Below are 1,140,299 nucleotides of genomic sequence, written 5' to 3'. Positions count from 1 at the left end.
TTCAAATCAAACCCCCAAAAATCCTGTTCGAGGTCAGAAGACGTCGATAGAATTCATTTCATGTGTCTCTCCTCCAATTCAGCTCAATGATGGCATAAACATACCTCCTGAAAGACACTGCAAAGCAACACTGAAGTATCCCTTAATATACTAACCCCTTTCCTATGGGCGTGCTCCTACTAGGGGAAATCCACAGCCCTTGAATCCTTGCTCCCCACTAAGTAATGCATCATTTTTCTTCTGACCGCTTTTATGATTTTTCTTGAGATTTGATATTCAGCAGTTTAATTACATGTGTGGGCATGGTTTTCTTTCTTTTTTTTTTTAAATGTTTATTTTTGAGACGGAGACAGAGTGCGAGTGGGGGAGGGGCAGAGAGAGAGGGAGACACACAATCCGAAACAGGTTCCAGGCTCTGAGCTGTCAGCAGAGCCCAATGTGGGGCTCGATCCCACAAACTGCGAGATCATGACCTGAGCCGAAGTCGGACGCTCAACCGACTGAGCTACCCAGGCGCCCCAAGGCATGGTTTTCTTGAATACATCTTTTTCTTTTTTATTGTGTTAAAATACACAACAAAATTTACCACTTTTAATTTACCTTTACTTTTTAATTTACCTTTACTTTTAATTTTTAATTTACCATTTTTAAGCATACAATTCAGTGGTATTAGGTACCTACACATTGTGCAGCTGCTGCCACTGTCCACCTGCCAAAAGCTTACAAATCTGAAACTCTATACCTATTAAATAATACCCCCCCCCCCCAACACACACACAGGCCACCTTCTCACGAGCCCCTAGCAACCACCATTTTACTTACGATTTTGACTACAACTAGCTCCTATAAGTGGAATTATACGCTATTAGTCTTTTTGTGACTGATGCATTTCTGATGTATTTCACTTCAGATAATGTCCTCAAGGTTCATTCATGCTGTAGCAGGTGTCAGAATTTCCTTTCTCTTAAAGACTGAATAATATTCCATTGTACGTATATGCCACATTTTGTTTATCCATTCATCCACAAAAGGATTGCTTCTCTGAACACAATTGTACAAATATTTCTCCAAGACTCTGCTTTCGGTTTTTTTGGGGGGGTGTATGCCTAGAAGTGGAATTGCTGCGACATATGGGAATTTTATGGTTAATTTCTTGAGAAGCCTCCATACAGTTCTCTACAATGACTACCATTTTACATTCCCACCAACAGTGCACAAAGGTTCCAATTTCTCCCCCTCCTTGCCAACACTTGGGTTTTTTTGTTTTGTTTTGTTTTTGTTTTTTGATAGAGCCATCCTAATGAGTGTGAGGTGGTATCACCTTTCACTTTTGACTTGCATTTCCCTAATGATTCATCATGTTGAGGATCTTTTCATGCACTTCTTGGCCACTCAGATATTTTCTTTGGATAAATGCTTATCCAAGTCCTTTGCCCATTTTTTAATTAGGTTGTTTGCTTTTTTGTTGTTGATCGAGTATATCCCCTTTGGTATTTGCTGAGATTCTTGAATTTGTAAATTTATGCCTTTCACAAATTTGGGCAGTTCTTAGCCTTGTTTCAGAAGTTTTTTCTACATCAACTTCTTTACTTCTGGGACTCTAATAACATAAGTGTTAGATCTTTTAATATTGTCCCACAGATTGCTGAGGCTCTTTTAATTGTTTTCACAATATTATTTCTCTCTGGATTATTTCATTCCTGTTGCTCTATATTCAAGCTCACTGATTCCTCTGTCGTCTGCATTCTGCTAATGAGCCTGCCAGTGAGTTATTTCAGATATTGTATTTTACAGTTATAAAATTTCCACTTGGTTCCTCTTTAAGTTTTTTGTTTTAATTTTTTTAAGTTTATTTATTTTGAGAGAGAGAAAGCACGAGTTGGGGAGGAGCAGAGACAGGGGAGAGAGAATCCCAAGCTGGCTCCGCACAGTCAGCACAGATCCTGATGTGGGGCTCGAACTCAAGAACCATGAGATCATGACCTGAAATGAAATCAAGAGTTGGGACACTTAACCAACTGAACCACCCAGGCGACCCTTGTTTGTTTGTTTTCTAGTAATCTCTGCACCTAATGGTGGGCTCAAACTCATGATCCTGAGATCAAGAGTTGCATGCTCTACCGATTGACCCAGCCAGGCATCCCTCTTTTGTTTTATTTTAGTTTTTATGTCTCTTCTGAGAACTATGTTTTTGTTCATTTAGAAAGGGTTCACCTTTACCATCATGGAAGATAGTTACAACTGTCTAAAACGTTGTTGTCTGATACTTGTAACATTAAATGTCTTTTTCCTTAAGAATTAATCAGATTTTCCTAGATCTTTGTAAATTGAGTAATTCTGGATTGTATCCTGGATGTTTCCTCTAGCCAAGGAGATGATTTTTCAGAAGCTCATGGTGCTACCACTGTGACAGCTCTATGACTTTGCCATGGGGCAGAGCTGTGGGAGAAAACAAAAACAGGAAAATGGGGGGTGGGGTGGGGGAAGGGATGCTGTCCATAATCTTTGGCTTGAGGAGTGCCTTTTTTTGACCCTCTGGTAAAAAAGAGGGGCTTTCTCTTGGATCATTTGCCACCCACACTAGTGCAATTCTGTGTTTTGAGACACCTTCAGCTCTGATGTGGAAACAAATTGACAGTTCAAATTTTGTCTTTCTTCCCCAGTCTACCTGCTATCGTCCACTTTTCAGAGTCCAGTTGCTTTCTCCCCAACTTTTATTTTTATTTTTATTTATTTATTTTTTTTAAAAAATTTTTTTTCAACGTTTTTTATTTATTTTTGGGACAGAGAGAGACAGAGCATGAACGGGGGAGGGACAGAGAGAGAGGGAGACACAGAATCGGAAACAGGCTCCAGGCTCCGAGCCATCAGCCCAGAGCCTGACGCGGGGCTCGAACTCACAGACCGCGAGATCGTGACCTGGCTGAAGTCGGACGCTTAACCGACTGCGCCACCCAGGCGCCCCTATTTTTATTTTTTTAACGTTTTTATTTTTGAGACAGAGAGAGACAGAGCATGAATGGGGGAGGGGCAGAGAGAGAGGGAGACACAGAATTGGAAGCAGGCTCCAGGCTCTGAGCCATCAGCCCAGAGCCCGACGCGGGGCTCAAACTCACGGACTGTGAGACCGTGACCTGAGCTGAAGCCGGACGCTTAACCGATTGAGCCACCCAGGTGCCCCATCTCCCCAACTTTTTAAAAACGTTCATTTTAGAGAGAGGGCATGTGAGTGGGGCACAGGGAGGGGGAGAGAGAGAATATCTTAAGCAGGGCTCAATCTCATGACCCTGGGATGAAATCAAGAGTTGGGTGCTCAACCAACTAAACCATCCCGGTGCCCCTCCAGTTGCTTTTGGTATTCTAGCCATAGTTTTTAGTTGTCATCATTGGGAAAGATTAGCTGTAATGCCCTTATTCCATCTTGCCAGCACCAGACTCCATGGTATTTTAAAGAAATTTTAAAAGATGGTCTTTTCTATGGGGCACCTGGGTAGCTCAGTCAGTTAAGCCACCGAATCTTTTTTTTTTTTTTTAATGTTTATTTATTTATTTTGAGAGAGAGAGAGCACGAGACAGGGAGGGGCAGAGAGGGATAGAGAGAGAATCTCAAGCAGGCTCTGTGTTGTCAGTGCAGAGCCCCATGTGGGACTCGAACTCACATACTATGAGATCATGACTTGAGCCGAAATCAAGAGTTGGACACTTAACCCACTGAGCCACCCAGGTGCTCCCACTGACTCTTGATTTTAGCTCAGGTCATAATCTCTCATTTCATTGACAGCACAGAGACTGCTTGGGATTCTCTCTCTCCCTCTCTCTCTGCCCCTCCCCCATTCACACTCTCTTTCTCTCCTCTCTCAAAATAAATAAAGTTAAAAAAAAAAAAGATGGTCTTTTCTAGACGTCCAGATAGCCAAGACACATGAAAAGATGCTCAACATCACTCATCAGGGAAATGCAAATAAATGAGATATCACCTCACACCTGTCAGAATGGATTAAAAAAAAAAAAAAGTGTTGACAAGAAGGTGGAGAAAAAGAACCTTCGTGCACTGTTGGTGGGAATGCAAACTGATGCAGCCACTGTAGAAAACAGTATGGAGGTTCCTCAAAAATTTTAAAATAGGGGCACCTGGGTGGCTCAGTTGTTTAAGCGTCTGACCTGGGTGTAGGTCATGATCTGACAGTTCGTGGGTTCTAGCTCCGCATCAGGCTCTGCTGACAGCTCAGAGCCTGGAGACTGCTTCGGATTCTATCTCTCTCTCTCTCTCTCTCTGCCCCTCCCCTGTTCTTGCACTATCTCTCTCTCATAAATAAACATTAAAAAAATTACAAGAAAATTTAAAAATAGAATACCTTATGATCCAGCAATCACACTACTGGGTATTTACCCAAAGGATACAAAAACACTAATTCTAAAGGATATATGCACCCCTATGTTTATTGCAGCATTATTTACAATAGCCAAATTATGGAAGCAACCCAAGTATCCATGGACAGATGAATGGACAAAGATACACACACACACACACACACACACACACACACACAGGAATATTATTCAGCCATAAAAAACATGAAATCTTACCATTTGCAACAACATGGATGGATCTAGAGAGTATAATGCCAAGTGAAATGCCAGAGGAAGACAAATACCATATGATTTCATTCATATGTGGAATTTAAGAAACAAACAGGGGCACCTGGGCAGCTCAGTCAGCTAAGCGTCCGACTTTGGCTCAGGTCATGATCTTGCAGTTTGTGAGTTCGAGCCCCGCATCGGGCTCTGTGCTGACAGCTCAGAGTTTGGAACCTGCTTTGGATTCTGTGTGTCGTTCTCTCTCTGTCCCTCCCCTGCTCACCCTCTGTCTCTCTCTGTCTCAAAAATGAATAGAACATTAAAAAAAAATTTTAAGAAACAAACAAAGGGGGAAAAAAGAGAGAGAGACAAATCAAGAAACAGACTCTTAACTATAGAGAACAAACTAATGGTTACCAGAGGGGGAGTGGATGGGGGAATGGATGAAATAGGTGATAGGGATTAAAGAGTACACTTATCGTGATGAGCACTGAGCAATGTACGGAATTGTTGAATCATTATATTGTACACCTGAAACTAATACAACACTGTATGTTAACTATACTGGAATTAAAATAAAAAGCTTAAAGAAAAAAAAAAGATGGTCTTTTCTATTTACCCAACGCTCACTATTTCTGGGGCCTTCAATTCTACCTGCTGATGTGGGCTTCCATATGGGATCTTCCTTCAACATTTCTTTTAGTGTGAATCTGTTAGCAATTTTGTTTTCTGAATTCTTATTTTTTTTTGAAAATGGCTTTATTTCAACTTTATCTTAAAAAAATCAAGGTTATAATTTATGTATAGTGAAATGAAGAAATTTTAAATGTGCAGCTAAATAAGTCTTGCCAAATGCATACATCCCATAAATCTGTACCTTATCAAGATATAGGGAATTTCTATCACTCCAGAGAATTCCTTCATGCCTCTTTCTAATCTGCCCTAATTCCCAAAGGCAACCCTGGTTCTGATTTCTATCCCTATGTATTAGTTTTGCCTGTTATCAAACTTCGTATATGGAATTATACAAATGTTCTGTTTTGTGTTTGTCTTTTTTTCCCCTCAACATAATGTCTGGAGATTTATCGATGTTATTACATGTATTGTTAGTTCTTTACTTTTTATGATTTAATAGTATTTTATGAGTATACTCATAAAAAATATTTATCCATTCTCCTATTTATAGACATTTGACTTGTCTCCAGTATTTGGCTCTTATGAATGTAATGCTACAAGCATTCCTGTACAAGTCTTTTTGTGAACATACATTTTCATTTCCCTCAAGTAAATATGAAGGAGTGGAATTGCTGAGTCACAGAACAGGTGTACGTGTATGCTTAATTTTATCAGGGACAGCCAAACTAATTTCCAAACTGGTCATTCCATTCTGCCAACATTTGGTCTCAGTTTTTAAAAATTCTTTCATTTGAGCCATTATAATGGATAAGTAGTGGTATCTCATTGTAGCGTAAGTTTGGACTTTCCCTAATAAGCAACGATGTTGAGAAACTTTTCATGTGTTTGGTGGTTGTTTGTATATCTTCTTTTATGGAGTATTAAGTCTTTTGCCCATTTTTACTGGGTTGCTTATCTTTATTATTAAGTTGCAGAAGTTTTTCTATCCTGGACTAAAGACCTTTGTCACATTCTCCTTCTGTCTCTATGTATATATAATATATACAGTGAATATTCTTTTCTTTAGCCTGTGACTAAAAAAAGTTGAGGTATAATTGATATACAACATTATATTAGTTTTAGGTGTACAGCATAATGATCTGATATTTGTATATATTGTAAAATGCTTACCACAGTAAATCTAGTTAACATCTGTCACCACACAGTTACAGAAGTTTTTTAACTTGTTAAGAGAATTTTTAAGATTTACTCTCAGGGGCACCTGGGTGGCTCAGTCAGTTAAGTGTCTGACTCTTGATTTTGGCTTAGGTCATGATCTCACAGTCATGAGATCAACCCCCCCCACCCCCTTCAGGCTCCACGCTGACAGCATGGAGCCTGCTTGGGATTCTCTCCCTCCCTCTATCTCTGCCCCTCCCTCACTTGCACTCATGCACTCTTTCTCTTTCTCTCAAAACAAATAAATAACATCTAAAAACAAAAACAAAAAAGAGGGCCGCCTGGGTGTCTCAGTCGGTAAGCATCCGACTCTTGATTTTGGCTCAGGTTATGTTCTCACAGTTTGTGAGTTCGAGCCCCACATCAGGCTCAACATTGGCAGTGTGAAGCCTGCTTGGGATTCTCTCTCACCCTCTCTCTGTCCCTCCCCATCAAATAAATAAAATAAAATAAATAATAATAAAACAAAGAGATTTACTCTCTTGGCACCTCTCAAATATGCCATACAGTGTGTTGACTGTGGTCTCCATACTGAAAAATATGGTACATGTCATGTATTTGTATGTCACCCTTGCACAGGAGCCATGATAATCTTCTTTGCATAGTTCCAATTTTAGTGTATGGGTTGCCCAAGTGAGCACCCAGCTGACCTTTAAAAATGCTGTCTTTTGATAAACAAATGGTTTTAATTTGGATGAAGTCCATTCTATCAATATTTTGTACTTAGTGTTTTCTCTGTCTTGTCTAAGAAATCTTTGTCAACTCCAAGGTCACAAAATAATTCTCATGGTTTTTCTTCTAGAAGCTTTATAGTTTTAGCTTTAATTTTTGTTTAGATCTATGACACATCATGTGTGGGTGTGTTTTGTCTATGATATTAGATAGGGGTCAAGATTTTTTCTTTTTTCCTCATTGAAAATGCATTTCCTTTCTGTACTGAATTATCTTGATACATTAAAGAAAATCAATACACTGTGTAAATGTGAGTCTATTTCTGGCTTCTTCATTCTGTTTCATTGATCTGTTTGTCTCTTCTTACACTAAAACCACATTGTCTTGATTACTGTAACTTTATAGTCTTCCAAGACAGTAAGTCTTGAAATCAGATAATGTAAGTCTATTTTGTCTAAGTGGGTACCCCTGTTCTCTCTTGGTTCCTTTTGCATGGAATATCTTTTTCTATCCCTTCACTTTTAGGCTCATGTGTGTCCTTGAAACTTAAGTGAGTCTTTGTTAACTAGCATTACCTGGGTCTTTTCTGTTTGTTTTGTCCATTTAGCCACTCTGTGTCTTTTGATTGGAGAATTTAATCCATTTACATTTAAAGTACTTAGTGATAGGTAAAGATTTACTAATGCCATCTTATTGTTTTCTGGCTCTTTTGTAGTTCTTTTATTCCTTTCTTCTCTTGCTGTCTTTCTTTGATGTTTTTCCATAGTGGTATGCTTAAAAATTTTTTTTTTAAGATTTTATTTTTTGTTAGGCAATCTCTACACCCAACATGGGGCTCGAACTTACAGCCCCAAGATCAAGAGTCACATGTTCTACTGACTGAGTCAGCCAGGTGCCCCTATAGTGGTATGCTTTGATTTCCTTTTTTTTCTTTTGTGTATCTACTGTATGTTTGTACCTTGTGGCTACCATGAGTCTGACATAAAACATCTTATAGTCTAAGTTGATAACAACTTCAATTGTATATACAACCTACCCTTTTACTCCTTCCCCAACTCTGTTTTTGATGTCATAATTTACATCTTTTTATATTGTGTATATATTGACAAATTGTTGTAGCTATAGTTATTTTTAATACTTTTGCCCTTTAACCTTTGTACTAAAGTTAAGTGATTAGCACACCACCAGATTACAATATTACAGTATTCTAAATCTGACTGTTTACTTACCTTTACCAGTGTGCTTTATATTTTCATATGTTTTTGTTATTAATTAGCATCCTTTCATATCAGCTTGAAGAACTCCTTGCAGCATTGCTTGTAAAGCAGGTCTTGTGGTGAGAGAGATGAACTGTCAGCTTTTGTGTGGGAAAGTATTTATCTTGTCTTCATTTCTAAAGGACAGCTTTATTCCTGATTAGCAGGGTTTTGTTTTTTTTTTCTTTTAGCACTTTAAATATATCATATCTTTGAATATATCACTTTCTCATGGCCTGTTCTGCTGAGAAATCCACTGATACCTTTAAGGAGTTTCCCTTATATGTGAGAAAATTTTGCTCTTGTTGCTTTTAAATTTTGTGGGGGTGGGGCACCTGGGTGGCTCAGTTGGTTAAGCATCTGACTTCAGCTCAGGTAATGATCTCATGGCTTGTGGGTTCAAGCCCCGTGTCGGGCTCTGTGCTGACAGCTTGGAGCCTGCAGCCTGCTTTGGATTCTGTGTCTCCCTCTCTCTCTAGTCCTCCCCTGCTCATGCTCTATCTCTCTCTCCTTCAAAAATAAATATACCTGCTCCATACTTCTTATTCCTTCTCGAGAGGATTCTTAAGATTGTATGTCTTCTCTCAATCCTGTAAAGCCAGGCTGAATTCTGATAGCCTCCTGTTTGCTTTCCCTGGAGCAGTGCTGAATGTTCAAATTGTGTTCTTTCTCAGTCCCACAGAGTCAACTGGCTTTGTATGCATGCTCACTGGCCATCTGCAAAGGCTTCTACTCATCATCCTCAGAGGCCTACACAGGGAGCCAGCCATGGGTAAGGGAGTATGGGGTGAGTGGCACAGAGTGCTAGAGATGTCCATATGCCAGCTGGGGAATCTGCAGGTGAGGCATCCTCAGTGGCTTGTGGGCAGGCTTCCTGAAGGAGTCTGGTTAGAAGGACCCACATCCCTTTGATACATTTTGAGCCCTACCTGATATTCTCTCAGTTCCTCCCCACTGCTCAGTCATGTGGCTTACCTCAGTGTTCTGGAAGATATGAGAAATGCACTTTCAGTGACACCTGGGGCTGTGACTCTGAGGGGCTACCAGGGACTCACATTAACCAGGTGGGTTTTCGCAGGACAAGAACAGGCAAAGGTGGGGAGGTCTTGTGGCAAGTGCCTTTTGTATGGTTCAGAGCTAAGAACACAGCTAAGAACTTCTATAGTGGCCACTCCTCACCATAAAATGTAGCCTTGAGTCCCTCAGGGAAGAAGACAGGAGGGCACCTGAGCTCATTGCAGTCTGCAATGGGGGCCCCAGGTGGTCCTGGAAGCTTCATGGAGTTTCCTGGGCCTTGAATGGATGGTTCAACAATTCAACTCTTCCAAGGTAATCATTGGTAGCAATTTGGTACATATACCTTTCTCCCCCTTTATATGCATTTACTATATATGTATAATTATGTATCTTGATGACTTTACTTACATGAATGGGATCATAATGATCTCCAACTTTTTCACTTACAAATATATCTTAGATACACTTTCTCATCAGTACATATAAATCAAATTCATTATTAAAAAAATTCTTTTTCTCTCTCTCTCTCTCTTTCCTTCCTTCCTTCCTTCTTTCCTTCCTTCCTTCCTTCCTTCCTTCCTTCCTTCCTTTAAATAAGCTCTACATCCAACATAGGGCTTGAACTCATGACCCTGAGATCAAGAGTCACATGCTCTACTGACTGAACCAGTCAGGCACCCCTAAATTCATTTTTTTACAGTTATAATTTATTAGTATTCTCTGAGTATAAATGGACTGTTAACAATTAAATCAATCCTCACTTTTACCAATTAGGGATATGATCAATGACTGGTTATTTTTGTACACCTGTACATCAGTGGGCCAATATTCTAGTGTCTTACTTTTGTATTCAGGGCTTTGGCCATTTCCAGCAGAAAAGAATGGACAGCACTTTTGTCTTTTCCTTGGATGCAGCTCAACTATTGGGAGCATCCTTGTGCCTGAGTCACAGCTGCCCTTATGACATCATAGGTCTCCCCCTCCACTCAATCTACCCATCCATGGCTAGAGGAAGACAGACCTGAGGGGATTTGAACCATCTACACCCAATCCAATGGTGAGTAAGTGAGAGACAGACAAACCAGGCTTTTTAGGGATGTCTCCATAAATCTCTTAGGATAAGGGGATCCCCCTGGCATATGAATACTCTGGGAAGCCCTGGAAGCTAGAGATACTGAATGCAGAGGGAGGGAACACAGCTTCACTCTTGACTTTTCCTTAACTGCTGATTGCAGGAGAAGGACCAGCCTCAAAATATTAATGAACCCACTGAAGATGAGTTTCAGCAGAAAGAGGAACCGACCAGTTTATCCTCAGTACCACTGACCTCAGAGAATAATGTAGAGGTGGGAGGAGACTTGACTTGGATGTCTCTGGTCCTTGTGTCCTAGTGCCTATAGCTAGTGTTTTTTGCATGGTCTAGAACTAAGAAAGGAATAAACTCATTCTTGTTTGTCCTCTTTCCCCATTTCTTTTTCAGGCTGAAGATGTAAATACAGTTGAGACACAGATAGTGGATGGTGCTGATAAGAAAGCTAGACAAGTATGAGCCCCTATCCCCCAAGACCACACAGGGCTGGGGCTGGGAATGTAGGGGCTGTGTTTGTGGAATGGAATAGCCAACATATGGAAAGCTGAGCTTAAGCAATATTTGTCTCTGTGTGTGTGTGTGTGTGAGAGAGAGAAAGAGAGAGAGAGAGAGAGAGAGAGAGAGAGAGAGCGCATGTGCATATATGTTTGCTTGTTAATTAAGAGTTAAAATGTGAAAGTCAAGAAGAGTAAGGATGGGGAAAAGATAAGAAATAAACTTTATGGGGTGGGGGATACTTAATACCATAACATGACAGAGGAAGAGAGCAGGTTGTGGTTTGGAGCTGGAGTCAAGGATGAAAGGACAGGATTAGCAAAGGATGCCACTTCTCTAGCAGGTGAGTGGAGTCTGAAGGGAAGGATCATAGGTCTTGATCAGGTGGAACATGTAACTTTTTGACCCATAGGTCATGTGTTCTTGCCCTAGGCTGGCCAACTTAATCCATATAAAATAGACAGGGCAGACGTACTCGCATTTTACAGATGGGGACTTTGAGATTCAGAGGTCAACATGTTGTGTCCATGTCCATTAACCAGAGAGTGGCAGAGACAGGACACCTACCTGGTCTTCTTGTTCCAGCCAGTGCCTTGTCCAGTGCTCCTGAGCTTCAGAAGAAGGGCTGATTGTAGATAGGGAATCTGGGCCCCTTTCTGGCATGCCCCCAAACTCAAATGGGTAGGGAACATTCTCAAAACGCCCCCTCCTTTTTTTTTCTTGCAAGATCCCAAGAAATCAAAATAAGCCCTCTACCAGTAATCAAGAAGTCATAAAGATCCAGGCCTGGTGGCGAGGCACCCTGGTGCGCCGGACACTACTGCACGCGGTAATCAGAACGCTGATCATCCAGCGCTGGTGGAAGCACATCCTGACAAAGCTAATGGAGAGGAGGCGGCGGACAGCACTGGAGACCTTTACACGGAAGGAGTGGGCGGCAGTCAAGCTGCAGTCCTGGGTCCGCATGTGGCGCATCCGGAGGCGCTATTGCCGTTTGCTCAATGCTGTCCGCATTATCCAGGCCTACTGGAGGTGCCACTCCTGTGCTTCCCAGGGTTTCATCAAGGGCCAGTACAGAGTCACTGCCAACCAGCTGCATCTGGAGCTAGAGATCTTGCTGGGCTCAGGGCCTTGCATTGTGACAGAGTGTATTCCCCTCCCAATAAAACAGTGAAGTGGTCTTCCTCCAGGCTCTTTCTTTGACAGGTTCCAGGAGGTCAGGGCACATGATAGCAGATACTTCACATCTGGCACTGAGGAATGGGCCGGGTTGTCCAAAGGCCTGAGTGTGTTAAGGGGAAGGATCCTGAGCCTTTGTCCAGACTGAGGAGAGACTGATTAGCAAGGTCTGCCATAAGTAGAAAAGTTGGTGAAACCTATCTGTCATGTTGGCCAACTCTGGGAGCATCCTTCATGTAAATGGTGCCCCTCCCCAAGGTTGCATATAATGGAGGCCTGGTGGGGGCGGGGGTTAGTGATGGCAATGGCAACACATTTGTCGGGAATTCACCCACTTAGGTCTAGTTGCTTAGGGCTTGTTCTCTCACCTGCATGAATGAGAGGAGCCCACCCACCCCAAGCTCTGTGATCATGGTTCCCATTGGCTCATAAACTGGCCCCCATTACAAAGGGCAAGGAGAGATGGAAAGGAGGAGGCAGGCTATTTCAGATTGGTAGGTGGCAGGTTTAATAAGTAAATGAACTTATGTATGAGGCTTGTCTTGTGTGGCTGCAAGGTGAGTAGATCTCACCTGCCTGCCAGAATCTTAAAAGTTTATATATAAGCCTTAACAGGGTTCAGACATATATACTGTCCAGATGTTCTCAATGCCACATTGCTCTCTCAAGGCTATGTCCTTGAAAAAGGCTCCCACTGTGGCATGGTGGGTGGCATGCACATTCCAAGGATAAGGGAGGGGATGAGGGGCCTTCAGTTGCCTGGGTCCAGCTTGCAAGTCAATGTGCAATCATATCCTCTCAATGACCTTCTTCAAAACTCCCTGCCCAACTGGGGGCTGTATCCTCATAACCAGCCTCCAAGTCAGAATGAGTCAAACTGTAAATTGTTAAGAGTGCATAGCCCCAGTCTGCATTCCTACTTCAAACTCATCCTCCAGTCCCAAATGGAGGCTAGGATTCATTCCCCTTCAGACCTGTGGGAGGTTCCACCAGAGTGGAGATGGGAAAGAACGCACTCCACTGCTAGCCTAACCCTCTAGTGAGTGTCAGGTCATAGCATCTCACAGATAAAGAGTTAAGAAGGATCAGCCATGTCTCCCTCACCCTATCCCCAGGCTAAGTCTTAGCAGAGGCTGGTCCAGCTGGAGCTGGGGCCTCTGACAGTCACTTCCTATGAAAATCTGCCCCCCTGGGGTGGGATTGGGGCCTAGGTCGTGATAAAGGGGCCATTAAGAGGCCAAGGTTAAGCTGTCCCTTTGCCCATCTGGGCACTGCTATCCCATGGTTTCCTATAGACACAGGGTCCTAGGGTCTTGGGTTATTCTCCATCAATACTGCAAGTTCAAAAGCCCTATATCTGGTCCTGCTCCATCTACTCTGCCCTGACAAACTAGTCCTTCAGCTCACAGGGTTCTGAGATACTGCCTGGAGGCCTCAGGTTCCAGCTCTCTGTATTGCATTGGGGCATGAGCTCTGTATGTCCAGCTCTGTGCCTCTGTGTCCCACCCCTGTGTCTCACACAGGTTCTGGTCTCTCACTCTGAAGGACTTCTGTATTTTTCCTTGACTACATTTCCCTCTTGTGTTCAGTGTCTCAGAGTAAAGAGCAAGGATTTTGGAGTCAAACCCTAGGTCAGATCCCTTACTCCACCACTCACTGCTGTGTGGCTGTGGACACATTTTACCTCTCTGAGCTCATTTCCTGAGCTGATTCTCATCTTTTAGCACAAAGGTCAAGTGCCAAAAAAATTTAGCATCAGCAACAAAACAAGGAAAGGGGTCACACCCACCTTAAAAACTGGCAGCCAGGGAAAAACTGCAAATTTGGGGATGCAGTAGAGTACCCCAGAGAGCACAGCAAGGTGTTCTCATTATCATTGGGATGCAATGGTACCAGGCCCTCTCAGTGCACAGAGATAGGGAATATATGTTTGTGCATACACACAAGCACACATTATCTATCTATCTATCTATCATCTATATCATCTATCATCTATCTATATTGAAATGTATGAGTTCACACTGGTATCTCCAATTACAATCTAAAATCAGAGTTCATTCTAATTTTCTATTTTCTATATTTCAACCTCCTGTTTCCAAGATTAAGACACCTGGTCCCCATTATACTTAATACATTTTCTTATCTGGTCTCCTCTGTATGTAATTAATCTTCCATGGCTGCTGCTGGCTATGCAGACATTGTCCTCACCCTGCTTGAGCTCTGACACCCTGCTGGGCCATTACCCTCTTCATGTATCTCAGGCTCCAGTTTCCCGCATTGGTTGCTGTCCTCTGTGAATGCCCCTCTCACCTAACTTGGGGCTGACATGAAATTTCAGGATGCCCTCTGCACAGATACCCTCCTTGCTGTACTCAAGTTCTGATTTCCTATACCATTAAGGATGCCCTCTTCATCTTGTCCATGCTATGATACCTACTACTGCCATGGCCTTGAACTCCCATGTCCAGACCCCCCCTTTACTCTGCCTGGGTTCCAAACTGGCAACTCTCTTATGCCAACACCTTCCTCACCCTCTTGGGATACACGCCCTGTTCTGTGTCACAGTTTCTCTTGCCCTTGTATACCTATGTTGCATTGCCCAGCCTAATGGCTTTCAGACTAAATTGTTCAGGAAGGGAAGGGAATAAAATGAGGGAAAGGATGAGAGGAAACTAAAATTTCCATTTAAAAACAGAGAAAAACCATCTGCAGAAAAAAGTTCCCAGTCATTAAAATCTGCTTCAACATTTTTATCTCAAACCTCAACGAAACATGACCATAAAGAAAACCAGAAAAATGTCCATGAGAAAATGGCTCAACATGTTTGAACACAGGTTCAGGTCTTCTTCTCTTGGTGTAAATTCATAGGAATAACAGAAAAAGAATATATTTATTTTAAAAATCTCTAATAGAGGCGCCTGGGTGGCTCAGTAGGTTGAGCATCCAACTTCAGCTCGGGTCATGATCTCATGGTTTGTGGGTTCAAGCCCTGCATTGGGCTTGCTGCTGTCAGCGCAGAGCCCACTTCAGATCCTCTGTCCCCCTCTGTCTCTGCCTCTCCCCCATTTGTTCTCTCTCTTTCAAAAATAAAATAACCATTTAAAAAATTAAAATTAAAAAATTAAAAATCTCTAATAGTACCTACACATTTAGGAAGGGAACTAAAATGGACAGAAATTATGTGGCCTCCTTAAAGGACAGAAGGCAGATGTGAAAACACTGAAAGAACATATATCAAAGCTCTAAAAAAAGGTCTCCTATCAAGGAAGAGAGTGGCCATGCAGTCCCTCCAAGCTTGGAAGCAGCTGATTCAGGAGGCAGCAGGGGCTGGTGGCTACTGTGGGGACTAGCTGGGATATAACCATAGAAGGGGCAGCCAGCTCTAGCTGAGCCATGTGGTTGGCAAGAGAAGGACTATCTCCAGGGAGGAGCTATGATTGGTAGGGCCCGATACCATGTGACTCCCTTGCACAGCAAGACTCCTGCCCAGGAGACCACCCACCATGAGATCCCACCCCATGCTTCCCTTGCAACCCATGGACATAGCAATCATCAAGAGGCAAAGAGGAAATCACAAGACAAAGATGAGTACCCAAACAAGAATCACCAAGCTTTGGAGGAAACCAACCGCAGAAAAAAAGCATCCCTAGGCTCAATAATGAGAAACACAATGGCCAAGGGAAAGACTAAGAAGGCAACTTAAAGAGGTGGAATTAATATTCTCAGTGGATGGGAGGAGACATTTTAGCCATAAAAGAACAAATCATTATTTAAAAGAGCTATCTATGGATCTTAGAAAGGAACAGTGTTAAAATTCAAACTTGATAGATGGGATGAATAGCAGAATGGACATCACCAAAGTTAATGGGTAGAAAGTTTGACAAGAGAACTCTTGAAATACAGCAGAAAAGGGAAAGATTCAGAGAAATGAAAAGGTTAAAGAAAAGCAAATTTAAAAATGGAGCACCGATCCAGAAGTTCTACTCATGGTTGAATTAGTGTTCTTGAGAAAGGAAGCACAGAGATGAAGAGCAGGAACCTTCAAGGCATTAACGAGTTTCTCAGAACTCATCAAGGAGATTCAATTGCCCTAAAAAAGGTGGCATCCATCTGTTTTCCAAACAGGTTGCAGCACAGTCTCATAGCTGATGAAGATAAAATACGTAAACATTTGAAGAGGAAAAAAAAATCCAGAAACTACCCACTCAGGAATAAGTTTCAGACTGACCTCAGCCTTCTCAGCAGCAACACTTGGTGTGAGGAGATTAAGTGGAGTGACACCTTTAATGTTCTAAAAGAAAAGAAATGTAAGCATTGAATGATATACCACCTACAACATCATTCAAGTCTAAGGGCAAAAAATGAAAGACATTTTTATTAATTCAAAGTTTACATTGAAAGTCTCTCAAAGTATTTCTGGGAAGTGAATTCCACAATAAAGGAAAATGAATCCAGGAGAATGACATAAGAAGCAGTAATGAGTACAGATGCCATTAAAATTTGTTGTTACAAGAAAGATTTTTCTATTAAAAATATGTGTACTATCTCAGATGATACTAACATGAGAGGATGCTGGAGGCAGTGAATGAAGTAAAGAAAATTGGGCAGAAGTCCTTGACAGATTTGGGGTAGAAGTGACAGATACTGATTGGGTCAAAATTTTCCATGACATAAAATTTAAAGTGTAAGTGTTAAAATGAACCTAAGTATAAATAAGTACTAGAAGAAAAGGAATAAATTGTACAACTTTTATAGAAATTGGAAATTATGTTCAGAGAAAACAAATCTAAAATATGAGGAGATAAACAAACTAGGGGTTTGTTTTTACATTACATAAATCTGAGCATGGACAATCCAAGCCTGGTGTAGCAGTTCATGTAACTAAGCTACTAGTTTCTCATCTGCTCCTCCTCATTATCTTAGAGATGTTAGCCTTATTCTCATGTCCTCAAAGTGATTACCAGAGTGCTGGCTATCAAGCCTACTTTTTAGGGAAGAAGAGGGTTCAGGCAGAATGACAAAAAGGATTCATTTGCATTCTTAAGGAGTTTTCCCAAAAGACTTACCCAGCAACATCTCATTGGCCAGTGAGTATCACATGGCCACTCCAGTCGAAGGAGATCCTGAGAAACGTCATTTTACTTAAATGAGCATGTTGCCAACTCCAAAGAATTCAGTTCTTTTGGTAAGAAAGAAGGGTGTGGATATGGGTAAGCAACTCACAATCTCCGTCACAATTGCTAACATAGTAGAAGGGAAGAAACTCACCAACCTCCAAACTCACTGACAACGCAATCTGACAAAAAACAGGGAAAGAAAAACAGATCATAAGAAAAAATGATAGATTTAAAGCACAAAATAAGATGGTAGTAAGTCCATATATATTAGGAATCAATAAATGTGAATTAGTAATATCCATCTATTAAAAAAATGTTCTCCTTCTGAGTTAAACAGATCTTGCTTTTGGTAGACATGGAGATGAATTATACAGACTCCCCTTCAAGGAAGAACCTGCTGCCTTGGCTCCTGGGAGTGCTGATAGCAACTGTCAGCTCCTTCAGGGACTGCTTCAGCTGCAAAGAGCCTGCCTTGCCCAAAGTCAAGCCCTTCAGATACCACCCTCAATGACTGATCTAAGTGAATGTGTAAAGACCTGGCCATTTGGACTTAATGTGGGTCAATCTTGCTAGGCCATTTCAGCAACAGAACTTCCTGTGGTGCTTGCTAAGGCTGCCAGCTGAATTGCTGCATCTTCTCCCTCTACCCAATCCTGTTTCCTTCCCTTTCTTCCCATAGGTGTCGATCCCAAGGGTACTCCCTAATACATAGCCTGAATGCTAAATTCCATCTCCTTTCCTGGAGAACCCAAAGTACAACAGTTGATGCCAGAGGTTGCCTGAGAAAGAAGATAATAAGATGGGGTTTTGAAGTGGGATCACTGACTTCATCAGTGCCTGGTTGGCAACGAGGACCCCAAATACTAGTGGTATGTGCAGCACAGATAGCCCCTGACACAGGGTGGTGGTTTAAATGGTAACCTTCTCAAGCGTGAATGGGATCATATATATATCCACTAGCTGGTGTGACATAGCAAGCATTTGGAAAGAAGGGGGGAATTAAACTATAAAGAATTGGATGGCTATTTTAGGCTCTATGAAGCTCTAGAAAAAGATAACAGATGGCTGAGAACAAGTAACAGGTAATTAAGAAGTAAGTGTAAAAGCCAGAGTGCCTTCTTGATGGCATATGAAGAAACTCTTGTCTACAATGGTAGGGCTTAAAAAGTTGAGGGCCAGGCCCAGGGCTTAATCATCAAAGTGGCCAACATCCTAAGAAGGTTAAATTCTCCATCAAGGTAGGATGTTCTGCCAAAATCAGGGCAGGAAAAAGATGGAACTCTGACACATGGGATAGGATAATTTGGGTTGATGGCCCCCAAATCCTTAATTCCCAAGTTCCCCTGAACCCTTTGAATATGAAGAAATGTGATACTCCACCTTAACTTCACTGATAGTAATGGTGACAGACAATGGGAAACTGAAGATGCAAACTACATGGGCAGGTAGCTTAGACTCTTGAGTACCCACCACTGTTGTGCCATCAGCCCTCTTAGCTCATACTCATGTGGGCTTATAGGGAACCCCTTGGGACCAGCTGACATAAGAGGAAAATGCCTGACTTGCAGATTGTTAAGCTTAGTATGTGTATGCCATCCCCAAAGAGCAGGTGAGCCACAGCCTCATTCAAAGGTAGCCTTGAAAGACAGTGAGTGGTGAGGGGAAAGTCCTCTCAGTTGTCAGAGTTTCAGGCTGAACACCTACTTTATGCAGAAAGAGAAGTGGTCTGAGATAGAATATATATGGGCTTTTCAGCAGTGGTGAATGGCTTATTGGTCAGTTTCCTGGCAACACAAAGACTTGAACAATGGGGACAAGGAAGTCTGGTCTAGAGGCAGATAGATGGACATACGGGAGTATACACAGAGTAAAAAATCTTTGTATTGTATGTTAACACCTGCCACCAGGGTACATCTACCACGGAATAGGCACTAAACAGTGAAGTAGACAAAAACACTGGACTGGTTGATGTCAGCCAACTTCTGTCACTCGTTCTATTGCTGGAACAATGGGTCCTGGATGGTCATGGAGGCAAAGATAGAGGCAATATAGGGACCCAACAGCATAGGCTCCAAGTTAGCAAGGCTTATGTAGCTATTGATACTGCTATGTTCAAGTCATGGAGTTGTGGTGTGTTTGGTAAATCAGAACATTCACCTTCTGTTTCTGAGAAAAACTCACAGAACTAATAATAGTTAAGTCAACAATGGCAGGAAAGCTTATCATTGATGTTCCTGCTTTAGTAACACAGTAGATTAAAATGTTTTCCCCAAAATACCTATTGATGAATAATACAATGAGTAACCATAGGCTGTAAGCACTTTACATTTTCATAAACTTTGTAAATTTGTCCAACTAAGCCTAAGTTTTCTGCTTTTTTCCACACGTATTTTCACTGTATCAGTTTTATCACATCCTAGTAGATTCCACTTCAGGTGGCATTGAATTTGTCTCTTCTCGGCTTCTTCAACCAGTATTCTCAACTGTAGTTGTTTTCATGCAGACTATTCATAAAGCTGAATTCTTTAGTCCTCTTAAAGTTGGCATTCACCTCTTCCATGAACAACAGCTGAGCTGTATGGTAACATCTGCTAACTCCTCAACAGCTAAGGAAAAACCACTTGAAATCATTTTCCTTGTTTTAATTTGACTGTTGGTTTTGTCCCCAGTGTCTTCAACTCTCAGAGCAACTATTCCCATGAAAGGCTAATAGTGTTAAGTTTATTTTCTGTCATCACATTTTTTTTTCCAGCTGCTGCAATTAAACATAATTTAATTAGCTCACCAGTAATAAACACGTTTTCTTGCTTGGCTAACAAATGCGCAGTCTGCAAACTTACTTTGTGCCTCATTTTCATTTTTTATTTTTGTAAAGAAGTTCTGCTGTGGTGAGATATCCCATTTAAAATTGCTAAATTTTAAGATCTTTGCTTTCTTGTGAGTTAGGAATAATACGGACTGCTTAGTCTGGTAATGTAGGTATATAATGCTGTATCCCTTTAGCACAGATACAATGTTGCATAATGAACACAATGCTTTGCTATTGCCAAATAATGTGACATTTAAAGTCTACTTTTCTCCTCTGTTCTTGTTTGACATAATACATTATGTATTGGTGATAAAATATAAATCACAGCAAGCAGTATATGTGGCACTCGAAATACTATTCAGTTATAACTGCACCACTGCCATTTGTTGTGTGTTGAGCAGCAGTGGGAGGTGATGGGAGGGTCATATACTGTCCCTGTCACAAATACTCAAATCTGTCATTGCGGTGCAAATGTGGCAATAGACAGCCTATAAACAAATAAACCTGGCTGTGTTCCAATACAATTTTATTTATGGATGCTTAAATTTGAATTTCATGCAATTCTCATGTGTCACGAGGTTTTTGTGTGTGTGTGTGTGTTTTTTGTTTTTGTTTTTGTTTTTTTTTTTTAGTTTTTTCAACCACTGAAAAATATAAAAACCATTCTTTGCAGGATGTACAAAAACAGGCAGTGGGGTGGATTTAACCTATGTGCTGTAGTTGCTAACCCAAGCCCTAAATCAAGGCCCATTACATGGTGCTTGGTTCCTAATAGGTAGAATGTATGTGTCCCAGAATCAATGTGTGGCAGTGGTGGTGCATCCATGAGCACCCTTCCAGTTATACATGTGGGAATTTGGGCTTTGTGTCCCTGCAGGCTCCATACGACTGGGGATTCTAGTTTCTAGGGAGGAGGGTAGTCATCAAGGGTCACAATAAGGGTCCCACTAAACTTAAAGCTATGGCTGGGACCTGGTCACTTTGGACTCCTTTGCCAAGAGACAAGCAGGTATTGAAAGGAGTCACCGTACTGGCAGGGATAATTAACCCTGGTCATCAGAAGGTGAGGGGGCTGCTGCCACACTATGGGGGCAGGTAAGACTATGAATGCTGCTTGGGTGATTCACTGGCAGATCTGTTGGTGCTTTGCTGCCCAGTGTAATGGTAGATGAATACAATTATGACCGGAGAAGTATGGTAACTAGAGAATCAGATACCTCACGGTTGAAGGTCTAGACTCACGGATAAAGGTCTGGATAACTGCTCCCCCTGAAATTGCCTAGACCAGCAGAAGTGCTAGTCAAAGGGTGGAAGGGGGAAGGGAGAAGGGGGTAAGGAGTGTGAGTCTTCTCTACATGCCACCCCCCTGCATAGCCCCCACACTGCCCCCACCCCATGCCCACTCTACATATTGCAAATGCACTCCTCAATGACCCCTGGGGCTGTGACCCTGAGAGGGGACCAGGTCTTCACAATGACCATGTGGGTCTTCAGAGGCAAGGAGCAGGCAAAAGTGGGGCACTTCTTGTGTAGTGGTTGCCCCTCACCCATCTTCTGGCTGTGACTTTGAGGCTCTCAGGGGAAAAGGAAGACAGGAGAGTGTTTGAGCCCACTTGAGCCTGAGATGAAGGCCATGGCTAGTCCTGGGGGCTTCATGAATGCTCTCCCAGAGGCCTGATAACTAGATGACCTACAGTTAGGCCAGACATAGGAGGTTTAGCAACGAGGGAGTTTATTCTGTTCCACTAATTCTGCTATCTTCTTCAGAGATGATCACTGCTAATTTTTATCTACCTTCTTAATCCCCACCCCTTTAAAAATAATGCTTTTGTGACAACATGTGTATAAATATATACTTATATTGAGTTCATCTTGATTTGATGATTGTTGATCTTGCTAAATCTTGAACACTGTTCTGTATCAGTACATAGAACACTCATTCTAATTGTTATCTGGGGTGTCGTTGTTGAGATAAACTGAAATCCATATAATAAATATTATCCAGGCTTTAATGAGTATCATTATACACTTTTGTGTCAGTGGGTCAGTATTTGGGGTGTCCTTCTTTGTAGCTAGAACTCTGGCCACTCTGGTAGGAAAGAAAGGACAGTTCTTCTAGGTTTTTCTTAGAAAGGGGCTTAATTGCTGGAAGCCATCCTGGTGCCTGAGTCATAGGTGCCTTTATGACATCATATCTCTCACCCCACCTCCACTTTTCCTGCCAGTGTGTGGCTGGAGGAGTATGGACCTGAGAGTGGTGGGACCACCTTGCCCCTAACCATGGGTAATTTAGTAAAGTGCAGATCTGAGGGGGATTTGACTATCCACCTCAAGTCATGGGCATTTAATGTTTTGTAAGAAAGAGTTAGATCCACCTGAGCTTTCTGGGAGGACAGTAAAGTTCTCAGGATGAGACCCCCCCCCCCAACCCCAATCCTTCCATGTCTGAGGTCCCAGGAAAGGCCAGGAATCTGTGTGGTTGACTTGTCACCTAGTGATGGGAAGATCACCCTTACTTTCTCCAATGTTTTTCTCGGTAGTCTCTGATTACAGGAGAGCAAAATTTCCAAGTTATAGTCAAAGATGATGAAGTCATATTGATAGAACAGAGGTTGAAGGAGCAAAGGGGAGAAGAGGAAGCGGCTGTCCCCCAAACTCCCACCCACATCACTGCCATCACCCACTCCACTCCTCCATGTGTAGATGGTTACAGGCTTTACTATGTTGGGGAAAGTCTTGACTTGTGACATCTCTGACCCTTGGGGTTCAGTGGAGTATTCCAAAACTCTGTGACCATGAACTTTGTTATCCAAAGAGAGATGCTTCAGTGAGTGAAGGGACACTTATTAATGCGGCTCCAGGACAATAGGCATAAACCCAGGGTGTGCTAGGCAAACAGAGGAATGGTCCTCATACACAGAGCTGGAATGAATACAGATTGACTCCTCCTTGGCTATCCTTTTCCCCCATTTTCTCCTTAGGCTGAGATGTGGGTCTGGCCAAGGTGTATAGATTGTGCCAAGGAGGTGGGCAAAGAGTATGAACTTAGACCATGCATGGTTGGGAGCTACAAGGTGGGGACTGTGTTTGGCGTAGAGGTACAGGAAGATTGGGTCTAGAAGTGTGTGTGCACGTGTATCTTTATACTAATGTATGTGTTAACTGATGCTTAAGCTCAAGTATAGACGGTGGAAGAATCTTTTAATACTTTGGTGAGGCAGAAGGGAGACAGCACGTTGTGGATGTAACCTGAAGTCAGAGGTGAGAGGGCAGGGCGTACAAAGATGCCACTTTTCCAGCAAACGGGAGGGGTCTGAGGAAAGAGACATGAACCGTACGTAGGTGGTTGGGTCCAGGTGAAACTTACATCTCTTTCACTTCTGATTATGGTGCTCTTGCTTTAAACTGGCCAACCAGGTCCATGCAAAACTGGATGACACTGCAAGTTCAGGAGGAGGCCATGAGACTCAGAGGGCAAGATGATGTGTCCATGTCCAGTAATCAGAGAGTGGTAGAGGCAGGACACCTGCTTAATCTCCTGAGTCCATCCATTGCCCACAAAAGCTCTGTTGAATGTCAGAGAAAGGGGCAATTGTTGATAGAGGATCAGGGCTCCTTCCTGGCACACCTGGGAGTTGAAATGTATGAGTTTCCTAAGTGTCCCATTTTCTTTTGCAAGGCCCTGGAATAAAGACCACCACAAAACAGGAAGCGGCCATGTTCATCCAGGCCTGGTGGCGGGGCACCCTGGTACGCCGGACACTGTTGCACGCATCCCTCAGAGCGTGGATAATTCAGCGCTGGTGGAAGCAGATGCTGGTGAAGCTGATGGAGAAGAAGAAGCGATTATCCCTACAGTCCTATGCTCAGCAAGAATGGGCAGTGGTCAAGCTGCAGTCCTGGGTCCGCATGTGGCGCTTACGCCTTCGTTACTGCCGTTTGCTCCACGCTGTCCGCATCATCCAGATCTATTGGCGCTGGCATATTTGTCAAACACGTGGCTTTATTCAGGGCCGTTACAACCTCAAAGAAAGCCAACTAAATCTTCAACTTGAAATCTCTTTAGGCTTACAGGCTTGTAAAGTGCAACAGTGCATACCCCTTCCAGTAAATGAATGATCAGGTCTGCTATATCTGTGTCCTCTGCTCTTTTTGCCAGATTTCAAAGAGGTCATTGAGGTCATTAGATAGCATCTCATAAATCAGTCCCGAGGAAGTGCCAGTTCTCCTAGCATGGAGAAAGATTCTGAGAGCCCAATGCTGGATGAACAGGACCTATGAACAGATTGATTAGCAATGTCTGCCATGGGTAGGAGATTTGGGGGCTTTAGGGCCTCCAAGTTGGCCAACACAGGAGAGACTCTTTCACAGTGTGAAAGACTCTTTCACAGTGGCACCCTCTGTAGTTGTGTAACATGGAGGACTGTGCCATCTTTTGCTTCCCCCCATCCAAATGTTTAAAAAATGTTATTTAAAAAACTGTGGTTGGGGCGCCTGGGTGGCTCAGTCGCTTGAGTGTCCGACTTCAGCTCAGGTCATGATCTCACGGTCTGTGAGTTCAGGCCCCGCATCGGGCTCTGTGCTGACAGCTTGGAGCCTGGAGTCTGCCTCAGATTCTGTGTCTCCCTCTCTCTCTGCCCCTCCCCTGCTCATGCTCTGTCTCAAAAATAAATAAAAATATTTAAAAAAAAAAAAAAAACTGTGGTAAAATATACATAACATAGAATTGACCATTTTAATAATGTTTAAATAAACAGCTCAATGGCATTAAGTATTTCACATTGTTGTGCAATTATCACCAGCAGCCATGTCCAGAACTTTATTCATCTTGCAAAATTAAAACTCTGTACTATTAAACAATTATTCTCCATTCTCCCTTGCCCTTAGCCCCAGGCAACCACCATTCTATTCTGTCTTAATCAATTTGGTCACTGTAAAAATCTCATTTGAATGGAATCAGACATTAGTGGTAGCAGTAGTAGTAGAAGTGACTGACTTTTTCATTTAGCATGTCTTCAAGGTTCATCCATGTTGTACCATGTGTCAGAATTTCCTTCTTTTCTAAGGATGAATAATATTTATTGTATGTATACACCACATTTTGTCTATCTATTCATCCATGAATGGATACTTTGGTTGCTTCCACCTTTTGATTATTGTGAATAATACTGCTGTGAACATGGGTGTACAAAGATCTCTTTGAGATTCTGCTTTTGATTCTTTTGTGTATATACTCAAAAGTGGGATGGCTGGATCATTATTAAATAGTAATTCTATTATAAAATTCATTATAAAAATAGTAATTCTATTTTTAATTTTGAGGAACTGCTGTGCTGTTTTCGGTAGCATCTGTACCATTTTACATTCCCATCAACAGTGCACAAGGGTTCCAATTTCTCCACATCCTTGCCAATGCTTGCTAATCTGACTCTCTTTCTCTCTCTCTCTTTTTGATAGTAGCTATCTTCTGGAGGTGAAGTGGTATCTCATTGTAGTTTTTATTTTCATTTCCCTAACGATTAGTGATGTTCAGTATCTTTTCATATGCTTACTAGTCATTTGTATATCTTCTTTGAAGAAATATTTATTAAATCCTTTGTCCATTTTTGAATCAGGTTTTTTGTTGTTGTTGAGTTGTAGGTGTTCTTTCTATATTCTGGATATTAATACCTGATCAGATATATAATTTTCAAAGATTTGATCCTATTTTTTAAAAAACTAGCTGTATTGATAGCTCAGAGACTGGAGCCTGCTTCAGATTCTGTCTCCCTTTCTTTCCGCCCCTCCCCTTTCAGTGCAGCTAAAGCTAGCAGCAAGCAGGGGAGGGGTGGAGGGAGAGAGACACAAAACCTGAAGCAGGCTCCAGGCTCAGCACAGAGCCTGAACCGGGGCTCGAACTCGCGAACGGAGAGATCATGACCTGACTTGAGCTGAAGTCAGAGGCTTAACTGACTGAGGCATCCAGGTGGCTGAGAACCCAGTAGGGGTTCTTTTTTGACAGTTTTTTCCTTCTGCCTCAATGTTTCCAGTGAGATCTACTGATGACGTTATAGGCAATCACTTATATATAATGGGTTGCTTCTCCATTGATGCTTTCAAGATTCTCTCTTTGTCTTTGTCTTTTGGAAGTTTGACTATAGTGTTCCTTTGCATAGATCTCTTTGAATTTATCCTGCCTTGAGTTCACTGAGCTTTTAAGGTGTTTATATTCATGTATTTCATCAAATTTGCCAAGTTTTAAGCCATTCTTCAATAATCTCTGCACTTTTTTTTCTCTTCCTTCTAGGACTTCCACAATGCATATGCTGGAGAGGTTGGTGGTCTTCCACAGGTCTTTAAGCTATATTAGCTTTTATTCAATCTTTCTTTCTGTTCCTCAGACTCAATAATTTCAATTGTCCTATCTTCAAGTTTGCAGATTCTTTTGACTGCTCAGATATGCTTTTGAATCCCTCTAATGAATTTTCATTTCAGTTCTTGTAATTTTCAATCCAAGAATTACTTTTTAAAAGGATTTTCTATCTCTTGGGGCACCTGGGTGGCTCAGCTGGTTAAGCATCTGACTCTTGATCTCAGCTCAGTTCTTGATCTCAGGGTCATGAGTTCAAGCCCTACATTGGGCTTCATGGAGCCTACTTAAAAAATGTTTTTTATCTCTTAATATTTCCATTTTGTTCTTACATCATCTTGACTTTGTCCATGTCTTCTTTTAGCTCTCTGAGCACCTTTTAGACAGCAGTTTTAAAGTCGATTTCTAGTAAGTCTGCCATCTTGTTTATCTCAGGGAGTTTCTGTTGATTTAATGTTTTTCCTTTGAATAGGACATAGTTTCTCATTTCTTAGTATACCTTGGAATTTTTTGTTGTTGAAAACTGGAAATTTGAATCTTATAATGTGGTGATTCTACAGGTCAGATTTTCACACTTTCCCTCATTTTGCTAGTTTTGTTGTCGTTGTTGTTGTTGGTTTGTTGTAAGGTGTCTCTGTGTTTGGAGTTAATCTAAGGTGTAAATTTAAGACCTTCTCTTAAATTTTGAGCCCACAACTTTTCCTGGGCAAACATAATGACTTTTTATATTACCCTGTATATGTGTTCTAGTCCTTAAATGTCTGGTACTCAATAAGGGAAAAAGAGAAAAGTGAAGAGTAAAAATTTTAAAAAAAGGTTCCATATCTTTAAATCCTCTGGAAATTGTTTTAGCTGGAAGAAAAGGGTATTGAAACAATTGGTGGGGATTGGGAATTGCAACAATGGCTGCCTGCCTCTGTACCTCTGTGATCACAAGCAGCAATAAGCAATCAGAGCACAGATCCTTGATATTTAGAGGACAGAATCTTTATTACTCACCTTGGTTTTTGGAAACAGAATAAAAATTTTTATGGAACTCATACATGGTTGCCCACCACAGTGCTGGGGATTAGGGATAGGGTCAGGGATGGGTAGCCAGTACTGTACAAAGGGCTGAAATTGACCAAAATTAATGACAGTTTACCATCTAGGTTTCTGGAAGTTATAAGCCTTCAAATAGAGTCCAGAGCTCCAAAACAGCTACATCAGACAGTCTTCCAGTGCAGTTGTTGTCTAGATGAGGGAGATGGATTCTTTGTCCATCCTTTCTGCCATGTTTTCTCTAGCTTTGACTTCATATAAAGGCTTTCATGTAAACATAAATTTCCATCCCCCCCATCCCCCGGGAATAATACCCAAGAGTACAATTTCAGAATTGTATGAGAATTGCATATTTAGTTATTTAGGAAAATTCAAAATTGTTTTCCAGAGTTGCTGTGCCATTTAACATTCCTACCAACAATTTTTGAGAGATGCAGTTTCTCCATATTTTCACCAGCATTTGGTTTTGTCAGTATTTTTTGTTTTAGCCATTCTGATAGATAGTGACATTCCACTGTTTTTTTTTTTAAAGTTTTATTTATTTAAGTAATCTCTACACCCAAAGTGGGGCTTGAACTCATAACCCCAAGATTAAGAGTTGCATACTCCACTGACTGAGCCAGGCTCCCCTTCACTGTGGCTTTAATTTCCATTTACCAAATGGTTAATTAAGTTGAATGCTTAATTAATACTTTCAAGTGTTTATTTGCCATCTATGTACTCTCCAGTGAAATGTTTGTTAATGTCTTTTGCTTATTTTCCATCTGGATTGTTTCTTTTTTACTGTTTTGTTTTGGGAGTTTGTTTTTGTTTTTGTTTTTAAAGTAAGTTTCATGCCCAGCACAGAGCCCAACATAGAGCCCAATGCGGGACTTGAACTCATGATCCTGAGATCAGATCTGAGCTGAGATCAACAGTTTGACACTTAACTGACTGAACCACCCAGGTGCCCCTCTTTGGGAATATAAAAGATATATATTTTAGCAGAGAATATCAGCAAGATGATGAAAAAGGAGGCTCCCTGCTCATATTCCCCCTCAGCAGCAATAATTTGGCAGCCACCCATGGACAAAAGTACTCTGTGAGAGATCTTGGATCCAGGTAAGAGATTGTGAAACCCCAGGGGAGTCAAGACCTAAGAAGGCCATTTTGACAATGTAGGCTAATGCCCAGGTGGCTGACTCACTACCCATGGTCTTGTCTACAAACATGGAAATACCTCTATGTCCCCTGTTTGGCCTTGAGCTTACAACCAACACCATATATCAAGGAACTTGGGAGGAGTCATGTGTGTCTATGTCTCAGGCAATTGTCACAGACCTTGGTCCCAGCTTTGGACCATGAAATGGCTTGTAAACCAGTTCTAGCCCCTCTCAACCTCATCCTGGGAGCCCCTGGAGGCAAGCCTGTCAAACTTGGTCTGATGCAGATCCTGAAATGGCCCTGTGACTCACCTCAAGGTCCTCCCAACTGCAGTCTAAAGCAATCCTGACAGCCCAGGGGTCCAGGGGAAAACATGCTCCTCTGCACTCCTGGACATCCTGAAATTGCACTGTAATTTGGCTCCAGTTATTCCCAGCTTCAGTCCACAAAGTCCCAGAAGCCTGGGGATCCACTGGGAGAAATGCCCATCAGTGTCTCTGGAAGCAGGACAGCCAACTTTGGTATGACAGCAGATTCATGAAACAGCTCTGTGACTTGGCTCTAGCCCATCCCAGTCACAATCCATAAGCAGCCCTGCCCACTTAGTGACCAACTAGAAAAACACATCCACCTGTGCCTCCAGAGCCAGGCCTGCAGACCTCAGTCCTGGCTATGAACACTGAAGTAGCCTTGGGACTCAGTTCTAGCCCCTCTAAGCCATGATCTGGGCCCAGTTATGCCTTCCTAGGGCCTACCCAGTGTCCTGGCAGGATCTTTCTTAGGGACCTGGTGGGAGCCACATTCATCCATATACCTAGTAATAGACACCATGAAGAATCAGGCAAACATGACACCAACAAAGGAAAACTAATAATGTTCCAGTAAGTGAGTCCAAAGAAATGGAGATCTGTGAATTGCCCGACAATTCAAAGTAATCACCTTAAAGAAACTGAATGAAATGCAAGAGAACACAAATAATTAAGCAAAAAGAAGAAAAAAATGAAGAAAATAAGAAATATAAAAAATAGAAAACATAAAAAAGAAACAAATTCTACAGCTATAAAATACAATGAAAGACTGAAAACCTATAGAAAACTTAAATAAGACTTGATCACTCAGAAGAAAGAATCAAGGAACTCAAATACAGGTCATCTGATGTTAGCCAGTTAGAGGAACAAAAAGAAAAAAGGAATGAAAAAGAATGAAGAATGCCTACATGAATAATGGAATTCCACTAACTGAACAAATATACACATTATAGAAGTCCCAGAAGAAGAAGAGAGGGGAAAGGGCAGGAAGGTATTTAAGGAAATAATAGCTGAAAACTTCCTATATTTTGGGAGAGATATGGACATCCAGGTACCTGAAGCTCAAGGGACCCCAAGCAAGATCAACCCAAAGAAGACTACTCTGAGATACATTATAATCAAATTGTTAAAGTCAAAGACAAATAGAAAAATTTAAAAACAGCAAAATAAAAGCAACTTGTCACATAGAAGGGGAACCCTCCCCCCCAAAAAAACCATACACACACACAAAGGCTATCAGTGGAAATCTCAGCAGAAACCTTGAAGGTCAGGAAGAAGTAGGATGATATAGCTGTAGTGCTGAAAGAAAAAACTTCCAACCAAGAATACTACACCCAGCATTGTTGTCCTTCAGATTGAAGGAGGGATAAAGACCAGACAAAGAAAAGCAGAAGGACTTCATCATCACTAGACCTACCTTACAAGAAATGCTAAAGGGAGTCTTCAAGTTGAAACGAAAGAATGCTAAGAAATAACATGAAAACATATGAAAGTATAAAACCTGTTGGTAAAGTTAAAATATACAGTCAAATTCAGAGCACTCTAATACTGTAATTGTGGTGCACAAATAACTTTTTTTTTTAAGAGAGAGAGTGTGAGCAGGGGAGAGAGAGAGAGAACCTTAAGCAAGCTCCACTCTCAGTGTGGAGCCTAATATGGAGTTCAATCCCACAACCTTGGGATCATGACCTGAGATGAAATCAAGAGTTGGACACTCAACTGACTGAGCCACCCAAGCGCCCTGGTGCATAAATCACTTTTAAGTCTAGTGTAAAAGTTAAAAGATGGTTGCCAGAAGGGGGTGAGGGTAGAGGAATGGGCAAAATGGATAGAGGGGAGTGGGAGGTATGGGCTTCCAGTTATGGAATCATTAAATCGTGGGAACAAAAGATACAAAACATGGACTATAGTCAGTGGTGCTGTAATAGTGTTGTATGGTGACAGATGGTAGCTACATTTGTTGTGAGAACAGAATAATGTAAGTGTTGTTGAATCACTATGCTGTACACCTGAAAATAATGTAACATTGTGGGTCAACTACATTAATTTTTTTTTTTAAAAACAAGGAACTGTGAAAAAAAGACAATAGTAATAAAAATATAGGTACAATAATTTGTTAATAGATGCACAATATAAAAAGATATAAAGTGTGATATAAAGTATGGAAAGAAAAGTTAAAGTATAGAGTTTTTGTATGCAATTGAAGGTAAGTTGTCAATATCTTAAGATACATTGCTATAACTGTAAGATGTTTTATGTAAGCCTCATGGTAACCGCACACACACACACACAAATCTTCTAGTAGAGGGGCATCTGGGTGGCTCAGTTGGTTAAATGTTCTACTCTTGATTTTGGCTCAGGTCAGTTAAGTGTCCAACTCTTTTTTTTAAATTACTTTTTAAAAGTTTATTTATTTTGAGAGAGACAGAGTGGGATCAGGGGAAAGGGAGAGAGAGAGAGAGAGAGAGAGAGAGAGAGAGAGAGAGAGAGAGAGAGAGAATCCCAAGAAGGCTCTGAAGGGTCAGTGCAGAGCCTGACATGGGCTTGAACTCACAAAACTGTGAAATCATGACCTGAGCCGAAATCAAGATTCAGACGCTAACCAACTGAGCCACCCACTTTTAATTTCGGCTCAAGTCATGATCTCAAGGTTCGTGGGTTCAAGTCCAGCTTTGGGCTCTGTGCTGACAGCTCAGAGCCTGGAGCCTACTTCGGATTCTGTGTCTCCCTCTCCCTCTGCCCTCCCCCACTCACATTCTGTCTCTCTCTCAAAGATAAACATTTAAAAAATTTAAAATACATAAATGAATTCAATTCTCCATTCAAAAGGCACATAGAAAAGATTTTTAAAAAGCAAGATAAACAACATGCTGCCTACAGGAGACTCACTTAAGCTTTAAGAACACACATAGGCTGAAAGTGAAGAGATGTAAAAACATATTCCATGCAAATCATAACCCAAAGAAAGCGAGCAGGGCTGGCTATCCTTTTATCAGAGGAAATAGACTTAAAAAAAAATTTTTTTTTAACGTTTATTTATTTTTGAGACAGAGAGAGACAGAGCATGAATGGGGGAGGGTCAGAGAGAGGGAGACACAGAATCCGAAACAGGATCCAGGCTCTGAGCTGTCAGCACAGAGCCCGACGCGGGGCTCGAACTCACGGACCACGAGATCATGACCTGAGCCGAAGTCAGCCGCTTAACCGACTTTTATTCAAAATCAATCACAAGATTAAAAAGGTCACTATATAGTGATAAAGAAGTCAGGTGCCCCAGAGGAAATAGACTTTTATTCAAAATCAATCACAAGATTAAAAAGGTCACTATATAGTGATAAAGAAGTCAATTCATCAAGAGGATATAACAATTATAAATAGATATGTACCAGAGCACCTAAATATTTAGAGCAAAATTTTTTTACACAATTCTTTAATGTTTGTTTATTTTTGAGAAAGAAAGGCAGAGCGTGAGTTGGGGAGGAGCAGAGAGAGGGAAACACAGAATCTGAAGCAGGTTCCAGCCTGAGCTGTCAGCACAGAGCCCAACGAGGGATTCAAACCCACGAACCACAAGATCATGACCTGAACCAAAGTCAGACGCTTAACCAACTGAGCTACCCAGGTGCCCCTAGAGCAAATCTTAACAGAAGTGAGGGGAAAAACAGACAGCAATACAATAATAGTAGTGGACTTCAAACCTCACTTTCAACAATGGATAGATTATCTAGACAGAAAAACAATGAGGAAATAATAGGATTGAATAATACTATAGACTAAATGGACTAAACAGACATATCCACAGCATTCCACCCAATGGCACCAGAATACCATTCTTCTCAAGCACACATGGGACATTCCTCAGGAGAGATCATATATTGGGTCTCAAAAAAAGTCTTGGAAAATTTCAGAAGATTGACATGGTACCAAGTATCTCCTCTGACCACAACGGTATGAAATTAGAAATCAATAATAAGAGGAAATTGAAAAATGCACAATTTGGAATTGGAAATTAAACAATACACTTCTGAACAATCAATGAGTCAAAAAAGAAATAAAAATGGAAGTGAAAGTACCTTGAGACAAATAAAGATGAAAATAACAACATACCAAAATTTATGGGATACAGCAAAAGCTGTTCTAAGAGGGAGGTGTAAAATGAGAATGCCTACATTAAAAAAAAAGATTTCAAATAAACAACCCAACTTTATATCTTAAGGAACTAGAAAAAGAAGAACAAACTAAGCCCAAAGTGAGTAAAAATAATAAACATTAGAGCAGAAATAGTAAAATAGAAAAATTCAATTAACCTAAGGGCTGTTTTTTAAAAAGATAAACAATTTTGACACACCTTTAGCTAGACTAACCAAGAAAAAAAAAGAGAGAGGATTCAAATAAATAAAATTATAATTGAAAGAGTATATATTACACCTGATACCACAGAAATACAGAGGATCATATTATTATGAACAGCTATACACAAACTAATTGAATAACCTAGAAGACATGGATAAGTTCCTAGAAATATACAACCTACCAAGACTGAATCATGATGAAGTAGAAAATGTGAACAGATCAATAGCAAGTGGATTCAAGCAGCAATAAAAAAAAAAAATCTCCCAGTAAAGTCAAGTTCACATACTTGATGGGTGAATTCTACCAACCATTTAAAGCCAATTCTTCTCAAATGTTTCCAATCACTGCCAAGAAAATGCCAAGCAGTTTTTCTCCTATGTTTCCTCCTAGAAGTTTACAGTTTCAGGTCTATGTTTAGGTCTTTAATCCATTTTCAGTTTATTTTGTACATGGTGCAAGACTAAAGGTTCAATTTCATTCTTTTGCATGTGGACATCCAGTTTTCCCATCATTTATTGAAGAGACTAGTCTTTACCCATTGTGTATTCCTGGCTCCCTTGTCAAATATTGACATACACGTGTGGGTTTATTACTGGGTGCTCTATTCTGTCTCATTGGTCTGTGTGTCTGTTTTTATGGCAGTACCATATTGTTCTTATTGCTATAGCTTTGTAACATTAGTTGAAACCAGGAAGTGTGATGCCTCTCAGTTTTGTTCTTTTTTTTTCTAAAGATTACATTGACTATTCAGGATCATTTGTGGCTCGATACAAATTTTTGAGTTCTTTTTTCTATTTCTGTGAAAAATGCCATAGGAATTATGATAGGGATTGAACTGAATCCATAGATCACTTTGGGTAGTATGGACATCTTAACAATATTAACTCCTCTTAACCATGAACATGGAAAATGTTTCCATTTATTTGTATCTTCTTCAGTCTCTTTCATCAGGAAGGTAGATCAGGCCTGCTTCCATCAGCAGATAAGAAATGTGGTGGGTTCTGCTGCTACTGCTTCGGAGGATAGCTTGGGCCACTGCTGCTGGCTGATGTGGGGTATGGAGAGGGTAGATAAACCTGGGTTCCATTATTGCTGCTGCTGTGGGCAGATCATGCCTGCTGCTACCAGTGGATTTGGAGCATGAGACGGATTGATCCATCTGGGTACTAGTGTCACTACTGCAGTTTAGCCTGTCATTGCCACTAGGTATGGGTCTCCCTGCACAGTTTCTGTGAGGCTACCCTTCCTTTGGCTATAGAGAGCAGGCTGTTCTTGTTTTTGTTTTATTTCCTCTATACCCCTTAGTGGTTCTGGATTGCAGACATTTCTGGTGTCCAGTCTGAGACATATGATAGATAAAAAGAAAACCAAGAGAATTCATCATGGTGTACATTTTTAAATCTTGAGGTTCCTAGCCGATCCACCTTCTTTCCACATTTCAGAGTTCTTTTAGGATTGTCTACTGAATTATTTTCACAGTATTTAGTTTGTATTTAGAGGGAAGGAAAAGGGAGAATGTGGTGGTAGGAAGATGGGGGTCCAGTCTGCTCCCATTTCTTCAGTTGAGTGTGTGGTGACATATACCATCATCCAGTTCAAGGGGAGAAGATGTAGAACTGGACATTTGGAGAGGAGGTGATATGGATTTTCAACTCAGAAAATGGAAATGCAAGCATAGCAGAGAAATTTTTTGGGCAATTTGTCCAGTAGACATCTGCAGTCATGAATATTAACTGAGATAGATCATGCCTCAGGGTTGTTTGTTTTGTTCCAGCCATGCTCGCTGTTCTGCAGGCACAGAGCAGGTAGATGGTTGAGTTCACCCCACACATGCTTGCAGAGAGAGGGCTAAGAGAAGTCAAGTTGTGCAGAGCAGAGATTACAATAATAACCGCAGAATCTGAACTGGGTAAAGAAAGATGCAAGGACATGTCAGGGGTGATGGCTGTAAAAAATAAAAAGGTAGGGTCAATAGATTGGAAGACTTTATCATATCTGAAGAGTCTATTGGGGGTATTTGAAAGATGAACTGGAAAGAAAGAATAATCAGAAAATGCAACACTAGAAAAAGCCATTTGGGTAATAGAACAATTATTTGTACTGGTGAGGTCTACAGTCACACCATCCAATAGAATAGCCACTATCCACATGTGCCCATTTAAACCTAAATTAATTTAAATAAAATAAAATCAAAGATTCAATTCTTTAGCTGCATCAGGCACATTTCAAGTACTTTGCAACCATACATAGCTTGTGGCTACTACGTTGGATAGCACAGATCCAGTTCATTTCTATCATCACAGAAAGTTCCATTGAATTACACTGCTTTAGTATGACTATGGGAGTGAGTGGCTGAGGAGGGGAGCAAAAATGGTTTATTAGAGCAAGGAGATTGATAGGACAATCTGACCGATGATAAAATCACTGAGAGTGGAGATAAGAGTAGGGATGGGATAATATCAGAGAGAGCCCTGTTTGCTACAGCCCTTAAGGAGAGGAGTTTGGGTAAGGATGCTGTGGAGACAGAGTTGGAGTACCATGAACTCATATTCTCTGTTAGTCCCCCTCAGCTGCTCATCAACATGCCTAGCTGCACCTATCACTAAGGCCAGCCTCCTGTCTTCACCTGAGGCTGCGTTGCACTGCTTCCAGTAGTCAGACAAATGTTGGCATTTTCTCTAGGTGCTTGTCAAAGATACCTTGTCTGAGGTAACCCAGACCCCAGTTAACCCCTGATCCCAGGCTGACAGAGAAGAGTCTCAGAGTCTCTTCTCATGTGCAGAGGTACTCAGGGTCTTCAGTGAGATGCAGCCCACCTATCTTTCAGATCCCCACGGGGGAAGAAAGGAAGGGTACTGGGAATGGGAACTGAGACTTCTGGCTCTGTCATATATCAGGATGGACAAGGACCTCAGTTTCTGTTTCAACAACTGAGTAAACAGCATATGGTCATTGTCAGTCCAAAATAGGGTCCATGGGCACAAGGGGAAAACCTTGCTGAAGTTCTTTCCCAGGAAGAAAAGGAGGCAGCATGGCCTAAGACCCAACATTTCCATTAGCTGGAGGAGAACATGAGACATACCAGACCAGGTTAAACTTTTACTGGGGACAGGAGACACAGTGCCCCTTCTTGCCAACCTTTAGGGGTTGATGATCTCAATGTGGAACTGTAGGTGAGTGGCTGTGACTACACAGTGGCCCCGGAGGAGAGCACAGGTATGGCAGTTGTGGCATTGCCAGTGGCACTGAATGACATAGATGGCATTGAGCACCTGATGGTATCGCCAGTGGATACGCCACATACGGACCAAGGACTGGATCTTGACCACGGCCCTCACTGTATTTGCATAGGTGACCAGGGCTTGCCTTCGCTTCTTCTGCAGCAGGCTATCCAAGGTCAGCCTCCACCAGCGCTGAATGATACAGGCCCTGAGGGCTGCGTGCAGCAATGTCCGGCGTACCAGGGTGCCACGCCACCAGGCCTGGATCTCTGTAGCTGCTTTTGTTTGTTTTTTAAAAGTTTTCTAAGTGGAGATAAGAGAGACCACTCAGGGAACTTCCTGCCATCAACTTCCAAGATCTTCCTGGAAGGGGCCTGGATTCTCTTAACAGTTACCATTTTTTGGAGAGTTAAGGGGAGTTGGCAGGACACTGCCTAAGAGCCAAAAGACCTGGATTGTGAGCCCTTCTTTGCCACTGTGGGCACATCACTCTGCCCTCAGAGTCACAGCACCCTACTATCTCACAGGTGTATAGATCAAGGGGAAAACCATTAGCAGCTAGAAGGGTGCATTAGGGATGTGAGGGACTTTGTTAGTCATGGTCCACATCTTCAATGGTTATTGGGTTTTGGAGGTTTGGCCTCATAATGCCTTTGTCTGGTATTCTCTGCTAATTCTAGTCCCAAACCATCATTGGCTGATTTCCCTCTGCCACAATGTATTTCAGTACTCTGATCGGTTTTCAGCACCCTCAACCCACTTTCTACTCCAGCCTTCCCATATTTTGAACATTGTACTCTCTAATTCAGAGTCCTCACATTATCACCTCCCAGCCCCATTCATTTCTTGATGGATTTCATTCTCCCCATTCACTCTTCATGTCACAGTCAGACTGATACCCAGAGAGCCCATGCTGAGAAGGGAGTGGAGGAAAAATGGGCCAATATTGAGCTGACTCTTGATTATTTTAGACTCAGGATCCATAAGGAGCACAATTCCACACGCTTATGACATAAATATAAATGTTCTGGGTATCTCTTAACTACATGGAAATTTTACTCACCTTGAGTTTCTGCTTCTCCGTCTTCTTCCATTCGGTTCTTTCTTCAACATCTTCAATTACAAGTACAATTAAATTGCCGTGAGTCTGTCATCAGAATTGAATCGGAAATGAATGGATGAGTTAAGACTGCTGTTTCTCTCTATGGCTCTGTACAAAGATACCCCCTGCTTCAGCATCCCTTCTTTTCCCAAGACCTGTGAAGTCCTAGGTGATTCCCACCCACTCCTAGTTTGCCTAGTAAATCTGGCCATGTCTCTTACACAAAATCTGAGCCCCATGGCTTATCTCTAGATGGTTCATTAGCCTTGATTTCTCTACTTCCCAAAGTCTAGCATGAATAAAATGAGGGGGACAGTTATGAGTTCCCAACTGCATTATGACATCAGGATTAAGATATCTGCCACAGAGTTGAGTCTTCCTCAGAAACAAGCTCCATGGGAACTTGTACTACCTTACCTGTCTACTTCCCTCCTGTCAGAGATGTACCAGAGCTCAGAGTGGAAAGATAGGGTGTGTGAGGGCCATTTGATACCCGGGGTCCTCCAGTGAGGCCCGCCCACATCCTTCCTCATTTTCAGTCACACAGGGGAGCAGGAAGGACCATGGCAGTGTATCTCTGTGGAGCTCTCTAGTGTCTTCTGAGACTTAGCATTTCCTGTCTCCCCTTGACTCAGGTTTCAGTACCTCAATACACCATAGGAAACTAGAAAGAGAAAGAACAGATGAATCTAAAAGCAGTAAAATAAGGGTAAAAATTTAAATTAAATAGAAAACAAAAATAGGTGGTGGAAAGTAAACTGAAAATGTGGTATTTTTGAAAGGACCAATATTAAAGATAAATACTCCATGAACCTGAGTGAGGGAGAAAGAGAACAAAAATGGAATGAGAAAGGCAAAATAATCACAAAGAGAATTAAATAAATGTAAGAGAATGTCATCATAACAAATTTGAAAACTAAGAGGAAATGCTTTCCTAACAAAATGTAAATTACGAAAATTAATTGGAGAAAATATGTGAAACTTGATAAATTCAGAAGGTTACTGAAGATCCACCATAAATAAGGCATCAAGACCAGGTAGATTCATACACAAACTTTAAACAAAACTTACAAATTCAGATATTTCCAATGTGACAAACTATTCAAGGCAGAAGACAGAAGACAGAAGTTTCCATCAAGCATTTCATAGTGTCAATCCCCTAAAAAAATCCTGCTAGGATTTTTTTTTTTAGGGGGAAGAAAAGCTATCTTCTGATACTCCTTCTAAGACGATGGACTATCCCTTCCTTTGACAAGAATTCTTTTACGTCTTTCAAAAAATAATTCTTCTATATATTTCTGTAAAGTTTTAAAAAATTTTTCTGTAAAGGTCTTTTTAAGATTTTAAGTGATGTCTATACTCACTGTGGGACTTGAGAACTCACAACCCTGAGATCAAGAATCTCATGTTCCACCAATTGAGCCAGCCAGGAGCCCCTGTAAAGGTCTCTCTCTCTCTCTTTTGATATAATTTACATTCTACAAAGTTCACTATTTAAAACTGTACAACCCAGTAGTTTTTAAGCATATTCACAAAGTTGTGCAACTATCACCACTATCTGATTCTAGAACATTTTCATAACCCCCAAATAAGCCCCATACCCATTAGCAGTTAATCTCCATTCTTCCCTACCCCAACCTCTGGTAACCACTGAACTTCTTTATGTCTTTATAGATTTGCCTATTCTGGATATTTCATACGGTTTGAATCACACAATAAATGGCTTTTTGTGTCTGGCTTCTTTTGCTTAGTACAATGTTTTCAGGGTCCATTCATGTTTGTAGCATGTCAGTATGTCCTTATTTTCTATGGCTAAATAATATTCCATTGCATGTATATACTACATTTTTAATCCACTCATCAGTTAATTAGCACTTGAGTTGTTTCTACTTTTTTAGTATTATGAATAATATACCTATAAATATTGATGTGCAAGTTTTTGTATGAGCATATACAATGCTCATACATTTTCAATTCTCTTGGATATATACCTAGAAGTGGAATTGCTAGGTCATATGGTAAGGTTTTTGTTTTTTTGTTTTTTTCCTGAAAACAAAACAGATGCACCGGGGTAGCTTAGTCAGTTGAGCATTAGGCTCTTGACTTTGGCTCAGGTTCTCTTGGTTCATGGGATCAAGCCCCACATCAGGCTCTGCTCTGACAGTGTGGAGCCTGCTTGGGATTCTCTCTTTCCTTCTTTCTCTGCCTCTCTCCCATTCTCTCTCTCAAAACAAAGAAACTTAAAAAAAAAACAAAACTGCCTTTTACAACCACCAATCTGTTCTCTGTATCTATGAGTTTGTTTTGTTGTTTCCAGTTTTTGGTTTTTTTTAGATTTCATATAAGAGAAATCATATGGTATTTGTCTTTCTCTGTCTGGCTTATTTCACTTAGTAAAATGCCCTTGAGTTTCATCCATGGTATCATAAATAGCAAAATTTCATTATTTTTTATGGGTATTCCATAAAATGGTTAACATTCCATTGTATGTACAAACCACAATTTCTTTATCCATTCATCCATCGATGGACACTTAGGTTGTTTCCATATCTTGGCTATTGCTGCAATGAACATGGGGGTGCAGGTTACATTTTCAAATTAGTTTTTTTGTTTTGTTCACATAAATACCCAGAAGTGGAATTGCTAGATCGTATGGTAGTTCTATTTTTACTGTTTTCCATAGTTTCAGCACCAATTTACCTGTCGCAACAGTGCACAAGGGTTCCCTTTTCTCCACATCCTGATCAACTTGTTTTTTTTTTTTAATTTTTTAATGTTTATTCATTTTTTTGAGAGAGAGAGAGAGACAGAGCATGAGCGGGGGAGGGTCAGAGAGTGAGAGGAAGACACAGAATCTGAAGCAGGCTCCAGGCTTTGAGCTGTCAGCACAGAGCTTAACGTGGGGTTGGAACCGACGAACTGCAAGATCATGGACCTGAGCAGAAGTTGGCCACTTAAACGACTGAGTCACTCAGGTGTGCTGTCATCAACTTGTTATTTCTTATCTTTTTTAAAAAAATCATAGCCATTCTAACAGGTGTGAGGTTATATCTCATTGTGGTTTTGATTTGCATTTCCCTGATGACTAGTGATGTTGAACATATTTTCACGTACCTGTTGGCTAACTGTGTGTTTTCTTTGAAAAAATGTCTTAGATCTACCCATTTTTATTTTAATTAATTAATTGATTATTATTTTTTTGAGAGAGAGGGCGCAAGTGAGCAAGGGGGAGAGAGACAGAGAGAGAGAGAGAGAGAGAGAGAGAATCCCAGAAGGGACAAAGAGAGACAGGGAGAGAGAGAGAAAGAGAAGCAGGCTCACCCGAAGTGGGGCTTGTGTTTACCCACTGAGGTTTGAGCTCATCCCAAGCAGGGCTTGTGCTCATCTGAAGTGGAGCACAAGCTCACCTGATGTGGGATTCAAACTCATGAACCGTGAGATCATGACCTGAGCCAAAGTTAGATGCTTAATGACTGAGTCATCCATGCACCCAGACTGGCCCATTTTTAAATTGGATTGTTTTGCTATTGAGTTATATGTGTTCTTTGTATATTTTGGATATTATCCCCTTATCAGATATATGACTTGCAACTATTTTCTTCTATTCAGTAGGTTGCCTTTTCATTTTGTTGATGCTTTCCTTTGCTGTGCAGAAGCCTTTTATTTTATGTAATCTCACTTGTTCATTTTTGCTTGTGTTGCTTTTGCTTTTGGTGTCAGATTTTAAAAAATCATCACTAAGACCAATGTCAAGGAGATTACCACCAATGTTTTCTTCTAGGAGTTTTATAGTTTCAGGTTTTACATTCAAGTCTTTAATACACTTTGAGTTAATTTTTGTGCATAATATGTAGATAATAGGCCAGTTTCATTCTTTTGCATGTGGTTGTCTAATTTTCCCAACATTATTTATTGAAGAGACTGTCCTTTCCACATTGTTTATGCTTGACTCCTTTGTTGTAAATTAATTGACCATTACTATATGAGTTTATTTCTGAGACCTCTATTATGGTACATTGACCTTTGTGTCTTTTTTTTAATGTCCATACCATACTGTTTTAATTACTATAGATTTGTAATATAGTTTGAAATCAGGGAGTGTGATGCCTCCAGCTTTGTTCTTCTTTCTCATGGCTGCTTTGGCTTGTCAGGGTCTTTTGTACAGGTTCTATTCACATTTTATGGTAGTTGTTTTCTATTTCTGTGGAAAAAAAACCCACTGGACTTTTGATAGGGATTGCATTGAAATTTGTATATGGATTTGGGTAGTATGGCTATTTTAACAATGTTAATTCTTCCAATCCATGAGCATAAAATATATTTCCATTTATTTGTGTCTTCTTCAGTTTCTTCCATTAATGTTGTGTGGCTTTCAATTTACAGGTCTTTCACCTCCTTGTTTAAATGTATTCCTGGGTATTTTATTCTTTTTGATGCAATTATAAATGGAATTGTTTTCTTAATTTCTCTGACAGTTCATTATAAGTGTAAAGAAAAGTGACAGCTTTTTGTGTATTGATTTTGTATTCTGCAACTTTACTATATTTATTAGTTCTAACAGTGTTTTGATGGAGTCTTTAGGGTTTTCTAATATGGTATCATGCTATCTTCAAATAGTGGTAGTTTTACTTCTTCATTTCCAATTTGGATGCCTTTTATTTCTTTTTCTTGCCTAATTGCTCTAGCTAGGACTTCCAATACTATGTAGAATAAAAGTGGCAAGATTGGTCATCATTCTCTTGTTCCTGATCTTAGAGGAAAAGCTTTTAGCTTTTTACTACTAAGTATGATGTTAGCTGTGTGCTTGGCATATATGGCCTTTATTATGTTGAGGTACATTTCCTCTATACCCTTCTCTGTTGAGAGTTTTTAACATAAATGAATGTTGAGTTTTGTCACATTTTTTTCAACGTCGGCTGAGATGATCATGATTTTTACTTTTCCTTTTGTTAATGTGGTGTATCACATTGGTTGATTTGTGGATTTTGAACCATCCTTGTATCCCTGGAATAAATACCACTTGATCATGGTGTATGATACTTTCAATGTATTATTGAATTCAGTTTGCTAATATTTTGCTGAGGACTTTTGCATTTGCGTTTATCAGGGATCCTGGCCTGTAATTTTCTTTTCTTATGGCATCCTTGTCTGGCTTTGGTATCAGGGTAATCCTGGCTTTGTAAAATGAGTTTGGAAGAGTTCCTTCCTCTTTTATTTTTTGGAATAATTTGAGAAGAATTGGTATTTTTAAAAACGTTTTTAAATGTTTATTTATTTTTTGAGAGAGAGAGCTAGCCAGGGAGGGGCAGAAAGAGAGTGAGAGAGAAATCCCAAACAGGCTTTGTGCTGTCAGTGCAGAGCCCAATGCAGGGCTCAAATCCATAAACCATGAGCTCATGACCTGAGCTGAAACCAAGAGTCAGACACTTAACCGACCGAGCCACCCAGGTGCCCCAAGAAGGATTGACATTAATCCTTTTTTGAATGTTCGGTAGAATTCACCAGTGAAATTCACTGAATTTTGGTGAAACCAAAAATCAAAGGTTTTTGATTATGAATTAAATCTCTGCTAATAATCAGTCTGTACAGATTTTCTATTTCATCAGAGTTCAGTCTTGGTAGATTATATGTTTCCAGGAATTTATCCATTTCTTCTAGGTAGTCCAATTTGTTGGTGTTTAATTGTTCAAAGTGGTTTCTTATGATCCTTTGTATTTCTGTGGCATCAGTTGTAACATCTCTTTCATTCCTGATTTTATTTGACTCTTTGCTTTTTTCCTTGGTGAGTCTAGGTAAAGCTTATCAATTTTGTTTATCTTTTCAAAGAACCAGCATTTGGTTTCACTGATACTTTCTATTGTCTTTTTAGTCTCTATTTCATTATTTCTGTTCTGATCTGTTATTTCCTTCCTTCTATTAACTTTGGGCTTCTTTTGCTCTTCTTTTTCTACTTCCTTGAGCTGTAGGCTCTTTATTTCATACTTTTCTTGTTTCTTGAGGTAGGCATTTATCACTATGAACTTCCTTCTTGGAATTACTTTTGCTGCATCCCATATATTTTGGTATGTTATATTTCCATTTCTGTTTGTCTCAAGGTATTTATTTCTCCTTTTGATTTCTTCTTTGGCCCACTGGTTTTATAGTAGCATGTGGTTTAATATCCACATATTTGTGAATTTTCCAGTTTTCTTCATGTAATGAAGAATTACATTTCTATTGTAGTCAGAAAAGATGCTTGATATTATTTCAATCCTCTTACATTCTGTTCTGTAACATAACATATGATCTATCTTGGAAAATGTTCCATGTGCACTTGAAAACAAGTATTCTTTTTTTTTAAATTTAATTTTTAAATTTTAAATCCAAGTTAGTTAGCATATAGTGCAACAATGATTTCAAGAGTAGATTCCTTAATGCCCCTTACCCATTTAACCCATCCCCCCTCCCACAACTCCTCTAGTAAACCTCTGTTCTCCATATTTAAGAGTCTCTTATGTTTTGTCCCCCTCCTTTTTATATTATTTTTGTTTCCCTTCCCTTGTGTTCATCTGTTTGTGTCTTAAAGTCCTCATATGAGTGAAGTCGTATGATATTTGTCTTCCTCTGACTGGCTAATTTCGAACATGTATTCTTTTTCTTTTGGATGGAATGTTCTGTGCATTTGTTAATTCCATCTGGTCTAACATGTCATTTAAGATGATTGTTTTCTTACTGATTTTCTGGCTGAATTATCTATCCATTGATGTGAGGGTGTTAAAGTTCCCTACTAGCATTGTAACACTGTCAATTTTTCCTTTAGGTCTGTTAATATTTGCTTTATATATTTCGATACTCTTATGTTGGGTGCATAAATATTTACAAATGTTATATCCTCTTGTTAGATTGACTTTTTATCATTATGTAACACCCTTCTCTGTTTCTTACTACGATGTTTATCTTAAAGTCTATTTTGTCTGATATAAGTATTGCTACTCCAGCTTTCTTTTGGTTTCCATTTGCATGGAGATTCTTTTTCTATCCCTTCACTTTCAGTCTGTGTGTGTCTTTATATCTGAAGTGTATCTCTCACAAGCAGCATATAGATGGGTCTTTTTAAAATCCATTCAGCCACTCTACGTCCTTTAATTGAAGAATTTATTTCATTCACATTTAAAGTAATTATTGAAACATATGTGCTCATTACTATTCTGTTGTTTTTTGGTTGTTTTTGTAGTTCCTCTCTGTTCTTTTCTTCTTTTCTTGCTCTCTTCCTTGGTGGTTTGATGACTTTCTTTAGTGGTATGCTTATTACTCTTTATTTTATGGGTATTTATTATAGCTTTTTGCTTTGTGGTTACCATGAGGCATACATATAACAATTTATACCTATAACGATCTATTTTTAAGCTGATAACAACTTAAGTTTGAGCCCATTCTAAAGCTCAACATTACTCTTCCCAATATGTTTTATGTTTTCAATGTCACATTTTACACCTTTTTATCTCATATTTTACATCTTTTTGTTTGTGTATCCCCTAACTAATTATTGTAATCATAGTTATTTTTATTATTTTTGTCTTTTAACCTTCATACTAGCTTTATTTTATTATTTTATATTTAAGTGTAGTTGACACACAATGTTGCATTAGTTCCAGGTATACAACATAGTTATTCAACAACTCTATACATTATGCTATGCTCACCACAAGTGTAGCTACCATCTAACACCATGCAATGCTATCACAATACCATTGACTATATTCCCTATGCTGTACCTTTTACTCCCATGACTTATTCATTCTATAACTGGAAGCCTGTATCTCCCACTCCCCTTCATTGATCTTGCCCATCCTCCACCCTCTCCCCTCTGGCAACATCAGTTTACTCTTTACATTTATAGGCCTGATTTTTTGTTTGGTTCATTTGTTTATTCACTTATTTTGTTTCTTAGATTCCACATATAAATAAAACCATATGGAGTTTGTCTTTCTCTGACTTATTTAACTTGGTATAACACTCTCTAGGTTTATCCATGTTATTGCAAATGGCAAGATATCATTTATTTTTATGCCTGAGTAGTATTCAATTATATACATATAAAGTCACATATTCTTTATCCATTTGTCTATCAATAGACACTTGAATTGTTACCAGATCTTGGTTATTTTTTTTAAGTTTATTTATTTTGAGAGAGCATGCACACACATGAGCAGGGAGAAGGAGAATCCCAAGCAGGCTCTGTGCTCTCAGGATGGAGCCTGATGCAGGGCTCAATCTCATGAACCGTGAGATAATGACCTGAGCTGAAATCAAGAGTTGGATGCTTAACTGACTGAGCCACCCAGGTGCCCCCAGATCTTGGTTATTGTAAATAATGCTACAATAAACATACAAGTGCAGATGTCTTTTTGAATTAGTTTTTTCTTTTCTTTGGGTAAATGCCCAGTAGTGGAATTACTAGATCATATGGTATTTCTATTTTTAATTTTTTAATGTTTATTTATTTTGAGAGAGAGAAACAGAGGGAAAGTTGGGGAGGGGCACAGAGAGAGAGAGGGAGTCACAGAATCTGAAGTAGGCTCCAGGCTCTGAGCTGTCAGAACATAGCCCGACGCAGGGCTTGAACCTATGAACTGTGAGATCACGACCTGAGCTGAAGTTGGATGCTTAACCGACTGAGTCACCAAGGTACCCCCTATTTTTAGTTTTTTGAGTAACCTCCATATTGCTTTCCCAAAATGTCTGTACCAATTTACATTCCCACAACCTTTTCCTCTGTATCCTTGCTAACACTTGTTATTTCTCATTTTTAGATTCTAGCCATTCTGACAGGTGATCTCAAATTGTAGTTTTGACATACAAACTTTGTAAGCAATTAATCCACTAACTTTACTATATATTTATCTTCCAGTGAGATTTATTCTTTCCTTTGTATTTTTGTTACTTATTAGCTCCCCAAACTTATACTCACAGGTCCCAAAGCAGAGGTTACTGCATGTCACACAGGATCACAGGGAAGCATCAGGTTTTAGTCAGGTGGCAGAAAGCAGGAGTAAGAAAAGAGCTTCTCCCATGGCCTCTGTCAGAGTGGGAAAGGCAAGAAGGATAGGGTAAACAGGTTAAGATTGTCTGGTTTGAGTCATTTCTGTGGTTTCTAAGCTATATAGATGTCTAATGCCTGGCTTCGAATGATTAAGGCAGAGGATTATGGCTTTCTGGATGTAGAGGACAAAGACAGAGGGGGTTTACCCTGAATTGGTTAGTTTGAGACCCATATAAATTGTTCCATGTATCCGTAGTTTGTTCCTTTTTACTGCTGAGCAGTGGTGCATTGTATGGATGTACCACAGTTTGAATAGTCATTTGGGTTGCATCCACTTTTCTGGCTATTATTCTACTATGAAATTTTTGTGGAAGCTTTTGTGTTTTCAATTTTCTTGGATATATACCTAAGAGTGGAATTGCTGGGTCTTATGGTAACTCTACACCTAACTTTTGAGAGATCATCAAACTATTTTCACATCAGCTACCCCATTTTACATTCCCAAGAGCAATCTACATAAGATCCAGTTTCTCCAATCCTACTATCTACTGTATTGTAGATATTACTATATTGCAGAGCTGCAGCTGACTGCATTTGCTGATGGACTGATGTGAATGGGGATGGATAGAGATAAGTAAAAGGGAGGGTTCAGAAGAGCATTTGAATCAAACAGATGTGGTGAATGGTCAAGGCACAAGGAGAAGCAATTTTGGATAAAATCATGAAGTGTGGGGGTCCTGTCTGCCACATTATGTTTGAAAAAACCTATTAGACATCAAAGCAAGACATTAAGTGGGAAGTCATACGTTGGGTATGGAATTCAGAGGAGCTATCAGGGATGGTGATGTAGATTTGAATGGCATCAGAATATAGCAGATAGCTAAGACCATGTCGATGATATTATCTGGGAGTACACATTAAGAGGGACTAAAAGAACTTTTATGATTGAGCCCCTCATAGGTTAGAGGCTCATCAATGAAGAAGCCATTGATAAGATTAAGAAAAAGCAGCCAGTGAAGAAAAAGCAGGAGAGTGTGATGTTCCTGAAGCCAAACAGAGTGTTTCAAGTAAGAGAGAGTTGTCAACTTGTAGTCTGATGCAGAGAGAAGGCAGAGAACAGAGGATTCACCATTTTCATGTAAGCAAGTTAGTTGGTGATTTTAGATGGTGTTAGTTTTTGTTGTTCAACCAACCACCAAAACATAGAGACTCAAAACAATAACCATTTATAGAACTCACGGGTCTGTGGAGTGACAATTTGAGCTAGGATCATCTGGGTGATTTTTCTGTTCTCAACTGGGTTCGCTAAAAATATGTGGTCTGTTGGTAGGTGTGATGGGGGCTGGTGATGTAAGATGGCCTCATCAGAGACAGCTCATCTCTGTCCCATATGTTGTCTCATGCAACAGTGGTAATCTCCTTGTTCGCATGGGAGATGGTTGTTTAAGACCTCTTAAAGTCTAGGCTTGCAACCAGCACAATATCACTTTTACTGCATACTATTGGCCAAAGAAAGTCACAGGGAGGCCTAGCTACAAGAAGAGGTTAAGTAGCCTCTGTCTGTTATTGATCGAGCTACAAAGTCACATTGCAAAGGTGCATGGATACAAGGAGGACAGTAATTTTGGTCATTTTTGTAAACAATCTCTCTCAATCAATACCCTTGACCAGTGTAGCTTCCGTGGAGTTGGGGGGAAGGAAAGACCAATTGGAGTGAATTTATGAGAGAATGGGAAAAGCGAGAGAGGAAACAGTCACAACATGTTTTGCTCTAAGAAGATGCAGAGAACTGGATAGGAGGTAGTCAAGAATGGACTTTTTAATGGTGGAGGATACTTATGCTGATGTAAATGATTTGGTGAAAAGGAAGAAACCAGTTCAGAGAAACAAATGAAATTACAGAACAACATCATTGCAAAGGCAAGAGGTGACAGTGGGCAAAAGGAAACGAAGAGCACCAGAAGAGCAAAGTGGAAGGGGTGGCATTGGATGGGGCAAAGATAATTCACTTCAACTAAGGAAGGCAATGAGTGTGGTAAAAAAAGGCCAGCTGAGATGGAGGATGAGACAGTAGGGAGACGGAAGTCCAGTCTGCTACCATTTTCTCAGTTAAGGGTGTAGTGATATCACCATTTGAGGTCAAAAGGAAAAGAGGAAGAATAGCGCATTTGAGGAAAAAGGAAGTGATGTGAAATCTTCAGGTCAAAAAACAAATTTACAGAGAAGTGTCTTGAGAAGCAAGTCTGTCCATCTGTGGTCTTGAAGATAAACCCAAACCACGCAATATGGTGATTTGTTTTTCTTCACGGAAATTCAGCTTTTCTTGTGGATGAAGTAGGTGAAGGGTTGGGTTCACACAAAGGTGGAGAGAGAGGGCCAACAGTGGTAAAATTGTAAGAGAATCCTCGACAGAGAATGGAATCTGAGCTGGGGAAAAGGGTAGTACAATACTGGTAAGGTCAATCTTTGGGAAGTCCTTATTAGGACTGAAGAAACATTTGGATCAATGCATAAGAAGCAGCGACTCTAACACAGAGGTTGACAAACTTTTTCTGTAAAGGACCAGATAGTATTTTAGGATTGATGTCACAATCACAACCACTCAACTGCAAGCCATAGTTTTCTGACTTCTGCCCTAAAGCATAGAAAGCAAAAGTTAGAGACCAAGATTATTAAAATCAGTATTTGTGTTGCTGTGGTCAGTTATGACAAGGACCAGGACAATGCCACCCAAAGTATGGTGAGCATTTGCTACCACTGAGATTAAGTACAAAGATTGAGATTAAGCACTTAGAAATTTGTATAGCAAATTGAAACAGAAATTTTATGTGTGTCCAGCCTAACAAAAGTAAGCCTTATATTCTGTATACCTTTTCTACTTGTTTTTTCCCACAATTCATTTTTATTGTTTTACAAAAGAATTAGTATATGATGGATTGGACACTTTTTTTTTTTTTAAAAGGCCATTCCTTAAAGGCAGCTTGAAAAGCAACAATCTCTGGTGCAATTATAGGAGTGGGTGATTCAGGTAAAATGGAAGTCAAAATCACTGGAGGTAAGAGGCAAGGGGCTTGGAGCATCATCTAAGTTAATACTGAAGTTACTAAGAATGGTGTCACACATAGGGTGGCAGTGATACCAGTGGGAGCCCTATTTGTGTTTCAGCACCCTGGAGAAGCTGGTCCTGAGGATGGAAGCAGAGCTGAGGTTCCTTAAGATCATGATACCTGCTATTTCCCAAAGAAAACAGCATCCAAATTAGCACAAAACTTGAAAAACCTTGTGCCTAGTCACCACTAAGGTCAGCCTCCTGTGCATTCTATGGGCTGTACTGCTCTCAAGAGCCAGCAAAGTGTTTGACTTCTGTCCAGGGGCTTGCCAAATAGATAGCCAATGGGTGCAAGCCCCAGCTGGCTCATGATGGCAGGCTAACAGAGCATGGATTCAAAGGCAACTCTCATAAGAAGAGGTGCCTGGAGTCTTTGGGAATATAAAGCCTAACTGCTCCCAATTGCAAGATCAGGAGATAATGGTGCCAGGGCTATGGAATGGTACACTTGGCTCTTGATGTGTGAGAACAGCCTCAGGTAGCAGTTTCTGATTTGGATAGAGCCAGAAGGTGGAGGCCTTGGGGTCTTCATGGTGTAGGAGTCACTGAGACACACAAAACCTGGTCAGACATTTATTGGGGGGCAGTGGAGTAGTTCTCCACCCTCTGGTACTTTTAGACTGATAGGATTTCAATATGGAACTCCGGCTGGTTGGGAGTGACTTCATATTGTGCCTGTAGAATATCACTGGTCTGGAAGGCAAAATAGCTCTTTGGGGCCTGAAGGATGCAGACAGCATTGCATATTCGGCAGTAACGTCGATGGCACTGCCACATGCGAACCCAGGACTGGAGCTTGACTGCCGCCTCCTCCTGGATTACATAGATCTTCAACAGGTCCCGCCGCTGCTTAAGAACCTGCCTCCACAAAAGTGTTCTCCACCAGAGCTGAATCATCCAGGCCCTGAGGGCTGCCACCAGCAGGGTGCGACGTACCAGGGTGCCACGCCACCAGGCCTGGATCTTCTCAGCTGCCTTGATTCTTGCTCTGTGGCGTTTTTGACAAAGCCTCTAACCAAGCAAAGCAGAGGACTCCACATGAATTTGTTATGAACAACAAGTCTGGTGTCTGCCACGAAGGAGCTCTGATCTTCTTTCGTAACTAGCCTTTCCCCTGGTGGTTCTGAGGACCCAGGAGTCCTGGGTGGGGTTTTGTCTCTACTTCTACCTTACCTGTGGCCATAGACGTATTGGTCATCTTCTGAGTCATAGTGTCCTCATCTACAAAATGGGGATATGCTTGCCCTGTGATCTTCACAGGTTCTGTGGAAACAATTTCTGATCCAGAAGACCTGCCATGAATATGAGGAACCAAAAGGTCCTCTGAGGATGAACCTCTGCATTTATGGCCTGCATCTCAACCCAAATTCCAGCCTATGATGCTGCCTCCTGATGCCTCATGCCAACCCATAGCCCCTTGAGGGCTTTCCTTTACCTCACTTCTTTTGATTTCCACTACCTTTCAGTCACCCCTATATCCTTCTAAACCCAGGCTTTACTTTCTCTGGATTTCCAGTTCCCACTACTGTGCCCCACCTTCCAGTGGCCTGTCCGCATCCTGATTCCTCACCTCTCTGCTGTCTCTTCATACTTAACATAGCTCACTCAGAATAGGGAGGGAATTTATGGGGACAGGAGAGCAACACTGAACTGACTTCTCAGCTGTGGGACCAGAGATGGATCCTTCACTTTCAAGAACTCTGTGCTCAGATGGTCAATGAACTGTGGTTCTCTCATGCTCCTAGGCTCCACCTACCTTCAGCTTCTCAGTCTCTAGTGCATCCTTATTTGGACCAGACTTCTGCAATCAGAATATAGAGAGAAAGCATGAGTGAGGACCAGTCTCTGTGCAAAGTCCTCACAGGCCTACTTCCCCATTCTTTCTGAGTCTTTTTTTTTTTTTTTTTAAGATTTTTTAAAAAAGTTTATTTATTTAATGTGAGAGAGGGAGAGAGGGAGCATGAGTGGGGGAGGGGCAGAGAGTGGGAGAGAGAGAATCCCAAGCAGGCTCCATGGCATGAAGCCCAACACAGGGCTCAATCTCACAACTGTGAGATTATGACCTGAGCCCAAATCAAGGGTGGGACGCTTAACTGACTGAGCCACCCAGGTGCCCCTCCTGAGTCCTTCTGAAGTCATCTGGTGCTTCCCTCTGCCATGGGCTAACTCCCTACCTCCAGGGAGGGGGTGTTTGGCTGTCTTACACAGCATTTACCGCCCATGGTTTGGGGCAGTAGTTCAGGTGTTCACACCCCCTCTGGTTGCTGCTCCATTGGTCCTGGCAGAAGCAAGAAGGGTGGGAGAGGAGGAGATAGCCATGATGTCACAAGGGCAACTATGACCCAGGGACCAGGTTGCCTCAAATTTGTTGGGTAAAGAGGAAACATGTACCCATTTCCCTCCTGCCAGGGATTGACCAGGGATTGTCCTTGGGGAAACCATAGCCCCCGTGAATCTGTCCTGTCCAAAGGATGACCTCTAGTCTGGCCCACCCACAAGACTTTCCTGTCATCGTCACTAAGGAGAGCTGCTTACACAGCGCAGAGGAAGGTTCCTGGGCTCAGGGTGCTTCCTGTGTCTTGCCTTCTCTGCCTCCATGCCCTTCCTCAGTATGTGGGAAAATCCTTCTTTTAGTTAGTGAGTATGTGAGTATGTGAGACTGTGAGTATGGAGGGTGAGCAGAAGGGGCCAAGGAAGGGTCAGGATGGAGGTACCTCAGCCTATTTCTATTCCCCTCCAGCTGCTGAACCCCTGTATTTCTACAGTTGTTTGGTGCCTAACAAGCCAATATGTGTTCCTTAAAACAAAATAAGCCCTTCCACTCAGTGTCTGAAATTTACTGGGCTGGAGGAATTTTCCAAACATGAGTCATTATGTAAGAGACAGTGTTCCCCAGTGTAGATTCCTCTAGTGGTAGCAATGGTCATATTTGAAAGAGTCACTTAGTTATTCAGGCTTGCCTCCAAGACCAGCTGCCTCTGGCTGTCCCCACTGCCATCTCACAGGCACGCTCACTTTCATCTCTTAACCGACTCTGGATAGCCCCCTCCAGACCTCAGTGACATGCTGACATGGTCTCTTCATTTCAAGACCTTAACTCTCCACCAAAAAAGATGAGGACTTGGCTTTCTGCCCCCTTCCCAAAACCTCACTTTTTCTCCCTCCATCTTCCCAACTAGGTCACTTGCTGCCATTTAGGTCCCCAATCGCAATTTAGTGTTTATATTATCATGACTCTGTGAGTGTCACTGACCACTGTGCCATGGAGCACATTCTGGTTCCCTATCCTTTCTTGCACAACTTCATAAAAGCTTTTTATCATGAAAATGTTTAAATATATACACAGTTTGACAACAGATAAGGACTCCCTATGTGCTCATGACCCAGGATAACCTGTTTCCCTGCTCTCTGCCCCATGGATGAGTTAAGCCATGGCAGAGAGTGCCATGAGGAACATCTTCCCACATGTGTCTGTGCCTCCATGGGAGGCATTCTCCAGGGAATGCACACGGGGGTGGCTTGCTGTGTCATGGGACAGGTGGTTCCTCCATGCTACTAAATGCTGACAGATTGTTTTCCACAGTGGCACCACCAGTGCAACCTCTGTCAATCACCTCGTAATTTTCGCCGAACTGAAAGATGTGAAGTGGTGTCACCTTGCTCTTTTAATTTCCATTTCTCTCACTAGGGACTTGAGCAGAGCAGGATTCTTCAGGGTGAATAACAGGGATCCAACCTTGACACAGACCCTTTCTAGCTGTGTGCACTTGAGCAAGTCTTCCAGTAGTGTCTGTTTCCTCCTGGGCAAAGTGAAGATAGAAACATGGTTCCTCCTCCAAGGAGCTCTTGTGGAGATTCATGAAGGTGAAGTCCTTGGAATGGCACCTGGTCCTAGTACTGCTCTGTGTCTTTCAGCTCTTATGATTATTTCATCTTGACCTTCTAGCATCTCTGTGTAATTGCCTGATAGAGTCCTTGGCCTATTTTTTTCTGTTGGATTCCCATCATCCTCTTGGATGACTTCCTTGGACAACCTTTTGTGGATAGATATGTTACAAATATTCTCTCCCCAACAATCATCGGCCAGCTGACTTTCTTCATGGTGTTATTCATTGCACAGATATCATTCCATCCATTTTCCCCTTTGTAATTGTGCTTTTGAAATTTTTTAAATTCGTGCTTTCTCATCCAGGGTCACATATTTTCCTGTTAAATTCTGGTTTACATCTTACACTGAGGTCTTCACCAAGTGACAGAACATGATCCTGCACATTGGGTCTCCCTCTTTCTTGGATTTAGTCCCTATTTTGGATAGAGCACATGTTATGATAGTTTCCTAAGAAAAAGTATATAGATATCAATATGTAGAGATTTGCATGTCTGAAAATGACTTTTTTTTACACCTTCAAATCTGATTGATAGTGTTGCTGAGTATGGAATTCTAGACTGAAAATAGTCTTCCCTCAGAATTTTGAGGAATTGCTTTAACTGTTTTCCTAGAGGTCTAATGTTACTCTGATTCCTTTCTCCATATGATGGGACTTATTTTTTCCTCTCTGGAAGCTTTTAGGATTTTCTCCTTATCCCTCATCTTTAGTTTTTAGGATGTTCTGAAATTACTGTTGTTTCAATAAGTGATTGCATAGTGAAGGAATACATGATTCCATCTAGGTCTTAGATTTATGTCTTCATCAGGGTTCAAATCCTACTCCCTAGAAACAACTGTCCCAATATTGCTGAGCCAACCATCCCAGATCCCTCACACCCACTAGACATGTTGTTCTCAGCCTCTCTGAGATGTTCCCCCACTCCCTGCCTCACTCACTGTATGGGGCACATTAGTTTATAAAATTTGTATTATTCAGCTATTGGAAACTTTATTGTATTAGTTTTTAAAAAATCATTTCTACCTTTTAATTTTCTCCATTTTAATACTTAGAGAAAACCTATTAGATCATAGATTGATCCTCTAATTTTCCAATATTTTCTACACTATTTTCTTTGTCTTTTTATTCTACTTTTTTAGAAGGTATTCTCCATTTTTAAAGTCTTAACTTTCAAGAGCTCTTTCTTGTCCTTGGATTATTCTTTTATAGCACAGTATTCTTATTTCATTGATTTGTTATCTTTTATTAGGAATAGTAGTAATAGGGGCACCTGAGCGGCTCAGTCCGTTAAGCATCTTACTTTGGCTCAGGTCATGATCTCATGGTTCATGGGTTCCAGCCCCACCAGCTCTGTGCCAACAGCTCAGAGCCTGGAGCCTGCTTCGGATTCTGTGTCTCCCTCTTTCTCTGCCCCTCCCCGGCTTGTGCTCTCTCTCAAAAATAAATAAACATTAAAAAAAAAGAGAGAATAGTAGTTGTAATTGTTAAGTTTGGTTTTTTAAACCTTTTTCTTCTGTTCCCAGTACGATCTCTTTTAAGTCCCCTTTTTTCTTTTTATTTCAGTCTCTCATGTTAATGATCCTTGGTTGTTTATTCATGTGTGTGAGCGTGGCACTAAAATGCCAAAGGGAAGCTCAGGGTGCATGGGTGCGGTTTCTTAACTGGTACCACTCAGAGTAGGTTAATAAGGCAGAGTTGGGTTTTGTTTCAGTGGGGGACCCCCCAAATTAGCATTCATTTGTTTTATTCTTTGGAGCTTGTGGTAGATTGCTTTAGTGGTCTTACATTCATACTTTTTCCTATGGGACTTTGTAGTTTCTTCCCGTAAGGGGACAGAATCTATCTTCCTGTGCCTTAGATTGGCAATGTGATGTGCTTTGGCCAACAGAATAAGGTGGAATGATGACATGCAAGTTTGGCCTTGGCTTTGAAAGTCTTTGCCAATTTATGTTTACCCTCTTGGACTTCTGCCATTGCCAACAAGGAAGTGCCCGGGGTATGAGGAAGAGGATGAGAAACGTGGGGCAGAGTTTCTCTAGCCAAGCTACCCCAGCTAAACACAGCCTAGGTCAGCATGCTTACTGCTGCCTGCCACTGAGGCTTGTGGCAGTCTGCCATGCAGCATTTGCGTAGCAATAATTGACTGATGTCCCAGAAAGGAATCCCAGAACCTCGAGTCAGAGAGTGGAATGAAACCTGACTGACTGCAAGCCTTCAGGGAGCTGAGTTGGCACCAAGGGTTGGAGGCCTCACTGTCTAGCCTACACATTTTCAATTGATCGCTCCATTTTAGTATGCCTTCCGCCATGACTGAAATATTGGAGTCTAGATCCTCTCTGGTTCAACTTATGCAGAAAAGAAAACTCTCTTCAGCCAGGGTGGAGGAGGGGCTATTGCCAGCTGTACACATGAAGGAAGAGAATGGGATGAGGGAAATCCAACAAATCCTTATTTAGTTTACTCCTCACCTTAGATTCTTAGTGTCTCAACTACACACTGTTATTATTACAGTCTTTTGATGTATTTTCATGTGCTTTACCATACTCCTAGCTCTAGTCTTTTTGTCAAAAACTGTCTTAACTGATTGTGGACACTTACCTAATATGATTTTTTATCAGCTTGTCAAGTTCCCAAAAACTCCTGATCAGATTCTTATAGGAATTGAGTTTCACCTGGAGATCAACTTGGAGATAATTTGCAATTTTACAATGTTGAGTCATTCTATCAATAACTATATGGTATATCTCCCCTTTTATTCGGTCTTCTGTTACCTCCTTTGAGCTATGGACAAGAGTGGCATATGTAACTTCAAGGATATGCCCTAAAAGAGAAGGAACATGCCTTTCTCCTTCTCCTTCCTCCTCGCTGGCTAGATTGTGGAGGGGATTGTTGAAGTTGAAACAGCCATTTGGGATCATGTGGTGATCTTGGGTTCACAGACCATATATAGCAGAGTAACAAGGTAGAAGGGGCTAGGATTCTTCACCCTGTGAAGTGCCATCCCGGGGTTTGGACACCTATTTCTCAACTTCTTTGGAAAAGAGAAATAAACCTCCAATTTATGTGCGGCTCTGCTATTTTGGTCATGCTGTCCTTCACAGTGACCACATAGTTAAGATCTACCCCAGTGGTTCTCAAAGTGGGGTTCCCTAGAACAGTAGCCACAGCATTACCTAGAAAACATACTAGAAATACTCATTCTTGGGACCCTGTAAACTAAATCAGATATGTTGGGTGGGGCCAGCAATCTGCTTTGATGAGCCCCCTCACATGATTGTGATGTATGCTACAGTTTGAAAAGCATTGCTCTATTTCGATCCAACACATATAATAGGATGTCCACTTTAAGTCACACAGCTCAGAGGTTATCCTAGAAGTGAAGACTGCACACATGTGCTTTGTGTAAGTCGAGTGAGGCAAGAGAAGGACCTGACAATTCTATTCATTCCTAACACAGTTGTTTCATGAACGGCTGATGGTTGCCCATGACTCCTGCCTGCTGACTTGTTGAACTAGGCTAAAGACTCCACATTTGGCTCATAGGTCACCAATCCATGATTAGATTCACATTCATTCATTCTGATTCTAGATAATTAGCTGATTACCCATCTATAGCATTTTCCCTTTTCACCACACTACACAGCATTAGAAGAACTGGGTTCATTAAATGAGAGAGAACCCCACACTTACTTGAGAATTCCTTAGGCACACCTTCTGTCAGGTTTCTAACTCAAAAACTAATTTTTGAAAACCACTTTCTGAGAAGCAGTTCACATCAAATTCAATCTCTTTTAATTTTTTTTGTCCTTACATTTTATTTAAGTCTTTTTTAAAAATTTAAATTCAAGTTAGTTAATATATAGTGTAGCAGTGGTTTCAGGAGTAGAATTTAGTGATTCATCACTTACATGTAACACCCAGTGTTCATCCCAACAAATATCTTCCTTAATGCCCATCACCCATTTAGCCTATCTCCCCAGGCACCTCCCCTCCAGCTGCCCTCAGTTTGTTCTCTGTATTTAAGTCTCTTATGGTCTGCCTCCTTCTCTGTTTTTATCTTATTTTATTTTTCCTTCTCTTCCCCTATATTCACCTGTTTTTCTATTTAAAAATTTTTTAATGTTTATTTATTTTTGAGAGAGACAGAGCACGAGCAGAGGAGAGGCAAAGAGAGAGGGAGACAAAGAATCTGAAGCAGGCTCCAACCTCCGAGCTGTCAGCACAGAGCCCAACGTGCGGTTCAAACCCACCAGCCGTGAGATCATAACCCGAGCTGAAGTTGGACACTTAACCAACTGAGCCACCCAGGCACTTCCTTTTGTTTCCTAAGTTCCACATATGAGTGAAATCATATGATATTTGTCTTTCTCTGACTTATTTCGCTTAGCATACTACACTCTAGCTCTATCCACATTGTTGCAAATGGCAAGATTTCATTCTTTTTGATCCCTGAGTAATATTTAAATGTTTATCAATCTAGTGAGATTTTTTTTTTTTTTTTTTTTTTTTTTTTTTTTTTTTTTTTGCTGTTTTAACAAACTGACATAAGTGAAAATGAAGGTTTATTGGCTCACAAAATGAATTCCCATAGTATAGGTAGTTGTAGCTTCAGGCATGGCTGGCTCCAGAGGCCCAAAGGAATCCTCACGGCTTAGTCTTTCTCTTGGCAGCTGATGGATCCACTTTACTCTGTGTCAGTTCCATTCTCAGCTATTTCCATGTGGTGCCCCTAGCAGCTCCGGTTTTGTAATCCTTATAGTTGGTAATCCTAGGAGTTTCAATACAGCACCACAACAGAGACTCAATGGCCTGACTTATGTCATGCACTCATTCCTGAACCAATCGCTGTGGCCACATGCATAAAATATTCTGACATTTCTAAGTACTTGCACGTCCTAGGCTGAGTTTAGGTTAGGTGCATGCCTCCACCATCCAGGAGCAACCATATCGGTACCCTCCATGACACTTCTCCATCTTTGAGGGGCTCTTAGGGATAAGGGGCAAGCAAGACCTAGAAGAGAAGAAATACATCTAAGGAAGGTTAGCTATTAATGATCTCTACCAGAAAGGTACAGATCCAGAAAATCCAGTGAACTGAAAAACAGAGACAAGGAGACATGACATCATGAAATGTGTAGGACAGAGGGAGGCCCAGACTGGGGGAGAAAGATACTGAGGAACAGATTATAGATATAATGAGAGACAGAATTATGAGGGATAGACCGAGACACATAGAGAGATGAAAACCAACAGAGAGAGCAGTATCTGTAGACGAAATGGCGAGACCAATAGATCCTCCTTCCATTGCCCATATATACACACACACATACACACATGGAAGCATTGCCAGAGAGACATAATAATTCCAAAAATCCTAGAATAACATGTCAACTGGGGTGTGAAGGACCTAGGATGGTTGTCTGAGAGATTCATTCAGGGATGGTGGGGCAGCTGTTTCCAGAAAATAGGCTGTGAACCATCGTGAAGCCACAAATTCAAGTCCTGGTAGGATTGTGTATTCATTCATTACATAAATGTTCATTGAAACTGCAGAAAGACAGCCACAACCTAATGAAAAGTTTCTCAAAGCTTGAACAGACTTTTCTCCAGAGGAGGACAAATGACCAAAAGGCACAAAAGATGCCCAACATCATTCATCATGAGGGAAATGTAAATCAGACTGCAATGAGATACCACTTCCCACTCACTGGGTTGGCTAGAATTTGCAAAAATGAAAAAAAAGTGTCAGAAAAGATGTAGAAAAATTAGAACCCTGTACCCCATTGGTGGGAATGTAATGTCGTGTAGTGGCTAAATATTTGTAGTGACATTATTCACGTAGCCAAAAGGTGCACACAATCCAAATATCTATCAAAAGATGAGTGGAATGGGGTTCCTGGGTGGCTCCATCAGTTGGGCGTCCAGCTCTTGGTTTCGGCTTAGGTCATGGTCTTGAGGTTCGTGAGTTCGAGCCCCACACGGGGCTCAGTGCTGACAGTGCGGAGCTTGCTTGGAATTCTCTCTCTTCCTGTCTCTCTGCCCCTTCCTACCCTCTGCCTCAAAATAAATAGATTTTTTAAAAAGTTAAAAAAAATGAGTGGATAAACAAAAGCTGGTATAGACACACAATGTTAATCAGCTATAAAAAGTCATGAAGTACTGATGCATACTACGGTGTGGATGAGCCTCAAAACCATAGGAAGTGTAAGAAACCAGACAAAATATTTTATTATTCCATTTATATGAAAAGTCCAGAGTAGGTTATGGAGACAGAATGCAGATTGGCAGTTGCCACTGGCAGGAGGACGGGCTACCAGGGAATTAACGCTTAATGAGTATAAGGTTTTCTTTTCTTTTTTAAAAATTATTTTCAATGTTTATTTATTTAAAAAAATTTTAATGTTTATTTATTTTTGAGAGAGAGAGAGAGACAGAGCATGAGCATGGGAGGGGCAGGCTCCAGGTTCTGAGCTGTCAGCACAGAGCCCGCAGGACTCAAATCCATGAACTGCGAGATCATGACTGAGCCACCCAGGAACCCTTTCTTTGGTTTTCTTTCTTTTTTTTTTTTTAATGTTTATGTATTTATTTTGAGAGAGAGAGTGTGTGTGAGTGGGAGGGGGCAGAGAGGCAGGGAGAGGGAGAGAGAATCCCAAGCAGTCTTCATGCTAGGCACAGAGCCCGATGTGGGGCTCGATTTCACAACCATGAGATCGTGACCTGAGTCAAAATAAAGAGTCAGATGCTTAGCTGACTGAGCCACCCAGCTGCCCCTTAATGGGTACAGGATTTTCTTTTAGGACCATGAAAATGTTTTAGAACTTGATACAGAAGACAGTGGTTGCTTAACATGGCGAAGGTACTAAAGGCCACTGAATTTTTAGTCTTCTATTAATCATTAATATTATATGGCTAATCTAAAAATGGTTAAGTAAATTTTACTTAAATTATATTCATGTTTTGTGTTCTTTCATGTGATGATCAGTCAGGTGCAGCTGCAAGAAAATAGAAGCACAAAATAAAGTTTATTATACTCCAATGTCTCAAAGAGGAGGTCATCGCATGTCACACAGGGTCATCAGGTTTTTGTCAGGTGGCAGAAGACAAGGATGAGGGAAAAACTTTTCCCATGGCCTATGTCGCAGTGGCAAGGCAGGAAAGGGTAACAGTTTAGAATGGACTGGTTTGAGTGTTTTCTGTGGCCCCTAAGCTGTTGGGGGTGGGCAGGTGCCTAGTACCTGGTTTGGGATAATTAAGGCAGAGAAATACAGCCCTCTGGGGTGTAGAGGACAGAGAGAAAGGAGGTACCTCCCTGAATAGGTTAGCTTGCAGATGAAAGGCGTGCTCTGGGATGAGTCCTTAGCTATCTCTAAGAACTAACTGGCTAGACCTGGGAGGGGCAGTGTCTCCCAACCCAGAAAGGGACTTTTTTTTTTTTTTAAGATGACAAAATGACATGATATACAAAACCTAAAATGTACATACAATAACATATTGGAAAGGGAGAGAGATGAAGAAACAGAACCTACTGACCTAGGTTCTGGGAACACAGATTTGAACCCAGAGTCCTTATTCTCCTGAAGCTCATCCTCTAGTGGGGGCAACAGAAAATAGAAAATGAGGCAAGATAACCTTGGGTAGTGATGGGAACTTTGAGAAGAGGAAAGCAGAGTCAGGAGCTAGAGCGTACAGTAAGGTGGGGAACGCATTTCAATAAGGTGGTCAAAGAAGGTCTCCTTGAGGAGAGAGAGTGGAGCAGAGACACACCTGAACGGAGGGGGAGCTCCACCTGGTAAGAGCATCCAAGGAGAGGAGGCTGCAGATGCAAACTGCTGAGATGGGAATGTGCGGGGGAGGTCTGAATAGCAGGCTGGGCCAAGGAGGACATGGAGAGGGCGATGTGGTCAGGGCCAGACCCTGCAGGCTTATCTAGACCATGGGAGGCTTTTTGAATTGTTCTACATTTAATGGGAAGACATGGAAGAATTAAGGGCATCAGGGGACACAACCTCCATGTGGCATAACTACAGGAGGTGCCATTTATATGGACCACAGTGTGAAGGAGTCTCCCTGGAGTTGGTGGAGTTGGTGGCCCTGCATCCCCAACTCTCCTACCCATGGCAGACATTGCTAATCAATTACAGATCCCCCTCACCCAGAACCTGGTAGTTAGAATCCTTTTCCACAAGGGACCCCAGATGACCTCTGCCACTTCCTCAGAGCTGACCGTGACATGCCCGGTATCTGCCATCATTTTCCCTGACCCTTTGCTGACACAGGACCTCCTGGAGCTTGTGACAGAGATCTGGTGACACAGAGTTGGAGCAGACCTGATTAGCTCTTTATTGGGAAGGGGATGCAGTCTGTAATCCGACAAATCTGTGACCCCAGAAAAATCTCGAGTTCTAGTCCCAGATGGGATGCTGTGAGGTCATAGCTGCCCTGGAAAAAGCCACGGCTATGGCAATTATGCCAGCGCCAATACAGCTGAATGATGCGGGCAGCGTGGAGCAAACGGCAGTATCGCTGGCGTATGTGCCACATGCGGACCAAGGACTGTAGCTTGACCACTGCCCATTCTTGCTGCGCATAGGACTCTAGGGCTGCTCGTTTCCTCTTTTCCAGCAGCTTTGCCACTGTCATCTTCCACCACTGCTGAATGATCCATGCTCTGAGTGTCGCATGCAGCAATGTCCTGCGCACCAGGGTGCCCCGCCACCAGGCCTGGATCTTTATGGCTTTCTGTTCTTGGTCAGGGAGCTTCTTTTTCTTTGGGGGAAGAGGTTGCAAAGACAAAGAAGGGACTCTCAGGGGACATTCCCCACCCAACTCAGCTCCAGGCTGTGCCAGGAATGGCTCCTGATCCTTTGTCAACAACGTCCCCTTCCTCAGGATTTCAGGAGGACTAGGCAGGGAGCCAGTAGACCAGATAGATGTCCTGTCTCTGCCCCTCTCTGATTAATGGACCTGGACACATCACACTGTCTGTCCCCTGCATCTCAGGGTCCTTATACGTCCTAGCTACCACGTGGTGACATGGACCTGGTTGGCCAGCCTGGAACCAGTACATCATGTATCGTGTTGCACATGGGCCTGGCCACCTACCTGGGGTGCAATATCCCTTCCCTTACATCCCACTTGGAGGCTGGAGAAGTGGCATCCTTTGCTCACCTTTCATGCCTGACTCCAGCTCAACCCACAACCTGCTGTGTCCCTCTGGGAAGTCACAGTATAGAAGTTTCCCTGCTCCACATGGTCTGGAGTCCTTACTGAGTGAGAATGAGTCTTACTCATTTCTCACTTTCACTCTTTTTGGTTCTCACACCCTTAACTTTAGTTAGCATGCATACATGCACACATGTGTGCACATACACACACACACACGTGCTCCCACACAGTTCTACACTCCGCTCTCCCTGTTCGTGGCAATGCCTTCCCTACACTGGCTCACCATTCCACTCCCCAGCTTGACATGGTCTGATCCCCATTTGTTCCCCTCCCTACAACCAAGTCTCCGTGCCTCAGTCACCCACCTTTCTCTGACCGAGAAGGAACTAAGAGGGCAAGATAATCAAGGATGAGTCTATCCCTACTCACTCCAGCTTGGGATAGGCCAACCATTCATCCTGGTTGCCCAGGGACATTCTGGGGTTATGCTTATTGTTCCTGAGGAATAATTGACAGCACTATCTTTCACCTGTGGATCCTAGTTCAGATGACAAATTCCAGGATCATGCCATGCTATGGGGCACAGAGAGGACAACCCATCACTGTTGAGTGACTCAGGTCAGAGATGCTGCAACTAGGAGTTAACCTTCAACTTTGAGGACCTCTCACTCACCTTTGGTGGAGGGGGTGGCGGTGTGGGTGAAGTCTGTGTTTTTTTCTTTTTCTCTTTCTTCTTCATCGATCTGGTTTCATCAATGTCTTCTTCTATTGTGATTTCACAAAACTGGCCATCCTTCTGTAATCAGAGTTTAGAGGGGAAAGGTATCGGTAGGTGCCCTTTGTACAACTTTGTGCCAAATCCACCACTCAACCTCCTGCCTTGCCCAGAGACCCTAGATGTAGGACTGGCACCCTGAGTTAACTGTGCAAATCCACCTTCCCCTGACTGCAACTTTGGGTGGCTCTCTCTTACACAAAACCAAATGCCCATGACTTGGGACATAAATGGTTCAAATCCCCTCCGGTCTGCAATCCCCTAAATTCCCCATGATTAGGAGCTCAATGTTTTCACTGCCCCCAGGTCTGTGCTCTCCCAGCCACAGCCCGGCAGGAAGAGGGAAGAAGGAGACAGGGTTATGATGTCATAAGTGCACCTATGACTCAGGCACCAGGATGGTTCCAGACAGTAGAGTTTGTTTTGGTGAAAATGTGGAAATCTTCCCACTCTTTCCTATGCCAAATGCCCAAAATTCGGCTAAAAAGGCAGGACACTGAAAATACTGGCCCACTGGCACCAAAGTGTATATAGAGACAGTCATTTCTGGCTGGTTGGTAAAAGCATAAAGTTGAGACAATTTAAACATTTATTAATAGAGAATTCAATTACACGCATTTCAGTTCAAACAAATAATGGAACCAAATAAGCATTAGAAACAAGGAGTTTGGAGCAAAATCTTAAATGCTTCACAAAAGGTTTATGAATGGCTGGGAAGCACACGAAAAGATACCCAACATCATTAGTCATGAGGGAAAGGAAAATTCGCACCACAATAAGATACCTTAGAGAATGGCGAAAATAAAAAATACTGACAACACCAAATATTGGCAAAGACATACAGCAGTTGAATCTTTAATAACACTGCTGGTGGGAAGGTAAGAAATAGCACTTTGGAAAGGGGTTTGGCAGTTTCTAATGAAGTTAACCATATATCCACCCTATAACTCTGCAGTTCTACTCATAGGTATTTATACAAGAGAAATGAAAACACATGTCTGCAAAAGAGCTGTGCATGCCTGTTCATAGCAACTTTATTCAAAGAGGTCAACGTTGGAAACAACCCTAGTGTTTACCAACAGGTGACTAGACAAAGAAATTGTGGTATATTCATTTAATGAAATAATAGACGGTAATAAACGTGAACTACTGATACACACGATAACAGATGAATCTCAAAAAATATTATGCTAAATGAAAGACATCAAAGAGCATTCACAGGATGATTCCATTTATATAAAGTTAGAAAACAGGCAAAACTAAACCATAGGTAAGATAATTCAGAATGGAGTTGACATCTGGGGGTAAAATGTAAGAAGTGTTGCCTGCAAACAGCACAAAGAAAGAGAAATTTGTTTATCTTATTTTGGATGGTGGTTATCAGGGAATACAGAATTATGAAAACTCATCAAACTCTATTAAGAAGCACTTAATAGGGGCGCCTGGGTGGCTTGGTCGGTTAAGCGTCCGACTTCGGCTCAGGTCATGATCTCACGGTCCGTGAGTTCGAGCCCCACGTCGGGCTCTGTGCTGACAGCTCAGAGCCTGGAGCCTGCTTCTGATTCTGTGTCTCCCTCTCTCTCTGACCCTCCCCCATTCATGCTCTGTTTCTCTCTGTCTCAAAAATAAATAAAGGTTAAAAAAAATTTTTTTTAAAAAGAAGCACTTAATAAAGCCACAAAAAGGGGGTATGTAGAGAGGAGGCCATCTAAGGTTGGAAGGTGTTAGTGTGAAGTTAACAGGATGAGGGGGTTGGGGAAGACAGGTGTAGGCTGAAAGATACAGGCAGAGGTGGGAGGGACACATGGAAGGCACGGGAAGCATCTGCTTGGAGATATAGGTGTTGGACAACCCCCAAATGCCAGGCTTGCATCTTTTAATTTCTTTCTTAGTTTAGATCACGGCCCAGAAATTTTTTACTATATTGTTAATTTTTTTCCTTTTTTTAAAAGTCTATTTATTTTTGAGAGAGAGAGAGCATAAGCGAGGGAGGGGCAGAGAGAGAGAGGCAGACACAGAATCCAAAGCATGCTCCAGGCTCTGAGCTGCCAGCGCAGAACCTGACATGGGGCTCAAACCCATGAACCATGAGATCATGACCTGAGCCGAAGTCGGATGCTTAATGGACAGAGCCACCCAGGAGCTCCTATATTGTTACTTTTCAATCCATTCAAGCAGAAACTTAAAAAAATATATTTTGACCAGTTCTTCCAGTTATTCTCAGGAAATGGATTAATCCTAATTACTTATCACAGCATTATCAGAAGTGGAAGTCTCTCCTGGATCATTTGTGTGTTTTTAAATCGAAGTACATTGATACACAAGATTAAATTAGTTTCAGGTGTACAACACAGTGATTTTGACAAGTTGAACCCCTGCTATGCTATATTTTTATCCACTGCCTTATTTTCAACTTCCATCACGTTTTGTTAACAAAATACAGGTGTCTTTTTTTCAGCATTCTTGCATTTATTAAAATTCAAAAATCAAAATTTGATTCTTGAACCAAAGGATTTGTAAACAAAGCACATACAGTCATACGTAGAGCACATGTAACAGTGAAGAGCAGCACCTCTCCCCCCAGTAAACCTTCTAGAATAACAGTCACCAGTAGAGAATTCTGACCAAGAGCTTCTAATGATGGAATGTGTTAAAGCCACACTTACCCCCACAGGCCAGATGCAGAGCCAGGTGAACACAGCCTGGAACCAGGCTCCAAACCGTTCTCATTCATTGCAGCCCATGGCACAATCTCAGGACTGCACAGACCACTACGGCCTCTCTCTCATGGTTTCACACCGTCCTCCTTCCGGACATGCTGGGAAGCTTGGTTTCCTTGTATGTGCGCTCGGGGAAAGGGTGACAGCCCCACAGGCTCCCGCTGTGGCTCATCAGGGCAGGAGCACACCCTTCATGCTCCTGGAACCATCCAGAAAAGTGACAAGGAGACTGGTGGGCGGGAGAGGGACAGAACCAACTTGCAGAGGATACCTCTTGGGTAACATCATTCTTCTCTTTTTTAAAACAGTATTAAATTCAGAAGCACACAGGAATATAAAAATAGTAATCCACTATGTTTCATTATCAATACATCTTGGATCTTACCCTGCCCTTTTAGCAAGGGTTTAAAAGTTTTGGAAAAATTTAAACAACAGACCTATCAATCAAAATAATTCTGCAGAATCTTTCTGAAATGACCCAGAGAAGAATATCAAATGGTGTTCACTAGTCCCAGTATGCAGAATCTCTGTGACTTCCTGGAATTCTAGAAATATCTAGTGCAGCCATATGCTGAGGGGATCCATGCAAAATGTTCAGCAGGTTTTCTGATGTATCTCTGACAGCTTTCATCATCTGTGTGAAAGAATTGCCTTAACAGAAGAGATCCAGTTCAGATTCAGTATCTTGAGGTGGCAAGTTCGGGGCAGGGGACAAAGGCACCATGCAGTAGCTGAGCTCTAGGGAGAGAAGCCTCTGGAAGGAGAAGCACCAAGACCTGGATGCTGCTACTAGTTGCTGGCTATAGCAGCCCCATGACCCTTTCTTTGATGTCCAGGGTCATTGCCATCCTGCTCCCACCAGACATAGGAGTAGATGCATGAACTGTGATCTTTCCTCTTCAGAACAACATCTCAGCCACCACCTTGGCTGAGGATCTGTCCACCTGCTCCTTGGTCAGCTCAAAGCACCTGTGGGCGACCTGCGACTGTCTGGCATCCTCACTCACCATCAGCTCCCCGGTACATGTATATGCCCATGGCCTGAACCTCATGGAAGAATCTCTCCACATCTTGGTAAGCTTTTGTATATTTGTGCCTAACAATGAGTTCACACCACTCCTGGTGAACCTCTGTGTCCTGCTGGGGGAGGTGGTATGTCTTCTCCAGGCTTTGCAGAGTTCGGGGTTCAGAGTCTTCTGCTCCAAGGGATACTCCAGAAGCAACACAAGCTTGTCTGGAAGAAGATTTTCAAACACTCCTTTGGTCTCCCTTCGTTTCCATTGTCCGGGTCTCCGGTTCACTTGAATCCATTTTCTCAACCTCGGCGCTCACTTGTCAAGTGCAAGGCCTCGCTCAGCCCGGATCTGGCCCTCCCTCTGCAGCACCTGCCCATGTAAGGTGAGTGGTAGGCTCACCTTACCCCCCACTGCCTGCTGGCCCATGGGAGAGCAGTGGGGAGTACGCGCGGCTAGCAACAGCTCAGGCGCAGATTGGGCAACAAAATACAGGTGTCTTTTGATCCAGCAATAAACTCTGTATTTTTAATAGATGAATACTGCAGATTACATTTGTCATAATTTCTAATATGCCTGGACTTATCGCGATACTGTTTTATGGCTTCCATGCCTGGTTTTCCCAGGAAGTGGCCAGCAGAAGGGAGGAATGCTTTGTCACTCAGCCCCTGGGGAGGGAGGCTGCACGCACAGATGCTGCTTCTCGGCTCAGATGCTGCTTCTCGGCTCAGATGCTGCTTCTCGGCTCTTGCTCTGACCTTCCCTGCTGGCTCTGGCTACAGCCAGACTCTGTTGTCCTACCCTGAGTGGAGATGCCTGGGCAAGAGATGCAGAAAAATAAAGCCCAATTTCTATACTCCCTGGGGACACGTGTTAGAACATGTTCCCTGTCTCTATTCCCATCCCAGTGAGCCTGAACCCTAGGGTCTATTTCGGAGAGGAGATTTGCCAGATCTGTCATCAGGAGCAGAGGCTTAGGGTGGCCTCGACCCAGGCCCTCTTCTATGTGATAGATTTCCATAAGTGGCCATCAGGTTGACTGAGCATGAGGTAGGCTAGGGTTTCCTATGTCATAGCATTCTCTATTTTAAGCTCCACCTAGCTTTGCAGACCAGACAGATAAAACAGGAATCAAGGAGGGACCTGGTAATACTGTCTGGGGTCCTGAATCTACCTGCAGCTTGAGCCACATCTGTCCCTTGAAAAATGGGCCTCCAAAAGATAACCACATCAAATCTCTGGAACTTGGGAAAGTGACCTCCTACCGTAAAAGATGGGATTAAGTGAAGGGTCTAGTGAGGAGGGGCTTATCCTGGATTATATGGGATAATGCGATCACACGCACGCTTCATCAGAGAGGTGCCGAGGGAGTTTTGAGAGAGACACAAAAGGGAAGGCGATGTCAGGATGCAGGCAGAGGTCACGGCAGAGGTCACAGCAGAAGCTGGAAGAGGCAAGGAAGGAATTCTCTAGAGCTTGTTGGGGGAGTATGGCTCTCCTGATTACCTTGATTTCAGACTCCAGCCTACAGAACTGCGAGAGAACAAATTTCTGTTGTTTTAAGCTCCCATGTTTGTGGTAATTTGTTGCAGCAGCCACATAAACTAATACACCCCGTAAGTTTTAAGTGAAGCAGTAAAGTCTCTTTTGCTTAAGCCAAGTCAGTTTTCTGTCATTTGCAACTGAAGGAGTCCTAATTCAGACAGGAGTTTGAGAGAACAGAGAGGCAAAAAGCATGGGGAATGTTATCTGAGCATAATGGAGGAGAGAAGAGGGGAAAGGGAAGGGTAGAGAAAAGGGGATGATGAGCCCTGCTAATGTGGCGATGTGGACACTGTTGCGGGGAGGAAAAAACAGGTGGAGTCAGCGCAGCAATGGGAACCCATAGGACCATTATGATTATCAATTATGACATAGGAACATCCATGCCATATCTACAACTGTGTGTGCATGCGTGCATGTGAGAGAGGCAGAGACAGACAGAGACATTCAGAGAGGATGGATGATCTGAGGGATGAAGCTGATCTGAGACACAACCCAAGAACTGCCAACCTAAGTCTGCCTGAAAGCCCAAATGATGGAGCACCAGCTTTGTGAGAGAAAAGAAGTCAAATAGTGATAAGCCAAATTCCAGTACCTAACAGAACAAAACTGGGACCTGTTTGTTGTATGCAAAGACATAAAAAACCTGGCCCCATACTAAAAGGAGTCAAGGTAATACAAAGTTAGGGTCAGGGGCTAGAAAAAGCAGAACTTGCCTGAGGAAGGAGAAGGAAAAAAGAAAGGAAGTGGTCCCTTCTCAAATCCACGAAACTGCCAAATGTGTAGACACCCTTTATTGGTACATACAAGGGCAGACCCAGCCATGGGGGATGCCCAGCCACCACTATCCTCATCAAAGATGATTGTTAAATTTTTATAGTGTTTATTTCCCTAACCCTCCCCCCTTTAAAAATAAGGTCTTTAGGGGCACCTGGGTGGCACAGTTGGTTGAGCGTCGACTCTTGATTTCAGCTCAGGTCATGATCTCATGGTTCATGGGTTTGAGTCCCACGTTGAGGTCTACACAGACAGTGTGGAGCCTGCTTGGGATTCTCTCTCTCCTCTCTCTTTCTCTGTTCCTCCCCTGTTCTCTCTCTGTGTCTCTCAAAAATAAATAAATAAACATTTTTTCTTTTAAATAAGGGCACCTTGAGGGACTTGGGTGGCCTGGTCGGTTAAGCGTCCGACTTCGGCTCAGGTTATGATGTCACGGTTCGTGGGTTCAAGCCCCGTGTCGGGCTCTGTGCTGACAGCTGGAAGCCTGGAGCCTGCTTCAGATTCTGTCTCCCTCTCTCTCTGTTCCTTCCCCGCTCATGCTCTGTCTCTCTCAAAAATAAATAAAGATTAAAAAAAATTAAAAAAAATAAAATAAAATAGGGGCACCTTGGTGGCTCAGTCAGTTAAGTGTCTGACTGCAGCTCAGGTCATGACTCTTGGGTTTGTGATCCTCCAAACAAACCTTCGGATCCTCCATCTCCCTTTCTCTGTGACCCTCCCCCACCTCGCACATGCTCGCTCTCTCTCTCAAAAATAAACATTAAAAAAAAAATTTTAATGAAAAAAAATTAAGAAAAAATAACGCCTTTATAACACATACATAGAATATGTATCTAGACAGAGACCATATTGTGCAATTCAATTTGTTTTACTAACACCTTCCATGTCAGTCCATAGAGAACAACCTCATTCTTTGTGGTTTTATTAAGTGCTTCTTAATGGTGTTTGATGAGTTTTCACAATTCTGTATTTCCAGGTAACCACCGTTCCAAAACAAGATATAGCAAATTTCTCTGTCTCTTTGTGCTGTTTGCAGGCAAGACCTTTTATACCTAGATGTAAATTCTATTCTGAATTATTTTACCTGTATTTTCCTTTTGCCGGTTTTCTAACTTTATATAAATGGGATCATCCTGTAAGTACTCTTTAATGTCTGGCTTCTTTCATTTAGCATAACATTTTTAAAATATTTATTTTTGTGAGAGAGAGAGACAGAGTGTGAGCAGGGGAAGAGCAGAGAGAGAGGGAGACATAGAATTCAAAGCAGGCTCTAGGCTCTGAGCTGTCAGCACAGAGCACCATGTATGGCTCGAACTCATGAACTGCAAGATCATGACCTGAGCCAAAGTCAGACGCTTAACCGACTGAGCCACCCAGGCACCCCTAGCATAACATTTTTGAGATTCACCTATGTTGTGGTTATCAGTAGTTTACTCATTTTCATGTTAAAATTTCTGTCCTATGAATTTGACTGCTTGAGGTGCCTCATATACATGGAATCATTTCTTTCTGTGAATGACTTACTTCACTTAACATAATGTTGTCAAGGCTCATCCATGCTGTAGAATGTGTCAGAATTTCTTTCCCATTAAAGGCTGAATAATGTTCCATTGTGTGTATATACCACATTCTGTTTATTCATACATCTACCAATGGCCATTTGGGTGGCTTTCACATTTTAACTGTTGTGAAAATTGCTGACATAAACATGGGTGTACAAATATCTTTTTGAGACTCATTTTCAATTCTTTTGGGCATATACCCAGAAGTGGGATTGCTAGATCACATGGTAAATTCTATTTTTAATTTTCTGAGTGTTCACTGAGCTGTTTCTATGGTGGCTGCACCATTTTACATCCCCACCAACAGTGCACGAGGGTTCCAATTTCTCTACATCCTCCCCAACAGTTGTTATTTGTGGGGTTTTTGTGTTTTTTTTTTTTTTGAGAGAGAGAGTGCAAGTGAGGGAGGGGCAGAAAGAGGGGGACAGAGGATCTGAAGCAGGCTCTGCGCTGACTGGCTGACAGCAGCGAGCCTGAGGTGGGGCTCCAACTCACTAACTGCAAGGTCATGACGTGAGCCCAAGTCGTATGCTCAACCGAGTGAGCCACCCAGGTGCCTCTGCTGGGTTTTTTTTTTTTTAATAGTATCCATCCTTATGAATGTAAGGTGTGTCTCACTGTAGTTTTGATTTGCATTTCCCTAATGATCAGTGATGTTGAGCATTTTTACGTGTATTTATTGACCATTTGTATGTCTTCTTTGGAGAAACACTTATTCAAGTCCTTATTCAAATTGGGCTGTTTCTTACGGAATTTTAGTTCTCTATATACTCTAGATATTAATCTCCTAATCAAATATATGATTTCAAGTATTTTTCCCCATTCTGTGGGCTGCCATTTTACTCTGACAATAGCGTCTTTTGATACACAAAATTATAGCTCAATTTGTCTATTTTTTGGTTTCCTGTATCTTTGGTGCCACATCCAAGAAATCACTGCCAAGTCGAATGTTGTGCAGCTTTTGCCCCGTGCTTTCTTCTGAGAGTTTTAGGTCTTACATTCAGGTGTTTGATCCACTTTGAATTAATTTTTTAATATAGTGTTAGATAAGGGTCCAATTTCCTTCTTTTGCATGTGAAGATACAGTTTTCCCAGCACCATTTTTTAAAAAGTTTCCTTTCTCTTTTGAGGGGTCTTGGCATCCTTGTCAAAAATTACTTGACTACATAAGTGAGGGTTTATTTCTGGGCTCTCTGTTCTATTCCATTGGTCTGTCTTTATGCTGGTACCACAGTGCTTTGATTATTGTAACACTGTAGTAACTTTTTTTAATGTTTTTTGTTTGTTTGTTTGTTTTTTTGGTAACTTTTGAAATCAGGAATCAAGAATGTGTGAGTCCTTCAGTTTTGTTCTTCCTTTTCAAGGCTGTTTTGGCTATTCAGAGTTCTTTGAGAGTCCATATGAATTTTAGAATGGACTTTTTCTATTTCTGCCAAAAAATGTCTTTTGAACTTTGATAGAGATGGTGTTGAATCTATAGATTACCTTAAGTCTTCCAATCCATGCATATGGGGTGTGTTTCCATCTATTTTTGTCTTCTTTAATTATTTTCAGCAATGTTTTGTAGTTTTCATTGAACACTTGTCTTTCTTTTTCTTGGTTATGTTTGTTCCTGTTTTATTCTTTTTTATGCTATTGCAAATGAATTTTGTAATTTCCTTTTCAAACTGCTCATTTTTAGTTTACCGGGAACAACTGCTTTCTATCATTGACTTGGCAACTTGCTACTTTGCTTAATTAATTTATTAGTTATCACAGTTAGTAGAATCTTTAACGTTTTCTACATATAATATCTTATCATATGTGAACAGAGATAATTTTATGTTTCCCTTTACCATTTGGATGCCTTTTATTTAAATTTCTTGCCTAACTGCTCTGGCTAACACTATGTTGAACAGAAGTGGTGAAAACAGACATCTTTATCTTGTTCCTGACCTTAGAGAAGCTTTTAGTCTTTCACCATTGAGTACCATGTTCACTGTGATGTTCATATATAGCTTTTATTATGTTGACTTAGTTTCATTCTATTCCTAGTTTGCCTAGTGTTTTTATCATGAAAAGGTACTGAATTTTGTCAAATGCTTTTTCTGCATTAATTGAAATGATCGTGTGGTTTTTTCCCCTTCATTCTGTTAATGTGGTGTACTACATTGATGGGTTCTGTATGTTGAACCATTCTTGCATTTCAGGAATGAATCCCACTTCCCACTTGGTCATGTGTATAAAGCTTTTAATATGCTACTGAATTCAGTTTGATAGTATTTTTAAAAAGGATTTTTGCATCAGAGTTCATAAGGGATACTGGTCCAAAGTTTTCTTTTCTTTTTAGCCAGCCCTGCACATGTTTTTCATGGCCTGATCCCTTGTCTTCGGGTCAGCTTTCTTTCCTCTTCTTCTGTGGGTACTTGAAGATGTCCTTCCCAGCTAAAACTAGATGCCACTCAGCACGTATCTCTCCAGCTCTCCTCCGTGCTTCACAGACACACTGTTGGTCCTTTTTATTTTTTAGATATTGTACGTGAAGAACAAAATTTGAGCACTGCAGCCCAGTATATAAAATTCTTGCTCCTTACTACATGAGATGGTACAGGAAACCCAGGTATCCAAAGGTTTAATACCTCAGGGCTGGTGCCTTAATTTTCTTCCATAGCAAGCCAGCCACCTCAAGATTTTCTGTGGCAGCCAATGCCAACTGGAAGGACAAGGTCCACCAGGACTTCCTTCCTGGGCTTTTCCCCAACCATCTATGTATATGTCTGCCATGGCACTGGGTCATGGCTGTGGTGACATGGTCAGGAGGAGATTTTACTTTGTTTCCCTTCATGGATTCCCTTGGGCTAGCTCATGTGATGGAAGCAAATATAAGGAAGAGGATGTTCTGGAGATGCATGTAAAGAAATGGTCATAAAATGGAGCATCTTGAAGATGCGGATGGAATTCAAGGCAGCTTTGGGCTCTGCAGGGCTTTTGCAGAACTCACTCTGGGCCACTTTCTCCAGTTCGGTTAATTTTTATGTCCTAACTTTTCTTGCTACCACCATTTCTTTATGATCTTTATTCTTTTTCTTTTCCCTGCCTTGTAACATTGATTACTGAGGAACTGGGGCTTGGCCACCACCGCTCATAACCCTCACATGTCTAGGCATGAGCCTCAGCTCTGCTACTCCCTTTTCAACTCTCTCTACTTTTTACAATTCGAATTTCAGGGCACGAGAATTTTTTTCTTTTTTAAGATTAAAAAAATTTCAATCTCTACACCCAATGTGGGGCTCAAACTTACAACCCCAAGATCAAGGGTCATATACTCCACCGACTGAGCCAGCCAGGTGCCCCAAGAATGTTTGCTGATAGTGTTGTGTGCTTAAAAACAAGGTTCCACATATATCCAATAGCTATTTCAAATATTATCTTTTTTTGGTCCACTTTATCCTGTGAATGTCCAGGATAAGTATATGTGTAGAATTTTCTACTTGTCTCTGTAACTCTATCAGCTTTTTGGTTTTTTTCTACAAGTTAAATGTTTGTTTATTTTTGAGAGAGAGAGAGAGAGAGAGACAGAGTGCAAGTGGGGGACGGGCAGAGAGAGAAGGAGACACAGAATCCGAAGCAGGCTCCAGGCTCCAAGCTGTCAGCACAGAGCCTGATGCAGGGCTCCAACCCATGAACTTCGAGATCATGACCTGAGCCGAAGCTGGATGCTTAACTGACTAAGCCACCCAGGTGCTCCTATTTACACGTTTTGAAGTTATGTTGTTGAATACATACACATTCCCAGTTATTATGGCTTCTTGGAATAATGTTCCTTTCATTGGTTTAAAAAAGGACCTGTGGAGCGCCTGGGTGGTTCAAATGGTTAAATGACTAACTCTTGGTTTTTGGCTCAGGTCATGATCTCACAATTCATGAGATCGAGCCCCTTCCAGCTCTGTGCTGAGCAATGGGGCCTGCTTGGGATTCTCTCTCCCTCTCTCTCCCCCCACCCCACTACATGCGTGCACTCTCTCTCTCAAAATAAATAAACTTAACAAAAACAAAAACAGGAGCTGCCAAGAGCCAGATAGTAAATATTTTGGGCTCTGCCAGCCATCTAGTCTTTGTAGCAACTGCTCAACCCTGCCATTGTAGCTCCACAGCAGCCATACACAATATGTAAACAGACAAGAGTGGCTGTGTCCTAAAAAAACATTTTTTATAAAAACAGGCAGTTGGTTGGATTGGCCAGTGGGCCACAGTTTGCTGACCCCTAGTATAAAACACTTTTAGTCCTTCCAGTGTTTAAATTCCATTTTATGTCCTATTTATTCTATTCTATGTTGCAATAGCTTTCTTTTGTTGAGAGTTTGCCTGATATATCTTCACCTTTTTGTTTTCGAATTTGTGTTACTTTGCTTTAGCTGTCCCTATTATAAACATTTGGTAGATGCATTTAATGTATTTAATTCCATCTATGAACCTGATTTTTAATTGCTGAGTTAATGCATTACACTTATGGTGACTGCTGACACATTTGGATTTCTTTCTGTTCTCGGTCTCAAAGTTCAGATCTGTTGCACCACCAGCAGGGTAGGTTAGCCATCAAACTCAAGACACGGTGGACTTTCATCTAGCACTAGGTTTCCTTAGCTCTGTAGAAAGCGCAGGTCAGGAAATCCACATGCATGGCAATGTCGGTCTCCTCAGGAGCCCAACAGCTACCCATGCATGCATTCCTCCCCACCTTCCACCCACAGGGAGCACCCTGGCACGGAGAACCGGTGTCTTCGTTTCCTACTGGTCTTTTCTATCGTTCCAGTTACTCAGGCACAAGGTGAGCATTTTAACTTGCAGCTCTCCCAGCCCAGACGCTTCCTAGTAACCAAGACAGATAAACTGCACCTGGTACATGGCTTTCTATCAAACACCCTCAAGACACATGACAAAGGAAAACCAAGGCCAACGCCTGACTGGGCTTGCTGGTAAGGATGCAGTGGGCCACTTTTGATTCAGACAGTTTATCACTCTGGTAGACAGTGAAAGCAAGATTATTCAAAGCGCCATGTCCCTGTGGTTCTTGTCCCCATGCAACAACAGGAAAGATATGAAATAAAAGGGCCAGATGACTGCAGTTCAAGTCATTGCTGAGGGGCCCAATCTAAGCTACTGCTGGGTGGCTTTATATTCTGCAGTTCTTTGGGGGGGGGGGCAGGGCAAAGAGCCCTGCTCTTCTTCAGAACCCAGGGGGAGATGGCAACGGTCTCGTAACAGCTTCCCAGGGAAGACAGCAGCTCCTGACATGCCCTCTGCTTCCTCATCTTCCTCCGTTCCAGGAGGATCCCAAGGTGTCCGGTCAAAGACTTAGATTCACTGTGGTTCAAGCTTTTGCCGTTTGTAACCTATATGCATATGTGCAAGTCTGCCACGACAAAGTCATTCTTCTACAGCTCCATCCCCTTTCATGTATCCACTAAGATTTCTCAGGGGCTCAGGCCACTCCATCAGATACCATCATTAGTTGTGCATATGGGGCCTGAGCCTCATCTTAAGGCAGCATTGGATGAGTGACCATAACGTGACAACTCCCAGTCAGGTGATCAGGCCCACTGACAGTACTGACTGCAGCCAGGCTCTGCATCTGGAGCCGAGCCTGCAGAGTACGACATTCATCCAGATGCAGCAGAAGTGCTGGCAACAGGGCATGCTCCACCCCGCCCAGGCAGTAGAGTCCAGGGCAGTGCCCTTGTCACCCCCACTCACACTAGAAAGCTCAGCATGATTAGCAGTCTGTGAAACGGTATTAAAGGGTCCAAAAAAACAGGATGAAGCTGCAGAGAATCTTTTCAGTGTCCAGAAAGTCTATCTTGTTCTGTTATCTCAAATGGAGACTGCTCCTTTCTGGAATCAGCAGATGTTGGCAGGTTTCAAGAGTTTTCATTTTCTTTTATTTTTAATGTTTGTTTATTTTTGAGAGAGAGAGAGAGAGAGAGAGAGAGAGAGAGCAAGTGGGGGGAGGGGCAGAGAGGAGAGGCAGACACAGAATCTGAAGCAGGCTCTAGGCTCCGAGCTGTCAGCAAAGAGCCTGACATGGGGCTTGAACTCACAAACTGTGAGATCATGACCTGAGCTGAAGTCAGGTGCTTAACTGACTGAGCCACCCAGGCACCCCAAGAATTTTCATTTTCAAGGTTTTCATTGGTCAGTGGAGGGTGGTGGCGGCAGTTTGGGTAACACTGACCAGACGCCCTGAGGACAAGAGCTGAGAGAGAGTAATGGTCCCTGCACCCCTCACCCTTGGGGTCTAAGGGCGTTCTCTTCTTAATTTAGCTTAGTTCAGCAAGAATCTGGTTCTGTGGTCTTCCTTATATACCCTGTGCCATCCTAGCACACCTCCCATCTCCTGACGTGTCGGCCACATCATCACCACCTTAGGATCTGTCAACCATGGTCATGATCAGACTCTTTGCAAGCAAATGATCTCTGATTAGGCAACCTGGAAGCCACTTTTGGAAGTACAGACGTCTGTGTGAAAGCCCAGACTCACTCTTGCCCTTGACTTACAAGGTTCTTCCCCTTGCTGGAAAGATCCCAAACATCCTCTCTAGTATTTCACATCTCTGCGGTGTATCTCCTAAATTTATCTTTCTGACTTCATCTTCCTTTCCTCCTCTCTTACTCTGCTTCTGCCATACCAGCCTCCCTAGTGTCACTCGAACATGCCAGGGACATTCTTGCTTCAGCTCCTTGACACCTCCCATTCCCCAGATACCTGTATAGCTTCCTCCCTGCCTCCTTCATCATGAAGTGACTCACAATCTGACCACCCCTATAAAAGCGGTACCTCCTTTCCATCCAGCATGCTCTGCACCCCCATCCAACTTTTCTTTATAACAAACATTACTATCCAAACATTCTCTATATAACTGTTCCATAAATACAGGAATCTTGCCTGATTTTTTTCACTGTTGGATCCCCAGCCTCTACAACACTTTGTGGCAGAGTGGATGCTCAATAAATAAGTGTTGAGTAAATTAATTTGGTCTAATCCAGTGAAATAAATCCCACTGAGCACAGGCCACTCAGCCCTAGTTCATGGACAAGTGCCTTCCCTTGGCCCCAGGCCTAGTCATGGATTCCAAGCAACACTAAGCAAAGAATTTCTGCTCAAAAATTCACTCATCCATTCAACAATTACTGAATCCCTACTATGTGCCAGGTACTATTACAGGCATTTGTTAAAGCAAAGAGTGAGACAGGGAAAGTCCCTACCTGCATGGAGGTCACATTCCAGTGAGGAAAACAAACCAACAAATAAATGAGCTTTCCATGAATTGGGACAGATGGTCATTTGTGATTGCTGTGCACTGACGAAGGGGTTTATGGATCCCACTGTCTAGTTTTGACAATGCTAACCCTCACCAACAATGACTAGTGTGTTAGAAAGATTCCTGCAAAAAACCCTAAACAGAAATGTTACTGAACTCACAAGTCACAGAAAGAAACCCTGGTGCTGCAATTTTTCTAGCCTCTAGAGGGAGCTCCTAATCAGCCAAAATAAGATGCCTTGGAAAATGCTTTTAGAAAAACAAATGTTTTGAAACATTTCCCTCCCTACGTGACTTTGCTGCCAAAAAGTTCACTTATAAAAATTCTTATAGCTAAAGACTTAAAGTTTTGAAAATATAATTTCCTTATATACTTATCACTTATCTCCCACCTTCACCCCCCCTTAAATTTTATTAGTTGTCAGTGTTCTGGACAAAAGAATTAATTAACAAACTGCCAGAAGTATAAAACGCAGGGAGAATGTGATCATTATTATAAGAGATTTCAACATCTGTAGCCAAAACTAAGGGCACAGGGGAACTAAGAAATGATAACAAACAAAATTCATCAACACATGCAGAACTTCACATCTTTCAAAACGGAAAGCAATCACTTATTTCATACATCCAAGAATATTTACAAAGGGCTGGCATGCACTTGGCCGGCAAAAAGAGCTTAATTTACAATTAAAAAAAATTTTTGTAATGTTAATTTATTTTTGAGACAGAGAGAGACAGAGTGTGAGCAGGGGAGGGGCAGAGAGAGAGGGAGATAGAATCCAAAGCAGGCTCCAGGCTCTGAGCTGTCAGTGCAGAGCCCAATGTGGGGCTCGAACTCACGAACCGCGAGATCATGACCTGAGCTGAAGTTGGACGCTTAACCAACTGAGCCACCCAGGCACCCCTCAATTTACAATTATAATCAGTATGTCTAATTATATCAGAAACAAATACGTTAGACATGTTTAAAGTGTTACCTCATTGGAAATTAAGGAAAACCTTTGACGGAAGGCAAAACCAAAATAAAACCACAAACTACCGAAAGAGCAAAAAGAAAAAGAAGACTACTTGTTATTTTTTTCTGAAAAGAGACTATTTCCTAATGAAGCCTGGACATGGACAGACTCTCACAGCCACAAAGCCTTCGTTATTAAGGAAGAAAGACCAAAAATGTGGAAACCCAGTACTCATCCTTTGAATGAAGATAAAAACAAGAACAAAAATGATAGAAGAATCCAAAACAAATGAGGACAAGGGAGATAATACAAAGAAATAAAATTTCAAATTACTGAAACAGACACTCCCCCCTGCCCCCCCCAAAAAATTACAGGAAAGATAAATAAGCTTAAGACCCCCTTATTTGAGGGGTGCCTGGGTGGCTCAGTCCGTTAAGCATCTGATTGCAGCTCACGTCATGATGTCGCAGTTTGTGATTTTAAGCCTCGTGTCAGGCTCTGTGCTGACAGCTCAGAGTCTGGAGCCTGCTTCAGATTCTGTATCTTCCTCTCTCTCTGCCCCTCCCCAGCTTGCACTCTCTCTCTCTCTCTTTCTCTCTCTCTCTCTCTCAAAAGTAAATAAACATTAAAAAAAAAAGACTGGTTGTTTGAAAAAGACTAATAAAATATATAAACTTCTATGAACCAGATTTAAAAAAAAGAGAGGGGGTAAAAATATACAAAATAGGAAATGAGAGCTGAGGACTACAGTAAATTTATAATTATTTGGAGAGAGTATTCTGTTCAATTTTATGGCTAACCAAATTTGAAAATATTGAGGAAATGGATGATTTCCTAGCAAAATATAAATTATTAAAATCAACCCAAGAAAAGTTGAAAACTTGAATAGATCAATTACCACAGAAGATTATATTTATTATGTATTAAATATTGCCTGGGAACCAGATGGTTTTATGGCTGAGTTTCATTTAACATTTACAGAGGAGATAATTCCAAATCTATTTAAATGATACCACATAATAGGAAAAAAGAGGGAAAACTCTCCAATTCCTTTCAGGAAGCCAACTTAACATTCACACCAAACCTGATAAAGATAGGCGCCAAAAAGAAAGCTAGACAGACCAGGGGTTGGCAAACTTTTCCTGTAAAGAGCCAAAGAGTCTATATTTAAGGTTTGCAGGCCATACGGTGTCTGTTGCAAGTACTTAACTCTGTGTTGGAACACAAAGGCAGCCAGAGACATTATGGAAATAGATGAGTGTGGTAGTGTTCCAATAAATCTTTATTATGGACACTGAAATTTGACTCTGATATAATTTCAAGTGTTGCAAAATATTATTATTATTTTGATTTTTTTTCCAACCATTTAAACATGTAAAAACCATTCTTAGGTCATGGATTGTACCAAAATTGGCCAGATTTGCTTGGGCAGGTACAGTGGTTTGCTGACCAAGGTAATAGCCCAATTTCACTAATCCATATAAATGTAAAAATGTGAAATAAACATTACCAAATAGAATCCAGCAATGTCAAAAGAATCGTACAGTGGGATTAAATCAAGTTTATTCCAGGAATGGCTCAGTATCAGGAAGAATTAGCATATGTCCTTAGTGAACAATTCAAAGTAAAAATGAACAGCCACTTGGCCAAGTCAATATATGCCTATAAGGATGCTTATAAAGTTCAGCAGATCTTAGTAACACTCTGCAATAGGAAGAAACTACTTAAAATTGATGAAGACTTATTTTGTTTCAGGCAAACAGCATTCTAAATGGTAAGGGGAAAGAAAACGATTTCCAATAAAATCAGGAACCTGACAGGGATGCCTTCTATCACTCCTATTATGCACAGTGCTTTGGGTCCCGCAAATGCAACAGGATGGGAAAATTAGTATAAGTTTTGAAAAGGAAATAACTATTTCCTTCTGTTGCTGATGTGATCGTATACTTTGAAACTCTAAGAGAATCTAATGAGAAAAAACAGTCTATGAGAAATAGTAGAAAATTTGGCATGTGGCCTCATAAAATAAATATATAAAAATCAGCGGTGTTTCTCTGTATTAATAGTAACCAAATGGAAATTCAGTTGGATAAAACATTCCGTCCACAACAACAACAAACTATTAAATACTTAATAATAAATTAATCTGTAAGGACAATAACAGCATAAGAGAGGGGGGAGCAATACAGGGTCAAAATTTTTATATACAGTTGAAACTAAATTGTATTAATTTGAGTGGGCTGTCGTAATTTAAGGTGCTAATTGTGATCTTTGGAGTGACACTAACAAAAAATTTAAAAATATATAGTAAAGGAAACAAAAAAGGAATCAAAATGGTAAACTAGAAAACCTAACACAAAAGAAGGCAGTAAAGGAGGAACTGAAAAACAACAAGAGGGGTGCCTGGGTGGTTCAGTCGGTTAAGCGTCTGACTTTGGCTCAGGTCATGATCTCATTGTTCATGAGTTTGAGCCCTGCATCAGGCTCTTTGCTGACAGCTCAGAGCCTGGAGCCTGCTTCCGATTCTGTGTCTCCCTCTCTCTCTGCCTCTCCCCTGCTTGTACTCTGTCTCTCTCTCTCTCAAAAATAAACATTAAAAAAATTTTTTTTAAATAAAAGAAAGAAAACAACACGGATATCACATATAGAAAACAGCAAAATGTCAGTTCTTTCTTATCCATGATTACATTAAACAGCTTAAACTCTCCAATCAAAAGCAGAGAATGACAGAATAGATTATAACAAAGAAACATGATCCAACTATATTGTCTACAAAACACTCTCTTTGTATCCAAGAACACAAACAGGTTGAAAGAGGAAGGATGGAAAAAGATACTCCAGGAAAACCGTACCAAAAGAGAGCTGGGTAGATATACTAATATCAGATACAGTAGAGTTTAAGACAAAAATCGTATAAAAAACAAAGATGTTATCTAGTAATAAGAGAGTCAATCTATCAAGAATATGTTATAATTATAGGGGCGCCTGGGTGGCTCAGTCGGTTAGGCATTTGACTCTTGATTTCAGCTCAGGTCTTTTTTTTTTTTTTTTTTAATTTTTTTTTTAGCCTTTATTTATTTTTGAGACAGAGAGAGACAGAGCATGAATGGGGGAGGGGCAGAGAGAGAGGGAGACACAGAATCGGAAGCAGGTTCCAGGCTCCGAGCCATCAGCCCAGAGCCCGACGCGGGGCGCAAACCCATGGACCGCGAGATTGTGACCTGAGCTGAAGTCGGACGCTTAACCGACTGAGCCACCCAGGCGCCCCTCAGCTCAGGTCTTAATCTCAGGCCAGTGAGTTCAAGTCCCGCATTGGGCCCTGCGCTGGGTGTGAAGCCTCCTTAAGATTCTCTCTCCCTCCCTCTGCTCCTCTCCCCCACTTGCACAAGCTCTCTCTCTCTCAAAAAAAAAGAAAAGAAAATTTAATAATTATAAACATATATGAAAGTAACAAAAGTCTCAAAATTTAGGAAGCAAAACCTGACAGAAATCAGTGGAGAAATAGAAAGTTCAAAAATAATAGCTGGAGACTAATCATTTGATCAATTAGACAAAAGATACTAGGGAAAGAGAAGATTTAGACATCACTATATAGCAACCAGACCTGACAGACATCTAGAGAACACCCCTCCCAACAACTGCAGAACACCATTCTCCTCAAAGGCATGTAAAACATTCTTCAGGACAGAACATATATTAGGCCACAAAACAAATCTCAATGAATTGAAAAAGGTTGAAATCATACAGAGTATCTTCTCTGACCACATGGAAGGAAAATAGAAATATATATATATATATATATATATATATATATATATATATATATAGCATATATATATACGTATATATATGTGTATATATATATATATATATACGTATATATATATATATAGTAGAATGTTAATAAAAATAATAGAAGGAAATCTGGAAAATTCACCACTCTGTGAAAATCAAAACCGCACTTTATTTAAAAAAAATTTTTTTTAAGTTTATTTATTTTTGACAGAGAGAGAGTGCAAGCATGAGCTGGGGAGGTGCAGAGAGAGAGGGAGACACAGAATCTGAAAAAGGCTCCAGGCTCTAAGCTGTCAGCAAAACAGCCTCACGCGGGGCTTGAATCCATGAACTGTGAGATCATGACCTGGGCCGAAGTTGGACACTTAACCGACTGAGCCACCCAGGGGCTCCAAAAACACACTTTAAAAAAAGAATATTTATTTATTTTGAGAGAGAGTGTGTATGCATGTTCAAGAGTGGAGGAAGGGGAGAGAGAGAGGGAGAGAAAGAGAATCCCAGGCAGGCTCCACGTTGTTAGTCCAGAGCCTGAAGCCCGAGGCCGATGTGGAGCTCGATCTTACAAACCATGAGATCATGACCTGAGCCGAAATCAAGAGTCAGACATTCAAATGACTGAGCCACCCAGACAACCCCTACTAAAAACACACTTAAAAAAAATTTTTTTAATGTTTATTTATTTTTGAGAGAGAAAGACAGAGCATGAGTGAGTGAGGGGCAGAGAGAGATGGAGACACAGAATCCGAAGCAGGATCCGGGCTCTGAGTTGCCAGCACAGAGCGCGACGCAGGGCTCAAACTCACAAACCAGGAGATCATGATCTAAGCTGAAGTTGGATGCTTAACGGACTGAGCCACACAGGTGCATGCCCCAAAACACATACTTTTAAATAACTAGTGGGTCAAAAAGAAATCCCAAGGAAAATTAGAAAATACTTTTATATGATTAAAAACAAAAACACAACATCCCAAAATGGATGGGATATAGCAAAAGCAGTGCTCAGAAGGAAATTTATAGCTGTGAATGCCTCCATTAAAAAAAAGAAGAAATATCTCAGGGCACCTGGCTGGCTCAGTCAGAATAGAGAGTCACTCTTGATCTCAGGGTCATAAGTTTGAGCCCCACATTGGGCATACTTTACTTAAATAAATAGACTTAAAAAAAAGAATATCTCAAATTAATAACCTTCCACCTCAAAAAACTAGAAAAAGAAGAGCAAACTAAATGCAAATAGGGCAGAAATAATAAAGATTAGAGCTAAGATGAACAGAATAGAAAATAAGATAAACAATAGATCAATAAAACCAAGTTGATTCTCTAAAAAGACCAACAGAATTGACAAGCCTTTAGCTAGACTGAAAACTCAAATTAGTAAAATCAGGAATGAAAGTGGGGACCTTATAGAATAAAAAGATCATGAGAATCTTACAAACAATTTGCTATACCAGCAAATTAGATAACCAAGGGGAAATGGGCAAATTCCTAGCCACACACAAACAACCAAAACTGACTGAAGAAGAAATAGAAAATCTGAATGGGCCTGTAACAAGGAAAAAGATTGAGTCAACAGTTTAAAAACTTCTAACAAAGAAAAGCCCAGGGCCAGCCGACTTTATTGGTGAATTTTATAAAACATTAAAGAAGAACTGATACCATTCCTTCTAACATTCTTCCCCAAAACAGAAGAGAATGCTTCCTAACTCATTCCTTGAGGGCAGCACTTCCATGATGCCAACTCCTGACAAAGATACCATAAGAAAAAAACTCTAAAGACCAATACCAATTATGAGTACAGATGCAAAAACTTCAAAAAAAAAAAAAAAATCAGGGAATCAAATCCAAAAACGTATTAAAAGGATTATACAATGGGACCTAATGGGATTTATCCCAGGAATGGGAGCAAGGCAAGTGCAACATATGAAAATCAGTGTTAATAAAGGGGAAAATCACATGATCATCTCAATTGATACAGAAAAAGAATTGACAAAATCTAGTATCTTTTCATGATAAAAGCATTCAATAACCTAGGAGTAGAAGGAAATTTCTCAACTTGATAAAGGGCAGCTATGGAAAACCCACAACTGACATTGATCTCAATGGTGAAAGACTGAAAGTTTTTTCTCTAAGATGAGGAATAAGACCAAGATAATCTGCTTTCATCACTGTTATTCAACATCATACTGGAAGTTTTAACCAAGGCAATTAAACAAGAAAGAGAACTAAAATGCATCCAAGTTAGATGAACCATGGGTTTGGGCCCTGCATCGGGCTCTCCGCTGTCAGCACAGAGCCTGCTTCAAGTCCTGTCCCCCACCCTTTCTCTCTGCACCTGCCCCATTCACACACACTCTCTCTAAGTAAATACCTAAGCAATTGTCTAAAAAGAATAAAAATACTTAGGAATAAATTTAACCAAGCAGGTGTAGGACTTGTAGACTTAAAACTATAAAACACTGAAAGAAATTAAAGGAGACCTAAGTATATGGAAAGATATTCTGTGTTCATGGGTCAGAAGACTTAATATTCTCCAAATTGATTTACAGATTCAATGCAATACCTTTCATTCTCACTGCCCTTTTTTTTTTTTTACAGAAATGGAAAGCTCAGATGGAATTGCCAAGATGTCAGAATAGCCAAAATGATCTTGAAAAAGATAAAGTTGGAGGACTCAAACTTCTCAATTTCAAAGCTTACTACAAAGCTACAGTGATCAAGATAGTATGGTACTATCTAGATATGTAGATCAATGGATTAGAATTGAAAGACCAGAAATAAACCTATAGATCTATGTTCAATTGATTTTTCTTTTATTTTTTAATTTTCTAAGTTTATTTATTTTTTGAGAAAGAGCAAGAGCAGGGGAAGGGCAGAGAGAGAAGGGGACAGAGGATCTGAAGCAGGCTCAGCAGAAAGCCCAGTGTGGGGCCTGAACTCAAGAACCATGAGATCATGACCTGAGCCAAAGTCAGAGGCTTAACCAACTGAGCCACCCAAGAGCCCCTGTGTTCAACTGATTTTTCAACAAGGACACCAAGACTCAGGGGAAAGGATATTCTCTTCAGCAAATGCTGCCTGGACAACTGGGTAACCCTCTGCAAAAGCATGGAGTTGCATTCTTGTCTCACAGCATATACAAATATTAACTCATAATCAATTGAAGTCCCAAAGGTAAGAGATAAAACTATAAAACTCTGAGAAGAAAACACAGGAGTAACACTTTATGAGCTTGGATTTGGCCGTGGATGGATTCTTAGCTCTAGCACCGAAGTATAAGCAATGGAAGAAAAATAGATAAATTGGATGTCAACAGAATTAAGAACTTTTGTGCACCAAAGGTCATTATATAAAAAAGGAAAAAACAACCTACAAAATGGAAGAAAATATTTTTTTAAATTTTTTTTAATGTTTATTTATTTTTGAGAGAAACAGACAGAATGCGAGTGGGTTAGGGCCAGAAAGAGAGAGAGACACAGAAGCAGAAGGAGGCTCCAGGCTCTGAGCTGTCACACAGAGCCCGACGCAGGGCTTGAACTCACGAGCTGTGAGATCATGACCTGAGCCGAAATCAGACGCTCAACCAACTGAGCCACCCGGGTGCCCCAAGAAAATATTTTCAAATCAAATATCTGATAAGGACCTAGAGTCCAGAATATATAAAGACGTCTTACAACTCAACAATGAAAAGACAAAGAAGCCAATTTAAAAGTGGTCAGTGGACATGAATAGACATTTCTCCAAAGAAAAATACGCAAATGCCCCCAAAGCACATGTTCAACATCATCTGGCAAATGCAAATCATAACCCCAATTAAATGCTATAATTTTAAAAAGTGGGAAATAACAAGTGTTGGCAAGGATATGGAGACTGGTGGGAATGTAAAATGGCCTGGATGCTGTGGAAAACAGATTGGCAGTTCCTCAGAAAGTTAAACACAGAATTCCCACATGACCCAGCAATTCCACTCCTAGGTATATAGCTAAAAGAACTAAAAACAGGTGTTCAAACCAATACTTGTACACAAATGCTCAGAGCAGTACTACTGACAATCACCAAAGAGCGAAAAACATTAACATATCTGCCAATTTATGAGTGGATACACAAAATGTGGTATATCCATGCAAGAAAATAGTAGTTAGCCATAGAAAGGAATGAAGTACTGATACATATTAGAACACGGATGAACCTTGAAAACATGCAAAGTAAAAGAAGCCAGTCATAAAAGGCCATTTATTCTCTCATTCCATTTATAAGAAACATCTGGAATAGGCAACTCCATATAGACTAAAAGCAGATTAGTAGCTGCCAGGGTCTGGGGTGACAGAAGGGTAGTGGGAAATGACTGTGTAATGGATACACGGTTTATTGGGGGGGGAGGGGGCAAAATTAGAATTAAAACAAGCCGAGGGGCACCTGGGTGGCTCAGTTGGTTAAGTAGATAGCAGTGATAGCAGTGATGGTTGTATAACATGGCACATGTACTAAAAGCCACTCAATTATACACTTTAAAATGGTTAAGGGGTGCCTGGGTGGCTCAGTCAGTTAAGCAACAAACTCTTTTTTTTTTTTTAATTTTTTAAATGTTTTTTAAATTTATTTGAGAGAGAGAGAGCCAGAGAGAGAGAGAGAGAGAGAGAGAGAGAGAGAGAGAGAGCAGGGGAGGGGCAGAGAAAGAGAGAGACACAGAATCCAAAGCAGGCTCCAGGCTCTGAGCTGTTAGCACAGAGCCCAATGCGGGGCTCAAACTCACGAACCATGAGATCATGACTCGAGCTGAAGTCGGACACTCAACCAACTGAGCCACCCCGGCGCCCCCAGCAACCAACTCTTCGTTTTGGCTCAAGTCATGATCTCAGGGTTTGAGATCAAGCCCCGTGTTGGGCTCCATGTTGGGTGTGGAGCCTGCTTAAGATTCTTTCTCTCCCTCTAACGCTTGTGCTGTCTCTCTAAATAAACAAAATAATAAAATGGTTAAAATGGTCAATTTTATGTTATGTAATTTTTACCTCAATTAACTTAAAAAAATACATAAAACACACAAAACAGTTTTATATTTCCTTAGGTACATGGATGTACCGTGTCTATAAAGGCATAACTAATTGTCCAGGATACTCTCCAAGCTGGAATTAGTACTAATGCCAAGAAGGATTGCTAAGGGATATTTTAGTTTGAAATATATGAATTAAAAAGAAACTATTTTTAATAGAAAATGTAAACTAGTCTGTGCATGGTATAAATTCTGGAGGAAGAGCTTTGGAGGCAAATTTCATGGGAAATCCACTTTCCACCTTACCTGTTTCTGCATTATTTGAAATGTTAGCAACATATGTACCATTTTATAATCAGATCAAGAAATCAAGCAAGGAAGAGAAGAGAGCCGGAAGCTGGGGAGCGGAGGGGACTGATGAAATAGAGACCAAGGCTCGAGGTCTGTAATCTTACCTCTCGGCCCCATCTGCTGCCACTTTGTGAATACCTATAAAAGCATGAACATAAAAGGGGCCAGCAGGTTCTCCCAGAGACTTCTAAGAAGGAGACAAAGCCAAGGTATTCTGGCAACAACACACCTAGGCCAGAGTGGGGTAGGGGAGAGACTCACAAGGAATAGTGGGATCTGACACCCTGATCATGGCAACCTGGCCCAGATGGACTGAGCCTCCGAACACTGGCCATGCCCACAGCCTGTGGATCCCTTCTGCAAAATCTGGTGGACTGGACTGGGAGTGGATAGATGCCTGATGCCAGGACCAACAGCTGAGTGCAGGGATGGAGGCCTTTAAGACACTGATATCAGCTCTCTGCTCACCCAGATTGACAGTTATTAAAGGAAGCAACAGAGTCTGCTCCAGAGGACTTTTCACATGATGCAAAGAGCTTGTGTGGCTGACAAGAGGGACAGAACCTCTGAGACACCCCAACGGCCAATGCCATGGCCATGAGAATGAGCGTTCACACAAGGTCTCAAATACACATAAACAGGAGCCACAGACAGTGCATAGCCCAACAGGCAGCGGATGCCTAGCAAACCCTCATGCAGAAAAATGAATGCTAACACGCATGCTAAAGCCAGAGCCACAATGGCCTTCCAGATCCCAAAGGACGCCCGGCATCTCTGCATCACCTGCGTCCGCACTTCCAGTCCCAACCCTGAATCCTGGAATCGCAGCTTTCTGTGAGCTCCCAGGAGACCTGGCTGCACAATTGCATTCTTACACACGGCAGGGCAGATCCAGGTTTTGTGGGGCCTGAGGCTTATATAATTTGGAAGGCCTACTTTAAGAAAAAGAATACAAAATTACAGGCTTGAAATTGGCAAGTGAATAATGAAGGACAAATAAAGAAATGACAACAAATTGTAAATTCTCAAAAGTTGGCAAATACCAAAGCATAGCATCATGTATATATTAGCTCACCTTCCCACCTCTATCATGCTTTTCCTACATCTTTTCGCAGCATAACCTTTGATTACTTCTGAATATGATGATTTTGTAATATCATTTTTGATAGAAACTTATTTATTATAGATACTCAGGATGCCATGAAGTAAAGTATGATTTCTCATGCTGACTTACACACTGTTTGTTCTGAGTAGCTCTGCTAGTTGCTGCACTGAAATCACAGGAATTCTGATCAATTCCCTTTCACAAAATTCACACCAAAATAAGAGAAAAGTATGGCATGTTTATAATGGTCTCATTGCATTAGCAGGTATATTCCCAACAAGACAGAACCTCAGTTTTAAGCGGGCATCAGTGAGAACAGAATCTTCCAGTTACGGTTTTACATGTCTAATAAGAGGAAGAACTTTCTACAGAGCAGCTTTTATCTCCATACTTTTCAAACCTCCGTTTTCCTCCCCTGCCCACCTACTTCTGGTGCCTGGTGCTGTAGGGCATGTTCATATCACCGTAGCAGCATGTGTCGCTGCATCTTCTTACCATGACACAGTAACTGGTGAGAGCCTTCCTGGAAGCCATTTCTAGTGGAATGGTTGGCAAGGATGTATCTATTCCCCACGGTGACTGTGAACGACATAAATCTGTCTCATTTAACCCATACTAAGTACGCATATCCCAGCTGTTTCTCCTTAGTCATGTCCCAAAAAGGGCTGCAGCCATTCCAACACCACCCAGTAGAAGAGTGACAGAGGTGGTCAGACAGGGGGAGACAGAGGCCCTCTTCAACTGTCTTGCTTTCACAAATTTTACATGAAAGCATACTAGCCTGTGAATGCACTGTTTGGAGGCCCTCCCACGGGCTCTGACACTTAAGCTTCTGGAAATCCAAACTGGCTAGGAGTATTCCTAAGTAAAACCCCTTACTTGAAGGAAAGCTGCATGAGTCTCTTATTGCTGCCGCCAACAGGAACAGAAATAAGTGACTGGAAAGTGTAGAAAGACCAAGACTTAAGAGGCTAGTTGGGTCTGCGAAATATACTGCAAGCAAGAGATAACGGCCGACCTCCAAAATGATGGGAATTAACAAATGAGGGGACTGGTCAATCCGGAAGGAGGCACGAATAAAAGGAGAGAGGAGAGAGATGTGGCAAAAATGTGGATGGACAGGACCTGATGAGGGAGGAGACCTGTGTGCAGGTGGGCGGAGTCTAACGGGAGGGGGGGGGTGACTAACAGTTGAGGGCGGGGCTAAAGACTAGGGTGGCCTGATAAATGAGTGGACTCTGAAGACCAGGGCCATGGACACACAAAATGTGAGTAACACCCACACGGAAAGGGTCTGCCTGACAGATAATAAGCAGTGACTACTGATGAGTGGGGAACTGGAAATAAGATGAATGGGCCTGGAAATGGGAGGGCAGGGCCAGCTGTGCCAGGCCCCCTTTCTACCCAGCACCACAGATGGGGACAGAAATGGGAGGGTACCCCAATGAGCATCTCCGTGTTCTTCCCTCCCCTGATCAGTTAGAGAACGCAGCTGTAAAGATTCAGTCATGGTGGCGTGGCAACATGGTGCGCCGGACGTTACTACACACAGCACTCAGGGCCTGGGTCATCCAGTGCTGGTGGAGGTCGATGCAGGCCAAGATGCTGGAGCAGAGACGGCGCCTGGCACTAAGACTCTACACCTGCCAGGAGTGGGCAGTGGTGAAAGTGCAGGCACAGGTTCGGATGTGGCAGGCTCGCAGACGATTTCTTCAGGCACGCCAAGCGGCTTGCATCATCCAGTCTCACTGGCGCTGGCATACCAGTCAAACCCGGGGTCTGATCCGGGGCCGCTATGAGGTCAAAGCCAGCCGGCTGGAACTTGACATCGAAATTCTCTTGACCTAGGGCACTAGTAGAGCCAAGGAGACTGGATCTCTCTTCCAATAAAGACACTTAACTGAGCATACTCTTGCTCTTTGGAAATTAGAAGCCATAAAAGAGGGATCAGCCCATCCCAGGGTACCCCACTCTAGGCCCTTACTCTTAATGCAAATCTGACCCATCCTGTACCCAGAAGAGACCCCAGGACCCAGGACAGGCTCTGACACCTCAGCCAGCCTGACCCCAGCTCTCTCCACAAGCAGGGTTAGGCATTGGGCTTTATTTTTCTGCAGCCCCTCCCCAGGCATCTCCATTCAAGATAGGACACCAGAGAGTCAGGCTGCAGCCAGAGCCAGCTGGGAAGACCAGGATTCCACAGGCCTATGCTAGGCAGGGTCCTCAGGGCCAGTGCAGTGTTTGACAGGGAGCCAGGAAGACAGGGCACCCAGCTGAGCAACAGCAGGACAGGAGATGTGCCTCACTGGGGGATAGTCAGCCAGAGCTAGTCTCTGGGGAAGACCAGGACAGGAGCCCAGGAGCAGCAGCTGTGCCTGCCGCTTCCACCACCAGGGGTTGAGAGACAAGGTTTCCCTCCCCTCTGCTGGCCACTTCCTGGGAAAACCAGGCACTGTGGGGGAAGGGAGAGAGAGCCCAGGGAGGTATGGCTGAGGAAACAAGCATAGGGAGTCCAAGGGTAGGCAAGGACTGTCCCTATGCCACTGGAAGTCATTGGTTTAGGGATATGACCTCTAAATCTTACCACATCTTCAGAAGCAGCTCTTCTGGCCTCCCCCCAAGATCCACTGTATTTGCCCCAACCCTCCCACAGACGGTCACGCCCCCTGCAGGGCCTGTCTCAGGAGCTGATGGCCTGTGCTGGCTGAATTTCTTGCTAACTCTCAGCACCCAGGCTCAGCCCTCTGTCTCTGTCTCTCACAGCCTCTGCCTGGATGCTCAAGGTCCCTCAGATATTTGTCTCTGAACCTGCCTCCCAGAAGCCTGAGGCTCATGACCCTCCCCAGGTGTCTGCAATGGGTGGCCTTGCCTGAGGGGTGGGAGGAAGTGTACAGAAATCAGAGGTCCTCAGGGGCCTTGCATCTGGGTAAGGCTTCCCCTCTCCTCAGGGGTGTGCGTGCGTGCGTGTGGGGCTCACAGGAGGGTGTTTCCAGAACAGCTATGGCAGAGACGGGGATTCAGGGATCAGTCTGACACCCATTGCCTCCAGTAGCTGCAGGTGGCAGTGATGCAGCCATAGCTTGCTCTTCCAAAGGAACCCCTCCAGGAGCTCTGGACACAGCTCTCATCTGCCCGCCTCGCTGGCGTGAGAGGCAGGAGACTCGCTAGGTCTGCATGCTGAATATGGCAGAATTCTGCATGACTTTCCCTGTAGGCACCACCCCTGCAGCGAGAGATGGTTAAAACCCAGGCTGGCAAGGCTTTACATCTCTGATTCTCAACCTATGTTTCATTGGAATCCCCTAGGACACAAAACATACCAATGCCTGGGCATATCCAGAGATCCTACTTTTACTGGTCCGTGGAGAGGCCTGGACATTGGAATTCAATGTGCAACCATGATTTGAAAACCGCTGAGTTAAGCCTTTCCCAGCTCAGGTAATATAGCCCACTAGGCCCATGTGGTCCTACCTGGGGATGGTGATGCAGAAGTCCAAACTGCTCGCCAGGCTCAAGGTAATTAAGGCTTTCCACTCTGCGATGAGCTAAGAATGCAAAGTAAAACAGGGATTCAGAGGGAGAGCTCCTTTGGTGGAAAATTCTTGGAAGCAAGAAAACACAGGTAGCTGGGGCTGGGATGGGGAGAGGCTGTTGGGGGGAAAATATGTGGGGCCTCTTATCCCCAGAGACAGGACCCCAGGAATATGGCACCATTCCTGTGTGAGCAATGGAGACTCAGGGACCAGCCCAAGAAGGCCAAGCTTCATCCAAGGTCTAAACTACCACCTTGGGTGTCCCTCTAATGGCCGGGGGTCTTGAGAACCGGAGGTGTCTGGACCTGTGGGTGTTGGGCAACAGACAGCCTGAGGCAGAAGAAATCAATGAGACATAGGATGGGATTCCACAGAGAGGATCTCCTTTAGCAGCCAGGTCTGTGGCTAGAGTCGGCCTGGATTGGTGGAGACACCCAGAGCTCCTCAGCAGAGGTGAGGCTGTAGGTGGGGCTTTCCGAGTCAAACCTCTCAAACCCTCACAGAACATCACAGAACTTCCCTTCTCTTCCCCATCATCATTGAGAATTGAGCTGGAGAAGGAACTCTCCCTGAGAATACACCGAAACACTAGAAGTAGGGATGGGTGGGGGAGGGGGAGACGCTTGCAGCCTTGGGGCAGGAGTGGTCCTGAGCACACTCTGGGGGACTTTGTATCTCCATTCTTGCTCTTTCCCCAAGTGACATTGTGTCCCCAAGAGATATTGCCCTAGGCCTGATCAACAAAGAAATATACTGACCTTCAGACTGGCCCAGCATACTAGGCCCCTAAGAAGATAGTTCAGCAAGTAAGGGCCCATCTCCTACTGGTCCCTTGCAGCTCTGAAAAAGGATTCCCAGGTGGCATTTCATTCTTGCTCCCAGGATGCTCACCCCATGCTCTCAAGCCCCTCACCTGATACATCTCCAATTTCAGTTCTGATTCCACCATTCAGGGCCTCCATCCTGCCTTGTCTTCTGCTTCTCTCTGTCCCACATGGCAAACCCAAAATGAGATGGCGCTGTGCAATTACAAGATTTGCAGTACAGATACAGTAATTAAGATAGTGCAGTATTGTTGAAAGAATAGATCAATGGAACAGAAGAGAGAGCCCAGAAATAGACTCACACAAATATAGTCAACTGAACTTTGAAAATGGAGCAAAGACAATCCAATGGAAAGGTTTTTTTCAATGAATGATGTTAAAAAACAACATCCACATGCAAAAAAGGTGAAGCTAGACACAGACCTTACACTTTTTACAAAATTAACTCAAAATGGATCACAGAAGTATAATACTCCGAGAGCCGTGAAAGAATTGATAAGCTGGACCTCATTAAAATAAAAGCTTCTGTTCTGCAAAAGACAGTGGTTATGAGAAAAGAAACCACAAACTGGAAGAAAATGTTTGCAAAAGACAGTTGATATAGATTTGTTATCTAAAATGTACAAATAACCCTGAAAACTTAATAATAAGAAAATGAACAACTCATTAAAAATGAAGAAAAGACCAAGCAGGCACTTCACCAGAAAAGAGGTACGGATGGCAAACTAGCATATGAAAAGATATTCGACATACATTATTAAAGAATTGAAAATTAAAACAATAATGAAATAACCCTACACATCTATGAGGAAGTCAAAAATCCAAAACACTGACAACACCAAATGCTGGCTAAGATGTGGAGCAACAGGAATGCTTATTCAATGCTGGTGGGAATGCTAAATGGCACAGCCACTCTGGAGGACAGTTTGATGGTTTAATACAGAACCAAACATAGGCTCCCTGTATGATCCAGCAATTCAGCTTCTTTGTATTTACTCAAGTGAGTTGAACACTTATGTCTACACAAAAATCTGCATATGAATGTTTACAGCAGTTGTATTCACAATTGTCAAAAGTTGAAGGCAACCAAGAAGACTTTCCAATGGGTAACTGATAAACTTACTGCGGTACATCCATACCACAATGGAATATTTAGTGATAAAAAGAAACAAGCTGTCAAGCCACAGAAAGACATGGAGGAATTTTGAACTTAAATCTGAAAAGGTAACATATTGCATGATTCCAACTATATGACATCCTGGAAAAGGCAAACTATGGAGACAGTAAATGGTTGGCAGGTGTCTGGTGGAGGGAATGAGGGATGAACAGGTGAAACCATAGGAGCATTTTATTCTGTATACTATAAATGCAGATACATGAAATTATGTATTTGTCAAAAACCAGAGAACTACAAAACACAAAGTGAGCTCTGATGTAAACCATGGGCTTTAGTTAATAATAATGCAGCAATACTGGTTTGTCAATTGTAATAAATGTACCACGCTAATACAAGATGTTAATAATAAGCTAAACTGTGTGCAGCAGGATGAGGAGCAGGGAGCCCATGGGACTTCTATTTTCTGCTCAATTTTTCCATAAACCTAAAACTGCTTTAAAATGAAAGGCTGTTAATATAAAAAATAAAAGGCATAATGACTAGAACAAAAGTACTAAAGCTGTCTGCATTTGTAAACAGCTTGATTGTGTACATAGAAAGTCATTAAGTATCTACTTGAACACCTACTTGAATATGTGAGTTTAGTACAGTCATGGGATATAATGTCAATATACAAAAATCAATTGTCCAAAGAAGATATATAAATGGCCAACAAGCACATGAAAAGATGTGCAGCATCACTAATCATTAGGGAAATGCAAACCAAAACCATGATAAGATATCACTTTGTATCCATTAGGATATGAAGGCTTTTCTGAAAAAAACCAACAAACAAAAAAACCCAAAATAGCAAGTGTTGGCAAGGATGTGGAGAAATTGAAAAGTTTGTGCACTGCTGGTAGGAATGCAAAACGGTACAGCTATTGTAGAAAATTGTATGGCAATTCTCAAAATATTAAAAATGGAATTACCATATGACCCAGCAAGTCCAGTTCTGGGTATACACCCAAAAGAAGTGAAAGGAGAAATTCAACAGATAGTACGGCCCATGGTTATAGCAACATATTCACAATAACCAAAAGGTGGAAGCAACCCAAGTGTCCATTGATAGATGAATGCATAAACAAAATTAGCACATATGGAATGTTATTCTGCCCTCAAAAAGAAGGAAACATCAACATATTTATAATATGAATGAATCCTGAGGACATAATGCTAAATGAAATAAGCCAGTCACAAAAAACAAATACTATTATGATTCCTCTTATATGAAACTTCAAGAGTAGCCAAATTCATAGAGACAGAAAGTAGAATGGTGTTTGCCAGGGGGAGGGGGAGGAGGGAATGGGAAATTAATGTTTAATGGATAGAGTCATGTGGAGAAGATGAAAAAGATGGATGGTGGTGATGGTTACACAACAGCATGAATGTATTTAATTCCATAGAAACATTCTCTTAAAAATAGTTAAAAGGGCAAATTTTATGTCATGTATATTTTACCACAGTAAAAAAATAAATTATAACTAACAAAAAACTGGAAAATGGAATTAAACTTAAATAAGCATTTCCAATAGCATCAAAAAAAAATCAAATGCCTAAGAAACATAAATAGAAGATTTCCATGCTGAAAACTACACAACATTGCTGAGAGAAATTAAAGAAGACTGAAATAAATGAAAAAATATGCCATATTCATGAATTGAGTGACAATATTGCTAAGATTACAGTTTCCCACAAATTGATCTATATATTCAATACAATCCCAAACAAAATTCCAGAAGATTGTTTTTGTGCAACTTAAAAGGCTGATTCTAAAACCTATGTTGAAAAGCAAAGGACCTAGAACAGCCAAGACAGTCTTGAAAAAAATCAAATAAAATTGAAGAGCTTACCTCACCTGACCTCAAGCTTTACTAGAAAGCTACAGTAATTAAGACAATGTGGTGTTTATTAAGATAAATAGATCAATGAAACAAAATAGAATCTGGAAAGAGTCTCACCCATTTGTGGTCAACTAGTATGATCTAAGTCCTAAATGTAAAAGCTAAAAATAAAGTTTCTAGGAAACAAAAAAAAAAGGAATGTAGTGATATCCATGAAAATGACACAGTGGATGGCTCCTAGGCCCATTCCTCCATAGAAACATCAAAAAGTCAAACAAAAACTATCAAAACCAACTTTGTCAGAACTCTACAAAACAGTCAAAAGTTTACAGCAACCAAATGAATGCTGATTAAAGAAAAAGGCAATTTAAAAACAGTAGGAAGACTTTGTGGAATTTTTACTTGCCATTGTCCCATCCCTCCTCTTCAGAATGAGGGCTGTCTTGCAGATGGCAGCCCATCCCAGTGTGGGACCTGGTTACTGATTCCAGAGCAGAGCAGACCATAGAATCATGTTTGCTGGTCTAATCTGTCTGGGTGTTACCTGAAGGACTAATGCAAGGCACCTGCCTTCGGTTTGCCAATCTCAGAGCTCATTTGGGGTGGAAAAGCAGTAAGCGTTCCTGGAACAATGTAAGGCAAATGAACAACCTCAGCTGTTTGGGGGAAAAGATTATATATTAGGCACGCAACAGAGTACTAAAAGCCTCATGGGAAAATCTGGGTGTAGTTTCCTTCAGAAATTAAGGCATTCAAAGTGCCTATGTGTACTGGGAAATTAAAAAAGCCATGTTCATGACCAGGGCAAGACTTATGCTCAGAAGACACCTGCAAAGACCTAAATCTTTCATCCCTGTCTCATCCCTAAGCTGTTTGGAAGCAAAGACTAAGGCAGATGGCCAGGCTAAATGGCCTGGCTAAGTGTTGAGGGAGTGTCCCAGTGCAGAATCAACTTGCAAAAAGTAGAAGAGTTCTTTTTTCTTCTCTCTCTTGGAATTCAAGAAATTTTCCAATAAATCACTAGCTGAACACAGGTAAAGGAAGACAGACTTCAGAGACCACACATTAAAAAGAACATAGACGGGGCGCCTGGGTGGCTCAGTCGGTTGGGCGTCCAACTTCAGCTCGGGTCATGATCTCACAGTTCGTGAGTTCGAGCCCCGCATCGGGCTCTGTGCTGACAGCTCAGAGCCTGGAGCCTGTTTCAGATTCTGTGTCTCCCTCTCTCTCTGACCCTCCCCCATTCATGCTCTGTCTCTCTCTGTCTCAAAAATGAATAAACGTAAAAAAAAAAAAAAAAAATTAAAAATATAAAAAAAAATAAATAAATAAATAAAAAGAACATAGACTTGGGGAGCTTGGGTGGCTAAGTCGGTTGAGCATCCAACTTTGGCTCAGGTCATGATCATATGGTTCATGGGTTCAAGCCCCATGTTGGGTTCACTGCTGTCAGCATGGAGCCCACTTTGGATCCTCTGTCCTCTTCTCTCTTTGCCCCTACTCCATACACATGCATGCACACACACACACTCTCTCTCCCAAAAATACATAAACATTTAAAAAAGAACACAGACTTAATAATTTAGAAAAGTCACTAACCAAACAACCATAGCCCACAACAAGCCACAAAAACACAACTTGGGAAGAGAGAAGATTCTGACTTCCAGAGTTGCCACATTATAATCAAAATGTCCAGTTTTCAACAAAAAGTTACAAAACATGTGAAGAAACAGGAAAGTATGACACATTCACAGGAGAAATGACCAGAAATTGTCCCTGAGGAAGCACAGACATTGAGTCTACCAGAAAAAGAATCTAAATCAACAGTCCTACATATTCTCAAAAAGTTACAGGATATCAGGGACAAAGAGTTAAAGGAAACTGGGACAACAATGTATGAACAAATAGAGAATATTGATAAAGAAAAATAAATTATAAAAAGGAACCAAATAGAAAATCTAGAGTTGAAATGTACATACAGTAACCAAAATGAAAACTACTAAAAGGTAGTTTTCAGCAGATTTCAGCAGGCAGAAGAAAGAATCAGTGAACTTGAAGACAGGACAATCCAGTCTGAGGAGAATAAATAAAAGAAGAATGAAGAAAGGGGAACAGAGCTTAGGAGAGTGAGACACCATCAAAAGTACTAAAATATGCATAATGGGAATCCCAGATTAAGAGGACAGAGAGTAAGGGGCAGACAGAATATGTGAAGACACAGTGCCTGAAAACGTCTCACATTTAATAAAATACAATAATCTAAATATCCTAAAAGTTCAATGAACTCCAAGAAGGATAAACATAAAGAAACCCACACTGAGGCACTTTATAATTAAATTGTCTAAGGCCAATGACAAAAAGAGAATCTTAACATTAGCCAAAGAAAAATTCATCATGCATAAGAGACTTAGTAAAATTAATGGATTTCTCATTAGAAATCAGGGAGATGAGAAGGGAGTGGGATATTTTTAAAAAGCCCCTAAGAGACTTTAGATTCAAAGACAGAAAGGTTGAAAGTAAAAGGATGAGGGGTGCTTGGGTGGCTCAGTTGGTTAAGCGTCTGACTTCGGCTCAAGTCATGATCTCACAGTTTGTGAGTTCAAGCCCTACGTCAGGCTCTGTGCTGACAGCTTACTCAGAGCCTGAAGGCTGCTCTGGATTCTGTCTCCCTTTCTCTCTGCCCCTCCCCCGCTCACACTGTGTCTCTGTCTCTCTCAAAAATAAACAAGCATTAAAAAAAAAAAGAAAGTAAAAGGATGGAAAGACAGATTCCATGCAAACAGTAAACAAAAGAGCTGTAATGGCTGTACTATTACTATTTTAAAAATTTTTTTTTTTTCAACATTTTTTTTTATTTATTTTTGGGACAGAGAGAGACAGAGCATGAACGGGGGAGGGTCAGAGAGAGAGGGAGACACAGAATCGGAAACAGGCTCCAGGCTCCGAGCCATCAGCCCAGAGCCTGACGCGGGGCTCGAACTCACGGACCGCGAGATCGTGACCTGGCTGAAGTCGGACGCTTAACCGACTGCGCCACCCAGGCGCCCCTGTACTATTACTATTTTAAAAAGAGAGATCTCGGGGTGCCTGGGTAACTCAGTCAGTTAAGCGTCCAATTTCGGCTCAGGCTGTTGCATTGGACTCTGTGCTAACAGCTCAGAGCCTGGGGCCTGCTTCAAATTCTGTGTCTCTTTTTCTCTATGGCCCTTCCCCACTTGTGCTCTCTCTCTCTCAAAAATAAATAAAAACAATTTAAAAAATGAAAAAAAAAAAAAAAGAGAAAGATCTCAAACAGAAAGGGGACAAAAATGTCAACCAGCAATACTATATTCAGCAAAACTGTCCTTCAAGAATGAGGTAAAAATAAAGACTGTCCCAGACCAACAAAATCTGAGGGAGTTTTTCACCATTAGACATGCCTTATGAGAAGTACCAACAAGAGTTCTTTAAGTTGAAATGAAAAGACATTAAACAGGAACATGAAAGCATATGAAAGTATAAATCTTACTAGTAAAGGTAAGTATAAAGACAAATACAGAATACTGTCATACTGTAATGGTAATGTAATGGTAATGTAAATCACTTTTAACACTGGTGTAAAAAGTAAAGTACAGAAGTATTAAGAATAACTATAAACGGGCGCCTGGGTGACTCAGTCAGTTAGGTGTCTGACTTCAGCTCAAGGCATGATCTCACAGTTCGTGGGTTCGAGCCCTGAATCAGGCTCTGTGCTGGCAGCTCAGAGCCTGGAGCCTACTTCAGATTCTGTGTCTCCCTCTCTCTCTGCACCTCCCCCACTCACACTCTGTCTCTCTCTCAAGGACAAATTTTTTAAAAAAAATTTTTTAAAGAATAACTATAAGCAAAGTTGTTAATGAAAGCACAAATTTTTAAAAAAGTAAAATCTGGGGCACCTGGGTGGTTCAGTCGGTTAAGCGGCAGACTTGGGCTCAGGTCATGATCTCACAGTTTGTGGGTTTGAGCCCTGCGTTGGGCTCTGTGCTGACAGCTCAGAGCCTGGAACCTGCTTCAGATTCTGTGTCTCCCTCTCTCTCTGCCCCTTCCCTGCTCACATGCGCATGCGCGCTCTCTCTCTCAAAAATAAACATTAAAAAAAAATTTTTTTTAAGGTAAAATCTGACATCAATAACAAAACATGTGTGTGGGGGGGATAACATGTAGAGTTTTTATATATGATTAAAGTTAAGTTGTTACAGCTTAAAATAGACTGACATACCTATAAATTGTTTGATGTAAACCTCACAGTAAGCACAAAGGAAATAACCCAAAGTAGGTACACAAAAGATAAAGAGAAAAGAATCAAAGCATATCACGACAAAAAAATCCCTTCAAATCACAATAAAGACAAGAGAGTAAGATAGGAATAAGAGAGCTACCCAAAAGACATAAAACAATTAACAAAATGGCAAGAGTAAGTCCTTACCTATCAATAATTACTTCAAATATAAATAGACTAAACAATCCAATCAAAAGACATATCGTGGATGAATGGATTTACACTTGATCTTCGCCAAAAGGCCAAGAAGCATGGGTGAATGGATTTAAAAACAAAGCCGGGGCACCTGGGTGGGTTAATTGCTGAGCATCCAACTCTTGATTTTGGCTCAGGTCATTATCTTAAGGTTCAGTTAGTGAGTTTGAGCCTTGTGTCAGGTTCCACACTGACAGAGCAGAGCCTGCTTGGGATTCTCTCTCTCCCTCTCTCTCTGCCCCTAACCCCCTCAAAATAAACAAATTAATTTAAAAAAAAAAGGAAATCCTTTAAAAAAATAAGAAAAAAAAAAAAACAACAACAAACAACATGCTGTCTACAAGTCACCTTAGATTTAAGGACACACATAGGCTACACATGAAGGGATAGAGGAAGATATTACATGCAAATGGGAACCAAGAGAGTAGCAAAGAAGGTTATTGTATAATGATTAAAGGGTCAATGCAACAAGAATATATAACAGCTTGAAATATGCGTACACTCAACATCAAAGCACCTAAGTATACACAGCCAATGCTGGCAGATATAAATGGAGAAATACACACCAATACAATAAAATAGTAGGAGATTTTAATACCCCACTCTCAGTAATGGATAAATCATCCAGACAGAAAATCAATAAGGAAACAGAATTGAACAACACTATAGACCAAATGGCTCTAACAGGCCTATGTAAAACATTCCCCCCAACAGCAGCAGCATATTCATTTTTCTCAAGGGCACATTTTTTTCTCCAGGATAGATCATATGCTAGGTCACAAAACAAATCTTAATAAACTTAAGAAGAGTGAAGTCATTCCAAGTATCTTTTCTAATCACAATGCAATGAAAATAGAAATCAATAACAGAAAGAAAAGGGGGAAATTCACTAATACATAGAAATTAAACAACAAACTCTTAGCCGTTGAGCCAAAGAAGAAATAGAAAAGGAAATTAGAAAATATATTCATAAACAAAAGTGAAAATACCTTATACCAAAACTTGTAAGATGTAGCAAAAGCAGTTGTACAAAGGAAATTTATAGCAACAAATGTCTATCTAAAATAGAAGATTTCAGGGGCCCCTGCCTGGCTCAGTGGGTACAGTATCTGACTTTTTTTTAATTTTTTTTTTTTCAACGTTTTTTATTTATTTTTGGGACAGAGAGAGACAGAGCATGAACAGGGGAGGGGCAGAGAGAGAGGGAGACACAGAATCGGAAACAGGCTCCAGGCTCCGAGCCATCAGCCCAGAGCCTGACGCGGGGCTCGAACTCACAGACCGCGAGATCGTGACCTGGCTGAAGTCGGACGCTTAACCGACTGCGCCACCCAGGCGCCCCAGTATCTGACTTTTGATCTCACAGTTGTGAGTTCAAGCCCCACACTGGGCACGGAGCCTACTTAAAAAATAAAAATAAATAAGTAAATAAAAATAGGAGATTTCAAACAACCTAACTTTATACCGCAAAGAACTAGAAAAAGAACAAACTAAACCCCAAATCGGTAGAAAGAAAAAAATAAAGCAGAAATAAATGAAACAGAGAATACAAAAACAATTTAAACATTGATAAAATTAAGGGTTGATGGACTAAGAAAAAGAGAGAAGATTCAAATAAATAAAATTGTGAGTAAAAAAGGAAACTTTACAATTGATGCTACAGAAATAAAAAGAATCATAAGGGACTATTATGAAAAACTATATGCCAACAAACTGGGAAATGCAGCAGAAGTCAAAAAATTCCTAGAAACACATCATCTATCAAGACTGAATCAACAAACAGAAAGCCTGGACAGACCAATAACAAAAAGGAAGGCTAAAGCTGCAATCAAAACACTCCCAACAACAGAAGACATGAATACACATTTTTCCAAAGAAGACATCTAGATGGCTAACAGACACATGAAAAGATGCTCAACATCACTCATCATCAGGGAAATACAAATAAAAACCACAATGAGATACCACCTCACACCTGTCAGAATGGCTAAAATTAACAACACAGGAAACAAGTGTTGGCAAGGATGTGGAGAAAGGGAAACCCTCTTGCACTGTTGGTAGGAATGCAAACTGGTGCAGCCACTCTGGAAAACAATATGGAGGTTCCTCAAAAAGTTAAAAATATAACTATCTTAGATCTAGCAATTACACTACTAGGTATTTACCCAAAGGACACAAAAATACAGATTCAAAGGTGTACATGGATCCTGATGTTTGTAGCAGCATTATCAAAAATAGCTGATCTATGGAAAGAGCCCAAATGTCCACTGACTAATAAATGGATAAAGAATAAGTGGCATATATGCAATCGAATATTAGCCATCAAAATGAATGAAATCTTGCCATTTGCGATGATGTGGGTGGAGCTAGAATGTATTATGCTAAGTGAAATAAGTCAGTCAGAGAAAAACAATACCATATGATTTCACTCATATGTGCAATTTAAGAAACAAAACAGATGAACATACAGAATGGGGGACAAAAAAGAGGGAAACAAACTGTAAGAGACTCTTTTTTTTTTTTAAAAATTTTTTTTTTTTTTCAACGTTTTTTAATTTATTTTTGGGACAGAGAGAGACAGAGCATGAATGGGGGAGGGGCAGAGAGAGAGGGAGACACAGAATCGGAAACAGGCTCCAGGCTCCGAGCCATCGGCCCAGAGCCTGACGCGGGGCTCGAACTCACGGACCGCGAGATCGTGACCTGGCTGAAGTCGGAGGCTTAACCGACTGCGCCACCCAGGCGCCCCTGTAAGAGACTCTTATGGATGGAGAACAAGCTAAGGGCTGATGGAGAGAGATGGGTGGGGTATGGGATACATGGGTGATGGGTATTAAGGAGGGCACCTGTTCTGATGAGCCCGGGTGTTGTATGTAAGTGATGAACCACTGAATTCTACTCTTAAAACCAATACTGCACTGTATGTTAACTAACTAGAATTTAAATAAAATTTTGAAAAAAAAAAAACCCACTCTCAACAAATAAAAGTCTAGGACCAGATAGCTTCATGGGTGAATTCTACCAAACATTTAAAGAAAAATTAAAAACAGTCCCCAAACTCTTACAAATTAGAAGAAGAGAGAACACTTCAAATTCATTTTATGAGGCCAATACTACCCTGATACAAAAGTCAAAAACACTACAAGAAAAGAAAACTTCAGGCCAATATTCTTGATGAATATAGATGCAAAATCCCTCAAGAAAATACTAGCAAACCAAATTTATTAGCTCATTAAAAGGATCATACAAAGTGACCAAGTAGGATTTATCCCTAGAATACAAAGATCCCAGGGACCTGGGGGCTCAATCGGTTAAGCATGTGACTTGATTTTGGCTCAAGTCATGATCCCAGGGTCATGGGATCGAGCCCCATGTCAGGCCCCCCGCTGTGAAGCCTATTTAAGATACACTCTCTCTTTCTGCTGCCCCTCTCCTCCACTCCCATTCTCTCTCTCTCTCAAATAAAAAAACAAAACAAACAAAAAGATCCCAACAAACGCAAATGAATCAGTGTGAGATGCCACATTAACAGAACGAAGGATAAAAATCACATGATCATCTCAAGATGCAGAAGAACATTTGACAAAACTCAACACCCTTTTGTGATTGAAACAAAACCACAACTCTCAACAAATTAGGTATCGAAGGAACTTACGTCAGGGGTACGCAGACGGCTCAGTCAGTTAAGCAACCTACGCTCAGGTTCATGAGTTCAAGCCCTGCATGGGCTTCTCTATCTCTCTCTCTCTCTGTCCCTCCTCCATTCTTTCTCAAACATAAATAAACATTAAAAAAAAAAAAAGACGTTTATTTAGAAGGAACATAATAAAGGACATTTACGAAAAGCCCAAAGTTAATAGCATACTCAGTGGTGAAATCATACTCAGTGGTGAAAAGGTGAAAGTTTTTTCTCTAAGATTTGGAGGAAGGAATGGGTGTCCACTCTTATCTCTTCTATTCAACATAGTACCAGAAGTCTTACTCAGAGCAATTAAGCAAGAAAAATTTTAAAAACTCTAAATCCAAAAGAAAAAAGTAAAATGATCTGTTTGCAGATGTCATGATCTCATATGTTAAAAACCCTAAAGATTACACACACACACACACGCACACACACACACACACACACACACACAAAACCTGTTAGACCTAAACACTTTCAGTAAAGTTTCAGGATGCAAAATCAACAAACAAACAAAACTCAGGTGTATTTCTTTGTTTTTTTAAATTTTTTTAATGTTTACTTTTGAGAGAGAGACAGAGTGTAAGGGGGGGGTGAGGGGGAAGAGAGGGAGACACCGAATCAAGAGCAGGCGCCAGTGTCTGAGCTGTCATCATAAAGCCTGACACGGAGCTGGAACCCACGAACTGTGAGACCATGACCTGAGCCGAAGTCGGACACTTAACCAACTGAGCCACCCAGACGCCCCAATCAGTTGCATTTCTATACACTAACAATGACCTATCTGAAAAGGAAATTAGGAAGACAGTACCATTTACAATAACATCAAAAAGAATAAAATACCTGGGAATAAACTTAACCAAGGAGGTGAAAGACTTGTACACTTTAAACTATAAAACACTGATGAGAGAAATTAGAGACATAAATTAATGGAAGAATACCCCATGTTTATGGATTAGAAAAATTAATGCCATCAAAATGTCCATATGATCCAAAATAATCTACAGATTCAATCTCTATCTCTATCAAAATTCCAATGGCATTTTTTTTTTTACAGAAATAACAAAATTCATTTGGAACCAAAGAAGACCCCAAATAACCAAAGCAATTTTGAGCAAGAAGGATAATGCTGGAGGTATCCTATTCCTTGATTACAGACTATATTATAAAGCTCCAGTAATCAAACAGTATGGTATTGACATAATAATAGACATATAGGTCAGTGGAACTGAATAGGGAGCCCAGAAATAAACCCATGCATATATGATCAATTGGTCTTCGACAAGGGTGCCAAGAATGCACAACAGGGAAAAAAACAGTCTCTTCAACAGGTGGTAATGGGAAAATTAGACTTCCACATGCAAAAGAAAGATATTGTACCTTTATTTCACACCACATATAAAAGTCAACTCAAAATGGATTAAAGACTCAAATGTAAAAGCTAAAACAATAAAACGTTTAGAAGAAAACATAGGGAAAACCTTCTAGACATTGGACTTGGTATGATTTCTTGGATATGAACAAAAGCACAGGCATTTAAAAAAATACATAAGTGGGACTCCACCAAATTAAAAAGCTTCTTCACAACAAAGGAAACAATCAACAAAATGAAAAAGCAACTTATGGAACAGGAGAAAATATTTGCAAACCATCTATCTGGTAAGGGGTCAATATCCAAAAAATATAAGGAACTCCTACAACTCAGTAACAACAAACGAACAAACAAACAAAAAAACCAAATAGGTAAAGGACTTGAACACACATTTCACCAAAGATGACATACAAATGGCCAATAGGTAAATGAAAATGTGCTCAACATCACTCATCATCAGGGAAATGCAAATCAAAACCGCAGTAAGATATCTCCTTACACCTTTCAGAATGGCTAGAATCAAAAAGACAAGAAACAAGGAGCACCTGGTGGCTCAGTCAGTTAAGCATCTCTCAGTTTTGGCTCAGGTCATGATCCCATGGTTTGTTGGACTGGACCCTGTAGGGCTCTGAGCTGACAGTGTGGAGCCTGTCTAGGATTCTCTCTCTCCCTCTCTGTCCATCTCTCTCTCCATCTCTCTCTCTCTTTATCTCTCAAAAAAAAAAAAAAAAAAAAAAAAAAAAGACAAGAAACAAGTGTTGGTGAGGATGTGGAGAAAAAGGAAGTCCCATACACTTGTGATGGGAATGTAAATTGGTGCAGCCACTGTGGAAAACAATATAGAGTTTCCTTAAAAAAATTTAAAATAGAATTACGATATGATTAATTCCACTACTAGATATTTATCCAAAGAATATGAAAACACTAATTCTAAAAGATATATGCACTTGTATGTTTATTGCAGCATTATTTACAATAGCAAAGATATGGAAGCAACCAAGTTGCCTATCAATAGATGAATGGACAAAGAAGATGTGGTCTATATGCACAATAGAATATTACTCAGCCATAAAAAAGAATGAGATCTTGTCATTTGCAACAACATGATTGGACTTAGAGTACATAATGCTAAGTGAAATAAGTAAAAAAGAGAAAGACAAATACCATATGATTTTACCCACATGTGGAATTTAATAAACAGAACAAATAAAAAACAGAGAAAAGAGACAAACAAAAAAACCAGACTCTTTTTAATGTTTATTTATTTATTTTGAGAGAAAGAGAGAGAGTGAGCAGGGGAAGGGAAGAGAGAAGAGAGGGAGAATCCCAAGCACACGCCACGCCATCAGTGCAAAGTCTATCGTGGGACTTGATCCCACAAACCGTGAGATCATGGCCTGAGCTGAAATCAAGTGTTGGACGCTTAACTGACTGAGCCACCCAGGTGCTCCCCCGAAACCAGACTTTTAAATACAGAGAACAAACTGATGGTTGCCAGAGGGGAAATGGGGGGTGGTGGTGGTGGTGGGTGAAATAGATAAAGAGGATTAAGAGTACACTTATCATGATGAGCACTGAGTAATGTATACAGTTGCTGAATCATCGTGGGGGGTGAGAAAAAACAGAATTGTTGAATCATTATGTTGTGCAAAGTAATATAACACTGTATGCTAATTATACTTCAGTTGAAAAAAAAAAAAGAAAGAAAACGTGACATATATCCTATCACACACTCACAGTGGGATATTAGTGGCCATAAAAAGGAAGGAAATGCTGTCATTTGCAACACGAATAAACCTGGAGGACATTATGCTAAGTGAAATAAGCCAGATACAGAAGGACAAATACTGCATGATCCCACTTTTATGAGAAATCTAAAATAGTCAAATTCAAAGAGAGTAGAATAATCATTACCATAATGCTTGGGAGAAGTGGCGGCCAAAGCGTACAAAGTTTCAGTTATGTAAGATGAGTAAATTCTGGAGATCTGCCACACAACATAGAGCCCATAATGAACAATACTGTATTGTATACTTAAATATTAGCTAAGAAGGTAGATTTTTTTTTTTTTTTTTTTGCCAAGGGCTCTTAGCAAAAAAGAAAACAATTTTAATTTAGTAAATAAAGAGAAAGGAAGGAATCTTTTGGATGGCCTTGATTTCAGTGATGGTCTCATGGGTGTAGACTTATCTCCAAACTAATGGTATTGTATACATTAAATATGTACAGCTTTCTGTATGTCAATCATGCCTTGAAAGAGTGGCTTTAAAAAGAATTATAAGAGGGGCTCCTGGGTGGCTCAGTTAGTTAAGTGTCAGACTCTTGGTTTTGGTTCAGGTCATGATCTCTCTGTTTGGGAGTTCGAGCCCCGCTGTCAGCACAGAGCCTGTTTGGGATTCTCTCTCCCCCTCTCTCTCTCTGCCCTTCTCCCACTCATACTCACTCATTCTCTCTCCTTCTCTCTCTCAAAATAAATAAGTAAACTTAAAAAATTGTTTTTAATAAAAAGAATTCTAAGTATACTATGAACAATTATACTCCAACAAATCGGATAATATAGATGAATTGGACCCATTCATAGAAACACACAAATTATCAAAACTGCCCCAAAGAAAAATCTGAAATAGACCTATCAGAGATTGAATCACTAATCAAAAACCTCCCAATATGAAAAGGTCAGGATCAGGTGGCTTTACTGGTGAATTATACTAGACATTTAAAAAATTAACACCAACCTTTTCCAAACTCTTCCAGAACACAGAAGAGAGAATACTTCCTAACTCATTCTATGAGGCCAATATTACCCTCATGCCAAAACCAGGCATGGATGCCACAAGGAAAGAAAACTGCAGATCGATATCCCTTATGAATCTAGATGCGAAAATCCTCAACAATATACGACTAAAGCAGATCCAAAAGCATATTAAAAAGACTGTACACAATGACCAAGTGAGATTTATCCCTGGGATTTAAGGCGGTTCAACATACGAAAACCATTCAATGTAATAGAACAAAGGGGAAAAAATCCTACGAACATCTCCATTGATGCAGTGAAAGCTTTTGGCAAAATCCAACATCCTTTCATGATGAAAACATTCAGAGAACAAGGAATGGAAGATCCTGAACATGATAAAGGGCAATTAGGAAAACGCCCCTGCTAACATCATACTCAATGGTAAAAAGACACAGCTTTCTCCCTAAGATTAGAAATAAAGACAAGGATGCCCACTTTCACCAATGTTCTTCAACACTGTACTGGAAGTTCTAACCAGAGAAATTAGGCAAGGGAAATAAAGCATCCAAACTGGAAAATAAAGAATAAAGCTATCTCTGTTCACAGGTGACATAATTGCACAAATAATACATCCCAAAGAATTTTTTTTTAAAAACTACTAGAAGTAAGAAATGAATTCAGCAAAGTGGCAGATACAATACCAACACACAAAAATCAGTTGTGCTACTATACACCAGTAATGAACAATCTGAAAATGAAATTAAGAAAACAATTCCATAATTTACAATAGTATCACAAAGAATAGCGTATCTAGGAACAAATCTACTCAGGGAAGTGAAAGACTCACATATGGAAACGATAAAATATTGCTGAAAGAAATTATAGAAGATCTAAGTAAATAGAAAAACATCCTGTGTTCATGGGTTGGAAGACTTAATAATTTTGTTAAGATGGCAATAATCCCCAAAGTGGGCTACAAATCCAGTACAATTCCTATCAAAACTCCAATGGTCTTATCTACAGAAATAAAAAAGCAAATCTTCAAATTCATATGGAATTGAATAGTCAAAACAATTTTGAAAAAAAAAAGGACAAAATTAGAGTACTCACATTTCACAATTTCAAAACTTACTATGAAATTATAGTAATCAAATCAGTGTGGTACAGGCATACAGATAGATGTAGTGCTGAGACGACTACTCATATGCAAAAAATGAAGTTGGACTCCTCCCACTGTACATAAAAATTAACTCACAATGGATCAAGGACCTAAATATAAGAGCCAATACCATAAAACTCTTAGAAGAAGGCAAGGGGTAAAAATCTTCATGACCTTGGATTTGGCAATGAATTTTTAGGTTACACCAAAAGCATAAGCAACAAAAGGGAATATAGATAAATTATTTCACCGAAATAAAAAACGTGAGTGCATCAAAGGACATTATCAAGAAAGCAAAAGAATATTTACAAATCATACATCTGATAACGGTCTGGTATCCAACCATCAGCTAAGTGAAAGAAGCCAGACACACAGGACCACATACTGCATGATTCTGTTTATACCAATATCCAGAATAGGAAAATCAATAGAGATAGAAAGTAGATTGATTGGTGATTTGCCACAGGCTGAAGGAAGGAAGAATGGGGAGTAACTGCTTAATGGGTCCAGGGTTTTATTTGAGATGATGAAAATGTTTCAGAACTATAGAGAGGTGTTGATTGTGTAACAGTGTGAATTTATTAAATGCCACTGAATTGCCAATTTTAAAATGGTTAGTTTTATGTTATATTAGTTTTGCCTCTTAAAAAAAAGTATAGACCAAAAAAACAGGAGAAAATGTTCACAAACTTGGGGCAGGCAAAGATTTCTTGGACAGATCATAAAGGTACTAACCATATACCAGAGGGAAGGGGGGCAGGGGAATGGGCAAAATGGGTGAAGAAGAGTGCGTGATACAGGCTTCCAGTCATGGAATGAATAAGTCACGAGGATAAAAGGCACAGCATAGGGAGTACAGGCAATGGTACTGTAATAGCATGTCTGGTGACAGATGGCAGCTACACCTGTGGTGAGCACAGCAGAACATATAGAGAAGTTGAGTCACTATGCTGTACACCTGAAATTAATGTCACATTGTGTGTCAACTATACTAAAAAAAAAATGTAAGGCACTAACCATAAAAAAACAAAATTAAAGTCTTTGCTCATTAACTGAGTAAGATAAGTAAAAGCAAAGCTACAGAATAGGGAAAAGGTTCACAATACATTTATCCAATAAACTCATCCTGCACATATAAAGAATTCCTACAAAACAGTATTAAAAAAATAAATAGTCCAATAAAAATGGGCAAAAGATTTGAAGTACTTCAAAAAAGAAGATACAGAATAGCTGAAAAGAAGGAGAGAAACTGCTCAGTATAATTTACCACCAGAGAAACACAAATTAAAACCATAATAAGGGGGCGTCTGGGTGGCTCAGTTGAGTATCTGACTTCTGCTAAGGTCATGATCTTGTGGTTGGTGAGTTCCAGCCCCATATTGGGCTTGCTGCTGTCATCCCAGAGCCCGCTTCCGATCCTCCGTTCCCCTCTCTGCCCTTCCCCAGCTCACAGGCACACACACATGCGCGCTCTCTCTTAAAAATGAACATTAACACACACACACACACACACACACACACACACACACACACACACACACACAGTAAGATGCCACTAGACACCCACTACAGTTAAAAGGACTGGCAAGTGGCAAAGAGTATCTGGGATATATTGGTGTAAAATGGCACAATCAAGGGGTGCCTGGGTGGCTCATTCGGTTAAGTGTCTGACCTCAGCTCAGGTCATGATCTCGTGGTCCATGAGTTAGAGATCCGCGTCAGGCTCTGTGCTGACAGCTCAGAGCCTGGAGCCTACTTCAGATTCTGTGTCTCCCTCTCTCTCTGACCCGACCCCACTCACACTCTGTCTCTCTCTGTCTCTCAAAAATGAATAAATGTTGAAAAAACAGTTTTTAATGGCATAATCACTTGAGAAAACCATTTGGAAATTTCTAATAAAGATTAAAAATCCCTGACTCTATGACTCAGCCATTCTACTCTTAGGCATTTACTAGAGAAAGTTGAAAACCTATGTCTACAAAAAGGCTTGCTCAAAAGTGTTCATAGATGTATTTATAATAGCTTTAAAAAATGGAAACAATCCAATATACATCTACAGGAGAATGGAGAGCGGAATTCCAGTGTATTTGTACAACGGAATATTACTCGGCAATAAAAAAGAAACAAAGATTCGATTCTCACAGCAACATGGATGAATCACATAAACAGATTTAGAGAAAAAAGTCAGACACAAAAGGGTACATATGGTATGACTCTATTTATATAAAGTTCTAGGCAAAGCTAGTTAATGGTGATCAGAATCAAACAGTGGTCATCTCTGGGAGGACGTGGTAGTTACTGGAAAAGGGGCAAGGGGGATCTTTGAGGAGGAAAGAGAAAGTTATATATCTAGATTTGGGTGATGTTTACATCAGGGTACACGTTTGTCAAAATTCACAGAATTGTACCCCTAAAATCTGTGCATCTTATAGTATGCAGAATACTGCTCAATATTTGTTTTAAAATCAGACAAGCCTCAAATCTCCCTACAGCAACCACTCAAGGCTAGAAGACAACAGAGAAATGCCCACCAAGTTTTGAGGGGAAGAGTGTGGACCGTGAGGAAGGTGGTCGAAGGTACAGGCCTCCAGTGACAAAACAAGTGAGTGCTAGGGATGTCCCCTACCGCGTAGTGACTGAAGCTATGCTGCTGCAAGTTTATACAGGGAAGTCAACAGAGTGGATCCCAAGAGTTCTTGTCACAAGGAAAAAAGGTTTTTTCCTTGTTTTGCTTTTTCTTTTCATTTTATCTCCAAGAGATAACAGATGCTAAATTTTTTGTGGTGATCATTGCACAATATGTGTAAGTCAGACCACTCTGCTGTACACCTGAGATACACAGAGATATGGGTCGACTGTATCAATAAAACTGGGGAAAAAAGAGATATTTTTTAAAGTTTTTTTTTTTTTTTATGTTTACTTTTATTTTTTGAGAGAGGGACAGAGTATGAGCGGGGAGGGGCAGAGAGAGGGGGAGACACAGAATCCAAGAAGGCTCCAGTCTCCCAGCTGTCAGTACAGAGCCCTACACGGGCTCAAACTCACCAATCGCGGAATCATGACCTGAGCCGAAGTCGGACACTCAACGGACTGAGCCACCAATCGCGGAATCATGACCTGAGCCGAAGTTGGACACTCAACGGACTGAGCCACCCAGACGCCGCTACAAAGGGGGGGGGGGGTGGGGGGGGTGGGTGTGTGTGTGTGTGTGTGTGTGTGTGTGTGTGTGTGTTTAATTAAAAAAAGAGGAGCCTGTTGGGTGGAAAACTGGTGGCCGAGGACACGGAGGGCAAGGAGAGACGGAAGGAAGGGCCAGGGCGCTCCAGACTGGTAGGTGGCGGGTTTAAGAAGCAAGCCGACTTACAGACTGGTCCAGGCTTGTCTTTGACCCTGCAGGATCTGAGGCCTTAGCCCCGTTCAGAAGTTCTCAGCGCCACGTTGCTCTCTCCAGGCCTCCCGCTTGAAAATGGCTCCCGCAGTCGGATGGCGGCTGCGCGCATTCCATAGACAGGGGAGGGGCGAGGAGCCCCTGAGGCCCGGATCCAGCTTGTGGCTCAGCAGCCAGCGGCCACGTGCCCCAGGCCGCTTCCTCCAACAGCGCGTAAGCGGTATCCTGGGTGGGATCCTGGAACAGAAAAAGGGTATTAGGGGGAAACTAGGAAATCTGAATCAGCTATGAATTTTTAGTTAATAAGAAGGTACCACTGTTTCCCCATTAATTGTAACATGTACTATTTGTTACTAATTTACTAATGTAAACTAATAATAGAGGAATCTGGGTGTGGGGCCTGTGGGAACTCTGTATTGTCTCTCACGATTTTCTTATAAAGCAAACACTTTTAAAATTTAAACTATATAAAAATGAAATAATATGAAGTTGTAACTTTTTAAAAAAAGAGCACGGACCCCCCAAATACTAAAACCAGTTCATTTTTATTCAAGTACAAAGTCAAGAGGAAAATATCTCCATCACTAATCTGGGTGATAGTTTAAAGGTGTGTTCACTTTGTGAAAAAAATGCATTGAGATCTACCTCTATGAATTGTATACATTTTTCAATAAAACTTTTATTTCATGTCTGTATAATGGGTATATTAATAAAATGCACCTAACATGACTACTGGATTAAATGAAACAAGCTAAGTACAATATGTACTCTTATACACTTCTATACACACACAGTCCAGAGCACAGTAAATGCTCAATAAATGTATATTATTTTAATTAAAAGGATAAAAAAATTGTCATAGCAAAAAGGGGAAGTAATCATTAGAGACAAAGGGATGTTTTAATTAAGATGAGTTACATTAAAGGGGCGCCTGGATAGCTCAGTTGGTTAAGTGTCTGACTTCGGCTCAGGTCATGATCTCACAGTTTGTGGGTTTGAGCCCCAAGTCAGGCTCTCTGCTGTCAGCACAGAGCCTGCTTTGGATCCTCTGTCCTTCCCCCCTCTCTCTCTGTCCCTCCTCTGCTCGTGCTCTCTCCCTCTCTCAAAAATAAATAAAACATTAAAAAAATATATATGAGTTACATTAAAATTTGGTAAAATAAGCTAATAAGACAAAATCTTTGTAATAACATTCATGGAAAATGGGGGGGAAAGGACATTGTCAAATATAAAAGAAGTCAGAATATGGGGACCACAAGCCTTCCATGAAAAAGAAAAACTACTTAATAAAATTCCAACAATTAAAAGTGACATCAAGGGGCACCTGGGTGGCTCAGTCGGTTGGGTGTCCGACTTTGGCTCAGGTCCTGATCTTGTGGTGGGTGGGTTTGAGCCCCAGTCAGGCTCTGTGCTGAGCCTGGGGCCTGCTTCAGATTCTGTGTCTCCCTCTCTCTCTGCCCCTCCCCCTCTTGTACTCTGTCTCTCCCTCAAAAATAAACATTTTTAAAAAATTAAAAAAAAAAAGTGACATCAAAAGTTGGAACTCAAGGGGGCACCTGGGTGGCCCAGTTGGTTAAGCATCTGACTCTTGATTTCTGCTCAGGTCATGATCTCACAGTTGTGAGACAGAGCCCTGTGTGGGGCTCCTTAATGGCAGCTCAGAGCCCACTTGGGATCCTCTCTCTCTCCCTCTCACCCTCTCTTTCTCTGTCCCTCCCCTGCTTGTGCTCTCTCTCTCTCTCTCAAAATAAATAAATAAACTTAAAAAAAAAAAGTTTGAACTCAGGAATGAGGAAGCGGAAGAGGAAGGCAGCAACCTGTGGATGCCTTGGATAAACAATGAATATGAAATAACTAAGTAAATTACTGTTACCAAACAATTTAGACGAGATAAAACTGGACAGTGTAAAACTACTAGCTAATGCTAATGTTCTCAATTTCTCAACAAGGGATCAGTCAATATGGCCTATAAGGAAAATGTGGTTAATAAAAACATAATGATGCTGAAAGACTGCCAGAGTGAGTTTCAGATGTTGTGACCAAGAGGCTGTCCCAGCACCCAGTTTGTTTTGCCCAGAGAAAGGACTCATTACAGGGAGCTCAGCATCCCAGGGCTTCCATGCCACCATACCTGAGGGATGAGAACCAACGTGAATGCAGAGATGGGAGGGCCAGGTGTGGCATGGCTGAAATACAAACACCATGTGAGCCACCTGGAACCTGTGGGCGTCTGCCTCAGTGCGACAGTACACAGTGACAACTTAGACAACAATTCCTGGGACAGGTGCAGTGTACGTGGTGGAGGGCCCACTGTCCTTTCCTTCATGGGGTGACGTTGGCCACAGGTCAGACTCACCTCAGATTCCCTGAGACTAGCCAAATGTATACCTCTAAAGGTCACTCTCTCTTTTCTTCAACCTACTGTGATTTTTCAGGGGGAACATATCTTGTGTGGTGAAGAAATGTCTGTGAAATTCAAGAATTTCTTCAGTTTTACTTTCAGATTCATTTTCTTCAATTAGAATCAAGTAAAATTAAATCCTCACTAAGAAAATAGACATATGGCATGATCCCATTTTTATGAAAGTATTTCTATCCCTCCTTCTATCTGTAAAAAATGCATGGAAATATGTCTAGGATGCTGCACCAGAAATGTTAATGATGGTTATATTTGAATCATGCAACTGGAACTAATACTTTTTTTTTTTTTTAATTTTTCCACAATGCTTAAACTGTTTATAGGGAGCGTATATTGTTTCCACAGAAAGAATAAAGTGATTTTTCTTTAAAAAACAAACAAACAAACAAATAAACAAACCTGCCTTCTTGATGAGAGCCCTTGGGGTTTAAAGCTTCCATGTTTTACTTTCTCCCTCCTCTGGCTGCCCGCCACCCCCCTTCCCCCCTCCACTGTCTTCCTCCCAGTTTCCTCCATTTCTCTCCTCCCTCCCTTTGCACCCTCCAGCTTTTCACTTCCCTTTAGCCCCCCACCTCCTTCCCCTGTTTTTCCCAGATCTAGCCCCTCCCCCCCTGACTGAGGACACCCCATCTTTAGTGCTCAATGGCCTGTTGGCCCATGGGTGGGGAGGCCAGGCTCCTTTCCTTTCCTGCAGGAAGTTGGGGTGGGGACATTTTCAGAGGGTTTTGAGATCCTCAGTGACCCCTCCTTTCCCCTCTACCTCTCCTGACCCCGGAACCCAAGGGAGGAGGCAAGAGCAGCCAGGGTGGGGTGGGGATAATGGAGAAAGAACTCTGTATGAATGTAGCCATGGGGCAAGTCTCCCCACAGGACCCAGGGGATGTGGAACAGCTTGAATCATTTCCCCAGCTCTGTGTCCTCCCCTCAGGTCTATTTTTTTTTTTTTTTTTTTTTTTTTTTTTTTGTCCCCAACACCTTTGCTCAATACATCACCAGCTTCTTGGATTTCAATATTCTTTCTATCTCAAGGGCCTCCTCTGGAAAGGGCTCACTCTCCCTGATCCCATGACAGGACTGGGGGAGCTGTGAAAAGAGTGGCTTTGACCATGCCACAGGGACTCCTGCTTGAGAGAGAGAGAGAGAGAGTCAGGCCCACCCAGACAGGCTGCTGTAGCTTGCCCAGGACCAGTGCAAGGGACAGGTGAAAGGGTGGCAGAAGGGCAGGGTGGAGCTGTGGGCAAAGCCACAGGACAGCTGCCCAAGCAAAGAAGACTGCTGGTTACACTGAAGGACAGTCAATTCCCTATGGCTGGAGAGAACCCCAAATGTTTGGCATCTCAGCTGTCAGGCCCCAGAAAGGGCAGGGCTCTCCTTGGAGGACTCCAAGTCTCACATAAGCAGGGCCAGCCCAGCAGGGACCCCTGGGCCCCCACCTGGTTCCGGCACCAGGGCTTTGTGGGACATGGATGTGGTACTGAGCAGGGACAGCAGGGACATAAGCCTAGGACGGTCAGGACCAGGGGGAGGGCGGGGGCAGGGGCAGCTGGAAGGGCCTGGTCCGAGCAACATGTGAGAGTTGAGGAGTGAAATCCAGCAGATTCTCTGCCCACAACAGTGTGGGCGTGGAGAAGGCAAGGCAGAGGTGGTGGTGGAAGGATCTGTGTGGGCAGATGTGAGGACTGGCCCTCAGGAACTCTTCATCCACCTTCTGCCCCCAGGTGATGGGTGACAGGGACAGAAGGTGATTCTTCACTGAATATTCCTTGTACCTCCTTAGTTATGAGCCATTTTAATAACTACTTTTAACAAACTATTATTATTATTATATTAAAATTTTTTTTATGTTTATTTATTTTTGAGACAGAAAGAGACAGGGCATGAACAGGGGAGGGTCAGAGAGAGAGAGGGAGACACAGAATCTGAAGCAGGCTTCAGGCTCTGAGCTGTCAGCACAGAGCCCAACGCGGGGCTTGAACTCACGAACCGCAAGATCATGACCTGAGCCGAAGTTGGACGCTTAACCGACTGAGCCACCCAGGCACCCCTATTATTACATTTTAAAGTAAATAGCTGAAGCCATGGAAAGGAGGGTTGCTCTCCCCGGTGCAAAACATCAGAGCACATCTTGGCCTGTCCAGAAGCTGGGAAGGTGGGCAAATGCTTCCTGGGTCCAGTTTTGCAGGAAGATCCAGAAAAGGCCACACTGGAAGCACAGATCAGCACCACAGGTCCCATGGGATACAGTGCCCCGGTGCTCAGCCACTGGGGGCTGCACCCAGGCCTGGGTCATTCAAGACCAGGGATCCTGAAAAGAGACACCCCAGTAGTCTTGCCAAAATTAGCAAATGAAAATACAGGATGCCCAGTTAAATTTGAATGTCAGATAAACAACAGAATGTTTAGTATAATTATGTCTCAAATATAGCATGGGACATACTTATACTAAAAATTTATTCATTGTTTATATGCCGTTCAAATGTAACTAGGCATTTGTATATTATGTGGCACTCCTACACTTCAGATATTGGCTGGAGAGGAAGAGCCACTCCTGCAATTGTTGTTTTGTTTTGTTTTCTGTTTATATTTTTAAAATTGTTAACACAAATTTCCACAGCCTTGCTAGCCTGTAACTGCAAATGAATTAACTTAAAAACAACCAATGTCCCTGGCCTGCCCATCTCCCAACACAAGACCTTGTCCCTCTGAGACTCCGCAGTGCCGGGGCACCCCAGAAGGTGCCAGGTTCTGCTCCTGTTTGAGTTCTGTGCCCACTGCCCCCCTACGCCACAGGAGGGCAGCGGTTGCCTGGCTGAGCGCTGTGCCTGAAACCCTGCCTCTGCGCCCTCTGCTGGTGAGCCCCAGATGGCAAGTGCGGGGGTGGGAGGATGCCCTAGGGCCCCGGGCCCCACGACCCAGGCAGTTGGGGGAGAGCTCCTCCGAGACTGGAGGAGGCCCCTTCTTCCACCTCTCACAGTCTGACAGCAGATGACCTCTCTAACTGCCCAGGCTCTGTCCTTCCTGCTTCATCTCCTCCCTCCACACCAGCTTTCTGGCTCTGTACACGGTACCTGAACAGGCAATGTTCAGCTGTGTCTCCTCTTGGTTCCCTCCATACCAAGGCTCAGCCTGGCTTTGTGCTAACCAGTAGCTCTTCCGAGTGCCAGGCAGGCCAGCTGTGGAAAAGCCCACAGTTACGGGTCACAGTCGGCCGCCCCTCCTGCCCTACCGCCCACACCATCCGGGTCCTCCCTTGCGCTGTCAGAGGAGCCTGAGTCCCTTGAAGCCCCCTGCTCTCGTCCCAGTAGATCCCCCCTGCTCTGCGGGGGATCCTTTTCAGAGAGGATGGCTTTTTCATCTTCTGTCTCCCCAGCCAAGCAGGACTGGGTCTGTCTTGCTGGCTGCCAGATCCTAGCATCCGGCACAGAGCAGGCACAGATCAGAGTCAACAAATACTATGGAAAGGAAGGTTGGGCGGCTGTGGAGGGCATGAGGGGTCTCCCTGGGTCAAAGGCAACGAGTGATTTTTTTTTTAAATAAAGACACTTTATTTACAGGTAATACAAAATAAACCACAGGACAAACTACTATGCACGGGGAGGGATGGCCCCCACAATAACCCCCCTCCCCATCCCAGAATAACTTATGTAAAAAATTAAAAAGGCCCTAGAAGGAGGGAAGGGTGGGGCTGGAAGCACCTTTGCTGATTGGGGATTGGGGCCGGTGGTCCTCGGCCATCCTGTTCCAGGGCAGAGTAGACCCTGGCTTGCTCCCTTCTGAGTCCTGCCTGGGCCTAGCAAGGAGGGGACACACTGCGAGGACAGTTGGTGGCTGCTGCAGAGGCTCCCGGGCCAAGGACCCTGACTTCTGACTCTGAAGGGTTGGAATAAGTAGGTAGGTAAGTGGCTGCGGGGGCGGGCATGGGGTTGGGGTTATTGCAATGCTCCAGCTGACTTCCTCCTGGCCCTGGATGTGGGGGTGCACCGGATTCCAGGGAGCAGCTGTGTGGGGGCAGGAATGTGGGGTCTTCAAAGCGACGATGTTGTTGAATCTACCACCTCACGGCCGTTGCAAACGGTGGGGACAAACTGGGAGCCAGACCCTAGGAAAGGAAGTCAGAGATTGGGGCCAACCCTCAGGTCCTTCACAGAGGCAGGCAGCAGGGCAAGCAGGAGTGTGGAGGGAAGTTTCCCGCCTTCACCCCTCCCTCTCCTATCCAGCCTCATCTAAGGATCTCTCCACCTCCAGCCAAGGAATCCCAGCAACCCAAGGAGTGGTCCCCATGTTGAGGAGCTGAGGCAGAGAGCGGGCTGCTTAGGGTGAATGCTGACCTTGGCCGAGGCTGGAGCTGGCCCTGGTGGCGGCACTGCTGAAGCGGCTGGTGGGTGCACGATGGCTAACCACGTTCTTCTGTGGCTGGAAAAGGATGATGTGCAGCTTGGGCGCAAAGAGACAGCCGAGCACCACAGAGCCGCTGAGGCTGACTGACACGCACATGGTGGTGGTCTGCACCTGGGATGGGTGAAGTCAAGGATGAGTCTGGCCCCATGACCCCTGTCAGGCTGCAGGGGTAGGGAGTAGGGGAGATGGTAAGCATCCAACACTGGGTCTTGGTCCATTTGCCAAGCCCCAAAGGATTTCTAGGAAGGTGGGCACAGTCCCAGTGTCAGCCTGTGAACCACCTTCCCAGGGAGATCAAAGTTCCAGCTGAGGGGGGTGAACATGCAGGGTTGCAGGAATGTATGTGTGCATCGGAGTGTGTCTGCCAGTGTGTGTATAAGTGTGTATCTGCATGCATATGCGTGCAGGTATGTGTGTGTGCATGAGTGTGTGTGTGTGCATGTGTGCATGTGTGGATACTGCGTGTGTGTGTGTCCAGGTTAGTCCTTAGCCAACTATGATTGGCATGCAAATGCAAATCATATGCAAATGCAGGCTGAGTCAGAGCAGATTCCCTCCCCAGCCCTGGCCTCCACCAACCAGGCAGGTGGCCCAGCAGGTGCAACAACAGCCAAACCCAGCCGCCCTGGCCCCCAGCACTGCCCACCATACCTCTGTCCTGGGGGAAAGGGCCTTTGCAGGGGCTCTTGTCTCGATTTTCCTGCTCCTTTAATTGTTAAGATTGTCAGTTCAGACCCTGCTCTACACTCCCAAGCTGAGTGACCTTAGGCAAGGGATTGAACCTCCCTGAGTCTCCGTTTCTTCGTCTGTAAAATGGGGAGAGCCACGGAGTTTACTCCAGAGTCGTGAGGATTCAACAAGATGATCCTCTTACTGTCTAGAGGACAGCTCATCTGTCACCTCTGCAGAGAGGCATTCCCTGACCACCCCCATTTAAAGCAGCCATGGCCCCCTAGAAGGTGAGGAGACCTATGAGACACTCAGTGCCAGTTGGAACTTTGCTTGGAAGCCACCAACTGGGGTACAGTTTCCACCTGCTTAAAACTCCCTCAACCCTATCCCCTAGATCTCCTACTGCTCTGTGCTTCAGCTTCTCTGCCTTTCCTGCTTTCATCTCTCAACCCCAGAGCTGCACAACTCCAGGGGCACTGTGCTACACTGCAAGGCTCCAAGAGGCATCAGAGCATGGTACCCTCTGAGGCCATGTGGCCTGATAGCCCACCATTCCCATTCCCACTTTCCACCCTCACCTCTGCCTATCTTGCACCAATTGTGCCTCCCCTCCTCAACAAGGGAGGTCAATGCACGCCCTCTGCTCCAATTGGCCTCTGTATTGACTGCCCTTCCCTACCTTCTCCATCCAACCTATTGAAACCTGCCTGTCTTGCAGAGCCCAGTTCAAGGACTCCTCTTCCAAGAAGCCCTCCATGATTCCCCCCCCCTCTCTCTCTCTCTCTCTCTCTCTCTCTCTCTCTCTCCACACACACACACACACACACACACACACACACACACACCACATACACACCACACACACACCTCCCTCTTCTGTGCTCTCACTAGGACCTAAACAAGTCAACAACATTTCCTGACTTAGTTCTTTAGTTGATCCCCTGGTCACCCACCCACTAGCCCAGGAGCTACCCAAGAGCAGAAACCAAGTGTCCCCTTCTGCAGCCAACCCCTCCATGGAGCAGGGCAGAGCATCTGCCCATCTGGACATATTTCAGTCCATGCCTCTCCTCGAGCTTAGGGGGTGACATCTGAGTCCTGAAACCTCAGCTCTAACTCCTCCACCTCCTTGTCCATTGTCTTAGTCCCCACTCAACCTTCCCACCTTCCCCTGGGATCCAGTCCCAACTGGGCCACTGCAAGCTGGGTGAGCTTTCAGCCTATTGGAGCCTCAGAGTTATCAGAAGAGTAAATGAGACACCAGGAAACAAGAGGTCCAGGACCCACCCCCAACCCCACTGCCACTCTGTGGCAGGTGGCTCACCCGGTAGTCACTGGAGGTGACATAGAAGATGGGCAGGAAGGCCAGCCAGATGATGCAGGTGGTGTACATGGTAAAGCCTATGAATTTGGCCTCATTGAAGTTCTCGGGGCACTTGCGGGTTTTGAAGGCATAGAGCGTGCAGAGCGCGATGAGGAGCACGTTGTAGGCCAGTGAGCCCAGCATGCTTGCATCTCGATGGTTGCAGCGCAATGTCACCACCTCCCGCCGCTCCGGGGCTGTCTCCTTGCCGGTGCCCGGTGCCTCCACCACCAGCCAGGCAGCCACAATGAGCAGCTGGCCCGAGATAAGCGCCAGGCAGATGGCCACCTGTGAGGCAGGACTGATGAAGCGTGGCCGCTGGGCTCCCTCCCGGGCCCCACCGAAGATGCGCGCGATGCGGTTGGTCTTGGTGAGCAGAGCTGAGTAGCAGACAGAGAAGGCGGTGCCCAAACCAAGGCGCCGTAGGGTGCACACAACCGTGGATGGCTTGGCAATGAAGATGAAGGTCATGCAGTAGCAGAGGAAGACACCGCCCAGCAGGATGTAGCAGAGCTCTCGGCCTGAGGCCTTAACCACTGGGGTGGCATTGTGCCGCACAAAGACACCCAGCACGAAGAGGGTGGCCAGGGCGCCTAGGCAGGCGATGGTGACTGGTCCCACGGCCCAAGCATCACCCCAGCGGATGTACTCCTGGGGCAGCTCAAAGCAGCCAGTCAGGCTGGCGTTGGGCCAGTAGCCCAGGCCACAGTCAGCACAAGTGAACTCGTCCAGCCGGTACTCGTAAGGCTGGCAGGGGATGCAGAGCCAGCAGCAGACCTCCCCTGGCTGCACACTCTTCACCTCATTCTGGAGACAGGGCTCACTGCAGCGAGACGTGGGCAGGGGGCCGGCCAAGGGCGAGGCCCATGGGATGAGGCTGGTGTCCAGGGTCAGGCCTTCGGCCCAGTAGCCCACCTTCTGGTAGCGATAGCGCCCACTGCCTGCCCGCAGGTAGGTGAAGATGTTGTAGCGACCAATACCATCACCAAAGCGGTCGAAGCGGACTTCATTGTGTGTGTCAGCTGGGCGGAAGGGGGCTGGAATTGGGGAGGGAAGAGAAGGTTGGATTGGTGGGTAGTCTTGATGTGACCTCCACCCTCACCCTAACATGGAACCCAGACCCCGACCTGAGGCCACTCCTTGTCCTTCTGAGCCCCATCCCAACACTAAAGCTGGACTTAACCCCAGCCATTGTTCTAAATGAGAGGCTACAACAAATCTCAACTCTAAACTCCAAATAAAACCTCAACCTCAAAGCCCAGGCATCTCCACAGACCTAATGTCCACACCAACGCCCAACCATGACTCCCCAAAACCTAGCTTTATGCCTAGTCTCCAGTAACTTCCAACCCAGACCCCAGACCCTAGACCCCAACCTTATCACAACACACACTGCAGCCCTCCCCCCAGACTTAACACGGACACCCTCACACCTAAATTCAGCCTCAGGTCCAGTCCTGGTCCCACTTAATTCTCTTGATGACAAGTCAGCTCTCTCCCCTCTAGTCCTAATACTCACATCAGTGCTAGCTGAACCCCAACTTTAGATGCGCTCATCACGCAGCTCACAAGGCACTTCTCTTCCCCATCTCCCCTCACCTGGGAACCTCACATCTCCCAGCCAGGCTCAAGAGGAAGCAGGACCCCTGTCATCCCAGGTCCCAGTGAGAAGTTGGGGTTCATACTAGCAGATGATATGCATAAGGCTCCATATGGTGAATGATGCAGCCTGGAGTCCCTTGCAGGTTCCATGCAACCCCTGCTCCTTCAAGCCAGCCTCAAAGTCCTCAGAATCCAACTCGAGCCCTCCAATAAATCCTACCTAGCTCAGTGGGCTGAATTGAGCCTTGCTCTGATGGCAACCTCATGCACCCGAGTCCAATCCTAACCCCTCCCCTGATTCTCCCACAACTCTGAATATAAATCTCATTGGAATTATTATTCATCTTAACCCTGGGCCAGTAGGCTTTGGGGGCCCTGGCACTGCTCCCCACTCCCTCCCTCCCACTGCTCCTACAGTGATGCTTCCTGAAGCACAGTGATGATTCTGAGGCATTCATTTTTCGTAAAGCTGGAACGTTTATTAAAATAAATTTTGGTATGAAGAGACTGTGGCCACCTTGAATAGAAAAATCAAGATGAGGAATAGAATTTTCCCAGAAAATAGAGTGCCACCTGATGCTCACTCTCAACCCACCCTTATTCTGACTCCCACTGATGTTTTGCTGCCTGAGAATGGGCTCGAGGGCCCCCAGTCCCTACTCTCCGCATGATAAAGAGGCAGGAGGGAGAGAGAGAGCAAGGTTCAAATAGGAACTAGAGACCCTCAGTGCAGGACGAGGCCAGAAAGTGAAACCTCAGCCCTGGCTCCAGTTGGAGTCCCCTCTCTCTAGCCATCCTTGTCCTGGATCACATCCCAGCCCTCCCCCACCCCGGGGTGACTCCCTCACTTGCTGTAGGCTACGTTTTCTTAGTCAGGTAATGGAACCTGAAGACCCCATCCCTCTTGCCTGCTGAAGGCCAGAAAACTGCTGGACACTAGCCAGCCCCATTACCATCAAACTTGACATTGAGCACGAAGTCCTTGTAGAGGCGGCGCCCGTTGACAGGCCGCATTGCATCGCAGAGGTGTGTGGTGTTGGGGCAGAGGGCTCGGTGCATGTTGTGCAGTGCATGGGCCATGGCATACACTGCGTTGACCACAAACATGATCTTGGACTCTTGCTCAAAGGGCACGGAGCGCAGCGAGTGGGCTGCACAATCTCGCCGCCGGAAGCTACAGCCAAACCTCTGCTCCCAAAACTCACGGAACCAGGGGTTCCGGCTGTTGTTCCAAGGGTCCAGGCTCTGGAAGTAAGAGGCAAAGTCGCTGATGGGATAGGAGGCCAGCTCGATAGTGATGGCGCCCTCAGCGGCCCCCTCGCTGCCGGCCACCACGCTCTCCAGGGCACCCCAGCCATCACTGGCCACCCAGGTGAAGCTGGCGTTGAGACGCCGGGTGGCCGCGAGGAGCTCGCGTGCGTCCTCGGAGCGGGTGAACAGGACAGCCACACGGGCACTGGGCTTCTGCAGTAGGGCTCGCACCACGCCTTCGAAAGCTGCGCGGCTCATGGCACGGCCCACCTTCTCCGAGGTGGCCACACAGATGTTGCGGGCACGGGCCTCCAGCTCAAAGGCTTCGATGCCTGTCTCACCATAGTCACCCTCGGATGCCACAGTGGACACATATGTCCAGTTGAAGAAGCGGAGAATCTCGGCCATGGCCTTGGCTTGGAAGAAGTCGGGGGGCACAGTGCGGGCAAAGTAGTCATAGCGGGACTTGTCGCTCAGCTTGGCACTGGTGGAGGCATAGCTGATCTGTGGAATCTGAAATAGCCGCAGGAGGTTGGCCACCTGGGGGACCAGTAGAGAGGGCCAAGATCAGAGATCAGGTCAAACTCGAAAGACAAATGTGTTCCTCACAGCTACTCGACCTTGGGATCAAGTGTCTGTGTAGTCAGCCCTGAGGTCTGCTTCTCCCCAAAGACCCATACCCTGTCTTGATGTGTCTTCCCTCTGGGGGTAGGGAGTGTTCCACTCCTTCCCAAGGGCTGGGAGAGAGAAGACCTAGGGCTGAGGCACCTGGCTCCGGAGCCACACCAGGACCCCTCTACTGTCCCCCTTCAGATGCAGAGCAGTAGCAAAAGTAGGGAAGGGAGGGCCCAAAGCTTGGGCTGGGAGAGGTTGGTACTTGGCTGCACAGGGCAGGGGGCAGGGCACTAGCTGGGATGCTCAGGGCTCTTGGGCTCTCTACCTATTTGGGGCAGGTAACCTTTCCCCAGAGTCCATCCTGATGGAATGATGGAGAAAGAAGGAAAAGGCTTCCTCAGGAAAGGAGACCCAGATCTTGGCTGCCATCGGATGGCTGAACTTGAAATAAACAAGGCTTCCTGCTTACCGCTGACCACCTGGCAGGCCATCTCCTACCCTTGGGTCCCTAGGACCTGCCCGCTAGAGTGGGAGACAGACAAGGACATGGTGGGATGGGTAGGTGAGAGCAGGACAAGGCCCAGGTTCCACATGTGGGAGGTAGGTCCTGCCTTTGCACCTGGGACACAGGCTCTTACTCTGACAGTCTCAATGCCTTCTCCTCTCGTACTTTCTGCCTCTGTGTCCCTGGGCAAGTTAGCAAACCTCCCTGAGCCTCGGTTTCTCATTCCTGCCTGATGAGGCTGCTGAGGAGGGAAAAATGAAAATGCATGTGAGGTCACAGTGCCGGGCAAAAGGAAGACGATAGGGGTTTGGGCAGGAGAGATGGGGCTGAAATGAGGAGGAATTATTAACAGGCAGGTTCAGCCTAAGATGAAGGGCTGGGCCTTGTTTTGACTCAGACAAGGAAAAAGCAGACCAATGTTGAAGTGTGGGCCCTGGTACAGGAGGCAGGCAGCTTGGGGTGGGAGGAAAGTAACTGGACTAGAGATGAATGCATGGAGCCCTAAGAACTGTGGAGAGGGTGGATGCTGGGAAAGCACCCTGGAGGCCCCTGAAAGCATCAGCAGGTGGGATGTGGCAGATGTGGGTGCCAGCACAGCCATACCTGTCCAAGTTGCTACTGGCCACCTCCAGCAGCTGGGACTAGCAGAACAGGTAACTCACTTCCTGCAGTAAGAGGATGAGGAGGCCTCCCCCATCCCAGGTCAGAAGCTGCCTCCACAGTTCAGACTCCTGCTTCATTTCTCCTGATTAAGTGTGCCAGGTCAGGGGTCCTGGCCCTGCCTCTGACTGCAGTGCCCTTAGCTGGCCTTGTAAAGGAAGCTGAAGCCCCAGCCAAGGCCCTCTGTGCAAATCCTAATCCTGATCCCAGTTCTGGCCTCATCTTCCGGCAACCTATTCTGGGCACCAGGCAGGTAAGTGTCCAGGCAAGAGGTGGGACCCAGTCAGGGAGGGGGAGGGTCCCACATGGGCTAAAGCAGCCACGCATGCCCACGGATATCAGCTGGGCCAGTCTGTGAGAAAGCAGGAGGGAGGGTCTCATTCCCTTACCTTCCCACCCCTGCAAATCCTGTCCCCCCAAAGACCCTAAGGGACCCTCCCCCCACTTCACCCATTCTGCTTCTCTTCCTCCGGGGGCCCCATCCCTGTTTCTCTTCTCTGGGATGCTCCTGGCTTCTATCTTTCACCCCTTTCTAGTCCATGGAGAGGTGATCTGACAGAGCTGGAGGCCCTTGGCTGTGAGCTCTAGGTGAATGTGTCCACTTTGCCAGTGCCTGCCACTCTTCAAGCCTCAGTTTCCTCATCTGTAAAATGGGTTAATAACAATAGCAGTTAATATTGATTATGCCTCTGACACAAGCTTTGCATGTATTACCTCATTAAATTTCCACCGCAACCTTAAGAGTGGCAAGTGTTATGAGTCCTGTTCTGTAAGGAGGAAACTGAGGCACAGAAGAGAGAAATAGCACCCAGTGTCACATAGTATGTCTGGGAGCCAGGATTCACACCTGGGGTTCTGATCCAAGAGGCCTGGCTATTAAGCTTCTTAGGACTCTTTAACATCAGCTGTGTGTGTGTATGTGATGCAAGTGGGATGTTTTCCTTATACAATTTCTAAAAGTCAGCCTGCATCATGTGACAGGGGCACTTTCTTGGTATTCTGTAAAAAGCTACTTAAAGGAAGCTCCTCGCCCCCCTTCTAATACATGGCAGCCTAGAGCCCCTGCTCAAAGGGAATTCTGGGCCCCTGCCTCTGGCCTCCCTCCCCAGTCCCCATTTGGGCAGCCCCACATACCTGAATGGAGACGTCGCTGTAGGAGCCGCCAATGACACCAGTGATGGCAGTGGGAGCATCACCGTGGGTGGCATAAGAGCCGTCGGGGCAGATGTGGCGTGAGCCATCGGCACCACGGCTAAGTGAGGCACGCACGAAGTCGAGTGCCTGCTCCAGGGCATGTGTGTCCTTGGAGCAGCTGTCGAGTATGTGCGCGCCCAGGCGCACACCCGGCAGCAGGCGTGGGTCACGGTTGATGCGGTCCAGTGCAAAAAGCATGGCCTCCAGGCGCTGGATGCCACGATGCTCATTGACAGGCCCACACTCCTCTGCCGGGCCGCCCTTCTGGTGTACCGGGAACAGCCCACCCAGGACCAGGTCCCCCTCCAGGGTCAGCACCTTCTTGGCGGGGCCCTCAGCCACAGTGCCCCATAGCAGAAGCAGTGCCAGGAGCCCAAGCAGTGATCCCATTGTCCCAAAGGGGATGGATGGGTCCAGCAGACCTGGGCCTCCAGAGGATGAGGGTAGAAGCAGCAAAGGCAAAGAAAGGAGAAAACAGGGACCAGGAAAGGACAGGCAGGAAGAGAGATAAGAAGGGGCCCAGCTCCTGCAGAGAAAGAGACAGACAGACAAACAGGGAGAGGTGGAACCCGAGAGTGGCTACCCCTTCTGACTCTGCCGTCCCCAATTCCCTCACCTAGGGACTTTCCTAGGGAGCCAGGGAGAGGTGGTATCACTAAGCTGAGAAGCTCCTGAGACACCCATTGACCTGTTTCTCAGCCTTGCCCTCATCTGGGTCTTTAGATGGCCTCTGTGCCCATTCCATACTCAGCAGAGAGGGAGGGAGGCAGAGAGTAGAGGCCCAGACATAAGTTAGGAGAACTCAGCTAACTCCAATCCTGCTGTGAATCAAAGAGTGTCCAAGACCTTGCACAAATCTCCCAGGACCCCAGAGTCAACACCTTTGCATCAGGAGCCAGGTTAGAGTATAAACTTAGGGGTCCAATCTCTATCTTGAATCTTGCATTCCCAGAAATGAGCCATTGTGCCTGAGAAACCACCACAGAAGAGGGAAGGAAAAATCTCCAAAGGGTAGTCTCCAACTCCTAGAGAGCCTGGAACCCAGGGTGAGCACCCAAGGGTCCTAGCCTCTAGTTCTTAAAAAGCCATCCCCAGAGCCCCTGACTGAGGATGTAATAGAGACTCTAGACCCTGGAAGTTTGACAGCAAGGTGGAGAGGTTGGCCCCAGGGAGGGAAACTGAAGTGGCCACAGGTCTTAAGTCAACAGGAAAAGTCAATGTGAGCATATGTGTGTGTCCAGGGACAGGGTCAGTTCATCTAGTCAAAATCTCAAAATTGCTCAAGGTGAGACTTTTGGGCACCTCAGCTCTGCATAGAATGCCGTTTGAGACTTTATGCCCCTGTGTTTTCTTCAGCTCAGAACCAAGCATCAGAACCATCTCAGAACCATCTCTAATCTCCTTATCCTCATCCTTTCCCTATCCTGTCCACCCTGGCCCTGGCCCTCAGGGACCCCTCCTTCCCTCTTCCACTCTGCACTTCATCATTTGTGCCCCAGCTACCCTCCCAGATGCCCACCCCACACAGGCTCTCACAATCACGCAGGCTTGGGAAGGCTAGGAGAAGGAAACTGAGGCTGAATAAGGTTAGCCACTAGTTCAAGGACCCCATGTCCTGGCACAGAGACTGGGGTTCTTCACTTTGCCCCTCAGCTCCCCAGGGTTAACCTCCCACTGGTGCCAGGGCAAGGAGACTGGGATCCTGTGGGTACCGGGAAAGCAGCAGTTCAACCAGGCAACCAGGAGAGAGAGGCAAGCATGAAGACCAACACAGATGAGGAAAGGACCCAGATGGGGGCTGAGGTCCAAACGGGTCAAAACCACAAGCCTCCCACAGGGGCGGCCAGGACCCAAATTCAGACAGGGACAATACCCTGAAGGGAGATAGAATCCCAGAGGCGGGCAGCCAGGGGGCCTGGGCAAGGAGTGATTGAGACCCGCAGGCTGACACAAAGATAGAGGCACAGACAGAAAGACAGACCAAAGGATGTAAGGAGAGGAGGAACGAAGGAGCGTGATGCAGGGCGTGCGTTCTCTGGGGAAGAAAGGCGGGACGCCTGGGGTTGTCTTCCCGCTTCCCAGAGCTCCTGGCGAGCTCTGGCTGGACGCCCCGGCCCGAGCGCCCCAGAACTCGAGGGCCCGCGGGACGCTGGGACATGGGGTCAGGCTCTATAAGGTCGGCGGCGGCCGCGGCACCACGGGCTTACCCTACCTGGCGCGCCCGACTCCGGCGCGGAGAGAAACGGAGAGGAGCCGGGGGCGCAGGGTTCCAGCTCTCGCTCACTAGCTCGCTCTCTCGGCAGCTCTGCGCTCTCCGTCCGCTCGCTCGCCCGGCCGCTTTCAATCGCGGCCCGCCCCGCCCCTGGCCCCGGCCCGCCCCCAGCCCCTCCTCCGTTCCTCCCCACTCCGGATCTCCCGCTCCCAACCCGGCCTCCGCCTCCCTCCAGACTCCTGCACCGCTCCTTGCCCTGCGCCTCCCGCTTCTGTTCTTCGCGGGGCTTTCGTCCCGGAGCTGTCCACCGCGTGGTGCTGAATCCTCGGGCGCTCCTGCTATGCGCAGGAGCAGGTGCCTGCCTATCTGCCCCCTCTACCCCGCGGTCAGACTGCATCCCACAGAGCAGCGGGCACGGGACAAGGGACACGGGGCTGGTAAGGTCACTGAGCCCCAGGAGGTGCGCACAATGTTATGGCGTTCCATCTTTGAGAGCGGAGGGGCTAGCCGTAGGGTCCAAAGGTGCCATTGGGAGATAGGTAAGGGGGCATGTGGGAGATAGGTAGAGAGCTTAGCCTGCTGCGACGAGTCTTTCCCTGTCCTCACATCCATTCTCTCCATCCACAGACTGCAGTTCAGTCCACATGCCAGGCCTGGGGTAGGGGCATATGTCTTTGGCCCCACGTGAGAGCTGGGGCCTGAGTCACTAGAGGAAGAGATGGGGGGGCGGTCAGAGGAGAATGGGGCCTCCTCTTCCTGCAGATGACCTTTAAAGCTGCTATCCGCCCCCTATACACACCCCGCCCTGACCTCCTCCCCCACCAACCTCCACTAATCCCCACCCTCATATACAAATATTTATGGCAAAGATACATCAACCTGGGGTGTGTGGGGGGTGCTACAGAGCCAATGACTAGGGTCAACTCTAAGGGACATGCTGGGGCTGGCAGGGGATCTGGGAGGGGAGGAGGGGTGGGGAGGAGGCTCCTGAAACTGGCTGCTGCGTAGGAGGGAACAGGAGCTGGAGCCCGAGCAGAGGGAGGACAGCTCTGAGAAGATGCTCTTGACTCTTCTTCTCTCCTGCAGCAGAATGGAGAAGGACGCCCCCATGGGTAGAAGGTGGTGGATAAACTGCAGCCCCTGATTGTGCTGAAGGGTTCGGGGGAGGGGGCCCACACCCAGGTTTAGCCCTGGAGCCTGCATGAAGCATGCACACACTAGGTGCTAAGGCACACAGCATCCCTATATCTGCTCCCCTGGCACTGCCCTTTCTTCCACAGGTGTCAGCAGAGGCAAAGCTAGCTCAGACACATGCTAATGAGCCCATGCCAAGCCCAGGTCCCTCTGGCACATGCACCTACATGTGTGTTTGGCAGTTAGGGGGGAGGGGTGTCACCAAGAAAGGATAGACTTTATCCCAGGATGCAGAAACCCAGTACCCCCACTGGGTTGGAAAGAGCACGGCTGTGAAACACACACATCAAACACAAACTCCATTGCTAATGGGAGGTAGGTGAGGTGACAGCAGAATGAGGGTTCAGAGCTGTCAGACAAGGCTGGGGAGACAGATATGTTGTCTTCCAGCCCTGGCTACTCTCATCCTCTCTGGCTGGTTCAGAGCAACTGCTGCCTGGGGTAAGTGAGTGATGAGCTGGGCCCTTGGACCAGAGGGGTTGATAGCAGCAGGGTGCTGAGGTAAGAGGACCACACAGCAATCCCTGCCCCCCTCACTAAGACAGCCTCACAAAAGACACAGGGCTTTAAACACAGCACCAGTCCCAGAGGCCCATTATGCGGCCCACAGAAGTGGCCTACACAGTCCCACTGCAGCACATGGACATGCGTGTATGTTCACATGTATGTACCCAGCTATGCAGCCACCACTCCCAGCCGTGCACACAAAGACACCCAGCCTTACAGAGTTGTATATATGGACATGGCCACACACAGAGAAGTACATGCAACTATACGCACAGATGTACACACAGCCATAATACATAACTTTACATGCAGACAAACAGCTGTATATATAGACACCCCATCATATACATATAACCATACACATGGACATATCTACACATATATAACTAAACTCACAGACACAGATGCACTGACCTATAGCTTTACATGTGACACACAGAAAAGCACATAGCTTTACATGTGAACACACAATACAGCTGTATACAGACACACAGCTACACACAGATAGATGTATATGGACAAAGCCCCCACAGTGATGCTCCTAGACAGCCAGTCTCACACCTCTGTCAGTACCATCACATATAGTTAAGACACATAAAGCACAGTACCACGTGCACATAACCACATAGCCATCCACACAAATACAGCCACACCCAGCCACAATCACATCCTAATGCCTACTTGGGCACAGCTTCACCTGAGACCACCATGAACAGACCCACCTTAGTTACACACACAGAGCCAAAGGCATGTGTGCATGTGTGTGCAGTTACACACAAAGGTACACAGACACTGGCAGGCACAGCAGGGATGTCTTCACCTGCTAACTAGATACCAGCATGAGCATGGGCACACTTGAGCTACAGATACAAAGGCATCCCTTGGAAGCAAAGGCAGGCTGTGAGCTCCCCACTCCTGGGCCCCAAAGGGCACCCCATGCTTGGCCCTTACTCCCCTTGACTTGCTCTGCCTGTTTCCCAGCAGCCTGGGGAGCCTTTGGGGCTGCTGCAACGGAGAAGCAGCTGTCAACTGGAGCCAAAGAGCAGGGAGTGGAGGGCCTTCAATACCCCACTTCCTCCTCTCACCCCAGGCTACCTTGACATATTCCCTCCTCTCCCCAGGCTAGGGGTACTTCTGCCCACCCCCAACCTATCTGCACAGGGCTCCTCAGGGTGAAACAAATACACAAATGCACAGCCCAAATCCAGGTGAAACAAGAAAATTATACGCTTTATTCTGGTTCTGGAAGCTCCAATGTGAATCTGAAAAAAGATGTCAGAGGGGCAGTAGCCCCAGGGTCTGGGTGCAGATTACAGTCCCTGGCTCCTTTGGCCCTGGGAGCCAAAAGTGTGGTAAGAAGGCTTAGCTAGAGCCCAGGGCAGTGGAAATCAGGTCCCCCTGAGGCCCCAGGCCCCACCCTGGGCCTGAGAGGTGAAGGAGGAAGAGGGCTGGAGAGTCTGCTCAGTTCCTTAGCGATTGTACCCCAGGAGGGTATGAGCCTAGGGTTACTCCTCACCCTTCTCGGGGGTACTAGGTTCCCGGGGCCACTTGGCAGCCCCTAGGAGTTCAGCCTCAGGGCTCAGCCTTGGCTCTCCCAGGGGTCCCTCGCCTTCCAGGTCCAGCTCCTCAAAAGATGAGCCACTGGCGCCCGACTCGCTATAGCTGTGCTCACTGCGGGTGTCACCATCGTCCCAGCCACGGCTGTTCACCCCAGGGGACAGTGTGGCAGCTGAAGTCTCCCGGCTGCCAGGACCAACCTCCAGGCTTACAGAACTCGTGTCACTCATCGTATCAGCTCCTGGACCAGGAAGAGGGAGTACACATTAGCTAGGACCCCCATGCCCTCCCCTCCTCCAGGGAGAGGACAGAGGCCTTATCACTTGTTCAGCAATCCAGCATACATAGTGTGCTCATGAATAATAAAGCGGGCCCTGGCTGAGGAGACTCTTGCAGCTGGCCTCTGGCCTCTGCCCTGAGCAGGGCTGCACTGACAGGGCAAAGGAAGAGAGGGTGAGGGAGGGCAGTCAGCTGTGCACTCCTCTCCCTCCCCTGAAATAGCCTCACAGCTCCCTGCTCGCCCACAAAGCCTGCTGCCCCACCCCCACCCCCCAACAGTCCATTAAGGACCACTCAGCCCTGAGGTGAGGAGCTAAGGGTAGAACAAAAAGACTCAAGTACTGTCCCCTCCTCCACCCCCCATTTCAGGCTTAGAGAAAGGTTTGTTCAAGGCCAGCTACAGACAGTGCCTACAAGGCATGAGGACAGGAGAATGGACCAGGAGGCCTACTCTCTTGTCCCCTCCCCCATGCAGGGCTCCCCAAGGAGCAGCCGTATCCAGGAAGGCAGCTGGCCTCAGCCTCTGGCCCACAGAGCCCTGATTTGAGGAGGCAGCTAGGGCAGGAGTGGGATGGAGAAGTCCTAGGAAACCAGCTGCAAGGAAGGAGGGTACTGGGATAAAGCATTTTAAAGGCTTTCTTCCCATATGCATGGGTCATCCCAGAGGAGCCCTTAAATATCTCCAACGACTGGTGATTCCTGAGCCGCAAGGCAGCAGAAGGGGACCAGGAGAGCACTCTGAGGGCAGCTGGAGAGCCCTGAGACAGGGGTGATGGTCCAGGTCCCTCCCAGTCTGTTCCTCCCACCCCTAACACATCCTCCAGGCAAGCAGACACTTCATCTGCCCTCTTCAGGAGTAACCCTTCAATTCATCTCCCCAGATCAGAGAAACTGACAACAGTTGGCAGGGGGCAAGGAGGGACAAAGAGCTCAGGCCTGCTGTGTAAGAATCCAGATTGAGAGAAGGCTGATATGTCTCCCTTCCTATGTGAGAGGGAGAGGGGCAGCTGTCAAACATCACAGAGGTGAAGGGTGGGGCAACTTCCCCAGATCCTGTCTCCATGGTGATGCAGCCCTGAGCCAGGAGCAGCTGGGGAATGCTTGGCATTTGGACTTGGCCTGGAACTTACACTGTGCCTCAGATGGGGACTAGTGTAAGGATGGGGAGACTTGGAGTCCGCTTTCCAGTCCCCTTGGCCCTGAGAAGATGTCCTTTGGGCCAACTGGCAGAGGTGAAGTGGACCCTGGAAGTGCCAGGCTTCTGGTCCAGGGCCCTCTTCTGGCTGGGCCCCAATCATGACGCCCAGAATAGAGGCATCCATGAGTGACCTTGGGTTACATCCTGAGTTATGGGTGGTTCCTTCTGACTCTGGGGCAGGACTCCAGCCTCTTAGTCACTCCTTAAATGATAACCAGTGCACCAGGGGCTGTAGGCCTGAAAAGAGCAAATGAAATGGGGCCCCCAGGCCCCATTAAACTGTCATGTTCCACCAGCCCACTTACCCAATGGCTCTCTTGGGATCTGGATATGGGAACCTGCCTGCTTAGCTGCCAGCTGCCTTCTCCTCCCTCTCCCAGCTCCTAGGCTAGGGGTGATCAGAGGAAGGAGCCCAGGGAGGCCCCTTCAGGCTGGGGCCCAGTATGCTGGGATAAGGACAGCCCCTGGGGACATTTCTGGCAAATGAGTCCAAGGCAGGGAAGTGGCATCCCTCTAAGCCTACCAAGGTCTGCACCAGAGGAAGTTCCAGAGTCTTGGGCCTGTGTCCCAGGGCACAGGAGGCCTGGCAAGGAAGAATAGCACCTAAGTCTCTAGGGCTGCTGGGGCAGGGAATGAAGCTACCACCTTCACCCCAGTCCCTCCTTCCTCCAATGCCCACAGCCAGTGCAGGGAGATCAAATATTCATTGCTTCTCTGGAGCTAAATAATACATCAATGTAATAACAGGCATAAGGCAGCTAATCATCCCCTTTCACCTCCTAGCCCAAGTGGAGGCCCCAGTAGGGAGGCAGGCAGGGGCAGGCCAAGCCCGGGGCAGCCAAGTACCCAGCACACACTGCCATGCAAATGACATGCACCTGGCAGACACATGCTCAGAGTCCGCCCTGGGTGTCAGGGCAGACTCTGTCAGAGGTGGGCAGACCCCTTGGTGCCCCCACCAGGGAGTGGGCCGGCAGGCTAGTGGGGAGGACAGGCCAAGGCTCTGGGGGCGTGGGAGCCACGGCTGCAGCCAGCTGCAGCAGGTGCCAAGCAGTCCTTCAACACCCCTGGCAGGCAGTGTTTGGGAGAGAAGCTGGGTGGGTGGGCCAAGGACGGGGGGCCGGGGTGGGGTGTAAGCAGCACAGGGAGGTTGAAGGAAGGTCAAGGCACTCCCCCTTCCTTTCCTGGGGACTGCCTGGGCCTGGTGACCTTGTGCCATGTCTTGTGCCCACAGTAGGGGCACTGAAGAATGTCTGCTGGGCTCCACCAGGCGGGTGGAGCAGTGCCCCATGGAGATAATTAAGTGGCAGATGAAGTTAACTGTGTTGGACACGGCCTCTAGGGAGTGGAGACTGACTCTCAGTACCCCCACCCCCTGCTACAACGTACACCACTCTAGGGTGACCTTGGCTATGGAAGACTGGCTGGGCAGACGAAATCTAAAGAGAGAGGGACAGCTGCTCTTCTCCAGCCCTGTACCACTCCCACAGGTCTTGGGCCTCCAGAATCGATTACACAAGGCTCCACGAGCATGGACAAGGGCTGGATTCCTTAGGATATTACCAGCAGGCCCCCTTGCTCCTGGGAACAGCCCAGGGTCGGAGAGGTGATGGAAGGGAGGGGGGCTGAGAGCAGGCAAACCACCAGCTGGCCTGGACTTGGGATATGAAGGCTGGCTCTGGTGGAAGGGGCAGGCACTGATCTTCTGGCTGCCCTCTGCATGCTCTCTGGCTGCTCTTCAGAAGGGAGAAAGCATCCTTCTTCTGGCTGGGTTCCATACCGGGGGACAGGAGAACAACCTGTTCCCCTCTGTACCTTCCAGATCCAGTGCCAGGCTTACTCCCTGATGAGCCCCACCCAAGTGATGCTTTTCCCAAACAACTGCATCCACCTCCCATGAGCATCCAGCTGTCTGTGAGCTCAGTTTCCAAGGGTACTCCCTGTTGCATCTGAAGGGAATCCAGGCAGGGTCTTTGTATCTGTGTTGCCAGGGGTAACATGTGTAAATCCACATCTACATGGATCCATGTATCTGGAAACAGGCAATTCTGCATGTGGGTCCGGGGTAGGCACGTCTCCTTCCTCCACCTCTGTCAAGCTTAGCCTGGACACCCACAGTGCCAACCCAGCCATGGAGGAGTCTCCTAAACCATGCCCCACATGTCCAGGGAGAGGCTCCACAGAGGGCCCCACCATCCATACCTGTGCCATCCATCTGGGCGTCAGTGGCCTCTGTGGGCCCTCGGCTTTTCCGCTCTGTCTCCTTCACCTCAGGCACGTAGAAGTCTCCCTGCCGTGCCAGCGGGCACATGAAATAGATCTGGTCTTGCTGGTAGATCTCTAGCCGAGGGTGGGCACACAGCTTCCGCCCCTTGTTGGAAAGTGGCAAAAGGTGGAATGAGACCTATGGGGCTTCTGACCCACTTGTTCCTGAGAGGCCCTAGGAACTGTCGATTGTGCATTCCCTCCCAGGGGGCTGGCTCTGTCTCCTAACTCAATCTCCCCCAAGTGCCAAACCTCTGCTGAGGGAGGCACACACAGAGCACCCTAAGAGCAGGGCCCCATACTCCAGGAGGCAGTGGTCTAACAAACAGGAGTCCTTTGGACAACACCCTGGGGCGGGTGCTAAAAGAATCCAGGGGCCTGGAACCACTGGTCCTATCTGTATGCCTGAAACCAAAAGACTGTTGCAGAAAGCAATGGTCTCAAGGAGCCATGAAGCTTAGCGCCCCAGACTACCCCAGGGACAGGGACACCATGAACTATGGCCCCAGCCACCCAAGCCAAGCCAAGTTGTGACCTGCTAGGTTTCCCATCCCAGGATCCTCAGGCCCTGACGTCCTCTCCACCCTGGACAATGTTGACTGACCCAGAGATATCAGAAAGGAAAGGTCACTGCCCCTGACCTTTAGGCTTCCAGCTCCTGCCCTTGCAGACATGTTACTGACAAACCCTGGACAGGGGCTCCCGGCCAACTAAACCCCTCTTGCACTCCCATTCCCCTACCAGGTCAGGTCTATGCCAACCTTCAAGGCTACCAGATATGGTTGGTTCCCACCCCTTCTAGCACCTTCCCAGAGTTTCAGCCAAGGGGAAAGAGGCAGACCCTAAGCTGGAGGGGCAGGCAGGACAAGTAGAACTAGCACTGAACATCACCCCAATTCCCCAGGGAGCCGAAGTACCAGTTTATAGGGCCCCAAGTTCTGAGACAGGCACTCTACTCCCCTCTGCCTGGACACAAAACCCAAAGATCTCCCCACCCCCAGTGTGTGTGGAAGGGGGCAAAGACACATGCCAGAGTTGTACTGAGGCAGTCAGAAATACTCACAACAGGGGTCAAGCCCATTTTGCTCCCCAGCCTGCCCCCCTTTCCTGCCATGGAGTGCAATTACCCACTAAGATGACTGTGAGGCCCCTGCCCTATCACTGCTCACCCGCCAGCCTTCACAACACGACTATTTATAGCACATGCCCGGCTCTCATCATGAGCTCTGAAATGAGCCTTCCACTTAGCAGTAATGAAAGACTTATTGCCTGGTAGGGAGAAGCCACTCTAGGACTCTACTTGTCCACCTCCCTGGCCAACATTAGGGTTGAGGAACCCCTTCCAATTAAAGCAGTGAAGAAGGGTAAAAATGAACCCCCCAGGGAAAGAGAAGAGGAAACGTGAGCCTGGAAGGTTTATCAGCCAGGGAGTCCAGCAGCCAGAAGGGACAGGGTATGTCTGGGACCCCGCAGGGTAAGTAGATGGCCTGGCCAAGGTCCACCTGCAGCTCACCTCACCTGACTCCATGGGTAATGCGGGCAAGGCCCTGTACCCTAAGTCTCCATGCGCTCAAACACTGCAGGGTCAGTGAAGGAAAGTCATTATTTTCAATAGTTTGAGTCCAGTATTTTTTGCCAATCTGGGGTGCTCTTCATGCTACCTCATGAGTCCACATGCCCAGCTCCTCCCATCTCCACATACACCGATGGCTGCCTCTGCTTTTCCAGCTACCCACACACTCACTCAGCCCTGGTCCTCAGGAGGATGAACAAGAACACGACATCAGGAAGTAGGAGCTACCAGGCTCTGGGGGTTACTCTAATGCCAGCACTGGGAGCATCTGCCAAACCTGAGCCCCCCTCAGTGAACTATGCCATGTCACAAGTCCAGGGTCGGGGGGTCTCCCTGAAGAAAGTCCAAGTCCTTCCTTGGCAGCTAGAGGGAAGAAAAAGGTCCCCGAAACCAGTCAGGGCATAGCTTTCACCAACATGCCCATGCTCTGGGTATTCAAAAGGTGCAGAGGAAATCTGCTGAGTGGTCATCAGCCACCTGGTAGTCCATATCTCAAGGGATGTACAATTTTAGCTTTGGGAGATGCTCCCAGGAACAAGAGTCTGTGCCCACCGAGAAATTCCAGGGACAATGGAACCCTACGCCAACTCTTGTCAACACTCAAACCACCTGCCTGGCTTCCCTTCTGGAAGTAACAGGGATGATAAGAGAGAGTAGTCCTTTTTTCAGTCTCCCCTCTAGGCTGGGCATCAGGGTGGGCAGTACCAGGCAGCCACCCTTACCACCTGCTTTGCCAGCCCCCTCATTGGCAGGCGAGAGGCAGCTCTGTGGCTGCTCTGCGCATCTGCCTCCTCCGGAGAGCCCGGCTCTGAAGTTGCCTGGCTGTGGACAGCCTCGTTGCCATGGAAACTGCATCCTCCATCCTTGCCATCGCCTTCATCTCAAAGCCATCGGGGAGAACAGAGGAACAGGGGAGACAGAGGAGAGAGAGAGAGAACTGGCCTGGCTACACAGCCCTTCCTTCCCTGTCCAGCTCTCCCTCCTTATAGCATCCCACACAAGGAGTGCCAGCTGCCCATGCCTGCCCCCAGGCCCCTGGAGGGGCAGCCTCCCACCCAAGCCCAGCCTGGCCCTCCCCCCACCACCTGGGGGCCCCTGGCCCTCCCTGGTGGAAGGAGACAGGGAGCTAATTAAAAATCTCACTGACGGCTCAGCCTCAAATCATTTTAACACATGCCAGGTCCTGTCAAAATTCAGACTCGGGGCAAAGGAGAGAAGCAGGAGGAAAGCAAAGGTGCAAACTTCCAACTCAGGCCCATAGGCAAGGGAGGGGTTTATAGTTGTCCCTGTAGCCTCTCCTCAAGCCCCCCTCCATGTTCTGCCCCCAGAGCAATAATGAGCCCAACCAGGGCTGGGGGATGAGGGACAGGACTAGCCATAAGCCCTGTCCCTAACGGATTAGGCAGAGGACAAGCCTTGCCCTGCCCCCCCGCCCCCTGCAGCCAGGTAGAGCCTCTGAGGGAAGAGAGGGTAAACCATGGGCCAGCTCTCAGGTCCTTGCTACACAGAAGGAGCTGTGACCTGGGATGCATGTCGATGAGCTGATAAATATTGGAAAATCATTGGAGAAAGGCAAGACCAGCTGCCTCTCCCTCAGCTAGCCCCAGGGAGCCCTTGGAGAACAGACTGCCAAGGGACAAGGACACCAAGTCAATGCCACACTGACTGGTACTGCTGGGCAAAGGGGCCTGGATGGGCCTGGTGTCCTTCCAGCCCTGGGCACACCCCCTCCCACAGCCCAGATAGCCAGAGGCTCCAGGAAGCATTAGCAGGACAGGGGAATCTACTCTGGCCACTGAAGCCACCGGCTATTTGATGAAGCCACAACCCAAAGCAACTCACTCCCACACAGAATCAAGGAGACCACAAGGTCTCTCTCCTTGGAGGGAGAGATGCAGTCATCCACAATCCTTCCCACCTAATAGGAAAAAAGTCACTATGCCAAGGGGCCACCAGGAACTGCTAGAAACTGGATTCAGGAGTTCTAGTTCCTCAGACACATCTCCAAGGCTTACCTCCCACCTGGGCTTTTCACAGAAGAAACAAGAGGGGGACTTGGAACACCACCCATAATGCAGGGATTTCCAGGAGACCTGTCAACGGCACTTCCTCCAATACCACTGCTGCACTGACATGGGCTCATCCCCCTAGGGGTGCTGATAGACAAGGGAAGAAACGGTGTACACAGGCTGCCAGGGTGCCACTGCCTCAGCTACCTTGGTAACACACCATATATTCCCTTCTCACCTCAGGCTGAGCTCATTACTGGGTGGGTGGAAGGCAAGGATTTTGGCCCATGCAGCTTAGGGCTCCTACAGAGGCTTAGATGGTCATGGTGGGCCAAGGTTTCCCCATGCCACCCGCAGTGCTTCCCTTGGTAGTTCATACTGCATCAGGAGAGGGGAGGATGAGAGTAAGAGAGAAGACCTGAACTACTCTCATTTGGGCACCAACCAACCCATGCCCTTGGCTTTGGCTAGATGTGGGAAGGGGATGTGGGGCAGAAAAGGTCAGGTCCAAGTGGAGACTGAGGTTGGATCATACTCCCAACCTGCCTGGATGCTGGGTCTGCTCAGAGCTAGGTGGACTCAAATCCCCAAAAGGATGAGGCAAAGGGTACAGGCCAAGGATTGGGTCACACATCTCCCACCTGCATTTGAGACCCAGAAAAAGATGAGTTCTGCTATGTTGTCTCTACCCAATCACAGCCCTTTGCCTCACTGGGGTGAGGGGCTCTGAGCCTCCCTGTTCACCCTGAGCTGCCCAGTCCTACCCATCCCTCCATTCCAGGCTGGACAGCTGGGCAGCTACAATGCCAGCAAACAGCTGTTGCATCCCACCCGAGGTGGTGGCATCTCCTCACTGGGTGAAGTGAGGCATGCTCATTTTTAATTACACAGGCACCAATGTGCACCCGCCTGCACACAGCACTCCCTACAAATGGGGGCTCAGACCCTGGAGGCCCCTTAGGCAACTGGTCTGCATCACACGTGCAAAGTGATGGGGGAGGCACAGCAGGTGCTGCTACAGCTAGAATGTGGCACATTGTTATTATTCTGCCCAGGAACTTCCATCAACTTCCCTCTCCCTGGCTGTCTCTCATCCCCACTGGGCCTCCCAACAGCCTCTGGCCCAGAACTTAAACCTGTCTGTGGAGTGGGAGGGGATAGCACGAGATAGCTCTGGGGTCCCTGCAGTGCCACCAGGGAGAGCCTGCAGAAGGGTGGGTGAGAACCTCCCCCCGCCACTTGTAGCAGGAGGGCTCGAAGCTATGAAAATGATGGGCAAAGGAGACAAAGAGTGAGATGGAGCTGCCAGGGAGGGGAGCGAAGGGGCAGAAGTGGCAGAGAGAGCTCCAGGCAAGAACCCAGAGCCTAGCTATTGATGAATAGATGGCTTCTCTATGGGTCTCAATATTCCCAACTGTAAAATAAAGAGACTGGAACAGATGATCCTAAAAGAAGTGAGAAACTGGAAAAGGTGAATAAAAACACCATCACTGAAAGATAGGACAATTATATATTTGAAAAACTCAAAAGGAGTCGACTGGAGAAACTACCACAAATGTTAAGATCACAAAATTAACAAAACAGCCAAGCCCAGTTTTCTGTGCACCAGTCAGCTACTTAGAAAACATAATGGAAGCAACAAATGAAGGCTTTGTGGGGTCATGTCTACCTGAAAGCCCCCCAGATGGCAAGGGAGGGGCTGGCAGAGGAGCCAGGCTTGGGCAGGAAGCTGGGAAAGACTGCAAAAAGGGGATGGTGTGAGGGAGAGTAGGGTGGGGAAGGAGGGCGCTGTGCCTGGCACCCCAGCCTGCTGTGCCTGCTGGCGCCACTGCCTCAAGACTTTTCATTTTCACCTCAGAGCCAACAGCTTGCCATGCAATTTACACCTCTGCTCATATTCCTGCATACTCAGGCTTCCTGGGCAGCTCAAGAGGGGGCCTCGGCAGCCATCAGACCAGGGCAGACTGGGGCACTAAGGAGCAGGGGAGGGTGATTCCCTCTAAGTAGGCACAGGAGACCCAGGCCCTTAAGCACCCTAGTTCCCATCTGAACCAGGAAGCCTCTGACCCTGCAGCCAAGCCCAGCCTTTCCCTTTCCCAGGGCCCAGAAAGCCAATTTCCAACCCCAGCTCAGTCCCAATCTGGCCTTCTTAGGCCCTTGTGGAGTAGGACCAGGGGGCAGGGAGCCTGAGGGTGAGGACCCTATGGGAGACTTGGAAGCTCAGCCCTGGGATCCCCCCCACTCTCCCTTCCAAATACGGGAGGGGAGACATGGCCTCCCAGACGCTGCTGTTACCATGGCAGGCTCCACATCCCACCCCTCTCCAAGACCCAGCCATTCTCTGAAGCATCTGTGCAGTCAAGGACCTTGAGCCCTGTAAGGTTCACAAGCTGACAAATATGTTACTGATTGATTATCCAGCAGCAGGAAGGCTGCTCGGTGCAGATGGAACCATGAAGCCAAGCACCTGGGAGCCAGAGACATCAGGAAGTGCCAGAGGGGAAGGACAAGTGGGCAAGTAAGGATGAAGAGGAGAGGGGGAAGGAGGGGAAGTAGGTGAGGAGGCGGTCCTGAATTTCTCATCTCTAACTGGTACCTCTGACTTCTGCCCTCCACCCACCCCCTAGGAAAGCCCTTTCTCTGGAGACTTAGGTTTTCCTATCTGTATAATCAGACAGCTAAACTTCCTTATCTGAGGGCTCTGCTAAAGGGTAGAGTTTTTCTGCTCTGGATGACAAGCCCCCTCCTCAAAATCTCTCCCCTTTCCCTCATTCCTGGAATCCCAAGCTTTGTGGAGAAGAGCAACAGAATTCTTCCTTGGTAAATCCCACCTGCCTAGGGAAGAAGACTCCCTCTGGATTGGTGACAGCCCAACCCCACAGCACCATCCAGACAAGCCTCAGCCCCCAGGGTCCTGAGGACTGCCAAGCTACCACATCTGAGCTGGTATTTCGAGAGTAGTGGCTCCCACGCCCGCCCCAGCAAAGGCTGGCTTTGTGCTTTCAGCCCTGGGGTAGGGGAGGGGAAAGAGGTGAAGCCAGAGAGACTGAGGAACAGGTTCTAGGGCCTAGGCCAGCAGAGGGGAGAGACCTGGCCTCCTGTGGGTACCAGCCTCCAGGGGGAGTTCACTAAAGGGAGTCAGGGAAGCCATGCCCTGATAAGGTAGGAGGCTTCTCTTGGTTTGAGGGCATCTGGGAGTAGAGTGTCATTCAGAGCTCAGCTATGTGGCCTCCAGCTCTCCCTCCCCATCTCTGTGCTGAAATCCTGTTACAAAGCCCAGCTTGGATGCTGTCACTCATCTGCTCAGACACTATCAGTGGCTGCCTGGAGCATTTAGGACCCAGCTTCATCTCTTGGGCCCGAACTTTTGCTCCTCCCCTGCACTCTAGCCACAATGTACTTATAAGCCATGCCCAAATCAGTGACTCTGCCTGACCTCCTTTTTCACCTCGGGAAATGCTACCTTTCTTTCAAAGCTAAGCCTAAATGCCACCACCTTCCAAAGGTTGCTTTGTCTTTCCTGGTGAATCCATCCCTCCCCTTCCCACCCCACTCTCCCTGGGCATGCCTAAACCCTGTGACTGAGGGAAATGGGCAAGGAAAGAATTCTTGGGGCCTGTCACTCAGCCCCAGGTCCTGGCACTGCTGAGAGTGCAGGTGGCAGCACCGGCAAGTGAGCCTCAGTAAGGGAAGCCTGGGAATGGAGCTGTCTCCACCTCACTGGGGGTGAGGATATGAGGCCCAATAAGGCACCTGCAGCAGCTGCTTCCTGTGCCCAGAGCAACTGCGAAGGTCTTCCTTAATGGGAACCTGCTGGGCAAATGGGCAGCCAGGCTCTTCCTGCCTTTGCTTCTGGCTCCCCAAGCTGACTTCCAGACCAGTAGCTTCAGCTCTGACTGCCCACCTACTACAGAAAGAGGGTCAATTAGATGTTGGCTCACACTGCTGCCAACCCATGCTCACTCTGGGGACCATCCCAAGTGTATCCCAAGTTCATGACAAGTCCTGAACCTCTTGGGCCCAGCCCCATTCATGGATGAGGCAAAGTGGCAAAAGGCACATAACCATCAAAATGATACTCGGCCCAGGGCATCCAGTCTGGACTTAGCCACTAACCTTGGGTAACCTCCCTTTTCCAGGGAATGTCGGCTTTGATTGTGACCCTACGATTGCCTCCTAGCTGGTTCCCCCATCCCCTGAACAATGCAGCATAAAAAAGGGCTCAGTAAATAACTGCTGAGGTAAGCAACTGAGCTGAGGTGCCAAGAGGGCCTCCCTTATTAAAAATAAAGTTCAGGGCCACCTGGGTGGCTCAGTTGGTTAAGTGTCTGATTCTCAATTTTGGCTCAGGTCGTGATCTCACAGTTTGTGGGTTTGAGCCCCATATCGGGCTCCACACTGGCAGTGTGGAGCCTGCTTGGGATTTTCTCTCTCTCTCCCTCTCTCTGCCCCTCCCCAGCTCTCTCTCTTTCAAAGTAAATAAATTCTGAAAAAAAGATAAAGCTAGGAACCCTCCCACATTTGCTCAGCAAAGGTGATGGGCACAGAGAGCGATCACCCTAAATTTCACATCCCACTGGGGTGTCCTCACCTAGATTCCCACTGCCTGGGCCATGTTACTCCCCACTAGTGTTCTAGCCCCAGAGTGGACTCAAATCCTGCCCGCCCCCAGCACTGACTCCCTCAAATTTACCCAGGTAGGATAAGTGGAAACACATACAGAAGATTCTGAGCCACTGGAGAGGACCCCAGGCTAACCATGCTACTAGGAAGAAGCAACAGACTCCCACAGCTCAACAGACCAACTCACTCTTGCAGGCACCTTGCTGAGGCCCCTGTTCCTTAGTCCCCAGCTGGCTGCTCTGTGACACCATCTGATCATCTACCACTCAAGAGTTCAGTCACCACCACCCCAGGGAGAACTGCAGGACTCCCCTTAGCTCCAACTCCCAGTCAGTCATGCTCCCCAGAAACAACTGCTTCTTCTGGGGGCACTGCCCTTGGCTTGCACTTGGGATGAGCCCGGGCGCCTCCCAGCTCCACTCACACTGCAGCTGCCACAGTGTCCTCGGGATCTGCAACAGACATGCAGTTGGCCAGGGGTAGAGGGGGCATCTGCCCAGCTATGTCCCTCTCTAAGGACAGAGGTTTTCAAACCACTTAAGCCTTAGATGTCCTTCTCCAAACAAAAGCTCACGAGATCATCTGGCTCATTAAAACCCAGAGGAAGAGCCACTCCAGTTGAAGCAAGTAAGGGACCAAGTGAAGTCCCCTACCCCTGGCTGCCAAGACACAGGGGCACCTAAGCATAGCCCTAAACTCCTGTCCCAAAGAGGTCTGAGAGCTATGGTCTGGGGTTCCTGCTACTTTAAACCCCTAGTAAGACAATCCCATCAACCCAGCTGTCCCAAAACTTTACCACCAAGACTCCCCCAAACAACCAGCTCACTATATCCACCCCGCCCCCATCTGCCCCAGCTTGCCCACAATTCTATGGAGAAACAGCCAATACCTGACCTCCAAGGCCTACCTGTATTACCCAGCCAACCAGCTCCCACATGGACAATGCCCTTTGTCTCCCTAAACTCAGGAGATGTCCAAACATCACAAGGACCCTCCCCTGAAAACTCCTAGAAAGCAGAAACCTTGGGGAAGGGGGATTATGAAGATCAGGGATGCTGTTGAGAGGTAGTCAGGCACAGGGGGACTGGGCTGGGCAGTCTCACACTCTCAGTGACCTCCCCAACAACTGCTTCAGATAGCTGTGAGCCATGTACTGAGCTCAGGGGCCTCTCACACACAGTCTCACACATGGGATCCCCAGGCCTCTCACTCGGTCCTGGTCTGCTCCATGTGCCCCAAGTGTTCCCTGAACACTCATTAAGACTGGTTCTACCCTGTGGTGAATCTGGGAGCCTTTGCCTATTGCTCTGGGCTGACACTTGGGCCCCAACTCTTCGGTGGCCCTGAAATTTCAGGGAAGTTCAGTTTCCTCCTGCAGCTGCCAAAAGACCCCACTTCCTGGGACAGGTCTCCTCCTGTCCTGAGGCCACCTCCTTGGACTCTGGTGGAGCAGCCTGACAAAGCTGGGGCATCTTCCACATAAAATAATAGTCACGTGGTACCCAGGCATCCCTCGCACAAATGCTGTCCCAGATTGCTCTGCCTAGGGCCCCCCGGTGGTTTATGTGAAAAAAGGCAGAGTTCTAGCCCTTACAGCTCAGCTTGCCAGGCTGCCAAGGTGGGGAGGGCTGGCCGGAGAGCCAGGGGCTGCTACACAGACCACAAAGCTGGGGATCTATCCATCCTCCCAGAATCCTCACAGAAACCTGACAAATGCTTCATCTTTGGGTTCCTTACAGTGACCCCCAGGGCCTTTCTGTCCCATGAGGTGAATCCTGCCCCAGCCTCAGGCACATCTGCAACTGCCAGGACAGCACCTGCTCTCCACCTCCCTCACCCAAAACCCTGAGACCATTCACCCTGCCCCCTGCTCCAGCCTGCCAAGCCCTTCCTTCCATCCTTCTGGCAGCACAACTACTGGCCTCCCTCACCTCTCCTGAAACAGAAAGCCGATGGCTGCTGTCATTCCATTTGAAACACCTTCACAGCAAACCCAGCCTCAGATCTTGAAAGCCAGAGAGGCGGAGAAAAAGAAGGGCACACATACACGTACACACACATACACACAAAGGCAGCTATCTGTCAGAGCTGGGACAGTCAGAAGAGCCCATAGTCTCATTAGCAGCCTTCTTTCTCTGGTCCCAGGGCAGTGGGGGAAGAGGGCAGGTGTGGGAGGGAGCTTTATAATTATCTTCTGTTTCCTAGGCTGAGAGGCACATGGCCACCCCCCCTGTCCACTACAGGCTGAGCCCCTTCCTCATTTCATGTGATGTGCTCCCCGAGACACAAGATCAGGCTAAACACAGGGGCAGAGGTGACCCCTGCCTCCAGAAACCATCAGAGCACCTTGGGCCATGCCTCCACTGGGGGCAGCCTGGCATCTCTCTTCTCCCATAGCACTGTGCCTCACAGACATCCCTGGAGAAGCCCCTTGCTCTCTCCTATACTCCTGGCTTCTTCATCCAAGGCAAGAAAGAGAATGGTAGCCCCCTGCTCCAGCCCCCACCCCATGAGAATGAAGCCCAGAGCACAACTAACAGGCTCCCACGGGAGGAAGGAGGAGGAAGGGCTTTCATCAAAGAGGTGACGTCAAAACCAGGCAACTTGTGAAGCTGTCAGGGGCCGGGAAATTTGGACAAAGGTGTCTAAAAATAAACCCCTGAAGCCAGGAAAAGGCTTTGGTGGCTGAGCTGCTCGCCACCACACCACATGCCACACGTCCTGTTCTGAGGTCTGGAACCCACAAAGTCTCTTCCCGGGGGTGCTCTGCCAATCCTGAGGTTGAGGATGGCACTGACAGGAATGGAGACACCACACAGCAGCCTTTCTTCAGGAAGCATGCTGAGTGGACCAATGTCTGCCCTCCTGCCCTTACCACCAGCCAGCGACCCCACCTCTTGCCTCACCTTGCCCCTCAGCCTCTAGTCCAACTTACCACCAGGCAAGCACAACCCCTCCAGCACCCTACCAGCTGCCACTGCCAGCTCACAAAGGAAATCCACCTCTGTCCTCCTCACGCTCCTGCCCTGCCACAGCAACAGCCCTCCTGTTTCTTCTCTTCCTGTCCTGACCACCAAGGCCACAGCTGGTGACCCATTCATTCATTCATTCCCCAGCCCTGACACCAGACTCTACACCTCCCTAACCAAGACTGTTTGAGCTCCCATTATCCATCACCAAGGCTTTGTCCCTTCCTCCAGGCTGCTCTAGAGAACAAAGCCATCGAATTCCTTCAAATCCACCAAATTCAAATTCCTGCTGACTTTCTTCTCCTGTTCCTTGACCCTAGCCACATTGGCTGTGCTCCGTGCACAGCCCTTGCTGCCAGGAACTGTCCCCAGGGTGTATACTATCCACTGGCTCAGGTCCCTAAACATATCTACCACCCCAATCCTCTCTGAAGTCCAAACTGCACATGGCACTGGGGATTCCACGCCTCTACCAAGATGTCTCCCAGGCAGCTCCCCCACTATACAGCCCACAGAGCTGGTTGCACCCCCACCCCCCAAACCATGTCCTCCCTCAGCTCTCCACATCTCAGTTAAAAGCACCACTACACACCTGTCCACCTGCCCAGGCTGAAGGGGACTGGAGCCTGCTGTGACTCCTCCTTCTCCAGCCTCTTCACGACATCCAATCCATACACAAGTCCATCAGTTCTACCTCCAAAATAGACTGTAAATCTCCACCTTTTCTGTATCTCTACAGCCACTGCCCAAGTCCAAGCCACCACCATTCACACTAGAAATCCTGACAGCTTCTTAAGTACCTCCACTGACCAATATGATCTGGGACCCAGTACCCACTGCCCAGGATGAGAGAGCTTATTCTGTATACACGTGGTTAGAGATGATGTATTATTTTCCTGGATGCAACACTGCAGTGATTTCTCACCACCTTTAGATCAAACCCATGCTCCCACTCTGCTCTGCCTGGAATCTTCTTAACCCCTTCTCCAAGGGCTCTTTCAGGATTCTACCCGGGAGGTAACCTCCTCCAAGAGGCTGTCCCTAACCACTCTATCCAAGCTGGACCCCTGATTTTTCTCACCATTCTTTTCTAGCACATATCCCATTTTTGTTTGACATTTATCTTTTTAAAAAATATTTTATTTTTATGTAATCTCTACACCCATCATGGGGCTCAAACTGACATCTCAAACTGAGATCAAGAGTCGCATGTTCCACCAACTGAGCCAGCTGGACACCCCTTGTCTGATATTTATTACCTGTCTCTACCACTTGCTGTCAATACCTATCTACCACTGTGTCCAGCATCTCACATTGTGTCTAGCACAGTACGTGGCACATAGACATTCAGTAAATTCAAGCTGAATGGATGAATAAGCAATTGCTTTCAAGCCCAACTGGGCCATTTCCCTAATACCCAAGTTTACAAAATGTTTCAGAGGAGGAGGGATGTGCAACAGTGAAAGTTTCAAAAAATCTCTGTGGACACAGAGACCCCTCATCAGATTCTCCTAGTATCTGGCTCTCTTCCTTCCTTCAGGTAGGCCAGCCTGCCAGCGTTCCTAAAGACTAGGTCAGGAACTGAAGGAGACAGGGTTCACCACTGCCCCAGCCCTGCGCTCAGGCAGCAGGTGCATAAGCCCATGCGTGGGCCGGGCCAAGGGCAACACAGTAACATCTGGGGCCTGCCAGCCACCGAAGCCTCAGGGCTCTTGTTCTGTGGGCCTCTATCAGGAAAGGGTCAGGGTAGACCTGGCCATCCATCTGAGCCTGGAGTGGGGCCTGAGAACTAAAAATGTCTCTGGTCCAAGCCAGAGCCAAACTGACCAGGCTAAGTTTCTGAACAAGCTCCCTGTGCTCCCAGTAGATGCTCTGGCACCCACAAGGTCTTGGGCATTTGGGACAGATGCCAGTAGCCTCTGTCCAAATTCCTAGCTCCACAGGCACCTGCTCCATGGGGGTCCCATGGTGCTGCCCTCCCCAAACCAGCTTTTCCTCCCAGCCTGGGCAGTCCTCCCTGGCTTTCACCCAAAGGACTGGCTGTCCCCCAGCACACGCATACCCCAGGCCTGTCTCTCACCTTGATGTAGGCATCCAGGGCAGGATGGACACGGCGGGTAGCCAGCCAGATGGACAGGGTGGAGGTATAGGGGAAGGTGGCCGTCACCACATGGCTGGGTGCCGGGAAGGAGAACACCTTGAAGCCAAATTTCTGGTAGAGCTGGATGAGCTCAGAGGAGGGTGACTCCTCACCTTCACTCAGAATGCTGCCTACTGCACAGCGGCACTTCTCAGGGGGTACCTGGGGAGGAAGAGCAGGAAGTGTTAGTGTTGAGAGCAGGGGTGTTAGTGTTGGGCGAAGGAAGGAGGCTCTTGGAACTGTTGCCACTTGGGTTCTGTGACAGCTCAGGCCTGGCAGAACCACCAGTTCCAATAGGCCACAGCCCCAGATACCAGGACGGAGAGAAGTATTTTCCTGCTAGAACCTATCCGTGGCCCCAGCCTATAGCATCTTGCTGCAGGACTCATCCATCCCTTCATTTATGCTTCCAACAAGCATGCCAGACCCTGTGCTGGCTGTGGAGAGGCTGCAGGAAGCACTGATCAGGAAGCAGGACCACACTGGACTCTGGGTTGCTGATGAAACTGTGAGAATCTCTTCCCGGGTTCCTCAGGCAGGGCCAGCCACCATCACCAGAGCCTCCGGACCTCCTTTCCAACCCATGCCCCCAACCCAGACCACACTTGCCAAGTCCTTTCCTGGCTCAGCTGGAGAATGCTCCTTCCCCTCCAAATCTCCCTGGGCCCCCAGTACCTGCACATCGCTGTACTCTGCTCCCCTCCCTAGCTGCCCTCCCTCTCCTGGCTCACATAAACCCAAGGCAGGTGGGGCTCCATGTGAGTCTACACACTTCCTAGGCCTGATCCCAGGCCTGTAAGGCCCAGCACTCACCTTTCCTTCTGGTGTCAAGGGGTCCCAATTTGTCTCATTTCCTGCCACCTGAGTCTATACCAGACCCTGATGCCCCCAGGGGTATCTGATCTGGAATCTAAGACACTCATTACAGACCTTGTGCTGTCAATCCTAGATTTCCCTTGACCCGAGGGTCCCTTTCTCCCACTACCTGGGGCCCAGTGAATGACCCATAAATTCAAACTCCCTCTACCTCAGCTGCTCCTCTTCCCAGCCTACCTTCCCAGCACCATGAAGTCATTTTGACCTGTTCTTGCCTCTGCCCTCCCTTTCCAAGCCCTGTCAACAATGTCCTAGGGTTTTCTCAGCCCTGCTCTGCCTCTCTTTGATCAACCTAGCTCTGTCCTTATAGTCTCACTTTGCCTGGGACTCATGCACCAACTCCAGACTCTCACTTCTATGCAGTCTCACAGCTCTCTGCAGCTAGGGCACCCATGCTGCACCCTTGAATGCTACGTCATCAAGCCTAGCTCAGGGCTTTACTGGCAGGCAATATGGTCCAGCGGTCAGGACCACAACTTCTAGAGGGAGGCAGGACTGGGTGTGAATCTTGACTTGTGTGACTCTGGATAAGTCCCTTGGTTTCTTGAGTGCCAGTTCCTTTCAGAATTGACATATTAAATGAGATGCCTTATATGAGGGCTCATCCTGGTACAGAACTTAACAAGTGCTCTGTAAATGTTGTTGGTTATATTAATAGCTATGACACAGGAAAAACAAGTGACCCTTGGCCTGGAGAATGCCCATTCACCAAACTTCTTAACATGTAGCTCCTCCTTGCCCATCTTCAGGTTCAAGCACCCTCCTGGGGAGTCTTTCAGGGTAGCTCCGTGGCACCCCCCCCCGCCCCCCCCAACATTTTGCTGTAAACTCTTGCCTCCATCAACTCTACCTGGAAGCAGTCACTTAGCCAGCTGGCCACTCCTCCCACCCAACCCAGGCAAGTGCAGTACCACCTTTTGTCTACAGATGGTGCAACTGCTCCATTCACACCAAAGGGTTGAGACTGGATATACCAGCAAGGCCTCCTGCTGACAGACCAAGGGACAGTGCCTGCTGTAATACCAATCACCATGATCCAGACCCCAGCAACTTAGGATACACAAAAGAAATATTCAATATAGGTTAGATGTAGAAATGGATGGAAGGTCACCTGATCACCTCTGGCCCACCTGGGACTGGGTCCCAGGATCTTTTCTGGGATCACTTCAGCAGCCCTCATGGAGCTCCCAGCTCAACATCCTCCTCAATCCCCAAAAAAGCACCACAACACCCATGACCACCCTGCTTAGAACTTTTCAATGGCTCCCAATTCAGCTCTAGGATGAAATTCCCGAGCCCAGCATGCAACATTGCCTTACGTCGTCCACACAATACTGCCTAGATTTGTCCACACATTCACCTAACACTCCTTTTTTGCATCCCCAAGACCCCAGCAGGGGCCAGAACCCAGGTGGGCAGGTGCCCATGAGCATCTGAGTGGCAGAGGGAGGGACAAATCTAGGTTCTGGCCCAGCCCACCTTGCCAACCTCCTCTCCCACCACAACCCCGCACACACCCACACAGAACTATTTGCAGCTTCCCAGACATGCCACGTCCTCCCATGCTTCCTGCCTTTGCATAAGCTACTTCCTCTGCCTAGAGTGTCCTTCTTCACCCTACTCCAGAGTTCCTTCTGCCTGGGCAACTCCTGCCCATTCTTCAAGACTCAGCTCAACCCTCCTACTCAAAGCCTTCTGATGCTCTCTGCCGAGCAGCTCTTCCTCTATGATCCCAAACATTCACCCAAAGGAGCAGGCCTTGTGCTGCATGGTAACTGACAGCCTCTCCATCTCTCCCCACCACTCTAGGCTTCTAGACAAAATGGCCCAGGATCCTGTCCACACATTAAGTTCTTGGGCTGTGCTCAGCAACAGCACACGCATGCACACACATGTACACACAGGGGCCCTGCACATGAGCAAAACTTTTCTTCCTCCAACTTGAAAAGAGGAATGCTCATCAAAGGAAAGGGAAGCAGCTAATAAGGAGGCACGACTTCTGAGATCTTGAAGGTGTGTTAGCCACAGGTTCTTCCTTTCTGTCTGAGCAACCCCTCATTTCCACAAGTGAGGACATTTCCTGTTCCCCCACCCACCACCTCTACCCTGTTCTACCCTGGCCAGTGGCTAAGGGGCAAACTAAGTGGTTACTCAGCAAGTCCACCAACTACTAAGCAGCTCTGTACCAAGCTGGAGCCGGGAGGCAGCTGAACTAGGCACCAGCAAGAAGAGGGAACAGGCCCTAAGGCTAGCTGGGGAATGGCAAAGCTGGCTTAGGAGCAGGGGAAGGCTTCCCTGGGCTCCCTGGAGAGCCCATGCCCACCTCCAAGAGAATGGCCCACTGAGGTTGTCAGGAGCCTAGAAGATAAAGGAATGTCCTGATAGCTAGAAACTCCACCCACCTTGGTTCAATACAATGTCTCTATTTGGGCCCGGCCCTAGGAGGTCAGCCTGGGCCTCTTAGTTCCATCTGCTTGCTCCCTTTCCTCCCTGTAGCAGTCATTTCTCAGGGTACTTATGCCTAGAACAAGAGCTATGAGGCCTCTTGAGTTCTGGCATGGGAGAAGAGGGTGGTCTGCTTGGAATCTAAAGCTTCTGGGCACAAATTGGCCCCACTACCCTTTCCAGAGAGGTCTTGCAGTAACAGGTTGACCCTATTGGTGAAGCCATAGTGAAAAGAGGGTCCCAGGGTGCCTGGATGGCTCAGTCAGTTAAGCATCTGACTCTTGATTTTGGCTCAGGTCATGATCGCAAAGTGTGTGAGACTGAGACCCATGTTGGGCTCTGCACTGATAGTACACAGCCTGCTTGGGATTCTCTCTCTCCCTCTCTCTCTTTCTGCCCCTCCCTCCCACACACATGACCACTCTCTCTCAAAACAAATAAATAAACATTTAAAAAAAGAAGAAGAAAAGAAGGTTCCTGTCTGGCCAAGACTTCACTGGAAATAGGACAAGACTGATTATCTTCCAGGATCCAGGAAAGGAAAATGGTGTCAGCTGGCCCATTTTGGGGTCAATGGCTGGTCAGTAGAAATGGCCAGCCCTAGGTCCATAACCTGCAACATCTGACAAGGAGAGGTGCAATGCTTGCCAATCTCAGGCCTGGAGGGCTGCCTTGACTCCTCCCTGGTCAGCATATCCAGCCCAGAGCTGCCCATAGTAAGGGGAGAAACAGCAACAATGCCCTTCACTTGCACTGGTACCCCCCCCACCCCGCCCCCCAAGGGGAACAGAGCAGCCACAGCCCTGGGGAAGTGTTGGGCAAGATAAAGGATTCCATTCTCTATCCCTGAGGGCCTAGCTTGGCTAGGAATGGCCTGCACAATGGACTCTCTCTATGCTGTACCTCCTCACATGGCCTAGGCTACCTGCAGGAGGCTAGGCCAGAGGCAGGCAAGCAGGGTTCCCAAAAGTACAAAGTTCTAGTGACATGAGGCATGGGGGTGGGGGTAGGCAAGAGTGCTAAGCATCTACTGGGGGCCAGGTATTGGGCCTTACCCTTATTACTTAGTCCTTAGAGAAATAAAACCCCTGAGGTAGAGATTCTTGGAAAGGCCAAGTGACTCACTCAGAATCACACTCCAGGAAGCAGTGGGGCCTTGATTCAAACTCAGAAAGAGTCCAAAGCCCTCTCTTCCTACACCACACCTCAGTCCTCCTCCCTACCAAAGACAGCTCTGCTGAGAAGAGAGGGTGTGCCTTTCCAGGGCTGCCCCACACAGTTAAACTGCTTATAGAGCAAAAGCCTGGACTCCATCTAGTAGAAAATCATCGCAGGTAACTGAGGTAGGGAATGGTCTGGGCTTTGGGAAACACCAGCTAGCCCACATTCCCACTGCCCTTTGTCAAGGGTCAACCCTGGGAAATCCCACTCCCTCATTCCTTCCCAGGGTCCATGTGGTCTCAATGTCTCCTGGGAGTGCAGGACGCCCCATCCCCAAACACACTAAAGGGGAAGGGGAAGTGCAGCACAGGCCTAAATCCATACTCTTACCAGCCTTAGCCCCTGCAGACGTGGTGGTCCCAAGCTGGCTTTCAGTGGACTCAAGAGAAAAAAGGAGCTTCAATACAGTCTAGTTTACTAAAGGCAGAACCCAAGCACCACCAGTTCCCATATCTGCCCCATGCCTAGGGCAAGCACCCTCTCCTAGGCCTCAGCCAGGTAAACTGAACTGGCTACCACGCCCCATTTGCCTCAGTCAGGCTCCCCACAAGGGCAGGCAGACAGGTTGCTTAAGGCCCAAACAGCAGTGGAGGCGGTAGCAGCAGAGGGTGGGGCAACAGGTGGAGGGCCAGGCTGGCACACAGGACAGATCCATGGGCATGGTGAGAGCAGCTGAGCCAGTACAGCCTATCCACAGGCCAGAGCTGGCCAGGATCAAGTGAGCCACCAGGGGTCTTCTTCCCAGCTCCTTCCCTCCCACCAACACCCAAGGCTCCCAGAGGGACCAGGCCAAGGAGGGGAGGCTAAAGTCATTGTCCAGACCCCCACACTGCACCTCAGAAGCAGGGCTGAGAGCAGAGCAGTTCTGACCCTTCTCCAGCTTTACAAGGGCAGAATTGGATCTGTGTGTGTGTGTATGTGTGTGTTCACATGCTTGTGCACTGAGGGAAGGGAGCAGGCACAGATCAGTGACTGACTCTGGAACGCACTCCCTCCCTTGGTCCTTAGAAGAAGAAATGGCTGCACTCCAAGAATGTTGGGCCCTGGAGAGGGAAGGAACACCTATGAGTCACTGCCAGGGTCTGTCCACTTCCTGTCACATGCTCCCTCATTCCTCGTCCTACCTCTCCAAAGGCCCTCAGGGATAGAGAATGGAATCCTTTATCTTGCCCAACACTTCCCCAGACCCTGCAACTTCCTCCCATACAGAACTCCAGGATCTGGAGTTGACTGACATATATATGCTGACAAATCCAGGACACAAAGCTGATGAGATATATATGCTCAAACAGCATTTGACACAAAACAGTCCACAGCAATTGCCATGACCCCGCCTCAGTGGTGCCCTTTCCGGTGTCACTCCTGGGCCCACAGCCAAGTGAGGCCCCACCAGGCCTTTCTCAGAAACCAGTGTCCTCCTGCCCAGCTGAGGCCAGGAGCTGAGGCCTAGAAAGGGAGTGGCTAGAGAGCTGTCAGTCCACACATTATGGGGGAGGGCAGCAATGACAGCAGGTGGCCACCTCTCACCTGGTCACTCCCTGTCCCACTCACAGAGCCTGAAATAGCCTCATTCCTCCCTACATTCACACAGAAGCAGGTTCTGGCCCCCATTGTGCTCAGCTGGGAGAGGGAGAGGGTGTGGGGATGGGCCACACAACAGTGCAACCTAGATCCTGTCCCTTCCTTCTGTGAACCACAAATACACAGGGCCCCATGCTGGACACTGCTTAGGGAGGCAGCCGAGGGAGAAGGCTTGGATTCTTAGTCTTCCCCAGGACTGGGTGGGGTTTCTCCCCCAGGGTCCCCTGATATACCCACACTGAGAGGTCCTGAGGGCTAGGCCCTTTGGTCCCCGAGGTGCCCCAGTGCCCAGCAGCATGGCATAGATCAAGTGTTCAAATACCGCTTAAAAAAAAAGCATGCGTGAACTGTGTGAGATCAATACAACTCTTGCTATATGATCCTCAGTCTCTTCCTCTATAACATAAGCACTGTGGAACCTGTGGCCTTAGGTCCTTAGAGACCAGATAGTCTGTGATAGTCATGAGCACTTGAAGTCTGAGGGTCCATGGTTCCCTGAAGCTTTTGTGAGAATCTCTTCTAGGCAGAAATATACTGCCCAACTCTAAGAGTAGGTGGAGACTAAGCATCCCTGAGCCATCCCAGGTGTCAGGGTATAACCCAGCTCTGAATGTGGACACAGTATCTTCTAGAGTGACCCAGGACTGAGAGGAACAGGATCAGAGGGGCCACTTTGACCTATACGTTTGTCCTCTGAGCCAGCCAGATGTCCATAGCCAGGCCAAGGTCTAGGCCTAGGTCATGAGAGCTCAGCCTAATGTCTCAGTGTACCTAATTAATATGAATGTTTTGTCCACCCTTTTTGTTGTTGTTAAACAGCTACTGAGGGCCAGGTTGTAGGATGAATGCCTCACCTGTGTCACTTAATTTAATTCTTGCCAGACAACCTATGAAGCAGATATCTTAACACAGCTCTATAGACGAAGAAACAGAGGCCCAGAGAGATTATGTGACACGATCAAGATCCAAAGCACGACAGTGATGAGACAGAATCAGAACCCAGGGCTGCCAGCCTTGAGGCTATACTCTCAGGCTGTGGTCCCCCAAGACTGGCACCCAAGTCAGGCTGCACCCAGCCAACCCTGGACACCCAAGGCCACCTGACCTCAAGGACAATTGTATGGAGGACTGGGCTAGAAGGCCATGGGAAGAGCACTACATGCCAGGGTTTTTCTACCTCACTCTTCCCTGGACCAGCCTCCAGCACTGACCTCAAGGTATACTGCTGCTTTGGCTCTTTCCCATCCTGGAATTAGCATTTCCAACCCAAGTGGCAACATGCTTCTTTAGGAACAGGACATGCTGATGAGGAAACAGGCAACTGCAAGGACTCTCCTCCTTCCCACCACTGAGGCCTGCAGAGTCTCTAACTGGATCAGGTGAGGAAAGAGGGGCAGAGACCAGGGGAGGGCATATAAGAGGGGCAGGGACCTACATAACGGAGCCCTGCAAGGGTCGGGGTCGGGCATCTGGTCCAGGAGCTTCCCGAAGCCTAGCACCTGCCCCATGCCACTTAAGGTTCCAGTGCTCTAGACTCCCACTTAGTGCCATCTCCCAACCATGTGACCTCAAATCCTCATCATCTATTCATCCCTCAACCAGGCCATGTCACCTCTCACCTAGGCCCAGCCCAATCTCCTCAATGGCCTCCCTGTCTCATCTCCTCCTCTCCTCCACCTGCCATCCAGTTAGCTTCCTAAGTCACAGGGGGCAAACTGTGCTGTGCCTTGCCTCCCAACCTGCTCTTCTTCCCACTGCCTGGCCCAGTGAACCTTTCTACCACTTTCTTCACCCACACATGTCCACTGGCCACACTTCCCCTGTCATCCCATGTCTGTAAGCCTTTACTGCTGTACTTCCCTCAGTCAGGAGGCCCTTCGTGGCAGAGCAAAGTTCTACTCATGGGAGACGTCCCAGCTAAAGTCCACCTCCTCTCTAAGCCTCTTAGGCAGACTTGAGTACCCTCCCCAAATGCACAGCTCAAAGTTCTGTGGGCATCGAGTATAGCGGCTATTAGAAATTCATTTGCATGGGGCTGACTTGCCAAACACATGAAAGTTTTTGAGGGAAGGGCCAGGTCTGTTCATCTCTGGAGTGCAGACGTCATGCAGAACCTGGCACAGACAGTCAGTACACCCTTGTTTCGACTAAGTACTCCAGTGAGGCTTGGTCAGCAGACAGTGGGTAGGCTATAGGCCTTGCCTACTTGAGCTCTTCAGACAAGGAAACCAGAGCTGGGGATTCCCAATGGCCTGTTTGCCAAGGCTCCAAGCTGAAGGCTGAAGAACTCTTGGCAGAGCTGCCAGCCCATGCAGCTGTGGGCAGTACCACCCCATGGCATGGCAGGAGGCCACATTGGTGAGCCCTGACTCACCACAGGCTGTAAGTACAGCCAGACACCCACAGGGTGCCAGTGATGCTGGGCTCGTCTGTGAGCCCAGCATCCTAGACATTCTGGGGAGCTCACCTGGTTCCACTTGCCCCCTCCTCTCCACCAGGCCCTCCTGCAACCAGGCAGCTTGACATCCAAAGAGATGCCATATGACTAAGGCAGGAGTCACCAAAATGGCTGAAGAGGTAGGATTCTAAGCCCCATGCCCAGGGCCTGCCCTCTCAAGCCCACAGGAGCTGCAGCCACAGCAGGAAAGCTAAAAGAGGGAAGGCACAGAAACAACAAGGTATGACCCCAAAGAGAGGCAGAATCTGAACAGCCTGGCCTTAGAGTACTGGCCTCAAATGGGGATGGAAGAGGGAGGGACAGCAAGAGGAGGCAGGGGACGAAAGCCTTGGCAGAAACTAGAGACACACAATGCTGTGGCCCCCTGCAGTCAGAAGTCCATGGGTAGCTATGGGTAGCTATGAGCCAAGAACCAGACCTGGGCAAATAGAAAGGAGCATATGGATGCCTGGCACAGGAGTCCAAGCTAAATCTGGAAGGAGCTTCAAGCTCAGAGAAGAGGTTGTCTGCAGGACCAGATCACAGATTTTCCCACCCCTTCCTCAGAAACTACAACCCCCCGGCCCCATGTCCATCCATGGGGCAGAACCGCAGCCAGGGAACAGGAGGCTCCTTACCATGTGGGGGTTGTCGTAGTAGACGGCGATGGAGCGGAGCTTGGGGGAGACACTGCAGCTCTCGGTGAAAAGCCTCCCAGTCTCGCTGTAGGGCCCCACGTGGAACTTGTAGGCCACAGTGACATTGCGGATGGGGGGTGAGCCGGCACTCACCACCACCCCAGACAGCAGCCCTGAGTACCCAGCAAAGGCCAGCAGTGTCAGCAGCAGCAGCAGAGTCAGGCCCACAATCAGGCCTAGGAGAAGCAGGTCAGACATGGCTCTGTGCCCCCGACACTGTGCCCCCAAGACAGCTGCAAAAGAGACAGGAGGGAGAGGAGGCTGGTAGCCTGCTCTGACCAATGTGCCCACCTGCCCGCCAGCCACTAATGGCCCAACCTCAGCCCTGCCTTGGGTGCTCTGACCCAGGAGGAGGAGGGACCAGGGTGTTTACGCACAGAAGTGACCTAGAAGAGAGCTACAAAGGATGACTGAAGCCGCAAGCCTCTTTATTTCTTAATCACAATTGTTGAGGCTCTCAGAACAGCTCTGCCTGTCAGCTGGCAGCCTTGGTCACACCTGGGGAAACTGAGTCATAGAGGTGAACAGGAGTGAGTCAGCTATGGACATACTCCCAGCCCTGACCAGCCTCCCTCAAGATGGGCAAGAAAGCCAGCTTGCCTTTTCCCTACCTTACTTCTTCCTTCCCATAGCAGAGCCACACTGCCTGCCCAGCTTCCCCAAGCCTCATGGACCACTATCAGAGGGAGGATGGGCAAGCGCCAGGGTCCAATCATTTATTAACAAATAGGGAAACCATAAGGAACAAAACCCCACGGGGAAAATGTACCACAGGAAGAGACTTTCATAGGAAACTCTCCTTTGTGAAGCACATCGGGCCCTCAGAATCTTGCTATCCAGCAAGCTCACCCATCCAGAACCAAGGAAAGATCGGATCAAATCAGCCAAAGCAGCCAGAACAAAGTCCAGCACTGTGCTTCCCAGACTTGAGCCAATGGTACTAACAAGCTTCATCCCACTTTTCCAGCCCACAGATTAGAAACAAAGAGGAGGAAGACAAGTTTGTTAGAAATGGAAACACACCAGGGAGAACAATTGCTTATCCCTGGCCCAAGCAGTTCATCCCATGGGGAAGGGGTGCCAACCTAGAGGGAGCCACAGCTGGGTCCACTTGCTGCCCTGTCCCTCTCCCCATCAGCATCTCCAGGTGTTTAGAATTAGTTTTTGTAGTTTTGATCTTGCCACCCCACCTTCTCTACTAGGTAGTTTGTGGAAAGGCATCCTGGGGTGAGGTGAGGGTGTCTTTTTTTCCTTTTTGTGTTTATGTCGTTTATCTGACAATTGTCCCTCCTCCCCATTGGCCTTTCCTCATTCCTCCTTTTTGTATGCTACAAGCAATAAAGACACTCATTTCAAGGAAAACAACAACAACAACAAAGAAACAGAGAAGCTATCCAAAAGCAGGGCCAGGAACACAACATAGAGGTTGGTGTGTGAGCCATTCAAGGCAGACTGTCCAGCCCTCTATGAAGCTTGGGGCCAGAAGCCCAACCCTCTTATACAAAGGGCTTGATTTGAGTCCCCCAGGGGGGGGTGGAAAATCACAGCAGTTTAAAGAGGAAGGGAAACATGTGACCCACTGGAGGAATATTCTCACTCCAAGTATTTAAAATTTAAAAGATTTGGGGCACCAGGATGGCTAAGTAGGTTGAGTGTCTAACTCTTGATTTTGGCTTGAGTCATGATCCCGGGGTCTTGGGATCGAACCCATCAGGCTCCACTGAGTGTAGAGGCTGCTTGAGATTCTCTCTCTTTCTCTCTCACTCCCTCTGTCCCTCTGCCCCATTCGTGCACTCTTGCTCTAAAATATAAATAAACAAAAATTTAAAAGATTTGGGAGGTGGAAATCAATGCTTCAGCCCTATGGGAAATTTAGCTCTATGGAATAATTTGTTCCCTGTGGGTTCTGGGTGTCAAAATTTTTTGCTGAAAAATGGTCTTTGGAGTCAACATACACATAGTGTTTGCCTTGACAAAGAGGCAAACTAAACTCCTAAACCTTTGATGTCATAGCATGGAGGTGCATCACACTGGTCTTAGCCATCCTTGTTCCTGCACCACAGTTGTGCTTTTTTTGGATGCATTGGCCATCCTACTCATCTTGCCTCCAGTTAGTTTCATTCCTATTTTCCTTGGTGATGATGATGATGACGATAAATCTTTCACTTACTATAGTGTACTAATCTACGGTACTTACTATATGCCAGGCACTATCCAAATGTTGAAACACAGCTACTTTATTAATCCTCAAAACAAGGTAGGTAAGGATCAGGAAGTTAAGAGACTTCCCCCAAGGTCACACAGGTACTAAATAGAAAGACTTGGACCAAAATGCAGGCACTAGGAACTCAGGCAGTCTGACTCCAGGCTGCCATTTTCACTTTCTTCTCCCAAGTGACAGGATTTCCAGAAAGGCTCAAGCATTTAATCCATGTTGGGACATCTCTGAGCCCAAGGCTCTCAGCTGGAAGCTCTTACTCAGCAGCTAGGTCTCAGTTGCCTTGAGAGTGACCATCCTTCACTTTGACCTACCCTCTCGGCTGCACATTCCCCGTCTACCTCAAAGGAACTTAGTTCCCACCTCCCTCTTCCTCTCACCTCCTAAAGTACTCAGAAGAGAGGGAAAATGCACCCCAGAGCTTAGGTCAGCACAGGAGGGAGGCAGGGCAAAGTGTATTTCCCCATACTCAAGAGAAAGGGCAGGAGAAGGGCCGAGGAAGCTCACCTGAAAAGCCAGGCTCACTTTTAGCAACTCATGGCATCCAGCGCCGCAGGGACCAAATGCTCCAAGTACTCCAGTGCTGGGGGCAGAGAGAAAATCACCACTGAGCTGGGCACCGTGCCCTGACTGTTCCCTTTTCGGGGAAAGCCCACTAGGGCCTCTACAGGAACTCCCTCCTCACCACAAGGCTGCACCTCTACCTCGTCCTACCGCTTACGGAAATCAGAAGCCAAACTCGGCCTCATAATGTCAACTCTTCACTGGGGCTGTGCTTATGCCCCTGTTCTTGGACAGTACTCTTCCTGGAGGGTTCCAGCCTCTGTAACTAGCTTTGAAACAGCCCCTGTGGCTGACATCGGTTTCTCCTCGGGTCAGAGACCGGGGGTGGTCGTCTCTGACCCTAGCCAGCGAGGCTTCCTGAGGCTGCTCACTTGCGCCGCGGCAGTGGGCCGGGCCCTTAAACTTCGGTGCCAGTGAGCGGCGGAAAGACCCAGGCCTGCGCGGGACTGAGGTGCGCCGACTCCCACTCTGCGCTTCCAGCCCTGCTCACTCGCGCCTCGCTTATTTACCCAGCTCCTTTCTTTTCAGCCATGACCTCACGGGGCCTCACACACCTCCGTAATTTAAGAGAATCTAAAGTTTGCAGCCACGGCTGAGGCGCGGCCTCCAGGGATAGGGGCGGAGCTAAAGTGCGGTTTTTGCCTCAGTTCCCCAACCCCCACCCTCCACCCCTGGCTCCGGCTCCTCGGGCTCGGGGCGTGCCCCGTGGCCGAAGCCGGGGCAACGCGGGGTGGTAGGCTGGTCCAAGGTCGCGTTCGGGCCCTTGGACCTAGCCGGGCCCTTGGACCCAGCTGTGGGCGAGACGAGATGCAAAGAGCGCCCTGGGCTGCGGGGGTCACGAAGGGGACGCGGGGACCCCTGAGGTCGCGCCCGGACAGACGGAGGCTCCAGGCCCTCAGCGCGCGTGAGGCCGCCCTGGCGGGGACGCCTCTCCTCCGGCCCAGCCCTCACCTCAGCGGCCGCCCGCCGCGGACGCCGATCCGCGCAGGCGGCTCCAGGCTAGGTCGCGGAGCCTGCGCGCGCCCGCCGCGCACGCTCGCTCCGCCCCCTCCCGCGGCGGGACGTGGCCGTGGCCGTGGGCGCGTGCGCGCGGTACCGGAGGGCGGAGGCCTGCCCCGCCCGGTCTTAGCATCGAGCGGCGCCCAGCCCCCGGAGCTGTCAGGGGCGGAGCCCACTGAGCACTTTCCTGCCTCCCACAAACTTACCCGGCCCCAGGTGTTGGGGTAAGTCAGCCTGGTCGCCCACAGCAGAGAGCCAGACTGGGTCCAAGGAAGCCCGCACCAGAGTGAAGGGTTTGAAGAGGCTTGGGAAGTTCAGCACAGCAGTATCAGCCTATGGCATTTATTTGTAGTACCCTTCGTCCTGCCACTTCCTCTCATTGTAGCTTCCCGATGGACCTGGGAACCCAGCAAGTCAAGGCTACCTGCCCCCGTTTTACAACTGAGGAAACTGACGCCCAGCTTGGACTCAGGGAAGAAGCTAGTGGATCCAACCTCTGGAATAGCGCAAATATCAGTCATGCCTCCAACACTCCACCCCACCCCACCCCCAACCACAGGAGTGGTCATTCTTCCACCCAACATTTACTGAGTAACACTCCTTGCCAGGACGGTTCAAGGGGCTGGGGATACTGAAGAAACGGAACTAAGGCCCTACCCTCTTGGAGCTAAGCAGGAACCGCCCCCTTGCAGTCTCCTCCCCAGAGCCCTGGAAGTGCCTGGGGGAGGTTGGGCTGACCTTCTAGCTTAAGGTATTCTAGTGTAAACTCCTTGAACATAGGCTGAATCCTCAGCTCATATTTCTGAGGACCTACAAACTATACAAAGCACTCTTCTAGAGCCCTAAAGATAAAACTCTGCCCTCCTGAGAGGCCCAGTCTTGCAGTGGAAGGGGTAGGAGAGGGAACAACTATGCTCCTAAGCTTGGCTACATGACGGGCTGAGCCAAGAGCTACCTTGGTGCCTCTGACACAGAGGATTGATATTTGGGAGGGGAATCATCTTATTCTGGATTCCACTACTGCACTAGCAAAGGGCAGACTGAACACACGGAGACACTCATAATCCTGGCTTCCTTTCCCACTACTTCACACTGTTCCAACCCCAGGCAGGAAAGAATGACCCTCATCCACAGGGCCAAGCCTATCCCCAGCACTCTGGGCAAACACTGGTAGGAAGAGCAGCTGGCCCCTCACAGGCACTCAGGGCTGGGCTGGCAGAGTCATGGCAGTTCGATTTTGCTTATGAACATCAAACACATGATCAAACCCTTTAGGTGCTCCAGGCAAGTGGGCTATACACTTGGAAGCATTTCCTGTGAGATAAGGGCCAATTCATGGTTCAGAGACAAGACAGCTTCTGAACACAATGTTCACCTGGTCATTTTTCCTGTTTCTCAGAATCTGATGAGATTCTCCCAAGAAACCGTTGTCTGGAGCTGCTCTTTCCTCATCTTGTCCTCTCTGCTCACTTCCTTCAGGCTGGCTGGGGAATTCCAGATGCCCACGTCAGAGTTCAGGGTGTGCCTTAGGAGCTTCACCATCTCTGTTGTCAATGGAGAGTCTACCTGTGATAGAAGCTGCTGGCCACAAGTCCCCACTCCTCCCTTTCATCTCAGGCTGCTCCCAACAGAGCAAGCCCAACCTTTGGTAGGGATTTTTTGCAAGACCTCTGCTGGCCACCAGCTAAGGCAGCTAAGACGCAGTCCTCTTCCCTCTAGAAAGAAGTGTAAGCAGACCTGTTCCACCTTAGCCATCTGCCCCACCCACACTCCACTCCCAGTCCTCTCCCCCAATAGTATGAATCCTCTCATGAACCCAGACTTGGCCTTTGTCTCCTCCTGCCTTTCTCTGTCCAAGAAACCCCCACAGAGCCACTTTAATTCTCCCTCTGCAAACTTCCAGAGACTCTTTCCATAGGGCTTCTCCCCTTACAGGGACCAAACGTGGAGACAAAGAGTGGACTGCCCTCACTTTCCCTTACGTCTCATATTCCAAAGCCCTGGACAGTTCTCTGTGAGGCAATGGTTAGATCCACTAACCCAGATAACAAATGGAGAAGGCATATGCAGTGTAAGACAGTCTGCATACCCTGCCACCAGTCATCTCCCATTCTCTGAAGGCACTGATGCTGCACCCAATCCCCAATCCCCCGCAGTCTGGTTAGGGTTGCCCCAGCAGGACTTGCCATGATTGAGGATCATCTAGCTTTAAGCCACTCTGAGTCAGTTTCGATGTTTCATCTAGAGCCTGGAAATGCGGTCCTCTTCAGGTGAGCAAAGGCAGAAAAAGCCTAGTGAACCCCATTGCAACAAAGAGCCTACCAGCAGTCTGCCCTCTATTCCCACCTCTCTCCCCCACCCCACTCACACCAAGTACCATCCCAGTGCCCACTATACTCTAAGTTTATATCCCTTTCACCACCCAGTCAGCCAGCCAGCTGTTCAGACAATTTCTTGATCAAACAACACTGCCTTCTGGAGTTTAAATTTTATTTTACAAAAAGAGAAATAAAGAAAACTGATAGGCAGTTATACTGACTTACAATTGTTCTGTTTGCTTTTTTAAAAAAGTGACATGAAACACAAGTAAAAATAAATACGTCATAGAAACAGCCAGTTGCCCAGTCTCTGGGGCAGGAGCACCTGCCCTGCTGAGAGAGGAGGGAAGCCCATGATCACACCAGCAGCTGGAGCACCCAGACACAGATGCTCCTCAAAGCCAGGCGCAGCAGGTCCCAGGCCTCAGGGGGCGTCCTGAGGAAAGAAGATGGAAAACCAAAGCCAGGTGCCAGGTCCCTGGGGCCACTTCATATCTCCCCCCCCCCCCCCCCCCGCAACTCCTCCCGGCAGCAGTGTGGCCTTAGTGGTTATCCATTGCGACCCCCTCAACCCACCTGGACCCCCTTCCCCTGACCCTTCTGGAGAGGGTACAGGATAAAACCAGTCTTGGGCAGGCTGAGGGGGAATTTTCCCGTGAGTCCCCAGCCCACCCTGAGTAACACAACCAGATAACAGTTTACACCCATATGCACGAATGCACACTCTCTCGCGCGCACACGCATGCACACGTGCGCGCGCACACACACGCACTTTCACACACACACACACACACACACACACACACACACACACACCCCTGGGCTGAGCTCTCTTCCAGAGAAGGGTCCTGGGTCAGGTCACAGTATGAGGTCCCCTCTTCTGAATATCATCCCAGTAGTGGTAACAGAGTACCCAAATCTCCCCAAGCCCTCTGCACTACAGACTCCACAGCCTGCCTGGCTACCTCTTCCCAATGCACTGGATTACTATATCCAACCAACCTGTGAGAGAGGAAAGGGGCAGACTCAGGTCCCTGAAGAATGAAGAAGTAAGTTGGCCACTGCCTGCTCGGGAAGTTCATCGTTAAGACTTGGTATTCATAAAAGGCCTAGGGCCAAGCTAGTGGCACAGAAGAGACATGAAGGGGTCACATCAGAACACATAGGGCAGAAGAGTCAGTAGGAGGGGACAGAGTCTGACGGTGGCTGATGGAAAGCGCAGCATTCTCAGGCCTTGAGGTGCAGATCTCCTGGGAACAAGTCAGAGGAGGGCCAGAAAGTCTCCTGGGGGTCTGTTGGGGGAAAGAGCTCTTATCTCAGAGTTTTGCTGGGGAAAGAATGATTTCTCTGGGTGCACAGGAGGCCATGACTCAGAAGGGAGACTGGTCTTCTGAGGACTCACAGGGAACTGGGAAGCAGGAGGGAGGGGGTCATGGCCAGGAACACTAGGAATAAGGAATGTATAACCCCCAGACCTTCCCCATGGGATGAGGACTCGGTTCCAGAGCAATGCCACAGCAATGCCAGGCTCAAACGGACTGAGACAGCCTTGCTCTGCTGACAGCTTTGGGAGTGACCATCCCACCCAGACCACTAAAGTTTGGTTGTTTCAACCTATCAGCAAAACTTTACCCCAGTTAACTGCTTCACGCCCTAGAGAGGGCAATTTCATATTTAGTTGTGAATCACAAGTATATACAGAGATACCACATACTAATTCCTAGAGAAGAGAGTTCCAAGGACCAGAAAGAGTTCTCCTTAAGTCAGGAGGTGAAGAGATAGATGCTCAAAAAGCACAACTCGAGGGGTGTGAACTTGGCAGATATCCAATGATCTGATCCAACATGGTTCATTTACTTTCTTACTGAAATGGCTACTTTGTCTCTGGTTCCATTTTCATCCACAAAGATATTAAGAAAAGAAAATTGAACATCATTACAAATGGTAATCCTGAATCATTAAGTAGTACTATATTCCCTAGGCTGAGGATTCAGACTAAGCCAGATGGATCAAGCTTGAGAGGTCCTTGAAAACATCCTTTGGAAGACAATGGTGAGGGGAAAATGCTGAGATGCCTGATCCACTGCACATCCCTCCCCACCACCCACCCCCCCGCCACCCATTATCACCATCCTCCCGTCACTCAGGCCTAGATGGTGGTTGAAAGCCACCACCAAGTGTTTCTGATCAAAGAGGCTGTAAAACATGGTTCTTAGGCTCTGAGACATTTCCTGTTTCCCTCACACACATGCTCATGTTTGATGTGCATGCACACTTGCCTACCAGCACACATAAAGAGATAGCAGAAAAGTGTTTTTTTCAGATTAAAAAACAAAAAAACCCCAAACATGAAACTGGTAGCATTCTAATTTCCCATGATCCCACCCCATAGCCTTTATACAATATAAGCTGCACATATCAAAAAAAGGCTTCTCTAGCCAGGTCAGCTTCCCCAAACTATTGCCTCTTCTGACCTGAAGTAAGACCCAGCCCCTGGAATCAGTGGGTAGAGAGCAGGTATGTATTGCCTCTCAGAATACCCATTCACTTCCTGGTACCTTCAAAGGCCCATCCTTCCAGTGACTGGTTTCAATTCTTTGCTGATAATTTCCAGATTCTCAGAGCCTGCTGCTGTGATTTCCTAGAGGTAAGCACAGACATATTCCTCCTTCCCTAACACCACACACACACACACACACACACACACACACACACACACACACCTCTGGCATCCCAGTGCTTTGGGGGCCTTAGAGGCATCAGTTGTAGCCCAGATTGTGAGTGTGCTCTGCAAATCAGAGATCCAGGCTAGCTCGCTCCTACTGCACCAGCCTCAAATCTGAGAGCCCACTCCAACTGAGTCCCTTCACCATCATTCTTGGGATACCTCTGAAAGAGAAAGCACTGGTTGGAACTGCTATTTTAAAATTATTAAAATAATTTGCATAGCTAAATTGTAGATCTAAGGCTTCTATGAGTAGGAGAGCTAAGTGTCTGATAGGGTACCTATGAAAACAGAGAGAGAAAGCTCTTTAAGTTCCACTTTTGGTGCAACTGGACAGCACACAAACACACACACATGCATGCATGCACCCCCATTAGCCATCTCCTTGTCTCTTCTCTGGGGACAATACCCCAGAATGTGCTAAAGCCCTCTAACAATGGAAACAAACTTGTCAGAAGAGTTGCAGAAGCAACTACTACTAGGGGAGACTTGGCTAAGCTGCCTCCAAGGCTGGAAAGAGGCAGGTGCAGCAGCTGCCCAGTGGGGACCCATGAATAGGTGGCAAAACTCTAAAGCCAGACAGGTTTGTTCTTTATAAAGAACTGCCTAGCAAAGTCTCAGTAGCAGGGGGGAAAAGAGCCAATAGGAAGACAGCCAGTGTTTATGCTTAAAGACTAGATACCCCCTCCTCTGCCACTGGCAACAAGAAAGAGGAGACCCAGAATGACTGATGTATTCTTTTAAGACAAAAGCCAGACTTAAGGCTCCTACAGAGGAAGGGCTGCTCTGTGTTCCTTCAAAGAGGATGGAGATAACAGACACCAGGCCACAATGATCATCTGTCAGGCTGGGGAGGCCAAGACATTTCCTAATAGGAAATCAGCAGTCTATTCTCTCAACCCAGCAGTCACCTATGCAGAGCTTCACTATTCAGCATAGAGAGCCTACCTTAAAGTCATCCCAGGAGGACACAGCTCCAAATTTGGGGTCACCGACTTCCCAATGGCAAACTCCATGATCCCAAGTTTCAATCTCTGTGGAATGAGTCTCACCTGCACTAACTATCCAGTCACAAGATTCACTGGTCTTCCTGAGAGGCCATTTCCCGAAAACAGCTGTTTAGTGTAAACCTCGGTCAAGCCTAACTCTCTTTCCTTGGTCAATTCACCATCTACCTGGGACTTGTTTACCAGCAGCTATGGGATCTGGGAGATATTAACATTTCCCTTCCTATCTCCTACCCTCCTAAAATCTAACCGCCCCCACCCCCCCCCAAGAAAAACAAGACACATGGAAAGTCCAAATAATAAATAATTGCCCATAAGAAATAAATTAACATGGAGCTTTCTAGCGGGGAAGGAAAGGAAAGGCCACAAGGATAGGCAGGTTGGGGGCTCAGGTCCATCCTTGTGAAGAAGGTCTTTTCTGGCCACAACTGCATGACCTCTTGCTCACACAACACAGTGTTCCCCCCCGCTCCCAGCCTCTGCATACAATCTCACACCCTGTGAAGGGAAATCTGCTCAGAGACAGCCACTGGGGAAAGAGACAGAGATTGGTAATGCCCATTTTCTCTCATAATTTCCCCCAAATTCTAAAATAAATGTGGCTCTGAAAACCAGGGACTTGGATTAGCTGGGCCTTCTCTTCACCCAACCAGAAGGAAACTTGTGGGTTCCATGGCTCTTTTCCTGGGCTCATCCCGATACTAATAGTTGCCATGAACCAACACACTCTGATTTCCATTTTAAAAAAGATAAATTCATTTTTTAGTTTCCCGCTTAGTGCCTCCCACCCTCCCCTCCCACCTCCACCCCTGCTCTGTTACATACAAGTACATACGTACACACACACACACACACACACACACACACACACACACACCTGGTCTGCTTCTTCCCACCCACCCCCAGAAAGACTCCACTTCATATGAAATCTCATTCTGTTCTCCCTGCCCACCCTCCTTCACTTACCCTCCTTCCCTCCCCTCCCCTCTCCAGGCCAAGCTAAGTCACCCAGTAAGGCAGCTCTCTTGGGAGAGAATGTTCCCAAAGACAGAAATGGGATGTGAGCTTCTACACTCAGATGGCAAGCAAGCAAGCACACAGCATAAGCAAGGCAGGCAGGAAGAGAGGCAGGCTGCCCTGCCCCTTCATTCCTGTTTTGGGTCCCTGATTTCCCGCTATTGCTGCTCTGTTGGATTATTTTGCCTCTTTTGTTACACAGCAACAGAGCCCTGCCACTACAGTCAACCACCTTTCTTTGCCCTCTTCCTTTCCCCTCCTGCCAAGTGCCCTATTCTCAGAAAGCCCAGATTGCTGCCTTTCAGCTTGGTGGGCAACCTGCTGGGGGGCCCCGAGTGAGGTGGAGAGGGGCTCCCCAGCTATTTCCCAGTGACCTCTATCACATCATCGTCCTTATCCTCATCATCATTGGAGCTGAAGCCCACCTCAGCAACCTCATGAGAGTCAAATGGAGGCACCTGGGACCGGAGGAGGCCGCCAGCAGGGTAGCCTGCATGTGGGGACATGTAGCCTGGGTAGACAGACATGCCCCGTGAAAGGTTGCTGGGTAAGACAGGGGAAGGAAAAGGCGCAAACATCCTCGGCTCGGACAGGAGTGGCTGTGAGAATGGGAGTGAATAGCTGGGTAGTATCCCTGGAACAGATGGGTTGAGCATGAAGGTGGGGTTGCTGGCAGTGACTGAGGTAGCCGTGGAGGAGGAACTGACGGGGCCTGCTGGCACCAGAGGGTCAGTAGTCACTGGAAACACCAGGCGGGCATCTGCCAGCAAATTGGACAGCTGGTAGTAGGAGGGGGTACTGCCCATAAACAAGGAGTTCTCCCCAGCCTGGGAGGTGAAGGGAGCGGTGAGGTTATGGTTTAAGGAGACGGGTGGCATGGCAAACCCGCCAGAAACTGGATACCCGTGTTCGTACGGCTGCACGGGGGCTGGCAGGTGGCCTTTCCTGGACCGCCGGCGGGCTGACTCTTGGGCAGCAGGTGGCGTGGCCATCTTTCGCTTATGGCCCCGTAAGTCCAACACTGGGTTCCTGTCACCACAGGGCTGGCCGGTCACCAAGAGGGAACTATTGAGGCAATGACCCCCATGTCGAGGCTCAGTCCCGAGAGCTGTCCCAGGAACAGCACTGCTGTCCACGAGTTGAGCCGGGGGGCCAGGCAGGGCGGCATTGGAGTTTGGGGAGCTCTGTTGGGATTCCCTGGCGGCAGCCACATCTGCATACTGCTGGAGCTCACTGATGATCTCCGGGCTGTCTGGAGAGACGGGCCTGGCCAGCCCCTCGGGGTCGGGGGCTTTGGGTGATGAGGCACTGTGTCTGCCGTTGCTTGTGGATTCGAGAGAAGGCCCCTGGGAACCTGGGGATAAAATGTAGGTAACTGAGAACCAAAATGGCCAGGGAGAGAAGGAGAGTATAGGAAAAATTCCATTAAAAAAAACCCTTGTCCTGTGGTCCCCCAAATTCAAAGAGTTTGATATCCAAACATCACCCAGTCAACTTTTCCCAGTCACAAAGAAAGAAATCCTTTGATCTAGGAAACGAGTCTATGATAAGACATATAACTTCTCTACACCCCAGGTACCCAATCTGTGAAACTCGACCAAAGTGAATTCTAGGAGATAATGAATATGAAAAGCTAAGAGATCATTTCTGCAACAAGTTGGACTCTTCCTGGGGGCAGAGACAGCCAGTGACCAAGATGGGAGGGAAAAGGAAAATGAAGTTTAAAAAAAGGTCCATCCTAGTTTAAAAACAAAACCCAATCCATGGCCATGAAAGACAACGGGGACAAGTGGGGATATAGTCTAGATAGCAGGTACTATTATGGAGTTTTAAGCTTTTTAATGTGATAATGGTGTTGTGGCTAGGAGCAGAATGTCCTTACTCTTAAGAGATGTGTGCTGAAGTACTTAAAAGGTAAAATGACACGACATCTTCAGCACTATTTGCAAATAGTTCCAATAATAGGAAGGGAGAGAGAGAAGAAAGTTTATGAGAACAGTAACAGTCACTGGACCTAGATGCAGGGTACATGGGTGCTCACCGTGCTGTTCTTTCAACTTGTCTGGAGGTATGGAAATTTCCATAATAAAAGCTGGAAGCAAGAGCAGTCTAGTGCTCATACTCCACAGAGGAAGGATAGATGAGAGGCACTCCTGTAGAGGGGAACTTGGACAGAGTTCCTAACACTGTTAATGTGCCACATACACACTCTTTGACTTGGCAATCCCACTTCTAGGAATTCATCCTATAGACATACCCACATGACTATGAACCAGTACTGTTAAGAGGGGAGTGAAACAATGTAAATGTCCAAGGACAGGGATCTCGGTAATGCGCTGTGTTATACCCATCTAACAGCATCCTGTGTACACCTTCAATAAGGCACATCTAAAGAAATGGTAAGGAACAAGTACTGAGATACACTAGTGAGTGAAAAAATAAACAGTATAGTATAGTAAGTTAGCATCTGTTTTATAAATATAGAGGGGGAGCCTGGGTGGCTCAGCCAGTTAGGCGTCTGACTCTTGATGTCAGCTTAGGTCATGATCTCACGGTTTGTGGGTTTGTCAGGCTCTGCGCTGACAGTGTGGAGCCTGCTTGGGATTTCTCTCTCTGCTCCTCCCCTGCTTGAGCTCAAGCTCTCCCTCTCTTTCAAAATAAATAAATAAAGTTTAAAATAATAAATAAAAAATAAAAATACAGAGATGGGATGCCTGGGTGGCTCAGTTGGTTAAGTGTCCAACTTTAGCTTAGGTCATGATCTCACGGTTTGTGGGTTCGAGCCCTGTGTTGGGCTCTGTGCTGACAACTCAGAGCCTGGAGCCTGCTTTAGATTCTGTGTCTCCCTCTCCTCTCCCACTCACGCTCCTCTCCCACTCACGCTCTGTCTCTCTCTCTCTCTCTCAAAAATAAATATAAAAAAAAAATTTTTTTTAAATACAGAGAAAAGTTACATATGTATACTTAACACACACACACACACACACACACACACATTCCTGTACCAAGTATATGTATAATGTATCTCTGAAGAAAGCAAATGAGAGTAGCACCTTCAGAAAGGAGCAATAGATGGCTGGGAGTGTGGGGGGAGCAAAACTTACTTTTCACTTTACCCCTCTTAAACCTTTTGAATTGTGAACTATATACACGTTATTAAAAAAATTAATTAATTACAAACCAAAACAAACAAACAAACAAATGCCATGCAGGTCAATAGAAAGTAGAAGCCCTATACCTGAGGCAGCCATCCGACCATCTTCTGGGACCTTCGGTTTGCCAGTTGCTCGGACAGCAAAGATCCGCCCATCACTGGTGCGAATGTATGTCCCTAACAAAAAACAGGAGGAAGGCTGCTAGAAGCAGATACACAATCAGCCAACCCTGGGAACCCCAGGCCTAGGCATCGTGGGCTGGGAAACCAGCTATAAAATTAGGTCTTATGCCCTTTCTTGAGATCCCCTGAAATGACAAGTGGACCGATTGAACTGTGGACCCAGTATTATTCATTTACTCCATAAGACTGTGTGACTATGAGGCATTGTTGTAGACACTGAAGAACGTTAAGACAGAAAAGGGACCTGTCTCAAAGGGCTCAACTTCTAGAGAAAGAGACAATGATACCAGAAAATATCAGGAAAGATGAAATGCAATGGAGAAAATAAACAGGATGCTGTGAAAGAGAGTAAGCTGGCTGCCTTGGTTCTGGATGAAGTACTCTGGCAGGAGTCCTCTTAATCTGGGAAGAAGGAGCCTCGTTGCCTCAACACCTTCTTCTACCTTGATAGGAATAATTTAAGACCAGCATTCTGTTCCCATAGGGCACAACCCTACCTTCTCTGTTTTTTGATATCAATCTCCTGGAAGGTCAGGGCTGCCTCTGGGCTAAAGGTCAGCAAACTTTTTCTTAAAGGGCCAGCTGGTAAATATTTTTGCCTTTGTGGGCCAAAAGGTCTCTGTTACACCACGCAACTCTGCTACTATAGATTGAAAACAGCTGGGCATGGCTGTGCTCCAAACATCTTTATTTAGGGACACTGAAATGTGAATTTCATATAATTTTTAGGTGTCACAAAACAGTATTCTTTTGATTTTTTTTTTAGCCAATTAAAAATGTAAAACCCATGCTTAGCTCACAGTTACAGAATCCAAGCAGGTTGGATTTGGCCCATGGGCCATAGTTTGCTGACCCATGCTTTAGGCTAGGAAGAGTCTGGTAAGGAGGCTGGGTATAATCTTCTCTGTGGGTCATGTACTTCATGGCATCTTTTCCCTGAGCCTAAAAGGTACTTTGACCCAACAGAAGCTACGGCAAAATCTCCTTGCTAAATAGCCTCAGGGAGCCTCGTAGTAAAGGTTGATATGAATGATAGGTTCAGAATGCATTCTGACAATGTCCAGTCCAGACTTCTCATTCCAGTAATCTCATCTCCGTCTACAGTCTATAAGCAGGACAGAGGCAGTGGACTTTTTAAATTACCACACTCAAAATGTCTGTCATGCAACCCACAGATACTAATTTATCTACCCAATACATTTCCTAATTGAGACCTCCACCCCACTCTGGGCAAGTGGGTAAGACAACACAGCAACATACATGTTAGCTAATAACCCATTCCACAGCTCTTTCCCTCCACTTTTGGTCTCCCTGTGTGCAGTGTAAGTGCCAGGCATTAAGCTGTTGTTTAACAAGGCATCCACTTCAAACGCATCTATCTCAAATAAGCCAATTGCACCTGTATGACAGCTACTAACTAAACAAGTAGATAAGGAACCAGACTGTGCCTACCCATGAAGTTCCCCTTTTAGAAAGCCCAGAGTAACTCAGAAAATTGAACCCTGAGTGACCCTGCTTTTCCTTTCCCATTCCCTAATTCCTGCTCTTACGTTTTAAATTTACCAATAAAGAGTAACCCACAAAACTCTAACCACCCCAACTCCTGGATCCTAATAGAAACCCAGGCCTTCTCTCCCCGTTTCTCTACCCATAAACTCATTGTGTGGCCCTGGGGTGCTGTGCACCTACCAGGACCTGTGAGTCATAAACTTTGTTTTTTCAAAGTCCACTGATGGTTGCTGCTGAGGTGCATCATGCAATCACAGTAAGAACCACAGGGCCAGTCCAGTCACCACACTGGCTCTGGGAAATGTCTGTGGGGGCTTGCCATGATTAGTATACCACCAGGTCGTACCCAGGCACTTCTAGCTGATAGCATCACTATCAACACACTGTGACTGATACAAAACATGGTGTCTATTCAAACTCAACTCAAGATTCTCCATAAAAACAAGGACAAAAATACAGGAATGGAGAGACCCTAACACTCTTCTTTTAAGCCACAGACAGATCTCTTTTGGGCCCACCCCAACTCTGCTAAGCTCCTAGAAATGCTTCTTCTCATGCTCCCTCCACATGTGACATTCTTACATAGGACGATTCCTATCCTCCCTCTAGCTCAGGCCATATATATTTATTCTGCTTCCCAGTCCCACACTCTGAACCAAAAGTAGAGGATGGGCCCTGTAGTCGGGCTCTTACCTTTCGTCCCACGGATGATGTGAATGCTCTCACCAGCATTAATTCTCGCCTGTACATCTGTGGAGCTGTTGAGTCCAGGAATAACAATATCTAGTGAAGATACAGACCTCAGATTTAGATTACCTGACTGAGAAGGGAAGAAGATGCAAAGTCCGTGTCTACCCCTGTTCCTCAATGGCTTCCCTAAAGCCTCTCAGTGGAGCAGAGGTCTGAACCAAGGGAGGAGAAGCAAGCAGGGCCTCCTCTCACAGTTGCCTAGCAAAGAATACTGTGAGAATGAGAACCTTTTAAAAAATCTGATCATCTTTCTGATCAATTTCCCTTGATTTAATTAAAAATTCATAGTTTTAGTTTGGAAAAAGTTCTAGTTCAAATGATTATTTCTGTATTTGTTTGTTGTCCTCCTCTCTAAGCCATCTGAATCCATCTGCTCCACATCACTTTAGGCTCCAAAAGTGGCCTCATCCTCTTCCTTGCTGGCATTACTCCACACCTAACTAAAGAATAAAACGTATGTTCGAGAATCAGCAGAAGTAGGATTATAAGGGGCTCGCTTTTTGTCTTTAGTCATTTCACAATTTTTTATAATGGACACATATTATTTTCATACTCAAAAATCTAAGGTATTTTTATTCAAATTTATGTACCATGAATATTTCTAGGTAATAAGATGAAAAACAGCTCCATGAAATGCTTTCCTTCCCAAAGAACCAACTGCAGAGAGAGACGGGCTGCCAGCCTCCTACCACTGGCCCACCATGCTCAATTCACATCAAACTCACAAAGAAAGAAGCAAGTGACATTCAGGTATTCTAATTAATTAGGGAAGTTGACAGTTTATACCCAGCTGACCCTACAGTCAGGCAGGACTCAACACATTCACACCTCTCAGACCAACTCTGTGTTCCCGTGAAATTTCCACAATCTCTACAGTGTCTATCCTACATATCACATTTAAAAAAACCCAGTTCCATGTTAGAATTCTTAAGATATTCCATTAGAATGCAAATTCCTCAAGATCAGGGACTATCTTCTCTATTTTTACCCACAGTGCCAGTGTAGTAAGGCCTAGAATATAAAAGGTGTTTAATAAATACTTCCTGAATGAACAAAGTAAGTTTAAAAGGGATAGGTAGCCCTGGAAGAGGACCTAGGAGTTCCCAACCTGTTGTGGTGACCACCTTCTGCACAAGGACCCCCGCTCGCTGTAGGTAGTTGATCGGGAAGTTCATGGCTGGATTTGTGCTGGAGGCAGAGCTTACACTGCCTCCCAGTGGGACATGCCGGGGCATCATAGGGATGGGGGTGGACTGCACAGGACGAACACTGGCCACAGGCTTCTCATCACTCTTCAGTGTTGGCTGCCTGTGAGAGAAAGACAAACACACTAAGAGACTTTAGCAGAACAGCCCTTACCTTTCTGCAAAGGCTGCAGAGTTTCTCCAGATTCCCCCATTCTACAGTGCCCCCATTCTCAGCTGCTATTGAGAAGAACCAGAAAAACCTGCAGAGTATGGCCAATTCAAAAGGAGACTAGAAGCAGGACTGAGACAGAGTGGCACTAAGACATACAGCCTCTCAGAGTCAAAGAAGAATCAGATGTCAGCAGAATAATATCTTTTTGGAGATCTGAGGTGACATTTGCTCCTCTAGAATTTGGACTATCTACATACATTAGGGATTAGTCCTTGGAGGGAAGTTAGGAAAAGGTAAAGATGCAATAAGGGAGAAGAAATTCTTCAGAACACAGTGCATGCCAAGTTGAAGGCAAAGGGGTGTAATTTTCCCCACTCACCCAGGAAAAGGCCATGTAATGCCACATGTTCAGGTGATCTTGAGAGAGCACATGTTCAACATCAACCATCTTTATTATCTGGAACCTCTAGTTTCAATAAGTAATGCAGACACCTCTCTCCTCCACATTACACTTCATTGGGCTCCTCCTGGGGCCAATGTCCAAAGTACTCCTCTAGTCATGACCACTACAAAGCAGCGGCAGCCAAAACGCTGTTCACAGAACCTGGGTCTCTGAATGGCACACAGCCATGGCCAGCCTGAGCACCGCTGTGCATCTTATGCCAGCATGCCAAATGTTACCCGATGGTCAATGATGCACTCCTCATTCTTCACTTTCCTTTCAAGTGAATGTTGGTACCTTGAGAAAACTACTCCTGATTTAAGATTTTTGAAATTAAGATCCTGTCTCTAAGCTTTCTGAAATTTGTGCCTTTGGTCTTCAGTCTTGGCGGGGAGACCTCCTTGGACTGGTATATTCTTTCTGACCTGACCGAAGAACATTGCTCTGAGGTTGCTACAGGCAATTTTGGGTAGCCCTCTGGGCCCTGTGGACTCCTGTATTCCTAGATAGGCCATAGAGCACAGTAAGCTCTATGTCTCATTTCCTATGCTCTGAGTCCCATTTCCTCAGTCTGCCCAGGGTGGCTTTGCAGGAGCTAGCAGGGCTAGCAGCCCTGGTCAGATGCCAGTGGGAGTCTTCCCAGAATTCAAAGTCAGATCAGGGTAAAAGTCAGGGTAACAGGAACCTAGCCTAAGCTCCCTACTCTGCAGGGGTTGAAGCAAGGAAATTGGGCAGAAAGCCCTCCTCACATATACCCAGACAGGAGGAAGAATCAACAGGATCATGGTACGGCTCATCAAGTGCTGTGAGAGGCTAGTGCCTCCCACAGAACCAGAGATGGGCCACAAAAGCCCACAGCCCAGCCCATTTGTCACATCTTCCCCCAACATGGCTTTTTTCTCACTGGGTTCAGGCTTACTCCATTCCTGTTGCTTCATGGGGAAGCCCAGAAAAGAGAAAAAACAGGTGGAGGACAAGAAAGGAGAACATTCCCAGACAATAGTATCTTGGAAAATGACACAGAAATAAAGTCTGAAGGCTTTGAAAGAGAATAACATTTTTCTTGAAAGCATCTTGTACATAAAAAGTAGCAAATTTGGAGCACTTGGGTGGCTCACTCAGTTAGGCTTCTGACTTTGGCTCAGGTCACGATCTCACGGTTCATGAGTTCAAGCCCCGCCTCAGGCTCTGTGCTGACAGCTCAGAACCTAGAGCTGCTTTGGATTCTGTGTCTTCCTCTCCCTGCCCCTCCCCTGCTCATGCTCTGTCTCTCTCTCAAAAATAAACATTAAAAAAAAAAAAAGAGTAGCAAATTTACTCACCAAAAATTAGTCTTAAGTAAAATTTACATGGTTTCATTTTCCTTAGAACCTCATTTGTCAAGTTTTTTTTTAACACGTAATCTTCATAGGAAAAAAGTTTTAGGGGCACCTGGGTGGCTCAGTCAGTTAAGCGTCCGACATCACCTCAGGTCATAATCTCAAGGTTCGTGAGTTCAAGCCCCGCATTGGGCTCTGTGCTGACAGCTCAGAGCCTGGAGCCTGCTTCGTATTCTGTGTCTCCCTCTCTCTCTCTCTCTCTGCCCTTCCCCACTTGTGCTCTGTCTCTCAAAAATAAATAAAGGTAAAAAAACTTTTAAAAAAAGGATAATAAAACAAAAATTTTTTTTAATGCAAACCACTCAATCAGGCAGTCAATCTGGTAAGGCCTATGAAGTACTTTGCCTTAAAATGAAAAAAATTAAACGTAGACAATGTTTTGTAATTTCTTACAAAGAAGCTCTTTGCTTAGCAACTGGCTTCTATCATGTTCATACTTTGGAAGCTGTTCTCAAGAAAAAGATTTTTTTCTCAGAATTGTGGCACAGCCACACAATGAAAATCCCATTAAGAGCAGCAGAATTCCTTGACTGCAATCCAAGACCCGCAAAAGACCTGGCCTTCACCCTTGAACTTCACTGCTTAAGCAAGATCTAGGACCAAGGCGCTACAGATATGAAGGCAGCTGTGTGGGAGGGGTGGGCCTCTGTGTCTTGGGAAGCTGCACCTCTCCAGGAGTCTAGAAGGACTCTTCTGAGTCACAAAGCCAGTAGGTCACTCTTTCAGCCAGAGCCACTTAAAACACCAGGGCTGCTGAACTGCTTTGGAACCTCATCCAAGAGCAGAACCTGTCGGTTCACAACAGCCAGCAAGCAAGTTATAGGCTCTCCCTTTGTTAAAACAGAACCAGTCAGGGCTCAACCTGGGTGGCTCAATTGGTTGAGCGACCAACTTCGGTTCAGGTCATGATGTCACAGTTTGTGAGTTCGAGCCCCGTGTCGGGCTCTGTTCTGACAGCTCAGATCCTCGAGCCTGCTTCTGATTCTGTGTCTCCCTCTCTCTCTGCCCCTCCCCCACTCATGCTTGGTCTCTCTCTGTCTCAGAAATAAACAAACTTTAAAAACAGAACCAGTCAAAAGGTTTGGGCCTGGCCCAGCAGCAGGCCTTCCTCCCCTTTCAGTGACTCACCAGTTTCTCTGACTGAAAGCAGGGATGCTGGTCAGGTTCTGGTCGCTTGCAGGGTAATACTGCGCATACGACGGGCGGGTATAGGGGACGGATGTGCGCTTGTCTTCCTCATAGCTTTTCTTTGCTGCTTTTTTCTCAGCCTTGGTCAGCTTGTGATCCTTTCGGTTAAGGAGCAGTGACTCATGCTCAAAAGGCTCCTGGGGACACAGGAGGACATTGATTTAATTATCAGTCTGTGCCAACACAACTGATATACAATGAGGCTTACTCTGAAACTGAGAAAGGGCTGGCTATCTCCAGCACTCGCAAAGAGCCTGCTCACAGACACATAAGCAGGTTTACTGTCTTTTTGTCAAGAGTATAACTCACAACTTTAACCCAGCCCCACCTTCAGACAGCCCAAATGTGCCTTCTATATCAAAAGGATGGGAGAGGGGCGCCTGGGTAGCTCAGTCCATTAAGCATCCAACTCTTAATCTCGGCTCAAGTCATGATCTCATGGTTTGTGAGATGGAGCCCCGTGTTGGGCTCCACACTGACTGTGTGGAGCCTGCTTGGGATTTTCTCTATCTCCCTCTCTCTCCTTGGCTCACACGGGTACGGCACATATGCTCACTCTCTCTCTCTTCCAAAATAAATAAACACTTAAAAAATAAAAGGATGGGAGAGTTCAGAGAATTACTAGACTACATTTCTAGAACTTTACCCCTTCTTTCTGCTAGGAAAAACTCACACTGGACAAATTATTCCACATGGCTGAGCTGAGCACTGCTAGAATAAGACTGGGGTGGGAAACTTCGCAGGGTAAGGAGAGAACCAGATAAGTTCAAGTCTTCTGTATGAAACAAAGCTTCAGATGAAGGAAAGTAGTTTGCTAGACAAGCTTCCCTGAGTGGAGACTGCTGTACTGGGAACTGCATGCATCCCAGGCTCTCACCTTGGTGATGAGGTGAGGGTACTTCAGACAGGCAAGTTGGAGTACTGGCTCCTTGATCCCCTTTATGTTCAAGGATGCTTGGGGAGCTGGCTCCTTCTCAACAAAGTGCAGTAGGTTCTCCACCTCCTTCCGGGTAAAGTTCAGCATTGGATTGAGATCATCCACCACCCGATCTAGAAGAGAGAAGACATGGAGAAAGTCAGTATGTGGCAGAGAAGACTGCAAAAGCACAGCTACAAAGGTTGGCAGACAAGAGAGGTTGTGGTTGGTATAACTGTCACTAATATCTAAACTACCTCAGTCCATCCCATATTTGAAAGTCAAAGACCAGGTCTGAGGCCCTGGTGAAATGGAAATATCATAAGAGAAACCTGTATACCTACACTCAGTTCTTATCATTAAACCTGCCCAGGACAAGTTGAGGTCAATCACCTCTTAAGCAATTATTTGAATCAGAATGAGATGGGAGGAACTGCTGACTTTCTGTGATTCAAAGCTTACCTGTGTTCCTACAACCTGCCCCTCCCCTCCCACCACTGATACAATAAGGATAATATTGTGCCTGAAAGATACCCTACCTGACATGCCCTGCTTGGAAATCTGTCGGTCATAGATCTTCTTTTCAAGGGTGAAATCAGCCACAAGGCGATAGATATGACAGGGCTTTTTCTGGCCATAACGGTATACCCGACACACTGCCTGGGCATCATGGCAAGGGTTCCAAGAAGCATCAAACACCACCACTCGGTTGGCACCGATCAGATTCACACCCAAGCATCCAGCCCTGTAAAACACAAGCCAACAATCATAGAACCTTTCGTTTTAAAGACCGTTTTCAAACTGAAATTTGACTGTGACTGATAGCCCCATATCACCTCCTTTGTCCTAAGCATGACATACTGGAGGATTGTACTCTCCTGCTGATGAACAGTACATTGCTCAAGCACTGAAAAGTATGCCCTGAAAATCCAAAACAGAAGTGTTGACCAGTTTTGAAAGAAAACCCACTCTCTGCTCCTCTGTAATTAGTAAGGCCCCTGCATCCTGGCCCCAGAGTGAGGTCACTTGGTGAAGGGAAACCTCTGCATACAGATGTTTCTGGTGTGTTTAGTCTAACAGCTTAGGAAAATGACTAGTTCACACCCATCAAGGGCATTCTGATGGCAGAACACAGCACAGCCTTCAAGCTGCTTGGCATAAGACAAATAATGCCATCGCCTTTTACAGTTACATTACACTTTCTACTTTTTAAAGCACTTTCACATTAATCCCATCATCTAAGACTCAGAATACTCCTGAGAGAAAAGCTAAGTATGACTATTATTAATGAAGGGCTCAAAGAACTTCGTGACACTATCATGATGACTACCTTTCTAACACAACTTCCTTTTGGGGTTCCCTCTCTGACTTCAAAAACAAGTCACAAACCCGAGCAGATCTCTTCTGATGAAACTCGGATGAGCCTTTGGGTACCTGCCCACGTGGCTAGATGCCCTGAATACAGCCCTCTGACCTCTGCTCTCAGGATCCACTCACCTTGTGGACAGAAGGAATAGCCAGGTGGTGAGGTTGCTGGGATCATTGAACTGATTAATGAGCCGCTCCCTCTCAAAGGCAGGGGTGCTACCATCTAGCCCTAGGACAGAAGGAAAACCACAAGAAATGGACATATAAGGGCACGGGTACACAGCAAAATCACTGGGCAAATGTGTTTTTAAAACAAAACAAATACACTACAGTATTCTGATTCCACCCCCATGGACATTCCATGGGTATACAGTGAGTCGCAGGCACCTATAATTTTCAAATATCGCCATGTGCAACAAGGATTACAAACTATGTTTCTCCCTTTAATAGACAAACTAATTCTAAGGTCAAGGTTCCTAGACTTTAGATTGCATAAGAACCACTCTAAATACGGAAGCTTGGTAAAAGCTGGCTCAGGGTGACCTCTCTACCTCAGTCTTGTAAATCCTGGTGAGTGCACAAGGACTAAGAGTTCTGTGTTGTGATATGGATGTTGTCCCTCCACCAGGAATTTGCATTGTTAACAAACTCCTATGATTAAGAGCTTACTATAAGGAGACATTAAAAAGAATAGATCTGGGGCAGTGGGATGGGGCATATGGATGAAAAGAAGGAAGTTCAAAGGAAGGGGAAAAAGTAACCTTCAATTAAGAAGCATGAATAACAGCAAAGAAAACAATCAACAAAACTAAAAGGCAATCTACAGAATGGGAGAAGATACTTGCAAATGACATATAGGAGAAAGGGCTAGTATCCAAAATCTATAAAGAACTTATCAAACTCAATACCCAAAAACACCAAAAAAAATCAGTTAAGAAATGGGCAGAAGACATGAACAGACATTTCTTGAAAGCAGACATACAAATGGCTTAACAGACACATGAAAAAATGCTCAACATCACTCATCATCAGGGATGATTAAAACCACAATGAGATACCACCTCATACCTGTCAGAATGGCTAAAATTAATAACTCAGGAAACAACAGATGTTGGCATGGATGCAGAGAAAGGGGAACACTCTTACACTGTTGGTGGTAATGCAAATTGGAGCAGCCACTCTGGAAAAGAGTGTGGAGGTTCCTCAGAAAGTTAAAGATAGAACTACCCTACAACCTAGCAACTGCACTACTCGGTATGTATCCAAAGGATACAAAAATATTGATTCAAAGGGGCACAAGCAAAAAAAAAGGGGGGGGGGACATGCACCCCAATGTTTATAGCAGCATTATCAACAACAGCCAAATTATGGAAAAAGCCCAAATGTCCACTGACTGATGAATGGATAAAGAAGATGTGGTTTGTATGTATGTAACATACAATGGAATACTACTCAGCAATGAAAAAGAATGAAATCTTGCCATTTGCAACATGGATGGAGCTGGATGATATTATGCTAAGTGAAATAAGTCAGAGAAAGACAAATACCCTATGATTTCATTTATATATGTAATTTAAGACATAAAACAGATGAACATAGGGAAGGAAAAATAAAATAAGATAAAAACAGAGAAGGAGGCAAACCTAAGAAACTCTTAACTATAGAGAACAAACTGAGGGTTGCTGGCAGGGAGGTGGGTGGGGGATGGGCTAAATGCATGATGAGTATTAAGGAGGGCACTTGTGATGAGCACTGGGTGTTGTATATAAGTGATGAATCACTAAGTCACTTCTGAAACTAATACTACCCTTAACTAACTTGAATTTATATAAAATCTTGGAAGGAAAAAAAAAAAAAAAAAGAAGCAGCAGCATGAATAAGAGAGGAGGGGCTACATTTGTCACCCTAGGGAAAAGAGAGAAAAGGACAAAGCTAAGGAGATGAAATACCACATGGAGGACTGGATGATGACTGTTATAGGAAGTATCAGTTTAATTGGTATTAGAGGCTCTTTCAACTGGCACCCCGACCTACCTTTCCAACCTGAGTTCCCACAGTTCCCAAGCACAGCTCGGCATTGGGTCTTCCTACCACCCATGAACCTCTATTCTCTAAATACTTCCTTTAGGCCAGTGTTTCTCAACAAGGGTTATTTCCTTGCCCTCCCACCCTACAGGGGACAGTTGGCAGCGTCTGGAGACATTTTTGGATGTTATAACTGGGTGGATGCTACTGTCATCTAACGAATAGCGACCAGGGACGCTACTAAAAGTCCTACAATGCACAGGACAGCACCCCCTTGCCGCACCCCCCCTCCCTGCCCAACCTACAAAAAGAATTATCTGGCCCAAATGTCAATATCTGGACAGTAAGTACATGAGGTTAATATTTCTCAACTTTTGTTTTTCATGACCACCCCCTTTAAGAAGCCTTTTTATACATTTTTCTCCCCAATTGACATGTCCCTCATGAAAATTTAAATGCCACAGATATACTGTATATGTTTATTTACTGGATGCCTATTTGAGCTTTATATTTTTGAAAAGTTAAGCTTTTTTTTTTTTTTTGTCCCCTCAAGAACCAATTTTCACCCTCTTAGGGATACTATCTCCCCTGTACAGAATGCATGATCATGGCCTATATTCACTCTGTTGCTTCTTCCTAGAATGATCTTTGGGCCACACTAACTCTGTATATTCAAATTCTCCCCATCTTTACCAGTCTACTGCAAGTTCTGCCTCCTCCAGGAATCCTTCTCCAATCATCCTTCCCACAACGATTCTATTCTCCTTAGAACCTATAAGGGCACTCGATCAGTGCTGCTTTGTATTTGTCTTGGAGTTGCTGTATCTCAGATGAAGACAAGGTTTATGTCTTCTACTTCTCTGCTCTCCCCGTATCTTGCCCAAGCTCCCCAGCCCCTAGTACAGTGCCTCACACATAGCAGCTTGCTCTCAATACCTCCCTGCTTTTGGTTACTCCGGATACTCCTACACATTTGGTGGAGAACGGAGTAGAAGACAAAAATGCAGAGAAGGAAAGGAAAGCCTTAAGCAGACCCTGCCAAGGCTCCAGAAACAAAGCAGCAGTGAACTCACGGAAGTAGCTGACGTTTCGAACCCACTTCTGTACTCCTTGCCCATCAGCACCAGGTAGACAGGGCACTTCTCGTTTCCCTAGGAATTCCTCGATGAGAGCCAAAGTGGAAAGGCTCTGGCTGGAAGGGACAACATTTGGTTCAGAAGGCTCCCAGACCCAAGGGAATCTTGTTCCCCAGTGGACTCACAATCATATATAGCCTTCTGACAGTGGGAGCTCCCAGAACCTGCTCCCCATAAGAGGTAACCCCACAAAGAACCACTAGGGGTATTCTCCCTAGCTCATAATGGGAGCAGAGTCGTCCATACACTTATCACCACCCCCACTAAATTTGCTACCCTATTACTTCCTCAATTCTTCCTCAATTACTTCCCCTAAATTCTGGGGTTTAGCTCAGTACATAGTAACAAATAGGATCAGCATTAAAAACCAACGTTACATACATTAGATCTAACTACAGGCCACAATCAAAATTATGGGTCTTACTAGGGCTTTCAAGTTATAAAGAGAAGCAGTCTCCTCAGAAGTGATATATAAAACCAGCGGTACACTAAACTCTCCCCCAGTTAGAATTACCGCTCTCCTCTCAACGTGTGCCACACATGGAAACCTTTACTCTGAGGCTCCCAAGATACCCCTTAGCTCTAATGGGGGCATAATCTAGCCAGAGCAAAAAGAAAGCATGTCTGTTTGAAAGAAAATATGTCTGTTTCCCTGAAGAGTCAAGCCTTGATGGAACTCAAAACTCTGGCCACAGAATGTAACTCTGGAACAAATCATATTACTTATTTGACCTTACATACAAAGCAACAAAAAAAAAAAAAAAAAAAAAATTTTTTTTTTTTTTTTTTTAAGTAGACTCCACACCCAGCGTGGGGTTTGAACTCACAACCCTGAGAGCAAGAGTCACCATGCTCTACTGACTGAGCCAGCCAGGTGCCCTCCTCCTTAATTGTTTTTAATTAAAAAAAAAAAAGGCTGGGGAGGGACCGAAGCAGATTAGATCAGAGGTCAGCAAATGTTTTCTGGAAAAGGCCAGATACTAAATATTTTTAGGCTTTGCAGACCACATTCAGTCTGTTGAATATTCTTCTTCTTCTTCTTCTTTTAAAACGTTTAAAAATGTAAAAACTAGCTTTCAGGCAAGCCACAGGCCAGATCTGATGTGGGCCACAATATGAAGGGTTAGACTATGACTCCAATGTCAGCCTAGGGTTTTAAACAGTTCTCTGCAGAGAAATCACATTGGGCAAAATAAGAAACTCCAAGAATGAGATGAAATGCAAGAAGGTCCTCACAAGAAGCACTGGTTTGCAGAGGCATGAAAACAAAACAAAACAAAACAAAAAGGAGCTGGGGTTACCCCAGACAGTCTTACTCTGTAGGGGCTATGTCACTCTACTATAGATACACAGTAATATTGGGGAATTTCTCTTCCTACCTGAACACGAGAATCTTGTCCCCAAGCTTCACACTTTCCTCAATCAGGTGGAAAAGCAATACCATTTTGGGAGAGTTCTCTAAGACCCCAGTCTGGTAATTAGTCAAAAGGTCCTTGGCCTGCAATAGAGAAATGAGGCAGCTTAGAGAAGGTCCGTGGCCAGATCACTAGAAATAAAATTCACTCCTTCCAAGGCAGAAACTCATGGGCAACCTTTATAGTTCCCTGCAGATACTTGGCAGCACAATGCATTGTACAACCCCCACCCTCTTCCCACATAGGCTTTGCTTTGTACCATCCCTTCTCAGCAGTGGTTTATGGGCATAGAAGTTTCTGCTTGACTCACCCATTCATATGTGACAATGTTGTTGCCTCGCTCCTGGAAAGGGTTGAAGCCAACCCCTTGTAGGAATTTGCTATTGGTTGCTTCTCCCATTGAGGAAGCCAAGGTGCTGTCCTCCCCCTTGCCTTTTGTTCCCTGTGATGGGCAGCGAGCACTAGTCCCAGCTGAGCCAAGTTCTTCCACATCTAGGTCCTGCTCATTGGCCAGACTCTCCTTCTGAAGGGCTTCATACAGCACATCCGGGTGATTCCAGATCTGGAGTTCAAGTTAAAGGGGAAATGACACAGGGCAGAGAACAAGCTAAGGGTGTCCCAGAGAGTCAGGAAACATGTACTTGCTGAAACACACACTGGTCCTACAGCATACACTGTCACGCTAAAAATTAAAGTATCTCCAACTCCCTCAGAGCCAAAGAGCCTACGCTTTCATTTTAACTAACTGTGATCACCATAACACAAGGGGAAGAGTTCATACCAGCAGGCATGCCCATATGCCCATAGGCATAATCAAAAAGGCTGTGTCACAAGCCTTGCATTCTTATTTAAATAAGGGTAAGAATGCCGCTGTTTCACTGTGTGGCTATAGCCAACTACTGTCTGAAACTACGAAACAAGACCAATCTCTTCCTATGGACAAATGTATCTAACTTACAGATGACCAACCAGAAGTCATTTCAGGGACTGTTCCCAGCAGGAGTTGAGAATTCCTGGGGTGGGGGCAGAGGTGGGGGGATAGGAAGGGTGTGTTGGCACTGTAGCATCCTCACAGACCATATCTGCTGTAGCTTCCTGGCCCTGGTCTAGGACTGTGGTTACAAAAGAAACATTTTGAAATCCCATCTGTCCCCTGACATACCCCTTCAGTTGACTCATTAAAGCAGTGGTCAGTTGGGAATAATACCCAACAGGCTGGCTGACAGCTGTCAAAGAAGCAGGTCCTTCATTAGTCAACAAGAAGCACATACTAAAGATAAGTCAGGGTTCATCAACCTATTCATGAAGCTTAGTGCTAGATACCTGGGCCTTGCTATCCCCAAACCATCTCAAACATTATCAGGATGAAAGAGGTCTCAATCTGATTAAACGCAGAATCAAACACAAGGTACCCCAATAACTTGTCTAAGCTATATATTTCTTGAATCTTGATTATGCTAACAGTCAAAAACTGCCCCACAATGTTTTTCCACTACCCCTTTCTCCCAAGTGAAAAAAAATCAGTGAGAAAGGAAGTGATTTCTCAAGTTTGGTACCACAAGTTGACCAGATGAACTGCACAACTGCAAGGAGCACCATTTATATCACAGGCTGAGTGGCACCCCCAGGAACTGTGCAGCACACAACCAGCATATTTCTCCTTGGGGCCCCCAGTTCTTCAATGCAGCAAACCGAGGGGGACCCCTGTCACTTTATTCTTCTCTTATCAAGGACTCCTAGCAGGAATAACTTCCTTGGGACCATGTGCAACCTTCATTCATATCTCAGTATTCCCTGAGGCCTCAACACACCTTGCAGCACACACAGAAAGCCTTGAGGGGGTTCAGCCCCAGCCAGCCACTGCTACCACAGTCTCGGAAACGGTCCATGAACTGTGTGTACAAATCTCGCTGGATCTTTGAGAGCCGCACCAGGATCACATTTTCTTCCTTGGCAGGTAGATGAATCTTCAGCACAGTGTGGCCTCTCCTACAAAGGCAGAGATCAGAATCATCAAGCCAGTGTGGCCAGGAGGGGTCAGTGCAGGATAACAAAAGAATCCTGCATTTCTGCCACACCTCCTTTTGAGGATCTCAACATTCACAACAGACTTACAACAATAAGGATTGGTTTAGCGATCATCAGAAGAAACTCATTTTAAGGATAAGAACTAAAGCAAAGAGGATTGGGTGGCAGAGACCGGGAGCTCCAGGTTCATACCCAGATCTAGGGCTGTTTCTCTAAGCTTTCTGCACATATTCCATCTTAACAAGGAAAAACAAGGAAATTGTTTTAGACCGGCCTAACTACATGTACCGAGATGCTGACACTGGTGAGGCCATGCCCCCGGGAACCAGCATTTCTATGCTTTCAGAGTCAGCAGAAGGCTAGCTCTCTTTTGCTTCTCAGCAAGTAAGGTAGGTATCCCTAGAAACTTCAAAGATTAACTTCTGAGAGAAGTACTTCTAGGCCAAACTTTCAGAAGACTGAAACAGTGGCTATCCATCATTTGTGTGCTATTCAGGAAAAGCTACTCAGTAAAAGGAAAGTTTTACTATCACCCACTAGGGAGGGACCCTCCTGCTGTAACAGTCCCCCTTTGGGACAGCTTTGCATGCCTGTTACACCAATGGGTCTCTGATGGTTCAAAACACAGGGCCCTGAGGATGGCTCACCTCTGCACAAAGCCTTCCAGGAGGCTGTGCAAGACGTGGCTCCGGTACCGCATGAGGCGGACATCCTGAGGCGTGCTGTCAATACACTGCCCATTCAGGATGGGGCGTTCAAACATGTTGCTGAACTCCTGCCGGGTGCCGAGGAAGTCTGGGCGCACAAAGTCCACCATGCACCAGTACTCAATGAGGTTGTTCTGCAGGGGATACCCGGTCAGCACCACTCGGCGGCGAGAGCGAATGTTCTTCAGGGCCTGTGAGGTGCTGGCCTGGCAGTTTTTGATGCGGTGTCCCTCGTCACAAATCACCACATCAGGGCCAGGGCGGCATAAGGCCTTCTCAAACTCTAGGGAGGGAAGAGGATCCGGAGTCAGAGGGTGAGAGGGCCTGCTCTTAGTCAACAATATGAGAAGTAGGGGTGCACCCTGGAGGAGACAGAAGAAATGAAGGAAGCAGGAAAGCAAGAGTCAGCCCCCATTAGTGAAAGGGAGCCAACCATCCAGGCTCCTGTGCATTTGGTGTGACACGTTAACCTGGACTATTGACTCTTGCAGTAAATATCTCTTTTCCCTCTTTCCTTTCCTTATCTTTTTTCTTTTTCTCCTTTACGCTCAAAGTAAAATACCTCGCATTCCTACCTAGGGCTTATATCAACTGGGTGGCAGAGAGTGTGACTTTACAGACTACCAGCCTAGGATTAAAAATGGGTCTGAGTGAGAGGCACTCAGATGGCTCAGTCGGTTAAGCATCCAACTCTGGCTCAGGTCATGATCTCACCGTTTGTGAGTTTGAGCCCTCCATCAGGCTCTGTGCTGACAGCTCAGAGTCCAGAGCCTGCTTCAGATTCTGTGTCTCACCTTCTCTCTCTGCCCCTCTCCTGCTCGCCTTCTGTCTGTCTCTCTCAAAAATAAACATTTTTATAAAAAAAAAACCTTTTTTTTTTTTTTTTTTTTTTTAATGGGTCTAAGTGAGACTGACTGGAATCATCCAGATACTTCAGTCGACTTTCACCATTGCCAGTGTCTCTGCGCCATCTGCAGGCTGGCTGGTGGGGAGCTAGCTAAAGGCCAAATCTTTCTGGAGTTACCTGCCAGTCATTGCTAAATGGCAAGTTCATCCCAGCTCTACCACAGAAGCAAACCTAGCACAAACATAATCTATAGATGGAGAGACCTATAAAATGAAACAGCCTCTGAACCTAAAAAAAACTTTCTTCCCCAAACAGGCAAAGCCCTTAGAAGATGGAGCAGAACTATCACTACGAGAGGAATGACTTTCACTAAAACAAAACAAAACAAAACAAAAAACAAACCTGGGATAAATTCTCCTTTTATAAAGTCACAATATGATTATTACTCTGCATATCAGTGATTTAAATACTTTGTAAATATTTTCTTAATGCTACCCCAGAACACCTCTAGGATGTGGTGAGAGGAAAAGTCACTTTCCCAACTGCTCTGTGAGAGAAACAGGGTCAGATGGGCAGGGGAGTCTCCCTAAGCCAGTCTATGAGTGGCCCACCCAGAATTCCACGACAGGCAAGGAAAGCAATATCTTCTGAGAGCCAGTGGAGGTCATCCCACCTATCTTAGGGACCTGGATTTCTGGTTCATGACAATACAACTCACATCAATAATCTTCACATCTGACTTGGTGCTACCACAGACACTATTTCTTCCTGAAACACTACCCCTAAGAGTATTCCCAGGATAGGCTACCCACCTCTCCGAAACTCCTGCTGTCGATCTTCCTCATCCAGATCAATGATGACCGGGTGAGAGCGTTTCTTGGTTTTCTTCGATCTACCTGTGGCAAAGGATTTCTTCAGGGTGAGGAGTCTGTACATTTCGTACCCCATCAGTAGCACCCCACCCTCTGATACCCAATCAGCCATCACTTTAGCACGAGCTGCCATTGTCCTGCAAGAGTGAACAGAGAAAAAAATTATTGCTTCCACTGCTCCCCAGAAAGAATTGCTCACAATTAGAGCTGCGTTGATGTACATTCAGAAGTCCTTATTGCCAAGGACTTCAGTGGCAGCACCATAGGGCTTGCTGGCTGCCCCCCTTCCCAGTATCCCAAAGATGCTAACCGCACTGAGGATGGATGGGGAGGTCACCAATGACAGTTAAACATCAGAAAAACGGAAATGCAATGGCACAAGGCAAGCAAAAGTAAGGACTCCCTTGGATGTACATGCATGACTACAATTCTACATTTGAGGGAGAATTTCAAATTATTCCCACAATAAACACAAGATAGTAAAAGCAAGGGCAATATTCTGCATTTTACCTTCCCAGGCCCCGATGAGCAAAGAGCTAAGGACAAGCAGTAAAGGAGAAAGGGCAGCAGAGCCCAGATGACACTAAGAGCACAGTCTCTCCACTCCTAAACAACTGAGTCCTGATTCTAATTCATTAACTGCATGTGGACTAACAGTCCTGAAACCCAAGAAAGAAGAGCAGGTGATCAATCACCTAGGGGGCCGCCCACAGTCTCCTCATTTTGATGTATGTGACCAAACATCACAAAAGGCAGCCTCTGAAGAAGAGAAAGTCTATCTTCTCAATTATCCATGCCAACAAGGGGAAAGGGTAGCATGGATGGCTAGCTTGGACCAAGAAATAGCTTTAGAATTTTGGAAATCAAATTGAATGTATAGAATGGAAATATAATTTTATTCAAATCTAAAACAAAAGTTTACCCTTTTCAAAACTTGGAAGTTGTACCAGTAAAGGTCAACTGTAAACAGGGGCTTAAAAGAGACTGTTGATTAGGCTTCTAAGAAAGAAATGTAAAAGGTGAAAAGTTAGAAGATGGATAGTTTCATTTCACCATGTTGAATTTTATTACCATTCACATGGGCATATAGGATGATGTATGCGTATTTTTCAGGATATAAAAGCACCTTCAAGCAGAACATAAGACATTTCCCAAGCTACCTAACTCTGACTTTATTGAAAAGCTAGGTAGAGAAAAAATGAGTATCATGGAATGGGCAGTGGGGGGCAGGGGGGATGACCACATCAAGAAACCAAAAGGAATCTGGGTTAGTGCCCTGATATCCAGATCCTGGAAAGAAGTCTAAAAGGAAAGGGAGAAGAGGAGAGAGTAGGCCACTTACTTGTGCTCATCATTCAAGATGTGAACTTTAAAGAACCGAGGCTGGACTTCTTCAGGCTTGTTGTCAGCTGGAAGGGCTTCAGGTGCTGGAAGCCACATGTTGAACTCTGCCAACCAATTCTGAAGAGTATTAACCTGTCAGAAAGCCAAGTCCAGAAAAAGGATTTTAAGAAACAAGCTCAAAGCTGAGCTCATCAAGCTGTTTAGTACCCAGAAAGGCATTAACCCAGAGCTCCTCAGAGGGGTGACTGAACTCTTACCGGCACAATGGCAAGGACAGTTTTGGCTGGCGTGTGGCGGAAGAGGACGTCGATGAAGGAGATCACTTGCAAAGTTTTCCCCAGACCCATGCTATGGGCCAGGATACAGCCAAAGCCACTACTGGTCTTAAACCTCTCCAGGGATTCAACCAGATTATCATACAGGAACCGGATCCCACCAATCTGATAAAGGGCAAACAGAGGCAATAGTTAAAGGAGCTGGCAAAGACCAAGATTCGGTTTTATTCATCTTGGAATAAGAATTAAGTAAAGGAGCAGACACTATACCAGACAGTTGGTGTGGATGGTTACAGAAGTCTCCCTGTACCCTGAATGGTCTATTGGCTGATGACAGTCTTCTTAGAGAAAACACAGAAAATCATTCACCTGGTACAATGGCCTATCTGAGGCAAAAATCTGCAGTACCAAATTCTTGACAGGGTCTCTCACTCAGCCCTTAGCCGCTCACTTCAAGATAGCCCATTCCATAAGGAGTTCTTATTGTGAAGAGTTCTTACATTGAGTCAACCTCTGCCTTCATGGAACCTCCACTCACTGGTTTTGGTTCACAGCTCTGGGTCAACAAAATCTACTCTGCTCCCTCCTATCAGAAAGTTCCTCAGACTTCTGACTCTTACATCTCTTCTGGAACCACTTCCAGAGTCAAATCAATTTCCTAACCAAGGCACTGTCCTCCAGACAGCATCTCAATCAGTCTTGCAGATCTCACAGAAGAAAGCTCAAGAGTATTAAGCCAAGAGATCTGATACCTCTACATGATATGGCAAACCTGAGACTTGCCCTTCCCATTCATCAGAAATCCTGAAGCATCTACTCCTCCTTTCTGGCTGAAGTGTGTGCTCCTGCTCTGACATTGGCTGCACTCCCAGAGGGGTGGCAAGACCATGGAATCACAGAAATGACTGAGGCTGATGTAAATCCAAAGGCCTATCACCTTGCAGACACCCACCTCACCAAGAAACTACTGGACCTTGTTCAGCATCCATGTAACTACAAGCAGCTTCAGGAGCTAATGAAGCCACCAAAATCCTCAACAGAGCCATCTCTCAGTTCATCATGATGGCTGCAGATGCTGAGGCCCTGGAGATCATCCTGCACATTCTGCTGCTATGTGAGGATAAGAATGTGCCTTATGTATTTGTGGGCTCCAAGCAGGCCATGGGGTGGGCCTGTGGGGTGTCCAGGCCTGTCTTCACCTGTTTTATCATCATCAAAGAAAGCTTACAGATGAAGCAGCATATCTAGTCCATTCAGCAGTCCAACTGAAAGGCTCTTAGTCTAAAGAGGCAGCCTCTGCCCCACTCCTCACTGAGTCGTCCCCCTGCGGGGTTGTGTATCATATTGTCTAGGTTAGCATGTAGTACTTCCAGCTACCTTCTCTTCCTATATTATACTACTAAATCTGGATTTTACATTTTTTGTATTATTTTTGTTTTACAGGTTGTTACCCATATATTAATCACCCACCCCAGTCCAATCTCCCATTTTACTCTCTCTGCCATCTTATCCTCCCTTTTGAAAAATGAACTAAATGCTGAGAACAGGCAGAAACAGAGCAGTGACACCATTCAAAGGCAGGGAAGAGCCAGGATAGAGATCTGGTTCTAGCTTTCAGGTGCTAATTTCCCATTGTGTGTAGGACATGATGTATGTAAACACCATTCACTTTGTGTCCCTTGTGCCTGGCATAAAAAATCATTCCATAAGTGTTTGCTCTCTATGGGGATTATGTAGCACTTGGGGAAAAGCATGTATCCTATGAGGTTGTTAGGTGTATGTCCAAGTGTCATGTGCTAATATGCCCCTGCCGTTTGCTTTGGTAATGTGATGCTATTCCCCCTCTCCCCAACTCCTAACCATGCCCCTGAGGGTGGCAGGGCAGCAGCATACCAAAGATGTGTTGCAGAATTCCGGAGCCTGTCTGGGCAAGTTAGACATGGGGCAGTTGACCTAGGTCTTGAAGGAGTTCACAGTGGCAAGAAAAAAGAGGGTCAACTTGTGCTGGAATGAAGAAGTCTGGGCCCAAGGCATGGAGACCTGACTAGAAGCTACAGTAAAGATGTTGGAGTCAAAGAAACATCCTCTCTGGTGAATGGAGATGTCTTCAGTGGATACTTGGTACCAGCTCTGAGAGCCCTTACCCCTGCCACAGTGTGGGTCAGATGTATGTATTCTTCATCACATCAGAAAGACAGTACTAGTGTGCCATTCTTGTGAGCATCCTAATAAAAAAATACATTCATATTCCAATTAAAAAAAAAGTCCTGAAGCATCAAGTGCCAGGAGGAAGGATCAAGGCTTTCTAATAACTGCTCGTGGTACCAAACAAGTACTTCACAGGCTCTGATGCTGACAACCACCAGCAGGTAATGTCCTCAGCAAAGAAGCTGAAAGGAAACAAAGAAAAGAATCAAGATTTGCTGTACCTGATGAGGTTTCACTGCCCGTGCCAACTGTGGGGCCAGGAAGACATTCTCCTCCTCCGGAGGGTGGTTCAGATTGACAAGGACCCGCCCCAGAGCATCTCGCTGGTTTAAGACATCATTCACGTGGGTACCACCCTTCTCCTCTTCCTCATCTTCCTCACTGACAGATTCGCTGCTGTCCACAATATGCAGGGTATCTTCCTCTCCAGAGCTCAGTTCAATCACTTCTGAGATAGCCAACAAAACAAAACAAAAACCAAAACCCAGGGAGCAGAGATAATTTACTGCCCATTATCAAAGCTTACAGCATGGGAACAAAGTTAGAACTTGTCATCACTTATAAAATTTTGAGTTTTACTATTTCTCTCTTATGGCTTCAAGTTAAGATAAGGGAAAACCTTACATTTACAAGGAGACCCAGGGATATTTGTCACAGTCAGACCCCAAAACAAATGGGGAAGGACTGATTTCTATTCAGATGTACAGCCAATCAATCAGGGTGAACACTGAGTCAGAAGGAAGCAGAGACACCTCTGGCTCGACCTTACCATCTCGACTGCTTTTTTCATCCTCACTGCCACTGCTGCTGTCCAAACAAATGACTTCCTGGGACAGGACCCGAGGAGGCAGTTGGGGACCATCGCTTGCTCTTAAGACAATTTCCTCTAGGGAAAAAAAGATGGAAGGGAATGCCAAAACCACCTTTAGTGTAAACTTATTTCCCCAAATGATTCATCAGCCCTTTACCTTTGTCACTCTCAAGGGGACTATCCCCTGAGGAGAGAAGTTGAGGGTATCTCAAACACCTCAGTTCCCTTTCTAACTTCCCTTGTCTTTACTGGTTCTTATCTCCTGGTTATTAAGTATATATTACTAAAATATATAAATTATGTATAAAATATAAATATAATACATAAGATATGTAATATATATAAATAAAAATATAATAATAATTATTTTTTAACGAGGTCCAATGTGGGGCTCGAACTCATGACCCTGCTACCAAGAGTCGCATGCTCTACCCACTGAGCTAGCCGAGTCCCCGTGAGGGGTACACGTTTAACCATCTTAACTTTTCATCTTATTTAAAAAAATTTTTTAATGTTTATTTTTCAGAGAGAGAGAGAGAGAGAGATCGTGAGCAGGGGAGGGGCAGAGAGAGTGGGAGACGATGGGGCTTGAACCGACAAACTATGATATCATGACCTGAGCTAAATCAAGAGTCAGACACTTAACTGACTGAGCCACCCAGGTCTCCCCATCTTAACTTTTTCAGTAAGATATTTCTGATCATCTGCTCCTAAGAAACCGAATGACTCAAAATGATTCCTGAGAGGCCACGATCTTATTTCAGATCTGCCCTTAACCACTGTGTGTGCCAAAGACCTCTTCTCCTTATACTTCAGGCAGGGCCTTTCCCACCAACTCTGCTGCTTACCAGGAAGGAACTCCAGGGGAACAGTAGGAATGGGGGCTGCGTAATCCTTCCTCTGCTGCTCCAGGCGTTTCCTTCTTTCCAACTCTTCCTGTTGTGCTGCTTTGGTAACGGGCTCCAACTGATCCTCCCGGAGCAGCTTTCTAAACATTACAATAAGAGTGAGCACTTGGGTTGGTTCACTGGTAATTTGGACAATGTAATGACAAGCTAAAGAGCTCATTGCTGAGCTGAGAGAGCTGAGGCAAGAGGAGGAGAAGCCATGTCAGTCCCACACACCCATGCAACAGGAGAGGCAAAAAAAAAAAAACAAAAAACAAACAAACAAACAAAAAAAATGGAGTGGGGCGGGGGGTGAACTTCAAGGTTCAGGTGACTGTGGGCTAACATTTTTCCATATTATTTAACTTCCTGAGAGATGCTCCTGAAAACTCATCTTTGCACATAACAGATCGAGTAAAAGAATAATACATGATTCATGAAGTTGAAAAGCAGTATTAAAATATAGAGTTGTTATATAGGAGGGTAGAATTATAGATCCTTATTTATCCCAAATCCTCATTTCGTAAACTTTGAATAATACTTTCAAGCTATCATTATGTTAAAAAAATGAGAGTAGGAGAATAGGATATCATTTATCTCCTTTCGATAGCAAAATGGTTATGTGATGGAAGGACTGTAGGGGATTTAGACAGTGAAGGAAGTTCACATCTGCCATTCTCTTAGCTCAAGGAAGAAGCCTTCTTTGGGCCAGACAGGCCCTTGTCAATTGAAGTTGAGCGCTAAGAAAATGAGAACCCAACTTCTTTTCCTTTATCTTCCCCTGTTTTGAAACGTAAGGGAAAAATAAAGGAAAAAAACTGTCCAACCAGAGCACCCTATCATCCCTGGGCTGTCTCCCAGGGCCTCCAGAGAGTGGAATACTCCCCAGCACAGCTTGAGCATCATCCGTGTCTGCCCCACAACCTCAGACAGCCTGGGGGTGGTCCTGAGCTGCATCTCCACTATTAATTGGGGCACACAGCTTATACTTTTCTTTTTTGGAAAGGGGACCCTCCTGCTCAAACCAGTCCTGCTACTGACAGCCTTCAAATGAAGGCAATATCTCTCTCTATTCCTTCCCTTCTCCTCTTACCCTGAGCACAGCTCACCGTATGTTTCTCCTCATGTGGGAGGGCTTCTGAGCTCTCTTCTTTTTGGGGTCCTCGGAGGTGAGGCTCTTGCCTTGGTGGCGCCTAAGCTGCTCTGAAGGCTCAGACTGAGATGAGGTAGTTGAAGTGCACCGCGGTGGCCGCTGCCCATCTTCCTCCAGTTGGGCACACTCAGTGCCACACATGTCTTCCAGGGATGGGTCTGAAAAGACAAAGGGAGAGAGGTGCCAGGGACTGACGTTTACTGGGAGAAAAACAGGTTTTGATGCCAGGCACACCTAGGTTCAAACCTCAACTCAGCATCTTATTAGTTGGTGATCTAAGGCAAGTGACTTACATCTCTCTGAATCTCAATGGATTTATCTATAAGATGGGAATAGTGATGCCTACATTTCAGAGCTGTTGTGAGGACTAAACAGTGTGTGTGTCTAGAACCAAGCCTGCTCTAGAGTAGGCTCACAACAAATGATAGCCCTCACACTTGCTATAATTTACCACTATGATCAGAGTAAGAAAGTTTCATGGCCACAGAATGCTCTGAAAGTGACAGTAGGTTCCGAAAACAGCTCACACTCACCTGTGTGACACTAAGCAAGTCTCATCTGCCAACAAGAGGAATATTCCTCCTTTCACTGTCTTAAAGTGTTCACTCATTTAATTCATTGACCATTCAATGAGGACCTACAACATGGAAAACACTGTCCAAGATGCTTCAAGGGATATTTATAAGACTCCTTCCTTTCAAGGAGTTTGTTTTCTAGACATAATAAGGCAAGGTATGCTAAATACCACAGGAAGGACAGGCTAACTGACCTAGAGAACTTAAAATTTTAAGACGTCATTTTTCTAACCAGAGGTAATTAGCTAAACCAAGAATAACTGCCTTAGGGTCACAGGAATATGAAAGACACTACTTTGTGGTATTATCGCACAAGAAATATGGAAGGTAAAATGTGAGTGAAGCCTTGAAAGGTGAGCAGAATATCTAAAGGTATTGCCCTGAGGAGGCAGAAAGGGGACGAAATTCCTGGCAGAGGGAATGTCATTTGTGGCATCAAACACCCGCAAGGACTGAGGTGGGGTAGGAGGGTCCGTATGTACAACCCTCTTCCTCAATCTGCTGAACAGCATTCTGATTACTGGATGGGCAGGCTTTGACAGTCACACAGACCATAAGCTTGTCCCCAAATCCACCAGAGCCTCCCAAATACAAGCACTACACAACCAAAAGGTCTTTCCCAAAGGTAAGAGCAATTTAAAACTAGAACATAAATGCTGTAACTGAGGTGCACTAGTCAATGCCACTTGGCTTTCAGGCAGGAAGGACTCAGGAAGTTTGGGGGTTTGGTGGGATGATTTTTGTTTGCTTTTAACCGAACTTTAAATTTTATTTGGATTTCACCAGTTGTTCACTAATGTCCTTTTTCTATTATAGGATCCCATCCAGAATATCATATTGCATTAGCTGTCATGTCTCAGTCTCTCTCAACTGTGGCAGTTTCTCAGTGTATTCTTGTCTTTCATGACCTCAACAATTTTTTAAAAAGTACTGGCCAGGTGTTTTGCGGACTGTCCCCTAATCTGAGCATCTGATGTATTTTCATGATTAGACTGAAGTTATGGTTGGGGTGGGGGGAGGGGAGAATACCATAGAGATAAAGTGCCCTTCTCATCACATCTTATCAGGGTACATGATATCAACATGACTTATTACTGGTGACATTAACCTTGATCACTTGTTTAAAGTGGTATCTGCCAGATTTCTCCACTGTAAAATTACTATTTTTACCTTTCTATATTTTATTCATTAGAAGCAAATCATAGGGCACCTGGGTGGCTCAGTTGGTTAAGCATCCGATTTTGGCTTAGGTCATGATCTCATGGTTTGTGAGTTTGAGCCCTGTGTTGGGCTCTGTGTTAACAGCTCAGAGCCTGGAGCCTGCTTTGAATTCTGTGTCTCCCTCTCTCTCTCTCCCCTCCCCCTACTTGCACCTTTTCTCTCTCAAAAATAAACAAACATGAAAAAAACGAAAAATAATAAAAGAAGCAAATCACTAAGCCCAGCTCACATTCAATGGGAAATGAATTAAGCTCAATCTCCTGGAAAGAGGGGCATCAAAGAATTTCTGGACATATGTTAAAACTATATGCAAATAAATATTTAGAGTGGTAGGGGACTCTGAGGCCTTGAGGATGCAAATATTCTGTTTCTTAAAATTTACCCACTAATTTTAATATTCATCAGTGGATCTTACCTGGAGTAATTATTATTATGATGTTCTAATGGTGGTTTTCTCTTTCTCTCTGGGCTACTCCCTAGGTGGTACTAGCTGAATCCGGGCTCTGCCACTTGGTAGTTCTATGTTCATGGGTTCAACTTCTCTGAGCCATGGTTCCCACATTTATAAAATGGGGATGTCACCAGCTCTCTCAGGGAAAATACTCTTCTTTAAACCCAGGTCTGCCAAACTCCATGGAACTCCATACTCCCAATCACATTGAACAGTCTAGCAGCAAACAAAGCTATGGGGGGCTTATTCAGCCATTCTGGGTAGCAGTGTTTATTTGTTTGGAAAACTCAAACTTTATATATCCTAATCAAAAATCAAAAATCAGAAAGCAAAAGGAGAAGCAGAAATGATACAAACTGCATTTTTTTCTCACAAAATGAGTGTTTCTTACAAATACACATGCACACACACACACACCTGCCGCATGAAACTGTACACATCTTCATTCCAAATCTCTCCACATGAGACTGCCACAAACTAGGCACTGTTGCTTCTCCTGCACCCTCTTTTAGTTTAGCCTAACACACATATGAACATTTGAGTACCAGGCCCTGTGCCCAGGCACAGTGGAATGGTCCACATGGGGAAACACATGTGGTGAGTGCCTAATAGCAACAACACTTTGGGAAAAGACACCCAATCCAGTCATGGAGGGTGGAGTACTTCCTTGGGAAAGGTGAAACCTGGGTTTAACCTAATACAATAAGTAGGTAACAGACAGTAAAAGAAAGGAAAGAACACTCTAGGCAGATAAAGGAGCATAAGCAAAAGGAAGAGACTTTAAAATTATCCTTTTTTAAGTTTATTTATTTTTATTTTCAGAGAGAGAGAGAACAAGTGGGGAAGGGGCATAGAGTAGGAGAGAGAGAATCCCAAGCAGGCTCCACACTGTCAGTGCAGAGCCAATGTGGGGCTCAAACTCACACACTGTAAGATCATGACCTGAACTTATACTCAACTGACTGAGCCACCCAGGAGCCCCAGGAATAGAGACTTAAAATAAGGTGGAATAGTTGGAAAAATACATGTAGTTCAATACTGGCTAAAATGAATTAAGCAAAACAGCAGCAGGAGGGGCCTTCCAACCCAATAACCATTTCCCTGTCTCTCCCCAGGAGCTCTTTGCCCAAGGCAGACTAAGATGTAGACCCAGATCCTTCCTGGATGCTGGCACAGAAGTCAGTCCCTGTCCCAGGGAGGACTACCTCCAAGGCCTTGTCTTCCTAGCATTCTACATTCTCCTGCCAGTTGTTTGGCTGAGGAGGGGAAGTTGATGTGGCCACTGTAAAAGTTGGGGATAGAAATGGGTAGTGGATGTGGACATGTGTGCACACATGCACACACAGTCCCATGTGAATACCCAGAGTGATTCACTCCCCTGCAGCAGTAGTGGAAGCATCTTTTTTGGCCCTCACACTGAGAGACCATGAGGGTTTAAAGCAGATAACCTTTGCTTTTTGAAGACAAAGGAGAAATGGCCAAGGGAGGCACCAGACAAGGAATGTTCATGATGGGGCACTGCAATACCATTAACATGAGCAAGAGGTTAAAACATCACAGTTCTCTGTTACCACAGGATCCACAGCAGGCCTTTTACAAAAGGTCTCCCAAAGACAGAGTCCAGGGTGGCAAGAAGCATTGGGAATGCAACATGAGCCCTGGCTTATGGACATCTTCCACCTACTGAGAAAGTAAGGTGCTACTGCTTTGTCTCCACCCAGACATGAGAACTAAAAGAGAAGCTCTGAAGGAGATGCAAGTCCGACTGGCTGCCCTCCCAAATCCACTGCCCTCCCCTCAAACAGTCCTCTCCTATTTCCACCTGAAGCACTACAAGAGGAAAGCTCAGCAATTCTGTTTTCTTTAAGAACTATCATTCCTTCAGGCTGCCCCCCACCCCAAAGAGCTAATGCTCCCTTGGCATTGTCACATAACATTACTGTCACCTTCTTCCTAACTCACAGCCCTGAATTCTTCTCTACTAAAAGGGAAGCCATAATATTCCTCCTCCCAAAGGAACAGATGGCTGGACAGCAGAGTCCCTAAGAGGGGATAACTACTGCTAAATAGCTACTTCCACCAACACTGCAGCTTGCCCTACATAGTTACACTTGAGGCTGGGTTGGTACACTTCAACTTAGTGCTTTGGTTCTCTGACCTGGTTCTGATAATGAAATCTGATGTTCTCCTGGCTTTAAGCCCTTTAGTTTCTATTTCACAAGCAAATTTATTGAGTAACCACTTGGAGGAACATTTGAAGCAAGGTTAGAGAGTAGGCAGACAGGACAGAGTCAAAGTATACAGGGCAGGCCTTGAATGTCAAGCCAAAGGGTCTGAACTTGATCTATCCAGGAGCGGGAATTTGTTGCCAACTGTTATATTTCTTTCTTCTGGTTTCTGCCTTGCAGAGTGGGCTGTTTCTGGAAGGAGGAAGAACAGAATCTGATAACCTTTCAGTATCACAGACAAATTCACAATCAAACATTCCAACTTGTGAGGCCTAGCTATGAATTCCTATCTGACCCAGGATCGAACGTGGCTAAGTACAGCAGCAATTTTAAAATGATCACAGTAGGTGTTCCTGGGTGGCTCAGTCAGTTAAGCATTCGACTCTTGATTTCGGCTCGGGTCATAATCTCACAGTTCGTGAGATCAAGTCCTGCATCGGGCTGTGCACAGACAGTGCAGTCTGCTTGGGATTCAGTCTCTCCCTCTCTCGGCCCCTCCCCTGCTCACACTCTCTCTCTTTCTCAAAATAAATAAGCGTTTAAAAAATATAAAAATAAAATGATTATAGTATATACAATTCTCATGCACACTTAATTCAGACACAGGTTTCCCCTGTATTCTTAGAGGATACAGGTCTAAACCAGCTCCTTATCAGTAATCTTCAGCTTCTGGGTTCAACAACTACTGTTTGTTTGTTAAAGAGCTTTAATTTACAGATGTATTGATACTTAAAAAGTCTGCTGTCATGTAAGTCAATGTTTTATAAGTGCTTCACTGCTGCTTCATGATGCTTATTATGAAGTTTCTGGTTTTTATGTAGTATCACAATATATACCACATCTTAAACTGTTCTTAATAATAAACTATTATTTCAAAATTTCTATAATTAATTTTCCTCTAAGTTAGAATGTAACTTTTCACTGCATGCTCTTTTGTATCTTCTGAATATTGGACCTTGTAAATTTACAACCTAATCAAAATAATTAACTTTCAAAAAATAGCCCTCCCTAAAATTCTGGAATATATTCCACCAAAAGTCATTGAGGAAAAAGAGAAATGGTTCAACAAGGAGGTAAAGAGACATGTGGTTTAAAAGTCATTGACTATTACAACCCAAATTCAGAATCACAGAATCAGTTCTGGTCACAAATACCCCTGAACTTTCTCCTTCACGTGAGCCAGCTGTGAGCAGCAATCACCAGAGTTATATAAACACCAATGAACAGTTACATAAGCTTCTCAGGAATGAGTTATGAACGCCACCATGACAAATATGACTAGGCAAATGAGGAGCTTTGAAAGAAAAATCTCTTTTTCACTCATTGGGGGTATAAGGTACAAACACTTCCAGGGCCCTTTCGCCAGATGTTCCATCTCTTCTTCTCAATCCCATCTGTATAAACAAAGATCAGTGAATTCTAAGCCTTACCATATTCCTCTTGATGTAATGCGATAGGATGTATACACTGCAACTGTTACATATATGTGTCAAAACATTACTTGAATCTCAACACACCTTGAGATCTCACTCCCAGTTTGCAAAACCACAGGGAAAAAGAACTATGTTGGCAGAGTGGAGTGGCCACTGGAGAGGCCTGACACTGTCCTGAGGAGAACCAGCGGTGTGATGGAGCGGGCCAGGGACCGCTAACACCTGAGAAAGATTACAGGACAGCACGTACCAGAGTGGAAGTCCAAGTCAAATGCAGAAGGACAGCCTCACTGAGCAACCAAGATTGTCATCTGTACCCGAAGTGATTTCAGCAGCAGCCAGTACCTGTGGTGGATTTCCAGGCGAACTGAGGCATTCTTAGCTGAGACACCAAGAGGTGGTTAAAGCAGTATTACAACATCCAGGTAGCTGATTTCCAAGCAAAAAACCAGCTGACAATGTATTGATGTATTTGAATCAGCTGACAATGTAATAAGGATAACATCCATGATTTTTAAAAAACAAAAGAACTATGTTAAATTTGTTAAGCAAGACCACAAGGATGCAATCAGCAAAATCTAGAAATGCATAAAACTACAGTGACAAGTGAATCCTTTTCTTCTGAAAATAAGCTGCAAGGAAAAAAAGAAAATGAAAAAGAAGTAGGGAAAGCTCAGATTAAAGAAATTTAAGACAAATGAACTAAATGTAGAAATGTGGAATTAACAGTAAAAATAATTTTTAAAAGATAATCAGAGATTATCTGGATATTTTATGATACAAGGAATTGTTTATTTAAAATATTTAGGTTTGATAATGGTATTGTGTTTCTGTTTCTAGGACTTTATATGTTAGAAGACAAAGTAAATATACTTTGAAGTTTACAGATAAAATGTCACAACATTAAGGATCTACTTCCAGGGGCAGCTGGGAGGCTCAGTCAGTTAAGCTTCCAACTTCAGCTCAAGTCACAGTTCATGGGTTTGAGCCCTGCATCAGGCTCTGTGCTGACAGCTCAGAGCTTGGAGCCTGCTTCAGATTCTGTGTCTCCCTCTCTCTCTGTCCCTCACCCACACTGTCTCTCTCCCTCTCAAAAATAATAAAATAAAAACATTAAAAAAAAAAGTTGCTGGTAAGGTCTTAAAAAAAAAAAAAAAAAGATCTACTTGGAAGTAATCCAAGGTTGGGGGGAACAGATGAAACAAGACTAACCTTGTATTCACAACTATGGCAGAGAATACTGGGAATACAGGGTTCATTTTACTATTGTCTCTCTTTTTTTATTTCGTTTGAGATTTTCCCAAATAAAAACTTCACAACTGTTTTAGAAGTCTTAATGGAAGATAAAATGTAACAAGCACTAATCTCTAAACTATTTAGATCTCAATTTTTCCATGTTTGTTAATATACATTTGCATATTCCATACTGATAACCAATGAATACACATCATTTTATGTTCTCCTTTGGTCACTTGTTGCATACATATAAATATTTCTTTGACACACTCCACATGCTTGTCATTTTAATGGTAGGCTATCAGTATATCACAGAAGGTTTTTCATTCAGGCTGTTTCTTAGTTTTTATTTGCATTTGTAGTGGCAAAGACTTTAAATATTTAGATATTGGCAAACATTGCCTATAAAAAGTCTTGATAGTATATACTTTAGGTTGTGTGGGTCATACAGTCTCTGTTGTAATGAGCCAGCATTACCAGAGTAGCTCAAAAGCAGCCATACATAAACATAGAAGTGAACAAGTGTAGCTATGTTCCAGTAAAATTTTGCTTACAAAAATAGGCAAAAAATTTTGAAAAAGAACAAAGGAGAATACACACTTCCTGATTTCAAAACTTAATATAAAGCTACAGTAATCAAAACAGTGTGGAACTGGCATAAAGACAGATATAGAAACCAATGAGATAAGATGAACAGCCCAGAAATAAGCCCTCACGTACATGATCAAAGCATTTACAACAAGAGTGCCAATACCATTCATAGGAAAAGGACAGTCTTCAGCGAGTGGTGTTGGGAAAACCAAATATCCACATGCTAAAGAATGAAACTAGATCCTTAACTTATACCATATACAAAAATTAACTCAAAATAGATCAAAGACCTAAATGTAAAACCTTAAACTATAAAACTTAGAAGGAAACATAGGGAAAAAACTTCATGACACTGGGTTTGGCAATGATTTCTTGGATATGAAACCAAAAGCACAGGCAATAAAAGAAAAAAAATACAAACTGGACTTCATGAAAACTTAAAAACTTTTGTGCATGAAAAGACACTATCAACAGAATGAAAAGACAACCCTTGGAATGAGAGTAAATATTTGCAAACCATGTATCTGATCTGGGATTAATATCCAGAATATATAGAGAACTCCTAAAACGTAACAACAAAAAACTGATACAAAAATGGCAAAAGATAGATATTTCTCCAAAGAAGACACACAAGTGGCCAATTAATAAAAGATGCTTAAAATCACTAATCATTAGGGAAATATAAATCGACACTACCATAACTTATCACTGTACACCCATTTAGGGTGGCTACTATCAAAACAAAATAAATAAAAGTATTAGCAAGGATGTGGAGAACCTTGTGCACTATTGGCAAGAATGCACAATGATGGCACAAAAAAAGACACTCAGATCAACGGAACAGAATAGAGAACCCAGAAATGGACCCACAAATGTATGGCCAACTAATCTTTGACAAAGCAGGAAAGAATATCCAGTGGAATAAAGACAGTCTCTTCAGCAAGTGGTGCTGGGAAAACTGGACAGTGACATGGCAGAAAAATGAACCTGGACAACTTTCTTACACCATACACAAAAATAAACTCAAAATGGATGAAAGACCTAAAAGTAAGACAGGAAGCCATCAAAATCCATGATGATCCAGGAAAAAGCAGGCAAAAACCTCTTTGATCTTGGCCGCAGCAACTTCTCACTCAACACATCTCTGGAGGCAAGGGAAACAAAAGCAAAAATGAACTATTGGGACATCAAAAGAAAAATCTTCTGCACAGTGAAGGAAACAATCAGCAAAACTAAAAGGCACCCGACGGAATGGTAAAAGATATTGCAAAGGACATATCAGATAAAGGGTTAGTATCCAAAATCTATAAAGAACTTATCAAACTCAACACCCAAATAACAAATAATCTGGTGAAGAAATGGGCAAAAGACATGAATAGACACTTCTCCAAAGAAGACATCCAGATGGCCGACTGACACATGAAAAAATGCTCAACATCACTCATCTTCAGGAAAATACAAATCAAAACCACAATGAGATACCACCTTACCCCTGTCAGAATGGCTAACATTAACAACTCAGGCAATGACAGCTGTTGGTGAGGATGTGGAGAAAGAGGATCTCTTTTGCATTGCTGGTAGGAATGCAAGTTGGTGCAGCCACTCTGGAAAACAATATGGAGATTCCTCAAAAAATTAAAAATAGAACTACCTTACGACCCAGCAATTGCACTACTAGGTATTTATCCAAGGGATACAAGTATGCTGTTTCAAAGGGGCACATGCTCCTCAATGTTTACAGCAGCATTATCAACAATAGCCAAAGTATGGAAAGAGCCCAAATGTCCATTGATGGATGAATGGATAAAGAAGATGTGGTGTGTGTATACACACACACACACACAATGGAGTATTACTTGGCAATTAAAAAGAATGAAATCTTGCCATTTGCAACAATGTGGATGGAACTGGAGGGTACTATGCTAAGTGAAATTAGTCAGAGAAAGACAAGTATCCTATGACTTCACTCATGTGAGGACTTTAAGACACAGAACAGATGAACATAAGGGAAGGGAAACAAAAATAATATAAAACAGGGAGGGGGACAAAACGTAAGAGACTCTTAAACATGGAGAACTAACAGAGGGTTACTGGAGGGGTTGTGGGATGGGGGATGGGCTAAATGGGTAGGGGGCATTAGGGAATCTACTCCTGAAATTATTGTTGCACTATATGCTAATTTGGATATAAATTTAAAAAATAAAATTAAAAAAAGAATAAATAAAATTGAATTCATCATTATTCCCCCCCTCCCAAAAAAAGAATGCACAATGACACAGCTGCTATGGAAAACAGTAGGGCAATCCCTCAATAAGTTAGAACACTGGAGTGCCATGTGATCCAGCCATTCCACTTCTGGACATATACTCAAAAGAACTGAAAGCAGAGTCTTGACATACAGTCTTGCTCACAGGATCATTATTCATAATAGCTAAAACAAGGAAACAACCTAGGTAACCACTGATGGATAAAAGGGTAAGTAAAATGTGATATATACATACAATAGAATATTATTCAGCCTTAGAAAGAAATTCTGACACATGCCACAACATGATTCTTTTTGTTTCTTTTATTATTTATTTTTAAATTTACATCCAAGTTAGTTAGCATCTAGTGCAATAATGATTTCAGAAGTAGATTCTAGTGATTCATCCCCTATGTATAACACCCAGTGCTTCATTAAGAAAAACAAGTGTCTTTCTTAACGCCCCTTACCCATTTAGCCCATCCCCCCACCCACAACCCCTCCAGCAACCCTGTTCGTTCTCTGTATTTAAGGGTCTCTTATGTTTTGTCCCCTTCCCTGTTTTTATATTATTTTTGCTTCCCTTCCCTTATGTTCATCTTTTTTGTATCTTAAATTCCACATATGAGTGAAGTCATAGGATACTTGTCTTTCTCTGACTTATTTTGCTTGGCATAATACCCTCCAGTTCCATCCACATAGTTGCAAATGGCAAGATCTCATTTTTTTTTTTTTTTGATTGTCGAGTAATACTGCATTGTATATATATACACCACATCTTCTTTATCCATTTACCCATCGATGGACAATTGGGCTGTTTCCATATTTTGGCTAATGCCAATAGCACTGCTATAAACATCGGGGTGCATGTGCCCCTTTGAAACAGCACACCTGTATCCCTTGGATAAATACCTAGTAGTGCAATTGCTGGGTTACAACGTGATTCTTGAGGACATTATGTTAAACTAAATAATTCAGTCACAAAAGGACAAATACTGCATGATTCTATTTATATGAAGTATTTAGCATAGTTAAAATAAAGACAGAAAGTGATGGAGAGTGATGATTTAAAGGGTACAGAGTTTCAATATGGAATGATTAAAAAGTTTTGGTAATGGATAGTGGTGAAGGTTACAAAACAGTATAAATGTACTTAATGCCACAGAATTCTACACTTTAAAATGGCCAAAATAGTAAATTTCATGTTACATATATTTTAACACACACATACACACAGTTGGCTTAGTCATTGCACTAAGTTAAAGAAGTCTGACACAAAAGGCCTCATATTGTACAATTACACTTATAGAAATGCCCAGAACAAGTAAATCTATATAGATAGCAAGCAGGATAGTGGTTGCAAGGGGCTGAGAGAGAGGGTAATGGGAGTGCCTGCCTATGGATAACAGGGTTGTTTCTTGGAGTAATGAAAATGTTCTGAAATTAGACAGTAGTGATAGTTAAAAACCTTGTGAATATACTAAAAATCATTGAATTATAACTTTAAAATGTACCTCAATAAGAATATATACATATTTTTAAATGTTGGCTTGGTGCTTCTGCTTCCAGCTAAGATGGAATAGCTTGAGGCAAACCACTGCTTGCACTAAGAATAGCTAGAAACATGTTATTGAATTTAAAAACAACAAAACCTTTTTGAAGGCATTGAAGAGATGCTGAGAGAACCAGAAGTAGAAGGGACAAGATTACAGAGAAAGGGAAATTAAAAAGAGGTGAGCTAGCATTCTCCTGCCATTTATTCCCCTCTTTTGCCAAGTCTGAGTGTTGGGGCAAACTGAGAGTCATCCAAACTGAGGGCTGTTAATAAAAAGCAAAGAAACCAGAACTTTTGACAATTTCATGAGGCTAAAAAGACAAAAATTGAAGACATGAGGGACCATGATCCTAATGAAATGGGAAAAGCAAAACTGAGCCAAAAACTCAGTTCATTTTCATCAGGTCATTTGCTTTGCTCTAAAGGTGAGATGGGAGACTAAAAAGCTAAGCTAAAAGCCACTGAAAAGCAGAGAATATGTTTCTGCAATCTCAAGGTGCAGAGAAGGATTAGAAATTTAGGAACCACCAGAGCAGATGGTTCCAGGGAACACCTTCGTTCTCAAGTGGAATCTATGGGATGGCCTTACTCTAGAAACAGGGGTGTGCCAGGAGTAAACAAAGGCTTATAAACTATGATCTGACATTTATTCAACTTTGTCCTGCTGGATTAAGGTGATCAGCCCCACTGTATGTGCCTAGAAGAAGAAAAGGAAAACTTCTCTAAAGATATTATCCATAGTCTCTATAACTTTTTATGTACACTGCCCAGCATTCAATGAAAAATTACCAGCTATGCCAGGAGACAAGACCAAATGGTCAAAAACTGAGAGGGAAAATCGTGGAATCATGGCCCAGTTTGTCTGTAACCTCACGGAGAAGGCCCCAGAGCTGGTGAAGGCTGCTGTGACTTGCTCGAAGACTCAATTGGCCACATTTTGACACTATGCCAAGGTTGAGTTGGTTCCTCCAACCCCTGCTGAGATCCCTACAGCTATTCAGAGCTTGAAAAAAATAGTCAAGAGTGCTCAAACTGGTAGCTTCAAAGAGCTCACAGTTAAGGAAGCTCTGCTGAATGGTTTGGTGGCTACTGAGGTGTGGATGTGATTTTATGTCAGCGAGATCATAGGAAAGCGTGGCTATGATCATTGGCTATGATATTTGAAGACCAATCTTTAACATCTGTCTATACTTGGTTTGTTATTTGAGTGTTTTTGGACCATGTGTGACCAGACTGGTATTTGAATAAAATAAGATAATGTATCAAAAAAAAAAAAAAAAAAAAAACAAAAAACTAAGAGGTGATAAACAGACAACAGAACCAGAATCACTGGTGGTCTAGACACTTAAAAAAAAAAAATAAATAACTGATAAAATGTGCAAGACAGCAAAGAAATGGGGAAAATGAAAACAGGGATAATGTCACCAAATAATCAGACTCAATAAAAAAAGACAATCAAAGGGAAATTCTAGAAATAACATATATAATAACTGGAATCAAGAAGCTCTATGGATGACAGGTAGGATAAATAGAAAAAAACAAAACACAACAAAAAATCATTCCTAGGGAGCTTATTGCAAAACTTTTGAAAACTAATACCAAGTAAAAAGCTGTACAAGTAGTCATAAGTGGGGGAAAACACATTACCTTCAAAGGAGCAACAATAGGAATGGCAATGCATTTTTCAGACATGAAAGATGCTAGAAGACAGTGGAAAATCTTCTAAGTGTTGAAAGAAAGTAACTGGCAACCTAGAATTTTGTACCTGCTAATACATCATTCAAAAATGAGGGCAAAATAAAGCAATTTTCAGACAAACAGAAACACAGATTAAATTTGTTGCCAAAAAACATTTTCAAACCTAAATACCAAAGGGAGTCCTTGAGACAGAAAAAAAAATGATCTCAGACAAAAAAAAAAAAAAAAAAGAAAGAAAGAAAGAAAGAAAGAAAGAAAGAAAGAAAGAAATGAAGGAATGAAAAACACCATAAAAGGAAAGGCTCCTAACCTCTTCTAGTTGGTACCACCCTATTTGATGTTTGCTCAAATAAACTCCTAAAAATAAATAAATAAACAAACAAACAAACAAAAAGGGTATAGATGTGGCAAATATAATGAATACTGACTATAGAAAAACAATAACATTTTATAGCATTTAAAATGTGTAGAATTAAGGGGTGCCTGGGTGACTCAGTCAGTTAAACATCTGACTTCAGCTCAGGTCATGATCTCCCAGTTCATAGGTTCAAGCCCCATGTCAGGCTCTGCACTGACAGCTCAGAGCCTGAAGCCTGTTTCAGATTCTGTGTCCCCACCCCCCCTGCCCCTCCCCCACTCATGCTCACTCACTCGCTCACACTCTCTCTCTCTCTCTCAAAAGTAAACATTAAAAAAAATTTTTAAGTAAAATGTGTAGAGTTAAAATAAGGTTAAAAATAAATAATAAGATAAAATAAAATAAAATAAAATAAAATAAAATAAAATAAAATGTTCTAAGGTTCTAATACAGTTGGGGAAGTAATAAAAGCAATGATTTATATTAGACAAGGATGCATACCATAACCTAAATAACCACTAAAAGCATAGTAAAAGATTGTATAACTAACAAGCCAATAGGAAGAAAACTGAATCATACAAAAACAAAAACAAAAAAAATGCCAACAACTTGATTAATCCAAAGGAAAAAGAACAAAATAGAAGATGATATAGAAAATAAACAGCAAGATGATAAATTTTAACACAACTCTATCAATAATTACATAAACTATAAATTGACTAAATATTTCAATTAAAAGACTAAAACTGTCAGACTGAATCAAAAAAACAAAACCCAACTAACTGGTGCAAGCATGAAAAACAAATAAGAACAGAGAAAAAGTTGAAAGTAAAAGAATAGACCAAAAAAAAAAAAAAAAAAAAGTAAAAGAATAAACACTAATAAACACTAATCAAAAGCTGACATATCTATCTATACTAAATCAGGTGAAAGAGACATTAGGGTAAGAAGCATTACTAGAAATAAAAAGGGATGTTTCATAATGACAAAGGGTCATTGTACAAAGAAAATATAACAATATCAATTCTGTATACACACAACACCTTAGTGTCAAAATACATTAAAACTGACAAAACTGAAAGAAGAAATACAGAAATCTATAATCATAATGAGAGACTAACAAGTCTCTTTCAAGAATATGAGCCAACAGACAAAAACACCAGTAAGGCTATACAAGAACTGAATGAAACAACAAACCTGAATTAACAAACATATTTAGAACACTTCACTCAACAATGACAAAACACACATTGTTTTCAACAGCTCATGCATCATTTATCAAAATTGTCCATATACTGCACCATAAAGCAAACCTCAACACATTTCAAACAAGTGAAATCATTCAGAGTATGTATCTGACCACAGTGAGAGCAGCATAGAGATACTAGAAGCCTAGCAGTGCTAGGGGAAGAGCAATGCCAGGGGAATTGGGGAGTTGTAGACTTGCCAGAGTTTAAAGATGTCATTAACATTTTATATAACACCCCTGCCATCTTGCTGAGACAAAAGAAAGGCTGTCCCTAAGAGTATGAACCACATTCTAAAGTAAGACCTATATACTGGATCCTCCCTAACAAAGCCTAAAACCAAGCCCTGACAAGGTCTGCAAGAAGAGAGAATTTAGAGATTGAGTCCTACCAAATTAGATTGGAAAACATCTTGGGCTTTTCACAGATTGGTACTAAAACGGCATAAAACCAAGGCTTCATAAGTTCAAGGTGATGGATCAATCAGTAACTGAACTGCCTGTGAAAATCAGAATGAACAAGAATGCAGAGCCTCTACAATATATTATGCACAAAGACCATTTTATTTACTCAAAAATCACCAGATATGCAAAGAAACAGGAAAGTATCCATAGTCAAGAAAAATTCAATCAGGAGAAATCTGGGGGCACCTGTCTGGCTCAGTCAGTAGAGCTTGCAACTCTTGATCTTGGAGTGGTGAGTTTCAGCCCCACACTGGGGGTAGGGCTTACTTTAAAAAAATTGAAAAAGAAAGGAAGGAAGGCAGAGAGGAAGGGAGGGAAGGAGGGAAATCTAGATGGCCTAGATGTTAGACTGTCAGCCAAGCAGCAACCAAAAGAAATAATAAATGTTATTGTTTTAAATCATTTAAGTGTTGGGGAAATTTATGACACAGTAACTGAAACAGAAACTTGGTACTTGGGGTAAATAAGAATAAACAAATCAATAAAAAATTAGAGTATGGTTTTGCGTTTGGTGTTAAGTGGTGAGAAGAAGCTGGAAGGGTCATAAGGAAACTGGTCATAAAAGCCCAAAGGGTCTCAAGGAGATTATTGATGAAGGCTTAAAGGAAAATGTTACAGAAAGCTAAAGGAAAAGAAACACTGTTTCAGACAGTTTAGCAACTCTATCACCAGTAGTAGCATGGAAAATTGATATCAAATCCAGGGTAGACCTGTAAGATCCTTTGTTATGATTTCAGAAATATTTAAAGTAGTGCCTCATAGACCTTTTCAAACAGACTAAAAGCCTCCTAAAGATTTTGCAGGCATGCCTAGAAGATCTCTGTTAAACAAAAGACTTAGAAAAAAGTCTTCAGATAAGAGAAACTGTACTTAGGGAGTGAATTCAAGAAACTACAACTAAAAGCCACATTCACACATGGATCTGAGTTAGATGACAAGATCTTGGACTATAAACTGATGCTGAAATGGAATGAAACTTTGAGGGTCTTGAGGAAAGGGGGCAGTGTATTTTGCTTGTGGGATGATGTGAATTACTGTGGCCAGAGGCTGGAATGTGGCAGTCTTTTTTCCAAAGATGAATGTAACAATATCTTTCATCCCAATGCTTTCCTACAGTTTGACCCTGATCCTCCTCCTATTGAGAAATAAATTCTAATCTTTTTCTCTTGAATCTGGGTGGGCTTATGACTTGCTTATAACCAAAAGAATAAGACAGAAGTGACACTATAACTTCCAAGGCTAGCATAAAAGGCAATGTAGCTTCCACTTTGCTATTTTAACTGTGGCCACTATCTGCAACTGAAATTGACAGAAGTCTAAAATTCTTATGAAAATGCAAAAGTCCTACAGTAATCAAAATAATTTTTTAAGACAACAATGAAGTTGGAATTATTGTACTATCTGATTGAAACTACAGTAATTATGATTTTGCCTAGGGATAAACATAGTAATTAATATAATACAGTCCAGAATTAGACCACACATTTATAGTCAATTGATTCTTTGTAAAGGTAATTAAAAGTAATTCAATGGAGAAAGATAATCTTTCCAACACACCATTTGCAACAGATACAATTCTCACCTCATTACATATTATACATAAACAATAATTCAAAATGGATCAAGGCCTAAATATAAAAGCTTAAACTATAAAACTTCTAGCAGAAAATGTAGTAGAAAATATTCGCAACTTTAGGGTTAGTAAAGATTTTTTTTTTTTTTTTTAATGTTTATTTTTGAAAGAAAGAAAGAGAGTAGGGGAGGGACAGAGAGAGAGGGAGACACAGAATCCGAAGCAGGCTCCAGGCTGTCAGCACAGAGCTTCATGCAGGGCTCGAAACCATGAACTGTGAGATCATGACCTGAGGTGAAGTCAGACACTCCACCAACTGAGCCACCCAGGCACCCCTAGGGTAAGTAAAGATTTCTTAAGCAGGATACAAAAAGCTTGAACCACAAGCGAAAAAAATGATAAAAGTGCTTCATCAAAATTAAAAACTTCTGCTCTTCACAAGGCATCCTTAAAAAAAAAATGAGGGGTGCCTGGGTGGCTCGGTTGGGCGTCTGACTCTTGATTTCCGCTTAGGTCATGATTTCACAATTTGTGGGTCTGAGCCGCGCATTGGGCTCTGTGCTGATGGCAAGGAGCCTGCTTGGGATTTTCTCTCTCCCTCTCTCTCTGCCCCTCCCCTGCTCATGCTTTCCCCTGCTCATGCTTTCTCCACACCCCCCTCTCAAAATAAACACTTAAGAACAAAGATGTTGATGAAAACCACATTCCAATCTTTAAAATATGCCTCTTTTCCACCCATGAAATAAATGACCACTGAACAATGGAAAAGCTTATTTAAAGTGACTACAATAAAATTACAGATTCTTTTTTTTTACAACAAAGAACACTATCAACAATGTTAAGAGATAAACCACAGACTAGATACTACTTATAAAACAAATAGCAAAGGAGTTGTAAGTGTAATACAGAATACTTACAAATCTGAAAAACTTCATCGCCTACAGTAGTCAAAACTGAAGAAATGTAGGCTGGTTCTTGAAGTATTCCCACACTTACTCCAATCACTCAACTTTATTATTCCATCAGCCATGAGAACACTCACACTAATTTTTTCCCCTCCTTCCCTGAAGTCTCCATGCTAAACATTAATGCTGATCATATATACTCAGCCTGATTTACCCCATCCTTCCATCCCCCAGAATTCCAGAAGCAACACAACATCTAGCCATTGTAACACATTAAGGGAGGGAAACCCCACTACCCAGCATGCAAAGTTGAAGAGCTGAATCCTATCTGGAAACAGCTGCAGCCCATCCAAGAGCAACATATGACCCAAGGCACCTGGTGACCATGGCACCTAGCGATCTTCAGTCAGCTGCCTGGGGTGGGGAGAGCTCTTCCTTCCAGATCTGCTAAAGGTCTCGAGTGATAATAGACTGGCCACTCTTTCCTCAAAATTTCCCCTTGTAATTTTACTTCCAAAGGTCTCTTAACTGTCTAATAAAGATTTTTAAAAAGGATTATGTGAGGGGTGCCTGGGTGGCTCAGTCAGTTGAGCTTCAGATCCTCTGTCCCCTGTTTCTCTGCCTCTTCCCAGCTTGCACTATCTCTCTCAAAAACAAATAAAACACTAAAAAAAAAAAAAAAACTTCGGGGTGCCTGAGTGGCCTAGTTGGTTGAGCGACCAAATCTTAATTTTGGCTCAGGTCATGATCTCACGGTTTGTGAGAACCAGCTCCGTGTGGGGCTCTGCACTGACAGCACAGAGCCTGCTTGGGATTCTCTTTCTCCTTCTCTCTGTCCCTTCCCCGCTTGTACTCTCTCTCTCACAAAATAAATAAATAAACGTTAAAATAAAAAATTAAATAAATACTTTTAAAAATAATAAAAAATTTAAAATACATCACCCTAAAAAAATAAATCAATCAATAAATAGGGACTAGGCTAAGGACCTTAGTGGGAAGACTGAAGCAATGGACTATTGCCTTGCTTATTTCCCAAAGTATGAGTGATGCAAACATGGGAGAAATAAAAATAGAATTAAATACTCAAGCAAATTATTCCTGGAAACTTCAGGATCACTAAAGGGTCAGTGCTTCCTCCACCTGCCATTCAGCACTATAAGGAATAAAGTGGTTCTGGAAGCTGCAGCTGCTTGATGTTATATAACCAGAGAGAAGTGTCAAGACTGGAGCTGGTTCAAGGGACATGTCAGTCCATGCTGGGCTTCCTGCTCTTCTGTGAGGACTCCAATTGGCAGCCTCTCTCAAGGAGGCTAGAAAGCAATCTCCAGGCATCCCCACTGAGCCTGACAGCTGAGTGTAAGAGGGGAAAACAGGATCTCAGCATCATCAAAGTGGGGATTTTAAAAGAAGAATGAAGAGAATAAGCCTGTTTATGGCCTTGGGAAACTGTTGCCCCTCCCTCTGGAGCTCAGGCTGGCAAAACCCCACACCCATTCTCCTGCCTGCAAACCCACTTTAAATGGTGGCAGAAGCACAGAATAACATACAAATCTTTCCATAACATGCAAACTCCACTAGGACTCCCATGTAAGGGTGTCCACAACAAGCAAGAGGAAACTAGGATGGCATTAAGTGCTGCCTCTTTTAAGAGGGAATGAGCAAAGAGAAATAGCAAAAGCTCATTCTGTGTCTTTTGAGAGAGGACTTGGGTACACACACTAAGGTGATAATCCTTCAAAATGTGTTACTTGTGTCTGTTAACCTAGAAGACAGTAAAGCTGGTCCAATGGACAAACAAAAGCATGCTAGGAATCTGTATTGCAGGGAGGAGGTGGGGAAGGTCAATCAACAGAACTTTTACTTTTTCATTCTACTCATGAACATTTTGATGTATTGAGGCTACCAACCACAAAAAATAAAACCTCAAATTCCCAGAAGGATTCATTAGGTGAGAAAAGGCTGTGAACAAAGAGTAGGGTTTCACAAGCAAAGCATCAAATCAGACTTCACAACAGACATCATGAAGGGAAAGCACAGGAGGCAAGAGAGAAGATACCTTTGCAAAATGCCCAAATTAGAGAATACTGCTACAGCACATAATTTCTTCCACAAAATGCATTCATGTACAACTGAAACATTTAAACAATCCCGTCAGAATTTCTGAGCTGAGAGCAGAGAACAGGGTAGGTTGAGGAGCAGATGCTCTGGAGGACAGGACAGGACTCACTCTCCACACCCCAACCTGAAGAGAGCATCATTAAAAGTCATGCCTTGGCAAAATAATAAACTAGTGCAGATTACAGACTCTCGGAATAGTCTCATTGGCTGGAACCTTAAATGTTAACTCCATGAATGCAAAAGGCTAGAGAGTTGCTCTGATCAAAGAAAGACTGGTAAGGCCCTTTCTGGCTGATCATATTAAAAATAAAACAACAAGGATGCCTGGCTGGTTCAGTCAGTAGAGCATGAGACTGTTGATCTTGGGATCATGAGTCTGAGCCCCATGTTGGGTGCAGGGATTACTTAAAAATTAATTACTTAATTAATTAATTAAATTTAATTTAAGAAATAAAAATAAAATAACAAACCTTTTCCTTGGGGCTGTAGAAAATGCAAAGAAAATATGTACTTATCCAGGAGCACATTACACAACAGCCTTGCTTCCTAATGGGTGAAGGGGACAATTAAAAGAAGAGTGGCTAAGAACATAAGCACAAAGTCTCTATAGTGGAAGAGCATTCCGCAGTAGCTCTCCCAGCATCCCACACCCCACAGAGTAGCAACTCTTTAGACCTCCACCACACTCAGTGACCATCAAGGGAAAAAAGCCTCATTCATTCTTGCTTTCTCTCATTTCCTCATATTCAGTCATGAATTCTGTGCTCTAAGAAGTTACCTAAATATCCCTCTCTTCTTCTCTCCACACCACTGTACTACCTGGTCTGGATTCTTGCTCTGGCCTCCAGAGTCTCCCTGCCTCCCTGCAATCCACACTGCAGAAAGAGTGAGCTTTGTGAATCTGCTCTAGTCACAGTCTCCACCCACCCAGGATCTTTTAAAACACTTTAAAACTATCCCTTCTGCTCTTAGGATAAAATCTGAAATCCTTCATGCCTTTCCTGATTGCTAGCTCACAACCCGACTACCAAAAACCTCCCTCCACCCACACACTCTCAGTTCCATGTTCTCTAGCCTCAAAAGCATGGTGCTCTCAGAGGCTCTGGGCCCTTGCAGATGCTGTGTCCCTCTTTTCTCATTTCCTTATCTAACAGGGATGTGTTAGATTCTAATTTAATTGTAACCCATATTCTCTTTCAGGTTTCTGCCTAAAAGCCTATAGAAGACCATCTCTAGGTTTCTTCCTTTTTATTTTTATTTCAGCATGTGCTCAACATTGTTAGGCTGCAGTGCCTGTCAATATATCTGGGGAGACAAGGTTAGTAACTGATGCTTTCTCTCTTGGTATGCTGTTTGGGGAATTTTATTCAAACCTGGCACATCCTGCTTCTGTACTCTAAATTGGACCAAAGACTACTATAAGACTTCAGAATACAATTTACAAAACACTTAAAGACACTCCTTCAGGAGGATTGCTGGGAACTGTGAAGTCAGGGCAGACAAAGTAGCTGGTGAATAGCTACAGGCCCAGCACCAGGTCTGCAGTGAGCCCTACTAGATTTGGATCCCATGCACTGCATGTCCAAGGCCATTACAAATACTATAAACATTAACTCATTCAGTCCTCAAAACAGCCCTATTAAGTAGATAGTGCTACCATTATTCCCATTTTACAGATAAGGAAACTTGCTCGAAAGCCATTAAGTAGTAAAGATAGGATCTAAACCCAGGTGACTGATCTGTCTCCAGAGTTCATGCTCTTAGCCACCACACTGCATAATTTCCCCTCTATTCCCATTTCCCTGAAAGTTATGTGGAAAAAAAATAGAGTTCAGAGACAGCTATGTATGTACTGTGCCTCAGTTTATAACAAAAGGTACAGGAAAATGCAATGCAGAATGCTGAATCAATTAGATAATCATATTTGGAAATGAGAAGGATGAACCTTGACCCCTACCTCACACCATACAAAAATCAATTCACGATGGATCACTGACCTAAATGTGAAGGTAAAACATTTAAAGCTTCTAAAAAATAACAATATCTTCATGACCATGGGGAAGCACTAAAGCACTAAACATAAAGGGTAAAAATAAATTTGATTTCATTACAATTAAAACATCTATTCATCAAAAATACAATATAAAAAGGAGCATAAAACTGCAAAATAAGCCCCACAAAACACAATTAAAAGTGAAAAATCAAGCAATATAGAAGGAAAAGATATGTGTGTGTGTGTACCCAATAAGACTCATAACCAGATATGAAGAATTCCAATCAATAAGAAATAGATGAAAGGAAAGAAAAATGTTCCAAAAAATGTGTTCAGACACTTTACAAGACTGAAAATGGTCATAAGCATATGGAAAAAGCCTAACATCTTAAATAATCAGGGAAATGCAAATTAAACTCACAGTCAGAAGTTCCCACCCCCTGGATTATTGGGAAAGAGGGTTGAAGGTCCTACAAAGTCACTCTGAACAACTGGGTCAACATCTGACACGCTTTCCTGCTGCAGATTTACAAACAATCTTCTGCCCCCAGCACACCTGAACTCTGCACCTTTGTGTCTTTAAGCCTGGCACACAGAAAAGGACAGGAAATGGTTGCAAAATTGGCACTACTTCATTTCTAGTAAGAAGTCACCCTAAATTCTTGATTTAGGCTACTCTAAAAAATCAGTCCAACAACAGATATCCAACTTGTCTCAGGAAGAGGTGATACAACTTTCTGGGGAAGGGAAGAGGATAAAACAAATACAGAATAAAAAGATCTGTCATGAATCTGTAATTTAAGGACTGGTGCTGGTCATCTAAGTTGAGAAAAAAATGCTAAAATGCAATAGAGAGCTAATACATGGCTAAACTGGCCTTCCATGCAGACTCACAGCCCTTTTCTCCACTTTGGTGATTCCTCTTTGTTCCTAAAAACATGCCCATACTTCCACATCTTCATCCAGAATGAGAAAACAACAGATCTAGAGTTCAGGTTGCAGAATTTCATCTTGCAGAAGTGAACCTGAAGGCTCAGCAAGGTCTTGCCCAAGATACAAAAATTTAGAGGAAGATGATTACCTTGCCCTGAGGGGTGTTCCTTTCTATTACACACTAACATGCTGAGGTAAAGGATTTTTCCCAGGTCTTGGCTTGAGCCAGTAGGGACTGCCCCCAACTATACTGTGTCATCCATTTCTCCCTCCCTACCTGATAAGCCCCACTGGCAAAAAGTTAGAAGGATGAAACTTTTTAACTTTTAAAAAAGCCTTTCTTTTTATTTTTAATGTTTTTTAGATTTATTTGAGAGAGAGAGAGGGGGAGAGATAGAGAATCCCAAGCAGGCTCCACACTGTCAGCACAGAGCCTAACATGGGGCTGGATCCCATGAACCGCGAGATCATGACCTGAGCCAAAATCAGGAGTAAGACACTCAACCAACTGAACCACTCAGGCACCCCTAAAAAAGCCTTTCCTTGACCTCAAATACCCCCTCATTTGTTGCTTCTTCTTTTTGTTTCCTTTTATAGCAAAACCCCTCAAAAAACTTGTCTATTCTTAGGGTCTCCAATTCCTCTCCACCTGTTTTTTTTTTTAATTTTTTTTTTTAACGTTTATTTATTTTTGAGACAGAGGGAGACAGAGCATGAACAGGGGAGGGTCAGAGAGAGAGGGAGACACAGAATCTGAAACAGGCTCCAGGCTCTGAGCTGTCAGCACAGAGCCCGACGCGGGGCTCGAACTCACAGATCGCGAGATCGTGACCTGAGCCAAAGTCGGCCACTTATCCAAATGAGCCACCCAGGCGCCCCTCCACCTGTTCTTATGTTAGCCCCTATCATGGCACTGAAATGCTCATCAAGGTCACCAAGGATGCCCACACTGCTAAATCTGACAGCCAATTCTCTTTTAATTTTAATTCCAGTGTAATTAACAGTGTTATATCAGTTTTAGGTGTACATTACAGTAATTCAACAATTCCATATATTATTCAGTGCTCATCAAGATAAGTGTATTATTAGCCCCCTTCACCTATTTCACCCATGCCCCCACCCACGTCCCCTCTGGCAACCATCAGTTTGTTCTCTATAGTTAAGAGTCTGTTTTTTTGTTTGTGTCTTTTTTTTTCTTTTGTCTTGTTTCTTAAATTCCACATGAATGAAATAATATTTGTCCTTCTCTGACTGGCTTATTTTGCTTAGTATTATATTTCTAGATCCATCCATGTTATTACAAATGGCAAGATTTTGTTCTTTTTGTGGCTGAATAATATTCCATTGTATTTATGTGTGTGTATACACATTACATCCTCTTTATTCATTCATCTACTGATGAACACTTGGGCTGCTGCCATTGTAAGTGATGCTGCAATAAACAAAGGATCCATGTATCTTTTTGAGCCAGTGCTTTTCTATTTTTTGGGTAAATACCCAGTAGTTCAATTCTTGGATCATAGGGTAGTTCTCTAATTTTTTGAGGAACCGCCATACTGTCTTCCACAGTGACTGTACCAGTTTGCATTTCCAGCAACAGTGCACGAGGGTTCCTTTTTCTACACATCCTTGTTGACACTTGTTTCTTGTGTTTTTCATTTTAGCCATTCTGACAGGTGTGGGGTGATATCTCATTGTGGTTTTGATTTGCATTTCCCCAATGATGAGTGATGTTAAGCATCTTGGCCATCTGGATGTCTTCTTTGAAGAAATGTCTATTCATCTCTTCTACCCATTTTTTTATTACTATTATTATTATTATTATTATTATTATTATTATTATGTTGAGTTGTATAAGTTCTTTATATACTTTGGGTACTAACACTTTATCAGATATATCATTTACAAATTTCTTCTCCCAGTCAGTAGATTGTCTTTCAGTTTTGTTGGTTGGTTCCTTTGTTGTACAAAAGATCTTTTTTTAAAAATTTTTTTTGTAAGTTTATTTATCTATTTTGAGAGAGAGAGAGAGAGAGAGAGCAGGGGAGGGGCAGAGAGAGAGGGAGAGAGAATACCAAGCAGGCTCCATGCCATCAGCACAGAGCCTGATGCAGGGCTTGAACTCGTGAGAGATCATGACCTGAGCCAAAACCGAATCAGACACTTAACTGACTGAGCCACCCAGGCACCCCTGTTGTGCAGACGATTTTTATTTTGATGTAGTCCCAATAATTTATTTTAGCTTTTGTTTCCCTTGCCTCAGTAGACACATCTAGAAAGATGTTGCTACAACCAATGTCAGAGAAATTACTGCCTGTGTTCTCTTCTGGGATTTTTATGGTTTCGGGTTTCACATTTAGGTCTTTAATCCATTTAAAATTTGTTTTTGTGTATGGTATAAGAAAGTGGTCCAGTTTCATTCTTTTGCATGTAGCTGTCCAATTTTCCCAACACCATTTGTTGAAAAGACTGTCTTTTTCCCATTGTATATTCTTTCCTCCTTTGTCAAAGATTAATTGACCATACAATTGTGCATTTATTTCTGGGCTTTCTATTCTTTCCATTGATATGTGTGTCTATTTTTTGTTCCATTACCATACTGTTTTGATTACTATAGCTTTGTAATATAACTTGAGGTCTGAAATTGTGATACCTCAAATTATTTTCTTTTTCAAGCCTGCTTTGGTTGTTTGAGGTCTTTCTTGGTTCCATACAAATTTTAGGATTATTTGTTCTAGTCCTGTGAAAAATGCTGTTGGTGTTTTCAGAGGGATTGCATGAAACCTGTGGATTGTTTGGGGTAGTATAGACATTTTAACAATATTTGTTCTTCTGATCCATGAGCACAGAATGCCTTTCCATTTCTTTTTGTCGTCTTCAATTCTTTCATCAATATTTTATAGTTTTCAGAGTACAGGTCTTTCACCTCTTTGGTTAAGTTTATTCCTAGGCTACTTTTTTTTTTTTTTCTGTACAATTGTAAATGGGATTGTTTTCTTAATTCCTCTTTCTGCTGCTTCATTATTAGTGTATAGAAATGCAACAGATTTCTGTATATTGATTTTGTATCCTATGACCTTACTGATTTCATTTATAGTTCTAGTAGTTTTTTGGTGGAGTATTTAGGGTTTTCTATATATAGTATTATGTCATCTGCAAATAATGTAAGTTTTACTTCTTCCTTACTGATGTAGATTCCTTTTATTTCTTTTTGTTGTCTTACTGCTATGGCTAGGACTTCCGGTACTATGTTGAACAAAAGTGGTGAGAGTAGACATCTTTGTCTTGTTCCTGACCTTAGGGAAAAAGCTCTGTTTTTCCCCACTGATGATGTTAACTGTGAGTTTTACATATAAGGCCTTTATTATGTTGAGGTATGTTCCCTCTAAACCTACTTTCTTGAGGGTTTCTATCATGAATGAATATTCTACTTTGTCAAATGCGTTTTCTGCATCTATTGAAATGATGATAAGGTTTTTATCCTTTCTCTTATTAATGTGATGTATTATGTTGATTGATTTGCAAATACTACAAATATCCAGCAGTCAATTCTTACTCCTGATACTACCCTGGTTATTGCTAGCCTTTAACTAACACAGTTGATCACTTCCTCCTTGAAATTGTTTTTTTTTTAAGCCACCACAGCACTTTTCTCTTGGGTTTCCTACTACGTCAGTGGCCATTTCTTCTCAGTCTTCTTTCCTAGACCCTCTTTATCACCCTCCCCACTGCTGAGTGTCCAGTGCTTAGTCACTCAGATTACTTCTCTTATTCCTGGGATGATCTCATCCTGTCCCATGTCATAAGTACCATTTATATACAGATATAGCCCATGTTTTTATCTTCAATGTAGACTTCTCTTCTGAACTTCAACTCAGTAATCTAACTAACTGCCTTCTCAACATCTTAGCTTGGAGCCATAAGACATGTCAAACTTAACATGTCTCTAAAACTACACTTTTGTCTGTCCCCATTCTGTGCCTCTCCCCCAATCTTTCCAAGCTCAGAAAATGGCATCTTCAAGCTGTTCAATCCAAAAACTTTGGGATTGATCCTTACCTTCTTTCTTTCACACAATCCATATCCACTTCGTTAACAAAACTACTATGTGGTTTCATTTATACCAAAATTCTATAAAATAGAAACTAATCAGTAAGGGCAGAAAGCAGATCAATGGTTCACTAGAGACAGGGTTGGAAGGCAGGGAGGGGAGGGAAGGACTTCAAAAGGGGTAAGGAAACTTTCAGGGGTGACAAATATGCTCACTAACTTGATGATAGCTTTAAGGGTATATACACAGTATACAATTAAACCTTGATAAGCTGGAAAAACAAACAAAAATCCAAGTAAACTTTTTGACAATATAGTACTCTGTCTATGCAGTTTAAGTGAGATATATTAAAAGGAAAAAAATTGCAAAAATAATCTTGAACTTTAGACTTATTGTTTGTAGTAGATATCTGAAACTATTTTGAGTGTACTGTACAATTGAACAAATGAATAAATACCGTGATGCTACTGGGAACCAGGTTCTCACCGGGTGAAAAGGGAGATACAGATAAGGAATGGGAGAAGGAGTAAAATTAAGAGCACTGTTATAAACACAATTTTTAATTTATTTTTTTAAGTTTTATTTTTTTATTTTTGAGAGAGAGAGAGAGAGAGAGAGAGAGGGAGAGAATGAATGAGGAGGGGCACAGAGAGAGGGAGACAGAGGATCTGAAGCAGGCTTCACCGTGTCAGCACAGAGCCCAATGCAGGGCTCGAACCCACGAGCCACAAGATTATGACCTGAGCTGAAGTCAGACGCTTAACTGCCACCCAGACGTCCCTGAACACAATTTTTTAAATAAATGTATTTCCTAGCTCTAGAGACCAAAAGAGCCAACAATCAATGATATCCTAGTAGTATTGAGCATATGTATAGCCCAGATCTTGGTTTCTAAGTACCATTTCCCTCTAAAAGAAACCAGGAGTTTGGAGAAAAGGCCAATTCCCAGGTCAGAACAGAGAAGATACAAGCTAGGCTTGGAACACCGTTGTACCAGAAAGAAAAGGAAGTGCTCACAAATTGTAGGGAGCATGTCAAAGGAATACTGAAGTCAGCTGAAATGGGCTCCCACTAGCCAAACCCAGGACAATTTGAGTATTAAAATGAACAACAGGAATGGATTCTATCACACTAAATTTTTAAAAATGGATCTAGGAATGTCTGGGTGGCTCAGTCAGTTAAGCATCGTCTCTTGATTTCGGCTCAGGTCATGGTCTCACGGTTCATGCGATTGAGCCCTGTGTTGGGCTCTGCACCAAGAGCGCCAAGCCTTCTTAGGATTCTCTCTCCCTCTGTCTCTGCCCCTCCCTGGTTCACACGGGAGTGCACATGTGCACGCTCCGTCTCTCAAAATAAATAAATATTTCCTTTAAAAACTATTCTTAGAAAAGGAAGAAATTTAGGCTTAAACTAAGAATGTCTAATGTAACAGAAAGGTCATAAAAAAGGGTGAAAACTACAACTCCATAGACTATGCTGCCTTCTGAAGGGCCCTGGGGGCTTCCATTGGAGGGAGAAAACATTGGTTAGAGTTCCCATTAGATTGCTGAAATCACCCCACCCACTCTGATCTTAGTTCAAATTTCTGGAAGCTCCCCTACACCTCTTCCACTTCCAGCTGCTCAGAGAGCATGACTTTTCCTGCAGACTGCTACTGTTTAATGATATGTCCAGAACTCGCGGTGAGAATCTGAAAAAGCATGTTGGAACCCAAACGAATAAAACCAGGGTTTGGGTATATCTCAAACTGCTACCGCTGGCCCTACATGCTCAGGCCCTCCCTATCTCATCCCAGACCACTCTGGCCTCTATTCTCTACGCTTCAGCCACCATGGCCTCTATGTTCCTGATTCTTAAACAGCAAATTCGTTCCCACACCAGGGCCTTTGCCCTGGCCCTCTGCCTAGAACACTTTACCCCTAATTCTTTACATTGTAAGCAAAGAGGACAAATAGAAAGGGGTCAGTGAAAAAGCACAAAGCAAACTCTCTGCAGGGAAGGCAGAGATCCAGAGGTTGAGAAGATCAGCTTTCCCTACTCAGTGGTCTAAGGTGAAGGAGGTCAGCCTGAGGCCAAAGTTGATATTCAGGAGGTTAGCTTTCTGTCAATAAGATGGCTATGAAGCAGGTTCCAGAAGGAACATACCTAGCTCCAGTTCCAGGATCTCAGTATCCTGATATGCCATGTAAAACAGACAAGAATAAAACAACAAAAAAAGAAGGCCTTCATGTTCTAAAAAGATGTGCCCATCAAGGCAGTCTGTGCCCAGATCTTGATTAACTTAAGCCAGGCCCTCTCAAACTTTTCCACTGACGAGTCCTGAATGTCTGCAGAAAACGTTCTTATCCCTTGGGGGGCTCTCATGGCACGATCCAAAATTCTAAACTCTGAAATTTATTTGAAAAAAAAAAATCTTATTTTACCTTAAAAATGCATATGAATTATTTTCTATGCCTAATTTTTATTACAATTTTTTTAAATTTTTTTTCAACGTTTTTTTTTTTTTTTTTTAATTTATTTTTGGGACAGAGAGAGACAGAGCATGAACGGGGGAGGGGCAGAGAGAGAGGGAGACACAGAATCGGAAACAGGCTCCAGGCTCCAAGCCATCAGCCCAGAGCCTGACGCGGGGCTCGAACTCACGGACCGCGAGATCATGACCTGGCTGAAGTCGGACGCTTAACCGACTGCGCCACCCAGGCGCCCCTTTTACAATTTTTTAAAATTCCTTACCAAAGTACTAACCCCCAACCCCCAACACCACTCCACCTATCTCCTGATAAAACTGGCACTCCAACAAGGTTTGTCATGTTCATCCTGAAGCTTCATAAACTCCCAGTATGCCTACCACGGCCTGAGGAAATGAGTTTGGAAATGAAACCTTTTGGCAAGCAATCATTCTTAGAGTAACAAATAAGTTTTTTAAGTCTGCAGTTTCTGGCTGGGGCTTTGGTTTGTTTTCTAGTAATATTCCATTAGAAAAACCCTACTCTTGTGTTAGGTTAATGAGGCTGTTCACAACATGGGCCAAACAGCTTGGATGAGTGGAATGCTCTCAGAAGAAAAGAGGGTGGTGGCCCCAGAATCCTCCTGGAGAACCAAGCAAAGACCAGAGAAACTGGCACAGGTAATAGAGTAAAAATACTGTAGGAAAGAAATGGGACATCTGGCTTTTCCTTGCAAATATTTCACAAGAATAAAGGTAGCCTAAAAGAAGTGCAAGTGGTAATGGAAAGGGGAATCATATTATTAACTAAGATTCAGGGGTGCCTGGGTGACTCAGTTGGTTAAGCGTCTGACTCTTGGTTTTGGCTCAGGTCATGATCTCACTGCTTTGTGGGTTCAAGCCCCACATTGGGCTCTGTACTGGCAGCGTGGAGCCCACTTGGGATTCTCTCTCTCCCTCTCTAGGTGCCCTTCCACCACTCATGCTGTCTCCGCCTCTCTCAAAATAAATAAACTTAAAAAAAAAATTTTTTTTTAAACTAAGATTCATTATTCACTTGGAGAACAAGTGAAATCAGGAATTGGATCCATTAATCCAGATGAATGTTAATAAGAAACACATGAAGTCCTTGTTAATTAATAGTTTAAATTTTAAGCATCCCCTCCACCCACCCAACCACTAGTGCATATTCAGGACCAGGTTTCTTGCTATTTTTCTCCCTGTCTCCCTGCTGCAAGAGGACAAGAAGCTACCTTGGGGAAACAGATGTTAAGATCTTTGCCATTTGTATAGACAGGAAAACCCTTGAAAATATCTCTTGGTCTAAACTCCATCACTTACAGTTGCACTGAAGGCTTACAGTGGAGTGATGCTGAGGAAAACAAATGTGCTAATGAACCACCAAGGCAAAGAAAGATCTTTTTACAAAGCCATGTAAACATAGGACTCTGTGACAGATACCAGCTGTGCGACACTTATACATCCACTGGAATACACATTAAGCAGCAACTGAAAATGAACTTTTTTTGTAAAGGCTAGATTATTCTAGGAGTTCCCTTCATCTAAATATTTCTAAGTACTTTATCTGGGGCAAGACATTGGACCTGAAGCTGAGCTAGAAGAAAATACTGAACCAGAAAAACATTTTGCATGAGGAAAGCCAATTCCCAGAGGCACCAGGTTTTGAACCTCTACCTTTGATAATCAGAGACCCCATAAGGTGCTGACATCCAACTTCTCCCACCATTCCAAGAGAATAGAGAAAACTCAACACAGACATCTGGAGAAAAGAAAAACAGGGGAATGAGGGACACCTGGGTTGGCTCAGTCAGTTGAGGGTATGCTCTTGATTTCAGTTCAGGTCATGATCCCAGGGTCAGGGAATTGAGCCCCATGTCAGGTTCCATGCTGAGCATGGAGCCTGCTTGAGATTCTCCCTCTCTCTGCCCTTCTTCCCCATTCATGCACATGCTCTCTTGCTCTCTTGCTCTTTCTCTCTAAAAGAAAAAGAAAAAACAAACAGGGGAAACAAAAACCACTCAAAAATGTTTCACAACATTCCAAGAGCCCCTAATGTGTTAGAAATGGAAAGCACTGTTTTCTCTCTACCTTTTTAAAGACAAAATCATGGTGCTACTCCCCAAGAGCCAAAGTCTCCTTATTCTCATACTACCCCACAAGTCAACGTTCAAAGGTCAGTATCAAGGAGGAGATAATGCCCCAATTTAATGTAGCAAAGCTACATCTCTAATTCCCCCACTCCCTATACCATTCTTCCCACCTTTGTAAAGATTTCATTATCTTCCCAGGCTTTACCTAGTCCATCTTCAACCTGCCTCACACATCAAGTAAGTCACCAAGTCCTATAAATTCCACTGTTACAAATCTGACCATTTACTACTCCTGTGTAGGTCAACTGATCCAAACAGTTCAAATCCTCATTAATCCTTTCTGTAAAGTTCTAACACAGACCTAGTTGGTCTTCACCATCTAATAGGCCATCTCTTCTTCATGCTGCTAAAACAACATTCCTAAAAATCAAAGGTTTAATGAATGCTCCCCAGTAAAAACTTCCGTCAATTCCATGCTGCCTATAAAACAAATTCTAAACTCCTTCCTAACCTGATTCCAGGCCACCACTCCAGTCTCACTCTGGTCATCCCCCTAATGTGTCCAATTCTACATCAAACAAGATAGCTCACCATTCTCTAGCATATGCCATACTTGCCCTTCTACTTTGCCATTACTCATGCTATTCTAATTGTTCTCTCATCTCTAGTCAACAGTATTACCAATCAACTTCTTTCCTTAAAGCACAAACTAAGAGAGAAAGCAACCCATTACAGGTAGGGAATGATATGAATCTATAGTCTCAGAAGCAACATGGATTTGAAAAAGGAGTACCACTTTGGAAACCAAAGGCCCAGCTCCGCCACTTTCTTGTAAAGTTATACTGAGTAAGCCATTTGCCTTTCTGAGCCTCAGTTTCCTCATCCCTAAAATGTATCTGCTCTGCCTAACAGATAGGATTATCAAGATAAAGTAGGATAAAGTATGTCAAAATGTTTGTGAGGGGATGGACTAAAGCAGTACTTAGAGGGAAATTTATAATTTTGATTGTTTTTATTAGGAAAAAAAGGTAAGCACATTCTTAAGAGGTTTGAAAGTACTGCTAGAAGTAGAAGGAAGATCATTATAAGTAGAAATTACAAAGAAAGTAAACACAAATCAAGAGAATCAACAAAGCCAAAAGACGGTTCTTTGAAAAGGTTAGTACGATTGTTCAGATGTTTGTGCAAACCATGAAGAAGCACTATAAAAGTGAGTTATTGATATCCAATAGAAATGAAACTTCAAATAAAAAAAGCTTAAGTAATAATTTCTTTTTTGAAAGTGTTTCTCAATCTCAGCACTATTGATATTTGGCCACAATAACTGTGTGTAGGACGGAGCTGTCCTGTGCAATGTAGGATGTTTAGCAGCATCCCTGGTCTCTGCCCACAAGATGCCAGTACCATTCCTCCCCCACCTCCCAGAAGTCGTGACAATCAAAACTGTTTTCAGACGTTGTAAATTGTCCCCTGGGAGGTAAAATCATCCCAGGTTGAGAAAGACTGCTCCAAGACAACAAAAGGCCACATCACACTATACCAGCTAAGACTATTCATAGCTATTCCTAATTTTAGAATAGCGGGCCGCTCTACCCATTAAGGTTGTGAGATGACCAGCAAGCCAAGGCAGGAAAGGCAAGACTGAACAAACAGGCAGGTCTCAGATGTTTCAGCAAAATTTCATAGTGTTCAAAATGAGAGAACCAGGAAAACTGTGAGCTCTAAAACAGGGGCAGAATTGCCACAAGTAACACAAGTATCACTTCCATTTGGGAGTGCCTGGGTGAGCACAGCTCTAACACTACAGTGAAACATCAAAAGGATACTTAATCAAATTCCAAGAAGTTAGATAACCCTAGCAAGGCAAGAGAAAAAGTACCTACCAAACACTTTAACACTCGGAACTTTAAAAGCAATAAAAATAAGTCATTTCAAATTTTTAAAAAATTGTTTCATCTGAAAGTTGTATAAATAGTAAAAACAAACAAAAAACCTCCAGTTACACAGCTGTGACAAATCACAATTAAATTCTCACCACTTCTAGGGGCACCTGGGTGGTTCAGTTGGCTAAGCACCCGACTTCAGCTCGGGTCATGATCTTGCGGTTTCTGAGTTTGAGCCCTGCATCAGGCTCTGTACTGTCAGCTCAGAGCCTGGAGCGTGCTTTGGATTCTGTGTCTCCCTCTCTCTGCCCCTACTTTGCTCCCACTGTCTGTCTGTCTGTCTGTCTCTCTCTCTCTCAAAAATAAACATTAAAAACAATTTTTTTAATAAACATTAAAAAGTAATTTTAAAAAATCTTGCCGCTTCTAACATAAATAATAAAGTGCACAGAAGGATATGTTTTGTTTTGTCTTAATAATTAAGAACCGAACAAGGAAAACAGAATTCCAAGAAGCCAAGAGGGAAAACTGTGTGTATATATCCATTATACCCACCAGCAACATCTAAAATCCGATCTAAACCTGACATGAATCTAGGGGGTAGCTGAAATATAATTCTGAGAACCCAAATGATAAAAAGCAAAAAGTGATGCAGATACCAGGGGCACTCTAATGCCATCTTAAGAACCATGAGACCAAGGCAAGACAGTATGATGTATATGTGTTGCCGAAGCGAGCACATCAAGACAGTATGATGGTATACCGTTCCAGCACACACTATCTTCCATTATTTCTACTTATTCTACTTTATATAGAAAGGAACTACAGTACCATCTTGGGAGACTCCAACTGAATTACAGTGGACAGCAAATGATATCAGGAAAAATAAATAAATAAAATGGTAATTTCCCTGCCAGAGGTGAAGTGGAAATAGGGCAGAGACTCCTAAACAGTATAAATGAGGAAAAACTGATCCCTGAACAACGTGACAACTGTCAGGATGAATGAGAACTGAAGACAGTACCAGCAGCAAAGAAACAGAATTGATGTTCATTCTCCTAGAATCTGGAGAAGAATAGTAGCACATTTTCCTAGTTCTACTAGTGTGGTCTGTTATAAACAACAGACAAAAACTTTATTCCTCAGTTAACAGGAAGCTTGCAAACAACTCCATCCTATGCTATGCAAGGCTGGAATGAACTGAGAAGCTCTATGGCTGGCCAGATGACCTCACACTGGACTAGAGAAGAAAAAGTCAATGCCACTTCAACAAGTTGGGGGCAAAGGAAGGGTTGAGCCAAATAGGAGTCCAGAGGGGGTCTACCAGCTATGAAGGTGCAGTTCTCTCCCATCAGAAGCAATCTATAGTCACTAGAAATGGCTGGGAGGCAGAGCAGCACCACAGGAGATGCAGTAAGCTTTCCGGAGTTGTGTACCTTTCATCTGAGAATCTCTCCCTAGGTAATCCCCTCATGTCCATACAAGCAGAATTGTGCATATAATTTCAGGAAACTCACGGTTACCCCCACACCTGCCTGTAGCCATCTGATGAATCCATGACCCCCAGACCACAAAGTCTTGCCACAAGGACTCTGCTACTGATTTCTCCATGACTCGGGCAAGATGCTCTACTCTCAAATCTTTGAATCTGAATCCACATGTCTGTCAAAGACGAGTTAAATGCTAAAGGTTCTTCCAGCACTAAAGTGAGGCCTAGATAGAGGAACAACAATTCACTTCCTGAGAAAGAGCATATGAGTTAATTGTTGCTATGCAACCAGTGTCTGCCTTCTCACAATAGATGACCTAAGAAATCCAACTGGAAATACCATGCTTTTCCAGCAAAAAATCCACTAGAAGAAAAGAAAAGAAAAGACAACCCATGTCACTCAGTAGAGCCACTCACCATCCAGTAGGTCTTCCGCGTCATCCCTGCCGTGCTCCTCCACTGCCACTTCCTCCTCCTCCTCCTCCTCTTCCGCATCCTCCAGCTCCACGTCCGGGTCCAGGTCTGGATCGCTCCCTGAGGCGGATTCGTCTGACATGGCTCCCAGAGGTCCTCAGTGGGCATTACCGACTCATGGTACACTGCAGGGGTCCTGAAAGAAAGAAAAGAGGCATCAGAATCACCAAGGGCTTCACTTAGGAACAGGATTCTTTCAAAGAGAAAATGCCAAGGATGAATGCCTTAGAAGGGCAAGCTAACCATACCTGAATCTCCACCTTCCTCACAAGTGCACTAACCCTGAGAAGCTCAAGTTTCTCTTAGCTGCTTGGACATGAAAATATCTTAAAGTGACCAAACACACTCTATGCCTCAGAATTACCATTTGTTCATTCCTTCAACTTCCTGAGCATCAACTCTCTATATTTCTGTTTATCCATACATATACAAATACACATTATAGATATATAATCACAGGCACTATACTAGGCTTTGGGGACACAGTAGGAAGCATGTTGGGGAGTGCTAAGAGGCTGCTGCATGCCAGAAAGAGATCAGGGAGAAGTTCTCATTGAAAAGAGGCCAGAAGAAGAGGGAGACACACAGACATCTGGGGAGAGTGTGTTCTATGGAGAGTGAGCAGCAAGGGCAGAGCCCAGGAGTGAGAGTAACTGGGAGTACTCAAGGAACAGGGAGTGAGTGGGTCCTGCCTAGAGCAGGGCCAGGTCCTGCCTTGGAGCACTACCCAGAAGGCAGTCCCACTCTCTAACCACCTGAATAGAAGGCTTCCAGCAGGCAGCTGGCTATTTAGCACACTCCCACTCCTCCCAAGTATGTGGGGAACCTCAGGCTCCCCATGGGCCAGAATGCCCCTGTGCCCATCTCTGCTCTCAGGTTCTGTCCTACCTCTTAGCCCAATTCCAGCTCCACTTCTTCCAAGAAGTCTTGGTCAACTGCCCCAGTCTTCTGGGATCATATTCCTGCTTCTGAACTCCAATAGCCATGCTTGACTATGCTGACCTTCACTGAAGCCTTCACATGGGTTACCTGGCAAAGTGGTTTGCCTTCTGCGGTTTCTCACCTTCAGACCAAACAGTAAATCCCTAAGGGCAGGTATTTAGCTGAGAATTGTTTCTTTGTGGCCTGGAGCTGGAAGCACGTCCTATTTAGATCAATTCATTCATTCACGTTCACTCCCTCATTTGCCAACTTGCTCTATTAACCCTTCTATGTGCCAGGCACTGTGCATGTCTGTCTGTCTCACTCTTTCGCTCTCACTTGGTCTACTTTACTATCAGCTATAAAAGTCATTTCCTCTTGGGGCGCCTGGGTGGCTTGGTCGGTTAAGCCTCCGACTTCGGCTCAGGTCATGATCTCACGGTCCGTGAGTTCGAGCCCCGCGTCGGGCTCTGTGCTGACAGCTCAGAGCCTGGAGCCTGTTTCAGATTCTGTGACTCCCTTTCTCTCTGCCCCTCCCCTGTTCATGCTCTGTCTCTCTCTGTCTCAAAAATAAATAAACGTTTAAAAAAATAAAAAAAGTCATTTCTTCTTGAGGGGGACAAAAACAAGGTAAAGACTGCTCTGAGATAAAGCAAATATAGTAAAATGTTAACATAAAGACTCACTGACCAATTCTTTCCATTTTTCTGTATATTTCAAATTTTTCATAATAAAATGTGGAGGAAGAACACAAAATAAATAATCTTTTATACGACAAACTGCTACAGACAACCACATCCACAATCAGGTTATCCTAAAATTCCTCCCATCTCCCAAAATAAAAACTAAAATACAAGTCTCTAATTATTCAACACAAAAACTATTCCAGAACTGAAATCTCTTATTAAGGTCCAGACACAATTTGAAACAGAATTTTTATGTCCTCCTGAAACAAAATGAAGTAAACTGGATCCTTTAGAGTTCTAGAAAGCTAGAATTTAAGTTCAAGACTGTTTAGTTAAAAGCCACAGGAATTATGAGTGTGTATGTGTCCTGGTGGGTCATGCACTTAGCCTCTCAAGACAATGAAACCAAAAAAAAAAATCTGTGAAATGATTTAGTAATAAAATTAAAATTTTTGCATTAATAACGCACTTCCAAAACACGTACAAAGTGTATTAAGGCACAGGGAAAAAAGGTGTTCCACAAATACAAATTAATATAACTAATGCTGAGTCACCATTCACTGAGTGACAAATTCCAAATTTCTCAGGGAATAACTATCCTATATCTTTAAGTTCATTAGGTTTTGAAAGGTAGTAAATCAATTAGATGTCAGCAGCTTTGGAAATGAAAATTATTCTGAAGATGAGTAATGATGATAACTCAACAGCAGCTACTCTGTATGTGTAAGTCAATGTTTATAATCAGCATAACCCCTCTGGTTCATCCTAGACTGCTTGAGATAAGTGTTTTGCTTACAGTGTGTTTGGTTGATTATGGAGTGGCTTTTAGAAGACAATTTTTAATTAGCAAGTACCTTAATGTAATCTGAATGTCTGTCATTTCAGAGAAGAAATTGTGTGGTTGTGGAAGAATGACAATCACTTAGAGGTAAACAATAATAATGAGAAGCCTCCTGTAAACCTAGTTAACAAACATCTTCAAAATAACCTCAGTCTCAAGCTCCTAATAGATAGAAGCAAATATCAATTAAACATCAACAACCAGGGGCGCCTGGGTGGCTCAGTCAGTCAAGCATATGACTTCAGCTCAGGTCATGATCTCACAGTTTGTGAGTTCGAACCCTGCATCGGGCTCTGTGCTGACACCTCAAAGCCTTCAGATTCTGTATCTCCCTCCCTCTCTCTCTGTCCCTACCCCACTGAAGCTCTGTCTCTCTCTCTCTCTCTTAAAAATAAAAAAAACACTTAAAAAAAAAATCAACAACCACACATACTACTAGAATTTGAGACATTGGTCCAGGCCCCTACTCAAAACATTTTAAGTACAGGACATTTTAAAATAGTACCCATGGGGCGCCTGGGTGGCGCAGTCGGTTAAGCGTCCGACTTCAGCCAGGTCACGATCTCGCTGTCCGTGAGTTCAAGCCCTGCGTCAGGCTCTGGGCTGATGGCTCGGAGCCTGGAGCCTGTTTCCGATTCTGTGTCTCCCTCTCTTTCTGACCCTCCCCCGTTCATGCTCTGTCTCTCTCTGTCCCAAAAATAAATAAAAAACGTTGAAAAAAATTTAAAAAAAATAAAATAAAATAGTACCCAGGCCAGGGGTACCTGGGTGGCTCAGTCAGTTAAGTGTCTGACCTCAGCTCAGGTCATGATCTTGCGGTTTGTGGGTTCAAGCCCCACATTAGGCTCTGTGCTGATAGCTCAGAGCATGGAGCCTACTTCAGATTCTGTGTCTCCCTCTCTCTCTCTGCCCCTCCCCTGCTTGTGCTTGGTCTCTGTCTCTCAAAAATAAATAAATGTTAAAATAAAAAAATAAAATTATTTAAAAATAAAATAGTACCCAGGCCATCAGATGCCCATAACAGAATAAAGTGGAGAGTGATAGATTTCTTAAATCCCACCAAATTTGGTTATTCTCTTTCCCTACCTTGCAAGAGCCACTAAAACTTCTTTACAGAGATGACACAAATGAATTTTCTCCACTCTTCAAAATCATACCAACGACTCAAAGGGCAGGTTTTGCTGTTACTGATCTCCTTCAAAAAAGCAACAGGGATGCCCAGGTGGCTCAGTTGGTTAAGTGTCTGACCCCTGATCTCAGCTCAGGTCATGATCTCACGGTTCAGCCTCTGGGCTTACAGCATGCAGCCTGCTTAGGACTCTCTCTCTCCCTTTCTCTCTGCCCCTCCCCTGCTTATGCACATGCATGCGCGCTCCCTCAAAATAAATAAACATCAAAAACCAAAAACAAAAAAAAGCAACAAAGGGAAAATGTCAGAGGAATAGTTAACCTTGGGAGGGCAGCAGCACAGTCAATTACATTCTGTCTATAAGGGTATCCACACATACAAACACTTCCATGTGGCACAGCCTTTCAAACACAGACAGCCTGATTCAAGAAATTAGCTCTCAGTAGAACTGTTAGAGGTGAGGAAAAAGGTGATAAGGAAAAAATGTATCTCCCTCATTTGCTCCTCAGCCCATGTGAAACACTGCCTCAACCTCCAGGGAAGAGGAGCGCTAGGAGAGTGATTATGGGTGTGCTACACCTTAATGAGGACCTGTATTCCTACAAAGCAAATTCTGGGAATCAAATTCTATCTTAATGAAACTAGAGAACTAGCTATTTAAAGAAACTCTAAAAAGAATCACTCTGAAAAGTAAATATCCAATCCCTAAGTAATATGTTAAGGTCTACAGTTTAATATATTGTGTTTGCTAAAAGAGGCTATATATAGTTATGAAGAAACCCACAGCCAATCCCAGGCCATCCCCTTACAGCCTTGAGAGTAAAGGAAAATTTGGTTCCTCTGCCCTGCTAAGTTCAAAAACAATGTCACCTGTCTATAAAGTGGTGCCTGGCTAAGAATCAGTGAAATTAATCATGCAGGCACAGCCCTAAGACACACCCCTGGGGAGGAGAATACACAGGAGAGAAAAACACAAAGACATACACACATACTAGCAAAGCCTTTGTTCACAAAGCAGACCATGCTTGGAGAGTGCACACTAAAATCATAGAACTGTGGGCACATACTGCCTCACCACTGTAGGGCAGCCCATGCAATTTCAGAGGTCCTCAGCAGCATCCTGATGCTATGTTTGATATAAAAGAAACCATTCCAAACTGCCATGTCCTCATTAATTTTGGTAACCTTGAGTTATATTAAATTTCCTCAAATTATCTCAAAGCAATTCCACAGTGAGTGCCATGCACACTTCTTTTTCCATTAAGAGTATAAACAAAACCATGCATTTATGCTAATTTGCAAGGGGTATGAAGTCTTAAAAGCATGAAAACATTCAGTCTAAAACTTTAGGCAACACTTCAAAGAAACACATTAGTCAAGCAATTTATATAATTCAAAGACTTTTTAAAAAAAGAGTTCAGTCCATTTCCAGTACTCACAGGGTATCAATAAGATTCTTCCAGTCTGCTGAGAGATCAACTGTGGATCTCTGAAGTTATTTCAAAACACCTTTCCTGGGCAAGACAAAAGCCCAATGCATACATGTAGTCCAAATGCCTTTTAATAACCTTTCAGTCACTTAAGAACACATTTAATACACACAAAGCAGGTACAGAGCTAGAAAGTGACACAGCTTGAAATATTTTATTAATGAGACTTTTGGCAATGTGGAGCTTAATTAAGACAAAATAAGGAAAAGAAGGTGAACAAAACATTCAGGGCTCTAAGGAGGAAAGCCACAGGAGACAACTCTCCCCAAAAGGCAATGCAGTGGGGACAGGCCCAGGGACTCAGCACAAAGCACAACAGAGGCACTGGAGCCATGTTTACAGAATCAGTCAAGAAATCTTAATTCCAGGGATGCCTAGGTGGCTCAGTGGTTAAGCGTCTGATTCTTGGTTTCGGCTCAGGTCATGATCTCATGGTTTGTGGGTTTGAGCCCCATATCAGGTTCTGCGCTGACAGTGCAAAGCCTGCTTGGGATTCTCTCTCTCCCTCTCTTTCTGCCCCTCCCCCTCTCATGCTGTCTCTGTCTCTCTTAAAAGAGAAAACAAAACAAAACAAAACCCTAAATTCTAGCCATAGCTCTATGGGAAACTAGCTGCATGACCTTGGTCAAACCAGTTCTCCCTCAGCTTCCATTACCCCTCTTGTTCTAGCCAGGAGAGAGATGGACTCTAGTTCATCTTCAAGATCCCTTCCAGATTCTATGACAGCAGTTCTCAAAGGATGGTCCAGGGACCCCTGGGGTCCTGAAGACACTTTCAAGGGAGCCACAAAGTCAAAATCATACATGGGTTAAAGAACCATCCGAAGTGCAAGACAGACCAATGGATTTTAATGTAATAGAATACAAGAAGTTCCTGGATGTGGTTTCGAATTCCATATTACAATTAACCTTGAAGAAACTACCACTTGTCAGAGTTTAGATACAGTATTAAAGAATACCCACAATTACCTGAAAAGGCTATTAAAACACTCATCCATTTTCCACCTGCCTTCTTCATCTACTTCTACAATACAGTAAATTAACAAAACAATAAGTGACAACAAATTATATGTAGAAGCAGATCTGAGGATCTAGCTATCTCTATTCAATCAGACATTTTCAAATTTTAAAATGTGTCAAACAATTCAACTCTTCTAATTTTTTTCTTTTGGAAAACAATTATTTTTCATTAAAAATTATTTAATACATATTGAGTTTATTATTTTAATTGTTTTTAATGTTTATTTATTTATTTTGAGAGAGAGTGAGAGGAAGGGGCAGAGAGGGAGGGAGAGAGAATCCCAAGAATGCTCCTGTCAGCACAGAGCTCAGTCTCACGAACCATGAGAACATGACCTGAGCTAAAATCAAGAGTTGGTGGACTTCAAGCTGTACTACAAAGCTGTTATCATCAAGACAGTATGGTACTGGCACAAAAACAGACACTCAGATCAACAGCACAGAACAGAGAACCCAGAAATGGACCCACAAACGTATAGCCAACTAATCTTTGACAAAGCAGGAAAGAATATCCGGTGGAATAAAGACAGTCTCTTCAGCAAGTGGTGCTGGGAAAACTGGACAGTGACATGCAGAAGAATGAACCTCGACCACTTTCTTACACCATACACAAAAATAAACTCAAAATGGATGAAAGACCTAAAAGTAAGACAGGAAGCCATCAAAATCCTCAAGGAGAAAGCAGGCAAAACCTCTTTGATCTCGGCTGCAGCAACTTCTTACTCAACACGTCTCCGGAGGCAAGGGAAACAAAAAGCAAAAATGAACTACTGGGACCTCATCAAAAGAAAAAGCTTCTGCACAGTGAAGGAAACAATCAGCAAAACTAAAAGGCACCCGACGGAATGGGAAAAGATATTTGCAAAGGACATATCAGATAAAGGGTCAGTATCCAAAATCTATAAAGAACTTATCAAACTCAACACCCAAATAACAAATAATCCGGTGAAGAAATGGGCAAAAGACATGAATAGACACTTCTCCAAAGAAGACATCCAGATGGCCAACTGACACATGAAAAAATGCTCAACATCACTCATCTTCAGGAAAATACAAATCAAAGCCACAATGAGATACCACCTCACACCTGTCAGAATGGCTAACATTAACAACTCGGGCAACAACAGATGTTGGCGAGGATGTGGAGAAAGAGGATCTCTTTTGCACTGCTGGTGGGAATGCAAACTGGTGCAGCCACTCTGGAAAACGTATGGAGATTCCTCAAAAAATTAAAGATAGAACTACCCTACGACCCAGCAATTGCACTACTAGGCATTTATCCAAGGGATACAAGTATGCTGTTTCGAAGGGACACATGCACCCTAATGTTTACAGCAGCACTATCAACAACAGCTGAAGTGGGGCGCCTGGGTGGCTCAGTCGGTTAGGCATCCGGCTTCGGCTCAGGTCATGATCTCGCGGTCCGTGAGTTCAAGCCCCGCATCGGGCTCTGTGCTGACAGCTCAGAGCCTGGAGCCTGTTTCAGATTCTGTGTCTCCCTCTCTCTCTGACCCTCCCCCATTCATGCTCTGTCTCTCCCTGTCTCAAAAATAAATAAACGCTAAAAAAAAATTAAAAAAAAAACAAAAACAAAAAAAAAAACATCTTCATCCAAGAGGTCACTGAGCAGCGCATCCCTGCAGGGTCAGTCCCAGGTATTTTGAATAAGTCGGAGTAAAACTCTAGAAGGCCACTGCTGAGAGGAGCAAATTAAAGGCTCATTTAATTCTCCATGGAGTCAGATGGAAAAAAAGGGGGGAGGGAGGGCAACAAACAATTGAGTTGGTAAGATATGAACTAAAGCAGCGGTGACAGCTTTGGCTGTGAGAAGGTTATGTGACATAGCCAATGCTCCCCAGAGGAATCTGGGCTCTGAAAAATTCTCTCCCTCTCTTCTCTCTCTTCTCTCTCTCTCTCACACACACACACACACACACACACACACACACACACACACATGCCACATGTACATTATAATCTAAGGGCAGTAAAAAATAAAAATAATAAAAATGAAAATAAAAAATTAAAATTAAAATTAAAATTAAAATTAAAAGTAAGGTCCCTGGATCTCTGAATACAGAGTAAAAGCAATTCTGGCTAAATATGTTACCATTCAACTTGTGACCCCTGTATCTCCACACAGCTCTCAATTCTTTTTTTTTTTTAATTTTTTTTTTTCAACGTTTTTTATTTATTTTTGGGACAGAGAGAGACAGAGCATGAACGGGGGAGGGGCAGAGAGAGAGGGAGACACAGAATCTGAAATAGGCTCCAGGCTCCGAGCCATCAGCCCAGAGCCTGACGCGGGGCTCGAACTCACAGACCGCGAGATCGTGACCTGGCTGAAGTCGGACGCTCAACCGACTGCGCCACCCAGGCGCCCCATCCACACAGCTCTCAATTCTTAAAGTGAGGATGACAGAGATGAGGATCTACATGGTGGGGGCATGTTTGGCCTACTTTCCCTAGGCTTGCTGAGGCCCAAACCAGCCCTGAGTACAGACCAGCCTAAAAGCAGGTCGGGTTTATCTACTAGATGGTAAGACTGAAGTGGCTTGGAGAGAAGCCAAATCATGGCCAGTATCTCATCTCTCCAACTCCCTCTATCTACAACCACCTCCACTGTCCCTGACCAGTCTGTTCCCAAAGTCCCAGCCCTCTGAGGCTCTTCCTTTCTCTTAGGAGTTTCTAACTATCACAGAGCCATGGAGCTTAAGGCTGGTTGTCTTCAAACTCAGACAAACACAAGCTGAGCACAGAGGGGATGGTTTGCCCTTCATAGTCCTGCAAACATTCAGCACCAACTTTGGGGACGATCTCTCCATATCTAGTCAACTTATGTACCAGATACAGTCCTGAAAAGCTCTGTGCTAGTAGCATTTCAATAAATCAAAACTTTTAAAAATAAAACTATAACAGGAACTCTACATGAATCCTTCTATAATGCAAATAGCCACTAATTTGCTGAGTTGATGCTGATTGCTTTAGATTTTCAGTTGTCATTCATTTTTAAATAGTTATAACTACAGGGTATACAGGTTGCATACTATGTTTTTCCTAATTTGGTATCTACTACCAATTAACTAAAATTTTAATGGATAACTACTATTTTTTGATATACATGCATATTTTCAAAATATTCTATAGGAAAAAATATGATATACTAATATCACTGTATTTACATGCTTACTCAAGTTTTTGTTAGCTTTGCCAGTAACTTGGGCACTCTGTGTACTAAGCTAAGCTCCTTAAAGACATAAACGTTTCTATGCTTTTTTTTTTTTTTTAAAGTAGGCTCCCCACCCACCGTGGGGCTTGAACTCACGATCCTGAGATCAAGAGTCACATACTCCAGGCGCCTGGGTGGCTCAGTCAGTTAAACATCTGACTTCAGCTCAGGTCATGATCTCACAGTCCATGGGTTCGAGCCCCGTGTCAGGCTCTGTGCTGACAGCTAAGAGCTTGGAGTGTGCTTCAGATTCTTTGTCTCCCTCTCTCTCTGCCCCTCCCCTACTCACACTGTCTCTCTCCATCTCTCAAAAATGAATAAACATTAAAAAAAAAAAAAATAGAGTCACATGCTCTACAGCTGAGCCAGCCAGCCAGCCAGGCACACCAATAGAAGTAAACTCATCTGGCTCCACTCTTCACAGTTCTAAAGTGAATGGTAAGACTAGTCAGGTGCATACTCCTATGGTGCCTTTGGTACAAAACAAAAATATATTTGGTCCTTTTCCCTGGTTCCTGGCAGAGCTCCCAAACCCTTAGAATTTTCTGAGTGACAGGAGTGTCTTCTGCTGTTTACCCTGAGCCCTCTTTTGATCACAGCTGAATCCGTGCCAACAAAGTAACTTAGGGTAGAGCCCCTAGACAGCCTCATGATGGCACTGGTCACCAAAAAGACCCAGTGACTAAAAGACTAGCACTTTCAGCCCTGCCCACCAACCTCCCAAGATGGGAGATGGGGAGCTGGAGAGTAAGTTCTATAAAAACTCTTGAACTCTGAGATTCAGAGAGCTTCTGGGTCAGTGAATACACTGAGACGCTGGGAGAATGGCACAACTGGAAAAGGCATTGAACTCCATGCCACTCCTCCCCCATATTTTGCCCTATGCATCTCTTCCGCTTAGCTGTTCTGAGCTGTGTCCTTTCAAATAAACCAGTAAACATAAGTATATTCCTGAGTTCTGTGAGTCATTCTTGCAAATTATTGAGCCTAAGGAGGGGGGTCATGGGAGCCCTGATTTATGGTCAGTCAGAAGTATGGATAGCCAAGGACTTACAACTGGCATCTGAAGTAGGGGAAAGTCTTATGGGACTGAGTCCTTAGCCTTAGGTCTCTGCTAACTTGGAATAGTGTCAGAAATGAATTGTTGGACACCCATTTGGTATCTGGAGAATCAGAGAATTGGTTATTGATACTGGGAAATATCCCAGTGCCATAAAGATTTAAGTGACAAACCATAGTAAAAAGTGCAACAAAAAGTCTGAAGATCTATTATTTCTTGACTTCACATGTGCAAAAATAAACTGTGGTATTTACTTCAATGCAAGAGGTAGCCTGCACCTTTAAACTACTAAATGTCACATTTCCAGTGGACTTAAATTATTAAATGGCACAGGGATTTGTAAATGGGAATCCATACTGCATTTACCTCTCAAATCACAAAAAAGGAAAAGAACCACTGATAAAATATGCATTATTTTCTATATTTCCAATGGATAATAAAAACTGATTATGAGAGTAATGAAAAACTAGCAGAACCAATGAGGATCATTAGTAACGCAAGCAGTTCAAATTACATATAGAGTCTAACCATCACCTGTTATTAGATACCTCCCTTGGCCAACACACCCTCTTAGACTGCCAAATCTATTAGTAGCTACCAAAATGTAGAAGAATCAAAATGAGTTCCATTCAAATACAATCCCTTTTTTCTCAAGGTGGCAGCACCTTTCTCCAGAATGCCATGAGGAAGTAAGGATCAGAATATGAACTAGAAGACAAGAATCCAGGGGCTAACCGTGTATACCCCACCATATACATAAAATAATTCTTGAAGAATAATTTCAGATTAGAGGAGACTAAATGCAACATGGGATCCTGGATGAGATCCTGGATCCGGGGAAGAAAATAGCTATAAAAGCCAGAACTGAGAATAGTTGAAGCAATGGAATATGGACTATGGTTTAGACAATAGTATTATATCAATATTATATTTCCTGATCTTGAGAATTATTTTGTGATTATATAAGAAAACGTCTTTAGGAAATACACCAATGAAGTCTTTAGTGGCAAAAATAAATAAACAACCTTCTAAAAGACAGTGAAAAAGAGAATAAAATTATCTATTCCTAGTTTTCCAAAGATTTAAACACCAAGTATAAAAATACCTTCTTTCAAAGTACAGATTTGAAGGATTACCTAGCTGACTATTCTCTATAGTTAATTAGTAACAAATTAGTATGAAACTTCCTTTCCGTTAAGACACAAAAAACATAGGGTTAAAAAGGCTAATTAAATTAAGCCTCCCAGCATCCTCATGCACAGACAGGATGTCCTCTTGGTAGGGGGTAGGCCTCTCTCCCTCTTCCTCGGGAGCCCAGCAGGAACTGGAATCATCTCTGAGGCAAGTCTCACCTGGGTTCCCTCTGGAAGGCTCTAGGTCTGGTCAATGTCATAAACAAATAGCACCCCACCAGCAGGTAGAAATTGGACTCACCAGCTTGTCCTCCTTCTTTGTGTAGATGTGGCCCGATTCTGAACAATCTTCTAAGGAGACTTATGTAATCTATCTAGATTACATGTTTCACTGTTACTTTATGGCCAAGGTTATTCAACCTGTGCCCAGTTTCTTAGGCTCTTACACACACACACACACACACACACACACACACACACACACACACATTCACACACTTCAGCATTAAAGAAATAAGTAGCTTAAGATTCATACCACTGAACCAGTTACTTAAGTAAACGTGCCCTATAAGTCTCTCTCTGGTCTAACACTGGACATGAATATTGACAAAAACAGTGACATCTGAACATTAGCAAAAACAGGTGGAGGAAAAAGAGTGTGTACTTGACCTAAAGCCAATATAGTGAAGTAGAAAAAAAGCTTCTTCTTTCAAACTAATACTCCTATAATTCTTTGAGGAAAAGCATATGGAATCTGGACAAAACTCAGGCTACAGATTTTGCAAGTAAGAAGGGGACCTGCAGGGAAACCTCATCTCTGTAAACAGAAATGATGTAAAAATGGACATTAACCCTTGGGAAGAAAGGCCATCTCTCAAAGACTGCAACATGGCTTGTGTGGGTACATACACCAAACCATGTACTCATCACTCTTCAGAAAAAGATGCTTATTCCATGGAGGCAAGGCCACAACTTCATTACACCATATGGGAGGTACAAGAGATCAAAATAATCCACATAGTAATCTTATGGCCATGAGATACTATAATGATAGAGGGGATAAAGGTCATGGACTGAGATGAACAAAAAGCTTGAGGAAATACTTCAAAGAAAAAAGTAGCTGATAGTTATTTTGTAGAAATAATGGTCAAAAGAAAAGGCAGAAAGGCTAGCAATTAATTCGGTCCAAAGCCTATGTATGACATAATAAAGACATTCTGCCAGGCATTGTGGAAGTGATACAATATACATGCCTCAAAGAATGATGCAGAGCAAGAAGCCATAAGACTATCTGACTCCAAAACAGAAAGAATCAGTAACAGTGTCATTTGGGGACACCAAAGAAGTCTGTAGCATTTGAGTAAATAAAAATACTAAATCAAATCTAATCATAATTTAAAATGATACCCTTAATACAAAAAAAAAAAAATGATGTTTCTGTCCCACTAGGAAATTTACAATGTATTTTCTTCCCTAATCACACTAAACATACTTGATCCCTGGTGCCCAAGATACTCATGAACCCTAGTGCAGTTAAGGGTACAGTCTAGGCCTGCACGGTTGCTCTCTAACCAGGGCGAGGCTGCCCTGGAATTAAACCAAGCCTCTGTCGCATCAGCACTCACTATGCCAACCTACAAAAGTTGGCATCCACCATCCAAGAATAATCTAGTTGATTGAGAGTGAAGAATAAAAGTGGAACACCTAGAGACAACTGCCAAATCTCAAGGACACACTCCAGGGCTGGGTTTGGGCAAAGTTAAGGAAGTTCCAATCTTCTGGTCTTTTACTTAACAAGTAGTTATTACTCATTCTTGTGGCTTGTTCTCAAGTGGACATTGCCCCAGCACCATGGGCAAAATACAAATGCATGAAAAACAGAAAGGTAGTAAGTGATAGAAAAAGGACAGGATGAGGAGCTAAGCTTCCCTCCTGCTCACCACAGCATACAAGAAGGAGTGCAACTCACTGTCACATCACAGGGAGATGAATGAAAGGCCCAGCTAAGTCAATGGTGGCACTGGCCTAGTTACAAATGCAGGGCTAGAGCTGCCACTCAGCCAAGCTAATCAAGAAACTACTGAACCCTCTACATCACAAGGAGTTCCGGAATCTCCTAATCATCTCTCCCGTTAACTAAAGATAAAAACAAAAAACAAACAACAAACAATAGCTTCCACAACAAACAATTCTGACAAGTGAGCCTCTTCACATTCCAAACGTGCCTGCTCTTAATGAAGTTCATAACATTATTTTTACACTAGTTTGGATATGACATACGAGGCAGGCTTCTATGTATATTTTTGACTTGATATTAGTACTATACAAACTGTAGTTATTTATAAACTCTCTATAATAAATAAAATATTGAAATTATAAGAATAATTACATATTTTGAGCTTGGACAGGCTTCTAAAAAATGCCACTAACATAAAAGTATGGAAAGAACTTGTGCCATTTTACAAATGCTGCTTTAGTGTTGCTGTTACCTTGATCAAGAACTATGAAATACATTCCATTTCAAATTTCAGAATTAGTAAAACCCAAGATTAAGTGTGCTATTTTATAGCTTCTCTATGGATTATACTTTTTTTCCCCAAAGTCTCTAAAATTACTATCCGTAAAAGAAATTACTGATAGTGAGTACTTGAATACTGGGTATACGAGAGTCATGAAGGTAGGACAGCACCAGAAGATGCCAGGTTAACAGCTCTAGAAGCTATCTAGTAGAAACCAACAAGATAGCACCACAGTAACAAGGTCCATCTAATAATTTGGACAAGAGCTTCCTGCTTGGCACCTTGGCAGACAGGAGATCTTGCAAATTTTCCCAATGCAAAACATCTAAACACATGGGTAAAATTCTATGTAAATGTATCCATTTTAATTTTTAATTTTTTTAATGTTTATTTTTGAGAGAGAGAGAGAGAGAGCGCGCACGCACGAGCAAGGGACGGGCAGAGAGAGAGAGAGAGAGACATAGAATCCGAAGCAGGGTCCAGGCTCTGAGCTGCCAGCACAGAGCCTGACACAGAGCTCGAATCCACGGACTGCAAGATCATGACCTGAGCTGAAGTCGGATGCTAAACCAACTGAGCCACCCAGGCACCCCAATATGCATCCATTTTAAATGCATAACAGTTTTCACCAAAAAAAGTAACAGAATGGACCAAGGACCAAGAGTGAAAAGCAAACTGAAAACACAAATACTCTTGAGAGCTAACACAATGGCAGTCCAAGGAGAAGAGGAGGGTGCCAGTCTTGGGGATGGGTGGAAGTAAGATAAGAAACAATGCCTTGGGGTTCAAAGAAGCTAAAAAGGAAAGACTGCAACCTCTACATAAAGACAGAACATGAAGAGCTATACTCCCAGGAAAGAATGATACAGAAAATAACCAGCAACATAGAAGACAACATAAAAGCTGTGTCAACCTAGTTTGGAGGAGGGGAAAAAAGTATCTAATCTACATAGTCCAAGAAATTAATCAAAACTAAAGTGGTCCCAGGCAAGTGATACACACTAGTCAGCTAGAAGTAAATGCAAAACATCTCTGGGACACACCCCAATCTGGGCCACATAAGAGTCCCATAGATAAAGCCTTATTGAAGATGCACTCACAATCCAAAAGTACAAACACATCAACAACTAATCAAACAAAAGCAAGAGCCAACAGGGAAGACTAAAACTAGTTTCCTAAAAATTTCTTTAAAAAAATTTTTTGTTTACATTTATTTATTTTGAGAGACAGAGAGACAGAGCACAAGTGGGGAGAGGCAGAGAGAGAAGGAGACAGAATCCGAAGCAGGCTCCAGGCTTCGAGCTGTCAGCACAGAGCCTGACACGGGGCTTGAACTCACAAACTGTGAGATCATGACCTGAGCTAAAGTTGGACGTTCAACCGAGCCACTCAGGCAACCCTAGTTTCCCCAAAATTTCTGATAATACAACTACCAGATTGAAGGAGATAATAAGCTACATGCTATCTCAAAAGATGCAGAAAAAACTTTCATAAAATTTAGAACTAATTTATGATTACAAAAGCAAACAAACTCTTAGCAAACTAGGTGAAAACTTCTTTCACTGGATAAAAGGAGTCCACCAAAAGCCACCACACCACATTTAGTATGAGAACATATGGGAACATACACTGTAAATTCAGGAACAAGACGTGGTTGCATGCTATCAAAATTTCTATCAACATCAAGTTGTTAGAGATTCTAACCAATAAATAAGACACACATAGAAACCATAAAAATTGGAACAAAGAAAGAAAACTGTCAACGATTGAGGATCCTATTATTTCAACATAGAAAATGTACAGGTAAACTACTATTAGAAATACAGGAGCTAAAAAAAAAATACAGGAGAGCATAGTAAGGCAGTTATGTGAAAGATTAATATAGAAAAACCTATCTTATTATTTCTATATGCAGTTAACACCCATTTAGAAAGTATACTTTTAAAAGTATTATTTACAATAGCAACAATATCCATATGTTACCTGACAATAAATCTAGGGAAAGGTATGTTGGGATTTTTGTGACAAAAAGCATAACACTTCATTTAAAGACATTAAAAGAGGGGCGCCTGGGTGGCTGAGTTGGTTAAGCGTCCACCTCTTGGTTTCCACTCAGGTCATGAGCTCATGGTTCATGAGTCTGAGCCCCACATGGGACTCTGCGCTGACAGTGCAGAGCCTGCTTGGGAGTCTCTCTCTCTCTCCCTCTCCCTGCCCTTCCCATTCTCTCTCTCTCTCAAAATAAATAAACTTTAAAAAATAAAAACTAAAAAGAAATAAACACATTAAAAAAGACCTAAATAATCAGAAAGATTGACATGTTCCAAGATGGAGACTATTACAAAATGTCAATTCTCCCTATAAGCTTTTTGATTTTTAATTTTTTTTTAATATTTTGTTTTTGAAGGAGAGTGCAAGTAGGGGAGGGACAGAGAGAGAAGGAGACAGAATCCAAAGCAGGCTCCAGGCTCTGAGCTGTCAGCACAGAACCCAATGAGGGGCTTGAGCCCACAAACCGTGAGATCATGACCTGAGGTCAAGTTGGAGGCTTAACCAACTGAGCTACCCAGGTACCCCTCCCTATAAACTTCTAATCAAATGAACATCTAATCAAATGCACTTCTAAAATTTTTTTTTTAATGTTTTATTTATTTTTGAGACAGAGACAGAGCATGAACGGGGGAGGGGCAGAGAGAGAGGGAGACAGAATCGGAAGCAGGCTCCAGGCTCTGAGCCATCAGCCCAGAGCCCGATGCGGGGCTCGAACTCATGGACCGTGAGATCGTGACCTGAGCTGAAGTCGGCCGCTTAACCGACTGAGCCACCCAGGCGCCCCTAATCAAATGCACTTCTAATCAAAATCCCCAGGCACAAAATGTGTAAACTGTAAAGGAAAAGATCAATAAATTCCACTACATCAAAAACGAAAATGCACAAGAAAATACAAACAAAGCAAAGATAAGCCAAAGTCTGGGAGATACCTGTGGATATAGAGCCAGTAAAAGGATTAGTATCCACAATATATGAGCACCTCTTTAAAAACCAGTAAGAAGTCACAATGAGATACCACCTTACACTTGTTAGAATGACTAACATTAACAACTCAGGCAACAACAGATGTTGGCGAGGATATGGAGAAAGAGGATCTCTTTTGCACTGCTGGTGGGAATGCAAACTGGTGCAGCCACTCTGGAAAACGTATGGAGTTTCCTCAAAAAATTAAAAATAGAACTACCCTACGACCCAGCAATTGCACTACTAGGTATTTATCCAAGGGATACAGGTGTGCTATTTCAAAGGGACACATGCACCTCAATGTTTATAGTAGCACTATCAACAATAGCCAAAGTATGGAAAGAGCCCAAATGTCCATCGATGGATGAATGGATAAAGAAGATGTGGTATATATATACAATGGAGTATTACTCGGCAATCAAAAAGAAAGAAATCTTGCCATTTGCAACTACGTGGATGGAACTGGAGGGTATTATGATAAGCGAAATTAGTCAGAGAAAGACAAATATCATATGACTTCACTCATATGAGGACTTTAAGAGATAAAACAGATGAACGTAAGGGAAAGGAAACAAAAATTTTATAAAAACAGGGAGGGGGCAAAACATAAGAGACTTAAATACGGAGAACAAACAGAGGGTTACTGGAGGGGTTGTGGGAGGGGGGATGGGCTAAATGGGTAAGGGGCATTAAGGAATCTACTCCTGAAATCATTGTTGCACTATATACTAATTTGGATGTAAATTAAAAAATAAATTAAATTAAAAAAAACAGTAAGAAGATAAAGGATACGACTGGGTAACTCTTAGAAGAGAAAACTCAAACGACCAAGAAACATTTTATACACATTCGATAAAGTTTTTGCCACAGTCTGACAATACAAAATGCTAGAGAGGCTGCTAAGCAAGGATTCCTACACACAACTGGTGGGAGTGCAAACTGACACTTTGAATAATTGGAAATATCTACCAGGGTTAAACATGCTCAGCCCTATGAATTATAAATTTTGCTCCTAGAGAAATTCTAGAACAGGTATACAAGGAAATTTTGAATCTTCATTGTAACACAGTTAGGATCAGTGACAAATAAAAAGCAATCTAAACATTCATTAATAGGAACATGCATAAACATATTATAGCCCTCTCATCTAATGGAATATTATACAACTTGAAATAAATGAACTAGAATATAACATAAATCAATATGGATAAACTTCAATGACATTAAGTGAAAAAGAAAGCTGCAGAAAAATAAATACAAGATAATAACCATTTATATAAAGTTTAAAAAATAAACAAAACAACTGGGGCACCTGGGAGGCTCAAGTTGGTTGAGCGTCCAACTTTGGCTCAGGTCATATCTCACAGTTCATGAGTTCAAGCCCCACGTCAGGCTCTGTAATGACAGCTCAGAGCCTGGAGCCTGCTTCCAGTTCTGTTGTCTCCCTCTCTCTCTGCCCCTTCCCCACTCGCACTCTGTATCTCTCTCTCAAAAATAAATAAACATTTAAAAAAAGCATTTAAAATATACAAAACAACACTCAATGTTGTAAAGAAACACACATGCAATAAAAAAAGGAAAACATGCATGAGAATATATAATTCAGAATAGTGTTACCGCTGGGGTAAGGAAGTAAACAGCACTGAGAAGTGAAATATCTTCACTCTGGTTTGTTTTTTTAAGTACGAATATCTGAAGCAGGATTATGGTATAATATTGAGATATGACAAAGCTGGAGGGCCACAAACATTTTTTTGTTTTATTATTCTGAATATTCTTCTATGTTTGAGATAAACAAAATAAACAATAACCAACCACCATCCAAAATAGTAAATAAAAGCTCTGACAGGTAGCCACCCCTAAAAGTCATTTTTTGGCATTAAAAATTAGTTCAAGGGAGGGGCACCTGGGTGGCTCAGTCGGTTAAGCGTCCAACTTCGGCTCAGGTCATGATCTCGCGGTCCATGAGTTCAAGCCCCGCGTCAGGCTCTGTGCTGACAGCTCAGGGCCTGGAGCCTGTTTGAGATTCTGTGTCTCCCTCTCTCTCTGACCCTCCCCCATTCATGCTCTGTCTCTCTCAGTCTCAAAAACAAACGTTAAAAAAAATTTTTTTTTAATTAGTTTAAGGGGCATCTGGGTGGTTCAGTAGATTAAGCGTCCAGCTTAGGCTCAGGTCATGATCTCATGGTTCATGGGTTCAAGCCCCGTGTTGGACTCTGTGCTGAAAGCTCAGAGCCTGAAGCCTGCTTCAGATTCTGTGTCTCCCTCTCTCTCTGCCCCTGCCCTGCTTGTGCTGACTCTCTCTCTCAAAAATAAATAAACATTAAAAAAAAAAATAGTTAAAAAAATCAGTTCCAGCTCTTATGATGGAAACTGGGATAAGTGGAGGTTCATCACATCATCCCAGCTGGTGACCCAACCCTAAGTCACCTCTGTCAAGGACTCAGGACACAACGCTTGTGGCATTCTGATCTGATCTTCCACAGCTACTGAGCTATGTTTCAAATTGTATCACTTAAAATTCTCACGTTAGTTCTAACTGGATTAACATACAAGGATTTTTTTTTTTAAGTAATAAGATTCGTGGTGCCTGGCTGGCTCAGTTAGAACAGTGTGCCACCCTTGATCTGGGGGTTGTGAGTTCAAGCCCCACGTTGGGTGTAGAGATTACTTACATAAACTTTTAAAATACAATAAAAATAAAGTAATAAGAATCAACATTTGGCAGAGATAAACACACTGTGAAGGAAGAACATACTTGCTGATACACCAGGACAGCAGGCTCTGTTCTATCTATGCTAGACAGCGTAAGGTTGCGGGGGGGGGGGGGGGGGGGGGGGGGGGCTACTCTTGGGGAAAGACAGTCACTTCCCAAGGAAACTACACTCCTACTCCCCAAAGCCTCCTTTCCTTAAAAACAAGACAAGTGGGGTCCAGTAACACCAGTGTTAAGCAACTCTGCAGACAAAAGGTCCTAATTTCAATTAGAAAAGATTTTGAAAATGAAACCAGAAGCTGGTTCTTTGAAAGAATTAATAAAATTGATAAACCACTAGCCAGTTGGATCAAAAAGAAAAAGGAAAGGACCAAAATAAATAAAACCAAGAATGAAGAGATCAACAACCAACACAGCAGAAATAAAAACAATAGTAAGAGAATATTATGAGCAATTATACACCAATAAAATGAGCAATCTGGAAGAAATGGACAAATTCCTAGAAACATAAACTACCAAAACTGAAACAGGAAGAAACAGAAAATTTGAACAGGGGCACCTGGGTGGCTCAGCCGGTTAAGCATCCGACTTTGGCTCAGGTCATGACCTTGTGGTTTGTGAGTTCGAGCCCCGCATCAGGCTCTGTGCTGATAGCTTGGAGCCTGGAGCCTGCTTTGGATTCTGTGTCTCCCTCTCTCTTTGCCCCTCCCCTGCTCATGCTCTGTCGCTCTCTGTCTCTCAAAAATAAATAAATGTTAAAAAAAAAAAATTAAAAAAAAGAAAATTTGAACAGACCCATAACCAGTAAAGAAATCAAATTAGTAATCAAAACTCTCCCAAAAAACAAGAGTCCAGGGCCAGATGGCATTTCAGGGGAATTCTACCAAACATTTAAGGAAGAGTTAACACCTATTCTCTTGAAGCTGTTCCAAAAAATAGAAGTGGAAGGAAAACTTGCAAACTCTTTCTATGAAGCCAGCATTGCCTTGATTCCAAAACCAGACCAAAGGCCCCACTAAAAAGGAGAACTATAGACCAATTTCCCTGATGAACATGGATGCAAAAATCCTCAACAAGATATTGGCCAACCAGATCCAATAATACATTAAAAAATATATTCACCATGACCAAGTGGGATTCATACCTGGGATGCAGGGCTGGTTCAATATCCACAAAACAATCAATGTGATTCATCACATCAATACAAGAAAGCACAAGAACCACATGATCCTCTCAATAGATGCAGAGAAAGCATTTGACAAAACACAGTATCCTTTCTTGATAAAAACCCTCAAGAAAGTAGGGATAGAAGGATCATACCTCGAGATCATAAAAGCCATATATGAAAGACCCAATGCTAATATCATCCTCAATGGAGAAAAACTGACAGCTTCCCCCCTAAGGTCAGGGACAAGACAGGGATGTCCACTCTCACCACTGTTATTCAACATAGTATTGTAAGTCTTAGCCTCTGCAATCAGACAACACAACGAAATAAAAGGCATCCAAATCAGCCAGGAGGAGGTCAAACTTTCACACTTTGCAGATGATATGATATTCTATGTGGAAAACCCAAAAGATTCCACTAAAAAACTGCTAGAACTGATCCATGAATTCAGCAAAGTCACAGGATATAAAATCAATGCACAGAAATCAGTTGCATTCCTATACACCAACACTGAAGCAACAGAAAGAGAAATCAAGGAATCAATCCCATTTACAATTGCACCAAAAACCATAAAATACCTAGGAATAAATCTAACCAAAGAGGAGAAAAGTCTATACACTGAAAACTATAGAAAGCTTATGAAAGAAATTGAAGACGACATAAAAAAATGGAAAAAGATTCCATGCTCCTGGATAGGAAAAACAAATATTGTTAAAATCTCGATACTACCCAAAGTAATCTACATATTCAATGCAATTCCTATCAAAATAACACCAGCATTCTTCACAGAGCTAGAACAATCCTAAAATTTGTATGGAGCCAGAAAAGACCCCAAATAGCCAAAGCAATCTTGAAAAAGAAAACCAAAGCAGGAGGCATCACAATCCTGGACTTCAAGCTATACTACAAAGCCCTAATCATCAAGACAGTATGGTACTGGCACAAAAACAGACACTCAGATCAATGGACAGAATAGAGAACCCAGAAATGGACCCACAAACATATAGCCAACTAATCTTTGACAAAGCAGGAAAGAATATCCAGTGGGATAAAGACAGTCTCTTCAGCAAGTGGTGCTGGGAACACTGGACAGTGACATGCAGAAGAATGAACCTCGACCACTTTCTTACACCATACACAAAAATAAACTCAAAATGGATGAAAGACCTAAAAGTAAGACAGGAAGCCATCAAAATCCTCAAGGAGAAAGCAGGCAAAAACCTCTTTGATCTCGGCTGCAGCAACTCCTTACTCAACACGTCTCCAGAGGCAAGGGAAACAAAAGCAAAAATGAACTACTGGGACCTCATCAAAAGAAAAAGCTTCTGCACAGTGAAGGAAACAATCAGCAAAACTAAAAGGCACCCGACGGAATGGGAAAAGATATTTGCAAAGGACATATCAGATAAAGGGTCAGTATCCAAAATCTATAAAGAACTTATCAAACTCAACACCCAAATAACAAATAATCCGGTGAAGAAATGGGCAAAAGACATGAATAGACACTTCTCCAAAGAAGACATCCAGATGGCCGACTGACACATGAAAAAATGCTCAACATCACCCATCTTCAGGAAAATACAAATCAAAGCCACAATGAGATACCACCTCACACCTGTCAGAATGGCTAACATTAACAACTCGGGCAACAACAGATGTTGGCGAGGATGTGGAGAAAGAGGATCTCTTTTGCACTGCTGGTGGGAATGCAAACTGGTGCAGCCACTCTGGAAAACGTATGGAGATTCCTCAAAAAATTAAAAATAGAACTACCCTACGACCCAGCAATTCACTACTAGGCATTTATCCAAGGGATACAAGTATGCTGTTTTGAAGGGACACATGCACCCTAATGTTTACAGCAGCACTATCAACAACAGCCGAAGTATGGAAAGAGCCCAAATGTCCATTGATGGATGAATGGATAAAGAAGACGTGGTATATATACACAATGGAGTATTACTCGACAATCAAAAAGAATGAAATCTTGCCATTTGCAACAATGTGGATGGAACCAGAGGGTATTATGCTAAGCAAAATTAGAGGAAGACAAATATCATATGACGTCACTCATATGAGGTCTTTAAGACACAGAACAGATGAACACAAGGGAAGGGAAGTAAAAATAATATAAAACAGGGAGGGGGACAAAACGTAAGAGACTCTTAAATATGGAGAACAAACAGAGGGTTACTGGAGGGGTTGTGGGAGGGGGGATGGGCTAAATGGGTAAGGGGCATTAAGGAATCTACTCCTGAAACCATTGTTGCACTATATGCTAACTAATTTGGATGTAAATTTAAAAAAATAAAATAAAATACAGAAAAGAATCTGAAAGACTAAGATGGTTTAATATTTATACATGTTCTTGAAGCTCAATCCATGCAATTTATGTTGGCTTCCCAGAGCACCTGAGACTGGCAATTAAACTCAGTAGTGTACAGGAGTGAAAAGGCCTCTCTGTCCTCACCTCTAGACACTGCCTTCAGGAGTCCCATACCCTCCACTGTCATCAACAAAATGAGAAGAAATAAAGTTTCTCCCATTTGGATTTGTAGAAAGGAATCAAACATGATCCTCAAATGAAAAGTGGTTTCTTAACAGCATCCTATTATAAACATATACATAACATGCACTCCATGCTCCTGCACAGCTCTAACTGCCTCTCTTTAACTCTTTTTCCCCTATTATAATATCACATCTGGGCTAGTTTCTTCAACAGCCTATCTCTGGTTTAGATAAGAATCCAATATCCATGCTTACTGAACACCAAGAATATTAATTAGCCTCTTCTTTAGAGGGTTAAAGGGAAGGAAGACTCCAAGAGCACCTCTTATACTTCTTACCTAGTCCATTTTTAATTTCTTGCTCTGTTTACATTTGGTTAGGCATCCTGGATGACAAATCTCACATCTTCAGTTACATGTAATGGGGGACGCCAAGTCTACTGTATTCTAATTGTGGCCCACGGTAGGCATTTGATATCCTGTGTAAGGCACAGACAAATTCCTTCATTGCTCTGGAAAAGATATTCCTGGCCTAGAGATTTCCTGAGTCCTTACTAGGACCTGGCAGCAGCTTCAAATACTTCGGAAGGCTTGTCTACACAACACATTAACACCAGGAGAAAGATGCTATAGCCAGCTGACTCAAAATCCTGAAAAACACATCACTAGCTCAATTATTTAATTTTGTTTTCCAAAAGGTGTCTCCATCTAGGCTGCCTCCAAACTTGACAGGAAGTACAGTAATCTACTTATCAGAAGGTCTTCCTTCTGGTCAGTGGTAGCCTAATACTATGTTACAATGCCTACAGCATTCACCTCACCTCATCTCATCAAATAGACATTTTATCATCTCTCATCATCACAAGAAGGGTGAGTGCAATACAGTAAGATATTTTGAGAGAAAAAGACCACATTCACATAATTTTATTTAGTATATTATTATAATTGTTCTATTTTATCATTTTTTACTGCTAACCTCTTACTGTGCCTAATTTATAAAATTAAACTTTATCATAGGTATGTATGTATGTATGTATGTATAAGAAAAAAACACAGCATATATAGAGTTTGGTACTATGTGTGGCTTCAGTCATCCACTGGGGCCCTTGGAACATATCCCCCACTGGTAAAGGGGGACTACTGTAATCGATTTTTAAGGAAGATTTGAAAATAGCCACAGATTATTTAGGGAATTGAGGAACATTAGTGAAAGGAAAGGGATTATGATCTGTGGAGGACGAGCTGATACTCTACCACCTAGTAACTAATCCTCCCACACCTGGGCCTTTTCCAGTATCAGGGAAAGTCAATACTTTCATTATCTGCAGACTTAACAATCAGTTAAAATTCACTAAATGTACTACCAAATGCTTACACACAGAAAACAGTTAAAAAGAAATAAACCCTCTCAACAAAATGATAAGGCAAATGCTATGGTATTACTACATTCTAACTGCTGACCCTTGTGATTTGTGATAAACACACTGGGGCTGGGTGGGGAGAGGAAGGCGTAGAGCCCATGACTTTACAAACCAAGAGGTTCTTTTACTAAAACACACATTCTCTGTACACTGACATAAAGAGGCTCTGAGATCTTGGATCGGGCTGTTCTGTGAAGCTTCCGAGAAAGAAGTGATGACTGAGAACCAGTACTTGGAAAGCTCAATCACCACATGAAACCAAAGCTATAACTTAAGGATTAAAACCTCCAAGGGTACTAGTGAAAAGAATCCTGTGTAGCAGTAGAGGTCCAATTTTTAAAAGGAAGAAAAAGATGATTTTACAAAAAACAGTTCTAACACATCCAAGTGCCAAAATCAGAAAACCCCAAGCTCTGTTTTTAGTAACACGTTACATCCCTCCTGTCCAAAATTGACCTTTATCTACTCCCAGTTATTAAAACTGACAAAACAACTCATCATTGTGGAAGCCTGATGGTCTCTGGAATGTCTTTTTAGATAGTCACATGTCTAAAAATTCTGTTCAGCTCAACAAAAACTTATTAACTACTATCTAGTGGGGACACAAAGGTAAAGCACAAACACAGGTCAGATCAAGTGTTAGTGAGGCCCAAAGTGAGTTTTGAAGGAAAAGTTGGGCAGAGTTAGGTATGGGGGTGGGGTGGGGAAGACTAGAGATGGGGATCGGAGATGACCAGGGAAGAGGAGGGAAGAGTTCAAAGACAGGGAACTCTATAAGCAATAATTCAAAGACAAGGAAGAGCAGAATATGCTAAAGGGAATCCAAGACATTTGTACTATTGGAGCATAAAGTGGGAAGTATGAGGAAAGAGTAGAAAATGAGCCTGGAGAAGTAAGAGAGCAAAGGTCATGGAGCACCCTGAATACATGCTAAGGAGATTGGATCTTAGCCTACAAGAAGGTCAGAATGACATGATCAGATCTGTCTTTTATAAAGATCACTCTGCACCACAGAATGTTGGATAAAAGAATAGGTATATGCAGTTTCAAACCAAAAACAAATCCCAGCTCATTTTTTACTGTGACCTTGGGCAAGTCACTTAACCTCTCTGGGCCATGGTTTCTTCACCTGTAAAATGGAGGTACCCCCTACCTTCAAGGATTATTAAGAGGCTCAAGTGGGGAATTAATATAAGTGTAAACTGTATTATGAAGATAACACAGCTCAGTATTTAGCATGTGGTAAGTTCAAAGCATGGTCTGGGAGAAAAATTTGCTGGAAGAAATGTGAAGATGGAATAAAAAACAGGAAATAGAGCCAGTTAAAAAGCCAGAGGAAAGGCGAGACTTGAGAACTATTTAGGAGGTAAAATAAAGAGCTAAAGGAGTGCTGTTCTTCAAGCCTCAACAAGAGTAAAAGACACAAGAGGCTTCTCTTCCAGGTTTCCCTAACCAGTGGCTAGGGTGGCACTGTCACCTCTTCCTCAGACATCAGCCCAGGCTGGAGACCAGATGTCATGCATATCCCAGCTTTTACTATCAGCAATGCTGAAGAGACAGTAGGTATATCACAGAGTGGAAGCTCTTTGATGTCAGAGAGACCCAGGTTAATGGCGTTACTTAACTGAGACAAATTACTTACCTTCTCCCCATCTGGGTAATGACACCTACACTTCAGGTGCAGTAAGGGTTCACAAAGCATATGACCCAGCAACACAATAAACCCTTAACAACCTAGCACACCACAAATCCTACACAGATGTGTAACTTATTTTACAACGTTTCTCATGAAAACACTACAGTCTTATCGCAGCTCAAGCCCATTTGAAAACACTAGTATGTGAGACATCCCAGTACACAGCAGTACGCTGGTTCTCATATAGACAATCAATGTTCCACTTAGGGAGAGCCTGTTTTTCTTTCCAGCATGTGTATAACATCTTCCACCATAATATGTGCTATCTGGTTTCTAAACAAATAAAACTGCTTTTGGAGAGCTCATCTCTGCAGACAGCAGCTAGGATACTGTACGGTTTTACCCAAAAGTTAAGTAAAAAATTGGCCCCAAGCCCAGAAAATAGGCATTCCAACCAGACAAAACTGGATAAACCAAATCTACAAACGAGTGAATAAAACAGTAGGAGAGAGAACGCACAGACGGTGAGAGTAACACACACCAAAAGGCCCACTCCCAGAAGAAACAAATAGGGCTCTGGAATATATCAGTTCAGATCTCCAGCAGACAGGTGGGGCAAAAAGTTACCAAGCATAAGACACCACAGTTACTAAAAGAAAAATATCCAGGACACAGATAGTCTCCCTTTAAGCCAGAAATGAAATTTATATAAGCAGTAAGAACCAAATGTTCTACCCACGTTAAGATTCAAGACTCCTGGGATGCCTGGGTGGCTCAGTTGGTTAGACATCCAACTTTGGCTCAGGTCATGATCTCACGGTTCATGGGTTCAAGCCCCATGTCGGGCTCTGTGCTGACAGCTCAAAGCCTGGAGCCTGCTTCAGATTCTGTGTCTCCTCTCTGCCCCTCCCCTGCTCACATTCTGTCTGTCTTGCTCTCAAAATAAGTAAACATAAAAAAAATTTTAAAAACAGATTCAAGACTCCTATGGCAGGCTAGATAGATTGAGAGACATAACCCGAGGAAGGAAGAATATCGGAGGAAACAAAACTTAAACACATTAAATATGAAAGGCTAACAGTTTCTACTTCAATAGGCTATTTTATTGATGCTGTTACTACTTCATAGATTTGATTTCTCATAATACACGGATTTTATACTCCACAACACATCATTCTTTGCTACTTTTACTCATGGAATAATAGTATGAGAAGTGAATCTTTAAGAGAGAAAAACTGGCCAAAATGCCCTTGACATGGAATTGTTCTTTAAGATGCTGCCATAGCACATGGTTTTAATTTTAATTAAAAAAAAAAACCAACAACAAAGGAAAAAAATCAAGCCTTCCTCTAACGATCTAAAATGTTTTTAAAAACATTTAACCTGAAATATCCACTATAGAGTCAATAGATGAAAAGCAAGTCTAGCAGGGGCCATCTGACAGATGTGACCGTGCCACAGGCCTCTCTGATTGAGAATTTGGGCTGAGAGCACTGGTTCAGTGAGCATTGGTGAATTCCAATTTGCCCTAACCAGAGCTTGCAAAACAGGCCTGGTGAGGTTCTGAACAAATAAATCTACGAATACATGAAACAGATGGCTCTGCCAAAAAGACTTCTAACCTGTTAGAGGAAGGGTCTCTCTGAGAACATACACAGTAGAGCAAATTTCAGGGGAAGAGTTTCAAGACAATTTTTACAATATAATGTTATAATAAAAAGCACACAAAAAGCTTATTAATACTTAAATCCCACTTTACAAAATAAAATGACATTCTTCCAAGTATTTATACATGCACAGGAAAAAAAAAAGACAAGAAGGAAATAAAGGAAATGCACTGGGACAACTGGGTGGCTCAGTCGGTTAAGCATCTGACTTCAGCTCAGGTCATGATCTCGTGGTTCATGAATTCGAGCCCTGCATTGGTCTCTCTGCTCTCAGCACAGAGCCCACTTCAGATCCTCTGTACCCCATCTCTGCTCCTCCCTTGCTCGCATGCACTCTCTCTCTCTCTCTCTCTCTCAAAAATAACCATTAAAAAAAAAAAGGAAATGCACCAAAAGGTTAACTGTTTTTATCTCTGGGTGGTAGTTTTACCAAAAAGTTAGGGGCACTTGGGTGGCTCAGTTGGTTAAGCAGCTGACTCTTAATTTCAGCTCCAGTGGTGATCTTGAGGTTCATGGGATCAAGCTCAGAGTGGGGCTCTGCTCTCTCTCGTTCTCTGCCCCTCCCCTGCTCATGTGTGCACATGCTCGTGTGCACTCTCTCAAAATGAAGAAATAAACTTTTAAAAAATGTTATTTTTATTTCTTTTGTTTTAGTTTATAATTGTAAAATCAGCATTTTGCCTTTATACATGTATTTTCATTAAAGTCAAACTGTCAGCGAACAAATCCTCCTTGGCCTTATCCCCATCCTTAGTAGCATCATATTTTCCAGGCTGTGAATGCCCCTATTCATATCCACATCCAGGAACCATGTGCTCAAACTGCCAACAATAATTAACTGGGTACCTACTACAGGGGCCCCATCTTAGCTAGGGCTCACATGAAGGCCTAAAGCAGCATCTGAAAAAAGACCATCAATAGTCACCCTTGAAAAACCTATTCAATTGCCCACATAAATACAGTATAAATAGTTTCATGTATGTACTCATATAGATATATACACTGAAAATAATTCCAAAGGGTTACAATGTTCAGAAGTTAAACCCTCATGTGTTTTGCTGCTTGGACCAGTCAAGCAATTGTATGAAGATTCCAGCTTGCAAGCTTTCCTTATTCGTCCTCTTCCTTATCATTTCCAAATCTTTTTAAGTCAACAATTCTCTAAGGCCCCCAATTCTTTTTTTTTTTTTTTTTTTTTTTTTTGGTACAATACTTACCAACTCATCAGCATACCACTTTAACAACTTCTCTTCTGCAAATGATCAAGAATTCTTTAAATTTATAGATTTTTGTCAACCATATTAACAACATTGCCTGCATACACTGCCTGTGGGTACTTACTCACTGAGTAGAAATTACCTCACTATTTAAGTCATTATTTCTTTCTCTTTTTTCTCCTTTTGCAAACAATAGTTCAATTTGAGTAAGGTAAAATGTTAGATGTAATTCCATTACATAATTATAGTACCTTTTTATTGGGAATGCAAAAAAGGAATCAGTGTTGGTGGGCCTACTGTCAATCTAGTTAAGGACAGAGTTAAGATTATATTTATTAAGTGTCTAATGAATGATAGAGACCCCAAATGCACCAGAGTTCAGAGAAGAAAGCAATAGCATCTGAGGTTTAAATGCTGCTGGAAGGGGTTCTGGAAGAGGCAGATCTTGAAACAACCCTGAAGCAAAGCAGAATTAGACAAACAAGGGGGTTAAGTTTGTCTTAACTAGCTGGCTCAGTCAGTGGAGCATGCCAACTCTTGATCTTGGGGTCACAGGTTCGAGCCCCATGTTGGGTATAGAGATTACTTAAAAATAAAATCTTAAAAAAAAAAAAAAAAAAACAGAACTGGACAAATGAAGAGGGAAGGAGAGGACATTCCACATAGGAATCATGGCTTGGATCTGAGGAGTACTGAAAAGGCAGAAAGTATCAGGTTTTCTGGAAAGGGAGATAAAATGATCATCACTACATACTTATTAAACATCTCCTTTGACCAGCACTCGTAGACACTGAAGATACACAGAGAGAATCCTGGACATAGAGTGATGACTAGAACCCTTCAGGGATCATCCCATCAACTGACACAGATATGTAAGCACACACTGTGAGCAATCTGGCAAATACAACACGTGACTAAGGTTCAACTGATAAATGGATTAACAAAATGTAGTACATACAGGGCCACCTGGCTGGCTCAGTTGGTTAAGCATCCAACTCTTGATTTTGGCTCAGGTCATGATCTCATGGTTCATGGGTTCAAGCCCCATATTGGGCTCCACAGTGATAGCATGGAGCCTCCTTGGGATTCTCTCTCTCCCTTTCTCTCTGCCCCTCCCCAGCTCACTCTCTCTCAAAATAAACTAAAAAGGGAATGAAGTACTGACACATGCTACAACATGGATGAACCTTGAAAACATAATGCTACGTGAGACAAGCCAGTCACAGAAGGCCACATACTGTCTGATTCCATTTACTTGAAATGCCCAGAACAGGCAAATCCATAGAAACAGAAAGTGGATTAGTGGTGGTTACCACGCGATGGGGGGAAAGGGAGAATAGGGAGTGATGGCTTAATAAACGTGGGTTTCTTTTTGTAGTAATGAGATGCTCTGGAATTAGACAGTGGTAATGGTTGTATAACCTTGTGAATGTACTAAAAGCCACTCAACTGAACAATTAAAAATGGTGAAATTCATGATATGTGAATTATATTTCAGAAGAAGGAAGGAAGGAAGGAGCAAATAAGGTTCTACAAGATGGAGGAGATAATTTTGCCTTGAAAAGCTGGTGAAGGCTTTCCAGAGCAGGCAATGGATCTGAATATTAGAGCTTTAAGAAGAGAAGGATGAAGTCATTCAGAGAGAGAGAATGACATATGCTGAAGTCCAGTTCCATGGGAATATAGGTTGGGGGAATAAATGGGGAAATTGCAAGAGATGAGAAGCAGACAGGCCAGATCCTGATCTAGCAGTATCGTGAAGACCTTACTAAGAAGCCTGAACTTTGTCCTATACAAGGATTGGCAAACATGTGGCACTTGGTAACACTTTCCTTTCTATGTCTCTGGCAGATATAACTAGTATACCATGAGTCCTTCTCTGCTGTGCTCAGAAATGGACTTGATATCAATCTCTATGCAATGCTCCCCATAGTCTATATGCCCCTAATGAGAGCCACTGAAAGATAAGTGGCATCATCTGAATTCCCAATTTAAAAGGAAAACTGGTGGCTGTTTGAAGGCAAGGAAATTAGGCAGGAAGCTGCTATAACACTTGGCAAAAGGTGGGGACACCCTGAACCACAGTAGTGGCAATGAGAAAGGAGAAAAGAGGAAATATTAGAGACTAAGAAGAAAAAAACAGTAAGGGTTCAGTAGTCAACTGGAGCCCCATGAGGGCAGCCTTACTCACCACTATCTCCCCAGCACCCAACACAGTCCTTGGTACACAGGAAGGGCACCATAAATATCAACCAAATCGTTACAAACGTTTCATCAACATTCTCTCATAGTATCTTCACTACAATACCATGAGGAAAGTAAGGTTATCCCCATTCCACAAAGAAGAAATCTAAGGTTTAGAGAGGTTAAGTGGCCTGTCCCAATTTTACCCAGCTAGAGAGTAGTAGAATTCAATTTCAACTGAGACTTATAACTCCAGACTCCAAGCTTTTATCCATGGCCCAGGTTTCCAGCTCAAACAATGGTGCAGATAATAGTGTTGTTAATAGGGACACCTGGGTGGCCCAGTCGGTTAAGGATCTGACTCTTGATTTCTTTGGCTCAGGTCATGATCTCACAGTTCCTAGAATAGAGACCCACGTCAGGCTCCACGCTGACAGCATGGAGCCTGCTTGGGATTCTCTCTCTCTCTCTCTCTCTCTCTCTCTCTCTCTGCCCCTTCCCTACTCTCTCTATATAAAGTGTCGTTAATGGTAAAATCCCAGAAATAGCTGGAAAGTGAACTGGGGTCAGAAAAACAGATTTGGGTGTTCCTACCATATTCAGGTAGCTGAAGCACCAATATGGAAGAGACTCAGGGAGTATGTGTAGAAGGGAAAGGGTAGCCAAGCATGGGCCAAACCATGAGGGAGTAGAGAATAGCAGCCTGCACAGAAAGTCAGAGAGGCAGAGAAAGAACCAGCCAGGGAAGTACACTATCAGGAAATACATCAGCAAGATGGGCACAATCAAGAGTCAAATGCTACAAAAATTTCAGATATGGTGGGGTCACTGGAACCACAAAGATATTTAGGGAAGGGATTCTAAAAGGAGTTAAAGGCTGCCTGGTGTTTCCTAAACCTGGTGTTTTCAGGGCATCAGAATCTGAAGAGCTTATTAAAAATACATAGTTCCCCAGTTCCCACCAATAGTGATCTTGTGTAAGTGACTCAGTCTCATTAAGCCTCCATTTTCCCATCTCTAAACTGTAAATAATAGCATCAGCCTCATAGTTTTATTCTGAAGACTTAACATGCTTTAAAGAAGTCCTACACATGATTATGACACTATTTGAAAACTGGCTTTTAGAAACCTCAGATACAGGAACCACACAAGGATTTTTAACTGGAGAGAGAAGGGTGAAAGGCAATCCTTTCAGAACTGCAAAGGTGAAAGAATGGAGGGAAAAAGATCAGCTGTCACAATCCAGGACTAGACCTGGAGGGCTTAGGTTAAGAGGAAGGCAAAGAAACCAGAAAGAATGGAGCAAGGGTAAGGCACTACCAAGGAAAACTCAAACAATTGCTGCATGGGAAGGAAAGGGAGGAATTAAATAGGACTTTGAGGCTTGAAGTCTGGATGACTCCAAAGAACAAAGGCATACCTTCACCCAAATCAGGAAGAACAACAGAAGCATAGCTGGTATTGGGAAGGGAAAAATGAAGAAACTCATGCAAATTATTGGATAAGAGATGAGTGAAAATAAATGCCAAAAGAGCCAACTGGCAGTAAATGTGTTTTGGACAGGAAAGCAGTAAAACCAATTAAGAATATGGTCTCTAGGGGGCATGGTTGGCTCAGTTAAGGGTCCAACTCTTGATTGATCTCAGCTCAGGTATTGATCTCAGGGTCGTTGAGTTCAAGCCTCACATTGGGCTCCATGCTGGGTGTGCAGCCTACTTTAAAAAAAAAAAAAAAAAAAAAAAAAAAAAAAGGAGGAGGAGGAGAATATGGGCTCTGAAAAAAAAAAAAACAAAACACAAATAAAAAATAAAAAAGAACATGGGCAGGGGTGCCTGGGTGGCTCAGTCGGTTAAGTGTCCAACTTCGGCTCAGGTCATGATCTCAGTTTGTGGGTTCGAGCCCGGCATCGGGCTCTGTGCTGACAGCTCGGCTGAGCCTGTTTCAGATTCTGTGTCTCCCTCTCTCTCTGCCACTCTGCCACTCACACACACTCTCTGTCTCTCTCTCTCTAAAATATAAATAAACATTCAAGAAAAAATTAAAATAAAAAATTAATGACTCTTTGTTTCAGTTCAGGTCATGATCTCACAGTTCGTGAGTTCAAGCCTCATATCGGGCTCCTTGCTGACAGTGCAAAGCCTACTTAGGGTTCTCTCTCTCCCCTCTTTCTCTGCCTCTCCCACATGCGTGTGCACACACTCTCTGTCTCAAAAATAAATAAGCTTAAAAAAAAAAAAAAAAAAAGAATATGGTCTCTAAGATGATATGGCCTGAGTCAGAGTCCCAGCATTGCCATTTTCTATCTAAAGGACATTAAAAGGGGAACCTGGATGGCTCCGTGGGTTGAGCTTCTGACTCTTGATTTAGGCTCAGGTCATGATCTCACAGTTCCTGGGATCGAGCCCCACCTCAGGCTTTGTGCTAAGAGCATGGAGCCTACTTGGGATTCTCTCTCCCTCTCTCTCTGCTCCTCCCCTGCAAGCACTTTCACACACAAACTCCCTCTCTCAAAACAAATAAACATTTAAAAAAATGTTAATAAATAAATAAGAAGTTACCTAATTTCTCTAAACATAGGTTTCTTCATTTATAAAATGAGAACAGTAATAGTGTATATCTCATATAAGATTATTTTTTAAATTAAGTGAAAAAATAGCACATTGCCTAGCATATGGTAAGTTAGCTTCCAATAAATGTTGATTATCTTTAGCTACTCCATGATGACAACAGTGTTAACAGCAATGCTTTGGAGAAACTAAGTCATATTATCCAAAAGTCAAAAATGTTCCCAACTCTGAGACAAGACAGGAAACGAGAGGATTCTTTGAATTTTGAAATCAAGGAATTAGGGGCGCCTGGGTGGCGCAGTCGGTTAAGCGTCCGACTTCAGCCAGGTCACGATCTCGCGGTCCGTGAGTTCGAGCCCCGCGTCAGGCTCTGTGCTGACAGCTCGGAGCCTGGAGCCTGTTTCCGATTCTGTGTCTCCCTCTCTCTCTGCCCCTCCCCCGTTCATGCTCTGTCTCTCTCTGTCCCAAAAATAAATAAATAAAAAAATAAAATAAAAAAAAAAAAAAAAAAAAAAGAAATCAAGGAATTAGTGTCTAAATTAGTACCATTAGTACCATTTCACAAGCTAGGACTTCTTCATTCTTGACTATTTAATTATCACATCCTTTGAACTCTGGGGTTTAAAAACATTTCTGTAGGGGCGCCTGGGTGGCTCAGCCAGTTAAGCATCTGACTTTGGCTCAATAATGATCTCACAGTTCGTGAGTTCAAGCTCCACATCAGGCTCTATGCTAACAGCTCAGAGCCAGGAGCCTGTTTTAGATTCTCTCTCTCTCTCTCTCTCTCTCTCTCTCTCTGCCCCTCTCCTACTCACTCTCTCTCTCTTTCTCAAAAAATTAATAAACATTAAAAAATTTAAAAAATTCTATAAATGTTCTTACCTTGAAGCAAAGTCCACTTTAGTTCAGTCACTTATTCAACAAGCATTTATTGTAAAACTATTAGCACAATGAATTATGCTAAATACTGTATGATGAAAAATAATACACAATGTAAATGTGGTAACTGTACTAAAGGAGATTACAAACCAGAAGGTAAAAAAAGAAAAAAGAAAAAAGAAAAACTTATGCAAATATCTGAAGTACCAGGCATATTGTAAAATGTCACTGATATACTGCTAGTCATGAGAGTCAGAGGAGGGAAGACTCACTTCCAATATGGATAAAGCTGTCACCTGAACTAAGCCTACCAAGATGGTCATAATTTCAATGGCCAGAACTCAGGGGAAACAACATGAACATAACCAAAGGAAACAATGTGAATATAGATGCAAAGGTATGTTCCAGGAAGAGCCAGGAATCAAGACTAACTGAAGATCTAGCCATGAGGTAACCAGTCTTATGCTGAGGACAAATGAGAGGGAAGAGCCACAGGGTAAAGCCTGGATTTCCTGGGACGGGCCAGGTGGGGAAGCCAGAAACTTGTTTGGGGAGCAGAATGGTGGCTATGGTTCCATATATGTTGAGTAGGACACTTCTAAAACCACCTCCTCACAGCTGATAGGCTTTTAAAGCTGGATAGGACTTCAGACTCTAACTCAGCCCTTCTGTCCTTCTGACCAAGAATACCAAGACCAAGAGAGGTGACTGAATTGCCCAAGCCATGAAGTTAGTGGCCAAGATGTAGCTGCAGTCCTGGTCTGCAGACTCAATTCAGTGCACTTTACAGTAATTCCCCTGGTCAGACAAAAATGTCCAAAAGCCAGGAAGAAATGTGGGTTTACTGCTTGATAAAGAAACAAGGGTTATAGAATTGAGTCACTTAGAGAGCCTGAGGTGGTGGGAGTGGAAGAGCTAGGTCTCTGAGGGCCAGGATACAGAGGGAATAGAAGGAAAACAACAAACCTGGGTTACATCCATATCCACGGGACAAAAGGAAGGACTTTTACAAAGGCACATCTGAGAGGAAGGCAGAGAATTAAGACAGTGCAGAATCCTAGAAGCCAAGGTCAATGTCTCCTCTTCAGCTAAAACACACATGTTCAAAAAATATCTGCTGAATGAATGAATGGATGAATAAAGACAGAGTGAGACAAAATATGTTTGCACCCCACGTAGGTAAAGCACTGTACTAAGCACTTTATGTGGGAGTATATGAGATAATCTCACAACAATCTGATGAGACAGAATTATCATGATTATCCTCACTACCATTCAAGAGGAGAAAACAAACTTATAAATTGCCCAAGTTAAACAGCAGGTATCAGAGTCAGGATTAAAAATCAAGTCCTCACTATCTGGGAAATAGTGTTAATTTTTAGTAGGGTAGAAAATGGCAAGGTAATGATGTTTAAAAAAAAACAGAATGTTCTTATTAGTAAGACATATACACTCAATGACAATGTCTGAGATTTAGCTTTAAAACATACCCACAACAGGGACACGTGGGTGGCCAAGTCGGTTCAGCTCAGGTCATGACCTTGCAGTTCATGAGTTCGAGCCCCACATCAGGCTCTGTGCTGACAGCTCAGAGCCTGGAGCCTGCTTCAGATTCTGTGTTTCCTTCTCTCTCTGCCCCTCCCCTGCTCGCACTCTGTGTCTCTCTCTCAAAAATAAACATTAAAAAATAAAATGAGGGGCGCCTGGGTGGCTCAGTCGGTTGAGCGTCCGACTTCGGCTCAGGTCATGATCTCACGGTCCGTGAGTTCCAGCCCCGCGTCGGGCTCTGTGCTGATGGCTCAGAGCCTAGAGCCTGTTTCAGATTCTGTGTCTCCCTCTCTCTCTGACCCTCCCCCGTTCATGCTCTGTCTCTCTCTGTCTCAAAAATAAATAAATGTTAAAAAAAATTTTTTTTTTAAATAAAATGAATAAATAAACATTAAAAAAAATTTAACATACCAACAACAACAAAAAAGTGAGGAGGACAATTGAAAGAAAAAATTGGGGAAATGCTGATAATTGTTGAAACTGGGTGATAGGTACATGGGGTTAATACACTATACTCCCTGTTGCTGTATACGTTTGAAATTTTCCATAGTAAAAAGTTCATTCATGCGTGACTTCCCTCCCTGCAAAGACGGTGGGGAGTGAGAAGTTGGTCAAAACAAGGGAGAACAAACACCCAGAAGAAAAAATGTTGTCCCAACAACATGGATTTCACCTCAGAAATAGTGTTCAGGAGACACATAAGACCAGAAGCCAGAACACAAAACATTAAGACACATAGATAAAACAGGTGGTACGGAAATGGCAGTAAAACTGCATTTTAGATAAGAAACAAGGATAGGAAGGAGAAGGCTAGGGTAGCATGAGAGGCCCAGAACTAAGTAAAGTTATTATGGTTCTACCTTGCATGTAAGGTAAAAACTAAAAGGGGAGAGAACAGGAATATGCTAGAAAGGAGACACCGATTAATCAACTAATTAATTGATCGATAATATATGAAATAAATACATGAAAAGATGCTCATTCTCCTCAACAAGAAAATGTTATCTAGGCTTCAAACAAATTAGTTACATAGGCTTCAAATTGGCAAAGATTAAATATATTGATAATGTTCAGTGCTAAAGAAGAAAAAATACAATCTTTTTAAAGTTATTTGGTAACGTCTAGAAAAATTTTATTTGTTTATTTATTTCTGAGAGAGAGGGAGAGAGAGAAACAGAGCGTGAGTTGGCAGAGGGTGGGGAGGGGGTGCAGAGAGACAGGGAGTCATAGAATCCGAAGCAGGCTCTAGGCTCTGAGCTATCAGCACAGAGTTTGATGTGGGGGCTCGAACTCACAACCCATAAGATCATGACCTGAGGCAAAGTCAGATGCTTAACTGACGAGCCACCTAGGTGCCCCTATTGCTAGAAAAATTTTAAACATGCATATCTTTTATTTTTTTAATTTTTTAATGTTTGTTTATTGTTGAGAGAGAGAGAGAGAGAGAGAGTGCAAGCAGGGGAGGGGCAGACAGAGAGGGAGACAGAATCTAAAGCAGGTTCCAGGCTCTGAGCTATCAGCACAGCACCTAATGCGGGGCTCGAACTCACAAACCATGAGATTATGACCTGAGCTGAAGTACCATGCTTAGCTGACTCAGCCAACCAGGCACCCCAACATGTGTATCCTTTGACAAAGAAATTCTATTTGTAGGAGTTTGCCTAGGAAGTATACAATGTATATAAAGATGTATATAATGTATACAAAGAGGTGCATCTTGTATATATGTACATATATATATATATATATATATATATGTATGTATATATATACACACATACATATATATATATACACACAAGGATGCTTGTTGCTACAAAGACAGAAACAAATGTCTGTCACCAGGGGACTAGAAAAGTTGATACAATGCAATATAATACCATGTAACTATTAAAATATATGATAGATACATGTACTAAACAGGAGAAAATGTTCAAGATAAAACCATTAAGCCAAACCACAAAGCATTAAGAGACCTAGATAAAACAGGTGGTAAGGAAATATAGTTATATATTATATATTAGTTACACACATATTGAAAAATATTTGTAGAGGAGTAGCTATATTGTGATCCCATTTCTGTAAAAAGGAATTACTTACCTCTCTCTTTCACATACATTCACATTAGCATACATAGTAGAAAAAACTGTGAATAAATATAGACTGAATTCTTAATGGTGATTAACACTGAGACATGGGATTCTGGTTTCCTTTCCTTACTTAAAAAATGCCTGAATTTTACCGTGCTCATATATTACTGGTATAATCAGCGGGGTGGGGGTGGGGTTAAAAAGTTAAGGACTTTCCAAAGCAAGAGACTCTGAGCAATGAAAGTGTCATGATACAAAGACAAGGGGGAAAAATAGGGAGCACAAGCCTTAAAGTGAGGTCACGGTCAAGAATGAGGGAGAGGGGAGCCCGGGGCTCAGTTGGTTAAGCATCCAACTCTTGGTTTCAGCTCAGCTCATGATCTCACGGTGCCTGGGATTAAGCCCTACCCAGAGCCTGTTTGGAATTCTCCCTATCCCTCACTCTCTGTCCCCAACACCATGTTCTCTCTCTCTCTTTCTGTCTCTCAAAATAAATAAAGAAACTTAAAAAAAAAAAAAAATGAATGAGGGAGATGGAGGGCAGGTCTAGGGCCTAAGGGAAAAATGAGCCTTGGGGCAATGCCTGGCTGGCTCAGTCAGTGGAGCTACAACTCTTGATCTTCAGGTTGTGGGTGCAAGCCCCACACTGGGTAAAGATTACTTTAAAAATATAAAAAATTTAAAATTTAAAATTAAAAAAAAAAAAAAAAGAGAGAGAGGCACCTGGGTGTCTCAGTCAGTTGAGCCTCTGACTTCAGCTCAGGTCATGGTCTGTGTTCATGAGTTAAAGTCCCATATCAGGCTCTCTGCTGTCAGCACAGAGCCCACTTCGGATCCTCTGTCTCCCTCTCTCTCTGCCCTTCGCCCACTTATGTGCAAGTTCCCTCTCTTTCTCTCAAAAATAATAAATATTAAAAATAAAAAACAAAACAAACAAAAATTTTAAAAAGAAAAAAAAAAGAAAAAATGAGCTTTGGGAAACATGCAAGCAGTTGCTATGGGAATGGGACCCTAAGAAGGCAGCACAGGAGCACCATGAGGGTCAGAGCTCAACTCAACTGAAGCAGTGGGAACTGTGGTCAGTCAACACATCCTATTTTCCTGATTCCCTAGAAACACTAAGCAACCTAGGGTTAACAAAAGAAGCCAGAGGTGAAAGTTTAGGGATGGCAACTGGCAGAACAGACGGTATACAAAGTCAGGCAGGCAAAGGGTTCTCAGACCCAGGGAAGGCAGCACTGAAACTGTGGGCCATGGCAAACCAGCATCCAAGCTGAGGTGGGTGAAACAGTGGGGAAGAGAAAGGTGGAGAAACAGTGTGGGGAACACAGTGGAACTGGAAGGCACAATGAGGGCAGAGAGCCTGAGCTCAAGTCAGAATCACACCTAAAGAATTCTTTCCCACATTTTTTGGGGTCCAATTTCTATACATCATTATGTTAGGAGAAAGACCACTACTAGTGTCAAATATTGCAAAAAAACATTTCCACCTGATTCTGGGTTTTTCTCTTGACCAATAAGTGATGTGTGAGGACAGTGGGGCTCCTCTCCCTCTAGGTTCCTCCCCCATTCAGCCTCTTCCAGAGTTTCCAGGCAACTGTTAACAGAGCAGATGCTCTACTCCCTGCGTGGCACTATATTCTTTGTGGGTATCCTTTCCTGGCCAGAAGCCTGGAATAAGGGGTAACTGTCCCCCCAAACTGAAGCCCTAACAATATCCTATAAGGACATAAAAGGGGTCCTAAACTTAGTATCAGAAAACCTAGAAGCTTTTCTTCTTAATGGCTTTGTGCACTTGAAAGCAAGCTACTTCACTTTTGTGTTTGTTTCGTCAACTGTAAAATGGGGCTACCTGCTTCACAGGGTTGTTGGGAGGGTAAAGTAAAGGAAATGTATATGAAAGTTATGAGCTGTAATACCATACATGTGCAAGGTATAGTTATAAAGCAAACATTTTCATTTCTGCCTATGTATAACTTTCACTGATGATGTTTTAAGACCATAAGTGGGCGCTAGTAAAGCCAATGTGCCTATGCTGGCTGAAATGATTTTTGTTTTTATTGCTTCTAACCTACATTACAACAATTTCCTTCTCAAAATCTCAACACTGCTCACAGAATATCTTCAACAGTTGCTTGCCACATTTAATGTGCCTTATACTTTGTTTCAGTTTTCCTTATCTCATATCAATTTTTACCTTTAACTACTTCTCATGCTTTCCTTTTCTGCAGTATGTTATATTTGTCAACTGCATGAAAGAAGACTACATTATATAGGCTTTAATAAGGTTCCTCACACTTGGCCTTCAGTGGGATTCTTATGTGATCTGATCAACCATGAAAATGTAAATCAATTTAGATAGTACACCCTCAAGTTATCTTACCACAAAGAAGAACCAAGAGGGTGACTTATGAAATTGGCACAATTCCATAATTTCTAGGTTAGTAACTCAGAACACATAGCCTCCTAACAAAGAATTAATTCATCAGTTCCAGTTTTAGTACAGTATTAGGCTAAGCAAAGAACTAGTACAGATAATTTCATAGTCACTGAGTTCAAATTCCTGAATAAAGTTTGAGCAACTAATCTTGTATCCTGAAAATGGTGACATTGAGCTCAATTCCAAAAGGTCCATCAGCCGGTAAAAGTCACAACATCCTGGTGTTAAATTCGTTACACACTCCCAGGCTGGCCACTAGCTGTCTGGAGACCTTGTGACCCAAACTGACTAGTCACTCTTCTTCGTGCATGAGGACAAAGTGCTCAGAGCAGTAAATGGCCAAAGGAAAATCTAGATAATACCAACGAAAAACTTCCATTTTTTCCAAATGAAACTTTTGCCAGACCCACAGAAAGCAAGTAATAGCCCCCCCAGCCTGAAAACTATGAACATATGGAATAAGCAACACATTTTCAATCAAAATAAAGTATTGCTTTTAACAACCTGTAAGTACAAAGGCAGAAGCACTGTTTCAGCCAGGATCAGACACAGCCTTAAAATCAGAACACTCATCACACCACCAGCTCCACAAGGAATGATTTCCTGTCACTTCATATGCAGAGGTCATTCATTTGTTCATTCCACAAAGATTTACTGAGTAGCTACTCAGTGCCAGAGATGGTTAGGTATTAGGATATAAGGATAAATAAGACAAGGTCCTGCTCTCAAGCAGATTACAACCTAGCCTGTAAAACACACAAATATACCAAAAGTTAAGAGTACAGTGTACAGAGTAATTATGAAAGAAGCTTGGACAGAACTGCAATGGCCAGATAAAGGAGAGGCATTCAGCTTAATCCAGAAAGAATCAAAGAATCTTTTAAGAGATGGTGGTGCCTTAATTCCTGGTAAATGCAAGACTAAGAGTCAGAAAATCACTAGAATGGGGAAGAAAGTTAGGAGAGGAATAGCTTCAGCATGCTGGGATGTTCAAGGAGTTCACTGTAACAACAGCATCAAGTGCCAGAGAAATTGTGGCAGAAGAGGGACTAGAAAGAAGACACAGGAGTGGCTGAGTCTAAAGGTGAGATGTTGAAATAGAGACATACTAGGATCTAGATGTTCACAGTATTTTAAGGCTAAAGGAATATTATTTACTTTTAACAGAAGTTAAAGACCAGCCACAATGGAGGAGGGATTTGACTAAGGAAAACTGGAAGAGTTGTATGGCCGGTTATTTCTAATTACTTCTATCTGGCTTATACTTATTCTTACTTTTCTCTTGACTTCTTTTTTTCCTCCCATAGGGAAAAAATAAAACTGAACAATTCTGTAACAAAGGCTGTCAACCTTCCGTTCATCAAAAACTTTCTGAACAGAGTGCTATATTCTATCAAAATACCCCAAATTAGAGAAAGATGACAAATCTCTCTAGCATCTGGAGCCTTCCTAGCAAAAAGACCAAAGCCAGGTCTCTGATAAGACAAAAGCTAGAGAAACATCCTGACCATGGGATACACAGAACATGATGCTGCCTGTCATACTCTAGCAGTGTAAATGGGAATGCTTACAGTTCTCAAAACAAGGACATGCCGAACAGTTACCTCCTGGCTTCTCCATAGAAACTGCCAGGAAAAAAACCTACCAGTGCCAGGAATGACCTTGGACTTTATAGTGTGGACTCCTGCCCACCAGTACTAGATAAAGACTACCTCGGTAATTCTCTCACCTGTCCAGAGTACAAACAGGTGCAGACAGCAGGCTGCCTTCCTCACCAGACAAAGAAACTGAGCCCCTCATCCATGCACAGCACCTGGCTATGCTCCTACTACTAATACTACTGAAAATAGTGCCCCCATTACTACTTCTAACTACACTAACAGCTACTAAGAGCAAGACACTACTACTAACAGCAAGCACTGACTACCTACAAAGTACTAGGCCTTCATCTTCAGTCCCCAATACAATCTGCAGAGAAGGTTATACTATCCTCATTTTACAGAAGGAAAAAAATAAATAAATAAAACAAGGCTCAGAAAGGTTAACAGCTTACCCAGGTCAAAAAGCAAGAAAGAAGTAGAGGTGGGATGACTCCAAAGACCATGCCCTTCCTATTGTACTAGACACCTCAGAATTTTCCTACATAAAGCAAAATCACAGGGCGCCTGTGTGGCTCAGTCAGTTAAGTGTCCGACTTCGGCTCAGGTCATGATCTCACAGTTTGTGGGTTTGAGCCCTGCATTGGGCTCTGTACTGACAGCTCAGAGCCTGGAGCCTGCTTTGGATTCTGTAACTCCCTCTCTCTCTCTCTGCCCCTTCCCTGCTCAAGTTCTGTCTCTCAAAAAATAAATAAACGTTAAAAAAATTTAAAAAAAAAAAAAAGCAAAAACTCTAAGGCTTCTTTCCAAGAGTTTCTGAAGTCAATCCATTTGACTAAGAGGTATTCAAAAACACTTCTTTCAGCAATCACTTTGCTTTTAAAACAACATATGTTGGGGCACCTGGGTGGCTCAGTCGGTTAAGCTTCTGACTTCCGCTCAGGTCATGATCTCGCGGTTTGTGGGTTCAAGCCCCGCATTGGGCTCTGTGCTGACAGCTCAGAGCCTGGAGCCTGCTTTGGATTCTGTGTCTCCGTCTCTCTCTGCCCCTCCCCCACTTGTGCTCTGTCTATCAAAAATAAATAAAATGTAATAATAAAAAATTTTTTTTCAAAACAACATATGTAAACCATTTTTTCTTTTCTTTGATCAAGTGAACATTCTAGACAGAAAATGAAAGATATTTTAAAGAATTTATCATGTGAGTGCCTTGGATTTTTGGCCAAAATATAAACACAGAGAGAGAAGAGAGCAAAGGACAGAATTTCATTCTACTAGATCAGAATGGAGATTAACGATTAAGGCAAAAATTTTTTTTCAAATATAATTTACATTATATTGTATGCAGTGAAAACCAAGAGGCAAGCAATTTCAAATAGACTGAGCCTTACCTCAATCTTATTCCTCCTGTTCTAGGGGACAGCACTCCAAGTGATCAGCAGACACTCCCAGCCTACATACAGTGAACCAGACAAAGGGGGTAAGCAACGCCTTCATGCTCCCAAACCACAGTGGAAAGGAAAGTGTGACGGCTTCCTGGGGAACCCAAGCACATATACAGTATTTATAAATCACTATTCACAAACACACACAGAAACAAAATGTTACCTGTGGTTTGCCTACAGAAATACTTAAAGTTAACAGGTGTATTTAAATTAATGCAAAAACAATCCCATACTAATGTGAACACATTATAGCTCACCTTTTTCATGAAAATATATGAAGACAATCAATTTTCACTAGTCAAAATTAATACTGTATAAAAAACTTCATTCAGCAGCTTTACCAATTAAAAGCATAATATACCTGAACCACTTCTTCTCTCACAGACCTATAGCCACTTCTGAACTAAGAACTACTATTAAAATGCCAAAAATATTACCATTGTAAAGATGCCCAACACAGTACCTGTCATAATTCAACAGACACTGGTTTATGAAAGAGTTAACTATTTAAAATATAAAAATTTAAGAGAGACAGAAATCAAGGGACATACAGGATTTTTTAAAGATTAAGGGGGGGAAACCAGAACTATTAGTACAACCTACAGATAGTCAGAATTACCTCACATTTCACTGAAAATTTATAGACTCCAACTGGGCAGTACCTCTTAACACTCTAAATAAACTCAGAAGGTGCAATGGTCTGATACTGCCATTTGTTGTATAGAGTTTCATACCTCATCTACAGACAACACACCAACTTTGCCTGAATGCTACACACAGAGCTCTGGTGCACAGCTGCAGGCCTCAGAGCTGGAGTTTGCACACTGCCTTCAATAATACAGATGAGACACAGTGTGCAGACCAAATTCACTGAAGACAGAGAACACTTCTAGTGAAGAAGATAATGTTCTGTAAAAGCTCAAATGGCAGTCACTAAGATTTAACAGATTCAACATAATGACTTCATGGCAGCAGGAGAAAATGAAGTTTCATGGATTAGGGATACAAAGAACATTTAACAACATAAACTGTTAGGGTTTTCACATCCCTCTGTAGAGTTGCACACATTAAACAATGACACACAAATTAGTGAAAACAGGCTCTGAAATTAATTTAGATTTCTAAGAATTGGACTGAAAACCCCTAGAATTTACATATATTATGGTGTCTAAGTTTGTCTAGCATTACAAACAATAGCCACAGTGCTGAAATGAAAGTATGAGTCACAATTCAAAAACAGGAGGAAAAAAAAAAAAGAAAAGTACAGAAGAAAGCTTTGGATCCAAATACCACAAAGAAATTCTTTACTTAAAATACTGTCAAGGACAGCTACCATTCTGACTTGGAGTGAAAAGGAATGATTCCACAGTGTCTTCTACTCTGGAACAAACTCTTTCAGCCCCCAAAAGCCCTTTCCAGCCCCATCCACCTTGGTGTCCAGTCACTAACATAGTCAGCCACATCCACTAGCAAGCACGGGAATTCTAACAGATCTGAGTCACCCACTCCCCCGCAGTAAGAGGTCATTCTCTATCAGAAAGCCCACTCTGCAAAGTTCTCCTGTTCATCTCCCAGGCTGCCATCACCGTGGCCCACATAAAGCAACCTACCAAACTCGGCAGCCTACCAACACTTCTCTACACTCTCCAAATCACAACTCCAGCTCACCCTAACACCAAGGGAGGCAACGCTACTCACCGTGACACTCTGGTGACATTCAGTTCCCTGCCTGAGAACCCTTCAACGCCAGGATACATCTGGGCCAGAGAATCCAGCTCTTTGCTCAACTCCTCTGTGCCCAGCTGAGCTTCCAGTCGTTCCAGGAACCAATCACGGGTTACCCCAGAGAAGCTAAACTCCCAGTGCCTCTACTCCCCAGCCAGACCCCAGTCGGCCAAGCTCACAGACGTGGGACAGAGGGGGCGCGGGGGGAGACACATCCCGATGTGCCTTAGGGACCAGGCACACGGAGGGCCCTAGAATTCCAAACGCAAGCCCCCCCCCCCCCCATCCACCCCACTATGGTTAGCTTCCAGGGTGTCCGCATTAAGCGTCAAGAGCGCACACCACTGGAGTTAAGTCTCCGAGCCCCTGTGACTCCCTTTCCTGGCTACCAAGATACTAAATACCAAGCCACAGAGGCCCCGGGTCGAGGCCAAAACCCCAGCCAAGGCTCCGGCCACTGGAGTTCCCCAGTGGGGATCCAGCGCCCCAAGGCCCGGGCCGCTGGGACGGGCTTGCTGCCCCAGGCCGCTGAGCGCCACGGGCCCGGGCCGCGTCCCCACTCGGCCCCCATTGTTGCCGTCCCGGCGGCCCAAGCCCGGAGCCGGGGGCCAGCACCGGCACTCACCTCCTGCGCCGCGGCTCCGGGCCGCGCCGGGCCGGGCAGGGCCAACTGGCTGCGCTTCCCGCTTCTCCTGCTCGGCTGCGTCTGCGGCGGCGGGGGCGGAGGTGGCGGCTGAGGCGGGAAGCGGCCGGCCAGGCCCGGGCGCCGCGGGCTGGCTCGGGCCGAGAGTCGGTCTTCTCCGGCGGCGGCGCTCGCAGACTCCTCTCGCGGTCCGCGCCAGAAAGTGTCCCCCTCCTGGACCGCGCGCCCAGCCGCCCGGACGGGAACACGCGCCGCCGACAGGAAAGTTCCGCTGAGAGCTGCCCGGAGGCCGTTCTTTCCCAGTGCCGGGTGGACCGTAATTCGTCCCTAGATAGAACCATCTGTGCTACAGATGACCGTTTCAGGAGTGAATGTGGCACGAAAATCCCAGGCCTGAATCCACCTGGGAACGGTTCCGGGGTGGGTGGGACAGAATGGGTTTGCACCCCACCAGCCACCAGTGCTTCAATTGAGCCTCGGTTCCTCCTCATTCCTCGCTTGGGGGAGGCTTGTGAGGATTGAATGCGATGATGCAAGTGGTTGGCACGGAGATATGGGGTTCAACATTGAGGCACGGTCATTGGCAATGCTGCCAATGATGATCGCTGCTATTACTACCGTCTCATTACAGAGGTTGTGCACAGCCCTCAAGGACCCATGAAATTGATGTGTACCATGTAACTGTCGGTTTTCCCCCCCTCCACCCCCACCTCCTGTCCCGTTTCCTGTTGTCTGAGGCTATCTTCAGAATTTCCTGAAAAGAGCAGCAGGGACAAGAAAGGGCTTTTTAAATCACTGACACGGGGAAGGGGGTGGGGGGGCGGAGGGCTGGTGGGTATGGAGCGATTGGAAGGGTAAGGATGCAGATTCTCCTTCCTTAAATTGGGAATTGCTGCCCTGTGGGCGCCAGTTAATGAGAAGAGTGTATTTTGTCAGCTCTCTCCACTACAGCCCCAGGTCTTATCCTCCTCCTCCTCCTCCTCCTCCTCCTCCTCCTCCTCCTCTTCCTCCCAGTAAGTGAACACTGGCAAGATGCTGAGAAAATTATAAAAGCAGATCTTTTTTTTTTTTGAAGACTTGTTTTGTTTTCCTCACAAAATCAAGAGGATAAAAAATCCTTTCTCTTCCCCACTTCCCTTTTCTTCTGAGCCTTCACACTTCTGGATATCAGACATAGTTATTTTTGGAACAAATTAGGTTATAAAAATACAAGTGTGTGTTCCAAACTATGGGTGGGAATTTATATCTTCAGAGGTGCTCCAAAAAGTATTACAGCTTTCACACGTTCTCAAATTTCCCATTCTCAGTCCTGTGGCTACTGACACTCAGGAAAGTTTACCCTGATACCCTTCTCCCTTGTCTGAAGAGACTTTCCAAAGGCCTCTGATATCAGTCACTTGTACCTGAATGAAATTTTGTCACTGTGTCACACATATACACACATATATTTCCTTCTAGATTATCTCCTGGGAGTAAGGAAAGGGCTCTGCCTGTCTAAAGGCATTGTGATAGCCATTTGGAAACATCAGTCTCCTGGGTTAGAAAGCACACTCAAAACCTTTGAAGGCTCTGCGTTCCCTCAAGTAGGAGGAATTCATCCTAGGCTCTTAAAGGACAAAGGATCCCTCAAAAGCTGGTTCACTTCTCTCAGCATCTTGAGGTCAGATTAGCATTCTGATGCCTTTCTGCTCCACGCTTTGCATTTTCCCCAGTTGGTCTCTTAGCTTGGACTCTTGGTATGTGGCACATAAACGGATTTGGTCTCAAGGGCTGAAGCAAATTTAGACAAGAATCTTAAAGATGACCAAAGGGAGAAGAAAGAGACCAGTGAGGCTGGGCAGAGGCTTGAAAAAAGAATCTTATTGTTTATCTCCCCCCTAAAAGACTAAATACACAACCATCAAAGATACCCACACTTACGTTCCTCCTTTGTCACTGAGGTTGGAGCAACAAGGGCCAGGGCTGGCTCCCCTGGTAATAGAAGCCCCTTCCATTCCCTCCTCCCAAGATGCTATTGCCCTTCTGTGATATCATGGTTTCCTTGACTTCCAAAGCTTCCCTGACTACTTGGATGATGTTATGCTCTCACAACTACCTTTGGAGATCATGTTATCCCCAATCCACCTGTAGGAAAATGGGTTCTATTGGGGGGGAATTTCTAGAGTGAGTTACATGTATACCTACCTATTGATGGCCCTACCTTCAAACGAGGTTTAAAAATCTGAGATCTTCCTGAGACAAAACACATCAGCAACTTGCTAGTCAATCAGAAACTAGAACTAGGCCTTCTCCATCACTATGAACTCACACCTGGAAAAAACACCCTCTACCTTTACCCTGTTTCACCACCTCCTCATTCCATAGAAGCCAGCTCAATGCTTCCTCCATCAGCCAAACTTGAGCCCATCCCCACTTCTGGATGCCAAAGATCCTAGATGCCATCATCACTATGAACCAGGTTCCAAAGTGGCAGATAATTTTGTCTCTTCAATAGCCATCCTATTCTTGGGATATTTTTTAAACTTTTTGTTTACACACCACTTCCCTCATACTAGATTATAATCTCTAGGAGGCTTTTTACAATTTTTTTAAAGTAGGCTCCACACCTAATGTGGAGTGTGAACTCAAGACCCCGATATCAAGAGTCGCATGTTCTATCAACTGAGCCAGCCAGGTGCCCCTCTGGGAAGCTTTTTAAAGAAATCCACCACAATGTCTAATGAAAGCCTGGAATAATTGCTGTACCATAAAATTTCATTTATGTTTGGCAATTACTTACTGGGTACCAGGCACTGCACTGGATACTAGGGAATAGTAACAAGACATGCCAAGCATAACTATAAACATTTTATAGGTATTAACTCATTTAATCTTTACATTGACATTGAGGTATATACAATTAGCATCCCTTCAAAGTTGGAAAAAGTGCTTGGGGATCTTACTTGACAAGTAAGAAGAGGGTAGGGGTTTGAGTACAGGACATCTAGATCCAGAGCCCACTCTCATAACCACGCACTGAAGTGAATGAAGAACTATGCTTACAGTTGAGCTTGGAAGATTCTCATCTGTAGAGTGTTAGCTAATACAATCCTGTTCCATGTGGATGTTCATTCAGCAAACATTTATTGTCCCCAAACTGTATTTCAGGTGCTCACATAGGCCCCCAGGGAACACAGTGCTGAGCAAAAGAAAACACATCTTTGCCCTGAAGCATCTTACCTTCTAAACAGGAGAGACAAATAGTACAAAATAATTTCAAATTCTAATGAGTGCTGAAAAGAACATAAAACAGAGACTATGGGAGAGGCCATCAGGAGCGGGGAGGCATTTAATAAGACCCTGATGAGGTAAGCACGCCAAGAATGCTACAGAGAAGCATGTAAAGGCTCAGGAAAGGAGAATTCTAGGCAGAAGGGCCAAAGCTCAGGGGCAGCATGGGGTGTGGTGAGAACCTCAGATGACTGTCCTAGAGAGTAGAGAAGTGGCTTGTAGCTTGCTCCCAAATTGCGTGGTATTGAGGGATCGCTTTTTAGGGCTGGCACTGGCTGGAAATGGTGTGAAAGATGCTGTTGATCAACTGTCCTAGGAAAGTAGCACACATTACTATACTTATAAATGACCATGCACATTTGTTAAGTCCATAGATAGTTGTCATGGAAACAGTTGCTTTTTAAAAAGTCCTACAGAGAATAATTCCATTCAGTTCCATCAAATTCATCAGCTTACTCAGAGAAGCCCTCCATGACTACCTACTCAATCTAAGTAACTGCCTAGTGACCATTAAACCACCCTATTTTCTCTATCTGCAGAAAATTTAATATTACCTGACATTTTTCTTCATAGGTTTATCATCTCTCTCCCCTAATTAGATTGTGAGGTCCATGGAACAAGGAACCTTGTCAATCTTACCAAGATCCCCAAGCCCTAAAAGAGGTACAGAAAAGCTCAATAGCTTTCAGCTTCAGCTGAAAGAAGAAGGGCCTTTAAGGATAATGTGTTGGATAGCAGAACAGCATGGGGAAAATCAGGGATCTAAAAGGACAAGAAATAAGTTATCCTACTTTTTTTTTTAAGTTTGCTTATTTATTTTGATAGTGAGAGAAAGCATGGGTGGGGGAGGGGCAGAGAGAGAGAGAGAGAGAGAGAGAGAGACACTCCCAAACAGGCTCTGCACTGTCAATGTGGAGCCTAATGTGGGGCTCAAACTCACAAACCGTGAGATCATGACCTGAGCCGAAGTTGGATGCCTAGCTAAATGAGCCACCCAGGTGCACTAAGTCATCCTACCTCTTAATTCTAGAGAACAAACTGATGGGTACCAGAGGATGGGGGGAATGGGTGAAATAAGTGATGTGAATTAAGGAGTGTACTTGTGATGAGGACCAGGTGATTAAAATAAAAACTTAAAGGAACCTGGGTGGCTCAGTCAGTTAAGTGTTGGACTTCAGCTCAGGTCATGATCTCATGGTTCATGGGTTCCAGCCCTACATCAGGCTCTGTGCTGATAGCTCAGAGCCTGGAGCCTGCTTCAGATTCTCCCTCTCTCTCTGCTCCTCCCCAGCTCACACTCTGTCTCTCTCAAAAATAAATAAATATTAACAAATTTTTTAATAAATAAAATAAAGAAACTTAAGGGCACCTGTGTGGCTCAGCAGGTTGGGCATCCCACTCTTGATTTCCAATCAGGTCATGATTGTGAGATTGAGCCCGGCACCAGGCTCCATGCTGAGTGTGGAGCTTGCTTAAGGTTCTCTCTCTCCTGCTCATGCGCTCTCTCTTAAAAAAAAAAAAAAACCCTAACTTGGATGTAAGTTTAAAAAATAAATTAAAAAGCGATTTATGCACCACCATTACAATATTAGAGTGCCCCGAATTTGACTGTATATTTAACTTTATCAATGAGTTTTATACTTTCATATGTTTTCATGTTGTTTCTAGGCATTCTTTCATGGGATCGAGCCCCATGTTAGGTTGTGCACTGGCAGTGCAGAGCCTGCTTGGGATTCTCTTGCTTCCTCTCTCACTGCCCCTCTCCCAGTCATGCTCCCTTCTCTTTCAAAATAAATAAATAAACATTAAAAAAAAAAAAAAAACTTAAAAAAAAAAAAAAGAAGTCATCCTAGCTGGACTTCAGGGTTTGGCTTGATGAATTGGGATTCTAGATTTCTATTCTAGATTTAGTGGCTGAGGTTCTATTTAACCCACCCTCTGTTAAGGTTGGGTGGGTAATGTGAGGGGCCCTGGGCTCCAGAGCCATGAAGATTTACCTGCCCTTACTACACATGGATGCTCTCAGAGGTAGGGCTTGCTTTCATGATAAAAACACTCAGAAAACTAGGAAGGAAGGGAATTTCCTTAATATGATAAAGGGCACTTATTAAAAATCCACAGCTAATATTGTACTTGATGGTGAAGTACTGAAAGCTTTGAAAGCTTTCTCCTCCAGGCCAGGAACAAGACCAGGATGTCTATTTTTACCACTGCCATTTAATATTGTACTGGAAGTTCTAGTCAGAGCAATTAGGCAAGAAAAAAATGAAAAGCATCCAAATTGGCCCTTTTGTGATTAAAAAAAAAAACCACCTCAACAAACTAGGAATAGAAGAAACTCACCTCAACATAATAAAGGTCTTATTGAAAAGCCCATAGCTAACATCATAGTCAATGGTGAAAAACTGAAACTTTCTCTTCTAAGATCAGGAATAAGACAAGCATGCCCACTCTCATCATTTCTATCCAAGATAGTACTGGTGGTCCTAACAGGAGCAATTAGGCAAGAAAAGGAAATAAAAGGCATCCAAATTGGAAAAGAGGAAGTAAAATTGTCTGTTCACAGATGACATGCTCTTATATGTAGAAAACTCTAAACATTCCACACCACCCAAAAAAGGACTAATAAACATTCAGCAAAGGTACAGGACACAAAACCAATATACAAAAATCAGTTGCATTTCTATACATAAACACTGAACAATCTGAAAAGGAAATTAAGAAAACCATCCTATTTACATTAGCATCAAAAAGAATAAAATACTTAGGAGTAAACTTAACCAGAGACAAAAGACTTGTACTCTGAAAACCATAAAACATTGGTAAAAGAAATTAAATACAAAGAAATGGAGAGACATTCTGTTTTTATGGACTGGAAGACTTAATATTGTTGGATTCAATGCTACCCTAAACAATCTACACATTTGATGCAGTCCCCATCAAATTGCAACGTGTTTTTTGTTTCTGTCTTTTGCAGAAATGGAACAATCCATCCTAAATCATATGGAGTTGCAAGGGACTCCAAATGGCCAAAAATAATCTTGAAAAAGAAGAACAAAGCTGGAAATGATCCTGATTTGAAAACTTACTATAAAGCTACAGTAATCAAAACAGTGTGGTACTGGCATAGACAGGCATATAGACCAAATGGAATAGCATAAAACCCAGAAATAAAGCCTCGTGTATATGGTCACATGATTTTCTATAAGGATGCCAAGACTATTAAGTGGGAGAAAGGATGGTATTTTCAATAAATGGTGCTGGGAAAACTGGATATCTACATGCAAAAGAAGGAAATTGGACCCTTACCTTACACCATATACAAAAATTAACTCAAAATGGATCAAATACCTAAATGTAAAACCTATCGCTATAAAACTCTTAAAAGAAAATATAGGGCAAGTCCTCCTGGGTGGCTCAGTTAGTTGAATGTCCAACTCTTGATATTGGCTCAGGTTATAATCCCAGGGCTGTGGGATCAAGCCCCCATCAGGCTCAGTGCTGAGCAGGGAGGCTGCTTAATATTCTCTCTCTCTCTCTCTCTCTCTCTCTCTCTCTCTCTCCCTTTCCTCCACTTGTGTTCTCTCTTTAAAAAAAAAAAACAGGGGTGCCTGGGTGGCTCAGTTGGTTGAGCATCCAGCTTCAGCTGGGGTCATGATCTCACAGTTAGTGAGTTTGAGCCCCACGTCAGGCTCTGTGCTGACAGCTTGGAGCCTGCTCCGGATTCTCTGTCTCCCTCTCTTTATGTCCCTCCCTTGCTTTTTTTCTCTCTCAAAAATAAATAACAATTTAAAACAAAAAACAAAACAAAACAGGAACACCTGGGCAGCTCAGTTGATTGAGCATCCAACTTCCACTCAGCTCATGATCTCATGGTTCATGAGTTTGAGCCCCACATTGAGCTTGCTGCTGTCAGCGCAGAGTCCACTTCAAATACTCTATCCCCCTCTCTCTGTTCTGCCCCCTCTAGTGCTGTTTCTCTCAAAAATAAATAAAAATATTTTTTAAAAGAAAAAAACCATAGGGCAATAGCTTTATGACATTGAATTTGGCAATGATTTCTTGGATAAGACAACAAAAGCACAGGCAACAAAAGAAATATATAGAGGCACCTGGGTGGCTCAGTCAGTTAAGCATCCAACTTCAGCTCAGGTCATGATCTCACAGTCTGTGAGTTGGAGCCCCACCACCACACCCTGTCAGGCTCTGTGCTGACAGCTCAGAGCCTGGAGCCTGCTTCAGATTCTGTGTCTTCCCCTCTCTCTCTGCCCCTCCTCCACTGATGCTCTCTCCCTCTCAAAATAAAAACATTTAAAAATTAAAAAAAAAAGAAAAATATATAAATTCAGCTTTATGAAAATGAAACACTGGTGTACATCAAAGTACACCAACAAAGAGTGAAAAAGATAAGCCATGGAATGAAAGAAATATTTCAAATCATGTATCTGATAAGGGATTGATATCCAGAATATGTAAAGAACTCCTAGAATTCAACAGAATACAAGTAACCAGACTGAAAATGAGCAAATGACTTGAATAGACATTTTTCTATAAAAGATATACAAATAGCTAGTAAGGATGTGAAAATATACTTAAAATCACTAATTATTAGGGAAATGCAAATAAAAACCACAATGAGATACTACTTCATACCCATCAGGATGACTATTACAAAATAATGCAAAACAAAAACAAAAACAAAAAACAAAAAACCCCTAGAAAATAATAAGTGTTAGAGAGGATATGGACACTAGAATACTTGTGTCTTGATGATAGGAATGTAAAATGTATAATCACTGTGGAAAACTGTTTGGCAGTTCCTCAAAAAGCTAAACATAGAATTATTGTGACACAGGAATTTCATCCCTGGGGATGTACCCCCGAAGAATTGAGAATGGGGACTCACAATCAGATACTTGTATGCCAAAGTCCATTGCAACAATATTCACAGTATCCAAAAGGTGGAAACACCCCAGTGTTTATCAGCAGATGAATGGATAAACGAAAGTAGTATATACATACAATTGAATGTAATTTAGCCACAAAAAGGAATGAAGATGTCCTGCTACATGCTATGACATGTAGTACCATATTGAAAATACACTAAGTAAATGAACTAAACACAAGAACTCACATGTTGTATGATTTCATTTATATGAAATATACAGAATAGGTAAATCCATAGGACAGAAAGCAAGGCTGGGGGTGGGGGAGCCGGCAATGGAATGGAAAGTAATTGCTTAATGGATATGGGGTTTTCAATTTGACAGTAAACTTCATATACTGAAAAAATAAATTAATAAAAATAAAAATAAAAAGATATGGGGTTTTATTTTGAGGTGATGAAAATATTTTAAAAGCAGATAGAAGAGGTGATTGTATAATATTGTGAATTGTTCATTTAAAGTGGTTAACTTATGTGAATTTTACCTCAATTTTAACATTTTATTTATTTTGCAGAGAGTGTGAGCAGGGGAGGGGTAGAAAGAGAGGGAGACAGAGGATCCACAGTGGGCTCCATGCTGACACCAGAGAGCCAGATGCAGGGCTTGAACTCATAAACCGCAAGATTATGTCCTGAGGTGAAGCTGGATGCTCAACCAACTGAGCTACCCAGGTGCCCCAATTTTACCTCAATTTTAAAAAATCAAAAAACAAGCTTAGAGAGGTTGAGTTGCATGAGATCTCACAGCCACTAACTAGTGGAACCAGAATTTGAACTCAGATCTGAGAATTCAAATTAAATACATACATACATATTTTTAAGATGTTTAGGGAAAGTGGGAGAATTTATTTACTTCAAGGGTAAATGACTTATACTGGTTTTTTTCTGAGAGCATGCTTATTATTTATAAGGGAGAAGAAATGATGCTTTCCACACAGTAGGTGTTCAATAGCTCTTTTTCTGAAATGGTCATCATTTACAGGCTCCATGGTCTGGAGAGAATTTGAGAGTATCTGGAAGGAGTTATAACTCTCTCCAAGCAGTGAAGGGTTCTTCCTCAAGAATGGAGATTGGGGAGGAACCATCTCCTCCCACATGTTGTATGACCTTGGGCAAATCACTTAACCTCCCTGAGATGAGTTCTTCATCTGTAAAATGCAAATAATATGCTTGCAATGGTGAAAAAGAAATGAGAAAATGGCTATAAACTTTCTTTGGAAGTGTTAAATGTATGTGCACGTTTATTTAGTTCAGAAAAAATTAGGCTAACATTTTCACTGTTAAGTCACTCCCACTATCTTCTAGAGATGATCACAAGCTCACAATCACCTCTACAAGAGATTGGCTGGGATTCCCAAGACTCAGCTGTACTGCTGTAATTATCTTGGGCACCTATTTCATTCTTATTGTAAATTATATTTGACTCCTCCAGATGGGACCAGGTTGGTCCGTCTCAGTAGCCCCAAGTCTACTACAAAATTGGGTTCCATTAACATGTATTGAACAGAATATTAGGGGTGTCCACAGTCCTCATGTTGCCATCAGGGGATTCAGGTTCATCAAAAAACCCTGGGGATTTGTTTTATAAAGGTTAAAAACCACAGCCCCTGAGACTCCTGGGGGATACAGGCACACAAACATAATTATTTTACAGCCTTAATCCCCGTGAGAACAAACTACCAGTGGGGGTGCAGGGGAAGGAATATTTGGTTTAGATACTTTAGGAATCTAATCTCCCCTTTGGTTACTTCTCACCCCTTTCCAGGCCTTACCTTGGCCCCACAGCAATCACCCAATGTGTTGTTAATTGTTGGGTGCTCAGTAATGTGTGGTTGGACCAACTCAGACCATAGGACCACCATTCCCTCTTGCTAAACCTAAACCTCTACTCCCGGTTAGTAAACTCACTCTGCTTTTTTTTTTTTTTAATTAAAAATTTTAAGTTTATTTCTTTATTTTGAGAGAGAGAGAGAGAGAGAGCGCCAGCACAAGCAGGGGAGGGGCAGAGATAAGGAGAGACAGAATCCCAAGCAGTCTCCACACCATCAGTGCAGAGCTTGATGCAGGGCTCAAACTCACGAACCATGAGATCATGACCTGAGCCAACATCAAGAGTCAACGCTGAACAGACTATGCCACACAGGTGCCCCATAAACTCACTCTCCTTTAATTCCTGGCCCAAATGTCATCTCTTCCGGGTTGTCTCCATGAACATAAAGGCCAGTCCTTTCTCTGGGCTTTCTTGGCATTTCATTCCACAAATATTTATTGGGCACATTCTGTTTCAGCCCTGAAGACAGTTATACAGCTTGGCCTCTGTCCTTAGAGCTTATGTCCACTGGGAAAGGCAGACCAGGAGCAAGCAGTTATACCACTATGAGACGGAAGCACAGGTTAAATACCTTAAGAATTGCAGGAGACATCTCGGAGACTACTTAGCTCACGCTCCCCTTTCCAAAACTTCCCACCCACTCAGGAATGGGACCTGGAGGCTATGTTTATGCTATATGTCTCAGTTATCCAGCAGTAGCTGATTGGCCCAGGGAGAATACCTAATTACAGATGGGCCAATTGGATTCTATATCCCAAGAATTTCAAGTTTCGAAGGTACAGAGAGCTATGACACAACCAGTCAGAGGGCATTGGGCTGGGAGTCTCAGAAGAGGGAGGGAAGGAAAGGTGAGGGCTCCTGCTGGAGAAGTCCAGAAAGTACCCCCTTCTCTTCAGCACCTTGTTTTACTTAAGGGAGTTTCAGGGGTTTTAGGCATCATCAAAATGACCCCAACTGAGGCAGGAGTGGTCAGGTAGGCTCCCAACCTGGCTGAGCTAAAAGGAAGGGGTGGGGGGACAGGCAGACCAGGTCAGGAGAAGGAGTGAGAGTTGGATAAAAGGCAGGGAAGAGGATTCTGAGTAGGGGGGAACAGAATAGGCAAAAGCCAAGAGGTAGGAACTGTGCGAGTAAGATGGAAAGAAACAAGACTAGAGTTGTGACCAGGACTAGGGTCACACATGCCCTTGTAAGGCACATTGAAGTCTAAAACGACTTGCAATTTAAATTGCACTAAGAGGGGCATCTGGGTGGCTCAGTTGGTTAAGCTTCGAATTAGGTCATGATTTCGCAGTTTGTGAGTTTGAGCCCTGCATCAGGGCTGTCAGCACAGAGCCAACTTCAGATCCTCTGTCCCCCTCCCTCTGTGCCCCTCCACCTGTCTCAAAAATAAATAAATAAACTGGAAAAAAATATGGGGCACATGGGTGTCTCAGTTGATTAAGCATCTGACTCTTCTTTTCGGCTCAGGTCATATTCTTACCGCCTGTAAGTTTGATCCCTGCATCCGGTTCTGCACGGTCAGCGTGGAACATGCTTGGGATTCTCTCTCTCCCTCTCTCTTTCTGCCTCTTCTCCACTTGTACACTCTTTCTCTTTCAAAATAAACAAATAAACTAAAAAAAAATTGCACTAACAGTGAAGGTTAGGGGATCATACCATGGGTAGTGAGAACTCTGTGATGATCCCAGCAGATGTTGCTGGCCTAAAATGAGGGTGTGGGAGAGCACAAATGGACAAATGGGGTCAGCACTGTTTAGGAAATGGCATGGTTTGGTCTTCATAACTACAAGTGGGGATAAGGGAAGGGAGGAGTCAGTGTGACACCTGCCTACCTGGGGATGACTTTTGTGGAGAGGGGAGCTTACCTGAAAGGCAGAGAAGCAGCGCTAGAGAGGGTAGGGTTGCTTAGAGCCTCATTGTGTAAAGCAGGGACCAGAAGCAATAGCCCTGGCCTCACTTGATAGCTTGTTAGAAAGACAGATGCTAAGGACCCAACCCAAACTACCACAATAAAGTTTAAGAGGCTCTCATTGAAATAGCACCTGATGAGTCATGAGTGTCAGCTCCATTCCTTTTTCCTTGTCCTGCTCTCTACCCAGTTTAATCTGTCAGTGGAGATCCCTCGGTTTTAAGGATCAGTGAAGACCCCTCAATATGTATGTAGACTTTGAGATGTATGGGTAGTTTTCTGGGGAGAGGATTTGTAGCAAGGTAAAGACCTATAAGATAAATGAAATTGAGAATAAAGAAAATTCATGAAACCAGAAGTTGGTTCTTTGAAAAGATCAATAGGGGCACCTGGGTGGCTCAGTTGGTTAAGTGCCTGACTTTGGCTCAGGTCATGATTTCACAGTTCATGGGTTCGAGACCTGCATCAGGCTCTGCACTGACAATGTGGACCCTGCTTGGGACTATCTCTCTTTCCCTCTCTCTCTGCCCCTCTCCACTTGCTCTCTCTCTCTCTCTCTCTCTGTCAAAAATAAACGAATAAACTTAAAAACAAAAGATCAATAAAGTTGACAAAACTTTAGTTAGACTGACCAAGAATAAAAGAGATTACTAAATCTAATTCAAATTGCTAAAATAAAAAAAAATGGAAGTGGGAACATTACTAATAATCCTACAGAAATAAAAAAGATTGTAAGAGATTATTATGAACATAGTAAGCTGGATGAAGTGGACAAATTTCTTGAAACACAAAACCCACCAAGATTAAATCATGAAGAAATAGAAATTTTGAGTAGACCTACAACTAGTAAGGAGATTGAATCAGTAATCTAAAGTCTCCCAACAAATAAAACCCTGAACCTAATAGCTTCATTGGTGAATTCTACCCAACATTAAAAAAAAAAAAAAGTTTATTTATCTTTGAGAGGTGGGGGGAGGGGCAGAAAGAGAGGGGGAGGGAAGATCCAAAGTAGGCTCTGTGCTGACAGCAGAGAGCCTGATGCAGGGTTCAAATTCACAAACTGTGAGATCATGAACTGGTCCGAAGCCAGACACTTTAGCCAACTGAGTCACCCAGGTGCCACTCTATGCAATATTTAAAGAAGAAGTAATACCAATCCTTCTCAAACTTCCAAATAAATGAAGAGGAAAGAACACTTGCTAACTTATCCTACAAGGCCAACATTGCCAATATCAAAGTCGGATAAAAGACACTACAAGAAAACTACATATAATTATACCTTATGAACATTGATGAAAAAATACTTAATAGAATATTAGCAAACCAAATTCAGCAGCATACTAAAAGGAATATACACCACAACCAATTGTGATCTATTCCTGGAATGCAAGAATAGTTCATCATACTAAAATCAATCAGGGTATTACTAACAAAATGAAGGAGGAGGAAGCACATAATCTCAATTGATAGAGAAAAAACATTTGACAAAATTCAACACCTTTTCATGATAAAATCACTAAAAGAACGAGTAACAGAAGGAAACTACTTCAATATGATAGGAGTCATATATAAAAAAACCCACAGCAAAAAACAAGCCCAAATCACAATGGTGAAAATCTGAAAGCTCTTCCTCCAACATCAGGAACAAGGTAACGATGGATGCCTGCTTTTGCCACTTCTATTCAATACAGTACTGGAATTTTAACCAGAGAAATTAGTCCAGAAAAAGAAATTAAAGGCATCTAAGTTGGAAAGGAAGAAGTAAAATAATCCCTGATTGAAGATAATAGGATCTCATATGTAGGAAACCCTAAAGATTCCAAACAGACAAACAAACAAAAAAACTGCTAGAACTAATAAACGAATTCAGCAAAGTAGCAGGAAACAAGTCAACACACAAAATAAGTTTCATTTCTATACATTAGCAATGAAATAAACAGAAATAGCGGTGCCTGGGTGACTCAGTTGGTTAAGTGTCCGACTTCGGCTCAGGTCATGATCTCACAGTTCATGAGTTTGAGCCCCTTATCGAGCTCTGTGCTGACAGCTCAGAGCCTGGAGCCTGCTTCGGGTTCTGTGTCTCACGCTCTCTGTCTGCCAGGCCCCCTCAAAAATAAATAAACTTAAAAAAAAAATAAACAGAAAGAACAAGTGTTGGTGAGGAAGTGGAGAAATTGGAACTTTTCTGCATTGTTTGTGAGAATGTAAAATGACACAGCAACTGTGGAAACAGTACAGTGGCTCTACAAAAAATTAAAACTAGATTTACCATATAATGTAGCAATTCCACTTCTGAGTATGTACCCCGAAGAACTGAAAACAGCATCTCAAAGAGATATTTATACATCCATGTTTCATAGCAGCATTATTCACAATAGCTAAAATGTGGAAGGAACCCGTGTCCATTGATGCATAAATGCACGAACAAAAGGTGATATATACATACCGTGGAATATTATTTAGCCTCTAAAAGGAAGGAAATCCTGTTGCATGCTACAACATGGAGGAATCTTGAGGTCAGTCATTTGAAAGACAGATACTGTAAGATTTCACTTTTTAAAAAAAATTTTAATGTTTATTTATTTTTGAGAGTAAGAGAGACAGAGCATGAGAGACAGTGAGAGAGGGAGACACAGAATCCAAAGCAGGCTCCAGGCTCTGAGCTGTCAGCACAGAGTCCAATGTGGGGCTGGAACTCACAGACCCCGAGACCATGACCTGAGCCAAAGTTGGAAGCTTAACCGAGTGAGCCACCCAGGCGCCTCTGTAAGATTCCACTTACCTGAGGTATCTAAAGCAGTCAAATTCACAGAACAGAAAGTAGAATGGTAGTTGCCAGGGACTGGGGGGAACAGAGAATGGGGAGTTAATATTAATGGGTAGAGAGTTTCAATTTTAAAAAATAAAAGAGCTACAATGAAGATGATGGATGGTGGTCATGGTTGTACATTATGAATATATTTAGTGCCACTGAACTGTACACTTAAAAAGGTTAATATGTATATGTATATGTATATATACATATATGTATATGTATATGTATATGTATTTTATCACAATAAAAGAAAAAAAAAAAACAGAAAAAAAAAAAAGAGTTAAGAACTACTGGGATCCAGAGAAACTTTTCCATAGTTGGATGTGGGGTTACAAACACAATGGAACACTGAATATTGTGTGAGAGCAAAGTGAACTTTTTGTTTTTATAAAAACCATTTGTTTCCTATGTAAGTATATCTGGGGTTTAGGAAACACAGAGCTGGTCCTTAAGGAGCCACATGTCAACTCTCTTGAATGCTCTGATGCGCTTTAGCAGCCTGTGGGGTCCCAGAACATGTTCATTACAGCCACTGTCACATTGTATGGCTGTTTGTGTGGCTATCAACCTGAAGAGCCTGTGGACATGAGGTAGAATCCTGTTTCCTACCCAGCACATGGTACTCCATCAATGAATGAAAGAATCAGCAAATGAGTGTCTATTAGGAGGTGATGCACCTACAGTTCTAAGAAGGAGAGGGAAATCACAGTTTGGGTTCTTCCCATGGTTCTCTCCATCTATTTATTTCCACTTTTCACAGTCTGGCCCTGACCCTTACCACTTGCAGGAAGCCTTCCCAGATTATGCCCAGCTACCACATTGAAGGTTTGGGCCTCCAGGATAACTCATCTTCACCATTTCCCTTTCACCTGAAGATGGAAGTAGGCAAGAAAGTTAACACAGGGAAGAATGAGCTGCCTAAAAAGGCAGCTAGGTAGGCTGGGAGAGGGAGGATGGGGAATCAGGCCCTCTATACTCCAGCATCTCCAACTCCAGACTCCAAAAGAGAGGGGTTGGGATGCTTCCTCATCCTTCCCCAGAGTAAGTATCCCAACAGACCTGGGGGATGCCACTGGGCTGCTCAAGTCCTTCTGGGAAGAAGATGTTGTCCTCCAAGGTGGCATCTTCGAAAGGCTGCTGGAGGAGGGGATAAGTACCGTAGGTCAAGCTAGGGTACTGGCCGAATGCTCACCTCCTGTGCCTCCTTTCCTGATGGAGAAAGCAGGAGTTCTGGACTTTGTCCTTATAGCCGAGCAGGCTTGGACAAGTTAGTTAATTTCTCTGAGCCACAGCTTACTCATCTGTTAAAATGGAGCAATGATGCCTACCTTGTAGGACTGTTGAAAGAACACTTTGAGGGTCTGAGCATGGGACCTTGCTCAAAGGAGATGCTCTGTGTCTGCCTGGACTTAGTGCAGAACTCTAGCTGCACAAAGGTCAGTAACTTTCACCAGAGGCCTGGCTGTAGCATCACCAGTTAAACCATGTGACTGAGCTAGTGACAAAGCCTCTGGTGCCTCAGCATCCTGAGATAAAGGGTGGGAAAGATCTGTTCCCACCATCTCCCTCTCATGAGTGGCAGCTGAGAGGAAACCACGGGACAGAGATGGCTTTAGAATAAAACACAAAAGCCAACTCATACTGAGCAATTACCTGGGTCAGGCTAAGTCCTTAATGTTCATTAGCTCATATAATCCTTGCAGACACCATGGGAAGGGTACTATTATTCTCTGTATATATCAGTTTTACTTCTATCTACTTACTATTTTTATTTCTATTAAAACAATTTTTTAATGTTTATTTTTGAGAGAGAGACAGAATGCAAGCAGGAGAGGGGCAGAAAGAGAGGGAGACACAGAATCCGAAGCAGGCTCCAGGCTCTGAGCTGTCAGCACAGAGCCCTATGTGGAGCTCGAACCCATGAACTGCGAGATCATGACCTGAGCCAAAGTCAGACACTCAACCGACTGAACCACCCAGGTGCCCCTCTACTTAACATTTTTAGAGAAGTTTTAGATTCACAACAAAATTGAGCAGAAAGTACACAGCCCCCACACTTCCCCCCCACACCCGCCTCCTCCCTCACCCCAGCCTCCTCAATTACCAACATTCTCCACCAGAGTGGTACATTTGTCACAATCAGTGAACCTACACTGACTCATCACCATCTCCCAGAGTCTGTAGTTTATTAGCACTCTTGGTGTTTGTATATTCTATAGATTTGGACAAATGTATGGTGACATGTATAGTTTTACTTTTCAATACGATTTATTTTTACCAAAGCAGTACATGTTCAGTGGCTTCGAAGCTAAAGTACAAAAAGAGCTTATATGAAAAAGCAATCTGCCCTGCCCACTCTTTCTAACCCAAGGCCCAGGCCTCAGGGGCAGAGTGGATCCTTGTTCTGTAGTCCTCAGCCTCGGGAGGCCGGCGGGGGGGGGGGGGGTTCACCCTTAGCACTGAGGTGATGAACCTTCTTTTTAGGATAAGGACTATCAGAAGGGAGTGGAGACAAATAGCCCATTGGGGCCAAATGGCCAGACTGGATACCCTCTACCCCAAGGTCAGCCAAGCATCTCCAATAAGACATTCTAAAGGTTATTATAAAATCCCTGCTTACTTCTTTAGAAGCCCTAGAGATCATTTTTGGACTTTTGCTGGATGAGGAGAGCTAAAGCCCAACACAGGAAGGCTGCCATGATGTGAAGCTCCTGGGGCAGAGGGAGATTGGGTTCTGGCTGGCTGTGTATCCTGGGAAAACTTCTCCCCTCTGGACTTTGAGATCTTCATGTGAAAAACCAGAGAGTTGGACAGCTGATCCCTACGGCCATGTCTCAGCTGACAGGGGGAGTCTGGGCTCCTATTGCTTAGCGGCCCAATCTCTAGTGCTCTTCCTGTGAGCTGGGTACTTCCTTGTAACCACCTTCAAAGTAAGCATTATTGCCCCATTTTATGGATGAGAAATTGAGACCCAGAAGTGTTGTCAGGCCACATAGCTAAAGAGGAGCAGGGTCAGGATTCTAAATCAGGGCGCATGCTCTCCTTCCCTGGGGCTGGATCACTGAGCCTTCTGTCCCACTTTCACTGGAATAGGTGCTCTGGTGTGTGTGTGTGTGTGTGTGTGTGTGTGTGTGTGTGTGTGTGTGTGTGTGTGGCAGGTGAGTGGGTATGTAGGTAGGAGAGTAACAGAGGATCCCATGGCTTCCAGTAGCAGCAGGGCCCAGCTCACTAGGCCCCCAGGATTTCAAGTCTCCAGGCCCACCTCAGGGTGAAGAGCATCACATCCACATTCTGTTTGATGCCAGCTTCTCACCCCAGACCAGTATTCTTGGCTTTGGCTGTGAATGAATCACCTGTGGAGCTTTGGGAAACAATAGTGTCTGTGACCCATCTGTAGAGATACTGATTTAATTGATCTGGAACAGACTCCTGGCACTGGGAGATCATCAAAACTCCACAGGTGATTCAAATGTGCAGCTAGGGCGGAGAACCTTGTACTAGCCTCTCAGCTTACTGAAGAGCCTTGTTTTTGCTTCACCATGCCTGGCCCTAGGGAATGTCTGCTGTCTTTGCCCTGCCTCCCTAGCCATCAGGGCAGAGAAAAAGCAGTAGCCTTTGTTTTCTGCTACAATGTAACTACCTTTCTCTGTAACAAGGTCCACAGCACCATTACTCTGCCCTCTTGAATTTCTGGTCCTCCTCAGAGTAGCCAAGGCCATGATGCTTTTTATGGATTCTTTGAAACTAAAGCCCCTGGAATCCAGTCCTAACAGGTTTGGGGGTGGGGAGCCCACCTTGCTCTCTGCTCTGCATCTTTGAGGAAAAGAAATGGGGGAGGGCAGGGTTTGCTCTCCACCCAGGCTGCCCTGAGTATTTTCTGGCTCCTAGGTAAGGCTTGCAGCCCCATGAAATTAGTATGTCCTGCATTCAAAAAAGGACAAGGAGAGGGGCGCCTGGGTGGCTCAGTCGGTTGAGTGTCTGACTCTTGATTTTGGCTCAACTCATGGCCTCAGGGTTGTGAGATAGAGCCCCTTTTTTGGGGCTGAGTGTGGAGTGCTGAGTGCTGAGTGCTGAGTGTGGAGCCTGCTTGAGTGTCTCTTTCCTCCTCTCCCTCTCTGCCTCTCCCCCACTCACATGCACGTGTGCACTCTCTCTCAAAAAAAACAAAAACCCACACAAAAACTCCGAAAAAAACTTTAAAAAAGGACAAGGACAATTCTGGAGGCTACAAGAATCTCAGAAGAGAGGCAAATCTGAATGCTACCCAGAGAATGAGAATCTCCTGTCTCCTGCCTACTGAACTCAGGTTCAGAAAGGTGCCTGATGTGCTCCTGACTTAGGACACCTATGTGGGCTTTGGGCCACAGAGCCCTGGATGCTGATTTCAGAACCCATAAAAGAGAATCAAAGTTAGGAGTAGAGGGCTAGGTGAGAGGTGGGTTGGAGATGTACTGGCGGTTGTAATTAAGCCGAGCCAGGACCAGGAACTGGAAGTGATAGTGGGGGAAGTTACTCAGGACAGGACTCTGAGGTGGCCACTAAATGTGGTATTCCTTAGCCTGCTCTCTTTCTTTTTAAAGCCTGGGCTTTGAAGTCACAGATTTATGGCAGGCTAAGCCAAGATGGGTCTGGAAGCCACATGACAGATGGTTTTCAAACTGAGTTCCTTAGAATCCTAAGGAGTTCCTCAGAATTGGTAGGAACTCTGCCACACGGTGTCCTCCAACTCCCAACATGGCTTCTTTTTTCTACTTAATGAACAGATGTACAAGATTTCACTGGGGAAAAAAAAAAAAAGGATTCTACACTAAAATAATACTAACAAAATTTAAAAACCGTAGCTCTAGTAAACTTCTGATGGGGAAACTTGCCCAGGGTCGCCCTCTAGTCTTTTACCCCTTAGACCAGGCCTGTCCCCACAGCACACTCGCAGGCTCCATAGAGTATACAGTAGAAGACCCTCTGTGGAAGTATGGCTTCAATGCTGCAACAAAAATGGCCAAGAGAGGAGCCACATGGGGGAGGGCCACTCTTAACAGAATGAATGACCCCAAGACCCAGAACTTCAGCCCCCGAGAGACAGTGTGAAGCTGCCTTGGCTCTAATGTCAAAAGCCCTCATGATTCTAGTCTGTTCTTACCTTCAGGTAAATGTAGGGACCTGACCTGGGAGGTAGGGCCCTAGGGATTCCAGGCTGCCCCACCACTTCCTGGGCCATAGCTTTCTCTTTAAGGAAGGCAACTTGGGGGGGGGGGGGTCACCTGGGTGGCTCAGTGGGTTGAGCCTCCGACTTCGGCTTAGGTCATGATCTCACGGCCCTCGTGAGTTCGAGCCCCATGTTGGACTCTGTGCTGACAGCTCAGAGCCTGGAGCCTTCATATTCTGGGTCTCCCTCTCTTTCTCTGCCTTCTCCCACTCATGCTGTCTCTCTCTGTCTCTCAAAAATAAATAAAACATTTTAAAAAATTAAAAAAAAAAAGGAAGGCAGCTGGGCACAGTCACTCAGCTCCTAGACTGTGGGCCCTTGAGAGCAGGACATGTCATCTCCATCATGTGCTGCATCCTCCTCAGCCCAAGTGACACAGGATACAAGGTGAGGCATAGAGCTGAAACTCAGGAATCCCTAGCTTCACAGAAAATATTTTTTATTGATTAAAAAAATTTATTTTGAGAGAGAGAGACAGAAAGTGAGTGGGGAAGGGGCAGAGAGAGAGAGAGAGAGAGAGAGAAAGAGAGAGAGACAGAATCTGAAGCAGGCTCCAGGCTCCGAGCTGTCAGCACAGAGTCCAACACAGCACTTGAACTCACAGGCTGTGAGATCATGACCTGACCTGAAGTTGGAGGCTCAACTGACTGAGCCACCCAGGCACCCCTATTGATTTTTTTTAAACAAGGCTTCAGGGGTGCCTGGGTGGCTCAGTCAGTTAAGTGTCTGACTTCGACTCAGGTCATGATCTCAAGGTTCATGGGTTTGAACCCTGCATCAGGCTCTGTGCTAACAGCTCAGAGCCTAGAGTCTGTGTCTCCCTCTCTGCCTCTCCCCCACTAGTGCTCTGTCTCTTTTTCTCTCTTAAAAATAAATACTAAAACAAATTTTTTTTTCTTTTTTTTTTTAATTTTTTTTAACATTTATTCATTTTTGAAAGGCAGAGAGAGACAGAGCGTGAATGGGGGAGGGGCATCGAGAGAGAGACACAGAAACAGAAGCAGGCTCCAGGCTCTGAGCCATCAGCACAGAGCCATCAGCACAGAGCCCGACGCGGGGCTCGAACTCACGGACCGCGAGATCATGACCTGAGCCGAAGCCGGCCACTTAACCGACTGAGCCACCCAGGTGCCCCTAAAACAAATTTTTTAAACAAGACTTCAATCAAGTGGCTCTCCTGAATCCCGCCCCCCCCCCCCAAAAAACTGTGACCTTCCACAGCAGTGGTTGACTTTGTATACTATATGTAGTGAAACTTTCTTCTCCCTCCTGTTTTCTTTTATGGGTTAGCTTCTCTGGTGGTAGAAATTTCTATACCCTGGAGAGAGTGGGCTCTGGGTATTCCCATTTATTCTCCCAACCTTTTTCTTCCTCTGAGCAGTCCAACGGGTGAGGGTATCCCAAGGCCAACGGGGCTGCTTATCAATGCAGAAGAATGTGAGAGCATGCGCTTGCCCAGGAAACAGGTGGAAAATTCAACCACAAGTGAATGACCATCGATGGATTGCACTGAGGGGAAGACTGAATCCTCAGCTCAGAGGTCTTAACCTCTCTTTGCCATGGAACATCCAGAACATCAGTGATCAGAACTTTTATATGTATTCAATTGGGGTGGGGCCCTCTATTCACCCTCTTCCTCTGGGTCTCAAGGGACAGGATGATGGCCAAAGACCACAGACCACAGACCCAGGCGCCTGCTGTTCTTACCTCCCTGCAATGACCAAGATCTGAGAAACTGTTCTCATCCCCAGGTCTCCGACTGACCCCCTCATGCTTTACAACCTGAGCCCCTCCAGACCCCCCACCTCCCTCAGAGTCCAAAGGCCACTTCTGAAGCCCTCCATAGCCCCAAGTAATTCCCACTAATCCCTGGTTGTCCTGGTCCCTGGTCCTGTGGGGAGGCAGCCAGCTTTGTGACTTCACAAAAGGCCATCTTGTGACAAGTTTGGACCAGATGAAGCAGGAACTAGACAGAGGGGCTCCCCCCAGAAACACCATGTGACTTTTCATGGAGAGACACCCCCACCTCTGAGGGAATGAAGAGGAACTGCCTCATGGTAAGAGCCCAGGACATCTTCTACACTTAGAAACACCTTTCCTTAATGACTTCAACTCCCAGACCTAACTGGATATTCCTGGCTACCCTGGCAATATGTCTCAGAGGTCCAGGCCCATTGCAGCAAGGTTTAGGGAGGGGCAGGAGGTGGTGGATACTTCAAGTGGTGGTGGTGACGGTGGGTCTCTGGCCTCTGAATGGGAAGTCAGATGAGCCTCCTTCCATTACACAAAGCTAATCTTCTCTAGGCTTTTCAAAGTAAAAAGACTGATAGATGTTTTATGTGACCTGAGTCTTCATCAGGGTCTGCCCCTGTGGGCTCCAGAGTACCTTCAAATAGGTCAGGACTGAGATCCCTGAATTCCATAGAAAGGTTTCATGGCCACAAACAGGTATTGTCAAAAATCCAAGGTCTTTTCTCTCCAATTCTGACTCCACTGTTGTTCCTCCTGGAAGAACTTATGATTCCAGGAACGTGAGGCAAAAGAGGCTGGGGGTGCTTTCTCTTTACCTTCCTTGCACCTGTTCCTCACCCTCTTACCTGGAGCATAGTCTCTGGAAAGGGCAGGCCACAGGAGTCAGCAGGGATGCTAACTGGCAGCCAGGCTGTCATCTGATAGGTAGTGCAGGTACCTGGAAGGCAGAGGTTGGCCCCCTTCATGCTGCAGCCCTTGTTTGTGATGGGCAGGTTCACTGTGAGGGTAGTCCAGGGTATATCTATGGCCACCCCCTCTGCCCTCTACTTTGTGACATCACCATCCTGCCAGAGGACCCAGAGAAAGAAGCAAGTGTGCTCTGGGCAAGGATTCTAGATACAGGCCTCCCAGCAGGGAGGCAGGGTGGATAGGCTGGTTTGGGAAGGTGACATGTCTGGATTTACATCTAAGGGGCTCCTTGGCCTTGACTACTTTCACCTTTGATCAGTGGTAGCTCTTAAAGCTCTTAAAGCATCTGGAGGCCTAGGAACAGATCTTCTTAAACCACCCTCTGACCCGTGCAATTTTCAGTTCTGGGGTGGGACAGAGAGGTGGACAGGTGATCCCCCCCAGGGTGGTTCCTTTGCTACTTCCCAGCACTTTTGAAAATATGCCCTAGGATTTTTTTCTGGTTAGGAGCTCATTTCTCATTTAAATGAGGAAAACCTGAGCTCTGCCAGCAGCTAGTCCTGGGAGCAAAGAGAAACCAGCTGAAGAACTTAAACAGGGACAGCATTAGACCAAGAATAATCAAAATAGGAATAGTCATCACTTCTCTAACACTTACTGTGTGGTAGGCCTCAAGCCGAGTATTTTACATGCATTATCACATTTAATCCTCAATGCTAGAAAGAAGATGTTATTTCTACTTTCCAGCAAAAGAAACTGAAGCTCGGGAGGCGGAGTGATTAGGCCAAGGTTCCACAGCTGGAAAATGGGAGCACCAGTATTAGGATGCAGGTCTATTTTCTTCCCAGGCTGGACTCCACTGCTGACCCATCTCCATCTGCAAACTCTTCCCAGTAAAGAGGAAAAACTATTTTCTTATTCTTGACCACAACCAATGGGGTTAAAGAGAGAAGGGTAGATGGGAAGAATTTGAGCCTAATAGCACTCACATCATCAGCTTGTGGCTAAAGGAGCCTTGACTGCTTTGCCTGTCTAATGAAACCCTTTGGGAGACAGCTGTTCTTATTTGCTTCTAACTATTTTGCAGATGATTTAAGAGAGGCTCTGGGGACCACATGCAGGGAGTCCTTGGGGTCCAGGGCTGAGTAGTGGTTCTGAGGTGGTGTTGCCAGATAAAATATAAGATGACCAGTTCACTTTTTAAAAATGTTTATTTATTTATTTTGATAAGAGAGTAAGAGAATGCTTGCGAGAGAGGCAGAGAGAGAGGGAGAGAGGAAATCCCAAGCAGGCTGCACACTGTCAGTGCAGAGCCTGACACGGGGCTCAGTCCCGTGAACCGTGAGATCATGACATAAGCCAAAATCAAGAGTCAGATGCCGTACCCACTGAGCCGCCCAGGTGCCCGAGGATGACCAGTTCACTTTTAATTTCAGATGAAAAATATATAAAAAAATACAAGTATGTCCTAAAGATTGCATGGGGCTCTTCCGGAGGCTCTTCAGTCTTGTTGAGACCCTGGTAGGTGGGAGCTGGGGGGGGGGGGGGTTGGGGGGGTGGTCTGCTTCATTTCCTACTTGAGCCTCAGGCCCCTCTATGAAGTTGAACCTGTGGGAATAGGAGGCAGAGACTGACTTCTGGAGACCACAGCTACTGTGGCCACTGGACAAGGTGGGGTTCAAACTTTGTGGAGTCTCATTTTTTCCCTCTGCAAAACAAGAGTGGTGGATGTGGATGCTGTCATATAGGAGTGGTTTTTTGCACACCTCATGGGCAATGGTGGTAAGTGTTCTATTTTTCTAGGGGGCTGCCAAGGTTCCCAGGCAGGAGGAGGGCACCAAATGAATGACTGGAATTCCCTCTTTGTCCACACTGGGGCCCTCAGAGCCTCACAGCCCTAAGCTACTCCATGGTGGCTCCTGTGACACTTGGACACTTGCGGAAGCAGTCTTGTTCAGCCAACAGTGGAGCGGGGGTTGATGTGGGATAGCTGGCCTGATCTTCTGGTCCCAAGGAGTTGTAGGAGGAGGCCCAGGAACTGTGGGCACCAATGTGGGAATGCGCTGGTGAGAACACCCGGATCTAGTGAGCCTGGAAGTAGGTGACTGGAAAGAAGGGGTGGCAGAGAGGGGTGGAACATCCTGAGGCCCAGAGGACTTGGTGCTATTGATTTTCCTACTCCAGTACATGGGCATGCTTAGGGGTAAGGGCAGGTAGAACATACCCAACTCTGTAGCTCTTGGTGTTGGGGCCAGGGATGGGCTGCTCTTGCCCTTTATATGTCACCAGGCAGCCCTGTAAGCATGACTTTTGGATGGTGCCTGCTGTTTCTGAGGCACACCATAGGGAGGGTTTCAGCACAGGCAGAGCAGGGGAGGACAGTCCAGAGATGTTCTTCCAAAGAGGCCAAGGAATCTCTTTCCAGTGATTCACAGACAATGTGCCGAACCAAACCAGGTGTGTGGGCCTGGACTATCTGTGGATTTATGCTTGTATGTGCTTAGATGTCAAAATGTTGTCTGTGAGGCCTGGTGCCAATGCATAGGTGTGCATGCTTGTGTATCTGGCACACGTTCCTGTGCTGTGAAATGTATCAGTGAATATGCTTGGAATGCATCTGCAGCCTGGAAAACAAGGGTGCCGTCTCCTCCCCTTCCCAGAGTGGCAGTCTGGGAGTGCCATCAATTGTGTGGCTGTGTGTTGGCAGGGGTAGGGAGGCTGCAGGCATTGTGGAGCAAAGGTTCTAGAGAGGACCACTCTACAGGCCATGTATAGCTCCTGCTCTGCTTCTCCAGCCTCCTGGGTCCTGGCTTTTCCTATTTTTAATTACAAAAATTTTTAAAGATGAACTTTATTGTCAAATTGGTTTCATACAACACCCAGTGCTCATCCCAACAGGTGCCCTCCTCAATGCCCATCACCTACCCCCCCTCCCTCCCACCCCCCATCAACCCTCAGTTTATTCTCAGTTTTTAAGAGCCTCTTATGGTTTGGCTCTCTCCCTCTCTAACTTTTTTTCCCTCCCCCTCCCCCATGGTCTTCTGGTAAGTTTCTCAGGATCCACATAGGAGTGAAAACATATGGTATCTGTCTTTCTCTGTATGACTTATTTCACTTAGCATCACACTCTCCAGTTCCATCCACGTTGGTACAAAAGGCCATATTTCATTCTTTCTCATTGCCAAGTAGTACTCCATTGTGTATATAAACCACAATTTCTTTATCCATTCATCAGTTGATGGACATTTAGGCTCTTTCCATAATTTGGCTATTGTTGAAAGCGCTGCTATAAACATTGGGGTACAAGTGCCCCTATGCATCAGCACTCCTGTATCCCTTGGGTAAATTCCTAGCAGTGCTATTGCTGGGTCATAGGGTAGTTCTATTTTTAATTTTTTGAGGAACCTCCATGCTGTTTTCCAGAGCAGCTGCACCAGTTTGCATTCCCACTAACAGTGCAAGAGGGTTCCCGTTTCTCCACATCCTCACCAGCATCTATAGTCTCCTGATTTGTTCATTTTAGCTACTCTCACTGGCGTGAGGTGGTATCTGAGTGTGGTTTTGACTTGTATTTATTTCCCTGATGAGGAGTGACGTTGAGCATCTTCTCATGTGCCTGTTGGCCATCTGGATGTCTTCTTTAGAGAAGTGTCTATTCATGTTCTCTGCCCATTGCTTATTTGTTTTTCGGTGTGGAGTTTGGTGAGTTCTTTATAGATTTTGGATACTAGCCCTTTGTCCAATATGTCACTTGCAAATATCTTTTCCAATTCCATTGGTTGCCTTTTAGTTTTGCTGATTGTTTCCTTTGCTGTGCAGAAGCTTTTTATTTCATGAGGTCCCAGTATTTCATTTTTGCTGTTAATTCCCTTGCCTTTGGAGATGTGTCGAGTAAGAAATTGCTGTGGCTGAGGTCAGAGAGGTTTTTTCCTGCTTTCTCCTTTAGGGTTTTGATGGTTTCCTGTCTCACATTTAGGCCCTTTATCCATTTTGAGTTTATTTTTGTGAATGGTGTAAGAAAATGGTCTAGTTTCATTCTTCTGCATGTTGCTGCCCAGTTCTCCCAGCACCATTTGTTAAAGAGACTGTCTTTTTTCCATTGGATATTCTTTCCTGCTTTGTCAAAGATTAGTTGGCCATACTTTTGTGGGTCCAATTCTGGAGTCTCTATTCTATTCCATTGGTTTATGTGTCTGTTTTTGTGCCAGGTCCTGGCTTTTCCAAAGTCCCTCTGTGATGCTCTTCAATCCCATCATTGACCCAAAGCCCCATTCTGAGTTTCTGAAGGGGAGCAGTGCCATCTGGTGGCAGACTGAGGCTGCACCAGGAGCAGGTGAGTGGGACCGTGGGTTCCCACAAGGGCTCTTTCAGGTTCCCAGCCAGTGGGGAAATCACAGCTGTGTTACCTAGACCATGGACAGAGGGAGGGTATCTAAGGCTTAAATGCGCTAACTTCATGCATTTTGGTTTTGTGGCTCAGGGAGGCACAGTAAGAAAGTCAGCTCAAGGAGTGCTGGAGGATAGGTATAGGAAAGCTGTGAGTGCAGCCTCTGGACCCACAAACCTGATCCCCGTTCCTTGGGCCACTTCTCTGGGCTCAGATTTCTCATCTGTATAGGTGGCTAACTGTATCTACCCTGTGGGGTAGTAGTGAAGGTTAAAGGAAAAAGTGTGGGTTAAACACTTGGCTCAGAACTGAGCCTGCTGTAAAATCAAAGGAAATGGTAGTGGCCATTACTAACATAGGCAAAGTTCCAAAAGCACAAAGAAGTGAGCTGTGCCGTCATTGCGGGTAAAAGGGTTGCAGAGAGGTGACAAGTCTGGCGCTGCCACCCCACAGTCTAGAATTTTGTGTCTGAACAGCTGCTCCAAGTTACATAGTTAAATGAGGAGGGAGGTCTCTTTTCTGGAAAAAGGGGAATGGAATCAAGAGATCCAGCATCCAGGCTCTGGCCAGCTTCTTACTAGTTGTGGAACCTGAGTATAGCAGCAGGCAGGTTTGCTGGGTTCCTGATCCCCCTGTGAAAGTGTTGGCTGTGAGGACTCCATAGAAATGCATAAAAACTTGTTCAGTTCTCCTGGAGAGAGAAAAGCTGGGTAGGATCTTATCAGGGAGAGATTTTGCTCAGCTGTGGAATCACATATATTTTTCATGTCCCTAAAAAGGGATACCTGAGTCAGAGGCAAGAATCGTTCTGGTTCCATTGCTAATTGGGTGTGAGATGCTAGGTAAGTCATTTCACTCTCTCTGGGCCTTACTTTTCCCAGCTGCAAAATAAAGGAATTAAATTAGATGACCCTGCCTTAATCTATGGCCTTTTAATTTTTTCCTTTTCTCTGCCTCATATGACACCTAGGATAAATACTGATCCCACAGGTTAAGTCTTGAATAGAAAGGAAGACAAAACCAGTGTCTTCTGTTTCATGAATGCTGTGCTTTCTGATAAGCTTGTAGCAAATATTTTCCTAGATAATGGTATACTCTAGGTATAAAAGGCAAATGAGAGAATAAAACAGCAGCTCACTCCAGTCATACAGGGCAGAATAAGGTTACCGAGAAGGTGTCAATTGGTCGTAGCCTACGCTAGCTTGTGTGGCTCTGGTGCCTCACTATGCGCTTCCGCCTTCCGAACCAGCCAATGAGTACACAGCACTTCGCATCCAGGCGGGAAAACTATAAATCCCAGAAGTCAATGCTCCGGGAGTAAGTACTCAAGCGCCAATCAAGACTGATGGGCTACGCCCCTAGAAGAGGAACTTCATTTCCCAGGCGGCCCCGGGCTCTTCGATTTTTCTTCCCTCGCGCTGGCGTTTTCCTCCCGCCCCCTTCCAGCGAGCCTCGCGCCAAGTCGGGACGCGCGCGCGCGCGGCACGTAGCGCGCGAGTGACGCATAATATGTGGGCCGCTCTGGAGCTGTGGTCGCGCTGTGTGTGAGTGAGGGAGAGTGAGTGCGGGACCTGAGGCGGTGTGTGTGAACTGTGGCCGCTGGCGGGGTCAGGGGGGAGCGGCGGAGCCGCCCGGGAAGGTGAGTGGGGGAAGAAGGGAGACGGATCTCTGGGAGGGCCGAGAGGAGACAGGGCGCGTGGTCAAGACGGGAGGGAGAGTGGGCGCCGGGCTGGGGGAGGGGCGGCACCTGCCTGGGCCGCCGGCGAGGAGGGGGCGGGCCGGGCCGCCGGGGAGGCTGGGTCTGGGGCCTGACAGGACTTTTCCTTCTTCAGATTCTTGGCTCGGGGGCGGGGCCTCCACGTTCTTGTCTCAGTCCGCAAAAGAAGCTTCCCGAGAGTAACTCTTCCGCCCGGAGTGGGGGGCGGGGGTGTGCTTGCCCCTGCCTGGAGGAGGGGTGCCTCCCCTTCCCCTCGTTAACCTTTTTCGTCCTAGTCTTCCCATTTTCCGTTCCGTACGGGCTGGGGGGCTCCATCTTCCTTGCCGTACGGCGGCCCCCTTCCCTGGCTGTGTCTCCGCCTCCAGCTCCAGTCACCTGGGCGGGCTCTCCCCTCCCTCGGCCTCGTGCCACCTCCCTTTTCACCCGCCCGGCTCTCTGACCGGGCGAGGGGGGCGGAGCTTTCCGAGCACTCCTCCCACCCCTATGGTGGAGGGGAGGGATGGAGGGAGAGGCGTGTGGGTCCTACTGCAGGGAACCAAACCTCGGAGTGCTTGCCGAGCTTCCCGGGAGCGTATTTCCGGGGGTTATGGTCGTTTTCAACTAGGGTGACAGGCATTTGCTCAACTCTTCTCTTCCTAGACGGTTTCCGTCTCACTTCCTCTTACTGTAGTGCTAGCTCTTGGGTTTCGAATTTGAAGAATAATTTTGGAGTGTGGGTAATGGTTCTTTTTGAGTCCCAAATGAATCGTCTTTGTCCATGTCACATTGGCCTTAGTTTTTCTTTACTCAGTCTTTTCAGCAAAGCCTTTTAATTAGTATACACGTTTAATTATTAGCATTATCTTCCTGTTCTAAACGCTTTGTTAATGTACAGATCGAGGAGTTCATTGGCAATGTCCTGTAATTTTCGTTTTCCAGTGTACTGAACTTTATCTTTAAGGTTTATATAAGCTTGTATATTAAGACTCTTTAGGAATTGATTTCGTATTTTTTTTTTCTTGATGCTGTCAAGATTTTTGTACGTAGCAGTATTATCTATTTGGTGATACATTTTTGGATGTTGAGATAATACAGAAATTGGGGAATATAAAGGGCGTAATTTTATCCTCAAAATCCCTTGAGTAGTTGCTGAGTGCAGTGTTCTGTTGTACAGTTAAATTTAGTAGAGGAAGAAACTGGTAGAATGAACCACAAGATAGTTTGGAGTGAATGAAGTTGAGTTTATTATCAATTTCCTTATTTTGTCATTGTTATGGACGCCGAATAGAAAATTGTTATATGTGATCTTGTCATCCTTATTATTGGGTAAATTTTACTTGAATCTTCAAACTTTATTTAAAAACTAAGAATGCTTTGAGACATTTGTTCCACGATTTTAGCCTTACAAGATCTGTCCTTAACATGGACTTTATTTTAGGCTTTGGTATAGTTTCTGCCAGGTAGGCCATTAAGTATTGTGTATTTGGGGAGGACAGATTTTATGATTTAAGAAATTACAAAAGGTTACAAAATAGTGGAAAAATGGTAGAGCTAGGTTAACAACCTATACTGAAAAATGTTTTTCCTTTCATTATCTCAGAAAATTTGTTACCTTCACAAAAGTAGTAGATATTATCTGGTGCTTGTGTGTTTTTCCAGAGATCTTTTATTCCAGGGTAAGGTGCGTGTACGTGAACGTGTACACACATGCACACTTTGCTTTTCTCATTTGACACATATTTAAGAGTTGGTTCAAATTAGTAAAGGAAATGCTTCTTATTTTTTTCAACTTAAAAAAAAATTTTTTTTAATGTTTATTCATTTTTGAGAGAGACAGAGACAGAATGCGAGTGGGTTAGGGGCAGAGAGAGAGGGAGACACAGAAGCAGAAGCAGGCTCCAGGCTCTGAGCTGTCAGCACAGAGCCTGACGCGGGGCTCGAACTCACGAGCTGTAAGATCATGACCTGAGCCGAAGTCGGACGCTCAACCGACTGAGCCACCCAGGCGCCCCTTTTTTCAACTTTTATGGAAAATTTTAAACGATTGTTTATCCATTCCGATTCAATGATTGTTAATATCTTGTTATATTTTCTCTATAGGTGTGGTGTATATTTCTTATTTTGTGGAACCATTTGGAAGTTAGTTGCAGACACATCATCTCTAAATACTTTAGCAGGCAACCTTTAGGTTTAGGACATTCCGCATATTTTTTGTGGGCCTTTATTTCATTGCATGGACAGTATTACCATTTAGCCTTCAGAACAACCACTTCCACTTCACAGATAAGGAAATTGAGATTTGGAGAAGTTAAATAACTTGACCCAGGATCTCATGGGTATATTTGCAGAGTTGGCATATGAATGCTTGAAATCCTTTTCTACCAAAGTACCAATTGATTGGTCGTTGGGACTTCTCTGAGCCCCTTTTATTATCTGTAAAAAAAAAGGGTAGGGTTGTTGTGAAAATTCAGAATAACATTAGAAATTAGCCAAATGTCCCATATTAATATTCAGTAATTGGTAACTATTGTGTCACTATTGGATAGGCCATAAATTCTGTGTACCACTTAAAGAGCTCACTTTAAAACGTGGTGAATTGAGTAATGTACCTTCACTGTCATGTGCATAACAAGATGACTGCACCTTTAACATTTTATATTAATGGTCTTTCATTGATAATAAAGTAAATTATCATTGATATTTTTAAAAAATTATTTTTAATGCTTATTTATTTTTGAGAGGCGGGGGAAGGGCAGAGATAGGGAGACACGGAATCCAAAGTAGATCTCAGGCTGTCAGCGCAGAGCCCTATGCGGGGCTCGAACTCACCCAACTGTGAGATCATGGCTTGAGCCAAAGTTGAGCACACAATCAACTGAGCCACCTAGGCACCCCAATATTAATTTAGTCAATTACAAGTTTAAGTTTTGCCTGGGCAAGTGAAAGTTATTCCCCAAATTATAGTTATTCATAAACATAATTAAATGGAAGTTTTGAAAATGATGCCAAAAGAATATATGTGTTTCTAAATTGAACTCTAAAATTTTAGTATTTCAGTGCCCTTGATTTTACCTTTTTCTTCTTAAACTTTTTATTTTTCAAAAAAAATTTTAAATATTTATTTTTGAAGAAGCGACAGAGTGTGAGTGGGGGAAGGGTAGAAAGGAGACACAGAATCCTAAGCAGGCTCCAGGCTCCGAGCTGTCAGCACAGTGCCTGATGTGGGGCTCGAACTCACGAGCTGTGAGATCATGACTGGAGCTGAAGTCGGACCCCCAACTGACTGAGCCACCCAGGCACCCCATTAGTTTTATTTTTTTTTTAAATGTTTGTTTATTTTTAAGAGAGGAGATTGAGTGTGAGGCAGGGAAGGGCAGAGAGGGAGGGAGACAGAGGATCTGAAGCGGGGTTCTGTGTTGAGAGTAGACAGCCTGATGTGGGGCTCGAACTCTTGAACCACAAGATCATGACCTGAGCCGAAGCCAGAGGCTTAAGGACTGAGCCACCCAGGTGCCCCTTGAGTTAACCTTTATTAAACATAATATTTTCCTTAAACTTTGCCTTTATATGTTCTATGTTGATCTCTTAAGTTATCCAAGAGGCATTCCCTCCTGATTTTTTTCCCACTTAAAAAAACTTGTGGTCAAATTCACATACCATAAATTGACCACTGACCATTTTATAGCGTTCAATTCAGTGGTATTTAGTAGACTAACAATGTTGTGCAACCATTACAATGTCTTTTAGTTTCAAGATGTTTTCATCACCCCATTTCCTTTAGACAGTACTCCATATGTTCCCCCAATCCCAAGCCCCTGGCAACCAGTAGGCAAGTTTCTGATAAATTTACCTATTCTGGATGTTTTGTGTAAATAGAATCATAAAATATATAACCCTTTGTGTCTGGCTTCTTTCACTTAGTGTATTTTCAATTTTTTTTTTAAAGTTTTACTTATTTATTTGGAAGGAGGATGGAGAGAGAGAGCCAGAAATCCCCAAATCCCAAACAGGCTCCACACCATCAGCATGGAGCCTGATGCAGGGCTTGGTCACATGAACTGTGAGATCATAACCTGAACTGAAATCAAGAGTTGGATGCTTAACCCACTGAGCCGCTCAGGTGCCCTGAATATTTTCAGTTTTCTTTCACAGCTCTAACATATATCAGTACTTCATTTCTTTCTGTGGCTGAGTAATATTGCATTGTATAAATGTAACCACATTGTGTTTATCCACTCATTTTTCGATAAACATCTTTTGGCTATTGTTTCCACCTTTTGGCTATTGTGAATATGCTAACTTTGAACATTTGTGTACAAATACTTCTTTGAGTATCTTTTTCAGTTCTTTTGTGCATATACCTTAGTGTGGAATTGCTGGGTCATATGGTAATTCTATGTTTAACTTTTTAAAAAGTTTTTGAGGAGGCACCAAATTGTTTTCCATAGTTGTTATGCCATTTTATGTTACCACCAACAGTGTGCTTTCCATTTTCTCCACATCCATGCCAATGATCATTATTGTCTTCTTCTTTTTAATGTTTATTTTGATAGAGAGCATCTGTGTGTGAGCGGGAGGGGTAGAGAGAGAGAATCTCAAGCAGCTGACAGCACACAGCCTGACAGCACAGAGCCTAATGCGGGGCTCGATCCCGTGAACTGGGAGAATAATGACCTGAGTCGAAATCAAGAGTTGGACATTTATCTCACTGAGCCACCAGGCACCCTTATGATCATTCTTTTCTGATTTTTTGATTCTAGTCATTTTAGTTGATGTAAGTGGTATCTTATTGTGGTTTTGATATTCATTTCTTTGATGAATATAGATCATCTTATGATATAGAGCATCTTTTGGAGAAGTGCCCATTCAGGTTCTCTGCCCTTTTTTAAGTCAGGTTTTTTTGTTGTTGTTGAATTGTTCTTTATATATCTTGGATACTAGATCCTTATCAGATATGATTTGCAAATATTTTCTCCCATTTCATGGATTGTCTTTTCATTTTCTTGGTAATGTCACTTGATGCACAAAAGTTTTAAACATTGAAGTCCAGTTTATGTGTTTGTTCTTTTGTTGCTTATGCTTTTGCTGTCATAAATAAAAATCCTTTGCCAATTTCAGGGCCATGAAGATTTACCCTTATGTGTACCTCTAAGAGTTTTATAGTGTAAGTTTCCACATTTAGGTCTTTGATCCATTTTGAGTTAATTATTGTATGTGGTATGAGTCAAGGCCTCAGCCTCATTCTTTTGTATGTGGATATCCAGTTGTTTCAGCACCATTAGTCTTTCTAATAATGGTCTATTGGTCTTTCAATAAATTCTTTCCCTATTGAATGGTGTGGCATACTTGTTGAAAATTAGTTGATTATAAATGTGAATTTTTATTTCTGGACTCTTGGTTCTGTTGCATTGGTGTATATGTCTATCTTAATGCCAGTACCACACTATTTTGATCACTGTAGCTTTGTAGTAAGTTTTGAAATAAGTGTGGGAGGTGTCTGGGTGGCTCAGTTGGTTCAGCATCTGATTCTTGATTTCGGCTCAGGTCATGATCCCAGGGTTGTGGGATCGAGCCCTTCATTGGGCTCTGTGCTGAGCATGGAGCCTGCTTAGGATTCTCTCTCTCTCTCTCTCTCTCTCTCTCTCTCTCTCTCAGATTAAAATAAGTAAATGAAATCTGAAGTGTGAATCCTCCAATTTTGTTCTTTTAAAGATAGTTTTAGTTATCAGTGTTTCCATTTTTGCAAAAAAATGTCATTAAGATTTTGATACAGATTGCACTGACTATTGACCATTTCAGAGAGTATTGCTTTCTTAACAGTATTAAATCTTCTAATAACGTGAACATAAGGTGTCTTTTCATGTATTTAAGTCTTCTCTAATTTTTTTTTTTTCAACGTTTTTTATTTATTTTTGGGACAGAGAGAGACAGAGCATGAACGGGGGAGGGGCAGAGAGAGAGGGAGACACAGAATCGGAAACAGGCTCCAGGCTCCGAGCCATCAGCCCAGAGCCCGACGCGGGGCTCGAACTCACGGACCGCGAGATCGTGACCTGGCTGAAGTCGGACGCTCAACCGACTGCGCCACCCAGGCGCCCCCAAGTCTTCTCTAATTTATTCCAGCAATATGTTGTAGTTTTCAGTGTATAAATCTTGTGCTTTTTGGAGTTAAACTTACTCCTTAATATTTTGTTATTTTTGGTGCTATTATAAATGAAACTTAAAAAATGTTTATTCATTTTTGAGAGAAAGAAAGCAAGTGGGGGAGGGCAGAGAGAGTGGGACAGAGGATCCCAAAGCGGGCTCCATGCTAACAGCAGAGAGCCCGATGTAGGGCTCTAACTCATGAGTCACAATATCATGACCTGAGCTGAAATCAGATGCTTAACTGACTGAGCCACCCAGGTGCCCCAAGAGGGAATTTGGCTCTATTCCACGACTCTGGGATCATGACCTGACTGAAATGACTGAAATGAAGTGTCAGATGCTCAGCTGAGTCAACCTAGGTGCCCCAAAATTATTTTCTAAATTTCATATTTGGATTGTTTGTTGCTGGCATGTAGCAGTACAACTGATTCTTTGTGTTGATCTTGTACTCTGTAACGTTCCTAAAATTTGTTAATTAGCGTTTTTTTTGTGAATTCTCTAGGATTTTCTATATATAGATTATGTTACCTGTGAGTAAGGATAGTTTTACTTCTTTTCCAACTTGGATGCTTTTTCTTTCTTTTTCTTATTTAATTGCTCTGGCTAGAACTCCAGTACAGTGTTTAATATAAGTGTGAAAGCAGGCATCCTTGTCTTTTTTTGTGATTTTTAGGGAGAAAGCTTTCATTCTCACCATTGAGTGTAATGTTACCTGTGGGTTTTTTTTTTTTTTTTTTAAGTTTATTTATTTTGAGGGAGAGTGTGAGTGGGGGAGGGGCAGAGAAAGAGAGGGAGAGACCGTGAGAATCTCAAGAATCCCTGTCCACGCAGAGCCAGACATGGAGTTCAAACTCACGAACCATGAGATCATGACCTGAGCTGAAATCAAGAGTCGAATGCTTAACTGACTGAGCCACCCAGGTGCCCTTCTGTGGGTTTTTTAAATACCCTTTACCATGTTGAGGAAGTTCTTTTCTGTTCCCAGTTTGAGTTTGTTTACTTTTTCTTTTTTCACAAAAGGGTAATGGATTTTATCAGATTTTTTTTTCTCTGTTAATGAGATGAGCATGCGTTCTTTTTTTTCATCCTATTAATATATTACATTGATTTTTGTATGTTGAACCACTTTTGCATTCCTAGGATAAATCCCACATGGTCATGATCTGTAATTCTGTTAACATGTTGCTGTGTTCAGCTTGCTAGTATTTTGTTGAGGGTTTTTGCATCTGTATTGATGAAAGATATTTGTAGTTTTCTTGTGATGGCTTTATATGGTTTTGGCATAAGGGTAATGCTGGCTTCATGGAATAGATTAGCAAGTGTCCTTTCTCTTCTGTGTTGTGAAAGGATTTGAGGATTGATGTTAATTTTCTTTAAGTGTTTATTAGAGTTCACCAGGAAAGCCATCTTTTTTTTTTAACACTTTTGGGATGTGTCTTAAGAGATTAATTTTGCTGTTACTGCTTTGCCCGGTTTCTAGATCTTCATCATAAAATTTTACTGTCTAAAAAAATTGGCTTAAATTATTGTGCCCCCCCCCCCCCCAACTCCTAGTGCTAGTATTCCTCAAGATTGTGAAGGTCCTGAAAAAACAAGAAACAACTCAAAAACTCTTGTAGACCAGAGTACACTAGGGAGACATGACAACTAAGTGCTACATGGTATCCTGGATGAGATCTTGGAACAGAAAAAGGACATGGATGGAAAACCTGGTGAAATCTGAATTAAGTTGAGTTTATTTAATGATAAAGTATCAATGTTGGGTCTTTCTTTCTCTTTTCTTTCTTTCTTTCTTTCTTTCTTTCTTTCTTTCTTTCTTTCTTTCTTTCTTTCTTCTCCTTCCTTCCTTCCTTCCTTCCTTCCTTCCTTCCTTCCAACGCGAACCAGGGAGAGGAAGAGAGAGAATCTTAAGCAGTCGCCATGCTTAGTGTGGAGCCCAAAGTGGGGCTCGATACCACAACCTGGGATCATGACCTGAGCTGAAATCAAGAGTCAGATGCTCAACAAGCAGAACCACCCAGGTGCCCCTCACACTTATTTCAAAACTTACTACAAAGCTACAGTGATTAAAACACTGTGCTGCTGGCATTAAGATAGACATATATGCCAATGCATAGAACTGAGAGTCTCTGATGCTTAACCAGTTGAACCACTCACATGCCCCTCAATGTTGGGTTTCTTAATTTTGATATTGTGCTGCTATAAACTAATATGGTGCATTAGGGGAAACTGAACTGGATGAGGGGTATATTTGAATTCTCTCTACTACCTTTGCAATTTTTTTATGAATCTAAAATTATTCCAAATACAGTTATTTTAAAAAATGCATAGTCCATGGTGACTGAAAAATACAACCTGGGTTTTCTCAAGTTAAAATCAGAGGTCTGTATTAGTCACACCTGCAGTATTTCCTTTTTTGTGACTCTGGCTAGAGAGGCTAAAAATGTGGATTCTTGGGGGTTCCTGGGTGGCTCAGGCAGTTAAGCTGACTTGAACTCAGGTCATGATCTTGTGGTTTGTGAGATCAAGTCTCATTTTGGGCTCTGTGCTCACAGCCTGGAGCCTGCTTGGGATTCTCTCTCTCCCTTCCTCTGCCCCTCATCCGTTCATGCTCTCTCTCAAGAAAAAATAAAAAAGTTAAAACAATAAAAATGTGGATTCTTCTCTGCAGAAAAGAAGACTTTAAAAAATTATTTGGAAATAGTTTCCTTTGGTGACATGAATCACAGTGTACTGTTAGAAGTGCCTCTACTTTATTAAAACACGAATATTTACATTTTATTTTATTTTTTAAAGTTTTTTTTTTTTTTTTTAATTTATTTAAGTAATCTCTGCACCCAACGTGGGGCTTGAACTCATGACCCTGAAATCAAGATGTGCATGCTCCTCTGACTGAGCAAGCCAGGTGCTCCACAAATATTTACATTCTAGACAGTTGGTGGTATTTTTCACATGTATTTCCTTTGGTCTTATGGTAGATATCTTTAGAAGAGTTAATAATTCTAGATCAGATAGTAATCCCTTTCTAGTGTTAAAGTGTTTTTATGGAGTGGTTGCTATTTCTGTGAAAACAAATTTTGCAGGGAAAGTCTGACAGTTTGATCTTAAGACTACTTTGGCAAAGAAGTTGGTCTGTAAGCCATCTAAACATTTGAGTCTTATTTATCCCTTTTGGAGCCCCTTATAAATAAACTTCTCTTCCTCATGTGGATGTCTCATGGCATCTCCTTCAAAGCTTGTCTCAGCTCCCTGTCCCTCTGTATCCGTGGACTGACCACTCAACCTAGCAACTTCTCTCCTTCTTTCCATCCTCTCATGCTCTTCCTAGGAAATCAGCTGTGAGAGAGGTTAGGAAGCCTGAAGGATAAATGGGTTTATAATGCTCCTCAACTTTCATGTTGGTAATGATCCACTTTAGTTCTTGGCCTTTTGTTAAGAATTGACAGGAATATATTATTTATCTTTCATAGAACTTTCCCCCAAAGATTTACGAGAGCAAAATATTTTGGGGAGTGGTTTTTGCTACATTTTCTATTAAAAAAAAAAAAAAAAAAAAAAAGGCTTCAGGGACCCTGGGTGGGTGGCTTAGTCGGTTAAGTGTCTGACTCTTGATTTCAGCTCAGGTCATGATCTCATGGTTCACGAGATTGAGCCCTGCATTGGAGTCTGTGCTGATAGTATGGAGTTTGCTTGGGATATTCTCTCTCTCTCTCTCTCTCTCTCTCTCTCTCTCTCTGTGTGTGTGTGTGTGACCCTCCTCTGCTTGTGCACACGTGCTCTCTCTCTCGTTCTCTCTCAAAATATGTAGCTTCAGAATTTTGGTCCTCAGAGATCTAAGTCAAGGGATTTTTGTATGTGTGGTATGTAGACGTATGCATTTTTGAGGAGAGAAAGGGATCCCAGCTTTTTGTCTGATTCTCAAAAGGGGTTCCTGATCCTAGAAAGGTAAGAATCACAGTTTTCATCCAGTTTGTGTCATTTGACAGTTAAGCAAACCGAGGTTGGGAGGGGGTGAAAGGACTTGAAGAGTATTCCGGCTCCCAGTGCTGGGTTTCCCACTGTACCACAAATGAAATTATCTGAGGGGGGGGTCTCAGAGTTAAGTTTTTGTTGCTCGCTCATCCCTTTTCTCCTCCTTTATCACTGTAGGAAGTATGTCCAGTTTATTTGCCTGTGTTCATGTGTTATTTACTTATATTTTTGATTCCTTAGGCCAAGCCATGACTACAGTAGCGGTGCATGTGGACTCCAAAGCTGAGCTCACTACCCTGCTGGAGCAGTGGGAAAAGGAACATGGCAGTGGGCAGGACATGGTACCTATCCTTACCAGGTATAAACAATTATATATTTTTAAAAATTCATTTAAAAAGGAAAAATTGGAGAGTAGGCGAACATTTTTATCTTGAATGTGAATTCTAAATCCGTCTTTGTCTCACTACTTCTTGAAGCTCTTACATTTCTTACTTTTCCTTTGAGGCTGTTAGTTCTTATTCTCTTTCTTAGGTTCTTGTCTTGTCTGTGTTTCAATCCTAGGGTTTTGTTAGTGGTTCTCTTTTCTCTTCACCCTGAATATTCTACCTAGTTTTGTTCCTGTCCATGATTTAAAACATTATTCCTAGGTTCAGTTTAAAATCTCTATTTCTGCTTCAGACTCCTCTTTTTAAAAATTTCAGACCCTTTTCTCAGCTGCTTGGTGTACCCATCTTTACCTGGCTATTTGCAGACACCTGAAACATACCATGTCTACAATAGAGCTTATCATATTCATCCTGCCTCCGCCTTCTTTCACAGTTTGTGCTTTTGTACTCCCTGCTTGCTGTACATAGTTTCAAACTAAAAACCTGAAAACCATCTCCCCAGTGTATTCCTCTCTAGTACAGTTTAGCCCCCAAGCAGGATTTCTGCTTTTTCTTCTTCTTCCCTATTCCCCCTTACCACTTTGTTCATTAGATACTGATCATGTCTTGATTGGCCTCTTAGGCAGTGTGAATTTTCTCTCCATATCCAGTTTACCCTCCTCCAATACATCCTTCTATTGGCTGAAAGAGTCCTCTTTCTAAACACAAATCTGATTTTTATGTCTTTGATTGTAATTCTTCTCTGACTCCATTTTTCCTACAGAATAAAATATAAACTTTGTAGAGTAGTCTAGGAAGCCATTTATGATTTGGCCCCCGCTTCCCTTTTCTGCCTCATAGTATTAGTCTCTTTCAGTAAGGAATAGTATGGTATTTTCTAATGTCTGTGTTCCTTTAGCCTGAAATGCCTTTCTTTGGTATGTCTGTCTGCCTGGCAAAAAATCAGTTTTGAGAATCATGTCTGTAAAACCTTCTCTGACTTTGACATTCCCAGGTAAGTTTGGGCACTCCTTTTTTTCTTTTTTAATACTTCTGTCATTCATATATATGTATGCATGTATATGCACATATACACACACATATAAAATGTGGTATAATTCCCCTCATTTTAACTCTAATCACATTGTACTATAATTCTTTTTTTTTTTTTTTCATGTGTCACTTTACTAAATTGTAATTTTTTTAAAGACAGGTACTACACCTTTTTTATTGGTGTCTTCTTGGACAATGACATTTGCATGCCTGGTACATAGTAACTATGTGGGACATAATTTTACTAAATGATTGTATTAAACAGGAGAATGAAAAATACAGGCTGGAGAGGGATGCCCATGGTTTTTCTAAAGAGGAGGTCACTGGAACATGGGGATCTTTAACATCTAATCTTTGATACAGCAGAGAAAAAAGCTTTTTGTTTATGCAATGATGTATTCTATAGGAATAAAAAGAACTATGATCTTTTGAAAGTTTAAATAGGGATAAATGCTTTGTTGCTGTTGATACATGGGGAACATGTGAAAAGTGCAGTTTATTTTTTTTTTAGGAACAGGATTATTACTGACTGGTGGAAAGTGGATTTTAATTTGTAGAGACATTGGAGATTAAGAACTACTCATCACAAGATACTTGAAATGCAGCCACAGTGAATTAAAGAGTCTAAGTATTGTGCAGTTAAAATATGAACTATTGCTGAAACTAAAAGAAGAGAGTCATAAATAGGGATAATAATGTTAGTGGTAGTTTCACCTAATTGGAAAAAGTATTTATTGAGTACATATACTAAAGATACTCAATGTTTTATTTTGAAGAATATTTCACATTCATGATCATATTTGACCCTCTACGTAGTCACTGTGCTGTGATATTCAGTAGTGCAAAGCCTAGAGGGGCTCTGTCTTCAAGGAGATCACCATCTGGGGGGCAACTAGCAGATACAAAACAATGAGTAGTAGTACAGATTAATATCTAATGAAGTGTTAAATTGGGCAGTATGGTTCCTTAATATTGCAATGGTTATGAGTATGGAAAGAATGTTAATGAGTCAGTTTCTTTTATTCACTCAGCAAATATTTGAGGACCTTTTGTGTGTTGCAACTATCAGACACTTCCCTGAACCTCAGTTTCCTCATTTGTCACTAAAAGTATCACTTAGAGCTGCCTTGTTAAATGGCACCCTTCCTTGGAGCTGCTTGCAAAAGACAGCCAGACAGTGGAGACCTAAGCTTAGAATTTTGGGTTTTAACTCCTAATTCCTGTGGTAAAGGTTTTTTGGAATAGGGAATTGAAAGATGATGGATATAGCTTGATGAGAAGCAGAGAAAGAAGGTTTTCTAGGAAAAGTGAAAAATGTGACTAGAAAAAGCATCGAGGGGAGAAGGAACTGGGGCATTTTCTTTTTAAATTTTTATTTATTTATTTATTTATTTATTTATTTATTTTTCCAATATATGAAGTTTATTGTCAAATTGGTTTCCATATAACACCCAGTGCTCATCCCAAAAGGTGTGGGGCATGTTTTTGTGGCAGTGAGGAAAGGGCCCTCTATCATAGTGAAGGGCGAATGTAAGGTAGGAGTGGAAAATAAAGTTACATGGAGCAAGATCTTTAAGGATATTCAACGTTAGACAGGTTTAAGAGCTAGTAGGATGTGTTAAAAGTCCAGTATTTTTGAAATGGGCAATTCCCGTCATCCAAATTGTGGGTGTGGTAGTTCACTGGATATTTCCTGAAGTTCTTTCACATGTCTGTGGTCTCTTCTTTATCCCCACCTCAACTGACTGCATGTTTTGGGTGTTTTGGTATATTCCATGAACAGCAAATGAATTTCAGGCTTGCCTCTTCTTTTATTTGCCACAACTTTCACTACTTTTCTGGCAATTTTCCTAAGAAAAATATGTTTTTTTATCTTAGACTTTTTATTTACTATTTATGTTTTTTTATTTATTATAGTCAAATCTTTGACTTGATTCTGTGAAAAGAGACTGGAATTGGGCCAAGCTATGTGAGCGTTACCCAAGTTCTACGGTTTGTTTTTTCATATCATTGAGACATGTACTGTACAGTACTCTGCTTGATGGATTCTTTACTTGCAAAACTATCATCTATATCACATTAAAGAACTTGAGTACTACCTCCATAAGACTCCTTCCTGCCCCATCCCAGTCAAATCTACCTTAAATTGTTTTTCTGTTTGTTTTTTTTCGATTCTTAGTTTTCATTGTAACCACACTTAACTAGCTCTCACGTGTAAGGTTTTGTTCAAAGCAGAGTACATATATTACCTTAAACCTCAAGGAAACTCTCTAAGGTAGGGACTATTCCCCTCATCTTACGGATGAGGCACAGAAAGGTTAAATAACTTGATCAAAGTCACACACAGTGGAAAAGGTATGATTTGAACCTTAGCCATCTGGCTCCAGAATCCATGTTTTTAATTTCTGTGCTGTATTGCTTAGTTTCAACTGAAGATACTAGTAGATCTTACGGTATGTAATTCTAAACATTTTATGTCACAGCCCTTTGTGGCAAAGATAATTCTCAGAGTTTAAAGGGAAGGGTAGAAAAAGTAGAAATACTTTCGAGACTTACTGGGGAAAAATATACCAGAATGGGCAAGAGTTTTTGCAGGTTGCTTAACTTAAGACTAGGAAGTATGGTTTTGTAGACATAAAGCATATAGGAGAGTTTGAGTTAGGACAGAGCATGACAGATACTGGAGAGTGTGAAAACCTTGTATTTGATTGTCATTATAATAGGTTAAAATATCAGTCTTAGAGTATTCAAAATGTGATTTTTCTTATTTCAAAAAGAAGGCATGAATAAAAAAAGACTAATGATACATGTAACAAATAACGTGGATCACGCAAAATATGCTGAGCTAAAGTAGCCAGTCATAAAAATAGTGTAAACAATTCCATTTATATTAAATTCTAGTACAGGCAAAACTAATCTGTGATGATAGAAAGCAGATGAGTGATTGCTTGGGATATGGGTGGGAGCTTAGGAGTGGGGGTGGGGGGAAAATGTCACAAGCTGAAGTAACAGCACTTAGGGCCCTGAAACAATTGTGAACTCTCTGAAGAGCAGAGAAGACCATGTGACTGAAGCTTATTAAACTGGAATGGAGAGTAGAAGTCAGAGATGCCAACAGAGGCTGGGTTAGTATAAGCCATGGTCATACTTGGATTTAATTGAAGTTATTGTGGTAAGTTGCTGGAAGTTGGAGAATGAATTGTCAAACATTGAAGCAAGAAGTTTGGAGAAAAGGCTGTCGCAGGTGGTTCAGGCATTTGATGATGGTGTTCTGGGCAGGGATAGGAATGGTCAAGATTTAAAGAAATGATTGAGGGTCGCTGGGTGGCTCAGTTGGTTAAGTGCCTGACTCTTGATTTTGGCTCAGGTCATGATCTCATGGTTCTTGAGTTTGAGCTCTGTGTCAGGCTCCATGCTGACAGCGTGGAACTTACTTGGGATTCTCTCTGCCCCTCCCCTGCTTGCGCTCTTTCTGTCTCAAAATAAACAAAACTTAAAAAAAAAAAAATGAAGTCAGGAGATACCTGTGTAGGTAGTGCCAAAAAGAATTGTTGTGGGAGTGAGGAGAAAGGGAAGGTTTTAACGATGACTCCTAGGTTTTTGGCTCCTTGAGGGGATGGTAGTCCAATTTTTTGAGACAGGAAAGTGGAGAGAAGAATGAGTTTGGGAGTGTTCATTGTTTTATTTAGATCTCTGTGTTCATTAGGAAAATATCTTTTTTCTCACTTTTTACTTTTATTTTACACTTTGTTGAATTGACTATAGTAGGTGGTAGTACATTTTTTTTTTGTATGCTTGTCTAGAGTTGACCCTGTCTTCCCTTTGTGCTAGGATGTCTGAATTGATTGAAAAAGAAACTGAAGAATATCGTAAGGGGGATCCAGACCCATTTGATGACCGACATCCTGGTGAGACCTGTGTTCTCTTAAGCCTGGTTCTAATTTTCTTACAAAAGAAGATAGCTTAATAGGAAAATTGAAATAGCATCTTTCATGCTAAGTTTTAAGACCATCTAATTGTTAAAATATTGTTCAAGGTGAGGTAGTAAGGAAAAATAAATTTCTAGAAAAATTGAAATTTTTGTAATATTTACATATCAAATAGAGGATAACTAAGGAGCTAAATTATGTAGGTGTACCTTATTGACTCCATTGATAGGATTACTTAAAAAGAGGAAAATGTTCTCCCTTTCTGACTTTTAACACAGAAGAGATTATTCTCTGTGCTTTAATTTTTCAAACAAGTTTGAAACAGTTATGAACTTGGATTCTTTGAAGAAATAAAAGGGATAATTACCCTTTTACTCTGAGGAAATGTAGTTGAATACATTCAGTGCCTTCCTTTTAGTTATGAAACGGATACTTGGAACCTTGAATAATAAATAGGGTTCTTGATGTCTGCTTTAGTATCTCAGCAGCTGAAGTATGCCATTTCATGTTAATTTGGTTTTATTTTGGGCTAATTAGAACCATGACAATCCAGTCTGCTTTGGCATAGAATTTGGTATGATACAGAACTATATGAGACTTGAGACTTTGCCATTTTATGTCTTCTCTAAGAGTACCAGTGGGAAAGCTTAAATCAAACTTTCTCTGTGTGAAGTGAGAAGCAGTCCTTTGTGGAAAAAAGAGATACTGTATGTGCGGAGAGAGATAAGAATGAGTGGGACTTGTAAAAATAAGAACATTGTATATATACCTGAATGGTACAGGGTTTATTTCTATTTCCTAGACTTTTGTTCTCAAATATAAGTAAGCTAGGCATTTCAAATTGAGTGTCTAGTTATTTATGTGATGTTACCTGTTGCTCTTGTCCTAGACATCCTCACTTGTGACTTTGGAGAACTATTCACCTATTTAACTCTTATCTTCAGTGAGGCAATCAGAGCATAAGTATAAATGTGAATGTGAGAGAAGAAACTAAGTTAACTTATGGGGTTATGAAAAGAATTAAAAGAGAGATGATCATGCTTAGTGACCTTGGAAAGGCCTTGGAAAGGATGAAATGGTATGAAGAAGGGAGAGACAGAATGATGATTGATACGCTTTTCAGGAGAAAATTTTAAAGACAGTTTTTTTCCCCCCTACCTCTTATGTTATTAGGTATAATTTCTATTAATAAAAATGAGGATGCCAGTTTTGTCATTTATTAAGAGAGAAAGGTAATCTGAGGTCTTCATCTAGTTTTTATGATACCATTCTGTAACTTTTCTTTTTGTGGTTTACCTTGGAATACTGATTATAGCTTGGTAGAAACTTCATAGCAGTGGCTCACATCTTCTCTTTATCCTAAATTGTATTTTGAGTTTGACTAAATTTGCCACTCTAATGATCTTAAAGGAAAATTAAAATAGATGGTATCTGTTTTAAAAACCAATAATTCTACCAATCATTACTTCTTTTACCTGTATTGAGTAGATTCTAGGTTCCTGGCCTTTCTTTCCCCAGGAGCTGAGAAGTTAAGATGGCCAAACTTATCATATCTTTAGAGTTGGTATTACTTAGTGGGATTCCCTTCCTGTGCCTACCCCTACAACCTGGAATATCATTACAGGTTTGAGGATGCATTTCTGCTACTCTTGGTATATAGTTGAAAAAGAGATTAGATTTGGAGTCTTACTTCCTCCAGGCCACCCATCAAAAGAAGTGCTTCCTACCTAAATCTGGCTGGGAAATCAGGGGTTTTCTTTCTCTTAGGCTCCTTTATGATTCTTTTTTAGACCTTGTGTACTCTTAGTAATGCTGGTCTGGGTCTACTGCACATTTATTTAGTTTGGCATGGCTGTGTAGGCAATGTGCTGGGAGATGGGAAAGTTAGAGAGCAGTGTCTCAAGTTTTTATATTGTCACTTTTAATTTTAGAGAATGTTTCTTATGAAATCTGATTCATCAAAAAAGTTTTTCTTTCTGTTTATTTTTGCTGGCATTTTAATGGTACTTGTAATAACCCAGGTGCCTTTCCAGAGGTCTGAGTTGCTTGACTGGGATGACTTACTCATTCCTTTGTTTGTTCCTCCCCTCTTCTTTTGGTAGGTCGAGCTGATCCAGAGTGTATGCTGGGCCACTTGCTGAGAATACTCTTCAAGAATGATGATTTCATGAATGCAGTAGGTTTGCTTCTTACTTTTCTCCAGAGATTATCATCAGTGGATGCTATACCTTTATTGTTTGTAAATAGTTTGTTTTCTCTTGAGGTCTTGACAAAGTTGGGAATAGTGTGGGTAGATTTTGTTTGTTTGTTTGTTTGTTTGGTATTGGTTCAACAAGCTAAGAGTCGTCATGGATTTCTTTCTTACCAAAGTCCTGGTCATGGCCAAGGTGTTTTCTCTTTGGTGTGTATTTTCATTGTTTGAATATGGCAAGGACTCCCAAGGCATCTGTACTCATCCTAGGGCAAGATGATTTTGAGTTTGGGAATATAGACGTTTTCTTGAATTTCTGAATAGAAAACTCAGAGTGATGTATGTATGAGGCATGATTCTGCACTGACACTGTGGTGTGTGCATTGGGCATGTGGAGGGAGACAAAAGTACCTTCTCTAACTCAGGGCTGTTGAGAAATAAATGAGGTGGGGGGAATATATATAGCATTCACAGGGCCTGAGATAGTAATTATTCGGTAAGTTGTAGCTGTTAGGTTTGTTTTTGGAGGCCGAATTGCATGATCCTTGAGAGCATGGGCTTTGGGGTCCATGTTTTGGGTTTAAATGGAACTTCACTGTTCACTGACAGTTTGATCTTGAGGCAACTTAAGCCTCTCCAAACTTCATTTTCTCCAAGCTTTATTTTCCTAATCTATAAAATAGGGATGATCTTCCCTTTTAAAATATTTTTGTAACCTTTGAATGAAATGAGTCATGAAAAGTGCCGTGCTCGCTTAGGCAGCACATATGCTAAAAAAAAAAAAAAAAAAAGTGCTTAGCACAGAACTTGGTACATGAGGGCTCAGTAAGTACTATTATTATTATCTGTACTGTATTAACTATTATTTTCTGTATTGTATTAACTCCAATTTATTTCTTGATCACCAGTGTCTCTTCTCTGCTTCTCTGGAAATGTTGAGCTGTCCTCTAGATATCCCCACTTGGATATTCCCCACAGGCACCTTGAATTCCACCTGTCTAATTGTGTGCTGTATAGTCTGTTTCTCTTGTTCTCTAGCTCAGTAATGATGTCCTTGTCTAGCCAGCTAGACAACTTTATTTTTCCAAGTTCCTTATTCAGTTAAACTTACAGGTCTTATCATTCCTTTTCATTTAACTTCATAAATCCCTCCATTTCTTTATGTCCTTGTTGCCAGACCTTAGTTTAGCCACTACCATCTCTCTCTTGGTGATCCTAATAACCTCTTAATTGATTTCTCATCTTGTCTTGTTCTCTTCCAACCTATTCTTCACTTTATAGCCCAGAAATTTTTCTAAAATGCAAAAAGTGATCATGGCATCCTCTTGCTTGTAATCTATTAGTGGTTTCCCATTGGCCTCAAGATGAATTTTAAATTCCTCGGTTTATAAACCCAATCTTTCTGGCTTTTGTTCTTTTTAATTTTAAATTCTTGCCCTTTGTCTCGCCTCTCCTCCCCACTCTTCCTTAGCTACTCCTACTTGTCCTTTACATTCTAGCTTGAAATCCCTCCCCCTCTAAGCCTTTCTCTGATTCCTCTGCAGGGGTTGTGTGACCTCCTACAGACTTCTGTAGCATCGTATACTCATGATATTTGTTTTTCCAACTGTCACTTCTGTTGGATTATGAACCCTTTGATGGTGGGACTGCATCTTATTCACTGTTGTATACCCAGCACGGAATACAGTGCCACTTAGTAGTAGAAATTCAATAATATTTGAGTACTAGAAGGAAGTTTTTTTTTTAATTTTTTTTTTTAACGTTTATTTATTTTTGAGACAGAGAGAGACACAGCATGAACGGGGGAGGGGCAGAGAGAGAGGGAGACACAGAATCGGAAGCAAGCTCCAGGCTCTGAGCCATCAGCCCAGAGCCCGACGCGGGGCTCGAACTCGCGGACCGCGAGATCGTGACCTGAGCTGAAGTCGGACGCTCAACCGACTGAGCCACCCAGGCGCCCCTAGAAGGAAGTTTTATTAACGCATTTATATATGTTTATAATTTGTATATAATATTAAATGTATTTATAGTAGAAGTACAAAATTCAAGTTTTTCATTAACTACTGTCAAGAATCTGGAGGGGGTTGGTTGTCTTGCCCCGCTTTATCCTTCTGAAAAAGTGTATGTAAGAATAGGGGTTAAAAAAAGAATAGGGAGTGATTTCTTCTGGATACTCTTTTTTGAGAGAGAGCGCATGTGCCCAAGTGGGGGAGTGGCAGAGGGTGAGGGAGAGAGGGAGAATCTTAAGCAGGCTCCATACCCAGCTTGGAGCCTGACATTGCCTCCATCTCAGGACCATGAGATCATGACCTGATTTGAAATCAGGAGTCAGATGCTTAACTGACTGACTGAGCCACCCAGGCCCCCCTTCTTGATATTCTTTGAGCTTTAATTTCTGTGGTTGCTGATTTGTTCTTTTGGGAGGATTTGACATTAAAGCTGCAGAAGAAATATATGATCCCATCATGGCTCAGTGGGTTATAATAATTAAGGGTTTAATTAGTAATTGTTAGGTATAATCTTCTTAAATACCTCTTAGGGAAGTGATGGGAATGTATTGAGTTTATTAGACTTCATTAATTTGCCTGGGTTGAATTTCAGATGAAAAGTATTCCTCTGTTTTTTTACAGCTGGTGAATGCATATGTGATGACAAGCCGAGAGCCCCCTTTGAACACTGCAGCTTGCAGACTTCTATTGGACATCATGCCAGGGCTGGAAACTGCTGTTGTCTTTCAAGAAAAGGTACTTACTAAAAAGAAAAGTAATTTTATTTTTAAATTGAATGTTGATCTGTTTGATTTGTCTTTGTTAAGATAATTGTTACACATTTTTATGACAATAATATGTTATAGAAATATAAGAAATCAATAAAAATATAAGAGTAATTGTTTTCATGAGTACTTACTGCTTAGTTGCTATAGTATATCTTAAGTCTTAAGATTGTATGTTAATTGTATGTTTATTAAATTATTATTTAATAATATACAATTATATTGTATACAATAATATACAATTGTATATTATTTGTATATTGTATACAATATACAAATTGTATGTAATAATATACAATTATTAAAATTGTATGTTTATTTATTTTTGAGACAGAGAGAGACAGAGCATGAATGGGGGAGAGTCAGAGAGAGAGGGAGACACAGAATCTGAAGCAGGCTCCAGGCTCTGAGCTGTCAGCACAGAGCCCGACGCGGGGCTCGAACTCACGGACTGTGAGATCGTGACCTGAGCCGAAGTCGGACGCTTAACCGACTGAGCCACTCAGGCACCCCCCAAATTTTTTTTTTAATGTTTATTTTGAGAGAGATAGAACACAAGTCCGGGAGGGGCAGAGGGAGAGGGAGACACAGAATCTGTAACAGTCTCCAGACTGAGCTGTCAGCAGAGCCTGACGTGTGGCTTGAACCCATGAACCGTGACATCATGACCTGAGCCGAAGCCAGATGCTTAACTGACTGAGCCATCCAGGTGCCCTGGTTAAGATTGTATGGTTTTAGAACGGATTTATGATATTATCCAAACTCTTATTCTTCATGAGTTGTCTTCCTTAGTGAGGAAGGACTTTTCTACTTTGAGGAAACCCATTCTATTCTTGTGGTATTTATTATTTTTAATTTTTTGGGGGTAGTATTTAATATTTTGTTAATATTTGAAGATCTGTTTTGTGCTGTGTCTTATGGTGGGTGTTGATAATACTTTTGTCAGCAAGATGGAAGATTTCACATAATGTATTTGGGAGGGCACATACAAATAAACTGATAATTTCAAATAAGGATAAGTACTATGAAGACCAGAAAATGGTAATTTGATAGTGACTGTGATAGTGAGTGTGTGTGTATACTTCAAATGTCAAAAATTTGTTGCTCTGTTTTTAGAAGTAATACAGATATTTTGTTCTCAGCATTAAGAATTTGCAGTGTGAATTGGGTATGTCACATAATTTTCTTTTTCTCAAAGATATTAAAATTTAATGTTCTGAAACAATCTGGAGGTCTTAGTGTAGTTAAATGTAGAAACCAAATGAAAGATCTGGAAATAGATTTTCATTTAACTTCTTTAAAAGTTTATTTTTCTTTTTTTGAGAGAGTGTGTGTGCAAGCGGGGAGGGGCAGAGAGAGGGAGAGAGAATCCCAAGTAGGCTCTGTGCTGACAACTCTGACATGGGGCTTGAATTCACAAATGGTGAGATCATGACCTGAGGCAGATCAAGAGTTGGACACTTAACTGACTGAGCCACTCAAGTTCCCCATCATTTAACTTTTAAGGAAATTGTTACGCAATTGTATCACATAAGGTATCTTAGAGAATAGCATTGTAATTAATGTTGTGATTTGCACATTGTATACAGACAAGTTTTAAAAATCTCCAATTAGTTATGATTGTGGGAGACCAAAAACATCTATATACTTCTCAGAAATATTTTAATATGCATTTTTTATTAAATGTTTATTTATTTTGAGAGAGAGAGCATGTGTGTGACCAGGGGAGGGGCAGAGAGGAAGAGGGAGAGAGAGAATCCCAAGCAGTCTCCGAGCTGTAAGCACGGAGCCTGAGTGGGGGTGGGGGTGGGGCTCGAGCTCGATCCCACAAACCATGAGATTGACCTGAGCTGAAAGCAAGAGTTGGGCACTTAACCAGCTGAGCCATCCAGCTGCCCCTTAATATGCATTCTTTTGAAAACCAAGATGACAAATGAAGCATTTATAGCAGTGTATTTGTATATGCAAGATTTGTAGAAGACCATAGATGATTTTACTGTGCTTTGTAAAAGTGTCCTGGTTGTCATTGTAGAAAAGTCATCTCTGGTTCTTTATAGTTGCATCATTGTATATTTAGAATGAAGTAAATACCCTTTGGATGTCAGAAACACTGAGGGATTTTTTTGAGTAATAAAATTTGTTTCATAATAACTCATTTCTGGTGAGAGAAGTGAATTATTAAAGCAAAATCACATGTTAGATAGGAAATAACATAGCCTTGAATCCAGTGTCCTAGAGCACAGATAACAAACTTCTTTGAGATTGTGAGGCCTTAATGTTGGATTACATGATGATCTTTATCCTTCAGAAGTATCCTATGCAAATTTTTTGGTGTGAACCAATATTTTACTTTAAAATGCAATTATAACTTGTAAATTAATGAGTTAGAGATCATTATTTTTGGAAAGATGGGCTACTGGTGTTTTACAAAGCTCTGGTTCAGACTCTGCTTTACAGCAGTATTTCTTAAACTTTGTGAACTGTAGTAACATGTTTTTACATTGCAACCCAGTACATACAGTAAGTATATGAAAAAAGTTTTTTGAACATTGTTTACTCTTTGTGTGATACATTCTGATATTTCACTAAATTGATTCTATTTTAGCCACTATTTTTTAAAAAAAGTTGCTTATTTGTACTTTCAGAGATAGTGAAATAGCTTTACATTTTATTTACAATTATTTGACTGTAGTTTTCTTCATTATATTAAGCGTGTTACAGAACTGAGCACTTTAATATTATTTATGTAATAGGTTTTTCTTTCTTTTTTTTTTTTTTTTTTTTTTTTTTTAACATTTATTCATTTTTTTGAGAGACAGCACAAGCACAGGGGAGGGGCAGAGAGAGGGGGAGACACAGAATCCAAACCAGGCTCCAGGCTTTGAGCTGTCAGCACAGAGCCCGATGTGGGACTCGAACTCATGAAACGGAAGATCATGACCTGAGCCGAAGTTGGATGCTCAACCGACTGAGCCACCCACCCAGGCGCCCTGGTTTTTCTTTTCTTTTAAGAGAGAGCGCATGTGAGGTCATGTACACATGCAGGCAGGGGAGAGACAGAGGGAGAGGGAAAGAGAATCTTAAACAGGCTCCATGCTCAGTGTGGAGCCCAATGTGGGGCCTGATACCGTGATACTGGGATCATGACCTGAGCCAAAATCAAGAGTTGAATGTTCAACCCACTGAGCTACCAAGGTGTTCCTGTACTAGGTTTTTCCTATGGTTAAGTTTGTCAGTGTTAAGTCAGGTCAGGACTTTTAGGGACTTTTTTAAAAAAGTTTTTAAATTTTTATTAAAATTTTTTTAATGTTTATTTTTGAGAGAGAGACAACGCAAGCAGGGGAGGGGCAGAGAGAGAGGGGGAGACACAGAATCCGAAGCAGGCTTCAGGCTCTGAGCTGTTAGCACAGAGCCTGATGCAGGGCTTGAACCCATGGACCACCAGATCATGACCTGAGCTGAAGTTGGATGATTAATGGACTGAGCCACCCAGGTGCCTCTAGGGACTTATTTTTTAAGTATTGTTTTGATGTTTTTCTCTTTGAGGTTGTCCTTAAATTATTGGAGGTGGGAGGGATAAAATCAGAGAGACTGAGGTCTCAGAAAGTATAATCTGTAAGTGAGTGTTTCTCAGATTTTATATTCTGGAACATTAAGATTCCTCTAAAATGTTAATAGGTGCTTTATGAAAAAAGTGTCCATGAGATCATTTAATAGGTAGATGGCTACCATTTATAAAGTGCTAGCCCTGTGCTAAGCATTTGTTTTGCATCATGTATTAGTCCTCACAGCATCCTGTGAGGTAGGAAGAAAACCATGAACATATGACCTTTCAGAAGCTGAGAGGGAAAAAAAATGGTTTTAAGAAAGAAGGGAGGAGACCCAGATCTATCCAGGATAACTTGGAAACTTTCCTATTGCATGCACATACAGATTCCAGGTAAATTGCAATAAACTCTTAGAGAAATCCCTAGGTGCCAGAGGTAACTGTAAAAACAAAGTGGTAGTTGAGGACAGGAGATAAAACCTTGGCTGAACAGTTGGAACTGGGACCTCGACCCCTGTGTAAAACCAGTACTCCCAAAGGACCTTCAATGAAACAGTGCAAAAGAGAAGTATCTGCCTACTGCCATGGAAGGTGACTGGTTTCTCAGTCTGTGACTCCACTCTGATGGCAGGGGGTGAGTGTGTGGGGTAGGGGAGGATAAATCTCTGAGACACTCTGGGCACAACCTTTATTTTGGTGTATGTTTGAAATTTCTGCCATATGAATAGGAACCCCAAAGTCAAGAAATTAACAACAAAATAATTGTCCTGAACTAACCATATTCCTTGAGTGTCTGACAAAAGCAAATGTAAAATTACTCTTGGGGAAAGCTCTCATAATCCAGGCTATAATGGATTTCAGAGAACAGCAATTTCCAGGTGAAGTGAGTTCACAAAAACATTACAAAATACACCAGGAAATAATTTTTCAGGATTAGGAATTAACAATAAAAATAAAGAGAAGAATCAAATAGAACAGATATCTGAAAGATATTAGGAAGTCCCTTTTAAATGACTGGATGTGTTTTCTTTTTGGATTTTTCATTACTAGTGTATAGAAATGCAACCGATGGGGCACCTGGGTGGCTCATTTAGTTGAGTGTCCGACTTCGGCTCAGGGATCTCACGGCTTGTGTATTCGAGCCCCATGTTGGACTTTGTGCTGACAGCTCAGAGCCTGGAGCCTGCTTTGGATTCTATGTCTCCCTCTTTCTCTGCCCCTTCCCTGCTCATGCTCTCTCAAAAATAAACATTAAAAAAAAAAGAGAAATGTAACTGATTTTGTATGCTGTAACTTTGTTGAATTCATTTATTCTAACATTGTATGTGGAATCTTAGAAGTTTTCTACATAAAATATCATGTCATCTGTGAATAGAGATAATTTTATTTCTTCTTTTCCAACATAAATGCCTTTAATTTCTTTTTCTTGTCCAGTTCTGGCTAGAACTTACTGTGTTGAATAGAAGTAGTGAAAGCAGACATCTTTGTCTTGTTCTTTTTTTCCTAAAATTGTTTTTAGTGCTTATTTTTGAGAGAGAGCATGTGTGCGCTCATGAGCAGGGGAAGGGCAGAGAGAGAGGGAGACAGAATCTGAAGCAGGCTCCAGGCTCTGAGCTGTCAGCACAGAGCTGGACACCCATGGACCTCAGTCAAAGTCGGATACTTAATCAGCTGAGCCACTCAGGCGCCTCTGTCTTGTTCTTGATGTTAGGGAGAAAGTCTGTTAGTCTTTTTGATTGTTGAGTATAATGTTGAGTGTGGGTGGATTTTCCATAACTGGCTTTTATGATATTAAGGAGGTTTCCTTCTGTTCCTAATTTATTAAGTATTTTAATGAAAGTGTGTTGATTTTTGGCAGATTCTTTTTGTATCAGTTGAGATGGTCAGATGGTTTTCCATTAATTCACGGTAATTTCACACTCATTTTATTGTGTGTAGTTTGGTGTACTAGATTGGTTTTTGTATGTTGAACTATGCTTGCATTCCTGGATAAATCCATTCATTGATCATGGTGTATAATCCTTTTACTGTGCTGCTGTGGTATTTTATTGAGGTTTTTTTGTATCAGTATTCATAAGGGATATTGTTCTATAGTTTTCTTATAGTCTCTTTGGCATCAGGATAACGCTGGCCTAATGGAATGAGTTTGAAGTGTTCCCTTATTTTTTGGAAGAGTTTGAGAAAGATTGGTATTCTTTAAATGTTTAGTGTACAATTCACCAATGAATTCATCTGGTCCTGAGTTTTTCTATTTTGGGAGATTTTTGATGACTGATTCAGTCTCCTTACTACTTAGGTCTTAATCAGTTTTTCTTTATGAATCAGTTTTGGTAGATTGTGTATCTAGGAATTTGTCCATTTTGTCATCTTACCTAAGTTATTCATTTTGTTGGTATATAATTGTTTATAGTGTTTTATATGTTTTTTTTTATTTCTGCAAGATTGGTAGTAAGATTGGTACAAACTTTTGTTTGTATTTTTAAATTTTATTTGTTTTTTAAGTTTGTTTATTTTGAGGAAGAGAGAGAAAGAGAGTGGGAGGAGCAGAGAGAGAGGGAGAGAGAGAATCCCAAGCAGGCTCTACACTGTCAGCACAGAGCCTGATGTGGGGCTTGAACTCCTGAACCTTGAGATCATGACCTGAGCTGAAACTTAAGAGTTGGATGCCTAACTGACTGAGCCACCCAGGCATTCCTCTCTTTCAGTTTTGAGAGTAATGTGAGTCTTTTTTATTTTTATTTTTAAAATTTCTTTGGGTCTTGTTCAAGATTTGTCAATATTGTTGGATCTTTTCAAAGAAACAACTTTTGGTTTCATTTTCTGTATTTTTCTATTTGCTGTTTTACTTATCTTCACTCTAATCTTTATTATTTGTTTCTATTACCTTTGGGTTTTGTTTGCTCTTTTTCTAGTTCCTTAAAGTGTACAGTTAGGTTATTAGGGATTTGAGATCCATCTTTTTTTTTAATTGTATGTATGTTTGCAGCCATGAATTTCCCTCTTAGCAATGCTTGTGACACCTCCCACAAATTTTGGTATGCATTCATCTCAAGGTATTTCTAATTTCCCTGTGACTTCTTTGACCCCTGGGTTATTTAAAAGTGTATTAATTTCCACATATGAATTGTCCAGTTTTCCTTAGGTTGTTGATTTCTTATTTAATTTCAATGTGATTGGAAAAAATTCTTTGTAAGAGTTTATTCTTCTTAATTTATTAACCCTGTTGTTGTTTAACATGGTCTATCCTGGAAAATGATCCATGTGTACTTAAGAAGAATGTATATTCTGGTCTTGTTGGGTGGAGTATTCTCTGTGTGTCTGTTAGGTGTAATTGGTTTATAGTGTTCAACTCTTATGTTTCCTTACTGATCTTCTGTTTGGTTGTTCTATCTATTATTGAAAGTGGGGGTGCAGAATTTCTGTTTGGGATAATAAGTTTTGGAAAAACAGTGGTGATGGTTATGCAACATTGTAAATGTACTTAATCACTCTGAATTGTACACTTAAGAATGGTTTAAAAGGTTCAAAATTATTGGATATGTAAAAAAAAAAAAAAAAAAAAAAAAAAGAATCTAAATTCTTAACAAAAGTCCAAGACCATGGGAGAAAAATGGCCATTTGGGAAAGGAAACAGAGAGCTAGTGTGTATAAAGTTTACAGTTATTGAATTTAAAAATATAGTAGATGAATTAGAGTGAAGTTTAGACACAGCTGAAGATAGAACCGTGATACCATGATCTGAGCTGAAACAAAGAGTCAGACACTTAACCGACTGAGCCACCTAGGCACTTCTCATGTCAATATATTTTTTTGAAAAAATTTTTTAATGTTTTCATTAATTTTTTTTTTTTTTTGAGAGAGAGAGAGAATGAACAGGGGAGGGGCAGAGAGAGAGAGGGAGACACAGAATCTGAAGCAGTCTCCAGGTTCTGAGCTGTCAGCACAGAGCTGGACACGGGTCTTGAACTCACCAACTGTGGGATCATGACCTCAGCCGAAGTTGAAGCTCAACGGATTGAGTCACCCAGGAACCCCTCATGTCAATATTTTAAAACAAAATTTCTCAGCATGTGTTTTTCAGAGTGTTAATTTTTTTTTTTTTTAATTTTTTTTTTTTCAACGTTTTTTATTTATTTTGGGACAGAGAGAGACAGAGCATGAACGGGGGAGGGTCAGAGAGAGAGGGAGACACAGAATCGGAAACAGGCTCCAGGCTCCGAGCCATCAGCCCAGAGCCTGACGCGGGGCTCGAACTCACGGACCGCGAGATCGTGACCTGGCTGAAGTCGGACGCTTAACCGACTGCGCCACCCAGGCGCCCCCAGAGTGTTAATTTTTTGAAAAGAGGTTAAAATGTTTAGAAATATATGGGATAATGACTCCATGACCTTAGGGAAGAATTTAAGATACAAAATGCACAAAATTTAAAAGAAAATACTGTTAAGTATGATTACATAAAAATTATGAGCTTGTGTTTATCATAAAACACTTGTAAAAGCTGTGTATTTCACAGAAATGGAAGCCTAAATGGTCAACAGGAATGAAAAAATGCTGAACCTCATTAATAATGATGAATTCAAATTATATGCAGTGCTGTTTTTATACCCACCAGACTACAGAAGGTGAAAAGTATGACTGTGGTCAAGTGTTGACAGAGATGTAGAAAAAAAGTATTCACTGTTGGTGGAAATGTGAATTGTTGCAGTCACTTTGGAAAATAGCCTGGCATTCTCTGGTAAAGTTGAGCATGCACATATCCTACATCCATGATGCAGTTTTTTTTTTTTTTTTTTTTTAATTATTTTTGAGAAAGAGTGTGCGCGTGTGAGGGAGGGGCAGAGATAGAGGAGGATAGAGGATTCGAAACTGCCTCTGTGCTGACAGTAGATAGCTTGATGCGGGGCTCGAACTCATAGACTGTGAGATCATGACCTGAGCCAAAGTTGGACACTTAACCAACTGAGCCACTCAGGCGCCCCTGTTTAGTAGTTTATTTTTTTTTTAATGTTTATTTACTTTTGAGAGAGAGAGAGAGAGACAGTGCAAGCAGGGGAGGGGCAGAGAGAGAGGGAGACATAGAATCTGAAGCAGGCTGCAGGTTCTGTGCTGTTAGCACTTGGTGTTCGAACTCACGAACTGTGAGATCATGACCTGAGCTGGAGTCAGATGCTTAACTGACTCAGCCACCCAGGTGCCCCCTGATTTAGTAGTTCTGATCCTAGATGTCTGCTCTGTGGATAGCTATGGATAGGCTTGCACAAAAATAGTTGTTTTTTTTCTGTTTTTCTTTTTTTAGTTTTTTATTTAAAGATTTTTTTTTTTTATGTTTATTTTTGAGAGTGAGAGCACGAGTAGGGGAGGGGCAGAGAGAGAGGGAGACACAGAATCTGAAGCAGGCTCCAGACTCTGAGCTGTCAGCACAGAGCCCTCTTGTGGGGCTCAGACTCACAGAGTTGTGGTTTTTAAGCCAACAAAATAGTGGCAAAATACGGAGGTGAAGAACATCTGGAGGTCAACTGCCTGGGATCAGACCCCAGCTCTTTCACTTATGTTACTTAACCTTATTGTGACTCAGTTTCCTTTTCAGTAAATACTTACCTAATCACGTAAGGTTGATAGAAGTTAATAAGTAATTGTGTCTAAAGTCTGTCTTATGTTGAATGCTATTTGTGACAATTACATGTAATAATATAGGTGAATGTAAAGAACATAATGGTGAATAATAACTTGCAGAAAAATGCAGTATCATGTGGTTTATATAGTTCAAAGCATATAACTTTAACAAGTTTAATGAGAAAATTGTTAAAATTTAGTAACATGGGTACCTTTTGGGAAGAGAGGACACAGGTGGTATAAGGAAGAACACATGGAAGATCTCAAGTAGATCGTGGGTGATTTTCATTTTCTTTGATTGGACTATACATGTTTTTTTAATTAAAAAATTGTTTTTAACGTTTAATTTATTTTTGAGAGAGAGAGAGAGCGTGGCGAGAAGGAGCAGAGAGAGAGGGAGACACAGAATCCAAAGCAGGCTCCAGGCTCTGAGCTATCAGCACAGAGCCCGATGCGGGACTCAAATCCACAAACCATGAGATCATGACCTGAGCTGAAGTCAGGTGCTTAACTGACTGAGCCACTCAGTTGCCCCTGGAGTATGCATGTTTATGTGTACTATTTCATAAAAAAAACTAATGAAAAATGAGTTTGGGATATGTGGTGTTAAGTACTTTGATGGATGACTTCTCATTAGTAATGTTAATTGTGCATTGTGAACTTCAAAGAATATAGAAGTTTTAGTGCTTCCCACTTGGTCATGGAATATTTTGGGTCTCAAACATCTAAGGTAAGACTGTTATGTGATTATTGATCTTTAGCTTGAATTTCAGTGGCTAGATAGGAATCTATTTCACAGATGTACAGACACTTTAATCCACTTAGACACTTTACTTGCATTTTTAAATTTATGAGCAGCATTGAAATATCTTATTAAGAGATTCTTTCATAAGACTAAAATCTTTGCTTATGTCTTTAATTATGAAAATGGTCTTTGCTGAATTGTACTATTTAATTTCCTTTACTATAGGAGGGAATTGTTGAGAATCTTTTCAAATGGGCCCGAGAGGCTGATCAGCCATTGAGGACGTATTCTACTGGACTGTTAGGAGGTGCTATGGAGAATCAAGACATTGCTGCCAACTATAGAGATGAGAATTCACAGCTGGTAAGGACTATGTTAGAATTACTTTTTGTATAAGGTGGGAGAGTATTCACAAGTTCTTTCCTTACTACCTGAACTCGAAAAGGTAGATCTTATTCATTATATGGTACTGGAATATAGCTATAATTTTGACATTTCAAGATAACTTTTTTTTTTTTAAAGTCTGTGTATTCTGAGAGAAAGAGCGAGCTGGGGAGGGGCAGAGAGGGAGAGAGAGAATCCCATGCGGGCTCTGTGCTGTCTGTGCAGAGCCCGATGCGGGGCTTGATCTCACAGACTGTGAGATCATGACCTGAGCCAAGATCAAGAGTTGGACGCTTAACTGACTGAGCCACCCAGGCACCCCTCAAAATTACTTTTCATAATAGTTTTGATTTTACTTTTTTTAACTTGAAAATAGCCATTTTTCATCTTATCAAGGATCATATCCCAACATTTGGATTATGAAAATTTTCAAACATACAGCAAAATAGAATTTTACAGAGAACAGCTGTGTACATACCACTTAAATTGTTTGTGAACATTTTACTATACCCGTGCATACCCATCCATCCATCCACCTTTTCTTTTATTTCATCCACCATCCTTTTTTTTTTATGTAGTTTGAAGTAAATTGCAGGCATAATTTCTTTCTTTTTTTTTTTTTTAAACTAAGCATAATGCTATATTTTAGTGTTGGCTCAAAAAATAAGTACTTAAGGGGTGCCTTTGGTTGAGTGTCTGACTTTGGCTCAGGTCCTGATCTCATGTTCCATGGGTTAGAGCCCCACATCAGGCTCTGTGCTAACAGCTCAGAGCCTGGAGCCTGCTTCAGATTCTGTGTCTCCCGCTCTGTCTGCCCCTCCCCTGCTTGCACCCTTTCTCTCTCAAAAATAAATAAAAAATAAAATAAGTACTTAAAACATGAAAAAGTAGTGAACTTGAAAAATAGATTGTATAATTATGTAGATGGCAATATCTAACAATGCATTTACAACAGATATAAGTTTGAGAAGCTTTCATGTTTTCAGACTTTTTTTTTTTAATGTTTATTTCTGAGACAGAGAGCATGAGTGGGGGAGGGACAGAGAGAGGGAGACACAGAATCCCAAGCAGGCTCCAGGCTCTGAGCTCTCAGCACAGAGCCCGACGTAGGGCTTGAACTCACAAACCGTGAGATCATGACCTGAGCCGAAGTCAGTCGCTCAACCGACTGAGCCACCCAGGCGCCCCTGGACATTTTTTTAAAATCATGAATATGTCTAGTGTCTGCCTCTTCAGGTGTGATGGTCCAGCCCAGCTTGATCCAGATAGATCAGCTATGAATGATGTCTGATGTGCAAATGTGGTTTGGGTTCTCTGGGAAATTTTATGAGGAATGAGAGTTTTAGCTGTTTATTTCATTAAGCTGTAGGAATTAGCCATTTCCAGATACTGAAATAACTGCATGAGGGTCTACTTCTCCTTAAATGGAAATAAGAATTATTTATTAAGACTCATTTAAATTAAGATGCAGAAGAAATAAGGCCTTTTGTTCCAATATCTGTTGATAGGTGGCAATAGTACTTCGAAGACTGAGGGAGCTACAACTTCAGGAAGTGGCTTTGCGGCAGGAAAACAAGCGTCCCAGCCCGCGAAAGCTCTCCTCTGAACCCCTTTTGCCTCTGGATGAAGAAGCTGTGGATATGGACTATGGCGACATGGCTGTAGATGTAGTGGATGGTGAACAAGAGGAAGCCTCTGGGGACATGGAGATTTCCTTTCATCTTGATTCAGGCCACAAGACCAGTAGTAGAGTGAACTCAGCAGCCAAACCTGACGAGGGAGGATTGAGGAAAAACAAGTCAGCAAAACAGGGTGACAGAGAGAGTTTTAGGAAAGCCAAGCAGAAGTTGGGTTTCTCAGCATCTGATCCAGATCGTATGTTTGTTGAGCTATCTAATAGCAGCTGGTCAGAAATGTCCCCTTGGGTGATTGGCACCAATTATACTCTTTATCCTATGACTCCTGCTATTGAGCAGCGACTCATTCTCCAGTATTTGACCCCCCTAGGAGAATATCAGGAGGTAAGCTTATTGGGAAGAATGCTGTTCACACTTTGGGACTAGTGCTTATTTCTGAGATATTTTAGGTAGCATTTTATACTCTGAGGTGTTTTTACTCTAATACAGAAAAGTCTTTGCCTCAAACTGGTGAAGTCTTATGCCACTGGTAAAGTCTTAGGTCACTTCAGATGTAGGTCTATTTGATAAAAGTGGGTTTGTATGTTTATAAGGGAGTGGGGGGGGTACCTCATTTTTTTAAAATCTTTTGTCTTCATAATGGAACAGGAAATATGTGAAAATAAACCCAGTGTTAAGATTTATTTTTGTTTTCATTTCAGTTACTTCCCATATTCATGCAACTTGGATCACGGGAATTAATGATGTTCTATATTGACCTGAAACAGACTAATGATGTCCTGCTTACATTTGAGGCGCTCAAGGTAAAAAAATTTTTTTAAGATTTTTTTTTTTTTTTTTTTTAAGTAATCTGTACACCTCACATGGCGTTCAAAGTCACAACCTTGAGGTCAGGAGTCGTGCACTCCACTGATTGGGTCAGCCAGGTGCCCCACTTGGGGTAAAATTCTTGAAAATGTTAGGTACTGAGTGTTGTATTGACATGGATGTACCCATGTGTTTTGGTGTATAGCATCTCTGAGTTTTATTGCTCAGGGCATTTTCATTGCCAGATGTGTCAAAATAGTAACAATTGAAAATTTCTTATTTCGGTAGAAGAGATGAGGCTTACTTACCAAGTGGTTTCACAGAAATTCAGGAGTCTGTCCTACAGGGTTGAATGGTAGAGAGTGGATCTAGATCTGGGGATGGCCTCAGTTATTTTTGCTGCATAGGAGTGGAAAACTATGTGTATAGTACCTTATATCCTACTTTTTAAATATTCTTTGTCAGGCAACATTACTTTTTCTGAATTCTTCATCATTTACATAGCGTATGATGTTAGCTTATCTAGAGTAAACAAAATGTGAATTGGAAAATGAGTAAAGAAGTAGAGGCAGACCTAAATTCAGTAGAGGTAAGTGACTTCCTGAGTTGCAGAGGCACTAAATAGGGGAGGGCAGGTTAGCTAGCCCACGAAATTCATACTTATTCAAGTAATCTGAATGAAGAGAGATAAATTGAATGAATAACATTGTGGCTATCATATAATTCTACTCAACAGGTAACTAATGAACAGAGTACCTTTCTGTGATGTTTACACTTTTAGGTAAATCAAATCTTTATAGTTTGCTTAAGACAGTCATGTAAGCCTATGATTTCTTTTAGATATTATAGATGTTGTGGAAAAAGTATGGGGCACAAAGGAAGGAGTATTGTCTTCTTCCTGAGAAATGTTTCCAGAAAAGACCTCTGAAAAAAGAAGTGATGCTCTTTCTGGCTCTTTAAAGTTACAACTTTAAGGAAAAAAAAAAAGAAAGAAAGAAACAACTTTATTTTTGATATTCTAGAGCTATGCTATCTAATAGAAGTTTCAGTAATGGTAGAGGGGCGCCTGGGAGGCTCAGTAGGTTAAGCATCCGACTTCAGCTCAGGTCTTGATCTCACAGCTTGTGAGTTCGAGCCCCGTGTCAGGTTCTGTGCTGACAGCTCAGAGCCAGGAGCCTGCTTCAGATTCTGTGTCACCCTCGCTCTTTGCCCCTCCCCCACTCATACTCTGTGTGTGTGTGTGTGTGTGTGTGTGTGTGTGTGTGTGTGTGTGTGTGTCTCTCTAAAAATAAACATGAAAAAAATTAAAAAAAAGTTTTAGTAATGGTGGAAATTTTCTATGTCTCTGCTTTTCAATACAGTGGCTACTAGCTGTATGAGCACTTAAAATGTAGCTAGTGTCACTGAGGCATTGAATTTTTTATCTTAGTCTCGTGTGGCCAATGATTACTGCATTGGACAGCAGAGTTCCAGAGTATATTGAAATGAAATGGAGGTGAGGAAAGTTGCCTTTCAGATGCCAGAAATTTTAAACTTGGAGGAGGTCAGACATACCCTGTATAACATATCCCTGTGTGTGGATGTAGAGTGTGTGTGTGTGTGTGTGTGTGTGTGTGTGTGTGTGTGTGTGTAAATTCATTATACTTTCAACAGTGGAATGCAGCTAGAGGTCAGAGTTCTCTCTAGTCCAAAGGTCTTGCTTTCAGATGCAGCGTCCTGTCCTGAACCAGGAGATAGTGGAAGAGGGGATTTGGGCAGTTGCTATTTCCATAGGTTATGTATGAGGAATTATAATGGATATTGTTATTCAGCTGTTTCCATGCAGAGTCATAGGGGATTAAAGAAAATGAAATAAGGGTGAACAGGGAAAAGTTGGCAAGAGATCTTTCTTACAGGGAAATAATGTAGAAAGATATGTACTCCTTTGTTCAAAAGGAAGGTTCAGTTGTATAGGAGAGGGGGGATAGGTGTTGAAGTTAAAATAAAAATGGGTTAAAATGTAGTCATTTGAAGAACCAGACCTTATACGGAGATACAATATAAAGAGAGAAAGTAGAATCTTTGCTTACATGAGCAAAGTGATCTAGGTTATAGGCTTTGTATTGGTAAGGTTGAACCTGCTTATTACTCTCTTTTCTCTTCTACCTATCCTGGCAGTGGAACTGCCACTTTATGGTAGGGACGTGAGAAAAACTACATGCCATCTTCTAAGGGTTGGCAGGGAACCATAGGTGGTTTAGCTACTTGGAGGACAGACTTGGATAACAGACAAAAAGAGTAAAGAGGTAAGAGATTTGAACTACATATGAGGATTAGTCTGAATCTGGGTGTTGAGAGAACTTCTGAAGAAGGTACATACCTGTTATTTTTGCCATTAACCCTGGCAAGATTTGTATCCAGTTACATACTTTCCAGTCTGTTTTGTCTCTACTTTGTGCCTGCTTCACCATCTGGAAGACACCTTGGCACGAGAAACACGAGGGGGAGCTCTAGTTCTTCCGAGGCCCTGTCCACATTAGCTTGGGTTGAAGGTCATGAAGTAGCCTGCTGCTTGCATTGTACTTCCTGCCTTTAAAATTGCCCAGAAGACCAGGTCTACCCAGAGAGACTAGTGGGAACTGAACAGGAAGTTAACAAAACTTGAAAGATCACATGCTTTTAAAGATCTGTTTAAAGTGCATTCTGATAAGTTCCAAACATTTGCTAGTTTGGTAACTTGTTGAAGATGGTTATTTGGAGTTATATATAATGAGGTTCAGTATAAAAGAATACAAAATTTTGGGGTGTCTGGGTGGCTCAGTCAGTTAAGCGTCTGACTTCAGCTCAGGTCATGATCTCACGGTTGTGAGTTCGAGCCCCGCATTGGGCTCTGTGCTGACAGCTTAGAGCCTGGAGCCTGCTTTGGGTTCTGTGTCTCCCTCTCTCTCTGTTCCTCCCCCGCTCATGCTCTGTCTCTCTCCTTCAAAAATAAATAATAACATTAAAAAAAAAATTAAAAAAAAAAAGAAGACAGAGTTTGGTATTTTATTAGATGATAAGTCTGTGACTGAGCCAAAACTAGAACATAGGGCTGATTATATTTAAAGGATTAAAATGGGAAGGTTAAGAAAAATCCTTTAGGGAAGCTATGTAATAATAAAATGGTTGTGGGACTATGTCATTGTTTATGGCAGTATTTTTCATTTCTTGTTTTTCACCTTTATGAAAACCTTTGGTGTTAGAAGGGGATGTTAGGAAATCTTAATAGGTTCCCCCCCCCCCCCTCCCAGCTTTATTGAGATATAATTCACATACCATAGAGGGTTTTCTCTGTTTTTTTATTTCCCTTTAAGCAGTACTGGAGTACTGGTTTTATTTCTGTTGTGAGGGAGTGGTTGTCTACTTCAGAGGATTCCTTTTATTTAGCAGCTTGATTTAATGTTTTGTGAAAAGATTTTGTGATGATTCTAGATCCTTCCACAGTAACATGTGTCCTCTTTGTTTAGCACCTTGCATCTCTCCTGCTCCATAACAAGTTTGCCACAGAGTTTGTTGCGCATGGTGGAGTACAGAAATTACTGGAAATTCCTCGTCCTTCTATGGCTGCAACTGGTGTATCCATGTGCTTGTATTACCTGTCCTACAACCAGGATGCCATGGAAAGAGTAAGTCCAGTCCATTTAGAGTTTGGGAATGGGATTTGGTGAGGAGACTTGTTAGCACCTTCACAGAAAAAAATGAGTATTTGGGAGTTTTTTAATGAAATTTTAATGAAAATAATTTTAATGAAAGAATTAGAGAACATGATGAATATATGGCTTTCACAAAGCATTCTAAAAATGTAAAATTGTTTACAAAAGATTGTTTTTTCTCCTATTTGAATTAAAAAAAAAAGCAAGGTAGATTGAGGTCTAGGGGCTTTATTTAGTTTTTGCCATTTCTGTTGAATTAGTATTAGTTCTTGGGCTCTTGTCAGATGTCGTTAATGGAGTTATATTTTGGGTTTTAGAGTTAATCTATTATAAAAACAGATGATGCTTTGTATGTGTTAACAAATAATGTGTGGTGGAGATAAAATAATTCCCGTTGTTCTCAGGGCTCCAGAGTTTCCCCATCTGGTTCTTCTGTTTTTCCAGTTAAGACTTGTTTATTTAGTGATTTAAAAAAAAAAAATGTGAATGAGTTACATTTTTTTTTTTTTAATTTTTTATTTTTTTTTGTTTTTTATTTTTGAATGAGTTACATTTGAAAAGTAGTGGGTCCCTAGACACACCTAGGGAAGCTCTTATCATTTCCATGCCTGGAATATTTTTTCTAATGTTCTGTGTGTTTTGGCTCTTCTGGTAGAGTGAAGTTGGTAAATTCTTCTTGGGCTATGTCTTGATTCATCTTTGCATATTTGTTAATAATGTTTTAGTTTTAATTTTTTTCCCTTTTGTGATCAACATTATGCAAAGATATGTATTCTTTTGAGAATAGTAACTTAATCTGTAGGTGTGTATACAAAATTAATTATGGCTAAGATAAAAAAGTAAACCTGGGGAATACTTTAGAATTCATTGATCCATAGGAGACGTTTTGATCCATAGGAGACATCGAAATGTATGTGAAACGAATCAGTGAGTGGATAACAAACTTGTAGACTTTAGTATCTGTAGTATCAGAAGGTTCAAGTCACTTTTATCACCCATGGATAGTCTCTTATCTCTTTGAGCTTCTTTCTCATCTTTTTTATTTTATTTTATTTTTTGAGAGTGAGACAGAACATGCGAGCTGGGGAGGGGCAGAGAGAGACAAAATCTTAGGCAGGCTCCACACCCAGCACAGAGCCATCTCTGGGCTCAGTCTCACTACTGTGAGATCATGACCTGAGCTAAAATCAAGAATTGGATGCTTATGGGGCACTTGTGTGGCTCAGTTGGTTAAGTGTCTGACTCTTGATTTCAGCTCAGGTCATGATCTCATCGTTTGTGGGTTTGAGCCCCACATTGGGCTCCATGCTGGCAGTGCAGAGCCTGCTTGGGATTTTCTTTCTGTCCCTCCCCTGATTGAGCTTGCTCTCTCTCTCTCTTTCTCTCTCTAAAACAAAGAAAAAAGAGTTGGATGCTTAACCAACTAAGCCATTCAGACACCCTCTTACCTTCTAAGTGGGAACTGATACCCTATGGAACTGAGCACTGTGAGCATTAGAGGATGTAAATATTTGCAAAATTTGGCATTCAGTAAATAGCTCAAATTTAAGTATCTAAATTTAGGGTCTTCAGTTTGGAATAGAGTGTTACAGAATTTCATTTGTAACTTAAGTTTTAAACTCAGAATGACTGCATTAGTGATGATCATTGTATTCTGCACAGATAGCTAGCTACAGTGGTGAATTTTTCATCCCTTTTTGAAGGTTCTTTTGCCTGAAATTTTTAAAAACTGTTTTATTTTTTGCAGGTTTGTATGCATCCCCACAATGTTCTGTCTGATGTGGTGAACTATACTCTGTGGTTAATGGAATGTTCTCATGCCTCAGGATGCTGCCATGCTACCATGTTTTTCTCAATTTGCTTCTCCTTCCGGGCTGTGTTGGAGCTCTTTGACCGCTATGATGGTCTTCGTCGTCTGGTGAATTTGGTGAGGTTCTCAGTGGCTTCTTTTTGTGAGGAATAGGGGTCTTGCTTGTCTTGGCTGCCTTTCAGTAGTGTAGAAGAGAGGAACCTTTTTTTTTTTTTTTTTTTTAAGATTTCATTTTTAAGTAATCTCAGCATCTAATGTGGGATTCGAACTGACAACCCTGAGATCAAGAATCACTTGCTCCACCAAGTGAGCCAGCCAGGCTCCCCAAGAAACAGCTTTTGACTAGAAGAATTTTGCTATCATTTTTTGTGAATGAAGTCTTTTACTTCTCTTAAGCGGTTAGAGGACTCTGCCATTGTAGACTTGCCTTGAATATACTAATCTCATAGGGGGAATTGTGTTGATAATCTTGATCTTTCTTAAAGCAGTGGTTTTGTGCCTGAATGTCTTTCAACATGATTACAAGCTATGTAATTTTTCAGTAACTGTTTAATGTTTTGCTTATATATGGCAACTCTTAACATCTTTTATAGACAAATATGCTTTGATGTTTGTTAGTCTTGTTGAGCATAAAAGTTTACTGTAATCCTTTTCCTCCTTTTACTTTTTTCTTTCTGTTTTTTCCTTCCTTCCCTTTTTCCCCATCTTTTTGTCTCTTTCCTAATAGATCAGTACTTTGGAGATTCTAAATTTGGAAGATCAGGGTGCACTTCTGAGTGATGATGAAATATTTGCTAGCCGCCAAACTGGGAAACATACCTGCATGGCCTTGCGCAAGTACTTTGAGGCTCACCTGGCCATTAAATTGGAACAAGTAAAACAGTCACTTCAGAGGACTGAGGGTGGCATTCTTGTCCATCCTCAACCCCCATACAAGGTGAGAGGACCTTGCCATAAAAGGAAAAGTTAACTCTTATAACATTGTTGGGCCTAACACTCATTGAGATCAATGGAGTTTATGCAGTATGTACATTGTTGGATTATACTTGCCTTGTGTAGGGGCAGAATACTTGAACATGGATGTATCAGGGACTTGTTTTGCTCCTAGTTGTAAGTTGCTACTTCTCTGGGATATTAAAACTAAAAGATGAACTGAAGTGTGTATAAAAGGGCTTTCTTCTATGAAAAGTACTAGATATACTGCCTCCTTCTGTGTGGAATTTTTTTTCTGAAAGGGCACGTCTGTTACTCCACTTCTGTATCATTTTTTAACTTTCTTGATGTGTTTTGGAATAAAGATGTGTTTTAAAAAATCACAAATTGAAAAGAAACCAGTTATTTTATGTGGTACTTCTTTTCCAAGTTGTGAAATATATGTACCAACAAGTTGTGAACATTTTGTTACCTTTTTTGGGCAAAATGTATTATGAGTCTAATTATAAGTAAAAGATTAAACATATTCATTATTTCACATGTGGGCTATTGACTCAATTGTGAAATTTGAAAGCTATTATTACTTAGGTTTATCAAAACTTGTTGACTATTGAGCTGTGATGAGGAAGGTAGCAAGCAGGTAATAGAGTTCTTTAATAATATGCATCTCTCCTTATAGGCGTGTTCATATACTCATGAACAGATTGTGGAAATGATGGAGTTTTTGATAGAGTATGGTCCAGCGCAGCTATATTGGGAACCAGCTGAAGTCTTCCTCAAACTTTCTTGTGTTCAACTCTTGTTGCAGCTTATTTCTATTGCCTGCAATTGGAAGACCTATTATGCAAGGTGGGATTAGAGAGAGGTTTTAAATGAAGTTAGATTCTGCCTTTTGGTTAAGGTGATATTGGTTTGTATATAGTGTATGCTTAGCAAACATTTGTTGAACTGAATTGAAATTTTGAGTGTGAATCTGAGAAAGTAGATTAAAGAGGATAATATATGTATATATGTATATATGTATATACGTATATATGTATATACGTATGTATATATATACACACATATATGTATATAATTTAAATGTTTATTTTTGAGAGAGTGCGTGTGCATGTGCGCATGCACTAGTGGGGGAGTGGTGGAGAGAGAGAGAGGATCCAAAGCAGGCTCTGTGATGACAGCAGAGAGCCTGATGTGGGCCTCGAACCCACAAATCATGAGATCATGACCTGAGGCGAAGTCAGACGCTTGACTGAGCTATCCAGGTGCCCCTACGAAGATAATCTATTTTTTCTTAATTTTTAAAAATCTTTATTTTTGAGAGAGAGAGAGAGACAGAGCATGAGCAGAGGAGGGGCAGGGAGAGAGGAAGACACAGAATCCAAAGCAGGCTTCAGGCTCTGAGCTGTCATCACAGAGCCCGATAAGGGGCTCGAACCCATGAGGTCATGACCTGAGCCGAGTTGGACACTTAACCCGACTGAGCCACCCAGGCGCCCCCGGAAGATAATATTTTTAATTTACAGAATTTTTGTTTATATATATGGTTCTGATGATTATGAATACTGCACAAAAGATGGGGATCAAGGTCTGTGCTCTTACAGAAGTTCTGTAATTTACACAGCTGCAGAGGTGGGTTTGAAGTCCTGTCTTGAGACTGCAGTTCAGTATTTTTTTTTTGGTACTTAGACTTTAAACATCTCTCTACTGGCTGACAGCCACACATAATCTTCTTTCACAGAAAACTGTATTTTGTGCTTTTATGATTTTCACAATTCAGTTAAAAGCAGTCAGGGCACAGCAGGATGAGGCTCAGAAAAGGACAGCTGATAGAATCAGGAGTTTGGGTGGGTTCTACTTGAGCGTGATATCAGAGAAAGTTATATTTTGGAAAAGATAGAATCTGAAGAGAAGACAGTAACAAAGTTTATGAAGAGTGATTCTTTACCTTCTTTCCCTATCCATTCATTGTCATAAAGACAAGACTGCCTTATTTAGGGTGCATATGGCTTGTTTGTGAAATGCCAGGATAGTAAATCTAGGGAGATAACTTTTGGAGCAGCCATTTTAAAACTTTTTGGTCTCAGGACCCTTTTATTGTATTAAAAATTGAGAACCCCAAAGAGCTTTTGTTTTTGTGTTAAATCTGTTGATATTTAACAATTAGAAAGTAAAACTGAGTAAATGTAAAAATACTTATGAATTTACTTAAAAATAATCTTAACCCCATTACACGTTAGCATTTTTTATGAAAAGTTTCCAGAATAAAACCAGATGATTTCAGCAAGGTTTTTAAATGTCTGCCTAATATCTCATAATCTGCTTCTGTATTCACTCTTTTGTGACATCACACATGACATAGCCTCAGAAAGCTCTAGTAGCCACTTGTGAGAGAATGAAAGTGAGAAAGGAAACTAACATCCTGGTATTATTATGAAAATAATTAAAAAAATTTTTTTTAGGTTATTTTATGAGAGAGAGAGAAAAAGAAAGCATGCACGTGCGCCAGGGAGGGCAGAGGGAGGGAGGATCCCACACAGGCTTCACATGGTCAGTGTAGTGCCCAATATGGGGCTCGAACCCATGAACCTCAAGATCATGACCTGAGCCGAAACCAGGATGCTTAACCAACTGAGCTACCCAGGCGCCCCTGAAAATAGTTTTTATATCAGGGGACTTTCTGAAAGGGTCTCAGAGATCACTGGGTTCCCCTAACCACACTTGGAGAACTGTGTTTTACTTTTATTTACTTATTTAAGTTTTAAATATTTATTTTGAGAAAGAGAGTGTGAGTGGGAAGGGGCAGAGAGAGAGAATCCCAAGCAGGCTCCACACTCTGTGGTGAGCCCAACGTGGGGCTTGATCTCATGACTGTGAGATCATGATCTGAGCCAGTATCAAGAGTCGGACCCTTAACTGAACAAGCCATGCAGGTGCCCTGAGAACCACTGTTTTAGAGTATTAAAGTAGATTATTATATTCACTTGAACTTTGTTGAAAAGATGATGAAAGCTCAGAAGATAACTAGGAATGTTATAAATACATTTTTTGAGTGGCAAATTCATATTTGATTACTAAGAGAATATAAATATATTGGGAATGTGTCCTTTAAAAGTTTGTTTCTAAAAATCAAATACATGGGGCGCCTGGGTGGCGCAGTTGGTTAAGCGTCCGACTTCAGCCAGGTCACGATCTCACGGTCCGTGAGTTCGAGCCCCGCGTCAGGCTCTGGGCTGATGGCTCAGAGCCTGGAGCCTGTTTCCGATTCTGTGTCTCCCTCTCTCTCTGTCCCTCCCCCGTTCATGCTCTGTCTCTCTCTGTCCCACAAATAAATAAAAAAACGTTGAAAAAAAAAAAAAAAAAATCAAATACTTGTTTCTGTTTAGAATATACAGAACCTTAGAGAAGGAAATGATTTTCAGCTACTGTTAATTTCTCTAGTCTTTTTTCCATAATGTGTGTAAATATACCTAATTGAGATCATAGAATTTAACCAAATTCATCTTTTTATGAAATAATTCAATATACAAAATGTACAGAGACTAACATAACAACCCAATATGCAGTGTTGGCATGTGGTGGCATTATTTGCTTCTTTCTCAATTCCTTTTTCTGCCTCTCCATAGTGACCAATCTTCTGAATTTGGAGTATATCTCTCCATTTATATTTTTATACCACACACATGTGTGTGTATAAGCAATAATAGAATACTCCTTTGTATGTTTTTAAATTATATGTTATCCTGTATGCATCTTTTGCAACTTGCTTTTTTCAACCTTGTGTTTTTGAGATGTATATATGTTGATATTTATTTGAATTCACGTGTTTCTGTATTAGTTTATTACCCTATTGATGGACATTTAGTGTTTGTTACTTCCTTTTTTGCTATCAAATGAATGATACCACATACCTCCTTTTGGGGTCTCTTTGGGGATATGATGTATATAGCTGGATTGTAGGGTGCCTGCATTTCATCTTTATTGGATGTTGCTTTACCATTTTCATCTCAACAGCAGGATATGGGGATTCTCATTTCTCTGCCTTTTTATCAATACTTGGTATGGTCAGACTTACAATTTTATATCTTATGTTTTCTATTTTATTAATGTTGTATTTTGAGCCTCTCCCTTTGTTCTTTAGAATTCTTTGAGAAGGGCTGTCCGTGGCTGCAGAATAGTTCATCAGATGAGTGTACTATAACTTAACACACATGTGTTCCTACTATCTGTGTAGGTTTTCTAATTCTTTTGTTACTTTAAACGATGTGATAATGGACATCTTAACACATAAATGCTTGTTTGTATTTTTTTTTTTTTTTTTTAATTTTTAAAAATTTTTTTTTTTTTCAACGTTTTTTTATTTATTTTTGGGACAGAGAGAGACAGAGCATGAATGGGGGAGGGGCAGAGAGAGGGAGACACAGAATCGGAAACAGGCTCCAGGCTCCGAGCCATCAGCCAGCCCAGATGCCTGACGCGGGGCTCGAACTCACAGACCGCAAGATCGTGACCTGGCTGAAGTCGGACGCTTAACCGACTGCGCCACCCAGGCGCCCCTTTTTTTTAATTTTAATGTTTATTTATTTCTGAGACAGAGAGAGACAGAGCATGAGTGGGGGAGGGGCAGAGAGAGAGGGAGACACAGAATCCGAAGCAGGCTCCAGGCTCCGAGCTGCCAGCACAGAGCCCAACGCAGGGCTCGAACTCACGAACCGTGAGATCATGACCTGAGCCGAAGTCAGTTGCTCAACCAACTGAGCCACCCAGGCGCCCCTTGTTTGTATTTCTGATTATTTCCTTAGGACAAATTCTTCCAGGTGAAATTCCTGGGCTAAAGCTTAGGCACATTTTTAGAATCTTGTTTCCTATTTCTAGATTGTTTTTCAAAATGAGGGCCCTATTTGTACTCCCACCAAAAGTTTGAGAGCATTTGTCCTTATACATCCTTATCAGCATTAGGGATTATCCTTTGTTTTTAATTTTAGCAGTGGGGAAAATTCCATCCCCACTGTTTTGAAAGTAATGTCATGGTGACTTACAAATGCTCTCTTCATGTCTTGGCTAGGGACAGAGCCACATAGGTAGTAGTTCTGATCTATTCTGTATCTCAGTTTAACTTTTTTGTTTTGACTGTCTCCTAGTTTCCGTTTAACTAATTGTTTTTCCTGTCCAGGAATGATACTGTGCGCTTTGCTTTGGATGTTCTGGCTATTCTCACTGTTGTGCCAAAAATCCAGCTGCAGTTGGCAGAATCAGTGGATGTGCTAGATGAGGCTGGCTCCACCGTCTCCACTGTAGGTAGGTTGTACCTTTCCATTTTTGTGATTGCTTGGTCTGGATTTGTTTTCTTTTGCAATTCTGGCCGTAGTTGTGTACCTGAGTTGCAATATTAGAACAGAAGGTAGTAGTGGAGAATGCCTTGTCCCATCTAAGTTGTGCTATACGCTTTTATTTGTTTTTATTATTATTTTTAATGTTTGTTTATTTTTGAGAGAGAGACACATGCACACTGCACGAGTGGGAGTGGGACAGAGAGAGGAGACACACAATCTGAAGCAGGCTCCAGGCTCTGAGCTGTCAGCACAGAGCCCAACGCGGGGCTCGAATTCATGAACTGCGAGATCATGACCTGAGCCGAGTCGGAATCTTAACTGACTGAACCACCCAGTTGCCCCTATATAAAGGAATCGGTTGTGTTGGTGAACTCAGGTTTTCTAAGTGATACATGTGCTATGATGGTACAGGTTCATTCTTGAAAACCTATACTCTGCAGAGTCTTATGCCAAAAATAAAGTTTATGGGAAAAATGGGTTAGGGCAGACAGTAGAAAACTTAAAGCAACTTTGTAATCTGAGCCCTAACTCCGTAATTGGCAAGCAGCTCAGAATGGATAGAAGCTATCATACATAATAACAAAAGAAAAATGTATCGTATTAAGAACAGGTCAGGTAAGGGCTCCTGCTAAAGTGAGCATGGGAAGTGGTATGACTGGCTGTGGGTCTTGGGGTGTACCACTTTGGGGAGAAAGCCTGAGGTGCAGCCACTTGTTTTTAACTTTATTCATATATAGCAGAAAGGGTTCCTGATGCCATTGTGGCAGCCAGGCTGAGGGTTTTTCTCCTTCCTGCTAAAGGTTTTAATTTATTCCTGCTATTTTTGCTCCCCTTAACCCAGGAAAAATTGCACATGACCCTGGTAACTTCCACATAATACCGACCTCATTCCCCTGTTTAACAACTGCATATGAAGTATTGTATCATGAAGCTATATTGTAGTAAAACTGATTGTATTTTATTCAAAAAGTTCCTTGTCCTTTAATAAAATGGTACAGTAGTTTCAGGTGGAACAAAATGAATCGAAGTCTAAATTTTGACTCTGGAACAATCATTGAATTTGGCTGTTAGTTTTTTGAAGAACAATATAAAATGTTTTGTATTTCTCCCCAATAGGTATCAGCATTATTTTGGGAGTGGCTGAGGGTGAGTTCTTTATCCATGATGCTGAAATTCAGAAGTCAGCACTTCAGATTATCATCAATTGTGTTTGTGGCCCGGATAACCGAATTTCCAGTATTGGCAAGTTTATCTCTGGAACTCCTCGGAGAAAGCTGCCTCAGACTCCAAAAAGTAGCGAGCACACCCTGGCCAAGATGTGGAATGTGGTTCAGTCCAACAATGGCATCAAGGTGCTCCTGTCCTTATTATCCATCAAGATGCCCATCACTGATGCAGACCAGATAAGGGCTCTGGCCTGCAAGGCCCTAGTGGGCCTTTCTCGCAGTAGCACTGTCCGGCAGATCATCAGCAAACTGCCCCTTTTCAGCAGCTGCCAGATCCAGCAGTTGATGAAGGAGCCTGTGCTGCAGGACAAGCGCAGTGATCATGTCAAGTTCTGCAAGTATGCTGCTGAGCTCATTGAACGAGTGTCAGGAAAGCCTCTTCTCATTGGCACTGATGTGTCTCTGGCACGACTGCAAAAAGCAGATGTTGTTGCCCAGTCAAGGATTTCCTTCCCTGAGAAAGAGCTGCTTCTGTTGATACGTAACCATCTCATTTCTAAAGGGCTTGGGGAGACAGCAACCGTGCTGACGAAAGAGGCTGACTTGCCCATGACTGCCGCTTCTCATTCTTCTGCCTTCACCCCAGTCACTGCTGCTGCTTCTCCCGTCTCTCTTCCCCGAACACCTCGCATCGCCAACGGCATTGCAACTCGACTGGGCAGCCATGCTTCTGTGGGTGCCACTGCCCCTCCTGCCCCCACTGCCCATCCTCAGCCACGGCCCCCGCAAGGTTCACTAGCCTTGCCTGGCCCATCTTATGCAGGCAATTCCCCCTTGATTGGTAGGATCAGTTTTATCAGAGAGAGGCCATCACCCTGCAATGGCAGGAAAATCAGAGTGTTGCGGCAGAAGTCGGACCATGGCGCCTATAGCCAAAGCCCAGCCATAAAAAAGCAGTTGGACAGACATCTTCCTTCCCCACCTACGCTGGACAGTATCATCACAGAATATCTTAGAGAGCAGCATGCTCGCTGCAAGAACCCAGTTGCCACCTGCCCACCTTTTTCCCTCTTTACTCCTCATCAGTGTCCTGAGCCAAAACAGAGGCGGCAAGCGCCAATAAACTTTACCTCAAGGCTAAACCGCAGGGCATCATTTCCAAAGTATGGAGGGGTGGATGGCGGATGCTTTGATAGGCACCTTATCTTTAGCAGGTAAGGAGAGGCCACCTCACTACCTGGGAATTGGAATGATTCTTCTATCTATCTATTTATTTATTTAAAAAAAAAATTTTTTTAACGTTTATTTATTTTTGAGACCGAGAGAGACAGAGCATGAACGGGGGAGGGTCACAGAGAGAGGGAGACACAGAATCTGAAACAGGCTCCAGGCTCTGAGTGGTCAGCACAGAGCCTGACGCGGGGCTCGAACCCACGGACCGTGAGATCATGACCTGAGCCGAAGTCGGACGCTTAACCGACCAAGCCACCCAGGCGCCCCATGATTCTTCTATTTAAATCAAAGTGTGATGATTCCAGAAAGCTGGACTATTTGTTGGTCTGAAATGCCAGTGATTGTCACTTTGTGTAAATACATGAGTAATGTGACTGTACCCCCTTTGTCAACCAGGGGTTCCTTATGTGATTGTTATTGTTAGGATATTATTAGGATAAGGATACTCTGTGTTCTTGTTACAACTAGTGTGTTTTCTAGAACTCATGCAACATCCTGTTCCTAACTAGACTCCCAAACTTGTTTTTGTGCTGGTCCAGTTGTTTCCTGTTCTGATTCTTTACAAATCTCACATAAAGATGAGGGGATCACAAGTTTCAAATATGAGGACTTTTGTTATTGTTAAAACTTGGAAGTGGAGGTCCTTTTCTCTCACTTAAAATGAAAAGGAAGCACTGAAGGTCACTATGATATTTTGGGAGAACCCATTTGAAACATAAATGCTCTTTTTTTTTTTTTTTTTTTTTTTAATTTTTCTTTCATCCTTTTAGCAAAGTTTTCTTTTTTTGGAGTCCTTGTGCGTTGTCTCTGATTTTTTTTTTTTTTTTTTTTTTTTGCTTAGGTTCCGTCCTATTTCAGTGTTCAGGGAAGCCAATGAGGATGAGAGTGGTTTCACTTGCTGTGCATTCTCAGCACGGGAGCGGTTCCTGATGCTTGGCACCTGCACTGGGCAGTTGAAGCTCTATAATGTGTTTAGTGGACAAGAGGAAGCCAGCTATAACTGTCACAATTCGGCTATCACACATCTTGAACCTTCCAGGGTAAGAGTCCCTTCCTAGGTGGTTCTCATTCATTCTTCTTCGATGAGTTGGTAACTGTGGGCTTGTGGGCTGGCTGTTAATTTGTACATAAACTTTTATTGGAACATAGCCATGCCTATCTGTTTATGTGTGGTCTGTGGCTGCTTCTGTGCTACAGTGGCAGAGTTGAGTAGTTGTGACACAGACCATATGGCTTACAAAGCCTAATGTGTTTACTGTTTGGCTCTTTAAGTAAAAAAAAGTTTGCCAACCTTCTTCTAAGAGTCGTATGTGTATGTGTATGTATTTGTGAACCTTTCTTTTTTAATTTGCCTCAGATGGAAACTATGATCACAGAAGTTTTCTTTTTGTGTCAGAAATCTCAAAGTACTGTGAGTTTTTAGGAAAAAAGCATTATATGGTTCTAGTGGGTCATGGTTTATTAGTATTCTGTGGATGGAATTGACACCTTTATTTCTAAAAGTTAGGACTGTTAAGATGACAAGGATAGTTTTCCTGATAGAGTAAAGGAGACTCAGCCTTTATTGGGCTTTCTTTTTTTTTTAAAGTATTTAAAAAAAAATTTTTTTTAATGTTTATTTATTTTGAGAGAGAGAGAGACACACACACAGTGTGAGCCGGGGAGGGGCAGAGAGAGAGAGAGGGAGACACAGAATCCAAAGCAGGCTCCAGGGGCTTGAACCCACGAACTGCGAAGTCATGACCTGAGCCGAAGTCGGAAGCTTAACCGACTGAGCCACCCAGGGGCCCCTTAATGGGCTTTCTTTTTTTTTTTTTTTTTAATTTTTTTTTCCCAACGTTTTTTATTTATTTTTGGGACAGAGAGAGACAGAGCATGAACGGGGGAGGGGCAGAGAGAGAGGGAGACACAGAATCAGAAACAGGCTCCAGGCTCCGAGCCATCCGCCCAGAGCCTGATGCGGGGCTCGAACTCAGGGACCGCAAGATCGTGACCTGGCTGAAGTTGGACGCTTAACCGACTGCGCCACCCAGGCGCCCCTATGGGCTTTCTTTTTGAAAAAATCCTAAGAGTTGTTAGCTAAGAAAGTCTAAGACATGTTTTCACTTGACTGATATTTCAGGTGAGGGAGACTGAGATATATGGCCAAATGTTAAGAAAGGTGGAACCATCTTTGACATCTTTCCAAGTTTTTTTCTTCCCCTACCCTTGGAACTATTGTATTTTTTGTTACTAGCTCAGGAGGAGTTAGTCTTTTCTTAAATTTAGGTATTTTTTTTAGGACATTGCATGTGCACATACTTAAATCCCAGCAGTTTCGAACACTTCTTGGTTCTTCGTAGTTTTTCTATTTTCTATATAATACAATAATAATTTTTGAGCTTGTATGTTAAAATGCTATAGGCAGACAGCATTTATATAAACATGTGACTACCCGCCTTGGGCCTCCTTCTTCTTTTAGGATGGGTCCTTGCTGCTGACATCTGCTACTTGGAGCCAGCCTCTGTCTGCACTTTGGGGAATGAAATCAGTATTTGATATGAAGTATGTATGTATTTTTTATAACCCAACTCTTTCTGTTCTACAATTTACCTAATTTATATTTCCCTTCATCCGATTCTTCAACTTGAAGCCTTTTGGGAAAAGACGAATGCTGTGAGTTATTGCTAACTTCTCTCTTCCTTGTCTGTCGCTCATGTTTAATAAGGTTTTATCCTTAATTCTGAGATATTCTTACCAGTCCCATCACACAGCTGACCCTTCACTAATCCAAAATGGCACATCTGTGTAATTTCTCATGTTCACATATGATAGTTGTACTCTTTGCTGGGGTATGTTTCAAAGACGTGTGGCTTGTTATCCATTTATTTTTTAACAAAGTAATTCCTGCTAATTAATTAATTCTTTTGGATCTGCTTGGTTAAACTGATGGAGGGATTTTTTTTTTTAAACCTTAAGTATACAGTTTTTCCTCTTTGGTTGCTGAGAATCCTCAGATGAGTATAGTCAGGCAGGAGGCTGAGAATCATGTTTATTTTCAGTCGGCTCAGTGACTGTTTCCTGAAGGTGTATCACTTAAGTACTTTTGTTGTTTGTAGGCATTCCTTCACAGAAGATCACTATGTTGAGTTCAGTAAGCACTCTCAGGATCGAGTCATAGGTACAAAAGGAGACATTGCCCACGTAAGTACTTAAGAATCCACTGCTTTCAAACTGATTATGCCCATTTGTTTGTAATGAAAACTTCTGGACTGAAGGGCAGTCCTAAGGGCAGCAAGAAATTACTTAGTGATATTCTTTCCAGATAAAATCTAGAAGTGTAGTAAAGTAGTTATAAGCCATGTGGGACCAAACATGAACTAATCCGACAACTTAAGAAAGGTATGATTAGCACAGCAGTTATTTTCAAATACTTACTAAGTTTTAGATGAAATATAAGTCCCTGCTTTTATGAAGCCTCACTGGGGAGACAAATAGAGAAGCAAATATATGGTATGTCATAAGTGCTGCCAAGGAAAAGAAAGCAGGGTAAAAGGAAATGCTTGATGGTGCTGTGAGGGACTTCTCTTTTATCTAGGATGGTCAGTATCACTGATAGGGTGATGTTTAAGGAGTATTTTTTTTTAAATTTTTTAATTTTTTATTTTTATTAAAAAAAAAATTTTTTTTTAACATTTATTCATCTTTGGGAGACAGAGACAGAGCATGAGCGGGAAGGGACAGAGAGAGGGAGACACAGAATCCGAAGCAGGCTCAAGACTCTGAGCTGTCAGCACAGAGCCCGACGTGGGGCTTGAACTCACAAACTGTGAGATCATGACCTGAGCCGAAGTTGGAGGCTCAACCGACTGAGCCACCCAGGCGCACCCCCCACCTTTTTTTTTAATTTTTGAGAGTACACATGCACAAGCAGGGGAGGGCAAAAGAGAGGGGACAGAAGATCTGAACTGGGCTCCGTGCTGACAGGAGAGAGCCCAGTGCAGGGCTCAAACTCACGTACTGTGAGATCATGACCTGAGCCAAAGTTGGATGCTTAACTGACTGAGCCACCCAGCACCCCAGGAATGTTTTGAAGGAAGTGTCATGCAGATATCTGGGGGGAAAAGTGTTTTAAGACCGAGGGAAAAGCCCTTTGGAGGTGGAAGAAGGAAGAGGGGTAAGAGCTCAGCTCAGTGTTGTAGGGGAATGGGTGACACATATCATAGTAGCATCTTATATATAGGGTGTTGTTAGGACCTTTGGCTTCTCTGAGTGAGATGCAGGCACTGGAGGCTGAGCAGAAGACACATGACGGGATGTAAAGTTCCTAAAGTGTGAGTCTGGTTTCTGTGAGAGAAGCAAGAGCAGGCTTTCCAGTTAGGAGTGTGTCAAGCCAGCTCACATGTGAGGACTGTAGTGGGGCTGGGCCCAGGAGGGCATGGTACAGGTGATGAGAAGTGATACAGCCGGGCTCTGGGTTTTTGGACACAGGAAGTTTGTTATTAGACATTCAGGTAGGGAATGGGTAGTTGAATATACAAAATGGGAGTTCAGAAGAGAGGTCTGGGATAGGGGATATAAATATAGGAGTTATTCACGGGTTGATAGAGCCATGAGACTAGATGAAATCGTTAAGGAGGCTAGAGAAGAGAACTGAGGGGACAGAGTCCTGGCATATGCCAATATTTCGAATTTGCCATGTGAGGAGGGACTTGAGAAGGAGACCAAAAAGAATGGGCAGCAGGAGACCTCAGGAAAAAGATGTGCCCCAGAAGGCAAGGGGGAAGATCCTTTCAAGGAAGAATTGATCAACTGGTCAGAAACTGTTAATGAGTTCATAAGATGAGAATTGAGAATTACCTTTGATTTAACAATATGGATCTTCTTGTTAACCTCGTCAGGAGCTAGTTCTGTGCACTGGGGTGAAAATCTGTTCTCATGAGAGAACAGGGAAGTGGAGACACTGAGTAGAGACAAGTTTTCTGAAGTGTTTTTTGCAGAAAAAACAGAAAAGTGGGGTGTAGTAGCTTGAGGGTAATGGTGGGAATATGGGGTTGTGAAGGGAGGGTTTCTCAAACTTTTCATTTGAAAATGTTAAAATATGTAGAGAAATTGAAAGAATAGTACATACACCTATTACCTGGATTCATCAGTTTAATATTTCACCATATGTTCTTCCTGTGTTAATATGTATGTATTTCTGAATCATTTGAAAGTAAGTTGCAAACACATTTTATTTCTAAGTCTTACAGCATGCATATTCTAGCAATAAGGACATTTTACTACATAATTATACTCTTATCAAATATAAGAAAATCTATAGTAATTCCCAAGTGTCATCTAATATCCATTCCATACTCAGTTTTCCCTGTTGTTCCTGATGTGTTTGGTTTCAAATGCTTTTTGTTTTTTGTTTTTTGTTTTTTGTTTTTTGAACCAGGATCCAGCCAAGATTCACATATTGCATTGGTTGTTATGTCTTACTAATGTTTTAAAGCCAAGAACCATTTCTCCAGTTTTCATGACATTGACTTTTGAAGAGACCAGGCTAGTTGTCTTGTCTCATGATCTTGATTTGATTGTTTTCTTGTGTCTCCTTATTGTTCCTATATTAAAGGAGGATTCTTTTTTTTTTTTTTTTTTTTTTTAAAGATTGGAAATACTACAGCATGTCTGTAAGGTGATGGGAAAGATCTGGTCTTTGTATGGATTGCACATTGTACATTTGGAACTTTTACTATTGTAGGGCTAAAAATGTGTATTGGGAGATTTTTAAGGAGAAAGGGGTATGTCATTGATGCCTTTCTTCAAAAAGTCCCTCTTTAATAGTATTCTATGGTTAATCGTTGATCCATCCATATGAATTTAATTTCTCAGTTTCTATTGTAGAAACATTTTCTGTTTCTTGAAAGGGAGGGGTAGAAGAGGGTTTTCTTATCCTTATTGCCATCTCTCTTTTCATTTTCTTGTGGGAAAGAGACTTTTCAAACCTTGAATGGGAACCAAAGCACTTAAACATTGCTTGGATGGGTGTACTCTTCGTACTTTCCAGGTATTCTACAGTATTAGGGCTTTTGTGATTTTGTTGGGATTTGGAAAGCATGGAGAGATATTTTACACAGCTTCTCTTCGAATTGTTAGTGGATGGATTGGTCTGATTTTTCTCTTCCCACCCCTTCTTCTCTAAAGATTTATGATATTCAGACTGGCAACAAGCTGTTGACTCTGTTTAACCCAGATCTTGCCAACAACTACAAGAGGAACTGTGCCACCTTTAATCCTACAGATGATCTTGTCTTAAATGATGGCGTCCTCTGGGATGTCCGCTCTGCACAAGCCATCCACAAGTTTGACAAGTTCAACATGAACATCAGTGGCGTTTTCCATCCAAATGGGCTGGAGGTCATCATTAATACTGAGATTGTATCCTTTACACCCATGTCTTATTTTCCATTTGTTATCTAGTTTGTGACGCAGAAATAATTTATCTTTCCACCCACACCCTGTTAAAGTATCCACACAGGTAATAATTTGGTGCCTCTCTTTTGATTTGAAGTGTTAGTTAATCTCCAATGGTTGGTAATTACCAGTGAACTTTCATTAGCATGTTTTTTTTTTGTATTGAGAAGAGTGACCACCAGATTCTTACCTTGTACTTCTCCACATATTAAGTTGACTTTTATATCTTCAGAAGGATTTTACTTTTGCACTGCAGAAGTCACAAGTGTAAAGTGAATTGATGCTGTTGAGATGAAGGGAGCTCGTGTAGTTTTCATGTATATGAGGATACCATAGGAGATTTTCAAGGGTGTTACTTGATAATAAGCATTCTATATGCTTTTGTTTACTTTGAAAGCATTTTTACTTTACCTTTATTTATTTATTTACTTTTTAAATTTTTTCATGTTTATATATATTTATATATATATATATATATATATATATATTTTTTTTTTTTTTTTTTTTTTTTTTTTGAGAGTGAGAGACAGAGCGTGAGTAGGGGAGGGGCAGAGGAGAGGGAGACCCAGAATCTGAGGCAGGCTCCATGCCCTGAGTTGTCAGCACAGAACCTGATGCAGGGCTCGAACTCATGAACTGCAAGATCGTGACCTGAGCTGAAGTCGGATGCTTAACCAACTGAGCCTCCTAGGTTCCTCTTTACTTTACCTTTAAAGCATTACCTTTAAAGCATTCCCTTTAAAGCATTCATATCTCAACAGGAGGGGAAAAAAGAGATATTTTGGAATTTCTCCTATGAGTTTACATAAGAAATTTTGTATAAAATAGTTTTCCTTGACCCCTTCCCTCCTAGTGGGATCTTCGCACTTTCCATCTTTTACACACAGTTCCTGCTCTGGATCAGTGTCGTGTTGTGTTCAACCACACGGGGACAGTGATGTATGGAGGTAATAAACTTTTTACTTCTCTACATTATTCTTTTTCTCCCTTCTCTCCCCTCTCATTAATTTGATACTTTTGGTTTGGAAATATCTCTCAAATATGAATTGGAAAGCATTTGAGGGTTGTAACCTAAAAGATAAAATGATAGCACAAATGGTGACAAAGTTTATTGATGAAAATAGTGTTGATTTAGGGTGAAGATAACAAGTACATCTTGTACAGAAAGAAATTTCATGCATTAATTTCCCATCTGTCTCCTTATGAACTTGTTGCATTTGTGCTTTTATGATGTTGCTGGCCTTTAGTTATAACACTTGTTGGGAGCTAGATGAAAGGTTGAGGATACTGTTCGGGGGGTATGCCAGTAGGATACGTTGAAAGGGACTAATTAGATAGAATGAATTTACTACAAAGAAACTCACTGAAGTCTTGATTGTCCGTTAATATTTTCTGCACTTGTGAATAGGGGATGTTTCTGATTTCTAAAAGTATCTTGCTCCTTGGCCCCCTTTCCCCCTTCCTCCCAATTAGCTATGTTGCAGGCAGATGATGAGGATGACTTAATGGAAGAGAGGATGAAAAGCCCTTTTGGATCATCCTTCCGAACATTTAATGCAACTGACTACAAACCTATAGGTAAGCTTGAAGGGGCAGACATTGTTCGTTTTGTCATGTTTTGGTTTTCCATATTTAAGATCATCCTTTTCTGTAATTCTTCATTGAAAAGCCAAGAGGTTATGGAACTATTTAGGAGCAATCACCTTGAAATTCCTTTAGAGGAAAAGCTGGTTTTAAGGTCAGAGCAATAGTCCAATCCTGAGTCTTGACACATTTTGTTTTCCAGCAACCATTGATGTGAAACGGAACATCTTTGACCTGTGTACAGACACCAAAGACTGCTATCTTGCTGTCATTGAGGTAAAGGGAGCTAGCAGAAACCCTGCTGTTTTGTTTTGATCTTTAGGATCATTTTCAAGTTATACTACAGGCATTTTGTCTGATCTAAGATGTGTTCTAAAGTTGATGCATTTCCAAAGGTAGATTATTGATAACCTACTTGCTTGATGGAGAGATCTACATTGTAAGAGAAATAATAAGAAAATTCCAGTATAAAACATCATGGACAGTCCCATCGTCTAATATCTTGGAGTCACTGTGATCCCTTTCTGAGAGGAGTCTGGATCTCTTGACAGAGCAAGATAGGTTCATTCTGAGGATGGTGGTCTCTCTTTTGCTTAATATTCCTTGCCCTGCCAAAGCCTTCTTATCCTGTTTTCTTTCCCTTTCTGTGGCCTGGGTATAACATTTTCAGAGTTAGTTCAAGAATTTTGGGTATCAGAAACTTTGACAGTTACAGGGTCAAGGTGCATGGGTGCCAGTTATAACTGAGATGTAGATGTGAGCCTTCTGAAAACTAACTGCTCTTCGTGGATTGGGTGTTTTATTTTCAGAACCAAGGCAGCATGGATGCTCTGAACATGGACACAGTATGCAGGCTATATGAAGTGGGCAGGCAACGTTTGGCAGAGGATGAGGATGAAGAGGAGGACCAGGTCAGTGGTCTTTGAGATTTCTTGTTGCTGTACTTTATAGAGGTTATGGTCTTCTGGTTTTTGCTGTAAGGAGTTTTTTAATATCAGCTTTTGTTACCTGTTGGCATATTCTGCAGGCCTGTTGTCACTAAAATCACTAACTAAAACTTTGAAGAAAGTAGATTTTTGTTATTATAAAACTTTAACCCCAGTTCCTGACAGTTCTGTGAGTTCCGTTTATAGATTAATTTGGATGTTAGCAATCTCTGATACTGTTTTAGAGATTTCTTTGAACTCACTTTCAGGAGTAGTGCCTTGTGTGGCTTTAGGATGAGCAGCCCCCATATTCCCAATGTCAATACAAAACAGAAAAATCAATCTGCTGAGATGGGTCACAGAAATGGCTTAAGCTTTATAAAGTTGTGGTTTGCATTTTCTCAGTTTTATAGCATAGTCTTTTTTCACAGTAATGGATTGGAGCTTATAAGTAGAGAGAAGATTTTGATGCTTTTAGAAATTAAGCATTTATAAAATGTGGGTAGGTAGTATGTCTCACAGAATCTTAGTTTGCTTTTTTTCATAGGGGATTTTAAGTTACGGTCATATTATGCTGGGTGTTTGCCTATGTGGTGTGTCTGTATCAGTTGTGAAGAGTTTCTTAAACTTCTGACTTCTAGCAGATCTTTCCTGTCAAGTGGGCTCACACTACATTCTCTATTCATAAAGCTCCTATAAACATCAATGTGCAGGCTTTTGTATTTGGGTAAATACTAAGGAGTTCAGTTGGTAGATTGTATGAGAAGAGTATGTTTAATTTCATCAGAAACTGACAAACCCTCTAGCAAAGGAGCTATACCATTTTGCATTTTCATCATCAGCAAATGAGAATTCTTATTGCTCCACATCCTCACCAGCATTTGGTGTTGTCAGTATTTCAGATTTTGGCCATTTTAATAGGTATGTAGTAGTATATATCACTATTTAATTAATTAAAAAATTAGTAGATGTTCCTTTAGTTGAACAACCTCTACACACAATCAAAATGTGTGGTTTGATTTTTTTGAGTAGAAAGGAATCAAGATCTTGAAGTTTTATGAGCCTGCTACAAATGTTTTCTGAAAATTATTTAACTGAACCTCCTGACACCCTTACTGATGCCTGGTACCAGACCAAAAGGAAGGAGACTTTCTCCACAGTCTGTTTTGGGCCCCTTCCCCACTTTAGGGAGTTCCTTCTTTTTCCTTTTTTAATCTTTATTTACTTATTTTGAGAACGAGTAAGTACGAGCGGGGGTGGGGCAGAGAGAGAGGGAGAGAGAATCCCAAGCAGGATCCACACTGTCAGCACAGAGCCTGATGACCCAGGGCTCCATCCAATCCTATGAGCTGGCAGGTCATGACCTGACCCGAAATCAAGAGTTGGATGCTTAACTTACTGAGCCACCCAGGCACACCTCAGGGAGATTCTAAGTGGAAGGCTTTCTCATTGTTATTTTAATTTGCATTTTCCTGATGACTTATGATGTGAAGCATCATTTCCGTATTTGCCATTTGTAGATCTTCTTTGGTGAGGTGTCAGAGTCATTGGCCTATTTTTAAATTGGGTTTCTTGTGTTTTTATTGAGTTGTAAGAGTTTTTTTTTTAATGGTTTGGCTAATAGTCCTTTATCTGATAGGTCATTTGCAAATATTTCCTCTTAGTTTATAGCTTGTTGTCTCATTCTCTTGACACTGTCACAGAGCAGAAGTTTTTGTGTTAATAAAGTCCACCTTATCAATTATTTCTTTTGTGAATTGTGACTTTGAGGTTGCATCTAAAAAGTTATCTTTAAATTCAAGGTCATGTAGATTTTCTCCTGTTATTTTCTAGGAGTTTTATAGGTAGTTGTGCATTTCACACTTGGGTCTGTGATTCTTTTTGAGTTAATTTTTGTAAAGAGTGTAAGACCTGTGTTTAGATGAATTTTTTTGCTTCTAGACGCCCAGTTTAAATACCCGTTGTATTGCCTGTGCTCCTTTGTCCAAGATCAGTTGACTTTCTTTATGTGGATCTATTTCTGGGCTCTCTACTGTGTTCCACTGATCTATTTGTATTTTTTGTCCAATACTATACTGTCTTGATTACTGTTACTTTATAGTAAGTTTTGAAGTTGTGTTGTGCCAGTCCTCCAACTCTGTTCACCTTCAATATTGTGTTGACTATTCTGGATTGTTTGCTTCTCTGTATAAACTTTTGAATCCATTTGTTGGTATCTACAACATAACTTGCTGAGATTTTGAAGGGAGTGCATTGAGTTTATATGTATAAATCAGGTTAGGAAGATCTGACATCTTGACAGTATTGCGTCTTCCTATCCATGAACATGGACTCTCTTAATTTATTTAATTCTTTGATTTCTTTCGTCAGAGTTACGTAGTTTTCCTCATACAGATATTGTACATATTTTGTTAGGTTTACCTAATACCTGATGGATTACCTAAGTATTTCATTTTGAGAGGTGGCGCTAATATAAGTGATATTGTGTTTTTAATTTTAGTTTCCATTTGTTCATTGCTGGTGTACAGGAAAACTGTTATATAGGAAAGACTGAATTAACCTTGTATCCTGCAACCCTGCTATAATTGTTTAATCCAGTTTTAATTGTCATTTCTTTGGGATTTTCTGCAAAGACAATCATATTATCTGCAAACAAAGTTTTATTTCTGTAAAATGTACCCTTTTATTTCCTGTTGTCTTATAAGTAGGACTTTTAGTATGATTTTGAAAATCAGTGATCTTGATCCTGATCTTAGCAGGAAAGTTTTGAATTTTTCATCATAAAGTATGGTGTTAGCTGTTTGTTTTTTTGATTTTTTTAAAGTTTATTTATTTTGAGAGAGAGCAAGCACAGGTGGGGAGGGGCAGAGAAAGAGGGAGAGACAGAGCCCCCAGCAGGCTCCGTGCCATCAGCACAGAGGCTGACGTGTGGCTCGAACTCATGAACTATGAGATCGTGACCTGATCCGAGATCAAGAGTTGGACGCTTAACTGACAGTGCCACCCAGGCGCCCAAGCTGTGTTTTTTTTTTATAGATGTTCTTTATCTAGTTGAAGAAGTTACCCTCCGTTCCCATCTTACTCAAGAGTTTTTAGTTACGGGTGTTGGGTTTTGTTAGTCTTTTTCTGAATCTGTTGATAAAATCTTATTTCTTTAGCCTATTGAAGTAGTGAATTACATTAATTAGATTTTAAAATGTGAACCAGCCTTGCATAGCTGTAGTACGTCCTATTTGGTTGTGCTTTTATAATTCTTTGTATATAGTGTCTGATATGATTTGCTAATATTGTGTTGAGGATTTTTATGTCTGTGGTCATGAGACATGTTGGACTGTAGTTTTAATTTCTTGTGCAGTAGTACCCCTTCCCCCCCTCTGTACTTTTGCTTTCCGTGGTTTCACTTTCCGTGGTTTCAGATACCTGAAGTCAACTCCAGTCTGGAAACAGATGGTCCTTATTTATTTATTTATTAATTATATTAACATTTATTATTATTATTATTTTTAATTTTTTTTTAACGTTTATTTATTTTTGAGACAGAGAGGGACAGAGCACAAACGGGGGAGGGGCAGAGAGAGAGGGAGACACAGAATCGGAAGCAGGCTCCAGGCTCTGAGCTGTCAGCGCAGAGCCCGATGCGGGGCTCGAACTCACGAGCTGTGAGATTGTGACCTGAGCTGAAGTCGGACGCCCAACCGACGGAGCCACACAGGCACCCCCCCAAAAAAATTTTTTTTTAATGTTTGTTTATTTTTGAGAGAGAGTGACAGAGTGTGAGTGGGGGAGGGGCAGAGAGAGAGAGAGGAAGATGCAGGATCTGAAGCAGGCTCCAGGCTCTGAACTGTTAGCACAGAACCCAAAATGGTGCTTGAACCCACAAACCGAGAGACCATGACCTGAGCCGAACTCGGACGCTTAACCGACTGAGCCACCCAGGTGCCCCCAGATGGTCTTCTTTCTGATGTATGGTCAGAAGGTCAGTAGTAGCCTACATCACAGTGCCTATGTCATTCACCTCACTTCATCTTATTACGTAGGCTTTTTATCATCTCCTATCACCACAAGAAAGGTGAGTACAGTACAATAAGATTTTGAGAAAGACCATATTCACAAAAGTTATTGTTAATCTCTTACTGTGCCTAATAAATTAAATTTTATCATAGGTGTACATGTATAGGAAAAAATACAGGGTTTGGTGCTATCCTCAGTTTCAGGCATCCACTGTGGGTTGGGGGGAGTGGTCTTAGAACCCATCCCTGTTGGATAAGGGGGACTACTGTAATGTCCTTGGTGTTGCTGTTAGTGTAATGCTGGCTTCATATAATGAGTCAGGAAGAATTTTATCTGCTTCTGTCTTCTAGAAGAGATATTAAAAAAATTGATGTAATTTTTTATGTTTAGTAGAAGTCAGCAGCAAACCCATGTGGGCCTGGTGCTTTCTGTTTTGGAAGGTTATTAATTATTGAATCAGTCTCTTTAATAGCTAAAGGCCTATTGAGATTGTCACGTTCTTGTGTGCATTTTGGCAAATGGTGTTGTCTTTCAAGGAATTGGTCTATTTCATCTAGGTTATCAAATTTGTGGGCATAGAGTTCATAGAATTTTTAAAATACTTATTTATTTTAGTAATCTTTATACCTAATGTGGGGCTCAAACTTATGACCCTGAGATCAGAAGTCACATGCTTCTCCAACTGAGCCAGCCAGGTGTCCTGTTCATAGAATTTATCCTTTAAATGTCCATGAGATCTGTAATGATGTCTCCTCTTTCATTTCTGATATTAGTAATTTGTGCCCTCTTTTTTTCTTAGCCTGCTAGAGACTTATCAATTATCAATCTTTTTATTTTATTTCTTGAGGGAGAAAGTGAGTATGAGCAGGGGATGGGCAGAGAGAGAGGGAGAGAGAACCTCAAGCAGTCTCCGCGGTGTCAGCTTGGATCTTGTTATGGGACTCTGTCTCATGAACCATGAGATCATGGCCAGAGCAGAAATAAAGAGTTGGACGCTTAACCAACTGAGGACACCCCTATTATATCTTTTTAAAGAGCAAGATTTTGATTGCATTGATTTTCTCTATTAATTTCCTGTTTCCAATTTCATTGATTTCTACTTTAATTTCTATTCCTACTTTTCTTCTGCTTACTTTGGATTTGATTTGCTCTTTTTTTTTTTTTTTTTTTTTAAGTTTATATATTTATTTTGCGAGAGAGAGAGAGTGTGTGAGCAGGGGAGAGGCAGAGAGAGGGGGAGAGAGAATCCCAAGCAGGCTCTGCTGTCAGTGCAGACCCCTACATGGGGGCTCGATCTCATGAACTGTGACATCATGACCTGAGCTGCAGTCAAGAGCCAGACACCCAACCAACTAAGCCACCCAAGAGTTTCTTGATTTGCTCTTCTATTTCTAGTTTCCTAAGGTGGAAACTTAGCTGATTGATTTTAGGTCTGCCTTTTTAATAATTTGCATTCAGTGCTCTAAATTTCCCTCTATGCACTGCTTTCACTGTACCCCACAAAATTTTATGTGAGTTTTCATTTTCATTTAGTTCAAAGTATTTTCTGAGATTTCTTCTTTGAATCTTGCTATTTAGAAGTGTGTTGTTTAATCTCCAATATTTTGGGGCACCTGGGTGCTCAGTCAGTTAAGCATCGGACTTTGGCTCAGGTCATGATCTCACGGTCCATGGGTTTGAGCCTCGCGTCAGGCTTTGTGCTGACAGCTCAGAGTCTGGAGACTGCTTTGGATTCTGTGTCTCCCTCTCTTTCTGTCCCTACCCTGCTCATGCTTTCTCTCTCTCTCTCTCTCAAAAGTAAATAAACATTAAAAAAAAATTAATCTCTAAGTATTTTGGGGTTTTCTAGCTATATTTCTGTTATTGATTTTTAGTTTAATGCCATTGTGGTCTGAGAGCAAACATTATTATGATTTCTATTTTAAATTTGTTAAGGTGTGCTTTATGGCCCAGAATGTCATCTATCTTGGTGAATGTTTCATGTGAGCTTAAGAATGTGTATTCAGTTGTTGGACAAAGTAGTCTGTAGATGTTCATTATACTCAGTTTATTGATGGTATTGATCACTTCAACTGTGTCCTTACTGGTTTTCTGCCTGATGTATTTTTCCATTTCTGATAAAGGGGTATTGAAGTCTCCATTACAATAAGTAGATTCATTATTTTCTCCTTGCAGTTCTGTCAGTTTTGCCTCATGTATTTTGATGTTCTGTTAGGCACACATGTATTAAGGATTATTATGTTTTCTTGGAGAATTGACCCCTTTATCATCACATAATGCCTTTCTTTATCACTAATAACTTTCCTTGGTCTGAAGTGTGCTTTGTCTAAAAGTAATACAGTTACCCTAGTTTTTTTAAATTCATGTTAGCATGGTATATCTTTTTCCCACCATTTATTTTTAATCTATATGTGTCTTTATATTTAAAGTGGGTTTCTAGGGGACAATATGTAGCTGGGTTTTGTTTCTTGGTCCACATCAATAATGTCTTTTAATTGATGCATTTGGAATGAGATTCTAAGTGATTATTGATATAGTTGGCTTTGTATCTACTGTATTTCTTGCTGATTTCTATGTGTTGCCCTTGTTTTTTCTTCCTGTTTCTGTCTGCTACTCTTTTTCTGCTTTTTGTGGTTTTAATGGAGCATTTTTCTAGGATTCCACTCCTTTGTTAGCCTATTAGTTATATTTATTTAATTTTACTTTTTTTAGTAGTTGCCCTAGAGGTTGCAATATATACATTTACAAGTAATCCAAGTCCACTTTCAAATGATACTCTCTCTCTTTACAGGTAGTACAAGCACCTTATGGTAGAATAATCCTAGTTCCCATGTATTTCTCTTGCTGTCCTTCATTTATATATAAGCATATGTACATATATACATAATAATACATAATCACACAAGTTATTGGTGTTGTTTGGACAAACTATTATTTTGAACAAAGATCAATTAAGAATGAGAAAATAAGGGACACCTGGGTGGCTCAGTCGGTTGAGCATCTGACTTTGGCTCAGGTCATGATCTCATTGTTCATGGCTTTGAGCCCTGCATTGGGCTCTGTGCTGACAGCTCAGGGCCTGGAGCCTGCTTTGTCTTCTGTGTCTCCCTCACTCTCTGCCCCTCTCCCGCTTGTGCTCTGTCTCTGTCTCTGTCTCTCTCTCAAAAATAAATAAACATTAAAAAAAAAAAAAGAATAAGAAAAATAAAATGTTTAGTCTACCTTCATTTGTTCCTTCTCCTGTGCTTTTCTTCCTTTATATAGATTGGAGTTTCTGACCTTGATGATTATCCTCTCTGAAGAATTTAACATTTCTTGCTAGACAGGTCTACTGGCAACAAATTCCCTCAGGTTTTGTATTGTTTTGTCTGAATAAGTCTTTATTTCTCCACTTTTGAAGGATACTTTCACAGGACAGGGCTATGGAATTCTAGGTTAGTGGTTTTTGTCTCTCAGCATTTTAAGTATTTCACTTCCCTCTCTCTTGCTTGTATGATTTCTGAGGAGATGTGAGATACAATTTTTATCTGTTTTCCTCTACAGGTAAGATGTTTTTTCCCCTTTGGCTTCTTTAAGGATTTTTTTTTTTTTTTTAATCTTTGTTTTTCTGTAATTTGAAAATGATGTGCCTAGGTATAGGTTTTTTGGGGGCATTTATCTTGCTCAGTTTTCTTAGAGCTTCCTGGATCTGTGGTGTGGTGTCTGACATTAATTTTGGCAAAATTTTCAGTCATCATTGCTTCAAATATTTCTTTTGTTCCTTTTTTTCTTTTCCTTCTAGAATTCCCATTATGTGTATGTTATTCCTTTTGTACTCATCCCTCAGTTCTTGGATATTTTGTTCTGTGTTTTTCAGTCTTTGTTCCTCTGCTTTTCTGTTTTGGTGGTATCTATTGAGATATCCTCAAGCTCAGAGATTTTTTACTTAACTGTGTAGTCTACTAATAAAGCCCATCAAAGCCATTCTTCATTGCTACCACAGTGTCTCTGATTGATAGCATTTCTTTTTGGTTCTTTCTTTGAATTTCCCTGCCCTGCTCCCATTGTCTATCTGTTCTTGCATGCTGTCCAGTTTATCCATTAGAGAGCCCCCTTAGCATCTTAATCATGGTTGTTTTATATTCTTATTCTTACAACCCCTGCCATATCTAAGTTTGGTTCTGATGCTTGTTCTGTCTCTTCAAACTGTGTTTTTTTTCCTTTTTAGTATGTCTTATAATTTTTTTCTTGATACCTGGATATCATGTGCTGGGTAAAAAGAACTGCTGTAAATTGGTCTTTGGTAATGTGGTAGCAAGGTGTGGGGCCAGGGAAGTGTTTTACAGTTTTTTTTGTTTTTTTTTTACATTTATTTATTTTTGAGAGACAGAGACACAGCATAAGTGGGGGAGGGGCAGAGAGAGAGGGAGACACAGAATCGGAAGCAGACTCCAGGCCCTGAGCTGCCAGCACAGAGCCCGACGTGGGGCTCGAACCCACAAGCCGTGAGATCATGACCTGAGCTGAAGTCGGATGCTCAACCGACTGAGCCACCCAGGCTCCCTGAAGTGTTTTACAGTTCTATAAGTAGGTCTCAGTGTTTCAGTGAATCTGTACTTGTGTACTGTGAACTTCACACATTTCTCAGTCTTTTCTATCCCCTTTGGGAGGGATCAGAGGGCTAGAGTGGCTGAAGTTGGATATTTCCCTTCCCCCAGGTCAGTTAGGCTCTGATAATGTCCCAGCAGGTTAGGCTTTGGTTAAATAGTTTCTCCTGAGGGGAGGTCTTGTTAAGAAGAAGAGAATGCTCTGATGTATTTCAAAATGGTCCCCCTCCACCTCCTGTGGGAGGCCCAAGGGGATTTTTCTCTGATATTCACAGTGAGAACCTGGTCAACCTCTGGGAGGTGAAACTCACAAAAGTGTGGGGGCCCTGATGACTCCGTCCCCCTGGAGTTTTTATCTCTCACATTTATCCTTAGAATTGTGTCTAGCAATTTGTCAGTTACAGTTCAGGTTTCCCTGCCTTGGCACTGGTTCCTGTGAAGGTTTATCCTTTTGGGTTTATGCTCTGACAAGTTCTATTCTCTGTATTTTCTTGTTGGTGTCTCCAATTCTGGGGACAGTGGTGCCTCTCTGACCCCACCTCTGTCGAATTTAAGAGGAGTTGTTGATTTTTCAGTTTATCAAGCTTTTTACGTGTTAGGATTGGTGACTTTAAGCTTCTTATATGCCACACTGGAAACCAGAAGCAGTACCATAGTTTTTTGAATGCCATATTATTAAAACGGATCGTTAGGCTCTGGAGTTGAAACCACTTCAACTCTTCTGGAGTTGAAACCAATGCAGCTAGGGATCCCTAGTGGGGAAGGAGATTTCCGTTAATGCTTTCCAGCTGCATGGCTTGGAGGGTCCTCAGTGATTTCCTTGGTCATGGGTAAGAGGAGCCTGCAGTGTTTAAAGCTCACGTGAGTTCTGAGATATGGGTAAAAGGGAGAGGTCTTCAGAAGGATACTTCAGAACTTTGATTTATTTGTGACATGGCCTTCATGTTTTCTAAGTGGTGTTAGAGCCTCCAAATGTTACATGGTTGCCTTAGGTTGGTTTCTTTCTTTCTTTTTTTAAAAATTTTATTTTTTTAAATTTACATCCAAATTAGTTAGTATATAGTGCAACAATGATTTCAGGAGTAGATTCCTTAATGCCCCTTACCCATTTAGCCCATCCCCCTCCCACAACCCTTCCAGTAATCCCCTGTTTGTTCTCCATATTTAAGAGTCTTTTATGTTTTGTCCCCCTTCCTGTTTTTATATTATTTTGGTTTCCCTTCCCTTATGTTCATCTGTTTTGTCTCTTAAAGTGCTCATATGAGTGAAGTCATATACTTGTCTTTTGCTGACTAATTTCGCTTACCATAATACCCTCCAGTTCCATCCACATAGTTGCAAATGGCAAGATTTCATTCTTTTTGATTGCCGAGTAATATTCCATTGTGTGAGTAAAATCCATTCCATACACACACACAACATCTTTTTTATCCATTCATCCATTGATGGACATGTGGGCTCTTTCCATACTTTGGCTATTGTTGATCATGCTGCTCTGAACATTGGGATGTATGTGTCCCTTTGAAACAGCACACCTGTATCCCTTGGATAAATATCTAGTAGTGCAATTGCTGGGTCATAGGGTAGTTCTATTTTTAATTTTTTGAGGAACCTCCATACTGTTTTCCAGAGTGGCTGCACCAGCTTGCATTCCCACCAACAATGCAAAAGAGATCCTCTTTCTCTGCATCCTCGCCAACATCTGTTGCCTGAGTTGCTAATGTTAGCCATTCTGACAGGTATCAGGTAGTATCTCATTGTGGTTTTGATTTGTATTTCCCTGATGATGAGTGATGTTGAACATTTTTTCATGTGTCAGTCGGCCACCTGGATGTCTTCTTTGGAGAAGTGTCTATTCGTGTCTTGTGCCCATTTCTTCACTGGATTATTTGTTATTTGGGTGTTTAGTTTGATAAGTCCTTTATAGATTTTGGTTACTAACCCTTTATCTGATCTGTCCTTTGCAAATATCTTCTCCCATTCTGTCGGTTGCTTTTTAGTTTTGCTGATTGTTTCCTTCGTTGTGCAGAAGCTTTTTATTTTGATGAGGTCCCAGTAGTTCATTTACGCTTTTGTTTCCCTTGCCTCCGGAGACGTCTTGAGTAAGAAGTTGCTGCAGGCAAGATCAAAGAGGTTTTTGCCTGCTTTCTCCTCGAGAATTTTGATGGTTTCCTGTCTTACATTTAGGTCTTTCATCTGTTTTGAGTTTATTTTTGTGTATGGTGTAAGAAAGTGGTCAAGGTTCATTCTTCTGCATGTCGCTGTCCAGTTTTCCCAACACCACTTGCTGAAGAGACTGTCTTTATTCCACTGGATATTCTTTCCTGCTCTGTCAAAGATTAGTTGGCTGTATGTTTGTGGGTCCATTTCTGGGTTCTCTATTCTGTTCCACTGATCTGAGTGTCTGTTCTTGTACCAGTACCATACTGTCTTGATGATTAGAGCTTTGTAGTATGGCTTGAAGTCCGGGATTGTGATGCCTCCTGCTTTGGTTTTCTTTTTCAAGATTGCTTTGGCTATTTGGGGTCTTTTCTGGTTCCATACCAATTTTAGGATTGTTCTAGCTCTGTGAAGAATGCTGGTGTTATTTTGATAGGGATTGCATTGAATATGTAGATTGCTTTGGGTAATATTGACACTTTAACAATATTTGTTTTTCCTATCCAGGAGCATGGAATCTTTTTCCATTTTTTTGTGTCTTCTTCAATTTCTTTCATAAGCTTTCTATAGTTTTCAGTGTATAGACTTTTCTCCTCTTTGGTTAGATTTATTCCTAGGTATTTTATGGTTTTTGGTGCAGTTGTAAATGGGATCGATTCCTTGATTTCTTTCTGTTGCTTCATTGTTGGTGAGCCTTAGGTTGGTTTCTTAATAGAGTCTGTTCTTTTATTCTCATGGCCTGTTGTTACCTTAGACATCCCACTCCCTTAATGCATCATACTCTTTTCCACTTTACCTGTCATGAAACAAGATGTACTTTATCCTTGAATAGATAAAGAAGATGATGTTTTTGAGCTATTTGTCAGTACATTACAGTGGTAAAGGTGGCTGCAGACCATCTTATCACTACCAGATATCAGTTGTATCTCAAGCTTTTCGGATGTTACATGTTGTCCTGTAAACCTAAACCAAAAACTGGGCTTATTTGAAGTTACTTATCAACACCATTATTTCTACCCTCCCACATCCTTGCAGTTTATGAGGGAGTGGCAATAATAATCTTACTTGGTGACTGTCACCTGTGTCCAGTCCATGTGGCACCCATTATCTTTGAAGGAGAAGGTCAAGAAAAGAGAAGCTAGCATTGCCCTAGACACCTTTGGGTCTGGAGAGTTGCTGTTCCCTCTGTTGGCCTCATTGCTCTCCAGACACGAAGTGATAAGAAGGGAATTTTTCATGGCTAGCTGTGAACAACTTAAGAGAAAGGACTTACTGATTTTTTTCCTGTGCTTCTATTTAACTTTCCTTTTGAGAGGTTAAGGGAAAAAGAGATTAGAAAAGGGGTAGGTAGGGTAGTTGTTAGGACTTCTGATACTCAGATGCAGGAAGGATCAAATAGAGGCTTTCTTGTCATGGAAAACCAAGGTTGAGAGGGGCAGACTCAAGGGGGTCCTAACGAGTGGCCCTAAGGCCCAGTCTGTGGAAAAACCTAAAAGCCTTTAGCTGGGAGGAGACTAGGTGTCTGCAGGCAATGTAGGTGAGTTAGCATTTCTTCTGTATTTCAAGGCTTGTTTCATTACATATTGACACCACTGTCCTTAAGGATTGTCTGGTGCATTTCATATTTAAAGGACCTTATTAGAGAACTGGTTTTATTCTTAAGTCATTGGCATTTTGGTTTTTATTTAGAGATGTTTTAGTGGGATAGACCATATCTCTTCAAGCAGTTCCCCTTGTAACCTGAATTCTGTTGATTCACATGTCCTCCTGGAATCTTGCAGTAGTGTTTTTACTGTATTTACCAGCCATCAGATTTCTGTCTTTCCTCTGCCAGCTTGATTTTATTTTTAACTATTTTTCCTTTGTGCACTTCACCTAATTTTAAAACTAGAGAATTAATTTTCTTACAAGTCATTTGCCATTCAAAGTTTGTCCTAGTCTAGATATCTGCTCTTAGGTCTTCTCAGATTTCCCAGGTCTGACTTATATGGCTCAGGGATGCTGGCACCTGTGACTGACATCTTTGAATTTGCCTTTTCATTTTAGCAAAATAAAATCAGAGGTATGAATGGTCAGCTGCCACCTGATAAAATGGTCCAGCATAAAGTACCTGTTTAAATCGTTATTTATTTAAAAAGCTTTATTGAGATATAATTTACATACCATAAAAATGGTTGTCTTTTACCCTTATGTTTAAATAAGTTTGGAGATTAACAAGAAGAGATGAATGGAATCAATATATTATTGAATGAAAACATATATGATGTGTTTGACATCCATAATATTTGGTTCCTAAGGTTGCTAGTCCTTTAGCCTTCAGGCATTTGATGAAAGCACAGACAAGTCAGTCATTTGTGAAAGCTCATATTATCCATTGGAATTTTGGTGTCTGTGTCATTTTTAAAAAAAAACAATTCAGTCAACTTTGATGTTGGCTTTTAGGATACTTATAAAACCAAAGATTAGTTAATTGATAATTGTCCCTAGAATTTGAAAAGGCAATACATTTCAACTAATTATAGTTAACCTTAAATTAAAAAGGAATAATGCTCTCTTTTCTCCACTCTATTTTGGAATCTGGGACACACTGTGTGCTGTGCTTCCTGTGTGTTCTGCACTGCCTAGAAGCAGATGGTAAGAGTCTTTACTGATTACACACCTGCAATAAGCCTGGTCAGTGATTCCTGAAAGGCCTTTTTCTCTCCCCCTAAATTTTTAAAATGTACATGAATTAGATTCTGCTCATGAGGAGAGAAAAACACAAGTGTTTATGACTCTGAAATAAACCTTTTATTTTAATGATTGTTAACACTAGGAACAAGTGTCCAAAGGAGGAGCAGGAGTTTAACTTTTATAAAAATATGACACATTAGAATGTCAACAGAGTAGGCTTAGGTTTTAATTACATTTTATAAAGCTATCCTGGTTATGTATGTATGTATTTGATTTTTAAATGTTTAAGAGAGTGAGCAGAGGAGGGACTGAGAGAGAAACAGAATCCCAAGCAGGTTACACGCTGTCAGTGAAGAGCCTGATGGGGCTCAAACTCACGAAGTGTGAGATCATGACCTGAGCTGAAATCAAGAATCAGGCCTTTAACTAACTGAGCCACCCAGGTACCCCAAACTATCGTAGTTTTTAGGTGAACTGTTTTTATTTTTTTTAATTATTATTTTTTTTTTCAGTTTATTTATTTATGAGAGAGAGAATGTGGGTGAGGTAGGGGCAGAGAGAAAGATGAGAGAGAATCACAAACAGGCTCTACACTGTTAGCACAGAGCCCGATGTGGGGCTTGAACTCATGAATCATTGAGATCATGACTTGAGCCGAAGCCAAGAGTTGGATGTTTAACCGACTGAGCCGAGGCGCCCCTAGATTAACTATTCTTATTATTAATATTAAAAAATTTTTTTTTTAACATTTACTCATTTTTGAGAGTGAGAGAGACAGAGCATGAGTGGGGGAGGGGCAGAGAGAGTGGGAGCCACAGAATCTGAAGCAGACTCCAGGCTCTGAGCTGTGAGCACAGAGTCCAATGCGAGGCTACAACTCACGGACCATGAGATCATGACCTGAGCTGAAGTTGGACGCTTAACCAATTGAGCCACCCTGGTGCCCCAAGATGAACTATTCTTAAAGTATGACCAGAGGTTTGGTTTTCTAAGAGGTTGGTAAAAGCTATTTCTCTTGAAAAAGAGACATGTATTCAAGAAGAATTTTGAATGGTCTAGACACAAATGCTGCACTAATTTAAAAAATCACATTAAGTCCTAGAGTATAAGACAGTTGGATGTAGCAGAGAAGGTCATTGGAATACCTGGAATCACTTTTTTGATTCTGTCATTAGGAGTCTGTGGATAGGGTATATTATTACAAAAAAGTAGAACTTTAGAACTAGAAGGTGTTTTAGAGGACATCTTGTGCAGTGCTTCATTGGGGGTGCACTTCACAATTCCTGGGGAACCTTTCCAAAATCCACTTGTGTGAGCTTCATTCATAAAGGTTAGTTCTGTCAGCCTGGAATATGTATTTTGGAAAACTTTTTCCCAGGTGATTCTGAGAATCATTATCTGAATAGGAGTCACTGACTAAATTAAATTAAATCACCTCTTTAATAAGAAATTGAGATTCACAGAAGTTGGCATTAGAAAAATGTTCAGTAAATAGTGCTTCTGTTGTAATTCTGGAACATGGACGTGTTTATGGAGCTCCTGGGGTTTTGGATCTGGGATGGGATAACCATAGAGAGCTGGAGAGACCAGAGATGGGCAGCAGGAGGGAGAATGTGGTTGGTGAGTGTAAGGAGAGTGGGTAGGAGGGAGTCCTGGGGACCTGAGATTTGTGGGAAACACTATAGTCAACTGGATGTGAAGCCATAGGAGTGGGAGAAGTGAAAGATGTATGAGATTTTTCACCTGCTAACTGGGAGAAGTATGGAAAAGGTACTAGGTTTAGAGATGCTTTGAATTCAGTTTTAGAATTAAGAGATTTTAAACTTCTGTGGTACGAATGGGTAGAGCTGTCTGAGAGTTCAAGATTTGGGAATTAGGAAATATAAAGACAGAAATAAAAGTTGTAGGAACCTGTGTGCCTAGGAAATCTGCAAGAGACCTGGTACAGATGAACCCAGTGCAGAGGCCAGGATTAGTGTCAGTCACTATAGAGAAGCCCCACCATTGACCATTCAGGCCTTCCTTTTTCTTGTAATAGGAAATAGGTTTCCGTCCTTATAATAGGAAAAACAAACTATTGTTGAACACTTCATATATGCCAGGCACTTTCCAAAGAGATTATTATGCGTACATGCAGACATGTTTTTCTCCCCCTTAAATCCTAGCAACAGCTCTGTGAAGCAGAGTAAATCATCCCAAAGTCAGGTATTGTATCAGTCGACTAATGATTGAGCAGGTGGCAGTGGGTCCAGAGACCTAGAATAGGGTTTAGGTGGAAGTAATGTGGAGCCTATGTGGATTGAGAAGTAGTTCGGTTTGTGCAAGCTTACCCTCTTCAGAGAAGGTGAGAAGCCAGTGAGAGAAGTGTGAGGGAAGTTTAGGTGTGTGGGGTGGGAAGTGAGTGACTGTGGTAACGAGATCCAGAGAGGACCGCTGTGTGGAGCATGAGTGGAAGGCTGGCTTCCACTGAAGGAGAGGGGCTTATGTTACCAACCAGGTACTTAAAACCAGCAGAGAATATTCCTAAAATTATTTCCTGGACTTTCTATTGAGTTCAGCCACAGAATTAGATTCTACAGTATTTTGGACAGATCTTGTGAGCTGCTGTTTCATGATTCGGGTTTCAGATTTAAAATTTAGAAAGTGAGTTTATGGCTATATCCATGTGTAACAACATATATTAAACCGGCGTTGGTCATTAATCATAGAGTATAAATGATGAAGTGATGGGTTTTACTTGAGATGCAGATACAGCTCCCCTTCCTACTCCTTGCCCTTTCATGGTCCTCCTATAAGACCTCATGGCCTTCTGGGGTGAATATATATAAACTATTTCTTCTACTTCAAGATTAAATAAGGGTTGGATTTTTAGTCTTTTGGAGGAATTTGGAATGTTATATATCGTTCAGAGCTCACACTCTGAGTGAGTTATTTTCTAGGATTGCTTTTGATTTAGGAGGTTTTTCGCAGTTCTCTTGGATCAGCTAGGCTTTGATATCTTTAGAAATGAAAGCGAATGGCCTTCTGAAATTTGCTGGCTAACAGATACCTGTTTGAACAGTGTGACCTTTTACATAACCACTCAACAGTAGACCTTTAAAAGTTATGGGACATTGAAAATTTATGTAAATTGCCTAGGTTTACATAACATGTAATTGGCAAAGTCAGGATTCTAACCCAGGCGTGTTTGATCCCAAAGCCTGGGCATTTTTGCCTGTCCCATAGTCTTTATTTTTTTTTTTTTTTTAATTTTTTTTTTTTCAACATTTATTTATTTTTGAGACAGAGAGAGAGCATGAACGGGGGAGGGTCAGAGAGAGGGAGACACAGAATCTGAAACAGGCTCCAGGCTCCGAGCTGTCAGCACAGAGCCCGACGCGGGGCTCGAACTCACGGACCGCAAGATCATGACCTGAGCCAAAGTCGGCCGCTTAACTGACTGAGCCACCCAGGCGCCCCTTGTCCCATAGTCTTTAAATAATGCCGAACATGCATATCAGTAACTATTAATTTTAGAATCAAAAATAAAAAATTATGCCGTCTTAAATTTTATATATTGTCCCACAGAGGCTTAAGAAACACAGGGCTTTGGATATTCTCTTCTTTAATGTACTTGTTTTTAACTGTGGTACTTTATTAATGGATTAAACTAATTTTGGTCAAGGCCATGAAAATATGCCTGGAAAAAAGAGGCAAGAGTTGTAATTTGGTAAGCACTTTGGATTATTTCCCTGAATTTTGAGCCTTCTGCCTTCTCCCAGTATTTGTATGAGCTCATGTGTTTGTAGGGGCTGAGGAGCTTGTCTGTGTCCCAGTTTGTCATTACTGCCTCCAAGTACTCTCAGCATTTTTTCAGTGGATGAATGCTTACTTAGCCATCCTTGTGGAGGTGATACGTGGCCAAGGCTGTGGGAACACTGTTATCAGGCTGTCGTGTGCTTTCACACACAATTGCATACAAACTCTGGTCTAGACCATATACACGTTTGTACAGGCCTTAGGATTACTGGGTATTTAAAGGGATTAGTTTTTCCCATATAGCTGCCAGAAATTGTTGAAAAGTCCAAGTCACTGGGTCAAACAGTATGTCAAAATGTCTCTAAAGGATGGTTCCAAAATTATCAAAAGTCCGTAAAGCAGGGCTACTCTGCTGAATGTGAGTGAGCCTAATTTACATTATAGTTGATGAACTCTAGTGGCCAAATGAGCACAGAATTTTTAGTTTTTAAGTGATTGCCATGTAGCAGCACTTTTAAAAATGTGTTCTACATATTTTTTTCTGTGCATGTTGGGCTTGTTCTTTCTTGGCTTTCATTAGGGCAATGTATTAAGTGAATTTTATATTTTATTGCAGGAATTAGAAGAAGCGCTTTGCTACTGGCAAGGTTGACAGTTGGTGTTTGAGCAGAAGGATAAGTGAATGTTGGTTACATTTACTTGGGAACACCTGTCATCCTTATCAAAGCAGAGGTGTCTTGGTTTCCTTTCAAGCAGGAGAGGACACAATTTGAATTCTAGTGCAAAGTTGAACTCTGGCAGTTGCCAGAATGTATCCTTTACAAAGCTCAGGGTACCCAGAACCAAGTATTTTGTTAGTTTTCTGGTAGTTTTCCTGCCTTGGAAAGCTCTCTTAAGAATGTGGAAGGAAGGATGGTTTCTCTAACATACTTTTTGTGTGTTTTTGTGTGTGTGGCTTATAACCGAAAATGTGGGTATCTGTTCTGTATTGTAAAAGTCAGTTTTGTTGGACAATTAGATGATCACATCTTTGGTTATAAGAGCAAGGGCAAGAACTTGAAGGGCTTAGGAGCTGACTCAGCAGCTGTGTTCTTTCTCTGTCTTGTTAAAGCATTGCTTTTTAGATTCTAGTAGAAGCTTTTGTTCCAGTGCCCCAACTGATTTTACTTGGTTTGGTTGACGCAAGAGAGAGAGAAGTGCCTCCTGGGTTTTGTTATTAGTTATTTAGGAACCTAGAATGCTGCTGGCAAAGACCTCTGTGAGGTGAGTTGTGTGCTTTCTTGGGTAAGGGCTGTGTGACTAGTAATGCCTTTGTGGAGTGACCAGTAATCCTTATCTGAGAGGTGCTTTGAGAATCTTGGGGAACATGTCTGGCCTGTCTCAGTCTTCATTAGATTACCTAGATTACCACTCTCTCTCCTGACAGTTTCCTCCCCTGTCCTTTGAGAAGGAGGGAAAGATTCCCCATGTGGCCCACATGCGCTTAGGCCTCTGTGTTTTCTTAATGGACCTCATGCTCTCTTACCAGGAAGAGGAAGAACAGGAGGAAGAAGATGACGATGAAGATGATGACGACACTGATGATCTAGATGAGCTTGACACTGACCAGTTGCTGGAGGCGGAGTTGGAGGAGGATGACAACAACGAGAACGCAGGGGAGGATGGGGACAATGACTTTTCTCCCTCTGACGAGGAGCTAGCGAACCTTCTAGAGGAGGGAGAGGATGGGGAGGACGAGGACTCTGATGCGGACGAGGAAGTGGAACTGATCCTGGGGGACAGTAAGTGTAGGGCTGACCCTGAAGCTGAATCTTGGTACCCAGGGAGAGGTCCCTTCCCTGAGCCCTCCCAGCCAGCAAGCCACACCAGGATTCTGTGCCCCATAACTATAGATTCACCACTCTGGCACCTTGAGGAAAAGCGATTTCGCATCTCCAATCCTCTGCTTTCACCAGGCTGTGTAACTAAAAGGCTGTTATCTCATCTGTAAAACAGAGGTTGGCAAACTTTTTCTTAAAGGCTGGACAGTTAAATATTTTATGCTTTGTGGGCCATATGGTGTCTCTTGCAGCTCTTCAGCTCTGCTGTTGTAGTGTAAAAGCAGCCAGACACAAGACATAATTTAATGATTGTGGCTCTGATTCAGAAGTAAAAGTTTATTTACAAACATGCATGGTGGGCTTGGTTTGGCCGGTGGGCCACATAGTCTGTCGATTTCTGCTTTAGAGGATTAGCCTTAGAATGTAGTTCTTCCTGAGGGGCAGAGCCGGAGTCAGCAGCTGCTTATGGGGGTGCTGTGCCTCCTTCTTTTTAAAGTTACGAAGAAGTAAAAGCTCTCTTGTGTTGGAATCTTTTCCTGTGCTTTTGCCTAAGCCTTCTTAGAGGCTAGGCAACAAATGTTTCTTTTTGGCTTCTGTTTTGCCCACTCATCCCCTGCTCTGCCCCCGGCTCAAAGTTATCAAGAACAACCTCTAATTTTCCTACTAATTTCTCTTTAGGACAAGTTTCTGAAGTTGACCCCTGACTATGCTAATGAATCCCAAATAAACCAGCTGTTAGTTCTAAGAGTTTGCTGGCTCTGCAATTATACTCTACCCATTTCAAGAGGACATATCTGGCTGCCTGTTGACAGTGACGTACTTGCTGTGGTCCTGGTTCTTCCTTGTGCTACCCTGGCTGACTGGGGAGCAGTCTCTCTGATACCCAGCCATATTCATGTAGCTAACCCGGCCAGCATTCTCACAACTATGGCAGGTATTATGCCTAATATGGTGGCTACTAACCAAATGCAGCCATTAAAATTTTAATTAAATTAAAAATTCATTTCCTCATTCATGTCCACAATTGAAGTACTTGGCAGCCACATGTGGTTACCATTTCAAACAGCACAGATGCAGAACATTTACATGAAATTCATTTACAGGAAATACTGTGTGCTGGCCTAGGCCCAACTTAATGCCAAGCGTCTTCATAGTAGTTGCTTGGTTTTTATAATCATTGGTGTTTGGTGGTAGGAGGAACGTGTGTGTGTGTAAGCAGAGGGTGGTTGTGGTATATATTTAAACATATGTATAAAAGATTCTATTCCACAGTGACCCAAATCCAATTTCTTTGGGATAAATCTTACATGTGCTTCTAGCCTTCAAGATGGAAGGCAGTTGGCTTAGGGGAGACTTTGTTACAGAAATCCTCTTGCTGAAGTTGTATTTTGAGGAGGCTCTGTGGGGGTTGGGAGGGAATGCCTTCTCTATCTGCTCGTCTGCTCTTTACCAGCTTCCATTTTTCTATATTGGAGGTTGAGGTGATTCAGTGGAGGAGGACTTGCCTTGTCCCTAGCCATGGTCAGAGAGCCAGGTAAGAGGGACTAAGGGTCATGGACACATGACAGTATTGATGGGAGTAAAAGGACAATTTTTAGTGAACTTTTTGTCATCTGTGAATAGTGCCACATGGGCTACAAGTTGTGTTTCCTTCAATTACAAGTAACAGGCCAGGAGTGCAGCTGGCAGCGGTGCTCCTGACATGAGATGGTCACTCATTTTTTTATTCTTGAATATAAAGCCACTAAATTTGTTTTTGGCCTGTAAAATTACTGCCTCCTTTATTAACTCTTTAGGAAATTCCTTCAGGCCCAAGAGGTAATCTGGAGAACCTTAATTCTTTTAGCAATGAGAATATTACTTTATTTTGGTGGGAATATTTATGATGTGAATATGCTGTAATAGTCGACAACTTGAGGACATTTCAGCTTGGGCTCCAGAGCTGAAGTGGTGATATGGAGGCAGCATGGATATAGCATGTACTGCATTGCTGTCTGTTTTGTAGAGAACAACCCCCTCCCCCCGGCCCCTTCCCGGAGTTTACAGCAGAGCAGAGGGAGCATTCTCTGTACCCTTGGTATGCTGATATTTTGTGTCACACTACTCAGATTAGCTCTTAACCGTTCTGAGCTCATGTAGTAGCCCTTTTAGGATGTGATGAAAGTCATTGAGACTATTGAAAACCGCAGCCCTGTGCCACCCCATAACTTTGCTAGGCCCAGGTCCTATAGAGAGCCAGTGATCAGTTTCACATGCAGAGCCCCAGCCTTAGGAAGAGAAAACACCTTGACGCTGAAGTCTTGTGTGTTTCTCTGTTGCAGTCAGTTCTGCTTTCCCCAAAAGCTTGTGTGTTGTAGAGGCAGCAGGTTAAACACTGCAGGGACTGATTTTTTACATCTAGACTGCCTTTGCCTCAGAGGGCCTTTTAGAAGGAGAGGTCCTGACCAGAGTCTGGGGTTGGGGCTCTTCAACAGTTGAGGGTGAGAAGAGGCTAAGGAAGCTAGAGAAAGATGTCCTGTCACCTGACCACCAAGAATGGAGTCTGCGCCCAGGCCCTGAAGCTTCTCTCAGACCCTGTGCCTGATTTGCTTAAAGATTGTGTCTCAGTCCTTGTGCAGCTGCATTTTTACTCCTTAGATGTGAGGCACAGTTGTTAAGCTCTTAGCAGCTGCACAGCTGACGGTCAGGTGTCAGGCAGGCGGTCTGGCATTGTTGGATCATACATCACAGGAGCACTAGGGGACTCCCTGGAGGTCTGCCACGGCTGGGACACGGTGCTGTGCTTGGCTGTGGAGAGCAGGCCCTACCTTTTTCTGTTGGCGCTTCCTCCTGGAGTTCTTGCAGCAGGGAAGCTGACAAGGCCGTTTGGTTCAGCTCAGATGTTAGTTCTCTGATCTTCCTGCCCTGACATCCCTGCTCCTCACCAGTAGTCGGGTCGTGCTTGTGCCCTTGTAGGCCCAGAAGCACTGACTTTTCCAGTTACCTCTCGTTTACATTCAGGGCTTTCTTGTATCACAGCCGTCTGTTTGCTGGTTTCACTTTATCCACTTCAGTTTTCTTCGTAAAGGAGATTGTAGTGAATGAAGGAAGGTTTGGGAACATGCATTGTTCTTGCCTCAGCTTTCCTGAGAGTTCTCAGGTATCTGGGAAAGGCTGATGGGGAATTTTTTGGAACCATTGGTGTCCCTCTCTATGTGGGAACCCCACAGCCTGTGGGCATTTGCAAGGCTCCCGCTCACAATCTGTCTACTTCCTTGGAGACCTTGTTAAAAAGGTTTCATGGCTTCCTGAACTGTAATCAAAGGGGGCACCAAGACTTTTCCCTCACCTTCCTTCAGCAAGTACTAGAGTCCTTAGGAGTCTAGGTACTATGTTTCCCTCCGATCTTGATCAGCCAGACAATGGTGTATCTACCTCATTTTGAAGGTTCTTTTGCCTAGTTTCATTCCTCAGTGGATCCTTCCAGAGGTGTTAATGTGGTCTATTCACTGCCTGAGAAGGCCGATGGTCAAGCGGAGTGCTCCTCCTGTGCCAGAGACATGGTGCCACATTCCACGGTGTCATAGCTACTCCCTGCTGGTCTCCAACCTAGAGTTTCTAGGTACTCCTCCTCTGGTGTTGCTGCATGCCGGCCTGTACCTTTCTGGGAGCTTGTTCCCTGCTGATTATATTCAGAACTTACAGAGGAATGAATCCTAGGTTGACAGTCTCTACCTTTATGAGGTCTTTGATAAGAGAGTTGTTGAGAGTTTAAGAGAAATCTCACTCTTGCTTGGGCTTGGCCTCCCTTTTTAGTGGTCCTAGGGGGATCGGGCAGGCCTGTGCACCCATCCCTGAAGGACACGAGGCCAAAGGGCTCAGTCATTACTCCCTCAGCCCTGCCCCTTTGCAGCTATGCAGAAGCTTCAGGGCTTGCCTTGTTCCTTTAGCCAACCCCCCCCCCCCCCCCCCCCAGCAGGAAGCACCTCTGGAAAGCAGAGAGCATTGCATCCAGGCCCTTTGAAGGGCACGAGAGTAAAAGGCCCCAGGGTGGCCACTGTTGCCAACAAGTATATTCTCCAGAGCCAGCTCCAAGTAGTTAATTGTTGTGTTTTCTTCTTTCTGGAAACTGGCAGTTAACTCTGCTCAAGCATAAATGTGTGTATGTAGGTGTTTCCTTCCTAAAAGCTTCCTGTAAGCCTAGTGCATAACCTAGTCTCTCTGTCGTCTTCCCTTTCAGCGGACAGCTCTGACAACTCTGATTTGGAAGATGACATCATCTTATCTCTGAATGAATGAGGGACCATCATCATATGGAAGACATTCTTGACAGGCGAGAAACTGAGTCAGATGAATTCAGAACACCTTCCCTTCCCCATCTCCCAGGGCTGTCTTTTAAGGAACTGCATGCCCTGCATTCAGAGGAATATGGCTTAGAGAGCCTCACTGGAATCTGAGGGTCCTTCTAAAACAATAACAACCACAAAAAGACAACAGGGTTTAGGCCCTATTCTGCTTCCCCCCTTCTCCTAGGATGGACAGCTCTTTCCTCAAGGGGGGGGAAAAAACATGTCTCTGGGGTTATTTCACAATATATTTTCTTTGTATAACGTTCTTTACTTAAAGAACAAGAAATAGTTTTTTATAAAACTTAAAAAGAAAAAAAAAACAGGCATTTATAACTGAGGGTATGAACTTATATCCACCAGGTCTCTTGTCCCTGCACTTCATTTTCTATGGAAGAAAATGATGTCTAAAGAACAATACAGAGGCATTTTTACATACGTATTTAAATGAAAAGGAAAATCGTGGTTTCTTAAATTGATAAGGATTAAGAGTATTTTATTATAAATATAATATATGATTTTTTAACCTGTTTTGTTGCCTCATATGCTGTCAGGTTAATTTGCTTTCCTTCGTGCCCGAGGTGGGGAGGAAGGCACTGCTTGTTTGCTGAGTAAATTCCCAGGTTCACCCACCTTCATGGTTTGGGGGCAGCAAGGTCGTTGTGGATATTGGTTTTGTGGAGTTGAGGGAACTTAGGATATAAGTTCACTCCCTCTATTTTTCTTTGTGATTGTTTTTCAAAAATTTTTTTCTTCCCTTTCTCCCCAATGTGGAAATTACAAATCAAAGGCCTTTTTTCTTTAATGTAAAGTGTATTTATTTAAAAAAAAATACAAAATAAACTACAAGTCTGTCTTTGTTTGTTCCTGGCCTTTCCCTGTTCTCTTTACCAAAGTGTGATGGTCCCTTTCCCTGCAGCTCTAGCCAGCCAGTAGAGAAGACGCCTTCTGGGAGAGGCAGTCCAGGATGGCGGTGAGAACACATTCTGCCCAAATAAAGCACTCTGGGGAGAAAAGTAGCTTAGTCACAGTGTTTAAACCTGGTCTGCAGCCGTGCTCCAGAGGGAGTAACGGTCTGTGCCCGAGAACCAACCACGTGGGGTGGAGGAGAGGCTTGGGCATTGTCCACCGTGGGCACATCTCTCTGTCCCAGACTGACTCAAGAAGGCAGCTCTGCAGTACATGTTTGGTGGAACTGGCAAGTTAGGGGTCCTGGGGAGTTTTGGAGAAACATGCTGGCAAAGCTAAGGAGTGAAAACGTTTTGGCCACCTCTATAGTCGGGTGGGTGACTGTCACCAGTTTCCTCAAGGGACAGTGATAGCAGACCGGAGTTGTTCACTTTTGGTGGTTTGGGGGCAGCGGGGGCTTGGGCAGCCTGGGTTTGCAGATGCAGTCTCGGGCCTCCAAAATCAGCCTGCGGTTGGTTAAAACTGCGCTACTGCCAGGGAAGTGCCACATGCTCTGACCTTTTCACTGATCCCACCTCACCCTGCTTTCCTTCCCAGTAAACAGACCTGTCTCTTCCTTTGAGTTCGCTCAAGTAATAGCTTCTTGGTTTCTATTATGTAGGTATCACATGGCTAGAGACTTTTTTCTCCCTTTGCCAAGAGAAGAGGGGACAAATTTGGTTGTGAAGTAAGCAAGACAACATGGCTAAAACTCACCAGGGGCTGGCAGAGCCCTGTCGGGCTTTGGAATACCATACAATTTGTCACACACAAACACACACACACACGCGGGCCTGTGTCAGACAGGTAGCTAGCTCTTGGTCCTTTAGAGAGCTGAGGCCTCAGCTTTAATGGGTTGCTAACACCTGACCCATGGTGTAGCCTTGATTGCTGGTGCTGGATGCAGAAGAAAGCAGGTTAAAAGGCCAGTAGTAAAAGCGCTATATTCTAGTCAGGAACTCAGCTGAGCCACTGGCTGTGTCCCTAAACTCTGCCAGCAGCTCTTGGGAGTGCCTACGGGTCTCTGGGGTGGAGATGAGGACCTCTAGCAGGAAAGCAAAGTTCTGGTTGACTTGACAACGTGCCTTTAGGGAAGCGCCCTGAGAGGCTTGAGACATCAGCCCTGTTTCTTACTATACCAGGGCTTAAGATTGGAGTCACTTAGGAAGAAATCTGTACGATACTAGCAAACCAATGAGGAGGCAAACTTTTTTTCACTTTTTTTTTTTTTTTTTTTTTTTTTTAAAGCAACCCCTCAGAGAGGACCCGAACCCCCAGGTGGAGGTGCTTGATGCCTGCAGTTAAATTGTTCTCTCTGGGGCAGTCTGAAATCAACCAGTGCCTTGACCACCTGACTTACCCTTACTAGTGCTGGCCAAGGCCTTTCTGAGAGAAGTTCACAGAACCTGCTGTGTCTTAAGAGCCAAAGGAAGGAAGTGGTTGAGAAGAGGGTCCAAGGAAGAGGAGGAGGAAGGTCACACAGTAGGCGTGGCTCTTTACTAAAACTCTGTATTTCCTTTTGGGAACAGAGAACACCTATCCCTGAAGAGCGGACAAGTCAAGCGTTGAAGTGTCTTCTCCAGGTTTCCATCTGGGAATGCTAGGAGGTGTAGTATTCTGGGTTCTGAGCACCCACTCTATGAAGGATCAGCCCAAAGAAGTTTGGGACTTAAGGGGCAAGGCACCTCTGGCCTGTGTGTGACCCAGGCATTTCTCAAAGATCTGCAGGAAGCCCTGTGATGTGCCTTCAGGTCACCCCTACCTCGCTTGCTCTGAACAAGATAAGGGCCACTCCTGGCACTATGAGCTACCCCAGGATGGTGGAGCTGTGGTCAGCTGCCCCCCCCCCCCCCCATAGACTTGCTTAGACACCCTGCAGGTGTTACCACAGCTCAAGTACAGACAAATAAACACATTTAACACCTCCTTTGTTAAGGTTTTCTGTTGTGAACATGTTTGTTCTCTCATGAGTACCAGCTTTAGCCCAGTGAGCAGTACTTGCCCAGGCACCTTATCCTGTTCATTTTAAATCTCCAAGGTCCCTAAAAGCCACCTCCTTCATTGTCCTTGTGGACAAGCATGTATTCTCCATGCAGGATACACTGAGCCTCAGCCTCCACTTCACAACTCTCTCAAAACATCCGGCTGTCACCTGTGTTGCCTTGCCCCAGCTGGGGTAATGGGCCAGGCCAGGAGAGTGGCATGGCCCACAGAACTTAGAGTTCCTGGCCTTTGGGGGGTTCATTTCTCTTACTGGGGCTTCTGCTGTCCCTCAGCTCTGACAATGGGCCTTTTGGGACATGGTGACAACTGCTGTATGACTGGTTTCCCTCCCTGGTCTCCAATGGTGCTGGCTTCATTTGCCCTATGACCTCACTAGAGACCAGGGATGACAGCATTAGTAATTCTTTAAAGAGTCCCTCCCAGCTCAAGGATGCCTCCACATTGCCCCCTAGCTTGGGCAGTGCTAGTCAAAGCCATTCAAGCCAACAAGCCAAAGCTTGGTACCTGTGACCGCATTCCCCACAGAAGCACCTTTCTTCCAGTGGTTCCACCTCAGCAGCAGGGCAAGAGGCTGAGGCACTCTCTCTTACCTTGCACCTGAGAAACAGGTAAGCCAGTTAAGAGCATCTTCCTAACCCATCACGTTCCCTTGCAGCACTGCAAAAATTCTTCGGTCTGGGGATTCAGTGTCCCTCACAAAAGCTCTAGTTACTGGGCAGAGGCCTGTTCCTTTGACACATCAGCCACGAATAACCAAAGAACCAGAATTCACAAACATTGGGTCAAGTTCAAGAATTAGCCCAGAGAAGCTTCCTCTCACCCTCCATTCCGACATTTGGCCTCTAGTGTCCCTGGGAGTTTGAGGCAGCTCGGTCTCCAACTGAGCATTCCTGGGCTGCCACATTAAGGCTGCGAGGCTGAACAAGAGGGGGAGCCTGCGTGGATATGTGAGAATGAGGCCCCTTGGCACCAATATTACACTGTTCTTCCCCATGACTACAAGACCACACAACTGCTAGACTACCGGCTCGCAAAAAGACCTCAAGATCGGGCACCTTGTCCAACAGCTACACCTCAAGTGGATGAACACGCACGTTTAGGGCAAGAGAACAAAAACTCCAAAACTACCACAGCTGCTGGTTATAGACCTTAGGCTCACCCCTTCCCTTTGCATGGGCTTTGCTCAGGCAGGCAAGGTAGGGTCCAGAGGCAAATTGAAGCCCACCTGCTCTCAGCCAAGGTTAAAAACGTGAACACAGTCCTGACTCAGCCCAAAGAGCTGAGGGACTGAGAGCGGACAATCCATTAGAACTCTGAGCTACACCAGTGCCGCAAAGATGGCGCATTTGTGTGCAGTGGGGAAAAACTTGATTAAACCAAGACTCTGAACAGGATTAAAAATCCATCCTCTGACAAAGGCTTTACTGACAACTTTCCATACAGTTAGTCAAAAAATAAAAAAATACAGAACACAGCAGACAGTATCTTGTACACTAGAAATCAATGTGACAGGAGTCCCTTTGCTCATCGCTGTAAAAAAACCCTCAAAAATCTAAGAACTTAGTGTTGGTAGGGGTCAGGACTCTGTTCCCCCACCAAATGAACCAAAATAACCCAGCAGAGAATTCAAACCAAGGGAGTAGGAGGTGGGGAATCAGCTTTTAAAATGACTGCTTTTGTGACAAATGCGGAGCTGGAAACAGGTCTGGGCTAGGCAGTGTCTCTTACTATAACTATCACCATGTGTTCTTCTTCTAGCTTGCCCAATGTCCTCAGTGCTGACTGGAGGTACTGCTGTGAAAAGTCACAGGGCGGGAAGGCATAGAGCATGCCCGTGCTGTCTCTGCCCTTGGAACCACCCACCGGCAGGCTGATCACCCCCGCGGCCTGCTTCTGTTTCAAGTAGGAGACCAGGTTCCTGAGAAGCCGCCTCTGTAGGCCTGGCTCCACCGTGGGCATCCCCTCAGTGCCAGGCCCGCTGGGGGTTGCCTGGGTGGCTAGAAGCACTGCATAGCCATTGGGGCTCCCCTGCTTGATGCGCCGTGTGACCTCATCGAGCTTGGGCTGGTCCAGTCGCAGGCGCTGGGCGATCTTCAACTGGGTCAGCTTGCTCCCAGAAGTGTGATCTTTGAGGAGGCCGGTGATAACCCCTTGGTCCCCCTCTAGGATGTGCATAGATGTCGGGAAGCAACTGTTTTTCAACACTAGGAGCCCATTCCAACCCAGCTGCAGTGTCTGGGCATACTCAGAAAGATTCTTGAGCTTTTTGGTCTCGTGTTTTGGCTCTTCCAGAGGCTTGGGCTCAGCCTCAGAGGTCCGATGATTGCGCTCGCTCTCTCGTGTCTTCTTCCCGTGGGAAGAGTCTGGAGCCTCATGGTGGTGGTGGTGACTCCTCTCCTCAGCCCCATGTCTGCTGTTGCTGAGAGAATTGCTGCTTGACTCCTTGGTCCCATCACTGGCGTGGTTCTCCTTACGGCTGCGCTCAGGAGTGCGATCAGAGCCCCGGTCCACCTGCTGCCCACCACCCTTGGTCCTGCTCCGTTCCTCGTAAGGGGAGTGGGTTGTCCTCCCGCGGTCACTGGAAAGGCTCCTCCGCTTCCGCCTCTCCTCCCAGGGCTTGGGCAGGCCCCGGTCCCCATCTCCCCAGCGTTCCCCACTCCGGCTGCGCACCGAGCGGCTGTAGCCCTCCAAGCTGTTTCGCCGGTCAGAGCTTTTACTAGGGCTGGTCCAGTCCCCTTCCAAAAAGGTCCGGTCTCGGTCTGAGTACAGGAGGTGTGGGGGGGTCCTATCCCGCACCCGCAGGTCAGCATCCAGGTTTCGGTGCCGGGTATATCCATCCGGCAGCAGCTCATAATGCACAGGGAGGGGTGAGGGCTGGTACTGCTGGGGATATCGAGTCTCCTCTGCTTTGGCAAAATCCACACGCAGCCTTCGGTCTGGACCACCCAAGGGAAAGCCCCTCATTTTTGCACAGGCAGCCTGGGCTGCATCCAAGCTCTCATACTGGATGTAAGCAAAGCTATCTCCCTTGACGTGATCAATGGTTCGAATGCTCCCAAAGCGATCAAACTCCCGGGCCAGAGCAGCCAGTGAGGTGTTAGGTCCCAGGCCACCCACCCAGAGGCGAGTGGTGGGGTTGGCCTTGCCATAGCCTATCTTAATGGGGTTGCGGCCAATCACCCGGCCTGACATGGCCACCTTAGCCCTGTGGGCCATGTCTAGGTTCTGGAACTTGAGGAAGGCATACGCACCGCCCTGGCCACGGGCAGGTCTCTTGATGACCACCTCCTCGATGATGCCGTACTTCTCGAAGGCCCGCCGCAACTCCACCTCAGACACGCTGTGGTCCAGGTTCCCAATGAAGAGGTTGCGCGTGGCGCGCTGGTCGTCCTCAGGCATCAGGTCCTCCTCGCACACGGCCGGGTAGCCGTAGGGACGCCCGCGATCGTCGTAAAGCCCGTAGTAGTCCAGGGCCCGCTCCCGGGATAGTCCCACTGCGGCAGCGGCGGCAGCATCCAGGGCAAAGGCTGCGGCGGCGTGGCGAGCACGGGGCTCCCGCAGCGGCGGGGCGGCTACGGGGGACAGCGAGCGCTGCTTATATTGGTAGCCACTGTGCAGTGGCAGGTAGCCTAGCGGGTCCGCGGGGGCGGGGGGACCTGGGGGCGGCGTGGAGGCGGCAGCGCTGCTGCTGCTGCTTCGCCGGCTGCTCCCACCACCGCCACCACTGCCGCCGCCACCGCCGCCGCCGCCGCCGCCGCGCAGGTACACGGGCTCCACCTTGAGCGGCCGGTCGTAGAGCAGCAGCTGGCGGGCCAGGGCGTGCTGGCGGGCCTCGCGTGCGTCCTGCGGGTGCCGGAAGTTCACGTAGGCCACGCGGCCCAGCTCTGGCGTGTGCGACAGGCGCAGGCTGATCTCACCGAAGCGCTTGAACTGATGGAAGAGCCGGTCCTCGAGGTGCTCGGCGGGCAGCGCAGGGCTCAGGCTGCTGATGAGCAGCGTCTTGTACTCAGGTGCGGCCGCCGACGAGCCGGGACCCGCGGGCTCGGTCCCGGGCGGTGGCGGAGGCGGCGGCAGCGGAGACGCGCGGGGCGAAGCACCTGAAGCGCCTGGGTCCCCGGAGGCCTTGCCGCCGCGTCCCCCGCCGCCGGCGCCCGAGCCCGAGGAGCGGCCGCTGCTCGCACGGTGATTCGCGTCCCCGGCGCCGCGGCCGTCGCGATGCCCACCCCCGCCGCCCCCGCTACCGCGGGGTTTGTCGCGGGCCCGCGTTGGAACGGGATGCTTGGCGCCGCCCGAGGCCTTGTGCGCTGCCCGCCGCCCGCCCGCCTCCGCCTCCCGTTCGCGCTCCCGCGGCCGCTTGGCCGACGATGACGAGCCGCGCCCGCTTGGGCTCGAGTCTCGCTCGCTCTGCCTCTTCATGGCGCCGGCGCAGCGGGCGGGCGGGCGGCCCACAGGCCCCTCACAGCGGCGGCGGCGGCGGCGGCGGCCGAGAAGGCAGCGCCCCCGGCGCCGCCATCTTGGACAAAAGGACTCAGCGCGGCGGTGGCAGCGGGGCGGGGCGGGAGCAGCGCGCAGGGGCCGGGCGTCGCGTTATCAGGCTGCGCCGGACTGTCACGTGACCCGGCGGCGGGTGGGGCGAGAGCTGCGCCGGCATACGTCATCGGACGGCGCCTCTCCGTGCCACATGACCCCGGGTGGGCCTGAAAGTGAGCTCTGACGCCACCCCGCGGCCAAGGCTCTGGGCTACGCGGAAATCATGGCCCTCCTGAGAGCCAGGCTGGCTTGCACTGACTCTGACGCCCGTGGGCTGCGGGCCCTGGGCGTCCCACGACGCGTGGAGTAGGAGTGGCAGCGTCTGTGGGCGCCGGGCTCCCGGGTCTTAACCCAGTGGCTCTTTACGTGGCCTCCCCCTAATCCCCACCACGGCCGTCTCCCGATTAGGGTCCGGAATGGACAGGCCCGAGAACCTCCATAGGCCCCGTCCAGGACCCACCGCCCACAGAACAGGCATCCTTAGCGTTCTGGTATCCTATGCAGTGATCGCCGTAAAGGCCGCGAGGCCATGGGCTCTGAATGCACAAGGCCAGACCTGGCAGGCGAGCCAGCAAACCTGCCGTTTACCAAGTGGGAATAGGCTCCTTGGCGCCACTGGGCCCGCCCTCTGCTGCAGCCACCTGAGCAGACAGTGGGCTGTAAGGACAGGGCCACGGAGCCATGGGTGAAGACAAAGCCAAGTCCAGTAGTTACCACAGCTTGCCACGCTTACCTCTGGCTGACCAGTGCCCTTCTGTTCACCTCCAGGCGAGATGTGGGGCCAGTGGGGTGGGTGGAATGAATTCTGCCCAGGCGCCCAAGCCCCCTCAGGATGGCTCCATTCCCCCGAGAGCTGTTGGAAGCATTGCAGAACCTGACCCAACTTCAGCAAGGCAACTGTGGGGTGGGTTAAAGCCTACCAGTTCCTCCTCCTCCCACAACCATAAATAAACCACTCCTGGAACAGCTGAGGCAGGTGCAAGGGGGAAAGCTTAAACGAAAACACCTGTAACATTGCCAGAACTGACCTACACTTCCAGAAGGGACGAGTTAACCCTTTCATAGATAACCTCGGGGGTCAGCCCTACAGTGGGAGAGGTTGTTGTTTTCCCTGTTCTTGTGTTCAGTGTGGCCTGTAGGCCATGGCCATCCATCTCCTAAGGCTTCTGCCTTTAGCTGTGGATTTTCTCAGTGCCTGTAAGGGGATCAGGACACTGTGCTTGTCAGATCCTAACAGCTCATTCTCCAAAACAAGGAAGTCTTGGCCTGAGAAGTGGCTCAACCTTGCTTTCCTCTTAGACGTGGTGTTGTAGATGTGCAAAATGTGGGGCCACTGCACTAGTGGATGCCACAGCAGGCTGTGACAAGGCCTGTGTAGGCAAACTGAATTTAGCAACTGTATAATTTATAAACTGCAAAAAAGGAAGACTGAAGTCTTTCTTGGAAAAGCACTACTGGTCTTTCCCTTCAGGTGGTCTCTGCAGGCCCAAGAAGCAAAGGGGTGTCCACCAAGCCACAGCTTACGCTGACAACTGGGTTCCCCAAGAGCCAACCCCAGAAGTAACTAAAAAAAACAGACTCTGGAGACTCTTTGGGGACAAGACCTCAACTATTTTAGACTTATCTTGGGTAAACAAAGGCAAAAGGCAAGCTCTCACTGACTCTTTGTATAAACTGACCTCTGCATATCTCACAAAACCCCAATTAGGCATCAGAGGCTTGGGACTGACCCTACACCACAAACTCAGATGACCAAGTAGATGGCCAGATCTGGATGGTGCTTGGTGGAGGAAGCCAGGCCAAGAGCATCTTTAGAAATGTGATGGTACTGAACACAGGCAGCTACTGAAGTCATCATTCCAGAAAACCATACTAAACATACCCTCAGTCCTGCTCGGACCCAGCCCTGATATAAGCCCCTCCCTTGCACACCAGATTCAACACCCTGTGCTCTGCCAAGAGGCTGTTCGGCCTCCAGCTCCCCGGGTGGGACTTCCACTCCAAGTCACCTCGGGGTGAGGCATGGGACCCAGTCTTCTCCCGGGCTCGCCTCCAGTCCTGCACGAGCCCCCATGCCTCAGCCCGTGTCCTGCCTGGCATCTCCGGCACTGGCGGCCAAGGGGCAGATGTGAAGATAGCAGACAACTCTTGTGAACTGGAAAGCATAAACTGCTGGGATCTTCGTTAGGGCTGAAATCCTATTTCAGATTCACTTTAATTCTCCAGGGACAGCTAGAAATGTTCTTCCTTTAATAAAAAATTCCCAAACACACTTTGAAGTCCTAGAGTAAACCAGCAACAGAACAAAGTGAACCCCCCAGGGGGCGCTGTAGAGCCAGCATCGGCAGGAGAGCTCCAGGCTTCACACCTGACATTGTCAGGAGCCTGCCTAAAAAATAAATTACAAAAAGGCTGCAGGGAAGACGCAAGTGGAATGCTTTCCCCACAGGTGCAGCGGGGGGCGGGCAGACTACAAATCAGTCCGTGAACCGGCTGCCTTGGGGGCATATTTAGGCATCAGTTCATTAATCTTCCGGATGTAGTCAGACTTCTCTGCACAGCCTTTGCACGTCTCCCCCCAGTCGTCCAGGATCTTCTTGAGTTCTTTAACCCGGAGCTTCTTCAGGTCCACTGTGCTCAGGTCAATCTGCTTGTCTGGAGGAGAGAGTAGGGAGAGCTCGTGGGAGTGGCCAAGGACCCTCATAGTCCTGGCATGGGTCACCCCAGCACAGCCTCCCATCCGTTAAAACAAGCAGTCCTACTGGTCAGAGGGGGACAGACGTTTCCAGACACCTGCAGGTGTGTGTCTGTGCCCAATGCCCTGAACTGGGGGAACTGGCCTGGGCCCTTTCACCGGAAGGCTGGTCTCATGCTGGCAGCATCCACCCAGACATGCAGTATTGCCAAGGACAGGGATGGGGGCTACATGGTTCTTACAGGAGGAACCTTACAGGAGAAATGTGGTTCCCACTCCAAGTGCCTTGAAAAATAGTCACAGTAGAGGTCAAGTCACTGTAGAATGACAGCTCCACGGTGACAGAGCAGAGAGACCCCCTAGCTCCAATTTCCCAACACAGGCCCTGGTCAAGAGCTTACTCTCTCCACAACCACTTGTGACCACAGAGAGACCTTGAGCCAACAGCCTGTCAGGTCACAGTCAGGAGACTGGGCATCCTTGACACAAGTGGACAAACACAGGCCCTTGGACACTCAAGTCACAGTAAAACATGCTGGTGCTGCTTAAACTTTACAGACAAGGACAACTATTCCTGGTCCTGTTTCTGAGGCCTGCTTTTCCCCACCAGTAATGTCGGCAAGAGAGATGCTGCAGCAGCTGGAACTCCTGGCCTGCCTGTCCACACACAGCATTTCTCTTCAAAATGAGGAAGATTGCTGGGCCTTCAGAGCTTATGACCAGGACAGGTCAGGCCACATCCCTTCTCTGCTCAAAATCCCATGTTCCCAACTTGACTCAGATTAAAGATCTGAAGCCAAATCTTCACCAACCTGCAAGGCCCTCTGTGCCCTGTCTACCGGCCATGCCTCTGGCTGCCTCTGCACTGCCTGTTTGCTCAGCCTGGAATGTTCTTCCCTTAGCTGTTCCCCTTGGCTAATCTACCGCCTGCCTCCAAAGTATGTTGAACGTCACCTCCTCAGTGAGGCCTATTCAGACCTCCACCCATGAGGCCAGATCCACCCTGCCCCTCACTTAGCACAGTCTACCTGGCTATAAAGCTCACGAGGCTCTCGTTTCTCACCTGCCTCTCCCAGCTACAAAGTCGACTCCTAATGCCTGAGCTCAGAGGGTCCGTGTTTGTTAAATAAGGTTTAGCCACACTCACCATACTTTAGCTCACAGATTTGGCTGTCCTTCTTTTTGAGCTTCTCACAGACCTTCTCCACAGGGATGTGGTGGGCCAGGGGCTTCGACACCTCGTTGATGATCTTAGTGGCAGCGTCATCTGTGGCCCCAATGTAGTAGCACTGCAGCAAGAAAGGACAATGACCTTCAGGAGGTTTCCCTTGAAAGCCTTCTCCTCCACAAAACACTGATATCTCAAAACATCTCTTTGCCAGGACCCCCTTTCCCCACGCCCTCTCTGTACCAGCGGTCAGATTCAGTCAGCGTAAACCCTGGGCTCTTAGTACATGCTCAGTCCCAGAGCTGACAACCTCCACATAAGTTTAAGAGTCGCCAGGATTCAGACCTTTAAAAAAAAAAGACACACAGGGGCGCCTGGGTGGCTCAGTCGGTTAAGCGTCTGACTTCGGCTCAGGTCAAGATCTCACAGTTCGTGAGTTCGAGCCGCGCATCTGGCTCTGTGCTGACAGCTTAGAGCCTGGGGCCTGCTTCCAATTCTGTGTCTCCCTCTCTGCTCCTCCCCCGCTCATGCTCTCTCTCTCTCCTTCAAAAATAAATAAAAACATTTAAAAAATTAAGAAATAAATAAATAAAAATAAAAAAAGACAAACCAGCGATTGCCAGGGAAATTAAAGCTACAAAAATCATTTCATTAGGGCTCTTGTCCCAATTCAGCTCTGGCATACCCTGTGCCCACTTTGTTATCTTGTGTCCTCGCACGTGGCCTCTGAACACTCACATGGTTGTTCTCTCTTCCTGGGATGCTCTTCCCTCCTGCCTTTTAATGACAACTCTTCCTCAGAGAGATTCTTGACTATTTTGCCTAAATCAGCATCTACCCTCTCTGCCAGAGCACCGTGGTCTATTTTCTGCTGGACACTCATCCCACTGCTGTCATTTGTTTGCCTGTCATTTCTCCCCACTGATACTCCCAGTGCCCAGCACCCAGTACGTGCTCATTCAATACTAACAGGGTAACAAAACCTCACAACTGCAGAATTCATGAAAACACTGGAGACTGGAGTCCCACACTAGCATACTAACAGAACAGTTAACCTCCTGAACAGGCAAGTGGGCAGGGCCAGCCAAGGAGGGTAACCAGCTACTCACCAACCGATTCTCTTTGCCTCTTGCTTCCCGGCAGAATTTTATAAGCTCTTTTTCAACAGAGGATGGTGAGAATGTGACATCTCGATCTTTGAGGTCCTGATAAAATCTTCCCAGATAAGAGATACAGACTGGAAAAGAGAGGGAAGGGAGATGCTCAGCAATCACCAAGGTGCACCCCAATCCACCAGGAGGGAACTCCGTCATCAATTTAAATAGCAGACAAGGTGAGAGATGAGTTTTTCCATCACCGGGTTTTCTCAGGTGCCCACGGGCGGGCAGAACCCACCTCCGGGTTGCTGGGGTCCCTTGGTACACCTAGGGCACATGGGGAACGAGCATCACCCAGTGACCCACACATGGCTCCTCCCTGCTCCTTCCATAAAGTTTAAGCCGAGATTGAACACGTGTCCTTGGGATGGACTCACTGTGACCTCAGAAGAGGCCAAACCGGAGGGCGAAGACAAAAACAATCCAAACGCTTCTCATTTCCAAATACAACATCGAACCCGAGGTGCGGCTTCGCAGGCCCACCGGCCCCAGAATGGTGCCCATGGCCGGCCCTGGGGACTCCCGACCTGGGCCAGGGAGAGCCTCTGCCCCGTGATGGGAAAGGAAAGAAACTCCGGCGTTATCTCAATTTCAAGCCAAGTTTTCTGCACGATCTAGTTCCAACTTTTTCTTGTTGGACCAGTTTCCTAGGCTCAGGAACTGTTTTCTAGGCCGGCGTCCGCCCCTCTTCGGGCGGACCCCGCTGGGACGGCCGCCGCCCCCGCCCGTTCCAGCCCCGGCCTCTCGGCCGTTCGGTGGTCTGGGTGGGTTCAGAGCCGCCGCCAGGCCGGCCTCGGTGAGCGGACCCCGGCCCCGCCGCACCTTCGCAGTCGCCTGGCCGCAGAGCCCGGCCGCCCGGCAACACGCTCAGAGCCAGCGCCACCGCCAGCCCCTGCGTGGCCCACATCCTCCTCCTCCTCCACCGCCGCCGCCGCCGCTGCCGGACTGAACCGCGCCCGCCGTGAGGAGCTGCCTCCGGGTCCCGGCCGCGCGCCGTAGTTCCCCATTGGCGGGCGGACCCCGCGCCCTCCCACACGCCGCGCTCTCATTGGTCCACGCGCCCGGGAGCCCAGACGGGCGGCTCCACGCTGCCCTTTCTTATTGGCTGGTAGCTTCGCCCGCCCTTGGCCCTAGACAGTTGTCGGCCGCTGATTGAACCAGGGCGGCCGGCAGGAAGCGGCCGCGAAGGCGGCGGAAGGGATCCGGGCCGCCATCTTGAGTAGGGGCAGCAGCTGTGACAGAGGCGGGGCGCCGCGGACTGGCGCAGAGGACTGGTGTGGGGCTCGGCTTCAGCTTTGCGCCTGACTTGTCCCGAGTAGTCCCTGCTCTGGGACCCACGTCTTCCCGAAAAATCCCTCCCCGCCCCGGGGCCCCAAGGGCAGGCAGGGAGAGCTGACCGCTGCAGGCCAGGTTTCGGGAGGTTCTTTTCTTTTTTTCAAACGATACCGTGGGCGGAGGATCCAGGCTTCGGGAACGTCTGCGGAAGCTCTTGCGCCCGCGAGGCCTGCCGACCCGGTCTGAATGTCCGCATCAGGCCGGAACCCGTCTTGTAGGAGCTAACTGGACGCCGGCCGGGGTGGACAGAAGCTGGGCTGGAGGATTTCTCATTGGAAGGGCCCTCTCCGAGCGGCCGTCCTAGGCCTCGGGGAGCGCCTGGCCTCCTTAGGTGCTGTGGCTGTAAGATCCGAGCCGGCCCGCCTCAGCGAGGAGCTAAAGGACTGGCCCGCCGCCTCCGGTTTTCCCACCGAGCCTCAGGATCCCTGGCTGCCGGGGGCGCCTCCTGGGTGGGGGCCCGCGAGTCAGCCGACGAGCACTCGAGGGGGTTTCCTCTTTGGCTGCCCTCCCTTCCAAGTGCAGGGCTTGGCTGTCTGAAGGCAGGGCGTGGAAAAGGCTGGCTCCGTGCTCCGTGCAGAGAGGTTTCTATGGGGCTAAAGGGCTTGGAGCCCAGCGACAAGGGATGGAGAGGGGCACTTGGGCTGCTCCCATTCAGTGAATTCAGTGGGTCAGTATCAGGTATTCATCTTTAATTCACATCACAGCAGTCAAAGGAGTGGGGAAAGGGGGAGAATCAAGTGGCAGATATTTACATCTAAAATTCACATTACTTGTTGGATTTAGAACATGCTACCACAATATATACAGTAAAATACTTTTTGGGACACTAGTACAAATTGTTTTTCCTCTTAACTTTGCTTTCTGGTACAGGTATAAGATAATTTTTAAACCACTTTTTTAAACATAAATACACACACAAAAAAAAAAAGGTTAGAAGTTTTCTTATTTTAAATAAGCACAGAATGCCAGAGGTTAAAAACACATTTATAGGGCTGAATACCAATTGGACATCACACTCTATACATTTTTTGCTCAAATTCCTGTACAAATACACAGCATTCAAATAGGTATTTACAAATAAGCTTGAAAGAATGAAAATCAGTATTTCACAATCTTTTCAGAGGATTCTCATTTCTGGCCTCCCACTTCCCCTCAGACTGGCCGTTCTCCAACAAAAGGGATTTGGATTATGTCCTTTCATCCAGTTAGGGAAAATGGAAAGGGAAGACAAACCTAGCTTACCTTACATAAAAAAGCAAGGCCAAACAAACCCACAACCCACACTGCCCTCCCTACCCTCCTGTGCTACAAGGTGGAGAAGGTCGATGTTCTTATGTGATGACTGCCTTGTCCAGGGATTGAGGTTCAGAAGTGCCCTAAAATCTAAAGATGCCCTTCTACCTAAAATTCAAATCCAGAGCTAGCCCCCCACTCTCTAACACTTGTGAACACCACATACTCTACGCCTGCCCTCTGAGGTCAGGGTTGCCATGACTCACCCACTCTACCTAGAGCTATCCTTATAATTATCAGAAATGACCCCTGGTGAGAGACACCCCCAGATGCCCTGAAGGTAATGTGGCCCTTCATCTACCCAATTGGTTACTTGCTGGCATTTCCTGTTCGATAAGCTGGCATTTGTTTACAAGAAAAGAACACCTTGGCTGGCCTTGTCTGTTTGGAAAGGTGGGCTGTGGGGGAAAGGATGGAGGTCTAGGGCCCAGGGCCTGGCCAGAAGAGGAACTAGGGGAGAACACATCTGCTCAATAAGGAGAAGGCAGCCTTGTGACCATCAAAGTTGTGAACTTATGCAAATGAAAAAAAAAATTTTGTAGACTTTTTTTTAAGTAACTTAGAAGCACCCTGGTAAAATACTATTACCACCCCACCTTATCCCCCCCCCCCCCCCCGCAAATAATAAACCAAGAGAAAAATCCGTGCCCTGACCTGAAAAAGTTTCCTATAAAGATACCATTGCGCTCTGCCCAAAAGATTGGGAAGGCTGGAGAAACTGCCCTCCTGCCCACCCTGAACCCTGAGTGGTGGTCCCCGTGGGCTTGGAGGGGGGGGGGGCGGTGAGCTACACTTGGCCACTTGAGAGAGGATAATTCAACCTGTGTGGCTCTCTGCTTCCAAAGGAGGGGCTTCCTCCCACCCTCTTTACCTAGAAGCTTGCTGAACCTTACCACGAGTCCTCAGGGCTGGAAGCCTGGCTGGGCAGCCAGCCCCACTGCTCAGAGGTAGTGCTGAAAATCCCTGATTCAGGAACTGGATGACAGGCATTCTGGCCACTTCTGAAAGAGGATTTCTGGCCCCTGCCACACCCCAGCCTCGCTCTATACCAGCTTGTCTCTCAACACTTGGCCTCCTGGGCCATGGGGAAGAAGGTGGCTAGGGCCTCTGGCTCCACACCCCCACACAAGCGCCGGGGGCAGAGGGTGGGAGATAACCTTTGCAGATCCATTCATCAAGGGGGCTCCTGCAGGGCATGAGGTGTATGGAGAATGTAAGGGAGCAAATGGTCAAATAAAAGCGATGGAAAAATCCAAGGTAGAGTGAGAGACAGGGCTGGCCCATGGAAGCTTGGCAGTGTGCCCTGGGCATGCAGTTAGGCCAGGTCACATGCCTGAGCTGGCAGGTTGGCTCAAGCAGCCCCTCAGTCTCGCACTCCTGGATGGAAGAGTGGGCAGGTGGGTAGGCATTTGTGCAAAACGGCTTGTAGCTCCCTTGTCCACCTGTGACATGTAGTCCACGTGGTCCTTGCGATCCCTGAATACAACCATGAGTTCTTCTGTCCACACAGCAACAGAAGAAGTCCCTAGTGCAATTTCCATTCTTCTGTGCATCTCTGCCCTGGAGGGAGGGCCTGGAGCTCCTACCCCTGGGCCCTGCAAAGCTGCAAAGCAATTCTCTCTGTGCAATATCTCCATATAGCTCCACGTGGTCTGGAACTGCAGGAGGAAGAAAGCATCTACTGCACAAAGGAAAGAAAGGAAAACCCATAGAATGGAAACGTAGAAAATGAAATAAAAAGAGAAGCCACAACCCTTCATGCTGCTGCGGCCTCTGTACATGGCAACACACAAGTTCACGGCAGTAGAACGTAGACTCGGGGTGGTTCTCTCCTGAGTGCCAGGCCTCTCTGGCTCCCTGGTGAGGGGACTTGCTTTTCAGACCTGGAGTGGATGGGCAAGCTGCTCACAGAGGGCGGCGTCCCAGCCGCCTCCTTGCCCCTCACTGTTCCCCTCGGCCATGTTCCCAGGCCATGCGGGCCTGCTCTTCCTTGGCGCTCCCTGGGGGCAGTGAGGCCTTGCGGTGCAGGCCCCGAGGCCTGTCAGCATCTTCGCGTAGCAGCACGCCTTCATCGTGCTCCAGGGCCGGCAGGCGGGTGTGGTAGGGCTTGGGTGGCAGCGCAGGTGGGTCCATGGGGTCCTGAGGGATGACACACCCCGGTGCTGAGTGGCTTCGGCATGGCTGGGCCTTGATGGAGTCCAGAACGGCGGACTCGGAGAGGCTGTAGTGGACAGGGAGGTAGGGTGGCTCAAGATCTTCATCTGCATTCCAGGCCTGGCTTGGCATGGAGTCCATGGTGTCAGTTCGAGGTGGGACCTCTGAGGAGTGCCCAAAGTTACTCTCGCTCAGGGAGGACACGCCGCTGCTGGCACTGCCAGACAGTGTAGAGTTGCTGCCATCCAGACCTGACTGGGGGCTTGTGGGGGAGGCTGGGATAGGGTGGAGAGGAGACTGCAAAGGAAAGGGTGGGCATATTAGAATCCCTTTCTCCAGACAGGTGGGCTGGCCCACTAGGTGAAGAGAGGACCAAGTACCCGCACATATTGGATACACATTTGTTTCTTCAGCAGCTGCCCCCCAAGCAAGCCAGTGGAACCCCAGAATCAGCTACATTTCTGTGGACAAAAATGGCCCTGGCCTGGCTGCTAGGCATTTATATCCCGTGTGGCTCTGGGGTGCTAACAGAAGGGCTGGGTGGGCAGGCCAGTGCAGAGAGCAGGAAGAACCCCAGGGGACATAGGCCAGATGAATGCATTCTGTTGCTAAAATCTGTGACAGAGACTCTTTTCCAACATGCAGAAAAATTAAGGAGTTTTCATAAGGCTTTGCTGTCTCCTGTTTCTTGCTTTTGACTGGCCTCTAGTGTAAAATGCTCTCTGATCTACCATGGAAATGTCTTTTCACTTCTTGAACTGTAGTGCATTGATACCTAGTGGTGTCAGCAGGGAGTCCCCAAGCCCCTCACTGCCCCTTGCCGGTGCATTCAGGGTACTCGTGTGTTGCTGTCCCCAGGACCCTCTGACCTCCCTGTCCCCATCGCATTGATTGCAGGACACATGGGTCATCTGCATCACAAGTGTGGCTCTGGCCACCCCCAGCTTCTGCCAGGCTGGTTGCTCTGGGACAGAGGAGCACAGAAGGGCTGTGGTTCTTTTCGTAGACCCAGGAGATTCCAGAGCAGACAAGAAGATTCCTTTCACACTCTTGTGGGGCTGTTGCTTCAATACATTACCTTGCGCAGAGTCCGGGCAGGCAGGGCCGGGGGGGTGTCACCCAGGGGGTGGTGGAAGGCGTCAAAGTGTAGGGAGTAATGACCTGCAAAGGGAATAGAACAAGAGCCTTAGCTGGGGCTTTCTTGGGCTGTGTGCTGGCACATCTTCCAACTGCGCAGCTGTGGGAAGAGTCTCCTGGGCACCCCTCAGCATTGAAGGTCACAGAAAAACCTCTCTTTTCACTGAAGTTCTCCAAAACAGGCTGCTGGAGTAAAAGGCACCTGTGCCACACAGAAGGTCAAGAAGGTCAAGTACGGCCAAGCCCATGGAACGGTGGGCCACAGGCAGTTGTAGCTCTCCGACAGGCTGGTGAGGAGCCGGCCAGCACAGTCTGTTCCATTGTCTTCAGCCCCCCTGGTTGGGAAGGCCTTCCTGAGCTCACCTGCTGTACTTGGAAACCTCACGACCCCAAAGCCCAGCAGGCTTCTTCCTGTGGTGGGGATATTTCTTCCTTGGCTGAGTCAGCCCAGAGAATGGCCCATCTTCTTAGTCTCGAGGGCTGCTACCCTCGCCTCTGAGTTGAGTCTGAAACCAGGGGCTATCTGGGGGACCCGCTGGAGGTCTTCTTACCATGCAGCAGGCTTCGGGGAGGCACTGGGGGGGCCAGGCTGCGCCCCATGTGGGCAGACAGGAAGGGCTGGGCCTCTCGGGCTCCGCTATCCAGGCTCCAGCTGCTGGGGGCTGCTGGCACTGCTGAAGGGTGGAAACAGATGGCATGAAGGGAGGTTACTTCTGAGCCATCCTCAGGGAGAAGCCCATCTTACAGCCTATGGCTTCTCCAGGTGTGCACTGTGTAGCCAGCACATGTGTGAGTGGCATGCCAGCCCCCCAAAAACACTGGCCACGTGAGACACTGTGGCCCATGGGGGAGAGTGACCAGGGACAGAAGCTGCTTAAGAGGATAGCAGCAGAGTGGACTGACGTCTGAAGAGTACTCAGGGTGAGGCAAGCTGAGAGACAGTGCAGCAAGGAGTGAACATCTGCAGCCTCCGGGATTTGTCAGAAGAGGACAGAGAACAGAAGTGAGCAGAGCAGAGTGGAACGGGCTGATGGGACAGAATGCAGACAGAATGCAGGCCACAGAGCTCCTCACCAGAGCCAAGTCAGGGCTCTCCAACTGCCCTGGCCTAACAGGAAAAGCAGGGAGCACAGGGGGCGAGAGGCACAGACTGCCCCATCCTAGAGCTAGTGCACAGCCAGGGTGTGGGCAGGAGTTGCCCCCCAAAAGGCCTCTGGTAACATACAAGCTGTTCCCACCCCACTGCTTCTCTGCCTACTGACTGGATTTGGGATGCACAAAGGGTTTTCAGGCAAGGACTGGTGTGCCTGCTGAAGGGAAGAGTATACAGCCCAAGAGTTGTGGCTCAGGTCTGGTTCCACCCGTGGCTTCCCAAGAAAAGGGAGGGCTGTGGGAATGAGGGTGCTTTTAGGCTTGCAGAGAGGCCCAGTTCCTGGCATCCACATGCCATGGATGCAGGGTAGAGCGGGCCTTGGACAAAGGGAAACAGAGTGTCCATCTATGCCAAGGAAGGAGGCCAGTGCCAGAATACTGGTCCGTTCACACCCCTCCCCCAGCCACAGCTGAGGTGAGCAACTTTGCAGGAGAGGAGAGGAAAGGAAGAATGGCTGGATCTTGGGCTAGAGGGTGCCACTCTGCAGGAACAGCAGGGGACATATAAATACTGTTGGCCAACTCCTCCTGGAGACCAAATACCACTGACAAGAAATGTGTCTTTTCTCTAATGGAGCTAGGCAAACATAATCTCCCTTTTGGGCTATCAGCAGCAGGGAAGCAGCTCATAATTCAGAGACCTAGCCCCCAGCTTTGTTCTGAGGCAGTTATAACTCAAGTGTGCCCAAAGAGGCTGGGGTTTGTGCTCTTCCAGCGCCAGGTACCGAGCGGGAAATGCTAGCACCTAAAGGAATAGAGAGGTTCTGGAAAGGAAGGAGCTGGGGTCCAGCCTTCAAGGAGGATGTGGCCAGGAGGGGCTGGGCCCATGTGGTCCAGGGATAAGATAGTTATGCCCTTCTCCTTCCTTCCCATTAGTGAGGAACTCGAGGGCTTGCAGTAGAACACAAGGTAGAACTCTACTACCTGAACAGCCTCAGTTCTAAGGACTGCTCAGTCTCATGGGATAGCTGATGGCAGGTGGCTGGTGGGAGGGCATGGCAGTGATTGGGTGGGCAGGCACTCAGCTGTTGCCTAAAGGGAGGAAAGAATTCTGAATGTGATGAGCACCAGGTGGATTCTACCAGAAGGCCTCCTTGGAGAGCCTGAGGCAACTGAAGAACAAGATAGGCCCATTCTCACACAGACTCTCCTCAAGATGGGGCATGAGCTTCTGGGTCCTCATCACTGAAACTTGCTCTCTCCAAAGAGAAAAGTTCTAAAAAAAAAAAAAAAAAGCCCCCGAATTTCAGGAATTAAGAAGCTTGGAGGTGGGTCTGGGCAGCTTCCCCAAAGGGGTCCTGACAGCCCAAGCTCTCACTGCAGGGCCACAGATGTTCACCCACAAGAACCCACAGGAACTTGTGGGCAGCGAGGCTATGGGGCAAAAAAGCTGGCAGGCTGCAGGGCTTTTCAAAGGGTGCCTGCCTGAGCCACTCCAGTGATCCAGAACCATCTAGTTCACCCTATAGACTGATGTTGGTGAGCAATGAGGCCCATGGACCTCTGCCATGTGACACAAATGCACTGGGGCTAGTGGAAAGTCTAAGATGGAGCGACTTATCCTGGCAGAAGGGGGCAATCCCTACTGTGGCCTGGCCATTTCTTGCTCTGTCTCTGTGAACGGAGGTCCAGCACAGGCCTGAGAGTCACTGCCTGGCAAAGAGAGATGACAAGTGAGAAGCAGAGTCCTTGTGGGACTCAGGATCCTGATGACAAGAGAATGGTGATAAGTATGTATAGCTTCTGCCCTGGAGGATCCAGGAAGAGACTTAGGGAGCCACTACTCTGGCCTGTGTGTTCCCACTAGGCAAATGTCTTATTTGCTGCCCACAAAACACTGGCACTGTGGCATGGACATGCTTGCTGTGGCCTCAGCCTCTTTCCTTCCCACACTTGGGGATGGGCATGTCCAGCTTCTTGCTGCAGCCTGGTCTGAGGCCTGGTGTTCTTCTTTGTCCAGTTGGCATAGGGTCCTGGTCTGGCCACCAGCACCCACTTGAGCTCTGAGCTCTTCTGTGCTCTTGGCTAGTTTTCAGATGGCCCCACATCTCAGAAGAAAAGATACTGTGGATTTTGGCCCCTGAGGCCAAAATGGCACTCTATTTTGTGGGAATAGGTGCAAGGTCCAGGTAAGCCGCATGTTTTTGGGATGTGCAGGCTTGAGGCTAGGAAGTCATCTTCGGCGGGAATCTCCATATCCTTTGTGGTTGAGCACCTGGTACCTATGCCTACCAGCCACTGAGGTTGTGGACCCAGTGTCTGGTCTCCTTAAAGAAGACACAGAGGCATGTCCTCTGTGGTGAGCAAGGGAGGAACAATGACAGTGGGGACAGTAGACAGCACTTGGTGAGGAGGTGCAATGACAACATGGTGACAGCTTTGGAGGTACAGGTTCTGATGGGACAGCAACTTGTATTCCTGGGGACTGAATTTGCCCTAAGCTCCACCAGATGAAGGAGAGGGAGGGGAAACTACAGGGAGAGGGGCTGATATGGGGCCAGGTTCTGGGTGGCAGGTGCTCTAGCATAATCCTCATATAGGTATTGCTTTGTGTTAAAATTAAGTCAGATCTCCATGTGTGAGGCTTTGGGCCAGGGTCATGTAGGGTCCAAGTCTGGTTCTTCCATCAGCTTGCTGCAGCGGGACACAGGGTAAAACTCCACTATCCAAACATCCCCTGTTCTAAGGACTGCCCGGGTTCATGCCCAAGTTGATGGGCTTGTAATCCCTGCTAATAAGATAGACTCATAGCAGCTGGCCACTTGCTGGCCAGAGTGGCTGCAGGAGGACTCAACTCAGAGTACCTAGGGCTTCCTTGGAGAGGATTGTCTCTGGGAAATTCACTTTGCCATGGTCTGTCCTTCCCATTCTTCTAGGAGCTTGCTCAGCCACAGGCCTATTCTGAGCAATAAGGAGAGGTCCCTGAGGGCCCAAGTTGAGAGTGACCAAAGGGGCCATCGGGCCTGCTGAATCCTGGAGCTGGTTGGGAGAAGCCCAACAGTCTGAACACAGCAGCCTGAGTTTCCATAAACATGGGCTCAGGGCAGGTAGCAGCTGGGGCCTCTCTGAAGGTGGGCCCTTGGGAGAGAGATACATAAACTAACAGGATCCAAACGTAGCATCAAACCGGACATGGGTTAAACAGTGAGCACAGGAGTTGGTCAGGACTCTGGACACACAGACAGGCCTGGGTGTTGGAGTGTGGCACAGCCTTGGCCAGTTGGTGCTCAGGGACAAGAGTCAGACACTCAGGATGGGGACAGACATGGGGGAAGGCCACCTGGAAAGGGGAACAATACCTTTTTCAGCCACAGACAGATTGGGATCACTGCAGGGTTTGCAGGATCCGACCACTTGCTGGAACAGGGCCCGCTGGAAATTTGGCAGCTGAGGGGGGAGAAAAATATCAAAGATGGTGAAAACAACCAGTTACACCTCAGGAGGCAGAGCTATGGGCCCAGGAGCCAGATCATATTAAGAGAAGACAGGGAAATCAAAGCAGTGGTACCGATCATGCTCAGCCATAGGAAGACTGTCCCTCGCTATCTGGCTCTGAGTGCTGCCATGTCAACATTGGAGGCACCTCCCTACAATGCCTGGCTGGGCTCCAAGCTGTCTTGTACATGGCCAAGAAAAAGGACATAGGCACCTGAGGGTATCTAACTGTATCCCTCTGTCCTGACAGGGAGACCCATTGGCAGAAAGGACTGAGGCACCCCTCTACCCCTCAGCACTGGCAGGCTTGGCCTCCTGGAGATCCTTGCACAGGCCCAAGTTAGCAATGTGGATAAGGCAAAGGGCAGCACTCAAGCCTAGAAAGTCACGGACAGGACTCACTGTTCTGATGGGCAGCTGCCAAGCAGGCCTGCTCCCTCTACCTGGCAGGGCTGACCAGGCACAAGGAAGTACAGCTGAGAAACACCTTGCACTCTGGGACTAGGTAACAGTTGCTTGGAGGTGATTTTCATGGACTCTGATAGAAGGGCAGGCAGATTGGGCAGAGGAAGTAGTTAATCCCCACAGCTCTTTGTTCAAGGCCCCCAGGTAGGACATCCAGAGAGCTGTGCAAATGGTGGAGAGAGTAGCCTCAAGAGGCAATGAGGGGCTTCAGATAGATGGATGGATGAAAGAGGCAGAGTCTGTCTCAGTGAGGATGCCCTTCACACACACAGGGAGGAAGACCATCCTCCAGACCCATGTCCACCACTGCCTTCTCAGGATAAGAAAGAATGAGGTTCCTTTGCTAGACTGTTTATGGATAAGGAGTCCAGGAAGCTGTACAAGCAATGGGTTGGCAAGAAGGACAGCCACACAAGCAATTGTGGCTCTAACCCGCCAGCATTCTTCCTACAGGTCCACTCCATCTGGATTGCTGATCCTCAGAGCCACTGCAGTCCTGTCCAGAGTGGGCGCCCAGCAGCCTTCTGAGGGTCTTATGGCAGAATGAAGGAGGCACACAGGGCAATATAGAAAGCCTAGCAGATGCAATGAGGGCAGCCCAGGCCGCCATACTTGCAGCAGAGGGCAGTCAGTAGTCTGGGTCCACTACCTGTCCGTTCTCCAGGATGGCTGCTGGATACATGGCACTGCTTGGGCGGTCCCGGTGTGTGGGCAGCAGCAACATCATTTCCCGGGCGTGGCGGTACTTATCTGGCAGAGAGGGAGAGCCTGTAACCAAGTGAGAACAATCACGCACAGATGACAAGCCACAGATGGAAGGCCCAGTGGGCAAGCATCCTTGGGGCCAGGGAACCAGGGTAGGTGTCCCCTTGCAGCTGGGGTGAGGATGAGCTCAGCAAGCACAGGAGGAATGAAGCAGAGCCCGCTGGTGAGATGGTGGTGGGGCCACACCTGACGTCCCAGCTGAGGTGGGCATACTGCAGACTGGGGCAATGCAGGCCCACTGATAGAGCCCCCTCACGATGCTTAGAGGCAGATCATGAGAACCGAGGACAGGAGCTGGGCCCCAAAGGGCCCCCTGCACCCAGCGCTCTTGGGATATGGGGTGACCTGGATGCTGGGCTCTTTCAGGGGGCCCAGCCATGGGCACAGGCCAGCTTGCAATGGAGCCATCACACAGAGACAGAGACACTGAGATAACATAGTGGCATGGTTCTTACTTGACGCATTGTGTCTCCCCACACTTACCGTCTCCAGATACCAACTGGCCCTGTTCTCAGCTGACCCCCTACCACCTTTGCCCAAAGGCTTCTCCTTCCCATATTCGAGGCCTCCAGAGCCTGGCCTCTGCTTTCCTTGCTGTCCTACCATAGCTCCAGAGCCAGGCTGGCTGGGGGCCCAGGGCCCTACATACAGGTGGCTCTCCAGAGTTTCTCTCTCTGAGACTTGCCCTTCAGTGAACTTGGGGGTCATATGGGAGCTAGTCTGGGAGTTGTGGGGCTTTAAGCCAGGCTCTTGAGTTGACTTGGTTCCTGCTCTTCTTTTGTGAGGCTTCTGTGGTGATATCCTCTGGCCTGAGGGGCTGTTACAGAGGCCAGACCTCAGCAGATGTGGTGGTCCAGTCCCCATCAATGCAGGCCACAGCTATAGGTCTTCAGGAACCTGTCAGCCTATGGTCCTTGAGGGTACCTTCCACAGAAATAGAGAGAACAGCTTTCTGACTTTCTTTGGGAATGGATCATTTGGAAGGCCCTCCAGACGTGTACCACTCGTGCCAGACACCAGCATGTCCATGAGAAACTAGCCCATGGGCAGCCTCTGGCTGGCTCAAGTGGTTGAAACCCCTCTGTGGCGTGCTCTTAGTGAAGCTAGAGAGTCCAAGGGGTCCATCTGAGAAGTGAACCTGCAGCTCTGGAGGCTCTGTGTTCTTGAAACCCAGGGTCCCTGGGGCCTTCCTTTGACTATGCCATGAAAGCACTGTCAGAGCACAACTAAAATAGGTCTCTGCAGTCAGCTTCCCCAGGAAGCTGCGACATTCCTCTTGTACTCATTTTAGACCAAGAAGATGAGCCTTAAATACCTTGAAGAAGTCAGTATAATAAAAATCAGTAATGGCTGTTTAGAGAAAAATGGAAAAGAGTTCCTAATTGCAATGATTTCTATAGTGCCTTCCCAGCAAGAAACTGAATGCTCCCTGAGCCCTGCCAGCCACAGCTCTGGACAGGACCCTTTTACTTAGTGTGCACAGAAAGAGACATGCACCTTTACACCAATCCAGTTACATCAAACTCCAACCTAACACCCATTCCACACCAGGCACGTGGTTGGAACATGGCACACTGCCTGACTTAGGCTGGCCATGGTCCCTGATCTCACAGAACTCACAGCCTGGCCCACCAGGCCAACCCCACATCTGCATACTCCATGTGCTGACACATGTCAGGGGTGCTAGGATGGAGGGACAGTAGCCTGCAGGCCCCAGATGCTGTGCTGAGGATTTGAATCCATGTGATGGAGGCCCCTCTTGTGCTATAACAGAGAGGTGCTTTGTGCTACTGCCAAGTTTTCCAATTCTGCCACCTCACTTTTCTCACTGCCCTCAGCCCTGGGCAGCCAATCCCATGGTAGCAGAGAATGATGGTTACTTTTCATTAAAACATTTATATACCACAAGGGCTTTGTTGTCACAGGACTTTTGAACTGCTTGAGTTGTAGTCTGGTAAACCCAAGGGAGGCTATGTCCCAGCATGAGGTATTCAAGGAGGATCAATCAGAATCTCCAGGTTTCCTAGCTCCACTCAGTCTTTTGACCATTAGGGGGAGCTGCCTACTTACAGGAGTTTAGACTGTGCCTTGCAGGCCTTCTGGAAGATTTCAACAGGGACCACAGCAGAGAGTGTCAATGGGCTTGGTGAGGTAGGCCACTGGTGTCATGACCACTCTTGGGTGTGGGGGAGGGGACTCCAATGCAAAGGACTCTCCAGAACACCTTCTCCATAAAAGCCTTCCCTTTACCCGTAACAACCAGAAAAAAGAGCAGACTTCTCCCTTCCCTCCATGCCCCCAGTGCATCTCCTACTTCATCTACCACATCTATCTGAAAAAGCAGTCTTCTTCTGTGATTCCAGATCTCTCTCCATCTTCTCTCACAGGGCCTACTTCTGGTATGCTACATACTGGCCTACGGTTTTCTCCAGATAGGCCTGCACATGGATTGCATGGATGGTGTAACCTAGAAATGAATTCCTGCTCCTTCTTAGTTGCCTCTGCACTCATCACCATTCCCAGCTTTGGGAATGTTTACTTTTGTACTTAATGTCTACTCCAGAAAGGGAAGGGGCTTCTGTCAGCCTTTCTCTATATGCTATCCTGGAGTTTGGCCCCTGTGATAGCTTGTCTCCAGAGATGGAAACCACCAATGCCTTCCCTTCAAAAACACACATGCCACTCTTCACATGATGAGGTGCAGTCTCATTCCCCACCTTGGTCTCTAGGTTGGCCTTAGTGACTTGACTAGTTGACAGAATGTGGCAAAAGGACCATTATGGGTTTCCAAGGTTGGGTAATAAGAAGCCTTGCAACTCTGCCTGGGTACCTTAGAATGCCTGTTCTGAGAAAAATCAGCTGCATGCTGTGAGAAGCCCGAGGTACAAGTAAAGACCCTCCAAAGTGACTCTGGTGGACAGCCCCAGCTGAGCTTCCAGCTGCCATCTTGGATATGCAGCCTAGCTGAACCTTTAGATGATTCCAGCCTCAGGTGACATCTGACTGCAAGCTCATGAGAGACTGCAAGCCTGGAAGCAATAGCCAGTGACTGCCTGGTGAGCTCAGACCACTCCTTTCTGTTGCCATCCTGCACAGCCACCCTGAGAAGCACTAGATCCTAGTCACTATAGCTGATTTCCATTCCACTGCAAATGCTTCTGTCTAAAAGGGCAGAGAATCAAATTTCACTGAGAACTAGGATCAGATTGTGAAAAAGATGCTGGCTCAGAAAACAATATTGAGCCAATGAATACGAAATCAGGCAATAACTGGCAAAGTAAATAGCTTTTCACAGAGCCATCTCTCCTGATTACGCCTTTCTTAGCTGACAAGGTCTTTTTGGTTGCTGTTCTTTTTTAGAATAATATTTCCAGGGTTAAGTTTAGCCTTCAAATTTAATTTTCATACTGTGCATTCATGCTCAGTTCCTCAAGATAAGACTCATTGTTGCCTTAACTTTGATTTTTATTCTTGCAAATGTTTCAATGGAAAAGAACTGAGCTTTCTCCTGGGCCACATGTCCTCTTACTGAGGTGGAGATGCGACAGCCAGCCACCTCGGTGGTAGCATAGCTATAACCGCTACTCAGGGCAGGGTCTGAAGCCAGACAGACTGCTGAGCTGGGAACCCTTGAGTCCTTAGTGCTAAAAGGGGAACATTCTCTAAGTCACAGGGCCGCTTTCAAAGACAGAGCCACAGATGAGAGGAGGACAAGTGGGGCTCATGAGGCCCTCTCCTCCCTTCTGCAAGCAGCGCCCTGCCCTCCTTACCTCGGGCACTGGAAGGGGCAGAGGTAATCATCTGGGATGGTGCTGAGTGAGTGGAACTCAGGCTGGAGGAAGAAGGGCTTGCCTGGGACGAGGACAGAACAGAGACGTTGGTGATTGAGCCCTGGTACCTGGGGTTGGGATACGCGAGCTGCAAAGGGAGAAAAATCAGCAGGATAGAGGTCTGAATGGCCAGGATTGTAGGACTGGCCCAGAGTTGGCTTCTTCATGCCATGAGGTGCCCAGACCCAGTGTCTGATGAGGTACCCTGGGTCCTGATGGGGGCCAGGATGGTGGCTGGCACTATAGGTTACCCTCACCACCCATGGAGCAGGGCTGTTGGGTCGATTCTAATGATGGTGCCCATATAGGATGCAGGACTTAGCCATCAGAAATGCCAGGAAGGAAGGCAATTTGGCAGAGGACCTTTCCCATGGGATCTCTAAGAGCAATCATGACTGAAGCTAGATTTCCTTCTTGGAAAATGATGCCTGGGAACTTTATTGACATGGGATGGAGCGGAGGGATGGCAGTTTTACTGGCTCTGGGTATTCTGATTTCAGAAACTAGAGAACTAGGCAGGGGTATGAGCCCTCAGACCAAATAAGCCAGCAGAGAGGCGAGTCCTCCAGGTACGGTGCTCTGGCCCACACTCCTTGGACAGCTCTGGTACCTGCATATGGTGGTATAGATCCTCGGGAGCCTCGCCCATGGAGCTGTCACCCAGAACCACCACGTTTCCTGCTTCGCTAGATGCATGTGAGGAGAGAGAGGATGACGAATGGCGACCTGTGCCCATCAAGTTCATGGGGCTGCGAACAAGAGTGGGAGATAGGGAGGAGTCAGGCGGGGAGCTGAGAAACCTTGCTAGGTGGTAAGGGGACAGTGTAAGGGTGTGTGTGAAACAGTCACCCCTAGCCTCAGATGACACTAGTTTAGAGGGTTTCAGAGTTAATGCTTATACCCATTTGAGGCCTGGGGCAGTCCTGAATCCCTGCCTGCTGCTCAGGGGCCCCTGTTCTGGCAGGGCCAATAGTAGGCCGGCAAAGTCTCTATTTGGAGTTAAATGGTTTATGGCCACTCCATCTGATTATATAAGTAGTTTTTCAGTTAGGAGGGATGAAAGTGATATGCTCAATCAGGTCAAGGATTCCAGGTCCCCTTCCTATGCGATGTTACTCTGAGCCAGTAGCCACCCCCTGCTGGGATTTGCTCCTAGGCTCCTAGGCCAGGGGTATCTTCCTGGTATGAGGAAGCTGTCAAAATAGCTGGCTAGGAACCATCTGTTGACTTCCTTCCACATCTGTGGTTACAGGCTCATCAAAATACCCTCCTCTATCAATAGTAGGCAGTCCTTTTCATTCATTCCTTCTTATTTATAGAGGCCCACTCTGTGCTGACTTACTACTTACATTGGAAAACAAACCCAAGTAAGGGGCTCCTCTCCCTGGCTCCTCCTCTGATCTGGCCTTCCTGCCCTGGAGGCTTGGAGTATCTTCAGTTGAGCCCAGACAGACCAGGACTCCTGAGTTCAGAGTAGGGACACCTTGATGTGCTTCCACATCACCATGTCGTTCTCTCCCTTAAACTGACTGGTGATCCTCATTCCCCTTGGGATCAAGTCCAAAGGCCTGAATGAACATGGCCCATTTAGAGCTGGAACTAGCCCCCTTCCATGCCCTGGAATCCTGCACTCCAGCCACAAGACTCTGCTGGTAGGGCTGACCAGGCTGGCTTGTTCACATCTTGAGATGCCTGCATACGTTAGTCTCTTTGTCTGGATCTTGTTCTATCACCCTCCTAACCCCATCCCATTTCTGCCTCACAAACTTCTACTTACCCTTCAAGACCTACCCCAAATGCCCCCTCCTCTATGTTCTCACAGTACCATGTACACTTCTCTCTCTCCCAGGATGACTGGATGTGACCATGGGTCCTATGGCAGGAGCTGTGTGTTTGATGTGTGCATGGGTCAGAGGGTATGTGAGTGAATACACACACCTACTATTTCAAGCTTTCTTGCTCTGACCTTTGACATCCAGACTTACCTCCATGGAGGGGACCCTCCCCAGCTCTAAGGCCGTACCTGTGCCGGTGGGTCATCTTGATGCTCTCAGGGCTCATGGGACTATGGGATGCTAGGACATTTCCCCGTGGGGTGCTGGTGCCTGAACATGCAGGACTTAGCTTGTCCAAACCTGGAAACTCCTGTTGAGAAATGAATGTCCCTTCATCAGAGTAAACAATGAATAAGTAATTAAGGGGTGAGAGGGAAGGGCTGGCTAGTGGTAAAAATGTAAAAGAAGAATGTAAAAAGAAAAAAAATCAGATACTTTTGGCAGAACTGAATTGCTGACTTCTTTTAGGCAATGGCCCCTTCATGACTAAAACACTCTCCTAACTGCACTGGAGTCTAGACCAGAGGCTGAGAGGCCTTGGGTTGATCCTACTAAGAGAACACATCTGGAATAGGCTGAAGTTGCTCTGAGTTCACAGGAGTGTGTTAAGAGGCATTCTTGGTATAGAATAAGTGGACTAAGAGCTGAGAAGCAGGAGACGAGGAGTTGATTAACAGCTGTCAGTCAGTTTACGTAAGGACTGGGGTTGGGTTTACTGGACTGCTAAATGGCCCAACTCTCAGTGTCCTGGGTTAAGTTGCCTGTGACACAGTTTATGGGGACAAACGATGTAGAATCCTGATGTGGGCCCTAAGTCCTACTGGGGATATTTCTGAGCTTGGCCTAAAGAAGCAGCAGGTTTTCCATGCCCTTCTCCCAAAACACGATGAAATGAAAAAGAAGGGTAAACTGGAGAGGACACCTCCATGTGTGTCCTGGAGACCTTGATGTATGCGGGTGAGTATTTTGTGATCTTTGCTAAAGTGACCCAACAGCCTTGCATGGCAGAGTACACCTCCTGTTCTAGTGGTCAGGCTCTAGCCTGCTTGGGTCACTTGTGGTGATGAGGAAGTTCGCACATAGCAGAGACTAACCAAGAATGAGCGGTAATAGAATACCCATTAGATTTAGTGACACTACCCAAGTTCTTCACTAAATGGATATTTTAATTTTAAGGTAGAAACACAAAAGACTTTCACTTTCTCTGCATGTTTCACCCTGAAATACCATGGGAAAATCATTACAGAAAGGAGAAATTTCAGGCCCTATAGGCTTTCCTCTGAAAAATGTGCCCACTTCTCAAACTACAGACAAGATTCTTTTTCTCTTTTTGGAGTCCATGCTATCTACAACTGGGCAGGAATGGTTGAGACATGCACTGGGGGCCACCAGCATCAAGAACAAGGCAAGTCAACCCCAACAGGTTAGGCCACTGAGTCTGAGTGGTCCAGCCTCTCTAGGGCCAGTGATCATCCCTGAAGAGGAGCCTCTTGTCCGAGATGGCCTTGCCTAACACCAAACAGCTCTATTTTCCTTGTCGCAGATAATAAGGTTCACACCTCTTGAGATCTGGCAGCCAGACTATTTAGCAGATAGGTTTCTCTTGAAACACCTGGAGTCAGCTTTATTGTTGAAAATGGGGTGAGGGCACATAAACAGGGGTTTCAAGACCACCTGGGCCCTGTTCTCTGCCAGGCAGCATTCCCTGCGAGACTGCTGAGGGGAAACTAGTCCTGGAATACAGGCTCTGCTTTTGCTTGTGTGAATCCGTCTTTGGGCCAACCCTGCTGTTGAAGCCCAAGAGCCAGGTCAGAGTCGGGAGAACTTTTGGAGCAAGAGGGCATGAAGATGGCAAGGGAAAGAGGGGAAAGAGGGAGAAGGGGAGAGAGGGCTGGCTCAAGCTATGTCTTACCTCTATAGGTTCTTGGGATGAAAAATATCTCCAAAGAGATATCTACATGTGGATCACATAATTTAGCTCTTTTCTTCCTCATGTGAAAACCTCTCTTCACCAGCACAGTACCTTGAAAAACATTCTTTGCCCTTGAATCTGACTCCTCCTCAGGGATGGGAGTGAGTGAGGGGATCCTGGGCATCCTTCCCCTGGATAGAACACTCACCTCTGCCTCTTGCCCCTCTGTGGTGGGGACAGCTTTTCCTTCACATTCCCCCCACCCTTTCCTTTGGCTTGTTGCACAGTCTGCAGGGAATGGCATCTGGTTCTATGGCAGCAGGGGCATGACAGGGATCAGCTTACATGGTAGAGGCTGGCCCGCATCATCTGGAACTGATCAATTAGCTTCTTATGCAGAGGGCGCATCTCTGGGTGCACAAACTTCTCATGAACTGCGAGCCCAACTCCAAGGACATGGACCTATTAGGGTGACAGATAAGGCCACTCTGCAAGTCAGGGAGTGGACCTTGACAACTGCAGCCATCCTGTGGTGCATAGCTTTTCCCTCGTGGCCACTGGCCTCTAAGCCCTGTAAGACATACCTGCTCCTGCATGAGCTCCTTGAGCTGGGTGATCTTCTCTGCATCTCCTGGGTGCTTGGCAATATAATCTTTGTCAAAGAAGGCCTGAGAAAGGAAAGGCTCAATCAGGAAGACTTCCCAGGACTACCCCTTAGAGGGGACCCAGGAAGTGTAAGTCTAAGGTACCATTTGAAAGGAAGGTCCCGACTCCTCACAGGTACACACACCATCTCCAGCCTGGCCTGCTTGGACCTCCTGCAATCGGAGGTGTGCTTTTTTGCATCTAAGAAGGATTGAAGGTGGTCAAATAATCTAAGCCTGGGTACTGGTCCCAGTCCCTCACAGAGCTTTGATGGTCTGGGTAGGGCAGGTAGGGCTGGTGGCCAGGGTGTAGGGCTCAGTCTCTTAGCCACCCACAACTTGCTTCTTGTGAAGGGCTGGGCTCCAGGGCTCCTCTTGGAGGCCATTTAACATCCTTCCCAAATCAGATGGATTACTCATCTGTCAGAGTTCAGAGAATAAAAAAGAAGAGACGGTCCCATAGGAGAGCCATGCCACAGAAACGAGGAGTGGTAGTGAGCCTCATGCCCGGGACCATCCTCCAGTCGGCTGAGGCACAGCTAGGGGAGGGCTAGCTGGGAAGGCTGCCCTAGAAGGCTGGGGCCTCAAGGAGAGGAGCCTGAGAACCACCTTCTCAGCAAGGCTGCCTGTTGTGGGTTTGGTCCAGGGCCCAGCTCACCTCTTGGTATCTTGCGACACCTCCATTGACAGCGGCATCGATGACGCCATTCAGGCACATGCTGAGCAGATTGATGTTGCCGTGTGCCTGTCTGTGTTGATACTGGCTAATCAGGGCCCGTAGTTCCTGGTTCTTGTTCTCAACCACTTGGATGGCATTCTCCAGAGGGCTCACCTCCACCTGAGGGCACAGGGCACAGGGCACACAATGTTGTCCCAGACATGATGACAACCCCTTCTTCATAATGATCCTGAGAACAGGGATCTAAGGCCAGTGATGCTGATTCTCACCCTTGTTCCTGTGGACTTAAGACTCCCTGACCCCTTTCAAATGTTCTCTTCTGATTTTTTGGCACTTAGAAGTATAGTAAAGAGTGAAGAACATTGGTTTTGAAGTCAGAGAGCTCTGACTTCCTGAACCTCAGAGAATAGTTTCCACATTTGTAAATTGGGAGATTAAAAATATCTGCTCCCCTGGTGTTGTCAGGATTAAAAGGGAGAAGATGTACAAAGCTTCTGACACAGGACTGGCCTGTGGCAGTCCAGGCCAGGCAGGTGGCCGAAGCTCTCTTTCTGTCTTTGGTCCTTAGAGAAAGGTCCCCAGAGCCAGGGCTGAGGGAGCAGCTGTGAAGATCAGCCCCATCCAAAACGTGTCTCACCAGTTCCCTCCTCTCCACTTCGAACCACCGAGAGATGCCAGGCAAGCTGTGGGTGAGGGTCAGTGTGGTACGCTCGATCCACAGGCTCTGTAAGGATGGCACAGACAGGGACAGGCCATTAAGCAATTTCTTCCACACCTGCCTGCTTGAGGGATGAGACAGGGACAAGATCCTGAGAAAGTGGGGCTTGCCCCTGGCCCCACTGCCCCTACTTTCCCACTGTTGTTCACCTTGAATTCATTCTCCTTGTCCTTGGGGCCTTTGTGAAAAGGCCTGTCGTACCGGAACTTCCTCACATTGTTGACACGGTAGAAGCTCTTGACGCGATCTGGGACCCTATCCATTTGCAGGACATCCACATAATCTGGAATGGGTGTCACCGCATAGATCTGCAAGTCTGGGCAGGAAGTGAAGGGGAAACCCAGACTTGCCCAAGGGATGGATCTGAATACTGACCCCTGTCATCACCCAAAGGAGAAAAGAGCCCCATAGCCCCTGTTCCCTCCTGGCAGCAGCAAGGAGCAGGACCCTTGCACAGACTCAGGCACAGTTAGATCAGATTTCCCTATCTGCACCCTCTTCCCGCTCTAGCATTGAGCCTTCTGAGCACTCAGCCAAGGTGAGATGTCAACAGCCAAGAAAGAAGGGAAAGGGGTCAGAAGAATGCAGGTGGCCACACCACAGGAGCAAGAAAGTTGCAAAGGCCTAAGCCTGCCCAATGTAGGTAAACTGTATTTACTGCAGAACAATCTTTTAATAAGAATACTATTTGGGGTCTTTGTAGAGAGATAACATGGGAGTCCACCTGTTCTCCCTCCCTGGAACAAGCTTATACAGTGGTGACTCTCATGAGGTCTCCAAGGAAGCTGTGTGAGGGGGATGAGGGGGAGGCCAGTATTTGTATCCACACTTCCAAGTACCACTAAAAACACAGGCACTCTCCATCTCCTTCCCCGTACCCTCCACACCCACTCCCAGGGCTGTACCTCAGTCCTCCTGACAAAGACTAGGGATAATAACAGATGCACACAGGAGTGGAGCAGGGGATAGAAATGGTAGTTATCCCTGTGGCAAGAGTTCTGGTGGGATCCCCAATTACCCTGTACAGTGCCTGCTTCTGGATGCCTAGGCAGGTCCTTCACAGGGCCAGGTAGGGACTTAGGTGATGGTAGCAGCCCAGCCTGAGGGATGAAGGTCCCGCAGAAGCCCTGCTTCAGGCACCCACAGCTAAGGGCATGCCATGCTTCTTCTGTACGAGGCTGCATGAGGGTCCTGCTAAGTGTGGGTTCAGTGATGAGGACATATTCTGTTCAGGACTTATGGGTAACTTAGCCTGTAAGACCAACAACATAGCATAGGGGCAGCTGACTGGGTGGGCCTCACCTCCCAGGACCCCAGCCCGCCTTCCCCCGCCAAGCATAGAAAGATACACTGGGCATCACACTGCAGGATGGCATCGTCGGGGTGGTTGGGGTGCTGCATGGCGACCGCCTGTGGGAACTCGCTGAGCATCCTCTGCTGGAAGGCCTCCAGCCTCTCGTAGTCATGGCCCCGGCACACGTATTCTTTGTTCTGCCACAAACAAGAGAGCATGCTCTATGCCTTGCCCACAGCCCCCACCTCCACATGGGTGTCAATAGCTACTTGTGTCACAAGCATGTCCTAGGAGCCCCTGTGACAGGCATGGGGCATAGCACTCAGACTCTGCCCAAAGGGAAATGATGATCCAGAAGGGAGAGGGACAGAAAAAGGGAGACTTGCACTGTGATGTGGCAGCTGGGAGGCAGGGTACAAGTTGCAGGAAGCAAAGGAGGGAGGGCGCCTTACCCAGGAAGGGTTGAGAGGTGAAGGGTGGGATTTTAGAAAAGGCCATGCCTGAGAAGAGTCCTAAAAGGCCCACCTGGGCAGCTCTGAGGGAGGAGTGGGGAAGGGTACTCTATGTGGGCACAGTGACAACCAGGGCAGCAACAGCCTGTACAGGAAAAGGTTGTGTGTGGAGAGGTGGGAGGGTGAGGAAGATGCCTGCAAGGAATGATCTCCAGGGGTGCCACCACATAAATCTTAACAGGGGGGTGACCAAGTGCATGCTTTTGAAGGGCCACTTTGGTTAGTGGGAACAAACAGTCCAAACATTATTCAGTGTCCAGTAGGTATTCAGTAATTATTTACTATATGGGCAGTAAATTCCTTTGCAATTATGTCAGCAGAACAAATAGACATCATCCTAACTACACATTTCTTAAACCCTGTTAATACCATATTTGGTTTGGGTTAGGTCTCAGTTTTTCTTCTAGTGGGCTGCAGTAATAACAGGGCCCCCTCAACCCTGGTATGCCTCCCTCACAGCTGGTCACGAGTGAATGGAACACTTCTCCAGCCCTCTGGTGATATATGTCTGCCTGCCCAACTACCTCACTAGATCCTCTTTGACAAAGTTGCATCAGGCACTGGCAGCCCCTCCTGGCATGTCTTCAGAGGAAAAGAGAGAAGTTCCACAGGGCCAGCCATATGGTTACTGGTACAGGGATGATTATAGGCCAGGTCCTGGAGGACTTCACACCTTTTGGAACAGAATTTCTGCCCCCTTTTCACCTCTCCTCTTACTATAGAAGAACTCAGCTAAGGCTGGGCTACATGTCTGGATGAATCAGAATGGAAAAACAATACCAGAAGGGAAGTCACGGTCAGGAGGAGCAGGCTGGCCTCTCCAGTGAACAGACCAATAGTTAAAGGACAAGAGACATTTCTAAGTCCATTGCTTGATAAGCAGAACTGACAAAGAAGATAATTGTAAAGAATTGGTCTTTTCATATCAACTCAGAAATGTACAACCCTCACCAGTATCTGTTCCTGGGTCAAATAAAGAGAAACAGAAATTCCCCCAAGAAGGGAAGGCTGGATGTTTTCCTGTCCCTGTGCAGATTAGTAGATAATCACATTTGCAAAGCAAGAGAGGCAGATGGTCCAGGGAAACCAAGCTGATAGAGCTAAAGTAATAGATGGCCTATGTGTTCAAGGAAGGTGAGGGAGTAGCCTAGCCTTCTGGGGAAGGCCCAGCAGGAGGAAGGCACATAGCGTTGACCTTGATGCTGGTTGTCAGTTTCAAGTTGAGGATACCCAGCATCCTCACATGAGACAGATCTGGCTGCTGCTGCTTTGTACTTTGTCCTTGCCATTTACCAGGCAAACAGCTACCTCTACTGGGACTTACTACATTTGCCAGAGATGAACTGAGCAGTGGAGGGAAGGGAAGGCAGCATGTGGCTAGGCCAGGCAGATCTGCATGCAGGAAACACAGCTCCTAGGGAATGCCCCTTGTGTGGAGACAGAGATGGACTGATGGGTGACATTTCCTACCACCGATTGTTATTCTTCCTCCCTTACTGGCACTGCTGAAACCACATTTGAACATTCAGACTGTCACCTGCAAGCATTATTTGGATGGCTCAGATGCAGGTTCTATGCCAGGTCTTACTTGTCAGAAAGCTCTGAGTACCCTGAGACACTGACATACCCTGTGACATAAGCATGAGTGGTGGAAGCCAGGGCAAACCACGATGGAGAACTCCTGTTTGAAGGGGAAAGAAATGAGGATACCAAGGGCCTGATTTTGTAGTATCCAAAATAATGATGTTTTAGAGTACAATCTGGTTTATGATATACAAATTGTGGGACTAAACAAGGAGAATAAAATAATAATAAAGCGTACTTTGCAAAGACAAAATGAGAAAGAAGTTACAAGGCCAGAATCATTAGTTTGTCTAAGGACTTTATAGAGATGCTTTTGGTTTCTTATTCTTGTGTAATTCCTTCTTTCTCTTCTGCTGACCTCTACTTCCATTGCTTTTGTATAATCTCTGCTGGTGGGGGCAGCAAATATGCCACTTCTGAGATGCCTGAAGTGGATGGTCCCTAGAAAGTGAACAAGTCAAGTCTGGTCCTCCTGAGGAGACCCTCTCCTCATTCACATTCTGCTGCTAGAAACATTCCTGTGGACTGGAATTGGAGCCTTCCTGCGGGTCACAATTAGGCGCAGTGTACTTGCTAGCCCTGTCAGTGTTACTAGTTCCTGCAGAAGTCAATTTTCTTTTTCACCTAGAATGATTACTGCCTAGGAAATGTGAAAGTTGACCTGCCTTACCACCTAAAATGTGGTTAGCCTGGACTCTTGCTAGCAGACTGGCTTTTTTCTTTTTTTCTTTTTTTTTAAATTTTTTTTAACGTTTATTTATTTTTGAGACAGAGAGAGACAGAGCATGAACGGGGGAGGGGCAGAGAGAGAGGGAGACACAGAATCTGAAACAGGCTGCAGGCTCTGAGCGGTCAGCACAGAGCCCAACGCGGGGCTTGAACTCATGGATGGTGAGATCATGACCTGAGCCAAAGTCGGACGCTTAACCAACCAAGCCACCCAGGCGCCCCTGGCTTTTTTTTTTTTTAAAGGAGCCACTAAGCCCAACTGACCTGTGATGTGATACCAAGCTCATCATTGCTCACTGACGAAAGGAATTTTTCCAATAAGACAGGATCCCAAACATATCAAAGGGATTCTATGAACTTTCCCAGCTGCTGGTTGAGACTTGTAAACATGGAACATTAGTAAGATATTGGGACTGGGGACAGTCAGAGCTAGTGTTAGGTCCCAACTGCAGCCCAAGGCCCCTTCATCAGCACAGCTTCTTTTAGGTCCCCTGAGAATGATGAATCCCTACCGGCTGTAGCCTACAAGCCCAGACTGACATTTCCTGGAGCCTCTGGCTTATGTGGAATAAAGAAGAGAATCACAACTGTTCAGCTGGTGTCAGTATGTCTATAGTCAGTCATTCCTTCTCTGTTGGTATCCCACCTCAGCCTTCCAGGTGGGAGAAATGGCTTTCACCATCCGGGGATAGAAAACTGGCTGCCAATAAAAGGCTTTCCATAGCCAGATCCCATTTGACAGCTCACAAGCTTCTCTGAAATCAACAGGTTCTCGATCCTGGCCACAGAGCATACAGTGCAGCCTGGTGTAGAGCCATCATCTTAAATGACAAAACCCAACAGGCCAGCATCCTGTTTAGGTCAGGGTTGTACTGGTGTCCTATTTGGCTAAAAATAGTCACAATGGAGAATTACAGGCATTGGAACTATAAATTGGAAGGCTTCTAGACATACCTATGGGACATTCTCAGACCCTGGTCATTTCCTGCAGGAATTTTGTTGATTTGGTAAGAAAGTCACCCTTGTATATTCTAGGTAGCTACAAAATAGTACAGCAGAGTAAAACAAAATCTAAAGTTGGGAGCCAGTCCAATCAAGTAAAACCAAAAGCTTTTTGTTGACTAGTTAGTCCTTCAAAAAGTAGTATTCAGTAGAACAGGGGAAAAGATAAAAAACAGGTTATAAATGAATTACTGTGTAAAATATAAGTTCTTGTGACTACCTGAATGGACTCACCCGAAGGAAGAAAGGAAACTTCCTGCCATAGAAGCCAACTCGAAAGAACTCAGGCTCCAGGCGTTGCTGCTCCATGATGTTGTCATAGTAGCTGGCCTCCATTTTCTGTGAACAAGAAAGGCAGCTGCCTTTAGGTTGGCCTGACTGCTACTGGTGTCCAAAGCAAGTTCTCCCAGGTCCAAGTAGACACTGTCTTTTGGAAAGACTGTGTGAGAAGTGAGCCCCTAGCCATGGTCAGCATCTCCCCAGGTTGCCTCATAATGGAAGAGGAAACCCTCCTCTTCCATCATCCTCTGATGGTAGGGTGGGGACAGCAGCCCAGTGCTCATAATGTCCTACCCAGTGGGTGGGCCCAACCTGATACAGATCCAGGCTTCCTGAACTTTCAGGGGGCACAGGTTTAACATGAATTTTTTTTTGCCCAGGGATTTCTGGTTTTGACTGATACTCATTACACCAAATGACTTCTAGCTCATGTTAGTTAATTGGTGGCAAACAGCTATTCTCAGCACCATTTTCCATCAGTCTAACTGCACTGCTCTTGCTCATCTATCATCGGACTAAAGATGCTAATAATCACAGTGAAAAAGTCTCAGTTGCCAGCAACACTGGTACTGGTTCCAATTTAGGAGATTTTAAACTTTGAAAGTTGAACCAATATCTATGATTTCTGGCATTACCAACATCAGTAAGTTTCTTAGTATTGGCTGACCTGGCTTCACATTCAGAAAAACTCACTGAATTTTGACTGGGAAGATAGTTGTAACACACTAAATCAAGCCAGCTTGCTGAGGAGCAGTGGCCTCCAAAGACCAGTCAAGAAGCTACTTCTAGAGAACTACATCTATTACAAAGATCCAAATATCCATTTGGATCAGGGAACGTGGCACAGCTGGCCATGCTGCAGAGGGTGCAGGAGGAGGGTAAGCTGACACTGCTGGCTTCTCTTTGCTATTGAAGTTTGTAGCTGTTATGGCTCAGAATCCAGCACCAGCAGCCAGGAAAATCTGGTGGAGACCTTCAAAGTCCATGGGACATTTCACTTAATTTTTGAATATTTTGCATCAAAGAAGGGAATAAGAACAAGGTGTTTGAAAGTGACCACAAGCCAAAGCAGGGAAAGATCTTATAAAGTTTTCATATGAAACATCCCTGAGCAAAATCATTTTAGGTGAAGCTTCTTTGTGAAGGTGAGCTGCCATCTCTTCCGTGAACTCCCCCTTCTTATCCTGCATATGCTGCTTCTCCCTTCCCCCAGCACCAGTGGCCCTTGGGGTCTGGATCATATAATCATTTGTCAGGTGTGTGTTTTAGTTCCCCAGTCAGACTGCAAATATCTCAAGGGTAGGAACCTTGGCCTCTGCTTCTCCTGTACATCCACAGCACTAAAGCAAGGGCTAGACCTGCAGTGAATGCTCACTCAGAAACGGATGCCAGGACAATGCTAGTACCTCCAGTCAGGGTTGGGTTGGGGGAAGAGACAAAGCTCACCCGAATCCAGCTGAGGCTCTGATAATCGTAGAGGCTCTCGTATTGACATGCCAGCTCCCTGCACAGTGGGATTCCAAACTCCCAGCTCTGTGTTGGAAATAGGAACAAGGCTTCAGCACCTCAGACATCCTCAGAATGGCCTAGACTCATCAAATACATTAGAGGGCACAACCAAAGGCCCCCTGCAACTCATCTGTCACAAAGAACATCTGCTCAAGATGAGTCTGTGGAGTCTGGCTTTCTAGCTCAAGGTTGTCGCTTTTAGGTTTCTCCTCAAATGTCTCTATCTCCAAAAGGCCATTTCCTGACCACCTCATCAAGGACAGGAACTTCCCCAGCCATTGTCTGTTTCAGTACTCCCAAGTTATCTTTAAAGGTATTTACTTTTTTGTTATATTAATCTCAATAGATGATAAACTACATGAGGGCAGGAACCCTGTTTATTTACTTTACCCTCAGAGCCTAGACCAGTGCCAGGCATGAGCAGATAATAAAGATTTATTTAGTAAGTTAATGAAGGAAGCAATGACTTTTGCTTTTATTTAAATTCCAGTTAGTTAACATACAATGTAATATTAGATTCTGGTGTACAATATAGTGATTCCATGCTTCCATATAACACCCAGTGCTCATCACAGCAAGTGCACTCCTTAATCCCCATCACCTATTTCACCCATCTCCCCACCCACCTCCCCTCTGGTACCATCCGTTTGTTCTCTATAGTTAAGAGTTTGTTTCTTGGTTTGTCTCTCTTTTTCCCTTTGCCTGTTTGTTTTGTTTTTTAAATTCCACGTATGAGTGAGATCATATGATATTTGTCTTTCTCTGACTTATTTTGCTTAGCATAATACTCTCCAACTCTGTGTTGTCGCAAATGGCAAGATTTCACTTTTTTATGGCTAATATTCCATTGTATATATATATACCACCTCTTCTTTATCCATTCATCTGTCAATGGACACCTGGGCAGAAACAATGACTTAAATTTTTTCTTAAATGTTTATTTATTATTGGGAAAGAGAGAGACAGAGTGTGAGTGAGGGAGGGACAGAAAGGGAGACACAGAATCTGAAGCAGGCTCTAGGCTCTGAGCTGTCTGCACAGAGCCCGATGTGGGGCCCGAACCCACAAACCATGAAATCATGATCTGAGCCAAAGTCAGATGCTTAACCGACTGTGCCACACAGGAACTCCAGAAACAATGAGTTTTGAATTAAGATCACTGAAGCTCAGAAACAATTAAAAAAACCAAGCAGAAAGTGGTTACCTAAGGACTTAGTAGTAGGCCTGACAACTTCCTTTATAGAAATATTCAAATCTCAAAGAAGGTTTCAGATGATCCTTGCCTAGTGAGGTCCCAGGCTGTCTCTGTGGTGTGGCCCCTGTTACAGTTACAGGCCCATATAACAGGTGCCTGTGGAGGGCTTAAGGGGTCTTCACTAAGGGCTAGTACTGCCCATTTCCCCTGCTTTTTATATAGTGCTTTCTTTTGTTAGACTGGGAATCACTGGTTTACTTGATATTTCAGCCAGGCTCTTCTTGCCAACTTCTAAATGCTAATTAAAAAATTTTTATTATAGGACATTTTAAGCATATAGAAAAAGAGACGAATGAACCCCTAGGTACTCATCACCCAGCCTCAACAATGACTAGTTGTCATTGGCAACTCATTGCCAGTCTTGTATCATTCATACCCCAACCACTTACTGCCCCCCAGAGTTTTTGAAGCAAATCTCAGACATCGTATAATTTCACCTAGTCATATTTCAACATGAATGTTTTAATAGTAAGAACTATATTTTTAAAAAATACTATTTGAAATAGCATCAAGGAGAAGGACAACGCTATGTCATCTGGGACTGTGTTTCTCAAAAAGAGCAGATTATTTCTATCCTTTGAAAGAATTAATGTCATATGGATTGAAACCACAGGGCCAATTAAAAATATTGAAACAAACCAAAGGGAATTTTTAAATAGACCCTGGCTCCCTGAGCCAATACAATGCCTCTGCCCCAGTGAGCTAGGAAACCTTTTATACCCCCATATTATACCCCTTTTGAGGGGCACATGTCAGCTCCCCTTCCGGCTCCAAGTGCTACTTGGGCAGGTTTTAGCCAAGGATCCTCAATAGGGTCTGCCTGGCAGGCAGCTCCATGGGGGCCGGCTAAGCAGCTGAGCTGTGCACAGACCTGTGGCCAGCTTGCCAAGAGCGCCCCATGGGGAACTGCTCATTTAGGTGATAAGGGCCCCACGTAGGGCTAATGGCACTCAGCCAGTTAGCAGCCTGTAGCTCCCAGTAAAGCAGGTCTTCTTCCCTACCGGGATTAATGTTCATCTGCCTTGCTGGCATCTCTGCCTGATTTGTGTAATTTGCCCTCCTGCTCCAAGCCCTCCTCCCACCCACCCTCAATTATCTTTAGAGTGAGCCAGGACCAAGAGTTTTAAGACATTCTGTCAGCCTTAAGGGATTGTGCTGGAACTCTGGTGGGTCTGGGGGCTTTGAGAGCTGCCTCTGATCACAGGTGAGGAATGTGTTGCTGGTACAGTGCATCCCTGGTTAAATTTTTTCTCTTGGTTTCGTGCCTTCTGGCAGGAGGCAAATCCAACTCCAAAACTTCTTACCAATGTCTGAAATCCAATTATTTCTACCAGCTCTGGCAAGATGGGTGCTTTTACACATCCTTGTGGCCCCTTTGACAGGGATGACCCAAAAGCTACACTCACTTAGGGCTCATTCTAATCAAAGTGAAAAGGAAGGCAAAGGCCCAGGACTCAGACTGGTGGTCTTTGTACTTCTTTTTTTTTTTTTTTTAATTTTTTTTTTAATGTTTATTTATTTTTTGAGACAGAGAGAGACAGAGCATGAACGGGGGAGGGTCAGAGAGAGGGAGACACAGAATCTGAAACAGGCTCCAGGCTCTGAGCAGTCAGCACAGAACCCGACGCGGGGCTTGAACTCATGGACCACAAGATCATGACCTGAGCTGAAGTCGGACGCTTAACCGACTGAGCCACCCAGGCGCCCCTGTACTTCTGTTTACACACAACATATTAGAAGCAACGGATTCATCATTTCTTCAGAGGAGTGTGGGCAATAGCAACTCTCAGTCAGGAGAGCCCAAGCCCAGCCCCACAGAGAAGGCTGTTCTAGTCTTAATGGTCTGTATGCCAGATAAGCAGGTGTCAGAGCCCTCTGCTAGCTTTCCTTCCTGTCTGCTCCCTCTGCCCTGCGATGGAGGACCAACTCTCATTTTTGAGCCTCTCCTTCCTTCTTTTCAACTTTACTTCTTTCCTTTCTCCTTGTCTGGCCTGGGAGTGCTGACCCTCTGTGGACTGGAACTCAGTCCAGCTTGGGGCAGGCTCCAGGCTCTCATCACTGAAGAGAATGGCCCAGGGTTAGAGTATGGCCATGAGTTGAACTTCTGACTCAGTCCTTCTGGGTGCTCAGGAAATAAACACAGGACCAAAGGAAGTCAGGTTATCTGTATAAAGCATATAACAGAGAGGCTGGGAGAGTGTGGAAGAAAAGTAGAGGGCCTGGCTTGTGAGGCAGGGTGTGCTGGGAATGCTGAGGGCTATAACCCCTTTACCTGCCCATCCCTAGTCTTCTTTTTTGCCCTCCTCCTGCTGTCAAGGCAGCTTTCCTCTGGACACCAAGAACCCTACAGGAACACTTTTTCTGCAGCAGCCTGATTTTGCTTTTCTGGAGCCAATAGTAATAGTAATAATGATAATAATAATAATAACTTGAATGCTTTAAAGAGCTGGTTAGCCCTATCCACTGGTTCTACGGGGGTACTGAGGCACAGAAACACAGAAGTTGGACCCTCTATATTAACTCAAGAATGTGATAAATATCTCTTTGAGGATGAGCTTATGAAAGGGCTCTGCACTCAGCACAGAACTTGCTCCTCCAGAAATTCACAGAAAAAACAGGGTTACTAGAATGAGTGCGAAATCCTCAAGAAGGTGGCCTTCGGAGCCTTCCAGTCCTTCCCCCAAATCTGTTCATCTATGATACTCAAGCAGGTTTTGCATTTCATTCTTTCATCCATACTAAGCTTTAAACCTGCTTTTCTAAACACTACTGTAGTGTTTAGTGAAGAGGGGAATGATTAATGCTCCCATGTCCCACTGGTAGGCTCTGTCAGAACAAGACAACTCTCCACTGTGTACTCTGTGCCCATGGAAAGCAAAGAGAACTAATACACTAAAAGCACTTATGCACACTCACACCATGATCATTCCACTCCTGAGCTGGCAGGGCTTGCTGGGGATGTGGGTAGATGACAGTTCCAGGTGGGCTGGGTGCCAGAAAGGCAGGCTTGAAAGTATAGTGGTGTGGGGCTTTAAGTCCAGCCCTGGACCAGCAACAAGAGGAGGCTTTGGGCTGGCACTATGGATCAGTCATACGTGGCTGCCTGAATGCTGAGCATGGGCTCCCTTTCCAGGCTAGGTTACACAAGAGCTCCTGAGATTCTGGAAAGGTTCCTGCATGGGTGAATGCTTTTGACAAAGATGTTTCCTATGTTATATAAAACTGATGAATGTTTTCTGATTTATGAGCAAAAGCCATTAATGTTTAAATCTTTCTTTTTTATGATGAATAAATACATTAAAAAAACCCAATTTCCTAAATGGGTAAGGGGTATTAAGGACTCTATTCCTGAAATCATTGTTTCGCTATATGATAACTAATTTGGATGTAAATTTTAAAAAATAAAAAATAAAATTAAAAAGTAAAATAAAATAAAATAAAATAATTTTTTAAATGTTTATTTATGAGAAGGAGAGAGAGAGACACAGAGCATGAGAGGGGAAGGGGCAGAGAGAGAGGGAGACACAGAATCTGAAGCAAGCTCCAGGCTCTGAGCTGTCAGCACAGAGCCCAACGTGGGGCTTGAACTCACGAACTGTGAGATCATGACCTAAGCTGAAGTTGGACATTTAACCAACTGAACCACCCAGGCGCTCCTTAAATTCAGCCTTTAAAAAAATTGTTTAACGTTTATTCATTTTTGAGAGACAGAGAGAGACAGAGTGCGAGCAGGGGAGGGGCAGAGAGAGAGGGAGACACAGAATCTAAACCAGGCTCCAGGCTCCTAGCTGTCAGTACAGAGCCTGATGTGGGACATGAACCCATGAACTGTGAGATCATGACCTGAACCGAAGTCAGATGCTTAACCAACTGAGCCACCCAGGCACCCCAAATTCAGGTTTTTAAAGCAATGATCAAAGCTGAATAATGAGCAAACAGCATCAACAAGTCACACAACCCCAGCCTTTTCAGTGTATGGGCCACAACCAACTGTAGGTGGTCAGAAAGCCCCATAAGGAGCCTGCTGAGAGATAGAAGCAGGATGGCTGGGAAGCACCAAGGAGGCCTAAACCAATGCTGACACTGCCTGCCAATCCTACAGATTCAAGCCTGATGGGGAAGAATCCCGATGATAGAAGTCTAGTCTGTGCTGTGATGAAGGGAAATCCAAGATAAATACATGTACTAGTAAGAGGCAGGACAGGCCTCCTTTGACTAAGGTTAAAATCCGTTCGTTTTTATAGCTCATATGTTCTATGGCAGATTAGAAAATCAACATTAATTCTCTATGTAATCTAATAAATGTAAGGGGAGGGGCAGAAGCCCCTGCTATAGGAACATCAGCATTTATAGACGTGCAAGGGTGCTCTGTGGGGCTGTCTCATACCCTCAATCTGGAATTGGTTTCCAAACCACAGAATTAAACTGTTACATATTTTTTTCCCCAGAGAAAATCATGCTGCCTCCAAAGCTGATGCACATACGTGGACATCCACCCACTTATCGCCCCCACACCACCCTCTACAGCATGCCTAGATGGCATGCATTATTGTAAAACCCAAAGAGCTGAACAGCTTGCCTAATGACACCTACCTTGCCTTTGTTGAAGTAGTGGATGATCTTGCGGCACAGTCCCTCTTTCCGCTGCCACTCTGTCTGGGATGGGTAGTGGAGGAATTCCCGAAGTGGCCGTTCTTCCCACTGCAGCAGCTCACAGTAGAGGAGCAGAGTGAATGCGGCCTCTGTGGGGAACAGGCAATATGGAGATCCAGGGACTTCTCCTCAGGGGTCCAGGGGGAGTCTGGTGCCAGGGGACTAGCCCAAGCACTCTGCTAGGATAGGGCATGTGCAGCCCAGGTCAGGGAAACTGGATACCAAAGGTTACATAGAGGGGCTGCCCAGCCAGCCAATAACCTTTGCCCATAGCATTAAGGAGTCAAAGATCCTGGTAGACAACTTCCTCTCATAGCCTAATTATCGATACTGGGCTCCAGATGAAGTATGACCGAGCTACCTGAGAATTTGTGCACAAGTTACCTTGCTTTGGGAGACACAGACATGTCAGAGACAATTCTTGGGTTCCTTTTTAGTCAATGTATTACAGCTTCCTTTCCAACCTTCTCAGAACTGGCTCTTGCAGGAGGGCACTGATCAAGTCTTCTCTCAGCCCTCCCTAAGCCAGCCCCAGTGCCTACAGTAACATTTTCTGACCTTAGCATGGCCTTCGTCTCTACTGTTTCTACAAGGACCAGAGAGACGTGTAAATGGTGGTAAGTGTGTGATGGGCCTGTAGCCAGAAGCTCCATTCCTGGAGGAGCTCAAAGTTGATGCTGAACTCAGGGCAGAGGCCTAGTGACACTTTACCCTACATGTGGAACTGTTCAAGAAAGTTATATAAAACAAGAACAACTAAATACTGTGGCCCTAAATTCTAAGGCATGAGTCACACTTAATTACAGCCACTGATCAGGGTCCTTATTATACAGTCTGCTCTTTCCTGTTCTATTTGGTCATTTTTGGTGGGCATCTCCTAGTGGTAAGGTAATTAGCTCTAGCTTTTGTCTGGCCTTCAAGGCCCTACTCAAGTCCGCTACCAATAACTGTGAAGAATCTCATTTCTAACTATTCCGTGACCCACTTCCAGTTTTAGCCAAACACACCTGCCTGCAGCCACTCCCCAGGCTCTTCCTCATCCTTATCCTTGCCTCTCTGCCTGTGCTCTGGTCACTGGACCTTCCTGCCCAGGGATGCACATGCTTCCTTACTGGATCCAGATGGGAAGTCTTTTATTTCTGGGGAACAAGCTCCTGAGGCACTCAAGGGCTCCCTTTGGAATTTAGGAAACCAGGTGAAATTTTTTTCTTTTCTGATCATATCCTTTTCAGATGTTATTCCTGAGGCCGCCAGAGACAAGGCTTAGCACCCTCTCTTTCTGTCCAAATCCCTGACCCCACCTCTCAGTCATGGCCCAGACCTCTAGGAATTTAGTAAATGCCTCTATATTATATGGAATTTATCAAAGTCTATTGTCTTCTCAGAGGCTTGCTGCAATCATGGGTGGAAGTAGACGGAGAGAATGGCAGATTCAGTCTAGTCATTTCAGATTTAATTCTTGTTAACTTATGTGGTCAGAAAAGGTGGAATCTATGCCAAACAATCCCTTACATCTAGAAATAAGGAAGGAGGGTTCTGTGTTTCTACAAACCCATCTAATTCTAGTAATGTTTGTGGATAAGAATAGCTTGAATTTCATGGTTTGTCACACAAATTCAAGTCCTATGGCTCAAGAGCTAGGATGTAGTGGCTGGCCACCACAGTGAAGAAGGTGGCTATTTTGGGGAAGCTATGGCACCAGGTGATCAGTCAGGAGATACATGCATGCACATACCCTCCTGACTGAGTGGTACTCAGTAAACAGTGTGACAGGCAGGCTGAAATGCTTTTAAATTTGTTCTATTAGAAAGGGCCTTAGTAATAAATTGTAGAAAGGGGCCCTATATGGTCCGTCAGAAAGCCAGATGAACACTCTCAATACTTTCTATTGGAAAATCAAAGTGGGGCTGCTGTGCATTTTGCGGGGAAGAGCCTAGACTGCAAAGCAGTTCTGCTAGCAAGTTCAGAAGTTAGGCAGATATTTCAGTGTTATGGCCTCATGTAGCTCTGGCTGTGAAGGTTTTCAAGGTCAAGAAGGCTCTGCTCTTAGAGAGGGACAGTAAGCTCAGGATGCTCTGAACCTAGTGCATGAGAATTTGGAGGTTACCCTTGAGGCCTCAGAGGGGATGGACAGGAGGCAAGGAGAGAGCAGAACAGCCTCAGACAGCAGAGGACATGGCATGAAGGCACAAGTGGAATTTATTCCTGCTTTCTTTCTGCCATATGTGACAAAGGATTTGAGGGAAAGAATGAAGTGAGGGAGCAACATAAGCCCCAACACTCCGCTAAGATCTGTCAGGCACCAGCTCAGAGCCTTTCTCTGCTAGCTGTGCACACCTGTCCAGTCTGTCCTCACAGGGAGACATGGTTGGGTCCCCCTTCTACTCACCTGTGTAGTTTTCAGCCTGCAAATGCATGTCACAAAGCTTATGGATATAGCGGATATACATCTCTTCTTTGTTAATCTCAGATTTGTAAAAGTTCTGTGAGAGAGAAAAGGAAATACGCATAAAGATGAGAGAGGTTTCCACCTGTGGAGGCCATACCTGAGCTCCAGGCAGCTGGCCAAAGCCCTGGGTGTACTGGACAGGAGGAGGGCAGGCCATGGGCACAGACAGCACCAGCAATAGAAAGGATCAGCCAGAAGGCACAACTGCTCCCCAGGTATGGTGGAACGAATGGCAGATCTGCGGGAGTCCAAATATTGAGAAAGAGGAGGAGTGCCAAGGCAGACTGGGAATTAGGGTATTTCAGGGTTGACTGGACCTTGTTAAGAGGCCAAGGGTAGAGTTCTGTCCAAGGAGAACATTCCTTTCTCAAGTGAAAATGTGACTGGTGAGGTGCAGGTCTCTGAGATATTAGGGACAGAGCTGATATCCTGACTCAAGTCCTTAGGCTTGCAGCCACAGTAGAATGGCCAAGCCTGTCACAGTGCAGGCCAGAAGCTATTCCGCTGGGCAGATAGGAGGAGGGGCCCATGTCTTCTCACCATCAGGTTAACAGTGCAGCCAATCTTCTTATTCTCTGTTTCCTCTCCTTTCATGCAGTCCCTGGAAAGGAAAGCACAGATGAATGTCCCATGGCATGAAGTGGTGGCTCTGGAACAATGCATAGAACTGCAGTGTCACAGAGGCATTAGTATAACTAAACCCTAAATTAAGATGCTCTCCAACAGAAAATGCTTCCACAGGTGGGGGCTATACAGTGAGCTCCCTCTGAGGTTTGGACCCACTCCTAGGGTTCAGAGATCTCTGTTCAACTGAACCTCTCATTCTGGTGGCAGACTGTAGAGCCCAGATGGTACATTAGGGTAGTACCAATATCCTCAGCACAGAAGAGTGTATCAGTAAAGATAAACGTCAAATCCTCAAGTCCCCAGAAGGAGAGGCACAGAGCTTTTCTTACAGGGAAAGTTTCATTTTGTAGGTCAGCGTTCAACAGAAGCCAATATGCTCCACTCCAGAGACCTAGCTTCAAGACCCTGTGGTTACAGCAACCGTGGCATGGCCACCATGTTAACCATCTTACTGGCTTTTCTCCCTATGGTTTCCTTCCTGTGTACTAAGTAGAAGCAGCAGGTTTAAAGTTTCTTTCTGATTTAGGGGTAGCTTCACCCAGGGCTGAGTTACATTCATGCTGATCAGAGCAGGGTTGGGTGTAAGAGGGGTCAAGGCTGGTCTATGAGACACAGAACAACAGGAACACTGAGAATGGATCCTTCCCTAGGGAGAGAGGAGGACTGGTCAAAACCAAGCTCCTCTGGAAGTAGCAGAGGCTTGGCACAAGGAGACAAAGGAGAAGGAGAACCAGAATGGTGAATCTCGCCAGAAGCCTCCTCTACACACAGCCAGCCAGAGTTCCATCTGTTTGCTGTGTCTCCTTCTATGGCACTCTACAGTGCCCTGGCATATAGATACAGTTCCTTGTGTAGCTGTGTGTTAGGGAAAGGCAGCATAAGTGGGTTTATGGACCACTAAGATCAGGTGGAGAGAGTATCTTGACTTTGCTCTACTAACAGGCATGGGGCCCAGTGAGAAACATCACAGTTGGGAGTCAGGAGCCTTAGTCCAAGTCACTGAACCTCTGGGTGATAATGTGACAAAGTTAGTTATTCCCGCCTTCCCAGCTGCAATCCAGCTCACAAAGGGATAACTTCTTTGAAAGAAAGGAATACTGAAAAATCCACACAACTCTCATGATATTCTGCAAAGCCAAGTGTCCTCCCTTCTATGGAGGGCTACTATCAGAAGTGGCAGCTCTGTGGGATTTGAAACCAAGGTCATCCTCCTTTTTTGGTTCCCTAACTGCCATATGGCATTTGGTTCCTCTGTAGTCAGACATGGGGGTCCTTAACAGGCTACTGCAGAACCTTTTAGTGCTAGTAGGGACAGGAAAGTGCTGTGACTTTTTAAGAGGTGGACCAGATGGCCAACTAGTTAGTTACAAGCAACATAGAAAGTGGCAGGAAGCATCTGTCTCTCCAATAAGTTGGCGGATAGAGAGTAGTGAGGTCTCAACTAGCTACTTTGGCATTTAATGTTTTTTTTGTTTTTGTTTGTTTTGTTTTTTCTAGAAAGCATCTGAAACACTTACCAGGCATCACCTTCTGTTTGGCTATAACTAGAACTTCATTGCCAAGTCAATTAAACAGGAAAGTATTGTCCTCAACCCTGTGATGGCAGGGGCATTCCCTACACCTTTGTGCTCTATGACCACCTCTCCCATGCACTGCTAACAGCTGCCTCTTCTCTTCTGTGTGGCTGTGCATCACTTCTGTGTGGCTACTCAACATAGAGGACACCTTTTAAAGCCTCTGACTTGGGTGCAGCCATTGCTCTCCCCTGTTCTTTCTCTGGAGGACGAACAGGGAAGACCCTCCTAAAGAGGCTTCTGAAGCAACCGGTTGTGAGCACTGGGCTTGTGGTGACCTAGACCAGGGCCCAGGCAGCCCTTAGTGCAACTGGAGAGGCCTGAGAAAGGAAGGCTCCATAACCTCCAGTTCCTTTTCCAGGTGGAGGTTACACTTAAAGTCCCAAGGGCTTGGCAACCCTAGCCCTGTCCCTGTATGTTCCAGGGCACTAAGAACCACTCCCCCTACCCCACGGGGCTCTGCTTCCTAACCTGAGAAATACAGTTGCCACCAGTGAGCATTTTATATCTGACACAGAGTATCATTCACACAAAAGTTGAAGAGGTACTCCTCTGAGTACTTAAGGTTCATGCTAGTCTAAAACAGAGTCTCACACTCTAGGTTCAGATCATTCTGGAGTATAACCTATTAATTATTTGCCTAATCAATGTATATGTATCTGTCAACTATTTTCTTAGTAGGTTCTTATTGCACTAAATTGCACTGGGGTAAAAGAGACTACTTTGGTTCCTGCACGGTCTTCCAATTGGTCAATATATACTGTACACTTGGGACCAGGGAGATAAGGACAAGGTCCCTGCCCTCAAGAGGCTTCTCTCTTCAATTGAATGAGTCAGAAAGGTGACAAATGATTATCATGCAAGGTGACTGATGCTTTGAAAGAAGTGTATACAGAGATCCAGGTAAGCTTTTATCTGGCAAAACTTCCTTGATGGGGCTTGGTAGGAAGGCCACTCTTGGGAGGACATAGCATGTAGAGAAGCCTGAAGAGAAGGGATGTGAGTGGAGACAACACGGATGAAAGAATAGGGCATGGCTCTTGAGTCAGATGTGGGTTCAAATCCCAGCAATGGCACTTCCTATCACTGGTGTTTCTTCACTGATAAAAACAGGGATAACCCTTCACAGCTCCTTATGGGATTAGAGATAATGCTTGTCAAGCACAAAGCACATAGTGTATTTTTAACAGATAAGAGCCATGATAAACATTGTGGTATTTCCTTTTGTGTTAACAGGGAGCAACACTAGGAGGTTAGCATGTGCACATGGGTGCTGGGACTGTCAAGCAACAGGGCTGGAGGAGTAGGCAAAGGCCAGTTTATAAAGGGGCTTTGCTGCCATGTGAAAGAGCATGAACTTTGTTTATTAATGAACCCATTATTGAGACAAGAAATGGAAGAGAATGAAATTGGGTTTGGCCACGAGTTTGAGTTGTTTGTACAAGGTAGATACAAAAATCAAACAGGCAGCTAGAACTAGGCTAAGAAATTAATTTAGGCTCTTTCTGGTAGGCCACAGTGAATAGAGCTTAACCTTTAGTAAATGTTTTAGGGCGGGGGAGGTATAGAGTTTTGTGCATCCCTCTTCCCTGTCTGATAGCAGGTACAGAAAAGGCTGGGGATATGGCATGAACAAAGGAGTCCACTATTCTAAAAGGCATCCCCAAAAGGCCACTTGTCAACTTTTAAGGTCCAGGAAAAATGGGCTGAAACTTGCACAAGCACAACTGTGCTACAGGAAGAGGGGATGCCTAACATGGGAACCCATTTCTCAGGAATTCCATTTCCATGTCCAGATAGTACACTGGACACCTGAGTCTTCTGCAAAGCAGAAGTCTTGCCATAGGAGTACCTTCTATTCAGCAGCAACTGGAGGTGGCCTAAACCCCCTCATTTCCTGATGCATGGGTTGGAAGTGCTCTCCTTTGGCGTTTACATGTCTTGTAGCACAGAGAAGACAACTATTGCTTGGGGATGGATTTCCTCTATCATTCCTCATTCCCTATCACCTCCCTCTAGGCTCCTAAAAGGTACCCTTAGCCACCACATGAACTCTGCTAAGAGAATAATGAAGCCTGCAATGGTGGCTTCATTGCCCCATCTGGAGTAATTCAAAAGCTGTGATATGACAGAAAGCAAGATTTCATGAAAAAACTAATTTTATATGAACTCTCAAACTAAACATAGCATAAAGATCTCTGAGCTCACAGGCTGCTTCCTCTAATCTGTTCACGGTCAGGACCAAGGGACAGAAAAAAACACTTTAGGCAAAGAATGGAGGCATGGAAAAGTAGGATCCCCAGTGCCTGGAAAAACCAACTGAAGTCCTGCTGTGTCACACTTCTGTACCGGGTGATATTTCCCCGCCCATCTGTCATATGGCTCTCAGGAACACAGCACAAAGGACCTACAGTTGTTTGCTGCATTGCTCTGAGCTGTGACCTTTCTGGATGGAAACCTGCGTGTCCCTGGGATGCCTCCTGGATATATGTGCTCACATATCAGGGGGGATCCTAGGAAGCCCTGGCCTACCCCTGGGAGAGGACTCTTTCCCTCTCTTTGGCCATCACTAGATTCCCAATGACTGATGATGGCACCCAAACCAGAAGAGTCCTCCCCCTGAAGGCCACATGGTTTCAATTTTAAGGTCAGAGGATGTCCTTGCTGAGGCAAGTATCCTGATCAGACAAAAGGTCAGATAGGTAGGTGCCGGAGAAGATACCTGTAGTCAAGAAGGCGTTCCATGAGGCGGGTGACTGAGGTCACAAAGGAAATGCCGGTTTCACGCCATGTTTCCTGTTCAACCTTCTCCAGTAGGCTATTAGTGGGAGGGTGGAGGGAAACAAACACAGTATACAATTTATGAGCCTTCCTTGGGCACAAAAGTGAGGTCCCAGAGCCCATGGAACCTGTGATGGATCTGGAGACAGAAGACTTACCACACTACAGTCTTACCTGGGGTAGGGCCCAAACAGCTGGGTTCTACTCCATGCAGCAGAAAGCAAAGACAAGGTGATTACTGAACTGGCAGGAACAGATGAGCATATTTTCCATTTTCCTGTATAAGTTCCTAAGGATGCCAATGAACTGAGGAAGGGGTTTTAAAGCCCCAGCCCTTTAGGTGTATGCTGTGAGGTTTGTTCTAAAACAGCAGATGAATAAGAGCCCACTGAGGATGGATCTGGCTTTGCAGTTGGCCAACTACCTCCATCACCACTCAGAGGCATCCTCAGCAAACATACAAACTCAACTTTTCATGTAAACCAAGGAAAAGGTTCCGACTAGTCTTGAGGGCCCAGTATGAAGGGCAGTGAGTGAAACTAGGAGTTATACCTGGTCATCTCCACTGTCAGGGGATGTTTCCAAGTGAAAATTGCCAGAGCCAAGAGCTAAATGCCCAGGTCCTTTTCTCATTTGCCAGCCCATGCTCCTGGCACCTCAGGGTAGCCTCTGGCTTCTCTGCCTTCCCACAGACCTCTCCTAGAGGATGATGACCTAGAATTTCTGCTTGCTCTAGTGATGAGCCCAGGTCCAGGTCTCATTCCTGATTCCTTTCTACACTGTCCCTCACTCCCTAAAAGTCATGAAAGTCACCTGGAGTGGCAGGCCCAGCTAAAAGCCCAGCACTGGGTACTCCCACTCACAACATGGCTGCTGTTAATGCTGCCATGACGGCGACAGTCTTCCCCACACAGAGTATATGGCCTGAGCTGAGGCTTCTGGGAAAGTGAGGGTTTCCCATGTGACCTATATTACTAGAGAGAGAAGGCACACCATTGCTCTGGCCTCTGAGCTGTGTGGATGAAGCCACTGTGTCAGTATTTCCCAAACTATTCTCCAGAGCTCTGCTGTCCTGGAGGACCAAGAAAGGTGTTCTGCGAGCAAACAAGCCTGGGAAATGCTGGTCACTACACACTCCTGTCAGAGATATTTCACATCTTTCTGCCTATTAAAGGCTTTGCTAAGTCCTGTAATAGAGGTCTGCTCAATTTTGTTTAATTGAATCTTTTCTGAACTGACCACTTACTTTTTTCCCCCAGCAACTTCCCCAAAACACAAATTGGGAAATGCTGCTTTATGGTTCTCGGAAGTTTTCAGTCCTCAAACATGATTTAGAAGAGTTTATGAAACACTATTTGGTCAGGTAATTAGTAAGTGCAAGTTATTTGTGTGCTTTTTCCTTTGTAGTAAAATCATCTGTTAGTGACTTAGGAAGAGATTTCTCTGCATTATTTCCACAGTTAGAAACATCTTTAGCTAAAAGAAAAATACTAAGGTATAGATTCATTTACACAAATTATACTTACTTAAATTTCATAAATTCACATTTTGTGTGACTCATTAAGGAACAAAGTGGGTAGGATATAGTAGAAAGATTCCCCCTTCTTGAAATTGGAAGATCTGAGTCCTCCCCCCAGATCGGCTTTTCACAGGTCATTCAACCGAGGGCATGCTAACACTTTCCTCATCTCAGTTTCACCACCTTTAGTCATGAAGATAATTTCTGCCCTGCTCACCTCACAGGTGTGTTGTGAGGATTAAGTAAGAAACGTCAACACGTTTGTACACTGTAAAGTTCTAAGCAAGTGTACAGTATTATTATTGGAAAAATATGTTATAGGCTTGTCTTCAAAATGGCATGAAAACAAAGAAAATATTAAAGCTGGAAATAATGAGTGAGATGGGAGGGGACTCTAGAGCTATAAAAGTCTAAAGATTTTGTTTTTTTGGAAGATAAAATGTCCAGCATCACTATCTATCTGGGAGAATCATGGCTCTCCTGAGTCCCTCCTTTGGACTTAGCCCTGTGGCAAAGACTCTTGGCCTCCAACATTTCAAGACAGGAGCTATGAGGGGCGCCTGGGTGGCTCAGTCGGTTAAGCGTCCGACTTTGGCTCAGGTTGATCTCGCGGTCCGTGAGTTTGAGCCCCGCATCGGGCTCTGTGCTGACAGCTCAGAGCCTGGAGCCTGTTTCAGATTCTGTGTCTCCCTCTTTCTGACCCTCCCCTGTTCATGCTCTGTCTCTCTGTGTCTTAAAAATAAATAAATGTTAAAAAAAAAAAGACAGGAGCTATGAATGTAGACCTGGGAAAATCCCTGACATCACTCAGTACAAACACCCTGTTTCACAAACAGGGAAACTGTCCTGGAGAGTGGGCACAACTTTTAAAGTCACAAGATCCATGGTAGTGTTTTTTCAAGTTGATTGTACCATCTTATGAAGCAAGGATTTAACTTTTTACCTCTCAGAAATGCCAGCACTGAGCCCTCAGAGAGTCCCCATGGGCTGTGTGCCCAACTGGATACAGTGCATGCTATGAAGACATATAAAGACCCTTTTCCTATCAGCAAATCTAAGAGCTCAGAGTTACCGCCTGTCTCTACCTCTTTAGTCAACTATGGCAATCCCTGAGAGCTTGCTGCCATAATGCCACCGTCCTATTGACTAGGAACAATCTAGGTCACTCCTGATACTCACCCTCTGAAGCCCAGCCAGCATGGGTTGCACCCCTACCCCTCATCAGCCCATTTCACCCCCTCCCCCAGTGTGGGGTGCTTGGGGCTAAAGCAGCTTACAGCAGGCCGAAGAGCTCTCTGTAACTCTCGTCGCCTTTCCCTTCTGACACCATGCTGTCCAGCTTGTCAATCAGCTCAGCCTCCACCTAGAGGGAAGCAGAGACTTCATGAACCCAAGCTGACCTCAGAGGAAGATTGGGAAATCTAGCTCCTACCACAGGTGAGAATGGCTGGGAACTGCTTCCTGATTTTATCCTTGTACCAAATAAATCCAAGGGAAGGCAGGACCTCATCTACAGCACCAAGAAACCACTCTGCCCCCTTGATTAGGAAGGCTCCCCACTCCAGTGGTTTAAAGTTGGAACTTACACACCTCAGATACTCTTTTCCCAGTCTAGGGTCAAAAGGCAAGGATTCCATGGAAAGAAAAGTATTTTGGATACAAAAGAGGTCTTTGTCAAGTGTTTCTCTTTCTTAAAAAAATGTACACTCAAAAGAAATTGTGTGAGTAAAATACATTTGGTTAGAACTTTACCCTCTAGTCAGCCAGTCACAAAGGAAGCTTGCAGCAGGGCTAGCCCTTACTCGAATGACTGACATGATTCTGAGTTGAGCAAGGTATGAGTGTATCCTTCAGAGATTCTACTTCAGGATAAAAAGCTCCACTGTTTGTCCCCATAGGACCTAGAGCCCTTGGGGCTGCTGCCTCGCCACTGCCTCATCACTGGGGCACCTGCATTTGTTACTGAATTCTTAAACCGTGAGGAGCAATACTGTACTTTTTCCTACCCAACTGATCTGCAAGGTGTTCAGCAGTGCTCAGGCACTTCCAACAAGCCTCACTGGATTTACTCTGAGGTGAGAAATTAGTCATAAGTGATGTGAGATAAAAGTCTTTTAAACCCCTCATTAGCCTTTAAAATGTGGTACTGGGAGCGCCTGGGTGGCTCAGTTGGTTGAGTGTCTGACGTCGGCTCAGGTCATGATCCCACTGCTCGTGAGTTTGAGCCCTGCATCAGGCTCTGCTGACAGCTCAGAGCCTGGAGCCTGCTTTGGATTCTGTGTCTCCTTCTCTCTGTCCCTACTCTGCTCCCACTGTCTCTCTCTCTCTCTCTCAAAAGTAATAAACATTAAAGAAAAAATTAAAAATTTTTCATGTAGTATTGTGGCACCTCACACCACTCAAGAGTGGCTAAAATTAACAACTCAGGAAACAACAGATGTTGATGAGGATGTGGAAAAAGGGTAACTCTCTTGCACTGTTGGTGGGAATGCAAACTGGTGCAGCCACTCTGGAAAACAGTGTGGAGGCTCCTCAAAAAATTGAAAACAGAATTACACTATGACCCAGCAAGAACACTACTGGGAATTTATCCAAAGGAAACAGCGTTCTGATTCATAGGGGTACATGCACCCTAATAGTCATAGCAGTGCTATCAACAATAGCCAAATTATGGAAAGAGTCCAAATGTCCATCAAGTGATGAATGGATAAAGAAAATGTGGTTTATATATACAATGGAATACTACTAAGTGATGAAAAAGAATGAAATCTTGCCATTTGCAACAAGGATGGAACTGGAGGGTAGTATGCTAAGTGAAATAAGAGAAACTCAGTCAGACAAAGACAGATATATGTTTTCACTCATATGTGGAATTTGAGAAACTTAACTGAAGGCCATGGAGGAAGGGAAGGAAAAAAAAATAGTTACAAACAGAGAGGGAGGGAGGCAAACCATAAGAGACTCTTAAATACAGAGAACAAACTGAGGGGTTGATGGGGGTAGGGGAAATGAGTGATGGGCATTGAGGAGGGCACTTGGGATGAGTACTGGGTGTTGTATGTAAGTGATGAATCATGGAAATCTACTCCCGAATCCAAGAGAACACTGTATATACTGTATGTTAGCTAGTTTGACAATAAATCATATTAAAAAAATAAATGTGGTATTTTGGTATTATTTATATAAATACTTCATATAAACAAAGAGGCATGGCTGCTTTTAATAATGAGCTATAACAGAAGCATTTTCTCACTTCACATAGGGCCAAAGAGTCCTAAAGCAATGAAGTTATAAAAAAATAATTGAATTAGAAAATTCATTGTAGGCAATTATGGTTTCTGAACCCCTTCAGCAGGAAATGAGAATGGATGAATAAATGTGGCTCTGTTTACAGTGGTCTGCTCCGCAGAGACTGTCGTACATTCATGTATGGCCTGATGAGTCAGCTGCTTTAATATGCATTTCAGAGAAAGAAAATCTGAGACCAGGGGTCCTTAGGGATTGATGCCATGTCTTTCTCTGTGTGGAGAAGAGACTTCAGCAGGGACTTGCCTGGGGTCATGTAAAGTCAGATAGAGCCAGGACCAGAGGCCAAGGGATCTCATTCTCAGTTCAAATCTTGTCTCTTCTTACTGGGTCAATCAGTGGCCCACAAGCCTCCCAGGGGAAGAAGGGTCTGTTTATAACAAGGGATCTCTCTTCAAACATGCAGGTATAGGTAGATTGTGTTTTCCAGGACACGGCAAATAGGGGAAAGGGACCTGGAGCAGCAGGGGGGTATGACTGTGTAAACATGGGTGCAGTAGTTCCCTTGAATTCTCAAAATGGGCCCCTGGGCTAGCAGTATCAGTCATTAGATATCATTAGAAATGAAGATTCTCAGGCTCCCAGTGGATCATAAACTTGGGAAAAGGAGAAGCAATCTGTTTCAATAAGCCCTCCCAGTTGTGATGCCTATTCAAGTGTTAGAACTTCTGTATTAGGCAGAGGAGTTGGTGATGGGAGGATATGGGGATATTGATTCATCACCCTCTATAGTGCTGATAAAGCGAGAAGTTATTAGGAGAAACTGAGAAATCCAAAACAAGTAATGCTGCAGATCAATGTATGCAAAACCAATGTCTTTAAGTCAAATAAAATGCTAAGTTCTTCAAATGTATCGTGTCATGGGGTACCTGGGTGGCTCAGGAAGTTAAGTGTCCGACTTTGGCTCAGGTCATGATCTCAAGGTTCCTAGGTTTGAGCCCTATGTCGGGCTCTGAGCTGACAGCTCGGAGCCTGGAGCCTGCTTTAGATTCTGTGTCTCTCTCTCTCTCTGCCCCTTCCCCACTCACACTGTTTCTCTCTCTCTCAAAAATAAATATTAAAAAAAATATATATCATGTCATAGTTGGTAATATTGACAATTTTGGGTTTTCAGAATTACTTTTATTCTATGGAATCAATATTCCTGAAGTGACAAGTGACATCTTATTATACATTCAACAAATATTTGTCCCGTGACAACCAGCTGCCTACTTCAGGGCAAGATATTTACTTCTCTAAGCTTATATTTCCTTGTTTGTGAAGCAGTAATGGTGGTTAACAGTCTTCTTTGGTGTCCCTGTGCTCTAGCTCTTAGAAGTGCTCAATAAATGTTAACTTTGATTTTCATCTCCATGAATCTAACATGTCTCAGGGACTACGTTGGGTTCTAAGGAAAAATGCACAAGAAACAGCCATGGTGTCCAATACCTAGCTCATCATCTGGTAGAGGAGGCAGGGACAACAGCTAACACAGGCCAGCATGGTCAGTGCTTGGTGTGGGGCACACAGAAAGGGTAGCCTGCAGTCTGAGACGTCAAAGAACAGCAGAGTTGTGAGAAGTGGGGTTGTAAGAATGTAATTAAGCTCTAACTTATAAAGGGAGACCTATAAGACTAGTCACAGACCTATCTACTGAAACTTGGCAGGCCAGAAAGGAATGGCAGGAAATCTTCAATGTGATGAACAGAAAAAAATATGTGGCTGAGAATCCTTTATCCAGCAAGTCTGTCATTTAGAATACAAGGAGAGATAAAGGTCTTCCCAAACAAACAAACACTGAAGGATTTCATCACCACTAAACCAGCCCTATGAGAGATCCTAAGGGGGATTCTGTGAGTGAAATGTTGCAAGGACCACAAAGTACCAGAGACATCACCACAAGCATGAAACCTACAGACATCACAATGACTCTAAACCCATATCTTTCCATAATAACACTGAATGTAAATGGACTAAATGCTCCAACCAAAAGACATAGGGTATCAGAATGGATAGAAAAACAAGACCCATCTATTTGCTGTCTACAAGAGACTCATTTTAGACCTGAGGACACCTTCAGATTGAAAGTGAGGGGATGGAGAACTATCTATCATACTACTGGAAGTCAAAAGAAAGCTGAAGTAGCCATACTTATATCAGACAAACTAGACTTTAAATTAAAGGCTGTAACAAGAGATGAAGAAGGGCATTATATAATAATTACAGGGTCTATCCATCAGGAAGAGCTAACAATTATAAATGTCTATGTGCCGAATATGGGAGCCCCCAAATATATAAAACAATCACAAACATAAGCAACCTTATTGATAAGAATCTGGTAACTGCAGGGGACTTTAATACTCCACCTACAACAATGGATAGATCATCTAGACACAGGATCAATAAAGAAACAAATAAAGAAACAATGATACACTGGATCAGATGGACTTGACAGATATATTTAGAACTCTGCATCCCAAAGCAACAGAATATACTTTCTTCTCCAGTGCACGTGCAACATTCTCCAAGATAGATCACATACTGGGTCACAAATCAGCCCTTCATAAATATACAAGAATTGAGATCATACCATGCATACTTTCAGACCACAATGCTATGAAGCTTGAAATCAACCACAGGAAAAAGTCTGGAAAACCTCCAAAAGCATGGAGGTTAAAGAAGACCCTACTAAAGAATGAAGGGGTCAACCAGGCAATTAGAGAAGAAATTTAACAATATATGGAAACAAATGAAAATGAAAATACAACAATCCAAATGCTTTGGGATGCAGCAAAGGTAGTCCTGAGAGGAAAATACATTGCAATCCAGGCCTATCTCAAGAACCAAGAAAAATCCCAAATACAAAATCTAACAGCACACCTAAAGGATACAGAAGCAGAACAGCACAAACCCAGCAGAAGAAGACACCCCAAACCCAGCAGAAGAAGAGAAATAATAAAGGTCAGAGCAGAAATAAACAATATAGAATCTAAAAAAAACTGTAGAGCAGATCAATGAAACCAAGAGTTGGTTTTCTTGAAAAAATAAACAAAATTGATAAACCTCTAGCCAGGCTTCTCAAAAAGAAAAGGGAGAGAACCCAAAAGGATAAAATCATAAATGAAAATGGAATTATTACAACCAATCCCTCAGAGATACAAGCAATTATCAGGGAATACTATGAAAAATTATATGCCAACAAACTGGACAACCTGGAAGAAATGGACAAATTCCTAAGCACCCACACTCTTCCAAAACTCAAACAGTAAGAAATAGAAAACTTGAACAGATCCATATCCAGTGAAGAAATTGAATCAGTTATCAAAAATCTCCCAACAAATAAGAGTCCAGGACCAGATGGCTTCCCTGGGGAATTCTACCAGACATTTATTTATTTATTGATTTTTATTTGAAAAATTTTTTTCAATATATGAAATTTATTGTCAAATTGGTTTCCATACAACACCCAGTGCTCATCCCAAAAGGTGCCCTCCTCAATACCCATCACCCACCCTCCCCTCCCTCCCACCCCTCGTCAACCCTCAGTTTGTTCTCAGAGTTTTAGAGTCCCTTATGCTTTGGCTCTCTTCCACTCTAACCTCTTTTTTTTTTTCCTTCCCCTCCCCCATGGGTTTCTGTTAAGTTTCTCAGGATCCACATAAGAGTGAAACCATATGGTATCTGTCTTTGTCTATATGGCTCATTTCACTTAGCATAACACTCTCCAGTTCCATCCATGTTGCTACAAAGGGCCATATTTCATTCTTTCTACCAGACATTTAAAGCAGAGATAATACCTATCCTTTTCAAGCTATTCCAAAAAATAGAAAGGGGAGGAAAACTTCCAGACTCATTCTATGAAGCCAGCATTACTTTGATTCCTAAACCAGAGACCCAGCAAAAAAAGAGAACTGCAGGCCAATATCCCTGATGAATATGGATGCAAAAACTCTCGATAAGATACTAGCAAGTCAAATTCAACAGCATATAAAAAGAATTATACACCATGATCAAGTGGGATTCATTCCTGGGCTGCAGGGCTGGTTCAACATTCGCAAATCAATCAATGTGATACATCACATTAATAAAAGAAAAGGTAAGAACCGTATGATCCTGGCAATCGATGCAGAAAAAGCATTTGACAAAGTTCAGCATCGTTTCTTAATAAAAACCCTCGAGAAAGTCGGGATAGAAGGAACATACTTAAACATCATAAAAGCCATTTATGAAAAGCCCACAGCTAATATCATCCTCAATGGGGAAAAACTGAGAGCTTTTTCCCTGAGATCAGGAACACGACAGGGATGCCCACTCTCACCGCTGTTGTTTAACATAGTGTTGGAAGTGCTAGCATCAGCAATTAGACAACAAAAGGAAATCAAAGGCATCAAAAATGGCAAAGATGAAGTCAAGCTTTCACTTTTTGCAGATGACATGATATTATACATGGAAAACCTGACAGACTCCACCAGAAGTCTGCTAGAACTGATACATGAGTTCAGCAAAGTCGCAGGATACAAAATCAATGTACAGAAATCAGTTGCATTCTTATACACTAACAATGAAGCAACAGAAAGACAAATAAAGAAACTGATCCCATTCACAATTGCACCAAGAAGCATAAAATACCTAGGAATAAACCTAACCAAAGATGTAAAAGATCTGTCTGCTGGAAACTACAGAAAGCTTATGAAGGAAATGGAAGAAGATATAAAGAAATGGAAAAACATTCCTTGCTCATGGATTGGAAGAATAAATATTGTCAAAATGTCAATACTACCCAAAGCTATCTACACATTCAATGCAATCCCAATCAAAATTGCACCAGCATTCTTCTCGAAACTAGAACAAGCAATCCTAAAATTCATATGGAACCACAAAAGGCCTTGAATAGCCAAAGTAATTTTGAAGAAGAAGACCAAAGCAGGAGGCATCAAAATCCCAGACTTTAGCCTCTACTACAAAGCTGTAATCATCAAGACAGCATGGTATTGACACAAAAACAGACACATAGACCAATGGAATAGAATAGAAACCCCAGAAGTAGACCCACAAACGTATGGCCAACTAATCTTTGACAAAGCAGGAAAGAACATCCAATGGAAAAAAGACAGTCTCTTTAAAAAATGGTGCTGGGAGAACTGGACAGCAACATGCAGAAGATTGAAACTAGACCACTTTCTCACACCATTAACAAAAATAAACTCAAAATGGATAAAGGACCTGAATGTGAGAGAGGAAACCATCAAAACCCTAGAGGAGAAAGCAGGAAAAGACCTCTTTGACCTCAGCCATAGCAATTTCTTACTTGACACATCCCCAAAAGCAAGGGAATTAAAAGCAAAAATGAACTACTGGGACCTTATAAAGATGAAAAGCTTCTGCACAGCAAAGGAAACAACCGACAAAACTAAAAGGCAACCAACGGAATGGGAAAAGATATTTGCAAATGACATATCGGACAAAGGGCTAGTATCTAAAATCTATAAAGAGCTCACCAAACTCCACACCCGAAAAACAAATAACCCAGTGAAGAAATGGGCAGAAAACATGAATAGACACTTCTCTAAAGAAGACATCCGGATGGCCAACAGGCACGTGAAAAGATGCTCAATGTCACTCCTCCTCAGGGAAATACAGATCAAAACTACACTCAGATACCACCTCACGCCTGTCAGAGTGGCTAAAATGAACAAATCAGGAGACTATAGATGCTGGCAAGGATGTGGAGAAACGGGAACCCTCTTGCACTGTTGGTGGGAATGCAAATTGGTGCAGCCGCTCTGGAAAACAGCATGGAGGTTCCTCAAGAAATTAAAAATAGAACTACCCTATGACCCAGCAATAGCACTGGTAGGAATTTACCCAAGGGATACAGGAGTGCTGATGCATAGGGGCACTTGGACCCCAATGTTTATAGCAGCACTTTCAACAATAGCCAAATTATGGAAAGAGCCTAAATGTCCATCAACTGATGAATGGATAAAGAAATTGTGGTTTACATACACAATGGAGTACTACGTGGCAATGAGAAAGAATGAAATATGGCCTTTTGTAGCAATGTGGATGGAACTGGAGAGTGTGATGCTAAGTGAAATAAGTCATACAGAGAAAGAAAGACACCATATGTTTTCACTCCTATGTGGATCCTGAGAAACTTAACAGAAGACCATGGGGGATGGGAAGGAAAAAGATAAAAAAAAGGTTAGAGGGGGAGGGAGCCAAAACATAAGAGACTGGTAAAAACAAGAAACTGAGGGCTGATGCGGGGGTGGAAGGGAGGGGAGTGTGGGTGAGGGGTGCTGAGGAGGGCACCTGTTGGGATGAGCACTGGGTATTGTATGGAAACCAATTTGACAATAAATTTCATATTAAAAAAAAAAGAACCTAATTAAGGAAGCCTCTTTGACCCTGGAATTACAATTGAGAAGTTTATCTCAGAGAATAATTAGGAATGGATATGTGTTTTGCAATATTAACAACAACAATTTGGAATGAACTTATGTTTCTAAAACTAGGAGCTGACTAAATACATTGTGGGGTAGGCCATGCAATGGACTACTGTGTAGCCTCTAAACTGAGTGCAGGACAGAGGATCATGAACTGACATGAAGAGATGGTGATGAAAACATGTTACTAAAAAGGGGAGATTAAAAGTCAATACACACAATGGCCCCTGAACCCCAATATACACAATGATTCCATTTTTTAACTTAAAAACCTCTACGTACGGGGAAAAAACAGTCTAAAAAGACATACCCTGTCTCCCCCACAAGTTACTAAAATAGTAGGATTATGGATTAAATTTTTTCATTATAGCTTATCTGAATTTTAATTTTTCTACATTAAATACCTATTGTTTTTATAATTAGAAGAAATATTTTTAGTAGGTGGGAAGAAGTAGGGGAGTAGTTAACAGAGCCAAAGCTGTGGATAGCACAACTGTAATCAAGACGAAAATTTTGGTAATTTGGTTATGGGTGGTATTTTTTTCTTAACATTTAAAAAAATGTTTATTTACTTATTTTGAGAGTGAGAGAGAGCAGGGGAGGGGAAGAGAGAGAGGGAGAGAGAGAAAATCCCAAGCAGGCTCCACACTGTCAGTGCAGAGTCCGATATGGGGCTCGAATTCACGAACTGTGAAATAATGACCTGAGCCAAAATCAAGAATGGAACACTTAACTGACCAAGCCACCCAGGTGCCCCAAAGGTTATGGGTGTTCTTGCAGAGAGCAACTTCAACAGAAGTGGGTATACAATACATATTAGACTGGATGGATAGGAGGGTGGGAAATGGAAATGTGGGGATGAAAAGAGTAGACCACTTTTTTTTTTAAATATGAACTTTATTGTCAAATTGGTTTCCATACAATACCCAGTGCTCATCCCAACAGGTGCCCTCCTCAATACCCATCACCCACCTTCTCCTCCCTCCCACCCCCCATCAACCCTCAGTTTCTTGTTTTTAAGAGTCTCTTATGTTTTGGCTCCCTCCCTCTCTAACCTTTTTTTTTTCTTTTTCCTTCCCTTCCCCCATGGTCTTCTGTTAAGTTTCTCAGGATCCACATAGGAGTGAAAACATATGGTGTCTGTCTTTCTCTGTATGACTTATTTCACTTAGCATAACACTCTCCAGTTCCATCCACATTGCTACAAAAGGCCATATTTCATTCTTTCTCATTGCCATGTAGTACTCCATTGTGTATATAAACCACAATTTTTTTTATCCATTCATCAGTTGATGGACATTTAGGCTCTTTCCATAATTTGGCTATTGTTGAAAGTGCTGCTATAAACATTGGGGTGCCCCTATGCATATCCAATGGAAAAAAGACAGTCTCTTTAACAAATGGTGCTTGGAAAACTGGAAAGCCACAAGTAGACCACTTTTTAAAAATATTTGGTGGCAAAGGGAAGCAGAAGCAAGATTTTGCTTACCAGAGTCAACAAGGTTTACATGGCTTGCTTGATATCAATTTTTCATGATAGTCTTTTTTTAAAGTTTATTTATTTCGAGAGAGAGAAAGAGAGAGAGAGACAGAGTGAGTGCACGTGTGCAAGCGGGGGAGGGGCAGAGAGAGGGTGAGAGAATTCCAGGTTCCGTGCTGCCAGCGTGAAGCCCAACACGGGGTTCAATTCCACAAACTGTGAGATCATCACCTGAGCTGAAATCAAGAGTCAGATACTTAACTGACTGAGCTGTCCAGGAACCCCACGATAGCCTTAATGAGGGAAAGAACACAACTTAACAGCTGAGTCTTAAAGTGTGAGAAATGAGTTCCAACTTAGTCTTCCACAAAGTTATCCTTCTTTATTCACTAGTCGTAATGGTGGAATACAGCCTAGACCCTCTTTTAACAAACTCAGTGACCCATGGTGCAGTTCTGCAATGTCATCTGCTTCTCCATAACTAGGTTCTCTCATCAGGCAGTTGTACATTTTGCATAATTTAGAAGGTTGTGAAAAAAAAGAAAATTAAGTTCTTTTCTGTTTGAAGTTATTATTTTCTGAAGAAATGAAGGCATTAGAGTTGCACACTCCAAAAATGGATTCTTATGTTAAATACTATTTACCCATGATAAAGAACATTTATAAAAAACCTACAACTAGCTAGCATCATACTTAATTGTGAAACACCAAATACTTCCCCTGAAGATTAAGAGCAAAGCAAGGATGTCCACTCTCATCACTCTTATTTAACACCAGACCAGAGGTCCTAGCCAGTGCAATGAAGTAGAAAAAAAAAATAAGGGGCATACAGATTAGAAAGGAAGAAATAAAACTGTCTCTGTTTGAAAGTGATAGGATTAGAGCACTGGGTATTGTATGGAAACCAATTTGACAAGAAATTTCATAAAAAAATGAAAGTGATAGGATTAACTAAATAGAAAATCCCAAAGAATCTCCAAAACCTTCTACAGCTAATAAGTAAGTTTAGCAAGGGTGCAGGATATAATATTAATATACAAAACAACTGTATTTCTATGTACTAGCAACAAACAACTGGAAAGTAAAATTTAAAAATCAGAATAATTTATAATAGCACCAAAACCCAGGAAATACTTAACATATAAATCTAACAACATGTACAAATCTGTATGCTGAAACTATAAAACATTAATGAAAAAATAAAAGAATACCTAAAAAATGGAAAGATATATTGCCTTAATGGACTAGAAGTATGATTAAGTATTACTAAGATATCAATTCTTTCCAATTTGATCTACAGATTATAATGCAATCTCAACCAAAATCTCAGCAGTAATTTCTGCAGATATTGACATGCTAATTCTGAGACTTAAAAGAAAAGGAACTGGAATAGGTAAGACAATACTGAAAAAAAAAATTTGGAGAATTCACACCGCTTGATTTTAAGACTATGAAGCTACCATAATCAAGACTGTGTGGGAATGGTGAAAGGTAAGACATAGATCAATGGAAAGACTGGAGAACTGTATACTATGTACATGTGGAGAGAACTGTACACATACAGTGAACTGATTTTTGACAAAGAATAGTTTTTCTCTTAACAAAGGTGTTGGACCTCCATGTGTGAAAAGGAAAAAAAAAGTCTTGACCCATACTTCACATCTTACACAAAGCCTACCTCAAAATAGGTAATAGATCTAAATATAAAATTATAAAACCTCTAGAAGAAACACAGGAGAAAAAATTTCATGGTCCTGGGCAAAGATTTCTCAGATATGATCTCAAAAGCATGATCTATAGAAGAAAACCATTGATAAAATGGATTGCATAAGAATTAAAAATTTTCATTCTGTGAAAGACACTATTGTAAGTGGGAAGCCAAGCTAAAGACTGGGAGGAAATATTTGTAAATCATATATTCAACAAAAGACTTACATCTAGAATACATAAAGAACCCTCAAACTCAACAATAGGAAAACAAATAACCCAATTAAAATGAATACAAGTTTTGAATAACCATTTCACCAAAGAAGATATAAAGACAGAAACACATTAAAAGATGCTCAACATCATTAATCATTAAAGAAATGGAAATTAAAACCACCAAGATATACAACTATGTATCTATTAGAATGGCTAAAAAACACACACAAAGAGATGATATCAAATTCTGATGAGCATATGGACTAAAACTCTCATACAATGCTGCTGGGATTTCAAATTTGCAGCAATGTGGATGGAACTGGAAGGTATTATGCTAAGTGAAATAAGTCCATCAGAGAAAGACAGATATATGTATTCACTCATATGTGGATCTTGAGAAACTTAACAGAAGACCATGGGCGAAGGGAAGGGGAAAAAAAAGTTACAGAGAGGGAGGGAGGCAAACCATAAGAGGCTCTTAAGGACTGAGAACAAACCGAGGGTAGATGGGGAGTGGAGGAGGGGAAAGTGGGTGATGGGCAGGAAGGAGGGCACCTGTTGGGATGAGCACTGGGTGTTGTATGTAAGCCAATTTGACAATAAATTATATTAAAAAAAAAGAAAAAATGGCATAGCCATTTGGGAATAAAATTTGATAGCATCTTATAAAGTTAAACATACATTTACAATAGCCAACAATCCTATTCCTAGAAATTTACCTAAGAAAAATGAAAGTTTATATTCATACAAAAACCTGTAAAGAAATATTTTTAATAGCTTTATTCATAACCAACAAAAAGTGGAAATAGTGCAAATGTCTTTGAAATAGTGAATAACTGCAATGGAATACCACTCAGCAACAGAAAAATTGGTAAGTGCAACAACATGGATGAACCTCTGGATGGCATTATGCTGAGTGAAAGAAGTCAGACTCAAAAGGCTACATTCTACATTATTTCATTCAAATGACATTCGGGAAAAGGCACACCTACAGTGATGGAGAACAGACTGTCATAGGTTAAAGGTAGGGGGAAGGTTTGACTACAAAATGGTAGCATGATGGAATTCTTAGGAATTTCAAAAATCTTGATTGTGGTGGTGGTTACATGACTATGTGTTTATCAAAATTTACAGAACTTTAAATCACAAAGAATGAATTCTGCTCTTTGTAAACTTAAAAACAAACAAATAAACAAGTAAGAATTTAAAAATTATTGTCTGTCTGGTCTGTTCCTCACTGTTACAACTACTCACTACAAGACCACTGGTTATCTCAGAGTCACGGGGTTAGGAGGGAGCTTACTGGGAAACTGGTACAGTCTCCAATCCAATACATAAATTTCTTCTAGAGGTCTCCTGGGAGCTTCTGCTTGAGAATCACCAGCAAAGAACTCCCCATCTCCCAAAGCAGGCTAGCTTACACTGGACAGTTCCTGTTGCTAGCAAGTTACTTCTTTTATTAGCTAAAATCAGCTTCCCTACCACTGACCACTATTGGTCCTAGCCCTATTCCTTGGAGCTACACATAAAAAGGCAGGGGCCATCTCCTCTGCCTTAGAGGTGGCAGAAGATATGCATAGAGGAACAGTCTGAAGTGACTAAGTCAGAAGCTAAGGGCTTATACCTTCTGGACCCACCCCTCTGTGCAGGAGTCTATGAAATTCTGGGCTACCATGAGCCATGAGACGTCATATGATCTTGGCTCTAGCCCTAGAAATGCCTGGACCATGCACCAGAGAGGAAGGGTACTATGCTCCCAGGGCCTCTCCTGAATGAAACTTGATCACAGTCTCAGTCACTCTCTCCTTGAACAGAAAATTTCTTTATATCATGTTCATTCCTTTCCTATTATTCTTTTCTGACCTCTAGCTTCATGAAGAGAATCCACAAATCAATTCTGGTCAGCAATTAAGGGAAAACCCTTGAACAGGATTCAAGATGGGCAAGCCAAGATGGGCTGTAGCCATTCCCACTAGAAACATAGTCTGGCCATCTGGATAACCTGCCTGGGCAGAAGGGGTCCATTCAGAGGAGAGAAGCTGTCATCTTACCTGTTTAAAGTTGCCATTTTTCCTCTGCTCCCAGTCCATCATGTCATGAAAGATGGGAATCATGATGTTCCGTACTTCTGGCTGTGGGACCAGTGTCACACCCAGAAAAGGACCAATCATTCCCGGAATAAAGTGGATCTTATGTTCACCTGAACAACAAAACCCAATACATATTAGTTTATGCTTTCTTTGCTCCTTCTATAGAAGCTTCCCAAGTGTGGCCATAGCAGATACTTTCATCTGCCCTGGAAACATTGAGAGGAAAGCAAGCTCTCCCCTATGGCTCTCTGAGATACTCGTTTCCTTGGCTTTTTAGAATTCATAGATAAAACTGGCCCATCCCAGCTAAAACAAATGTTCAACAGGCATAAATTGCCTTTCCAAAGAATTTATGGGGAAACTACCCGAAAATCATTCCAAGGTCAAGGAACAGAGTTCACTACTTTAGACAGAATAGGATTTCTGAGTAACCTATGACAGTTTCATATTGTTCAGCATTTATTTAGCAAGGAGTATTTATCCATTTCTGCTTAAACACAATAAACTATCCCTGGGGTCTCTACCTCTAGCCCAAAGGCATTTAAGAGTTTCTTAAATACTGAGAACAAACTGAGGGTTGATGGGGGTGGGGGAGAGGGGAAAGTGGGTGATAGGCATTGAGGAGGGCACGTGTTGGGATGAGCACTGAGTGTTGCATTGAAACCAACTTTACAATAAATTATATTTAATATAAAAAATAAAAATAAATAAGTGATGAGATTTTCATAGTCCCTGGTCCAGCCACCAGAGGCCTGAAGTTCATGGGCCTCTTCAAAGTCTGTGCTCATGTCTGCCCAAAAGGTTTCCTCCTGAGTTAGCAGGAGCCTCCTGCGCAGCCCTACTTGGACAGAATGGCTCAGGGACTCTGTCTGTGCTCCTCCCCATGTCTGTCCCTTGTCTTCACATTGCACTCTGATGGTAGCACTGCATCTACACAGACTAGACCAGCTCATCCCCCAACATTCTTTCCATGGGAAGTGGGTGATGCAGGCTTCCTTGACTGGCCTGCAATCTGGGGCATGTTCTCAGAAGCCAGGGCCAGTCCTGAGGACTGTGGGACAGAACTTTTCTCTTTCTTGCAGTGGTGGAACAGAGTGAACCATTTTACAGACCTTTACTTTCAGTCCTTCAGAGTCTATAAAGGAGACAAACTGTGGACCAGTGTAATGATTGCTATAGCCAAGTAAAATCCATTCTTGAGGACCAGAAAATGCCATTTACACGCAAACACACACACACACACACACACACACACACACACACACACACACACAAGATAGAGGCAGGAATAGCTTTACCAGGCAAATTTGGCATCTTTTTTGGTTTCTTCTATTGTGAAAGCCTATCTAAGGGGCCAATATTAGCCCTGAGGCTGATTCTACATATTCCAATCTTGGTATTTGGTACAGTTTATTAGTACCTTGTGTTCCTGGGAATTTCAGAGTCAACTTCAGGGTTAAGACCTATACCCAGACTATGCTGGATGCAGGGTGTAAGAGTACTGAATTGGAAAGCCTGCTTGGTGAAATGTATCCCCACTCACAGAAGGAAGCCCTAATCTTCACTGGCAGGAATGCCTCCCACCTTGTTTGCTGCTTCAGGGTTAGTGACTGAGATGGTTAATGGAGGACTGGGAGATTTTACGACTACCATTCCTAAGGCTTCAGAGGCATGAACTCATTTGAAAACAGTAAGAGCTAGGAAGGGTAATGGCTTTTCAGGGTAACAGCTTCTCTAGTATCCTGAGAGGCCACTCAGAAGCCTATAATACCAAAGGATGGCTCTCCTAGTCACCAGGGCAATACAAGGATTCCACCAAACAATCTGACAATTTCAGATCCAAAGCACTGGGTATTAGAGAAGCTGCTGAAGGAAAGGGAGCTAAAATCAATCTCACCTAGGGGCTGCAATTCCCTTCTTGCATGCAATCTTCGTGCAACTGGTGGCAGAAACCTGATCTGCATGGCCTGAATACCAGAGACCCAAAAGATGTTTCAATATTTATGGAAATGAATAGCTGCCCTTGCTCATGTGCTGAGTATTTCCAAGATCTATGCTTCTGTGCACTTAGCATGATGAACACTGAGTAATGTACAGAAATGCTGAATCACTATATTGTACACCTGTAACTAATATAACACTGTATGTTAACTATATTGGGATTAAAATTAAAAACTTAATTAAAAAAAAGATCTATGTTTCTGAGTCTGCCACTTTTGGACTGGGACATGAAGAGTACAGAAGATCTTACTGGCATCAGTTCTTAAGCTGGAAAAAACTCCTAGAGCCTTCATACTCTTCTCCTTTGGACTTTATTTCTCAAAAAAGGGAACGTGCATGTGTGTTACTGGGGTCTTGCTTCTCAGCCTAACTCTCCCTCAAAAAGGCTCCGTGTACATGTGTGGCAACTTACACCTGAGGTGTTATGTTAAAGATATGTAAAGGTCACTTTGGTCTGAATTAACATCCATAAAACCTGGGGGAAGTTACTAGTCTTATCACTTTTTATTTGGCTATGCAATATGTGGAAGGGAAAAATAGGAAGAAAAGACCTACCCAAATTCTGCCACATGCTGAACAGTTCATAAGCCATCATCACACGCATGTCCCCATACCTGGAAATAATAACACAGGATCCAGCTTTCAGTGGGAGAAAGTTCAGGAAGGTGAGGCTATAAACCCAATAAGGCTAGCACTTCAGCACTGTCTCTAATGCTTCCCCCAGCACTACGTCATTTGGCTGTCAACTGAACTCTCACATTTGGCTCTTTGGAAAGCTACCCAGTGAGAATCTTGTGGACATCTGAGGAACCGCTCATGGAAACATAACCCTATCTGGATGTGTGGTAGGGAGGTGAATAAGAAACATATGTCTTACTTATCTATAATCTTCTTCCTCTTGGCTGAAGTGATGATTTCTAGCTGAAGGCTTGGCTGATTTATGAACAGAACTGCCAGGCTAAAATAAGAATTCCACACCTAGAGAGACAGAGAAAGAGAAAACTTGTGACAGCCCAAGTCCTTAACCTTGCAAGGAGAGATTCTAAATATATGGATGTAGCACAGAATTCATTTTACAATTTTAAGATTTTGGTTTTTTTCCTTTATAAATGTCTTTGCAAACAACTTTTTTTTTTCTTTCTTGACTCCTCTTAAAACCAACAGTGTTGTTTCTGGCCTAGAAAGCCTACTCCTGGATGTCTGGTTCCCGGTACCTCCAAAAGGGAGACTCTTGGGTCATATCCTAGTCATTATCAAACTTGGAAGTGGTTCAATACTATGAGCATATTAACAAAGCAAAAGCCCAGTGAGCCTGCCCCAGCTCCCAGCCACACATCTGACACCTAGCTAAGTCCATTTCAAATTCCTGACCTGAAAAATTGTGAGTAAAATAAAATGGTTGTTAATTTTAAGTAAAACAAAAACAGGAACAAAAACAGTGAGCTTGTTTTTTGGCTTTCTAGTGTTATTACAAATATAGCAATGGATCTCAGGAGCTCCTACCTTAAAGTCGAAGTCTGTCTCTGTAAAATTCTTGTGCAGTGCAGAAGACAGGTACTGGACAGTAGTGACTATAATACTGTAGTAAGGGAACAAGGCATTGGCAGAGTTAAAAGACTAACAATGGCATCTGTCAACTTAGCATCTATGACCTATGAGTAAACATCTTGAGTACAACTTGCTCTCATCTAAGATGTAACTATGAGGGAAATGGATAGATGGCAGAAACCTCACAGAAAACTGGTCTGGGAGAAATGCTCCATAGTTGGCAGGACAGCATAGAACATCAGTGGGTTCTAGGCCTGGCTCTGCCATTACCTGACCTTGGTACAACTTCTGCCTGAGCCCAAGGGTCCCTCCCTATAACAGGGGTGGGGGAAGTTAGTTGGTTCTTTAAGATTTCTTCTAGTTCAAAGAGTGATTCTAGTATTTTGAGGACTTTTGGGTAATGAATGTATATAATGACTACCAGAGAACTTAGAGAATAATTTTATTTTACTTGATAATAAGCATTTATAATGATTAAATCCCTTTTATCATATACTCTTATCATATACTATTATTTTTATCTATAAGTCATTTGTTTTCAGCCTTTGGTCTAGAATATCACTCTCAATTTTAGCCTGGGCAAATACAAGGAGCAATGGGAGCCTGGCTTGCCAGAGTCAAGGGCACAGGTTAAAGCAGAGAGGAAATGAAGTGGGACAGGCAGGTAAGGGTTTGATTACAGAGGGCCTTAGGTGCCAGGCAAAAGAACGTATGTCTAACACTGACTATCCTGGCTTTGGTGCAGAAGAGAGGCAAGGCAAAAAAAAAAGTGCATTAGAGAGACCAGTCCACCAGCACAGGAAGTAACAAATTTGAAAGGTAAAAGCCTTAAAAGAAGAGGTTGTTCCTGTAGGATGGGCTGAGGAGGACCATGAAGTGCTCTGAGTAGAGCTAAGAGAAAGAAACAAAAGACAGTCAAATGGAAAATCCATGATTTGAGGAAATACATGTGCAACTTTGTTTATAACCATTCTTCTGTTCTCTATAAAATGTTTGCAATTTTGAAAAAAGAAAAAAAGTGCTCCATAAAAGATACAAAGTGGAAAGACCGTACTGATACCTTGTGAATATCTAACATAAATAATGCCACTATGTTACATGTATTGCCAACATAAAAAGCGAATCAGTGGGAGAAGGCGGAGGGCTAGAAAGTGGAAACCAAGGGGCTTTCTCCTGAGTGGAGGGAAACCAGATGAGTTAGCACCTTACCACCTGCATCACTCTCCTGGTTTGCCAATTAGAAGTACAGGCTAGAAATATGAATGGAACAGGCGACTGGGGGCAGTCTAAGGGTGAATTCTGTGGCTGGACTCAGAAGTGGTCAAAGCCTTACAGCCAGGTCTTGGTTGGGTAATGAGCATTAGCTGTGGGAGGCAAGCAATATCTGGCAGACAACACAAATCAAATGAAGAGGAGGGCTTGGGATACTGCTTGCAACTAGAGAGCAACAAAGGCCAGTGGTCCATGAAACAGGTCTTCCTCAAGGAGGAACCTTCTCTGGGTATTATTATTTCACATCCTTTGTATTCCTTTTCTATATGAACCATGGCATCATCTGCCAGGCACTTAAGACTCCATTTTGAACTATCTTCAATGCTTTCTTCTTGAATTTATGGTAAACAGTCAAGTCCTGCTGATTGTGCCTCCAAACATTTTTCACATTTACCCTATTCTCTCTGTCCCCAAGGCCTTGGCAATCATCTCTGTCTTGCTTTCTCTCTGCCTCTCACACACACTCTCTCTCCTTAGTCTGAGAATAGCTCTGTTGATGCTGGTGCTTCCACACTCACTTGCTTGTGAGAAGTCTCATCACCATCCAGTCCCGAGGGAAGACACTCATCTTCATCAGGTTCCGGAACACACAGAAAATCTTCAGCAGGAATTCCTGATCCAGGAGGAAAATCTGATGTGAGATACCACCACTACTACTACAGCATGCATTTCCTCAACAGGGCTTTCCTGACCTCTAGACCATAAGAATGGGTGGAATCAGTGGGTCAGATTCCGATTCCCTTTGTGAGTTACTTCTCTTTTAGAGGACTGCATGAGAGTCAGATGTAGGCCAGATGGGAGAAGACCCAAACTGGGTAGAACAGATGCAGCTCTGTACCCACTGAGCCTAGTACCTAAATCCCAAAGCATAGGGAAAATTACAGCCCATCAGAACCGGTATCCAACTGGGTCTGTGGGTCTCATTCTTTGGGTCCTGGCCCTTGGGCACTTCATGCTAAGAATCTGCTTTCGTGGATGTTAAGAACACATTGACAGGAGAAGCACTTTAGGAATGGCAGAATGAAGACCTCCAAAAATGTGCTCCTATATGAAAGCAATGAGAATACTGGCAAAGACAGGTTAAGCAAGGACTTACAACAATCCAAAGAGTGCTATTCAAGAAAAATGGGTTGAATCTTAGTAGAACAGTGGACTTCATTGCATTTTAATTTGCCCTATTCCCATCCCCTTCTTCTTCCTACCTCCATGGTATCCTTGAAAACAAGCAACTGCAGAACCACAGTAATAGTGAAAACCAGCAGCTTAGCATTCACTAGAAGGGACAAAATGGTTTTGGAGCTCCCTCAAAAGTGCCGTCCTCAGAAAATTGTTAACTTTTCTATCTGTCTGGCAGCAACCTAGGAAATTCCCATTCAGAGAGCTTGTTCGATCTGGTTCAGAGCTTACTCAGTGAGAAGAGCCTTTTACTTGGGGGCATTTATTGGGGAAAAAAATCAGCCATAAGGATTTAACATCCCAGCTGCATGAAGAGGCCATATCAGAACACGTAAGAAAATTGCCAGAAGAGTTAAAAGAAAATCTGGGGAATGAGATATATATATATATATATATATATATATATATATATATATGTGTGTGTGTGTGTGTGTGTGTGTGTGTGTGTGTGTGTGTGTGTGTGTGTATAGGGACTTTGAAAATCTCTGACATATACCTGGGAATCTGGAAGTCCACACACATGTTAGGGCTGTACATATTCCAAGGAAAGACCGAAGAAACCTAATCTCTCACCCTGGCTGACTTTGTGGCTCTATGAGAAGTAGGAAGTGAAGGCTAAGGCAATAATGTAAACTGCTGGAGCACTGAAGGTGAGCCCCAATACATGCATACAGACACTTAGCAAAGTATCAAAGACTTATTGGCTTAAGGCATTTAAGGAAATCTCTGTCTAGGTGTTAGCCGACCACTAAGCTAACTGAATGAAGACCTCAGTGGCTTCACACAACAAAGAATACAGACATTAAAGAATTAGTCCAGGAAAGTCACTAAACAAGCAAGTAAACAAATATCAATAACAACAACAAAACAAAAAAAAGCAACAACAACTAATCCTGGGATGTGGGGTGGGTGGGGTGAGATCTGATTTCCAGAGTTGCCACATTATTTACATTTTCCAGTTTTCAACAAAAAAATTATAAGATGTGAAATTAAACATGAAAGTATGACCCATACACAGGAAAAAGAAGTCAAGAGAAACTTTACCTGAGGTAGCTCAAATACTGAACTTACTAGGAAAAGACTTTAAATCAGCTGTTATAAATACCCTCAAAGAACTAAAGGAAACCATGCCAAAGAATTAAAGGAAAGTACAAGGACATTATCTCACCAAATAGAGAATATCGATAAAATAGATATAAATTATTTAAAAAGCATTAAGTAGAAATTTTAGAGTTTAATAGTACCATACCTAAAATGTAAATTTTGCTAGAGAAGCTCAACAGCAGATTTGAACTGACAGAAGAAAGAATCAGCAAATTTAAAAGATAGGTCAACTGAGATTGTTCAGAGGAACAGAAAGAAAAATATGGAGAAAAACAAACATAGCATGAGACCTGTGGGACACCACCAATTGTAAAAACATACAAATAATAGGAGAATCAGAAAAAGAGGAGAGAAAAAGAGGAGGAGATGTTGAAGAACTTTCTGAAGGAATATTGGTTAACCCAAATTTGATGAAAAAACTCCAATTACACATCCAAACAGCTCAATGAACTCCAGATAGGATAAGATCAAAGAAATCTATATACAGACATATCATAGTGAAACTGCCAAATGCCAAAAACAAAGAGAGAATCTTGAAAGCGACAAGAGAAAAATAATTTATCATGTGCAAATGATTTTCAATAATAGGTAACTTACCAGCAGATATGATGGAGGCCAGAAGGTATTAGAATGACATATTCAAAGTACTGAAATAACATGAACAAAGAGTCCTGAATCTAGCGAGACTATCATTCAAAAATGAAGACAAAATTAAGACATTCTTAATGTAAAGAAAAATGTAATGTAAAAAAAAAATTCTTAAGAGTAAAAAAAAAAAAAACCCCAAAACTGTGAGAATTTATTAGTAGACCTGCCCTATAAGAAATACTAATGGGAGTCTCTCGGACTTAAATAAAAGTAACTTAATTGATATAAAGAAATATAAAGCACTAGGAAAGGTGACTATATAGGTAAATATAGAAGATAGTATATATGTAAATTCATTTACTCTTTTCCTTTTTGATTTACAAGGCAACTGCATAAAGCAATATTTATAAAACTATGTTGATGAGATTATAATATATAAATATGTAATTTATATGACAGTAACAGCACAAAAAGGGGAAAGAACTGGAGTTTTATTGGAGCAAGGTTTTGTATACTATAAAATGAAATTGGTAGATAGTTTTAAGATGTTAATTGTAATTCCCAGGGCAATCGCTAAGAAAATAACTTTAAAAATATACTAAAAGAAACAATGAAGGAATTAAAATGGCACACTAAAAATATTTATTTAACATAAAACAAGGGATAAATGGAGGAAAAGAGGGACAAAGAAGATATAAGACAGATATGAAACAAACAGCAAAATGGCAGATGTACATCCTAACTTATTGGTAATTACAGTAAATGTAAATGAATGAAACATTCTAATCAAAAGGCAGAGATGGAAAGATGGATAACAAATAAACATTATCCAATTATATGTGGTCTACAAGATACATACTTTAGATTCAAAGACATAAATATATTGACAGTAAAAGGATAGGAAATATACTCAATGAAAATGGTACCCAAAAGAGAGCTGGTATGGCTATATTGATATTAAACAATATAGACTTTAACAAAAACTGTCATTAGAGACCAGAAAAACCCACCATTTTATAATAACTAAAGAGCCAATATGTTTTAAAGACTTAATTATTAACATATATGCATTTAAAACAGAACCCCAGAACACATGAAGCAAAATCTGACAGAATTAAAAGGAAAAATAGACAATTCAACAATGGTAGTTGGAGGCTTCAATATACCACTTTCAATAATGTGTAGTACAACTAAATAGAGTATCAGCAAGGAAAAAGAAATCTTGAACAATACTATAGACTAATTAGACCTAATAGACATATAACATAGACACTCCATCCCACAATAGCAGGATACACATAGAAGGATATATGCATTCTCTTCTCTAGGACAGAATGTATGTCAGTCCATAAAAAAAGCCTCAATATATTTAAGAGAAATGAAATCATATAAAGCATGTTCTTCAACCACTATGGAAGGGAGTTAGAAATCTATAGTAGAAGGAAATTTGGGAAAGTAAAACACATGTGTATTAGGGGGTGCATGGGTGGCTCAGTTGGTTAAGCATCCATCTCTTGATTTCCACTCAGGTCATAATCTCATGGGTTGGTGAGTTCAAACCCCACACTGGGCTCTGAGCTGACTGTGGAGTCTACTTGGGGTTCTCTCTCTGCCCCTCACCCTGCTTCAGTGTTTGCTCTCTCTCTCAAAATAAATAAATTAAAAAATATATGTGAATTAAACAATAAACTCCCAAATAACCAATGGGTTAAACAAGAAAGCACAAGTGAAACTAGGAATACTTTGAGATGAATAAAAATGAAAACATCAAATCAAAATTTATGGGATGAAGCTATGACTTATAGCTATAGTGCCTACATTAAAAAGAGATAAGGTCTTGGAGTGCCTGGGTGGCTTAGTTGGTTGAGTAGCTGACTTTGGCTCAGGTCATGATCTCACAGTTTGTGAGTCTGAGCCCCACAATGGCTGGCTGCTGTCAGCACAGAGCCTGCTTCAGATCCTCTGTCCCCCTCTCTCTCTGCCCCTCCCCCACTCATGCTCATTCTCTCCCTCTCTTTCCCTCTCAAAAATAAATAATAAAATAAAATAAAATAAAATAAAAAGAGTTAAGATCTCAAATCAAAACCCACCTTACACCTTAAGGAACTAGAGAAAGAAGAGCAAACTAAACATAAAGCAAGTAGAAGGGAATAATAAGTGAAACAGACAGAACAGAACAGAGCAAAAAATGAAACCGAAAGTTGATTTCTTTGAAAAGATCAACAAAATTGACAAACCCAAGAAAAAAGAGGGAAAAAAAAGAGAGAAAGAAGACACTATTACTAAAATTAGGAATGAAAGAAGGGACACCATTACCAATGACACAGAACTAAAAAGGATTATAAGGTACTACCATAAATAAATGTACACCAACAAATTATATAACCTCAATGAAATGGAAAAATTCTTAGAAAGATACAAAAAACCAGAATTCATTTAAAATGAAACAAAATCTGAATAGACCTATCATAAATGAAGAGATGAAATTAATAATTTAAAAGATTCACACTAAGAAAAGTGCATGACCAGATGGCTTCACTGGTGAATTCCACCAAATATTTAAACTAGAATTAATATTTGTCTTTTTGATTATATCCACTCTCAATGTGAAGTGGTGTCTTATTGTGGTTTTGACTCGCATTTCCCTAATGACTAATGAATGACGTTAAACATCTTTTCATGTGTGTATTGGCAATTTATGTATCTTTTTTTAAAATATGAAATTTATTGTCAAATTGGTTTCCATACAACATCCAGTGCTCATCCCAACAGGTGCCCTCCTCAATGCCCATCACCCACCGTCCTCTCCCTCCCACCCCCCATCAACCCTCAGTTTATTCTCAGTTTTTAAGAGTCTCTTATGGTTTGGCTCCCTCCTTCTCTAACCTTTTTTTCCCCCTTCCCCTCCCCCATGGTCTTCTGTTAAGTCTCAGGATCCACATAAGAGTGAAAACATATGGTATCTGTCTTCCTCTGTATGGCTTATTTCACTTAGCATAACACTCTCCAGTTCCATCCACGTTGGTACAAAAGGCCATATTTCATTCTTTCTCATTGCCGCGTAGTACTCCATTGTGTATATAAACCACAATTTCTTTACCCATTCATCAGTTGATGGACATTTAGGCTCTTTCCATAATTTGGCTATTGTTGAAAGTGCTGCTATAAACATTGGGGTCCAAGTGCCCCTATGCATCAGCACTCCTGTATCCCTTGGGTAAATTCCTAGCTGTGCTATTGATGGCTCATAGGGTAGATCTATTTTTAATTTTTTGAGGAACCTCCACACTGCTTTCCAGAGTGGCTGCATCAGTTTGCATTCCCACTAACAGTGCAAGAGGGTTCCCGTTTCTCCACATCCTTGCCAGCATCTAGAGTCTCCTGATTTGTTCATTTTGGCCACTCTGCCTGGCGTGAGGTGGTATCTGAGTGTGGTTTTGATTTGTATTTCCCTGATGAGGAGTGACGCTGAGCATCTTTTCATATGCCTGTTGGCCATCTGTATCTTCTTTGAGGAAATGTCTATTCAAATACTTTGCCCATTTTGAAATCAAGTTGCCTTTTTATTCTTGAATTGTAAGAGTTCTCTATATATTTTACATGCAAGTCCTTTAGTAGATATGATTTGTCAATATTTTCTTCCATTCTGTGGGTTGTTTCACTTTCTTGTTGGCATACTTTGAAATACATAAGTTTTTTTTTTTTTTTTTTTTTTTTAACGTTTTTTATTTATTTTTTTTTGGGACAGAGAGAGACAGAGCATGAACGGGGGAGGGGCAGAGAGAGAGAGGGAGACACAGAATCGGAAACAGGCTCCAGGCTCCGAGCCATCAGCCCAGCGCCTGACGCAGGGCTCAGAGCCTGACGCGGGGCTCGAACTCACGGACCGTGAGATCGTGACCTGGCTGAAGTCGGACGCTTAACCGACTGCGCCACCCAGGCGCCCCTGAAATACATAAGTTTTTAATTTTGATGAAGTCTACATCTGTTTTTTCTTTTGTTGCTTGCTTTTGGTGTCATAACTAAGAAATCACTGCTAAACTGAAGGACACAAAGATACACTCCTATGTTTCCTTCTAAGAAGTTTATAGTTTAGCTCTTACATTTAGGTCTATGATCCCTTTCCTGTTGATTTTTAAAATATGATATGAGGTAGAGGTACAACTGTTTTTTTTTTTTTTTTTGGCACAGAGATATCAAATTGTCCCAGCACCATTTGCTGAAATGACTGCTTTACTCTTTGAATTATCTTGGCAATATTATTGAAAATCAAATTACTAAATACAAAGGTTTAGTTAGACTCTCAATCCAATTCCATTGATCTTTATGTCTATCTTTATGCTAGTACCAATTCTGATTACTGTTATTTTTTTGTAAGTTTTGAAACTGGGAAGTATGAATCCTTCAATTTTGTTTTCTTTTTCAAGACCATTTGGCTATTCTGAGTCCCTTTCATTCCACTATGAATTATAGATCAGACTGTCAACCTCTGCAAAATGGCAGCTCGAACTTGGAGAGGTCTTATATTAAAACCTGTATATCACTTTGTGAAGTACTGTCTTAACAGTATTAAGTGTTCCAATCTATGAACATGGGGTGTCTTTTCATTTATGTCTTTTAAAATCAATTTTCCTAATTATTTTATTTGTTTTTATACTATTATAAATGGAACTGGTCTCTTAATTTTATTTTTGAATTGTTCATTGCTAGTGCTAAGAAATACCATTGATTTTTGTATATTAATTGTGTATCCTGCAACTTTGCTGAACTTATTACTTCTGATAGTATTTTTTGGATGTCTTAGGATTTTCTGTAAACAAAATCATGTCATTTGAGGACATAGTTTTACTTCTTCCTTTCCCACCTGGGTGACTTTTATTTCTTTTTTGTGCCTAAATGCTCCAGTTAGATCCTCCAATATAATGAATATAAGAGGTTAGAGCAGATGTCTTTCTCTTGTTCCTGACCTTAAGAGGAAAGCATTCAATCTTTTCTTATTAAGTCTGATGTTAGCTGTGGATTTTTCATAGGTGTCCTTCATCAGTCTGAAGAAATTCCCTTCTATTTCTAGTTTGTTGAATGATTATATCATGAAAGGCTGGTGGATTTTTTTTAAAAATGTGTTTTTTTAACACCCATTATGATGATCCTCTTTCGGTCCTTTATTCTATTTAATGGTGTATTACATTGATTGATTAGCATATATTAAGCCAACCTTGCATTTCTGTGTTCAATCCCACTTGATCATGGTGTATGCCTCTTTTAATATGTTCCTGGATTCTGTTTGCTAGTATGCTGCTAAAGGTTTTGCATTTATATTTATAAGGGATATTGGTCTATAGTTTTCTTTTCTTGTGATGTCTGTTTTTGGTTTCCAGGTCAGGGTAATACTGACCTCATAAAATGAGTTGGGTTCCCTCCTCTTCTATTTCTTGTAAGAGCTTGTGAAGGATTGGTATTAATTCTTCCTTAAAAATTTGGTAGAATGTACCAATTAAGCCATCTGGTCTTGGGCTTTTCTTTGTGCAAAGTTATAAATTATTAGCTTGATCTTGTTAATTTGTGATGTCTTTTAAGAGGGATATAATCAGGGACACTTAACTGTATAGTTTAAAAGTGTAAATTTTATGGTATGCAAATTATATCTCAATAATGCTGTCATGAAAAAAAGAACATATGTACAGAACTCTATATTTGGTGTGGTGGACTGCATATGTTCCCTCATCTCTGTTTCAGCTCAAATCCTCTAAAATGATAGTTAAGAAATACATATGTCCACAGAGACAAAGGAAACAGGAAATAAGAACACAGTAATCAGAAGAGGTGAACAAATTTTGAAAGCTTTCATGGTGACTGACTTAATATACTTGAGAAAGATGACAGCCAAGAGCCTTTGGAAGTGATAGCAACAGGAAGCAAGGATCTCAGAAACTGTAGGCATCGCCAGGTACCTCTGTGGGACTGGGATATGAGGGCTAAAACCAGGAAGATTGATTGACAGTCTCCCTAAGATCGCTTCTGCCATCTCACGTCCCTGGGTGACCAGGCTTTCCCCATCCTGTCAGAAGACTGTGGGCTGCTCTCTGGAGTAGCTGATTACTGAGATCTGTTCTCAAGGATACAGCAACATATGAGGGTGGACATGCCAAAATGAAAATAGGCACTGATACAAAGTTTACCTGCTACACTGGAAGGTCCCCAGACCCTTTGTGTTATTTGGTTCCCAAAATATTGGCAGGCTACTCCATCCCTAGGAAGGGTAAATGATTCCTCTCTCAGGAAATACACAAGTCCAAGAGAACACACCAGTAGCTATAGGAATTAGAGGATGCTCTGACCAAATGACCAGACCCTCTTTAGTCAGCTACAGGGAAGCCTGCTGGAGACAAGCCTTGCACACATATACAGCTTCTAAGTAGCACCAGAGCACTTCACTTTCAGACCCAGGACTGACATCCAAAAGTCTGTACATATAGGAGGAAAGTCTCTAACTTTTGTCTCTAACTTTGTTTCCTGAAACAAATAAAAACAGGGCAAGTTTCCAGGAAAAAAAAAAGTGACCTGACAGTATCCAACAGATTTGACCTTGAGGAATGCTGGAAGGAGAGATTTATTACAGAGAGGTAGTAGCAAAGCCTAGCCAGATTTAAAAACCAAAAGGAAATAAGAAACATGCAAATAACAAAAGGAGCAATTAATTCCAGAAAAAAACAAAGTTTTACAAGAAAGGAAGTGTAGTAGCATAGTAGTTGGGTCACCACAGTATTTACCTAGCTGTAATAAAGAAGAGTTGATTACCAATTTAAACAAGAGTGTATGCAAACTATATTGGAATAAAGTAACCACCTATATTGGAAGAAAGAGAGGAAAGATGTGTATGTGTGTCGGGGGGGGGGGGAATGATACAGAAGAATCACCCTCATCTTTCATGGGAAGAAGAAAATAGATAATAACTGACAGTTAAAATTTTATTTATCATTTTTTTTGACAGTTAAAATTTTATTTTTTTTTTAAAATTTTTTTTTCAACGTTTTTTATTTATTTTTGGGACAGAGAGAGACAGAGCATGAACGGGGGAGGGGCAGAGAGAGAGGGAGACACAGAATCGGAAACAGGCTCCAGGCTCCGAGCCATCAGCCCAGAGCCTGACGCGGGGCTCGAACTCACGGACCGCAAGATAGTGACCTGGCTGAAGTCGGACGCTTAACCGACTGCGCCACCCAGGCGCCCCGACAGTTAAAATTTTAAATGGCAGTAGAAACTTGAAGAACAGCAAAAGAGTTCAAAGTGGCTGCTTTTGGGGCAATTGGACATGGGGTCAGGTTGAGGCAGGGAACGACCATTTTATGTTATAAGCTTTGTAATATGTTTTGACTTTTAAGACCCTGTATAATTAAAAATTAAAAACCCACAAAGTTCTGGGTATAGTGCTTGCACACAGCAGGCTTTCAATAAATGAATAACAAATTTAAAAATAAAAAATTTATGTATATATATTGTTATAAAAATAAACATTTAATTAAAAAGTAAGAGAATGATGCTAGCCTGAGCTTTTGGATGCAAATCAGTTAGTATAACACATGTGATGAAAATGCTCTAGAACAGCCAACACTGGATTTTCAGGCTCCACACCCCAGCTCAAGCACTGCTTGACTTGGATGTGAGCTTTGGGCTCTGGCTAATTTTTGGCTCACTTCAAGGCTGTCAAAGTTCATCCCTCCAAGAAGATAGGCTGACCTTATGGCAATGAGTTAATGATAACAATCTGCAGAGATCCATGTCTGTGGAAAGGCAGGCAAGATCAAATACTAGCAAGTGACGCCTAATACTTATTAACTGATACAATATGATTAATAAAGGTCATGCAAATGAAAAACAATATAATGCATTATTATGAAATGCAAATGCTGTGGTTCTGAATGGAGGCAGAGCATACAACTAAAATTTGCAATAGTTTGCTCGTCAAGGGATGAACTTAGTAAGTAGCACATTCTAAGGCAAAGACATAGCCCCAGTAGTTTGTCAGCAGTGATACCACTGGAAGCTTGGGAATGCTCCCTTGTCTGGATCATGGCCCATTTCTCTGCCCTATCTGCCCTGGTGCTCTAGATCTGGAGTCTGTAGCCAATGGGCAGTGCTCACTTTTGCTCTCTACAGGTCACTTCCAGAAATACATTTTAATGAAAAGTTGCCATTATTATTATTATTATTATTATTATTATTAATTATCATATAGTTATTAAACAGTGGAGTCTGATTTGCAGGGGCAAAATATAAGATGAGTGCTGAGTTCATAAGAAAGGGAAGAATTCTGGTTTGCTGACAGCTACGATGGCCTAGAGCAGTCTCTCATATAGGGACATGGTCACAGGGCTGCTATTAGTGAAAACTTGCCAGTGTTACTGAGGTCTGGGTGTGTAAGAACACTGCTGGCTTTCAGCTTTGGGAAGCCGTACACTCACAGCTGTAAAGTGGGGCTGGTGAACCCTTCACCCTAGGCAGAGCTGGTCACTTGTACTTGCTCCCCTGGCAGGAGAAAGCCCCTGGTCAGTCTTAGCTGCATGTTTCCTTTCCTGGGTGAAAAGTCAGTTCTGAGGTAGGTTTGCTGCCTACCTTGAGTTCATCTTTGCTCTGGAAGTTGTCCAGGAGGTGCTGGTAATGGGTGTCACACATCTGGCGGAGGAGCGAGAGAAGGCAGGACACATACTCACCCTGGGGACCAACCGAGAAAACACTTGGTGCAACTAATCACAAGAGCTGTGTTTCCCCAATCCACAGAGGGCAAGGAGAGAAGGAAGGGTCTGAGATGGCCCCAATGATCATGAAAGGGAAGGTGAGAACTCTGGCCCTGAAAATGAGTTTTCCTTTCTGCTAAGTTTTCTGAAGGGCTTGGGAGTTTTAATAAGACTTCTGTAGCATGGGACTAATGGTAAAACCTTAACCTATAACAAAGAAATATTGCAAAGTGAGACAGAAAGTCTCGGTTTTTTTCCTAGGAAATTTTTGGCTACACAATCCTTTGTCACTATATATTTCCAGGCCATTGTACTGAAGTTGAAAGGGATTACTCAGAACAGGGTGCTTGGCCTTCTCTGGGCAGAATGTGGGCTCTTCCCATATTGCTCCAAGATGGGATGGCCCTTCTTCAAAATTCTTCTGGGGACCTCATAGAGCTTACATGTGGTTACTGGAGCAGGAAGATGGAACAAAGTAGTTCGACATAACTTTCTGGAAAGTAGAGTCAAAACTGACCTTTATGAGAAGGTGAATTATGGGCTTTAAGATAAGTAAAAATTTATGGATACAAAAATGAGCCTTTAAGATTCCTTCAAGTTGCAACTTGGATAACATGGAAGAAGACCTTGTTTTAAGGACTCCAAGAATTTTACCATCTTAGGGCAATTTTTGGCATAGGGAAGCTGACCAAATATTTTTAAACTCATGGACATTTGACAACAATATTTTTGGCTCTCAAATCATTTCTAGACACATGAAATTATTCTACAAATGTATATGTGTAGAACATATACATGTATATGAACCTCAGTTTTATCTGAGCATGGGCATAATAATGGGCATAATCTATAATTCCTAGATTTAGTAGGAGGATTGGAGGAATGAATGCACATAAAACTTTTCAGTGAAAAAGTCCAGTATGTAAAGGAAGTGCTCAGTAAATTATGCAGTTATTATCATCTTCATTAAAACTATGTAATTTAGTGTTGCTAACTGAGTTAATATTTGTAAAGTGCATAAAGCAGGGGTAGGCCTATAGCAAGTATTGTGTAGTTGTTGGTCAGAAGGATGGGTTACCAGGACACACCAGGGTACATATTTTTTACCTATAGTGAGAGTGCTCTCAACAGGAGATCCAAAGGGAACATTCTTTCTAAGCCCAGTGCTTCAGAACACATGCCTGCTCTCTGTCCCCCTTTCCCTCCCTAGCGTACTGGGGTTTGGCTAGCTCCCACAGAGAATTTGCTTCAAGGAAACCACTGCAGTCTCTCACCTGCCAAACGGAAGAGTCCGTGCAACCTGTTTATTGTGTTCTGCCATCAGGGGTAAGAAGTCCACTCTGGGTGGAGGAGTGGGGGCTGTCTCTCTGTCCCTCCTGAGACGTTTCCCCAGGCTGTTTCTCTTCTAATTGTCCAGTAATGCCAGTGCAATTCTAACTCATCACATTTTTTCCTGATGCTAGACATTTAGATACAAATGTTGTGTACAAAAATAGTAGTTTGTAGATACAACCAAATTCTAAGAAAATTATTCTGTTGTGCACATCATTTAGGAGAGCCTGCTACTAGAAGGAATACTCCATTTTCCCCCTTCAATCTCTTACTGCATCTCTGCTCCACTCTACAGAACAGGAAATGAGTTGGCACAAAGGCAAAGGCCAACAGAGACAGTGTGCAGGAAAGCGAGACAGGGAGCATTCCCCACATGTGCCCTAGAGTAGACTTCTGGGACTACAAACATAGAGCCTTCAGAGTGGAGACAGGAGCCAGATGCGAGAAAGGAAGAAGGCAGCATGCTGACAACCATGCAGGGAGGTGGAGATGAAGGTGGTGCTATGGGGAGGTGGGGTTGGTGTGGAGGAGCCCCAGGTTAGAAAAGAAGGCAAGAAAACCTGAATGTTAGTTACTAACAGTGATCTCGGCTGTGCACTGCGGGCACCGCTGCCCTCTTACCGCCTCCTGAGCGTGCGATTTGCTCATGATGGTGAGCAGAGTCTGCAAGAGCACGTCCAGGAGGCTCTCCACCATCATTTCTACCTCCTCCATGACATCTGCCTCCTGGAGCGAGCAGTGAGAGAGCACACCGTTAGCACCAACCTGGCTGACGTGCAGCTGGCAGCACTTACAAAGTGTGTGGCATCAGGAGTGGTCTTCTGATTGGACTCTCAACACTGAGCTTTTGGCTTCACTAGCATGAGATGTCAAGGACCTGGGACAACAGCTCTGAGAAAAGGTGAGGCAAACCTGTCTCTGTTGCCCTGGTATGGTAGCCAGGTCTTCGCCTAACCCAGCACCACTTGACACCCACAGTTCTGAACCTCAGGTAGATACCTTAATTTCAGTATACAAGGCAGAAGCAAAGGTCCTGAAGTACCTGTTTACCTTGATTTCCCTAGAAGAGTCTGGAGAAAGCACAACACTGCTAACACTTTGAGAAAATGGTATTCATGCCACAAGGTGTGGTGGTGGCACCTTCAGGACTGCTAACACACACCTGAATGCACATAAAAGTATTTCAGTCTTTAAAAGGAATGTTTTCTTCTCAGGGCTTTCTCCTTAGGCAATCTCAAGCTTTGCTGGCCCCACTGTTGCTCAGATATGTCTACATCTCTCTTTTGAGCTTCTCAGCATTCTTGCTCATGTTTCCTGTTCCACCTGAAGGACTCTGGTCTCAGTGTGTCTTTCTCAGGCAGCCTCACAAAAACAATGGCAGGACCCCACTAAGGGCTGCTTCTCAGCCACCACACTCTGAATTTAGGAAGTGTCTGTGCTGTCCTTCTATAGACCTCTCATGTTGAATCTCAAATCTTGTAGCCTAATTTTATTTATCTCACAGAGATTCTCACTGCCCCTTCTCCAGCCTCTTTTTATTATTACTGGTACAAATGTCTATCTGTCCATCCATCCACCAACCCATTATTCATTAAGCAGTTACCATGTGCCACTCACTTTTTGTGAACCTGAGTATACAAAGGTGAACAAGGAAGATAGTATCTTTATGCTCATGGAGCTTAAATTCCACCCCAATCCATTCATTTAATATAATTATACTGTGACCCATTCCACATGAAGAATTGGAGCAACTCTTGGTGCTAAAGTCATTTTTATCATCTGCTATACTGATCGCTAACACTCTCACCTGTGATGTCTCTCTGACTAGTTGTAAGCAACTAATTGCACCTGACTCTAGTACCACAGATACAACCAGACCATCTCTTTCAGGTTTTTACCTGTTTCCATTCCTCCTCCATTCCTTTCCTTCCCTTTATTTTCCCTTCAGTTTCTCTCCTTTATTTAGCAATAAGTCTCCCACTTCCTCAAGTCTGGCCTTGGGCTGCTAATAGACCTTATGTGCTTGGTGTTGCCTCTCTGAGGCCTGGTGGGAGGGAGAGCTGCCAAGCCTTGCCTGGAGCCAAGAGCAAACAATAGGGCCACTACAAGCACCATAGGCACTCTGCCAAGCAGGGCCCTGTCACCAGATGGTACTTTTAAGTCTGGACACCAAAGCACCCTATTGAGGCCCTGTATCTCACTCAAACCAACCACACTCTTTTTTTTTTTCAGGACCTCTCCTGTTCCACATGGATAGCCTAACCTTGCACTCTTATCACCTGTCTACTGGCCTTCATTTTATTTTATTTATTTTTTATAGAGGAGTATCTATGTAACTTTATTCTAGGAAAATACACAGAAAGCAGTAACCATAAATGAAAGGACATACATTCTGTTGCATTAGAATTAATTATTCTGTTTATCAAAAGAAATAGCAGCAAAAATGAAAAGACAGACACAAAATGGGACAAGATTTTGGATATGGATATAACTGACAAAAAAAAAAAAAAAAGACTCATCTAGAATACTGGCCTTCATTTTAAATGCAGTTGTAATTTTATTCTCCAGAAACCTCATCTCCTCTTAAGATGTTGTAATAAAAAACTCATTCTTGTTCTTAATTTCTTTCTTTATACTTTCCTATAGTTTACAAATTTTCTCTAAGAAATAACCATTTTTCCTATTACCATAAATACATAAAATAAATATCATTAAAATAAATTCCTACCTTTATTCATGCCTGATACATGTCTTTCCTTCCTTCCTTCCCCTCCCACCATAGACCTCTTTTTAAAAGAAAAAGTAAAGAGGAAAGAAAATAGGCAAAAGCAGTACCAGTTGAAACCTCATCTTTAAAGTCCAACTCTATCATCCCATGAGGCTCAGAACTCTTGTGGGCAACAATTATCTCTCCTATGTCCTGACCTCATCTGGCATGGTATGGAATGTCATATGGGTGGAATCAAGCTGCCAGGAAGCTGACAGAAAAGTCTGAATGAGCAAGCTGCCTCTCAGCCTGGGCTTGCCTCCCTGTGCTTGTGCCTTAGTATCCTCAGAACACTCTCAGGAACATAGGATTAATACCTTTTGATAATAACAGAACATGGCACAGGATTCGGCTTTCTGGTGTTAAAGAGAACTACATTTCAGAAATGCAACTTTTTCAAATAGCAAAACTGTGTTGTGTTGAGAAGCCTGCTCAGCATACACAGGCCTCTGCTCACTTGAGCACCTTCCTGCCACTGATGAAAGCTTCTCTGACTGAGAAGTGTACAAAGTGATCTTTGTTGGTCTGCCTCTGGTTAAAGTAATACAAGACTGGGGCAGAGCTGAGGGGAGATGGAGTGGGCACGGGGCCGCTACCAGAGAGCTGGTCTTGACGATGGAGAAGATGCTGCCAAGAATCCCTGAGCAGATCAGCAGCTCCTTCTGCTGCCTCAGGTGAAGGTGAATGTGATGGAGAACCACAGGAAGCAGGATGCGGCGGGATTCTGAGAGAGAAAACACAAAGGTGAAGAAGCCCTTTAGAGAAGAACTAGCTACTTCTGGGAGCCAGTGACACTGCGAGACTTAACTGGTCTCAAAGCAAATGGGGTTGAAACCAGTGCCAAGATGGAGGCCACTCCCTTCCCTTATGAGGGCCAAAAAGCCCACCTCCTGGACATTATAAAACATCCCACAGCATTATCCTTCCATTTCTCTTTCCTTCTTTCTCATTTCAAGCCTCAGTATCTATGGTATTTTGTGCAGGATGAATGTTAGGAAATTGCTCCCAAATGAAATCTCTTTAACGACTAGATCCCAAATTAAAAGCATAGCTTACACTGAAAATTCCATTCAATTGACATACCTAGTTCTATGAACTACACTGATTGAACCTGCAGACCTGCTATGCATTATAAATGGTCACTCTTTATGATGCTCTGACTAGTTGGCCTGGCACTCCCCCCTTCCCCCCATGAGCATTTACTTTGTGGCAGCCATTAGGCCTACCTCCTTTTCCCCTTAGGCTTAGTGGACAAGCTTGGCATGCCCACAGCAATGAATGGAATAGTAGCAGGATTTTGTCTTCTCATAAGCCTTTGATAATTAGCTAACCCTTACTGCCAATCCTAAGTTTTCCCCTCCCTGTTAACTGAACAACACTATCAGGAGACAACTATATTTAGGACCCTGACAGGGGCATCTGGGTGGCTCAGTTGGTTAAGTGTCTGGCCCTTGGTTTCGGCTCAGGTCATGATCTCACAGTTCAAGAGATCAAGCCCAATATCAGGCTCTACGCTGACAGCCAGGAGCCCACTTGGGATTCTCTCTCTACCTCTCTCTCTGCCCCTCCCCAACTAGTGTGTGCATGTGCACGCGCACACACACATACTCACACACTCTCTTTCTCTCTCAAAATAAATAAATAAACTTAAAAAAAAAAGAACCCTGTCAGGAAGGCTGAATCCTAGTTCAAGATCTTTTATTAATTCATCCTAAGACCTTAGGCAGGTTGATTCCTCCAATGGGCTTGATTTTTCCTATGTGTACAATGAGGTGCTAATTGGATTTACTTCACAGGTGTGGTGAGAAGACAAAGTGAAATACAAGTGTGAACATGTTTGTGATGCTCTGCATTCCTATGTGGTCAGTGACTGTGTGATTCTACAGGTACCTTCATACCTGGCCGGCAGGATTTAGTCAGATTGTCAGTAATACAAACACACCAGGGCATTTTGGATTTATTGTTCACATTTGACCACAATTACATGTTTCAGATAAAATTCAGAAAGAAAATCTGTTTTTTAGCCAAAGACAAACTACATGACATACAAGAGATTTGGGGGTTGTCTTGTCAAATAGTTAGAATATAAAATGGAATGATAGCTATTCTATGTTTAAAAGGATGTGTAGACAAAAGAGAAGTTCATAATACATTTTGCAGTCCAAAATTATACGAACATAGCAGGATTTATATCAACCAATAACTATCTGCTGAGAAAATAGTTTATTACTGGAACCAGCTGAAAAGACCAAACTGATGTGCTCTGAGAATATAAGTGTTGCTTAAGAGACACCACCTTAAGGTGCTGCTTCAAGGAACATGTTGCAACTGAAGCATTCAGTGAAATTGAGATGCAAATGAGAATTTGGGGGTGGCTTGTCATCTCAAAATCCAACTACATGTGTCACTGCCACATAAAGTTTAAGAACAATTTTTCTTTCTTTTAAAAAATTTTTTTTAATGTTTATTTGTTTTTGAGAGACAGTGACATGGCACGAGTGGGTGAGGGGCAGAGAGAGAGAGGGAGACACAGAATCTGAAGCAGGCTCCAGACTCTGAGCTGTCAGCACAGAGCCCGACATGGGGCTCGAACTCATGAGCTGTGTGAGATCATGACCTGAACCGAAGTTGGACGCTCAGCTGACGGAGCCACCAAGGCTGCCCAAAGAACAATTTTTCTTAAGTGATTATGGGAAGCAGCAAGTGCATGCGATAATATTAGAAATAAAGGATGTCAGTGAGGGCAGTCTGATGTCCCCCTTCCCACATATTCAGAAAGAATCTTTAAGCAGTGCACAAAGCTTGAATGTGTGCAGTGGCCTCAGTGCTAATGTGTCCAAACTAGTGATAAAATCTTTAATCTAGGAACTGAGGAAGAGAGAAGTGTTTACCATAAATAGCTACTGGTAGAGAAAAGATGACTCTCCTGGTGGCAGCTTTGCCATGAATAATACCTTACACTGGCAGAGTTAAGTTAAAGGGAACATTTATTTAGTATTGCAATTATGTGTAGCACTTGGTTGATAAATTACTGTTCATATACTTTAAAAGTCCAACTTAAAAATTTTTATTACCAAAAATTATAGTTATAAAAATTCTAATAATAATTGTTTTTCTCAAATTTCAGATTTATTCCTGTGCCCTAGAAATTTATTCTGATTGTAACATTCCATTTAAAGGATCAGTTTCATATTGATCATAACATTTGGCCACTGAATATTTGGTACCACTGCCAGGATGATCTCTTGAATGTGGTTTCAGGTGTGAATGTGCAGGTTCTTTCTGAAAGGCAATTGGGCTGTTGATCATTTGTTAGTCTGTCTTGACCTCTTGGGGAGTATGGAAGGCTCACTGTCCATCTCTCTGTCTTTCAAAGACAGGAAGGGAATCTATGTGACTGGTGAGATAAGGAACAAAGAAAACACAGTCGGTCCTCAGGGCCCCCTTTCAAGATCTCTCTTATTTCCTTGACTTATCCTTATCCCCATTGGGATCCCCTTCTCTCTTGTTCCCCCTCCTTTCCATCTTGCTGGGTGTGGGGGAAGCTGGCTAGGCCTGTAGGCCTAGAAGTTGCTCCACAAGCCACCTCATGGGCATGCCCCAGGGTGTGGGTCCCTAGGGATAAATCATGAGTGAGGCAGTAGGCCTAGATCTTGGCTGTAGTATCTAATGGAGTTTACCCAAAACTCTGAATTTTTAGGGCCACAGGCTTCTTGCATGATGGTTGATAAAACTGATCCTTTGATTACCACTTGACAACACCCTGGAAAGGAGGAAAGGTGAGTCTGATTCTCATCCCAACTTGATTTACCTGAGAAAGAAAACAGGCGGCTATCCACGGTCCTGGCGATGGACTGCAGCTTCACCACATCCATTGACTGCCCAATGTGCACAGTGCTGGGCATGCTCCCCAGAGTCCCTCTTACAAACTCTGCCACCTCCTGCACGGTGAACATTTGCAGCAGCTCATCAAAGATGGTTGGGAAAGAATTGAGGAGTGCAGCCTGCAGAAGCAAGTGAAGCTGCAGTTAGCACAGAGTTCGTTGTCTGTCTTTCTCACATGCTCAGACAATAATAATACAAGAGGTTGAAATGGCATTGTAGCACCCCTGTCTCACATGAGCTCCTCCCTGGCCTTTGACTCCACACATCCCTACAGCACCCTTGGGGCATAAAACAGGGAAGAGTACAAAGGAAACCAAAACAAAATTTGCTGGGGCCCAGGCCACTTGAAACTTTCATAACTTGCCAGCATATTTGCTGGCAAGAGAAGGGAATATAAAAAGAAATCAGCTCAATACGGTTTAACAGCCATAGCTATTTTGTTTACAAAATGGATTTAAATTTTTTGTCTGTCTCTATGATCAAACACTTGACTTTCTAATTTTGGTCTCAAATTCAAGCCAGGAACCTCTCAAAGAAACTATAGCAGAGAGAGCTGGGCACCACCAAGCAGCATGAGCTGAACTCCGTTCACAGCCCTGTAGCCAGCAATCCAGCTCTGTGAGCTGGACCATTTCCCCCAGGATGGACACATTTATCTGAAACCATGAAATCTGAAGACTTTATAAATGATGCCCTTCATCTGTGATGCTTGGCAGTCTCAAGTGTAAATCCAAAAGGATGGAGACTGTATGGATTTAGTCAGCTATGAATTCTTGACAACTGATGATTATGTTGGCATAGAGTTCAGCAACCTAGATGGCCTTGGGCATGGGCAGGAGTCTGTGTGTTCGGAGACTTCTCTTCATGGATCTTGGCTCTGGTAGACCCATGAGGTAGACTCTTTATGAATACCTGATAATAGTTCAAGAGCCTTTTACAGGCAGAGTAGTATAGGAGAAAGAGAATGGCTTTTGGAATTAGACAGACATGAGTTCAAATCTCAACTTTACTACTTATCTGTCACATCACCTTGGGTGAGTTATTTGCCTAATATCAGTTTTCTTATCTATAAAATAAAGATGATAATATCACTTATCTCCTGGTATTGGCATGAAAAAAATTAGATGCATTAAGTTAGTTTCCAGTTAGAGTGCTTGGCACATCATTGGCTTTCAATAAATACTGGTCCGCATTCTCTCTTGTCTACATGGAAGCAACATGAAGAAAGCTTTTCCACTTCTCAATACTCTTACATTATTAACCTAGAATTCACAAAGGGTAATGAAATGTCACTTTGAGATGAGAAGATGAGAGTGTACTTTTTCTGCGTGGCAGGTAGTGAATGGGAGGCTGTTTTCCTTGACTGCTTTATCAAGCAGGCCTAGAGTGAGTAAAAATGTATGCCATGGGGAAACATGTCTGTCATTCTACAGTCTATGCTAAGGCCAGGCCCAAGAATTGAACTTACATGAATTCTGCTCAGGCCAGGCCCAAGAATAGAACTTACATGAATTCTATCTATAGATTAAAACTTCCTGGGATATCAGAGATTTTTTTGCAATGATTAGAACAAGCACAAAAACATGCTGTCATAAGCAGTTAGATACAAAAGACAAAGGGGGAAAAGCAGGTCCTTAATAATCAAAGGCAAATAGTAAATGCTCTCTTAAATGGTGAGCTTTCCCATACTTATGCACCAGAACAGAAGGATCCTTGCACCCTAACATCTCCTAGTGGTCAGAAGCAAAGACATAATCTGACTGAACCACAGACTTGCTGAGAATTCTGAAACTTATGAAACATGAGCCTGGCACCAAAGAAGCAGGTCTGATCCTGACATGGGTCTAAGCTGAGACTAAATCTGAACTATCCTGATGAGATAGGAGTATGCCATGCAGTACAAGGCATTGCCAAGTTCTCAGAAAGCATATCTGCCCTGCTCTGCTAGCTACCTCTGAGCTCCCCATATCTCTGTATGCTGAAAGGAAGAGTAGGTGTCCTGGGCCCTTGTTGGCAGGAACCAATGAGCTAGAGGAGAGACACAAGGAGGAAGAGGAGTTGCTTGGAGTACTCGGGGGGAGAGACCATCAAATGAGCCTTTCTTACAGAGGCACCTGGAGACCTTGAAGAATCCTCACTTAAAGAGTTTCATTCACAGTTGCTCACCTGTTCTCTGGTCCAAGGGGCTTAAAGGCAATTGGCATTGGGGCAACATAGGGTCAAGTGGAAAACAAAAAAGCAGACTATTCTAATCTTTTTTTTAAATGTTCATTTATTTCGAGAGAGAGAGAGAGAGAGAGAGAGAGAGAGAGAGAGAATGAACCAGAGAGAGACAGTGTGAGAGCAGGGGAGAGGTCGAGAGAGGGAGAAAAAGAATCCCAAGCAGGCTCTGCACTGTCAGCACAGAGCCCAACTCAGGACTCGATCTCATGAACTGTAGGATCATGACCTGAGCCAAAATCAAGAGTTGGATGCTTAACCAACTGAGCCACCCAGGCGCCCCCCCAGACTACTCTAATCTTAAAGGAGATATTTAAACATATATTTGCACTCATGACAGTCCTGGCAGCAACTGAATGAATGGATGTGAGAGAGGCTGTCTGATCTTTGCTGATAGGTTTTGAATAATAATTGGCTTCAAAAAAATCAAAGAAATGGAATCTATTAGATAAAATTCTGAATTTATTTGTATAAGAAAATAACCCCCTTGTGACTGGGGTAATAAACACTATCTTGGATCCTTTCTAGGATGAAGCTACTTGGAAAAGGTAACAGATTAACTAACTGGGCATTTCTTTTTATTTATTTATTTATTTATTTATTTATTTATTTATTTATTAATATATGAAATTTACTGTCAAATTGGTTTCCATACAACACCCAATGCTCATCCCAAAAGGTGCCCTCCTCAATACCCATCACCCACCCTCCCCTCCCTCCCACCCCCCATCAACCCTCAGTTTGTTCTCAGTTTTTAACAGTCTCTTATGCTTTGGCTCTCTCCCACTCTAACCTCTTTTTTTTTTTTTTTCCTTCCCCTCCCCCATGGGTTTCTGTTACGTTTCTCAGGATCCACATAAGAGTGAAACCATATGGTATCTGTCTTTCTCTGTATGGCTTATTTCACTTAGCATCACACTCTCCAGTTCCATCCACGTTGCTACAAAAGGCCATATTTCATTCTTTCTCATTGCCACATAGTATTCCATTGTGTATATAAACCACAATTTCTTTATCCATTCATCAGTTGATGGACATTTAGGCTCTTTCCATAATTTGGCTATTGTTGAGAGTGCTGCTATAAACATTGGGGTACAAGTGCCCCTATGCATCAGTACTCCTGTATCCCTTGGATAAATTCCTAGCAGTGCTATTGCTGGGTCATAGGGTAGGTCTATTTTTAATTTTCTGAGGAACCTCCACACTGCTTTCCAGAGCGGCTGCACCAATTTGCATTCCCACCAACAGTGCTAACTGGGCATTTCTAATATAAGGAAGCAAATTTCCTTCCCACACTGATATTTCTAATAGAATTTTATCTTAATTCTTTAAAAAAAATTTAAAGTTTATTTTTGAGAGAGAGAGAAAGACAGAGTGTGAGCAGGGGAGGGGCAGAGAGAGAGAGGGAGACACAGAATCCAAAACAGGCTCCAGGTTCTGAGCTGTCAGTGCAGAGCCCGATGTGGGGCTCCAACCCACAGTCTGTGAGATCATGACCTGAACCGAAGTCGGACGCTTCACTGACTGAGCCACCCAAGTGCCCCTAATCTTAATTCTTAAGCAAAGTTTTCTAGTTATTTCTGCCTATTTCACTCTTAACTTCTGGAACGGATAAGTACTAAAGTTTATTTAAAAAGTTAAAAAAAAATTAACAGTGACTAGGAAATAAAATTCTCCATTATGTTATAAATATCCCCTTTAAATAAGATGTTCATAAATGACAAAAAGTATGTAACTAAATATATTTGGTTTAAAGAGGGCTTCTGAGGGGTGCCTGGGTAGCTCAGCTGGTTGAGGGTCTGACTCTTGATCTCAGCCCAGGTCATGATCTCAATGTTCTGAGCTGGAGGCCCTCATCGGGCTGTGTGCTGGTAGCATGGAGCCTGCTTGGGATTCTGTCTCTCCTCCATGCTCCTCCCCTGGTTGTGCTTGCTCTCTCTCAAAGTTGAAAAAATTAAAAAAAAAATTAAAGAGCCTTCTGAGAATAAAGTTGTGCTTCTTCCCCACCCTAAAGCCACTGGGCTATCTTATATTTGGTAGCTGGGACATAGCTGACTTTGAAGTAAAAATAGCATTTTGTTCTATTAGGTATTTCCTTCAAGTCACCCTTTACCCAACACATAGGAGCCTGGCAGGGCTTCTTCAACTCTAGAAGCCAGAGGACAAAGAAGCCAGCCATTAAGACAGACAAGGATCCAGCAGCAAAATTTCCCTGCAGCTTACAGACCTGAGTGAAAAGGAGTGTTTCTGAGTTTCTGCTGTCCAGACTGAGCACAAACCGGATGGACTGGAAAAGTTCTTGGATGCTGGACCGGAATTGCTCCTCTTCCATCCCACAGGTGGCTCGGGAGTACAGGATCCTGGACTGCACGATGAACTTGAAAAGGTACTCCAAGGCCTAAGTAAAAGGGATGGAGAGGTGTTAAAGATGGCCAAGAGCTAACACAGCAGGGAATAAAGGGTAAAGTAACAGCAAATTCTATACCAAAATCAGATGATGAACAATTTCAACTGTGGAGACAAGCACTTTTTTTTTTTAAATTTTATCTCCAAAGTCCAACTGGTCACTGAGCAGCAGCTGTCTTCTTACTGAGGAATCATCAAATTAATTTACAACTGTTTCTGTGGTTCTGGAATTGAGGAATCACAGACTGAGGAACCACAATAGCTGAATTCAAGACCATATAGGATCCAAAGAAAATGAAGTTTCTTTGTATTTTTTTCAGGTCTGGAAATAAGAGGCTTCAAAAGCAATGATGTAACCTCTCTTAAATTTATTCCAAGAAGGAAAAGTCCTTAAGGAGCCTTCTGCACCTTTGAGATATAGCTGGGGTCTGACATGGTGCCAGCCTTCTCACTGGACATTAAGTCTGGAGAAAACTTGCCCCAGGTTGCACAGCCCCAGGTGGACCTGACACACCCACTCTCTATCCTCTTCTAAACCCAGACACCTTCCCACAGACAATTTTTGAACAATGCAGAAGATGAAGCTCCCATAACTTATTTTGGGAGCAGTATCTAATTCTGAGGAGTCCTTACAGCTTGGCCCATGCTTATGAGCACAGTAATTATCTTTTAAGAGAACAGATTGAAGATCTAAGACTATGCTTTCTAATCAAAGAAATGCCACAGATTTCCCAGACACTGGGAAGGCAGAGACATTGGGAGAGAAACTTATCCAAGGATGAAACAAATGGAGCTCAGTTACTTGAAATATAAAATAGAAAACAATTCTCAAGCTACCTTTCATGACCTATGTATCTATCAAAAGGTTTGGTAAAACAAAACCTCATTTTGTTTTGTTTTGCAGCCCATATAGAATTCAGTAGGCATTGTAGAATGGCTAGGTTAGAAAAATATGTCTTCCAAGCCTTGTACCAGAAGATTGCATTAGAAAAAATTAAAGTGTATGGCCTCAGCAGCATAAATGCTACAGCCTCCATTCCAGACTTTTAATGCCTGGTCTGAAAAGAACCAGGGAGATGTGTGCTACATACTCTAATTTTAAAAGGGAAAATGTGTACCTCATGACCTGTTTTCTTTTTCCAGTTTGAAACAGCTAACACAAGAAGTGTATTGAATGGCTTGAAACATCCACTAGTTTCATAGTGAAGGGCAGAACCAGACAGAAAAATTGCTTGCATTTCCTGGGCCTGAGAGCTTAGTATCTTCATTAAATTTTAAAATATAAAACAACGTCCAAGATGGCCCTGCGAAAACCTGCATGAGGGATAAAAAATAAGTCCCTTCCAGTCATCCATCACCACCTGACTTCCCTTGCCCACTCCTCTTGATTTTTATGGTCAGTACCAGCGTGGGAAGGACCAGGTGATGGCCGGTTGCCTCTGACTAATGCAACTGGGGAAAGAGAAGAGGGTGGGCCAGTGAGGAAGGAGGTGAGTGGTGGAGCCTATGGAGTTTGTTCACAGTTCAAGGGTGCTCCCAACACTTCATGGAGACAATGAAACACTTAATGGTGGATGAAGCAGCCACTCTTTGCATTTCTACTTAAGTTAATAAGCCTGAAAGAAAAAGAGATCCTAAAAGTTATTACAACCTTTCAAGCACCAAGAAGATCCATTGTGCCTGCTCTTTTCTCTTCATGGTTCCCTGGGGGACCTGAGATAGCTCACCAGTGAAAAGTGTGCTGTCTTTTTAGAATATCTTGCCAAATACCAAACTCAAACCTGTCAAAGATACCTCCTACAGGTCATTCACAAGGGACAAACAAAATAACCAAGTAAGAAAACAAAAGACTCTTTATTTTCATATTCCTTAGTGGTCAAACTTTCTTAGAAAGGCCACGACTTTGAAAGTGAAAGGAAGAGATGCGAATGAGTGGCAGGATGTATTGAATCAAGAGTAAGAAGAGGTTTCCTGGTCCACATTTTATCATACCAGACTGAGAGGTGCTAGACCAGGACCATACGCATCCTGTGAAGGATGAAAACAGGACTGATTAGAGATTTACTGGTTTGGTCAGGAGGACTTGTCAACTAAAACTTGAAGAAGAAGGGGAAATGACCTGATAAAACCTTAGTACTGGATGCATTAGTATGAGAGGCCATTCAAACAGGTTTGCAGTGGTAAGAATAAGTATGAAAGTACCTCAGAAAAGTGCTCCCCCAAATGGATATCTTCTTTCTTTCCACCCAAACCTGATCTTCTCCCAGAATTCTGCATCTCCCTAAGTAACCCTGATATCAACTCAGCTGATCTAGCCAGATTCTTTGGAACCAGCACTTCTTCCTTTCTATCACTTCACACATCCAATTTAATGTTTGAAATTGATTCCCTGCTTTGGTCACATCAGCTACTTTTCGGTTGCTTGAAAACTCAAGTTGTTTCCCACCCAGGCTTTTAAACATGCTGTTTCTGGTCTGGAATGCTCATCCCCCAGCTCTTCACATCGATTTCAGCCCAGAGGTCACCCCCTCAGACAAACTTTCCCTAAAATTTTGATCTGAAGTAAATTTCCTTCATAGTTCTTACTTATCACGTTTTTTTCCCCACTTAATTTGTATATTTATTGTCTGTCTTTCCTCCACTTGGATGGAAGTGCTATGAAAGCACAGCCTTTTTTGCTTGGGCCCCTGCTGAATCTCCAGCGTCTACTACGGTGTCTGACACATGGCAGGTATCAAGTAACACTGACTTGACGGAATGACTGAATGATTGTTAGGAGAAAACAACTTCTGTGATGCTTTCTCAGTATCCTGAGCAATTAATTTAGGGACTCCCATAGAATCTTTTGCATTTCACTCAACTTTTATCCCCTCAAATATTGTCTGAGGCAGCTGCCAGGTACTGGGTTTAAAGAAGAACAGAATGCAGGCTCTGTCCCCACATCACACTCAGAACTCTGCTCTACACCTGTGTTTGAGCATGCTTCAATGGGGATGTGTTCTTCAAGGCAAGGAAGAGGTCTGTCTTATTCTTCTTTGCATCTTGGCATCCACAACAGATGCTGACTGCTTTGTAGACATGTATTATATGAAGAAGGACAGAAATAATACTTATGGCCTTAGATTTTTACAGAACATATGAAGAAGAGGCAGGGGAAACACAGACCTATGATTTTATTTTGCTTCTTCAGTCTGGTAATGTTTAGGGAAGCACCTGTCTCACCTGTTAGCATGTGGACAAGAACAACAAAATCACAGGCCCAATGGTACTCAGAGCAAATGATGTGAAATTAAAAGAGGACAGAGAAAAAGCAGAACTACTTTGTTGCCACTCTTCTTTTATTACTAACTGGAAAGGGTGGGAAAGACGTGGTTAAAAAGCAACTAAAAAAAAAAAATAACTCAAGAACAAGAAAATGTCGGGGCAGAAAGGGAGAAAGCATGAACTTGCTGTGAGTTCCCAAGGGATATGGCAACTTTCTTTAAAAAGCTATCTTGAGAACTGTTGAGCAAAAGAGAAATCAACATTCTCTCAGTGGGTCTCCACAGTAGAAGTACCATGAAAAGAAGTTACCAGAAAGTGAAGTTAACTCACAATGACGATGGTCCCCTGAAAACTGGAGCTGCCCAGAAATGCAAAAGGCTGCCTTATCTCGGAACCTGTCCATGCAGGAGTGCTGCCATGGGGGACTCCGGTTTCTTCCAAAGGTCAAGGTTTTAAGATTATCTTCTTAATGTATCCATATACAGTGCATCCAATCAGCTCTTTTTACTTAAAACAGTTCTAAAAAACAATGTTTAGTAACCACTGAAGACAGGAAAAGTTGGAAGATCTTAAGTCTAATTAATGTTGCCACCAACATTGGTTTAGAAGGAGATATGATGCTTTGGCCAGTGGAAGCAGAGATGGATGCTGCTGGCAAAACCAGTCAGGAAGGATGGCCAGGAGTTGCATGTACATCATCCCTCCTTCCTGCTTTAAGATAACACTGTTAGGAATAAAGGTCTTCTGGGGCAAAATTAAGGTGGACAATGGGGAATTATGTGGTCCAAGGCATTCCTGAAAGCAGGCCAGTGTACTGGGATGTCAACACTTGTTCTGCACACTAAACCATTGAAATTACTGACAAACAACAGCAGGGGTGGGCCCTTTATGTACAGTGAGCTCAGTACATTACCCTCATGGCTTCCTGAATGTGGTCCTGTCGAATCAGTTCTGCTGAGCAGTCCATGTACCACTTCAAACAGCGAATGAGCTCCCTGGGAAAGAGAACAGTTCCAGAAACCCCACTTTAACTCAAAAGCAATGCAGCTTGAAATTTTTGCAGCCCTGAATTTGCCACACAGGAAAAATAAACATACTGCTTATGAGGCAGAATTGAGTGATGGGTCCGTTACAAATGTGAAATCTTCAGATCATCTGAGACCATACAACATGCCTCGTCTGTAGAGTTGCCACATTTTAATTACCAATTATAATCATTCTTCCTCTCTTTCCCTGACACACATTTTTTCTTTGATAAGAAAGTTTTCCCAGAGTCCTAGACTTCACCTGTAATTTTGTTTTGTCTAAAATTTCTATGTCTCCAGAACATACAACAATAACTAGTAAGTAGCAGATTCTGGATAAAGGTATACGGTCCTATGTGCCTCTCCTTGCTCGCTCTACAGCAAGTGCCCGCTCTACAGAGTGATATCAAAGTGTCAGAGTTCCAGTGACTCCACAGCCTCGTCACCCGTTGGTTTTATATATATTTTCAAAAATTGTGCTAATTCTATAGAAGAAAATGAGGCAATTTTAAATTGCCTTAATGGTTTTAGATAATTTCTGTTTTCCATGTTAACTATTTATATTATATCTTTTATCAATAGTTTTTTATTTCTTTGACATTTTTTTGTTGGTGCCATTTTTAGCTATTCATGTTTCTCAATGAAAAACCAAGACTTACTTTTAGTAGCTTTGCTGCCAGTTCTTGGAAGGAAAAGAATGACAATTGTGTAGTAAACTATGGTTTAAAATGTCAGCTGAAAGACCACAACCAATATCCTACTCAACAGTGAAAGAAAGTTGTTCCTCTAAGATCAGGAATAAGGATGCCTTCTTTTTCTACTTCCACTCAACATAGAACTGGAAACACAACACTTAAAAAACCAAACAACCTGATTAAAAAATGGGCAAAGGAGGGGTGCCTGGGTGGCTCAGTTGGTTGAGTTTCTGATTCTTCAAATTGGTTTAGGTCATGATCTTGCAGTCATGAGATTGAGCCCTGCACTGGGCTCTGCCCTGGGCGTGGAGCCTGCTTGGATTCTCTCTCTTTCCCTCCCTCTCTGTGCATCCCCCTCAAAATAAATAAATAAGTAAATAAATAAATAAACAAACATTTTTTTAAAATGGGCAAAGGACTTGAATAAATTTTTCTCCAACGAAGATATACAAATGGTCAATAAATACATGAAGAGATGCTCTGCATCATTAATCATTAGGAAAATGCAAATCGAAACCACAATGAGATGCCACTTCACACCAGTTAGCATGATGACTCTAAAAAAAAAATCCCTCTCCAAACACAACAAAAAATAAAAAGTCTTTGCTTGAGGATGTGGAGAAATTGGAACCCTTGAACACTGCTGGCAGGAATGTAAAACACTGCAGCCACTGCTATGGAAAACAGTATAGTGGTCAATCCCACTTCTGGGTATATACCCAAGAGAAATGAAATCAAAGTCTCAAAGAGATATTTGTATACCCATGTTCATAGCAGCATTATTCACAATAACTAAAAAGTGAGACCAACCCAAGTATTCATTGATGGATGAGTGGATAAACATAATGTGGTACATACATACAATGTAACATTATTCAGCCTTTAAAAGGAAGGCAATTTTGACATATGCTACAACATAGATGGAACTTGAAGACATGGTAAGTGAAATAAACCAGACACAAAAAGATAAATATTGTATGACTCAATTTACTTGAAGTTCCTAGAATAAGCAAATTAAAAGAGAAAGTATAACAATGGAGGTTGCTAAGGGACGGTGGAGGTGATGGGGAGTTATTATTTAAGGGGTACAGAATTTCAGTTTTGCAAGATGAAAATAGTTCTTTTTTTTTTTTATTTTAATTTTTTTTTTTTCAACGTTTTTTATTTATTTTTGGGACAGAGAGAGACAGAGCATGAACGGGGGAGGGGCAGAGAGAGAGGGAGACACAGAATCGGAAACAGGCTCCAGGCTCCGAGCCATCAGCCCAGAGCCTGACGCGGGGCTCGAACTCACGGACCGCGAGATCGTGACCTGGCTGAAGTCGGACGCTTAACCGACTGCGCCACCCAGGCGCCCCAAGATGAAAATAGTTCTTGAGATAGATGGTGGTGATGGTTGTACAACAATGTGGACATACTTAATGCCACTGAGCTGTACACTTAAAAATAGTTAAAATGGGGGGGGCGCGCCGGGTGGCTCAGTTGGTTAATCGTCTGACTTCGGCTTAGGTGATGATCTTGTGCAGGGTCTATGGGTTTGAGCCCTGCATCAGGCTGTGTTGACAGCTCAAAGCCTGGAGCCTGCTTCTGATTCTGTGTCTCCTTTCTCTCTGCCCCTCCTTCACTCCCAATCTGTCTCTCTATGTCTCTCAAAAATAAATAAACATTAAAAAATTTTTTTTAGTTAAATGGTATTATTTTACATTATGTGTATTTTATCAGAATTAGAAAAAAATGAAGTTAAAAAAATGTCAGCTGAATGAATGGTGGTTGTCATGGAACTTTTTTTAAGCCTGTCCTTCTATTCAAACACAAATCCTAATGATGATGCTAAATGGAACTTACTTGTACGCCAGGGCTCCAGCAAAGTGCTTCTGGATGTATGTGTCCATTACAGGCCGGAAGTGGAAATACTTGATGTCTCTGAGCAAGTTGATGATGAATACCTGAAGGAGATGTAGGGTACTACAGTTCACTGGAGACCCTGGACTTATCCCCAGCAGGAAACAGAACTCTTGCTTCTTCAAGAAATGACAAACCGTCAGTATTTTCTCTAGTGTTTTCCATGGGCAGAGAATGTAAGATTTCTATTCTGTGCCTGTATTTCTGTCTTGTCTGCTCTATATTCCCACAGCCCCTGGCCACCCAGTCTGGACTTGGGACTCATCTGTTTGTGCTAGTGTTACTCTGAGCCTCTCTCTTCATAATAATGCTGGATGACACAATACAGACTAGAAAAAGGCAAAGCGATACCTGTGTAAGGTGGCATAAATTCTAAGGTGTCTCAAAAAATTTGGAAAAGAGACAAAAAAAAAAAAAAAGATTGTCCTCTGAGCCAGATCAACCTATGAAAGGCTGTGCCCTTCCGAAATGGGGCTGGCTGGCCAGGAAAGCAAGGAAGAAAAGCTAGAGGGGCAATCTACGCAAGTGCCATTTTAACTCTCGCTTCTGCTCCTCATCTATCAGGTAGACTTACAGTATATGGTTCTTGAATATACAGCACTCCTATAGGACAGGATATATTAAGCAAAATGCACTGAACATTCAAATCACTGTCCATTCTCACTAAGCAACCTACAGAGACTTGGGTTCCCAAACAACTGCCCAAAGGGAGAGAGTGTGATGCTCAGACCATCACAGATGAGACTCTTCTCTTCCTGGCCATTATACCCTATTTTTGTAGGTGAAAAAACAGGTCATCTGGTTTCCTATACCAGTCTCCAAGCCTTTTATTGGTGTAGGTCTCTATTTCAGGGGCTAGGCAACTCTGCAACAGTGATGAGACTGAGGTATCAAAACTACTGAGGCCCAGACCTGGCCATGCTGAATTCTTCAAATTTGATGCTGTAGGGATCTGCCCGGTCGGTAGGTTGGTTGGTCTTCCTTGGGTGACACTCCTCAGCCACTTTTCTATTGGAAACATCTGCATAGATGTTATACTGACTCACTCTAATAAACTGCCTCCCTTGTGTTTTTAAAAACATATGACAGAAATAATAAATAAAAATGAAAAGTCGGGAGGGGTGAGACTTACCAAAGACTGAAACACCAACAGGCCATATTTCTCTGTATTATCATCCAAAATCACAAAGAGTGTATCTAAGATGTCCTGCAGAAACTGCAACATAAAAACCAGACGGCTCAGATCTTAGGACCTTGAACACATGGTCAAACTTCCATACACCAATGAACTCATCTCCCAATAAACAAACTCAAAGATCTCCTAAGATCTCAAATCACCACTTAAACTAAACTAATCTAGGATCCCACCTCCACCTAGCTAAGGGCCCTGAGAGATACTTGGAGAGGCTCTTCCTCTTGGGTAAGTGCAAAATTTCTATGGAAAGAACGGTCACTTAAAAAAACAGGACATCCATGTAGAATTGTAATTTTGAAATAAAGTCAATCTAAGTGATTCTGATGCCAAATTCATTTTGAGAAAAAGAGTTCACTCTCCTGGGACCCTAAAGAGTTTAGTAGCCCCTCACTCTTTATTTATTTTTTTTTTTAATTTATTTTTTATTTATTTATTTTATTTTATTTTATTTTATTTTTTAATATATGAAATTTACTGTCAAATTGGTTTCCATACAACACCCAGTGCTCATCCCAAAAGGTGCCCTCCTCAATACCCATCACCCACCCTGCCCTCCCTCCCACCCCCCATCAACCCTCAGTTTGTTCTCAGTTTTTAACAGTCTCTAATGCTTTGGCTCTCTCCCACTCTAACCTCTTTTTTTTTTTTTTTTTTTTTCCCTTCCCCTCCCCCATGGGTTTCTGTTATGTTTCTCAGGATCCACATAAGAGTGAAACCATATGGTATCTGTCTTTCTCTGTATGGCTTATTTCACTTAGCATCACACTGTCCAGTTCCATCCATGTTGCTACAAAAGGCCATATTTCATTTTTTCTCATTGCCACGTAGTATTCCATTGTGTATATAAACCACAATTTCTTTATCCATTCATCAGTTGATGGACATTTAGGCTCTTTCCATAATTTGGCTATTGTTGAGAGTGCCGCTATAAACATTGGGGTACAGGTGCCCCTATGCATCAGTACTCCTGTATCCCTTGGATAAATTCCTAGCAGTGCTATTGCTGGGTCATAGGGTAGGTCTATTTTTAATTTTCTGAGGAACCTCCACACTGCTTTCCAGAGCGGCTGCACCAATTTGCATTCCCACCAACAGTGCAAGAGGGTTCCTGTTTCTCCACATCCTCTCCAGCATCTATAGTCTCCTGATTTGTTCATTTTGGCCACTCTGACTGGCGTGAGGTGGTATCTGAGTGTGGTTTTGATTTGTATTTCCCTGATAAGGAGCGACGTTGAACATCTTTTCATGTGCCTGTTGGCCATCCGGATGTCTTCTTTAGAGAAGTGTCTATTCATGTTTTCTGCCCATTTCTTCACTGGGTTATTTGTTTTTCGGGTGTGGAGTTTGATGAGCTCTTTATAGATTTTGGATACTAGCCCTTTGTCCGATGTGTCATTTGCAAATATCTTTTCCCATTCCGTTGGTTGCCTTTTAGTTTTGTTGGTTGTTTCCTTTGCTGTGCAGAAGCTTTTTATCTTCATAAGGTCCCAGTAATTCACTTTTGCTTTTAATTCCCTTGCCTTTGGGGATGTGCCGAGTAAGAGATTGCTACGGCTGAGGTCAGAGAGGTCTTTTCCTGCTTTCTCCTCTAAGGTTTTGATGGTTTCCTGTCTCACATTCAGGTCCTTTATCCATTTTGAGTTTATTTTTGGCCCCTCACTCTTTATTGTGGCCTAACTCTTTAAAGGACATTTGAATGAGGGTGTGGCAGGCTAGGTCTTAACTATAGAAACCATGTTTTGGTCTAGAAATCAGTATTCTGGGAGAAGGGAGAAAGCTGTTGCTGAGGTCTGTCAATGAGGGTAAAAGAAGTACCATTTTGTTTTTGTTTTTTTGTTTTTAACATACGCCTTTTTCTTTCTAAGATACAAAATCCAAGGGAGAGAATAATACTCAAGGATACTGACAGTCTTCTTCCAAAATAGAGTCTAACATTCTGTTGGTCAAAAGGCAATTGAATGATACAATGTTTATTTTATCTTATTTGTTTATTCTTTATTATTAAATTTAATATAATTTATTGTCAAATTGGCTAACATACAGTGTGTAAAGTGTGCTCTTGGTTTTTGGGGTAGATTCCCATGGTTCATCACTTACATACAACACCCAGTGCTCATCCCAACAGGTGCCCTCCTCAATGCCCATAACCCATATTCCTCTCTCCCCTCCCCCCCATCCACCCTCAGTTTGTTCTCTGTATTTAAGAGACTCTTGTGGCATGCCTCCCTCCCTCTCTGTTTGTAACTATTTTTCTCTCCTTCCCTTCCCCCATGGTCTTCTGTTAAGTTTCTCAAGATCCACATATAAGTGAAAACATATGATATCTGTCCTTTTCTGACTGACTTATTCCACTCAGCATAATACCTTCCAGTTTTATTCACATATTGCTGCAAATGGCATGATTTCATTCTTTCTCACTGCCAAGTTACAACTTACTTTAAAACAAGTCTAAGGTGGAAGGTTTGAATGGCAGCGTTGATGGGCAGGATCGGCCATAGGGTGATGACTGCTGGTGCTAGGTGATAGATACATGTAGGGTTCTTTATACCATTTTACTTTTGTGTATATTTGAAATAGTCTAATAAAAAGTAAAAAATAATATTTAAAAATGCTGGCACATTCTTTTCACACTCTCTTCTGGTAGTTTGAGATCAATTATTGATGCTAAAAGCAGATATGCTGATAAGATAGTCTCTTACTGGAAATACAACACTACTCAGCCTCAAAAAGATCAGACTTTGGGGTGCCTGGGTGGCTCACTAGGTTAAGTGTCTGACTCTTTATTCTACTTAAGTGCTGATCTCAGGGTCATGAGATTGAGCCCTGTGTTGTGCTCCATGCTGGGCGTGGAGCCTGCTTAAGATTCTTTCTCTTCCCCTGCCCCTACCCCCACTCCCACTCATGCTCACTTGCTCTCTCTCAAAAAAAAATCATACACTTCTCTTAATACCTTGTCTGCTAATTGATATTTTAAATATGTTTATTTTTATATTTTAGTTAATATACAGTGCAATATTGGATATATTTAGAAGAAAAATATGCCCTGAGAATAAACTGATCTTAAGTTTCAAAAACTAGTATTAGCCTGGTTAAGAGTTCTTTTTAAAATTTATGATACTCTAATTGATTTAAACAAAATTCAGACAAAACTTCATAGAAATATACAGGTGTATACAGACTTTAAAACTGTTTCTCATTTGGAGACAGCATGTTGTGTGTTACTGAGTCAATGGAGCTATAAAATTAAAGTACAGATAGGGTTCTGTGCTAATTGATTTGATAATTATAATGACAGAGCAATGCTCACTGATGACAAGTTGTCTTCTTGACACTTAGTGTCTATTCTACATTCCACTGCTCTTGCTCATCATCAAAAGCACCTCCACTTTCCTCAGCAGACTTCAGTCCATTGTGCAGAATCCACCTGCAGCACTTTCACCATCAGGAGGTGCCAGGTGGGCAAACACTCTGTGCAATGCAGAGAAGCCTTACAGAAGACAACAGGGGACTTGTAGTATTGCTGTCAGCCTGATGGGGCCATAGATGGGAAAAGTCACAAAGGTATCTAGAGAAAGCAGTTGAGGCAGGGAGTAGGAAAAGGTCTCTGGTATGGACTGTAAGTGAGAGACTGGGCAAAAGCAGCAGCTACAAGTTAATGGAGAGTATTTAGAGTTCTTCTAGATAATCAAGTGAGTACGGCCAGAAAGACTTCAGGCCAGGTTCGTGGTAAAAGGGTTACAGATAAGGAAAATGAAAAAGAGACCTAAGGAAGGAAGAGGAGGCAGCACAAAGCACTGGGTATGTTTCTAATTATCATTTTACTTTCTAGGAAGAAAAAAAAGCCAGAAAATAGGGTTTATAACTTAGTTTCTAAAAGGTAATAAACCTGATGTCATACTTACTTTTAAAAAAGAAGCTAACTGAAAAAAAAATAAAAAGAAAAATAACTCTAGTCCTACTCACTAATTATATTTTGAGAAATGGTCTTAGAGGTATACTGGTAGAAATTAAGGTGAAGTAAGACCTTCTGCCCAGATTCTTACTTAGGTAGCATCTATGAATTATAGGAAGGCATACCTTAACAATTTCTTCTCCACTGACATGCCGCAGCCGCCCTAGTATGTCCATGATCCGGTCTGGAAAAGCCTTCCATTTCAGCAGAGCAAGGAGGTCCACTACAAAGCAAGCCCAAAAGTAGTGAACACTGGCTATGCCAAGGACAAGCAAAGCCCAGACTTTCCCTGCCAAGGACAGGTGGAATCTGGGGGAAGAGAAGTAGCTGCCAACATTACAACAGACTCTTTAGTGGTGACATCAAGGCCAAAGACACATCTGTGAAATCTGGAGGTGCATTCTGGAGCTAATAAAACCATGGGAAATCTTACAGGTTGCTATTACCAAGTGGTTCCTTCGACTTCAGATGAAAAGAATGCCCTCACTGTAGCATGAAAAAGCAATTGACTTCTTTTTCCCTTAGCATGTATCAGCAACATGGAACCAGTCACTGAGGACAGGGAGCGCAGCACCCTGCAGGTACCACCACCTACCATTCTGGGTGAGTTTGGTGGAGGAGAGCTGTGTGGAAATGAAGAAAGACTCTTTGGTGCTGCGCTGGAAGATGAGGCTGGAGGGGATGTTAGGGCAGCCATTGTAGTCCTCTTTGCAGCAGGGCAAGCCCAGGTACAGAGCATGGTTGTTAAATGTGCTATTCTCATCGCACTGCAGGCAAAAGTAGAGAACACAGAATGTTTCCTGAACCATGACATGTAGAAAACTCAGGTCACAGATTTTTCGATGTTGATGTTTGCTCTCATCTTCCTGAGGCTAGATCTTGGGCCTTAGGTCCTCTTAGAAGAGTGCTTTCTGTTCAGAAACTCCCCATATGGCTCATATGCCTTTTAAATTTTTTTTTTTTTTCAACGTTTTTTATTTATTTTTGGGACAGAGAGAGACAGAGCATGAACAGGGGAGGGGCAGAGAGAGAGGGAGACACAGAATCGGAAACAGGCTCCAGGCTCCGAGCCATCAGCCCAGAGCCTGACGCGGGGCTCGAACTCACGGACCGCGAGATCGTGACCTGGCTGAAGTCGGACGCTTAACCGACTGCGCCACCCAGGCGCCCCTCACATGCCTTTTAGAGAGAACATGGTGGGGCAGGTGGCCTCCATCTGCTGTGCAGGCAACTTTGGGTGGCAGCCATGCTGTGATAGCTGACAAAACCATAATCTCAAATGGCAGGTCTCTGAATGTACTAGCTAATGGCACAGAGGAGTTGGTAATAGACTTCCATTACTTGTGGAGTGGGAGGTGAGGGACAAAGGGCCTGCTGGCATTACTTGTGGGAGGAAGGTGACTGTAGTTACATGACAAAAGCCTGCCCACAGCTGTCCTGCTGTCATCCACCAGTGCACTACCCTGGATCCTTTGGCCTGCCCACTGAAAGCCACCTAACTCAGAACCATGTGTGAGAGTGGCTTCAGGAGTGTGAAGGTTGAGGTGAGAGACAGACAGGCTCCATACCTTGTACACATAGAGCTCATGGATGTCATCTGAGAGAGTGGTGCCATCATCCCGCATCAGGGGTGAGAATGCAAAGCCAAAGAGTTTCTTTTCCCCTTTGTCCTTTGCTGCAACCAGAGCTAAGTGTTAGTTGTTTTTGCCCTTCACTTTGCGTTTTAACAGAAATTCCCCTTGTGCTTATCACCTACATTCTTTACTTCTTTGTCCCTTACTTTCATTAATTAGGTACATACCTGACTGCAGGAATGATGAGAAATGTATTAGACTGAATTTCCACTTACATCCCAAGGTACACAGGCTATCTAGACCCAAATAGAAACTAGACTGCTAGTCTTGATAAATCAGAGGCTCTTTAAGGAACAGTTTAATATGTACACAGGAGACATCCAAAGGAGGATAACACTGGTAATTATCCAGTGTCTGGACCAGACACAAAGAAGGATGAGTACCAGACCTTTTTTGGTTTTGAGTCACTGTACACAGAACAGCCTCTGTTGACACCCCATCTCTGAGTACCCATTTATTCAGAACTCATTTTATTGCCCCAACAATAAGAACCCTCTTAATTCTCTTTCTGAGGAAAGAACTCTGAGACAATAGAACATTCATATCTTCCAAGGAATGTGGACAGAAGTCTCACTCACTGGAACAATGTCTGAACTCGAAGCGCAGGTGGGAGCCCCGGAAGCGGTCAATGGGGATGGGCAATTTGATAATTTCTCCCCAGCGAGGACTATTACTGTGGTAGAGGACAAAGGAGTGGTAGGAACTCCTGTTTGGCTCTCCTGAACCCAAGCTTATACAATCCTGGAAGAGAGAAGCAAAACAAAGTGTGATCTTGCTGGAGGAAGCCCCTGGATTTCTCTGTCACTAGGACACTTTCTCCTTTGCGCAAGTCTTATTTTCCCACCAGGCCAAATCTACAAGATGAGAAAATTCATTTGACTTAAACTCAATACTTTTGGAAACAACTGTGTAGATGGCATAAGGAATCAGCAGTCAACAATGCTCCTTCTTTTCCGTGGGGCAAAAGTAACCACACACGCTGCTCAATAAACTGGAGGGCAGCTGAACAGTGTATGTGAACCACTAAGATAGGTTCTTCATCCTCATTAAGAAAGGAAACAATGAACTCCACAGGAGAAGTCAACTGTATATGGCACTTTACCTGATCAGAAAATGAATTAATTTATAAAGTGGAGAGAGCTTGTTTTCTAATCTTCCTTACCCCAATGTTGCACTGGCATTTTAGGTTGCCCTTGGCTGACTGTTTTTGGATATAGACAAGGCAGACCAGATTTAATTTGACCTCCTGTTTTCAGATATTGCCATGAAGATGTAGTCCCATCTTCCTGGAAGACAGGAAGTTGCAGGCAATACAATCAGGAGCAGCTCCCTATCTGCACAAGGGTGGTCTGAGCAGCTGACAGCTCTGCTGACCTTGGCATTATCCATGCCAACAATGGACACGCCTTAGTCTTCGAGATGGGCTTTTAAAAAGGAAACAAAAATCAGTGCTTCTACCACCAATTAAACAATATCCTCCATTTATTTCTAGCTTTGGGGGATGATTTTGACTAATTTTACCTATTTACTTCTGTAAAATGTGGATGACCACTCCTGCTCTGCCTACCTCACAAGGCTATTGTCAACATATAGGAGCGAGGTCTATAAAAGAGTGATTTGCCTTCTGTCAAGTGCTGTGCAAATGATGCCTTGTTACTTGCCAGGGACTTCACCATGACATGACTGAGGGAAATCTGACACACTGACAATGGAAAAACAGCACTCCAGGTCTTCACTTTGAATGAAGAGTGACAGAAGATACACTTGCATCCTTGTACTGGCATTGGCTGGAAATAATCTTTTACAGCCTGAGTCTGCTGTTCCTTGTCACATAACTTGGTACCAGCAAGTGAGTGCCTAAGTCCTACTCTTGACCAAAGAGAAACTTTTTTTTAGCTTTCATTAGCTTAAGGAACAAAAAGAGTGGGACCTAATAACAGTTGCCAAAAGTAGGTAGCTTGATGCTAGACAGAATGGCAGAAAAAGTAACATGTAGGACACAACTAGAGGGAATAGGTCTAAATTGGAGCAGGAAGGATTGAGGTCAGACTGGGAAGAATTTCTAAAAAGGCTGTGTGACACTGGAAGTCATTATCAAAGCATACTGCAGGGTTTCCTTGAAGAAAAGACAGAGAAGAATGCATATGTGGTGATGTGAGTGCAGTCTGCTTGATGAATGGGTCTCTGAATAAAGTCCATAGACTCATTAAAATTATTACAGGATTAGCCTCCTTTCCCAACTGACTGGCAAGTCTTACCTTCAGTATTTCTCCATCTGCGTAAAGCACATACATGGTCACTTCAATATTCTTTTGTACACTCTTTCCCCCTCTCTCGAAATCTCCCTTCTCCAAGGTTAGGTACAGGTCATTGCGGATATCACCTATGGGGAGAGAAATGTCATGTCTTCAAGACCATAGGAGCCACACTGCCCCGTTTGTACGGAGGACCAGGCTAGCATTTGGATCCTCCAGTGTTGAGGTGGGTGCTCAGAGCATTGCAAGCTTGGTTAATAACGGTGGACATTCTACTGATAGCAGTGCGGCAGCACTCTGTTGGTTAGTCAGGTGCTCTCTAAGTCTAATTTCTAAAGGTATTCACCACAGCTTGTCCAGGGTGGGAAAAGCTGAGGCAGAGAATCTTCTCTTGTATTACAGGTGACTACTCAGTCTCTCTATCTTCCAGGAGAATAGCTGAAATCTAAACCTTCCAAAGGGGGAAGATTTTTAGAATCAACAGGAATAACATTTATTGTATTATGTCTACTACTTAACTACTAATCACTCCAAAAAAAAAAGTGGTTTCCTTTTTCCTTTACAGGTTTTCTTTTTCAACTTGCAACCCTTCTGAGTCTGACTAGAGGATACACTACTTTTTCCTTCTGGAGGCTTAGCTCCAAATCCCATCCCTTGCTGGAATGCCAGACCCAGGTCACTGGACTGTCATTTTTTTTCTTCTTTGTGTTGCAAGTGCTCTGGGAGCAGATGACTTTCCAGAAGCACAGGTGCTAAAGCACTGGGGTAACAATCTGTTATGCTCTTTGCTTCTCTCTGACTTCTGCCCACTTTGCCAATATCTGCTGCTCGAAACTTGGGCAGGTGAAGCCCAAACTGCAAGCCGAAATGACCTAAGAAATGACCACATCTGCCTTTTTTTAGGGGAAGGGGATTGTCTATTCATGTGTAAGAAGAGCTCATTTGGGCTGCTCTAAGCTTCTAAGTTTGTAACATGACCAATTTTATTCATACATTCTAAAGAAGGTATTTTGACTTTCAAAACAACAACCACGATGACAACCACAACAACAACAATGTAAAGTCCTGGGAAAAAAAATCTTCAAAGGGAAAAAAATGGTATAGGAAAACATGTAAGGTCAAAGTGAAGATGTGCTAACAGCCTGAAGAACTCAACTGAGAGGTGATGGAAAGATTAACTTGCAAAGTAAGCCAATTCAAAACATTCTTTCTACCTCAGTTCTTAGCAAAACTGAAAAATCTGAAAATGTTCATTACTTGGAATCACAATGAAATAAACAGATATTGTTTTTGGTTAGCAAGTAAGCTTTCTGGTTTGGTCAGATACATGATGATGGCTCATTTTCTGCACAGACTACCTTTCTGATTATGCAAGTGTCTTAGTATCTCCTATGCATGAAACATAATAGACTAGAACTGGCATATACCTTGAGCTGTGGAGGTCTTCATGACCAGACCTATTATTCAGGTGGTCTTACTATACCAGAAGTGCAGCCATGGTTATTTAGTTGCATAATGAAGTTCTCAAAATACTTCAGCATAAGTGAGGAAGAACAGCCAACGAGAAGCAATTAATTATTCTCTGACAGCCCAGGGAACTTTCTCTAATGCGTGAAAAACATCTTGTTCCCCAACAGCCCTGAGGCTACCATGAAGGGAAAGGAAATTATGTTCTGAAAATCACATACAAATGCAACTAACTGCTGGATAGGCAGGACAGCCTAGAGGATGTCTATTCTTGCAGTTCACATGGACTTCCCTCCTGGCTGAGAAAAGCCTCTACTTTGAATTCTCAGGAGTCTGGACTTTAATCTGCCTCCTTTGGACATCTCTGCTTGGGCCCTTCAAGCATATCATTAAAATAGCACTCAGGTGTGCAGGTAAGGTAGGAAAGGAAAGCAGCAGGGAAAGTCAAATCCATCATTTTGCTATTGTAAGGGCAGAAGCTGAATAAAATCATTCCTAAAAGTAAAATTCAAAATTAAATGGGACCTTTACTATAGGTAATTGGTATTATAATGGGACAAATCACAGTTGGTTACACCTTGAATTTTTAACAATTGAAACAGACATCTTAGAGCCTTCTTTTGATAAAAGTCTTTTACTTACACATTAGCTCTTCTATGGAATTTAAGTAATTATTAAATTTCTACACTGATTTGGCAGAAAGTGAATAGTCTAGAGAATTTTAACGTCTAATCTACAGAATAGGTACTTTGTTTAACTATTACTCTGGTTTAAACCAGCACTCTCTAGAAGTTATTCTCAAGGTAATCCACATGACTTGTAAAAGCAGATACCGGCTACCAGCAATAATATTCTAGCATGTACAAACATTTTAAATTTCTGTGGCTCTCCACAACAGTTAACCATAAATAAATGTGTCCTTCAAATGAAACATGTGAGCTTTTCCTATCAATATATGATACAGAATACTCATACAAAAGTGGGTATTATCTTGGAGATTGATAATGACCGAATTTGGTCTGTGTTGATTATATAGAGTGAGCTCATGGTTTCTGGGGCAGCTCCTCTGGAGCATTTTAAATCAACATGCTAATTTCAAATGGAAGGGCTGAGCTAGATATTCCTACAGCTTTCATTCTTTTAAAACTTCCTATTTAAATAGAATGCCTTTAGTGATATCTTGCTGAGACAATTTATCAATACAAGTAAACATACCCTCTGAGTTACAGACTGAAGCAGCTTGATTTCATCAGATCTTTTGCTGCTCTTTATTTGGAGAACAGACTTGCCTACACCAGGACTATTCTCAGCAGAATAGGTATTAGGCCGCTTTATGGGTTGCAGTTTTGCAACTTATGGCCTCAATTTCTAGAACTGTGATAGTTAATGTTGCTGGGGCCTTCTTGTCAAAAGCTCTCTGGGGATCATTTAAATAGAGCTCTCCACTAATTCTCCTGGAACTAGGAGAAAACCTAAGAAGCAGCCAATGTGAAAGGCTCCTGGGATCTAACGACCCAGGCCTGCCTGACAGATAGCTCCTGAGATTCCCTGCTCTTCAGCTGTCCTTATTACATGTTACATGTTCACAAAGCCTACAGTGGAATCATGTGTTTGGGTTAAGGCACTGTCTCCAGGAGGCTCCTATAAACTTTAGCACCAATTGCAAGGAAATATTACCAGGAGAGGGATGAGGACAGGCACATTACAATGAGGATGGGAAAGAGAAGGCCTGAGCAGTAGTTTGTGAGGTTAGTTTACAGAACACTGGGTGGGTGGCTGTATTCTAATCACCTAGGAAACTTATTAAAACAGATTTCTAGCGTCTACCTCTTGAGATTCCAGTTGGTATTGGGTGAGGCTTGTGTACATACATTAAACAAAACCAAAAATCACAAGGCAATTCTGATGTTCTTCAGGGTTTAATGCCAGGGAACCAGACCATGGGGGTTTGCTGGGAATCTGCTGCTGAAATTTTTCTGGGTGTTAGGGACTAGGCAGCCCTTAAGCAGAACAGAGGAATGCTGAGAGGGGTATGGAAGTGGGAGGTTTTTCTGCGGGATGTGGGAGTAGGTATTATTGAGGGCAACTCTGCCTCCCTTTGTTAGGTGTGCTCTGCTTCCTAAGGTTGGCAGAGCATCTAAAAGCATCAGCAATGCCTTTTTATCTCTGTTTAGTGCTCAGCTGACATGCAACAGAGTTTCTTGAATGGAAAGATGAATGCATGAGATTGTTCTTATAGGAGGGCCACGGAAAAAACTTTGTTCTTTTCACAGTCTCAGAGAGTAGCCAGCTGTTGGTATAGCTGCTTGCCAGAGAACTAGGGACTTAAGAGTAGGTAGAGGTTGGCCAACTTTTTCTGTAAGAAGCCAGATAGTAAATATTTTAAGCTTTTTGGGTCACATAGGTCTCTGTTACATGTTCTTTGCTTTCACAACCCTTTTAAAATGTGAAAAAACACTCTCAGCTGGCAGGTGGTACAAAAATAGGCCTCTGGCTGGATTTGGCCCAGGGACTATAGTTTCCTGATACCTGGCTTGGGTGTTTATGTGTCAAGAACAGCTTTACTACACTGCAAATACACATCAAAAATCCAGATTCTTGTGAGTATAAATAAGCAGCTGCTGGGAAGGAGCAGGGTAATGAACCTGAAGCCACCTTCTTATGTCAGGGATTGGCCTGAAATATTCTGGGGTCTTTATGGAGTGGGAGGTCTTAGAAGGAAACAGTGTTCTTCAGCTACCAGAAATCTTAGGGGCCGAGAACACTGTGACAAAGCTGCATCCAGCAGTCACAGAGAATTGCACACCTCAGTGGCCAGGTGTGATCCTCTGAAGACCTGCACCCTGGTATGACACTGGAGAAACAGAGCTCACAATGTGTTTGCACATCTCTTCTGACAGCAGTCTTTGGAGAGGTTTCAGAACCTCTGAGGTCTGGCTTGGGCACCAGAGCATCTGTTAGCAAGAGAATCTCCTGCCAGATTACTCCAGCCTTACCAGGAATTTTGGGTCCACATGGCTCTAGCCTATGTAGAATTCCATCCCAAGAGAAATAATCCAGGACAGCCAATACAGATTTAGGCACTCAGTCTTGTTTAGACTCTTTATTACATTCATGTTCCTTCTGTATAAATGAGTCATACCACATATTAGGAAGATTTGGGTTCAAGGATACTAGTATTTAACACTATTATTTACTTATACCTTGTCTACTTCTAGATAGGATTAGGAGGGAGAGTGCTTTCTTTCCCTTAAGATCATGTGAAACTAGAACTAACCTCTCTCTCAGCAGACATAGCAGCCTGCTCAGGATGGCACCAATTTTATCTTTTGGCAGAATAGGAGTGAAGTCCTCCGACAGCATCATGGGGATATGGAGACATTAACAACCATTCAACTTAGACAATTTCAGGCATATGACCAATGTTGTAATGTGTTGTAGTTCTTATTTTATTTTTTAAATGTTTGTTTATGATGATTTTGACAGAGACAGAGACAGAGCATGAGTGGGGGAGGGGCAGAGGGAGAGGGAGACACAGAATCCAAAGCAGGCTCCAGGCTCCAAGCTGTCAGCACAGAGCCTGATGTGGGGCTCAAACCCACAAACTGTGAGATCATGACCCTAGCCGAAGTCGGACGCCCAACTGAGCCACCCAGGTGTCCCTTATTTTTTTTTTTTTTTAATATTTATTTCTGAGAGACAGAGAGAGACAGAGAGAGAGAGAGAGAGAGAGAGAGAGAGAGAGCGCGCATGAGTCAGGGAGGGGCAGAGAGAGAGGGAGATACAGAATCCGAAGCAGGCTCCAGGCTCTGAGCTGTCAGTACAGAGCCCGATGTGGGGCTCGACTCATGAACTGGTAGATCATGACCTGAGCGGAAGTCTGTTGCCCAACCGACTGAGCCACCCAGGTACCCATTATTTTAAAGAAGAGACCTCTCCCCCTGCCAAAAAAGACTCTTATGGGAATTCTCAGAGTATCTAGAAAAGACAGGTTCTTTACCTTCTTTCTTTTTTTAAATACAAGGATATTTATTTTGAATCACTGTAGTAACACAAGACTGGAAATAATCTAAATACACACAATAAAGGGCTATACAAATTGTCATTCACCCAGAAAGTAGAACCATATGCACCCATTAAAAACAATGAGAAAATAGAGGTGGTCCCACATGCTTCACACGGAATAAATTCCAATAATTCTTAGCTCAGGACAATGGGCATAGTGTTCTACCATTTGCACAAAAAGAAAAAAACAAAAATGAAATATGGTTTGTGCATAGCCTATCTCTGGATGTTTACAGAAGAAAATGGTTGGGGCGCCTGGGTGGCTCAGTCGGTTAAGCGGCCGACTTCAGCTCAGGTCATGATCTCACGGTCCGTGAGTTCGAGCCCCACGTCGGGCTCTGTGCTGACAGCTCAGAGCCTGGAGCCTATTTCAAATTCTGTGTCTCCCTCTCTCTGACCCTCCCCCGTTCATGCTCTGTCTCTCTCTGTCTCAAAAATAAATAAATGTTAAAAAAAAATTAAGAAGAAAATGGTTAACAACAGCTGCTGCTGGGGAAAGGAACTGGGGTAAGAGAAATATACTCAAGAGTATTTTATTTTCAAACCACGTCTTCAGTGTCACACTTCTACTGGTTTCAACTGTTACAAGGTCAGTGATGTTCCCTGCTCTAACAGGAAGACAAGAATGGGCATGGTCTGACATCATTTATATATGGTTATTCCTTTCTTGGGTCAAGGATGTAATGATCTTCCAACCTGTTGTCAGACCAGATGTGATCATTCCTAAATCATCCCTTAGATATTGCCAAAGCCTCATTTGACAGTCAGACTGACCACTACTACTTGTGGTAAATACTTTCATCGCTCTTCCTGAGGAGAGCTTTCTTTCAAAAGTCATGCCTTTGTCTTTTGTGTGAGATGTGTCCAACAGAGCTGAAAAGAGAAGCTTTCTACCTTTCTGATTCTGTATAGCCTGGGATAAGCACTACTCATTTTCCTTTCAATGGAAGTAGCTGATGTGTCTCATACAAACTTTCCCCGTAGCTATACACCTAGGGCTTCTTAACGTTTTCTAAACATTCCACTATGTTCTTAGTTACTTCAGATCTTAATGAACACCTAAAGTAATACACAGTCTTCTAGATTGGGCTAGTATCTTCTTTTTTTGTCAGTTACCCCAAAGGGTAAGGCTGATGAAGGATTAATAATGTACATGATACCCCACCCCAGTATTCCAACATTCCATGAAACAAATGAAGATGGAAACAAAGCAGGCAAAAGCAGACAGGACACACAAAAGCAGGAACTTACACCCAACTATCTTCATCTCTGCACCAGAAAGAAAGGGGCGACAATGAGGGGACAGCACAGAGAGAGACAAGAACAATTAAGACAAACAGGAAAAGAGAAAAAAAAACATCACTTGCAGGTCGGTGATGAAGCATGCACTTTTTATCAAGAGTCAAAGCAAAGGACAGAGTGTATTTCTGAGCACAAGGGCAAGAATCAGAGGGTCCCCTAGAAGGATGCCATGCCTGCAGAGTTGCCTTCTAATGGGCAAGTTCAGAGCAAACCCAGAGAGCAGTACTTGTGCCAGGTCTGACTTAGGGAGGGACAAAGCCTCCCTAAGGCAGAGTCCTCTCTAGGACATGGTTCTCAAAAGGGGTCCCAACCAAGCAATATTACCATCGTCTCAGAGCTTATAAGGAATGTAAATTGTTGGGTCCCACGCCAATCCTACTGCATTAGAAACTCATGGGGGGTGGGCCCAACATTCTGTGTCTGCAAGCCCTGCAGGTGACTCGGATACATACTAACACTGGAGAACCACTGATTTGGGAAAAACCTGGCCCTGAGCCAGAGCACACTAACTCAAAAGCACGTTTCTTCTACCAAGAAAGAAGACCACTTAAAAAACTCTGCATCTATTGAGAGGATCATATGGTTCTTGTCCTTTCTTTTATTGATGTGATGGATCACGTTAATTGTTTTGTGGATATTGAAACAGCCCTGCATCCCAGGTATAAATCCCACTTGGTCGTGGTGAATAATTTTTTTAGTGTATTGTTGTATCTGGTTGGCTAATATCTTGTTGAGGATTTTTGCATCCATGTTCATCAGGGAAATTGGTCTATAGTTCTCCTTTTTAGTGGGGTCTCTGTCTGGTTTTGGAATCAGGGTAATGCTGGCTTCATAGAAAGAGTTTGGAAGTTTTCCTTCCATTTCTATTTTTTGGAAGAGCTTCAAGAGAATAGGTGTTAACTCTTCCTTAAATGTTTGGTAGAATTCCCCTGGAAAGCCATCTGGCCCTGGACTCTTGTTTTTTGGGACATTTTTGATTATTAATTTGATTTTCTTACTAGTTATGGGTCTGTTCAAATTTTCTATTTCTTCCTGTTTCAGTTTTGGTAGTGTATTTGTTTCTAGGAATTTGTCCATTTCTTCCCTACTGCCCATTTTATTGGCATATAATTGCTCATAATATTCTCTTATTGTTTTTATTTCTGCTGTGTTGGTTGTGATCTCTCTTCTTTCATTCTTATTTATTTGGGTCCTTTTTCTTTTTGATCAAACTGGCTAGTGGTATATGTATACAATGGAGTATTACTCGGCAATCAAAAAGAATGAAATCTTGCCATTTGCAACTATGTGAATGGAACTGGAGGGTATTATGCTAAGTGAAATTAGTCAGAGAAAGACAAAAATCATATGACTTCACTCATATGAGGACTTTAAGAGACAAAACAGATGAACATAAGCGAAGGGAAACAAATATACAAACAGGGAGGGGGACAAAACAGAAGAGACTCATAAATATGGAGAACAAACTGAGGGTTACTGGAGGGGTTGTGGGAGGGCGGATGGGCTAAGTGGGTAAGGGGCACTAAGGAATCTACTCCTGAAATCATTGTTGCACTATATGCTAACTAATTTGGATGTAAATTTTAAAAAATAAAAAATAAAATTAAAAAAATTCAAGACTTAGAAAACAAGTTAAAATGTAATTCCCACAGAGCCATGTGACAGAACTCTGTACTACTGACTCCAGGGAATAGGCTTTCCAGGAAAGCTAAGCACTCCAGAGGGATTTAGGAGGTGGTGGCCCAGCTCTTCTAGCTTGGGGATGGTCTGCAGGAGGGCACAGCCTCTTCTTGAGCAAAAAATTTTAAATCGTTCCTTTCAGTTTATAGTCTTTTGGCCAGCAGTTCTCTTTAAAGTTTTATTTTGGTTACTTCACTGGAACAACGTTAACTCTAACTTGTTCACCTGGAACACCTGTCCTACTCTGGTCTTTCCTGCTCATCTTGAAAAAAAAAAAAAACCTAGGAAAGAAGTTATTAGCTTTTGAACTGAACTAAAGGAGTTTGGACAGAAGGAGGACGTGCCCTCAGGAATATGGTGACCAACCAGTAAAGGCTGTGAATGCTTAGTTTCAAAATTAGGCTTAAATTTCCATATCTATTTGTTCTTCTATAGTCTAGAATGTCATCTCCTTGGTTGGAGTGTGTCTTTTCTGGGACCACCAGCAATAGCACTCTTGCCTCTAGCTCGCTACCACGGGTCATGAGCAGAGCTGGATAGCTGTATAGTCAGGACTTCAGCTGTGGCACAGAGTAGCACATCTCCTGTTCACAGTAGTCACGTGATGTGTATGTACACACCCTTGGAAAGCAATGGGAGATCATCAGAGGGACCTTTTTCAAAATTGTATGTTGGATACTGGTGTGGCTAGAGCCTGGTTGAACTCTGTAACTCAGAGCTCTAAGCTCTGTCAATATGCTTTGAGCCCTATCTGGGTCATCCTGACAAAAAAGACCTCTCCAAATGAGTGCCTGGCAATTTCTATCAAATGCTGTTTTAAAATAAGAATCATAGTTTATGAGTAATTATAATTTTTCCGTTTACTCCAATCTCTCAGACTTAAGTGTTAGAATGCTCACAGTTACATAATTCATTGCCTTGTTCATTTCTCATATATATGTCCATGTGCCAAGAAGTTGCAACTTCTTGTAACTTGGTCACACCAGCACTGTAAGGATGGAGGGACTGCTGCAGCCCAGGTACAACACTCCTACAGGTGACAGATGGATCAGCTGCAGGTGGACAGGTGGCCAGGAAGCCAAGGGAGTTCTGGCTACATGGTTTCCCAAGATAGGGCAACTGCATGTAAAACACTCCTGTACCACTTTTACTGTTGCTCCAGCAGAACCTGCAGGCCAGTGCTGTCACCAGGCCTGAGAATGGCAAATCCACTCTGATGAGATCGTGGAGTGCATTAAGAGGTCTGTCAGTCAGTTGTTAGCTCACAACCCTGGGAGTGCCCATCTGCAAAAAAAAATCTTTCCTCACAGGGAAGAAGGGTAGAGAGGGAGCCAGATTATGCACAAAGGACTGCTTCCTGCCTGTGAACCAATCCTTACTTTCAGTTTTGGCACTTAGTGCTCAAAGGCAGACAACCCAGGAAGCAGCATACTCACAGGCCTGGCCTGGACCTCCCAGGATGGCCCAGTGTCTGAGCCCTGTGGAGACAAATCCTATGATGGTCCCTTAGCTGCCTAGGGGAGGGAAAACTCCCTTAACCTCAGCTTCCTTCACCAATGCCTGATGCAGCTGATTTCCCAAGACATGTCTAGCATACCCAGGTCCTTTACAAACATGTGTGTTGATGATGCAAAGAGATGCAGGGTGCTCTACAAAAAGATTTCTTTCCATAGATGAGGGTTGGACAACCTAATTCTTAAAATCAAACTTTGCTTAAGAATTTTTTTACTAAATTTTGTTTCTTTTTAGTCTCTGTTCACTTCACTTGGTTTTAATTCTCTGACTGTGAAGGCTAAGAGGAAGGAAATGTCCAAATGTACAAATCTTAAGTTCTTAAAAGAAAGGAAGGACTTTAAATATATCTCTTAGAATATATGACTCCACTTCATGAGCCTGGATATCTAACTTAAAAAAAAATCACCAGATCAATTTTGGTAACCATTTATTCTTTCTTCTATGACATTTTGTCAAGAACCCAGGACTATGCCTGGGCTCTTCTTGTCCTGATAACCAGGGCTGTGGAATGGTGTCAGGACACTGTGAAGGACATCGTTCTCCAACAGTCAGATGTGGGCCCTTCATAAGCATGAAGTCTCCCAAGCATTTAAAGATAAACATGGAATTGATCGAGTGGCCTAGGATCCCACACAGATCCTTCTGTGTGCAGAGCAGGAGATGAGGGCTGTTCACAGCAGCTTGTTCTGCATTCACAGTGTCTACGAGTGGGGGAAGCAGATAACAGAAAACAAGTCCAGGCATAGTGTGGGAAGTTGTAAGGCAGCTGGAATCTATCACATGGGCCTTCTCTGTGCTCAGACCATACTCTGCTTTGGGTTTGTGTTGACAAATATTTCCAACAAGCGGATTTAGAACACCATGAAGAAGTCCAAATAGGTGATATTTAGAGTGGTGACAATCAGTTCAGTCTGGCCTGCCCTGGCTCTTTCAAACAGAAGCAAATAAGCTTTTACCAGATCATTAAAACTCAATGGAAAGGGTAGGTCCATTACTCCTGTAATCCATTCAGAAAACCAGCTATTTGCCTGTTCAGATTCCCCTGTCTTTGTTCACATCTTCTCTGCTTATCAGACCACCTGCCCTCTATATGAGTCACTCCCGTCCTTCCCTCACACCCTAAGGCCCTTGTGGCTCTGATGGCCTGTTTTGATCCACTTTGGATGTTTTGCCTGTATCTGCCTGACTAGGAAATGTGAACCTGGGATTGAACTGCTAGAACCACACGTGAGGGTTGATGCATTTCCACCTTCTGCACTAGCTCTCCATTGGGCATTAGATGGGAACAGTGAGCCAATTCCTGAGAAACTGTCTAGGTAGTACTATTCCTAGTGCCTAACTTACACCATTTGCCCCATTTGTTTTCTGATACATTAAAATACATCTGGTTTTCCTACATGAATTGGATTCATCAATACTACAGGCACATATTTTGGTATATTTTTCCCCTTAAAGAGGAAGTTCTTGTGAGCCAATTTTCTAGGAAATGTAATGGAAGAGAAAAAAGTAAAAGGCATCCCCCTAAGAAGAGTTCCATGTCAGTTCCTACCACCCAGTCTCTATAGGAGACAACAAAGCCCATCTTCTGGGTTGTCATGTTGCAGATGTCACGTTGGTGAGTATGATGTGGAGGCTTCTGGAAAAAATGTCAACAAGGAGCCACTGACTCCAGATTGTAGTCAGCAACCTGGCTTGGGATACAGAGGCTTTTAATGGCTGCATGGCTCCTCCACAGCACAGTTTACCATCTGCTGATGAGAGAGGCACTGGACTCCATCCTTCTAACCCTTCTCCCAACCCAGTCCCAAGAAGTGCAGCCTACCTGGCATGATGACATCAGGAAATCCCAATTTTCTTGTAATTGCCAATCCCCTATTAAATATCATGGGGTTTTCCCTCCTAATCTGTTCCATATCTCCACGGAGAAGCTGCAGAGAGATGATAAGACCTGCAAAAACATAAGCATTTTCTTACTCAGAACCACATTTCCACCCTGTTTTGTAGTACTAGAAATGACATAAAGAGTCACATTTTTTTTCAGGAGGAAAATATGCAAAGTTTAGCATTTTTCTTGAGAAAAATTTTGATGTAGAAAGTATATACTATTCTGAAGAAACATTCTAGAAAGCTATTTAAGAAAAGATAACCTCAACAACCCAGAGAACTAGTTTATTATATACAGACCGAGGTCTGGGAGACTGAGTTGCCTTTTTCTCTGTTCCTCAGCATCTAGCCCAGGGCCTGGCTGGACCCTAGCAAACACTCACTGAATGGGAGGGTTGAACTACATAAACCATACATTTAGGAACCCAGAAAAATCTACAGAAACAATGGCAGACTAGAAACAAAGAAGACCCTGTGCCAGAATGTCCCCCCAGCTGAAAATGAATGAGCTAAGAGGTGCTGTTTTATGCTAGGAGTATGTTAAAATGTGGGAAGCAACTTGCTGGTTCAACCTTGCAACGGCTTGTAAAGACAGCAGCAGAGCAGACATCACGTTCCCTTCAGGGAACCACTGCACTTCAAGGAAAAGAAGGGATGTTTTGTGGGGCTAACTGAGCTTTGCTTCAGACTATAAGCTTCAGATCTTCCAGATGATCCCAAAAGCTTTGTTCAGAACATAGGAGAACCTGTAATGTGTCCCCAGGTGAGCTGGCTTCCACTTCATTACTTGTATGTACCCTAGGAGTTTTGCACAAAGTAAGAATCTCCTGGAAACCATCCTCTCCCCTGCCCCCAAGGGTTACTACTGTAGCCACTGGCTAGAAGGCTGGGAGGTCAAGCCCAGATAGAGTTAGGAAGTGATTCTGAGACTCTGTGAATGAGATTAGCTGCTAATAGGATGATGAAGATGCTGATCTATGTGTCAGCAGGGAGCAAACTCATCAATCTAAAAACCTGGGAATTATGATAGTTAGGATAACCAGAAACGTAGTGGCTAGAATGGAGACAGTGACAAGAGTTGTAGGGTAAGAGTGGTTTGGAAATGGAGAGGAGAGAGGGAATGGAGAAGTGGAGAAAGAGAGATGTCACACAGAACAGTCACAGGCACTCTATCTGTCAGATCAAAGTATCCTAGTAACAAGGAACATGTACTCTCATAGCTGGGCTGGGGGGTCATCAGGGTTCCACTGCAACTCAGAAAGAACCTCAAGATGATCTTATTGCTTTGGCCAAATTCATGTACCCCAAGAACCATGAGATTGCACATATGATGTCCCAGGTATCATTAACAATGAGATCACAGTGCTCTGGAAAGCAGATATATGGTATTCCAGTTGTTAGTCTGGTTAGTGTTTAGGTTTGGAACACCCTATTTTTTTTTATAGCCTAATTACTTGGTGGACTCAACTACAAATAACTTATGAGCCTGACAGGCTGGAGGTCAGAATCCAGATCACAATAAACTCTTCAGAAGAGAGAAGCTTGTGAGGTACTCACAACCCCTCCCCCACAGCCCCAGCACATTTATCTGTGGTATCTTTACATGGCTATCAGATATTATCCTCTGGGCGAACAGGGGTCCACCATCCTAGGAGACAGCCTAAACTGGAGCAGATAGCTAAGGATCAGACAATTCCCAGAATCTGAGATGATAGAGGGCAAAGGAAAAGAAAATCAATGGGTTCATCCTTCTCATTTGGCACTGGCAAGGATTATTCATTCAAGTGCCCACTGACTACCTTTCCTACCTTTTATCTCATTTTCTGAGCAACCAAATTGGCCTAGAGATGCAAAGTGCAACTTGTGAGGATGCAGACTGAAGACACTGGGAGAGGTACATCTAGCTTTTGAGCTATCCAAAAGGAATTCTGAATAGCTGCTCTGAAGTGTGACAAGCAAGAGGAAAAGGGCTTCAGTTTATGCAAGAGAACACATGAAAAGGCACATGAAGGATGAAAGAAGTCACCAATGGAGGCTATAAAACTTCATCTGCTTTTGTAGAAATTGGGATCCTGGAATATGTGAGTCCTCTTCCTGGTTCTGAAGCCCTGAGTGATTGAGGCACATGCCAAATAATGCTAAGCATGGTCCTCAGGACAAAAGAGCCTCTGTAAATAACTCAGAAAAGTGACCCACTCGCCTACCCAATATGCAACCAGTCCTTTAGCAACACTTGCTCATCTACCTACCAATCACCTGGCTCTCAAGCCAACGAACTTGAAAGTAACTAATTCTATTACAATTTCTCTGTTAAAATGATCTCTGACACAAGAAAACTGTTTTCTTACTAAATTTCATCTCAGATTAAGACTGTCCCATAAAAATATCCCACATTTGTGTGGAATACTGGAAGGTCAGCAACCCGGCCCTTGTCCCTCTCAACCCCCATCTCTGTGAACAGATGAGTGAGGATTAATAATGTAAATTAATCCCAGCCCAAGAAACATAAAGAAAGCTGTATAAGTCATTAAAAAATACATAGAAAATTAATTTCTCAACTGTTTTGTTTTCACTTGTTTTTAATGATCTTCATGCTACTGGAATTACTAAAAGTTAGTTCTGTGGCTACATATCTAAGAGGCCAATCTAAGGGAGTTAGTGATGAATGATAGTTTTAGTCTCAGCACCTAAAACTAATATAGTAATTCCTTCTGAATTTTGTATGATTTAACTCGAAGGGAGAGCACTACTGAGTTCTGAAACAGAACTGCCAAGGCAATTAGCTGTCCACAATGTTTAACAAAGATGGGTGACAGTTTATAGCAAAGTTAATTTTTTATAATGACATGTCTTTAATTAAGGAGGCTAATAAAGACCTGAACTATTCCTTGAGTAGTCTATGAAATTTTTTGACATGAAGACCCTACAATCCTGTAGTAGAAAACCCAGGCTGAGAAGCTTGGCAACAGAGTGGAAAGCCAGTGGCCTGGAGTATGGAAACCAGGGCTCCCTGCTTTAGCCATGAAGTCACTTCATTGAGCTTCAGTTTCCTCATTTATTTAATGAAGGAGTTGAAACAGGTAATTTCCAAGATCTCAACAGCTTCCAAGTCAAGCCTTGCCTAGAAGCCATCAGACACACACTTCAAAGAGAAGCAGCCTATTTCTCCTCCTGGATTTTCCACAAGTACATGGAGACCTCTAACTGGGACACCCTAACTAAGGCTATCTGAAGTCTGGGGTGCCTTTCTAACACTGTTTGAATGGCCAGTGTTTGTGAGTTCCAGACAAAAACCACAGACACTGAAGATGGCACCATCCCTGCTCACTCTAGGGAATGAGACACAATTCAGCATCTTAATCTGGTGAGGTAATGGGGGAAACTACTCTTTCAGCTGTTTTTTTTTTTTTAATTTTTATTTATTTTTTAAAAAAAATTTTTTTAACGTTTATTTATTTTTGAGACAGAGAGAGACAGAGCATGAACGGGGGAGGGTCAGAGAGAGGGAGACACAGAATCTGAAACAGGCTCCAGGCTCTGAGCTGTCAGCACAGAGCCCGACACGGGGCTCGAACTCACGGACCGCGAGATCATGACCTGAGCTGAAGTCAGCCGCTTAACCGACTGAGCCACCCAGGCACCCCTCTTTCAGCTGTTTTAAAAAGTGTATTATTACTACCATCTTTCTTCTAAAATGTTCTCCATGTTTTTTTTAAAAAAAGTTTTTAATGTTTATTTGAGAGAGAGAGAGAGAGAGAGAGAGAGAGAGAGAAAGTGGGGAGGGGCAGAGAGAGAGGCACACAGATCTGAAGTAGGCTCCAGGCTCTGAGCTGTCAGCAGAGAACCCAATGCAGGGCTTGAACCCATGAACTGGGGGATCATGACCTGAGCCTAAGTCAGACACTTAACTGACTGAGCCACCCAGGTTCCCCAAAATGTTCTCATGTTTTAATCATATCATGTCTCAAGAACTTGTATCCAAAGGTAACTGTTTACAAATCAAGTACAGTAAATAAAGCAAAGTACACCACAAACATGGACATGAATGGGAGTTTTCCAAATTACCAGTAACTTTTTTTTTCTTTTATAATTAAAAACTGTGATCAGGGAAGAGGGGCAGAGGGAGAGAGAATTTTAAGCTGGCTCCATGCTAAGTAGAGCCTGATGTGGGGCATGATCCCATGACCCTGGGATCATGACCTGAGCTGAAATCAAGAGTAGGACATTCAACCTACTGAGCCACCCAGCCACTGAACCAGTAACTTTTTTATATTTTAAAAGCAAGATTTTATTTGCCTCCTGCTTTAGCCTAGTTTTAGGTGAGAAATATGGACTCCCTTCCCTTTCAAGCACTGCTTGGAGTTCCCTGGCATCCAGGCACATACATAGAAAAAAACCAGTCACTTAAAAATTGTGAGAGAGACCCTGAGGCTCCCTGTGCTACAAAGTTTTAGAGAAATCAAATACTCCCATCTGAGGGTCTCAAACTTTGCAGCCTCTGGTGTGGAGTTGTTCTGAGGGCCATCCTAGTTGAATATGTGCTGATCCTGATAAAGAAAAAAATTAAGTCCTTCTTAACAACTTTGGAAACTTCCATGCTTTGCAGTGGCTTTAGAATGTCATGTAAGGCCCACTTGTATTTATAATGAGGCTATGAAAGTTAAAAAACAAATAAGGTTATGTAAAAGATATTATGAAATAACTGATAGGTAAAACTGTCGGAATAAGCATGGTTCTATGTAAACTTGATAGCTATCTTCAAGGGTATATAAAAGCTCAGAGGCTTTTAAATAGTGCTTCTAATTTAATCAAGCAATTAATGTTCAATTTAGAAAACACAATCTTTCTAATGTGTGGAATTGCACCAAGATTTAGACAGAAATTAAACAGTTTTAAAAGAAAAGGAGGGGAAAGGAAAAGAAATTGAACGGAGATAAAAGCTGCTGTGAAATAAAGATTGTCTATTTCAGTTCCTGAATGATATTGGCAGACCAAACACTGATTCTCATTAGTGTCAGACTTTCTTTGTGATGCTAACACTGAACAGGAATAGAAAAAGTGATTATTAATATTTGTCTTTTATTTTTGGCTGGGGTGTGTATTCTTTATTCAGGAAAACACAGACTTCACAATGTCACAAACTCTGAAACCTTTTTGTTTGCTTTTGATTTAAATTAGAACTTAAGTTACCTATCAAAGCACATGGAATCCATTATAGAAAGAACAGAGAATGTATTTTGGTTGAAAGTAATTAGGGAAGGTCTCAAATTACCACAAAAAGAAATAGTAGAAAATGACTGGGCAGGAGAATAAATGTCTGTGGGGAATTGAACTTTACATATGGCGGCTGATCCACACAAATTCAATGTATGATCTATAGGTCTGTATGATCAGGAACAGTAAATGCAACACAAAGTTTTCTAGCCAGAGAACTATGTTACCATGGCTGGCACTGGGAGCAGAATACTTGGCGCTGGACTTGCGGATGATATTCTCGTGGATCTGGGACCACTCACTCTCGTTGTTGCACCTGCAACAGAAGGACAGGTGTTATGGCTCTCAAGGCTTTTAAACATCTGGTCTGATGTTCCAACTGAAACACCAACTTTGAAGGCAAACTTCAAACTCACTTTCCTGTTTTACTAAATTAGACAAGGCATGTTTTCTGTTAAGGCTCATGGAAGATTCACACTTGGGTAAAGGGTGGAAACTCTAAAATGAATGTCAACAAATATTTTTAATTGGCAAAATATCCTATTCTCTAAAGTAGCAATCTCCTACATCACAAGCTTTTCTTTTTTTTTTTTTTTGAGAGAGAGAGAGAGAGAGAGAGAGAAAGAGAGAGAATGAATATGAATGAGTGGGAGATGGAAGAGAGAGAAGGATACAGAGGATCTGAAGCAGGCTCCAGGCTCTGAGCTGTTAGCACAGAGCCTGACGCAGGGCTTGAATGCACGAACCGTGAGATCACGACCTGAGCTGAAGTCGGACGCTTAACTGACTGTGCAACCCAGGTGCCCCTAAGTTTTCTCTTCTAGTCTCTTACACACCACACACACACACACACACACACACACACACACACACACACACACACAGTAGGTTCCAGAGGCAAGTTCCTGAGAGGGGAAATAACAGTTCCTCTAGACAATTACCACTGCCATGCCTTGCGCTGACTTTGTATCATCATTCAATAGTCTTTATACTGGCTCCAGAGGAAAATCCTATTAAGCTCAGAGCAGTGTGGATATTTGCTTGTTGCTGTTTCAGCCAGGCCAAGAGAGGAAGAAAAGTTTAGGAGAATAGTGAGTTTGGTCCACTGTGAAATCCTCTATAATCAAGAGGAAGGAAGGCTTAGCAGAAAATGTTGAAATGTCTAAACATATAAAGTCCTTTCCTAGGGGTTTCAAGATTGGGACAAAAGAGAGAATAGAGGAACAACACTGCACCTCTGTTAATTTCTCTAAAGGGCAATTCCAAAACAGCTACAACCACACAAGTACTTGGTGTAGTTTACAGACAGACACCAGGGATTCCTCATCCTAATGCAGACACCTCAATGAAACAACTGAAATGAGATTATGGTCATCTCTTGAAAATTCCATGTGACAACAGGAGTCTCTATAGCCTTGGCATCCCCTTTCCCTGTTGCATAGGAAGGTATGACCTTCCAAAATGTAAGACCCAGGCACAAAGGAAAACTTACAGGATTTTTCCATGCTTACTCAGAAGTGTGCAGTCCAGCATGGCCACTTAAATAGGAAACCCCAGTGAGAGTTTTAGCATGTGAAATCATATGGTATTTGACTTTCAGTCTGACTTATTTTACCTAACACAATGCCCTCTAGGTCCATCCATGTTGTCACAAATGGCAAGATCTCATCTTTTTTTTTTTTTTAAGCTGCACAATATTCCATTTGTGTGTGTGTGTGTGTGTGTGTGTGTGTACCATATCTTATTTATTCATCTATTGATGGACACACCTGGGTTGCTTCCACATTTTGGCTATTGTAAATAATACTGCAATAAACACAGGGGTGCATATATCTTTTTGAATTAGTGCTTTTGTTTTCTTTGGGTAAATAGTAGTGTAATTGTTGGATTTGGTATGGGATTTCTGTTTTTGTTTTTGTTTTGTGGTGAGCATAGCATAATGTATAGAGAAAATGAATAATTATGCTGTACACCTGAAATTAATGTAATGTTGTGTGTCAGCTACACTCAAATAATAAAAAAGATATCAAAGAGTAAGGAACAAAAAAATAGTGTAAAGACTTAACAACAGAAAAAGTCCAGGAGCGTGAAGTACACGCAACGTGAAACACAACTAAGTAAAAGGGTTTGTATAGAAGTCATGCAGAGATAAAGGAAATTAGTCATTTAATTTTATTACTCTTTGGACTCCTGAGTCAGCATAAATAAGCCTCAGTTACTCAGAGATGTTGCAAAGAATTATCAGAGATGAGGTTCTCATAGTCCAGAGCTGTGAGGGTAATTTTCTACTTACAGAATTCCTTCCAAACAAAGGAAGAGGGAGACCGTTCTTTAAGATGAGCACTTGTGATTTAGCAACTCGGTTGGAAATCAAAAGTGAGAGGTGCTGGCAGCAGTACATCCAGCCCTTCCTGTCTGACATGCTCACTGTCTCATCTCTTCCAACCAGTCAGTACATCAGAGTGCCCAGCTGGTGAGGATTCAAAGACTTGTCTTGCTGTCAGCTTTTTTTTTGTCACTTTCTAGGTTTACAAGATCAGTAGTTACTTTCTTTAACAGAAATCTGACTACAGTTTGTCATAAATAACATACTCCCCCTCTCACTGCAAAAGAAGAGTCTTGAAAATTAACTCCCTCCCTCTGATAGATGGTGTAACTTCAGCATTTCTCCAATAAAATATTAATGGTTTTTGGCAGTACAGTGGAGATACTGCTTTGTCAACCACTTTCACATTGACAATGTGTATTACCTTATTGATCTCTCCTCTTCATGGTCTTGGTTTAACCATTATCATCTCTCTTCTGGACCAGTGTAATCACCTCCTAACTGATCTTTCAAATGTCTCCCTTTCCTAAATGCCAAGGGGTTACTTAAATCATCTAAAACTAAGTGGATGTGGTGTCATCAGCATATTTTAACCAATCACTAGGGTATTTTGTAAGGAAAAATTATAAATATAAACATTTATTAAGTAATCAAATGAGTTGTGATTATAGAAGCAGCATGTTATACCCAATCAAATTAATATTTAGAGCATGATTATTGATGTTGGTAGTTTGTCCTCAATTATGAGACACATGAGGGATTATGATTGAAAAGAGGTCTGTAATGCCTCTGTAGCAGTCTGCTCTCCTCACAGAGGAGATAACCAGCATAGTACTTCAACTACTACATGTCCAGGGATTTTACTCAAGGGATAGGACAGAGAGGCGAGAGGTTTTTGGTTTTCTACATGCGATTCCCAAGTATCCAGAGCACCAGAATTACCGGAGCAGGTGTGCAGGCTCTGTTCAACAGAGTTCAGAATACTCTTCTCATTCACTCATGCACCAGAGCACACAGTAGCATTTGCCTCTTCCCTACCACCTCCTTAACTTGTTTTTTTTTTTTATTTTTTAAAGTTAACATCCAAATTAGTTAGCATATAGTGCAACAATGATTTCAGGAGTAGATTCCTTAGTGCCCCTTACCGATTTAGCCCATCCCTCTACAATGGGGAGCCCATTGTAGCCCTCCCACAACTCCTTCAGTAACCCTCAGTTTGTTCTCCATATTTGAGAGTCTCTTCTGTTTTGTCCCCCTCCCTGTTTTTATATTATTTTTGTTTCCCTTCCCTTATGTTCATCTGTTTTGTCTCTTAAAGTCCTCATAGGAGTGAAGTCATATGATTTTTGTCTTTCTCTGACTGACTAATTTCACTTAGCATAATACCCTCCAGTTCCATCCATGTAGTTGCAAATGGCAAGATTTCATTCTTTTTGATTGGCGAGTAATACTCCATTGTATGTATATACCACATCTTCTTTATCCATTCATCGATCTATGGACATTTGGGCTCTTTCCATACTTTGGCTATTGTTGATAGTGCTGCTATAAACATGGGGGTGCATGTATCCCTTCAAAACAGCACACCTGTATCCCGTGGATAAATGCCTAGTAGTGCAATTGCTGGGTCATAGGGTAGTTCTATTTTTAGTTTTTTGAGGAACCTCCATACCGTTTTCCAGAGTGTCTGCACCAGCTTGCATTCCCACCACCTCTTTAACTTCTAAATTTCCGTGTTTATGATGGCTATTCACCCAACTTTCTTCTCATCTTTCCCCAAGGGGGGCAACACAAAAAAATGTTTAAGAAATTTTAAAGGGCTATTTGTAAGACCTTTAAGTTTGCATTTTTAGAAGGGGGCCTACTATAGGGAAGTAGTGGTTAGAGTATATTCCCATATTTTATTTCACTTAATTCTCATAATCCTATAAGATTGGTATTACCATGTTCATTTTACTGAGAAGAGTGAAATGAGCTGGAGTCTAAACATAGGTCTAAACAGCTGGTCCCCAAAGCTGGTGTAGAGAAAAAGAGGCTACAGAGTACTGTAACCCTGAAAGCCTTACTCCTATACCAGGCTTCAGGGTACTTGTGTCCCTGATGTCAGTCAGCATTCCCATTTTGTCTCTACTACAACTATTTAGTCTTGCCTATGGTTTAAAACTTAATTTAGTGCAAATACTCTATATTAAAATTCTCTCCCATTGGGTGTGACCTGCTTTATTTTGGCCTTTATTTGGTTGAAAGTCCTAAAAAGCTGGAAAAGAGGCAACAACCTACAGATTTAAGAACACTACTGATGCTGACCACTGTTTTATGTAGTCCTTACTTATAGTGCAAAAAAAGAGAGAAGTATCCAGAAGAACGAAGAAAAACAGCACATATTTCTATAAAAATGGCCCAATTGAACAGAATCTCCAAGACCAAGCTGATACAAATAAACCAATTTGATATATTCTGGATGTGCACTCATAGGCCATGAGAAATTACATTTTTATTTATGAGAAATTTAAACTATTTCTTATTTTACAACTTATATATGTTTATTTTAACACAGACTTAAAAAAAAAGACAATTAGCATGCGTGCACACACACACACACACACACACACTCTCTCTCTCTCTCTCTTTAATAGGAATACTTAATTCAACTTCTCTTTCCAGGTGATAGAAGGGCTTCTTCCACGAGTAACACTTTTTGGCCCCTTGTAGTCACTTTCCTGGGAGAAGGAGTGACTTCTTTGGCCAGTGCTTTTAGGAGAAGGACCTGGGCATGAACATCTCAGTTCTGCCTCTCCCCTCTTTCGGGACCAACCTGTTTGCAGAAAACACACAATCCCTCTGTGCCTCCACAGAGGCTCCAAATTGATGATGACTCTAATAGTCTTTCTAATTCAGGGTTCACATTAATCACAAGTTGTAGTGGGTTGAATGGTGGCACCTAAAAAGTATATCCATATCCTAATCCCTGGGACCTGTGAATGTTACCTTATTTGGAAAAAGGGTCTTCGCAGATGTAATTAAATTAAGGTTCTTGAGATCAGTAGATAATCCTGGATGATCTGGGTGAGTCCAACCTCAATGACAAATGTCCTTAGAGAAAGGCAGGGGAAGATTTAAGAGATGAGAAGAAATTACAGACAGAAGAGGAGGAGGCAATGTGACCACAGAAGCAGAATTAGAGTGATGAAGCCCTAAGACAAGGCAGGCTGACAGCCCCCAGAAGATGCAAAGAACAGATTTTCCCCTAGAGCCTCCAGAAGGAGTGTGGTCCTGCTGGCATCTTGATTTCAGATTTGTGGCCTCCAGATTGTGAGAATAAATTTCTATGTTATACATCACCACCCTTGCGGTAATCTGTTATAGTAGCCATGGGAAACAAATATAAAAGTCCGTGTGGCTCATAGATCTAAATAAACTATGATCTCAAATTTAAGTTTTCTTGCTAATAAAAGTGACATGTTTATTTATACTATTTACATACACACATATAGAGATGTACATATACACACTATAAATTTTGATTCTATTCTACATCATATATCCATTTCTATTTATAGCTGCTTAACATTTTGCTCTCAGAACCAAATTACTGATATCCACTAACTTCCTCAAACTGCAACAAACAACATTTTATTCTGACTTTAATAAGCTGAAATTATTAAATAATTGGGAATGAAGATTGACCTTCGTCAAATATCTTTTTTGATTATCAGGGTGATTATATGGCTTTTCCCTTTTGGATAACTAATATGATGCATTATATGCTAATTGCACTGTGATCAGAGAGTGTGGCTTGTGCCTTATTGAATTTATGGAAATTTTTTCTATGAATAATTTTTGTAAATGTTCCACAGGCACTGGAAAAGATGTATTCTGTTCGTTGGATAAAAGATTTGTTTAGAGCTGGGAGGACCATATGGCTTGATGAGCTGGGATACTCCATTTACACCTGCTGTACTGGCATCAACAGCACTCCTTTTGATTATCAGAATGTCCTGATTTAGATGACAAATTATGCTCACCTTATCTGGAAGTAGGAGAGTAAGAGGTTAAGAGCATGGTCTCTTACCAGGCTGCTCAAGCACATGCCTCATGGCTCTATGCCCTGTTTTCTTATCTATAAAAGAGGAGTAACAATGGCCCATGATGAGTGTTCAAAGATGCTGACTATTATTTTCTGTCACATCAATCTTATTCAGATTCTCTAAGTCAGATTTATTTACCTGATTTAAATATTTATTTCCATCCTTATTTATTTTTGTCTTCCTGTATGTCAAGATGCATACTAAATTCTCTTGCTTTTATTGTACTTTTATCTTCTCTTTGTATTTGTAATAAACTGACTATAATAATTTTGAGTCAATATTTATTATATGCATTAAGGTCACAACAATTAGATCTTCACTATAAATTCCAACACATATCAGTATAAGTAAATCTCTATTCCTGTGGAGGGAGAAAAGGGCTTTCTGGAATTCTGGCAAACTGGGGGTGGAGATGTTGGTAAGGACACCTGGGTGCTGGCTCTCCTTTCTCCACCAGTTAAGAAGGCCGAATTTGGTCAACTTCCTTTAAACTGAGATATATAGACTGTTGGGCAAATTTCTCCAGAATGGGACTATGAACCCTGAATCTAATGACTAGCAGAGTAATAACCTTCTACTTTGCAGAGACCATGTAATCTGGGGCTGGTTCTGCTGAGGATTCTGGGGCTGAGAGAGTAAGTGGTGCTGTCACGTGCTGTGTCTGTGACTGCCCTGAGAGACCACTTTGTTTCCAGTGAGATCATGTATTCTTGGAGGATGAAATATGAAACTGAATTTACTTTTATAGTGTGTGTGTGTATGTTCTTTTTCTACCAATCCTGACACTCCTGACATAGCACACCCATTTCATACCTTTCACCTTACAATTTATCATCAATATTGTGACATTTGTTTGTATTTCTTATACTTAGATGTTTTATTTTTACACTTCTTGTGTCTCTTTTTTGTGAATCTCATGAATATCATATATATAGATTCTGTGTTTTTAACTTTACTTTGGAAATTTTTACCTAATAGGATTTTCTTTCAGCTCAATTATTTTTATTATTATAATTGATATGAATGGGACTTCTGTCCTTTCCTCTAGGCTTTCTGATTTTTTAAATGCTCTTTTATAGCAGTTTTTGTACTGTATGATCTATGTTTTTACATGTATCTTTGTGATGGATGATATATTTTGCATTTATTTCTATTAGGGTTTACTTCTGGTTAGACATGTTCAAATTTTCACACAAATATTAATGCAGTTTTTAACCTAATTTGTGCCTTTATTATTACTAGTTAATAAGAAATATGATAACCCAAGCCACAGCAATAAAAACTACATATTGGCCATAAAGAATTGACACTTAAAAATAACATGTCAAGTAAAATACAGCATCCTTTCTTGATAAAAACCCTAAAGAAAGTAGGGATAGAAGGATCATACCTCGAGATCATAAAAGCCATATATGAACAACCCAACTCTAATATCATCCTCAATGGGGAAAAACTGAGAGCTTTCCCCCTAAGGTCAGGAACAAGACAGAGATGTCCACTCTCACCACTGTTATTCAACATAGTATTGGAAGTCTTAGCCTCTATAATAAGACAACACAAAGAAATAAAAGGCATCCAAATTGGCCATGAGCAGGTTAAACTTTCACTCTTCGCAGTTGACATGATACTCTATATGGAAAACCCAAAAGATTCCACCAAAAAACTGCTAGAACTGATTCATGAATTCAGCAAAGTTGCAGGATATAAAATCAATGCACAGAAATCGGTTGCATTCCTATACACCAACAATGAAGCGACAGAAAGAGAAATCAAGGAATCGATCCCATTTACAGTTGCACAAAAAACCATAAAATACCTAGGAATAAATCTAACCAAAGAGGTGAAAAATCTATACACTGAAAACTTTAGAAAGCTGATGAAAGAAATTGAAGACGACACAAAGAAATGGAAAAAGATTCCATGCTCCTGGATAGGAAGAACAAATATTGTTAAAATGTCGATACTACCCAAAGCAATCTACATATTCAACACGATCCCTAACAAAATAACACCAGCATTCTTCACAGAGCTAGAACAAACAATCCTAAAATTTGTATGGAACCAGAAAAGACCCCAAATAGCCAAAGCAATCTTGAAAAAGAAAACCAAAGCAGGAGGCATCACAATCCCAGACTTCAAGCTATACTACAAAGCTGTAATCATCAAGACAGTATGGAACTGGCACAAGAACAGACACTCAGATCAATGGAACAGAATAGAGAACCCAGAAATGGACCCACAAATGTATGGCCAACTCATCTTTGACAAAGCAGGAAAGACTATCCAATGGAATAAAGACAGTCTCTTCAGCAGGTGGTGCTGGGAACACTGGACAGCGAGATGCAGAAGAATGAACCTGGCCCACTTTCTTACACCATACACAAAAATAAACTCAAAATGGATGAAAGACCTCAATGTAAGACAGGAAGCCGTCAAAATCCTCGAGGAGAAAGCAGGCAAAAACCTCTTTGATCTTGTCTGCAGCAATTTCTTACTCAACACGTCTCCAGAGGCAAGGGAAACAAACAAGCAAAAATGAAGTACTGGGACCTCATCAAAACAAAAAGCTTCTGCACAGCAAAGGAAACAATCAGCAAAACTAAAAGGCAACCAACAGAATGGGAAAAGACATTTGCAAAGGACATATCAGATAAAGGGTTAGTATCCAAAATCTACAAAGAACTTATCAAACTCAACACCCAAAAAACACATAATCCAGTGAAGAAATGTGCACAAGACATGAATAAACACTTCTTCAGAGAAGACATCCAGATGGCCAACCGACACATGAAAAAATGCTCAACATCACTCATCATCAGGGAAATACAAATCAAAACCACAATGAGATACTACCTGACACCTGTCAGAATGGCTAACATTAACAACTCAGGCAACAACAGAAGTTGGCGAGGATGTGGAGAAAGAGGATCTCTTTTGCAATGTTGGTGGGAATGCAAGCTGGTGCAGCCACTCTGGAAAACAGTATGGAGGTTCCTCAAAAAACTAAAAATAGAACTACCCGACGACCCAGCAATTGCACTACTAGGCATTTATCCATGGGATACATGAGTGCTGTTTCGAAGGGACACATGCACCCCCATGTTTATAGCAGCACTATCAACAATAGCCAAGGTATGGAAAGAGCCCAAATGTCCATCAATGGATGAATGGATAAAGAAGATGTGGTATATATATACAACGGGGTATTACTCAGCAATCAAAAAGAATGAAATCTTGCCATTTGCAACTACGTGGATGGAACTGGAGGGTATTATGCTAAGTGAAATTAGTCAGAGAAAGACAAAAATCATATGACTTCACTCATATGAGGACTTTAAGAGACAAAACAGATGAACATAAGAGAAGGGAAACAAAAATAATATGAAAACAGGGAGGGGGACAAAACAAAAGAGACTCATAAATATGGAGAACAAACTGAGGGTTACTGGAGGGGTTTTGGCAGGGGGGATGGGCTAAATGGGTAAGGGGTATTAAGGAATCTACTCCTGAAATCATTGTTTCACTATATGCTAATTTGGATGTAAATTTTAAAAAATAAAAAATAACATGTCAAGTAAAGGTTATGATATGCCTTCTATGCCTAGAATTTTTTGTTATTGTTGCTTTTTTTTGAATTATTATATGTTAAATGAAAGATTAATTTTTAAATCAAAATATAATCACTTCAGGGGTGCCTGGGTGGCTCAGTTGATTAAGTATCCAACTTTGGCTCAGGTCATGATCTCACAGTTCATGAGTTCAACTCCCACATCAGGCTCTGTGCTGACAGCTCAAAGCCTGGAGCCTGCTTCGGATTCTGTGTCTCCCTCTCTCTGTCGCTCCCCTGCTCATGCTCTGTCTCATAAATAAACATTAAAAAAATTATTTAAAAAATATGATCACTACCATTTCTTGTTTTTGAAGAAATGCCATTAATTCGCTGAGTCACTTACTCAACTGTGGTGTTGACCATCTCTTCCTCTGTAAGATAGTGAAGCCCCACTCAGTGCACAGGGTTGGTATGAAGTTTCAGTGTGATTATATTATCTAGAAGGGCTCTGAAAGAGTACAGAGCATGAAGCAAATGTATGCTGGCATTTCTACTGAAAATAGGTTGAATTTTATGTGACTCCATAGAGTAATGAAGATATCATGCATGGAATTATATAGGATTTATAGTTTAGATGTAAAAGTGGAACTTGCCAATAACCAAGAGTCATTAGCAAAAATAATAAAAGAAACTCCTTTTTATTTATTTATTTATTAAAAAAAAATTTTTTTTTAACATTTATTTATTTTTGAGACAGAGAGAGACAGAGCATGAACGGGGGAGGGTCAGAGAGAGGGAGACACAGAATCTGAAACAGGCTCCAGGCTCTGAGCTGTCAGCACAGAGCCCGACGCGGGGCTAGAACTCACGGACAGCGAGATCATGACCTGAGCCGGAGTTGGCAGTTTAACCAACTGAGCCTCCCAGGCGCCCCAAGGAAACTCCTTTTTAGATGACAGGCTGCATGCCCATTTCTTGGTTATACCTTATTCCCTCTCATTTATATACTAGTTTTTCCTGTTTGATTCACTAGTTCATATGGATTTTTTTGTCTCTTATATTACCTTATTCTTTTTTTTTTTTTTTTTCAATTTTGTAGATGAGGAAACTGAAATTCAGGGAATTAGGATGATTTCTGTATATCTAACAGCTTCTATCTACCAATCCTCTCTTCTATCCAACCTTCTAATAGATGAAAGTATTATCTTAAAAAAAATCAAGATGGGATCATACATACCACTAGCTACTTTTATTATTTTATTTTATTTTTTAAAATATTTATTTATTTATGAGAGACAGAGAGACAGAGCATGAGCAGGGAAGGGGCAGAGGCAGAGGGAGACACAGAATCTGAAGCAGGCTCCAGGCTTTGAGCTGTCAGCACAGAGCCCAATTCGGGGCTCAAACTCATGAACCCGTGAGATCATGATCTGAGCTGAAGTCAGATGCTCAACTGACTGAATCACCTATGCGCCCCCATCTGGCTACTTTTAAATCAGCTACCAAAGTTGTTATATGAAGGAAGTTCTCTGTTGGTCTACTCTTAAAGCCATCATTCTTTCAATGTCACACTCGCTGGAGAACAGAAAAGGAAGGGAGAATGCATGTGTGTTTTTCAAGCCTGTGGCAGAAAATACTTGGGACCTCAATGCGCCAACACTTAGGTATATGTTAGAGTCATGAGCTTTCTCACCTCTACATGAACAGGAGTGAGTAATCCTGAGCTGACTTTCTTTACTCTCACTTATATTTAATGAGTTCTGTTTTGCAGCAGCACTAACACACAAACAAATCCACTGGACTCTGAGGCTAGAGATAGTAGGCACTGCAAGTCAAAACAGAGCAGTTCCATAGGCACAGACCTTCTGGATTTAGGTCTTCTTTGTATGGCCTGAGCAGACATTTGGTATAGATGCTCATACACTGACAACAGACACAGCAGGTAACAGTCCTGGGTAGATGATGATCTGTGGAAAATTGGGAAGGAGATGATTCACAGAAAATTGGGAAGAACTGAGTTAGGAGAGGGAGAAATATGAGCTACTGCTTTAAGTGACTTGCAAGTGAGAAGCAGTATTTTCATTTAATGTTGTTATACATAAAGACTTGAGCTTTTTTTTTTTTGGCCTGTACCAAAATAAGGATGGCCCAATGGCCCTTTACCCATCTACAAATGGGTGTCTATTTAAGAATGGCTCCTAAACAAGTACTCTTAACTTGAGGCAGTTTCGTGGATAAGGTGGCTATGAAACAAAGACACCAAAGGCAGTGTTCAGAGGAAATGTCTGTGTCTATCTCAAATACAAGGAGAGGGTCCCTTCCAGTCATCACAAAAGAGAAGAGGTTGCCACCTTACATTTCCATCCTCACAAATCCTTTCATGTTATGGGGCATTCTCTGAATCCCTTTATTTCAAATGTCAGAGCACTGTTTAGGGTAAGTGACATTAGCTTGAAATTATCTCAATCAATGCAAGTTTTAGATGCTCATAAAGCTTATCTGACACAATCGGTTAAAACATTTTTTTTTAAATAGCAAAATTACACAGATTTAGTAATAATTCTTGGGTATGACTTCCAAATTGAAGACCTGGACGTTATTGTAAAACTCACCTTAAAAGCAGCATAGTAAATAGCAGTATCATTAAGGTCACATACAAGGGCCTACAGGACAAATGAAGACACAGAAACATAAAGTGTCCAAGTGTTCAGCAAAAATGTAATTGAGTCTCAAGATGAACTTTTGGTGAAAGCATCATCAAGGATTCAAAGAGTGATAAATCAGAACCAACCTGATTGAAGTGAAAGAATGTGCCTTGGAAAACCATGTCAAATGACATAGAAAGAGGCTCTAATGTTGATAAAAACCTGATGGCATGGTTGCATATGAAGAATCTGAATAAAATTTTCTTATACCACGTGAGAGTGGGGAAAAAGCAATACTTCTCAATTTTATATAACATGTTATTATGTAATGGGTACTACACATTTAATATAAAATATCATTTAAAATATAACATAATAGATTTAATATTCTAGTTGTTTTTTGTATTTCATTAAGTTTGACCTAAACATGTTTATTTAAACTGTCTCATTGTGAATTTGAATTGGTCACTGCACATTCAGAAGCATCATGTATTTGGTCACATGCATCATTTACAGCACCCTGACTTCACCCCAGTGTTGGCTTTAGCTTATTAGCACTCTTCTCCTTTTGTGTCCTAGGCTCCAGGTTCAACATGCCCTGTGCCTGCCTGTGACCCCAGTCCCTCTGGCCAAGAGGAAACATATGACATCTATATCAGACTGAACTGCATATAGTTGTTATTCATTTGTGACTTTTAAGGCTTCTGGCACACTAGGAAGCAACCTGGTTTTCACGTCTTGTCTTCTTGTTGAGATTTTCTTAAAAGGATGTGAGGCCTTTACCACACACACATGACATTAAACAACATCTATAAAGCCAGAACAATGGTTATAGCAAGAAACATATGGGAGCTTCAATCTTCGCTGGTTGAGGCTGACTCTGAATAATGAAAGAAATGATGAGAATGTCAACAACTAATGAGATACTTTGCCAATTCATTGATTAAAATTATGCAAGGTTTTTTTTAATCCTTGCAAAATCCTTTCCTAACAAAGGCTAAAACACTATCAATAGCAATTAGTAAGCCCTTAAAGTTTCCAATTTAATTTAACAGAGCTGTCTCATGAAACTCATTGGAAAACATTGCTTCTTCTGAGAGCTGGATTCACTGTGTTGATGTGGATTTAAAGCACTAATCCTAGAGGAATTCCATACTGTGCACAAAATCAATTTCACAAACATGCATTTGGGAAGTCTGTCTGACAGTCTTAATATTTTCAAATGGAAAAATTATCCTACATTTTGACTCTATTATCCTTCAAAAAACTTTTTTGGTAACCATCTTCTGTTGTTTTAGAAGCAATTAGGCCAATTAAGCCTGACAGCGTGATTTCAAGAGAGATGCTGTGCAAGCCCCTATCCACAATGAGAATTCGCACTGAAGCAAGGAACAGCTGATACATGCAAAGAGATGCAATTCAGGAGTGCTATCTATAAACTCCTTGCCCTTGGGGAGGATAGAGTGGAGTAAAAGATAATGATGATGATTTTGGATTCCTGTTTAGTCCTTTTCAAAGGGAGGAAGGTGTTTCAAGAAGCAGTTCCCACCAGCTATCGATGAAGAGACTTGGTATATGGAGCAAGTCTGTGACTGATGCATGAAAGGAAGAGAAAACCCACCAAAATTTCCTTTTTAGGTTACTATTCCAAAGGAAGATCCTCATCCCATAAAGTACAGAACTCTGAACAGAATAGTACTTATGGCAAAATATGTAATAAGGGGGTCTGTACTTTTATTTTAAAATCAGTAAAAGTGTGGTTGATTTTATAAAGGCCCAAATTAAGTGTAATTGTGAAGTAAGTTCATTTTATGCCTGAATCATAACAGATAATACAGAAAAATATCCATACAATATTATGGTGAAGATATATTAACATGGTGATTGATAGTATTAGATTTTATTTGGGAAAACAATATTGGGTTAAAACCATAGAGCACAGATAATTGTTTTGTTTTTTTTTTTAATTCTCATAGTTAGAAATACACTTGCTTTGAAAAGTCACTAAACTCTCCACTGATCATGTTTTCAGCACTACTATTCATTCCTAAGTCTCTACCTGAAAAGACTGATGATATGCCTCAATTCCATGTTTCTTTTCTTCATTTGTTTTTTTCTATTGCTTAACAAGAATCAGGAGGAGGATGCACTGCTTCTATAAGGCAGATTCATTGGCTGTTGAACACTAAAAATAATGCCAGGGCTAACTGGGTGTGACTTATGGATCTGTGGTCCCAGATGTGAAGAGTGAAGCCACAGCTCCTCAGAAAAACTTGTTTTTCTTTAAAGACAGGCAATTTGACTCGTGATCATTCTTTGAAGCAATCTGCATTGGTACCTACCTCAGTTACAATAGCTAGGGGGCAAGTATTAGACAAAGATGACTCTTACATCCAAAACACATAAGAAATTGCATTATTAGCTTTTCTATAAATATGTAATAATGTTGGTTAATCCTAAATAGAAGAGGCAGTTTAGAAGATTATACTGCCAGACTTCTAGCTTAGGATAGAATTTTCCAAATTTAGCTGCTTTAGGATCACATGGGAAACTTACTAAGAATATAGCTTCCTGAGCCCCACCCCAAACCTTAGATCAAAATCTCTGTATTTTCAAAAAACTCCCTATCCTACATACTCTGGTGGTTTTGTGTCCCACAAAGCTTGAACGCTGCTGCTCTCAAGGGTACTGCTGGAATGCCTTATGTTGCAAATCATTAATATTTTTGATGTCTATTACTTACGTGTAAACCTTAAGAACAAAGTCCTTTTCTTCCTTTAATTCTGTGAGCGACTGTAGAACATCCAGGATGCTTAGGACTGCACAGCCATATGGTCGCCGGTAGTGCAGGTGAGCAGGGCCTTTCTTTGAGTCATTCAGGAGCATCCGGCCTGGAGCACAGCAGGAAACACCAGTCACACTGAGAACTCCATGCTCCTTTCCAGTATCACCTGATTGTCATCCAAGGATGCCAGAAATATAGGTGCTAGCTTAGAGATACGCTAAATCGGAAGACTAATTTAGGATTGAAGGGAGCCATCCGAGGATGCAGAATCTGTATGTGGAGGAATGCCAAACAGGCCTTTGGCCAGGGCTCTTCCCTTGCACCACATTCAATTGATCATACTTATTATCTACCTTAATACCAACCGTCCATTTATTAATAATATTAGAATGAAACAGTGGTTTTACAAATTTCTTAGAAAAACCAGTGTGTTAACAGACTTAAACTTCTTAGGCATATTAAGGATACAAAGTTTAATGTTTTAGCTGCCAGGTAAAAACTATGTATGCAAAGATAGTAACAATGTGTTATTCTTCCAACCAAACAACCACATGTTATTCTTCCAGCTGCTCCTGAACCACGGCTGGAGCCAAAGTAGTCTCAGAAAGTGAATAGGAGCTTGCCTCTCCTGCCTACCAAGGCTGTGCCTATAGTGGCAAGAGGACTTGCAAAAATCAAACTGGAACCTCAGCAAATGCTTATGAAGTACAGCAAAACAGAACCCAAAAGTATAGCAAAATAGGTGTTTTGTTGGCAAAGGATTAAAAAATATTCTTTGACAAAAATGTACAAGATATGCCAGAACCCAAACCTATCAAGGAAGACTTGGTTAGTCATACCCTCCAAATTATGTCATACGCCTGAAATAAAGCTGAGCAAATCAACCACGGAACAGTAGCAAAAATCACTGTTTTCATCTTGGGTGTGGTAAAAGTGATATACTATACATCTACTGCAGCAAGGACAGTAATTTACTGTAAAATAGCACAGATACATACTTTTGGATACAAAATCCAACAAAGGCCATTCACCACCAGTTAAGTTGGCAAGCCTGCAACCCGCTGTAAGATCTCTGAAATGGAAAGCTGGTACAAAGGCAGGGCATTGTGATAGAAAGAATATGAAAAATCAGACCCCTTGAAATAAAGAGCTTGGGTCCAAAACCAAGTAGGGAGCAGAAGATTTTAAGTGAAAAAATACTTTCATTTATGTCAAATTCATAGCTACCAGAGCAGCTGAGCCTAAGGTAGAGTTCCAATACAAGCTAGATGCTCATCGTGAGACCTGACATTGTAGGTAAGAGCTAGGGAGATGATAGAGCTCAAACATAGTAGATACTTATCCCAAGGTGGACTGGTCTTAGTCATGTGAACGGATAAGGTCGACAGTACCTATTCGTATCACATGCGCAACTATATATAAATCTCTCTTCATATCTTTGCTGCTCAGATCCTAAGGAAAGAAAAGAAAACAAGTAAATTAAGGCAATAAATACACAGAAAATAATAAAAATTCATTTTGAACCTCATAATCATTTGCCTTTGTTGCTTTTAGCAAATGTTATAGATGGGGAGAGGGACTAAAGCACATAGAGGTTTAGTGTTTATAAGATTCCTGCAGTGAAAGTTTGAATATCTTATATGCCTCTGGGAGTTTATCTTATTGATAATATTTTTCCAGCTTTTATTGAGAACACCCAACAAATATCTACAAGAGTTTTCACATTATAAATCATCTTGATATTGCCTTATCCATGTTTATTCTAATATCACATGAAAATATTTTATAACAAAAGGAGCGTTCAATGCAGGAAAAAAATGGGAAAACACCAATCAGCTTATTAATGACTAAAATTCTAAGTTTATTCTTTACTAATTTTATGTTTGTTCTGTTGTCCACAATGATTATTATACAGTAGATATGTTCCCTTGCGAAGAGACTAATTTAGCCTTAATGAAACCTCAATAATTGGATGTCCATTTCTAACTTCAGATATGCATCATCCATACTGAAGTATAATGCTGAAAATAATCTTATCTGGAAAATTCTAAGGGCTTCCTATAAGTAAACAAATCTGATCCAGTCAGGAACTTATAAAATTAGAGTTATGAAAATGATTTTATACATTAAGTTATTTATGCTAAGAACACATTTTGAAATAAAAATTATCATTATTTTTATTATAAAAATCATGATTATGTATTTATACTTCAATTGTACTTAAAGTAATAACACACTCTTTAATATATACTCTGTTTCAGACTTTTCTCCAGGTCAACAACCACCGCTCACTCTGAAATACTGTTGTGAATTCATAATGATTGATGGAATAACCTCTGTCCTTAATGGGACAGGTTTCCAAGATTTCCCTTTTGCTTCTAAAGAAAAGGTCCCTTCGTTTCCTTTCCTTCCTATCTTTCATCTTCTGATTGGTCACCTTTGCTTTTCTCTTTTTAGTAAATCCAGGAAAGGGACAATCAAGTGACAGTTATAATTTCGAATGAGCTTTGAGATCCAGAGTCTCCATGTTTGCTTTATTTTTATACCTTGTTGCAGGGTTAGGACCAGGGTGAGGCAAGCAAGGCATCTAAGGTGCAAAGTTTAATAAGGAGGTCTCACTCTCAGGGTCCTGGGCTTTGCTTGCCTCCCCGCAGTCCCAGCTCTACCCTATGGAGTGGGCCAAAACATACCAAAGGAAAGGAGACATTAAAAAGTAATGTGCAAGGGTGAAATTGAAAGTTTTAGATTCTAGATGGTTATGATGTTTCACCAAATTCTTGATGGAATAATGAAACGTGCTTGTAATGAAACAGATTACAAAATAATTTAACATGAGTTGGTATCTCTGGAAACACTAAGAAATATTTTTACATGAAAGATGTCTTTTGATATTGAAAAAGTATGGTTCAGGTTCCATTTCACCAATTTCTTTAATTTAGAAATGTAATTTAAAATGACATCCTCAAAATATCACTGTATTTTGACACATTAAAAATGGCTACTAAATAACAAATAAAAATTAAAAAACAGATTACCACTTATATGTGTTTTTTTGGGGGGACTGAAATATATCTATTTACTGAAAGATATAGAAATGTTTGACACATTTCAAAATGAAATGGTTCCTTCTACATAGCTTGGACTGTGTTAATCCAAACTATCAAATAACCAGTTTAATTACTAATCCCTACATCTCAGAATTCAAGCCAGTTACCAAAGATGATCAAACAATAATCAGATCAGCTGTACACATGAGCACAGGACCTCTCTATTGGCTCTTAGTATGTGGAAGAAAGAAAACTTAAATACAGTTTATGGTATTGTCCAAGTAGTTCCAAGTAGGGGCCCTTTCTGACCGTGTTGTACATGGTACCCAGAACTCTGTGTGGTATTTATTTGAAGTGAATAAGTACGTAATGGTAATATTCAGTAAAAAAAAAACATTTTAAGTAAAATTATTGTCAGTCCCACATAATTTCAATGTCAAATTTCAATGTGAAAGCTATCACATTAAACATAAGTGTATGGTTAAACACAGTTAACACAGAGTTAGTAAACATACAGTCGTTAAGACTAAGTACCAAGTATGACTATCCAGGTTAAAATACTTACAAGTCCTGTAAAACCAAGATGGGAGGAGAGATTCCCACCATTCATCTGGTGAGCAGAATAAGAATTTAGATTTACTCATTGGAGCATATACACTCCAATCCTACTCGGGGTTCAGCATCTTAGACTCAGTTAATGATGTTCCATTTGAAACATGGAAAAGTCAACTCACTTTCCTGTGCCTGAACTGCCCTTTTTCTGTAGAGATAATGGGATTTACAAATATAAAACAAAGCCAGTGTATTCATACTTATGCTACAGAAGAAGCAGAAGAGCATAAATAAATGTAGAAAATCTAATGCCAATGAAAGCAGGGAAAACAGCACAAGTTCATTTTCTGAGTTGGTCACTCAAATATAATAAAAAATAAACATATTCATTTACTTATGTAACAAATCATTATGGAGGCCCTAGTATTTGCCAGGCACTTTGTGTGAATCACTGGGTATTGAATAATGAGTAAATTCACAGACATGTTCTCACACACTCATACACTCATAGCCACTGTTTATCATGAAAGTTAGCAAAATCCTCACAGTATTAGACATTCACATAAATATGAAACACCTCCTTCTTGATAAAATTCTTCCCGGACAGGAAGCTCTGAAATCTAACAAGGTCAGAAAAAAAACACAGGTTTTACAGAGAACAGGGTTGAACCATGAGTAATGTGCTGGTCTGTAATGTGGCTCTGAAGTGTGCTTATGTAATCCTGCAAAACTGCAGTTTGTATGGTTCTCTCTTCTTGATGTTGAGGTAAGCTAACAGGCTGGCATCGACCACAGCTTTGGCTGCATTTTTGTGCATTTACTCTCAAACTTTGTAGCACATATGCCAATCTTTAAAACTCCTTTAGCCCACTGGAGGAACTCAAGTCTTAAGTGAGAAAATAGGTTCCACCAAAATTATTACTTCATATAACTTAAAGTTAAACATGAAAATTCTGGCTAAGATGATCTTGTTCAAAAATTTCATGTGCTTTGTAAAAATTTCTCAAATCACTTCTTGGGATCTTAAAAAAAATCCAGGGCTATAGTGCAAAGGGAAGTATAGGAGTGGTATTTTTAGCAGCCTTGTGTCTTCCCATTGTGGCAGAATAAGAGCACATCATGAATGTTATGTGCATCTTTGATTTATAAAGTCAGAGTACAGCTTAGGCCTCTGGGCCAATATAGATAATTAAAATGCTGCGAAATGAAATTTTTGATTTACTGTAATTACATTGAAACATCATCATAATTAAGTTCATTTTTCAAGAGACAAGGACTGCACTCATGATATTCAAGGATAGCACATGCACAAAGCTCTGATGCCAAAGAACAAGGAATCAATTATTTCTTTTGCTGCTTTAACCAAATAATATCAGAGAGCCAGGATCCAGAAAGACCTCCTATAGTCACGGAGGCATTCTAGACAGATGTGTGTCTCATTTCTTACTAATTATTTCGGAAAAATGGCCCCAGAGGATCATCTCAGTGTTTAGACACTCTCACTTCAGAAGCTCTCCCCCAGTATTCTAACCTAAATCCAATGAACTGCAACTTGTACTTTTTCCCTTGTTCTTTCCTACTGAAGAAAGTGTTGATTTTCCCAGACTAAACCACTGCACCTCCCTTAACTGCCTTCATAGGTCTGCTTTATCTGCTCTTTCTTCCCGTATTATCTCCTAAGGTTTAGGAGATTCAAAGATGGATTAAAAAAATCACTTTATCTTTACTAGTCTTATAAATCTTTCTGTATATCTGGAGCATTTTCACTAGAAGCTATCCCCGTGAAAGTGGCTTCTGATTCTGCAGTAACATTGAGATTTTGAAAGATAAAGTTGTGGTAAATGAACAAAAAAGGTAAACAAATCCAATTTTATCTTTCAGAGAAAGTCACATATCGGATCCTTAGATAAGTCCCACTTGTGTCTAAGAGGCACAATGTAAGCTCTGAGCTACCTGACTGTCACCTATCAACCATGCACCATACATAAGGGCAATGGCACTGTGAGACTATCACACCTCCTTTCATTAATGGGTCTTAATGTATCTCAGTATCACTGAAGCAGATTAAAGAATCCGTGAGAGTCAAAACTGGTTTAAAATTGTAACATAGTCTTGTTTTTTCCTTTAGCAAATAAATTAACTGAAATAAACAAAGCTAAACACTTAGTTTTTTAACTAAATAAAAAATATTTAGTATATCGGAATCATCCTGAAGAATTCATAAGGCAATGTGGTATTGTGAGACTGAGCACTTTCCATAAGCAGATTAATAAGACTTCTCTGAGCTGATGCCTATGGTCTTAGAGACCATCAATGACAGCATGGTTATTTGGAAAAAATGAAAGTATAGATAATAGCAGGAAAAGACCCTCCATTTGGTATGTGAGAGAGATGAACTACTTAGTTTGTCTCTCTTTCTATGCACTCTGCAATCACTAAAAAACTGCAAAGCTATAAATCTGGTGGATGCCTTTAGAGAAACTATACTTCTACATCAGAGAAATTCCCAGTGGCCTTAAATAATAAAAGTAAGAAAGACTTCTCTAAGGTTTTGTCTATTCTATTAAATAGCTTATAGAATCTACACTAGTAAAATGTATTTGATTATATTTCTTTAACAAAAAGTTCAATTAAAAATTGTGGCTGATTTCAGTTTTCTTTAAATATTTTTCATTAAAACCTGATAGAAACATAAATCAAGTCCTATTCTCCCCAGTGTGTGGAGAAGAATAAATGCTTGTTTCCAGGGTGACAATATCCACACAGGAGGCCCCTGGCTAGAGTCAACAGCAGTGAAGGGAAAGAGAATTTGCACATACTGTAAAAAGGGCACACATTCGTTCTATCTTCTCTGGGTTCCTTGGCCCACCATTCTTGTTCAGTCTCACCAGAAACCGCTCACTGAAATGTAGGAGAGAGAGACAGAGAAATGTAAGGGACCACATGCTCCAAAACAAATAAAAAGGGCATTTATAGAGAAACCCTAAACACTTACAGAACAGCTCATAGTGACAGGCAAGGCCAAAAGTACATGTCTAATGGCAGGACACTATTCTTCTTGCCAAGCAGCATGCACTGGACACTATAAACTACCTAACAGCTGTTGTTTATTTGCTGGTTGTGGCTCTTCTCTCCCTAAAGGTGTGTGCTCCCTGAGGGGCAAAATGAAGATAGTATCTAGTATTTTTTTCCAAATACACCCAAAGCTCCAGTCATAACGCTAAGCCCATAACAAACACACACATTCTCTGATTGAACCATGGATCATAAAAATGTTCATCATACTAGAGCCAAAAGAACCTACGTTACCCAGTTTACGTCTTCCTATAAAACTCTTAAGAATAATTTTAGTACTAAAAAAAATGTTATAGGGACTTAACAAAAATTTGGGCAAAAAGTCAAAGAGAAATAATGTATTATAACTAAAGTTACCATCAGAATTTAATGGGGTCATTAAAATATTTTATTCCCCAAACAACACAGTTATTCCTTAATTCCTGAAGGAAATTACTGGATTAAAAAACCTGAGACAGAGTGTTTGTGACATCTGGAGAGGTGTCTCTTCACTCTCTCACTGTAGCCTGCTCCTGCCCAGGCTCAGTTTCCCACCTCTTCATCCCAAGGCTCCCCACCAACTGCAACAGGAAAACTGAGCCATGGCAAAGACTAAGTATGTGATTCTAAAAGTAATTTATTTCTCCTGTGCCCACAGTCATGTACTCACTACATACATGTGGTATCAGTAAAAAGGTAAATATTAAAATATTGTACTAGAATTAATATCAACTTCATAGGTTGCTTACTTTGTTCATGTATTCATCTGTTCATTTAGTCAACAAAGTTGTTAAATTCTGTGTGCTAAACATGGGAATACAAATGGGAACAAGATGCATACAAGGTACTTTTTTTCATAGAGCTTGTGGTCCTGGTAGACAATTAAATATGCAGAAATGAAGCTGAGAAATTATTTGGGCCAGATGTAAACTTGAGATTTTTTTTCAGCCAGGGGATTGGATGGGAATAAGGAGAAGATGTACACAGAAGGAGAAGAAAAAAAAAAACGGCTTTGGTTGGAATCCTGAGGGACATTGATATTTAGGAAGCAGGCAAGAGAAATACAGCTAGCAAAGTAGACACATGGGGACAAACAGAAAAACAACAAAAATAAGGAGGATGGTGGGATGTTATGTCAGTCAAGGGAAGAAAATGTCCAAAAGATGAGGGAGGGATCATTGAGGTCAAAGGCCACTGAGAATCAAGTGAGAGAAGCACAAGAGTGTCCCTGATAGTTCAGAAAAGAGACTAGTGTGATTCTTGCAATAACTGTTTTAGTGGAATGGTAGAGAAAGAGCCCAGTGTGAGAAGTAAGAAGTGAGAAGGCAGAAACAGTGAGTCTAGACTACTCTTCAGTGAAAAACTATGAAAAGGTGGAAGTGATGAATTTATAGCTGAATGGGCATGTTGGGTTGAGGGAGGTCTTTATTAACATGTGTACACACACACACACACACACACACACAATTATCAATAAAGGCACCAAAATTCAGCAAAGGAGCATAGTAATTTCAACAAATCGTGCTTAACAATCCATATGAAAAAAACTAAACCGTGATCCTTGCCTACAAGGCAATTAACTTGAATGGATCATAGACCTAAATATAGGAGCTAAAACTATAAAACTGTAAGAAGAAAACACAGGACAAAAATGAAGACAAGTACATTTTTATATTTTACTCACATTTATTATTTCTATATTTAGCATTAAAGAAAAATATTTGTGATCTCAGATTATTAAGAAAATATCATGAATCACAACAAAATGATAAACTGTACTTTATCAAAATTAAAACCATCTTCTCTTAGAAAGACACTCTTAAGAAAGTGAAAAGACAAGCTATAGACTGAGAGAAAATATTTACAAACACTCATCTAAGAAAGGACTGTATGGAGAACACACTATTGAGTTCTGAGAGTTCTTTATAAGTAATAACTCAATTTAAAAATGAACAAAATATCTGAACAGATCTTCACCAAAGAACATACAGGGATAGCAAATAAGCTTAAGAAAACATTAATCATTATAGAAATGAACATTAAAAGCACAGTGAGGTACCACTATACACCTATTAGAATGGCTAAAACTAAAGATTAGATATACCAAGGACTGGTGAGAATGTAGAGCAACTAGACCTCTCATAAACTGTTGAGGGAAATACAAACTGGTACAGCCACTTTAGAAAATAGTCTGAGAGTTTCTTATAAAGTTAAACATATTACATGACCCAACAATTCTACTTTTAGGTATTTACTCAGCAGAAATGAAAACTTATGTCCACACAAAGACCAAAAGTGAATATTTGTAGCAGCTTTATTCCTAATAGAAACTGTAAAGAACCCAAATGTCCAAAAGGAAATGATTGGACAATCCATATAATGGAATATCCACACAATGGTGGATTATATATATTATATTATATAAAATATATAAATATTTTTATTTATTAATAAAATATATAATTTTATATTAATAAAAATATACATTACTTCGCAATAAGAACTACTGAGATATATAATAATATGGATGAATCTCAAAAATGTATGCTAAGTGAAAGAAGCCAATCAATCACAAAAGACCATATACTGTATACCTTCACTTATAATCTAGAATAGGCAAAACTGTAAGGATGGAAACCAGATCAGGAGTTGCCAGGGTTGAGGAAGGAGGGCAGGGATTGACTGCAAAGGTGCATGAGGGAAATTTCTGGGGTGATGAAAGGTTCTACTTCTTGAATATGGTGGTGGTCTCACAGCTATAAATTTGTCAAAACTCACCAAAGGATGTATTAAAAAGAGTGAATTTTACTACATGCAAATTACAGTTCAACAACCTGACTTCAAAAAAAGATGGGATGCACCAAAGGACACTTACTTCTTTTTTTTTAATTGTTTTTTAATGTTTATTTATTTTGAAGGAGAGGGAGTCAGAGCACAAGCAGGGGAGGGGTAGAGAGAGAGAGGGAGACACAAAATCTGAAGCAGGCTCCAGGTACTGAGCTGTTAGCACAGAGCCCGACACAGGGCTCAAACTCATGAGCTGTGAGATCATGACCTGAGCTAAAGTCAGATGTTTAACTGACTGAGCCACCCAGGCACCCAAGATAACTTATATTAGGACAATGTTAGAAGAAGATGAGATACTGAAGACAGAGGAAAGACAGAAAATAATTAGCAAAGGAAAAAAAGGTTCCCACGTCCTAGAAGAACTGAGAGAATCAAGGAAAGAATGCAGGAGGAAACAATAGGTGTAGATACAAATAAGTTTGTAGTTTTAGTAATGGAAAGTTGAAGCTTATCAGAGAAACAGGAAACAAGCACATCAAAGTAACATTTTCCTGTTATTGTAGTTGATCTATCCTAACATGTGTATAATGCATTTAACAACCACCCAGTTAGCTCTTAACTTGATACAGGAGTATAAATGTATTTTTAGGAAGTTTATGTCTTTTCAAGAGAACGTATCATCACTTCTGCATCTTTGAAGGAACACCTGCAACGGCTATACTCTCACACTACCAATCTCTGTGAATCTCTCAAGGGCAGACGTCTATCAGGGAGGTTGCTGTTTGGAGCTGCTAGATACCCACAGAGAGGTGTGTCGTTTGGAGAGGCTACATCAAGCTCTGGTCCAAAGATAAAAGGGTATATAAAACAAATTCCTGAGTGGCAGGGTTGCTGGTCCTATCAGAATCCAAGAACTTATCTTTCTCCTCAACAGTGAGAGGAGGCCCGAGTTCTTATAGTGCCCACATGACCTTCAAATTTCCTAGAGCCTTTCATGCTTCTGGTTTCACCTAGCCTTCTTCACAATTTGTGAAAAAAAGAACTGTTTTTTTCATTTCATGGAGCTTTGGGAATACATCTAATTGTTTCCCGTTTTGCTAGCTTCTCGGGTATGATAAACAAATGATGCTTTCTTTTTTTAAAATTTTTTATTTAATTTACTTTTTAAATTTACATCAAAGTTAGTTAGCATACAGTGCAACAATGATTTCAGGAGTAGATTCCTTAATGCCCCTTACCCATTTAGCCCCCCAACCCCTCCCCCAACAACCCCTCCAGTAACCCTCTGTTTGTTCTCCATATTTAAAAGTCTCTTATGTCTTTGTCCCCTCCCTGTTTTTATATTTTTGCTTCCCTTCCCTTATGTTCATCTGCTTTGTATCTTTAAGTCCTCAAATGAGTGAAGTCATATGATATTTGTCTTTCTCTGACTAATTTCACTTAGCCTAATACCCTCTAGTTCCATCCACGTAGTTGTGAATGGCAAGATTTCCAAATGATGCTTTCTATTAACATTCAAAGTATCTGAAGGCAAATATCTGTCCAATGTTTCCTGAAGTGGTCAAAAAAGTGGGAAATTCTGAATTAAATACAGTTAAACAGGTTTCTATCCTCTAGGACTTCTCAGAGGCTTAAAATGTTGTATGTTTTAAATACCAAGTGGGACAGGTGACATTTGACCCCACAAGCTGCTTTTGTGTAAGGCAAGGGAATCTGTACAAAGTTTGATAAATGCTGATCAAATCTATTTGCCAACCGGAGCTACAGATTTCCCAAAGGTATGAAAGGAACTGTGGCCAAAAGAGTAAAATTTATTCTTGAGGTTTTACAAACATCTTCTATAAGAGAGCAAAGTATCAGTTTTTCCCTTAAATATGGGTGAGAAAACTCCAATTCTTTCAAAAGAAAAAAAGAGATGGTGTTAAATTCTTACTGTTTAATAAGCAACATTATAAGAGAGCTTCTCTGCATTTAGTTGTCTTTATGATGAGCTATGCATGAATAGTATATGAAGTTACATTAATTTCATAACTTCACATTATTGAGCAAGTTGCTACAAATGAATTCCATAATTTGAATCTGTGACAAGTCTACTAGTGTCTTAATTTTAACATCACTTGATTTTATGAAAATTCTAATTCACACATGCATACACATCTCTATGGGTGGTAATTTATGCATCCCTCAAAGCAAATGTTCGGTGACTGCCAATGATGTACCAGTCTATGCTGAAGCAGAAACGGTCTCTGATATTTAGGGAGAGTGTTTCCTGAAGACTCTGTTTTGGAAATATAAGCATGCTCCTCAAATAAATTCAGAGGAATTCTCTCAACTCTTTCAACTAATCTTCATGTTTCCCATTTGGTCCTCTGTGGAGATGGATGGCAAATACTTAGCATCTTTCTCATGATAACCTCCCAGGTGCTTAAAAATGGACAAGTAGCCCCAAGGTGGTACTACACAGTACATTCCAACAGATTAAAAAACCTCTAGTATTTCCTCATAGATTCATTTTCCAATTTAGGTCACTTGGCTCATTTCTCAAGTTCTTCAAGTTTCCCCACTGCATTCTGAAGCACAACAACAGAAATGCATATAAAGTGGTTTCATAGAGGCAAATCACTACTGTGGTTTTCAAATATTTTAGCATCAGCTTTTCTCTTTACAATGAAACCTTACACTGTTCAATATACGAAAGATTTATAAAGAGAACTACTTTGGTTGAATCAGAGGTGGGGGGAAGCGGAACAGAGGGAGGAGTCCTCCCTACTTAGGCCTCTTTGCTAACCAATCACTACTTGCCCCTGAGATACTTCAGGGCTCCAAAGAATATTTTATAATTACTAGTACAACTCAAGGATTCTTTCCAGCCTTCTTCTCTCCTTTTCATTCTTTCAACAAGCATTCATAAACCTCTAGGATATTTCAGAAACTGAGTTGGATACTGGGAATAGAGAAATGAAATGGTCCTTCCCTATCCTCAAGGCTTTGAGTCTACTCGGAGATCCACATAAAGCCAAAATTACAACACAATGTGAAAATGCTATAGTTACTCAGACAGGGACTGCTGACAAGTTCTACTGGGATTAGGGTAGGCTGCCCAAAGGAGATACCATAAAGGATTCTTGCAATATTGCCAGGCTTTCAGCTTTGGTAAGGGGTAGTTAGAGATGAAGAGAAGGAGATTTCAGGAGAGTGCTTCAAACGCAGACTCTCAGAGGTCTGAGGCAACTTGATGGTGGGAAGGCTCCAAGCATGAATTAGGAGGGCACTGGAAAGGTGGGGAGAGATCAAAGTGCTATGTAACACAGTGGACAAATCCACAGTGTGGACTTACATGTGGGGGTTCTCCAAACTTGGCTATCATCAGGAATAACTGGCAGTTTATTAAAATGAAGATTCCTGGACTCCATCCCAGGTCTTCTGGATCAGAATCTCCAGAGGAAAGGACTCAAAGAGGACTTCTGGAGAGAATCCAAGAATTTGTATTTTTTTTAAAGTCTCAGTTGTTAGGATTACCAAGTTTGGAAAACCTCATTATGGGCCTTATAGAGGACAGGAAAGTTCAACTATGAGAAATAATGTTGATCTCTTAAATCTTTAGAATGATCACTAGGGCCACAGTGTTGAAGGCAAGTTGGTAATATAGAAAATACTCGCAGGATAATTGGAGAAGCCCCATCAAGCTATGATGCTTTTTGGGAACAGAAGACAGAGAATGGATGTGAGATATAAGCTGACCACATGTAGCAGTTGATTGCATCTGGTAGTCAACCAGGGAAGATATAAAGTTCAGATGTATACGCTGAATTTGAAGTCTCTGTGGGATATGTAGATGAACCAAAAACAGGCCGATAAAAAGCCCAAGTCTAAAGTTCAGGGAAAAGAGATGGGTGGAAGATGCAGCCCCAGGTCCTTATCACTTGCTGTCGCAGCAGCAACGGCAGCTAATGAGCATCTTTTATATACCAGACATTGTTTAAAGTGTTTCTTTTCTTGTCTTTTTTCTTGTGTTTAATCCTCATAATTGGTATTTCATCTCTGAAGAAACAGTCAGAGGGATAAAATTCCTAGCTTGAGATCAGAAAGTAGAGAGAGAATGGTCAAGTTGCAATTCTAATCTGCATCTGTTTGATTAGGCTCCCAGAGGTGCTACATGAAGAAAATCCAGCTAGCCCCATAATCCCTATTACCCACATGGGGCACCTGACCCTTTTGATTAGAAAATTTATGCCAAACTCTCATTCCAGCTCTGCTGGTGACACCTAGTCTATTTGAAGTTTATGGCATTCACATCCAGGAGACTGAGAGGTGATGGGAACCATGGTTTGCCTGATTTGGAACAAGTAGAGACTTAAATGACAAACAATCCCAGGAAACAGATTCTTTTCATTTTCTCTAAAAGCAAAAGAGACACATGAGTAAACGTGTTATCACATATTCTTGACCATTTATAATAGCATTTTTCTAATTGTGCAGCCCCTAAAGGGTCTTTAGAAATAACATACTTCTCGTGAAATTGGAACTAAATGGTAACTTAAGGATCAGTTATGTGGGAAGCTACAGTTGTTTTCACTCTAATGATTTATGCTCGCATGCCAGGATCGGGCTCTCAATGCTAACAATAAAGAGCACGTAGATGAATAAGTGGGGGTGCAGTGAGGGTGAGGCCCCGCTGACAGGACAGCACAATGCTAAATCAGTTCATCTTTGCCGTCTCCAACATTCAAGTCATAATACTCCTAAGAAAGGTGTACATACGTGTGGGGAAGTTGGGAGGCAAGAAGACCGACTCTGACTCTTATGTGTTTTGCTAATCTATGGGGCCTAAAGAAGTGCCACACTTTTATATTTCTCAGCTGAAGGTCAAGCAGTCTGGAGTGTCAGAGAAAAGTAATCATGCTAGCCCTTGATGCCAAATAAGCAATGTTAGAGCAGTGGCTGCTTCTCTGAGTTCAGGAACAGTTCTTTTGTCTGGTATAGACAAATGCACCCTTCATAGATAGGTCCTTTGTAACTTCCCAAGAGTAACCCAGACCTAGTAGTTCTGAAAGAAACTAGTAAATGAGTGAGAGCTGAAGAAAAAAAAAAACAGTTTGGCTAAGAACTCTTTCCTCAAGTATATAGAAAAAATGCTACCTTGTAATTTATCTTACTGTACTTAAATATGTGGTCAAGCATTACCATAGAAAAATAAAGCATTTAAGAGCAAATCACTGATAACATGACCTAATGTTTTCTTATTTATTTATTATAATGTTTTCCAATTTATTTACTATGCAAACGGGAAAGACTTAAATGCTCAGGTGTGCTTGCTCTCTAAGGCTTCATGTAAAAACACTGTCTTGGCAGGAATATAGAAAAATGACTGTCTTTTATGAAAGATCATACTCAACATAATCTAATCATGATTTCTTAATGCATATTCTACTAACTAGAAAAGGATAGCCTCAAAAATTCACTCTTTCACTAGTAGGATCTGATGGCAAGCAAAACAAACTTTGAACAAACATCCCTCTCTCCAGGAATTCAGTGCATAAGGCTTTCCAGTCCTCACAGTTACGTTTTGGAATTTCTACACAGCAAAATGGAAATGAAACAAACATACACCAAGGTTTTGAACAGGATGAGAGCAATTATCAACATGTATACTACACTTTAGAGTTAATCAGCATCTTCTCATACATTGCTTCATGCGATGAACGGGAACCTGGCAGGAGTACTCCAAATTTTCAATGGAAAGAGTCATCTTTCTGATCTTGTTCCCCTCCTCCCTCGTTACCCTCATTTACATTGATAATCTTTTGTTCTGTGCTTTCCAGTTCTTTGTTCAGAATGTGAACATTTATGTCCTTTTAAGTTTCATTCCTTTACTCACGGCACATGTTTTTCTCTGTTTGGCATGATATAGAGTAGGAAGAATATATATTCACAGATGTAAGAAAAATACCATTTGCCCATGTTTTTTCATGGTCTGCTATACAACACACACACACACACACACACACACACACACACACACTCTTACAGATTTGGCCTATTGTAACGACATGAGTCCTCTATGGATACCAGAATATACATTATTTATACTTATTAACTTGTTTGTGTCACTATTTCTGCTGCTATTTCTGTGTTTCAATGAGGTAAAGTTTTTCTGCTTAACATATTATATGTCAAGAGGGAATCCTGATGGGAAGAGCAGAGCTCATAGGAACCAAAATAAATACACACAGGAGAATCCTGATTGTTTTTTGAGTGGAAGCTAGAAGACTGAGTCAACTTGAAAGTCAAATGAATACTTAAATCTGTCAGATATTTTACTCGACATTTTCTAAGCTTTTAAAGAATAAGACTGAGAAAGCCCAGGAATAATCTCAAGAAACAAGAGCCAATAAAGATTTCCTAAGTACTAAAAATTTTAAAGTATTTAAAAATTCTAGAGGTCGGAGGGAAGATGGTGGCGTAGGAGGACGCTGGGCTCACCGGGCGTCCTGCTGATCACTTAGATTCCACCTACACCTGCCTAAATAACCCAGAAAACTGCCAGAGGATTAGCAGAACGGAGTCTCCAGAGCCAAGCGCAGACCAGAGGCACACGGGAGAGGGTAGGAAGGGCGGTGAGGCGGTGCGCGCTCCAGGGACTGGTAGGAGGGAGCCGGGGCGGAGGGGCGGCTTGCCGGCCAAGCAGAGCCCCCGAGTCTGGCAGGCAAAAGCGGAGGGGCCTAACGGACTGTGTTCTGACAGCAAGCGCGACTTAGCGTCTGGGAGGCCATAAGTTAACAGCTCTGCTCAGAAAGCGGGAAGGCTGAAGGACAAAGGGAGGGAGAGCTGCTGAGCCCCCGGACGGCAGAGCTCAGCTTGGCGAGGAACAAAGGCGCTCGCCAGCGCCATCTCCCCCGCCCATCCCCCAGCCAAAATCCCAAAGAGAACCAGTTCCTGCCAGGGAACTTGCTCGCTCTGCGCAAACACCCAACTCTGTGCTTCCGAGGAGCCAAACCTCTGGCAGCGGATCTGACTCCCTCCCGCTGCCACAGGGCCCCTCCTGAAGTGGATCACCTAAGGAGAAGCGAGCTAAGCCTGCCCCTCCTGCCCCCGTGCACCTTGCCTACCCACCCCAGCTAATACGCCAGATCCCCAGCACCACAAGCCTGGCAGTGTGCAAGTAGCCCAGACGGGCCACGCCACCCCACAGTGAAGCCCGCCCCTAGGAGAGGGGAAGAGAAGGCACACACCAGTCTGACTGTGGCCCCAGTGGTGGGCTGGGGGCAGACATCAGGTCGGGCTGCAGCCCTGCCCACCAACTCCAGTTATACACCACAGCACAGGGGAAGTGCCCTGCAGGTCCTCACTACTCCAGGGACTATCCAAAATGACCAAACGGAAGAATTCCCCTCAGAAGAATCTCCAGGAAATAATAACAGCTAATGAACTGATCAAAAAGGATTTAAATAATATAACAGAAAGTGAATTTAGAATAATAGTCATAAAATTAATCACTGGGCTTGAAAACAGTATAGAGGACAGCAGAGAATCTCTTGCCACAGAGATCAAGGGACTAAGGAACAGTCAGGAGATGCTGAAAAGCGCTTTAAACGAAATGCAAAACAAAATGGAAACGACCACGGCTCGGATTGAAGAGGCAGAGGAGAGAATAGGTGAACTAGAAGATAAAGTTATGGAAAAAGAGGAAGCTGAGAAAAAGAGAGATAAAAAAATCCAGGAGTATGAGGGGAAAATTAGAGAACTAAGTGATACACTAAAAAGAAATAATATACGCATAATTGGTATCCCAGAGGAGGAAGAGAGAGGGAAAGGTGCTGAAGGGGTACTTGAAGAAATTATAGCTGAGAACTTCCCTGAACTGGGGAAGGAAAAAGGCACTGAAATCCAAGAGGCACAGAGAACTCCCTTCAGACGTAACTTGAATCGATCTTCTGCACGACATATCATAATGAAACTGGCAAAATACAAGGATAAAGAGAAAATTCTGAAAGCAGCAAGGGATAAACGTGCCCTCACATATAAAGGGAGACCTATAAGACTCGTGACTGATCTCTCTTTTGAAACTTGGCAGGCCAGAAAGGATTGGCACGATATCTTCAGTGTGCTAAACAGAAAAAATATGCAGCCGAGAATCCTTTATCCAGCAAGTCTGTCATTTAGAATAGAAGGAGAGATAAAGGTCTTCCCAAGCAAACAAAAACTGAAGGAATTTGTCACCACTAAACCAGCCCTACAAGAGATCCTAAGGGGGATCCTGTGAGACAAAGTACCAGAGACATCGCTACAAGCATAAAACATACAGACATCACAATGACTCTAAACCCGTATCTTTCTATAATAACACTGAATGTAAATGGATTAAATGCGCCAACCAAAAGACACAGGGTATCAGAATGGATAAAAAAACAAGACCCATCTATTTGCTGTCTACAAGAGACTCATTTTAGACCTGAGGACACCTTTAGATTGAGAGTGAGGGGATGGAGAACTATTTATCATGCTACTGGAAGCCAAAAGAAAGCTGGACTAGCCATACTTCTATCACACAAACTAGACTTTAAATTAAAGGCTGTAACAAGAGATGAAGAAGGGCATTATATAATAATTACAGGGTCTATCCATCAGGAAGAGCTAACAGTTATAAATGTCTATGCGCCGAATACGGGAGCCCCCAAATATATAAAACAATTACTCATAAACATAAGCAACCTTATTGATAAGAATGTGGTAATTGCAGGGGACTTTAACACCCCACTTACAGAAATGGATAGATCATCTAGACACACGGTCAATAAAGAAACAAGGGCCCTGAATGATACATTGGATCAGATGGACTTGACAGATATATTTAGAACTCTGCATCCCAAAGCAACAGAATATACTTTCTTCTCGAGTGCACATGGAACATTCTCCAAGATAGATCATATGGTGGGTCACAAAACAGCCCTTCATAAGTATACAAGAATTGAAATTATACCATGCATACTTTCAGACCACAATGCTATGAAGCTTGAAATCAACCACAGGAAAACGTCTGGAAAACCTCCAAAAGCATGGAGGTTAAAGAACACCACTAACGAGTGAGTGGGTCAACCAGGCAATTAGAGAAGAAATTAAAAAATATATGGAAACAAACGAAAATGAAAATACAACAATCCAAATGCTTTGGGATGCAGCGAAGGCAGTCCTGAGAGGAAAATACATTGCAATCCAGGCCTATCTCAAGAAACAAGAAAAATCCCAAATACAAAATCGAACAGCACACCTAAAGGAAAAAGAAGCAGAACAGCAAAGGCAGCCTAAACCCAGCAGAAGAAGAGAAATAATAAAGATCAGAGCAGAAATAAACAATATAGAATCTAAAAAAACTGTAGAGCAGATCAACGAAACCAAGAGTTGGTTTTTTGAAAAAATAAACAAAATTGACAAACCTCTAGCCAGGCTTCTCAAAAAGAAAAGGGAGATGGCCCAAATAGATAAAATCATGAATGAAAATGGAATTATTACAACCAATCCCTCAGAGATACAAACAATTATCAGGGAATACTATGAAAAATTATATGCCAACAAACTGGACAACCTGGAAGAAATGGATAAATTCCTAAACACCCACACTCTTCCAAAACTCAATCAGGAGGAAATAGAAAGCTTGAACAGACCCATAACCAGCGAAGAAATTGAATCGGTTATCAAAAATCTCCCAACAAATAAGAGTCCAGGACCAGATGGCTTCCCAGGGCAGTTCTACCAGACGTTTAAAGCAGAGATAATACCTATCCTTCTCAAGCTATTCCAAGAAATAGAAAGGGAAGGAAAACTTCCAGACTCATTCTATGAAGCCAGTATTACTTTGATTCCTAAACCAGACAGAGACCCAGTAAAAAAAAAGAACTACAGGCCAATATCCCTGATGAATATGGATGCAAAAATTCTCAATAAGATACTAGCAAATCGAATTCAACAGCTTATAAAAAGAATTATTCACCATGATCAAGTGGGATTCATTCCTGGGCTGCAGGGCTGGTTCAACATTCGCAAATCAATCAATGTGATACATCACATTAACAAAAAAAAAAAAAAAAAAGAGAAGAACCATATGATCCTGTCAATCGATGCAGAAAAGGCCTTTGACAAAATCCAGTACCCTTTCTTAATAAAAACCCTTGAGAAAGTCGGGATAGAAGGAACATACTTAAACATCATAAAAGCCATTTATGAAAAGCCCACAGCTAACATCATCCTCAATGGGGAAAAACTGAGAGCTTTTTCCCTGAGATTAGGAACACGACAGGGATGCCCACTCTCACCGCTGTTGTTTAACATAGTGTTGGAAGCTCTAGCATCAGCAATCAGACAACAAAAGGAAATCAAAGGCATCAAAATTGGCAAAGATGAAGTCAAGCTTTCACTTTTTGCAGATGACATGATACTATACATGGAAAATCCGACAGACTCCACCAAAAGTCTGCTAGAACTGATACATGAATTCAGCAAAGTTGCAGGATACAAAATCAATGTACAGAAATCAGTTGCATTCTTATACACTAACAATGAAGCAACAGAAAGACAAATAAAGACACTGATCCCATTCACAATTGCACCAAGAAGCATAAAATACCTAGGAATAAACCTAACCAAAGATGTAACAGATCTGTATGCTGAAAACTATAGAAAGCTTATGAAGGTAATTGAAGAAGATTTAAAGAAATGGAAAGACATTCCCTGATCATGGATTGGAAGAATAAATATTGTCAAAATGTCAATACTACCCAAAGCTATCTACACATTCAATGCAATCCCAATCAAAATTGCACCAGCATTCTTCTCGAAACTAGAACAAGCAATCCTAAAATTCATATGGAACCACAAAAGGCCCCGAATAGCCAAAGTAATTTTGAACAAGAAGACCAAAGCAGGAGGCATCACAATCCCAGACTTTAGCCTCTACTACAAAGCTGTCATCATCAAGTCAGCATGATATTGGCACAAAAACAGACACACAGACCAATGGAATAGAATAGAAACCCCAGAACTAGACCCACAAACGCATGGCCAACTCATCTTTGACAAAGCAGGAAAGAACATCCAATGGAAAAAAGACAGTCTCTTTAACAACTGGTGCTGGGAGAACTGGACAGCAACATGCAGAAGGTTGAAACTAGACCACTTTCTCACACCATTCACAAAAATAAACTCAAAATGGATAAAGGACCTGAATGTGAGACAGGAAACCATCAAAACCTTAGAGGAGAAAGCAGGAAAAGACCTCTCTGACCTCAGCCGTAGCAATCTCTTACTCGGCACATCCCCAAAGGCAAGGGAATTAAAAGCAAAAGTGAATTACTGGAACCTTATGAAGATAAAAAGCTTCTGCACAGCAAAGGAAACAACCAACAAAACTAAAAGGCAACTTACGGAATGGGAAAAGATATTTGCAAATGACATATCAGACAAAGGGCTAGTATCCAAAATCTATAAAGAACTCACCAAACTCCACACCTGAAAAGCAAACAATCCAGTGAAGAAATGGGCAGAAAACATGAATAGACACTTCTCTAAAGAAGACATCCAGATGGCCAACAGGCACATGAAAAGATGCTCAACGTCACTCCTCAGGGAAATAGAAATCAAAACCACACTCAGATATCACCTCACGCCAGTCAGAGTGGCTAAAATGAACAAATCAGGAGACTATAGATGCTGGCAAGGATGTGGAGAAACAGAAACCCTCTTGCACTGTTGGTGGGAATGCAAATTGGTGCAGCCGCTCTGGAAAACAGCATGGAGGTTCCTCAAAAAGAAGTTTAAAATATAGGAACAATTTTCACTGTAACTATGTCAAATTCTTTTTTTATTCTCCCTTAATGTGGGAAAATTAGTGATATTATTTTAAAAACATTATAGTAACATTGCTAACAAGGTATAGAGACAAAATTTCAACTTAAGTCTGGATTCTCCAAAGCCTGTACTCATTCCGATTGTCTTTCTTCATAATATTGAGCAAAATATTGAGCCAAAATAAACAAACCAGGGTGCCCAGGTGGCTTAGCTGGTTAAGTGTCCGACTCTTTTTTATTTTTAATGTTTACTTATTTTTGAACGAGAGAGACAGAGTGTGAGTGGGTGAAAGGCAGAGAGAGAGGGAGACACAGAATCTGAAGCAGGCTGCAGGATCTGAGCTGTCAGCACATAGCCTGACATGGGTCTTGAACCCACGAACTGTGAGACTATGACCTGAGCTGAAGTTGGACGCTTAACCGACTGAGCCACCTAGGCGCCCCAAGTGTCTGACTCTTGATCTTGGCCCAGGTCATGATCTCAAGGTTTGTGAGATCGAGCCCCACATCCAGCTCTGCACTGATAGTGTGGAGCCTGCTTGGTATTCTCTTCTCTCTCCCTCTCTCTCTGTCCCTTCCCTTGCGCACCTGTGTGTTCTCTCTTCCTCTCAAAATAATAAATTTGAAAAAAAAGAAAAAGAAATAAACCAATTTGAAAATAGCTATGTCTCTAAGTCTCAACATACCTTGATTCATGTCAGATGGGCCTGCTTGCCTTTCCCTAAAAGTATTCTTTGCTCACTGCAACTTATCTCACCATTTCTCTCTGCTGCTCAATTCCTATCTTTTGAGGCCCAGCTCAAACATGCGGTGGCATGAAGCCTTCTATGGCCCTATTAGTCAGAAGGGACCTGTTTCTCCCCTATTTAGGGCAGCAATTCTGACAGGCTAGCATTAGATCTGGTGTGTACATATGTGACACCTTCTCAGTGCAGAAGAGTTAACATAGCAAGGCTGAAACTGCTATCCTTAGAAAGGTATGCTCGCAAGGCTGGCCTTTGGTTCTTGAAGAGTTCCTAACAGTTAAGGGTGGCTCACTAGCCTAGACTGTTTTCGTGAGCAATACAGTTTATGCTGAACTTCTGCTTCCGTTCTGGGAATTTTATACATGGTAAGGAGAGGGTGCCTATATGACAGCCACCTATAAACATTGGGTGCTGGGTCTCTAATGGGCTTCCTGGGGCCAAAACACTCAGATATTACTACATCTTCACTGCTGGAAGAGTGTGCTCTGTGTGATCACTCCATGTGAGGGAGAAAGCATAAACAGGCCTGCACATGGATTCCTCCAGGCTCTGCCTGTGTACTTCTCCCTTATGATCCAGCAGTGTATCCTTAGTATGTCACTGTAATAAATCTCAGCTATGAATACAGCTGTATGCTGAATCCCAAAAGTCCTCCTAATGAGTGACCACTAGGGATTATCCTAGGGATCTCTAACACATCTTTTAAGTCCAGTGTTCTTGTCTATAAAGTAGCAGGGACAGTAATTGCCTACATCTCTGCAACCCTCAAAGAATCAAGCATAGAGGCTTACAGTTCATAGAGACTTACTAAATAAAAATAAACTTTACCACTTAAAATCTTCTTGAATTCTAGTGACTTTGTGCTTATAAGGACAGCATAATTAAAATACCAAGGTAGCTGTGAGCAAAATGGGAAATAAAGGGGTAGTTCCCCCCCCAGAAGGCTCCAATCTGTACATACACAGCTTTTTCCTGCTTTAAAGGCTCTCAAGAGCTTCATAGCAATAAATGAATATTATAAGTGTGCTGCTGCCACCACAGGGCTCTGATGACATCTTAGCTTCATGGAATCTCTCTGCTGTCCTGTCACCCAGGCAAAGCTGATAGAGAATCCTGCTACTTGAGGTCCCAGGGAAGGCTGCCTGGCAGCCTAGCAAAAGCAGAGCCTCTGTAGTGGGAAGAATCTTTGCAGGGGAACTGACCTTTATTTGCCCTTACCATCTTTCACAAGCCCAACTAAAGCATATAAAGAACACAGATGTTTGGACTCAAGAGCAAAACTTAAACACGTACAATAAAGATGGTAATTGTGAATATTTACTGAGATTTACTATCTTCCAGGGCCTTGTTCTAGGCACTGTAATTAGGGAGACACTACTATTTTTTTCAAACAAAAGGTCTCCCATATTTATTACTGAACCAAACTACTGGTGCAGAAGCATAGTAACAGAGAAAAATCATCTTCTAATAAAACATGTCCATTGTTCAAGTAGTGGTGATGTTTACATAGTATATGATATGAGCAAGTGGACTTCATGCAGCATAAATATGTGTACCACCTCATATGTGATTCCTTATAGACCCAGCTTGGTGGTTCTGCAATGTCTCCTCTTGGAGTTGTACCTGATTTTATTACCAGTTTTCATCCACATCCACTGGGGAATGTGATGATTCTGCTTTGGTTTCTTGGCCAGGAATCTCTTGATCCTGAAATTCTTGTGAGAAGATACAGCAAGGAACAGTCAACCACACATACTATGATGGTGCAGAAAAGGCAAGACACTACTATTTTATAGTTGAGGAAATGAAAGCACAGAGGAGTTAAGTAGTCTTAGCTTATTTGGCAGCAATAACCATGATAAAGTAGGTAGGGTCTACTGTCAGGAGTGTGAGTTCAGAGAGTTTAAGACAAGGGCAAGGACAAACCTTAGAGGTTAAGCTCGGGAATCCTGATGAGTCCTGACTTATAGGGATGAGGCTGGAGCATCTCAGGCAGAACTGGGATTAGGAATGAACCATGGGTAGGTTGAATTATCCTCAGGGGAAGCAGGATAAAGCCACAGACTGGTCATGGCTGACCACACCCTGGTCAGAAATAGAGTGTGCAGCCAGAGCAGACAGGTGGAATGAGGTGGATGCCAAAGCATGGGTACTAAGATAGCACAGGGACCATTCCCAGAGTGGGCTGTTTAGGCCTTAAAGGGGAGTCTTCAGAACTTGGGATCAGACAGCTTTCACAAGCTCCGTGTACCTTCAGAAGCAGGATGTAAAGGGGATATGCATATTGTCTGTGTGCACATGCGATCTTCTGAGAATAGAGTACCAAAGGGTTCTGTACTCCTTCTCCCTGGCTTACTTCTGTGTCTTCATTCATCCATACATCTTGTAAGCCCAGGTTAGATGCCAGGATGCTCTTCTGGGCAGTGGGACGCTGCCTGCAAGATGATTCCTCCATTTCCTCCATAGCCACACTTCTTTTGCTTTTAGCCTACACAAATGCCTTTAACTAATTAGGATAAACTAAGCTAACTGTTATTCTGAAGCTATCCATAGGGTACTCAGCCTTATCAGTTTAAGCCTAAATATATAACCCACAAATTTCTTAATGGAAGTAAAAAGATGTTTCAGTGCAAAAATTCAAGGCAAACCAAGAAGTAAAACAACTTACATTTCAGGGTTTCTGAAGCAGATAAATGTTTTATTTTGATCTCAGTAAGTTTTTTTCCCTCAGCTTTTCTCTTAAACGGCTCCTGATGTGCTTCCGGTGATATGACATTCTGGCATCAAGAATCTGTACCTCAGGGGATTGCTGATAGAGAAATCTGTCTATTGTTTTTAGAAGGTACAGTGAGTAGTCACCAAGTACAGACCCCTTGGCTGCTGGAATCCATGACGATGACCATTAGGTCTCCTTAAAAGTTTCTTATTTCTATCTTATGGTTATTCTGAAATCTGCTTGGCTATTCTCTTATGAATCCCTGTGGCAGTATGGTGTAATGGAAATAAAGTAGGGGGCAGACCAGGACTTGAATCCTGGACTGGATACTAGCAAAGTGTTCACATTTAGAGTGGATGTAGGGACTGAATTAGGTGACACTATAAAGCTCCTGGCATAGGGCTTGACACATCACATGCACTCAAGGAGTGTTCACTCCTGTCCCTTTCTATCCCTCCTTTCCCACAGAGACTGATCCAAACATTAATGTTTCTCCCTAAGCCTCATTAGAAAATAAAAATCACTGGATATGGTTGTCTTCAAAATTTATCAGAGCCTAATCCAACTTATTTGTGATTCCAGGCATTTCCATCCCTTCTCCCCAGTCCCTGTGGGACCATGCCCCATCACACTATCTCTTCTATCTTCATGTTCCCTTCTAAAAGTCCCCTCAGCTCTGCTACTCTTTTCTACCAAACTTCTTCCTCATCCCTGCCTCTATGTTTCTGCACTGACCATTCACTCCTCAATTGTGAGTTAGTTTCTTCTTATCCAATAGTTAAAACACATCATTTAATGATAGCACCACAACCCAAAACCTCTGGGACGCAGCAAAGGCGGTCATAAGAGGAAAGTATTTGGCAATCCAGGCCTTCCTAAAGAAGGAAGAAAGATCTCAGATACACAACCTAACCTTACACCTTAAGGAGCTGGAAAAAGAACAGCAAATAAAACCCAAAACCAGCAGAAGACAGGAAATAATAAAGATTAGAGCAGAAATTAATGCTATTGAAACCAAAAAAACAGTAAAACAGATCAATGAAACCAGAAGATGGTTCTTTGAAAGAATTAACAAAATTTATAAACCACTAGCCAGTCTGATCAAGAAGAAAAAGGAAAGGTCCCAAATCAGTAAAATCAAGAATGAAAGAGGAGAAATCACAACCAACACAACAGAAATAAAAACAATAATAAGAGAATATTATGAGCAATTATATGCCAACAAAATGGGCAATCTGGAAGAAATGGGACAAATTTGTAGAAACATATACACTACCAAAACTGAAACAGGAAGAAATAGAAAATTTGAACAGACCCATAACCAGTAAGGAAATAGAATTAGTAATAAAAAATCTGCCAAAAAAACAAGAGCCCAGGGTGAGATGGGTGTCCAGGGGAATTCTACCAAACATTTAAGGAAGAGTTAACACCTATTCTCTTGAAGCTGTTCCAAAAAATAGAAATGGAAGGAAAACTTCCAAACTCTTTCTATGAAGCCAGCATTACCCTGATTCCAAAACCAGACAGAGACCCCACTAAAAAGGAGACCTATAGACCAATTTCCCTGATGAACATGGATGCAAAAATCCTCAACAAGATATTAGCCAACTGGATCCAACAGTACATTAAAAAAATTATTCACCACGACCAAGTGGGATTTATATCTGGGATTCAGGCTGGTTCAATATCCGCAAAACAATTAGCGTGATTCATCACATCAATAAAAGAAAGGACAAGAACCATATGATCTCAATAGATGCAGAGAAAGCATCTGACAAAATACAGCATCCTTTCTTGATAAAAACCCTCAAGAAAGTAGGGATAGAAAGATCATACCTCGAGATCATAAAAGCCATATATGTGCAACCCAATGCTAATATCATCCTCAATGGGGAAAAACTGAGAGCTTTCCCCCTAAGGTCAGGACTGAGACAGGGATGTCCACTCTCACCACTGTTATTCAACTAAGTATTGGAAGCCTTAGCCTCTGCAATCAGACAACACAAAGAAATAAAAGGCATCTAAATAGGCCAGGAGCAGGTTAAACTTTCACTCTTCTCAGATGACATGATACTCTATATGGAAAACCCAAAAGATTCCACCAAAAAAACTGCTAGAACTGATTCATGAATTCAGCAAAGTTGCAGGATATAAAATTAATGCACAGAAATCGGTTGCATTCCTATACACCAACAATGAAGCGACAGAGAAATCAAGGAATTGATCCCATTTACAGTTGCACAAAAAACCATAAAATACCTAGGAATAAATCTAACCAAAGAGGTGAAAAATCTATACACTGAAAACTTTAGAAAGCTGATGAAAGAAATTGAAGACGACACAAAGAAATGGAAAAAGATTCCATGCTCCTGGATAGGAAGAACAAATATTGTTAAAATGTCGATACTACCCAAAGCAATCTACATATTCAACACGATCCCTAACAAAATAACACCAGCATTCTTCACAGAGCTAGAACAAACAATCCTAAAATTTGTATGGAACCAGAAAAGACCCCAAATAGCCAAAGCAATCTTGAAAAAGAAAACCAAAGCAGGAGGCATCACAATCCCAGACTTCAAGCTATACTACAAAGCTGTAATCATCAAGACAGTATGGAACTGGCACAAGAACAGACACTCAGATCAATGGAACAGAATAGAGAACCCAGAAATGGACCCACAAACGAATGGCCAACTCATCTTTGACAAAGCAGGAAAGACTATCCAATGGAATAAAGACAGTCTCTTCAGCAGGTGGTGCTGGGAACACTGGACAGCGAGATGCAGAAGAATGAACCTGGCCCACTTTCTTACACCATACACAAAAATAAACTCAAAATGGATGAAAGACCTCAATGTAAGACAGGAAGCCGTCAAAATCCTCGAGGAGAAAGCAGGCAAAAACCTCTTTGATCTTGCCTGCAGCAATTTCTTACTCAACACGTCTCCGGAGGCAAGGGAAACAAAAGCAAAAATGAAGTACTGGGACCTCATCAAAACAAAAAGCTTCTGCACAGCAAAGGAAACAATCAGCAAAACTAAAAGGCAACCAACAGAATGGGAAAAGACATTTGCAAAGGACATATCAGATAAAGGGTTAGTATCCAAAATCTACAAAGAACTTATCAAACTCAACACCCAAAAAACACATAATCCAGTGAAGAAATGTGCACAAGACATGAATAAACACTTCTTCAGAGAAGACATCCAGATGGCCAACCGACACATGAAAAAATGCTCAACATCACTCATCATCAGGGAAATACAAATCAAAACCACAATGAGATACTACCTGACACCTGTCAGAATGGCTAACATTAACAACTCAGGCAACAACAGAAGTTGGCGAGGATGTGGAGAAAGAGGATCTCTTTTGCAATGTTGGTGGGAATGCAAGCTGGTGCAGCCACTCTGGAAAACAGTATGGAGGTTCCTCAAAAAACTAAAAATAGAACTACCCGACGACCCAGCAATTGCACTACTAGGCATTTATCCATGGGATACATGAGTGCTGTTTCGAAGGGACACATGCATCCCCATGTTTATAGCAGCACTATCAACAATAGCCAAAGTAGGGAAAGAGCCCAAATGTCCATCAATGGATGAATGGATAAAGAAGATGTGGTATATATATACAACGGGGTATTACTCAGCAATCAAAAAGAATGAAATCTTGCCATTTGCAACTACGTGGATGGAACTGGAGGGTATTATGCTAAGTGAAATTAGTCAGAGAAAGACAAAAATCATATGACTTCACTCATATGAGGACTTTAAGAGACAAAACAGATGAACATAAGGGAAGGGAAACAAAAATAATATGAAAACAGGGAGGGGGACAAAACAAAAGAGACTCATAAATATGGAGAACAAACTGAGGGTTGCTGGAGGGATTATGGGAGGGCAGATGGGCTAAATGGGTAAGGGGCATTAAGGAATCTACTGAAATCATTGCTTCACTATATACTAACTAATTTGGATGTAAATTTTAAAAAATAAAAAATAAAGTTAAATAATAAAAAAAAAAAACCCACATCATTTAAAACCTCCCTAGATGATCTTCAAATTCAGTGGTTGTCATTGTGTCCCAATGTGATTTTTCTATCCACTGACTCCCAACCCTGCTCTTTGCTCATAAATTCCCACTTTTCCTTGATGTAATCGTAGTTGAGCCAATCTCTCTCCTCTACAACAAAATCCTATTGCGGTGATCCTTAAACCCATCACAATATCCTGAAGAAAGTCTGCCTTACTGTCTTTAACGAATGTGTCAGTCATTTTTTTTTTCCCTTTAACAAAGACCTTAGTGGTGATCAATGGATATCCCAACCTGGGCCCTGAAATCTCTGGCACTTTCTACTGGCTTTCTACTGGCTCTAAAGATTGTGATCTGCAGTAGCTGTATTTGAGAAGACTACAGCAGCTATTTAAATGATCTGTTGGACCAGGATGGAACAGTGGATCCTGTGAGAACCGTCTTCCATTGACTAGCAACTGGTGGGAATGAGCAGTCCAAGGTGTGCAGCCAAGTACATGCTGGGATAGGAGTGGGAGTGGCTAACCTGCCTGAATCACTCTACCTGTAGCTTTGGCCTTGAGGCAGGAGTAGAAATGGGGCAAAGGAGAGAATGCCTTTATTTGAATTAATCTAGATTCTACACAAAGTCATTTTTGCAACTGTAGACTTGATGCTGGAAGTCCATCTTCAGAGTTTAAAACAAGTCATTAGTTCATTTAATAAATGTTACCAGTTCACTGCAGGCTCTGTAACATTTTTGTTTGCACATATAATCCTCTAAAAAAGAAGTGAGGGAGGAATTAGCATCTGTATATCGACTTTTATATTTACCCATATATTTACCATTTCCAGTGCTCTTCAATCATTCCTGAAAATCTGGGTTTCCCTCTAATTCTTTCTTTGAGCCTGGAGAACCAGTTAGCTGCAGTTAGCATATTTTGATATACAATTCTACTGGTGACATATTCTCTTACTTTTATTTGAAAATATCTTCATTTCATCTTTATTCTTGAAAGATTTTTTTCACCAGATATATAATTCTGTGTGTGGCCTTCAACACTTTTTTATTTTTTAATTTATTTTTATTATTGTATTTTTTAATAAAATTGTCAAATTGGTTTCCATACAACACTCAGTGTTCATCCCAGCAGGTGCCCTCGTCAATACCCATCACCCACCCTTCCCTCCCTCCATCCCCCATCAACCCTCAGTTTGTTCTCAGTTTTTAAGAGTCTCTTATGTTTTGCCTCCCTCCCTCTCTAATCTCTTTTTTTTTCTTCCCTCCCCCATGGTCTTCTGTTAAGTTTCTCAGGATCCACATAGGAGTGAAAACATATGGTATCTGTCTTTCTCTGTATGGCTTATTTCACTTAGCATAACACCCTCCAGTTCCATCCATGTTGTGACAAAAGGCCATATTTCATTCTTTCTCATTGCCAAGTAATATTCCATTGTATATATAAACCACAATTTCTTTATCCATTCATCAGTTGATGGACATTTAGGCTCTTTCCATAATTTGGCTATTGTTGAAAGTGTTGCTATAAACACTGGGGTCCAAGTGCCCCTATGCATCAGCACTCCTGTATCCCTTGGGTAAATTACTAGCAGTGCTATTGCTGAGTCATAGGGTAGGTCTATTTTTAATTTTTTGAGGAACCTCCATGCTGTTTTCCAGAGCGGATGCACCAGTTTGCATTCCCACCAACAGTGCAAGAGGGTTCCCGTTTCTCCACATCCTTGCCAGCATCTATAGTCTCCTGATTTGTTCATTTTAGCCACTCTGACTGGCGTGAGGTGATATCTGAGTGTGGTTTTGATTTCTATTTCCCTGAGGAGGAGTGATGTTGAGCATCTTTCATGTGCCTGTTGGTCATCCGGATGTCTTCTTTAGAGAAGTGTCTATTCATGTTTTCTGCCCATTTATTCATTGGATTATTTGCTTTTCGGGTGTGGAGTTTGGTGAGTTCCTTATAGAATTTAGATACTAGCCCTTTGTCCGATATGTCATTTGCAAATATCTTTTCCCATTCCGTTGGTTGCCTTTTAGTTTTGTTGACTGTTTCCTTTGCAGTGCTGAAGCTTTTTATCTTCATGAGGTCCCAATCATTCATTTTTGCTTTTAATTCCCTTGCCTTTCGAGATGTGTCAAGTAAGAAATTGCTGCGGCTGAGGTCAGAGAAGTTTTTTCCTGCTTTTTCCTCTAGGGTTTTGGTGGTTTCCTGTCTCACATTCAGGTCCTTCATCCATTTTGAGTTTATTTTTGTGAATGGTGTAAGAAAGTGGTCTAGTTTCATTCTTCTGCATGTTGCTGTCCAGCTCTCCCAGCACCATTTGTTAAAGAGACTTTTTTCCATTGGATATTCTTTCCTGCTTTGTCAAAGATTAGTTGGCCATACTTTGGTGGGTCTAATTCTGGGGTTTCTATTCTATTCCATTGGTCTACGCGTCTGTTTTTGTGTCAATACCATGCTGTCTTGATGATTACAGCTTTGTAGTAGAGGTTGAAGTCTGGGATTTTGATGCCTACTGCTTTGGTCTTCTTCAAAATTACTTTGGCTATTCAGGGTCTTTTGTGGTTCCAAACAAATTTTAGGATTGCTTGTTCTAGCTTCGAGAAGAATGCTGGTGCAATTTTGATTGGGATTGCATTGAATTTATAGATAGCTTTGGGTAGTATTGACATTTTAACAATATTTATTCTTCCAATCCATGAGCAGGGAATGTTTTTCCATTTCTTTATATCTTCTTCCATTTCCTTCATAAGCTTTCTATAGTTTCCAGCAGACACATCTTTTACATCTTTGGTTAGGTTTATTCCTAGGTATTTTATGCTTCTTGGTGCAATTGTGAATGGGATCAGTGTCTTTATTTGTCTGTTGCTTCATTGTTAGTGTATAAGAATGCAACTGATTTCTGTACATTGATTTTGTATCCTGCGACTTTGCTGAATTCATGTATCAGTTCTAGCAGACTTCTGGTAGAGTCTATCAGGTTTTCCATGTATAATATCATTTCATCTGCAAAAGTGAAAGCTTGACTTCATCTTTGCCATTTTTGATGCCTTTAATTTCCTTTTGTTGTCTAATTGCTGATGCTAGCACTTCCAACACTATGTTAAACAACAGCGGTGAGAGTGGACATCCCTGTCATGTTCCTGATCTCAGGGAGAAAGCTCTCAGTTTTTCCCCGTTGAGGATGATGTTAGCTGTGGGCTTTTCATAAATGGCTTTTATGATGTTTAAGTATGTTCCTTCTATCCCGACTTTCTCTAGGGTTTTTATTAAGAAACGATGCTGAACTTTGTCAAATGCTTTTTCTGCATCGATTGCCAGGATCATACGGTTCTTACCTTTTCTTTTATTAATGTGATGTATCACATTGATTGATTTGCGAATGTTGAACCAGCCCTGCAGCCCAGGAATGAATCCCACTTGATCATGGTGTATAATTCTTTTTATATGCTGTTGAATTCGACTTGCTAGTATCTTATTGAGAGTTTTTGCATCCATATGCATCAGGGATATTGGCCTGCAGTTCTCTTTTTTTGTTGGATCTCTGGTTTAGGAATCAAAGTAATGCTGGCTTCTTAGAATGAATCTGGAAGTTTTCCTTCCCTTTCTATTTTTTGGAATAGCTTGAAAAGGATAGGTATTATCTCTGCTTTAAATGTCTGGTAGAATTCCCCAGGGAAGCCATCTGGTCCTGGACTCTTATTTTTGGGGAGATTTTTGATAACTGATTCAATTTCTTCACTGGTTATGGGTATGTTCAAGTTTTCTATTTCTTCCTGTTTGAGTTTTGGAAGAGTGTGGGTGTTTAGGAATTTATCCATTTCTTCCAGGTTGTCCAGTTTGTTGGCATATAATTTTTCACAGTATTCCCTGATAATTGCTTGTATCTCTGAGGGATTGGTTGTAATAATTCCATTTCATTCATGATTTTATCCTTTTGGGTCCTCTCCCTCTTCTTTTTAAGAAGCCTGGCTAGAGGTTTATCAATTTTGTTTATTTTTTCAAAAAAAACAACTCTTGGTTTCATTGATCTGCTCTACAGTTTTTTTAGATTCTATATTGTTTATTTCTACTCTGACCTTTATTATTTCTCTTCTTCTGCTGGGTTTGGGGTGTCTTTGCTGTTCTGCTTCTATTTTCTTTAGGTGTGCTGTTAGATTTTGTATTTGGGATTTTTCTTGTTTCTTGAGATAGGCCTGGATTGCAATGTATTTTCCTCTCAGGACTGCCTTCGCTGCATCCCAAAGCATTTGGATTGTTGTATTTTCATTTTCGTTTGTTTCCATATATTTTTAAATTTCTTCTCTAATTGCCTGGTTGACCTATTCATTCTTTAGTACGGTGTTCTTTAACCTCCATGCTTTTGGAGGTTTTCCAGACTTTTTCCTGTGGCTGATTTCAAGTTTCATAGCATTGTGGTCTGAAAGTATGCATGGTATGATCTCAATTCTTGTATACTTATGAAGGGCTGATTTGTGACCCAGTATCTGATCTATCTTGGAGAATGTTGCATGTGCACTGGAGAAGAAAGTATATTCTGTTGCTTTGGGATGCAGAGTTCTAAATATATCTGTCAAGTCCATCTGATCCAATGTATCATTGTTTCTTTATTTGTTTCTTTATTGATCCTGTGTCTAGATGATCTATCCATTTCTGTAAGTGGAGTGTTAAAGTCCCCTGCAATTACCACATTCTTATCAATAATATTGGTTATATTTGTGATTGTTTTATATATTTGGGGGCTCCCATATTTGGCACATAGACATTTATAATTGTTAACTCTTCCTGATGGATAGACCCTGTAATTATTATATAATGCCCTTCTTCATCTCTTGTTACAGCCTTTAATTTAAAGTCTAGTTTGTCTGATATAAGTATGGCTACTTCAGCTTTCTTTTGACTTCCAGTAGCATGATAGATAGTTCTCCATCCCCTCACTTTCAATCTGAAGGTGTCCTCAGGTCTAAAATGAGTCTCTTGTAGACAGAAAATAGATGGGTCTTGTTTTTCTATCCATTCTGATACCCTATGTCTTTTGGTTGGAGCATTTAGTCCATTTACATTCAGTATTATTATAGAAAGATTGGGTTTAGAGTCATTGTGATGTCTATAGGTTTCATGCTTGTAGTGATGTCTCTGGTACTTTGTGGTCCTTGCAACATTTCACTCACAGAATCCCCCTTAGGATCTCTCATAAGGCTGGTTTAGTGGTGATGAAATCCTTCAGTGTTTGTTTGTTTGTTTGTTTGGGAAGACCTTTATCTCTCCTTCTATTCTAAACGACAGACTTGCTGGATAAAGGATTCTCAGCTGCATATTTTTTCTGTTCATCACATTGAAGATTTCCTGCCATTCCTTTCTGGCCTGCCAAGTTTCAGTAGATAGATCTGTCACTAGTCTTATTGGTCTCCCTTTATATGTTAGAGCGTGTTTATCCCTAGCTGCTTTCAGATTTTTCTCTTTATCCTTGTATTTTGCCAGTTTCACACTGATATGTTGTGCAGAAGATCAATTCAAGTTATGTCTGAAGGGAGTTCTCTGTGCCTCTTGGATTTCAATGCCTTTTTCCTTCCTCAGATCAGGGAAGTTCTCAGGTATGATTTGTTCAAGTACACCTTCAGCGCCTTGCTCTCTCTCTTCCTCCTCTGGAATCCCTATTATACGGATATTGTTGTGTTTCATTGCATCACTTAGTTCTCTAATTCTCCCCACATACTCCTGGATTTTTTTTATCTTTTTCTCAGCTTCCTCTTTTTGCATAATTTTATCTTCCAATTCACCTATTCTCTCCTCTGCCTCCTCAATCCGAGCTGTGGTCACCTCCATTTTATTTTGCAACTCATTTATAGCATTTTTTAGCTCCTCATGACCGTTTCTTAGTCCCTTGATCTCTGTAGCAATAGATTCTCTGCTGTCCTCTATACCTTTTTCAAGCCCAGCGATGAATTTTATGACTATTATTTTAAATTCATGTTCCGTTATATTGCTTAAATAGTTTTTGATCAATTCGTTAGCTGTCGGTACTTCCTAGAGTTTCTTTGGAGGAGAATTCTTCCATTTCATCATTTTGGATAGTCCCTGGAGCGGTGTGGAACTGCAGGGCACTTCCCTTGTGCTGTCTGGAGTAACTTGTGTTGATGGGCGGGGCCACAGTCAGACTGGAGGTCTGCCCCAAGCCCACCGCTGGGGCCACAGTCAGACTGGTGTGTACCTTATCTTCCCCTCTCCCAGGGGCAGGACTTACTGTGGAGTGGTGTGGCCCATTTGGGCTACTTGCACACTTCCAGGCTTGTGGTAGTGCTTCTATGGGATTGGTGTATTAGCCGGGGTGGATCTGCAAGGTCCACAGGGGCGGGAAGGGCAGGCTTAGCTCACTTTGTTGTTGGCGGTCCCCTGCAGGAGGGGCCCTGTAGCACCGGGAGGGAGGCAGGCAGACCTGTTGGAGGGATGGATCCAAAGAAGCACAGCGTTGGGTGTTTTCACGGTGCAAGCAATTTCGGTGACAGAAACTGGTTCCCTTTGGGATTTTGGCTGGGGGATGGGTGAGGGAGATGGCGCTGACCAGTGCCTTTGTTCCCTGCTGAGCTGAGCTCTGTCTTCTGGGGCTCAACAACTCTCCCTCCCGGTGTCCTCTTGCCCTCCCGCTCTCTGAGCAGAGCTGTTGACTTATAACATTCCAGATGTTAAGTCCTGCTGGCTGTCAGAACTCACGCAGTCCGGCCCCTCTGCTTTTGCAAACCAGACTCTGGGGCTCTGCCTTGCCGGGCGGGCTGCCTCTCCACTGCCCCAGCTCCCTCCTGCCAGTCCCTATAGCACGCACCACCTCTCCGCCCTTCCTACCCTCTTCCGTGGGCCTCTTGTCTATGCTTGGCTCAGGAGAGTCCGTTCTGCTAGTCTTCTGGTGGTTTTCTGGGTTATTTAGGCAGATGTGGGTGGAATCTAAGTGATCAGTAGGATGCGGTAAGCCCAGTGTCCTCCTATGCTGCCATCTTCTCTCATCACTTCCAAGTTCTTTCCTTCAACACTGTAAAGATGTTTTCTACTGTCTTCTGGTCACTATAGTTTCTGATAAAAAGCCCATGATCACTTGAATTGTTGTTACCCTGTATGCAATGTGTCATTTTTACTAGCTGCTTTTAAGATCTTCCTTTGTATTGGTTTTAAGTAGTTAGACAATGATGTGTCATATTTATCCTGTTTTGTGTTTGATGGGTTTCTTGAATCTGTAAATTTATGTCTTTCGCAAAATTTGTTGAAGTTATTTGCCTTATTTCTTCAAATGTTTTTTGGACCCATTCTTCTTCCTGTCTCCTTATGAAATTCCAGTATGAGTCTTTTTTGAAATTGTCACCATAAGGTTTTGTTGTTTATTTTGCTTTTTTTTCAATATTTTTTTCTCTTTAGACTGGATAATTCATATTGGTCTTTATATTCACTGATTCTCATCTCATGGTTCAATTAACCTCATCCAGAGATATTTTCATCTCATCTCATGGTTCAATTAACCTCATCCAGATGTATTTTTTTTTATCAGATATTCTTAATATAGATATATTTTTCAGTTCTAAAATCTCCATTTGGTTATTTTTTTAAAATTTGAATTCAAGTTAGTTAACATACAGTGTAGTATTGGTTTCAGGAGAATTTACTTACATGTAACACCCAGTGCTCATCCCGACAAGTGCCCTCCTAAATGCACATCAACCATTTAGCCCTCTCCCCCACCCAACTCCCTCCAGAAACCCTCAGTTTGTTCTCTAAGAGTCTTATGGTTTGCCTCCCTCTCTGTTTTTATCTTGTTTTTCCTTCCCTTCCGCTATGTTCATCTGTTGTGTTTCTTAAATTCCACATATGAGTGAAATCTTAGGGTATTTATCTTTCTCTGACTTGTTTCGCTTAGCATAAGACACTCTAGTTCCATCCCATCCACGTTGTCGCAAATGCAAGATTTCATTCTTCTTGATTGTGGAGTAATATTCCATTATGTATGTATATATGCATGTATGTGTGTTTACACACACACCACATCTTCTTTATCCATTCATCAGTTGGTAGACATTTGGGTTCTTTCCACAATTTGGCTGCTATAAACATTGGGGTGCACGTGTACCTTCGACTCAGTATTGTATCCTTTGGATAAGTCTCTAGTTGTGCAATTTCTGGGCCATAGGATAGTTCTATTTTTAATTTTTTGAGGCACCTCTATACTGTTTTCCAGAGTGGCTGCACCTGTTTGCATTCCCACCAACAGTGCAAAAGGGTTCCCCTTTCTCTGCATCCTCGCCAGCATCTGTTGTTTCCTGAGTTGCTTATTTTAGCCATTTTGACAGGTGTAAGGTGGTATCTCAGTGTGGTTTTGATTTGTATTTCCCTGATGATGAGTGATGTCAAGCAACTTTTCATGTGTATGTTAGTCATCTGGATGTCTTCTTTGGAAAAGTGTCTGCTCATGTCTTCTGTCCATTTCTTCACTGGATTATTTGGTTTCTGGGTGTTGAATTTGCTAAGTTCTTTATAGATTTTGGATACTAACCCTTTATCCAATATGTCATTTGCAAATATCTTCTACCATTGTGTAGGTTGCCTTTTAGTTTTGTTGATTGCTTCCTTCACTGTGCAGAAGCTTTTTTATCTTGATGAGGTCCCAATAGTTCATTTTGTCTTTGCTTCCCTTGCCTCTGGAGATATGTCTAGTAAGAAGTTGCTCTGGCTGAGGTCAAAGAGGTTGCTGCTTATTTTCTCCTCTAGGATTTGATGGTTTCCTGTCTTACATTTAAGTCTTTCATCCATTTTGAATTTTTTTTTTGTGCATGGTGCAGCAAAGTGATCCAGTTTCATTCTTCTGCATGTCACTGTCCAGTTTTTGCAGCACCATTTGTTGAAGAGACTTTTTCCATTGGCTGTTCTTTCCTGCTTTGTCGAAGATTAGTTGGCCATACATTTGTGGGTCCGTTTCCATTTGGTTATTTAAAGAAGTATTTTGTATTCTTCTGTTGAGAGTTTTACTATTTATTCACTCATTGAACATGTTATAAGAGCTGCTTTAAAAGCCTTGTCTGACAATCCCAACACCTTCTCTCATGATTGGCTTCTGTTGGTTGCCTTTTTGTCTGAGAATAGGTTACATTTTTGTGGTTCTTTGGATATAACATAATTTTGGGCTGTATCTTGGACATTATAATTGTTATGCTGTGACACTGGATTCTTTTTTTTTTTTTTTGTCTTTTTTTTAATGTTTATTTATTTATTTATTTATTTTTTAATATATGAAATTTACTGTCAAATTGGTTTCCATACAACACAACACTGGATTCTTTTATAGTCTTCTTAAGAGGTTTAGTTAGTATTTTTGTTTTAATAGGAATTAACTTGTTTAGGCTTAATCTTTAATGTTTCTCCTGTGACTGATGGCAGGTCAAATCTCAATTTTCTTTTAGCCTTAGTTGCTAGCTTCTTTGAGTTTGCCTTGCCTATTTGTGTTTCAGGATCACCCGCTGACACGGGCAGTGTCCATATATAGAAGTTGGGATTCTCCATCTCCTCCCCTCTCCTCCCCAAGACTCCCTGCACTGGTCATGCTTGCCCCAGGCTCCATGTGTTAGTTCCTCAGGCTAAAAATGTGGAGGCTTTCTACTGGAGTTTTAGCTACCCTACAATGTTCTGAGACTACAACTCAGACCAGACCACAAAAAAGGAAATTCACCCTGTGTTGGTCCCTTCCTTCAAGTTTTTACTCCCCTCCAGTATCTGCCTGCTTCTGTTCATTTCGCAGAACCTTAAGGTGATTGTTTTTTGTTTTTCAGCCAGTGTTAACAGGGGTTAGCCTGATAGGAGCTAGCCTGATAGGGGCACACTCTACCATGCCAGAAATGAAACCAGCACATCTGTACCTTTAAAAGACAGCCCAAATCCAAGCCACCCTTGTTTCTCATCTGGATTATGGCAAAGGCCTCCCATCTAGTTTACTTATCCTTAAATGACCAAGGGTGAGAAGGCTGATTATAATTCCATCCCTTGGCTCCACCTTATTAGTTTGGAGTCATTTTGAGATCCAATGATGAGAGGACGGTAGACAAGAGATCTTTTCTCTGGAAGATGGCCCCATAGTATATTCACCTTCTCTGGAATGGCTTATCCTGACTTTATTCAAGATAGCAAAATCCCCCTTATAGTTTAGTTTTTCTATTCAATAAGACTTCTCTCTCCAAATATACTATACACTTTACTTATTTGTTGTATTTATGGACTGATTCTCACTACCAGAATGTGAGCTTCAGGAGAGCAGCAATTTTTGTGTGTTCTATTTACAGCCATCTCTAGAGCCTGTAACAGTGGAGGCACATAGTTAAGTGCAACATAAACACCCGATTCATAAATAAATTACTATACCAATCTACTATAATTTCTATTTTTACACCCCTTAATTCTCCAGATGCCACTCCAGCCAAAGTTTTTTCTGAACTTATGTCAGAAGCATTAGTCATTCTATTCTACTATGTACTGTGCATTATGGTCTAGACAAAAGGCAAATTCCTTGTAAACAAAAATCTTCTTCAGGAACCTGACCATTTCTTTTAATGTTTTAATCTAAACTCTATAGGACACTGTATCAGTCAGGTGAGCATCTGGCTCTTGATTTCAGCTCAGGTTATGATTTCATGGTTTGTGGGATCTGAACCCCACATCAGGTTCTGTGCCGACAGCATGGAACCTACTTGGGGTTCTCTCCCACTCTCTTTGTCCCTCCCCTCTCTACTTTCTCTCTCTCAAAAATAAATAAACATTAAAAAAGTTTTCTCAAGGGGCGCCTGGGTGGCTCAGTCAGTTAAGCATCCAACTTCGGTTCAGGTCATGATCTCACAGCTTGTGTGTTTGAGCCCCACATTGGGCTCTGTGCTGACAGCTCAGAGCCTGGAGCCTGCTTTGGATTCTGTGTCACCCTCTCTCTCTCTGCCCCTCCCCAGCTTGTGCATGCATGTGTGTTCGCTCTTTCTCTCTCTCAAAAATAAGTAAACTTTAAAAAAATTTAAAAAAACGTTTTCTCTAGTCTAACATCAAGAGTCAGAGCATAATAACTATTGGCATACACAAGAGACCAACTTCTGATCTTATTCTCAGATGAAAAGAGACACAGGTTAAATCATAGATAATGGTATATACCTAAAGTGAAAGTTTCACTTTGACTACCTCTTAGCAGATTTTTACTCTAATGTTTGTGAACAAGACCTGTGCCTTGGGCATATATATGAAAAGCATTATATGAAAGTATGTTGGATTGGCTTGGCCACTGGAATGAAATATATTTAGGTTTAAACTATATTTGCATTCATTCTATATTTTCAGTTTTGCATTATGTAAGAATATATTAATGAAAAAGCTTATAAGACAATAGGATTATAAGAAGTTTCTCTTAAGTATCTGTGTGTTGGTTTCTCCATCCATAGATCACAGACCCATGGATGATCACAGACAGAGACTGAGCTAATTTTTAATTTCTCTAGACCTCTGTAATTTCCAAGGAAGATATGCATATTGACAATGACAGACTAGAGAGCAGAGTAGAAAAGGAAGGCGATGCTGACAGTCACTTGAGCCAGGGTGGTAGTTCCTTTTATTCCTATGGGGACTCACAGGAAATCCTTGGGGGCAGTGTTGGGTAGTGAGCTGGAGGCTATATTCCAGAGCAAGTTAAGGCAGGCTAGACCATACCATGGGGCCCTGAGTGGAAGGATCAAGACTGAACTGCAGGCCCCTCATCGGCTGCCTAAGCTCCTGCCAATATGCTCCAGTTGCATTGTAAGACATGAACTTTTTGGCAGGGGGAAGCAAAACTGTTTGATTTAATAAACAAAATTCTCACATATCATTTTAAAGGAAAATTCCTTTCAAGGACACCTGAGATTTTCACAGAGGCAAATTATCTCATTTGGGTAGAATGCTGGACTCTCAAGGAGAGTTCTGTACTTCAACTACAGAAACAGCTGATTTTCAAGAAAAAGTTAATTCTACGCAAGGGTATTTTGAATGCTCAATAAACTCCAGAAGAATAAGAAATGAAGTATTTTAGCTTACTCTGCACAGCAGCCATGAAAAGATAGCTAACATAAGTGTTTTCATGTGATAATCAAGAAAGATAAAGTTTTTGAGGGCAACTTTGTGTTCTCAAGGCCTCGCAGAAAAACCTGGCAAAGAGAAGGCTCCTCGGAGAAAGCCAGTTGAGTGATGAAATCAATCATTTGTACCCTGATACTTTAAAGCACTTTGCTAAATTGGTAAAGAGTCAGCAAGAGAACTAGGCATATTAACAGACACACCAGAGGTACACAGAAAATAAGTTGGTTACACAATAATACTTTTTGTATGAATATGAAAATTCACATAATAGAAAGAACAAGTGAATCCACACAGAACAAATACAAATTATAACACAAATTCTATTCTAAAAGAAAATTATTTGTACTATTTTGAGGAAGTAATTATGTGGTAATTATTAAATAGATTAATATAATGGTTAACAATCTTCTTTAAGTTTATTTACTTATTTTAAGAGAGAGAGAGAGAAAGCATGCATGCGCAGGGAGGAGGCAGAGGGAGAGAGTGAGAATCCCAAGCACACTCCTCACTATCTCAGAGTCTGATGCAGGGCTCAATCTCACAAACCTTAAGATCATGACCTGAGCCGAAATCAAGAGTCAGATGTTTAACCGACTGAGCCACCTAGGCACCCCAATGGTTAACAATCTTAGTAGATGTGTATACAGAAAAAATAATTTTTTAACAAAGGTAATGCATTCGCTATAGAAGGGGAATCTATGATATTAAGGAAAAAATACAAAGGACATTTTAAATTCTGGCTGTTTATAGGCTTTGTTCTTCTATTACCTCATTATCACTCCAAAGCAAAGTAGATGTTTGTTACACACTGACATCAGAAGCTGGCTACTTGAAGGGGAGAAGTATAAATGAAACATTCTGGTCTATTTATCTACTCACCCAGAAAAGCCAATATTTGTTATAGTTTGTTATAAGACTATTGCCAGCTACTTTAAGAAAGTATCACTACCAAAACTTTAAATATCAGTCAGTTCAAAAATTCTTAGAAATTTTAGTCTTTTAAAAAATTACCGAAGATTGTATTATGCATTATATGCATATAGCATATATAGGTTTTCCCCACAAATACAGGTCATACTATACCTACGATTGTAAACTTGCTGTTTTCACTGGACAATATTTGTGTGTGTTTTTTTTTAATATATAGAATGCGTTTATGTAGAAGCAATCCCTGCTGTAGGTAGATTGATTCTAAGATGGTCCTCCAAATTTCTCCCTCAATCCTGGGGTTGCAAATCCCTGTGACTGTAAATATAGTGGCTTTTACTCCCATGATTAGGTTATATTATATGATACAATTGAACGTAAGATAGGGAGATTATCTGGGTATGACCCAGTACCATGAATCTTTTATTTATTTATTTTTTGTGTGTGTCTTCTATAAAAATAATTGTTTTGTATATATATGTATATATATATACATACATATATGTATGTGTATGTATACACACATGTATATATATGTACACACACACATATATACACATATGTATACATATTTATATATATACAAAATTTATTGTCAAATTGGTTTCCATACAACACCCAGTGCTCATCCCAACAGGTGCCCTCCTTAGTGCCCATCACCCACTTTTCCCCTCCCTCCCATCCCCCATCAACCCTCAGTTTGTTCTCAGTATTTAAGAGTCTCTTATGGTTTGCTTCCTTCCCTCTCTGTAACTTTCTTTTCCCCTCTTCCCCTCCCCCCCTGGTCTTCTGTTAAGTTTCTCAGGATCCACATATGAGTGAAAACATATGGTACCTGTCTTTCTCTGCCTGACTTATTTCACTTAGCATAATACTCTCCAGTTCCATCCACATTGCTACAAATGGCCAGATTTCATTCTTTCTCATTGCCAAATAGTATTCCATTGTATATATATCTTCTTTATCCATTCGTCAGTTGATGGACATTTAGGCTCTTTCCATAATTTGGCTATTGTTGAAAGTGCTGCTATAAACATTGGGGTCCAAGTGCCCCTATGCATCAGCACTCCTGTATCCTTTGGGTAAATTCCTAGCAGTGCTATTGCTGGGTTATAGGGTAGTTCTATTTTTAATTTTTTGAGGAACCTCCACACTGTTTTCCAGAGTAGCTGCACCAGTTTGCATTCCCGCCAACAGTGCAAGAGGGTTCCCATTTCTCTGACCATTAATCTTTTAAAAGTACAGAATTCTCCAACTAGTTGCAGAAAAGGAAGTCGGAGGTTCAAAGCATGGGAAGGATTCACTGCACTGCTGCTAACCTAAAGATGAAGGAGGCTACATAGCAAGGAAAGCAGGTGATCTTTTGCTGCTAAGAGCATCTCCCTGATGAAAGCCAGCAAGGAAATGGGAACCTCAATCCTACAACTCTAAGGAAGTGAATCCTGCCAACAACCAATGACCTTGGAAGCATATTTCCCCTAGAGATTTCAGACTAGATCATAGCCCAGTTGACACTTTGACTTCAGCTTTGTGATACCCTGAGCAGAGAACCCAGCCATGTTATGGCAGACTTCTAACCTACATCATTGTGAACTAAAAAATGGGTCTTTTTGAATTTATAATTTGTTGAAATTTGTTATGCAACAATTGAAACCTAATTCAGTTCCCCTCTCACTTCTTTTCACTTCTGTCTTTTCAAAGGTTATACTATTATATACTTAGTTATCTTGTGACTTATGGACATTTAGACTGCTTTAAGATATTTGCTACTATAAAGATAACATTCTTACACATATGAACACAAGTTTATTGGTATCAAGTTGTTCACAGTATATCTATGTAATTTTAAAAATGTGTTCTATGACTCCAAAAGCACAAGCAACAAAAGAAAAAAATTGATGAAGTGGACCTCATCAAACCAAAAACTGCTGTGCATCAAAGGACATTATCAAGGAAGTGAAAAGACAACCTACAGAATGGGAGAAAAAATTTGCAAATCATATATCTGATGAAGGTCTAATATCCAGGAAATTTATAAAGAACTCATAACTTAACAAAAAGACAAACAGCAATCTTGAAAAAGAAAAACAGAATTGGAGGTATCACAATTCTAGACTTCAAGTTATATTACAAAGCTGTAGTAACCACAACAGTATGGTATTGGTACATAAACAGACACATGGATCAATGGACTAGAATACAGAGACCAGAAATAAATTTACACTTATGTGGTCAATTAATCTATGACAAAGAAGGCAAGAATGTGCAATGGGAAAAAGACAGTTTCTTCAACTAAAGGTGTGAGGAAAGCTGGACACATGCAAAAGAATGAAATTGGAGCACTTTCTTACACCATACACAAAAATAAACCCTAAATTGATTAAGGACCTAAATGTGATACCTGAAACCATAAAAATCTTACAAAAGAGCCCAGCCAGTGATTTCTCTGACATTAGCCATAACAACATCTTTCTAGATATGTCTCTTAAGTCAAGGAAAACAAAAGCAAAAATAAACTATTGGGATTTCATCAAAATAAAAAGCTTCTACAAAGCAAAGGAAATGACCAACAAAACTAAAAGGCAATGTATTGAATGGGAGAAGATATTTGCAAATTACATATCTGACAAAGGGTTAGTATTCAAAATATATAAAGAACTTATACAGTCCAACACCCAAAGAACAAAGAATCCAATTAAAAAATGGGCAGAAAACATGAACAGACACCTCTCTGAAGAAGACACAGAGCTGACTAACAGACACATGAAAAGATGCTCAACATCACTTATCATCAAGGAAATGCAAATCAAACATACAATGAGATATCACCTCAAACCTGTCAGAATGGCCAAAATAAAAACTCAAGAAATGACAAGTGTTGGTAAGGATGTGGAAAAAAAGGAACCCTCATGTACTGTTGGTGGGAATACAAACTGGTATAGCCACTGTGGAAGACAGTATGGAGGTTCCTAAAAAAAATTAAAAATAGAACTACTCCATAATCCAGTAATTTCATTGCTGAGTATTTACCCTGAGAATGAGAAACCAATAATTTGAAGAGATACATGCACCCCTATGCTTATTGCAGCATTATTTATAATAGTAATTTATGGAAGCAGCCCAAGTGTCCATCAATGGATGAATGAATAAAGAAGATGTGAGATATCGGCACATCCCCAAAGGCAAGGGAATTAAAAGCAAAAGTGAATTACTGGGACCTTATGAAGATAAAAAGCTTCTGCACAGCAAAGGAAACAACCAACAAAACTAAAAGGCAACCAACGGAATGGGAAAAGATATTTGCAAATGACACATCGGACAAAGGGCTAGTATCCAAAATCTATAAAGAGCTCATCAAACTCCACACCCGAAAAACAAATAACCCAGTGAAGAAATGGGCAGAAAACATGAATAGACACTTCTCTAAAGAAGACATCCGGATGGCCAACAGGCACATGAAAAGATGTTCAACGTCGCTCCTTATCAGGGAAATACAAATCAAAACCACACTCAGATACCACCTCACGCCAGTCAGAGTGGCCAAAATGAACAAATCAGGAGACTATAGATGCTGGAGAGGATGTGGAGAAACAGGAACCCTCTTGCACTGTTGGTGGGAATGCAAATTGGTGCAGCCGCTCTGGAAAGCAGTGTGGAGGTTCCTCAGAAAATTAAAAATAGACCTACCCTATGACCCAGCAATAGCACTGCTAGGAATTTATCCAAGGGATACAGGAGTACTGATGCATAGGGGCACCTGTACCCCAATGTTTATAGCGGCACTCTCAACAATAGCCAAATTATGGAAAGAGCCTAAATGTCCATCAACTGATGAATGGATAAAGAAATTGTGGTTTATATACACAATGGAATACTACGTGGCAATGAGAAAAAATGAAATATGGCCTTTTGTAGCAACATGGATGGAACTGGAGAGTGTGATGCTAAGTGAAATAAGCCATACAGAGAAAGACAGATACCATATGGTTTCACTCTTATGTGGATCCTCAGAAACGTAACAGAAACCCATGGGGGAGGGGAAGGAAAAAAAAAAAAAAGAGGTTAGAGTGGGAGAGAGCCAAAGCATAAGAGACTGTTAAAAACTGAGAACAAACTGAGGGTTGATGGGGGGTGGGAGGGAGGGCAGGGTGGGAGGGAGGGCAGGGTGGGTGATGGGTATTGAGGAGGGCACCTTTTGGGATGAGCACTGGGTGTTGTATGGAAACCAATTTGACAGTAAATTTCATATATTAAAAAATAAAAAAAAAAAAAAAAAAAAAAAAAAGAAGATGTGAGATATCTATAACACACACACACACACACACACACACACACACACACACACAGAGGAATATTATTTAGTCATAAAAAAGAATGAAATCTTGCCATTTGCAATAATATGGATGGAACTAGACAGTATAATGCTAAGTGAAGTCAGTCGGTCAAGGAAAGACAAATACTATATGATTTCACCCATATTTAAGAAACAAAACCAATGAGCAAAGGGAGAGAGAGAGAGAGAGAGAGGGAGAGAGAGACAGACAGACAGACAAACCAAGAGACAGACTCTTAACTATAGAGAACAAACTGATGGTTACCAGAGGGGAGGTGGGTGGGGGTATGGGTGAAACAGGTGATGGGGATTAAGGAATACACTTGTCATAATGAGCACCAGGTGATATATGGAATTGTTGAATCACTATATTGTACACATGAAACTAATATAACACTGTATATTAACTACACTGGAATGAAAATTTTTTAAAAATATTCCATTGTTTATAGCAGTATTAACAAAACCCAAATTACAGGAAGAGCCCAAATGTCCATTGGCTGATGAGTGGGTAAAGAAGATGTGGTGTGTGTGTGTGTGTGTGTGTGTGTGTGTGTGTATGTGTATATATATGTGTATACACACACACAGTGGAATATTAGCCATAATAAAGAATGAAATATTGCCATTTGCAACAATATGGATGGAGCCAGAGTGTATTATGCTAAGTAAAATAAGTCAGTCAGAGAAAGATAAATACTATACGATTTCATTCACATGTGGAATTTAAGAAACAAAACAGATGAACATAGGGGGAAAAAGAGAGAAGCAAACCATAAAAGACTCTTAACCAAAGAGAACAAACTGACGGTTGCTGAAGGGGAAGTAGGTAGGGAATGAGCTAAATGGGTGATGGGCATTAAGGAGGGCACTTGTTGGGATGAGCAATGGGTGTTATATGTAAGTGATGAACCATGAAATTCTACTCACTCCTGAAACTAATATTATACTATATGTTAACTAACTTAACTTTATTTATTTTTTTAAATGTTTATTTATTTTTAGAGAGAGCAAGAGCATGAGTAGGGGAGGGACAAAGGGAGAGAGGGAATCCCAAGCAGGCCCCACACTCAGCATGGAGCCTGACATGGGGCTTGATCTCACAACCGTGAGATGATGACCTGAGCCAAAATCAAGAGTTGGACGCTCAACTGACTGAACCACCCAGGTACCCCACTAAATGGAATTTAAATAAAAATCTGGAACAAAACAAAATATTCAGTTAAAATATATATATTTTAAATTTCCAAAAAAGGACACATAATCCAATTAAAAATAGGCAAAGGACTTGAATACATATTTCTCCAAGATATACAAATGGTGAACAAACACATGAAAAATGCTCACATCATTAGTCACCACTAAAATGCAAATCAAACCAAAATGAGGTGCTAATTCACATTCACACCCTGTAGGATAGCTAGAAGAAAAAAAGAAAATTACAAGTGTTGACATGGATGTGCTGAAATTGGAACCCTCACACATTGCTGGTGGGAATGTAAAATGGTTAGGTTTCTGTGAAAAACAATTTGGCAGTTCCTCAAATGTAAAACACAGAATTACTATATGACCCAGAAGACCCAGCAGTTCTACTTCTAGATAAATACCTAAAAGAATAGAAGGCAGGCAATCAAACAAATACATATGCATATGTGTTCTCAGCAGTACTATTCACTACAGCCAAAAGGTAGAAACACTGCAACTACCCAACAACAAATGAACACATAAACAATTTGTGGCATAGTCCATACAATGGAATATTAATGAAACATTTAAAGAAATGAAGTACTGATGTGTGCTACAACATGAATGAACCTTAAATACACTACAACTAAAATAAATCAGATGCAAAAGGTCACATACAATTCCATTTACATGAAATATTTAGAATACATAAATCTACAAAGATGGAATGCAGACTAGAGGCTGTAAGCAGGAGTGGGCTGAGGAGGGAAATAAAGAACAACTGTTTATTAGATTCAGGGCTTCCTTTTGGGGTATGAAACTGTTTTGGAACTAGACAGAAGTGATGGTTTGCACAACACTGCAAATGCAGTAAATGCCACTCAACTGTTCACTTTAAAACAGTTAATTTTGGGGTGCCTGGGCTCAGTTAGTTAAGCATCTGACTTCAGCTCAGGTCATGATCTCATGGTTCGTGGGTTTGAGCCCCGTGTTGGGGCTCTGTGCTGACAGCTCAGAGCCTGGAGCCTGCTTTGGAATCTGTGTCTTCCTCTCTCTTTGCCCTTCCCCTGCTTGTATTCTCTCTCTCAAAAATAAATAAACATTAAAAAATGTTTTTAAGTTAATTTTATGTTATTAATTTAAAAATATGTTCTATATAATTTTCTAATATGTGTGGTTTATCTGTGTCTTTTTTCTTGATTATTCTTGCTACTGACCTTTTGCATCTATTTAAATTTTTTTACTTGAAGATAATTAACATACAGTGTTATACTAGTTTCAGGTATATAATATGATGATTCAACAATTCTATACATTTCTCAGTACTCATTAAGATAATGGTACTCTTCATACCCTTTATCTCTTTCATCCATCCCTCCACCCACCTCCATTCTGGCAACTACCAGTCTGTTCTGTATTTAAGAGTCTGTTTTTTTCCAAAGCTGGAGGCATCACAATCCCAGACATCAAACTGTATTACAAAGCTGTAATCATCAAGACAGTATGGTACTGGCACAAGAACAGACACTCAGATTAATGGAACAGAACAGAGAACCCAGAAATGGACCCACAAACGTATGGCCAACTAATCTTAGACAAAGCAGGAAAAAATATCCAATGGAATAAAGACAGACTCTTCAGTAAGCAGTGCTGGGAAATCTGGACAGTGACATGCAGAAAAATGAACCTGGCCCACTTTCTTACACCGTACACAAAAATAAACTCAAAATGGATGAAAGACCTCAATGTGAGACAGGAAGCCATCAAAATCCTTGAGGAGAAAGCAGGCAAAAACCTCTTTGATCTTGCCTGTAGCTATTTCTTACTCAACACGTCTCCAGAGGCAAGGGAAACAAAGGCAAAAATGAACTACTGGGACCTCAACAAAAAACAAAGCTTCTGCACAGCAAAAGAAACAATCAACAAAACTAAAAGGCAACTGACAGAATGGGAGAAGATATTTGCAAATGAAATATCAGATAAAAGGTTAGGATCCAAAATCTATAAAGAACTTATCAAACTCAACACCTAAAAAACAAATAATCCAGTGAAAAAATGGGCAAAAGACATGAATAGACACTTCTCCAAAGAAGACATCCAGATGGCCAACTGACACATGAAAAAATGCTCAACATCACTCATCATCAGGGAAATACAAATCAAAACCACAATGAGATACAACCTCACACCTGTCAGAATGGCTAACATTAACAACTCAGGCAACAACAGATGTTGGTGAGGATGTGAAGAAAGAGGATCTCTTTGGCACTGCTGGTGGGAATGCAAACTGGTGCAGCCACTCTGGAAAAGAGTATGGAGGTTCCTCAAACAATTAAAAATAGAACTACCTTACGACCCAGCAATTGCACTACTATGCATTTACCCAAGGGATACAGGTATGCTGTTTCAAAGGGGCACATGCTCCCCCATGTTTACAGCAGCACTATCAACAATATCCAAAGTATGGAAAGAGCCCAAATGTCCATCAATGGATGAATGGATAAAGAAGATGTGGTATGTATATACAATGGAGTATTACTCGGCAGTCAGAAAGAATGAAATCTTGCCATTTGCAACTATGTGGATGGAACTAGAGGGTATTATGCCAAGCGAAATTAGTAAGAGAAAGACAAATATCATATGACTTCACTCAGATGAGGACCTTAAGATACAAAACAGATGAACATAAGGGAAGGGAAGCAAAAATAATATAAAAACAGGGAGGGGGACAAAACAAAAGAGACTCATAAATATGGAGAACAAACTGAGGGTTACTGGAGGGGTTTTGGCAGGGGGGATGGGCTAAATGGGTAAGGGGTATTAAGGAATCTACTCCTGAAATCATTGTTGCACTATATACTAACTTGGATGTAAATTAAAAAAAAATAAATAAAGAGAAAGGAAAAAAAGTCTGGTTTTTTATCTTTTTTTATTTGTTTTATTTCTTAAATTCCACATATGAGTGAAATTATGTGATATTTGTCTTTCTCTGTTTGACTTTTTTCACTTAGCATTATACCCTCTAGGTCCACCCATGTCATTGCAAATGGCAAGATTTAATTCTTTTTAATGTCTGAGTAATATTCCATTGATAGCACATCTTCTTTATCCATTCATCTACTGATGAACACTTGGGCTATTTCCCTATCTTGGCTATTGCAAATGCTACAATAAACATAGGGATGCATATATCTTTTCAAATTAGTGTTTTCATTTACTTTGGGTAAATATCCAGGAGTAGAATTACCTGATAATTGTATTTTTAATTTTTTGAGGAACTTCCATACTGTTTTCCACAGTGGCTGCATCAATTTGCATTTCCACCAAGAGTTCCATATCAACAAACCACAAAATTCTTAGAAGAAAACATAGGCATTACTTTCTTTCACATCAGCCACAGAAACATTTTTCTCTAGATCCGTCTCCTCAGGCAAGAGAAACCAAACCAAACTACTGGGGCTACACCAAAATAAAAAGCTCTTGAACAGCAAAGGAAACCATCAACAAAACAAAAAGATAACCTACAGAATGGGAGAAGATATTTGCAAATGATATATCTGATAAGGGGTTGGTATCCAAAATATATAAAGAATAGAAATCAACACCAGAAAATGTAATCCAATCTAAAAATGGGCAGAGGACCTGAACAGGCATTTTTCCAAAGCAGGTATGTCTATTTTTTGTTTCTTTTTTCAGATAATCAGTTTTTATTTTATTGACCCTTTCTTTAGGTTCTGTTATTTTCTTCTGTATGTTTTAAGTTTACTTTGTGTTTCTTATTCTAGCATCCTAAACTTAAAATGTAATTCATTTATTTTTCTTTTTTGAGGGTGAGGGGGACTTTCTAATGACCTGGTTTGTTAATAGTTGGTGTGTAAACACGGAGGAGGTACTCAGCAAAATTGAGGGGCACAGGAAAGCATCCACCTGCTGACAAACACTCTTACAGTCTGTGGGCAGCAATTCACAAAGGCCAGCATGTGGAAGCAGACAAAGGAACAGCTGCACCATGGCTCTTCCATAAGAGTAATTTGATGTGCTCTGTAAATGGCAGTCTTTGACCTCATTTAAAGCAGTTAACAACTCAGGAAACAACAGATGTTGGTGAGGAACACTTGCACTGTTGGTAGGAATGCAAACTGGTCCAGCCACTCTGGAAAAAAGTGTGGAGGTTCCTCAAAAAATTAAAAATAGAATTACCCTATGACCCAGCAATAGCACTACTAGAAATTTATCCAAAGGATACAGGAGTGCTGATTCATAGGGGCACATGTACCCCAATGTTTATAGCAGTGCTATCAACAATAGCCAAATTATGGAAAGAGCCCAACTGTTCATGAACTGATGAATGGATAATGAAGATGTGGTTTATATATACGATGGAATACTACTTGCCAATGAAAAAGATGAAATCTTGCCATTTGCAACAATGTGGATAGAACTAGAGGTATTATGCTAAGTGAAATAAGTCAGTCAGAGAAAGACAGATATAATATGTTTCCACTCATATGTGATATTTGAGTAACTTAACAGAAGACCATGGGGGAAGGGAAGGGGAAAAACAGTTATAAACAGAGGGAGGCAATCCATAAGAGACTCTTAAATACAGAGAACAAACTGAGGGCTGATGGGGGTTGGAGAGGGAGGGCAAAATGGGTGATGGGCATTGAGGAGGCCACTTGTTGGGATGACCACTGGGTATTGTATGTAAGTGAATCATGGGAATCTATTCCAGAAGCCAAGAGCATACTGTATATACTGTATGTTAGCTAACTTGAGAATAAACTATATTCCAAAACAAAGTCACATCTGAATCTATATTGGATTAGGGAATCTAAGGGTTTCTTTGTGAACAACTTTCTTAAATTTTAATTGTTATCTGTGCAACAGTGTTTTTTTTTAAGTTATTTGTTTTGAGAAGGGGTGGGAGGGACAGAGAGAGAGAGAATCCCAAGCAGGCTCAGTGGTGTCAGCACAGAGCCCGATGGAGGGAGTCTCAATCCCACAAACTGTGAGATCATGACCTGAGCCAAGATCAGGAGTCGGACACTTAATTGACTGAGCCACCCAGGTGTCCTGCAACAGTGCTTTAAAAGTCAAATAGTCCAAAGTCTTTGGTGGTGAAACCTTCAATCAAGACACTATAAATCATCAGTGAGCTTCATGTCTTTTCCCAATTTATACTTATCTGTTAAAAGCAAACCACTTTGGCCCAACTTGGATGTTCTTTTATTTTTTTTAATTTAATTTTATTATTTTTTAATTTACAACCAAATTAGTTAGCATATAGTGCAACAATGGTTTCAGGAGTAGATTCCTTAGTGCCCCTTACCCATTTAGACCATCCCCCCTCCCACACCCCCTACAGTAACCCTCTGTTTGTTCTCCATATTTATGAGTCTCTTATGTTTTGTCTCCCTCCCTGTTTTTATATTATTTTTGTTTCTCTTCCCTTATGTTCATCTGTTCACCAACTTGGATGTTCTATTATTCACCATTTACTATAGAGTGAGGTGGTGTAGAAGAGGACAAATTCTTTTTAACAATCTTGGATTCTCCACCCTCTGACAACTGTCAGAGTATCCTGCTCCCAAGGAAGAATCTTGTGAGAGCAAAGCAAATAAGCAATCTTTTGTGTTTTCATCAATGATGAAAACTTTTGCTCTTTTCTGTTTTCCTGTGATTCTAGTTAGGTGTTTATTATTCTTTCTCATTCTGTTCTCCATGTCCCATACTTCTTTCATATTTTTCATCACCTTATATCTCTTTGCTACATTCTGGATAGTTACAATCATTTATTCACAAATATTTACCGAACACTTATTAGGTGGCAAGCACTGTTTCAGGCACTTGGGTAACTCAGTAAACAAAATAAATACATCCCTGCCCAGAAGGAGCTTTTATTTAAAAAGACAAAATAAGGAAACAGACAGTAAGTGATGAACATAATAAATGGCTAAACTATGCAGAATGTAGGAAGTGAAAATGCCATCTTAAAAAGAAGGGAGTAAGGTAATTCCTTCTGTTTTTTTTTCCTTCAGAAGAAAATTTTATTTTCCTGTAATGAGATCATTGGTTATGTCAGAAACTTCTGTTTCAGAGCATAAGTGAAACAAAGCTGCATAATGTCTGTCATGCCAGTTATGTATTATATATACACTTTAGGAAGTCTTAAATTCTTATTAGGTGCAACACTTGCTAGGAAAATTCACATCTCCCCACATTTCTTTTTTCTTTAATCACTTTATTGAGGTATGATTGGCATATGACAATCTGTGTATATTTAATGTATACAACTGAATGAGTTTGTAGTTAAGTATATACCTGTGAAACTATCATCACAATCTATGCTATAAACATATCCATCACCTCCAGAAGTTTCTTCCCACTCTATTAATTATTAATATTTATTTATAGTGTGAGATAAGAACACAACATTCTGCCCTTTGAGCAAATTTTTGAAGTATACAACACAGTATTGTTAACCATAAGTACTATGCTGTGCAGTAGAGCTCTAGGACTTACTTATCTTGTGTAACTGGAACTTTGTCTCTAATACCTCCCCATTTTCCTCTCCCCCCCAGGCTCTGACAACCACCATTTTACTCCCTGATCCTGTGAATTTGACTATTTTAGATTCCTCATGTGAGTGGTATCATGTAATATTTGTCCTTCTATGTCTGGCTTATTTCAAAATATAATGTCTTCCAAGTTTATTTATGTTGTTGCAAATGGGAGGGTGTCTCTCTTTTGTTAAGGTTGAACAATATTACACTGCATGTATATGCCACATTTTCTTTACCCATTCATCCACTGATGAGCATTTAGGTTATTTCAATGTCTTTGCTAGAGTAAATAATGTTGCAATGAACATGGGAGTGTAGCTATCTCTTTGAGATCCTAATTTAAATTCCTTTGGATGTACACCTAAAGGTGGGATTGATGGATCACAGAGTAGTTCTATTTTCTATTTTTAAATTTTTATTTATTTTTATTTTAAATTTATTTATTTAAATTCAAGTTAGTTAACATACAATGTAGTATTAGTTTCAGGAGTAGAACCCAGTGATTTATCACTTACATAGAACACCCAGTGCTCATCCCAACAACTGCCCTCCTTAGTACCCATCACCCATTTAGCCCATCCCCCCCGCCCACCTCCCCTCTGTTCTCTGTAATTAAGAGTCTCTTATGGTCGGCCTCCCTCTCTGATTTTGTCTTATTTTTCCTTCCCTTCCCCTATGTTCACCTGTTGTGTTTCTTAAATTCCACATATGAGTGAAATCATATATTTATCTTTCTCTAATTTCTATTTTTTGAGGAACCTCCATACTGTTTTCCATACTGGCTGTACCAATTTATGTCACTAATGTGTGTACAAGCGTTCCCTTTTCTCCACATCCTTCCCAACACTTTTGTCTTTTGTTTTTTGATGACAGGTATTCTAATAGGTGTGAGATGATATTTCATTGTGATTTTGATTCACATTTCCCTGCTGATTAGTCATGTTGAACATCTTTTCATACATCTGTTATCTATGTATTTGTCTCCTTTGGAGAAATGTCTATTCAGTTCCTTTGCCTATTTTTTAAATGGGTTACCTGGGTTTTTTTCACTACTGAGTTGTAGGAATTCCTTATATATTTTGATTATTAACACTTTATCATATATATGGTTTGCAAATATTTTCTCCAATATCATAGGTTGCTTTGCCATTTTGTTGTCTGTTTCCTCTGCTGTGCAGAATGAAATTTTTTAGTCTGATAAAATCCCACTTGTCTATTTTTGCAACAAAGCTTATGTTTTTGGTGCCATATCCAAAATATCACTGCCATAGCTAATGTCAATAAGCTGTTTCTCTGTTGTCTTATAGAACTTCTTCTTATATAAGTTTTAAGATTTAATGTCTTATGTATTAAGTCTTTAATCCATTTTGAGTTAATTTTTGTGAATGGTATGAAAAATTTCATTCTTTCACATGTGAATATACATTTTTCTTAACACCATTTATTGAAGAGACTATCCTTTTCCCAGTTGTGTATTCTTGGTACCCTTACAAAGATCAGTTGATAATATATGTGTAAGTTTATTTCTGGCTATTCCATTGGTCATTATGTCTGTTTTTATGCCAGGATCATACTGTCTTGATTACTGTAGCTTTGTAATATATTTTGAAATCAAGTAGTATAATGCTTCCAGCTGTGTTCAACTGTTTCTTCTCTTTTATTGGCACTTATTCCCCAATCTTAAATGAATTCCTAAATTACTTGACAGTAGTACATTGTGTGTGTTAGGTATATATAAAATGTTTTCTTAATGACTGAAATATTCCCTGTGTTTTGTCCTTTGCTCTTTACATATGTTCTTACTTTTTCAGATAGCCTTGTTTCTGCATGCAGAAACTATTCCCATGAAAATTCTCATCTTCATCTGTGACATCTCACCTGCATCCCAGATGCCCTCACCACATGGCCTGGGTTGTTTAGCTATCACTTCAAACTCAACATAGCCAAAACTGAACTCATCACTTCTTTCACTCAGCTGGCTTCAGTAATTATAGCATCACTCTTGTCTCCAAGGTAAAAAAAAAAACCCACATCATTGAGTTATAGGTTTTATAAATAGAGAGAAAAAGAGATAAAAGGAGTAACTAAGTTTATTGTTATAATTAGTAGACTACTCATCCATTCAATAAGTAATTACTGAGTACCTACCATGTGCCAAAACTCTCTCAGATAGGTTCATAGAATTAAAAAAAAATCTCTGTTCTCATAGTGCTTACAGTCCAGTGATGGAACACAGACAATAAAAAGGTAAATATATAAACTATTTAGTATGCTAGAGGGTGTTAAGTGCTAGGGACAAATACAAAAGAAGGAAGAGACACTGAGAATGTGCATGTATATGTGGGAGATGGTGGCAATGATGGTTTCAATTTGATTATGTGGCCAGGAAAAGCCTGAAAGGGTGATACTTGAGTAAAAACCTGAAGAAGGTATCATTCGTTGTATGGAAGCCAATTTGACAATAAAGTATATTAAAATAAAATGAAAAAAATTTTTGTGACTGCAAAAAAACCAAAAAAAAAAACCCAAAAAAACAAAACCTGAAGAAGGGGAGGATGCAAGCACCATGAAGACATCCAGGAAACAGATGTAAAGAAAGTGCCTAAAGTAGAAATGTGTTATATTTTCAGGAGGCCATTGTAGAGTGATCAAGTGGGGAATGATAGGAAATCAGGGTATAGAGGTGATCAGCTGGGTCCACACCTTACAGGGCATGATGCTTTATCTTCTTTAATCTTACTACTAGCCTCCTTATCCTGGGGCTTTACCGTTTCATGTATGCAACAGCTTCTAACTTATCTATTTTTCTAGTTTAACCTATATATTACCACTGTGATAATCTCAAAACACCACCTTCAACATGTCATTCATGTTATTCCCCTGTTCAAGGATTCATAAGGGTTATCTAATCCATCAAATCTAAATTAGTGTGTTGGGTTTTCAGGGCTATCCTAGATGTATTTAATCTTGTCTCTAACACATCTTTTGATCAGACATTTACTGAATTCTTTCATTGTTAAAGGGGCTATGAGCAAAGATGGGTAAGAAACAGGTTCAAAACCTGGAGTTTACTGTCAATACAAACCTTTTCCTAGCTCTAATAACCTCTTCTAATTTCCTACATACATACATTGACATCTTTACGGTGTCTGACTCATGCTTTTGCCTTTGGTACTTTCTGTGCTTGAATATCTTCTCTCCTAAACTTACAATAAAATTCAAAATTCTTTTGTGGCTATAAGGCCCTGCATAATCTGGTACCTCACTATCTCTTCAACCCTCTTGTGATATCCTTTCCTTCTCTTACTCGAAACATTCCAGGAATACCAACCACCATTCAATTCTCTGTATATACCAAGTTTTTTCCTTGCATCTATGCCTTCTTCTGCCTAGATCACATTATCCACTCTTTATGTTTACATGAGTAAACATAAGGATTTACATGACTTACATCACTTTAAGTCTCAGCATGGATGCCATAAGAGCCTCCCCTCACTCCAGTCTACATGAGGTTTCGGAGCATTCTGCATGACTTTCCTTCATAGCACCTATTGCACTTTTCAAACTACATACTTATTCATTTAATCATGTGTTCGGTGATCTCTCTAGTAGAGACAGCTAGTCTCTCTACTACAGCATAAGCTCCAGAAAGACAAGCAGATATTTCTCTTGCTTATCTCTTGCTCATCTATCCCAAAGGATAATAGATGTTAAATAAATACCTGTTGAACAATGAATTAGTACCCTATCCAGATTCTGGCTAATCTTTAATTCAACTACTTTCATTTTCTCCAAGAGCCCTTTTTGGCTTCTTAGTCTTTCAATGATCCTCCTCTTCTCTGACTTCTTTTTCCTTTTTCTTCTTCTTATTTTAAATGTCAATATATTTTTCAGAGAGAGGGAGAGCACAAGCAGGGAAGGGACCGAGAGAGGTGGACAGAGGATCCAAAGCAGGCTCTGCACTGACAGGAGCAAACCCCACAGGAAGCCCAAACTCATGCACGGTGACATCATGACCTGAGCCAAAGTCTGATGCTCAACGGACTGAGCCACCCAGGCATCCCTTTGTTTTATTTTATGTTAATTTATTTATTTTGAGAGAGAGAGAGAGCGCGAGAGAGAGAGCGCGCGCATGAGTGCGGGTCGGGGGAGAGAGAGAGAAGGAGAGAAGAGAATCTTAAGCAGGCTCCATGCTGTCAGTGTGGCCTCTGATGTGGGGCTCGATCCCACAAACTGTGAGATCATGACCTGAGCTGAAATCAAGAGCTAGGATACTTAGCTGACTGAGTCACCCAGGCACCCCCCCCTCTTTTATCTCTTTAAAAATAGTTCTTTGAATAGAGTTCAAAACCTTGGTGACGGCTGATGTGGTCACCATGACAGGAAAAGCCATTTCTCTCAGTGTATTACATTGTAAAGCTGATTGTATTTCTTTCCCAAACTATACAGTTTAATCCTAAATACAAAGCAAGGTCTGAAATGTGACTGATTAGAAAAATACGTAAAACAACCAATGATTTAGGACTTCCATTTTTTTAACTTAAAAGACTCTGTAAAACCTTCTATCTGAAAGGTTATTTTTTGTTTGTTTTTTCCTGACTGCTTAGTGTGCTTAAAAGTCTTGCTGCATGTAAGACATATGCTTTAATCCTATTTTACCACTCAGCTTTGGGACTTAAAATCAGGAAAACATGTTTCCCACCTTTTAGAAATCCTATAATGTCCTGTACAGACCTCTTCAGGGTCAATGACATTCCTTTTTAACCCATAAATCACAAGAAGTCATTACAGGGGCCCCAAAAAAGAAATTCTTAGTAAATGCTTGATAAACTGTTCAATTAAATAAAAATTTCTTGATTCACAGCAGATTGGTACTTATTTGACAGACGCACTTATCCATTCATTCACTCAATAAATAGTTATCTAATGATCCAATATCCAAAATTCTGTGCTTAGCACTCACTGGGGAGAAATGGTACAAAGACACATAAGAAAGCTCCCATTCCAATGGGGAAAATCTACATGCATGTGTACAATTACAATGTAATATCTAGTAATGGGATAAAGCTAGGTACAGGGTGTCATCATGGGCACAATGAAGTCCCAGGGCCTTATTCTACCCATAAATACTGAGGAGAGTTTCACATAGTTGAGTTTTAAAAGATAGGAGTTTAACAAGCCAACAAGGGTAGGGAGGCATGAAAGAGCAAGGCATGTTTAGGGAAAGACATTGAAGTCATCAGGATGCGGGAAATAAAACTAAAGAAATAGAATTATATCATGCTGGGCCTTTTATGCCACACTAACTAACAAGAGCTTTAGGTTAAGTGGGAGCTAAGGTGAACAGTTTGCATTTTTTAAAAGATAAATATGGGGGTGCCTGGGTGGCTCAGTTGGATAAGCGTCGGATTTTGGCTCAGGTCATGGTCTCTTGGTCCGTGAGTTTGAGCCCCACGTCAGGCTTTGTGCTGACACCTCAGAGCCTGGAGCCTGCTTCTGATTCTGTGTTTTCCTCTCTCTCTGCCCTTCTGCCGCTCATGCTCATGCTCATGCTCTGTCTCTCTCCCTCAAAAAATAAATATTAAAAATATATATTAAGCTCACGGAGAAGATGGCGGTGTAGGAGGACGCTGGGCTCACCCCACGTCCTGCTGATCACTTAGATTCCACCTACACCTGCCTAAATAACCCAGAAAACCACCAGAAGACTAGGAGAATGGAGTCTCCGGAGCCAAGCACAGACGAAAGGCCCACGGAAGAGGGTAGGAAGGGCGGAGAGGTGGTGCGCGCTGCACGGACTGGCGGGAGGGAGCCGGGGCGGAGGGGCAGCCTGCCGGCCAAGCAGAGCCCCCGAGTCTGGCTTGCAAAAGCAGAGGGGCCGGATGGAGTGTGTTCCAAAAGCAAGAGGGACTTAGCATCTGGGAGGTCATAAGTTAACAGCTCTGCTCAGAAAGCAGGAAGGCTGGAGGACAAAGGGAGGGAGAGTTGCTGAGCCCCGGGACGACAGAGCTCAGTTTGGCGGGGAACAAAGGTGCTAGCCAGCGCCATCTCCCTCGCCCATCCCCCAGCCAAAATCCCAAAGGGAACCAGTACCTGCCAGGGAACTTGCTTGCTCCCTGCAAACACCCAACGCTGTGCTTCTGCGGAGCCACCCCTCCGACAGCGGGTCTGACTCCCTCCCACTGCCACAGGGCCCCTCCTGAAGTGGATCACCTAAGGAGAAGCGAGCTAAGCCTGCCCCTCCTGCCCCCGTGCACCTTGCCTACCCACCCCAGCTAATACACCAGATCCCCAGCACCACAAGCCTGGCAGTGTGCAAGTAGCTCAGACGGGCCATGCCACCCCACAGTGAATCCCGCCCCTAGCAGAGGGGAAGAGAAGGCACACACCAGTCTGACTGTGGCCCCAGAGGTGGGCTGGGGACAGACATCAGGTCTGACTGCGGCCCCGCCCAACTACTCCAGTTATACACCACAGCACAGGGGAAGTGCCCTGCAGGTCCGCACCACTCCAGGGACTATCCAAAATGACCAAACGGAAGAATTCCCCTCAAAAGAATCTCCAGGAAATAACAAAAGCTAATGAACTGATCAAAAAGGATTTAAATAATATAACAGAAAGTGAATTTAGAATAATAGTCATAAAATTAATCACTGGGCTTGAAAACAGTATAGAGGACAGCAGAGAATCTCTTGCTACAGAGATCAAGGGACTAAGGAACAGTCAGAAGGAGCTGAAAAACGCTTTAAACGACATGCAAAACAAAATGGAAACGACCACAGCTTGGATTGAAGAGGCAGAGGAGAGAATAGGTGAACTAGAAGATAAAGTTATGGAAAAAGAGGAAGCTGAGAAAAAGAGAGATAAAAAAATCCAGGAGTATGAGGGGAAAATTAGAGAACTAAGTGATACACTAAAAAGAAATAATATACGCATAATTGGTATCCCAGAGGAGGAAGAGAGAGGGAAAGGTGCTGAAGGGGTACTTGAAGAAATTATAGCTGAGAACTTCCCTGAACTGGGGAAGGAAAAAGGCATTGAAATCCAAGAGGCACAGAGAACTCCCTTCAGACGTAACTTGAATCGATCTTCTGCACGACATATCATAGTGAAACTGGCAAAATACAAGGATAAAGAGAAAATTCTGAAAGCAGCAAAGGATAAACGTGCCCTCACATATAAAGGGAGACCTATAAGACTCGTGACTGATCTCTCTTTTGAAACTTGGCAGGCCAGAAAGGATTGGCACGATATCTTCAGTGTGCTAAACAGAAAAAATATGCAGCCGAGAATCCTTTATCCAGCAAGTCTGTCATTTAGAATAGAAGGAGAGATAAAGGTCTTCCCAAGCAAACAAAAACTGAAGGAATTTGTCACCACTAAACCAGCCCTACAAGAGATCCTAAGGGGGATCCTGTGAGACAAAGTACCAGAGACATCGCTACAAGCATAAAACATACAGACATCACAATGACTCTAAACCCGTATCTTTCTATAATAACACTGAATGTAAATGGATTAAATGCGCCAACCAAAAGACACAGGGTATCAGAATGGATAAAAAAACAAGACCCATCTATTTGCTGTCTACAAGAGACTCATTTTAGACCTGAGGACACCTTTAGATTGAGAGTGAGGGGATGGAGAACTATTTATCATGCTACTGGAAGCCAAAAGAAAGCTGGACTAGCCATACTTCTATCACACAAACTAGACTTTAAATTAAAGGCTGTAACAAGAGATGAAGAAGGGCATTATATAATAATTACAGGATCTATCCATCAGGAAGAGCTAACAGTTATAAATGTCTATGCGCCGAATACGGGAGCCCCCAAATATATAAAACAATTACTCATAAACATAAGCAACCTTATTGATAAGAATGTGGTAATTGCAGGGGACTTTAACACCCCACTTACAGAAATGGATAGATCATCTAGACACATGGTCAATAAAGAAACAAGGGCCCTGAATGATACATTGGATCAGATGGACTTGACAGATATATTTAGAACTCTGCATCCCAGAGCAACAGAATATACTTTCTTCTCGAGTGCGCATGGAACATTCTCCAAGATAGATCATATACTGGGTCACAAAACAGCCCTTCATAAGTATACAAGAATTGAAATTATACCATGCATACTTTCAGACCACAATGCTATGAAGCTTGAAATCAACCACAGGAAAACGTCTGGAAAACCTCCAAAAGCATGGAGGTTAAAGAACACCCTACTAAAGAATGAGTGGGTCAACCAGGCAATTATAGAAGAAATCAAAAAATATATGGAAACAAACGAAAATGAAAATACAACAATCCAAACGCTTTGGGATGCAGCGAAGGCAGTCCTGAGAGGAAAATACATTGCAATCCAGGCCTATCTCAAGAAACAAGAAAAATCCCAAATACAAAATCTAACAGCACACCTAAAGGAAATAGAAGCAGAACAGCAAAGGCAGCCTAAACCCAGCAGAAGAAGAGAAATAATAAAGATCAGAGCAGAAATAAACAATATAGAATCTAAAAAAACTGTAGAGCAGATCAACGAAACCAAGAGTTGGTTTTTTGAAAAAATAAACAAAATTGACAAACCTCTAGCCAGGCTTCTCAAAAAGAAAAGGGAGATGACCCAAATAGACAAAATCATGAATGAAAATGGAATGATTACAACCAATCCCTCAGAGATACAAACAATTATCAGGGAATAATATGAAAAATTATATGCCAACAAATTGGACAACCTGGAAGAAATGGACAATTTCCTAAACACCCACACTCTTCCAAAACTCAATCAGGAGGAAATAGAAAGCTTGAACAGACCCATAACCAGTGAAGAAATTGAATTGGTTATCAAAAATCTCCCAACAAATAAGAGTCCAGGACCAGATGGCTTCCCAGGGCAGTTCTACCAGACGTTTAAAGCAGAGATAATACCTACCCTTCTCAAGCTATTCCAAGAAATAGAAAGGGAAGGAAAACTTCAGACTCATTCTATGAAGCCAGTATTACTTTGATTCCTAAACCAGACAGAGACCCAGTAAAAAAAGAGAACTACAGGCCAATATCCCTGATGAATATGGATGCAAAAATTCTCAATAAGATACTAGCAAATCGAATTCAACAGCTTATAAAAAGAATTATTCACCATGATCAAGTGGGATTCATTCCTGGGATGCAGGGCTGGTTCAACATTCGCAAATCAATCAATGTGATACATCACATTAATAAAAGAAAAGAGAAGAACCATATGATCCTGTCAATCGATGCAGAAAAGGCCTTTGACAAAATCCAGTACCCTTTCTTAATAAAAACCCTTGAGAAAGTCGGGATAGAAGGAACATACTTAAACATCATAAAAGCCATTTATGAAAAGCCCACAGCTAACATCATCCTCAATGGGGAAAAACTGAGAGCTTTTTCCCTGAGATTAGGAACACGACAGGGATGCCCACTCTCACCGCTGTTGTTTAACATAGTGTTGGAAGCTCTAGCATCAGCAATCAGACAACAAAAGGAAATCAAAGGCATCAAAATTGGCAAAGATGAAGTCAAGCTTTCACTTTTTGCAGATGACATGATACTATACATGGAAAATCCGACAGACTCCACCAAAAGTCTGCTAGAACTGATACATGAATTCAGCAAAGTTGCAGGATACAAAATCAATGTACAGAAATCAGTTGCATTCTTATACACTAACAATGAAGCAACAGAAAGACAAATAAAGACACTGATCCCATTCACAATTGCACCAAGAAGCATAAAATACCTAGGAATAAACCTAACCAAAGATGTAACAGATCTGTATGCTGAAAACTATAGAAAGCTTATGAAGGTAATTGAAGAAGATTTAAAGAAATGGAAAGACATTCCCTGATCATGGATTGGAAGAATAAATATTGTCAAAATGTCAATACTACCCAAAGCTATCTACACATTCAATGCAATCCCAATCAAAATTGCACCAGCATTCTTCTCGAAACTAGAACAAGCAATCCTAAAATTCATATGGAACCACAAAAGGCCCCGAATAGCCAAAGTAATTTTGAACAAGAAGACCAAAGCAGGAGGCATCACAATCCCAGACTTTAGCCTCTACTACAAAGCTGTCATCATCAAGTCAGCATGATATTGGCACAAAAACAGACACACAGACCAATGGAATAGAATAGAAACCCCAGAACTAGACCCACAAACGCATGGCCAACTCATCTTTGACAAAGCAGGAAAGAACATCCAATGGAAAAAAGACAGTCTCTTTAACAAATGGTGCTGGGAGAACTGGACAGCAACATGCAGAAGGTTGAAACTAGACCACTTTCTCACACCATTCACAAAAATAAACTCAAAATGGATAAAGGACCTGAATGTGAGACAGGAAACCATCAAAACCTTAGAGGAGAAAGCAGGAAAAGACCTCTCTGACCTCAGCCGTAGCAATCTCTTACTCGGCACATCCCCAAAGGCAAGGGAATTAAAAGCAAAAATGAATTACTGGGACCTTATGAAGATAAAAAGCATCTGCACAGCAAAGGAAACAACCAACAAAACTAAAAGGCAACCAACGGAATGGGAAAAGATATTTGCAAATGACATAATGGACAAAGGGCTAGTATCCAAAATCTGTGAAGAGCTCACCAAACTCCACACCCGAAAAACAAATAACCCAGTGAAGAAATGGGCAGAAAACATGAATAGACACTTCTCTAAAGAAGACATCCAGATGGCCAACAGGCACATGAAAAGATGCTCAACGTCGCTCCTTATCAGGGAAATACAAATGAAAACCACACTCAGGTATCACCTCACGCCAGTCAGAGTGGCCAAAATGAACAAATCAGGAGACTATAGATGCTGGAGAGGATGTGGAAAAACGGGAACCCTCTTGCACTGTTGGTGGGAATGCAAATTGGTGCAGCCGCTCTGGAAAACAGTGTGGAGGTTCCTCAGAAAATTAAAAATAGACCTACCCTATGACCCAGCAGTAGCACTGCTAGGAATTTACCCAAGGGATACAGGAGTACTGATGCATAGGGGCACTTGGACCCCAATGTTTATAGCAGCACTCTCAACAATAGCCAAATTATGGAAAGAGTCTAAATGCCCATCAACTGATGAATGGATAAAGAAACTGTGGTTTATATACACAATGGAGTACTACATGGCAATGAGAAAGAACGAAATATGGCCCTTTGTAGCAACGTGGATGGAACTGGAGAGTGTGATGCTAAGTGAAATAAGCCATACAGAGAAAGACAGATACCATATGTTTTCACTCTTATGTGGATCCTGAGAAACTTAACAGAAACCCATGGGGGAGGGGAAGGAAAAAAAAAAAAAAAAAGAGGTTAGAGTGGGAGAGAGCCAAAGCATAAGAGACTCTGAAAAACTGAGAACAAACTGAGGGTTGATGGGGGGTGGGAGGGAGGGGAGGGTGGGTAATGGGTATTGAGGAGGGCACCTTTTGGGATGATCACTGGGTGTTTCATGGAAACCAATTTGACAATAAATTTCATATATTGAAAAAAATATATATATATATTAACAAATAAGTATGGTGGTGCTGTGGACAGTAACTCAGGGTAGGAAGGTAGTAGATTCAGGGAATTGTATTTGGGGAGAAATGTGAAGGTTCTGGGGTGACAGGGGGGATGGAATAGGGGGAGTGATGTCACTGATATTTGGGAGACAGAAGTTGATAAGATATAGTGGTTAAATGAGAAAGGAAGCAGATATAGAGAGAGGAGCCTAAAAGGATCCCAAAGTTTCTGACATGGATCTCTGAGCAAATGATAATGCCTTTCACTTGATTCAAGGAACACAGGAAGAAGTGTATGTGTGAGGAAAGAAAATGAATTCAGTTTAGATACGCTGAGGTAGAAATGTCTGAGGAACATATAAGGGCAGATGTCTGGTAGGAAAAAGGAAATGAGGCTCTGAAGCTCAGGGGAGAGATCTTAATCAGAGATTTAGATTTCAAGGCTAAATATTTACAATTTTATTCAGAATGATAAAATGTCACAAAAACAGTCAGAGCTGCTAATGTCCTACCAGCTGCTGCTTCTTCCCTCCTGCACTGTTTAACACTCATCAGCCAACATCTTTCAGGATATGCTATGTGGGTTTGCAGTCTGCCATGCACTGGAGCCTCCCGAGATATGTCTGTCAGATCAGCAATGAGACTTACAGTGCAAGAACAGCTGGTCCTCTCTGGAGCCTGTTCCCCCGGCTCAAACCTGTCCTCAGCACAGAGGTGAGAGTGTCCTGGCGATACTGAACGCTAGACTAGCACTGTTTGATTGATCAGACTGACTGCTTTGTATCAACACTCTGTGCCCCTGATCTAACACATTCCTAACTTTTCATGATCTCTGATAACTAATTCAAGGAAGTAATATATGACCAGTTTAATACCTAATTATTATGAAAGTACACATAGCTGGCATCATCAGCTCAGTGAACTAAAAAATTTTTTTAATATTAAATTTATTGTCAAATTGGTTTCCATACACTTCCATACAACACACAGTGCTCATCCCAACAGGTGCCCTCCTCAATGCCCATCACCCACTTTCCCCTTCCCTCCCATCCCCCATTAACCCTCAGTCTATTCTCAGTTTCTAAGAATCTTTTATGGTTTGGCTCCCTCCCTAATTTTTTTTTCCCTTCCCCTCCCCCATGGTCTTCTGTTAAGTTTCTCAGGATCCACATAAGAGTGAAAACATATGGTATCTGTCTTTCTCTGTAAGACTTGTTTCACTTAGCATAACACTCTCCAGTTCCATCCACGTTGTGACAAAAGGCCAGATTTTATTCTTTCTCATTGCCAAGTAGTATTCCATTGTATATATAAACCACAATTTCTTTATCCATTCACATTTTTTTTTATCCATTCATCATTTGATGGACATTTAGGCTCTTTCCATAATTTGGCTATTGTTCAAAGTGCTGCTATAAACATTGGGGTACAAGTGCCCCTATGCATCAGCGCTCCTGTATCCTTTGGGTAAATTCCTAGCAGTGCTATTGCTGGGTCATAGGGTAGTTCTATTTTTAATTTTTTGAGGAACTTCCACACTGTATTGGGACTGAACTAAAATTTTTGAAGGCTTATACAACTACACAGATCCTAATGGAGAGAAGAAAGAACGTTTAACAATTAAATCTAGATTTAAATTCTGCTTACTAGTTTACTCTTAAAACTAAAGAAAGGAAGTAGTATTTTCAACTAAGGACCTTACAGTTTTATTATGTGAATGGGAAGGTGGTATAGTTCTCTAATTCAGTCTAGGGATTTTTAAAAGACCAAAACATTTCCAGCAGCTCTACAAAAAAGAACATTTTTTTCACTTTTCTTCTTTTAAAATATTTTATTGTTTCTTGAGGCTCAATTACAAATAATAAGCCCAAAGAAAAAACAACTGATGCATTAATAACCTCACGTGGACCAGAGCTGGGGTGTCTCTGCTGGGCTTAGATCTTCTCTGTGCAGTAAGCCCGAGAAAGCACGTACTGAGCACAGACACTGTGTGTGGTGCTGTCATCAAGGAAAGAGAAGACACAATCCCTGGCACTCAAGGATGATTAAGTAGGGTGCTCTGGTTTTTAAACTGCAGCTCATGGACTTTCAGTGGTCACACAGAATACTGGGTGGGGTAAGGGGCATAGTGAGATTCCTATTATTTCCCCTTTCCCTTCAACAGTGAAGTAGTTCTATTTTACCTGTTTTATTTATTGAACTTTCTCATAAAATTTAGCTTAAAGAAAGGATTCTTGGGGCGCCTGGATGGCTCAGTCAGTTGAGCGGCCGACTTCGGCTCAGGTCATGATCTCGCGGTCCATGAGTTCGAGCCCCGCGTTGGGCTCTGTGCTGATAGCTCAGAGCCTGGAGCCTGTTTCGGATTCTGTGTCTCCCTCTCTCTGACCCTCCCCTGTTCATGCTCTGTCTCTCTCTGTCTCAAAAATAAATAAAACGTTTAAAAAAAAGAAAGAAAGAATTCTTCCATATACAAAAATAAGTAATAAGTTTACAAATCTCTGACCTAGGAGGAAAACAGGAGCAGCCAGAATCTGCATCTCCATAGCCCTGGCCTACAGTCTTACCTGTGCACAGCAGCTGTAGCTGTCATCCCTGCCACAACTACCTTTAGCCACAGCTTTCCTAGACACACATGCTGGGAGCTACTGGTGACAAGGAAATTCCACATGCCCCCATCAGTAAATGTATCATTTTATCCCTATGCCAAAGTGAAGCAAGGTGTTTTAATTTGCGGGGCAAGGCCTGTCAAGAACAGAGGTACTGGGAAGCATGCAAACTAACTGCTTTCCTTTTGTACTGTTATAACTTCCATTTTTAATTTTCTTGTATATAACATGCAATTGGAAAAATGAAACCATGATTTCAGTTTTTAAGTAAAAAATAAAAAAAATAAAAAACCCTTAAAGCACTTTGAATACAGGAAGTTTCCAAGCAATATAAAAGCACCCCCAAATTTACTTTCTCCCCACCCCACCTAGAAGATGACCACAGAGAAATGTCTGGATGCCCTAAAAGTCTAAGTTGGCTATAAAGATCATCTCACCCATCAGAGCTGTGCTGGCCTGTAGAGAAACAGAAGCCTGGAATGTCTCCTTGACTCCTCCCCACCTTTCATGATGAAAGCACTGCTGCACTTGCTCATGCTTAAAGGCTTCACTGCTCTCCCCAAATACATGGTCTGCTGCATATCAGACCTGTTCTGTGGCCTCTCTTCCAATCCAAGGAAAAGAGGAACAATGGAGTCAGACCAACCTTCCCTTCAGTCCGGAAGATGCTCTCTCCCCTTTGCAGGGCTGGAATGACATTGAGGGCTTGGCTGCTCTTAGACAGGACACCATTAGCCTACTACACTGTGAACCCTCTCTCCCACGTGCAGCAAGGCAGGGCGCAGGGTACTGTATTCTGGAGCTGGACCTCTCTGCTGAACTTGCTTTGTTCTATGTTTCTCCTATGCGTTTTCTCTGGCACTGAGGAGTTGCATCCTCTTCTCTCTCTGAGGTGGTAACAGCCAAGACTGGGGTTGAACTTCCATGTGGAAATAGGCACAGGATAAAAAAGAGGCCACACGTGACTTCAAGGTAAACTGGGATTTGAGGCAAAACTCCCTGCTAAGTAAGAAGAGGTCACCTAATCTTGTTTTTCTTTCTCTGTCATCTATCTTCTCTGAAGGCCAGAGATGCTTATGACCCAAGCAATACCATCCTTATACAATCTCAACCTCATCACAACCTCTAGTAACTTTTACCTGATCTGCTTGCCTTCTCTCATATCATATAAGGAAAAGAAGACATCAGTATCTTCTCCAATGGTATTGTAGGTGAAACTCTTCAGACTGAGGAAGAAGTGATGTGGCACTGGCATCCGACAGGTTTCTCCATGACGTGGGCGCATCGTATCTACCTAATGAGGAAGGCAAAAAACAGTGATTCCAATTTTAGTTATTCATGCATTGGTCATAAATAAAATGAAAACTAAATGACTGGCTTTCCTCATACTACCAAAGGGGATCATTTAAGACAGAGAAAAGGTGTTTTCTCTGCTAGTAAGGGAGTACTGTGTCAATATACTTGGTTTGAAGTGGGCAAATATGCAGCTGGGAGAAGTAAACTGAGTGGAGGAGATATAGGAACAGTAATTCCAACTTATGAGTGAACTTAAAGTCTCCACAAGATCACAAATTTATAAATTCTCCACAAACTTCTAAATTCAAAGTTATTTTTTGGAGACACTGTCACCCTGATGCACTTGATTTACATTGTTAGATGGTAATAGCTACCATACTAAATGACACTTCTATTTTCTCCCAGATGGATTCATTTTAGTCTCCCGTCTACTTTATTTTAATTGTGCTTAAGTAAATTTGTTCCTTTGCTGCTGGCAGTGCCTGGAGACCAGGCAAATCTGCTTAGAGACCAGGGCCATTTAGATTGAAGGCACCACACAATCAAGACATCAGGGGTGGCTATCACTGGCTGGTGCATCCCCATGCTGTGATCTCTTAAAAGAAAGAGCTGAGGGAAATACTGGGAGGCCTAGTTAGACTGCTTACCTGGGATGTGCTTTGCTGTACGCTCTGCCGGCTAGATAAGTGCTATGGAAAGAAAAAAAGAAAAATTCACTCAACTGGGAAAGAAAGTAACTGTTATTCAGCAGCCTCTATATGTTAGGCATTCTGTAGTCTTTTACTTATATGTTCTCATTTAATTCTGATAAAAAGCTTGGTGTAAGAAAGTGATGTGCTGAAGATCATACAGCAAGAAGGTGGCAAAGTCTGGATTCAAACCCAAGATTCTCCAGCTCAGAGTACCAACCACCCAAGTGATGGGCTCTTGCTAGTAGATTTTTGCTTTGGTGCTGTTTGCCCCACACCCTCTACCACCTCCTGAGCTGCAAGATCCAGCTTATTCAGGCTTTCTACTCTGGAGGATGTGTAGTCTTTAACCTGAAGCACCCCTCACCCCCAACATGCTGTTCCTTTGCTGCTGGCTGATGTTAGAAGAAGCAGATTCCAATCCCAGCTAAATGTAAAAGGGTTGTGAAATCAGATAAATTGCTTACTCTCTCCAAGAGACATTTTCCTCACCTGTAAAACTGAGATAAAAGCTTTTATTGTCTTTCTCTCAGTTACTGTGAGGCTCAAATTACCTAACAGGAAGCTGCATGGAACAGTAGTTAGGGACCTAAGTGCAGAAGTGAGACCACCTGGTTTTAAATCTTGACTCACATTTGTCTTTGCTCATATAAAAGTGAGGATAACATTTTGTGCTGAACTCAACCTCACAGGGTTTTGTGCAGATTAACCTGGTATGGTAACCTGGTATGTTCAGTCCCTGGTCTTGTTAAACGCAACAATGAGAGTTTCTATTTGCTCTCTTTGGGACCTAGAAGTGGGAGACAACACTCATTTGGTGAACTATTCTACACCACGTGGGTAGGAAGGATGGTTGCTGAGTAAACTGATTTCATTTTTTTAATTTAGGGTTAAATGTGTCCATTTGGAAAACTGAATACAATTAAATGTTAATTTAAATGTATCTTACTAGCCATATTTGCTAATTATTAAATATTCATGTGTATTATTAGCTATATTAGTAATTTATTATTGATTATTAATGTTCATTGATGGGACTATATGTTCCCATGATGCATATTAAATATAATAAAATAGGCCTCCAACAGCTGGGGAAATCATCACATAGAATGTATATGTATAAAAGAAAATGTATACAAAAAGGTTTCTAAAAAATTAGGCTTTCCGGATGCCTGAGTGGCTCAGTCCATTAAGCAACCAACTCTTGATTTCAGCTCAGGTCATGATCTCATGCTTAGTGAGACTGAGCCCCGCATTGGGCTCTGCACTGACAGTGCAGAGCCTGCTTGGGATTCTCTCTCTTCCTCTCTCTGCCCTTCACCTGACTCACATGTGCACACATTTTGTGTTCTCTCTCTCCCAAAATAAATAAAACATTTTTAAAACTCAGGCTTTCAAAAAAAAGTTTTCTATGGTTTAATGACCCATATCCCACTGGGAAGGTTATTGGCCTAAAATGCTTTCCATTGTTCTATTTTACATTCAGGGACTACACTAAGTGATTCTTCTCAAGTGGAGTTACTGATTAAATCCTAAAAATGACTACCAATCCTCAACACAAATATTCAATTATAACTATATACAGGAGTTTATAGCTAATTTTGGTGAACTCCCTTTTGACAATAACAAATGTCATTCTAGATTTTAGAAGCACCAAATTTGAAGAGAATTTTCAAACCAGTCTAACAAATGTTGTGTGGGTAAGGCATCAAAACTGACATTCTGGAACCTCTTTCATGGCACCGTAGGGAAAAACCACTTCCCCTTTAGGTGGCATTCAGCTGGCCAGCTGATAATATCCCTCTTCAGAACCATCACCACCTGTATTAGGGCCATAATGTATTATTTCTGTGTGTTTGCTACCTAACTCTAGACTTTGCCCTCCCAGAGAGCAAAAAAACCCTATCTTAATCATTTTATATTTGAAGTACATAGGGAAATGTACATCAAAAATATAAATTAATTAAGAATTGTATGGACATTGCTAGTGGGGGTATATATAGTCATTTTGGAAAAAAATATGACCTAACGTATTAGCGCTGAAAATGTTATTACCTAACCATTCAGCAATTTGTTTCCTGGTTATAAACCTCATAGAATTGCTTGCTGTTAATGTTACCATCATATTTTATAATTAATAACATAAAATATTCAAAGACCTCTGTGAGTATATATAAAAATATTTGGGTGGCCAGATGTCTATCTGGTGAGCCAAATACTAATACTTCTTTCTTTTAAATCTGTATTTCTGTTAATACTGGTAATCTACCTTTTCCTAGGAAAACTTTTTTATTTCATCCAAGTTTTCTCATTTATTACCAGATAATTCAAGAAAATATTCTCTTACAATTGCTTTTGTGTCCTTTGTGTTTGGAATAAATTTTCCTTTCTCATTAAAAAAATGTATGCACTACATTACTGTTCTGGCAAATTTCCCCCATACAGAAGGCGTTTTCAGCCCTTTGAAGTCTCTGGTTCATTTAGTCTACAAAAGTCTACCAATAGGGGAAAAAACCCTGCAACTTCAGACATTCTATTCAATTGAATAACACAATTAATTGCCTGCTATATATATTTGGAACTGTGTTAAGTATTGTGGGTCTTACAAGGAAATACAAGACCAATCTAGTCAGATCACTAATAAAACGATGCTTCATTGCTAGCAAATTTAATCAATTGATTTAAGTCCAGAAATGAAAGTACAAACATTGATCTAATAAAAACATTAATTAGTACTAGAAGATAACAGACTAATACAGTTCCCAACACATGCTAATGTGGAAAGATAACAACATAACAGGAGGTTATAATGTAAGTATTTTGTTAGATCTCCCCACAATTTAGAAGCTCTTATATAATCTTCAAGTGTCCATTCCCCAAAGAGGCATAGCTAATTAAAATTAACACAAATACTTTGTTGTTGCCCTTTGAAATGCTTTTTAGTTTGGGCGGCACCAGTTCTCTGTCGTTGAAAGTGCATTTGGACTTGTTATTATGCAGAAGCAAGAACTGAGGAGAATTAGGGGATTCTTCTGGTTCTTGTCATATAGAATAGAAAATCTGTGCATATAAAGAGATTTTTACCAATTACTACCACTAAACACTTGCACAGGGGATTGATCTTTTTAATGAAAAACAAAATTTCTAAATGTACACTTAAGGTATAATCCTATTCATAAAGGTTTTCTTGTAAAATGAGTGACAAAGAATATTATATTCAGAAAGTTTCACATGGAGCCTTTGTAATTTCCAGTAATAGATTTAAATGTTAATAGAAAAAGGTTTTAAAAGGTTATTCCTTTGAAACTTCTTGATAAATTTAACATTTAATCAAAACACTTGCTGTGCATTTACTATATGCAATTTAACATAAAAATAAGTTGTTTTCAATGAATTTATGGACTTTCAAAATCGTTTTTTTCTTCTGAATATCTAGTTCTTTTATCTAAAGGCAAATACATGGGATAAAAGACAGCATAAAATGAAAAAAAGAGACTTGAATCTTTGGTCTTTTTGAGAAGTCAACATTTTAAAATTAACATTTAAATGTATTAAAAGTAATATAAGCACATAGTTTTAAAAGTTAAATAGCCTTAAAAGTCTTGCAATAGAGTAAACTGAGGGTTGATGGGGGGTGGGAGGGAGGGAGGGGAGGGTGGGTGACGGTTATTGAGGAGGGCACCTGTTGGGATGAGCACTGGGTGCTGTATGGAAACCAATTTGACAATAAATTTCATATTAAAAAAATAAACTGCTGAAAGACTACCAGTTGGGGGGGGGGGATGGGCCAGAGACACACTGATAATTCAGAAAAAAAAATGCAATTCAATCAGTAGACTTGTAACACTATGTTCAACCTCCCTAGTAATCAAATGAAAATTAAAACAATAAGAAACAATCATGCCTATTAAGTTGGCAAACATAAAAAAAAAGTCTTGCAATAAAATTATCAGTCCTCTGTTCATCCTGTACTATTTCCTAAGATAAGTACTTTTAACTCTTTATTATGTTTTTTTTTCTAAAATTTATCAAGTATTTCTAAATGTCACATTTATAAAGCTCTCTTTTTGTGAAGTTTTAGATTTATTTATTAGCTTCTTATAATGGTAGTGAGGATTTTCACATTTGTTTATATTCACTTCCCTTCATCTATCTTCCTAATATCTCCCAATTTTTGGTTAAAACTTGTTAGTGACTGTAACTTTTAAATATTGTTCACTGGTGAGCCAAACAGTGTATTTCAATTACATTTCCTTTCTTCTACATGTTGCTTTTGTTTTAGAAGTCTTAGTTTTTGGGGCGCCTGGGTGGCTCAGTCAGTGAGCATCTGACTTAAGCTCAGGTTATGATCTCATGGTCTGTGTGTTAGAACCCCAAGTCGGGCTTTGTGCTGACAGCTTAGAGCCTGGAGCCTGCTTCAGATTCTGTGTCTCCCTTGCTCTCTGCCCCTCCCCTGCTCATGCTCTCTCTCTCAAAAATAAATAACATTGAAAATAATAAAAAATTCTTAAAAAGGCAATCTTAGTTTTATTTAAGTTACAGGGCCTTCTATGTTCCTTCCTATGTTCTTCTACAGCTTTATAAAATACCTTTCAAAAACATCCTCCATATGGTACAATATTCTTTTTCTTTCAAGTTTATATTTAAATTCTAGTTAGTTAAAATATAGTGCAGTATTGGTTTCAGGAGCAGAATTCAGTGATTCGTCACTTACATACAACACTGAGTGATCATCACAACAAGTGTCCTCCTTAATACCCATCACTCATCTAGCTCATCTCCCATCCACCTCTCTCCATCAACCCATAGTTTGTTCTCTATTGTTAAGAGTCTCTTGTAGTTTGTTTCCCTCTCTTCCCTCCCCCAATTTCCCATGTTCATCTGTTTTGTTTCTTAAACTCCACATGTGTGAAATCATATGGTATTTGTTTTTCTCTGACTTACTGTATTAGAGCATAATACATTCTAGCTCCATCCATGTCACTGCAAATGGCAAAATGTCATTTTTTGAAGTTGAGTAATATTCCATTGTATGCATATGTGTGTGAATGCATGTGTGTATATATATACACACACATCTTCTTTTTTATTATTTTAAAACTAAATATAATTTATTGTCAAATTGGTTTCCATACAACACCCAGCGCTCATCTCAACAGGTACCTTCCTCAATGCCCATCACCCACTTTCCCTTCTCTCCCACCTCCCATCAACCCTCAGTTTGTTCTCAGTTTTTAAGAGTCTCTTATGGTTTGTCTCCCTCTTCTCTGTAACTTTTTATTTTCCCCTTCCCCTCCCCCATGGTCTTCTTTTTTAAGTTTCTCAGGATCCGCATACGAGTGAAAACATATGGTATCTTTCTCTGCCTGACTTATTTCACTTAGCATAATACCCTCCAGTTCTATCCACATTGCTGCAAATGGCCAGATTTCATTCTTTCTCATTGTCAAGCAGTATTCCATTGTATATATAAACCACATATTTATCCATTCATCAGTTGATGGACATTTAGGCTCTTTCCATAATTTGGCTATTGTTGAAAGTGGTGCTATAAACATGGGGGTAGATGTGCCCCTATACATCAGCACTCCTGTATCCCTTGGGTAAATTCCTAGCAGTGCTATTGCTAGGTCATAGGGTAGTTCTATTTTTAATTTTTTGAGGAACCTTCACACTGTTTTCCAGAGCAACTGCACCAGTTTGCATTCTCACCAACAGTGCAAGAGGGTTCCTGTTTCTCCACATCCTCGCCAGCATTTATAGTTTGCTGATTTGTTCATTTTAGCTACTCTGACCGGCATGAGGTGGTATCTGAGTGTGGTTTTGATTTGTATTTCCCTGAGGAGGAGCGACGTTGAGCATCTTTTCATGTGACTGTTGGCCATGTCTATTCATGTCTTCTGCCCATTTCTTCACTGGATTATTTGTTTTTCGGGTGTGGAGTTTGGTGAGTTCTTTATAGATTTTGGATACAGCCCTTTGTCTGATATGTCATTTGCAAATATCTTTTCCCATTCCATCGGTTGCCTTTTAGTTGATTGTTTCCTTTGCAGTGCAGAAGCTGTTTATTTCCATGAGGTCCCAAAAGTTCATTTTTGCTTTTAATTCCCTTGACTTTGGAGATATGCCGAGTAAGAAATTGCTGCGGCTGAGGTCAGAAAAGTTTTTTCCTGCTTTCTCCTCTAGGGTTTTGATGGTCTCCTGTCTCAAATTCAGGTCCTTCATCCATTTTGAGTTTATTTTTGTGTATGGTTTAAGAAAGTGGTCTAGTTTCATTCTTCTGCATGTTGCTGTCCAGCTTTCCCAGCACCATTTGTTAAAGAGACTGTCTTTTTTCCATTGGATATTCTTTCCTGCTTTGTCAAAGATTAGTTGGCCATACATTTGTGGGTTTAATTCTGGGGTCTCTATTCTATTCCATTGGTCTGTATGTCTGTTTTTGTGCCAATATCATACTGTCCTGATGATTACAGCTTTGTAGTTGAGGCTAAAGTCTGGGATTTTGATGCCTTCCGCTTTGGTTTTCTTCTTCAATATTACTTTGGCTATTAGGGGTCTTTTGTGGTTCCATACAAATTTTAGGATTGCTTGTTCTAGCTTTGAGAAGAATGCTGGTGTAATTTTGATTGGGATTGCATTGAATGTGTAGATAGCTTTGGGTAGTATTGATATTTTAACAATATTTATTCTTCCAATCCATAAGCAGGGAATGTTTTTTCATTTCTTTGTATCTTCTTCCATTCCTTCATGAGCTTTCGGTAGTTTTCAGCATACAGATCTTTTACATCTTTGGTTAGGTTTATTCCTAGGTATTTTATGCTTCTTGGTGCAATTGTGAATGGGATCAGTTTCTTTATTTCTCTTCCTGTTTCTTCATTATTATACCACATCTTCTTTATCATTCACCAGTTGATGGATATTTGGGCTCTCTTGATAGTGAGAGAGTTTGGTGGTATCTCATTGTGTGTTTTTTTAAATTTAAATTCAAGTTAGTTAATATACAGTATAGTCTCAGCTTCAAGAGTAGAACCCAGTGATTCATCTCTTATATATGACACCCAACGTTTGTCCCAAAAAATGCCCTCCCTTAAGGCCCATCACCCATTTAACCCATCCCCCACCCACCTCCCCTCTAGCAACCCTCAGTTTGTTCTCTGTCTTTAAGAGTCTCTTATAGTTTACCTCCTTCTGTTTTTATCTTATTTTTCCTTCCCTTCCCCTGTGTTCTGTTGTGTTTCTCAAATTCCACATATGAATGAAACCATTTAATAACTTTCTCTGACTTATTTCGCTTAACCTAATACCCTCTAGTTGTTGCAAATGACAAGATTTCATTATTTTTCATCACAAGTAGTATTCAATATATGCCACATCTTTTCATCCATTCATCAGTCAATGGACACTCCATATGGGCTCTTTCCATAACTTGGCTATTGTTGATAGCACTGCCATAAAGATTGGGGTGCATGTGCCCCTTCAAAACAGTACACCTATATCCTTTGGATAAATACCCAGTAGTGCAAATGCTGGATCACAGGATAGTTCTATTTTTAATTTTTTGAGAGACCTCCATACTGTTTTCCAGAGTGGCCGCACCAGTTTGCATTCCCACCAACAGTGCAAAAGGGTTCCCCTCTCTCTACAACATCACCAACACCTGTTGTTTCCTGTGCTGCTTATTTTAGCTGTTTTTACAGGTGTGAGGTGGTATTTCATTGTGGTTTTGACTTGTATTTCCCTGTTGATGAGTGATGTTGAGCATCTTTTCATGTGTCTGTTAGCCATATGGATATCTTCTTTGGAAAAGTGTCTATTCATGTCTTCTGTCCATTTCTTCACTGGATTATTTGTATTTTGGGAGTTGAGTTTGCTAAGTTCTTTATAGATTTTGGATTCTAACCCTCTACCAGATATGTCATTTGCAAATACCTTCTACCATTATGTAGGCTGCATTTTAGTTTTGTTTATTGTTTCCTTTACTGGCAGAAGCTTTTTATCATAAGTCTCAATTGTTTATGTTTGCTTTTGTTTCCCTGGCCTTTGGCAAAGTGTCTAGTAAGAAGTTGCTCTGGCTGAGGTCAAACAGGTTGCTGACTTTTTTCTCCTCTAGGGTTTTGATGGTTTCCTATCTCACATTTAGGTCTTTCATCTATTTTGAACTTATTTTTGTGTATGGTCTAAGCTAGTGGTCTAGCATCATTCTTCTGAATGTTGCTGTCCAGTTTTCCCAACTGTTGAAGAGACTGTCTTTCTTCCATTGGATATTCTTTCGTGTTTTGTTGAAGATTAGTTGACTATATAGTTGTGGGTCCATTTTTGGGTATTCTATTCTGTTCCATTGACTGTGTTTGTGCCAGTCCCATACTATCTTGATGACTACAGCTTTATAATATAGTTTCAAATCCAGAATCATGGTATCTCCAGCTTTGTTTTTCTTTTTCAGGATTGCTTTGACTATTCGGGGTCTTTTGTGGTTCCATACAGATCTTAGGATTGTTTTCTCTAGCTCTCTGAAAAGTGCTGATGGTATTTTGATAGGGATTGCATTAAATATGTAGACTGCTATGGATAAAACTACCAAATACTCTATGAAGTCATTTTTCTCCTAGAGACATTTCCTCCTGACTGCCCCTCTGCTTTCATCTAGACCAGTTACTGTCTAGGCCTATTGCACAACTGTCATCCTGGAATGTTCCTCTGATGGTAACCTGAGAATTCTCTGCACTTCTCCTTTCATTCCCTTTCCTGTATGGCACATAAAAGCTAATAGCATCTTTTCGTTTACTCCCTTATTTTAAAGAAATAATTTATTGTTTAGTAGTTTCCTAAAAAAGAGAGAATTTTTATTCATTTGTTTTTATACTTTGAGTGACCAAAATTTTCTTCGGGCAACTTTCCCATTTGATTGATAATATAGCAGAGTAAATGCAGAATTCTAAGACAAATTTTATTTTCCCTCAGAATTTTAAAGGCAGTGTTTCGTTATTTTCTAGTTTTCAGCGTTGCTATTAGGAAGACAAATGCTATTCTTAGGACAAATCCTTAGTAGGTGACCTATTTTTCTCACTGGAAGGTTTCAACTTTAGTGAGCTGAAATTTCACAATTAAGTGCTAAATACTTATTAGGACTTTCAATCTGGAGACTCATATCTATGCTCTGGAAAAGGTTTTTTTTTTTTTTTTGCCAGCTTTACTGAGATATGATTAACATATTATATAAGTCTAAGGTGCACAACATGATGATTTGATACACATACAATATTGCAAAATAAGTACCACAATAAGGTTAGTTAACACGTCTTTCACCTAACATAATTACCTTTTTTTGGTTGTTGGTATGGTGAGAACATTTAAGATCTACTCTTTTAACAACCTTCAAGTACACAATACACTATAGTGAACGACTGTCACCATGTGTTACATTAGATACCCAGAATTTAATCCTCTTATAACTGAAAGTTTGTACCCTTTGACTAATATCTCATTTCCCCTACTCCCCACTCCTGGCAACCAACAATCTACTCTTTGTTTCTATTATTTCAGCTTTTTAAAATTCCACATATAAATGAGATCATAAAGTATTATTTGTCATTCTCTGATTTATTTCACTTAGTATAATGCTCTCAGGGTTCATCAATTTTGCTATAAATGGTAGGATTTCCTTCTTTATTATGGGTGATTAATATTTTATTGTATATATACTGTATTTTATTTCTCCATTCATCCATCAATGGACACTTAAGTGTTTCTATGTCTTGGCTACTGTGAATAGTGCTTCAATGAACAAGGAAGTACAGCTATCCTCTGAGATCTGAATTCCAATTTCTTTGGATATATACCCAAAAGTGGAATTGCTGGATCATACAGTTCTATTTTCTATTTTTTGAGGAATCTCCATTCTGCTTTTCACAGTGACTATACAAATTTATATTTCCAACAATGGTGCACGAGAGTTCTCTTTGCTACATATCCTTGCCACTATTTATCTCATCTTTTAAAAAATTCTTTTTCTCTTTTATTTTTTATTAAAATATAATCAACATACAGTGTTATATTAGTTTCAGGTGTACAACATTGATTCAAGAATATGATACATTACTCAATGCTCACTACAGTTAAGTGTAGTCACCATCTGTCACCATTCAATGTCATTATGTTATTACTGACTATATTCCCTAGGCTTTACTTTCAACTCGGTGAATTATTTATTTTATAACTGGAAGTTAGTACCTCCTGTCTTTTTGATGACAGGCATTCTAACAGATGTGAGGTAATATTTCATTGTGGTTTTGATTTGCGCTTCCCTAACGGTTAATGATACTGAACACCTTTTCATGTATTTTTGTGTCTTCTTTGGTAAAAAGTCAGATCCTCTGCCCATTTAAAAAATCAGACTGTTTTTTTTCTCTTGAGCTTTAGGAGTTCCTTACATAGTTTGGATATTAACCCTTTATGGTTTGTGAATATTTTCTCCTCTTCTGTAGGCTGACTTTTCATTTTGTTAATTGTTTCTTTTGCTGCACAGAAACTTTTATTTTAATGTTGTCCCACTTGTTAATTTTTGCTTTTGCTATTGTGCTTTTGGTGTCATATTCAAAAACCACTGGCAACAGCAATGTCAAGCAGCTTTGTTTTATGTTTTCTTCTAGGAGATTACAGTTTCAGGTCTAACATTTAAGTCCTTAGAGTTAATTTTTGTGAGCAGTGTAAGATAGAAGTACAATTTTCATTCTTCTGCATTTGAATATCCAGTTTTCCCAACATTTACTGAAGAGACTATCCTTCCCTCATTGAATATTATTGGCTCCCTTGCAAACATTAGTTGACCATATACGTGTGGGTTTATTTCTGGGGTCTCAATTCTGCTCCATTGGTCTGTTCATCAAGCCAGTACCATACTGTTTTGATTACTATAAATTTATAATGTAGTTTGAAATCAGAGGAGAGCCTGGGTGGCTCAGTTGGGTGAGCATCCAACTTTGGCTCAGGTCATGATCTCGCGGTTCGTGAGTTTGAGCCCTGCGTTGGGCTCTGCTGACAGCTCAGAGCCTGGAGCCTGCTTCAGATTCTGTGCCCCCCTCTCTCTCTGCCCCACCCTTGCTTGTGCTCTGTCTCTCTGTCTTTCAAAAATGAATAAACATTAAAAAATTTAAAAAAAAAAAGAAATCAGGAAGTGTGATGCCTCCAGGGTCTATTGTGGTTCCATATGAAATTTAGAATCTCATTTCTAAAAAATCCCATTGGCATTTAAAAAATATTTACATTTATTTATTTAAATTCAAGTTAGTTACCATACAGTGTAGTACTGGTTTCAGGAGTAGAACCCAGTGATTCATCACTTACATAGAATACCCGGTGCTTTCCCAACAAGTGCCCTTAATGCCCATTTAGCCCATCCCCTACCCACTTCCCCTCCAGCAACCCTGTTTGTTCTCTGTAGTTAAGAGTCTTTTATGGTTTGCCTCCCTCTCTGTTTTTATCTCATTTTTCTTTCCTTTCTCCTATGTTCATCTATCTTGTTTCTTAAATACCACGAGTGAAGTCACGGTATCTGTCTTTCTCTGACTGGCTTGTTTTGCTTAGCATAATACATTCTAGTTCCATCCATGTTGTTGCAAATGGAGAGGTTTCATTCTTCTTCATCACCAAGCAGTATTCCCTTGTATATATGTACCACATCTTTTTATCCATTCATCAGTCGATGGATATTTGAGCTCTTTCCATAATTTGGCTATTGTTGACAGCACTGCTATAAACACTGGAGTGCATGTACCCCTTTGAATCTGTATTTTTGTATTCTTTGGGTAAATTCCTAATAGTGTAATTGCTGGATTATAGGGTAGTTCTATTTTTAGTTTCTTGAGGAACTTCCATATTGTTTTCCAGAGTGCCTGCACAAGTTTGCATTCCCACCACAAGTGCAAGAGGGTTCCCCTTTCTCTGCATCCTCACCAACACCTTTTGTTTCTTGTGTTGTTAATTTTAGCCATTTTGACAGGTGTGAGCTGGTATCTCATCATGCTTTTGATTTGTATTTCCCTGATGATGTGATGTTAAGTATCTTTTCATGTGTCTGTTAGCCATCTGATGTCTTCTTTGGAAAGTATCTATGCATGTCTTCTGCCGTTTCTTCACTGGATTATTATTATTTTTTTGGATGTTGAGTTGGATAAGTTCTTTACAGACTTTGGATACTAACCTTTTATCACATATGTTGTTTGCAAATATCTTCTCCCATTCTGCAGGCTGCCTTTTAGTTTTGTTGACTGTCTCCTTCACTGTGCAGAAGCTTTTTATCTTGATTAATAGTTTGGGGTGCCTGGGTGGCTCAGTCGATTAAGCATCCAACTTCAGCTCAGGTAATGATATCACAGTTCATGAGTTAGAGCTCTGTGTCAGGCTCTATACTGACAGCTCAGAGCCCAGAGCCTGCTTCGGATTCTATGTCTCCCTCTCTCTGCCCCTTCCCTGCTCATGCTCTGTCTCTCTCTCTCAAAAATTAATAAACGTTAAAAAAATTAAGAAATAATGAAATTAGTCAGAGAAAGACAAATATATGACTTCACTTATATGAGGACCTTAAGAGGCAAAACAGATTAATGTAAGGGAAGGGAAACAAAAATAATATAAAAACAGGGAGGGGGACAAAACAGAAGAGACTCATGAATATGGAGAACAAACTGAGGGTTACTGGAGGGGGTGTGGGAGAGGGGATGGGCTAAATGGGTAAGGGGCACTAAGAAATCTACTCCTGAAATCATTGTTGCACTATGTGCTAACTAATTTGGATGTAAATTTAAAAAAATAAAATTATATAACAAAATTTTAAAGTAATACATTTTAAGAAAAGACCCAATAGGTCATGTTTGCTTTTGTTTCCCTGGCCTTTCATGAGATGTTACTCTTAGTGAGAAGTTACTCCAGCCAAGGTTGAAGAGGTTGCTGCCTGTGTTATCTAGCATTTTGATGGTTTCCTGTCTCCTGTTTAGGTCCTTCGTTTTGAATTTATTTTTGTGTCTGTTGTAAGAAAGTGTTCCAGTTTCATTCTTCTGCATGTTTCTGTCCAGTTTTCCCAACACTATTTGTTGAAAAGACTGTCTTGTTTTTTTTCCATTGAATAGTCTTTCCTGCTTTGTTGAAGATTCATTGACCATATAGTTGTAGGAGTCCATTTTGATATTGAAGCTTTCTATTGATTCTTCAGTCTTTGTATCCTTCAGCTCCAAAATTTATTTCATTGTTTTTTATATTTTCTTTTTGTTGAACTTTTCATTTTGTTCTTGTATTATTTACCCAGTTTTGTTGAATTTTTTTTTTTTTGTGAGAGCTACAAGCCCTCTGAGCATCTTAGAACAATTATTTTGAATTATCTGTCAGCAATTTGTATATCTCCATTTCTTTGGGGTCACTGAAAGTTTACTGTGTTCCTTTGCTCATGTCACATTTCCCTGATTCTTTGTGATTCCTGTACTCTTGAATAGTTATCTATGTATGTGAAGAGCAGTCACCATTTCAAGACTATACTGAATGAGTTCAGTGAGGAAAGATCTTCACTGATAGGTAGAGGCATGCTAGAGAATGCTATGACTCTGGGTCTAGTGGTGCAGGATGCCAAGTGTAGGGCATATGGCAATTCTGGGGCCAGGAGTGTGTGTCTCACTGGCTTAGGCCACATGGGTCAACAATAGCGACAACCATGGGATTTCGTAGAGAGGTGCAGAGGGTCTACAGTGTCTGCAATGGTTGGTGGGGTCCTCAGTGGCTCTTCTAAGTCCAGTGTCTAGGAACCTGGGCAGGCAGCAGTGGTGGTCAGAGCTAATAGTATGTATACCTTCAGCTTCAAGGTACCTGCAAAGTGTCAGGGGAAAGCTGCAAGACACACAGTTAATGGGACCAGCACAAGAGGCAGATGCCAACTGCACATGCACTAGCAACTGCAGGGGCTCTGGTTACTGGCATGGATTCGCATAGCTGTAGGAGGCATTAGAGACTGGGACAGAGACTGGCCTGGCAGTATGCAGGTGCATAGCTTCAGGGGTTAGCTTTAGGTGTGTCCAGCAATGAAGGCCACGGACAACTGTCAAGGGCAGATCTGGGCCCATAAGCAGCTGTGGGGGCCTTGGTTATTGGCATACACTCCTGTGTATACAGGAGTTCACCATGGGAGCATGCACGGCAATGAAGGTCAATGACAGAAGTCAGGCCAGCAGGTACGCAGCAGCAGGGGCTACATATGAACATATGCACAACCACAGAACTCAGCCATGGGAATCTAGGCTGGCATGTTACATGTGCACAGCCACAGAGGCTAGGCTAGCTGCTGCATATTTAATGCCCCAGAGAGGGGTGGGGAGGGAGCAGGAGGTGCTTAGGGGGCTGGCATCTGTGAATGCAAATACCTGCAGGGTGAAAAACTTGGGTGAGAAAATTTGCAGGGGTTCTGTAGCAGCTTTGCTGGCCACTGGTTTCTTCAAAGGTGAAAGATGCTGAGGTTCTCTGTGCAGCAGTCTCCTAGGGTCCATGATGAGGACCTCAGTGATGAAAGCTGAGGGGGTTTGCAGCATCTATAAGGGTTGTTCAAGTCCTCAGAAGTGAAGGCTGCTGGGATCCTATACCCAGCAGGCTAGTGGGAACCATGGTCACTCTCGCCGCATGGCAGATATGGGTAGCCCCTGTCCTTTTCCTTGTTCCTACCTATCTCTAGATGTCTCAGCTTTGCCAGTCTCTTGATGGGGTAAAATTGAAGAGGATCCTTTATACAGTGCCTGAAGGGCTGGGAAAGCTGGTCACCTATCTTCTTCTCCTTTTCCTGGAGAGGGGAATCCTTTTAGGCTAGGGAGTTCCTTCTTGTTGCTAAGTAGTGCCAGCCTGGGGCATGGAATGATGTAGCAAAATGAAAGTGTTCTTCCTATGCTTTTTGTCTGGTTATTCTGAGGTTTTTTTTCTCCACTGTGTGGCTGAAGCTTCTTAAGTGATGGTTTTCTTCTGAGCTCTCCCAGAGCTATCTTTCATTTGTGCCTGTCTAAATGTTGATCTTCATGGGAGGACAGGGGATGGAATCTTCTACTCCACCATCTTGGTGATATCACTACCCTGGAAAAGTTTTTAATATGATTTCTTCAGTAATTTTATTTATCTCTGTTCTTTCTTCTTTAACTCCATTATCTGGATATTGGACCTCTTGGATCAAACCTCTAACTTTCCTAACATTTCTCTCCTATTGCTAATTTTTTATTGGTGTCATCCTGTTTTCTAATATTTTTATCAAGTTTATCCCAGTTAACTCATTTGTAATTTTCTAGAACTCCTTCAATTGCTTCTTAGATTGTTCCACTCTGTTTCTTGGCTGTCTCTGGATTTCTCTTTGCAGACAGCAACCACCATTTTCTTCTATTGACTTGTCTGTTTCTTCCAATTTCCTTTCACATGTATTTGTTCTGTCTCTGACTTTTATGTGCGAGGTTTCCTCCAATGTTTATTGATGTCTGGCTGTCCAGAAGTGCTGTGTAGGATCTGCTGAATACTGGGTTTCACTGTATGAAGGTTTGTGGAAGGTAATGGTAATCACATCCAACATCTTTAAATGGTAATACCACATAATATTCTGATGACTCTGAAGTTGTTATATCTGAGCTTCACTTCTGAACACCAGACTTTCAGCATCTCAGTTTGGCAGTCTAAAAGTCATCTCAAACTTGAAAAGAAAAACCAGACCAATGTATTGATTCCCACTGCTATACTCCAAAACCTGCTTCTCCCACAGTATTTCCTATTCCACTTTTACAAGGTCAAAGTTGGGAAGATCAAAACATAGGAGTCATTCTTCTCTGACCTTCCTCTTTTTTGTACACACATATACCAAATCAATCTATCACCAACTCTGAATGGATTTGTCTCCAACACACATTCAGAATCCAACAATTTCTTACTACTTTCATTGCTCCAACTCTGGCCCAAATACCAAAAATTAAAATATTTTGCTTGAATGACTGCTCCCTAATTCCATTCTTGCCCCACTCTGGTCCTTCTGCACACATCAGCTGGAGGGATCCTTTTAAAATGTAAGCCAGATTATGTGATTCCTCTGCTCAAACACCTTCATAGGCTTTCTGTCACACTTAGAATAAAATGCAAAATCCTCATCAAAAATAGCATCCTCTAAGCCACCATTCTAAGGAGAGGTCTTAGCCTCAAACTCTCAATCACCCTTCACTTTCCACATCTAATTGATCAAAATTCATCATTTTTATTTACTAACATCTACATTCTCTACTGCATTTCTTCTTCATTCTTATTGCTGTCTAGTCATTATTTATTGCCTGAATCACTTCTGTGGTCTCTTTCCTTCCTGATTCCAGTCTTCTGCATTTTACATTCTCTAAAGACAGAGTCAGCATTTGAAACCCATATCCAATCACGTTACTCCTATAGCTATACCAGACTACTGGACAAAGTGTAACATGGGGCTTATAAAACTCTTCATGATCTGACCCTTGCCTCCTTCTGTGACTTACCTCCCAATTATTAACACATACTTACATGCCAAAGTTACCAAAGTTACTGGAAGTTTTCACTGATTTTTCCCAGCCCCAGATAATCAGTCACTCCCTCTAGCAACATCTTAATAAATTTATGGCATACAGCACATATACGGCAATTGTTTGTTTGTGGTCTATTTGATCCCACTAGACTAGTTTCTCAACCTGGGGGCCATGTATGGACTTCATGGGAAAACATCAGAAGTAACTGTCAATTACTTAAAACTGAGGGTAAAACTTTGTATGCAAAACCATACTTGCATTGTCCTGGGAAGAAATTCTCTCCGATCTCCATGACCCAGAAAGGGTAAAGAACATCGATACTCCAGATGGTGATATTCTCGAGGGATGGGATAAGTCTTGTTCATCTTTAATCTCTAAATCTCATGCTTTACAGCATCATACTGAACAGAGCATAGTTAGGGCAACTATACACAAATGCTTTCCTACACTAGCAAATATACATTAGCAATTGATATGTTACTTGTGTATTACTTAGGAAAATTTCCAAAGGTCCTTGACCAGGCAACATACTTTGTACCCTCAAAGTTACCTAAAAAATTACATTTTCCTTAAATAGAAACTTGTAATTCTTTCAATAAACACTCAAATACATAACTCCACAAAGCAATATTTTACCCAGTCCCTTAGTTTAAGCTTAATAGTCACCTGAGGCTTCTGATCTTTATTTGTTTTACCTTAAAATTTTTTACCTTTAGTTACTTCTCATTCAGTCTGTAAAATGTAATCTTCATCATCAATTAACTCAATACATTTTAGTAACAGCCAATATACAGCTAAAGATGTATCACGTCTATCTCTTACTATACTTTAAATTATTTCCAGGTTCAATCACTACATTAACCAATAAACTGGATCTTTACAGCTTCAACTACCTTCCCTTCTTAAGAGGTGGTGAGAGACAGAATTTTGGATGCAGGCTGAAGGAGCTCCATTCACTAGCAAAACCAACAGATAAATGATCCCTGGATATTACAATACAGCCTTGCACAGTATTTCCATTTAGAAAGCAATGGTGATATGTAGTGTCAGAATAAGGAAGATCCCTTACATACACTGGGACAAAGACAAAGGAACAATTTTAGCAATACTGTTTCATAGTGTAATTAGGAATAACAAACAAAGAAGAAATAATGAAGTGTGTAGGAACAAGCTTACCCTGTGTTAGATTTCTTACCATTTTATAGAGATCTGAGACACTAATCTGGTCTGAATCCACTACTTCAAAGTCCTTTCGAGGCACCAAGTCCAGGCCCAAATGCCTAGTAAAGAGAAAGAACACACTCAGCATGCCATGTCCTTCAATTACTCATCTCCTTTTATGTGCCCAGAAGTTCTTATCTGCCATAACCTTGTGTACAGAGGTTGAGACATTACCCCAGCAGGGACATGCCTTTATACAGTAACAGCTAATTGTGTTCACCATTAGGTAAATAAATGAGGCTGGGGATTTTAAGACCGTGATAGTTTTAATCCCCAAGTAGTTCCCCCTTCTGATGGAAAAATGAATTTATTCAATACCATGTCTCTAACAGATTGTTTGAATTAAGAATGTATTTTCTATAGATCATTGATAAGTCATGTTCATTTTTCTCATCCTACCAATCCTACAAGTATGCTCAAGGCTTAGTCATGCATTACTTTCATTAGCATGAAAAAATCATTCAGGATCTAAGTAGATTTGTAATTCAAACACATAAAAATCACCTCTGAAAGATATCAAACTCAAAGAATGTATGTTTTAGTTGAGTTAAAAAAATTTTGGGGGGTCGCCTTGGTGGCTCAGTTGGTTAAGCATCCGACTTTGCTCAGGTCATGATCTCACAGTTTGTGAGTTTGAGCCCCACGTCAGGCTCTGTGCTGACAGCTTGGAGCCTGGAGCCTGCTTCAGATTTTGTGTTTCCCTCTCTCTCTGCCCCTCATCCGCTCATAAGCTGTCTCTGTCTCTCAAAAATGAATGAGTTAAAAAAAATTTTTTTTAATGTTTATTCATTTTTGAGAGACAGACAGGGATAGAGCATGAGCAGGGAGGGGCAGAGAGAGAGGGAGACACAGAATCCGAAATAGGCTGTCAGCACAGAGCCTGATGTGGGGCTTGAACCCATGAACCATGCGATCATGACCTGAGCCGAAGTCGACACTTAACTGACTGAGCCACCTGGGCGCCCCTAGTTGAGTTTTTATCTCATTTCCAATTTAATTAATATGACATTGGTTATAGTAAAGACTTTACCACACATTAGTCAATATCTTAAGAAACTTTAGATGAAAGTTTAACCAAGGAGTATTACTCCTAAAAAATATCCCCATATTCAGAAGATCTGGTATAACTTGGGGAGGAAAGAATAAAAGATAGTGATTGGCAATTGATTGGCAGTTAGTATGAAACAGTGAAAATAACTCCAGTGAACCGGAAATCTTGGGTTCAAATATGAAACATAATTTATATTCAGTAAATGTTAGCTCCTTTCTTACTTTCTAAACCTGGAGTCAAATGGAGTTAGGGAATTGTGGCCCCCAAAACTGCTTACAACAGTATGTGTGTATTCATGTATGAATTTTTTCTGAGGAGATAGTCAATAATTCTTAGGGGTTCAGAGCTGCTCTGTGACCACCCTATACTACAGCACAAGGGTTATGAATCACTGCATCTCGCAAAAGTATTCTATAGACAATGAAAGGAGTATATTTTTTTTCTCTTCAACTGGATGATGAACTGCTTTTAGAAAATGCTAGCAAAACAGGGGCACTTAGGTGGCTCAGTCGGTTAAGCAACCAGCTGTGGCTCAGGTCATGGTCTCACAGTTCCTGTGTTCAAACCCTGCATTGGGCTCTGTGCTGACAGCTCAGAGCCTGGAGCCTGCTTCGGATTCTGTGTCTCCTTCTCTTTTTGCCCCTCTCCTTCTCATGCTCTGTCATCAAAAATAAATAAACATCAAAAAAATTTTTTTAAAGGAAGATGCTAGAAAAACTAATTCCGTAGACTCTTTCTGTGCATAAAAACACCACTCATCTAAGATAAAACTATGTGTACATCCAAAATGCAGATTTGTTTTCTTTATAATTTATAACCTATTCATAGGAAAAGATATGAAGAGGTTAAAGAAGTTGCAGTAAGATTGCTAAAATAAAAATAAGAACCTATATGAAAAAGGTGGGAGCAAATATACTAATTGTATAGGCTAAAGCGATTACCATGATTAAGAATCAAAATTTAGATTGGTACTTTTCAGCACGCAAGAATAAAGAAGAAATCTATTTTTCTACTAAAAGATAAAAACTCAAGTTTTTCTATTATATATATTATAACTTACATTATCCTTAATAGAAAAACATGAATTTTTAAAGAAGAAATAATTTTTGGTACTAAGTGCAAAAAACAAAATCCTCAGTTTTGCATGTTGAGATCAGTAGTAATACATTGTTGGCTTTAACTATGATAGCTTACAGTTTAATGGTAAAGCCATGCCATTGAATCTGATTATAGAATATACTTAAGTTGATAAGAGATTTAATTTTTCTATCACTGGGATCCTGTGTTCTTACATCAAGGAAATATTCCATTCAGTCACCTCATATTAGCTATTCTTAATTTCTCTGATATTTCAGGTCTCTGGCTTCTAACACTTAAGGGATGTAAAAGCAGCAGTGTCATGGAAAGCAAGAGAAAGCTGAAGCACATCCTTTCTACCTTTCTTATCATAAAAAGCAATTTACACCATAAAGATAATTTTGCAGATATGATCTCAAAGTATTTAAAATACTTTTATATACATTTAGAAAAACAGAGGAAAGATTTTTAAATGGCATTAGTATTTGCATTAGGGAAGTGGAATCATCCAACTCATCATTAAAAACATTCCCCAAATTTCTATAGTCCTTCTTTTGAAACATTTTAAATACAAAAATGAATCAAAATTCTATACATATTCTTTAACCATTAGTGCTCACAAAATATATGATAGTCTAAATATTACAATTAAATAACAAAAAGACTGTGCACATATTCCACTCAAAACAGATGTTTTCAAAACAACAGCATAAGAAAAAAATTCCAATGGACCTAAGTCAATAGGACTAGGATTGAGTGTATGTGCTCTGTGGTTGTGTACCACACAGAGCAATGGGCATGCCTGGAGACTGGCATTTATGTACACTCTGTCTTAGCACTCTGATACACTTAGCTTGCTTGTCCATTCAACTATCCATGCAGACACCCATCCACTCACCCCATAGGTACTCTCTGAGGACCTACCATTTCCCACCAATGGTGCTGGGTATGGAGAATACGGCAGTTGTGAGTCAAGCAAATGTTCATATTCATCACACTGATTCTCCCCTGTCACTAGAGCACAGTTCCTTTTAGTTTCTTGATTTCATTATCATAGGCAATAGAAAAATTATTAATGGGTGATCTTATAAAAACCAAAGACTGAGTTCCTTCTACTGAGATAGTCTTCAAAGGAGGAAGAGTAGTTTTCCAAAGCTAAATCAGAGGACTGGCCTCACTGAAAAAAAGGCAGAGATGCTGCATGGTGAGAAGCCACACTCGTTCACTACAAATTTTATTCTGGAAAAGAGGTTTCTATTTCTCTCAGTGGTTTACCCTAAGAATAGTGAACAGTAAGTGCAGGGAGTGGTCAATTTAGTCTCTTCCCTGTCTTTGCAGCATGGGGAGGCAGTGCAACAGAATACTGAGGAGCATGGGCTCTGGTGTCAGATTGCCTGGTTTGCATTTTGGCTCTTCCACCAGGCCACACTATCTTATCTACTATCACAGGCTGTTGTAAATATCAATCCATGGAAGCATTTAGCACACTGTCTGGCACTGCAAACTATTACTGCTGTTATAATTATCATAATTACGTGTGACATCATTAACAAAAATATGGCTTAAATTACAAGGATGGTGATCAAAGAGATACAATATCTGAAAAAGAGACTCTTGAACAGAGGGACACAAGCAGGAGAATTAATACATCTATGTATATCTATATACAGATGTAGTATAGAGCTGAGTTTTCAAAAATAGTCTAATCCTATAGGTGCACATTCTTCACAAAAACATTTAGTCTTGTCTTGCCACCTGGCACTGATCACTCATTCATTCCAATAGTTCAATACTTTATTACCACCTACTCTGTGCTAGCCTCATGCTGAACTTATGGACACAGGAGTGAATAAGAGATATTCCTAGTCCTACATTCTTTCAGGTGCAGCTCTTTAAAGGCCCTGAAACTCTGTATCAAATTATTTGAATCATATATATATGTTTATATATATATATATACACACACACACACACACACACATATATGTGCATTCTAATATATATGTATATATATTACATATATATGTAATACATACATATACATATATATATATATGTATATGTAAGAATGTTTTATATTCTATTTTCTATTGTATCTTTTTCTTCTGGGGTTCCTCATCTAAACCACAGAACATAGAAAATAATTTGAAGTTAATTAATCATATACAATGGATGTGTTAAGGCGCCAGAACTTAGTTCTCTCCCAAAATTGGTTGAGAAAGACTAGCAATACTAGGATTTCCTGTATGTACTGGCTTTTTCTAACACTTATTGTAAAGAGATCATATGGCTAATAACTACACTAATGAAAGCCTAGTATATTTATATTTATACAATAACATAATATGACATAACTAATAACAGCTACCCTTTACTGAACATTTACTTGGGATAGGCATTTTATATATATCATCTTTAAGCACTATGGGAAGTAGACAGTATTAGATCCATTTTAAAATTGAGAAAACTAAAGTACAGAGAGGTTAACTAGGTGGACTATTAAGGCAGCAGAGTTGGGCTTGTCTCAAACTATGTCTGTCTTACTCTGAGCCTATGGTATTCCCACTTCTACCTGCTATTTTCTACTAATAACCATGACGGTTAAGTACTAATAAGTGACTGTAATCAATTTAGTCACAATAGTTTGAGGGATGATTTTTGTGTCAGTGTATCAATCCAGAGGAAACAAATACAGATTGGTGAATGAGTGGTCACCAGGCATAAAAACAAACCTGTTGTATTAGATACATTCACATGGTGCCTGCCAAGGGCAGGTATTGTGCTAAGTTCAGGGGATGATGATGAGCAAAACAGATGCAGAGAGACAGACACAGAGAGGACTGAGGGGAGAGAGGGAGGGAGAGAGGGAGAGAGAGGGAGAGTGAGAGAGGAAGGGAGAGAGAAATTTAGCCATTTGAACATAACTTCAAAGGATTTTGACACATGAATACTTTAAACATTGTTATCTCAGATTTCTTGGATATGGCAAGTTACTAATTGACAGGCACAACACCCTGTATCAGAGTAACTCTAAGAAGTCACTGGAAACTTCTGCTAATTTCAGATGTCCTAAAGCTGGAAAATATCACCATGTCCTTAAAGGAAAAGTACTGAGTCATAAGACCTTCCGAGTCCTAGCTAAAATCTACTTAGAGGAAACTTGTTGGGGTGAGGGATGGGGTGGCAGGATTTTCTGCATACTACAACCCAAGCTTCTGCTTGTGCTGCTTCCTCTAAAAGGAATTTCCTTGGTGAGGGGAAAAACTAAGCGGGAAGAATGGGATATGGGTGGGTTAAGATGCATAAAAAATCTGAGAGAGAAGGTACAAAAAGGCGGGGGGGGGGGGTAGAGAGAATATGACAGAAGAAGATAAAGACAAGAACTGGAAATTATGTATTTATTGGTGATTTGTCTTAATGTTGAGACTTTGGAATAAAAAGATACCGATTGTTTCATTTGATATTTATGATCAATAGAAACATTATCCTAATTCAACAGCTTATAAAGTGTTTAGACTATATTCAAATCTGTACTTTCTACCTGAAGAAGAAATACAAAAATCTCATAAATTATTGTATGAATAAAGCATTCCTTAGGTGTTTTTCTAAGGTAAAGATCAGTTAAGATGTGTCAATCCTGGATTAACACAAATTTAATTTAGCTATGCTATATAATGTGAGATTAAAGAGAAGAAACTTCTAGTAACATCTTTATGGAAGGTGCTGAAAATATTAACACATTAAAATTACATTACTAGAAATAATTTTAAAATTCCTTTGGAGAGGATATAATTAACTGACTTACTCTTTGAACAGACTTATGCAGACATAATGGCCAGCTCATTTGAGCACAACTTTGTTTTATGCCCTTCATATTTCAGTTTCTAAAAATATAAGAACATAACTTTTTTTTTAATTTAATTTTTTATTTTTTAAAATTTACATCTAAATTAGTTAGCATATAGTACAACAATGATTTCAGGAGTAGATTCCTTAGTGCCCCTTACCCATTTAGCCAACCCCCCCTCCCACACCCCCTCTAGCAACCCTCAGTTTGTTCTCCATATTTATGAGTCTCTTCTGTTTTGTCCCCTTCCCTGTTTTTATATTATTTTTGTTTCCCTTCCCTTATGTTCATTTGTTTTGTCTCCTAAAGTCCTCGTATAGTGAAGTCATGATTTTTGTCCTTCTCTGACTAACTTCACTTAGCATAATACCCTCCAGTTCCATCCATGTAGTTGCAAATGGCAAGATTTCATTCTTTTTGATTGCCGAGTAATACTTCATTGTATATATATACCACATCTTCTTTATCCATTCATCCATCGATGGACATTTAGGCTCTTTCCATACTTTGGCTATTGTTGATAGTGCTACTATAAACATGGGGGTGCATGTGTCCCTTCGAAACAGCACACCTGTATCCCATGGATAAATGCTTAATAGTGCAATTGCTGGGTCATAGGGTAGTTCTATTTTTAGTTTTTTGAGAGTGTTTTCCAGAGTAGCTGCTTTCCAGAGTGGCTGCACCAGCATGCATTCCCACCAACATTGCAAAAGAGATCCTCTTTCTCCACATCCTCTCCAACATCTGTTGTTGCCTGAGTTGTTAATGTTCACCTTTCTGACAGGTGTAATGTGGTATCTCATTGTGGTTTTGATTTGTATTTCCACAATGAGTGATATTGAGCATTTTTTCATGTGTCGGTTGGCCATCTGGATGTGTTCTTTGGAGAAGTGTCAGTTAGTGTCTTTTGCCCATTTCTTCAATGGATTATTTGTTTTTTGGGTGTTGAGTTTGATAAGTTCTTTATAGATTTTAGATACTAACCCTTTATCTGATATGTCATTTATAAATATCTTCCCCCATTCTGTCAGTTGCCTTTTAGTTTTGCTGATTGTTTCCTTCACTGGTCTTTCTCTCTTTCTCTTCTTGAATATTTCTCTTCCTTATTTACTGGTATGTATAATTACAGCTAAACTGCAACATAATGATTTATATACAACTTGGTGTCATTGGTTCAAGTTTACAATTTGCTTGGCACATAGTAATATTATTTTTGAAATTATTACTGCCTTTGATTTATTAAATAAATATAATACCATTTTATAACAGTACTGTTTGTGGCTGAGGAAGTAGGATCAGTAGCTATGCCATATGTAACATACAGTATTTTGCTAAGATTTTTATTGCTGAAGTTAGATTTAGAGAATACTGTCTGATCTATGGTACACCTGAATCCATATTATATCATACAAGGAGTCTGTGGTGTGTGCCAGGTAACCCTACTGACAGTCAAGAGAGGGTTTAATTTAATGAAACAAACAAGGACAGAACTCTGTCACTTCAAAAGTTCACAAATAGCCAATTTAGGGTTGTACTTTTTGTTTTCTTTTCTAAGGAAGAACAGCACCACTCTGGGTTGGATCGACTTTATTAGATTTTGTGTTTCCTCCTTCCTAATGTGCTGTTCCACTTTTGTAAGAACACATTCACTTGTCAAGTCCCTTCTTAAGAAAGGAGCCATGAAAGGTAACTTCCACTTCCATGAATACTTTAAAATGGTTTTAGCTGGCCCTTACACTTAGATAGTTTTGCTGTTAATACAATTCCGGCTGGCAAACCATTTCCTACAGAATTGTGAAGATACTACTTCATTATATCCTAGAATCTGGTATTACTGATAAAACTTTTGAGGTTGGTGTAATTCTTATTATTTTGTAAGAAGACTTGTTTTCCTGCCTGAAAACCTTTTAGGATCTTCTCTTCATCCCTGGAATACTGAAATATCTTACAATGCCTTGCTGTGGATTTTGGGCTTTTCCCCCATTCATTATGTTAGGTATTTGGTGGGATCTTCCAATCCAAGACTCCTGGCTCTTTGGCTCTGGGAAATTCTCTTCTATAATTTCTTTAGGATCTCCTCTTTATTGCCTGTGTTCTTTTTCTGGAAATTATAGCATCTGATATTAGGCCCCCTGGACTGAACCTTTGTATTGCTCTTCTTTCTTCAAACATTTCCCATCTTTTTGTTTTATTTTCCCAGAAATAACATAAAATTATCTTACTGTTCTCTTTTTGAATGTTTTATTTGGGAAATCACATTCTCTATTTCTTTTTCAGAGTACTTTATTTTACATAATGGATTTTGACTCTCTCTGAGGGTGCTGAGAGAGTTTTTTTTTAAGTTCTTTACTAATGTCTAGTTGTCTTGAGGGCCGGGTTATTTCCTTCCAATGGTGCAAAGTATTTTGTTTATCCTGGTCTTTCTCTCTTCTCTATGGAAGGATTTTTTTTGGTTTCTTTTATTTTTTTTTAACCATATCACTATGAATCTAATCTTTTCTTTCTTTTTTTTAATATGAAATTTATTGTCAAATTGGCTTCCATACAACACCCAGTGCTCATCCCAACAGGTGCCCTCCTCAATGCCCACCACGCACTTTCCCCTCCCTCCCACCCCCATCAACCCTCAGTTTATTCTCAGTTTTTAAGAGTCTCTTATGGTTTGGCTCCCTCCCTAACTTTTTTTTTTTAATACCTGGTGATACTCAACTGTCCATCCCAATATATTTATTTTTTTAATTAAAAATTTTTTTTTAACGTTTATTCATTTTTTTGAGAGACAGACAGAGCATGAGTGGGGGAGGGGCAGAGAGAGAAAGAGACACAGAATCTGAAGCAGGCTCCAGGCTCCAAGCTGTCAGCACAGCCTGACACGGGGCTCGAACCCACGGACTGTGAGATTATGACCTGAGCCGAAGTCGGATGCTTAACCGACCAAGCCACCTCAAGGCGCCCCTGTCCATCCCAATTTAAAAAGCACTAGAAGTGTGGGGAGTTTTTGCACATGGTGGGTGACTAGCAAAGTTTCTTTCTGGTAAGTGGAAGGGATCTGGTCATTACAATTTGAAACCCTTACATAACACAATATGGAGGGCTTTGTAATAAAGGTCCCAGAGTACACTCTTGTTGCCCAGTTCCCCCAGGAAGTCTGTCTTTGTGTTTGTTTATCTGAAACGACTGGCTGACAGTCTTTCTACTCATGGCAGTGGGTTATTCCTTTTATATACTTTTAAGCAATCCCCCTGCCTTTTTAAGCACCAAGGTATGCTCCTCCATGATTCTGCAAACTGCTGGACAGAACATCTCTTTCATTAGCTAAAGTTTCTTCCACATATACTGGGCTTCTTTCATCATTAATACTCTATCTACATTCAAGCTTCTAGAAATGAGTTCATATATTCCATTTATTGCTAGGTCCCCCTCCCATTCTTTTTATTTTTCATTTCAATGACATCTTGAGAGGGTGAGGAGCTAAAGACTTGTACTAAAACATACATAAAGTATATGTATGACCAGGAAACAACCTGGACACTTTAAAGTTCAATGGACTTGATTTTAAGATAATGAGACAAAATCACTTGAGAATTGTATCAATTATTATATCTAGGAAGAAATAAAATTTGAATACTATCTACTCTAGCTTCCCAAGCCAAAGTCTTAGAATGCTATATATGACAAATAACCATACCTCCTGCATAAATGCAGGACTATTTTTGAATGACAAATTAGTTAAGAATATTCTGAAGTAGAGATGTAGACAGTTCCCATTTGGAGTATATGCATACTCAGATAAATTGCATGGCTATAAAATGTAAAAGACACAGAAATCACATGAAAAAATAAAGATACTAAAAGATGAAACAGAAGTGTATGTACTCTGATTACTGAGATCTAGAATCAAAGAATTTGAGCTGGAAGAGACCTCACAGGATAATGCAGTCCAATTATTTAATATTCCAGAAGTGAAAATAAAAATTGAGATATATGGAGAACAAACTGAGGGTTACTGAAGGGGTTGTGGGAGGGGGGATGGGCTAAATGGGTAAGGGGCACTAAGGAATCTACTCTTGAAATCATTGTTGCACTATATGCTAACTAATTTGGATGTAAATTTAAAAAAATAAAAAATAAAATAAAATAAAAAACTGTGTGAGTTTCAGTGTGTAGAGCCAGTAAGTGCCCTTTGCTAAACCAAAAGAAACAACTACTCATCTTAAAAATGATCAAAGCTTAGTGCGGAATATAATAATGTCTTTTAATCACTAAAGAGAGTTTTGATCAGGTTCAAACTCTTTAAGAACTGAGTTAACATAAAGTAACTGAAATGCCCAAATGATATTCATACTTACTCATTACCCCAGTCCAGGCGCACGGTGATATGCCGCTTAACCTCCCGCACCTGATCCTGAGTGAGGTGACCAGACAGTAGCTGCCTTCGAAGGTCAATAAGTTCGTTCATCACATGGCGTAGCTTGTAGAAAAGATCTACTTTGTGTTTCTGAAAGGGCATTTTTGGTTTTGGGTGACATGAAAAAGGGATAGGGAAAAAGAATGAAAAAGAAAGAGAAATAGTTAAACTATGAAGTGTTCATTTCTCTGAATCTCTAAAAAAGGCAATGTAAAGAGGAGCATATTTAAGAATCTTAAAACAAAGTACTTAGTTCCTACTGTCTAAACATCTCTATATAGATAACATCTAACAAGTAATACAATTCCTCTGGATCATGCAAAATACCATTTATCTCTACTCCATTTTGGACAATTCATTTTCCAGTAAATCAGAGTTACTAAACTTAATCAGAACACAAAGTTAGACTCATAGGAGTCTACAGCTGATTTCCCTGTCAGAAGTTACTATGTATGTAACATCTCTGGTTTCTCTACGAGGGATACTCAAGTTGGGGAAGGGAAGAGAGAATCACTTGCCCTACTTTGAAGGAACTAAGGTTCCAATAAAAAGCCACAATCTCTGGAGTAATATTCACTCCAGGTTTCCAGGCCTCATCTAGTTTTAATTAGCTTTTGTAAACAATATGCATCCCTAGTGTCAAAGATATGAACTCTTTTCAGTTTAATAAAAAATGTCACCTTTGTAAGAGTTAAATGGAAACACCTTAATGAATTTAATTATGGACATGATAGGGCTTTTAACAGATAAAAAGTGTAAATGCCATGACAGTAGATACTTGATGAAAAAGATTTACTTAAGAACATAGATTTAAAAACTAAAGTCTTATTTGCTCACAAGTGCAATCCTGGTTTGGAAATTTTTAGGTTTCTCTTTCGGTTATAGAGAAGCATGATTCTATATGATAATTAAAACTCTTGGAATGTAACTTTTCTATAAAGAATGCTTTTTAAAGTCAGATCAACCTGTACCATAGGGTTAGTAAAGCCTCTATCTAGAATTTCCTCTAAAAAGACACTTGCCAAAATAAGCTTGATTAAAGTTAACTATAAATAAAATTAATAATAAAGTAAATGACAAACCAGCAGAATCAGCTAATATTCATGGCAATGATCTTATGATTAAAATGTTCAAGACCTCATGCTACTTAGAATTCATCTAATGGAGCATTAGACTTTTAAAATCCATCTCACAGAGAAACTATTTTTTTTTTATGTTTATTTATTTTTGAGAGAGGGACTGAGTGCAAGCAGGGGAGGGGCAGTGAGAGAGGGAGACACAGAATCTGAAGCAGGCTCCAGGCTCTGAGCTGTCAGCACAGAGCTCAATGTGGGGGTTTAACTCATGAACCACGAGATCATGACCTGAGCTGAAGTCAGACGCTTAACTGACTGAGCCACTCAGGCGCCCCTCACAGGCAAAGTATTTTTAAATAGAAGACCTCAGGAATCATGCACTCTAACTACATCATTGCTAATAGCATGAGATCCTTTTTCACTCAATGTTTATACAAAGAAAAGTTAAGTACCTTGATGGTACACAATGCTGGCAGAATGAACTTAAAAATCCTTGTCAGTTCATATAAAAAGGCCTAAGAAAATTATATCATTTAGAATATTGAGATCTTAAGGTAAGCAACAAAGGCAATGTGGTGTCTCCTTCCAGCATATTCATTTATTTTTGATAAAATAGGGCCACCAAAGTTTAAAATAGAAAATTAGATTATTTTCCCATCAAACCACACCCAATAATCCACTGCATACATACACACAAGCATTTATTCAATCACTTGATTACAAACGCTTATGAAGCACCTGATGAATGCTATCACTATGTTGTGATCAAAAGTCCCCACCCTACTCTTAAAAACTGAGAATAAACTGAGGGTTGATGGGGGGTGGGAGGGAGGGGAAAGTGGGTGATGGGCACTGAGGAGGGCACCTGTTGTGATGAGCACTGGGTATTGTATGGTAACCAATTTGACAATAAATTTCATATAAAAAAAAAGTCCCTACTCTCGTGGCTTCATTCTAGAGAGCAGAGACAGGCTGCAGACAAATAAATAATGGTAGTGATAAGTTCTAAAAATAAAATTATAGCAGAATAGAAATAGTGGGTGGCAAAGGGTGGGTTGGCTGGGGAGTGGGGGAAGGTAATACTTCAGGTAGGGTGGGCTTCTTTGGGAGCTGAACTTTAACTAGAAACCTGAATGAAACAAGGTGACAGCATGTGGGAAAACTGAGGAAGTTCAAATTTAAAACAAATTGAAAACAAAACTGGGGAAGTTTTAGAGGCATAAAAAACAGCAAGAACAAATGCCTTGATGTGGAAGTGGACTTGGCATGTTCAGAGAGAACAGAGAGGTCAGTGTACCTTCAGCAAAGTGAACAAGGGGGAGAGTGGTGATGATGCAGTCAGAGAAGTACCAGAGACCAGATCAGGCAGGGCTTTGGTAAGCCATGTTAAAGGGTTTGGCTTTTATTCCAAGCAAGATGGAATGCCACTGAAGATAGGGAGAATGATGTGATAGGATTAAGGCTTGAAAGCATCACTCTGAGTGCTGCTGAGAATAAACCACGAAAAGGCAAAAAGGAAGGCAGGGGTTCCAGTCAGCAGGCTATTTATTACAACAATCCACAGGATTACAGTTGACTAGACAAAGGTAAGAAGCATAATGTAAAACTTTTAGGGCCTGGGGTTTTGACATGTTTTGTAGGTTAAAGCTGTCAGGATCTGTGGATATATCAGATGTGGGATATGAGTGGAGTCAAGGATTTCTCTTTTTCTTGGCCTGGGAAGCATGACTGGAGGAGGGAAACAATGTTCAATTTTAACATGCTAGGTTTGACATTGAATTCCAGTATTTAGAGGTCATCTAGAGGAGTATCTAGCACAGGAAACAAAGAAGGAGAAAGGAGTGAGATGAGAGGAAAAGCAGGAGTGTACTGAATACAGGGTTTTAATGAGGACTTTGTCAAATGCACTGACTGAGAAGTTAAATAAAATACAGACTGAGAGTTAAGCACTGCATTTGAGTTTGTGGTGGCCATCACTGATACCTATAAGGGCAATTTTGATGAATTTGTTGGAGTGAATTCAAGAGTAATGGGAGAGAAGAAAAATGGGAACAGAACACAGACAACTCTTGTAGAATTTTCAGTAATTGGAAGCAGAGAAATAAGATAGTAGAATAATGCTGTGCAATCAGGGGAGGGTTTTTTTTTCAATGAAACAAAATTTCAGGATACTCATATGCTGAAGGGAATGATATAGTAAAAAGAAAAAAATTTGATGATGCAGATATTAAGTCTTTGAGTAGCCAAGAAGAGATGGGTCCCCAAGAAGGGAAGCTCTGCTTAGGCTAGATATTCCATATATTGTCACAGAGGAAAAGCATAGAATACGGATAATGACAAAGGCATTTGGGAGATTTGGTGACAGGAAAACGAAATTTTTCCTCCAGGTGCTTTATTCTCAAGGAAAAAAAGAAGCAAGGTCATCAGCCGAGAGTGACTAGAGTGGGAGGGAGTGTTAGAGATTTCAGAATAGGGAAGAAGTTGTAAAAGTTCCATAGAGAGTGGTAACACAACCTCGACAAGAGGTAGAGAGTTCAACTGTCAGATGATTTTGAGTTTTGTGAACACTAATTAAAAGTGTGGTTGTGTGTGTGTTTTAAGCCAAGGGTAATAATGTATATTGATGCTGAAATACCATGTATGTAAGTATGTATGTATCACATATATGTATGTGTATGCATGTATATCTACGCACACACATATACACACATACACACAGTGTTTATGCAACACATACATGCACACATACACATACAGTATCAATGCAAAAATATACTAATATACTCCTTTAAGGCATTAAACAGTCATTTATTAAGAGTTTCTAACAGACCGTACTGTCCAAAGATGACTACAATACTCCCATCCCAAATACTATTCTGCAAAAATGTGACCTTCACACGCGTCCAGTATGAGATAGAGTCTGTTTCTTCACACCTTTGAATCTAGGAAGGCCCTGAGACTGCTCTGATCAACTGAACACAACAGCAGGAAGCTAAAGCTAGTTCTAGAAGCTGTCCTTAACTTGTCCAGCAGCTTCAGCTTCCTGTCTCTTGGAATATATGCTCCTTCTGGAAGGTTCCCTCTTAGAATCCAGCTGTCATGCTGTTAAAAGCCCAAGCTGCATGGAACGGCCACAAGGAGACACTCCATTAAGCAGTCCCACTGTGTGAGTGAGCCAACTTAGTTGCTACCCCTAGCCCAGGAGAACTTTCAGGAGATTACAGCCCCTACCAAAATCTGACTGCAACATGAGAAACCCTCTGTGAAAACCACCCAACTGAGCTCACTCTATCCAGAGAAGAATGAAATATAATAAACAGTTGTTTTAAGCCACTAAGACTTGGAGTCGTTTGTTATGCAGATAATTGGAAAAACTGTACAGTATTTTCTCCCACTACAAAATCAGTTGTTTCTAATTATATGAAGCCAGGAATGCTAACTCTGCACTAAGAATGAAACGGGTCACATCATCAGAAAGCAGAACTATGATTACAATCAATGTGATGCTAATTTCTTTCTCCAGGCCAACCCAATGAGCTCTGTGACCAGAGCTCCTAGCACTAGAGGCTGCTCCACTAGCACTGCTCTGACACCACACTGCACTCTTGGGTTTGCTGGCAGTAAACACACACCATTCAAAGTGAGCAATCTTGAGTGACTGGCCACAGAGTACAAAATTTACCTAGGAACACTTGACACCACAGGACAGTTGAATGTCTCACTTTGGCTGAACGATGCTTTTCTACTGAGACTCCTGCTCTTCAGTAGATTAAAATAACAGTACAATTAGGTTGGTGGTAAGTTTTACCTTTCCTGCATAATCATCCCTAGTTCCTGTCAAGGCTAAAATAAATGCAGGAGAATTTTTTTTAAAGGGCGGGGCGAGTTAAGATGGCAGAGTAGTATGGAGACCCTGAGCTTGTCTTGCCCCTGAAATGCAGCTATATTAGCATAAAACCATTTTGAACACCTAGGAAATCGATCTGAGGATTAACGCAACAATCTGCATAACTTGAGCCAGAGAACTTGGCAGATACATAGTGCAGAGAGGTAAACTGAAGGAGAGAAAAGCCACGGAGCCATGGAGGGTAGGGAACCTTTTTTGTGGAGAGGACAAAGAGAAAGGGAGAGAGTGCAGCATGTTGGAACACACAAGAAAAGCACTACCCCCAAAAGAAGCTGGAGAGAAAGAGTGAAAACACAGGGGACTAGACAAGAAATCTGTTCCCCAAAACCATTGAGAAAGAGAAAGGAGAGGGTTTTAACATCACCAGGATTCTATAAACAGTGGAGCAAAGAATCTAAAGGTCCAGAGTTCAGTGCCTGGTGGTATTCTGGTGAGGAAGTAGAGGAAACTCCCATGATTAGGCAGTGTGGTCTGAGGGGTCTGTGTACCACACAGGGAGAAGCAGTTCCCCAGCTTGGAGTGCATTTGGTAGAGGCCATATGGTTTCTCCACAGGCAAAAGTCCTGGCAGACCATGGAGAGCTGCCACATTTACCGATATTGGAACAAAGACCCCAGAGTACAGCAAAACTTGGTGCCAGTTGTGTGTTCTGATTCACCATAAACTCTAAGCCTCTGCTGCTGCACAACATTTTCAGGGACAAGCCAGGACTTGCCATTGCTTAGCAAAACCCTCCTCCAGAGAATCAGAACGGGTCCAAAGCCACAGGGGTCTCTGAAGTGCTGTGTTTTGAAACACAGCCCCATCTCAGATAAAACTCTAGAGCGAAGTAACACCTGGCAGGCAGACAGCTTGGATACAGGGTAAAGGTGGGGAGCAGACGGAAGCCTGAGATAAAGGAGGGGTGCTTGATAGTGTGTCAATTTCCAAGCCAGAGACTAGAGAGCTGGGTGAAGCCACTTTTACCTCATGGATAGACCACAGTGAGCTAAGAAGCACCACCAAGTGGCAAACAGAGCCACTACACCAAGCTCCATGCTCCTGTGCCCTCCAGACACATCCCCCAGAAGACCAGCACAAATCCCTTCCACCTGCTTAGTCTACGGACTAAAGTGTGCTCCAAAGTATAAGTTCTAAGGGAACAGGATGCAGCTTCATTTGGATTTCATCCTGTTTGCTTGTTCATTTTCTTTGCTTCTGTTTATACTTACATTGTTTTTTCTTTCTTCTCCCTTTCTTGGACACAGAAACAACAAAATTTTTTTTTAATTTCTTAAAATTTTTGTTGGGAAGACGGCGGCGTAGGAGGACACTGGGCTCACCGCGTCCTGTGGATCACTTAGATTCCACCCACACCTGCCTAAATAACCCAGAAAACCACCAGGAGACTAGCAGAACGGATTTTCTGGAGCCAAGCGTAGACAAGAGGCCCATGGAAGAGGGTAGGAAGGGCGGAGAGGCGATGCGCACTACACGGACTGGCGGGAGGGAGCCAGGGCAGAGGGGAAGCCCCCGGCAAAGCAGAGCCCCAGAGTCTGGCTTGCAAAAGCGGAGGGGCCAGAAGGAGTGTGTTCGGACAGCAAGCGGGACTTAACATCTGGAAGGTTATAAGTTAACAGCTCTGCTCGGAGAGCGGGAGGGCTGGAGGAGAACGGGAGGGAGAGTTGTTGAGCCCCGGACGACAGAGCTCAGCATGGCGGGGAACAAAGGCGCTTGCCAACGCCATCTCCCTCACCCATCCCCCAGCCAAAATCCCAAAGGGAACCAGTTCCCATCACAGAACTTGTTTGCACCGCGCAAACACCCAACGCTGTGCTTCTGTGGAGCCACCCCTCCGGCAGGTCTGACTCAATCCCAGTGCCACAGGGCCCCTCCTGAAGCAGATCTCTGAAGGAAAAGCGAGCTGAGCCTGCCCCTCCCAACCCTGTGCACCTTGCCGATCCACCCCAACTAATACGCCAGATCCCCAGCACCACAAACCAGGCGGTGTGCAAGTAGCCCAGATGGGGCACGCCACCCCACAGTGAATCCCGCCCCTAGGAGAGGGGAAGAGAAGGTGCACACCAGTCTGACTGTAGACCCAGGGTGGGCTGGGGGCAGACATCGGGTCTGACTACGGCCCCGCCCACCAATGCAAGTTATTCAAGACAGCACAGAGGAAGTGCCCTGCAGATCTGCACCACTCCAGGGACTATCCAAAATGACGAAACGGAAGAATTCCCCTCAAAAAACCCTCCAGGCAATAATGACAGCTAACGAATTGATCAAAAACGATTTAAACAATATAACAGAAAGTGAATTTAGAATAATAGTCATAAAATTAATCGCTGGGCTTGAAAACAGTAAAAAGGACAGCAGAGAATCTATTGCTACAGAGATCAAGGGACTAAGGAACAGCCAGGAGGAGCTAAAAAATGCTATTAATGAGCTACAAAATAAAATGGAGACGACCACAGTTCGGATTGAAGAGGCAGAGGAGAGAATAGGTGAACTAGAAGATAAAATTATGGAAAAAGAAGCTGAGAAAAAGAGAGATAAAAAAATCCAGGAGTATGAGGGGAAAATTAGAGAACTAAGTGATGCACTAAAGAGAAATAATCTACGCATAATTGGTATTCCAGAGGAGGAAGAGAGAGGGAAAGGTGCTGAAGGTGTACTTGAAGAAATAATAGCTGAGGACCTCCCTGATCTAGGGAAGGAAAAAGGCACTGAAATCCAAGAGGCAGAGAGAACTCCCTTCAGACGTAACTTGAATCAATCTTCTGCACGACATATCATAGAGAAACTGGCAAAATATGAGGATAAAGAGAAAATTCTGAAAGCAGCTAGGGATAAACGTGCTCTAACATATAAAGGGAGACTGATAAGACTCGTGACGGATCTCTCTACTGAAACTTGGCAGGCCAGAAAGGGATGGCAGGAAATCTTCAATGTGATGAACAGAAAAAATATGCAGCCGAGAATCCTCTATCCAGCAAATCTGTCATTTAGAATAGAAGGAGAGACAAAGGTCTTCCCAAACAAACAAAAACTGAAGGAATTCATCACCACTAAACCAGCCCTACAAGAAATCCTAAGGGAGATCCTGTGAGACAAAGTACCAGAGACATCGCTACAAGCATGAAACCTACAGACATCACAATGACTCTAAACCCATATTTTTCTATAATAACACTGAATGTAAATGGACTAAATGTGCCAACCAAAAGACATAGAGTATCATAATGGATAAAAAACAAGACCCATCTAATGTTGTCTACAAGAGACTCATTTTAGACCTGAAGACACTTTCAGATTGAAAGTGAGGGGATGGAGAACTATTTATCATGCTACTGGAAGCCAAAAGAAAGCTGGAGTAGCCATACTTATATCAGACAAACTAGACTTTAAAGGTTGTAACACGAGATGAAGAAGGGCATTATATAATAATTACAGGGTCTATCCATCAAGAAGAACTAACAATTATAAATGTCTATGCGCCGAATACGGGAGCCCCCAAATATATAAAACAATTACTCACAAACATAAGCAACCTTATTGATAAGAATGTGGTAATTGCAGGGGACTTTAATACCCCACGTACAACAATGGATAGATCATCTAGACACATGGTCAATAAAGAAACAAATAAAGAAACAATGATACATTGGATCATATGGACTTGACAGATATATTTAAAACTCTGCATCCCAAAGCAACAGAAAATACTTTCTTCTCAAGTGCACATGCAACATTCTCCAAGATAGATCACATACTGCATCACAAAACAGCCCTTCATAAGTATACAAGAATTGAGATCATACCATGCATACTTTCAGACCACAATGCGATGAAGCTTGAAATCAACCACAGAAAAAGTCTGGAAAACCTCCAAAAGCATGGAGGTTAAAGAACACCCTACTAAAGAATGAATGGGTCAACCAGGCAATTAGAGAAGAAATTTAAAAATATATGGAAAGACACGAAAATGAAAATACAACAATCCAAATGCTTTGGGATGCAGCGAAGGCAGTCCTGAAAGGAAAATACATTGCAATCCAGGCCTATTTCAAGAAACAAGAAAAATCCCAAATACAAAATCTAACAGCACACCTAAAGAAAATAGAAGCAGAACAGCAAAGACACCCCAAACCCAGCAGAAGAAGAGAAATAATAAAGGTCAGAGCAGAAATAAACAATATAGAATCTAAAAAAACTGTAGAGCAGATCAATGAAATCAAGAGTTGGTTTTTTGAAAAAATAAAAAAAAACCTGATAAACCTCTAGCCAGGCTTCTCAAAAACAAAAGGGAGACGACCCATATAGATAAAATCAGGAATGAAAATGGAATTATTACAAACAATCCCTCAGAAATACAAGCAATTATCAGGGAATACTATGAAAAAATATATGCCAACAACTGGACAATCTGGAAGAAATGGACAAATTCCTAAACACCCACACTCTTCCAAAACTCAAACAGGAGGAAATAGAAAGCTTGAACAGAACCATAACCAGCGAAGAAATTGAATCAGTTATCAAAAATCTCCCCCAAAATAAGAGTCCAGGACCAGATGGCTTCCCTGGGGAATTCTACCAGACATTTAAAGCAGAGATAATACCTATCCTTCTCAAGCTATTCCAAAAAATATAAAGGGAAGGACAACTTCCAGACTGATTCTAAGAAGCCAGTATTACTTTGATTCCTAAACCAGACAGAGACCCAGTAAAAAAAGAGAACTGCAGGCCAATATCCCTGATGAAAATGGATGCAAAAACTCTCAATAAGATACTAGCAAATCGATTTCAACAGCTTATAAAAAGAATTATTCACCATGATCAAGTGGGATTCATTCCTGGGATGCAGGGTTGGTTCAACATTCGCAAATCAATCAACGTGATACATCACATTAATAAAAGATAAGAACCATATGATCCTGGCAATCGATGCAGAAAAAGCATTTGACAAAATTCAGCATCCTTTCTTAATAAAAACCCTCGAGAAAGTCGGGATAGAAGGAACATACTTAAACATCATAAAAGCCATTTATGAAAAGCCCACAGCTAATATCATCCTTAATGGGGAAAAACTGAGAGCTTTCCGCCTGAGATCAGGAACACGACAGGGATGCCCACTCTCACCACTGTTGTTTAACATAGTGTTGGAAGTACTAGCATCAGCAATCAGACAACAAAAGGAAATCAAAGGCATCAAAATTGGCAAAGATGAAGTCAATCTTTCTTTCACTTTTTGCAGATGACATGATAATATCCTGATAGACTCCACCAAAAGTCTGCTAGAACTGATACATGAATTCAGCAAAGTTGCAGGATACAAAATCAATGTACAGAAATCAGTTGCATTCTTATACACTAATAATGAAGCAACAGAAAGACAAATAAAGACACTGATCCCATTCACAAGTGCACCAAGAAGCATAAAATACCTAGGAATAAATCTAACCAAGGATGTACAAGATCTGTATGCTGAAAACTATAGAAAGCTTATGAAGGAAATGGAAGAAGATATAAAGAAATGGAAAAACATTCCATGCTCAGGGGTTGGAAGAATAAATATTGTCAAAATGTCAATACTACCCAAAGCTATCTACACATTCAATGCAATCCCAATCAAAATTGCACCAGCATTCTTCTCAAAGCTAGAACAAGCAATCCTAAAATTCATATGGAACCACAAAAGGCCCCGAATAGCCAAAGTAATTTTGAAGAAGAAGACCAAAGCAGGAGGCATCACAATCCCAGACTTTAGCCTCTACTACAAAGCTGTCATCATCAAGACAGCATGGTATTGGCACAAAAACAGACACATAGACCAATGGAATAGAATAGAAACCCCAGAACTAGACCCACAAATGTATGGCCAACTAATCTTTGACAAAGCAGGAAAGAATATCCAATGGAAAAAAGACAGTCTCTTTAACAAAGGGTGCTGGGAGAGCTGGACAGCAACATACAGAAGAATGAAACTAGACCACTTTCTTACACCATTCACAAAAATAAACTCAAAATGGATGAAGGACCTGAATGTGAGACAGGAAACCATCAAAACCCTAGACGAGAAAACAGGAAAAGACCACTCTGACCTCAGCCACAGCAATTTCTTACCTGTCACATCCCCAAAGGCACGGGAATTAAAAGGAAAAATGAACTATTGGGACCTCACGGAGATAAAAGCTTCTGCACAGCAAAGGAAATAATCAACAAAACTAAAAGGTAACTAACACAATGGGAAAAGGTATTTGCAAATGACATATCGGACAAAGGGCTAGTATCCAAAATCTATAAAGAGCTCACCAAACTCCACACCCAAAAAACAAATAATCCAGTGAAGAAATGGGCAGAAAACATGAATAGACACTTCTCTAAAGACGACATCCAGATGGCCAACAGGCACATGAAAAGATGCTCAACATTGCTCCTCATCAGGGAAATACAAATCAAAACCACACTCAGATATCACCTCATGCCAGTCAGAGTGGCCAAAATGAACAAATGAGGAGACTATAGATGCTGGGGAGGATGTGGAGAAATGGAAACTCTCTTGCACTGTTGGTGAGAATGCAAACTGGTGCAGCCACTCTGGAAAACAGTGTGGAGGTTCCTCAAAAAATTAAAAATAGACCTACCCTATGACCCAGCAGTAGCACTGCTAGGAATTTACCCAAGGGATACAGGAGTACTGTTGAATAGGGGCACTTGTACCCCAATGTTTATAGCAGTACTTTCAACAATAGCCAAATTATGGAAAGAGCCTAAATGTCCATCAACTGATGAATGGGTAAAGAAATTGTGGTTTATGTACACAATGGAATACTATGTGGCAATGAGAAAGAATGTAATATTGCAAAAATTTTGTTGCAACATGGATGGAACTGGAGAGTGTTATGCTAAGTGAAATAAGTCATGCAAAGAAAGACAGATACCTTATTTTTTCACTCTTATGTAGGTCCCGAGAAACTTAACAGAAGACTAGAGGGAAGGGGAAGGGGAAAATAAAAAGTTACACAGAGGGAATGAAGCAAACCATAAGACACTCTTAAAAACTGAGAACAAACTGAGGGTTGATGGGGGGTGGGAGAGAGGGGAAAGTCAGTGATGGGCATTGAGGATGGCACCTGTTAGGATGAGCACTGGGTGTTGTATGGAAACCAATTTGACAGTAAATTTCATATATTAAAAAATTAAAAATAAAAAAAAAAAGAAAAGAAAAGTAGAAGTGTCAAGGGACGAGCTCTGAAACTTGGATAATGGGGAGGACTAAGTTTTCTGAAAAGAAAATAGCTTTCTTTTCAAGGAGGGGAGAGGATAGGTGATTGGAGAATTTAGTCCAGTTACATTTAGAATGATTATTGAAAGATATGAACTGAGTGCCATTGTGTTGCCTGTAGAGTTGATGTTTCTGGTGATGTTCTTTTTATTTTTATTTTACTTTTATTGAATATTCTTTTTTTTTTTTTTTTAATTTACATCCGAGTTAGTTAGCATATAGTGCAACAATGATTTCAGGAGTAGATTCCTTAATGCCCCTTACCCATTTAGCCCATCCCCCCCCGCCCACAACCCATACAGTAACCCTGTTTGTTCTCCATATTTAAGAGTCTCTTAGGTTTTGTCCCCCTCCCTGTTTTTATATGATTTTTGCTTCCCTTTCCTTGTGTTCATCTGTTCTGTGTCTTAGCACTCATATGAGTGAAGTCATAATGATATTTGTCTTTCACTGACTGACTAATTTCATTTAGGATAATACCCTCTAGTTCCATCCACATAGTTGCAAATGGCAAAATTTCTTTCTTTTTGATTACCGAGTAATACTCCATTGTATATATTACCACATCTTCTTTATCCATTCATCCACCGATGGACATTTGGGCTCTTTCCATACCTTGGCTATTGATAGCGCTGCTATAAACATGGTGGTACATGTGTCCCTTCAAAACAGTACACCTGAGCCTAAATGTCCATCAACTGATGAATGGGTAAAGAAATTGTGGTTTATATACACAATGGAATACTATGTGGCAGTGAGAAAGAATGAAATACGGCCTTTTGTAGCAACGTGGATGGAACTGGAGAGTGTTATGCTAAGTGAAATAAGTCATACAGAGAAAGACAGATACTATATGTTTTCACTTTTATGTGGATCCTGAGAAACTTAACAGAAGACCATGGGGGAGGGGAAGGAAAAAAAAAAAGGTTAGAGAGGGAGGGAGCCAAAACATAAGAGACTCTTAAAAACTGAGAACAAACTGAAGGTTGATGGGGGGTGGGAGGGAGGGGAGGGTGGGTGATGGGTATTGAGGAGGGCACCTATTGGGGATGAGCACTGGGTATTGTATGGAAACCAATTTGACAGTAAATTTCATATTAAAAATAATAATAATAAAAATAAATTTAAAAATTTTTTTCTTAAAAAAAAAAAAAAACAGTACACCTGTATCCCTTGGATAAATGCCTAGTAGTGCAATTGCTGGGTCATAGGGTAGTTCTATTTTTAATTTTTTGAGGAACCTCCATACTGTTTTCCAGAGTGACTGCACCAGCTTGCATTCCCAGCAGCAGTGCAAAAGGGATCCTCTCTCTCCTCATCCTTGCCAACATCTATTGTTGCCTGAGTTGTTAATGTTAGCCATTCTGACAGGTGTAAGGTGGTATCTCATTGTGGTTTTCGTTTGTATTTCCCTGATGATGAGTGATGTTGAGCATTTTTTTCATGTGTCGGTTGGCCATCTGGATGTCTTCTCTGAAGAAGGGTCTACTCATGTCTTGTGTCCATTTCTCCACTGGATTATTTATTTTTGGGTGTTGAGTTTGATAAGTTCTTTGTAGATTTTGGATACTAACCCTTTATCTGAAATGTCATCTGCAAATATCTTCTCCCATTCTGTCAGTTGCCTTTTAGTTTTGCTGATTGTTTCCTTCACTGTGCAGAAGCTTTTTATTTTGATGAGGTCCCAGTAGTTCATTTTTGCTTTTGTTTCCCTTGCCTCCAGAGACATGTTGAATAAGAAGTTGCTATGGCCAAGGTCAAAGAGGTTTTTGCCTGCTTTCTCCTCAAGGATTTTGACAGCTTCCTGTCTTACATTGAGGTCTTTCATCCATTTTGAGTTTATTTTTGTGTATGGCGTAAGAAAGTGGGCCAGGTTCATTCTTCTGCATGTCGCTGTCCAGTTTTCCCAGCACCACTTGCTGAAGAGACTGTCTTTATTCCACTTTCCTGCTTTGTCAGAGATGAGTTGGCCATATGTGTGTGGGTCCATTTCTGGGTTCTCTATTCTGTTCCATTGATCTGAGTGTCTGTTCTTGTGCCAACACCATACTGTCTTGATGTTTACACCTTTGTAGTATAGCCTGAAGTCTGGGATTGTGATGCCTCCTGCTTTGGTTTTCTTTTTCAAGATTGCTTTGGCTATTTGGGGTCTTTTCTGGTTCCGTACAAATTTTAGGAATATTTATTCTAGCTCTGTGAAGAACGCTGGTTTTATTTTGATAGGGATTGCATTGAACATGTAGATTGCTTTGGGTAGTATGGACATTTTAACAATATTTGTTCTTCCTATCCAGGAGCATGGAATCTTTTTCCATTTCTCTGTGTCGTCTTCAATTTCTTTAAAAAGCTTTCTATAGTTTTCAGTGTATAGATTTTTCTCCTCTTTGGTTAGATTTATTCATGGGCATTTTATGTTTTTTTTTTGTGCAACTGTAAATGGGATCGATTCCTTGATTTCTCTTGCTGTCGCTTCATTGTTGGTGAATAGGAATGCAACCGATTTCTGTGCATTGATTTTATATCCTGCAACTTTGCTGAATTGATGAATCAATTCTAGCAGTTTTTGGTGGAATCTTTTGGGTTTTCCATATAGAATATCATGTCATCTGCGAAAAGTGAAAGTTTGACCTGCTCCTGGCCAATCTGGATGCCTTTTATTTCTTTGTGTTGTCTTATTACAGAGGCTAAGACTTCCAATACTTAGTTGAATAACAGTGACGAGAGTGGACATCCCTGTCTCAGTCCTGACCTTAGGGAGAAAGCTCTCAGTTTTTCCCCACTGAGGATGATATTAGCGTTGGGTCTTTCATATATGGCTTCTATGATCTTGAGGTATGCTCCTTCTGTCCCTACTTTCTTGATCGCTTTTATCAAGAAAGGATAATGTGTTTTGTCAAATGCTTTCTCTGTATCTACTGAAAGGATCATGTGGTTCTTGTCCTTTCTTTTACTGATGTGATGAATCACATTGATTGTTTTGTGGATATTGAACCAGCCCTGCATCCCAGGTATAAATCCCATGTGGTCGTGGTAAATAATTTTTTTAATGTATTGTTGGATTCGGTTGGCTAATATCTTGTTGAGGATTTTTGCATCCATGTTCATCAGGGAAATTGGTCTACAGTTCTCCTTTTTAGTGGGGTCTCTGTCTGGTTTGGAATCAAGGTAATGCTGGCTTCATAGAATGAGTTTGGAAGTTTTCCTTCCATTTCTATTTTTTGGAACAGCTTCAAGAGAATAGGTGTTAACTCTTCCTTAAATGTTTGGTACAATTTACCTGGAAAGCCATCTGGCCCTGGACTTTTGTTTTTTGGCAGATTTTTGATTACTAATTCAATTTACTTACTGGTTATGGGTCAACCAGTAAAGATAATGAATCAGTAATCAAAAATCTCCCAAAGAAACAAGAGTCCAGAGCTGGATGGCTTTCTAGGGGAATTCTACTAAACACTTAATGGGGAGTTAATACCTACTCTTTTGAATCTATTCCAAAGAATAGAAATGGAAGGAAAACTTCCAAACTCATTCTATGGGGCCACTATTACCTTAATTCCAAAATCAGACAAAGACCCCACTAAAAAGGAGAATTACAGACCAATTTCCCTGAACAACATGGATGCCAAAATTCCCAACAAGATACTGCCATATCAAATCCAACAATACTATAAAAGAATCATTCACCACATTCAAGTCGATTTCCTCCTGGGCTGCAGAGCTGGCTCAGTATCTGCAAATCAATCAACATGATACATCACATTAACAAAAGAAAGGATTAATAACTGCATGATCTTCTCAATAGATGCATAAAAAACATGTGACAATATACAGCATCATTTCTTGATTAAAAACCCTCAAGAAAATAGGGGTAGAAGGAATATTTCTCAACTTTATAAAGGCCATATATAAAAAGCCTACAACTAATATCATCCTCAATGGGGAAAAACGGAGCTTTCCTCCTAAGGTCAGGAACGTAACATGGATGTCCACTCTCACCACTATTCTTCAACATAGTACTGGAAGTCATAGCCTCAGCAATCAGACAACAAAAAGAAAGAAAAGGCATGCAATTGGCAAAGAAGAAGTCAAACTTTCACTCTTTGCAGATGACATGATGCTCTACATGGAATATCTGAAAGAATCCACCAAAAAACTGCTAGAACTCATGTATGAATTCAGCAAAGTCACAGCATATAAAATCAATGTACAGAAATTGGTTGCACTTCTATACACCAATAATGATGTAGCAGAAAGAGAAATCAAGGAATCGATCCCATTTGCAATTGCACCAAAAACCATAAGATACCTAGGAATAAACCTAACCAAAGAGGTAAAAGATCTATACTGAAAACTACAGAAAGGTTATGAAAGAGACTGAAGAAGACTCAAAGAAATGGAAAAAATTCCATGCTCATGGATTGGAAGAATAAATATTGTTAAAATGTTGATACTACCCAAAGCGATGTACACATTCAATGTAATCCCCATCAAAATAACATCAGCATTCTTCACAGAGCTAGAAAAAACAATCCTAAAATTTGTTTGGAGCCACAAAAGACCCTGAATAGCCAAAGGAATGTTGAAAAAGAAAAGGAAAGCTGGAGGCATCACAATTCCCGACTTCAAGCTGTATTACAAAGCTGTAATCATCAAGACAGTATGATACTGGCACAGAAACATAAATTCATAAATCAATGGAACAAAAACATAAACACATAAATCAATGGAACAAAACAGAGAACCCAGAAACGTACCCACAAATGTATGGTCAACTAATCTCCGACAAAGCAGGAATGAACATCAAATTGAAAAAAAAAAAGTCTCTTCAGCAAATGGTGTTGGGAAAACCGCACAGTGACATGAAGAATGAAACTGGACCACTTTCTTACACCTTACACAAAAATAAATTCAAAATAGATGAAAGACGTAAATGTAAGACAGGAAACCGTCAAAATCCTAGAGGAGAAAATAGGCAACAAACAACCTCTTTGACCTTGGCTGCAGCAACTTCCTAATACACATGTCTCCAGAATCAAGGGAAATAAAAGCAAAAATGAACTATTGGGACCTCATGAAGATAAAAAGCTTCTGCACAGCAAAGGAAACAATCCACAAAACTAAAAGTCTACAGAATGGGAGAAGACATTTGCAAATGACATGCCAGATAAAGGGTTAGAATCCAAAATCTATAAAGAACTTAGCAAACTCAACACCCAAAAACCAAACAATCCAGTGAAGAAATGGGCAGAAGACATGAATAGACACTTTTCCAAAGAAGACATGCAGATGGCTGACAGACACATGAAATGATGTTCAACATCACTCATCATCAGGGAAATACATATCACAACCACAATGAGGTACCACCTCACACCTATCAGAGTGGCTAAAATTAACAAGTCAGGAAACAACAGATGTTGGAAAGGATGTGGAGAGAGGGGAACCCTCTTGCACTGCTGGTGGGAATGCAAACTGGTACAGCCACTCTGGAAAACAGTATGGAGGTTCCTCAAAAAATTAAAAATAGAACTATCCTTAATGCCCCTTACCCATTTAGCCCATCCCCCTCCCACAACCCCTCCAGCTACCCTCAGTTTGTTCTCCATATTTATGAGTCTCTTCTGTTTTGTCCCCCTCCCTGTTTTTATATTATTAAGGAATCTACTCCTGAAATCATTATTTCACTATATGCTAATTAATCTGGATGTAAATTATAAAAAATAAAAAATAAAATAAAAAAACAGAACTATCCTATGACTTGTTACTTTTATTTTTATTTTTTGAGAGAGAGACAGACAGACAGAGAGTGAATGGTGAATGAGTGGGTGAGGAGCAGAGAAAGATGGATAGAGAGTATCCCAAGCCAACTCCAAGCTGTCAGAATGGAGCCGGATGCAGGCTCTATCTCACAAACCATGAGATCCTAACCCAAGGCGAAATCAAGAGTCAGACGCTTCACCAACTGAGCCACCCAGGCGTCCCATTACTTCTTACTTTTTGAACATTCTTTTATTTATATATAGGTAGGTGTCTTATTCTTTCACTTTCTTTCTTTTTTTTTCAATGTTTATTCATTTTTGAGAGAGAGAGAGAGAGAGAGAGCAAGCATGAGCAGGGGAGAGTCAGAGGGAGGGAGACACAGAATCCGAAGCAGGCTCCAGGCTCTGAACTGTCGGCACAGAGCCTGACATAGGGCTCGAACTCACAGACTGCAAGATCATGACCTGATTCAAAGTTGGATGCTTAACTGACTGAGCCACCCTGGCACCCCAACTAATCCCAGTATAATATAAAAATATCTAAACTGCAGTACTTGCCATTCTAATGACTTTTCTGCCAAAAATATTGTTAAACCCAGGAATTTACACTGTATTTTAAGGTTGTTCCATGACACAGTTGGCCAAGGCTCAAAACTAAGGTCAAAAGAGAAATTTCTGTGAAACAAAACAGTACCTAAATCCAAGCTATTTCACAGTGATTTTCAAGCACATGTTTGCAAGAAATAAAAATGCAAAGCAGCAATGTGAAAATTCTTTTTAAACCATTCACGAATATGGGGGTGCGCCTGATACAATCTATTTGCCTGGCATACATGTTTATTCCTCCATTTCTGAAGGGCCATGATATTTTCTTCATTCCACTCCCAACCCAAACAGACTTAATAATAACCAAAATAGGACCTTCATAGTGTCAATCTTATTTTATAACACAAGTATTTCCAGGAGAGCTAAGACTTTAAAAATTCTTTCTATTTTAGTTTAAATAAGCTGATCATATTCTTTCACTAGAGCAGAGAAGAATCTTGATAAGAAGGGAGCAAAGTCAACTGAAAGATAAGGAAAATGTTAGTGATACAAAAAAATGGAGGCTGCAGTTGCTGATATCAAGGGCACCCATTCACAATTCTGAACAGAGTGAACTTACCTGACAGGGAGCTGTGGACAGCTAAAGCATTCTCAGGCTCACAGGTAGCCCTTCTACACAAGATAGAACAAACCTCTACTTAAAGACAACATTTAATCCTTTCCTGGAGGTACCTCTTCTCAGATATGGAAATGAATAGGAAACCAGTCCCAATCCTCCCAATGCACAATTCCCCCTTCCTCCAAATTCTACAGATAAAAGGTGGAAAGTAGGTTAACTTGCAGAAAATAAAAGACTGAAAACTGAGCCCTGGGGACAAGGAGGGGAATACACGTGGGGAGGATGGGAGGGTTGGAAGGAAATCAGTAAGAATCAAGTCTATTGTCTGTGAAGAAAGACTCAGGGATTGGAGATACCAGGAACCCCTGAAAGCGTATGTGTATGGTGGATCTGAAGTGCATGCCTAGGGAATGGAAACAGGATTGGTTAAAAGTCTTTTAAAAGTCTGTTAAGACTTGGGGCGCCTGGGTGGCTCAGTCAGTTATGCATCCAACTTCAGCTCAGGTCATGATCTTGTGGTTTGTGAGTTCCAGCCCTGTGCTGGGCTCTGTGATGACAGCTCAGAGCCTGGAGTCTGCTTGAGATTCTGTGTCTCCCTCTCTCTCTGCCCCTCCCCGACTCACACTCTGTGTGTGTGTCTCTCTCTCTCTCAAAAATAAATAAACATTAAAAAATGTCTATAAGACTCTTAACTATAGAGAACAAACGGATGGTTATGAGAGGGGAGGAGAAAGGGGGGATGGGTGAAATAGGTGATGGGGATTAAGGTGTGCAGTTGGCTGTGTGTTGAGCACTGAGTGTTGTTTAGAAGTGTCAAATCACTAAATTGTACACTTGAAACTAATATTACACTGTATGTCAACTAACTAGAATTTCAATAAAAACTTAAAAAACAAACAAAAGTTTTCCAAAGTAAAAAAACAAAGTCTATCTTTTTTCTACTAAAAAAAAAAAAAAAAAAGTCCGTAAGACCTTCAGATCATTATCCAGGCTTTCCTCACTGGATACCTTTTTCTACGTGATAGTTTACTCTCTGCAGAGGTTAAAACAGGGTCTATACCATGGAGACACCAAAAAGAGCAAATGATATTAAAAACTGGGAAATTAAGTCAAAGATTAGGTAGTAAATGATGGGATCCCTGGTGCCCTTCCCACACTGAGCTCCCAAAATGCTGACAGCCAGTTTTACTACATCATCCTAGGAAAGAAATGCAAGGTTCCTTACTGGGAAAATTAGGCCCAGGGGAAAAGACCCAGAAATACTGACAGTTGCTCCCCTTCTCCCATGAAACTCCATCCCTTCTCTGATCACTCTACAGAACGTCCATTGGTTAGTAAATACTAGTTCCATTCACAGAGTGTTCTGGCAACATTTTAATGCCTCATCCTTTTTTTTAGTGTTTATTTATTTTTGAGAGAGAGAAAGAGAGACAGAGCATGAGTAGGGGAGGGGCAGAGAAAGAGGGAGACACAGAATCCAAAGCAGGCTCCAGGCTCTGAGCTGTCAGCACAGACCCTGACGTGGGGCTTGAACCCACGAACCGTGAGATCATGACCTGAGCCAAAGTCATATACTTAACCAACTGAGCCACCCAGGCACCCTTTTAATGCCTCATTCTTAAATATCAATAGGAAAGAACACCATATAATGAAGAAAGCTCCCAACATGAAGGAAAGAGACCAAACAATCAGAAGAATGGAAACTAGAAGAAACAGAAACAATGCCAGGAGTAAAAGAAAATTTCAAAAAACTAATCATCAGTATTTTCAGAGAACACAGAGATTATAGTACATCCATGAAATAAGAAGAGGATAAAACAGAAAAGGAGAAAAAGATCCAGAGCCCAAAATAACTTTTGGAAGTTAAAAATAAGATCAGTGTAATTTAAAGCAAAATTCAGTAAAAGTGATAGAATAGAAAGTTGAAGAATTCTGTTGTAAAATAGAACAAAAAAAGTAATACAATGAATAAATGGGGGGAAAACATAAGAAAATTAACAAATCATTTTGGGATGTCCAATTCCAATAAAAGAATTATAGGAAAAGAGAAATATGGAAACAGACAGGAAGAAACTAAAACAAGAAACTAATACAATAAATGCCCCAGGACTGAAGGAAATGAGTTTCTGTGATGATAGAACTCAGGAATAGTGATCATAATCAAGGAAAAAAGATCCAGTTAAGACATACTATTGTAAAATTGCAAAGCACTGGGAACAAAGAGATGATCCTAAAATCTTTCATGGAAAACAACTTGTCAAAGGAAAAAAAGAAAGAAAGAAAGAAAGAAAACTTGTCAACCAAAGAGTCAGGAAATAGAATGACACTAGATTTGTCAACAACACTGGAAACTAGAAAATAATGAAGGAATGCTTTAAAACTTCTGTAGTTTATTTGTAACCAAGAATTTTATTCCAAGCCAAACTATGAATCAAGCTAAGGTAAAAGGCACTTAAAATATGTAAAATCTCAAAAAAAAAAAAAAATTCTCCCACACACTTTTCTCAGGAAGCTATGGAGACAGTGATTCATCAAATTAGAAAGTAAATCAATAATTAAGGTGACACTGATTTAATCCAGAAGACAGAGGGACCTAGGAGAGGGGCAAAGAAAATTCTAAGGGCAGATTAACATAGGAGGTTGGAGGGTTCTATATAAAATATCACTGAGAAAAAAAAACTGGTAAAATATCTAAAGTGTTTAAGCATATTCAAAGGAGATTTTCAATTCTGCTAGAAGGTTAAGACTTAGAAAACAGAGGAAACAAAACAAATGAAAAGAGAAACAAGTATTAACCACAAAAAAACAAAGTTACACAAGAAAGGAAATGTAAACTTAATTCACTATTAAGATGTGAAATAGTGTGAAAATAGATGTGAAAATAGTTATATGGGCATAGTAACAACTGCATATTGATTCAACAACAACAAAATGGTGATGTAACTATTATGGAAGTACTGGAGGAGGGAAGAGTATATAAGTATGTAGAAGCACATTCAGAGCTTAATTCTCATTTTCTATACCAGAAGATCATGAAATTATACCTAAAATAGAAAAAAATCAAGATATACATTAAAAGAATATTCTTTAGATATATGAAATATCAGAAGAAATAACTAAAAGTGCTGAGTAAAATGTGTGTATAGTGGGATTCAAGAATGAGGAGAAACAGGACCTAAAACTATTGTTTTTCATTTAAGGCCTAGTTGCCTTTAATATATGATTTAAAAACCCATATATACATATATCTGATTTTTTTAAAGATGAAATTAAATAACCCCTACCATAAAAGGCCCTCCTCCATCCTCTACCTCAGCCAGATTACTATGGGTCACAAAGTTAAACTGAGTCTCAATCCAGCCTTCACTGATGTTTATTACTTTAAATATTAGCAAATGAAACCAGCCAAACCTGCAATTATCCTGTCAGATTCAACAGAAAAGCTAGACCTTTTATATATCTCATTCCCATATCAGGGAAATACAAATCAAAACCACACTCAGATATCACCTCACGCCAGAGTGGCCAAAATGAACAAATCAGGAGACTATAGATGCTGGAGAGGATGTGGAGAAACAGGAACCCTCTTGCACTGTTGGTGGGAATGCAAATTGGTGCAGCCGCTCTGGAAAACAGTGTGGAGGTTCCTCAGAAAATTAAAAATAGACCTACCCTATGACCCAGCAATAGCACTGCTAGGAATTTACCCAAGGGATACAGGAGTACTGATGCATAGGGGCACTTGTACCCCAATGTTTATAGCAGCACTCTCAACAATAGCCAAATTATGGAAAGAGCCTAAATGTCCATCAACTGATGAATGGATAAAGAAATTGCGGTTTATATACACAATGGAGTACTACGTGGCAATGAGAAAGAACGAAATATGGCCCTTTGTAGCAACGTGGATGGCACTGGAGAATGTGATGCTAAGTGAAATAAGCCATACAGAGAAAGACAGATACCATATGGTTTCACTCTTATGTGGATCCTGAGAAACTTAACAGAAACCCATGGGGGAGGGGAAGGAAAAAAAAAAAAGAGGTTAGAGTGGGAGAGAGCCAAAGCATAAGAGACTCTGAAAAACTGAGAACAAACTGAGGGTTGATGGGGGGTGGGAGGGACGGGGGGTTGGGTGATGGGTATTGAGGAGGGCACCTTTTGGGATGAGCACTGGGTGTTGTATGGAAACCAATTTGACAATAAATTTCATATATTGAAAAAAATATATACATCTCATTCCCAGAGTGGATGAGAAAGGAAACACATCCCATAGCAGAAGAATGCTGTAGAGAATTGTATCTGTTCATTCACAGCTTTCACGCTCCAGTGACAGTATGTATATACAGTGCAAGAATGATAGCAGCTACCCTGCCATCCAAGCCCCTTCAGGATATGAGTCACCCTGCTGCAGCAAAGAAAGGGAAATGGCAGAAAGTGCACATTTGCATTCAAGTTATCTAGAGATGCATCTCGAACAGTATTTTCACACCAGGCCCTAATCCCAAGGGCATAAAGGGACTGTGTTGTGTTAAATCCTACTCCTGTCTGCTCTAGTCCTTTTAAATGACTTTGTCTTACCTACTGAAACAAACAAACAAACAAACAAACAAACAAACCAGCTGGAAACTTTAAACAAAAACACAAACTTACTTCAACCCCCCCATCCCACCTTTTACCATTTACCCCTCAAGTTTATCACCATTAAAAACAATCTGTGAAATTTATCCAATCTCCTGTCTTCCTACTACTGACCCCTGGCTCTTGAGTTTCATGATTCTGTAATATAGAGACATATGGGGCACCTGGGTGGCTCAGTTGGTTAAGCGTACCACTTCAGCTCAGGTCATGATCTCACAGTTTGTGAGTTCAAGCTCCGTGTCCGGCTCTGTGCTGACAGCTCAGAGCCTGGAGCCTGCTTCGGATTCTGTGGTTCCCTGTCTCTGACCCTCCCCTGCTCATGCTCTGTCTCCCTCTCTCTCAAGAACAAATAAACATTAAAAAAATATATAGACAGACAATATACCATAGTGGGTAAGAGTACTAGCTCTGGAGTAAGAATGCATGGTCTTCTACTTCAACCTTGCCATCTGTGGTGCCTTAGGCAAATTTACTAAACTCTGTGACTTTGATTGCTTCATCCTTTTAACAAAAACAACAAAAAGAGAACATCTCTCTGGGGTTATTACAGGTGTTAACTGTGCCCTCCAACAGACACTCTGCTCTGGTCTTGGCTCCCAAACATCAACAAGGCTTATAGATGTGCTTCCAAACTATGACCATGGCACCCCTGGCACTACATCTGGCCTTTGCCCTGGAATCTTACCATGTGCACATCCCTAATAATAATCTTTTTCAACCTCCTACAGGTAATCACAGTCTGTTTTGTATCCTTTTGTTCCTTCATATTTTAGTTACCTATGTACGTGTCCTTCAAAAAGTACTGTTTAGTTTTGCTTGCCTTACAACTTTTTATATGAAGAAGTTTTATATCTTTGATGACATAAACCTTTACTTTTGAAGAATGTGCTACACTGAATAAAGTAGACAGAAGCGATTCATAATATTTTTCTTGAAAAATATGAGAAACAATTAAACATTACTAATATGAAATTCTACTAGGTTTGACTCCATTGGACCACCATCAGACTGCTGCCTCACAAAGTATAAAACCAAAAATTTAATAAAAAAATAAAACATTTCCAATCAAGTTATTCTCATTAAAAATGTATGTGGTTAGGGGCACCTGGGTGGCTTAGTCGGTTAAACATCTGACTCTAGCTCAGGTCATGATCTCATGGTTCGTGAGTTTGAGCCCTGCATGGGGCTCTGTGTTGACAGCTCAGAGCATAGAGTCTGCTTCAGATTCTGTGTGTGTCTCTCTCTCTGCCCCTCCCCCACTTATGCTCTGTCTCTTTCTGTCTCTCAAAAAATTTTTTTTTCGTGTATATGGTTATATACAACCTTCTAATACCATAATTCCCTAATTCTCATATATCAATGATGATACTATTGAGGATATTTACTGAACAGAATATTGGTTTTAAAATACATAAAATTAATATTATTAATCTTTCTGATGTTTAAAATTTAGTTGTATATATTTTATAGTATGTTTTAAATAACATAAACATACATGTACATGTATATGATTTATAGGTAAGTGTATATGTGGGTGTGTGCGCACATGCATGTTGAAAGAAAAACTTTTCATGGTTATGATACACAATAAAAATGTTTGGAAACCACTACTCTAGATCACACAAAGAGGTATATCTAGCCCCATACACTGCTCAATGTAGCCACCCTGAACGCCTCCCAATTTTTTGTAATTTCCAGACTGGTAGAGAGAACAGAAGAGGTAACTCCATTTCCTTTCATCAGCACAGCTCCATCTCTTTAATGAGGATCAACAGACTAAGACTCACATATAGTAATGCAAAGATGTGCTACTTGGGCAAGGTTATCCAGTTCACTAGAAAGATCCCTACAAGAGGATAATTATATGGTAAACTTACAACTATCCATGGTCTGGCTCTTAGCACTAATATGATTTTGACCATGTCCCAGAGTTGAATGGACTTCAGAATAATGACCAACCCTAATAAAATTTCTTTAGGCATTTACTTATAAATGTGGAACTCAAAGTAAACTACTAAAACCAATATACTATAAAAACTTTGCTGATAAATCTTTTATTTTTTATTTTTAATTTCTAGTATAATTAAAGTTAAGTGTTATATTAGTTTCAGGTGTACAATATGGTGATTCAATGATTCTCTGTATTACTCAGTGCTCATCATGATAAGTGTACCTTTAATTCCCTTCATGTATTTCAACCATCTCCTCACCTACCTCCTATCTGGTAACCACCAGTTTGTTCTCTATATTTAAGAGTCTGTTTGTCTCTTTTTTTCTTTGTTCATTTGTTTCTTAAATTCCACATATAAGTGAAATCATATGGTACTTGTCTTTTTCTGAGTTATTAGTTATTTCACTTACAATACTACTCTCTAGATTTATCCATGCTGTCGCAAATGGCAAGATTTCATTTGATGGCTGAGTAATATTCCATTGTATCTTCTTTATCCATTCATCAGTCAGTGAGTACTTGGGTTGCTTCTATAATTTGGCTATTGTAAATAATGCTGCAATAAACATAGGGGTCTATCTATCTTCTTGAAATAGTGTTTTCATATTCTTTGAGTAAATACCCACTAGGAAATTACTGGATCATACGGCATTTCTATTTTTAGTTTTTTTGAGGAACCTCCATACTGTTTTCCACAGTGGCTGCACCAATTTACATTCTCACCAACAATGCAGGAGGTTTCCTCTTTCTCTATATCCTTGCCAACATTTGTTGTTTCTTGCCTATTTCATTTTAGCCACTACGACAGGTGTGAGGGATACATCATTGTGATTTTGATTTGCAATTCCCTGATTAGTGATATTGATCATCTTTTCATGTGTCTATTGGCCATCTGTGTATGTCTTCTTTGGAAAAATGTCTGTTCATGTCTGCTGTCCATTTTTAAACTGGATTATTTGGTTTTGGGGTGTTGAGTTGTGTAAGTTCTTTATATATTTTGCATACTAACCCCTTATCACAGAGATATAATTTGCAAATATCTTCTTTAGCTCAGTTGTTTGTCTTTTTGTTCTGTTGATTGCTGAATATGAAAGCACTAATTCAAAGAGATATAGGCATGCCTGTGTTTATCGTAGCATTATTTACAATAGCCAAATTATAGAAGCAACCCCAATGCTCACTGACTGATGAATGGATAAAAAAGATACATGTAGTGTGTACACATACATACACACACACACACACACACACACACACACACACACACATATAGACATGCTGGAATATTATGCAGCCATAAAAAAGATGAGATCTTGCCATTTGCAATAACATGAACAGACCCAGAAAGTATTATGCTAAGTGAAATAAGTCAACCTGAAAAAGACAAATACCATATGATTTCACTCTATGTAGAATCCAAAAAGCAAAACAAATGAATAAACAATCAAACAAAAAGCAGACTCAGACCTGAAAATACAGATAACTAATGGCTGCTGGAGGTATGTGGAAAATGGGTGAAAGGAGTGACAGATACAGGCTTTTAGTTATGGAATAAATAAGTCACGGGAATAAAAAGCAGAGCATAAGGCATAAAGTCAATGATATTGTAATAGCATGTATGGTGACAGATGGTAGCTACACCTGTGATGAGCACAGCATAATGTATAGAGAGGTTGAATCACTATGAAACTACACCTGAAACTAATGTAACACTGTGTTATCAATTATACTAGTTTTTAAAAAATTATCAATGATCACTTCGTACACTTTGAAAATCTTAGGATTTTGTCAATGATACCTCAATAAAGCTGTAAAACAAAACAGAACAAAAACATATGTAGAAGTAAAATGTACAATGATAATAGAAAAATTAGAAGGGGAAAACTAAATGTATTCTGGTGTAAGGGTCTTAGCTAGAGTTCTTACATAGTGTGCATTAATTTGTATATCATTGTATGTAGTACATTCTAGTGTAAGGTTCTTATATAAAATTCTTAGTATATTTTATATTATTTATATTTTATTTATTTTTTTAAGTTTTTAATGTTTATTTTATTTTTTAAAGAAAGAGACAGAGTGTGAGCAGGGGAGGGGCAGAAAGAGAGGAAAACACAGAATCTGAAGCAGGTTCCCAGCTAAAGCTGTCAGCACAGAGCACTTGAGCTGTGAGATCATGACCTGAGTGGAAGTCAGATGCTTAACTGATTGAGCCACCCAGGCACCCCTATATTATATTGTAGAAAGTCAATCTCAGAAACAAAATGTAGAATAATTGTTGCTAGTGGCTGGGGGTGAGATGGGTGGGAGATATTGGGAGATGTTGGCCAAAGGGTCCAAACTTTCACTTATAAGATGACTAAGATGAATACATAGTGATCTAATGTACAGCATGATGACTATAGTTGGTAGTACTGTGTATTATATACTTGAAATTTGCTGAGAGTAGATATTAAGCCTTCTCATCACACACACTGGAAAAAAAGTAACTATGTGATGGAAAGGATGTGTTAATTAACTTGATTGTGGTAAAATATTTCCCAACGTATACCTATATCAAACCATAGTGTTATACGCTTGAAATATACATAATTTTATTTGCCAATTATACCTCAATAAATTTGGAAAAATAGGCATATATTTTATAATGCAGCAATCTTACTCCCAGTGACATCCCAGAGAAAGTCTCAAACAGGTTCTTGAGGAAACTTTTATGGGATGCTTATCACAGAACTATCTGTAGCATCATAAGTTGGGAGGCAAACTAGGAGCAACAGCAAGAAATAACAACTTAGATGTACACATAGCAACATTGTATTATTTGGGGAAATACAAATTTCAATAACTTATGCAAAATTAAAAACACACATATAAAAACTCTTTGGAGAATAATAACATATTTAAGAACATATGTTAAATATATTAGGATAATTGCCCACAGTAGTGGTGGTGGGAGAATAGGAGTAGAGATAGAGAATAATGGAAAAACAAAAATAAATAAACAAGGGAGAGCTCTAAGTGGACTAATGACAGTAGTGTGCCATAAACCAGCAAGTGTGAATATCTCAACCCTCACTTGAGGTTCAAAAGAAAATATAATAAAACGATATGTTAAGTTATTGCTCTACAATGAGGAACAGTAAGAGAGACTGATGTTGGCACTGGCCTTAGTAACACATACATAAACAGTCAAAACATCAGATAATTGCATACCTGAAATGGAATCTAACAATTGGAAATGGGTGTGTTATTTGGATATTCAAAGGATAGTCTCATGGTCTAATGCATGCATCTCCACAATGTAATGAAACCAGATCTTTCTCTGCTGTATAAATGCCTCTGTGCTTCTGTAGACTGAGCCTCATGAAATTTCCAGTGGTTCTGATTATTCTGAACAGTTAAGTTCTACTGCAGTGCCTGGCTTTTACCTTTCTCTGGCTCAAATCTTGAATTCCTCTTCATTTTATAGCTGACTTCTGAAAAAATCAGTTTTCTCCTGCCTGGATCCTAGAACCTTGCCAACCCACTGCATATACACCCTAGGTTACCAGACAAAATATGCCCCCAGAATGGAAGAGGTAGGGCCAGCCTAACAGAACCCCCTTTTCCCTAAAAAGTATCTGGATGGGTAGTACTAACATTTGACTCTGTGATACTTCTTTTTCCCCTGTGTTTCTATCATTTAAAAATCACTCTTCTGGCTGACAATTTTTCTTTAGATAAAATTAGTATTAGTTCCTAAAAAGTGTAGCAGGTTGTATTCTTTTTGTAAGGTAACTGCAACTACGCTATGAACAATCATATACTGCTTTTGTCATTAACTCTCAGAGGGAAAACTTGTTTTCTTATTTCAAAGGTTCTTTGAAATGATAACCTCATTTTTACCTTCTTTTACTGCCTTTCAGGACAGATTCAGCATTGAAGCCTCTAAATTGCCTTTTACTGACATTCCCTAGAGTCACCAACTTGCCTGATGCAATGAATTCCTCCCCAGTTCAAGCCTTTTCTCTTAATCCTTATGGGACATTTTTTATGGGACCTTTGACTCTGATCAGCATTTATTAAGTTTATGGAAGATTTATGTCATAGTTCAAGGATCATGAGTAAAAATTTAGAGTTCCCCTTTAGCTGAAAGTTTAAAATACCTTGGGACCAAGAATTCAGCAAGATGAAATGATATTAAGTGTCATGAAGTTGTCATCTAAACAACAATGCTAGTAGGTAAAAACAATATAAGATAATAATAAGCTTTTAATTATTGTCAGTATTGATCCTTGTTTTAAGGACAGAACCAATCTATTTGCATCTTAGAAAAAAGAAATCATGTCATATTATTATTATCATCTATAAAAAGTAAGTTTAATTCATCAGCAGTATCACACTCAAATTCAAAGGAGAATAAACAAAAGCCTATTTTGGAATTACACCCGGGTAAAGCTATTTCAAGGCTCAAATCCAAGGAAATGGCATATGCAAAGAAACAGTACTGGAAATGCTCTTAATTCTCTTTAAAAATCCTTTTCTTCCTGCATTAAGAGCTATTGTCAAACACTAGGAGAACATGACTAATACGCAAACGTGTTATCACCATACTCTATAAATAACAACGAATCAACATACGCTCTTCTTAGCTCCCCTCCGATATTTGTTAAGAGAAATGAAAGTTCAAGAGATCTATGCTAAGCTACTCTTCTTTCCCATGTTAAAAAGAACACCCACTTCTTTTTACCATTCTTATGGTTAACTTCTCACTTACCTAGACCAATTCCCTTTCTGTATATTCAGTCTTAGAAATGACTGACTTAATATAGTTGGTACAATACTATTGCTTTTAACAAGATCATCAATGGTTAAAGAGAAGGAAGACTAATAAAAACGCAGTGTTCTTTTATATGATGAGATAATGTCTTAGTTCTTTTGGGCTGCTGTAACAAAACACGATAGACTGGCTGGCTTATATACAATAGAAATCTATTGCTTACTGCTAGAAATTCAAGGTCAGGGTGCCAGCTTGGTTAGGTTCTGGTGAAGGCCCTCTTCTGAATTGCTGACTGTGGACTTCTCACTGTGTCTTCACATGGTAGAAGGGTCTAGAGAGCTCACTGGGGTCTCTTTTACAGAAGCACTAATTCCATTCATAGGGCTCCACTCTCATTACCTAAGCATCCCTCACAGGCCCCACTTTCTAATACCATCACATCAAGCACTAGGTTTTCAACATAAGAATTTGGGGAGGATATAAACATTCAGACCATAGCAGACAATGATTTAACTTAACCCCTGTATGACAGATTCATCTGATGCTGCTAAAATAAGTTGCAACAACTTGGGGAATCATTCCTTTTCTGTAAGTTGTCTTCAAGAAAGAAAACCAGATTTCTTTACCAAGATGTTTCTAAGAGCTGGTACTTTTGCCACTTTTTGCTTACCACTACTTTGTAAGGTATAAAACAGTTCTTTTGGTAAATGATTAAGGGATTGAAACAAAAAGAAAAAACAAAACTTTATTAATGGTCTATATGTATGATGCTACTCTGTAAATCTTTTACAAGCTAGCATTCTAGGGATGTTTTTAAATTTTCTCATACAACATTTATTCCATGAAAAGACTAATACACAGGCTGCCTAATATATTTAAAATTTTTTACTTGAAAAAATTTTTTATTTGAGTATAGTTGACACACAACGTTACACTAGTTTCAGGCGTACAACATAGTGATTCAACTTCTCTATATGTTATGTTAGGCTCACCATAAGTGTAGCTACCATCTGTCACCATACAATGCTATTGCAATATCACTGCCTGTATTTCTTATGCTGTGTCTGTTATTCCTGTGACTTAATCATTCTATGACTGGAAGCCTCTATCTCCCACTCTCTTTACTCATTTTGCCCATCCCCCTAACCGTCTTTCTTCTGGTAGCCATCAGTTTGTTCTCTGTATTAACAGGTCTGATTCAGCTTTTTGTTTGTTTATTCACTTGTTTTGCTTTCTAGATTCCACATAAGAGTTAAATCGTGTGGTATTTGTCTTTTTCAGTTTGACTTATTTCACGTAGCATAATACTCTCTAGGTCTATTCATATTATTGCAAATGGCAAGATCTCATCTGACCCCTGCCCTTCATCCCCTGGTAACCACCATTTTACTTTTTTTTTTTTTTTTTACAGGTTTAACTCTTATATTCCACATATAAATGATATAGTATGGTATTTATATTTCTGTCTGACTTACCCTGCTTAGCATATTGTGCTCAAAGTGCATCCATGATGTCACAAATAAGAGGAAACCTTCCTTTCTTGTGACTGAATAATATTCCATTGTGTGTATGCCCCACATATTTTTTTATCTATTATCTGTTGATGGACTTTGGGGCTATATCTTGGCTACTTGTGAATAATGCTGCAATAAACATGGGAGTTCACAGATGTCACTGAAATCCTGTTTTTATTTTCTTTGGGTATATACCCTAGAAGTGCAACTGCTGGGCAGTATGACAGATCTATGTTTAATCTTTTGAAAAAGCTTCATATTGTTTTTCATAGTGGTTGGACCAATTTATATTCCCACCAACAAGGAGTAAGAGTTCCCTTTTCACCACATCTTCACTAGCACCTGTTGTCTTTTGTTTTCTTGATAACATTTTAACAGTTATGAGGTAATCGCTCTTTGTGGTTTTGATTTGCATTTCCCTGATGATTAGTGATGTTGAGCATCTTTTCATGTATCCATTGGTCATTTTGATATCCTCTTTGGAGAAATGTCTATTTAGTTCTTCTGCCCATTTTTAAAATAGATTGTTTGTTTTATTGTTATTGAGTTCATTGAGTTCTTCATATATATTGGATAGTAACTCTTAACTGATACATAGTTTGTAAATATTTTCTCCCATTCTGCTGTTTGTCTTTTCATTTTATCAATTGTTTCTTCCACTGCAAAGAAGCTTTCGAGTTTGATGTAGTCCCATTTGTTGATTTGATTGGTTTTGTTGATTTATTTGTTTATTGGTTTTGTTGATTTATGGTTTGTGCTTTTGGGGTCATGCCCAAAAAATTACTGCCAAGACCAAAATCAATGAACTTCATCCCTAAAATTTCTTCCAGAAGTTTAATGGTGTCAGGTTTTATGGTTAAATATTTGATTCATTTCAAGTTAATTTTTGTAAGTAGTGCAATACAGGGGTCCAATTTCATTATTTTTTTACGTTTGTTTCTAGTTTTCAGTACCATTTGTTGAAAAGAATATCCTTCCCCATTGAGTGTTCTTGGCTCTGTTGTTAAGTATTATTAACTGTATATGCCAAGACTTAATTCTGGGCTCTCTATTCTGTTCCATTAACTATTTTTGTTCCAGTATCATACTATTTTTGTTACTATGGCTTTGTAGTGTAGTTTTAAGTCTAAAAGCATGATACCTCTGGCTTTGTTCTTTTAAATGTATTTTTATTTATTTCGTTTAAAAAAATTTTTTTGAGAGAGCACTAGCAGGGTAGGGGCAGAGAGAGGGAGACAGAGGATCTGAAGCAGACTCTGTGCTGATAGCAGTGAGCCTGATACGGGCCTATACTCATAAACCACAAGATCATGGCTTGAGCTGAAATCTGATACTTGACCAACTGAGCCAGTCAATTTGTTTATTCTTAAAATGCTTATTCCTCAGTGTTAAAAAGACTAACAGGGCACCTGGGTGGCTCAGTCAGTTAAGCATCTAGCTCTTGATTTCAGCTTGGGTCATGATCTTGTGGTTCCTGAGTTCAAAATAAATAAATAAACTTAAAAAAAAGACTAACAGAAAGCAAGCTAAAAGTACAAGTTTAGCAGTTTTATAGACAAAAACTGGATTGAGGACTTGACAAGAAGGAGAGAACATACCAAGCAATCTAGTCTCTCAACTGGAACCACTAGAGGAAATATCCTAAAAAATGCATGTGAATCAGAGGTAGACCACACCTTACCAAGACTATATATAATACAGCCTCATCAGATAATCTGACCCTACTGGAACTTCCTGGTAGGGATAAGGTAAATCTTCTCTTGGAGAAGAGGAGAAAGCCTCTATAGTTTTTTATATACAGTATCTAGCATTCAATAAAAAGTTATCAGACTTACTAAGAAACATGACCAAAGGAAACACAATCAAAAGAAAGAGATCCATGCCTGATATTAGAATTATGAGACATAGCCTTATGCTAACTATAATTGATATATTCAGTAAAACAGGTGAGAAGATACAGAATTTCACCACACAACTGGAATCCGTAAAAATCAAGTATAAAATTCTAAAACTGAAAACTGTCATAGGTGAAGTTCTTAAGACTCAAAAGGTAAAGCAAAAGAAATCATTAGTTAGTTTAGAAGATATATCAGTAGAAAATATCTGAGCTTAGCATGGAGAGAATGAAAAATAAACGTAAGAGACACAATACAGATGCAGTGTGTCTTTCATACACATAAAATACATATTGCTACCATGTATTTTAGTAGCACACACATAACTAGATGGTGCATATATCTAAAGCACATGTTACTGGAGTCCAAGAGGGCAAGAACAAGTATGGAACAGAGGCAATATCTGAACTTAGAGTTTTTCAAAGCCAGTGAAAAACATCAAGCCATAGATTCAACTAGGTGCTAAGAACTCCAATCTGTATGAATACATTACTTAAGTACATTACTAAAATTAACATGAAGAGAAAATGTTTTGTATTGTTACCTTCCATGAATAACATGATTTATTATATATGCACAGAACTTCAGAAGAATCTATAAGTAAATGATTACAAGTAATAACTTGAATGAGGTCACTAAATACAAAGTGAATCTACCATAAACACAGGGAGTTTAACAAACAACTGGAAAATAAATAGCTAAATTTTTTCAACTTATAATAGCAACAATAAACACATATTTCTAAGAATAAAGCTAATGAAATACAAGCAAGACCACTAAAGTGAAAAGTACAAAACACTGCTGAGAAAAATTAAAGATTTATATAAATGAAGGAGGTACAGACCATGTTCACTGATTGGAAAACCTAATATTGTTAAAATGTCAATTCTTCCAGAAATGATCTATAGGTTCAAATACAATCCCAATCAAAATTCCAGAAGGGATTTAATGAGGGGGAAAAGAGTAAACTTCAATTTTTTCAATTTAAGAAATGTTCATTTTATTATTTTTTAAAATGTTTATTTATTTTGAGGCGGGGGGAGGGCAGCAAGAGGGAGAGAGAGAAAACCTCAAGCAGGCTCAATGTTGTCAGCACAGAGCCTGACACAGGGCTCAATCCCACGAACTGTGAGATCATGACCTGAACTGAAATCAAGGGCTGGACACTCAACTGACTGAGCCACCCAGGTGCCCCAAGAAATGCACATTTTAAAATTTAGGTACAAATACAAGGGCCACCAATAGCCAAGAAAATCTTTAAAATTTTCCTTATATCTTAAAGACTCTGGAGAATTTATACTAGCAGATATTGAGACTTGTAAGTCCACATTAATTATGACATGTTGTATTGGTACAAGAATAAAAAAATAAACCAATAGGATAAAATAGAATCTGTAAACAGACTCAAACATATATGCTCATTAGACTTGGGACAAAGGTAACGCTGCAGTATAGTGAGAAAAAAAATACTTTCTTTTTGATATGCAGTGCTAGGTTAACTGGCCAACTGACCCCATATGTCCATGACCAAAATTCAATTGCAGATGTATCTTACATTTAAATGTGAGAAGTAAACAATAAAGCTTCTAGATTATAACATAGACATAAATTTCTGTTAGACAACAATTTCTTAAACAGGACACAAAAAGTGCTAAGTATAAAGGAAAAAACTGATAAATAAGACTATGCTGAAGTGAAGAATTTCAGTTCACTAAAAGATACCACTGAGAGATTAAACATACAGGTAGCAGTGCAGTAGAGTAAAATATTTCTAACAATGTGTATGACAAAGGATTCCTATGCAGGATAAAAAAAAAAATGTCTACAAACCAATAAAAACATTTTTAATTTAGCTGAAACTTTTTTAAGTAGGCTTCATGTCTAGTATGGGAACAGGGGACTTGAACTCATGACTCTGATATCAAGACTAAGCTGAGGGAAGCCTGGGTGGCTCAGTCAGTTGAGCATCTGACTCTTGATTTTGGCTCAGGTCATGAGTCCCACGTCAAGTTCCGCATTGTGTGTGGAGCCTGCTTAAGATTCACTCACTTTCCCTCTCCCTCTCTCTCTCTCTCCGTCCCCCCCCCGACCCTCTCACCGCACTCTTGCACTCGTTCTCTCTCAAATAATAATAATTTTAAAAGACCTGAGCTGAGATTAAGAGTTGGATGCTTAATAGGCTGAGCCACCCAGGTCCCAGGAAAAAAAATAATTAAAAAACAAAACAAAACAAACCAGTAACTTTACAAAGCTGATACCCAAATGGTCAAGTTAGTTATCTTATGAAGAGATGTTGCGCTTCAGTAGGAAAAAAACAAATTAAAATCAAATGAAATACCGATACATCCTCAACAGAATTGCTAAAATTAAAGAGACTGACAAAGCTAAGAATTCTGATGGGAAAAAAAGGATACAGAATGGTCATAAATTGTTGCTAGGAAAGTAAATTGCTATAATTATTTAGAAAGCTGTTTGGAAGTATCTATTAAAGTTGGGCATTTTTCTAATTAGGTAATAGGTAATAAGCCAGCAATTCCATTCCATCTAGCAATAATTACATTGCAATGTATGTATATTTTGCAAAAGCCTTTAATACTTTCATGGAAATGTACTATATAATTCTGAAAAACAGGTGTTAATTGACCTTTGAACTCACAGTCCACCCAACTTAATTCCAAATCATCATTATCCAGGCTTTCTTATAGGCTCTATTCTATTTATACTTCTTTGACACTCTTGGATAACAGAGGTAACTGGGAGATTAAAGTACTGTCATTTCTTGGGATTATTTAAGATATTCATGAGAAGGGACTACTGTCTCTCCTATTTATACCCCCATCCTCAAAATTTTTCTGAATTCATAGATCATCAAATTTCTCAAAGGAATAAAGTTACAAAATAATTTCTTTTTAGATGACACGACTGATAAATACATGATGCAGGTTAGAGTCTCTTATCACTCTTCCCAAGGAGACAACTTGAAGTTCACTTCTGAGCAGCAGCAGTTTGGTGGAAAAGTCAGAAAGTGGTTGGTGTGACTGTTAAGGAAACAAATGCCCTAAAAGAGTCAATCGATTGCTGAATTACGTATGTTGCATGTCCTCTGCTCAGTAAGAGGACAGTGTCAGGTGACAGAGAACACAGTGCAGAAGACCAGGTTGGAAAAACTAACAATTTCCTTTGTAACACAGCTTAAAGTCTGGAATTTTGATGCTTCCAGCTTTGGTTTTCTTTTTCAACATTCCTTTGGCTATTCGGGGTCTTTTGTGGTTTCAAACAAATTTTAAAATTGTTTGTTCTAGTTCTGTGAAGAATGCTGGTGTTATTTTGGTAGGGATTGCATTGAATGTGTAGATTGTTTTGGGTAGTATCAATATTTTAACAATATTTATTCTTCCAATCCATGAGCATGAAATTTTTCCCATTTCTTTGAGTCTTCTTCAATTTCTTTCATAAGCTTTTCAATAGTTTTCAGCATACAGATCTTTTATCTCTTTGGTTAGTTTATTCCTAGATATCTTATGGGCTTTGGTGCCATTGTAAATGGGATAGATTCCTTGACTTCACTTTCTGCTGCTTCATTATTTGTATACAGAAATGCAACCGATTTCTGTATGTTGATTTTATACCCTGCAACTTTGCTGAATTCACGTATCAGTTCTAGCAGTTTTTTCTGGTGGAGTCCTTCAGACTTTCCAGGTAGAGTATCATGTCATCGGCAAAGAGTGAAAGTTTGACTTCTTCTTTGCCAGTTTGCATGTCTTTTCTTTCTTTGTGTCGTCTGATTGCTGAGGCAAGGACTTCTAGTACCATGTTGAACAACAGTGGTGAGAATGGACATCCCTGTCGTGTTTCCGACCTTAGAGGGAAAGCTCTCAGTTTTTCCCTACTGAGGATGATATTAGCTGTGGGTCTTTCATACATGGCCTTTATGATGTTGAGATATGTTCCTTCTATTCCTGTTTTCTTAGAGTTTTTATCAAGAAAGGATGCTGTATTTTGTCAAATGCTTTTTCTGCATCGAGAGGATCATGTGGTTCTTATACTTGCCTTTAAAATTTCTTTTCTTTAATTTTTTTGATGTTTATTTTTGAGACAGAGACAGAGTGTAAGCAGGGGAGGGGCAGAGAGACAGGGAGACACGGAATCCGAAACAGGCTCCAAGCTCTGAGCTGTCAGCACAGAGCCTGACACAGGGTTTGAACCCACAAACTGTGAGATCATGACCTGAGATGAAGTAGGACAACCAACCGACTGAGCCACCGAGGCACCCCCTTTAAAATTTCTTTTTAATGTTTATTCATTTTTGAGAGAGAGAAAGAGAGAGAAGAGAGAGAGAGAGAGACAAAGACAGCGAGTAAGGTAGGGGCAGAGAAGAGAGAGAGGGAGACACAGAATCTGAAGCAGGCTCCAGGTTCTGAGCTGTCAGCACAGAGCCCGATGCGGGGCTTAAACTCACAAACCATGAGATCATGACCTGAGCCGAAATCAGACACTTAACTGACTGAGCCACCCACGTGCCCCTCTTTTCCTTTCCTTTTAATGTGATATATCACATTAATTGATTTGTGAATATTGAATTAGCCCTGTGCCCAGGAATAAATCTCACCTGATCATGGTGAATAGTTCTTTTAATGTACTGTTGGATTTGATTTGCTAGGATCTTGTTGAGAATTTTTGCATCCAGGTTCATCAGGGATATTGGCCTGTAATCATCAAGACAGTATGGTAGTGACACAAAAAGAGACACACAGAAAAATGGAACAGGACAGAGAACCCAGAAATGGATGAACAAATATATGGCCAACTAATCTTTGACAAAGCAGGAATGAACATCCAATGTAAGAAAGTCTCTTCAGCAAGTGGTGTTGGGAAAACTGGACATTGACATGCAGAAGAATGAAACTGGACCACTGTCTTACACCATACACAAAGTAAATTCAAAATGGATGAAAAACCTAAACATGAGACAGGAAACCATGTGACTCCTACAAGATAACATAGGTAGCAACTTCTTTAACCTCGGCCACAGCAACTTCTTACTTAACATGTTTTCAGAGACAAGGGAAAAAGAAGCAAAAATGAATTACTGGGACCTCATCAAAATAAAGAGGTTCTGCACAGCAAAGGAAACAATCAACAAAACTAAAAGGCAACTGATGGAATGGGAGAAGGTATTTGCAAATGACATATAGGATAAAGGGTTAGTATCCAAAACCTATAAAGAACTTAGCAAACTCAATACCCAAAACCAAATAATCCAGTGAAGAAATGGGCAGAAGACACGAATAGACACTTTTCCAAAGAAGACATCCAGATGGCTAACAGACACATGAAAAGATGCTCAACATCACTCATCAACAGGGAAATACAAGTAAAAACCACAATGAGATACCACCTCACACCTGTCAGAATGGCTACAAATAACAATTCAGGAAACAACAGGTGTTGGTGAGGATGTGGAAAGCGGAGAACCCTTTTGCACTGTTGGTGGGAATGCAAATTGGTACAGCCACTCTGGAAAACAGTATGGAGGTTCCTCAAAAAATTAAAAATAGAACTACCCTACAATCCAACAATTGCACTACTAGGTATTTGTCCAAAGGATACAAAAATGATGATTTGAAGGGGCATATGCACCCCAATGTTTATAGCAGTGCTATCAACAATAGCCAAATTATGGAAAAAGCCCAAATGTCCATCAACTGATGAATGGATAAAGAAGATGTGGTATATATATACAACGGAATACTACTTGGCAATCAGGAAGAATGAAGTCTTGCAACAATGTGAATGTAACTAGAGTATATTATGCTAAGCAAAATAAGGCACAGAAAGATAAATATCATACGATTCCACTCATATGTGGAATTTGGGAAACACAACAGGTGAACACAGGTAAAAAGAAGGAAAAATAATATAAAAACAGAGAGGAAGGCAAACCACAAGAGACTCTTAAAGACAGAAAACAAACTGAGGGTTGCTGGAAGGGAGGTAAGTAGGGGGATGGGCTAAATGGGTGATGGGCACTAAGGAGGGCACTTGTTGGGAAGAGCACTGGGTGTTATATGTAAGTGATGAATCACTGGGTTCTACTCCTGAAACCAATCCTAGAGTGTATGCTAACTAAGATGAATTTAAATAAATAATGTTTTTAAAAAAACTAACAATTCTCTCTACTGTGTGTCTAATCCTAGAATTTATCCATATATGGCTTAGATGAAAGTGATGTATGACTGAAAAGAATAAATGCAAATTTTTAAATTTGGAGAATGTAAGTCTGGAAATGGGCCCAGCCTTTAAAAGCACACAAACACTGTAAGCCCAGAGAAATAACTATGGTACAAAGTGGTATATAAGAATCATGAGCTTTATGGGGAGAAAGTAAAATATTTCCTTGCAGAAAAAAAGATTTCAAGAGGGACTATAAAAGCTGGAGATAAAGGAGAGATGCCTTTCCTAAAAAGAATCTATAGTTTAAGTACTTGCATGGACTGAAAATGACACAAAGATTTTGGCATTCCCAAGAACAAATGCTGAAATACAGAAAGAAATTAGCAATTAAATAATAGGGAACATGAAGTAAGGAAAAAAGGAAAACATATATATTCCTATTACATTTCAGACATTGCTAAGTTCTTGCAAAACACATGTCTTGTAATCTTCACCACAAACCTGGAAGGCAGATATTGTACTCTCCTCCACTTGACAGATGAAGAATTCGAAGTCTGGAAAGGTTAAATGACTCACCCAAGGTCACTGCTTAGATGCAGCAGGGGGAAGACCCAGAGCTCAAGTGAGTTCCCTAGTGCACAGAATTATTACAGCAGCACTGTGAGGCAATACTATCATCTTCAAGTAGTGGTAAGGAAACTGTTCAGCAGACAGCTCATGTGACTTTATCAATTACTCTTTCATGATATCATTATGCCCATCCATTAAGTCAAACATTTACCAAGCCCCTACAATGTGCCAAACCCCATGGTAAACACTGTAGATAGAGATGAAAAACAAAACAAAACAAAACAGTCCATGACTTTAAGAAGCTCAAAGTCCAGAAGGGTTGGTGAAAAGGTCAGACAAATGAACAAGAAGTTAGGATATACTCAAATTAACTGATACTACAGAGAGGCAGCCTTAGGAGCTGGGCACTGAACCCTGGGAAAGCTTCTCAAAAGTGGGTATGCTGGAGCAGGGATTAACTGAATGAAGAAGATACTAGAGGTGTGGAAGAACTAGAACCTTCTAGGAACATTAGCAGGGAAAATAGGAAGAGATTAAGCTAGAGAGGGAAGGAGAGCTAAATCACAAAAAGCTTTGTATACCGTGTTAAAGAGCCTGGGTTGTATTCTGGTTGCATTCTGTATCATGTATTACTGTACATGACAGTAAGTCAATGGAGGCATTTAATCAGAAATAATATGATGGATGGATGGATGGATGGAAAGAAAGAAAGAAAGAAGGAAAGAAAGGGAGGAAGGGAGAAAGGGAGGGAGAATATGCTCATACTTACAATTTAGGAAGTGATTCTGGAAGTAGTGTGAATAATATTGGATACACTGTTGATGAAGGTGCAGAATGCAAGAGAGAATGAGTCTGAACAGTAAAACCAGGTAGGAAGTCCAGGTAAGAAGTGATGAAGGTCTGTGGAGGTATAGCTGGTGAGGTGATAGATTTAGGAAAAAGAATTGATAAAACTTGGATCATTCAAAGGGGTGAAGAAAAAGGAGGAGCCTATGATGACTCCCAGGTTTATTCATGAGTTGTTTAAGGGGACTGTACTGGGAAGTACTGGAGGAACATTTTTAAATATGTTGAGTTGAAATATCTATGGGATTTAGTAGAGAAGTTCAGTGAATAGTTGGCTATAGGAGTCAAATTCATGGCAGAAGTCTAGGATGGAGCTAAAGAGATTTACAGCTTGTGGATGCAATGGGTATGTATGAGAACACCCAAAGGGATTATACAGATGGACAAGAAAACATGGCTAAAGACATTTAAGGGAGGAAGGCAGAAAAAGAGTTAATCCATGAAGTAAGACTTTCACATGATTATGTTTTACATATCCAGATACAGAATATTCAGTACTCTTAATTCTTCATATTTTTACACTTCAGTCAGCAAAATGCATATACAATGAGTAGATGACATACTGAAGAATGTGAGACGTAGATAAGGCTATCAAATCAGCTAGACTTTCTGCAGGATCCCCAATCAGAACTATTTTTGCAACAAAATGCTCTTACAATTCCAATATTTCTTCTCCTAGATTGTCCTCTAAAGACAGTGTAAAAGTCCCATCAGAACATGGGCTTCTTTTTTTTCCTTTTGAAAATACTGAAAGTAAGAAACTGAAATGTAGAGCAAGACTGCAGGTCCTGGACTGGGTTCCACAGAGACAGCTGGTTTGTCTTTTTGATGATGGCAGCGGAAGTGCAAGGAGCCATCTTTTTGAGTGCTCTGGGCCTGTCATCACAGAAGCCTCTCAAAAAGAGCACCCTGCAGGCCCCCTTCCTCAATACTGACCGGAGAGGACAGCTTTGCCTTCTGTTAGACTCAGTGTACTCTACAACTGTAGCTGACCCTTGGACAACAACATGGACTTGAACTGCATGGGTCCATTTATACACAGATTTTCCCCCCAATAAATACAGTACAGTAAATGTATTTTCTCTTATAATATTCTTAGTAATACTTTCTTTTCTCTGGTTTACTTTATTGTCAGAAAACAGTACATAATACATATAACATACAAAATATGAGTTAATCAACTGTTTATGTTACTGGTAAGGCTTCCAGTCAACAACAATAATAAAGGAATACTACTTTATTAGTAGTAAAGTTTTTAGAGAGTCAAAAGTTCATATACACGGATTTTCCACTGTGCAAGGGGTCAACACCCCCAGCCCCTACATTGCTCAAGGGTCAAGTGTACTTCCTGGATGTCCATTCTTCAGCAAGTATTGACAAGGCAATTATGACCCAGTCTACTATTTATCAGTCAGAAATACCTCTGAGATTCAGTTAGCAACAGTGTCTCTAAGCAATGGCAGTTGAAAAGGTAGAATGCACCTACTACAATTTCAATATATTCCTTATGTTACTGGTGGAAGAGATGAGAAAAAAAATTTTAAGTAACAAAAAAAGGCATAAATAATGAAGAATTCTATTAATAGAGATCCTAAAATCTCAAAATCATATTCATATCAAGAGTGCCTCTACACAGTATCATCATGTAATTCTGTTACTGACAATAAATAAACTACATAAATAGCTTACAAAAAATTCTTAGTGATATTTCAAGTGGATAGCCAAAATATCGGCTCTTTTATTAGGCTGAATATGAAAGTGCCATTTTATTATATCCAAATTGATCAAATACCAGCAATTTTATATGATTTACTTAACATATTCAAAATAGATGCTTCTCTCAGAAATTCTGACAATAGAGACACCTGGGTGGCTCAGTTGGTTAAGGATCTGACTTCAGCTCAGGTCATGATCTCCAGATCTGTGGGTTTGAGCCTCACATCAGGCTTTGTGTTGACAGCTCAGAGTCTGGAGCCTGCATCAGATTCTATGTCTTCCTCTTTCTCTGCCCCTCCTCCACTCATGCTCGCTCACTCTCTCTCTCTCTCTCTCAAAAATAATAAACATTAAAAAAGTTATATATAAAAAAAGAAATTCTGACAACAAAGGCATTCATTAACTCATAAAATATTTACTGAGGACTCGCAATGTGCCATGTTTTAGATACTGGGGTTATAGCAATGCACAAAACATAATTTTTTTAAAAAATTCCTCTCACGAAGCTTCCGTTAGAGTAGAAAGAGAAGAAAAAATATTACACAAGTAGAATATATATTATCTTAGAGGTGATAAATGCTACAGAGAAAAAGAATGATTAAGAAATAAGGAGTGTGACAGATACCACCTCACACCAGTCAGAGTGGCCAAAATGAACAAATCAGGAGACTATAGATGCTGGCGAGGATGTGGAGAAACAGGAACTCTCTTGCACTGTTGATGGGAATGCAAACTGGTGCAGTTGCTCTGGAAAACAGTGTGGAGGTTTCTCAAAAAATTAAAAATACATCTACCCTATGACCCAGCAATAGCACTGCTAGGAATTTACCCAAGGGATACAGGAGTGCTGACGCATTGGGGCACTTGTACCCCAATGTTTATAGCAGCACTCTCAACAATAGCCAAATTATGGAAAGAGCCTAAATGTCCATCAACTGATAAATGGATAAAGAAATTGTGGTTTATATATACAATGGAATACTACATGGCAGTGAGAAAGAATTAAATATGGCCTTTTGTAGCAACGTGGATAGAACTGGAGAGTGTGATGCTAAGGGAAATAAGTCATAACAGAGAAAGACAGACACCGTATGTTTTCACTCTTATGTGGATCCTGAGAAACTTAACTGAAGACCATGAGGGAGGGGAAGGAAAAAAAGGTTAGAGAGGGAGGGAGCCAAAACATAAGAGACTCTTAAAAACTGAGAACAAACTGAGGGTTGATGGGGGGTGGGAGGAAGGGGAGGGTGGGTGAGGGGTACTGAGGAAGGCACCTGTTGGGATGAGCACTGGGTGTTGTATGGAAACCAATTTGACAATAAATTTTGTATTAAAAGAAAGAAAGAAAGAAGGAGTGTGAGATAAACATTTACAATTTTAAATATGGTGACCAGGACACTGTGGCTGAGACTGTAACCTCAGCAGAAACATGAAAGATGAAACACAGTGACCTAAAAAGAAGCTCATCACTCTTAAATGAAATAATGAAGGACTTTTAAATGAAGTAACAAAGGACTTTTAAAATAAGATTAAGTCCATCTCAATAAGGTACTATTATCAAATAAAATATGGAACATTAAAAATACATAATGGACTCTGAAATACAGAGAACAAACTGAGGGTTATTGGGAGTAGGGAAAATGGGTGATGGGCATTAAGGAGGGCACTTGTTGGGATGAACACTGGGTGTTATATTTAAGTGATGAATCACTAGATTCTACTCCTGAAGCCAAGACTACACTGTATGTTATCTACATTGAGATAAATAAATAAATAAATAAATAAATAAATAAAACATTTGCAAGTGTAATGTGTGTGTGTATGAATAATATATATAGCTTCAAAACAGACTGTAGAAAATATATTCCACTTAAGTAAGCAGTATCTTTATTTTTATTTTCTTATTTAAATTCAAGTTAGTTAACATACAGTGTAGTCTAGGCTTCAGGAGTAGAACCCAGTGATTCATCTCTTACATATGACATGAAACACAGTGTTCTTCCCCCTAAAATTCCCTCCTTAATGCCCATCACCCATTTAACCTATCCCTCCATGCCACCCCCCAGAAACCCTGAGTTTATTCTCTGTATTTAAGGCTCTCTTATGGTTTCACAATTGCAACAAAACCCGCAAGATATCCAGGAATAAACCTAACCAAAGAGGTAAAAGATCTATATGCTGAAAACTTTAGAAAGCTTATGAAAGAAACAGAAGAAGACTCAAAGAAATGGAAAAGCTTCTATGCTCATGGAGGAAAGAACAAATATTGTTAAAATGTCTATACTACCCAAAGCAATCTAAACATTCAATGCAATCCCTATCAAAATAACACCAGAATTCTTCACAGAGATAGAACAAACAATCAGAAAATTTGTATGGAACCACAAAAGACCCCAAATAGCCAAAGGAATGTTGAAAAAGAAAAGGAAAGCTGGAGGCATCATAATTCTGGACGTTAAGCTATATTACAAAACTGTAGTCATCAAGACAGTATGGTAGTGGCATAAACACAGACACATAGATCAATGTACTAGAATAGAGAACCCAGAAGTGGACCCACAAATGTATGGCCAGCTAATCTTTGACAAAGCAGGAAAGAACATCCAATGTAAGAAAGTCTCTTCAGCAAGTGGTGTTGGGAAAACTGGACATTGACATGCAGAAGAATGAAACTGGACCACTGTCTTACACCATACACAAAGTAAATTCAAAATGGATGAAAAACCTAAACATGAGACAGGAAACCATGTGACTCCTACAAGATAACATAGGTAGCAACTTCTTTAACCTCGGCCGCAGCAACGTCTTACTTATTAACATGTTTCCAGAGGCAAGGGAAAGAGAAGCAAAAATGAATTACTGGGACCTCATCAAGATAAAAAGCTTCTGCATTGCAAAGAGACAATCAACAAAATAAAAGGCAACTGATGGAATGGGAGAAGATATTTGCAAATCACATATATCAGATAAGGGTTAGTGTTCAAAATCTATAAAGAACTTAGCAAACTCAACACCCAAAAAACAAATAATCCAGTGAAGAAATGGGCAGAAGACATGAATAGACACTTTTCCAAAGAAGACATCCACATGCTAACAGACACATGAAAAGATGCTCAATATCACTCATAATGATGGAAATACAAATCAAAACCACAATGATACCACGTCACACCTGTCAGAATGGCTAAAATTAACTACTCAGAAAAAAACAGATATTGGCAAGGATGTGGAGAAAAAGGAACTCTTTTGCATTGTTGGTGGGAATGCAAATTGGTACAGCCACTCTGGAAAACAGTATGGAGGTTCCTCAAAAAATTAAAAATAGAACTACCCTACAATCCAGCAATTGCACTACTAGGTATTCATCCAAAGGATAGAAAAAAATGTTGATCTGAAGGGCAAATGCACCCCAATGTTTATGGCAGTACTATCAGCAATAACCAAGTTATGGCAACAGCCAAAATGTCCATCAACTGACGAATGGCTAAAGAAGATGTGGTTTATATACACATGGAATACTACTTGGCAATGAGAAAGAATGAAATCTGACCATTTATAGCAACATGGATGGAACTGGAGACTTTTATGCTAAGTGAAATAAGTCAGGCAGAGAAAGACAGATACCATATGCTTTCACTCATATGTGGATCTTGAGAAACTTGACAGAAGACCAGGGGGAGAGCAAGGGGGAAAAAAAAAAGTTACAGAGAGGGAAGGAGGCAAACCATTAAGAGACTCTTAAATACCAAGAACAAATTGAGGGTTGATGGGGGGTGGGAGGGAGGGGAAAGTGGATGATGGTTATTGAGGAGGGCTCTGTGGGATGAGCACTGGGTGTTGTATGGAAGCCAATTTGACAATAAACTATATATATATTTTTCAATATATGAAATTTATTGTCAAATTGGCTTCCATACAACACCCAGTGCTCATCCCAAAAGGTGCCCTCCTCAATACCCATCACCCACCTTCCCCTCCATCCCTCCCACCCCCAATCAACCCTCAGTTTGTTCTCAGTTTTTCAGAGTCTCTTATGCTTTGGCTCTCTCCCACTCTAACCTCTTTTTTTTTTTCCTTCCCCTCCCCCATGGGTTTCTGTTAAGTTTCTCAGGATCCACATAAGAGTGAAAACATATGGTATCTGTCTTTCTCTGTATGAATTATTTCACTTAGCATCACACTCTCCAGTGCCATCCACGTTGCTACAAAGGGCCATATTTCATTCTTTCTCATTGCCATGTAGTACTCCATTGTGTATAAAAACCACAATTTCTTTACCCATTCATCAGTTGATGGGCATTTAGGCTGTTTCCACAATTTGGCTATTGTTGAGAGTGCCGCTATAAACATTGGGGTACAAGTGCCCCTATTCAACAGTACTCCTGTATCCCTTGGGTAAATTCCTAGCAGTGCTACTGCTGGGTCATAGGGTAGGTCTATTTTTAATTTTCTGAGGAACCTCCACACTGTTTTCCAGAGCGGCTGCACCAGTTTGCATTCCCACCAACAGTGCAAGAGGGTTCTCGTTTCTCCACATCCTCTCCAGCATCTATACTCTCCTGATTTCTTCATTTTGGCCACTCTGACTGACGTGAGGTGATACCTGAGTGTGGTTTTGATTTGTATTTCCCTGATGAGGAGCGACGTTGAGCATCTTTCCATGAGCCTGTTGACCATCTGCATGTCTTCTTTACAGAAGTGTCTATTCATGTTTTGTGCCCATTTCTTCACTAGATTATTTGTTTTTCCGGTGTGGAGTTTGGTGAGCTCTTTATAGATTGTGGATACTAGCCCTTTGTCCGATATGTCACTTGCAAATATCTTTTCCCATTCCGTTGGTTGCCTTTTAGTTTTGTTGATTGTTTCTTTGCTGTGCAGAAGCTTTTTATCTTCATAAGGTCCCAATAGTTCATTTTCACTTTTAATTTCCTTGCCTTTGAGATCAGAGAGGTCTTTTCCTGTTTTCTCCTCTAGGGTTTTGATGGTTTCCTGTCTCACATTCAGGTCCTTCATCCATTTTGAGTTTATTTTTGTGAATGGTGTAAGAAAGTGGTCTAGTTTCATTCTTCTGTATGTTGCTGTCCAGTTCTCCCAGCACCAGTTGTTAAAGAGACTGTCTTTTTTCCATTGGATGTTCTTTCCTGCTTTGTCAAAGATGAGTTGGCCATACATTTGTGGGTCTAGTTCTGGGGTTTCTATTCTATTCCATTGGTCTATGTGTCTGTTTTTGTGCCAATACCATGCTGTCTTGAGGATTATAGCTTTGTAGTAGAGGCTAAAGTCTGGGATTGTGATGCCTCCTGCTTTGGTCTTCTTCTTCAAAATTACTTTGGCTATTCGGGGCCTTTTGTGGTTCCATATGAATTTTAGGATTGCTTGTTCTAGCTTTGAGAAGAATGCTGGTGCAATTTTGATTGGGATTGCATTGAATGTGTAGATAGCTTTGGGTAGTATTGACATTTTGACAATATTTATTCTTCCAACCCCTGAGCATGGAATGTTTTTCCATTGCTTTATATCTTCTTCCATTTCCTTCATAAGCTTTCTATAGTTTTCAGCATACAGATCTTGTACATCTTTGGTTAGATTTATTCCTAGGTATTTTATGCTTCTTGGTGCACTTGTGAATGGGATCAGTGTCTTTATTTGTCTTTCTGTTGCTTCATTATTAGTGTATAAGAATGAAACTGATTTCTGTACATTGATTTTGTATCCTGCAACTTTGCTGAATTCATGTATCAGTTCTAGCAGACTTTTGGTGGAGTCTATCGGGATATTATCATGTCATCTGCAAAAAGTGAAAGAAAGATTGACTTCACCTTTGCCAATTTTGATGCCTTTGATTTCCTTTTGTTGTCTGATTGCTGATGCTAGCACTTCCAACACTATGTTAAACAACAGCGGTGAGAGTGGACATCCCTGCCATGTTCCTGATCTCAGGGGGAAAGCTCTCAGTTTTTCCCCATTAAGGATGGTATTAGCTGTGGGCTTTTCATAAATGGCTTTTATGATGTTTCTATCCCGACTTTCTAGAGGGTTTTTATTAAAAAAGGATGCTGAATTTTGTCAAATGCTTTTTCTGCATCGATTGCCAGGATCATACGGTTCTTATCTTTTATTAATGTGATGTATCACGTTGATTGATTTGCGAATGTTGAACCAGCCCTGCATCCCAGGAATGAATCCCACTTGATCATGGTGAATAATTCTTTTTATAAGCTGTTGAATTCGATTTGCTAGTATCTTATTGAGAGTTTTTTCATCCATATTCATCAGGGATACTGGCCTGCAGTTCCCTTTTTTTACTGGGTCTCTGTCTGGTTTAGGAATCAAAGTAATACTGGCTTCATAGAATGAGTCTGAAGTTTTCCTTCCCTTTCTATTTCTTGGAATAGCTTGAGAAGGATAGGTATTATCTCTGCTTTAAATGTCTGGTAGAATTCCCCAGGGAAGCCATCTGGTCCTGGACTCTTATTTTTGGGGAGATTTTTGATAACTGATTCAATTTCTTCGCTGGTTATGGGTCTGTTCAAGCTTTCTATTTCCTCCTGTTTGAGTTTTGGAAGTGTGTGGGTGTTTAGGAATTTGTCCATTTCTTACAGATTGTCCAGTTGTTGGCATATATTTTTTCATAGTGTTCCCTGATAATTGCTTGTATTTCTGAGGGATTGTTTGTAATAATTCCATTTTCATTCCTGATTTTATCTATTTGGGTCATCTCCCTTTTCTTTTTGAGAAGCCTGGCTAGAGGTTTATCAGGTTTTTTTTATTTTTTCAAAAAACCAACTCTTGATTTCATTGATCTGCTCTACAGTTTTTTTAGATTCTATATTGTTTATTTCTGCTCTGACCTTTATTATTTCTCTTCTTCTGCTGGGTTTGGGGTGTCTTTGCTGTTCTGCTTCTATTTCCTTTAGGTGTGCTGTTAGATTTTGTATTTGGGATTTTTCTTGTTTCTTGAGATAGGCCTGGACTGCAATGTATTTTCCTTTCAGGACTGCCTTTGCTGTATCCCAAAGCATTTGGATTGTTTTATTTTCATTTTCGTGTCTTTCCATATATTTTTAAATTTCTTCTCTAATTGCCTGGTTGACCCATTCATTCTTTAGTAGGGTGTTCTTTAACCTCCATGCTTTTGGAGGTTTTCCAGACTTTTTCCTGTGGTTGATTTCAAGCTTCATAGCATTGTGGTCCAAAAGTATGCATGGTATGATCTCAATTCTTTTATACTTATGAAGGGCTGTTTTGCGACCCAGTATGTGATCTATCTTGGAGAATGTTGCATGTGCACTTGAGAAGAAAGTATATTCTGTTGCTTTGGGATGCAGAGTTTTAAATACATCTGTCAAGTCCATATGATCCAATGTATCATTGTTTCTTTATTTGTTTCTTTATTGGCCATGTGTCTAGATGATCTATCCATTGTTGTAAGTGGGGTATTAAAGTCCCCTGCAATTACCAGATTCTTATCAATAAGGTTGCTTATGTTTGTGAGTAATTGTTTTATATATTTGGGGGCTCCCGTATTCGGCGCATAGACATTTATAATTGTTAGCTCTTCTTGATGAATAGACCCTGTAATTATTATATAATGCCCTTCTTCATCTGTTGTTACAACCTTTAATTTAACGTCTAGTTTGTCTGATATAAGTATGGCTACCCCAGCTTTCTTTTGACTTCCAATAGCATGATAAATAGTTCTCCATCCACTCACTTTCAATCTGAAAGTGTCTTCAGGTCTAAAATGAGTCTCTAAAATGAGACAACATTAGATGGGTCTTGTTTTTTTATCCATTCTGATACCCGATGTCTTTTGGTTGGCGCATTTAGTCCATTTCCATTCAGTGTTATTATAGAAAAATATGGGTTTAGAGTCATTGTGATGTCTGTAGGTTTCATGCTTGTAGTGATGTCTCTGGTACTTTGTCTCACAGGATCCCCCTTAGGATTTCTTGTAGGGCTGGTTAGTGGTGATGAATTCCTTCAGTTTTGTTTGTTTGGGAAGACCTTTGTCTCTCCTTCTATTCTAAATGACAGATTTGCTGGATAGAGGATTCTCGGCTGCATATTTTTTCTGTTCATCACATTGAAGATTTCCTGCCATCCCTTTCTGGCCTGCTAAGTTTCAGTAGAGAGATCCGTCACGAGTCTTATCGGTCTCCCTTTGTATGTTAGAGCACGTTTATCCCTAGCTGCTTTCAGAATTTTCTCTTTATCCTCGTATTTTGCCTGTTTCACTATGATATGTCATGCAGAAGATCGATTCAAGTTACGTCTGAAGGGAGTTCTCTGCGCCTCTTGGATTTCAGTGCCTTTTTCCTTCCCCAGATCAGGGACGTTCTCAGCTATTATTTCTTCAAGTACACCTTCAGCACCTTTCCCTCTCTCTTCCTCCTCTGGAATACCAATTTTGTGTAGATTATTTCTCTTTAGTGCATCACTTAGTTCGCTAATTTTCCCCTCGTACTCCTGGATTTTTTTTATCTTTTTCTCAGCTTCTTCTTTTTCCATAATTTTATCTTCTAGTTCACCTATTCTCTCTGCCTCTTCAATCCGAGCTGTGGTCGTCTCACATTTTATTTTGCAGCTCATTAATAGCATTTTTTAGCTCCTCCTGGCTGTTCCTTAATCCTTTGATCTCTGTAGCAATAGATTCTCTGCTGTCCTTTATAAGTGTTTTCAAGCCCAGTGATTAATTTTATGACTATTATTCTAAATTCACTTTCTGTTATATTGTTTAAATAGTTTTTGATCAGTTCGTTAGCTGTCATTATTTCCTGGAGGGTTTTTTGAGGGGAATTCTTCCGTTTCATCATTTTGGATAGTCCCTGGAGTGGTGCGGAACTGCAGGGCACTTCTCCTGTGCTGTCTTGAATAACTTGCATTGGTGGGCGGGGCCACAGTCAGACCTGATGTCTGCCCCCAGCCCACCCTGGGTCTACAGTCAGACGGGTGTGCACCTTCTCTTCCCCTCTCCTAGGGGCGGGATTCATTGTGGGGTGGCGTGGCCCATCTGGGCTACTTGCACACTGCCAGGCTTGTGGTGCTGGGGATCTGGCGTATTAGCTGGGGTGGATCAGCAAGGTGCACAGGGTTGGGAGGGGCAGGCTCAGCTCGCTTTTCCTTCGGAGATCTGCTTCAGGAAGGGCCCTGCGGCACCAGGAGTGAGTCAGACCCACCGGAGGGATGGATCCGCAGAAGCACAGCGTTGGGTGTTTGCACAGTGCAAGCAAGTTCCATGATGGGAACTGGTTCCCTTTGGGATTTTGGCTGGGGGCTGGACGAGGGAGATGGCGCTGTCGAGCGCCTTTGTTCCCCGCCAGGCTGAGCTCTGTCATCCGGGGCTCAACAACTCTCCCTCCCGTTCTCCTCCAGCCCTCCCGCTCTCCAAGCAGAGCTGTTAACTTATAACCTTCCAGATGTTAAGTCCCGCTTGCTGTCCGAACAAGCACACTCCTTCTGGCCCCTCCGCTTTTGCAAGCCAGACTCGGGGGCTCTGCTTTGCCGGCGGGCTGCCCCTCCACCCTGGCTCCCTCCCGCCAGTCCGTGTAGTGCGCATCGCCTCTCCTCCCTTCCTACCCTCTTCCATGGGCCTCTTGTCTACGCTTGGCTCCAGAGAATCCATTCTGCTAGTCTTCTGGTGGTTTTCTGGGTTATTTAGGCAGGTGTGGGTGGAATCTAAGTGATCCACAGGACGCGGTGAGCCCAGCGTCCTCCTACGCTGCCATCTTTCTCTGTTGATATCGTAAGGCAGGCTATATCTTTAAAGCAAGTCACTGTGATCATCACTATTCTACATTTCCATAGAATATGGAAATTTTGACCATCTAATGAAGGATGGTAGGGGAAGCATATACTTAACCTATTTTACAGACTGGGGTTATAGCAATGCACAAAACAACTTTTAAAATTCTTCTGTGTCAAGAAGCTTACATTATTGTAGAAAGGAGAAAGAAAATAAACTAAGAAGAATATATAGTATCTTGGAGATGATTAATCATGTCTCAGGCTCTTACTGGTTCCAAAATTCTGCTTTACTAAGCATGAGTGTAACCACAATTTCTAGTATACTCATTGCAAGAGAAGGCTTAAGTGTTTTTTTATCTGTTAGATGTTTTAGTTACCTATCTATTGCTGCATTAACAAAATACCATACAATTTGGTTACAAATTTAAAACATGACCTCACTTTTTATGGAATAGGAATCTGGGAATGGATTAGTTGAGTGATTCAGGCTCAGCATCTCTCATGAGGGTTAACAAGCAATATATTGACCTGGGCTTCACTCATCTCAAGACCTGGCTGAAGTAAAATCTGCTTCCAAACTTACTAACTTGGGCCTCTCCATAGTCTGCCTTGAAATAAAGCAAAACAAACAAGGAAAGGGAAAAAATGAGAGAGCAAAGTACAAAAGCAAGAAACAGACTCTTAATTATAGAGAACAATCTGATGGTTACAAGAGGTGAGGGGGAGTTAGAGGATGGATTCAATAGGTTATAGGGATTAAGGAGTACACTTGTGATGAGTACAGGGTGATTTATGGAAGTGCTGAATTACTATATTGTATACCTGAAACTAATACAACACTGTATGTTAACTATAGTTAATTCCAGTTAACTAACTGGAATTAAAATAAAAACTTAAAAAAAAGGAAAGAAAGAAAGAAATATGGAAGCTGGCTATCCCCCAAATGATTAAAGAGACAGATAGATAGACAGGAAAAGAGACAGAGAGAAGTCAAGATATACATTTTAGTCTTTTTAAAATTTAATCTCAGAAGTGATATCTTATATCATTTCTGTTTGTATTCAATTCATTGGAAGCAAGTCATTTAAGTCCAGCCCAAACTCAAGTGGAGATTTCAAAAGTATAGAAATCCCGAAAGACAGGGCAAGGATCATGGGAGTACATTTTAGAGGCTACCTACCACAATCACCTTTACCAGGTATTTACATATTTAAATTTTCTTGATCTTTTAGAAGGTAATTTTACCTAATTTTACCTAATTAGGTAAATTACCTAATTTTACATGAAACATGTTAATTTTTAGTAATACCCTAGCAGCTAGTAGAGTCAAGACTTTAAAAGTTCATTAAGACCTACTACACATAAATCCTTAGAGTAAATGTATGCCTTTCATTTGCAGCCTTGTGAATCATTCTATTAAACTATTAATATGTGTTTAATTCTATTAAATATGTGTTTAATTCTATTAAACTATTAAATGTGAATCATTCTATTAAACTGTACTTATAAATTTGTCTCTCTATGTTTTAAGATTTTACCAATAAAAAGTATATATGGAAATGTGGAAGATAGTGATTCTAGACTTTCACTTGTAAATAGACCCTGTCTTCTATGTTTTGCTGCATGGCCCCTGCTCCCATTCCCAACTAACCTACAGACTACAAAGTATAATAATATATTACTCAGGTTGAATACATCATTTTCTGCTAAAGCAGATAAGTGACTCTTTAAGCAATGTAAAAAGCCACTAAGATCTATTTGAAATTTTCTTCTCATTTTCTCTTTTGTTACTATTTTTTAAAACGAGTTAACAGAAAAATTCAAAGCACTGAGGACAGCTATGGAGAAAATTTGGATGTCTGAAACATTTTATATTGGAAACAAACACTCACAAGTTCGACTCTTTATGTTTCTAGACCCTATGCTATATGATCTAGTTATTCTACTCCTAGATATATACCCAAGAGAAATAAAAAGACATATATATGTGTACATGATGTTCATGACTATACTAGTAAGGGTTCTCCAGAGAAACAGAACTAACAGGATGTGTATACATATGCAGAGAGACTTATTATAAAGAATTGGCTCACACAATTATGGAGTCTAGGAAGTCTCAAGATCTACAGTCAGCAAGCTGGGATTTAGGAGAGCTGATGGTACAGGAAAGGCAGGAAAAGACCAAGGTCCCAGTCAGGTGGGAGGAGTTCCCCCTCATGGGAGGATCAGCCTTTTGTTCTACTCAAGCCTTCAACTGATTAGATGAGGGCCAACCCCATTAGGGAAAGCAATCTGCTTTACACAGTCTACAAAATCAAGTGTTAACCTCATTCAAAACATCCTCACAGACACACACAGAATGTTTGACCAAATATCTGGGCATCCTATGGCCCAATCAAGTTGACACATAAAATTAACCATTACAACTGCTTTATTCAGAAGAGACCAAAGCTGGGAACAACCCAAATATTTACAAATAGGAAGAAAACTTGTGGTATATCCATCCAGTGTAATACTGCTCAGGATAAAAAGAAATGAATTATGTGACACTAGAAAATGGCACAGTAGGGAGCTCCAAGCACTTGTTTCTTCATAGAAATACTGAAAAACAAGCAAAACCTGTAAGAACCAATACTGTCAGAACTCTGGAAAATGGTCAAAGGATTACAGAAACTAAGTGAATGTTGAACCAAGAAAAACACAGCTTAAAAATGGCAGGAAAGTTTTGTAGTATTTTTATTTGTCCTTGCCCAAAACTCTAGTATGGCACAATTCTAAAGCAGTGGCAGTCAAAGTAGCAGCAGGCTGTGTACCAAGTAAGGGATGCTGGTCCATGGTTCTAAAGGGAGCAGAGCAGACTTTACTCAGAAATAATTGTGTGTGTCTGTTCTAACTTGTCTGATGGATACTTGAAGGACTGGTTGAAGGCACTTATCTCTCTTTAGCCTAGTATGGATACAGATTGAAAATCCAGGCTTTGTCAGAAAATGGTATAAGGTGAACTAACACACTACAGACACCTGGAACCAAAGATTATGGTTCAAGACATATAATAGACAACTTAAGGTCTGAAAAAAAAATCTGGCAGAGGATTATTTTTGAAATTATGACATTCAAAAGTACTCATGCTAAGACAAGACCAAAGAAGACTCTCACCTTTCACCTTGGGCTGATTCCTAGGCTCAGTGCAAACCTAGCTACTATTTTGAAGAAATACCCAGCACAGAGCCAAAATGCAAAGACAAGGAGAGGTTTTTGGTTTTCTTGCATGTTATTTTATGGTCTTTTCAGCAACTAGCATTCAAAGAAATCTCTCTGAAAATTGTAGTTGAACCATATTAAAGGAACAGCAACTTCAGTGAATACACATGACAAAGAATACATTTTTTTTAAGTTTGGAAAAATCAAGGGACTTTAATGCTTTGACCTGAGCTACTAGCAGAACAAAATTGCCATTTAATAAGATGTGGAAGATCAAGGTGGGGGGACAGGGTGTAAAGGGTTTGTTTTGAACATGTTGAGTTTGAGATTTTTATTAGATATCCAAGTAAAGATGTTAGAAAGGCAGAGAAAGACAGATACCACATGTTTTCACTCATGTGGATCTTGAGAAACTTAACAGAAGGCCATGGGGGAGGGAAAGGGGGGAGGAAAGGTTACAGAGAGTGAGGGAGGCAAACCATAAGAGACTCTTAAGGACTGAGAACAAACTAAGGGTAAATGGGGGGTGAGGGAGAGGGAAAAGTGGGTGATGGGCAGGGAGGAAGGCACTTGTTGGGATGAGCACTGGGTGTTGTATGGACACCAATTTGACAATAAATTATATTTTTAAAAAAAGAAAGAAAGACAGTGGATATCTGGATCTGGAGTACTGGGAAAATGTCTGGCTAGAGATACAAATTTGTAAGTCATCAGTATGAAGATCAGTCTTAAAAAAATTTTTTTAGTGTTTATTTATTCTTTGAGAGAGAAAAAGAGAGAGAGCATGAGCAGGGGAGGGGCAGAGAGAGGGAGACACAGATTCTGAAGGAGGCTCCAGGCTCTGAGCTGTCAGCACAGAGCCTGACATGGGGCTCAAACTCACAAACCGTGAGATCATGACCTGAGCTGACGCCTAACCAACTAAGCCACCCAGGTGCCTTGTCAGTCTTTAAAGCCACAAAGCTGCATATAACCTAGACTATAAGGAGAAGCTGGAGGAATGACTCTGTGGTGCTTCAAGTTTAGAGGTCAGAGGTCTACTGCACAGTACTTAAATGGGTTTCTATTTGGAGAAATCCTTGATATATATAAATACATGAGTAAAAGCAAGGGCTATGTACTACCTCCAGCCCTTGAGAGTCTACCATATGAGTCCCCACCATATAGAGCCAGCCCAGTGCCTCACCCTAAAGGGGGAACTCTGCAGTGCAGAGTTCTACTGCAATGGCTATGCCACAAACTGAAAAGAATATGTGGAGAAATCAGAATCTCATATTCTGCTGGTGGGAATGTAAAATGGTGTAGCTACTTTGGAAAACAGTTTTGTAATTCCTCAAAATGTTGAACACAGAGTTGCCATATGACCCAGAAGTTCCATTCCTAGGTATATAACCAAAAGAAAGGAATATATATGTCCATGAAAAATCTTGTACATGAAAGTTGATAGCATTATTCATATTAGTCAAAAAGTGGAAATAATCCAAAGAATATCAACAGTTAAATAGATAAACCAAATGTGGTATATCCATACAATGGAATATTATTTGGCCATAAAAAGGAATTAAGTACTGATACATGCCAGAGTATGAATGAACTTTAAAAACATGCAAAGCAGAAGAAGCCAGACACAAAAAGTCAAATATTATACGGTTCCAGATTTCTTTTGGGGGTAATGAAATAGTCTGGTATTAGTGATGATAGCTGTGTAACTTTGTGAATACACTAAAAGCCACTGTATTGTATACATCAAAAGAGTGACTTTAAAACCAATAAAATTAAGTGTACCTATAAAAATCAGTCAAGGGATTCACAAAATACCAGGATGTAAAGTATGCCACCATACACCTAAAACATGGGAGGGAGAGGAGTAAAATTTTAGTGCTTTTAGAATGGGTTCAAACTTAAGCAATTATCAACATAATATAGACTACTATATGCATAAGATGTCATATATAAGCCTAATGGTAACCCAAAATCAATAACTGGTAATAGATATAAGAAAAAAGAATCCAAGTATATCACTAAAGAAAGCCAACAAAACATGAAAAGAAAGCAAGAGAAGAAAGGAACAGAGAAAAATTACAAAAACAAGCATAAAATAAGTAATAAAATGGTAATAAATATATACCTATCAATAATTACTTTGAATGTAAATGATCTAAACACTCAAAAAAATATAGTGTGATGGAATGGATAAAAAAGCAAGACCTATCTATATGCTGCTTACAAGAGATTCATTTTAGACCTAAAGACACATGCAGACTAAAAATGAAAGGATGGAAAAACATTTATCAAGCAAATGAAGTAAAAAGAAAGCTAAGGTAGCAATACTCATATCAGACAAAACAGACTTTAAAGCAAATATTGTAAGAAGAAACAAAGAAGGACACTAAATAATCACACAGGGAATAATCCACAAGAAGATACAACAATTGTAGATATTTATGCACACAGCATGGGAGCCCTCAAGTAATAAAACAGCTAATAACAAACATAAAGGAAATAATTGATACTAACACAATAATAGGAGGGGACTTTAGCACCCCACTTATACGAATGGATTACTGAAACAGAAATCAACAAGGAACAGTTAGCTTGAATGACACGTTGGACCAGCAGATACATTCAAAACATTCCATCCTAAAACAGTGGAATACACAGTCTTTCAACTACACATGGCATATTCTCCAGTAAAGATCACATATTGGGCCACAAAATAAGTCTAAACAAATTAAAAAAGACTGACATCATACCATGCATTCTTTCCAATGCTATAAAACTAGAAATCAACCACAAGAAAAAATCTGGAAAAACTACAAATACATGGAGGTTAAATAACATGCTACTAAATAATAGGTTAACCAAGAAATAAAATAGGAAATAAAAAATACAAGATAACAAATGAAAATGAAAACACTACAGTTCAAAATCTTTAGGATGCAGCAAAATCTGTTCTAATAGGGAAATTTATAGCAATACAGGCTTACCTCAAGAAGAAAAATCTCAAGTAAACAATCTAATCTTATACCTAAAGGAGCTAGAAAAAGAAAAACAAATAAAACCCAAAACCAGTAGAAGGAAGGAAATACTAAAGATGAGAGCAGAAATAAATGAAATAAACTTAAAAAAAAAAAAAAGAAAACAGATCAATGAACTCAGGAGCTGGTTCTTTTAAAATATCAACAAAATTTATAAACCTTTAGCTAGACTCATCAAAGAGAAAGAGAGAGAGAGAGAGAAAGAGAGAGAGAACTCAAAATCAGAAATAAAAGAGGAGAAATAAGAATCAACACCGGAGAAATAAAAATCAACACCAGAGAAATACAAAGGATTATAAGACAATATTACAAAAAATTACATGTAAACAAATTGAACAATCTAGAAGAAAGGGATAAATTCCTACAAACATATAACCTCCCAAACTGAATCAAGAAGAAATAGAAAATTTGAAAAGACCACTTACCAGCAATGAAATTGAATCAGTAATCAAAACATGTCCAACAAACAAAAGTCCAGGACCACATAGCTTCATAGGTGATTGTGCCAAACATTTAAAGAAGAGTTAATGCTTACTCTTAAACTACTTCCCACCCCCCCCCCCCCGCAAAAAAAAGAGGTAGGCAAGCTTCCAGATTCATTCTGTGAGGCCAGCATTAGCCTGACACCACAACCAGATAAAGACGCTACAAAAAAAAAAAAAAAAAAAAAAAAAAGTACAGGATGATATCTCTGATGAACACAGATGGAAAAATCTTTCATAAAGATTTACCAAACTGAATCCAACAATACATTAAAAAAATCATATACCGGGGTGCCTGGCTAGTTCAGTCAAAGGAACATGCAACTCTTGATCTCAGGGTCATGAGCTCAAGTCCCATGTTGGGTGTAGAGTTTAGTTAAAGAAATAAATGAACTTAAAAGAAATCATTCAGAGATTGTCAGAAGATGGCGGCATAGGAGGACGCTGGGCTCACCGCGCGTCCTGCTGATCACTTAGATTCCACCTACACCTGCCTAAATAGCCCAGAAAACCGCCAGAAGACTAGCAGAACAGAGTCTCCAGAGCCAAGCTCAGACGAGAGGCCCACGGAAGAGGGTAGGAAGGGCGGAGAGGCGGTGCGCGCTGCACGGACTGGCGGGAGGGAGCCAGGGCGGAGGGGCAGCCTGCCGGCCAAGCAGAGCCCCCGAGTCTGGCTTGCAAAAGCAGAGGGGCCAGATGGAGTGTGTTCCGAAAGCAAGAGGGACTTAGTATCTGGGAGGTCATAAGTTAACAGCTCTGCTTGGAAAGCGGGAAGGCTGGAGGACAAAAGGAGGGAGAGTTGCTGAGCCCCGGAATGACAGAGCTCAGTTTGGTGGGGAACAAAGGCGCTAGCCAGCGCCATCTCCCTCGCCCATCCCCCAGCCAAAATCCCAAAGGGAACCGGTACCTGCCAGGGAACTTGCTTGCTCCACGCAAACACCTAACGCTGTGCTTCTGAGGAGCCATCCCTCTGCACCGGGTCTAACTCCCTCCCGCTGCCATAGGGCCCCTCCTGAAGTGGATCACCTAAGGAGAAGCGAGCTAAGCCTGCCCCTCCTGCCCCCGTGCACCTTGCCTACCCACCCCAGCTAATACGTCAGATCCCCAGCAACACAAGCCTGGCAGTGTGCAAGTAGCTCAGACGGGCCACGCCACCCCACAGTGAATCCCGCCCCTAGGAGAGGGGAAGAGAAGGCACACACCAGTCTGACTGTGGCCCCAGTGGTGGGCTGGGGGCAGACATCAGGTCTGACTGCGGCCCCACCCACCAACTCCTGTTATACACCACAGCACAGGGGAAGTGCCCTGCAGGTCCACACCACTCCAGGGACTACCCAAAATGACCAAACGGAAGAATTCCCCTCAGAAGAATCTCCAGGAAATAACAACAGCTAATGAACTGAACAAAAAGGATTTAAATAATATAACAGAAAGTGAATTTAGAATAATAGTCATAAAATTAATCGCTGGGCTTGAAAACAGTATAGAGGACAGCAGAGAATCTCTTGCCACAGAGATCAAGGGACTAAGGAAGAGTCAGCAGGAGCTGAAAAACGCTTTAAACGACATGCAAAATAAAATGGAAACGACCACGGCTTGGATTGAAGAGGCAGAGGAGAGAATAGGTGAACTAGAAGATAAAGTTATGGAAAAAGAGGAAGCTGAGAAAAAGAGAGATAAAAGAATCCAGGAGTATGAGGGGAAAATTAGAGAACTAAGTGATACACTAAAAAGAAATAATATACGCATAATTGGTATCCCAGAGGAGGAAGAGAGAGGGAAAGGTGCTGAAGGGGTACTTGAAGAAATTATAGCTGAGAACTTCCCTGAACTGGGGAAGGAAAAAGGCATTGAAATCCAACAGGCACAGAGAACTCCCTTCAGACGTAACTTGAATCGATCTTCTGCACGACATATCATAGTGAAACTGGCAAAATACAAGGATAAAGAGAAAATTCTGAAAGCAGCTAGGGATAAACGTGCCCTCACATATAAAGGGAGACCTATAAGACTCGTGACTGATCTCTCTTTTGAAACTTGGCAGGCCAGAAAGGATTGGCACGATATCTTCAGTGTGCTAAACAGAAAAAATATGCAGCCGAGAATCCTTTATTCCAGCAAGTCTGTCATTTAGAATAGAAGGAGAGATAAAGGTCTTCCCAAACAAACAAAAACTGAAGGAATTTGTCACCACTAAACCAGCCCTACAAGAGATCCTAAGGGGGATCCTGTGAGACAAAGTACCAGAGACATCACTACAAGCATAAAACATACAGACATCACAATGACTCTAAACCTGTATCTTTCTATAACAACACTGAATGTAAATGGATTAAATGCGCCAACCAAAAGACATAGGGTATCAGAATGGATAAAAAAACAAGACCCATCTATTTGCTGTCTACAAGAGACTCATTTTAGACCTGAGGACACCTTTAGATTGAGAGTGAGGGGATGGAGAACTATTTATCATGCTACTGGAAGCCAAAAGAAAGCTGGAGTAGCCATACTTCTATCACACAACCTAGACTTTAAATTAAAGGCTGTAACAAGAGATGAAGAAGGGCATTATATAATAATTACAGGGTCTATCCATCAGGAAGAGCTAACAGTTATAAATGTCTATGCGCCGAATACGGGAGCCCCCAAATATATAAAACAATTACTCATAAACATAAGCAACCTTATTGATAAGAATGTGGTAATTGCAGGGGACTTTAACACTCCACTTACAGAAATGGATAGATCATCTAGACACACGGTCAATAAAGAAACAAGGGCCCTGAATGATACATTGGATCAGATGGACTTGACAGATATATTTAGAACTCTGCACCCCAGAGCAACAGAATATACTTTCTTCTAGAGTGCGCATGGAACATTCTCCAAGATAGATCATATACTGGGTCACAAAACAGCCCTTCATAAGTATACAAGAATTGAAATTACACCATGCATACTTTCAGACCACAATGCTATGAAGCTTGAAATCAACCACAGAAAAAGTCTGGAAAACCTCCAAAAGCATGGAGGTTAAAGAACACCCTACTAAAGAATGAGTGGGTCAACCAGGCAATTCAGAAGAAATCAAAAAATATATGGAAACAAACAAAAATGAAAATACAATAATCCAAATGCTTTGGGATGCAGCGAAGGCAGTCCTGAAAGGAAAATACATTGCAATCCAGGCCTATCTCAAGAAACAAAAAAATCCCAAATACAAAATCTAACAGCACACCTAAAGGAAATAGAAGCAGAACAGCAAAGGCAGCCTAAACCCAGCAGAAGAAGAGAAATAATAAAGATCAGAGCAGAAATAAACAATATAGAATCTAAAAAAACTGTAGAGCAGATCAACGAAACCAAGAGTTGGTTTTTTGAAAAAAAATAAACAAAATTGACAAACCTCTAGCCAGGCTTCTCAAAAAGAAAAGGGAGATGACCCAAATAGATAAAATCAGGAATGAAAATGGAATTATTACAACCAATCCCTCAGAGATACAAACAATTATCAGGGAATACTATGAAAAATTATATGCCAACAAACTGGACAACCTGGAAGAAATGGACAAATTCCTAAACACCCACACTCTTCCAAAACTCAATCAGGAGGAAATAGAAAGCTTGAACACACCCATAACCAGCGAAGAAATTGAATCAGTTATCAAAAATCTCCCAACAAATAAGAGTCCAGGACCAGATGGCTTCCCAGGGCAGTTCTACCAGACGTTTAAAGCAGAGATAATACCTATCCTTCTCAAGCTATTCCAAGAAATAGAAAGGGAAGGAAAACTTCCAGACTCATTCTATGAAGCCAGTATTACTTTGATTCCTAAACCAGACAGAGACCCAGTAAAAAAAGAGAACTACAGGCCAATATCCCTGATGAATATGGATGCAAAAATTCTCAATAAGATACTAGCAAATCGAATTCAACAGCATATAAAAAGAATTATTCACCATGATCAAGTGGGATTCATTCCTGGGATGCAGGGCTGGTTCAACATTCGCAAATCAATCAATGTGATACATCACATTAATAAAAGAAAAGAGTAGAACCATATGATCCTGTCAATCGATGCAGAAAAGGCCTTTGACAAAATCCAGCACCCTTTCTTAATAAAAACCCTTGAGAAAGTCGGGATAGAAGGAACATACTTAAACATCATAAAAACCATTTATGAAAAGCCCACAGCTAACATCATCCTCAATGGGGAAAAACTAAGAGCTTTTTCCCTGAGATCAGGAACATGACAGGGATGCCCACTCTCACCGCTGTTGTTTAACATAGTGCTGGAAGTTCTAGCATCAGCAATCAGACAACAAAAGGAAATCAAAGGCATCAAAATTGGCAAAGATGAAGTCAAGCTTTCACTTTTTGCAGATGACATGATACTATACATGGAAAATCCGATAGACTCCACCAAAAGTCTGCTAGAACTGATACATGAATTCAGCAAAGTTGCAGGATACAAAATCAATGTACAGAAGTCAGTTGCATTCTTATACACTAATAATGAAGCAAAAGAAAGACAAATGAAGAAACTGATCCCATTCACAATTGCACCAAGAAGCATAAAATACCTAGGAATAAACCTAACCAAAGATGTAACAGATCTGTATGCTGAAAACTATAGAAAGCTTATGAAGGTAACTGAAGAAGATATAAAGAAATGGAAAGACATTCACTGCTCATGGATTAGAAGAATAAATATTGTCAAAATGTCAATACTACCCAAAGCTATCTACACATTCAATGCAATCCCAATCAAAATTGCACCAGCATTCTTCTCGAAACTAGAACAAGCAATCCTAAAATTCATATGGAACCACAAAAGGCCCCGAATAGCCAAAGTAATTTTGAAGAAGAAGACCAAAGCAGGAGGCATCACAATCCCAGACTTTAGCCTCTACTACAAAGCTGTCATCATCAAGACAGCATGGTATTGGCACAAAAACAGACACACAGACCAATGGAATAGAATAGAAACCCCAGAACTAGACCCACAAACGTATGGCCAACTCATCTTTGACAAAGCAGGAAAGAACATCCAATGGAAAAAAGACAGTCTCTTTAACAACTGGTGCTGGGAGAACTGGACAGCAACATGCAGAAGGTTGAAACTAGACCACTTTCTCACACCATTCACAAAAATAAACTCAAAATAGATAAAGGACCTGAATGTGAGACAGGAAACCATCAAAACCCTAGAGGAGAAAGCAGGAAAAGACCTCTCTGACCTCAGCCATAGTAATCTCTTACTCAACACATCCTCAAAGGCAAGGGAACTAAAAGCAAAAATGAATTATGGGACCTTATGAAGATAAAAAGCTTCTGCACAGCAAAGGAAACAACCAACAAAACTAAAAGGCAACCAACGGAACGGGAAAAGATATTTGCAAATGACATATCGGACAAAGGAGTAGTATCCAAAATCTGTAAAGAGCTCACCAAACTCCACACCCGAAAAACAAATAACCCAGTGAAGAAATGGGCAGAAAACATAAATAGACACTTCTCTAAAGAAGACATCCGGATGGCCAACAGGCACATGAAAAGATGCTCAACGTCGCTCCTTATCAGGGAAATACAAATCAAAACCACACTCAGATATCACCTCACGCCAGTCAGAGTGGCCAAAATGAAGAAATCAGGAGACTATAGATTCTGGAGAGGATGTGGAGAAACGGGAACCCTCTTGCACTGTTGGTGGGAATGCAAATTGGTGCAGCCACTCTGGAAAACAGTGTGGAGGTTCCTTCAAAAATTAAAAATAGACCTACCCTATGACCCAGCGATAGCACTGCTAGGAATTTACCCAAAGGATACAGGAGTACTGATACATAGAGGCACTTGTACCCCAATGTTTATAGCAGCACTCTCAACAATAGCCAAATTATGGAAAGAGCCTAAATGTCCATCAACTGATGAATGGATAAAGAAATTGTGGTTTATATACACAGTGGAGTACTATGTGGCCATGAGAAAGAATGAAATATGGCCCTTTGTAGCAACGTGGATGGCACTGGAGAGTGTGATGCTAAGTGAAATAAGCCATACAGAGAAAGACAGATACCATATGGTTTCACTCTTATGTGGATCCTGAGAAACTTAACAGAAACCCATGGGGGAGGGGAAGGAAAAAAAATTAAAAAAAAAAGAGGTTAGAGTGGGAGAGAGCCAAAGCATAAGAGACTCTTAAAAACTGAGAACAAACAGAGGGTTGATGAGGGGTGGGAGGGAGGGGAGGGTGGGTGATGGGTATTGAGGAGGGCACCTTTTGGGATGAGCACTAGGTGTTGTATGGAAACCAATTTGACAATAAATTTCATATATTGAAAAAAAAAAAAAAGAAATCATTCACCGTGATCAAATGGGATATATTCCCGGGATGCAAGGGTGGTTCAATATTCACAACTCAATCAATGTCAGACACCAGAGTTTAGGATAAAAACCCTATGATCATTTCAACAGATGCAAAAACGCATTTCACAAAGTGCAACAATTCATTATTAAAGCCTCAACAAAGTAGGTTTAGAGAGAACACACCTCAACATAATTAAGACCTTATATGAAAACCCCACAGTTAACCTCACATTCAATGGGGAAAAACTGAGAGCTTTTCCCCTAAGATCAGGCACAAAATGAAAATGTCCACTCTCACTACTTTTATTCAACATTGTACTGGAAATCCTAGCCACAGCAATCAAGAAATAAACAAAAAGAAATAAAAGGCATCCAAGTTGGTAAGGAAGAAGTAAAACCTTCACTATTTATAGATAACACGATACTATAAATGGAAACTTCTAAAGATTCCACCAAAAAACCTAAAACTGATAAATGAATTCAGTAAGGTCACAGAACACAAAATCAATGTATAGAAATCCATTGCATTTCTATACACTAATAATGGAGTAGCAAAAAGAGAAATTAAGAAAACAATTCCAATTTTAATTACACCAAAAATAACAAAATACCTAAGAATAAACTTAACCAAGGAGGTGAAAACCTGTACTATGAAAACTATAAAACACTGATGAAAGAAACTGAAGATGACACACAAAAAAGGAAAGATATTCCATGTTCATGGATTAGAAGAGTAAATATTGTTGGAATGTCCATAAGCAATCCCAAAGCAATCTACAGATTTAATGCAATCCCTATCAAAATTCCAACAGCATTTTTCACAGAACTAGAATAAATAATCCTAAAATGTATGTAGGTCCAAAAGACATCGAATATCCAAAGCAATCTTGAAAAAGAAGAACAAACTGGACGTATCACAATCCCAGATTTCAAGATATACGAGAAAGCTGTAGTAATCAAAACAGTATGGTACTCATATAAAAACAGACACATGGATCAATGGAACAGAACACATAGGCCAGAAATAAATTTATGCTTATATGGTCAATATCACAAAGGAGGCAAGAATACGCCATGAGAAAAAGACAGTCTCTTCAACAAATGGTGTTGGGAAAACTGGTCAACATGCAAAAGAATGAAACGGGACCACTTTCTCACACCATACACAAAAATAAACTCGAAATAAATTTAAAGTCCTAAATGTGAGACCCATAAAATCTGAGAAGAGAACACAAGAAGTAATTTCTATGACCTCAGCCATAACAACATTTTTAAAGATGTCTCCTGAAGCAAGGGAGATAAGCAAAAATAAATCAGTGGGACTATATCAAAATAAAAAGCTTCTGCATAGCAAATGAAACAATCAACAAAACTAAAATACAACCTACTGAATGGGAGAAGATATTTGCAAATGACAACTTCAATAAAAGGTTAGTGATCAAAATACATAAATAACTTACACAACTCAACACCAAAAAAACCCTCAAATAATCCAATTAAAAATGGGCAGAAGACATAAACAGACATTTCTCCAAAAAGACATACAGATGGCTAACAGACGCATGAAAAGATGCTCAACATCACTTACCATCAGGAAAATGCAAATCAAAATGACAATCACCTCACACCTGTCAGAATGGCTAAAATCAACAACACAATAACATGTTGGTGAGGATGTGAAGAAAGGGGAACCCTCTTGCACTGAATGCAAACTGGTGCGGTCACTGTGGAAGACAGTATAGAGGATCCTCAAAAAGTTAAAAATAGAATTACCTTATGATCCAGAAATTGCACTACTGGGTACTTAACCAAAGAATACAAAAACACTAATTCAAAGGGATACATGCACCCTAGTGTTTATAACAGCATTATTTACAATAGCCAAGATTTGGAAGTAGCCCAAGTATCCACTGATTGATGAATGGGTAAAGAATATGTGGCATAGATATACAATGGAATATTATTCATTCATAAAAAAGAATGAAATCTTGCTATTTGCAATGATATGGATGGAGCTAGAGAGTATACTGCTAAGTGAAATAAGTCAGAGAAAGACAAATACGATTATTATTTCACTTACGCAGAATTTAAGAAACAAAACAAACAAGGAAAAGGAAAAACTAAGAGACACACAAATCGAGAAACAGACTCTTGGGGCACCTGGGTGGCTCAGTCAGTTAAGTGTCCGTCCACTCTTGGTTTCAGCTCAGGTCATGATCTCACAGTTCATTAGTTCAAGCCCCACACTGGGCTCTGCACTGACAATGTGGAATCTGCTTGGAATTCTCTATCTCTCCCTCTCTCTCTGCCCCTCCTGCACTCTCTATCTCTCCTTAAAAAAAAAAAAAAAAGACTCTTAGGGGAGCCTGGGTGGCTCAGTCAGTTGAGTGCCTGACTTCAGCTCAGGTCATGATCTCACAGTCCGTGAGCTCGAGCCACATGTCGGGCTCCATGCTGACAGCTCAGAGCCTGGAGCCTGCTTCTGATTCTGTATCTCCCTCTCTCTCTGCCTCTCTCTCTCTCTCTCTCTCTCTCTCTCTCAAAAATAAATAAACATTAAAAAAAATTTTTTTAAAAAGACTCTTAATTATAGAGAACATACTGATGGTTACCAGAGGGGAGGGAAGTGGATGGTTACCAGTGGGAGATGGATAAAATAGGTTATGGAGATTAAGGAGTGCACTTGTCATAATGGGCACAGGGTGACTGATGTAATGGAACTGCTGAATTACTATACTGTACACCTGAAACTACTATAACAACAAGTATTTTTGAGGATGTGGAGAAAAATGAACCCTAGTGCACTAGGGATAGGAATGCAAAGTGGTGCAGCCGTTGTGAACAACAGTATGGAGGTTCCTCAAAAAGCTAAAAATAGAATTACCACACGATCCAGTAATTACACTACTGGGTATTTACCCCCCAAATATGAAAACACTAATTTAAAATGATGGGGTGCCTGAGTGGCTTAGTCAGTTAAGCATCTGACTCTTGATTTCAGCTAAGGTCATGATCTCACAGTCGTGAGATTGAGCCCTGTGGTGGGCTCTATGCTGGGCATGGAACCTTCTTAAGATTCTCTCTCTCCTTCTCCCTCTGCCCTTCCCCTGCTCTCTCTCTCTCTCTCTCTCTCGCTCTCTAAAAAAGAAAAAAAGTAATTGTAAAGAAAAAAACACAAAAAGACATATGCACCTCTATGTTTATTGCAGCATTATTTAAAATTAAAGCCAAATTATGGAAGCAACCCATGTCCAATGACAGATAATTGGATAACAGAGATATGGGATACACACACACACACACACACACACACACACACACACACAATGGAATATTACTTATCCATAAAAAACAATGAGATCTTGCATTTGCAATGACATGGATGGATCTAGAGGGTATAATACTAACTAAGTGAAATAAGCCAATCAGAGAAAGACAAATACCATATGATTTCACACATATATGGAATTTAAGAAGCAAAACCAATAATCAACAAAAAAAGAGAGAGAAACCAAAATACAGATTCAAATATAGATAACAGACTGATTGATGGTTATCAGAGGAGAGATAGGGAAGGGGAATAAGTGAAATAGGAAAAGGGGATTAAGAGTATACCTATTGTGATGGACACTGAGTAATGTGTAGCTGAATCACTATACTGTACACCTGAAACTAATAGAACAATTTAAAAAAATAATAAGAACTTAAAAATTAAAAAATAAAATAAATACAATAAATAAAAGGGTGACTTGGTAATATATGAATTCTATCCCAATTTACAAAATAATTTTTTTTTAAATTTTTTTTTTTTCAACGTTTTTTATTTATTTTTGCGACAGAGAGAGACAGAGCATGAACGGGGGAGGGGCAGAGAGAGAGGGAGACACAGAATCTGAAACAGGCTCCAGGCTCCGAGCCATCAGCCCAGAGCCCGACGCGGGGCTCGAACTCACGGACCGCGAGATCGTGACCTGGCTGAAGTCGGACGCTTAACCGACTGCGCCACCCAGGCGCCCCTACAAAATAATTTTTAAAAATAATACAGGCCTTTGACAACTCTCTTGAAATTTCATACTGAATTGAAAAAATGACAAGTTAACCAACAACTGTTACCTATACTTACATTTAACTGAAATTGAACACAGATTTTCAATGTAAGTTGTCATTTTCTGCTAAACATGAATTAGGGAATATTGTTCTGTGGTGTTTTCAACATAAAAATTCTTCAGTAATTTTGATTAATTGGTAGCAATAAATGCTATACCACAATAAGCTGCAATTTTAACTTGTATTTTTTAATTCTTAAAGAGACCTTAGTGTTGGTTGTATGAACTTAAAATTCAATAAAAATTAGATGAACACTATTTAAAGTACAGATTAATGATAACATTTCAAGCCAATATTTGGGGATGACTGTTTTAAGGTCTGAAATTAACCAAAAGAATGTTCAAAAAGAAAAAAAATTCTATAGTCTATTTAATCAAACTCCAGGAGTAGCATTCAAATCTACTTTGTATCTGAATGATAGTTTTTTGTTTATAAAATAAATATTTTTTAAATGTTTATTTTCAGAAAATGAGAGAGTGTGAGTGGGGTAGGGCCAGAGAGAAACAGAGTAAGAGAGACAATCCTAAACAAACTCCACACTGTCAGCACAGAGCCTGACGTGGGGCTCAATCCCAGGAACCATGAGATCATATGTGAGCTGAAATCAAGACTTAAGACACTTAACTGACTAAGCCACCCAGGTGTCCCTAAAATAAATATTTTTAAACTAACTTCTAATTTATTGTTTTGTGTATTAAATTTTAGTAATCCCTTACCAAAGAAGTCGTGATGTTTAGTTTTATAAATTCTTTATATACTTTGGATATTAACCATTTGTCAGATATGTCATTTGCAAATATCTTCTCCCATTCCACAGGATGCCTTTTAGTTTTGTTTCCTTCGCTGTGCAGAAGCTTTTTATTTTGATGAACTCCCAATAGTTTATTTGTTTTTGTTTCCCTTGCTTCAGGAGACAGATCTAATAAAAATTTGCTATGGACCATGTTGAAGAGGTTTCTGCCTGTGTTCCCCTCCAGGATTTTAAAGGTCTCCTATCTCCCATTTAGGTCTTTCATCCACTTAGGGTTTATTTTTGTGTATGGGACAAGAAAGTGGTCCAGCTTTCCCAACACCATTTGTTGAAAACACTATCTTTTCCACTGGATGTTCTTTCCTGCTTTGTCATAAATGAATTGTCCATATAATTGTGGGTTCATTTCTAGGTTTTCTATTCTGTTTGTAAGTGATGAATCACTAAATCTGATATGAAACTAATATTACTCCATACATTAACTAGATGGAATTTAAATAAAAACCTGGAGGGAATAAATAAATAAATAAATAAATAAGTCATAATGTTTGTTAATCTTTACACTGTTCATTAGACTCTGGACATTTTCCCACAGAAATAATTAGACCTAGAGGAACTAAACTTTCAGATCTTGAAGAAGTTAAAAGACATTGATATGCTAATGATACTGTATACTTTAACCATTATATGTAAGAAGATTCCAGGAAAAAAGTATTTAGAGCATGGCCTTTGGAATATCAGGTGCCTATGCTTAGGTATGAGAGATTTATTTTCCCTTTGTTGTCTCCCCACCTCCAGCTAAATGAATGGTGCCCCCTCACATGCAAACTACCAATGTCAGCTCCAATGATCTGGGATAGCCCTCACTGCATCAGAATCACCTCAGGGTTTGTTATTGTTTTTTTCTTTAAAAATTTCTGGATGCCATCTCCAGAGATTTTGATTCAAATGCTTGGTGTGGAGCCTGGGTGTAAGTCTTTTTTAAAGCTCTCCAATGATTTTAAGAGAAGTATAATTAGGAGCCAAACGTCTGGGGTACATCAGATATATGCCCGAGGGATGAGGACTAAAAAAAACCACAGTTAAACCTATCTCTTCCACTTATTAGCTTTGTGATATGGGACAATTTTTGTTCCCTCCTTAAATCTCAGTTTCCTCATCTATAAAATGTAGATAATACCATTTTCTTCAATGCGGCTATGAAAACTTGATAACAATGTCTTTAATACAGCAAGCATTCAAAAAGTGTTAACATTATCATTCATTTCAAAAAGTTTTTAACATAGGATCTCAACTTCATAAAATTAGATCCCTCCAATTACAATGAAGAAAGCAGCAATATGTTCAACAGAAAAATAAAAAAATGTATCTCCAGTTTGTTTTACTTTGAGCAAATTGTTTTTATCATATGATTTTTTTCCTGTTGGCATTGGCCACCAACAGGAATTCTAATTTTATTCAGTAAATAACTACAAAACAACTCTAACCCAGCCTTATACTCAGCTAGTTACTTTTCAATCTTCAAAAGGAGTGAGTTGGGGCAGTGCATTCAATGCAACCAGTGTAGCACCAAAGCATCTACCAACGCAAGGGCTGGGAAATCAGGAGGAATTTGGTCCTTCTTGGGCCCCATTTCTAAGATGAGGGAGTTCACTGTTACCATTTTAGTTTGTTTCTTTCTAGTCTCTCATTTGTTTACTACTTTTTAAAAGTGTATTTATTTTGAGAGAGCAAGAACAAGTGGAGCAAGGGGAGAGAGAGAGGGAATCCCAAGCAGGCTCCACACTGTCAGCACCGAGCCCAATGTGGGGCACGAACTCACAATCCATGTGCCAAAATGAAGAGTTGGACGCTTGACTGACTGAGCCATCCAGGCACTCCTATTTACTACCTTTTTTAGTTATAAAAACAATACATTCTTATTAAAACACAAATGTAAAATTAAATTCAAAGTTCTCTACTTTCTGTGTGTACCTCTCCCAACCCCACTCCCTGTCCTACTTCCACAGTAACCACGCTAATGGTTTGATGTGTGTGTGTGTGTGTGTGTGTGTGTGTGTGTATGTGTGTGTATAAAAATATATATTCAGACTTTTGTCTATATATGTACATCACCATATGAGTATCTTTTTTCCTAACATTATACTAAAATAGAACTAACATATTTCCTTATATACACTGCCCTACAACTTGTTTATTTTTATTTAGCATATGCTGATTTTAACTTCAACAGATATACATTCTTTCATTTATTTAATAGATACTCTATATTTTTAGGTTAGGCCTAATGAATCTTTATTAGGAAAGTGAACAAACGTGTATATATAGGTGCACTGTCAGGCAATATACAAAGATAAAAGAAGTGCTCATCTTCAAAAAATTTATAGATTAGTGGAGGAAACAATGAAAGCTTAATTATAAACAGAAAATGTCATTGAAAGTAATCCACATAGTAGAATGATAACAAATAACAAATAGTTCTTCAAACCACTAGGGAAAGCCTCTCAGAGGAAGCACCATTTAAGCAGATACCAAAGAATAAGGAAGAATCAGAAAGTGAAGAGTCAGGGGATGAACACTGCAAGCAGAAGAACAAGCAAGAACAAAGATCCCAGGCGGGAAACAGTTTGGTGCTTTGGCAAATGGGACAGGGAAATAGAGATTACAGGCAGGGATCATGGCCAGGGGTTGATATTTATCCTAAATGAAATGGGAAGCACTGAAAAGCTGATCAGTGAAGAGACACAATGCATTTTAAAGAGATTATGGTTCTTGTTGTATGGAGAGATGAACAAAAGGAAAATAAAATAAAATGCCACATGCATCCCACTTCCTCCTTTCTCCTCTTTTAAAATTTAGGCCAGTGTTACACAGTTTCTCCCCCCGCCCCAAATCAAATCAGCAAGCATAATACATTCCAGCTCCACCCATATCACAGAAAGACCAATACTATATGATTTCACTCATATGTAGAATTTAAGAAACAAAACAGATGAATATAGGGAAAAAAAGAGAAAGAGAGAAGTAAACCATAAGAGAAACTCTTAACTACAGAAAACAAACTGAGGGTTCCTGGAGGGGAGGTGAGCAGGGGCATAGGTTAAATGGTTGATGGGATTAAGGAGGGCACTTGGTTGAGGGAAGATTTAAGATGGTGGAGAAGTAGGGGACCCTAGGCTTTCCTTGCCCCTCAAACACAGCTGTATTGAGGTCAGGTTACTTGGAATAACAAGAAAATCAATCTGCAAAGTGGCAGAAGGATCTCCACAGTTGGAGGGAGACTGCTTGGCAGGTGTGACGTGTGTAAAAGTGAACTGAAGGAGAGAAAACTGCTGGTGCCACAGAGGGGGAACCCTTTCCAAAGAGAGACAAAATGGAGAGGAAAAAAAGAGGGGTTGAGAAAGAGTGGCATCGAGTTAGCACAAGAGGAAAACCTCTCTGGACCATGGACTGGGGAAAAAGAAGTATTGAATGTCCCAGTTCTTTTTTGAAAACAGGTTTTGGAGCTCAAACTCTTGAGGTTTTGGAAGTGCCCAACTTCCTCTGGAGTGGAGGTGTGGTGTGTGCTCCTGGGGGAGGAGGGAGCTGGCCTTGGAATGCATAGAGTGGTAAAGAGATCTCCAGGATGCACTGGGAGAGAACAGTCTTCCTGGACTACTTTTGGAAGATGGTTTATTGCCTCCCCAAGAACAAAAGATCTTGCAGGTGCCAGCCAAAGGCCTTCTATCAGCAGGGTGGAGAGGCTCTACTCCAGAGGAGAAAAGCAGATCCATGTGGTACCAGGTCCTTTAAGACTTTGGGTTTTGAATCTCAGCTGCATGCCAAAGAAAAAACACAGGAGAGTTGTGGTACAGGCAAGCTGACTGCCCTCGCTGTTCTGTGAGGGCTGCCTCAACAAAGGGATTGAGGGGTTGAGATCCTCTGTCTAGGGATGAGAGATTGGGGTGGTGCCATTCCCCCCCACCCAACACCAACACAGTGGAACTTCAGAGAGCAACACAGCAGCCCCAGTAGAGGCAGGACCCACTTACACCAAACCCTGCCCCTCTGTGCCTAGCAACTGCTTATTTACAGGGCCAAGACCAGTAAACCAGCCCTGCATGAGATCCTAAGGAGGACTCTGTGATGAAAGGCAGAAAAGACTACAAAGGACCAAAACATCACCACAAACAAGAAATGTATAGATAACACAATGGCGTTAAATCCATATCTTTCAATAATCACTCTGAATGTAAATGGACTAAATGTCCCAATCAAAAGACACGGTGCCAGAATGGATTTTAAAAAAACAAGGTCCATCTATATGCTGCCTATAAGAGACTCATTTTAGACCCAAGGATACCTGAAGATTGAAAGTGAGGAGATGGATGGAGCTTAGTCAGTTGAGCGTCCAACTTCAGCCCAGGTCATGATCTCGTAGCTCATGAGTTTGAGCCCCCTGTCGGGCTCTGTGCAGACAGCTCTGAGCCTGGAGCCTGCTTCGAATTCTGTGTCTTCCTCTCTTTCTGCCCCTCCCCAGCTCATGCTCTGTCTCTCAAAAATAAATAAAAACATTAAAAAAAAAAAGAAAGTGAGAGTATGGAGAACCATCTATCATGCTAATGGATGTCAAAAGAAAGTTGGACCAGACAAACTACATTTTAAAACAAAGACTGGGAGAAGCCAAGATGGCGGAACAGCATGGAAGTTTTTTGTGTGTCTCGCGTCCATGAAATGTAGCCAGACCAACATTAAACCATCCTGCACACCTAGAAAACTGATCTGAAGATTAACACAACAATCTGCACAACCTGAACCACAGAATTCAGCAGGCACGCAGCGTGGAGAGGTGAACTTGGGGAGAGAGAAGCTGTGGATGGCAGGGAGCAGCTTTTGCATGCAGAGAGAGGAAGGAGTCGGGGGAAGGGGAGAATATGGGAAAAGCACCCCTCCCCAAAAGCAGCTGGAGAGAAAGTGGAAAATTGAACAGCCCACAGGGATTGAACGAAAAAGGGAGAAAGGAGAAAGGAGAGGGTTTAAATTCCATTAAGACTGTAAACAGGGGGGAGCACAGTCTGAAAATGAACAGCTCAATACCTGCTGGTGCTCTGGTGGGAAGGGCGAATTCCTAGGAGCAGAGTGGGGTCCAGGAGGTTCTCAGGCCACATGGGGAGAAGTGGTTCTACTTCAGGAAGGACATTTGGTAGAGGCTGTGAGGCCACCTAGGTCCAGCAGACCCCAGAGAACAGCCACATTAGCTGGTGTTGGACCAAGGTCATTGGGGGTGAAGCCCGGTACCAGATGTGTGCTGTGATTTTCCATAATCCCTGAAGCGCTGCTGCTACCCTGTTTTGTGAACTTTTTCTGGGGCAGGGCTGGCACCTGGCCACAGTCTCTAGGCAGCAGAAGCAGCATGGTCCCACAAGCATTCCTGAGTGTGGCCGGCACCCAGTCATTGCTTGGTGAGACCCTCCGCAGAGAGGCGGAGGGGGTCAAAGCCACAGTCCCTCAGAAGTAGGGGGCTGGGTAAGGAAGCCGCATCTGAGACAAAACTCGGGAGGGAGGTGCTGCCTGGGGCTTGGTTACAGACAGTGTGGAAGTGGGGAGTGGACAGAAGTCAAAGACAAAGGATGGGTGAGCCAACTGCTGATCAGGGAGAACAGAGTTCCGATCCTAGAGACTGGGTAACTGGGTGATGCCGTTTTCACTGCGCCCACGCATATGCACCTACAAGTGCCACAACAATCCACCCCAGTAGGCTAGCAGCGCCATCTAGTGGAGAATGGAGCCGTTACACTAAGCCCCGCCCAACTGGGCCAACATCGCTCTTCAAAACCACAAGTCTCGGAGGTTCCGGAAGATGGCGGCGTAGGAGGACGCGGGGCTCAAGCGCGTCCTGCCGATCACTTAGATTCCACCTACACCTGCCTAAAGAACCCAGAAAACCGCCAGAGGATTAGCAGAAGGGAGTCTCCGGAGTCAAGCGCAGACTAGAGGCCCACGGAAGAGGGTAGGAAGGGCGGCGAGACGGTGCGCGCTCCACGGACTGGCGGGAGGGAGCCGGGGCGGAGGGGCGGCTCGCCGGCCAAGCAGAGCCCCCGAGTCTGGCTGGCAAAAGCGGAGGGGCCGGACAGACTGTGTTCCGACAACAAGCGCGACTTAGCGCCTGGGAGGTCATAAGTTAACAGCTCTGCTCGGAAAGCGGGAAGGCTGGAGGACAAAGGGAGGGAGAGCTGCTGAGCCCCCTGACGGCAGAGCTCAGCTTGGCGGGGAACAAAGGCGCACGCCAGCGCCATCTCCCCCGCCCATCCCCCAGCCAAAATCCCAAAGGGAACCAGTTCCTGCCAGGGAACTTGCTCGCTCCGCGCAAACACCCAACTCTGTGCTTCTGCGGAGCCAAACCTCCGGCAGCGGATCTGACTCCCTCCCGCTGCCACAGGGCTCCTCCTGAAGTGGATCACCTAAGGAGAAGCGAGCTAAGCCTGCCCCTCCAGCCCCCGTGCACCTTGCCTACCCACCCCAGCTAATACGCCAGATCCCCAGCAACACAAGCCTGGCAGTGTGCAAGTAGCCCAGACGGGCCACGCCACCCCATAGTGAATCCCGCCCCTAGGAGAGGGGAAGAGAAGGCACACACCAGTCTGACTGTGGCCCCAGCAGTGGGCTGGGGGCAGACATCGGGTCGGACTGCGGCCCCGCTCACTAACTCCAGTTATACACCACAGCACAGGGGAAGTGCACTGCAGGTCCTCACCACGCAAGGGACTCTCCAAAATGACCAAACGGAAGAATTCCCCTCAGAAGAATCTCCAGGAAATAACAACAGCTAATGAACTGATCAAAAAGGATTTAAATAATATAACAGAAAGTGAATTTAGAATAATAGTCATAAAATTAATCGCTGGGCTTGAAAACAGTATACAGGACAGCAGAGAATCTCTTGCCACAAAGATCGAGGGACTAAGGAACAGTCACGAGGAGTTGAAAAACGCTTTAAACGAAATGCAAAACAAAATGGAATCCACGATGGCTCGGCTTGAAGAGGCAGAGGAGAGAATAGGTGAACTAGAAGATAAAGTTATGGAGAAAGAGGAAGCTGAAAGAAAGAGAGATAAAAAAATCCAGGAGTATGAGGGGAAAATTAGAGAACTAAGTGATACACTAAAAAAAAATAATATACGCATAATTGGTATCCCAGAGGAGGAAGAGAGAGGGAAAGGTGCTGAAGGGGTACTTGAAGAAATTATAGCTGAGAACTTCCCTGAACTGGGGAAGGAAAAAGGCATTGAAATCCAAAAGGCACAGAGAACTCCCTTCAGACGTAACTTGAATCGATCTTCTGCACGACATATCATAGTGAAACTGGCAAAATACAAGGATGAAGAGAAAATTCTGAAAGCAGCAAGGGATAAACGTGCCCTCACATATAAAGGGAGACCTATAAGACTCGTGACTGATCTCTCCTTTGAAACTTGGCAGGCCAGAAAGGCTTGGCACGATATCTACAGTGTGCTAAACAGAAAAAATATGCAGCCGAGAATCCTTTATCCAGCAAGTCTGTCATTTAGAATAGAAGGAGAGATAAAGGTCTTCCCAAACAAACAAAAACTGAAGGAATTTGTCACCACGAAACCAGCCCTACAAGAGATCCTAAGGGGGATCCTGTGAGACAAAGTACCAGAGACATCACTACAAGCATAAAACATACAGACATCACAATGACTCTAAACCCATATCTTTCTATAATAACACTGAATGTAAATGGATTAAATGCGCCAACTAAAAGACATAGGGTATCAGAATGGATAAAAAAACAAGACCCATCTATTTGCTGTCTACAAGAGACACATTTCAGATCTGAGGACACCTTTAGATTGAGAGTGAGGGGATGGAGAACTATTTATCATGCTCCTGGAAGCCAAAAGAAAGCTGGAGTAGCCATACTTATATCAGACAAACTAGACTTTAAATTAAAGGCTGTAACAAGAGATGAAGAAGGGCATTATATAATAATCACAGGGTCTATCCACCAGGAAGAGCTAACTATTATAAATGTCTATGCGCCAAATACCCGAGCCCCCAGATATATAAAACAATTACTCATAAACATAAGCAACCTTATTGATAAGAATGTGGTCATTGCAGGGGACTTTAACACCCCACTTACAGAAATGGATAGATCATCTAGACACACAGTCAATAAAGAAACAAGGGCCCTGAATGATACATTGGATCAGATGGACTTGACAGATATATTTAGAACTCTGCATCCCAAAGCAACAGAATATACTTTCTTCTCGAGTGCACATGGAACATTCTCCAAGATAGATCATATACTGGGTCACAAAACAGCCCTTCATAAGTTTACAAGAATTGAAATTATACCATGCATACTTTCAGACCACAATGCTATGAAGCTTGAAATCAACCACAGGAAAAAGTCTGGAAAACCTCCAAAAGCATGGAGGTTAAAGAACACCCTACTAACGAATGAGTGGGTCAACCAGGCAATTAGAGAAGAAATTAAAATATACATGGAAACAAACGAAAATGAAAATACAACAATCCAAACGCTTTGGGATGCAGCGAAGGCAGTCCTGAGAGGAAAATACATTGCAATCCAGGCCTATCTCAAGAAACAAGAAAAATCCCAAATACAAAATCTAACAGCACACCTAAAGGAAATAGAAGCAGAACAGCAAAGGCAGCCTAAACCCAGCAGAAGAAGAGAAATAATAAAGATCAGAGCAGAAATAAACAATATAGAATCTAAAAAAACTGTAGAGCAGATCAACGAAACCAAGAGTTGGTTTTTTGAAAAAATAAACAAAATTGACAAACCTCTAGCCAGGCTTCTCAAAAAGAAAAGGGAGATGACCCAAATAGATAAAATCATGAATGAAAATGGAATGATTACAACCAATCCCTCAGAGATACAAACAATTATCAGGGAATACTATGAAAAATTATATGCCAGCAAATTGGACAACCTGGAAGAAATGGACAAATTTCTAAACACCCACACTCTTCCAAAACTCAATCAGGAGGAAATAGAAAGCTTGAACAGACCCATAACCAGCGAAGAAATTGAATTGGTTATCAAAAATCTCCCAACAAATAAGAGTCCAGGACCAGATGGCCTCCCAGGGGAGTTCTACCAGACGTTTAAAGCAGAGATAATACCTATCCTTCTCAAGCTATTCCAAGAAATAGAAAGGGAAGGAAAACTTCCAGACTCATTCTATGAAGCCAGTATTACTTTGATTCCTAAACCAGACAGAGACCCAGTAAAAAAAGAGAACTACAGGCCAATATCCCTGATGAATATGGATGCAAAAATTCTTAATAAGATACTAGCAAATCGAATTCAACAGCATATAAAAAGAATTATTCACCATGATCAAGTGGGATTCATTCCTGGGATGCAGGGCTGGTTCAACATTCGCAAATCGATCAACGTGATACATCACATTAACAAAAAAAAAGAGAAGAACCATATGATCCTGTCAATCGATGCAGAAAAGGCCTTTGACAAAATCCAGCACCCTTTCTTAATAAAAACCCTTGAGAAAGTCGGGATAGAAGGAACATACTTAAAGATCATAAAGGCCATTTATGAAAACCCAAAGCTAACATCATCCTCAACGGGGAAAAACTGAGAGCCTTTTCCCTGAGATCAGGAACACGACAGGGATGCCCACTGTCACCGCTCTTGTTTAACATAGTGCTGGAAGTTCTAGCATCAGCAATCAGACAACAAAAGGAAATCAAAGGCATCAAAATTGGCAAAGATGAAGTCAAGCTTTCGCTTTTTGCAGATGACATGATATTATACATGGAAAATCCGATAGACTCCACCAAAAGTCTGCTAGAACTGATACATGAATTCAGCAAAGTTGCAGGATACAAAATCAATGTGCAGAAATCAGTTGCATTCTTATACACTAACAATGAAGCAACAGAAAGACAAATGAAGAAACTGATCCCATTCACAATTGCACCAAGAAGCATAAAATACCTAGGAATAAATCTAACCAAAGATGTAACAGATCTGTATGCTGAAAACTATAGAAAGCTTATGCAGGTAATTGAAGAAGATATAAAGAAATGGAAAGACATTCCCTGCTCATGGATTGGAAGAATAAATATTGTCAAAATGTCAATACTACCCAAAGCTATCTACACATTCAATGCAATCCCAATCAAAATTGCACCAGCATTCTTCTCGAAACTAGAACAAGCAATCCTAAAATTCATATGGAACCACAAAAGGCCCCGAATAGCCAAAGTAATTTTGAAGAAGAAGACCAAAGCAGGAGGCATCACAATCCCAGACTTTAGCCTCTACTACAAAGCTGTCATCATCAAGACAGCATGGTATTGGCATAAAAACAGACACATAGACCAATGGAATAGAATAGAAACCCCAGAACTAGACCCACAAACGTATGGCCAACTCATCTTTGACAAAGCAGGAAAGAACATCCAATGGAAAAAAGACAGTCTCTTTAACAACTGGTGCTGGGAGAACTGGACAGCAACATGCAGAAGGTTGAAACTAGACCACTTTCTCACACCATTCACAAAAATAAACTCAAAATGGATAAAGGACCTGAATGTGAGACAGGAAACCATCAAAACCTTAGAGGAGAAAGCAGGAAAAGACCTCTCTGACCTCAGCCGTAGCAATCTCTTACTCGGCACATCCCCAAAGGCAAGGGAATTAAAAGCAAAAGTGAATTACTGGGACCTTATGAAGATAAAAAGCTTCTGCACAGCAAAGGAAACAACCAACAAAACTAAAAGGCAACCAACGGAATGGGAAAAGATATTTGCAAATGACACAACGGACAAAGGGCTAGTATCCAAAATCTATAAAGAGCTCATCAAACTCCACACCCGAAAAACAAATAACCCAGTGAAGAAATGGGCAGAAAACATGAATAGACACTTCTCTAAAGAAGACATCCGGATGGCCAACAGGCACATGAAAAGATGTTCAACGTCGCTCCTTATCAGGGAAATACAAATCAAAACCACACTCAGATATCACCTCACGCCAGTCAGAGTGGCCAAAATGAAGAAATCAGGAGACTATAGATGCTGGAGAGGATGTGGAGAAACATGAACCCTCTTGCACTGTTGGTGGGAATGCAAATTGGTGCAGCCGCTCTGGAAAGCAGTGTGGAGGTTCCTCAGAAAATTAAAAATAGACCTACCCTATGACCCAGCAATAGCACTGCTAGGAATTTACCCAAGGGATACAGGAGTACTGATGCATAGGGGCACCTGTACCCCAATGTTTATAGCGGCACTCTCAACAATAGCCAAATTATGGAAAGAGCCTAAATGTCCATCAACTGATGAATGGATAAAGAAATTGTGGTTTATATACACAATGGAATACTACGTGGCAATGAGAAAAAATGAAATATGGCCTTTTGTAGCAACATGGACGGAACTGGAGAGTGTGATGCTAAGTGAAATAAGCCATACAGAGAAAGACAGATACCATATGGTTTCACTCTTATGTGGATCCTGAGAAACATAACAGAAACCCATGGGGGAGGGGAAGGAAAAAAAAAAAAAAAAAAGAGGCTAGAGTGGGAGAGAGCCAAAGCATAAGAGACTGTTAAAAACTGAGAACAGGGGCGCCTGGGTGGCTCAGTCGGTTAAGCGTCCGACTTCAGCTCAGGTCACGATCTCACGGTCCGTGAGTTCGAGCCCCGCGTCGGGCTCTGGGCTGATGGCTCAGAGCCTGGAGCCTGCTTTCGATTCTGTGTCTCCCTCTCTCTCTGCCCCTCCCCCGTTCATGCTCTGTCTCTCTCTGTCTCAAAAATAAATAAAACGTTAAAAAAAATTAAAAAAAAAAAAAAAAACTGAGAACAAACTGAGGGTTGATGGGGGGTGGGAGGGAGGGCAGGGTGGGTGATGGGTATTGAGGAGGGCACCTTTTGGGATGAGCACTGGGTGTTGTATGGAAACCAATTTGACAGTAAATTTCATATATTAAAAAAAAAAAAAAAAAAAACCACAAGTCTCACTGCCTACTTAATTTATGGACTATAGAGTGCTTCATAGTTTGACTTCTAGGGAAAAACAAAGTAATTTCAGTTGTATTTCAGTCTGTTAGCCAGTCCAACTCTATTCAATTTTCTTTCTTTTTCATTTTTCTTGTTCTTGAATAAAAAAAGAAAAAATTCATTTTTATTTTCAATTTTTATTAAAAATATTTTTCTTTAATTTTTCTATATATTTTTTACTTTTCTGTATTTTTTTTCAAATTCTATTTTACTTCCATCATTTCATTTTAGTCTACTTCAGTGTATTCATTTTTTCAAATTTTCAAACAATTTTCTTCCCCCCCCCCCTTTTCCTCTAATCTATCAAGCCATTTTCAACACCCAGACCAACACATACCTAGGATCTAGCATCATTTATTCAATTTTGTGTGTGTGTGTGTTTTTAATTTTTTAATTTTAATATTTTTTAATTTTAGTTTTTTTAATCTTTTTTTCTACCTTGTTAATTCCTTTTCTCCCCTCAAAATGATGAAACGAAGGAATTCACCCCAAAAGAAAGAGCAGGAAGAAATAACAGCCAGGGACTTAACCAACACAGATACAAGCAAGATGTCTGAACCAGAATTTAGAATCACGATAATAAGAACACTAGCTGGGGTCGAAAATAGATTAGAATCCCTTTCTGCAGAGATAAAAGAAGTAAAAGCTAGTCAGGATGAAGTAAAAAATGCTATAACTGAGCTGCAATCTCTAATGGATGCCGTGGTGGCAAGGATGGATGAGGCACAGCAGAGAATCAGCGATATAGGGGACAAACTTATGGAGAATAATTAAGCAGAAAAAAAGAGGGAGACTAAGGCAAAAGAGCACGATTTAAGAATTAGAAAAAATCAGTGACTCATTAAAAAGGAACAACATCAGAATCATAGGGGTCCCAGAAGAGGAAGAGAGAGAAAAAGGGGTAGAAGGGTTATGTGAGCAAATCATAGCAGAAACTTTCCTAACCTGGGGAAAGACACAGACATCAAAATCCAGGAAGCACAGAGGACTCCCATTAGATTCAACAAAAACCGACCATCAACAAGGCATATCATAGTCAAATTCACAAAATACTCAGGCAAAGAAAGAATCATTAAAGCAGCAAGTGAAAAAAAAAGTCCTTAACCTACAAGGGAAGACAGATCAGGTTTGCAGCAGACCTATCCACAGAAACTTGGCAGGCCAGAAAGGAGTGGCAGGATATATTCAATGTGCTGAATCAGAAAAATATGCAGCCAAGAATTCTTTATCCAGCAAGGCTGTCATCCAAAATAGAAGAAGAGATTAAAAGTTTCCCAGACAAACAAAAATTAAAGGAGTTTGTGACCACTAAACCAGCCCTGCAAGAAATTTTGAGGGGCACTCTCTGAGGGGAGAAAAGATGAAAATATAAATACATAAATAGATACATACATACATACATACATACATACCAAAAGCAACAAAGATTAGAAAGGACCAGAGAATACCACCAGAAACTCCAACTCTACAAACAATATAGTGGCAATAAATTTGTATCTTTCAGTACTCACTCTAAATGTCAATAGATTAAATGCTCCAATCAAAAGACATAGGGTAACAGAATGGATAAGAAAAACAGATCCATCTATATGCTGTTTACAAGAGACCCACTTTAGACCTAAAGACACCTTCAGATTAAAGTAAGGGGATGGAGAACCATCATGCTAATGGTCAACAAAAGAAAGCCGGAGTAGCCATACTTGTATCAGACAATCTAGACTTTAAAATAAAGACTGTGTCAAGAGATGAAGAAGGGCATTATATCATAATTAAGGGGATTATCCACCAAGAAGACCTAAAATCTGTAAATATTTATGCACCAAATGTGTGAAAACCCAAATATATAAATCAATTAATCACAAACATAAAGAAACTCATTGATAGTAATACCATAATAGTAGGAGACTTCAACCTCCCACTCACAGCAATGGACAGATCATCTAATCAAAAATCAACATGGAAACAATGGCTTTGAATGACACATTGGACCAGATGGACTTAACAGATATATCCAGAATATTTCAACCTAAAGCAGAGGAATATACATTCTTCTCCAGTGCACATGGAACGTTCTCCAGAACAGACCACATACTTGGACACAAATCAGCCCTCAGTAAGTACAAAAAGATCAAGATAATACCACACATATTTTCAGATCGCAACGCTATGAAACTCAAAATCAACCACAAGAAAAAATTTGGAAAGGTAACAAATACTTGGAGACTAAAGTACATCCTACTAAAGAATGAATAGGTCAACCAAGAAGTTAAAGAGGAAATTAAAAAGTGTATGGAAGCCAATGAAAATGAAAACACCACAACCCAAAACCCCTGGGATGCAGCAAAGGTGGTCATAAAACCGAAGTATATAGCAATCCAGGTCTTCCTAAAGAAGGAAGAAAGATCTCAGATACACAACATAACCTTATACCTTAAAGAGCTGGAAAAAGAACAAAATATAACTACAAACCAGTAGAAGACAGGAAATAATAAAGATTAGAACAGAAATTAATGCTATCGAAACCAAAAAAAGAGTAGAACAGATCAATGAAACCAGAAGCTGGTTCTTTGAAAGAATTAACAAAATTGATAAACCACTAGCCAGCTTGATAAAAAAGAAAAAGGAAAGGACCCAAATAAATAAAATCAAGAATGAAAGAGGAGAGAACACAACCAACACAGCAGAAATAAAAACAGTAATAAGAGAATATTATGAGAAATTATACGCCAATAAAATGGGCAATATAGAAGAAATAGACAAATTCCTAGAAACATATGCACTACCAAAACTGAAACAGGAAGAAATAGAAAATTTGAAAAGACCCATAGCCAGTAAAAAAATCAAATCAGTAATCAAAAATCTCCCAAGAAACAAGAGTCCAGGGCTAGATGGCTTTCCAGGGGAACTGTACCAAACATTTAAGGAAGAGTTAACACCTATTCTCTTGAAGCTGTTCCAAAACATAGAAATGGAAGGAAAACTTCCAAATTCTTTCTATGAGGCCACCATTACCTTGGTTCCAAAACAGAGACCCCACTAAAAAGGAGAACTATAGACCAATTTCCCTGATGAACATGGATGCAAAAATCCTCAACAAAGTATGAACCAACCGGATCCAACAATACATTAAAAAAGTTATTCACCACGACCAAGTGGGATTTATTCCTGGGATTCAGGGATGGTTCCATATTTGCAAAACAATTAACATGATTCATCACATCAATAAAAGAAAGGACAAGAACCATAAGATCCTCTCAATAGATGCAGAGAAAGAATTTGACAAAATACAGCATCCTTTCTTGACAAAAAACCCTCAAGAAAGTAGGGATAGAAGAATCGTACCTCAAGATCATAAAAGCCATATATGAGTGACCCAACACTAATATCATCCTCAATGGGGAAAAACTGAGAGCTTTCCCCCTAAGGTCGGGAACGAGACAGAGATGTCCACTCTCACCACTGTTATTCAACATAGTATTGAAAGTCTTAGCCTCTGTAATCAGACAACAAAAAGAAATAAAAGGCATCCAAATCAGCCAGGAGGAGGTCAAACTTTCACTCTTCACAGATGACATGACACTCTATATAGGAAACCCAAATGATTCCACCAAAAAACTGCTAGAACTAATTCATGAATTCAGCAAAGTTGCAGGATATAAAATCAATGCACAGAAATCGGTTGCATTCCTATACACCAACAATGAAGCAACATAAAGAGAAATCAAGGAATCGATCCCATTTATAGTTGCACAAAAAACCATAAAATACCTAGGAATAAATCTAACCAAAGAGGAGAAAAGTCTATACACTGAAAACTATAGAAAGCTTATGAAAGAAATTGAAGACGACATAAAAAAATGGAAAAAGATTCCATGCTCCTGGATAGGAAGAACAAATATTGTTAAAATGTCGATACTACCCAAAGCAATCTACATATTCAATGCAATTCCTATCAAAATAACACCAGCATTCTTCACAGAGCTAGAACAAACAATCCTAAAATTTGTATGGAACCAGAAAAGACCCCAAATAGCCAAAGCAATCTTGAAAAAGAAAACCAAAGCAGGAGGCATCACAACCTGGACTTCAAGCTATACTACAAAGCTCTAATCATCAAGACAGTATGGTACTGGTACAAGAACAGACACTCAGATCAATGGAACAGAATAGAGAACCCAGAAATGGACCCACAAACATATGGCCAACTCATCTCTGACAAAGCAGGAAAGACTATCCAATGGAATAAAGACAGTCTCTTCAGCAAGTGCTGCTGGGAAAACTGGACAGTGACATGCAGAAGAATGAACTGGACCACTTTCATACACCATACACAAAAATAAACTCAAAATGGATTAAAGACCTCAATGTAAGACAGGAAGCAACCAAAATCCTCAAGGAGAAATCAGGCAAAAACCTCTTTGATCTTGGCCACAGCAACTTCTTACTCAACACATCTCCGGAGGCAAGGGAAACAAAAGCAAAAATGAACTATTGGGACCTCATCAAAAGAAAAAGCTTCTGCACAGCAAAGGAAACCATCATCAAAACTAAAAGGCAACCAACAGAATGTGAGAAGATATTTGCAGATGACATATCAGATAAAGGGTTAGTATCCAAAATCTATAAAGAACTTATTAAACTCAACACCCAAAAACAAATAATCCAGTGAAGAAATGTGCAAAAGACATGAATAGACACTTCTTCAAAGAAGACATCTAGATGGCCAACCGACACATGAAAAAATGCTCAACATCCCTCATCATCAGGGAAATACAAATCAAAAACGCAATGAGATACCACTTCACACCTCTCAGAATGGCTAACATTAACAACTCAGACAACAGACGTTGGTGTGGATATGGAGAAAGAGCATCTCTTTGGCATTACTTGTGGGAATGTAAACTGGTGCAGCCACTCTGGAAAACAGTATGGAGGTTCCTCAAAAAATTAAAAATAGAACTACCCTACGACCCAGCAATTGCACTACCAGGCATTTATCCAAGGGATACAGGTGTGCTGTTTCGAAGGGACATAGGCACCCCAATGTATATATCAGCACTGTCAACAATAGCCAAAGTATGGAAAGAGCCCAAATATCCATCGGTGGATGAATGGATAAAGAAGATGTGGTATATATATACAATGGAATATTACTCGGCAATCAAAAAGAAAGAAATCTTGCCATTTGCAACTATGTGGATGGAACTAGAGGGTATTATGCTAAGCGAAATCAGTCAGAGAAAGACAAATATCATATGACTTCACTCATATGAGGACTTTAAGAGACAAAACAGATGAACATAAGGGAAGGGAAACAAAAATAATATAAAAACAGGCAGAGGGACAAAACCTAAGAGACTCTTAAATACGGAGAACAAACAGGGTTACTGGAGTGGTTGTGGGAGGGGGGATGGGCTAAATGGGTAAGGGGCACTAAGGAATCTACTCCTGAAATCACTGATGCACTATGAAATCATATATGCTAACTAATTTGGATGTAAATTTAAAAAAATTAAATTAAATTTAAAGACAAAAATAAAAAAATTAAACAAAGCCTGTAACAAGAGATGATGAAGAGCATCCTATCATAATTAAGGGATCTATCCACCAATAAGATCTAACAACTGTAAGCATTTATGCCCCCAACTTGAAAGAAGCCAGATATATAAATCAATCACAAATATAAAGAAACTCACTGATAATAGTACCATAATAATAGGAGACTTTAATACCCAACTGACTGCAATGAGCAGATCATCTAAGCAGAAAATCAACATGGAAACAATAGCTTTAAATGACACACTGGATCAGATGGACTTAACAGATATATTCAGAACATTTCATCCTGAAGTAGCAGAATACACATTCTTCTCGAGTGCACATCACATGGAACATTCTCTAGAATAGATCACACACTGGGTCACAAATCGACCAATCCTAAAGGTGCAAAAAGATCAAGATCATACCAGGCATATTTTCAGATCACAATGCTATGAAACTTGAAATAAACCCCAAGAAAAAAATTTGGAAAGCCCTCAAATATATGGAGGTTAAAGACCATCCTAGTGAAGAATGAATGGGTTAACTAGGAAATTAGGAAAAAAATACATGGAAGCAAATGAAAATGAAAACATGACAGTACAAACCCTTTGGGATGCAGCAAAGTCAGTCCTAAGCTCAAAAAGTCCTTACTTCAAAAAGTAAGAAGGGTCCCAAGTACACAACTAAACCTTACACCTCAAGGAGCTAGAAAAGGAGCCACAAATAAAGCCTAAAGCCAGCAGAATAAGGAAAATAATAAAGATTAGAGCAGAAATAAATGATACAGAAACAAACAAACAAAAAACCAGTAGAACAGATCAATGAAACTAAGTGCTGGTTTTTTTGAAAGAATAAACAAAATTGATAGCCCCCTAGCCAGACTCATCAAAAAGAAGAGAGAGGACCAAAATAGATAAAATCACAAATGGGAGAGATCACAACCAACACCACAAAAATACAAACAATTATAGGAGAATACTATGAAAATTATACGCCAACGAACTGGGCAATATGGAAGACATGGACAAATACCTAGAAACTCACACACTACCAAAACTGAAACAGGAAGAAACAGAAAATTTGGACAGGCCAATAACTAGCAAAGAAATTGAATCATTTATCAAAATCTCCCAATAATCAAGAGTGTTGGGCCAATGACTTCCTTGGGTAATTCTATCAGACATTTAAAGAATTAATAACCATTCATCTCAAACTTTTCCAAAAAATAGAAATGGAATTAAAGCTTCCAAACTCATCCTATGAAGCCAGCATTACCTTGATTCCAAAACCAGATAAAGATCCCACTAAAAAGGAGAATTACATGCCAATATCCCTGATGAACCTGGATGTAAAAATTCTCAACAAGATCCTAGCAAATCAAATCCAACAGTATATTAGAAGAATTACTGGGATGCCTGGGTGCCTCAGCTGGTTAAGCATCTGACCTGGCTCAGGTCATGATCTCCCGGTTCATGAGTTCGGGCCCCGCATCGGGCTCTATGCTGACAGCTCAGAGCCTGGATGGAGCCTGCTTTGGATTCTGTGTCTCCCTCTCTCTCTGCTCCTCCCCCACTCACGTTCTGTCTCTCAAAAATAAATAAACATTTAAAAAATATTCTAAAAAAATTATTCACCATGATAAGGTGGGATTTATTCCTGGGCTGCAGGGCTGGTTCAATATTTGCAATCAATCAACATGATACATCACATTAATAAAGGAAAAGATAAGAATTGTATGATCCTCTCAATAGATACAAAAAAAGCGTGGAAAAAATACAGCATCCTTTCTTGATAAAAACCCTCAAGAAAGTAGGAATAGATGAACATATCTCAACATCAAAAAGGCCATTATGAAAGACCCACAGCTAACATCATCCTCAGTGGGGAAAAACTAAAAGCTTTCTCCCTCAGATCAGGAACATGATAGGGATGTCCACTCTCATAACTGCTGTTCAACATAGTACTTGAAGTCCTAGCCTCAGCAATCAGACAACAAAAAGAAAGAAAAGGCATTCAAACTGGCAAAGAAGTCAAACTTTCCCTCTTTGCAGATGACATGATACTCTACATAGAAAAGCTGAAAGATTCCACCAAAAACTGCTAGAACTGGGGCACCTGGGTGGCTCAGTCTGTTGAGCACCCAACTTTGGCTCAGGTCATGATCTCATGGTTTGTGAGTTCAAGCCCCGCATTGGGATCATTGCTGTCAGTACAGAGCCCACTTCAGATCCTCTGTCCCCTCTCTCTCTGCCCCTCCTCTGATCATGCACTCTCTCTCAAAAATAAACAAACATTAAAAAAATCAAAATTAAATTTAAAAAAATTTTAAAGGTAGACCAGGGGCCTCAAGATCTAAGTAAAGCATGATGATTAGTTCCCTGAGTTTAAAAAACAAAACAAAACCAACAAAATTTCTAGAACTGATAGGTGCATTCAGCAAAGGTGCAGGATATAAAGTCAATATACAGAAATTGGTTGCATTTCTATATACTAAAAGGGAAGCAGCAGAAAGAGAAATCAAGGAATCAATCCCCATTTACAATTGCACCAAAAACCATAATATACTTAGGAATAAACCTAACCAAAGAAGTAAAAGATCTATACACTGAAAGCTAGAAAACTTATGAAAGAAATTGAAGAGCACATAAAGAAATGAAAAAACATTCCATGGCCATGGATTAGAAGAACACATATTGCTAAAATGTCTTTACTACCCAAAGCAATTTACACATTCAATGCAATCTCTATCAAAATAACACAGCATCTGAGGCACCTGGGTGGCTCAGTTGGTTGCTTAAGTGTCCAACTCTTGATCTCAGTTCAGGACATGATCTCACAGTTTGTGAGTTCACTGGCAGTAAAGAGCCTGCTTGGGATTCTCTCTCTACCCTCTCTCTGCCCCTCCTCCCTCCCTCTCTCTCTCTCTTTCTCTCTCTCTGTTAAAATAAATAAATAAAATTTTAAAAAACACCAGCACTCTTCACAGAGCTAGAACAAACGATCGTAAAATTTGTATGGAACCAGAGAAAATCCTGAATAGCCAAAGTAATGTTGAACAAGAAAACCCAAGCTGGAGGCATCACAATTCTGGACTTCAAGCTATATTAACAAAGCTATAATCATCAAGATAGTATGATACTGGCACAAACACAGACACATAAATCAATGAAATATAATAGAGAACCCACAAATGAATGGCCAACCAACCTTTGACAAAGCAGGAAAGAGTATTGAATGGGGAAAAGACAGTCTCTTCAGCAAATCATGCTGGGAAAACTGGACAGAAACATACAGAATGATATAAGCCCCCTTTCTTACACCATACACAAAAATAAATCCAAAATGGATTAAAGACCTAAATGTGAGACAGAAAACCATCTGAATACTAGAGGATAAAATATGCAACAACCTCTTTGACCTCAGCCACAGCAACTTCTTACTAAACATGTCTCTGGAGACAAGAGAAAAAGAAGCAAAAATGAACTATTGGGACCTCATCAAGATAAAAAGCTTGTGCACAGCAAAGGAAACAATCAACAAAACTAAAAGACAGCCTACAGAATTGGAGAAGATGTTTGCAAATGACATATTGGATAAAGGATTAGTATCCAAAATCTATAAAGAACTTAGCAAACTCAATACCCAAAAAAACAAATAATCCAGTGAAGAAATGGGCAGAAGACATGAACAGACACTTTTCCAAAGAAGACACCCAGATAGCAAACAGACGTATGAAATGATGCTCAACATCACTCGTTATCAGGGAAATATAAATCAAAACCACAATGAGATATCACTTCACACTGTCAGAATGGCTAAAATAAACAACTCAGGAACAACAGGTGTTGGCAAGGATGTGGAAAGAGAACCCTTCTGCGCTGTTTGTGGGAATGCAAACTGGTGCAGCCACTGTGGAAAACAGTATGGAGGTTCCTTAAAAAATTAAAAATAGAACTACCCTATGATATAGCCATTGCACTACTAGGTATTTATCCAAAGGATACAAAAATGCTGATTTAAAGAGGGCACATACACCCCAACGTTCATAGTAGTACTACCAACAATAGCCAAATTATGGAAAGAGCCCAAATGTCCATCAACTGATGAATGGATAAAGATGTGGTATATATATACAATGGAAGGCCACTTGGCTATCAAAAATTTGCTACAACATGGATGCAACTAGAGTGTGTTATGCTAAGTGAGATAAGTCAGTCAGAGACAAATATCATATGATTTCACTCATATGTGGATTTTAAGAAACACAACAGAAGAACATATGGGAAGGGAAGGAAAAATAAGATAAAAACATGAGGGAGGCAAACCATAAGAGACTCTCAAATACAGAGAACAAACTGAGGGTTACTGGAGAGGAGGTTGGGTAGGGGGGCTGAGCTAAATGGGCGATGGGCATTAAGGAGGGCACTTGGGATGAGCACTTGGGTGTTTTACTTAAGCAATGAATCACTGAGTTCTACCCTGGAAACCAATTCTATACAATACTATAACTACCTTGAATTTAAGTTAATTAATTTAAAAAAGAGGGCACTTATTGTGATGAAACTGAGTGCTATATGTTAGTGATGAATCACTAAATTCTACTCTTGAAACTAATATTACACTATATGTTAACTAGAATTTAAGTAAAAACTTGAAACATTAAAAACAAAGAATCAAATCAGTGAGAAAAAAAAGTAGAGATGGAGAGAAATTGAGAGACTCAAGATATAAAGATAGAAATAATGGGGCTTACTGAAAAATTATCTATGCCTTAGAGAATGAGGAGGAAAAAGGAATTACAGATTAAAAAAAAAAAAGACTAGGAGGAAAACTTCCTGAGAGGGCATATGAGGTTTTTTTTTTTAACTTTATCAAATGAATGAATACAACACAATTCTTTTAATGAGTCCATGCTGAAGACTTTTTGGTTGTTCCTATCTTCTACAGTTAGCAATGATGGTACCACAGACATTCTTGTGTCTTAGTGATCCAGGGAAGGCATATCTGTGCCATAATCTTAGAAGTGGACCCACTTTGTAGAATGGTGTGCACATTTAACATTTAACAGATTGATAGATATTGTCAAATTTTACTCCAAAATGGCTATATCTACATCAATATCAAACACTGGGTATTGTCAATCTTTTTAGTTTTGTCAGTCTGATAAGTGAAAGTTTGTATCTCTTCTTAGTTTGTATTTACTTGTAAGTATGTTTGGGCATGTTTTCATATATTTACTGGTAGTTGTACTTGTTTTTTTAATGAAATACCCATATAAAAATCTTGCTACTGGCATTCAGAAAAATACCATAAATAGCTGTTATTTACTACTTCTTTTGGTTCTGGCCAAAATTCGTCCAGGAACTTTAAAATCATTCTGCTATACAATACTTAAGACATGGAGCTGTGTTTGTTTGTTTCAGAAAAGGTAACCACTGTGATGCAGAAAAAATAGGCAAATAACTCTTTCATTTATAGACTAAGACAATGGCAAAAAGTGGAAAAGTGAAGCAAACTAACATTTGTGGGCATTAATGTTTGTTTGTTGAGTCTGTATATACAAATATGAGCGTGACAAAAATCAGCTGAAGGTCCCTGGGGGTTACACAGATGCCAGCCAGAGTCCACCTCCTTCAGGATATGTTTGCCTGTTAGTTGTCTGAAAGTCTTAGGTGCAGCTCCTGGTCAACTAGGTAACCAGCCTTGTGTCTATTAGAGCCTACTTGTTCTCAAAGAAGAAAAGGCATAATGATACAATTGTCAAAGGCCAGAAAACACAGAGCTCTCTTGAGAATGTAAAGAAGAAATTGTACCTCCAAGTGAAGGTGGTATTAAAAGCTATAGTATCTCCCCCACTTTTTAACTGTTTAGAATCAGGATGGCTACATATATGTGTAGTCAGCAATGTTTAAACTAAGTTTCAGGCTGATATTTTTATATGCCCACTTCTCAAACCTGACTTCTACAAAACTGCCTTCATTGAGTTATAAGAAATTTTGGTTTCTTAATACATTTCTGGTAACTTTAGCAATGTTATTAAAATAAATTCCTTACAAAGATACCTACACTGGCACTGATATCTAAAACTAACTATTGTTGTTAATGGATATTAGGTGTGGTCTCAACATCCTGCATATATTCATGCAAACAGGAGAGAACAATGAGAGAATTAGTGAGAGAACAATGACTAAATAAATTGATGCACCATATTGGTCTTATTCCTAAGACCAATGCCTGACATTCTGAGATTCTGCCCAATTTATCTAGGTTGGAACACTTCCTCCTATTATGTTCCTACCCTGCAGTGATCCTATCTTTTAAATTTACTTTCTTTTCTTGACCATCCTTCCTGAACTGTCCTCATTTACCTCCAACTTTCAAGACCTAGTACTCACTGCATTAGGGAGTAGGTAGAATTTTTTTTAATTGCCCTTTATCACCTCTCCTGTGTGAACCTTTATTTCCCCCAAGGCCTGTAAGTATCTGGAAGTCTAGGGCCATATTTTATACTTAAGTGCATTCTCTATACTCTACCCTGTCCCTTTTCACCAACTGCAAAACACAGACTACAGAAGAGGAGGAGCTCAAGAAATAATGGCCGATCACAAATTATTTTTTGCTGTAGACCTAATAGTTTCCTGATGTTGCTTCAGTCATAGATGGTTCAGCAATCCTATTTGCTTCACCAAGTCCTTAAAAATACGCCTTCCACATCCCCTAATCACAGACTCCATACTTTAGGTTCTTTGGTAGTTTCTTAAGTAACCTGATCTCCACCTTTTCAGCACATGTTAAACTGAACAAAGCCATGTGAACGATGAGCAGGAATTCAGAACACAAGTAACATTTCAGAGCATAAATGCTAAGAACTGTGCCTCTTCATTAAATATTAAATAAACTTTATAGGTGGTGCTCATTAAACTGCCAAAAAAAATTCCATACCTGAATCTGTTTAAAACAAAAAATAACATCAGTCATTCCCCTGTCAAAAAGTTATAACTTAGGTTCTTTATCACAGATGTCAGAGGCCATTTAAATCAACTGACTAATTTAATCCCTGAGGGAGCATAGTCGTTCTACTGAGAATGTTAACAAGTGACAGAAACAGTTGTGTACATCAATACAGAATGCTATATAAAAAATAATCCTAAAGATAACAGTCCAAACCCTTTTTGCTGTTTCAGGAATACAGGGGCATTTATATTCTATGGAAAGCCTGATCTTTCACAACATGCCTAAGATACCATCATAAATCAATTTAAGTAAATTACACAAATGTCAAAGTTTTTGTTGCTTCCCATACTTTTATATGCTACACACTAATAACAGGTAACATTTATTAATCTCTCAGAATGCTTCAAGTACTGTGCTAAGTGCTCTTCAAAGGTGTTATGAGTATGTGAAGTGAAGAAGGTATTAAAAGCTACAGTATCTCTATGAGATCACACTTTTTCCTTAGATAATTTTGGGACCCTCTGTGGCTCTAAACATCACTAATGACTGTACAACCTCATTCTCCAATTCCACTCTCCCTCTGAAAATCCACTCCCACATTTTCAAATGTTTACAGAGATCTTCTCCTCAATGTCCAGAAACAAACTAATCTATTTTTCCTTTCTTCCTCATTTTCAGACATATATACACCAGTTCCTCAAAGTCTGCTCCCCTTCTTATGTTTTGTGTTTTAGCCAACACAACTACAGTCCACTGTATTTCTCAGGTGAGAAATAGCACAGGTTTGAAATCACACTGCCTGGTTTGAAACATCTCAATTGCTCAACAGCTGTGCCAAATGGGAAAAGTAGTTAATCTCTCCATGTCAGAATTTACTGAAAAGCTGAAGATATTAATAATACCTATGTTACAGGGTGACTGTGAGGAATAAAAGAGAATATACTAAAGTGTTTATAACAGTGTCCAATATATAGTGACTGTTTGATAAATTTACATGTGAAATATCTTCCTATAATTTTCTTTGACTTATCAACCACACACAGCAAGTTGCTGGATCTCACTAATTCCACTTTAAAGTTTTTCTTGTATGCAACCTCTGCCATTCTTCTGGCCCAGGCTTATAGTATTTCTAACCTTCACAGATTCCTCAGCCTTGCCACTCCACTCCATCATCAGTGCTGTAAAAGCAGATATTATTATACCCTTCCATTGCTTAAAAAAACTTTGGTGGCTTCCACAGCCTTAAAAAATAAAAAGCAACTTCATAACCTGGGACTGATAGCTTCTTCTAGTCATATATTACACAGACCTTCCATCAAGACCTTGTGGCTAGGGGCAGCACAGATCAGACCCTATAAGGCCTGATCAACAACAATAAAGATTTGGGTGTCTGTTCTGAAAATTATGGTAAACTAATAAAGGATTTTAAGCAGGGAAATTTCATGATCAAATCAATTTTTTAACTGAAGTATAACTGATATATAACATTATGTTAGTTTCAGGTATACAACACAATGATTGAGTATTTGTATACATTGTAAAATGATCACCACAGTAAGTCTAGTTACCATCTGTCACCACACAAAGTTACAAAAATTTTTTTCTTGTGATGAGAACTTTTAAGATTTACCCTGTTAGCAACTTTCAAGTGTGCAATACAGTATTATTGACTATAGTCACCATGCTGTACATCCCCATAGTTTACTTATGTTATAACTGGAAGTTTGTACCTCTGGACCACCTTCACCCATTTCACCCTCTCCCAATGTCCCTCCCCCCTCTAGTAACTACCAATCTTTTTCATGTATTAGAAGTTTTGTTTTGTTTTATTTACATGAATTTTTAAAGGGTAATTTTGGCTATACGATGAAAACCAAAATACAAGACCCTAAAAACGGAGGTGTACATTCTACTACAGTTTAACTGGTGAGAAATGATGGATCAGAATGCAACCGATGGAGGTGGAAAGATTAAAAAGATATTTAGTAGCAAGAAAATGGAAAACTAGATGATGAGTTCATATGGATTTTTCATATGCACAGATAGGCTGATAAACAATGGAGAAAGACCAACGTAGAAGAACAGAGGAGGCTGGGAGTGTTATTTTGGAAGTGCCAGGTTTGAGGTGCCTTGAGACAATCTCAGAGATATGATAAGTAGGAAGGTTTCCAATTCCAGTTATTCTAGGCTGGGTTATTTAAATCTTCTTTCTAAAAATATCTAAAATTACTACATAAAATACTTCAGAAATCCTGTTTCTTAAAAGCATCAAAGAGCCAATATTATGATAAAGAATTATTAAGCCTAATTTTGAAAGAAAGTAAAAACTCAAAGAAAGAAGCTAAGAAACTGTGTCTCCCTGAAGGACAATTGTTAATCTAGGCAAAACCACAGCTTTGACAGTCTATTCAGGCTAGGAAGACACATGTGAGAACTCACCCAAGTGAAGAACCTAATGGGAGGTACTCCCACATTAAACTAAAACCTCAAAAGGCTACACTCTGGATATAAAGAAATTAGAAGAAGCCATATCATTCCACAGGACTAAGGAGATGGTCTACTGCTAAAGAAGATGGAGTAGGGAACCTTTCCCTAAAGATTATAATCACTACTGCAGTGCCTTTCTGTGAATTTTATATTCAATGTGCATCCTGGTGTAGTCCAAAAACATCTCAATTTTATTTCTGTTAAAAGTGGTTCCAGACTAGTATTCCTAGATCTAGCAGAAGTAAACGCAAATTCTCTGCAGAGGAAGGCTCTTCTACCTTACCCTTCAAAGTACCTCTAAAAATTCAATTTCAAAAAAATGAGCAACATAGCCAGATATCCAAACATAGGGTACCAGGGTAAAATCAGTAGTAGAACACCAAACATCAGAAACAGACTTGAGTTACTAGAATTATCAGACAGACTGTAAAACAGCCATGGTTATTAAATTTAGCGGTGGCAAGAAGGCAGTTGGATATATGGGTCTAAATGTCAGAAGAGAAGTCAAGGCCAGAGATAAATTTCTGGTAGACACTGGTAGATAGATACTGAAGCTGTGGGTATGACCTAGGAAGAAAGTAGTGAGGAGAAGAAAAGGGGGCATAGGACTGAGTCTTGAGGAACTCCAACATTCAAAGCCAATGCAGTTCCCAGGGGCGCCTGGGTGGCTCAGTCGGTTAAGCGTCCGACTTCAGCTCAGGTCATGATCTTGCAATACGTGAGTTCGAGGCCCATGTCAGGCACTGTGCTGACAGCTCAGAGCCTGGAGCCTGCTTTGGATTCTGTGTCTCCCTCTCTCTGCCCCTCCCCTGCTCATGCTCTGTTTCTCTGTCTCAAAAAAAAAAAAAAAAAAAAAAAAAAAAAGCATTAAAAAAAAATTTTAAGCCAATGGAGTTCCCAGAACCATTTTAGGTCCAAACCAAAACCAAAGGCCCAATCTTTTTGCAGCCTGACCACTTTAGATTTTCCTGGGTTCTTGTTCAGTGGAATATTACTCAGCCATCAAAAAGAATGAAATCTTGTCATTTGCAACAATGTGGATGGAGCTAGAGAGTATAATGCTAAGTGAAATAAGTCAGTCAGAGAAAGACAAATACTATATGATTTCACTCATATGTGGAGTTTAAGAAACAAAACAGATGAACATATGGGAGGGGGGAAAAAAGAGAGGGAAACAAACCATTAGAGACTCTTAATGATAGAGAACTGAGGGTTGATGGAGGGAGGGAGGTAGGGGACGGGATAGATGGGCGATGGGTATTAAGGAGGGCACTAGCTATGATGAGCACAGGGTGTTGTAAATGATTAATCACTGAATTCTATTCCTGAAACCAATACTGCACTGTACGTTAACTACAATTTAAATACACATTTAAAAAGAAAAAAAATAAACGAACACTACTTACAATAGTAACTGAAAAAGTCTATTCCAGACAAATAGAAAACCTAAATAGTATGATAAACTTTGTTTTCCTTTCATATATCAAAAATTATGCTACATAAAACCATCTATAATCTTCTGAATATCCATGTACTTTCGTATCCTCATGTTCCTTCTGCTTGGAAAATTTCCTGTTTTCTCTACTAGTCAGAATTCTAATTATCTATGAGATAGTTCATAGATAAAACTATCTAGAAAACTTCTTTGGGTATCCTTTTTTATCAACTCAAGACACAATAAAATTCCCCCCACCTGTATTTCCCAGAGTCCTTACCTCAGACTTCTTTCACAGCTTTTATCACACAACACTATTATCTGTGTACTGATCTCTCTAGTAAGAATGTGGGCTTCCTGAAGGCAGGGACTGAATGTAAATTATCTGCAGAGTAGGTGCTCAGGTATTGGATAAGACTTATAGTGTGCTTATTAGTTACAAATAGGAATACAACAGAAAACTTTCAGATGACACTAAAATTAATCCCATTTATAAAAGTTGCTTTTAATCTTCATTCCCACTTTTCTTTAAATTGTCATTTTTCTTTCTCATTGAATAAAATATGGTCACATAAACATCCAGAGTAAATTATATATTCCTATCAGTGATGTGTATGATTTTATTGTTTATATTCTAAATATCTGATTTCCAGTATTAGATGGTTACACAGAGACACAATGAAAACTTCAATTTATAAAATGTCCATGAAAAAGAATCTATGGGTAAACTGTCAATAAATGTCATTACTTTGAGGGTCATGAGTATGAATAACAATAGTATATCTCACCTAAACACAAAATTCTAGTTAACATAATAAGCCTATAAAAATTATTCTTTTTTAGTTTCTGACTATGCGAGTTAAGTCTATTAAATGAATGAGGTTACTCCTATAGCAGCAAGATAATAAAAATCACTTTGTAAAACTCACTTTTGAAACATTAAGACTTCAGTTCACTTACTTAGAAAAGCAAATTGGACGGCAAGCTTTAAATTAATGTATTTCTTCTATTTAACCTTAAACATCATGAAAATTAATTTTTGTAATGTTTATTTCTTTTGAGAGAGAGGGAGAGAGAGAATCCCAAGCAGGCTCCACTCTCAGTATGGAGCCCAACATGGGGCTCAATCCCATGACTGTGAGGCCATGACCTGAGCCAAAATCAAGAGTCAGATGCTCAACTGACTGAGCCACCCAAGCTCCCCATGAAAATTAATTTTAAATGTAAGACTCTAAGTATTTTTCTGGTGTATTCTTGCACAAATAAGCCACAATACAATAGCTTGTTATTTTCCCTTAAAATGATTTCTCCTTCAGCTGGAGATAGTGGGTAGAAAGGAAGAAAAATAAGAACATGGGTGGGACTTAGGCAAAGTTATAAATGTTGGATTCATAATGTATTTGCTATGTGGCCTTAAGGAAATATTTTTCCTCCAAAGCCATGTTTCTTTTTACCTGTCAAAGGTTTTTACTGAAATTAAATAATATAATTAATAGTACTTTCTAAACCAGTACCCTTTACACTGTGGATTGCATCCTATTAATAAGTCATAAAAATCTAGAGGGTTGGGATCAGGAACTGCTTTAGAATAAAACAGAAAAATAAATAAATAAATAAATAAATAAATAAATAAATAAATAATAAAAACTAATTAAACCAGAAATAAGGACATAATAGAGTACACTCTATAGAATAAGTATTGTTTCATTACTTTATATTTGATTTATTACTTTATACTTACTTGTTTCAGTGTATCTTTGGCTGTGTCTGCATACATTTTGGTAGACACACACATACATTTATTTATATGTGTGTATTGGGTTGCAATATAAAATGTACTTCTAACTGTGGGTTGTATGCAAAAATTTCAAACTCACTCAACACCATAAAAACAAATAATCTGATTAAAATGGGCAGAGGACCTAAATGGACATACAGATAGCCAAAGAACACATGAAAAGCTGTTCAACATCACTAAACATCAGGGAAATGCCAATCAAAACCACAATGAAATTGGACCACTTTCTCACACCATACACACATAAAAAAATTAAAAATGAATGAAAAACCTAAATGTCAGACAGGAAACCATCCAAATCCTACAGGAGAACACAGGCAGTAACCTATTTGACATTGGCTGTAGCAACTTCTTTCTAGATACATCTCCTGAGGCAAAGGAAACAAAAGCAAAAATGAACTATTAGGACCTCATCAAAATAAAAAGCTTCTGCACAGCAAAGGAAACAATCAACAAAACTAAAAGGCAACCTACAGAATGGGAGAAGATGTTTGCAAATGATATATGTGATAAAAGGTTAGTATTCAAAATCTATAAAAAAAACTTAGCAAACCCAACACCCAAAAAACCAAATAATCCAGCTTAAAAATGGGCAGAAGAAATGAATAGACATTTTTCTAAAGACATCCAGATGGTTAACAGACACATGAAAAGATGCTCAGCATCACTCATTATCAGGGAAATACAAATCAAAACCACAATGAAATACCACCTCACACCTGTCAGAATGACTGGTTAACAGCCAAAATTAACAACACAAGAAACAACAGATGTTAGCGAGGATGTGGAGAAAGGGGAATGCTCTTACACTGCTGGTGGGAATACAAACTGGAGTGGCCACTCTGGAAAACAGTATGGAAATTCTTCAAAAAGTTAAAATATATATATATATATATATATATATATATATATATAACTACTCTATGATCCAGCAATTGTACTACTAGGCGTTTACCCAGAGGATACAAAAATATGGATTTGAAGGGGCACATGCACCTTGATGTTTATAGAACCATTATCAACAATATCCAAATTATGCAAAGAACCCAAATGTTCACATATTGATGAATTGATAAAGATACAGTATATATATACACATATATATGTACATGTATATGTATATATGTATATATATATATATATATACACATATATATGTATATGTATATGTATATATGTATATATATATATATATATATATATATAACTATAGATAGATAGATACAATGGAATATTACTCAGCCATCAAAAAGAATAAAACCTTGCCATTTGCAATGATGTAGATGGAGCTAGAGAGTATTACACTAAGTAAAATAAGTCAGAGCAAGACAAATACCATATGACTTCACACAGGTGAAATTTAAGAAACAAAACAGATGAACACAGGGGGGAAGAAAAGAGAGAGGCAAACCATAAAACAGACTCTGAAGTATAGAGAACAAAACTGAGGATTGCTGGAGGGGAGGTGGGCAGGGTAATGGGTTAAATGGGTGATGAATGTTAAGGAGGACACATGCTGTGATGAGCACTGGATATTGTATATAGGTGATGAATCACTGAATTGTAAACCTGAAACTAATATTACAATGTATGTTAACTAACTAGAATTTAAATAAAAACTTGAAACTACAATAAAAAGCCCACAATGTATACCTGTCAGAATGGCTAGTATCAGAAAGACAAAAGGAATAATAAGCATTGGCAAGGATGTGGAGAAAAGGGAACCCTCATGTAATAATGGTGGAAATGTAAACTGGTATAGTCACTATGGAAAATAGTATGGAGGTTCCTCAAAAAATTAAAAGTAGAAATACCACATGACCTAATAATTCCACTACGAGATATTTACCCAAAGGAAATGTAAATACTTCATCTAAAAGATATACACACCCTACATTTATTGCAGCATTATTCACAAATAGCCAAGTTATGGAATGAATGCTAGTGTCCATCGATAGATAAAGAATATGTGGTGTATATATACATATGTGTATATATACACACATGCATACATACATACACACACACACACATACACAAAGTGTATTATTACTTAGCCATAAGAAACAATGAGATCTTGCCATGTGTGACAACACAGATACAACTAGAGTATATTACACTAAGTGAAGTGAGTAAAAGAAAAATACCATCTGATTTCACTTATATATGAAATCTGAAAAACAAAACAATCAAACAAAAAACAGAAACAAAGTCATACAGAGAACAAACTAGTAGTTGCCAGAGGGGAAGAAGTGGGAGAGGGGATGAGTAAAAAAGGTGAAGAGGATCAAGACGTACAAACTTCCAGTTATAAAATAAATAAGGGATGAAAAGTATAGCAGAGGGAAAATAATTAATAATGTTGTAAAAATGTTGCATGGTGACAGATGGTAACTACACTTACTGTGGTGAGCACTATGTAATGTATAGAACTATCAAGTCACCATGTGGTAGACCTGAAACTAATGTAGCATTGTACGTTAACCATATTTCAGTAACAAAAAAAAAATTTTAAGTACCTGTCATAAGCCACTAAAGTGTTAGTGATCAAAGGTGACCTTTAACAGGTTATCTAACATTTATGCCTCAGTAACCTCCTATATAAAATGGAATAATAATTATATCTCCTCACCAATGGTTGTAATGATTAAATTAGATTAGGCAAATAATTAATACATGGTAATTTAAAAAGATAACTATTTACCTTTATTAATACATTAAACTAAATTTTAAAAGATCAAGATAATAAATTTATGTATTTTTATAAATACAATTTCTGAATATTAATCAATGTAAAAAGAAAACACTTCTTATGAATATATCAATCCCACCAATGTGTGTTCAATAGCAGAAAATCAGCATTGTGATAAAGAGACTGTAAGGAAACAAAAGCAATTAAGAATGCATACATCCCTGACATATGGCCCTTATGGGAAGTAATCACAAAGAAAAGAAGCAGTCTTTGCTAAAACATTAAAATGTCTATAGCTGAAAAAGATGAAACACCAAACACCATTCGAAGTGGACTGGAGAATAAACAAAAAGCAGAATCAGACCTATAAATACAGAAAACAAACTGATGGTTGCCAGAGGGAAGCAGGCTGGGGGGGAGAGGCAAAATAGGTGATGGGGAATGGGAGATACAACACGCCTCCAGTTATAGAATGAATAAGTCATGGAAATAAATGGCACTGCATATGGAATATATGGTACTGTAAAAGCCTTATATGGTGACAGATGGTAGCTACACTTGGGGTGAGCACAGCATAAGGTATAGGTAGAGTTGTTTAATCACTATGTTGTACACCTTAAACGAATATAACATTGTGTGTCAACTATACTCAAAAAAGAAAATAAAAGAAAAAGAATAGATTGAAAATTAGAGAATGTTGCCTGAAGAATAGACAGAGTTAGTATGTGGTTGCTAAGCAATGAGTTTCCAGGCTCCAGCACTTTAGGATCCCACAGTGTGTTATTCCTATAAATGATACTTTTTCCCACAAAGCAAAGAACCATGCTTGAACAACTTTAGGATCCTTCCATCAGACCCTTTCTTGTAAAGATATAAGCCTGAGCTTAGATTGATGACATACAGAGTTCAACGTAAATGTATACTGTTTTTATGCTATGTAATTTAATATGCTTCTCATAAATATTTTTAATGCTAGTCTTTTAAAATATAAAACATGCCAGATGTAAGGCAGAAAAAACAGATCTAGCATAATCTCAAGAGAGAAAACCCAAAAGAATATGATATTCAAAACATTTGGGAAAGCAATACAAACTGTTAATAGGTTCATTTTGAAATCCCAAAAGATTTTCTAGTAACAATGAGAACCAGCCTAAGAAAGACTGTACTAAGATCATGTCATTGTGCAACTGGGTGAGGACAGAGTAGGGTGTGTGTGTGTGTGTGTGTGTGTGTGTGTGTGTGTGTGTGTGTGAATTAGTCATATTTGCATATATATTTTTTAATGTTTATTTATTTTTGTGAAAGAGCACACACACAGTAGGAGGAGGGAAAGAGAGAGAGGGAGACAGAGGATCTGAAACAAGCTTTGTGCTGACAACAGAGAGCTGGACGAAGGGCTCAAACTAATGAACTGTGAGATCATGACTTGAGTCAAAGTCAGACGCTTAACTGACTGAGCTAGCTACCCAGGCACCCCACATTTGCATACTGAGCGTGGCATCTACAGTAGCCACACTCATCTTCACAGTTGAATACGTAATCATTCTTGAGATACATATCACAGACTAAATCAAACATGAGGATTAAAGGGGTTTATGATAAGAAGGAATTAATGGACATAATATTTGGGTTTTACACTAGATTGTTAAGTCTGTACTTACATAGTTTTTTAAACAAAGACTTTTTAATAACAGTTTTAGCTTCACAGCAAAATTAAGAAGAAAGTGCAGAGATTTCCCATATATTTCCTTCCTCCACACATGCATAGCCTCCATTATCAAAGCCCCCACCAGAGTGATACATTTGTTACAACTGATGGTCCTACATTTACACATCATTATCATTCAAAGCCATAGTTTAAATAAGGGTTCATTCTTGGTTTTGTATGTTTTAGGGATTTGGATAAATGTATAGCGACATGTATCCATCATGATAGTATCATAGTTTCACTGTCCTAAAATCCTCTGTGCTCTGCCTATTCATCTCTCCCTCTCCCCAAACCACTAACAACTGTTGATCTTTTTACTGTCTCCATACATTGCCCTTTTGTATAATGTCATATAGTTGGAATCACTCAGTATATAGTGTTTTCATATTAGCTTTTCTCACTACTTTAGTAATATGCACTTACAGCTCTTCCTGGTCTTTTCATGGCTTGATAGTCAATTTCTTATTAGTGCTGAGTAATATTCCATTGTCTGTACCACAGTTTGTTTGTTTAGGATTCTACATTTTTATTTTGGCCTACTGAAGATTTTTCAGTATTAATACATATTATTTTCATTAAAATTTTTTTGAGTATAGTTGACAATACAATGTTAATTTCAGGTGTACAATAAAGTGATTTGACAAGTCCATACATTATGTTATGCTTACCACAAGCTGTACCACAGTTCATTAACCTATTCAGCTATTGAAGGACACATTCGTTGCTTCCAAGTTTCTATAAACACCCATGTACAGGTTTCTGTGTGGACATAGTTTTCAACTTGCATAGTTTTTTTTTTAATCAATTTATTCATCTATTTCTTTCACCACTCTTTAGGGTAAAGATCATAGGCCATTTATCTTTTTATTCCCAGGTCCTAATATAGGGAAGGTCTGCACATATGGTAGGGTCTCAGTGAATATTGGTTGAATATGACAGACTGATTCAGACTAATGCTATTCAAGTAAGTATGCTCAAGGTTCAGAGTCCAAATATTTGGAAAGTGAGGAGTAAAAACAAATATATGTAGATATTTAGTAAAGGTAAGCATAAGATAGACTGCAAAGAGGATTAAAACATGCCACACTGGCATAGTATAAAAAATGTTATTAAAAAAAGATTAACAAAAAACATTAGAAGAGGAACAGATGGGTATGTTATGGAAACAATACATTCCTGGTTTACTAAATAAATTTAAAATATTCTGTTTTTCAAAGCCTCTGAAAATACATTCATAGTGGGAAAATGCTTACCTTAAGTATTATAGAGGTTTCTGGGTTCAGTAACCTGTCTTAATCATTTTTATATGTTCTGGTGCCAAGTACAATGCCTGGCAAATCACAGTAGGTATTTAATATATATTTGTTAAACTGACTATAAGCAGAGTTGTCATTTTAAATGGGTAATAAATACAATGTATGCAACAAATAAATACATCCTCTCAAAAGTCTATGAATGTGATAAGCTATACAATCAGAACCAAGTAAAAGTATTTCAATGATGCCTCTGTTAAAATCATCAGAGACCTTTTCATCTATTAAATGGAAAACAAAAAATATTAATATTTAATATCAGTGGGGATGTGGGATGATAACCAGATCATCTAATATACTGGTAAGAGTATAAATGAAAAAATTTTTGTTGAAAAGCAAAAATTCCTCTTCAACAAATCTACTTAAAAGGACAACTGAAGATATAGCTAAAAATTAGTATACAAGGGGCACCTGGATGGCTCAGCAGTTGAGTGTCCAACTTTGGCTCAGGTCATGATCTTGCGGTCTGTGGGTTTGATCCCCTCATCAGGCTCTGTGCTGACAGCTCAGAGCCTGGAGCCTGCTTCAGATTCTGTGTCTCCTGTTCTCTCTGCCCTTCCCCTGCTTGTACTCTGTCTCTCTCTCAAAAATAAACATCAAAATTTTTTTTAAAAATTAGTATACAAAATGTTCACTAAGGGCTATTAATAGTAATTAAAAGTTAAGAGCATATGTCCAATATATTAACATGTTCCATATGATGACACAGAACTTATACATTCAGTTTGAAATTTTAGTGATTGAGAAAACACAAGTTTATACTTAAGATTTTTAAAATAACCAGGTAAGTAAATATTATGACAATTTAGGAGTACAAAAGTGAAAAAAAGTAAGTGTCATAAAAATATATATAATGTGGGTACCTGATGGCTCAGTCAGTTAAGTGTCCAACTCTCGATTCACCTGAGGTCATGATCTTGTAGTTCACAGGATCAAGCCCAGTGTCAGGCTCTACACTGACAGGGCACAACTTGCTTGTGATATTCTCTCTTTCTCTCTCTCTCTCTCTCCCTCCCTCCCTCCCTCATAATAAATAAATAAACTGTGGCACCTGGCTGGTTCAGTTGGTTAAGTGTCTGATTCTTGATTTCAACTCAGGTTATGATCTCACAGTTCATGAGGTTGAGCTCCACAACAGGCTCTGTGCTGTGCTGACAGCATAGAGCCTGCTTGAGATTCTCTCTCTCCCTCTCTCTGCCCCTCCCCCACACGCATGCACACTCTCTCTCCTAAAATAAACATTTAGAAATAAACTTAAAAACAAAACAAAACTATACGTATATACGCATAAATACATGTATATATATATATACACACATATATATATACGTATATATATGCATATATATGTGTGTATATACATATATATACGTATATATACACACACACAATGTGATATTATCTATATGTATATTTAAGACCTGTACACTTATATGTATATGTAGATATGTGTGTCTACATTTATGTTTACAGATGGATGTGGATGGATGAATGGATGGACAGATATAGTTACTATGACATTCAGGGGGGGCCTTTTAGTCTATAGTATACAGCACAGGAATTAGCTTTTCTATTATTTCTAGCTATTTTCAATTTTATTTCATACTAAGCAGATACTGGATCCTCTGAATGTCCTCTGTATTTTCAAATAATTCTCTCATAATTTTTTTATGTATTTTTGTTGGATGTTGCAAGTGATTTTCCTTGATATTAATTTGCAGATTTCTAATTTATTCTTTGGCTATATCCACTCTGTTTTCAGCTGTTCTTATAAGTTTTTAAAAAACATTTTTATTCTAAACTAAAACCCAAATACAGAAAACCACACAAATCAAATGTATGACTTAATGAATTATTATAAGGTGAACACCTCCCAGGTCAAGAAGCAGAACTATGCTACCACCCCAGACATTCACCCAACCACAGCCCTTATTTCTCCCACCAAAACTATTTGTTATTCTAACATTTATAGTAATCAGTTCCTTTATGTTTCTTTCTAGTTTTTTTTAAAAAAAAAATTTTTTTTTAACATTTATTTATTTTTGAGACAGAGAGAGACAGAGCATGAACAGGGGAGGGGCAGAGAGAGAGGGAGACACAGAATCTGAAACAGGCTGCAGGCTCTGAGCTGTCAGCACAGAGCTGGACGCGGGGCTTGAACTCACGGACCGCGAGATCGTGACAGGAGCCGAAGTCGGACGCTCAACCGACCAAGCCACCCAGGCGCCCCATGTTTTTTTCTAGTTTTAACACCCATGTGTATATTCATAGACATTATAGTTTAATCTTGCCCATCTAAAAAACTTTGATGTCTTTTAAGTCTCTCCTAACCTATAGATGCTTACTCTATCACAGTCCCTTCATTTCCTTAAAATCTATCTAAGGACCTTATTCATCTTATTTACAGTTTCCCACGATCCAGATTTTGTTGACTGCATATTCTTTTTTAAAGTTTATTTAGGGAGAGAGGGGAAGATGGCGGCGTAGGAGGACGCTGGGCTCACCGCGCGTCCTGCTGATCACTTAGATTCCACCTACACCTCCCTAAATAATCCAGAAAACCGCCAGAGGATTAGCAGAATGGAGTCTCCGGAGCCAAGCGCAGACCAGAGGCCCACGGAAGAGGGTAGGAAGGGTGGCAAGGCGGTGTGCGCTCCACGGACTGGCGGGAGGGAGCCGGGGCAGAGGGGCGGCTCGCAGGCCAAGCAGAGTCCCCGAGTCTGGCTGGCAAAAGCGGAGGGGCGTGACGGACTGTGTTCCGACAGCAAGCGCAACTTAGTGTCTGGGAGGTCATAAGTTAACAGCTCTGCTCAGAAAGCGGGAAGGCTGGAGGACAAAGGGAGGGAGAGCTGCTGAGCCCCCGGACGACAGAGCTCAGTTTGGTGGGGAACAAAGGCGCTCGCCAGCGCCATCTCCCCCGCCCATCCCCCAGGCAAAATCCCAAAGGGAACCAGTTCCTGCCGAGGAACTTGCTCGCTCCGCGCAAACACCCAACTCTGTGCTTCTGCGGAGCCAAACCTCTGGCAGCGGATCTGACTCCCTCCCGCTGCCACAGGGCTCCTCCTGAAGTGGATCACCAAAGGAGAAGCAAGCTAAGCCTGCCCCTCCTGCCCCCGTGCACCTTGCCTACCCACCCCAGCTAATATGCCAGATCCCCAGCACCACAAGCCTGGCAGTGTGCAAGTAGCCCAGACGGGCCACGCCACCCCATAGTGAATCCCGCCCCTAGGAGAGGGGAAGAGAAGGCACACACCAGTCTGACTGTGGCCCCAGCGGTGAGCTGGGGGCATACATCAGGTCAGACTGTGGCCCCGCCCACCAACTCGAGTTACACACCACAGCACAGGGGAAGTGCCCTGCAGGTCCTCACCACTCCAGGGACTACCCAAAATGACCAAACGGAAGAATTCCCCTCAGAAGAATCTCCAGGAAATAACAACAGCTAATGAACTGAACAAAAAGGATTTAAATAATATAACAGAAAGTGAATTTAGAATAATAGTCATAAAATTAATCGCTGGGCTTGAAAACAGTATAGAGGACAGCAGAGAATCTCTTGCTACAGAGATCAAGGGACTAAGGAACAGTCACAAGGAGCTGAAAAGCGCTTTAAACGAAATGCAAAACAAAATGGAAACGACGACGGCTCGCATTGAAGAGGCAGAGGAGAGAATAGGTGAACTAGAAGATAAAGTTATGGAAAAAGAGGAAGCTGAGAGAAAGAGATAAAAAAAATCCAGGAGTATGAGGGGAAAATTAGAGAACTAAGTGATACACTAAAAAGAAATAATATACGCATAATTGGTATCCCAGAGGAGGAAGAGAGAGGGAAGGGTGCTGAAGGGGTACTTGAAGAAATTATAGCTGAGAACTTCCCTGAACTGGGGAAGGAAAAAGGCACTGAAATCCAAGAGGCACAGAGAACTCCCTTCAGATGTAACTTGAATCGATCTTCTGCACGACATATCATAGTGAAACTGGCAAAATACAAGGATAAAGAGAAAATTCTGAAAGCAGCAAGGGATAAATGTGCCCTCACATATAAAGGGAGACCTATAAGACTCGTGACTGATCTCTCTTTTGAAACTTGGCAGGCCAGAAAGGATTGGCACGATATCTTCAGTGTGCTAAACAGAAAAAATATGCAGCCGAGAATCCTTTATTCCAGCAAGTCTGTCATTTAGAATAGAAGGAGAGATAAAGGTCTTCCCAAACAAACAAAAACTGAAGGAATTTGTCACCACTAAACCAGCCCTACAAGAGATCCTAAGGGGGATCCTGTGAGACAAAGTACCAGAGACATCACTACAAGCATAAAACATACAGACATCACAATGACTCTAAACCCGTATCTTTCTATAATAACACTGAATGTAAATGGATTAAATGCGCCAACCAAAAGACACAGGGTATCAGAATGGATAAAAAAACAAGACCCATCTATTTGCTGTCTACAAGAGACTCATTTTAGACCTGAGGACACCTTTAGATTGAGAGTGAGGGGATGGAGAACTATTTATCATGCTACTGGAAGCCAAAAGAAAGCTGGAGTAGCCATACTTATATCACACAAACTAGACTTTAAATTAAAGGCTGTAACAAGAGATGAAGAAGGGCATTATATAATAATTACAGGGTCTATCCATCAGGAAGAGCTAACAATTATAAATGTCTATGCGCCAAATACCCGAGCCCCCAGATATATAAAACAATTACTCATAAACATAAGCAACCTCATTGATAAGAATGTGGTCATTGCAGGGGACTTTAACACCCCACTTACAGAAATGGATAGATCATCTAGACACACGGTCAATAAAGAAACAAGGGCCCTGAATGATACATTGGATCAGATGGACTTGACAGATATATTTAGAACTCTGCATCCCAAAGCAACAGAATATACTTTCTTCTCGAGTGCACATGGAACATTCTCCAAGATAGATCATATACTGGGTCACAAAACAGCCCTTCATAAGTTTACAAGAATTGAAATTATACCATGCATACTTTCAGACCACAATGCTATGAAGCTTGAAATCAACCACAGGAAAAAGTCTGGAAAACCTCCAAAAGCAGGGAGGTTAAAGAACACCCTACTAACGAAGTGGGTCAACCAGGCAACTAGAGAAGAAATCAAAAAATATATGGAAACAAATGAAAATGAAAATACAACAATCCAAACGCTTTGGGATGCAGCGAAGGCAGTCCTGAGAGGAAAATACATTGCAATCCAGGCCTATCTCAAGAAACAAGAAAAATCCCAAATACAAAATCTAACAGCACACCTAAAGGAAAAAGAAGCAGAACAGCAAAGGCAGCCTAAACCCAGCAGAAGAAGAGAAATAATAAAGATCAGAGCAGAAATAAACAATATAGAATCTAAAAAAACTGTAGAGCAGATCAACGAAACCAAGAGTTGGTTTTTTGAAAAAATAAACAAAATTGACAAACTTCTAGCCAGGCTTCTCAAAAAGAAAAGGGAGATGACCCAAATAGATAAAATCATGAATGAAAATGGAATTATTACAACCAATCCCTCAGAGATACAAACAATTATCAGGGAATACTATGAAAAATTATATGCCAACAAACTGGACAACCTGGAAGAAATGGACAAATTCCTAAACACCCACACTCTTCCAAAACTCAATCAGGAGGAAATAGAAAGCTTGAACAGACCCATAACCAGCGAAGAAATTGAATCGGTTATCAAAAATCTCCCAACAAATAAGAGTCCCGACCAGATAGCTTCCCAGGGGAGTTCTACCAGACGTTTAAAGCAGAGATAATACCTATCCTTCTCAAGCTATTCCAAGAAATAGAAAGGGAAGGAAAACTTCCAGACTCATTCTATGAAGCCAGTATTACTCTGATTCCTAAACCAGACAGAGACCCAGTAAAAAAAGAGAACTACAGGCCAATATCCCTGATGAATATGGATGCAAAAATTCTCAATAAGATACTAGCAAATCGAATTCAACAGCATATAAAAAGAATTATTCACCATGATCAAGTGGGATTCATTCCTGGGATGCAGGGCTGGTTCAACATTCGCAAATCGATCAACGTGATACATCACATTAACAAAAGAAAAGAGAAGAACCATATGATCCTGTCAATCGATGCAGAAAAGGCCTTTGACAAAATCCAGCACCCTTTCTTAATAAAAACCCTTGAGAAAGTCTGGATAGAAGGAACATACTTAAACATCATAAAGGCCATTTATGAAAAGCCCACAGCTAACATCATCCTCAACGGGGAAAAACTGAGAGCCTTTTCCCTGAGATCAGGAACACGACAGGGATGCCCACTCTCACCGCTGTTGTTTAACATAGTGTTGGAAGTTCTAGCATCAGCAATCAGACAACAAAAGGAAATCAAAGGCATCAAAATTGGCAAAGATGAAGTCAAGCTTTCGCTTTTTGCAAATGACATGATATTATACATGGAAAATCCAACAGACTCCACCAAAAGTCTGCTAGAACTGATACATGAATTCAGCAAAGTTGCAGGATACAAAACCAATGTACAGAAATCAGTTGCATTCTTATACACTAACAATGAAGCAACAGAAAGACAAATAAAGAAACTGATCCCATTCACAATTGCACCAAGAAACATAAAATAACTAGGAATAAATCTAACCAAAGATGTAAAAGATCTGTATGCTGAAAACTATAGAAAGCTTATGAAGGTAATTGAAGAAGATTTAAAGAAATGGAAAGACATTCCCTGCTCATGGATTGGAAGAATAAATATTGTCAAAATGTCAATACTACCCAAAGCTATCTACACATTCAATGCAATCCCAATCAAAATTGCACCAGCATTCTTCTCGAAACTAGAACAAGCAATCCTAAAATTCATATGGAACCACAAAAGGCCCCGAATAGCCAAAGTAATTTTGAAGAAGACCAAAGCAGGAGGCATCACAATCCCAGACTTTAGCCTCTACTACAAAGCTGTCATCATCAAGACAGCATGGTATTGGCACAAAAACAGACACATAGACCAGTGGAATAGAATAGAAACCCCAGAACTAGACCCACAAACGTATGGCCAACTCATCTTTGACAAAGCAGGAAAGAACATCCAATGGAAAAAAGACAGTCTCTTTAACAAATGGTGCTGGGAGAACTGGACAGCAACATGCAGAAGGTTGAAACTAGACCACTTTCTCACACCATTCACAAAAATAAACTCAAAATGGATAAAGGACCTGAATGTGAGACAGGAAACCATCAAAACCTTAGAGGAGAAAGCAGGAAAAGACCTCTCTGACCTCAGCCGTAGCAATCTCTTACTCGGCACATCCCCAAAGGCAAGGGAATTAAAAGCAAAAGTGAATTACTGGGACCTTATGAAGATAAAAAGCTTCTGCACAGCAAAGGAAACAACCAACAAAACTAAAAGGCAACCAACGGAATGGGAAAAGATATTTGCAAATGACATATCGGACAAAGGACTAGTATCCAAAATCTATTAAGAGCTCACCAAACTCCACACCCGAAAAACAAATAACCCAGTGAAGAAATGGGCAGAAAACATGAATAGACACTTCTCTAAAGAAGACATCCGGATGGCCAACAGGCACATGAAAAGATGTTCGACGTCGCTCCTAATCAGGGAAATACAAATCAAAACCACACTCAGATATCACCTCACGCCAGTCAGAGTGGCCAAAATGAACAAATCAGGAGACTATAGATGCTGGAGAGGATGTGGAGAAACGGGAACCCTCTCGCACTGTTGGTGGGAATGCAAATTGGTGCAGCCGCTCTGGAAAGCAGTGTGGAGGTTCCTCAGAAAATTAAAAATAGACCTACCCTATGACCCAGCGATAGCACTGCTAGGAATTTATCCAAGGGATACAGGAGTACTGATGCATAGGGGCACTTGTACCCCAATGTTTATAGCAGCACTCTCAACAATAGCCAAATTATGGAAAGAGCCTAAATGTCCATCAACTGATGAATGGATAAAGAAATTGTGGTTTATATACACAATGGAATACTACGTGGCAATGAGAAAAAATGAAATATGGCCTTTTGTAGCAACATGGACGGAACTGGAGAGTGTGATGCTAAGTGAAATAAGCCATACAGAGAAAGACAGATACCATATGGTTTCACTCTTATGTGGATCCTGAGAAACTTAACAAAACCCATGGGGGAGGGGAAGGAAAAAAAAAAAAAAAAGAGGTTAGAGTGGGAGAGAGCCAAAGCATAAGAGACTGTTAAAAACTGAGAACAAACTGAGGGTTGATGGGGGGTGGGAGGGAGGGGAGGGTGGGTGATGGGTATTGAGGAGGGCACCTTTTGGGATGAGCACTGGGTGTTGTATGGAAACCAATTTGACAGTAAATTTCATATATTAAATAAATAAATAAATAAATAAATAAATAATAAAGTTTATTTATTTTGAGATAGAGAGTGAGTGGGGGAAGGGCAGAGAGAGAGAGGGAGAGAGAGAGAATCACAAGCAGGCTCTGTGAGTCAGCACAGAGCCCAAGGGGAGGCCAGAACTCACAAACTGTGAGATCAAGACTTGAGTCAAAATCAAAAGTTGAACGCATAACTGACTGAGACACCTAAGTTCCCCTGGGCTTTCTTTTTTTAATCCAATTTTACAATCTCCATCTTTTCACTGGTGTGCTTAGGCCATTTAACCTCTCCCATTTAAATTGAGTGTTTAGACCATATACATTTAGTATTATTACTAATATAGTTGTGGTATAAATCTAACCTCTCCCATTTAAATCAAGTGTTTAGACCATTTACACTTAGTATGATTATTAATATCATTGTGGTATAAATCTACCATCTTGCTATTTGTTTTATATTTTTCCCATCTATTCTATGATTCTCCTTTCCTCTTCTTCCACCTATTTCTGGATTAATTGGGAAATATTTATGATTTCATTTTATCTTCTTTATTGGCTTATTAGTCATAACTCTTCACATTGTTATTTTAGTGGTTGCTTTAAGCTTTGTAGCACACTCTTTAACTTATCACCATCCACCTTCAAGTGGTATTATACCACTTCATGAAAGTATAAAACCTTACAAAAGTATAATAGTACACCTGAATTTCTCCCCTCCCAGCCTTTATAATACTATTGCTATTCATTTACTTACACATAGCTTATAAACCCCACAAAATGCTGTTAATATTTTTGTTCAAACTATTAGTTACCACTTAAAGGCATTTAAGTAATTAAATTGCTGTTTCAAGTTCACTAAATTTTTCCATCTTCAATCTGCTGTTAATCTCATCTAGTGTCATTTTCAACCCAAACATTAAAGTTTTCATCTCTAGAAATTCAACTTAAGGTTTTTTATATCTCCCGTACACCACTGAAGTTTTTGAACATACTAAATATAACAACCATTTTAATGTCCTTGTCTTCTAATCCTAACATCTATATCAGTTCATGGTTGATTTCAAATGATTAATTATTCTCCTCCTTATAGATTATATTTGGGTGCTGGGAATTTCAACATTTCTATAAATATCCTAGAGTTTTACTCTGGGATACAGTTAAGCCATTTAGAAACAGTTTGATTCTTTCATGTCTTGCTTTTATAATATTTCATGATTTCCCATGCTCAATCCACAGACAGTAATTTTCCACATTTGAGGTAAGACTTTTCTGAATAGTCTACCTAATGCTCCATGAAAATTAAAAGTTTTTTTCAGTGTGACTAGTAGGAGTAGGCACTATTACCAGTACAGTGTAAATATCAGGTACTGTACTATAATCATTCTAATGATTTGTTTCTCATGCCTTGAGTAGTTTCCTCACATGCATGAACTGATCATCATCCTACTGAATACTCTGAAGAGACCCTCTGCAGATCTCTAGGATTTCTCCTCTCCCTTCCCCTTCCCTCCTCTCCTCTCTACAGCTCTCTCCTCAGTACTGTGTCCTGCCAACTTTGGCTGCTTTGTTCTCACCAGAATCTAGTTCTGCCTTCTCAGTTTCTAGAGTCTCCTGGGCTCCACTTGAATTTCATCTCCCTATGATGCAAAGTAGAAACTGTCTCAAAGTAGTAAGCTGAGACAGTCTTAGGGCTCACCTTATACCCTACCTCTCAAAAATCACTATCCATTGTTGCTTCATACCCAGTTTCTTTATATTGTCCATGTTGTTGCTGTTCAAGTGAAAGAATATGAATAATTCCACTTACTCCATCCTGGGAAAGAGCAGAAGTCTACATTGATTTTTAAATGTGAAACCAAGTTTGTATTTCTGAGATAAACTCTTGGTCATAATGTCATCCTTTTTATATAGTTGGATTCGACTTGTTAATATTTTGTTTCATGCCTACACTCACGAACTAAATAAAATAGATACAATGAATGCCACAAGGGGAGGGATGAATAACACTGCCACCCTGTCACATTTACTATTAGTAAGTAGAATGAGAAAAGCCTAAAGACAATCACAAAAGTACAAAGCTTATGTAATACTTTAGAGGTGCTGATAAAAGAAACTCAAGACTTGCATGTAATATATTATGGGTACATACCACAACATATTTTACAAGAGGGTTTAACAAACAATATATTTAAAAAGCTAGTTTGATGCATTTAAAACTGAGATTAATTTACAAAGCTACTACATAAAAGTAGGGATATTTATACAGTCTTTATATGACTGAAAAGACCCATAAATGAAAAGAATCAGGTAGAACCTTGAAAGTATCAAAGTACATACAAGGAAGAACAGAATTTTAGATAGATATATACAGAATATACATATCTCACAGATATCACATGTATGATACACATACACACACAGAGCCTGGCCACTAGCAATATTCTCTGAGCTACAGATCTCACTGGATTTAACGGTCTCCTTGCATAATAACAGTATTTTCCTACAAGCCTATTGAGTTTTAATAAAAATCTGGCTTAAATATTGGTATCATACATGGATTTATTTGAGCTCTGGGGAAGAAAAGTAGTGTCACCCATTCTTTCTCTTAGACCAAACTGGATATTCTCTACATCTATCTATTGAGAAATATAGCTGTTTCTCATGCCAAATATTATTCTAAGCCCCAATGGAAACTAGGAGGTGGGAAAATCTCACACAAAAGAATTCCACAGACCACAAGATCCACACTGGTGTGAAAAGTGGAGTGAGTCACTTTAATACCAAGATCAGGGAACTATATAACAGCCTTTAGATATCTGCAGAGGAATCTTCACTCAAGCACATATCATAAGCTATCATAACTTTCATAAAATATATCTTGAAGTCTTTTGTTGACATGGGTTCTTATTAGATGGATGATTTCAATGATTTCTAGTAGTTATATGTTATGGACTAAGCAAAATTATGCTTGAGATTTCTCCCCACAAGAAATGAGGATGGGGAAACATTTAGAAGATCCTAGTACCTTTCTATTAAAATTCTGAGGCCATTTCATACACATTATACTGAATGGATCAGAGGTGTAAGAAGTCCAAGGAATGAACCAAGATGGTAAAAGGATAAATTATATCATTTAATGTTGTACTGTCTTTGGAAGAATCATATTCTCTCTAAAATAAAGGTTGACTTTCAACTTAACCTTCAAATAAATAAGATAAAAGTCTAATTAAAGCCATAATACTATGATTTCATCTTTGGTCATTGGAAAAAAAACAGTGTTTTCCTGACTTAGGAAACTCAGAGTTTTTAAACTTGTTCTTTCTCTGATAGGACCACTTTCCAGATCTCACCATGGTTCATTTCCTCACCTTCTTCAAGTTTCTGTTCAAAAGTCACCTTATCCAGAAGGCCTTGTTTCACCACTGTTTACACAACAACAATGCAACATTACCCCCAAAACTTCCTATTCTTCTCACTGCATTATTTCTCTCCTTTGCATGTAACATCATTTGATATTTTACCATATTTCCCCAAATCTAAGATATCATTCAGTGTAAGCAACATCACTATGAAAGAAACAAATTGCCAAGTGTAAGTCATTAATTTTAAGATATTTCCTAATTTCTTTGATAAGCTAATCTGAAAATTTATATGGAAATGCAAAGTGCCCAGAATACCCAAAACAATTCTGAAAAAGAACAAAGGTAAAGGATGCACACTTCCAAGATGTAAAATCTACTATTAAACTATTATAATCAGGGGTGCTTGGGTGGCTTGGTCAGTTAAGCGTCCGACTTCGGCTCAGGTCATGATCTCATGGTCCGTGGGTTTGAGCCCCGCATCGGGCTCTGTGACAACAGCTCAAAGCCTGGAGCCTGCTTCTGTTTCTGTGTCTCCCTCTCTCTATGACCCTCCCCCGTCCATGCTCTGTCTCAAAAATAAATAAACATTAAAAAAAATAAACTATTATAATCATATGGTATTTCTACTTTTAATTTTTTGAGGACCCTCCATGTTATCTATCTTCCACAGTGGCTGCACCAATTTACATTCTCATCAACAGCGCACAAAGGGTTCCTTCTTCTCTACATTCCCACTAACATTTGTTCTTTCTTACCTATTTGACACTAACCATTCTGACAGGTGTGAGGTGATATCTCATTGTGGTTTTGATTTATATTTCCCTGACAACTGGTGATGTTGAGCATCTCTTCATGTGTCTGTTGGCCATCTGTATGCATTCTTTGGAAAAATGTCTATTCAAGTCCTTTGTTCGTTTTGATTACATTGTTTTTTTTGATATTGAGTTGTTTAAGTTCTCTATATATTTTGGATATTAACCCCTTATTGAATATAACATTTGCAGATATCTTCTCTTATTCAGAAGGTTGCCTTTTTATTTTGCTGATTGTTTCCTTTGCTGTGCATATGCTTTTTATTTTGATATAATCCTGACAGTTTACTTTTGCTTTTGTTTCCCTTGCCTCATGAGACATCTAGAAAAATGTTGCTGAGGCCAATGCCAAAGAAATTACTGTCTATGTTTTACTCTACAAGCTTTATGGCTTCAGGTTTCACATTAGGTCTTTGATCCATTCTTATTTTATTTTTTGTGTATGGTGTAAAAAAAGTAGTCCAGTTTCATTTTTTTGCATGTAGCTGCCTAGTTTTCCCCGCATCATTAATTGAAGGGCTGTCTTCTCCATTGTATATTCTTTTTTTTTAATTTTTTTTAAAGTTTATTTATTTTGAGAGAGAAAGCAGAGGAGGGGCAGAGAGAGAGAGGGAGAGAGAGAGAGAATCCTAGGCAGGCTCCATGCTGTCAGAGCAGAGCCCAATGTGGGGTTTGAACTCACAAACCATGAGATCATGACCTGAGCCAAAACCAAGAGTCAGGTGCTTAACCAACTGAGCCACCCAGGTGCCCCTCCATTGTATATTCTTACTTCCTTTGTCATAGAGTAATTGTCCATATAAGCATAAGTTTATTTCTGGACTCTCTATTCTGTTCCATTGATCTATTTTTGTGCCAGTATGATACTGTTCTGATTACTATAGCTTTGTAGTACATCTTAAAATCTGAAATTTTCCTATGTCCAACTTTGTTCCTCTTTCTAAAGATTGCTTTTGCTATTCTGGGGTCTTTTGTGGTTCCATACAAATTTCACAATTATTTGTTCTAGTTCTGTGAAAAATGCTATTGGTATTTTGATAGGAACTGCACTGAATCTGTAGATTGTTTAGCCAAATTATGTAAAGAGCCTAAATGTCCATCAACTTACGCATGGATAAAGATGTGGTTTATATATACAATGGAATACTACTTGGCAATGAGAAAGAATGAAATATGGCCTTTTGTAGCAATGTGGATAAAACTGGAGAGTGTTATGCTAAGTGAAATAAGTCATACAGAGAAAGACAGATACCATATGTTTTCACTCTTATGTGAATCCTGAGAAACTTAACAGAAGACCATGGGGGAGGGGAAGGGGGAAAAAAGTTACAGAGAGGGAAGGAGGCAAACCATAAGAGACTCTTAAATACTGAGAACAAACAGGGTTGATGGGGGGTGGGGGAGGGGAAAGTGGGTGATGGGCACTGAAGAGGAGGGCACCTGTTGGGATGAGCACTGGGTGTTGTATGGAAACCAATTTGACAATAAATTATATATTAAAAAATAATAAGAAAGAAAGAAAGAAACAAAGAGAAGAAAGAAAAGAAAAGAAAAGAAAAGAAAAGAAAGAAAGAAAGAAAGAAAGAAAGAAAGAAAGAAAGAAAGAAAATCTGTAGATGGTTTTGGGTGGCACAGACATTTGAACAATATTAAATATCCCAATCCATGAGCATGGAATATCTTTCCATTTGTTTGTGTTGTTTTCAATTCTTTTCATCAGTGTTTTATAGTTTTTAGAGTACCAGTCTTTCATTTCCTTAAGTTAATATCTAGGTATTTTACTCTTTTTAGTGCAACTGTAAATGAAATTGTTTTCTTAATTTTTCTTTCTGCTACTTTGTTATTTGTATATAGAATTGCAACAGATTTCTGTATGTTAATCTTGCATCCTGCAACTTTTCTGAATTCGTGTATTACATCTAATAATAGTTAATAGTATTACTTCTAATAATAGTATTACTTCTAATAATAACTTCTATGGTTAGTATCAGACTACCTACAAATGGTGACAGTTTTACTTCTTCCTTACCAATCTGAATGCCTTACAAAGAACTTTTTCAAATCAATAAGATGGCAAACAACCCAATAAAAACTGAGGGAGGATGGGGGTGGGGGGAGGGAAAAATGGGTGATGGGCATTGAGGAGGGCACTTGTTGGGATGAATACTGGGTGTTGTATGTAAGCAATGAACCACAGGAATCTACCCCAAAAGCCAAGAGTACACTTTACACACTGTATGTTAGCCAATTTGACGATAAATTATATTTAAAAAAATAATAAACATTAAAAAAAACTAAGCTAAAGATGTGAATGACCATTTTACCAAAGAAGATACATGAATGGATAAGCATATGAAAAGATGCCAAACATCAGCCACTAACGAAATATAAATCAAAACTGTAAGATATGCCACTTGCAAAAACTCAGATGGATCTAGAGGGTATTATGTGAAATTAGAGAAATACAAATACAAAATAATTCCACTTATATGTAGAATCTAAAAAACCAAAATAATAAAGAGCAGAACCAATCTATAAATACAGAGAACAAACTGATGTTGTTAGAGGGGAGGGGCAGTGAGAGGATGGGCAAAATGGGGTAGGGGGAGTAGGAGCTATAGATTTCCACTTATGAAATAAATAACTCACAGAAATAAAAGGTACAGCATAGGGAATATAGTCAATGGTAGTGTAATAGCATTGTATGTTAACAGATGGTAGCTACACTTGTGGTGAGCATAGCATAATATATTGAGAAGCAGAATCACTATGTTGTGCACCTGAAACTAATGTAATATTGTGTCAACTATATTCAAATTTTTAAAACAGTAAAAAATTCCTAAAGTAAGATACCATTTCTCACCCACCAAAATAGCTACGATAAAAAAGGCAGATGATAACAAGTGTTGCTAGAAATACAGAGAAAATGAAACCATCACAGACTGCTGGTAATAATGGAAAATGGTACGGATACTGTGGGAAAGTTGGCAGTTTCTTAAAAAGTTAAACATAAATTTACCCTGTGACCCAGAAATTCTACTCTTCTGTACCTACCCCCACCCCAAATGAAAACATGTCCACGTCCACACAAAGATTTGTACACAAATGTTCATAGCAGGATTATTCATAGTAACCAAAAAACACAAACAATCCAAATGTTCACCAACTATGAATAAACAAAATGCATATGCATAGAATGGGATACAATTCAGGATAAAAAGGAATGAACTACTGATGCATGCTACAACATGGATAAATCTCAAAAACATTATACTAAGTAAAAGAAGCCAGATATAAAAAGACCACATATCACGTGATTCCATTTAAATGAAATGCCCAGAAAAGGCAAATCTACAGAGAATGAAGGCAGATAAATGGTCACTTGGGCCTTTGTGGGAGTGTGAATTGATTGCAAATGAACATGAGGGACCGTTTTGGAGTAATGGAAATATTTTAAAGGTGGATGTGGTGATGTTTGCACTACTCTGTAAATTTACTAAAAATCACCTAACTATATACATAAAATGGATGACCTTTAAAATATGTAAATTACAAAAATGTATTTTAAAAGATGCTTCCAAATTTCTGATATAAATCAAAAATATAAAACACCCTGAATCTCAGAATATATTAAATACATTTCTTGTTTGTTCATTATCTGTTTCCCACTCTAGAAAGTGAGTTCTGAAAGGGCAGGGACATTATCTTTTCTATTAACTGCTAAATCCCAGCAGCAAGGTGGGGCACACTGTAATGTATTGAACAGTGAACAATACATTGAAAACTATTGAATATTCAATATTTGTTGAATGGACAACTGAATAAATGCATTATTGTTTTCCTCTGATTAAGAATATGTAAAACTTGTGTGATGCTCAGCACTGCCCACCATTAATCACATACCCTTCCACAAGTGTATCCTGAATAATGATTATCCAAAATTTACATTTACATAAGTATTATCATAGCTGATCCTCACAAGAGCCTGAGGACACAAAAAAGATGAGAGAGCAAAGAGCCTAGAATGGACATGCTGGGCTTGAGCCACGTGTAGTACACATCTGGGTAGATATGACTAATAAGCCAATAGGCAGTTGGAAATAAAGAGACGCTGTTTAGTGAAGTGATCTGGCTCATCACACCTTGAGAATCATCATTCTTGTGAAACCACAAGCCTGAGTGAGCAGAGGCAGTGTATATAGGAGAATGAATGTGTTGCTATTCTTCCCACAGAAGACAACCTAAGTCGAGACCTTATAAGCAGAGGAATAACATAAAAGTGATATGAATAGTTTAGAGGAGGAAACAAACTAAATCTTACCAGAGAGGATGAGTTTTCAAATGACAGCAGTGGGACTAGACAGAAAGAGGAGAAGCTGAAAGTTGTATCAAAGGAAGAATTGCTACAGGTGAGAAAATATGTGATGCCTGCAAGGTAGGAGAAGCAGAAGAGAAATCTCCAGGAAAAACAAACAAACAAAAACAAAACAAAACAAACAAACAAAAAACCAACCACAACTGAGAGGCCATAAAATAAAAACAAAAACAAAAAAAAATTAAGTTGCAAATAAGCTTTCAAAGAGATAAAAGGAGAATAAAGTGAGGAAATTATGGAGTGAAAATTTTGGCTTTAGGTAATAAGTCATTTAGAAATCCTTTCTTCTAAATTTACCTAGTGAAGTCAAAAAACAAATGAAGAGAACTAGAATTATTCTCACATATTTCTCAGTTGCCATGTTTTAATACAAATATTTAAAATTTAATAAAGATACTTAGGGAATAATACAAACAATCTGTCATGTTATCAGAAGGTTTCTGGATGAAAACTTGAAAGTATCCATCTGGTGTAATCTGAAACTCTGTCATGTGTTCAATAATGTAAGCATTCCTTAAAATATTTACCCTGAGTACCACAGATTTAGTAAACAGAAGTGCTATTTGTCTTTAAAAAAAAAAATTCCTCCCTGAAATACACTGTTCTACTTTAACAATGTGTTGCTATGGAAGTTCTCAGAATGAGGAGACCAAAACAAAAACAAAAACAAAAACAAAAACAAAAACAAAAACAAAAAACAGAAAAAAACTGGTGCTCTATTTTTAGTAACACCGAATGGAAAAGTATTCCAGCATTTGGTTCTGACAGATTAACGGTGTTATTCTCAGAGAAAGGCAGTCCTAAAACCATCCAAGATTTGAAATGCCATCTAGGTAATTTAGATTACAAAGGCTAAAGGAGTAATAAGAAATGAAACCTAATGCTCATTAAATGTCAGTTTTTAAAAGAAAGTTATTTTATATTAAGTTTAAATTTGAAGCCAATTTAATTTCAGTGTCAATACCTAGCTAAAAATACTTTCTTTTCTGTTGGCAGAAAGGTTCTCTTTCCATATTTAAACAATAGCTATTTATTTGCAGTATTATGGATCAAAATTTTCCTAAAATTTTAAACATTTGAAACAAATATACAAATATTAATGAAAAGGCCTAGTACAATATTATAATTTGTCCACTTATTAGCATTACTCAGATATTACAATAAAAATTTGACTAATACAAAATACCAACTTGTTCATTTTAAAATCTTTACAATTCATGGTTAACAAGTACTGTGAATTTATTCAGTTTAACTGAGTCTAAATCTCTTACCATGGAAAACTTGAAGTCAAGGAGACCTAGATTCTAGTTCCATTTTGCCTACTCATCTAGACAAAATCTATCTCCTTCAGCTTGGTTGTGATGCTCTTAATTCTCTAATTCTCAGTTGCCTTATCTATAAAACAAAAGCAATCTTCCCAGCCTAACTTCTTGAATGTAGTAAAGATAAACTGGAAAAATGGATGCCAAGCACTGAAGCTGCAACATACCAACCAAATATATGCCAGTATAACTCATAACAAAATTCAACCTGTATTTCACAAAATTAATACTAGGCTACTTGTTTTTATTCAATTTCATATCATAAATATAGCCAAAATGAATTAAGCCTAACTCTGTGACTCACAAGGTAAAGATAAAGAATCTAATTATACAAGAGGTTATACTGAAGAATCAGGGAATCTTCCTTTGACAATGTGTGATTCTTAAAATATCTGTACACACCAATACAATCTTCAAAAAGTTAGTGTGCAGGTACTAAAATTTCTTATTTTTAAATTGGAGTTGCTCTCCAATCACGGATTTTTTCCTATTCTCATATATTTACCTAAAACATCTTCCATAAAAGGCAACTTGTTGTTTTTAAATATTAGTGTCTTTGTAACTGGTTTCTAGGAGATTTATGTCTAAGGATGTTAACCATTTGCCATACACTGCAAATGAAATACCCTATTTTCTTACCAACATTTTACGGTGATGTCTTACTTTTTGGTTGTACAGAAGTTGTGTATTGAAATATGATCATGTTCTGCTTTAAAAAAATAAAAAGTTCTGAACAAAATACAACAGTGGCTGATGAACTGATGAGCTTAAAAAAAAGTAGTGCATAGGAAATAAGCAGCTGTCCTCACTAAAAACTCAGAATCACAGTCAAGGCAGGCTCAGCTGTGGGTGAAGTCCCACGAATGAGTAAACACTGATTTGAAATGATAATCTGCAGCACAAGTGTCATCATCCTCAGAGGGCACAGAGAAGCTAATAGCACACATACATCAGACTCATCGTTTAGAGCTGGTAGTAAGGATAACAGCATGACAATATATGCAGCTTCTAAAGCAGGTTTCTAAAAAAAAAAAAAAAAAGGGTCCTTCTCTAGGAGAGAATTTTGAGAAAGGCAGACATCTGCTTTCTTGGAAATACTCTTTTCTATGAACAATAATAACAGACTTTCTTAGCCCCCAATTTAGTCTTTTGGGGAAGAAACAAAGATTTATACTCTTTGAGCCAGCTCTAAAAATGCTGTGTTCCTGCATGTTTTTGATCCACAGCTTTAGAACATCTCATACCTGAAATAATCACTTTCAGCTCCTGTTAGATAAAAACAGGAGCTCCCAGGAATTAGGAAAGTGTTATAATATTTTAAGCTCTTTAAATATGCTGCTGTCATAACTCAAATTTACAAAGTAAGCCTCAGAGATGGTTATATCTCATTGAATGTATGTCCTTGGGTATAATTTGCTCACCCAATTGCTCTGCACAGAAGAGGACATGCAACCCCTCTGGGTTGCCTGTGAGAGAACTCAAGCTTCCCAGCCAATCTGTCATTGTTTGCCTGAAACATTAAGTGTATTTCTATTGAAAGTGTGCTTTAAAGAAGCCTCATAACTCAGCCCAAACTACATTTAAACAGGAGGATGCCCCTTCTCACAGAAACTTCATTTTTACAGAATGTTAGAAATGAATGCTGTAATATAACTGCCACAGTTCATAATGGTATCCTAGGGTAAGCATGATGGAATCAAGTGTTACAGCATCAGAGCAGTAGTGAGATCCTAGGTTTCAGTTTTCAGTCTTATGTTAGAACTGTATAACTCTTCATAGTTTTCATAAACAGTGTTCTTTCTCAAGCTTGTTTTACACATGACAACAGCTTAAAACATTCTTATTAAAATTATGGCTTACTACTATTAGAGAATTATCTGACAATCCAAAACAGCTTTAGTGATACTAATATGAATGAAGGAAAACTCTCATGGCAGATTAAACAAAATAGTACATCTTTAAATAATCTTTTAGGGGCTGCTTGGGTGGCTCTGTTGGTTAAGCATCCAACTCTTGATTTTAGGTGGGGTCATGATCTCACGGTTTGTGAGATTAAGCCCAGGGTCAGGCTCTGTGCTGGCAGCACAGAGCCTGTTCGGGATTCTCTCTCTCTCTCTCTCTCTCTCTCTCTCTCTCTCTCTCTGTCCCTACCCCACTTGCTCTCTCTCTCTCTCAAAATAAATAAACTTTTAAAAAACGTGGGGGGGGGGGTGGGGACACCTGAGTAACTCAGTCAATTAAGGGTCCAACTCTTGATCTTGGCCCAGGTCATGATCTCACAGTTGGTGAATTCATGCCCCAAGTTGGGCTCTGAGCTGACAGCGCACAGCCTGCTTAGGATTCTTTCTCTCCCTCTCTCTCTGCCCCTCCCTTGTTTATGTGCACTCTCTCTCTCAAAATAAATAAATATACATTTTTTAAAAATAAGCTTTTTTTACATCCATTGTTCTACCGACATAGATCAGGACCAAATGCTCACCAGTGGATCAATATTTCAGCATTACTTTTACTCTGAATACTGGCCAGAAATTAGTTTAAATAAAAAGCCATTATGCAGTCCATAAAGAATCCATATTGGAAGAAGATACTGGTTTTTTATTTGTGAACTCGCATGAAGTCAAATATGGAGAAGTAATGAGGATTACTTTTACAATGTAAACATTTGGTGAATCTTTCTGGGACTTGGCTAGAGACAAGGCTGAGGCAAAAAGGATAACTCAAATTTGTTTACCCATAAACTCCTGTCCAATAAAATCTGAGAGGGGAAGAAAGAGGGAGGTAGCGTGTTACCAAGTCACCTTAAGTAACTTCCTATCTGTGCGACTTAACAGAGTAAAAAGTGAGAATGTTAATGCTATCTCACAATGCTGCTATGAGTAGAAAATGGTTATAAATGTATAAACAGTGTTGAGTCCATACAGACCATCAATAAATAATGGTCAGTTTTTAAGAGAAAGGGACTCTTAGAGAAAGCTGTTTTAAAAAAGAAACAGAAGGTTTCAGGAGCATAGAACACTTACTTTAAAATGTAGAACTATCACAAATCAGATAGAGATAACCCCTTCATATAATATAAAATCTGTAAATAATAGATAACAGCAAAATGAAAGCAAAATATCTAATATATGGCTGGGTGCATAAGAAAGTAAAGCCAGAAACTACTATTACATCAAAATAAGGAGAATTTGTCATCACACCTGCACTTACCCTGGGGATACCCACTAATCCATGGGTTTTAGTTAAATATCTTAGGCCAGAGCTAGGCAGGAGGTGGAATCAAATCTCAGAAGGCTAGGATTCTAGAAGGCAGATGCCCTCAGTGAGATGAACTCGGAGGTAATAAATCCCACCTATCACAGAGAGAAACAGGACTACATATCCATCTCAGCCTTGACTGTGGATGGAATGAGTCACAAAAAGGAACAATAACTGCAAATGAGCACTCCCATGGGTCTGAGGAGAGAATTCATTCTACTGTTGCAGCCTAAGAAACCTCAATCTAAATTTAAGTTTTTGTTTAAATTCCAGTTATTTAATGTACAGTGTAATATTAGATTCTGGTGTACAATATAGTGATTCAACACTTCTATACAACACCTGACGCTCATCACAACAAGTGCACTCTTTAATCCCCATCACCTATTTCACCCATCCTCCTATCCACCAGCCCTCTGGTAACCATCAGTTTGTTCTCTATAGTTAAGAGTCTGTTTCTTGGGGCGCCTGGGTGGCTCAGTCGGTTAAGCGTCTGACTTCGGCTCAGGTCACGATCTCGCGGTCCGCGGGTTCGAGCCCCGCGTCGGGCTCTGGGCTGATGGCTCAGAGCCTGGAGCCTGCTTCCGATTCTGTGTCTCCCTCTCTCTCTGCCCCTCCCCCGTTCATGCTGTGTCTCTCTCTGTCTCAAAAATAAATAAAAACATTAAAAAAAAAAGTCTGTTTCTTGATTTGCCTCTCTCATTTTTTCCCCTATGATAATTTGTTTCTTAAATTCCACATGAGTGAAATCATATCATATTTGTTTTTCTCTAACTTATTTTGCTTAGCATTATACTCTCTACTCCATCCGTATCCTTGCAAATGGCAAGATTTCATTCTTTTTGATGGCTGTGTAATTTTCCATTGTATATATACACATCTTCTTTATCCATTCATCAATTAATGGATACTTGGGCTGCTTCCATATCTTGGCTATTGTTGATAAAGATGCTACAAACATCAGGATGCATGTACCCCTCTGAAACTGTATTTTTGTATTCCTTTGGTAAATACTTTGTAGTGCTATTGGTGGATCATAGGGTAGTTCTATTTTTAACTTTCTGAGAAACCTCTATACTTTTTTCCAGATTGACTATACCAGTGTGCATTCCCACCAACAGTGCATGAGGGTTCCCCTTTCTCTGCATCCTCACCAACACCTGTTGTCTCTTATGTTCTTAATATTAGCCATTCTGACTGGTGTGAGGTGATATCTCACTGTAGTTTTGATTTGCATTTCCCTGATGACCAGTGGTACTGAGCATCTTTTCATGTGTCTGTTGACCATCTGTGTGTCTTCACTGGAAAAATGTCTACTCATGTCTGCTGTCCATTTTTTAACTGGATTATTTGTTTTCTGGGTCTTCACTTTTATAAATTCATTATGCATTTTGGATACTAACCCTTCATCAGATATGTCATTTGCAAGTATCTTCTCCCATTCTGTAGGTTGCCTTTTAGTTTTGTTGCATATTTCCCTTGCTATGCAGAAGCTTTTTATTTTGATAAAGTCCCAAGTTTATTTTTGCTTTTGTTCCCATTGCCTCAGGAAACATATCTAGAAAGAAGTTGTTATGGTCAATGTCAAAGAAGTTACTGCCTGTGTTCTCCTCTAGGATTTTGATAGTTTCCTGTCTCACATTTAGCTCTTTCATCCATTTTGAATTTATTTTTGTGTATGGTGTAAGAAAGTGGTCCAGATTAACTCTTTTGCATGTTGCTGTCCAGTTCTCCCAACACCATTTGTTGAAGAGACTTTATTTTACTGTATATTTTTTCCTGCTTTGTCAAAGATTAACTGACTGTATAGTTGTGGGTTCCTTCTAGGTTTTCTACTCTGTTCCACTGACCTATGTATCTGTTTTTGTTCCAGTGTCATACTATCTCGATCACTACAGCAAACCAAAAACCATAAATACCTAGGAATAAACCTAACCAAAGAGGTAAAAGATCTGAACACTGAAAACTATAAAACACTAATGAAAGAAACTGAAAATGACACCAAAAAATGGAAAGCATTCCATGCTCATGTATTAGAAGAAGAAATATTGTTAAAATGTCTATATTACCCAAAGCAATCTACCCATTTAATGCAATTCCTATCAAATACCTCAATATAAACTTCAACATGTTTCTAAGACAGGTAATACCCCAAGAACCTGGCAAAAACAAATGTAAATTTTCTCTGAGAAATGCTTTTACCCTAGCTTTAAAGAATTCCTAGAGTTATAGTTCCAAAGAACATCAGCTGCAAAACAAAAACAAAACCACCAAAAACAGGATTAAAACAAGGAAATATACACAAGAGTCAGCAAACAAAAAGACAACTGAATCAGGGGGGCCTGGGTGGCTCAGTCAGGTAAGTGACCAACTTTGGCTCAAGTCATGGTCTCACTGTTCCTGAGTTCCAGCCCCACATCAGACTCTCTGCTGTCAATGCAGAGCCCACCTCAGATCCTCTGTCTCCCTCTCGCTCTCTGCTCCTGTCCCATTAGTTCGTTCTCTCTCTCAAAAATAAACATTTAAAAATGAAATAAAATAAATTTAATTTAAAAAAGACAACTGAATCAGTACAAAAATTGAACACTGAAATGATCATATACAAAATATTATGGATATCTATATTTAAAGAAATAAATGAGTACAGTACATAACAGGAAGAAAAGGCTGTAAAAACTAATCAGGCAGACTTAAAAAAAATACCTAAAGAATTCTTTGTCTCTTATTTTTTTCCTTTGCTTGTTTTTGTTTCTTAAATTCCACATGAGGAAAATCATATTGTATTTGTCTTTCTCTGATTTATTCTGCTTAGCACTATTCTCTTTAGCTCCATCCATGTCATTGCAAACAGCAAGATTTCATTATTTTTATGGCTGAGTAATTCTGTCCTATATCTAACCACATCTTCTTTATCCATTCAATCAGTAGACATTTGGGCTGATTCCGTATCTTGGCTACTGTAAATAATGTTGCTATAAACATCGGGGTGCCATGTATCCCTTTTGATTAGTGTTTTTGTATTCTTTGGGTAAATACCCAGTACTGCAATTGCTGGATCATATGTAATTCTATTTTTAACTTTTTGAGGAATGTCCATACTGCTTTCCAGAGTGGCTACACCAGTTTGCATTCTCACCAACGGTGCACAAGTATTCCGTTTTCTCCACATCATCACCAACACCTGTTGTTCCTGTGTTGCTGATTTTAGCCATCAGACTCTTAATTATAGAGAACTAACTGATGGTTACCAGAGGGGAGGCAGTGAGGGGGATGGGTGAAACAGATGACAGAGATTAAGGAGTGCACTTGTCATGATGTGCGCAGGGTTTTATAGACATGTTGAATTACTATATTATAGTAATTCACCTGAAACTAATATAACACTGTATGCTAACTGGAATTAAAATAAATACTAAAAAAAATAACCAAAGAGTTTCTGGAACAAATGCAATCAATGAACTCATGGCTCGTTACATAGCACACTAGACATACCTAAAGAAAGAATTAAAAACAAATGAGCTGGGGCGCCTGGGTGCCTCAGTTGGTTAAGCATCTGACCCCTGAGTTCAGCTCAGGTCATGATCTCATAATCATGAGACTGAGTCCCATGTCAGGTTTTGCCAAGCGTGGAGCCAGCTTAAGATTCTCTCTCTTCCTCTGTCCCTCTCCCCCGCTCGTGCTTTCTCTCTTTCTAAAATAAAAAAAAATAAAAATAAAAAAACATATGAGCTAGGTTTCCAACTATATATAAGTTGGAAAAAGAAAAACTGGGTAAGCCCACAAAAAATGTAGAAGGAAATAAAAACAAGAACACAAATTAAATAAATAGAAAATGAGACCATAACTTACGGTTAGCAAAGCCAAAAGATATTACCTGAAAAGGTTACTAAAATAGACAAATCTCTGGCAAATCAAAGTGAGATGAATAAGGTGGCACAAATAAAGAATATTAGGAGTGAAAACAGGAATTAACTATTGCAGAAGGCAATTTATGTCTTTACCATTAAAAACATGAAATAGAAAAATTCCTAAAACAAAGAAATTCTCAAAATTGACAAGAAAAATCCTGAATGGGGGCACCTGGGTAGCTCAGTCAGTTAAGCATCTGACTTCTGGTTTCTGCTGAGGTCATGATCTCAGGGTTGTGAGATTAAGCCCCATCTGGGGTTCTGCTCTGGGCAAAGAGTCTGCTTGGGATTCTTTTTATGCCTCTGCCCTTCCCCATCCCCTCTCTCTCTTAAAAAAAACAAACAAATCATGAATGATTCCAAAAGCAATAAAGAAATGGAATCCGTAATTTAAAGTATCATTTAATGAAGAAAATACTATCCTAGTTTAAAGGTTAGTTCTATCAGCTATTCAAGGAACAGGTAATCACAGGGGCTCCTGGGTGGCTTAGTCAGTTGAGCGTCCAACTTAGGCCCAGGTCATGTTCTCACAGCCCGTGAGTGTGAGACCCATGTTGGGCTCTGTGCTGACAGCTCAGAGCCTGGAGGCTGCTTCAGTTTCTGTGTCTCCCTCTTTCTCTGCCCCTCCCCCACTTGTGCTCACTCTCTCTCAAAAATAAACATTAAAAAAAAATAAAGGAACAGGTAATCACAATCTTATATAAGTTTTTATAGGAAAATTAAAAAAGAGAAAACTCTCCAATTCATTTTATGAGGTTAGTATAACCTTGATACCTAAACCAGACCAAGGACACTGGAGAAAGGAAAATTATAGACCAGTCTCACTCTTGAACATGGGCAAAAAAAAAAAAAAAAAAAAAAAAAAGGAATTAACCTTAATGTCAACCAAGAGTGGAATGGATAAATAACGCATAAGCACATGGAATACTATATAACCATGAAATGAACAACTACTAATACAACATGAATAAATGTGAGAACATACTACTGAGGGATAAAAGGAAGTTGTAGAAAAATATGTACAGAGTAATTCTAACCATATAAACACTGAAACAAATGTATACCATTTAGGATTACATACATATTATACTATACACACACACACACACACACACACGCATATATATATTTTAAATAACATATACAGAATCTAAAAAAGTATAAATTACAGAAGCAGAGAACAGAGATGTTGGTCAAAGAGTACAAAGTTCCAATTACAGAGGATGAATAAGCCACAGACCTAATATACAGGCATGAGGGCTATACTCTATAATACTGCATTGATTACTAAAAATATGCTAAGAGAGTACATTTCAAGGGCACTCATCACACACAAGGAATGGTAACTATGTGAGGAAAAGGTGACATGCTTATTAGGTTGCCTCTAGCACTCATTTCACCAATTACATATATATTGAATCATCATGTTGTACACCTTAAATTATATACAATCTTTATTTAAAATATATAAGTGAAAAAGTTAATTGACAATATTTGTGTGGTCAATTATTATCTCTATCTATTCCACCGATGTATATGCCTATCCTTTTGTCAATACCTTTTGTCTTGATTACTGTACTTCATAGTAAGTCTTGAAATCACATACACAAAAAAAAAATCACATACTCCAACTTAGTTCTTCCTCAAGTTTGCTTTGGACATCCCAGGTATTTATATTTCCTTATATATTGCAGAATCAATGTAATCAATTTCTATACAAAAGTGCCCACTGAAATTTTGTTTGTTACTGTGTTGATGCAAAAATTCATTTTGAAATTAATGGATATCTTAACAAAATTTAGTTTTCCACCCCACAAGCATGACTTCTTGCTCCATTTATTTAGGTCTTCTTTAATTTCTTTCAGTAATGTTTTATATAGTTTTTAGTAGACAAGTGTTGCACATACTTTATTAAACTGATCTAATGCTAACCAAACATGCTTCAGTTTCTTAGCATATCTTGTATTTGGGTGGTAGTGGGGGTAGATCTGGGCCTTGAATAGGATGCTCTTGCCTTACTGCACTGGTTAAATCTTCTAGTCTTCTAGTACTATGTGGAATAAAACTGTTTAAATCAGACTTCCTCACCTTGTTCCCAAAAGCAGACTTTCACAATTAAGTATGATATTTGCTGTAGGTTTTTATGAATGCCCTTTCTCAGGGTGAAAAAGTTCCCTTTATTCAGAGTTTGCTGAGCATTTTTATCATAAGAGTGTTGGATTTCCTCAAATGCTTTTTCTGAATCATTTTGCTGTCTTTTCTTCTTTAGACTGTTGGTAGAATTCACCAGTGGAACTATCTGTGCCTAGACATTTCTTTTTGGGAAGGATTTTCATAAATTCAATTACTTTAATACCTGTAGCATAATCAGATTACCTATTTTACCTTGGGTGAATTTTGGCAACTTGTGATTTTCTTTTTTTTTTATTTATTTATTTATTTTTTATTTTTTAATATATGAAATTTACTGTCAAAGTGGTTTCCATACAACACCCAGTGCTCATCCCAAAAGGTGCCCTCCTCAATACCCATCACCCACCCTGCCCTCCCTCCCACCCCCCATCAACCCTCAGTTTGTTCTCAGTTTTTAACAGTCTCTTATGCTTTGGCTCTCTCCCACTCTAACCTCTTTTTTTTTTTTTTTTTTTCCTTCCCCTCCCCCATGGGTTTCTGTTACGTTTCTCAGGATCCACATAAGAAACATCACACCTAAAGGAAATAGAAGCAGAACAGCAAAGGCAGCCTAAACCCAGCAGAAGAAGAGAAATAATAAAGATCAGAGCAGAAATAAACAATATAGAATCTAAAAAAACTGTAGAGCAGATCAACGAAACCAAGAGTTGGTTTTTTGAAAAAATAAACAAAATCGACAAACCTCTAGCCAGGCTTCTCAAAAAGAAAAGGGAGATGACCCAAACAGACAAAATCATGAATGAAAATGGAATTATTACAACCAATCCCTCAGAGATACAAACAATTATCAGGGAATACTATGAAAAATTATATGCCAACAAACTGGACAACCTGGAAGAAATGGACGAATTCCTAAACACCCACACTCTTCCAAAACTCAATCAGGAGGAAATAGAAAGCTTGAACAGACCCATAACCAGCGAAGAAATTGAATTGGTTATCAAAAATCTCCCAACAAATAAGAGTCCAGGACCAGATGGCTTCCCAGGGGAGTTCTACCAGACGTTTAAAGCAGAGATAATACCTATCCTTCTCAAGCTATTCCAAGAAATAGAAAGGGAAGGAAAACTTCCAGACTCATTCTATGAAGCCAGTATTACTTTGATTCCTAAACCAGACAGAGACCCAGTAAAAAAAGAGAACTACAGGCCAATATCCCTGATGAATATGGATGCAAAAATTCTCAATAAGATACTAGCAAATCGAATTCAACAGCATATAAAAAGAATTATTCACCATGATCAAGTGGGATTCATTCCTGGGATGCAGGGCTGGTTCAACATTCACAAATCGATCAACGTGATACATCACATTAACAAAAAAAAAGAGAAGAACCATATGATCCTGTCAATCGATGCAGAAAAGGCCTTTGACAAAATCCAGCACCCTTTCTTAATAAAAACCCTTGAGAAAGTCGGGATAGAAGGAACATACTTAAACATCATAAAAGCCATTTATGAAAAGCCCACAGCTAACATCATCCTCAACGGGGAAAAACTGAGAGCCTTTTCCCTGAGATCAGGAACACGACAGGGATGCCCACTCTCACCGCTGTTGTTTAACATAGTGTTGGAAGTTCTAGCATCAGAAATCAGACAACAAAAGGAAATCAAAGGCATCAAAATTGGCAAAGATGAAGTCAAGCTTTCGCTTTTTGCAGATGACATGATATTATACATGGAAAATCCGACAGACTCCACCAAAAGTCTGCTAGAACTGATACATGAATTCAGCAAAGTTGCAGGATACAAAATCAATGTACAGAAATCAGTTGCATTCTTATACACTAACAATGAAGCAACAGAAAGACAAATAAAGAAACTGATCCCATTCACAATTGCACCAAGAAACATAAAATAACTAGGAATAAATCTAACCAAAGATGTAAAAGATCTGTATGCTGAAAACTATAGAAAGCTTATGAAGGTAATTGAAGAAGATTTAAAGAAATGGAAAGACATTCCCTGCTCATGGATTGGAAGAATAAATATTGTCAAAATGTCAATACTACCCAAAGCTATCTACACATTCAATGCAATCCCAATCAAAATTGCACCAGCATTCTTCTCGAAACTAGAACAAGCAATCCTAAAATTCATATGGAACCACAAAAGGCCCCGAATAGCCAAAGTAATTTTGAAGAAGAAGACCAAAGCAGGAGGCATCACAATCCCAGACTTTAGCCTCTACTACAAAGCTGTCATCATCAAGACAGCATGGTATTGGCACAAAAACAGACACATAGACCAGTGGAATAGAATAGAAACCCCAGAACTAGACCCACAAACGTATGGCCAACTCATCTTTGACAAAGCAGGAAAGAACATCCAATGGAAAAAAGACAGTCTCTTTAACAAATGGTGCTGGGAGAACTGGACAGCAACATGCAGAAGGTTGAAACTAGACCACTTTCTCACACCATTCACAAAAATAAACTCAAAATGGATAAAGGACCTGAATGTGAGACAGGAAACCATCAAAACCTTAGAGGAGAAAGCAGGAAAAGACCTCTCTGACCTCAGCCGTAGCAATCTCTTACTCGGCACATCCCCAAAGGCAAGGGAATTAAAAGCAAAAGTGAATTACTGGGACCTTATGAAGATAAAAAGCTTCTGCACAGCAAAGGAAACAACCAACAAAACTAAAAGGCAACCAACGGAATGGGAAAAGATATTTGCAAATGACACATCGGACAAAGGGCTAGTATCCAAAATCTATAAAGAGCTCATCAAACTCCACACCCGAAAAACAAATAACCCAGTGAAGAAATGGGCAGAAAACATGAATAGACACTTCTCTAAAGAAGACATCCGGATGGCCAACAGGCACATGAAAAGATGTTCAACGTCGCTCCTTATCAGGGAAATACAAATCAAAACCACACTCAGATACCACCTCACGCCAGTCAGAGTGGCCAAAATGAACAAATCAGGAGACTATAGATGCTGGAGAGGATGTGGAGAAACAGGAACCCTCTTGCACTGTTGGTGGGAATGCAAATTGGTGCAGTCGCTCTGGAAAGCAGTGTGGAGGTTCCTCAGAAAATTAAAAATAGACCTACCCTATGACCCAGCGATAGCACTGCTAGGAATTTATCCAAGGGATACAGGAGTACTGATGCATAGGGGCACTTGTACCCCAATGTTTATAGCAGCACTCTCAACAATAGCCAAATTATGGAAAGAGCCTAAATGTCCATCAACTGATGAATGGATAAAGAAATTGTGGTTTATATACACAATGGAATACTACGTGGCAATGAGAAAAAATGAAATATGGCCTTTTGTAGCAACATGGATGGAACTGGAGAGTGTGATGCTAAGTGAAATAAGCCATACAGAGAAAGACAGATACCATATGGTTTCACTCTTATGTGGATCCTGAGAAACGTAACTTGTGATTTTCAAGGATTTGTTTGATTCATCTAGATTCTCACTTACATGTTATGAAGTTGTTTATAACATTTTCTTATTGTCAATTTAATGTCTATGGAATCTACAGTGATATCTCTTTCTTTAGTCCAAATATATTGGTAATTATTATTTCAGTTGTTTTCTTTGTAAGTCTTGGTAGATGTCTATTAATTTTATTGATATTTTAAAAACTGGCTTTTGGTTTGATTTTTCTCTTGTTTTTCTATTTTTAATTTCATTAATCCCTGCTCTTTATTTTTTCTTTCATTCTGCTTGCTTGGGTTTATCTTCTTTTATTAGATTCTTGAAGTAGTTATTGATTTGATACCATGTTTTTCTTAATTATATGCACTTAATGCTATAAATGTCCCTCTCAGCACTGCTTCAACTGCATTCCACACATTTTAATACATTATATTTTTTATGAATATAATTTATTGTCAAATTGGTTTACATACAATACCTAGTGCTCATCCCAAGTGCCCTCCTCAATGCCCATCACCCATTTTCCCTCTCCTCCACCCCTCATCCACCCTCAGTTTGTTCTCTGTATTTAAGACTTTCTTGTGGTTCACCTCCCTCCCTCTCTGTTTGTATCTATTTTTTTCCCCTTACCTTCCCCCATGGTCTTCTGTTAAGTTTCTCAAGATCCACATATGAGTGAAAACATATGGTATCTGTCCTTCTCTGACTGACTTATTTCACTCAGCATAATACCTTCCAGTTCCATCCACGTTGCTGCAAATGGTAGGAGTTCATTCTTTCTCATTGCCAAGTAGTATTCCATTGTATATATACACCACATCTTCTTTATCCATTCATCAGTTGGTGGACATTTAGGCTCTTTCCATTATTTGGCTATTGTTGAAAGCGCTGCTATAAACACTGGGGTAACGTGACCCTATGCATCAGCACTCCTGTATCTCTTGGGTAAACTCCTATTAGTGCTATTGCTGGGTCATAGGGTAGTTCTATTTTTAATTTTTTGAGGAACCTCCACACTGTTTTCCAGATAATACATTATATTTTCATTTATATTCATTTAAACATATTTTTTATTTCTTGAGACTTCCTCTTTGATCCATGGATTATTTAACAGTGTGTTAATTTCTAAGTGCTTCAATATTTTCCTGTTGTCTGGTCCTGATTTCTATTTTGCTTCCATTAATGTCAGATTATCCTTTGTATGACATGAATTACTGAGCATTTGTTGAGTTGTTCTATGACCCAAGATATTGTCAATCTTGGTGAATGTTCCACATATGCTTGAAAACAATCTGTATTCCAATTTTATCGGATGGAACAGTCTAAAACTTTCAATTAGGTCCCAATGGTTGATGGCATTGTTCAGTTCTTCACTATCCTTGGGGACTTTTGTCAAGCGGTTACATCGATTACTAGGGGAAAGGGTCATAAATCTCCAAATATAATAAATGATTTCTCCATTTTCTCTATTCAGTCCTTTCAGGTTTTATTTCATTTATTTTGCAGCTGTTTTTTGGTGCATGCATATTTAAGATTGTTACATCTTCTTGGTAAATTGATCTTTTTACCACTCTGTAATATCCCTTTTCTTTATTCTGATATCAACTTTAATTAATAGTAATATAATTCATTTTATTTATTTTTATTTATATTTAAGGAAGAAATAATTCATAATTAATATAATAATCTTTCTTACTATAGCCATTCAAGCTTTTTTTTTATTAATGTTTGAATGGTATGTATTTTTTTAACTTTTCACCTCCTATGTCATTATATATGGAGTTTCTTACAGCACACAGTCAAGTCTTTTTTATCAACTCTGCCAATGTTCATCTTTTTATTATTCATATATTAGGATTTAAATCCACCATTTTAGTATTTATTTTTTTGTTCCCTCTGTTTCACCTTCCTCTGTTTTCCCTTTCTTAATTTCTTATAGGTTATTTGAACATTTTAGTATTCCATTTTGGTTTATTGATAGCATTTTTATTATATTGCTTTGTGTAACAGTTTTAATGATTCCTCTAGAGATTATAACATATATGCATAATGTATTATAATCTACTAGTATCAACATCTTACTACTTGAAATAGAATGCAGATACCACAGTTTATGTCCCTTTCCATCACCATTTTAGATACAACTTTCTTAAATATAAACCTCTACATACACTGAAATCCATATCAGTGTTATAATTTCTGCTTCGTCTCCTCAAAGACTACTTTAAAAACCTAACAGAATTTACCCCTTCTATTGATTTCTTCATTCCTACATTCCAAGTGTCCTTACATTATCTCTTACTTTGTATCTGATAAACATCCATTATAGCTACTATTTTAGAACCAACCCAATGGCAACAAATTTTCTTAGGGTTCCTTCATCTAAAAATGTGTTTATTTCTCCTTTATTCCTGAAATATATTTTTCCTGGATACACAAATCTGGGGTAACATCAGGTTTTTTTTCTTTCAGTACTTGAAAAATGTTGGGCCACTCCCTTGTGTCTTCCATAGTTTCTGATGACAAATTTGCTGTCATTCAAATTGTCATTTCCCTAATGGTAATGTGTTGTTTTCCTTTTAAAACTTTTTCTTTGGCGGGTGGGGGGATGGGTCAAATAGGTGAAGGGGAGGGATTAAGAGTACACTTATCATGATGAGTACTGAGTAATGTACAGAATTGTTGAATTACAAAATTGCACACCTGAAACTAATCTAACACTGTATATTAATTATATTGGAATTTTAAAATACATAAAAAATTTTTTAAAATATATATATACACATATACAAAGATTTGCTTCTTCTGCCTTAATTTTCAGAAATTCAACTACAATGTGATTGTGCATGGATTTCTTTAGGTTTATCCTGTTTAGAGTTTACTTGGCTTCTTGGCTTACATCTTTTGCCAAATTTGGGAAGACTTAAGCCATTATTTCTTCAATTTTTTTTTAACTCCACATTCTGTCCTTTCTGTCTAGTCCTCTGATGACTTAAATGTTATATCTTTTGTTATTGTCCCACAGGTCTCTGAAGCTAAGTTTACTTTTCCATTTAGTTTCTCTCCATTATTCAGATTGGATAATTTCTTTTGATCCATCATTAAGCTCACTAATTCCTTCCTCTGTTCTTTCCATTCTGCTATTGAATTTACCTAGTAATTTTTAAATTTTTGTTAGTCTATTTTTCAGTTCTAAAATTTTCATTTGATTCTTTAAGTTTTCTATTTCCTTGCTGCAGTTTCAAAAGTGTTTTCATTTGTTTCAAGAGTGTCTCTTCATCCCAATGGCTAACAGACACATGAAAAGATGCTCAACATCGCTCATCATCAGGGAAATACAAATCAAAACTACATTGAGATACCACCTCACACCAGTCAGAGTGGCTAAAATTAGCAACTCAGGAAATAACAGGTGTTGGCGAGGGTGTGGAAAAAGGGGAACCCCTTTGCACTGCTGGTGGGAATGCAAACTGGTGCAGCAACTCGAAAACAGTGTGGAGGTTCCTCAAAAAATTAAAGATACAATTACCCTACGACCCAGCAATAGCACTATTAGGAATTTATCCAAAGGATACAGGAGTGATGATTCATAGGGGTACATGTACCCTAATGTTAATAGCAGCATTATCAACAATAGCCAAATTATGGAAAGAGCCCAAATGCCCACTGCCCATCAAATGATGAATGGATAAAGAAGAAGTGGTGTAAAAAAAAAAAAAAAAGATGTGTGTGTGTGTGTGTGTGTGTGTGTGTATAGTGTGTATATACAGTATGTGTATATATATAGTGTGTCTATATATACTGTGTGTGCATATACATGTGTGCATGTATATATATATATATATATATATATATAGCGTATACAGTATATGTGTATACACACACACACACACACACACACACACACACACACACACAATGGAATACTATTCGGCAATGAAAAAGAATGAAATCTTGCCATTTGCAACAACGTGGACAGAACTGGAGGGTATTATGCTAAGTGAAATAAGTCAGTCAGAGAAAGATATCATGTTTTCACTCATATGTGGAATTTGAGAAATTTAATAGAAGACCATGGGGTAAGGGAAAGAAAAAAAAAAGTTACAAACAGAGAGGGAGGCAAACTATAAGAGACCTTTATTTTTATTTTTTAAAATTTTTGTGTATGTTTTTATTTATGAGAGAGGGAGAGAAACAAAGCATGAGCAGGGGAGGGGCAGAGAGAGAGAAAGACACAGAATCTGAAGCAGGCTCCAGGCTCTGAGCTGTCAGCACAGAGCCCAAATGGGGCTCAAATTCATGTACCACAAGATCATGACCTGAGCCGAAGTCAGACACTTAACCAACTGGGCCACCCAGACTTTTAAATACAGAGAACAAATTGAGGGTGGAAGGGGTTGAGAAGGCGGGTAAAACAGGTGATGGGCATTGAGGAGGGCACTTGCTGGGATGAGCACTGGATGTTGTATGTAAGTGGTGAATCATGGGAATCTACTCCCAAAGCCATGAGCACATTGTATACACTGTATGTTAGCTAACTTGACAATAAATTATATAATAAATAAAATAATGTAAGTAAATAAAGATGCAAATTAAAAAAAAAAAACAAGAGTGTCTCTAATTGCTTGCTGGAGCAATTTTACAAAACCAGTTTTAAAACCCTTGTTGATGATTCCAATGTCTTTGTAATTTCAAAGTTGGCATCTGTTATCTTTTCTTCTTAAAGTTTTCCTGATATTTTACATGACAAATAAATTTAGTCTGTACACTGGACATTTTAAGTATTGTACTATGACATTCAGATTCCTGTTTAAAACTTCTATTTTAGTAGGTGGTCAATCTGCTTAGATTCAGAATGCAATTCTAGGCTCACTTTTGTGGTCTGTGATTCATATGTCAATTTCGCACATGAAGTCTTTCCAGTGCTCTTCTGGTTTTCCCCATTTGTGTGTTACCTAGATAGCAGAACTCTACTTCACTTACACTCTGCATGGATTTGGGTGGTGAGAAGCACTGCCTCATTTCAGCAGGACAAGGATGAAAAATAGAGGACTGTTTACATGGTGTACTAGAGTGGGGCACTATCTCATAATGGGGAGGTTAAAGTCAGTCTTGCCTATAGGCTCAGCTGGGAAGGGACCCACTTATTCTTATAAGGGAAATGGAAATCAAGAGTTCCAACCACAGGCTCCTCTGTGGATGGAGGCTGCTTCCTTACTTTAGAGCACAGAAGGAAGTCATAGTTTTGCCCACAGAACTCTGCAAAATAAGGGCATCACTATGTTAACACTGGGTAGTTGTGAAATCCAGAGTCCCACCCACAGGCTCTGCTGTAGAAAGGTGCCACCTTGCAAATGGTGCTGAAGTGAAAGTCAGAATCTTCCCACAGACTCCAATGAAAAGAGGCACTGCCTCATTACTATAGTGGGGAGGGGTAGAAGTCAGTGTTTGACCTAAGGCTCCACTGGAGAGAAACATGTGTTACTGCACATGGGGGTAAGAGTGTGTGTATGACATGGAGTAGTTCCACTATTGCAATGCCTATTTGGGTGGGTATGAGGGTGCAGCTTTTATTGCAATGTTTGTCTGGAGAATAGAAAGGATAGATTAAAAGGTTTCTGTCTTGCTGTGCCATCCTTTGGCTTAAAAAAAAAAAGGCTTTCTTTGATGCTTTTTGTGTGCACCCAACAGTATATCCACGTTGTGGGCTTCTCTAGATCCCAGGCCAAAGTATATGGGAGGCAAGAAAAAACAACAATCAGGGAACTCACTCAATCCTTGAGTCCAAAGGTCCCTAATCACTCCACCTTCTCTTCCTTTACTTTCAGAGTTTTCTGGCAGGTGATTTATGGGTTTTGTCCAGGATTTTTGTTGTAATTACTAAGAAGAATATACAGAATGTGTTTATTCCATCTTGTTTGAACCCAAACCTTGTCACTCATGTTTAGCCTTGATTTTGTGTGTCCTATCACTCTCTACTTCTGTTTACAGAGGATATGGGCTGGGTTTTTACTAATCTTTCTATTAATTACGGGCTTAGCAAAGTATGTCATATATGACATATCCTATCAGCTTACTAGCTATAAGAAACTGTGGATACAACTTCTTGGCCTTTACCCACCATTAGGCTCACAATGCAACTCTTAAGTTTGCTCATTCATTCAGTAAATACCTATTTTATGAAAGCTTCTGGAGCTACAGCAGTGAGTAAGACAGTTAAAATCTCTGGTGTTAAGGAACTTAAATTCCATTGACTGGGATAGGGTGGAGGGACTGCAGGCATACAAATAATGTATTCTCCTCAGACTGAACAACATTCAGTGTACTATGTCTCAGTTAATATTAGGAACATACATTGAAAAGTTGCAAATATTCAGAAATCTAAAAATTTGTAATTCGCATAGGTAAGATAAATGTTTTCACTTGGTATAATGGAATTTTAATGATCTAGTAAGCTAGTTATCAACTACTTACCACATAGAGTTGTTTCCACAGACTGGCCCATTCTTGTAGAGTTGCTGTAACCTCAGTCACAATAGAATCTTCGAGTGGAACCACAGTTTCATACTGCCTACAACCAGAGCCACAACAAACAGCCACATTATCTTTGATAAAATACCAGAATGCTATCTATTGACATTTTTAATGTGTGTAATTCAAATTTTAAATTCATGCAAATATAAAGGAGAGGTACATCCAACTGATTAAAGACTCTTTTGCAGTAATATGATGCAACAATGTAAATGGACTGAATTAATGTAAAAATACCTGGGTTTTGCTATATAAGTCCTCAATTTTACTTTTAGAAATACTGCCTTTAAAACAGACTTTTTTAAGAAAAAAGAAATAAAGAGGGCACTTGTGATGAGTACAGGGTGTTGTACTGAAGTGTTGAGCCACTATACTGTACACCTGAAGCTAGTATTATACTGTATGTTAACTAGAATTTCAATAAAAATACACAAAAAAGAAAAAAAATAAATACAAAATAAAATATTTTAAAAATAATTTTTAAATGTTTATTTTTCAGAGAGACATAGGGCGAGGAGGGAGGGGCAGAGACAGAGGGAGACACAGAATCCAAAGATGACTCCAGGCTCCGAGCTGTCAGCACAGAGCCCAAAGCAGGGCTGGAACCCATGAACCACGAGATCATGACCTGAGCCGAAGTCAGACACTTAACCGACTGAACCACTCAGGAGCCCCTAAAACAGAATTTTTTTAAAGACCGTTTTTAAGCCTTTTTCTTTAAAGAAAGACCATATACTGCCCAAGTTTTGCTTAAATTAATTTTTTAAGTTATTTGTGCCCTTTAACACTTAACAGTAATGCAAAGATCTGATGAAAATGAGGGGAAGGGGACCCACACACTGATTTCTAAAACATTTTATAAACCCTTCATTATACTGGTATTCTATTTTCTTAGAAAACTGTGTCAGTAGAGGAATTCTGGGTCTGGTAGAGGAATTCTGATCCTGGTAAGGGTCAGAAAGGTACTGGGTTTCCCTCAGCCTACCTCGTAAGCAGCATCAACTGTGGTGCCATTCCCTGTGCTAACTGCCAAGGATTTATCAGTGAACAAAAGTGGACAGGGTTCCTATCTTCAGAGAGCTCTTGTTCTGGATAGGGAATTAACAGACAAATAATCACAACATACATAAATGAACAGTGATGAATCTAAGAAGGAAATTAAAGTGTACAATCAGAGATTTTAGCTGGGAGACATGATTTAAAAAGAAAGGATCAGTGAAATCTTCTCTGAAGAAGTAGAATGGCCCAAAAGATGCAAAAAGGCCATGACAGGAAAAGTGTGTGGAGAGGGAGAAAACCAGGTATGGTGTCACTTGCAGAGGAAACAGTATACAAGAAGCCACCAAAATTAGAAAGAATTTCACATAAACAAGAACTTTAAAAAAGCCAGTAATGCTGAAGCCAGCTCTGACAGGGCCTTTTCAAATGATACTAAATGTTCCAGATCTTAACTCAAGTAAAACGACTGAAAAGTTACTGAAAGGTTGTTCAAAGTAGGGGCATAACTTGGTAATATTTTTATAATGTCTATGCCAATTGTGAGGGATAATGAAATATTTTCTGGTATAAAAATTTTATATACTGATATGCTGAGGTGATTAGAATCTATAATTCTGATTTATTAATCTATTCAACCACCTGGAAATAGCAAAATATTATACAAACTATTATCATTATGTATTATGTCTTTATACAGTATGATAGGTTGACAAACCACCACTGTGTTCAAAGATAACTCAGTACATTAATATTGAGTATCAATGAATATATGTTACTTGATGGTGTTTTATGGCTTTATTGTTTTATTTTGTGTGCTTCAGTCCAACAGATAAAAAGAATCTTCTTGGAATGATGCCAGAGAACTATCCACATTCATCAAATTTATAAGCTGATTAAAATAAAAACTTCCGGGGGTTCCGGAAGATGGCGGCGTAGGAGGACGCGGGGCTCACAGCGCGTCCTGCCGATCACTTAGATTCCACCTACACCTGCCTAAAGAACCCAGAAAACCGCCAGAGGATTAGCAGAAGGGAGTCTCTGGAGTCAAGCGCAGACTAGAGGCCCACGGAAGAGGGTAGGAAGGGCGGCGAGGCGGTGCGCGCTCCACGGACTGGCGGGAGGGAGCCGGGGCGGAGGGGCGGCTCGCCGGCCAAGCAGAGCCCCCGAGTCTGGCTGGCAAAAGCGGAGGGGCCGGACGGACTGTGTTCCGACAGCAAGCGCGACTTAGCGTCTGGGAGGTCATAAGTGAACAGCTCTGCTCAGAAAGTGGGAAGGCTGGAGGACAAAGGGAGGGAGAGCTGCTGAGCCCCCGGACGGCAGAGCTCAGCTTGGCGGGGAACAAAGGCGCACGCCAGCGCCATCTCCCCCGCCCATCCCCCAGCCAAAATCCCAAAGGGAACCAGTTCCTGCCAGGGAACTTGCTCGCTCCCCGCAAACACCCAACTCTGTGCTTCTGCGGAGCCAAACCTCCGGCAGCGGATCTGACTCCCTCCCGCTGCCACAGGGCTCCTCCTGAAGTGGATCACCTAAGGAGAAGCGAGCTAAGCCTGCCCCTCCAGCCCCCGTGCACCTTGCCTACCCACCCCAGCTAATACGCCAGATCCCCAGCAACACAAGCCTGGCAGTGTGCAAGTAGCCCAGACGGGACACGCCACCCCACAGTGAATCCCGCCCCTAGGAGAGGGGAAGAGAAGGCACACACCAGTCTGACTGTGGCCCCAGCAGTGGGCTGGGGGCAGACATCGGGTCGGACTGCGGCCCCGCCCACTAACTCCAGTTATACAACACAGCACAGGGGAAGTGCACTGCAGGTCCTCACCACGCCAGGGACTCTCCAAAATGACCAAACGGAAGAATTCCCCTCAGAAGAATCTCCAGGAAATAACAACAGCTAATGAACTGATCAAAAAGGATTTAAATAATATAACAGAAAGTGAATTTAGAATAATAGTCATAAAATTAATCGCTGGGCTTGAAAACAGTATACAGGACAGCAGAGAATCTCTTGCCACAAAGATCGAGGGACTAAGGAACAGTCACGAGGAGTTGAAAAACGCTTTAAACGAATTGCAAAACAAAATGGAATCCACGATGGCTCGGCTTGAAGAGGCAGAGGAGAGAATAGGTGAACTAGAAGATAAAGTTATGGAGAAAGAGGAAGCTGAAAGAAAGAGAGATAAAAAAATCCAGGAGTATGAGGGGAAAATTAGAGAACTAAGTGATACACTAAAAAAAAATAATATACGCATAATTGGTATCCCAGAGGAGGAAGAGAGAGGGAAGGGTGCTGAAGGGGTACTTGAAGAAATTATAGCTGAGAACTTCCCTGAACTGGGGAAGGAAAAAGGCATTGAAATCCAAGAGGCACAGAGAACTCCCTTCAGACGTAACTTGAATCGATCTTCTGCACGACATATCATAGTGAAACTGGCAAAATACAAGGATAAAGAGAAAATTCTGAAAGCAGCAAGGGATAAACGTGCCCTCACATATAAAGGGAGACCTATAAGACTCGTGACTGATCTCTCCTTTGAAACTTGGCAGGCCAGAAAGGCTTGGCACGATATCTACAGTGTGCTAAACAGAAAAAATATGCAGCCGAGAATCCTTTATCCAGCAAGTCTGTCATTTAGAATAGAAGGAGAGATAAAGGTCTTCCCAAACAAACAAAAACTGAAGGAATTTGTCACCACGAAACCAGCCCTACAAGAGATCCTAAGGGGGATCCTGTGAGACAAAGTACCAGAGACATCACTACAAGCATAAAACATACAGACATCACAATGACTCTAAACCCATATCTTTCTATAATAACACTGAATGTAAATGGATTAAATGCGCCAACTAAAAGACACAGGGTATCAGAATGGATAAAAAAACAAGACCCATCTATTTGCTGTCTACAAGAGACTCATTTTAGATCTGAGGACACCTTTAGATTGAGAGTGAGGGGATGGAGAACTATCTATCATGCTCCTGGAAGCCAAAAGAAAGCTGGAGTAGCCATACTTATATCAGACAAACTAGACTTTAAATTAAAGGCTGTAACAAGAGATGAAGAAGGGCATTATATAATAATCACAGGGTCTATCCACCAGGAAGAGCTAACTATTATAAATGTCTATGCGCCAAATACCCGAGCCCCCAGATATATAAAACAATTACTCATAAACATAAGCAACCTCATTGATAAGAATGTGGTCATTGCAGGGGACTTTAACACCCCACTTACAGAAATGGATAGATCATCTAAACACACAGTCAATAAAGAAACAAGGGCCCTGAATGATACATTGGATCAGATGGACTTGACAGATATATTTAGAACTCTGCATCCCAAAGCAACAGAATATACTTTCTTCTCGAGTGCACATGGAACATTCTCCAAGATAGATCATATACTGGGTCACAAAACAGCCCTTCATAAGTTTACAAGAATTGAAATTATACCATGCATACTTTCAGACCACAATGCTATGAAGCTTGAAATCAACCACAGGAAAAAGTCTGGAAAACCTCCAAAAGCATGGAGGTTAAAGAACACCCTACTAACGAATGAGTGGGTCAACCAGGCAATTAGAGAAGAAATTAAAACATATATGGAAACAAACGAAAATGAAAATACAACAATCCAAACGCTTTGGGATGCAGCGAAGGCAGTCCTGAGAGGAAAATACATTGCAATCCAGGCCTATCTCAAGAAACAAGAAAAATCCCAAATACAAAATCTAACAGCACACCTAAAGGAAATAGAAGCAGAACAGCAAAGGCAGCCTAAACCCAGCAGAAGAAGAGAAATAATAAAGATCAGAGCAGAAATAAACAATATAGAATCTAAAAAAACTGTAGAGCAGATCAACGAAACCAAGAGTTGGTTTTTTGAAAAAATAAACAAAATTGACAAACCTCTAGCCAGGCTTCTCAAAAAGAAAAGGGAGATGACCCAAATAGATAAAATCATGAATGAAAATGGAATGATTACAACCAATCCCTCAGAGATACAAACAATTATCAGGGAATACTATGAAAAATTATATGCCAGCAAATTGGACAACCTGGAAGAAATGGACAAATTTCTAAACACCCACACTCTTCCAAAACTCAATCAGGAGGAAATAGAAAGCTTGAACAGACCCATAACCAGCGAAGAAATTGAATCGGTTATCAAAAATCTCCCAACAAATAAGAGTCCAGGACCAGATGGCTTCCCAGGGGAGTTCTACCAGACATTTAAAGCAGAGATAATACCTATCCTTCTCAAGCTATTCCAAGAAATAGAAAGGGAAGGAAAACTTCCAGACTCATTCTATGAAGCCAGTATTACTTTGATTCCTAAACCAGACAGAGACCCAGTAAAAAAAAAGAACTACAGGCCAATATCCCTGATGAATATGGATGCAAAAATTCTTAATAAGATACTAGCAAATCGAATTCAACAGCATATAAAAAGAATTATTCACCATGATCAAGTGGGATTCATTCCTGGGATGCAGGGCTGGTTCAACATTCGCAAATCGATCAACGTGATACATCACATTAACAAAAAAAAAGAGAAGAACCATATGATCCTGTCAATCGATGCAGAAAAGGCCTTTGACAAAATCCAGCACCCTTTCTTAATAAAAACCCTTGAGAAAGTCGGGATAGAAGGAACATACTTAAAGATCATAAAGGCCATTTATGAAAAGCCCACAGCTAACATCATCCTCAACGGGGAAAAACTGAGAGCTTTTTCCCTGAGATCAGGAACACGACAGGGATGCCCACTGTCACCGCTGCTGTTTAACATAGTGCTGGAAGTTCTAGCATCAGCAATCAGACAACAAAAGGAAATCAAAGGCATCAAAATTGGCAAAGATGAAGTCAAGCTTTCGCTTTTTGCAGATGACATGATATTATACATGGAAAATCCGATAGACTCCACCAAAAGTCTGCTAGAACTGATACATGAATTCAGCAAAGTTGCAGGATACAAAATCAATGTGCAGAAATCAGTTGCATTCTTATACACTAACAATGAAGCAACAGAAAGACAAATGAAGAAACTGATCCCATTCACAATTGCACCAAGAAGCATAAAATACCTAGGAATAAATCTAACCAAAGATGTAAAAGATCTGTATGCTGAAAACTATAGAAAGCTTATGAAGGTAATTGAAGAAGATTTAAAGAAATGGAAAGACATTCCCTGCTCATGGATTGGAAGAATAAATATTGTCAAAATGTCAATACTACCCAAAGCTATCTACACATTCAATGCAATCCCAATCAAAATTGCACCAGCATTCTTCTCGAAACTAGAACAAGCAATCCTAAAATTCATATGGAACCACAAAAGGCCCCGAATAGCCAAAGTAATTTTGAAGAAGAAGACCAAAGCAGGAGGCATCACAATCCCAGACTTTAGCCTCTACTACAAAGCTGTCATCATCAAGACAGCATGGTATTGGCACAAAAACAGACACATAGACCAGTGGAATAGAATAGAAACCCCAGAACTAGACCCACAAACGTATGGCCAACTCATCTTTGACAAAGCAGGAAAGAACATCCAATGGAAAAAAGACAGTCTCTTTAACAAATGGTGCTGGGAGAACTGGACAGCAACATGCAGAAGGTTGAAACTAGACCACTTTCTCACACCATTCACAAAAATAAACTCAAAATGGATAAAGGACCTGAATGTGAGACAGGAAACCATCAAAACCTTAGAGGAGAAAGCAGGAAAAGACCTCTCTGACCTCAGCCGTAGCAATCTCTTACTCGGCACATCCCCAAAGGCAAGGGAATTAAAAGCAAAAGTGAATTACTGGGACCTTATGAAGATAAAAAGCTTCTGCACAGCAAAGGAAACAACCAACAAAACTAAAAGGCAACCAACGGAATGGGAAAAGATATTTGCAAATGACACATCGGACAAAGGAGTAGTATCCAAAATCTATAAAGAGCTCATCAAACTCCACACCCGAAAAACAAATAACCCAGTGAAGAAATGGGCAGAAAACATGAATAGACACTTCTCTAAAGAAGACATCCGGATGGCCAACAGGCACATGAAAAGATGTTCAACGTCGCTCCTTATCAGGGAAATACAAATCAAAACCACACTCAGATACCACCTCACGCCAGTCAGAGTGGCCAAAATGAACAAATCAGGAGACTATAGATGCTGGAGAGGATGTGGAGAAACGGGAACCCTCTTGCACTGTTGGTGGGAATGCAAATTGGTGCAGCCGCTCTGGAAAGCAGTGTGGAGGTTCCTCAGAAAATTAAAAATAGACCTACCCTATGACCCAGCGATAGCACTGCTAGGAATTTATCCAAGGGATACAGGAGTACTGATGCATAGGGGCACCTGTACCCCAATGTTTATAGCGGCACTCTCAACAATAGCCAAATTATGGAAAGAGCCTAAATGTCCATCAACTGATGAATGGATAAAGAAATTGTGGTTTATATACACAATGGAATACTACGTGGCAATGAGAAAAAATGAAATATGGCCTTTTGTAGCAACATGGATGGAACTGGAGAGTGTGATGCTAAGTGAAATAAGCCATACAGAGAAAGACAGATACCATATGGTTTCACTCTTATGTGGATCCTGAGAAACGTAACAGAAACCCATGGGGGAGGGGAAGGAAAAAAAAAAAAAAAGAGGTTAGAGTGGAAGAGAGCCAAAGCATAAGAGACTGTTAAAAACTGAGAACAAACTGAGGGTTGATGGGGGGTGGGAGGGAGGGCAGGGTGGGTGATGGGTATTGAGGAGGGCACCTTTTGGGATGAGCACTGGGTGTTGTATGGAAACCAATTTGACAGTAAATTTCATATATTAAAAAATAAAAAAAAAATCTCAGATTTTTATAAAAGTCTGATAAACATTTTTATATGTTTATAATGTTTAGAGAGGGATGCCTGGGTGACTCAGTCGGCTGAGTGTCTGACTTCGGCTCAAGTCATGATCTCATGGTTCATGGATTCGAGCCCTGTGTCAGGTTCTGTGATGGCAGCTCAGAGCCTGGAGCCTGCTTTGGATTCTGTGTCTCCTCTCTCTGCCCATCCCCCACCTGCGCTCTGTCTCACTCTCTCAAAAATAAATAAATGTAATAAAAAAATTTTTATAATGTTTACAGAAATTAGTTAACTTCCATTTAAAAAAGAAAAAGAAGCAACACAAGCAAAAACAAATAAAACAAGAGCTAATGAATGTGCAAAAGAACCAACTCGGAATTTTACAAATGAAAAGTATATGAAGAAAATGTCCACTGATGGTTGAATAGAATAATAAAATGCAATACGTATATATAAGGGAATATTATTCAACATTTAAAATAAATGAAATTTTGATACATGCTACAACATGCATGAGCTTCAAAAACACTATGCTAAGTAAAATAAGCCAGGCACAAAAGGACAAATATTGTGTGATTCTATTTATATGAGGAACCTAGAACAGGAGAATTCATAGAGATAGAAAAAAGAGAGGTTCCCAGGGGCTGGAGGAAGTGGGAATGGGAGTTACCTGTTTCAGAAATATAGAGTCTCTGTTTGGGATGATGAAAAATTCTAGAGTTGAATACTCAAGAAGGTTGCACAACATTGTGAATATGCTTAATGCCACTGGATTGCACTCTTAAACATAGTTAAAATGCTAAATTGTATGTTATGAATATTTTATCACAATTTTTTAAATGTCAAAAAACATTAGCAGTAGGGGGGAAAAATCTCAACAGAAAGGATACATGCTGGACAGAATTCAAAAGAAAATTAGTAGCAAGGGTGTAGTGAAGAAATCACTCTAGAATGTAGGTCAAAGCAAAAAAGTAACCCAAGGTATGAACGAGTACTCAAGACACATGAGAGATAAGTGAAAGAATTCCAACCTACTCATAACAGGATTCCCAGCAGAAAAGAACAGCAGTGTTGCAGAAAAACTGTGATTAAACCCCAAATGTAGAGACAGAGTTGCCTTCCACTATACAACCAGAAGATAATAGACACTTGATTTCTCAGCCTTTCTATTATTATAGTACAGGCTCATAACCTGAACTCAACCTACCACAGACTTAGAAAGGAAAACCAATTACCCAAAGAAGAAGAGAATAGAAAGAAATCAATTTGGTGGCAGCAACAGTCAGTTTACATTTATTTATTTTTGAGAAACAGAGTGAGACAAAGCGTGAGCAGGGGAGGGGCAGAGAGAGAAGGAGACGCAGAATCTGAAGCAGGATCCAGGCTCTGAGCAAGAGGTCAGCACACAGCCTGATGTGGAGCTCAAACCCATGAACTGTGAGATCATGACCTGAGCCAAAGTCGGACGCTCAACCAACTGAGCCACCCAGGCACCCCCCGTGACAGTTTAAAGAGGCAGCAGTCCTGTGGGAGCATTCAGTTTTAAGTTGGTGAGGGGAATGAGGAGGCAGAATTAAATATGGTAGTGAGGATGTGTCTCACTGAGATTTGAGAAAAGGCCTGAAGGAAGTAACAGAGTTTTAGCCAGGGACAGTACTCCAAGCATAGGAAACAGCATGAACAAAAACCTTAAGGCAGGAGCATCCCTGATATGTTCGAATAAAAGCAAGGAAGTCACTGTACCTGAAGTAGACTCAGAAATAGGGAGAGTAGAAGGAGCAAAGCCAGGTCATATAACTTTGTAAGCCTTTATAAGAACTTGGTTTTTACTCTGAATGAAATAAAAGTCATTGGAAGATTTTATTTCTTTTTAAGTTTATTTTGAGAGAGAGAGCGAGCGAGTGAGTGAGCAGGGGTGAACAAGTAGTGGGGGGTGGGAGGTGGGGAGGGCACAGAGAGAAGGAGAAAGAATCCCAAGCAAGCCACATGCTGTCAGCGTGAAGCCTGACACGGGTCTCGATCCCATGAACCATGAGATCATGACCTGAGCTGAAATCAAGAGTTGGATGTTCATGAGCCACCCAGGCACCCTGCCATTGGAAGATTTTAAACACAAGTATAAAATGATTTTTTTCACATAACTCTGGCAGCTATGTTGAGAATAAACTGTAGGAGACCATGGATAGAAGGGGGGAGAGCAGTTAGAAGGCAATGAAGTAAGATGAGCAAGAAAGCATAATCAGAGAAAGTCTATACTTTTCATTTCATGTCATGCTGTGATAAGTTAGGACATAAGCGTGTTCTTCTCTAAGTTGTCTAATACTGCACAATGCAGAAGTCTACCCCAGAGCCCTTGAGATGCTCAAATTATTGTTCTTTGGCAGCTGTCAATAATTCTTCCAGTATTTCTTACATGCGCACCATTATTGATTCCCTTCCTATCGCCTCTCTCATCTATCCATTTCAAGCCCCCAAATCCCCAATCAGCTGTGGTGATGGTAATGCCAAGGTTCCTAGAACACATGCAATAGAAATCCATACAGCTACAAGCACAGTAAGTCTGAGGTTGAGTTTCAAAACAGTTTGTTAAGGGTGCCTGGGTGGCTCAGTTGTTAAGCATCTGACTTCGGCTCAGGTCATGATCTCATGGTTCATGAATTCAAGACCCACATCAGATGAGCTCGATCCCCACATCAGGTGAGCTTGAGTCCCATTTCAGGTAAACATGAGCCCAATTCAGGTAAGCCTCACTTCTCTCTCTCTCTCTCTGCCCCTACTGGGATTCCCTCTCTCTCTTCTCTCTCTCTTTCTCTCTCTTTCTCTCTCTCTCTCTCTGCCCCTCCCTCTCTGTGCCCTCTATAAATAAATAAATAATTAAAACTTAAAAAAAAAAAAAAAACAAGAAAGCAGTTTGTTAAATAGACCAACAATGAGGTCAAAGACAAAAAAAAAAAGACAAGTATAAAAGGGTAATTTGGACTACATAATCAAAAGGAAGAAACTTTCTGGGTACTGCTGACCTACTGATTCTCCCTTTAACTCTATCCAAAATCTATAAAGAATTTACGAAGCTCAACACCCAGAAAACAAACAATCCCATTAAGAAATGGGCAGAAGACATGAATAGACATTTTTCCAAAGAAGACATCCAGATGCCTAACAGGCACATAAAAAGATGCTCAACATCACTCATCATCAGGGAAATACAAATCAAAACCACAATGAGATACCACCTCACACCTGTCAGAATGGCTAAAATTAACAACACAGGAGACAGGTGTTGGCAAGGATGTGGAGAAAGGGAAACTCTCTTGCACTGTTGGTAGGAATGCAAACTGGTACAGCCACTCTGGAAACAGTATGGAGGTTCCTCAAAAAACTAAAAATAGAACTCTCTATAATCCAGCAATTGCACTATTAGGAATTTACCCAAATGGTAAAAGAATACAGATTTGATGGGGTGCCTGAGTGGCTCAGTTGGTTAAGCATCCAACTTCGGCTCAGGTCATGATCTCATAATTCATGAGGTCATGATTCATGAGCCCCATGTCAGGCTCTGTGCTGACAAGCTCAAAGCCTGGAGCCTGCTTCAGAGTCTGTGTGTGTGTCTCTCTCTGCCTCTCCCCTGCTCGCTCTCTGTCTCTCAAAAATAAACATTAAAAATATTTTTAAAAAAGAATACAGATTCTAAGGGGTACGTGCATCCCAATGTTTATAGCAGTACTAACAATAGTCAAACTATGGAGAGAGTGCAAATGTCCATCAACTGATGAATGGATAAAGAAGATGTGGTGTGTGTGTGTGTGTGTGTGTGTGTGTGTGTGTGTGTGTGTGTATTATGGAATATTACTCATCCATCAAAAAAATGAAAGCTTGCCATTTGCAACAATATGGATGGAGCTAGAATTATTAGACTAAGCAAAATAAGTCAGAGAAAGACAAATATAGTATGATTTCATTCATATGTGGAATGTTGAGAAACAAAACAGATGAACATGGGAAGGGGGAGGGAAAAGAAAGGGAAACAAACCACAAGAGACTCTTAACAATAGAGAACAAACTGAGGGCTGATGGAGGGAGGTGGATGGGAGATGGGCTAAATGGGTGATGGGTATTAAGGCACTTGTAATGAGCACTGGGTGTTGTATGTAAGTGATAAATCACTGAATTCTACTTCTGAAACCAATACTGCACTCTATATTAACTAAAATATAAAAAATAAAAATAATTGAATAAAATTATTAAAAATGTTTTTAAATAAACTAAGAGTTCAATAAATCTAGCAAATGTAGAATGGATAGATGAGACAATTTAATATACTCTGTAATATCTAATTGGAAGGATCATCTGTGGTCAGAAAACCAGGGCTACAAAAAGCTGAATGCTCACTTTATTGATGTTCTGTGTAAGAGTTCACTTAGATTAATCTTCTCTTTCACTTTCAGGGCTCAAAACCAAAAACCAAACTCTAGTTTTGATCCTGATGTTTGCTGAATTACAAGGTCAGTTGAATTTATGTCTTCCCATAAATACGAAGATAAAAGGCAGGCTACTGATTAGAAAGCATGGTAGAAATAAAAGTATGACATGGGACAACTTAAAAGAGCCCAAGTTCCACCCTTAATATACTTCACTTTGCAGTAGAAAAAGGCCCTCCTTCTCTACGCATGAGGGTGTCCTTGCCTTCCTTAAAGACTTCCTTAAGACTTAAAGAGTTATCTTGCAAAGGAAGCCAATTTTCCAACACTCCTCCAAGTGTCCCATTAATTCAGTCTGTTTCCTTCCCCAGATATCCCACAATGAATGTGGTAAAAGGCATTACAGCTATTAATAAGCTTAACTCCATGGGCTTTCCCTCATCAAGGCTGATCTGGTACAAGTGTTCAATGAGAACTGGCTAGTAGCAGTGGGTAACGCTGAGACTCTGATATAGTATCATCCTCCAAGTGGATTAGCCAACACAATTTGGCAAGTGTACTACACTGGACTCCATTCACCATAAAAGGGATGGGATTTGGACTTACTTCCTCTGCCTCCTTTATCTCTGGAAACATGACCTTCAGTAGACTACTCAATATTTTATTTGCCATCATGTTAATGTGGGTAAAACTGAAATATGTGCAAGGACCCCACATGAAACCAAAAGAAGTAGAATAATAGACTGGTGCCCACAGGATTAACTGACATTACTAATTACTTCATCACCCAGAACACTGGACTGTACAGAACAACAGAGAGGACTCTAAAATAATTCACCATGCTATCTTTTTAAAGACTGGGGCACTATCCACATGATGTGATAAATGCTCTGAACCAGGAACCAATATAGCTATGTTTTTCCCAAAGACAGAACATGGGTCAAGAAAGAAGTAGTAATGGAAGGGACACTTCTCACTCTCAAACATAATGACTCACTTGCAAAATTTTAGGTTCCAATCTCTTGAGGATTTTTTACTCCACTGATATAGAATCCAAGTGAAATATGAATATACCAGATGAGAACATGATTCAATTACACCGAATGTGAGATTACCATGAGGCTGTTTCAGTTTTAAATACTTCCTGCCACTGGGCACACAAGTGGGAAAAAAGAGGCGGTTTTGGTATTGGCTGTTGTGTTTAATTTTTGCCAGTCCTCAAGAAGAAACAGGTTTACTGCTATATAACAGAAGTGGGGAGACACACAGATGGAACCAAAGGGATCCACAAGGAACATCCTAATATTGTCATACTCTGTGGTAAATGTTAACGAAAAAACTATATCATCCCTTATCATACTGAATCACCAAAGGCTCAAATACCATAGCTGAGGTGCTAAAGAAAAAACATCATAAAATGGGTAGTAAAAAAAGGAGTTCGTTAATGAAAATTAATACCTGCAACTAGGTAGAGAAACATGTCTATATCATCTACTACGTATTGTTCCTTCCTCTATCATATATATTTATAAATTTTACTTCATTCTTATCTTCCTTGTTCCTTTCTGACCATTTTTAAAGGGTGTGGTGATGAGATTTAACTTATACTACAGTCCACAAATTACAGAAGAGCAAAATATAAACTTTATGAAGCTAAAGGAGAATATTCTAGAGATTATCAATTTGGAAACACATACTAACTATAATACCTTGTATAATATAGCTAAAGTATTACAAAGAGGGAATTCCATACTCTTCAATTCTAGAATTAGAAAAGACTAAATATAATTCACAGAGTGTCCAGACTGACAAAGTTTTAAAAATTGTATAATTTTATTTTTACTTTTTTAAATGTTTATTTATTTTTGAGAGAGAGAGAGAGAGAGAGAGAGAGAGAGCGTGAGCAGGGAAGGGGCAGAGAGAAAGGGAGACACAGAATTCAAAACAGGCTCCAGGCTCCAAGCTGTAACCACAGAGCTGAACGCAGGCCTCGAACTCATGAACTGTGAGATCACAACCTGATCCAAAGTTTGACACAGCCAACTGAGCCACAGAGGTGCCCCTGTTTAAGTTTTTTAAAAACCAGAGGTCCAAAAAATTAGAAATTAGAAAATATTACTTATAAAAATTTTAAACATATTCATGAAATAGAAAACAACAAGAGCTAATAGGGAGGACTGGCGATGTAAATTCTTTGCTAAATCAAAACACACTTAAGAAGGGTCTAATCATGTGAAAATAAATTTTAAAAAAAGACCAAAACAATAATAGTGTAAAAGGAGGGATATAATCATAAATTGTAGCCAAGGTTTTAAAATATCCGAAGAAAAGGATAAAAACTGTATGATCCTTTCAATAGATGCAGAAAAGCATTTAAGAAAGAACAACATCCATTCATAATAAAAACCCTCAACAAAGCAGATTTAGAGGGAACATACCTCAACATAATAAAAGCCTTATATGAAAAACCACAGCTAACACCATCCTCAACAGGGAAAAATGGAAAGCTTTTCTCCTAAGGTCAGGAATAAGAGACAAAGATGTCCACTCTCACCACTTTTATTCAACATAGTACTAAAAAGCCATAGCCAGAGCAATCAAACAACCAAAAGAAATAATGGGAATGAAATCAATAAGGAAGAAGTAAAATTTTCACTATTTGCAGATGACATCATACTATATATAGAAAACCTGAAAGATTCTAACGAAACACTGCTAGAACTGATACACAAGTTCAGTAAAGTTGTAGGATACAAAATCAACGTACAGAAATTTATTGCATTTCTATACACAAATAATGAAACAGCAGAAAGAGAAATTAAGGAATTGATCCCATTTACAATTGCACCAAAAACCATAAGATAGCTATCAATAAACCTAACCAAAGAAGTGAAATGCCTGTACTCTAAAAACTATAAAACATTATTGAAAGAAACTGAAGAGGGCACAAAGAAATGGAAAGACACTCCATGCTCATGGACTCAAAGAACAAATATTGTTAAAATGTCTACACTGCCCAAAGCTATCTACACTTTTAATGTAATCCATATCAAAATACCAACAGCATTTTTCACAGAGCTAGAACAAACAATTATAAAATTTGTATGGAACCACAAAAGACCCTGAATAGCCAAAGCAACTTTTAAAAAGCAAAGCAAAGCTAGAGGCAGCACAATTCCAGACTTCCAGTTATATTACAAAGCTGTAGTGATCAAAATACTTTGCTATTAGCACAAAAACAGACACACAGATCAATAGAACAGAACAGAAAACTCAAACTATATGGTCAATTAATCTTCTACCAATTTTTAATGAGATTATTTAGTTTTTTGGTGTTGAGTTGTATCAATTCTTTATACATTTTGAATAACCCCTTATTAGATAATTTGCAAATATCTTCTCCCATTCAGTAGGTTACCTTTTTGTTTTTGTTGATGGTTTCCTTTGCTGTGCAAAATCTTTTTATATTGATGTAGTCCCAATAATTTATGTTTGCTTTTCTTTCCTTCGCCTTAGGAGACATAGCTAGAAAAATGTTGCTACAGCTGATGTCAGAGAAATTACTGCCTATTTTCTCTTCTAGGAGTTTCATGGTTTCAGGTCTTATATTTAGGTCTTCAATGCATTTTTATTTTATTTTTGTATATGGGGTAACAAAGTGGTCTAGTTTCATTCTCCTGCATGTAGCTGTCCAGTTTTCCCAGCATCACTTATTGAAGAGATTGTCTTTTCCCCCATTGTATATTCTTGCCTCTTTGGCATAGATTAACTGACAATATAAGCATAAGTTTATTTCTGGACTCTTCTGTTCCATTGATCATTTATATCTATTTTTGTGCTGGTACCATATTGCTTTGATTTCTACAGCTTTGTAGTATATATCTTGAAGTCTGGAATTATGATACCTTCAGCTTTGTTCTTCTTTCTTAAGACTGCTTTGGCCTATTCAGGGTTCCATAAAAATTTCCGTATTATTTGTTCTAGTTCTATGAAAAATAATGTTGGTATTTTGGCTATCATTATTTGTAATACTTTGTCTTTTCACCTTTATACTAGAGTTAAAGGTAGTTTACACACCATTACAGTATTAAAATATTCTAAACTTGACTATATACTTTACCAATGTGTTTTACACCTTCATATGTTTTCACGTTAACTAATACCCTTTTCAGCTCCAAAAACACCCTGCAGCATTGCTTATAAAATGTATCTAGTGCAGATTAACTCCCTCAGGTTTTATCTTTCTGGGAAAGTCTTTATTTCTCCTTCATATATGAAAGATAACTTCGACAGATAAAGTATTCTTGGTTGGCAGGTTTTTTTTTTTTTCTTTCAGCACTATAAATACATCATCTCATTTACTCCTGGCTTGTTAGGCTTCTGCTGTGAAACTGTTGATAGCTTTATGGAGTTTCCCTTCTACGCAACTACTCTCTTTATGTTGCTACTTTCAAATTTTTCTCTTTGTTTTTAACTTTTAACAGTTTGATATAACACGTCTTGAAGAAGTCTTCTTTAGGTTGAACTGTTTAGAGAGCTTTTTTTTTTTTTTTTTTTTTTTTTTTTTTTTTTAATTTTTTTTTCAACGTTTTTTATTTATTTTTGGGACAGAGAGAGACAGAGCATGAACGGGGGAGGGGCAGAGAGAGAGGGAGACACAGAATCGGAAACAGGCTCCAGGCTCCGAGCCATCAGCCCAGAGCCTGACGCGGGACTCGAACTCACGGACCGCGAGATCGTGACCTGGCTGAAGTCGGACGCTTAACCGACTGCGCCACCCAGGCGCCCCAAGAGAGCTTTGAGCTTCATGAACCTGGATGTCCATATCTCTCCCCAGGTTTGGGAAGTTTTTAGCCATTACTCTAAATTAGTTTTCTACCCTAACTCTCTCTCCTCTCCTTCTGGGACTACCACAAGGCATTTACTAGTTCAAGAGGATGATTCCATAAACCCTGTAGACTGCGTTCATTCCTTTTCTTTCCTTCTTTTTCTTTTTTTTTTTTCTCTCTTCTGGCTGGATATTTTCAAGTAACTTATTGTTGGGTTCACAGATTTTTTCTTCTGTTTGACCAAGTCTGTTATTAACACTATCAATTACAGTTTTCATTTTGTTTACTGTATTCTTCAGCTCCAGAATTTGGTTCTTTTATTTTTTCAGTTCTATCTCTTTGTAGAACTTCCTTTTTTGTTCATCTGTTCTTTTCCTAATTTCATTATCCATCTATGCTCTATAGTAGCTGCTGAGCTTCCTTTAACATAATTATGTTCTTTTTTTCTTTTTCTTTTAGGAAAAAAAAGAAAATAATTATGTTAAATTCCCTTTCAAGCAATTTATAGATCTCCATTTCTTTCAGGATAGTAAATTGAAAACTAATGTGTTTCTTTGGTGGTGTAATATTTCCTTAATTTTTCTTATTCCTTGAAGTTTTGCATTTCTGTCTTTTATTCAAAGAACTTATCTTCTCTAGTCTTTGCTGAAGGACTTCAGGAGACAAATGCCTTTACTAGTCAGTGCAAGAATAAATTATGAAGCTCTCTCAGACCTTTTCTATGCATGTTCCTGCTCCACATCTCTTACTCCTGATTTAGTGAGAATTCCTAAAGATGCCTTCTCTTGATCTCACAAAGCCAGGTCAGGTGATCCCTGGGAAAAACCCTGAAATGCTCAAGTTGTTTGTCTTCTCCTGATCCTACAGAGATTATCTGTACTTCCGCAGAATTGTGAGCCATATGTAAAGGCTTGCAAACGCACCATCCATGGGCACAAATAGTCTCCTGATTTGTTCATTTTGGCCACTCTGACTGGCGTGAGGTGATATCTGAGTGTGGTTTTGATTTGTATTTCCCTGATGAGGAGTGATGTTGAGCACCTTTTCATGTGCCTGTTGGCCATCCGAAAGTCTTCTTTAGAGAAGTGTCTATTCATGTTTTCTGCCCATTTCTTCACTGGGTTATTTGTTTTTCAGGTGTGGAGTTTGGTGAGCTCTTTATAGATTTTGGATACTACTCCTTTGTCCGATATGTCATTTGCAAATATCTTTTCCCATTCCATTCATTGCCTTTTAATTTTGTTGGTTGTTTCCTTTGCTCTGCAAAAGCTTTTTATCTTCATAAAGTCCCAGTAATTCATTTTTGCTTTTAGTTCCCTTGCCTTTGGGGATGTGTCAAGTAAGAAATTGCTGTGGCTGAGGTCAGAGAGGTCTTTTCCTGCTTTCTCCTCTAAGGTTTTGATGGTTTCCTGTCTCACATTCAGGTCCTTTATCCATTTTGAGTTTATTTTTGTGAATGGTGTGAGAAAGTGGTCTAGTTTCAACCTTCTGCATGTTGCTGTCCAGTTCTCCCAGCACCAGTTGTTAAAGAGACTGTCTTTTTTCCATTGGATATTCTTTCTTGCTTTGTCAAAGATGAGTTGGCCATACGTTTGTGGGTCTAGTTCTGGGGTTTCTATTCTATTCCATTGGTCTATGTGTCTGTTTTTGTGCCAATACCATGCTGTCTTGATGATGACAGCTTTGTAGTAGAGGCTAAAGTCTGGGATTGTGATGCCTCCTGCTTTGGTCTTCTTCTTCAAAATTACTTTGGCTATTCGGGGCCTTTTGTGGTTCCATATGAATTTTAGGATTGCTTGTTCTAGTTTCGAGAAGAATGCTGGTGCAATTTTGATTGGGATTGCATTGAATGTGTAGATAGCTTTGGGTAGTATTGACATTTTGACAATATTTATTCTTCCAATCCATGAGCAGGGAATGTCTTTCCATTTCTTTAAATCTTCTTCAATTACCTTCATAAGCTTTCTATAGTTTTCAGCATACAGATCTGTTACATCTTTGGTTAGATTTATTCCTAGGTATTTTATGCTTCTTGGTGCAATTGTGAATGGGATCAGTTTCTTTATTTGTCTTTCTGTTGCTTCATTGTTAGTGTATAAGAATGCAACTGATTTCTGTACATTGATTTTGTATCCTGCAACTTTGCTGAATTCATGTATCAGTTCTAGCAGACTTTTGGTGGAGTCTGTCGGATTTTCCATGTATAGTATCATGTCATCTGCAAAAAGTGAAAGCTTGACTTCATCTTTGCCAATTTTGATGCCTTTGATTTCCTTTTGTTGTCTGATTGCTGATGCTAGAACTTCCAACACTATGTTAAACAACAGCGGTGAGAGTGGGCATCCCTGTCGTGTTCCTGATCTCAGGGAAAAGGCTCTCAGTTTTTCCCCGTTGAGGATGATGTTAGCTGTGGGCTTTTCATAAATGGCTTTTATGATGTTTAAGTATGTTCCTTCTATCCCGACTTTCTCAAGGGTTTTTATTAAGAAAGGGTGCTGGATTTTGTCAAAGGCCTTTTCTGCATCGATTGACAGGATCATATGGTTCTTCTCTTTTTTTTTGTTAATGTGATGTATCACGTTGATCGATTTGTGAATGTTGAACCAGCCCTGCATCCCAGGAATGAATCCCACTTGATCATGGTGAATAATTCTTTTTATATGCTGTTGAATTCGATTTGCTAGTATCTTATTGAGAATTTTTGCATCCATATTCATCAGGGATATTGGCCTGTAGTTCTTTTTTTGTACTGGGTCTCTGGTTTAGGAATCAAAGTAATACTGGCTTCATAGAATGGGTCTGGAAGTTTTCCTTCCCTTTCTATTTCTTGGAAAAGCTTGAGAAGGATAGGTATTATCTCTGCTTCAAGTAAACTATTTTTCAAGTAAACTAAAGTTTGGTTAGTAATCAGTAAAACCGACAACTCCTAAAACTACAGAAGTTGGCTATTCCTAATTTAAATCATGCCACTAACTTCCCACAACTTAAAATAAAAAATATTTACAAGTGTTTCATAATGTAATGGTGTTATATGAATGTGCCAAAGTGTCTCTTGTATACTGGACCCTGTATTATTTACCTCTTCACAGCAAGAGAGCACCATTAGCTCACAGCCCACCAGTGCCAAAATTTTACATCCAACTGCTTCTAATATAACCCAAATAAGCATATTTTTAGCCATTTAGAGCCTGTCATTTTACATTAATAAAGCTGCACTCAATAACTGCTAGCCACAGTTTAGACCCACCCTGGGCTATAAAAGATCATAAGCCGCTGCTATTCTATGGTGATCTTTGACTCAGAGATTTCCCATCATGCAGCTAAGTAACATAATCTAGATACACAAGTCCCTTCTCTCCCAGGGGTTCCTGTGCCCTCTTCCTGTTATAGGTATGGCCCTGCGCTGCCAGGAGGTCTCCAGCTGTTAGGGACTTACCTTTACAACCCGTCAAAGTTCTGCCTAAATAAAGCTCATAGTATGTTCCTTCCATCTTGTAGCCATATCTTTTTTCTTATCAGCCCTAAAATCTTCAAATTTACTACAAATTTACTATCTTCAAATATACAAATGTATATTTTTTTCAGTGAAACTTTACAAAAACTGGTGGATCATTTTAAGAATGAGAAAACCCAGATGTGAAGAAAAACTTTAAAAGCTAACTGAAAACTATGTAAATTTTAAAAGTCCCCACAAGAAAATTTCCATAGCCTATTGAAGTAATTTCATTCCCTGTCAACCAAATAAAAAACAAAAACAAAAGCACTTCAGCAAAAATTGTACAAGTTTTCCAAGAAGCAGATGATATATCCTAAGAAGCATTGAGAGCACAGGGTCATCTTTTCCACAGGTATGGCAGGATACAATGAAGAAGGCACATGATAGAAACACAATGCACGTTCACTGATTGAGGCCTTTGTTCTCAGCTACTATTTACTAAGGTAGAGCCCCAAGCCCTGGTCTTGCTAATCATATCATGAGCTGGGAGGACCTGCAGGAGAAATATGATTGTTTTAATCCACAACACCACCTACGTAGTATTGCAATCTAAAATGCTTACGCTGAGTCTAACCAGGAAAAAAACATTTATTTATTTATTTGTTTGTTTATTTATTTATTTAATATGAAATTTATTGTCAAATTGGTTTCTATACAACAACCAGTGCTCATCCCAACACGTGCCCTCCTCAATGCCCATCACCCACTTAGGAAAAAACATTTAGGCAAATACAAACTGAGGGACATTTTGCAAAACAACTGACCTGGGCATTTCTATGGTGCTCTTTGACCCAGAGATTTTATGTAAACATCATAAAAGGAAAAAAGAACACACTTATCAAAAATAGAAAGGACCCAAATAAATAAATCACATGTGAGGGAGGAGAAATCACAACCAACACCAGAGAAATACAAACAATTATGAGAATATTATGAAAAATTATATGTCAACAAACCAGAAAATCTGGAAGAAATGGATATAAAATCCTAGAAACGTATAAACTACCAAAACTGAAACAAGAAGAAATAGAAAACTTGAACAGATTGATATCTAGAAAAAAAAACTGAATCAGTAATCAAACATCTCCAAACAAACAAAAGTCCAGGGCCAGATGACTTCACAGAGGGATTCTACCAAACATTTAAAGACGAGTTAATACCTATTCCTCTCAAACTGTTCCAAAAAATACAAATGGAAGGAAAACTCCCAAACTCATTCCATGAGGCCAGCATTACCAATTCCAAACCAGATAAAGACAACACTGAAAAAGAGACTTTTTGCAACAAAACATTAGCAAACTGAATCCAACAGTACATTAAAAGAACCATTCACCATGATCAAGTGGGATTTACTCCTGGTTTGCCAGGGTGGTTCAATATTCGCAAATCAAGCAACTTGATACAAATTGAGCATGATACACTGAGCATGGAGTCTGAAGATTCTCTCCATCTCTATCTCCCTCCTTCCCCCCCTCTCTCCCTCCCTCTTTCTCTCTCCCTCTGTCCCTCTCCCCTGCTAATGTTCTCTAACATAACATAACATAACATAACATAACATAACATAACATAACATGAAATAAAACAGATAAGAACCATATGATCCTCTCAAGATGCAGAAAAAGCACTTGACAAAGTACAACATCCATTCATGATAAAGACCCTCAACAAAGTAGGTTTAGCAGGAACATATCTGAACATAATAAAGGCCATATATGAAAAACCCACAGCTAATATCATGTTCAATGGGGAAAAACTGAAAGCTTTTCCTCTAGGGTCAGGAACAAGAAAGGGATGTCCATTCTCACCACTGTTATTTAACACAGTACTGGAAGTCCTAGCCTCAGAAATCAGACAACAAAAAGAAATAATAGGCATCCAAATTGGCAAAGAAGTCAAACTTTCACTATGTATAGATGACATGATACTCTATATAGAAAACTCAAAAGACACCACCAAAAAACTGCTGGAACTGATACACAAATTCAGTAAAATCTCAGGATACAAAATGAATATACAAAAATCTGTCTCATTTCTATACACCAGTTATGAAGATTTAAATTTTTTTTTCATTTCAGTATAGTTGACACAGAATGTTACATTAGTTTCAGGTGAACTACATAGTGATTCAATTTCTCTATGTATTACACTATGCTCACCACAAGTGTAGCTATCATCTGTCACCAAACAACACTATTACAAAAGCATTGACTATATTCTTTATGCTGTACCTTTTTCCCCCATGACTTATTCATCTCATAACTGAAAGCCTGACAGTACTTAATTTTTTGACTCCTAGACCATACCCCCACCAAAAAAAGCAATCAAACAAAAACAGCTATAAAGGACATTCTTGGGAAAATTAGGGATATTTGAATATGAACTAGATATATTATAGTACTAGTATCAATGGTAAATTTCTTGAGTATAATAATTATATTGTGATCATGTTAAAGAATGTCCTTTTTCTTAGAAGACACATACTCAAATATTTAACAGTAAAGTATTAGAATGTCTAAAACTTACTCTCATGTTAAAAGCAAGGCTGGGGAGAGAACGTGAGCTTAATATGGCAAAATGCTCGTAACTACTAAATTCAGGGGAAAGGATATAGGTGTTATTTATATTATTCTTGTAATCTGTGTATAGATTTGAAATTTTTCAAAATAAAAAATTAGGTAAGAAGAGTCTGGTGATTTTTTAAAAAGGATTACATAGAAGAATTATCCCAAAACCAAATTATGTTGCCATCTGCCCTTCAGTTATGGTTATAAGAGTCTTAAGTCTTTGGCCCATGAGTCTTTCCTGTATTCTACTTCCTCTTCTTTCATTCTCTCTCAAATTTCTTCTTATTGGGTTTTCATTCTTACTAGTCTACCCCAACCACTCCTAACTAGATCTTCAATCTTATTCAACAACACCAGACATATTTGATTAGTCCATCCTCTAAATACTTTCTTTGCTTGGTCTCCAAGACACTACTGTTTCATTTCTCTACGTACCTCACTGGGCACAACTTTTTAGATTCTTCTGATTCTCTTCTTCACTTTATCTTTAAACATTACAGTTCCCCAGTATTCTGTCTTCACCTCACTTCTCCATCTACAGAAATTCCTTTACTGTTCTCATCCAGCCCGTAGTTTTAAATACCATTTGAATGCTGATGACTTCCAAATCTATGTTTGAAGTGCCAAACTCTCCTCAGAACTCCACATTCATAGTCAACTGCTTACCTAATATCTCCACTTGAGTCTAAGAGTCATTTTAAACTTAACATGTCCAAAATTGAATCCTTTGATTTCCTCCCCAAAATATATCCCTTCCCAAGCTTCCACATTTCTGTGAATGGCAACCACATCTCCAGGGTTATTAAGACAAAAAACCCTGAAGTCATCTTCAATTCCTTTTTTGTCTACTCTACATGCTCAACAAATACTGTCAGCTCTAACTTCAAAATATATGGCACCTTACCACTTCTCATCACACCAGGGAACATGTGAATCCAAGCTATCATTCTGTCTTCCATGGACCTCTATAGTATTCTACCAAGTCTCATTGCTTCTGACCTTTTCCCACTATAGTTCTAGTTTCAACAAAGCAGCCCAGAATAACACTTTTAAAATTAAATAAAAATATGTCCCTTCTCTTTCTGAAAGTTTTTAGTGACTTCCAGGATCATTCAATAAAAGATAACATCCCTGACATAGCCTACAAGGCCCTACAATATTTATTCCTTTGCTGCCACTCTGGACTCATCTCCTTTTACTGACATCACCTTCACACACTGTAGTCAAACTGTCTACCTTACTCTACCTGAACAAAAAAGGCACATTTTGCACATAAATGATTAGAGTAGAGATAAAGCTCATGGATTAAGGGCTTGGAATAGGAGTCAGAGAAGAATGATGAAGGGAGGCCCAAGAGGAAGAATGGAACAAGAATAGCCATAGAAATTAAGGAAGAAAAAGGATACCAAAAAGAGATATATCATCAATGTAATATTTATAAGAGTGGGGGAGAAAAAATGATAAAGGAGAATTAACTCATAACAGGGAACAGAGTAAAAATACCACGTATAAAAAAAATGGGAAATCACATTAACATATTATACTGGCTATTTCTGAATGACAGTATTCTTCTAACATCCCTTGTTTTCAGATGTTTATGCTTTGTTATGGCTAGACTATTTCACTTTTGCCCTATATATCTTTAGTTTGGTCCTTTATCCAAGGGCATAGCCCTTATTTACAGGGTATGTTCCTTTAGCAATCTCAACAGAAAGTCCAAAATACTTTACCAAGGCCCCTATAACTTGCCAGTCCTTGAACTCTAATATTTTTTTCACCAATATTAAGTGGCTGGTGAAGTCTATTCAGTTTGCTAGCTGTACTCTCTAAGATTCCTCAACTCTTACATAGCTCAAAAGAAGCTAGAACTAACTCAATTACTTAAGGGGAATTTGCAAACAGATTAAGACCCTAATTCTCTGAGGTTCTCTTCTCTCCAGGTTTTAACCTCTTACTTTCCAATCTCCCTGAGAGTTCCAAACTCCAGCCTGTTTCCTCATCCCTGAAAGACTACCACTTTCTGTTTGGAATCTGCTCCACCAGTTAACAGCAAACTGAAAAATTCTCTGTGGAAAAAAAGCCAAAATAAACATGAACTCTTCCTTTATGAATCCCTTCCTTCAAGGATCAAAATTCCCCAAGATCCTCCATACATTTTAAAGAGAGAAAGAGAGAGACCGACAGAAAGAGACCAAGAAACAGATACTTAACTATAGAGAATTAACTGATGGTTACCTGAGGGGAGGTGGATGCGGGGAGGGGTCAAATAGGTGACGGGGATTAAGGAGGGCACTTGTGATGAATCACTACATTCTACACCTGCAACTAACATTACACTATATGTTAACTAACTGGAATTTAAATAAAAACTTGGGGGAAAAAAGATCCTCCCTACATTGATTGCTCTTCAGCACCTAAAGACAATTTTTTTAATACTTTCTTCAGATTTCAGAAATATTATTTAGGACCACCACACTGTGGGAGGTTTGCCTACTGAATTGATTCTACGTAGCTTTCTAAAATTTACATCAAAAAACTGATTTCTCTGCTTCCTTAGAGAAAGTGTGCTTCCAACAAATATGGCTGCTCTGACTCCTAAAACTGAGAACAAACTGAGGGTTTATGGGGGGTGGGAGGAAGGGGTGGGTGGGTGATGGGTACTGAGGGCACCTGTTGGGATGAGCACTGGGTGTTGTATGGAAAACAATTTGACAATAAATTTCATAATAAAAAAATTTTAAAAAAAAGAAATCAAACCAATTCTCTTACACATTAAAAAAAAACAAAAACCAAATATGGCTGCTCTGTATAATTCTTTAAGCCATATCTCCTTTGCCTTCCAGAAACAAACTGAATCAAGGTAGAGATTTTTCTGCTAACAAAGTGGTCCTCAATTTCCTTTACAACTATTATAAACAGGGAACATTGCTCTTGGATTTAAGATGAGTCCCTGGTTATCAATCAGGAAGTGTATTATTTTGCTAGCATTTTCTGAGGTACTCTATTTCTAGATCCCTAAACATTCTATCTCCTTGTCTCATCTCACTTCCATGCAGTTTCTGTCAATTTCAGCTCTTATCAGTCTTATTACTGAACTAAGTGTTATAAATCAGGGGCATTATTTTTGAATTTTGTATTTTTGCATTATATTTTGCATTTTGAGGTGAGCTATTCACATTCGGAAATTATTATTCACATTATTAGTACTTTCAGAAATATATGCCTTCCTGGTCCAGGTCTAGACACTCTCTCTTCCTTTTTCCACACAACTTCTATACAGTCTTGATGCTTTTGGCAGTCTTTCCTATAAATTTGAGATAGACTATTTGTTGCAAACTTTCACTAAAAGAGGATTTTCAAGTTTCCTTTCTCTATATCTGTTTGTCTTTGATATTTTATAAAAGAAGAAGAAGAATAAAAAAAAGGTATGCTGATCATGCATTCATATCAGAATCTTCTTACAGGCTTACTATTCCTCAATAAAAAATTTTATTTTAGAATGCATACCAGTCACCTAATAATACCTCTCATCTCTAAATCCACCCTTCTAGGCACTGACTCTGAGGCTGGGATTTGCCAACTTTGCCTCACAAGCTCCTCTGTCTACTGGGGGCACCTGAAAGATACTGGGGAAAAGGAGACAAGAAGAAGTGTTTCTTGCTGTTCCTATACACAGTTCCCAACCAGAGAAAATAGGTCCCAGCCTCCAGTTGTTATTGGCATTCCCAGAAACAGCCTCACTGCCCTTCTTCATATATACCAGCAACAGCCATGTGATGTTCTTACTCCTCAGATGTTTGAGCTCCGGTATCTCAAGACCCATCTTCCCAGATCCTGAGTTCTAGTATCCCCAGCCCATTATCTTTTGTATCCCCAGCCTACAGAGTATAGACTTCTTTCTGAAGTTATTATTTTTGGTTACATCAGTATTTCCTCTTTTTTTTCATTTTCAAACATGTATGTAAACAATAACCCATATTAAATTCTACCTTGTAAAGCGACTCATAAGTTCTTGTTTCCTGATTAAGCCCTCACTAAACTCTGATGCTTACTCAACCTCTGTTCAAAAGCATTATTTCTAGTACCAAAAGCTATCACACTTATATAGTACCTTAAATTTTATATTTTAGAATGATAAATTCTGGAAAATAAAATCACAATTTTATAATAACACATATTTATTATTTTTAAAATTAGAGCACGACAGTAAAGAATTTCTAAGTCACTCACAATGTGAATGTGCAAAAACAACAAATGTTAACACTTTGATGTATTTACATCTTGCTCTCTTCTATTCAGAGATTGTACTTGTTATCCTATCAGAACCTATTCTCAAAGTAATAAATAAATTATTAAAAACATACTGCATGCATTATGTTTTTAGAAAATTCACAACCCAGGTTACCTTTCAGGTACAGAAGAAAAGATATTAAAGTTGTCAGTATTTTAAGAAATAATTATATTCTCAGAATTACATATTACATTATATATGATAAAGCAAACTTATTTTTGGCAGGAAAACATGTTAATAGCATATTTTATACTACAAACCAAAATGAAAAAAAGCCTTCCTCCACAATCTATAAAAATTATGAATAAATTTAGTAAGGCCAACTACTCACCCCCTATTACTGACAATTGCCTTTTTCAAGTGAACATAATTTACAGGAAAGATACCCTGTAAAAGAGAAAAGATTTCCCATTAGAAAAAGCAATTTCTGATTAACATCACATATATACTAAAATAGCAGCCAGATTTCAGCATGGAAATCAACAATACAGTAGAGCTCTTAACATAGCAACCACTTTGCATATTAAGAATGCAAAATTGCACGAACTATACACATTAGATAGGAATTTCATTGTCATTTGCACTCAGAGTCTATCTTCAGGTGAAAACTGTGATCTTAAGCAACAACCAAAAAGATTATTTTAAGTTACAGATTGGAAATATTCCACCTAATCACTCTCAGGATATAGACTTATATACAAAGCTTGGCATGTATCTACAAAACTATCCCCTAACCAACAACTTATACATTACCCAGCTCTGAGCTAGAGAAACAATTCTCAGACTCTGACAAACATTTATATTCACCAGAATGAACCAATTTGGAAGTTTCCATAAATATTTCTTTTTACTCTTTCTAAATAGTTTCCATTTTGATATTTGCCATCATTTGATTTCAATTCCTAAGGTACAAAAAGATGTATTGTTTTAAAAAAAATTAAGTTTTGCAATCAGTGTTTCGTTATTTTTCCCTGATGTATGAAACCCTTCAAATACAACACAAATGGTCTCAATTCTTTTATATATACTCTTTGGCCCACATCACTACCAAAAATAAATCTATACCACACAAGGCCATCAGCAACTAGACTACAGTAATTCACTTTATAGTTTTCAGTATACAGATATTTCACCTCCTTGGTTAAATTTATTCCTAACCATCTGCTTGTTTTCAATCCTATTTTGAATAGCACTGTTGGCTGTATTTCTTTTTCAAATATTTCATTGTTAGTAAGAAACACAACTAAATTCTGTGTGTTAATTTTATATCCTGCAATTTTACTGAATTTGCTGATTAGTTTCAACAGGTTTTTGGTGGAGTCTTTAGGATTTTCTACATATATCAAATCATTTGCAAACAAATACAATTTTACTTCTTCCTTTATGATTTAGATGCCTTCTGTTTCCTTTTCTCACCTGACTGTTCTGGCTAGGACTTCCAGTACTATGTTGAACAGGAGTGGTGAAAATGAGGATTCTTGTCTTGTTTCTCATCTTAGAGGAAAAACTTTCATTTCAAACCCATTTACCACTGAGTATGACATTAGCTGTGGGTTTGTCATATGACGGCCTTTTTTATGTTGAGATATGTTCCTTCTAAACCCCCTTTTCTGAGAATTCTATTCATGAAAGGATTTTGTATTTTGTCAAAATGGTTTTTCTGCACCTACTGAAATGATTACATGATTTTTATCTTTCATTCTATCAATGAGGTGTATCACATTAATTAGTTTGATAATGTTGAACCATCCTTTCATTCCTTGGATAAATCCCATTTTATCGTGGCATATAAACCTTTAAATGTACTATTAAATTTGGATTGTTAAAATTTTTTGAGAATTTTTGCATCTGTATTCATCAGGGATACTGTCTTTGGTTTTCTTTTTCATTTAGCATTCTTATCTGGCTTGGGTATCAGGGTATTACTGGCCTCATGAACTGAGCCTGGAAGTGTTTCCTCCTCTTCAATTTTCTGGAAGAGTTAGAGAAGAATTGGTATTAATTTTTTAAAGTTTGGTAGAATTCACCAGTAAAGTCATCAGGTCCTGAACTTTCTTTGTTGGAAGAATTTGATTGCTGATGCAATCTCCTTACTCATTACTGGATCATTAATATTTTTTTTTTATTTTTTCCTGATTTATCCTTAGTAGGTTACATGTTTCTAGGAATTCATCCATTTCCTCTATATTATCCAATTTGTTGGCAAATAATTGTTCATGGCATTCTCTTATAATCCCTTGTATTTCTGTGTTTTTTTTTTTTTTTTTTTTTTTTTTTTTTTTGGTGAGAGAGAGAGGGCAAGCAAGGGAGGGCAGAGGGGTAGAGGGGGAGAGAGAATCTTTAAGGTTTTTAAAATATTTATTTGGGGGAGCGCACAAGCGGGGGAGGGGCAGAGAGAGGATCTAAAGCAGCTTCTGCGCTGACAGGCCAACAGTAGCAAGCCTAATGCAGGACTCGAACTAATGAACCTGCAAGATCATGACCTGAGCCGAAGTGGCCCAAATGACTGAGCCACCCAAGTGCCCCAAGGGAGAGAGAATTTTTTTTTAATGTTTTATTTTTGAGACAGAGAGAGAAAGAGGTGAGAGTGTGAGCAGGGGAGAGGCTGAGAGGGAGACACAGAATCCAAAGCCGGCTCCAGGCTTGGAGCTGTCAGTACAAAGCCTGAATCGAAGCTCAAACCACGAACTGCAAGATCATGACCTGAGCCAAAGTCAGACACTCAACCAACTAAGCCACCCAGGCACCCCAAGAGAAAATGTTAGGCAGGCTCCACACCCAGTGCAGAGCCCCACGTGGGTCTCTATTTCAGGAACATGCAATCATGACCTGAACCAAAATTCAAGAGTCGGATGTTTAACCAACTAAGCCACCCTTCTGTGGTATCATTTTTAATGCTTCCTATTTTATGTCTCATTTTGAGTCTTTCCTTTTTTTCCCTTTAATCTAAGCATTTGTCAATTTTGTTTTTCTTTAAAAAAAAAAAAAAAAGACAGCTCTCAGTTTTGTTAATCCTTTTTTTTTTTTAGTATTTATTTATTTTTGAGAGAGACAGAGACAGAGTGTGAGCAGGGGAGTGGCAGAGAGAGGGAGACACAGAATCCGAAGCAGGCTCCAGGCTCTGAGCCATCAGCCCAGAGCCCGATGTGGGGCTCGAACTCACAGACTGCGAGATCATGACCTGAGCCAAAGTGAGACGCCCAACCGACTGAGCCACCCAGGCGCCCCTGTTAATCCTTTTATAATTTTCTGGTCTCTATTTCACTTTTCCCACTCTGATCTTTATTTCCTTCCATCTGCTGAATTTGAGCATAGTTGGTTCTTTTTCTAGTTCACTGAGGTGTAAAGTTGGGTTATTTGACATTTTCTTTTTTCTTATTGTAAGGCATTGATTATTATAAAATTGTCTCTTAACACTGGAGCAAGCCATAAGCTTTGGTATGCTATTTCCATTTTCATTTGTTACAAGATATTTTTTAATTTCCTTTTTGATTTTCTGACCCACTGCTTGTTCAGAACTGTGTTGTTTAATTTGCACATATTTGTGAATTTTCCAGTTTTCTTCCCATTATTGATTTCTACTTTTATACCACTGTGGTCTGAAAAGATACATAGTATAATTTCAATCTTCTGAAATTTGCTAAGTCTTGTTATGTGGCCTATCATATGATCTACTCTGAAGAATGTTCCATCTTCAATTGAGAAGAATGTATATCCTGATGCTGGTGGATGAAGTGTTGTATCTATGTCTGTGAGATACGTTTGGTCTAAAGTTCAGTTCAAGTCAAGTGTTTCCTTGTTGATTTTGTCTGGATAATCTATTGCTGAAACAGAAATAATGAAGTGTCCTTTTACTATTGTATTATCATCTAATTTTCCCTTCAAATCTGTATCTGTTTAATATATTTATTACATACTAATATATTAGTTTTGATGCACCTATAGATATGATTGCTATAATCTTCCTGATGAGCTGATTCCTTTATCATTATACAATGACCTTCTTGGTCTCTAGTCAACAATTTTTATCTTAAAGTCTATTTTACCTGGAGTATGTATAACTACCTATGCTCTCTTCTGGTTCCACTTGCACAAAATATCATTTCCTATCCCTTTACTTTCAACTTATGTATGCCCCTAAAGGTGAAGTAAGTCTCTTAAAGGTGGTATGTAATTAATGGGGCCTTGTCTTTTAATCATTCTAGCTACTTCAGGCCTGTTGATTAGGGAATTCAATTCATTCACATTTTGAGTAATTTTTGATAGGTAAAGAATTACCATCTTGTTTCCAGTTGTTCTACAGCTGCCTTGTTCCTTTTTTCATCTCTTGGCTGCCTTCCTTTATGAACTGATGATTTTCCATGGTGGTATGCTTTGATTCCCATACCTGTATCTTCTGTGATTCTACTATAGGTTTTTGCTTTGTGGTTATCATGGTATTTATGTAACACAACTTGTAACAGTCTATTTTAAGCCAGTAACAACTTAATTTTGATCATATACAAAAACTCTACTCTTTTACTCTCCCCTGCTTTTACTGTTTTCGATGTCACAATTTACCTATACTTTGAATTATTATAGCTATAGTTTTTTAAACACTCTCATCTTTTAACACTAGAGCTAATATATCACCATATTATAGTATTAGAGTATTTTGAATTTGAGTATATACTTACCTTTACCAGAGTTTTATATTTTCATTTTTTCATGTTACTAATTAGGGTCCTTTCATTTCAGCTTGAAGAACTCCTTTCAGCATTGCTTGTAAGGCAGGTCTAGTGATGATAAATTCCCTCAGCTTTTGTTTAGCTGGGAAGTTTATATCTCTCCTTAATTTCTGAAGGACAGCTCTGCTAGGTAAAGTATTCTTGGTTGGTGCGGTTCTTTTTTCTTTCACCACTTGGAATAATTATCTCTCTCTCTTCTGGCCTGTAATATTTCTTTCTTTTTTTATTTTATTTTTTTTATTAATATATGAAATTTATTGTCAAATTGGTTTCCATACAACACCCAGTGCTCATCCCAAAAGGTGCCCTCCTCAATACCCATCACCCACCCTCCCCTCCCTCCCACCCCCCATCAACCCTCAGTTTGTTCTCAGTTTTTAACAGTCTCTTATGCTTTGGCTCTCTCCCACTCTAACTTCTTTTTTTTTTTTTTTTTCCTTCCCCTCCCCCATGGGTTTCTGTTAAGTTTCTCAGGATCCACATAAGAGTGAAACCATATGGTATCTGTCTTTCTCTGTATGGCTTATTTCACTTAGCATCACACTCTCCAGTTCCATCCACGTTGCTACAAAAGGCCATATCTCATTTTTTCTCATTGCCACGTAGTATTCCATTGTGTATATAAACCACAATTTCTTTATCCATTCATCAGTTGATGGACATTTGGCCTGTAATATTTCTGCTGAGAAATCCACTGACAGCCTAATCAGGGGTGGGAGTACTTTGTAAGTTACAAACTTTGTTTCTCTTGCTGCTTTTAAGATCTCTCCTTGTCTGTAACTTTGACAGTTTTATTATAATGTCTCTTAGAGGGGATTTCTTCACGTTCAGTTTATCTGGTGGCCTATTAACTTCATGAACTTGGATGTCCAAATTTCTCCCTAGATTTGGGAAGTTCTCAGCCATTAATATGCTTTCTGCTCTCTTCTTCTTCTTCTCCTTTTAGAACTTCAATGATTCACAAATTGGTCCTACTGATAGCTGTCAATGATCATAAAGGCTTTCTTCACTCTTCCTCATTTTTTTTTCTTCTTTTCTAGTCACTTCTTCTCTGACTGGATAATTTTAAAGTTCCTATCTTTAATTTCACTTATTTTTTTCTTCTGCTTCACCAAGCCTGCTGTTGATGTGCTCTACTGCATTTTTTTACCATTTCATTCATTGAATACTTCAACCCCAGAATTTCTGTTTGGTTCTTTTTCATTATTTCTAATTCTTTGATAAATTTTTCATTTTGTTAATGTACTGTTTTCCTGATTTCAATGAATTGTCTCTCTGGGTTTTCTTTAGCTCATCAAATTTCCTTAATACAGCTTTTTGAATTCTTTATCAGAAAAATTGTACATCTCCATGTCTTTGGATTCAGTTACTGGAAAATTTTTTATGATCCTTTCGTGGTGTTTATTTCCTTGGTTTTTCATGTTTCTTGGGAGTTTTGTGTTATGGTGTTCACATTTGAAGTAGCAGTCACCCCCTCCAGTCTTTACTAATTCCCATCAGGGTAGAAATACCTTCCACTGTCCCTCCTAGAGATTCTGCAAAATTCTCAGACCTTCCACGAACCTGCTCCAAGCTTCTTGCTCACTTTTGTGACAGAATTCTTCAGCACGTATGCCTTTATTGATCCTATAATGCACCAGGTTGAGTGCTGACAGTCTCTCTCATGTTTTCCCAAGAGTGGCACTAAAGCTCAAGTTTGTGGTCTCTGGACTACAGATTCTGTGTGCTTTCTGTATATACTCATGAGCAGTCTTCCAAAGCTGGCTCTTGCCACCACCTTAAAGAGTATGCACAGTAAGCCAGCTACAGTGTGGGTGTGTGTGTGTAGGTGAGGCACACAAAGCACTGAGGATGTCTATGGGCCTATGAGGAATCTGGCAGTGGGGGGCTTTCCCAGCAGTTAATGGGTGGGGTTCTTGATAGAGTCTGCTGCACAGTAGGCTCTGCGTCTATTTAATGCCACCCAAAAATTCTATGTGCCACTTTCCCAAACTCTTTCCACCTCTCAATCATGGAACTCCCAATTTAGGACTCTGAATATGGCAAGACAGAAATGAGCCTCTCTGGCAGCATCTACAAAGCTGGAAAAGCTGGATGCTCACTTTCATGCTCTCTCTTGCCCTCAGGGAGAAATCATGGGTCTAAAAAGATCTCCTTTGGTCTTTATCTATTGCTACCTTTTGGTAAAGTTGACGCAGGTAAAGTGAAATTATTCCTATTACCCACTCCAATGTCAAACTCTTATTTTCTGCTCCAAAAGAGTGCTGGGTCTTCACCTATAGAAACCTATACATCGACAAAGGTTTCCTCATCCAATGGTTACCCAAGGGTAACCAAGCGTCTGAAGAACCCAAGGGCCTTCAGAAGCTCCCAGATGACAACACAGTCACCTCACGGTACACAGCTGACTGAGGTCTGTATATTACTCAATGCACAGTTGGGTGAGACTTCTCTGGGTCCCCTGTCATATATGACAGGGGATGGGTACAGAATATTTGTTGTTGAGGGTGAGGACAAAAACTAGGGACATCTTATAGCACCATGATGCTGACATCAAGTCTACCAGTAATGCATTTTATATTTCAGCCCGTAATAAAAGATAACCTATACCAAAAGGAAATCCTAATACAGGAAAATATGGACTTAAAACGGATAAAACACGTAACTTCATGTAACCAAAACTAAATGATGACAGCCCATTATCTATAAAGGAAGAATAGTAAAAAGTTAAAAAGATACAGGATTAGCATGTGCTTCCAGGAAGATGAATAAGACATAGTTTTCACCATTCCTCCTAAGTACAATGAAAAACTCTGGGCATTATAAATATAACAGAGACATATATGTAATATATATGTAAGTATATAGATATTTCACACATACAACATGTATAACATATACAAAGCATATGATATATATCATATATAAAAAACTCTAGACATAAATACATCTTGTAAAAATAAGAAGAGTCTGAAAAGTAGAGGGGAAAGGTGGACCAACTAGGGACCTTGGGATGCAAGAAAGAATACAGTGGTGAATTCCCTAGATTTTCTTTTACCTTATACATCTGCTATTTGAATCTGATAAAGCTAGAAACCTAGAAACACCAATAGGCACAGACAAAAAAAAGAATGTTCTCTCTAGCCTTAAGAACCAGGAAAGAGTCAGCATGTCAACAAAGAAAACTTTTCAATAATAACTACTACATTGCTTCCAAACATCAACCCTCTCCCCCAAAAAAGCTGTGGCCCAACTCCCACCCACACAAGGAAGGTCAACTGGAAAGAATGGACTTCTACCTTTATTGGGCTATAATAACACACCTGGACCTTGCAATGGAATAGTGTCTGAGAAGGCCAAGTTAGGAGTCAAGACTTTCTACCCAAGTGGGCAATAACAAGCCCCCACCACTCAGTGGCAGTGGAGCCCACCTGAACTTCTGCCCCTAATCAGCATTAATGAGACTCCTTCATCATTCCACTGTGGTGTCCAAAGAGGCCTAAGACAGAGTGGGGGCTTTCACCACTGCTAAGCAGTAACAAGACTACCACCCTCCTCCTGGTGTCATCAGAGACCACATGGGGAACAGAAGGCACTACCAATGCTTTCCAGCCACTAATCAGTGGAAGACTACTAGGAAGGTACAATTCCTACACCTAATCAACAATAACAGGAGTGTGCACCCTTCAGTGTCAATGGAGGCTGAGTGGGTAACATGGCCCTCAGCCCCCACTTGGCAATAATGAGGCAAACCCTCTCCTTCTCCTACAGCAGCATTGTCAAGGAAAGCCAAATAAAACAAAAGGCTTAAATAAGAAGCAATATCTCATAACATAATGTCCAAAGTTCCAGGTCCATACCAAGAACCAGGAAGATCTGAAATTGAATGGGAAAAAAAAAAGCAATACATGCCAACACAAAGAAAACAAAGATATTAGAATTATCTGAAAATATTTTAAAGGAGCCATCATAAAAATGTTTCAGTGAGCAATTACAAATATGCATGAAACCAATGGGAAGAAAAAAACCAAAGAGTCTCAGCAAAGAAACAAAAACATCTCAACAAAGAAAAAATGTTGAATGGTCTAAACAGTAGAATGGAGGAGGCATGGGAAAGAAGCAGTGAGCCATAGTCAGAAAAATTTGAAATAACAGTTGGAATGTGATATTATGATGTAATAAGAAATATATATTTCTTCATCTCCAGTCCCTAACACAAAAGTTTCTAAAACTCTTTGAAGGATAGAAGCATCTTTTGTTATTCATGATGAGTCCCTTTCAACCCTATTGGGGATTATGCTAATGAGGTGACCCTTGGTGGGCCCCCAGATAGCTTCAGAATGGGAGATGCCAGAGGAATCATGCAATTAGAGGGTCGGTACTTTCAACTCCACTCTCCAACCCACAGGGAGGGAAGAGGAGCTGGAGACTGAGTTAATCACCAAGGGCCAGTGATGTCATACATCATGCCTTCATAATGGAATTCTGATAAAAACAAACAATAGGGTTTGGAGAGCTTCCAGGCTAATGAACACATCAAGTTACTATGAGGTTGGCATGTCAAGAAGGACATAGAAGCTCCATGTCCCAGTCTACATACCTTGCCGTAAGCATCTTTTCTATTTGGCTGTTCCTAAGTTGGATCCTTTATAATAAACTGATAATAGTAATTAAGTTGTCTTCCTGAGTTCTGTGAGCTGTTCTAGCAAATAATCAAACATGAGAAGGGGATCATAGGAACCCTCAATTTATACTAGTTGATCAGAAGTAGAGAAGTCTAGGACTTGAGATTGGCATCTGAAGTGAAGATGGTCTTGTGGGACTGAGCACTTAACATGTGGGATCTGACCCAGAGTTAGTGTCAGAAATGGACTGAATTTTGGACACCCAGCGGGTATCCAGACATCTGTAGAATTGGTTGTTGGTGTGGAAAACCCCGCAACTTTTTATTATAGAAGTGTTTGGACACTAAACAATAAAGAGAAAACAGACTTAAAAACAAAAAACAAAAAAAAAAAAAAAAAAAGAGACTCAGGGACCTGTATGACTATGGCAAAAACAAAACAGAATCTAACATTCTTATTATCAGGTCCTAGGAGGAGAGAAGAAAGAAAAAAGGCAAGGCTTAGAATGTACATGAACAGAACAAATCCTAGTGACAATATGAAGCAATAAGAACTCTCACCCATTGCTGGTGAGAATGCAAAATGGTACAGCCACATTGGAAGACAGTCTGGAAGTTTCTTATAAAATTAATATACTCTTACCATACAATCTAACAACTGCATGCATTGGTAATTACCCAGTGAGTTGAAAACTTATGTCCACACAAAAACCTGTACACAAATGTTTATGGCTGCTTAATTTGTAAATGCCCAAACTTGGAAGCAATCAAGGTATCCTTCAATAGGTGAATGAAGAAACAACTTATACTCTATCCAGACAATAGAATATTATTCAGCAATACAAAGAAATGAGCTACTGGGGTGCTTGGCTGGCTCAGTCAGTGAAGCGTGTAACTCTTGATCTCAGGGCTGTGGGTTCAAGCTCCATGTGGGTGTGGAGACCACTTAAAAAAAATAACACCTTTAAAAAAATAAAAAATAAATGACCTATCAAGCCATCAAAAGACATGGAGGAATCTTAACTGCATATTGCACAGCGAAAGAAGTCAATCTGAAAAGTCTACAGTCTATATGATCCTGACTAAGTAACATTCTTTAAGAGGCAAATTATAGAGGCAGTAAAAAGATCAGTGGTTGCCAAAAGTCCTGGAGGATAAGAAAAGGGATGAATAGATGGGTATTTTTAGGGCAATGAAACTATTCTTATGAGACTGTAATGATAGATACATGACATTATGCATTTGTCAAAACCATAAAACACAAAGAGTGAACCTTGATGTAAACTATAAATAATATTAGGAGTGTATAAATACTGGTTCATTAAATGTAATAAATGTACCACACTAATGCAGAATGTGAATAAGAGGAGAAGCTGAAAGAGGAAGGAGGGCTCCATGTACTTTCTGTACAATTTTTCTGTAAACCTAAAACTGTTCTAAAAAATAAAGTCTAATAAAACTTAAAATTTTTAAAAATGACAGAAAACTTCCCAAATTTAGCAAAAGACAAAACCTCCATATTGAAGAAGCTGACCAAACCCCAAACAGAATAAACCAAAAGAAACACATACCAAGACATAACATAGTTACATTTCTGAATACTATAGGCAAAAGAAAAGAAAAGAAGAAAAAAAAGTAGCAAGAGAGAAACAATACCTAACCTCAAGTGGAAAAAAAATTCAAATGACAGTGAATTTTTCACTAAAATGAGAGAGGATGAGCATCACTACTCACAGTAGCCAAACATGGAAACAATTCAAATCTCCATCAACTGATAAGCAGACAAACATACTGTGGTATAGTCATAAAATGGAATGTTACTCGGACATAAAAGCAATTAAGTACAAATATATGTCACATCAACAAATAATCTTGAAAACATTATACTGAGTAACAGAAGTCACACACAAAAGGCCACGAAAGTATCCAGAATAGGCAAACCCACAAAGAGAGTAGTTGTCAAGGGCTGGGGGGAAAGGGGAATTGGTATAAGGGTTCATATTTGGGGTGACAAGAAGATTTTGGAATTAGATAGTGGTAATGGCTGTAAAACACTATGAATGTACTAAATGTCAACACGGAAGATACTGTCTAATGTGAATCTTACCACTATTTTTTAAATTTTATAATATAACTAAAATTTTAAATTTTATAATACCAAATATTTTTAAATTTTTATTAATAAAACATAAGGAACAAAAGGAAGTGGCAAAAAGTTCTCACTGCTGAAAGAAAATAACTATTGGGGTGGCTGGGTGGCTCAGTCGGTTGGGTGTCCAACTTCAGGTCAGGTCATGATCTAGCGGTTTGTGAGTTCAAGTCCTGAGTCAGGCTCTGCGCTAACAGCTCAGAGCCTGGAGCCTGCTTTGGATTGTGTGTCTCCTCCTCTCTCTGCCCCTCCCATGTTCATGCTCTGTCCCTCTCTGTCTCTCAATAATAAATAAATGTTATAAATTAAAAAAAAAAATAACTGTTAACTTAGAATCCTATACCCCCTGGAAACATTCTTTGGGAATGAAAGAGAAGTCAGGAGATTTTCAGATGAAAGAAAACTAAAAGAATTTGTTACCAGCAGATCTATCCTAAAAGAAAAGAAAGTTCTCTAAACATAAGAAAAATGGTAAAACAAAATAATCTTGAAACATCAGGGAGAAAGAAAAAAGAAGGTAAACAAAAACGTGTGGAAATATGATTGACTTTCATCCTCTTGAATTTTTAAGATTATGTATGATGGTTTGAAAAATTAAAAATTATAACAGTATCTGTTGTGGTTCATGTAGGAGAAAAAATATTTGGCACACTTGTAAAGAGAAAAGTAAACAAATATAAAGAGAGACAAGTTTTCTACAATTCACACAACCAGAAAAATGGCAATTCCAATACACTGTAATGAGTTCCTCATTTACAATATAATACCTAGGAATAACCACTAAAAAGATCTACAAAGACATATACTCAAAAACACTACTGATACATTAAAATGGAATTCTCAAAAAATGCTCTGGGGTGCCAGGGTGGCTCAGTCGGTTAATCATTTGGCTTCGGCTCAGGTCATGATCTCATGGTTCATGGGTTCAATCTGCATCAGGCTTTGTGCAGACAGCTCAGAGCCTGAAGCTGCTTCAGATTCTCTGTCTCCCTCTCTCTCTGTCCTCCCCACCCCCCACTCTCTCTGTCTCTCTCAAAAATAAAAACATTTTAAAAAATTTTAATGTTCAAGTAACCCACAAGGAGGAGGAAAAAGAAAGCAGAGAAAAGAAAAATAGAAATAAAAAAAATAAAGGGGCCCCTGGATGGCTCAGTTAGTTAAGTGTCCAACTTCAGCTCAGGTTATGATCTCACAGTTCGTGAGTTTGAGCCCCGTGTTAGGCTCTGTGCTATCAGCACAGAGCCTAGAGCCTGCTTTGAGTTCTGTGTCTCCTTCTCTCTCTCTGCCCTCCCCTCCTCACACTCTGCCTCTCTCTCAAAAATATATAAACATTAAAAAAAATTTTTTTAATCAAAAAATAAAATGGAAGACTTAATAACAAATCAATAATGGCATTAAATGTAGATAATCTCATTAAATTAGTTAAAAGACACACAGCCAGAGAAATTATAAAACATGACCTAATAATATGTTGTTTACAAAAAACTAACTACAAATGTAACTATAAATACAACATCCTAGGCAAATTAGAAATATAAGCATGAAAAAAACATGCAAAAGTTAATGAAAAAAAGCAATAATTAATATTAAAGTAGATGCCAGAATAATTTTCTTTCTTCTGACACAAAAATGGAACATTATATAATGATACAAAGTCAATTACCAAGAAAACACAGCAATCATAAATGTATATGCACTAAATAACAGAGCTACACAATGTGTGAAGCAAAACTGACAGAAATAAAAATAGACAACTCTACAATTATAGTCAGAGACCTACAGAACTAAACAGAAAAAGAGCAATGATAAAGAACTCAACACTACCACTGACCAATAGGATCTAGTGGCATTCACAGAATAATCCACTCAACAAAAGCAGATACACATTCTTTTCAAGTGCACATATGACTCATACTAAGATATATGATGGGCAAAAACACAAATGTCACAAATTTAAAACAATCAAAATCATACACAGAATGTTTCCTTCAACCACAATAAAATCAAACTGGAAATAAATAACAGAAGAATAACAAAAAAATCTTCAAATGCTTAGATATAAAAAAAATTTTTCTAAATAATCCATGCATCAGGGGCACGTGGGTGGCTCAGTTCATTGAGCATCTGATTCTTGATTTTGGCTCTGGTAATGATCTCACAGTTCATGAGATAAAGCCCTGAGTTGGGCTCTGTGCTGAGAGTGCAGAGTGTGCTTGGGATTCTCTCTCTCTACCTCTTTCTCTCTCTCTCAAAATAAATAAACATTTAAATAGTCCATACACATCAAAGAGAACTTTTCAGAGCAAATAAAAATTACACTGAACTGAATTAAAATGACAATATAATATATCAAACTTTTGGGACACAGGTAGAGAAAAGCTGAAAGGAAATTTATTGGCATTAAATGCATATATTATTATTTTGTTGTTTGTTTCAACTTTTTATTTACATTCTAATTAGTTAACATGTAATGTAATATTGGTTTCAGGAGAAACTTCAGGCTCATCATAAGTGTCCTCCTTGAGCCGGGGCGGAGGGGCGGCTTGCCGGCCAAGCAGAGCCCCCGAGTCTGACTGGCAAAAGCGGAGGGGCGGAACAGACTGTGTTCCGACAGCAAGCGCGACTTAGCGTCTGGGAGGTCATAAGTTAACAGCTCTGCTCGGAAAGTGGGAAGGCTGGAGGACAAAGGGAGGGAGAGCTGCTGAGCCCCCGGACGGCAGAGCTCAGCTTGGCGGGGAACAAAGGCGCACGCCAGCGCCATCTCCCCCGCCCATCCCCCAGCCAAAATCCCAAAGGGAACCAGTTCCTGCCAGGGAACTTGCTCGCTCCGCGCAAACACCCAACTCTGTGCTTCTGCGGAGCCAAACCTCCGGCAGCGGATCTGACTCCCTCCCGCTGCCACAGGGCTCCTCCTGAAGTGGATCACCTAAGGAGAAGCGAGCTAAGCCTGCCCCTCCAGCCCCCGTGCACCTTGCCTACCCACCCCAGCTAATACGCCAGATCCCCAGCAACACAAGCCTGGCAGTGTGCAAGTAGCCCAGACGGGACACGCCACCCCACAGTGAATCCCGCCCCTAGGAGAGGGGAAGAGAAGGCACACACCAGTCTGACTGTGGCCCCAGCAGTGGGCCCCGCCCACTAACTCCAGTTATACACCACAGCACAGGGGAAGTGCACTGCAGGTCCTCACCACGCCAGGGACTCTCCAAAATGACCAAACGGAAGAATTCCCCTCAGAAGAATCTCCAGGAAATAACAACAGCTAATGAACTGATCAAAAAGGATTTAAATAATATAACAGAAAGTGAATTTAGAATAATAGTCATAAAATTAATTGCTGGGCTTGAAAACAGTATACAGGACAGCAGAGAATCTCTTGCCACAAAGATCGAGCGACTAAGGAACAGTCACGAGGAGCTGAAAAACGCTTTAAACGAAATGCAAAACAAAATGGAAACCACGATGGCTCGGCTTGAAGAGGCAGAGGAGAGAATAGGTGAACTAGAAGATAAAGTTATGGAGAAAGAGGAAGCTGAAAGAAAGAGAGATAAAAAAATCCAGGAGTATGAGGGGAAAATTAGAGAACTAAGTGATACACTAAAAAGAAATAATATACGCATAATTGGTATCCCAGAGGAGGAAGAGAGGGAAAGGTGCTGAAGGGGTACTTGAACAAATTATAGCTGAGAACTTCCCTGAACTGGGGAAGGAAAAAGGCATTGAAATCCAAGAGGCACAGAGAACTCCCTTCAGACGTAACTTGAATCGATCTTCTGCACGACATATCATAGTGAAACTGGCAAAATACAAGGATAAAGAGAAAATTCTGAAAGCAGCAAGGGATAAACGTGCCCTCACATATAAAGGGAGACCTATAAGACTCGTGACTGATCTCTCCTTTGAAACTTGGCAGGCCAGAAAGGCTTGGCACGATATCTACAGTGTGCTAAACAGAAAAAATATGCAGCCGAGAATCCTTTATCCAGCAAGTCTGTCATTTAGAATAGAAGGAGAGATAAAGGTCTTCCCAAACAAACAAAAACTGAAGGAATTTGTCACCACGAAACCAGCCCTACAAGAGATCCTAAGGGGGATCCTGTGAGACAAAGTACCAGAGACATCACTACAAGCATAAAACATACAGACATCACAATGACTCTAAACCCGTATCTTTCTATAATAACACTGAATGTAAATGGATTAAATGCGCCAACTAAAAGACATAGGGTATCAGAATGGATAAAAAAACAAGACCCATCTATTTGCTGTCTACAAGAGACTCATTTTAGATCTGAGGACACCTTTAGATTGAGAGTGAGGGGATGGAGAACTATTTATCATGCTACTGGAAGCCAAAAGAAAGCTGGAGTAGCCATACTTCTATCACACAACCTAGACTTTAAATTAAAGGCTGTAACAAGAGATGAAGAAGGGCATTATATAATAATTACAGGGTCTATCCATCAGGAAGAGCTAACTATTATAAATGTCTATGCGCCAAATACCCGAGCCCCCAGATATATAAAACAATTACTCATAAACATAAGCAACCTTATTGACAAGAATGTGGTCATTGCAGGGGACTTTAACACCCCACTTACAGAAATGGATAGATCATCTAGACACACAGTCAATAAAGAAACAAGGGCCCTGAATGATACATTGGATCAGATGGACTTGACAGATATATTTAGAACTCTGCATCCCAAAGCAACAGAATATACTTTCTTCTCGAGTGCACATGGAACATTCTCCAAGATAGATCATATACTGGGTCACAAAACAGCCCTTCATAAGTTTACAAGAATTGAAATTATACCATGCATACTTTCAGACCACAATGCTATGAAGCTTGAAATCAACCACAGGAAAAAGTCTGGAAAACCTCCAAAAGCATGGAGGTTAAAGAACACCCTACTAACGAATGAGTGGGTCAACCAGGCAATTAGAGAAGAAATTAAAACATATATGGAAACAAACGAAAATGAAAATACAACAATCCAAACGCTTTGGGATGCAGCGAAGGCAGTCCTGAGAGGAAAATACATTGCAATCCAGGCCTATCTCAAGAAACAAGAAAAATCCCAAATACAAAATCTAACAGCACACCTAAAGGAAATAGAAGCAGAACAGCAAAGGCAGCCTAAACCCAGCAGAAGAAGAGAAATAATAAAGATCAGAGCAGAAATAAACAATATAGAATCTAAAAAAACTGTAGAGCAGATCAACGAAACCAAGAGTTGGTTTTTTGAAAAAATAAACAAAATTGACAAACCTCTAGCCAGGCTTCTCAAAAAGAAAAGGGAGATGACCCAAATAGATAAAATCATGAATGAAAATGGAATGATTACAACCAATCCCTCAGAGATACAAACAATTATCAGGGAATACTATGAAAAATTATATGCCAGCAAATTGGACAACCTGGAAGAAATGGACAAATTTCTAAACACCCACACTCTTCCAAAACTCAATCAGGAGGAAATAGAAAGCTTGAACAGACCCATAACCAGCGAAGAAATTGAATCGGTTATCAAAAATCTCCCAACAAATAAGAGTCCAGGACCAGATGGCTTCCCAGGGGAGTTCTACCAGACATTTAAAGCAGAGATAATACCTATCCTTCTCAAGCTATTCCAAGAAATAGAAAGGGAAGGAAAACTTCCAGACTCATTCTATGAAGCCAGTATTACTTTGATTCCTAAACCAGACAGAGACCCAGTAAAAAAAGAGAACTACAGGCCAATATCCCTGATGAATATGGATGCAAAAATTCTTAATAAGATACTAGCAAATCGAATTCAACAGCATATAAAAAGAATTATTCACCATGATCAAGTGGGATTCATTCCTGGGATGCAGGGCTGGTTCAACATTCGCAAATCGATCGTGATACATCACATTAACAAAAAAAAAGAGAAGAACCATATGATCCTGTCAATCGATGCAGAAAAGGCCTTTGACAAAATCCAGCACCCTTTCTTAATAAAAACCCTTGAGAAAGTCGGGATAGAAGGAACATACTTAAAGATCATAAAGGCCATTTATGAAAAGCCCACAGCTAACATCATCCTCAACGGGGAAAAACTGAGAGCCTTTTCCCTGAGATCAGGAACACGACAGGGATGCCCACTCTCACCGCTGTTGTTTAATATAGTGCTGGAAGTTCTAGCATCAGCAATCAGACAACAAAAGGAAATCAAAGGCATCAAAATTGGCAAAGATGAAGTCAAGCTTTCGCTTTTTGCAGATGACATGATATTATACATGGAAAATCCGATAGACTCCACCAAAAGTCTGCTAGAACTGATACATGAATTCAGCAAAGTTGCAGGATACAAAATCAATGTGCAGAAATCAGTTGCATTCTTATACACTAACAATGAAGCAACAGAAAGACAAATGAAGAAACTGATCCCATTCACAATTGCACCAAGAAGCATAAAATACCTAGGAATAAATCTAACCAAAGATGTAAAAGATCTGTATGCTGAAAACTATAGAAAGCTTATGCAGGTAATTGAAGAAGATATAAAGAAATGGAAAGACATTCCCTGCTCATGGATTGGAAGAATAAATATTGTCAAAATGTCAATACTACCCAAAGCTATCTACACATTCAATGCAATCCCAATCAAAATTGCACCAGCACTCTTCTCGAAACTAGAACAAGCAATCCTAAAATTCATATGGAACCACAAAAGGCCCCGAATAGCCAAAGTAATTTTGAAGAAGAAGACCAAAGCAGGAGGCATCACAATCCCAGACTTTAGCCTCTACTACAAAGCTGTCATCATCAAGACAGCATGGTATCGGCATAAAAACAGACACATAGACCAATGGAATAGAATAGAAACCCCAGAACTAGACCCACAAACGTATGGCCAACTCATCTTTGACAAAGCAGGAAAGAATATCCAATGGAAAAAAGACAGTCTCTTTAACAAATGGTGCTGGGAGAACTGGACAGCAACATGCAGAAGGTTGAAACTAGACCACTTTCTCACACCATTCACAAAAATAAACTCAAAATGGATAAAGGACCTGAATGTGAGACAGGAAACCATCAAAACCTTAGAGGAGAAAGCAGGAAAAGACCTCTCTGACCTCAGCCGTAGCAATCTCTTACTCGGCACATCCCCAAAGGCAAGGGAATTAAAAGCAAAAGTGAATTACTGGGACCTTATGAAGATAAAAAGCTTCTGCACAGCAAAGGAAACAACCAACAAAACTAAAAGGCAACCAACGGAATGGGAAAAGATATTTGCAAATGACACATCGGACAAAGGGCTAGTATCCAAAATCTATAAAGAGCTCATCAAACTCCACACCCGAAAAACAAATAACCCAGTGAAGAAATGGGCAGAAAACATGAATAGACACTTCTCTAAAGAAGACATCCGGATGGCCAACAGGCACATGAAAAGATGTTCAACGTCGCTCCTTATCAGGGAAATACAAATCAAAACCACACTCAGATACCACCTCACGCCAGTCAGAGTGGCCAAAATGAACAAATCAGGAGACTATAGATGCTGGAGAGGATGTGGAGAAACAGGAACCCTCTTGCACTGTTGGTGGGAATGCAAATTGGTGCAGCCGCTCTGGAAAGCAGTGTGGAGGTTCCTCAGAAAATTAAAAATAGACCTACCCTATGACCCAGCGATAGCACTGCTAGGAATTTATCCAAGGGATACAGGAGTACTGATGCATAGGGGCACCTGTACCCCAATGTTTATAGCGGCACTCTCAACAATAGCCAAATTATGGAAAGAGCCTAAATGTCCATCAACTGATGAATGGATAAAGAAATTGTGGTTTATATACACAATGGAATACTACGTGGCAATGAGAAAAAATGAAATATGGCCTTTTGTAGCAACATGGATGGAACTGGAGAGTGTGATGCTAAGTGAAATAAGCCATACAGAGAAAGACAGATACCATATGGTTTCACTCTTATGTGGATCCTGAGAAACATAACAGAAACCCATGGGGGAGGGGAAGGGGAAAAAAAAAAAAGAGGTTAGAGTGGGAGAGAGCCAAAGCATAAGAGACTGTTAAAAACTGAGAACAAACTGAGGGTTGATGGCGGTGGGAGGGAGGGCAGGGTGGGTGATGGGTATTGAAGAGGGAACCTTTTGGGATGAGCACTGGGTGTTGTATGGAAACCAATTTGACAGTAAATTTCATATATTAAAAAATAAAAAATAAATAAATAAATAAATAAATAAATAAATAAATAAATAAATTAAATAAGTGTCCTCCTTAAAACCCATCACCCATTTAGCCCATTCCTTGCCCACCTCCCCTCCAACAACCCTCAGTTTGGTCTCTATAGTTAAGAGTCTCTCATGGTTTGCCTCCCTCTCTTTTTTTCCCCTTCCCCATGTTCATCTGTTTACTAAATTCCACAGGAGTCAGAATGACTAAAATTAACAACTCAGGAAACAACAAATGTCAGTGAGGATGTGGAGAAAGGTGAACCCTCTTACACTGTTGGTGGGAATGCAAACTGGTGCTGCCACTCTGGAAAACAGTATGGAGGTTCCTCAAAAAGTTAAAAATAGAACTACTCTATGACCCAGCAATTGCACTACTAGGGATTTACCCAAAGGATACAAAACTACTGATTCAAAGTGTCACGTGCACCCCAGTATTGACAGCAACATTACCAAAAATAGCCAAATTATGTAAAGAGCCCAAAAGTCTATCAACTGATGAATGAATAAAGCTGTGGTATGTGTGTGTGCGCTTGTGTGTGTGTGTGTGTGTAATAGAATATTAGTCATAAAAAACTGAAATATTGCCATTTGCAATGACATGGATGGAGCTAGAGTGCATTATGCTAAGTGAAATAAGTTAGAGAAATACAAATGTATATATTGGCTCAGGGCATGATCTCGTGGTTCATGACTTTCAATTCTGTGTCATTAACTGCGGATTCTGTGTCTCCTCTCTCTCTGCCCCTCCTCCCACTCATATTTTGTCTCTCTGTCTCTCTCAAAACTAAATAAAACATTAAATTTTTTTTAAAAAAGGAGGGACTCCTGGGTGGCTCAGTCATTTAAACATCCAACTCTTGATTTCAGCTCATTCGTGGGATTGGACCCCACTTTGGGCTCTGTGCTGTCAGATTCTCTCTCCCCCTCTTTCTCTGTCCCTCCCCCATGCATGCATGCATACACTTCCTCTCTTGTGCAAAATAAACATTAAAAAAAAAAAAAGGAAAATGCATGGGGTGCCTAGCCAGCTCTGTCAGTAGAGCATGAGACCCTTGATCTCAGGCTTGAGTTCAAGCCCCATGTTAACCACAGAGCCTACTTAAAAAAAATAAGTAAACAAAATTTTTAAAAATTTTTTCAAAAATTAAAATAAAAAGGAAAATTGCAAATCAATAATCTAAGCTCTCTCCTCAAGAAATTAGAAGGACAGGTACCTCAGTGGCTTAGGAGATTGAGCATCCTACTCCTGATTGGCTCAAGTCATGATCTCAGAATTGTGGGATCGAGCCCCACGTTGGGCTCCATACTGAGCACTGAGCCTGCCTAGGATTCTCTCTCTCTTTTTCTGCCCCTCTCCCCCATTCACGCTCTCTCCCTAAAATAAATAAAAATGAAAAAAAAAAGAAATTAGAAGGAAAAGAGCAAAATAAAACGAAAGTGAGCAAAAAGAACAAGAGAGTAAAAATCAACAAAATTTAAACAGAAAAACAATAGAAAAATCGAGGAGATATAAAGCTGGTCTTTGGAAAGATCAACAGAACTAATTTATTTATTTTTTAGCATTTATTTTTGAGAGAAAGACAGAGTGCGAGCAGGGGAGGGACAGAGAGAGGCAGACACAGAATCCGAAGCAAGCTCCAGTCTCTGAGCTGTCAGAACAGCTGGCTCGAACCCACAAACTGTGAGATCATGACCCGAGCTGAAGTTGGATGCTTAACCAACTGAGCCACCCAGGCGCCCCATAATTAATTTCTACCAAGACTAACAAAGAAAAAAACATATAAGACACAAGTTATCAATATCAGGAATGAAATGGGATATTACACATACATTAAAAGGATAATAGAGGAATACTTCAAAAACTCTACATACATAAATAGATGACATACATGAAATGGATCAATTCCTTTTAAAATACAAACTACCATAACTCAATCAATATAAAATATATATATACAGTTAGTCATTGAATAACACAGGGTTGGAGCACCAATCCCCCACACAGACAAAACCCGGTATATAACGATGACCTCTCAAAAACTATTATTAGCCTACTGTTGATCAGAAGCCTTACTGACAATATGAACAGTCAATTAACACATATATTGTATGTTATATTATAGAGTGTATTCTTACAATAAAGTAAGCTAGAGAAAAATATTATTAAGGAAATCAGAAGGAAGAGGAAACAAATTTACAGTACTGTATTGTATCTATCAAAAATTCACATAGAAGTGGACCCAGGCAGTTCAAACCCATGTTATTCAAGGGTTAACATAATTTGACTAGCTTGACTAGACCTATAACTATTAAGGAAACTGAATTCATATTTTAAAACTCCTAAGAAAAAAATCTTCAGACCTAGATGGCTTCACTGCTTCATTCTATTAAATGATTGAAGAGCAAACACTACTTCTACACAATCACAAAAGAGAAAAATAAAAACATTTTGCAATTCATTTTATGAAACCAGTATTACTCTGATACCAAAATCAAAGATACTATAAGAAAACTATAGCCTCATATCCCTCATGAATATAGATATAAAAATTCTTAACAAAATGTTATCAAATAGAACATCCAATATATAAGAAGAGTTATGCACCATGAGGTTTATTTTAGAGATGCAAGTTATTTTCAATATTCAAAAACCAATCAATGTAATCTACAAATTAAATCTAATAAAAAAAACCACATAATAATATTAATGCATAAAAAACATATGACAAACTTCAACACCAATTCATGACAAAAAGAAAACTCTCAGGAAAAAAAAGCAAAAAACATCAGAGAAGTACCATAAGCAAAATGGAGAAGGAGTTCTCTATCATTTTCCCACCAATAAACTACTTTTAATAATCAACCACAGACAAGAATGACCTTGTGGAAGTTCAGAAGTTCCAGCACACTGTTGGAGAAAAAAAGCAAATCTGAGACTAGATGCACTGAAGAGGGTAAGAAGAACAATTTCACTTTACCTGCATTATCCCTCACGAGGCAGCCCAGATCACTGCCAAGACAGAACTTCTAGATCTGTGATTTCTCCCATGGGGGAATATGAGAGCATCTGAGTGAGCACCTGGCTTCCTCAACTTTGTGGGATGCTGCTGAAGAGGCTCATTTTTTTCTCACCCTATCCAGAATACTGAGGTGTACTACACAACTGTAGGACAAGGAGGGGCTAGGAGAGCAGTCAGGACTCCCAAAAGACATAAAAGGATCCTACTAATCACTTTACAGGCTCCATCAGGAAGTCTATCCATGAGCCAATGGGGACACCTCACCTGTAAACCTTCCCAACTGGTGCAATGGCACCTTCAACATGCTGTGTACCTCCCAACTCCCCAACTCCACGGCCAGCTCCTTGTGTGTACCACCAAGGGCAACAACAAATGTAACCCTTTGTAGATGGTTTCTGAACACATGCAGAAAGTCACCCAACTCCTTAGGACTTGGAAAAAGCACAGAAACTTGAACATTCAGCACCACCTTAGGTAAAGCAAACAAGAGACTGTTAGCAACTGGCCTGATTTTACAGGACTGAGAGAATGCACACAATCTTGAGAAATCCATTCCAAAAAGGAGTATGCAGTGTGGAGCAGGTACCTTCAAAGGAAAGGTCTAAGATAGCTTCAGAATACCCATCCAGGATGACAAAAGGTATTTCTCTACCAAAGACAGTGAGTAAAAATGGAGGAAGTGACTGCTTCTTCAAACGCAAAAAAAAGAAATGCAAGACTTTAAGGAACATGAAAAATAAAAGAACCATGATACACCAAAGGAACACATTTTTTCTAGTAACCAAGCCCAAAAAAGCAGATATGCAATTTGCCCAACAAATAATTCAAAGTAGTTGTTTTTAAAAAGCTCAGAGACTGGGGCGCCTGGGTGGCTCAGTCGGTTGAGCGTCCGACTTCAGCTCAGGTCAGGATCTCACGATTTGTGAGTTCGGGCCCCACGTCGGGCTCTGTGCTGACAGCTCAGAGCCTGCAGCCTGCTTCCAATTCTGTGTCTCCCTCTCTCTCTGCCCCTCCCCTGCTCATATTCTGCCTCTTTCTGTCTCTCAAAATTAAATAAATGTTAAAAAAGAATTTTTTTAATAAAATAAAATAAAAAGCTCAGGGACTTACAAGAAAACACTTCAGAAAGACCATTAAACAAAATCAGGAAAACAATACACAAACAAAATGAGAAGTTCAACAGATACACAGAAATCACAAAAAGAAAACAATTTTGGAGCGGACAATTACAATAAATTAAATGAAAAATGTAAAAGAAAGTGCCAAAAGCAGACTACATCAGCAGAAGAAAGAATGAGCGAGATTAAAGATAGGAAGTCTGAAATTATCTAGCCAGAAGAGAACAAAGAAAAAAGAATGAAAAAGAGTAAAGAAAGTCTATGTGAATTATAGGATGCCATCAAGGGAAACAATCCATGCATTATTTCAGTTCCAGAAGGAGAAAGGAGAAAAAAGGAACAGAAATCTGATTCAAAGAAATAATGGCTGAGAAGTCCCCAAATCTGGGAAAGATCTGAATATCCAAGTTCATGAAGCTAAGTCTCCCAAAAATATCCAACCCAAAAAGATCAATTCAAAGACACATTGTAATAAAACTGACTAAAATCAAAGACAAAGAGAATTTCAAAAGCAGCAAGAGGAAAAAAAAAAGTTTGTAACTTACAAGGTAACCCCCATAAGGCTATCAGCAGAATTCAGCAGAAACCTTGCAGGCCAGAAGAGAGTAGGATGATACATTCAAAGTACTGAAAGAAAAAAATTGCCAGCTAAGAATACTTTACCTGGCAAAAATGTCCTTCAAAAATAAAGGACAGAGAAAGATTTCCCAAGACAAACAAAAACTGAGAGGGTTCATCACAACTAAATCTGCCTTATAAGAAATGTTGAAAGAAGTTCTTCACGCAAAAATGAAAGGACACTAACAAATCAGTAACATAAAACACATAAAAATATAAAACACACTGGTAAAGGTAAGTTTATAAATTCAGAATTCTCTAGAACTGTTATATAGTGGCATATTAATCAATTAACTCTAGTACGGAGTAAAAAATAAAAGTATTAAAAATAACTACAGCTACAGTAATTTGTTAAAGAATACATAATATATGAAAATGTAAACTGCAACATGAAAAATATAAAATGTGGGTAGGAGTGAAAGGGTACAATTTGTATATAAGATTGAAGTCCAAAATATCAGCATAAAACAGACTGTTGAAAGGTGTTTCATATAAGCCCCATTGCAACCACAAAGAAAAACCTACAACATTCTAGCTAGTACAAAAAGGTAAGAAAAGTAATTAAAGGCATCCAGATTGGAAAGGAAGAAGTAAAATTTTCATTAGTCATAATGACATAATATCTGTGGGAAAAACCCAACAGAATCTTCCTGCCCCAAAATAATAGAACTAAATGTGTTTAGCAAGGTTGCAAGATATAAGATCCATATGCTAAAATAAACTGTATTTCTATATACTAGCCATGAACAATTGGAAATTGTTTTGTTTTTAAAAAATAAAAGAAACTGGGGCGCCTGGGTGGCTCAGTCAGTTAAGCGTCCGACTTCGACTCAGGTCACGATCTCGCGGTCCGTGAGTTCGAGCCCCGCGTCGGGCTCTGGGCTGATGGCTCAGAGCCTGGAGCCTGCTTCCGATTCTGTGTTTCCCTCTCTCTCTGCCCCTACCCAGTTCATGCTCTGTCTCTCTCTGTCTCAAAAATAAATAAACGTTAAAAAATTTTTAAAAATAAAAAATAAAATAAATAAAATAAACTGCTGAAAAAAACCCTACAACAGATATTCAAAAGGTAAAGAAAAGGTAATCAAACCATACCATGATGAAAAATCACCAATTCGCAAATGAAGAGAAAAAGGAAAGACAAGCGAACTAAAAGAGCCAGAAAACAATTAACAAGATAACATTATTAAGTCCTTAACCTACTAATAATTAAATTTAAATAGGTTAAGTTCTCCAATTAAAAGGCATATAGTTGCTGAATGGACTAAAAATATAACCCAATCACATGCTGCCTATAAGAAACTCACTTTAAGGATAAACAAAGGCTCAAAGGAAATTAAAAAAATATAGTCCATGCAGATGTAAACCAAAAGAAAGCAGAGTTAGCTCTACTTATGTCAGACAAATTAGATTTCAAGTCACAAACAAGAGTCAAAGAAGTTGATTATATAATGACAACGGGGTTAATTCATCCTGAGGATAAAACAATTGCAAATATGTATACACCCCAAAAAAACAGAACACCTAAATATATTAAATACTAACAGATCTGAAGGGAGAGCAGACAACACTACCAAAAAAAGTAAGGAATATCAATACCCTCTTTCAACAAAGGATAGATCCATAGTATTAGTAAGAAATTATTAGACTTAAATTACACGTTAAACAAATGGAACTAACAGACATATAAAGAATATTCAATTTAACAGCAGCATAATACGCACTCTTCTCAAACACACACAGACTAGTCTCAGGGTAGAGAACACGCTAGGCCACAAAATAAGTCTTTAACTCAGGGTGCCTGGATGGCTCAGTCGGTTAAGCGTCTGACTTCAGCTCAGACCATGATCTCACAGTTCGTGGGCTCGGGCCCCATGTCAGGCTCTGTGCTGACAACTCAGAGCCTGGAGCCTGTTTCAGATTCTGTGTCTCCCCCTCTCTCTGCCCCTCCCCCGCTTGCACTCTGTCTCTCAAGAATAAATGTTAAAAAAAATTTTTTTTAAAGAAGTCTTCAACTCAAGAAGACTAAAAGCATACCAATTATCTTTTCTAACCACAATGGTATGAAACTAGAAATTGGTAACAAGAATTCACAAATATGTGGAAATTAAACAACACACTCCTGAACAGCAAATTGGCCAAAGAAGAAATCAAAAGAGAAGTCAAAAAATAACTGAAACAAATAGAAATGGAAACACAACATACCAAAACTTATAGGATACAGAAAAAGCAGCTCTAAGATGAAGGTTTATAGTGATAAATGCCTAAAATAAGGAAATAAAGTCAAAGAGCAACCTAACTTTATACCTCAAGGAACTATAAAAATAATGACTTAGGGGGCACCTGGGTGACTGGGTCATTAACTATCCAACTCTTGATTTTGGCTCAGGTCCTGATCTCATGGTTAGTGAGATCTAGCCCTGCCCGGGCTCTGAGCTGACAGCATGGAGCCTGCTTGAGATTCTTCTCTCCCTCTCTCCCTGCCTCTCTCTCAGCTTGCACATGCATGTGCACTCTCTCTCTCAACATAAATAAACAAATATTTTTTAAAAATAATGAAGTAAGCCCAAAATTAGGAAAAGGAAGTCTATATAATAATTAGAGACAAAATTAATAAAATAGAGCCTAGTAAACATCAGTGAAATTAAGATCTAGTTGTTTGAAAAGATAAAAAAAAATTGAAAAACCTTTAGCCAGACTAACATAGAAAATGAGAAAGAATCAAATATATAAAATCAAAAATGAAAGAGAATAAACAAATAATCCAGTGAAGAAATGGGCAGAAGACATGAATAGACACTTTTCCAAAGAAGACATCCAGTTGGCTAACAGACACATGAAAAGATGCTCAATATCACTCATCATCAGGGAAATACAAATCAAAACCACAATGAGATACCACCTCACATCTATCAGAATAGCTAAAATTAACAACTCAGGAAACAACAGATGTTGGCAAGGATGCCACTTTGGAATACAGTATGGAAGTTCCTCAAAAAATAAAAAATAGAGCTATCCTACAACCCAGCAATTGCACTACTAGGTATTTATCCAAAGGATACAAAAATGCTGATTTAAAAGGGAACATGCCTCCCAATGTTAACAGCAGCACTATCAACAATAGCCAAGTTATAAAAAGAGCCCAAATGTCCACTGAATGATGAATGGATTAAGAAGATATGGTATGTATGTGGCATATATATATATATATATATATATATATATATATACACACACATACACAATATATATATACACAATGGAATACTACTTGGCAATCAAAAAGAATGAAATCTTGCCATTTGCGACAACATGGATGGAACTAGAGTGTATTATGCTAAGCGAAATAAGTCAGAGAAAGACAAACGTAATATTAATTTCACTTCATGTGTGGAGTATAAGAAACAAAAACAGATGAACATAGGAGAAGGGAAAGAAAAATAAGATAAAAACAGAGAGGGAGGCAAACCATAAGAGACTCCTAAATATACACAACAAACTGAGGGTTACTGGAGGGGAGGTGGGCAGGGGACTTGGGTTAAATGGGTGATAGGCATTAAGGAGGGCACTTGTTGGGATGAGCACTGGGTGTTATACGTAAGTGATGAGTCAGTGAGTTCTACTCCTGAAACCAATACAACACTGTGTATTACCTAACTTGAAGTTAAATAGTTTTTATTTTTTGGTTTTTTTTATTTTTTATTTTTTTAATATGAAATTTATTGTCAAATTGGTTTCCATACAACACCCAGTGCTCATCCCAACAGGTGCTCTCCTCAATGCCCATCACCCACCCTTGTCTCCCTCCCACCCCCCATCAACCCTCAGTTTATTCTCAGTTTTTAAGAGTCTCTTATGGGTTGGCTCCCACCCTCTCTAACCTTTTTTTTCCTTCCCCTGCCCCATGGTCTTCTGGTAAGTTTCTCAGGACCCACATAAGAGTGAAAAGATATGGTATCTGTCTTTCTCTTTCACTTAGCATAACACTCTCCATTTCCATCCATGTTGCTACAAAAGGCCATATTTCATTCTGTCTCATTGCCAAGTAGTATTCCATTATATATATAAACCACAATTTCTTTACCCATTCATCAGTTGATGGACATTTAGGCTCTTTCCATAATTTGGCTATTGTTGAGAGTGCTGCTATAAACATTGGGGTACAAGTGCCCCTATGCATCAGCATTCCTGTATCCTTTGGGTAAATTCCTAGCAGTGCTATTGCTGGGTCATTGGGTAGATCTATTTTTAATTTTTTGAGGAACCTCCACAATGTTATATTTGCAAATGACATATCAGACAAAGGGCTAGTATCCAACATCTATAAAGAACTTACCAAACCCCACACCCGAAAAACAAATAATCCAGTGAAGAAATGGGCAAAAAACATGAATAGACACTTCTCTAAAGAAGACATCCAGATGGCCAACAGGCATATGAAAAGATGCTCAACATCACTCTTCATCAGGGAAATACCAATCAAAACCACAGTGAGATACCACCTCATGCCAGTCAGAGTGGCTAAAATGAACAAATCAGGAGACTACAGATGCTGGAGAGGATGTGAAGAAATTGGAACCTTCTTGCACTATTGGTGGGAATGCAAACTGGTGCAGCCATTCTGGAAAAAAATAGTTTTTTTTTTTTAAATGAAAGAGGAGACACTACAACTGATACCATAAAAATACAAGGATTATGGAGGAAGATGGCGGCGTAGGAGGACGCTGGGCTCACCGCGCGTCCTGCTGATCACTTAGATTCCACCTACACCTCCCTAAAGAACCCAGAAAACCGCCAGAGGATTAGCAGAACGGAGTCTCCGGAGCCAAGCGCAGACGAGAGGCCCACGGAAGAGGGTAGGAAGGGCGGCGAGGCGGTGCGCGCTCCACGGACTGGCGGGAGAGAGCCGGGGCGGAGGGGCGGCTCGCCGGCCAAGCAGAGCCCCCGAGTCTGGCTGGCAAAAGCAGAGGGGCCGGACGGACTGTGTTCCGACAGCAAGCGCGACTTAGCGTCTGGGAGGTCATAAGTTAACAGCTCTGCTCGGAAAGCGGGAAGGCTGGAGGACAAAGGGAGGGAGAGCTGCTGAGCCCCCGGACGGCAGAGCTCAGCTTGGCGGGGAACAAAGGCGCACGCCAGCGCCATCTCCCCCGCCCATCCCCCAGCCAAAATCCCAAAGGGAACCAGTTCCTGCCAGGGAACTTGCTCGCTCCGCGCAAACACCCAACTCTGTGCTTCTGCGGAGCCAAACCTCCGGCAGCGGATCTGACTCCCTCCCGCTGCCACAGGGCTCCTCCTGAAGTGGATCACCTAAGGAGAAGCGAGCTAAGCCTGCCCCTCCAGCCCCCGTGCACCTTGCCTACCCACCCCAGCTAATACGCCAGATCCCCAGCAACACAAGCCTGGCAGTGTGCAAGTAGCCCAGACGGGACACGCCACCCCACAGTGAATCCCGCCCCTAGGAGAGGGGAAGAGAAGGCACACACCAGTCTGACTGTGGCCCCAGCAGTGGGCCCCGCCCACTAACTCCAGTTATACACCACAGCACAGGGGAAGTGCACTGCAGGTCCTCACCACGCCAGGGACTCTCCAAAATGACCAAACGGAAGAATTCCCCTCAGAAGAATCTCCAGGAAATAACAACAGCTAATGAACTGATCAAAAAGGATTTAAATAATATAACAGAAAGTGAATTTAGAATAATAGTCATAAAATTAATTGCTGGGCTTGAAAACAGTATACAGGACAGCAGAGAATCTCTTGCCACAAAGATCGAGCGACTAAGGAACAGTCACGAGGAGCTGAAAAACGCTTTAAACGAAATGCAAAACAAAATGGAAACCACGATGGCTCGGCTTGAAGAGGCAGAGGAGAGAATAGGTGAACTAGAAGATAAAGTTATGGAGAAAGAGGAAGCTGAAAGAAAGAGAGATAAAAAAATCCAGGAGTATGAGGGGAAAATTAGAGAACTAAGTGATACACTAAAAAGAAATAATATACGCATAATTGGTATCCCAGAGGAGGAAGAGAGGGAAAGGTGCTGAAGGGGTACTTGAACAAATTATAGCTGAGAACTTCCCTGAACTGGGGAAGGAAAAAGGCATTGAAATCCAAGAGGCACAGAGAACTCCCTTCAGACGTAACTTGAATCGATCTTCTGCACGACATATCATAGTGAAACTGGCAAAATACAAGGATAAAGAGAAAATTCTGAAAGCAGCAAGGGATAAACGTGCCCTCACATATAAAGGGAGACCTATAAGACTCGTGACTGATCTCTCCTTTGAAACTTGGCAGGCCAGAAAGGCTTGGCACGATATCTACAGTGTGCTAAACAGAAAAAATATGCAGCCGAGAATCCTTTATCCAGCAAGTCTGTCATTTAGAATAGAAGGAGAGATAAAGGTCTTCCCAAACAAACAAAAACTGAAGGAATTTGTCACCACGAAACCAGCCCTACAAGAGATCCTAAGGGGGATCCTGTGAGACAAAGTACCAGAGACATCACTACAAGCATAAAACATACAGACATCACAATGACTCTAAACCCGTATCTTTCTATAATAACACTGAATGTAAATGGATTAAATGCGCCAACTAAAAGACATAGGGTATCAGAATGGATAAAAAAACAAGACCCATCTATTTGCTGTCTACAAGAGACTCATTTTAGATCTGAGGACACCTTTAGATTGAGAGTGAGGGGATGGAGAACTATTTATCATGCTACTGGAAGCCAAAAGAAAGCTGGAGTAGCCATACTTCTATCACACAACCTAGACTTTAAATTAAAGGCTGTAACAAGAGATGAAGAAGGGCATTATATAATAATTACAGGGTCTATCCATCAGGAAGAGCTAACTATTATAAATGTCTATGCGCCAAATACCCGAGCCCCCAGATATATAAAACAATTACTCATAAACATAAGCAACCTTATTGATAAGAATGTGGTCATTGCAGGGGACTTTAACACCCCACTTACAGAAATGGATAGATCATCTAGACACACAGTCAATAAAGAAACAAGGGCCCTGAATGATACATTGGATCAGATGGACTTGACAGATATATTTAGAACTCTGCATCCCAAAGCAACAGAATATACTTTCTTCTCGAGTGCACATGGAACATTCTCCAAGATAGATCATATACTGGGTCACAAAACAGCCCTTCATAAGTTTACAAGAATTGAAATTATACCATGCATACTTTCAGACCACAATGCTATGAAGCTTGAAATCAACCACAGGAAAAAGTCTGGAAAACCTCCAAAAGCATGGAGGTTAAAGAACACCCTACTAACGAATGAGTGGGTCAACCAGGCAATTAGAGAAGAAATTAAAATATATATGGAAACAAACGAAAATGAAAATACAACAATCCAAACGCTTTGGGATGCAGCGAAGGCAGTCCTGAGAGGAAAATACATTGCAATCCAGGCCTATCTCAAGAAACAAGAAAAATCCCAAATACAAAATCGAACAGCACACCTAAAGGAAATAGAAGCAGAACAGCAAAGGCAGCCTAAACCCAGCAGAAGAAGAGAAATAATAAAGATCAGAGCAGAAATAAACAATATAGAATCTAAAAAAACTGTAGAGCAGATCAACGAAACCAAGAGTTGGTTTTTTGAAAAAATAAACAAAATTGACAAACCTCTAGCCAGGCTTCTCAAAAAGAAAAGGGAGATGACCCAAATAGATAAAATCATGAATGAAAATGGAATGATTACAACCAATCCCTCAGAGATACAAACAATTATCAGGGAATACTATGAAAAATTATATGCCAGCAAATTGGACAACCTGGAAGAAATGGACAAATTTCTAAACACCCACACTCTTCCAAAACTCAATCAGGAGGAAATAGAAAGCTTGAACAGACCCATAACCAGCGAAGAAATTGAATCGGTTATCAAAAATCTCCCAACAAATAAGAGTCCAGGACCAGATGGCTTCCCAGGGGAGTTCTACCAGACATTTAAAGCAGAGATAATACCTATCCTTCTCAAGCTATTCCAAGAAATAGAAAGGGAAGGAAAACTTCCAGACTCATTCTATGAAGCCAGTATTACTTTGATTCCTAAACCAGAGACCCAGTAAAAAAAGAGAACTACAGGCCAATATCCCTGATGAATATGGATGCAAAAATTCTCAATAAGATACTAGCTAATCGAATTCAACAGCATATAAAAAGAATTATTCACCATGATCAAGTGGGATTCATTCCTGGGATGCAGGGCTGGTTCAACATTCGCAAATCGATCAACGTGATACATCACATTAACAAAAAAAAAGAGAAGAACCATATGATCCTGTCAATCGATGCAGAAAAGGCCTTTGACAAAATCCAGCACCCTTTCTTAATAAAAACCCTTGAGAAAGTCGGGATAGAAGGAACATACTTAAAGATCATAAAGGCCATTTATGAAAAGCCCACAGCTAACATCATCCTCAACGGGGAAAAACTGAGAGCTTTTTCCCTGAGATCAGGAACACGACAGGGATGCCCACTCTCACCGCTGTTGTTTAATATAGTGCTGGAAGTTCTAGCATCAGCAATCAGACAACAAAAGGAAATCAAAGGCATCAAAATTGGCAAAGATGAAGTCAAGCTTTCGCTTTTTGCAGATGACATGATATTATACATGGAAAATCCGATAGACTCCACCAAAAGTCTGCTAGAACTGATACATGAATTCAGCAAAGTTGCAGGATACAAAATCAATGTGCAGAAATCAGTTGCATTCTTATACACTAACAATGAAGCAACAGAAAGACAAATGAAGAAACTGATCCCATTCACAATTGCACCAAGAAGCATAAAATACCTAGGAATAAATCTAACCAAAGATGTAAAAGATCTGTATGCTGAAAACTATAGAAAGCTTATGCAGGTAATTGAAGAAGATATAAAGAAATGGAAAGACATTCCCTGCTCATGGATTGGAAGAATAAATATTGTCAAAATGTCAATACTACCCAAAGCTATCTACACATTCAATGCAATCCCAATCAAAATTGCACCAGCACTCTTCTCGAAACTAGAACAAGCAATCCTAAAATTCATATGGAACCACAAAAGGCCCCGAATAGCCAAAGTAATTTTGAAGAAGAAGACCAAAGCAGGAGGCATCACAATCCCAGACTTTAGCCTCTACTACAAAGCTGTCATCATCAAGACAGCATGGTATTGGCATAAAAACACACACATAGACCAATGGAATAGAATAGAAACCCCAGAACTAGACCCACAAACGTATGGCCAACTCATCTTTGACAAAGCAGGAAAGAACATCCAATGGAAAAAAGACAGTCTCTTTAACAAATGGTGCTGGGGGAACTGGACAGCAACATGCAGAAGGTTGAAACTAGACCACTTTCTCACACCATTCACAAAAATAAACTCAAAATGGATAAAGGACCTGAATGTGAGACAGGAAACCATCAAAACCTTAGAGGAGAAAGCAGGAAAAGACCTCTCTGACCTCAGCCGTAGCAATCTCTTACTCGGCACATCCCCAAAGGCAAGGGAATTAAAAGCAAAAGTGAATTACTGGGACCTTATGAAGATAAAAAGCTTCTGCACAGCAAAGGAAACAACCAACAAAACTAAAAGGCAACCAACGGAATGGGAAAAGATATTTGCAAATGACACATCGGACAAAGGGCTAGTATCCAAAATCTATAAAGAGCTCATCAAACTCCACACCCGAAAAACAAATAACCCAGTGAAGAAATGGGCAGAAAACATGAATAGACACTTCTCTAAAGAAGACATCCGGATGGCCAACAGGCACATGAAAAGATGTTCAACGTCGCTCCTTATCAGGGAAATACAAATCAAAACCACACTCAGATACCACTTCACGCCAGAGTGGCCAAAATGAACAAATCAGGAGACTATAGATGCTGGAGAGGATGTGGAGAAACAGGAACCCTCTTGCACTGTTGGTGGGAATGCAAATTGGTGCAGCCGCTCTGGAAAGCAGTGTGGAGGTTCCTCAGAAAATTAAAAATAGACCTACCCTATGACCCAGCGATAGCACTGCTAGGAATTTATCCAAGGGATACAGGAGTACTGATGCATAGGGGCACTTGTACCCCAATGTTTATAGCAGCACTCTCAACAATAGCCAAATTATGGAAAGAGCCTAAATGTCCATCAACTGATGAATGGATAAAGAAATTGTGGTTTATATACACAATGGAATACTACGTGGCAATGAGAAAAAATGAAATATGGCCTTTCGTAGCAACATGGATGGAACTGGAGAGTGTGATGCTAAGTGAAATAAGCCATACAGAGAAAGACAGATACCATATGGTTTCACTCTTATGTGGATTATGAGAAACGTAACAGAAACCCATGGGGGAGGGGAAGGAAAAAAAAAAAAAAAAAAGAGGTTAGAGTGGGAGAGAGCCAAAGCATAAGAGACTGTTAAAAACTGAGAACAAACTGAGGGTTGATGGGGGGTGGGAGGGAGGGCAGGGTGGGTGATGGGTATTGAGGAGGGCACCTTTGGGATGAGCACTGGGTGCTGTATGGAAACCAATTTGACAGTAAATTTCATATATTAAAAAATAAAAAAAAATAAAAAAAATAAAAAAATAAAAAAATAAAATACAAGGATTATAAGAGATTACTATGAACCATTATACACCAACAAACTGGTTAACCTAAAAGAAATGGACAGATTGCTAGAAACATATACCCTGACAAGATTGAATCATAAATAGAAAATCTGAACAGGGGCACCTGGGTGGCTCAGTTGGTTAAGTGTCCAACTCTTGATTTTGGCTCAGGTCATGATCTCACGGCCTGTGAGTTCAAGCACCAGATCCGGCTCTCTGCTGTAAGAGCAGAGCCTGCTTCGGATCCTCTGTGTCCCTCCTCTCTGCCCCTCCTCTGCTCATGCTCTCTTTCTCTCTCAAAAATAAGATAAACATTAAAAAAAAGATAATCTGAACAAACCAATTATGACTAAGAAGATTAAATCAGGTGTTTCAAACCTCTGAACAAAGACAAGTCCAGTAACAGATGGTTTAACTGATGAATTCTACCAAAGATTTAAAGAAAAATCAATACAAATCTTTCTCAGGGTCTTCCAAAAAACTGAAGAGGAAGTAACACCTCAAAGCTCATTTTACAAAGTCTGCATTATGTCGATACCAAAGCCAGACATCTTTGTCATGTATCAAGGTAATGCTGACTTAACAAAACAAGAAAATTAAAGGCCAATATCCTGATGAATGCAGACACAAAAATATTCTCAACAAAATACTAGCAAGCCAAATTCAACAGCACATTAAAGGGGCACCTGGATGGCTCAGTCGGTTGAGCATCCAACTTTGGCTCAAGTCATGATCTTGCAGTTCATAGGTTCAAGCCCCACACTGGGCTCACAGCTGTCAGCTCAGAGCCTGCTTTGGATCCTCTCTCCCCCTCTCTCTGCCCCTGCCCTGCGTGCACTGTCTCTGTCTCAAAAATAAATAGACATTAAAATTTTATTTAAAAATAGCGCATTAAAAGAATCATATACTGTTATTAAGTGGGACTTATCCATCAAATGCAAGGATAGTTCAACATACGAAAATCAGTAAGTGATACACACATTAACAGAATGAAGGATAAAAATATGATCTCAATAAATGCAGAAAAAGCATTTGACAAAATTCAATAGCCTATTATGATAAAAACTCTCAGGTATAGATGGAGAGGTATAGATAGAATATACTTTGCCATAATAAAGGCCACATATGACAAGCTCACAGAAAACATATTTGATGAAAGCTTTACCTCTACAATCAGTTATAAGGCAAGGATGCCTACTTTCACCACTTCTGTTCAACACAGAAGTCCTAGCCAGAGCAACTAGGCAAGAGAATAAATGAAGACAACCATATTGGAAAGGAAGAAGTTAAAATTGTCTCTGTTTTGCCTATGACATGATCTTATATATAGAAAACCATAAAGCCTCCACCAAAAAACTTTCAGAACTGATAAAGCTGTTAAAGTTTCAAGATAAAAAATTAATATACAAAAAATAAGCTGCATTTCTTAAACTAAAATGAGCTATCAGACAGAAAAATTAATAAAATCCTCTTACGATAGCATCGAAAAAAATAAAATATTTAGGGTTAAATATAACCAAGCAGGTGAAAGATCTGTACACTGAAAACTGTTAAGACATAGATGAAAGAAAATGAAGAAGACACAAAAAATTAAAAAATATCCCATGTTCATGGATTAGAAGAATTACTACTGTTAAAATGGCCATACTACACAAAACCATCTACAGATTCAATGCAATTTCTTCCAAAATTCCCACGGCACTTTTCACAAAAACAGAAGAAACCATACTAAAACTAATCTGGAACCACAGTAGACCCCAATGAGCTAAAGCAATCCTGAGCAAGAAGAGCAAAGCTGGAGGCATCACACTTCCTGACTTCAAACTATATTAAAAAGCTATGGTAATCAAAAGAGTAAGGCACTAGCATAAAAACAGACACATAAATCTAAGGAACAGAATAGAGAGCTCAAAAATAAATCCATACATATACAACCAATTAATTTATGACTAAGGTGCTGAGCATACACAATGAGGAAATGATAGTTCCCTTCAATTAATTGTATAGGAAAACTGGATATAAACATGCAAAAGAATAAAAATACACCCTTACACATCATACTCAAAAATCAACTGAGAACAGATTAAAGATTTAAATATAAGACCCAAAACCATAAAAATCCTAGAAGAAAATACAAGGAAAATGCTCCCTGACATTGGTCTTCACAATGACTTTTTTGGATATGACACCAAAAGCACAGGCAACAAAAAGCCTAAAACAGACAATTAGGATTACATCAAACCAAAAAGCCTCTGCACAATAAAGGAAAACTCAACAAAATGAAAAGGCAACAAACATACTGAAACAAAAATATCTGCAAACCATAAATCTGATAACTCCTATAACTCCTACAACTCAGAAGCAGAATACAAATAATCTGACTGACTTAAAAATGGACAAAGGAATTGAATACACATTTCTCCAAAGACATACAAACAGCCAAAAGGTATAAGAAAAAGTGTTCAACATCACTAATCAGCAAGGAAATACAAACCAAAACCAAAATGAGATATCACCTCACATTTGTTAGAATGGCTATTATCAAAAAAAAAAAAAAAAAAAGATAACAAGTCTCAGTGAGAGTGTGGAAAAAGGAAATCCCATACACTGTTGGTGGTATGTAAACTGCTCTGGCCATTATGTAAAACACTATTTAGGTTCCTCAAAAAATTAAATATAGAACCAACATATGATCAAGGAATTCCACCTCTGGCTATGGCAAGATATAACCTTAACTATAAATCATGTCTCAAAGAGACAGCTGCACTCCCATATTCATTATAGCATTATTCACAATAGCCGAGATATGGAAACAACCTAAGTGTCTACCAATGGATAAGCAGATAGATGATGGGATACACACACACATACACACAATGGAATATTATTCGGCCAAAGGAAAGAAGGAAATTCTGCCATTTGCAACATTATGTTAAATGAAAATAGCCAGACATAGAAAGACAAATAGTATATGTTTTACAAATAAATAAGTAAATATTGAACTCATACAGAGAGTAGAATGGTTGCTACCAGGGGCTAGGAAGTGGGGAAATTGTGAACATGCTGGTCAAAGGGTACAACCTTTCTGCTATAAGCTGAATAATAAACTTATATAAGCTGATGAAAAGCTCTGAGGATCTAATGTATTACATATTGACTATGACTAATAAAAGTGGGTTGTGTACTAGAAATTTGCTATAAGAATAGATCTTATGCATTTCTACCAGCAAAAAAAAAGTTATTATGTGAAGTGACAGATGTGTTAATCAATTAACTGTGTAAATCATTTCACAAAGTATACATATATCAAGTCATCATGTTGTACACATTAGACATATACAACTTTATTTATCAATTATATCTCAATAAAGCTGAAAAAATATTAAGTAAAATTAATACTAGGAATAGAGGAGAACTTCCTAATTTGATGAAAAGCACTTACAAAGAAGCATTATACTTAATGGTGAAAGAATGAATATTTTCCCCCTAAGATAAGGACACCATTCATATTCACCATAGTGTTGGAAATTCTAGCCAGTGAAATAAGGCACTAATTTTAAATTTTTTTTTAATGTTTATTTATTTTTGAGAGACAGAGAGACAGAGCACAAGCAGGGGAGGGGCAAAGAGAGGGAGACACAGAATCCAAAGCAGGCTCCAGGCTCTGAGCTGTCAGCACAGAGACTGACCTGGGGCTCAAACTCACAAACCATGAGATCATGACCTGAGCCGAAGTCGGATGCTTAACCGACTGAGCCATCCAGGTGCCCCAATAAAGCACTAATTTTAAAAAGGAAATAAAAGGCATCCAGTTCAGAAATGAAGAGATAAAAATGACTCTGCTTACAAATGACATGATTATCTATATAGAAAATCCCAAGGAAGTTAAAAAAAAAAAAAGTCCTATAACTGATAAGAGAGTTAACAAATAAACATACACAAATCAAATGTATTTCTAGATACTAGCAATGAACCTGAGCACACTGAAATTTAAAATACAATACCATTGGGGCGCCTGGGTGGCGCAGTCGGTTAAGCGTCCGACTTCAGCCAGGTCACGATCTCGCGGTCCGTGAGTTCGAGCCCCGCGTCAGGCTCTGGGCTGATGGCTCGGAGCCTGGAGCCTGTTTCCGATTCTGTGTCTCCCTCTCTCTCTGCCCCTCCCCCGTTCATGCTCTGTCTCTCTCTGTCCCAAAAATAAATAAAAAACGTTGAAAAAAAAAAAAATTAAAAAAAAAAAAAAAATACAATACCATTTATAATCACTCAAAAATAGGATATACTCAGGTGTAATCTAACAAAGCAGATACATAACTTGTATATGAAAATGTCAAAAACACTGAATAACCAAAGAGATAGACTATGTGCACGGACTTGAAGACTCAACCTATCATTTCTCCCCAAACCAGTACACATGTTTAATATGATCCCTAGAAAATCCTAGCAAGATTTTTTACATATTCTCAAGATTCTTCTAAAGTTTATATGAAAAATAGAGAAACTATAATACATAAAAGAATTTTTAAACAGAATAAAGTGTGAGAATAAAATCAGTCTATCAGATTTCAAGACAGCTACAAAAATCAAGACTTGCAGTATTGGCAGAGAGGCAAATAGATCAATGGAATAGAACGGAGAAACCAGAAACAGACCCACACAAATATACTGTTGCTGTTTTTACAACAGCAATTTAATAGGGGAAAAATAACCTTTTCAACAAATGAAGCTGGAGCAACCGGACATGCATACACAAAACAATATCCCTGATAGTGTCAACAAATCAGGTATAGATGGAATAAGTCAACCTCACCATCAAACCTGCTCTAAAAATTAACTTCAAATAGATCAAAGACTTAAAAGATAAAACTATGTAACTTTTAGAAAAAACATAAGAGAAAATCTTCTACACAGGAAATCTAAGGGAAGGCAAAGAACTCTTAGATTTTACACCAAATGCACAATCCATGAGAGGAAACACTCTCAAGTCACACTCCACCAAAATTTAAAACTTCCTCTGTGAAAGACTCTGTTCAAGAGCATATAGATGGAGAGAAAATTTTTCTAACCACACATATGATATAAAACTAGTATCTAGAATATATAGAGAACTCCAAAACATAATAGTTAAAAACAGAAAGTCCAATTAGAAAATGGGTAAAAGGTGTGAAGATCATATACAGATGGCAAATAAACATGTGTTCAACATCAGTAACCATTACGGAAATACAAATTAAAATTACAATGAGATACTACTACACCTATCAGAATGACTAAATAGAAAACAGTGACAAAATCAAATGTTGGTAAGAATGCCAAGAAACTAGATCTCTCCTACACTGCAGGTGGAAATGTATAATGGTACCACCTCTCTAGAAATTGGTTTGACCGTTTCTTTAAAAACTACATCTGCACTACCATATAAACCAACAAGTGCATGCCTGGGCATTTACTCCAGGGAAATATAAACTTTCATTCATGAAAGCACAAAACCTGTACATAAATGTTTATAACAGTTCTCTTTTAATAGCAAAAAACTGGACACTTGGATAACCTTCAAAATATGAATGGTTAAACAAATGGTATATCCATGCCATAACATATAACTCAAAAATAAAAAGGAATGCACTATTTTTTAAGTGTATTTGTTAATTCTGAAAGAGAGAGAGCACAAGGAGGGGGACAGAGAGAGCGAGCAAGAAAGAGAATCCCAGGCAGGCTCCACACTGTCAGTACAGAGCTCAATGCAGGGCTTGAACTCACAAACCATGAGATCATGACCTGAGCCAAATTCAGATGCTAAACTGACAGAGCCACCCAGGTGCCCCAAGGAATGATACATGCAACAATATGGACAAATTTCCAGACAGTTATGCTGAGTGAGAATTCCCAATTCCAAAATGTTGCCATACTGTATGGCTCCACTTACATACATTTTTAAATAATGAAATTCTAAAAAACAGAAAACAGATTACTGGTTGCCAGAAAACACAAGGCAGTAGACGTGGAGGGGAAGTGGGTATTGCTACAAAAAGGCAAAATGAGAGATCCTTGTGCTGATGGAAATGTTTTGCCTCTTGATTATATTAATGTCACTGTCCTGGTTTTGATATTGTACTACAGTTTTATAAGATGTTATCAATGGAAGACTTGGATCTCCTTATATTTATTATAACTGCATATGAATCCTTAATTATCTCAAAAATATAACATATAACAAAGAAAACCAGGACCTGTCTTCTGTCAAAAACAACTAGAAAACTGAACCAAATATGTGAAACAACTGTTTTCAGAAACTAGACAACCAGTAGCACAGTAATGTGTGATCACTAGGAGAAGGGAAACAAAGGACGTGAGTCATACAATTTCCTAACACTTTTTGTCTAGAGGCGTTTATAGATCAAAACAGAACAGCACAGAGCAAAGCACTGTAAACATTTGTAAACATTAGTAAACACTGTACACATCAGTAAAGAAGAGTGGAAGAGCTGGATTCTGTGTGACAGAACAGAAGGGAATCATGAAGACTAAGAATTACAGGATTCCCCATAGAGATTTCCTTGAGTCTTTGCCTGAAAACTAAGCTGCAATCGTACAGAGTGAGACTATACAAGTGTAGGAAAAGAGCAATTAATGGACATCTGTAAACTAAACAATTCCTGGAAAAAACATAAGATCGGTACACATTCAAATGCTAACCCACCAGAATGAAAGAACTCCGTGAACACATGGTCTTGCAATAAGGACCCAGTAAGACTGCATGTTAAGAGCAAGGTCAAACAATCTTAGAGTAAAGGCTACTGTAGACATACTGTAACAAACCTTAAGGATCAAGCTGAATTACAAGTGAATTAATTGCCTGCAAAAATGAATTAAACTTCTGGGATGCCTAGCTGGTTCAGTTGGTAGAACATGCAACTCTTGGTCTCAGGGTCCATGAGTTCAAGCCCCACATGGACATGGAGCCTACTTAAAAAAAGAAAAGAATTAAACTTTCTTTAAAAGAAGATGACAAAATTCAGATCAATAAATTCAACAACACAACTTCAAAATTCTGGAAAAGAAAACACAAAAAATTACTAGGTATGAGAAAATATAAACCATAATCAGAAGAAAAAGTAATCAATAAAAATAGACCAAAAATGATATACAATGGTAACTAGCAGAAAGGAAGTTAAAAATAACTATTAAAGTTTCCTCAAGAATTTAAAAGAAACCATGAACATAATGAAAGTGGAATAAATATACAAAATGGAACAAAATGGAAATAATAGAGCTGAAAAACACATCTAAGTGAAAACTTCATTCAAGGTATTTAATGGAAGATTAAATACTGTGGAAGAAAGAGCAGCACACTTGAAGACCCAGTATTAAAACCACACAAATAAAGGAACATAGTTGAGGGAAAGCCTAAAAAATTAAACAGCAGTTAAAAAAAAAAAAAAAAAAAAAAAACTGTGAGATAATATAAAACAGTGTAAGTTTTTATTTAAATTCCAGTTAATTGGGGTGCCTGAGTGGCTCAATTGGTTGAACATCTGATGTAGGCTCAGATCATGATCTCACAGTTCGTGAGTTCGAGCCCCACATCGGGTTGCTGTTGTCAGCGCAGAGCCCACTTCTGATCTTCTGCTCCCCTGTCTCTCTGTCCCTCCCTGCTTGCACTCTCACTCTCAAAAATAAATAAAACAGGGGCGCCTGGGTGGCGCCGTCGGTTAAGCGTCCGACTTCAGCCAGGTCACAATCTCGCGGTCCGTGAGTTCGAGCCCCGCGTCAGGCTCTGGGCTGATAGCTCGGAGCCTGGAGCCTGTTTCCGATTCTGTGTCTCCCTCTCTCTCTGCCCCTCCCCCGTTCATGCTCTGTCTCTCTCTGTCCCAAAAATAAATAAAAAACGTTGAAAAAAAAAATTTTAAAAAAATAAATAAATAAATAAAACATTTAAAATTTTTTTTCAATTTAAATTCCAGTTAGCTAACATACAGTGTAATATAAGTTTCAGATGTAGAATTTAGTGATTCATCACTTACATACAACACCCAGTACTCATCACAAGTGCCCTCCTTAATACCCATCACCTACTTAACCAATCCCCTTGCCCCTCTCCCCTCCAGCAACCTTCAGTTTGTTCTCTATAGTTGAGTCTGTTTTCTGGTTTCCTCTCTTACTGTTTTTCCCCATCTGTGTCCACCTGTTTTGTTTCTTAAATTCCACATGTGAGTGAAATCATATGGTATTTGTCTTTCTCTGACTGACTTATTAGCATAATTGCTCTATCCACATCATTGGAAAGGGCAAAATTTTATTATTTTATTTTTTTAATGTTTTTAATTTATTTTTATTTATTTTTGAGAGAGAGACAGAGTGTGTGTGTGTGTGTGTGTGTGTGTGTGTGTGTGTTTGTGTATGTGTGTGTAAGCAGGAGAGGGGCAGAAAGAGAGGGAGACACAGAATCTGAAGAGGCTCCAGGCTCTGAGCTGTCAGCACAGAGCCCAACATAGGGCTCAAACTAATGAACCCTAAGATCATGACCTGAGTTGAAGTTGCATGCTCAACCAACTGAGCCACCCAGGCACTTCCAAAAACACCTTTTAAAAATAAAAGTGAGTACTCCGAAAGTAAATAAAATGACTAGGATAATAGAAAGCAGAGATCTTTGAAATAATCGACCAAAAAATGTTTGAAGTCAAAAGTTGTTAATTTTTTTCAAAAGATCAACAAAACAACAAAAATCTATGTAGATTTGATCAAGAAAAAGAGAGGGCACAAATTTCTAAAATCTGGAATGAAGGAGGGATTACCACTGAATATCTTACAGACATTAAAAAATAACTGGGGCACCTGGGTGGCTCAGTCGGTTGAGCATCTGACTTCAGCTCAGGTCATGATCTCACACTCCGTGAGTTCGAGCCCCGCGCGTCAGGCTCTGTGCTAACAGCTCAGAGCCTGGAGCCTGCTTTAGATTCTGTGCCTCCCTCTCTCTCTGCCCCTCCCCTGCTCATGCTCTGTCTCTCTCTGTCTCAAAAATAAATAAAAACATTTAAAAAAAATGAAAAAAACAATAAATAGCTTGAATAACTATAACAAAAAAATCAAAAGTATTTTTGACAAATTTCCTACAAAATACAACTAACCCAACTGACAGAAAATGAATTTGACAAAGATACTAAAGACAGAACATTAGCTCTACCAAAACAAAAATAAACTTAAATGACAAATTAGCTTCCTCAAAATTAAAATCTACTCTTCAGAACACAACAGTAAGAAAATAAAAAGGCCAGGTGCACCTGGGTGGCTCAGACAGTTAAGTATTTCAGCTCAGGTCATGATCTCATGGTTCCAGAGTTCCAGCTCTCTTTCTCTCTCTCTCTCTCTACCCCACCCCTGTGTGCTCGCTTGCTCTCTCTCTCTCTCAAAATAAATAAGCTTAAAAAAAAAAAAAGGCAAGCCACAAACTAGAAGAAATATTTACAAGGACTTGTATTCAGAATAAAGAATTCATATAACTCTATTTAAAAAAAAGACCCAGTAAAATGTAAGTGAAAGACATAAACAGATACTACACAGAAAAATGAGGCAACAGGTCAATAAACATTTGAAAAAATTTTTAACCTCTTGAGTCATCAGATAAATAAAAATTAAAATCAGAACAAGATACTGCTGGCCCATTCATTAGAATGGCTAAAATTTAAAAGACTAAAAATGAAAACTGTTGCTGAAACATGGACCAACTGAAACTCTCATATTTAAACTTAAATTTGTGGAGAGTTCTCACCATTAACTGGTAAGAATTGCTCACTGTGCCTAAACTATTTGGCACAAACAATATGGTTTACACTAAATACGTGCTTTCCTTCTGGGAGTGCGGAATTTTGTTATGTACTAAGTAGAAGGTGCCTATATCACCAGTGACAATAAAAACTCTGGGCACCAGGTCTCAAACAAGCTTCTCTGGTTGGCAGCATTTCACATGTGTTGTTACAGTGTTGTTGGGGGAATTAGGTTTGTCCTGTGTGACTCCACTGGGAAAGGACTCTTGGAACCCTGTAGCTGATTTCTCCAGACTTTACTGCATGCATCTTTTTCCCTTTGCAGATTCCTCATAGAATACAAAAAGTAATTCATAGCTTTTGAGAGCAACTATATAATGAATCCGGTGGGTCTTCATAGCAAATCTTCAAACTTAAGGGTGGTCTTGAGGACTTCCAAACACAAGTAAGCCTTGCACAAAATACCACCTAGCCTTCATTCTTTTCAACTTCTACCACTTTCTCCCCACCTACAACAATACAAACACACTAATAATTAAGGCCCATTGATGGAGTATACTTAACATGCGGCTGTTAGATAAATTCCAGATCACATACACAAAATTCCAATGCTGAGTAACAACAATAAAAGTCATTTTAAAAAGGTTTTCAGTTAGAACTCTTACTGATGACAACTACAGTATCCCTTCATTTAAAAATAACATCAGATAAGTTCTCAGGATTACTTCATATTTGACCAAGTCTGTATCAAAATTAACCACCACAGGTAGAAGTAAATTGAGAAACTGAAATGATAACTCTCAGAGTGAATGTGAAATCACATCTTCAGGGTTTGATGTAAAAAACCATTTAATGGTTTTTTTAAACGACTTTATTGAGGTATAGCTGATATATGACACACTGCTGATATACCACAAACTGCACACATGTGTAGAATTTGATGCTTTGGGCATATAGTACATATACAGTGAAACCATGGACACAATTAAAATAAAGAAATTTGCATCATCCCCAAAAGTTTTCTCTTATCTTTTCTGTAATCCATTCCTCTTTTCAACATTATTAGTAGGCAGCCACTAAACTGGTTTAAGGCATTATAAATTATCAGCATTTTCCAGAATTTTACATAAATCAAATGTAAAATGTTCATCAGACTTATCCACTCCCCAAACCAACAACCTTATACTCCCTAGAATCTACATCTACTTCCCTCCTTTCACCCATTACCTACTCACTAGACACTGGCTCTCTGCTACTATCAATCCTATTAAATGGGATTCTCTTTTTATTTTTAATATGAAATTTATTGTCAAATTGGTTTCCATACAACACCCAGTGCTCATCCCAACAGGTGCCCTCCTCAGTACCCATCTCCCACCCCCCATCAACCCTCAGTTTGTTCTCAGTTTTTAAGAGTCTCTTATGTTTTGGCTCCCTCTCTCTCTAACCTCTATTTTTTTTTTCTCTTCCCCTCCCCCATGGTCTTCTGTTAAGTTTCTCAGGATCCACATAAAGGGAGTCTCTTAAAAATCACCAATGGCCTTCTAATTGCAAAACACAATACCCCCTACTCAGTACATTCTACTACACTACTCCACAGTACTTGAAATCATTAATCACCATGTTCTAAAAAACAAAAAACACACTTCCTTCTCCTTAGCCAATTATAACCTCCATTTCTCAGTCTCTCTGTGCTAGTTCCTCTTTTTTGTCCTCTAAGGTGATCTCAAGTCTCTAAAGTCTCATTTGCAGCCCTATACTACCATAGCAGTAGTTGTTATAGCAACAGAAGCAAACATTTATTGCACTGTTATCATGTGCTAATAAGCACTTTGTTAGGAGCTTCATATAAGTTCACTGATTCCTCATAACAATTCTATGAAGTAATAATGGTATCCCTATGTCAAATACACACAAAATTAGACAGAATAACATAATGAACCTACATGAACACATCACTCAGCTTTGATAAATACCAACATTTTGTCAATCTTGATTCATTAATCCCCACATACACATTTTTACCTAATGCAGTACGTTAGAGAGAATTTTAGAATTCATGCATAAATACTTCAATATGTATCTTTAACAGGTGCTTACTGTTTCTCCAATAAACTCCATTTTATAATTATGCTGTGTAGCAATGGTAGATACACTCCTCTGTTAAATGGCAGATTCCCTGTTGCCAGAGAGACAAAATCCAAATTCTTTAGCATTCCTTATATTCTCTGGCATATAAGAGTCTTCAAATATAGATCCAACCTACCTTTCCTGCTTTGGCATCCATCATTTTTCTGTACTATGCCCTTGCCAGTTTGGAGTATCTAACATTCCTTGAACATGCCTTGCAATTTCATGCCTCTATACCTCTGCTTTTATGATGTAAAACATTCTATAAGGCCTTGTGGCTATCTGGCAGAATTCTATGTATCTAGTTGACAGTTATTACATAAAAGCTAATTACAAAATGGGAAATATAAACTTTCTAGAATTTCATTCTTTTCCTCATGAGCATATATTTTATTTAAAAACACAAAATTATCAAATATCTGTTGTCCTTTTCTTAATTTTATCTAACTCTCTTATTTTTTAATTCTTTATGTATGCTCTTAAGAAAGCTAATATTTTGGCAAGCCTAACAATTATGTAACATGACATTTCACCAAAAGATATTATGTCTCAAAAACTTTTGATTTCTAAAATTATAAAGCCTAAATAAGTTTTACCCTGGAGTGTATGATGCAAAAATAAAGCCTTCAAAAAATGCAAAAGACAAAACCTATCATTCTTAAGATCACTGGGCATAAAATTTAGTTTATTTTTCCTACATAGTATCCTCTTAAAATGTAAAACTTCAATATATAGTCACAAAAATATGTAACTTAAAGCATATTTTATAATCATCCCAGTTTTTATTTTCCTTTTTTTAATGTTTATTTATTTTTGAGAGAGAGTATACACACGCACAACATGCAAGCATGCACAAGCAGGGGAGGGGCAGAGAGAAAGAAAGAGAGAATCCCAAGGAGGCTCTGCACTGTCAGCACAGTGTCCGACACAGGGCTCGATCTCATGAACCATGAGATCATGACCTGGCTGAAATCAAGAGTCAGACGCCTAATCCACTGAGCCACACAGGTGCTCCTCATCCCAGTTTTTCTTTAAGAATGTAGTATCTTACTACAAAGTATTCATGAAGAACAAAACAATTAAGCTTTGAGAGTTTTATAAACTGTTTTATAGAAAGAAATGTTTTACCACTTATTAATACTTCTGAATGCTATATTTGCTATCTAGTTCAGATATTATTTTATTCAGGCTATTATGAGTTTTATTATAAGTCAAACGCAACTCAAGACATAATAATAAGTCACCTTTTAATTTTCTTTAAACACGAACAGCTATAAAAAACCTACTGAAATTTTTACTTATTGTGATTATATTAATTATATATATAATTAATATAAAATAAAATTATATATATAATTAAACAGAATTATATATATAAAAGATATATAGAAATGCATTTTTATCACTTTAAGTGTGTAGAATCATTAAATGATTATATTTTACAAATAATAAAGAATTTTCACCATGGTTCCACAAAATACCATTGCCCCATGAAATGGTTTTCTCTATCTTTATTCCCAGTTGTTAAATTTTTAAAGTTTAAGAATACAAACACACGCTACTCAAAGGCATACAGTTATTTTATTAATAAATGCTACAATAATCTAAGACGCTAGAATGAAGTTGGTATTACGAAAACACACAATTTCAGAAGTCATTAGTCAAAAATAAAGACATTAAGAGAGTCTGATCAGACAAAAAATGAGCTCTAATGCTTAAGATTAGTTTAATTTGGTTTCTTCATTTTGATTGGCTTATGAAATCATTCCTAAGATTAATCACAAGGTAGTCTCTCCTACAGTCTCTAAACACCTTTGTTGCAGGAAATTTAGAAAATAGGTATGAGATTCTGAGCACCTTTCCTTAACTCTAAAACAGAATTCTGATTATCTGCTAGAGAAGTCATATGGAGAAGCCTTGAGACTATATGGAAAGTCTAGCTACATCAGTGATCTGGCTGAGGAGAGCCTTCCAGCCATCCTTGTCAGGATGCCAGACATGTGAATAGACCCTCTTGGACACCACAGCCAGCTGATCCTCCAGATGATTATAGCCATATAACTAAGTGTCCAGGTGGCCCCAGTCAAGGTACAAAATAATGAGAGTTAAAATGGTGATTAAATTAATCCACTAAATTTTAATACACTTTGTTATACAGTAGTAGATATTTTAAGGGTGTCATAGTTCATGTCTCACTCAACAAGGTTTCAAAGCCATACACTGTTCATCAATTGTTGTTTTAATTACAAACATACTATAATTTGAATGACTATCATCTCCACAATGATCCTCAAACACTAGTATTGGAAACAAGGTGATGGGGTGGCCAAGGTCACAAATATTACCTATAATAAATAAAAAGTATATAATATCACAAATTACAACTTTCCAATAATTTATGAAATTTCTCATCTAGTCAAATTCTAAATTTTTGGTAATTTTAAATCAAGACAAATACATAAAATACAGAAATTATTTTCACAAAAGCATTACTGTTGAGTAGTGGTAGAGAAGGGACTTTGGCAATGTCTACATTTTTCACTGCCACAACTTCAAGGGGGGAAATGTTGCTGACATTTAGTGAGTAGGAGTCATATATGCTGCCAAGTATATTATAATGCACAAGACCGCCCCCCACAATGAAGAATTATCTGGCCCAAAATGTGAACAGTGCCAAGGGTAAGATGCCCTGGCTGCAAGGAATTAAAATTTGAAGATACTGTCTTCTTATAATCATTAAAAACTAATAAAATGAATGATCTTACTGGAAAAGTTGATGATTAGAACTCTGAACAATTTTCTTTCTTAATAAAAATAGTATATGATCATTTTGATTATTTATCTGTACAAAAAAATAGCAAAATACGTTAAACATTAAGCTACAGAAATATATAAAAGCTTCTAATATTAATGATATGAAAGAGTGAGGAGAAAGCAGTTTTTGCAAATGCATTCCTGAAGAACAATGTTCCTAAGTGTATTATAACTGCCAACTAAAATATATTTTGTTTGATCAAATTAATATTAACTGGAAACAGAATAAATACATAAAATCTATTCATAAGAAGTCTTGTTTAAATTTATATTTTAACAAGAATATCATCATCAACAAAGACATCTAATTGAACATTATTTGAAAGTTTTTTCTGTTTTGTATTTTAGAAATAAACTTATCTAAATCCCATGGATCCACAGGACTAGGACTATGAATAAGTCTTTACTTTTTGTCAAATCTCTACAAAAAGTCTCTACTTTTTGAAGGAAAAAAATATTACGTGTCCTAATGGGCTTTTTCAAAATAAACTTTGCCGCTATGATCATACATGCATTTTCTGTCCTTTAAAAAAAAATAAGGGGCGCCTGGGTGGCTCAGTTGGTTAAGCGGCTGACTTCGGCTCAGGTCATGATCTCGCTGTCCGTGAGTTTGAGCCCCGCGTCGGGCTCTGTGCTGACAGCTCAGAGCCTGGAGCCTGTTTCAGATTCTGTGTCTCCCTCTCGCTGACCCTCCCCTGTTCATGCTCTGTCTCTCTCTGTCTCAAAAATAAATAAAATGTTTAAAAAAATTTAAAAAAAAATAATAAAACATTTTAAGGCACCTGAGTGGCTCAGTCGGTTAAACATCCGACTCTCGATTTCAGCTCAGGTCATGATCTCATGGTTTGTGGGTTCGAGCCCCACATCAGGCTCTGTGCTGACAGTGCAGAGCCTGCTTGGGATTCTCTGTCTCCCTCTCTCTGTCCCTCCCCAGCTTGCATGCGCACTCTCTCACTCTCTCATAAATAAATAAACATTAAAAAAGAAAGAAACATTTTAATACTGCTGACACACAGCAGCGTCTGATATAGTTCTGTAAAGGAAAGGATGAGCGCGCCTACTGTAAAAGATTAAAAGATGCGCAGGTAAGAATTGTTTTTATATCCAACAAACATACTAGTTAGGTTCCTATATTAGAAAAAGTAACAATGAACTTATCATACCTTTACATTTGGCTTCTTTGTTGAAACTCCTCTGTACCAACCTAAAACAAAGCATACAAAGGAAATTAACATCATATTGTTGTCATTTCCTATAAGACACACCATATGAGAATTTTTAGGGAAAAAATTAACGCAAAACTTGCCAAGATAGGTACAAGTATGGTGGATTTATTAGGAGTAGTTTACTCTAAAAGGAACAGTCTTACAATAAACACATTTCCAATTTTCTTCAAAAGGCAAAACTTTCAACTGAATAAAACACAAAAAATTTTAAAAGACCTCAAAGGACCTGTACTTCAACTCTATGAACATTTCTTGGTTTTCTAGATGCTGATGTTGACGTCTGTGCTTCATTTATTCCCTCTCAGCATTCATACACAGCAATACACAGCAATAATAATGAAAGTTTCCATTACACAGTAAAAACAATTTTCAGAGAAAGGAAATATTACCAAATTTTCTCAATTCTAATCTATTATTTTAGAGTTTTGTTATAGTTTTTCTTCTTGGGTTTAAAAAGGAAAATCTCCATTATTTAAAAGCAGATGTTTTCTGAAGATTTTTGCTTCTAAGCCTGCATAGAGTTTCTTTGATTTCCTTGGGGAAATATCCTTTCAATTTAGATCCTAATAAACAGTCTCTTTTTAGTAATATATATTCATTTCCTACTCATATTTATTAGTTATCTTTGCCTTCAGAATAACAGTATTTGATATCTATAATCTCAAAAAATCAACGTCCTTCCCTCTTTGCTATCCCAAATATTGTACTCTTATAAAATATTTTCTAGTAAATGGAAACTGAATGATTATACAGGGACAGAGGAAAAAGCAGATCATATAATTTTATGTCCTTTAAAAATAACAATTGAAAGACATCAAAAGCACTTATGAAAACTTTTTTTAGAGAACTAAGCATATTGATAAATCTCACATACAAATAAAACTTTTTGAGAATGATTTCTCCATAGGCTTTGAGCTATCATTGCAGAAAATGTTCAAGTCTTTTCTTCTTGTATATACCAATGCCATTGCCCTTTTGAACTGGACAAGAGGTGATGAATTCTCTCTTGTACTGTATAAAACCAATGACTTGAAAAGCAATAGTAAAACTCAGCTTTGCATCAAAAAAAAAGGTGGGGGGGGATCTCCAATGAGTGGTATCTAAAGGAGGAAGATGAAGGAAAAGAAATTATTGATAATAGCTAATAATAAGTGAGAGTTTATTGTTCTTAATTCCATGTACTGTAATTGAGAGATTGTTCCATGTATTAACCTTTAAATCTCACAACAAAGCTATGAGGAAAGTAATCAACTTTCCTGAAATCTTAACAAACAATAAAAGAAGAAATATCCTTGTTTATGTTTAGTTTAGCTGAGATAATAAATTTGGGAAACTCAATTTATACCTTGAGAGTTTCAATATCTTCATTTATTAATACTTGTTATAATATCTTAAGAAACAGAACAGAGAATGGTATCAGCAAGAATGGCAGAGTAAGGATCTCCAAAAAGCCTCTCCTCAATAAAAGCAGTTAGAATCCTGGCAAAAACTTTCAAATTCAAATTGTATAGAACTCTGGAAGTAAACATTTAGTTTTGTTGACTGTTACCTTCGCTGTTCAGAAGGTTTATATTGATGAGGTCCCAATAGTTCATTTTTGCTTTTATTTCCCTTGCCGCTGGAGAAATATCTAGTAAGAAGTTGCTGCAGCTGAGGTCAAAGAGGTTGCTGCCTGTTTTCTCCTCTAGGATTTTGATAGTTTCCCATCTCACATTTAGGTCTTTCATCCATTTTGAATTTATTTTTGTGTATGGTGTAAGAAAGGGGTCCAGTTTCATTCTTCTGCATGTCACTTTTCAGTTTTTCCAACACCATTTGCTGAAGAGACTGTCTTCATCCCCCGCCATTGGATACTCTTTCCTGCTTTGTCAAAGATTAGTTGGCCATTTGTTTGTATGTCCATTTCTGGGTTCTCTATTCTATTCCATTGATTTATATGTATGTGTTTGTACCAATACCATACTGTACAGCTTTGAAATACAGTTTAAAGTCCAGAATTGTGATACCTCCAGCTTTGGTTTTCTTTTTCAACGTTACATTGGCTATCCGGGGTCTTTTCTGGTTCCATACAAACTTTAGGATTGTTTGTTCTAGCTCTATGAAGAATGCTGGTGTTATCCTGGATAGGGACTGCATTAAATGTATAGATTGCTTTGGGTAGTACAGACATTTTAAAAATATTTGTTCTTCCAAACCATGAGCATGGAATGTTATTCCATTTCTTTGTGTCATCTTCAATTTCTTTCATAGGCTTTCTACAGTTTTCAGCATACAGATCTTTTACCTCTTTGGTTAGGTTTATTCCTAGGTATCTTACAGTTTTTAGTGCAAATGTAAATGGGATCAATTCCTTGATTTCTCTTTCTGCTGCTTCATTATTAGTGTATAGAATTGCAACTGATTTCTGTACATTGATTTTATATCCTGTGACTTTGTTGAATTCGCATATCTAACAGTTTACTTGAAATAATCCAAACAGTATTTATTCAAGAAACTTGAATCTTGGTAAGAACAAAGACTTTTTAAAATTCCCCTATCCCATATCCTCCCTGCAGCCTTGTGTTAGGCTTGAAAACCAAAACCCCTACTGAGGGTTGATAGGGGGTGGGAGGGTGGGGAGGGTGGGTGATGGGTATTAAAGAGGGCACCTTTTGGGATGAGCACTGGGTGCTGTATGGAAACCAATTTGACAATAAATTTCATATACTGAAAAAAAAAAAGAAAACCAAAACCCCATATTAGTGATGGAAATCAGAAAACTAACAGCCCTGAAAAGGACAAAACGGGAAATCAAGAAGACCAAAATAAATTAAGAGGTTTACCATGTTTATGAATTGTAAAACTCAGTTTTGTTAAGGTGTCAATTAACCCTAAATTGGTCTGTAGATTCAATGCAATGCCAATCAAAATCCCAGCAAAAATTTTTACAGCTATTATTTCTAAAATTTAGGCAACTGACCACTAGCATAGCCAAAATAATTTTGAAAAGGTATAAAAAATGTGAATGACTCATGCTGCCTAATTTCAAGACTTAAGATAAACCTACCTTAATAAATATAGTATGGTACTGGCTGAAGAACAGATACACAGATCAATGAAATACACTGGAAAACCCAGAAATAAATGCACACATAAATGAACAATTGATTTCCAACAAAGGTGCAAAAGTACTTCAATGGAGAAATAAGTTTTTTTTAAACAAATGGTGGTGAAATAATTGGACATAAGTATACCAAAGGGAAAAAAAAAACAATAAAACGAAAAAAATCTGCTACCCATACCTTGTACTATAAACAAAATTACCTCAAAATGTATCATATAGTTAGATGTAAAAGTGTAAAACTGGTACAACAGGAGAACATTTTTGTGACCTTGGGTTAGACAAAGATTTCTTAAGCATACTCTATAAAAGAATTAATAATGTAATCCTCATAAAAGTTTTAAGCTTTTGCTCTTCTAAGAGTTAAAAAGACTCTTAAAAAACAGTTAAAATCTTCATGATATAAACTTGAAAATTATTTCTTGGATATTACACCAAAAGCACAAGCAACAAAGTAAAAATAGATAAACCGGACTACATCAAAACTTAAAACTTCTGTGCATGATAAGACAACCTACTGCCAGTAAACATCTCAGCAAATTGTTTTTGGATATTGACAAACTGATTCCAAAGTTTATATGAAAAGGTAACATACTTGGAATAGGTAACATGTAACATAATCTAACGTAAGGAGAGTTAAAAAGATGGAAGCCGACACTACCTGACTTCAAAACTATTATAAAGCTACAGTAATCAAGACAGTTCAGTATTAGAGAAAGAACAAACAGATCAACAGAACAGAGAGCACAAAAGTACACCCACATAAATATAATCAACTGATCTTTGACAAAGGAACAAAGGTGATACAATGGAGAAAAGGTAGTCTTTTCAACAAAGAGTGCTGGGACAACTGGACATCATCATAAAAAAATGAATTTAGACACAGACCTTACACCCTTCGCAAAAATTAAATCAAAACGGATCAAAGATCTAAATGTAAAGTACAATCTTTAAAACTCCAGAGGGGCACCCTAGGGGGCTCAGTATTTGAGTGTCCAACTTTTGATTTTGGCTCAGGTCATGATCTCATGGTTGTGGAATGGAGTCCCAGAGTCCCATGTTAGGCTCTGTGCTGAATGTGGAGCCTGCTTGAGATTCTCACGCGTGCTCCCTCTCTCTCTCTCTCAAAATAAAATTTAAAAACTCTAGAGTTTTCTGGATAACATAAGAGAAAATCTAAATTACCTGTGTATGCCAACGACCTTTTGGATTCTACACCCAATGCATGATCCATGAAAGAAAGAATCAAGCTAGACTTCATTAAAATGAAACTATTGCTCTACAAAAACACTCTCAAGGAAATTTGAAGACAAGCCACAGGCCAGGAGAAAATATTTATAAAAGACATATCAGATATAAATCTGTTACTAAAATATTCAAAAAATTCTTAAAACTTAACAAAAAACACTCAATTACAAAATGGGCAGAAGTGCCTGGGTAGCTCAGTCAGTTAAGCCTCTGGCTCTTGATTTTGGCTCAGGTCATGATCTCATGGTTTGTGAGATCGAGTCCCACGTCAGGCTCTGTGCTGACAGCGTGGAGCCTGCTTGATTCTCTCTCTCTCTCTCTCTCTCTCTCTCTCTCTCTCTCTCCCCCCCCCCCCAAAATTAATAAATAATTTGTTTTTAAATGTTCAGAAGATGGTGCAGGGAGAACTGGACAGCAACATGCAGAAGAATGAAACTAGACCACTTTCTTACACCATTAACAAAAATAAACTCAAAATGGATGAAGAAATGGGCAGAAGACATGAATAGACATTTTTCCAAAGAAGACATCCAGATGGCCAACAGGCACAGGAAAAGATGCTCAATGTCACTCCTCATCAGGGAAATACAAATCAAAACCACACTCAGGTATCACTTCACGCCAGTCAGAGTGGCTAAAATGAGCAAATCAGGAGACTGTAGATGCTGGTGAGGATGTGGAGAAACAGGAACCCTCTTGCACTGCTGGTGGGAATGCAAACTGGTGCAGCTGCTCTGAAAAACAGCATGGAGGTTCCTCAAAAAATTAAAAATAGACCTACCCTATGACCCAGCAATAGCACTGCTAGGAATTTACCCAAGGGATACAGGAGTGCTGATGCATAGGGGCACTTGGACCCCAATGTTTATAGTAGCACTTTCAACAACAGCCAAATTATGGAAAGAGCCTAAATGCCCATCAACTGATGAATGGATAAAGAAGCTGTGGTTTATATATACAATGGAGTACTATGTAGCAATGAGAAAGAATGAAATATGGCCTTTTGTAGCAACGTGGATGGAACTGGAGAGTGTTATGCTAAGTGAAATAAGTCATACAGAAAAAGACAGATACCATATGTTTTCACTCTTATGTGGATCCTGAGAAACTTAACAGAAGACCAGGGGGGAGGGGAGGGGGAAAGAAAGTTACAGAGAGGGAAGGAGCCAAACCATAAGAGACTCTTAAAAACTGAGAATAAACTGAGGGTTGATAAGGGGTGGGAAGGAGGGGAAAGTGGGTGATGGGAACTGAGGAGGGCACCTGTTGGTATGAGCACTGGGTATTGTATGGAAACCAATTTGCCAAAAAATTTCATATTAAAAAAAAATGTTCAAAAGACCTGAACAGACACCTCCCCAAAGAAGATCTACAGGTATCAAAAAAGCATATGAAAAGATGTTCAACATTATATGTGATTTGAGAATTATAAATTAAAATGAGATACTACACATACATATTATTAATGGCCAAAATCCAAATCACTGACACCACCACATGCTGATAAGGATGTGGAGCAATAGGAACTCTCATTCATTGCCAGTAGGAATCCAAAATGGTAAAGCCATTTTGTAAGGCAGTGTGGCAGTTTCTTAACAAAACTAAATACACTTTTACCATATGATTCATCAGTCTGACTCCAAGGTATTTACTCAAATGAGTTGAACATTTATGTCCACAAAAAAAACCTGCACCAAATGTTTATAACAGCTGGAAGCAACCAAGTTATCATTCAGTAAGTGAATGGATAAATAAACTGTGGTACATCCAGACACTGGTATATTATTCAGCAATAAAAAGAAATGGGCTATCAAACCACAAAAAGAAATGGAAGAACTTTAAATGCATACTACTAAATGAGAAAAGGAAATCTGAAAAATTCACATACTATATGAGTCCAACTACATGACATCCTGTAAAAAGAAAAACCATGGAAACAGTAAAAAGATCAGTGGTTGTCAAGGGTTGGAGGGAAGGAGGGATAGATAAATAGGTGGAGAGAATTTTTAGGCCAGTGAAACTATTCTGTGTGATACTATAAGGGTGGGTACATGTCATTTTATACATTTATCCAAACCAACAGAATGAAGACTAAGAGTGAACCCTGATGTAAACTATGTATTTGGGGTGATAATAATGTGTTGATGTAGGCTCATTGATTGTAACAAATGTACACCACTCTGGTGTGGATGTTGATAGTGTGAGAGGCTGTGCATGTGTAAGAGCAGAGGTTATATGGGAATTCTCAGTACTTTCTTCTCAGTTTTGTTGGTAGCCTAAAACTACACTAAAAAATAAAGTCTATTTTTTAATACACTTACTATATGACCCACCAATCCCACCAATATGAAAAAAAAAGTCCATGCTAAAATATATATACAATGTTTAAAACAACCTTATTCATAATCTTCAAAAATAAAGCAATTCAAATATCTATCAACTGCTATATGGATAAATAAAATGTGGCTTGAATCTATACAATGAAATACTACTCAGAAAAAGCAAGCCACAGATCAACATGAATGAATTTTGAATGCATTATGCTAAGTGAAAAAAAAGCCAGGCACAACAGGCTATGTAATATATGATTCCAGTTATATAACATTCTAGAAAACACAAAACTAGAGGACCAGAAAATACATCAGGGCTGCCAGGGCTGGGGGGAAGGGCATTGGAAGGGAGGTTGCCTACAGGGAGCCTGATATTACATATGGGGGTGACAAAAATATTCTGTATCTTAACTGTGGTGATGGTTATAGGGTTATACATTTATCAAAATTCATAGACAAGTACTCCAAAAGGGTGACATTTGTTGCACATAAGTTATACCACAATAACCTGACTAAAATAAATACATATACATACACACACACACACACACACACACTCACATGCACCAGGATAACATTTCACATCTACCACATTGGTTAACACTTTATTTTAAATTCTAACAAAAGCAGATATTGGCAAGAGCATGTAGAGAAATCAGATCCTGCTAGCGAGGGTGATAATAAATGGTCCTCGCTTTCAAAAACAATGCAGTATTTGTTATATGCATACTGTATGACACTGAAATTCTACTTCTGTATATTATCCCTTAAACACTACCACTGAAATGGGGATATTACTGCATTTTAGAGAAATTTCTAGAAATTGGCAAGGGGGGTCTGAGTTGCCAGAGAAGACATTAAAAATATTTATGCTTTCCAAATTCAAAGATTCTTAGAAGAAAATACAGATGAAAATCTTCATGACCTTGTGTTAAACACTGGTTTAATGCACAAGCAACAGAAAAAAAAATAAATGAATTCAGCTACATCAAAATTAAAAGTTTTATTCCCCAAAGGACATTAAAAAAATACAATCCACAGAATGGGCAAAAATATTTGTATATCATATACCTAATAAAAGACCAGTATCCAGAATATACAAAGAACTCTTGCAACTAAATAAAAAGATAGGGGCGCCTGCATGGCTCAGTTGGTTAAGTGTCCGACTCTTGATTTCGGCTTAGGCCATGATCTCACAGTTCATGAATTCGGATCCCACATCAGGCTCTACACTGTCACCTGGAGCCTCCTTCGGATTCTCTCTCCCTCTCTCTCTCTCTGCCCCTCCCTGCTCACTCTCTATTTCTCTCTCAAGATAAACACTTTTTTAAAAATGAAAAGATAAATCATTTTTTTCAACAGGCAAAAGGATTTAAATAAACATTTCTCCAAAGAAGACACACAAATGACTAATAAAAAAATCAAAAGAAGTTCAACATCATTAGTTATTAAAGAAATACAAATCAAAACCATAGTGAGATACCATTTCTCTCCCAATAAACTGGCTACAATAACAAACACAGACAATAACAAGTATTGACAAAGATATGGAGATATTGGAACATTCAAACATTACTGATAGGTTGTAAAATGGTGCAGACACTTTAGAAAACAGTTTGCCAGGGGCATCGGGTGGCTCAGTCAGTTAAGTGTCTGACTTTAGCTCAGGTCATGATCTCACAGTTCATGGGTTCAAGCCCCATGTTGGGTTCTGTGCTGACAGCTCAGAGCCTGGAGCCTGCTTCAGATTCTGTGTCTCTTTCTCTCTCTGCCCCTCCCCTGCTCATGCTCTGTCTCTTAAAAATAAATGTTAAAAAAAAAGTTTTTTAAAGAAAACAGTTTGGGGATGAGCACTGGGTGTTGTATGGAAACCAATTTGACAATAAATTTCATATTTAAAAAAAATCAAAATAAGAACTACCATACAATGTAGCAATTCCTTTGGTAGATAAATAAATAGGAATATTATTATTGGTTAAAAAAATAATAAAGAAAGAAATAAAACAGTTTGTTAGTTCCTCACAATGTTTAAGACAGAACTACCGTATGACCTGACAATTCCACTCTTAAGTATATACTCAAATAAATTTTAAATGGGTATTCAAACAACTATCTGCACACAAGTGTTCACAGCAGCAGTATTCACAATAGCCAAAAGGTAAAAATAACCCAAATGTCTGTCAACTGATGAATGGATAAATAAAATATGGCATACGCATACAACGCATTACTACTTAACCATAAAAAGCAATCAAGTTCTGACACATGCTTCAACATAGATGAACCATGAACACACAAATTGAATAATTACATTTATATGAAATGTCCAGAATAGGCTAATCCACAAAGTAGATTAGTGGTTGCCAAGGGGTGGGGGAGTATCTGCTAATGGAAATGGGGTTTCTTTCTCAAGTGATAAAACTATTTTAAAATTAGTCAGTGGTGATAGCTGCACAATTCTGTACCATGAAAACAGTGAACTGTACATTTTTTTAAATTTTATTTTAGATGCAAAGAGATCACAAGTCGGGGAGAGAGCTGGAGGGGGAGAGAGAGAGCGAGAGCGAGAGAGAGAGAGAGAATGAATCTTAAGCAGGCTCCATGCCCAGCATGGAGCCCAACTCAGGGCTCAATCCCACAACCCTGGCTCATGGCCTGAGCCAAAATCCACAGTCAGATGCTCAACCAACTAGGCCACCAGGTGCCCTGTGAACTGTACATTTTTAAAGCGTGAATTTTATGGTATGTGAATTCTATCTCAATAAACCTATTATAAAGGGATAAAAAGGCAGGCTAGTACTAGGTCTGAAAAGGTTGAGAATTATATCCTTAGAGAATTTTCTATACATATGCACTAGGAGACTTTTACAGGAATGCTCTGTTGCCTTTAATATATTACACACAGTATCAAAGTACTGGTCATCCTTCCATACTTTCTCATATTTCACAAATTCTTGAGGCTACCTTGTTAAATCTTATGACAGGTCATTTTTTATCTGACTGCAATGCCATTCATGTTAACATCTCCCTTGTACTACTCAAAGAAAAACTATTAAGGAGTTACAGAATCCAAATGCTTCAATATAATTACACAGATGTTTTGGTGCACATGACTATATGTCACTTTTTTAAGGTTTTTATAAAATGACAATGAGAGAATAATTAGGATAAAGCACCACCTCAAGACTTCAAGTAAACACTTGATCAGGTAACATGTTTACAAAGGTCAATGATTTCTCATCCAGTAAATCCTCAAAATATTGCTTATCAAAAGTGGTTTCCTTATTAATTAAATATATATATATTATACTGCAATACAAACTCTTGCTTCTCATTGGGAGGTGGGGAGGAAAGAAGAGAGTAAGACTTAGACCAGTTTTGCTGAATACTAAGCAACTTCAAAAATACATTATCACCTCCATGGGATGCTACCATTGTGAGGGTCATGAGAACTGTGCTCAATGAATTTCAGGCATCACCTTTTCTTAAAACCAAAACACTGCTACAAATTTTGGTAAATGTGCCCATTCTATACAAGATTTAGAACTGAAGAGAGTGAAGAAAGCATAAGAAGAAAGAAAAGAGAGAAGAAAGAGAACTCAATCGTTTTGTCTTTTACATATAGAACAAAAAAGTTCATAACTTCTCAGATAAAGAATCAAAAAGAAAACAACTCAAATATTTCTAAAACCATTAAGAATCAACAGGAAAGAGATGTTTTTAATTAGCTAACACAATAAAGCATATTTTAAATGTCTGTTTTTCTACTACAAGAACCCTGGACAATCTAGCTATAATCCTTCCTTTCATTTTCCTCATTTATCTTTGACTACCAAGATTTCACAATGCTGAGACACAAAGTAAAACCCCCTTGGTCATATTGCCTGACTCCTCATCAATCTCACTGTCATCATATGTATTTAAGTGAAGATTATATCAGAGTCTTTCCCATCTTAAGTCAATGTCTGATGGCTTGATCACTATTAGGAACTTAAGATTCAGACATATTTTTATACTCTAACACTTTCAGGTTTAAGTTTTTATGGAATATTGAATGAAGAAAGGAAGGCATTATTACAACATTCAATATTATAATTTACTACAAAGACTGCTGCTTTCAGAGAATCAATTATCATGTATATCTTTGACTTAAATCATAATATCATGATTGAATTTAAAGAAATGCTAAACAAGTATTGCCTTCAGAAACCCCAGATCTTCCTTTCCTCAGTAACTGGTTGCAACTCTCTAACTTCTAAGGTAGGGACATGTTATTCACAGGACTGTTGTGAAAAACACAGAATTCTTCACTTTACCCAAATGTCTGGTGATGAAACTTTACAATGCAAGAACTACTAGGAAAAGTTTGAGTACTGTCTTCAAATTCCAAAAGTAAAGTATAACTCCTTGAGCATGTTATTCCTCTGTCAAACTGTCTAATGTCATCCCATCTCAAAGTAAAATCCAAAGTCCTTACTACAGCCTCTGCTGACCTCATTTCCCACTACTCTCTCTGCTCCTTCCCAACCAACCTCTCTACTACAGTCACACCAGTCTCCCTGCAATTCCTTCAACTCACTAAGCAAGCTCTCACACTTCAGTCCTTTATACTTTTTGCATGTATGCCTAGACTGCTCTTCTCTCAGAAAACCATAGGATTGGGGCGCCTGGGTGGCTCAGTCGGTTAAGCGTCCGACTTCAGCTCAGGTCACGATCTCGCGGTCCGCGAGTTCGAGCCCCGCGTCGGGCTCTGGGCTGATGGCTCAGAGCCTGGAGCCTGCTTCCGATTCTGTGTCTCCCTCTCTCTCTGCCCCTCCCCCATTCATGCTGTGTCTCTCTCTGTCTCAAAAATAAATAAAACGTTAAAAAAAATTAAAAAAAAAAAGAAAACCATAGGATTGCTTCCTCACTTCCACATATTCCCCCTTCCAAATGTTATCTTCTCAGAAAGACCTTCTATGATTATCCTATATAAATACATAGCAGAAGCCTCCCACCCCACCCCAATGCACATAGTCTATTTCCTTCTTCCTATTTTATCCTTCTTTATTCTTCTCAATGAGAACAGGGACTTCATTTCATTCTTTTACAGCTGAGCTCCAAGAGATAGAAGTGTGTGCTTCACACCTCCATTAGGTACTCAAATATTTGGGAAATACAAGAAAGAGTGAATCTGTAATATAAGGGGTGATAATACCTACCTGGCAAGTTTGTTGATAAAATTAGCACTGATACATGTAAAGTGCCTTGCACAATGGCTGACACACTGTAGTAATTCAGTTGTGGGGTGGGTGCAGGGTGTGACAGAGAAATAACATACACTAAAAAACTCTGTTTGCTAAGTACTATCAAGTGGAGACTTTATGGGGGAGACTAGGCTTCTGAAATAAAATAACTGCAGCCTGAAGTTTCTTAATGCTACTCATTCTAAGAAACATTAGGGGACCAAAACTACGAACTCCTAAACAGCTCTCGTAAATCATTTTTGGAAAAGTTGGGATGTAAATTAAAAGAAAAAATACTCTTACCCAATTAACAAAGGTCAAATTAGCGCACGAGCTAACATCTGTATCTTCCCTTCTTACCAGCAAAAGGTTGATACACTCTTACAGAGAAGATTTACTACTTGCAACAGAAAGTACAATCACTGAACACAAAATCAGAGTAAACGAGTATAAAGAGCCTCCACACCCATGGAAAGTGAATAACTCTTCCAGCAAAATAAGAATTTTTTTTTTACCATATAATCTGTCCGTAATTAGTGATCACTGATAGAATCTAAACTACTTGCCTAACAAATATGACTTTAATCACAATTTATTTATTGTTAAAAAGCCACCAGTGAGGGGCGCGTTTGTGGCTCAGTTGTTTAAGCATCCAACTTCGGCTCAGGTCCTGATCTCAGGGTTCATGAGTTTGAGCCCTGAATCGGGCTCTGCACTGCCAGTGTGGAGTCTGCCTAGGATTCTCTGTCTCCCCCTGTCTCTCTTTGCCCCTCCCCCCCAATAAACTTTTTTTTTAAAGCCACCAGTGAATCTCTCATGCTTATAACTCTGTTTCAACTTTCACTCATAATTCACATTCATACAAAGTACTATCTAGAGCTTTCCATCTAATGGCCGTCCTGTTTGTGACTTAAACTAAGACTTCTACCCAAACCCACCAGATGAAGATAGTACTTTAGGAATATGAGAGCTAAAATAAACCAAAACGTCTCTTTTGATTTAATATCCTAAAACATAGACTGGCCTAAGAGAAAAGGCTTATTTTCTTTGTCTATATAGTTTATTACATAGTTTTAATATATAATTTATTACTAGGTGTATGTGTAGTTTTCCATGAAAAGCCAAACTAGGTTTCCTTAAGCTAGATTTACAAAAAGTCTTTATATCACAATAGCCAAATTATGGAAAGAGCCTAAATGTCCATCAACTGATGAATGGATAAAGAAGATGTGGTTTATATATTCAATGAAATACTACTTGGCAATGAGAAAGAATGAAATCATGCCATTTGCAGCAACATGAATGGAACTGGAGGGTATTATGCTAAGTGAAATAAGTCAGTCAGAGAAAGACAGATATCATATGCTTTCACTCATATGTGGATCTTGAGAAACTTAACAGAAGACCATGGGGGAAGGGAAGGGGAAAAAAATAGTTACAAACAGAGAGGGAGAGAGATAAATCACAAGAGACTCTTAATACAGAGAACAAACTGAGGATGGACAGGGGGGTGAGGCAGGGCACTTGTTGGGATGAGCACTGGGTGTTGTATGTAAGCCAATCTGACAATAAATTATATTTTAAAAAGTCTTTATATCGGGGCGCCTGGGTGGCGCAGTCGGTTAGGCGCAGTCGGTTAAGCGTCCGACTTCAGCCAGGTCACGATCTCGCGGTCCGTGAGTTCGAGCCCCGCGTCAGGCTCTGGGCTGATGGCTCAGAGCCTGGAGCCTGTTTCCGATTCTGTGTCTCCCTCTCTCTCTGCCCCTCCCCCGTTCATGCTCTGTCTCTCTCTGTCCCAAAAATAAATAAAAAACGTTGAAAAAAAAAATTTTTTAAAAAAATAAAAAATAAAAAATAAAAAAAAAAAAGTCTTTATATCAACCTCATCAACACAAGAAATAAGAGTCACTACTGAGAAAAGTTCTCTGCTGGAAAGAGACAGGAAAAGAACTAACAACAAGTAAACAAAATAAAATGCAGGCTATAATCCCACTTAAAAAAATCAATGCAAATCATAATCTCATATTTAAAAAAAAAACTTACTTATAAAGGTCCACAAGATGGAAAATGACAAACAATAGAAAAGTAAAGTGGAAAAATAACACTAAAACGAAAGACTCTAGGATATTAAGCGGACACTGAAAAATCAGATTTGATTTTAGTAACCTGATGAAAGCTTGTAGTGACACTGTGGCACAAATATCTAAAAAAATTATTTGCTTATGGAGTTCACATTCCTCCAAACTTGGCCTCATTTGATATAGAAACAGTCCCAACCTGTAAACTTCTTTCACCCAGATATCATAATCCTAGTATAGATCACTGAAAAAGTGACATATGTGCATTTCATCAACTTAAACATCACTGACTATATTTACTAAAAATGGAAAATCATGTAAAATAAATTATAAAATTATATACTAGTGAAATTAGAAAATTTAATAATGTATACCTAAACTTTTACATTAAAAATACCATACCATGATACCAATGTCATGTCAATATCATTTTGTAAAATGTGATTAAAAATTAAGGTAACAAATGAAACTAAATTTCTAGCAGAAATGTAGTGCTACATCCTATTTCATACTGAAATCACTAGGGATTTTAGAATTTAAAAGGTATTCAAAGTGTAGTCTACTTAAGCAATTGGTCCACAAAGGAGATGAAAAAAAATATAGAAAATTGATTTTTTTTTAAATATAACCACATTAGACTGAAGAGCAAGAAGCAAATTATAAATTTTAGAAAGACAGCTAAGGATTCACTATACATTCAAAGACAGCAGAACTCAGGAAAGCATTATACTGTTTAAAGGTAATTACTGTACAAAGAGAAGAAACTGAGAATACTAGATAATTGTCACAGAAGTAGGGAAGAAGCACAGTACTGTGTATGAGTCCTTATTGCCAATAAGTGCTAAGTACTTACTATGTGAATGAAATGAGATAGGTGTGTCAGAATGGCTAAAATTAACAATTCAGGAAACAACAGATATAGGTAGGTGAGGATGTAGAGAAAGGGGAACTCTTTTGCACTGTTGGTGGGAATGCTAACTGGTATAGCCACTATGGAGAACAGTATGGAGGCTCCTCAAAAAAATTAAAAATAGAACTAACCTAACATCCATCAATTGCACTACTATTTATCCAAAGGTTACAAAAAATGCATATGCACCCTGTTGTTTTTAGCAGCACTATCAACAATAGCCAAATTATAAAAAGAGCCCAGATGTCCATTGACTGATGAGTGGATAAAGAAGATGTGGTATATACATATAATGGAATACTACTCGGCAATCAAAAAATGAAATCTTGCCATTTGCAACAATACGGATAGAACTACAGTGTATTATGCTAAGAGAAATAAGTGAGTTAAAACAAATATCATGTGATTTCACTCATATGTGGAATTTAAGAAACACAACAGATAAACATGAAGGAAAAATAAGATAAAAACAGAGAGGGAGGCAAACCATAAGAAACTCTTAAATACAGAAGAGAAACTGAGGGTTGTTGGAGGGGAGGTGGATGGAGGGAAGGGCTAAATGGGTGATGGGCATTAAGGGGGGCACTGGTTGGAATGAGCACTGGGTGTTTAAGTGACGGGTTCTACTCCTGAAACCAATACTATACTGTATGTTAACTAACTTTAATTTAAATAAAGAAATTTAAATAATTTTTAAAAAAGGAAACGAGAGGGGTGCCTGGGTAGCTCAGTCGGTTGAGCAACCGACTTCAGCTCAGATCATGATCTCACGGTTTGTGAGTTCGAGCCCCGCATCGAGCTCTGTGCTGACAGCTCAGAGCCTGGAGCCTGCTTCTGATTCTGTGTCTCCCTCTCTCTCTGCCCCTACCCCACTCATGCTCTGTCTCTGTCTCAGAAATAAATAAACATTTAAAAAAAAAAAAAAAGGAAATGAGAAGGGTGCCTAGGTGGCTCAGTCAGTTAAGCGTCCGACTTCAGCTCAGGTCTTGTGGTTTGTGCGTTCGAGCCCCCACTCACACTCTGTCTGTCTGTCTGTCTCTCTCTCTCTCTCTTCTCTCAAAAATAAACATAAAAAAAAAGGAAATGAGATAGGTGCAAAAATTAACATTTGTCAACTTTGGATTACATCTTCCATGATTAGTCATGTTAAACACCCTTTGTGTATATTAAAAAAAAAAAAGGCACTTAAACTCCGATTTTTTTAAAAGAAACTTTTTAAAAATTTAATCCCATCAGGTTAGAAAAGCAATAAGTAAAAAGGGAAATACCAATTAATTAATAGAAAAGTCTATTTAGAAAAATATTCTGGGGGTGCCTGCATGGCTCAGTTGGTTAAGTGTCCAACTCTTGATTTCAGCTCAGGTCATGATCTCATGGTTCATGAGTTCAATCCCTGCATTGGGCTCTGTGCTGACAGCACAGAGCCTGCTTGGTATTCTGTTTCCCCCTCTCTCTGCTCCTCCCTGCACATGTGCTCACGTGCTCTCTCTCTCTCAGAAATAAACATTTTTATTTTTTTTTTAAATTTTTTTTACATTTACTCATTTTTGAAAGACACAGAGAGACAGAGCACAAGCAGGGGTGGGGCAGAGAGAAAGGGGGACACAGAATCTGAAGCAGGCTCCAGGCTCTGAGCTGTCAGCACCAGAGCCCGACATGGGGCTCGAACTCACGAACTGCGAGATCATGACCTGAGCTGGAGTCGGATGCTTAGCCTGAGCTGGAGTCGGATGCTTAACCAACTGAGCCACCCAGGCGCCCCAAATAAACATTTTTAAAAAAGAAAAATATTCTGAGTCTTGTGTGTGAATATATATAAATATATATTTAATTATTTATTTAACATATATATTATTTTATATACATATAAATATATATCTCTATATATTCATCTGAAAGCTACAATTACTTAAACATATAGACAAAAAGTAGTAGTCAGAGCACAGGTTGGCTCAGTCCTTAGAGCATCCAACTTTTTTTTTTCATTCCCTTTTATATATATATTTTTTCCAACTCTTGATCTCAGGGTTGTGAGTGCAAGCCCCACATTGGGGGTAGAGTTTACTTTTTAGATAAATAAATAAATAAATAAATAAATAAATAAAATGACAGGGAAAACTTTCCCTTTAAAAAAAATATAGTGGTCACCTGTCCCTATGCTATGCTCTGTGCTAGGTGTTTTCACATTTATAATCTCAAACACTGTTGACTTTACTGCTTTGCTAAATATGCATTATTATTTAGGCTGTGAATTGTCCTTCCCAGTCACCCAATGTAAGTGAGGTTATAATATCAAAAAGAGCCAACAGTACCACTACAATGGCTACTGACAGAGAGGCTGCAGAACAGTGTCAACAATGTTAACCCAAAAGAATGAAGCCTCTGTATAGATCAGGCCATGTGATGGTCAACAAACAGCAGTTCTTTACAAAGATTCTGGGTACAAAACAAGCAAGTCAGATCAAAAGCACCAAATGCAGTTCAGCAAAAAGTACCCTTCAACAAGAAGTTTCAAACTTTTTATTTCAAAGGTGTAATATAGTCTTCATCGACAAAAGGAAATAAATGGAAATTTATTTATCCCCACCCGCCATCCTGGGATAGTAGTGGCACAGAAGTAGAGACAAGCCAAAACTTCTCTTCTACTCCACGTCATGATTAAAAATAGTTTAATAAAAAATCATGGTTCATTTTGAAAGGCAGACTTCCATGTAGATCTACTTTAGAAATAATTTAAATGACCAACTATAAAATCAAGGACCAAAACCAAAATCTATAATTATCTAAAAATACTGATTTTTTCCTTTGGTACATCAAAAAAAATATGCACAGCTCACACAATTCTATATTCTTTTTCCAATTATATAACTAACAGGCAAGAAACAAAGTGCCAACCACTTGCATAAATTTATACAGAGAATTCAACCTCAAAATGTGGAAATTTATTCAAAAGGTCTACATTCAAAATAATCTTTCCAGACACAAATGTGAGACAGGAAACCATCAAAATCCTAGAGGAGAAAGCAGGCAAAAACTTCTTTGACCTCAGCTGCAACAATTTCTTATTCAACACATCTCCAAAGGCAAGGGAATTAAAAGCAAAATTGAACTACTGGGACCTCATCAAGATAAAAAGCTTCTGCACTGCTAGGGAAACAATCAACAAAACTAAAAGGCAACCAACAGAATGGGAAAAGATATTTGCAAATGACATATTGGATAAAGGGCCAGTATCCAAAGTCTATAAAGAACTTACCAAAGTCAACACCCAAAAAACAAATAATCCAGTAAAGAAATGGGCAGAAGACATGAATAGATGCTTTTCCAAAGAAGATATCCAGATGGCCAACAGACACATGAGAAGATGCTCAACGATACTCATCATCAGGAAAATACAAATCAAAGCTACACTGAGATACCACCTCACACTGGCCAGAGTCGCTAAAATGAGCAAATCAGGAAACTACAAATGCTGGCAAGGATGTGAGAAAGAGGATATCTTTGGCACTGCTGGTGGGAATGCAAACTGCTGCACCCACTCTGGAAAACAGTGTGGAGGTTCCTCAAAAAATTAAAAATAGAACTACCCCATGACCCAGCAATAGCACTACTAGGAATTTACCCAAAGGATACAGGAGTGCTGATGAATAGGGGCACATGTACCCCAATGTTTACAGCAGTGGTTTCAACAATAGCCAAATTATGGAAAGAGCCTAAATGTCCATCAACTGACGAATGGATAAGGAAAATGTGGTTTATATATACAATGGAATACTACTTGGCAATGAGAAAGAATGAAGTCATGCCATTTGCAGCAACATGGATGGAACTGGAGGGTATTATGCTAAGTGAAATAAGTCAGTCAGAGAAGGAAAGATATCTTATGTTTTCACTCATATGTGGATCTTGAGAAACTTAACAGAAGACCATGGGGGAAGGGAAGGGGGAAAAAAGAGGCACAAACAGAGAAGGAGGGAGGCAAATCACAAGAGACTATTAAATACAGAGAACAAACTGAGGGTGGACAAGGGGGTGGGGGAGAGGGAAAATGGGTGATGGGCATTGAGGAGGGCACTTGTTGGGATGAGCAGAGTGTTGTATGTAAGCCAATTTGACAATAAATTATATTCATAATAAAAAATGATCTTTCCATTATTTTCACTGAAAACTGTCAACAAATGATCTAGTGTACTTATTTGCACTAACTTCATGCTATTTTAAATCTTCATTTATCAGCACTAAGTATAAAAGATAACAATGGGTGACAAATCAGTGGCACATTTAAAACTAAGATCTTTTTGCTCAATGTCGCTCCTCATCAGGGAAATACAAATCAAAACCACACTCAGATATCACCTCACACCAGTCAGAGTGGCCAAAATGAACAAATCAGGAGACTATAGATGCTGGAGAGGATGTGGAGAAACAGGAACCCTCTTGCACTGTTGGTGGGAATGCAAATTGGTGCAGCCACTCTGGAAAACAGTGTGGAGGTTCCTCAAAAAATTAAAAATAGACCTACCCTATGACCCAGCAATAGCACTGCTAGGAATTTAACCAAGGGACACAGGAGTACTGATGCATAGGGGCACTTGTACCCCAATGTTTATAGCAGCACTCTCAACAATAGCCAAATTATGGAAAGAGCCTAAATGTCCATCAACTGATGAATGGATAAAGAAATTGTGGTTTATATACACAATGGAGTACTACGTGGCAATGAGAAAGAATGAAATATGGCCCTTTGTAGCAACATGGATGGAACTGTAGAGTGTGATGCTAAGTGAAATAAGCCATACTGAGAAAGACAGATACCATATGGTTTCACTCTTATGTGGATCCTGAGAAACTTAACAGAAGCCCATGGGGGAGGGGAAGGAAAAAAAAAAAAGAGGTTAGAGTGGAAGAGAGCCAAAGCATAAGAGACTCTGAAAAACTGAGAACAAACTGAGGGTTGATGGGGGGTGGGAGGGAGGGGAGGGTGGGTGATGGGTATTGAGGAGGGCACCTTTTGGGATGAGCACTGGGTGTTGTATGGAAACCAATTTGACAATAAACTTCATATAATGAAAAAAAAATTCTATACTGAAAAAAATAAGTAAATAAATAAAAATAAAACTAAGATCTTTTGGTGCACCTGGGTGGCTCGGTTGGTTAAGCGTCTGACTCTGTCTCAGTTCACGTCATGATCTCATGGTTCTTGAGTTCGAGCCCCACATCAGGCTCTGCGCTGACAGGGCAGAGCTTGCTTGGGGTTCTCTCTCTCCCTCTCACTGTCTCTCGAAATAGATAAACTTTTTTTAAAAAACTGACATCCTTTACTTTCAAATGAGTTTTTCTTCCCTTTATTAGTCACTCTGGAGAGCCATAAATTTTAATAATACTGCCATTGATTAAGATGTTTTTAAAACTCTTGTAGGGGCGCCTGGGTGGCGCAGTCGGTTAAGCGTCCGACTTCAGCCAGGTCACGATCTCGCGGTCCGTGAGTTCGAGCCCCGCGTCAGGCTCTGGGCTGATGGCTCGGAGCCTGGAGCCTGTTTCCGATTCTGTGTCTCCCTCTCTCTCTGCCCCTCCCCCGTTCATGCTCTGTCTCTCTCTGTCCCAAAAATAAATAAAAAACGTTGAAAAAAAAAATATTTAAAAAAAAAAAAAAAAAAAAAAAAACTCTTGTAGAATTCAAAAATATATAAAATACATTTACAAAATTTTGGTTTTAGCCCTGACAAACCATTTATATTGGACAAATATAAGCCTGAATGAATACATGAAACAACTGTGAAAAGCAAGAGATAGCAACTATCACAGATAAGACTTGAGGTACTATAATCCTTTAGAAAAGAGAACATTAAAGTGAGATCTTCATTCACCTGACTTTTTCCATAAAAGCATGCCAGCAAAAATGACCATTCCACTGATATAAAGAGGAAAAGGTTAACATTGAGAGCTACCAATAAAATTTCCACTCTTGGGATTGCCCAATTCCTTAACTGGGATGCAGGGAAAGGCTCCAAGAAGCCCAGCAGAAAACAGCAGCCAGGAAGCTAAAGAGCTGATAAGAACCACATTACCTTTAAGGGAGCAATAAAACACACACAGTAACTTTTCAACAGAAACTATGGAAATCAAAAATTGATAGTAAAATCTTTAAAATGTTATAAGAACATCTTCATGAACCTTGAATTCTATACCCAGGGGAAACATCTTTCAAAAATGACGACAAATTAAAAGCAGATTCACATAAACAGAAGCTGAATGAATGTGCAGCAAACCTGAACTAAAAGAAATACTACTAAAAGGAGTACTTGTGGTAAAAAGAAAATGATCCTAGGTAGAACCATGAAAAATGAGAAAGGAAAAGCACTAGAAAGGCTAAAAATGTGAACAAACAAATGAATATGGATAGAAGCAACATATATGACAACAGTGGTAACAAAAGGCAAGAGAGGGTAAATGCAATGAAATCACTGCAAAGTTCATGTGTTGCTGGAAGTAGTAAAAGTACACATTGAAGGTAGACTCTAATAAATCAATAATGCATGTTTTAAACTCTAGGATAACCACCTACAAATAAAATATTTCAAAACCAACAAGTTAATAGAGAAAAATAATAGAACAATAAAAATGCTAAGTTAATTTAAGGCATGCAAAAAATGATAAATCAAGTAATAAAATAAGGCACAAAGACCAAGGTGACAGCCTTAAACCTAATTAAAAAAATAATTAAATCACCTGCATATAGACTAAATAATCCAGATTGTCAGAATAAATAAAAATAAAGCCCCATTATATGCTATTTCTCTCTCTCTGCCCCCTCCCCCATCCCTGTTGGGATTCTCTCTCTGCCCCTCACTCACTGGTGCCCTCTCTCTCAAAAAAAAAAAAAAAAAAAAAAAAAAAAAAAAACACACATAAAAGTTAAAGGAATAGGTGATTTCTACTTGGCACCAGAATAACAGCAGGCATCAAATCTCTCCACACGACCTCCAAAAAGATATATTTAAAAAAAAAACGGCTAATAAAGCCACATAAAATTTATGCCTTCAGCATTACTAAGTGTAGGAGGATACTATGGACTTCAAATTACATTTTTGCAGAGAAAAACTCCAAGTTACAACAGAGCTAATTCTAAAGCTTCTGCACTACTAGACAGCTCTTTACTGCCACATCTCCAAAAGTTGCCTCCCTTCTACCCATCTATTTCCCCTCTAGATGCCCCTTTTCTTCACAAAAACTCTTCAGACTATTCCTTGCCCTCTATCCACAGACTTACAGTGGCAGAATGAATATTCTCAGCTATACAGGCAGCAGAGTATGGAGTAGAGTAGGAATTTGTCTATATAAGTCAAGTACACATAAAATTCTAGGGCAAACTGAACTGGTCATTCTGTCTTCAGATATAATATATAAGGGCACCTGGGTGGCTCAGTCAGTTAAGTGTCCAACTTCAGCTCAGATCACGATCTCAGAGTTTGGGACCCCACATCAGGCTCTCTGCTTTCAGCACAGAGCCCTCTTTGGATCCTCTGTCTCCTTCTCTCTCTGCCCCTCCCCCACTCACACTCTCCCTCTCTCTCAAAAATAAATAAGTATGGAAGGAAGGAAGGAAGGAAGGAAGGAAGGAAGGAAGGAAGGAAGGAAACAGAACTACCCTATGATCCAGCAATTGCAGTATTAGATATTTATCCAAAGGATACAAAAATATAGACTCAAAGGAGTCCATGCACCCTGATGTTTTTGGCAGCATTATCAACAATAGCCAAACTATGGAAAGAGCCCAAATGTCCATCAACTGATGAATGGATAAAGAAGATATATGCGATAAATCTCTACAATGGAGTATTAGCCATCAAAAGGAATGAAATTTTGTCATGTGCAATGATGTGGATGGAGTCAGAGAGTATTATGCTAAGTGGAATAAGTCAATCAGAGAAAGACAAATACCACATGATTTCACTCATGTGGAATTTAAGAAACAAAACAGATGAACATATGGGATGGGGGGAAGAGAAGAGAGGGAAACAAACTACAATAGACTCTTAACAACAGAGAACAAACTGAGGGTTGACAAAGGGAGGTGAGTAGGGGATGGGCTGGATGGGTGATGGTTATTAAGGAGGGCACTTGTTATGATGAGAACTGGTGTTCAAGATTCTCTCCTGTGCTGGGTTCTCCTGATTCTTGAATCCCACATCTTTCTATTCTTTAACTTATTGCTTTGTTCTACAGAAACACATCCCTTCATAGCTTTTTGAGTAAAGTTATATGGGAGGACAACTGAAACTTCACATGTCAGAAAATATATTTAGTAAAATTCTCATATTCAATTCATAGTTTGGTCGGGTTATAAAATTCTTGGTTATAAATCATTTTCCGTCAATGTTTTGAAGACACCACTCCACTGTCTTCCATAGTTAAAGTCCAATCTTTTGTATGGTACGTACATTTCTATCTTTGAATGCTGGCTGAATCTTCTTAGTCCCAATATTCTAAAATTTCACAATGAGATGGGTCTATTTTCATTCATTTGTGTTAGGTACTTGCTGCATCCTTTTAGTATGGAAACCCATGTCCTTACATTCTGGAAATTTTTCCTGAATTATTTCATAGCTTATTTCTATCCTTCAGTTTCTTTCCTCTAAGTTACTGAATCTCCACAAATGATGTACCTCTTGAAGCTGACCTTGAATTGTCTTATATTTTCTAACCTTCTATGACTTGTATTTTTGCTCTACTTTCTGGGGAATTTCCTCAACTTTATCTTCAAATCCTTCTACTGAGGTTTTTCATTCTTGTTATGTTTTTAATTTCCAAGAGCTCTTTGCTGTTGTCTAACTTGCCTTTTTAATAGTATACTATTCTAGTTTCATGGATGCAATATCTTCCTTTATCTCTGAGGACATTATTCGGAAGTTTTATTTGTGTTTTTTTTAAGTTTTCTTCACCCTATGTAGACTCTTTCCCATGAGTTTCTTTTTCTTTTTCTTTTTTTTTTGGGGGGGGGGGGGACAGGAAGAGAGCCATCTTTCATATTAGAGGCATCCTCAAATATCTTGTAGCATTAATTGCCTGTTCATATTCAAAAGAAAGGAAATAAAAAGCTAACTGGAAACTCTAAATGCATGGGTGAATCTTGCTGACCTTATGATTCACTATATGGAGATGGGACTACCATTTGTTGTGAAAACCCTGACATCAGGGTATCAACTGGGGTCTAGTCAGAACACAAAAACCAATCTTTCAAACAGGAAGATTTAATATTAAAAAAATCATTGGGGCACTGGATGGCTCAGTTAAGTGTCCGACTTTGGCTCAGGTCATGATCTTGAGGTCCGTGGGTTCAAGCCCCACATCAGGCTCTGTGCTGACAGCTCAGAGCTTGGAGCCTGCTTCCAATTCTGTCTCCCTCTCTTTCTGCTCCTCCCCTACTCACTCTCTCTCTCTCTCTCTCAAAACATAAACAAACATTAAAAAAATTTTTAAATCATTAAATAGGTAAAAGATAGTGAATGAAGGGGCGCCTGGGTGGCTCAGTCGGTTAAGCGTCCGACTTCAGCTCAGGTCACGATCTCACGGTCCGTGAGTTCGAGCCCCGCGTCGGGCTCTGGGCTGATGGTCCAGAGCCTGGAGCCTGCTTCAGATTCTGTGTCTCCCTCTCTCTCTGCTCCTCCCCCATTCATGCTCTGTCTCTCTCTGTCTCAAAAATAAATAAACGTTAAAAAAAAAAAAAAAAAGATAGTGAATGACTAAAATGTAAAAATGAACTCTAAGATATAACCAAGGTAGCAACTATGAAAAGATATTGCCACCTTTAAGGCTAAGTTAAAAGTAAACAAGAAAAAAAGCTTAGTAACTTACAGAAGGGGTCCCAAAAAGCTAAGATACTGATCTCTGATGAAATGGTAGGCTACTGCAGAAACTGCTACAGTGAGAATTGCTGGAGGCCACTCATCAGAACCAAGACCACTGCTTGCCATAGAGAATACTATAGGGACCAACTGCCTGCAGAGCAGTTTGCTACAGGGATAAAATAAAAACAGGAAGAACCAAGCCCTTCATCCTCCAGCCTAGTAGTCTCCCTACAGTGCCTTTTTATTGGCAGAACCTAATAAAGATTCAGCTGGCAGAGAAGAAATGTGGTTTGCTGAGTCTCCAGCTCTAGTATCATAAAAAAGGGCTAAGAAGGGCAGGTTCAGAACTCAGACAGTAAGTCAATAACTGGCACAATCAACATCTTTAAGTCCCTCATCTTGCCCTATTTAGACTGTCCCAAAAGAGTCTTCTAATCTCCTGTTTTGGAAGGTAAAGGTCTGGCTTCCAGGATTTTGAGAGCCAAGTGGGAAATGAAGGCTAGAAGTTTCTATATTCAATATTCAGTATGAATGCTGTCACTTAATCCCATTTTAAATACAAAGCCTATTTCCTTTGGAACTGTGCAGGAAGTCTCCCAATCCACAGATGCTCTATCCTCTATCAAAAAAAACCTCAAAATTTTTATCAGTATGAGGGAGAGCTGTCACCAAAGGAGATGAAATAAGGGAGAAGACCTGTATGATTTCATCCTCATTTCTAAAAGGACCTGCTGCTCTAATTCCTATGCCTTTTAAGGATCTGCAGTGTAAATAAGGTTGATTCCCAGCTATTCCTACTACATGCTTGGGATTCAGCTATCTCGGGTGTGTTAAGTCATAGTTTCCACTCTTCCAATGCCTTGCCAACTTTGCTTGTCCTAGTGGGTGTACTGCATTTTTTAAATCCCTATACTTTCATTCTGTAGTGTTTCAGAAAGAAGCAAAATCAAGTACAAATATTCAATACTCCATTGTAACTTAAAAGTTCCATTATTTTCAACACAGTAGCAAATTTTCAACATTTTAGAGTTTGTAAGGTTACTTTGAGGGGCATTCCAAATATTTTTTGAAAAAAGCTCAATATTACTAGAATCCTTATATAATCTACCAACGTGCCTTCTCTAAGCATAAAATTCATCCAGATATATATGCCATAATAAATTGTTACTAAAGTGTTTGTAAATTCATGGTCGTATTTAGTAATAAAAATACAATTAAAAAGAATAAAGACCTGACACAAAAAAGAATAAAGATCTGATACAAAGATGCATAATCTTTTTCAGTCCTAGTAGTAGCACCCAAACTGTGATAGAAAAAATTGTGAGCAATTTCTTAAAATAAACTGTAATTTTCCTCCAAAAGCTCAAACTTCACCTATGTAGCTAAAATTTCCATTAAAAAAATAGCTATCTTGCATATCTTATAGAGGGGAACCTGAGGCACCACAAGGTCATGCTGTCATAAATCATCCACAACAGAACTAGAAACAGAACTCTGATCTCCCAAGATCTGTTTCATGTATCCTCTCCACAAAACCAATGGTGTATCCTGATGAAGGCACACTAGGAAATAGCAGTGAATATGTAGGAAATGAGAATACAAAGAGAAGAGAAACAAAAGTTTGAAATGCCTGGGCCATTCACTTGTCAAAGATCACATGAGACTTGGATTATCAGCATCACTCTGAACCTCTGACAAATTTGATTTCAAGTATATACATAAAATTACAAAAAAATTTACAATCCTCCTCTGCCCACCACAGATCCAAGGGAGACAAACACATATCTATTTAAACTTCCGGGCACCTGGGTGGCTCAGTCAGTTAAACGTCCAACTTTGGCTCAGGTCATGATCTCATGGTCATGAGTTTGAGCCCCACATCGGGCTCTGTGCTGACAGCTTAGAGTCTGGAATCTGCTTCATGTTCTGTGTCTCCCTCTCTCTCTGCCCCTCCCCTGCTTGCACTCTGTCTGTCTTTCTCTCTCTCTCTCTCTCTCTCTCTCTCTCTCTCAAAACTAGACATTCAAAAAAAAATCTTTAAAGACTTTAAACTTCAAACTTTGAGTCTTCTTTCTATAGTCCAAAGTATATTATTAACTTAACAAACTCTCATAAAATACTCCATGAATGAAAACCTTCCCAGTGACCAGAAAACCATTAATTTAAAACCCTATTGCTCAAATGTCCAAAAATAGAAAATCTCATAAATACATCTGTTAAGTGTTCATTTGTTCACTTTTTAAGTAACCTATTTGGAGAAACACCAAGCTCCACAAAACCCAATAAACTTTAGAAATGGACCTCAAGGCGCACCTGGGTGACTCAGTCAGTTGAGCATCCAACTTCAGCTCAGGTCATGTTCTCACAGCTCCTGAGTTCGAGCCCCACAACAAGCTTGTTGCTGTCAGCACAGAGCTCGCTTTAGATCCTCTGTCCCTGTCTTTCTCTGCCCTTCCCCCGCTCATGCTCACACGCGCACTCTCTCTCTCTCTCTCAAAAATAAACAATAAAAAAAATTTAAATGGATCTCAAGAAATAGTTTTTCCAAAACTAGAGTCTCAATGAATTCCAAATAGCTTACTCAGAGCAGACAAGCAGAATCCTCTTGTCTGCCACATACCACCTATGTTCCCTTCACCTTAAGCTTAAGTTTCATCATCTAAACATGGAAGTAGTAATGTTTCAAAGGTCATTTTGAGCATTAACTGAAAAAAAATGAATGTATAATATCTACCTATTGCCAAAATATGGTAGGTAGAGAGCAAATTATTATGAAACTCTTACTTTTATTTTTTTAAGGTTTATTTATTTTTGAGAGAGCGCGCCCATGAACAGGGGAGGGGCAGAGAGTGAAGGGGACAGAGGATTCAAAGCAGGCTCCGTGCTGACAGCAGAGAGCCTGATGTGGGGCTTGAACTCACAAACCATGAGATCAAGACCTGAGCTGAAGCTGAACACTCAACTGACTGAGTCACCCAGGCTCCCTTCTTATCAATTTTAAACATTAACTTAAGTTGCAAACATAATGAAAAATCTGCCAAAGTCATTTAAAACATGGTTATGTGTTCAGAACTATCTTAATGTACACTAAGTCATCTGAATATCTGTAACAATTTTCATTCATAAATCATTTCCTAAAATGAACAAAAATAAAATCATTATCATTAAAAGGGAAATTTTTTTTTCTTATCAGAAAGATGTACATTTTTCCTACCCATAAAATCTCATTAAAATTTAAGTCTTTAAAATGCCATTAAACAGGCTTCTGGTTGGGTCAGTCGGTTAAGTGTCCGACTTCAACTCAGGTCATGATTTCTCAGTCCACGAGTTCAAGCCCCACGATGGGTTCTGTGCTGACAGCTCAGAGCTTGGAGTGTGCTTGCGACTCTGTGTGTGTGTGTGTGTGTGTGTGTGTGTGTGTGTGTGTGTCAAAAATAAGCATTAACATTTTTTTAAAAAATAAAAAATTAAATAAAATGCCACTAAAAATTGGCAGGAATGTTTATCCAACAAAGTACAGTAGTACACTAACTACACTAATAAGGCAGGTACCCAACCTTGGAAGGTATTATATAACTTTTCAACAATGTAAGTTATAATGAAATATCTTCTTTCTACAGCTGTATCAGAAAGTTAAAACTAGTGCACTGATACGGATATTGATTCTTAGTCTGAATATTATAGAGAGACAAGATAAGAAAAGGAAAACCAAATTTAAACAAATTGAAAGCTGGCACAAAATAGTCGTATTGGTTGGAATATGCATAAATCAAAATTAGAAAAGATATCAGGAGATTTCTAGATGACTTCACCTGGCTGACCTTGCCGACTCACTGACAGATTCACCTTGAGCAACATGAGAACTGAATTACTTTCCTCCCTCTGTAAACAAAATAATTATGGCAATATTTAGATTCATTCTGGGGCACCTGGGTGGCTCAGTCAGTTAAGCCTCTAACTTTGGCTCAGGTCATGATCTCACTGTTCGTGAGATCGAGCCCCATGTTGGGCTCTGTGCTGTCAGCTCAGAGCCTAGAGCTTGCTTCAGATTATGTCTCCCTCTCTCTCTCTGCCCCTCCCCAGCTCATGCTCTCTCTCTCTAAAAACTAAAGATTTAAAAAAATTTTTTAATATATATATTTGGATTTATCCTAATCACAGAAAAACTAACATAATTAAGAAGTTTTTATATTACTTAGATCCCTTAGAATAAAATATTATTTTTTAAACTAATTTTTCAACTAGTTTGTATTTTTCAGACTACTTTAAAAGAGAAACTTGTTATTAAATATATACTTTTTTAAGTTTTACTTAAAACCAAGTTAGTTAACATATAGTATAATAATGGTTTCAGGAGTAGAATTTAGTGATTCACCACTTACAATTAACACCCCATGCTCATCCCAACAAGTGCCCTCCTTAGTACCCATTATCCATTTAGCCCATCCCCCCACCTGCCTCCCCTCCAACAACCCTCAGTTTATTCTTTGTAGTTAAGAGTCTCTTATGGTTTGCCTCCCTTTCTGTTTTTATCTTATTTTTCCTTCCCTTCCCCTATGTTCATCTGTTGTGTTTCTCAAATTCCACATATGAGTGAAATCATGTATTTGTCTTTGTCTGACTCATTTATTTCACTTAGCATAATACATTCCAGTTCTACCTATGGTGTTGCAAATGGCAAGGTTTTATTCTTTTTGAATGCCAAGTAGTATTCCATTGTGTGTACACCACATCTTCTTTATCCATTCACAGTCTGTAGACATTGGGCTCTTTCCATAATTTGGCTATTGTTGATAGTGCTGCTATAAACATTGGGGTGCATGTGTCCCTTCAAATCCACATTTTTGTATCCTTTGGATAAATACCCTAGCAGTACAGCTGCAGGTCATAGGGTAGTTTTGCTTTTTATTTTCTGAGGAACTTCCATCTGTTCTCCAGAGTAGCCACACCAGTTTGCATTCCCACCAGCAGTGCAAAAGGGTTTCCGTTTCTCCACATCCTTGCCAACATCTATAGTCTCCTGATATGCTCATTTTAGCCATTCTGATAGGTGTGAAGTACTATCTCATTATGGTTTTGACTTGTATTTCCCTGATGATGAGTAACGTTGAGCATCTTTTCATGTGTTTGTTAGTCATCTGGATGTCTTCTTTGGAAAAGTGTCTATCCATGTCTTCTGCCCATTTCTTCACTGTATTATTTGTTTCTTGGGTGTTGACTTTGGTAAGTTCCTTATAGATTTAGGATACTAACCCTTTATCTGATATGTCATTTGCAAATATCTTCTCCCATTCCATCAGTTGCCTTTTACTTTTGTTGATTGTTTCCTTCACCATGCAGAAGGTTTTTATCTTGATGAGGTGCCAGCAGTTCATTTTGGCTTCTCTTTCCCTTGCCTCCAGACACATGTTGAGTAAGAAGTTGCTGCAGCCAAGGTCAAAGATGTTTTGCCTGCTTCTCCTCGAGGATTTTGATGGCTTCCTGTCTTATGTTTAATCTTTCATCCATTTTGAGAGTATTTTTGTGTATGGTGTAAGAAAGTGGGCCAAGTTCATTCTTCTGCATGTCACTGTCCAGTTTTCCCAACACCATACTTTGTCTTTTTTTTCCACTGGTATATCTTTCTGCTTTTTCAAAGATTAGCTGGCCATACGTTTGTGGGTCCATTTCTGGGTTCTCTATTCTGTTCCATTGACCTGAGTGTCTGTTTTGTGCCAGTACCATACTGTCTTAATGGTTACAACTTTGTAATACATCTTAAAGTCTGGGACTGTGATGCCTCCAGCTTCAGTTTTTGTGGGGTTTTTTTGAATGTTTTATTTATTTTTTTATTTTAGAGAGAGAGGGAGACAGAGAGCCTGTGAACACAAGCAGAAGAGGGGCAGAGACAGAATCCCAAGCAGGCTCTGTGCTGTCAGTGCAGAGTTCAACTCAGGGCTCGGTCTCATGAACCATGAGATTGTGACCTGAGCCAAGATTAAGAATCAGACGCCTAATGGACTGAGCCATCCAGGTGCCCCCAGAATCATCCATTTCTAAAGCAAACAAAAAATTGGTTCCTCTTAATGAGGAATGATATTTAGAAAAATTTGAACTCTGATCTAGGCATTAAGATCATTGCTTCGGGAGTGGTTTTTTTCCCCCCTCAAGGTCTTTCAGTAGTTTTTGTCTGTCTGTTGCTGCATAACAAAGCACCCCAAGCCATAATGACTTGAAACAACAGCTTATTAACGTCTCTCGCATTTATGACTGGGCTCAGCGAGGCAGTTCTCACCTGCGGCTTTTAAGCAGTTGTAGTTAAATGGTGGCCATGGATGGAGTTGTCTAGAGGTTTGACTGGAATTGACATCCAAGACATGGCAGTTGCTGCTGGCCATCAGTTGAAAGCTCAGCCAAGACTTTCAACTGGAGCACTTCCAGGTGTCTTCTCCATGTAGGTTAGGCTTACACTGCATGATGGGTAGATTCTGAGAGGAGGTATCCCACGAGTATGAGAGGGAAGCAGAACTGCCTTTGCTCTTGCAGGCAGAGTCTCAAAGTTGCCCAATGTCCTTTCCTGAATATTCTACTGGTAAAAGTAGACACAGACAAGCTCGGATTCAAACAGGTGGAGACAATGATACCACCTCTTTTAGGCAGACTGGTGTGCATGTACAGGGAGAGAAGAAGTTGATAGTAGCCAGATTTGGAGACAAACTACTATATTTATATTAGAAATGATGAGTTTATACTGATACCTACAATTTGGTTCTAAGCCTACAATGATCTCCCTTGTCTGCAGCTCCCTTCTCAGTTATTCAATCAGATGACACACACCCAAAATAGTTTCAGGACTGATGTACACATTTCACTATGAAAAACAAACCCAGTATGAAGAGATCAAGATTTGTTTGTAGTTCTTGTTTTCGTAGACTGAGGACTTTTTTTTCTTTTGTACACTTTTAGTTTCAAAATTTTGGATGACATTTTTCTCTTTCCTATCTTACAAACTGTTTTCTGTGTTCCATAAAAATCAATGATCTCAAATAGTTACTAAAAGTAGTTATTTAAATCTTGTTGAATATTTTTTCTTGCAGTCCTTTTTATAATGCTATTTCAAATTAAACAAATGATAAAATTCAGAAATAAACTCTTAATAGTCATTCTAATTTTAATGTATCAATCATCAATATTCACTATCATTTCTTATATATACACATTATTTAATAACACTTAATTTAAAGCACCTTCACTTATAGGAAGATACACACTAAGATGTTGTTTTATTGATTTCCCAAACATTTGCTCATCATAAACTCTTTTTGATAAGCCCTGAATGATTGTCGCTTTCTTTGTATAAGTCTCTCACCCATAAGACTTTCTTTTTGGAAATGCACATATTTTTTTAATTTATTATTATTTTTTTTACATTCAAGTTAGTTATCATATAGTGCAGTAATGATTTCAGGAGTAGATTCCTTGGTGCCCCTTACCCATTTAGCCCATCTCCCCTCCCACAACCCCTCCAGTAACCCTCTGTTCTCTGTATTTAAGAGTCTCCTATGTTTTCTCCCCCTCCCTATTTTTATATTATTTTTGCTTCTCTTCTCTTACGTTCTGTTTTGTATCTTAAAGTCCTCATAGGAGTGAAGTCATATGATATTTGTCTTTCTCTAATTTCAGTTAGCATAATACCCGCTAGTTCCACCCATGCAGCTACAAATGGCAAGATTTCATTCTTTTTGATTGCCGAGTAATATTCCATTGTATATATACACCACATCTTCTTTATCCATTCATCCATCGATGGACATTTGGGCTCTTTCCATACTTTGGCTATTGTTGATAGTGCTGCTATAAACATCGGGGTGCATATGCCCCTTCGAAACAGCATACCCGTATCCCTTGGATAAATACCTAGTAGTGTAATTGCTGGGTCGTAGGGTAGTTCTATTTTTAATTTTTTGAGGAACCTCCATACTGTTTTCCAGAGTGGCTGCACCAGTTTGCATTCCCACCAGCAGTGCCAAAGAGATCCTCTTTCTCCACATCCACACCAACACCTGTTGTTGCCTAAGTTGTTAATGTTAACCATTCTGACAGGTGTGAGGTGGTATCTCATTGCGGTTTTGACGATGAGTGATGTTGACAATTTTTTCATGTGTCGGTTGGCCATCTGGAGGTCTTCTTTGGAGAAGTGTCTATTTATGTCTTTTGCCCATTTCTTCACTGGATTATTTGTTTTTTGGGTGTTGAGTCTGATGAGTTCTTTATAGATTTTGGATACTAACCCTTTATCTGATATGTCGTTTGCAAATATCTTCTCCCATTCTGTTGGTTGCCCTTTAGTTTTGCTGATTGTTTCCTTCACTGTGTAGAAGCTTTTTATTTTGATGAGATCCCAAAAGTTCATTTTTGCTTTTGTTTTCCCTTGCCTCCGGAGATGTGTTGAGTAAGAAGTTGCTGTGGCCAAGCTCAAAGAGGTTTTTGCCTGCTTTCTCCTCAGGGATTTTGATGGTTTCCTGTCTTACATTTAGGTTTTTCATCCATTTTGAGCTTATTTTTGTGTATGATGTAAGAAAGTGGTCCAGGTTCATTTTCCTGCATGTCGCTGTCCAGTTTTCTCAGCACCACTTCCTGAAGAGACTGTCTTTATTCCATTGGATATTTTTCCCTGCTTTGTCAAAGAGTAGTTGGCCGTATGTTTGTGGGCCCATTTCTGGGCTTTCTATTCTGTTCCATTGATCTGAGTGCCTGTTTTTGTGCCATTCAGTTTTCTTTTTCAAGATTGCTTTGGCTATTCGGGGTCTTTCCTGGTTCCATACAAATTTTAGGATTGTTTGTTCTAGCTCTGTGAAAAATGCAGGTATTATTTTGATAGAGATTGCATTGAATATGTAGATTGCTTTGGGTAATATTGACATTTTAACAGTGTTTGTTCTTCCAATCCATGAGCATGGAATATTTTTCCACTTTTATGTGTCTTCTTCAATTTCTTTTATAAGCTTTCTATGGTTTTCACTGTATAGATTTTTCACCTCTTTGGTTAGGTTTATTCCTAGGTATTTTATGGTTTTTGGTGCAACCGTAAATGGGATCGATTCCTTGATTTCTCTTTCTTTGTTTCATTAATGGTGTATAGAAATGCAACCGATTTCTATGCACTGATTTTATATCCTGCAATTTTGATGAATTCATGGATCAGTTCTAGCAGTTTTTTGGTGGAATCTTTTGGATTTTCCATATAAAGTATCATGTCATCTGAGAAGAGTCAAAGTTTGACTTCCTTCTTGCTGATTTGGATGACTTTTATTTCTTTGTATTGTCTGATTGCTGAAGCTAGGTTATATATATATTATATCTATATATATTATATACCTGTATTATATTATATATAACTTAAAAGTTGCTAAGAGTATATCTCAAATGCCACTGTAAAAAAGAAATTATAATTATGTGACTTGATGGAAGTGTCAGCTTGCTGTTATGGTTGTTATAATTTTTCAGTATGTAAGTATATCAACTTTCAAGTATATAATACAATGTATTATACTTATATATTATATACTTATAATATATAATTATATACATATGAATTAATATAATGTAATATAACATAATATATACCTATATTATACCTATAATATAATTCAAGAAAATATCAGATTTACACTATTCAGCTTGAGAGTGGAAATGTTCTTACAGAAAAGCCTGCATTGAGGCACCTGGTGGCTCAGTTAAGTGTCCAACTCTTTTTTTTTTAATATAATTTATTGTCAAATTGGTTTCCATACAACACCCAGTGCTCATCCCAACAGCTGCCCTCTTTCCTGCCCATCACCCACTTTCCCTCTCCCCTACCCCCATCAACACTCAGTTTATTCTCAGTCCTTAAGAGTCTCTTATGGTTTGCCTCCCTCCCTCTCTGTAACTTTTTTTTTCCCCTTCCCCTCACCCATGGTCTTCTGTTAAGTTTCTCAAGATCCACATATAAATGAAAACATATGGTATCTGCCTTTCTCTGCCTGACTTATTTCACTTAGCATAATACCCTCCAGTTCCATCCATGTTGCTGCAAATGGCAGGATTTCATTCTTTCTCATTGCCAAATAGTATTCCATTGTATGTATAAACCACATCTTCTTTATCCATTCGTCAGTTGATGGACATTTAGGCTCTTTCCATATTTTGGCTATTGTTGAAAGTGCTGCTATAAACATTGGGGTACATCAACACTCCTGTATCTTTTGGATAAATTCCTAGCAGTGCTATTGCTGGGTCATGGGGTAGTTCTATTTTTAATTTTTTGAGGAACCTCTACACTGTTTTCCAGAGAGGCTGCATCAATTTGCATTCCCAGCAACAGTGTAAGAAGGTTCCCATTTCTCCACATCCTCGCCAGCATTTATAGTTTCCTAATTTGTTCATTTTAGCCGCTCTGACTGGCGTGAGGTGACATCTCATTGTAGTTTTGATTTGTATTTCCCTGATAATGAGTGATGTTAAGCATCTTTTCATGCCTGTTGGCCATCTGGATATCTTCTCTGGAAAAGTGTCTATTCATGTCTTCTGCTCGTTTCTTCACTGGATTATTTGTTTTTCGGGTGTGAAGTTTGGTGAGTTCTTTATAGATTTTAGATACTAGCCCTTTGTTCGGTATGTCATTTGCAAATATCTTTTCCCATTCCATCAGTTGCCTTTCCGTTTTGTTGATTGTTTCCTTTGCAGTGCAGAAGCATTTTATCTTCATGAGGTCCCAATAGTTCATTTTTGCTTTTAATTCCCTTCCCTTTGGAGATGTGTTGAGTAAGAAATTGCTGCACTGAAGTCAAAGAGGTTTTTTCCTGCTTTCTCCTCTAGGGTTTTGATGGTTTCTTGTCTCACATTCAGGTCCTTCATCTATTTTGAGTTTATTTTTGTGTATGGTGTAAGAAAGTGGTCTAGTTTCATTCTTCTGCATGTTGCTGTCCAGCTCTCCCAGCACCACTTGTTAAAGAGACTGTCTTTTCAGATACCATAGTTTTCACTCTTATGTGGATCCTGAGAAACTTAACAGAAGACCATGGGGGAGGGGAAGGAAAAAAAAAAAGAGGTTAGAGAGGGAGAGAGCCAAAGCATAAGAGACCCTTAAAGACTGAGAACTGAGGGTTGATGGGGGGTGGGAGGGAGGAGAGGGTGGGTGATGGGTATTGAGGAGGGCACCTTTTGGGATGAGGACTGGGTGTTGTATGGAAACCAACTGGACAATAAATTTCATATTAAAAATAAATAAATAATAAATAATAAATGAAAAAAAGAGACTGTCTTTTTTCCACTGGATACTCTTTCCTGTTTTGTCAAAGTTTAGTTGGCCATACATTTGTGGGTCCAATTCTGGGATCTCTATTTTATTTCATTGGTCTATGTGTCTGTTTTAGTGCCCATACCATACTGTCTTGATGATTACAGCTTTGTAGTAGAGGCTAAAGTATGGAATTGTGATCACTCCCATTTTGGTTTTCTTCTTCAGTATTACTTTGGCTATTCGGGGTCTTTTGTGGTTCCATACGAATTTTAGGATTGTTTGGTCTAGCTTTGAGAAGAATGCTGGTGCAATTTTGCTTGGTATTACATTGAGTGTGTAAATTGCTTTGGGGAGTATTGACATTTTAACAATATTTATTCTTCCAATCCATGAGCATGGAATGTTTTTCCATTTCTTTGTATCTTCTTCAATTTCCTTCATAAGCTTTCTACAGTTTTCAGCATACAGATCTTTTAAATAAAAGATAAGAACCATATGGTCCTGTCAATACATGCAGAGAAAGCATTTGACAAAATACAGCATCCTGTCTTGATGAAAACCCTCAAGGAAGTCAGGATAGAAGGAACATACTTAAACATCATAGAGGCCATTTATGAAAGGCCCACAGCTAATATCCTCAATGGGGAATAACTGACAGCTTTCCCCCTGAGATCAGGAACACGACAGGGATGTCCACTCTCACCACTGTTATTTAACATAGTATTGTAAGTCCTAGCATCAGCAATCAGACAACAAAATATAATAAAAGGCATCAAAACTGTCAAAGATGAAGTCAAACTTTCACTTTTCACAGACAACATGATACTTTACATGGAAAACCCGACATATTCCACCAAAAGTCTGCTAGAACTGATACGTGAATTCACCAAAGTTGCAGGGTACAAAATTAATATACAGAAATAGGTTGCATTTTTATACACTAATAATGAAGCAACAGAAAGAGAAATAAAGAAATTTATCCCATTCACAACTGTACCAAGAACCATAAAATTCCTACGAATAAACCTAACCAACTCTTGATTTCAACTCAGGTCACAGTTTGTTTTGGTTCAGTAGTTCTAGCCCCACATTGCACTCTGCACTGACAATGCAGAGCCTGCTTGGGATTCTCTCTGTCTCCTTCTCTCTCTACCCTCCCCCAATTACACTCTCTTTTTCTCTCTCAAAATAAATAAATAAACTTTTTAAAAAAGGGAAAAGAAAAGAAAGCATCAATTTTAGGGCTAAGGACAGCACAGGAATAGGCACCTAAGGCAAATCAGACTAAGATAATGAGGAAGGGGATAGAAATGTTCAAGGTAAACTGGAAACTGGAACTGAGTGAGAAATCTACAGCAGGAGACTCAAAGTCAAATCAGGCTATGGATCATGAATCTAGATAATAAAACAGGGCATGAATACGATGTCTTCAGAGAGCTATACAGACAACAAATCAGGAAACAGACACAATCTGGATAATTGGCATGAATCTTCAAGCATAAAGCATATGTTATAAGCAGCAAACACTGTCTCGATAATGAAACTAGAGATTTTTTTTTACGTACTTTCATTTACAAGCATGAGCCCAGCAAGTGAATTTAAATGTAATTCTTGCTTAGAGGGGATGTGATGAAGACAGAGTACCCACCTGAATTGGCTCTTTAAACAATTAGATTCTGATATTATTTATGACAGGGAAAATAACATTAACTAACAACCAAAATCAAGTAATAGTCTGAGGTCCCCTGACTGCTGTCACAAAACAATTTCTAAATCAAAATTTCAAATCAAAACCACAAAGAGATATCACCTCACACCTCTTAGGATGGGTACCATCAAAAAGACAAGAGATAACAAATGCTCACAAGGGTGTAGAGAAAAAGGAACCCTGGTGCACTGTTGATGGGAATGTAAATTGGTACAGCCACTAAGGAAAACAGTATGGAAGTTGCTGAAAAACTTAAAACTAGATACCTGTATTCCCAAGTTCACTGCAGCATTATTCACAATAGTCAAAACACAGAAACAACGTAAGTGTCCATCAGTAGATGAATGGGTAAAGCAAAGGTGATACATGTATATATAAAATATATAAATATATATTTTTAAATATATATGTCAAATATTAATTCTAGATGAACGAAACGGTAATACAAGATATAATGACAATATGCTATATAGATCAGCCATGAATTAATTACAGTAATAAAAAAATACTAATTTAACAAGGATGATAAGTATATTGGAAGAATGTAAGAAGCATGTTTATATATCTTTGGGATAGGAAAGAATAACTGAACTAAAGTCTTATGTTCCACTACAGAGTGAATACATAAGAATAAAATAGAAAAAAATAAGAAAAAGAAATATAAGTGTGTTATTTTTCATGTTGTTTTATTAATTTATTTTATTGCTTTTATTTTTAAAATTTTTCCAGCTTTATTGAGCTATAATTGACATACAGCATTGTGTAAATTTAAGGTATACAACATGTTGATTTGATACACTTACATACTGCAAAATTATTACAACTATAAAAGCAAGCTGACACTTCCATCAAGTCACATAATTACCATTTCTTTTTTATGGTGACATTTGAGATCTACCCTTAGCAACTTTCAAGTATATAATACAGTATTATTAACTATAATCACCATGATGTATGTTATATCCCGTAATTTATTTCTCTAACCTTCTCTTGTTGGTAGACATTTAGGATGTTATCTATTTTTTACTACTACACACAATGCTGTAGGTGTCTTTATGTGAACATATATAGAAGTTTCTCCAGATCAATACATTCAAATATTTTTTACCATGGCCCAGATTTAGAAATATATTTTATATCACAATCCCATACACATAAAATTGAAGCAAATCTCAAGGAAAAAAAATTTAATGATGTTACATGCAATTGAGCCAGATACCAACTGACTACCCCTGCACCAAATCTACCTTTCTCTAACCTGCTTTTTAATCCTGGAAGTGAACCCTATGATGTTTAATCCTATGTATCAACTATCTGGGCCACCCGAGTGCCCAGATACTTGGTTAAATATTATTCTGGGTGTGTCTGTAAGAGCATTTCTGGATCATACTGTGACATTTTTTATTAGCAAACTGAGTAAAGCATATTGTCTTCCCCAATGTGGGCAGGCCTCATCCAATTTACTGAAGGCCTGAATACAAAAAAATAGATGGAGTAAGAGAGATTTCACTTTCTCTGCCTGTTTTCAAGCTAGGACTCTGGTCTTCTGCATTCAGGCTTGGAATCAGACTGGAACTTAACACCATCAGTTCTCCTGGTTCTCAGGCCTTCTGACTATGACTAGAACATTGGTTCTCTTGGTTCTCTAGCTTGCCAATTAAAGATGCTGAGACTTGTTAACCTCCATTACCATGCAAACCAATTCCTTGTAATATATATACATATATATGTACATGGGTATATGTATATATGTGTATATGTATGTATATGTGTACATGTATATATGTACATACGTGTATATGTATATATATGTATATGTATACATATATATACAACACACACATATATATATACACACATATGTACGTGTGTATAATATAATATACACATATCTCCTACTGGTTCTGTTTCTCTGGAAAACCCAGACTAATATAGACATATCACCATTTCTTCTTTGTCAAAACGTCCAGCATTAGGCTTTGTCAATAGAGGGTACTAATGGGACAATGCAAGGCCAGAGCAGAAAGGAGAGCTTCCCTTCCTGGTTCTGGTGCACTGTTGTTTTATTGTAAGCAGCCTAGCCAGGTGACTGGCATGTTGGAGGCCCAGTGGTGCTTACCTCAGTCACCTCCACAGACAAGCTATGGCTCTTAGGCTCTGGCAAGTCTGAGGAGCTACACCTATGGACAGCTCTGGCTCACTCATGTCATTCCGTAAGTTTTTCTGCTACCCAGCAGATTATTCCTATAGATGAGTTCCAATCCATGCCCTCTGGAAAGTTTCTTCCCCACTGACAGGCTACTTGTTCCTATGACAGCCATGACCTTTCCAAAAGGATCTGAATCTTTGCCTTGAGGCAAGGGAGTATTCTTCTAAATTCCTAGTTTCTTGCTTACTGGCTCTACCTCAGTTGCTGAGGTAATTGCTGACTCCTGCTTTTGTTATTTCTATATCCCTTTGAATGTTTTTTACCCCTTTCAGTAAATAGCCACTTTTTACTAGTTAACATTTATATTAAATATTCCCTATTCAAATTATTACTGTAATTGGATAATAACTGATACAGCAATATACTCGACACTTTAATCTATTTTTTATTAATGCTGATAGTGAGCACTAAATAGAATTTGTAACCCACTTATGATTTTATTAGGCTACCTTAAAAACACTTCTTTGAGGTATAAACTTAGAAGTTAAACTGCTAAATCACAGGATATTCACATATACCATCACAAGATATCCCCAGTTTATACGTATAAGCATGCCCACTGAAACAACTGTGCCAACAACTCAATATGTGAGACATTTTAGTCTTCTAATGAGTATGGAATTGTTCATCATCCTGATTGTAACTTGCTATTCCTTGACTGCTGACAAGACTGCTGTGAAATCCCTGGTCATATTTTTCTTCATTTTTCTACTCATCTGTTATTTGTTTTCACTGGTTTATGAGTTCTTTTATATTCTATTTATCTTTGCCAGTTACATCACCAAAAAAGTTTTTCCAGTCTGTAATTTGACTTTTGTCCTTTTTTAGCAAAAATCCATTTCATTGATGCATAATTTACACACAGTGAAATGCACATTGTGAATGTACCATTCTATAAGCTTTGGCAAATGTAACACCCATGTAACCCATATTTCATCAAGACAGAAATTTTCAATCACCCTGAAAGTTCCTTCATGCCTCTTTCCAGTCAATACTCTCCCAGGAAAAAGTTCTAGCATCAGCAATCAGACAACAAAAGGAAATCAAAGGCATCAAAATTGGCAAAGATGAAGTCAAGCTTTCGCTTTTTGCAGATGACATGATATTATACATGGAAAATCCGATAGACTCCACCAAAAGTCTGCTAGAACTGATACATGAATTCAGCAAAGTTGCAGGATACAAAATCAATGTGCAGAAATCAGTTGCATTCTTATACACTAACAATGAAGCAACAGAAAGACAAATGAAGAAACTGATCCCATTCACAATTGCACCAAGAAGCATAAAATACCTAGGAATAAATCTAACCAAAGATGTAACAGATCTGTATGCTGAAAACTATAGAAAGCTTATGCAGGTAATTGAAGAAGATATAAAGAAATGGAAAGACATTCCCTGCTCATGGATTGGAAGAATAAATATTGTCAAAATGTCAATACTACCCAAAGCTATCTACACATTCAATGCAATCCCAATCAAAATTGCACCAGCATTCTTCTCGAAACTAGAACAAGCAATCCTAAAATTCATATGGAACCACAAAAGGCCCCGAATAGCCAAAGTAATTTTGAAGAAGCAGGAGGCATCTTCAATTGTGTGGGAGGCATCACAATCCCAGACTTTAGCCTCTACTACAAAGCTGTCATCATCAAGACAGCATGGTATTGGCATAAAAACAGACACATAGACCAATGGAATAGAATAGAAACCCCAGAACTAGACCCACAAACGTATGGCCAACTCATCTTTGACAAAGCAGGAAAGAACATCCAATGGAAAAAAGACAGTCTCTTTAACAAATGGTGCTGGGAGAACTGGACAGCAACATGCAGAAGGTTGAAACTAGACCACTTTCTCACACCATTCACAAAAATAAACTCAAAATGGATAAAGGACCTGAATGTGAGACAGGAAACCATCAAAACCTTAGAGGAGAAAGCAGGAAAAGACCTCTCTGACCTCAGCCGTAGCAATCTCTTACTCGGCACATCCCCAAAGGCAAGGGAATTAAAAGCAAAAGTGAATTACTGGGACCTTATGAAGATAAAAAGCTTCTGCACAGCAAAGGAAACAACTAACAAAACTAAAAGGCAACCAACGGAATGGGAAAAGATATTTGCAAATGACACATCGGACAAAGGGCTAGTATCCAAAATCTATAAAGAGCTCATCAAACTCCACACCCGAAAAACAAATAACCCAGTGAAGAAATGGGCAGAAAACATGAATAGACACTTCTCTAAAGAAGACATCCGGATGGCCAACAGGCACATGAAAAGATGTTCAACGTCGCTCCTTATCAGGGAAATACAAATCAAAACCACACTCAGATACCACCTCACGCCAGTCAGAGTGGCCAAAATGAACAAATCAGGAGACTATAGATGCTGGAGAGGATGTGGAGAAACAGGAACCCTCTTGCACTGTTGGTGGGAATGCAAATTGGTGCAGCCGCTCTGGAAAGCAGTGTGGAGGTTCCTCAGAAAATTAAAAATAGACCTACCCTATGACCCAGCAATAGCACTGCTAGGAATTTATCCAAGGGATACAGGAGTACTGATGCATAGGGGCACCTGTACCCCAATGTTTATAGCGGCACTCTCAACAATAGCCAAATTATGGAAAGAGCCTAAATGTCCATCAACTGATGAATGGATAAAGAAATTGTGGTTTATATACACAATGGAATACTACGTGGCAATGAGAAAAAATGAAATATGGCCTTTTGTAGCAACATGGATGGAACTGGAGAGTGTGATGCTAAGTGAAATAAGCCATACAGAGAAAGACAGATACCATATGGTTTCACTCTTATGTGGATCCTGAGAAACATAACAGAAACCCATGGGGGAGGGGAAGGAAAAAAAAAAAGAGGTTAGAGTGGGAGAGAGCCAAAGCATTAGAGACTGTTAAAAACTGAGAACAAACTGAGGGTTGATGGGGGGTGGGAGGGAGGGCAGGGTGGGTGATGGGTATTGAGGAGGGCACCTTTTGGGATGAGCACTGGGTGTTGTATGGAAACCAATTTGACAGTAAATTTCATATATCAAAAAATAAAAAAAAAAAAAAAATACTCTCCCAGGAAATCACTATTCTGTCTTCTATCACCACAGATTTGTAGTGTTCCTTGTTCTTGAGGTTCATATAAGTGGAATCATATAGAATGTGAACTTTCATATCTGGCTCTTTCGTTCAGCACATTTTTTTAGATGCCTCCATGTTGTTACATTTTTTAACTTTTATAAAAATTTTTTCCAAGTCCTTTTATTTTTTAAAGTAAATTTTTTATTGATATGTAACATTCATAAGTGTACAAATCATTAGTCTACAACTAAGTAAACTTTCAAAGAATATACAACTGTATGTCCACCACTCAGATAAGTAAAATGTTATCAGCATCCCAAATGTCACTCCTGTCTCTTCCAGTCATTTGACACATACACACACCCTTAAGTTGAATGTGATACAGAAAGGAAAATGGATTGTTACTACACACAACAATATCATAGATATACTCTCAGAAAAAGAAGCGAGATAGGAGTGGTTTTCTAACCACTATTCTGACAAATATCACCAGCTATTGGTTTTACCTGGTTCTGTACTTTATGAGCACAGAACCATAACATAAACTTTTACATCTGACTTCTGTCAAGAATGTATCTGTGATATTCATCCGTATTGTTGTATGTAGTAACAATATATCATTTTCCGTTCCATATCACATTCATTGGAAGCAATATACCACAATTTATTTACTCATTCTACTGTTGATGAACATATGGTTTTTTCCTACTTTGCAGCAATTATGAATAAAGCAATTACTAACATCTTATACATGTATTTTGCTCTTGGATATATACCTACAAAGAGATTTGCTACATCATCAGTATGTGTTGATTCAACTTTAGTAAATAGTGCCAAATACTTTTCCAAACTGGTTATCCCTTTTCCTCTCCCACCAGCAGTGTATGAAAGTTAACAGTTGTTTTATACCCTTACCAGCACTTGGTATTGCCAGTGTTTTAGATTTTAGTCATTCCAGTGGCTGTACTGTTGTATCTCACTGTGGTTTTAATTTGTATTTACCTGCTGACTGAAATTAAACACCTTTCCATATGTTTATGAACTGGAGTTATCTGTTTTGTGAAGAGCCAAGCCTAGTCAAGCCTTCTGCTCATTTTTCTATTGGAATGTCTTAATTTTGATTTGTAGTAGTTCCTTATATACTCAAATACAAGTCTTGTCAAACATCTCTCTCACTCTCTAACCTGCCTTTTTTCTCTCCTTAATGATGTCTTCTGAACAACAGATCTTCATTTGAATAAAGTACAACTTACCAATCTTTTCCTTTATGCTTAGTGCTTTTGGATCCTTATCAAAAATCATTGTCTGTCTACCCAAAGGCCAAGAAGAATATTTGCCTCTACTTTCTTCAAAGTACATTATGGTTTTGCATTTCATATTTAGGTCTACCTTCCATCTGGAATTGTATATAGCGCAAATGGTATGAGGTACAGATCAAGATTCATTGCTTTCAATATTGACACGATACCATTTATTGAATAGGCTATCATTTTTTTATTCCAGGTGGCCCAGTATCACCTCTAGTAAAGGACATCATTTCCCCCAATGTGCTGCAATTATCACCTTTTTCATATATCACTGGACAATATACATGATAGTCTGTCTCTGGACTCCCTATTCTGTTTCATTATTCTGTCTTTACCCCAAAACCACAATGTCTTCATTTATAATAAAACTTGATATCCGGTAGTATAAAATTTCCAGTTTATTGCCTTCTTCATGATTATCTTGGCTATTTGTAACCTTCTGCATTTTCATATAAATGTTAGAATCAGCTTCAAAGGTAAGGGAATTAAAAGCAAAAATGAACTACTGGGACCTTATGAAGATAAAAAGCTTCTGCACAGCAAAGGAAACAACCAACAAAACTAAAAGGCAACCAATGGAATGGGAAAAGGTATCTGCAAATGACATATCAGACAAAGGACTAGTATACAAAATCTATAAAGAGCTCACCAAACTCCACACCCGAAAAACAAATAACCCAGTGAAGAAATGGGCAGAAAACATGAATAGACACTTCTCTAAAGAAGACATCCGGATGGCCAACAGGCACATGAAAAGATGCTCAACGTTGCTCCTCATCATGGAAACACAAATCAAAACCACACTCAGGTATCACCTCACGCCAGTCAGAGTGGCCAAAATGAACAAATCAGGAGACTATAGATGCTGGAGAGGATGTGGAGAAATGGGAACCCTCTTGCACTGTTGGTGGGAATGCAAATTGGTGCAGCCACTCTGGAAAACAGTGTGGAGGTTCCTCAAAAAATTAAAAATAGACCTACCCTATGACCCAGCAATAGCACTGCTAGGAATTTAACCAAGGGATACAGGAGTACTGATGCATAGGGGCACTTGTACCCCAATGTTTATAGCAGCACTCTCAACAATAGCCAAATTATGGAAAGAGCCTAAATGTCCATCAACTGATGAATGGATAAAGAAATTGTGGTTTATATACACAATGGAGTACTATGTGGCAATGAGAAAGAATGAAATATGGCCCTTTGTAGCAACGTGGATGGCACTGGAGAGTGTGATGCTAAGTGAAATAAGCCATACAGAGAAAGACAGATACCATATGGTTTCACTCTTATGTGGATCCTGAGAAACTTAACAGAAACCCATGGGGGAGGGGAAGGAAAAAAATTTAAAAAAAAAGAGGTTAGAGTGGGAGAGAGCCAAAGCATAAGAGACTCTGAAAAACTGAGAACAAACTGAGGGTTGATGGGGGGTGGGAGGGAGGGGAGAGTGGGTGATGGGTATTGAGGAGGGCACCTTTTGGGATGAGCACTGGGTGTTGTATGGAAACCAATTTGACAGTAAATTTCATATATTAAAAAATAAATAAATAAATAAACAAAAATAAAAATAAAAATAATTTTTATCAATAATATTTTATAGTCTTTAATGTAGATCTTTCATTTTTTTATTTTTTATATTAAATATAATTTATTGTCAAATTGGTTTCCATACAACACCCAGTGCTCATCATTTTTTATTAGATTTACTTTTAGGCATTTACTGTTTGTGATACTATATAAATAGTATTGTTTCTTTAATTCATCTTCTAGTTTTTAATTGCAAATACATAGAAAATAATATATATTTAAAATATTGATACTGTAGCCATAATATTTTTAAGTTCCCTTATTTATTCCTATAGTTTTTTTATAGAATCTACTGGATACACAATTATATCATATACAAATGATAGTTTCAATTTTACCTTTCCATTCTTTATGTATTTTATTTTTCTTATTACCACACTAGTTAGTACTTATTACCACACTAGCTAGTACTGCCAGTACAATGTTCAAATGACATGATGATAGCAAGTCTCCTTATCTTATTTTTAGATCTCAGTGGGAAATCTTTCAATATTTTACAACCGAATGATATTTGCTATGGCTTTTTAGTAGGTATCTTTTACCAGATTAAGAAAATTCCCTTCTAGGGGGGCCTGGGTAGCTCAGTCAGTTAAGTATCTGACTTTGGCTCAGATTATGATCTCACGGTTCGTGGGTTCGAGCCCCACGTCAAGCTCTATGCTGACAGCTCAGAGCCTGGAGCCTGCTTTAGATTCTGTCCCTGTGTCTCTCTGTCCCACACCTGCTCACTCACTCTCTCGCTCTCTCTCTCTCAAAAATAATAAACATTAAAAAAAATTTTTTTAAGAAAATTTTCTTCTATTATTTTGCTAAGAGTTTTTATCGTGAGGGGTACTAATTTATATTTCTGTTTTAAGAAAATTTTAAATGAGTGCTGCACTAGAGCTCCCTTTCCAGAAAAGTGCACTCTCAAATTTACATGATTCCTGAGTTACACTTACTTCCATATCCATCTTAACAGCAGGCAACTGAATCAGAACTCCATTTTCATGTGCATCGTCTCCATGCCCACATAGGAACATTTCCATTCTGTTATATAATTTGAGATGGCTTCTAGTCCTGCTAAACTGCCAGCATATTGTTTCTGTCAATACTCTGATTTTGTGTGATTTCTCCCTAACTTTATTTTTACCATATATCTTGTTGATAGGAGTACATGATTTTGAAAAATGTCACATTTTCAATAATACATAAATGTTACAGCAGAAATACTCACATATGTCACAGAAGAGGCTAATAGTCAAGCCAAACTTCATTTGAGCACATATTTACTGCCTTGTTTTAATTATAACTGATCATCACGTCCAGCCAATCAAACAGAAACACACAAATGAACTAATTACAATTCAATTCTATTCAAATGCAGCTAAGTATGGGTAGAAAATTATCTATTTGATTGTAAAATCAAAATTAATCATTTGACATAATATGTAAAAATTACATTCTGAGAGCTAACAATTAGTTATTTAATTGTTGCTATTAGAGCCAAAATAGCTCATACCTTTATGATATAAAGGTATGATATAAAAATAGATCAGGAAGGATTTTATAACAATGTACCATAATGTGGTTGGTTATGGTTTCAAAACGATTGCTGATAATCTATTACCACAAAATAAATATATCTAACGCTACCCAATGTACCATAATGTGGTTGGTTATGGTTTCAAAACGATTGCTGATAATCTATTACCACAAAATAAATATATATCATGCTACCCAAAAGTATCACTATTTGTGTGCTGTATACATCCATACTTACCTTCACATTTTTCAAAAATCTGGACCGTTTCTCCTATTTCTAAGACCAACCCTTGAGGGACAGATCCTCGAAAGCTGCATATCACTAGAAAAACAAAGGCAAATACATCAATTAGCATTTTAAAGATTTTTTAATGTTTATTTATTTTTGAGAGAACCAGAGAGAATGCACGTGAGCAGGGGAGGGGCAGAGAGAGGGAGACAAAAGATCTGAAGCAGGCTCCACACTGACAGCAGAGAGCCCAATATGGGGCTCGATGTAGGGCTCAAACTCACGAACTGCAAGATCATGACCTGAGCTAAAGTCTGAGTCACCCAGGCACCCCATCTGTTAGCATTTTTAAATACTGAGACAAGGTCAATGTCACTGAAATTAAGCCCTAACTTTTCTTAAATATATACTCTCCCTTCTTCACTAATTCATCTTTCAAATTTCTAAGCCCCTTTCAACTTAATCTGTATTTTGAACAGTAATATTAAGTAGCTCAGAATACCGAAATATATTTTAGCAAAATTACTGTTCCTCAGTGGTGTGTGTATGTGTGTGAAAATGCTTCTGTAATCAGAGTGTCTCTCTCCATCAGCATGACTTACATTCACCTGTCCTTCTGGGGCAAATATACTTCAATTACTTAAGAAGAAATAAACACTGGAGGCTTCTGATCGAATATAACAGGCTTTTTTTTTTTTTTTGAGAAAGAGAGAGCACATGTATGCACAGGGGAGGAGTAGGAGGAGAGGGAGAGAGAGAATCTCAAGCAGGCTCCACACTGGGTGTGGATCCCACGACCACAACACGGGGTTCGATCCCACAACTGTGAGGTCATAACCTGAGCTGAATGAAATCAAGAGTCAGATGCTTAACTGAGTCACCCAGACACCCCAAAACAGATAGTTTTACAGAGAATAACTAAATAGGGACACCTGGGTGGCTCAGTCAGTTAAGTATCTGACTTTGGCTCAAGTCATGATCTCACAGTTCATGAGTTCAAGCCCTGCTCTGTGCTGACAGTTCAGAGCCTGAAGCCTGCTTCGGATTCTGTGTCTCCCTCTCTCTCTACCCCTGCCCCACTTGCGCTCTGTCTCTCTCTCTCAAAAATAAACATTGAGAAAAACAGAATCACCAAATAAATATGAATATACTTTGAGAAACAAAGTACTCATAATAAAAATATAAACAGAAATTAATGAAATAAAAAGCAAATGTACAACAGAAAAAATATGTCATACCAATCAGAATCCCATATTTATTGCATCATAATTTACAATAGCCAAGATATGGAAGCAACCCAACTGTCCATCCACAGATGAATAAAGAAGATGTAATACATACACACACACACACACACACACACACACACACACACACACACAAACAGGAATATTACTCAACCATAAAAAATGAAATCTTGCTATTTGCAACGACATGGATAGAGAAGATGTGGGAAATATTACCCGGCCATCAAAAAGAATGAAATCTTGCCATTTGCAATGATGTGGATGGAGCTAAAGTGTATTATGTCTAGCGAAACAAGTCAGAGAAAAACAAAAACCATACGATTTCAATCATATGTGGGAATTTAGGAAACAAAACCGATGAAGATATGGGAAGGAGGAAAAAAGAGAGGGAGGGAATGAAACTACAAAAGACTCTTCATGATAGAAAACTAAGGGTTGACAGAGGGAGATGGGCTAAATGGGTGATGGCTATTAAGGAGGGCACTTGTTATGGTGAACACTGGGTATTATATGTAAGTGATGAATCATTAAATTCTATTCCTGAATTCAAAAAAGAGCTACATTTTGCTCACAAAAAATAAAAATAAAGTAAGTTCTTTGAATCGCTAGTATCAAAAAGACAAAAAGTAGTAAGTGTTGGTGAGAATGTGGAGAAAAGGGAACACTCATGATGGGAATGTAAATTGGTACAAACACTGCAGAAAACAGTATGGAGGCTCCTCAAAAAATTAAAAACAGAAATGCCATATGACCTGGTAATTCCACTACTAAGTATTTACCCAAAGAAAATGAGAACACGAATTCAAAAAGATATAAACAGCCCTATGTTTATTGTAGCATTATTTACAATAGCCAAGATATGGAAGCAACCTAAGTGTCTATAAGTAGATGAATAAAGAAGATGTGGTATACATATATATATGTGTGTATATATACAGTGGAATATTACTCACAAAAAAGAAAGAAACCTTGCCATTCACAGCAATATGGATGGACATAGAGGGTATTATGCTAAGTGAGGTAAGTTAGAAAGAAAAAGAAAAATACCATATTATTTCACTTATGTGTGGAATCTAAAAACAAAACAGACCAAAAAAACACAGAAAAAGACCCATTAATACACAGAACTAACTTGTAGTTGCCAGAGGGGCAGCATTTGAAGAAATGGGCAAATGGGTGGAGAGTGGAAGGTACAGGTTTCACTTATGGAATGAACGTCACAGGGATGAAAGGTACCGTATAGGGAATGTTAATCAATGCTACTATAATAATGTTATATGGTGACAGATGGTAACTATACTTGTGATGAGCATAGCATAACCTATAGAGTTGTTGAATCACTATGTTGTTCACCTAAAATTAATGTAACAATGTGCATCAACTATACTTCAGTAAAAAAAAAAAAAAAAGATGCAGAAAAATTGATAAACCCCTCACCAGAGTGACTCAAAACAAATAACTTCCACAAGAATGTTCACAGCAACTTTATTCACAATAGCCCAAAACTGGAAACAACCCAACTATTCATCAAGATAAGAAAAGATAAAATATACACTGAAAACTATAAAAAGCTTATGAAAGAAACTGAAGAAGACACAAAGCAAATGGAAAAATATTCCATGCTCATGGATTAGAAGAACAAACATTGTTAAAATGTCGCTACTACCCAAAGCAATCTACATATACTCAATGCAATCCCTATCAAAATAACACCAGCATTCTTCACAGAGCTAGAACAAACAATCCTAAAATTTGTATGGAACCAGAAAATATCCTGAATAACGAAAGCAATCTTGAAAAGAAAACCGAAGCTGGAGGCATCACAATCCCAGACTTCAAGCTGTATTACAAAGCTGTAATCATCAAGACAGTATGGTACTAGCAAAGAAACAGACACTCATATCAATTGAATAGAATAAAAAAAACAGAAATGGACCCACAAACATACGGCCAACTACTCTTTGACAAAGCAGGGAAAAATATCCAATGGAATAAAGACAGTCTCTTCAGGAAGTGGTGCTGAGAAAACTGGACAGCGACATGCAGGAAAATGAACCTGGACCACTTTCTTACATCATACACAAAAATAAGCTCAAAATGGATGAAAAACCTAAATGTAAGACAGGAAACCATCAAAATCCCTGAGGAGAAAGCAGGCAAAAACCTCTTTGAGCTTGGCCACAGCAACTTCTTACTCAACACATCTCCGGAGGCAAGGGAAAACAAAAGCAAAAATGAACTTTTGGGATCTCATCAAAATAAAAAGCTTCTACACAGTGAAGGAAACAATCAGCAAAACTAAAGGGCAACCAACAGAATGGGAGAAGATATTTGCAAACGACATATCAGATAAAGGGTTAGTATCCAAAATCTATAAAGAACTCATCAGACTCAACACCCAAAAAACAAATAATCCAGTGAAGAAATGGGCAAAAGACATAAATAGACACTTCTCCAAAGAAGACCTCCAGATGGCCAACCGACACATGAAAAAATTGTCAACATCACTCATCGTCAAAACCGCAATGAGATACCACCTCACACCTGTCAGAATGGTTAACATTAACAACTTAGGCAACAACAGGTGTTGGTGTGGATGTGGAGAAAGAGGATCTCTTTGGCACTGCTGGTGGGAATGCAAACTGGTGCAGCCACTCTGGAAAACAGTATGGAGGTTCCTCAAAAAATTAAAAATAGAACTACCCTACGACCCAGCAATTACACTACTAGGTATTTATCCAAGGGATACGGGTATGCTGTTTCGAAGGGGCATATGCACCCCGATGTTTATAGCAGCACTATCAACAATAGCCAAAGTATGGAAAGAGCCCAAATACCCATGGATAGGTAAATGGGTAAAGAAGATACGGGGTGTGTGTGTGTGTGTGTGTGTGTGTGTGTGTGTGTGTGTATACATATACATATACATATACATATACATATACATACACACACACACACACACACACACACACACACACACACACACACAATGGAGTATTACTCAGCAATCAAAAAGGATGAAATCCTGCCATCTGCAGCTACATGGATGGAACTAGAGGGTATTATGCTAAGCGAAATTAGTCAGAGAAAGACAAATATCATATGACTTCACTCATATGAGGACTTTAAGACACAAAACAGATGAACATAAAGGAAGGGAAGCAAAAATAATATAAAAATAGGGAGGGGGACAAAAACATAAGAGACTCTTTTTTTTTAATATAACTTATTGCCAAATTGGTTTCCATACAACACCCAGTGCTCATCCCAACAAGTGCCCTTCTCCCTGCCCATCACCCATTTTCCCCTCTCCCCCACCCCCCATCTACCCTTGGTTTGTTCTCAGTCCTTAAGAGACTCTTAAATATGGAGAACAGAGAGTTGCTGGTGGGGATGTGGGAGAGGGGGATAGGCTAAATGGGTAATGGGCATTAAAGAATCTATTCCTGAAATCACTGTTGCACTACATGCTAACTAACTTGGATATAAATTTAAAAAATAATTTTTTTTTAAAAAGCAAATTAAAAAAAAAGTTTGACAATAAAAATGTAGGGATGCTGGGGATCCTGGGTGACTCAGTCAGTTAAGTGTCTGACTTCAGTTCAAGTCATGATCTCTACATTCATGAGTTCAAGCCCCCCATCAGGCTCTGTGCTGACAGCTCTGTGCTTCAGATTCTGGGTCTCCTTCTCTCTCGGCCCCTCCTCCTCTCTCTCTTCTCTTCTCTTCTTTCTCTCTCCCTCTCTCTCTCAAATAAATAAACATTTAAAAAATGTAGGGATGTATTGCTGGTAGGAATATAAAATGGTACAGCTGGTGTAGAAAACAGTTTGGCACTTCCTCAAAAAGTTAAATGTGTAATTATTATATGATCCAGAATTTCCACTCCTACATATACACCCCAAGAAAACTTGAAAACATATGCTCACACAAAAAGTTAGACACAAAGGTTTATAACACAATTGTAATAGTCAAAAAGTAGAAACAATCCATATATCCATCAAATGGATAAAGGTATAAACAAAATGCAGTATATCCATTCAATGGAATAGTATCATCCATAAAAAGAATGAAGTACTGATACATGCTACTATCATGATGAGCTTTGAAAACTTACGCTAAATTAAAGAAGCCAGACACAAAAGGCTACATATTGTAGGATTCCATTCAAATGAAATGTCCAGAATAGGCATATCCATGGATACAGAGAGCAGATTAGTAAATTCCATATCCTTGGAGGGGAGAGAGGAATGTGGAGTGACTGTCATTGGATACAGGGATTCTTTATGGAGATGAAAATTTTCTGGAATCAGACAGTGATGATGATTACACAACTTTTTAAATACATTAAAACCACCGAATGATATACTTTTTTTAAAAGGCAAAGAAATGCAAGTGGCTTTCCTTGACTCTTAATAAGTCAACATGTATTACTGATACTGCTCGGTTATATTCAAGAAGTCAATTCCAAGTCTGAAGTGACTGAACAAGTTGAGACATTAACTCGGTACCATCTGAAGTGGAAGCTACTAAGATGTGTTATAATTAATGGTAGTAAATATATACATGAGCTGAAAATAACTTAATTAGACCAATTTCCAAAGCTTATAAAAATGTAAGATGTTTAAAACCTGTGGTTATTCATTGTATGATCATCAGCAAGTACTCTACAGAAATTATATGACTCTCATGTGTTAGTCTGCCATTAGCCAACAATGAACTTCATTTGCTCACATGGACTTGATCATCTTCACCTCTGTGAATTTTTATAAGAAACATAAGGGAAGTATACTGACTTGCTAAAGTATCCAGCAGCAAGATGGCTTAGTAGTGGTCAGGTTTTATTGCAGTTTTATTGTATTTCAAGCTGTGACTGCAATTTTTCTGAATGAGAACTTCCTTCATCCACTATTATCAAATAATAAATGGCTTTGGAAATTAATTTTTGCTTCCAGTCTTGATAATGTTTATTAGTGAATCCAATTAAAATCACACTTATTTGTGAAACATAACTATATTAAAGATATTTTGATGCCAATGTGAATCACAACTAATGTTAAGCTGCTTTATAAACTCCTCGTCCTTTCAAAAGTTAAAAAAAAAGAAACAGTATCTCCATTCTAACCCAAATTTGGATCGTACACATTTTTGTGCTCAAAATACAGTTCCTGCAGTTTTTTTTTTAAACTTCAATGCAACTGCAAAGGAAATTTTCGTATTTCAAAACCCATATAATGGTGCAACTGAGGAACTTCCACCTAACTATTGGTTGGAAATACTTTAATCTCAAATGTAATGACAGGCTAAAAGGCAGATAACAAGAGAAGATGCTAATAAATTCCATAAATGCCTTCCAAATAATGAATATTCTCAAATTAAATATGTGCCTACAGACTGACATCAGTATTTAGTAATATCTATCTGTCTTAAAAAGTATTTATAAAGATGAAAAACAGAGGGGCGTCTGGGTGGCTCAGTCATTAAACATCCAACATTCGATTTCAGCTCAGGTCATGATCTCACTGTGAGTTCAAGCCGTGCTTTGGGATCTGTGCTGACAGCATTGAGCCCCTTGAGATTCTCTCTCTCCCTCTTCTCTGCCCATCCCCACTCGTGCTCTCTCTCTCAAAATAAATTTTTTTTAAAGATGAAAAACATAAAATCTCATTACAGATCAGCATTGACAGATGAAGATTTGCGACTGATTCTAATCATAGGGAACATTAATGTTAAGAGACAATTTAAGGGGTACTCGGGTGGCTCATTTGGTTAAATGTCTGACTCAAAAATAAATAAACATTTAAAAAATTTTTAATAGTTTTAATACAGACTGTGTACCACATTATCACCTTAGTACTGCTTAAGAAACCCACAAAAATATTTTCAGTCTCTTACATATTTTATGATTATTTTTCTTATTTCTAGGTCAAAAAAATACAAAATAGTTTGCATTTGAAGCATTATTGCATTGCTATTTGTTAACGCCAGGATAATTATTAGATTAAATGAGAAACAATCCCAACAATAGTCATTTCTGTATTATCCATACCAATGAAAATAAAAAGAAAAATATGTGCTTCAAACAAAAATAATTTGTTTGGCTTGGTAATACATGATTTCTTAGAACAGATTTGTCCTCTTAACTAAGTTTTGTTTGGGCCCATAATGAAGTTAATTTGCGTTCCTTGAGCTGGATTGAGAGAGCAGCACACCCTGGGAGAACACGGATAGCAAAGAAAATCTGACTTAAGGCACACAAAAATTGGCCATGAATAATGCCAAAGTAACCCACACCTCTTTCACAACTGGTAATTAGCCATTACTTTAGCACTACCTCATGCAAAGCAAGCGAAACATTGCAATACAAAAGAAAAAGTAGACTATATATTCCTTAAGGGCTAGTAGGACACTGGAAAAAATCTAGTGTGTATAATAAATTGAAAACAGAGATGGAAAGAAGAGTATTAACTATGGAGCTAGTCTCTAAAAAAAAAAAAAAAAAAAAAAAAAAAAAAAAAAATATATATATATATATATATATATATATATATATATATATATATCAGTTAAATGCCACCTCAGTGCATCTGTAATGATTAAATTTACAGAAAGGGCCCAAGTTTTTATTTAATGTCTCACTAGAAAGTAAATATAACAATGTAACTGTAATTTGCTTCTAGAGATACTTCCCTTCCTTCCTTTTTAGAATAGTTACTGAGTGATAAGGAGCACCTACAATGGAATTTTTCTATGAGCCATGCTTAATCCATAGAGGTAGTCAAACATGATGTGCACTAACAGGACTGAGAAAAATAGGTATAAAAATAAGTTTGGAAAGAGATACTGACTGTAAATTGATTCATGAAAATATCTATCCTTAATAAGCCACTAGGCCTTTAAACCAGATAAACACAGGTACTAATAAGAAAACTGCCTGAAACTATTTAAAAGGCCAGGTAGAGAAGAAAACCATAGCTTTTACTTTTCTTTCAACTTCCCTTTGCCCTAAATATAATCTTTCCTTCCCTATTCCCACTCCCTTGTGCCATACCATACTAGAAATGTACTTCCAACATAAGTGACAAAAAGAATATCATCTACAGCTATGCAAACATTAAATGTTAAATTGTGCTAGGCTGTGGAAACAGAATAAGATGTTAATTAAATATTTGGAGTAAAGGAAGGCTATTTAAAGCTATACCTATAAAGGCTATAGGAAAGAGATGAATGTTGACAGAAACAGACTAAACTGATGAAGGCCTACTCCCATTTCCAGAACTTTCCTAGGCATATCACACATATTAACACATTTAATCTTAAGAAGGAAGGGGAGGGGAGGGGAAGGGAGGTGAAGGGAGGGGAGGAAGGGGAGGGGAAAAGAGGGAGGAAGAGGAGAGGGAAGTTAGTTATCAGCAAGAGGAATCAAAATGACAGTCTTCTAAGTGAACTAAAAGACAGCATTACTTCTTACAACAAATGAGAAGGCATTCCAAGAGAGTTCATCTGACTCACAGTAGTCACCTCATAATTAATCCCCCCAAATAATTAATCTACTAAATAATTAACTTTTTAATGTAGAACTTTCTTTCCCATCATCCAAGACACTGATGTCCCTTTTTCAAGGCAATACTACTGGTAGGAGAATACACAAGTGTATTAGAAGGCAGTTTGGTAAGCAAAAAACCATTGTAAAAGGGGGTGAAGAGTTTAAAGGAGATATTTCATACAAGTCATACAAAGCCTAAAAGTACCAACCTTATCCCACCGTAAAGCACTATCCTCCAGAAACTGTACTTTGTTAAAAAAAAAAAAACAAACAAACAAAAAAAAAAAAAAACTCATGTCTCTCTTCTCTGAAGAGCACACAAATACTACCAACATCTGGCTCTCTGGAACTCTCTTTTCCACTCTCTTGACTGTCCATGCCCTTTATTCATTCCTTCCCCAGTTATGACCACACTGCAGTCTTTGCTCTCTACAGAGAACATTTCACACTCTTTGGCAACCTACATAACCTCTTGGTTTTCCCCCACAGTGGTTACTGACATCCACTAGTTTAATTTTCAGAGTTCACTAGTTTAATTTTCAGAAGTCAACTTTATAAGACTGAATCCTTTCTCTCTAAGATCAGAAAAAAGAAAATATGCCCACTCTCACCACCTTTAAGATTGTATTGAAGATCCTACCCAGTCAGGAAATAAAAAGAAATAAAAAGCATCATCAAAATTAGAACAGAAGGAAGTAAAACTCTATTTGTAGATGACAGGATTATCTATTATCTATTATCCAGATGACAGAAAATCAAATGGAATTTACCAAATAAGTAACTAGAACTAGTAAGTGAGTTTAGTACACTTACTTATTACAAGATCACTACACAAAAATCAATCACATTTCTGTATAATAGCAGAAAACATAAAAGAAGATTTTGAAAAATATTATCATTTAAAATAACATCAAAATATGCAATACATAGGTGTAAACAGGGCAAAAATAAGTGGAAAAAATCTGTACACAGAAAAATATTCCTGAGACAAATTATAGAAGACCCAAATAAATGGATAGATATGCCCTGTTTATTAGTTGAAAGACTTCATACAGTTAAAATGGCAATATTCTCCAAGTTGACCTACAGATTCAGTGCAATCTCAATCAAAATCCCAGTTTTCTGTAGAAACTGACAAACTGATTTTTTAAATTATATAGAAATGAAAGACAGAACAGCCAAAACACTTTAAAAAAGAAAATAGAAGATTAAGACCACCTGATTTCATCAGTACCTGAGTGACTCCATCGGTTAAGCATCTGACTCTTGATGCTGGCTCAGGTCATGGTCTCGTGGTTCATGAGATCAAGCCCCAGGGTGGGCTCTGTGCTGAAAGCAGCATGGAGCCTGCTTGGGATTCTCCCTCTACCTCTCTCTCGGCCCTTCCCCTTCTCATGCATGGACACGTGCATGTGCACTGTCTCTCAAAAAATAAGACTACCTGATTTCAATAATTATTATAAAGCTACAATAATCAAAACATCATGGTATTAATGTAAAGACAGACTAACAGATCAGTGGAACAAAATAAAGATTCCAGAAATAAACCCACACATATACAGACAGCTAATTTTTTTAAAAGACACAAAGAAACTGCAGTGTCAAAAGGATAGCCTGTTCAACAAATGGTGCCAGAACAGCTGGATATCTATACAAAAAAAAAAAAAAAAAAAAAAAAGAGCTTACGTCCATACCTTGTACCATATTAAAAAAACAACAACAACAACTTGAAGTGGATGAAATGGATAACAGACCCAAATATAAACCTAAAACTATAAAACTTCCAGAAGACAATGTCAGAGAAAATCATTGTGACCTCAGGCTAGGCAAACATTTCTTTGACAAGCATAATCCATAAAAGGACAAATTGATAAACTGCATATCACCAAAATTTAAAACTTTTGCTCCTTGAAAGACACTGTTCAGAGAATGAAAAGACAAGACTCAGACTAGAAGAAAACCTTTACAAATCATATATCTGATGAAGGACTTGTGTCCTAAATACATTTTTAAAAACTCTTAAAATCTAAAAATAAGAGTGATGTCACACACAACAGCAGAGTGAGAGCTCTACAAGTTGGTCCCTCCACTGAAAGAACCTGTGAACTGGAAAAAATGACAAGAATCAACTATCTTGGAATGCTGGAACCTAACTGGACACTTATAGAGGAGTGCTCACTATGAAGGGATGAAGGGAGATGTTGATGATCCTGGGCAGAACAATATATGCAAATCAGCTATCCCAATCCATTCGTCAGCCCCTGTCCAGCAATGGGAATAGCAACCGGCTTTCCTGGAGTAACTGCCTGGTGCCAGAGCAGGCAGTGTGAGTCTTGTCCACCAAAAATTCAGTGTTACACATTTTGGATATATCCCTGATGTACCAGTGCAGATACTTGCCTTGGTTGTAACCCAATTCCATTTACAATAGCATCAAAAAAGAATAAAACACTTAGAAATAAATTTAACCAAAGACGCATGGGACTTGGTATGGTGAAAACTACAAAGCAATGCTGAAAGAAATTAAAAATCTACATAAGTGGAAACATATCCCATGTTCATGATTGACAGAATTAATACTGTTAAGATGACAATACCACCCAAAGCTATCTACAGATCCAATGCAATTCCTATCAAAATCCCAAGAGTATTTTTTGCAGAAATAGAAAAACCCACCCTAAAATTCATAGGAAATCTCAAGAAACTCCACGTAGCCAAAATAATCTTAAAAAAGAACAAAGTGGGGCGCCTGAGTGAAGCAATAGGTTGGGCGTCCAACTTTGGCTCAGGTCATGATCTCATGATGTGTGAGTTCGAGCCCCGCATCAGGCTGTGTGCTGACAGCTCGGAGCCTGGAGCTTCCTTAGAATTCTGTGTCTCCGTCTCTCTCTGCCCCTCCCCTGCTCACGCTCTGTCTCTCTCTCAAAGATAAACATTAAAAAATTAAAAAAAAAAAGAACAAAGTTTGGGGCGCCTGGGTGGCTCAGTTGGTTGAGTTCCAACTCTTGATTTCGGTTTAGGTTGTGATCCCAGGATCATGGTATCAAGTCCCTCATTGGGATCCATGCTGAGCACTGAGTCTGCTTAGGATTCTTTCTCTCTCTGCCCCCTTCCCTGCTCCCGTGCATGCTCTCTCTCTAATAAAAAACAAAAAAAAAAGAACACAGTTGTATGACTCACACATTCTAGTTTCAAAACTTACTACTACACTGATCAAAACAATATGGGAGGTACCTGGCTGGCTCAGTCAGAAGAGCATATGACTCTTAATCTCGGGGTGGTGAGTGCAAGCCCCACGTTGGGTGTAGAGATTTCTTAAAAATAAAAAAACATAAAAAAAAAAAAGAAAACAGCCAATATGGTACTGGCATAAAGACAGCCACATAGATTCACTGGAATATAATTAAAAGCCAGAAATGAATCCTGACACATATAGTCAACAGATTTTAACAAGAGTGCCAAGACCATCAAATGGGGGAAAAAAGACTTTGGGAAATGGGTGCCGGGAAAACTGAATATCCACATGCAAAAAAATGAAGTTAGATCTTAACCTTACACACATACAAAAATTAACTCAAAATGGATCAAAGACTGAAATATAAGAGTTAAAGCTATCAAATTCACAGGAGAAAATGGGCAAATTCATGACATTAGATTTGACAATGGTTTCTCAGATAGGACACCAAAAGCACAACAAAAGAAAATAAATTGGACTTCATCAAAATTAAAAGCTTTTGTCCATCAAGGTACACTATTAACAGAGTGAAAAGACAGTCCACAGAATGGGAGAAAATATCTCTAACCATGTAAAGACAACCATGTCTTTAATGTACAGAATATATAAAAAGTCCTACAACTTAACAGAAATAAAAATAAATAATATATCCAACTCAAAAAACAGGCAAAGGATTTAATAGACATTTCACAAATAGCTGTAATAAGCACATGAAAAGGTGTCCAATTTCACTAGTCATTAGAAAAATGCAAATGAAACCTACTTTACACCCACTAGGATGGCTACTGTTTTCTCTTTAAAAACAGAAAATAGTAAGTGTTGGCAAGGATGTGGAGAAATTGGAACACTTGTACATTGCTGGTGAAAATGTAAAATGGTGCAGGTGCTATGAAAAACAGTTTGGTGGTTCCTCAAAAAGTTAAACATAGAACTACCATATGATCCAAGAATTCCACTCCTACGTGTATACCAAAAAGAACTAAAAACAGGGACTCAGTCATATGCATCAATTTTCACAGCAGCATTAATCACAATAGCCAAAAAATGGAAACAATCTAAGTGTCCTTCAACAAATTAGTAAATGTCACATAGACATCACACACACACACACACACACACACACACACACACACACACAGAAATACTGTCAGCCAAAAAAAAAAAAAATACTGTCAACAATAAAAAGTAATTAAGTTCTAATGCATGATACAAGTGGATGAGCCTTGAAAACATTATGCTAAGTGATATAAGCCAAACACAAAGGACAAGGGTTACATGATTCCAGTTATATAAAATATCTAGACCAGGGGGAGGACAGAATGAGGAGTTACTGTTTAGCGAGTTTAGAAGGGTTTTTTTTTGTGTGTGATTTGTTTGTTTGTTTGTTTGTTTGTTTGTTTAAGTAGGCTCACATGTTCATGAAGCCCAATGCAGGGCTTGAATTCATCAACCTGAGATCCAGACCTCAGCTGAGCACAAGAGTTCAATGCTTAACCGACTGAGACACCCAGGAGGCCTAAGTTTAGAGTTTTTTGTTTGGGATAATGAAAAGATCTGGAAATAGATAATGGTAATGGTTACACAACATTGTGAATGCACTCAAAAATGGTTAAAATGGTAAATTTTATGTTATGTATAGTTGATCACAATTTTTAAAAGCTATTATGATAAAAAGAAAAACTGAGATATGGGGCATGAAATTTTAAGATCATGGAAAGCATGACTTAAATAAATGATTCCAAAATTTCAAAAACAACGAGAACTAAAAAACCCCAACGATATGAAAAAAGCCTAATTTTTAAACGGGCAAAAAGATTTGTACATTCACTCCAAAGAAAGTAAACAGATGGCACATAAAAGGATGCTCAACATCATTAGTCACTAGGTAAATGCAAACTTAAAGCCACAATGAGATATTGTTACATACCTACAGATAGTTAGCTTTAATTAAAAAGACTGACCATACCAAATGTTGGCAAGGATGTGAAAAAATTGGAATTCTCATATACTGGGATTATAAAACAGCACTATCATTTTGGGAAAAAGTGTGGCAGTTTCTAAAAGAAGTTAAACCACATACCACATAATCCAGCCATTCCTCTCCCAGGTATTTATTTCCCCAAGAGGAAAAGAAAAAGACAACCATTCCAAGACCTATATACATGGGTGCTCATTGAAGCTTTATGTGTAATTAGCAAAAAAATGGAAACAACCCACATACCCATCAACAAATGAATAAACAACTGTGGCATGTCTATACAAGAGAATACTATTCAGCAAGGAATGAACTATTGATACATGCAATAGATAAACAAAGCATAGATAAATCTCAAAATAATTAGGCTAAAGGAAAAGAACCAGGCAAAAGAAGAGTACATGCAGTATGACTAATTTATATAAAATTTTAGAAAATGCAAACTAATGTACAGCGACAAAAAGCACATCAGGAGTTGTTTGAAGATAAGGAAAGGGACAAGAAGGGAAAGAAAGGATAAAGGATAAAAGGGTGGGATTAAGGAAACTTTTGGGAGTGATTATAGTGATGGATTCAAGGGTGAATACATATGTCAAAATTTACCAAATTGTACAGTTTACTTTTTTAATGTTTATTTCTTTTTGAGAGAAAGAGACAGAAACAGAGTACAGTGGGGGAGGGCAGAGAGAGAAAGAAACACCGAATCCAAAGTAGGCTCCAGGCGTGAGCAGGGGAGGGGCAAAGAGAAAGGAGGGAGACACAGAATCTAAAGCAGGCTCCAGGCTCTAAGCTGTCAGCACAGAGCCCAACGCAGGGCTCAAACTCATGAACCATTAGATCATGACTTGAGCTGAAGTCAGACACAACCTACTGAGCCATCCAGGTGTCCCCCAAATTGGACACTTTACGTAGGTGCAACTTATTGTATCTCAATTATAATTCGGTAATTTTTTTTAATTTTTTTTAACGTTTATTTATTTTTGAGACAGAGAGAGACAGGGCATGAACAGGGGAGGGGCAGAGAGAGAGGGAGACATAGAATTGGAAACAGGCTCCAGGCTCTGAGCGGTCAGCACAGAGCCCGACGCGGGGCTCAAACTCACGGACCGCGAGATCATGACCTGAGCCGAAGTCGGCCGCTTAACCGACTGAGCCACCCAGGCGCCCCAGTAATGTTTTTTTTTTTAAAAGCAGTCAAGGTGAACTGGGATGGCTCACTTTAAATCCAAATTTAGTTGCCAAGTCTCATAGAGAAGGAAAAAGGTAACAAATTGTTCAATTAGTGAACAGGGTCACAAAACTAGTAAGAAGTCAAATTAGGATTCAAATCTAGGACTGTGTCCTAATCAAAACCTGTCTCTTTATACTTCTTTTGAAAAAGAGAAGCATATGAATGGGTAGAAGTCCATTCAACAAGTATTTATCATATGTCAGGCACTATTCTAGGCTCTGAAGACACAGCAGTCAACAAAAGATATAAAAACCCTTGTGCCTGTGAAGCTTAAACATTCTGGAAATAAACAGGTTGTAAAAAAAAAATCAAAAATATATGGTATGTCAGATGGTCAAGTGCATGCTAAAGTGAAAAATAAAATGAAGTGCTAAAGAATGGGTAGTTCAATGTTTTTTAAGTAGAAATGTTTGAAGGAAGATACTGCAGGACAATGCAAAATATATAGTCACAAAATGACAGCTAGTCTAAAAATAAAATAAAAACAATTAAGAAGGGAAAGACACATTGGTAGACTGACTTCACCTAACAAAAACATAATTTAGTGCAATACACTGGTATATACCTGTCCTGCCTGAAGGACAATTAAACCATTCCCCACTATAGGTCAATGAGAAAACAAGACAGCAAGATAATACAAAAAACTACAAGAGATGAAAAGTACTGGACTAGAGATATTTTAAAGTACACCTAAATCTAAATAAAACTCTAAAAAACTCAAGTTGAAGAACATGACTCCAAAAGTTAGTACAATAACCATAGCACACAATCTCAACATGCTGTTTATTTAGCTGGAAAATTGTCATTATGCAGTAGCATAATTATAGGGAATTGTTTCTGCCTAGAAATACAAAAAGATGATTTTCAAAAACTGATTTAAAAAAATCCTACTAGCAACCATACACTGAGACCTGAAATATCAACGTTTTAAGACTACTGATGCAAAATCATAAACCTAGAAATACAAACCAGGCTCATTAGACACAGCAGATAAACTGAAAGCAGGTAATAAAAAGAAAGTGATATTTTATTCAAGGCAGAAAAAACACCCTAAAATTTTCTATTGTGATTTGGAAACAGTCCGTCGTTATAACTGCCTGAATAAAAGGCCAACACTGACAAAATGCTGGGATTCAAAGGGTGGATCCAAACTTTACCTAGGATAGAAAATAGGATAAAACCCGTATATCACTTCACTTTAAAACCTAACTTGCCTGAGAATTGATGAAACCTGCCTGAGAATTGATGAAAGCTGTGGCCACTCTTTGAGAAACATGCACCTAAGTTTACTGACATCCATGGAAAAATAGCCACAGATTTCTAAAAACCTTGCAAGCATACAGCACTCAATCTTAAGTTCCTGGGCCAAGCATTCAAGAAAACAGAACTTCTGGTTCTGTGTAGGAAAAACTTCTTCAGACCCTATACTCCAAGTATCCTAATACATGAGAAGTAATTTCTTGATGATTTACCAGGTGTGTTAGGATGTAAAAGTTTAAAAATCATCATTTTCCCTGCTCCACCAAACACTGAAACCATAAAATTTTTAAATTTAAAGTGTAAAGGAAGCTAGCCAAATACATCTAATTTCACTCCCTCCTAAAATCTAACTAAAACCACAGTTAAGAAAAAAATTTATTTTTAATCCTGTAACCCATACGATGAAGAAATGGGAAAGGAAACAAAACTTAAGTAATTTTAAAAGCTGAAAAACAGATGGACCAGTCTGAGAAAACCAAACCCGTACCAATAGTAAAAAGAACCAACCCAATTTACACCTCAAAATTCTTAAGCTCAAGAACTGGCAGTAACGGGTAACTCTGGAAGTGGCGGGAAGGAGGTAGGGAGGAAGGAGTTCAAGGGAGATGCTAAAATAAGAAAAGATTGATATAAAATTTCTAGGCAGCATTTAGAACATTAGATTTACCTCCTCCAATCCATTATCTCAGTGTATCCCCTTTCCTCCACTCAGGAAAATGGCTGGAAGTTTATTTTCCATAAAAGTAAATGCATTTTTATTCTAGATTGGGCGACACCAGGCACATCTTAGGAGTAGCAATGAGTACAAAAAATACGATTATGTGAACATACACAGAAAAAACTCCAGCCCCTTTCTAACACTGTGCTCTCCAAATTCTAGTATCCAACACTTTTTACCCTTCAGGCATTCTCATGCTATCCATTTATGTTTCAAATTTGTATTTAAATTCTAGTTAACATATATTGCAATATTGGTTTCAGGAGCAGAATTTAATGATTTATCACTTATGTATAACACCCAGTGTTCTCATCACAAATGACCTCCTTAATCCCCATCACTCATTTAGCCCATCCCTGGCCGACCTCCCTCAAGCAACCTTCATTTTGTTCTCTACAGTTAGGAGTCTCTTGTGGTTTGCCTCCCTCTTTTTTTTCCCCCATTCCCCTCTGTTCATCTGTTTTGTTTCTTAAATTCCACATGAGTGAAGAAATCATCTGGTATTTACCTTTCTCTGACTTATTTCATGCATCATGCTATCTATTTAGAGTTAATAAAAAGGGGCCCCAAGGACCCAATATATTGGACAAAAATAAACCCAACCCAAAGAACATAACTGTGAAATGTGTGAACGTATTGTGAAATCCCAGAACTCTGGGAGAATTATGATTCTATTAATAAGCTTCCAAATAGGAAAAACAGATTGTACCTAAAAGATCAGGAGTCACAGACTTCTAACACTGCAAGCCAGAAAACAATAGACACTGCCTTAAATATGGTGAAGGAAAATAATTTCTAACTTAGCATTCTATATCTACACTATTGGTAAGAGTTAGGATAAAATGAAGACATCTTCATGGGCACCTGGGAGGGCCCATGTGGTTGAGTGTCTGACTTTGGCTCAGGTCATAATTTCATGGCTCATGGGTTCAAGCCCCGTGTCAGGCTCTGTACTGACAGCTCAGAGCCTGGAGCCTGCTTCCAGTTCTGTCTCTGTCTCTCTCTGCCCCTCCCCCACTTGCGTACTGCCCCCCCCTCTCTCTCTTCTGAAATATAAATATTTTTTAAAAAAATTTTAATATGAAATTTATTGTCAAATTGGTTTCCATACAACACCCAGTGCTCCTCCCAACAGGTGCCCTCCTCAATGCCCATCACCTACCCTCCCTTCCCTCCCATTCCCCATGAACCCTCAGTTTATTCTCAGTTTTTAAGAAAAAAAATTTTTAAAAACAAAGATATTCTCAGACATGCAAAAAGTTTATAGGCTGTAGGAAAAAAATGTAAACTGAGAGCACTTTGGAAAACAATTCGGCATTATCTTCTCAGATTGGAACTTGCACATGCCACAATTCAGCAATTCCTTTCCTAATCACATACCCTAAAGAAAAATACATGTATGCCAGGAGGCAACACAAGAAGGTTCATAGCAGCACTGCCCCTAGTAACAAAAGAGAAGGAAAAAAAAATATGAACTGACAGAAGAATGGATTAATGAAGTACAATATACTAGAGCTACACAAAATACTGATGAATCTTAGACTTAACTTTTTATTTTTAAAATTATAAGGTGAAACTTTTTCTTTTGGTATATAGTTCTAGGAATCAGCACATCCATAGATTTGTGCTACTATAACCACAAACCATATTCAGAACAGTTCCATTTACCCCAAAAGAAACTCCCTTATACTATCTCTTTCAAGTCACACCTTCCCTCATCTCTACTCAGGGCAACTGCTGATCTGTCTTCTATCATTATAGTTTTGTCTTTTGGAGAATGCCATAAAAATAAAGTCTTACACTATGTAACCATTTTGATGGACTTATTTCATTCAGCATAACCCCCCTGAAACTCACTCAAATTGTTGCATGTATCAACAGTTCATTCCTTTTAATTGTTAAGTAGTACTTTATTCTATAGACACACCACACTTTGTCTATTCACCCAATGCCAAAATGACCACTGGGTGATGCAGATGTGGACACATCTGAACCAATGGCTCAGTTCATTGACCATTGGTTATGTTTTCTTTTGTAAAGACTGTTCAAACCTTTTGCCCATTCTTTTCTTGTTATTACTGGGTTTTGAGATTACAAATCATCTGCCATACAAATGTTCTGCAAATAATTTCTCCAGGACTGCGGATGCCTTTTTGCTTTCTTCACTGTGTCCTTTGCAAAGGAAAATTTTTAATTTTGATTCAGTGCAAGTCATCAAAATTTTTCCTTTCATACTTTATGCCTTTTGCGTCCTATTTAGGAAATCTCTAACGTAAAGTCACAAAGATATTCTTCTTCATTTTCCTCCAGAAATTTAATAGTTTTGACTCTTAAGTTTGTGACACATCTCAAGTTATTTTGCCTTAAGAAAAAGGTTGAGGTTACTTTTCATACAGAAATCCGACTGTTCCTATACCCTTTTTTTTTTTAATTTTTTTTTAACATTTATTTATTTTTGAGACAGAGAGAGACAGAGCATGAACGGGGGAGGGGCAGAGAGAGAGGGAGACACAGAATCAGAAGCAGGCTCCAGGCTCTGAGCCATCAGCCCAGAGCCTGACGCGGGGCTCAAACTCACGGACCGCGAGATCGTGACCTGAGCTGAAGTCGGACGCTCAACCGACTGAGCCACCCAGGCGCCCCCCTATACCCTTTCTTAAAAAGACCATCCATTCCCCCACTGAATTGACTTAGCTCATTTGTCAAAATCAGTTGAACATATAAGTATGGGTCTACTTCTGGATTCTATCTAATTTCATTGATCTCTATGTCAATAATTCTACAATACTACATTGTCTTAATTACAGTAGCCTGATGTAAGTATATAAATATATAACTTATTGTCAAGTTAGCTAACACGGTGTATACAGTGTGCTCTTGGATTTGGGGGTAGCTTCCCATGATTCATCACTTACATACAACACCCAGTGCTCCTCCCAACAAGTGCCCTCCTCAATGCCCATCACCCCGTCTTAAAATCAGGTATTGTAAGGGGTGCCTGGTTGGTTCAGTTGGTTGAGTGTACAACTCAATTTCAGCTTGGGTCTTGATCTGAGAGTTGTGAGTTTGAGCCCCGTGATGGACTCCATGGTCAGCGTGGAGACTACTTAAAAAAAAAATAAAGAAAAAAAGAAAAAGGAAAAAAATCAGATATTGTGTATCATATAGTATTATTCTTCCTTTTCAAGATTGTTTTTATTATTGTATGGTGTCTTTCCATATAAATTTTAAAATCAGCTTCTCAACTTATTCAAGAAAAAGTCTCCTAAGCTTTGACTTCGTAATGAATCTATATGTCAGTTTGAAAAGAACTGCCATCTTAACAACACTGAAACTTCCAATAAACATAATTTGTCTCTGCATATATTAAAGTTTCCTTTAATATCACTTTGCAATATTTTGTAGTTTTCACTTTGCAGGTCTTGCAAATCATTCCCTATTTTGTTCCTAAGTATTATTTTTATTTTTTTTAATGTTTAATTATTTTTGAGAGAGAGAGGGAGATAGAGTGTGAGTGGGGGAGGGGAAGAGAGAGAGAGGGAGACACAGAATCTGAAGCAGGCTCCAGGCTCCGAGCCATCATCACAGAGCCTGACACGGGGTTTGCACTCATGAGCTATGAGATCATGACCTGAGCCAAAGTCGGACGCTTAACTGACTGAGCCACCCAGGCACCCTGTTTTTCCTAAGTATTTTTTAATGCTATCATAAAAGAAGTGTTTTTTTTAAATATAATTTATTGTCAAATTGGTTTCCATACAACACCCAGTGCTCATCCCAACAGGTGCCCTCCTTCCTGCCCATCACACACTTTCCCCTCCCCCACTCCTCATCTACCCTCAGTTTGTTCTTAGTCCTTAAGAGTCTCTTATGGTTTGCCTCCCTCCCTCTCTGTAACTTTTTTTCCCCTTCCCCTCCCCCACAGTCTTGTGTTACATTTCTCAAGATTCACATGTGAGTGAAAACATATGGTATCTGTCTTTCTCTGTATGACTTATTTCACTAAGCATAATACCTTCCAGTTCCATCCACGTTGCTGCAAATGGCAGGATTTCATTCTTTCTCATTGCCAAGTAGTATTCCATTGTATATATAAACCATATCTTCTTTATCCATTCGTCAGTTGATGTACATTTAGGCTCTTTCCATAATTTGGCTATTGTTGAAAGTGCTGCTATAAACATTGGGGTCCAAGTGCCCCTATGCATCAGCACTCCTGTATCTCTTGGGTAAATTCCTAGCAGTGCTATTGCTGGGTCATGGGGTAGTTCTATTTTTAACTTTTTGAGGAACCTCCACACTGTTTTCCAGAGCGGCTGCACCAGTTTGCATTCCCACCAGCAGTGCAAGAAGGTTCCCATTTCTCCACATCCTCTCCAGTATCTATAGTTTCCTGATCTGTTTGTTCACTTTAGCCACTCTGACCGGTGTAAGGTGGTATCTCTCTGTGGCTTTGATTTGTATTTCCCTGATGATGAGTGACATTGAGCCTCATTTCATGTGTCTGTTGGCCATCTGGATGTCTTCTTTGGAAAAGTGTCTATTCATGTCTTCTGCCAATTTCTTCACTGGATTATTTGTTTTTCAGGTGTGGAGTTTGGTGAGTTCTTTATAGATTTTGTATACTAGCCCTTTATCCAATATGTCAAGACAGTATGGTATTGGCACAAAAACAGACAGACCAATGGAATAGAATAGAGAACCCAGAATTGGACCCACAAATGTATGGCCAACTAATCTTTGACAAAGCAGGAAAAAGTATACAATGGAAAAAAGACAGTCTCTTTAGCAAAAGAAGCTGTTTTATAATTCCATTTATAATTGCCCACTGCTAACATAAAAATATTATTGGCTTTGTATACTGACTTTACAGCCTGTGACCTTACTAAATTCAATTATTAGTTCTAACAGCTTTTTTCCCTAGATTCCTTAGGGAATTCTACATACATAATCATGTGTGCATTTAAAAGAATTTTAGAAAAATAAAAATAAAAAATGAACAAAAGAGTTTTAGGAGTGCTTGGGTGGCTCAGTTGGTTAAGTGTCCAACTCTTGATTTCAGCTCAGGTCATGATTTCAGGGTTTGTGAGATCAAGCCACATATCGGGCTCCCACACTCACAGCACAGAGCCTGCATGGGATTCTCTCTCCTCTCTCTCTGCCCCTCCCCCATCTCACACTCGCAGGTCTCTCTCTCTCTCTCTCAAAATAAATACTTTTAAAAAAAATAATAAAAAGTAAAAAGTAAAAGAGTTTTAGCTTTTCCTTTCCAATCTTTACAATGTGTGTGTGTGTATGTGTGTGTTTTACTGTTGTATTGCAATAACTAGTACCACCATACAATACTGAATAGAAAAAGCGAGAATGGACAGCCTTGCCTTGTTTCTAATCTTAAGAGGAAAAAAATGTATGGTTTCATCATTATTTATGACGTCAGCTTTAGACTTTTACACATCATGATCTTAGTGAAAAGCACTGAACTAGTCACAACAGAGTTACGTTAGCTATAGAATTTTTGTAAATGCCCCTTAATGAAGCTGCAAAGCCATTTTTATTCTCAGTTTACTGAGAGTTCTTGTCATGAATGTTTAATTTTGTCAAATACTTTTTTGCATTTATGAAAATTATATGATTTTTCTTATTTATCCTATTAAGACAGCAAATTAAACTGAATGATTTTCTAATATTAAACCAACCTTCACATTCTCTTGATAAACCCTAATTGTTCATGATGTATTATCATTTTTATATACCTTTGTACTTAATTTACTAAAACTGTATTAAAGATTTTTGTGCCATAAAAACAGGGAGACAAAACATAAGAGACTCTTAAATAAGGAGAACAAACAGAGGGTCCCTGGAGGGGATATCCCGTGGGAGGAGAGATGGGCTAAATGGGTTAAGGGACATTAAGGAAGACACTTGTTGGGATGAGCACTGGGTGTTATACATAGGGGATGAATCACTGGAATCTACTCCTGAAATCATTGTTGCACTACATGCTAATTAACTTGGATGTAAATAAATAAATAAATATTTTAAAAAAAGATTTGTGTGCCAATGTTTATGATGAATTTTGGTCTGCAGTTGTCTTGTAATATGTTTGTCTGATTTTGGTATTAGTTAATATCAGTTCCAATAATAAATTGGGAACTGTTGTCTCCTCTCTTTTCTGAAACAATTTGTTTAGGATTAGTATCATTTCTACCTAAAATGTTTTATATAATTTGTCAGTAAAGCCATCTGGGCCTGGAGTTTTTTTGTGGAACAGTTTTTAATTACAAATTCTATTTCTTTAGTGGATATATGGCTATTATAGTTTCCTATTACTCTTTGAATAACTTTTGTTATTTGTATATTTCAAAGAATCTTCCACTTCACCTTAGGTGCAAAATTCATAAGCATAAAATGTGTAATATTCCCTTATTATCCTTTTAATATCTGTAGGATCTGTAGTGGTACACTCTTTTCTTCTTCATATTGGTAATTGGCGTCTCCACTCTTTTTTCTATCAGTCTGTAAGCTTAGTGACTTTCTCTTTTCAATAGACAAGCTTTCATTTCCATTGATTTCTTGTATTGTTTTTCTATTTTCATTTTACTGATTTATGCTATCCTTCTTCTTTACTTTTACTTAAATTGGACTTAATATGCTTTTCCTTTTTCTAATTACCTAAGATGGGAACTCAGATCACTGATTTTTATTTTGTACATCATTGATTTTAGATCTCTCGTTTGCTGATATAAGCATTTAAAGCTACATGTTACCCACTAAGTATGGCTTTGGCTGCAACCCACAAATTTTGATATGTTGTATTAATCATTATTCAGTTCCAAATATTCCCATATTTCACTTGGTATTTCATCCTTTTTTAATGTATATTTATTTTTGAGAAAGAGAGAGAGACAGTCTGACAGGGGGGGGCGGGGGGAGGGGAGTGTGGGGACGGGCAGAGAGAGAATCCCAAGCAGGCTCCGTGCTGCCAGCACAGAGCCCAATGAGGGGCTCAATCCCACAAACTGTGATATCATGACCTAAGCCAAAATCAAGAGTCGGACCTTTAGCCAACTAAGCAACCCAGGCACCCCATGATTTTATCCTGGATCACAGTATTATTGAGAAATGTTTTAATTTCCAAATTTTTGAGATTTTCACAGCTGTTACTGATGTCTAACTTAATTCTGTTTTCAGAGAACATACTCTGTGATTTCAATCTTTCTGAATTTATTACATATTGTTTTAAAACCCAAAATAGGATATATCCTAGTAAACATAATTTGAATCTGTGCATTTGAATCTGCATTTGTGTTGTTGAGTGTAGTATCCTATATATATCAATGTCAAGGTAAGTTGGTAATGTTCAGATCTTTGCTTTTACTGATTTACTGATTTTTAGTTTTATGTCAACTGTAACTGAAAGGAGAAACTGATGGATTGACTCTTAATTATTATGAAATGTTCCTCATTATTTCTGTTAACCTTAAATCATTTCTATGGTATTAATATACCCACTCCTTCTCCTTATACCTCCTGCTATCATGATGTATCTTTTGCCATTCATTTGCTTTCAGACCACTTATATATTTATACTTAAAGTGAGTTTTGGGGTGCCTGGGTGGTTCAGTCAGTAAGCATCCCACTCTTGATTTTGGATCAGGTCACAGTCTCACAGTTCATGAGGTTAAGCCCCATGTTGGGCTCTGTGCTGACAGTGTGGAACCTGCTTGAGATTCTCTTTCTCCTTTTCTCTCTGCCCCTCCCTCATGTGTGCACACTCTCTCTCAAAATAAATAAATATATTTTTAAATAAATAAATAAATAAATAAAATGAATTTCATTTATAGGTAGTTTCATATATATAGTTGGGTCTTGTTTTTTTTTAAATTAAGCCCTCCTTTTAACTGGAATATTTAGTGCACTAACATTTAACATGATATTTTATATAACTGGGTTTGTGATTGTTATTTAGTTATTTTTCTATTTATTGCCCCTGGTTTTTGTTCTTCTGTTTCTCCTTTTCTGCCTTGCTTATGTCAGTATTTCACAGAACTGCATTTTAGCTTTTCTAATCTCTTTTTTCTAGTTTTACTGAGATACAACTATAACTGTACTAATTTAAGGTGTACAACTTAATGATTTAATATATATTTCAAACACAATGGAGTACTACATGGCAATGAGAAAGAACGAAATATGGCCCTTTGTAGCAACGTGGATGGAACTGGAGAGTGTGATGCTAAGTGAATTAAGCCATACAGAGAAAGACAGATACCATATGTTTTCACTCTTATGTGGATCCTGAGAAACTTAACAGAAACCCATGGGGGAGGGGAAGGAAAAAAAAAAAAAAAAGAGGTTAGAGTGGGAGAGAGCCAAAGCATAAGAGACTCTTAAAAACTGAGAACAAACTGAGGGTTGATGGGGGGTGGGAGGGAAGGGAGGGTGGGTGATGGGTATTGAAGAGGGCACCTTTTGGGATGAGCAGTGGGTGTTGTATGGAAACCAATTTGACAATAAATTTCATATATTGAAAAAAATACATATATATATATATATTTCAAAATGATTACCACAATAAGTTCAATTAATATTCATCACCTCACACAGTTACAAAGTTTTTTTCTCATGGTGACAACTTTTAAGACTTACTCTTAGCAACTTTCAAATGTAAAACACAGTATTGTTAACTATAGTCACCATATGGTCCATTACATCCCCAGAACTTATTTTTCTTATTAAAAGAAGTTTGTACCTTTTCACCATCTTCACCCATTTTCCCCATTCTCCATCCCCTGTCTCTAGCAACCTCCAATGTGTTCTATTCCTATGAATTTGGGGTTTTAGATATCATAAAGTATTTTTCTTTATCTGCCTGATTTATTTCACTTAGCATAATGCTCTCAAGGTCCACCTGTGTTACAAATGGCAAGATTTCCTTCTTTTTACGGCTGAATAATATTCCAAGGTACACCACTTTTTTTATCCATTCATTTGTCAATGGACCCTTAGGATGTATCCATTTCTTGGCTATTGTAAATAATGCTGTAATGAACTTGGAGATGAAGTTATCTCTTCCTTTCCTTTATGTATATACCTATAAGTGGAATTGCTGGATCATATGGTAGTTCTATTTTCAATTTTTGGAAGAACCTCCATACTATTATCCATAGTAAATGCACCAATTTACACTCCCACTAACAGTGCACCAGAGTTCCCTTTTCCCCACATCCTCATCAACACATCTCTTGCCTTTTTGATGATAACCATTCCTTCTGCTTAAGATTTTATTATTTTTTAAGGATTTTATTTTTAAGTAATCTCTACCCAACATGGGGCCTGAACTCACAACCACAAGATCAAGAGTCACACTCTCTACTGACTGTACCAGCCAAGGGCCCCTGAGGATGACCATTCTAACAGATGTGAGGTGATATTTCACTGTAGTTTTGATTTTCATTTCTCTGATAATTAGTGATTTTGAGTATCTTTTCATGTACCTCTTGGTCATTTGTAGATCTTCTTTGGAAAATGTCCATTCAGTTCCTCTGCCCATTTTTAAATCAGATTTTTTTTATTGACCTGTATGAGTGCTCTACGTATTTTAGATATTACCCTCTTATTAGATATATGATTTGAAAATACTTTATGATATCATTTGGGAAAGACAAGAATAGGATCCCATTACAAAGGAGAGTTATAAGGCATACTGTGAAATGAACAGCATGTAGTCAGGGCAGTAAGTCTTCAAATGAAAACAATGCAGAAGGATAACCAACTGAATACCACTGCAACCTGGATGCTTTAATAATTATTAAAAATTTGCTACATAACACTAGCAACTACATAATAATTACTGCTGCTTACACAATTTTGAGATTTATAAAACCTTCAAGACTGTCATTAGCTTCCATCTTTGACTACTGGGGTAATGGCAGTTACATAAATCCTAATCACAACAAATCCTCCTCAACTCTACAGACCACAAAGAAAAAGAAGTAAAATCACAAAAATTCCACATTGTCAACACAACTAAAAGATACAAAACACTAAAAACTTCAAATTACCTATAAGTAGAATAAATACCAATTTCCAGCAGAAATGTTTTCAGAATTCTCACTCCAGCCCTTTGTAGAGATCAAATGGGTGGTTGGGGTGTACCGCAATGAAAAAAAAGAGAGGAAAATGGATGAAATAAGACTGAACAAAAATTAGCCCCAAAAAGAGAAAATCCATTCCAAGGGGAAAACTACTGAAAAAAGAACTCTAGTAGATCAGTGTAAACTTAGAGAAAGTGCTTAAAAGTGGCTATGGAACTTAAAAAAAACTGTCTTAGGAAGGGATTTATTCAGGGGATAATGGAGAGGCAATCTTTTTTTTTAATATCTTATTTATTTTTGAGAGAGAGAGAGACAGAGCAGGAGCAGAGGAGGAGCAGAGAGAGAAGGAGACACAGAATCCAAAGCAGGTTCAAGGCTCTGAGCTGTCTGCTCAGAGCTCTCGAACCCAGAAACCCGTAAGATCATGACTTGAGCAAAAGTCAGACGCCTAACTAAGCCACCCAGGTGCCGGGAAAGGCAATCTTCTTAAATGGTAAAATGAAGGGACAAAAAAGAGGGAAATTTAGGATCCTGAAAAAAGAAATTAAAAAAAAAAAAAAAAACAAAGAAAGTAAAGTCAAAAGACACATAACCTTCACCACCAACACTCATTCAAAAGAGAACCAGTAAAGAGATTATACTTTGCTACAACAGAAAACATCACTTCTGAACCAGGAATCTTATAAACCATGCCAAAAACCAGCTGTGCTCATGAAATGATGAAGAAACATTCTTCATCTATATGAAATTACTATGAGGAAAAAGAAAAGTAAAGCTGAAAACACTTCAACTAATAAAAGTCCTAAGTTCCCCCCTCACCAACCCACCAAAAAATTAACTATGGAGTAGAAGAAAACTGTGACTCACAACTACACACTTGTAGCATCTAAGTATATGAGGATTAAAAAAAAACCTTGAGTTATAAGTTTGAAAAATAAAAACAAAAACAGACCAGAAATGGAGGTGCCTGGGTGGCTCAGTCAGTTAAGCATCCAACTCTTGGTTTCAGCTCAGGTCATGATCTCATGGTTTGTGAGTTTGAGCCCCACATCAGGCTTCACTCTGACAGCAGAGCCTGCTTGGGATCCTCTCTCCCTCTCTCTGCTCCCCCCATCTCTCTGTCAGAAATAAATAAAACAAAACGTTCTTTAAAAATGGACCAGAAAACAATAAGGAAAGAAACAAGTTGATTTAAAAAAAAAAAAATCCAGTGAAAATAGAAGAGAAAGTCAAAATCATATCAGAAATGAAGATCAGATTTGAATGAAAACTTCATACTGTGTATTGAAGAAAAAAAAGGAAATGAGAATATGAATGAGATAAAGGAGTGAAAGTGAAAGTAGTTGAAATGGAAGACAAGTGAGTATTTTAAAGTTTAAATGGAATTCCTAAAAGCTAAAAGCAAAACACTGGAATGTGCCTAATAATTAAAACTGTAATTTGAAAAAGGTTTCTTAAAACAAAAGAAAACCTGAACCTACATATTGAAATCATCCATCAGGCACTTGGGAAATTGACCCATAATGAAAAACTTTGAGACATGCCCTAGAAAAGCTAATAAACTTTAAAGAAAAAAAAAATCCCTGAAGGCATCAAAAAATCAGGAAAACAAGAAAACTACACTGACATCAGAAATCTCAAAAACAAGGTAACAATAAAGCAGCATTTTCAAGAAACCATAGGAAGTAATGTATGAATCAAGAACTGTCTATCAAACTGGGGCGCCTGGGTGGCTCAGTCGGTTAAGCGTCCAACTTTGGCTCAGGTCATGATCTCGCAGTTTGTGAGTTCGAGCCCTGTGTCTGGCTCTGCGCTGACAGCTTGGAGCCTGGAGCCTGATTCGTATTCTGTGTCTCCCCATCTCTCTACCTCTCCCATGCTCATACTCTGTCTCTCAGTAGTAAATAAATGTTTAAAAACATTTTTTTTAAAAAGAATTGTCTATCAAACCAAGCTGTCCTTCAAGTACCAAGACATTTTTTTAGGTGTTGGGCATTAAATAATCCAGAAATTCTACACCCATTTCCCTTTCTTGAACAAACTACTGAAGAATGAGACTCATCCAAACAAGAGATGACTGGAGAAAGAACTACAAGGGAAATTACTGTGAATTTGATATATTTAATTATAGATCTAATAAAAGAGGCAGAAGTGAGGATTAAAATAATATATAAATTTTGTATGTTTTGACAACATACAAACAATGCAACTAAATATTAAAGGAAGGAAGAGAAGGAAGAAGAAAAGTGAAATTAGCTTACTGTTTATTGTATAAAGGTAAGAGTCAAAGGATAACACAGGAAAGTGGCAAACTAAACAGCAAAAATAGTAAAAAAAGAAAAAAAAAAAACCCCTAAAACAGGACATTAAGGGCATTTGAAAAAAAGTATTACTTGGATAAAAACAGAAGTGTTGTTAAATACCTAAAAGATTAAAACAAAGGCACAGAAAGATGTAGAGAACATCACACTATAAAAAAATATAACAAGTATAATTCATATATCAATTATTTTTTAAAATGTGGCAGGGTCAACACCAAAATTAAGTCATATTTATAAATGTCAATGGGCTTTATTCATCCATTAAAAGACATTTTCAGTTTGACACGCATAGCAAGACCCAACTACATGCTTTATATCAAAAGAAAAGACTTCTAAAATAGATTCATAAATGCAAAAAAAAGAGGATTTTTCAGTCTATGAACCATTTCAAATTAGTTTTTGTATATGCTGTGGAGCAGAGATCAAGATTCATTTTTCCGAGGCAGGCGTGAGGAGCCGCAGTCCACGCCGTTGGAAGCTTAGCGCCTCGGTGTCCTTACCCTCCCGGTCTCCGCGTCCTCCACCTCCCTCGGGCCTAACGCTGGGACGAGAGTGACCTCCACTGTAGATAAGGCCTCTCCCTAGTACTTGAAGCCAGACCATCACAGGGGTCAAGCCCCAGCATAGCCCATCTGAGGATGTCCTGAGCCTACCAATGGAAGAGAGGGACTACACACCAAAGGAGACGCAGAATCCAACTAATATATTCCTGCAGGAGCTGGGAATATACATGGAATGGAATCCCCAAGGTGCTAGATACAGAGCAACTGAACATCAGGTTGGGGTTCGTGCTAGGTGTGAAGCCCAATGTGGGGCTTGAACTCACAACCATGAGATCAAGACCTGAGCTGATATCAGGAGTCAGATGCTTAACTGATGGAGTCGCCCAGATTATGGAATGGGATATGACAGACTGAATATACAAATGGTCAATGGCCAGACCATTGTATGAAAATAAAACTTTGACCTGCAACCTGCAGCAACCTGTCCAGGAAACCAACCTCTTATCTACAATAAACAACCCAGGAAGCCAGCCTGCTATAAATCAGACTTAAGGGGAACAAGATGGCAATCTCCAGTGACACTGCAGGAAGCTAAACAATAACTACTGTAACAATCAGCCTAAAATGGCCAGGACTTGATTAATAACTGACAGCTTCCCTAATTTTTGTCCCTGCTTCCAACGTAGGACCAACCAGAGAAAGCCACATATGCACCCTGACCAATCACCTAGGATGTCCTGTTTCTAGTTAGACCATCTACAGCTTCCCTATGCCGACAACTTCCAATCAAGCACTCCTGAAGCCCCCACTTTGTGCATTTTATAAAGCTTTCCCACTCCTCTGCCTGCCTTTGAGTCCCCACCAAAACACAAGGGACGGTGGCTGTCTCCCTTACTATAGCAAGCTCACAATAAATAGCTTTGGCTTTTCTCAAAAAAAAAAAAAAAAAAAAAAAAGATTCATTTTTCCGTATGAGTATCAAGGTCTTCTAGCACCATTTGATTAAAAGATTGTTCATTCATTATTCACTCAATTACATAGTATCTTTGTCAAAAATCCCCACATCCATGAGTCCATGTAACACATAAATAAATCAATATGTACATAGTCAGTTATGTATATATGGACTCTGTTCTGTTCCACTAATCTAAATGTCTATCTTTGCACCAATAACCATACTACCTTGCTCACTGTACCTTCAAAAGTAGTATGGAAATCAGACTGCATACACTCTCCAACACTACTCTTTTTAAAAACTGTTGTGGCTATATAAATTTTAGCTTCTCAAATTCTGCAGAATAAAGTCTGGTAGGATATTGACTGGGATAATAATAATAAGTCCTCCAACCAATGAACATGTTATCTCTCAACTTATCTACATCTTTAATTTCTCAACAATGTTTTGTTATTTTCAAATTAGAGCTCCTACATATCCTACAAATTTCGTTGTATTTATCCCTAGGTATTCAATGTTTCTGATGTTATTGTAAAGCATGTTCTTTCATTGCACAAATTGCTCATTAGAAAAACAAAAATAAGCAACTGATTTTACATACATTGGCTTTGTTCTGAGACCTTGCCAACTACATAATTAATTCCAGTAATTTCTTTTTAGATTCTTTACAGTGTACATAATCATGGTCAGCTACAAGTTTAAGGGTTTTCTTTCTTTAATTCCAATATTCAAGTTTGCTACAGGCATACCTCATTTTATTGCACTTTTGCTTTATTGTGCGTCACAGATTTTGCATTTTTTACAAACTGAAAGTCTGTTACAACCCTGCCTTGAGCAAAGTCTATTACTGTCATTTTGCCAACAGTATTAGCTCAGTTCATGTCTCTTTGTCACATCTTGGTAATTCTTGCAATATTTTAAACTTTTTCATCATTATTTTATTTGTTATGTTGATCTGTGGCCAGTGATCTTTAATATTACTATTGTAACTATATTGGGTGCAATGAACCGTGACCTATAAGACAGGTAAACTTCATCAATAAATGTACGTATTCTTTTTCTTTAATTTTTATTTAAGTTCTACTTAGTTAACATACAGTGAAATATGAGTTTCAGGAGGAGAATTCAGAGATTCATTACTTACATACAACACCCAGTGAGTATCATAACAAGTGCTCCTTAATACCCATCACCCATCTAGCCTACCTCACACCCATCTCCCACATCAACCCTTAGTTTGCTCTCTATTGTTAAGAGTATCTTATAGTTTGCTCCCTCTTTTTGCCCCCTCCCATGTGTTCATTTGTTTTGTTTCTTAAATTCCACATATGACTGAAATCATACGGTATTTGTCTGACTTATTTTGATTAGCATAATACACTCCAGCTGCATCCATGTTGTCACAAGTGGTGACATGGAAAAGATTTCATTCTTTCTGATGGCTGAGTAATATTCCATTGTATTGATACACCACATCTTCATCCATTCATCAGTCAATAGACACTTGGGCTCTTTCCACAGTTTGGCTTTTGTTGATAATGCTCCTATAAACATTACGGTCCATGTACCCCTATGAATCTGTATTTTTTAACCCTTTGGGTAAATACCTAGTAATGCAATTACTAGGGCATAGGACAGTCCTATTTTTAACTTTCTGAGGAAGCTCCATACTGTTCTCCAGAGTGGCTGTACCAGGTTACATTCCCACCAACAATGCAAGAGTGTTCCTCTTTCTACACATCCTCACCAACACCTGTTGTTTCTTGTGTTGGTCATTTTAGCCATTTTGACAGGTGTGAGGTGGTATCTCATCATGATTTGCATTTGTATTTCCCTAATGATGAGTGATGTTGACCATCTTTTCATGTGTCTGTTAGCCATTTGGATGTCTTCTTTGGAAAAGTGTCTGTTCATGCCTCCTGCCCATTTCTTAACAGAACTATTTGTTTTTTAGGTGTTGAGTTTAATAAGTTCTTTATAAATTTTGGATACTAATCCTTTATCAGATATATCATTTGCAAATATCTTCTCCCATTCTCTAGGCTGCCCTTTAGTTTTGCTGATTGTTTCTTTCACTGGGCAGAAGCTTTTTATCTTTTTTTATTTATTTTTTTTTTAATTTTTTTTTTCAACGTTTTTTATTTATTTTTGGGACAGAGAGAGACAGAGCATGAACGGGGGAGGGGCAGAGAGAGAGGGAGACACAGAATCGGAAACAGGCTCCAGGCTCCGAGCCATCAGCCCAGAGCCTGACGCGGGGCTCGAACTCACGGACCGCGAGATCGTGACCTGGCTGAAGTCGGACGCTTAACCGACTGCGCCACCCAGGCGCCCCTATTTTTGAGAAAGAGAGCACAAGTGGAGGAGGAATGGGGCGGGGCAGAGGATCTGAATTGGCTCTGTGCTGACAGCAGTGAGCCTGATGAAGGGCTTGAACTCACAAACTGTGATATCATGACCTGAACTGAAGTCAGAGGCTCAACTAACTGAGCCACCCAGGCACCCCAAAATTTTTTCCTGATTAAGTCCCAACAGTTCACGTTTGCTTTTGTTTCCCTTGCCTCTGGCAATGTGTCTAGTAAGAAGTTGCTCCAGCCAGGTCAAAGAGGTTGCTGACTCTGTTCTCTAGGATTTTGATGGCTTCCTGTATCACATTTAAGTCTTTCATCCATTTTGAATTTATTTTTGTGTATGCTGTAAGAAAGTGGTCCAGTTTCATTCTTCTGCCATGTGGCTGTCCAATGTTCCCAGCACCATTTGTTGAAAAGTCTGTCTTTTTTCCATTGGATATTCTTTCCTGCTTTGTCAAAGATTAGTTGACCATATGGTTGTGGGTCCATTTCTGGGTATTCTATTCTGTTCCATTAATCCTATGTGTCTGTTTTGGTGCCAGTACCATACTGTCTTGATGATTACAGCTATAAAGTATAGCTTGAAATCTGGAATCATGATGCCTCCAGTTTTGTTTTTCTTTTTCAGGATTGCTTTGGCTATTCAGGGTCTTTTGCGGTTTAATACACATTTTAGATTGTTTGTTCTTGCTCTGTGAAATATGCTGTTGGTATGTTGATGGGGGTTGCATTAAATGTGTAGACTGTTTTGGGTAGAAAGACATTTTAACAATGTTTGTTCTTCCAATCTATAAGCATGGAATGCATTTCTTTGTGCCCTCTTCAATTTCTTTCATAAGTGTTCTATAGTTTTCAGAATACAGACCTTTTACCTCTTTCGTTAGGTTTATTCCTAGGTATCTAATTGTTTTTGGTACAATTGCAATGGGACCAATTCCTTGATTCCTTTTTCTGTGGCTTCATTATTGGTGTATAGGAATGCAATCGATTTCTGTACATTGACTTTATATTCTGTGACTTTGCTGAATTCATCTATTCTAGCAATTTTTTGGTAGAGTCTTTCAGGTTTTCTACATACATGTCATCTGCAAATAGTGAAAGTTTGTCTTTGCTTATTTGGATGCATTTTATTTCTTTTTGTTGTCTGATTGCTGAGGCTAAGACTTCTAGTACTATGTTAAATAGTAATGGTAAAAATGGACATCCCTGTCTTGTTCCTAACTGCAGAGGAAAAGCTCTCAGATTTTCCCCACTGAGGATGGTATTAGCTGTGGGTTTTTCATATATGGCCTTCATGATGTTGAGGTATGTGAGGTTTTTAGCAAGAATAGATGATGTGTTTTGTCAAATGTCTTTTCTGCATCTAATGACAAAATCATATGGTTATCCTTTCTTTTATTAATGTGTATATCACATTGACGGATACGCAGATAATGAACCACCCCTGCAGCCTAGGAATAAATCCTACTTAATCGTGGTGAGTAACTCTTCCAATGTACTGTTGGATTCAATTTGCTGGTATCTTGTTGAGAATTTTTACATCCATGTTCATCAGGCATACTGGCCTGTAATTCTCCTTTTTAGTGAGGTATGTCTGGTTTTGGAACCAAGGTAATGATGACCTTGTAGAATGAGTTTGGAAGTTTTCCTTCCATTTCTATTTTTTAGGACAACTTGAGAAGAATAGGTATTTAACTCTTATTTAACGTTTATTTATTTTTGGGACAGAGAGAGACAGAGCATGAACGGGGGAGGGGCAGAGAGAGAGGGAGACACAGAATCGGAAGCAGGCTCCAGGCTCTGAGCCATCAGCCCAGAGCCCGACGCGGGGCTCCAACTCACGGACCACAAGATCATGACCTGAGCCGAAGTCGGACGCTTAACCGACTGAGCCACCCAGGCGCCCCTCTTATTTAAATGTCGGGTAGAATTCCCCTGGGAAGTGATCTGGCCCTTGACATTTGTTTCTTAGATTTTTTTTTAATGTTTATTTATTTAAGAGAGAGATGGAGAGAGTGAGCAGGGAAAGGGTCAGAGACAGAGAGGGAGAGAGGGAATCTGAAGCAGGCTCTGTGCTGTCAACATGGAACTCAATGCAGGGCTTGATCTTATGAACCCTAAGATATTGACCAGAGCTGAAGTCAAGAAGCAGATACTTAGCTGAATCAGACACCCAGGTGCCCCTGTCAAGAGATTTTTGATTACTGATTCAATTTCTTTGCTAATTATGGGTCTGCTCAAATATTCTATTTCTTCCTGTTTCAGTTTTGTTAGTTTGTAGATTTCTAGGAATTTGTCCACTTCTTCCAGATCAGCCAGTTTGTTCACATATAATCTTTCATAATATTCTCTTATAATTGTTTGTATTTCTGTGGTGCTGGTTGTGATCTCTCCTCTTTCATTCATAATTTTACTTATTTGGGTCCTTTCTCTTTTTGATAAGTCCAGCTAGGGGTTTATCAATTGTATTAATTCTTTTGAAGAACCAGCTCTTAGTTTCATTTATCTGTTCTACTGATTTTTTTTGTTTCTACATTATTTCTGCTCTAATCTTTATTATTTCCCTTCCTCTGCTGGCTTAAGGCCTTATTCGCCACCATTCCTTTTCTAGCTCCTTTAGGTATAAGGTTATTTTATGTATTTGAGACTTTTATTGCTTCTTGAGGTAGGCCTGTATTGCAATATACTTCCCTCTTAGGACTGCCTTTGCTGCATCCCAAAGGTTTCGGACTGCCATGTTTTCATTTTCATTTGCTTCCATGTACTTTTTATATTTTCTTTAATTTCCTTGTTAACTCATTCATTCTTTAGTAGGATGTTCTTTAACCTCCATGTTATTTGTGGTCTTTCCAAATTTTTTCTTGTGGTTGACTTCAAGTTTCATACCGTCATGGTCTGAAAATATACATGGTATAATCTCCATCTTTTTGTTCCTGTTGAGGGCTGATCTGTGACCCAGTATATGATATATTCTAGAGAATGTTCTGTGTACACTCGAAAAGAATGTGTATTTGGCTGCTTTAGGATGAAATGTTCTGAATATATCTGTTAAGTCCATTCAGTCCAGTGTGTCATTCAAAGCCATTGTTTTCTTGTTGATTTTCTGCTTAGATGATCTGTCCATTGCTCTAAGTGGGGTGTTAAAGTCCCCTACTATTATGGTATTATCATCAATAAGTTTCTTTACATTTGTGATTAACTGATTTATATATCTTCAAGTTGGGGGGCATATATTTACAACTGTTAGATCTTCTTGATAGAGAAACTCCTTAATTATGATACAATGCCCTCTTAATCTCTTGTTACAACCTTAGGTTTAAAATCTAGTTTGTCTAAGTATGGCTACTCCGACTTTCTTCTGATGTCCATTAGCATGATAGATGGTTCTCCATAACCTTACTTTTTTAATTTTTTTAATTTTTTTTATTACTACAGTTTTTTTGAGAGTGATATAAAGCACAAGTGGGGGAGGGGCAGACAGAGAAGGAGACACAGAATCCGAAGCAGGCTCCAGGCTCTGAGCTATCAGCACAGAGCCCGTCATGGGGCTTGAACCCACAAACTGTGAGATCATGACCTGAGCCAAAATTGGACACTCAACCGACTGAGCAGGCGCCCCATCCACCCTCTCACTTTCAATCTGCAGGTGACTTAGATCCAAAATTAGTCTCTTGTAGGCAGCATATACATGTATCTTGTGGCTTTTCTCTTCCATCCACTCTGAGATCTTACGTCTTTTGATTGGAGCCATTTAGTCCATATACATTCCGAGTAATTATTCACAGATATGTATTTAGTGCCATTGTATTACCTGTAAAGTTGGTATTTCTGGTGATGTTCTGTTCCTTTTTAGTCTTTGTTGTTTTTGGTCTTTTTCCCCCCCAAAGAGTCCCTTTAATAGGGGTATCTGGGTGGCTCAGTCAGTTAAGTGTCCGACTTTTGGTTTCAGCTCAGGTCATGATCTCACAGTTTGGGGGTTTGGGCCCATCAGGCTCTGTTCTGGCAGCACAGAGGCTGCTTGGGATTCTCTGTCACCCCCTCTCTCTCTGCCCTGCCCCTCTCTCAAAGGAAATAAATAAACATTTAAAATATATATATATTTCTGGGGCGCCTCGGTGGCTCAGTCAGTTGAGTATCCGACTTCGGCTCAGGTCATGATCTTGCAGTCTGTGAGTTCAAGCCCTGCATCAGGCTCTGTGCTGACAGCTCAGAGCCTGGAGCCTGCTTTGGATTCTGTGTCTCGCTCTCTCTCTGCCCCTCCCCCACTCATGCTCTGCCTCTCTGTCAAAAAAAAACATTAAAAAAAAATTTTAATATATATATATTTCTTACAATGCTGGTTTAGTGGTCATGATGAACTCTTTTAGTTTTTGTTTGTCTGGTAAACTCTTTATCTCTCCTTCTATTCTGAATGACAGTCTTGCTAGATAAAGTAGTCTTGGATACATATGTTTCCCATTCAGCATGTTGAATATATCCTGCCACTCCCTTCTGGCCTGCCAAATTTCTGGAACAGATATACTGAGAACCTTATCTGTTTTCCCTTACAGGTGAAGGGCTTTCCTTTCCCTTGCTACTTTCAGAATTCCTTCCTTGTCTATGTATTTTGTGTATTTGACTATGATATGTCTTGGTAATGGCTGGCTTTTATTATATTTAATGGGAGCTCTCTGTGCTTCTTGGAATTTGATGTCTGTGTCCTTTCCAGACTGGGGAAGTTTTCAGCTATAATTTGCTCATATAAACCTTCTGTCCCTTTTTCTGTCTCTTCATCTTCTGGGACTCCTATGATATGAATGTTACTACACTTTAAGGAGTCGCTGAGTTCCCTAAGTCTACATTCATGACCCAATACCTTTGCTTCCCTCTTCTTTTCAGCTTCATTATTTTCTATAATTCTATCTTCTATATCACTGACTCATTCTCTGCTTCATTCATCCTCATTGTCATGGCATCCATTCTAGTTTGCATTTTGGTTATAGCATTTTTAATTTCAGCCTGACCAGTTTTTATTTCTTTTATCTCTGCAGTAAGGGATTCTCTAGTGTCTTCTATGCTTTCCTCAAGTCCACTTAGTATCCTTTTAACTGTTTTAAATTCTAGTTCAAGCATCTTACTTACCTCTGCATTGACTAAATCCCTAGCCGTTACTTCTTCCCATTCCTTCTTTTGAGGTGAATTCTTCCATCTTGTCAAATTATCAAGGTCACTGCTTTTTTGTTAGTAAAGCCTGTTTTATTCCTGCTCCTGAGAGTAATAGCTATATTAAGAAGAGAACCAAAAACTACCAAACAAATAAAATTAAAAGGGAAGCTAGTTCTTTTGTGTGTTTTGGTCTGCTTGTTAAAAGCAAAATTAGATCGTAGGTGTACTTGGGTCTGCTTATGAAAAGAAGCTAGATCAAATAAATAAAATAATAATAAATACATTAAAAATAAAAAATGCTTTTCCTGTAACCCATTAAAAAGAAAAAAACCCAGGAGCGCCTGGGCAGCTCAGCTGGTTGAGCATCTGACTTCAGCTCAGGTCATGATCTTGCAGTCCGTGAGTTCAAGCCCCCGTGGGGCTCTGTGCTGACAACTTGGAGCCTAGATCCTGCTTCAGATTCTGTGTGTGTGTGTGTCTCTCTCTCTGACCCTCCCCCACTCATGCTCTGTCTCTCTTAAGAATAAACATTAAAAAAAAACCCAAGGGACACTAGATCCTGTTTCCCCTACAGCCAAACCTTTGCAGCACTCAATGATCAGTAGACTTGGTACAAGCCAGGGGTTTGTGCTGGTCTTCTGGGAATGGGGCCTGCTGCACTGATTCTCAGGAGGTCTTGTCCTAGTGGAGATGCACCTGCAGGATGCAGGGGGGCGGGACTTGATGTAAGTGGCTCCAGCCTCTACTTGCTGGCACTGTTTTACTCATTGACATGGGTCAGGGCTCATGAATGGGAGAGAAAATGGGAGTTTCCCCGCTCTCTCATCTTAAGACAGGAGCTCCTGCCTGCCACTACGTAGGAAGCCCTCACAGAAGAGCAAAACAATCAACCCTCCTGTGTCCCCAGCTTCTGTCAGATCCCTGCCTTCACCTGGTGTGTGTCCAAGTTGTCTGTCTGCCAGGTGGCACAGCATCCCATGTTTTAGCTCAGGTTTAGCTGGGTTTCAAAACTCCAAATTTCAGAGACCCTATGACACAGACCTGCGCTGATCTTCTAAGGGAGAGTCTTATTGCATTGTAGCCAATTGCTGGTTTGTCCCAGAAAATGATCACACAAGTGCATAGCAGCTTAGAGTTTATGGTAAAGTGCAACAGAAAGCCAGCACCAAGGCTTGCTGCCCTCAGCTGGAGGCCCTGTTTCTCTGCTGGTGAATGGGGCAGCTCAATGGCATCTGCAGGGTCTTTTGTACGCAGAGAAGTCATGCCACCTCTCCCAAATCTACACCAAGAAGGGGAATTGTTTCTCCCCATGCAACCCAGGGGATCCTCAGACCATGCTACCTACTCCTTGGTTTCTGCCCTCCTTCTCCACTGGAGCACCACCAAGTCTGCCAGGAGAGACCCTGGCAATGGCACAGACCTCCAACTTCACACTTTGTGCTCTGCCACTTATAAAAGCTTACAGTGCTTAGCTCCTCTTCTTTTCCCAGTCAATGGTTTGGGGGAAGAGTTTTCTTGTGAAATCCCCTGCACATGATGTCACTCTGTTTTCATTCTTCGTCTCTCACTCACTCACTCCTCTTCCCGTGATCAGGGCTCCCTCGCCTCCACAGTGCCCACCAAATCAACTCTCCAAAGCTCCTACCTCCACAAGGGGGTTGTTTTCCTACTTGCAGATGTGCAGTTTTGTTCTCTCAGTCCTCAGATCGATTTCTTGGGTGCTCAGAATAATTTGATATTGGGGCACCTGGGTGGCTCTGTCAGTTAAGCATCTGACTTCAGCTCAGGTCATGATCTCACAGTTCATGGGTTCAAGTCCCGTGTCAGGCTCTGTGCTGACAGCTCAGAGCCTGGAGCCTGCTTCAGATTCTGTGTCTCCCTCTCTCTCTCTGCCCCTCTCCCACTCACACTCCCTCTCTCTCTCTCTCTCAAAAATAAATAAACATTTAAAAAAGTAATTTGACATTTATCTAGTTGTGTTCAAGGGACAAGGCAAGCTCAGGGTCTCCCTACCCTCTGCCATCTTAACTCCTCCAGTAAATATTGTGTGTGTTCTGACTGCTCTACCAACCAGCCATTCCCCTGTCTCTCTCCCTCTCCTCAGACCTCCCTATTCCAAAACACAAAAATATTGAAATTAGGCCAATTAATAGCCCTCCAATGGCCCCTAAGTATTCAACTGAAAGGAAAAGTCAAGTCTCTCACTTTAAATCAAAAGCTAGAAATAATTAAGCTTAGTGAAGAAGGCATGTCGAAAGCCAATAGGCCAAAAGCTAGGCCTCTGGCACCAAACACTTAGCCAAGTTGTGAATGCAAAGGAAATGTTTTGGAAGGAAATTGAAAGTGCTACTTCAGTGAACCCACAAATTATAAGAAAGCAAAACAGTCTTATTGCTGATATGGATGACATATGCTGGATAAAAGATCAAACCAGCCACAACATTCCTTTAAGCCCCCAAATTAATCCAATTCTACAAAGGACTGGGAGGGATGAGGGCACTGCAGAAGAAAAGTTTGAAGCTAGCAGACATTGGTTTATGAGGTTTAAGGAAAGAAGACATCCATTTCCCTAATAAGTACAAGATGAAGCAGCAAGTACTGACATAGAAGCTGCAGGAAGTTATCCAGAAGATCTAGCTAAGATAATTAATGAAGGTGGCTACACTAAACAACAGATTTTCTATGTAGACAAAACAGCCTTATATTGGAAGAAGATGCTATCTAGGACTTTCATTAGAAAGCTAGAGAGAAGTCAATGCCTGGCTTAAAAGTTTCAAAGGATAGGCTACTCTCCTGTTAGGGGCTAATGCAGCTGATGACTTTAAGGTGAAAGCCAATGCTCACCTACCATTCTGAAAATTCTAGGGCCCTTAAGAATTATGCTAAATCTACTCTTCCTGTGCTCTATAAGTGGAATTGTAAAGCCTAAAAGACAGCACATCTGTTTACAACATGGTTTACTAATATTTGAGGGCCACTGTTAATACCTACCACTCAGGAAAAAGAGTCTCCTTTCAAAATATTATTCTCATTGACAATGCAGCTGATCACCCAAAACCTCTGATGGAGATATCCTGCAAGATTAATATTGCTTTCATGCCTGCTAACCATCCATTTTATCCCATGGTTCATGGAATAATTTCAACTGTCAGTATTTTTATTTAAGAAATATATTTTGTCTAGTTTCTAAGGATCATGTCTCTGAGGTCAGGATTCCTGATCCAGAGACAATGGCCTGATGGGTAGCACCTGAAGGTATCATCAAGAGTAACTGAAATAAGTTGACAGCTGTAATGACATGAACCTCTGTGAGTCCCTTCTCTGTGGCATCTATGCCTATGTTTTTGAGAAGCCTTCTTTCATCCAGCAACAAGGCATTCTTCCTTGTATCAGGGTTATGATATGATTGCTCAAGCCCAATCTGGGACTAGGAAAACAGCCACTTTTGCCACATTGATTCTGCAACAAGATGGAATTGAATCTAAAGACTACACAGGCTTCGGTCCTGGCACCGACTAGAGAGTTAGCTCAGCAGATACAGAAGGTAGTCATGGTATTAGGATATTAATTACATGGGTGCCCCCTGCCATGCCTGCATTGGGGGGGACCAATGTACATTCTGAAGTGCAGAAGCTGCAGATGGAAGATCCCCATAACATCATGGGTACCCCAGGTCATGTGTTTGATATGCTTAACCAGAAACACCTGTCTCCCAAATACATCAAGTAGTTTGTACTGGACAAGTTGATGAAATGGTTTTTTCATTTTTTTAATTTACATCCAAGTTAGTTAGCATATAGTGCAACAATGATTTCAGGAGTAGATTCCTTAATACCCCTTACCCATTTAGCCCATCCCCCCTCCCACAACTCCTCTAGTAACCCTCTGTTTGTTCTCCATATTGAAGAGTCTCTTATGTCTTGTCCCCCTCCCTGTTTTTATATTATTTTTGTTTCTCTTCCCTTATGTTCATCTGTTCTGTGTCTAAGTCCTCATATGAGTGAAGTCATGTGGTATTTGTCTTTGACTAATTTCCTTAGTATAATACCCTCTAGTTCCATCCAGCTGATGAAATGTTAAGCCGCGGATTCAAGGACCAGATCTATGACATATTCCAAAAGCTCAACAGCAACACCCTGGTGGTTTTGCTGTCAGCTACAATGCCTTCCAACATGCTTGAGGTGACCAAGAAGTTCATGAGGGACCCCAATCAGATTCTGTTCAAAAAGGAGGAGTTGACCCTGAAGGGTATCCACTGGTTCTACTTCAATGTGGAAGGAGAGGAGTGGAAGCTGGACACATTGTGTAACTTGTATGAAACCCTGACCATCATGCAGGCAGTCATACTCATCAACACCCTAAGAAAGGTTTATTGACTCATTGAAAAGATGTACACCAAAGACCCCACCATGTCTGCTATGCACAGAGATATGGAATGCGATGTTAAATGAGATGTTATCATGAAGGAGTTCACTCTGGCTCTTAGCAGAGTATTGATTACTACTGATTTGCTGGCCAGAGGCATTGATGTGCCACAGATTTCTTTAGTCATCAAGTATGACCTTCCCACCAACAGGGAAAATTATATCGACAGAATCAGTCCTGGTGGACAATTTGGCCATAATGGTGTGGCTATTGACATAGTGACAGAAAAAGACAAGAGGATTCTTCAATATAGGGAAACCCTCCACAACACCTCCATTGAGGAGATGCCCCTCAATGTTCCTGAACTCATCTAAGGAACTGTCCTGCTACCTAGCCCTACTGAGGGTTCAGTCCATGGGGGGCTTAAGAGGAGCAGGAGAGGGGAGGGAAGGGAACCAAGGGATGGACATCTTGCCATTTTTTTCTTTTTTTCTTTGAATAAGCGTCACTTTTTGAGGCAAAAAAAAAAAAAGAATTTTGTAAGGTTACAGCTTCCATAGATAGTGGTTCCTTTATCTGGACAAAGTAAATTGAAAAAGTTCTGGAAAGAATTCATAATTCTAGATGTCATTAAGAACTTTCGTGATTCACAGGAAGAGGTCAAAATATCCATATGAACAGGAGTTCGAAAGCAGCTGATTCTAACCATCATTGATGACCTCGAAGGATTCAAGACTTCTGTGGACAAAGTAACCACAGATGTGATGGAAATAGCAAGAGAGCCAAAATTAGTAGTAGAGTCTGAACCTGTGATCGAATTGCTGCAATTTCATGATAAAACTTTTTTTTTAATGTTTATTTTTGAGAGAGAGAGCATGAGTGGGGGAGGGGTAGAGAGAGAGAGGGAGACACAAAATCCAAAGCAGGTTTTAGGCTCCGAGCTGTCAGCACAGAGCCCAACGCAGGGCTCGAACCCACGAACCATGAAATCATGACCTGAGCCAAAGTCTGATACTCAACCGACTGAGCCACCTAGGCACCCCTCATGATAAAACTTTAACACTGGAATTGCTTCTTATGGATAAACAAACTGGTTTCTTGAGATGGAATCCTCTCCTAGTGACAATGCTGTGAAGACTGGTGAAATGACAACAAAGGATTTAGAATATTACATCAACTTCATTGATAAAGAAGCAGCAGGATTTAAGACACTGACTACAATTCTGGAAGAAGTTCTACTGTGGGTAAAATGCTATCAAACAGCATCCCATACTACAGAGAAAAATCATTTGTAAAAAGAAGAGTCAATGCAGCAAACTTCACTGTTACCTGATTTAAAGAAATTGCCACAGACACCCAACCTTCAGCAGCCACCACTCTAATCAGTCAGCAGCTGTCAACATCAAGACCCTCCACCAGCAAAAATATTATAATTTGCTGAAAGCTCAGATGATAGTTAGCATTTTTTTAGCAATACAGTATCTTTTAATTTTTGGAGGGAGACTCTAAATGCTTTTTATTTTTTTAAGTTTTTATTACAATTCCAGTTAACATATAGTGTAATAGTAGTTTCAGGTGTACAATATAGTGGTTCAATACCTCCATATGACACCCAGTGGTCATCACAACAAGTGCACTCCATAATCCCCATCACCTATTTAACCCATCCCCCCAACTACCTCCCCTCTGGTAGTTTGTCCTCTCTAGTTAAGAATCTGTTTCTTGCTTTGCCTCTCTCTTTTTTTCCTTTGCTCGTTTGTTTCTTAAATTCCACATACAAGTAAAATCATACAGTATTTGTCTTTCTCTGACTTAAGGGATGTCCACTGTTTAATACACATAATTTTACTACACACTTAATACACTATAGTGCAAACATAACTTCTATATGCACTAGGAAACCAAACAATTCATTTGACTCACTTTATTGTGATATTCAGTTTATTGCAGTGGTCTGGAAACCAAACCGGCAGTATCTCCAAGGTATGCTTGTACTTCTTTTCTTGATTTATGGAACAAAGCTCCCAAAGCAATGTCAAATAAAACTTACAGGGGCGCCTGGGTGGCTCAGTTGGTTGAGCATCCAACTTGGCTCAGGTCATGATATCACAGTTCATGGGTTCGCGCCCCACACTGGGCTCTGTGCTGACAGCTCAGAGCCTGTTGGATTCTGTGTCTCCCTCTTGCTCTGCTCCTCCCCTACTCACGCTCTGTCTCTCTCTCTCTCTCTCAAAAATAAATAAACATTAAAAAATAAAAAAAAACTTATAAAGGCAGATGTTCTTATTTTGTTCCTGAAGTTTGAAGGGAAACATTCTATGTTTCATTATTAAGCATAATGTCAGATGTGGGTTCTTCATATGTGCCTTTTATTAGATTGGTAAATCCAGCATTATATAAAATACATACATTGTATAAATCTATATAAATTATTTGCTTATATCAAGAGTTTTTACATCTATAATCATAAAGGATATTGGTCTATAATTTTCTTTTAATCTTATTAGGGTTTTAGATAAAAGTTACACTGGCTTCATAATGAGTTAGGAAATGTTTCACCCTCTTTTGCTTTTGAAAAGCATGTTTCACAGAATTCACACATGAAACCATTTGGGACTTGAGTCTTCTTTGTGAGAAAATTATTTTATTAGAAACTGAAGTTATTTAATTTAGTATCACTCTATTTCTTCCTGTGTCAATTTTGTTCAAATGTGCCTCTCAAGAATTTAAGTAAAATGATTCATAATATTCTCTAATGTTCTCTCATTATGAATGTTTTATTTAATTTAGTCTTACTAAGAACTTATCATTTTTATTAATCCTTTTAAAAAATCACTTTTAGTTTTACTAGTTTTCTCTAGTCTCCATCCATTTTCTACTTAATTGATTTCTGCTCTGATTTTTTTATTTCATTCTATTTTAATTTGCTATTGTTTTTCTATTTTCTCCAGTAGGTACCTTGGATTATTCACTTTAAATCTTTCTTGCCTTCCAACCACTCTGGAAAACAGTATGGAGGGTCCTCAAAAAGTTAAAAATAGAACTATCCTACGATCCAGCAATTACACTACTATTTACCCAAAGGATACAAAAATACTCATTCAAAGGGATATGTGCACTCCAATGTTTACAGCAGCAACATCCAAATTATGGAAAGTGCCTAAATCTCCATCGACTGATAAATGAATAAAGAAAATGTGGTATATCTATACAATGGAATATTACTCAGCCATAAAAAAGAATTAAATCTTGGAGTGCTTGGGTGGCTCAGTCAGTTAAGCATCCAACTCTTGATTTCAGCTCAGGTCATGAGCTTGCAGTTCATGGATTTGAGCCCATCAGGTTCCATGCTGACAGTGCAGAGCCTGCTTGGGATTCTCTCTCTCCCTCACCTTCTGCCACTCCCCACTTGCAAAATTCACACACCCTCTCTCTCTCTCTCTCTCAAAACAAATAAATAAACTTAAAAAAAATTAAATATTGCCATTTTCAACAATGTGGATGGAGCTAGAGAGTATTATGCTAAGTGAAATAAGTCACAGAAAGACAATTACCATATGATTTTACTCATGTGGAATTTAAGAAACAAAACAAATGAACATGGGGGGGAGAAGAGGCAAATCAAGAAACAGACTATTTTAAGTTTATTTATTTTGAGAGAGAGAGAGAGAGAGAGACAGAGAGAAAGTGAACATGAGCAGGGGAGGGGCAGAGAGAGGAGGAGAGAGAGAGAGAATCCCAAGCAGGCTCCTCCCTGTCAGTGTAGAGCCCAACATGGGGCTCAATCCCATGAATCATGAGATCATTCCCTGAGCCAAAATCAAGAGTCAGACACTTAACCAACTGAGACACCCAGGCACCCACAGACTTTTAACTATAGAGAACTGATACTTGCTAGAGGGGAGGTGAGTGGGAATGTGTTAAATAGGTGATGGCTATTAAGGAGGGCACTTGTTGTGATGAGCACTGGGTGCTGTATGTAAGTGATGAATCACTGAACTCGACACCTAAAACTAATACTACACTGTATTTTACCTAATTAGAATTTAAATAAAAACTTGTAAAGAAAAAAATCTTTCTTTCTTTCCAATATAAGCATTTAAAACTTCCCCACTATGAAAGTGGATGATGGACACTGAAGAGGGCACCTGTTGGGATGAGCACTGGGTGTTGTATGGAAACCAATTTGACAATAAATCTCATATTAAAAAAAATAAAAAATAAAAAAAATAAAACTTCCCATGATGTGACAAGAAGAGCAGTCACCCCTGCGCAATTCCCCCTGAAAGTCCAGAACCTCACCTTATGTCAGATAGACCCTGAATGAGTCTCACAGAGACACTCTCACAGCCTAGAGCAGGCTCAGAATTGCTATGTGTGAGGTACGGCCTGGGTAGAATAGGCCTGAGAGTAATGCCCAGGGGAAAGAGCCTTCCATCAATGGACCAATACTGTTTCCATGGTTTGGACAAAAGCAACATGGAAACCTTAGAGGCTGGCATCAGGAGAAACTGCATGAGGGGTACAGGATCCCTCTGCACCACCTCTGCAACTTCTCTGTAAACCCAAAATCACTCCAAAGTAACAAGCTCATTAAAAATTTTTTTTCAGTAAATAAAAAAATTAAACTATAAAATTTCCTCTAGCATTGCAATATTTATTGCATCCACAAATTTTGATAGTATGTTTTCATTATTCAATTCAAAACATTTTCTAATTTCCTTTGTGGTTTTTTTTTATAATTGACTGATGAGTTATTTAGAAATATTTCCAAATATGTGAGGGTTTCCTGATTATCTTATCATTGATCTCTAAGTTAATTTTATTCTAGTTGGGAGAACACACTCTATTATTTCAATCCTCGAAAATTTATTAAGATATGTTTTTTGGTGGCACCTGGGTGGCTCAGTCAGTTGAGCAACTGATCTTGATTTCAGCTTAGATCATGGTCCCAGGGTCATGGGTTCAAGCCTCACACTGGGATCCACACTCAGCGTGCAGCCTGCTTAAGATTCACTCTCCCCCTATCCCCTGTTCACACTCGCTTTCTAAAATAAAAAAGAAATTTTTTTAAGATACGTTTTTTGGGTTAGCATATGGTCTATCTTGGTGATAACATATGCAATTTAAAGAGGGCACTTGTTGGGATGAGCACTGGGTGCTGTATGTAAGTAACGAATCATGGGAATCTACTCCCAAAGCCAAGAGCACACTGTAGATACACTGTATGTTAGCTAACTTGACAATAAATTATATTTAAAAAATAAAATGAAGTAAATAAACTTCAAAACAAAATAAATACCTTCATTTAAAAAAATTGTGTCCTGTTTATTTACTTTAAAAATAAATAAATACATACATACATACATACATACACACATACCTTCATTTAAAAAAAAATTGTGTCCTCTGTTGGGTACAGTCATCTAAAATTTCAATTGTGTCAAGTTTTGGTTGGTAGTGTAGTTTAACTCTTCCAAAATCTAACTGACATTTTGTCTGCTTCATCTATCATTTACTAAAAGATAAATCTCCAATTATTATAGATACATCTATTTCTCCCTTTAGTTCTGTCAACTGTTGTTTCACGTGTGCTAAACCTCTATTAATTGGTATATACACATTTAAGATTTTTAAATCTTCAGTAAATTGAAACTTTTATCATTATTAACTGTTCTTTGTCTCTGGTAGTATTCCCTGAAGTCTACTCTGTCTCATAGTAATACAGCAAAACCAGCTTTCTTATGCATGTTTGTACAGCATCTTTTTCTAACCTATTTTAGTTATTATCTATATCTTCATCTTTAAAGTATATTTCCTGTTAACAGTGTATTGTTATGTACTGCTTTTTTTATCCAGTCTGATAATGTTGGTCTTTTAAATGGATAATTTAGTCTATTTAAAAATTAACATAATTATTTATATGGTTTAAGTCTATAATCTTGGCTTTTTTGGTCCCATTTGTTCTTTGTTCCTCTGTTCTTCGTTTTTTGTGGGTAATCATTCTCCTGGACTTCTTAGTTCTATGCCCATGATTTCCTTTAGCTCTGTGAGTATATTTAAGGCAGCTGATAAAAAGTCGTGTGTAGTAAGTTCAGTGTCCAGGCATCCTCAGGCACAGTTTCTGTTCATTTCTTTTTTTCTATAAATGGGCTACAGATTTTGTTTCTTTGCATGTCTCATAATCTTTTTTTCTTGGAAACTAGACTAACTGACAATTTTGATTCTTCTCACTCCCCAGAGTTTGTTGTTTCTGCTTGTTGTGGGTTATAATTGTTTGTTTAGTGACTTTCCTAAACTAGCTTTGTAAAAGTGTATTTTTTGTGGTATGTGACCACTGAAGTCTCTGTTCACTGGCTTAGTGCTCAGCCTGAGATCTGACAGAGATTTTCTTAAAGACCTGGAGCCAAAATGAGGAGGTGAGGAAAAGTACTCTCCTGGTCTATGCAGACTGGCCTGAATTAGGGCACTCCTTCAATGCTTAGCCAGGCCATTTACAATTCTGCCCTAACCTTCATTTCTGCATACATAGAGCCTAAAAATAAGCCAGAAGTGCAAGTTCAGGTCTTTTTGAGCATGTGGCTAGCCCTTGGCATACACATAGACTTTTGATTCCCTGGCAAACACTGTGTAAAGCCTAATAGTTCCCCATGTTATCTCCTTCACCCCCTATCCCTTCCTAGGCTTTTCAGTGTCTCTGCTGCTTGTCCCATCTGTTGTCCTTTGCCCCAGGTGGCTGCAGGTAGCATATGCCTTTAAGTGATTTAAATGAACAATGTCCAAGAAGGCTACTCCAGCCTGAGAGAGTTCTGAAGGGGTCAAAACAAATGTAAGACCTTGAGCTAATCACTCATGGCACTACTAGACAGGTCAAAGTACACAACCCCAGTTCTTTCAGAATAAAATCCATATTGCCCCACTCTGGCACTAGAAACCCATACCAGGTACATGGGCTGTTGCTCCCACAGCTGTTACCAGCTGGGCAATGTAGGGGATAGCAGGTGGGTAAGTAAAAGGACCACAATACCCTTTTACCAAAAATTATAAGCCTCTTTCTTCATTAAGCATTCACCTGGTTTTATAGTTTTTGTTAGATTCCAGAGCTCAAAAAAAGTTCATAATAACAGTTTTTACCAGCTTAATTGTTGCTTCAGTAGACGGGTGAATCTTTAAACCTCCCTACTCTGTTATTACTGGTGACTTCATGTCCCTTGTTTCTGGTTAGTTGAACATATTTTACAATTTCACTTGTTTCTTCTACTGTTTTAGGTACACTATTTGGTATTTTTGGTACTTTAGAGACTATGATATGCATCCTTAATTTACTATAGTCTTTCCCTAAGTAATATTTTAATACCTCAGAAACAATGTAAAAACTGATTTCAGTATCTCTATTTTCCTATCATTTGTGTTCCTATTGTCATATTTTGCCTCTACACATGCTATAAACTCTGAGACATTATTACTTATTCCTGTTGTTTCTCCACTAAGGTGCCTTTTATCTCTTAAGATTTTCTTTGAATGTAATTTACCTAGGTAATCTTATTTGGGTTTCTGTGAACTTTTTGGATCTGTGCACTGGTATCTTTCATTAATACTAGAAAATTCTCAGCCATTATTTTCTCAATTATTTTTTATTCCATTTTCTGTCTAGTCTCCTTTTGGGATTCCAAGCACCCATATGTTAATTTGATTGTATCCTACAGATCTCAAAACTTGTTCAGTTTTATTATCATCCATCTTTTTCTTTAGTTTAGCATGGATAACTTCTAAGGCACCATCAGTTGCCTTATTCTTTCTATTGCTATGTCCTGTCCTGCAGCTAAGCCCATCAAATGAATTCTTCATTTCTGATCCTGAACTTTTTGGTTCTAAAATTCCTATGTGGCTCATTCTTTTACAGTTTCCACTTCCCTGCTGAAATTCTTCACCTCTTCATACACGTATGAAAAGCATACTTATCACAGTTACTTTAAAGTCCCTCTCTGTTAATGCCAACATCTAGGTCATCTATGAGGCTGCTTCTATTGACTATTTTGTCTTTTGATTATGAGTCATTTTTATCTTCTTTCATTGCATGTCTCACAATTTTTTATTGTATGCCAGACAACAATAGGAGCCACTAGGCTAGGAGACTGAGTCAATCTGGGTACTTAAGCTGGGTCTGGCTTTATTTCACCTTTGATTTATTTCAACTATTTTAATTTAGCTCACCACTGTTTCACAAATGTTTGGATAGAGAATCATAACTTTTTCTTCAGCAAGATTAGAGATTTGAGCACCAGCAAGATTTTTAAGGTCTATGACTTTCCAGCCCAGCTGAACCACAAGAAATGTCTCTGCTTCATATGCCACAGAAGATCTCGATCTCATTCAGCCTCTCTCTCTCTGATTTACAGCCAAGCTACCAGCCTCTTAGGCACCTTGGTTTTTATATCTTGGGAAATCACTTTGTGCCCACCTGCCTTCTCCCAGTTTTCAGCAGCTGATGCTATGCTCCCGATGAAGTGCTCATTTATCTCAGGGAGATCTCTCTCACCTTTCATGCCCTATTCCCAACCACTGGCACATCACTTCCATTCACTTGGTAAAGACTCCATGAATCTTGGGGGTTTCCTCACAGTCCCCCTGCCCTTTTCTCAGCCTCTGGCACACTCCCACCCCAAACTAAGTGAAGACACAGTGGAAAATGACTAGCAGGTGAGTGCAAACTTGCTCTGTGACTGGAGGTCTTCAAGATTCTGATCAATCCTCAAAAGTTCTCTGAAAGTTCAGTTGACTTCTATCCTATATGTGACAGTTTCTCACCTCCTCCCACCATTCCCCTGGGATAAAAGCAGCCAGTTATGGGTCTATTTGGTCTTAGAAAATATTTGTGTCTCTCTGTAATTTAATGTTTAACAGTACCACTCAGTTATAAAAAGGAAAAAAACTATTGAGATATGCAACATGAATGAATCCCAAAATAATTATTCTGAGTAAAAAAAGTCAGACCAGGGCACCTGGGTGGCTCAGTCAGTTACGTGTATGGCTCTTGATTTTGGCTCACGTCATGATCTCTCATTTCATGAGTTCAAGCCATTGATCAGGCTCTATGCTGACAGTGAAGAGGGTGCTTGGTATTCTCTCCCTCTCTCTCTCTCCCCCTCCTGCACACACACTCTCTCTCTCTCTCTCTCTCTCAAAATAAATAAATAAACTTACCAAAAAAAGTCATACCAAAAGTTAAATGCATGCTTTTGATTCCATTTATATACAATTCTAGAAATGCAAATTAATCTATAATGACACAGAGTAGAGCAGGGTTGCCTAAGAATGGGTGAGAGAAAGACAAGAGAGAGGGATTACAAAAGGAACTAGCTAACTTTTGAGAGTAACTGATATGTTCATTAGCATGACTGTGGTGATGAGTTTATAATTATAAATATAATATCACAATTAGAAACATAATTATAAATATATATTATAATTAGAAACATAATACATATATATTAACAGTTAAATATTATACATACATATATCAAAATGTATCACATGGCACACTCTAAACATATACAATTTATTGTGTGTGAATTATACCTCAATAAAGGTGTGTTTAAAAAACAACCAGAATAGCATTGCCATTAAAATACGAAATGAAAAATAGTGGACAAGAGCAGCAAAATTTACCAACAGACAAGGAATATCCATCACTTTACACTGGAGAAGATAAAAGTTGTGATCAAGCATTTCACCATTAAAAAACATAATAAAGCCTCTAGGAAAAAGGACCACAAAGCATAAGTACAAGAACTCAAGAAAGAGATGTTAGGACAACAGAAAAAAATGAGACAAAAATTTACACAGCTCAAGAAAAGAGAAAAGAAAAAAAAGTAACAGAAATGAAGACAAAATTAGAAGAGGCACAAGAAAAAATAAGCACCACAGAATTACAGAATGCATAGTAAAAGGTAGAGGACAGAAATTAGAAAAGTGAACACAAAATGTCAATTGCAATACAGTTAATGTGTAGTAACAGCAGGCTAACATTCCCATGATAACAATTAGAAAAAGCTAAATAAATCACAAATACCATATTTCCAAAGGCATTAGAAAACTGTGGAAACAACAAACACCAGATGACCTAAAATTCCAAAGAAGAGAGAAACAGTCCAAGGTAAGAGGACAAATGCCAGCTGTTTTTCTTCCTTCAGAGCATGTGCCAATTATGTATATAGGTTGAAGTTTGGGTTTGTTCCAGACAAAGAGTTGCTACTGAAACAAAACAAAAAGAAACCAGCAAAGCATTTAGTAGTTACAAGGGACTGGTGTAATAAATTGGAAATTTGATAGGGCTCAAACACATGACCCCACAGGATCTGCTAAATTCTGGAGATATATAGAGAATTACAAAGAAGTGCTGAAATGTCTTTATGGGAGAATGAAATTTCCTGAAGTTTCACAGTGTTTTAGAAATAAACACTTGCCAAAGGAAAGGACAGGCTTCAAACAGAAAACCAGTCTTACCCAAAGGAATTTGCCAAATTTAGTGGTGTGCTAAGACAAAAACCTCTCAATGACATAAATTAAACTTCTACAGCATTTTAGGACTCACAAAGACCATGATCTACCAGTCTCTCAAATAAAAAAGCTCAGGAAGGTTTTACCATAATAAGAGGGAGCTAGACCCAACTCTTACTAAAACTGCAACACAGATCTAACTACTGAAATCCCTGACTGGACTGACAGAAACACTCTCCAGTAGAAGATTATATCTGGAGTCTGTACTATTCTTTTATATGCAATGTCCATCATACAATAAAAACTTACTAGACATGCAGTGGGACAAAAAATATAACCAATAATCAAGAGGAAAAACTAGATAATAGAAGATTCACAGATGATCCAAATATTGGACTAACCAAATAGGATTTTTTTTAAAACTATGATTAGTAGGTTAAAGAAAATTAAGAGGGGCCCCTGGGTGGCTCAGTGGGGTAAGTATCTGACTTTGGCTCAGGTCACGATCTCATGGTTCGTGAGTTCAAGCGCCACATCAGGCTCTCTGCTGTCAGCACAGAACTCGCTTCAGATCTTCTGTCCCCCTCTTTCACTGCCCCTCTCCTGCTTGTGCATTCTCGCACTTTCTCAAAAATAAACTTTTTTTTTTAAAGAAAATTCAGGGGTGCCTGGGTGGCTCAGTCAGTTAAGCGACTGACTTCTGCTCAGGCCATGATCTCATGGCCTGACAGCTCAGAGCCTAGAGCCTGCTTATGATTCTGTGTCTCCCCCTCTCTGCCCCTCCCCCATTCGTGCTCTGTGTCTATCAAAAATAAACATTAAAAATTTTTTAAATAAAAATAAAATTCAGAAAAAAATATATAAAATAAATAATGTTTCAGATATTCAACGAGGACTAGAATCTATAAAAACTAATCAAATATGATTTCTTAACAATGAAAAATTCTATAACTGAAATAAATCACTCAACAGGAGTTTATAAGAAGATTGAACACAGGGGGTGCCTGGGTGGCTCAGCCGCTTAAGCATCTGACTTCGGCTCAGGTCATGGTCTCATGGTTTGTGAGTTCAAGCCCCACACTGGGCTCTGTGCTGACAGCTCAGAGCCTGGAGCCTGATTCAGATTCTGTGTCTCCCTCTCTCTCTGCCCCTCCCCAGCTAGCTTGCTCATGCTCTCTCTTTCTCTCTCTCTCAAAAATAAAATTAAACCTTAACAAAAAAAAAGATTGAACACACCGGAACACAGAATTAAACTGAAGAGAGATCAACAGAAAATACCTAAACTGAAACAGAGAGGAAAAGAATGGGGAAGAAACAAGAAGTATATAATAGACATGTGGAACTTATTCAAAAGGCCTAAGAAACTGACAACTAGTATCCATTAAAAGAGAGGGAAAAATAGTAAATAATATTCAAAAGGTAACGCTTGACATCTTTCTAAAACTGATTAAAAACATCAACCCACAAATATGAAATAGAATTAAAGGGAAAAGTACAGCTAGAGAAACAGCAAAAGGAATCCAATATATGCCTAACTGAAATAACTAAACAAACACAAAACAAAGATGTAATTTAGGAATATAATTATAAAGATATAATTTGGGAAAGTTTTCCTGTGGGGGGGGTGTGTGAAAAAGATTGATTGGAGAGAGAGAGAGCAGAGGAGGGGCAGAGAGGGAAAGAGGGAGAGAATCTCAGGCAGGCTCTGCACTGTCAGCACAGACAGTGGGGCTAGAACGCACGAACTGTGAGATCATGACCTGAGCCAAAATCAAGAGTCAGATGCTTAACCGACTGAGCCACCCAGGTGCCCCAATAAAGATTTTTAAGATAAATATTGAAACACACACTTTGTGCCAAGAAACAGTACTACAGAATGCTCAGAGTAAGATGTAGCTTAGAAATTTTACTGGACTTCAAAAACTTTAAAAAGAAAAAAACAGTCTCTTTAACAAATGATGCTGGGAGAACTGGAAAACAACATTCAGAAGAATGAAACTAGACCACTTTCTTACACCATTCACAAAAATAAACTCAAAATGGATAAAGAACCTGACTGTGAGACAGGAAACCATTAAAACACTAGAGGAGAAAGCAAGAAAAAACCTCTCTGACCTCAGCCACAGCAATTTCTTACTTGACACATCTCCAAAGGCAAGGGAATTAAAAGCAAAAATGAACTATTGGGACCTCATCAAGATAAAAAGCTGCTGCACTTCAAAGGAAACAATCAACAAAATGAAAAGGCAACCGACAAAATGGGAAAAGATATTTGCAAATGACATATCGGACAAAGGGCTAGTATCCAAAATCTATAAAGGACTCACCAAACTCCACACCCGAAAAACAAAATAATCCAGTGAAGAAACCGGCAGAAGACATGAATAGACATTTCTCCAAAGAAGACATCCAGATGGCTAATCAACACATGAAAAAATGCTCAACATCACTCATCATCAGGGAAATACAAATCAAAACCACAATGAAAACATATGGTATCTGTCTTTCTCTGTATGACTTATTTCACTTAGCGTAACACTCTCCAGTTCCATCCACGTTGCTACAAATGGCCAGATTTCATTCTTTCTCATTGCCACACAGTATTCCATTGTGTATATAAGCCACAATTTCTTTATCCATTCATCAGTTGATGGACATTTAGGCTCTTTCCATAATTTGGCTATTGTTCAAAGTGCTGCTATAAACATCTTATGTGGATCCTGAGAAACTTAACAGAAGACCATGGGGGAGGGGAAGGAAAAAAAAAGTTAAAGAGGGAGGGAGCCAAACCATAAGAGACTCTTAAAAACTGAGAACAAACTGAGGGTTGATGGGGGGTGGGAGGAAGGGGGGGGTGAGTGATGGGTACTGAGGAGGGCACCCGTTGGGATGAGCACTGGGTGTTGTATAGAAACCAATTTGACAATAAACTTCATATTAAAAAAAACAACAAGATACCACCTCACACCTGTCAGAATGGCTAACATTAACAACTCAGGCAACAATAGATGTTGGCGAGGATGTGGAGAAAGAGGATCTCTTTGGCACTGCTGGTGGGAATGCAAACTGATGCAGCCACTCTGGAATACAGTATGGAGGTTCCTCAAAATATTAAAAATAGAACTACCCTACAACCCAGCAATTGCACTACTAGGTATTTATCTAAGAGATATAGGTATGCTGTTTCGAAGGGGCACATGCACCCCAATGTTTATAGCAGCACTATCAACAATAGCCAAAGTACTACTCAGCAATCAAAAAGAATGAAATCTTGCCATTTGCACCTACATGGATGGAACTAGAGGCTATTATGCTAAGCAAAATTAGTCAGTCAGAGAAAGACAAATATCATATGACTTCACTCATATGAGGACTTTAAGATACAAAACAGATGAACATAAGGGAAGGCAAGCAAAAATAATATAAAAACAGGGAGGGGGACAAAACATAAGAGACTTTTAAATATGGAGAACAAACAGAGGGTTACTGGAGGGGTTGTGGGAAGGGAGATGGGCTAAGTGGGTAAGGGAAATTAAGGAATCTACTCCTGAAATCATTGTTGCACTATATGCTAACTTGGATGTAAATTTAAAAATAAATAAATAATAAAAGTGTGGAAAAAAATAAATTTAGGCGGTTACACATATATTCTGGAGACAGTGAGAAACCGTATTGACTATATATGAATAGCTGTAACAAATGGCATAAACAAAGTTAATAGAGAAATGACAGTTTAAAAAACAATTGTAATGCTAATGAAAGACAAAGAAATAATATTCTAATGTATCTAGAGCTCTTAAATATTGGCAAGAGTGGAACAAAAGGCCCAAAAGAAAAAGGGGGAGAAAAAGCATCAATACATGCATGCACATAGAATACAAATGCAAGTATCCAACAAAAACAAGATCAAATCCAAATGCAAATTAATTAGGAAAATGCAAATTGAAATAGCAGTGAGAAATCACTTCCCAGTTTTTAAACAAGAAAAAAAAATTCAAAGGACAGATAATATTTACTGCTGGCTGGGATGCAAGAAATGAGCACTTCTATACATTGTGCTAGAAATGTAAATTGTTATGGCCTTTTTGAAGAGTCATGTAACAACATCTATTAAATTAAAAATACATAGAGTCTTTGAACCTGACATTCCATCCTTGGAAATGTATTCTATACCAATAAAATCACCATTACACAGAAAGAAAGAAAGAAAGAAAGAAAGAAAGAAAGAAAGAAAGAAAGAAAGAAAGAAAGAAAAGAAAGAAAAAGAGAAAGAGAGAAAGAAAATGAGACAGAGAGAGAGAGAGAGAGAGAGAGAGAAAGAAAGAAAGAAAGAAAGAAAAAGAAAGAAAGAAAGAAAGAAAGAAAGAAAGAAAGAAAGAAAGAAAGAAAGAAAAGAAAGAAAGAAAGAAACTAAAGGAAATAAAGTGTAGGCAAAGTATGTTTTATGCCACCAAGGTGTCCTTAAAGTACAAAGTTAAAGTATAAAAGTTACAAATGTGTTCTAAACAACCAAAAATTCTTGTCCATGATTCTTTGCTGAGGAAAGTATCAGAGGATGAAATTCTGAGAAAACTTCACAAAAAGAACTGACAATAAACATTAAATAAATTTAATAAAGCAGAAATATGGATAAAATACGTTGCACTCTGCGTGAAAAGCGTGGAGCCTGCCTGGGATTCTTTCTCTCCCTCGCTCTCTGTTCCTTCCTCCCTCCCTCCCTCCCTCTCTCTCTCTCTCTCTCTCCCAAATTTAAAAAAATAAATAAAAAATAAAATAAAATTTGGTGTGGGAAAACAAGAAAATCTATTCTGTAAGTGATTTTACATACTCAGAAAACCAACAAAATAAACTAAAACAATAAAATGAAAAGAGTAACATTGTGTCCATATGTGTATACATACACAAATATAAATAAACACATACACTCAATAGAAATACAATAGAAAAGATCTCATTTACAACAGCAAACAAAAGGATAAATAGGAACAAACTTAGAAAATAATGCAAGATCTATATAGAAAAAAATGTTAACCACCACTGAAAGGCAAATGCATTTACCCACAGACTTAACATCTCTAACATTTATGATCTTATCCTACAGATACACTTGCACAAGTGTAAATGAAGGTTGACAAGTACATTCAAGGTCAATCCCTATAACACAGATTAGTGAAAAATGTAAATAGTTCAAATATCCGTTAATAAAGGACTGATTAATGGATTATGGCACATCCATAAACTAGAATACCCTGCACATTTTAAAAATACAAAAGCTTTGGGGCACCCTAGTAGCTCAGTTGACTCTTGATTTCTGTTCAGGTCATGATCTCACACTTCGTGAGTTTGAGCCCCACATCAGGCTCTGCATAGATAGTGCAGAACCTGCTTGGGATCCTCTCTCTCTCCCTCTCTCTCTACCCCTCCCCAACTTGCACATTCATGCACTCTCTCTCTCTCTCTCAAAAATAAACTTAAAAAAAAAAAAAGAAAGAAAAAGATGCCATACATTAAAAAAAAAAAAAAAAGAGGGACACCTGGGTGGCTTGGCTGGTTAAACGTCTGACTTTGGCTCAGGTCATGAACTCATGGTTCATGGGTTCGAGCCCTGTGTCAGGCTCTGTGCTGCTGACAGCTTAGAGCCTGAAGCCTGCTTCAGATTCTGTATCTCCCTCTTTCTCTCTGCCCTTCACCTGTGCTCACTCGTTCTCTCTCTCTCTCTCTCTCAAAAATAAACATTAGGGGCGCCTGGGTGGCTCAGTCAGTTGAGCATCTGACTCTTGATTTTGGCTCAGGTCATGATCTCACAGTTCATGGGTTCGAGCCCCACATCCAGCTCTGTGCTGACAGGGCAGACTGCTTGGGATTCTCTCTTCCCTCTCTCTCTGCCCCTCCCCCTGCTAGTGGACATGAGCATGCTTGCTTGCTCTTGCTCTTTTTCTCTCTCTCTCAAAATAAATACATAAACATGTGTGTGTGTAGATATAGATAGATAGATATCCAAATAGATAAATAAGTCAGAATTCAAGGCTAAAACCAACAGAATGAAGTTTAACAGGAATAAAGATGGAAATCCCTAAAAGGAAGAAAGATGGAAATCCCTAATGTATGCTCCAAAACATCACTTAAACAAATACAAAAGTTCTTAAAAGTACTTCAGGATGCCTGGCTGGCTCAGTCGATACAGCATGAAACTCTTGATCTCGGGGTCTGGAATTCAAGCACCATGTTGGATGTAGAGCTTACGTTAAAAAAAAAAAAAAAAAAAAAAAAAAGTACTTCATGTGAAAAGCTTGGTTAGATTTGGTGACTTAACACAAACAAACAATACAAAATGGCTACCCCAGAAAAAATGTCAATGTCGTTGTCAATTTCATCAACAAAGCTCTCAGGGCACAGAACACAGACAATAAAAGCTCTAGTCTACTGTGAAATAAATGATCACATTACATCTGGTATGCTGTGCTCAACTGAGAGGCATTTTAAAAGAAGCACTGATAAGACTATACCAAAACTGGAGGAAGAGATAAAACTATAACAACACTGACCTAAATTTTCTGTGGGATACAGAGAAGCATAATACATAAAACCTGACTTCCAAGAATATGATTCTGCTTAGGATAGAATTATAAACACCAAATATATCAGGATATATAAGATAGCAGCCTTCAGTAAGCCCAGATGAAATTCAGTTGTCAGAAAGAAGATTGTTGTAGGCATTAAATGAGATAATATATTTTAAGAAAAATCCCATGACACAGTAAGAGTTTAGCAGATGATAAAATTCCCTCCTTAACATGAATGGTTCCCAATACCAACAGATGAATATGGCGTATCAGGCCTTCTATGACTTGATCTCTTCATCTTTCAACAATTCCTCAAATTTGTACCTGACCTGGTTGGAACTATGAGCAATCAGGTCCCTTATGCTTCATGCTTTTTTATACCTTTACTCCTTTGTAAATGATGTTCTCCAAAATGCCCTTTCTCTCATCACTCTCTCTCCAACCTCCTGAAAAGTTCTATTCATTTTTCAGCCTCAACCCATGCGTTTCCTTCTCTTTGAAATATTCCCTAACCTACCCAAGCAAAGTTAATTATGTCACTCACTGGTCAACATTCAATACATACACTAAGCATTTTCCATATGTCTGGCAAGATGCCAGGTGCAGAGGATACAGTAGTAAAAAAATAAATACCTCACTGCCACCCTTTCAGAGCTCACACTTTAGTGGAGAAGAAAAAACAAGCAATCCCTATACAATGTATTGAGAGCTATGTTAAAGTACATAAAAAGTACAATGTGTGCATTGAGCAGAGGAACTGAACCTGATCTAGGGACAAGGAAGGCCTCCTTGAAACTTAAGCTGAAAACTGAAGGATGAATATAAGACAAAAATGGGTGGAAAAAAAATAAGTGTTAGAACAGCATGCACAAAGAGCAAAGAAGCAGGAGAAAGCATAACTTTCTTAAGAACTAACAAATGTTAGATTGGTTGAATACAGTTGGAGAGAGTGAGACTTGCAGTTATCTAGTTAAGAGAAATAAACCAGGGTCAAATCTCCAAGATCCAGAGTCTAGAAAGAACATGCAACATTTTAAGCAACTTAAAAGTTTGATATAGCAGATTAATGACTTGGTGACAAAGAATGAAGCTAGAGAGGTAAGCAGGAGCCAAAAGTCCAAGGGGCTGTTAAATCATTTTGAGTAATCCGGATGTTACTCTAAGAGAAGCAACAAAAAGGGTTTAAGCAAATGAGTAAAAGATCTGATTTGTTTTTAGTGAAATCACTCAGGCAGCTACAGTGTAGAGAAGGGAGTAGAGAAGAATACCAAAATTGAATGCAGGTAGGCCAATCAAAAACACTGATCCAGCAATCCAAAAAGATAATGGTGGCCTGCTACCCTTACCCCCAGAGATGTTTAGAATCCTTAATACTTGGTGACTAACTGAATATGGACTGGCAAAATTCTAGCTTCATATGAATGGTATCATTTATTGAGGCAAAAAAGTACTAAAACAAGAACAGGCTGAAAGAGACTGTGGAGGATCATAAGTCATCTAGACAAGTAGCTGATGTGCTGGTGAGATACCCAAATGTAGATACCTAATAAATACTGGAATTTCTGTATCTGGAGCTCAAAATACATATTGAAATAAAGAATATTATTTATCAGGGTACCTGGATGGCTCAGTCAGTTAAATGTCCAACTCTTTTTTTTTTAAAAAAATTTTTTTTTTCCAACGTTTATTTATTTGTGGGACAGAGAGAGACAGAGCATGAACGGGGGAGGGACAGAGAGAGAGGGAGACACAGAATCGGAAAACGGCTCCAGGCTCTGAGCCATCAGCCCAGAGCCTGACGCGGGGCTCGAACTCACGGACCGTGAGATCGTGACCTGGCTGAAGTCGGACGCTTAACCGACTGCGCCACCCAGGCGCCCCCCAACTCTTGATTTCGGCTCAGGTCATGATCTCAGAGTCATGAGATCATGCCCAATATTGGGCCCTGTCCTGGGCATGGAGCCTGCTTAAGATTCTCTCTCTCCTCTTCCTCTGCCCCTCTGCCCTCACATGCATGCACACTTTCTTTCTCTAAAAGTAAAAAAATAATTAAAAAATTAAAAGAATATTATTTATCAGAGTAAAGATAGTAACACTTTTCTTGTATCACCCACAATATATAAGACATACCAGAATTAATGTACTTAACATGCTAAATGTGACCATGAATTCTTGAAGAAGAGGAACTCATCCTAACACAAAATAAGTTCTCAACAAGTTTTTTTTTAATTTTGTTAAATATTTTATTTATTTTTGAGAGAGTGCAGCAGGCAGGGGAGGGGCAGAGAGAGGGGAACAGAGGGTCTGAAGCGAGCTCTGAGCTGACAGCAGCGAGCTCGATATGGGGCTTAAATTCACGAACCACAAGACCATGACCTGAGCCAAAGTTGGACACCCAACTAAATGAATCACCCAGGTGCCCCTCAACAAGTTTTTCATGAACTGAAAGTGAATTTCTGTATAAACGCAAAATAAGCTCTATAACTCATTTCTTATTTCCGTTACCCATATTATAATTTAATTTCACTAAAACAACACATTTATTCTCTAAAATTTCAGAAGTTTCCCAAAGAATACAAAAGTAAATCATAAATCTTAACTCTTCACCTCAAAATCCTCAACCTCAGATACATACACTTCTAGAGGCAGATGAAGTCCTACCAAAAGTTATAGTCACAGATTGTTTTTTAAAATAATCCATTTCTATAAAGAAGTTGTGGTTTATATATACAATGGAATACTACTTGGCAATGAGAAAGAATGAAATATGGCCTTTTGTAGCAATGTGGATGGAACTGGAGATTGTTATGCTAAGTGAAATAAGTCATACAGAGAAAGACAGATACCATATGTTTTCACTCTTATGTGGATCCTGAGAAACTTAACTGAAGACCATGGGAGAGGGGAAGGAAAAAAAAAAAAGGTTAGAGAGGGAGGGAACCAAAACATAAGAGACTCTTAAAAACTGAGAACAAACTGAGGGTTGATGGGGGTGGGAGGGAGGGGAGGGTGGGTGAGGAGTTCTGAGGAGGGCACCTGTTGGGATGAGCACTAGGTGTTGTATGGAAACCAATTTGACAATAAATTTCATATTATAAATAAATAAATAAATAAATAAATAAATAAATAAATAAATAAGAAAAAATAAAAAATAAAATTAAAAAAAATAAAAGCACTAGAACAATTTGGGGCACCTGGGTGGTTCAGTCAGTTGAGTGCCCAACTTTGGCTCAGGCCATGATCTCGCAGTTTGTGAGTTCAACTCCCCACACTGGGCTCACTGCTACCAGGGCTAAACCTGCTTTTGGATCCTCTATCCCCCTTCTCTCCCCCTTCCCCACTTGCACTCTCTCAAAAATAAACAAACATTTAAAAAATCATTAAAACAATTTGAGAATTACAGTCAAAATTACTAATTATATCATATGGAATAAATAAAAATCCATGAGTACATAATGATACTAAAATAAGAAGAAAAATAGCAAAATAGTAAGTAGAAAGAAACAAAAAGAATTAGAAACAACCCTATAAAGAAGTAAATTAGTAACATAAAGGGCAGGCTAAAAGCAATGTATATACAATGGAGAGAAAAGACAAATGAAATGTTTAAAGTAGAGGTTCTTCAGCTTAGCCCAAAGATGAGCTTAAAGTCCATAAATACTCCGATATGTCTAGTAAACCTTTATTTTTGCATATGTGGATGTTCCTGAAGAGAGATGGTCCATAACATTAAACAGATTCTCAAAATGGAATTTGACATTTACCCCTTTTCCCCCTCAAAAAAGCACCATGAGAATAGAGGAAAGATGACAGCTATAAAACACAAATGATACATAATAAACTTTTACCTAAAAGGTTTTAAAAACAAAACCAAGATTTGTTTCCTTAAGTCAATGATCTGGGACAAAAGTAGGTTTGTTCTGACTTAGTGGCCACAGAGACATAGGCATGTTCCTACTAAGAAGCAGACTCCAAAATCAGAATGCCTGGGTTTGACTCTTAGCTCTACCACTTACCAGTTGTATAACCTTGAGCAAGGTGCTTAGCCTTCCTGTGTCTCCGTTTCCTCATCTTTAAAAACAGGGCTAATAATAATATATACTTCATGGAATTACAGTGAGGATTTAAAGAGTTAATAAATGTTGGGGCGCCTGGGTGGCTCAGTCGGTTAAGCACCCGATGCCGGCTCAGGTCATGATTTCCCAGTCTGTGAGTTCGAGCCCCGCGTCAGGCTCTGTGCCGACAGCTCGGAGCCTGGAGACTGCTTCAGATTCTGTGTCTCCCTCTCTCTGACCCTCCCCTGTTCATGCTCTGTCTCTCTCTGTCTCAGAAATAAATAAACATAAAAAAAGAGTTAATAAATGTAAAGTACTTAACAATAGTGCCTAGTACAAACTAAATGCTATGTGTTTAAAATTATTATTCCAGTGCTTACTGTGAAAAAATATGTACATCTGTACATTTTTATCTACACATAGAAAGAGTCTGAAACACCAACAGCAGTTACCTGAGGGGGGAAACAGGGATACATCTGGGAGGAAGGTGTAGGGGTATGAGTTAAAAGGAGGCTCTCACAAGCATTACTTCCATAACTTTTTTAAATCCATAAGTATTCTTCTGAATTAAGTACATTGTATTTGCTTATGCCACGTATAAGCATACTGAACCTACATAAGCATTCCGTAGTGTCTCTAAAGTTGTACTCTTTTCAGTATAATTCTAGTAATACAAAAATATCACAGAATAGTAAATCTTACTTTCCTCTATGTGAAATTTAAAAAAAAACATCATTGCCAAACCTTTTAATACAAACACTAGTCCTCAGAACAAAATTCTGAGCCTCAACTTTAAAAACCAGCTGCTTATAAATTAGAGATACTGGATAATCTTTTTCCACTTCTAGATAAAGCACTTTAAGTTAGAGGCTACCTTTTTAAAATGTTTTTCAAACACACTTTGGGCAAAGAGAAATTTTAAAGGGGGTGAAAATGCCTTAATGTAAGAGATAAACTAGCTATTCAGAGTCCCAAATGAGTTTCAATTATGAGGTGGGAAGGTGAGCATGTAATGCCTGGTGAGTCAGGAGAAGTACAAAGATTTCAAAGAAACGCCTTCAGAGTGGGAAAGGGGGAAGCTAAGGGTAGAGGCATGGAGGATAGACAAAAAAGGACAGCAAGTGGGTCTGTCTCCCATCCTGGCCACAGAGACCATGAATTACTAGTGAGAGATGCAGACAGAAGATTTGAAAGAGCATTGTCTCCAAGAATTCGAGACCCCCAGAGCACAAACAGTGTACACAGCAGTTCTAGTACTGTTTTAAAGGGTACAGGTGTCAAAAATCCCAGTTACAAAGGCAGTTTTGAGAATTCTCAGTAATAAAAAAATTGTAAGACTAAAATGAAAAAAGAATATTAACACATCACACTAAAGTTTAATTTCAGGACTTGTTTCTGTCATTTAACTAATTGAAATATTCTAAAAGAAAATCAAGAGTGGTTGGTCCGGAAGATGGCGGCGTAGGAGGACGCGGGGCTCACAGCGCGTCCTGCCGATCACTTAGATTCCACCTACACCTGCCTAAAGAACCCAGAAAACCGCCAGAGGATTAGCAGAAGGGAGTCTCCGGAGTCAAGCGCAGACGAGAGGCCCACGGAAGAGGGTAGGAAGGGCGGCGAGGCGGTGCGCGCTCCACGGACTGGCGGGAGGGAGCCGGGGCGGAGGGGCGGCTCGCCGGCCAAGCAGAGCCCCCGAGTCTGGCTGGCAAAAGCGGAGGGGCCGGACGGACTGTGTTCCGACAGCAAGCGCGACTTAGCGTCTGGGAGGTCATAAGTGAACAGCTCTGCTCAGAAAGTGGGAAGGCTGGAGGACAAAGGGAGGGAGAGCTGCTGAGCCCCCGGACGGCAGAGCTCAGCTTGGCGGGGAACAAAGGCGCACGCCAGCGCCATCTCCCCCGCCCATCCCCCAGCCAAAATCCCAAAGGGAACCAGTTCCTGCCAGGGAACTTGCTCGCTCCGCGCAAACACCCAACTCTGTGCTTCTACGGAGCCAAACCTCCGGCAGCGGATCTGACTCCCTCCCGCTGCCACAGGGCTCCTCCTGAAGTGGATCACCTAAGGAGAAGCGAGCTAAGCCTGCCCCTCCAGCCCCCGTGCACCTTGCCTACCCACCCCAGCTAATACGCCAGATCCCCAGCAACACAAGCCTGGCAGTGTGCAAGTAGCCCAGACGGGACACGCCACCCCACAGTGAATCCCGCCCCTAGGAGAGGGGAAGAGAAGGCACACACCAGTCTGACTGTGGCCCCAGCAGTGGGCTGGGGGCAGACATCGGGTCGGACTGCGGCCCCGCCCACTAACTCCAGTTATACAACACAGCACAGGGGAAGTGCACTGCAGGTCCTCACCACGCCAGGGACTCTCCAAAATGACCAAACGGAAGAATTCCCCTCAGAAGAATCTCCAGGAAATAACAACAGCTAATGAACTGATCAAAAAGGATTTAAATAATATAACAGAAAGTGAATTTAGGATAATAGTCATAAAATTAATCGCTGGGCTTGAAAACAGTATACAGGACAGCAGAGAATCTCTTGCCACAAAGATCGAGGGACTAAGGAACAGTCACGAGGAGTTGAAAAACGCTTTAAACGAATTGCAAAACAAAATGGAATCCACGATGGCTCGGCTTGAAGAGGCAGAGGAGAGAATAGGTGAACTAGAAGATAAAGTTATGGAGAAAGAGGAAGCTGAAAGAAAGAGAGATAAAAAAATCCAGGAGTATGAGGGGAAAATTAGAGAACTAAGTGATACACTAAAAAAAAATAATATACGCATAATTGGTATCCCAGAGGAGGAAGAGAGAGGGAAGGGTGCTGAAGGGGTACTTGAACAAATTATAGCTGAGAACTTCCCTGAACTGGGGAAGGAAAAAGGCATTGAAATCCAAGAGGCACAGAGAACTCCCTTCAGACGTAACTTGAATCGATCTTCTGCACGACATATCATAGTGAAACTGGCAAAATACAAGGATAAAGAGAAAATTCTGAAAGCAGCAAGGGATAAACGTGCCCTCACATATAAAGGGAGACCTATAAGACTCGTGACTGATCTCTCCTTTGAAACTTGGCAGGCCAGAAAGGCTTGGCAGATATCTACAGTGTGCTAAACAGAAAAAATATGCAGCCGAGAATCCTTTATCCAGCAAGTCTGTCATTTAGAATAGAAGGAGAGATAAAGGTCTTCCCAAACAAACAAAAACTGAAGGAATTTGTCACCACGAAACCAGCCCTACAAGAGATCCTAAGGGGGATCCTGTGAGACAAAGTACCAGAGACATCACTACAAGCATAAAACATACAGACATCACAATGACTCTAAACCCATATCTTTCTATAATAACACTGAATGTAAATGGATTAAATGCGCCAACTAAAAGACATAGGGTATCAGAATGGATAAAAAAACAAGACCCATCTATTTGCTGTCTACAAGAGACACATTTCAGATCTGAGGACACCTTTAGATTGAGAGTGAGGGGATGGAGAACTATTTATCATGCTCCTGGAAGCCAAAAGAAAGCTGGAGTAGCCATACTTATATCAGACAAACTAGACTTTAAATTAAAGGCTGTAACAAGAGATGAAGAAGGGCATTATATAATAATCACAGGGTCTATCCACCAGGAAGAGCTAACTATTATAAATGTCTATGCGCCAAATACCCGAGCCCCCAGATATATAAAACAATTACTCATAAACATAAGCAACCTTATTGATAAGAATGTGGTCATTGCAGGGGACTTTAACACCCCACTTACAGAAATGGATAGATCATCTAAACACACAGTCAATAAAGAAACAAGGGCCCTGAATGATACATTGGATCAGATGGACTTGACAGATATATTTAGAACTCTGCATCCCAAAGCAACAGAATATACTTTCTTCTCGAGTGCACATGGAACATTCTCCAAGATAGATCATATACTGGGTCACAAAACAGCCCTTCATAAGTTTACAAGAATTGAAATTATACCATGCATACTTTCAGACCACAATGCTATGAAGCTTGAAATCAACCACAGGAAAAAGTCTGGAAAACCTCCAAAAGCATGGAGGTTAAAGAACACCCTACTAACGAATGAGTGGGTCAACCAGGCAATTAGAGAAGAAATTAAAACATATATGGAAACAAACGAAAATGAAAATACAACAATCCAAACGCTTTGGGATGCAGCGAAGGCAGTCCTGAGAGGAAAATACATTGCAATCCAGGCCTATCTCAAGAAACAAGAAAAATCCCAAATACAAAATCGAACAGCACACCTAAAGGAAATAGAAGCAGAACAGCAAAGGCAGCCTAAACCCAGCAGAAGAAGAGAAATAATAAAGATCAGAGCAGAAATAAACAATATAGAATCTAAAAAAACTGTAGAGCAGATCAACGAAACCAAGAGTTGGTTTTTTGAAAAAATAAACAAAATTGACAAACCTCTAGCCAGGCTTCTCAAAAAGAAAAGGGAGATGACCCAAATAGATAAAATCATGAATGAAAATGGAATGATTACAACCAATCCCTCAGAGATACAAACAATTATCAGGGAATACTATGAAAAATTATATGCCAGCAAATTGGACAACCTGGAAGAAATGGACAAATTTCTAAACACCCACACTCTTCCAAAACTCAATCAGGAGGAAATAGAAAGCTTGAACAGACCCATAACCAGCGAAGAAATTGAATCGGTTATCAAAAATCTCCCAACAAATAAGAGTCCAGGACCAGATGGCTTCCCAGGGGAGTTCTACCAGACATTTAAAGCAGAGATAATACCTATCCTTCTCAAGCTATTCCAAGAAATAGAAAGGGAAGGAAAACTTCCAGACTCATTCTATGAAGCCAGTATTACTTTGATTCCTAAACCAGACAGAGACCCAGTAAAAAAAGAGAACTACAGGCCAATATCCCTGATGAATATGGATGCAAAAATTCTTAATAAGATACTAGCTAATCGAATTCAACAGCATATAAAAAGAATTATTCACCATGATCAAGTGGGATTCATTCCTGGGATGCAGGGCTGGTTCAACATTCGCAAATCGATCAACGTGATACATCATATTAACAAAAAAAAAGAGAAGAACCATATGATCCTGTCAATCGATGCAGAAAAGGCCTTTGACAAAATCCAGCACCCTTTCTTAATAAAAACCCTTGAGAAAGTCGGGATAGAAGGAACATACTTAAAGATCATAAAGGCCATTTATGAAAAGCCCACAGCTAACATCATCCTCAACGGGGAAAAACTGAGAGCTTTTTCCCTGAGATCAGGAACACGACAGGGATGCCCACTGTCACCGCTGCTGTTTAACATAGTGCTGGAAGTTCTAGCCTCAGCAATCAGACAACAAAAGGAAATCAAAGGCATCAAAATTGGCAAAGATGAAGTCAAGCTTTCGCTTTTTGCAGATGACATGATATTATACATGGAAAATCCGATAGACTCCACCAAAAGTCTGCTAGAACTGATACATGAATTCAGCAAAGTTGCAGGATACAAAATCAATGTGCAGAAATCAGTTGCATTCTTATACACTAACAATGAAGCAACAGAAAGACAAATGAAGAAACTGATCCCATTCACAATTGCACCAAGAAGCATAAAATACCTAGGAATAAATCTAACCAAAGATGTAACAGATCTGTATGCTGAAAACTATAGAAAGCTTATGCAGGTAATTGAAGAAGATATAAAGAAATGGAAAGACATTCCCTGCTCATGGATTGGAAGAATAAATATTGTCAAAATGTCAATACTACCCAAAGCTATCTACACATTCAATGCAATCCCAATCAAAATTGCACCAGCATTCTTCTCGAAACTAGAACAAGCAATCCTAAAATTCATATGGAACCACAAAAGGCCCCGAATAGCCAAAGTAATTTTGAAGAAGAAGACCAAAGCAGGAGGCATCACAATCCCAGACTTTAGCCTCTACTACAAAGCTGTCATCATCAAGACAGCATGGTATTGGCATAAAAACAGACACATAGACCAATGGAATAGAATAGAAACCCCAGAACTAGACCCACAAACGTATGGCCAACTCATCTTTGACAAAGCAGGAAAGAACATCCAATGGAAAAAAGACAGTCTCTTTAACAAATGGTGCTGGGAGAACTGGACAGCAACATGCAGAAGGTTGAAACTAGACCACTTTCTCACACCATTCACAAAAATAAACTCAAAATGGATAAAGGACCTGAATGTGAGACAGGAAACCATCAAAACCTTAGAGGAGAAAGCAGGAAAAGACCTCTCTGACCTCAGCCGTAGCAATCTCTTACTCGGCACATCCCCAAAGGCAAGGGAATTAAAAGCAAAAGTGAATTACTGGGACCTTATGAAGATAAAAAGCTTCTGCACAGCAAAGGAAACAACCAACAAAACTAAAAGGCAACCAACGGAATGGGAAAAGATATTTGCAAATGACACATCGGACAAAGGGCTAGTATCCAAAATCTATAAAGAGCTCATCAAACTCCACACCCGAAAAACAAATAACCCAGTGAAGAAATGGGCAGAAAACATGAATAGACACTTCTCTAAAGAAGACATCCGGATGGCCAACAGGCACATGAAAAGATGTTCAACGTCGCTCCTTATCAGGGAAATACAAATCAAAACCACACTCAGATACCACCTCACGCCAGTCAGAGTGGCCAAAATGAACAAATCAGGAGACTATAGATGCTGGAGAGGATGTGGAGAAACAGGAACCCTCTTGCACTGTTGGTGGGAATGCAAATTGGTGCAGCCGCTCTGGAAAGCAGTGTGGAGGTTCCTCAGAAAATTAAAAATAGACCTACCCTATGACCCAGCAATAGCACTGCTAGGAATTTATCCAAGGGATACAGGAGTACTGATGCATAGGGGCACCTGTACCCCAATGTTTATAGCGGCACTCTCAACAATAGCCAAATTATGGAAAGAGCCTAAATGTCCATCAACTGATGAATGGATAAAGAAATTGTGGTTTATATACACAATGGAATACTACGTGGCAATGAGAAAAAATGAAATATGGCCTTTTGTAGCAACATGGATGGAACTGGAGAGTGTGATGCTAAGTGAAATAAGCCATACAGAGAAAGACAGATACCATATGGTTTCACTCTTATGTGGATCCTGAGAAACGTAACAGAAACCCATGGGGGAGGGGAAGGAAAAAAAAAAGAGGTTAGAGTGGGAGAGAGCCAAAGCATAAGAGACTGTTAAAAACTGAGAACAAACTGAGGGTTGATGGGGGGTGGGAGGGAGGGCAGAGTGGGAGGGAGGGCAGGGTGGGTGATGGGTATTGAGGAGGGCACCTTTTGGGATGAGCACTGGGTGTTGTATGGAAACCAATTTGACAGTAAATTTCATATATTAAAAAAAAAATAAAATAAAATAAAATAAAAGAAAATCAAGCCCAAGGTATTAATTCCATTTACTTTATGAACTAATAAAACATAACTGTCATTTCCTCAACAAATAATCTATTTCCAACTTACAATCTCCAAATACCATAGAGAAGAACACTCTCTCATACGTATCAAAGTTAATAAAGTCATTTATAAAGCAATAATGCCTACTACCACACAATATTTTCTTACTAAAATTATATATAAACTCTGATCTCAAGTAAGGAAAGATGAATATATTTATTTTACTGACGAGGCAAACAGGAAGTAGTTAAGTGATTTGTTCACAATTATTATAGGTTTTCTATGTTAGGAACAGTATTGCTTAGTTCCTCTGGAAATAAATTCCATTATTCTTTTATCTAGTTTTTCTGATCTAAAATCACTCTTCTGCTCCTCCGATTACCTTCCCAAAATATCTTTTCCCTTGATCAAAATGTTTCAATGGCTCCCCACTGCCATAGAATAAGGGTCAAACTCCTTAACTTGGCATTCAAGGCCCTTCACACTATCAACCAAACGCATCTTCCCAATCTTCTCCAATGTCACAGGAGTTGGGTCTATTCATAGTTCTCCAAAAACACCCTGCACAAGTCTCTAGGTCCTATCTCACTGTTTCCTACTGGCTGAATCTCCCTTCATGCTTCCTCTTCGCTTACAAAAATCCTATTCACTCATCAAGACTCAGTTATTTCACCCTTGGGAATATTTCCTGGTGTCCCCAGACTCTGAACTCCTGTGGCACATTCTACTTCTACATTTGACATTTACTATGGTTTTGTGTGTGCATGATGTGTATGTGTGTCCGGTAGTCTTCTTCCTGTTCTGTGTGCCCAGCATTCCTAATCCTCACCCTTTACAAAAGTTTCCCCACTCTATGTCATTCACTGGGACTGTCAGTCAGACCCCCTTCAACCAAAGGTTGGCATGTGAAGTAGACTGGGCCATAACATTCATTCCCTGAAGTCTTTCCAACAGGAAATAACTCTTTCTTATTCCATCATGCACTGTAAAGATGTAACCCCAGAGCTTCCAGGAGCTATGTTTCCCAATAATTAAAGGAGTAAATTTAAAGTTAATAACCTCAAAAAAAGAATCTAACACATAGACATATGCTAAATATAAGAGGGAGACAGAGAGGTTCTGATGTCTTGAGGCCCTGATCCCAGTCTATCCTGAGGCCAGATTCATTCATGTCTTTTTTTGGTTCCATAAACCAATACATTCTCCCTTCTGCTTCAATTTGAGATGGACTTCTACTATAATTAAAAGAATCCTTTGAATAAATTCCTCAAGAGCAGGAATATTTGATGCCACATTGCAGGCATCTGATAAATATTTCTAGGCTGATTCCTATCTTCTCATGTGGGTTTTTTTTGTTTTTCCCAAGATTGAGTGATACAGGAGAAAAACCCTGTAAAGGGAATCAGGATCTGAATTCAAGACCTAAATAGCCAGCCAAAGTGGGTGACCACGAGCAAGTCACTATACATCTCTGACTTTGCTGATTCCATCACAAAAACATAAAGACTGAGCTACATCATTGTGGTCTCTTCCAGACCCAAAATTCCATGAATATATAATTCTTAGCTAAAAACTCCTGTCTACTGGCATTGTTTCAACTATTACCTTCATAAAATATAACTTCCCAAATCTAATTTTCACAATCCTCCAGATTAAAGGTTTTTAGATAGACCTGTGCCTTCTTCCTTCATTGTTCCACAGAGCCTAGGTACCAAATCTTCTACAAATGTATACTGAATCAATTAAAAAAAAATTCAATGAGGTATCTTGACTTGCCAGTTAGACTTATACTTTTAATTTCATGTTACTACCTATGTTTTTCATTACCTCAAAAAAAAAAAAAAAAAAAACTTCTTCCTCTTCTACTCTTGCCAAGAAACTTTCCCTCTTAATACCAAAGGCTCAATATAACAACCAAAGCTGATACTATCTTGCCAATCTTTGTATCATGTTAATCTCAGTACCATCTTTATCTTCCACCCCCAAATCATAACTAAAATCATTTCAAATTCTACATTTTTGGGGATGAATTATTCTTCAACAATTTCTATCCACTTATATCTTCATATTAAATCTGTTTCAAATGCTTCCACCAATCTCCAACCATTACAATCGCATGAGTTCCTTTCTCTCAACACTGGGATTTAAACTACATAGTCTCTATGGAGTGAAGAATTAGCTAGAATATCCCTAAGTGAAAGTACATGTGAGAACTACTCTTATGTGCTGACTCAAGAAGATTTAAATAGCTTATCTTCAAATTCAACTGTCAAATTATTTTCATGTGATTAGAGGAATCTAGGGGGGGAACCATAATATAAATATCTCTGAGTAGTAAGATTAGGGCCAAATAAATTGTGTTTTATTCATCTCTACCATCTAGTTTTCCAACAATAACCACATGTTAACTTGTGTAGATTTAAATTATTCTTTAAAAAATAAATAAAAATTTAAAAAATAAATTATTCTTTAAAATTATATAAATGTTCTTAGTATATTCACCTTAAATATTAACTAATATGGTAAGAAAGAATGAATCGGGACTGAGGAAGGACACAGAACTACCAGCAAAATGAAACATGAATTCTGAGAAGAAGGAAGAGATTAAATGCCCAGATTCACATGATACATACTTTTATAGATACAAACATGCAAAGCAAGGCCACTAACAAGTAATAGTTTGGACTAAGTGAAATGGAAAATTAATATAAAGCTAAAGAAAAAATAACCAATAAGAAAAATCCACAACTAGCATCATACTCAAAGATGAATACTGAAAGCTTTTCTTGCCCCTAAGATCAGGAACAAGACAAAGATGCCTGCTTTCACTTATTCCACATAATGCTAGAAGTCCCAACAACAACAATTAGGCAAGAAAAAGAAACAAAAGGCATCCAAATTAGAAAAGAAAAACTAAAATTATCTCTCTTTGCAGATGATATGGTCTTATGTGTAGAAAACCTTATAGAATCTATACCTCTCCCCAAAAAAATCAGAGTTAATAGATAAACTCAGAAGTTCATCAGAAATTGCAGGATATAAAACTGACATGCAAAAATCAGTTGTATTTCCATGTACTAACAATGAACAATATGAAAACAAAAACAACCAAAATAAATGTGAAGACATCGATGGTCATTCATTGGAAGAATATTGTTAAGATGACACTACTCAAAGCAATCTACAGATTCAATGCAATCTCTATCAAAATTCCAATGACATTTTCTGCAAAATCAGAAAATTTCATCCTAAAGTTCACACAGAATCTTGAGGGACCCCAAATAACCAAAACAATCTTGAGAAAAAACAAAGTTGGAGAACTCAATTCCTGATTTCAAAACCTACTGCACAACTACAGTAATCCAAACAATGTGGTACTAGCATAAAGACAGATAAATACTTGAACAGAGCTCAGAAGTAAACACTCACATGGGGGCCTGGGTGGCTCAGTCCAGTTGGGCGTCCCACTTCAGCTCGGGTCATGATCTCACAGTCTGTGAGTCGAGCCCTCCGTCAGGCTCTGTGCTGACAGCTCGGAGCCTGGAGCCTGCTTCAGATTCTGTGTCTCCCTCTCTCTCTGCCCCTCCCCCACTTGTGCTCTGTCTGTCTCTGTCTCTCAAAAATGAATGTATAAAAAAATTAAAAAAAAAAAAGAAGCAGAGATTCACACATACAGTCAAGTGATTTTCAAACAAAGATGCTAAAAGTCCATTCAATGGGGAAGGACTCTTCAACAAGTGGTGCTGGGATACTGGATATCCACATGCCAAAATATGAAGCTGGAACCCTACATTACACCATATACAAAAATTAACTCAAAATGGATCAAAGATCTACATGTAAACGCTAAAACTATAAAACTCTCAAAAGAAAAGCTTCATGATGAATTTGGTCATGATTTTTTTTTTTTTTTTTTTTTTTTTTTTTTTGGCTATGACACCAAAAGTACAGGCAGCAAAAGAAAACAGATAAATTAGACTTTGTCAAAATTAAAAGCTTATGTGTATCGGGGCACCTGGGTGGCTCAGTTCATTGGGCGTCCGACTTCAGCTCAAGTCATGATCTCACAGTCTGTGAGTTCGAGCGTCGTTGGGCTCTGTGCTGACAGGTCGGAGCCTGGAGCCTGCTTCAGATGCTGTGTCTCCCTCTTTCTCTGCCCCTCCCCTGCTCATGCTCTGTCTCTCTCTCCCTCTCCCTCTGTCAAAAATAAACATTAAAAAAATTTAAAAAAAAACAAAAACAAAAACTTATGTGTATCAAAGGACTTATACTATCAAAGGACAGTATAAAAGAGTGAAAAGGCAAACCATGAAATCAGAAAAAAATTTGCAAACCACGTATCTGATAAAGGGTTAATATCCAGAATATAAAAAGAAGCACAACAACAAAAGATCTATTTAAAAACAGGCAAAGAAATAAAAAAAAGAATGAAATTTGTCATTTGCAATGACATGGATGGAGCTATAGAGTACTATGCTAAGCAAAATAAGTCAGAGAAATACCATACAATTTCACTCATATGTGGAATTTAAGAAACAAAACACATGAACATAGAGGGAAAAAAAGAGAGGCAAACCAGGAAACAGAACTCTTAACTATACAGAACAAACTGAGGGTTACTGGAGGAGAGGTGGGAAGAGGAGGGATAGGTTAAATAGATGATGGGCATTAAGGAGGGCACTTGTGATGAGCGCTGGGTGTTGTATGTAAGTGATAAGTTACTAAATTCTACACCTGAAACTAATATTACATTGTATGTTACCTAGCTGTATTTAAATAAAAATTTGGAAGAGAAAAAAAAATGGGCTAGGTACTTGAATAGACATTTCTCCAAAGAAAACCTATAAATGGCCAATAATCACATAAAAAGAAGTTCAACATCATTATTATTAGGGAAATGCAAATCAAAACCACAATGAGATCCCATTCCACACCCATCTGGATAGCTGTAATAAAAATATGTTTTTTAAGAACAGAAAGTAACATGTACTGGCAAAGGGCGTAGAGAAATTGGGAATCCTTGCACATGGATGGTGGGAATGTAACATGGATGGTGGGAATGTAAAATTGTGCAGGCGATATGAAAAACAGTATAGTGGTTCCTCAAAAAACTAAACACAGAATTACCATATGATAAAGAATTCTACTTCTAGGTATATACCCTAAAGATTTGGAAATAGGGAGTCAGATACTCATATGCCAAATGTTCACCACAGCATTATTTGCAATAGCCAAAAGGTATGAACAACCCAAATGTCCAAACACAAAGAATGAATAAGCAAAATGTGACATATATATACAGTGGAATATTTCTCCAAAGAACATCTACAGATGGCCAATAAGCACATGAAAAGATGTTCGACATCACTAATCATTAGGGAAATGCAAATCAAAACCACCATGAGATACCACTTCATAGTCATTAAGATGGCTATTATCAAAAAATGAAAAAAGTAAGAAATGTTGGTGAAAAGAGGTTAAAGATCTGCATGCTGAAAACTACAGAAAGCTTATAAAAGAAATTGAAGAAGACACAAAGAAATGGAAAAACATTCCATGCTCATGGATTGGAAGAATATTGTTAAAATATCTATACTGGGGTGCCTGGGTGGCTCAGTCGGTTGAGCGTCCAACTTCGGCTCAGGTCATGATCTTGCGGTCCGTGAGTTCGAGCCCCGCGTCGGGCTCTGTGCTGACAGCTCAGAGCCTGGAGCCTGTTTCAGATTCTGTGTCTCCCTCTCTCTGACCCTCCCCCGTTCATGCTCTGTCTCTCTCTGTCTCAAAAATAAATAAACGTTAAAAAAATTTTTTTAATTAAAAAAAATAAAATATCTATACCACACAAAGTAATCTATGAATTCAATGCAATTCCTATCAAAATAACACCAGCATTCTTCACAGAGCTAGAACAAACAATCCTAAAATTTGTAGGAACCAGAAAAGACCCCAAAAAGCCAACACAATGCTGAAAAAGAAAAGCAAAGCTAGAGGCATCACAACTCTGGACTTCAAGCTGTATTACAAAGCTGTAATCATCAAGACAGTATAGTACTGGCACAAAAACAGACACACAGGTCAACAGAACAGAATAGAGAAATAGACCCACAATTGTATGGCCAACTAATCTTCAACAAAGCAGAAAAAGAGTATCCAATGGAAAAAAAGACAGTCTTTTCAGCAAATGATGCTGGGAAAACTGGACAGCAACATGCAGAAGAATGAAACTAGACCACTTTCTTACACCATTCACAAAAATAAACTCAAAATGGATGAAAGACCTAAATGTGAGACAGGACACCATCAAAATCCTAGAGGAGAAAACAGGCAACAACCTCTTTGACCTTGGCCACAGCAACTTCCTACTAGACGTGTCTCTGGAGGCAAGGGAAATAAAAGCAAAAATGAACTACTGGGACCTCATCAAGATAAAACTTCTGCACAACAAAGGAACAATCCACAAAACTCAAAGGCAGCTTACAGAATGGGAGAAGATACTTACAAATTAGATATCAGATAATGGGTTAGTATCCAAAATCTATAAAGAAATTATCAAACTCAACACCCAAGAAAACAAATAATGTAGTCAAGAAATGGCAGAAGACATGAATACTTTTCCAAAGAAGACATCCAGATGGCTAACAGACACATTAAAAGATTCTCAACATCACTCATCGTCAGGGAAATACACATCAAAACCACAATGAGATACCACCTCACACCTGTCAGAATGGCTAAAATTAACAACTCGGGAAACAACAGATATTGGCAAGGATGCAGAGAAAAAGGAACACTTTTGCACTGTTGGTGGGAATGCAAACTGGTGTAGCTGCTCTAGAAAACAGTATGGAGGTTCCTCAAAAAATAAAAAATAGATTTATCTAAAGTATACAAAAATGCTGACTCGAAGGGACACAGGCACCCCAATGTTTACAGCAGCACTATCAACAATAGCCCAATTATGGAAAGAATTCAGATGTCCATTGACTGATGAATGGATACAGAAGACGTGGTACAGGAGACAGGTGTGCTGTTTCGAAGGGACACACACACCCCCATGTTTATAGCAGCACTATCAACAATAGCCAAAGTATGGAAAGAGCCCAAATGTCCATTGATGGATGAATGGATAAAGAAAATGTGTTGTGTGTGTATACACACACACACACACACACACACACACACACACAATGGAGTATTACTCGGCAATCAAAAAGAATGAAATCTTGCCATTTGCAACTACATCGATGGAATTGGAGGGTATTATGCTAAGTGAAATTAGTCAGAGAAAGACAAAAATCATATGACTTCACTCATATGAGAACTTTAAGAGACAAAACAGATGAACATAAGGAAAGGGAAACAAAAATAATATAAAAATAGGGAGGAGGACAAAACAGAAGAGACTCATAAATATGGAGAACACTGAGGGTTGCTGGAGGGGTTGTGGAAGGGGGATGGGCTAAATGGGTAAGGGGCACTAAGGAATCTACTCCTGAAATCATTGTCGCATTATATGCTAACTAATTTGGATGTAAATTTTAAAAAATAGGGGCGCCTGGGTGGCTCAGTCGGTTGAGCGCCTGACTTCAGCTCAGGTCATGATCTCACGGTTCGTGGGTTCAAGCCCCGCATCAGGCTCTGTGCTGACAGCTCAGAGCCTGGAACCTGCTTCAGATTCTGTGTCTCCCTCTCTCTCTGCCCCTAACCTACTTGCATTCTGTCTCTCTCTCAAAAATAAATAAAAATATTTAAAAATTTTTAATTAAAAATAAAATTTTAAAAAAAGGAAGACGTGGTATATATATATACAATGGGATACTATTCAGCAATCAAAAAGAATGAAACCCTGCCATTTGAAACAATGTTGATGGAACCAGAGTGTAGTATGCTAAGCAAAATAAGTCAGAGAAAGACAAATTATCATATAATTTCACTCACATGTGGAATTTAAGAAACAGAACAGATGAACATAGGGGAAGGGAAGGAAAAATAAGATAAAAAAGAAAAAGAGAGAGGGAAGCAAACCGTAAGAGACTCTTAACCACAGAGAACAAACTGAGGGTTGCTGGAAGGGAGCTGGATGGGGGGATGGGCTAGGTGGGTGATGGACATTAGGGAGGACACTTGTTGAGATGAGCACTGGGTATTATATGTAAGTGATGAATCACTGGGTTCTACTCTTGAAACCAATACTACACTGTATGTTAACAGACTTGAATTTAAATAAATAAATTTTTTTTAAAAAAGAAATGTTGGTAGAGATGTGGAACCCTCACACACTGCTGCTAGTAACGTAAAATGGCATAGCTGGTGTGGAAAACAGTTTGGCAATTTCTCAAAAAGTTAAACATGGAATTACTATTTGATCCAGCAATTCCAAGCCTAGGTACATACCCAAGGGAATTGAAAATAAGGATTCAAGGGGCACCTGGGTTAAGCATCCAACTTCAGCTCAGGTCATGATCTAGCAGTTCATGAGTTTGAGTCCCACATCTGGCTCTCTGCTGTCAGCGCAGAGCCTGCTTCAGATCCTCTGTCTCCCTCCCTCTCTCCCTGCCCCTCCCCAATTTGTGCACATGCATGTGTGCACTCTCTCTCTCGCTATCAAAAACAAATATTAAAAAAAAGAAAAGGACTCTTCCTGCACACTAAGTGTTCTTACACACCAGTGTTCATACAGCAGCTTTATTCACAAGAGCCAAAAGATGGAAACAACCCAATTGTACATCAACAGATGAATGGATAAAAAAAGTCATATATACACATAAAATGGAATATTTTTCAGTCATAAAAAGAAATTAAATTCTGAAATATGCTACAACACAAATGAACCTTGAAAACCTTATGCTGTAAGTAACATAAGCCAGGAACAAAAGGACAAATACTGTATGATTCTATTTATATAAAGTTTCTGGAATAGTCCAATTCATGGAGACACAAAGTAAAATAAAGTTTTCCAAGAGATGTAGGAAGAGGTATAGACTTTCTGTTTGAGATGATCAAAAAGTTCTGGAAATAAAGAATAGTGATGATTATACAACAACTTATATGTATTTAATGACACTGAATTGTACACTTAAAATGAGTAAAATGTATTTTACCATAATAAAAATAATTTTTAAATATTGAGGTGAAGAATTGACCAATTAAAATAGATCATTACTGGGGCGCCTGGGTGGCTCAGTCGGTTAAGCGGCCGACTTCAGCTCAGGTCACGATCTCGCGGTCCATGAGTTTGAGCCCCGCGTCGGGCTCTGGGCTGATGGCTCAGAGCCCGGAGCCTGCTTCCGATTCTGTGTTTCCCTCTCTCTCTGCCCCTCCCCCATTCATGCTCTGTCTCTCTCTGTCTCAAAAATAAATAAAAGTTAAAAAAAAATTTTAAAAATAAAAATAAAAAAAATAGATCATTACTAACACAGAAACCTGCTACAGCATCTGAGAAAGCAAATCAATAAAAACAATGAGTGCTCTGTGGGACAAACACAGTATCATTACTTATAGTCATATACCACTGTCTCATTAGAGCTTAAATATTTCAATATGTTCAATATGCGCCTGGGTGGCTCAGTCCATTGAGCATCCAACTTCGACTCAGGTCATGATCTCATGGTACAGAGCCCCACATCAGGCTCTGTGCAAACAGCTCAGAGCCTGGAGCCTGTTCTGGATTCTTTGTCTTCCTCCCTCTCCGCCCTCCCCTGCTCATGCTGTCTTTCTCTCTCTCTCTCTCTCAAAAATAAATAAACCATAAGAGACTCTTAAAAACTAAGAATAAACTGAGGGTTGATGGGGGGTGGGAGGGAGGGGGGGGATGGGTGATGGGCATTGAGGAGGACACCTGTTGGGATGAGCACTGGGTGTTGTATGGAAACCAATTTGACAATAAATTTCATATTAAAAAATAATAAAAATAAACATTTAAAAATTGTTTAATATTTCAATGTTTAAATGTATCAAAAGATTTTATTTTCCAAAGGTTCCTTCCCTCAAACCATAATGCTTTTTAATCCCTTTCCCAGACCTAAAAGTAAAACAAAACCCCTCCTTCCTGGCTCTCCTCATGACAACAAAATGGTTGCAGCACTACCAGGTCATGTCATGTCTATAACAGCCATTCACAGGGAAAGTGCCCTCTGCACAGACCAAATATGCATCAGGTTCTGTCACTCTCACAGCACTGCCTCTGTTCCAAAGATGAGCCTTCCTATAGAGCCCCATCTTGACCATGAGTCAGAAAGTTCTTTCAGCAGGACTGAATCTATCATAAAGGCACTGAATCTCACTCCAAAAAAGAGAGAAGCCACTTTAGTTCTTCACACAGTTGATTACCCAATTTCCCTTGAACAAGTTCAATTCAGTTCTAGCTTGCAAGTGTATAGCTGGGGACAGAAACAGAACAGCAATGAGTGGCTAACCAGTAAGAAAAAGAAAAGGATAATACTCAAAGTATCTACCAAGAAAAGGAATGTACAGAGATACAAAAAAAATTAAATACATATTTCAAGTCATTGATAGTGAGTCAGAGTCCCACATATCACCCCAAATTCCCTAAGAGCATCACAATCAGATGAGAAAAGGAGCAAACAAGAGAATCACTAAGTAGAATTAGGGATTTCAGTGAGGAAGTAAACAAGTATCACTGCATTAGCATCATAATCATTTGTTTCTATTAATAATATCAAATAGTCAGAAAGTTCAGTTAAATAACTGATGCCCAAGAAGTTGAACTGGCAATAGGGAACACTTTATTTTTGCAATGCTTAAAGATTTATTCCTTTCAAGCATGTATCAATTTTGAATTTTTGAAAAACGCAAATCTGTGGAGGAAATAATGTCCTAAGGTGACAAGGGTACAGAGAAATAAGAACCCTCACTGTCCTGGCAATAGTTAGTTTCAAGCAACCAACTGTTTAGAAGTAGGAGGCTAGGTAAATTATAGTATATCCATATTATGGAACAGCAGTCATTAAAACAATGAACATGCCAGACATAAGAAAAGGTTCATAGTATAATACATTTAAAATAAAAGATTATAGGACAATATATACAGTATGGCCTTAAATTTATTTAAAAATGTCTACTTAAATGTGTTTATAGAAAAAGACTAGAAAGATACACTAATATGTTGAGAGGGATTATGTGTGGGTACCAAAAGTAAGATATCATCCTTATTTTCTTTTTGTGTGTATTTTTCTATATTTACTGACATTTCTCTAATGAACATACATATATAATGTACTCAAAAGGAAAATTATTACACAGAAAAAGAGAAAGCTTAAATGTATTCCACATACTGAATTCACAATACAGGGAAGAATACATTACATTTCAGAAAAAAATTCCAACAACAACAACAAAAAGACAAAATCTTTTCTTGGTGCTTTTAAAGGTTTATTAACCTTGAGTTCTCTAGAAAAGTCACTCATCCAAAACACAGCTTCCCCAAAGGTGTCAAATGAAAGAAGAATTGTTGGGGTAATTTCAAACTACACCCAATTACCTGCTACAAGACTTCTGAATCATTGTTGTGATAACTGTGAAATTCTAGGTGAAATGGATTCATACTGGAATTCTAAGGCTGCCACCCAAAGTCAGTCATTTGAACTCAGCAGTAAACCTTCCTAACAGGCTCAAGAAATAGAAAGGCTAAGAGGGGAAAAAAGTGTATTCATGATGGCACAAAATTCTAACAACTAAATATTATCAGATTTAGAGCTTGACTTTTAAAATACTATCAGGACGGGGCGCCTGGGTGGCTCAGTCGGTTAGGTGTCCGACTTCGGCTCAGGTCACGATCTCGCGGTCCGTGAGTTCGAGCCCCGCATCAGGCTCTGGGCTGATGGCTCAGAGCCTGGAGCCTGCTTCCAATTCTGTGTCTCCCTCTCTCTTTGCCCCTCCCCCGTTCATGCTCTGTCTCTCTCTGTCTCAAAAATAAATAAACGTTAAAAAAAAAAATTAAAATACTATCAGGATGCATAGGGGCACTTGTACCCCAATGTTTATAGCAGCACTCTCAACAATAGCCAAATTATGGAAAGAGCCTAAATGTCCATCAACTGATGAATGGATAAAGAAATTGTGGTTTATATACACAATGGAGTGCTACGTGGCAATGAGAAAGAATGAAATATGGCCCTTTGTAGCAACGTGGATGGAACTGGAGAGTGTGATGCTAAGTGAATTAAGCCATACAGAGAAAGACAGATACCATATGGTTTCACTCTTATGTGGATCCTGAGAAACTTAACAGAAACCTATGGGGGAGGGGAAGGAAAAAAAAAAAAAGAAAAAAAAGAGGTTAGAGTGGGAGAGAGAGCCAAAGCATAAGAGACTCTTAAAAACTGAGAACAAACTGAGGGTTGATAGGGGGTGGGAGGGAGGGGAGGGTGGGTGATGGGTATTGAGGAGGGCACCTTTTGGGATGAGCACTGGGTGTTGTACGGAAACCAATTTGACAATAAATTTCATATATTGAAAAAAATTAAAAAATAAAAATAAAAAAATAAAAAAAAGTACTATCAGGATTGGGAATGCAAGCTGGTGCAGACACTCTGGAAAACAGTATGGAGGTTCCTCAAAAAACTAAAAATAGAACTACCCTACGACCCAGCAATTGCACTAACAGGTGTTTACCCAAGGGATACAGGTGTGCTGTTTCGAAAGGACACATGCACCCCAATGTTTATAGCAGCACTATCAACAACAGCCAAAGTATGGAAAGAGCCCAATGTCCATCGACGGATGAATGGATAAAGAAGATGTGGCGTGTGTGTGTGTGTGTGTGTGTGTGTGTGTGTGTATATACATGTGTGTGTATATATATATATATATATATATATATATATACACACATACATACATACACATACATACATACATACAATGGAGTATTACTCGGCAATCAAAAAGAATGAAATCTTGCCATTTTCAACTATGTGGATGGAATTGGAGGGTATTATGCTAAGTGAAATTAGTCAGTCAGAGAAAGACAAATATCATATGATTTCACTCATATGAGGTCTTCAAGAGACAAAACAGATGAACATAAGGGAAGGGAAACAAAAATAATATAAAAACAGGGAGGGGGACAAAACATAAGAGACTCATAAATATGGAGAACAAACTGAGGGTTACTGGAGGGGTTGTGGGAAGGGGGATGGGCTAAATAGGTAAGGGGCACTAAGGAATCTACTCCTGAAATCATTGTTGCACTATACGCTAACTAATTTGGATGTAAATTATTTTTTAAAAAAGAATATTAAGAGAGGAAAGAAACTATTTTTCATTAAGGTTTAGTTTTATATAAACAATCCTGGACATACTGTGAGTTTATAGAACTAAGGAGAAGGCTTCTGTAGAGGTAAAACACCTTGAAGGTCACTTGATCAGTGAAAGGTAATGATTCATAGCATTTGACTTAAAACATAGCACTACTTAAAACATAGCTCCATTTGGCATAGATTTTCTTAACTATTATTTAATAAAACTAAAAGTTTTTACTGGGAAAAAAATAAAATACTATAAGGATTAACAAAGCAAAATAAAATTCTTCACTAGATTGGAATCCTAATTAAGCATTTATTGATCACTCACTATTTGCTAGGTCCTGGGGTTACAAACATGAAGATAAAGTCCCTTGTCCTAGAGAAGCTTAATTCCCCAAGGTAAAGAGATGTAATTAAGCATCTAAAGGGATAAGTGCCATACCAAAGGTTGGTACCAACTGCTGTAGGAGCAAGCAACAGTGCTTATTTATATCCGGCAGAGCTGGGAAGGCATCAAAGGGATGACATTTGAGCTTTTTAAGTTGCCATTTCCCAGGCAGAGAAAGGTAATCATTGCATTCCTGTCATAGTATAAGAATCTAAGCAAAGTGACAAAGGTAGGACAGTTATAAACCTGTCTGGAAAAAGGATGAGTTGTCCAGCATATCTAGAGTATAGGGAATGTGAAGAGAATATCAAAAACAAAACTCAAGAAAAGTTTGGGGCCACCCTTCCTCCTGTACATGAAATGTACATGAAATTTCATACAGAAGATGAAAATGGACTTAACATCTTTCTAGTGCTATAATTTCTTTGTTCTCCACACTTAAATATAAGGCCACACAGACCTCTTTAGCAACATCTTTTCCCCCTTGGTTATGAACCACAATCTGGCTATGAGCCCACCCTAATCCCAAACACGAATAGGTTCACAAAAGTGGCACAGCTGGCAATTTCATAAAATGTCAATAAGTCATTCAGATTATTTGTGTTCAAAATAGCAAAATATATTTGTCTATAAACTAGACATTTCCCACTAGATAACATTTTTTTCTGATTCTGTTCAACCCTTTTACCAACCACTTGGAAAAAGAAAACAAATTTGTCAATTGGGTAGATAAAGGTTCAAAGAAAAAATAATATGTGACATTGAAAATTCAAACTTCAAAAAGACCTGACAGGCTGTACTGCTGAGCCAAATACGTTTAGCCCCCTACCAACTTAGGACCAATAGGGGTAAATCAAATATGCTCCCCTTTGATGAAATGTAATGGAAATAAATATAAAATCTTTTTTAAATAAAACTAATAATTTTACATTTATATTTATTACCAATCGTACAAGTTCAGGATGGAAGAGACTTGACTTCAGTTCATGTAAAATAAAATCTAGGTTTTAATTGCTATAACTTCAGTATGAGTAATTAGTGTGAGATGGTAGCTCAAAAGTCCAAAAATCAAGCTTTAAAACCTTCTACATGCCTGGCACTGAGTTATATCTGCCAAGAATACAAAGATAAATTTGGCACAATCCCTACTTTTAAGAGTTTATAGCCTAAAGCAGTGTTTTTTTTTAACCATGGGTCACAAGATCCATTGAGTGAGCTGCCACCAATACTTCTCACTTAACAGAAAATATCAGAGTACACTGTACAAAGTACACAGTACTATATCATAAAACTTTTAACTTTTTCATATATGTGTATACAAGTCTATGTATGTGTAGATACACACACAAGAGATAGCAATTTTGTTTTTAATGTTTATTTATTTTTGAGAGAGAGACAGAGCATAAGTGCAGGGACAGAGAGGGAGACAGAATCCAAAGCAGGCTCCAGACTCAAAGCTGTCAGCACAGAGCCCGATGTGGGGCTCAAACCCACGAGCAGCGAGATCATTACCTGAACTGAAATACTTAGCCGAACCTACAGCCACCCAGGCACCCCAGAGATAGCAACTTTAAATGTACTTCTTATTGTAGGGCATAGTAAAAAATTGGAAACACATTAGTCTAGTGGAAGAGGACAAAATAAATATACCACTATAAGGTACAAAGTTTTATGAACTTAAAAGAACAAAATCTATCTAATTGGAGAAAGAGAGGGTCAAGGGTCTAAAAAGATTTACAAAGATAACAATATATGAAAGGAGCCTAGCTAGGCAGGAAAAACTCTGAGAGATGGAGGAGGTAAAAGACCCCACATAAAAGGAATAATATGAATGAGACATGATGCAGTAAATAACAAGTACTTAATGGGTGACAAATAGTCCTGGCACATGACAGCACTAGTGTAATTAAGTCGAGATTGAAAGACTTGGTGAAAGTTCAGTTCCACTAAATTATAAAGTACCAGTAGGTCAGCAGATGAGGCTGAAAAGCAAATTTGAGCCATAACATGAAAGTGCTAGGCATGTGGTAAACACTTAATGAATGTCAGCTATTCCAACTAGACTTACTTAGTTCTAGAGCCTGAAACCCATGTATCTCTAAAATGCCTTACAATTCTAAAATGTTATAAACTACTGAAGGGCTATGAGGCAAATTATTTAAATATAGGCACAGAACACAGACTTCTAAGAAATTATAGGGAGTCTATTCAGTAAGGAAGAATGTTCGAATTACAGCTCTCGAAACAATAAAATAGGGCTGTCCCGAAAAGTGGTTAGGGCTTTTCACTAGATGAATCTGAATAAAGGCCAAATGCACATCTATCTGAGGTATGTTACTAAGTCTATAATACAAAGTTCTGCATTCATCATACACTAATTCTTCCATCAGTTTTGGTTCTCACTCACCAGTGAGTAAGAGCTCATGAATGAGTTTCGAAGAGAGAAGGAGAAACAGATGGAAGCAGGAGGCTGAGATTTTATTCCACTGCAGAAAAGTAGGAAAACAGGAAGCTTCTGAATGACATTTCCCAACATAGTAATTATTTCTACTAGAGTATCCTACTGTGTGATATAGCAAATCAACTGCAAGTACCTGGACCACAGCTAAAATAATATGGCAATGTATTTTTGAAGACTTTTTTAAGTTCCTTGAGGCTTTATGTGAAAAAAAAATCTTGCTTTTCCATACAAAATGTGTCAAAAGGGGTTATGCAAGAGTCGAGAGCAAAATCATAAACAGGTTTGTTCATTAGAGTAAAAGCATAATGTTAGAATTAAAACCCTAATATAGCATATCCAATAATGCTTACACACTGGGAATAATTTCAGATCATTCTTATCATCAAGAATAAAGACACAGATTTCAAAAGAAAGATTCAAAATACAAACTATTAAAAATAAAAATTAGCACCAATGTAAAAATATGGTATGAATATATATAAAGTACTTTCAACCTCTAACTTCAATGACCATTATCTTGAGACTGTTACGTTTCCAAATATGTCTAAAATTGCTAAACAGATAAAGGTGTCACGTTTACAATTTAGTTTAATGTTTCTAAAGCACATTCTCTTTTAACACTGCATGATAATTTTTGTTTAATGTTTACTTATTTTTGCGACAGAGAGAGACAGAGCATGAGCAGGGGAGCGGCTGAGAAAGAGGAGACACAGAATCTGAAGCAGGCTCCATGCTCTGAGCTGTCAGCACAGAGCCCGAGGCAGGGCTCGAACTCATCAACCGCAAGATCATGACCTGAGCCGAAGTCAGACACTCAACAGACTGAGCCACACAGGCGCCCCTTAACACTGCATGATAAAATGAACTGTAATATTTGAATAGACTACAGAATATTGTTGCATAGTGACTTTTCTATTAAGTGGTAGGGCACCTGGGTGGCTCAGTCGGTTAAGCATCCAACTTCAGCTCATGTCATGATCTCATGGTCTGTGAGTTCAAGCCCCACATCAGGCTCTATGCTGACAGCTCGGAGCCTGGAGCCTACTTCCAATTCTGTGTCTCCCTCTCTCTCTGCCCCTCCCCTGCTTGCACTCTGTCTCTCTCAAAAATAAATAAAACATTTAAAAAAATGTATTTTTTTTTAAAAAATTTTTTTTTTTTTAACGTTTTATTTATTTTTGAGACAGAGAGAGACAGAGCATGAACGGGGGAGGGGCAGAGAGAGAGGGAGACACAGAATCGGAAGCAGGCTCCAGGCTCTGAGCCACCAGCCCAGAGCCCGATGCGGGGCACGAACCCACAGACCGTGAGATCATGACCTGAGCTGAAGTCGGACGCTTAACCGACTGAGCCACCCAGGCGCCCCAAAAAAATGTATTTTTTTAAATGTTGGGGCACCTGCGTGGCTCAGTCGGTTAAGTGTCCGACTTCAGCTCAGGTCATGATCTCGCGGTCTGTGAGTTCGAGGCCCACATCGGGCTCTGTGCTGACAGCTCAGAGCCTGGAGCCTGTTTCAGATTCTGTGTCTCCCTCTCTTTCTGACCCTCCCCTATTCATACTCTGTCTTTCTCTAAAAAATAAATAAACGTTAGGGGCACCTGGGTGGCTCAGTCGGTTAAGCGTCCAACTTCGGCTCAGGTCACAATCTCACAGTTCGTGAGTTTGAGCCCCGCGTCGGGCTCTGTGCTGACAGAGCCTGGAGCCTGCTTCACATTCCGTGTCTCCCTCTCTCTCTGCCCCTTCCCTGCTCATGCTGTGTCTCTCTCTGTCTCAAAAATAAATAAACATTAAAAAAAATGTTTTTTAAATAAACGTTAAAAAAATTTAAAAAAAAAAAAAAAGACCTCTTGGTTTGAAAAGGCACTCAATAAATATTTGCCAAACTCAACTTCTTTCCTCTCAGCTAATAGTGTCTTTAAAAAAGCGAACATATCCTTCAGAGCTCTTTAAAAACGTGCTTCTGACTTGTCATGTCCTAAATGTGTATTCATTACCAATGCAAATCTTTACAATTAGAAGAACAATAAATACTATGTAGTCTTTTTTTTTAATGTTTATTTATTTTTGAGAGAGAGAGAGAGAGAGAGAGAGCGCGCGCGCACGCAAGCAGGGGAGGGGCAGAGAGAGGGAGACACAGAATCTGAAGCAGGCTCCAGGCTCTGAGCTGTCAGCACAGAGCCCGACATGGGCTCCAACCCACGAACTGTGAGATCGTGACCTGAGCCAAAGTCAGACACTTAACTGACTGAGCCACTCAGGCACCACAAGAATGCCTTATCTTTTGAGCCACAGATATACACTACTGACAAAGTCCTTTCAGAAGCAACATGATGTAATAAAAGAAGCTGTGGCTTAGACTCCCAAAGTTCTACGTTCAAATCTCAACTCAGCACTAACTGACTTAAATTCCCTAGATCAGTCCCTAACTCCTCTCAGCTAAAGTTTCTTTCCCACCTGTTTCAAAAAGAGGGAAGAGGACATATTATGGTGTAAGGCTCAAGTAGAATCATAATGTGGAAGCTCCCTGTAAAAACTAAACCCCAATCATAAAACATCAAGCACATCCTCATTTTTTAAAACAAAATAAAGTCCTGGGTATATGATATATTCTCTATCCCTAGTAGATGCCTTTACCTCTGAGAGGTATGGGGCCCTTACAGAGGTTTCAAACACTGGGATTCCCTCATGGAACAAGTAACTAAAAAGCCCACTGCCTTTGCACTATTTCGCTGAACTGTAGCCTATTTTAGCCTATTTACCAACAGATTTAGTGAAATTTTGTGATCACTGGTTCTTTCCAATCTGGTTTCATCAACCTATTCCTTCTCCGCCTTCAGATGCCTCTGCACCACAGGATCTTTACAAGGTAAATTTCTTTTAAGGACCCAGGGCTTTTTTTTAAAAGTGTTTTTTTGTTCTATCTGGGAAAAATCAAGCAAAAGGAAATCTGGTAAAAGTAAGGCAGAAAATATGAATTACTTTTTATACAAGATAAAAATAAATATAACATTACAAAACTAAAATATCAGGTATTCTGGTTGGTGATGAGGAAAAACTGTCATGGTTTATTTACTAAGTGTGGATTAGGAAATAAACAACAAATGCCCTGAGTTATTAAAAAAAAATTACCTTATGACAGCAGAATAAACAAGATAATGACCTGAGGCAAGCTTCCAGCCCTAAGATGACAAACTAGTACATATGTATTCAAACTTTTGCTGCTATTCTATTTTAGAAGTTAATTATAAACATTCTTGTTTTGTTATCAGTGTTTGCTGCTGCTGCTGCTGCTGCTGCTGTCAGAGGATGAGAAAAGTATTTTCTTGATCTTTGGTTTCTATATTGGGTAGTTTGGGTGCCATCAATATGGGAAAAGACAACTATTTCACAAAAATAGGTGGACTGTTCTCACCTAATGCATTTTAGAAGAGGAAGCTTCTTGGAAATGTAAAGTAAAGAATAGAAAGATACAGGGCTTTCTAAGCATTCATGGCAACAGAAAGGAAAACAGAATCTCAGAGGGAAAGAGACATAAAGAGTCAAAACATGGCTAACGGGTTCAGTAAAAAACAGCCACTTTAATACTAAAGAAGGATAGCAAAAAAGCCAAACGTATCACAAAATATTGCCCATTGCCAAGAAGAAAAATAAAGAGAATATTCAATTGTTGAAGGACAAAAAAGGACTAACCACCTCTGAGATCCAGTTTCTTCATCTGTATGATGAAGATAACATTAGAACTGCTCTGGGACTCTATATGGTATAACATTAAGTAAGAATCCCCAGCAACATGGTGACTGACCCAAGACTAAACCTCAAAAAAGAACAGTTTTCTCCCCTTCCTCTAAAGTCAACCACAGAATATTACAATGAATAGAAGCTCATTTATCACCTAGTTCTAGGTGAATAAATCAAATAATTTGAAAATGTTGTAACCTGTATAGAATTCCTGTATTAAAAAAAAAAAAAACAAAAGCTAAAGTAAAATGTTTCTACAGAATCTCAAACACCTTACCAATGTCAAATACAGATGAATAGCTGCAATGGAAAAAAAATCCTTTGCAATGCTGCAACAGGGGACTTTTTCCCTCACTAACATCCAAGCAGTTTCTCCAAATTGGTAGGGAGTAGGTACAAGTTTTCCCTCCTTGCTGTAAGGATTATGGATTAGCAAAGCAAGCAGAGATAGAAACCTATGCTCCAAGATGGTCATAAAAATCAAAGCTGAAACTCAAAATACTACCTCCTAGGAATAATGATAATAGATTTTCAAACTAGCAATTAAATAATGCAGCTAACACACTATTTTTGATTGATTATTTTTCTTATTGTAAGTATAACATTTAAGCTACTTTATAGGCTGAACCGGATTTTACTAAATAAAAAGCCTAAGAGTCCTAACGTGCTTACAGAAAGAGATGTACCCTGAGTTTTGAACAATTTCTACAAGAACTTTCAGACCATAACTGAGGAAGGGACAGTAGAACAAAGCTGTGAGAGAAAGTAGGAAAAGAGATGCCTTGTTTGGCAGGAAAAGCATCTAAAGTACACTAAATCACAACTGCTAATATCTTCAGAATAACAACATCTCTCATTTACAAAGCATTTAGGTCCTTCCTGTGCCCAATGCTGTGTCCTCTCCACGGGAAATAACCATTTTTCTAAAGATAAACCCACAGTCCTAAGAATGCAAGAATTTCATTCCATCTTCCTGATTAAATCACACACCAAATCCTAGTGCCTGGAGATTCACATATGCCTATCTTGATTACCCTGCACTGTGTCTTTCTAAGAACTAACACATCAGAGGAAATACCTGGTATTATTATTACTCTGAGTACTACAGGGAAAAGAAGAAATTAACATTTATGAAGCATCTGGTATGCTTTCATTTGATTTTCACAACCCTGTAGGTAAATATTATCCCCAATTTACACATTAAGAAAATGATATTAACTTGCCCACCACACCAGTAAAGAGAAGCCAGGACTCAGAAATCTGCTAACTCTCCTACTCAAGGATTCTTTCCCAGAAGGAATTATCACTTAGGTGCCACTTTCACATCAATTATTTGTTATCCTAGTTCAGCAGTTCTGAAAGCAAGTTATGGAGAAGATAAACCATCAACTCTTCATTTCATGGAAAATATATATATATATATATATATATATATATATATATATATATATATATATAGTATTTAGAGAACTAAGAGAAAAGGTAAAATGTCCCCAGAGGCAAATCCTGGCTCTTTGCATCATTTCCCAATTCCTTCTCAACAGAGACTCAAGCAATAGGGCTTCTTTTATCGCTTCCATGCTAGCATACTATCATGCCATTGTAGCACAGCAAACTTTGGAAAGTTACCTTTCAAAACAGGATTTTATACCAACATAGAAGATCTCTCTGCAGGTCCTTAAATTTCAATAAATTCAATTTTCACATAACTTGCCTGATTGTATTCCTAAATGTTTGTTACTACTGCCAGTTTAAAAAGTTATTTCGCTCCCATAAGAGACTCTTAAAAACTGAGAATAAACTGAGAGTTGATGGGGGGTGGGAAGGAGGGGAGGGTGGGTGATAGGCATTTGAGGAGGGCACCTGTTGGGATGAGCACTGGGTGTTGTATGGAAACCAATTTGACAATAAATTTCTTATTAAATTTTTTTTTAAGTTATTTCGTAGTGAACTGTGAGTTAAATCTTGATTGAGCTGAGGTGAAAAAAAACATGAGAAATAAAAATCTATGTTTAGAGAGATTTCCCCATCCATAGTTTTCCATTACAAGTTGGGAGGTAGGGGAACCTGTACACTCAACCTTTTAAATCTGTTTTTAACCCAATAAGATGGCACAGGACTTACAATAATGCATTGTGGCTGAGCTCTATCATGTTATTGCCACAAAACACTAGCATTATTAAAAGGAAAACTAACATTCAACCCTTTGTATTACTGAATATTCATTCTTTTTAAAGAAGTTTAATGTTACAAGAATCATTTAGCTTCTGGAGTTTAACACTTGTAAGATAAAAAGAGGATTCTAAGATGAATAACAGTCTCACCTGAAAGCAGGTTTGTTGGTGTTTTTGTTTTTAACGACACCGTACTATATACACACACTAAACGTAACATTGAGACATGTCCAAAAACACTTCCCAGTGTGAAGTAATTATTTCTAATACTGAATGCAGAACAAATTAAAACAGACCAAACACTTGCAGTCAAATGTCTACAAAATTTTGAGCTGGAAAAATGATGTCAACGTTTTTTATCCATTTGAAAGGTTCCAGTCCAAAAAAATAAACAGTCATCGGGCTCAGCAACTCAGGTGCGGAAACTCGCTAAAACTGAGATTGGGTGCGGAGAAAACAAGACTCTCAGGATTTGGCTTCTTGGGTAAAACTGCCCTGTACCCCACACCAGAAACCTCACACTGCCACAGGGGCCCAGCCCACCGTGCCCGCCCCTCCGGCCCGCCGCACCTGCCGAGGCCGCACCGCCAGCGCCCCCTGCCGCCCTCCCCACTGCCGGAGGCCCGCTCCCACCCCAGCGCCACACGCCCCGCCGCCCCCGCCGCCCCCGCCGCGCCCGCCCCGCGCCGAGGCCGCGCAGCCTGCGGGCAGGGGCGGGAGCGCGCGGGCGCGAATCGAGGCGGGGCCGCTACGGGGCCCAGAGCAAGGGCGCGTCCCTGGGACCCCTGCTGTGGCCAGGCCGGAGCCTCACCTACCTACGCCGTATTTCTCCTCCTCCGTGGGGGTCCACATGGCCGGGCCGGGCGCGGCCCCGCGGGCGCGGCGGCCGGGCGACAGCGCGGCGGGGACGGCCGCGGGCCCGGCTGTGGCGCACCGCAAGCCGAAGCGGGGGCGGTCAGGCGGCGCGGGGTAGTGGGCGGCGCATCCCTCACAGGCCGTCCGGGATGCCGCTGCCGCCACGTCCGAACCGCGAGGCTCCCGCGAGCGGCCCAGCAGTCCCGGGAGGCGCGGGCGAGGTCTCTCCACCTGTCCGTCGCCGCTGCTCCCGCGCCGCCGCTCGGTCCCTCACAGCTCCGCTGTTCTGCTCCCGGCGCCGCCGCGGTTCGGCTCGCCTCAGCGGGCTCGCAGGACGGCCGCGCATGCGCCACTCCCGGCGCGCGGGGGCTCGCGCTGCCCGGGCTCGCGCCCCCCGAGCCCGCGCGCGAGCTCACGCGCCGCCGTCGCGCGCCAGCGGAGGGAAATCCGCGAGAGGCGATTGGACGGCCCCGCGGGGGTCAGACCTAGCTCCTCCGTGGACCCCCGCCCTCGGCGGTAGCAAGTGATGGTAGAGGCGGGCTGGACAGGTGGGAGGCCCTAGGCCGCTAGAGGCTTGCGCGTCCGGTGCTTCCTGCCTGGCACAGCGAGATTGCCGCGGGACTCTGTCCGAGAGGGAGGATCGAGAAGGGAGGAGGGAAGGATACCGTTTTCAGACCCATCCCAGTGTCGCCCACAGTGTGGACACTGCCCATCCCGGAAAGGTCCTGGGAGCCACCCTGCGTATCGCCGGACCCGAAAGGTGGGGTCGCCGCGGGAGAACAAGGTGGGGCACTGTTGCCCCTCGCTCTTCGTCTCTGGGATGCCTTCTAGGCCGAAGCCCTACCGCCTCCTTGGTTCTTGTTTCGCTGAGTTGTCCTATGCGGTAAATTCTTGGAGTGTGAACAATCAGAGTAGCCTTCTTAGTAAGGAAACCCTTCCTTGTTAGGATCTGGGATCCTGCGCTGGGCACCGTCTCTGCTCCTCCTAGGTCTCTGCCTTATAGGCTATTTGGACTTTTGGCTCAGTCCCAAAACTTTCCTCCTTTGTTTCCTCCCCCCCAAAATCTGTTCCCTCTTACTTCTGCAAATATCACCTTGTGACCCTAGTTCAACCATTCTCCAAAGATCAGGATAATCCTGGCAACTGCAGGACTTCTTTAACCTGCACCTGGATCACATTGTGGTCCCAGCCCTAATCCCAGCATATTTATCCATCTCTGTCACCAGCATCTGTCACCAGACAAAACCCTGGTGTCACTCCTCACTTGACTGAACATCCTTGAACACTCTTCCAAGCCCAGATCAGTGCATCACTTCCAGGAAAGCTTCCCAGATCCTGCAGCTAGTAGACTGGATCCTCCCCTTCTTTTGCCTAGGATTCCAGCTGTGTGCATTTGTGCCTTATTTTTCCCATTAAGACTGCTCCCAAAAGGCAAGCTCCAGGCTAAAGTCACTCTCAGCACCTACCTAACACCTGATGCGCACCTGTTGAGTAGGAAGCAAGACTAGTACAATATCTTGGTAATCAACAGATCTTATTGGTTCTTTCTTCATAATGCCCTTTATGATTAGTTACTCATTCCAGGCCTGACTAAACTCACCTGGATTATTGCCACAGATCCCCAAATCCTGACCTATAGACTCACTCCTCCCACCAATGAAGGTTGCACACTCCTGTACTAGGAAAATATTCTGTAAATGATTGAGTTTCTCAAGAGCTACATACACTGAGGGGCTGGGGGAGTCCAAGAACATAATAAAGGAGTTATCTTTATTTATGTAGCTAACTGTTCCCAGAAGACCCCTGCCCAATGACCACCCTGGAATGTCACCATGTAATGAAGCCCACATTCCCAAAAAGGGAGCTATCTAGCAAGTGGGCCAAGTTATACAGACCTTCTGAACGAACAAACTTAAAGCTCTTATTTCATCTCCTAGTTCCACTCCATTGGCTGATGTACATGATCACAGTCTCAGAGCCCAATGACTGGTTTTCCCAAAGTTTACTCTCTTGTTCCCAGTCTGGATTCATCTTAGATGACAGCTTCCCCAGACAAAGATACTCCCAATCAACAACTGCACACCTCAGCTCAGGGATGGGAATGCATTAATCCCAACTGGTAAAGGGAAAAGAAAACGGGCCAAGGTGAGAAGGGGGCATCTGATAAATCTCAGACTCCTACAGTCTTGCTCTTTGTACTAAATTTAGATTGTTTTCTTGAAGCAAAAGAGCACATCATGGAGAATCAGTCTTCAGCAGAGATATACACCTGCTCTCATATACCCACAGCATCTGTTCTGAGCCCTTCTTCATACTGTCAGTCCACTCTCACTGCACCCCCCCCACACACACACACCCCTCCCAACATGTGAGCCAACCTTCAACTTGCCTCTGAAAATCAGGACCCTTGGCACCCTGCCTTCCCCTCTTCTCCATCCACTTCTTTATGTTTTCACCACCACCCAGCTTCACTGCCTGCTCCTTCTTAGGATCCCCGCCCCATTGTTGCTCTCTGCCCTCCATTTTCATCCAGTTCTGTTCCATAGGCTCCTTCTGTGGTACCAACAACATCTGCCCTGTTGGTACCCTCAGCTTCCATTCCTTCTTTCTTCCTCCTCTAGATGACTGTGAAGAATAATCAACCACTCCAAATCCCTTTATTTTAATGCAATTCATTTGACTCTCAGATGATCTGTTTTCTGACCCTGTCACCTCCAGAAACTGCTCTCCCAGAAGTCCCCAGGGGTGTCCCAACTCTAGATACAAGCAGCTACTCTTCCCTGGCTCTGGCTGGGCCTTTGCATACAGTATCACTCAACCCATGTATTCTCCTCTCTTGAAACTCATGGATCCTCCTCACCCTCCAAGGGCTGTTCTTCCCTTAAACTTCCCAACAGCCCTTGGCAAAAGGAGATTTTGCTCTCCCACGAGGGCCTTTCCTGTAGCACCTACTCACCCCACTTTCCTCCAAGAGATCAGATGGGTCTGCCTTGCACATTGACAAACATCTGTTTCCTTTTTAAGTGGCAAAGATTGCTCTGTTTATTTTTACCCCACACAGAGACTATCATAATGCCTACCATCAAACAGGAATTCAACATATACTCTTGGGTGAATGGTCTACCTGTATGTTACCTGAGATCATAATGCAGTAGGTTGGAAAAGAAAACTGAGAAATTTATTTCAGCAAGTCACAAATCTCCCAATTGAGAAACTTGAGTTAAAAAGAGTAAATTTCCTTGATATAGGCTTTAATTAAAAATTCATTGATGGGACACCTGGGTGGCTCAGCTGGTTGAGCATCTGACTCTTAATTTCGGCCTAGGTCGTGATTCCAGGGTCATGGGATCAAGCCCTGTGTTGGGCTCTAGGCTGAACATGGAGACTGCTTAAGATTCTCTCTCTCTCTTTCTCTCTCTCTCTCTCTCTCTCTCTCTCCCTCTGTCCCTCTCCCTTGCGCTCTCTCTCTCTCTCTCTCTGTCGCTATCTCTAAAATTAAAAACAAAATCAGGGCGCCTGGATGGTCAGTTGAGCGTCGACTTCGGCTTAGGTCATGATCTCGCGATTTGTGCATTCGAGCCCCGTGTCAGGCTGTTCTGACAGCTCAGAGCCTAGAGCCTGCTTCAGATTCTGTGTCTCCCCTTCTCTCTGCCCCTCCCATGCTCATGCTCATGCTCTGTCTCTCTGTCTCTCGATAATAAATAAACATTTAAGAAAATTAAATTTAAAAAATTCATTGAGACATCTTATTGAGTAGCTATGTAAAATATAAACATGGTTTGCTATTTAAGAAACAAGTGTGCAAACAGTTTGACTTAACATGTCACTATTACTTTTGGATTGAACTCATTACCTCAGATGATAAATTGCAACTTGCTGACTAAAGAAGGAATCAAGTCTTCAACAGGAAGTTGTTCAAGATTGGTGGCTATTAAAAATAGCCCATAACCAAACATTGTGTATATAACATACAAGAAATGCAGACAGCATCATCTTTTTCACTTAAATAGAACTTAAGTTAATCAATTTTTTAGCACAAGCAAACATCATAATGATAAATCCCCCCATCACTTTCGGACAACAAGACTGGCACTCTTCTACAAAGCTCAATGAGCTACACTTCACATCTTCTCCCCTTTTTTTTCTGTTGCCTGGAGAATCAGATAGCAGTATTTAAGGAGCCAGCCAGTCTGATGACTCAGCTCATAAAACAATGTGTGGCCACAAAGATGATGTTTATCCAGGAGCATCCTGCAGGCTCTTGCTACTGAAGTCGGTGAGCAGTAGGCAAGTGGTACACGATGCTCAGTCTCCCAAGAGTTTCTGGCCATGGTGCAAGAGCAGCATTCGCTTCCTTCTCTCATGGTTGATCTCATCGGATACTCTGTCCAAGCAGAATGGTGGGAAATTTTCAGAGAAATGCAGTGGTAATAGAGGCAAATTTAAGCAGAGTACAGATGATGGTGGCAAATCTAAGCAAAGTACAGGTGATGGTAGACTTAGCTCTGCCCTCTCTTGATCAGGCAGTGCTTGCAACTAGGACTTATGCACATAAACAGCCCAGGGGCAGGTGGATAGGAGGCTCAGAAACATTTGTTTCCCAACTCATCTCTGCCCCACTGGGATCCTCTAGGAGTGAGTCTACTCTGGTTAATAGAGCATCTACAAAGCTAGTTTTCTTCATGGCAGAGAGATGCACAAGCATCCCCAAAAGCAACACCCCAACGCAACACCATTTTGGAACTCTCCTCTCAGGAGGCAACATTGGAGTAAAGGGCTAACAGAGTAGGTTAACACAGAACTGGCTGACAAAGTTGGGGTCCTTTCAGGAAAGAGACCTAAGAGACTAAGACGATATTATTAGTATTTTGCTTTAAATTTTTCTACATCTGAATATGTTCACGGTGGGGAAGGGATAGGGAAGAGTGTGAAAAAGACAGATTAAGCAGTGCAATATTTCATTATTTTCCCTAAAATGACAAACTTTAACCATCTGTTCCTATTTTATCAACCCATTCAAAATATTATTAAAATGCAGTTTCCCTGTGATTAACCAAGATTTTCAAATGAAAAATGCCCAAAACCTCCCTGATTTCAACCACTGGGACTGATGTGGTGCTCGTGGATGGGCTGTGTCTATCAAGCTCTACCGTGAGAAGTACCCCCAGATATGTCACAGGCTCTTCAGGACTCCCTGCCCACTCAAGACTTCGAGCTACCCCAAGACAGTGCCATGCTATATTATTTTTGGTGTTCTTAATGCCTAGCACACAGGATTTGACACACAGTAGGTGCTCAGTAAATATTGCTTGAATGAATACATTAGCAAATGAGTGTTTTTATTTTCCCAGAAATGTATATCATTGTTCCAAAATGGGTTTTGTTTGTTTGTTGTTTGTTTCTGGCCAGGAAAAGGGGAGGAGAAGGCATGAAAAACAAATACCCCACAGGAAGGAAGGGCAAGTAGATAGAAACTTGGCATTACTTAGTTCTCCTTTCCCTTCGGGGGAAATAACTGTGCCCTTGAAGTTCTACACTCAGTCACCAAGGAGGAATTGAAATTAAAAACCTTGGAGAGTAATTAGCAACAAAACGTTCTAATGTCAAGAAGTGAATTTTATGGGACCATATTTGTAATATTAATTGGGCCTCTGCGTAGCCAAATGGTGAAATTATTGCTCCAATATAAATAGGCCCAAAAGAGAAAAACAGCCCAAAATAGCATAGATATTGCAAATCAGGACAGAGGTAATTTCTCTACACATAAAAAGCAACCAATTGCAATGTCTTCATTAATTCACTTGAGTTAAGTGCAAAACGAAGCCTGTTTGTTTGGTGTAGCACCACCTACTTTATCTCTGAATTGCTATGTGGCCAGAGCTAGAAAGGGAACCTTCATTCCCACCAGTTCCTTATACTTTTCACCTTGAGGTGTGGAAAATCTTAATCACTCACCAAATATTTATTGAATACCTGTTATGGACCAGGTCCAGAACAGAAGTTGTTGATAGTTTTTCCATTACAGAGTTTGCCATCTTGTTGGGGAGTAGAAGAAGTGAATCAATTATTCACACAAGTGAATCTCTAATTAGAGACATAAGTACTAGGACAGAAGAGTACAGTGTACAAAGGGAGCATCCGCCAAGGGGCCTAACCTAGTTTGGTAAATCAGGGAAGACTTCCTGGAGGAAGTGGTGTTTAAACTGGAAACTGACAATGCAGACAAATCAGCCAAGTAAAGAAGGAAAGTGTTCTAGGCAGAGAGAGCAGCATTTAGGGAGGGAGGTCTGGTGAAGAAGGAGCTTGATTTATCTGAGGAATGGAAAGGCAAATGTGACCAGGATGTGATAAGTGCAAGCAAGAGGAGAATGGGGAGAGATGTGGCTGGTGTGGGAAGCAGGCCAGATTCTGGGGCCTTGCTGGGTCCCATGATATTGGGAGTACCAACAATTACCAGGCCTTGGATCAGAAGCAGAGATGAGAGACATGAGTAAGACCAAGCCCTAAGATCAGGCTCCTCAAGGAGATCCTGGTCTTATTGGGAGAACAACCAAGGCAAAGGCCCATCCCCTTAAGTGCTGGGCTCAAAGGCACACTCCCCAATTCTTGGATCACCCAACAGAGGCTATGGAGAACTACTCTTCACCCAGGACCACGCTGGGCTTCCTTCTCTCCTGGTCAAGCCAATCCTTCCTTGATTCTCATGATGGCACAACCAAACCTAGCTTCAGCCCTCATTTCTAGGCTCAGAGAGGAAAAGCAACTTGCCTCCTGTCAGAGCCAACCCTCCAAAGTCCAGGAGGGTCTCTGCCCCCCTTCTTCAATTTTGATGTCAACACCTTGCTCGTCACCCCCAGCCCTGCCCATGCTAAAGTTTTTTAGAGAAAGAATATCACCAAGCATCCCAAGAAACAACTGGCCCTAAATCTAATCAGGGGCCATTGCTAATCTCTTCCTCCAGGAACATGTATATAGTAGAGGATGAAAAAAAAAAAAATGCTTGAGGAACTGTCTCCAGAGAATACACCTTGGATGTGTACTTGGAACATGCAGGACCCTGACCTGTAGGACCAGCACTCTCTCTGTTGCCACTGAGGAAGAGCAACTCTAAGAAATGGAGACTATTTTCTTCTCCAGTTAGCAATGAGGTTGATGGATCAGAGTTTATAAAATGCAGTCATGAATTATGGAAAGATAAGGATAATGATCACAACCCAGAAACCTGCCACGCCAGGATCCATGGCAATGTTCCATGAGAACTCGTCACCATGTGGCCCTACTGAAACCACAACACACTCAGCCTGCCCCAACCCCAACCTGTCATTCTTGGGCTTTTTCAAGTTTAAATGACCTAGTAACAGCAAATAGAACTTGAAGTCTCTGCGTTCACATCCAGCTCCAGACATTTCCCAACTGGGTGATCCCAGGCAAGTAGCTTCATCTCTCTGACCCCAGTTTCTTCCTCTGTCAAATGGGAATAATAACAGCTTATGTGTCAGGATGATTAGGAGGATAATGCCTATGAAGCTCTCAATACAGAGTCTAGCACAGGGCAAGTGTTTGCTCAACATTGGAACCTCACTCCCCGCCCCATCAGCTCCAATTGCTGCCCAGAAACACTGGGTCTCCTTGCCTTTGTGGAATCTGCTTCTCCTTAGAGCCAGCCTGTGATTCAGTCACCCCCATCCAGCTGGGCTGGCCTCCCGCGTCCGCCTCTCACCAGCCAGCACTTAGCTCAGCACCACCTTCTCTCTATCTAACACCAAAAGGTATTGATTTCCCTGATCTATTTCCATGATGCAACACCTTTAAAAGCCACATATTCCCCTCACTTTTCCTCCATGATCATCCCATCCCCTGCTCATAGCCAGTTTCCCTAGAGCCACAGGGTCTTCAGCTGCCAAGGCTTAGATCGATTTCATTTTGCACTGGTTTAAAGGTCAAACATGAATTTTTCCCCATTATTGTACTGTGTCTTGTCACACAGACTCTCTCTGTTTCATGCATTAGTCACAGTCTTTCTATCAAATTAAATATTCCTCGGTGGTTATTTTTAGAGAAATCTTTTTCTAACTCTACGTGGTGCAATGATGTGTGTGCACCCACAGCTCTGGGATCCAGGCATTACCAGGTGGGCTCCAAATTGTGTGAGGGCTCAGATTCCTCTAGAAAGCAGCAGCCAGCAGAGCAGTGGAGTTTGTGACCTGGCTCTGTCCATGGATCCCCTGCCCAGCCGAAAATAATTAATCCCCTAGGCCTTGGATGATCCAATCATTCATCAGTCTGGTAAAGGCCCAAAGTAGGCTCTTAGCACAATTGTGGGTTGAGCAAAGCATGTATGTAGCACCCCAACTGCTTATTTATTTCTCTTCTCACTCCTAGTACAAGGGCACCGGGAGTAATTGTGTCCCCACACCCTGCACCCTCATGGAAGCCTGCTCTGAGGAAAGGCAGCCTGAGTGAATGGCAGTGGTTACATCCCTGCCTACACGTATAGGACTTCCATCTACTCATGCCAGCATCAATGGAGAAATGAAGCCCTCAGAACAGAACTGCAGACCTCACAGGGGTGGGTGTGCATGAAGAAGGAGGGGCTTTCTGAGAGCCAGTTCTCTTTCCCCACTTGAAGGCACTGTGAGGATCAGAAGCTGTGCACACTTCGCCTTAAGGAGCTCACAGTGGAGTAGAAGCAACCAGACCCACAGAAAGTGACTAAATAATAATTCAAGACAGAATTTAGTACTTCTCCCTGAGGTATGGACTGTGGGGAAAGGGGTAGATTTCTTGTTCCTGATGCTCCTTTCCTGATGCTGGTCTCCACTGGCTGTGACCCCTGGGCCTCACTCGCCAGAGCAGTGATGCTAGAGGGATGGGAGGAGGGAGGAGGTTGGCTGAATCTTGGGCTCAGTTCACAGGTCCAACTGGTCTCACAGTAAGCTGCTTCCTGCCCCCTTCCACCAGCTTTCATCAATGAAGAAGGTGATGCTTTACCCTCCATCTTGGTTTTATTTCTCAACTCCTTCAGAAGTGGGATGGGGGAAAGGGGACTACTTATTGTAATCTACAGAGAGCCCATGTAGATTACAAGTGCTACAGATGTTCAAAGGCAGGGAGGCCAAGTAGACTGGAAAAATCCAGGAAGACTTGGCTGAGGAGGCAAGGTCTTCAAGGATGAGTCTAGTTGAACATGGCTCAGGAGTAAAGAGGCACTCTTGCTGGAGGTCTTATGAACTAAGGCAGAGAGAGAAGCAGTAGTAAAGATGTGGGGGAAGCAGCAACGAAGCCAGTGTGACCAGAGTCTGAGATTTCGTTGGGAGAGGTGGCAGGTGGATGGAGGCAGATGACAGAGAATTCCTAGCAGTCAGTAGAGACTAGATTGGTCAGTCGGTCAAGGCATGTTGCCCAAAGGCTCTGCCAGATCCAGGGGAAGTGGCTGGGGGCAGAGTTGAGGATGGCTTAGAGGAGAAAGTACAGGGCAGACTGAAAGGCTGCAGTGACTATTCCACGGTTCCCTGATATTAGGATGTGGGTCTAACCTGGAGAATTGGCACTGAAAACTGGGCAGCCAGGGCCTCATGAGGACTTCAGGAGAAAGAATGTGACCACAAAAACTGGCTGGTGAGTGAGGGGGAGACAGTCTGAACAGACAGACACAAAACTTTGTGTCTACAAAATTTTGACCTTAGATCACTACAGTGGGTGAGGAAAGCCCTGGCAGGGCCTGTTGAGCCACTGGGAAAGCCACACTGGGTCACTTTGATAGGATCTCCTCTCCAATGAGGGAAAATAGAACAAATGGAAATTGAGTAAATGAATAAATGGAAAAATGAGCATCCTCTCTAACCATCAAAGAAAGACAGATTGAAGCTACAAGGCCCCTTCTTTGGTCCATCAAATAACAAGAAAAAAAATTAAATGACAGTGTGCAGGCAGTCAGGTATGTGAGAGCAGTCTGCCTCATGTAGTATTTCTCACTCGGGTGGCTCTAGTTGACCCCCCAATAAGGCAAGTGAGTATCACAAACCCACAAATATTAATTCTGTGAAAATGGATCAAGGAAAAGCTTCATCCACATAGATATTCACTGCAATACTGTCTGTATATTGGAAGCAACCCAAATGACCACAAGTAGGGCATGAATTTACTGAGCATGGGGCATTACCCCCTTGCAGTTTTATGCAACCATTAACAACAATGAAAGCCATATATCCACGTGGAGAATATCTATTACGTAACATTCAGTGAAAAATAATCAGGCCCCAAATTCTGTTCATAGCATAGTTATAATTATGCAAAAACAAGTGCATGTAGAAACAAACCAGAGTAAAATATACCCAGGAGTAAACCTTTCCCTCTTTTCTGCAATTTCCCAAAGAGTATATGTTGCTCTCAGGACAAACTTACCTGTACAAAGCAGTGCAGCTTTCTCAGAAAACAAAACACAGATGCGGCACATGGAACTGGGCCACACTGCTGCCCTGCACCCCAGGGTCCACTTTCCACCCTCCTTAGAGCTCATCCCTCCTGGTGATGAGCATGGAGGAGTTCTTGAAGCTGGGCTTTCAAGACAGAGAGCCAGGGACAGCACTGAGCATAGATTCCTATGCTTCATCCTCTCTTCCCTCCCCAGGGTGTCTTGTCTACTCATCTACACTGGCTGGCCCGGCCCCTGACTTCCAGAGCACAGAGCCCATTTTTCTTTTTCCCCCTGGCCAGTGAGGCTTTGGTCTCTTAGCAGACACCTAGAGCCCTGCAATCCTCCTTACTGACTGCTTGGACAAGGCTGCCACCCCCCTTCACTGCACTCACTGCCTCCTTTTCCCCTATCTACAGCCCCCACCTCTCCAGCTGGGCTTCAAGCTATATCACCCCACTGAGGTGCCCATGTGAAGGCCACCAAAGATGTCCGTGGTGGAAACTGTGATGTTCTCTCTCTGTCCTTGTCCCACTTTTCCTGCTTAGGAGCATTCAACACAGTAACCATTCCTTTCTTGGAACACTTGCTTCAAGAGAATTCCAAAAACCTTACTCTTGGTTTTCCTCCTACCTTACTGCTTTCCCAGCTCTTTCAAGTTTCCTGGGCCTCTGCCCCAGGATTAAGTCTCCTTTTCATCCTCCTCCACAATCTCCCCTTTCTTGTCTGGTCTTGTGGCTTTGGATCCAATCTAAGTCTAATGTCTCCCAAAATCTGTGCCCCCTAGCTCCATCACTTGGGCAGACCTCCTGACACCTTGGATGTCTTAATAGTACCTTGAAATGACAGTGGCCAAAGCTGCACACCCAATGTCTCCTCCTCTCAAGAGGCAGCAGATCCATCACCCCAACAGCTCACAATAATGCTAGCTGTCATCCTTGGTGCCCCTTTCCTTCCCCCACGTCCATTGAGTGGTCTCACGTCCAATGACTCTAACTCCAAATATATCTCAGATCTCCCATCGCAGACCAAACCACACCCTTTCTCACTCAGAATTCTACAGCCTTTTGTTGGTCTCCCTGCTTTCACTTTGCTCCTACAATTCTTCCCAGGCAGCCAGAGGATTTTTTTTTTAAGTGTAAATCACAGCATGTCATTCCTCCAGTCTAAAGAATGGCCTCCAGAGAAACAAAGCCTCTACTCTGTTCTCGCTACTGCTATTCTACATTGTATTAGAAGTCCCAGACAGTGTACAGGCAAGAAATATAAAGGCATAAAGATTGGAAAGGAATAAGTAAAGCTGTCTTTATTCACAGATAACATTATTGTAAATGTAGAAACCTACTAGAGCTAATATGTAAATTTAGCAATGCCACAGAATATAACATTAATACATAAAAAATCAATTGTGTTTTCATAAACTAGTAACTAACTATTGGGAAATTTAAAAATTTCTTTAATTCTACTTATAATAACATCCAAAAACTGAAAATACTAGCAGTTAATGTAATGCAAGATGTGCAAGACTATAAAATATTGCTGAGAAAAAAAAGTGTAAAATACCTAAATAGAAAGATACGCCATGTTCATGGATTGAATGTAATCAAGACAATATGGTATTGGCAGATATGTAGACAATCAGGTGATCGACAGAAGATATTTGAGTCCAGAACTACACCCACACATATATAGTCAAGTGGCTTTTGATGAGTGCCATAGCAATTTGACAGGGAAAGAAATGCTTATTTTTCTTCAAGAAAAATATAAACCTCAATTCTAAGCTCCTACCACATTCAAAAATCAATAACAGGTGGATCATGGCCCCAAATGTAAAAGCTAAAATTATACAGATTAAGGAGGGGAGAAAAACATAAAAGGATGTTCATGACCTTGGAGTAAGTGAAGATTTCTTAGAGAGGACATAAAAAGCACTAATCATAAAAGAAAAAAATGGTATCTTGAACTTCAAAAGAACTAAAAGTTCCCACTCATCAAAAGCACCCATTGGGGTGCCTGGGTGGCTCAGTCGGTTAAGTAACCAACTTCAGCTCAGGTCATGATCCCATGGTCTGCAAGTTCGAGCCTCACATCTGGCTCTGTGCTGACAGCTCAGAGTCTGGAGCCTACTTCGGATTCTGTGTCTCCCTTTCTCTCTGCCCCTCCCCCTCTCGCACTCTGTCTCTCTATATCTGAAAAAATATATAAATATTTTTTTAAAAAAAATTTTAAGCACCCATTAAGAAAATGAGTAGATAGGGGTGCCTGGGTGGCTCGGTCAGTTAAGCATCCAACTTTGACTCAGTTCATGATCTCATGGTACATGTGTTCGAGCCCTGCGTTGGGCTCTGTGCTGGCAGCTCAGAGACTGGAGCCTGCTCCCAATTCTGTGCCTCCCTCACTCTCTGCACCCCCCTCAAAAATAAATAAACATTTTTTTAAAAAAGGAAAATGAGTAGCTAAGCCAGGATTAGATAAGCCAAAACACTTCCAACATCTATATATGACAATGGATGTGGATCCAGAATATATAAAGAACTACTGTAACTCAATAATAAAAAAGCAAACAACCCAGTGTTTGAGAATAGGGTAAATACTTGAACAGATTTACAACTGGCCAATAATCACATGAAAACATCATTAATCATTAGAGAAATGCAAACAACGAAAAACCACAATGAAATACTATGCATCCATCAGAATAGCTACAATAAAAAGGACTGATACCACCAAATGTTGACGAGGTTGTGGAGCCATCAGAAGTCTCATAAATTGCTGGGGGAACATAAAAGGATACAACCACTTTTGAAATCTGGCATTTCTTAAAAAGTTAAATATATACTTAATGTATGTCGAGAAATTTCACTTCTAGTTATTTACTAGCCATTTCAGTCCTAAATATTTACCCAAAACTGAAGTGCCTGGGTGGCTCAGTTGGTTAAGTGCCTGACTTCGACTCAGGTTATGATCTCACGGTTCATGGTGTTTGAGCCCCGTGTACGGCTCTGTGCTGACAGCTCAGAGCCTGGAGCCTGCTTCAGATTTTGTGTCTCCCTCTCTCTCTGCCCCTCCCCTGCTCGCTCTCTGTCTCTCTCTCATAAATAAATAAACATTTAAATAAATAAATAAATAAATAAATAAATATCTACCCAAAAGAAATGAAAGCAGATGTCCATATAAAGATGTATATGTGAATGTTCATAGCAGCTTTTTTTCATAATAACCAAAAACTGGAACAGCCCAATAACCATCAAATTGTGGTATATTCATAAAAGTGATATTACTCAACAATAAAAAGCAAAGAACTACTAATGCAACAACACAGATAAATCTTGAAAAGAAGCAGAAGATGCCAGACACGAAAAACTACATACTCGCATACTTGTGTAATCCCACTTAAATGAACTTCTAGAATAGGCAAAACTTACCTATGGTGATAGAAATCAGATCAGCATCTGTGATGGGGGACTGTTAGGCACTTTCTGAAGTGATGGAAATGTTCTATATTCTGACTAGAACCCTGGTTACATGAGTATATGCATTAGTTTAAAATAATCTAAGTTAGCAGGCTCAGACCCACAAATACAGAAAACAAACTGATGGTTGCCAGAAGGAAGAGGATACGGGGCAGGCAAAATGGGTGAAGGGGAGTGGGAGATACAGGCTTCCAGTTATGGAATGAGTAAGTCACGAGAATAAAAGTCACATCATAGAGAATATAGTCGATGGTACCATACTAGCATGTCTGGTGACATAGTGTAACTATGCTAGTGGTGAGCATAGCATAATGTATACCGAAGTTGAATAACTATGTTGTACATCTGAAACTAATGTGACATTGTACGTCACAAAACTATATTCAAATGTTTAAAATTTATTTTTAAAAAGTTAAACCTCTTGGGGGTGTGTGGGTGGCTCATCAGGTTAAGCATCCAACTCTTGATTTCAGCTCAGGTCATGATCTCACAGTTGGTGAGATCGAGCCCCACTTCAGGCTCCATGCCAACAGCAAAGAGCCAGCTGGAGATTCTCTCTTCCTCTCTCTCTACCCCTCCCTGCCCCCCTCCCCCTCAAAATAAACAAACACTTAAAAAAGTAAACCTCTTAAAAAAATAGAAAAAAAAATGTGTATGTCTTCAAAATAGTATTAAAATATAATAAATATTTCAATAAATAAATATTTTAAAAATAAAATACGACTTAGATTTACACTTAAGATTTCACTTTATATAAACTATAATGCAGAAACACACTTTGGAAGCTACTTGCTTGACCAGAACAGTGGCCAAATGACAAACCTACAGACTGTTCTTAGAGCCCATCACAGACCCAGTGCTACTCCTTGTGTGGACGTTTCCATAGCTCCATCTCGGACATGCTCTGAAAGGTTAGATAAATCAGGCCTGGGAGCATATAGCATGTATTTGACCTGCTTCATTCATCAGATCAAGGCCAGGCCTTAACTTCTGGGCTCAGAAATCTGGCCTTAGAGAGCAGGAGTTGGTATGGATCTATGCTTGGGGAGCTGGACCAAGACTGCCAGGGAATGGACTGGAGCAGGGGGATGAATGCTTTCCCTCCTTGGGCCTAGAACCAGGTGGTAACCTCAGGGTTTGTCTTGTGCTTGGGAGGTAGTCCTTGGCCCTCACCAGTATGAAGCTCTCTCATCCCTGCCAACTGGTCCTGTGGGCAGGAGGTGGGAGAATGCAACACCCAGCACCTGAGGGAAGACTTAAGTTCATGTGTAGCCTTTGGAGAAGAGAAATCCATCTCCTGCTCCCTCCCTCTACTCTCTCCTTCTTTCAGGCTGGCTCCCAACACTATTTTCCCCTGGCTCCCTGAGCCCCAAGCTTTGACTCTTAGAAATCCTTGGGAGTAAATGGCACACCACCCTCAGTGTCAGAGGCCTTGGCAAAGCATGGGAGCCTCTGGATTCCTAACTTCCCTTCTCAGAGCAGATGCCTCAGAGCAGGTCCTCTTCTCAGAGCAGATGCCACCTTCCCTCCAGACCCTTCTCCTCTCCCCACACTAGAAATAGTCCAGAGCCCCCCACTCCCTCCAGTTGAGCTAGACTATCTCAACTCTTGGGGCAGCAGACTCCCTGGTTATGGTGTTTTCTCTTATGTTCTCACATTGAATCCTCTCAAGAACCTTGTGAGCATCCTTGTGGCTGCTTTATGGGCAAGGAAACTAAGATTCCAAATCAGGGAAGAGCCTTGTCCAAGATCACAGGCAGCAGCCAGCCCCAGAGTTCCAGGTGTTTCCTGACACTAAAACCCCTTCTCTATACCAGGAAAGAGCAGTGACCAGTCTTCCAGGGGCTGGCCTTGAACCTACTGTAGAACCTGGAATAGGCAGTGCTGGACCAAGCACTGTGACATCCATGGGGAGAAGACTGGAGGCTGTGGAAGATACTCTGGGGGAGAGGGCAGGAGGGGGGGCTTTCCCCTCTCCCACCTCCATCCAGGTCAAGGATGTGGCCCACATCTTGTCTAGATGCAGAGAGAACCCCAAGAAGGGAGAATGATAGTGGCCCTTGGCATTGGCAACCATTGGCCAGTGAGAGAGCACTAGGCGTGGCCAGCTGAGGCTAAGATCCCCAAACCAAGCTGAGTAGTGGTATCACTCAAGGAGCTGGTAGTAAATGTAGGTGCCAGCCAGGCTGAGGCAGCTTCTCTTCTCTGGAGCTCCCACCTTGAAGGAGGCTACAGGGAGCAGTCATGCCTTCAGCTGGAGAGCAAGGACTCCAGATCAAATAGGCGTGTCTTCCAAAATTTCCACAGCTGCAGCCCTCTCTGTCCTCAAGGCACAACCAGGAAATCCCTTATATGTCCAGCCTTCCGGCAGTCCTAGTCCTGGGTGTGGCAGAGAGAGGGACATCAGCAGCCAGCCCAGGAGCTGGAAGTCTCAGACTCAAAGAAGCCCCCTGCATAGGGAAGCCCCACCCTTCAGGCCTCCAGGCTTAGGCCGCTGCCTCCCAGCGTGCCTAGGACCAGCCTTCCTGCACACCTGCCCTTCTCTGCATGCCCCCGGCAGAGCCCCTTACCTCTTGCTCCCAGTGCTGAGCACTGATACTCCTCTCACGTGAAGGCCTATGGAAATGAAGACTAAATGAGAGTCATGGCAACTTGCTGACAAGGTCCCATTTAAGAGCAAGCAAAAAGAGAAAACAGCTTTGCAGAGGAAGGTGGGCACTAGGAGGACCTGAGAGAGAACTCTGAGGCCAGAGAAGGGAAGCTGGCAAACCAGAGGACAGGGAGGCTGCACATGTGGGAGCAGGCAGTCTAAGTTAAGAGGCTGGCTTGTGAGCCTCAACTTTCTCATTTATAAAATGGGAATGAAATACAATAAGGCACTTTCCAGCCCTGACCTTCTCAGATCCTATCTAGAACTGCTCCCAATGCTGTGTCTGAACGACACGTGTATGGACTTTCACTGTTCCTGGATCCACTCCCATCCTTGGAGGGTGGCTAGGTTTGGCCAATCCAGGAGGGCACACATGGAGATGAGAAAGTACAGGGCCCCAAGAGGCACCACTTGCCCTCCAGGTAATAGGACTCTGAGGAGAAAACATCAGAAGCCCTGAACCCACAAGCTCTTCTAGGTCCCCCCCATCCTGATGCCCTCCTCCCCACTCCCAACTTTATGGCCATCTCCAGGGAGCCTTCCTTTGTCCACAGCTCTACTACTAACCTTCTGTGTGGCATTGCATGAGTCAGCTGACCTCTGACCTCCTTCCTTCCAGAGGACAGAACCTGGCCTCCTGTCTTTCTCCTAAACCTCCTCCCACCCACTGCATCTTTGCCTGCTCCAGGCAGCCCTCCCCGCTTCATTTGGGCAGGATTTATTCCACAGAATTAGCTGAGAAAACCCACCTGACTTCAAGAGCCACAGAAAGAAGAAAATCTTCCAGGGTTAGGCATAGGAGATGGGGTACCTGTCCTGAGAAGAATACCTTGGGGTCCCCTCATCCCTTGGCAGTGTTCCCAGCCCAGGCTGGAGGCCTGCATTGACTCAGGAGCTGGAGAGAGGAGGGCCTTCTCTTCTCCTGGTTGAGATTATGGTGTGTGACTGTTGCTGAGAATCTCTGCAAACCCCTCACCCCAGGATCTGACACCTGAGCAGTCACATAACTCTAATAAGAGTGAACCCCGGTTACAGGAGCTCACTGATTGGAAGCGAGCTCCTCTCTCCTGGGCCCAGAGGGCAGCACCCTATCTCTACAGAATCTGCCTCCAGAGTTAAGTGCTGTCTTACTGCTTCTTATCTTTAAAGAAACAGACACGGGCACTGACTTTGCTGATGTTAACAACACCAGAAAGCTTTATGTCCACAGTTTAGTGGATCCAAATGATTGCCAACAGTTAGATATTAACTCTGTCTCAGGAGCTCATATTCTATTTGTAGAGTCAAAGGCAAGGTGAGGGCTGATTCACATCTTTCTGAGCTGTCTTGAGCCAGATCCTATTCTTGATGGTCAGTGGGCAGAGCCTAGAGAAAGACACCTCCAAAATTCCAATTTCCTGGTGTTCCATAAGGCTGCCCACACACTCACTTCTGTACAAGGGAAGCTGACCTAGAATAGTACTCTCCAGGCACATCATGCTAATTTTTCCTCCTCAGATACTTGAAGATCTTTTCAGCCCCAGGGCCTTTGCACTTGCTAGTCTCCCTTTTTGGGATGCCTTTCCTCCTGCTTTTTTTTTTAATTTTTTTTGTTTATTTTTGAGAGAGACAGAGCACAAGAGGGGGAGGGGCAGAGAGAGAGGGAGACACAGAATCTGAAGCAGGCTCCAGGCTCTCAGCTGTCAGCACAGAGCCCAACACAGGGCTTGAACTCACAAACTGTGAGATCGTGACCTGAGCCAAAGTTGGTTGTTTAACCAACTGAGTCATCCAGGTGCCCCTCCTCCTGCTCTTCTCATAGCCAACTTCTTGTATTCCTCCTTAGCTGAGTGTGCCCTTCTCAAAGACCTTCCCTGACTCCCCTATCCCTGTCACCCCACTTTGGCTGTGAGCTCTGTCATTAAAGAAGGAGTTCCATCTGCTTAGCTTGCTCCTGCCAATAGTCCAGAGAGGCTTGCCCACATTAGGCACTCTCGGTTAGCTCATCCCCTCATCTGGCTGGTGCGGAGACCAGACTTGTGCCCCCACAGGACTCCTTAATGACCCTGTGAGAAGGCGTTCTCTGGACCTGCCTGGTTGCCATTGCACAAAGCCTCCTCTACCTCATGTGTCTCCCCCCCCCCCCTCCCCAGCCCTGGCCAGCCCCTCTGCACAACCCATTAGGCTCTGGCCTGGCAGGAATGTTCAGAGACAGAAAGATGTCCCGAGGATAGGTGGGCAGCTCAATCAGACAGGAGCTCTGACTGCAGCGTTTCCCAGGAAGACAGCCTCCTTTCTAAAGGCTTTTAGCTTGAGACTCAATACTTTCCTGTACACCATCATACCCCACAATCTCTTGTGTGAGGTGACATTTTTCAGGACCTATAGCATGCTGAGAGCTCTACAGGGCTCTGTGCCTTCCCTTTTGCAGTCTCATAGGCTAGGGGACAAGTGTCACTTGTCCACATGGGTTCAGGGAAGTTAAGACAGTTGTCCAAGGTCACAGAGCAGAGCTGGGAGGATACCCCAGGCTGCACAACCTGGCCCAACTTCAATCTCATCCTCAGGAAAGTGCCCTGACCTTAAGCCACCCTGAGAGGGGACCGGCACTCCCTTCCCAGGTTCAGAGGTTAGAGGGCATGGGAAGTGATCCTCAAGAGCCCTTCCTCTGGCAGCCAGGGCACAGAAGACCAGCAGAAGGAAAGGGCAGGCTTGTGACACCTCAGCCAGGCCAGGTCAGGGAAGGAATCAGCCAGGGTTGGGACTCTTTGGGCAAGGACAGATTTCCTCTTAGGGAGGGGATTATAGAGCCCCATATTTCCAGGTTCTGACCTGGCCCTGCCACATACCACATATGGGAAGCTGGTACTCCTCAAACTTCAGTGACTTTGCCTGCAAGATGAGCATAACCTCTGCCTAAGAGGGCTAATGGAGAGACAGAAATTAAAGGAGATCTTATATGAGACATTCCGGGCACATTCTAGGTGCTCAAAACATGGGCTGAAAGTGGGATTGGAAAGCTAGGCCCAGAGCTGGGAAGCCCAGCCCCCTCACTCACTTGGCCTTTCCATGGCAGGCTCTGAGACCTTCCATGCACCCCCAACAGCCCAGGTTGGGAGACATGGCCCATGAACCAAGATCTCATCAGCTGGAAGTGAAGGTGTACTGGGGAGTGTCTTGACACTGGGGAGCTGTTCCAGGGGGTGGCTGAAGGATTCACCAGGTTCCTGCACAGAGAATCACGGCCAGGTCTGAGGGCTGATCAGTTTGCTGTAAACACAGATGAAGCCTGGGGGTGGGGATGGGGGTGTAATCTGCTTTATCCACACTGTCCCTGCAGCAGAAGCAGGTTTTTTGGGATAAGGAAGGCTCCCCAATGCCACCTCATCCCCATTACCTCTTCTTTGTCCTAACTTTCTCTGAACTTCCCACAAGAAAGAGGAAAGTAAGCCTGCCTATAAGAGCCGTGATCACAAGTCACCACTGCTTCCCCCTTAGCACTTGGCTGGAGCCCACCAGACAGTGCAGGTAGCTGCTTCCTGCTTGTCCTCACGGAGTCTGGCCTCTATGAGGACAGGGATAGTGGAGCAAGGACCATCTTGAAGATAGTTTGCCATTTCAGAGCCCAGTCGTGGACTTTGGCAAGCCACTTAGCCACTCTGAGCCTTGGTTTCCCATCTGTAAAATGGGATTGCAATGCCTATCTGCAGGATTTGAGATACATTTTATTTGTCTCTGGTTCAGTGGTCAATAAAAATGTTTTAACCATGTAAACTCTTGTTCAAATTACATCTCAGGAGAAACTCCAGTACACAAATCAGCTCTGTTGGAAGCAGGGGTGGAGGGCCCTAGGACCCCTCTACCACATCCTGAAGACCCAGAGAGCCAGGTGTCAAAAGATCTGGCCCCTGACAAGCAACACAGGAGCCACCTGAAAATGCCACAGCAGAAAGAGGAGGTGGACAGGTTGTTTGATAAACTAGCATCAAAAGCTGTGCGTATCTCTAGGGGAAGCACATGCGGATGTGGGGAGGGGAGAATACATGAGATTGCTCTGGGCGTGCTAAGAGGGGGAAGCTGCTACCAGGTGCCCACTGCCTCATCCCTGAGGCCCCCACTCTGCCTTCCTGTAGGAGATGGGGTTTAAAAAAATGAAAGATCTCCTTGCCACGGTTGCCTCTCACCCACTAAACCTACTTGTTCTCCATCCTTCACACAAGCACATCCCATTCCTGCCTCCTCACCTTGCCTCCCCCTCTACCTGCCAGCTGGAATGCCCTTTTCCAAAATCTTTGTCTCTCCAAATTCACATGTCACCACATCTGGGAATCCTTCCATGTTTGTCCCCAGCCAAAAGTAGTATTCCTTCCTCTGACCTTCTCCAGTATGAAGAGCAGTGACTAAGAGCTTGGGGCTCAGTTTTTCCATCTGTAAGATGGGAATGTGAGGACTTAGATGGTCCATGTAAAGTCCCAGCACTGTGTGCCTGGCACACAATAGGCACTCAATAAACAGCAGCTGTTCACTGTGATGTTGTAGCCTCCCCCTCCACCAGGGCAGGACCACAGCTCCTTCAGGCTCTGGCACACAGTAGGCATCTACTAAATGCTCACTCAGGTGACCAGCAGGTGGCTCCACACCCCAATTAACCTGCCCTGATCAACTACTCTGAGCCTCAGCAAACTGGTTCCCTGAGTTTCCAACTTTCTGACTCTCTAGCTGCTTTCTCCTGGTGATGGGAAACAGAAAAAGGGCAGAACTGGCAGAATCCTGGCACCTTGACATGTCACCTAGCAGACACTTGGGCAACATTGGTGACCAAGGCCTTTGGACTTGGCTGTCCCTCTCCCCTTTTCCACCACACAATGCCCACCCTTGTGAGGATTACTCCCATTTAAAAGATAAGAAAACCGAGACCCAGCAAAGTGTGTGATCTGCCATCAACTGGTGGCAGCATGTGTGCCAAGGGTACAGAAAGGATCTGGCCCTGCTTAATCAATGTCTCATTTTACTGATGAGGTTGGGGAACCTCAAAAAGTGGAACAGCCTTGCCCAAGGCCTCATGTAAACCAAAACTCAGGTGTCCTGGCTCTAAACTAAATAACCCAACCCCACCCTAACCCACTCGAAGGGAAGGAAGTGAACTTCCCAGACCCTTCCCTGGCTGCCGGCCTCAATTCCAAGGGGTGAACATGCTGAGTGCCCAGTGGGACAAAGGGAAGAATTTTACCCTGCTGGGTTTGAGGGCAGCTGTGAGGACCCACTAGAGATGCAAAGGCTCAGCCCAAGGCAGTCAGGTCTGGAGACAGCTACCCAGGGCCTATGCTTCCTTCTCATGCCTGCCAGAGAGAGTTTCAAGCAGGCCTGGGAGCACTGAGCCCCCTGCAGAGGTTGCGGCTGGCTGCATTTGAGGCTCAATTCTGACGCTGCACTGGAGGGGCTGAATCGAGGGTGGAGAGGGGCTGGTGTGGAATAGCAATGAACCAGCCTCCTGGAAGCCAGCCAGCACCAGGTTTGCAAGACAGAGAACTCTGCTGTCAGCTGGGTCAGGGGAAGCATCACTGGGAAGCAATCTCTCTCTCTCTCTCAACCTCTCTCTCTCTCTCTCTCTCTCTCTCTCTCTCTCTCTCTCACACACACACACACACACACACACACACACACACACATGCATTTATTCATGCACACATGTGAGTACACCTCTATGGATTCTTTATTGAAAGCTCCCAGGAAAACCACCACGCAGGCCAAGCAAATGCCTGTATCTGAACAGGCTGATCAGAACATGTGGCCACTTGGCTTTTTAGTTCACCTAATTCTACCTGATTGTTAGACATTTGCTCCCATTTCACAGATAGCCACACTGAGGCCCAAAGAGTATGACTTAGCCAGGCATCCAGCCTCCTAGCCCTGGCTTTTGAGAGCTATACCTGATACCAGAGATCAAGGAACCATGCTTCTCTTGGGCTCTTGAAAGTGGCCAAGTAGACATGGACAATCATTCCACCCTCTCCTTTGCTAACTACCTCTGCTGCACCCCCCTGACCTAGTCACCCCCCGCCACTTCCCCACAACAGTGATGGGTGACATATGGCCAATAAAAATCCTTCCCTGGGTCTGGAGTGTAGGCACCTGGCAGATGCCTCCCCTCTGGGACTGCTAAAACCACGGTCTTAGCTGCCAAGAAGGCTATGCAGGCAGAAGATCAAGGCCAGCCCCAGGGAGAAGCACAGACAAGCAGAGCTGAGGGACACAGAGTCCCTCTGTCCCCAAGACCCTGGTCCCTGCAATTCTGACTTCAATCCTATAAATTAATCAGGCACCCTCCTTAGCCACTGGTGTGCATTAATCTCTTTGGCTTAAAAGGCCCTATGACACCTCCTTCTCAAGCCACATCCTTTCTTCACAGATCATACTGAGCCTGTGATTCGGCACATATGTGTGATAGCTTATCCTTCTTCCTGATGAGTATAAATCTCCTGAGAGCCCTGTGTGCAGCTTTCACTGCTGCTTTCCTTGCACCCAGCACGGGGGCTCAGGCACAGTGCATACTCAGCAACCGAGCAAAGGAGTCCGTCTGCAGCTCTTAAGCTTTGTGACTAGAAAGACTATCTGCCTTTGCATCTGGCCAGCATTTCACTGGGCAGAGTACACAAGGAGGGTTGGTCTGAACCACAGGTTCCGTGAGGCCCCTAGAATTCATCTGGGGAGCCCAGGAGCCCTTCAAAAGGGTGGGCCACCCTTCTTGAAGCCCAGGACTGGAACTGTGATTCAGAAAGCCCATATGATCCTGCTCTGGAGAGCAGGCTCTTGGAAATGAAACCCCATGGGTAGCAAAAGCCTGATTTTCTGGGCGGGAAGTCCCAGAGGTAGATTTGGGGCTGGGTTCCTTATCCCTCTGGCAACTTCAAGTATTTCTCTCCTTCCTGATGGCTAAGTATGCTAGGGTAGCACATGAGTGCTGGGCACTAGCCATGCACCAGGCAGCTCACTAAGCACTTCACACACAGCATCGGCCCGGAGCCCCAAGATGACTCCCCAGGGTGGGCACTACCTCCTCACTGCAGTTGAGGAAATGAGGCAGGAGAGCTTGGGGACTTGTCCAAGGTCGCCAAGCTAGGAAGGAGTCTATATCTCAGGAGTGCTGGCTTCTCCCTGCCTTCTACCATCTTCCCCCCTCCTCCATACCCTGAGGGGACGGGAGGTGGAGGAGGGAGAGCTGCAGGTGCCAGATGAGCTCTTGGAAAACTGGGAGGTTTCAAGATAGGAGCTGAGGGAATATGCCAGAGTCAGGGCCCCCCCCCCCCCGCCCAGGCTGCCCGCAAGGGCTCCCGAGGGCAGAGGGTGCTCTGCTGCCGGAATAGTCAAAAGACAGTCTCCAGCGTCCCGCCCCCTTCCCTCCCCGACATTCTCGCTGCCAAATGAAATCTGGCAGCTTCTGAAAATAGCTCAGTGCTGCAGCAGGCTCTCTGCCCGCCCTTCAGCAGGCTGGCATGCAGCTGGGGGTGGCCACTGTGGGCAGACACTGGTGCACGCGGGGCCTGGGGGTGGGTGTCACACACACAGTGCACTGGGCACCCCAGAGCTGGTGGCATGAGACAGCTGCCATTCCTCCACTCCTCTGACCTTTCCACGCCTGGCAAGGCCACAGTGGCCCTGGAGTCAGCCTGGCATGTTTACCAAGCCTGAAGGGGGTGCAGTCACTAGTAGGTGTGAGCAACTGCCCTTGGGCCACTTTTGTCCACTCATGTAGACAGAGAAACCTAGGAACCAGGAGAAAATGCCAAAATGGTGTTTATTAATATCTAGATGTAAACCCCAGTGGTGTTTTCCTATCTGATGTGGTCTAGGGCTTCCCAGCCAGAGAGAGGGGTCAGGAACCAGGATGTGTATCAGGCACTTGTCAGGTCCATATCTGGCACTGAGAACCCTGAGGCTACTCTGGGCAGTGTGGGCCTGGGTAAACCTGGACCAGCAAGGAAGGTCCTCTCTTGTCCCACTCAGGCTGAAGCCAGGACCCAGAACCAGACCTTCTAAGCATTGCTCAGCAACCCTCTACTGCCTCAGGTCTGACCTGGAGTGTAGAAAGAGACCCCTGATTAACGGGAAGCCTCTTGGTCCTGTCCTCAGCCATCCACCCTCAAAAAAGTACACCAAGAGACAGTCCCTGCCATCAACCAGGACAAGGTGGAGGATGAACTGTTACAGAGAGAAGCTTTCCTGCCTGGGATCCGGTGAGTGGGTGGGGGCAGGAGAACTGTGCTGGCTTTTGTCACAGTGACAGTTTCCAAAGTAGAAAAGGGTTAAAAATACCTCCCACCCTCCCCTGAGATGAGAAGCCACTCTTTGGGTAAGGGGTAGTAACAGGATCACTAGGCCCAGGGACTCTGCAGAGAGAGAGCTCCAAGGGGCCTGTGGGATGGGGTTGCAGCAAGATAGGGCTGGACCCCCCAGCAAGGCAGGCAGACTGACCTTGGTGCCTCGAGGAGACCAAAGGGAGGAATCCTGAGAGGGGCAAGTAGTGTGAGGGAGACAAACCTCTCCAAGGAGACAGAGGTGGACCCTCCATTGGCCCTTCTCCCTCCCTTACTCTCTTACTCAGCATTCAGAGACAGCAACTCGGTCCCTGGTCACCATAGCAACCAATGGCCAGATGCCTTTCCCAAGGCCAGGCCCATCTGCCTACCCTACAGAGGGGGTATCTCCATGGGAGGAGGGAAGTCTGCCACAACCCCTAGTGGCCTAGAAGTCTAAGGCCATGTCCCAGCGCAGAACAGACCTATGTCTCACTGGGGCCACTCTGGCCAAAGTCTCTGCAGCTGAGGCAGGTGGCTCCCTAACTCCCAGGCTCTGGGCCCTTTCTAATGAGGTTTGGAGTCAAGGTCTCCCATCCTGATGTTCCAAGTGACAAATTAAAACACAACAAAAAACGATCCTTTTGTTACAAATAATGACCTCAGGCCCTCTGGGTCAGGGCCACAGCATACTCGGATCTATACGCCACACCAAGAGGCCCAGCTCATCCAAGGCCCCATGAGCTACTGGTTGTTGCAGCCCTGTGAGGCTGAGGAGCTGCCTGCCTGCTTCTTTCTCCGCTTGTTGAGCAGTCGATTGTTAGAGGTCTTCAGGTCCTTGATCTGCACCTGGTCATAGTCCACACGCATGGTTGCCAGGGCACTGGTCATCTCCTCCTGTGGACAGATACCCACGGAGGTCAGGACACACTGGCCTCAAGAACCATCACCCTCCTGCCTCTAGCCCCTTACTAATGTCAATGAGGGCAGTGACAGCCTTTATTGCCCAAGCGCCCAGCACTGGGCCATCCCCTTGTGTCACATAATCCTCACTACAGTCCTTTCTGGTGGACCCTGAGCTTATCCACTAAGGCACAGAAAGTATAGTGACTCCCTGGGACCACACTAGTGTAAGTAGGAGAGGGACCTTGGCTAATGTCACCTGCTAAGAACCATAGGCCTGCAGGGGACATCATCTTGAAAGGCACCCAGGACATGAAGCTTGAAGATTGTGTCCAGGGTATCCTGGGGCTCTGAGCTGCTGTCCCATGTGCTCAAACCTGGCTTCCGCTAAGTCTAAAACCAGGCTGACCGCTCTCCAAAATAGAAACTGTAGGGGGGTTATGGCCAAAGCCCCTTCACTAAGCCCCTGGCCCAAAGTCCCCGTGAGCCAGGAGCACCATCCTGAATGCAATAGCACAGCCCAGTGCTCTGAGTGCCACAGTTGGACACCAGTGCAGTCAGGTGTCCTGTGTCTAGGCATGGGGGAGGGGCTGATGACGCAGGATCTTGGTAGCCACCACCCTGGAGTCCCTTTTTCCAAACCTCAGGAAGCTGTAAGGAGACTGAGGCAGCATCCACCTACCTTGACCTCATCCCAGTGGTCTCTATCCTCCTGAAGCACTCGGGCCGTGTGGAGTGGGGTCTGTGGCACCACCATCGATTGCTGGAATGAGCCCCAAGCCCATGGATTAGAACCTGCAGGCACCTGGGACAGCACTGGCTCCCCACCCCACCCCCTTTCTTCCTGTCTTAGATGGGACATCCAAGGCTCAGGGAGGCAAAGGAGCCTGACTGAAGCAGTGGCAAAGTCAGGCTGTCGGTGGGGTCCTATCACACATCTGTGGCCTGCCCCAGGACCTCCAGAGACATCACCCTCCTGCCTACGGCCCCACTCCAGCTTGCCACTCTGCCCACCAAAGGGCACAGAGGCACTCACATTGATCCAGGGATGGTTCATGAACTGTGTGATGGTCAGCCTCTCTGTGGGGTCTGTCTTCAGCAGGAGGCGGATCAGCTGCTTGGCTAGAGGAAGAATGGGGAGTGGGGAAGTTACAGAGTCCCTCAGAGTCAGTCCCCCACCCCGCTCTACATGTGCCCCTAGATTCCTAACCCATAGAAACAGTGAGCTAATAACTGTTTCTTGTTTTAAGCTACTAAGTGCTGGGAAGAGCTCATTAAATAGCCATAGAGAATGGATATAGGGTCCTCAAAGGGAAAATCTTAATAAGGGACAGGAGTTAGAGGAAACTTTGAGGAGGTGAGTTTTGAACCCATTTGGTAGATATAGAAACTGAGGTTCAGAAAGTTTGGCTAACCTTCCTAGGGCCACACAGCTGGGATATGGGATATGAGATGTCACACACACAAGATCTGAACGTAGGTTGCTTTGACACCAAAGTGGTATCTCCCAGAATGAAGGCTGATGGGGTCCAGTGGAGCAAGCTCACCATCCTCAGAAACCTCCGACCACTCAGGATTGGGGAAGCCATACTGTCCCAGGCGGATCCTCCTCTTCATCCCTGGGGAGATGGCCTGACCCGTGTTGGAGTAGAAGGGCGGGAAGCCACACAGGCTGCAGGAGAGTGGAGGTCATTCAGCACAGGTGTGAGGGCAGCACCAGGGTGGACCCATTCCCCTCCCCAAATCCCTGACTGAGAAGACAGGCAGCCACTATGGCAGCCACCTTGGCAAGAATACCAGCCCTCTGGACTCTGGGGTCATGCTAGGAATGCCATCTGCCCTTGGCAAGGAGAGACCTTCAGGCAGCCTGAAGGAGGGGTGTCCCCTGACCAGAAGGGAAGGGCAGCCTGCATGAAGAATGACCCACTCAAGGTTCACCAAAGGTTTGAGGGGGGGCAGAGCAGAAGTGGTTCTGAGGATATGAGGAGGTAGTATAGGGGTGAAGGTGGTGGTACTCACAGGATGTACATGATGACGCCCAGGGACCACATGTCACACGACTTGTCATACTTCTCTGGACCCAAGACTTCAGGAGCTAGCAGGGCAGAGGGCACAGGAGGGCTCTCAGACCAAAGGTCTTGGAGCCCAGATAGGAGCCTGAAGCCTGAGAAAGGTGGGGAGCAGGTGCCTGGGCTGGGGGGTGGGGCAGAGCAGACTGGTGTCTGGCACCTTCTGGGAAGGCAGCATGTGTGTGAAGTTGGGGGAGGAAAAACGGCTCCCAGAAAAAATAAACCCGCTTTTAGGCTGGGCTGTAAAGAATGATAGCTTCCTAGCTTCTTCGGGCCAATATCAGCCTTGGTGAGGGAGGAGAGGGAGAGAAGGTCAGTCTGGGATTTGGTGGAGTCCAGCCACAGGTGAAGGGCCTCAGCCCACCAGCTGCTCTGTGTCCCTTGTCTCCCTAAATGTACAGCCTAGATCACGGGCAAGGAGGGGCCAAGGGTAGGGCTCTGGTTTCCACTTTCAGCTTGGCTACCATCCCATGGGGCCTTGTTCTTCCCACCTGTGCAATGATGGGCAAGCCAGAAGATTTCCAAGCCAAAATACTGCAAAACACATCCTGGTAAACAGGATACCGTTTCAGCTGTCTCAAGGGTTCCCCACCCCTTCAGCAGCTCTCTTGGAAGGCCTCCCTGAGAGAAAAGAGCCCTCTGTAAATAGAGTCATCACCCCTCTCTCACAGTAGGGACACTTTCCAGATCTGGGCTTCCCACTCACAAGGGAGCAGGGAGCTTCTCTGGAAGCATGAGTATGTGACACCCCCAAATCCCGTCCATGCCCTGGTCTAAGGGACCCTCTCCCTCAAGACAAGTGGCTGGTGCCCTGTATCCTTCTAATGTAATAGGGGAGGACTGCCTACTTTGTGAATATGAATCCCAGGAAGATAAAAACTGGAGAAAAACAACCTCGGTTGGGCTCCGTCCCGAGCTGATGGCAGCCTTTTATCACGTATATATTTAGAGCTGCTGTGATGTCATTCAGCTCACAGGCCACAGCCAGAATTTTCCTGGATCTATTTTCAAAAGCAGAAGCTGAAGTTTGGGAGAATATTTTTGCAGCCTCCGGCCCCCCACGTCACCGCCTCCATAGAATCCTTTCCTCCCTCCTTACTGGGCTTTAACCCTTTGGCTTCTGCAACCCATAGGCTGCCCCACACCACAGCAGGGTCCAGTGGGAGTAGGGACATACAAACCATATCCCAAGGACTCACCCACATAATAGGGAGTGTAGCAGGGTGTCTGCAGGGCATTTTGGGTGGTCTCCTTGGCAAAGCCAAAGTCAGTGAGCTTGAGTACTGCATCTTTCTCCTTGGACGTGTAGAGCAGATTTTCAGGCTGGGCCAGGAAGATAAAACATTGGTCTGGAGTTAGGCACCAAGCAGGGGCAGAGTCCCAAAATGATCTTCAGGCAGACTTCCTTCACCCCAATCCATTCAGGAGGAACCAGCTCCATCTCACTAAAAAGACTGGGGCCCTGGTTACCAACAATGTGGGCCAAATATGGAGAAGACCAAGGTGGCTGGGAGGTAACGCCTCCTTTCGCAGAAGGGAAACAGAGGCAGGTGTTCAGCCAAAGCTGTGAAAAGCCAAGTGCCACACAGAGCCCAGGGGCAGGAACTTTGGAGCCTGTGTTGGTAATGCTGCCATGAAATACCAAAATGAAGGTTCTGGGGCAAGGTAGGTTGTCATGTTGCCAAGCCCATGTCCTGTGCCCAACCTGGAACAAGCGAGCAGGGCAGCCCTGCCCGAGGTTGCTCAGGAAGAAAGCCCCCACCACTTAGGCCCCAGGAGCTGCACAGAGGCTGTTCTTCCTGGTTGCAAAGCACAGAGAGCCTGAGGAAAAGAGAAGCGGGGAGGTCTGCATGGAGGAGGCAGTCCTGAAGCTGGTTTTTAATGAATAGGTAGGACCTAGGGCTCTGGAGGAAAGGAGAGACCCTCAAGCAGAGCTGGGGTAAAAGGACATGGTATTGGATGGAGTTCCAGTTTGGAGCCAGTGAAAGCTTTTTCTCCAGTTCTATTTGAGATGATCTGATCTTGGATTGGGATGAAAGCAGGAAAGCATGTTTAGTTTATTCAAGGGAGTCACCTCTAAAGAAGGTTTTTCTCTCCTTGGGAAAAAAAGGAAGCCAGGGCCAAAATAAAGCAAGGGTTCAGAAGGTGAGTCTGTCCTGGCTCCATGTGTATCCAGAATCAAAAGATAAATGGACTGGCAGTACTCAGCCAGAGGAGGAGCCTGATATTGTAGCTGGGCCCTCCACTCCTCTCTGCCCAGTCTCAGGAGGAAGTAAGCCTCAGGGTGATGCTCTAAGCCTGAGGTAGAGGGCTCAGGACTCACAGATTCTGCTCTGATGGTGGTTGGCACGTGTATACATATGTGTGTGGGACTGCCTCATGTGGTTTGCATTTTATGCATCCAATCCTGATGACCTATAGGACCCAGTCCTCCCTAGATAGGACATTTGGAGAGCTGAGCCTCTAGAAAGTGTCTGAATCCCATCCACTGAAAGGGCAAACAGACCCAGGAGCTGGGACTACTTCAACTGGTTCCTCCTTGCCTCCCAGCAAATGGCTTCTTTCCCTTAAAATGCTGGCGTTAGAGGACCTAATCTACGAAAACTATGGCTGTTACTTCACAGAAGCCACAACAGTGTCAGGCAGTCCCTGTCTGAGACCTGGTACATTGCATGTTCATAAAAGTCCTTGCTGAAAGAAAGAATGAATGAATCCCAGTGTGGCATCTGTGCAGGCTTAGGCAAGGTACAATCTCTCTCTGAGACCTGTCTTCCTCATCTGTAAAATGGGTAATGGCTCCTATCTCACAGGGTTATATGAGAATTAAACAAGATGCTTGTCAGTGTCTACTGGCTTGAGGCAAGCACTCATTTCTGCTTAAGCCTACTGGGATTACACAGTGTTTAAAAGAAACAAGGAGACCCATCTAGCTAGAGCAGAAGGAATATGCTGAAACCATGGGAGAAGTGGCTGAGAAGAGCAGTCTGGGCCAGGGGGCAGAGGCTTTGAATGCTGATCAAGGAAACTTGCCTCCATCAAGTGGGTACTGGGAGCCATTGAGGCTTGTGTACTCCCTTCCCTGGTCCCCCAACCTGGGTCCTAGAGCCTCACCTTGACGTCTCGGTGGGCGATGTTCCGGCTGTGCAGGAACTGGATGGCAGTGCCAATATCCCGCATGATTCCTGCAGCTTCTGCAGACATAGAGGAGGGGGCAGTGATGCCAGTCAAAAGTCGAGCAGCCTGGGGCCCCCACCCTATCACCCCCCTGGAATAGCACAAGATGGTGATAGCAGTCCTGCCACCCAGGACACCCATCCTATACCCTCACCCCCATTCTCTTAATTTCCTCTGGAGGTAGAAAGCACAGTCCCCCTCTACCTCCTTCCTCAGGCCTGGGCTACCTCTTCCCAGCTGAGATGCTCATTGGCACCAAGAGGCTTTGAGGCCTCCATCCCAAAGCCATGAAGAGTCCATCTCTGACAAGGTATTTTGAACTCATGGAAGTCCTTGGGAGGATGAACACTCTATCCCACCATCTCTTATTCAGCTGCATAGACTGAGGCACAGAGAGGAGCAGGGCCTTGCCCAGCATCACACAGCAACTTTTTGTGACTCATCTCAGTTGGAACACCCCCTCTGGTCCAGCTGCATGCACATACCTCTCTCAGTGAAAGCCTGGTCGCCACGCTCCTGAATCCGGCTGAATAGCTCACCACCTTCCATGCTAGAAGAGAAAAGTGACTGTAAGCAGGGAGCGGGCTAATCAAGTGTCAGCCTGCCCCTGCTCTGAATCACAGGCCCAGACCTCAGGCCCTGCCGCTCTACCCCTGGAAACAGTCAGCATCAGCCTCCTCGTGCCTTGAAGAACTTGGTGCGTAGTGGGCCATCAGCTTGGGTGGGTTTAACTGGACTCTTAGAAATAGGGTGGGCTCCCCAGGGATCCTCACCAGGATCACTGCCCCCATCTGGTTGAGGCTTGGGCAGCCCAACCCTCCATCCAAGCCTCAGCTTCTTCATATAAGGGAGGAGATGTCAATTGTCATCATCATGACAACAGCTTTCTGAACACCTACAGGGTGTTGTACCCTGGGCAAACCCTTCACGTGCACTGCTATGTGACCCAGGGCTGGTCCCTTTACCTCTCTGTGCCTCAGCTTCCTCTTTTGTAAAATGGGATTTATAGCACCAGTGTCACAGAGTCGCACAGATTGAATAAGCAATACACATGGAGCATTTAGAATGGAGTCAGGTACAGGGTGAATACTACATTTAGATCTTCCTCCACATTTTCCATGGCAGTTACAAAAATTCAGAGAGGTTAAGGGCTATCTAAAATCACACAGCCAGTGGGTGGTAGAGCCAGAATCTGAACCCCAAATCTGACTCAAGAGCTGCTAACCTATAGGATAAGGGAGGACTTAAAGGTAGGTGGGGAGGAGCTTGAGGTGTAGACATGAGGCCCAGGGTCTGAGGAAGGCTAGGGTTGAGCCACAGTGCTATTGGGAGAAGCTCAAGGTAGAAGAGGCCACTGGCTCCCAGTATCTGGAGGGACCACAGGAGTACAAATCGAGGAGGTGACTGTGTGTGTCCTGCTTCCCCCACAAATCTCCCCTGACCCACAATCAGGACTTGGCAGCTTTCTCTGACAACTCTTCCAGCCCCTCTTCCCAAAGTGAAATCACACTCAGGGAAGCCAAATTGGAGCCCCCATGGTTCCCTTCCCATCCTTGTGGGAACGGCCTTGTGGCTAGCAGCTGCACAGCTCTATGGGCAATGCCTGAAGCTGCCCCTCCATTACTCCTCAAGGGCTGGAGTGCCTCCCATAGCTGCTATCTGAAGAGCAGAGAGGGCCCCTAGAAGAATGGTGGGAGCCTGGGGGCCACAGGACTACCAATGAGGCCAGCATACCATTCCATGATGATGAGCAGACAGCGCTTGCTGTGATGCATGTTCTCATACACGTCCAGGATGCGCACGATGTGGGGGCCTCCTGAGGCCTGCCAGTGGTGGTCCACCTCCTGCCGGGCCTTGGGGCTGTCATACAGGAGCTGAGGGCAGGTAGGCACAGAAAGTGTCAGGCTCACAGCCCACTTCTCCAGCAGCCACCCAGATAGTGCCACTGCCCTCACTTTGCAGACAAGAATACATAAGCTCAGAGAGGCCTGTGACCTGCCCAAAGTCACCCATCTTATAAAGGGCAGAATGAGGATTTGAATCTAGGTTTCTCTGATTTGTGGTCCAATGGCCACAGGAAGCCCCTGGGGGTAGCTGACAGCTTAGAAAGACTCAGAGGCTAGAGAAGCCCTGCATGCCTTCTCCAGGGCAGCCAGGGAAGTGGGAGTTGAGTGGGCTTTGTAAGCAAATCACACATCAGGTATGAGACCCCAGGTCAGGGGCCACACATCCCTCGAGCTGCACTTTTGCAATGTTATGGCATAAGAGTTGTAGACCCATAGGTAGTGTCTGGGGGCAGGGGGCACCCTAGTTGAGGGAGGTAACATCCTGGTCAGGTGAGGCCTGAGTTTGGGGCTGAATTCTCCCAGTGACTCAGTGTGACCTCAGGCAAACATTCACAGCTCCAAGCCAAAGCCCACAACTCAGTAAAATGGAGTAATAACAGAGTCATCCCTACAGGATGCATCACAGCAAGGCAGGTGGCGGGTGGGCGGGCATCAGGATCCTCATTCAGGTTAACTCAGCCCTAGGCTATGGCTGCCAACCATAATGCCAGTTGCTGGAAATGAGCAAGGCCCCCCGGAGTGGTCCTGCTCAGAGGAGGTATAGGGGAGGAGGAGAAGTCAGCATGCGGGGTGAGGTGGTCCAGAATGTGGAGAACAGGGACAAACCATCTCCCCACAGGGCTGCTCACCTGAGACCCAGCCCCATTTGTTTCCTAGTTGATCAGGGTTGAGGACCAGGGTCAGAATTCAAGCCTACAGCTCAGAGCAGTTTCATCTTGCTCAGTACCTGCAGGACACTGTACCATCCCTGGCCTTGCCTTCTCCTCTGCAGGGCACTGTGAAGAACAGCTCTGGGACCTAGCTCTCTAGGCTAAGGTAGACAGGAGCACAGAGGAAGGCAGTAGGCTCTCATGCCTGCTGCCCCATAGCTGTTCCCCCATTTCTGCAGCAGCTAACCACGACCTAGCCTGGGGGTGCAGGGAGCTGGGCAAGCCCCTCCACCAGTTTTGGGGTCCTTGCTCCATTAACCAGTCCAGGGTGGGGGTGTGCATGGAGGCTGCTGTAGGCAGACTCCCAGCCTGGAAACCATGGGTCCTTTGCTCACGCTGCCTTTGCCTCCCAGAACATCCCTCAGTTCTCTGCCCACACAGCTCCTGAGTACCAGACTCTTGCTTGCAGTGCTGAAGGCAGGGGCTCAGTCACTCCCACTCACCACACTAGCTGAGGTGGCTGTAGCCAGGGGTACCCCAGTTTTAGCCACAGGACCCAAGATGTACCATCCTCCATCCCTGCTCTGTTCCCTCTACACCTCTTTTCTGTGTGGCCTCCTTACACTTCTCCCTGCCCCTTGCTATCTCTTACCCAGTCTGGTCTGACTTGATTGTGTCCTGGAGGGGTCTTCAGACTGGCTCCAGGACCCCCTCTTCACACTGCCCTGCTACTAGCATCTCACTCCTACACCAGAGTCCTCTCTCTTCTCTCATAAAATCCCAAGTGCACAGCTGGAACACTCCTAGTGAGGTCCTCGGCCCTACCTATCCTTGCCCCCACCCCTTAAATCCCCTCCCCCATGGCTCCAAATAATAGCCACCACCTCCCCTGCCATTCAGGGCTTGTCTTCCTCTCATTGCCTGCTACCTTTGGCTCCCAACCCTTCCTGTTCTGGTCAGAATAATGTACTTACCAGGCCCAAACAGCCTTACTCTATGCCTATGCCACATGCACCATTGCCCCTCTCCTTCCCCATTGGGCCAACTCCCTCTTTTTGAGGAAACTTCTGGGCTCAGCTCAAATGTCTCCTTGTCTGCAAAGACCTCCCAGCACCTCCCCCTGTGGTTTTTGCCTCTGTACCTCCAATCAGGCTGAAAGCAGTTTTAGAGAAGAGGCAGGGCAGGTCCAGCTGCAGGTCCCTGGCTGGGGCCAACAGAAAACACTGAGCTCCTGAACAAACAAAAGACGGGCGGGTGCGCACAGTGCTAGAAGGGAGGTGTGGGAGAGAGAGGGGGGAAGGGAGTGGATGGCCAAGGAGGGCCAGAGGGCCTGATGGCCTAAGACTGTACCCTGTGCTTTGCTGAGGTGGAGGAGCAGGTGGAGTTGCCCTGAGTTGGAGCCTCTGAATGGCTCCCACCCTACTCAGTCCATATTTAGGAACCCATTTCCCACACGGATTAAAATAGTCCTTTTCTGAGTGCCAAGGCCCTGAGAACAGGCACAGGGGTGGAGATATGGCTGCCCCCAGAAGACACAATAAATGCCTCCACTGACTTCTCTGCAGGGAAGATCACAGGGGCCAGAGCCGTGGACCTGGTCCCACCCAGGCCCAGCTACCAAGAAATCTCCTGGGCTGTCACTCTTAATCCCTTGGGTTGGCTTTGAGTGTGGCCCCAAACCTCTTAGAGCCTCAGTTTCCTCATCTTTCTTCTCCATAGCCAGAGCCTTCTCCTCTTCCAGGAGTCCCCCCAATGTCACCTCTTCTCAGAAGCCCTCCCTGACCACCCCGACTAAAGAGGACCTCAAGAGTTCCGCATTCTCCCTTCACCCTTTTTCTTTTTTTATACATGTGTTTTGCTCATTAAGGTATACTTCACATACAGTAAAATGCACAGGCCTCAAGAGCCCAGCTCAATGAGTTTTGACAGCTGCACACCCCCGTGACCCACACCCCCATCAAGATAGAAACACTTCCAGCTCCCCAGCAAGCTCCCACGTCATCACCCTTTTTACCTCCCTCCTGTGCAGCACTGGCTCACAACCTACAATTAGCTTGTTCCTTTGATAACTCTTTAAACAAACACACACATATAGATATTGCACTTTCAATGTGGCTGGCTCTGTTCTGAGCACTTTATAAATGTTAGGAGCAAGGGGTTTTGTTATCACCATTCTTTAGCTGAGAAATGGAGGCACAGAGAGGGAAAGTAACTGGTCCCAGGCCACACGGCTGATTCCCCAGCCAGGCTGCACCATGCTGCCTCCCTCATGAGACTGTGGGCCCACAAGAGCATGGCCAATCTGCCTGGTCACCTGTGGGTCCCTGTTTCTGGGCCTGGCACAGAGCACTGGCTCAGATAATACTTGTATATTTATTGAACAAGTAAACCTAGAAAGTAGAGCTAAGAGGATGAAACCCTCACAACTCACCATGAGGACAGAATAAGATTAAATTGAGGAGGACCCAGGAAAGCTCAACAAATGGTGAACCAGATTTTACCACCTCTTCCAAGGAGCCCATCCTGACTGCTCCAGCCCACAGGCTATTGCTATAAACTGGCTTCAGTCATGCAGGTACATGAGTCCATACAATCCTTCATAAAAGATGTCTCCAAGCAAGAGCCCCTTTTTCCCAGGCATAGAAATGAGCACAGGGGTAAGATATAGGAGGCTCAGGTTCTACTCTTACTCTCAGTGTGACCTTGGGTGGTTCCTTTGCGTCTCTGGGCCTCAGTTTCTCACAGAGGGAAACTATGGGGTTTGGGCTAGATTGGGAGAAGGGAACCTCTCAGAGGTTCAGAGATGCAAAGGTCAGAAGCTCCTTGCAAAGTAACTACCATAGCCCCACTCCTACATCACTGCCTTCATGGAGCGGCCCCTGAGTCTCCACGGACACCTATCCAAATACCTGAACCTCATGGGGGCCACCTGGTCCCTAGTCACAACCAGGAAGAAAAGAAGGGGGGTAGTCACCTCAGCAGATCCCCCACCCTTGCCTCACTCCCATCCCATGTCCCCTGGACCTCCCAGCGGTCCACCAAAACTAAGTGTCAGTGATGGTTCCTGGGCAGCTCCAGCTATGCCCAGCAGGCACCCACATACCTGTGAGACGGAACCCTGGCTTTCTCCTAAGGGTGGGCTCCTGGCTGTACTTGAGGTGAGGGCCCCCACCACAGGTAGATGAGCATCAAATCTGAGATGACATATCCTTGAACAAATGACACCGCTCTAGACTCAGGCTTTGATGAAGCTGTTTCCACCTCTCCCTTCTCCCTCACTCTCCATTGCCAAATTGTCCCCAGACCCTACAGCCAAATGGCCAAGATCCCTGCCAACCCCAGCAGACAGTAGACCCTGACAAAGGTTGAGGCAGCGGGGCCCATGCCCCTCCAGCGGCACCAGGTGGAATGGGGGCCTTGGGACTGGCCAGGCTCCCTCTCTCCCTCCCTGCTGTGTTCCGTCCCAGCCAAGGACAGGCTTCACGTGTAGATGGAGGAGGTCCTGAGTTCAGGAGCTTGGAAAGCAATAGCAACATTTGACTGTTTGGAAAACAATTTGTAGTTGACAAAGCGCTCTCTTTTCCCTTATCTCATGGGAATGCTGGTGCCGCCCTATGAGGCAAGCAGGGCGGGACCAGCAACCCCAATTTATAGACGGAGGAAAGAGAGGTTCAGGAAGATGAAGTCACTGCCCTGGGGCCACCAAGCTGGAGTGTGGCAAGGCTGAACAGGGAGGAGAAGGGACTTTTGAGAGAGTGTCCAGACAACCCCTCCCCTAGGGGAAATGGGAGGAGGGGGTGACACCAAGTGGAAGAGGCACTAGCCAAAACTACTGCTTACAAGACTCGGGAAACTTGTTCTGAAATAAACGTGTGCATAGGTGTGTGCGAGAGCAGGGGTGTGTGTAGGGATGTGCACGGGAACATGGGTACATGCATGTATAGGGGTGTGTCCCTGAGGGTGTATGGGTATAGGGAGCATGGGGGGTGGGGGAAGTGTGCAAGTGAGGGGCTGTGGGTATGCATGTGTCTCCATTCCCTGCAATAGTGACTCTGAACCCCCAGAGATGGGAACCACCCATCTGTCCATCTATTCATCCAACATTTTCTATCTCTCTGAAGTGCCTACCAGAGTACTGGACACAGAGAGGTGCCCAAGAAAAACTGGAGGTCTTGCTACCACAACTCAACCTGTGACAGCCTTGCCCAAGCAGGTGACCAAGCCCAGACCCCTCTGCTCAGACCTCCTCTCTCACTGAGGCCCCATCTTCTGCATCACCTCACGTTGCCCAGAGCTGTAAAAGCACTCTGTCTGCTTTCCTAGGGCATCAAACAGAGCTGGGATGTCTGCAGTGGCTCTGTGAAGACGCAGTTTTGTTTTGGGACAAGCCCCAACACCCTACTACCGCCACCTCCCAGCCCCAGAAAGTCCATCCACCCAGGCCCACATGCTCACCCACATATCTAGTGTCCACATCCAGCTAACCCCAGGGCTGGGCTCTTCTCAGGTAAAAGTGTTCACACTATCTCCATCTGTCTCACACACAGGAAGTCCCAAGGCCACCAGCCTGGACAGGCAGCCTCTCCCACCCCACTCCACCCCAACCCCCACACTCCCAGCCAGTTAACCTGAAGCCTGGGCCAACCTGCTGTGTGGCCTCTAGGGGAACACCCACTCCTTCCGGGGAAAGAGAGCTGGCTTGCAATCTCTCCCATCAGTGAGGCACTAACAAATTAAGAAATATTAACTCTGGAGTTCTTGACAACCCACGGCTTGAGAAACATCATTCTTACAGCAAAGGGAATCTCCTGGAAGCCAGGTATCCAGTTGTTCTCACTGTCCAGTGAGCCACTAGAAGTCTATTATTTCCACTCCTCTATTCATTGACAACATGATTTCAGGCATTTTATAATCCTAAAGCATGACAAATAAAACAAAAAACATCAGATTCTCTTTAGAATGAAGAGAAAAATTAAATATACCAGACACCCATGTAACTAACTCATAACTACAACTGAACATACAATTTAATTCTGAGCTTCCTGGGAGTTTTGGCAAAGAAGAAAACCAGATAGGTTCTGCTGCTTTTATCACCCCATGAAGAGAAGCACAGACATTCTTTGAACTTTTTTCAAGACGAAATTCTTTTTCTTTTTTAAGATCTTTATTTTTTATTTTTTCAATGTTTATTTTTTTGAGAGAGACAGAGACAGAGCAAGAGCGGTAGAGGGGCAAAGAGAGAGGGAGACACAGAATCCAAAGCAAGCTCCAGGCTCTGAGCTGTCAGCACAGAGCCCAATGTGGGGCTTGAACTCACAAATAGTGAGATCATGACCTGAGCCAAAGTCAGATGCATAACCAACTGAGTCACCCAGGCACCCCTCCAAGACCAAATTCTTAAAGGGATTCTGCATCAGACCTTACATGAGGGAAAAGTGTGACATTCTGAAAACGCCTTTGACAATAATTTTCCAAGATACAGAAAGATTCGCATGAAACTATCTGATAATAAACTCCCTCCTAAAGACTAAGGCCAGCACATGGCATTGTAGCCTGGCACATCCACCAGGAGGCTGAGATAACATCACCAGACCCTTTATTTTCTGGGGAATCTCAGCTTTGTTCTGTGCCAGAGTATGGAAAAGAGAGAGGTAGAAGGACTGGTATGTCCCTAACCCCTATCACATCTTCTCCCACTTGGGGGTCTAGTCCCAGCCTCAGGCAAGGGCAGACCAGAATGCTGAAGAGCTGCATTCCTGGGCTATTGATTACATCATGTTCAACACCCAACACTCGGGCAGCAGAACTGGACAGAATGTTATAGGAAAATACAGGTTTTAAAATCACATTTTGTTCACTGTGGGGAAACCTCTATTCTCTACAGAGAGAGGCTATGGATAAGAAAAAGCACTTTGAAGCAGCACCAGAATCCAAGATGGCGGCCAGCAGGAGGCTGATGAAAGAGCTTGAAGAAATCCGCAAATGTGGAATGAAAAGCTTCCGGAACATCCAGGTTGATGAAGCTAATTTATTGACTTGGCAAGGGCTTATTGTTCCTGACAACCTTCCATATGATGAGGGGGTCTTTGGAATCGAAATAAACTTTCCAGCAGAGTACCCATTCAAACCGCCGAAGATCATATTTAAAACAAAGATCTATCACCCAAACATCAATGAAAAGGGACAGGTCTGTCTGCTGGTAATTAGTGCTGAAAACTGGAAGCCAGCAACCAAAACCGACCAAGTAATCCAGTCCCTCAGAGCACTGGTGAATGACCCCCAGCCCATGTACCACTTCGGGCTGATCTAGCTGAAGAATACTCTAAGGACCGTAAAAAATTCTGTAAGAACACTTAAGAGTTTACAAATAAATACGGGGAGAAGCGACCTGTGGACTTAACTCTGCCGCAACTGACTCCAGCGAATGTGAGTGGAGACCCTGAGCAGCACATTCAGACACCCCGCAAAGCAGGACTCTGTGGAAAATTGACACGTGCCACCGCCTGGCATTTGCTGTGGTACTTACTAACTTTCTACAGTTTTCTTTTTTTTAATTTTTTTTTTTCAACGTTTTTTATTTATTTTTTTTGGGACAGAGAGAGACAGAGCATGAACGGGGGAGGGACAGAGAGAGAGGGAGACACAGAATCGGAAACAGGCTCCAGGCTCCGGGCCATCAGCCCAGAGCCTGACGCGGGGCTCGAACTCACGGACCGCGAGATCGTGACCTGGCTGAAGTCGGACGCTTAACCGACTGCGCCACCCAGGCGCCCCTCTACAGTTTTCTTAATCAAAAATGGTCTAGGTAACCTGTAAAGAAAGGATTAAAAATTTAAGACATTCATAAATAAATAAATAAATAAATAAATAAATAAATAAATAAATACACTTTGAACTTACCACATTCCCTTTGACAAGAATGTTCAACTCAGCCATATCTAAGATCCCTTCTGGCTCCCAGTCTGATTATTTGGTATTATTTTTTTCCCATGGTGACAGATCTCTAATTTTATGAGAAACACATGCCACTGGAATGGCAAGATTCATTTTATAGCCAGCTGTTGAGACCACTCCTGCCTTGTGCTGCTAATACCAATGAGGGCCACCCCTGGCTAGCCCCTGACCCTTGCAAGCTGCTCTGTCCACTCAGAATGGTAGCCATAGCCTCAGAGATGGGATGGTATGGATTGACCTCAAGTTCAGGATTCAGAAGCAGGAATTTCCTTCTTAAGGCCTCAGTATCTTCTTATAAAGCCAGAGCCATGCCCCTCTTCCCCTCACTCACTGCCTCCACTCCCCCACTCCCATCCCCATCCAAGGATACTAGTGCTGTTTGGAGAGGTGCCGGCAGTGTCAAATCTAACTTTTTAGCCACAGCTTCAAATTAGAGCATCAGACGTGTGCCATTATTCTCTCACACACTAATTTCCCCAGCTTTTGTAGCTCATTAAAGGAGCTAATGGAACCAATTCTGCAGCTATGCATTAGTTGGCTTCATGTCAGATCAGACCTCGCTTCATTAAGTTCTGACCATATCTTGTCCTCCACTTGCCCTGTCCATTTACCTCTCCTCCTCAGAGGCTAAGTTCCAGGGAGGTCAGCTTGCACGACACCACAGACCCCAAATGCCCAGGCCCCAGCTGGATGCTCGGGGACTGATAGAATCAGATCAGTTTTAGCAACCCCTTCATGACAACTGTCTCCCTGGTGCTCGGCCAGCAGTGTGTTGGCCACAGCATTTGGTCATAGACATCACCTCATTCAGTGCTCACCATATCATGAGAAGAACCAGTATCATCCTTTTAACTGTGGGGAAACGGTGATTCTGAGAGGTTAGGTGACTTGCCCAAAGTCACACAGCTGGGCAGTGACAGTCAGAACTTGAACCTGCCTGTTGGTATCTAGGCAGTGGGGACCATGCAGATAGCTGTTTTGCTCCTTTCATATGTGGGGTTTGGCCCCATACCCTGGGGTCTAGACTAGGCTCTGCCACTTGGTGGTTATTGTAACAGCAGCTGAGGAGACTCAGGCTCAGGGAGGTTTTGGGGCTTCTCGGGGTCTCATGGCTTACATATGTAAGCCACCTCTGGCATCCAGGAGTCTTTTGGGAACCAAGATTCAACCCTCATGCTCAGGGAGGCCTGCCTATTTTACAAATCCCTTCCCTACTTCTGCAAATATTTACTGGCCCTGCCTGAGGGCTAGGCCCAGAGCTAGGGCTGAGAATGCATCCACAGGCAGTCTGTCCTCAAGGATTTTGGGGTTTATTGATGAGTTTGCAAATTAGGGTACTTGGTGAGGATATAAGCCCTAGGGAACTAGTCCTGGCTCCTTCTCTCCCGTTTCTTTTCTTTCTAGATCCAGAACCTGGCAGAGCAGGCAAGGTGGGGAAGTCTAGCCAAGGGAGCCTAGGAATAAGGGGAGCCCCCAAATAACCCCCTTCTAGGCCAAGGCCAGAGCACCTGATCACAGGGAGTGAAGTGAGGGGACGAGGGTAGGACAGCTGATAAGCTGGGAGCTTCCCTGACCATCTCCCTAGGATGGGAGAGGGTGGCTGAGGCTCCAATCTGGATGTCTTCCCAGGAACCTCTGTGGACAGGAGATCCGACACACATTTGGAAATTGTCGAGTTAGGAACGCAAGACTCCTTCAATTTGCTAAATTTTGATGGCCTCAGTTTATCTGTTTCCCACCAGCTACAGACAACCTGGAAACAAAGGCAGAAGTGCCAGGTCTGGGGAGAGGTGGAGATGGGTGGGAGAGGGGAAGAATGCTTCCAGAAAGAGAGAACTGAGCTGGGCTCCACGGCAGGGAGGGACAGAGACAGCAGTAACATAAGTGTGGGCTGGGCAAGCCCAGAGATCCCAGTACCCTAGGCTGGGAGCCATGTAGTATGAAAGACTAGCTATGGGCATGGGACTCCAGGTCAGACAGACCCGGATGCCAGAAGCAGAGGTCGCTTCCATCCTCCACTTGCCTATAAGCTTTGGGCAGGCCATTCAACCTCTCTGAACCTCACTGGTCCAATCTGGAAAATGGGAACAGTGACAGTATGCAAGTTCCCAGATGGCCATGAAGATGGAATGAGAATACACAGAGGGCTTAGATTAGCACAGTACCAAGTGCATACTGAGTGGATATGGGCTTCAAGGTTTGCTTGGCTTCAGGATTCCCCTGGGTCTGCCCTCAGGTGGCCCCACACTCCTCATGTCCCTGTTCTTCAAAACTTGGGGAAATCCAGATACAGCCTCTGGCACCCAGAGGGATCCCAGCCTCTGGAATCCAGCAGGTCACAGAAAATGGTCTCAAATCCTGAGAGGGGCAGGATTAGACCTGGCTTTGCAAAAATTAATGAAAAATCAAGAGTCTATGGATTCTGTTTTGCTGTGAAAAGCTCAGTGAGGAGGGGAAAGACCCTTCCTGGTGGTGAGAGGATGAGAAGGCTAATCTCAGGGGAGAGACCCTGGGGGCAGGTGGGGAAGCAAGGTGGAGAGCTGGGGACCCAAGTCAGGGAACTCACCCAGCTCTCAGCTTGGCAGACTAGAGGAGAGGCATATCTTCACTCCCTCAAGTGGAATCCACCTTTATACCCTCAAGTCCTCCATGCATCCTTTTTAGCAAAGTCCCCTTCTGCAAAATGTGCAGTGACCTTGGGGCTTATTCCTTAATTTCTCTGAGCCCCAGTTCCCCATCTGTGGTGTGCAGGCTCCTCACACGTGGCAATGGGGACAGGAGGACAGGCTGGTCTGGGACTACCAACATCTACCTCACAGGTGGAAATAGGGGCCCAGAGAGAGATACAACCTTCACACAAACACACCCCGCTCAGAGATCACACATGAAGTGGCAGGACAAGAACTCCCTTTGCCCCAGGCAGGTATCAGATCCCAGCATTCTGCCCACAGCCTTCTGACAGTGGGGGGTTTGGGGGGAGGAGCTGAGGTGCCTTGTGAGGTCCCTGAGTACATACTCAGAGGGTACAGGTTCTATTATCCTCCTTTAACTTCTTAGAGGAAAAAAGCATTTTTCTGTCAAAATCAGCTACATAATTAGTGAAACATTACCCTGGTTCTATTTCTCCTATGACAGTGTAAAAATGAGACATTTTCACCCTAAGACTGGAAGATTTCAGCAAATACAAATGTTTTATTCTAACCTCAGAAGCAATGTTCCTTCAATGGTCCCTCCTCACGAAGACTCCCACCTCAGCCAGTGTGTGTCCCACATTGTGCCACAGTGATGCCTACATAGCTGCTGGGGCTACAGAGGGCAGTGGCCACCTTCCCTAAGCAAAGGTGACCAAGGCAAGTGAGGATATGACCAGGGCACCCAGCAGGCCATGCCCCTGGCCAGCCCTAGAGATAGGAGATTCAGCACCCCTGAGATTCTGTCCCCCTGGAGATGTCACAAAGATAACAAAGGAATAAATGTGTGTGGGAGACAGGAGGGGGGACATATTGGACTACTCCAAGAGGCACAGTGCAAAGACCCTAGGGAAACTTCTAACTCCATCCCCCAGACCTGCTCTTCCTGAAGCCAACAGCCAACACTGTATCTGCTGGCATTGCTCTCAATTCACTTGGCTTCATCCATGTCCCTGCAGCTCCCCACACAGGCTTGGGTGAGCACAGGCATCCATTACCTTACTCAGTCTTCTCCCAGGAGAGGCAGGGGCAAGTGGCTTCCAATCTCCATTGGTGCCCCCCAGCACCACCCCCCCCCCCACCCCCGGCCCCTCTCTCTCTTCTGCTCCTGTTCAGCTAGAGGGCTCTGAGGGTTCCCACACCCAGCCAGCTTCTGGGAAATTTTCCTGGTCTCTGATCATGCCATGGAGCCATAGCCATGAGGAAGGGGAAGTCCTCTGAGAGACCAGGGTAGTAACCTGGCAGCACTGAGGGACACTCCTGTCATAGGAATGGGCAAACAGTGACTCATCCCCATTCTCTCAGGCCTCCCTAGGGTAAAGATGCACCCTGGTACAGGCTCAGCCTGACTAAAGGCTTGAACTGGGCAATGGAGTACAGTGGAAAAAGGTCTTCAAAGCTGAGTCATAACCCCAGAGCTCCTGTCCCTGTCACACAGCTGACTGTTCCCCTGGCAAACTTACTAGCTAGCTCAGGAGTGGCATCTTGGGGCCCCCTCTAGCCAGTCTCCATGCTGCCTGTCTACTTGTGCCACTACCTGCCTGTCTGCTTCCCCAGCACTGCCCACGATCACTGCCCACCAAAAAAGTCTTCACTGCTAGAAGCGGGGGACCTTGTCAAGCAGAGCAGCCAGCTCCTCATCTTATAGATGGATAGACTGTGACCTAGGAGAGAGGTCTGGCTCCTGATCCCCAGGGATAGCTGCGAGCCACAACTTGGCTGCCCACAGGCCAGGGTTCCAGCCCAGCCAGGGCATGCCCCTGCTCTGTGACTCTGAGTGAGTTACTTTGCCTTTCTGAGTCTCGGTCTCTGCATCCATGACACTGGAGTGATACAACCCATTCTTAGATTCTTCTGTTTGTGGTTAGTGTGTAGGAAGCACTCAAGGGATAAGTGGGTGTTCTTATCCCATCCCCCACCCCCAACTCCTACTCTGTGTGCCACTGCCTGCCAGAGAGCATGGAGAGTACTTGCCAGCCCCTCTGTCACAGCCTGAGAAGGGGGATTAAACTTTATGTTGGGGGAACACCTACAGAACAAGTTGTGAGCCCCTTGTTGGAGGCTGAACCCTTAGGAATGGGGTGATGAGTGTGGCAGCTCCAGGCCCTGGCCCATTACACCCCTGAAAATAGCCTCTGAGGGTCAGTGAGGTGAGGGGGTCAGGTTCAGGGTGCAGGCTAGAGAGTCAGATGTTCTGGGGTCCTCATCCCAGCTAGTATGGGGCAGCCCATAGACAGTATTGGCTTCTAGAGTAGAGGTAGGTTGCATCTAACATTCAAGCCCTCCCAGCCTCTCCACAAGTTCCTCCCACTGGCTCTGAGGCCCTGGCTCAGACCCCAGCTCCTCTCCTCAGTCTTAGCCAGAGAATCTTTGGGAGTCACAGTGCTCCTGGTCTCACACTGTTGTCCTGAGCAAAAGTCTCAAACCATTGAGCCATAAAAGAAGACCCAAAGGTGGAGGCCACAGTTGAAACTAACTTCCCACACTCCACAGGAGACACCTCGGGTTACAAGCTTGGCCTAAATGTTCCTGACTCCACTGTTCTGGCTGCCAAGGCCACCAGCAACTGGTCAAGGCCAGCAGCAGGAGGGGACATTGTGAGTGGCATGGGCACAGCCAGATGCTCCTCTTTCCTGCCCTACACCTACCCTACCCTGTTGGGGGGAGACTTTCAGAGTGACTAGGATGAATTCCCAGCACCTGGCCAGCCCCATCTGTCCTATGCCTGCCGTCAGCCTGCGGGCTGCAGAGAAGAGGCCCAGCTAAGCCTGAAACTCCTCAGACAGAAAGTGGCAAGGTGAGAGAGGGGAAGGACTAAGTGATAGCAGGAGAAACAGAGAGGGGAAAGAAGAAATGGACGAGACAGAACAGAAAGTGCCATAAAGAGAAAGCAGCAAGGACAAAGCCCTAGCCTTAAAAAAAAAAAAAAAAAAAAAAGGCAACCCTAATACCAAACCCACAAAAAAACCCAAAATCAATATTCTCAGCATCTCTGGCCTGTCCAGTGCTAAAAAGGCCTCCTGAGGCTCCTTATTCCCCCAAGCAGCAGCCTCCTCTCATACTCCTGCTCTAAGCAAAACCCCCATGGTTCCCAGCAGCAGGACTTTATTCACAATCACACAGGGCCTAATCCACTTAATTCCAAAAGGGTGGGAGGGTAGGGGGTGGGGGAGTCCAGGATACAAAGTTCCTTTCACACTATTCTTTCTCACCCCACAAAGGGCTGGCTTCCCCAGGTGCAAGATGAGCCCAAGGGAGTCCTCATAAAGACTGATAACACGCCACCAAAAAATGCACTCAAGCAGCCCCAAATGAGAGCTCTGCCCTCTAAGAGTGTCTACTGGCCTGTGATGTATCATAGCAGGAACACAGGGATAGGTACAGCCACCAAGACTGAATCTTCCTTCCGGCCACATGTTCAAACCCAGGGTTCAAGTACACCACAGAGATGATGATTTTGCAAAAGATTCCAAAAGTGCCTTTTTGTCCAGGGTCACTCAGGGAGAAGGTGGCAGGAAGGATTTCAAGCCCAGAGCCTTGCTCTCTCTCAACCCCAGGCAGCCTCTCATGTGGGAACACATAAGATCTTGAACAGACAGGAGCAGGCCAGCAGAACCAAAATTCTCCTAGAGAATCACGGGAGCCAGTGAAAGCCATGTTCTTATTGTCCTAAGAGCAGGAGACCTACCCATGCAGGAGGGCTTGGTGCACACTCTTACCACACCTACGGCTGACTGCAGTCTTCAGCTCTTGCCTGGTGACCATCACCTTTGGACACATGGCAGCCAGTCACGAGGCTGGAACCAAAGGAGGTGGGGGGACTGCAAAGCCAGATGCTCCACCTGCTGCCCACTCACAGGGGTATCCCATGATGATATCCCAAGGAGGCCCTTGGAGAGAAAGATGAGGGATCCATGCAGGGAAATCACTTCCCCAAGTACAAACCTCAGCAGAGACATGACAGACCTCTGTCGTTACAGAGACCGGGCGCTTCCCACACAGCCTGAACTGAATGACAGCCCAGGTGACCCAGAAGCTCCTCGAGCACCCTGAGCAACAGTGCTCTACAATGGTTCTGATGATGTCACGAAAGAAAGCTCTGGGGGAATGAGGGAGGATTTTTGCCCACTTTGTGAGGAAGGATACCAAAGATAGACAGAGGCCCCTAGGGGTGAGGTATGAATCTGAGTTGTGGGCAAATGGAGAGGGAAAGTGGCTGCCCTTTCTCAAGGCCCTTCTTCCACAGAGCCCTCATAGTCCCTCTATGGCTCCCCAGGGTTTATTGGGGTCTGGACACCTGCCCTGCTGAGATCAGCCATGTCCTGCCAGGACACACGACTGTGAGTAGTGTGTTGAGCTGGTAGGTGTTGAGCTGTCCAAACCAGCATGCTGTCACACACACCCGGTGCCCTCCTCTGTCATCCACATCCTTCTCAGATCAGAGGCCTGGATTAAAGCTGGCGGTCTCTTCCAGGAAGTCTACCCTGGCTGGCCCAGCCCTGACACAGTTTCCTCTCGCCCACTCACCAACCTGACTTCCTGCCTGTGGCAGCCTGGACTCTGCTGGGCTGGGCTTGTCTGAGACTCAAAAGGCTTGAAACAAACCACACAACCTTTCTGAGGCAGTCCCACAGCCGTCATGGCCCTTGTGTGCTGGCCTGCAGGACTACTTGTCTGCTCACAAGCAGACAGTCTTACACAGTGAGGAGAGCTGGGCAGATAGAAACAAATACCAGCAGCATCACTTGGGGCCCAGCTGGGGCTATCAGGGCTCCCAGTGGAACCACAGAAGATGATGACAGCACCCTTCCAGGGGCCAAGTCTTAGAAACCATCCCCTGTCCCCATAAACTAGCATGAGGCACAGGGTGACTTAAATGCTAAGACTCTGGCATCAAACTGCCTGGGCTCACGTCACAGTCCTGCCACTCGTCAGCTGTGCATCTTGGGCAAGTCATTCGCCTTGCTGAATAGCAACAACTTTGTCCATAAAATGGGAATGACAAGAATTAGGTAACATAACACATCTCATGAATTGGGGATAGGACCCATCAGAACAGTCTGGGAAATTGTTGGCCATTTTTGAGAATATTAGAATCTGCAGCACCAAGGCCTGAAGACTGTGTCAGCTCCTGGATAGGGTGGGAAGACCCTGGCAGTCCCAGCAGCAGTTTAGGCTTTGAGCACAGCTTGCAAATGCATGAGCAGGTACGAAGCAGCTCAAACAATCTCTGCCAAAAACTCCACTATTTGCAGGTTTTAGGGTTTGATGCCTTTTCTAGAATCTTTGTTTAAATAGCAAATTGCCCACCCCTGGCAGTTCAGAACTTTCTACCAGCATGGTAGCACATGAGCTCCTCAAATTCTTTCCTTCCAGGAGAGGGACGGCATGGGGTGGGGGTGGGGGAGGTGGTTGGGTACAGTGAAAGCCCTACTGGGGACTCCTTTGCACAGGACTGCCGGCCCCTCCACATGCTTCCTGACTTGTTGACTCGGTAACAAATGGCCCCGCCAAGGCTGATCTGACCGGTATGGAGTTGGTAGGTAAGGGGGTGGCTGCTGCCAAATGAGAAAGTACCGGCCTGCCTGGTAGCCCCACCCAGCCTCAAATCCAGCTCCACAGCACCAGCTTCAACAGGCCAGCCCCACCCATGGAGCAATGTGGGGAACTCCCCGGCATGGGGACCCAGCACCCCACCACTACATTCTATTTGAAGAAGAAGGGAAGAGGAGGGCACTGGGAGCCCTGGGGCCTCCAACATACTCAGTGGTCAAAGAGGAGGGCCCCTAGCCCCAGAGCCCAGAGAGCAGTGGTAGGAAAGAAGAATCCACTTCTTCCGCATGCAGAACCCCTCTGTCTTCTCAAAGCTTTTTAGGTTTTTATTTATCTAAGTGCCATGGCTACTTCTGCCTGCCCTGAGGCAGAGGACCACAAGTGGGCTGGGCAGGAAATCAGGAGGGGAAGAGATTCTGGCCTCTGCTATAATCTTAATCAAGCTACATGATTTCCGACCACAGGGTCTAGGTCACAATTTTCACATATGTGATGAGGATTGAGGGGTTGTGTCTCAAATGTGGTGGGGTGACTAATGGGGGACAGATATGCAGGGCTGTGCCCAGTTAGGAGTGAAACTGAGGCATACTGTTTCATTAGGTAGGCCTAGAAGGAGGCATAGGCAGGAGGTCAGTAGGAGGCAGTCCCCTGCCCCCCATGCTTGGCGGACAGTCCTCTAGGTCCTGCCAACGGGACTGCAGCAAGTGCTTAGGGGGGACTGAAGAGTGGAAGGACCTGCCAGCAGCAGAAACTGGCCTCAAGAGGGAACCGCTGAGTGTGAGTGAAGCCAAGATAAACCACAGCAGTGTCAGGAGCTGAGGGAAAGGGGAAGAGGCCCAGCTCCCCGGGGAGGAGCCTGCTCCTCCAGGGCCCCCAGAGAATAGCAACGGCTACAGGACATTGACCACAACTCTTCCTGTTTGATGAGGGCCTGCTACATTCCAGGCTTCAGGGTAAGCACTATCTGCCATCTTGGACAACAGGGCCAAGAGCACAGGCATGGAGAGAGGCCAGGGCACTTGGCCTGGACCACCAAGAAGGGCAGAGATGGCAGGGGGTAGAGGCTAAGCAGAAAAATGCCACCCTCTTCCTCAAAGTTAGAGCCACCACTCACAGTACACGTACGATGTGCCAGAGGTTGTACTAGTGCCATCTTGGAAGATGGTAAAGACCTGCCAGATGGTAGAAACTTCCAGACTTGGTCACTGGAAGGGGGCTGGGGGCAAGAAAAGCAAAGTGTTGGAGTGGGGCCCACATCTAATCCATGTACCCCTTGAGGGCCAACTTAGGGCCAGGTCCTGAAGGTTCCAAGGCAGTAGCCCTGGCCATATTCACCCATAAAGCCTAAAGGGGTACAGCAGGAGAATTTATTCTAGGCCTGTCCTAGTTCGCAGTCCAGAACAGAGAAAGCATTGAAGCCCTAGATTCAAGAGGAAGTGCTTTGGAAACTGTTGTAGTCAGAAGTTCCCCCCCAAGTCACTTGTCAAACACAGCATCTATGGGGAAGGGCCTAGACCCAGCTCTGCTTAAAGCTGGTGCTGCCTGGGCCCACAATCTCTGGCCTCCCCCTCTATCCCTGCCTCGCTCACAGCATCTGGAACACCATAGGGGCTGGTCAGAACTCAGCCTTGGCACACAGGGCCAAAGGCTTGGTATTAAGAAGAGGTTCTCTGGCCTCATTTGGCCCCTTGCCTACCCAAACTGCCCCTGACCTCCTAAGAGGTGAGAGAGCTATGATGGTGCTGAGGGAAGAGGTGGAAACTCCCCACTGAGAACAGCCACTTCCCCCTCGAAGGACTCAGAGGAGGACCCCAAACCCCACTTCACTACTGGGTTAGTAGGTGAAGAAGCTGTGCCTGAGACTCAGCCTTGCCAGCCCAGACCAGCCACCTCCAGACCCATCCTATCAGCCCCAGTGCCCCTAAGAAAGACACAGGAGCTGGGCCCAGGTCCCTGCTCAGTTACTTGCAGACACTGTACCCTAAATAAGTCCCGTAGCCTCTCCAGACCTGCACCAGACCCAGTACCAATTACTCTACAGGCACCATCACATTCCAAGCTCACATAAACCCTTTATCTTTCCCCCTGAACAGAGGCAGAAACCTGGTTTCCAGAGTCCAGTACCTAGTCCAAGGTCACAGAGCTGGCAAATGCAGGCCAGAGATTAGAGCCACGTCTGCAGAACCCTGCACTCAAGCTCATAATTGCAATGTCTGTAAAATGAGAAGATCCTTTGCTGTATTCTAACCTCCAAAGCTGCTCTCCATGCCATGATCTACCCATCCAGGTGGCCACTGGCACAAACCACAATGGAGTGAACTTCCCAGTGATGACAGATTCAAGGCATTCTGGGTATGAGGCAGGGTCCTGGGCCAAGAACTAAGTGACTTAAGCCAGAACTATGTGGCTAGATCAGCCACCTCCAGAACTCCCTGGATTCCATCTGTATCAGTGAGTTCTTAGCCAGGCCTCCAGGGGAGGCTGTGGTGTGACATGAATAGATGGTTGGCCCACCCTCTGCCCAGGAACCAGGGTGGGTCAGGCTTGAAGCAGGGCCTGCCCCTTTCAACATGGGGCCGGTGACTCAGCTGGAGCCCATCAGCAGCTTCCTGCTCACAGACGTGATGGGCACCATCCTTACCCACCAGCCAGCCCTGGGAGTTTCCCACCCCTCCAGCCCAGGCAGGCAGGGGCCATAGGAGAAAGCAGCCCCACCCCAAGCCTTGGTGGGGACTCAGCCTCAGGCAGAAGGAAACTCAGATTCATTCCAGTCAGAAGAGTTTCTCATGAAAAATAAGAAGAGGAGAGGGGAGTAGGAAGGGTGGGGGGAGAAGAAAGAGAAGAAGAGTTTCTCATGGAAGGAACAACCAAGCTGAGTAAGCCCCCACCCCCCACCCCCACTCCCTGCTGGAACACAGAAGCCCAGCCAGCCATAACCCCAGAGTCAGGAACCGCTCCTTCCCTGCTTCCGGGTAGAGCAGACTCTACTCACACTGACTCCACCCCTTGCTCTCAGGGACATCCTGAGTTTAGCTAAGCTGAGCCTCGACTTCCCCACCTGTAAAGCAAGGAGGACCAGGAGCCTGACCTTACAGGGTAGTGTAAGGATGAAAGGAGATACTGATCATAAGAAGCTTAGCAGGGGTCCTGGGCATATGTGCACCCACAAGCCTCTGCTGTTGGGCCCTCCGGGTCACCCAGGAGGGGTCACTGACCTTCAGGGCACACTTCTGCCCAGTACGCCTGTGGAAGCACTCCAGCACCTTGCCGTTCACACCCAGGCCCAGCACCTGCTTGGACAACTGGTAGTCATCGGTCACTGCGTACTTCTTGGGCTCCCTCCGCCCCCCGAGGGCAGGAGCGCCAGTTGAGCCGGGTCCGCAGGGTGCACCCTGCGGTGGCGCGGGGCCCCCCTGCTCCTCTGCTGTCTCGTCATCCATGGCCCCCGCGGGGCGCTCAGAGGCGCCCCCAGCCTGGCGCGTCCAGGGCCACCTGAGGGAGAAGGGAAGAATGAGTTCCTCTCAGACTCCTCCAATACACCCCAGTATTGGAGCCCTAGAGCCTGTCTGGGCTGCGGGTCGTGGACGGGGCCGGGAGTTCGGGACGAACTGCGGGAGAGTACAGAGCCGAGGCAGGAGGGGCGGTCGCACAACCAAGCACTAGGGAGTCCGGCCTGACACCTGTCTAGAGGGTAAAGGGTCGGGCGCCAAGTGACCGTGAGGTTCTGGGAGAGGGAGGTGGAGGGGGCCCTATGAGGGCGTACCTGGCAAGGGCGTATCTGACAGCAGAGTACCTGGCTGCGGCGCCGGCGAGGGGCAGGGACCGCGGTCCCGGGAGCCAGCGGCCGCGAGCGCCTAGAGCCGAGTCGCGCCGCCGGCGGCCCACGTGACCGCCCCCCTCCTTTCCTCCACCCCCCCCCCCCTCCCGCCCCGCGCGTCCCCGACTTGAGGCCGGGCTTGGTCAGCCTTAAAGGGCCAGGCGGGCCCTGGCAGCACCGGGCGTGGAGGGAGCCTCCGGCGGGCCCCGCCCCGGAGCCCCGACGGAAATAGGGGGCGTGGCTTCCCGAAGGAGAGCGGAAACCTCCTAGGCTCCCGGGCCCCGGGACCGCGAGGGCAGTGAGAGTCCCGGAGCTTACCAGCGACCTACGAAGTGACAGCGCAGTTTCTCTTGGAGCCACAGGAAGCCACTTGAGTCGGGCGTTTTCTCTACACGCTGCCAGACGGCCCTCTAGCAAGGCTTGTAAGGCTTGCGACTTCCTTAGTGGTGGCCCACCGCCAGCGTACCTAGTCTTAATTTTTGCCATCGAGCCACGTGAAATGGCATTTCGTTGTGATTCGCGTTTTTCCCATCCCTGCGGGCTCTGGGTGTCTCTCGCCTTCTGTGCATCTCCTGCTCATATCCGTGGCTTTTTTTTTTTTTTTTTTTCCCTTTGGGATGAAGCGTCCTTAGACCAGATATCTTAAATTCCCATTTGTCAGATCCATCAACTTTTCACCTTCTGGTTTGAGCTTTTGGTATCATGTTTACAAAATCGCCTCCTCCCACCCCAGATACTCTTTGGCTATGTGGCGCTCCCTTCCACATTTAGGTCTCTATTCTGAGCCCATTTTATACCTTAGGTATTTTGATACAGTTTTACCATCACAGGCTGTTAAACACCTCATTTCACAGATGAGGAAACTGAGGACCCCTGAGAGGAAACAACTTGTCTAGAGTCGCAGTGGGTGTTGTTCTCTCCTGGGACAAATCTGCACTACACCAGCACACCCCTCTCACTCCCCAACCCTCAGACTGAGGGACTGGAACAAGGTGGTTCACTTGGTACTGGGAAAGGGAGACTTGGGTCATGATCTCTGCGCGGGCCTCTGCTGCCATCTACAGGCCACTGGTATAACTGCAGGCACAGCCTAGGTCCCACCCGTAGGTGTCTCTTGAGTCCTTCTGGCTTTGGGATTGGGCCGGACTAGCGCTCTCACCCACCTCCCATGCATGCCCCAGCACAAATACGCACGTAGGTGCACGTGGATTCTTGGGGTCCTGTAGGTCCAAGGCTCTTCAGAGCAGTTCCTGGAGAGCTGGAACCTGCTGTGCTGGAGGAAAGTGCCCAGGGCTCTGCCCTGTCTCCTTGAAACACTCTTCAAGCTAGCAGAGTTCAGTGAAGCAGAGGCCCTGATGATGACCTCAACTGACCGTACTGAACCCTTCTTTTGGACTAGACACTGTGTGGGTGTTCTACCTGGGCACTCCATGACCTCACTGGAACCAGAGTAGGCAGGGCTAAACACATCCCACACAGCCTACAAGACAGACAAGCACTAGAGATCAAGCAACCTGCCTAACATCAGTAGCTGTCATGGCAGAGTCTCCATCCCAACCCCTGAAGAACAACTCCAGGGCCCAGCTCTTACCCTCAAATGATGCTCTCCTCCCCTGTGCCTCCCTGCCCCATTCCTACATCCACATGTACAAATATGCTCTCACATATGTTCAGATATGCACACAAATGCACAAATATGTACACATGTGTACAGACACATGGGCATTCACATGCACATGCACACCACACACATACACACATTTATGCCTAGCTGGACCCAGAATCTCTCTCCCTGAGTCCCACTTAAGAATCTGATCCAAGATCTCAGAGCCTTGGAGGAAGCCCTGTGATCTGGAAACTTCTGCAGCTTGGAGACTGGAGAAGGATCCTCCCTCTGGAGGTAATTGGTTTGGGCCAGGTGAGCCCAAAGCTGAGCAAGATCTCATTCTGGACAAGCAGGGTCCCACTCAAAAGCAGAGTGCTGGGCAGCTGAGGGTGGCTCCTTGTCCCAGCCAAAGTTATCTCAGTGTATGCTGTAGTTGCTGAGATATCTTATTTTCTAAAAATGGAATTAGATTACAATTATTCTAAACATTTTATAATTGTATTTTTTAACTTATCTCTTTTTAATTAAAATTTAATTGCATAAGTAAAACTTGGTTGTTATAATAAATTCAAACCATAGGGAAATGTAAAAAGTAAGCACTGGTGATGCCTGTCCTCTTGCAGTCTCCATAACCAATGCCAGTGCTTACAAAAGCACACACATTTCCCATGTAGGTCCATCATAGACAAATGTTTTGCAACTGCTCATTTAATCCAAGAGAGTCAGAAGGTGTGGTTTCCCTTAGCTGCTCATTTTCCAGCAACCACCTGCACACTGATGGGAGAATTCAGCATTTGGGATGGCTGGGCAGGGGTGGGTTCATGGTGGCAGACTTTGCCATACAGTCCTCCATGATAGCTGTATGTCCAAGAAGTCTAGGGCTGAGGCCTTTGGAATAGCTTACAGTGGCAAAGAGGTCCAGTGAGTGTGGGGAGAGGGGGAGAGGGCTAAATATATCCCCTACACACATACACATGTGAACTGTCCTTCAGGGGGAGGAGAGGCTGCAAATGATGAGAGTAGAGAGACCAAATAAGCCAGACTTTGAGGAAGGCACTGCTGTGTATTATTGTGACTGACCCATCTTGTGACTGTTTTGGGTAGGAAGAAGCAGGGAGATCCTGTGACAAAGCCAATCCCTGGAGTGGGAGGAGGGGTTATCCTGGAATATGGAAATTTGTTGAGTGAAACCATGAGAGGACTCGCCACTGGGTGGCGATGTGGGCCTAGCAGTTAGAGCAAGAGTGTGTAGGGAGCAGACAGCAGGAAAGGTGATAAAGAGTTGGCCAAGGGGACCCACAACACCTGGGGCAAAACGGGGGCAGGCCACATACTGTGCACACAGGTGAGGTGCGTAACTGTCAAATTCACGAAAGGTGGCTGGAGGGCAAAACCCTTGGGGCCCTCTAATTTAACATACAGAACTGCATAATCACTGACATCTGTAAGGGAGCTTTCAAGGGGACACCATTGGGGTACTCTGACATGGACTGGCCTGGAGGCAGGAAGCTTCACTGAGGACCTTAAAGCTGGATCTTGAAGGATGCCCAGGAGTTGTTAGGTCAAGGCTCTTAGAGACGATGGGGCATTGGGGGGAACTGGTCTACAAGCCCCAACTAACCACTTGTCAGCTGTGAGATCTAGGGTGCATTTTAACTTCTCTGTGCATCAATCTCCTCACCTGTAAAGAGGACACAATATATAATGGTTAGACAATGAAATGAGGCTGGAAATCGCTGAGAGAACCTGGCACATACTAAGTGTTCTGTAAAATACTCACAGTTAGAGGGAAGACAGAGTCTTGAGGTAGAGAACTTGGGATTTGACCCCATAGAGACTCAGGTACCCAGGTTCAAATCCTAGTTGTTGCTTGGCAGCTTGAAGCCCCTTTGTCTTCATAATAATGGAGCGGTAGACAGTTTCTACTGAAGAGACTGCACCCTACATAGGTGCCCCATGCTGTGGTCTCCCAGTGCCCAAGCCATCAAGTGAGTAATGAAGTCTCCACACTTGCCCCCATCCCAAGATTGGGATGTGCCTTCTCCCCCAAGTCTTTCAGAGAAAACATTCTCGCCTGGATCCTTTTGGCTGTGACCCCTGCGGACCTGCTCGGATCTGAGGCCCCCCTCTGTGCCCCTCCCCTCCTCCCATGTCCTTCTCCAAACCCCACCCCATGCCACCAGTTTCCCCACCACCGCACACAGAGTCCGGAGATCCAAGTGCGGCCCACAGGGGGCGCTTGCACACCAGACAGACCGCCTTGAGGGAGCCGCTAGCTGGGAGAACAGACCCAAGACCCTGCCTCGTGCTGCCACCAGTTCTACAGAGAGATACAAGGGCCTGTCCCCAGTGAAGCGGAATGCCCGAAAGAAGTCTGCGCTCGGGTGGGGAGAACCCCTGTCCCGGAGAACCCCTGCCCCGCCCTGGCCTTCTTCAACCCGGTTTTTCCCTGGTGGTCCCTAGGTCACGCTCAACCCGACTAGTTTGTCTGCCTCGCATCTCAAAACTGTAATTGGCCCGCCCCCCCGAGCTGCGATTGGTCGGCGCGTGGGGCCCCGCCCCATTTTCCTGGAAAGTTCTTGGAAATCTGTCAAAGGTGTTTCCTTTAGCTGCCCTGAGCCTACTCTGGGAGCCGGCGCCCCCGCCAGCGCCCCTCCCCGGCCCGGCAGCACTGCCGGCGGTTCTAGGAAGACGTCGCTTCCGGGAAGGGCTGGGACACAGAGGACAAAAGATTAGGCGGCTCGCCCCGCCCCACCCTCCCGGCCCGCCCCCCGCGCCCTCCCGGCCCGCCAGCGCCTTGGCCTCTCAGTCCCATCCCGTCGCCGGTGCGCCCTGGGAGCCTGCCTTACGAGCGAGACCTGCGCTCACGGGCTCCCTCCAGCCTCCACCGTCCGGCTGAGCCTCAGCTCCGGAGCTGCCGCTGCCGCTGCCGGGACATGGTCCTCTGCGTTCAGGGGTAAGCGCGGCTCGCCGTCCCAGCCGGGCGACGGCGCCCGGCGTTCGGGAGAGTACCGCCTCGTGCTAGCTGCCGGCTATTGAGAGGGCTTGACGGGTCGGAAATGACCGAGTGCGGAAGGACCTCAGGGTGACAACAGGGAATGGTGACAACACCGTCACCACCCTATTCGCACTGTGGGTAGTGAAACTGGGGGTCGGCTGGCGACGGGAGGAACACCGGGTAGCCTAAGCCTGGGTTCTGGCTGGAGCAGCTGAACGCCAGCGGAGTTTATCCTCCAAGACGTGGCTCACCTGCCCAGACCCCCTTCTGGGCCCAGAGCGCTCTACCCTAGCCTGCAGGCCGCAGGGCCTACTGCTGACATTAGGTTAGCCCCTGCCCCTCTCCGATTTCACTGTTCTGCCATGGGCTAGCAATTAGGCTTCTCTTGGGAAGCCAGTCTGAGATCCTCGCCTCCCCCCAGGTTGGCTGAGCAGCAGGTCTTGGAAGAGCCTGAATTTTGCCCGTGGCACCCCCACAACTGCCTTGCCCCTCCTCAGTCCAGTCTGGGATCCCAGTGAGGACTTGACTGCTGCCTCCCTTCTCCAACTTTCCTCAAAGACTAGGATGGTGTGGAGGCTGGTAAGACAGAGTCCTGGCCTCAACTGAGCATTCTTCTTCAGCATTCCTTCCACCTCAGCATCCCCTTCAACAATGGGTCTGATACTCTCCAGACTGATCTGACAGGAGCTCAGAAAGCTCCAGGGAGTGAGAAAGAAGATATGAGTGAGCACTCCACACCCAGGAAGAGCTGGGTGGCCCAGTGGCTGTTGTTATCAAAACTGGCATAGTACCAAGTGAAGAAGGTTGGAAGGTGGGGCAAGGCTGAAGTGCCCCTTGCTCTGAGCAGGTCTGCTTCCAGGGAGGAAACCCAGAGGTGCCAGGAAAACTATACTACTATACTTCTCCCTGGCCGTCTCCAGCATACCCCTCCTCTGAATTTTGGGACTCCTGAATACCCCCACACCCTGTCCTCCAGATCCCCCCAGTTCTGAAGTCCCACATTCTCTTTTTACTTTGTTCCAGCTAAAAGTCCCTTGGAACCTCGGGACCAGTGTTGGGTGTCAGGGAGCAAGATTTTTAAGACCTCCACACACACAGCCACAAACCAGCTGGTTCCCTCCCAAGGTAGGGGGCAGAGATTCCCAAATATAAGTTTGGGCTCCCAGTACTTTGCTTGAGGGGGTCCACCCTCAGGGTTGAGTTTGCCCTACTGGCATGCATCCCCAGGCAGGACTCACAGGCTGGGTTCCACAACAGGCACACACAGGTACAGGCCACCCACACCTGGAACACACAAGCCATCGCCCCCGTCATGACGACAGCTGTGGACACACCCCTCCTAAGATACACAGTCACTCACCAGGAACTGTGGGGACCAATACAGCTCCTTACACACCCAGATACCTTGTTGACCCTAGAGGTGCCCATGCCCACAAGTGCCCTGCTAAGCTATCTGGACATGGCCACCCCCAGGCGCTCTGGCCTGACTGGCTAGCCTGAGCTGAGCTTTGGGCCCCAGCAGGCAGGCCACCAGCTAGTTCCTTGGAACATGGCTCCCCCACTAGGATTCCAGAGCTCCCACAGTGCACCCAGAGTGGGTATGGAAAAGTATTAAACAAACTGTGGTGTGCCAGGGTCTTGTGGCCTCTTCTCCCAATTTGTTAACATCTTCTAATGCTCACCTATAACCTACACTGTCACATCTGGCTCCTCTGCCTGCGTCCTGCCAAGGCTTCTGCCTACCTCATCCTGCCTCATAAGCAATCTCTGGCATAGTTTACCCATGCTCTCATCTCTGCCTGGAGTGCCTTTCCCCTACACCTTCCTTTGGCCTGGCAGACTCAGCTCAGGAACAGGCAGACCTTGACTCCCCCATGACACCCTTTGTGTTTGTGACTTTGGGTTATAAGTTCTCCTTGAAGGCAAGGCCCATGGTTTTATTATCTTGGTGTCCTGTGGCCCAGTAGGGGACCAGACCCAGAACTGAGGCCTGAGGATGTGTTTTCTGAGGAGTGAGGAAGGATCAGCAGTCTCTTCCTGGGAGCCAATCCTTGCCCCTCACTCCCTGGAAGTCCCAGGATCACCATGCTGGGTGGCCTTCCCCTAGAGAAAAGCTACTGCTCAGATTGGGGCTGGCTCAGCAACCCAACTCTAGTCACCTGACAAGATGGTGTTGCCAACCCCCTCAGGATCTGGGCTGGTAGCATCCCTTATGAGGGGGTAGAGAAGCTGAACAGTCCTAGTGAACAGCAAGGTTTACATAAGATCATAGAGCCTCGTAGGACTGGCTTGCCAGAGTGGGCCTGGAATGTAGAATGAGTACCCTGTTCTTTGGTGGGAGGTCCTGTTTATGGGAAGTGGGATTTGCCAGTGCCTTTAAAGCCACTGTCCACCCCAGACCCTCAGCTGGGAGGAGCAGAAAACAGGATGGGAGTCTGACCTGTTTAGGGAGATTGTTCCAGCCTCTAAGCCCTGGCCAGTGTGGACCGCGGTCCCTCCTACAGATACTCCTATCCATGGGGAAGTAGCATATGACCTTAGGCATCCTATCATAATTTTGGGACCTCTCTGGAGCACCCCATGAAGGCCCAGGCCATGGCTCAAGCAGAACCAGAGCCATTTAATCTAATCAGCCCACCTCAACCAACAGGGCACCCATGTGAGTCTTCTTTGCACTGGATCCTACCATTGTCAGGGACATCAGTTGTCCATTGTGAGCTAGAAATCCTATAGGGCATGATCTGTGTTGTCAGCTGGTGAAAAATAGACTAATTAATGTTCAATAAATGCAGGAGGGTGGAGAAGTCTCTTTCAAAAGAGAATCAACATGTAGGGGAAGCTATCAAGGAGTCTTTTGTGACGACAGCTGGGAGGCGGGGTACGGATCTCATTGAGCCCATGAGTGGGCAAAGGGGAAACTGAGGCTCATAGTGAGATGGACTGGCCAGAGGTCATATAGCCGGTCTGGGGTATAGAGGGTCTCTGGTAACAGGAGGGCATAGGGCCTCCACTCACTGCCCATCCACCCCCTTCTAGACCCTGTTCTTTGCTGGCTGTGGAGCAGATCGGGCAGCGGCCCCTGTGGACCCAGTCCCTGGAGCTGCCCGAACCAGCTATGCAGCCTTTGCCTGCCGGGTCCTTCCTGGAGGAGGTGGCAGAGGAGACCCCAGCCCAACCAGAGAGTGAACCCAAGGTGCTGGACCCTGAGGAGGATCTGCTATGCATAGCCAAGACTTTCTCTTACCTCCGGGAATCTGGTGAGTTTGAGGAGGGAAGCAGGCCTTGTCCTGGGAAGTCCAATGGGGAAAGCTTAGCTCTGTCTGTTGAGTCTGGTTTGAGAGACATGGCCCTGCCCAGGAGAGTCTGATGGTGGGGGGGGGGGGGGGGGGGGGTACAGTCCTCCCCATGGAAGTGTAAAGGGGGAGGCAGAGTCCTGCCCTGCCCTGTGTTGGTTCCCCCAACTAAATTCCACTGTGACTAGTCTCTTGGCCCCATCTCCACTTGCCTAGGCTGGTACTGGGGTTCCATTACGGCCAGCGAGGCCCGACAACACCTGCAGAAGATGCCAGAGGGCACGTTCCTGGTACGTGACAGCACCCACCCCAGCTATCTATTCACTCTGTCTGTCAAAACCACTCGAGGCCCCACCAACGTACGCATTGAGTACGCTGACTCCAGCTTCCGCCTGGACTCCAACTGCCTGTCCAGGCCACGCATCCTGGCCTTCCCAGACGTGGTCAGCCTCGTGCAGCACTATGTGGCCTCCTGTACTGCTGACACCCGAAGTGACAGCCCTGAACCTGCACCCACCCCAGCCCTGCCTACCCCTAAGGAAGATGCGCCTGGTGACCCAGGACTGCCTGCCCCTGCAGTCACCGCCGTGCACCTAAAACTGGTGCAGCCCTTTGTGCGCAGAAGCAGTGCCCGCAGCCTGCAGCACCTGTGCCGCCTTGTCATCAACCGTCTGGTGGCTGATGTTGACTGCCTGCCACTGCCCCGGCGCATGGCTGACTACCTCCGACAGTACCCCTTCCAGCTCTGACCCACCTGAGCATCCGCCTAGCCTCACCCAAACATACCCTGGAAGGGACACAGGCCCCAGCTGGACTTGGGCTCCCATCGTCCCTCCTCCAGTTATCCTAGTGACTGCAAGCACCTGACAGCTGGACCAGGAAGAGTTAGCAGGAGCAAGGCTGGGGGTGAGGGGTAGAGAAAAGTGTCACACAACTTGAAGGTCAACACCCCCAGCTCCCATGTGGCTCCGTTGTGGTGAGCCATGTGTCAGAAGAGAGGGAGACAGGCGGGACCTTGTCTCACCTTGTGGGTGAGGCCCAAGCCCCCACTTGCCTGTTGTGGGCTCCTGAACTGTATAGACTTTGCCAGCCCTGGTGTCTCAGTCCACAGGGTGGGGCAGGCCCCCTCCTTCTAGCCAGCCTGTCTCAGGAAGGATGGCTGCCAGAGGAACTGAGGTTGACAGTGACAGTCCCTTGATGGGGGAACAGGCCAGGCTGAGGGACTACAAAGTTATACAATATTTATTTATTTATTCTCCTTGGGTTTGTCTCAAGGTGAGGCAATCCCACCTCTCTGCCCTGAGTCCTGAGTGCTCTGGAGACCCCAGCTCTGCCCCAACTTCTCTGGTTCCTCCTGGTGGAGAGCCCCATCCTGAGATATGTTGCTGGATCCAAGGCAGTTCTGGATATCCTGGCACTGACCCACCCACCTGTGAATGTGTGCACCCTCTTCTGCCCCCAGCCCTGTTTTGGGAGGGTGGGAAAGTGGACAAGAAAATGAAGCCAACGTGTCAGTGCCCAGCAGAGCCTGCCACTCACCCCCTCGCAGGACAGAGCCCTGTCTGCACAGAGCTGGTCTCGGTGGGGCACCAGCCTGCGGGAGCGTGTGTGCGGTGTCAGGAAGCAGCATGTTGGCTCCACAGCTGCTGCTCCAGCTCTGCTGGGTCGGCTTCCTGCCCAGGAAGGTGCCTGCACACGAGAGGGAAAGAAATACCTATCTGATAAGACTTTATAAAATAAGTATTATAACAAGCAAAACCCAGTTTGGTAGTCTTTTTTCTTCCACTGATTTTTCTGTATTGACAATAAAATTGTACTTTTCATTTAAGGAGACCTCAGTGAGACCTCTTTTGAGTTCTTACACAATTTGTCCCCTTTTATATTATTTTCCCCCACTTTACATCTGGGTCAGCTGGGGCCCAGTGACCTGTGGCTGAGCAGGTCCTGCTAGGGGACCCTTTGAAGAGTCGGGGAGGTACAGGGAGCAGCCTTCCTCTCTCATTACCTCTTGCTCCCCTTGGAGGATGGGAGGCAGGAGGTGAAGGCCAGCTGGACTGCCTGCAGGGTCATTGACCAGGTGACTGCCAGGGCGGGGGATGGTGGCAGAGGAGCACCAACTGGAGAGATGTGTAAACAGGAGATATCAATTAAAGACTGGAAGTAGATAATGCTGGGGGATGGGTGCTGTGGGGGCACCCACTCCTGGAGGCAGTGTCTTTTGAGAGGAGGAAGCCAACAGAGAATTCAGGGCCAGTCATTCCAGTGAGAAAGTACAGGGAGTACAAAAGCACCAGGGCATGACTGGGAAGCTCATATTCCCTACCAACCACAAGGAGGCCTGGGGAAGTAGTCATGCTGTGCAGTGGGACAGAACAATGGAGTTGGGGATGGCAGCCAGTAAGCTGGCAGGGTCTGGCCTGAGGTGGGACCTGGTGAGGTTCTGGCACAGGCCAGTTGGGGTTGGGGACCCTCTCCTTTCAGGGCCCTACACACCAGAAGTAGATGGAAGAGCAATTAAAATGAAAACTCTCCATTATCTGATGGTCTGACTTTGTAATGTAAATTCCACTGTGTCCTGAAATTTTCTGCACCTTCACTTGAATAACTCATAGGAAAGATCCTCTGAAGCTCATTCATAACCTTCTAACCCTTATTTTAGAAATAGTCCTAACCTTCCTGTTTTCTTGGGACTTAGATGATTAGAAGAGACAAATGCTGGAAGATTGAGAGCAGGAAGGTGTAAGGACTGGTATGTTGATGACACGGAGGAGGCAGGAAGGGATGGATAAAAAGCCAAACGTTATGGGCATGCAGATAGTTATGGCAAAGAATAGAGCTGATACTGGATGTGAGTGAATAAGAGGTGAGCGAAGGCTGACTTTACTGGGACTAGTGCCCAGGCCCAGGTGCCCAGCCTGGCACCTTCTCTGTTGCTGGCTGCAGGGCCCGACGGCACACCTCCTCCAGGTCACCATGACCTGCCAGGGATGTCTGCTGTTCCTCATTGCTTCAGCCTGGATCTCAGCCCCTTTGTGACTCCCAAAGTGCCTGAGGTGACCCCGCTGTCTGCTCCACCTACAAATCTGAGTCACCCAATGGGTGAGTAGTAGACACAGAGGGGCTGAAGGCAGGGTGTTCCCCACTTGGTGCCATGACCTGGACAGAAAACTGCCATAGCAAGAGGAAACCCACAAACTCTTCGGAGGGGGAGGTGTCTCAGGGTGCCTGCCAGGTGCTGGCAATGGACAAGGGCTTTGCACCTCCTGTAGTGTTCACCACAACCATGGGAGTGGGCCTGAATATGACCCATACTCCACAGATGAGGAAACTGAGGCCCAGAGTGGGCAAGGCAGTGGCTGAGGAAGTAAGGTACAGAGCAGAGCTTACCTTGAAGCGTCCCGCCTGCCTGTCTGTCCCCGCGCTGCTATGTGAGATGGCAAGGACAGGCATCTGGGGTTGGCAGCTTGCAGGCAAGTTGATCTTAGATGCTGGTTTTATACCCCTATGTCCTTGCCTGCTAAGGTCTCTGGACCAGACATTGGTCTGATCAACAGGATCCTGTCCCCCTCACCTTTGCCTCAGCTCAAGCCAGGGTCCAGGTCTTGCCTGGGACTGAGATACTTCCTCACCTTGCCTGGAGCTGCCAGATACTTCCAACACCTGATCTTTTTCTGCTTCAATCTTGTCTCCCTGTCAGGGGAGTGAGTGGTGCCTGCCCAGAACAGGGACAGTAGAGGGCAGGTCATCAGGCCCAAACCCAAGTCAGAGACCCAGCCTAACAGATGCTGAAAACCCTCTGGTCAGTACATTCACTGCCGGGTGGTTCCGGGCTAGTAATTGGAGCCCTGACAGCACTGGCCAGGGAGAAATAGAGGAGCCATCTGGTTGGGTGTGGAGGACCCTGCACAATATACAAACAATAACTGATAGTAACCCCCATTGGTTAAGTCCTTTACTAGCACACATGCTCCTCAGGCACCAGCTGGGCCAGAATCCATCTGGGCCTTGGGGACACAGGAGGGACACAGCCCCCCTCCTCATGGGACTCCTGGGCTGGTGAGCAGGAAACAATAAACAAATGAGCAAATAGATACTCAGGGCAAGTTTTAAGAGTGTAAAGAAAGCAAAGCAGGGACAGGGCAGAGAGTGGCTTTGGGTGTGGGGACACTGCTGCAGATGAGAGGGTCAGGGAAAGCTCTGGGGCCACTGAGCTGGGACACCTGAGCAAAGAGCAGCAGCTTGCTATGCAGACAACATAGGAAAAAGACATCCAGGGAGAAGGAACCACCAATACCAAGGCCCTGAGGCAACAACAAACTTGGTATGATCAGGAGAAAGAAGTCCAGAATGGCTGTCCAGGGGAGCTGAGGAGACAGGAAGGGTGGAGAGAGCAGAGGGGGCACATGAATTTTATTCTACTGTGGTGGAGGGCCTCCTCAGAGTTTAACAGGGAAATGCTATATTCTAATGTTCATTTCTCAGGGGCAAACCTGTCAGCTGGGTGGGGGATGGCCTCCAACAGGGCCCGGGGACAGGAAGCTGGAAAGGAGGCTGAGAGGTACAGGCTATGGCAGGGGTGGTTGTGGTGGGGAGCAGGAGGCGAGGACTGCAGCCTGGGGATCCTGGGTGGAGTTTGTGCCCCAGGACTTCGTGCTGCAGCCTTGAATACTGGCAGAGGTTGTCCCCCTTTACAGCAGAAGAAGTAAGGCTCAGAAAGAGGTGGTGTTTTTTTCTCAGGGTCACACAGTTTGTGAGTGGCAGAGCCAGGGTTCAAACCTTTATTTGAGAGCTTGTTGGGATGACCTCTGTTCTGCTCTGCCACCCAGGGGCTGACATACTAAAGCCTTGGCAACTGCAGGGTGCTGAGGGTACACAGAAAGGAAGTAAGGGGTCAGAAACACTTTCTGAAGGAGGTGTCAGAGGCAGGGCGTGGAGGCTGCACCTCCAGAGGATTCTACCAGGTCATGAGGAGGTGGGTTTGGAGATGATTCTGTATGGTGCCCCTCGCTAGACTCAGCCTTCTGGAATGACTTTGGAACAGAGTTACCACTAGGTTATCCAGGTTCCTCTTGTCAGTGAGGTCTTGCTGGGATGTTTCTCTCATGATCACCAAGTATCCTAACACCACCTGGGTCATCAGTGCCCCTGTACCTGGGCTCAGCTTTTAATCTGCAACTGAGCAAATCTCGCTGGGCCAAAGCTGAATGCCAGTCTGAAGAGGGCTGAGGGCAGGGCCGGGCTGCTTGCTATCTCAGAGGGGCTGCTTGCTCTCTCCCACCCCGCAGAGCTGCCCACGGTCAAGTGGGGGACAGGTGCTTGAAAGAGGTCCCAACCAAGAAAGCAGGAGAGGATTCTGGGGACCTCGCCGAGGCTCTCTTACTCCAGGATAAGTAGAGCCTGTGCAGGCCTGGGCAGTCCCCTCATACCAACCTGTTAGACCAGTTTTTTTTTGTTGTTTTTTTTTTTTTTTTTTTTTTTAATTTTTTTTTTTCAACGTTTTTTATTTATTTTTGGGACAGAGAGAGACAGAGCATGAACGGGGGAGGGGCAGAGAGAGAGGGAGACACAGAATCGGAAACAGGCTCCAGGCTCCGAGCCATCAGCCCAGAGCCTGACGCGGGGCTCGAACTCACGGACCGCGAGATCGTGACCTGGCTGAAGTCGGACGCTTAACCGACTGCGCCACCCAGGCGCCCCTAGACCAGTTTTAATATAAAGCAGGCTCAAGCTTTGCCAGAAACTCTACAACCTCTCATGGTGAGTTCTCACCATCCCGACTACACGGTGTAGGCCTTCCTCCCCAGCTTAGGCCACGCAGCCAGCTGCCCGAGGGGTCATTGCAATGGTCACCGTTGGGTGGCAGGCTGAGCCTCCCACATCTGAGACCCAAGAAGAAGAGACCCCTGGAGGCTTAATCCTGGCTAACACAACCCCTACATCCTGGTTTTACCCCAAACTCCCCTCCAGTCTGGATTGTGCTGTCCACTTGGTTCTTGGGAATTTCCCTCAACCTCACAGAACCTGAGAGGGTTCCTGGCTGTGAAGTGAGGAGAGTGACAGCACTTCCCTCAGAGGGGACATGAGGAGCCCAGGAGGATTAATGAGGCAATGCTGAGGAGTCTGATAGGGTTCAATCTGGCACCTGCTTCAGCTGTCATTGTAACTGTTTCTGTCCATTGTTTTCATCTTTTTTGAGAGGTGGTCTGGGCAGGTGTTGATGTCTGCTGAGGTCCCCATCTGGGCTGCAGGGGAGCTGGGCTGGAACCACCTGGAGCTGTAAGTGGCCCCTCTCCCCATCAGCTCTGTCCTCCAATCCCAGCCCTCCACTCTCATGCATCATTTGCCAATGATCTTGGGTTCTGGTCCTAGTGAACAGACCCTTGGCCTGGTCTCTGCATAGGCTAGGATGGAGGTGAAGCCAGCCCAACCTTCTAGCAACTTCTCTCGCAGTGACAATAAAGATTAGGCCATCTGCCACCCTTGCCCCACACCTAGGGGGTGGTCTCCCTCAGGCCTGTTCCTCTCCCAGCCCTCAGTGGTCTGTGACCTCATAGGTGAGCTACAGGTGATGGAAGTGAGTGGGGCAGGTGCCTCTGGGTCTACCTCATTTCAAAGATGCAAGCCTGAAACCTAGAGAGGCAAAGTAGCTTGTCCATAGTCACCAAGAGAGGAAGTGGACATATGGGGTTAGAGCCCAGGACTTTGAGTCCCAGGCCAGGGCTTGTCCCTCTCCCCCTAGAACTCTTGAACTGGAATCAGCTGCCTGCTAGCTGGCAACTCAAAGAGCCGGGTTCATGGCCTTTCAGACTCCCCATGTCCAGACCTGGACTCTTCACTAGCCCCTAGACACATCTCCACTGTCCCCCCATCTTGGAGACAACCCCCACATTCACATCCCCATGTCCATCCATCTTGCCCCTTGTCCCTCTCAAGCTGCCCTCCTGCTGCTCCCCATGGCTGCTTTGCCCAGATATAGCCTCATTCACTCACCCAGCTGGACCATCCTGATGGCCTCCTCAGCCCTACCACCATCTTGAGTGAGGTGCTCACAAACCAGACCTTGCTCTGCCTTCCCCACTTAGTGATATTCACAGGCTCCCCCTCCCCCACCATATCTTGCCTGTGCCTTACCCCAGGTTCCAGGATATGGCTTCCAAAACTGGCAATCCATTCCATTCTCTTCCCTCTTAATAGCCCATCACACTGTATCATTCATACGGGAATGTCCAGGGCAAACTCTTACTCACCCTTCAAAGCCCAACTCAAATGCCCCTTTTCTGAGAAGTCTTCCCTAACTTCCCCAGCATTTATTCCTGTCTACTTTAGATACCTACTGCATCCTGGGGAATCTCCCTGGAGCCTGAGTTTTCCCAACTGTCTCCAGCCTGGAGAGGAGAAAACACTTTCAATAATAGATTCAAAACAGCCATTCTTTGTCTTCTTATGAAATATCTCACACGCACATACACACACACACACACACACACACACACACACACACACCATACTTCCCATGAAAGTCCCCTAGGGATATCTTTGAAATGGCAAACCAGCCAAATTGAAAACAATAGATAGGCAGGGTTCAAATCTCAGTTCCAAAATCACTCTGGGACTCCAAGCAAGTAGTTTAACTTCTAGGAACCTCAGTTTCTCCCTCTAATAGAAATACTGGTAGTGCCCATGCCCCAGGGGGTTGGAGAGTGACTGGATCTGACTTTGGGGTAACAAGGAGTAAGTGGGATGATGCTCACCTATGAGCGGGAGATGAGGCAGGCCTGGAGCAGGAGGAGGATTTTTGGTGTGGCCAAAGCTTTATGCTTAATGGAAAGATAGTTTCTTCCATGACCCTGGCCTGGCTGAAGCAGGCAGGGCTCAGAGCACTAGAAGTGGTCTCTGAGGCCTGAGGGAACTCAGGACTGCCATGACTCCTCCAGGCAGTCCGCTAGGACAGTTCCACGTATAGTCCCCACTAGCAAGACCCACACTGGGATGGTATTGCTGGAAGGGGAATGATGCCCAGCAAGTGCTCCCCAGGCGGAGCCCTGTTCCAAGGATTCTCCCTTCATCCAACATCAGATGAGCCAGATGGGGCTTTTCATGTCACCAGAGCTGGGGTCTTCCTCCATCAGAGGTGAAAATTTTACTTGTAGTCTGGGTTGGGCCAAAGCTTTGTTCTCGAAAGTGCCTCTAGGCCCTCAGCCTCTTTCCAAAGAGTACTTCACTGCTCCCTACCCCCACCAGTCCCACTTCTGAGCAACATCATTATGAGTGTGTGTGTGTGTGTGTGTGTGTGTGTGTGTGTGTGTGCATGCGCGTGCGCATGCGCGTGTGTTGACCTTTCCACTTGGCCAACATTCCTTTATTTTCCTCAGCTCTTTTGGGTAGATGGCCGTGGCAGGAGGTGCTGTTAGAAGAGCAGGTTCTCAAAAAACCTTTTTTCCAAAGCGCCAGAGACATGGAGCTCAAGGAGACACTGGAAGACGAAGGCCTATCGAGAAGAAAATGGGTTCCCAGGTCAGTTAGAGGAGTGTGGGTGAGAGACAACGGTCTCCTCTCAGAGAGCACTCTAACCCCAATGTAGGTGCTTGTGGGGCCTGCCCCTAGGCATTATTGCCATTGCCTGGTCAGTGTTGTCAGCCTGGCCAGTAAAGCTGGGTGACCCTGTGCAGGTTGCTTTATCTCTCTGATCCATATACGTCTCAAAGAAGCAAAAGTCCTGAGTTCACTGCCAGCGTGCATGATCTCCTTACCCCAGAGGTGCCCAGACTGTGTCTCTATAGCCCTTTACCTCTTTGCTGAGAGCTAGCACAGCGTGTCCCTGATTGGGGGCTGTGGGCTCTGGGGACAGTAGCACCCTATCAGCACCTTGACAATCACCCCCTTTCTCCTCTGGGTCTCAGTGGGCAAACTGGGGCATGCTAGACTCCAGGAGGATCCCTGGGTCTTTCAGAGTGCAGAGAAGGCGTGGTGTGGGCACTCCCCCACCCCCACCCTGAGTGAGGTGTTTTCACTAGAATCGCAGCATAGCTGCGGCTGGAGGCCTCTTCCCAGGAAGAAAGAGCAGAGCGCCTCTTCCAAGAACTCAGAGGAGGCCCACAGGCAGGGGAGGGAGGAGCGGGGGAGTTAATTTTAAACCAAACAGCCTTCAACGCTTCTCGGGAACTGGTTGCTCAACGTGATCTGGCAGGTCCCAGGCGGGCAGGCAGGCCTGCTGCCAGCTCAGAGGTGGTGGGGGTGGAGGACTCGCCCCAGAGGAGAGGCCCAGTGACCTTGAGGGAAGTTGGGCCCTGTCCTTGTCCATGAATCCGGGGCTGTCACCCCAGATCCCCACCTACCTGACCTGATTTGCCGGGGTATGGGGTGGGGTGACTTCCTCTGTCCTAACCACGCTAGGTGAAATTGTAACAGGATTAATAATATAGATGTCATGTCCTTCCAAGGGCCCTAAGACTGTCCCATCCCTCACTCTTTGCTTAGAACCTGATGCTTCTGTCCCCTGGCCTGTCCCTCTGGAGGTTATCTGATGAAGGCCTGCTATGGGGCCAGAGTAAGGCCTGTGCCATTCGCTCATGGAATGGAACCCTAGAATGCCAGGCTGGTGGCAGAAAATCGGATATGGAGGGTGAAGTTGCAGCAGCCAGCAGAATTTCTGGATCCAAGGAGCAAGGCTCCTGTGTGCGCAGGGAGGCTCTGAGCTGAATTCACTGGGCTCGCCCACCCCCTCAGCCCGCCCCCCGCAGCCAACAAATGAAAGCGGGGGAGAGTCAGAGCGTCTTCACACTCATTGACCTCCTGGCCCCCTCTGGGCTGACAGTCTGGGCCCCCCTCCCAGTGTCTGGTTCCTACAGAGGCTCCTCCCAGGGCACCCCCTCCTCCATTATCTCCACCAGCTGTCCAATGAGACTCCAGCAGCCGGGCGGGGCGAGGCCTGTGTTCTAGGAAAGGATCCTGAGCTAGCGCTGCCAGGAGCTGCAGTTCTTGGAATCAGCACTGCAGGGTGAGGGGACGCTTCCTGGAACCTGCTGGCCACTCCAGGGAGAGAGGCTCAGAGGGCAGGCAGTGACCTCGGTGAGGGGGAGAGAGTGCTGAGGCCTCAGCTCTGGTCCTTGCCTCCAGGAAGCCCTACCTGACTGCAGGGGTCTCCTGGGACTCCCCCCATTTCAGCATTAAGTCTGCTGGGCCTCAGGAGATGCCCAAGTCTGGCACAGCCTCTGCAGTACTCAACATCTAGCCCAGGAATAGGCACAGAGTGGACAACCAGAAACAGTAGGGAAGTGGGGGGCATTGTGCAGGTGTGGGCACACAGGTGAAGGTGGGTTATTGGGCACGAGTATATTGCCCAGACCAGTGAGCAGCCAGGGTGTGAAGGGCTCAGGAGATTAGGAGGGAGAGCAAGGTGGGGTCAGCAATGCCAGGCCTGACTCACAGAGTCCCCCTTCCTGATGGACAGAGAGCTTCTGGCCAGATCTCCTATCACTCCTATAGGCCAGTCTTTTCCTACATGGCCTTTCCCTCAGATCCTTGTCCCACGGTTGGGGTACAGGCCCCGGCTTCAGAGTCAGGCCATGTAGAGTAGTCCCAGCCCAATGCCCAGCTGTGCAGCCTGAAGCACACATCTGGCCAGTTGGAGTTTCAGCTTCCCTGCCTGGATAATGGGGGGGGGGGGGGGAGGGAGATGCTACAGGGCCCCCAGGAAGGCTGTGGGGGCTATGACCTGGGTCTGGGACAGGGTTAGGGTCCAGCTACACTGCGAGGGTGTAGCTCAGTGTCCCCATTACAGGGTTGCGGGGTCAGCATCATCAGAGCAGGAGCCTGGAAGTTTGGCTGAGGGGGCTGGAGGGCAGGTCAGGATGGGCACAGAGGGCAAGTAAGGACCTCCCTCTCTGGCTAGGTGGCCTTGGGGCAGCCTTCTAACCACTCAGGGCATGTTTGCCTTCAGAAAAACGGAGAACCCTCCCTAACCAAGCCTGGATAGCAGTGTGGGCAGAGATTTGCCTCTCCCCTCATGCCCTCAGGTCACTCTTTGCCTCTCACTGAGCACAGCCCCAAGCCTGCTACCACCCAACCCTAACACGTCCCAGAGAACGGGGCCCCCAACCCATCCTGCAGGGCCAGTCCTGAGATTGAGAAGGGCTGAGGTTCAGTGCCCTGATGGAGCCGTGAGGCAGGCCTGTGACAGAGGTCCTTTGACCCCTGTAGGAGGATGGTGGGGCAGCCTAGGGACACGGTTCATCACTGTGCCTGTGCTTGGGAGTGCCGGTTCTCAGAAGTGCCGGTTCTCAGAGGCTACTTGAGGCAGCTGGCAGTGCGTGGGCAGGCTGAGTTTTCCACCACCTAGAGGCCTGGGCACCTGCACCCAGGTCAAGCTGGCTGGAAAGAACCCACCATGGGAGAACTGGACCCGGAGCCCACCCAACCGGAATGGGAAGAGCTGCCGGTGTCATCTACTGGGTTTTCAGGGGATACTGGAGCCCTGCTGCAGATGGTTTCAGAGCCAGGCCACCTGCGTGACTTGAGCTAGTCACAAATCGTCTGTGAGCCATCATCTGTAAAACAGAGACAATGTTATCACTTACCTTTATCGTGGCAAGGAGTATATGTGTAGCTTTCTTTCTCTTTGGGGTTTTTCCTCCCTAATCCCACCCCACCCCTCCGCTTCCCCGTAACATGAGCCCATGTAGACATGAGCCCCAGCAGTGCTCTTTCTCTGGCCCTTGTTGCAGCAAGAGGGACCCGAGGACACATTTGCTTTTCCCACTGGAGCACAGGCCCTGATGCTTGCCGTGCTCTAGGCAAAAGGACAAATGGAAGCCCATGTTACAGAATCTAAATACTTAAAAATCCTAAATCAAGCTATAAACTGCTAATAAAATGTGTTCTATCCTCCTACTCAACAAAGAAACTTTCATAACAATACAAAATCTGAAAACCTGTAGTTTTTCTATGTCTGGAAGTCACATAAAAATATCAGAAAGTCAGAGGCACCTGGGTGGCTCAGTCGGTTGAGCGTCCGACTTCGGCTCAGGTCACATAATTTCACGGTTCATGAGTTTGAGCACTGCATTGAGCTCTGTGCTGACAGCTCAGAGCCTGGAAACTGCTTCAGACTTTGTGTCTCCCTCTCTCTCTGCCCCTCCCCCACTCACGCTCTCTCTCTTTCTCAAACATAAACATTATAAAAAGATTTTTTTTAATATCAGAAAGATATCAAAGATGATTGAGTTTCACAATTATCGCTCACGTCCAGGTGTTCAGTGGTGTTAGACGAAATAAATAAAGACATGCTTAATTCATAGAGTATTACATATTTATTGTGTAACATTCACTGTTCTTGTTTTATTCCATTAAAACTATTGGTTGTGTTATTATAATCAAGATTTTTCATATAATTTCTATCCAAGAGGATATGTAATGATTTAAAAGACTAAAGTGATATATTCAAAGAGCACAAAAATATAAATTAAACTAAATATATTAAAAAATTGAAAATTATTTAAAATATGTTCCAAAAAGCTATTTTAAAAATAATCAGAATTAGAAAAATGAAAAGGCAAAATATACATTATAAGTTATAACGAACTGATGTCAACATTTAAATAAAAAAAGATTTGAAACTAAAACTTTAGCTTTTTGAAACTTTTATTCACTGTTAAATATTTCTATATTTCTATAGAGATAAACCTTCCCAATTCACATTCAAATCCTCTGTGAACTCTGAGGCAGGGTCGCAACCTCCCTGCATTTCCCTGGGGCATGAGTGGGTGTTTGGGTCTGTCTCACACTATGGCAGCACTGAGTGTCAAATCCCCAGTGATGGTGATGCCCACGTGTTTTTTAATCCATTTATTGTGAATCGATTGTTTTCGTTTTTGTGATATGTTCTAAATAGCAGGCCCCAGGCAGATGAGAGGAGAGTGGTTACAGATCAGGCACAACTTCCAATAGATGGTATTGGAAAGCTTTGGGGGAAAAAAAGGAAGTCCAACGTCTCCCTCACACAGGCAGCCAACCACCATAAGTGTTAAATATTTAAACATGAAAGAGAAAACCCTATAAGCCCTTTAGAGCATCTCCCTAGGAGTTACAACAATATCGATTCTGGGTGAGGAAACTTCTTCTTCTTTCATGTGCTCCCCTGCATCATTTTCAGGACAGGTTAGTCTGGGGCAAGTAGAGTCACGTCAGAAATTCATTAATGCCCGTTTAGTGTCACCTCCCTGTCTCAGGCACAGGGGGTGGGGGTGGGGGTGGGGGTGGGGGGGCGCTTCCCCTAGAAATAGGCCCTAAGACAAGGATCCAAATACAAATAGCTTATTTGGGAGGTGATGCCAAGAATCACCAGTAGGGTGTTGGGAGACAATTCTCCATGGTTCTCTGAAAGTATATTTCTGTATACTTGCCCATAGGCTCAATGACTCCCTTGTTCCAAGCAATCCTTTCAAGGGTGATTATTATACCAAGCAGCCTTAGAAGACAGAGATAGTATCTCCCTCTAGGGGAAAAAGGAGGATTTGTTTATTGTCCAGTATAACAAAGATAGTATCTCCCTCTGAGGCAACGTTGGTAGGTTTGCTTGCAGCCTATTATAAAAGATTTGGGCCCCCTGACCCCAGGGTTCCTCTCCTGTAATGCAAACCACTGCATGTGCAGGCACCATCTGGTACTTACTGGGTCATCCTGTGGAAACTGGGCTTCACAGGAGTGGTGCAAGAAAAGGCTGATCCTGGGTCTACCACTGTTACTGTAACAAACTGATCTTTATTTCTGAACCACGAGTCTTGTGCCTTCTGCCAGCATCCTTGGGAATATAAGGGGCTAACTTGTTAGCTTGCAAGTGGGGCAAAATCACAGAGCCTTCCCAGTTTCTGACATAGAGGAGAGGGGAAGCAAGACAGGGAAAGAAAGGAAACTTAGGCAGGTGTGTTAATGAGCAGTTTCCCTCTGCAGGCAACCGAAGCTCAGTCCTCAGCTGAGAGATGAAATAGAACACACCTCATGGTTGTTCCACCCAAGGAGTGGGAAAGCTGGGATGCATATCCACCAACTCCTACCTTCACTGGTTTAGGGCTGCTCCGGGGGATGACCTTTCAGGCACTTACCAAGCTGGCCTGTGCATCAGAGAAAGCCTTAGGCTGAGCATTGCAACTACCATGTGGGAACTTCAGTGGGAGAGGATGTGACCCCACCAGGGGTTCTGTGTGAGCAGGGTCTTATCCGAATACTGCCCATCCCTAGTGCCCTGCACAGTGCTGAGCAGACCGCCATCAAGTGCATGCCATGTGGTCCAAGGATAAAGGCCTGTTTATGTCCCTCTATCCTCCATTAGGCCATGAACTCCTTATGGGCAGCATCTGTGTCCATTTTTCCTTCATACTCTGGTACCAAGGGTAGGCCTGACAATCAGCAAACACTCACTGAAGGTTTATTACATGAATAATGCAAATAAATAAGCTTCTAAAATAAATGAACAAAACAGAGTCAGCCAGGATGAGACTGAGCCATCCTTAACTAGAGAAAGGCTGTCTATCCAAAATCAAAGCAAGTACACTTGATAGGGAGGCACCAGAGGTATCACTCCATGTGTGGGAAACAAGATACAAGTACTCTAGCCATCACCATTTTTCAATATTATATTGAAGGCCTTAACCAAGCTATGAGACAAGGAAAAAAAATAAGAGCTATAAATATTAGAAAGGAAAAAAACAAATTTATCATTATTTTCAGTGGTAAAATATCGGCATAGAAAATCCAAGGGAAGCAACGACCAACAGATCTAAGAGAAACCAAGAAGTGGCCAGTTATAGGATAAACCACATACATTAACAGCTTTCCAGTACACCAGCAAGAACCAGTTAGGCCATCTCCCTGTATAATAAACAACAACAAACACTGTATAGCTGTATAGTAGATAAGCAGCAAAGCTGACTTTTCATTAGGGGCATGGGTCTGGGATAGCCAGGGGAGGAAATGAGGCATGCGCAACTGAAAACCACCTTCCCCTTGGCTGTGAGTTTTCCCCTCTTACCCCGCCCCCCATAACCCACAAAACTTTCTCCAGGGCCCTGAGCCAGGGGCACAGGTGAAATCCCGATGGCCTTCCCCAAGCTGGGCCCTCTGCACTAGAGGCTGGACACAAGCTGGCCATTCCAGAGGGCAGGTCAGTTCTGTCCATTCCCTGAGACACAGCAAGGCCAGCAGCTAAAGCCCTGGACAGAGTTCTTAGTTGTTAGGGGTGAGGGCATGGCCATGTAGCGACGGGGCTTAGAGCCTCGTGGGGAAAAGGCAGCCCCCAAGCCCCCTTCCCGAGACCAGGTGGAAGGGAAGAGCTCTGTGAAGGAGCAGAGAACTCAGTCTGGGGCCATTTTATGAAACAGCAGCACCCAACAAACCTGAGGGTTCTCTACACTTTGTCCAGCCCTCACCCTTCACCTGCCAAACACAGGCACAGACCTGGCACATAGTTGAGGGGTGCTCAGGGGTGTGGAGGAATAAACACAATCCAGAATGACAAACTCTGAGGGGCCAATCTTGCCTCGAGCGCAGTGCTCCAGGCCTTCTCTGTCAGCTGCAGTCTCCTCCGCCCTCAGAGGACACAGCAGGACTTTGCTGCCGCTTCAGAGAAGGGGCAGGACTGGGGGCAGGTGGTGGCACCCGGTAGTGCTGTCTCCTGTCTTAGCTCCAGGCCCACCCCAGTGACTGACAAAGTCTGAAAGGCTGAGCTGGCCTGGATGTGGCTCCCACCGTCTCTAACTCAAGGACCCTCCACTGTCAGCCTTGGCCTCTAAAGATCAATTTTATGTTTAGTAGGTGGGTGAGCAGTGGGTGGAAGGGGAAGAGATGCTCAGGGGAGGCCAGAGACAGGAAAAGTTCCACGGGGTCAGAAAAGATGGAGTAAGCATTTAAGTCGAATATGGAAGCTGGATTTCATTTGACTAATAGAGAGGGAGAGAGAGAGGAAGATTGAGAGCGAGAGCAAGAGACAGCATTCCAAGCATCTAGGATGGCCCAACCAAAGACGGCATGTGGGAAATCCCTGGGAATGGTCCATAAAGCTTGGGAAGACCCTGTGGTAGGTCCTCAGGTGAGTTTGCTGGGAGAATCACCAATCTTATCTCGCAGAGTTTAATGCAGTGTGGTCATCAGGGGGGTGTCAAGCCCCAAATGCCAGATCAAAGAGGTCAGGAATGTGGGCAAGGCACCCAGGTCAGGCTCACTCCCCTCTCAGATCTCCCCTAACTTGCTGTGTGAGCCTGGCTGAGATGGGGGGCCTCTCCGGACTTCAGCTTTTTTCCCCATGAAATGGGAGCACAGTACTCAAGTTCCCAGGGGCTCCCATGACTCAGAGACAGTGGTTGGGCCTCAGATGGGGTGATACCCCCCTAACACACACAAAGTCCTGACCTGGCTCCCGAAGCATAGAGCTTCTCCAACCATGGGAGCCCTGCACAGACACCTGTGATCATGGACATGGACCCAAGTGCTTAAGTCCCACACCTGTGCACATGCCTGTATACAGGGGCACCTGCGTAGGGGTGTGCAAGTCTCTATCAGGTGCGTGTGTGATGTGGCCTGGTTTCCCCAGAGCCTAGGGCCTCCTGTGGCTCCCCATTGCTGACTAGAGCAAACCTAAGGACACAGCCACTCACTGGGGGTCTGTCAGGAGAAGTCCCTGTCCAAGTCCACAAGTTCCTCAGTGACAGGACCTCCTGCCTGAACCACCCCAACGCTGGCTTGATTCACAGCTGGTGCTCAGTGCTTGTGGGTGAACAATGGGCCTGACAATGGGAGGAGAGACAGGACAGATAAGGACCTCAGCCACCCCTTCCCCAAGCTTGGGAAGTAGCCTCAGCCCTCAGTAACTTCACAGAGGATGTTGGCAGGAAAAGAAGACTTGTCCCAGATGCTGCATCCTCACATGACCCTGAATTCCACCCCACCCAAGTGGCCCCAAGAGGAGGCTGAGGTACTGAGCTCTTGGCTGTGACTCAGCGGAAGGAAGGCAGGAAGGCGGGGGGGGGGCGGTGCTGGGCCCTAGGGTTTTGCTTCTCATTTCTTTCTTTCCAAAGCAAGTTCTCAGAAATGAAGGTACCCAGAACTACAGAAACCCCAGGCTTTCAGGGGCACTGGGTTCTCCAGTCCTCCCACCGGTGCAGGCACCACCATACACCCTGGGGGGAAGCCCCTAGTCCCTGTTCCTTGCTTGGTACCTTCTTCCCTACCCCAGAACCAGGGATTGAATCGGTCCACATTGGAGCCGAGAGGGGATTGTGGACTCCTGAGACTTTTCAGGAGCATGTGGCCCAGATTCACCTGCTGAGACAGACACTAAATGAAAGGAGGCACTGGGAATCTCCAGGTTGTGGGGGTAAAGCAGCCCAGGGCAGGCTTCCCAGGAGAGGCGGAGGCAGAGGCTGCCGACACCAAGAACCCAAAGGAGCCACACATGAGTTTCCTCCCCCTTCCCTTCCCTTTCCTCATTCCCTTCTCTTCCCTTCCTCCTTTCCTTTCCTTCCTCTCGCTTTCCCTCTCTGTTCTTTTCATATTTTTAGCTATTGTAAGGAGCCCAATTTTAAAAACCACGCACAGACTCAAATGGGCACACCATCAAATTATGACACATTAGATTCCTCCCTATGTGTCCAGAGAACCGGATTTGTACTGAGCTTGAAATAAAGCTTCTCTTGCTGTCCCTGTGAATGAAAGAGACTGCAAGGTGGCCTTCAGAAACACTGCCACCACTTGTAACCACCTCTTTGTGGGAGTCAGGGGTCACTTGGTCCTGTGCCACTGAAATCAAACCCTGAAAGAAGCCAGACACCAAAGCTGACCTGAGACTGCAACTCCTATCCCAACCCCAGTTCAAATGTGTGTTCACTGCTGTCCTCCTGATGGACTTAACGCTGAGAAAATGTTGAGAATTTGAACTTTAAAAATACATTCATGTTTAAGGTATTGCTTTTATCTTTGTAAAACTACATGGTGGAGTTGCACCTGAAGCTTGCTTTGAAAGAACAAAATCCACGGCTCTAAAGGGCTGGGCAGAGTGAGGAAGAGATGGCGCACTTCTGTGCAGGCAGAGAGAGGGAGATGTAGTTAGTTCTTGAGCTGTGGAATGCCTTCAAGGAGGGCTTTAGGCACATCCACCCAGCGCCTCTTCCCAGGATCTCCCGGGCCTAGGGACCTAAAACGCCTCCGCCACCAGGCAGGCTTCATACCCCTTATGCTGAGATAGGACTCACCTTCCCACCCACTTGTCAGCTGAGAAGCAGAGTCTGATGTCTGTCAGTCCCACCCCACGTCCAGGGTACATCAGTCTCCTTTCAGTAGCAGCCACTCTCACTGCCCTCCCCTCCCCCGCACGCAGGGGCTCTGCATCTGGTTCCTCTGCTGCGGAGTGTGAAAGCTGGGCACCTGGGAAGGAAGGAAGCTTGCTCCACGTCTGGTGCTTCTGTTTGATTTGCCACTTTCCCCTTTGTCTGGAAACTCAGGTCAGCCCTGCCGCTCCCCCCACCCCCAGGCATCTGAGCCTCTCTGGGAACTGAGGCCCTGGGATGCAGTCAGCCTCCAGAGGGGGCCTGCTCAAAGTCCCCGCCCACTAGCTGGGACATCAGAGGACTGGTTCAAACCCCAGCATGGCCACTTCCTGGTTGTGTGATGTTGGGCAACTTAAGTCTTAGTCTCTTCACCTGTCTAGTGGCCAAGAAAGCCATTCCTGATGTGCAGACAGGATTTATGCCAGCATGTGCAGCACCTGGCACCTGGCATGTGGAGATGCCTGGTTACTGGGCCTGGGAGGGTGGTCTTCCCAATTTTACCTCAAGGGCTGTCTCTGACCTATGCCACCACTGGTCGCATCTGGATCTCCTGACACCCTTGTCCATTGTCCAACACTGCTTCTGGCATGTCTGATGGCATCCCACACTCTCGAGCTGACTATCCTTAACATCCCACTCTCCAATTTAGGGTGGCCCCAGGCTCTAGTCAGAGTCATGGGCCCCATTGTTGTCCCGGATATGTCCTCCACCCAACCCCTCAGCAATGGTTGAAGTCAGTTCTGTTTAGGAGCTACCTGAAGAGCCATATGAAAGAGCCACACCATCCAAGTAAATGACCACAGGCCCTTGGCAGCAATGGAGGTGGAGAGCACTGCACAACAAGTCAGGAGGTAAGTGCTATGCGACCCCTAGTGAGCCCCTTCCTTGGAACTGTTTGGAAAGAGGGAGATCAAGGAGTAGACGTTAGTCTTGCTAAAATCCACCCCTCCCAATATGATCAGGCCCTCTTGGCTTCATCGAAAGCATATTAGGAGAATCCAGATTCCCAGACCTGCCGTGAGGCACATCAGCCCATGCCTGGACTCCCAGTAGCTCTTCTTGTGGCTCTTCAGGTGGGACCATGGCTTCAAGAGCCCCAGGACTTGGCCAGCCTGAACAGGGACAGGATCAAGGACTCTAGCTGGCCATTTCAGGTTTGGTTATCATAGGCTGAGAATCCCAGGAATGACTCAATTTTATCTGAGCCACAAAGCCCAGTCCAGACCTGAAGCAGGAGCTGGGCACTGGCTGATGACTGGAAGGAGACGAACCCTTCACAACTCACACGGAGGGTTCAGATCCATCAGCTTGAAGTCACGCACTCTTGTGCCCATTTCACAGATGTGGTACTGGCAACCCAGAGTGCAAGGCCCCTGCTCATCTTCATATACTCAAGAGGTGCTGGATCCAGTCCCTGACATCCTCTCTGAAGGCCTGGGTGGCCCCCATGCCACAGAGATGGGCCATGGAAGCCAGCCTTGCCTCCTTTCCCCTGATCGCAGTCCTATTCCATAGCTGCCCCTGGTGCCAGGCCAGCCTCTCCAGGGCCCACCCCGAGCAGTCTTCCAGTCTTCTCTACCACGTTAGACCTGTGGATAGGGAGCCTGGGCAGCTCAGGTCTCCAGATGGAGGGGTGTTCCCCATCCCCACCTCAGCCACCCCCCTTCTCAGAGCAGAGGTATTCAAGGCAATCTATCATGCACCTCAAATTTCCTCCAGCTCCTGTCCATTTCCAAAGCCACTTCCATTTTTAGGTATTTGTGACAGCAACACTTCAAGTACCAAAATCTGTACTAGTTTCCTACTGCTGCTGTAACATATTACTACAAATCTGGTGGCTTAAAACCACACAAGTTTATCATTTTATAGCTCTGGAGGTCAGAAGTCCAAAATTAGTTTCACCAGGCGAAAATCAAGGCGCTGGCAGGATTCTATTCTTTCTTGAGGCTCTAGGGGAGAATCTATTTCCTCGCCCTTGCCAGTGTCTAGAGGCTGTCTGCATTCCTTGGCTCATGGCCCTTTTCTCCAGCACACTGCCTCCCTGTGACCTCTGCTTCCCTCGAATCTCCTTCCCCACCCCCATCTTATAAGGACGCTTGTTGATTACACTGAACTCATCTGAATAATCCAGGATAATCCTTCCATTTCAAGATCCTTAACTTAATCACACCTGCAGTTCCTTTTGCCATGTGAGGTAACACATTCACAGGTTTGGGGGATTAGGACACAGACATCTTAGGGGCCATTTTTCTGTCTGCCACAGGAGGGGTAGGGTTGCTTTGCCAATCCCAAGCCCCATCCAGAAGCCTCGTCCAGGACTGAGGAGTCCTGACAGGGGATCAGGCCGCTGTTCTGGCCAAGACTCTGGGTGGGGGCTGGCCAGGGCCCAGAGCTCCAGGAAACCTGGCACCTGCCCCCGTTGCCGCCAAGAACAGCCTGTACTCCTGGCGCAGCCACTGTGCACAGATCAGGTGCACTTGAGCCCATTAGTAGCCATGGCTTAACTCGGACAGCTGCCTAGCTTGGGTGGGAGGCTGGGCCCTCATAGTTCTTCTCTCCCTATTGACCAGAATATGCAAAAGCTGCTGTCAGATCAGACAAGAGCCACACAGGAAGTTCAAGCTCCATTCTAGAAAATACACACATCGTTGGTTTATGAGTGGACATTACTGACCTTAGGGTATGCCAGACCCACATGGGGCCCTAGAGAGATGAGGGAGACAGGAAGGTTTCCAAATGCATGGGGCAGAATGTCATCGGTGCTGGCAGAAGTTTGGGCTAGGAGCATGGTATGTAGGAGGGAGGGAGGACAGAGGGATCAGGGCGGGTGTTCTGGAGGAGGCAGCATCTATGTTGGAGCTTGAAGGGAGGGGAGGGATCATTTGGATGGCAGTGGTGGGCAAGGCATTCCTGATGGGAGACACTGCCTGGGCAAAGGGAAGGAGGTATGTTTAGGGAATAGAGAGTTCTGCGAGGAAGCTGCAGTCCAGGGCGGTGGACAAAAGAATCCGAAGGTGGACAGGGAAGGACATGCTGGCCTGAAAAGGTTAAAGCAGTTCTCAAAGCCTGTCAGCAGTGGAACACTTTGTTCTGATGGAAGCTTACTCAGAGCACTGATGGGGCTTTGAAAGGGGTCCACACAGGGCCTTTCCCACAGACATCACCAACCCCCTCCCACCTCTTCAGACCTGGACTCTGCAGGACACAGTGACCATACTTAAGTCATGAGGAGACAGCCAAGGGTTTAGGGCAGGGATTGGCAGCAGTCAATGGCCCAGGGTCCAGGTACAGGGTGGTGGCAGAAAAGGGTTTAGGGGCGAGGTACCTGGGTGTCTCAGTCAGTTGTGTCTGACTTCGACTCAGGTCATGATCTCACAGTCTGTGAGTTGAAGCCCCGTGTTGGGCTCTGTGCTGACAGCTCAGATCCTGGAGCCTGCTTCAGATTCTGTCTCCCTCTCTCTCTGCCCCTCCCCCTCTTGTGCTCGTGCGCTCTCTCTCTCTCTCAAAAATAAACAAACATTGGGACACCTGGGCGGTTCAGTCAGTTAAGCATCCGACTTTGGCTCAGGTCATGATCTCACAGTTCATGGGTTTGAGCCCCATGTCAGGGGGCTGTCATGTCAGCTGTGCTGACAGCTCAGAGCCTGAAGCCTGCTTCGGATTCTGTGTCTCCCTCTCCCTCTGCCCCTCCCTGATCATTCTGTCTCTCTCTGTCTCTCAAAAATAAATAAACATTAAGAAAAACATTTTTAAATAAACATTAAAAAAACTTTAAAAATTAAAAAGGCTTTACGAGTTTAGGGGTACATTTCAATAGGGCAGCTAGATGGGCCCCCATGGAGAAACCTAAGGGCAGTTAGGACAAGCACCCAACTGTGAGACAAAGCCTGTTTCCTCAACTGTCAGCAAACAGGATGGAATTGCTTTCCGAGTACATCAGTCAAGGACTCCTACACCCCCTGTCCATGCTTAGGGTTGGCTGAAGGAGGCTGGAAGGGCAGTAGGCACATCCCTCAAGATCTCAGGGGTCTGAAGAGCCTGGACTCTACCATCAGCTCCATAACACATGCTGGGGCGGGGGTGGGGGGTACTCATCTCTTGCTTTGGCCCCAGGAAGGAGGGAGGAGATAGGGCAGGTGAGCCTGGCTTTCCGGGGCAGAGCCACTGATTGTTGTGGCCTGGACCTCAGGGCATTCAAGTCCTAGTGCAGAGAGGAGGTGCTGAGGGAAATCTAGGCGGCCAGACTACCAGCCTCTTGGGGGCTCCATCTCCAGAGAGCAGGTAGACGTCAAGAGCCCAAGAGTGAAATCCCTGCCTTCCCTCCTTTCCAAACTGCCATGTCTCTGCCTGCTTTGTCTTGGTGTCAAGCACCAGACAGACGCATAAGGGTACAGGCCCTCCCTGTGTCTCCCCACATGTCTGCTCTCTGGAGCAAGCGGTGAAAACACAATGCCCCGTCAAAGGTGCATCCCGCGGACTCCTCAGAACCATCCTATGAGATAAAGCACAGGGTCCCATTTATCAGGTATGAAAGCCAAGGCTGAGGGAGGTGAAGTCATCTGGCCAAGGTCACATCCTGATGAGGGGCAGATGCCAAGATGTGAACTCAGGGTGGTGTGGCTCCAACATCAGAGCTCAATGTCCAAGGCCCAATCAAGCCAGTGCTGTATGTGGTCTCCACAGGGGCCTCTGGCCACCCCTCTAGCTGCAGGCTTGAGGCCCGGCCCGCCAGTCCACTTGGCCTGCATCTCTTTATCAGAGGAGTCAAGCCTCATGGTTTTCTAGGAAGGTTGTCTCCAAAGGTTGCTCCTGCTTCTGTGACCCCAGCTGCCGACACTGTAATTCCCATCATTATGGTCTCTTGGGGTGACATATCCACATGCTTGCCAAGACCTTTCCTCGGTGATAGGTCCAAGGCCAGGAGAGTGAAACCATCAGGGAAGCCAGTACTGGCTGAGGTGTGGCCCAGGCTGTGGAACAATGGGGCAGGTTGCCTTGAGATGCTGCTGAAGACAGCAGGAGCTGAAGGGCACAGGCAGAAGAGATGGGCGATACTGGTAAGGACCTATGTGGGCAAAGGTTGGAGAACACAAGGGGGCTCAGAAAGCCAGGAACCTCTCTCTGGCTGTGCCCTACAGCACCCTCCCAGGTTCCTTCCAGGCAGCCATGATGGGGAGTCCCTGATCCTCCTCAAACGAAGTCAGGAGGAGCTTGGAGTCCATGTGGCTGGCATTGGGCAAGGAGCAGGTCACAGGAGCCTTAGGAGCTGCAGTGTGGCCCCTGCTAAGGCAGATGTGACCCTCAGCACAGTAGGGGAAGGAGTGGGTCACTCAAGCCAGGTATGAGCCCAGCAATACAGACTCCCCAAAGGCAGGGACCTAACTTCCCATCTCCACTTGGCTACTTCCCACCACGGGATGTCAGGCAGGCCACATCTTCTCTTGGGGAGTCCCTGCTGAAGGAGTGAGGATTCAGATGCCAGCTCACACCCCACCAGGCTGACTGAGGCTAAAATGAGGCTGCCACCTTACACTGGCCTTGGAGCCAGAAGAGCCAGCTTCTTGCAGGGAAAGGAGGTGCCCGAGGTCCCAGTGCAAGACACAGCCCTGGAGCCCAGCATCCTGGCTTTAGCAGAGAATACTGACCACCAGACCATACTGCCTCTGGCCACCATACCACCAGGTCAGGCCCTTGAAAGTGCCAGTGGGATGAGCCAGTCTGGTCTGGCATGTTCCTCAGGACCCACTCTGATGCAGATTCACACCAGCACCTGCCAACTGGGAGGCTTCCTGTCGATGTGGACAGAAGGGCTGGGCTTTCGGGCCTCCTGGTGGCCACAAGTCTGCACAGACCAGAGCTCGGGTGGAGGTCACAACCAGCTACCTGCGCTGTCTGGGTTTCTCACTCTCCCCAGCTCCAACCAGGGACAGATGGGTTACCTGAAACTGCAAGGTCAACTTGGAAGGAATGTTTTAGCCAAAAGCTATGAGAATAAAAAGTAAACATAAACGCTGCTTACTCCTTACTGGCTCAAGCCTTCAGTGAAATAAATGAGGATAGGTGACCCCAGAACTGTGCACCAAAGACCCTCAGCCCAATCCCCTCCAGGAAGCAGGCAGTCAGCTCTGAGCTGAAGTTCAGATGATACTCCTGTGCTCAGAGCCTAGACCCAGTCAGGGTGTGTGGGAGTGTACCTAGGGCAGTTGAGGGCTAGGTCGAACCCTAGGAGTGAGTTGATTAGTCCCAAGCCCCTGGCATCCAAGGCCAAAAGGAGCACCCATGTGCCTTTCTCCACACTGCACTCTCACACTCCCACCAGATGGGAGACTGATGGCTAGTCCTGCTGGAGCAGGAGGAAGCTCTTACTCCCAGCACTGCCTGGGGACAAGGGGACAGGGGACCCACAAATCACAGTAACAAAACATTAGACGACTATTTGTTGGTCTCTTGACACTTTATTGGCCATATCTCCCAACATCCCCAAGGCAATTCCACTCACAGAGACACTGAGCAACCTACCCTTGGCCACACTGGTGTGATGGGAAGCCAGAATGGGAACCTAGGTCTGCTCAGCTCTGAGCCAAACTATGGATGTCCTTGTTCTTTGCCACCCCAAGAAGGACATCCCCACCCTTGCTTCTATCCCCAAGTCTCCCAGAAATGTGGAGCTTGGGGAATCACAGAGCCATGGGAAATGTCATAAGCATCTGGGTTCTAGAAAGTGCCATCACCTCCCTCCAAGTAGCATTCCAGGAAGAAGGATCAGCCAGGCACTCTGGTAGGCTGGGGCCCTGGTCAGGCTTCCATAAGGCAGCCACACTGTGGCCCAGACCTCCGGATATGCAGGAACCTGGGCCTAAGGAGACAGGGACAAGAGGCCAATTATTGCCTGAATCCCAGGGGATGAGCAGAGTGTGGGAACAGCATACTCTCCCCACAGCCAGAGCTGTGGATGGCCTGAGTGGAAGAACCAGTGTGGCTATGACTATGGAGGTAGGGGTGGGGTAGGTAGAGCTCACCTCCCACAGAAATCCTTGCGCACAGCCACGAGATCAAGGGACAGGTCAGGCCGGCTCTGAAGCCAGCTGCCAACAAGCTCTGGATGTCTTGGATCCACTTCTAAGAAGATGCTCCTACATGGAGGAGAAATGGGTCAGCTCAACCAGGCAGGACTAGGACCTGCACTTCTGGGTTACCTGGACCGGGAGGCGTGGGGGCAGAATGACTGTCAGGGCAGGCCTAGTACACACTGGGACAGATCCAGGAGACCTGCCCTATCCATACCCAGAGTCCTTCAGAAGCCAAGGTGCCAGGGCCAAGATGTGGGTAATGATGTCCATGCCCTCCTCCCCACCATCCAGGGCTACTGGGTCTTCATAGCTGAAGGGAAAACAGTGGAAGGTGAGAGTCTGGGACAGGGGGTATCTTAAACTGAGCAGGGCCCTCCACAAAGGGGCCCCATGGAACTTACACTCTGGGCTGACAGGAAAATCTGAGGACACAGAGGGAGGAGACCCCAACAGCAGCTCTGATGCCCCTACCTCCTATAGGCAGCAGCCCACCAGGCAGTGCTGGGAGTCCTTAGCGAATCCCACTGACTGATATCGAGGCAAGGCTGTTCCTATGCTTAGTCTGCGGGGGGGGGGGGGGGGGGGGGGGGGCGGGGCTTGGAACTAGCTAGACCATTCCTGAGAGCCTGGAAAGGGGGAGCCAGCACCTTGACCCACATTACCGCTGCCTCGTCCAAGGGATCCTGGGCTACCCCTAGTTCTCAGCCCTTGTTTGAGAACAGGATGACTCACAGTAAAGCCTGGAGTAGGGTCTTAGTCCCAGCCTTCTTGCTAAGCCCCTACATGACCTTGGACCAGGCACCTTCCCTCTCCGGGCCTCATTCTTCTGTAAAATGATGTACCCATTTGAGCACCTTCTATGTATTCTATACAATGTCTAATGTCATTCATTGTTAAGTCCTCCTCATGGCCCTACAAAGGTCTATCACTCCCCTTTCAAAGGCAGGAAATGAGGCTCAGAGAAGTTCAGTGGTCTTAAGTGGGAAGGCAGAAGCTAAACCGAGTAGGTCTGTGGGCTCTTAAGTGAACCTCTCTTTCAACATCACTGTCCCTTTCAGTCCCCTCTCCCTCCTTGGCCCTCCCAATGGTGTAGTTCCCCCAGGGCAGACACATCCCCCAAGGCCTTCTCAGGCCTGGCTCTCTCCTATCATACCCTGTACCTGCGGATCTCAGGGGCCAGCTGCTCCATGTCTTGGTGGAAGATGTAGGGAGGGTTGCTGACGACCAGGTCCATGGGGCCCCAGGGCAGGAGGTGTGACCAGCTCCCCTCTATGGTCAAAGGGAACACACAGCAGAGACTAGGTGGCAGCTCTACCTGCCACCATGTCCCTTGGGTAGTCTCCCTCCCCAAGCCACACCATGGGCCTATCTCTGGATCTGATAACCCAGACCTGCAAATTAGTGCCCAGGGTCCCCGGCCAGCAGCCTGGCCAGGAGCATGTATACTCTGAGATGGCAACTTTTCACATGGAATATCCTTGCCCTCTCTCCCTCCTCTCAAATCTCAGCTCAAGTGCCACCTTTAGGAAGACCTCTCTGCTTGGTCAATGCAAGAGCCTCTGTTCTCTGTAACCCTACTGGCCCTGCCATATGCTGCCCCATAGCCAACATGGACTCAGTGTGTGGAGGGCATGCCTGGCTTTAGTCAGTCAATTCCTGGCAACTCTGCTTGTCCGTTCCATCCAGGTGCCAGGTGCCACACCAGGTGTATCACTCTATGGAGGGTGCATATGAGGCTCAAAGATCTTATGGATATGTAATGAAGCCAGAACTGCAGCCAGAACCCAAGAACACTCTGCAAAGGTGTGGCTGAGCTGTGCTGTGCCTGGGCCAGGCAGGAGCAGCGTGGGTAGGCACTAAAGTATTAAAGTATTCTGGTCCTAAAGCTTTTCTCCTGAGCTTCTGCTCATCTCTTGACAACAAGCAAGCAAGCCCTAGTTAATCTCACTAGTTACAGGGGTTCAGAAAATAACAAAGACCCTGTGGCTGGTCCCTGCATGGGTCAAATCAGCCCAGGAGGCAGCAGGGATTTGCAGGATTGGTCTAAGATACTGTGTGTGTGTGTGTGTGTGTGTGTGTGTGTGTGTGTGTGTGTGTGTGTGTGTGTGTGTGTGTGTTGGGGAAGCCCTCCATCCATCTCTCCACCATTCAGCACCTGTGCTGAGGATCCCCACCCCAAGGAAGATGGGTAGGGAAGATACCTAAAGTCACATCCAGGGGAACGATCTGAATTCTGTCCAGCAACCGAAGCCTGAAGAGATGGGAAGTGAGGGTGAGCACAGGGGAGGCTCCTACTTGTGGCTACCAGGACTGTGAGAATAAACTCTTCTTGGACTGGCAGTTATCTGGTGCCCACTGTCCTTCATAACCCTGTGGGACCCATGCCAGGCAACACCCCCCCCCCCCACCTCCCCTTTCTTAGGAGTAGAAAACAGACATCAGTGAGTTTAATACCTGAACAGGGATTGAGACCAGGTCCCAAAGTCAGACTTCCCCAACCCTGACCTTCTGTCTCCCCAGCCCGCCTACCTCTGAGCATTCTCCTGGGTCAGGCAGATGGCAGCTTCTCCTTTATCCACAGCAATGACTCGGCTCTGCCCCAAGAATAAATGATGGGTATGTAGGGGGCAGGGTGCCTGGAGAGGCCAGGGCTGGGGACCAGAGCTCTCCTCCAACCCCTACCAGAGAGGAGGGAAATACCCAACAGCCATTCCCCTCTCTGTAGCCAGGGTCTGGCCAGAGAAAAGGGGAAAAGAGTTAGAGGCTATGACCATGATAGGCTGAGGGCAGCCCTGTCTTCCCATATCTGGCCACCTCCTCTCAAGTGCTTCTAGCAGAAATGGGTGGGGAAAGGATCTGTGGGACAGTGAGTGGTAATCCCAGTCTACTCAGGGTGGGGCACAGGGACGCAGAGGGGGCTCACCTGGGGAAGCTGAGTCAGCAGGCTGAGGGAGATGGCTCCCGATCCGCAGCCCACTTCCAGGATGAGGGGGCCACCTTGGGCTCCCATTGGACAGGAACTCTGGGTCACTTCTTTCAGCACCCATTCAACCAGCTCCTGTGAGGCAAAGGGGTCTGGATCAGAGTTAGTGACAACCCAGCCCTCCAGGGGGTACTGGCACAGAGGCCCAAGCATGGTTAGAGGGGTCAATGTAGGGGGGTGTCTAAAGCTAGACTGAACTTTATGTCAGGCCATGGGCAGGTCACTCTGCCTCTCTAGGCCTCAGATTCCCCACCTGTGAAACTGAGTGGATGATAACCCACCTCATCAGGATGCTGGGGACATTAAACAGAAACACATTCGTGAGACATGGGTCCCATTCCTGGTACATGTTAAGTGTTCAATAAACCTCAGCTAGGCCTTTTATAGACAGCCTCTGTTTTGTGCACATGGCAATGCTAGAACCATGCCTGATGTTCCTCGACCACTTCCTCTTTGACTGGCCCTGATTCCAGAACTTTCCCTCCATTAATCTGTTGGATCCTCACAAATGGTCCATGAGGAAGCTAAGGCCCAGGGGTCAAGGCCCCTCCTGGAGCCTAGTTCACAGCTCATGATGGCCAATTATCAGGGGCCAGAGTGGCCCCAGCTTCTTCATAGAGCTGAACTTAGAAGTCTCCCAGGGAGGGACAGGGAATTGCCTCCATGGAGGTGGGGCATAGTAGGGAGAACACAGTCCCACCTAAGCCCCATATCTGAAGAGGGCTGTGGCATGCATACACAAGGCATGGGAATAAGTGGGCATAGTGTGGTGGGAGGTGCCTGATTGCACCTGCCTTGGGGGCCTGGGGACACTTATAGACACTGTCACTTTGGAAACAACAGGCTTTCAAGTCTTGTCCACCCATCTGCTACCTGCAGGGACTGTGCATGAAAACCAATACAGGGTGGAGGTGAGAGTGGAGGGCTGCTGCTGCCCAGTAGCCAACTGTTTCTAATGAGCAGTGGAGTGAGGGCCCAAGCAGCCAGGCATGGAACTGGGAAAGGGCAGTGTGCTTCCTTCTCAAAGACAACCCTTAGGAGAATTTCCCTACTTGGGACTCCTGGAATCCTAGGCAGGGCTGGCTCAGGAATGGGCAAAGGGGTCTGCAAGTGGGTGCTCCCTTCATCTACAAACAGGTCCACCTCTCCAGAAAGGCTTCCTCACCCCCACCGCCCCACCAGGCTCTCTCTACCATGGCTCCTCACCATGAGTCTAAAGTCCAGGATGCAGTTTGCCTTTCCTACCAGACTGAAGGCTCCATGATGGGAAGACCAGGAATCTAACCCATCACAGTGTGTCCCACAGGCAAAGCCTGACCCTCAGAGGGGCCTCCTGGCCACTTTCCAAGTGCTGGGCAAGCTCTCAGTGGTCGTGGGAAGCTACCCTCTAAGTCTCAGACTCCCCTAGGTCCTCCCAAACTCCCAATATCAACAGTCAAGCTCAACAGCTCCAGATCACTCAGACCCATTTGCCATATAAGCTCCTCAGTCCTGAGTCCCAAAAGGCATTTTATCCTTCCAGGCCCCCCAATCCCAGGAGCAAAGCTCACCTGTGCCCAGGGTAGCAAGTTCAAGGCAGGTAGGACTTGGCCTATGGGTTCAACCCTTCCTGTTTCCCTCACTTGCTCCCACTAGTCCTGTACCAGGCACTACTGGAGATTGCAGGGGTGCTTGCAGCAACCTGGGCCCATAGCACTGGGACTACCATAGCGCGAGAAGTCTAGAGCTGTGGTGGAGAGATTGCGGGCTCAGCACTGAAGCCACATACTGAGCATCTGGTAGGACAGCTGAGGCTTGTCAGGGGTGTGAACTTCTCTTGGTTTCCCGGCCACAGACAGACCTACTCTGGTTGGAGAATGACCCCTTGGACAGCCACACTGGCCAGCCACCTCAGAGAGACACCCCTGACCTCAGAGAGACATACAACATATATGAACGGCCATCCCAGGGAGTGCATGAAGCTGAGTGTCCCCTGGACCCTCTATTACACTCCAGACCACTTGAGGATCAACTTGGCTATGGGACAATTATAGGGGTAGAGACCACCTGCAAGAAGTCCACAAACTTTCCTCCTCACCAAGTGAAGAGCCTCCAGCCTCCATCAGCCTGAAATTGGTGGCTCGTTAGAGGAGGCTGAAAGCTGAGCTGGCCTCAGACTCAGGGCACCTCTTCTAGGTGAGTAAGGGAAGAATCCAAAACCATGATGGGGTGGGGATAGAAGGGAATGTGGGGAACAGACAGCTTCCGTCAAGAAGTCAGCCCAAGGCCTCAGCAGGACCTGACTGCTGTGAGTACCCTCCATTCGGATGTTCTGAGACAGCAGCCCCATGAAGGTGGCACTGCCTCTTTCAAGCTAATCACAGATAAGGCACTGAGCCTCCCATACCCCGCAGAGCCTCATCTTGCCCAATTGGATACGAATGGCTCACACTCTCAGCCTTGGGTTTCCCACTGTACACACCGCCAGCCTGGGGACTGAGCCACCTTCCCACCCACAGGGAAAGCCCAACTCATCGAGCCACATGCCACCTACAGCTTCACATTTCTGACTTCTGCCCCCATCATCAGAAACTGTCCTCCAGTGATAGAAAGATCACAGGCACCATGAACTGTTCCCTGCACCCATTCTCCCTACTCCCTGCCACAGGCCACGTCCTCTCAAGTTCTTGGTAAAGCACCCCCAATGTGGCTTCACATTGGGGCAAACCTGGCAAGTTCTCAGAAATGTCTGCACAGTGAGGTGAGGACCTGACCTCCCAACCACAGCCTCCCCCTCCGTTCTCCCCCCCCCTGCTCCTTGCAACAGAGCTGTTCTCTGGCCCAGACCCACACAGGAATGGGGGGCCCACATGTGAGCCAGAAGTCCACATTCCACATTCAGAACCCTGGAGCACATGGCTGGTGTCAGATCAGCTCTGAGGGGACTGAAAGGTCATCATGGTAGCTTCCCTCCCATGTCCTGACCCTTGGCAGTCTCAGGAGACAGTAAGTGAGCTCCCAGCCAGAGGTCACATGCTTGGGAAAGACACAGGGTAGCCTCCCAAAAACCTACAGGTGGCAGACCACCACTTCCTGCTCTGGATCTCCGCATTCCATCCCAGCTCATCCAATCCCAGATGGGACAGCCCTATGGGAGATGTGGGGCCCTGACCCAGAGTCAGAAAGTCCGAGTGCTGCCCCCACGCTCCTTCCCCTGGCAGCCCTGTGACTTTAGGTGGTTCTCAGATCCCCTACTGTCCCTCCCAGTGCTGGGCTGTAAAGTGAGGACCTGGCCTCTGAACCACATGATGTGGAAGTGAATGGGGTCAGAAGGTTTCTTGGCCAGGGGAGAGAGTCTAGGAAAATGAGGTGGGACTCTGGGTACCTGTCTGGGCAGGTGAATGAGGTATGATCTTTCCTAGGAATGTTTGTATGCCTGGGTACCTTTTGAGAAACACTCCTTCTCAGAGCCTGGTGCCCTCCAGCTTGCCCATCAGCCCCCACACAGCCCCATCCACCTGCTCTGTTCTCTCTGGCTCCCTATAAGGTCAAGGGGAAGCCCAAGAAGGGCTACAGAAAGCATCTCTCCCACAGTAAGGGTGCCTTACCAACAGACAGTATCTAGGGCCACCCAATCCCTAGTCCTAGTAATATGAGGGACACGGGTGATTACCTGACCAGACAGTGGATCTAAGAGAACCACCAAGTCACAGATTCCCTGGCCCAATCCTTTCATCATCTGGGCCCAGAGGGGTCAATGACTTTCCTGAGGTCACATAGCTGTACCAGGCCTCCAGGTGTCCAGCTGGAGCCCTATCCACTCCACCCACACCTCCTGAGATAGGAGGAAGGCACTTTCCCCCCATGGATTGGATAGGCCATGTCTGGGAGCTAGGACATTGGTCTGGGATGTGAGGACACTCAAGGAGGCCAGAAGGAGACCTCTACACTCTTGGCCCCACCTACCAAGCCTTCCAGGAGACACCAGTATGGAAAAGGAAGGCTTCTGAGGACAATAATCACAGGGCCCCAGCGCCCCCTGGAGGAAATCTGGAGCAAGACAGGTACCCTAAACCCCACCCTCATCCCCATCCTGCCCTGTCCTGGTGCCACACCTACCTCAGTTTCCGGGCGAGGGATGAACACTGGGGGGGCCATCTTCAGACTGAGCCCTTGAAAGTCCCACTCCCCGAGGATGTACTGCAAAGGCATCCTGCAGAGGAGGCAGCTGGGTGACATCAGTGCTAGAGCCTGGACCAATAGGACCATGACTGATTTGAGAGAACTTGTGGGATACCAAAAGTGTCAGGGTCGTCCTCCTTGCCCCAGGACTCTGAGCCAAGGCCTTCCCTCCCTCCCTTCTCCCTTTCTACTTGCCTGACTCCCCTCTCATCAATCCTTCAGACCAACACCTTCCTAGTCCTTGGATACTTTCCTCCTCCCTGACCACAAACTAGTTGGGCTGGAGGAAATCAGACATCTGTTCCCCACACAGAGCCCTCAGGTCTGGCGCATGGATGCTCACCTTTGCAATCGGCAGCTACTCAGCTTCTGCACGTGCTGTAGCTGCCAAGGACTCAGGGGATGGGTCCGAAGTACTGGTCTCAGGCTCTGAAACTGCCCCACAGAGAATGTGAGTGGCTGCCTCCCCTGATCCAAGGGCCTGACCCAGGTTTAGATGGACAATGTTTGTGGGCCCAACACTGACCACCTTGGTCATCCCTGGATCCCTACTGCCTGGCACACACTGTAAACGTTAGCTGGATGAATGAATAAGTATCCATCTAAGACATGCCTTCAGAAAAACCCCATCACTCTTAGCTTAGCATTCTCAGTGGGGCAGAAAAGCCTGGATGTTCTTCCCTAAGGTTCTCCCTCCCCCATTTTCTGCCCTCTTAACAACACTGCACTTAACTGTTTTGGCTCCAAGGACATGAGCCACGATGTACTCACTGGATGCCTGGGCCTCAGGGATGCCCCTCTTCTCAAAGACTGCAGTCCAGTGGCTGACCACCTCTGTGGCACTCAACAACCCAGCCAGGGGCAGATAGGGTTGCCATGAGCTGAAGGCCCAGCCCCTGGTGTCTCCCTTCCTTCCCAAGCCAGACAGGAGGGCCCGGAGCATTCGGTCCCCAAGCTCCATGTCTCAGGGAAAGGCTCTCCTGAGTGCTCCCAGGTCCCTAAGTCTTCCAAGTGATGTCAGCTGCTGAAGATGGGTCACTGGCTCCAACCAGGTAGAGATGGTCACAGGCTCTGGCTCCTCAAGGTGGCTCTGCTCCAGATGTGACTGCCAACCTGCAAGAGAGAAGAACCAGGAGAGCAGCTGAGTCTTGTGTGACCCACTCTTCCCTGACCTGCTGCCTGAGAGAGGGCACGCTCTTGCTCTGCTACCTCCTTAACTCCATTTTAGACCCTCACCCACTTATTTGATTCTTCTTGTCTTGGCCAATTATGTTTTCATCATGTTTTTAGCTGAAGTGGGCTGAACCCAGAGCTCAGTCCCTGGTGATGGGTCGGGGCTCAGGCTTGAGGGCTGAACAGATCTGTATCATCTAGTGTGTGCGACTTGGGAAAGTCATTATTTCTGAGTTCCAGTGTCCTCCATAAAACGAGGAGAATAATATCAACTCCACGTGAGCAGTGCAGCAGACAATGAAAGTTGGCCTGAGAGTCAGCTCAACACATGGGAGGGACTCAATGTTACATGCTCTTAACTAATATTGCAAGAAGAGAGGAGATTGCCTTTGCTTGGGAGCTTTGCTTTTGACATTTTGCATGTACTTGACTGATTTGTATGCTAAAATTCTCCCCCTGCCCCGTTTAACCCATAATCCTAAACATCAGCATAAATCCCCAGCCAAAAAGAAATTGACGATTATTTGTTAACTTTATACGTAAGTTATCACAAACAAGATTTAACAGAAGATTTAAAATTAGTGGTCCCCTTTCCCGTCGCACGGACTAAGGTCCAAACTCGCATACTGAGCACCTGCTAAGTGTCACACCTTCAGAGACCAGCTGGGAGGGAACGCGACTTGCCTAAAATCACCTCGCTAGCACTGTCCCAGGCAGGACACAAACCCACGTCCTCCGGTCTCCAGAGCAGCTCGGTCCACCTGAGCGTTGCCCGAGGAGGAGCCAAGGCCTGAAGTCCGGGACGCAGCTTCCCTCTCAGCTCTGCAAAGCATCGTTAATGACCCAGGCAAGGTCGCCTCTCCCCAAGCCTGTTTCCTCATCTATATAACGCGGAGTGGGGGTCTCGAGAGTGCTGCAGTCCAGGGGCACCCGTCTCGGTTCCCATTTCTAGCACATACCGGCCTGAAGAATTACCGCGCCCGCCCGCCCGGATGCAGAAACTGCCGGGGCAAGGCCCCCGGATATGCAAGACCCAACGTGAGCACCCTCGGACGCCCTGCTTCCGGGGTCGGTGCTTCTGAGAAAGGACTCGGGCGGACCCAGTTGCCCAGCTCCAGAGTTCCTAGTGCTACTGGGTTCCACCCGGGAAGCCGCTGCGGGCTGTTGAGGAGGCTGTGAAAGCCACGCGGGGTGCACCGGTAGTCCACCCGCGCCAGGGTGCGTGGATGTGTGGGAGGTTGCGCCCTAGGAGCCAGGTCTCCCCATTCTTCCTGAAGGTCACGGAGGGGACATGGCCCCAGCCCGCGGGGACTACTACGAGCTGGCATTTGGGTACCCAGCCGCGGTGGTGCGTGGTCAGCCCCAACGGGGCTGTAAGCAGCCAGCCCAAGGTTTGAGAATTGGAGTGCGATGTCCAGGGGCGTGGTCTAGCGTAGCCTCTGCACAGGCCTAGCAGCACTTGGATGGATTCCAGTGTTGGGGACGGTAGCAATCTAAGGGCGGGACCCAGTGTTCAAGACCTGGCCGAGAGTGGTCCGAGCCGCGCTGGGGGCCAGGGGTCACCAGACCCCAGGGCCGCTTCTGACCCTCTTGTTCCCAGGTTTTAGGGTTTGGATGCTGGAGACCTGGGTTCGAACTCTGGCTGTTGCCAGCTCACTCGGCCTCAGTTGCTCCTTCTATAAAACTCACGGCAGTGTCCCACAAAAGTGTGACCTGCTGACACCCTCCTACCACCAGGATCTATTGTTAACTAGATCACTGTTAACTACTATTAAACATGCAGTTTCCTGGGCTCGGTCCAAGACCCTTAATCCTCGTAAACTCCCTTGAAAACCCGAAGATTAGAAGGTATCCGAGGGTCCCTCCCCTGAGATGATCGCGCTGTGGATGGAGGCTATTGTGAGGAATATATGTAGGATTGTGTCAGGCTGCCCAATAATAATACCAATCCAATAATAATAATACGATCCTGCTCCCAACTTCTCTGAACTAAGCACCCCATTTCTAGCCTGGGGTGGGCGTTTACCCAAGAGGCCTCTCAGTAGAGCCCATCTGAGCAGGAAGCGAGCCCCAGGGAGGGGAAGCATCTTGCTCTAGGTCACAAAGCCACAGAGGGGCGAGCCAGAGTTCAATGGAGGTCCAAGGACTCCCAGTCCAGTGCTCTCCCCGAGCCTTCGGCGTCCGCCTGCGTTTCGGACGCACGCGTCTATCTCGGCGGAGGTAGAGCTCCGCCCGAGTTCTAGTGCAAGAAGGGCTTAGCCATCCAAGGTCCTCTACCCTACTTCAGCAAAGGCCACGGGGAGCGAGGGGTGATCTGCAAGAACCGACACCCAGTGTCCGGCTCCTGCTGGGGGCGGAGCCAGATCAGAGCGACAGGCAATCGGGCCAGTGCCGGGCAGGCTCTGGGCCTGACAGCCAATCGGGAGCCAAGAGCGCGGAGCGGGCAGAGAGGCTAGGCACTGGAGCATGGGGGACCCTTGGGGCTACTCGCCTCGGCCCCACCCCCGCGGTGGGTCCAGGCCCCGCTTGTCCCGGCCCAAGCCGACTGAGCCGGCACTCACGGCTGCCGGCGGTGCGCTGTAGCTGGCCCCGCCCCGGCTCGGAGCGCACTGGGAGGGCGGACCTGGGGTCGGACCCGCAGTCCCCGGCTCTGGCCTCCTGCTGATCACCACCACCCCTAGCCTCTCCGGCTGAGCTCGGCGTCCCAGAGAGGATTAAGTAAGTGCTGAGGTCGCAGCTTCTGTGCAAGAATGGAGGAATCACAGAGTCGCAGAGCGGGGATGGGGATTGGAGCAGGGAGGACTGAGGAACCTGGTAGAGAACGGTATGCGGGTTCTCGGAGGTCGCGGTGCCAACCCATTTCACCCGTTTCATTCTCTTGCCCTTTGGACCCTCAGGCAGTCCCAGACAGTGATGGGCAGGGCCTTTTCTCTGCTTTGGACCGAGGAATAAAGAGAGCCCAGAGCAAGAGTTAAGGGTCTGGCCCAAGGTCATGTCTGGGGTCAGAGGCAGAGCCAAGAAAGAACCTGGGGCTGCTGACGCGTTCAGCCTAGCTGGAGGGAGAGGGCAGAGAGGGATGAGCCCCCATATCCCTCTGCCAACCTTACCCCTTCCTAAGGAGCCATCATTGGTGTGTACACTCCTCACACACACACACCCATGCACCTGCACAGGGAGGCACCCCACATACACCCATGAGCTAGGACAGGGAGGTATGTGTGCAGCCATGAGCTGTGTATCTCCCCCTTCTCCCTAGACCTGCCCTTAGGCAGCTTGAATGGGCCCCCTTCCCACCTTGCCTTACCCTGCGCCCTCTGGCCTGGGAAGACCTAAGCCACACCCTCTTGCCACATCTCCCACCCTCTCATCCCAAGGGAGGAGGGAGGGGAGAAGAATCATCTCAGAGTGGGTGCTCCATCCCTGCATATGAAGACACACTCCCTGCTCACCTGGTTTTTCCTTGTCTCTGGCAGCCCCTAGCTCCCCTATGGAGGTCCAGTGACCCTAAGAGCCTGCAGAGAAGTCGTGCCAGAGGAGCTGACCTTAGCCTCTCTCCCCTTCCTGCCTCCTGGGCTCTCCACACCTGCCCTGCCCCACTGCAAACACAGCCTGGATCACAAAATTGGCTGGGTCCAGGGGCTTCTGTGGCTCCCCTTTCCCAAGTGGGCTGCCCAGTGGGGAAGGTCTATACATTGGGTGCTTACTGTGGGCAAGGGTTGCGCTGAGCTAAGTCTTTTCTAGGAACCAGTTCATTCTGCCATTTTAACGATCCTGTGAGGGAGGTGGGGTTTTGTTTTTGTTTTTGTTTTTGTTTTATCTCAGACTCAGGAGAACTGAGACACAGAAGTGGAGTGACATGCCTAAGGTCATCTGACTCTTGGGCAAGTGTTTCCCTCCAGGAAAGGAAAAAGCTGCAGTATTTTTTTCTCCAAGCAGGAGGTGAGGCATATGGGGGGCAGGGAGTGAGGAGATGGGAAATGCAGGGAGTAGGGGTGGGAAGGTGGCTATTACACAGGGGAGAGACTTTTTCTTTCAAACCTCCCCGCCACCTTTCACATCTTCCAAGTATAATCACTATGGTTATCATACCCTCAGAGAAGGGGAAGGGCTTCATTTTCACCTTCCTAAATCCACATGGGAACTGTACATAAGTAAAGCACATGTCCTGATGTCCCTTGAACTTGCCTTTGCCCTCAAACTTTTATTTCCCCAGTGCCTTCAGAACTTAGGGGTACTTGATGTTACCACTGAGTCCTGTTCTAAGCCTCATGGTTTTTTATTCTTTCTTTTCCAGCACCCAAGGAGCCAGGGAGCTCCCTTTATCCAAGGAGTTGGCAACCTGCAAGTATAGTGGGGGGCCACAGTCTGGGACACTACTGATGTCAGAATCAAGTTGGCAGGTTGGCTGACCACAGGCAGTCTCTCAGCCAGGGCCCTCCCAGCATCAGCATGAACTCCAGGATCCCATCTGCCAGGGGCTGGTTCAGCAGCCGCCCACCCACCTCTGAGCCTGACCTGGAGCCTGCCACAGATGGGCCAGCTTCCGAGACCACTACCCTCAGCACAGAAGCTACCAGCTTTAATGACACCAGAATCCCTGACGTGGCTGGTGGCACAGCTGGTGTGGGCACAATGCTTCTGTCCTTTGGGATCATCACAGTGATTGGCCTGGCTGTGGCCATGGTAAGAGCTGGCAGGCTGGGGCTGACCCAGATGGCCATCAGTTGGAGGAGGGTGGTCAGTGTTTAGATCTTAGAAACTCTAATCAGAAGATAATTGTCTGTTAATGATAGCACGATCTTCCCCTTCTCCAGGTATTTTTCCACTAGGGACCCAGAGACCAGAGAGGCTACCTCCAACTGGAAGAACCAGAGAAGGTTCTCAGGATACATGGTGTCTTGAGCTGGGCCATGGGGGCCATGTAGGAGTTGGAGAGGGGGTTGTTCCAGGTGGAGGGTCCTGATGGGCAAAAGTTGGGAGGCAGGCAGGGGTTTCTGTGAGCAGCAAGCAAGACAGTGAGGCAAGTGGGGGGAGGGGTGCCATAGGAGTAGAGGCCAGAAGGCGATGGGAATAGAACCTGGGCTGCAGAGTAGGGTTGGGATGCTCTGGGCATGGCAGCCTGCTGGCAATGTTCATTCACTTGGCAGTTATTTACTGGGCATCTGCCCTGGACCAAGCCTTCAGGTCCCCAGGGACTAGGGAGACAAGGTCCTGCCCTGTGTTTCTTTGGGGAAATAGGAGACAGATAAACCAAGGATGCCAAGGGCAGCCTAGAGGGACTGAGTTGGGGTGCACCTGTGGTCCCCTGGGTGGGCTGACAATGGTGGCATCCTGGCCACTGCCCCTCGCAGACTCTGATGGCTAGCCCTAGGCTCAGGACCAGGTTGCTCTGGCAAATAAGGCTGTGGATGGTCCATCCATGACCTGGCTGGAGCTACTGTTAAACCAAGGTTGCCATATGGGCCCTGTAGGCTCCGGATCACTGCCAGGGAACAACTCCTGGCCAGCAAGCAGGGCCAGGATGCAACACACAGAGTGAGCGGGCTCCCTGGGCAGGAGCAAGGCAGAGCGCCAATGTTTCCCCATGGCACCAATGTGGCAGTTAAGTAAACTGAAACAATCTTACCTCAGGGAAAATGTGGGGTCTGGAATCTGCCCTTATGACTCTAGGCAAAAGATTTTGTCCCAGGAATTTGGGAGCACTCCCTTACGTTTCATTCTGGAGGAACATTCAGAGGGCCAGGATAGAGGAACTTCTTGCCCAAACCAGAGAGGTAGGAAGATTGTGGGACAAAGGCAATGGAGGGCAGAAAATAGCTCTTGGGCACTAGGGAACAGGTTCAGAGATGCTCCCTGAATGCTGCTTCCTCTCCTCTCATGCCAGCCCCCAGCAGGGCCATGTTGGGTATGAGGAGAGGCAAATCAGTGCCAGGTTGTGTGCCTCACACAGATGGAGTCATATGGGAGGGCTTCCTGGAGAAGGCAGCACTGCAGCTGGATGGTGAGGGGTGGGAAGATTTGGAAGGAAGGTATGTGGGAGGGTGGTGTCAGTAGGTGGCGCAGAGGGAACAGCAGGACCATGGCATGGAGATTGGTTAAAGGTTTTGGACTCTCGTGAAGACCCGTCTGTAGGACAGGACCACAGGGCAGTAAGGAGGGTTTGGAGAAGGGCCAGAGTAGAGGGAGTAGAGGGAGTCCAGGTGCTTGGGCTGAAGCTGCTGGTTCAGGGCAGATAGGGGGCTGGGTCTGAGACCTGGAGCTCCCCCAGCATCCTTTCCACAGGACAGCAAGGGTATCATCCATATGTGACCCCTGGAGGGGATGGAAAGCAAGGGGCAAGTCAGTTTCTTTTCAGGCCTTTGGGGTTTCCGAGGAAGCAAGCAGCAAGAGGAACTCTGGGCCAGGCTGGAAACCAAACCAGATTCAAGCTGTGAATGAGGCACAAAGGATATGAGAGCCACAGAGGACAGACTCTAGGGACATGGCTTTTCCCCAGGCAGAAGTGGTCATTCTCCTGGCAGCCAGAAACCACCAGTTTAGGGAACAGCCAGGTGGTGGCAGAGGTCCCTGGAGTCCCTGCCCTGGTGGCCAGCCCTTCTTCCCTTCTCAGTGCTTTGTATCAGGATGTTCTGCTCCCACCTGGAGCTCTTAGGTCTTGCACGTTTCCTCAAGCTGCCTAGGCCTTTATCTTCCAGTCTGTACCATGGGGATTAGGACCCAAGGCCTTTCTACGTTCCTCCAGCATCCGAGCTCCGGTGTTCAGTCTGGGCTGCTATTCAGGGGCTCATGCTCTCCTTCCCAGGCCCCGTCCACTGAAGCCCATCAGCCTCCCATGGAAACCTCAGAAGCCCAGCCCAGAGCCTTGCCTAGAGCCACTGCCCTGCAGAGTTTGGCCACTACCTCTCCCCTGTTCTTTTTGCCCATCCATGGCTCTGGGGAAGCCATGTACTCCCTGGGGAGAGTTGAGAGGAGAGGGCGTGCTGAAATCTTCCCTCCCGCCTCAGCCCTAAGGAGTCTGAGGCAGGTGCTGAGTGGCTGAAACCACAGTCTATATTGGCAGAGATAGGGTCCTCCTGTCTGCAGGCCAGGCCTGACTGCGTGGTCTTCCCAGGCTGGGCTCCTCAAGCACGGGCCTGCTCCCCACCTCGAAGCCCAGGCACTGTCAGCAGCTGATAAATGTCAAAAGGAGGCACAAATGCAGATGTGTGTGTCCCTGGGAGGGAATCCCCTGAGGACATGGGGACCCACACTTCTCCCCATCGTCAGCTTCAGGATGTCCCCTGTCCCAAGGGACTGCTGACTAGTCAGGGACTTCATTCCCAGCCATTTGACACTGCTCCTTCTCTTGCAGGTTTTATACATCAGGAAGAAGAAGAGGTAACTCCCCAGTTGCCACCCAAAACTCCAGCCTGTTGGCAGTGTTGGGCTGGACTCCAGGAGACATGGGTGGGAAAAGAGAGTCCCACCAACATTGGGGCCCCTCTCCCTGGTCAGGGAGTCAGGTCCTCTTCTGCCCACTCATGGCTGGGGATGAATACTTTCCCTCCAGGAGTGCTGAGCCACCCTTACCCCAATACCCTGAGTTCCAGGTTACTGACTCCCCTACACTGCCTGGCCCGCAGAGGCTGTGGATCACACACGGCCCTGGCCTATGCAGTCTTCATGGACCCCACAGATGATGCCTCCATGGGCCATGGCCCCATCTGGTCCCAGCAGTGGGTAACTAACAGAGGGGTGGAGGTGGTACTGCAGGTACAAAAATAGCTTTCATTTAATCCCAGAGGAAACCTCAGGCCCCCTAAGCATAGCTGTGTGCTATGGCTCAGCTGGGCATCAGGCAGGGCCCGGAAGGCTGGAGGGAGGGCAAGGACCTGCCATGCCCCCAGCAGCCTCCCCCCACCCCCAGGCTGGAGAAGCTCCGCCACCAGCTCATGCCCATGTACAACTTCGACCCTACGGAGGAACAAGATGAACTGGAGCAGGAGCTGCTGGAGCACGGGCGGGATGCTGCCTCCATGCAGGCTGCTGCCTCTATGCAGGCCATGCAGGGCAAGGTGGGCACTAACCAGGCTCCCCACCCAGGCTGCAGGCTGCTCATGAGTCCTCTGCCCCCACCCCTCCCTCCTTTCTCATGCAGCTTTCCAGCACCTGCCATACGGTCAAGTGGGTATATGGGTTTTGTCAGGTTTGTTTAGAAACAGGTAGAGTTTCCCTGTGGCCACCTATAAACTGACTACATGAGGCCAGGGCAGCCCTGGAATCCAGCCCAGCTCTACCCCTGCTAACGTAGTGATCTTGGCAGCCCCTTGGCCTCTCTGAGCCTCTGCTTGTCTGCAAATGAAAGTCCTAATTCTTGCCCTCTGTGCCCCCACGCCTTGGCTAGGAAAGCAGGAGAGGACTGATGGGAGAGATTGTTGGAACTGGGAGGCTGGTGCCTCTGCCCCCTGAGGGCTCTGGTCCTGAGCACATCATGATTGGGGTCAGATTCTGGAACAGGAGCACCCCTGACTACACTAGGGGGTTCCTAGCAACTGACAAACCCTGGGTGTGTGGATACCCCAGCCAAATTCACCTCCTACATCCAAAGGGTTAGGTACCTGTGTGGTCACCCTGTCAGAGCCACTGGGCTGCATGGCCATTTGCCACCAGTCCCTAAAATTCCCAAGGGCCAGAGCAACATGAGGAGGCCTGGTCTCCCCCTGACCCATGAAACCCCTTTGCATTTCTCCTTGCCTTGACCCCACAGGTTGTGGGGGGGGGGGGGGGGAGGCGCTGGCCCTGCCAGGGCAGAATTAGGAGACTGGATTCAGGAAGAGTCCAGACTGGGAGTCCAGAGACCTCCTGATTTTGCCACCAGTTCTGTGGCAACTGATCAGGACACATTCCCCACTTGTGATATTTGGGAAATCAGGCTGAGAACCTTGGTCCACCCAGCCCATGGGACTACTGACAATTTGACAGTTGTTTCCTGTGTGCCTCCCTGCCTCCTCTGGTCCAGCCCCTGTGCTAGAGCTAGGGGATACAGAGGTGAGCCCCCTTCTGCTGGGAGAGAGTGGTGCATGCGTAATTAATCCAGCCTCTAGGCCCGCAGGGCAAGTGCATGCTGGCAAACTGGTGGTGGCTGGGGGGGGGGGGGGGGGGGGGGTGTCATCAGAGCCAGTTGGTATATCCAGGCTGAACTTGCAAGGAGAGTATTCCAAATGGAAGGCATAGCTGGTGCCAAGTGAAAACAGACAAACCCGGAAGCAAGGGTGGAGGTGAATGGCCTTGGTCAAGGTCCCTGATGCCCCTGTCTCTCTGCAGACCACTCTCCCCTCTCAGGGCCCACTGCAGAGGCCCAGCCGGCTGGTGTTCACCGACGTAGCCAATGCCATCCATGCATGAGTGCCCCGGGGACAGGCCTGGACTTCTGATGAAGACACCTGCCAGAGTGCCCATTGAGCTGCTCACTCCGTGATTGTTAAGACCTACTCTCAGGACCTGCCCTGCCAAGGCCCAGCTATTCCCAGGACCCACCTGCTGACTCTCCAGGCTCTAAGAGAGGCCCTGGCCAGGCTGGACATCTGGCTGCTGATGTCCCCTGATCTGAGGGCCCTGGCATGGAGGGCATCCCTCACGTCAGGAAGTTGAGAGCTATGCTAGCTTCCTTGTGTCCTCCCCAGACTCCTTACATCATGGTCTGCTCCTCTAATGTGGAGGAAATGGTGGGGAGACATGGGATGGGAGGGGAAAGGAGAGAGGAGTAGGGAGGGTTTCCCCTTTGTCAGGGAGAGACCTGTCTTCAGAATCTGGAGCCTCCTCTACAGTGTGGAGAGGCAACCAACCGGGTCGCCCCAGGAGAAGCCCAGGGATGAAGCAAGAACTGCCAAGTGGGCAAGGATGCCAGGAAGAGGGCTGCTCCTACCCAAGGCCCATCTGTATTTTGGAGGGTCCACGAGGCCTCCCAGCCACCCTCCCTGGCAGCCAGCTGTTGGCTGGGAAAGAGCAAAGGAAGTAGGGGACCGGGTGTAGAGGGACACAATGCCTGGACCTGCTGAAAGGCCTCAGACATGTGTGTGAATGTGCCCATGTGCAGGGTAGGATGTGCGTATCCCAGCACAGGGTAGGATGAAGACCTTCTGCATGGGCCCCAGCCTCCAAGTCCACCCCACCCCTTGATGTGTGTGGGAGCACCAGGATAGGCCACCTTCTCTGCCTTCAGTGTTTGGGACTGAAGGGAAAGGAAAGCCAAGGTGAAGGTCCTGCTGCCCATCTCATCTCTTCACTGGGCTCTACAAGCCAGGTAATCTGCTTCTGAAAATGGTTCCCTGTCCCGGTGTATATTGGGGATCTAGGGTTGTGGGAGAGGCTACTGGTCTGAGGGCAGTGGTCACAGGCTGTGGGCTATCTGGGGACTTCTGACTGCCTGAAACGGGGCGGGGGTAGCCCCATGGGAAGCAGACCTATTTGATAGCATTTGATAGCATAGCCCACCCACCCATTGTCTACCCACCCCACATCCCTCAGGAATTCTTCTACCAGTCTGGGGCATGTGAGCAAGGCATGGGGCTAAGCCAGACCCCAGGAGCTGAGCAATTTTCTACTCTGAGCATGCATGCGCACGTGAGCATGCACAGAAGCATGCCCCCATGCCCAGCCTCGCCACCATTGCTGTCCTCCGCTTTCTGGAGGGGATGCGGGGGCAGCAGCAGAGACCTTCTGTTGGGCAAATACCACGTGTCAGGATGTGAGGGCCAAGGAGGCCCGTGTAGGGAAGATTTGGGATGTATTCCCTCCTCTAGATGCTATAAATACATTAGCACTTGAACCAACTGGAGGGCTGTGGGTAATTTAGGATGCACAGACGCTGTAATTTAACTCACAGCATCTCCATGTGAGAGCATTAAAGATGTAATTAAGATGTTTACACAAAAAGAGTGTGAGTCTGTGACACTTGGGGTGTGAAACACCAGGAGGGACAAGATGGGTGAAGGGCTGTGTGGGGGCCTGGCATAGTCACTTGGAGCCCAGCTATGAGCTGGCAGCTCCATTGGCTTTCCTTGAACTATCTGATGAAATGCCTCTGGCCCTGAGTTCAGGCTGCTGTGGGGCCTCGTGTCTCAACTGTGGGATGGAGTCACAATGCCTACCATCCCCTTGGGTGGAGAGGCAAAGTGCACCTTGTGGGACCTGAGGAAGGAGAGGGCTTGAGCCCCAAGGACTAGGGGGAGGTGTGGTGCCTGAGGATCCATAGGAACTGGGTCTGAAACACAAAAGGGAACACAATAATGTGGTCTTTCCCAGATCACAGGGTGCAGGGAGTGGGTAGAGTTGGGAAGCCTTGAGGTCATCTGTGTGGAAACCACCTACAGGGTTCAGAAGGGTTTGGGGAGAATGACACCAGGGTGACCAACTCTCCTGGTTTTCTCAGGACTGCCCAATTTTAGCATTGAAAATCCCACAAACCAGGACTCTAAGTGATATTCAGATCCTCCCCTAAAGACCTGAGCCTTCAGGCCAGCATAGGAAACAAGGACAGGGTGAGCAGCAGTTCCATGGCGGAGGGCTAGGCTGGGAGCCGGGGTTGCAGGCCAGGGCCCTGGGTAAAGGTGATTCCCCAAGAATTCCATAGGCCACCCTCATTGGGGTCACACAGATGGGCCTGTCAGTGATGACCCTGGTCTCGCAGACTAGCAGAAGGATTCTTAAGGGTCATGGGGTGAGAGGAGAGGGATGGATGGGCTGTGTGCCCCCCATCCTGCTGGATAACCCCTCAATCCAAAAATGTGGGAGCTACAGAAGACTCAGTGTCTAAGGGACCCTAAAAGAGTGAGGCCTATGGAGTAAGGCTAGCACCTAGGGACTAGGGCCAGGATGGAGGCTCCAGGAGGACCCTGTCGCCATTCTCTCCTGCTGCCTGCTCCATGCCCTTTCCGAAGGGTGGGCCCAGGTAGGTGGACAGTACAACTTTTTGTGAGTGACAGGGCCACTGCCTCATCCCTATCCCTTTGAGATACCTCCTACCCACCTTCTATTTGCTAGCTCTCTCTCCCAATCGTGGAGGAGACCCAAACTCCCTGCACATTCCTAGGTCTTCCACAGAGCATGGGATCAATAAATATCATGGTGGAAGGATTCAGTTGATGTGTCCTTGTGACCATGGGCCTGGCGGGCTGACCAGAACTCTCTTCACCAGAGAAGGAGACCAATGGGGGGAGAAAGTCACCTGCCTGCCCTGTCGCTCCTGAACTTGTCTGTTAAAGGAGGCCCTTGTGAAATGCCCCTGCCACACACACACATACATCGCTAAGCGAATCCTCTATAAATGAATAGCAACCAGGGCTTCAGGGTAAAAGCTGCAGCACTTTGCAGTGGGTGCTATCAGCGTGGACGTGGATGGGCACCTTCAGCGGAAGCCACCTTGTTTAGTGAAGTGAAGTGTCAACTTCCAGCCAAAGTGTATACAGTAACCCCACTGCCTGGCTGCAGGCAGACATCAGGGACACCTTCAGAATGTAAAGGTCGTTCTTGTGGAGGTGAGCTCAGAAACCAGTAGCAGTTTAACCTTGCTATTGATTCCTTCCAGAAACATTACCGAGCCCAGCACTGTGATCCTGTCAGTGAACCAGCTCCATTGGTTGGTGTCTGCACCTCCATTTGAGATGGGAGGAAGCAGGTGTCAAATAGGAAAAAAGGATGACTGTGTGTGTGTATGATGTGTATACATATATACCCTATGTCTATATATCTTTATATCTACATCTATATGCAAAAGAACGCAGGGATAAGGGCCAGGTGTGCCTGGGGGGGCATTCAGAGGCTGAGGGCAGATAACCCACCCTATCCTGTCCAACTGCACCCCTCAGCAGTCCTCAGTGTGGAGCGTCTTGGCTGAGGGTATCCGAGGGAACCCCAGGAGCTGCTGGTCTGGCACCCCATCCAGCCTGGCCTCTGTGGGCTCAGGACAAGGGGAACTGCAGGCAGAGGTATCTATGGTTGTACGGAGGCCTCTTTTGAAAGGCCAGTGAAGCTGAGAAATGAACAAGAACTGTGTAAGCAGAAAGTACAGGGAGAGGAGGAGGGGGAGGAGGAGGAGGTGGGGGAGGAGGAGGAGGTGGGGGAGGAAGAGGAGAGTGTGGAGAACTTCAGGTACAGTGGAGAGGGGTGAGGCTGGGATGCTGTCCCATCTGCGCCTGGGTCTGCCCTCTCTCACCCCTACCTCAGAGCCCCTTGGCAGTGGTGCTCACCCCCACTCATCACTCTGGCCTCTTGGATTCTGCAAGTAGAAGATCAGGGTAGGTGTCTGTTCTCCCCAGGGGGAGACCACCTCCACACACCTGTGGGACCTAGAGGAAAGTCAGCAGGCATAGGGGGCTGGGGAGGAGCAAAAAATAGGGATGGTCTCCTCCACCACAGAGGAAACCCTGGGTCTAGAGGCTCAGCCCAGGAGGGCATTTGTGTGGGGAGCAGAGGGCTAGGTGGGGCTGAGACCTGTCTGGGGAGGGGGTTCCTTTTCCCAGCCTCTGGCTGGAGGTACGCAATCTGGGTCAGAGACCTCCCTGCCACCCTAAGCAGGATTTCCCCTCAGCTTTGGAGGGTCCCTTTCTTTCTCACAGCTCAGCTTGAAAGGTAACTCTCTGGGTGCCTGGATGGACTATGAATTCCTGTGTGGGCTGGAGGTCTGGGGAGGGGGGGAGGACCAGAGTATCTCTCACTGGGGACCAACATCCATCATGTCTGATGCCCACAAATGGCTGGAGAAGGAGGGTTTTCTCACTCCCATTTCATATGTGAGGACCTTGCAACTGAGCAGTCAGAGGCAAGCATCCCAGGGCCCTGTGTACAGCCAGTGGGCACATCAGAGCCTAGATTCGAACTTGGTACAGCCTGGGCCCAGGGCCCACAACCCATGTGGCCCAGCAGGCCTTTGCATGGAGTCTCTCAGGGCACAAATCTGCCTGCACCCACCAGGATGGCCCAAAATGCTCTAAGCCCCCACCTTCCTGGTCTCTTTAGCCTGGCAGATCCGGTCTCCAGACCTCTTACACATAGGTAGCTCAGGAGAAATGGCCACAGATTCAGCCCAGCTTTCATAGGTGAGGGCTAGGACTAGGTCACTTCTGAGGCTTCATGGCAGCCTGGATTCTAGCCCCATATCATCCAGGAGTACATGTGTGGTATTGCATGGGAGGATCCATGGCCTTGTCTGCTAGCCCTCTGTTCTGAAACATTGTCGCTAGGTGCCAGCTCTCCTACCTGGGGCTGCCCAGCCCCACAGGTGACTGTCAAGAAGCGCCCAGTCTCCCAGTCTCACACTTGTCCAGCTCCTGCCTTCCTGGATGTCAGCTTCCTGGATGAAAGTGCCCACTTGCTGGGGCTTCCCAGGGTCTTCTGGCTGAGGTCCAGCCAGTCCCCTCAGCTTCTCCTATACCTGACTGCAACCTGCGGTCTGGCCTGGGAGAATGTAGGGAGGGGAAAATGGCAGACGTACCAGCCATTGGGGCTGGTGGGCCCCCTGTCCTCTACCCACTGGTTGAACAGGAGAGAAAGGTGTTCACCCTGGCCATTCCCATTCGCCCAGCTCTTAGTACACTTCTTTTGGAGGTCTGGAGGCCTGGAGGCCTGGGTTAGGAGGGGCAGTCAGCTCTACTTCCTGGGGTGTGACAAGAGATAAAAGACTTCAGGGTAATAACAATGCCAATAATAGTAATAGCAATAATAAATCATAATGATGCATGATTTATTGAGCTCATGCCATGTGCCAGACCCAGTGGATCACTCACGGAGGGAGGAGGGTCAGGTCAGTCTTCCCCACTGCCAGCAGGAGTGCCATTCAGCTCAAAGGTATGCATGGCTGAACAATGGCCAGAATCTGGTCCTAGTAACAATTACCCTTGATTAGTACATCCTGCACAATCTCACTTTATTCCCAGTGTCCATTGTGAGGGCCTACTGTCATTCATCTTACAGGGGAAGACATCAGCACCCAGAGACTGAGGTCATCAGGCTCAGAGCCAGGCACTTGGCTTTTCTTCTACACCATTCCAGAAAGGAGTCTCAGACAAACCCTAGAAACAGTAATGGGGCCTGAGAGGGCACCCAGAAGGCACTGCCTCCTTGGGTTCCCAATCTGCCTCTCAGACTCCAACGCCAGCCTGTGCTGCTACCTGCTGGTAGCTTCAGGCACTGCAAGGGGCCTTCCTGCCCCCAGCCTCAGCCAGGTCACTTGTCTGGAGCTCCCCGCACCCTGCACCCCCACCCCCACCCCGCACTGCCAGTTCTCCTCAGGCCCCATCCTTGAATCCCTCCCTGCACTCATCCTCTCCCTCATTTGGTGTGGAGAGCAGCCCTCACGCTTCAAGCCCCACGTCAAGGGTTCATCTGGCGACGCCAAGACTAGAGTGAAGTGAATAGGGGCCTAGGGTTCCAAATGTAAGGAACCACTCACTCAGATGGCACGTGCACCAACCTGAGCATGAGTGCCTCCTTAAATTTGTGCCCTGGGTGCCTCATGTGCCTCATCCTAGTCCTGGCCCTGCTGCTGAGGTCCCTCTTGGTCAGCGCCCAGCAGGCAGACACTAACCCCCCATCTCACCCCCACTCCCATGCCAGCAGGTTGGAGGCCCCAGGAGTCCATGCAGTGAGAGAGAGGGCCCCTGCCCTGGCTGGAGCTCGTGGAGATGCTCTTCACCGGCAGAAGGCTGAGAACACCAGATTATGAGAGACTTAAGGGACTTAGCAGGAGCTCAATAACGGGTCAGTAAGGTGACACTCAATAAGATGAAGTCTGAAGCGAAGGAGGAGGGCAGGGCTCCTGCTGTGGGTCAGACCCAGAATCTGTGTGTGGGAACCTCCTGGGACACTTGCAGGCAGAATCAGAACCAATATAATCCCCCAGCAGCCCCAAAGTGTGCGGTCATATTACAGATGGGGAAACTGAGACACAGAACAGTAGGGTTGCTCAGCATGAGGCAGGGCCTGGATCTGACCCCAGAGGGCAAACCCCAGAGCTCACACCCAACACTCCAAAAGAAGGAAAGAATGTTTTCTGAAGACAGAGCTGCCCCCTCCTCTTGCCCCTCACTCGTTCCCTTCAAACGGTCCCAGCTCCCACACCAGGCCCTCTGCTGGATTCCAGAGCTGAGGGGGCATCCAGAAGGGGCTGGCTGTGGGAGAGTCCCACCTGGTGTGCAAGCCAGAACAGTGATACTGACAGCAACAACATGCCCCTCCCCAGGAAGTGACAAAGATGCAGGTCAGGTGACAGGAGAATTCGAAAGAGGTCAATCACTTCTGGCTGGGGGCAAGGCAAGGCTTTCACTGTGTTGGACCTTGCACAGAGTGGACACAAGGTGGTGGGAGATGTTTCAGGCTGAGCAAGGTATAAGGAATGATGGGATTTCTCACAGCCAGGGCACTGGGGATGGGGATCTCACCTGGCAACCCCGCACACGTGGAAGGCCTACATTGTGCCAGACCAGCCCTACATGACTTGACCACACTGCCTCTCTACAAAGTAACCGCTTGTCTTCTACACTGGTGCAGGTAGGAGCAGGGATGCATCAGACGCTTCTCTGCAAGAATCGCCAGGAGAGTGGTGCTGCTGCAAGGCTCCCCTAGACAGACCACACCCATCTCCGCTACCCCCAGAGGCCCCCAGGAGGCCCAAGTGCTGACCTTCCCGGGCTTGAGTGGGTAGAGCCAGCACCGTTTCCCTCCTGGAGACAAGAGCACTCAGTTCTAAGCCCTTTCCCAATGTGACCACCAGGTGGCGGTGCACGCCCAGATTAGGGGGTTGGTCGGTGGGGCAGGGTGGCGGGGGAGGCAGGTGGAGGCCGGCTGAGCGACGGGGGCAAGGGCGGTACTCCGGGTGAAATTTAGCTTTGAGGCGTTTTTCAGGACTCTTGGATGGCTGGTGCAATGAAGCTGTTCGCTTCCTCCCCGCCAGGAGCAAGTCTGGACTGGAGCTGGGTCAGGGCAACTGTTCTTGGCTGTGGCCTGAGCCGCCAGAACGGAGCCCTGTGCATACTAGGTACTCAGGGCTATTTACTAAATAGAGGATTGATAAATGGGTCTTGCATCACGGAAATTAAATGAGTTAATGTATAAAAAGCACATGGAGAGTCTTCAATAAATGTATGTAGTTATTTGTACTTCTACTATGAAAGATGGCTCTTCCCAGAGCACAGGCCCTAGAAACCCCACCCATCTTGGGCCTAGGGGGTCTAAGCAGGCCCCACCCCAGGATCTAATTAGCCTTGCCCAGCAGGGGATAAAAACTGAACCCCAAGGTGCCTCACCTTTCAGCAGCAGCCCTGTGGATATTTGGGGCCAGCAGGGGATTGTGCCAAGCACTGAGGGTGGCAGAGGGCCTGGGCCCCCCTCACCTTCACCAGGGGTCTTCCATAGGGAGGAGAGACAGCCAGCCTTCTCCTGCCCCTGACAGGGCTGGCCCGCTGGAAGGTTCAGCTGGCTGGAGGTTGGGCAGGGGTGAAGCTGGGGGACATGCCCTTTGGTGGTCATGGCCCAAGCTCACAAATCAGCAGATCACTCCTTCCTGGAACTTTCTCACTGCCACCTGTGTCTATCCTGACCTCCACTGTAAATGCCTGTCCCATCTTTACCTCAAATCCTTGCAGTGCCCACACAGGCATCACACAGAAAGGCAATAAATGTTTCTCCCCTCCCCCAGCCATGAAGCCTTCCCCCCCACCCCCCGCCACTGAACTCTTCTGAAATTAATCAGCTATCCCACCTGCACCCGAGTTTCAGTAAGATTGTGACTTAGATCACACAGCGTTTGAACCCAATTCTGTGGCCAGCCTCTGAATGGATCTGGTTCATTCCTGCATCCCTCATGGCAGGCCCCATTCTGGTCCTGGGCTGAGGCTGGTTCCTGGGTATATCACCGAGATGCTCCCTCCTTTTAGCTCCGGTATCCCCATGAGTGAACACATGAGATGGAGCGTTCGCTGCCTGCAGCAGCCAAACTATGTGGCTGGGGAGGGCGGGCGCTGCCCATCTCCTCCCCATATATCATCTCCAACAAGGCAGATAGCAGGAAACACGCAGCTCCTGCAATGTGATTACTGGTGGTCAAGTGCAGCAGGCAGACTGACTCCGAGGAGGAAGTGGTGGTACAACTGGCCTGGAACCCTCTTCCAGCTGTCAGGAGGAGGTATGACTCCTGGTAAGTTGGCTCTGCCTTCTACCATGGGCATCGGTGACAGGGGTCCCAGAGACCCCCGCCCAGGGACCCTGGGACAGCTGGACTCACCTGTATGCCCCTTGCTGCATGAACAGCTGGTCTGAATCCCAGCTTAACCACTCTGCAACCCCAGACAAGCCTCTGCACCTCTTGCCTCAATTTCTTCACCTGTAAACTGGGACAGGTCCTCTCTACTTGATACAATTAAGAGTTCATATTTGTAGAGGGCCTCAAACAGTGCCTGACACATGGTACACACCAAGTAAATAAATAACACACTAAAGATCTAAGGGGTGGCCCAAAGGAGTATAGGGCCTTTGCAGGAGTGGAAGGAGTCACCTATAGGCCCAGCCCTCCAGCAGCCCTGGGGTCCACGGGGGCTGCAGGTCCACCTGGCCCAGGCCACACCTCCTAAGTAAGGTCTTGCCCTCCAACCCCCTGTTAGCAGCTCAAGTCCTAACATTGCCTCTGCCTGCAGTACAAATGGCCCCACCAGGTCCCCCACTGATAAATGGGGACAGGAGTATGGGGCAGTTTCCTCCTCCAAACCTGACCTGACTCGGGGTCTCCTAGGAACACAGTTCAGCCTCTAGGATCTGGCCTGGGTGGGACAAGTGGTAGCAGGTACGGCAAGCAAGAAGGATAAGGTGGAACCTGAGCTCTGGGGCCAGAGAGCCCTCTGCCTGGTTCCAAGTGGCCACCTTGAGTATTTTTCCACTGGGACAGATGGGGTCCCTCTGGTTCCTGACAGTTCCTGAAAACCAGAGGATGGCAGAGGCTGCTTTGCCACTCCCTGGTCACTCCTAATACAAGAGCCACAGAGGGGCTCAGAGCCCAGGAGGCCTGGGGGTCCACAGGCTGCAGGGGAGGGGCTGGCCCCTTGCCCACCATGTTCTCTGTCCAGCTCAGAGGACCAAGTACCTCTGCCCAAGTCTTACAGTATGCTCACACAGGCCACCCGGTCATCTTCCCTGAGCCTCCCAGTCACCTTAACCAGGCTCCCAGCCATGCCTACTTGCCACACTGCCCCATGTCCCCTCCATCCTCCACTCACAGGCCAGCAAGGCTTTCACTGAACTCTGGAGCCCTCTAGTCTGGCCCCCAAGGCCTTCAACCTGCTGCCTCCCCTGCAGCCAGCCCTCAACCCTCCAGCCCCATGCGTGGGCTAGGGTCACGACCCACCCTGCCCCTGGCTGGACCTTGCCCCTGGTGGGCAGCAGCCTCCCTCCCTGCCCTCCTCCCAGCTCTCTGGCAATTACCCGAGTGATTAATTTGGTAATTAATTTGGTAATTAATCATGCTCTGGCTGCTCAAGATGCTTCTCTTCCGCTGGCCTGGCCTGGAATATAGATCTGCTTGGCTTTATTTTCCTGGGAAGGGGGGCTGATCCCTGAAGGCAGGAGGGATGGAATCCACTCTGAGTCCATTGACTGCCCTTCCCTGGGCATTGCCAGACACACAGGGGCTACTTGTAAAGGTAACCAAGATGATATTTAGCTGAGAGAGGGAAAGAGAAAGAGAGACCCAGATTCTGCCCCTCAGAGGCCCTTAGGGTGCCCTAGGATGCTCTTTAGCACTGCTTCTCAGCCTGTCTCCAGCCACAGAGAGGTCCCTACCCCGGTGGCAGCTCCTCCCCCAGCTCAGCCTTCTCTCAGCCTCCTCCTGTGGGCTCCTGGGGGAGCTGATTAAGGGACACAGAGGTTCTGTGAGCTGGGCACTGGTGGACAGCCACTAATCCTCACTGAGCTCCCAGCCTCTCGAAGCCTCCAAACAGACCAAATCTCCCCCTACCCCCATCTGGCTAAAGGAACAAGGTGGCCTCCTGACAAAGGCACCAGTTCAGGTGGGCTTTAATCAGTAGCAGGATTTGGTGGTTGGGAAGAAACTGAGTCTTGATGCTTGGTGGGGTTTAGGACAGGTCCAATCCCGGTGGCCCTGACATTGCTGTGGGCTCCAGTGGGGTTAGCCACCAGATGCGTGGCCCTGCAGGTAGGGCTACCAGATGCACCACCAGGACGGGGTCCCTATGAAACCAGCCCTGTGGCATTGATTGAAATGGCCCCCTGCCAATTACGATTTTTTAAAGAAATGTATAATGATTCCTAATTGGCACCCTCATTAGGTGCCAATTAAACACTTAAGCATTTCTTACAAGTTTAACACATTAATAAGGCAGCTCATTACATGTTAACGAGATTTATTTCTCATATTTATTACATTGTTTCACCGCTGCTGACAGCAAAGTTATTTTTAAAAACATAGCTTCTGGGGCGCCTGGGTGGCTCAGTCGGTTAAGCGTCCGACTTCGGCTCAGGTCACGATCCCGCGGTCCGTGAGTTCGAGCCCCGCTTCAGGCTCTGGGCTGATGGCTCAGAGCCTGGAGCCTGTTTCCGATTCTGTGTCTCCCTCTCTCTCTGCCCCTCCCCCGTTCATGCTCTGTCTCTCTCTGTCTCAAATATAAATAAAAAAAAAAAACGTTAAAAAAATTAAAAAAAAAAAAAAAACATAGCTTCTGGCTGCACACAGCCCCTTTCCTACCCGGTCTTGACAGGCAGCCTGTTCTACCAGGGTTCTTGCCTGAGTCTTGGTCTCCAGTCTCCTGGGTCCAGTCTTTTGGTCCAGTCACCTCTTTTGGTCCAGTCTCCCATAGGTGAGTCAAGCAGGGCACCTTCTCTCCAACGTCTGGAAGGAACAGAGCTGGGCCCTGCAGCAGAACTCAGACTCAGAAGGGATTCAGAGGCCAAGAGCCTCGTGGAACCTCTGTTCACTTGGCTAGACTCTGCATTCCAGGAGCACTGGTGGGGCTCAGGGAAGAGCGCCCCTGCTTTCAGCCTCCTGGCAGAGCCCAGCCCAGCAGCAGGCACTACAATGGGGGCTGACACTGTGAGGGCAGGAGCCCAGCATCCAGGAGAGGACAAGGAGTTCCTTTGAGGCTGTCCCCTCAGGTAAGAGGAGTGTTGCAGGTAGCAGGAAGAGGCCACAGAGCAGGTAGCTGGGAGAGATTTGGAGACACAGAGAACAGGCAGCCAGGAAGCTGGCAGGAGCAGACCCTCAAAAGCCATGGTGGGGCCCCATGGTCAGAGGTGGGGATTGGCTTCTATCCAGAGAGAAATGGGGAGCCACAGAGTGTGAACAGGGAGGGATGTGACCAGATATCTGTTTAGAAAAACCAAAAGGAGGATGGACTTGGAGGGACCAAGGAAATAAACATGGCCTCCTCCTCTCACCTGCTAAATTTCTGGTGGGGTCCCAGTGGTCATAACCAACACCAGTGGGCAGAGCCAGGGAGATGCCCCCCATACAACTCAACTTTGCTGGACAGAGCAGGGAAGATAGGGGCTGAGAGATCTGGAGGGTACCACAGTGTTCCAGAGCACTTACCCTTCTTTTAAAAAAACACGAGGTTAACATCCTGAACATATACTACACCTCATTCTTACACCCCTATATGTGGCACTGCCCCGCCCTCCTCTGTTCTAAGAGCTGCATAGTCTGTACATAGTGAATATGGAGGCTGTTCCGTATTCACTCAGCCAGGCTCCTCTTCGGAGTGGGCTGTTTCCAACCGATTACTCTTAGAATCACACAGTGAATGTCCTGGGGTATAATTTCACATGCGTGTGAGTGTATCTATAGGATAAATTCCCAGAAGTGAGCAGTGCTAGATCAAAGAATCTGTGCATTTAAAAAAAATGTTTATTGATTTTTGAGAGAGAGAAAGGGAAGGGCAGAGAGAGAGGGAGAGGGAGGGTCTGAAGCAGGCTCTGAGCTCTCAGGGCAGAGCCCAACTCGGGTCTCAAACTCACAAACCGTCAGATCATGACCTGAGCCGAAGTTGGATGCTTAACTAACTGAGCCACACAGGCGCCCAAGGATCTGTGCATTTTAATTTTTGATAGACATTGCCAAGTTGCTCTCATGGAGGTTATACAATTTCCACTCTACTAAGCAGCTACAAGTTTCTGCTACTCCCTTGCTCTCTGAGAAATGTGCATTGACCTTTCACAAGTTTGCCTATTGAATTTGCATTTCTCTCAGAGGAATAAGGTTGAGCATGGTTTCTGTGGTTGAGTCTTCTGGATTCCCTTTTGTGTGAACTGTGTGTTCATCTCTTTTGCCCATTTTTCAGTGGGATTGCTGGTCTTTTCCTTCTAGAATATAGGAGCCCTTCATAGAGTATCAAAGTTCGTGACTCTTTTCCTCAATTTGTTGTTTATATTTAAATCTTATTTTTTTCACACGGAAATGTTTGCTTTATATGCAGTCAAATGTGTCTGTTTTTTTTTTTCTCTTGTGGCTTTTCTTGTTTGTTTTGTGTTGTTGTTGTTGTTGTTGTTGTTGTTGTTGTTATAGTTAGAAAAGGTCATATGAGATTAAAACCACACAAAACCCCTTGTTTTTCCCTGGAAATGTGTTCTTCATTCTTTGGTCCCTCTAGCTTTGATCCAAGTAAAATTGGTGTTTGTTTTAAGGTGTGAGGTAGGGATCCAAGTTAATTTTCCCCTCATATTATCATCTAGTCATTTCAGCATCATCTTTTCCTGGAGGTTATTCTCAATGAGTTATTGAGACTTGGGAAATGTGCCACTGGGGAAATAGCATGTCCTGTGGCCTGGTGAGTGGACAGGGACAAACAATGTCAGGAGACCAGCCCTGTTAGGATAGGGTGGCAAGGTGGGATATGTCCCTTGGAGGTTAAGAAAAAGGAGAGGGAAGCCCACATTAGGTGCTGCATTTGATTTTTGCTTGGACTCCAGAAACAGTCATTCCTGGTACCCAGTTTTAATTTTGCCTACCACACCATAATTCCTTCAGTCAATGTTGTGACCTTGACATAACCTTGATACAGGCAGAGTGGTGAGGAATTAAGGGATAGTGGGAAGGGAAATCTGTTCCTTCCTGAGGACATTTTGAGGGGCCAGTTGGCCAAGGCCTAACAGTCCTGAGCAAGCCTCCCCAATTCTGGAGCAGGGAGGGGGACTATCACAACACACGTGAGAAGCTGCAGGGTGCTGAGGAGAACTTCATGGGACTCACCTAACTCAGGTCCTGCAAAGAGAGAACCAGCTTCATTGAAGAGTAAGGCAAGGAAGAGCAGGGATTGGCTGGGCTACACCCACCTCTCTGCTCCCCCTTCTCCCTCCTCCCTCTAGGCTCCTATTCCTCCCCCTCTTCTCTGCCACCAAGACCCATTAGCTATGATCTTGGTTATCATTCTAGCCCCCAATCCTCCCTTAATACAGTAGAGGCCAGATGGGTCATCTCTGAAGACAGATCTGCTTTGAAGGCATTCTGGAAAGTTCTAGTGGTACATGTCTGATGGTACCTGGGGTTGCTCTGAGCCAAGGCAAGTGAAGGCCCAGGTTCCAGGCCAGAATACTAGTGGAGGTGAGAGGAGTGCATATCCTACCTCCTTGTGCCTCTGCCCCCAACCCTGAGGAGTGTCTTCCCTCCACCTCCTTCTGGAAACTGGAATAGCAGGTGTTTTGCCTCTGTCAGCCACCAGGTGGCAGCAGTGGAAGCCACAGTGTGCCTTGTTCTGTCCTTTCTCTTTGGAGCTGTAAACTTGACCTCCAAAGGGACCCTGAGGTTATCTGGTGGCCCTGGACCTCCAAAGCTGAGGCAAGATGGGGCCATAGTTCCTCCAAGGTACAGGGCCTCCTTCCATCTCAGAGGAATGAGGGAACTTTGGCCTTGACTCCTCTCTGCACTTGTAGGGGCTGCTGGGGCAGTAGCTGGGTGGGAAGAACAGAGACTGGGGGTTCCTGGGGTGGGTCTTAGGAGCTTGGAAACCTGAGACACCCACAGCCCTGACCATGCCCACTGATTCCCAGCCGGTAACCAGAGAGGACCCTTCCTGAAGACTGAGGACCCTGGGAAGGTAGAGGAAGAAGGAAGAGGGTGGGGGTAGATGGGGAGAGGAGCCAGGACTGTTGTGCAAGGTCCCATTGCCCTCTACTTGGTTCCCCATCCAGAACTCAGCACCAGGGTGGCATTAAAGACTCTGGCACTGTCCATCCATGGGTTGAGGTTGAATTGGGCCCAGGAGCCACTGCCTCCACCCCACTCCCCAGCACATTTCTCTTCTTCACCATGGAGGGATGGTGTCCTGGATTCTTCCAGCATCTCACCTCCCAATGTCTTGTTCCCCTCCCCAAGCCCTGCATCACTCAGGCTGCATCAGCCTCCTTGTCATCCACTCCAGCTCCAGATGCTTCTCGTTTATCTCTATCATACTGGATAAGGAGGTGCCCAGACTTCGTGGCAATCTCGGCATGCACCCTTTCTGCACCCCAGCCTTGGGGCTTAACCACGGCAGGGCTTGGGGAACCTGCTTTCTGGGTGTGTCATGACCATTTGAGCCCCCTCTGACAGGCTGGATCAAAGCCTTAAGCCTTTATGTGAGACCCTCAGAGATGGGCAGCCAATTGCCCTGGCAACTACCCTCTTTTTACTCTTTTTACTGGTCCATGAACAAGGCCTATCTTACTCTGACCTGACTGCATCCTCCCCCCCGGGGTCCTGGGCACTCGTGGACCAGTAGGGAAAGCAGCTGAAACCTTGTCTCCTAGGAAGGTCTTGGTGAGGTGATGGCTCCTTTGGGCTCCCCAACGCCTGGGAAAGACAGATGATAAACAAAGAACCAATAAACAAGGTATTTTTAGGCTCTGAAGGAGACAAAACAAGACTGGAAATAAAAAGTGGAGGGGGAGCTTCAGATGGGCACTCAGGGAGGGGGAGCTCCTGAAGCACCGGGCTGACACCCGAATGTCAAGAGTTGTTAGCCATGCGTGCATCAGGGGTAGGAGGGTTCCAGATGGGAACAAACAACAGCAGCAAAAGCAAAGGTCTAGAGGTTTCTTAGAGAAACAGCCAAGAAGCCAGTGAGGCAGAAGGAGAGTGGCACAGGCAAGGAGAGGCCAGAGTGGGAAGGGCCTGGCCTCACTGGGTGGAGAAGGGTTTATAGCAGGCCAGAAAGGACACCAGGGGCAGACGTGGGAATAAATGAATAGATGAATGAACAAACAAACAAATAAGGCCTGGGAGTAGGCCCTCCAGCAGCTCGGCCCTCACACTGAGGTCTTTGTGAGGACAGTCTTGGTCTACTTGACAAATATACCCAGGAAAACCCACCATTTCCTGCCTGGACAGAAGTTTGGCCCACTGGGCAGTTGTGGGCCCAGCAGGGCCTCAGAATCCACACCCGTGACAGGGTAGGGCAAGCCTCTCCCCTCCCCCAGACCCTCAGCCCTCCCATGGAGGTGGCCTGGGCAGGCTGCAGGCAGCTGGGTCCCTGCTACATGGACAGATCCCCTGCAGGAGGCTTCCCCGACTTCCTGGCCCACCCCTGACTCATCCATCAGGCCCAAGGCCACCTTAGCCAGCCCTGACCCCCACCCAGATAGGGAACATTTATCTCCATCAGCTGCTCTCAGCATCCAGGCTCTTGGCCAACAGGTCCTATCTCTATTCCATGGGGCTGATACTGGGTAGCCCTTCCCTAACTCCCAGTCTCATCAGCTGGACTCCCCCAGGGAGGAAGCTACCACAGGTAGGTCCCTGCACAGTTCTGCAGGGGACTGGAGAAGTGACCCCCTCCCACCAAGCCCCTGGGAAACTCAGCTTCTAAGAGCTCAAGGTTCATCTGCTCCAGACATCTATGAGTGCCCACAACATGCCCACATGTGTTGGGTACTGGGCACAGCACAGTTAGCAAGGTGGGGGTCCCACCCTCACCCACACTGAGCCATGTTCCTCTGGCCAGGAAAGACTTGGTTCCCAGGCTCAGCCTTATGATCAGTGCAAATTCAGGAAGCCTCAGGCCTGGGCTCCTCCAGCTTGGAGCCCAGGGGCCCCATAGGCCTCCCCAAGGAGCCTGCCTTATCCTGTTTCAGGAGGTGAAGAGGAATGTCCTCAGAATCTAGCCCTGAGAATGACAGCATGCTATGCAGGGCCCTTACCCCACCTGGTACTGGGGCCCAGCCCAATTGGCATGAGCATGTCTCCCCCTGCCCCAGGTGAGAGGCCACAGGCACCAAGCAGAGTATGGGAATCCAAGAGACTGTGCGTGGCCCTCAGTAAGAACACAGCTGCATAGGACACATGTGTGAAGGGTGGCCAATCTCCGCCAGGGCAGGGACAGTCCCTGTTGCCTCCATAGCTGGCATACATGCCTGCCAGAGTGTGAGCATGCTAAGTTGGCATGTGGTGGACTGCCATAGCCATGAGTTATCTCCTTTGATTGGAGGTGATAGGGCTCAGGGCAAGCCACCCCAAAACATGCCATTTTGGCATACTGATTTTTGGGAATTAAAGTTACTTAAGAAGCAGCTGGTGCAGGAAGGACACTTTGGCCCTTCTCTGTCCCCCTGAAAACAGGAAATACATCTCCCAGGTGAAAAGTAGCCTCCCTGTACCAGGAGGTGGAAAGATACCCTTATCACCAGAGATGGGAATTCAGGGCCGAGAACTTCACCCGTTTACTACCCCTGCCCCAAACTTTGCCTTGTCAGTTCTTCACAAATTTATAATTTCTTTGTCCAAAAGGTATAAAAGCTGCCACTTTTGTCCAAAAGGTATAAAAGCTGGTCACTTATTTGAGTCTCAGATTTTTTGAGCTTCTGTACATATGAAATTAAATATTTTTCTCCTGTTAATCTGTCTTATGTCAATTTAACTATTAGGCTAGCCAAAAAACCCAGACTGGAAGAGGAGGAAGTTTTCCTCCCCTACAGGGGAGGGCCCTGAGCTCAGGGTGTCTTCCACACTGCCCTGTCCCTCTGACTGGCCCAGGTCCAGAGGCCCTAGCCTGCTTGGATAGCTCACTAGGCAGCAGAGATGAATGGGGGCAGGGCTTTTCTCATTGCTCCCCAAGGGCACAGGGGTCCCCTGGAGTGGGATCTCTCTTCTCTCTCATCCCTTCTGATAGGGCAGCCTCCCTTCTACCTGAGTTTCCACCCACAGGCCCAGGACTGGCCCTTGGAGCCCCTAATCCCTCCACTCCCATCAGCCACGTCTTTCTCCCCAACCTTATCTGTCTCCTGCAGCCACCGCTGCCTCCCCTGCGGCCAGCCTTCCCCCCCTCCAGCCTCACTGCAGGTCAGGTTGTGCTTCCTCCTCCCCTCCCCTCCCCTTCTTTTTCCTCTCCTCTTCTCCCTCTTCCTCTCCTCCCTTCACCTTCCTCCTCCCTCCCTCCCTTTCCCCTCCCCCTCCCTCATAGTCAGTCTCCTCACCCTTCTCCTCCCTTTCTCCCCTCCCTTCTCCCCTTCTCTTCCTCCACCACTTCCCCTCCTCCTCCTCTGCTCCCTCCCCCCACACCATGCCCTCTCCCTCGGGGAGAGAAAGGAGTTGAAGGGGGCTACTGACAGTGGTCACTGTACTCACTCATCCAAGGTCAGCCTTCCAGGGCTGGCGCTGGACAAAGACCCCTTTGACCACTTCCCTTCAAAGGGGAGGAACAGCTAATGGCACCCTACAAAGAGAGGCCCCTGGGGCTGTAGAGATAAGAGGGTCTAGTAATGGGCATAGGATGCAAATGTGTGCTGTGGCCTGGGACGGTTTGCATCCCATCCCCAAGCAGCCTAGATATGCTCCCTGTAATCTGGAATCCAATCCGCAGGAAATCCTCAGGAGGAAACTTTGTCCTCTGGAAAGAATACCATGCATTGAATATCAGCATGCTGCAGTGCATGGGACCACCATGCACATTTCTTTCTTGGCCTCAGAGCTTCAGTCTTCCCATCTGTCTGGAAGGTGTGCAAAGGAGTTGGGTATCAGCCAGCCCAATGATGACCCAGGGTCAGTTCCTTTCCTGCCTCTGCCACTTTCTACCGTGAGCTCCCCAGCAAGTCTCTTAAACTCTCAATGTCTCACTTTCCCCACCTATACAATGGGATCAAGAGGCACACCTCTGCCACAGGGCTGGTGAGGACCTCAGGGGTTGCCTGGCACATGCACATTGTGAGGAGGCAAGGAGGCGAGTATCATGGTGGAATGTGGCAAGATGGACCTAGGTTAGCAGTGAGCAGAAGGGGCAATCAAGCCCACCCCAGGGTTCCTGCTTGGCCCAGAGAGGAGATGCAACTGGGATTTATCCTTGGCCTTGCAAAAATAACCAAGGAATGCTGGAGAGGGTCAAGCAGGAGGGTGTGTGACTTGGGAAGGGCACTCCCTGAGGAGCTCATTGCTTGTTGGAAGGGGAGGGGGACATGGAGGGTGTGCAGGCAGGGGACAGGAAGGCCAGGATTGTGATAAGAACCAAACGCAACAACTACAGTGGTGTGAAAAGCTCCTCACATGGTAGGTGCTCAGTGAAGGCTCATCCTCTGACTTCTGCCTCCTCCAGGAGGTATCTTCCTTGCCACCCCTCCTCCTTTCCTAGTGCCTGGGGTCAACTCAGGGCTGGGCAGAATTCAGGAGCTTCCCAGTGCAAATTTGAGAGAGGAAGGCAGATGGCATGTGAGTGGGAGGCCTGGCCTACCCCTGCCCACCCTGGCAGGCTCAGAGAGAAGTGCCTATAGAGGGGAGTCCCAGAGTGACTGACACCTCCACAGACACACTGACAGACTGATGGACAAAGATAGAATGCCTCCTCCTCTGGTCAGCCCCCAGTGTGTCCAGGAATACCTTGAGGAGATGTGGCTGGCGTGGTCTATTACAGCTTGATCATGGAGGCCTTGAATGCCAGGCCCAGGAAAGGCAGTGATAACAGCTGTTGGCTGCAGCTAGAAGTAGAGTCTGCCAGTGTGTGTGTGTGTGTGTGTGTGTGTGTGTGTGTGTGTGTGTTTGTGTTGTGTTGTGTGTTGGTGAATGCATGTGTGAGTGGGTGTATGCAGTCCTCTCCTGCTGCCCTGGCCACTCTGGGAAGCACATCTGCACTGCTATGCTCCCAGGTGGGCAGGCAGGTGCCCACTTAGGCATTGAGACATCCCAGCTCTCTGCCTGCCCACCACCTCAGCCACCTCTGCCAATGGACCACATGGACAATGAACACATCAGGCAATTAAACAGCAGATCAGTTCAACTTAACTTCGTAGAGGAAAGCAGCTGCACTCAGCTGAGGGAGGGCAAGGCTTCAGGAAACGGAGGCTGCACAAGGAGGAGATGGGAGCTGGCAAGGCAAGGTGTGTGGGGGGGTGAGGCGGGAGGCTGCCAGAGACAGCTCCTGAACACACCCCAGGGAGGAAAGCAGAAGGCAAGGGGAAGGGAAAGGAACTATGACCAAGGTCACCGACCAAAGGGACCAGGACGGGACTCAGCGGTGGCAGAGAGAATAAGAAGGATGTAAAGGAATCCCAAGGTGGGCAGAGGATGAGCTTGTGCCCTCTCAGCTTCCCAAGGGTCCTCTCCTGGTGGGGCAGGGGCCAGTGATGATAATACAGACATATTACCTACATTTCAGGATGCTTTAGGACCTGTTCAATTGGCAATGCTGGTCTTGGACTCTGCCAAACATGCCCTGGGAGGCCTTTTTGACTGACCTACATCCTGCATTGGAAGAACCGGTCCAATGTGTGAAAGTCCCTAGCACTGGAAAGTCATTCATTCATTCATTCATTCATTCAGTAATGTGCACCAGGCTCAGGGTTTGACACAGGCAGACACCGAGAGGAATCAGTGCACACATGGGTAAACACCCTACAGCAGGGGAGAAGACAGGGACAAGAGTCTGGCTCAGGATGGAGGGCACAGAAGTCTCCCTAGAGTGGGTGATCTCTGACCTAAGATGGAAGAATAGGAGCAGTTAACCAAGGAAAGGAATGGGTGTAGGGAGAAGACAGGGAAAGCACTTAGGCATTGGGGACAGCAGGGGCATGGGAAGAAAGCCAATGAAAACACCCTCCAGAGATGGCACTTTGTCTATCTGTGGAGGGTCAGGACATGGGCGTGGGTTGGAGCAGTCAGTGTGGTAGGTGTGGGAGGGAGGAGCTTAGGCTGATCCTGAGGACAATAGGGGAGTCAGGGATGGTTTTGAGCAGAGGTGGGATGGGAAGGCCCATCTGGAGTTTGGATTGTCCAAACCAGAGTGTTGTAACCTGTGCTCTATAGGGTGTGCAGGGCTGGGAGAAGGGATGGATTGGTGGTGGGTGGGAGCAGCATGTCTGGGAATAGATCCTAAGTGCAGTGTGGGAGGTGTCTCATAAGGTGACTCGAGTCAGAGGTCAGGATCCAGGAGAACAGGGGCACCTGGGAGGCTCAGTCAGTTAAGCATCTGACTTCAGCTCAGGTCATGATCTCACGGTTTGTGGGTTCGAGCCCTACATCATGCTCTGCACTGACAACTCGGAGCCTGAAGCCTGCTTCAGATTCTGTGTCTCCCTCTCTCTCTGACCCTCCCCTGCTCGCACTCTGTCTCTCTCTCTCTCAAAAATAAATAAACATTAAAAAAAAATAAAAAAAAAAAAAAGGATCCAGGAGAACAACATGCGTACTATGGCCCAAGGATGAGAATGAGGCCACAAGCAAGGATGGACTTGGAGAGAAGGTATGAGACCATCAGTGGGGACAGAGCCCTGGGACAGCCATGATCCAGGGACAGCTGGAAGAAGACATGTCCAAAGGGACTGAGACAGTGCAGCTAAGGGGCAGGAGGGGAGGCAGGTGTGTGGTGTGGAAAGCAGTTGCTAACAAGCCAACAAGCCATATGCTGGTGAGGGGCTGTTGTGTGCATGTCAGAATCAGTGGGGGGCCACCAAGGCCTTGGAACTGCATATGGCAGCTTTGGGACTGAGGAAGTAGAGATCAGAGTGTGGATACCATGGGAGGAGTGTAGGAGAGATGAGCAGACAGGCAGACGGATGGAGGCATGTGTGGGAATGGGGGTGATTTGGGAGGGGGGAGATGGCTGTGGGAGCACTCGGAAGAGTGTTGGGAGGGGCTGGTGGGAGAGTAATGGAGATGTCATGAGGAGCAGAGCATAGGGCACCTTAGCATGAACATAGATGTGTGATCTTAGCCAAGACCCTGTCTCAGTTTCCCCATCTGTAACACGAGGGGGCTCCCCTTAACTCATTGGCACTGGGGATCCTGTGGTGAACAAGACAGCCTGGTCCCTGCCTCTGGGGCACAGCCTAGAGGGGACCAGACAAGAAAAGAATCACCCCCACACACCACCCACCCCGCCCCAGGAATAAATCAAGGAAAGGGAATTAAAGCAGCATGAAAGCTCAGCAGTGGCCGGGCCTGCTCCCGTGCTCACTCCCAGTTGTCCCTGGGGAATCCATGACTCCATCATTCTCTCTCTATGGGTTGGAGACAAGCACACGTCCTCCCCCTATCTCCCTGACTTGGTGCAAGCCTGGCCAATCAGCTTCCTCCAGCTTGAGGACCATAATGACTTTTTGGGATGGGCATGTGACCAATTCGATGCTGAGGCTTCTGCTGGGGGTACAGGAATGAGGTATTCTGAGGGGGAAGGACATGGAAGGTCTTGGAGAGGCATGGAGTTCACACTCAGAGAAGTATAAGATAGAGAGGCTGTGTTCTGGTAATAATGTTTGAGCACCTGTATCCAGCTATGCCTGAAGCTCATAGATCTGGACTTTTCAGTTACTTGTGCCAGTAAATTCCATTTTGTTACTGAAATAACATGAATCATGGTTTCTGCCTCCCAATTCACGACGTGAAGGATGAAAGTACCCCCTATGCCTGGGCAAGGCTAAGTGAAGAAGGGGGGAGTTTCTCAGCAAATAGAATAACATGAGCAAAGGCCCCAAAGGGGTTGAAAAAAGCTTGACACTATTGAAGAATTGAAAAAAGCTGTCAGGGCAGGGAGCCCAAGAGTGGAGGCAGGAGACCAAGGAGTTGCTGGAACTGCCATGTTGGTGAGAGCTGAGGGGGTCTGTGGAATAAATCGATCAGGGGTTGAACTGCACAAGAAGGGTTGGTGGGTCCAGTGAAGAGTGAAGAAGACTAGCCAGCAAGGCTTTCCATGTGAGGCTCAGGAGAGAATCTGGAAGATCCTAGGAAGACTGGAGCCTTGGAGATACCAATCCCAGAGACAGAAAAGGGAGTACCGGAGTAGGCCTAAGATGGAACCCCAAGTAACAGCCAGACATGGGGCAGAGGAGGGCACTGGGGTCTGGAGAGGCAGGCCACCTCGTCCACTGTGTGTGATCTGCCTGGTGGGGTCTTTGGTGGCCTTGGACTGAACCATTTCCAGGAGGTGGAAGGGTTCCAGCCAGAGGTGGGACGGGGAAGTGAATGGGGATAAGAATGGTGGATGCGGCTGTAGACACCCAGGCTTGGCAGAGGGCATCAGAGAGGCTCAACAAGCACTTTCTGGGCATCAGGTCCAAAGACTAAGGAATCCCTCCCCCCCCCCACCCCACTCCATCATGGATGAGTCCCTCAACAAGAGCAGGGGACAGAAGACACAGGACCAGTCAGGAGGAGCCAGGAAATTAAAAGTGGGGCATCCAGAGACTCAGCCTAAAGAGGAGCCCTGGGGGAGGCCCCCAGCTCATCCCAGACTGTGTGGGCAAGAGCTGTGACAGAACGGGGGTGGGGGGGGGGGGGCGTTCCAACACAGGAGAAGGACAAGAGAGGTGGTGAAGCAACCAGCCTGATGCAGGACCCAAGACACACCATGAGGCAAGGCACGATCCAGAAGGAGCCCTGGACGCCTTCCCATCTTGGGGAGATGGATGGACTGCCCCTGGGGCTCCTCGGAGGAGGGGCAGGAGAGCCCCACCCCGAATCAAAGCTCTCCCAGGCCCCGCCCTACCCTACCGGGTGGCTAAAAATAAAAGCAACGATAATTTCCCTAAATGAAACCTCCACTTAAACACTTAAAAAGCAATAAAAACTCAATTTTCTTTCTCTCAATTATTTTACTTATTCCATTTTCCAAAAGGTTCACCCTGTTATGAAGATGTATTTTTCCCCATCAGCGGCGGCGTTCTCCGCCATTACTCAAACTGACTCAGACTCCCTCTGCCGGGAGGGTCCCCCGGTCTCCGCGGCAACCGGGTGCGTGCTGGGGAGGACTGTGACTTCACCACCGCTGCCTTGTCGGCGTCGACACTGAGGGGGTGATATCTGGCCCCCTCGACTCGTGCCTTGGTTTCCCAGACTTAGGGTCCTGTCCTCCTCCACCACCACCCCCCCCCCGCCCCCCAGCACTGTCCCTAGGCCTCTCCGCCTCCAAGTTTCCCCACCAGCAGGTGCCCTCTGCCCCCAGGCCTCGTGTTCAGGCCCCTCTGCGGTGTGCGGAGGGAGACCAAGTGCCACTGACCTCAGACAGCATGAGACTGGTGCAGGGGAGCAGGCCCAGTGCTTCATCACGCAGTCCTGACACCGTAAAAATTAGGTTTCCCGATGTCATTAGTGCTTTGTGATCAGCTCCATTTGTATCATGCCTGCCCTGTTGCCTCATCTCTGCTAATTGTTTTACTCACTCCTTCCATTTTTAAACTGCTGTCTTGTTGGCTTTTAATTTTTAATTATTGCTGCCTCCCCTTCCTTCCTAATTGGTCCAAGCCCCTACTGAGGTTCCCTGTGCTGTGGCTGCAGCTGGCTCCCTCAGGGTGTCTGTCGCTTGCCCACCACCTGCCCTAGCTGGCCCTGGGTGGTCACAGCCTTACTCTGGAGGTCAGCCTCACACCTGGCTCCTGGCACAGTGAAGTCATCTCCATCTGAGCCCTTTCTCCAAATAGACATTGGGCACCAACTGTACGGGGTTATGGGTACAGTGATCCTTAGAGGATGTGAATGACCCAACCCACCCTAGAATCACCTTTGTCCTGTCGTGGGCTTTTCTGGAGTTGGCAGGAGTCTGGAGGGGGACATAACTACCTCCTCTCCCACCTCCCAACCACTTGCCACCCCAGTCCTGCTTTCCTCATAGCCCTCGGCCTCTGAGGTTTACTGTAATGGATACCAGCCTCCTTCCCAACTGCCCAAAGCCCTGAGGTCATTCTCAGCCTCACCTCGGAGGCTTTGCTCACACAGGTACTCTTGCCTGGGATATGGGGATACCCTTCTTCCTCTTGGCTCTGCTGGATCCCGCTCAGTGCTCTCAGTGATTCTGTTCATTGGTCTGTCCATTTGTCCATCCATCTATCCATTGTTAACCCATCTATCTGTGCATCCCTCTATCTCTCCATCTCTCTGCCTGTATCCCTGTCTGATTTTTTGCCCTTCAGTCTCCCCAAACCCCTCTTTGCATCTGCCCTAGCCTTGTTCCCTTGGTATTTGTCCACTGAGACTTCTGGTTTTTGTCTCCATGAGGCACAACTCCATGAAGTCTCCTCCTACATTTCACTTAGTCACAAACAAGCCAGAGCCAAATTCCTGGGAAGTTTAAAAATTGACCTTGACCTTCATTTCCTCCAGCCTGCATCATACATATTCTTGCCTCTAGATCTTTGCTCCCAGCAGGATCCCTGCCAGATGTGCCCTCTCTTCTCTTGACACATCCAATGACTACAGACTACCCCAACCTAGAGTCAGTAGGTCTGGGCCCTCTTCTGGGTCTGCCTTTCTCTTGCTGTGTGACTTCAGCAAGATCCTTCCCTTCTCTGAGTTCCCGTTGTTTTCATCTGTAAAATGGGAACAAACCACAGTTTCTAACAGGTCCCTCACAGAGCTGTTGGGAAGCTCATAGGGGTTCTGGATGGACATGTAACCACATAACTTGTTGGCAGAGAGGCCAGGGGCCCTGTTTTAACTTCTACTTTGGGGCATCTCACCCAGGCCCACAATTCCTTTCTCTGAGCCCCTCTACCCTCTCCACAAATGGAGTCTTTACTGCATTTCAGGAGCTGGACACTCTCATGCCATTTGATCCCCAGCACAACTCTATGAACTAGGGGCCATCAGCCGGCACAAAGACAGAAGGGATATGCCTAAGCTCCCACCGCGAATAACAGCAAAGTAAAATTTGGACCCAGAGCTGTGGCAGCTATTCTTGGGGTGGGTTAGTGGGTGCTGGTAAGCCTGGGTGCTCCTGAGGGTCAGGATGGGCAGCACCAGCCTCGGTCAGCAGTTCTAGCCCACCTGAGCACCAGACTCATGTTCCAGATAGCGACACCAGAGTCCAGAGAGGGAAAACGCTTGCCAAAGTCACATGTGAATCCTGGTCTAGCAGTGACTCCATCTGCCAAGCTCCTCCTGACAACCAGGGAGCTGAATCCCCACTCTGCAAGGGGAAGGCTTGCACAGCTGGCTGGTCTGGGGAACACCATGGCCACAGGTGGCTGAGGTCTTCTCATGCTCAGTTATCCTTCCTCCCTGCCCTGGTTTGTTTGCTTCTTCAGTGGGCTGAGGGGGACGGCAGGGCCAGGATGGAAAGGAACTTTTCTTGAGCAGCTACACCATGCCAGGCACAATGCTGGCAACACTTCATTCCTGAAGCCACTCTGTTCAGGGAACTATTATAGTCCGGGTTTTCAGATGCACAATCTGATGCTTAGAGGGAGCAGTGGCCTGCCCAGGGCCTACCCCTAGGAATCTGATGCTCCTCGCTCCCCTGCCAGAGCTGCCTCAGTCTAAGAATTCTCTCTACTCCAGCGCCTCCTGAGGAGAAAGCAGTGTGGGACCCGTAGTTAGAGCCCCTAGAGCAGGGGCCTCATCCTCCTCCATGCCAAGCCAGCAACAGACCTGGCTCACAGCAAGTGTTCTGACATGTCTGGTGACTGAATGCAAGAAGAAAAGAATGTCCCAGCCTCACTTGGCCACTACTGAATGCAGCCCAGGCACTAAATGGACCCCTCATCCAGAAGTACCTTGACTTCAAAGAAGGATCTGGAGGTGAGGCACTGCTAATAAAATTGCCTGTAGGAAAGTTAGGAAACGATTAAGAAAAGGTTGTCTTCCCGGTACCATTGCCACCACTCCCCGCGGCAGCCCAGAGGACTGGGTGTGCCGGCACCGTACTGGTGTCCCAGATGTGGGCCTGGGCAGCCCAGCCGGGGCTCGAGTGGCTCAGCTGAGGGCACCGCCACCTGAACCGATGCACATGCGCGCAGCCGCCGCCTGGCCCCGCCGCCTCCGCAGCGCCCCCCGCCGCCGCCCGCGTCCCAAACGCGCGAGAAAAGCAAACAAAGACGTATTGGTTTCTGCTCTATTAGAGGCGCAGGAGGGGGGAAATCAATGTTTAGTAAATGGGAAAAGAGAAAATCGTTCAGGAAAGACAGTCTATTTCCAAGCCAGAGAGGGGTTCGTAAACAGCACAGGCCATTGCGGAGGAAGCCCCGCGGGCCATCAAACTCCCCAAGCGGAGGAATGTGCACTTAGCGAGCTCTGGCGCCAGCGCTAACCGGGAGCCGAGCACTCCGACAGCCAACAGCCCGCGCTGGGGCTCCTCAGCCAGGCTTACCGTCAGGAAAGGACCACACCCAGGAGCTTCAGTTGGCCACGCTGTTTCCCCTTAATCCCTTGCATGGATTCCCATTGCCTGGGTTGCATCTTAGCCCCCTCCTTGGCCTGCAGGGGCCTACGTGGTGGGGCCCCAGACAGATGCTCTGTCCTCCCTCACCGTGTCCAGCTGCATGGCCGTAATCACCTTGACTGGCTGGGACTCGTTTGTTTCCAGGAGGGTCAGGGCTGGCTTCCTGGGAGAAGGGCATTTGAACTGGGCCTTGAATGGTGCAGAGGAGCTCCTCAGGTTAAGAAGGGAAGGAATGGTGATCTAGGGTGTGGAACATCTTAGCAGAGGCCAGGGGTACTCAAGAAGTGGCCTCAGGCTCTAAGGGAGTGGAGTGCAGGCAGGGACAGGGGAACTTGTTTCAGAAGGGGTAGCTGAGAGGGGCACCTGGGTGGCTCAGTTGGTTAAGCATCTGACTTCGGCTCAGGTCATGATCTCACGGTCCATGGGTTCGAGCCCCACATCAGGCCCTGTGCTGACAGCTCAGGGCCTGGAGCCTGCCTCAGGTTCTGTGTCTCCCTCTCTCTCTGCCCCTCTCCTACTTGCACTCTGTCTCTTCTCTCTCTCTCAAAAATAAATAAACATTTAAAAAAAAGAAGAAGAAGAAGGGGTAGTTGAGAGAGTGAAGAGGCTGGGGACAGAGAAATGGAATTGAGTGGGGACTGGCATCTAGGCAGTTGGAGAGGCTCAGCCCATCCCCTAGTCAGGATGCACAGGCCCAAAAGGCCCAGAAAAAATACAGCATCAGAGAGGAACCACCTGAACCTCTGGGAGGCTACAGATGGGAGACAGATGCAGAGGAGTTCCTGCTCTGGCCTTACCTGGGCTGCTAGACTGTTAGAAGACCCCTTTCAAGATGGCTGGACTGCTGCCCTGCCCCTCCAGCCCCACTTGGCCCCTCGTGGCTGGCGTTTAGATGTGCCAGAGAGCAGGGAGTGTGAGTCGGAGCCTTTGTCCTCTCCATTCATCAAGACCCGACGGGCTGTGCCGGGAAATATTGGATTTTAGCTTAAGATGGATGGCACGACTGAAGTCTCCTTTACAAATGAATTATATTCTGTTTACCATTTGTGTGTGTGTGTGAGCATGTGAGAGTACTAGATATGAATGTGAATTTGGGGGGCGCACCCCCATGGGTGGACACACACGTGTAGGAGTATGTGCGTAGAGAAGAAGTAGTGGCTGGGGTGCAGGCAACTCTTGCAAGAAGTTTGATACAGAAATTATCCTTAAGGGTGGGGCCAGGGATGGGGATGCAGGAAGGGCAGCAGCTTTATTATTACCATTGCTGTTACTATTATGCTGGTATAATGTAATATACCTGTTCCCTGTTCTAAGTCCTTTCCAGGTAAGTCTTTCAGCTTCATAAGATCTTGTGAGGTTGTGAGGTCAGCTCTGTTATCATCCCCATTTGTGAAGAAATGGAAACTCAGAGAGGTGAGATGACCTGCCTGAGGTCACATAGCAGGATCCTGGAGCTGGGACTCCAGACCATGGCTGGGGTCTGAGATGATTTTCCTGATGGGGAGGTGGCCAGGGATAGAAAGGAAGGGATAGAGAGGAAAGGGTGGATGGTAGGGGTGGAGGGACATGGGGGACTGAAACACCCTAGGGCAGAGCAATGCGATCTTGATTGCTCTGGGGAGGAATAAAGGCTGGAGAGAGAATGTGCCCAGGTGAATAGCCCAGCAGAGAGGCCTGTCTTGAAGGCAGTAGGGAAACCAGGTGGGTTCCTAACCCTAACCTCTCCTTGGGACTTTGCAGCCCTACCTCCCACCCAGGATGCCCGCTTCCATTTCACCCTTGTGGGCCTCTGCATTCCCATTTGTACAATAGGGTGTCTTGACTGGGTCAAGAAAATGGAACCTTCTTGGGCTTCTCTGGGCTCTGATCTGGAGGTGTCTCTATTAGGTGTATGCACACACGTGGGTACATGTTTGGGCGGGGGGAGTATGTGCATGCCTAGGGGGAGCACAAGTGCAAAATGGGAGTCCAAAGAAATGTGAGCATGTGCTTGTGTGCATCCTAACCCATGGGGTGGGGGAAACATGTTCACACAGGGGAGAGGGCAATCCAAGTGTCTGCAAAGTCAGCTCAGCCCAGGATGAAAGGAGTGAGTGTGGGCATGAACAGCAAATTAGGGTGAGCCACACCTGTGCTTGGCCCAGGGTTTGGGGAATAGGGACAGGATCACATGCCGGAAGAGGGGGCAGAGGAGACCCTTGGATCTTAGGACTTGAATTTCCACCCACCATAGCCCAATCCCACCCCCACACTCACTCTGGCCCCACTGCTCAGGGTAAGCACAAAGAAAACAATTTTGCTCTAGCTAAGGCTGAGCAGGAGATGGAGACTGTGATAAGGGAGCTTCAAGGTGAAATCAGCCAGCATGGCCCCTAGGCTGGGCAGGGGAGGGGTTCAGAGTGGGGAGGAGGTAAACAGGAGGGGACTCAAAGAGGCACTGGAGTGAGGGAAGCTGAGGAAGGAGGGATGAGGGGAAAGGCTACCCTGGGGGCCAAATTATGGGGAAGGGAGGATAGGTTCAAAGACACCGGAGGTGGCTGGATGTGTCAAGGAGATTTAGGTACTGAGGAGAGGGCTTTTAGGTCAGATCCCTGTAGGGTCCTCAGAGAGTCACCCACCCCAGGTACTTCCTGAGTCCTGCAGTTGTCATCCATGTGGGCATCCAGGGCAGCTATGCATGGGCTGCAGGGTCAGGGAGCCCAAGTGGCAAGAGGAAGCCATGGCCAGACTTTGGCCTTGAGTGCCAGTGGAGAATTAAACATGACTAGCCTCAGGGCTACTGAGCAGGAAGGTGAGTAGAGGTTCCTGGCACCAGAGGTTGCTCTGGCTCTGGCCCCACCCACCTCCCCACTTCAGGAAGGCAGGCATCTTTCATCCAGATGTCTGGCATCATGTGGGCACCTTCATCAGAGAGGGTGTTCCCAAGCAAGGACCCACTTGCTGATAAGGGCAGGCACTACACTGCAGGCCATGCCAGGACCTATCCAGCGACCTGTTCCAGTGCCCCTTCCTGCCACACTTTGAGGGCAGTAGGCTTGAAAAGTGGGAACAGCTAGGTGAGTGGGGCCAGAGCCTGTAGGTGAAGGAAAGGGGAGAGGTTCAGGCAGGTGCCCCTGGTGACAAGGTGTCTCACGCCCAAGAATTCCCTCCCCATCTCTGGCAAGAGACAGCTACACAGCCCTTACTGTGCTCAGATCATTGTTCCTTCATGGCAAGCACCTTACAGATGTCCCTGCTGTGACCTCCTTCATTACAGGAAAGGGAGCCTGGCAGGGCTAACTTAGAGTTTCCCTCCGCCCATGGCTATGGGGAGTGAGTGAAGGACCCAGAGGCTATTGCTGGGAGTGGAGTGTCCTTTTAATGCATTTTGCTTATTGAAGAAATAAATGAGTCCCCCAATCTGAAGCCCAGGAGCCTCTAGAAAAATAGCTGCAGCCTCAGAATTCTCCTGGTCCCTTCAAAGGGGCCCGGTAGAGCTCTAGGCGACCTGCAGGCGGTGAGAGACACTTTCTATCACTTCAGCCCTTGTCAGTCAACACTTCTAAGGGCTCCTGTCTGTCTCTTTGGGCCTGACATTCTCCGTGCTCTGAGCATACTCTCTGCCTCAGCCCAACCCCACAGGCCGAGGAATGCAAGGATGCTGAATACCTGGCCTTGGCCTCAAGATGCTGTAGTTCTGGTATCTATATCAGACCCCAATGGGAAATGCCACCTGTATGGAAACATCATTGTGGATATGGTCCATCTGTCCCAAGCAGTGAGGGCCATTGTCAGTCCTCCAGAATGTCTTTCCATTGTTTCTGCCCCCAATGAGTCAGACTTGGGAAATCTCCCCATCTTTCTCAGTGGGAGAGGAAAGGAAGAGGGACAAGAAGATGAGTGTTTGTGGAGCGGGAAATAGATGGGTGGGAAAAATGGGCTCTAATGTGGGCCCCCCTCCAGGTCCCAGACTCAGGCAGAGAAGGGGTGAGTGTGGAATTCTCCCTGGGCTGGGAGGGCAGGATCAGGGAGTCCTCTCACCTAGCATATGGCCATCAGCACCACGGAGAGCTCCCACAACCCACCCAGGCCCCAGCCAGAGCCAAACTGCAGCCTGTGAGTCCCTGTCTGGGGTCCCTCCTGGTGAGTCTCATGGGTCTGTTGTCTCCTCAGTGAGTGGTGTCACATCCTTCCTGTGTCTCCTCCACATTGGCCTGAACAGGCCAGGATTTCAAGACCAGTGTGTTTGTTGACCAACTGAATCATGGTCTGCCTGGCTACCTCCACCATGCCCCAGGCTGCTCTCCAGTCCTGGGGACCATCTTCCCACACTCGCTTTCCTCTCAAAGTTTTAATTTAACCAAGCCATCTTTTCTTCTCCCTGAAGAATCAAATATTTTCTCTGTCTTTTGACACTTATTTTATTTTATTTTTACATGCGGCCTCCCAAAGGCTGTAATTTACGGCTAATACCATGCAATCAGAGACAATGGCTGGGCGCCTGTGAGCAGGAGCAGGCAGGCTCCCTGCCAGGTGCCCCCAGCCCCCCTCCTGTCCTCACCCACTCACAGAGGTGCCCATGGCTGTGGATGCAAGGTCCGTGGAGAATCTGGGAGAGACATGAGCCATGGTCTCAGCCATTATCTGGAGGGAACAAAGAATGGATCTTCCACCTGGGGAGGGGCCCAGGAGCAGCCCAGAGGTGTGGAGGCTTCTGTGGGGGGCTAGTTTGAGTGGAAGGGCAGGCAGCCTCAGCTGCAGAGAGCCCCCCCACCACCACTGAAGTGCCAGAGCTATGCCTCTCTTGGCCTGTACCTCCTTACTCCCCTCTCACCCCTCCTCTGCCTCTGCCATGCTGCGCCCGCGTGGCTCACGTGCTGTAATCTACAGCGCTGTTACTCTGTGTCAGTGATTTAAATCCTCTGATGGAGCTAGTGACAGCTTAAATGGCTGCCATCCCCTCCCCATACTCGCCGGGCCCTGACAAGGCCCCATAGGTGGAAGGGGGGTTGCTGAGGTGGGATTCAGACAGTATTTTCCAAGCTTGAGGGTGGCCAGGCTGCTGTTCCTTGCCCCTCTGGAGAGGAGGGAGCCAAACGTGCCCTCTCCTTCCCCTCACCGGTGATCAAAGAGGGAAGATAAAATCCTCCATAAATTCCCAGGAAATGGAGTGTCTGGAACACGCTCAATTCCACCTGCCCGCAGGTGAGAGGTGTAGGGAGGGGGGCAGGGTGCCTGGCACCAGAGATCCTTCTCTGTGGCCTTGTGAGCTCTGACAGTAGGGAGCCAGGCAGGCCTGGAATCCAGCCCTGTGCCTCAGGTCCAGCCTCAATCTCACCGGTCACCCCCAATTATGCGAATGCTCAAACCCCAGTCCTTGCTCCCAGGTCCTTGCTATCCTGGAGTCTTCCCTCTATTCAGATATTTAATTCCCAGTTCCATTCCTGTTCAGCTAACATGGTAGGGGGAAACTGAGGCACATAGAGACGGAACAAATCAAGGTAACCCAGAAGTCGGTGGCAGTCTAAGTTCTGGTCCCAGCCCCTGCCTCACCCTGGGTTTCTTGGTGGGTATGGGGCATCCTGCGAGTGGGGTTGTGTCTTCCTTCCCTGGCAACACATCCAGAGTAGAGCACTGGGGTGGGGTAGGGCTGAAAGGTCTTGCTGCTGCATAGGGTCTCTCAGCACTGGATCAAGAGAGCATATGAGGGCCGAGCACTGTCTGATCCTCTGGCTCTGGGATCCTAGACCCTCCCAATACAGCCCCAGAAAGAATAGCCAGCTCAGTCCAGCAAGGTCTCAGGCCAGATTAGGGTCAGTCTCAGGTGGAGGAAGGGCATAAGGTCTTTGCTGGTGGAGGTCAGGAACAAGATTTGACTCTTTGGGGGTCCATGCTTAATGGGGCAGATAAGACTCTGGTCAGCACTGTGCGATAAAAGGGAATAGCCCAGAGGCCATGGGAACATCTAAAGGTCCCGTTCAGATTTAGAGAATATCTTTAAAGCAGAGGCTTGAAAGGGGAGTGGGTGGAATTCTCTAGAAGGAAGACCCATGGGAGAGGGCAGGGATTCTAGTCAGAGGGAACAACATGGGTAAAGTGGCCCCTGAGGGAGTAGCCAGGACTTTGCCTTGATGGCAGAGGGGCAGGGTGGTGACATGGCAGAATTCTAGGCCAGGAGGGACATACAGATCCTATGACCAGCCTTTCCCTGTGCGAGGAGACAGGCAGAAACACCTCCTTTCTCCATGAGTGGAAACTCAGGTGCAGCAAGATTAACTGACTTGTCCAAGGTTAACAGTTTGCAAGTGGCTGAGCCATGACTTGATCGTAGGTCCTACTGAGGCCCCTCAGCTCCCATCCCAGCCAGGACACAGGCTAAGCTGGGCTTGTAGCTTGCCAGCCTCTTAAACCCCTGCAAATCCCTCGTGGGAGTAGGAAGTGTCAGAGGAGTAATTAAATGATTGAGTGAGCAGGGCCAGTGACTGGAACAAGGCACCCGGCCACACCAGGTGTCCTTCCAAATAGCCACATGTCCTCAGCTGGGGGCTCTGAGAGCCTGAGCTGGGAGGAGGGGCTGGTCTCCCTGCCAGAGGTGGGGGAGTCAGGTGGACTCTCAGCTGTTTGTGCAGGACCACTGCAAAGTGGGCTCAGGCTCAGTATGTCAAATTGTCCCCTGAGGGACCTTTTACTCCCACTGCTCTGTCCTATAGAGCTCAGTCTGGATGGGGCAGACTCTGGACAGCTGGATAGGCATAGGGTGGGGTTGCTGGGGAGGGGGCAAGAACTGACTTTTAAGGTCTCGTTTCACCTTGAACAGGCCCCTTGGATACAGTTGGACTTAAGAGTGAGACAGACCTGGGGTCTCCTCCTGCTTGCAGAGGTCCCCTTGCCTACCGTCACTGCCAGATCCACAACCCTGACTCAGCGGCTTAGCCCAGCTCCCTGCACCTCCCACCTCAACTGCCTTAATGACTTTTTAATAAATTGAAAAATTGTTTCAATACCAAATGCGATCCTGGGACATTGTTCGTGACTGTATTGAGCTTAAGTCAAACGCTTTGCATCCTCAAATCCGACTGATTAATAATTACAAGGAGCAAGTCTGTCTTTACTGTAATGTGTTTAGGAAAACTGATGGATTTAATTTTTTTATCGGCCAAAGTAAGAAAATGTAATCTTTCTGAAAGTATCTAATACAACAATGCACCATAATTAGTTTCTCTGGAAACAGGCATAATGGAATAGAATAATAAATCACTTCTCCTTTCGTCCCTTCCCTCTGATGGAGAGAGATTTCCCCTCTGTGGGGCTGGAATAGGACAGGGAACAGAACTGAGGGGTTGAGGTGGCTGTGGCTCTGCAGCCCTGGCTGACTCAGCGGGCCTTGGGCTGGTCCCACCCTCCAAGGGGCTCAGAGAGCAGGTCCTCCGTTTCCAGGCCAGGAGCTGAGCAGCTCTCACTCTCCAGAACTGGGACCCAGGCTCCAGAGTGGCAGTTGCTCCCTACCTCCACCCACCTCCCCACAGCCAGACCTGTACCCACTGCCTTAGACACTCCCCTGCCTGGGAAACCAAGATGACATGCCCTCAGGGGCAACGGTGACAAGATTATTTTGCCTGAGTGTTTGGGGATCCCAAGATGTGGGAGGTGGGATAGGCAGGCAGAGGATGGGATTAATTTGTGGCTGGGATTGCTCATAATTACTACCTTCCCTGATGTATCCCTTTCCCCAAGTTTAGGCTGCTGGGGAGGGGAGAGACACCAGCAGGAGGGGAGTGGGTAAGAGGGTGGGGCCAGCTAGCCCATTCAGAGCTGCCTCCTCCCCCAGCTGGGTGGGGACTGGCCTGCCTCCCACCTCCTTCAGACAGAGCTTCGTCCTTCCTGCTTTGTTGGGCCCTGCTCCCTATTCCTGGGCAGCCTTGCCTGGCAGTCTCCATTATTCTCATCTGCGGCAGCCCCCAACCTTGGCCAACACCCCAGGTGTGGGCTGTCCTCATCAGGAGCTCCCCCACACCCCAAGTGCTCCCCCCTCAGCTGCTGCTTCTGTCCCAGGCTCACAATCAGTAATGACAGGATAATTGTTGGTTTTATTGATCATAACCAGCCTTCTGTGGCCCAGCGATGGATGATGTGGGAAGAGCCACATTTGCCCTGGCACAGGCACCCTAGCACCAGGAGAACCAGATATGGCCTCACCTGGATGCAGACTTTCCCCATCCTGCCACCTCATCACTCACCTTGGACCCTGGTCCGTGGTGGTGGAGCAAAATGAACACTAAATTGGGAATGTGGGGCCCTGGGGCTGAATCCCAGAATTTCAGAGCCAGTACCCAGAGCCCCCAAGCAGCCCCTTTCCCCTCCAATCTTTAATCTCAGTTTTTCTCCTGCGGCCTGGCCCCTTGGGAGGCCAGGAGGGACAGACAGATCCTATGACCAGCCTTTCCCTGTGCGAGGAGACAGGCAGAAACACCTCCTTTCTCCATGAGTGGAAACTCAGGTGCAGCAAGATTAACTGACTTGTCCAAGGTTAACAGTTTGCAAGTGGCTGAGGTTAGAGGTTTGGAGGAGCAGTGTGTATAACTGGGACGCCCCAGATGGTGCCTTATAAATGCCTGCATAGACCATGAGACTCACAGCCCAAAACTAGCCAGCTGGCTGGTCACCCAGAGTTGCTGGACACCTCTCTGCCACCTCATTCATCATTCTCCTCTGTCGTGGCCTCTATACGGAGAATCCCACCCATATCTGGCCCATCCTCTACCTTTCAGAATCCCCAAGAGACTTCTATTGGCTGATCTCTGCCTC

The 1,140,299-nt window shown here is 42.2% G+C and overlaps 17 protein-coding genes, 3 long non-coding RNA genes, 2 other non-coding genes and 5 pseudogenes across 71 annotated transcripts; 14 read left to right on the top strand and 13 right to left on the bottom strand.

Annotated features, from left to right (window-relative positions):
* Positions 1-6,966: 6,966 nt before the first annotated feature.
* Positions 6,967-7,075, bottom strand: LOC132679929 (U6 spliceosomal RNA). Its single transcript, XR_009610415.1, has one exon. It is a non-coding gene; the product is annotated as a U6 spliceosomal RNA (small nuclear RNA).
* Positions 7,076-10,336: 3,261 nt separating this feature from the next.
* LOC132678607 (IQ domain-containing protein F1) lies at positions 10,337-12,146 on the top strand. Of its 2 annotated transcripts, XM_060631162.1 has the most exons (4): positions 10,337-10,434; positions 10,613-10,723; positions 10,858-10,920; positions 11,690-12,146. In XM_060631162.1, exons 1-4 carry the CDS (start codon positions 10,432-10,434, stop codon positions 12,134-12,136), a joined length of 624 nt encoding a protein of 207 aa, XP_060487145.1. In that variant the 5' UTR covers positions 10,337-10,431; the 3' UTR covers positions 12,137-12,146. The 2 variants fall into 2 exon arrangements, with proteins under 2 accessions (XP_060487145.1, XP_060487146.1); XM_060631163.1 differs by lacking the exon at positions 10,613-10,723 and having other exon boundaries at positions 10,344-10,434.
* Positions 12,147-22,252: 10,106 nt separating this feature from the next.
* Positions 22,253-24,198, top strand: LOC132678603 (IQ domain-containing protein F5). Its single transcript, XM_060631160.3, has 2 exons — positions 22,253-22,351; positions 23,747-24,198. The coding sequence occupies exons 1-2, from the start codon at positions 22,348-22,350 to the stop codon at positions 24,184-24,186; spliced, it is 444 nt and encodes a 147-aa protein (XP_060487143.1). The 5' UTR covers positions 22,253-22,347; the 3' UTR covers positions 24,187-24,198.
* A 9,962-nt stretch (positions 24,199-34,160) lies between these two features.
* On the bottom strand, positions 34,161-37,912 carry IQCF2 (IQ motif containing F2). Its single transcript, XM_060631159.2, has 4 exons — positions 37,806-37,912; positions 37,546-37,629; positions 36,344-36,785; positions 34,161-35,206 (listed from the first exon to the last, which is right to left on the bottom strand). Exons 1-3 carry the CDS (start codon positions 37,821-37,823, stop codon positions 36,402-36,404), a joined length of 486 nt encoding a protein of 161 aa, XP_060487142.1. The 5' UTR covers positions 37,824-37,912; the 3' UTR covers positions 34,161-35,206; positions 36,344-36,401.
* Positions 37,913-50,275: 12,363 nt separating this feature from the next.
* IQCF3 (IQ motif containing F3) lies at positions 50,276-52,025 on the bottom strand. 5 transcript variants are annotated; one of them, XR_014137253.1, is made up of 4 exons: positions 51,890-52,025; positions 51,472-51,516; positions 50,889-51,007; positions 50,639-50,726 (listed from the first exon to the last, which is right to left on the bottom strand). XR_014137253.1 is itself a non-coding variant. In XM_060631158.2 (3 exons), the coding sequence occupies exons 1-3, from the start codon at positions 51,935-51,937 to the stop codon at positions 50,331-50,333; spliced, it is 459 nt and encodes a 152-aa protein (XP_060487141.2). In that variant the 5' UTR covers positions 51,938-52,024; the 3' UTR covers positions 50,276-50,330. The 5 variants fall into 5 exon arrangements, 2 of the variants coding, with proteins under 2 accessions (XP_060487141.2, XP_060487140.2); XR_014137255.1 differs by having other exon boundaries at positions 50,889-50,978; XR_014137254.1 differs by having other exon boundaries at positions 50,889-50,936; positions 51,890-52,024.
* A 9,896-nt stretch (positions 52,026-61,921) lies between these two features.
* On the bottom strand, positions 61,922-94,169 carry LOC132678600 (IQ domain-containing protein F5-like). The gene is made up of 4 exons (XM_060631156.3): positions 94,095-94,169; positions 93,120-93,193; positions 63,444-63,566; positions 61,922-62,371 (listed from the first exon to the last, which is right to left on the bottom strand). The coding sequence occupies exons 1-4, from the start codon at positions 94,141-94,143 to the stop codon at positions 61,937-61,939; spliced, it is 681 nt and encodes a 226-aa protein (XP_060487139.2). The 5' UTR covers positions 94,144-94,169; the 3' UTR covers positions 61,922-61,936.
* Positions 69,065-85,971, top strand: LOC132678606 (uncharacterized). Its single transcript, XR_009609685.2, has 3 exons — positions 69,065-69,492; positions 75,890-75,966; positions 85,801-85,971. It is a non-coding gene; the product is annotated as an uncharacterized LOC132678606 (long non-coding RNA).
* Positions 90,815-91,553, top strand: IQCF6 (IQ motif containing F6). Its single transcript, XM_060631161.1, has 2 exons — positions 90,815-90,916; positions 91,128-91,553. Exons 1-2 carry the CDS (start codon positions 90,902-90,904, stop codon positions 91,494-91,496), a joined length of 384 nt encoding a protein of 127 aa, XP_060487144.1. The 5' UTR covers positions 90,815-90,901; the 3' UTR covers positions 91,497-91,553.
* Positions 94,170-119,775: 25,606 nt separating the features above from the next.
* Positions 119,776-133,547, bottom strand: GRM2 (glutamate metabotropic receptor 2). 7 transcript variants are annotated; one of them, XM_060631139.3, is made up of 6 exons: positions 130,938-133,547; positions 128,452-129,037; positions 125,240-126,077; positions 122,646-123,721; positions 120,580-120,760; positions 119,776-120,350 (listed from the first exon to the last, which is right to left on the bottom strand). In XM_060631139.3, exons 2-6 carry the CDS (start codon positions 128,899-128,901, stop codon positions 120,277-120,279), a joined length of 2,619 nt encoding a protein of 872 aa, XP_060487122.1. In that variant the 5' UTR covers positions 128,902-129,037; positions 130,938-133,547; the 3' UTR covers positions 119,776-120,276. The 7 variants fall into 7 exon arrangements, 6 of the variants coding, with proteins under 6 accessions (XP_060487122.1, XP_060487121.1, XP_060487123.1 ...); XM_060631138.3 differs by lacking the exon at positions 130,938-133,547 and adding an exon at positions 130,724-130,907; XM_060631140.2 differs by lacking the exon at positions 130,938-133,547 and having other exon boundaries at positions 125,240-126,050; positions 128,452-130,908.
* Positions 133,548-133,627: 80 nt separating this feature from the next.
* On the bottom strand, positions 133,628-164,465 carry TEX264 (testis expressed 264, ER-phagy receptor). Of its 13 annotated transcripts, none has more exons than XM_060631153.2 (7): positions 164,029-164,138; positions 163,021-163,096; positions 161,957-162,096; positions 160,236-160,528; positions 150,978-151,199; positions 137,661-137,829; positions 133,628-134,222 (listed from the first exon to the last, which is right to left on the bottom strand). In XM_060631153.2, exons 3-7 carry the CDS (start codon positions 161,976-161,978, stop codon positions 133,930-133,932), a joined length of 999 nt encoding a protein of 332 aa, XP_060487136.1. In that variant the 5' UTR covers positions 161,979-162,096; positions 163,021-163,096; positions 164,029-164,138; the 3' UTR covers positions 133,628-133,929. The 13 variants fall into 13 exon arrangements, with proteins under 13 accessions (XP_060487136.1, XP_078299162.1, XP_060487127.1 ...); XM_078443036.2 differs by lacking the exons at positions 133,628-134,222; positions 164,029-164,138 and adding exons at positions 134,229-137,490; positions 164,283-164,465; XM_060631144.2 differs by lacking the exon at positions 133,628-134,222 and adding an exon at positions 134,229-137,490 and having other exon boundaries at positions 164,029-164,135.
* A 6,855-nt stretch (positions 164,466-171,320) lies between these two features.
* Positions 171,321-281,070, bottom strand: RAD54L2 (RAD54 like 2). Of its 3 annotated transcripts, none has more exons than XM_060631133.3 (23): positions 280,853-281,070; positions 278,449-278,593; positions 234,321-234,513; positions 199,056-199,257; positions 197,908-198,047; positions 197,018-197,134; positions 196,470-196,696; positions 194,023-194,205; positions 193,764-193,897; positions 192,362-192,558; positions 190,643-190,985; positions 189,779-189,956; positions 188,278-188,529; positions 187,932-188,050; positions 186,490-186,608; positions 183,521-183,620; positions 182,563-182,768; positions 181,985-182,157; positions 181,048-181,244; positions 177,848-178,047; positions 176,683-176,772; positions 174,382-174,474; positions 171,321-172,497 (listed from the first exon to the last, which is right to left on the bottom strand). In XM_060631133.3, the coding sequence occupies exons 3-23, from the start codon at positions 234,457-234,459 to the stop codon at positions 171,503-171,505; spliced, it is 4,404 nt and encodes a 1,467-aa protein (XP_060487116.2). In that variant the 5' UTR covers positions 234,460-234,513; positions 278,449-278,593; positions 280,853-281,070; the 3' UTR covers positions 171,321-171,502. The 3 variants fall into 3 exon arrangements, with proteins under 3 accessions (XP_060487116.2, XP_060487119.2, XP_060487117.2); XM_060631136.3 differs by having other exon boundaries at positions 278,449-278,510; XM_060631134.3 differs by lacking the exon at positions 278,449-278,593.
* Positions 194,865-195,309, top strand: LOC132673498 (NHP2-like protein 1 pseudogene; annotated as a pseudogene).
* On the top strand, positions 205,123-205,412 carry LOC132678599 (SNRPN upstream reading frame protein pseudogene; annotated as a pseudogene).
* Positions 211,325-211,898, top strand: LOC132678597 (ATP synthase F(0) complex subunit g, mitochondrial pseudogene; annotated as a pseudogene).
* A 14,508-nt stretch (positions 281,071-295,578) lies between the features above and the next one.
* LOC132678591 (uncharacterized) lies at positions 295,579-303,623 on the bottom strand. 2 transcript variants are annotated; one of them, XR_009609675.3, is made up of 4 exons: positions 303,444-303,623; positions 296,700-296,849; positions 296,419-296,509; positions 295,579-295,667 (listed from the first exon to the last, which is right to left on the bottom strand). It is a non-coding gene; the product is annotated as an uncharacterized LOC132678591 (long non-coding RNA). The 2 variants fall into 2 exon arrangements; XR_009609674.2 differs by lacking the exon at positions 295,579-295,667 and having other exon boundaries at positions 296,362-296,509.
* On the top strand, positions 302,801-392,043 carry DCAF1 (DDB1 and CUL4 associated factor 1). Of its 12 annotated transcripts, none has more exons than XR_013554203.2 (26): positions 309,364-309,533; positions 319,950-320,067; positions 324,959-325,035; positions 327,159-327,232; positions 329,878-329,991; positions 340,151-340,288; positions 341,818-342,330; positions 342,648-342,749; positions 346,239-346,397; positions 348,172-348,351; positions 348,962-349,171; positions 349,847-350,016; positions 354,341-354,465; positions 355,617-356,880; positions 357,741-357,939; positions 359,361-359,443; positions 359,998-360,082; positions 363,068-363,301; positions 364,191-364,284; positions 364,811-364,915; positions 365,124-365,197; positions 365,731-365,832; positions 384,544-384,796; positions 389,055-389,147; positions 390,080-390,133; positions 391,638-392,043. XR_013554203.2 is itself a non-coding variant. In XM_078443042.1 (24 exons), exons 2-24 carry the CDS (start codon positions 319,958-319,960, stop codon positions 389,111-389,113), a joined length of 4,524 nt encoding a protein of 1,507 aa, XP_078299168.1. In that variant the 5' UTR covers positions 302,801-302,903; positions 319,950-319,957; the 3' UTR covers positions 389,114-390,016. The 12 variants fall into 12 exon arrangements, 6 of the variants coding, with proteins under 6 accessions (XP_078299168.1, XP_078299174.1, XP_078299171.1 ...); XR_013554204.2 differs by having other exon boundaries at positions 391,357-392,043; XR_013554205.2 differs by having other exon boundaries at positions 390,057-390,133; positions 391,357-392,043.
* A 1,463-nt stretch (positions 392,044-393,506) lies between these two features.
* RBM15B (RNA binding motif protein 15B) lies at positions 393,507-396,650 on the bottom strand. The gene has a single exon (XM_060631132.3). The coding sequence runs from the start codon at positions 396,526-396,528 to the stop codon at positions 393,823-393,825; it is 2,706 nt and encodes a 901-aa protein (XP_060487115.3). The 5' UTR covers positions 396,529-396,650; the 3' UTR covers positions 393,507-393,822.
* Positions 396,651-398,869: 2,219 nt separating this feature from the next.
* On the bottom strand, positions 398,870-405,280 carry MANF (mesencephalic astrocyte derived neurotrophic factor). Its single transcript, XM_078435596.1, has 6 exons — positions 405,184-405,280; positions 402,785-403,179; positions 402,485-402,704; positions 401,615-401,742; positions 400,485-400,626; positions 398,870-399,297 (listed from the first exon to the last, which is right to left on the bottom strand). Exons 1-6 carry the CDS (start codon positions 405,278-405,280, stop codon positions 399,113-399,115), a joined length of 1,167 nt encoding a protein of 388 aa, XP_078291722.1. The 3' UTR covers positions 398,870-399,112.
* Positions 403,963-1,001,033, bottom strand: DOCK3 (dedicator of cytokinesis 3). 4 transcript variants are annotated; one of them, XM_081794945.1, is made up of 55 exons: positions 1,000,614-1,001,033; positions 906,281-906,364; positions 858,556-858,596; positions 807,904-807,959; positions 780,067-780,163; positions 635,606-635,754; positions 625,256-625,340; positions 607,478-607,519; positions 606,674-606,828; positions 543,906-543,987; positions 538,879-538,939; positions 537,446-537,593; positions 533,920-534,024; positions 522,321-522,409; positions 516,818-516,943; positions 504,970-505,094; positions 503,290-503,452; positions 502,646-502,752; positions 501,673-501,844; positions 501,203-501,300; positions 497,063-497,146; positions 495,874-495,974; positions 493,222-493,303; positions 488,866-489,036; positions 484,345-484,537; positions 481,130-481,257; positions 478,388-478,492; positions 476,313-476,411; positions 465,350-465,444; positions 463,515-463,590; positions 462,889-462,989; positions 462,567-462,625; positions 459,972-460,120; positions 446,061-446,146; positions 443,439-443,465; positions 443,206-443,301; positions 438,823-438,883; positions 438,223-438,316; positions 435,774-435,922; positions 429,863-429,949; positions 428,372-428,476; positions 424,366-424,507; positions 423,166-423,332; positions 422,936-423,022; positions 422,278-422,457; positions 421,560-421,643; positions 421,321-421,437; positions 419,252-419,373; positions 417,839-417,977; positions 417,169-417,316; positions 413,283-413,401; positions 412,033-412,120; positions 408,133-408,255; positions 407,523-407,605; positions 403,963-406,741 (listed from the first exon to the last, which is right to left on the bottom strand). In XM_081794945.1, exons 1-55 carry the CDS (start codon positions 1,000,648-1,000,650, stop codon positions 406,232-406,234), a joined length of 6,279 nt encoding a protein of 2,092 aa, XP_081651071.1. In that variant the 5' UTR covers positions 1,000,651-1,001,033; the 3' UTR covers positions 403,963-406,231. The 4 variants fall into 4 exon arrangements, with proteins under 4 accessions (XP_081651071.1, XP_078299165.1, XP_081651072.1 ...); XM_078443039.2 differs by lacking the exon at positions 533,920-534,024 and having other exon boundaries at positions 478,346-478,492; positions 1,000,614-1,001,032; XM_081794946.1 differs by lacking the exons at positions 443,439-443,465; positions 533,920-534,024 and having other exon boundaries at positions 478,346-478,492.
* On the top strand, positions 764,560-764,644 carry TRNAR-UCG (transfer RNA arginine (anticodon UCG)). Its single transcript has one exon. It is a non-coding gene; the product is annotated as a tRNA-Arg (tRNA).
* LOC132675645 (eukaryotic initiation factor 4A-I pseudogene) lies at positions 947,442-949,597 on the top strand (annotated as a pseudogene).
* Positions 1,001,034-1,024,945: 23,912 nt separating the features above from the next.
* Positions 1,024,946-1,053,422, bottom strand: MAPKAPK3 (MAPK activated protein kinase 3). 2 transcript variants are annotated; one of them, XM_078443050.2, is made up of 11 exons: positions 1,053,316-1,053,422; positions 1,052,738-1,053,014; positions 1,033,344-1,033,483; positions 1,032,095-1,032,159; positions 1,031,547-1,031,626; positions 1,029,635-1,029,758; positions 1,028,386-1,028,461; positions 1,027,914-1,028,038; positions 1,027,403-1,027,488; positions 1,027,049-1,027,129; positions 1,024,946-1,026,360 (listed from the first exon to the last, which is right to left on the bottom strand). In XM_078443050.2, the coding sequence occupies exons 2-11, from the start codon at positions 1,052,960-1,052,962 to the stop codon at positions 1,026,208-1,026,210; spliced, it is 1,155 nt and encodes a 384-aa protein (XP_078299176.1). In that variant the 5' UTR covers positions 1,052,963-1,053,014; positions 1,053,316-1,053,422; the 3' UTR covers positions 1,024,946-1,026,207. The 2 variants fall into 2 exon arrangements, with proteins under 2 accessions (XP_078299176.1, XP_078299175.1); XM_078443049.2 differs by having other exon boundaries at positions 1,053,286-1,053,421.
* Positions 1,040,261-1,041,556, top strand: LOC132673487 (ubiquitin-conjugating enzyme E2 L3 pseudogene; annotated as a pseudogene).
* Positions 1,053,423-1,057,497: 4,075 nt separating the features above from the next.
* Positions 1,057,498-1,063,069, top strand: CISH (cytokine inducible SH2 containing protein). Of its 2 annotated transcripts, XM_060631131.3 has the most exons (4): positions 1,057,501-1,057,901; positions 1,058,967-1,059,068; positions 1,060,980-1,061,200; positions 1,061,453-1,063,069. In XM_060631131.3, the coding sequence occupies exons 3-4, from the start codon at positions 1,061,059-1,061,061 to the stop codon at positions 1,061,983-1,061,985; spliced, it is 675 nt and encodes a 224-aa protein (XP_060487114.1). In that variant the 5' UTR covers positions 1,057,501-1,057,901; positions 1,058,967-1,059,068; positions 1,060,980-1,061,058; the 3' UTR covers positions 1,061,986-1,063,069. The 2 variants fall into 2 exon arrangements, with proteins under 2 accessions (XP_060487113.1, XP_060487114.1); XM_060631130.3 differs by lacking the exon at positions 1,058,967-1,059,068 and having other exon boundaries at positions 1,057,498-1,057,901.
* A 22,895-nt stretch (positions 1,063,070-1,085,964) lies between these two features.
* On the bottom strand, positions 1,085,965-1,095,975 carry HEMK1 (HemK methyltransferase 1, mitochondrial release factors N(5)-glutamine). 4 transcript variants are annotated; one of them, XM_060631120.3, is made up of 11 exons: positions 1,095,897-1,095,975; positions 1,094,498-1,094,877; positions 1,094,108-1,094,199; positions 1,093,702-1,093,795; positions 1,089,544-1,089,678; positions 1,089,150-1,089,214; positions 1,088,822-1,088,871; positions 1,087,781-1,087,889; positions 1,086,835-1,086,930; positions 1,086,570-1,086,683; positions 1,085,967-1,086,406 (listed from the first exon to the last, which is right to left on the bottom strand). In XM_060631120.3, exons 2-11 carry the CDS (start codon positions 1,094,723-1,094,725, stop codon positions 1,086,346-1,086,348), a joined length of 1,044 nt encoding a protein of 347 aa, XP_060487103.3. In that variant the 5' UTR covers positions 1,094,726-1,094,877; positions 1,095,897-1,095,975; the 3' UTR covers positions 1,085,967-1,086,345. The 4 variants fall into 4 exon arrangements, with proteins under 4 accessions (XP_060487104.3, XP_060487103.3, XP_060487106.1 ...); XM_060631121.3 differs by lacking the exon at positions 1,086,835-1,086,930 and having other exon boundaries at positions 1,085,965-1,086,406; XM_060631123.3 differs by lacking the exon at positions 1,095,897-1,095,975 and having other exon boundaries at positions 1,093,702-1,093,833; positions 1,094,536-1,094,646.
* A 1,126-nt stretch (positions 1,095,976-1,097,101) lies between these two features.
* On the top strand, positions 1,097,102-1,105,851 carry CA2H3orf18 (chromosome A2 C3orf18 homolog). 5 transcript variants are annotated; one of them, XR_009609672.2, is made up of 7 exons: positions 1,097,102-1,097,655; positions 1,098,760-1,098,876; positions 1,099,232-1,099,620; positions 1,102,289-1,102,314; positions 1,102,844-1,102,991; positions 1,104,241-1,105,219; positions 1,105,444-1,105,851. XR_009609672.2 is itself a non-coding variant. In XM_060631125.2 (6 exons), the coding sequence occupies exons 3-6, from the start codon at positions 1,099,387-1,099,389 to the stop codon at positions 1,104,319-1,104,321; spliced, it is 489 nt and encodes a 162-aa protein (XP_060487108.1). In that variant the 5' UTR covers positions 1,097,102-1,097,655; positions 1,098,760-1,098,876; positions 1,099,232-1,099,386; the 3' UTR covers positions 1,104,322-1,105,851. The 5 variants fall into 5 exon arrangements, 4 of the variants coding, with proteins under 4 accessions (XP_060487108.1, XP_060487110.1, XP_060487109.1 ...); XM_060631125.2 differs by having other exon boundaries at positions 1,104,241-1,105,851; XM_060631127.2 differs by having other exon boundaries at positions 1,097,102-1,097,761; positions 1,104,241-1,105,851.
* A 22,439-nt stretch (positions 1,105,852-1,128,290) lies between these two features.
* On the top strand, positions 1,128,291-1,138,449 carry LOC132674024 (uncharacterized). Its single transcript, XR_009608353.2, has 3 exons — positions 1,128,291-1,129,075; positions 1,129,885-1,130,875; positions 1,138,312-1,138,449. It is a non-coding gene; the product is annotated as an uncharacterized LOC132674024 (long non-coding RNA).
* Positions 1,138,450-1,140,299: the final 1,850 nt, after the last annotated feature.

This window comes from Panthera onca, chromosome A2 (assembly GCF_046562875.1).
Source record: "Panthera onca isolate mPanOnc1 chromosome A2, mPanOnc1 haplotype 2, whole genome shotgun sequence".
Lineage (NCBI taxonomy): Eukaryota > Metazoa > Chordata > Mammalia > Carnivora > Felidae > Panthera > Panthera onca.
Note: the sequence above shows the minus strand (reverse complement) of the source record. Positions and strands in the feature narration are given on the sequence as shown.

Bases quoted from the DNA above. Each gene is read 5' to 3' on its own strand.
- MAPKAPK3 (XM_078443050.2), bottom strand. From the start codon at position 1,052,962: ATGGATGACGAGACAGCAGAGGAGCAGGGGGGCCCCGCGCCACCGCAG. The intron at 1,031,627-1,032,094 runs GTATGTGCATGC...CTATGTCTGCAG, and splicing joins CCAGGCTTTCACTGAGAGAG to AAGCTGCAGGAATCATGCGG. The intron at 1,028,462-1,029,634 runs GTGAGTCCTTGG...CTGCCCTGCTAG, and splicing joins CTACACTCCCTATTATGTGG to CTCCTGAAGTCTTGGGTCCA.
- CA2H3orf18 (XM_060631125.2), top strand. From the start codon at position 1,099,387: ATGAACTCCAGGATCCCATCTGCCAGGGGCTGGTTCAGCAGCCGCCCA. The intron at 1,102,315-1,102,843 runs GTAACTCCCCAG...CCCCACCCCCAG, and splicing joins TACATCAGGAAGAAGAAGAG to GCTGGAGAAGCTCCGCCACC. The intron at 1,102,992-1,104,240 runs GTGGGCACTAAC...GTCTCTCTGCAG, and splicing joins TGCAGGCCATGCAGGGCAAG to ACCACTCTCCCCTCTCAGGG.
- LOC132678607 (XM_060631162.1), top strand. The intron at 10,724-10,857 runs GTGGGAGGAGAC...TTTCTTTTTCAG, and splicing joins CCTCAGAGAATAATGTAGAG to GCTGAAGATGTAAATACAGT. The intron at 10,921-11,689 runs GTATGAGCCCCT...TTTTCTTGCAAG, and splicing joins CTGATAAGAAAGCTAGACAA to ATCCCAAGAAATCAAAATAA.
- MANF (XM_078435596.1), bottom strand. From the start codon at position 405,280: ATGCCTGTCATCCAGTTCCTGAATCAGGGATTTTCAGCACTACCTCTG. The intron at 403,180-405,183 runs GTAAGGTTCAGC...GCGGACATTCAG, and splicing joins TCCAGCCCTGAGGACTCGTG to ACCGGGTCGGCAGGCCTCGC. The intron at 400,627-401,614 runs GTGAGTAGCTGG...TTCTTGCTGCAG, and splicing joins GAGGCAAAGAGAATCGGTTG to TGCTACTACATTGGGGCCAC.
- CISH (XM_060631130.3), top strand. From the start codon at position 1,057,882: ATGGTCCTCTGCGTTCAGGG. The intron at 1,057,902-1,060,979 runs GTAAGCGCGGCT...ACCCCCTTCTAG, and splicing joins ATGGTCCTCTGCGTTCAGGG to ACCCTGTTCTTTGCTGGCTG. The intron at 1,061,201-1,061,452 runs GTGAGTTTGAGG...CCACTTGCCTAG, and splicing joins CTCTTACCTCCGGGAATCTG to GCTGGTACTGGGGTTCCATT.
- DCAF1 (XM_078443042.1), top strand. From the start codon at position 319,958: ATGACTACAGTAGCGGTGCATGTGGACTCCAAAGCTGAGCTCACTACC. The intron at 359,444-359,997 runs GTATGTATGTAT...TGTTGTTTGTAG, and splicing joins AAATCAGTATTTGATATGAA to GCATTCCTTCACAGAAGATC. The intron at 384,797-389,054 runs GTAAGTGTAGGG...CTTCCCTTTCAG, and splicing joins GGAACTGATCCTGGGGGACA to CGGACAGCTCTGACAACTCT.
- HEMK1 (XM_060631120.3), bottom strand. From the start codon at position 1,094,725: ATGGAGCTTGGGGACCGAATGCTCCGGGCCCTCCTGTCTGGCTTGGGA. The intron at 1,088,872-1,089,149 runs GTAGGCGGGCTG...CCATCTCTTCAG, and splicing joins ACCCAGGAGAATGCTCAGAG to GCTTCGGTTGCTGGACAGAA. The intron at 1,086,684-1,086,834 runs GTATGGATAGGG...TCCTCCATGTAG, and splicing joins TGGCTTCTGAAGGACTCTGG to GAGCATCTTCTTAGAAGTGG.
- DOCK3 (XM_081794945.1), bottom strand. From the start codon at position 1,000,650: ATGTGGACCCCCACGGAGGAGGAGAAATACGGCGTAG. The intron at 534,025-537,445 runs GTAAGTAATAGA...AATTTTCCACAG, and splicing joins TTTGTTCTTAAGGTTTACAC to ATCATCATCTACCCAGGACT. The intron at 503,453-504,969 runs GTAAGACTTGCC...TCTCTCTTCCAG, and splicing joins CAGATGGAGAAATACTGAAG to GATTGTATAAGCTTGGGTTC.
- IQCF2 (XM_060631159.2), bottom strand. The intron at 36,786-37,545 runs GTGAGTAAAATT...ATCTCCACTTAG, and splicing joins CGGAGAAGCAGAAACTCAAG to AAAACTTTTAAAAAACAAAC.
- RAD54L2 (XM_060631133.3), bottom strand. From the start codon at position 234,459: ATGTCAGACGAATCCGCCTCAGGGAGCGATCCAGACCTGGACCCGGAC. The intron at 197,135-197,907 runs GTAAGCAGCAGA...TTTTTTCCCTAG, and splicing joins TCCCCTGGAGTTCCTTCCTG to AGGAAATTGTCTTAAGAGCA. The intron at 186,609-187,931 runs GTAGGAAGAGAA...TGTCCCTTCCAG, and splicing joins GACAAGATTCTCGTGTTCAG to CCAGAGCCTTTCCACTTTGG.
- LOC132678600 (XM_060631156.3), bottom strand. From the start codon at position 94,143: ATGGAGGCCCTGAATGGTGGAATCAGAACTGAAATTGGAGATGTATCA. The intron at 63,567-93,119 runs GTAGGACCACAT...CTCTGATTACAG, and splicing joins TTCTGCATCACCATCCCCAG to AAGGATGGCCAGTTTTGTGA. The intron at 62,372-63,443 runs GTGAGTGAGAGG...CTTCCCCCAAAG, and splicing joins CGCCACCCCCTCCACCAAAG to AAAAAGAAGCTCCCTGACCA.
- GRM2 (XM_060631139.3), bottom strand. From the start codon at position 128,901: ATGGGATCACTGCTTGGGCTCCTGGCACTGCTTCTGCTATGGGGCACT. The intron at 126,078-128,451 runs GTATGTGGGGCT...CTGGTCCCCCAG, and splicing joins ACAGCGACGTCTCCATTCAG to GTGGCCAACCTCCTGCGGCT. The intron at 120,351-120,579 runs GTCAGCATTCAC...TTCCTTTCCTAG, and splicing joins CAGCTCCAGCCTCGGCCAAG to GGTCTGGCTCCCAGTTTGTC.
- TEX264 (XM_078443036.2), bottom strand. From the start codon at position 161,978: ATGACTCAAGCCAAAATCAAGA. The intron at 137,830-150,977 runs GTGAGAGACAGG...CTTTCCAACAAG, and splicing joins CCCTGGATGCCTACATCAAG to GGGCGGAAGCTGTGTGCCCA. The intron at 137,491-137,660 runs GTATGGATGGTG...GCCTGTTTCCAG, and splicing joins CGCCCAGATGGATGGCACAG to ATACATGGATCCATGTAGAT.
- IQCF3 (XM_060631157.3), bottom strand. From the start codon at position 51,937: ATGGGCGGTAAATGCTGTGTAAGACAGCCAAACACCCCCTCCCTGGAG. The intron at 51,517-51,889 runs GTAGGGAGTTAG...TTCTGATTGCAG, and splicing joins CAAACACCCCCTCCCTGGAG to AAGTCTGGTCCAAATAAGGA. The intron at 50,727-51,471 runs GTAGGTGGAGCC...TTGCTTGGTTAG, and splicing joins TAGAGACTGAGAAGCTGAAG to AGGCTTTGTCAAAAACGCCA.
- RBM15B (XM_060631132.3), bottom strand. From the start codon at position 396,528: ATGAAGAGGCAGAGCGAGCGAGACTCGAGCCCAAGCGGGCGCGGCTCG.